This window comes from Heterocephalus glaber, unplaced genomic scaffold, assembly GCF_053883595.1.
Source record: "Heterocephalus glaber isolate CG9 unplaced genomic scaffold, H.glaber_assembly_v1.0 deba00001610, whole genome shotgun sequence".
NCBI classification, from domain to species: domain Eukaryota; kingdom Metazoa; phylum Chordata; class Mammalia; order Rodentia; family Bathyergidae; genus Heterocephalus; species Heterocephalus glaber.
The window spans coordinates 15,533,080-16,641,657 of record NW_028258381.1 but is presented as its reverse complement, the minus strand read 5'-3'; the positions used below and the strand labels follow the sequence as shown (position 1 = coordinate 16,641,657).

Sequence of the window (1,108,578 nt, the reverse complement as noted above, 5' to 3'; positions counted from 1 at the left end):
CTTTTCCCTGATGCCTCTTGGTAATAAGCATCCCTCCCTTGAAATCACATCACCTTGCTGGTCACAAAGTAACATGTCACATCCACCCCAAGGACATCCCACCACTGACCCACCTTCCATGCCATTCCTAAATATTTCTAGATTTTTTCCTCTTCCCCTCTGGTCCATGTGCTCAAGTTCCCATTCAGCCCTTCTGTAGAGTTGCTAACCCAATCTGAGATTGTTCATTGCACCTGGAACTACAAAACTCACTCTAGACTCAAGGATGGCAGCTGTCCGAGGTAACAGCCTCAGCTTTGGGAAATACACACCCAAGTCAAATTAGAGCAGTATTCCCAGCCCCCTTCCTCAGTGGCAGGAAGAACAATACTGCGGAGAGGGCTGGCGGGTCCCTTGGGAAAATGCTGTCACATAGCAAAAGTGCCAAGAGCAGACAGCACCAAGGGCCCGTGTCTCACAACAGGACTCAGCTCACATCTGAGAGTCTCCCAGGCAGAAATCAGGGGTCATAGGTCACATAGGTCACACGGACCCCCCCATGGCTTCCCAAGTACATCCAGTTCCTCTTAAGGTCACCACTGTGCTCAGGCCCGGCCTTGGAGGCTCACAGGGACTCGGCCTGGCTGAGACTTTAGAGTTCAGGCCACTGAACCCATCAACCCTGGACGAAGCCCAGAGGGCATCTCAGGTGCCTCCTGGTCTCTCCACAGCTTGAGAGGGAGGAAAGGTTCCAGGGGTCAGGTGCAGGTGGACAGGCTCCTGGATGATTCACTGCTCTTCGTGCCTCCTGCGGACATCTCCTCATCCAGGAAGTCCTCCCTCAGGCCCAAGGCAAGGCCCCTCTTCCACGTGCCCTCCAACCACCCTAAACTTCCCAGGCAGACTCAGCACCACATTGCAAACCCCAGGTGCCCTCTCCACCCCCCTACACTGTGTGCTTTGGGGCTTAGGGTTGTGTCTCACTGCATCGGCCAGTGGCTTGGGAGTCCCCAACCCCAAACTGGAGCTTAAAGGTGTGGCCTGAGTCTATTTGCACCAAATTAACACTTTTGTCTCCCCTAATTGCTGCATCTGAGAGAAATTGAAAACACAGCTCCCCAAGGCCAGACCAACAGAAGACGGCTTTGTAATGTCACATTCAAAGTCAGGAAAGAGACAGACACTCTTCCAGCATAATAAAGCCCAAAGATTATGCTAGCAGGAAACCATGAATCTTATATATGGATCATTGCGATCTGTGGGCAGGATATTAACACTTGCAGCGTGAGGCATCTGATTTGTTGTTTAATATCGTTTGAGATGATCTTAGAGAAGTGGAAAGGAAAACCCAGCTTCCACTCAGAGCACAGGACTCCCTTGCTCCCCTTCTCTGATCTGGGCTCTGGGTCTCTCCCACACTCTGAGACTCTAATCCTGAGGAGGGGCTGAGACCCCCAACCAAGGGAAATCCCTGACCTGGGAGACAAGAGACCAAGAAGGAGTAGAAGGAGGATGAGAAATGGGGTCCAAGAGGGAGATCCGGCCAGGCAGGGGACAACCACAGGGGTAGGCTCCTAAAGACCCAGCAGAGAGCCCCCTGGGCATGATGCAAAGATCTGAGATCATCAGGAGAGGGCATGGCGCCCACTCCTCAGCCCATTGCCCACCCGGTTCTGTGAAATTGAGAAGTAGAGAACAGGATGATCTTTCCTTGAGGAACACACACATGTCCACGGGCACTTGCCTGGCCAAGTAGGGGGTGGGACTGGCCCCTTGTCCCCAGGTCAGTACAGGTTCCCAAACACTGCTCGGGCCATCAATGAGGTAAGCAGACCACACAGGAAGAGCCTCGGCCACAAGGAGCGCACAGTCTGGTGTGTGGGACCCAAAAGGTCACCAGTATTTATGGTACAGGGTAGAAATTGCTGTCTAGGAAGTGCAGGATGATCTGTGAACATGGGATTTGTGCCCCGGGGGACCTCGGAAGACTTCCCGGAGGAGGCGGGGTTGGTACTGAGCTCTGAAGATCAAGGAGTGGTCAATCAGAAGTGGCCCTGGACCACCCCCTCCAACACCCCGAGAACAGCGGCAGGTCTTCTGTCATCTGTGACCAGGAGACCACTGCTGGCCACACACATCTCAGATGTGTCACAGCCTGTCACCCCTGTGGGCCCCCAGCGCTCTCCAGCGCTCTCACTTACCCATGCTCCTGGCAGGTTCCAAGCCCTTTCTTGGTGAGGCCAAAGGGACCCCAGTGCTGCTGATGGGACAGAGAGATAGGTCCGTAGCATCCACAGTGCCAGGTCCCCACACCAGAGCTGTCCCGTCCTCGGAGCCCACTGAAGCTGTGCCCGAATCCAGCCAGGGCGCGTGCTCACACTGCACACGGGGACAGGTGCTGAGAGCTCCCTGGAGCCCAGCCAGGCCTTGCAGGCAGCCAGGCAGGTGGAGGAGGAGTGAGGGGCCCTCGGAGACCTCAGAGAATCGGGTTAACTCCCATGGAGCCAGGCAGTGCGGACCCAGGGCAGCTCCAGGCTGGGGTCCCAGCTGAGTGGGGTCCTTGGAACTAGCTGGATCACTACTTCAAGTGCAGCTGGCTATCTGGCCTCTCTCCCCAAGACAGTCAGGGCCTCCGCTAGGCACTCTGCTGGCTTTCTCACCCTCACACACAAGGGGCGATTGAAGCATATGGTGAATGCTTAAATTGAAAAGAACTTATTATATAAAAGACACATGGCCAAAAACGTCGAGATGTGTTCAAAGTGAGGGGAGGACTCTGAGGGGCTTCATGGCAATGTCTCTTTTACTGTAATAAATATTCTTATTTTAGCACTAGCTGTATTTTTTAATCACACACATCTATCTATATCTATCCATCTTTGTTTGTTTGTTTTGCAGTCCTGGGGATTGCACCCAGGGTATGTGCCCTTTTTATTTTTATTTTGAGACAGGGTCTTGAGAAGTCACTGAATCACCCAGATTGGGCTCAAACTTGCAATCTTCCTGCCTCAGTCTCCAGGTGCGTGGTTTCTTTCACTTAGTATGGTGTTCCTGAGGTTTGCTCACATTGCTGCACATCTCAGAGCTTCATTCCTTTTTGTGGCCGAATAGCAGTTTGTTGTATGGATGTTTTGCAACTTGCTCATTGAGTCGGCTCTGGGTGGAAATTTCAGTCGCGTCTGCCTTCTGTCCTTTGCGAATGATACTGTTATTACTGTTCATGCACTTATTTTCATTCTTGAGGGAAAATGGAATTGCTGAGTCATATGGTAATTCATTTTTATTTTAATTTAAACATTTTTATTAGTCCATGTTTGCAACACATAATGATTACGTTCATTGTGGGGAGTTGGTACAGGTACATAACACATCTTAACTGTTTTTACTCCCCCCTGACTCCATCTCTTAGATCTCCTTCCTATTGGCAGAAGTTCTATCTTCCTATTCCCTGTTCCCTATTATCTTTTTTTTAAAAAAACTATTTATACTTTGGGTTTCTCATATAAGAGAAACCACGCAATATTTAAGCTTGTGTGTCTGATTTATTTCACTTAACATTATGGTTTCAAGGTGCATCTATTTTCCTTATCTTTGTTTATGGCAGAATAGTACTCCGTTGTGTGTGAATACCACATTTTCTTTATCCATTCATCTGTTGATGGACATATAGGCTCCTTCCAAGATTTAGCTGTTATGAGTTGTTCTTATTATGTTTAATTTTTTTTGGCACCACCAAACAGTGGTTGAACCGTTTTACAATCCACCAGCAATGTACAAAGGCTCCATTTTCTCCACATTTTGCCAAGATTACTTATCATTTTTTATAGTCATCATAACAGTATTAAAGTGCTATTTCACTGGGGCCGTGATTGCATTTCTTTCTGGGCATTTTGTTTTGTTTTTGCAGTGCTGGGGATCCAACCCAGGGCTTCAAGCACAATTTTCATTTCTTTAATGGCTCATTATACTAAGCATATTCTCATATACTTGTTGACAATGTGTTTATCTTCTTGGATAAATGCCTATTCAAAACCTTTGCCCATTCTTTAAATTGAATTGTCTTTTTGCTCTGGACTTGTAACAAACAGTCCTTTGTATACTCTGGATACAAGACTTATGAGAGACATGATTTGCAAATATTTTGTCCCATTTTGGAGGTTGTCTCACTGTCTTGATAATGCTCTTTGATGTACAAAAGTTTTAAATTTTGACAAAGTCCAATTTATCTGTTCTTTCTTTTGTTATTTGTGTTATGTCTAAGAATCTATTGATCATGAAACATTAAACGTAAATATTTACACCTATTTTCTTCTAAGAGTTCCATGATTTTTAGTTCTTATGCTCATGTCTTTGATCTGTTTTGAGTTCATATTTTATATGGTGTGAGGTAAAGGTCCACTTTCATCCTTTTTTATGTGAATATCCAGTTGCCCCAGCACCATTTATTGAAGAGATTATTTTTTCTGCTTTCCATGGTTTTGACACCTTTCCAAAAATCAATTGGCCATAGATAAATAGATTTATTTCTGGACCCTCAATTCTATTCCATGGATAAAGCTGTCTATCCTATTCCAGTACTATGCCCTTTTGATTACTATATCTTTGTGGTAAATTACAAAATCTCTTTCCTTAGTCTTATCTGAACCAAGACAAGAGGAGAGAACTTTACCATGTATTTTTTTTTTCTATCTCCTTATGAGATCCCCGTTTCCTCTCAACTAACTGTTCCTTAAAACTGGCTTACCATTGTGAGTCTGAAGTCAGGATAGAAGGAACGGGGGAGTAGAGAGCCTGGAAGGGCAGGGTAAGAATTTCCTGCTTCCGCTCTCCAGATAAAGAAGGGGGAGCAAAGCAGTAGAAAGAACCTGGGCAGGTGTGGGCTGCAAGCCCAACTCTGAAGCTCACTAACTTTGGTGCCTTGGAAAATGCATCCTTTCTGATCCTCATTTTGTCATGTGGAAAATGGGCTGTTGTGAGAACTACATGTGTACAATAATGTGCATAAAGCTCAAATGTACACCAGTAATGTACATCTTGACCACAGTAGCTGTTCACTAAAGAACACAAAATGGAGCTGGCAAATGATCATGGAAATGTAGACCACCTGACCACTCCGTGATCAGATGCACCTACTCTAGAAGGGTGTGCACTGGGAATAGATCTCTTGCTTTTAATCAGTCACAAGCTCACAGGGAGCTGGGCCAGGCAGCGGAAAAGACAATTAGCCTTTTATATGTCCTTACTTTCTTTGCTATAAAGTGAATTCCTTGGTTATAAAAAGAGTGTTATATGTGTTAAGTGGGCTACCATAATGGTCAATTCAGCTTTCAGTAAGTCCACAAAAATAGTGCTTTTGGCAGAAGCATGGTGAACAGAGAAGGCAAATCCATATCCAGAATCAGGGTCTATTTCAGTGATAACCAATCCCTGCTCCCTCCTGGGTGGAAAGAAGCGAATGTAATTAATCATCCTACACTTGTACTGAAGGAACAGGCGAGGCAGAGCTTATAGAGTTTTCTAACTGCTTCCCAGAAGTACATTACTGGGTTGAGACAGATGGGTTTAATTGGCGTCTTCCTTGAAGAGGCAGCACATGAGAGCCTGTGGGGTGACTGGCCTGAGCCCAGCGCTGCAGAGCAGCCACCCGGCCTCCAAGGCCCTCAGCTCTGAGCCTTGTTGGGGAAACACATTGCCCTGTCGATGAGCACAGGTGGATCCCAGGGACACCAGCCTTAAACAAGTACAGTTCAGGTGGTCCCAAACTCTAGGCCCATTTGCTTCCAAACTAAAGTTTGTCCTGGTGCATGAGACAGCTAGAGCCTTAACCACAGGCCAGCCTCCAGCTGCGGGAGTGGCCAAGGAAGCTTAATCCTGAGCTGTATGAGGTGTGATCAAAATATACAGTGAATGTTTAAAATTTTTTCAAATTATGACAGTAAAAGGCACAATGCCCCCCTCCAATTAGAACATATTTAACCCATCATTCTTGCCACTTTCTGAAGCAGTTCTGGAAGTCCTCCTTCTTGAGTGTCTTTACAAGGTGTGATCAAAAATGCAGTGAATGCTGCTGCCAAGTGCCATCCAGCAGAAAGGCAGCTCATAAAAACAACACAGCATGTTCTTCCCATCTGATTCACCAGATTTGGCATCATTTGACTTCTAGTTCTTCCTCAAAAATCAAGATGACCGTGAAAGGGAACCATTTTTTAATCAATTCAGGACATCAAGGCAGCCACGACAGCACAACTACAGATACTCATGAAAGAGGACTTCCAGAACTGCTTCAGAAAGTGAAAACAATGGGATAAGTGTGGTCAGCTGAAGGGGAATATTTTGAAGGAGATTCATGGTAATGTGTCTTTTACTGTAATAATTTTTAAAATTTAAACAGTCATTATACCTTTTGATCATACCTTGTACTTTGAGGAGAAACTTACACATCTAGTGGGAAATTCTCCCATCACAGCTTGGGTGGTCAAAGGAGCCAAGCATTAACAAGAAAGCCAGTTGGCCACCACTGTCACCAAGCATCATATGAGGTCTTATGTAGTCCTGATAAATAAAATGCTGCTCCTTACTTTCAACCTCACCACCTTGAAGGCAGGGGACATGGACGTCAAGACAACACAAAGGCACTGGGCAATATATCCTTCCTTTGTTTTCTTTTTTTTTTCCTTTCAAAAATTAATTTATTATTAAATTCTCTTATTGCTACATTGTAGGTATACAACACAATTACATTTCTCATTGGGAATTGTACCTTTACATAATGCATCTTGGTTCTTATTTTTTCCCCATTCCTAGCCCTCCCTTCATCCCCTCCACCCTTCCCTATTTACAAAGACTTTATTTCCAGTTTTTCCATTTCTCATCATTTTTCCTTTCCCTTCTTTCCTTTCCCCTGCCCCTCCCACTACCGCTACCCCTTTGGACCTTTTCTTCCTATTTTGCATTATCGATTATTCATTCTAATCATTGGTATATTTTAGGTATACAATATAATGACATTCATCATTGGAAATTTGCACCTTTACATAGTCTCTCTTGGTTCTTATTTTTTACCCTTGCCCAGCCCTCCCTTCAACCCCTCCAGTCCTCCCTATTTACAAAGATTTTATTTCGATTTTTCCATTTTCTCATACTAATCCCATTCCCTTCTATCCTTTCCCCTAGCCCTCCCACTTCCTTCCCCTTTGCCCCTTTTCTTCCTATTTCACGGTACCTATTACACATTTTAGTCCTTATTTACACTTTCAGTTTCTCACACCAGAGAAACTATTCAGTATTTATACATGTGTGTCCTATTTATTTCACTTAAGAGTATCACCTCAATGTGCATCCACTTAGCCATAAATGTCTCTAATTTCTCATTTTTTATGGCTGAGTAGTACTCCATTTTATTAAAAAAATCACATTTTCTTGATCCAGTCTCCAGCTGATGGGCATTTGGGCTGTTTCCAAGTTTTAGCTATCACAAACTGTGCTGCTATGAACATGGGCGCACATATATCACTGTGGTATGATTCTTTTAATTCTTTGGGGAAGATACCCAGCAGTGGAATAGCAGGGTCAAATGGGACTTCCAGTCCTAGTTCTTTGAGGTATCTCCATACTGATTTCCACAGTGGTTGCACCAGTCTACACTCCCACCAGCAGTGGAGCAGGGTTTCTCTTTCCCCACATCCCTGCCAGCATTTGTTATTGGTTGATTTCATGATAGCAGCCATTCTTTCTGGAGTGAAGTGGAATCTCAGTGTTGTTTTCATTTGTATCTCTCGAATGACCAGTGATGTTGAACATTTTTTCATGTATTTATTTGCTATTTCTACTTCTTTGTCTGAGAAATGTCTGTTCATTTCAGATGCCCATTTTCGGATTGGGTCTTTAAATTTGGGAGGTCTGATCTTTTTAAGTTCTTTATAGATTTGAGATAGTAGACCTTTGTCTGAGGAAGAGCAGGTGAAGATTTTTTCCCACATTGTGGGTTGTCTCTTCACACTGCTGGTGGTTTCTCTTGCTGTGCAGAAGCCTTTTAATAAGAAGAGAACCCACCTGTTGATTGCTTGTGCTAGTTCACGGGCAACTGAGGTTTTGTTCATAAAATCTTTTCCTACACCGATGTCTTCAAGGGTTCTACCTAACCTCTGTTCCAACTGGTTCAGAGTTTCTATTTTAATATTTAGATCTTTAATCCATTTTGATTTTAGTTTAGTGCATGGTGAGAGATATAAGTCTAGTTTTAATCTTTGGCAAGGTGAAGCCCAATTTTTCCAGCACCATTTATTAGAGAGGCTATCTTTCCTCCAGTGAGGGTTTTTGGCTCCTCTACCGAAGATGAGATGGTTGAGTGTGTCTGGCATTGTTTCTGCATCTTCTAATCTGTTCCACTGGTCCTCAGGTCTGATTCTTTGCCAGTACCATGCTGTTTTTATCACAGTAGCTTTGTAGTATAGTTGCAGGTTGGGGATTGTGATACCCCCTGCCATGTCTTTGTTACCTAGAATTGCTTTTGCTATTCTAGGTCTCTTCTTGTTCCAAATGAATTTTTGGATTGTTTTCTCAAGGTCCATGAAGTATGCTGCTGGGATCTCAATTGGAATTGCATTAAATCTATATAGCAGTTTTGGAAGTATGGCCATTTTCACTATATTAATCCTTCTCACCCAGGAGCAGGGGATGTCTGTCCATTTTCTGATATCATCTTCAATCTCTCTTTTCAGAGTGCTATAGTTTTCAGAGCAAAGGTCTTTGATTTCTTTCGTTAGGATGATTTCTAGGTATTTCAGTTTTTTGGATGCTATTGTGAAAGGAATTATTTGCCCTATTTCTCTCTCAGTGAGTCTGTCATTTGTGGAGAGGAAAGCTATTGATTTTTGTGTGTTGACCTTGTAACCAGCTACTTGACTGAATTTGGTTATTAAGTCTAGAAGACGTTTGGTGGAGTTCTTGGGGTCTTCTATATAGAGTATCATGTCATCTGCAAATAATGACAATTTGACTTCTTCATTTCCTATCTTTATTCCTTTTATTTCTTTCTCTTGTCTAATTGCCATGGCTAATGTTTCCAGAACTATATTGAACAAGAGTGGTGATAGTGGACATCCTTGTCTTGTTCCTGATTTTAGTGTGAAGGATTTCAGTTTTTGACCATTTAGTATGATAAATTGGCTGTTGATTTTTCATAGATAGCTTCTATCAGTTTGAGGTAGAGACCATCTATTCCAATTTTTTGTAGGGTTTTTATCATAAATGCATGTTGGGTTTTGTCAAATGCTTTTTCTGCATCTGTGGAGGTAATCATATGGATTTTGTCCTTGGCTCTATTGATATAGTGTATTACATTGATTGATTTGCGTATGTTGAACCATCCCTGCATCCCTGGAATGAATCCCACTTGATCAGGGTGTATGATCTTCTTGATGATCTTCTGCATTCTGTTTGCCAGTGTCTTATGAAGGATTTTTGCATCTATGTTCATTAGTGAGATTGGCCTATAGTTCTCCTTTTTGGTTGGGTCTTTCTCTGCTTTGGGGATCAAGGTGATGCTTGCTTCCAGGAATGAATTTGGGAGTATTGCTTCCCTTTCAATTTCATTGAAGAGTTTAAAGAGTAGTGGCAGCAGTTCCTCTCTAAATGTCTTGTAGAATTCAGCAGTGAAGCCATCAGGGCCTGGGCTTTTCTTAGTTGATAAGTTTTTAATTACATTTTCAATTTCATTGGTTGATATTGGGTTGTTCAGAATTTTTAGGTCTTCTTCATTCAACTTTGGTATTCATATGTATCTAGGAATCTGTCCATTTCTTCTGTGTTGTCCATCTTATTGGCGTATAGGTTCTGGAAGTAGGTATTGATGATCCTCTGGATTTCTGCTGGGTCTGTTGTCATTTCACCCTTTTCATTCCTAATTGCATGGATTTGGGCCTTTTTTTTCCTTTTTCTGACAAGGTTGGCTAAGGGTTTGTCAATTTTGTTGATTCTTTCAAAGAACCAACTCTTGGCTTCATTGATTTTTTTTGTATCATTCTCTTAGTCTCCATTGCATTGATTTCTCCTCTGATCTTTATAATTTCCTCCCTTGTATGAGCTCTGGGGGTTGTCCTGCTTTTCTTTTTCAAGGAGCTTGAGGTGCAGCATCAGGTTGTTTAATTGGGCTTGTTCTGTTTTCCTAATACGTGTATTCACTGTTATGAATTTCCCTCGGAAGACTGCTTTCATTGTGTCCCATAGATTCCGATATGATGTATTGTCATTGTCATTGTCATTTAATTGAAGGAACTGTCTGATTTCTTCTTTAATTTCCTCTGTGACCCATTGGTTATTCAGAAGTGTGTTGTTCAATTTCCACATGTTTATGAAATTTTTTGTTTCTTCTGCTATGGATCTCCAATTTCATTGCACTATGGTCTGATAATATACAGGGGATAACTTCAATTCGTTTGCACTTACTTAAACATGTTGTATGTGTGAGTATGTGGTCTATTTTGGAGAATGATCCATGTGCAGCTGAGAAGAATGTGTATTCTGATTTTGTGGGGTGGAACAGTCTGTAAACATCTGTTAAGTTCCTTTGTTCAAGAGTTCAATTGAGTTCTAGTATTTCATTACTTATTTTTTGTCTAGTTGATCTATCTATTTGTGACAGTGGGGTGTTGAGGTCCCCCACTACAATTGTATTCGTGCATGTGTGACTTTTCATGTCCGTTAGTATTTGTTTTATATAGTTGGGTGCACTAGTGTTTGGTGCATAGATATTTATGATTGTCATCTCTTCCTCTTGGATTCTTCCCTTTACAAGGATGTAGTGTCCTTCTTCATCTCTCTTAATTAGTGTTGGTTTGAAATCTACTTGATCTGCAAAGAGGATAGCTACTCCTGCTTTTTTTCGGGTTCCTGTCGCATGCAGTATTGTTTTCCACCCTTTAACTTTCAGTCTATGAGTTTCCTTTTGAATTAAGTGTGTTTCTTGTATGCAGCATATTGTTGGATTTTGCTTGTTGACCCATTCTGCCAGTCTATTTCTTTTGATTGGTGAATTGAGACCATTAACATTGATGGTTATAACTGAAACGTATTGACTTGTCATTGCCATGACTTTTTCTTTTTGTTGGGTTCTCCCCCTTTACATTGAATTTCTTGTCATGCCAGATGGGTTCATTCTGCTTTGCTTCCTGGGGTTGTGATCCTCAATGTTTGTTCCTAGGATATTGTGTAAAATTTTTTGGAGTGCTGGTTTGCTATTCACAAAGTTCCTAAGGTGCTCTTTGTCATGAAAGTATCTTATTTCTCCATCCATTTTGAAAGATAGTTTTGCAGGGTACATCAATCTGGGTTGGAGGCTGTTTTCTTTTAGGGCTTGGAATACATCACTCCAAGCTCTTCTTACCTTGATGGTTTGTGTTGAGCAGTCTGCTGTGATTCTGATGGGCTTCCCATTGTATGTGATTTGTTTCTTTTCTCTAACTGCTTGTAGAACTTTGTTCTTCTGTTGTGTTTCTGGAATCTTAACAATTATATGCCTATGTGTAGATTTTTTTGATCAAGGCTATTTGGAGTCCTATATAACTCACTTATGTGTATGTCAAGCTCTTTTCCCCTGTTTGGGAAGTTTTCTGCCATTATTTCTGTGAAGAGACTTTTTATGTCATCTCCACTCTCTCCTATTTCTTTATTGAGCCCAATCAGTCTTATGTTATTCTTCTTTGCATCATCTAGCAGCTGCTGGATTGATTTCTCATATTCCCTTATAATTTTGAAGCAATTTTTCTTTTCCTAGTCATTAATTGTAATCTTATCTTCTATATCTAAAATTCTGTCCTCACATTGGCTCATTCTGCTGTGTAGACTTTCAGTGGAGTTCTTCATCTCCTGGAAATCTATTTGCATCTGTTTTATGGATTCCATTTGTTTCCTATGCTGGGATTCCATCATGTTCCTCAGCTCCTCTCTAGATTTATTAATTATGTCTTGCACTAGGGGCACAATTTCTCCTGTTATCTGAGAAATTATTTCTGATTTCATGTTTTCCAGATCCCCTTTTGTTGCCAGTTCAGTGGGTCCAGGTGGTTGAATATCAGAGTGTTCCATCTCATTTCCCTTTGGGGTTGCTGTAGGTGATCTGGAAGTCTGGTTTTGAGACTTATTTATGTGTTTTCTCATTTCAACTGGGGTGGGGCGCTGTTGGCGCCTGCACAGATTACCTCCTCTGAGCTGGGAGAGGTGGGACAGGGGCTAGGAGCAGTGGTAGGGTTGGTGGCCCAAAAGCCCTTTCCTGTGGGCTGGGAGCAGTGAGAGGGATGGTGACCTGGAAGCCCCTTCCTCTGGTCCAGGAGCAGTGGGATGGCATCTCAGAAGCCCCTACCTCTGGGCCGGGAGCAGTGGGAGGGATGGTGGCCTGGAAGCCCCTTCCTCTGGGCCAGGAGTGGCGGGACAGAAGGTGGCCCAAAAGCCCTTTCCTCTGAGCTGGGAGCAGCAGGAGGGATGGTGGCCAGGAAGCCCCTTCCTCTGGACCAGGAGCAGTGGGATGGTGGCTCAGAAGCCCCTACCTCTGGGCTGGGAGCAGTAGGACTCAGTACTGTTGTCTGGTGGTTCAGTGTCCTCTGCATCTTTGTAGTGTAGAACCAGGTGGCTGTACAGAGGAGCAGGGTGGGGTCCAGTGGATTGTTGCCAGGGTGCGGGCTGATTCGGCATGTTCCGTGCGACTCGGGACCTCGGTAGGGTGTGCACAGACCTGCCTGTCTCAATACATCCTTGTTGAACAAGGGAATGAATGGATGACAAAAGAGAAAACAGAGCTAGGTCTCAGTGGCCACAGGCACAGTATCTGCCATGTTTGAGGTTAGGCCCTGTGACCCACGTGTTTGTGCACTGAAGTCTTCTGGTTCTCACTCACCCTGACCCATTGGCTGGAGCTTTAGTCTAGTTTCTAGCTTTCCACTAAAATATGGGTCCCCGCACACCAAATAGTCTTGCCAGCTCTCCCCACAAAGGACTGAGCCTACATCCCTAGCACTGGGCATCTACTGGGTCAAGTTCTTTCCCTAACAGATTTACATCAGCAAATGTCGAGGACAGAGTGCTGCTGCTACTGATCTGACTTATTATTGCCTGCTGCAGAGCCCTCCTTCAGTTCCATCTGCTAGGCCAGAGCCCATGCTGGCCCCAACCAGAGCCCATATGTCTATGCTTAACCAAGTCACCTCCCGAGTCCTTAGAGCTGCCCAGCCCATGCTTGCAACTTCTCGCTACCAACCAACATTGCTAAGGTCCTGGGAGCCCATGTGAATCATCATTCTCCACTACTAATCCTCAAGGTAATAGTTCCAGCTATCTCAGGTGCCCCTTGTCCCTCCCCCAGCAAGGGTCCCCAAGGCTAAGACAGAGAAAGTCACAGACTCTCCAGCTCCACCACTTGCTCTTTTATGGGAAATTTAGGCTGAAACATCAGCATCCAAACATGACTGTCAAAGAGTTAAATTCCAATACAGAATGAACACATGCTGAAGACGTATTTAGCTTTTTAAAGAGAGATTCAGAGAGTTAGGTCAAGCAACTCCAAAAGTCATAAGTAAAACTCATTCAAAAAGCATTTGGGGAACTGGGTATTTACAGGCTTTTGAAAAAATAAGTTAGAATAAAATTGCTAGGTTAGACACAAAACTAGTTAATGCCCTTATAAATCAATAAGACTATAACATTGGATTTATCTTTTCTACTGGAAGGAAATCAATTGTATCTCCACCAGAAAAAAAAATCAAGTTAATACATAACTCTACAATGCCTGAGCTTTTAATCAATGATGAGTAGTGAGTCAAACACAGGTACATTCCTCGATAATTAAATAATCCCCCAGGGACTTGTTAGACAATGGCCTGGTGTGACATTCAGAGATGTTGCTGCCCTTTCTTTGCCTTATTTCCAGGAGTTCGAATTTTTATTAACTCCATGAATGGCTTGTGAAGACGGGCTGTCAGGGAAATGTGTCTCAGGTATAGACCTGCAGTGCTTACAGTCCTGCAGGGGCCACCACTGTTCCCCACAGGGATCGAACCCAATTCCTGGCGGGGCAGACAAAAAGATGTAGTTGAGCCCTTCTCTGGCCCACTTCTTGCCACTTTGACACAGGGACCCACTCCTCTGGCCTGTAAGGCCCTGCACATACTGGCCACTTCCATCCTTCACTTTGACCAAGACACGTTATTCCCTGACTCTGATCCCTAACTGTATTTGCAATTCCTTCCACTACAGTATCCATAGTAGCAATGATGGCATACAGATGCTGTGTTCTTCATATGCACCTTTGTCCTGAATTACTTATTGTTCTTACCCAATTTAAACCTTTCAGAAAAGGTTGAACAAAAATAACTTTATCCTGTCTTACACATAAAAAAGTGAGGTTCAGAGAAATGAAGTTGTTTTCCAAGGATCACAGACCTGGGAAGATGTTGTGGCTGGACTCAGATCTTCCAGACCCAAAATCTACTTGTTATGGGTGGGAAAAAGAAAATCAACATTTCCAAATAATCTAATTAAAATAATAAATAATAGGGCACTTATTATAGTTTTAATCTGCATGTCCCTAATGGCTAATGTATTGATCACTTTTTCACAAGTTTATTTGCCATGTATATGAGTTCTTGGTGAAATGTGCATTCATATATTCTACACATTGTTGTTTATTTTCTTATTACTGAGTTTTGAAAGTTCTTTAAATATTCTAGAAATAAGACTTTTACAACACATACTTTGCAAATATTTCTTCCTACAAATATCTTTTCCATGTCTTGTCTTTTCATTCCCTTAACAGTATTTTAAAGACAGATAAATGTTTTATTTTGGTGAATTCTTACTTTGTCTATTTAGGCTTGCTTTTCTTCAACTCTGTAGCAGGTTACTTTCCACTCGGCTCTACGTAGGTTTTGTGGAATCCCTTGAGGAAATGAGTCTCATGGCATCTCCCCTGTTACATAGAATGCCCAAGATTTTCTGAAAATGAGACAAGCCTGGCTCCCATTTGGAGGTGTTAAGGATGTCATAAAAGAGCATTTAGTACCTAAATGGTAGATAGGCCTGGAAACTCTGGGGTAATTGTGGTTGGCAATGTCTACCCAGCTGGCAAGATAGCAGGGTGCATTAGTTCCTCCCTGGGACCTCTCCAGTCCTCTGGGATGGTGCAGTTCTACGGGACCTGCCACATGGTATCTCAGCCCGAGCCTGCTTGTAGCCCAGGGCCTTGCACAACCAACCCCCTCAGCCCTCAAATGCTATCAGCTTGCAGCAGTCAGGGCTGCTTTCCCAATTCCTCTTCAACTCTTCCGTTCATTCATTCATTCCACACAAAGGCACTGAACACCCACCAGGTGCCAAGGGCAGACTGTGCTAGAGGTAAAGAAACTTGGGAAATCAGACAGGGCAGTGCCCTACTGGAGATTCTGTTCCAAAGTTAGGTAGAGAAACCAAAGATATGCGTGGATAAATGTGACACTACAGTCGGGAACAAGTGCCACAAGGAAAAAGCAGGGCATGTCCTGAGAATGTGCAAAATAAAGGCTGTACTGAGCTGAGACCTGAAGGGTACTGGGAGGACCAAAGAACAAGTTGAGGGTGAGGGACAGGTGAGGCAGATGAAGCCACCTACTGTTCGGTGAGTTAAGAAAGACACAAGTGATTTTGCTGGAAACCACCACCTCCTCCTCTTTTTATTGCCTTGCCAAAGTCACCTTTGTGGGCACTGGTTCACCCCAGGACAACTTGCCCTGAGTCTCTGAAATCTCCTCTAGCTAATCCTGCTAACTGCAGTTGGGCTGGCGTCACACTGTGCTTACTTCCCTACCTCACCCATTGTTTCCTCACCTCCACTGAGACAAGGACCATGTGGTATCCATCTAGATATCCTTGGGCCTGGCACACTGCCGGAATCCGAACAGGCATGGGATAGATGAGTGAATAGAAAAGCTAGGGAAATACAACTTGGGGACATCATCAACCAGGAAATGCCACAGGCAGTGCAGCCATACTGGGTAGATTTACACTTCAGAGCATAACAAGCTCAGACGGTCCCTTGACATCTCAGGATGAAAGATGCTTATCCTTCAAAGACCAATGCTCCTCTAGCTCTTTAGTTTGCAGGGATGGATTGTGACTATATCACAAATAACTGAATACCAAAATATAAACATTTGTAATAATCTATATCGGTCAGTTCTCTACTTGCTGAGGCTGGATAATGTATAAAGAAAAGAGGTTTATTCAGCTCATGGTTTTTGAGGCTGGCAATCCAAGACTGGGTGTCTCCTGTCAGTTTGGCTTTGATGAGGGGCCCTTAGCATATGGAACCATGGCGGGAGCTCGTGCAAGAGGAAGAGATCATGGCAAGACTGGAAGTCAGAAATGTAGGAGAGGCCAGTCTTGCACTCCTGGAACCACCCACTCTCGAGGGAGCTGACTCATCCTATGAGACCTATGAGACCTGCATTAATCCCTTCTGAGGGCCCAATGACCAAATGACCTTGCAGTGGTCCCACTTCTCAGGGTTCTACATTACACACTGGGGACCAAGCTTCCAGCACAGGAAACCTTGGAGGACTCACCCAAACCATATCCAAATTAGCAAAATCTATTTAAAAGAATGCTCTATAGGGGGCATACTGTGGTTTTAATTTGTACATCCCTTTTCTCAAGTTTATATGCCATGCGTATGAACTCTTGGCAAAGTGTATGTTTATATATTTTATCCATTTTAATGGGTTACTTTCTTTAGTTGAGTTTGGAAATTTTCTTATATATTCTGTATAAAGACTTTTGTAACATATACTTTACAAATATTTCTTCCTACAAATATGTTTTTGTGTTTTGTTTGTCAGTTTGTTTGTTTTCTTGGGGTATTTTTTAGTGCTAGGGATCAAACTCAGGATCTCACACAGGACTCTACCATCAAACTACATCCCTAGCCCACACAAATATATCTCTATGCTTGAACTTTTCATTCTTTTAACAGCATCTCATAGACAGATAAATATTTTACCTGGATGTACTCTAATTTATCAATTTGTACTTTTATAGGTCATGATTTTGTAGTTAAGAAACTTTTGCTCTAGTAATTTATAATGTCTAAATCATGAGAATGGCATATATGCCCATCAACAGATGAACAGATAAATAAATAGAGGCAGAAAAGGAAACAGTCTCTGTAGAGCAAGTTTGGGCCAAGTAAAAGTAGGAAAAGAAGTACACCCTACAGCGTGAGGGTGGGCTCCCATACAAGAGTGAGCAACAATGGCCAAAGATTAGTATTTATGAGGATAAACCTGAGTGATTTGTAGGTAAATGGATCCAACTTGATAGCATAATATTAAGTGAAATAAATCAGACACACATGCTTAAATACTGTCACATGGTTTCTCTTCTCTCTTGAGAAACTCAAAATACAAATAAAGAGTAAAATAAAAGACAGATAATAAGAAGTAGGGAGATCTTTTTCAATTTTGAAAGGGGAACATGAGATGAAGGGGGGAGGGAAGGAGAGAAGGGAAAGGGGATGAAAAAGAATTTTAAAAAATAGAGATAGAGCTTTGGCTAATGGGAAGGGAACCAAGAGACAGAAGAAGCAGGAGAGATGGGATGGGAGAGTAGGAGATGAAAAAAGAATTCAGATGCGTGATGTCCATGTTCCAACTCCCCACAATGAACATGATCATCACATGCTGCAAACATGGACTAATAAAGATGAAAATTTTAAAAAGAAATATTTGCTCTAACATAAGATCATGAAGGTTTTTTCCTAGGAGCATCATAGTTTTAGGTTTTACATTTAGGTCTTTGATTCTATTTCATGTAATGTTGCATGTGACATAAACAATGGAATTAAGTTTCTTTCCTGCATGTAGATATTCAACCATTATTATTTACTGAATAGATTAGACTGGTATTTCTCCATTAAATTACCATATTGCCTTTATTGAAAATTAGTTGCCCATGTAAGTGCAAATATGTTTCTGGATTTCCCATTTCGGTGCAATAATATTTTTGTCTACTTGCATACAAACAACAATTATCTTAATACCATAGCTTTATAGTAAGTCTTAAAGCAGGTAGTTTTCTAACTTATCTTGCTTTCCAATATAGACGCATTTCATTCTCTCTTTATTGTCTTATTGCACTGGCTAGGATCACCGATAAAATACTGAATAGAATGTTGGCAGAGGACATCATTATCATGCTCCAAATCTTAAGAGAAAATATAGATGCTTTTTATTGGCTCAAGGACATTATCTTCTATTCCTAGTGTTCTGAGAGTATTTTCAGGAATGGACGATGGACTTTGTGAAATCTTTTACTATGTCTACTAAGATTGAATTATACTGGTTGGTTTTCAAATGTTAAAACCAACCTCACAGTCCCAGGATAAACTCAGTAAGTTTATAAAATATATATATTTTTGCAAGGAATTTTTGCTTCTAGCTACATGAAGGATATTGGCTGTCACTTTTCATTTTTTTCTTACACAACCTTTGTCTTGTTTGGGTACTAGGATAGAAAGTTGGAGTTTATTTCCTGCCTTTCAATTTTCTCAAAGAATTTGTGTGGCATTGACACTATTTCTTCACTAACTGTGAGTGGAATTTACCAGTGAAGCTATTGGAACTAGAATTTTCTTTGTGTAAATGTTTTATACTACAAATTCAATTTGTTCACTAGATATGGGACTTTTCTAGCTTATCTGTTTCTTAAGTGAACTTTGATTGTTTATGTCTTTCAAGGAATTTTCCTCTTTCATTTACATTGTCAAATTCATTAATCAAACCAGTTATGCATAATATTTTCCATTATTCATGTACGTACATAGAATCGCTAATAATATCACTTCTTTCATTCCTAATCTGTGTCCTTTCTCTTTTTCTCCTGGTTAGCCTGGCTAGATATCTATCAATTGTATTATTAAAGAAGAAACTTTTAATTAATTCATATTCTGTATTGTTTTTCTGTTTTCTGTTTCACAAATTTTTTACTCTGATATTGTTATTTCCTTTTCTCCAACCTCATATGGGTTTATTTTGCTATTTTCTAGTGCCTGAAAGTAGAAGCTTAGGTTCTTGATTTAATTTTTTTCTCTTCTAATACAAGTGTTAGTGCTAAATATTGTTTTGGGTGGCATCCTATAAACTTGACCTGTTGTATTTTGATTCAGTATAAATACAATCTTTCTGCTTTTTTTCCCCTTAAATTCTTTATTGGTACATTTTAGGTATACAGTACATTTACATTTATCATTGGGTGCTTGTACCTGTACATGATGTATCTTGGTTCTTATTTTTTTCCCCATTCCCTGTCCTCCCTTCCCTATTTACAAAGACTTTGTTTCCATTTTTTCCTTTTCTCATAATTTTTCCTTTCCCTTCTTTCCTTTCCCCTTCTCCTCCAATTTCCCCTCCCACTTTGGACCTTTTCTTTATATTTCAAATTATCAATTATTTATTTTAATCATTTTAATCCTTATTTACACTTTCAGTTTCTCACACCAGAGAAACTATTCTGTATTTACATGTGTGTCCTATTTATTTCACTTAAGAGTATGGTCTCAGTATGCATCCATTTAGTTATAAATATCTCTAGTTTCTCATTGTTTATGGCTGAGTAATACTCCATTTTATATTAAAAAAAAAAACCCACATCTTCTTTATCCAGGTTTCAGTTGATGGCCACCTGGGCTGTTTCCAAGCTTTCGCTATTACAAACTGTGCTGCTATAAACATGGTTGCACATATATCACTGTGGTATGATTCTTTTAATTCTTTTGGGAAGATACTCAGCAGGGGAATAGCTGGGTCAAATGGGACCTCTAGTCCTAGTTCTTTCAGGACTGATTTCCACAGTGGTTGCACCAGTCTGCACTCCCACCAACAATGGAGAAGGGTTCCTTTCTCCCCACAACCCCACCCGCATTAGTTATTGGTTGATTTCTTGATAGCAGCCATTCTTTGTGGGGTGAGGTGCAATCTCAGCATTGTTTTCATCTGCATCTCTCAAATGACCAGTGATGTTGAACATTTTTTTCATATGTTTATTTGCTGCTTTTATTTCTTTGTCTGAGAAATGTCTGTTCATTTCAGATGCCCATTTTTGAATTGGGTCTTTAAATTTGGGGAGGTCTGTTTTTTTCAGTTCTTTATATATTCTAGATAGTAGTCCTTTGTCTGAGGTACAGCTGCTAAAAAATTTTTCCCACATTGTAAGTTGTCTCTTAGCTCTGTTTCTGGTTTCTCTTGCAGTGCAAAAGCTTTTTAATAAGATGAGATCCCAGTTGTTGATCCTTGTGCTAGTTCCTGTGCTACTGAGGTTTTGTTCATAAAGTCTTTTCCCACGCGAATGTCTTCAAGAGTTCTACCTAACTTATCTTCCAGCAAGTTTAGTGTTTCTGTTTTAATATTTAGATCTTTTTTTTTTTTTTGGTACCAGGGATCAAATTCAGGACCTTGCGCTTGCGAGGCAGGCGCCAGAACCACTGAGCTAAATTCCCAGCCCCTTTAATATTTAGATCTTTAATCCACTTCAACCTCAGTTTAGTGCATGGTGATAGATATGGGTCTAGTTTTAATCTTTGGCAGGTTGAAATCCAGTTTTTCCATCACCATTTATTAAATAGGTTATCTTTCCTCCAGTGAGGGTGGTTGTCTCCTTTGTCAAAGATGAGGTGGCTGAGTATGTCTGGAGTTGTTTCTGCATCTTCTAATCTATTCCACTGATCCTCAGGTCTGTTTCTTTGCCGGTACCATGATGTTTTTATCACAGTAGCTTTGTAGTATAGTTTCAAGTTAGGGATTGTGATACAGCCTGCCATGTCTCTGTTGCCTAGACTTGCTTTTGCTATTCTAGGTCTCTTCTGGTTCCAAATGAATTTTTGGATTGTTTTCTCTAGGTCTGTGAAATATATTGTTGGAATTTCAATCAGCATTCCATTAAATCTATATAGCAGTATGGCCATCTTCACTATATTGGTTCTGCCTACCCAGGAACAAGGGATGTCTTTCCATTTTCTTATATCCTCTTCGATCTCTTTTTTCAGAGTGCTGTAGTCTTCAGTATAGAGTTCTTTTTCTTCATTTGTTAGATTGATTCCTAGATATTTCATTTTTTGGATGCTATTATAAAAGGAATTGTTTCCCTAATTTCTCTCTCAGTGAGTCTGTTATTTGTGTACAAGAAGGCTATTGTTTTCTCAGTGTTGACCTTGTATCCAGCTACTCTACTGAATCTGTTAATTAAGTCTAGAAGTCTTTTGGCAGAGATTTTTGGGTCTTGTATGTAAAGTATCATATCATCAGCAAATAATGACAGTTTAACTTCTTCCTTTCCTATCTTTATTCCTTTTATTTCTTTCTCTTTTCTAATTGCTGTGGCTAATGTTTCCAGAACTATATTGAACAGGAGTGGTGATAGTGGGCATCCTTGTCTTGTTCCTGATTTTAGCGTGAAAGTTTTCAGTTTTTGACCATTTAGTATGATGTTGGCTATTGGTTTTTCTTAGATATCCTTAATCAGGTTGAGATAAAGACCTTCTATTCCAATTTTCTGCAGCATTTTTATCAAGAATGGGTGTTGGGTTTTGTCAAATGCTTTTTCTGCATCTATTGAGATGATCATATGGTTTTTGTCTTTGACTCTGTTAATATAGTGTATTACATTTATTCATTTATGTATGTTGAACCATCCTTGCATCTCTGGGATAAATCTGACTTGTTCGGGGTGTATGATCTTCTTGATGACACTCTGTATTCTGTTTGCCAGTATCTTGTTGAGGATTTTTGCTTCTGTGTTCATTAGGGAGATTGGCCTGTAGTTCTCTTTTTGTGTTGGGTCTTTCCCTGGTTTTGGAATCAAAGTAACACTTGCTTCCAGGAATGAATTTGGAAGTATTGCTTCCCTTTCAATTTCCTTGATGAGTTTTAAGAGTAATGGTGATAGTTCTTCTTTAAATGTCTTGTAGAATTCAGCAGTGAAGCCATCAGGCCCTGGGCTTTTCTTTGTTAGTAAATTTTCTATTATATTTTCAATTTCACTCATTGTAATTGGGGTGTTTAGAATTTCTATATCATCTTCATTTAACTTTGGCAATTCATATGTATCTAGGAATATGTCCATTTTTTCTGTGTTTTCCATTTTATTAGAGTACAGGTTCTTGAAGTAGGTATTGATGATCCTCTGGATTTCTGCTGGATCTGTTGTGACTTCCCCTTTTTCATTCTTAATTACATGGATCTGAGCCTTTTCTTTCCTTTTTTTGATAAGGTTGGCTAAAGTTTATCAGTTTTATTTATTCTTTCAAAAAACCAACTCTTTGATTCATTGATTTTTTTGTACCATTCTCTCAGTCTCCATTGCATTGATTTCTGCTTTGATCTTTATAATTTCCTCTCTTGTACAAGCTTTGAGTTTGTCATGCTCTTCTTTTTCTAGGAGCTTGGGGTTCAGCATTAGGTTGTTTATTTGAGCTCTCTGTTTTCTTAACATGGGCATTCACTGCTATGAATTTCCCTCATAGAATTGCTTTCATTGTGTCCCATAGATTCCTGTATGTTGTACTGGCATTATCATTTACCTTTAGAAACTTTCTAATTTCTTCCTTAATTTTCTCTGTAACACATTGGTTGTTCAGCAGAGTGTTATTCAATTTCCACATGTTTGTGGGGGTTTTTTGGCTTCTTATGCTATTGATCTCCAATTTTATTGCACTATGTTACTTCCTGATAATGTACAGGGGGTAACTTCAATTCTTTTACATTTACTTAAACATGTCCTATGAGCTACCATGTGGTCTATTTTGGAGAATGACCCATGTGCAGGCACAAAGAATGTATATTCTGATTTTGTGGGGTGGAACACTCTCTAAACATCTATTAAATCCATTTGTTCAATAACTTGGTTCAGTTCTAGAATTTCATTGTTGATTTTTTGCCTAGGTGATCTGTTTATTTGTGATAGTCAGGTATTGAAGTCCCCCACTACAGTTGTATTAGTGCTTATTTAGTTTTTCATGTCCATTAATATTTGTTTTGTATAGTTGGGGCATTCGTATTTGGTGCATATATATTTAGGGTGCATATATATTTATTGCATATATATTTTTATATATATTGCATATATATTTATTTGGTGCATAAATATTTGGTACATATATATTTGTCTGCAAATAAGATTGCTACCCCTGGTTTTTTCCAGGTTCCTGTAGCATGGAGAACTGTTTTCCATCCTTTTACTTTCAGTCTATGAATTTCTTTTTGAGTTAGGTGTGTTTCTTGAATATGGCATATTGTTGGATTTTGCTTCTTAATCCATTCTGCCAGTCTATTTCTTTTGATTGGTGAATTGAGGTCATTAACATGGATGGTTATAATTGATACATATTGACTCGTCCTTGTCATGATGTTTTACTGTTGTTGGCTCTTTTATTTTTTATTTTTTCCCCTTTCCCTTCAGTTTCTTCCCTTGGCTAGTGGCTTTGCTTTATTGGGCCTCATGGAGTTGTGACCTTCATTGTCTTTTTCTAGGATATTGCTTAGAATTGTTTGGAGTGCTGGTTTGGTGCTCATGAAATTTCTCATGTGTTCTTTTTCATGGAAGTATCTAATTTCCCCATCAATTCTGAAAGATAATTTTGCAGGATACAACAGTCTAGGTTGGAAGTTATTTTCTTTTAGGGCTTGAAATACTTCATTCCAGGCTCTCTTTGACTTCAGGGTTTGTGTTGAGAAGTCTGCTGTGATTCTGATGGGCTTTCCTTTGCATGTGATTATTTTCTTTTCTCTAACTGCTTGTAGGATTTTGTTCTTCTGTTAGGTTTCTGGGATCTTGACTATTATATGTCTAGGTGTAGATTTTTTTTGATCGTGGCTAGTTGAAGTTCTATATGCCTCATTTATCAGTATGTCCAATTCTCTACATCTGTCTAGGAAGTTTTCTACTATTACTTCTGTGAACAGTTTTTTTATGTCATTTGTACTTTCTCCTGCTTTTTCATGGACTCCTATCACTCTTATGTTATTCTTCTTTGCATCATCTAGCAGCTGCTGGATTGCTTTCTCATGGTCCCTTATTATTTTTAAGAAATCTCTGTTTTATTATTTTTAAGAAATCTCTGTTTTCATGGTCACTAACTGCAATCCTATCTTCTATATCTGATAGTCTATCTTCACATTCACTCAATCTACCATGAATACTTTCAATGGAGTTTTTAATCTCCCAGATATCTGTTTGAATCTGTTTCATGGATTCCACTTCTTTCTTATGTTGGGTGATCATGGTTTCCATTTCTTTCTTATGCTGGGCATTCATGGCTTCCAGCATGTTTCTGAGCTCATCTATTTTTTTTAATCTGTTTCATTTCTAGAATCTCTAATAATGTCTTTCACTCTGCTCACCATCTCTGTAGTTATCTGGGAAATTATTTCTGTTTTGAATTTTTCTAGAGCCTCATTCATCTGTTTTGTAACTTCCTGTGCTATCAGTTCAGGGTGTCCAGGTGGTTGATTATCAGACTTTGCCACCTCATTTCCCCCAGAATTTGCCTTTGGTGGGGTGGAAGTCTGGATTTGTGCCTTGCTTAAATGTAGTCTCATTTTTGTTTTTGGTACTTTCCTTAGTTTAATTCCTGGGTTGATATTTCAAAATTGCTTATTGTAAGAATCTTTGTTGCTTGTATATAGAACACTTATGGAATGATTGCTTCTCAGAAGTGTCTTCTGGATATGTCTGGTCTTTAGGTTTTGAGTTTCTAATGACTCTGAGGCTATCTCATTTTCATTATACCAGGAAGGACAACTGATTAGATCAACTACAGCATCTTAGCCCAAGTGGTACAATCAGCAACACCATAGCATCAAGCACAGCTTAGAAAATGACAATTTGTGGTAGTTATTAATCTATCACTTTTAACTGTGTGAATTAAATCAAAATCGAGGACAAGCCCAACATATGTTTATAGTGAATAAACTCTTCACTACAGCAACTTTACCCTTCAGGATGGGGAGTTAGAAGGAGTTGGGAGGGAGGGATTGATAGGTAGGATAGGGAAAGGTTAGCAGTGAGGCCAGAGGACACAGGAAGGTCACGCAAACTCTAGGGAACTGTTGAAGACAAGAGGAAAAGACAGAATGAAAGAACAAAGATGAGAACAGAACAATCTCACAGCAATAGGGAGGCTAGAAACTGTATTTACTTTCCTTTAAAACTAATGACAATTGAGAGAAGGAAAAAGAGAAGAAAAGAAAAATAAAGAAGAAATCCGAATTAGGGCCAGAACAGGAACAAAAAGGGAGATGAAGAACAATGTGGGACAGTAAGAGAATGAGAGAGAGAGAGAGAGAGAGAGAGAGAGAGAGAGAGAGAGAGAGAGAGAGAGAGAGAGAGAGAGAGAGGAAAAGAATAAGAAAGAAAAATTTGAAAACAGTAGAAACATATAAAAATTAAAAGAAAAAAATAATTTTGAAAACAACAAATAAAAAATAAAAATGAAGGGCCTCCTTCAGGGTATGTCTCTGCTGTCACAATAGACAAGGTGGGCAGCAGTGTGCATATGTAAGTCAATGAGTCTCAGCAAGCCAGTCACAGACCCATGAGATTCAGGCACATTTCTGGCTGCAAGTCCCAAGTTGAGCTCCCTGTCCTCCTGCAGGGTTGAACTCTGCAAGGCTCTACTGCAGGTTCCAGCTGCCCTTCCCCTGAAGATAGTCCAGGTTCTGATGGGAGGTGATGATCCCTCCAACTTACCAAGTGCGGTGGTCTGGTGTGCCTTTATTGCACAGATTCTCTTCACTTTTCCAATGGGCTTCAATTTTCATCAAGGAGGCTGAGAGAACAGGCCCTTTTTTCTGTTGTTCACTTCTGCTCTATCTTCTGGAGCTCAGGACAATGGCCTTTATGACCCCCAGTGCCTCTGTGGTGTGGAACCAGGTACTGGCGGGGGGGGGGGTGCCACAGGCACCCACAGCTAAGCTGGTTGCTAGGGGGCAGGTGCAGGCACAGGCGTGGGCAGGAGGGAGCCCTGCTCCACGCTGCCGAGGTCCTCACCGTCCACTCACTGGTCCTCTTTCTGCTTTTGATTTATTTATACATGGGTTATTTAAAACTATGTTATTTAGTTTCCAGTTACTTGGAGATTTTTGGGGGGGAGATCTTTCTATTATTGATTTAGAATTTAATTTGATCCCTAATTTAATTCCACTGTGGTCATATAACATATTTCTATGGCTTGAATTCTTTGAAATTGAGACTTAGAGGTTATATAAATGTCATCTGGATCAACTTGATAGATAGCATTACTCAGATTTTTCTATATCTTTGTTAATTTTCTGTCAATGTGTTTTCTCAAATATTGATATAGGGCTATTGAAATATTCCATTTTGGTTGTATATTTGTCCATTTCTCCTTGCAGTAATATAGCTTTTGTTTCAGGCATTTTGAAACTTTGTTATTGGCAGCATAAATATTTGGAATCATTATTTCCTCTGATGAAGCTACATCTCTGTTATTGTGAAATCACCTTTTTTAGTCTCTGCAAATATTATTTGCTCTAAAATCTACTTAGTTTGATAAATTAATATAGCCACTCTAGGTTCATTTTTATTAGTGTGAACATCATTTACTTTAAAGCTATTTGTATTTTTATATTTAATATAATTGAGACTTTTTAAAAATTCAAACTGAAATTGTCTGCCTTTTTACTGAAGTTGTTTAAACAATTTACATTTACTGTGATTACCAATATGATTAGGTTGAAGACTATTAGTGCTTGTTTTCTGCTTGGTCCATCTGTTCTTTAGTCATTTTTTTCTACCTTCTTTTGAATTAATTAAATATTTCCTGGCTCCATTTTATGCCCTTTGTGGGCTTTGTTATGGTAACTTAGTATTTAATTTAGACTTATAGTATATATAGTTAATTTAAGACAGCATAACTTCAAATGGTATAATGCCATTTGACATATAGGAACATCATATAATATTCTTTGATTGGAGAAATAGTACCTTTGTATTGTTGTTATCATAGACTTTACTTTTTCATATGTTATAAACTCAATACTACAATATTTCTACTTTGCTTAAATAGTCAATATGTTGTAAAGATATTTAAATAATAAGAAAAAAATATATATATATATATACATGTAGTTACCATTTCCCAAGTTCATTCTTTTGTGCAAATCCATATTTTCATCCAGCATCATTTTCTGTCTCCCTGAGGAATTCCTTAAACATTTCAGATATCATGGGTCTACGGGTGATTAATTCTTTTCAATTTTCTAGGATTATTTCCTTCACTCCCATTTTTGGAAGATATTTTTGCTAGATACAGATTTCTAGTATGAAAGATTTGCTTGTTTGTTTACTGTCTTAGCAATTCAGAGAAGCTGTTTTGGTGTCCACCCACTTTTCTGCGAACAAGAAATCCACTGTCATCTTGATCTGGTCTTTTATATAGAACTCATCTTTTTTCACTTTGAATGGTTTTAAGATTTTCCTTTTTCTAAGGGTTGAAGTAGTTTGAGTATGACATGCCTGGTAGTATTTTCTTCCCTCATCCTTCTTGTACTTTGAGTTTATTGAGCTTCTTGGATCTGTGAGTTTATGGTTTCCATCAAATTTAGAAAAATTTAACAAATTCATTTGTTTTTAATTTAGAAATTTTTACTCATTATTTCTTCAAATATTTTTATCCAATCCCTCCTCTCCTTCATGGACTCTAATTACACATTTATTAGCTTGCTTGAAGTTTCCCCAACAATTCACTGATGCTCTGTTCTTTGTCATCTTTTACCTCTGCAACTCATTCTGGATAATTTTCTTCAAGTTCACTAATATTCTGTCCTGCAGTGTTTAATTTGACATTAATCTCATCCAGTGTGTTCTTCAATCTCAGATACAATGGACCCTTGACTTACAAAATCAATTCATTCCTGAGGGCTGGTTGTGACTCAAGTTGGTCAACTGAATGCTCAGGCTCTTCTATACAGCCTTCAAAGTCTCTCTCCTGTATAATTTTAGGCCACACTTTCTTCTAGTGATCCCAGTGTCCTTAGAGAGATATGTTTGATTTCTCAATTAAACTCACACAGGAAAGGATGCTGTCATGTTCCTTCCAGAACTCTTTAGGGGTTAAATCTATGTCTGAGACCATTTGGAAGCACAAGTGGCCAGCAATCAGTTCATGATTCAAGACTTTATTCATACATTAAAACTAAAATTGCAGTCATAACCCAAGTTGTTCATATGTCAGGCTGGTTGTAATTTGAGGGTCTACTGTATTGTTATTTTTAGAAGCTCAAATGAAGTTTTCTTATTACATCTCCCATGTTTCATTTTAAATTTCTTAACATATGAAATATAGTTCCAATGCTATATTCATGCCCTATCTGCTAATTCTAAGATCCTTATCAATTTTGAATTTTTAAAATTATTTTTATCTTCTCATTAAAAGTCATATTGTCCCTATTCTTTGCTTTTCCAGTAATTTTTATTGAATATCAGACTAAGTGATATTTGACATCAGAATTTGTGGATTTTACCTTGTTGGGTTTGGGCTATTTTTACATTCTTATAAATAGTTTGAAGTTTTTTCTGGGACACAGCTATTTCGAAATTTTGTTCATTTGGATCCTGATTTTATCCAAATGTTCTATCCATGTGGATATTGATTGTAAGACTTTTTTAGGTGGAACTAGTAGTTCTCATTCTCCCTTTGGGAAAGATCCATCAATCATGAAATTTCTGATTCTGGCTGTTGGAAGTAGGCATTTGTCTTAGTTACTTTTCTCATTGCTGAGACAACTTACCCAACACTCAAAATTAAAGGAGGAAAGATTTATTTTGGCTTACAGTTTTTAGTGGTTTCAGTCCATAGCAGCTAGCTCCAGGGTGGCATCACAGAGGAGAAACTGTTCGTGGCAGGCAGAAGGCAGCAAAGCAACAAGCGATGACCACAGCTCTTTCTATCCTTTATATATTAGGAGGCTACTTAGGGTGAGTAGCACTCACACCCTTAATCCTTGTGCTCTTCACCCTAGCCTTGCACCATGAATCAATTCCAGCATACACACTCTAGATCCAGCCACCTCTGAGAAGCATCACCTATGACTGCATGAGGCTTTGGGGGGACATCTAGACACAGCCATAACAGCATTATTCCCAGCCTCGTGTAAGTGTCAGATGCCATTGCCCCTGATCCTTTCAGATGTTTCTGTTCCCAGCCTTGAGTAATTTTCTTACATCCATGCACTAATCAATATTTAACTGCATATTTAAGGGTTGCCCTTGTGCAGATTGCAGGATTCCTCTGCACAGCTTCCTCCTCTCCAGTGTTCCATCCTTTGAATTCTACCCATCATCATCTCCCCAAAATCGTCGGCTCTCTCAAGGACTCTTGTTAGCTCTGCTTGGGTTTCTCAACCCTGCACCATGGCTTGGAAACTCTAACAAGAGAGTAATCTGAGGGCTGGAGATTTAGCTCAGTGGTTCCGCTGCCTGCCTTGCAAGCACAAGAACCTGAGTTTGATCCCTGATACCAAAAAAAAAAAGAGTAATCTGGGCAATTATAGCAATCAGTTAATTTGGTTTTCACCATAAAATTTGTTTGTTTGTTTGTTTGTTTAGGTTTTCAAAACAGACTGTTAAGTCTGATCCCTGTTATTCTACCTTGACCAGAAGTGAAAGTATTTTTTCTTGAGCGGGAGAGAAATGGGTGGCCCCATATCCAGCCTGCATAAAAGCCAAATAACTCACAGCCTCTCTTATTTATGCTGCTATCTATTTGTTTGTTTGTTCAGCAGTCCTGGGGATTATCTCCAGGGCCTCAAGTATGCTAGGCAAGTGTACTACCACTGAGCACATCCTTGGCCCTTCTTAATTTTTTATTTTGAGACAAGGTCTCACTAACTTGCTCAGGCTGGACTTGAGCTTGCAATCTTCTTGCTTTGGCCTCCCAAGTAGCTGGGATTAAAGTCATGTGCCACTGTGCCCAGCCTATGCCACTATTTTTGATATACCATCAATTGTTGTGATCACAAATCATCGCAGAGCTTATTTTGAAAATGTTCATTATTTTGATTAAAACACATTTTAAAATCTGTGCACTTCAGTTAAAAGTAAGAAGCCTAATGAAGGAAGTTAGGTGGTGCTGTCTATAAACATTGTACATAAGCTAAATTGATCTATGGTTATTTTGCTTAATCAAAATGCTATTACTGGGCTGGGGATTTAGCTCAGTGGTTTCGTCGCCTGCTGCACAAGCGCAAGGACCCGAGTTCGATCCCCGGTACCAAAAAAAAAAAAAGTGCTATTACTGCACCAAATATAAATGTAGTGAAAAATGTAAGTGAAATACTCAAAAAAACCACTAAAGTAATAATATATGTAAACCTGTAAATCATCCATCATTATACACTTTTACAATATAATAAGATGTATTTATCTCTCCACTAGTATGCAGGTCTAAAACTGTTTTTAAAATAAAATTTAATGTTTTAAAAATTTCTATTAACACGATTCATTTTTCATTCAATTCCTTTATCCATTCATTCAACAAGTATTTACTGATAGTCTACTGTGTAATGTGTTAACACACTACAAAAACACCCAATTTATTTAGTTAACACATTATAAAACATCAAATTTATTTTTGTTGGCTACTTTAATTATAACATCATAAAATCCATCTGGGGAAACATTTATATTGCTTCCATAAGAAATTTTTTTAAGGTTCAAAATCCAGGGATATTGATGGAAGTGTTCTGCACACACACACACATTATACACTACCTGTATATCAAACTTTATAATCGTCATAGATGTAGATGTGTCTCTACTTGCTCTTTGATAGGGATGAATACAGATCTATGGGGACAGACAAGTTTGGGGGAATGATATTGTATTAGGGTTCTCTAGAGGAACTAGGTCAACAGAAAATATATGTATAATTATGCAGGGGGGGGGTATTATGTAGGCTTAAAACAGGAGAAATTACAATGGCCCTCTGTGGGAGCAGAGGCAGGAGAGTCCACAATGGCCTCTGCATTGCAGAGCCAGCAGATCCAGTAGTTGCTCAGCCCAAGAAGACAAAAGCCATAGAACAAGAGGAATCAAGGATGCAGCAGCAGCCAAGGACAAAGGCCTGGAAACTCCCTGGAGAGTTGCTGTTTCCAGTCTGTATTGTATGGCGGAAGAAATCAGAGAGTGGTGTCCAAAGGAAATGGTGAAGACTGGAGCTCTATAGAAAATGGGCACACTACTTTCTTCTTCTTTCCCTTTTTCACTCCATCCAGGGTACAAGTTCATTGGTTGGTGCCACCCACATCCAGGGTGGGTCTTCCTTCCTCAGTTTGCACCTACATGTCAATCATCCACAGACACACCCAGAAGTGTGGTTACAGAGCTGCTAGGTGTTCCTTACTCCATTCAAGTTGACTCATACAATTAACAATCACAGGTAGGAAAAAAAAAAACAAGTAGGCGCTGGAAGAGGACCAAAATAGGAAGTTATAAAAGTTCAATGTGTGTGAAAAAGGCTGGAGGAAAAGATTCTGTGGGTGTTGAGGCCAGGAAAGAAAACCTCCAGCAGAGAGATGAAGCAGAGAACTTCTTGGAGAGCACAGTTAGCCTGGGTTCAAGAACGAGGGCCCTGGAGATTGTGGGAGGCCAGAAAGCCTAAAGCTCACTCCCCCTCTCTCCAGGATTCCAGCTGATAAGAACATACGCATGTGAGATCAAATAGATGCCAGAAAATCACACTTATTAGTGGCCAGATAATAACTGGTGACCTCAAAGAACAGAGCTTAACTCCATTAGAACATGTGCTTTGGGCCTCATACCTGGTGGATCCTGTTACCCTGCCAGCTTCATAAAGGATCCTAGGCTGCCTCACATACAGTTATCCCTCATAAATGGATCCTTCCTTAACCTAGCTATGCTTACTCATGTGTTATGGCTGTGTCTAGATGCCTCCCCACCAAGACTCATGCAGTTATACAGGGGCTTTTCAGAGATGGCTTGATCAAGAGTGCGTGGCGCTGACTAAATCAGTCCACTGATTGGTTTGGCATAGTTCTGGTTATGATTAAGGGTATGAGTGCTATGCCTGTCTAGGGCAGGTAGCCTGCAGAAAATAGAAAAGACAGAAAGAGGGCTAATGTGTTCTTGCCTACCTGCTTGCTGTGGACTGTTTCTCCTCTGCAATGCCCCTCTGCCATGCCACCCTGCCTTGGAGCCAGAGGACTATGGACTGAAACCTCTATAAGCTGTGAGCCAAATAAACCTTTCCCCCTTTAACTTTGGGTGTTGGGTATTATGTCTCAGCAATGAGAAAAGTAACTAAGACACTCATGGGAGCTGGAAGCTTAAGATGCTCTTACTTACATGAGGCAGTCAAGACAGATGTGGTGGAATTTTTTTCTTCATCTAACTCCACCCACAGTGATGTGGTTCCAGGACCACTGGGCTCATCTAGGATATCAGCCACCCCTCTTATCAAGTGAAGATTCAAGTAAGGGGTGGGTATGAGTATGAAGATTTTAACTCCCTCCTCCTCCTCCAGGACACAGATCAGAAGGCTTTTCCTCTTTGGAAACACACAGAAAAAGGAAAAACCATTCCCCTGTTACCAAAAAAATTCATCATGGCTTTTCTAAATACAATTCAAGAACACACTTTCTGAGTACCTGTGGTCCTAGCTTCCCTGACACAATCTTATCTGTAAATTTTGCTAACAGAAATAAGAAAGCAGATTTGGAGCTTTTTATACTTTTACTCATATCTTCTTCATACGATTTCACTCAGAGCTTAAGCCTGATGTCCTATGAAGTGTGAAGGATTAAGCCTAGCACAGCCTAATCTCTCAAAAGAGTTACTCACTCTATCAAAGTAACTGAATCCCCGGGAGCCTGTTGGAACTGTAGAACTAAATGGTGCTTCTTGGCTGCTGACCTCAAGGGATCCTCTTGGAAGAGCTTTATTTGGTGTTCCTACACACTGGAAGGGGCAAAAAGAAGTGGGGTAAGGGACAAGAAGGTGTCATATTGTGTGTTTCAGAGCCAAATCTGATGAGGATAGGAGGTGAAAACATAAAGGGGTGCTGTCCTGTTCAGGGATGGGTCCCACTGTATCCCCAATCTGTAGCTCTATGTCTGGGCAGGGGATGATTGTATCTACTGGCTCCATGGTAGAGTCTGGCACACCCAGAGCCTTTCTTAGCCTCCTCAATTCCAGGCCTGCAGGAACATATACCCCAAGATCTCTGTTATACATCTGGGGCACCAGGGAGCCCACAAATTGCTAGGTGCTCACGTGAGGATAGGCCTCCTCCTGGCCCCTGGCCAAGCCTTTCTGGACAGCCCAGTGAATGCCATGCTAATAAAGTTTAGTCTCTTTCAGGTCTTTGCATTTTTAGGCAAAGTAATTACATGTAAAGGTTTAAGAGATTAGGACTGAAGAGAGATTGAAGTAGAGAGTTGTTATGGTTTAAATCTAAATTGCCCCCTAAAAGTCTCATGTGTGTGAAAGGTGACTGGACCAAGGGGCACTGTTCTCATCTGTGGGTTAGCCCATTAATGTGTTCAGTAGCTGGATGTGCTGTTAGGAGGTGGGGCTTAGTTGGAGGTGGTTTACTGGGGGTGTGACCTGGAAAGGTGTACTTTGTCCTTTCTCTCTGTGCTTCTTGGCTGCCACGATTTAAGCAACTTTCCTCTGCCAGGCCTTTCCATCATGCTGTTTCTGCCTCAGAGCTAGCAGACCATGGACTGAATCTTCTAAACCAAGAGCCAAGTAAATCTCTCCTACATCAGGATATGTCAGGCATTTTGTTCCAGCAATGAAAGTGACTAATATAAGACTGTACCTTTCCCAAACCAGATAAAGATCTTTTATGTTGATGGAGTGGAACAGAGTCCTCCAGAAATGGCTGTGGCTACAGTGTGAATCCTGCGGAGATATAACACCAAGGACTCCTGAGGGCTTGGGCTTCTGGCAAGTAGAAAACCCCTAGGAAATGAAATCATTTATACAGTGTGACCTCTCAATTAGGCAAAGATAAAATAGCAAAGCAAAACAAAAATCTGAGTCAAACTTTATGCCAAAAAGATTGGCATAAAGTACCACAGCATATTAAGAAAGAAATTTCTACAGTGCTGCAACCTGAGTTTCCATTTTCCCACTCATGAGCTGGGCTGCTCTGAGGATGTTGACCAACTTCTCAGAACTTCAGTATCTTTCTCTACAGCAGTTAATAACAGCACCTTCCACAGAACATTGCTGGGAAAACTATTACATAATGTAGGTAATGCCTGGGGCTTAAGATAATGCTCAAAACTTGTCTCTGGGCCACCTGAGAAGAGTTCTGTACTTCCTGGTTCGCTACCTGCTGTGTAGGTCATGCCTACTTCTAGGTGCCCCAGCACCGTGTGTAGTCAGCTGCTCTGGGGAGGCAGGGGGTGGGCAGGGAGAAAGAGAGGAAAGCCACCACCCCCACTACATTGTTTTCATGTCCCTAAGTGACAAAAGACCCTGAAAGAACACCAAGAGTCACTTTTTTGTGCAAATAAGGAAGACAGACATGGTCCCAGGAGATCTGTCATCCGAGATGCTATATGTCACGTTCTCCTGCTGTAAATGTCACATAAGTGCAGAACGTCCCCCTTCACCTTGGTAGGGGGCTCAAGTTCTCCAAGTCAGCTTCAGAGAGCTGTGTCATGCCTCCAGCCTCATCTTCCTGACCAGGCACAAGGCAGGCTGGAGACAGGGAAGATGACCCCAGCTTTTCCAAAAACAGCTACTGCAGCAACAGAGACAGCAGACAGGAACTCGACATCTTCCCTGTGGGTCTCCAGGGGCTGGACTACATTTGTTCACGGGTATGTGAGCGAACAGCCTGTGGAGTTTAGAACTGAGAATACCCTCCAGTTCTAAGCTGTAGTTCCTCAGAAAGGCTCACTTTGTTGACATAATCAATATCAGAGAGTTGGTTCATGGAGTGATCTTGGTCAATTCCACTAACAGAACCAGGACAGGAGGCCCAGACAAACTGCATTCTGTCCAGTAATACTGGAATTATTGGTCCCACCTTTGGGGAGGTGCTTCCTATAGGGGCTGTCTATGCACACTGGAAGAAGGCAGATCTTGGAGACAAGCTGAGAAAGAACTGGAAACAAATCTTGGCCTCTTGTGAGGTCTTGGGGATGCTGTTCCATGCCCCCAGTTACTGCCAGCATGCCAACCTCTAGGCCAATACCATGGCTGCAGTAGTGGGATAAGTGACTCTCTCAGACCTGGCCATTACCTATGAATGGGGACAACGTGGCAACCATTAGAAACTTTTCAGATGCTGAGCTGGATCCCTACATGGTCCTCAGAAAGTCACCTCCCCATCCCAAACGACTGACATATTTTAAAGACTAAATGATGAGGATAACACGATAAATGTAAACATTTGGCTGACTACGATTTTTTTTTTATAGCTTTGAGATGTAATTCATTCATGTGAAGTATACTATTCAGCCTTGAAATGTATACTCATAGAATTTTGTAACTACTGGCAAAACCTAATGTTAAGACATTTTATTGGCCCACAAAGAAACTCCATACCCATCAGCTGTCACCCCCAAGTCTCCACATCTCCCCCAGCCCCGGGCAATCACTAATCCACTTGATGTGTCTATAAAGTTGCCTATTCTTGATACTTCACGGGACGGGGATTTAGTTCAGTGGTTTTGCCGCCTGCTGCGCAAGCGCCAAGGACCCGAGTTCAATCCCCAGTAACAAAAAAAATAAAATAAAGGAGGAATCATATAATAAGCCATCCTTTGTGACTGGCCTCTTTCACTGAACATAACATTTCAAGGTTCACACGTGTGATAGATTAATTCTTTTCATAATTCTTATAGAAGCTTTCCTAGTTCCTGGCATGCCTCTGAGACATCCGCAAACATTTTGGTTTCTATTGGAAATCAAACAGAAAATAAACTATACTTATCTGAACTTTAAGCAGCCTATGTAGGTGGCATTGCATTATTACTAAGATGAATCAGATTAATTTATGTATCTACATCGACAATCACTAAATATTTAGCTTCGAAAATGTGTAGCTGCATTTTGTAGTTTTCTGCTCACGTATAAGTCACCTACAGGGTTTATTGAAAGAAGCTAGTAAACTCCTAAATAACAGAGCCACATGACTTGGAAAAATCCCATATTTTCAACGAATGGATTTCAGTGGGTCTTGGGTGCACTACACTGCCCCCTGCTAAACAGTCACCCAGGAGGACTAACCTCAGAAGAATGGAGACACAACGAGCCAAAGCACCTGCTTTTGACAAATGCACCTTGACTTGTGGGTTAAGCAAGAGCATTTAAAGGGAACCGGTACTGTATCAGGCACTGTGCTGTACATGGGACAGATGGAGAGTGCTGCCGACCTCCAGGAATCCTCTGATTAGAGAGGAGATCTTCCAGTGGTGTGCCAGGATTCCTTCTTAACCAGCTCCCCAAGTTCAGGAATTCCCTGCCCCCAGACACTGCCAGACACCTGTCCTGGGTATACATCAAAGGTGGTCCAAAGGGAGGTGATAAAATGCAAAAACATTAAAGCTAGAAAGAACTGAAGTAAGACTCCAGAGCCTCAATCCCCAAAGCTATGTGTCATAAACCAACCTAACATGGCCTAAACATAATTTGCTATGGCTCATCGTTCCCATGGGTCAAGAATCCAGGACTGGCCTCAGTTGGGTGGTTCCAACTCAGGGTCTCTTATGGAGCTGCAGGTGGACCTGGAAATATCTGAAAGTTTAACCAGGGCTGGAGGACCTGCTACCCAGATGGCCCACGAATATGGCCAGAAAGGTGATGCTGGAAGGTTGCTCCTCTCCACGTGGCCCTCCCCTAGGGCTGTCTGAGAGTTCTTGTGACATGATGGCTGGCCTTTCCCAGAGTGACTAACACACAAGACCCAGCCAGAAGTTAAGGTGTCATTCGTGTCCTGGTCTTAGAAGTCACATACCATTAACTGCACCATATTCTATGGGTCACAAAGCAAACCTCAATTCAATATGGCACTGATCCAGACAAAGCACGAATACCATGAGGCAAGAACCATTAAAGGCCATCAGAGGGCTGGCTGTTCATCAAACTACTGTTCAGTTTTTCTTCCATCTTCTTCTGTGAAGGTCAAAACAGACTCCAGCTGTTGTTTGAACCTGCTCTTTCAACCTCTGCCAGGTGTTTGTCCAACTTCGGCTGGGACATCTGCAGGCAGGAATCCAAGGTCCACAAACTCCAGCTGGTCTGTCCTTGAATGGCTCTGACTCTCCAAGAGCTCCTACGAAAGCTGAATCTCCCCATCCTTCACTGGGGTTCTTCACATATTTAAAAAGAGGAACAGTGTTCCTTTGATAAATATTGATTGGGACCTATTCTGACCTGTACTCAAGGAGCTAACTGCTGGGGACAACACAGTGAACACAGGGCTTTGTCCACACAGGCTCATTCTGGCTTCACCTTCTTCACTCAGTTCCACAGGTGAGAAGCCTCTTGCCCATCTTCTCACCACCTCAGCTCGACGAAACTTCTTCTCCTTGACCCAAGGTTCCTCTGGTAGCAAAAACAGAAAACAAAACTCAAGAAACTAGAGGAATCTGAGTAATCTGCTTGGAATCTGAGACAAATTTTTTATACCCAAAATATAATTTAAGAGACCTGAAGTTTATATATAGAAAGCAATGGAGCTAGGCATGGTAGCACATGCCTGTAATTGCAGCACTCAGGAGGCTGAGGCAGGAGGATGGCTATGAGTTTGAGGCCAGCCTTGGCTACATAGTAAGCTGAAGGCCAGCCTGAACTACATAGTGGGACCCTGTTTCAAAAAAACAAACAAAACAAAAAACTGCAATAGAGTTTTAAAACACCTAGCATCCTTCCTAACCTCTTCTTTTAATTAAAATTCTATAGTTTTAAATTTTTCTTTTTCTTTTTTTTTTCTCTTTTTGTGCTTGCCCAGCAGGCTGGGCACCACTGAACTACATCCTTGGCCCTGTTTTTTTAATTTTCATACTGCAAATAATTCAATTTGTTTCTTTGATTCCCCTTCTTATATCCTTATCTTTTATTTTGTCTTAGTTTGTCACTTGTTAGATCCTCCAGCATACTGTGAAATAGAAGTGATGACAACAGATATCATTATTTTATTTCTGTACATGTTTTCTCCAGCTCTGATAACGGCAGGATAGGTTGTATCAGACAATACTCACCAGCTGGCAAAAATTATAAACTATGGACAGAATATTAAATGACTGGGTTATGTCCCTCCAGAGTAGCCAAAGCAGGCAGAAGTTGGGGGACCCAACTCTTGTGCTTCCCAGGCCCCCTGAGATGGGGAGAGGACCGGAAACACCGTGGAGGAAGCACCTCCTCCCCTCCACAATGCAAGGCGTCCGCCAGGGACGGTGGCTGGCGAGGGACAACAGCAGCTGCTCCTCTGCTGTGTGGCAAGGCCTTCCCCTGGAGCGCTGCCCCTGGAGTCTGATTTATAGCACCCTGGGGACAGGGGATGGGCGGCATTGGCGACACTCACCAAGCCCTTCCTCTTGTGCGCTCCAGGAGAGCTGGGCCTCACCCAGACAACACAAGGAAGGGCTGGAAGGCGCGGTCTAGGCCTGGAAGGCGCGGTCTAGGCCTCGCTACGACTACCACTACCGAGGTGAGAGTCAGAGGCGCGCGCCTGTGATCCCATCCCTCTGGGAGGCTGAGGCAGGAGGAATACAAATTTGATCCTAGCCTGGGCAACGTAGCGATTTGGCAAGACTCTATCTCAAAATTTTAACCATTTAAAAAGGTCTGGGGATGCGGCTCAGTGTGAAGGCCCTGGGTACAATTCCCAGTATGGTTAAGGAGGAGAGGTAGAGGAGGAGAGAGGGGAAAAGCAGGAAGGGAAAAGGAAAGGAAAAAAATAACAAAGAAGAGAGAGGGCAGGGGAGGGAGGGAGGGGAGTTTGGATTTTCCAGAGAACTGGAATTGAGAGGTGAAGGAAACACGGTAAAGGAGACAGGGGAATCAAAGCCTTCACACAAGTACCCCTCAAACTTGGCTGATCTTAAAAAATTCCTGTGCAAAAGGACAGACGCTAAAGAGCCCAGGGGAGGAGAATGGCAGGGAGGCAGGGCTAGCTGAGCAGACTTTAGCAGCTGCTCAGTGTTGGAAAGCCAGACTTTAGAGCTCAAATCTCATCAAAGTAAAGGCGTTTGTAAACACTTCGAGCTTCTCATGAAACCCCAAAAGGGCCATGCCCTAAGGTTAAGAAGAACACTCTAGGAATAAGGGCTACACCCGAGGGCTGAGGGCAAAACCCAAATAGCCCGACAGCAACACAGCCTGAAGCCAACCTCACAGGATCCCCGAGTCCTGCGACACCCGCTTGGACAAAACTAACACTCTTCGGAGGATGACGACCCAGACCCAGACCCAGACCTGGTGCAGCATCTGCGCATGGTCGCGTACAACGGTGTAAAACAGCAACAGAACAACCACAACCCTAGCCGCATGAAGAAACGAGAAACGAGTAGAAAACCAGTCATCGCTAGGTAGAGGGGAAAAAGCAGTAAAGAAGCTCACAGACAACCCAAATGTTTGGATTAGGAGAGGAAAGTATTTTAAATAACTGATATATGTGTTAGTTTTACAGAAAAAAATGGTTATAATGGATGCAGAGAGAATCTCAGAAAGAATATGGAAACTCAATACATCTAGAAATCACAGAACTGAAAAATACAAGGGGTAATTGAAAATATAGTGTATATTAACATTTTTTACATTTTATTACAGTAAAAGACATTGCCAAGAATCCCCCTCAAAACTCTCCCCCTTGCTTCAGACACACTTATTGCATCATTCTTGCCACTTTCTGAAGCAGTTCTGGAATTCCTTTCTTGAGTATCTTTATCAGGTGTGATTTTTTAAAACATATGGTGAATGCTGCTGCTGAGCACCATACAGTGGCAAGTCAGACTTATAAAACACGGCACTGTGTCCTCATCCATTTTACTCACCAAATCTGGCACCTTGGGACTTCTGACTTCTCCAAAGTCAAAATGACCATGAAAGGGAAACATTTGACCTTATCGATTCGGAACATCCTGGCAGCTAGGACAACACAACTACAGACACTCATGAATGAGGACTTGCAGAACTGCTTCCCAAAGTGGCAAGAATGGCAGGACAAGTGTGTTCAAAACAAGGGAGAGGATTTTAAGGAGGATACATGGCAATGTATCTTACTGTAATAAATTTTTCTATTTAAACACACTCCATATTTTTCTATCACACATCATACAATATATGAATTTCTTTTTTTTTTTTGGCACTGGGAATCGAACTTGGTACCTTTTGCTTGCAAGGCAGGCTGTGGGACAACTGAGCTAAATCCCCAGCCCAATTTATGAAATTTTTAAAGAGCTATTACATGAAGTTAACGGAAGACTAAATATGTGGGAAAAAAGAAGAAAGACTATTGAGAAACAGATAAATTATCCAAATACATCAGAGGATAAAGTACTTTTGAAAAGGTAAAAACCTCAATATCAAATAAATCCATAATTTCAAACATCTTACTATGTAACAGACTCTTGGAGAGGAAAGAATAGGGAAATTTTAAAGTATTTAAAGAAATATTGGCCACAATTTCTCCAAATATGGTTAAAAATTCCAAAGCCTAGCAAACCTCTCAAAAATCATTATAGAAACAAGCAGAATCTGCATGTAGCTACATCATAGATAAAAATCAAATATAAAACTGAAAGTCTTAAAAGCCCTCAGGCAAAAATGACACATGGTATACAGGGGGCCAATAAAAATAACAGCCAATGTGTTACCCAACAACTGGAGTCCAAGAGACAGTGAGATGACTCCTTGAAAGTGTGGGAAGGAAAAACCTGTCAAGCTCAAAGTCAATGTCCAGCAAGACTGTTCTTCAAAAATGAAAGTGAAGCACCATATTTCCAGATAAATTAAAATTAAGATAATTGTTGCCAGCAGACCTGCATTATAAGAAGCGTGATGTGGGTGTGGTGGCACACACCTGTCATCGCAGACCTTCTGGGAGGCTGAGGCTGGGGGAATCACAAGTTTAAACCCCACCTGGGCAATTTAGAGAGACTCCCTGTCAAAGTAAATATTTTAAAAATAGGGCTGGGGATGTCACTCAGTGTGAAGGCTTTTTGATTGAACAGTCTACCACTAATCAGTAAGTTTCTCACTATAACATTCAGTGGCCCCACGGACTTCTGCCCTTCCCCATCTCATTTTCCCAAGCCCCCTCTGCTGCCTCTATTACATCTCCAAGTCCGACGATCACTTGTCCTTTTTTATTTAACTTAATGTGTAAAATCCGATGATCACTTGTCCTTTTTTAATTTAATGTGTAACTCTCTTATTTCTTAAAGTTACAAAATCCCTAAAGCAAACACAAAAACATGTTAGCATGCATTAGATTTAGCTGGTGAGACACTGCCTTATTCTCTGTATTTATCTACATTCAAAACTTTTTCTTAAAAGTTTCTGTCCAGTTGCATTTCAGATTCACTGTGTATGAATCAGTTTGTCTTAAGTTGATTTTTTCCAAAATAAGAATAATTTATGTGACTGATTTATGAGGCTATATGAAAACATTCAAAAGAACAATGTTTAAATTATTTTTATCATAATGAGGAATTAAATAATGATAACATTTTGCATTTACAATGAGAAACACTTCATTCATTAATAAATGTTTCCAGGGATATTGTTTTCAACCTGCTGAAGGCAAACCTGTTTTTCCTCTCTGCCTACACACCCCAAAAAGAACTTTAGTAATACAAAAATTGAGATAATGGTGGCGAGACACAAGAATTAGAGGCAGAAAGAAGTCTCAGAGAGGGGGTAAAGATCAAGAAATAAAGAGTTTCCACAGTGGGCGGCTTCAAAGTAGCCATCATTTGGGTGTGAGGAATTACAGAGCGGAGAGAGAACATTCTAGGAAGTGTGGCTGTGAGTTATGAACTGGACCCATTATCATATTCTTTAAGTGATCTCAGTAAACATTTGAATTACTAAATATTTCTTCCCACATTGTAGGTTGTCTCTTAGCTCTGTTGGTAGTTTCTCTTGCAGTGCAGAAGCTTTTTAATACAATGAGATCCCAGTTGTTGATTCTTTGTGCTAGCTCCCGTGCTACTGAAGATTTGTTCATAAAGTCTTTTCCCATGCCAATGTCATCAAGAGTTCTACCTGACTTATCTTCCAGCAAGTTTAGTGTTTCTGACTTAATATTTAGATCTTTAATCCACTTCTATCTTAGTTTAGTGCGCAGTGATAGGTATGGGTCTAGTTTTAATTTCTGACAGGTTGAAATCCAATTTTTCCAACACCATTTATTAAATAGGCTATCTTTCCTCCAATGAGGGTGGTTGGCTCCTTTGTCAAAGATGAGGTGACTGAGTATGTCTGGAGTTGTTTCTGCATCTTCTAATCTATTCTACTATCAAGAATATATAAAGAACTGAAAAAAATCAGACCTCCCAAATTCAAAGACCCAATTCAAAAATGGGCATCCGAAATGAACAGACATTTCTCAGACAAAGAAGTAAAAACAGCAAGTAAATATATGAAAAAATGTTCAACATCACTGGTCATTCAAGAGATGCAGATGAAAACAACACTGAGATTCCACCTCACCCCACAAAGAATGGCTCCTATCAAGAAATCAACCAATAACAAATGCTGGCAGGGGTGTGGGGAGAAAGGAACCCTTCTCCATTGTTGGTGGGAGTGCAGACTGGTGCAACCACTGTGGAAATCAGTATGGAGATACCTCAAAGAACTAGGACTATAGGTCCCATTTGACCCAGCTATTCCCCTACTGGGAATCTTCCCCAAAGAATTAAAAGAATCATACCAGCAATATATGTGCACCTATGTTTATAGCGGCACAATTTGTAATAGCTAAAGCTTGGAAACAGCCCAAATGCCCATCGACTGGAAACTGGATAAAGAAGATGTGGTTTTTTATAAAATGGAGTACTACTCAGCCATAAAGAATGAGAAACTAGAGACATTTGTAGCTAAATGGATGCATATTGAGGCCATATTCTTAAGTGAAATAAATAGGACACACGTGTAAATACTGAATAGTTTCTCTAGTGTGAGAAATTGAAAGTGTAAATAAGGATGAAAATGATTAAAATGAATAATTGATAAGTTGAAATAAGAAAAGGTCTAAGGGTTTGGGGATGGTGGAAGGGAAAGGGGAAAGGGAAGAAGGGAAAGAAAAAAATTATGAGAAAAAAATGGAATCAAACTATACATAGGGAAGGATGGAGGGGGTGAAGGGTGCACAGGTAATGGGAGAAAAACTAAACACTAAGATGCATCATGTTCTGGTACAAACACCCAATGATAAATGTAAATGTATTTTATACCTAAAATGTACCAATAAATATATATATTTTAAAAATAAAAAAAATAAACATTTGAATTACTTCCTAATTACTATTGTTTCTTGCCAGGACTTAGGGCCTCAAGATTTCCTTGAGTTACATGTCCCTAAATTGTCCTTTTGTAGGGTTAGAGAAAGCCTTATAACTTCAGGAGGGGGTCAGAATAGTACATTCTCCGTGCTGAATTGCGTAGGGGGTTATTTCATTTAAATACAAGGGTAGTAGAAGTGATTGGCTTTAGAATCCCCAGAACATTTTTTGATTGAGTCTGAAAATACAGAGTATAATTCTTAAACATTGGAGTACTCTGATCTCTCTTTTAATCTTGCTCATGGCTGACTGGTTTACTATGAAAACAATTTCTCTCCTCTACCTCATTTTCCTTACCTTAAGGTTCATAATTATCTCATTATCTATCTGGCTTGCTTTCTATACCTATTAGTGATTTCATATAACTACATCATGCGGCTAGGAGTTGTTCTAAGGCCAACGGGGGTCAGGAACTGGGAGGTCGGCCCATTCAGCGTGGTCCTGCCCACTGAACCCTGCTTTCACTACCATCCCGACCCTCAACTGTGTCCAATGTCCCCGAAACCAGAGTCTCTTTCCATCAGGCTCCCTGAAGAGGGGGGCTTTTAAGGGAGGGCTCAGGAGGGCCATGGGGATCCACCTTCTTCTTTTGTTTTATTTTTGTTTTTTAGGGTTTTTTATTTTTAAGTTTTTGTTTTTATTTTTTTGAGACAGGGTCTTGCTATATAATTCAGACTGGCCTTGAACTCACTATGTAGCCCAGGCTGGCCTCAAACTCCTGGAGATTCTCCAGCCTCAGCCTCCTGAGTGCTGGGATTATAGGTGTACACGACCACACCTGGCTCCAACTGCTTTTTATAGACCTTAGAACAATATACTAGCTCAGCTTGCACTAATGTTTTTGTTGTTTTTTGTTTTGGGGGGTACTGAGGATTGAACCCAAGGCCCTTACGCTAAGCTACATCCACAGTTCTTTTTTATTTTTTATTTTGAGACAAGGTCTTGCTAAGTCACTAAATAGCCCAGGCTGGACTTGAATTTGTGATTCTCCTGCCTCAGCCTCTCAGAATGCTAGGATAATAGGTGTGTGCCACCACACTAAGGGATTTTCCCACTGTACCTTCTGGGATTCATACATGCAACTCAGCTTGACTGTCACCTTTCCTCACTGAAAATGTTCGTTTCTGTCTTCTCCAACTGCCTAATCATCCAATGCCCACTCATTCTTAGCCCCAGCCCCCAGATTCCATTTCTGCCCTAACTCTTACTAACAACTGGAGAATGGCTTCCCAAAGCCTTCTCCGGTTTGTTTCCCACTCCCTGGGTCATTCTCCCCTCTGCAGTCCCTGGGATCAAACCCAGAGGGTCCCGGGCCAGAGCGCAGGAAGTGCTGGACGTGTGATGACTGCCTAGACTGTCACATCTTTGTGTATCAGTGGCTGTAGACTTATGTTTTGGTCACATTTCTTATTACTACGCCTATTTCCAAGAACTCCGGAAACAAATCCTGTCACCCAAAGAGGAAATGAAGATAAGAGAAAACAGAGAAAAATAAATGGGAAAAGGGAGGGCCCTGGTGCAGGGGACCACGAGACAAACTCACTGTTGCCCTGCTGTGTTCCGACTTTCCTGCCCCGTCCCGACGTGGGTGCCCCACAGCCGGTGAGTTCCGTGAGTACCATAGAGGCTCAGTCAGGCAAAGAACCCCACGACACGAAGGTTACGATTGTGAAGGTGAAGATCGCTGTGCCCGGCGTGGTAGGTAATAAATCCTCCCCTTCCACCCTTCTCACCCTCCCGTGACGATTCTGCTGTCCTGAGGAAATGTCACTCCATGAGCCCAGCTGGCTGATGGGTGGGGAAATTTACAAGACAAACCCGGGTGAGTCCCCGAAGTGAACTGAAACATGGTCTCCGCACAGATGGGTGGCACCCAGCTCCCGTCTCAAGGTTGGCACGTGATTTCTGAGGACAGCTCTGCGCTTGGCAATTCTGGCAACGTCTCCTGCCTGAACATGAACTTCTTGCTCTTTCCTTGCCTTTTCCCAAACACACCTAGAGTACAGGGAGCTGATTTTTTTTTTTTTTTTTGATACTGGGGATTGAACCCACTGAGCTACCTCCCCACTCCTTTTTTTTTTAGAAGATGCCCAAGCTGGATTTGAACTTGTGATCCTCCTGCCTCATCCTCCCAGAATGTTGGGATTACAACCTTTGCGTGTCCATGCCTGGTTACGAGCTGATCTTAGATCTCTGAGGTCATGGAAGGAGAATGAGGGGTGAGGCCCTTAACCCCAGACCTCAATATGGAAATTCAAGTAAAATTCTACAAAACATGCCTCACAGAAGAAAGGAGTGGCTGGAAGCTGAGGCAGGGAGGGGCACCCTCGGACCTGTGGTCCCTGGGGCACTGAAGTCAGCCTTCCTATCAGCAAGTGCCTGTCTCTGCTGCTGGCCAAGTGAGGGCCCTAAAGGGCCGGAGGAGGGGGCACCACACATGAAGCATGCTGGGCTGACCACCCCATGACTCCTACAGGTCTTCCCCAGGCCAGATGTGCCAAGGCTAACCTAGAGAACTGTCCCACTCCCCGGCACTTGTCCAATGTCTTCCAGGCTACAACAGTCACCAAAGCCACTGAAATGCACCCTCACCCTCTTCCCAGGACCACATGCAGATCCTCGGTGCATGGAGATGGAGCCTGTCTGTCCTGGCTCCATGCATCCACCGGGGGATGAGAAAGGCTGCATTCAACCATTACTAAGGACAGGGTCACTACATTTTTTTTTTTTTACTTGAAAAATAAGCCTACCTTGAGGGGAGAGTGAAAAGAAATGGAAGACATGCTTCATATTGTCTTTGAAGGACAGCAGGTAGCTACATAGACAGTGTATCTGTGTAAAGATTTCCAAAATCCCAGCATGAACTCATGCAGCTTCCCCAGGGATAGAGCAGAAGGCTGAACCTCGAAGTCAGCATGAAGAGGTTCACCTCAGACACCCCCACCTACTGAGTGGTGTTGGGTAAGTGACCAAAAACAACTGAGGATATGGGAGAAGAGAATATCATTGCAATAACAACCAATCGACCTTTACCCCAATCACAGAAAGTCCATCTCCTCAAACACACATGGAACAGTCACAAGAAACCATCATGCACATTGGATCACAAGGAAAAGATCAGCAAATAAGAATAAAACCACTACAGGCCATCGTGGCTTTCCTCAAGATAGCCCACCCTGCTTTCTCCAGGGTGTTCTTTTATCTTGCTTTTTGCTCTTTGACTTGGCCCAAGCTCACTATGCAAAGCCAGCCTCTCCTCCACTCTTCTCTTACTTTCTCAAATAAACTTGGCCACTGCTTTTATTTAAACAAACAAATAGGTAAATAAATAAAACCACTAAAAAATAACAACCATGAGAAGCAACTAACCCTATTGTACATTAAAATGTGGGGTGTGATAAAAAATGGTGACTGTTTTACATTTTTTAATTTATTATTTATTATACAGTACAAGACACACTGCCATTAATTCCACTCAAAATACTCCTCCTCATTTCAAGCACACTTATTCCAACATTCTTGCCTCTTTCTGAAGCAGCTCTGGAAGTTTTCTTTGTCTTCAGTTGCGCTGTCCTGGCTGCCTCGATGTCCTGAATCAATCCAAACCATTTACCTTTCATGGTCAGTTTGACTTTGGGAAAGAACCACAAGTTACACAGAGCCAGATTGACAGAAATTCTCATAAACACTTTGAATCAGTTCAGGACATCGAAGCAGCCACAACAGAGCAACTAAAGACATTCACGAAAGAGGACTCCAGAACTACTGCAGAAAGTGGCAAGAACGGTGGGATAAGTGCGTTTGAAGTAGGAGGGGTAATTTTGAGGGGGATTAATGTGTCTTTTACTGTATTACATTTTTTAAATTTTTATTTAAACACTCACCATACTTGTCACTCACCATATTTGATAATTAAAATAATGTAGCATTGGTACATGAAGAGAAAAATAGGTCAATGGAAGAGAATAACATATCCAGAAACAGACACAAGTACATAAATGTTAGACTATGATAAAGATGACATCTTACATCACTAGGGCAAAAATGGACTTTTTAAATAAATTGTGCCAAAAAAGATAAAATTAGATTCACAGCATGCACAAAAATAAATTCCAAACAGATTAAGGATTTGGTTTTAACCTGTCTAGCTCCATAAAAGAAAAGTTTGTTGGTTGTTTTTATTGAGATTGGATTAAATTTATAAACGTACATTTGTGTTTGGGTATTTTTGTACATATATCTATGTTAGGAAAGTAGTCATAATTTTTTATTTTTTTGAGTGTTTTCATCAGGAAAAGTTATTAAATATTGCTGAAGTTTTTTTCAGCCCTCAGGAAGATAATTATATATTTTCTCCTTGTATTTCTTAATATGGAATGTCACAGTATGGATTTTCAAATAATGCACTAAGTTTGTATCCCTGGTGCTTGCTTCGGTGGCACATATACTAAATTTTTATCTCTGGAATAAATCCTGTTTGATCATGGTGTTATTATTTTCTTAATGTGGTACTGAATTCTTTCTGCTACTATTTTGTAGAGAATTGAAATAAATATTCATAAATGCTTTGGGCATGTAAATTTCTTGTTTATTGTGGTGGATTGACTAATGGTCAATTTGTAACGCCCAGCTGAGCTGAATCAGCGTGGTCTGGGCATAGAAGACCCACCTGAGGATTTTACCAACAGCCATAAAAAGAGAACTGGAGGGGAAGATCTTGGCCAGTGGATTTTCTAGGAGAAGCTTGCTGCAGATGGTTTTGCTGATGCAAACTTGCCTGTTCTCGGAGGAGGAGCTCAGGGCCTCACTGTCACTGGGAAGGGCTGCTGTTCTCCTCAGGGGAGCTCTGATCTTCACCGTGAGCCTCACTTCCTGGCTCCAGTGTGGATCCCTCAGTCTGGTGGCACAAATCCTTCATCCCACCGGCACAGGTTTTCTGGCTTCTACCACTGGCCTTTGGGCCTTCCTGGTGCCGATCCTCAATATGGACAAGCATGAGACATTGAGGTGGGCTCTAGGCTACTGGCTGGACTCTAAGCCTTCAGCTGGACTTGTGTGGAACATTGCTGGACCCAGGCCCTCAGCTGGATTCTTTGGGCCTCTAGTGTGCAGTTAATCTCTTGCACTCCTTTGCATTTGACTTTTTGAGTAATTATAAAATAATCCTATAAATTATGTGTCCTCTATTTAATGTATTCCCTTGCCAAGACCCTGACTGCAGCATTTGTACTGTCTTTGTCAAATTTTGTTATTAATATCACACTTGCTTCATAAAAATAATTAGGAAAAGTTTTTTAAATAATGGCAAGTATCCTCCCTAATTTTCTCTTTCCTTTTCTAGAGTTGCCTAACAGAGGGATACTGAACTCCCTGGATTGGCTTTTTATGTCTGAAATGTATCTCGTCTTCTTTATTCTCTCGTTCCTCACTTTTGTTGGCAGACTGTGCTAGCTTGGGCTCTTATTCTGTGTATTATCTTCTCTAATCTCTCTGATAATATCAATCAGACCTATGTAAGTTCTCCTTTTACCAAGTGATGTGTTTCTTCTGGGTTCTCTTTTTCTACCCATTCATCTTGATTGTTGCCTTTTAGGGTGTTGACTCCTCAGATACATGGTGACCCTGGCTAGTCACTCGGATTTATGGACAGAGGACTGCTGGAAAGGGGAGGCTGGTGTGACTTGGGTCAGCTTTTCCCTGTGACACTGGAAATACAGACCAGAGTAGGCTGTGAACTTCACTTTAAGTGCACAGGGTGTAGCAGGCAAGCTGGCCAGACCCTCTGAGGGCACACGAAAAGTGGATTAACCAGGACGGTGACTCCAGACTGGTTTGGTTACACAGATTTGTCAGTAATAACTTTAAAATATCCAAACAGCCCCAACTTATGTATTTTTATTCATTTGTAAATATATTATATGTACAACTGTACTAGATTATGTATGCCATTAACAGACAAAAATAGAAATTGTAAAAGGATTTCCCAGGATTTAACAAATAGGATTAAATAATTTTTTAAATGTATATGTAAATTTTAAAAATGTATATGTAAATAATTTTTAAATGTATATGTACGATAAAATATTTTTCTTTGCCCCTTACAATAATCACAGGAAAGGAATTCAATATGTTCAGTAGGATTTTATTGTTATTATTCTTTCTTGGTAATAATTATTGGCCCTATCATTTTGTGTTGCTGGGTGTTCCTTGTATTATTAGTATTCAATCTGTGGATTCTTTAAAGAACATTTAAAGCTATGTTCCCATTTTGTGAAGGTTGTACTAAAATCAAACTAGATAATATAATTCACATACTATGGTTTAAATCTGAATATCCTCCAAAAGTCTCATGTGTGTGGAAGCTGATTGGATCATGGGGGTGCTATACTCATCAGTGGATCCATCCATGGATGAGTTTATGGCTGAATGTCCTGACAGGAGGTGGCCCCTGGTTGGAGGTGGTCACTGGGGGTGTGTCCTGGAAGGGTGTGTTCTTGTCCCTAGCTCCTCCTTTCTGTCTCTGCTTTCTGGTTGCTATGACTTGACCAGTTGTCCTCTGCCAGGCCCTTCCACTGTGCTGTTTCTACATTGGAGTCAATTGATCATGAACTAAACCCACTGAAACTGTGAGCCAAAATAAACCTGTCCCCCTTTAAGTTTCAGGAGTTGGGAGTTTTGTCCTAGTGATAGGAAAGTGGCTAACACACCACATATTCATTCAAACAACCAATGCACAAACTGCAGTGTGTCAAAATCTTCTGAAAGTAACAAGTGAGTCACTAAGGACTTCTGTGATGCCTTTGTCTTCTTCATTCAGGAGTCCTTGTGTGGCACACGTGGCACACGATTGTTACATGGAGTGAGCTACCAAGAGTGCCAGCATCTAGTTGTATAGTTGTTATCAATAGACTAATTTTTGTTTTTATTTTTGAAAAAGATATAAAGAAAAGTCCTAATATTTCCTTCTCATGGGCTCTGTGAGTTGTCATGAACTTTACTTGGGATGCACATTTTCCTCTTTGGAATTCAAGGTCCCAGGGTGCCAACACCTCCCTGAGGAAGCCAAACATGTCACTCAGTTTCATTTCCGCTCTTTCTTTTCATTTATTTGGCAGGGCAATTTTATTTATTTATTTTTATTGGTACATGTTTGCAGTACATAATGTTTACATTCCTTGTGTGGAGTTGGGACATGTATGTAACACCCCTCAATTCCTTTTTTTTTGGTGCCGAGGACTGAACTCAGGTCCTTGCACTTGCGGGGCAGGTGGCGAAACCACTGAGCTAAATCTCCTGCCCGTAAATTCCTTTTTTCATCCCCTTTCCTTCTCCTCTCTGCATCCACCCTCCATCTCTTGATTCTCTCCCCACTTGAGAAAAATCTATCTCCCTACTTTCTATTTTCTTTTATTTTGCTCTTTGTTTATACGTTGGGTTTCTCATATAAGAAAAACCATATGATATTTAAGCTTGTGTGTCTGATTTATTTCACTTAACATAACAATCTCAAGGTGCATCCATTTCCTACAAATGATTCAAGTTTATCCTTCTTTATGACAGAGTAGTGCTCCATTGTGTGTAAATACCACATTTTCTTTATGCAATCATCTGTTGATGGATATATAGGCCACTTCCAAGATTTAGCTATTTTGAATTGTGCTGCTATAAACATGGGTATGCACAGAACACTCCAATACGATGTCTTTAAGTCTTCCCCTACAGACACACAAGCACACACAGCAAGATCCAGCTACAAACACGCTTTAGGGGCAAAGGGAACAAGAGGAACCCAGACATGGTTGTACTCTCCAGCTCTTCACAGTCCCCAGTGCTCTCTATCATCTTCCTCCTGTTCATAGGCCTGAGTTTTCTTCCCCAGTGTGCACGCACCATTGTTTCCTTGTGCTCTGCTCATCTATCTATTGTTCATTCATTCAGCAAGTGCAAAACAAGCACCTGTTGCCTACTGGTTTTCCAGTCATGGGATCCAACTTCTCCCCAGGCCAACAGGGCCTCTGCAGAAGGTGATGATGGTGGAGAGGATGAGAAAATAAAAAGTTATTACGATTCTAGGTCTCTTCTTGTTCCAAATGAATTTTTGGATTGTTTTCTCAAGGTCCGTGAAGTATGCTACTGGGATTTCAACTGGGATTGCACTGAATCTATATAGCAGTTTTGGAAGTATGGCCATTTTCACTATGTTGATCCTTCCTACCCAGGAGCAGGGGGTGTCTTTCCATTTTCTGATATCATCTTCAACCTCTCTTTTCAGAGTACTATCATTTTCAGAGAAGAGGTCTTTGATTTCTTTTGTTAGGTTGATTCCTGGTATTTCAATTTTTTCGATGCTATTGTGAAAGGAATTGTTTGCCCTGTTTCTCTCTCAGTGAGTCTGTTGTTCATGTAGAGGAAAGCTATGGAGTTTTGTGTGTGGACCTTGTATCCAGCTACTTTACAGAATCTGGTTATTAAGTCTACAAGACGTTTGGAGGAGTTCTTGGGGTCTTCTATATAGAGTATCATGTCATCTGCAAATAATGACAATTTGACTTCTTTGTTTCCTGTCTTTATTCCTTTTATTTCTTTCTCTTGTCTAATTGCTGTGGCTAATGTTTCCAAGACTATATTGAACAGGAATGGTGACAGTGGACATCCTTGCCTTATTCCTGATTTTAGTGTGAATGATTTCAGTTTTTGACCATTTAGTATGATATTGGCCATTGGTTTTTCATAGATGGCTTTTATCAAATTGAGGTAGAGACCATCTATTCCAATTTTTTGCAGGGTTTTTATCATAAATGCATGTTGGGGGGCCGGGATTTAGCTCAGTGGTTCTGCCGCCTGCCCTGCAAGCACAAGGTCCTAAGTTCAATCCCTGTTACCAAAAAAAAAAAAAGCATGTTGGATTTTGTCAAATGGTTTTTCTGCATCTATTGAGATGATCATATGGTGTTTGTCCTTGGCTCTATTGATACAGTGTATTGCATTGATTAATTTGTGTATGTTGAACCATCCCTGCATCCCTGGGATGAATCGCACTTGGTCAGGGTGTATGATCTTCTTGATGATCTTCTGCATTCTATTTGCCAGTATCTTATTAAAGATTGTTGCATCTCTGTTCATTAGTGAGACTAGCCTATAGTTCTCTTTTTCGGTTGGGTCTTTCTCTGCTTTGGGGAATCAAGGTGATGCTTGCTTTCAGGAATGAATTTGGGAGTATTGCTTCCCTTTCAATTTCATTGAAGAGTTTAAAGAGTAGTGGCAGTAGTTCCTGGGTAAATGTCCTGTAGAATCCAGCAGTGAAGCCATCAGGACCTAGCCTTTTCTTAGTTGGTAAGTTTTTAATTACATTTTCAATTTCATTGATTGATATTGGATCGTTTAGAAGTTTTAGGTCATCTTCATTCAACTTTGGTAATTCACACGTATCTAGAAATCTGTCCATTTCTTCTGTATTTTCCATCTTATTGGTGTATAGGTTCTTAAAGTAGGTATTGATGATCCTCTGGATTTCTGCTGGAACAAGAAGAGACCCAGAAAACCAAAAGCAATACTAGGCAATAAAGACAAGGTAGGGGGTGTCACAATCCCCAACTTGAAACTATACTACAAAGATACTGTGATAAAAACAGCATGGTACTGGCAAAGAAATAGACCTGAGGACCAGTAGAACTGATTTAGAAGATGCAGAAACAACTCCAGACACACTCAGACACCTCATCTTTGACAAAGGAGCCAAACGCCCTCACTGGAGGAAAGATAGCCTCTTTAATAAATGGTGCTGGAAAAATTTGGTTTCAACTTGCCAAAGATTAAAACTAGACCTATATCTCTCACCATGCAGTAAACTATAATCGAAGTGGATTAAAGATCTAAATATTAAAACAGAACTAAACTGGCTGGAACAGAGGTTAGGTAGAACTCTTGAAGACATCAGTGTAGGAAAAGATTTCATGAACAAAACCTCAGTTGCCTGTGAACTAGCACAAACAATCAACAAGTGGGGTCTCTTCTTTCTAAAAAGCTTCTGCACAGCAAGAGAAACCACCAACAGTGAAGAGACAGTGCACAATGTGGGAAAACATTTTCACCTGCTGTTCTTCAGTCAAAGGTCTACTATTTGGAATCCAGAAAGAACTTTAAAAAAATCAGACCTCCCAAATTTAAAGACCCAGTCCAAAAATGGGCATCTGAAATGAACAGACATTTCTCAGACAAAGAAGTAGAAATAGCAAATAAACATATAAAAAAATGTTCAACGTCACTGGTCATTCAAGAGATGCAAATGAAAACAACGCTGAGATTTCCCCTCACCCCAGAAAGAATGGCTGCTATCAAGAAATCAACCAATAACAAATGCTGGCGGGGCTGTGGGGAAAGAGGAACCCTGCTCCACTGCTGTTTGGAGTATAGACTGGTGCAACCACTGTGGAAATCAGTATGGAGACACCTCAAAGAACTAGGATTGGAAGTCCCATTTGACCCAGCTATTCCCCTGCTGGGTATCTTCCCCAAAGAATTAAAAGCATCATACCACAGTAATATATGTGCACCCATAGCAGCACAGTTTGTAATAGCTAAAACTTGGAAACAACCCAATTGCCCATCAACTGGAGAGTGGATAAAGAAAATGTGGTGTTTTTTTTTTAATAAAATGGAGTACTACTCAGCCATAAAGAACAAGAAACTAGAGAGATTTATAGCTAAATGGATGCACATTGAGGCGATACTCTTAAGTGATAAATAGGACACATGTAAATACTGAATAGTTTCTCTAGTGTGAGAAACTGAAAGTGTGAATAAGGACTAAAAGGTATAATAGATAATGTGAAACAGGAAGAAAAGGGGCAAAGGGGAAGGGGAAGTGGGAGGGGGAGGGGAAAGGAAAGAAGGGAATGGAATTAATATGAGAAAAGGAAAAAATGGAAACAAAGTCTTTGTAAATAGGGAGGGATGGAGGGGTTGAAGAGAGGACAGGAGAATGGGGAAAAATAAGAACCAAGATGGATTATGTAAAGGTGAAAATTTCCAATGATGAATCTCATTATATTGTATACCTTAAATGTACCAATATAATTAATTTTTTTTAATTTTTAAAAATAAAAATAAAAAGTTATGAGAGGAGAGAGCATGTAGGTGAGAAGGGCCTCTTCTAGACCAATGGGGAGGAAAAGGCCTTTCCAAGAGGTGGTGCTTCTTGGACAGAAAGCTAAACTCGATGAGGCCGAGATTCATGGATGCCAGGGAGGCGCTCCCAGGAGAGGAGCAACAGGCGCAGGCGCCCTGCTGTGGGGTGCGCCTGGTGGTGGAGGCGTGCGAGGGGCAGCCGCAGGAAGCACCACCAGAGACTGCCGCGCAACCGGACACGGTGCTGAGGGGTTTGGATTTTACGGTGACAGAGATGGGAAGCCACCACAAGGTCCTGATCAGAGACGTGGCATGGTTCGGTGAGCTTTCTGGAAAGTCTGCTATGTGGAAAAGAGCTCGCGGGAGCAAAATGGAAGCAGGGAGCGAGGAGCACGTGCTGGCCACTCTAGGACACGTGTTCTCCCAAGCCCTGTGTGTCTACAGCTGCAGAAGCTTGGTGAGCAGTGAGGGGTACACAGGGCTGGCTGGCCTGCCCTACAAACACCCAGCACCAAAAACACCTGCATCAAAACGCCCAATCCAGTGCTAGCAGCTTCTAAGAAAGCTGAGAAGGTGACAGCGACACTCCTTCAAGTCACGGGTGGCAAAGGGCCAAGAACAGGGAGGGGATGAACTGAGTCAGGGGTCTCAGCAACGACTGCAACCAGAAGCCAAACATGCACTAACTCAGCTGGTCTTTTCACAGAAACTGACAATTTGATCTTAAATTCACACAAAAATGTGTACTCACCCAGAATACACTCACATCTCCTGATTTCAAAACTCACAACAATGTTGGAGCATCAAGTTTTTCCAGGTAGTGACACTGGCATGAAGATACGCAGATCAATGGGATAGGTTTGAGACCCTTCCCCAAAACAAATCTAAAGACCTAAACTGTAAATATTTACAGTCACTTGAGTTTAGACAAAGATGTTAAGAAACTGTAATGAGGAAAGAATAATCTTTCCCACAAGTAGTGCCAGGAAATTTATGTCATGTGAAAAAAAGATAATTTTGGATCCTTAGCTAACACTGTGCCCAAAACCTAACTCAAATGGATCAAAGATCCAAATGTAAGAGCTGAAAGCCAAAACACTCAGAAGAAAACATAGGAGAAAATCTTCATAATCCTGGTGCATGCAATGCGTTCTTATATACAACATCACAAGCACAAGTATCCAAAGGAAAAACAGATAATTTGGCCTTCATCAAAACTAAAACCTTTGGTGCTATAAATATTATTATCCATGAGGAGAAAAGAGACACGTGGAATGGGAAAAAAATTCTGTGAATCCTGTATCTGGGAAGAGACTTGTATCTGGAATAAGGCACTCTTACCAGTCAAAAATACAAGGACAAACTAATTTAAAATGAGCACAGGATCTGAGCAGATATTTCTCCAAAGAGACGTAAGAGGCCAAGAAGGCATCTGAAATGAACAGTCATTTCTCAGACAAAGAAGTAAAAGCAGCAAATAAGCATATGAAAAAATGTTCAACATCGCTGGTCATTCGAGAGATGCAGATGAAAACAACACTGCGATTCCACCTCACCCCACAAAGAATGGCTGCTATCAAGAAATCAACCAATAACAAATGCTGGCAGGGGTGTGGGGAGAAAGGAACCCTTCTCCATTGTTAGTGGGAGTGCAGACTGGTGCAACCACTGTGGAAATCAGTATGGAGATACCTCAAAGAACTAGGACTAGAGGTCCCATTTGACCCAGCTATCCCTCTGCTAGGGATCTTCCCAAAAGAATTAAAAGAATCATAGCACAGTGATATATATGCACCCATGTTTATAGTGGCACAGTTTGTAATAGCAAAAGCTTGGAGACAGCCCAAGTGCCCATCAACTGGAAACTGGATAAAGAAGATGTGGGTTTTTTATAAAATGGAGTACTACTCAGCCATAAAGAATGAGAAACTAGACATTTATAGCTAAGTGGATGTATATTGAGGACATACTCTTAAGTGAAATAAATAGGACACATATGTGTAAGTACCAAATAGTTTCTCTGGTGTTAGAAACTGAAAGTGTAAATAAGGATGAAAATGATTAAAATGAATAATTGATAATTTGAAATAGGAAGAAAAGGTCCAAAGGGGTAGGGGAAGTGGGAAGGGAAGGGGAAAGGAAAAATTATGAGAAAAGGAAAAAATGGAAATAAAGTGTTTGTAAATAGGGAAGGGTGGAGGGGGTGAAGGCAGGACAGGGAATGGGGAAAAAGTAAGAACCAAGATGCATCATGTACAGGTACAAGCACCCAATGAGAAATGTAAATGTATTATATACCTAAAATGTACCAATAAAAAAATTTAAGCAGAAAAAAAAAAAGAGGCCAAGAAGGGACCCAAGAAGATGCTCGGTATCATTAGTCATCAGGGAATAGCAAACTGAAACTGCAGGGAGAAATGACCACACCCAGCAGAATGTCTATAATAAAAAAGATACACCATGGCAAGGCTTGGCTTGGATGGGATGTGGAGAAACTGGAGCCCTCATGAAGTGCAGATGGGAGTGTAAAGTGGTGCAGTCACTTTGTCAAAGAGTTTAGCAGTTCCTCAAAATGCTAAACACAGAGTCGCTGCGGGACTCCGCAATTACACACCTGAGTATATAACAAGACAGATGAAACATGCATCTACACAGACTCGTATTGGAATGTTCATGGCAGCATTGTATTCTTGATAACCAAAACATAAAGAACAAATCCCTCAAGTATATCAACTGGTGAGTGGACAAACGAAATACAACATGTTCATCTGAAGGAATCCCATTCAAAAATAACAGAATGAAGCAACAATACATGCTACAATGTAGATGAGCCTCAGAAACTTCAAGCTCAGTGCAAAAGGCCAACACATAAAGGACCTGTGTGGTATCATTCTATAGCAAACTACTCCCCTAGGAGTGAGGGTGGAAATAGAAACTAAATGGACATGAAGTTTCTCCTGGAAGAATGGTTGCTTAATTCTGTAATGGTATTAAAATTTGTCAAACTGTAATCCCAGTACTTTCAGAGGCTGAGGCAGGAGGATCAAAGTTCAAGCCTAAGCTGGATAATTCAGCAATTTTGATCCTGTCTCAAAATAAAAATAAAATGGGCTGAGGATGTAGCTAAGTGTGAAGGTCCTGGCTTCAATTTCCATTGCCACAAAAAGTACTCTCAAAATAGATAAATATAGTCTCAAGCTGTTTTGTTTTTTGGGGGTTGGGGGGCGGGGTTGAGTCAGGGTCTCACTGTGTATCCAGTCTGGCTTTGAACTCACTGTGTAGCCCAGGCTGGCCTCAAACTCATGGCAATCCTCCTGCCTCAGCTTCCTGAGGGCTAGGATTACAGGTGTGTGCCACCATGGCGCTGTATAACTGCAAAGGAACTGAAGCACCATTGATGGTCCTCGTCCCTTTCTGGAGTGCTGTAAAGAACACTGGATCACCTAACCTCGGTGGTTCACAAAGCTGTGTCAAAACCATGCACATCAGTGAGTCTGAGTTAAAAAGTGATGGGGAAGCATGACCTGCGGGTGGAGAGGACTCAGCCATCCCTTATCCCCGTGGTTCTCCAGGTGTGGTCCCAGGCGCGCAGTGTCCCCTGGGAATGGATTAAAAATGCAAACCCCTGGGCCCCTCTGAATCAGACCTGACCAGGAAGCTCTGGGGTGGGGCCCCCAATCTGCATTTCAATAAACCCTTCCGAGGGATTCTGCTCTCTGCTCCTGTTTGACCATCGAAGCCTTATCCAATTATTTCTCATATTTTCTTTTCATATATGGGTAAGGTGGCATTAAAGTCTATTTCTAAAAACTCTAAATATATTTGTGTAGGCATAAAAATAAGAATTCTAAGCCCTAATAAGCATGGTGTCATCATTTAATGAACACTACTGGTAGATACACATGTTGTATCACTCTTTAGTAGATTCTATAGTAGAGAGATGGGCTGCGACCTTCAGTGGGTTTGTGAGAGGCCGGGCAGGGCAGGGCTGAGGGAGCCACGCATGGGGCAGCTCGCACACACGGTGGCCAGCAGCGAGTCCTCGGGTATGGGCCCACCAGCCTGTACCTCACCAGGGCCCAGTGAGCATAGGGGTCCCCCAGCCTAGACCACCCTAGATTGCCCTGGATCCATCTGACCCCTGGACCAGGTGTAGAACTCCTGGCAGTTCCTTAACAACCCCATCTGCCAAGCTTTCTCTACCCGAGGCCCCTCCGGATGTCCACGTCTCCTTTACCTCTGCACTCTCATCGCCAAGTGGTTGCTGCGGGTTCTCTGTCCCCATCAAAGCTCATAGGGACCTTTATTCTGCACTGTGCTGTAGCTTAAGAGCAAGGACCAAATGGGATCTTTAAGAGGTGTGTAGGTCATGAGAGCTCAGGATTAATCCACTGGTGGATCAATGGATTAAGAGGTGACTGGGTCATCCTGCGATTGAGTCTGATGTCAAAGTTGGTTCTGTCTCTTGGATGCGTCCCTCTTTCTGTGTTATTCTCTGCAACACTTTAGGACCCTGCAGAGCATCCCCACCAGCAGGAAGTCTCCCACAAGATGCACCCTCTTGGCTTTGCAGCTTCCAGAACTGGGAACGGAACAAACCTTTATTCTTTATAAATCACCCAGTCTGTAGTGTTTAGTTACAGCAGCAGAAAACCAACTAAGACCAGAATCCAGGGGCAAGAAAGGTAAATGTGTGTTCAGTCTGACATCTGGAACAAGGGTGCCTTTGCTGTTCAGAGAATAAATGGTTTTTGATGCTATACAAACTTTTTAAAAAACACAAAAACCTGATATTAAAATCTGGGGTAAAAAAGATAAGCAGAATGAAAAAAATTCTACCCAAATCTCCCTGACAAATGTAGAATAACAAATACTGGCAAATCAAATCTGACAACATAATAACAGAGTCGTGGCTGTCTAGAGTTTATCCCAGGAATGCAAGAGAGTTGAATATTAAGACATCTAATGTTATGAAATGCAGCAAAACCATGTCTAATAAGAGAATTCAAATCACAATTTCAAAAGAAGCTTCAAAGACCTGTGCTATTTACTAATGATTCTTGATAATACATAGAGGCCAGAGCTAAAAGGATTCTTCCCTAGCATGATGAAGATTTTATATCTTACTCAATAGGCAACAGTAAAATTAGAGTAAGGAACACTTTGGGTTGGAACATTTCCACAAAATCAGGAATAATACAAAGATGACAGTAAACATGATTACTATTTTTATAGAGCTGTAGAAATTCTGGCTGATTGAAAAAGACTTGAAGCAGACTCAAAATGTAAAACAGAGTAAATAAAATAATAAACAGCAGCACCTGTCATCAACTACTTAAAAAATCCAAATGTGCCAAAACAAACTGAAATTAACAAGAAAATTCAGTAAAGGGGGGATGAAATTTTAAAATTTGTATTTTTTCCATTTAGATGAAAATAGTAAAAAAAATCTACTCAAAATGACAACAGGAAAATATCAGATACTGAACAGTTTCGAGGTAGAGCAGATTTTTTATGTTGAATTGTTTTTCAAGATTTATTTCTACTAAAAAATATTTTGGTGACTCTTTGAAAACAATCCAACAGTTTCGTTAAATTTTTAAACTTGTATTAGTCCCTGTTTGCAGCACAAATGATCACATCCATTGTGGGAGTCGCGTGTGCATGTTACACGTCCTGATTCTTTTTATCTGCCCTTCTCTTCCCCTCTTTTCCCCTCACTCCATCGCTTGGCTCCCTCCCCATTTGCAAAATGTTTTGTTTTTGTTTTTTATTTTGAGACAGGGCCTTGCTAAGTCACTAAGTTGCCCAGGCTGGGCTCAAACCTGTGATCCTCCTGCCTCAGCCTCCCAGACTGCTTCACCGACACAGGTATTGCCTGCCATATATTAGGAATCCTTTTGCTTATAGAACTAACTTCTTTTTCCTCCTAGAGGTAACAAATTCCTTGATTTCTGCAGTGCATTTTCTCATAGCCTCTGTTTCTCAGAGGGGTGTAGGGTGTACTGAGAAGCTAAGAAGGAAGTACAGAGCTCTCCCATCCACCCTCCTGCGCCGCACACCTTAGTGCAGTTTCTCCTCTCGATGACATCTTTATTCAGTTTTTATTTCTTCTTACTCCATGTGGGCAGTACATGATGATTACATTCCTCATGGGCAGTCGGCTCCTGGGCATCACACATCTTAATTCTTTTTTGCACCCTCTTTCCTTTGACTTCCTCCTCCCTCCCTCCATCTCTCGGGTCCCTTTCCATTTGTAAAATATCTGTCTCCCCATTCCTATTATCTATCTTTTGTTTTGCTCCTTACTTGTATTTTGAGTTTCTCATTTAAGAGAAATCATGTGATATTTATGCTGTGTGTCTGATTTATTTCACTTAACGCTATGGTCTCAGGGTGCATCCATTTTCCTACAAATGACTCAAGTTTATCCTTCTTTATGGCAGAGCAGTACTCCATTGTGCATAAAATAGCACATTTTCCTTATCCATTCATCTGTTGAGGGACATATAGGCCACTTCCAAGATTTAGCTATTATGAATTGTGCTGCATAAACACAAGTGTGTATGAATCACTGCGATATGATCTCTTTGACTCTTTCAGGAAGATACCTAGAAGGGGAAGTGCTGGGCTGAATGGAACTCTATTTTTAGTTTTTAGAGGAATCTCCATACTTATTCCTAGTAAACTAGTTTACACCAAGAATACAGAAGGGTTCCTTTTTCCCTGCAGCCTCACCAGCATTGACTACTTGAGTTCTTGATGATGGCCATTCTTTCCAGTCTCAGGTGGAATCTCAATATTGTTTTAATTTGTGTTTCTTCCATGGCCAGAACTGCTGACCATTTTTCCATGTATGTATTAGCCATTTGTACTTCCTCTTCTGATAAATGTCTGTTCTTTTTGGTTGTCCATTTTTTTACTGGGTTTTTTAGCTTTGGAGGGTCTAATTTTTCTTTTTAGTTCTTTATAAATTCTTGGTATTAGTGTTCTGTCAGAGGAGTAGCTGGCAAATTTTTTTCCCCTTTCTGTGGTTTGTAGTTGTTTCCTTTGCTGTGCAGAAGCTTTTTAATTTGCTAAGACCCCACTTGTTGATTCTTGGTGTTATTTTTTGTGCAACTGGGATTCTGTTCAGAAAGCCCTCACCTATACCTACATCTTCCAAAGTTTTAGCTATTTTACCTTCCAGCAGATTGAGTGCTTCTTTTTTAATATTTAGATCTTTGATCTATTCTGACTTTAGGTTAGTACACGTGAGAGGTGTGGGTCTAGGCTCAGTCTTCTGCCTGCAAACAGCCAGTTTTCCCAGCACCATTGGCTAAGAGGATATCTTTCCTCCAGTGTTGCTTTTGGTCCCTTTGTCAAAAATCAGATAGTTGATCTGCCTGGGGTTGCCTGTGCATCCTCTGTTCTGTGCCACTGATCCTCATGTCTGTTTTTGTGCCACTGCCATGCTGTTTTTATCACTGTAGCTTTGTAGTATAATTTGAAGTCCAGTATTGTGGCATCTCCTGCTTTGCTCTTGTTGCCAGGATTGCCTTTGCTATTTGGGACTCTTCTGGGTCCATGTGAATTCTAGGTTTGTTTTCTCTAATTCTGTGAGGAATGGTGTTGGTATCTTGATGGAGATTGCATTAAATCTGTGTATCAGTTTGGAAGTGTGGTGGTTTTGACTATATTGGTTCTGTCCACTCAAGAACAGAGGAGATCTTTCCATTTTCTGGTGTCCTCTTTGATCTTCTTTTTCCCAGTACTGCGATTTTTGTTGTAAAGTTCTTCTGCTTCACTTAGATTAACTTCCAGGTAATCTTTCTTGAATGGCATTGTTTACCTTCTTTTCTCGTGAACTCACTGTTGGTGAACAGGAATGCTACTGACTTTGGTGCACCGATTTTGTATCCTGCTCCACTACTGAATGTGGCTATTAATTCTAGGAGTCTTTTGGTGGAATAACCCCTCTTAATGACATCTTGCATTACTGTGAGGTATCTGTTTCATTGATAAGCCAGTATTAATACATTATTATTAACTAAAGTCCATGGTTTATACAGTATTAGGGTTCACTCTTGTACATTCTATGCATTTGGACAATTAAATAGCAACACGTATCATCCATGATAGTATCAGAGGGATCCTTTCACTGCCCTAAAACACCCCCTCCTCATCCCTCCCTCTCCCTCTCCCTGAATCCTTGGAAGCCACTGGTCTTTTTACTATCTCTCTGCTCTTTTATGTCTACCTAACACTAACTCAAAACTAAATGCTCCTCTAATTGCCTAAAACTCCTCTTAGGTTGCATTGTAACTGATATTTATCAATTTCATATTCTTTCTGTCTGCCTTTCTTGGTTTTTTGAGACAAGGTCTCACTGTGTAGCCCAGGCTGGCCTTGAACTCACCATGATACTCTTGCCTCGGCCTCTCAGAGTGCTGGGATTGCAGGCATGCACCCCATGCCTGGAAATTTTAAATTCTTGAAAAATTATCTTCTATCTGCTTCATTTGGGAGAGCTGCCCTCCATGGCATGCAGCCATGAGTACAGGATCTCCCTGCACCATCCCTCTGGGGGTCTCTTCACCCTCATTCTTGGGTCCTAGTGTTACCAGGCTGGGTTTTGAACTGAGCATGACACTCAAGAGTAGCCTCTTTCATTTGAAAGCAAAAAGACAGATCCGTACTCCAGGGTGAGGTGGAGCCGTGAGAAGAGCTGACGGCTTGGTACTGAGGGCTTTAAGCTTTGGGGTTTCGGGTGGGACTAAGGGCTGATCTGAGGTTTGGCTCCTGCCAATGAGCAGACCAACTGGCCCCTTCCATTGGGAGGGGGAGTTTCTGACCTTTTATTGCCTTTGTGGGAACTCATGGTATCCAAAGCCCGTGGGTGGGGTGAGGGTCAAACCTGCATAGTCAATGACATGTAATTAGGCTGGGGTTGGCCAAGGATTGCAGAAGACCACTGGGTGCATGGCTGGAGACTTGCTGTGTACAAGCTGAGTCACCTGGCTACCTTTTCCCATCGTATTTAGACCCGGATATCCTGGTCCCAGGCTAACATGTAACACAGAAGGTGGACCTTGTGCCAGGAAGTGGGCTCCAAGGCGGGCCTTTCCTTCTTTCTCCAGCTTTTTCCTTAGCTATGCCCTGTCTCACCAAGTCTTTCTATTTTCTCCCTCATTTTCCTGGAGCACATTCTTTGGTAGAACAGTGAAAGAGGGTGCATGAAAATCCTGCATGTCTGAAAATATCATTCTCCCTTCACTTTAATTGATTGCTTATGAAAAAGCAAAGTTACTGTCTTATAGTGTGTGATGGAAGTGCTCACTGGGGAAAAAGATTTGTCAGACTCAAAACATATAGCTACAGGAGAAATAAAGTGATACAGAGTTGCACGCAGTATTATGTATCTTAAAAGTCCCAGTATGTCTAAAATAAATCTTGCACCAGAATTCTGTGTTGGGAGTTATAACTGAATTGTGTTCTTCCAAAACTCTTACATTGAGGCCTTCTACCCCAAGGTGACTGAATTTGTAGAGTGGGCATTTAAGGAGGTAATGAAGGTTAAATGAGGTCACGTACAGGACATAGTGATATGGACTCCATATGCTACAGAGGAGAAACCAAGCCCACAGGCACCTCAGTCTTGGACTTCCTGCCTTCAGAACTGTGAGAATATAAACTTTATTTAAGCGTCCTGGTCGACCATATCATATTATGGCAGCTGACTACTACAGGAGTCACTTTTACTTTTCAAAGATATTGTTCCACTGGGCATGAGGGCACACACCTGTGATCCCAGCACTCTTGGAGGCTGAGGCAGGAAGATCACAAGTTTGAGATCAGCCCAGGCAACTTAGCAACTTAGTGAGACTGTCCTATAATATAAAAGGGGGAGAGCTGGAGATGTTGCTCAGTACAAAGGTCTTATGTTCAATACCCAGTACTTGGGGGGGCAGGGTCCACTGTCTTCCAATAACCAGGTTCTAACAAGGTTCACATGGAGAAACACCATAGCAATCTTTTTGTCTGAAAACCTCTAGGACTTTTATTTTCTTTCTTTCTTTCTTTTTCTTTTTTTTTTTTTTTTTTTTTTTTTTCGTGAGACAGGGTCTTACTAAGTCACTAAGCTGCCTGGGTTGGGCTCAAACTTGCCTTCCTCCTGCCTCAGCCTCCCAGAAGGCTAGGACTACAGGCTTGTGACACCATACCCAGTTTAGGAACTTATTTTTACCTTCAATGTACTGAAATTTCACAGTGAAAGGGCAACCCTCCCTGGATACACATCTAAAATCCACTCCCACGCCCCTTCATTTTCCTCCCTCGGCCCCTCCCCTGGTTAATTTCACCAGGCTCTTTAGTTCCCCTTGCACAGTGCTGAATTCCCGCAGCGGTCCCAACAACCCCAACACCCCCCCACACACACACTCCCATGCACTGGTCCGGGCTCAGTGAGCATGCGCGGAGAGAGGACCGGCGGAGGCCCTTCCTGGAGGTCCTCAGTCAGGCGAAACTTCCTGAAATTGTTTCCTTATATGCACCCTTGTTCTTTCCTGTGCTTCATCTCTAGAACTTTATTTGGATGTTGGCTGCTTCTATGCAGTTCTTCAATTTTCTTATCTTTTCTCTTATTTTCCATCTTGCTCTCCCTTATGGGAGATTTCTTCCATTTTATCTTTCGAATATGCTGTGGAGCTTATCATTTCTTCTATTGTCCTTTTAATTTTCCAGGAGTTCCTTTCTGTTCTAGGGGTGCTCTTTTTATTTTCATTTAATACCATTCTGTTCTGTTCTTTTTTATGAATGTTCTCTTGTTTCCCTGAGATTATTAATGATTGTTCTTTTAACACAAAATTTCTATTTTCCTGAATCATCTCTTCCCTCCTATGCACTTTCTATTTGCCTTTATAATTTTTCACCTTAGAACTTTTTTCCCCGGTAAGGGGGAGTGAACCCAGGGCCTTCACACTGAGCTACGTCCCCAGCACCCGCCCCCCTTTTTCCCTTTGAGACAAGGTCTCACTAGGTCGCTAAACCACCAGAGCTGGGCTTGAACTTGTGATCCTCCTCCCTCAGCTTCCCACTGCACTGGGATTGCAAGCATGCACCACCACTCCCGACTTTATGCCAGAGCATTTTCTTACCTGATATTCCTTGGCTTTCTACTGTTAAATAAAATTATAAGAGACCATTGTTTGGGGGCTAAGCTCCTTCTGTACCAGGCCTCAACACACCAAACTAAAAATAAAAGTGGAGTTGCTCATACAATATTTCTATATCTCCAAAACAAAACTAAGTTATCTGATCTTGCAAGAAATCTGGAGAGGGAGAGGGAGGGGGAAGGAGGGGCGGGGGAGGGCCCAAATTTCCCAAACAGGCCAGTTTCAAATGGCATGATTATGAAGTTCCCTCTGTTTTAATTTCTACAGAAAAAAAAGTAGCCTTAAATACTTTAACAACGGATGGTGACCAATCAGTTCTTTTCCTATTGTTCTGACTCACAGGAAAGTATGAAATAACTAGACTGTTCTTTGGTCTTCATTTCTGCTCTTTCATCCTTTTCTGTCTATAAAATGAATCTCTGCTCCCCAGCTAATTGGAATACTCATTCTTTTTGATGAAATGTTGCCCTGTTCTATAGTCACAAAATAAAGCTAATCTGCACCTTTAAATATGTCGTCGTTGCGGGGTGGGACACTACTCATGTTGAGAAGATGAGGGCTGAGCAGCCAGGTGGAACCCATGAAGTCAGACACCCTGACCTCACATGGAAGATGGCCTGACTGGGCCACTTCAGTGGAGACTTCCGGGTGTCAAGATTTTTAAGTCATTTCTAGGGCTGCTCCGGTCCACTGGCAGGAAGTCGGGTGCAATGCCTGGCCTTAGTAAAGGATGAGGACTGGGGGTGGATTTCTGCTTTCAGAATGTACTGTATATGTCTGGTTTATTTCAGTACAGTTCGTCTGTTTACAGTTGGACTAGCATCCCCTACCCATCCCAAATCACACCCACCATTATGGCTTAGATGAAAAATATCCCTCAGAGAGCCCATGTGTTCAAATGTGGGGCTTTGGGAAGGTAATGAGATATTGGGACACTGACCTCATCAATGGATGAATCCATTCAATAGTTCATAGCTGAAAGGGCTGTTGGGAGGGGGTCCCGGCTGGAGGAAGTAGGTCACTGGGGGTGTGATCTTGAAGGGTATATACTTGTTCCCGGTCCCTTCTCTCTCTGGCTCTTTTTCTCTCACTCTCTCTGCTTTCTGGCTGCCATGAAGTGAGTAGCCTTCCTCCGCCACACCCTTCCACTGTGATGTTTCTGTCTTGGAGCCAGCTGGCCATGGACTGAAACACATGAAACTGTGAGCCAGAAAGAAACCTCTCCTCCTTTAAGTTGTGTATGTCAGAAATTTTTGTCCTGGCAATGAAATGCTGACTAACATACATCTTTCAGATAATAAATCTCTGGTATCTTGTTGAGCTGAAGGAAAGAAATTGTAGGATATGCCTGGAGGGAGGGGGGAGCTAAGAATCCAATTTGTTTTTTCAATCCTTTCAATTTTTATTTTGACAGTTTCAGACTTACAGTGAAGTTGCTAAAGTGGTGCAGAGTTCTTGCCTACACTTCACTCAGCTCCCTCCGTGGTAACATCTTATGTAATCATAGCAGAAATGATCAAAACCAGGATATTGACACCAATATGATACTGTCAACTAAACTTCACACGTGATTCAGATTTTACCAATCTGGTGTGCACCGGGTTTTTTATGTATAGTTCTACGAATTCTGTAATCAGTAGATTTGTATAACCACAACCACAATCCGGATCCACCAGAATATGGCTATATGTGGAAATAGAGCTTTTTAAATGGAAACAAAGCTAAAATGAGGTCATCAAGGTATGTTGCAAAATAGCCAGTGTCTTTGTAAGGAGAAAGGATTGGGACACAGTCACACACAGGGACAGGCATGTGAAGACACAGGGAGAGAACAGCATTTAAAGCCAAGGGGAGCGGCCTCAGAAGAAGCCAACCCTGCCCACTCCTTGATTTCAGACTTCCAGCCTTCAGGGATGTGACAAAATTAATTTCCGTGGTTTGAACCACCCAGTGTGTGCTACTTTTGTTATGGCAGCCTTAGCAAACCAATTCAGCTGGGGCTCAGTTTGGGGAAGGTTTTACCTACAAAGTCTGCGTCCCTAATAGTCGTAGGCCCATTCAGAGGATCTATTCTCGAGTAAATCTTGGTAGTTTGTGGGTTTTTCAAAGAATTGGTCAATGTCACCTACATTAGCAAATTGATGGATGCCAAGACTTTTGTGGCAGATCCTCATTGTTCTTCTCATCACTGTGGGGTGTACAGTTATATCCCCTCTTCACTGCTAATAGTCACCGTTTGTGTCTCTTTTAATCTTGGTCAGCCTCGTTAGAAGTTGGTGATTTTATTGGTTGCTTCAAAAAACAAGTTTTTATTTCATTGATTTCATTCTATTTTTTTTGTTATTTCATTGATTTTGGCTCTCCTCTTCATTATTTCCTTTCTTCTGCTTGCTTTGGGTTTATTTTGACCTTATTTTCTTAGTTCCTTGATGTGGATTTTTTTTATATTTTTATTGCATACTGACAAATTATCTTTATATATCTTTATAGGTACAAAGGATGCTAAGATAGATGGTCACCATGTGGAATAGCTGGACTGAGCTAGTAAACAAGTCCATTGCCTCCAATGTTTTTGATGCATTCCTCTTATCTAACTGAAGACACTGAACCCTTTGACCATCAGCTTCCCATCTCCCCACTGCCCAGCCTCTGGTAACCACCACCCTGCTCTCTACTTCAGTCTCAATTATTTTAAATTCCACATATAAATGAGAACATGCATTATCTGTCTTTCTGTGCAGGGTTTGTTTCACTTAGCACAATGTCCTCTGGGTTCAACCATGTCACAAATGACAAATTTTCCATTCTTTTAAGGCCAAATAATATTCCTTTGTGTACGTTTACCATATTTTTTATTCATTCATTGTCTGATGGACACTTAGATTGATTCCTAATTTGGCTATTGTGAATAATCCTGCAATAAACATGAGGCTGCAAAGACATCTCTTGGCATACTGATATATATGTCAGGGCAGTGGACATCAGGCGATAAAAACCACAAGATCCCTGAAATGGGAAACAATGACATGGGTCCTGTGCCTGCCCCACTTTACTGCCTAGGAGGACTTTCCAGCCTGTGGTCCTTGGTGGCAAAGCCCACACAGAGTCAATGCCCCTCAAGTTGAAATACAAGCAAGGAGGCCGGGAAAGCTGTTAAACTGAATTGTGTCAACTTGATTGGCTTGGGAGCCAATGAGAGGATTGGTAATACACACTTCTGGGATGTGACCTTGGGCACTACATCTGGTCCCTTTCCCCTTCCTCTATAGCACTGTGCCCCTTCTCTGCTTCCCGGCCACCATAAACTAAGCAGTTAGGTCTCCCATGCCCTTCCACCATGATGTTTCTGCCGGGGAGCCAGGCAATGATGGACTGAATACCCTGAAACCGTGAACCAAATTAAACCTCTCCTCCTTAATTTGTGAGTATTGGGCATTGGGTTTCAACAATGGGAAAACTGATTAATACAGAAACCAAAATGTGTAGAGTTTTCAGGGCAGAGTACTGGAGAGAGAGTGCTGCAGAGAGAGAGACAGAAAGAGAGACAGAGATCTGCAGAGAAAGCCCAGTTTTTAGCTAAGGGAGCACTGTGTGCATATGAGGAGCTATCTGGCATTAGGAAAGACCCCTGTGAAAAAATTACTGAGTAAAATTCTTGGCCTTCAATCAGCACCAGTGATACAGTTCCCACCAGCTGAGGAAAATGGAACAAAGACTATATGGGATGAATACAAAACAAAGAGTAAAATGGTAAAGTCAACCATCTCATTAATCACATTAAATGTAAATAGTGTAAACACTTGTTGAATTAAAAGGCATGTGTCTTAGTCACTACAGGCTACAATAACAGAAAATCACTGTGGGAAGAGAATGAGTAACAGAGGTTTCAGATGCATGAAGCAAAAATTGAAAGACTGCAAGGAGAAATTGGCAAATCTGCAATTATGATCAGATATCTCAATATCTCCTCTCTCAATAACTGCTAGGATAAGTAAGCAGAAGTCAGTTAGGATACAGCAGACTCAAACAATATTAATTTGACCTGATTGACATTTATAGAACAGCTCTCCCAACAATAGCACACTGCATATTATTTTCAGGTGCATAGAGAACATTTATCAACATGGATCATATTATAGGATATGAAGCACATCACAATAAATTCAGAAGGATTCAAGTCATACAAAGAAGGGAAGAAACCAGGATGGAATAAAGGTGATATCATTTCATATTCAACAGATATTATAAGGAAAATAAGGAAATGTTGACAACTTTGTGTGTATAAACTGAATCGCTTAGATGAAATGAGCAAATTCCTTGAAAATCACAAAGTTCACTCAAGAAGAAACACACAATCTGAAAAGCTTATAGCAAAGAAATTTAATTGGTACTTTAAACCTCACATAGTGAAACTTCTAGGCTTAGATGACTTAACGTGATGAAGAAATATAATCAATTCTATTATGCAATCCCTATCAAAACAATTATACAAGAGGGAATACTTGTCAACTCGTTCTATGACTTTGGCATTATTCTAATACCAAAACTAGACAAATTAACTAACAGAAAATAAAACTGTAGCTCAATTTAAAAAAACTATAGCTCAATATCCTTTGTAAACATAGATCCAAAAAAATTAAACAAAATTTTAAGAAACTGATTCCAACTTAGGATTTAACGTGACATAACAACTGAAGTTTAACCCAGGAATGTAGGCCTAATTTTGCTGTTGAAAACCAACATAATTTCACATATTAACAGTCTAAAAAAGAAAAACTACAGTCATCCTAATAGGTGCACAAGAACATGTGAACAATTCCAATCTCCATCCCTAATCTAAAAACTCACAGAGAATTAGGAATAGAAGGAAATTTTCTCAACCTAATGAAGAGCATCTACAAAATATCTGTTGCTAACATTACACTTAATTGTGAGTAAATAGTTTCCTTGAAAAATCAGAAAAACTTTAATCACTTCTACTCCTGCCACTTCTATTTGACATTGCATCAGAAGTTCTAACTAGTGGAATACTTGTGTAATAAAATAAAGGAAAAGAAACAAAACTTAGTATCCAGATGAGAAAAAGGAAATTAAAGATGTCTTTGTTCAGATATATAATTGATGGAATCTACAAAGGAGCTGCTGAAACTAATAAATGAGTGTGGGTAGGCCACAGGATAGATGATAAATATACAAAAATGCATTTCTATATACTGCAATTAACAACTGAAAACTGAAATAAAATATAATACCATGAACATAGTATCAAAAATATGAACTAAGATATATATATATATATATATATATATATATATACACACACACACACATATATACACACACAAAATACGTGAAACATTTGTCCAGCTGAAAACTATAAAGCCTTGTTGAGGGAAATTAAAGAATACACAATAAATGGAAAAATATATTTCATTTATAGGTCAAGTGTCAATACTCTTACTCCCCTAACTTAATGTATAGATTCTCCCCTAAGTTAATGTATAGATTCAATGCAATATCCATCAAAGTTCCAATAACATTTTTGCAGAAATGGAAAAGCCACTTCTCAAATTCTCATGGAATTGCAAGAGGTCCACGGCAGTCAAAGCAACGTTTAAAGAGAACAGAATGGAGGACTCATTTGTCCTGATTTCAAAAATTATTACAAATATAAATACACAGTAATCAAAACATGAAATTGGACTAAAAACAGACAGAGCAACTTATAGAACAGGAAATAGGGCTGAGGATATAGCTCAGTGGCGCCATGCCTGCCTGGCAAGCACAAGGTCCTGAGTTCAATCCCCTGTACCAAAAACAAACAAACAAAAAAGTAGAACAGGAAGAAGATCCACATATATATGGATATAATTTTGTTTAAAGATCTAACTTTTGGGGAGCAGTTTTAGGTTCACAGCAAATCTGATCACAAGGTACAGAAACTTCTCATTTGTCCTCCTCGGGTGATAGTCTCCTCCCTTGTCAACAGCCCCTCCAGAGCAGTAGTTTTTACAATAGATGAAGCTACACTGATACGTCACAATCACCCTAAGTCCAGAGTTTACATTAGGGTTTTTGTTGGTGTTATAAATCCTGAGTTTTGACAATTGTACACTGACCGATAGCCACCATGACTGTATTTTCAATGTCCTGAAGCTCCTCTATGTTCTACCCATTTATCCTCCTCCAGCCCCTTACAACCACTGTTCTCTATATTGTCCCCATAGTTTTGTCCTTTCTGGGTGTCACATTGTTGTTATCATACAGCAGGCAGCCTTTAAAGATTGGCTTCTTTCACCTGGTAATATGCATTGAAGATTCTTCTATGTCTTTTCACAGCTTGTTTTTTTAGTGTGGAATAAAATTCCACTGGCTGGATGTAACATGATTTCCCCATTTGCCTACTGAAGGACAGACACGTTAGTTATTTCTAAGTTTTGTCGATTATAAATAAAGCTTCTATAAGCATAACTGTATGTGTACGTTTTTGTGTGAACACAAGTTTTCAACTGCTTTGGGCAAGTACCATGTGACTGCTGGATCATACAGTAAGAGTATGTTTAGTTGTGTAGTAAACTGACAGACTCTCTACCAGAGTGGTCGTACCACTTTGAATTCCCATCAGCAATGAATGAAAGTTCCTGTTGTCCACAGCCTGCCCAGCACAGCCCCTCAGTGTCCTAGCTTCTGGCTATTCTAGTGGATGTGCCGTGGCCTCTCATTGTAGTTTAATTTGCATTTGCATATCCCCATGACTTATGATGTGGAGCATCTTTTCATATGCTTATTTTCCATCTGCATATCTCATTTGGGGAAGTGTCTGTTAAGATCGTTGGGTCCTGATTTTGGTTCTTATTAATTTTTTATTATTTCAGCTTTGTGCAGTGGCAGTTATCTTGCCAATGAGGTTTATCCGAGCCATGATTATTGATATTTTTTATTATTTAAAGAGTTCTTTGTCTATTTTGGATAACAGTCCTTACTAGATGATACATTTGTGAATATGTCCTCCGAGTCTGTGGCTTGTCTTCTCATTTCTTGAAACAACTGATTGTTATAAAGGTAATTCAGGGATAAAAAGAATGAATGTATTTTGAACCCAAATCTCTCATGAGATAATATTAAGATGTGGGGCCTTTGGGAGGCAACGAGGTCAGGCGCAGAGTCCTCAGGAATATGATTAGAGCCCTTACGGATGAGGCCCCAGACGGCTACAAGCCCGTGAGAAGGTGTCCATCTATGAGGAACAGGTCCTCTTCAGACACTGAATCTCCCAGCACCTTGATCTCAGAATTTCCAGCCTCAGGAATTATGAGAAATAAACATTTGTTGTTTTTAAGCCACCCAATTTGTGATATTTTTGTGATAGCAGCCCGAATGCACTGATAATTGGTTAACATTACATTTGCATTGGAAAGATTCCATGGGAAGGGTTCAAGCACACACTCACATACACACACACATACACATGCACACACACATACACATGCACGCACAGAGACATCAAAAGGCCTTGACTTCAAATGTTCAATTTGTCCAACACTTCACTTCCAAATCACCTCAGAAAACTGGGACACTGTCACCCCCATCACCCTGTCTTCCATTAGAAATCGAGAAAGCCATTTAGGCAAAGATGCCCCTGCCACTCACTCCACCAGACCCAGGAGCCCGGAAGCCAGGGACAGGACTCACTATCCCTGCCCCAGGCAGAGCTCTGTTACAGGAAACCAAGCATCCTGCTGCCCAGCCCAGGCCCTGTTCTATGTGGAAAAGAGACAGGAATGCCCACTTAGACTCAGAAAATGGGACCACACTGCCCATCTCCAGGCGGGAAAAGCATTCTGAACATCTTCCAAGATGCTGTGAGCCGTGAGTAACATGTCTGTGAGATGTCGCCCCTCAGAACAGACAGGAGGAGATGGATGGAAAATGATCATAAATAGGAATAGAATTCTCTTGGGTTTCCTTTAGAAAGAACTCAATACTTTTCAATTAACTTGTGGAATCCATCTACTTGTGATGAGAGAGAAAGGTGCTCTGTCCGGGGCAGCATTGTGGCAGAAGGAGAGGATCGGGACTGAGTTCTCCATCCCTGTTTTCACACTTTGTTCTGTCCCAATGACGAGTCGGGCTGTTAGGAATCAAATTAAAGAAGCATCACATGATGCCAGGCATTTTACTCCACCTCATTTCCATTTGTACCTAAAGGAAATGATCATTTTAACAGCCCACGAGAGTGACTGTCAGAGGCGCTTCCCAGAATGAGAGAGAGAATGAGTGGTTGCTGGGGCTGAGGCAGTGGGGACTGTGGGTCCCGTCACTAATTCAGGGGACCCCACACAGTCCACAGGTGGGGGGCCGGATGGGCTGCTCCACCAGAGCTCTGTGTTTGACTTCCTGGGGGACCTTTAGGGGCCTCAAAGCTCACAGTCCCAGGACCTTTCCCAGCATCCCCTGGGGCCCAACATGAGGTCCCACCCACCTGTGTGCCTCCCAGAGGAACAGGGTGTCCTGGTGTAACACAGGCACTTGGCATTGCCCCCATCAGCCCGGTTTGGTGTGAGTCAGCTGTGAGCCTGGAGAGGTAGGAGGATGTTTACCTGCAAAGACCAGGGTGGGGTCTTCCATGGGAGGAAAGAGAGCAGGATCGGGACCCAGACAGAGGTGTAGACTGTCCACACTGGTCTAGATTCAACAACCTCATGGTCCATGAGATTCCTCAGAATGTCTGGGGCTATTGGTTTAAAGATGTGGGTGATCTAGTGACACCCAAGGAAGATCCCCATCAAGTCACGCCCCCAAGGCACCCTCCCAGAGGTCACCAGGAGCCACCAGTGGAACTGCCATCATGTGTGCAGTGTGGTGCAGTTGGACTGGGGGGAGCTCTTGTGGATCCCCACATATACGCAATCCCCCACGGGGACACCTGCTCTGGGTCTCTTTCCTCCCCTCCTCCTCAAGCACCAGCACAGTAATGGCGAACATCCTACATTTCCTCACCCGGAAGCAGATTGCCTAGGTCTAGGCTCCTGCTCACGTTAGAACACTTTCCTTCATCTTTACCACCAACAGCAAAGTTCCAAAGGATAAGATGAGGTTTCTGAGGACAGGGGAAGAAGTAGAAATTGGTTCCCCCACTCCTCTGGGGATGGTCCAGCTCTGTCCTGAAACCGGTGTTGCTATAGGGATGGGAGAAGTGGATGCTAAAACTGGGAGACAGCGACATGTTGCAATGGGAAAATGGGTTTTGGAAGTTGGATGAGTCTTCTGCAAAATAGCAGCCTGACAGGTACCTCAGGACTCAACAGGCTGGTAAAGAAAGTCTCCTCAGGGTCTTCACACAGATAGATCCTGTCTTCTCTGCACCATCCTAAGACATCGGATCAGCCAGCATTTGCCAGGTTATGCTACAGTGAGAAACATCCCCACTATCTCAGGAGCTTAGCACCAGAGTTTCGTTCCTTGCTCATGTCACATGTTGGCTTGGTGGTAGCTGTGGTTCAAGTGTCTTCATCTTCCTAGGGATGCAGCTGAAGGAGCAATCTCAGGCTAGACCATTGTCTCAGCAAAGGATAAAACAAGAGCTGGAAGAAACATTCACTGGTGTGATTGTTTCTTTGTTATACAGTACGGGGGATGAACCTAGGATCTTCGCATTGAGCTACATCTTCAGCCTTTTTTATTTTTTATTTTGAGACAGAGTCTCACTGGGTCACTAAGTTGCTCAGGCTGGGCTCAAATTTAGGATCTTCCTGCCTCAGTCTCCCAGAGTGCTGGGATGACAGGTGTCTGTCAAGACATCTGGCTCACTGGGGAGCTTTTTGCTTTGGTTTTTTTGTTTGTTTGTAGTGCTAGAGGTCAAACCCAGGGCCTCACCTGTGCTAGGCAAGCACTACAGCACTGAGCTACACCCCTAGCCTGCTAACTGGTTCTTGAAACTTTCTGGGATCTAAGGTTTGTCATGTATGCATCAGCCAGAGTGAATCAAACAGCCAAGCTTGAAATCCATGCCACAGGAAGGGAGTGGACACCTCCCCTAGGAGACCCGGGGACAGCCCTGAACAGATCTGTCCAGAGAGAGACGGTGGATATTTGGGACTGAGGATAAATCCAGGCAGCCACAGTCATCCAAAGGGGGCCTTGATCTGTTGGTGTCACACATTGGGAAAATATCAAAGACACTAAAATATTGTGAGTCCACTGGAAGGACAACTGTGATATAGATAGGATGACTCATTCGGGAATGTTCTCATTGCAGATTGGTATATCTTCAAATAATAAATCAGCCCTGCTCAAACTCAGAAAACCATTTAGGGCCTTTCAAAACCCAGAGATGCCAAGGCATTTTTGAACAGGGCCATTAGGAATAGAGATGGCAAGTTACCTCTGACTTATTAAAAAAGAAAACGGTTTTATAAATGAGTCCATTACAAAGCACTCATGAGCTATGAGGGCGCTGAGAACCGGCTGCATAGGAGGGAAGGGGAGACAATGAGGCAGTTGGGAATACGTTATTCTGTGAGCATGCCAAAGGAAACTAACCCTGTGCTCATTCTTCAGCAGTCATACAGGCTTTGCATAGGGGCTGCTAGAGTTGCCCACTGAGAAAACAAAAGTGATGAGGACACCATTTCTCCCTCCCGGGCTCATATCTGGGCTGGAGAGGGAAATGCTAGAATTTGGATCTTAAATGTTGCCCAAAGGCTTGGTCCCTGGCTTGGTGGTGCTGAGAGGTAGAAAGACCTTTAAGGGGTGAAGCATGGGGAGAGGACTTTTGGTGATTGGGGGTATGGCCTTAAAGGGACAATGACACTTCAGCCCCTTGCTTTTTCTCTCTTTGCTCCCTGTTCCCCTTGAGTTGAGTGGTGTTTTTTTGTTTTTGTTTTGCCACCTTGTGCTGCCACCATGATGTGCTCCTTATCACAGGTTCAAGGACAAGGCCAACAAGTATGGACTGAACCTTCTAAAACTGTGAGCAAAATAAATCTTTTTTGCTTTATAAATCAATCTTCTCTGGGATCTATTACAGGGACCGGAAGCTGACCAACACAGGAGGCAAACATTAAACCCATAAACGCAACACCATGTGCAAAATGCAGAAGTGACTGCGGGGGGCAGGGGGCATCCCCTCCAATGAGATGAGAGGGCTTCTCAGGGTTGTGATATCTTGGCTGTGTATTGTAGGTGCTAGAATATAAAATACAACCATGGGTGGTTGGGGTCCTGTGTTAGGGGGTGAGGCAAGCAGAGGAACAGCAGTGGGAAATGAGTTTACACAGGTGGATGCATCCAGACTGTTAAGGGATTTACATGCTTGCTAATGGTTGGCAATGGACAGCCAGGTCAAAGAGGGTTTAAGAACCATGTTCAGAAGCTCAATCTGCCTGCAGGGAGGTGTGAGAGGCTCAATAGGGCCTCCCCCAGGATATGCAGGTCCTTATCTTAGAACCCTGTGAATACTACCTGTATTAGTGACCTTTACACTTGATCTTAGCCAAAAGGCCAAGAACCAATGTATTAGTGACCTTTACATTGCAGGGACAAAATACCTGACATTCACAACTTGCAGGAGGAAAGGCTTTTTTTGGTTCATGGTTTTAGAGGTATCATTCCATGGGTGGTTGACTCCAAGGCAGAATCATCATGGTGGAAGGGTCTGGCAGAGGACAGCTGCTCAATTCACAGCAGCCAGGAAACAGAGAGAAAGGGAAAGAGTCAGACAGGAAGGAGCTGGGAACAAGATACACCCTTCCAATGCAGCAGCCAGTGACCTACTTCCTCCTATCAGGCTCTACCCCTCCACAGCCCATTCTGCTGTAAACTCATCAATGAATGAATCCACTGATGATGTCAGCACGCTTCTGGCCCAATCACCTCTCTGGGTCCCATCTGTGAACACTGTTTTATTGAGGATCAAGCTCCCAGTGCACGAGTCAGTGGGGGACACCACATATGTAGACCACAACACCACCTTACAGAGCAACAGGGGTTTTGCAGATGAGAATAAAAGAGGATGTTGAGATGAGGAGCTTGTTCTGGGTTATCTGGGTGAGTCTAAAGGAATGACAGTGTTTTATACAAGGGAGGCAGAGGGAGACTGAACTAAAGAAGAGGAAGAAGGCAGTGAGGCAATGGAAACAAAATTTAAGCCATTACGCTACTGAAGATGGAGGAGGAAGAGCCCTTGAGTCCAGAAATGCAGATCTAGAAACTGGGAAAGGTCAAGGAAAGATTCTCCCCTCCAGCCCCCAGAAGGAACTTGCCCCTGCAGGTGCCTTAATTTGGGCAGGTGAAATGGTTTTGGACTTCCAACCTTCAGCTCTGTAAGTGAATGAATTCATGTTGTTTAAGCAACAAAGTTTGCAGCCATGGGGTCCAATAAACAAGCCGTGACTCCAACAGCCACAGCTCGGACCAGAGGGCTGGGAAAAGGGCTCCGGAGCTGCCGGAAAAAATACTGGAACTTGAATTTTTTAATCCATGTTGTATTGCATTGTTCTAAATGTGTCTTTGGGTGGCAGTTTTCTGGCATACTCCTAAAAGAGTCTTGCATGTGTGCCCCGAGAATGCTGTAAGAATTCTTTTTCCCAGATAAGAGTGTGGGATCAATCACAGAGGCAGAGAGGGCAACAGGGAGACTGCCATGGCCAGACAGAGGTGACAGGGGCTTGACTGGAGGTGGCAGCAGTGGCCTCGAGGGACATGAAGGTTGCAAGATCAGATTTGTAGAGTGTGATGAGTCAGTGACATCTAAGGCAGTTGATAAGCAGGTCTGTGGTCAGGGGAGATCTCGGGTTAGGGCGTCCAGCTGAGCCATCAGGAGCTCCGAGGGTAAGAGTGGAAAGCTAAGGTCACACCACAGATGGAGGAAGAGAAAGCAAGACAGCTAGAAAAGAATGCCCATGCATCCCTGTGATCTCAGCACTCTGGGAGGCTGAGGCAGGAGGATCACAAGTTTGAGCCCGGCCCAGGCAACTTAGTAACTCTGCGAGTCTCTGTCTCAAAGAAAGAAAGAATGAATGAATGAATAAATGAATGAATGAATGAATGAATGAATGGAGTGAATGAATGGAGTGAATGATGGGCTGAGGACGTAGCTCAGTGTGAAGGCCCTGGGCTCAATCCTCAGTACCACAAAAAAGAAAAGAGAAGGAAGTGGGGAAGGGAAGGAGAGAAAGCACAGTGCCCATAATGTGGCGGGGAGACCATGCCAGGACAGCAGAGGGGAAGGTCAGAAGGACAAGGTCCACAGGGTGCAGTGCCACAGAGGGTCTGTGCAGGACCTGAGGGTGTGGGTGGGGTCTCTGGCAGGCTCATTTAGGGCCACAGTGGGGACGGAAACCAGGCTGATGGACCCAGCAGGGAAGTAACTAGAAGAGCGAAAGCAGCTTTTCAACTTGGCCTGACTTTCTGTTGACCAAAATGGGGGGGAAAAAATGAAATTCTCTTATTTAAGACAAAAAAAAGTGTGGTCAATATTTGGAGAACATTTCAGTGGAGGATGGGCCCGTGGGCTGGGGTGAGTCTGAGCGCTTTCCCAGAGGTGGGCGGGGGGCTGGCGGCACCCGGGGAGGAGGGGACCCGTCCCTGTCCCTGCCCCACTGGTGTCCGAGAGCCGCTGGCGGGCCCCCACCAGGCGGAGGAAGTGGTTCCTCCACGAGACAAAACCTGCACGCACTGTAAACATTCCCTTTACTTTTAGCCATATTTGAGTGATGCACTGACTGTTTTCTTGGCATTTTCTTATTTTCCAGTAAAATTAAACAAACACACTAGCTTCAGTAAACAGGGCAAAATAAAATGAGTGAGCAGGGACGACGAGTTATTTTAATGGAAGAAGTTTGAGTCCTTCCTTTCCTACTAGGTCCCGGTCCCCAGGGGACTTTTACCAGCAGGGCCCTTCCAGCCCCCACGGGGCTCTGTGCTGTGATGAATGACATCAGCGTCCCCTCCTCTGCGACAGTGGGCTGACTCTCCCTCCGAGGGGGCGCTGCGGAGAGGGGGACAGGATGCTGTGGCCAAAGAAAAGGCCGATTTGAGATTCTGAGTCATGAATTGTCATAATTAGGAGGCAGACATAGTGTGTTGCTGTTGCTGCTTCCTGTTCTCTGTAAAAGCTTTGGGAATTAAAATAATAGGCTTTTAAAACAAGAGCTGTGTGGGGCTCTACTTAACGGCCTGCACGGGGTGCATTAGCCGCAGACAGTCCCAGACTCACTGGTGGCCAGTCTGAAATGTCCCTTCCTTCTGGCAAGGGCAGAGGAGGAACCGGGAGAAGGGAGATGCGTTCAGTGGAAGAGGCTGGGAAAGGGGTCCCAGGAATCTGCCCGCAGGGTTAGAGTCAGGAGGACACGTTAGAGAAGCAAGACTCTGCAAGTGCAAAGTAAATCCTTCAAGCAGAGCGCCAAGCGGTCACTCTTCCCCACTCACTGGTGCCGAGCAGGAGGGTCTTGCTGGGACAGAGCTTCAGAAGAGGGTGGGCTTGGGCAGGAGGGAGGCTGGCTGGGAACCAGAAACAGGCGATCCGATCCCTGCAGGGCTGGCAGTGTTCAGCTCTTCACGAGCTTTTCCTCAGGGAAAGAGGGCAGGCTGGGGCCAGATCTTCCTGCCTCTCGGGCCTCATGCAAATGATACAGCAAAGAACTCAAGACTTATTGCAGGCTCTTGAGTGGGCTCACATTGCCTAGCACCATGGTGACCATGTTGTGAGGACATTAAAATGGAGAGACAGCAAGACTTTGGCTCCAGTTGACATCGCTGAGCCACAAAAGCAAATGCAAAGCCCACACCTCCAGACTCCTGAACCTGCGAGGTGATTAAATGTCCCCTGTGCTCCACTTACCACAGGTATGGGATTGGTCCCCATGGCCCGACGCACACTGGAAGACCTTTGTTGGCCTCCTCTGTGTCAACCCATCTCTGACTGCTGAGTGACATTCTCCACATCCCCAGGCTGCCAGTTTGATTTGTGCCTCGGCACTGGAAGCACATGCTGATGTGTGTTGTGATTTCCAGGGTGTCACCACCCCTAGGAAGTCCCCACAGATGTCTGAGGTTCCAGTATTGACAGTGAATTCCTTGGTGCTAATAGATGTCCTCACTCTGTACCCTTTTAAACTTCAAGTCCCCGTGTAAGAGCCACACAATGAGTGCTCCTTTCTCTGGGACATTTGGCAGAAGAGAAGTCCTCAGAGAGCTGAAGCAGAAGGACAGAGCAGGGTCTACACACTTTTTCTGTAAATGCCCAAATGATTTTGGCCCAAGAACAGCCACGGGCAACAGGCAAGGGAACAGATAGGGCAGTGTTGCAAAAACTCTTTATTTATGGGCATTAATCCCTCTTCAAACATTTCCCATCATTTTGAACACACTTCTCCCATCATTTTTGCCATTTTCCAAAGCAGTCCTGGAAGTCCTCTTTCTTGAGAGACTTTATGAGGAAGGATTAAAAATTCAGTGACTGCTGCCTCAAAGGGCCATCCAGCGGAAAGATAGGGCTCATAAAAACATGACAATGTGTCCTCCTCCAACTTATTTGCCAGATCTGGCACTGTGTGACCACTGGCTACTCCCCAAAGTCAAAATAACCATGAAAGGTAAACATTTTGAATTGATTCAGGACATCAAGGCAACCAGGACAGCACAACTAAAAATACTCATGAAAGAGGACTTCCAGAACTGCTGCAGAAAGTGGCAAGAACAATGGGATAACTGTGTTGGAAGTGAGGGGTAAGATTTCAGGAGTATTCATGGCAATGTGTCTTTTACTGTAATAATTTTCTAAATTTAAACATTCGCTGTAGTTTGTGCATGTAATTATGAGAGGGGATTTATTAGGGAGGCTTACAGGATTGAAGTCCACAGTGGCTGTCTGTATGCTGGAACCAGGGGATCTAGTAGCTGCTCAGTTCATTCCAAGAAACTGCAATCCAAGGCTGAAGGCCTGGAAGCTCCCTGCAGAATCTCTGGTGTGAGTCTGTGCCAAAGGTTGCAGAAGCTGGAGTCCTGATGTCCACAGACAAAGGCAGGAGCAAAAGATGCACTGGCTCAAGCAGACTGAGTTTGCAAGTGCAGACTGACTTCCTCCTCCTTTCATGTTTCCCGACCAGCCCTGGCTACAAGCCCATTGGATGGTGCGGCCCACAATCGGGGCAGGTCTTCCTCTTGGTTTGCTGGCCCTCATGCCAGTCATCTCTGGAAGCACCACCCATAGCCACAACAGAATTGTGCTTTATTGATCCACACATCCCTCAATCCAACCAAGTTGACAATCAAAACTAACCATCCTCAGGGTCTCCTGGAGGCTCCCCTCTCAGTGCCCTGTCCCTGCCCTGTCCCTGCCACTTGCACTGGGTCAGTTGCTGTAGCTGCCCTCTGGACAGGGCACTGGGCCCAGGAGTGAGCAGGACCTGGGTCGGGCCCATCCTGGCCTTTGTCCAATCAGGCTAAAAAAAAGTAGCATCTTTCCCACTCTGTGCACCGGGTGTAAGGGTGACAGGTCAGGGTGGCCTGAGAGGTGGAGCCCGCGTCTGTCAGGCCCTGTCCCTGTATCCAGGCAGCCCTGGACCCGGCTGTGCCCTACATGCCCCAGTGGTGGGAAAGACAAATCTTTTTCATGTGGAGTCACTGCAGTGGGGTTTTATCACCTGCAATAAAGTCTTGCCTAATGCAACAGCATATTTCAATACAGCCCACTATCTGCTGCCCACAGCCGCCTCTCCCGAAAGTCCTGTCCGCAGAAACACCCTCCCTGCATCTTACCAAGCCAGCTGAAGGAATATCAGGGCCCCCCGGGCTGCCTCCCTCAATGTCATGAGGCCCCACTGCCCAACACTGTTGCAGTAGGGACTCAGTTTCCCACATCTGCCTTTGGAGGACACGAGCAAACTGCAAACTACAGCTGGGCCATTGGCCCTGAGCTTATGGTTTCAGTGGTTGTGCAAATGCCACTGGGTCCTCCTCTCTCTGCTGTCCTCCAGGGAGAAAGAGGCTTCCTGCTGGTCTGCATGCATCCTTCATCCCTACTGGAGCAGGGAGGAGGTGTGGGAGGCATCCCGGGCCTCTGACTTAGTGACACAGGGGACCTGCCGCTCCCTCCCCTCCATCATTGCCCTACACACCCCTTGCCTTGAAGGGAGGGATTGGGGGGAGGCTGGAAAAAGTATTTTAACTTCTCAAGAATCCAAGCTCTTTCATTCAGCCTCTCCTTAGCCAATAATCAAAGTATAAATGTCTAGCAGTTCTCAGTAAAGCCATTCATTAGCTACTCAAAAAGCTTCTGGAACAAGGGGAAGACATTATCAGGGTTTAGGGTCTTTACAGGAATTTGTAAAATCCAGAGGCAGTGCCAAGAAGTGCGGAATGTTTGCGTGGTGAGGTTTCTTCTTTTTGCCCCAAAGTGGGCTCTTCCCTGGCACTCAGGTACAGCTGGGCATTAAGGACTGTGGCTACCGTCAGGATTTCTTTAACATCTGGGCCACAATTCCTGAAATTAGGAAGGAGAGATCTAAACACACTTGGGTCCTTCAAACAAGGGAGCTTAATTCTCCAGAAAATGCCACGAATTTATGACGCTGAACCCACACTTTCAAAATAAAAACAATTTTGAAAAAGTGAGATGAAATGAAGCAGAAAGAAGACTATTTGAGACGAGGAAAGAGAAAAGGGGATGGGAAAAAATGAAAAGGAAGGGAGGAATGATCAAAGTAGATACACAAGTATGAATACACCAAAATGAAACTCGTTTGTACAACTAATATGCACTAATTAAGAAAAAAAAGCCTAGTCACGAAAGCAACAGGCTTTATTATGTGAAATGAAAAGGAATCAGTAAAGGATAAAAAATACTAAGCAGGCGAGTTGGCAAGAAGATCAGTTACTGCTAACTTGCATCTAATCAATCCTGCCCCAGGAGGAGCGCCTCAATTTGTATTTAAACAAAAAGTCAGGAAAACAGCTGAGCACACCGAAAGAACAACAAGGATTAAATAATCTTTCCGCTGTCAAAATAGGCTGTTTTGAATGTATTTTAACTCCAGCTATGGGCTGAATTCCAACAAGCCTAGCATCTTCTTTAAGGAAAAGCAGGCTTACGGCCGGCTGTAAGTAGAGAATGCATTTCTTAATACCTTTTATTGCATTGTTTTGATTAAAAATATACACATCCATTTATAATTAAAATAACACTACAATTTTGGATCCCATCTTTTAAACTTAGCATTCTATCAGAAACATCTTCTGTCATTAAAAATCCCTCAGAATCTCACTGGCTGGAAGTTTCAGTCAGTAAAACTGTTGATCATGTCATCAGGGACGCCATCCCAAGGACATTCTCTGTCACCTCCTGGAGCACGGGTCTCACCGGCATCTGTCAGCCCCGCTGGGTTTCAGAGACCCTGCAGCCTGCATCTCTGCCATCTCACTTCCCTCCAGGGGAGGACTCACTTCCTGTGCTGTAGCTCAGCAGCGCAGGCCTCTCCTCTCCTCCTGGCACTCTCCTCAGGGGACCTCAGCCCTCCTCACAGCTCCAATGGCAACTTCTCAGATTTCTATTTCCTCCCCAGTCCTCTCCTGTCTGTGTGAGTGCCACCCATCAGACCTCCTCCTTGGGCGTCTGATGCCACTCCACACTCATGTGTCCACATAGGAACCCAGGCTCCCTGGTCCTGGTCCTCTTCCTGTAGCACCTGCCTTGCAGAATGACTCCATGGCCCACCCTGTCCCCAGGGCCAGAAGCCAGGAAGCCATCCTTGACCTCTTATCTCCCCACCCTGTCTGATGATCTGTGCCCCAATCCAGTAAACATTGCCTCCTAGCTCTCTCTAATCCATTCTCGCCTCTCTAACCCAACCAGCAAGGCCAGCGCCACTGCAACACTGTGCAAAGGTCACCACCCGGGGCCATTACTTCTTGCCTGTCCTGGGAAAAATACCAACTCATCGCTTCTGCTTTTGGCCTCTCCAAGCCATCTGCCAACCTGCTGCTAGAGTGATCTTATTAAAATGCAAATCAAATCATGTTGTTCCTTTGCATAATTGCTCTTCGGGCCTGGCCTGGCCTCAGTCTCCCTGAGTCATCACCCGTTGTGTCACGCGGGCTTCCCTGGGTGGCCTGGCCCTTTCCCACAGCTTCTGCACCATCAGCTCCGGCTATGGTGACTCTGGCTGCCCTCATGGCCTTCTTCCCCGCCCCCACCTCCAGAGTTGCACACATCTGAGAGGCCGCCGACAGCACTGGCTAGGAAATTCCTCCTCACCTCCGCCAGGCCTCTCCTTTGGGGCACTTATGGGCCGTGTTTGGTGTTTATCACTTACGTCTGTGAATCTTCATCTCTGATGAATGTCTGTCACCATCAAAACGGTAGGAATTATGTTCTTTTTTATCTATTTCCCAATGAACCCCCAGAAATAATTGGAACAGACTCGGTGTTCAATAACATTTGTTCAATGGTTGAGTTTTATAGAGAATGAGGCTTAGTACAGTATAATAATCTTGCCATTCTTTTAACAAATAGCAAATGCCTTCTGTATTCTATGTTTAGTTTCTGAGTTTTTACTATTATAAAAATGCTATAATAAAGTATCTGTAAACATAAAACTATTTCATCTCTTTAAATCACATAACCCAAGGCTAAAGATGAAGGGTCTTGGTTGCCAAACTGCTTTTGAAATGCCTTTTTCTGCTATGATATAATGATTTAAAAAACTAATATTTGATGGGAAAATATTGTATCAATTTGTATTTCCTTGGTTATATTGGTCAATCTTTTGTCATTGTGACCAAACACCTGACACACAACTTAACAGAGCAAGGGTTTAACGCATAGCTTCAGAGAGTTCAGTCCATGGCTGGCTCCAAGGCAGAAGCAGCATGGTGGAAGAGCATGGTGGAGCAAAGCTGCTCAGCTCAGGGCAGCCAGGAAGAGCGAGAAAGCCAGAGACAGAGGAAGGGGCTGGGGACAGGATGTACCCTTCAAAGGCAGTCCCCAACCTGCTTCCCAATTAGGCCCCACCTCCAGTAACCCCACTGAACAGTGGACTCATCAGTGGATTAACCCACTTGATGAAGTTCGAGCCCTCATGATCCATTCAGTTCGAGTCCTCATGATCCATTCAGTTCTGAGTCCCATGACCCAGCAACCAGGCCTTCCCCACAATGAGGCTATGGGGGGACATTTGGCTCCCAGCCATAGCACAGGAGAAAGTGAATAGTCCTACAAGTTTGTGGCCATCCACACATCCTCATTGGGGACACTTCAGGTCCTGTGTCCTCTGCTCATTTCACCAGTCTTCACTGAACTATATGATCTTGTCAAGTACCAATCTGTCCCAAGTGCAAGAATTTGTCTATCACATCTTGTGCAAATTATTTTTCCCCATTTTTGCCTCTTTAGTTTAGGTGATGTTTGATAATTAGATGTTACCATGTTTGGCAAAGGTTTTTCTAGATTTTCCTGGATGAGTTCTTTCATCATTTTTAGGTCTGCAGGTGCTTCTGAGAATGTGGTCCTGGGCTGGGAGCATTAGAGTCACCCAGGAGCCTGCTGAGGGCACAAACCCTGCATCACACCAGCCCTAGGCGGGGACCAGCAGCGTGCATTTCCATAAGCTCCAAAGGAGAGCTGTGGGGCTGAAGGTCAAGGAGGTCTCCCTGCCTTCACTTTCCTCTGAGCTTTTTGTTTCATCTGACCCTGCAGGTATCTAGTGTAAAGACCGAAGTGCTTTGTGTTCTCCCAAACCCCCACTGGTTTATGAGGCTTCCTTTAAGTTTTATAAACATCCAGGTTTGCCTCTGAACTTTTCACTTTTAAAAAAAAGCTTTCTAGAGCTAGGTGTGGTGGCACATTTCTGTAATACCAGCACTCTGGGAGGCTGAGGCAGGAGGACTACAAATTTGTGGGCAATTTAGAGACTCCTAAAACTGTCTCAAACATTACAAAAGGGTTGGGGAGTATAGCTATGTGCAAAGGCTCTGGGTTCAATCCTCAGTACCACATAAAGAGAAGTTTTATTGAGATATATTTCACATACCATAAAATTTGCCCATTTAAATTAAATAATTCAGTGGGTTTAGTGTATTCATTGTTGTATAAACGTCATATTTGTGTACTCATATCTGATTTATTTTTCTTGGTGACTAGCTAAAGATTGGCTGGTTTTGTGGAATTTGTTTGTTGTTGTTTTGTTTTGGTACTAGGGACTGAACTCAAGGCCTGCACACTGAGCTACATATCCAGCTGATTCCCACCTTTCTTAAATTTTTAGACAGTGTCTCCCTAAGTTGCGCAGGCTGTGCTTGAATTTGTGATCCTCCTGCCTCAGCCTCCCAGAGTGCTGTGATTACAGGTGTGTACCAGCATCACTGGCTTGTTGAAGTTTTTAAAGAATCAACTTTTGAATGCAGTGATTTTTTAAATTTTTCTTTCCCTATTTCATTTATTTCCATTCTAATGTTTATTACTTGCTTCTTTCTGTTTGCTTTGGGCTTACTCTGCTGTTCCTTGTCTAGCTTCTTAAGGTGGAAGTTTAGGCTATTGATTTGGGATACACATTCTTTTCATTTATTTTTATTAGTACCTATTTGCAGTACATAATGTTTACATTCCTTGTGTGGAGTTGGTGCATGTACATAACACAGCTCAATTCCTTTTTTCATCATATAAGTTTTTTTCAGTGTAAGTACTGGCAACTATAAATGTCCCTCTAAGTGCTGCAGTAGCAACATTTCAGAAGTTTTGGTATGCTGTGCTTTTGATTTCCTTCTTCTAAAGTATTTTCTAATTTGTCTTGTGATTTCTTTGACCCTTCGGCTATTAGGATCTTAGCTAGCTCTTACATTATTTGTGAATGTCTCGACTTTTCTCCTATTGCTGATTTCTAATTCCCTTCTGCTAGTAGCATAATATACTTTGGATGATTTCAACCCTTTCAGATCTACTGAGACTTTTCTGGCCTAGCATGTGGCTGTCTTGCAGGACGCTCCATGTGCACTTGGTAGTAAGTGTCGTGGCTGCAGTTCTCTGGGGGGTGGTGTGGTTGGCGTATAGTGCTACTCAAATCTATTTCCTGGTTATCTCTCACTAGTTGTCCTATTATTGGAAATGGGGCATATAAGTTTCAGACTACTAATTCCTTAATTGTCTTCATCCCATAAACTAGCAGGGTTGGTTTTTTTTAATTGAACTAAAGGTTTTTGCTTTTATGTGTTTTGGGGCTCTGCTGCCAGGTGCACATTCATTTATAATCATTATATCATTCTAGTATATTGGCCCTCTTACCATAATAAAATGTATTTTTAGCAAAATTTCTTAAAGTCTACTTCTTTGTGTATTAGTATATCCACCTCGGTTCTCTTTTGGAGACTGCTTTCATGGTACAGCTTTATCCATTCTTTTACTTTACTTGCTTATAAAGGTCTCTTGTAGACAGCATATAGTTGGATTATTATGTTAATCCATTTATTACTTTAGTCCATTCTGCTATTTCTGTCTTTTGAGACATAATAGTTATCTAAAAAAATAATATTTATCAGGTAGGATTTACGTCTATTTGTTTTTAAAATTTCTTATGACTACATAGTTCTATTCTTCCATTGCTGCCTTTTGTGTTAAATATTTACTGGTGTATCTGTTTCATTCCCTTGTTTCTTTTACTGCATTTTAAAATTATTCTCTTAGTGGTTGATCTGAGAGTTACAATTAGTATCTCAGAACAATCTATTTTGGATTTATATCGGCTGAATGTCAATAGTTGCTGTGATATAGTTAGTGTATTTTACTTCATGTATTCATTTTCTGCCCATTCCTTTACACTATTATGATTATACAAAAAACATACACTATAAGTCCATCAATGCAGTTTTTAATAAAAAAACTTTATTAAGCCAAAATCAATGCAGTTTTATATGTATTGGTATAGGCAATTGTCTTTTAAAAAAGAAAATATTACAAATGAAAGTATTTATAGTCTTTCATAATCCAGACATAGTTATGCCTACCAAAGCTCTTTATTTCTTTGTATGGGTTCAAGTTAATGTCTAGTGTCCTTTCCCTAAAGCCCAAGGGATGTCAGTATATCTTCCAGGGCAGTTCTGCTAGTGCTGAAATTCTCTCACTTCTTGTTAATCTGCCATTGTTGTACTATCTCCTTTATTTTTAACAGTTGAACTTGACTGTCTATTTCACCCCACTCTCTTCTGGTCCCCAAGTTTTCTGATGAGAAATCAACTGCTAATTTTATGACGAATTTGTGGTTTCCTTTTATGGGGTGATTTGCATTTCAGTGAAGCCTTGACTTTCAGGATTCTCACATTGGTTGTAGTTATTTTGCCCATACCCTCATCATTTTAGGGGAAGAAAAAATTTCACCAAGATCCTTATTCTATCACCTTGGAAACTGATCTCAAACCATTTTAATCACTTAGTTAACAACTTTGATATCTTATGAAACAACTTTTCTTTCACAGATTTTTTTCCTAAAATTTCTGAACTAGTCCCACCTATTTGGCTAATTCTTCAATTCAATGTTAGAATAATTTGCTTAAACACCAAAAGATAAATTTCATTGAAAACAAGAATGACTGTTTTGTAAACAGGTCACCTTCTTAGCACACCCATGGTTTCCATTAGAATAATTTGCTTAAACACCAAAAGATAAATTTCATTGAAAACAAGAATGACTGTTTTGTAAACAGGTCACCTTCTTAGCACACCCATGGTTTCCATTTTATCTTTATATTCTTAGCAAACTTACTCATTTTTCCCGTGTATAGTCCAGTGTATTTTCCCTAAAGCATTTTACATTTTCTGCTGTGACTATGAGCCAGGATTAATATGCCTGCTACTTATTTATTTCTTTAATAGGAAGCAGCAGATCAATATGTTCTAGAGTGAAAGAAGTCATTTATGTACCTAAAGCTAACAGGCTCAGAGCCTCGCTCCTTCTATCCTGAGGGGTTTTCTGTTTTTCTTATCATCTGAAGCAACAAAGTATCTTCCTTCAAATTGAATCTCAAGCAAGGCCTCAATTCATAATAAACCGAGGCTGTGCTGGCTGAAGAGGGTGAGAGCTGGCCCCAGCTACACACGCCGGGCCTTCCGGCTCACTCCCATGGCAGCCCCTGCAGATGTTTCCAACAGCTGGCTGCCTACATGGGAGCCCATCTGTGGGTTCCTCAGCGTGAACTCTGGCTTTTTAACACTTCATTCTACTTAAAGGTTTTTTTTTTCCAGTATTGGAAATTGAATCTAGAACTTCAAATTGATCTATTATCTCCAATCCTCCTTTATTTTGAGACAGGGTCTCACTAAGTCACTAAGTTGCCCAGCTAGATATTTATGATCTTCCTGCTTCAGCCTCCCAGACTGCTGGGATTACAGGCTTGTGCCACTAGACCTGGCTGAAGGTGTTTTTCACCTCTCTTCAGAAACCAGTAACCAGTTTGATTCTACCTCGCTGCCCTTGATCACCTGACTCTGTTATGAGTCAGGACAGAGGACTACATAGAGCTTGAAGATGTGCTGGGTTTAAAACAGGATTTCTGTGATACTTCATCACTAAGCCAAAACTGACATTAAACAAACAAACAAACAAACAAACAAACATGTATTTAGTCTCTGTCCCTGTATCCTGGCCCAAAATTGTAGGGCCCTTGTAATTCCCAGAGTGCTCAGTAATCTTTTCTTCTCACATTCTTTTTCCTCAGTTCTGATGGACACTCCTATACTACAGGATCAGAGGGATTCTGGGATGGTGAACATATCCATGTCAACAGAGGGATGCACCCAAGAGCTGCAGGGACAGAAGCTCCTGCACTTGGGGCCCCTCCAGATCTTGCCCTATGTATCTGTTCATCTGGCTGTTGTTTTGCGTCCTTTAAAATATTCTTTGTAAATCAGCAAAGGAAGTGTTCTATTGTCCTGGGTCCTATGAGCCCTGCAGCAAATTGTAAACCCAAGAAGGGAGTAGTAGGACTCCACTTCCCCACATCTGGTGTCAGAAATAAAATAATGAGAGTGGTGTAAACACAGAAAGAAAAGGGTGGTTTTTCCTGTATTCATCATCCCATGTCACAGTAGAAAGAAGTATGTTGACTCTTCCACTTCAAAATAAATATGGCGCCCAGGGTTCAACTAAGTGGGTAGGCAGATTACATCATCTGTGGATTTTAGTTCAACACAGAAAGAAGCACTGACAAAGCAGCTGGTATGTGAGAGGGCGGGTCTGACGAGGCTCAGAACTACGTGACCGGAGGGATCTTTAAGCATGTAAAAAAGAATATTCATACATGAGGTCTTGTTGAAAGACCTTTATTAATTTAATTTTTTGGATGGAAGAATTTTAAAATAACTTTGACAACTTGAATAAAAATATTAAGTATGATGTTTTTAACTAGAAACAATCTGAACCTTAAAGAACAGGTTGTGGGGAGCAGCGAGGCTCACAGGAGTGGAAGAAGATGGTAGCCAGCCGTGTGGTAAAGCTGGACGGAGGCCTTCGAAACTGCACAGACTCCTCACTCCAGAGCACGCTGCTGAGGCTGAGTACTCAGTGTCCTCACGAGGTGATCTCTCTGTGATGGGGCTTCTGATCTGACCCTGCCCATAGAATCTGTACAGGAACAGGGGGATCCAGTACAGTGTGAGATCCAAAACAATTTGATACATGGTTGGTAAAAAGCAAAAATTGAATGCAATTGGTGCAGTATTTAAGAATATTTGAAATTGTGACAACTCAAAATATTTCCAAGATGTACTGTGTAAAGGCATCGGGAAAGGATGGTGTGCTGATCTTGGAGCAGATGCATTAGCTCAGCATGGCACAACTCAATGCTAAGTGGCTGCTCCACAAAAAACCAAGAGCCCAGAAGGAGGCAGAGGCATAGCTGTTTATTCCTAACACAATATTCATGAATAGTAAGTCTTACTAAAATATGACTCAAAAGCATTAAGTTCCAATAACAACTGTCTTCTTACCCCACAAAATGACGTTCCTCTCAGAAATAATCAGTTGGATCCCTGGTACCAAAAAAAAAAATCAGGAAGGGGCCTGAGTTCTGGTAAGAAATATTGGGGCCAAATCCAGACTCGACATGTGGGTGCTGTCCCCCAGCCCAGCCACATGACTTGTGTCCTGACTGCATGACACCTCAGTGGCAGGATTTGTTCCAAGAAGTCACAGGAGTCCAAGGACCTTCTGGATCCGCCATCCTTGTCCTTTAGCATGACAAGCTCAACATCTAGCGATGTTTTTTGATCCACTCTTCCTCTGGTGTCTAGTGTCCTTGGGATCAAAGCCTCTTTCGCTGGCACCAAACAATGCCCAATGAGGAGTTCGGGCCATGTAATCCTCAGCACAGAAAGTTCTGGCTCCTCCGCTATCTTCATATTCCTGGATGAGCTCCTGGAACCGGTTATAATCAATCCACGTCCACCATTCTCCACCAATCTTGAACTGGAAAGAAAAAAGTTGTCAGGCCAGAAGGAAAAATATCCATTAAAAAAAACAGTATTTTTAAAAAAATCACAAATGAGCCTGTTTTTCTCGCTCATTTTAAAAACTTTTACACATCCCAAGTATGGTTTCCTCCTAAAAGCACATGAGCTGGAGTGGAGGGAGGGCTTCTTGTCCCTGGGGCTGCGGCCTCACCGCCCTGGAGACCCAGCTGCCGAAGGAGGAGTGCTTCCTGGAAGCGGAGGGCAGTGGCTCCTGAGCAGGGTCCCTGCAGAGGGCGCGACTCTGTGGTGCAACCGTGTGGTGAGGCTCAGGTCAACTCCACATCCTGAGTTGCCACTGCTTACCTGGTTCAGGTTTACATGGCTGTGTTGGCAGCACCTCGTGGAAGCCATTTTACTACTGAACTCTGCACGAGTTATTAGTAAAGCTTTAATCAATGACCTCTAATTCCAAAACACTAACTAAATGACTAAAACTAGCCTTTCCAGCCTAACATCCATACAAGATCTCATTAGTAGAAACCCTTGTTAAGAATTTCAATTCAATAAAGGGAAATAATCCAATTTGTACTCTCTTAAGGAAATTGTTTCTCCAAAGTCACTGTACAATAATGACCTGGAATGAAGAAAACCGAACAGGCTCTGCAAGAAAGGTGCACTGAACTGTGAGGGCTTTAATTCAGAGCATCCGTTTGGCATTCACCAGAGTAAATGTATAACTAATAGGTCGAAACCTGACTTACAAAAGGATAAGTAAGTATTTCTTGTACCACTATCTTAAATAGAAAAAAAGAAATCGGGTTAACTCTATGAACCAAGTCAAGCAATAGTTCCCTGTTCCAGCCAAAAAGAATATTGAAAACATATAGGTTTCTGGATTCAGAACATTAAAATATGCTGAATTTAAATAGCACCTGATTTTTTATCCTGCAGCTAAGATCCAAATAAATGTGAGAGTTTAATTGGCCTACCTATGACTGTTGAGTGAGACCTTTCTTCTAGTGAGCCCATTCCTTGGAGCGGTGCCCGAGGGCTGTGAAAGCTCTCTGCTGAGGTATGAAGTCCACACCGTCATCTTCCTGCCCGCGCTGACCGCACGAGTGTCCCCACCACTGTAAGAGCAGTCGCTGTCACTCCCAGGTGCTGAGCCTCACAACTGCACAGCGGAAGGTAACCCCTTTCCCAGGCCCTGACACCACCAAACACCCAGACCCACACACTCTTCCTGAGCAGCCTTTGTGCCACCAGCGGCTGATGTTGCTGAACACAGGCTCTTACTCTGGGACTCAGGAAGTCTTCAGATGATTGCTCTGATTCCAGTCTGGACTTCTCCCACCCCAAGAGAGAGAGAAAGTATGCTCAGAAATACAGAAACACTGCAGAGAAACAGTCTGCATACCAGACCTGTATCCAGAGGCTCATGAGCTATCGCTCCCTCCCTCCTTTTATTTGTGCAGTGCTGGGGACTGAGCCCAGGGCCTTTGCACAGAGCTACATCCCAACCTTTTAAAATTTTGAGATAGGATCTTGCAAAGGTGCTAAGTTGCCCGGGCTTGGGTCAAACGCATGATCCTCCCGCATCAGCCTCCCAGAGCGCTGAGATTACAGGTGTGCTCCCCCATGCCCAGCTTGCTGTGTCCTTGCCAACTCTAGGCACTATTCCCTCTGTGATTCAGATCAGCTTGTGCGTCGTCCTGTGCTCTGGGAGGTTTTCTGGAGCTCTAAGACATGACAGAGCCTCTGCATGGAACCTCCCAGCACTGCCCCGCTCCAGGTGACCTCGTGCACCCCAGGCCACCAGGCCCTTCCTCCTCACCTCTGAACAGAGCTAGAGGACCCTGTGATGTGAAGACCCCACTGGTCCCTGACATTGTGGGAGACAGGACAGAAGGCCGCTGCCTGGCTCCATAGTCTCATGGGGACTGCTGCCCAGGGCACACCTGACAGAGGGTGACTTCCTGACTAGACAGGGAGAGGCATGGCACTGACACGCATGTCAGTGCAAAGAGGCCACGCCAAGCCTTTTATAGTTCCTCCTATCAGCATTTACGGAGTGCCAACGACAGGCCCCACCCAAGGTTCAAAACAGTGACCTGACAACAGAGCATGTGCTGCGAGGCTGTGCACAGCCCACCCCAGGTTAGGGCTTGGGTTAGGACCACACGAAGAAATCGTTGCCCAGATACATCAGTTTAAAGCTTAAATCTGACCATGGCGATGTCTACGAAAACAACCTGGAAGACCAGGTCGCTGTACCACAAAACAGGCCTGCTCGTCAGCTCGGGCTGCCACAGCAAAGCACCAGCGTCCGGCTACTTCAGCAACAGGAACATATTCCTCACCATTCTAAGTGCTGTGAGTCCAACAAAGGGTTCCCACAGCAGACCCTTCCTGACCTGCAGGTGACCGTCTCCTCTCCTGCCTCTGCTAGTTTGGGTACCTAGGAAGAGGGTAAGTGAGTATGCTGGCCGGGATCTGTCTGTCCCTCTTTTTTTGGTACTGGAGACTAAAACCAGGCCTTCATTCTGACCTACATTCTTAGCCTGTTTCTTTTTTATTTTGAGACAGGCTTTTGCTAAGTCACTAAACTGCCCAGGCTGAGCTCCAACTTGCAATCCTCCTGTCTCAGCCTCCCACAGAGCTGGACTTACAGGAAGGTCTCTTGTTATGTGAACAGTACTCCTAGGAGATCAGGGACTCATCTTTACAAGTTTATGTAACTAGAAATCCCTTCTCTTAGTTCAGCCACACCACAGGTCGGAACCCCACTATCTGAACTGGGGATGGGGCTGCAGTAGGTCTATAGCACTAAGTTACCCTGAGATTACGCTGAGCCCAGATTGAATCTATGCATGGCCCCTCCCAGGACAACCTGAGAATAAAGCAGCTCTGAAAAAGCCAAGCCGTTTCATGCAAAAGGCAGAAGCTAAAGGGCAAAACTGAGTATGACTGACACACACCGGCGAGAGGCAGCTACACATAGAGCAACGAAACCCAAATCCTAATTGGAGGTTAACTGTCCTGAGACCCAAGGTCAGCCCGCTGCAGGAACCCTTCAAATCCAACAGTCTGGGAAGAGCTAAGTCCATGCCGAATTACAAATAACTCAAAAGGTCACAGATGATCTCAAAGCTCAGCGAGGCGCAGCGCTGAGCAGTGCAGATCTGCAGCCTCAGTGGGCAGATGCGCCTGTGCAGCCCCACTGCAGCCCCTGTGCAGCCCCACTGCAGCCCCACTGCCTGGGCCTGACGGCAGCTCACTGCCATCTCACCCCTCACACAGAGAAGACTGTTGCACAGTGGAATGAGCACAAAGGCTCCTTATTATCACACATGCTATATACAAAGATTCCACTAAAACTGCTGGATTCAACAAACACATGCATTTTGCTTTCTCTTGAAACTCCCCCTAAAATGATGGCAAGGGTGTTTTACAAAAGATATATAAACCCAAGGCTGGGTGTGCTGGTGCATATTTGTAATCCCTGGGGGGCAGAGGCAGGAGGATCACAAATTTAAGCTCAGCCTAGGCAACTTATTGATACCTTGTCTCAAAATTTGAAAAAAAAGGGGAAGGAGCACCCAGATGTAGCTAAGGCCAAAGGCCTGGGGTTCCACCCCGAATAAAACACACACACACACACACATACACACACCTATAAACTCAGATACCCAAGCCCACCAGGCAGCTGAGGAAGACTTCTGACATGAAAGAGCGAGAAAGAGACAAGAGCAACAAAACAAACTGAGCCTGCGCAGGAAAACATGATAAAAAACCCAACTAAAGTAATGACTGATGATCTCAGAGAATGAAAATACTGTATTCATTAAAAAATGCTGTAACTAAAAAAATTAAAAGATCTTTGATTTTTAAAATATAAATGAAGGATTCATGAAGAGTTCCTAGAATATAGAGTAAAAAACAAAAGATAAAAATGGGAGAGAAAAGATCAAAAATGATTATACACAATACCATCCAAGAGACCAAATTTAGAAACTTTCTTTCTGTGAGTTCTAGAAGGAAAGGAGAAAAAGCTGAGAGGGAGGAAAATTTATTGAAATAATTCTGGAAAATTTTTAGGAAGTGAAGTTCATGAGTGTCCAGGTTAGAGGGGTCCAGCAGCGGAGACAGAGAGGAGGTTGCTCAAGCAAAGCATGGTCCTGGAGACCGGGCAGGGGTAAGCGTCAAAGGCCACCTGGGTTCTCAGCAAGTGTGCTGCAGGCTGACAGTGGCCACAGCCTCACTCAAGGACAGCTTCCAAGGGGATGCTACACAAGGAGAAACCACGCGCGAGGTGGAGGAGAGTGAAAACACCCTTGGACACTTATGGTCTCAGTGAATTGTATCTCTCCGAGCCCTTTTCTTAGAAATCTACTGGTGGGTGTGCTTCATATGCAGAGGGAGAAATAAAAAAGAATCATGAGGTGCCTGAAACCAGGGGTCTCCACATGGAGGAGCTGAAGGAGCCCCGGGACAACAGCCTCACATTGTCTGTCTGTGTGTGTGTGTGTGTGTGTGTGTGTGTGTGTGTGTGTGTGTGTGAGAGAGAGAGAGAGAGAGAGAGAGAGAGAGAGAGAGAGAGAGAGAGAGAGAGAGAGAGAGAGGAAGAGAGTACTGTCCAAGGTGGACAGGTCAGAAAGTGCTTCCTGAGAGATTTTCAAAGGATACTACCTGCATGTATGAATGGGCCAAAATAAAACCCACTGCAATCCCAGGAACCAGAAAGAAAAAAAGATGAAGGTGATAGAAAACCCAACACATCTGAAAGTTTGGGAAGAGTCACAGCCGAGGGCAGAGGGACAGTGTGACGAGGCCTGGCCAGCTGGGAAGCTCACCTCAGCCCAGGGGTCCCGAGAGTCCAGCCAGGGCTGAGTCACCCAGCGGTGTGGACTGACACCTGTCTCACCTACTGCCTAGTGAGGGTCCTTTCAAAGCCTGTGTCAGTACTGTCTGGTTCCCCAACTGGTGCACGATCAGATCTGGGCCAAGGCCTCCAGATCAAAAAAGGTACTTTTATCAGACCGGAAAGTCCAAGGGCTTAGAGCACCTCCTGGAAGCTGAGGCAAAGGTCAGTTCTTTCTTTGGATAAAATTACTCATTTGCTACATAATCAGATTTCAAAGTCCTTATATTATGGGCAAAATGGAATAATACAAAAATAAAACAGGAACGTTAATTGAAAAAGAACCATACTTCATTTTGTACCCTTTTGGGTGTGTGTGTGTACACTGGCATTGAAACCAGGGCCGTCACACTGAGCTTTATCCCTAGCCTTTAAAATTTTTTTATTTTGAGACCATCTTGCTAAATCAACGAGGCTAGGACTGAACTTGTGATCCTCCTGGCTCAGCCTCCCAGAGTGCTGAGATTACAGGCTTGCACTACCACACTCAGCCTCATATTTATCTGCACTATTGAGAACAGCTTTCAAGTGTTATTAGTCAATTACTATTTTGCAGACGAGTCCTCAAATACAGACATTCCCACGAATCAAACTCTGGGGAAGTACTGGCTAAAGGAAGGAAGAGGCCTCCTCATAACCCAGAAGCGCACGTGAATGGGGTAGGAGAGGAGAAAGTTCAGAGGAGGAAGTTCAGGGGGAGCTTGAGGGACAAGTGATTCTGGGAAAAATGAAAAAAGGGCCACAGTGGTGTCTTAGTCACCTTCCCATCGCTGGACAAAATATCTGACACCTACAACTTGAGGAGGAAGAGGGGTTTATTTTGGCTCACAGTTTTAGTCCATGATCCACCAGCTCCAAGGCAGAATGGCATTGTGCAAGGGCCGGGTGAGGGAAGCTGTTCACACCATGGCAGCTGGGAGGCAGAGGGGGCAGGGAGGCACTGAGGTCGAGAATGTCCCCTCCCAGGTCAGGCCCCGGTGACTGGCTCCTCCTGAGCAGGCTGCCCCTCTGGGCACGAGACCCACCGGGGACATTTCGGATCTAAACCATAACCAGCAGTACCTTCTGGATCTCCCATATTTATCACTCTGTTCTCGCCTGCAGCTGCTCAACTGTGCTGCTTGTTCTTGGGGTCGAGGAGGCAGGGACCACACAGCCAGCCCTGCACCCCTGTAAAGGTGGACGCTGGGCAGAGGGCTGCGCTCTGCCGAGTCGAGGGTGATAAGTAGGATTCACGTGGCAACAGCTGCCTCTGGAGCCATTTTGAGAGACAAAACTACAATGAAACGATTAAATTCTAGATACATCCAAGTACAATTTAACAAAATTTATCTAGCAACTAGTTTTCTGGAGTTAAAACTTAATCTCCAATTCCATCAGAGTAGAGCTAAATCCTCCGTGCAATGTCACCAAAATGCCAGCTTTTTTCTGTCATTTCTCTAAAAGTAACTGTAGGTGCAATCAGGTCTCAGGTAAAGAGAGTTACCCATGTACCACACCTGGTGGGTTTCCTTCAGAGAACACTGCACACAACCTCAATGAAGATGCTCAATTCTCTTCTTGCTCCCAGAGCTAAGGGCTCAGGAGGTGACAGCTCTTCCTTCCCTCCACCATGATGACAAAGCTGTATACCCAAGAGGATGGCCTCTGTGATCAGTGCTTCCTGACCCACAAGGCCTCAAATGGGGCCCAACTCTGTCAGAACCAATAATACTGGCATCCAAGAGAGTGGTGTTGGTGAGCCGGGGAAAGCTCCCTGTCCCGATGCTGTGTGACTCCTCTGTAGTATTTGAGAGGCAGGCCAATGTCATTCAAAGCAGGCTTTGTATGCTGAAACACTTGGGAATGAATTCTAGATGTTCTCTATTTGTCCTTGGAAAAGACATATTCTTTTAGCCTCAGTTTCCTCCTTTGGAATATGAAGAAAAACAGCATTTCTGACTCTAAGATTTTCTTAAGGATTAAATGAATTAATGCTTGTCTAATGGTTGTCACAGTGACCTCCGTCAGAGCTCTGCACTGTTGACTTTATCAGCAGATGCCAAAACTGAGGATGACACCAACATGTCATTGGTAATGAAAGATGCTAGAAGATAATAAGATCATGCTGGACAACAACAAAATATTATCTTCAACATACTAAGAGGAAATACTTCAATTTAGACCTTCCTACTTTGAATAGCTGTCACTCAGAGTGAAAGTCAAATAAAGATTTCTTTGGAAGGAAAAAAGACACTAATTTTACCATTCACTTCAGTCAGAAGGAAACTGTATCCAGCAAGAACAACTGGGGTGCTGGAGACAAAGGGAAGCAAGAAAGCGGCATTCATGGGGATACAATGAGAGTAAGTGCGACCTCAGGGAAGGTACAAGATGGTGGACAGCGGCCTAATCAACTACAAAAATCAACTAAGTATAAACTTTAAAAACAGAGGAGATGGGCCAGGGATTTAGTTCAGTGGTGCAGCCAGCTGCCTTGCAAGCACAAGGTCCTAAATTCAATCCCAGGTACCAAAAAAAAAAAAAAGAGGAGAGGGCCCTGGGAAAACAATGGAGTAGTCTGTACAGTACACTCTTCTTCACCCAGGCAGAGTTACACTGGCAAAATTTGTCTGATCTTTCAAGGGAAGGCTGGACAGTAAACTGCAGTTGACTTCCATCAGTCTCAGCTCCCAGCTCTGAAGGCTGAGCAAGGGTTCCCTGGAGCTGCCTCTGTGAGGCTTGTGGGAGCCACAAGGGGCAGAACCCTCTTCCAAACCCTGGAGATCTGCACTCTGCTGACCTCCGCTTCTGACTAGAGAAGTGCTAGAGGTGGGGTTTCTTTCACCCCTGGTCGCGGTTGCAAGCCACTTCCCCTCTAGATGAAGTGACCGTCAGCTGACTTCAAGGGATGGCACCTTCCCCCATCTTACCCACCCCCACTTTGGGAGATAAACACTAAAGACTCAGCCCTCAAAAGTAACCACACAAGACATGGGAAATTAGAAAGTCACTCTGCATGCTTAGGAAACACCTCACAAGACCTTAAATTTGCACCTTGGACTATTTCTCAGCAAACAGACAGCCCTCAGTAAAGAAACAAAGCCAAAACATCCCAGCAAACCCTGGGAAAGGGACAGAATCTGACTTCCAGAGTCATCACATTACTAAATGCAAATGTTCTGATTCTAACAGGAAAAAACTCCCAAGGCATTACAAAGAAACAGCAAAGTATGGCCTATTCAGAGGAAAAAATATCAGTCAATAATAGCAAATGGCCTTGAAAAAGACGTGAGGACAGGTCTACTAGGCAAAAACATTAAAACAACTGTCTTAAAGATGCTCTAACGGGCCATGGATTTAGCTCAGTGGTTTCGCCGCCTGCCTCACAAGCGCAAGGACCCGAGTTCGATCCCCAGTACCAAAAAAAAAAAAAAAAAAAGATGCTCTAACAATGAAAATTAAATATAGGAAAAGTCAAGAAAAGGACATGTGCACAAGACAGAAATATTAATAGGACAGAAAACCAAAGAAGCCAAAAAGAAATTATGGAAATAAAAAGGACGATAACTGAAATTAACATTTTATTAGATCCAAAGGAAGATGTGAGTTGGCAGAAGAAATAAATAGTGAACTCAAAGACAGGACAATGGAAATTATTTAGTTGAAGGAACAGAAAGAAAAACAAATTTTACAAAAATGAACAGAGGCTAAGGGACCTGTGGGACATCAGTCAACACACATACACTGGTAGAGTCTCAGCAGGAGGAGAAAGGGGCAGAGAGAATATCTGAAGAAATAATGGCTGAACTTTTCCCAAATGTGAAAGTCATCGACACAGATGCCCCTAGTGTTATGATGGTGCTGCATCCTGATAAACCTCTCATGTGTCAAAACATCATTTAGTCAAAAGTGCATTTCCACATCATAGCTCAGCCCCACCCACCTGAAATGTGCCCAGCACACATTTCTTAACCTAGAGTTGGTCAAAATCATCTAGTACAAAGCCCATTTTATAATAAAAGGTTGAATGTGCCACATAATTTACTGACTATTGTACTGAAAGTGCAAATTAGGAACCAAGGCTTCTGAGAGAAATGGCTGATTCTAGGGCTGAGGCAGGAAATATATGAGAGGGGCCTGGAGAATCTCATAGTACCACAAAGTCAGGAAGTGCTAGAAAAGACAAATGCAAACAAACAAGCAAAAGCTCGCATTGATGGTACAGGGTGATATAGGAGGAGCCAACCATACAAAGGACAACCAACCAAAGAGACAAAGCTGGGACAATCTGAGCAATGGAAGATATACAGCAGCACTGGATTATAACCCAAAGTGTACTTCACAAATAGAGAAGAGGCAAACCCCTTGGGCAGGAGAATTCCAGACAACTTCTGTAGATGCTCTGCCATCAGGACATGGGCTGCACACAGTGACTTCCTCCTCTGGGTCCAGCATGAAGGGTGGGTGGGAGTGATTTCCCAGTGCCTCTGTGAGCCAGTGAAAGTAGCATCAGTGCTCACCCCACAGAGAGAGTGTCCAGGTCCCTTCGTGATTGGGGAAGAAAGGGCACCTGGCCTTTGCCATCTTTCTCCTAAAAATACACAGCCAAGTCTTAGGGGAAAGAAAATTAACCTTTATGTACTGCCAACATGGACTAATAAAAAAATGAGACAAATTTCAATAATAGGTGGTAGGACTTAGATCTACACTGGCCCCCCAATCTCTGGTCTGGAAGGCGACTGGGCTATGGGGTGCTATACTCATCAGTGGATGAATGTGCCGGACCTACTGGAGCTGGGTCACCGGGCTGCGCCCTGGAAGGGCAAGTGTGTCTTCAGCTCTTCCTCTCCCACTGCTTCCTGGCTACCACGGGGTGAGAAACTATCTACCTGGGCCTTTCCACCACGCTGTTTCTCCTTGGAGGCAGCCAACCATGGACTGAAACTGTGTGCCACATAAACCTCTCTTCCTTTGCATTGTAGGCACTGGGTATTTTGTCTTGGCAATGAGGAAAGTAACCAAGACAGTGCGAATCCTACAATTAATTCATGAGGACTCCTCAAAACTGTCAAGGTCATCAAAAATACAGAAAGTCCGAAAAACTGCCACAGCCAAGAAACAACTGAAGAAACAACTAAATATAATGTGTTGTCTTGATTGGAATCTAAGGAAATCTATATAAACTATGTATGGACTTTAATTAAAATTAACATAATGATTTAGCTCAGTGGTTCCGCTGCCTGCCTCACAAGCACAAGGTCCAGAGTTCGATCCCCAGTACAAAAACAAAAATAAAATTCATATACCAGTATCAGTTCAATGATTGTAGCACATCTATCATTAACAATGCCAGATATTAATAACAGGGCAAATCCAGGTTATAAAGGAACTCTATTCTGTCTAGTATTCCTAATTTCTTCATAAGGCAAGGCAATTCTCAAACATAAAGCCTGTCTTGAAAAATCAATAATTAAATTTTCAAACAATGCTCTACAAACTCAGCAAGCTGTACATTTCAGCTATTCCCAGGCTCCACAGGCTGTGACCACCATGTTAGGCCATCACTGGTACATGGAAGGGATCTCAATGTTGCACAACTAAAATCATCAAAGTTGCCGGGCTCATCATGGTCTAATTCATTTCCAGGCTGCCAAAGCCAAAGTTACACCTGAGCTGCTAGCTGAGCATCCAGAAGCAGCAAGCTGACTGCACCTCTTTGTCCCTGCTGCCTCCCCACAGCACAGGTCACTTCCGCCTGCCTCACCAGCTCAGCCCTGCTGCCATGGCCCTCTGAGCAAGAACCTGCTCTGGCTCTCGGCTGTTCAGCCAGAAGCGCTCACTGGGCTTCCTACTGCCTTCCTCTTTCCTTTCCACTAAGGAGTGTTCCGCTTACCAAGAGCAGAAACTCCTTCATCTAGAGGCTAAGTATCACATCTCAAGGACAGAACTCTTCTAGAGCACTATTAAAATAATAATTTTCCAAAATATTCCACTATAGTAATTAAGGAATGATTTGCATGTGGCATGGCACAGGTAATGGCAAGATCCCTGCACTGTAAATGACCAGGGCGTATTCTGGGGGTGAAAAGGATTATAACGGAATCTCCAGAGGATATTTCATGTTGCAAATGTTATGTAGGGTCTGTAAAGATCATCTAAACGTAAGTATATAACCACTGCTTATAATCTCCTACAATTTCCTTTTTTTTAGGATTCATTTTGGGAAGATGGATGTGGTGCCGTGTGCCAGTTACTTTTCTCTCGCTGCTGAGACAAAATACCCGACATCCAAAGTTTGAGAGGAAGAGGTTTATTTGGCTTACAGTTTGCAGAAGTTTCAGTCCATAATCAGCTGACTCCAAGGCAGGGATGACAGACAGGCATGGCAGAGCAGAAACAACATGGCGCACACAAGGCAGCAAAGGTAACAAGGGGGAGGTCAACAGAATCTTACTGCCTTTTTTAACTTATTCAGACTACCAGGATTCTGCAGGGCCAAACTAATCGCTCAGGTGTAGTGGTTTAGTAATCACTCGCCCTTAACCCCAGCAGCCTCATCCATATGAGGCTTTGAGGGACATCTAAACACAAACCATAACACACCGCATGCCCGTAATCCCTGTGTGGGCAACTCAGTGAGTTAATGAGAACTCGTTTCAAATTAATAATTTTAGATAGATAGGTCATCTTAGGTTTTACACCACACAGTATCTTGAATCGAAGGTATTTAAAATTTTTGAAATGGATAAAGAAAGAAATGCAAAAATTTGGGAATTTTCAATATTCTAGTTTATGGCATGTTCTTATTTCTGCACATCAACTTTATGAGAATCAGGAAAGTATGATATGACAGATAAGAGAGATGTATGAATAGGTGGAAGTTTCCTGCTACAGAAAAAGAGAAGAATGATAAAAGGATTTAATGATTAGCAGGTCACTAATGACATAAAATAGCAAACTTGGGGCAGTAAATATTTATTGATATATGAATGAGTGAATGAGTAAGAAGCAAGAAGGTGAGTGGGTACCAAAACTAGCAAGGAAGATGGAACATGTCTGATTTCAGAAGACAACGAGAAAGGAAAGTAGACAAAGGTGAAGAGGCTATTAATGCACCGAACACTGAATACTCTGCGAAGTACCAGGACGACAGTCTTTGTGTTCCAGGTAAATGACCACCCAAAACCATGAAAAGAAATTGGCCTCATCCCCCCCTGGCCAGCAAGTATTGAGTGCACCTGGCCGTCACGAGGTCTGACGCCTGCCCACTCCTGCCCCCGGCTGTGGTGGGGTGCAGACTACAAGGAAGCCTGGACCTTCATTCTGACCTGGTGGGAACAAGGTGCTTCTCCCATGTATGCCTGGGCAACGTCAGAGGAAGCTTAGCAGAGAGCAAGGACTGCAGATGCTGCGATAAGCCCCCACTATCATAGTGCATGTCAGTGATCAGCTGTTGGAAGCAGCGAAGAGGTGACTCCGCCTAAACCCCTGCCTTCTCTTGAAAGTCACAGGCACTCCTGAACCTGGACTTCTATCTACACCTGGAAGAAATCAGACAACAACCTCCCATCCTGTCCCCATTGGTATGATATACAGTATCCTGGTATGATATACAGTAAGATATACAGTAATAGATACAGACCCACAGCAGAGCAACCAAATGACCAAGATATAGCCAAAAGTCACTGGTCATACAAAGAAACCAGAAAAATCCCACCTTGAATGGAAAAGACAATCAAATGTCAAGACGATGTATGTGTTGGAATTATCATTATCTGACAAAAGTTTTAAAGCAGCCATCATAAACATGCTTCTAACAGCAATTACAAACACACCTAATATATGTAATAAGTAGAAAGCTAAATAAAAGAATAACCAAATGGAAATATTTTAAAATACAGTAGCTAAAATAATAAAACTCAATGGATTCCAGAGCAGAAGACAGAATCAATGAACCTGTAACAAAAGGTCTAATATTTATGTCCTCAGAATCCCAACAAGAGATGAGAAAGAAGGTGGGGCTGGAAAAGTTTTTCAAGAGACAATGGTTGAAATTTCTCCAAATATGTAAAGGACATAAACCTATGGATTCAGGAAAATGAGCATACCTACGAAAGAATTAAAACAAAGAAATCCAAGTTAAAGAAATCCAGGCCAGGACAAAAAGTCAAACTTCTGAAAACTGAAAAAAAATTTAATTTTAAAAGCAATGAAAGAGGAAACAACACTTTAACTATAGAAGAAAAACAAACTGTAGAGGGTTTTTCATCAGATACCAGGGAAGCCAGAAGTTTTGAAAGAAGAAAAATATCAATTCAGAAATTTGTTTTAATCTAGCAAAAATAACCCTGAAGAAGAAGAAACCAAAAATGCCAGCTGACGGAAAACTAAGAAGACTGGTTGCCATCAAAATGACTAAAAGAGCTGTTAAAAGAAATTCTTCAAACAGATGGGGAAGATTCCAAAGGAAATTTGGGCCATCAGGAGAAAGAACAATAAAAAGAGAAAAAATGAATAAATACAATAAACAAATTTTTCTTCTCAAGTTCTTATAAATTACACTTGGTGGTTGAAGAAAACTATGCTATCCCATATGGATTTCAATATCCATGTAGGAAATATTTAAGACATTAGAAGTGAGGGAAAGTAAAGAGACAGAGAGATAAAGGTTTTATATTTCACTCAGGGCCAGAGATTTAGCTCAGTGGTTCTGCCGCCTGCCTCGCAACCGCAAGGACCTGAGTTCGATCCCTGATACCAAAAAAAAAAAAGGTTTTATATTTCACTCAAATAGTAAGATGTTGATACCGGTAGACTGATATGTGTGTGTAATGTAAAATTCAGAAGAACCACAACAAATTCTATACAAAGAGATAGATACTCCACAACACTACAGATAACATGGACTTCAAAATAGATTGTCAGAACAAATTTAAAAAGCATAACTCAATCATGTGTTGTCTCTAAGAAACTCACTTCAAATCTAGTAATATTGATACACTGAAAGCAAAATGATGGGAAACGATGGAACATGTAGACATTAATCAAAAGAAAGCAGAAATGGCCATATCACTGCCAGCTAAAGTATGCTCCAAGGCAAAGAAAATTACTAGGGACAAAGAGGAGTATTACATAATGGAAAAAAGATCAAATCTACCAGAAGATGCTGAACTCTTAAATGTGTATGAACCAACACAGTTGCTTAATATGTGAAATAAAAACTAGTAGAACTACAAGAAGACATAAAAAAAAACCAGGGTTACAGCTGGGAGACGTCGACCTTCCTCTTTCAACAATTGACAAGATTATACAGATAATCACCAAGGGTACCAAAAAAACTCAACACTAAACAAACAGAAAGAATTAGACATTTACTGGACACTCCCCCAGATATAGCCAAACACACTTTCTTTGTCAGCACACAAAAGGCATTTACCAAGATGGATACTAAGTCCAGAAAACAAACCTTAACAAGTCTAAAAATATTGTAATCAGTTTGTTCTTTGACCATAACAGAAACAAACCAGAAATCAATAGCAGAAAGACAACAGAAAATCTCCAAACACCAGGCAACAAAAAGAAAAAACTACTAAATAATCCCTGGGCCAAAAAGGAAATCTGAAAAGAAAAACAACTGACAAAACAAGAATGAAAATAAAATGCATCCAAAAACTTGGACGTAGCTAGAGCAGGGTTGAGGGAACATTTGTAGCATTATATGGTATCTTAAAAGACAGGAAAAGTCAGCAATTTTAGTTCTCATCTTAAGAAACTATAAAAAAGGCAAAGAAGCCTAACATACACAGAAAGAAGGGAGTAACAAAAGAAAGAGCAGATATTAATACTGAAATAATAAAGAATGAAATCAATGAAAGAAGAAGTTGATTCTCTGAAGAGAATATAAACCTTGTAGCAAAACTAATAAAGACAAAAGAGAGAAGAAACAAATCACAACCAACTCAGAAATTAGATAATGGGGCTGGAGATTTAGCTCAGTGGCACCGCACCTGCCTCACAAGCACAAGGTCCTGAGTTTGATCCCCGGTACTGGGGGCAAAAAAACCAGAAATGAGATACCGTGCAAACAACAAAGGAAAGTAAGGTAATGCCATGAACAATTTACTGACAAGATTTAACAGTTTGAATGAAATTAACTGATTCCTTGAACACTCAAATGACTGATTACAACTTCTCTTGAATGAAAGAGAATTTGAATAGCCCTGTAACTAGTCCAAAAGTTGAATTAGTAACTTAAAATCTCCTCCAAAAGGCATCTGGCAGCCGCAGTAGCCTCACTAGAGAATTCTACTGTACATTTAAAGAACAAACACCAGCTCTGCACAATCCCTTACAGGACCCACAGAAGGAAACAGTTAGTTTGTGAAGCCAAAACAACACAAAGTAGTACAAAAAGAGAAAACTAGAAATTAATATGCTTTAGGAAGACAGAAGTTAAAGTCCTTCAAAGAAATGTTAGCAAATAGAATTTAGTAATATACAAACGATAGATGGGGTTTGTTCAGGATCCAAGGATGGTTCGATACTTAAAAACAAATGTACTCCATGATATTAATGGTAAAAGAAGAAAAAATGTTCACACAAACTGTCTGCTAGAGCTTTACAAAACAGGGCTTAAAACCATATTTGTATTACCTTCCCACACCATTCCACTCTCATACTGGGGACTGAGCCCAGAGCCTTCATACTGAGCTACATCCACAGCCTTTTTTACTTTTTAAATTTTGAACACGGTCTCAATAAGTTGCTAAGTTCCCTAGGTTGGACTTCAACTTGTGATCCTCCTGCCTCAGCCTCCCAGAGTGCAGGGATCACAGGTGTGCTCCACCAGGCCCAGCTGTATGTATGCATCTCATGCAATGCAGAAGAATCTCTCAAGGGCCTGCAAGGTCTCCATCTCTTAGACTGCATGCAAGAACTGCATGTGCCTTGGAGGAATCCCAGCGTACAAGCACAGCGGACCTAGTCTCACAGTAACCAGTCTTTTGCATCTTTTCCTTCTGACTCTAGGCTCAAGTCCCCCTTCCCTTTAAAATGCCCAAACCACAATGGGGCTCAGCTCTTCTCTTACCATTAGGTATTTTTTTAAAAAGTGTAACTCTACATTCCTACCAGCTGTGTAAGATGTTTTACTGTCCTGTGAAACACCCCAAAGTCTAAGAAAGGGCAGCTCCTAAGAGGATGGAACTAAAATCTCAAACCCATGGAACCCTGGATTCAGAACCAGGACCAGCAGACTCAGGTCAAGAGTGAAGGAAGGTGAGCATGAAATTTCAAAGCAGAACTAAATAGTAAAGAACTTCACCAGGCAAGTGGCACAGCCAAGACCCAAGACAGTGTCGACCCCACTAGCTCCCCAAGCCCTTAAAGCCTCCTCACCAGAGTTGGGAGACAGATCTAGGCCTCCTTCTTGCCTCCCTGTCATGCAGCCTTCAATGGCTGCTTTCTTCTTGTAAAAACCAGCGCCACGGTCCTGGCTTCTGTACATTCAGGCAGCGAGTGCTGCTCAGTATTAATATCACTTAAGGAAAAGCATTTGACTTAAATCTACAATTCATAAGAAAATCCCTCAGAACTCAACTTAGAAAAGAACATGTAAAGAAAAACTATAGCTGACATCAAATGAAGTGGCGAGAGAATAAATCCTTTCCTCCTATGACCAGGAAAAAGGTTAGGATTGGCCATCTCACTCAGGCAATCTATGAAGTACTGAAAGTGGTAGTGAGGGTAAATAAGTGAGAAAAGGAATTAAAAGGCTAGTGACTGGAAAGAGAAAATAAAACTTCTCCTACTTGCAAATGACATCCTGGTCTCAGCAGAATATCCCTGGAAAATTACCAAAAACAAAAACAAGTAAAACAAACAAACAAGGGCAGGAGAAGGGGAAAAAAATAAGTATCAAGATACTCATGTAATGGTACAAGATCCCAATGATGAATGTAACTGTATTTTATACCTAAAATGTACCAATAAACTTAATGGGGGGAAAAAAACCCCAAAAAACAAAAACCCCAAAACTTCTAGAATAAGTGAGGTTAGCAAGTTCGAGGAATACAAGATTAAATATAAAAATCAATTCTATTTCTGCATACTAGCAGTGAACAAATGAAAATAGAGTACCATTTGTAACTGCTCAAAAACGACTTAGATACAAATTTAACAAAACATCTTAGGACTTGTACACTGAAAACTACAAAATGTTGATCTTAAAGAAATCAAAGATCTAAATAAATGGAGAGAGAGTGTTTTTAAGATGCAAATTAAGACACAATGGGACTAAAAATCTATTACCACAGCCAACTATAAAATTAATGACAACATCAAATGTTAAAGCAGAAGCAGAAAAGGTGAATTTTCCCCACACGGCTGGTGAGAATGTAAAGTGGCAGAGCCACAACAAACTACTGACACGCCCAGGAAAGGGGAGGAACATGCTGAGGGAAAAAAAGGTGAATCTGCAAAGGTTATATACTTTATAGTTCTGTTTATACCATTCTACAGATGAAAAATCAGGAGAGGGAGAACAGGTTAGTGGTTGTCAAAAGCTAGAGATAGTTGAGGGTGGAGGTGGACTGGACTACGGAGGAACCGTGTGAGGATGATCTTCATGATCATAGAACAGTTCTATTTCATTTTATTTCAGTTTTGGTGCTGGGGATGGAACCGAGGACCCCATGCACACTAAACACACACTCTACCACCGAGCTACACCTCGAGTCCCAGCTCTGGATCTCGACCATGGTGGTGGCTATGTGAATACAAACATGATAACATGACACAGAAACACAGATACACACACACACACTTAAAATCAGTGAAATCTGTAAGGCCAAGGAGTTGTGCCAGTGTCAGTTTCTTGGATTTGATAACACACTGTAGTCATGTAACACATTACCACTTGGGAAAACGAGGTGAAGGGGGTATGATATCTCTTCTGTACTGTTCTTGCAATTTCCTATGAATGTCTACAACTAGTTTAAAATAAAAGGATTTAGTTTTTAGTTTTATTTTGTGGCAGTCTTGGTATAACACATAGGAAAACAGTCCTTCAGCGATGGTGTGACAGCAGAAACTGAGCAACATCCTCTGGGTTAAGGTGACCTTACCTAGCTTGTGAGTCCAAAGACAGAGCCAATGGACTAAGTATGAGAAGTTGTACCTTCCTAAGACATTGTACCTACTTCCATTTTTTTCACTATACACTAGTATCAGGAGAAGAGTAGGACATGATTAAAAAACTATGAAGGTAATGCCTTATGAAGTATTTCTATAAAAATTTTCTACTCAATAAAATGGTTGCTTTAAAAAAAAAAACCATAAGGTTACATACTTTGATATCAACAATGAAAAGACACACCAGAAAATACATAATTGGAGACAGGTGTGGTGGTGCACACCTATAATCCCAGCACTCTGGGAAGATGAGGCAGGAGGATCGAAAGTTTGAGCACAGTCCAGGTAATTTAGCAACTTAGTGAGACCTCTCTTACATTTAAAATAAAATAATAATAATAATAATGGCTGCGGATGTAGCTCAGTGTGAAGGCCCTGAGTTTAATCCCTAAGTATTGCCCCCCCCCCAAAAAATCACAATTAGAAATAATCAAATGAGATTTTTCTTACACTTTGAATGGGCTTCTGTATTGTTTCCTCACAGTGTTGATTCCCAAACTGTGAGACCAGAATATTCACTGGAGTGCTGCAGGATGTTTTCAATTTGGGTGAGAAAAATAGTGATGCTGAACATTTGTGGGGCACCACGCAAGCTACTAGCTCAAAACAAATCACAGTTTCAATGTGAGGGTGTCCTACATTTATTTTGATCAAGTCATAACTGGAACTGTTAGGTATTTCTCTTGACCTACAGTTCTCATGAAACAAATTACTGAGGGAGCGCCCAGGAGGAGGCTTCCGGGGGCCGCCTTACTAACCCCCCCCCCCAGCACAGAGGAGATAAGCCATGCCGGCACCAGCAGCATGCACACACACACACACACACACACACCTGTCAAAATGAGAAGACATGTAAATAAGTCTCAAAACCAGACTTTCAGATCACCTAAAGCAACCCCAAAAGGAAATGAGATGGAATACTCTGAATACTCTCAACCACCTAGACTCCCTGAACTGACAACAAAAGAGGATCTGGAAAAAATGAAATCAGAAATAATTTCTCAGATAATAGCAGAGATTGTGCCCATAGTGCAAGACATGATTAATAAATCGAGAGAGGACACAGATTAAAAAAATAGAGGAGCTGAGAAACATGATGAAATCCAAACACAGGAAACAAATGGAATCCATAAAACAGATACAAACAGATTTCCAGGAGATGAAAAACTCCACTGAAAGCTTATGCAGCAGAATGACTCAATGTGAGGACAGAATTTCAGATATAGAAGATAAGATTGCAATTAATGACCCAGAAAAGAAAAATTTCTTTACAATTCTAAGGGACCACAAGAAACCAATTCAGCAGCTGCTAGACAATGCAAAGAAGAATAACATAAGACTGACTGGAGTCAATGAAGAAACAGGAGAGAGTGCAGATGACATTAAAAAACTGTTCACATAAGTGATGGCAGAAAACTTCCCAAGGAGGGGAAAAGAACTTGACGTACAGATAAGTGAGGCATATAGGACTCCAACTAGCTTTGATAAAAAAAAAAATCTACACATAGGCATATAATTGTTAAGATTCCAGAAACCTGGGCCAGGGTTTAGCTCAGTGGTTTCGCCGCCTGCTGCACAAGCACAAGGACCCAAATTCAATCCCCAGTACCAAAAAAAAAAAGATTCCAGAATCCCAACAGAAGAACAAAATTCTACAAGCAGTTAGAGAAAAGAAACAAATCACATACAAAGGAAAGCCCATCAGAACCACAGCAGACTTCTCAACACAAACCCTCAAGGCAAGAAGAGCCTGGAGTGATGCATTTCAAGCCCTAAAGAAAAACAGCCTCCAACCCAGACTGATGTACCCTGCAAAATTATCTTTCAAAATTGATGGAGAAATAAGATACTTTCATGGCAAACAGCACCTTAGAAACTTCATGAATACCAAACCAGCACTGCAAAAAATTTTAGACAATATCCTAGGAAAAGACAATGAGGATCACAACCCCAGGAAGCCCAGCAGAATGAATCCATCAGGCATGACAAGAAATTAAATGCAAAGGGGGAGAATCCAACAAAAAGAAAAAGTCATGACAACGATAAGTCAATACGTATCAGTTATAACCATCAATGTTAATGGTCTCAATTCACCAATCAAAAGAAATAGACTGGCAGAATGGGTCAACAAGCAAGATCCAACAATATGCTGCATACAAGAAACACACTTAATTCAAAAAGAAACTCAAAGACTGAAAGTTAAAGGGTAGAAAATAATACTCCATGTGACAGAAACCCAAAAAAAAGCAGGAGTAGCTATCCTCTTTGCAGATCAAGTGGATTTCAAACCAAACTCTGAAACACTTCTGGTCCCAAGAATTTCAGATAAGAGATAGTCAACTTCTATGTACAAATCTGTTGTGAACATGTGTTTTCATTCCTCTTAAGTAAAAACTTAAGAACAGAACTGTTGGTTCTTAACAATAATACAAGAGGGCTGGGGATTTAGCTCAGTGGTTCCGGCGCCTGCCTCGCAAGTGCAAGGACCCGAGTTCAATCCTTGGTACCAAAATATAAATAAATAAATTCAGGGCCAGGGATTTAGCTCAGTGGTTTTGCCGCCTACTGCGCAAGTGCAAGGACCCGAGTTCAATCCCTGGCACCAAAAAATAATAATAATAATAATAATAATAATAAACAGTAATACAAGAAATTTCTATATTGTTTTCCAAAATGGTTTTATCATTTTACATTCACATTAGCAATATTAGAATGTTCTAACTGGTTCAAACCTAAGCTGACATTTGTTCTTTTAAAACTTTTAACTTCATCTCCCAAATAAGTGTATAATATGATCTTGTTATTGTACTGATTAGTATTTTTCTGATTCTAGTGTTGCACACCGTTCCTTGTGCTGTACTATTTATCATCTTCTTGTGTCTACTTTTTAATTGGGTTGTCTATTAATGAGCTGTAAGAGTTCTATATATATTCTGGTCATATGTTATATGTATTATAAATATGGTCTGTTTAAGGACTACTTTTCATTTTCTTAACAATGTCATTTAAAGTTCTAAGTTTTGATGGAATCTCATTTATCAATTTTTTTCTTTTATACATCATGTTTTTTATATCCTAGGAAATTCTTGCCTACCCTAAATTCATGAAGATTTTCCCTTATAATTTCTTCTTAAAGTTTTATAGTTTTAATCTTTCATATTTAGGTTCATAGATCCTTTCAAGTTATTTTTATGTATCAAAATAAAGGGTTGAGGTTAATTTTTTACAGATGGATAACAGGTGTTCTAGGACCATTTGCTGAAAATACTATCTTTTTCTCTGCTCTTAAGTTTATGTTCTATAAAATGTTAATGTTAAATAATCTTTCAAAACTCAGTGGACCATATATGTGTGGTTCTATTTCTAGATTCTCTGTTTTATTCCAATGATCTATATGTCTTTCCTTATGCCAACACTGCCTTGATTACTGTAGCTTTACAGGAAGTCTTAAAATTAGGTAATAAATGTCTTCCAAAAATGCTTTTTCTTTTCTTTTTACTTTTCTAGGTCTTTTGTACTCCTATATAACTTTTAAATTTCAATATCCAATTCTTCATTTATAGCAAGTATACATGGGCCTGAATTTTTATCTATACCTTGTGTTTTCTAATCCTGCTAAATTCAAATACAAGTTCAAGGGGCTCCTAGAGATTTATTAGTATTTTCTCTGTAGATGATCATTTCATCTACATATAAAGATTTTACTTCTACCTAGCCAATCCTATGCTATTTGTTTCTTTTTATTGACAGACTATTTTGGTTTGGGCCTGTGTTTCAAAGTTTAATGGACAGATGAAGAGTAGGCATATCTGCCCTTGTTCCCCACCTTAGGGAGAAAGCATTGCATCTTCTCCATCCATATAAGGCATTTTTGCTGGAAGCATAGAGTACATGTCTTATCTGCTGAGAAGGTTCTGTTCTACTTCTAGTCTCCTGATAGCTGCATGGAGTACATGGCTTATCTGCTGAGAAGTTTCTGTTCTACTTCTAGGCTCCTGATACCTTTTACCATGAACAGCTGTAGAATTTAGTCCAATACTTTTTCTCCAACTACTGACAGGATCATATGGCTTTTTCCTTTCCTCTGTTAAAAATGATGACTTTTGGGGGTGGGTCTTCCAATGCTGAATCAACACTGCCTTCCCTACAATAAAACCACTTTCTACATACTGCCAGATCTGACTTTTTTTGGGTTTTTTTGGTACTGGAGATCAAACTCAGGACCTTGCGCTTGTGAGGCAGGCAGCAGAACCACTGAGCTAAATCCCCGGCAAATAGTACTTATTTCTTTTTTTTTTGTACCGGGGATCAAACTTGGGTCCTTGCATTTATGCACCAGGCAGCGAAACCACTGAGCTAAATCCCCACCTAATGTATTCTTTTATTTTTTTTTGGTACCAAGGATTGAACTTGGGACCTTAAGCTTTCAAGGCAGGCGGCAGAACCACTGAGCTAAATCCCAGGCCTGACTTCTAATAGTTTGTTTTGTTAAACAAATTTTTATCTATGTTCATACTTTTTTCTTCTATTATCTTTAACCAGTTTTAGTATTTTAGTTTTTACCCCAATGTTGATTTCCTAAAATGTGGGGAGAAGTGTTCCTTCTTTTTTATGCTTTAAATGTTTGATATAATTTATCAGTTAACATGTATATGAGCCTGTTGCTGTCATATAGATAGGTTTTCAAGCTAGGAATATACTTTCTTTAATAGGTGCTATTCAAATTTTATATTTCCTCCAGAGTCAGTTTCATTACTTTGTCTTCCAAGGTACTTCTTAGAAGTTGTCAAATTTATTTCAAAACAGATTTTTGTGATACGGTTTCTATATCCTTTTAAATTCTGTAAAATCTGTGGTAATGTCCTCTAAATTCTGATACTGTAATTAAAACAATGTATAATTGATATGGTGTAATAAGAAGAAAAGATCTAAAAGAGTAGGGGAAGTGGGAAAGGTAGGGGAAAGGAAAGAAGGGAAAAGAAAAATATGAGAAAAGGAAAAAAATAGAAACAAAGTCTTTGCAAATAGGGAAGGGTGGAGGGGGTGAAGGGAGAGTAGGAGAAGGGGAAAAAAATAAGAACCAAGGTACATCACGTAAAGGTACAAGATCCAAATGATGAATGTAACTGTATTGTATACCTAAAATGTACCAATAAACTTAAGGGAAAAAAGAAAAATGCCATGAATGAGAAAGTTTGGGAACACATGTGTCAGGGTGTGGCTGGTGTTTCATTAATCCATTTCAAAGCACCCTGGAATACACATCTTGGTCATCTCTCTCACTGTATGCATCACAAGCACCATCTCTCTTAACCTGGATTCCATAATCTTCTATCTACATGCTTAAAGGAACAGGATTTCCAGGTAGTGCAGCCAACTTCCTTGCTCTTCACTTATATGACCACAAAGAAACAAATAAAAAGCAAATGTGCAAACAACTGTGATGAGAGACAACACACTACTCCAAGGGAGTCATGCTGGGGCCCTCCCGTGTGTGTGACAGACGGGCTCTTGTTTTAACACTTTGCCAAGAGCACCCGGTGCCTCTCCACTCCCCCACCCTTTGTATACTGGATCCTCATTTCACCCTCAGATCACTGAACTATTACACCACTTTGTAACTGGTTTCTCTGTCTTACATCTTTGCAAATCCATCCCCTATAATGCTGCTAGACAGCCACTTCCCTACTTAAAACCCTGCAGTGCCTCCCAAGCCCAAGAAAAAGCATTTCAGATGCCATTCAATGCTATCTGTGATCTTGCCTCAGCCTAAGCCCCCCTTTCCCTGTCACCTCTCTTGACCTCCAGCTGCCCAAACTCCCATGGTTCTCCAGTGTGCTCTGTGCTTCTCCAAGGATGTCTTCTCGCGTGTTCTCCTCCTAATGCTCCTCCTCCTGGGGCCTCACTCAGATCCAGGTAAACAGCAGCTCCTCCATGAAGCCTCTCCTGGTGGCTCTCATACCACTTCTGGACACTTTTTTCACCTACCTAGTTTTCTGTTAGACCATTTTTGAAGGCAGGGGCCATTTTTAACTCATCTTTTCATTCTTAGTGTCCAGAGCAGCACCAGACACGCATCGATATTCAACAAGCATTAAGCAAAACAGTGACACACTACCTCAGGCTCTCCTCTGTTCTTATTTTTTTAAGATTTATTTTGGTAAATTCATTCTCTTTGCAGCTACTTTAACACTGCAAACCTCAGGTCTTTGTTGCTGTTTCTTTCTTTCTTTTTTTTTTTTTTTTGGTACCAGGGATCGAACTCGGGTCCTTGCGCTTGCTCAGCAAATGCCAAAACCACTGAGCCCATTGCTGTTTCTTGACGCTCCCAGAACACGTTCTTCCTAAATAGTTAGGTCTGTGACAGACCGCACGTCAGGTATACAATCAATGACTAGCCTTCTTACCTCGTGCTTATTTGAGACCAGAGTTTGTGAAATTTTAATCAAATGATTCCCATATTATTAAATATCACTAACCTGGGCAGTTGTGCAGGAAGGCACTTAGGCTATTGGGAGGGGAAGAGTGAGGCTTCCATTGTTCAAGTTAGGCCTGACTTGACTTACATAAAAAGCACTTAGATAAACAGAAAACAGAGCTCATTCTTGACATTACTTTGCTATTAACTTACTGTTTCAGTGGTGCAGCTCGCATACCATAGAATTCAGCTTTCTAAAGTGTACAATCTAGTGGTTTTCAATATAGTCATGAAGTTGTACAACCAACATACTATAATTCCAGAACATTTCCATCAGCCCAAAAAGAAGCCCACACCCACTGACAGTCACTTTCCAGTCTGTTCTTCCTCCAGTCTCTGGCAACCAGCAATCTACTTCCTGTTTCCGTGGATTTGCCTACTCTGAAGGTTTCCTATGAATGCAACCATACAATACCTGCCTTTTTGTGTCTGGCATTTTTCACCTAGAAATTCTATTTTCAAGGTTTACCCATGTCCATTTCTTAAAAGAATTTCTTTAATGGAGAATGTGAACAGAAAACTAGGCAGAGTAGTACAATGACTATTTAGTCTCAGCCATCCACATACCCATGACCTTCTCACCTTATATTAGCTTGAATCAAATCCCAAATACCATTATTTCTTTGTCAGCACTTGAGCAAGGATATAACCATTATGGCAGCTCCATGAACACTGGTACTGTACGAAGGGTTTTTTCTTCTTAGTTGAGTGGCCTACCTCTACCAAGAACCACATTTTTCCTTTGCTAGGCATTTCTTACTTTAAAAAGACACCAGATTAGGGTATTTGTTCTGACAAATAAAAGCACTAAAGAGAAAGGCAGAAATAGTATCATGAACTACAATCCCAAACAAAATTCTCCAGATGCCAAAACTCAAAGCAATCTGAAACTTGATAAATATCTCAATATTTTTTCTGACAGCCAGAACCTCATATGGAGGTTGTTTACTATTTCAGCTTTTCCTTGTCATCCCAAGAAAGGACTAGAGGTTATTACAAGGGTATTTTGTTTTTGTTTTTAGCATGTACCTTTCTAAAAATTCCAAACCAGGAAGCACTTCAAGATGGCTAGATGAGGGCTAAAAACAGAAGCAATTTCCCACAGAGGAGTTCATGAACCTTAGGAAGGAATTCAGGGCTTTTTCTTTTTAGGATTTTGTTCATGTTTGTTCTAGGAAAGGTAGCAGAAAAGCTGATATTCACCGTAATAAAGTGAGGAGAAAGTAAATTAAAAAGCAGAAGAAAGGATAAAGAGAACAGACGCTTGCATATTTGAGTGACTTACCTTTCTATGCGCTATCAGGAGGCAGTTGGAATGTTCGTGTTCACACGCAACTTCATAGTCAGGAATCAGATCCACCAATTCCCAGACAAAGCGGACCACTTCCTCGTGCCAGGGCACGTTGGCCATGGTCAGGCTGCTTGCTGAACTTTCTCCGCAGTAGGTGACACCCTGCGGGAACATCACAATGGTCAGGGATGGTCACAGAGTAAGAATTCAGGGCCCAAAAGTCCTCACGGTCATCTAATCCAATCCAATCCAACCCAGATTTTAAAATGAAAAAGGAGACAGATAATGACTGCTGAGGAGACCATACGAGGTGTTGGTGACAAAGGCAGCACCAGGGGACCCAAGCCAATGAGCTCCTGTGTTTTGCACTGTGACCCCACTGCTATCTAGGCACTATAATATGTTGGTATCAACAGCGTATCTTCCCCTGCAGTCACTTGTGCACTGTAGCAGAATAATTCTGAAGGACCCACAATCCCCTAGTCCAGTGATAGCGAACCTTCTAGAGCTTTCAATGATACAAACAGTCCACTGCCTCATGCGTGCCGTGGGTTCTCCACCACTGCCCTAGCACATAATAGTGAATGAATACATTCTCCAGTATAACTGAGATTGAGACTGGCACACTTCAGACACCCAGAAAAATTCACTGACCAACCAAATAACTGGGAAAATGAGGCAAGCTGCCATTCCCCAGTATAACTGAGATTGAAACCATATTTTTATGCTTTTTCTGTAAGGGGCCAAATAGGGATCCCTTTGAGATTGTCCTTAGGGAGATCACTTTGTGATGCACTTTGAATAGGAATACACATAAACAAAGAATCACACCAAAAGAGAAATATATTTGTGGATACACCTACATACCCCACCAGACACCCACACATACATAATTTATCCCACCAGTATAGGAATTCCTAGAAATAAAACCAGAATAAGATAAGCCGGCTTCTAACTCTTTTGAACTCTGCCTGACAGCCTAGGCATATCTCAAAAGTTTCATAACTAGTTCTCTGATTGGTAAATTACATAATGACACAGGAATGATGTTCTAATAATAAGGGATTTCTTAATTCTGTGAACTCTTCAAATACCCCAAAATCAAACTTTCTTGACAAGTGGCTTGAATGTCATTGAGATAATTAAAAATGAAATAAAAAGGGACATGCAGCACTCACACACACACACACACACACACACACACACACACACACACACACAGACTGGAAGAGGCAGAATGACATCAAATTTTAAAAGCCCACAAATGAGCGCTGCAGTGACCCTGCCCCACAGATGGCGGAGCTGGGACTTGGCCGAAGACTCCGATGAGCTCTGTGAAATGCACTGCTCCAGATGGCTGTTCAAAAGGATGACTGGTACACTAAACCGAGATGGGCTTCACTGAATATAAACTACCCACAGTCAGCTTAATTACAACAAACAAGCAAACCTTCTCTATTTGCCCACTGATTTACAGAATTCATTAAACGGTGTTATAGGTGAATTTTTTAAAAAGCAAATAATAATATAGCTCAAAATACCATTAAAGTATTGCTGAAAAACTGCTAAACTCTCCCAAATGCATAAGAAAATAGAATATGATTTATTGATGGGTCATAAAATACACTTAGCTTCAATTTAAATACCGCTTATATGAATTATACAACCATGTACATAGCTATTTCAAAGGAATTTCTTTTTAATATTTAAAAAGTTCACTGAAGCACGGAGATTTCAGATAAGACTGTGTAGTTGTGACAATGACTCTTGAAAATATTTTAATACTTTTTTATTCAGCAATAATAAATGATGAAACATTAAGGGAGACTTGGTTTGGAAATAGTGTAAGAAAATGAACGCCATGGCTCATTAACGCCTTCACAGAATACTTCTCTTGACAGTCTACGATGCTTCATAATTTATACGGCCCTTCCACCCAGAAGTTCTCCGTTTACTCAGTCAAAACCCTCTGAGGTAAACAGTACTGGGTCAGCTAGCGCTTTGTTGTAACAAAAATGCTCTGGGCAAAAAATGGCCTCAGGGAATTGGGATTCGGGTCACCGGTGAACGGTGAATGACTCTCACTCAATTTTGGCTCCTAACCCTAACCCTTCAAGGTCTGGTGGCCTCCCTGCTTCACCCATTTCTCTTCAGCCTACACTCTAGTCTACTGATGGCTCTGCTCTGATTTTACTCCTGAGCACAGCTGACCCTGAATTATCTAATGCCACTTTGTTTTCCCCTTGTATCGTGGCTGTCTGCCACCTTCCCCTCCATCGCCCCATTTATCACCAGCAGCAAGGTCCTCCCCGACAGCTGTGAACCAAGACAACCTGAGGAAAACAAACGGCTGCAACGTGGAGCTCAAAGAACAGTCACTCACTCTAGAATCTACGAGACAGAAAGGAGTTGGGAGAGCAGGACCGTAGCACATCATCCATGCCCTGGCGCCTGGTGACTTGGTGACTTTTTCATGCATCTCACTGCTCTGCGAGATGGGAGCCATAAAGGCTCTGTTTTACTGGCTGTTTGGGAAGTTTGTTTTGGGATTCATGTCCTGAGGGAGTAGCAGTATTTCCACAGTTTGACTATTTGATATTCTACTTAAACTGACTGGATGTCAAGAGATTCCTACTACTGTTTATGTTCCCTATCGTTTGATGACTAAAGAAATACATCATGAAGTACTTTTTGGCTATATACCCAAAACATGTCACTGCTTTAACCCAAAAATGCTCCAATAACCCCCCGCGCCAAACCTAGCCCCAGTGTCTCGGCATGGCACTTGAACCTTCTTCACCTTCCTCTGTAGCCTTTTAATCAGGGACTCCTAAGCCCTTGCTCATCCCCCACACCCCCAAGTGTCCCAAGCCAGGCTGCCCTAGTCATCCAGGGACCTTATTCCACCTGGCCTCATCGCGACCTATGCAAACCCGGCACCAGGTGACCAGTGTGAGGCTGGGACCACACTCAGAGCTCCCAGGCAGCAGCCTGAGCTCTGGGAGCCAAGATCGAGCCCTACACTTCTGCACAGCAGCAACCTCTGGAGCTCTTCTAGCACACTCTCTCATTAGTATTACTCAGGGTTTGCTACTCTTTTCTGATTATGGACCAACTGCCAAACAGGACTTAGGCACTGCTGCGTCAGTGAACAACAGCCAGGCCCCGTACCCTTGTGTGGAGAAAGAGCCTGAGCTATGCTAGGACAATCATTTTGCAAGGCTCGTGCTGCAAAGACTGAGCACCGAAGACAGGCACAACGCTAAGGAAAGCAGGTGAAATCATTTGACAACAAATAATTACTGAGCACTTACTGTTCTCAAGGTGTGATGTGAGGCAGAGAATACAATGACAGCTTTTCACTTACAAAGGGATTGTGTTATTAAAGTTTTCAATAAAGCAGATGTTTGTAATATGAAACACATCTTTACAAACAAGCAAGCAAATGACAGTTAAGAGTCTCAGGCTAGCAAAGAAAGGCCTACTTAAGCCTAATGAAGCTAAAATACATGTTAATTTACAGGGAATATAATAAAAATGGTTTATAAGACTGGCAAGGAAAGAAAAGAGGAAATCAATATAATAAAGAAATAGCTTCTTTTTACTTAGTTTCAGTAAGTGTCCCTAATGGAAAGTGATCTCCACATTTACTGAACACAGGAATAGGCTACTCCAATTCTCAAAACAAACCTCTTAAACAGATGCTATTATTCTAATTTTTGTATTGTAGTATTGAGAAAATTTAGGCTCAAGGAAATTAAGTAATCCGCCCCAAGCCACATCCCTACATTTCAGGAATGCATTCAAACTGCTCTTCCAATTCCCCATCTGAGACCGCAGGTCGTGCAGCCCACAAGGGACCGCGAGGGACCCCCAGGACCCCCACGTACACATGGTGGGTGAGGAGATGGTGAGGGCAGACTGGCCACAGCACCACCCCTAACTGACAATTTCCCTTCTTGACCCAAGGGTGTTAATACCATGACTTACACAACCAACATACAGAGATTCTTTTCCTTTAAGCTCACAAATAAGATGAAAGAGAAAATGGGAAGAAGATAGAAAAAGGATGACAGAATTTCCTATGGAGCTCCTAATCCTACCACTAAGCTAGGTTAGAGCTAGAAGACAAAAATGACAGAAAGAAGTTGGACAAACATATATGTGAGAAACTTAAAGTATATTTAGTAATCTGTAAACAGTTCAGCACAATATTCTGAACACACACGTACGTTTCTATATAAATAATAAAAAGCAACCTGGGCCAGGGACTTAGCTCAGTGGTGCTGCCACCTGCCTCACAAGCTCAAGGTCCCAAGTTCAATCCCCAGTGCCCCCCCCCAAAAGCAATGCATAAAAAGACTGTAACAGCATCGTGTGCCGTGTAGCTCTGCAGGGAGCCCTAGGTACATCACCAGCCCCGAACAATGTGTATCATTAATTACACATCTTGGTCACTTACGTAACCTTGAGGTACTACTAAATTTGAACTCCAGAGGAAAAAAAAATGGAAACAAGGTCTTTGCAAATAGGGAAGGGTGGAGGGGGTGAAGGGAGGGCAAGGGAAGGGGAAAAAAAATAAGAACCAAAAGACTCATGTAATGGTACAAGATCCCAATGATGAATGTAACTGTATTTTATACCTAAAATGTACCAATAAAGTTAATGGGGAAAAAAAAATTGAACTCCAGATCCCTCTGAGGTTCAAATGGGAGTCTAGGAAGACTTCATTTTTTACCAAAAGCATAGGTAAGGAACAAGCCTTCCAAGTGCTAGTCTGGGTAGGTGGGTAGACTTCTTCCTAATCCAGCCAGTCAATGACAGCAAAAGGGTACAACCTTCCTCTAAGCCGAAGTCCCCATAGGACCTGCAGGGGACCACCAGAACAATCTCCTTTCTTCTGCCCCCAAGGGCTTTCTTTACAGACTTGGTAGATCAGCTGTGTTCTCAAAAGTACATTTCCCCTAACATATCAATTCTGTGTGTTTATTTCTGGAGAGATTTCTGGTTATCTTAGCCTGCCATATTGCTAGTTCTCATCAAATGTGGTTTTCAGATTGTTTAGGACTTATTATTTTTAAAACACTTCCATTTTAAAAAAATTTAAACTTAATAAGAAAACAAAAAGATGAGATTTTAGACATTAAGCAGTTTCATCCTGTTGAGCAGGAAAACATGACTTCTCCACTCAGTGATCTCGACTCTTACCACTAACACCTGCACAACCCCTTACGGAACCAGAAAGTGCTCTATCACTAAGCTGCATCCCAGCCCCACTTCAGTCTTTTAAATTACAGAAGTAATGCGTGCTCACTGTAATAACTGACCAATACAGAATTATGAAAACCAAACTTATTAAGTCTTTCCTTCCCTTTCTCCCAAACAGAACACTATTAGCAACCAGACACCCATCCTTATGTACTTATGAACATACACAGCTGAAAATATAATCACAAACACTCTTCCATAACTTATCTTTTAGTAGTATGCTATATTCCTTTCGCTGTTTTGCTCCAAAAGAAAGACACTTTATTACCTTGCTAGAGAGAGAAATGAGTTAACAAAGCATGTGCTCTAACCCTGGACCGACGAGGCACCTGACACGGCAGGACATTTCCACCTGAAGTCTTCTACAGAAGTCAGGCTGGTCATGGCCACGTTTTCCCCTGATACAACACAGACTGCTATCTATTACACTATACTTCACTATTAAGAACACATTAAATTGGGCCAGGGATTTAGCTCAGTGGTGCCGCTCCCTGTCTCACAAGTGCAAAGTCCTCAGTTCGATCCCCAGTACCCCCCCCAAAAAATAAAACCATTAAATTATGTTCTGATTACACATTTCTCTAAGAATTTTCAATTATTAAATCTCTCAAAATAGCTCAATTTACTTTTGTAGATTATGCCTATTCAAGAAGATATTCATCTCTTAAAAAGCATGTCCGTATCAATTATTTTTTATTTCCAGTCATTTAACAAGAGCTGGCACATGAAGAGGGCTTACAAATATTGCTGGATATGGGAATAAAACAGTAAAATGGGAAACTTGTTGGGAAAAAAACATGTTTTATAACATCTTAGATAGTAATGTTAATGCTAAACTAGAAAAAAAAAGCCCTCCAGAGAATTATCCTGTTTACGAAGTAATCATCTTCCTTCAAAATATATTTACTTTCTGATTATACCTTTTCCACTATAGAAAACAGAGAGAGATGCAGGCAGAGAAAGAAGAAGGAAGAAAAAAGGTGACAAGTCGTCAGCCAAGTTGCTTTATGATTATAGAGATTTTACTGCAACATAATTTGAGGACGCATTCTTTAATAGCTAAATCATAAATTAAAAGACCACTAATCTCTGATGTTGGCAAGGTTTTCTTAAACTGGGACATATATTTTCAGATGTAGTTTGTATCTCTGCACCATTAAACCTTTTGCCAAGAGTAACCATTTGAAATCAAAAGCAATTTCGAAAGAAAAGAGTGCTTTGGCCCCACCAGGGAGAGTCGGTGCCGCGCTCAGAGAGCAGTATTTCATTCGTCCCCGCCTCCCCACCCTCCCGGAGCACAGAAGCCCGAACTGAGGGGTGAAATCCTCTCTTACAACACGGAGGGCATCTGCGAAAACACACACTGGAAAAGGCTGGTTTTGCTTTCGGAGTCGGGGTACATTTTCCCGTTTGCCTCGCTTCTTTACACCCCGCAGCCTTGACTGCCAGCCCACGTGGATGAATTCCAAATCGCTACCCACTCCTGACTCACCCCAAACCCCACGCTTGTACAAACCTATGTCCTCATGGGACCTGTACCTGGACATTTAAAAGCAGCTCAAAGCTAACATGGCCAATGGGGTTCACTTAACAGTTTCTTCCCAAACTTCTCCCCGTTTTCTCTCAGTAAGTCCCACCTCCCACATGACTGCTTAAGCCAAAACACGGATGCTTTTCCTGACCCCTCTCGTCTTCCACGCCTACATCTAATCTATCAATGTATCCTGTCTGCGACACTTTCAAAACTGCCCCTAAACCTGCCCAACTGCTCTCGAACCACATCATCTTGCTGGGATTAAGCAGAAGGTTCCTCCTCCGTCTGAGGCCACTACTGCCCTCTGCTGTCCACTCGTGATGCAGCAGCAGGGAGCGCTTTCAAATCCTATCGCGTGGCTCCCAGGCTTCAACATTGATATTTTATAAGCTTACTGCTAAACTGTATAAAACCCAATGCCCGCATCTTCACTTGAAAGGCCTAGCAAAGTCGGCTCCGCCCGCGTCTCTGCTTCATCGGGTCCACTGCCAACCTCCAGGGCACTGCCAGGACCCGGCGCTCTCTGCCCAAGCCCAGGTGGCCGGGCCTCTCAGGACCTGGTGAACAGGTTTCCCGCAAAAGACAAGATGGGGCACAATGCATATGCATTCACCCTTTTACCCAGCGGCGCACTGACAAATTCCGCCCCCACCCCGTAAAACACTGGCAAAAATAGGAAGGAGACAAGCAGGTGTTTAGTCTAACAATATATTCAGCATAACCAAGGAAACATTCTTAGGGTACGACCTAACTACTTGCTCTGCTCTAACTGCTAATCCACAGGAAAGGGCCAGAGGGGCAACCAACTGACAAAATCTAAGCATCCGCATGGCGAACCAGTCACCATTCTTATTCCATCTTCATCAGTTTTGCTCCTCTCTCCTCACCCTCTTTTTTAATAGATCCATTTTCTTTAACAAAATAATGAGGAAATATGAATGGAAGAGGAACTGAGAAACTAAAGGAAGTTTAGGAAAGAAAGACTATAACCTCCATTTGGATCCTGAGTCAAAAATAGTTTAAATAGTACTAAGTTTACAGAATAAAAACTGTTTCTAGAATAAAAAGAAATCTGTAAAATGTGAAACCTCTGTGTTCCAATAATGAAGTTTGTAGGTGTGAGCCTCGTACGATGAGCAAGAGCCTTTAAGAGTGCGTACGTTTGGAGATAAGGCTGGCACAGCGGGATGCACGGCCCAGTGCTGGGGGCTGCAGCGAGCCGAGCCGGGTGAGACCAGGAGAAACCAGCAGAGCCACAGCAGACCCGAGAGAGACAAAGGCCACAAATCGGCTCAGGGTCAGAGTGCTTTCGAGGTGTGCTCTGTCCCTGCCTTCAATCTCAGAGCAGGGCTCTGGTCACAACTGCATAACTGTCAAAGCTGAGCGACAATCAGACAGACGGAAAGACAGATGGACGGATGGATGGATGGGAGATCAGCACACCACCCATCTACTGCTTAATATGTCTGAATATGTCTGAACAAACTTCACAAAGTTTATTTAAAGGTCAACCAGTTACTCATTACAAGACTTTTCTCAGCTCAGTGTCACTGTGTGAAAGTATTCATTTTGTGTTGTCTATCTCTGACTAAAATACAGGCTCTCTGAGAGCAAAAGCTTAATCTTCTTTACTGTTATTATCCCCAATGCCTAGAACAGCACCAGGCTCTCAATACTGCTGAAGGAATAGGAAAACAAAATGCCTAGGAGCTCCTTTAGAGGTTTTTTTGTTTGGTTTGATGGGAGTAGGGGGAATACTGGAGATTGAACCTAGGGTCTTTGCACTGAGCTACATCCCTGGCTCTTTGTGTTTTATTTTGAGATGGGGTCTCGATAAGTTGACCAGACTGGGCTCAAACATGTGATCCTCCTGCCTCAGCCTCCAAGAGTGCTGGGATTACATGTGCACACCCCCACATCTGGTTTCCCTTATAATTATAATAGCATTCAACTGCATCACGGCCAGCAAAGTGCCAAGACAAGATAAGTCCAAGCCTAGCAGCAGGGCTCACCTTCACTTCGATGAAGTCGGGACATCCCAGGGACACGAGCTCAGCATAGGCCTGGAGTTCATCCACATTCCAGGACTTCACCAGCGTCAATCTGTACACAGTGCGCTGTGGCTGAAACAAAGGAAAGTCAACTTGGCTGTCATTTCAGTGGAAGTCATCTATTCAGAAAATTCTCAAACTTTCCAATACATAGAGAACCCAGGTTAGGTGAAGCCCAGCATGAACTTAGGTAAACTGAAGTTACATCTGAGGGACAGACGAAAAGAAGATATCAGCATGAATAAGATTCTCACATGCCTTACTGAAGGCACAGATATGAAAATATGTCTTTTCTGTCCCTCACAACATCTAACACTACGTTAGGTGCCCATAGGTTTGTGACATGCACACACAATTAGATTTAGTAAGAAATGGCAAATTGATGAAATGGTTTTAGGCTGTGGGAAAATTAATTCAAATAACCTTTAGGCTTTTGGGTAATGATCACTCAAACTGCTAATGACAAGAGTTATTACTGTTGTCTTCTTTTCCTGCTTTCCTGTTATTTAATAATCTTTCGGCATTTTTCATTCACAGAGAAGGCGCATTCTGGACTGTCAGTGTTCCCATTTGTTTACCACGTAACCAAAAGATGTACCTACTTTCCAAAAAGCTTACACCCTTTGACTTTGCAGCTCCCCTCCTGGATCCAAATGAAATGATTATAAAGATACAAAGACTTACTGACAAAGTTCTCACAACAAAATTATTGATAGCTTAATGTGTAAAGTATGGCCCTCCCCTTGAGTGAAGGCAGGAAGTGCGACTTGCTTGTAACCGACAGAAAATGGCAAAGGTGACGGGTGTGGGGGGCCATGACCTGCAAACTCCCAGGTAAGCAGCAAGGCCCAAAATAACGGACAGAAAAGCGAAATGAAGACATGAATAAAAGGACTCGAATCTCTTTATTATTGTTTATATTTCCATTTGTTTGTCTGCAGTCACTACTCAGAATTAAACCCAGGGCCTTCACACTAAGCTACATCCTCAGGCCCTTTTTCTTTTTTATTCTGAGACAGGGTCTCACTAAGTCATTAAGTTCCCCAGGCTGGACTCAAACTTGTGATTTTCCTGCCTCAGCCTCCCAGAGTGTTGGGATTTCAGGTGTGCACCACCATGTCTGGCTTGTATTGTTTGAAATCTTCCACAGTTAATAATAATATTTTTTTAAAAACACTTGAGATCTTTAATAAAGAAAAGAAAACTTAGAGATCTTTAATGAAGAATGTTCAGCAGGTACATTAGATCCTGGAGTTATGACTGGCCTGACATACAAATGACTTGGGTTATGACCAAAATTTTAGTTTTAACTTACAACCAAAGTCTTGAGTTATGACCTGAATGCTGGCCACTTGTGCTTCCAGATGGTCTCAGATACAGATCTAATCCTTAAAGAGGTCTGAAAGGAATATTACCACACCCTTTCCTGTGTGGCGCTAATTGAGAAATCCTGGGCCAATGTCTCTCCAAGGACACTGAGATCCGCCTGTGTACAGGAGAGAGACTTTGAAGGCTCTGCAGAGGAGCCTGAGCCTTCAGTTAATCAATCTGAGTTGCAACCAGCAACTGTGAATGAACTGAGTTCATAAGTCAAGGGTCCACTGTATATCAGAAAATAGTGTTTTCCAAGCATATTTACTCATATATACTTAAAAGCTCCTTTGGAAAGACCTTAGACAATGCAAGGAAAGAAAGATCTTCTGGGCCCCCTTTACATAGCTAGAATTCTTCCAATGTCAAATGAAAAAAAAAAAAAGCAAAAAGAAAAGAAGAAAACTGCAGACCAATCTCACTTATATAAGCAAAAATCTTAGAGAAAGTTGAGCAGATAAAATTTAGTACAATGCTAAAAATTCTAAGATTATAAAGATGATTCAATATAGGGTGTCAGACATGGTAACAATGCATCATGTTACAATTTCAACACGGAAAAACTATCATCTTCCTAGATATCCAAAGGCATTTGAACAGAGTTCAAAAGCCAACCATGATTTTAAAATAAAAAGAACAAGTCAAAACCATCTGGTAAATTCAAATATTAAAAAACACATCTTTAGGGCTGGGAATTTAGCTCAGTGGCACCGCACCTACCTTGCAAGCTCAAGGTCCTGAGTTCAATCCCCAGTACCCAAAACACACCTTTAATGTAAAGAAAAACATTTTCTAGCCAATAGTCCATGAAATTCATAGTGGTTGAAAAAAGGCAGTCCTTTTTAGTCGGACTATAAAAGACCATTCACTGTATTATTTTTTATTTTAACACTTTCTGCAAGTTGTAGTCAAGGTAAAAAGCCCAGGACGAGAATTACTAATAAGTATACAAAAAATGACTAACTGCAAATAATCCAACTGGCTTCTTGAAAACTTAACACCATCAACTAAAAAATTAGATTAGGAGAAAATAGCTAGTTATCAAATGGTTAAAATGAATGTGAACTCTGAGACCACAATTAATCCCAAGCCACACAGTAGGTGTCATTTTCTCTTTTTCTCAGTTGTTACCTGTGTAAAATGAGGGGATTTTACACAAGATTAAAAGTGCTAATCCATGTAGCACTTAGAATCAATGTGGCAGCAGTAAATCATACCAAGTAGTAGCTATTATATGCCAGCCATAATCGATTATAAAATACAAGGCAAAGAATATTCAATTTATAATTATAAAATACATCTATTAAAATCTAGTGATTAACCTATGAAATAACGTGCATTACAGTAAATAAGATAAACTTTTCTGAGAGACCTACACAAAAGCTCGCCTACGCAGAGAGCCATGATGGATTTATAAATAGAACACTATCTCAATAGGGATTGAACAATTCCTTTGCAAAAATAAACTGGCGCCAACACTAACACTAAAAACAATAGCAGGAGTTAGCAATCGGCACTCAGTGTGTGGATGTGACTATCATCCTCACTTCCCAGACAAGAATCTGAGGGCGAGAGCTAAGGAAACTGCCCAAAACTCCGCAGCTGGGATGTAAATCCACACATGGGGAATCCAGAGCAGGGTCTCTCTCACTCTGCGAACCACGGAAAGCTGTAAGAGACACACGAAGCAACGGCACAGCAAGAGTGTGTAGCTCAACGGGTGATCATGAAATAGCCATCACCAGAGGCCCGTCCCCGCAATCGGATCCACCTCTTTATCTAAAGACAGCAGGTCCTGACCTGAAAGTTAAAGGGTTTGCATTTTTTGCCTGTGTTTAAAAATTATATAAATAGAATTATATATTCTGTTGTGTTTGGCTTCTATCAATAGTGTCTTCATAAAATTCATCCATGTTGCTACATATTGGGGTTTGTCACTTTCTTTGTTATTAGTATTCCACTGTGTGACAATATAACAATTTACTCAACCATTCTCCGGTGGCAGACATCTGGATTATCTCCATATTTCAGCTATTGCCAAAAAACTGCTGTTATCTCTTATAATATTAGAGTTTAGTTCTGCCTGTTCAAGGAAATTATATAAAATGCTACTGTGCCATAAATTCAGAGAGTTGTACTGCAGATTAAACCCAGGGCCGGCACTGAGCTACATCCCTAGCCCTTGCTTAATTTTATGTATGAGGCAGGTTCTTGCTAAATCACTAAGTGGCCCAGGCAGGGTTTGAACTTGTGATCCTCCTACCTGGGCCTCCCAGAGTTCCAGGTTACAGCCATGTGTCACCACGCCCATCCTGTGACATACATTCCTCTGTGCTGGCCTCTGTCAATGAACTTGATGCTTGCAAGAGTCACTCGTGCTGTTATTTTTATTGCCACTTAGAGCTCCACTGTGTAAGTGTACTGGTAGTGAAGGACCCCCCTCCCCTTTAGGTCTCTTACATAATGCACCGTGAGCGTGACTGCACTTGTCTCTCAATGCACAAGTGCACGGAGTTTCTAGGCCAGACCTAAGGATGGAATGCTGAATCACAGGATATGCATGCACTCAATTTTAGCAGATATCTCAGACTGATTTCCAAAGTGATTTGCTCACACTTCCACCTGGAGTATACCAGAGTTCTAGTTGCTTCTCATTATTTCGTGTTTCTATCTTTATATTTTAGCCACTCTTGCACTGCTTTGCTCTGTTTCATCTCATTATTTGCGAAGCTGAGTGTGTGTGCGTATGGTTTCTGGCTATTTGCATGTCTACACTGGTGAAGTACAAGCTCCAGCATCTATGATATTTCTCTATTGGGTATCTGTCTTTTCTGCTGATTCTTAACAAATCTGTTGTGTTTTCTAGCTAGAAGAGCTCTGTGATAAGGGTATTAGAAATATTTTCTTCTGCTTTATGGCTTTCTTTTCCCACTATCTTCAACACAATTCCTAATTTTAGCACATTGCAATTTATTGTTCTTTCTTTCATGATTAGTGCTTGTGTCTGTTTAAAGAATCTTTCCATACATATATCAAGAACATAAAGATAATTGTATATTCTTTTCCAAAAATTTTGTCATTTTGTCTTTCACATTTGTGTCTAAAATCCACCAAAGCTGGTTTCTGTGTGTGGTGTTATTTCCACTCAGATATTCCATTGTAATAAATACAATAAAGTCAGTGTCTACGCACGCGAGGGCCTACTTCAGTTTTGTTTTGTTTTCCTATTCTGTCCCATTGATTCAACTGTTTAGCCCTGTCCCAATGTCACACTGTTTGATAATAAAACTTTATGTCCAGTAGAGATGGTGGTTCGCAGAGGCAATTCTGGGCCACAGGGGCATTGTGTTACGATTTTGTAACCTCTCTACATAGGTTATTCAAATGGTAACATCTTCAGAATATTTCTGCTTTTCACAAGTGGGGGGTGCTACTGACATCTAGTGGGTAGAGGCCAGGCTGCTCCCGAACATCTCACCACCCATAGGACAGTCCTTCCACCCCCTTTCCTATACAGATGCAGTTAGCCCACAATCCCAGTGGGCCCCAAGCTAAGACAGTGTGGTAAAGCAAGTCTTACCCTGTCCTTTTTCAAGAGAGTCTTGGCCCTCTGCCTATCCAGCCATTTCAAAATCGGCTTATGAACATCCACAAACATGCATAATTCTTTGTGATTTTCATTGAGGTGGCACTGATTCTATTATCCAGTGTTGCCCAGTAGAATATAAGGTGAACCAAAAATACAAACCATGCATTTAATTTTAAATTTGCTAGGGCTAATGCTGAAAAATTAAAACCTTAACAGGGAAAATTTATTTTAACATATTTTAACTTATTATATCAAAATATTATCACCTCCAAAAGTAATCAATATTTTAAAATAATCAGAAAATCTGACATTCTTTCTTCCATACTAGGTCTGTGAATTGCAGTGCGCATCTTATACATTTATCACAGCTCAATTCAGAGTAACTACACAGCAAGTACTCAAGCAGCCACATAAGATTGTGGATACCACAATGGAATATAGCCAGATAATGCAGAAATAATACTGTTATAATCTGGAATCTCCCAAATAATGTCTTTATGTAGGTCCTTTAAATCTTCTCTCCATGATTTTTGTAGTTTTCTATGTAGAGGTGTCAAATTTCTTTCCATAGATTTACTCCTGGGTGATGTATTTGGGGTACTGTATTATGGTAACTTATTTTTCCTCTTTTAATTAATATTTAACTTATATTTTAATTGTTAGTATACAGAAATACTGCTAGTTTTTAAAATTACTTCAGCACCCCATGACCTTATAAAATGTACTTATTACAATAACTTAATTTACAGATTTATGGGAGGATTATCTAATATATATGCAGGTTGAGCATTTCTAATCCAAAAACCTGAAATCCAAAATCTGAAACTTTTTGAGTGCCCACATAATACTACAAGTGGAACATTCCACACTTGACAGTCATGACACAGGCACAATAAAAATGTTCTATAAAACTGCCTCTGGGCTGCATATGAAGATGCACAGGAAACATAACTAACTTTGTGTTTAAACTTGGGTTCAATCTCCAAGATTTCTCATTATATATATACAAATATTCCAAAATCTGAACACACTTCCAGTTCTAAACATTTCCCATAAGGATACTCAACCTGTATACTGACTGACAGTGGCATTTTCTTTCTGATTATAACTCCATGATTCTTTTTCGTGTCTTTTAGCATTAGCTAGGTAGGACTTCCAATTCAATGTTTAACAGAAGTGGTAACAGTGAGTCCCCTAGTCTGACTCTGGACTCTAAGGTTTTAAATATTTATGAAGTATGAGTTTTTGTAGAAATCTTTATCAGACTAAGGAGATTCCTTCTAGTCTTGGTATACTACAAGGTTTTAACCATAAATAGGTGTTGAATTCTATCAAATTCTTTTTCAATATCTATCCACCTTATTCTACCATCTTTCTCCTCTGTCACAAATTATTTCAATTTTTAAATATCAAACAAAACTTTCACTTTTAGAATAAAGCCAATCTGTCATTGCCTTACATACTGCTCTACTCAGATTGCTGAAATTTTACATTTTTACTTCTATATTTAAAGTAAGAATTACCCTTTTCTAATTCATGCTATAGTTCAGTGTTATGGTCATTTTGGAGTATCAAAATGAGGTGGAGAGTGCGATTCCTTTCTGAAATAGCCATATAAGGTTGGTGTCAGTTCCTTCAAGAATAGCTGGTCAGGGCCAGGGATTTAGCTCAGTGGTTCCGCTGCCTGCCTCACAAGTACAAAGTCCTGAGTTCAATCCCTGGTACCAAAAAAAGCCCTCAAAAAATGGCTGGTCGATTCAACAGTGAGACCATCTAAGCCGATAGTTTTCTTTGGGTAATTTTTTAAATTATGAAATCAATTTCTTTATTATAAAACTTTAGATAATTTACTCGTGTGAATTTTTTTCAGCTTTGTTTTCAAAGACTGTACATTTCATTTAAATTTCCAATCTAACTGGCATAAAGATATTCAAAATATTCTCTTATCTTTTTAATCTCTATAGGATCTATACTGATGTTCCCTTTTCACTGCTAATACTGCTTATCTCTGTCTTCTCTCATGTTATGTACTTGTCTTGCCAAACAGTTATCAGTTTTATGTCTTTACAAAGAGCCAATTTTTGGGCTGGGGATTTAGCTCAGTGGTTTCGCTGCCTGCTGCACAAGTGCAAGGACCCGAGTTCAATCCCTGGTACCAAAAAAAAAAAAAACCCAAAAACAAAGAGTCAATTTTTCGTTTTTATAATCATTTCTATTTTATGGAATTTTTTCTATTTCATTAATTTGTGTTCTTATCTTTGATTTCCTCCCAAGCACTTACTTGTGTTTAAGTTGCTGCTCTTTCTCTAATATGGTTAGTTTGTTGATTGTTAGCCTATGTTCTTTCCTAAAATAGGCACTTTGTCTTTCAAAACATTTATTTCTCCCTTCACTCTTGTAGAATTTTCACTGGGAATAGAATTCTAGATGGGCAGCCATTGGCAGATTTGGGTTCTTTGAAACTCCATGGTTTATTATGGCTCCCATCATTTCTACTGTGAAATTAACAACTGTGTTGTCCTTGGGAAACTATTGTTTTTCCTTCTACCTGCTTTAAAAATTTGCTTAACACAGTCTCTTTTTATTGATTCTGTTTAGTTTTCTTAACTGTATTTGTATTACCCAAAATTTCTACAACAGGTAAAATGTTTGTAATAAGAAAAACAATGCTATGCAAAAATGTAAATATTAATCTGATAAATGTCATATATATAAACATGGAGGAGGGGATCTTAACCAAAATAAGGCTTCAGAGAACGTAACTATAAGAACCGTGGTTATCAAGTAAAAAGACTAGCAGTATACAGTCGATCCTCTCATAATTTTCCACTAAAATATTCCCAGAAAATCCATTAAAAGACAAGGAATCCTCCGTAACTCCAGCACAGAATTCTCCTACAAAGGTTTCTCTACAGCATCCTCGGAGCTGGAGAAAGAGGGCTAGAGAAGACTCTTGCTGAAAAGTGTACTTACATTGAACTGAAAATAATTTTAAAATAGATTTTATATGATTTTTTTCAAATATCTTTTTTTCATTATGAGTTAAACAATTTCTGAAAAATTTCAATTTCTTAAGTCTCAAGTTTTAAGCATGGTCTGTCTTAGGATTATGCTCAGACCATACTGAAACAGTTCATCCCAAAGCAAGCTTCCATCATGTTAAAATTTGGAAATTTTTGACTACGAATTTATTGACCACATAGTTTAAAAACTAGTGATAAAATGCAGGTAGTCCGGTGCTAATTTCCTTTTAAATTATGCTTTTCTTTGATATATTTGGCTTACTAGTTAATGATTATTTTCAACAAAAGTTACAGTGGTTTGTTATTTTACCTTTCTATCGATAGCATATTCAAGTTCACAGATTCCCAAAGACAAAGAGCAGCACTGTGGAGTTAGTGAAAAAAAATGCTATTACAGTTGATTAGATTACATACTTCACATTTTGGGTTTCACTGCATATGCAGGGAGCTTGGGATAGGATCGGAGGCATTAAAGTCTTTAAAATTAGGTAAAGCAACTTCTAGAGTCTAAAGAAGAATAAAATAGTGCTAGACCACGGTAAGATTAAACTAAAATAATACCTGGGTACAGTAGTGGTTTGAAAGGTGACAGCTAGAATTTCCTTTGCAAAAGAATACCTGACAATTTATTTTTTTTTTTTTTGGTACCAGGGATCAAACTCGGGTCCTTGCACTTGCGCAGCAGGCGGTGAAACCACTGAGCTAAATCCCCGGCCCCCTGACATTATTATTTCAATCTTTTTGTTAAAAAATAAAAAGGAACACAATGGAATTGTATTGATTTTAATTAAACTCTTTTCAGTTTGGAGACTTATTTGGTAATTGTACTTTGCATGGGTCCCAGATTGGTTAGCCCAATGCTGATGGGGACAGTGGTAATGCAATAGTATGGAATATAAAAATGGAAATTGTGTTAGCTTTCAGTCATGATTTTTTAAAAAAACCTAAAATAAGGCCGGGGATTTAGCTCAGTGGCTCCACACCTGCCTTGCAACCGCAAGGTCCTGAGTTCAATCCGTGGTACCACACAAAAAAACCCTAAAATAAATCGACTTAAAGAGCAAAAAGGCTTGCTTTGGCTCACAGTTTCAAAAGTTTCAGTCCATGGTCAGTTTGGCCTCTTGCTCTTGGGCCTGTGGGGGGGAAACACAGTATGGTGGGACCACAGGGCAAAGGACGCTGCTCGCTTCATGGTGGCAGGGAAGCAAAGAAGAAGGGGCCGGGCTCCCAGTATCTCCTCCAAGGGCACAGCCCCAGGGACATGACTTCTTCCCATCAGACTCGCCCCCAAAGGCCCCACCACCTCACTGCAAGGCCACAGACTGGACACCGGGTCTTTAACACCTGGGCATCTGGGGGACACACCCAAACTGTAGCAGCTCTGCACAGACTCAATTCAGGCAGCCCAGCCACCTGCTCTTCAAACCACAATGATGTCTGCGAAAAACGCCACCATGCTACCTCATGTGTTTTCACTGGACAGTTTGCAAACGCCAGTCTTGCAGTGGTGGGCAAAAACCCAACCTGGGAGGCAGGCAAGAAAGCCAAAGGAGGCCACACTAGTGTGCAGCTGCCTGTATGGCAAGACAGCGAGATGCTCAGCTCTAAAATTTAGGTCACATCTTTGTGACAGATTTTCAATTTGGGTTTTAATTTTTCCTTAGATGGAAGCAATACATGGAATGAAAATTGAGGTCAAAAGTCCAAAGGTAAACGGAAAATGTTTCTGAAAATGAGCTGGGAAGAAATGGGTGAGCACCAAGTCGAAAGGCATGAGAATGTGGGATGGGGGAAAAGGGAAAACAGAGTCAGGTGAGGAAAGTTTTGAGCAACACGGCACAAAGCAGCTCGTGGGCTCTGAAGTCAGCTGGCTGAGCTTAGGTAGCTGCCTATGTCTGTGAAATTGGGAGAATAACAGCACCAATACACCTCATAGTACTATTATAAAAGTAAATGAACTAAAGAAGTAAAATGGGCCTAGCATGTAGTGAAACACAAATAAATTCCAACTATCATCACCACCACCATGCACAGCACTGAGATGCAGGGACTCAACCACCAGACACTGGTCCCACAGTGTGCCAGCCATAACTCTAGGGCAGTGGTGGTGAACCTATGGCACTCCAGGGGGCTGTTTGCATCACTGAAAGCTCTAAAAGGTTTGCCATTGCTGCTCTAGGGGCTAGGTATATGGTAGAAAACAAAGCACACATGGGATCCACTCCCCTGGATTTACATTCTGTTAGTGAATAAGCAAAACCAGGGCCTGAAATGAAATTCACAGCAACAGTAACACCAAAGCAGAAGAGGAGGCAGACAGAATGCAGCAGAAGTGAACCCACTGTTCCTGTCTCTGCACTGGCTCTTCAATCTATAAGCGCCAAATGGAATATTGACCAGAGCATATGCTGTCAATAAGTTAAATTTGAACTGCTTCACACACACACACACACACACACACACACAATTTTAAAACAATCCCTCACTGCCAACCATTGTTTCTAAAAGCAATGGAACATGTAACACCATTATAAAAATTAGGCAACTTCACAGACTCTAGAAACCATACCTAGTCTTGAAATGGCTTTAATTGCCTAGGTTTTATACTGTTTATGGAAGATAAAACACATTGCTTCAAATAAGAATAAACAAATAAATTCAAATTATAACTCACGATACAGCCAAATGAAGCACTCTTTTTAGTCAAAGAAGATAAGCAGGAAAATCTTATACTCCCAAAACAAATGAACTGAGTAACCAACCAATTTAAACCTTAATTAACAAGTGAAAATGCAGATCAAGGAACAAGAACCATTGGGAGTACAAACAGTGCTGCATACTATGCTGTAAGACTTGATGAAGAAAACCTACCCTACAGGAAAAGAAATTACAGCAGGAGCCGCATTAAGCATGAAAGTCCTTCTGAGCAACAGGGCTAAGATGAGATACACAGACATTAGTTACATTTCTTCTAAAACAACCATACTACTCGTTTCAGTTAAAATATTTTTATAACATTAAAACAAAAATCTCTAAAAAGAGATGGCTAAGAGTGATAGCCAATAAAGAAATGCTTGACAGATCAAAACCCAGAGACTAAGACTGATAATCTACATCTAAAAATTAAGAAAAAGATGACAATGTCATAAAAACAAGTAAAAGAGGGCCAGGGATTTAGCTCAGTGGTTTCACCACCTGCTGTGCAAGCGCAAGGACCCGAGTTCAATCCCTGGCACCAAAAAAAAAAGTAAAAGATATGAACATGAAGTTTATCGACATTAAACAAGAAATGATGTTCAATATCCTTCAAAATAAAGACAAATGTAAATTAAAACTATACTGTGAACCCAGGGATTTAGCTCAGTGGTTCCACCTCCTGCCCTGTAAGCGCAAGGGCCCAAGTTTGATCCTCGGTACCAAAAAAAACTATACTGTGACAATATTTCTAAACTTCCAGAACAAAATGGACTTAAATTTCCAGCCTGACAAGAGGGTAATTTGATTGTATCTGGCAAAATAACATTAACCCTTTGTCCCAATAATGCTTCCCCAAAATTTACTGAAAGGTAGATTAAAATATGAAGTATGATATGTGAACAGAATTATTAATTGCACTACAATTTTTATAAGCAGAAGACTGGAAATAACCCAAATCCTCTCAATAGTCCCGTAAATGAATGAACTACAGCGCATCATTCAACAGAACATTATGCAGCTAAAAAAAAAAAAAGAGTAAGGGTTTTCAGTGGAAAGCCAAAGGATCCTAGAATTCTTCTTTCCATGTTAAAAACAAGCAGAAAATGAACAAAAAAACAAACAACTTTTCTGAAACCCATCAGAGATGTAAGGACACAATAGGTAAGTACAAAATCCACCACCCGTGAGCAGCGACCTCTGGGGAAACCACTGCTAGGGACTGTAAGTGATGAGCTGCTGGAGGTTGGGCACGGACAAATCCAAAGTAGTGGTACACACCTATAATCCCTGCACTCTGGGAGGCTGAGACAGGAGGATCACAAATTCAATGCCAGCCTAGTCAACTTAGCAAGACCCTGTCTCAAAAAAATGAAAAACGGGGCCGGAGATTTAGCTCAATGGTTCTGTTGCCTACCTTAAAAGCGCAAGATCCCGAGTTTGATCCCCAGTACCAAAAACAGAAAAACAAAGAAAAAGAAAAACACTGGGGATGTAGGTCAGTGCAAAGGCCCTGGATCCCATCCCCAGTGCTGCCAAAAAAAAAAAAAAAGAGTATTAAGAAAAAATCTATGCCCAGAAATTTGATAACCTGGATGAAATGATCCAATTCTTTGGAAATGAAATGGGATGACATAATCTACCAAAACTCACGAGAAGAAAGATACAATGTGACTAGCCCCACATCTATTTAAGAAGTTGAATCAATAACGAATAAACCTCCAAATCAGAAGACACCCAGCCCAGATATACGGACTGGTGAATTCTACCAAACATTCAAGGAAGAAACGACACCAACTTTACAATGTCCTTCAGAAGACAGGACAGGGAATACTTCCTAGCTCATTTTATAAGATCAGCATTAACTTAATACCAAAATTAGATAAAAATACCACAGAAAAGTAAAATGGAGAACATCTCTCATGAATATAGTTTGCAAAACCCTGAACAAAATACCAGCCAATAAAATCCAACAGTGTAAAAAGCAAATTATATACCACCACCAAGAAGGATCTATCACTTGAGATCCATCCCAAGTGGTTTATATCTGGGCTCAGTAAACATTTCAAAGTCAAGTGACGTAATTCATCACACCAACAGGATGACGAAAATCACATGATCACATCAAGAGATGTAGGAAAAGCATCTGACAACACTCAGTACAGTACCCATTCATAATAAGAACTCTCAGCAAACTAGAAATAGAGGGCATCTTCCTCAACTTGATAAACAACACCTACAAACAAAAACTAAACCCTACAGCCAATGTCACACTTAATGGTAAAAAACTCAAACTTTTCCTGGTAAGATCAAAAACAAGGCAAGAATGCTGCCTGTCATGACTGCTTTTCAGTGATTTACTGGAAATCCCAGTTAATATTGCAAGAAAAGAAAATAAAAGGAATATGGACTGGAAATAACTAAAATTGTCTGTTCACTGGTAACACAATCACGCAGGTAAAAAATCCACTAATCAGTCTTACCTAGGAGAAAATGTGTGCCACTTGATAGATGTATGTTGTAGTCAGGGTTTGCAAAGGAATAAATTTAATACAGAATACATAATTTATACGATTATTTTATATTCATCCAAAAAGTCAAATGAAGAGGAGTGCAAGAGATTAGCCACACACTAGAGGCCCAAGAATCCACCCAAGGGCCTGGATCCCACAGCAATGTGCCACACAAGTCCAGCTGAAGGCTTAGAGTCCAAGGCAATGTCCTCCATGAGTCCAGCCAGAGGCCTAGAGCCCACAGCAGTGTCTCATGCTTGTCTGTATAGAGGATCCGCACCAGGAAGGCCCAAAGGCCAGTAGTGGAAGCCAGGAAACCTACGCTGCTGGGATGAAGGCTCTGTGCCACCAGGCTGAGGGATCTACAATGGAGCCAGGAAGTGATGCTCCCAGTGAAGATCAGAGCTCCCCTGATGAGAACAGCAGCCGTTCCCAGCAATAGCGAGGCCCAAGCTCAGACAAGTTCTCATCAGGAAAACCAACCACAGCAAGCTTCTCCTAGAAAATCAACAGCCCACAATCTTCCCCTCCAGTTCTCTTTTTATGCCCCTGGCAATAATCCTCAGGTGGATCTTTCTCAGCCAGACCATGCTGATTCAGTTCAGGTGGGCGTTCCAAGCTGACCATTAATTAATCCACCACAATGCATTAGGAATAACAGAGCCACTTATGACTAATTATTACCAAAAACTCAATTTTAAACACACCTCTACATATAACTACCATTTTACAGGAGTTACAAAGAGATATAGAATATGTTAAAAGACACCAAGAGGACTCAACTGATCGGATTCAGAATACAATAAATTTTAATGACAGCTGACTCATTTTCTTTCACAAATAAATGGCATATTAAAAAACAGGGACAGGACTGGGCCCTAACATTAACTGATGTATCAACTAAGTGCAATGTGGGAATCTTGTTTGGATGCTAATCTGAGAAAAGTTACTAAAAAGCATGGTTTTGGAGTGTATCAGAGAAAATGAGACACAGATCTGAACTCTGATGTAATACATTGTTAATTGCAGTAGGAGTGAGGCTGTACTGTGGTTAGCTGTGTTTTGCTCTGAGGTTCTTCAGATGGAAACAGAGACAGGACAACCAAGTGAAGAGGAATGCATGGAAAAACTGTGAGAAAATCATGAATACGGACTGCATGAAACAAGAATGAAAGTGTTCATGGGGCTCAAAATAAATGTAAAATGCACAATAATAATAGTAGCCTTAGTGAAGCTAAGGTTTGTTTTTTGTTTTTGTTTTTGTTTTGTACTAGGAATTGAACTCAGGGCCAGATAGGCACTGTACCGCTAAGCTATATCCCTGGCTCACAATAATAATAGTTTTATAAAAGGTGGGAGACGGTTCACATAGCCAAAGTGTTCCAAGTATTATTATTTATAAAATAATATCGACTAATTAACATTGGGTTTAACAGTGAAGGATGTCCATTTCAATATTTAAAGTAGCCACTAGGGAAAAAAATAAGAACCAAGATACTCATATAATGGTACAAGATCCCAATGATGAATGTAACTGTATTTTATACCTAAAATGTACCAATAAAGTTAATGGGAAAAAAATAAATAAATAAATAAATAAAGTAGCCACTAAAAGAATAACTGAATAAATGAATATTAAAATCCAAGGCAATGGAAAACTGGTAATAAAACAATTTAGTTAAAATGCAAGATGGAAGGAAGATTGAGAAAAGGAAACTTGGAGCCAGGGGAAATAAAGGAAACAAAGAGCCAGGGGGTGATGCAAATAATAAGATGCTACATTTAAATGCAACTATAGCAACTATTACACTTAATGTGAACACACTTACAACTCAAAAAGATTTTCCAAATGTATTAAAAAAAATCTGATTACATGATATTAGTAGAGCTAATTTAAATATGAGAAAACTTAAAACATATAAGACCCAGTTATTGAGAAAAAAAAATCACAAGGGAAATAAGAAAATGTTGAAATGAATGAAAATTAAATCACAACATATCATATGGAACTACAGATAAAGCAGTGCTTAAAGGGAAATCAGTGGCTGTAAATAACTATATTTTTAAAAGATCTCAAATCAATAGCCTACCTACACCTCAAGGAACTTGAAAAAGAAAAAAACCAACAGCCAGGAGTAGGAAATAATAAAGACTAGAGCAGAGGTTAAAAAAAAAAAAAAAGCATAGGAAGACACTAAAGCACAAAGAAACTAAAAGTTCTAGGAAAAGATCAACAAAATTGACAAATCATCAGCTAGTTTAAGAAAAAGAGAAGATGTAAATAACTAAAATCAGAAAGTTTTGACAATACCACCAACCACACAGAAATACAAAGGCCTAAAGAAAATACTTTAGACAGCTATACACTTAGATAACCTAAATTAAATGCTCAAACTCATAGAACTGATTCAAGGAGAAATAAAAAATCTGTATGACCTATACAACAAGTCAAGGGTAATCCAAAAACTCTGGCCAGACACAGTAGTGCATGGGAAGCTGAGGCAGGAGGGTCACAAACCCACCCTGGGCAACTCAAGTGACTTTGGAGGACCCTCTCTCAAACTTTAAAAATGAACAAAAGAAAGAAATAGGCTGGGGATCTAGCTCAGTGCAAAAGTCCTTGGTCTAATTTCTAGTACCGCAAAACAAAACAAAACACCTCCCCATAAGAAAAGCTCAGGAGGCCAGGGATTTAGCTCAGTGGTTTCGCTGCCTGCTGCACAAGCGCAAGGACCCAAGTTCAATCCCCGGTACCAAAAAAAAGAAAAAGAAAAGAAAAGCTCAGGAACAGAGGCTTCATTGCCAAGCACTTCCAGAAGGGTATTCTCACACTCGTTCAAAAAATAGAAGAGGGAACACTTCATAACTTCTCTGAATATCTTCATACCAAAACTAGACAAAGATATAACAAGAAAAAAACACTACAGACCAATACTTTATGATGCAGAAATTCTCAGCAAAATAATGTCAAACCAAGTCTTACAACATTATACATTACTACAAAATGGGATTTATTCCAGGAATGAAAAAGGTACACACAACATGAATCCATTTTGTGAAATTTCTAGAACAGGTATATCAACAGAAACAGAGAACAGAATGGTAGTTATCAGGTACTGTGGGGGGAAGCCGCTGGGTGTGACCACTTAGCGGACATGGGGTTTTATTTCAGAGTGATTAGAAATGTTTCAGAACCAGTTAGGGGTAGTGACCTCACAATATTATGAAACTACAAAATGTCATTGACCTGTTCACATAAAGTTGTTAATTTTATGCTATTTGAATTGAATATTTAAAAACACATTAAAAACCCCTGTTGAAATTCCAGCTTGCTATTTTTCAGAAATTAACAGCTGATCCCAAAATGGGACAGGGACCTAGAGAGCCAAAATAAGTAGAAAAAGCAGAAAATCAGAGAGGAGTCACACTTCCTGATTTCCAAAATGCCCTCAAAGCAGTGCTAATCAAGACTATGTAACAATAGCATAAAAGAGACTGTGAGATCAATGGGACCAATTTGGAAGTCCAGAAATAAAATCCATATATTTCCAGGCAACTGATTTCAACAGAGTGCCAAGACAGTTCAGTGGGGAAAGAATTGTCTTTTCTGCGCATGGTATTGGAACAACTAGATAAGCACATACAACTGAATGAAGTGGGACCTCTACCCTCACACTGCACACAAAAAATGAACTCATAATTAATCAAACACCTACATGTAAGAGCTAAAATGCCAAAATACACAGAAGAACCACACAATACACTAAATAGATACATAATAACCACACTGGGCTTACTTCAGACATTAATGTGGTTTGGTATTTGAAAATCAATGTAATTCACCATATTAGCAAAATAAAGAAATAATATCATATAATGTCAATGGATGCAGAATAGGCATTTGATAAAAGCTCAACACTCATTGTACAAACAAAAGGAATCTTTAATGAAGAGTATTTATGAAAAAGCAACAGCAAACTTCACACTTAACGGTGAGATATTGAAAACTTTTCCTTAATCTTGAGAAAAAGACAAGAAAACCAGCTCTCACAAATTTTATTTGATATTGTATCAGATGTCAAAGCTAGCACTACAAGAAATGGAATGTATTACATGATTTAAAACCCATAAAATATTAATCATTTTAGAAAAGTTTCTATATCAGGTATTTCTATACATCTACAATAATGAGAAAATGAGGCAGACAGGCAGCCACCTGGTTCCACACTACAAAGACACAGAGGACACTGGACCACCAGACCACAGTACTGGGTCCTGCCGCTCCCGGCCCAGAGGTAGGGGCTTCTGAGGTGCCGTCACACTGCTCCTGGTCCATAGGAAGGGGCTTCCAGGCCACCATCCCTCCCACCGCTCCTGGCCCAGGGGTGGGGGCTTCTGAGCCGCCGTCCTACTGCTCCTAGTCCAGAGGAAGGGGCTTCCTGGCCACCATCCCTCCCACTGCCCCCAGCCCAGAGGAAAGGGGTTCTGGGCGGCCTTCTGTCCCGCCACTCCCGGCCCAGAGGAAGGGTCTTCTGGGCCACCATCCCTACCGCCGCTCCCGGCCCCTGTCCCACCTCTCCCAGCTCAGAGGAGGTGATCCTCACAGGCATCAATGGCACCCCACACAGCCCAACCCAGTCGAAATGAGAAAACACGTAAATAAGTCTCAAAACCAGACTTACAGAACACCTACAGCAACCCCAAAGGGAAATGAGATGGAACACTCTGATACTCAACCACCTGGACCCACTGAACTGGCAACAAAAGGGGATCTGGAAAACATGAAATCAGAAATAATTTCTCATATAACAAGAGAAATTGTCCTCCTAGTGCAAGACATGATTAATAAATCTAAAGAGGAGCTCAGGAACATGATGGAATCCCAACATAGGAAACAAATGGAATCCATAAAACAGATGCAAATAGATTTCCAGGACATGAAAAACTCCACTGAAAGTCTACACAGCAGAATGAGCCAATGTGAGGACAGAATTTCAGATATAGAAGATAAGATTCCAATTAATGACCAGGAAAAGAAAAATTGCTTCAAAATTATAAGGGAACATGAGAAATCAATCCAGCAGCTGCTAGATGATGCAAAGAAGAATAACATAAGACTGATTGGAGTCAATGAAGAAACAGAAGAGAGTGCAGATGACATAAAAAAACTCTTCACAGAAGTCATGGCAGAAAACTTCCCAAGGAGGGGAAAAGAACTTGACATTACACATAAGTGAGGCATACAGGACTCCAAATAGCCTTGATCAAAAAAAATCTACACATAGGCATATAATTGTTAAGATTCCAGAAACTCAACAGAAGAACAAAGTTCTACAAGCAGTTAGAGAAAAGAAACAAATCACATACAAAGGAAAGCCCATCAGAATCACAGCAGACTTCTCAACACAAACCATCAAGGGAAGAAGAGCTTGGAGTGGTGTATTCTAAGCCCTAAAAGAAAAGAGCCTCCAACCCAGATTGATGTACCCTGCAAAATTATCTTTCAAAATGGATGGAGAAATAAGATACTTTCATGACAAAGAGCACCTTAGGAACTTTGTGAATAGCAAACCAGCACTCCAAAAAAATTTGCACAATATCCTAGGAACAGACATTGAGGATCACAACCCCAGGAAGCAAAACAGAATGAACCCATCTGGCATGACAAGAAATTAAATGTAAAGGGGGAGAGCCCAACAAAAAGAAATAGTCATGGCAATGACAAGTCAATACATTTCAGTTATAGCCATCAACATCAATGGTCTCAATTCAGCAATCAAAAGAAACACACTGGCAGAATGAATGGGTCAAGAAGCAAAATCCAACAATATGCTGCATACAAGAAACACACTTAATTCAAAAGGAAACTCATAGACTGAAAGTTAAAGGGTGGAAAACAATACTCCATGTGACAGGAACCCGAAAAAAAAGCAGGAGTAGCTATCCTCTTTGCAGATCAAGTAGATTTCAAACCAACACTGATTAAGAGAGATGAAGAAGGACACTACATTCTTGTAAAGGGAACAATCCAAGAGGAACAAATGACAATCATAAATATCTATGCACCAAACACTAGTGTGCCCAACTATATAAAACAAATACTAACGGACATGAAAAGTCATACATGCACGAATACAATTGTAGTGGAGGACCTCAACACCCCACTGTCACAAATAGATAGATCAACTAGACAAAAAGTAAGTAATGAAATACTAGAACTCAATTGAACTCTTGAACAAAGGAACTTAACAGATGTTTACAGACTGTTCTACCCCACAAAATCAGAATACACATTCTTCTCAGCTGCACATGGGTCATTCTCCAAAATAAACCACATACTCACACACAGAACATGTTTAAGTAAGTGCAAACGAACTGACGTTATCCCCTGTATATTATCAGACCATAGTGCGATGAAATTGGAGATCCATAGCAAAAGAAACTGGAAAAATTTCATAAACACGTGGAAATTGAACAACACACTTCTGAATAACCAACAAGTAACAGAGGAAATTAAAGAAGAAATCAGACAGTTCCTTCAATTAAATGACAATGACAATACAACATATCGGAATCTATGGGACACAATGAAAGCAGTCTTATGAGGGAAATTCATAACAGTGAATATGCGTATTAGGAAAACAGAACAAGCCCAATTAAACAACCTGATGCTGCACCTCAAGCTTCTTGAAAAAGAAAAGCAGGACAACCCCCAGAGCTCATACAAGGGAGGAAATTATAAAGATCAGAGGAGCAATCAATGCAATGGAGACTAAGAGAATGATACAAAAAAAAAAAAATCAATGAAGCCGAGAGTTGGTTCTTCGAAAGAATCAACAAAATTGACAAACCTTTAGCCAACCTTGTCAGAAAAAGGAAAGAAAAGGCCCAAATCCATGCAATTAGGAATGAAAAGGGTGAAATTACAACAGACCCAGCAGAAATCCAGAGGATCATCAATACCTACTTCAAGAACCTATACGCCAATAAGATGGACAACACAGAAGAAATGGACAGATTCCTAGATACATATGAATTATTAAAGTTGAACGAAGAAGACCAAAAAATTCTAAACAACCCAATATCAACCAATGAAACTGAAAATGTAATTAAAAACTTATCAACTAAGAAAAGCCCAGGCCCTGATGGCTTCACTGCTGAATTCTACAAGACATTTAGAGAGGAACTGCTGCCACTACTCTTTAAACTCTTCAATGAAATTGAAAGGGAAGCAATACTCCCAAATTCATTCCTGGAAGCAAGCATCACCTTGATCCCCAAAGCAGAGAAAGACCCAACCGAAAAGGAGAACTACAGGCCAATCTCACTAATGAACATAGATGCAAAAATCCTTCATAAGATACTGGCAAACAGAATGCAGAAGATCATCAAGAAGATCATACACCCTGATCAAGTGGGATTCATACCAGGGATGCAGGGATGGTTCAACATACGCAAATCAATCGATGTAATACACTGTATCAATAGAGCCAAGTACAAAAACCATATGATTATCTCCATAGATGCAGAAAAAGCATTTGACAAAATCCAACATGCATTTATGATAAAAACCCTACAAAAAATTGGAATAGATGGTCTCTACCTCAAACTGATAAAAGCCATCTATGAAAGACCAACAGCCAATATCATACTAAATGGTCAAAAACTGAAACCCTTCACACTGAAATCAGGAACAAGACAAGGATGTCCACTATCACCACTCTTGTTCAATATAGTTCTGGAAACATTAGCCACGGCAATTAGGCAAGAGAAAGAAATAAAAGGAATAAAGATAGGAAATGAAGAAGTCAAATTGTCGTTATTTGCAGATGACATGATACTCTATATAGAAGACCCCAAGAACTCCACCAAAAGTCTTCTAGACTTAATAATCAAATTCAGTCAAGTAGCTGGTTACAAGGTCAACACACAAAAATCAATAGCTTTCCTCTCCACAAATGACAGACTCACTGAGAGAGAAATAGGGCAAATAATTCCTTTCACAATAGCATCCAAAAAACTGAAATACCTAGGAATCAACCTAACGAAAGAAATCAGAGACCTCTTCTCTGAAAACTATAGCACTCTGAAAAGAGAGATTGAAGATGATATCAGAAAATGGACAGACATCCCCTGCTCCTGGGTGAGAAGGATTAATATAGTGAAAATGGCCATACTTCCAAAACTGCTATATAGATTTAATGCAATTCCAATTGAGATCCCAGCAGCATACTTCATGGACCTGGAGAAAACAATCCAAAAATTCATTTGGAACAAGAAGAGACGCAGAATAGCAAAAGCAATTCTAGGTAACAAAGACATGGCAGGGGGTATCACAATCCCCAACCTGCAACTATTCTACAAAGCTACTGTGATAAAAACAGCATGGAACTGGCAAAGAAACAGACCTGAGGACCAGTGGAACAGATTAGAAGATGCAGAAACGATGCCAGACACACTCAGCCATCTCATCTTCGATAAAGGAGCCAAAAACCCTCACTGGAGGAAAGATAGCCTCTTTAATAAATGGTGCTGGAAAAATTGGGCTTCAGCTTGCCAAAGATTAAAACTAGACCTATATCTCTCACCATGCACTCAACTAAAATCAAAATGGATTAAAGATCTAAATATTCAAATAGAAACTCTCAACCAGTTGGAACAGAGGTTAGGTAGAACCCTTGAAGACATCGGTGTAGGAAAAGATTTTATGAACAAAACCTCAGTTGCCTGTGAACTAGCACAAACAATCAACAAGTGGGATCTCTTCTTATTAAAAGGCTTCTGCACAGCAAGAGAAACCACCAGCAGTGTGAAGAGACAACCCACAATGTGGGAACAAATCTTCACCTGCTTTTCCTCAGACAAAGGTCTACTATCTCGAATCTATAAAGAACTTTAAAAGATCAGAACTCCCAAATTTAAAGACCCAATCCGAAAATGGGCATCTGAAATGAACAGACTTTTCTCAGACAAAGAAGCAGAAATAGCAAATAAACATGAAAAAATGTTCAACATCACTGGTCATTTGAGAGATGCAAATGAAAACAACACTGAGATTCCACTTCACTCCAGGAAGAATGGCTGCTATCATGAAATCAACCAATAGCAAATGCTGGCGGGGCTGTGGGGAAAGAGAAACCCTGCTCCACTGCTGGTGGGAGTGTAGACTGGTGCAACCACTGTGGAAATCAGTATGGAGATACCTCAAAGAACCAGGACTGGAAGTCCCATTTGACCCCACTATTCCACTGCTGGGGATCTTCCCCAAAGAATTAAAAGAATCATACCACAGTGATATATGTGTGCCCATGTTCATAGCAGCACAGTTTGTGATAGCTAAAACTTGGAAACAGCCCAAATGCCCATCAACTAGAGACTGGATCAAGAAAATGTGTTTTTTTTATAAAATGGAGTACTACTCAGCCATAAAAAATGAGAAATTAGAGACATTTATAGCTAAGTGGATGCACATTGAGGTGATACTCTTAAGTGAAATAAATAGGACACACATGTATAAATACCAAATAGTTTCTCTGGTGTGAGAAACTGAAAGTGTAAATAAGGACTAAAATGTGTAATAGGTACTGTGAAATAGGAAGAAAAGGGGCAAAGGGGAAGGAAGTGGGAAGGCTAGGGGAAAGGATAGAAGGGAATGGGATTAATATGAGAAAATGGAAAAATCAAAATAAAATCTTTGTAAATAGGGAGGACTGGAGGGGTTGAAGGGAGGGCTGGGCAAGGGTGAAAAATAAGAACCAAGAGAGACTATGTAAAGGTGCAAATTTCCAATGATGAATGTCATTATATTGTATACCTAAAATGTACCAATGATTAGAATGAATAATCGATAATACAAAATAGGAAGAAAAGGTCCAAAGGGGTAGGGGTAGTGGGAGGGGCAGGGGAAAGGAAAGAAGGGAAAGGAAAAATGATGAGAAATGGAAAAACTGGAAATAAAGTCTTTGTAAATAGGGAAGGGTGGAGGGGGTAAAGGGAGGGCTAGGAATGGGGAAAAAATAAGAACCAAGATGCATTATGTAAAGGTACAATTCCCAATGAGAAATGTAATTGTGTTGTATACCTAACGTGTACCAATAAAAGAATTTAACAAAAAAATAATAATAATAATTAGAAAATGAAAATACAAAAGTATTTAAAAATATTCACCAAGGTATCCAACATTATTATGTATCTGAGAATAAATCCAACAAAGCACATAAATATCCTGTATAGAGAAAACTATAAATCACTGAGGAATTCTAAACAAATAAAAACTTACAATGTTTATTGATTTGGGTCAATATTGTAATACAAGGATCAGTCAATTACGCACTGCTGGCTAAATCAGGTCCTCTGCCTGTTTGTGTATGGCCTTGAGCTCAGGATGGTTTTTATGGATGAGTAATTACACTGTTTGATGACAGAGAATATTAATTGTGAAGTCCAATTGAGCAAAGTATTACACCACCCCCTGCAGATTTCAATGCACTCTTCTTTATATTAGAGCTTTTTTTTATATTAGACCTTTAAAATAAAAAACTGTACTCAATCATGATTGCGTTTTAAATTTTATAAACACAAATTTATAAAAATGTGTTTTCTCTCTTGTTCTAGCAGTGTTTACATATTATTCTTCATTCTCTTGGCATGCAAAGCCTAAAATCTTTGCTAATCCCTGATATAATCTCTCCCCAAATTGAATACAGATTCAGTATTATCTAAAACATAGATTTTTTTTTTTTAGTACCAGGGATTAAACTTAGCACCTTGCACTTCCAAAGCAGGTGGCGGAACCACTGAGCTGAATCCCCAGCCCTAAATACATAAGTTTTTAATTGTCAAAATGATGATAGATTTTAAAATTGACAAAATGCAACAGCCAAATAAAATCTTTAAGTAAGAACAAAGCTGAAAGATTTAGATTACTGGACACCAAGACTTAATAAAGCTGTAATAATTAGAAGGGTGGTTGTGGTGTAAGTAGGACAGTGGTACAAAGTCTAAAAACAGACCCAAACATGCATGGATACCCGACTTATGACAAAAGGGGCTCAGCAAAACAAGGAAGAAAGTGCTGGGTCAAATGGATACCTGTGCAGGAGGTTCAAAACCCCACCTGAAAGATCCTGTGAAAGGAGAGAAGCCTGAAGAATTAGCTAAGAGAATCTCCTCCCGACTTTCTTAAGCAGGACCAACTGCACCCACAGAACAGGACAACTGATGGCCTGGCCTTCATTAAGATCGCTGCTTCTGTTTTCCAAGAGATGTGAGAGAACACAGGGACAGAGCAGAGTGGAAAGACACCTCCACTCAGATCTAGAGTAGATAACGAACTCCTACAAACCAGTGAGAAAAAGAACACAAAAGAAAAAGTTGCTCTGATGTTCTTGTATGGCCTTGAATAAGAACAGTTTTAGATAGATGTGGTGGCGCACGCCTGAAATCACAGTATTCTGGGAAGCTGAGGTAGGAGGATCCCAAGTTCAGGCCTAGTCTGGGCAACTTAGTGAGACCATGTGTCAAAATAAAGAATAAAGAAAGGGCTGAGGATGTAGTTCAGTGCAAAGGCCCTGGCTTGAACCCCCAGTATAGGAAGAAAAGAACGTTTTCAGGGTGGCTTTCACTGTAGCTCAGTGGTAGAGTGCCTGCTTAGCATGTGCGTGGTCCTGGGTTCGATCCTCAGGACCACCAATAAATAAAAATATATTTTAAAAAGAATAGTTTTCACAGATAAAAGCAATTAAAATGTATTATCCCCTCTCATAGGAGGTTATTCAAGCAACTAATAAATAGAAATGCAAATTAAATTCACACACAATGAATTTACTTCACAACTACCACAAAGACTGGAAAACCAAGTGGGAGCAAGAGTGTGAAATAACAGGAAGACGCACACATGCTCCTGTTAGGAATCCAGACTGCCTTAGCAATGGCTTACCACCCAGGGCTGAATGAACACACCAAGTCCATAGCATCTCCACTCCCAGACAGATCAGCCAACATACATAAGCATGCATGTCCACCAAAAGACGTGGACAGGGATGATATTAGGATTAATCCTGATGGCCAAAAACTACGAGCAATTTGACCATGTGTTAACAGAAGAATGGATAAACTGCAGTGCTTTCTTATATTAAAATATAGAAATGAAAATAGACATCTGCACACGGTATCATGATGGATCTACCAGAGATGCATGAAGGAAAAATATATAAAAACACAGAAGAATGTAAATTGTTATTATTCACTTTCCGTAAGTTCAAAAACAGACAAGGCTACCTTATGGTGTGAGCAGTCAAAGTATTAATTATTTTTAGTGACGCAGAAGGGATGGGGGGCTAATAACCAAGAGGGGACTTTGAAAGTGCTATTAATACTATCTCTTGAGCAGTTGCTGGTTATGTTTGTTTTGTAATAATTCGCCCAGCTTTTTGGGTAAAGTGTGCAATTTTGTGTGTATCTGATATACTCCAATAATAAAGCCTATAGAAAAAGTGCTGGAAGGAGACATTCAATTTTTAAAAAGTCTTTACATGTTATATATAGAAATATCCATAGATAAAGTATTACATCTGTTATTTGACTTAAAATATCCCAATGCCTCCCCCACCTCCTAAAGTGAGGAGATCGATGAAGTAACCATGGAACACTGACAGTTGTCAAAGTGACAGTTCCAAGGAATTTCCTATCTCTCTTCTCTTGAGTATTTTTAAATATTCATAATAAAAGAGATTTTTAAATACACAGTAATGAGTTAGAATTCCATTGCTTCTAATTAGGCAGCTTTCAGTGCTACATATTCTGGGTGAGGTCATTATACCCCAGCTCTTAATTTCAATGATCTGCTTTGACAGTTGCAATTCAAGACAAACTAGTTGAGGCTGTGTCAAGACAAGATAAAATAGTCTCCTAAAATATGGTACTGACTTGCTGGTAATCAAAGAAATGCAAATTGAAGTAGTAATGAGGTGCCATTTTGGCTTATCAAGTCAGCAAAGGTTGTTTAAAATAGCAATATTCCGTCCTGCCTAGAGTACAGCCCGACAGGCACATTCATGCACTGATGGTGGGAGTATGATTTGGTACAAATATTTTGGAAAGTAACATCGCAACATGATCAAGGAATCTGAAAAGTGTTTGAATCTGTTGTCTCAGTACTTCCATTTCTAAAAATTTAGCCTATGGAAATGATAAAAACTGTAGGCAAATGCTGAAGAATAACAGTGTTCATTCCAGCTTTATTTGTAATACTAAGATATTATAAATTTTCAGGATATTCCATTCCAAGAAATGGCTACATGATTTATGAGACAGCCATTTAACTAACACTAACGATGCTCAGTTCAGAACACTGCTAATGAGCTTCAGCTTCCCTGAGGAATATACCCCCAACAACAGCATGGCTGAGTGCATGCAATGGTTAAAATTCTCCTGCTCAAAGGCCAGGAATTCGGTAAAGGGAGTACAACAGATTTCCCCTGGGTTCTGCAGAGCCTAAAAAGATCATGCATATCAACTGGAATGTTGGACAGTGTGGCCAGTGACTGAAGAATCACGAACCTCTACAAGTAACTTACTACAGGAAAGAGAAAAAGAGAGTCTGACATCCTCCTGGCCACCATGCTAGCATGCAGGAAGACGTGTGCCCACGTGAAGGAGGAAGAAGATGCAAACACAAGAAGAGGTGAACACAAGAAAGCTGGGAAGTGCAAAATACAAAGACAAAAGAGAAAAGGCTAAGAGTATTGGCAGAGGAATGAAATAAGAATGGGTGAATGCAAAGGAAGCTAACCATGTAAGGAAGAGAATTCCTACCAGAGGCAGAGAGATAGAAAGAGAATCACATTGATACTTTCAAAAACTCAAATGAGTAAGATGGAACAGTGTTTACCATTTGAAGGTTGGGAGAGATTTGAAGGGGCTGCTCTACAGACATTTTGAATAGGATAGTTCTTCACAAATGATTTGTGTACTAAGAACCACTAATACAGATTTACGACATGGGAATGCAAAGAAAAGGACAAAGAAATGAGAAAACTCAGAGAAAAGATGATTCATAAGGAAGGGAGAGTGTAAACAGATGAAGACAAAATCAAAGTCAAAGTAACTGAAAGAATAAAAAATGGGAAGGTTTCTAGAGGAACAAGGATTATAAAACCATACGGATCTCTCTTCATACATCTCATCTAGGAGAAAACTTATCTGAAAAGCCTAAGACCACCACCACAAAGTGATTAAGAGACACGCTTTCTACAGAATAATAAGAAAAGTCACAGACAATGCCATAAAAATCAATAAGGAGATAACTGTGTTATAGCCTGCAAGGAGATCCCAACCCAGAATGCCATCACTTAAAGCAACATACCAACTTCGATGTCTGAGAATATTGACAGAAAAGCAAACTCTCTGGCAACATCCCCCTCAGCAAAGTCTATCCATCATTCCTGCAGCAGGCACGGATGAACAGAAATAGCTCAACCCAAAGTGGGCAGAAGACAAGGTCGAAGAAAGATTTCAATGTAGCCAAACACATGTTGCAAAACCAGTGAGACAAATCAAATTTGAAAGGAACAGGGCAGCTCCTCATCATATATCCCTAAAGTCAACAAATCCTGCAGCAGATCTCTTTCTCCAGAATATTACTTACACTAATCTAAGAGTTCAAGTCTCAAATTTATAGTAACAACTTCCTAGGGAATTAATTATTCAAATGCAAAAACTCTGTAATCCAAGAATAGTCAGATTATTTTTAACCCACCGATTAACCACCCTGTGCCTAAGTTTGGCTCTGAAAAAGAGACAAAAAAAATAATAAACAGGCTTGTTAGAAGGTGACTCATTCCTTGAAGTGTGACTATGAAGTGTCATCCGTAGAAAGCCTGTTAGTGACAGATGTGCCCAGCTACCCAGCACTCTACCTCACATCTGACCCCCTTAGAAAGTGAATCTGAAATGACAGCAAGATGAGCTGGAAGAAGAAATGTACCAACACTAAAATGCCAAAAATTAAGCCTTTCATCCAAATTTCTTTGTCTAATGTGCATTATGTACTAAAAAATGCAGGTATGTCAGAAGGGTACTACAAACTCATCTCCTGAGTCATCCACACTCCAACACAGATGGAAAAAAAATTCTTGAATAGTGTTGGTGAACTTGTACACTGAAATGCTTCACACCCAGGAGCTGTCAGAGCATACATGAGAGCAAAACTAATACTCAAGATGTGCCCACAAGCGAAAATGCTAGAAGAAGCTGTTCATCTAACAATGAGAAGATAAAATTAAGGTGACAGGTAGAAAAATTAGCCCATATAACACAGTACAAAGCCCAGAAACATCTATGAATATAACTTGATTACAATAGGCAGCCATTATAAACCCTTTAGGGTAATGGTTTATTCGACAAGGATTGTAGTTCACTCAATTATCCACTCAGGGAGAAAAGAATCCCTACCTCACACCATACTTTAAAAAATATACATTGATAAGCACACATAGGTATGTGTATGGTGTGTGTGTGTGTGTATATATATATATATATGTATGCATATCTACACACATATGTACAGATCTTAAACTCTTAATTTAAAAATATGCAAATGAATGAAAATCACAAACATCTCTGAAAAACTATGGTAAAGAAGCAAAATAAGGGGGCCAGGGACTTAGCTCAGTGCCACTGTGCCTGCCTTACAGGTGGAAGGTCCTGAGTTAGATCTCTGGTACAGAAAACAAAACAAAAAAACCCCAAAAGAATCAAAACAAATATTTTTAAAAATAAAAACAGTTAACAAAAATTTCACAAATTATTTTAATATCACAAATAAAGAAAACAATAGCCACTTGTAAAATATGTTCAGAGTAGCAATGCTCATAATAGGCACAAACAAGGTATGATCCCAATGTTCACTGAATGAATTTTTAAAAAATAACTTTGGGACATATTTCCAATGGAATTCTACAGAGCAATGAAAAACATAACTTTTGCAACATATAACATGGATAAATCTGAGAAATAATGCTACTAAAGAAGCCAGAGCAAAAGAAAATACATAAGTGACTCTGGCAGTTACCTCTAAGGCAGGTATGACAGGGAAAAGACATGATAAAGGTTTTTGGTTGTTAGTTACACGGGTGAATCGACTTTAGAAAAAATTACCTGCACATCTAAGATGTGTATACCTTAGTGATACATATTATACTTTAGGAAAAAATTAACATTAGAAAGAATACTTGGGCCGGGGATTTAGCTCAGTGGTACCACGTCTGCCTTGCATGCGCAAGGTCCTGAGTTTGAGCCCCAGTACCACAAAAAAAAAGAATACTTGGGTATAAGTTACTGTATAAAGTGGACTAATGATGGAATATTAATATTTGGAGTTGGTAAGAATGTACAAAAATGCAAAACTGGAGATTATAAAAAGATCAGTGGTTGCCAGAGGCTTGGAGATGGGGAGAGTTGAACAGGAAATGCATGGGAGATTTGCAGGATGGTGAACATTTCATCAATCCCACCACGGGAGACACAGATGCTGCATTAATCAAAACCACAGAACTGAGTAGCACAAAGATTGAGCCTTCATGTATACAAGCTGAGCTCTGTGCTCTTCCTCCTCAAAACACTACAATTCTAATCAAAAGTGCAAATTTGTTCAAAAAAGGTATGCTCAGCTTTTCACAGTAAACAAATGGAAATAACTACCAATCAACAAACAGACAAATCAATGACATGTCCATGGGAAGAGGATACAGCTATTTTATTTTTTATTTTTTTAGGATACAGCTATTTAAAGAATGAGGTAAAACTACTTGCATATGAACACAAGAGGTTAAAAAAAAAAAAAAAATACTGGGACCAGGGATTTGGCTCAGTGGTTCTGGCGCCTGCCTCAAAGGTGCAAGGGCCCAACTTCGATCCCCAGTACCAAAAAAAAGGCAATTCAAAAATACTGCCAAACAAAATAGCAACTGTAGGAGGTATTTAAAGCATGACCAAATCGGTATGTTTTTAGAATTTTAGTTTATACCAAATCATTTTTTTAAAACTTCAAAACAGTAGGCCAGGTGATGGTTTGTGGACTTTATTTCTCTCTCAATCCTGGAGATAACGAGAAGGAAGTTCCAGAAAACCAGGTGGTCTTTAACCTTCCTCAGATCCCTGTCCTCAGTCCCACAATCCCCCAAAAATGGCTACTAAAAATAATCACTGCTTTTACACCAGGAAGAACAGGGAAAGATGCACCTAACTTGTAATGAGTTATAACTACATAAATAAACTTAAAATCGTGGACTTCAGAATAGGTACTAAATATTTTCAAAGCACACAAAATCAAAAGATGGTAATTTTCCATCATGAACCAGGAACAGAGAAGAAAAATGTTCTTTATGGTAATATAAATCTTAAAATAGCTTTGGAAGTCAATGGAGTTAACAGACAAGGGTGAATAAAAAAATAAAATCAAGGCTTGCTTGAAGCACAGGACAACAATGAGATCTTCCCAGATCTCGAAGTGGCTCCTATGTTAGTAAGAAAGGGGACTGACAGCACCCGTGCAGGACTTTAGTACAGTCGTGTATATACACACGTATGTAAGTCGACATCTATCTACACAAATGGATACCAGACAAACTCCAAAGCCAGGAAAAAACCCATCACAAAGACTCTAAATCCGGTAGAAATAAAGCTAATAAACTTCAAGTTATTCTATTTATATGATTTCAACATTTCTAACCTGTCACAGAAAAAACACATTTTTCCCTCCGTGTGGTTGGATGGAAGGAAAGTGTGAACGCTTAAATATAAATGGTAGTTATTTCAATCCAGTATTTCAGATTATGAAAGAAATAACGGCATAATTTTTTGTTCCTATGAAGGCAAAAATGAATTTTTGCTACATACACTGGCTTTGCACGGGCCTGCATCAGAGGAGCAACTTGGCTTTACATGGCCATAAATCAATGGAACCCATACAGTTTCTACTATCTTCATTTCCCAAATGCACTAATAAAGGTTTTCAAATGTCAATTTTAGAAACTGCTTCCTTCTTTCTGGTTGCAATAAGCAAAAGAAATGAGCTTCTGACCATTCTTTTTAATTTCCTTTTCCTCTTAAACTCTTCTTTCATAAATCAAATACAATGATTCTCATAGAAGGGTTCAATTCTAATCTCCAAACTGGTGATAACTAGGCCAAAATGTTTAAAATAAACCTTGAGATGAATGGCCTGGAATTATTCCATTTGGAAGAAATTAAGGAGGATGAAATCTACTAGGTGATAAAATTTTAATGCTACAGTCGTCCCACCTTATCCAAAGACCCCAGTGGATCCTGAGACCTCAGAGTACCAAGCTCCACAAATACTATTCTTTTTTCCTACACCTGCGAGCACAAATTGAATTCTTTTTCTATATGAACTAAGCATGTACCACACACTGTGGGCACAATTTTTGTAGTTTGATTGTACAACAGCAAAACCAACGCAAATTTCTTTGCACTTCTTCACAATTTCACATGTGCTTACCATGAATCTTCGCGAACTCAGCATACTATTCTTTTCTTTCCTTATGATGGGGAGAAGGTTCACCTTCTCACTTAAAGGAAGCATTTTACTGTTTCTCTTTAGTTTATCTGAACTGTAGGCATCAGTACTATTGTGCATTGGGGCCGTTTTTCAAAGGAAAATAAAGGCTCCCTGAATACAAACACTGCAGGCACAGTTAGTAACAGTCAAAGTGGTAACCCGGAGGACTACTAGGTACAGGTGAGGGGTGTGTTCAACACGGACACCCTGCAGAAAGGGATGATTCACGCTGGAGATGAGCTGGTGTAAGACTTCATTACACTACTCAGAAGGTTGTGCAGCTTAAGGCTTTATCAATTGTTTATTTCTGGAATTTTCCATTTCATGTGTGTGGAGAGCAGCTGACCGCAGTAACAGAAACTGCCGAAAGCAAACCTCAAATAAAGAGGGACAACTATACTTGAAATTTCAAAGGACATTTCACTAAAAACAAATTGAAAGCAATGGTTGTTTTTGAAAATATCTGTTCAAACTCCCTGGGCCCCCTTGGACTATATCCCTCCCTGTTCTCTCCTAGATGAAAGTCCATGATCTATGCAAAGCAGGACCAAAAGCAAACAAACAAAATCACTTTCTCAAGTTACTTTAAGTCATTTTAGTTCCAATTCGGGGACTGGAACTAAGGCTAATTTTTTTAAAAAATCTTATTAACAATACTATTGCATGAGTAGGATGAATATATGCATCTGTCATAATAGCACAAGAATCTCAAGGCACTGGTAAAACCATTATACTAGAAGACAAATAAATATACAAACGATGATCAAAATACCTAGTAATTAAATTCCAGACATACTCAGCCAACTCATCTTTGACAAAGGAGCCAACTACCTTCACTGGAGGAAAGATAGCCTATTTAATAAATGGTGTTGGAAAAACTGGATTTCAACCTGCCAAAGATTAAAACTAGTCCCATATCTATCACCATGCACTAAAATAAGATCAAAGTGGATTAAAGACCTAAATATTAAAACAGAAACACTAAACTTGCTGGAAGATAAGTTAGGTAGAACTCTTGAAGACACTGGCATAGGAAAAGACTTTATGAAAAAAACCTTAATAGCACGGGAACTAGCATAAAGAATCAACAACTGGGATCTCATCTTATTAAAAAGCTTCCGCATTGCAAGAGAAACTACCCACAGAGCTAAGAGACAACCTACAATGTGGGAAAAAATTTTTAGCAGCTGTACCTCAGACAAAGGACTACTATCTAGAATATATAAAGAATTGAAACAAACCAGACACCCCCCCCAATTTAAAGACCCAATTCAAAAATGGGCATCTGAAATGAACAGACATTTCTCAGACAAACAAGTAAAAACAGCAAATAAATACATGAAAAAATGTTCAACATCACTGGTCATTCGAAAGATGCAGAGGAAAACAACACTGAGATTTTACCTCACCCCACAAAGAATGGCTGCTATCAATGTAAGACCGCTGTCCTTACCAAACGCTCCGAGGAGCTGACTATAGTGAAGCACACCCAGGGATCCCAGAGGTGCCTCCAGAACGTAAGGCCAAGGGCCTTACCAAATGCTCCTGTGGGACTGTGTGATTCAAAAGTTAATTACTCCCCTAGATTCTGTTGTAAATTTGATGGTTGGAGTGTGTTTGCCTCGGGACAATGGACAATCAGTAATAGGGCGAGGTTACTCAGCCATCTGTTTGCCCTAAATCCAAATGTCCCGGGGCCCAGTATCTATAGGACAATCTGTAAACAGGGTGTCAGGATGTCTGCTGAACATCAGTATGTGACAATGAGCCACTAACCTTTGTTCTTTTTTTTCTGTGAATCCACATGTTAACCACCCCCCCCCTTAACCTCCTATAAAACAACCTCGGACTCTGAGCCAGGTGCCTCTCTGAGCTATTTTGCTTCGGGAGTGCCGTCTGGCCAGACTAATAGAGGTCTGTTTCCCAACATGGCCGGTGTGTTCCTTCCCGAGTGTGCTCCACTCCAGCTCCTTGGAGCATTTGGTAAGGCCTTTGGTCTTACATTCTGGAGGCCCCGCTGGGATCCCCGGGTGTGCTCCACTTCAGCTCCTTGGAGCGTTTGGTAAGGCCCTCGGTCTTACACTCCAAGGAGCTGACTGCAGGGAAGAACACCTGGGAAGGAACACACCCCGGACAAGTTGGAAAGTGAAACAGACCTTAGTCTGGCCAGACAGCACTCCCAAAGCAAAGTAGCTTAGAGAGGCAATCAGCCCAGAGTCTGAGGCTCTGGGGGTTGCAGGGAAGTTAACAGGAAAATTTACAGAAGAGGGAACAAAGGTTAGTGGTCTTACATTTGCATGTTAATTAGCCTGACATGTACTGATAGTCAGCAGATGCTTTGTAGATTGTTCTATAGATAGTGGTGTCCAGAACAAGGAGTTGGATAATTATGGCTGATACGATCTTATCTAGTGTCCTGGAACTAAGAAGCATCTTTATCTATTTACTCACATTCAATCACAGTTGGGGCTAGGGGAGTTTTATGATTACAGAGTTAAGCAGTCCTACATCAAGAAATCAACCAATAACAAATGCTGGCAGGGGTGTGGAGAGAAAGGAACCCTTCTCCATTGTTGGTGGGAGTGCAGACTAGTGCAAGCACTGTGGAAATCAGTACAGAGATACCTCAAAGAACTAGGACTAGAGGTCCCATTTGACCCAGCTATTAGCCTGCTGGGGATCTTCCCAAAAGAATTTAAAGAATCATATCACAGCAATATATGTGCACCCATGTTCATAGCGGCACAGTTTGTAAAAGCTAAAGCTTGGAAACAGTCCAAGTACCCATCAACTGGAAACTGGATAAAGAAGAAGCATTTTTTTATAAAATGGAGTACTACTCAGTCAAAAAGAATGAGAAACTAGAGACATTTATGTTGGGTGCAATGCTACATAATTCTAGGGAAAAATCATTTGAGTAGGCCTAGTTCTGCCTATAGGCCAGCTATGGCATTCCAGACATAACTGCATTTTGGTCTCAGGTCACAACTGAGACCTCAGTGATCCCCGGATGCTGTAATGCTCCAGGACAAGACCACACCTGCAGGAGAGGCCAGGGAGGAACCAAATCTTCATCTGCATAGTTCCTCACTGTTCTTAGATTTCCACTGCCCCCCAGTCTTTTGTTACACCTTGTTTAGCCCAATGTGAAGTACTGAACTCTGCATTTCACTCGTTACATTTGTTTCCCCAAGTACTGAATAAAAGGTGCTGCAAGTTAGGGGGTCTTTGTCTTTGCTGTCCAGAGCAGCACTGATCAGACCCAAAGCTCAGCTTCCTCTCAGTCTCATTTGTCTACCTTTCCTGTAATTCGCCGTGTGCAGCCATGGCTCACAGGAGAGTAGGACTTACTGCAGAGGTTCTGGTAACGTCCCCTTCCCCTGTTACCTACACATTTATAGCTCAATGGATGCATATAGAGGCCAAACCCTAAGTGAAACAAATAGGACACACATGTGTAAGTACCGAATAGTTTCTCTGGTGTGAGAAACTGAAAGTGTAAATAAGGATTAAAATGATTTAAATGAATAATTGATAATTTGAAATAGAAAGAAAAGGTCCAAAGTGGGAGGGGAAGTGGGAGAAGGGGAAAGGAAGGAAGGGAAAGGAAAAATTATGTGAAAAGGAAAAAATGGAAACAAAGTCTTTGTAAATAGGGAAGGGAGGAGGGGGTGAAGGGAGTCAGGGAATGGGGAAAAAATAAGAAGCAAGATACATCATGTACAGGTACAAGTACCCAATGATAAATGTAAATGTACTGTATACCTAAAATGTACCAATAAAACAATTTAAACCAAAAAAAATACATGGTGTTAAAAAATTTTTTTAATTATCACAGTGAAAGACACATTGCCATTAATCCCTCTCCAAATATTTTCTATCATTTTGAACACCTTTTCTGTTATTTCTGCTGTTACCACTTCAGAGTCCAGGTGGGTGGCTTTCGGATTGTTCCCCTGCATTGCCCCCAGGGAGCTGAGTCTGTGGGGGTTGCATCTTGTTTTTTAAGTGTCTTCTCATTTCCTTTTTTTTTTTTTAATTTGATTCCTGAGTTGATGCTTGTAAATTGCTTCTGGGGAGCAGCTTTATTGCCAGTATTCGGAACCCTTAGGAAATGACTACTTTTCTGAAGCGTCTTTTGGTTTTGAGCTGTTGCAGGATCCTACCTCGTCAATTTATTGGAGATGAGAAGTAGTTTCTGCCTACTCGGCAGAGCTGCCAATTCTTTGGCACTGGCCTTACAGGGTTTGTTCTTTTTTGAAGACCCTTAGGGAATCTCAGTTGTGGTATACCAGGAGGAACAACTGATTAGCCCAATTATGTCACCTTGGCTAAAGTGGTACAATCAACAATAACAATAGTGTCAAATATAGCCTAGAAAATGACAAATTATAGCCCTTAATATGGCATTTTTACCCTTAAGGAGGAAGATGTGAAAGGGGTTAGGGAGTAAAAAACAGAAATAGAGGGCGAGGATTTAGCTCAGTGGCACCATGCCTGCCTCGCAAGTGCAAGGTTCTGAGTTCCATCCCCGGTACCAAAAAAAAAAAACAGACCAACAACAACACAAAACTAGAAACTGTGTTTAAACAATTGAGAAAAAACTAAACAAAACAAGAACTAGAAAGGAGAGGGGAAAAAGAAAAAAAAAAAAAAAAAGGGAAAAAAAAGATTTTGAAAAACCCAAAAACATCCAATTCAAGGTGTGTCTCTGCTGTAACTGTTAGGCAATGTGGGCAAACTGAGTCCAGAGCCAAGTTGATTAATTCCTTAGCAAGCCAGTGGCAGCCTCAAGGTGGGCTAGTGGACAATCCCAGCCAGCCTGCCCCTTTAGTTCCTCTTAACTTCAGAGGGCTTCTGGCTATAAGGCTGGAACTGGATTCTTTGAGCCTATAAAAGTCTATGTACCAGCTTGAACTGTGCTCCCTGACACCATGGCCCCCAGAGCCACTCGATAAAGTCTGCCCACAGCTGTTCTGAGTTCCGAGCTCAGTAGGCCACTCTCCAAGATGGCTACCAGCCAATCTCCCTCTCCTGGGTAAGTCTGAAAACCGATAACTCACCAGTCACTGCAATCTGGTTTGTCCACTGCTCTGTTCCACTGATGCATTTCCTTTTGCCACTTTCAGAAGGAGTTTGGGAATTTCTCTTTCTTGAGTGTCTTTACAAGACATGATCAAAAATTCAGGGAATGCTGCTGTCCAGTGCCACCCAATGGGAAGACGCGCTCGTGAAAACATGACAGTGTGTGCTCATCCAATTTATTCAACAGATCTGGCACCGTGTGACTTCTAGTTCTTCCTCAAGGTCAAAATGAACATTCAGGACATCAAGGCAGCCACAAGAGCACAACTGAAGACACAAAAAAGAACTCCAGAACTGCTTCAGAAAGTGGTAAGAATAATGAGACAAAAAACCCTCTTGTTGCCTTTGCTACATTGTGCATACCATGTTGTTTCTCCTCTGTGATGCTTGTTTGCCATCCCAGCCTCAGAGCCTGCCAATTATGGACTGAAAACTCTACAAACTATGCCAGCAACTAGTAATAATAAAAATATTTGAGCACAGAGAAGGCTTCTGGGCCACCATACCACCACTCCCAGCCCGGAGGAGGCTTCCAGGCCGCCATACCAATTCTCCCAGCGCAGAGGAGGCTTCCAGGCCGCCATAAAACCACTCCCAGCACAGAGGAGGTTTCCGGGCCTCCTTACCACCACTCCCAGGGTGGAGGAGGCTTTCAGGCCACCATAGCACTGCTCCCAGCACAGAGGAAGCTACTGGGGCTCAGTACCACCACTGCCAGAGCAGAGGAGGTGAGCCGTGCAGGTGCCAGCACCACACATACACACACACACACATACCCCGTCGAAATGAGAAGACATGTTAACAAGTCTCAAAACCAGACTTCCAGGGGCCAGGAATTTACCTCAGTCCTTCTGTTGCCTGCCTTGAAAGCTCAAGGACCCAAGTTCGATCCCCAGTACCAAAAAAAAAAATAACACACAGACTTCCACATCACCTAAAGCAACCTCTAAGGGAAACGAGATGGAACAATCTGATACTCAACCACCTGGACTCCCTAAATTGGCAACAAAAGAGGATATGGAAAAAAAGGAAATCAGAAATAATTTCCCAGATAACAGCAGAGATTGTGCTCATAGTACAACACATGATTAATAAATCTAGAAAGGGGACAGGAATTTAGCTCAGTGGTTTCGCCACCTGCTGCGCAAGCACAAGGACCCGAGTTCGATCCCCAGTACCAAAAATAAATAAATAAATAAATCTAGAGAGGAGCAAAGGAACATGATGGAATCCCAACATAGGAAATAAATGGAATCCATAAAACACATGCAAACAGATTCTGAGGAGATTAAAAATTGTATTGAAAGTCTACGCAGCAGAATGAGCGAATGTGAGGACAGAATTTCAGATATGGAAGATAAGATTCCAATTAATGACCAGGAAAAGAAAAATTGCTTTAAAATTGTAAGGGACCATGAGAAATCAATTCAGCAGCTGCTAGATGATACAAAGAAGAATAACATAAGACTGACAGGAGTCAATGAAGAAACAGGAGAGAGTGCAGACGACATACAAAAACTGTTCACAGAAGTGATGGCAGAAAACTTCCCAAGCAGGGGAAAAGAACTTGACATACAGATAAGTGAGGCATATAGGACCCCAACTAGCCTTGATCAAAAAATAATCTACATATAGGCATATAATTGTTAAGATTCCAGAAACCCAACAGAACAACAAAGTTCTCCACGCAGTTAGAGATAAGAAACAAATCACATACAAAGGAAAGCCCGTAAGAATCACAGCAGACTTCTCAGTGCAAACGCTCAAGGCAAGAAGAGCCTGGAGTGATGTATTTCAAGCCCTAAAGGAAAACAGCCTCCAACCCAGATTGATGTATCCTGCAAAACTATCTTTCAAAATTGATGGAGAAATAAGATACTCTCATGACAAGGAGCACCTTAGAATTTCATGAATATCAAAGCAGCACTGCAAAAAATTTTAGACAATATCCTAGGAAAAGACAATGAGGATCACAACCCCAGGAAGCACAGCAGAATGAATCCATTGGGTGCAACAAGAAATTAAATGCAAAGGGGAAGAATCCAACAAAAAGAAAAAGTCATGACAATGATAAGTCAACTATATAAAACAAATACTAATGGACATGAAAAGTCACATATGCACTAACACAATAATAGCAGGGAACCTCAATACCCCACTATAACAAATAGATCAACTAGACAAAAAATAAGTAATGAAATACTAGAACTCAATCAAACTCTTGAACAAATGAACTTAACAAATGTTTACAGAGTCTTCCACCCTACAAAACCAGAATACACATTCTTTTCAGCTACACATGGGTCATTCTCCAAAATAGACAACATACTTGCTCATAGAACATGTTTAAATTGGTGCAAAAGAATTGGAGTTATCCCCTGTATATTATCAGACCACAGTGTGATGAAATTGGAGATCCATAGCAAAAGAAACTGGAAAAATTTCATAAACACATGGAAATTGAACAACACACTTCTTAAAAACAAATGGGTCACAGAGGAAATTAAAGAAGAAATCAGACAGTTCCTTCAATTAAATGACAATGACAATACAACATATCAGAATCTATGGGATACAATGAAAGCAGTCTTACGAGGGAAATTCATAACAGTGAATACTTAAATTAGGAAAACAGAGTGAACCCAATTAAACAACCTGATGCTGAACCTCAAGCTTCTAGAAAAAGAAGAGCAGGACAAACCCAAATCTCATACAGGGGAGGAAATTATAAAGAACAGAGCAGAAATCAATGCAATGGAGACTAAGAGAAGAATACAAAAAATCAATGAAGCCAAGAGTTGGTTCTTCGAAAGAATTAACAAAATTGACAAACCCTTAGCCAAATTTATCAGAAAAAGGAAAGAAAAGGCCCAAATCCATGCAATTAGGAATGAAAAGGGTGAAATTACAACAGACCCAGCAGAAATCCAGAGGATCATCAATACCTACTTCAAGAACCTATACGCCAGTAAGATGGAAAACACAGAAGAAATAGACAGATTCCCAGATAAGTATGAATTACCAAAGTTGAACGAAGACCTAAAAATTCTAAACAACCCAATATCAATCAATGAAATTGAAAACATAACTAAAAACTTACCAATTAAGAAAAGCCCAGGTCCTGATGGCTTCACTGCTGAATTCTACAAGACATTTAGAGAGGAACTACTGCCACTACTCTTTAAACTCTTCAATGAAATTGAAAGGGAAGCAATACTCCCGAATTCATTCCTGGAAGCAAGCATTCACATTGATCCCCAAAGCAGAGAAAGACCTAACCGAAAAAGAGAACTATAGGCCAATCTCACTAACGAACATAGATGCAAAAATCCTTAATAAGATACTGGCAAATAGAATGCAGAAGATCATCAAGAAGATCATACACCCTGATCAAGTGGGCTTCATCCCAGGGATGAAGGGATAGTTCAACATATGCATATCAATCAATGTAATACACTGTATTAATAGCCAAAAACAAAAAACCATATAATCATCTCAGTAGATGCAGAAAAAACATTTGAAAAAACGCAACATGCATTTATGATAAAAACCCTACAAAAAATTGGAATAGATGGTCTCTACCTCAAACTGATAAAAGCCATCTATGAAAAACCAACAGCCAATATCATACTAAATGGTCAAAAACTGAAACCCTTCACACTAAAGTCAGGAACAAGACAAGGATGTCCACTATCACCACTCTTGTTCAATATAGTTCTGGAAACATTAGCCATGGCAATTAGGCAAGAGAAAGAAATAAAAGGAATAAAGATAGGAAATGAAGAAGTCAAATTGTCGTTATTTGCAGATGACATGATACTCTATATAGAAGACCCCAAGAACTCCACCAAAAGTCTTCTAGACTTAATAATCAAATTCAGTCAAGTAGCTGGTTACAAGGTCAACACACAAAAATCAATAGCTTTCCTCTCCACAAATGACAGACTCACTGAGAGAGAAATAGGGCAAATAATTCCTTTCACAATAGCATCCAAAAAACTGAAATACCTAGGAATCAACCTAACAAAAGAAATCAAGACCTCTTCTCTGAAAACTATAGCACTCTGAAAAGAGAGATTGAAGATGATATCAGAAAATGGACAGACATCCCTTGCTCCTGGGTAGGAAGGATTAATACAGTGAAAATGGCCATACTTCCAAAACTGCTATATAGATTCGATGCAATCCCAATTGAGATTCCAGCAGCATACTTCATGGACCTTGAGAAAACAATCCAAAAATTCATTTGGAATAAGAAGAGACCCAGAATAGCAAAAGCAATTCTAGGTAACAGAGACATGGCAGGGGGTATCACAATCCCCAACTTGAAACTATACTACAAAGCTACTGTGATAAAAACAGCATGGAACTGGCAAAGAAACAGACCTGAGAACCAGTGGAACAGATTAGAAGATGCAGAAACAATGCCAGACACACTCAGCCACCTCATCTTCAACAAAGGAGCCAAACACCCTCACTGGAGGAAGATAGCCTCTTTAATAAATGGTGCTGGAAAAATTGGGCTTCAACTTGCCAAAGATTAAAATTAGACCTATATCTCTCACCATGTACTAAACTAAAATTGAAATGGATTAAAGATCTAAATATTAAAATAGAAACACTGAACTGGCTGGAACAGAGGTAAGGTAGAACTCTTGAAGACACTGGTATAGGAAAAGATTTTATGAACAAAACCTCAGTTGCCTGTGAACTAGCACAAACAATCAACAAGTGGGATCTCTTCTTATTAAAAAGCTTCTTCACAGCAAGAGAAACCACCAGCAGTGTGAAGAGACAACTCACAATGTGGGAAAAAATTTTCAGCTGCTGTTCCTCAGACAAAGGTCTACTATCTAGAATCTATAAAGAACTTAAAAAAAAAATCAGACCTCCCAAATTTAAAGACCCAATCTGAAAATGGGCATCTGAAATGAACAGACTTTTCTCAGACAAAGAAGCAGAAATAGCAAATAAACATGAAAAAATGTTCAACATCACTGGTCATTCGAGAGATGCAGATGAAAACAACACTGAGATTCCACCTCACTCCAGAAAAAATGGCTGCTATCATGAAATCAACCAATAACAAATGCTGGCAGGGATGTGGGGAAAGGGAGCCTGCTCCACTGCTGGTGGGAGTGTAGACTGGTGCAACCACTGTGGAAATCAGTATGGAGATACCTCAAAGAACTAGAACTGGAAGTCCCATTTGACCCCACTATTCCACTGCTGGGGATCTTCCCCAAAGAATTAAAAGAATCATACCACAGTGATATATGTGTATCCATGTTCACAGCAGCACAATTTGTAATAGCTAAAACTTGGAAGCAGCCCAATTGCCCATCAACTGAAGATTGGATAAAGAAAATGTGGTTTTTTAAAAAATGGAGTGCTACTCAGCCAAAAAAATGAGAAATTAGAGACATTTATAGCTAAATGGATGCACATTAAGGTGATACTCTTAAGTGAAATAAATAGGACACACATGTGTAAATACTGAATAGTTTCTCTAGTGTGAGAAACTGAAAGTGTAAATATGGACTAAAAGGTATAATAGCTAATGTGAAATAGGAAGAAACGGGGCGAAGGGGAAGTAGAAGGGGTAGGGGATAGGAAAGAAGGGAATGGAATTAATATGAAAAAATGAAAAAATGGAAACAAAGTCTTTATAGATAGGGAGGGATGGAGGGGTTGAAGGGAGGGCAAGGGAAGGGAGAAAAATAACCAAGAGAGATTATGTAAAGGTGCAAATTTCCAATGATGAATGTCATTATATTGTATACCTAAAATGTACCAATAAAATAAAATTATTTAAAAAAACAATGAGACAAGTGTGTTTGACTCAAAATGGAGTATTCTGAGGGGGATTCATGGCAATTTGTCTTTTACTACAGTAAATTTTAATTTAAACCCATGCCATATTTTTTTTATCTGCCCTTGTACATTCCAGCTTCTGTGACATTAAGATGTTTCCAATGTGATTAACCCACTCACTATGGGGGGAATCTGTGATATGCACCTAATCTGAATCTGAAATGATATAATTCATCTTTTGTTCAATTCTGGATATTGTTATACAGTATTCCAATTTATATTATTTTACAAATACCTGTAACTGTAATTTTTATTTACTTTCACTTAATGTACACTAAGTGACTATTCCAAATTACCAAGTGCTTGTGCTTTGTCATTTACACTTTTGTTGGCCTTGCCACATTGGGGTCAGTGGCAATAACCTATAAACATTGTACCTGTTGTTTACTTTCTGTCTCTGCCTTATTCTCTGGTCCCCACTCTCGGAAATAATCATTACTAGATATTAAGCACTCAATATATATTTGCTAAGTGAATGAACACAGTGTGTGCAGTTAATCTTAAGGAGGACCCCAAGTTCAAGCCTACCTGGGCAACTTAGTGACTTAGCAAGACTCTGTCTTAAAATAAAAAATAAAAGGGCTGGGGATGGAGCTCAGTATGAAGGCCCTGGGTTCAGTCCCCAGTAGCAATCAATAAGAGAATATAAATAATGCTGCATTGAATATTACAAATTTGAAACATGCAGTTGAAAGTACAATGAGCAGCAAGACTTCAGAAAAAAATGATCACGGGGGCTGAGGATTTAGCTCAGTGGTGCTGCCGCCTGCCTTGAAAGTGCAAGGTCCCGAGTTTGATTTCCAGTACCAAAAAAAAAAAAATGATCACAGGAAACACATATCCAACACATCTCACCATCAAACCACTGGTTAACTAAAAATGATGAACACAGGAATACACACATCTCCCAATTGACAGCAGTGGTCTGTTCATGAAATCTGACATTATGCACGAGAGTGCCAAATGAGGCATATTTCCCTTTTTTTTTTCCCGGTACAAGGGATCAAACTCAGGACTTTGCGCTTGCCGGGCAGGTGCTGTGCCACTGAGCTACATCCCTGGTCTTTTTCTATTATTTTAAATAAGAAAATTTAAAATGTACCACATAACAACTTGAAACCTCTAAAGAATTTCTTAAACTAAAACAAGGTAAAATACCTGTATGTAAAACAACTATTGGGTTTCTAAAATACGTAAAACACTGAAAACAAGGTCAACAGCAACTGCTCAGCACAGAAAAGCAACCTCATTCCACACTACCATCAAGCAACAAATCCCCGAGTGACACCTGGTAAACTTTCCAAATCCACAACTGACACTGATGATCTACCAACTACATCTGCAATGCCACTTAAGATTTTCTGCATATGGCTGGGAGTGGTAGCACAGACCTGTAATTCCAGCACTTTGGAATGCTGAGGCAGGTGGATGACAGTTCAAGCCCAGCCTAGGTATAACTTTGTGATTTAGCAAGACCGTATCTCAAAATAAAAAATAAAATAGATGGGATATGGCTCAGTATGCAGGTCTTGGATTCAATCAATCCCCAGCACCAGAAAAAGTAAATAAGGACTTTCTGCATATGGTTTTTAGAAAATAAATCTAAATGTCACCCTTGTGAATATCAATTTAAAACACTGTGTTAAGTTTGGACATTTAAGACAGGCAGGTGATCTATGTAGGGTGCTGTCTATATCTGGAAGCAATGCCTATCCTTACATTCTTCATATGATCTGATGATTTATGAATCAAGAGTCAAAGGGTAGATAAAACTCTATTAATCTGTGGACACCCAGATCTTTAAAACCAATTCTCATTTTTTGAGTGGTTGTTGGTCACAACTATTCAAGCCACAATCTACTCAGGGTTGACCTCAATACTCAGCTAGCTTCACATAAAAGATACTTTATTGAAGGAAAAGAGCTGAGTCTAGAGAGTCATTGTCCTGAAGTGCATACTATTCTGTGTGTCTGGTCACGTACGACACTAAGATGTAAAAATTTCTGGACTATGTCACCCCCTGCTACATTAACGATCTATATACAAAATTGCAGCAAATCTTTAAAGATATATACAATTATAAAATATATTTTTTCTATAATGTTATATTACTTGTTTTTAATGGAAACTAGAACACGAGAAAGTATCATGCATGACTCAACTGTTACACATTTCTTATACTTTTGTTTTTAAGTCAAGAAAAAATACCTAGATTTTACATTAAAAATTTTTTTCAAGTTCTGTCAAATGACTGAGGGTTTTCAAGATCACAGAATTACGGGTACAGATCTGTAAAAGCTCTGTTGATAGGTTAAACAGCATTCCTTGTGTGGCACCGGTACATGTACATAACACATCTTAATTCCATTTTCCATCCCCTTTCTCTCTCCCGTCCTACTTTCATCCATCTCCTGGTCCCCTTCTCATTTGCAAAAGATCTCCTTCCTATTTTATTTTGTTCTCTATTTATAATTTGAGTTTCTCATAGAAGAGAAACCATCCAATATGTAAGCCCACTTAATTCACTTAACATTATGGTCTCAAGGTGCACCCATTTTCCTACAAATGACCAAAGTTTATCCTTCTTTTTGGCAGTGTAGTACTCCATCATGTGTAAATACCACATTTCCTTTATTCATTTATCTGCTAATGTACATATAGGCCACTTCTAAGATTTGGCTGCTACAAATTGTCCTGCTATAAACATGAGTATGCATGGATCACTGCTGAGAAACCTCCTTCCCAATGGTCTAGCTATATCCCTGTCAATCCACTCTGGCCCCCATACTGTTGCTCTTGGGTTCCAGCAGACAGGAAAAACTGAAGATGCTCCACATGCTTTTTCAAATCCCCAAGCTCTGCCCTTGTCCCCAACAGGAACAGCCTTGGTAATCAGTGGTGGCCCTGGGCAGCAGCGGGAAGCAATGAAGGAGCACTTACCGTACTTACCGTTAAACGCCTCTCATTCTGTGGCAAATGAATTATGCATGGTGTAGTAATTGAGTTTTAAGACTTAGGTCAGCTTCCACTCTTGACTCCAGCATCTTCCCTTTGCTCCTATCTACCCTGTGTGTCCCTGCACCCAACCCTCGGCACTAGCACCAAAACTGGTCCCGAAGACTGCGATTCCTCCAGGGCCCAGCTCACATCCTAGTGTACTCACATCTCCAAGCCTAGCACAGGACATGAAACACAGTATGCATCAAGGAAAAAATGCCCAAAATGATTACAGTAAACAGTCTCCAAAATACTGTGATCCACTTGTAATAAAATTTATCAGAGGCAAACAATTGGTATTTAAATCTGGGCTCACTTCACTTACAACAGCACCAACATTACCGAGCCAGTATGCCAAGCATTGTACGAAGCACTTCACATCCCTTATCTTTTACTGCCAAACACAGTCCAGCCAGGGAGAAACCGCTCTTAACCCTGCTTAGCTGATGAGGAGGTGAAGGCTTGGCAGAGGTTCCACAGTTTGGTTGAGGTCCCGTATCCCACATGGGGCCACAGCGCTGTCCCTCTTGGGAATGGCGAGGCCTCCAGGGGGTTTCACTCCAATACTTTGGCTGGATTCTTGCCAATCACAAAAATAATCTCTAGCTGGGCATGGTGGTGCTGCCTGTAATCCCAGCACTCTGGGAAGCTGAGGCAGGAGGCTCCCAAGTTAGAGCTCAGCCTGGGCAACTTAGTGAAACCCTATCTCAAAAAATTTTTAAAAAGCAATAGGGATGTAGCTCAGTATGAAGGCACCATATTTCTTATTTCAATAGATATCATAAAGATGACCTTCAAAGGTGACATTGCAGCAGTTTATATTCTCTCCAGAGATGCAAGAGAGTACTTGCTTCCTTGCTAATATTTTTACCTAAATTTAAGGGCTATTCATAGGTTTTTCACTAAGGATTTGCATCTTTTGCTTATTTTCATATTGCTCTACTGACTTTTATTTAATGATTGGGAGTACCATTTCAGTATATTTAAGATAGTTCAGTGCTTTTTAAACTTTATTAGCTAATTTCTTTTAAAATCTAATTTAGAAATTTTTAGAGCTATCCCGTATTAGTCTGTTTCCAGTTTGTATTATGATAAATTGCCTGGGGCTGGTTAACTTATAAAGAAAAGAGGCTTATCTTGGCTCATGGTTCTGGAAGGCCAAGGTCAAGGGACCACATCTGGAGAAGCTCTTCATGCTGGCAGAGCCCCAGAGCAACACAAGGCCTTACACAGCAAGAGATGCAGGGGCCTGTGCACATGTGGGTGCCTGCTGTTCCCTGTACGTCTCCTCACAAAGCACCAGTAATGAATCCCAGGGGGCGGGGGCTGCTGACGCCCTGACCCTGATACCTCCCAAAGGCCCACCTCTGGGCCAGGGATTTAGCTCAGTGGTTCTGGCGCCTGCTTCGAAAACGCAAGGTCCCGAGTACCAAAAAAAAAAAAAAAAAAGGCCCACCTCTAAGCACCATGGCCAGGCTTACCTTTCCAGGTGCTAACACCTCACGATGGAGACAAATTCCAATATGAGTTACAGAGGGGACAAACCAACCCGAAGTACACCGTTACATCCATGAGAAAAAGTCAAGGAAAGAGATGAGAGATTTGACAAATACAAGGTCTAAGGGCAAAGAACAAGGAATCGTGTTCCTCTCACACTAGCAGATCACAAAGCAAAATGATGACTCACAAGAAAATTATTCTGAGGAAAATGAAATTTTTTTTAAATGTCTTTATTCATATGATGCTTATTACAGCTTCTGATCTTTCAGAACCTAAATTTTTATATGATGATAGTGGAAAAAAAAGCAAACAAAAAATAAACCCAAACATGTAGTTGTTTGCCTATGCACACATGTATATATTTGCTTCAAATATTACAAACATTTGCTCCATATTAAAACTCAAAAATAAAAAAGATCCACAAATAACCACACAAAGTAAAGCACTAGAGACACTGATCTACTATGAATACTTGTATATAGAACTTTCTTCATATATCAAATTTCTCTTGACTAGAAGGAATTACAGTTTGATAAAAAATTTTTTAAAAAGGTAATTTCCAGTCTTGATAAATACACAAAGCAGGTAAGCTCATGATACTTTAAAGTATACATATCCAAAGAAAATACAAATTATAAATGCAAGTGTTTTCACTGGATAATAAAATTTATTTAAAAGAACACATTTTTAAAATTAAGGTCGTAAAAACTCTGCATGAAATATTCATTGTACATTTTCATCACAACACAACTTTGGAGATTCAGAATTAACAGCCAGCACTGAAGCTTCGCTTCCTGTCCCAGGCCTCACCAGTCTGCAAGGCACTCAGCCATTCAATTCAACTTCATGACACTGGACAGAGCGGGTGCTCTATGGTCACCATTCTACAGGCAAACTGAAGGAAGCGCTGAGATGCTGCCCGTGGTCACAAGATCATGCAAAGGTGATCAAGTATTCCACACAGACAGGTGGCCTGTCCCTGCCTCAGAGGTCAGAGTGAAACCTTGATAGCTAAGGGGTTCCCTGTAAGAGCTGCACTCAGCTGTCACTGCTCCCTGATACCCTCTCCCAGGGTCCTCCACCTGAACTCGGAGCACATGCTCCAGCTGGCCCACTGCATAGCAGCCCTGACCGGAAGATGGCTGCGGTTTCATGGAGCCTGCGTGTGATGGGGCACATGAGGCAGAGCCACCTGAGTGTCCATCGTGCCTACCATTTAAGAGCTCTCAGCTTTGACTTTGGCTGAGGACCACTGTGTGCAAGCATTGGATTCCTATCCTGGTCACAACGCTCCCTCAGTTTCTGCTAATATTCGATGGCTAAGGAACATGCAGAGCACATTTAGGACTTCCTCAAAGTGCTCAGAATGGGGAGATGCAGGGTGACCTGCCCACAGCACCCAGAGACTCTCAGAAATCACTCAATGTCCCTGACTGCCCAGGAGGGCTAAAAGTTCAATACCCAACCTTCCTTATAGGCTTCATAACGATAGCAGGGTGAAATGCCAAACACTGCCTAGGCTCCACATGAAGCAGGGAGCCACAAGTGGTCTAGGGTAGCTTGAACCTGGAGGACAAGAAACGTCATGTCCAGCTGCCTGAAAAAACTTACAAGACAGAAAACAAAGTTTAAAGAGACAAAACAGACGTCAAAACCCCAGACAGAGCAAGGATGTTGGAATTATCAGACTAGGAATTTAAAATAACAGTGATTATCAGGAAAAGGGCTCTAATAGATAAAGTAGATAGCATGTGAGAACAGATGAGCAATGTAAAAGAAGGAAATCCTCTGACTCAAGGGCAGTGCTAGAGATCAAAAACACTACAACTGAGTGAAATGTCTGTGAGACTGGGCCCAGCTGAGGAAACTTTTCTGAGCTCAGGAGATCTCAACAGAAACCTTTAAAAGTGAAAACCAAAGCAAAGTCCACAATAAATGAGAACAGAATATATAAGAACTACTCAGAAAATTTTGCACAAATATGTGTAACAGAAATCACAAGAAGAGAGAAAAGAACAAAAGCAGTGATTTGAAACAAAAATGACTGAAATTTCCCCAAGTTAATATTAAACACCAGACCACAGCCCAGGAGGCTTAGAGAATGCAAAGCAAGGTAAATGCCAGAAAAATGACATTTATACATAAAATCAAAGATAAAGAAAATATTGAGCCCAATATCCTGGTGCGCGCCTGTAATCCCAGCACTCTGGGAGGCTGAGACAGGAGGATTACAAATTCAAGATCAGCCTGGCCAATTTAGCAAGACCCTGAATCAAAATAAAATAAACAAAGGTTTGAGGATGTACTCAGAGTGAAATATTTAAAGTGTTAAAAGAGAAAAAAGTGTAGAATTCTGTACCCTAGGAAATTATCCTTAAAGCTAAAGGAGAAATAATTTTTATATAAATAGGAATCAAGGGAATTTATCAGTTAGTAGATCTGCCTTGAAAAAAATGTGCAAAGACGTTTTTCAGAGAAAAAGAAAATGATACAGGTCTAAAAGTCAGATCTATATAAAGGAGAGCATCAGAGAGAAAATAAGAATAAAATTTTTCTTTTTTCTTTTTCTAATGTGCTAGGTTCCTCCAACCAAAACAAAAACTTTAATATTTCATATTCTTAATTGAACTAACAGATAACAATGTTTTCAAAATAATAACAGTAACAATGTATTTTGTTTTATTACATAGGAGTGAAACCAAGGGCAGTAATGACACAAAGAAAGAGAGAGAAGAATTAGAATTATTTTGTTATTGTAAAGTACTCACATTACACATGAAGTGGTGCATAATTGAAAACAGACTTGGATTAGTTGTAAATATATATTGCCAACTCTGGAAAACCACTACAAAAGTAACAAATGAAGTATAATTGATGTGCTAAGAAAGGAGAAAAATGGAATCATGTAAAATGCTCCACTAAAATCACAAAAGACAGAAGCGTAGAAGATAAAAACAGGGACAAAGAACAAGAGCAACAAAACCAAATAGTAACAAATATTGTAGATATTAACTCTACTATACCAAAACCCACCTGAAATGTATGTAGTGTTGCTGAAGGGAAAACAGACCAATGTAATAGAATAGAGGCCAGAAATAGACCCACATAAATACAGTCAATTGAGCTTTAACAAAAGAGCAAAAATACTATAATGCAGAAAAGACCATCTTTTCAACAAATGGTGCTCAATGTAAATCCACATGCAAAGAAGGAAGCAGGACACAGACTCACACTTTTCACAAAAATTAACTCCAAATGGATCACAAACCTGTTGTAAAAGGCAAAACTAGGCGTTACCGTGGTGACACTAACCTTGGTGAAGCACAAATAGCCGCCTTGGGATGGCAGAGAACTTCTCCACCACAATGGGAAAGGCATGACCCTCCCAAGACAGAACTGGTAAGCTAGACTTCATTAGTACTTAACATTTTTCTACACTGAGAAAGACAATGTCAAGAGATAAAAAGATAAGCCATGGATAGGGAGGAAAAAAATTGGAGACAGATAATATTTATATTGTTTATAAGAGTACTAGAGCAACCAGCATAAAATCATGATTCTGTGTAACAGTATTTGGGCAAATATATTTGCAAAAGATATATCTGATAAAGGACTCTTCTCCAAAATATACAAAGAACTCTTAAATCCCAACTATGAGAAAATGAACAATCCAATTAAAAAATGGGCCAAAAACTTTACCAGACACCCAACCTAAGAAGATATAGATAGCAAATAACATGAAAAACTGATCTGCTCACACATCATAAAGGACATGCAAAATAAAACAGCAATGAGATATCACTATTAGAATCGTCCAAACCAGAATGCTGACAACACCAAATGCTGGCAAGGACACAGAACACCAGAACTTTCCATGGAGGAAGAGTTTGGTGGCCTTTTATACAACTAAATCTAACTCTTACAACCTAGCAATCGAACCCCTTGGCACTACCCAAGTGAATCAAAAACCTAGGTCCACACAACAACCTATAATACCTAGGCATTTACAGAACTTTATGCACAGCTGCCATAACTTGGGAGTCACCAAGATTTCCAATTTAACCAATGGAATATTATTTAGCACTAAAAAGGAATGAGTTAATCAAACCCCGAAAAGTCAAGAAGGAAACTTTAATGCCTATTACTAAATTTGAAAAGACTACATACCAACTGACTCCAACTAATATGTAACACACTGGAAAACGCAGGACCACAACAGTAAAAAGACCAGTGGTGCACAGGTCTCAGAGGAAGGCGGGATAAACAGGCAGAGTGTAATATTACAATGGCAGGTGTATGCTTTATACATCTACCCAAGTGAATCAAAAACCTAGGTCCACACAACAACCTATAATACCTAGGCATTTACAGAACTTTATGCACAGCTGCCATAACTTGGGAGTCACCAAGATTTCCAATTTAACCAATGGAATATTATTTAGCACTAAAAAGGAATGAGTTAATCAAACCCCGAAAAGTCAAGAAGGAAACTTTAATGCCTATTACTAAATTTGAAAAGACTACATACCAACTGACTCCAACTAATATGTAACACACTGGAAAACGCAGGACCACAACAGTAAAAAGACCAGTGGTGCACAGGTCTCAGAGGAAGGCGGGATAAACAGGCAGAGTGTAATATTACAATGGCAGGTGTATGCTTTATACATCTCTCCAAACCCAGAGTGCACAATACCAACGATGACCCCTAATGTGAAATATGAACTGTGAATGCTAATTGTTATGTCTTTTATCTAGATGTCCCCCCCAAAGCCTCATGCAGTAGTCATACGGGAGGCTTTTCAGAGATGGCTGGATCTAGAGGTGTGCTGCTGGGATCAAGGATGTGATGCTGGGACTGATTTTGATTTATGGTGCGATGCTAAGATTAAGGCTGCCCCTCAGTGGGTGTGAGTGCTACCCTCCCTAAGGGTGGGTGGCCTGGATAAGATATAAGGAACAGAAAGAGGGTCACTGCTTGCTGCTTGTTGCTTGATGCCTTCTGCCTGCTGCGATGCCCCTCTGCCACAACACCCTGCATTGAAGCAAGCCAACTATGGACTGAAACCTCTACAATCTGTGAACTAAAAAACCTTTCCTCCTTCAAATTTGGGTGTTGAGTATTTTGTCTCAGCATCGAGAAAAGCAACTAAGACAATAATGTTGGGTGGATATGGGTTTATCCACCATAACAAACACTGCTCTGGTGGATGGTGTTGCCAATGGATAATGTCTGCACCTGTGAGAGAAATCTCTGTACCTTCTGCTCACTTTTGTTGTGGGTCTAAAGAATAAAGTCCATTAAAAAATTAACCCTGACACCCTACCTTACAAAATTAATCACACAAAATTAATTTGAGATGGTTCACAGGCTCAAATATGAAATTAGAAAATTCTGAAAGAAGAAAGCATAAAAAACTATCTTCATGACCTTGAGTGGACAAAGATTTCATAAACAGAACTTAAAATGTACTAAACATACAATTTGTAAAACTGATAAATGAGACTTTGTTAAAGAACTTTTAAACAAAAAATACTATTAAGAATTAAACTGGCAAAGACAGATTGGGAGAAGTTATCTTTAGTACATGTATCTAACAAAGTACTTGCATCCAGAATCCATTTTTAAAATATCTACAAATAAATAAGAAAACAACAATGATCCAAAGAGAGCAGACAAGAGATATGAGCACACAATTTACATAAAAAAGATAACTAAATGGTCAAGAAGCATCTGGAGACACTTGACATAAAAGATACTCACTGGGGAAACACAAAATAAAATCACAGTGAAATATCACTAAGCAACAACCTGGATGGATAAATTTAAAAAATAGAACAACTGGCCCTTTCATATACTATGTGTGAAAGTGTAAATCAGTACAAATTACTTTGGAAAACTAGCTGGTAGTATCTCCAAAATAGGACATATAGGGCCAGGGATTTAGCTCAGTGGTTCTGCCCCCTGTCACGCAAGCACAAGGTCCAGAGTTCAATCCCTGGTACAAAAAAAAAAAAAAGGAAAAAGAAAAAAACAAAATAGGACATATACTTATCCTATACTCAAGCTAGATATAGAGACAGAGATAGAGATAGAGAGATATAGATAGATCTCCAATAGAAATGCATATATATGTGCATCAAAAAATATAAGAATGTCCATGAAATAATTTATTCAAATGCCCATCAATGGTAAAAACACTAAATAATTCATGGTCCATACTATATAACAACAAAAATGAAGCACTATTACTTGTAATATCACAGAAGAATGTCAAAACAAAGCACTGAGCAAAAGAGATCAGACACAAAAGTACACATAATGAAATGGTTCCATTTATACTGTGATTGGGTGTTACAGATACTGGGTGTGATGCCACACACCTGTAATTCCAGCACTCTGGGAGGCTGAGGCAGGAGGATTACAAATTCAAGCCAGCCTGGGCAATATAGTGATATTCTGTCTCAAGATAAAAATTTACAAAGGGGGACCGGGGATTTAGCTCAGTGGCACTGCGCCTGTCTCAAAAGCCCAAGGTCCTGGGTTCGATCCCCGCTACAAAAAAAAATTTGTAAAGGGCTGAAGATGTAGCTTAGTGTGAAAGCCCTGAGTTCACTGCCCAATACCAAACAACGCAGAACAAAGAACAAAGAACTGGTGTCGGCCACGGTCACCACTCCGAGTTAAAGCAGGGGTACGCAGCGCAGTGAAGCGTGGGAGCCATCGCAGTAGCTTGTGAATCTCCTGATACCCAGTAACTTCTGACCGTGGACGGACACGAGCGTGTGGGTCTGTGTTAGTGGCACGGCCTGATCAGGGCACAGCCGCAGCTTTCGCTTCTGATTCCCGTTCAGTGATGAGTCACCTTCTGCCCTTCATTATGCTAGCATCTGTTCTCAGTGTTTTCAGCAGGCATGGTCACATACTTTTCTAAGCTGGTTAAGAGGAAATATCTTTAATTTCTTCCTTAAACAACACTAGTGCTCTTGGCCCAATGTTAGCACTCCTTACATTCCTATCTATGGCTCGTTCACCCTCCTTTCGTTGCTCCCTTCCCATTGGCTCCACAACACAACGGTCTCCATACAAAACACCACACTGCATTCCTTCCAGACACGGTCATTGAAGACCAACTGGTAAGTCAAGCCTCTTTTTCATCCTTCCTTGACCTTTACTCTGTCATCCTTCTGGAAGTTCATGGTTCCCTTGAATTGTACATAATACACCACGTGCCTGCATGGAATGCAACTAACATCTTTGTCAGATTATTCCCAGTCTCTCTATACACCTCTACCTCGAGAACGTCAACATTTTTCTTCCCTAAGCCTTCTTCTTTGGTCTTCTTTAGGCACTTCTTGGGTAATTCTAGCCACATTCTTGCCTTCCACTACAATCTACTGCTAAAGAGATGACTTTCAAATCCATATATTTATGTCCATCTCTACTCAATAAGCAGTTATCTACTAGATACCTGATTCCCCAATATGAGCCTAATGAGCAATGCATTCATATTTCTGTAAAACAAGCTTAGGTAGAAGTCAGGTCTGGAGGAAATTTTGTTACTGGGGAATCTCCTGGGACTGGAGGGAAAGAGCCAGCTTACAGACTCTGGCCTTGGATGGCACTACTAGAAAGGTGAAGCACAGGAGTCCTCTGATTTCAGAAGTGGCTAAAACCAGAATAACACATTAGCCAAACCGAGCAAGTAAAATGGCATTAAACTCAAGCTGGGTGGTGTCAACAGCCCTGAGATATCTCTGCCTATGGAAAAGGGTCCCACAGGTGATACGAAGGTAAAAGGCCAAATTAAAGCCTTAAAAAAGGTCATAATAAGAAATGAAAAGGCCCAAAACCAGATGAATTTACTGCTGAATTTTATCATACCTTTAAAGAACAACACCAAAGCTCCTCCAACTGTTTGTGAAATAAAATGGAAGGAATGCTTCCAAACTCATTCCACAATGCCAGCATCACTCAGATACAAGACCAGAAAAGGACACAGCAAAAAGAGAAAACTACAGACTAGCGGTGGTGAACCTACGGCACGTATGCCTCAGCAGGCTGTTTGTACCATCGAAAGCTCTAAACTGCTACAGACCAATATCCTTGATAAACACCAAAACAAAAGTCCTTAATAAAATACTTTCAATGGATTTACCTCAGTAGTTCCACCACCTGCTTCGCAAGTGCAAGGTCCCAAGTTCGATCCCTGGTACCAAAAAAAATAATAATAAAAATAAAATAAAATAAAAAATACTTTCAAAACAAATTCAGCAATACATTAAAAAGCTTATACACCATGTTCACACTGGTTTCATCCCAGGGATGCAAGGATGGTTCAACATACACAAATCAACACAATATACCATATAAATAGAATCAAGGACAAAAATCATACAATTATCTCACCTGATGCAGTAAAAGGCTTCAACAAAATTCAACATCCCTTTCATGACAAAACCTCTGAAGAAACTAGGTATGAAAAGATCTTAATAAAGATCTAATAAAGATCATAATAAACTCTATGTATGTAAGACCCACAGCCAACATTGTACTGAAGGGAGAAAAATGGAAAGCATCTCCTCTAAAATCAGGAATGAGACAAGGATGTCCAGGCTCACCATTCTTATAAAATACAATACTTGAATTTTAGCCAGAGCAATTAGGCAAGAAAAAAAGTGTTACAAATAAGAAAGGAAGACGTCAAATTACCCGTTTGCACATGATCTGATCCAATACTTGGAAGACTAAAGGCTCCACAAGACTCTTAGAGTTCATTTTTAAAAAGTCAACAAAGTAGCAGAATACAAAATCAACATACAAAACTCAGTAGCTTTTCTACATACTAATAATGAACATGATGAAACACAAACCAAGGAAGCAATCCCACCTGCGATGGCCTCAAAAATAAAATACCTAGCAATCACCTAACCATGAAAGACCTCTGCAATGAAAATTTCAGAACACTGAAGAAAGACTGAAGAAGACAACAGACACTGGAAAGATCTCCATGTTCATGGATCAGCAGGATAGTGGTCACATTGCCAAAAGCAAACTACAGATTCAACGCAATCTCCATTGAAATACCAACAACATTCTTCAAAAAACTAGAAAAATCAATCTGAAAATTCATATGGAAACACAAAAATCAGACTAGCAAAAGTAATTCTGGGCAAAAAGAGCAATAACTGAAGGCCTGACAATACTTAAATTCAAAATAGTCTAAAGAACCTCAGTAACAAAAACAGCATGCAATTGGGATCAAAAGAGACAGGTAGACTAGAGGAATAGAAAAGAAGAAAAAGAAACTGCTACAGCGGCTGGGGATTTAGCTCAGTAGTTTCGCCCCCTGCTGCGCAAGCTCAAGGGCCCGAGTTCAATACCCAGTACCAAAAAAAAAGAAAAAAAAAAGCTACAGGTAGAACCATCTGATTCTTGAGAAAGGGGCCAAAAACACAAGTTGGAGAAAAGACAGCCTCTTTAACAAATGGTGCTGGGAAAACTAGATGTCCACATGGAAAACACTGAAACTAGATCCCCATTTCTCACCCTGTACAAAACTCTGCTCAAAATGGATCAAAGACCTAAATCTAAGACTTGAACCTTTGAAACTGCTAGAAAGAAGCATAGCAGAAACACCTGAAGCCATAGGCACAGACAAAGACTTCCTAAATGGGACTCCCAAGAGCTCAGGAAATAACCAAAAGAATGGACAAATGGGACTGCACCAACTTAAAAAGCTTCTGGTCAGCAAAGGAAACAACAGTGAAGAAACAGCCTATGGAATGGGAGAGAATCTTTGCCAGCCACTCTTCCAGAATATGGGAAGAACTCAAAAAACTTAGCTCAAAACTAATCCAATCAAAAACAGGCAAATAAACTGAATAGACACTTCTCAAAAGACAAAATACAAATGGCCAGTAAGTACTGTACGTGAAAAAATACTCAACATCATTAGCGACCAGGGAAATACAAATCAAAACAATGCTGAGATTCCATCTCATCCAGGTTAAAATGGCTATCATCAAGAAAGAATACAAAAACAAACTGGGTGTTGCGGCACGTGCCTTTAAGTCCAGCACTCTGAGGCTGAGATAGGAGGATTCCAAGTTTGAGCCCAGCCTGTGCAAGTTAGTAACTTAATGAGACCCTGTCTCAAAATGAAAAATAATAAAAGGGCTGGGGATGTAATTCAGTCCAAAGGCCTGAAGTTCAATCCCCAGTACTGCAAAGAAATAAACAACAATAAATGCTGGTGAAGATGCAGGAAAAAAGGAACACTTCTACACTGTGGTGGGAATGTACATCAGTAGAGCCACTATGGAAATCAGTATGGCAGTTTCTCAAAAACTAACAACAGAACACAGAATTACTGTGAGACTCTGCTCTACCATTCCATGGTATATATCTGAAGTAATTAAGGCCAGCATACTATAGAGATACCTACAGCCACATGTTTACTGCAGCACAACTCACAATAGCCAAGATATCGGGCCAGCCTAAATGCCCATCAATGAATGGATAAAGAAAATGTGTTATATATACATAATGGAGTATTATTCAGCCATGAAGAAAATGGATGAAATTGGAGATCATCAAGCTAAGCAAAATAAGTCAGACTCAGAAAGACAAGTAGTGTATGTTTTTCTTAACGTGAAATCTAAAACAAAAAAAAAAGATGATATAAAAGTAGACAGGAAACATTTGAAAAGCATGAAGGGAAGGGGGCCTATGAAAGACGAATAAGAGGAATAGATATGATCAAAATCTATCATATGCATCTATGAAAATGCTACAATGTAATGTCTTGTAAAATTAAAATGTACTAACATATAGCAGATATCCAGACCAGCAAGATGGGCTAAAGCTCAAGAACAGACTTTGGCACTGATGATGGGAAATAAACCAAACAGGTCAATAAGCAGTGGAGCCAGCAAGAACGATGGAAACAGAAGGGCTCAGACTGAAATGAAGGGAAGGAAGAAGGTGTGATGTTCTGCAGACTCATCAGTGGGTATGACAGAGTCCCAAACACATCATTACTTTGTGTACTGTGTTTTTAATGTCTCTCCATTATGAAAGTAACAATGCTACCAATTAAAGTGGTCACGCCATCTCTGGCTGCATTCAATTTTACCAGTGCTGAACCATGACAACCTGTACATGCTGCAACTGCAAAGAGCAGGGGTGCTAAGGCTCCCTCTCAAGTGTTTAGCAAGGGTAATTGTCAGGCCCTGAGATGGAGAGAGGAATACAAGAACATCACATATTCCTGCTGCTCCCTGCTACTGGCCCAAAGCAGAAGATGGGAGACAACACTGTCTTGAAAATGAACATTACAGAGGAATTCAATAGCATGGGGCAATGAGTTCAGCATGATGCTAAACAACAACAACAAAAAACAACACATAAAAATGAATCATGAATGCAAAAGAATATATTCTGTAGTCCCAAAATAAGGATTACACAGGAGTACTTCTAATATCAATAGTTATCATCTCAAGGCTCAAATTATAGGTAATTTCTTTCCTTATTACTTTCTGTTTCTCTTTGCTTTCCAACATGTTCATAACCCACACATAATATTTTTATAATCGGAGATAAGGTCAAATAGTAAATGTTTGTTCTTTTAAGTTGCAAATTGTGGGCCACATGTAAGCACTGGTCTGTTCAAGTATGAGGTAGAGAGCTGCCTGATTAATGTAAAATCAGCCCTTCTTAACAGCTAAACAATAGTACCCAAATAATGCAGTGAGGTCAGAGCACCCTAACATCTGTAGAAAGAGGGCTAATGTTCATTTCTTATCTCCAACAACATATAATGCAGGTGATTATGTTTATCTTTTCCTTTATAAATGTGAGGTTTCAAGAATGTCAGAGCTCCTCCTTGAACATGGGAAAGGATTAAGTACTTCAATTTCCTCCTGGATCTTGACCTGGCATAATTATGAGCCAGCAGAAACACATCTGGTCACACTGCTCAAAAGGTCTGCTGCTAAAGGTAAGCAGTGTTTGTCTTGCACAAGATGGATTACTCGTTTCAAAGACTGATAAGTAGCTGTCACAGATGGAAATAGAAACTAACACACGCTTTGCCCTATTATCTTGACAGAATTGGTTTTTTAGACCCACTACTCAAGTACCAATATATTCTTCTCCTTGTATTGAATAGGAACAGTTTGACAAAGGACAACGATCGGAAATGTAAACACTGTGACTGCCAAGAGTCCAAAAACAAAATATTCTACCTGCTACTCTGGGCAGAACTAGCACAAATAAATAGATGGAAAACTTGGGGATACATCAAATTCTCTTGTTTATACAATTCCAAAAATTCTCCCTTTCAATGCCTTTCTTTGCTCAGGTATACTAAAATGCCCAAGCAAGTAATAGAAGATAACAGTATGGATGTTCTCATTAAGATATCTCACACTAACAACCAGGGATTTAGCTCAGTGGTTTCGCCACCTGCTGTGCAAGCACAAGGACTGGAGTTCGATCCCCGGTAACAAAAAAAAAAAAATATATCTCACACTTCTACTAAAAAACTCAAATGATATCAGATTTACTAATATTTTTATAGCTAATATAGCTACAACATATATATTTACTTTTTGAGTGCTAAAAGCAGTAAAACAATCCGTTCTCCTTTTTTTTGAGACAGGGTCTCACTTTGTAGTTCAGGCTGGCCTCGAATGCCTCAGCCTCCTGAGTGTTGGGATTACAGGGGTACGCCACCACACACCCAGCCAACAATCTTTTCATAATGTCATCTGCTATACCTTATAAAATTATATATATACTATATATATAATTACATTATAATAGTATAGTCCCAAGAAAATAACAGCTGGAATATAAAGAAAACATTTGAAGAGTGGATTCCAACCACAGACCTTTCTTAAATGGCAACATAGACAACACGAGAATAAAAAGCATTAACTCTAATTACTATAAAATGCTTAAAAAGCAACTACCGTAATATGTGGGCACATAGTTTAAATGGCCCAAGGTAACTTTTCCACCTGGAAATACAGGGAGGCAACAGTGAAGTTATGTTTAAGATGCTCTGTATTAGAAAATACTGTAGAACTTGAAGTTACTGTATTGCTACCAAGGAGGCCACCCAGAGTAGTTAGAATTAGGCATCCAAAGGCTAGTGGCTGCAAAGTGAGAACTCCTTTTGTAGAAAATATTGGCCAAAGAAAAAAGTAAGCTATTAAGCTACAGTGGAACCTTGACTTACAAACTCAATCAGTTCCTAAGGGTTGGTTTTGACTCAAGTTGGTTGTAAGTCAAAATAGCTGAGATCTGGATGTTCACCTGGGTACATGCTAGAGATAACAAGAGGCAGATGAATCTTCCATTAACCTAATTAACCCAAGTTGTTCGTAAGGCTGGTCGTAACTTGAGGGTCGACTGTATCCTGCTAATGCTTTTTTTTTTTTGCTAATGCTTTCTTGACATCACCCGTGCTCTGACTCAAAGCCCACCAGAACAACAATCTGAGCTGTGTCTTGGAGTGTCCGCCTACTCCCACTGCTGCTCTCAACTAAACTCTCTGATTCTGATGCTGTTTCTCCTGTCTCCGTGACCAGTGAACATGATACTGCTGATGGCAAAGCCCAAAGACAGGGCCTTTCTAGGAACCCACTTAGCCTTCTGGCTTTGTAAATAATCCAAGACAGCTGAGAAACCAAAGTAGTGTCTTTTTAGATTTTTTAAATAACATCAGTGTTAATAACCAAAAAAGGCCTTAATTTAGCTTCTCAGGTCTAAAAGAGCATAAAAAAATAAAGTCACTTAACAGTCAGAAAGGTGCATACAACATATTATAAAGCTCTGTTGGGTTTCCATTCATTCATTCTTTAAAAAAAACATTAAAGCCACAAAATGTGCTGTGCTGGATGCTGCAGAATTCAGGCATGCACAAGAAATCCAACTGAGAAGAGAATGGCTAGGTTAAAACAAGAGGGAAAAAAGTCTTTATAGATGTAAAACTCAGAACAATAGAAAGGCAGGTAACTGCAGCTAGAAAAGGCTGCACATGGAGGCAACATGAAGCTGAGCTGGAAGGACGCACAAGACTTCTACAGTGTAAGAATGAAAAGCAAAGACATTCTGCTCTCTGAGGAGGGGCTTCCCAAAGACACAGAGACAGGAAGTACAGGTGCACAGCGGAAGGGGGTACACCTGGGGACCACAGTGGAACCAGTCGGCTGACGAACAGAGGCCAGGTCAGGGAGGGTTTGGAATGTCAAGAGTCCGAGCTGGGCAAAGGACAGGAAGGGATGTCTTCTGAGACAATGACTCCAGAATCCGGCTGCACATCAAATGCCGCCTGGAATGCTTTACACGAAACTTCTCAGACAACACCAGGAACAGGAAATGGTCATATTTGGGAATATAGGTCGGTCTCTCTCTCTCTCCATACATGAAAGGCAAATGGTATATGTCAGGCATAGCACTACAAACCTAAGAGAAACTCAATAAATTCTCATTGAATTTGGTAAATGTACTAAGTAAATGTTCATGTTCCTCAAAGGAGGAAGTCTTGAGCTGGCTGTGATGCCACACACCTATAATCTCAGCACTTGTGAGGCTGAGGCAGGAGGATCACATGAGTTTGTGGCCAGCCTGGGCCACATAGTGAGTTCAAGGCCAGCCTCAACTACATAATGAGACCTTGTCTCAAAAAAAGAAAAAATGAAGTCTTAAAAAGCTAAGACTTTTATTTAGTCTTTATTTTTAAAAAAGAAAACAGGAGAAAATGCTTCTCCAATTTTTTTCCTTCTTTTATTTAGTTTTAGGACATCATAATTCTTACCTTTGCTGCTAAGGCCGTTAAACTGTCAAGGAATCTCTGCCAGAAATTCTTGAAGAGTGGGCGGTCAATTTTCTTCAGACTGTCTTTGGTGCTGGCATCCACACTGACATACAGCTGAGTAACTGGCTTCAGATTTCTTGGTTTAAAAAAAAAAAAAAAAGTTATCCCTACCTCAGGCCTTTTGTGACACAGGATTTACATAGATGTGGTGACTAAACATTTCACTGGGTCTTGAGGCTTCTAGAAGACTAAACTAATGATTGAATAAAGTGAGAAAGAAACTCCCTGGTTATTTATTTTAAATGACTGGACACCATCCCTAATAAATTGAAAACAATTACTTGAAATCAGTAACTTTTCCAGCTTTAGGTCTTAATGGAAAATAAACAAAATGAAATCTAACTTTAGGCCTGGCAGTGTCACCCCAGCAGGTAGAGGGGCTCTCAGACCTACCTTTCCCCATAAACTCTGCTACCCAGACTTCCACAGTTGAAACCTCACAAGTGTGCGGATTCCAGAAGTGGAAGTGGGGTGTGTGAGCAAGCACTGACCTTGAGAGAAGTTTTAAGCAAAGCTGGAGTAGAGCTCGGGGAGAACTGGCTGCCGCAGACACATACTGTTCTCTGCCTCTAATCAGTTTCCATGAACACACTCGGTCTAGACTTCTCTGAAATCCATAATCTCCTTCCTATTAGATATCTTGCAAGTTATGCTTTACACCTAGACTGGATGCTTTCCAAAGCCTCTCCCTGTTTTCTTTCAAGTGGGTCTTCTCTTCAGGGAAGTTAGAACTAACTAGAAGAAAGAAATCCCCTCTTATTAATCCTCTTACCAAATTCTCTTACTGTTAATTTTCTACAATTCTTCCACAATATTTCACATTTACCTCTAGACTATTGTTTACATGTTACTTTTGTTTCAAAGTCCATGCACTTGGAAAAACAGAGATAACTCACATGCCACAAAATTCACCATTTTAAAGCAGTCTGTGTGCTTTTTACATCTATCAGTACCAACCTTATGTATCACTGAGTATAAGACCTTAAAGGGCTGGCTTCTTATCCAGCCTCATAGGCAGATACTAAAGGCGATGTTTTAGTGAGTACTGTTGACTGAGGCAAGCAAAACTTTTAAGCTAATGTAGGCCAAACAAATGTTTGCAATGATCTGGCCTAGCGACATACAGAAAATAAGAAGCATCTAGACCCAAAGTTATTAAGAGTGAAGCAGCTCTAGGCAGAGAAGGTGAGCCGGTCCCAGCACCCAGAAAGAAGCTCCCTGCCTCCATCCCAGGCTCCTAGGGCAGAGAAGCTAGGATGGTCCCAGCACCCAGAAGGAAGCTCCCCGCCTCCATCCCAGGCTCCTAATGCAGAGAAACTGAGCCAGTCCCAGCACCTGGAAAGAAGCTCCCTGCCTCCATCCCAGGCTCCTAGGGCAGAGAAGCTCAGCTGGTCCCAGCACCCAGAAGGAAGCTCCCCACTTCCATCCCAGGCTTCTACGGCAGAGAAATTGAGCTGGTCCCAGCACCTGGAAGGAAGCTCCCTGCTTCCATCCCAGGCTCCTAGGGCAGAGAAGTTCAGCTGGCCCCAGCACCTGGAAGGAAGCACCCCCACCGCCATCCCAAGCTCCTAGGGCAGAGAAGCTAAGCCGGTCCCAGAACCCGGAAGGAAGCTCGCCTGCTGCCATCCCAAGCTCCTAGGGCAAAGAAGGTGAGCCACATGTGTGCCAGAAGCACCCCCTGCCCTGTGGAAATGAGAAAACACATAAGCAAGCCTCAAAAACAGAGTTCCAGATCACCTACAGCAACCCCAAAGGGAAATGAGATGGAACAATCTGATACTCAACCACCTGAACTCTCTGAACTGGCAACAAAAGAGGATCTGGGAAAAATGAAATCAGAAATAATTACTCAGATAACAGCAAAGACTTTGCTCATGGTGCAAGACATGATTAATAAATCTAGAGAGGACACAGATGAAAAAATAGAGGATCTGAGGAACATTATGGAATCCCAACATAGGAAACAAATGGAATCCATAAAACAGATACAAACAGATTTCCAAGAGATTAAAAACTCCTTTGAAAGTCTGCACAGCAGAATGAACCAATGTGAGGATAGAATTTCACATACAGAAGATAAGACTGCAATTAGTGAGGAGGAAAAGAAAAATTGCTTTAAAATTGTAAAGGAACACGAGAAATCAATCCAGCAGCTGCTAGACAATGCAAAGAAGAATAACATAAGACTGATTGGAGTCAATGAAGAAACAGGAGAGAGTACAAATGACATAAAAAAACTCTTCACAGAAGTCATGGCAGAAAACTTCCCAAGGAGGGGAAAAGAACTTGACATACAGATAAGTGAGGCATATAGGACTCCAGCTAGCCTTAATCAAAAAAAATCTACACATAGGCATATAATAGTTAGGATTCCAGAAATCCAACAGAAGAACAAAATTCTACAAGCAGTGGGAGAAAAGAAACAAATCACATACAAAGGAAAGCCCATCAGAATCACAGCAGACTTCTCAGTGCAAACCCTCAAGCCAGTAAGAGCTTGGAGTGATGTATTTCAAGCCCTAAAGGAAAGCAGCCTCCAACCCAGATTGATGTACCCTGCAAAGGTATCTTTCAAAATTGATGGAGAAATAAGATACTTTCATGACAAAGAGTACCTCAGGAACTTCATGAATACCAAACCGGTACTCCAAAAAATTTTAGACAATACCCTAGGAAAAGACAATGAGGATCACAACCCCAGGAAGCCCAGCAGAATGAATCCATTGGGCATGACAAATTAAACACAAAGGGGGAGAATCCAACAAAAAGAAAAAGTCATGACAAGGCTTTTAAAACTTTTAACTTCATCTCCCTAATGAGTGTATAATTTAATCTTATTATTGTACTGATTAGTATTTTTCTGATTCTAGAGTTGCACACCATTCCTTGTGCTATACTGGCTATTTATCATCTTCTTATGTTTACTTTTTAATTGGGTTGTCTATTAATGAGCTCTAAGAATTCTTTATATATTCTGGTCATAGGTTCTATGTATTGTAAATATGGTCTGTTTAAGGACTTTTCATTTTAATGATGTCATTTAAAGTTCTAAATTTTGATGGAATCTCATTTATCAGTTTTTTTCTTTTATACATCATGTTTTGTGTATCCTAGGTAGTTCTTGCCTACCCTGAATTCATAAATATTTTCCCTTATAATTTCTTCTTAAAGTTTTATACTTTTAGGCTTTCTTATTTAGGTTCATAGATCCCTTCAAGTTATTTTCATGTATGGAAAAAAAGGGTTGAGGTTAATTTTTTATACAGATACCAGGTGCTCTAGTGCAGTTTGCTGAAAACACTATCTCTTCCTCAGCTCTTGAATTGAGTTTATATTCTATAAAATGCTAATGTTAAATAATCTTTCAAAACTCAGTGGACCATATATGTGTGGTTCTATTTCTAGATTCTCTGTTTTATTCAAATGACCTATATATCTTTCCTTACACCAACACTGCCTTGATTACTGTAGCTTTAGAAGAAGTCTTAAAATTAGGTACTAAACGTCTTCCAACACTGTTTTTTGTTGTTGTTGTTTTTAACTTTCCTAGGTCCTTTGTACTCCTACATAACTTTTAAATTTCAATATCCAATTCTTCATTTATAGCAAGTATACACAGACCTGAATTTTTATATATACCTTGTGTTTTCTAATCCTGCTAAATTCAAATATAAGTTCTAGGGGCTCCTAGAGATTTCTTAGCATTTTCTCTGTAGATGATCATTTCATCTACATATAAAGATTTTGCTTCTGCCGTGCCAATCCTATCCTAGTTCTGTCATTTTATTGCCAGACTATTTTGGTGGGTACTAGGTTTCAAAATTTAATGGACAGATAAAGAGTAAGCATATCTGCCCTTGTTCCCCACCTTAAGGAGAAAGCACTGTATCTTCTCCATTTATATAAGGCATTCTCGCTGGAAGTATGGAGTACATGTCTTTAATCTGTTGAGAAGGTTCTGTTCTACTTCTAGGCTCCTGATAGCTTTTACCATGAACAGCTGTAGAATTTAGTCCAATACTTTTTTCTCCAACTAGTGACAGGATCATATGGCTTTTTCCTTTCCTCTGTCAAAATGATGACTTTGGGGGTTCAGCATCTTCCAATGCCGAACCAACACTGCCATCCCTATAACAAAACCACTTTCTACATCCTGCCAGATCTGTGTTCCAATAGTTTGTTTTGTTAAACAAATTTCTATCTATGTTCATACTTTTTTCTTCTATTATCTTTATCCAGTTTTAGGATTAGCACAATGTTGAGTTTCTAAAATGAGGGGAGAAGTGTTCCTTCTTTTTTCTGCTTTAATTGTTTGATATAATTTATCAGTTAAAATGTTTATGAGCCTGCTGTTGTCATATAGGTAGGTTTTCAAGCTAGGAATATACTTTCTTTAACAGGTGCTATTCAAATTTTATATTTCCTCCAGAGTTAGTTTCATTAATTTGTCTTCCAACTTACTTCTTAGAAGTTGTCAAATTTATTTCAAAAAAGATTTTTGTAATATGCTCTCTATATCCTTTTAAATTCTGTAAAATCTGTGGTAATGTCTCCTAGATCTTAATATTGTAATTTTAAAAATGGATAACTGATATTGTATAACAGGAAGAAAATGTCTAAAAGAGCAGGGGAATTGTGAGGGGTAGGGGAAGGGAAAAAAGGGAAAGGAAAAAATATGAGGAGAGGAAAAAAATGGAAACAAGGTCTTTGCAAATAGGGAGGGGTAGAGGGGGTGAAGGGAGAGCAAGAGAAGGGGAAAAAAATAAGAACCAAGAGACTCCTGTAAAGGTACAAGATCCCAATGATGAACGTAACTGTATTTTATACCTAAAATGTACCAATAAATTTAATGGGAAAAAGGGAAAAAAAAAAAAAAAGAGTGAAGCAGCTCTGACCAAAGGGAGGAAAGAGGTGACTAAAACACAGGCAGATTCCAATTGTTTTAACCCCTCTGCAATACCGATATGCAAAGGGAACCCTTACAAGTGTCACTGCCGTGCAAGGCACTGGTTACCAAAAATGCAAAATAATAACACCTGTACAGGCAGCCTCTGTCTCATCACCCCCTGGGCTGAAGACCTCTTCAATAACAGACAAGCTATGCTATCTTAACTGATACAAATCATGTTTATTTCTGGCTCTCATCATCTGATGGCTCTCATCATCTGACACTTACGGGATGCTGGCATAAAGCTTCCTGATGCAAAATGGGAAGGGCCTGACCTTTTCACTGTGCCTCCATAACTACTTAAGATGAGCATCAGTAAATTCCACAGGCTATACCTGTTTTGCAAATATCTGTTATTTAAAAAAAAAAAAGTAGCTCTGGACCTGACAGCACTAGTAAGGAATTCTAGTCAACACCCAATGTCGAGATGCTGTAATGAAAGAAGTCTACAGCTCTTTTGCCAGGGAACAGAAAAAAGATGGAGAAGAGAAAAGGTCCGAAGATTTATAGAGCTCATTTCTCAGGGACTCTACAGCAGGGAAGGGGTCTTGGGGGACTCTCTGAGTCTCATCTGTTCTTAGTCCTGGCCCCTATGCATCAGGACAGGCAGCGAGGCTCCCAGCACAGTCACTCACCTGTCCCTGCTCTATACAGAGACAGCTTCATTTTAGTTTCCAAAAGGCAAGATAATGTGGTATCATTAAAATCACTATACTATTCTTGTGTCTGAGACTCTCACATCACTGCTAAGAACAATTAAAAAGGACAATATTTGAGACATACCAACTTAAACCCAGTCTTCAGGAAAAATGTCTAACAACTCTTGATATGGTTATTATGATGACCTTTCATCCTAATTTTAAATCTGAATCAAGAATGATCCTACACAGAAATGTACTGATAATTGAGCATAAAAATCCCTCTCTATCTTCTCCTTTCTGTAGAGATTATTAAGTCTCATTCTATCCTCCAAGGAATCTAGCTTAGTAGGTAGAATGAGGCTTAATAATATCTACAGAAAGTAAAAAAAAAAAAAAAAAAAAAAAAGATTTTATGTTTGTAAGAAATCCAAGTAACTAGGAAGTTTGATTCTCCCATTAAGACAAAAAATAACCACAGTGGCCCAAACATCCAATGTTATTAAAACTCAAATCTCTGAGGCGATCCGGGGCTGTCAGAGCAGGCCAAATAATTGAGCCTGAGGAGAGGAAAAGAGCGAAGGAGAAGGAGAAAGTTATTCAGTGCTCGCTAGGACATGCAGCACTGCGCAGTCTACTTCATCCTTCTCTTCAGGTCACTGAATCCTCACAGAAAAAGGAGAGAGCTGCTGCTTAGGCTGAGGTTAAAAGGCGCTAAGGAGCTTGTGCACGATTCCACACAGAACAACTGCCAACACAAGATCCAGTCTTCCAGAGGCTCCGCAACCTGACTCTGCACCACACTGGCAAAATTCACAGCACGGCCCACTATTCCAGTCACCACAGTTGAAGGGAACAAAAGGTATCACACAAAACGAAACCTCTGAGAGAACACAGGTGACTCACAAAATGCAGGCTATGACTGCAGTCCTAAAAGAAGCCAAAAGTGCGAGCTTCGGGAAGAACGCTAAACTCCGTTTCTTTTCACAAGCTGTGTTCTCATCCGACCCACAGGGGACACGGAGGCCCAGCCTGCAACTCACAGGCTCAAGAGGATGAGGCATGGTGGGCCTCCAGCAGGTGCGCAGCACCACGGCTAGCTGGGTAGAATCGGTGGGGAAAAATGAAGAAGGTGAGTTTTGAGGATTAAGAAAGGTCTAACAATAAGGGGAAAGCCACACTGACCTTTGAAGGACACAGTGCTCGTGAGGAAGGGAGTGAGAAGATCATTCCTCAGATGACCAAAGGAGAACTGCAAGCAAAGGCTCAGAGCTGTGAACTGCTCTGGGATAAAGGAATTACCCACCATCCCTGGGGCTCTAACACGGCTAACGGGACTGGGAGCTACGGGACTGGGAGCTGGGGGACTGGGAGCTGCCAGCAGCCAAGTTCCACGCGGCACCAGCACAGTAGGCTTGGCTGACTCAAAATCTAAACAGCCTAGACAGGTGTGGTGGTGCACACCCGTAATCCCAGCACTCGGGAAGCTGAGGCAGGATAATCGCTGTTTGAGGCTAGCCTGGGCCACATAGTGAGTCCAAGGCCAGCCTGAACTACACCATGAGACCCTGTCTCACATGCACAAAAAAAATTTTAAGCAGCCAGTAACATAGCAGGCCAGTGCTGAAGAAAGTAAACTGGCTTCAGGCTGAGGAATGACTTAAAAATAGTGGTACACTGCTCTGTTCTTCTGCACCTGGCTCTTCCCCTCCACTTCTTACCAGTCCGACAAACCCCTACCCACAATTCCAAAATCCAAACACTCCAAAACTCAAAAGGTTTTAAAAATTCTGTTTGAAGCCAACTTAATGGAAGCAAAGTTAGACTTAGTATAGGGCCATTTTGCTCCCTAATTTTTCCATCTGTGTGAATAAGCCTGTTTTGTTGCAGAACTAATTGTGCGTGTGGCATAGGGTGCTGGGGGCGCTACATAAAATAGTGTATGCCCTGTGAATGCCTTTTTAAAACCTAGAAACACTTTGGGGCACAAAGGGTAAGGTACTGTGGACGGGAACCTCTTTAAAATCATTCCCTATCAATATACAAACAGCTTTTCCATTTTTTAAAATTATTTTTATAACTGCAAAGGATAACATGGTATGAATGTACTTCATGATTTCTCTTCAATACATGTTTATTTAATCCTGTGACTCATTATTCTCAGACTTTTCTTTCGTTCTTTGGAAATATTTTCCTTGTGTTCTTTGAACATATTTTGAAATAGTTAATTACAGTCTTTGTCTGCTAAGTCCAACATCTCATCTTCCTCAGGGCCAGTTTCTATTAGCTGTTCCTTTTTCTGTGTATGGGTCACACTCTTTTGTTTCTTTGTATGTCTTGTAATGTTTTCCTTGATAAAAACGGGACATTTTGGGGCTGGGGATGTAGCACAGTGGTGCCGCGCCTGTCTGGCAAGCACAAGGCCCTGAGTTTGATCCCCAGTACCCCCCCAAAAAAAAAACTGGACATTTTTAAACATTTTAAATAACATTTCAAGGCAGTCCCGGCAATGAGATGTCCCCCAAAGCCTCATGTGTTCAGAGGTGGGGCTCCTGGAAGGTGAAGAGTTCATGGGGCCGCTAGAGCTGACTTCCCCTTAGGACTTGCTCACTGGGGAGTGAACTGATGGGTGCAACTCCCTCCCGATTCCTCCCTTCCTCTCTGCTTCCAGGTCACCATGACTGAGCGGCTCTCCTCCCCAGTACCAAATTAATTAATTAATTAATTAATTAATTAATTTTAAAAATTCATTCATCTCTTCATTTACTAATGATCTAATATGTGAAGTCATCCAATTTACAGAAGTTCTCTAACAGATATCGTGAATGGCTTAACAAAAACAAAAGAAAACCAAATGAAAAGCAAGTAAAAATACAGAAATACAAATGGAAGCAGCAAAAGAAAGAGACTGAAGCTCATTCACAGTTTCAATAAAGAAAATGCTCAGAAGTAAATGCACCCTGGAGTAAAATCGGAGGGGGCAGAGGGTCTGGGAAGTGAAATGGTAATCGTCCCATAGTTACATGTCAAGCACAGAGCTGTCTTCTTATAATAAACCTGCTAACAACCAGAAGGCTTTACATTTATAGTGTTCACAAGAATAAAAACAAAAACAACTACAATATTTTAAATGTCAAGTTTAAAATAATATAAAATAGAACTGAGAATACAGTTCAGTAGTCACCTGGCCTGTGTGACACCTCGGGTTCCATCCTCAGCACCACAAAAACATAAAATAAAAAAGTAGATAAGAAAACTACAATAAAATGAAAGTGGAAGTGCGCTGCAAATGAAGCTGAGTCAGTCTACAAATGCCTCGTTAACTCTACTCCCTCGTAAAGAGGACACTTAGAGAACTCAAATGCCCACAGGCAAGAACAAATTGGTCCTCTGGGTCCCTGAGGGCAGGAAACTTCTCATCTGCCTCAGAGACTTCTTTGCCTCACAACACGACAGCTTGCAGAGCTCTCTGGCACCGCAGCACACAGCAATGTGTGTGAGAACAACTACCGGGGGTGCTGTCAGGACAGTGACGCTGGCCACGCCGGCCCCTCTGACGGCGGGGCTGAATGAAGCACAGCCTGCACGGTACCTAGAACAGAGGTTAGAACTTGCACATCTGCAGGGCTCGAGACATAATGTGAGTCAAGTAAACCACTTTTTTTTTTGGTGGTGGTGGTGGTCTTTTTGAGACAGGGTCTTGCTATGTAGTTCAGGCTGGCCTCGAACTCATAGTGATCCTCCTGCCTCAGCCTCCCAAGTGCTAGGATACGGGCATGCAACACCACACCCGGCTAGTAAGTCACTGTTAAGAGGGAAAGAAGTTATTTGTACAGTAAAATTCAGATTACATATGTAATGTGCAAGAAGATTCTTTCCTTACTCAAAGTAACGCACTTTCCTTCATTTTTCATGGGCCATGTGGCACTCTGTGTGTACCTTTCATTATTCCTCTTTTGTTAGAAACAGTAACAGAAGTTTCTCTTATGTAAGAAAATCCACTGTGTAATTTCTCTGACAAGTGGCACATGGCACTCGGCTCCAGGGTTGAGGCGACAGGAAGATGGTGAGATGCACAGCAGACTGAAAAGCACAGGCCCCAGGGGAGAAATAAGTACCACTAGGCTGTGATGATTTCTGCCAGATCATCCTTCTTTCAAAAGCCAAAAGCTCAGATTTTATGCAAAACCTCTTCATTTTAAATGTTGGCTCAAAATGAAAAAAAAAAGGTTTTATACATGATGCAAGGAAAACTAAACCTACTTCTTATCAACTGCCAGCTTGAGCCCGCTGGGCGTGAGGATCAAGTGCATTGCACTACCCTCTGGGGCAACCACACAACTGTCATTTTTCTTCCAATCAATTTCCTGAAAATATGGACCCCCAACAGGTTCAAGGTTATACTCTCAGTAAATACAGTCCACAGTGCTATGTGTATACTGTGGACACAACCTCTCCCTGTCCCTGTCCCCTCACCCTATGGCTCTGAGTTCCTTTCCAGGACTCTGTGCAGGACTGTGACTTGCTTGGCCAACAAGAAATGATCAACTGTGATGTAAGCAGAGGCTGAAGGACGTTTCTGCATTGGGCTTGCTCCCTCTTGCTGCTCTCTGAACCCCTGCCACTATGCAACAAAGTTCAGAGAAGCCTGCCGGGGCATAAGAGGCCACAGGAATAGAGACGCCAGGGGTCCCACAAAGGCCCTGCTAAACCCACCACCCCAGGGGACCCGACAACTGCACGCACACCTGAGCAACACCAACACTGAGACCAGCACAAGCAGCCACAACCAACAGATCCAGCTGATATGCAGAATTATGAGCCAAATAAATGACTGTTAGTTTGGGTCATGAAGCTAGAGGTTAAGCCAAAAATAGTTGATATATTCTAAAATGTGTCAGTAATGTTCCTATCCAGGGATCACTATGAAAACACTTGTGGTTCATCTAAGAGGATGTTTCCTCAAGAGACTGGCTTTTTTCTTGTCCAATCACCAGCATCTTACACATTCTTATCACTTTCATTAACCTGTCTTGATCAACACAAGCATAAAGCGACTACTACAACAGTCTTCTCAGTCACTTCCCAACGAGCGAGCAGCCAGCAGGGATTGGTATAATGCTGGCTCGCTCAGGGCCCCATGCATGAAAAGAGCAGGAAGAGAATAGTCAGCCAAGAGCCTTGCGTTGGACCTGGAGGGAGCCTGATCCCTCTCAGAACAAGGACTCTGAATGCCTGTCTGCGTGCGGGTCATGGCAAGACCAAGTGACAAAGCCAAGAAGCTCTTCAAAAGATGACAAAGTATAGGCAGAAATGTAGAAGAAAAATGTTTCTTAATTTTAAAAAATAAAAAGCACAATAAGCCACCCAACCACCAGACAGCATCATTCAAATGCTTTAAAAACAGGTGCAAGAGGTTCACTTACTGGCTGAACTAAATGAGATGAGCACCATGAACATCAGGGGAATCATCCAAAACTCACAACCTCGTTACAACATCAATCTACAGCCTTTTTGTCTCGGAAAGAAAGATATCAAAGACAACTCGTACTTGGTCCTTAGTAATTAACAGAAATAATGTTATTTTTACTTAGAGAATTCTTTTTCTTTCTATTCTCTTGGGCCACGGGAAGAGCCCTTAGCTCAGGTCAGAATATAAAGTCATGAATATGAAGTATAATCAAAAATATAGTGATATTTAAATTATTACAGTAAAAGACACATTGCCAGACTGGGGATTTAGCTCAGTGGTGCCACACCTGCCTGGCAAGTGCAAGGTCCTGATTCCAGGTACCAAAACAAAAAGACACATTGCCACAAAGCCCCCCAAAGATACTCCCTCTGGCTTTGAACACACATATCCCCATGGTTCTTGCCGCTTTCTGAAGCGGTTCTGGAAGTTTCCTTTTGTGTCTTTACAAAGTATGATCAAAACCATGGTTAAATCTGCTGCTGATTGCCATCCAATAAAAAGATGGACTTGTAAAACCATTACAAAGTGTCTTCATCCACCATATTCACCAGATGTAGCACCAAAATCATGATGTTATATATTGTGATCACCCCTGGTGTTTTTTCCTGACCCCAGGAAGGAACTTTAAAATCATGCAACCTACCTTCTATATCTAATCTCTAAATCATGATTTTAAATAAGGACCTTCAATGACCTTTAAACACCCAAAAATGGGCTGGTGACATAACTCAGAGATAGAATGTTTGCCTACCATGCTCCAGGCCAGCACTACCAAAATAAAAAACTTCCCTTTCTTTCTCTATTATTCCTCACAGAACAAAGCCAGCATCTGAGTCACCTCTGATCATGACCGTCTGGGCAGCACTCCCTGAGTGACCTCGTCCTACCCCGACACCTGCCCCTTCCCTACACAACTCCTGCTGATGTGGGTCTCTCTCACTCTAGCACAGCGTGGTTAGAACTCTCATTGTAACCACTCAGCCCTTCACTGTGCTGGACTCGGAGACTTGCAAGCTTTTGCCAGTCTTACCTATTCTGCTTCAACTGTACCTTTTCTAAGATTCATCACTGTATCTTGCTTCCAACTCATAGCTCTACAAAATAAAAATAATGATCTCCTATCCACATTCCTGCTTCCTGTGTGTCCCATTTTGTATCATGCTAGTGGATTTGTATGCAAGCAAGCTTCCCAAAGAACAGCTCTGAGCCAGGTGTAGTGGTGCACACCTGTAATCCCAGCATAGGGAGGCTGAGGCAGGAGGGCTGCCATAGTTCAAGGCCAGCCCCTGAATTACAGAGCAAGACCCTGTCTCAAAACAAAAGCAAAAAACAAAAAAAAGAGGAAAGGAATAGCATTGGAAGTCTCTTCTACAGTCTATTCCCAAACCTTCCAGCTTGATCTCCAACTGCCACTCTCTTTTGCACTCTGAGGCCCACATCAACCATATTTACATAACTATTGCAAATGCCCTAGCACCATGTCCTTCTCAGGAGGCTCCTTATTTTAAAAATTAATAATAAGTACAATTTTCTAAACTCCCATGTACCAATCCTAACCATGTTTTAACATCCAAATTAAATGATAATTTCTGTGGAAAGTTTTACCCTGCTTCTCCTACAGCGGAGGGGAGGGGCCTGCATTTCCTTTTGAAGTCCCCCAGCGATTTACTGTGACTGTTTTCTTCTTTTACTAATGTTACCCTTCCCACTAGAATGGATGTAGAAGAGCCAAACCGCATGCACCTCTCAAAGCACCACATCTACACGCAGTAAGTAAACAGACACTTTGAGAGAGTATGAAAGCCTATCAGTTCTACTCTGTAGTCAAGCCCAGATCCAGGACTACTCACATGATTTCCACAGGGAACTGTGCGTTGGTAACAAGGAAACTGGAGATTTTACAGTGGTGGAGCAGCTTCAGGAACCTGTTGATCTCTGGGTACATTATTGGCTCTCCCACAAGGGACAAGGCGCAGTGCTTCACCTTCATTCCTTCCTCAAAGCGCTCTAGTTTGACACCTGGCACTCCTGGAGGGCACAGTAAAGAGGAACAGGCTAAACGAGGCGCAGGAAGAGGTATCACTTACATTTTGTTTGCTGAATCTTTGATTTTGAGGGCAAATTCATTTTCTGATGTCAAAGCATACAAAACAAAAGTAGAAACTAGAAATACTCAGAAAAGTCAGCTAGTAACTCATTTTTAGTTTTAGTACTCACTGAACTGCATCAGTCAACTCAATCGGGAAAAGCAGAAACTAGCTTTGTTAGCTAATTATTTGGACAGCAAAATACATCACTAACCATAATTTCTTAGTTCTGCCTCCTTATGTTGCCTAAAGAAATGCGCTCAGTGTATCCACCTAAGGAAAGGCCTCTTCTACACAATTCTTCTCCCTGCATTCCTAACGGACCCTGCATTGGGAAACTCAAGGCTCCTGGCCAAGCTACAGAGAAGATGAAAAGAAGAGACTGGAAGTTCACATCTTTGACTTCACACTGGAACCACTAAGAAACTTCAAAATCCTAGGCCCACCCCCAAAGATTGTTTCATTGGAGTGTGCAAGGAACGGCCTAAAAGATGTTCAGAAAAACTGGGCATGGTGCTTCGCACCTGCAGTCCCAGCCATTGGAGAGGGGAAAGACTGCTGAGTCTAGGAGTTAAGGAGACTTTTTTCTCAAAGCAAAAAGAAAAGGAAAACAAACCAACAACAACAAAAACCCAGTTTGGCAAGTGATTCTAATATATAACCAAAGTTGAAAACTACTGCATAAACCACAGGACCCCAAACTTGCCTGCATGTTAAACTCACTGGAGAATTTTTAAATTTCCAAAATCCAGGCCCCAGCTCAGACTAAGGAAAGCATGCTCTCTGGGGGCAGGCCATGGGCATCAGCAGGTTTTGAGGCTCCCAAGAGGTTCCACAGGCAGACAAGCTTGGGAATCACACACATAGCAGTGTCCCAACCCCAGCTGGACCGGAACTGCTCTCATAATACCAGTGTCCAGGGCATTTCCCAAACCCGTTAGTTACAGTCTCGGGGTGGGACGCAAGCTCAGTGCTGCCTGCGTGCTCTTTCATGATTCCAGAGCACAGCCCGGTGAGGCAAGCAAGGCTCTCTTCCAGATGGAGACAACATTCAGGGACAGATTGTCCTACAAGTCCCCAGGATTGCCACAGGATGTGAAAAGCCAAGAGGCCAATAAAGACATGCTTCCTTTACACCAGGGACTTTCAACTGAACAAACCCTAGGTTCCTTTAGAAAATATATTCTCTCTGAAAGACACAAATTCCTCATGGAGACTGGAGGTGGAGGCGAACCATCCCCATGCCCATAATCCCTCTGAGTCACTTATCAGAAGCTAAATTTTTTTTAAAAGTTACCACAGAGAATTTTTTGGTCTAGCTGAGTCCTTGAAATACAGGAAATATTCATTAAGGTTTTGATTTTATCATCTTTATTCTGGTTTATTAAAATCAGTGATTAGTAATCAATAACCAAAGTTAACCATGATCAGTGAGTGACACAACTAACACGGAGAACTTGAAGATAATAATAAAGTTTAACGCTCACTACTCAGTTGTTCCTTAGTCTGGAAATGACTTTATTTCATATACACACATTAAAACCTACTTAGAAATAAGCAAGTGCAAATAAATGCCTACAAAATCAAGCCAACACCATACACTACAGGCTAAAATCAGAGCCATCTACAAGTGACAGGTGATATCTTCTTATATGACTAACTGCAAATCCTAAGAATGTATTTCACATCAGCATTTTTGGATGAACAATTTTTTTAGGTTATTAAAATCTATGATCTTAACTGAATCAAGGTTTTAAATAAAACTTGATCCTTAAACTCAGTCTGTGTTGCCAAGACAACTCAGTACTAAACATAAAATTCCTCTTGGTAAGAAGTATCAGTAACTTTTAATCCCCTGTGAGCAGCTGAACAGAAGGCACGTTAACCTGACTCCAAAACAAACTTCACACTGAATGTGGAACACATAAGCACCGGCCAGGCCCAGGCCAAGGAAGTCTGAGGCACTGGATTCCAACTCTGGCTCGGCCACAGAGCCAGCTCTGTGTCCTTGGTCAAGTCTTTCCCATTCTCTTTCCTTAACAGTTTTTTCCGGATCATTTTCTTTATTAACACGTTTGTAGTACATAATGTGTATGTTCCTTAATATTCAAAAAGGTGATTTTATACACACACACACACACACACACACACACACACACACAGAGCTATTACAAGAATTTAAATTAAATTAAATAAGCCACATGAAATACTTAGCATGATGATGTCTGGCCCTGTACACAGGCATTCAAAAAAAAAATGGTAGCAGCAAATATTTTAATCTCATGAATTGAAAAAGAAATTCAAATATTGGAATTACTTCAAAGGAAATGGTAATTCCATTCAATCCAATGAATATGGACTGATCATCTGCTACTATGTGCCAAGGACTGTTTTAGGAGATTCTTCTATTGCAAATAAAACAGAAAAAGATGTGCTTCTGGGCAGTTTGCATTCCAGCCAGTGAGATACAGAGAATAAACACTAAACATAATAAATCAAGAAATTCTACAGCAGAGCAATAAAGCAAAAGAGCTTTCTGCAGTGATGAAAATGTTCTTTCTCTGCACTAATACACCCTCTTTTCCTAAAAATCATCAGCCTTGAAACCAGAGATGACAACTGCCAGCGCCAATCAGCCTGTCTCTGCCTTACAGAGTGGCCACTGAGCAAGAGAACAGTGATGGCCAGTTTCCAAGGCTGATTATTAAATGATAATAACTGGTGGCTACATGTGACTAGTGAGACCCTGAAATGTGCCTAGTTTTTTGTTCTATTTTCATGAGTTTAAATTTAAAGGGCCACATGCAGCTAATGGCTACCACACTGGTTATACACTCTGATAATAGGTCAGAAGGCCAAAAGCATCTAGAACAAAAAGGTAGAGCTGGGTAGAAATGATGTGGGAAGGGAGAAGGAAGAGGCAGGCTGCCCTGTCCCCCAGGTGTCAGGATGAGCCTTCCTAAAGGGGGGAGGAAAGGCCAGGAGGAGATGAAGAAGTGGGCCTGGAGAGTCGAGCGGGACACTTTCCCAGGTGGGCGCCTGCCTGGCATGTTCACAGCATCTGAGTGGCGTGGCAGGTTTGGGGAAGGGTGGCGTGGCTGGCTCTGTGCTTTTAAAAATGGATATAACAAGTGCTCTGTGGGAGACAGAGGGGCAAGGACAGAAGCTCACCAGCCTAAATCCTGCTACATAACTCAGGCAAGAGACGGTGGTGACCTGGACCAATGCGGTGACGGTGGACTTCTCCCCAGAGAGGATGCAGAGTAAGCGAGGATGAGTGGTGTCAGTTTTAGGCCTGTGCAAAAGAACTGCCCTCAACTGAGGCAGGGAGAGCCCTGGGCGAACAGGCAATGGGGGAGGAGCAGTGCACGGACCAGGTGAGGTACGGGAGTCTGACAGGCACCTGAATGTGTCTCCAGCGTTCATACTGGGGCTCTGGGAGAAAGGGCGAGGTGGAAATAACCCCACTGGCAACGGACGCTACTTCCATCCAGGGCTACGCTTAGGCTGGAGGAGCACACAGTGAAGGACCAGTACTGAATTCCAGAGCATGCGGGATTCAGGGGAGATGTGGAGATGGTGTTACCAACTTGCAGCCCAGGAAGAGGGAGAAAAACCCAAAAGTGAAGAAATCAAGTGCTATCTTTTCTGAAGAGCTACAACTAAAAATACCATAATTGATATTTGTCCATTTAGATGACTACAAAAAGAAAGATCCAAGAAGAAAAAATCCTAAGGGTAAGTCTTTTAAAATAGTGTATCTGGGATTTGACAATTATCCTAACTCTCTCAAAAAGTTAAGGCACTGAGAAGGGTATGTAAAGCCCATTCCTTCTTCCTGCTCACTGCCAGAGGCTGCAGCTCCTCCTCCAGACAACCCATCCTCTGGGACTCGGCCTCAGGTCAGCGCAAAGAGCTCACAGTCCTTAGCAAAATGCATCCAAAAATAAGACAGCCTGAAATTTCTAACGCAGGAGTCCTAGAGGAAGAACAGGCAGTCCAGCAACTGTAGACACTACCCCAGGAGCAAAGGGGGCCAGGGATTTAGCTCAGTGGCACGGTGCCTGCCTCACAAGCACAAGATCCCGAGTTCAATCCCCAGTACCAAAAAACAAACAAACAAACAAAAAAACACCAAAAGACAGATGGGCCTGGGATTTAGCTCAGTGGTGCCGCCACCTGCCTCACAAGCGCAAGGTCCCATGTTTGATCCCCAGTACCAAAAAAAAAAAAAAAAAGCCAAGTATCTGGCAGGTCCTATATATCCCAGGAGCAAATTCACAGAGCTTCTTCCCATCTCACTGTGTGTGTGTGTGTGCGTGTGTGTCTCTCACACATGCACACACACACACCTGCTCTCTTATTTCCCAAATCTTAACCCTTTCATAACTCAACTCTGTATTTTTATGCAAGTTTTTTTCTTGCAAAGGAAGTTTTCTGGCATTTCTTTTATCTAGAACAGCTTCTTGATCCTGAGTAATCACAACTACTGTCATAAGATCAACTGAGAAGCAGGCTTTACTTCAGTGAAAGGTATCAAACCAAGAACTTGGGAGTTCAGAACTTGTATCCTATCATCACAGCAATAAACCAAATATAGTAACACATTAAAAATAAGACATATTGCTCAGTGTATAGTATTCCTACTGCTAAAATTTAGGTAACCAATAATGAATTTTTCTCTTCTTTCCTCTCCTAACAGTATAGTTCCTGGCCAAAAATGTTCCCAAGAACCCTTCCCAGGTACATATGCTTCATCACGACACTTCACAGTGAGGTTTTTCAGAAAACAATGAGCAGGTGGTGCTCTCTTCCCACCTCCACATTCTTTGTGATGCGTGCTTTAGTGCACCTAGTTTTGTGAAAACCATCTGCTAGAGGCCCTTTATTTTTTCTCTTTAAGTATAAATTTTAAAAACCACCTAGCAACAAATGATGTCTTTTTCATCTCTCCATCTTCAGGACCAAGGACACTGCCGTAGTACGCTCACCCACTTGGTGTCTGCTGCATCGATTCTCTGGGCCTCTTTCTCCCTGCCACCACAGGACTTAGAGGGGGCAGGCAGCATTTTGAAAAGATGCTGAGTTGGTCTGAAATTCTGACCCACTTTTAATCAATATAAAGTTAATTTTGTATGTGTACAAAGGGAACGCTAATAAAGGTCATGAGAAGAAAGATACTTTAATGATGCAGCAAAATAACTGAAAAGACAATGATTGCCTTCAGAACAGAGAATAGCAACTGAAAAGGGAAGCATTTACAAAATCAGAGGATATCTTCGAAATCTGTCCAAGGCTGGCCACTTAGCTAAAGCCGGAAATTCGGGGACAATGAGCAACAATACTCATCACCAGTCCTAGACTCAAAAATAAAATGATAAAATGACTGCACCAGACTGATGGGAGAGAGCAGGTGTTAAAGCACAGTAGAAAGCCAGCCAGAGCAAAGGAAATTATTAGAGAGATAAAACAGTGGACCTTGAGAGACAGGCCAAAGTAGAAATATTCATTATATAATGAACCAAGAAGGAAATGGCTTTAAGCCTTTGAAAATTGCCTGTATTTTCCAATTTATAAAAGAATCCTGTTTCCAAACATTTGTTTAAGCCTAAAATTTGTATTCCTAAAGATGCAATATTTTTTAAATGGAAATTAATGACCATCCAAATCCCCATTTACCAAATTAATCTGTTATATGCCTACAGTATACTACTAATAAATCTATTCTGATATCACCTAATCAAATTCAAGTATGTTTTCCTGTAGGAAAATGTACTCTAAATTCCATCTAAGGAAGCTAGAAACACGTATTTCTGCTTTGGTTTTTGTTTTGTTTTCTGTTTCAGACACGGGGACACAGGCAGTTCTATGGGGGCTCTAACAAGGAAACTCCAACACGGGTGTGGAAGAAGAGAAAGCAGTGGACTCCTCGGGGCATCTGGACCTGGGCCACTCTAATGGCACAAGATAAGCCACTGTTCCAGGCCATCTCCACTGAGGAGTTCAGACACCAAGGGCCAAAGAGATCTATCTAGAGTTCCATGCCTGCATCTTCACAATTTAAACTTGGGTCCTTCCAGGCACTGTACTGCACATCTGTAACTACACCAACTTGAAAGGCTGAGGCAGGAGGATCTCAAGTTTGAGGCCAACCTGGGCTACTTAACAAAATTGTGTCTTAAAAAATAAAAAGGACTGGGAAGGAAGCTCAGTAGTAGTGCACTTGCCTAGTGTGTGCAAGGCCCTGAGTTCAATCCCTAGTACCACAAAAGATTACAGTAGTATCCATGCAGACCCTGCACCCAAATGAAGATGCTGGGATCAGAAAAGATGAGCAAACTGCCTGTAGTCCATGGTCAGCAACCCCAGCCGACCTGTCCAGAACAGAGGTGACCTTACTTACACCTCTGCCCTGAGAATGAATGAAAGAGCACCGATTTCACCTACTGCAAGAGGAACCTGGATTCATACAAAGAAAGCTACAATCATTGGTAAGGATTAGCACAAGGAACTGAGTGATGCTACTTGTTATACTAAGTGATTTTAGTATTCTGGTAAGTACACTGGTTATACCAATTAAGTATTTTATCCTTCAATAATTATGTATCTCACTCTTTCTTAATGAGGGTTTTTCCTTTCAAATACTGTAGTTTCACAGTAAGACTTACTATGACTACTGCAGCAAGACAAATTTTCCAAAAGTAATGTAATTTATTTTAACTCAGAATGAAGTTCAAAGCATTAAAAATGTCCACTGCACCCCCAAGTTGGATACTAAGAGAGCTCATATTCATTGTGAAAATGTAAAATGCATGGGCTGGCTTGTGCCCCTGTGCTGGCCGGTCTACACCCACCACACCTTCAAACACACATGCCCCCTACTGGTTGAAAGAAAAAGTGATTTGTTCATCAGAAGAGAGTCAGTTTGCAAGTATCAATCAGTTCCACTTTGAAAACCTTTTTGTCAAACTTACTGTTGATTAAAACAACAAATGATAAAATTTTGTCTAATAAACCAATTAAGGTTTGAAAAAAAATCATCTGTGGGAAATCCCTGGGTAAAATTGACACCTATAAACACCATTTTTAAGAATAAAATTGGTGTCAGTTGCTAGGCATGGTGGCAATGCCTATAATCCTAGCACTCTGGGAAGCTGAGGCAGGAGGGTTACCCCAGTGTGGGTGACTTAGTAACCTAACAAGATCCTATGTCAAAATTTAAAAAATAAAAAAGGGCCATGTATGTAGGTCAATGCAAAGGTCCTGGATTCAATCTTCAGTACAAAAGAAAAAAAAAGAAAAAAATTGGGTGGCAGCTGCCGGGTTTCTGGGGATCACCCCCTTCCCCTTAAGGACTCTAAACCTACTCAGATCCACTTGCTCACAGACACGCTCTTTGTTCCTGCAGTCCTGTATCCTGGCATCCTTTTGTAAGACCCATGTGTTTTTAAACTCTCCTGTTTGTTCAGCATGGGAACTAGAAGATAAACCATTCGAGATCCCTGCTGATTAAAGTAAGCCCACGCCACAAGCTAGACACTCTTTTCTGCACAGGACAAGCCCCTCCAATGAGCCTGGCACACAGAAAAAACATGCACACACTGAGCTCACTTAACACATTTGATTAATGCACACAAAGTCTACTTTATAACTTATTTATTATTTATTCCCATTTAAAGTCCATTTGCAAAAATGTTCCTGTCAGGAAAAATTACTATCATAACTCCGATTGTCATTTTATATCAAGGACATCTCAGGATGGAGATTTCTCCAGGAAGTCTCAATTTCAAGGAATGCCTACTCCTTGGGGCTGCTTCCTCCTGCCACCAGCTCCCTGGGACACAGACCACTCAAAGGGTCTGCGAGCTGTCCAGGAAACACCTCCTTGGTCATCATCCCATCAGTTCAACTGGCTCTCTAAGCACTAAACCAAAAATAAGCTTATTAGGAGATAAAGACAAAATTCCTGGCATTTCCTGCTCCTGGTATTACTCAGTGAAGGTTAATTTGATGTGTCAATTTGGACAGGCCATGGTCCAGATATTTGGTCAAACATTATTCTAGATGTGTCTGTGAAAGTGTTTTTAGATGAGATTAACATTTCAATTGGTGGACTCTGAGAAAAGCAGATTACCCTCCATGGTATAGATGGACCTGATCCATGGAAAAGAGACTGACCTCCTGGAAACAAAAGAAATTCTGCCTGCAGAGGGCTTCTGGATCTTAATTACCACTCTCCACCTCTCTCAGCCTCCATCCCACCAATCAGTCCCGTGAGACTCTGGAGTCACCAAACATCCACAGCTACATGAGCCAAAATCAGTGAATCCATCTCTTTCTCAGTCTAACTACACACATACACACACCACCCTATTAGTTGTTTCTCCAGAAACCCTAATATTCTACCCTAAAGAATATAAGATTTTGCCTTGAAACTTATTTAAAAGATATAAAGCTTATTTGAAGATCATCAGTAATAACTAAATTAACAATAAGTCTAAGAAAAGCTGGTCAAATTCCAGATATGGGACTTACTAGTCCTTTACCAGCGGTTTCACTTGATTTTCCAAGTCTGGTAAGAGACACCGCTTTAGCCCAATAGTCTGTCTCCATACTGAACCAAAAACAGTGCCTGACATAAAAGTCAAGGTGAAAACTCCAATAATTATTAGCATCATTGCAAATGTACAAAACCAAGTCAGCCCATACATGGGTAGAAAAATATGTATAGGTCAGTTGCCCCCAGAAAATTTGTAAAAAATGAAAGTATAATTACTGTCATTTTGAAATTACTATTAGGTCATTTGCATTAGTCCTCTATTTCTCGATAGAAATAAGACTACTAATAAGAAGTACTATATAGCCTTAAGAATGTTTGACCTGAACAGAACAAACTGCACTGCATAAAAGAATTAATTTCCTGAATGCTAATGATTGGGCCTTATTAAAGACTCCCATATGTGTTGTAAGCACCCTAACAACCTTGTTGGAATTTTTTTTTTCTTTTTTTAGTACCAGGAATCAAATTCAAGTCCTTGCTTGCTAGGCAGGCACTGCACCTCTGAGCAAATTCAAGTCCTTGCTTGCTAGGCAGGCGCTGCACCACTGAGCTATATCCCCAGCCCATGGAATTTTTTTTTATTGTTGCCTATGAAAGGAAAAGAGAATAGAGGAGAGACGTCATTATTGGTAGGGGGAGAAAAGAGCATGCAGATTTAACAGGGACCCTAAAAAATTTCAAAACATCAGTTATAGCTGTCACTTTGTAAAGCCATTACTTTATGAGTTCATCACCTACAGCAGTGGTTTTTAAAGTCTGGTCCCCCATTCAATAACTGCAACACCACCTGGAGACAGGTAAGAAACGAACACTGCTAGGGTCCAGCTAAGACCTGCTGAGTGGATCTCTGGGGATGGAGAGCAGCCATCTGTCTGAACAAGCAGGTGCTCCACTAACTGTGATCCATGAGAACGCTGAGAACCAGTGATCTCCAGTGAAGTCGGATATTTTTAAGTATGAGACAGAAGTGACTCAAGAAGCTGGGTAGCAGAATTTCTGCTACATCATTATGGACTTTGTGGAAGAAATTTATACTAATACTCTCCCTCCTTTTTTATAACATCTTCATTCAAAAATACTTTGCCACTGGGCTGGGGATGTAGCTCACGGTTGGGGTGCTTGCCTAACATGCAAAAGGCCCTGGGTTCTATCATCAGCACCACAAGAAAAAAATAGCTTTCCCAATACTCTGACCTTATTTAAGAATTTTCTAATAACCTAAAACTGCCACTCCACTCACGAGGCCAACCTGTACTCATCAAGACAGAAAAACAGGGCTGGGGATTTACCTCAGTGGTTCCAATGCCTACCTTGAAAGCACAAGGACCGGAGTTCAATCCCCAGTACCAAAAAAAAAAAAAAAAGAATAACAGCAAAGCTTTTTAGGAAGGATGACGGTACATCTCAAGGAAAAACTTACAGACTGACGCACCACATTATGAGTTGCCAAGCTGTGTGCTGAACTTTCAGTTCTTCCATGAAATGAGATGCAAATGCAAAGGTCAAAATATATACAATATATCTATGAAATTTTTGCTTCCCTATAGGGCAATTTCCCAGTGGAGACAAAAGCCCACCAAAGAGGCAATTCCTCTGCCAATTTGATTCAAACTATTAATGACTTTACCAATCCTCTGGAGAGAGAAGATAAATACCTTTAAACTGTTTAATCATGTTCTGATGGTTCTCCATGGCTTCCTTTAAGATCATCTCAGGCTGGTCCATCTTCCAACGCCACTCTGTGCCCACAGGATTGGTGTGGTGCCTAGGGACAAGACAAAAGCTCTAAGGGCCCCTGTAAGAACATCTCAGCTGGTTACCCATAAAACTATAAAATCAAGGGGGCTTCCTTCCAAGAACCCAACTGTTTACAGCAGTAGTTTCCAACTTATTTTGAATCCTGATATCTAGCAGACACTGGTTCAACACCTCTGCCCAACTCCTGGCTGCTAGGTTGACTTCAGTTGACAGGACACTGTTTCCTGCTTGTAAACACACCAACTATGCACAGGCACAAATGCAGGGCAACTTGTCACCATCACATTCGCACCATGTGGGTCAACACTTCATAAAGTGAGTGTGGAAAGCTGGAATGCTTATGTTTGGAAATTACACTGACAGCCTATGAAAGATCACCCCTTGATATAGTCCTGGGCATGCCCGAGAAACTCCACCTGGAACCTTCTCTCTTACTCCTTTATGGAGCGAAAGTTGGGGGCGATCAACTTCAATAAGCTCCTGACAGTGGACATTTAGTTTCATTCTGTTCAATGGGAGAAAACTGCAGCCCCAGCCCAGCCGGGAATTTTCTGCAATCCACAGAACTGGAAAAGTCACATTCTAAATCCATATGCTTAGAAAAGGATGTTTACTTCTGTAACTGTTCTTTTTATACATTTTTGCAGATGATCAAACTCATAAGAACACATTCTGAAGGTCCCGAGTTTGATCCCTGGTATTAAAATATATATATATATATATAAATATTCTGCCACTGTAACTCATCATCAGGCAAATCTTGACTGATTAGTCAGTCACCAGATTGCCTTGACGTGACACTGCAGGCTTACTCGAACATTCCCTGAGGTGTGTTCTAAAAGATGCTACACAAAACAGAGAGATGTGCAAGTTCTGAGAAAAGCTATACTTTGTGTTATCCTTTTGGAGAATTATAAAATTCTCAGATTATTTTTTATCCCTTATGTTTGTAAAAAAAAAAAAAAGCGGAGAGGCCAATACCAATAACCCAACCAGAATGTTTGTCATTTAAGCCACCCACTCAGTCTACGGAATTTTGTTAAAAGAGTCACAGCTGACTAAATCATGCATCAATTAAGACAAGAGATTGTCAGAGTAGCCTGTAACACAAAACCCATCTACATAAGGTTTTACAGTTCAGATCTGGAATGTCCCCAAAGGCTTAGTTCTCCCCCCACCATGCAGCAATGGTCAGAGGGGGCGCTTTAGAGAAGTACTAGGTCATGAGGGCCATGACCCCATCAAAAGATAAACCCACTGATGGGTCCATAATGTGTCTGGCCATTGGGAGGAGAAGGAAATTTAGAAGAGACCTAGTTGAAAGGAATGGGTCCTTAGGAGCATGCCCTTGGGGACTATATCTTGGCCTGGGACACCACCCTCCTGATATCCTATCTGCCATGAGGTGAGTCACTCTGCTCCATCACATGCTTCCCAGAAGCCATGGAGCTAAGTGACCATGGACTGAACCCTCTGAGACCATGAGCCAAAATAAACCTGGCTTCCTTTAAGTTGTTTTTCACAGGTATTTATCACAGCAAGAGAAAGCTAACACATGAGGCCAACATTATTCCAATACAAAAGAGAGACAGACAGACAGACATTCTAAGGAAAGAAAACTAGAGAACATCACCTTCCATGAACAGAAACAGAAATCCATAGATCAATCAATCCAGCCAATTGAACCAAGAAACACATAAAAAGGAAAATGTGCCATAATTAAGTAGTGTTTATCCCAGAAATACAAGGCTGGTTCAGTATTCAAAAATCAATCACTTTATTTCACCATATTAACAAAATTAAAGGAATAAGAATATGCATTTCAAGACAGAGGAGTATCTAACAAAATTTAATACCCATTCATGACCAAACACTCAGCAAAGTAGAACATAAGGGAATTTCTGCCAGCCATGGTGGTTCACACCTGTAATCCCGGCATTCCAGAGGCTGAGGCAAGAGAATCACCATTGAGTTTGAGGCCAGCCTGTGCTACATAGTGAGTTTAAGGCCAGCCCGAACTACAGAGCAAGGCCCTATATCAAAAAATATTTTAAAATAAAGGAATTTCTTTAACCTCATGAAAGAGATCAACTGAAAACCTACAGCTAATATCAAACTCAACAGTGAGAGAACACACCCTTTCTGCCTTTGTCAGATGCATAGGAAGGGTCCTCTCACCACTCCTATTCAGCACGTGAGTCCTCAACCGCAACTAGGCAAGGAAAAAAGGAAGAAACAAAGCCACCTCTCTTCATAGCTGACATGACTGTCTACAGAGAAAATTCAAAAGAATCTACAAAAAATACAGAACTAATAAAAGACTCATACACAAGTTGAACAAATACACAAAGATATGCTCAATGCATGAAAATCAATTGTGTTCATATACCGGCAATGAAAATTGTTACTGGAAACTAAAAGAATGATTTATAATACCAATGAAAAGTATATAAGTACATATGAATCTAAAACAAAAATATACATATGGTGGCCCACACCTGTAAACCCAGCACTGAGGCAGGAGGATCACCATGAGTTGAAGGCCAGCCTCAGGTACATAATGAGTTCAAGGCCAGCCTGAAAAACATAGATAGACCCTGTTCCAAAAATAAATAAATTAATTAAATAAATACATAAATAAAAATACAAATATATGTATGCTGAGAACTGTAAGCAACTAACACAAGACCTAGATAAAAGGAGAGAGACACTATACTCACTGATTGAGGGACTCGATATTGTTAAAATCTACAGGTTATACAATGTGGGGAAAAAATTTTTACCAACTGTTCCTCAGACAAAGGTCTACTATCTAGAATATATAAAGAACTCAAAAAAATCAAACCCCCCAAATATAAAGACCCAATTCAAAAGTGGGCATCTGAAATGAACAGACATTTCTCAGACAAATAAGTAAAAGCAGCAAATAAATACATGAAAAAATGTTCAATACCACTGGTCATTCAAGAGATGCAGATGAAAACACTGAGATTCCACCTCACCCCAGAAAGAATGGCTGCTATCAAGAAATTAACCAGTAACAAATGCTGGCAGGGTTGTGGGAGGAAGGAACCCTACTCCATTGTTGGTAGGAGAGCAGACTGGTGCAACCACTGTGGAAATCAGTATGGAGATACCTCAAAGAACTAGGATTAGAGGTCCCACTTGATCCAGCTATCCCTCTGCTGGGTATCTTCCCAAAAGAATCATACCACAGTGATTTATGTGCACTCATGTTTATAGCGGCACAGTTTGTAATAGCTAAAACTTGGAAACAGCCCAATTGCCCATCAACTGGAGACTGGATAAAGAAAATGTGGTTTTTCTATAAAATGGAGTACTACTCAGCCATAAAGAATGAGAAACTAGAGACATTTATAGCTAAGTGGCTGCACACTGAGGCCACACTCTTAAGTGAAATAAACAGGACACACATGTGTAAATACTGAATAGTTTCTCTGGCGTAAAAAACTAAAAGTGTAAATAAGATTCAAAATGTATAATGGATAATGTGAAATAGGAAGAAAAGCTCTAAAGGAATAGGGGAAGTGGGAAGGGTAGGGGCAAGGAAAGAAGGGAAAAGAAAAAATATAAGAAAAGGGAAAAATGGAAACAAAGTCTTTGTAAATAGGGAAGGGTGGGCAGGGGAATAGGGAAATAATAAGAACCAAGATACTCATGTAAAGGTACAAGATCCCAGTGATGAATGTAACTGTATTGTATACCTAAAATGTACCAATAAACTTAATGAAAAAAAAAATCTACGATCAGTGGAACCCTAATACAGATATTCTTTGTTTAACGACTGTTCAGACTTATAACAGGGGCATGCCATTCAAACTTACAACCTGCCACCCAGGCTTACGAAGTATCTTTTTGAGATCGAGGATTTAGCTCAGTGGTGCCACCACCCGCACAACTTCTAAACCTACAGTGATCTGGATGGTGTGGTTCTGCCCAAAGAAGAGACGCACACAGATCATAAGTAAAGAAGGACCCGGAAACAGGCCCATTTGTATCCTGTCGATCAGTTTCTGACAAAGTACAAAGGCAGTGCAATGGAAAAAAGACAGTTTTTTCAGTAAACTGTGGTGAAACAACTGGACAAAAACCAAAAATAAACTATCTGTATCTTGTACATCAACAATGATGAAGGAATACAACAAATTGATAGGATGCACCTTCTGATACACTATACTGAAAAGGAGTGTAGATCTCACATACACACACACACAAACTATGATCTCAATTTAATCACACAAAACACTCAACAGAAATTGAGAAACCATCTACAAAACACCTGACCAGTATTCTTGAAATGTGTCAAGGCCATGAAAAGACAGGAAAGATCAGGGAGAGTCACAGAGTAGAAAAGACTAAGGACTCAAACCAACTAAAGCAGTGTGGGCTCCTGGACTGGGTCCCAGAAGAGAAGAGAAACAGTTATAAAAAACTCCCAAAATCTGAATAGTGTCCCCAGACTGTCTGTGTTGTACCAATGTTAGTTTCTTGATTCTGACCGCTGTTCTATCGTAATATAAGGTGGAACATAAGGGGAGATGGGTGGAGGGCATACAAGCAATCCCTACTTTTATAATTTCTCATATTAAAACATATTTTCTTTCATTTGTTTGTTTTTTGAGACAGGGTCTCACAATGTAGTTCAAGCTGGCCTTGAACTCACTGTGTACCCCAAAATGGCCTCAAATTCACAGCAATTCTCCTGCCTCAGCCTCCCAAGTCCTGGGATTACAGGCGTAAACCACCTGTCCAGTTAAAATTTTCTTCCTTTAAAATAAAAACATTAAGGCAGGGGATTTAGCTCAGTGGTTTTGCCATCTGCTGCGCAAGTGTAAGGACCTGAGTTCGATCCCTGGTACAAAATAAATAAATAAATAAATAAATAAATGGCGGAATAAATAAATAAATAAATAAAAACATTAAGGGTCTGGGGATTTAGCTCAGTGGTGCCACCGCCTGCCTCCCAAGCACAAGGTCCTGAGTTCAATCCCCCGTACCAAAAAAAATTAAACCCTATGAGAAACAGTAGAAAGAAGTATTTATAGTCACATTCTAAAGCATGAATTGATACTGTCTACATTCAAAATATTTAATCAAAACCACAAACAAGCCCGGTATTGTGGCACAGGCCTATAATACCAGCTACTCTGGAGGCTGAGTCAGGAGAAACTCAAGTTCTAGGCCAAACTGTGTAATACACCAAAATACCGGGTCAAAATTTTTTTTAAAACAATTAAATACTTTTTACATTAGAATGAATTACAAAACCAGTAATAAATGCAATTTAAAATATTTGCCAAAAAGCCCTATTTTGGTCATAATTTTTGGTACTGTTATTCAGTGCTGGATTTACTTTTTCACTATTTTTCCTTCCCTTCCTCCCTCCTCTTCCTTCTTCTCCTTTTCTGTTTCTTGTCTTTGCAGTGCTGGAGACCCAACCCAGGGCTTCATACTGAGGCAAGCAGGCGCTCCATCACTGAGCTACATCCCCAGCACTTCAGCTGAAGATTTCACTCACAGAATTACTACAAATATCACATAAAGTTACCCACAGGCTATGTTTACAAGATATGTACGAAACATAAATGAGTTTTGTGTTCAGACTAGGGTCCCACCACCAAGATATCTCATTGTATACCCGCAAATATTACAGAATCTGAAAACCCACCCCCACCCCATCCCCGGTCCCAAGATTTTGGACAAGGGATACTCAACCTGCACCACGCTACAACAGCTTCCTAAAGTGAGCTGAGAAGTGTTCCCACTTTCTGGGCTCTCCAGAGAGTTCCTCTGCCTGAATATTTGCTAGAACTAACTCATCAAACAATCATGGCTAGGTTTCTTTCAGATATGATTTATAAATACTGAGTCAGTAACTGTAGTGATTACAGGACTACTCAGCCTAACATTCTTGAATCACTTTCAACAATCCATATTTAGTAGAAATTCGTCTATATTTTCCCAAGGTTTTCAATATTCATTAACCATCTTTTCTATCTTTAATCTTCATAACATTTATATTTATATCTGACTATTTTAATTAATATCATTTGTACCTTATCTCCCTTTTCTATACTAAAAACAGAACTTTTAATAAAACTTCTACCATTTTCAATTGTACGTGATTATGTCTCCACACACATACTTAACACCCAATCACCAGTCTGTTAATGCACAAGATATAACTTTGTTTTTCCTTGTTATCCAGCTTCTACCAGAGCAAAACAGCTCAGCAGAAAATCTGGGAGTGGGGGCGATTTAAGTTCATTTCCCTTAAACTACAAATCACACTTAGGCAAAATTGCTTTGGAGACAAATGTGCTTTTTTGAATACCATAGTAATACAATGATCAAAAACAGTACACGTAAAGCACTAATCCAAACTAGACTATGTTCTCAATAAAAAAAAATCAGACAGGGCCGGGGATTTAGCTCAGTGGTTCTGCCACCTGCCTCACAAGCACAAGGTCCCAAGTTCGATCCCTGGTACCAAAAATGAAAAAAAATCAGACAAATGCTGTTTAAAAAAAGAACCCTTACATTCTGCCAAAGATTTTTATCAAAATTAAAACACTGCTTTGCAGCAAAATTATATTACAATTCTACTGAATATGAAGAACTAGGAAATGTTTGTGAAAAGAATAAATGCACCTCAGTAGTTACTTTAAAAAAAGAAAAAAGCATACAAGCACGGTGATATACACTTGTGATCCCAGCATTCCAGGAAGCTGAGACAGGAGGATCCCCAGTACTGGGGGGAAAAAAGTATCCCTCTATACATATTTCTCTCCTGTTTTCTAAGCAATAATTTAATTTCAAAGATTAAAATCTGAATCTAAATAAATCTTCATGCATTTTAATAAAGTACAAATGGAAAAAGCAAAAGGTTACAAAGTATCCTGAGATTTGTGTGTATTGGTACACATATAGAAACCTTAGTATATACAGTCAGTACATACAGACAGACATATAAATGCTTATGTGTAAAATAGCTCTGAAAACCTGTATATCCAAAAGAAGAGACAAGGGACTTAACTTTCATGGTATAACTTTGTACATTTTGAATTTTTTTTACTATAGACTTGGGTGACCTTTCAAAATACATTTTAAAACCTGATGCTACTACTTAAGACAAGTACAACTTATTTCAACAACTTTATTGATGTAACTCACATACCATAAAATTCTCGCAATTAGCCAGGGATTTAGCTCAGTGGTTCCGCCACCTGCCTTGCAAGCGGAAGGACCCGAGTTCAATCCCCGGTACCAAAAAAAAAGAAAAATTCTCCCAATTAAAGCATATAAATCATTGCTTTTAGTACAGTTGTACAGCTGTGCAGCTATCCTCTAACTTGACTTTAAACATTTTACCATCCCCCAAAAAACTCCACTCCCCTCAGCTATTGTTGCTTAATCTCCGTATCTCCTTCCTTCCCCAGCAACTGCTGATCTATTTTCCCTCTATAAATTTGTCTATTCTGGGCACTTCACACAAATGCAATCATCAGTATGAGGTCTTTATTGTGACTGCCTTATCGCACTCAGCTTAATGTTTTCAGTGCTCATCACACTGTAGCGTATTTATCAGTACTTAATTTCTTTTTGTTGCCAAATAATATTTCTTCGTTTGAATCTACCACATTTTGTTTATCCATTCATCAGTTAATGGACATTAATCAGTTAATGGACGTTTGGGCTATTTCTATTTTTAAGAAATTATGAGTATCTTTACATGTGCTTCTTGGCCATCTGTATCTTATTTAGAAAACTATCAACTCAGATCTTTTGCCTATTTTTTAAAAAACTGGTTTATCTGTCCAAGAGAAATATAGCTCTTAATTTGAAATTTCAAAGAATAAAATTTTCATTTAAATGGAAATAAAAGCCACACAACTGGGAATATGTAAATACATATAACACCAAACAAATTCCTCTGAATAATATTTTATCCATCCATGTATACTTCACATATTTTCAGAATGAAATTAGAATTTCATTTTGAAAAACTCACATCCACATATATCAAATTATAGTTTAAGGACATTGTCACACAAACAATCTCCCTCAAGCAATTAAGTCTTATAGCAACCCTGTAAGGATAGTACTGTTGTTTTATTTTACAGTTAGGAAACTGAGGCTCAGGGGCTATTTTTTTGTTGTTGTTAAATTCTTTTATTGGTACATTTTAGGTATACAAAACAATTACATTTCTCATTGAGAATTGTACCTTTACATAATGCATCTTGGTTCTTATTTTTTCCCCATTCCTAGCCCTCCCTTCACCCCCTCCACCCTTCCCTATTTACTAAGACTTTTTTTCCAGTTTCTCCATTTCTCATCATTTTTCCTTTCCCTTCTTTCCTTTCCCCTGCCCCTCCCACTAACCCTACCCCTTTGGACCTTTTCTATTTTGCATTATCAATTATTCATTCTAATCATTGGTACATTTTAGGTATACAATATGACATTCATCATTGGAAATTTGCACCTTTACATAATCTCTCTTGGTTCTTATTTTTCACCCTTGCCCAGCCCTCCCTTCAGCCCCTCCATTCCTCCCTATTTACAAAGATTTTGTTCCTATTTCTCCATTTTCTCATATTAATCCCATTCCCTTCTATCCTTTCCCCTAGCCCTCCCACTTCCTTCCCCTTTGCCCCTTTTCTTCCTATTTCACAGTACCTATTACACATTTTAGTCCTTATTTACACTTTCAGTTTCTCACACCAGAGAAACTATTCGGTATTTATACATGTGTGTCCTATTAATTTCACTTAGGAGTATCGCCTCAATGTGCATCCACTTAGCTATAAATGTCTCTAATTTCTCATTTTTGATGGCTGAGTAGCACTCCATTTTATAAAAAAAACACATTTTCTTTATCCAGTCTCCAGCTGATGGGCATTTGGGCTGTTTCCAAGTATTAGCTATCACAAACTGTGCTGCTATGAACATGGGCACACATATATCACTGTGGTATGATTCTTTTAATTCTTTGGGGAAGATTCCCAGCAGTGGAATAACGGAGTCAAATGGGACTTCCAGTCCTAGTTCTTTGAGCTATCTCCATACTGATTTCCACAGTACTTGCACCAGTCTACACTCCCACCAGCAGCGGAGCAGGGTTTCTCTTTCCCCACAGCCCCGCCAGCATTTGTTATTGGTTAATTTCATGATAGCAGCCATTCTTTCTGGAGTGAGGTGGAATCTCAGCATTGTTTTCATTTGCATCTCTCGAATGACCAGCGATGTTGAACATTTTTTCATGTATTTATTTGCTATTTCTACTTCTTTGTCTGAGAAATGTCTGTTCATTTCAGATGCCCATTTTCAGATTGGGTCTTTAAATTTGAGAGGTCTGATCTTTTAAAGTTCTTTATAGATTTGAGATAGTAGACCTTTGTCTGAGGAAGAGCAGGTGAAGATTTGTTCCCACATTGTGGGTTGTCTCTTCACACTGCCGGTGGTTTCTCTTGCTGTGCAGAAGCCTTTTAATAAGAAGAGATCCCACTTGTTGATCGTTTGTGCTAGTTCATGGGCAACTGAGGTTTTGTTCATAAAATCTTTTCCTACATCGATGTCTTCAAGGGTTCTACCTAACCTCTGTTCCAACTGGTTCAGAGTTTCTATTTTAATATTTAGATCTTTAATCCATTTTGATTTTAGTTGAGTGCATGGTGAGAGATATAGGTCTAGTTTTAATCTTTGGGAAGTTGAAGCCCAATTTTTCCAGCACCATTTATTAAAGAGGCTATCTTTCCTCCAGTAAGGGTGCTTGGCTCCTTTATCGAAGATGAGATGGCTGAGTGTGTCTGGCATTGTTTCTGCATCTTCTAATCTGTTCCACTGGTCCTCAGGTCTGTTTCTTTGCCAGTACCATGCTGTTTTTATCACAGTAGCTTTGTAGTATAGTTGCAGGTTGGGGATTGTGATACCCCTCAGGGGCTATTTTAAGAGTCTACTGGAGGGCCAGGGATTTAGCTCAGTGATTCCATTGCCTGCCTTGCAGGCAGAAGGATCTGAGTTCGATCCCCAGTACCAAAAGAAAAAGAGTCTACTAGAAGAAATATAAAATGAAACATTTATGTAAGTATTTTAATCAATTTTTACTGGGATTTTCTGATTTCTTGTTATATTATTCTTAATTAAAGCAGATGGTGAATTCTAATTTTAAAAGTTAGTATATCAGGACATCTTTACCAGAAGCTGTGGTAAATAAAATATCTTCCTTTACACAAATCTTTCTAAAAATCTCAATAAATTTGTTAAATATATTATTTCCCTTTTTAAAAAATCTGCATAAATTGATGGCTTAAGAAACTGAAGAACTAAATTACTGGCTACAAATAGGTAATAAAGGTAGAAGGAATTATTAGCCATGTCAATAATCTTAAGAAGAGATTAGGAATTACATTTCACTGTAAAATGTGAAGCAATGAGAACAAGGACATGCAGCACTTGATTAATCATCTCTCCCACAACCTAAGTATAATGTGATCCACATAATCATAGAGCTGGCAGGCTTTTGTTTTGCAAGTTCTCATCATACAACATTCAAATTTTTTAAGTATATACTCTGTCCTTAAAAAGTAATGTCCTTTTCCTTGACTTCAATGCTGCCATGTTCCAGAGAGCCCCTCACTGAGTCATACCTGTGGATCACTGTACCCAGGACAGCTCAACCTAAGCATGACAGATACTCTGAGGCAGACAATGATTTGCTGTGCACTGTGGGATGTTCACCAATGTTCCTGGCCCCCACCCACTAGATGCCAGCGGTGCGGTCATCAGATTCAACCACCAAAAGTATATCCAGGCATTGTCAAATGTCTCTGTGGGTGAAAAATAGCATTTTGACCCTCAGCTGAGAATTCACTGGTTTATCAGGATGCTCAACAAAATATTTTTCAGGTTTCCACCATATACGTGGATACCCTACAAAGAAATGAGTATAAAAGAACTTGAGATGATCATATTGTGGATGTGTTCTTTTATAAAAGGCCTCTTTTTTACGTTCTACAGCATTTGTCAACTTAAGTATGTATGGATAACACAATGCGATCACTAGCAATTGTATTAAAATAAGACTAAGGAAAATAAATGGCATGTGATTATACAGTAAGTGTGCACAGAAGTTGATTGTACTATTCTTTCTTTCCATCTATGTTTAAAAAATTCCATAATATCCACCACCTGCCTCGCAAGTGAAAGGACCCAAGTTCAATCCCTGGTACCAAAAAGAAAAAAAAAAATTCCATAATAAAAAGTTTTTTCAAAGTTGGGGTTGAGGGATGTTTATGGTAGGCAGATGAACAACTTGATGCTGGGTGCTCGGTGCTTGGATCAGACGGTTATGGTTAAAGCCAGAGGAGACAGACTAGCAGGTGAATTAGGACTCTGAAAATTGCTCACATACAACCTGGAAACTTAAAAGAGCTTCACACAGATCAGAATGCAGGCTAAGAACAGACCTGAGAAGACCCTAAACTTTCATCTGTGATCTTTCAGCTCAGCAGAGTAGGAAGTGATGGCTAAGGCAGAGCTGTAAATGATCTGTCTAAGCTTTAAGGCACATCCAATACAGGCTGCAGTGACTATCAGAGGTTCTTTCCTTTTTTTCCTTTGGCTCCATGAGCTCAAGAAAATCTCTGTCAAAACACTACCTGACTACTAAGCTTACAGGACAGACTTGAGAGACAATACAAAACAAAGAACAGATCCCTTATAAATAAAGCTTAGAAAACTCACTAAGCAAAGAACTAGTAAAGCTCAGAGCAAGCAACAAAAACAAATCCTAAAGAATGGCAAGAATGATTTCCAGAGTTAACGTGATAATCAAGGTTTTTGGGGGGGTTTTTTTGGGGGGGGTTGGTACCAGAGATCGAACTTGGGTCCTTACACTTGCACAGCAGCGGCATAGTTATTTTGATTTCAATAAAACATTACAAAGCAAGAAAAGAAATGAGCAAAGTATGGCTCATTCAAGGAGAACTTAATAAAAACCTTTCCTGAGGAAGCACAATCAGACCTACTAGAAAAAGATATCCAATCAATAATCTAAAACATATGTAGACAGGTAATGGAAACCATGGGCAAAGAGTTGAAGCAACTGAGGAAAATAAGGTCTCAACAAATACAGAATGTCAATGAAGAGATACAAATGATAAAAGGAAACGAGCTCTGGAGCTAGGAAGATAATATCTGAAATGAAAAGTTCACTAAAGGGTTTCAAAGGTAAACTTGAACAAAAAGAAAGAACTCAATCTGAAATTACCTAGTGTGAGGAAGAAAAACAGTGCAGAAAATATAACAGAGCTTTAGGACATGATCCAGTAACAGAAAGACATGGAATACCATCAAGTGTACCAACACATGCATGTAGAGTACCAGAGGAGGAAAAGTAGAAGAGGCAGAAGAATATTTGAAAAAAATTACTACTGAAAACATCCCAAACTAAATAAAAGACAAAAGCTGAAACAAACTCCAAGTGCAATAAATTCAAAGAGATGCACACGGAAACATGTCGTAATCAAACTGCTGAAAGACAAAGAGAACCCTAAAGGAAGCACAAGGGGAGATGTTCATCATGTACGAGAGGCCCTTAATAAGAAAAGATCAGTTTCTCAGCAGAGGCCAGAAGGCAACAGCATGACATAGTTAAAATGCTAAAGGAAAAAAAAAATTAATCAAGGATTCTAAATCAAGCAAAATTATTCTGCAAGGATGAAGGTAGTATTAAGACCCTGAAAGATAAAAAGTCCCAGGAGCACACTGCTAGCGGTTTTACTCTACAAGAAGTGCTAAAGGGAATCCTTCAAGCACAAGGGAGAGGAACAGAAGACTCAAAGCACACCAAAAATAAAGACAGGGAAAATATAAACATTGTATTTTTATTGCAACTCCTGTTTTTTCTAGATGATTTTTTTTAAAAGGTACAGTATTATAAGACCACCAATTAAAAACCTATGTTAATGGGCATATAATGTTTAGAGTTGCTATTTGTGGCAAAAACATAAAGGGGAAGAGGTGGAACTGTGCATGAGCAAAGCTTGTACTTCTATTGCACTTATGGTGATATCAATTCAAAGTATCACTGATCCTCATTCTACACCGATTCCATATGTTACAGTGCCTACTCAGCAAAATTTATTTGTAACCCTAAAATCAAAATGATATTAAAAATTTATTTGTGGGCTGGGGATTTAGCTCAGTGGTTTTGCCGCCTGCAGCCCAAGCACAAGGACCTGAGTTCGATCCCTGGTACCCAAAAAAAAAAATTTATTTGTAATCCTAAAATCAAAATGATATTGTTTAAAGTAACATTTCAAAAAAAGAATTAGAAGTCACACACCAATATAAAGACAAATTAAGGGATGGCAAAGACTGTAACAGGTTATATCATTTTAATTGTTAAAAGGAGAAATAATGAGCACCTGAAACACAGTCAACAGAATTAGACAAGCAATGATTATGGTGAGTTAGGAAATGGGAAGAAATTCAAGCCTGAGCTATCAGATAGCGAATGGCAACATTATCCAAAACAGCAAGAATGGGTTAAAACACGCTAAGAAATTCCACTGTGAGCAAGTCAGACTTGAAGTATCCATGGATCATCCAAGAGAACAGGTGCGATCGACAACCGCAAATGAAGAAAGGAAACTCGGAAAGGAGACTGGATCCAGAGACGAAATATTCACTCTTACTATCATATATAGAGAGAAAAATGAAAGACAGTATCAGAAAGGATACATCAGATGAAGAATGTAAGAGGGAGTTTTAGGCAGTGGGAATAGGGGGAACCAGGAGAAGGAACAAGAGTAGAAGGTAGGTAGACATGATATATGTATGCATGGAAATAGCACGATGAGTCTCATTAATTTGTACCATTAATATATGTTAATAATTATGATTTTTTTAAATTTTCTTAATGAGTTAACTGAAGAGTTAATGGAGAAATTGAGAAAACTGTCCAGGGAAGAGGAGGAAACCACAAGGAGACTGGTGCATCTGAATCCAGTAGTAGATCTTACCTAGTATTCTTCACTAGAGTTCATCAAAATAATAATGAAGTGACTTCTGGGAGATCTGCTAGTAAGGAAGTCATCAGTGGTCATAGTAACGAGCTGCAGAGAAGATGTGAGTCAGCCTGCAGAGAACGGAAGAGTGTACAGAGGAGCTGGAGAATCAGCACATCAGTGAGCGAAGGAAAGAAATGGGAGGAAAGAGGGAGAGAGAAACACAGCAATTCCTTCACGTAAACATTTCCAACTCAGGTAAAAGATTAGGTTCTATGAGTGACTGGTGTTAACAGCTGGAAAACATAGTCAGACCTTGTATTTCCAGCAAGACAATGTGAAGTCTCCAACATCCACACAAATACCTTAGCAAAAGGAGAAAGAGACACAGAACAAAAGAATAGAATAAAAATAAATATTTACTGATAATTTGTCAGTATTTATCAATAATCATTACAAATAAGACAAATGGACTTTAAAAATCCAGTAATTCCACAAACAGACATTTATCTAAGAAGAATGAAACCACTTATCTACAAAAATTTTATAGACTAGTACTCCCAGCAGCTTTATTCACAATCCAGTCAAAAGCTGGAAACAACTGCAGTGTTCACCTAGAGAGGAATAGAAAACAAACTGTAGCAAAACCATAGGGCAGACCACTATTCGGCAATGAAAAGGAACTAGTGATGTGTGCAACAACGTGGATGACATCAAAACCCTTTCAAAAAAAAAAAAAAAAAAAAAAAAACCCTTTCACTGAGCAAAAGAAACTACACATGATTGCTTTTCTATGCAAGCATAGAAAAAGAACAATGATATAGATTGCCAGAAAGTAAATCAGTTTGGCGCTGGGGCCAGGGTGAAGTGAGAGAAACTGACTAGAAGTGGGTACAAGGAAACTGCTAGGAGTGATGAAAATACTCTGCGCCTTCATTGTGCTGTGGTTACACAGGTGTACACTATTATCACAACTCTGAACTACAGTTTAAATAGGAACATTTCATTATATGTAAATTAAACTGCAATAAAGTTGATTTTTAAAACACTGATCCAAATACTTGTTTATAAGAAACATACCTAAAATACAAAGTTGGGGATATACAAAAGGAAGAAAAATAAAGACCTGGCAAGTATTAATAACTAAAAGAATGCTAGTGTAGCTATATTAATATCAGACAACACAGACTTTGAGCAAAAGGTATTTTTAGGGCCGGGGATGTAGCTCAGTGGCACAGCCTCTGCCTGGCAAGCACAAGGTCCTGAGTTTCATCCCTGGTACCAAAAAAAAAAAAAAAAAAAAAAAAGAGCATTTTTATGGATAAAGAGGAACTCTAAATAATAAAACATGTAATCAGTAACAGACAGTAAGTTTTGTTGTTTTAGTAGCCAACAATTTAAAAAATATACCCTCTTTTCATGTACATATGAAAAAATTTTAAAAACTGACCATATATTAGGCTTATAATACTTCCCAATAAATTTTATAATTATACAACCCATATCCTATAACAATAAAACAATCTGGTTGAAAATAAGTAACAAGAATATGTCCTCGTAAAATCCAAATTATATATAACATTTACAATAAGTGCTTGTGTGACCCATGTGTTACCCAAAGTCACATGCAAATTAATAAATGCATGTCACAACTGGCAATGACCATACTATCGCATCTATGAGATGTGGGCAAAGAGGTTCTTAGAGCAAAATTTATAAAGACTTATAGAAGTCTGAAAATTAAAGACCTTAACAATCCAACTTAAATTAGAAAAAGAATTTTAAAAAATAGTAGTATATGAATGAATTAGAAAACAGAGGTAGATAGATAGATAATGAATAAGAGCCATAGGCTAAAAATCAGTACTACAAAAACACTAAAACTCCTGACAACCTCTTTATGCAACTGCCCAAGAAAAAACACCAATGCAAAAAAACATACTGTTGTAAAAGGAAAAGGGCTTAACCTCAGATACCACAGAACTCTCTGGCAGGCCTGCATGTCCAGCGGTCACCATGCATGTGCCTGGTCATCATGGTCACGCGTTCTTACTTACCGCCAACAGAAAACGCATTTATTTGCACATGCCAAACTTGGGGTAGTTTCCATGCAGCGATGGCTTTCGATGCCGTAGAACGTGTGTTTATAGCAACCTCCTCTCCCTCGAAGCATGGACTATGACAAGCAAAAGACAAATCACAGTCTGAATAAAATCATCAAAGCACCAAGACTTTTAAGAATAAAGCATGAAAAAAAAATTATAAAGCAATTACTTCACAACCATGAATATCCCTACTGATATCTACATGATGCACAAACTTAATATTCTACCATTACAGTGTTTTGACAGTGCTTTGGGTTTTCTAAAACCCAATAAAATAAATCTATGATTCATTAACTCTGAAAGCTCCATATGGAGGCTTTTTGACACTCTAAGTTAAAATCCATCAAAGTGCCTCACGTAATATTAATACAATATGGGGTCAGGGATTTAGCTCAGTGGTTTCACTGCCTGCTGCGCAAGCGCAAGGACCCGAGTTCGATCCCGGTACCAATATATATATATAAATAAAATAATATATAATGCCAAGGAACAGACAAGTCAGGCTCCAAAGAACTGGAGACCATGCTCAGAAGCGAAAGGACCCCTGCTTTGAATAGGGATGGGTGGGTAAGGGAAGGCATCTTGGAGTAGATTCCCCGTCAACTCAATGGACAGACTTCTGGCATATTTGAGACAGTTAAGGGGACAACCAGCACATGTAAGTACACAAGTATAAGACACGAGTTAATCCCAACACTATTTAATAAAAAGAATAAAGCCATGTTCCATGAGTGATAAAAACTGCACAAATCAGTAAGTATAAGAAGAAGGTAATTTGAAGAAATATCCTAAATCAACGCAGCATTGGCACCAAAATAATATCAAGCTTTTAAAAATGTTATCAAAAGGCCGGCCGGGGATTTAGCTCAGTGGTTTCGCTGCCTACTGTGCAAGCTCAAGGACCCAAGTTCGATAGCGGTACAAAAATATATATATATTATCAAAAAGATCTGCTGACTATAAGCCTAATTTCCTAAAATTTTTTAACAACTTTTGACATAAAAACTGGTTTTATTTTTCAGCTGTATTATACTATCATTAAAATTGTGCATATTCAAGATGTACAACATGGTTTGTTACACGTGTCACTGTGAAATGAATATCATCAACAAGTTAATTATCCGCTCACATAGTAATCTTTCTTGTGTTGTGGGAAAACTTAAAGTCAACTTTTTTGTAATAATAATAAAGTAGTACATCACTAGCTTTCATCCAGAAGCTCTGTACAAAATGAGCTTGAGTTCAGCAAAAGTGAACCCTATGCAGAGGACCTGAGAGGGTACTGATGACCTGACTCGAAGATCACTGGAGGAAAACGAAAGGGAACTACAGAGGTATAATCAGTGCCATTTCCCCTTACAGGGGCAAAACAGGAAGTCAGGCAAGATAACTGAGATTCCGAGATCAAGTGACTGAACAGTATGGAATTAATAGCAAGAGCAAAGGAGAATGAAAGAGAAGACACACAGGCAGCCTTTACATATGTAGTTTCACAACCAAGGAGCTAACTGATCAAAATTACTGGGGGGTGGGGGGTGGGGTACAGACTTTCCATCATTTCCTAAGTAACATAATAGAAACAGCTACTGATTTAGCATTTACACTGTATTAGGTATTTTAAGTAATCTAGAGATTATTCAAAGTATGATTGGGAGCATATGTGTAGAACCTATGTAAATATTATACCTTTCTTTTTCCCTTTTTTTAGTATGTTTGCAATATATAATACATTTGTCATGGGGAATTAGTACATATACACATCTCATCTTGATCCTTTTTACTCCCCTTTGTCTGCCCCTCCCTGAGGGACTTGAGCATCCTTGGGTTTTGGTATCCAAGGGGCAGTCCTGGACCAATCCCATGCATACTGAGGGACAACTGTATACAAGATTCATCAGTGTACTTGTATAATACTATCCATGATGAAAGACAATTACACAAAATCCTATCAGCTTATTACCAGTTGTTAATAGGCTTAATTTCTTTTTTGTTCTCATAAAAGAATTTCCCCTGTCCATTTCATTTAGTACTTGTATTTTAAAAAAACAAATGAAGAAAAAAGTATTATTCAGAATGTTATGGCTATACATTCTCTTCCAAGTTTCAAAATATAAAAGGTAGCAACAAAACATTCAAACCTTACAAACAGCCCAAAAACTTAAAAGGTCTACCAAATGACAAATCACATAGTAAAGGCCACCAAATATGTCAATGGAGAAACAAAGTTGGAGAACTGCACATTTGTTAGTTTATAAGAATTCTGTGGACCACTCTTTATCAAGTTGGGGTAATATTCCTTTCTTTTTTTTTGGTACCGGGAATCAAACTCGGGATCTTGTACTTGCAAGGCAGGTGGCGGAACCGCTGAGCTAAATCCCCAGCCCAATATGCCTTTATTTTTAATGCCGAGTTTTTAATGATGAGGTGCTGGACCCTTCAAATCCTTGTTCAGCATCAACTGACCATGTGATCACACGATTTTTTTCTTTAGTTTACCGAGATGATGAATCTGGCTTGCTTGCCTGGAATAAATCCAACTTGGCTATGGTATAGAATTCCTATTGTATCAGGCTGAATTATACTTGCTAGTTAACACCGTGTTGAAGATCTGTACATTTAAGTTGATGAGAGGTGCTGCTTTAGGGTTCTCTTTTTCTGCACTGTCTTTGTCAAGCTTTGGATCATGTTAACATATGCCTTATAAAATGAGTTTGAAAGTGTCACCTCTCTCTAGAAAGATATGGTAAAACTGATACCATGTTAGGGTTTATATCTGGATGTGTCCCCAAAGCCTCATGTGCTCAATGGCAGAACTTTGAAGGGTGACTGAATCATGGGGCCACTATAGTTGCATGTGATGTTAGGAGGTAGAGCCTGGCTGGACAAGGTAGGTCACTGGGGGGTGACCTGGTAGGGTGCATCTGCCTCCCAGGCTCCATTCTTCAGACTCTGCTTCCTGGCTGGCATGATGTGAGCAATTTTACTTCACACCAGGGCCTTCTTTCCATGCTGCTGACCATGCAAGGACTAAAACTTATAAAGCATGAGCCAAAATAGACCTCTCCTCCTTCAATTGTGGGTGTCAGGTATTCTGTCCCAGAGATGAGGAAAAGTGATTAAGATATGTCAATTCTCCATTAAATGTCTGGTAATATTCTCCAGTGAAACCATCTAAGCCTGGAGATTTTGGGGGCAATCTTTTAATTATAAATCCTTTTCTTTGATGATTACAAGTCTACTCAAATTATTTCATTTTGGTTGATGTTTGGTAATTTCTGGTTTTCTAGGAATAGATCTATTTCATCTACGTTGCCCCATTTGTCAACATAAACTTGTTTGTAGCATTCCCTTATCATGTCAATGGCTGCAGGACCTATTGTAAAAGCTTGTTTTGTTCCTGATATTGGGAATTTGTGTCTCCTCATTCCTGTTACTCTTTCTTTACTTACTACAGGTTATGTAAACATTTTTAGGATTCCATCTTAATTTATCTTGTGTTTTTGAGTATTCATGGTGGTTGTTCTGGGTATTATAACATATATATATATATATATATATATATACACACACACACACACATCACAGTCTCTTGCTATGGATATTTTACTACCTTAAGCGTGGAAAGACCACTTCCATTTAGGTTCCTTTAAGTTCCTCCCTCTTAAATATCATTGTCTTATCACATGCTATTATACTTTTTATTTCAATCTTCAAATACGAGTTATACAATTCCCACAAGCATGGTCATCTATTATACCTATGCATATTTCTTCCCTCTCCATTCTTTCTTCCAAATGCTCCAAGAATCTTTCATCCTTTCCTTCAGTTTGAAGCACCTTCTTTAGCCTTTAAAGGCAGGTGAGCAACAACAAATTCTTTTTGTTTTGCTTCACTAATAATACCTTTAATCTTAAAAGATAGTTTTTCCAGATATGGAATTCTGGGTTGATAGTTCTTCTTCTGTCTGCCCTTGAAAAATGAGGCACTACTTCCTTCTTGCTTCAGTGTTTCCCATGAGAAATCTGATAGCATTCCAACTATTATTATCCTAGGGGCACCATAGTGCTTCTCTCTAGCTGCTTTCCACATTTATTTTAGTTCTTCAGTTTTCAGATCATTAAGTATAAGGTGTCTTGGTGTGGATTTCTTTAGTTTTATCCCATTTGAGATTCACTTGAATCTCTGAATCTGTAGGTTGGAGTCTTCCATCAAATTTGGGCTATCTTGTCATTATTTCTCCAAATACAGCCATGCACTACATAAAAACATGTTGGTCAGAGTGGCCACATATAAAATAGTGGTCACATAAGATTGTGGCAGAGCTGAAAAACTATCATTTAAGAATGTCATAGTCATCATAGGATCAGAGCACAACACATTCCTCACATGTGTGGTGATGACGATATAAACAAACCTACTATGCTGCAAATCATACAGAAGTCTAGCACAATTATGTATAGTATATATTTGCGATTGATAAAGAATTCTTTTACTGCTCTTAAATATTTTTTTTTTTGGTACCAGGGATCAAACTTGGGTCCTTGCACTTGTGGGGCAGACGGCAGAACCACTGAGCTAAATCCCCAGCCCTACTGCTTTAAATATTAACCATAATATGGCTTTTTTCATTATTTTAAGTAAGGTATGGAAATATCACTTCCATTTAGATTCAATTTATTACTCAACTTATAACTGACTATACTCCCTTCTACTTATAAAAAAATAAAAGATTGGGCCGGGGACTTAGCTCAGTGGTGCCGCCGCATGCCTTACAAGCACAAGGTCCTGAGTTTGATCCCCAGTACCAAAATTAAAATAAAAAAATAAAAATAAATAAAAGTTTACCATAAAATGGTGTCTGTGTTACATTAGCAGCAGCCTCACACATCCCGTGTTTAGTGCAAGAGGCCACACTGAGGAACTCCCCTACACCATCCAGGTTTGTGTAAGTACACAGTGATGCCTGCACAGTGACAAGACTGCCTAACCGTGCTGTGTCTCAGAACGCATCCCCTCTGGTAGGCAATGCATGGCTACACTCCTTCAGTTCCATGCTCTTTTGTTTTCCTTCTGTGACTCAAAATGCTGGCTGCCTTATCATTATCACAAATCCCTAAGGCCCCACCTAATGTGTTTTCTATTCTACTTTAGTCTGCCACTCAGACTGGGTAAGTTCTACTGATCTGTCTTGGTCACACATCATTCTATTAATCCGCTGGGGTCACTGAGTACATCCTCCCAACTCCACTTGACTGCTGAGACCATCAGCAAGTCCCCCCGCCACCATTTCTATACTTTTCAATTTTGTATTTTATTCTTTGTTCTTTAACTTTTGTCTCCACTGAGATGTTATTTTTCATTTGTTTCAAGACAACTTGTAACTGATTGCTAAAGCATTTTTATGACAGCTGCTTTAAAACCCTTGTCAGCTGATTCCATCCCTTGATTCACCTGGGGCTAGTATCAGCTGATTTTTCTTACTCAAGCTGTGATTTCCTCGGTTCTTGGCATGCCAGGTGATTTTTCTATTGCATTCCCAGACCTTCTGTGTATTATGGTAGGAAGTGCTGGACCCTATTTCTTTCCTTCACTGTAGCAGATCGCCACTTTGCTTCAGTTTAGTATGCAGATCCTGTCCTGCTTTTGTGTTCTGTAGTCCCAGTGCAGCTTAGTTTTCAGAGCCAGTGCAGTGTACTTCACTGGGCCCTGCTAATGCCACCTGAGGGGCAGAAAGGGTTTTCCCAAGGGGGCCCGGGGGTCTCTCAGGAGGGGAGGGCAGTATCATGCCAGCAGGCTTCCCAGTGAGGCACGGGCTGCAGATGTGACAGGGTTCCTCTGGCCCATACCCTGCAACAGCCCAGTAAAAATACACTATGTGTTTAACTTGTTTAAAGGTGTATTACAGTAAAAGACCCACTGCCTCAAGTCCCCCTCCAAGTCCTCCCTGTCACTTCAGACACACTCATCCCATCATCCTTGCCACCTTCTGAAGCAGCTCTGGAAGTCCTCTTTCGTGACATTACTTGCCTTGTCGTGGCTGGCTGGGTATCTAGAATCAATTCCAATTGTTTATTTTTCATGGTCATTTTGACTTCAGGGAAGAGCCAGAAGTTGCATGGTGTCAGATCCAGTGAATAAGGTGGATGAGGACACAGCATCATGTTTCACCAGCCTGCCTTTCCACTGGATGGCACTCGCCAGCAGCATTTGCCATATTTTTTATTACACCTCATAAAGACCCGCAGGAAAGGGGACTTTCAGAATTGCTTCAGCAAGTGGCAAGAACGATGGGATAAGTATGATGGAAGTGAGGGGGAACATTCTGGGAGGGATTCATAGTGATGTGTCTTTTGATGTAATAAATTTTCTTTTTCAAATATTCACCATATGTATGGTTTGGATCTGGAACATCTCCTGAAAGACGCATGTGTTCAGAGGTGGAGCTTGGGGCAGGTGAGTGGCATCTCCCTCCCTGGCTGCTCCCTGCTCTTTTGCCTTCTGGCCACCTTGACTTGAGCAGCTCCCCTGCCAGGCCCGTCTGTCAGCTGAATATAGACTGAAACCTCTAAAAACTGTGAACCAAAATAAACCTCTCCTTCTTCAAGCTGTGGGGGTCACATATTGTGTCTCAGTGACAAAAAAGTGACTAAGACACTGTATTTTTCTATCATACCTCATATAAACTAAGAAAAATATTTTCACCTAATAATGAACCCAGACTTCATAACAGGTTTAACAAATGGTTCATTGAAAAGTATAAGAAAAAACCTTTACTAAGCACTTTTAATTGGCTAATATCTTTTGTAGGACTCTAAGCAAATAATCAAAATCCAAATAAAATTTTATTTGTATAGTAACAAAAACATGTTCTTCATATCATTAATAGTGGGGAAAATGGAAATAAAGCTTATCATCACCAAGTGAATGGTAAATTAAATGATGGTAATTTCAACAAAAATCAGTCAAGGGATTTAGCTCAGTGGTTCTGCCGCCTGCCTTGAAAGCACAAGGTCCTGAGTTCGATCCCCGGTATCAAAAAAAAAAAAAAAAAGAATTATACTTCGCTGGGCATAGCGGTGCATAACTGTAATCCCAGCACTTGGGAGGCTGAGGCAGGAGGATCGCTGTAAGTTTGAGGCCAGCCTGTGCCACATAGTGAGTTGAAGGGAAGCCTGAACTATATAGCAAAGCAATGTCTCCAAAAGAAAAAAAAAAAAAAGAATAATACTTTAAAAACATTTTAACAGGAAAATGATTTTTAGATGGAAACATGCAAAATTTATCTAGGGGGCCGGGGATTTAGCTCAGTGGTTTTGCCACCTGCCTTGCAACACAAGGTCCCAAGTTCAATCCCCGGTACCAAAAAAAAAAAAAAAAAATTGTATCTAGAACTTATTCCAAGTATGCACAAACATGCAAAAGTGAATTTTAAAAAAGACTGAGAGGGAGTACAAAATTTCTATGTGGTGGAAATAATTACTTTATGGTTTATATTATTTTTTCAAAGAACATTGTTAACTTAATAACAAACGGTGATCTAAATCATAATCCTAGAAACAGCAATATCCACAAGCTTGTGAATTGGTCCACCAGCTAGAAGGTCATGAGATTAAGCACCGTGTGATTATCTTTTTCACCGGAACGTGACTGCTCTCCACACTGCCGCCTACATAACTCATCCCCACGCAGCCCACTCGCACTATTCCCAGTGCCGACAGCGCTGCTCACTCCTCCAAGTGCGTACTTCTGGCCCAGCCTTCCAGGAAGAGTTTATAGAGTGCCTGCCCCCAGGTCATTTATCAACACAGGGAAAGTCTGTGATACAGTGCATATCTTAGAGCACTCTGAAAAGCTGACCAATCTCTGGTTTTAATACTACACCTTTCTATTTAAATCTCATTCAAGTCCTAGACATATAAAGATTTAGGAAAATGTGACTAACACTCAAGGGGAAAAAACACTTAATATATCTCATATCTGAGATTCCAATCCAAGTGTTGAAATTACCAGAGAAAAACTTTAAAGCAGCTATTATGACAGGAGGGGAAAGATAAGAGAGGTAAGTCAGTGAACCTGAAGACTAATGAACAAAAAGCACTACTCTGAAGAACAGACAAAAGTTCCTGGGGGGGAAAAGAACAGAGGCTTTGGGGACAAGTGAGAGAATATGGAAAGATCTGACACTTGTCTTCCTGGTCTCAGAAGGAGAGGAGCGATAGAGACAAACTATTTAAAGAAATTACGATCAAACACCTCAAATTTGGTTAAAGCTTTAAACTTGCAGATTCAGGAGGTTCAAGGAAACACAAATAGGATAAACCAAAAAAGTCACTTTTGTAGATCTATGACAAGCAAATTGCTGAAAACCCCCCCTTTCAAGCAAACTGTGGCTTCTGTCAGTGAGGTGACTCTGGGTGTGGTGACTGAAACGGGGGCAGTGTTGCGCGACGGGCCTCCCTGTGGGGTCTGACGCGAATTCTGCGAGGATTGTGTCAGAACTGAATTAAGTCACTGGTACTCACCTGGGTCCAAGAGCTGACACCTGCTATCACGTGTATGCTGTGACTCACAAAAGACTTCTCTCACCTCAACCACTCAGGAAATAGCAAGCTCTTGTGTCAGGAGCCAAAAATAAAGATCAAATCCACATTTCTTCTTACCTAACAATATCAGTGATATATACTATATATCTGTATATATGTATGTGTGTGTGTCCCATAGATAGGATATACTTTTCATGATAAAATTGATAAAACAGATGAAAATTTTCCAGATTGGAGCACTGCAATGGTCAGAATGGGGAAATACACTCCCAATTAAATTAAGTGGCTTCATCAAATTAAGTTTTCTTCCATTGGTATCTTTATGTGCTTTTCTGGCTGAAAAAAACCTCCTGCCCCCCAGAATTCCACCGAGATGACAGGTTTAGAAAATGATTCCAAGCCACACAACACACTTGCTGAAATGCTTGCCAGACATTTCATCTTCCCATCAAAGAGCCCTTGACACAAAACTGAGGAAAAAGAAAAGCCTCATTTCCTGGGCTTTTCTCAGCACTGCGATCTAAAGCTACACCTCCACCAGGTGAGCTGCTTTGGGTCGGGGCTTTCAGCAGCTCAAGTTTCCCCATTATTCCCTATGCCTGACTTCCCTAGCACCCAGATCTGGCACCCACTAGACTGGCACAAGCCACACCCTCTTCCTTACAAGTAACCAGCAGCATCGGGCTCGGGTACCCACTGCTGCATCACAACCACCCTAAAGCCAGTGACCTCACACACCCCGGTTGTGTTCTTTCTACACAATTTGTCGGCCAGCTGAGTGGTCTCCTGCAAATGTGCTGCTGGGCAACTCTGTCATAGCGGGAATGTCACAGAGTATCCTTATGCAAACCCAGGTGCCACAGCTACCACACACCCCGGCTACAAGGCGGATACTGTCACATATGCAGGCTACCGCAGACTGAAATGTCCTTGGGCAGCATATCATTGTACTGAATTTTAAATGAACTAAAATCACATAAAATTTAAAATTCTATTCCTCAGTCAGAGTGGCCACATTTCAAGAGTTCAGTAGCAACAACATCCAGTTAGTGGCCGTTCCAGGTACATGGTAAGATACGGGGTACGTGGTTAGAGTGCTGCACTGTGTAGCACAGATACTGAACATTCCCCTCAAGGAAGAAAGCCCTGGAGGACAGAGCTACAGACAGATGTGAGTGTTGCTTCTGTCGAGATTATCATCAACACCCCACTCGCTTGCTGCTTCCCAGTTGCAGAACTTTGACTCTGGTTTACAGGTTCCCAAAGGAAGGATGTTTCCAACAGACTCAAGGGAAACCTGTACTAACAGACAAATTTTCTGTGGCATCTGTGTACCTCTGGGGTCAGCTCTAGTTACAGACTATCTTTTCAAGGCAGAGGGAATGTCTCCCTCCAATGGAGAAGACAGATTTGTTTCCTGATCAGAATAATAAAAATTATTGTCTCCCTTCCAGCCAAAGGTTGGACAGGTTTACAAGCGGCCCTCCTAGAAGACTGGAGGTTTACTAAAAACTTCAGGTCCCTCAGCTGTAACATAAATCCACTGTGCATCCAACATTTCCTTGAGTCCACATCCACACCACTTCCCTGGTACCTGAAAGAAACAGAAACCAACATGAAGATCAAGCTGCCGGATGTATCTTATCTCTGATGTACTAGTTCTGTGTACTCTGCTGACATCTATAAATCTCTGCCAGGCCACCCCGTTAGCTTTCGATTAGGGCAGAATCACAGGCCTTCCACAGTTCCTGGCAGCTGACACCATCACCTGGCCCCCTGCAGCTCCTGATGCTGCAGAACCAGCCATGAAAACTGAAGACCACACTGGCTGGAGTTACTGATCCTGATCACCAGAACCAAAGTGGCTGCTACACAATGAGAACAAGAAACACACCGGCTGGAACCCAGGGGCTCCCCGGGGCATGTTAGTACCCTCAGGTACAGTAGTAAAGGAGAAGATTAAGGAGGGGCCGATACTGGCTCAAGTTCTTCACTGGCAGACAGCATGATACAAGGGACTGAGGCTAGAGCACAAGGGAGTCACGGCCTGCATTGTAGAAAAAGAAAGTTATACCTAAAACTATGACCAGGTGGCCAAGAGCAATCCAACACCTGTTGTATCTAAGTGTGTTTTCTTCTGTATGTGTGTATGTGTGTGTGTGTGTATGTGAATGTGTGGATGTGTGTGGATGTGTGTATTTCCCCTGTCCTCTCTGCCAACTCTCCATCCAAGCTAGTTAAGGTGAAAGATTCAAAAAGACTTAAAGGAAGGGAACATAAGAAATAGCTGCATAAGGAATATTTGCAACTTGTTAGGTAGAAGCAAATGTCTTGCTTATGTTATTGTTTGAAAACATAAATACAGGTGGAAGGTGGGTAGATGCTGGGCAGCAAAGGGGTGACTGTGCTAGATATTTCCTGTCAGTGGTTTCATGCCTGCCCTTCTAAGCAAGGGAAAGAAACCCAAACACCAAATTTCTCAGACAGCCTGGTCTAAAAGATTCTAATTTAGACTCCACCAATGAGAGGCACCTATGCAAGGTTTGGAAGGCAAAACACGAGAAACTATTACTCCCTGCTGGAAGCAGGTGTAAGACACGGTCCATACAGAAAGCCTCAGGAAGATGAGAAGATAAGAAACATTCACTTGAATGCTGCCAACAGCTCGGCTTACTCAAAGCAGTGTCCTGTGAGTCCAAGACTTTTTATTTCCACAAAGTCAGAAGCAATCAGCCCTGACCTTCACTATCCTGAGCCAGTGGTGGCAAACCTATGGCACAGTGCCACAGCAGGCTGTCTGTGTCATTGAAAGCACTGAAAGATTCACCATCACTGCCCTAGGCCTTTCAATTATTTTGTAAGCATGTACTTAATTCAACTTACGATCTCCATAGTTTTGTCATGAATTAGAGACAGAATGTAGGTCTCAAAAAGACACAGGGTTTCAAAACAGGAGATCCATTTTCTGTGATATTCCATTACTACTCCTCCTGCCACAAGATGGGAAAGTATTCTGATTCCACAATTTACAAATGACACTCGGCACATGTGCAACACAGCCTACTTTTTCATTTTCCCTATGTGATATAATTGGTTGTCTTATTGGCCCTACTTTTGGGGGGGGGGGCTGCCGGGGATCAAACTCGGCACCTTGTGCTTGCAAGGTAGGCGGCAGGACCACTGAGCTAAATCTCGGCCCTGGCACTACTTTAATTAGGGTTATTTCCCTTCATTCTCTTATCATAGATATGTAAGCCTGGGTTTTTATTACTTCTCATATAGAATAACTTGCAATACTTTTTACTTCTCTTAAATTTAAGCTTATCCATTAAAAGTAGATGCAAGCAGCTGCTTCATTATGCCTTCTAATGTAGTAATTTCAGAGCATTTTTGTATAGAAACATATAATATTTAAATAAGTACTTCCTCTTTCATAGTATAGTTATGCAAACAGTGATTTGCTTACAAATTATGTATATGATATTATACTATCTGCAAATTCAATTCAGCAATAGTAAAGGCATGCTACAAAATCCTAGCCATAAACAGAAAGCATTGAATCTGATATGATTAAAAATCACTGGACTGGAAAAAAGACAGATAATGAGAAGTGTTCAAATTAATTAACTTATTAACAGGACATTGGCACCAAGAGTAGATGGAGTGACCGAAGGTACCAGAGGTGTAATCTATTGGAATATTCATGCTGATGAGTATTACGATGAAGGCAGAGGAATAGGAATGTTTTTAAAAAGAAGGATTTCTCAAGTAACCACAAATAATAGAAGTGGGTCCATAGAGAAGCTGGAACCATGATACAACAGAGAAATGTGGAGAATGTTTGATATTCTGAAAACGACATGGGCTAAGAAACAGGTTCTCCATCAGGGAGAGCCATCAGGGTGGCTGAGGTACCAAGTGACAAAGTTACATGTGGATTATGGCAACGTGGGCAGGGCCAATGTAGGAGAAAGCTGAAGACACACATTTCCTGCTAAGGACAACAGGGCACAAGAGAAAGGGCTGGTACAAGGAGGGCAGGAATACACTGGCCAGGGAACACAGAAAGGAAAAGATAGCAGAAGCAGAAGTGTGAACCTTGGACACAAATTTTTCAGAACAGAATTTTTTTTTTTTTTGGTACTGGGGATCGAACTCAGGACCTTGAGCTTGCAAGGCTGGCACTGGCACCACTGAGCTAAATCTCTGGCCATTATAACAGAAATTTTAAAACTCAAGCATGACTGGACAAGAAAACCTGGCTTATTTAGCACTGTCACGAAGAAGGTAGTAATAGCAGTGAGGAGCCCAGCGTGCCACACCCTTGTAATCCCAGCACTCAGGAGACTGAGGAAGGAGGATCACTGTAAGTTTAAGGCCAGCCTCGGCTACACAGTGATTTCAAAGCCATCCTGAACTACAAAGCACAAGCCTGTCTCAAAAATAAAGAAATAAAGAATAATGGTGATGATAATAATGAGAACAGTTCTGTATGGAGAACCTGGCCAGACAGGACAGGCTGGAGAAGGGTCTAGGACAATGGTGGCAAGCCTATAGCATGTGTGCTACAGTAGGTTGTTTGTATCACTGGAAGCTCTAAAAGGTTCGCCACCTTTGAGAGGTCCTCCAGGTTTGCCTGGAGGCCCTGTGGCACCTGAAGCCCGGTTACCAGAGGCCCACAGTAATTCCATTCCTTCAGACACCATCACAAGTAAACAGCAGTGGAAGAGGTAAATCATGCATCTGGTAAGGAACTATCACCCAGAATAAAGAACTCTTAGGAGCCAACAATAAGACAACCCAATATAAAAATAGCCAAGGATTTGAAGAGGCATTTCTCCAAAGGAGATACATAAACGTACAACAGGCAAATGAAAAGATGCTCAACACCATGATCATTAGGGAAATGCAACTTAAACCTTTATGAGATACTACTTCAAACCAAGTATAATAATATAATAAATAAAAAATAGTATATAATAAAAATATAATAATAAATGTTTGCAGAGAAATGGAAAAATTGGAACCCTCATCACACTGCTGGTGGGGATGTAAAATGGTGCACTCACTTTGGAAAACAGTTTGCCAGTTCCTTGAATTAAAAAAAAAAAAACACACACACATACACACACACTCATGCACACACCATGATCCAGCAACTGTATTCTTAGGTATACACCCAACATAAAAACCTACACTTGGAATAACATCCAGGCCAGCATTATTCATAACATCCAAAAAAAAAGTAGAACCAATCCTAATGTCCCTCAGCTGATGAAAGGATAAACAAAGTGTGATAAATCCACACAAACAAAATCAGCAGCCATAAAGAGGAATGAAATGCTGATATACGGTACAACATGGACACACCCAAAAACATTATGTTAAGTGAAAGGAACCAGGCACAAAAGGCCACTCTCTGTACAATATTATTTATATGAAATGTCCCAATTAAGCAAATTTATAGATATATACAACAGGGAAGCGTGATTCCTGAGGACCACAGAGAGAATGAAGCTTGACTGCTAAAGGCTATAGGATTTCTTTTAGAGAAGACAAAAATGTCCTAAAATTATATTCTGGTAATTTCTATACAAAACTATATTCTGGTTGCACAGCTCTGTGAATATACTAAAAACCATCCAAGAGTGTACTTTAAATGAGCGAATTGTATAGTAAGTTGTATTTCAATAAAACAAAAATGCATGAATACATACAGTACAAATGCACAGGCTGACTATAAAAGAATGCAAAGTACTTGAAATAATGAAAACCATGTTGGAAATTTTTTAAAAAGACAAAATGGGATGGGGTGTAACTCAGTGGTACTGCACTTGACCAGCATGTATGAGCCCCTGGGTTCAATCCTCAGACGGCAAAAAAAGAAAAATTACACTACATAATTTCAGACTTACTATAAAGAGCCAGAAAAGTCAAGACAATGTGGTGTTGGCTTAAGGATAGAAAAATATACACTGGTACACAACATGAAAAGTCCAGAAATATACCTACCCACACACAATAGATTGTCCCAAACAACTAAAAGTAATTCAATTGACAGGAGAAAGCTTTCAACTAATGGTACCAAAACAACTGGATATCCATATGACCCTTATCTGATTCAAGATGAACCAAAAACCTAAAAGTTAAAACTACATGAGAAGCTTCAAAAGAAAACAATGAATATCTTTGCAACTTCGTAGCTGGTGGCAAAGATATCACAGAATATAAAAAACAAACGATTAAAGAAAAAAAAAAGATAAGTTGGACAGTATCCAGTAACCAAATTAAAAGTTTCAAAAGATACCCTTAGGGAATGGTTAGGGAGAAGCCTCAGACTAGAAATATTCACAAGGCACATCTGTTATAAGATCCAAATCCACACTGTATTAAGAACCTGTAACCAATAATACAGAGTAAAACAACCTGATTTGGACACAATTAAAACAGGTATTTCCCAAGTATAATGGCCAATATACACCTGGAAAAGGTCCTCTTCAGCAGCACCAGCTACCAGCAAATGTAAAATAAAACCAGTCTGGCCAACACTGCTACTTATAGGTATTCACCCAAGGAAAACTGAAATATATACTGACAAATAGTTTTGCAAAAGAATGTTCATAGCAGTTTTATTCATAACAGCCAAACACTGAAAACAAACCAAATATTTATCAAAAGATAAAAACTGGCATATTCATACAATTGGGATATCACTGAGCGGAAACAGGGAATAAACCTCTGATAGGTGCTACAACGTGGACACATCTCAGGAATTGTATGCCCTGTTCGGCTGCCACTCATGAAAACTACACATTAGCTCGCACACCATTCACGTGAGATCTTGGCGAGGCAAAATGAAGTGACAACAATGGCTGCATAGGGAGAGAGAAGCACGACTAGAAATGGGCACAAAGAAATTCTCAAGAGCTAGGAAAAGAATTTATGTTTTCATTGGGATGTCGGACATGGGTTCTACATCCATCCAAACTTGCTGAACACATTCTTTTTTTCTTTTTGGTACCGGGGATCAAACTCGTCGGGTCCTTGCGCTTGCGCAGCAGGCGGCGAAACCACTGAGCTAAATCCCCGGCCCACTGCTGAACTCACTCTAAGAAGTTCAACCAAAATTCGTACATTTTATTCAATGTAAATCATACCTTTACAGGTAAACTTAGTGACTCCATATAATAGCCATAAAAATGTCATGTAATAAAAATAATACTTTAATAAAACCAAATAAATACCTTTGTCCACCTGCAAAGCTTCACCCCAGAGTGGCTCCCGATCAGCTGATAACCTGGAGGAGCAGGACACAAAATTGAACTCATCAAAGCCTCATATTAAAGAGTGACAGTAAAATCTAGCACAGTAATTTCTTTTTTTTGCTTAAATCATGGCAGTCGACAACCCCATTGTGGAAAACAGTAACGGTTTTACTCACCAGGATGAGAAAACAATTTAAACTTTGCATGTAATATAATGACATAGACTCAGAAGAAACAGTGAATTAATGCAAAGTTATACAAGGAAGTTTTGCTCTCAAGATCTAACATATCTCATAGGCTAAAACTCAGAGCAGCTCTAAAAGATCTGAGCACCCCACAAAACAACCCTGACTGAGAATCCTAGAGCGCTACAAAGTACACATTATCTGGGAGACTTCTGGGGTAAGATGGTGGAATATAAGTATCCTTTGCAGGGATCTGAGAGTAAGAAGAGCTAAGAGTTTAAAAGGAGAAACTATATCCTGAGGAGAAAAGAGTAAGAAAAAAGGAGTGATAAGAAAGCTAAAAAGAATGGAGAGCCTCGCATGGTGATACACACCTATAATTCCAGCACTTGGGAGGCTGAAGTAGGAGGATCACCCCAAGTTCAAGGCCAGCCTGCACTACATAGTAAGACCCTGTCTACAAAAAAAAAGCATAGAGAAACAGAAAGACAATACACATAATAGCCTGAAGCATTCTACATCGCCACAGTGGGGGACCAATTCTGTAGGGCAAGGCCAGCCAAGAGAGGGCAGCAGACCCAGTGCCAACAAAGGATGGGCAGAAGACACTCATGGTTATTGCAGGCTGCGAAGCAAGTGAGGATTCAGGTTAGTCCTGGAGAAGAAACCCACAGCAGCTCCCACCAGATCTTGGAGTGGTCCAAGCAGAAACTGTCTGAAGAGGGGCTTACTGTTGGAGACTGAGTTGCTCCAGGGGTCAGAGGTCCCAGGACAATTCAGGACACTTCAGGGCCTCTGGGGACACCCTGCCATGGTGGCTGGGTGGGAGGCAGCCACAAAAGGTCACGCACCATGATCAAGTTGGTTGCATTCCAGGGATGCAAGGATGGTTCATCATAAACAAATCAATAAGGCAATACAGCTTATAAATAGAATCAGGGAAAAGAATCACAAAATCATCTCCACATATGTAAAAAAAGCCTTTGACAAAATTCAACATCCCTTCATGATAAAAGCCCAAAGAGGGTCGGGGATTTAGCTCAGTGGCGCCTCACCTACCTCGAAAGCACCAGGTTCTGAGTTCAATCCCTGGTAATAATAATAAAAAAAAAAAAAGCCCAAAGAAACAGGTACACAAGGATCGTACCACAACATAATAAAGGCTATACCCAATAAACCCACAACCAACATCATACTGCATAGGGAGAACAATGCAGTACCTCTAAAATCAGCAATGAGAAAAGGGTGTCCACTGTTCAAAATAGTACTAGAAATTTTAATCAGAGCAATTAGGAGAGAGAAAGAAAGAGAAGAAGGGTACAAATAAGAAAGGAAGAACTTAAGTTATCCCTATTTGCAAATGATATGATCCTATACCCGGAGATCAGAGACGCCAGCTTTTACATCTAAAACGACTTCTTTTACATCTAATAAACAAATTCAGCAAAGTAGAAGATACAAATCTATACACAAATATCAGTAGTTTTTCTATACACCAATTATGAACTAGATGAGGAGGAAATCAAGAAAACAATTCCTAGAAATCAACCTAACCGAGGAAGTGAAAGACCTCTACAGTGAAAATTTCAGAACACTGAAGAAAGAGATGAAAAGGAACCCTAGAAGACAGAAAGAGCTCTTGTGTTCACAGGTCAGCGGATAACAGTCATGCTATCAACAGCAATCTAGACTGAATGCAATCCCCACCAAAATATCAACATTCTTCACAGAACAGGAACAAACCCTAAAGTGGATATGGAAAACAAGAGACCCAGAATAGCAAAAGCAATCCTGAACAAAACAGAAATGCTGGAGAGACCACAATACCCAATTTCAAAATGTACTACAGAACCTCAGTAACAAAAACAGCATGGAGGGGCCAGGGATTTAGCTCAGTGGTTCTGTCGCCTGCCTCGCAAGCGCAAGGACCAGAGTTCAATCCCCGGTAACAACAACAACAACAAAAAAAAACAGCATGGAACTGGCATCAAAACAGACAGAACAGAGGAAACAGAAAGAAACCCCTACAGCTACAGCCATCTGAATCTTGACAAAGGGGCCAAAAACATATGTTGGAGAAAAGACAAATGGTGCTGGGAAAACAACATCCACATGGAGAGGAATGAAACTAGGTCCCAATTTCTCACCCTGTACAAAAGTCTGCACAGGAATGGATCAAAGACCTAAATATGAGACCTGAAACTTTGAAACCACTAGAAGGAAACACAGGGAGGACTCTTTAAGATATAGGTACAGGCGAAGACTTCCTGAACAGCATCCCAACAACACAGGAAATAACTGCGAGAATTGACAAGTGGGACTGCATCAACTAAAAAGCTTCTGCTCAGCAAGGAAGACAACAGACCGAAGAGACTGTCTACAGAATAGGAGAAAATCTTTGCTAGCCACTCTTTCAACAGAGAATCGGTAGGAGAATATATAAAGAACTCAAAAAACTTAACACACATACAGAAAAAGCATGATCAATAAATGGACAAATGAATTAGACTCTTCTCAGAAATACAAAAGGCCAAGAAGTACATGAAAAAAAAAGTCCAACATCCAGTAGAGAAATGCAAATCAGAACTACACTGAGATTCTCACTCCAGTCAGAATGGTTATCATCAAGAATACCAAAAAGATGGGCCGGGGATTTAGCTCAGTGGTTCCACCGCCTGCCTCACAAGCGCAAGGTCCCAAGTTCAATCCCCAGCACCAAAAAAAAAAAACCCCACACTAAATGCTGGTAAGGGTGTGGGGAAAACAGACCTTCTCTATACTAACATTAGAAATCTAAATTAGTACCTTCACTATGGAAATCAGCATGGAGGTTCCTAAAAAACTAAAAAGGACTACTATATGACCATCCTATACCTCTTCCTAACATAATTCCAAAGGAAGAAAGGATAGCATACTACAGGGATACCTGGAGACCCATGTTTAATAGCCAACGTATGGAACCAGCCTAGACGCCCGTAAACAGATGAATGCACAGTACTAGTCATAAGGAAGGAAGGATGAAATTATGTCATTCAGGAAAATATACGCAACTGAAGATCATCATGCTAAGGGGAAGACGCCATTCAGAAAGATAAGTATTGCGTGCTTTCCCTAATATGTGGAGTCTAACAAAAGAAAGATGACACAGAAGTAGAAGAGAGACTGTTATTAGAAAAGAGGAAGCGGATAAGGGACTAGAAGAGGGGTTGTGAGGGTAATATGATGCATAGGATCAAAATGTTATATGCATGTAGGAAAATACCACACTGAAACCATTCTTTTGTAAAGTCATTAATTAAGAATATATTTTAGGGGCTGGAGATTTAGCTCAGTGGTTCTAGCGTCTGCCTCGCAAGCGCAAGGTCCTGAGTTTGAGCCCCAGTACCAAAAAAAAAAAAAAAAGAATATATTTTAAAAAAGAATGATGAATAATTTTTTAAATGGACCTTGTGCTGCCCATGAAGCAAAAGTAACAATATACTTCAAGCGAATGCCAGGACACTATCATTGGGGATCTAGGAAAAGAAAATGAAGAATCAGACTGGCAACAGAAGATCAAAACAATGAATTATTGACCCAAAAGGGGGGGAAATCAAATTATAGGAACTGCAACATAATGTGAATTCTCAGTACCACACCACAACCTAACATTTAAAAACTCTGGGCTACATAAGACATGAAAAGGATGGCAAAAGCGGTGCCAAAATAACCTCATTTCATTTTTAAACATTTTGATTTCAGAAAGCATTCAATAAAGTTTCTCATGGGGCTTCAGACAGTAAGCCGCAATTACCATGAGTCTTTTTGCGCTAGACAAAGGAGGCAAGTGGAGAAATACAGTGTGGAGGATGGCGGAAGTGGATTAGTGGCTGGTTAATTGTGTATATTCACAAAGTGATGATCAAAGGAACAATGTCAATTCAGATTACAAATCTCGAGTGGCAACATTTACAGGGCTTTGTCTTTTATCCTCTTCCGCATGTCTGTACACATCTTGCATATAAATAAACAAAGCACTGCTTCTATTTGAAGATGGAACCAAGTCCAGCACAATAATTAATAAGCATGTGGAAGATTGCCAGGGAAAATTCTAGGCTTTCTATTGGATTCCTATACTGTTGATATTGCTAGCATAGAACTCACACTCTATTAGTTAAATCTCTTTCCTGAGATAAGAGTTCTATAAAATTTTGCATTTAGTTGTGGATAAAAGCCACCCTGCACGTCACAGGAAAGGGAGATCTGCAGTTGACCACACTGCTGAGACAAGTGAAGAGTAAATGTACGGTCACTGAGAAGCATAGTGCCGAATTCTGCTTCCAACCAAGACAGAATAACAGGATTTGCTACTCCACCTGAAACACCAAAAAGTGGACAAAAATCCATGAAACAACAGTTTTCAGGACATGAAACATCAGACAGCAAAGGACACTGAGTCCAGAGAGATGGGAAACAAGCAAGATGAGTCCCACTACTGCCAGCTTCCTACCTTCGAACAGGCCAGAAGCCCAAGCAGGGAGGAGAACCTGATGCAAAGCCCAGTGCACTCATTACACTGAGGAAATGAGGCTGAGAATCAGGGAGCCAAAGGTACACAGAGCGTGCAGGTCTGAGTAACAGAGAGAAGATGCTACCCAAGACAGATTCAGAGTCTGCACAGGATTCTTATCAAGTGTTCGCCTGAGGAGTGCTCAGCGAGTATGTGTGAGAAGAACTACCCAAGACTTGGAAAGGAGGACTGGAAAGGGTTAGAGGTGTGCCGGGTGCTCACGGCAGGCTGTGAGTTGTGCCTGTTCCTACCACACTGGAACCTCAGGATACACAAGGCTTGGGGGAGAGAACACAGAGGTATTTTTGCTTCAGTAAAGAGGAATAATCAGCTGTATGAGCTGGCCCTGGTCTCACTTAACAAATCGTAAAAATGAGTCTCAAAGCTCCAACTATTTCCAAGTAACTTATATTCACCCCAGAAAAAAGCTCAAAAATGTTTGCAGGAGTGTTTATACAAAATTATTCAGCAACTTATAAGACAAAATAAGTTTGTCATCCAGTTAAAGATTATCAAGCGGGCCGGGGATTTAGCTCAGTGGTTCTGGCGTCTGCCTTGCAAGTGCAACGTCCCGAGTTTGATCCCCAGTAAAAGAAGAAAAAAAAGATTATCAGGCAAATATGTAAGAAAACATGATCAATAACGTGGATAATAATCTATCAACCAAAAGTGATGCAGAAATGACACAGAAATTAATGTATGAGGATATAAAACAGTTATAACTGGGCCGGGGATTTAGCTCAGTGGCTTAGCCGCTTGCTGCACAAGCGTAAGGACCCAAGTTTGATCCCCGGTACCAAAAAAAAAAAAAAAAAAAAACCAGTTATAACTGTATTCCACAGACTCAAACGCTGAGATACAGATTTTTTTTTTGAAAGAGTCTCGCTATGTAGTTCACATTGGTCTTTTTTTACTTTCTTTTTTTGCCACTGAGCTAAATCCGGCCCCAGACTGGTCTTCAATTCACTATGTAGCCCAGGCTGGCCTCAAACTCACTGTGATCTCCCTGCTTCAGCCTCCCGAGTGCTGAGATTATAGGTGGTGCACACCACCAAGCCCAATAAGATATACATTTTTTGGTATTTTGGTACCCGGAATTGAACTTGGGTCCTTGTGCTTGTGCAGCAGGCGGCGAAACCACTGAGCTAAATCCCCGGCCCAATATACATTTTTTTTTAAAAGCCAAATTGAACTTCTAGGGATGAAAACTGGAATGAAATAGATTAGACACTAGAGAAGTAGAGATTACCAAATGTGAAGATAAACTGTGAATTAAATTCCAGCAGCCTATTATACATGTCATTATAGGTCTTCAGGAGAGGAGACAGAAAAGTACATAAAGAAATACTGGTCAAAATTAGTCTAACCTTGATGAAAACTATAAATCCATGGAACCAAAAAGTTCAACAAAATGCAAGTAAAAGAAACATGAAGAAAATTGCATTGACCAGTTTAGCATCTCTAATTCAAACATGCAAAATCCAAAATGCTCCAAAAAATGCTCTGAAATCCAAATCCAACATGATGTTCAAAATGTTTCAGATTTTGGAGAACTCTGGATTTCCTTTTTCCAGATTAAGGATAGCTAACTGGTAAAAATCTACAAAAATATTGCAAAATTCAAAAAATCTCCAAACTCGGAAATACTTCTGTTCCCTCACATTTCGGATAAGTGGTACTCAACCTTTTCAAGCAAATTGCTCAAAATCAGTAATTAAGAGAAAAATCTTAAAAGTAGCATGACAGTCAAAAGGGGCAATTAACAGACGATGGAATGGCCAATCACCCCTGCAACAAGGTAAGCAAGAGGAGGTCAGAGCGACCTCTTCTAAGAACTCACCAAAAAAACACAAAAACCACTGGCAGCCTTTGATTCTACACTCAGGAAAAAAATAAAATACAAAATGTTACAAAAATGAAAGTAAAATAAAGCCTTTCTCAGATATATAAAGGTGAACTCACTACCAACAAATACACACTCCAAATTCGGTAAAAGGAAGCGAGACAGGGGAGCCACTTGGTGGTACAGCAGGTGCTTAGCTGGTGTGAGGCCCTGGGTTCCATCCCAGTGCTCAAAAAACAAAAATACCAAAAAATGATTTAAGACACTCTGTCTTTGCGGCTGGGGTGTAGACCAGAGGTAAAGCCCATGCACAAAGCCCTGGTCCCCAGTGCCACCAAAAAAAAAAAAAAAAAAAAAAAAAAAGATGTTTGATAGAACACAGACCTACAAGGACATGGGAAGTGGTACCTGCATGAGTAAACATAGAAGATTCACTCTTTTTTTCTTCTGCAAGATTTAAATCAGATCTGTCAGTGGCAGGGATCAAACTCAGGCCCTCATACATGACAGCCACACACTCTACTACTGAGCTTCATCCCCCACCCGAGATTCTATTTATGCAAACCCCTAAAAGACAACTGGCTGTGTAAGCAAAAACAACAAAGTAGTGTAGGGTTTATAACATATGTAAGCTAAAATGTGTAATGAAAACTGCATAAAGTTCAGAAGGGAAAATGGAAGAACTGTATTATAGGTTCTTCCCGTGTATATAAGTGATCTATGACAGGTTGAGAATCCTTTATCCTAAATGCTTGGGAACTGAAGTGTTTTGGAGTCCAGATTTTTTTTTAATTTGGGAATATTTTTATAGGTATAACTTGAGGACAAGAGCCAAGTGTAAACACATTCATAGATGCTTACACATATAGCCTGAATGTAATTTTAGGTAATTTTTTTTAGGACTCCTGCATTTTGACTTTAACCCATCACATGAGGTCAGGTGTGAATTTTCCACTGGTTTGGTCATGTTGGTGCTCACAAAAGTTTGGGATTTGGGATTTCAGATTCTCAGATTTGGACTGCTAAACCCTCAGCATTCAAAGATAAACTGTGATATGATAAAGAGGTGTGATGTAAAACCTCAAGCAACCACTGCCTAACAAAGGCGTTAGAGCTAATAAGATAACAAAGATCTAAAATAGAATCATAAGGGCTGGGGATGTAGCTCAGTGGTTCCACCACCTGCTGCGCAAGCACAAGGACCTGAGTTCAATCCCCAGTACCAAAAATATAAAATAGAATAGAATCATAAGAAAAAAATCCAATTAATCTTTTAAAAAGACAAAAACAAAAGAAAAAATTAAAGAACAGAAGAAATAGGTAGAAAACAAACAGCAAGATGATAGGTTCAAGTCTATATTAAAATCACCTTAACATGGTTCACAGCAATTAAAAGGCAAATTACACAGAAATGTCGGTCTGCATCCTCTCTACCAGGCAGACGGCTCATGGGAGGAGATTCTGTGTCCTGGCTTCTCTGTGATCTGGAAGTGTCGCATAAAAGGTCCCTCAAAAGTACAGGGGGGTTGTCAGCCTCCTGACTTCCAATGCACCACTCTTTCTTCTACTCAACTATAACCTCCTTAATAAAACGTGACCCCAAAACTCCAGATGTGATCCTTCTACATAAAATACTTCTAATTAGCTCAGTCTTGTGTCATATAAACTTCTTCTCTCACTTCATAGTCTTCCCTTAATAAACAGTGGTTGGTAAAGAGCCAGTGATCAGCTGCATTTTCTATCTGCACACTGGAGCCACACTGACAAGGAAAAGGAAGACGTGCAGGGCCAGGCAGCCACTTGCCGTGACCACAGAGGCAGGAGGCTGAGCCTTCAGGAAGCCAGCCTGCCACTGCCACGGCTGGTGTGCTGACTCAAGACTTACCTCTTCTCCTCTTGACAAGCCCCAGTTTATGCTTTTTCTCTTGTGGCATTAAATTAGAATGCTTAGGGAGCCTGGTGGCACAAGCTTAAAATCCTAGCACTCTGGGAGGCTGAGGGAGAAGGATTGCAAGTTTGACCCAGGAAACTTAGCAAGACCTGGTTTCAGAAGACAAGAAAATAAAAAAAAGGCTGGAGATGTAGGTCAGTGCAAAAGCCCTGGGTTCGATCACTAGCACCACAGAAAGCAAAGAGAGAGAAGACAGACAGAAAGGAAGAAAGGAAGGAAGGACGGAGGGAGGGAGGGCAGAATGCAACTAGCCAGCTAGCTTGGGAGCGCAGTGCTAGAGCACCAATCCTCAGGGCTTCTCACCTTGTTTCGTAAGGGCTTCTCGGAGAGCTGGGGTTATCATCGCTCTTCCCTCGCTGCCATCACTTTTCCCTGTGTTCCCAAACAAACTAGTGTTTTCTTCCTGACGATCCTTTTCTCTCTGCATTAAAATAAGAAGCAAGAAACCCAGAACTGTTAATGTGCAATGAAAATAACACCCCAGCAATCGAGTGCACCTAGTATTACTACAAAGGACGCTGGCGAACCATGGCCTAAGGCCCATCCTCCACAAAGCGATCACATTTCTAGGTACACAATGAACATTTTTTTAAAAAACCAACATAATGAAACTCATAGGCCCAAAAAACATAAATCAACAATTCACTCTCTAGGGATCAAACATTTTTAACAATCTGAGCACAGACAGCTGCCTAACTTGGGCAAGTTACTTATTTTCTCTGAATTTTAATTTCTTTACCTGAAAAAAGGAACAAAATGAGAGTGTCTCTGGAGCAGGAATGTGTTGAAAGTTAAATAAAATTTATTCACCTGGCACAATAACACATGTTCCATAAATTCCAGGCACTGCTAGGAATTACTCCGGCAGGCACCAAACACAAGAGCAGTCTTCCCCAGAGCGGCCCACCTCAGACAGCCACCTTCTCAGACAAGCTACCCCCTCACCGCCACCCCCAGTGGCCCTTTTAGAAGTGGCTCAAACCAGTAATCCCAGCACTCCGGGAGGCTGAGGCAGACGAGATTGCAAGTTCAAGCCCAGCTGGGACAGCTCGGTGACTTGACAAGACCTTGTTTCTAAGTAAAATATAAAGATATAAATATAAATATAAAAAGAGCTGGGCATGTACCTCAATGAGAAGGTCCTGGGTTCAATTCATAGTTTAAAAAAAAAATCCCATGGGGAAATTTCTCTCCAGTGAAAGTAAAAGAGATCTTTAAGAAATCTGGATAATATAAAACTGCTTGTTTTAACTTTCGACTTTGGCACAGAATTTATCAGCACACTCAAAAACGGCCCCACCTTGCATGATGCTTGTCTTATAACTGCTCTATTTAGCTTCATTACAAGGTGATCCTCTTTCGCCCCTGCTGTGATCTCTTCCTCTCTTCCAATGTTTATGCTATCCCAACATCTTTAGGAAAGACGGCAGAGTATAGCATCATCACAACACCCACAGACTGTGTTATACAGGAGAGGAGACGCTCACCAAATCCTAAGAACTGCAGAGATGCAAACTATCGCCGCTTGGCAGGTGTCCCGCCACCAAGCCCTGCGGCCCTCAGAGCCTGCCTCCCTCCCTCCCTTGCCCAGTACTGGGGCTTGGATTCAGGGCCTTCACACTAAGCTACACCCAGTCCTTTATTTTTATCTTCATATTGAGACAAGGTCTCACTAAGTCAATAAATGGCCCGGGCTGGACTCAAACTACTTATCTCCTGCCTCAGCCTCCCAGAGTGCTGGGGTGACAGGCGTGCGCCACCACGCCTGGTTTGGTCCACTTCAATGTCCAACCATCCAGAAGGGAAGGGATGTATGAAAGGCAGCTGGGGAGCATGGCCACAGGCTGAGGGCTAATTCTGAGGTTGGGCCATATGCGATGGGACTTATCAGTCACGCTGACTGCCTCTGTGACAATTCCAAGCTCTCCCCACATGAAATGTAAGACAAGACTAAGAGTTTTAAAAATAGCACACGCACAGAATGTAAACCAATGAAATTTGGGATTAATTTCTCTAGCTTCTCTGTTAGTTTGGGGACTTTCTCTAAAATAAAGTCAATACAAAAGTGCTTTAGAGAGTCAAAGGCACCAAATGAGAAATGTAAACTCATATTAAGTTCTATCTGTCCTGAAAGGCAGCATTCCAAATTACCAAACATCATCCAAACACAAAGTGAATGAATAATTCACTTCTGGTAACAGTGCTTTTAACTACACGTGTCCAGATGAAACTGAAAAACTTTGTAAGCAGCAATAATTTGTTCTTATTGATTATAAAAATGATCAAACTAGTGCTATATATTTTATAAAAATAAAAAGCCTTCACCTTTTTGGTTTCTGATTTTAGTTTTCTGGCACTGGGGATTGAATCCAGGGCCTTCCCACTGAGCTACATCCCCAGCTTGTTTATAATTTTGGGGGGAGACAGGGTCTTTCCAAGTCACTAAGTTGCTCAAGCTGGGCTCCAACGTGCCATCCTCTTGCCTCAGCCTCCCAGAGTGCTGTGACTACAGACATGCACCACCATGTCAGTTATTTCATTAAAATGCTTTAAAATAGAAGAAATCCTTTGGCTTTGTTTAAAAAACAAAAGTCTGGGGCCCGAGATTTAGCTCAGTGGTTTCGCTGCCTGGTGCGCAAGCGCAAGGACCCAAGTTCGATCCCCGGTACCAAAAAAAAGTCTATTTCAGCCCTAAAAGCAAAGCTGTGAGCTTGAACACAAAGTCCTGTGGTGGAGTAAAGTGAACCCACCTTGAGCCCAGGGACCAGAGTGCCTGTGACATAACTGAGGAGCAAGTTACTGTCCCTCCTCTCCTAATCATACAAACGGCGGCAGAGCCTGGCCCAAGAGCTTCTGCCGCCACGAAACACTGCCAGTTCATTTGCTTACCACACGGGTCACATAAATCCCAAACTGGACCCAGCCCACGACAGCAGCCCTGACCACCGTGCCCAGAGCCCCACAAACACCCACTTGTGGGTCACGGAGAAAGCTCTGACGCCTGGGAAATGAACACGCTGTGAGGACGGCCACGCCACACCAGCCTGAGCCACCACTGGGGAAATGGGCTGGCAAGAAGTATGACTCAATCCCAGAGCCCCGAATGCAGGCCCCAGCACTGGTGAGTACCGCATCCGTCACTCCTCCTCTCCCTGCAGTCTGGCCTGTCTCCCTCAAGCATCAGGAACTAACTCCCTTTTGAAGGCAAAGTCAGCCCCAAGGAAGCTGGACCCACCATTCAAATTCAAATCTAATCTGCCTGTGCGGCCCTCCTGCACTATGGCGACCGACCGCTTGGGGCCGTGTGTCCATCCACAGCTGGCAAAGGCCAGAAGTAGATGAAGATCCCAGAGGCATGGAGCTGGGCTGGGTTCCCACCAGCGCTGCGCATTCCATTTCACGGGGTGACCGTGCCACACACCGCGTCCTCTCCGTCCCCTCCTCCATGGCCTTGGTTTCTCCTGAGGGGTGACAGCAACGTCAGACTAGGTGCTGTGCCTGTGTCCCTCCGCTACTTCCGCCCTTCCTGGTGGCCTTGACACAGAACTTGGGTCCTCTCCAAGCTGCCAATGGGAAGCCAAGGAGAAGAGCTTGGAAGATGACCATGAATAAGGGGAAAGTGCTCATCAACTGAATCTTCTGTAGCGGGAGGAAAACACTGGTAAAGATTCTTTAAACTATCGTAGAATACTGTGCTATCTAACAATTTAATCTCCACTATCCTCTCAGGAACCACAGTACTATCCCAAGTTTGCCAAGGACAAAAACAAGCCCAAAAAGGTGTTTTGCTACAGACTTTACAGTAAAAAGTCATCTGTAATCCTGGCTGAGGCAGGAGGATCACCAAGTTCAAAGCCAGCTTGGGCAACACAGCAAGATCCAGTCTCAAAATATAAAAATAAATAAAAACATACAAACAAACAAAAGTCTTCTTCATATATAAAGTTTTACTTTAGCCAAGACTCCTGCTACAATTTAATCCCATGTCCTCAAGTTCCTATTTAATAAATCCCCAGCCAACCACTCACTTCTCATAGTTCTATTTCAAAATGACCAATTTTCATCAAGACTCAAAGCTTTGTGCATGTACTAGGTTTTAAGGATGCTTTCTGAACTTGCACAAAAACAGTCTGACCAGGTGTGTCGAGAGCTTCACTCTGCCAGAGCGATTTTATTTTGGACATCTGACTTAAGGAAATAATTTCAGAACCCAGTGGTAAGTGCTCCTGGCTGCACAGTTAAAGGCAAAGCGTCATCTTTTGTTTCTGGGTGCAGTCCACACCCAACGCCTTAAAAATAGTCATGAGTAGCTTCATCTTATCCCACTATAGGACCAACGTACTTTATAATCAGGACTGGACATACTTTCCTAATTAAACAGCTGGTTAACTTGAAATGTTTCTCTGCTGGGTAATTATTAAGCATTTGCCATTTATTTCCAAAATGAACAATACTGATGTTGCTGTCTGCTCAACCAGAACATTCAGTAGGGAGAATTCAGCAACAGCTGCTTAGTGCAGAAAGAAAAAGTAGCAGCAGGCTTTACATTTACAAATCACAAAAACAGGGTAAAAGCTGTCAGGTTCTTTCTGATTCCTTAAATGCTCCTGGTTCCCTTCCAGAAGTCCCCTCTGCCCTGGAGGGCAGAAGAGGCCCATGACTAAAGGAGATGGGGTCCCAGCTTGAAGCCATCACTTAGCAGCTGCCTAAATGGGCACACTGCTCCCCTCCTGAAGGCTCAGTTAAAGCTTAACTGTGAGATGGCAAAACGGAAATGATAGCAACCCAGATATCAAAAGGTCTGGCAGACCGAGTGAGACCATTCCATGTGTGCAGTGACTTCTCCTGAAACTATATAGGCCTGGACCGGATCTATCCCTGTCCCCACACTGCCCAGAGCTTTCTATTCAAACTTCATTGCCTCCCCACGCCTGCAAGGAGGAACTAGACCTGCACCGCAGGCCAGAAGGCCCAGGATCCCGCCCCTGCCTCTTCCCGCGTTGCCTCTCCCAGTACCTGGCCCTCCCCGTGCTCCCTCCCTACCCCCCACATCTACACCTGCCTCCAGCTCCCCAGTGTCCCAAACTTTAATCCTCCACTTCCGAAACAACTCTCTTTCAGACTCTCCTTCAATTCTCCACAGCCCTGGCATTACTGTCTCAGACATTCCCAGGCGGGGGGGGGGGGGGGGGGACACAATACCAAGTGGTGCTCCAGGCACAGATCTACCCACCTGAAGACATTTTCTTATATAACAGCACCCAGTTGTCAAACACATGCTATGTGGACAGGTTCTTGTATTTAATCCTCACAACAGCTTTGTAAGGCAGACACTGCTATCGCCCACATTGCCAATGAGAAAGAAAAAGCGCGGAGGTGTGGGGTGACTTGCCCAGAGACACAAGCTGAGACAGGAGGACCTGTGGAGGTTCGTGTTGTTCAGAGCCCCTACACTGAGTGCTCCAGCCTAGCTATCCGGCCCAAGCTCCTAAGCAGGGGGCAGGCTGCCTCCCTCTATGGTAACAAGCGAGACACTTCGACTCGATATGGCGTGACTACGCAGAAGGCAGTTTGAGAACACCTGTGAACTGGCCCCAAAGAAAATGGAAAAAAAAAAAGACAAAACTGAAGGAGAAAAAGAAAAGCCAAACAGTAAAACCTTCCATCATGAGCCAAGTATGGCATCACACCTGTAATCCTAGCACTCTGGAGGCTGAAGCAGGAGGACTGCAAGTTTGAGCCCAGCTTGTGCAATTTAGCAACTTAGTGAGACCCCATCTCCAAAAGCAAAGAATATAGGTGGGGGGTATAGTTTAGTGTGAGGCCCTGGGTTCAGTCCCTAGCACTGCACCCAAAAAAAAAAAAAAAAAAACACTTCCACCATAAAGTTTAGTATACTATATCAAATATGAAATGAAAATACACATATTTGAAAATTCTGCTGCAATCTAACGATGATGAAAAAGCAAAACTGGTAGCTTATTTTCATGCCCTACTAAAGTTAGAAAAACACCACTTATCTGCCTCTAGATCTGAGGATTTTTATGAGAGATTTTTATTAGGAAGCTGAAATGTTATAAAGTGGCTGCTCAAAGCTCATGAAGTCCAAAATCATTTGATTTCAAAAAAGACTTGGATGGCCAAAATTTTCATTAGTGCTTTCTCTAGTGCCCTCTAATGGCCATGCAATGAAAAAGCAAAGAAAAAAATGTACCGGGGAGTTACCCCAAACTGCTCACTGCAGACACAGTAACACTGTCTAAGCAAGTCAGCTACTTCATGCACCACTCTAACACATGTTCATCAATGAGAATTACAGTGCTTCCATTTACCACTAAGAGCCATAAAATTACACTCGTTCTGACACAGTTTTATCAGTTGTTTTTTTTAAAAAAGTACCCAGGCCTGGTGGCACACACTTTTAATCCCAGCACTCGGGAGGCTAAGGCAGGAGCATCACTGCAAGTTCAAGGCCAGCCTCAACTACATAGTAAGACCGTGTCTCAAAAAAGCAAACCGGAAACCTAAGAAAATATTCGTGCTTTTAAAAAGTAAAAAAGGTCTCAGACAAAAACTAATTATAACATCTGAGAACTGACTAAATGACCAATTCTACTGCCCAGGCAAACTGACTTTCATCCCCATGTCTGTCAGGCTTTTTGAAATCACAAAACATTTTCACACAACAACCCTTCCAAGGCACGCAGAAGCTCAGTCCGGGTTCTGAGACAAGGGGCTGAAGGCTGGGAAAGCTAAGTCATCTTCTTGGAGAACACCCAGTTACAAACTGGCTGCCAGACCTTGGATTCACTTCCCACATCCTCATCTTTCTTTTGATAAGGTTTTTTCTTTTTTCTTTTTTTTTTTTTTAAGAGGAGGTCTCAGGGGGAAGGGAAGAAAGGAAAGGAAAAATTATGAGAAAGAAAAAAAAAATGGAAACGAAATCTATGTAAATAGGGAAGGGTGGTGAGGGTGAAGGGCACATAGGTAATGGGGAAAAAAATAAGAACTAAGATACATCATGTTCAGGTACAAATACCCAGTGATAAATGTAAATGTACTGTATACCTAAAATGTACCAATTAATATATAAATTTAAAAAAAAAAAAATAGGAGGTCTTGCTCTGTTGCCCAGGCTGATCTCAAACTCCTGGGTCAAGCAATCCTCCTGCTTCAGCTTCCCCAGTGCTAGGACTTGTCATTCTTAACAGCTCCTCTTCCTTAAGGCCAGGTTTTACTACTGGTGATTATGCTACATTTGATTGCTTGGTGTATGTGGGAATCATGTAAGCTCTCAATTTATCAACACTGTTCCCTCTGTAAGTAGTAAGTAATTCGGGGCTTAGGGTATTCATCCACTTATTTTTATATGGAACTTTTTTTTTTTTGGTACTGGGGATCGAACTTGGGTCCTTGCGCTTGCGCAGCTGAGCTAAATCCCTGGCCCATCCACTTTTGTCATCTCTAAGTGGTTTACTTCCTGGGATGATAATTTGAGACACTACATGTATTTACATCTACTCTCCTAGACACTTCACCCAAACCCCTGCTTAAATCAGTTATGACCTTAGGGACTACAACACACCTTCTGTGTCTACCACCTGGAGACACTCTTCCCTATGCCTCCGCTGAGAGCTGTACAAGGACCAGTGTTTTCATTTTATTCTTGCCGCTCTACAAAGCAGTTGTGGAAGTCTGCTTTCGTGTCTTTCATTGCACTGTTGCGGCTCATGCCACATTCAGAATCAATTCAAAACATTTCCCTGTCGTGGTCACATTGACTTTGAAGAGCTGGAAGTCGAATGGGGCCAGATCCGGTGAGTACGGTGGATGAGCACACAGCCTGCCTTCCCACTGGGCGGCACTCACCAAATTTTCAACCACACTTGGTAAAAACACTTGCGAGAAAGGACTTCCAGAACTGCTTCAGAAAGTGGGAAGAATGATAGGTAAGTGTGCTCAAAGTGAGGGAGAATATTTTGAGGGAGATTAATGGCAATCTATCTTTTGCTGTACTAAATTTATTTTAATATTCACTGTACATGCTGTTCAAGTCCACTTTGATATCTTTCAGGAATATATTAAAGTTCGCCAATATAGGTTTAGGACATTTCTTTTTGAATTGATCCTTATATAATTAGTATCTTATGTGGCTCTTGTAATATGAGGTCATTTATTCCAGCCAGATGGAAACTGGCTATTATTCATGGAATTTTCTTTTTTTTTTTTTTTTTTTGGTACCGGGGATCGAAACTGGCTCTTATTTAGAAACAAAAAGGCGACTGAGTTTTCACCTTACTATATCCTGCCATTTGCTGAATTCTTCCCTTTGAATTTGTGTTTTTACCATTGATTTTCCCAGATTTTCGAAGTTTTACTTCATTCTTATTCCAAGGCTCATCATGGACTTGATATCATTTTCAGTTTAGGGAGTTTTCATTTTCCAAAACTTATATTTGCATTGAGACTTTAAATTTTTTGGTTTTTTTTTTTGGTACCGGGGATTGAACTTGGGTCCTTGTGCCTGCGCAGCAGGCAGCAAAACCATGAGCTAAATGCCCAGCCTGAAACTTTAAATTTTAATATTACATATTAATTCAATTTCAGGTCATTGGCATCAATCCTACTACACTGTACATTCACAGAACCCACACCAATACCTCCCAGTCTTCCAGGCCATGCCCGGCCCTAACACGGCCCTAACACGGCTCATCTACATAAAGAGGAGGCAAACTGAAACCAGAATCACTTGGAATCTCCATGAAAATTAACCCTACCGTGCATCATCACCCGCAGCCCAGGGTGAAATCTCAGTAGCCATCTACCCTGTCTGTGGCCTAAAGTCTGCTTATTCTCCTAGGAGTCTCTTTGCACAGAGCTGAGAGGGAAGAATTTCATGACGCTCAGGTAAATATGGCAAAAAAAAAAAAGAGGAAAATTAGAAAACTTTCAGGACAGACAGAAGCTAGAGAAATTAAACCTACTGTGAGCTCAGACGGACTCCCCCATAAGAGAATTCTAAATGTCACCCGCTGTGGATTTCCCCAACAGTGGTACCTTTTCCTTCTTCATGTGATTCATAATTTCGCCAAGATCCTCGACATCGACAACAGAATTCAGGCTCAAGTGCTCATCAGGCCCCGACCCCTCCTCACTGGAGCTCTCACAGGGCTCTTCCTCCTGCAGAGAGATGCTTCAGAACAACACTGTTCGAGGGACCGAGGTACATTCTCTCACACCCCCTCCCACAACGAGTTTGTTGCTTTTCAATGTTTAACTTAGAGCCAAACACGGTTATGCATGCTATCTGAGGAACAGAGCCTAAGACTCCAACTTCCACCACACCTATAATCCCAGCGCTCTGGGAGGCTGAAGCAGGAGGACTGCAAGTTCAACCCCAACCTGAGCAACTTAGAGACTGAGTGAGACTCTGACTCAAGACAGCAACATAAAACAAAAAGGCCCTGGGTGGATCCCCAGTACCCCCCCACACCAACCAAAACAAATAATTTTAATAAAAATAATTATCATTTTAATTTTAAAAAAACACCATCTTGGATCTTTGGCATCTTAGGCCTCTGCCATCAGACTACTGTAAGAGGGCATCAGAGTGAGAGTAGCTAACACCTCGCCTGCCTAGGGTGTGTGAAGAAGACATGCACAGGTCAGAAACAGAAGAAACAGTGGGCTGAGGGTGCAGCTCCATGGCATAGCATTTGTCTAGCATGTGTCCGGCCCTGGGTTTGATCCCCAGCAACAGAGGGCTAGAGGGAGGAAGGGAAGGAGGCTGAGGCAGGAGGATGGCCATGAGTTCTAGGCCAGCCTGGGTTGCATAGGAAGTTCAGGCCACCCTGAACTACGTAGTGAGACTCTGTCTCCAAAAGCAAAAAAATGTTAGTGGGTTATTTCTTCTAGTCCCGTGTTTCCCGGCCAAACTGTAGGCTCTCCTGATAACACTCATTTTCTTACAGTTGTGATAAAAGTCGCTATTGCCCGTGAGGCCTGTGCTCCTACCTCACTTCCAATACATTTCAGAATCTGAGACCCAGAAGAGATGTCAAGGGTCACCCAGTGTCCTATCTTATCCTAGACCAGGGATCAGTGAACCTCGTCTGTAAAGGGCCAAACAGTAGACTGGGCGTGATGGCAAGGCCTGTACTCTCAGCTACGTAGAGGGCTGAGGCAGGAGGATCACGTTTAAGACCACCCTGAGCGACTTAACAAAACCCTGTCTCAAAATTTAAGAAAATAAAAAAGAATGGGGATGTAGCTCAGTACTCCGTGTTCAATCTATAGTACTGAAAAAAACACACACAAAAAAAATTTTAGAAAAAAATTTTTAAAGGGATCAAGCAGTAAATAATTCCAACCTGGGAGGATATATAATCTCTGTCTGAAACAGGCAGCATGGTCACTCTTAACATAAAAGCAGCTGTGTCAAGATATAAATGAGTGAACATGGCTATGTTGCCCAAATCGTCATTTAAAACAATAGGCAGCAGGCTGGATTTGCCAAGTGAGTTGGTTTACTGAAAGTCCTGACTTTCCTCTATAACTTCTCCTAGAACCTCAGGGTCCTGGCAGAAACTATCACAACAGGGATTTACTGGCTCTCAGAGGAACCAATCTCATCTTCACATAAATGTGGTCACGGCTGCTGCTAACTTGCCTCCGAGACTTTGGGAAGGCTTAAAAGTTCTCTTCAATGAACATTAAGTACAATTCATGGTAGGCATTAGGGCTAAAAAATTAATGTGACACGGGCCAGGGATTTAGCTCAGTGGTTCCGTCACCTGCCTCGAAAGTGGAAGGACCTGAGTTCGAGCCCCGGTACCAAAAAAATAAAAAATAAATCAAAAATTAATGTGACACGTTCCCTACTCCTCAGAAAGACTCCAGTCCAGCAAAAGTAACACACGGAAACGGAAATTGTACATTGGTAATGCAGTCCCAAAAAGGACTGCAGTAGCTCAGCTCAGAATACACCAGAGACGCCGAGATGACACTGAGCCAAGTGTGAAGAATAAGTCAGCGGGCCTGGCTGGGAAGACAGGTGTCTCCCTTACAGGCAAAGGGGCAGGAGGCACACAGCAATTGTGACCCTTCAGAACTACCTCAGAAACAACAGGGGCAGAAGGTGTGGGCCAGGCCACAGGGTCTCACTGTCCAGGATGTGAGGGTCGGAAGCTGCTAAGTGGTCAAGAGAAAGGCAGCAGAGATCTACTTCCGGGGAAGGTGGAGAAGAGGAGACAAGACTGCAGATGGGGACTGCCGTGAGCAACTTTCTGCGATGCTCTAGGGAGACAAGATTCTGGCCCAAGCCGAAAAAGAATGGCAGAGCAGAAGACTGTGTGTTCCAAGTCACTTGTCATTCAACGAAGATTTCAGCACTAAGGAGGCCAGCGTGGCTAGAGCTTGGTGAGGAAGAGACCGGACAGCAGGGCGAGGGCGGAGAAATGCATGAGTCAGACTGGATGCTAAGAAATGTGGCTTCTACGAAAGCAGCATGGGGAGACCATGTCAGGCTTCTGACTTGTGATTTTACAGCCACTCTGAATGTTGGGATGAGAACAGAGGCAAAGAGGACCACAGGACAGACCAGATGCAAAGCTGCTACAGTAATCGCTTCCAGAAACATAGCTTGGACTTACAGGTGGGCAGTGGAGAGGAGAGGAATGGAGGGATGTAGACTATGTCTACTAGGCATCCTCCTTGGAAGACAGATAACCAATCAGCCTTACTGAGGAATTATGCGCAGGAATAAGAAAAAGGAATAAACAGGGCCAGGGATTGGCTCAATGGTGCCGCCACCTGCCTCAGAAACACAAGGTCCCAAGTTCGATCCCACATACCAAAAACAAAAAAGGAATAATAAAAAAAAAGGAATAAATCAAGCAAAAGGCTTCCTTTTAAGCCTTTTAAGCTTCCTTTTAAGCAAATGAGATGGAGATATTGTCTACTGAGAGGGGAAACACCAGGAACAAACACACTGGGAGAGTGGAAATAAAAAGTGCTGTTTGGGATTCGTGATGTCTTAGATACACAAATACAAATTGTAAAGAGGAAATGGCACAATGAAGATAGAAGTCAGCTGAGCATGGTGGTGCACGCCTGTAATCCCAGCAATACAGGAGGCTGAGCCGAGAAGATCAAAAGTTCAAACCCAGCCTGGGTAACTTAAGGATTTAGCGAGACCTGTCTTAAAATAGGGCTGGGGATGTCACTCAGTGTTCTGTCCCCACACCAGGAAGAAAAAGAGTTAACTGACTTCTGTTACCATTCATGTGGGAAGTTACACACCTTGGACAACTGTCCTATGCAAAACTCAAGTGAACAATATTTTAAAAACTCATTTCAAATGCATCCCTGAGCTGGCAAAAATACATGGAATCCAAAGAGACTGAACATGAACCAAGAAGGGAATCCCAGGCGATGAGAGACAGAGCTGGCAATCAGCTGAACTCTGGGGACACTTTCCTGACAGCTCCTAGGGTCACGGAGAAGAGGGATAAGGACTTGCTACAAGGAGCAGAGGCCAAGGGAAGTTGGGACGCAAAGCTGCCCTCATCAGGCCGCAGCCTTCAGATAAAAAGAAAAAAAGCACAAAACCAAATCTTGCAGGGAGAAGAATCTCATTTCCAGAGTTAATCATTATAACATTCAAGTTTTCCACTCTTCAACCAAGAAAACATGAAATATGTGCCAAAACCAAAAGTACAGGGAGGAAATTATAAAGATCAGAGGAGAAATCAATGCAATGGAGACTAAGAGAACGATACAAAAAATTAATGAAGCCAAGAGTTGGTGCTTCAAAAGAATAAATGAAATTGACAAACCCTTAGCCAACCTTATCAGAAGAAGGAAAGAAAAGGCCCAAATCCATGCTTTTAGCAATGAAAAGGGTGAGATTATAACAGAAATCCAGAGGATCATCAATACCTACTTCGAGAACCTATACGCCAATAAGATGGAAAACACAGAAGAAATGGACAGATACCTAGATAACTATGAATTACCAAAGTTGAACAAAGAAGACCTAAAAATTCTAAACAACTCAATATCTATCAATGAAATTGAAAATGTAATTAAAAACTTACCAACAAAGAAAAGCCCAGGTCCTGATGGCTTCACTGCTGAATTCTACAAGACATTTAGAGAGGAACTGCTGCCACTACTCTTTAAACTCTTCAATGAAATTGAAAGGGAAGCAGTACTCCCAAATTCATTCCTGGAAACAAGCATCACCTTGATCCTCAAAGCAGAGGAAAACTCAACCGAAAAAGAGAACTACAGGCCAATCTCACTAATTAACATAGATGCAAAAATCCTTAATAAGACACTGGCAAATAGAATGCAGAAGATCATCAAGAAGATCATACACCCTGATCAAGTGGGATTCATACCAGGGATGAAGGGATGGTTCAACATATCCACATCAAGCAATGCAATATACTATATTAATAGAGCCAAGGACAAAAACCATATGATCATCTCAATAGATGCAGAAAAAGCATCTGACAAAAATCCAACACACATTTATGATAGAAACCCTACAAAAAATTGGAATAGACGCTCTCTACCTCAATCTGATAAAAACTATCTATGAAAAACCAACAGCCAATATCATACTAAATGGTCAAAAACTGAAATCCTTCACACTAAAATCAGGAACAAGACGAGGATGTCCACTGTCACCACTCCTGTTCAATATAGTTTTGGAAACATTAGCCACAGCAATTAGACAAGAGAAATAAATAAAAGGAATAAAGATAGGGAATGAAGAAGTCAAACTGTCATTATTTGCAGATGACATGATACTTTATATAGAACACCCCAACAATGCCACCAAACATCTTCTGGACTTAATAACCAAATTCAGTAGAGTAGCTGGATACAAGGTCAACACACAAAAATCAATAGCTTTCCTCTACACCAACAAAACTCACTAGAGAAAAATAGGGCAAACAATTCCTTTTACAATAGCATCCAAAAAACTGAAATACCTAGGAATCAACCTAATGAAAGAAATCAAAGACCTCTTCTCTGAAAACTACAGCACTCTGAAAAGAGAGATTGAAGATGATATCAGAAAATGGAAAGACATCCCCTGCTCCTGGGTAGGAAGGATCAACATAGTGAAAATGGCCATACTTCCAAAACAGCTATATAGATTCAATGCAATCCCAATTGAAATTCCAGCAGCATACTTCACAGACTTTGAGAAAACAATCCAAAAATTCATTTGGAAGAATAAGAGACCCAGAATAGCAAAAGCAATTTTAGGTAACAGAGACATGCCAGGGGGTATCACAACCCCCAACCTGAAACTATACTACAAAGCTACTGTGATAAAAACAGCATGGAACTGGCAAAGAAACAGACCTGAAAACCAGTGGAACAGATTAGAAGATGCCAAAAAACTCCAGACACACTCAGCCACCTCATCTTCAACAAAGGAGCCAAACACCCTCACTGGAGGAAGATAGCCACTTTAATAAATGGTGCTGGAAAAACTGGGTTTCAACTTGCCAAAGATTAAAACTAGACCTGTATCTCTTACCATGAACGAAACTAAAATCAAAATGGATTAAAGATCTAAATATTAAAATAGAAATGCTGAACTGGCTGGAACAGAGGTTAGGTAGAACTCTTGAAGACATTGGTATAGGAAAAGATTTTATGAACAAAACCTCAGTTGCCCGTGAACTAGCACAATCAACAAGTGGGATCTCTTCTTATTAAAAAGCTTCTGCATAGCAAGAGAAACCACCAGCAGCGTGAAGAGACAATCCACAATGTGGGAAAACATTTTCACCTCCTGTTCCTCAGACAAAGGTCTACTATCTAGAATCTATAAAGAACTTTAAAAAATTAGACTTCCCAAATTCAAAGACCCAATCCAAAAATGGGCATCTGAAATGAACAGACATTTCTCAAAGAAGTAGAAATAGCAAATAAATATATGAAAAAATGTTCAACATTACTGGTCATTCAAGAGAATCAAATGAAAACAATGCTGAGATTCCACATCACCCCAGAAAGAATGGCTGCTATCATGAAATCAACCAATAACAAATGCTGGCAGGGATGTGGGGAAAGAGGAACCCTGCTCCAAAGAACTAGGACTGGAAGTCCCATTTGACCCAGCTATTCCACTGCTGGGGATCTTCCCCAAAGAATTAAAAGAATCATACCACAGTAATATATGTGCACCCATGTTCACAGTGGCACAATTTGTAATAGCTAAAACTTGGAAGCAGCCCAATTGCCCATCAACTGGAGACTGGATAAAGAAAATGTGGTTTTTTTATAAAATGGAGTACTACTCAGCCATAAAGAATGAGAAATTAGAACCATTTATAGCTAAACGGATGCATATTGAGGCGATACTCTTAAGTGAAATAAATAGAACACACATGTAAATACCAAATAGTTTCTCTAGTGTGAGAAACTGAAAGTGTAAATAAGGACTAAAAGGTATAATGGATAATGTGAACTAGGAAGAAAAGGTGCAAAGGGGAAGGGGAAGTGGGAGGGGTAGGCGAAAGGAAAGAAGGGAATGGAATTAATATGAGAAAATGAAAAAAATGCAAACAAAGTCTTTTTTTTTTTTTTTTGGTACCAGGGATCGAACTTGGGTCCTTGCACTTGCGAGGCAGGTGACGGAACCACTGGGCTAAATCCCCGGCCCGAAACAAAGTCTTTATAGATAGGGAGGGATGGAGAGGTTGAAGGGAGGGCAGGTGAAGGGGGAAAAATAAGAACAGAGAGAGATCATGTAAAGGGGCAAATTTCCAATGATGAATATCATATTGTATACCTAAAATGTACCAATAAAATAAAATTAAAAACAAAAACAAAAAGTACAGGCATTCACAGGAGGCACCATAACTGTCTGCTCCGGTGTGAAGTGCATGTGTTGGAAACTGAGTGCTCAGGACACTGGTGCTGGAGGAGAGGCTTTCGGGAGGTGCATAGGTCCTGAGGGCAGAGGGCAGCAGGAAGCCCTTAATGAATGACCCAGTCTCTCTTACAGTAGCACAAAACAGATAGAGACACCGACCTGAGGGAGCAGAGACCTTGGTTTTTATTAGACAAAGACAAACAATAAAGCAAATTTGAGGGCTGCTGGGGGCAGGGAGGAGAGCAGAGAACAACTCGGTAAGGGGATTTTTTTTTTTTTGATACCGGGGATTGAACTCAGGTCCTTGTGCTTTCGCAGCAGGCTCTGTAAAGGGATTTCTTTTGAGATGAAAAGGTTTGGGAACTCAATAGCAGACTGTGACTGCACAAAACTATGAACATATTAAACACCACTGGACTTTATACTTTCAAATGGTTAATTTTATGCTATCAAATTTACTTCAATAAAAAAAGATTTCTAGACTAGAAAAAAGAGCAGACAAATGGATCCAGTACTAAAAATGTGGAACAAGGATTAGTTTTTTACTTACTTTTTGTTTAAACACAAATGATTCCACTTTATCTATGTATGGGTACAATCTGGCAGACATGGAGCCATTGATGGAACAGGAAAGAGCTGCAGTAAACAGAAGGAACCAAGGCCTGATGCCAGGGCTGAGCAGACAGGACCTGGACAACCGGTCTTGAGACAGGGGACAGGGAAGGTGGGGAAGGCTGGCAGACAGGTGGGCACACAGAGGAAGGGGAGAAAGAAAGTGTGAGCAGACATCTGAGAGTGCGAGAGAGGGCTGAAGCTGGTGGGCAGATCGCAGAGAAAGCACACAGCAGGACTCGACCTGGCTGGAAGACAGAATGAGGGCAAAGCCACTGGAGGTGTTTATGAGAGAGTAAGAAAAAAAATCTAAACAGGGCTTAAAGAGGAAAGTAAAGGAAGCAGTGCCCAGCATCTAGTGAGAAAGAAAATGAGATCAAGTGGGATCAAAGAACTGTGAAGTGGAGGCCCCAGAGTGAGGTCAGAGTAAAGGCCACCAGAACTTAAATTTCAGCAGTCACCATGGAAGGGAGATGCCAAGGTTGGTGGCAAAAATGGCTCCTAGCGGTGTGAAGGCCCGGAAACTGTCAGGCCAGGGAGCTGGATAAAGCATTTATGTGGATGTGTGAGCCACAGAGAGTAACGACGGGAATAAAGCTAGAGAAAGACAGTGAGTCAGAACTGAAAGTTCCTCCTGAATGACAGTGACCAGGTGGCCAAAAGGTCACAGCTGGGAAGCCAGCAGCAGCGACGTGGCCTGAAGACGTGAATTTCAAAGGAACTGGGGCATCTGAAGAACACTGAGAGGAAATGTTCAGGATGTAAGGGAAGAGAAACAGGAATTCAGGACTTGCAGCCTTCACTCAGGGAGATGCACCCTGGGACTCATAGGACAGGCGCTCTGACTGGGACAATTAACTTCTCTCAGCCTCCCTTTCTTACCTGAGCAATGTGTTAAACATCTCGCCAAGTGTAGCAATGCAGCAGTTAAAGAAGCGACAAGGGAGAGCATCCAGGAAAATGCAGCTTAGCTCTCTCCAAGCCTCTAGCACCCGTGTTCCTTCCTGGCCTTCCTCCTGGCAGTCGGAAATCCAGGCTGGGCCTCTCAGGGCAGAGGTAGCCCGCGCTCTGTCCACACCCAGGAGGAAAGTGGTGAGAAGTGAATGTGCAGGCTACACACCTTGGCGCAGGCTACACACCTTGGCGTCTCTGGGATGCGATCCAGGTGGAGGGTGCGACCCTGGCTCCGCCTCCTCCGAGCCTCGAGGCTTGGGTTCGCACTTGCCTTTCTTGCAGCGGCCGCCACAGGATTTGTTCTCTCCTTTCCGCAGCATCTGCAGCCGAGAGATGAACCTGGCCTTCCAGGCCATGAAGTCGGCTTCAATGCTGCCATGCTTGCTTCTGACCACATCGCAGTCACCCTCCCCTCGAGCCAGCACACGATTCGCTCCGAGCATCCAGAGCCACTTATCCACACTTTTGCCAACCTGCGGGAGAGAGGCAGGTGAGCCCAGTCACAATCCCCGAAATCGGGCTGCAGACTGCTCTGCACCAGCCCAAAGGGTCTCTAGGGCCCAGGGCAGCAGAGACAGCCGAGGTCCTGGGAAGGGCTCAGCAGGAAAGCGATCTGAGCTCTCCAGCTCCAGCCACAAGCCAAAGGGCTGCGTTTTCCACGTTCTTTCTGCAGATTTCTATGTTTAGCAAAGGGACAAATAGACTTGTTAAGCAGATAAAGGGTTAATAGCCAAAACAGAATTTGAAATCAACCACTCTAAATCATGGTCAGAACAAAATACTCATTAACAAAATAAAATGGTTCCAAAAATGTAACAAAACCTATGGAACTAAACCCCATTTACTACTAAAGTACAAATGCAATCAGTCTGGCCAGACATACATTTCCATAAACTCAAGAATTTATTTCATTGTGAGGTGGCAATAAAGATGAGGGACAGGGTCCAACAGGAATAGGACTCAGAATGCAAAAGCTTAGCAGGCTTCCTGAGGGGCAGGGCCTTACAGAAAATACTCATAAATCCTAACTTTCTCATTCTTAATCTAATTTCTTTAAAAATATGAGGGGAAATCTAGACTGTGATATGAAAATCACATAAAATCAGGTTAAAGAAAGCTGCCTGTCATCTCTCACACCCCACCCAAGACAGGCAAGCCCGGCAGGCCCCTCTCCAGGGAGCTGGGCACACACCAAACTTCTGACGACCTTTTAGAACCATGAAAAAAACAGGAGGTTCCATTGTTTTACTTTTTAAAGTACAGAGGACAGGATACAAAGGAAAAGGAACCAAGTCATTTCATTTAGAAAAATGATGCATGAAAACAAATCTTAATGTTTTATCACATAAAGGGCAATAAATGTTTTTCTACTATTCTCCTTTAAAAGTAAATGATTTAAAGAAAATGAGTTCACCTGTATTAAGACTTAGCTCAGGGCAGGCATGGTGACACAGGTTTCTATTCCCAGCACTCTGGGAGGCTGACACAGGAGGATTGCAAGTTTGAGCTCAGCCTGAGCTACCTAGCAACTCAGCAAGACCCTGTCTCAAAATAAAAAAATAAAAAACGAAGGGCTAGGGTGAAGCTCAGTGTGAAGGCCCTGGGTTCAATCCCCAGCACCACAAAAAAAGAAGAGAAAACAAAAAGGAGTTTGGGCAGTAAAGTTTATTTTACAAAACAACAGGCAGTTGACAAAGCCCAAAGACTCGGTGACCTTCCATCTAGAAGGTTCTGCCTGGGGGCAGGAGGCTGGACTTGGCACGGAGAGTGTCCCACTAAGACACTGGACAGTAAGGAGCACACTCGTGTTCACTGTATTCAACAGAAATATACTGAAAGCCCACTCTGCCTCAAGCTTGGGTACCTGCAGCAGGTGGCAGCTATAAAGAGTAACACAGGAGCCAGGCACAGGGGTACAAATCCGTTAATTCCAGCACTCTGGGAGGCTGAGGCAGGAAGATGGCAAGTATGAACCCAGTCTGGGCTACCTGGCAACTTATGGAGCATTTATTTTAAAATAAAAAATTTTAAAAGGGACAGGAATGTAACTCAATCCCCAGAACAGTGGGGGGAAAAAAAAGTAAGCCAAGGGGGTGTGGGGAGAAAGGAACCATCCTCCATTGTTGGTGGGAGTGCAGACTGGTGCAACCACTGTGGAAGTCAGTATGGAGATACCTCAAAGAACTAGGACTAAAGGTCCCATTTGACCCAGCTATTCCCCTGCTGGGTATCTTCCCAAAAGAATTAAAAGAATCATACCACAGCGATATATGTGCACCCATGTTTATAGCGGCACAGTTTGTAATAGCTAAAGCTTGGAAACAGCCCAAGTGCCCATCAACTGGAGACTGGATAAAGAAGATGTGGTTTTTTATAAAATGGAGTACTACTCAGCCATAAAGAACAAGAAACTAGAGTCATTTATAGCTAAATGGATGCATACCGAGGCCACAGTCATAAGTGAAATAAATAGGACACACATGTAAATACCGAATAGTTTCTCTGGTGTGAGAAACTGAAAGTGTAAATAAGGATGAAAATGATTAAAATGAATAATTGATACTTTGAAATAGGAAAAGGTCCAAAGGGATAGAGGTGGTGGGAGGAGAGGGGGAAAAGAAAGAAGGGAAAGGAAAAATTATGAGAAAAGAAAAAAAAAAATGGAAACAAAGTCTATGTAAATAGGGAAGGGTGGAGGGGGTGAAGGGCGCACAGGTAATGGGGGAAAAATAAGAACCAAGATACATCATGTTCAGGTACAAACACCCAATGATAAATGTAAACGTATTGTTTACCTAAAATGTACCAATAAAAGAACTTAAGGGGAAAAAAAGAAAAAGTAAGCCAAGAAATTTGTTATTAATTAACAAAGTTTGTAGATTCAAATACACATACATGTTTGTACTTTTTGTTTTTTGATTAAAGTAGAATTTGTCCCTGTCATTTAACACACACTAACCTTGTTGAAGTGGCTTGGATAGGCAGAGTTTCCCAGGCCAAACACCGCGTATCTCATACCCTTCAGGTAGGTTTTGCCAAACCGGAAGTCCCTAGCCGCGTCCTCCAGCCACCTGCAGAACCACTCCGCACTCTCGGTCGGGCACCCGTCGGTGTACGTGGCCACCAGGAAGGCACAGACATTCTGACTGGTGACCTAACCGAGACAGTGACCACTTCACAAGGCTATTCCATGTGCAGATTACCGAGCACACTCAAGACACGACCTACTGTGATGAGGCAAAGGCTTTTAATCTGAGGACACAGCGCACTTTCACTACGTGACTCATTCTCACAGGGAAGGAAACACTGCAAGCCGGCCTTGCATGAGGAAGAAATGCACCCTTCCTCCTGCCCAGGTGTCTCCCGGGGGCCTTCTTCACAGACTCCACTCCACTTTGTAGAATACAAATTCCTATCGTCCCCATTTGGTCATAGAAAAAACAAAGATCCCAAAGAATCGGGGAAAATGCAGAAAGGCTCCTGAAAAATGACTTGGAAAAGTAATGCGATAAAACTTTTAAATATAAGGGGCTGGGGCAAAGCTCAGTGGTAGAGCACATGCTTAGCCCTCAGTTTCGGCACCCAAAGAAAAACAGAAAAAGGTTTAAATGTAAAGAGAATTAACACTCAATGCAAAGTAACAACATCCTCAGTCCTGCTAGTCCGAGTGTATTTCCACAGTTCCAAGTCATGAAGTGGGTTGTACTCTTACTTATAATTAAGTACCCACCTTGGCTAGTTAATTTCCATAAATTACAGTGGTATCTCAGTTCATAGACTCAATACCCTCCACACTTCTGGTGCCAAACCGAAGTGGACAAGAACCAAATCAGATTTCCCCATACAGTCAACATTGAATGTACCCATTGACTTTTATTTGGTTCTTATCCAACTCAGTTTGTGATCAGAATCACGGAAAGAACTGAGTTCGTGAACCGAGGTACCACTGTATTTACAAAGCTGGGGATAGTAGTACACATCTGTAATCCCAGCACTCTGGGAGGCTGAAGCAAGAGGATCTCAGTTTGAGCCCAGCCTGAAAAACTTAGTGAGACCTTGTCTCAAAATTTTAAAAAAAGGACCGGGGATTTAACTCAGTTCTTTCGCCACCTGCTGTGCAAGCGCAAGGACCTGAGTTCGATCCCTGGTACCAAAAAAAATTTTTTTTAAAAGACTGGGGATGTAGCTCAGGGTAAAAACTCTGGGTTCAATCCCCAGTGCTGCAAAAACAACAAAATTATTTATATATATACATATACATACACACATTATTTATAGCACATTTAAGCACACTCATCTGTATACCAATGTTATCTTGGAGGAAGAAAGAAATGGACAGAACTGCAGCTACACACTGCAGGACTGCTAAACAACAGGCAGACTATAATTCATGGACAAATCTGTTTTGTGACTTATTGTTTTGTTTTTTGCTTGCTGGCTTGTTTTTGAGACTGAGTCTATGCTGTTCATGTTGCTCTGGCTGGGATCCTGGGCTCAAGCGAAGCTCCCAACCTTAGCATCTGAGGGTGGGTAAGTACTGAGGGTTTAACCTAGGGCCTTGGCCCTGAGCTGCATCCCCAGGCCTTTCTCTTTATCCTGAGACAGGGTCTCAGCGAGTCACTAAGTTGCCCAGGCTGGGCTCAAACTTTCGATCCTCCTGCCTCAGCCTCTCAGAGTGCTGGGATGACAGGTGTGTGCCACTGTGCCCTGGTCCACTTTAACCTGTTTAGTAGCTAGGACTCGTGCCCCCAAGGATGGATTTTTCTGATTGTTATTAAAGCAAAGATTCACTGGAATGCAGCCACACTCACTTGCTTTTGTCTATAGCTATTTTGTGACTTGATGGTAGCTGAAGAGCCCAGAAAACTAAAGATATTCATTGCCTACCCCTTTTAGAAAAATGTGTGGACCCTCAAGTAACTGTTTCTCCGACATCTACATCAGAATCACATGGAGCATTTGTTAAAAACAAGCCCCAGGGCCAGGGATTTAGCTCAGTGGTTCCAGTACCTGCCTCGAAAGCACAAGGTCCCGAGTTCTATCCCCAGCACCAAAAAAAAATAAGTCCCATAGTCAGGAATGGTGGCACACACTTGTAATCCCAGCACCCTGGAAGGCTGAGGCAGGAGGATCACAAGTTCACACTCAGCCTGGGCAATTTAGTGAGACCCTGACTCAAAATTTAAAAAGGGCTGGGGATGTAGCTCAGTGTAAAGGCCCTGGGGTCACTCTCCAGAACTGGAACAGGAATTAAGCAGGGCTAGGCTGGGACCTGAGAATCTGCATTTCTAACAAGGTGTCAGGAGATGCTGCTACTGCTGGGTTAGGGACCACACTATGAGGAGCACTGCTGAAAGGCAAAACTTGCTCACTGGGCCTAAGTGGATGGGAGGGAGTGAACTTTCCAAGTGAAAAAGTTAAATCCTCACAAAACTAAGCCATAGGCTGAGGTCACACAACTAAGAGACCCCTATCCCTCGAACTCTGTGCTCTGGACTTCTTGGTCTGCCTGTGTACCGTCCTCATGCAGGGCACACATGACCAATAACAACCTCCCTCCCCAGTGAGACTCCGAGACGGGGCCACAGGGGACTTCACCACTCCCCACGCTAATGTACCCCAGGAAAATCTAATGCTCCACGAACGGGCCCAGGCCCCACACCCAGGGTGACAGACATGCCACTCATTCAACACTTCTCATTCCTCCTGCAGTTCAATCCTCTGAGATCCCTTAGCAAGAAATTAAATTTATTCTGAATATTCTATTTATGCTAGAAGTCAGAAGGTTGATTAAATTTCAGCCTTAATTATACAAAACAGTAGGACAATCACCAACCTCTTCTGTCAGACGATCATCTGGATCATACTCTTTCAGATTAATAACTTCCACCGGCAGATCGAGGGAGGTAACTGCTTTGGCAAGAATTGCTGCAAATCCCTAGAAAGATAAAAAAATCAAGTGAAGTCTTCAAAAAACCAAAAAGCCCTCAATTACCTGTGTTGGCAAGAAAATGCAGCATTCCTCATGAAAAACTTGTCTCGTGACAGGTCTTTCCCATCATGAACACCTATGCTCTCACTCGAGCCAGGAGAGGGACTGAGCGTTTACGTCCCCTTGTCCTCCTCACTCTGTGACAGTGTATGCTGGCTTTTGGCATCCAGCTGCTCTGGCCCACACAATAAATATACAGAAGCCCAGATAGGGATGTGAGAGTGAGGGGACAGGAGAAAGCGCTCGGGAAGTTCAGGCTGACGGAAGGCCAGAGGCCTCTGGAGGGGCAGCAGCCACTACGAGGTGGGAGGGAGAGGGGCAGACCAGAGCCAACTGGTTCCAATGTGCGCTGGAAACAAATGCACACAACGTCTCAGGGCCTAGGCAACTTTCCCCAGGCTCCCCAGGCAAAAATTCTGCCAGCTCTTTGTTGGAGAAAGCTAAATGTTTGGAGAAAGCGAAAACTTCTGGAGAGATTTAAGTACCCCAAGAAAACACCTTCCTCTGTTTCATTTGTGTGGAGATCAGATGCGGAGGATGAGGCCTAACTGCCTTCATCTGTGAGCACCGAAAAGAGGGCACCAAGCGTGCCCACTAGCTGCAGGGAGAAGTAAAAGCACCTGAAAAGTAGACTCTCCAGTTGTTCACCCAGAGAACTACTGTGAGGGGAGGGAGACAGATGAACCCTGTGGAACTCTAATTGCTCGTGCCAAATCTGAGTGAATAAAGCCAAGGGGCGCCAGTCACTTGAGGCTCTATGTCGAAGGGAGACATGAGCCCCTGGCCCCCTGGATTTTAACCTGTTTCTGTGACTTTATTTTTCATCCTCGTCAGCCCTTGGTCAGGTTCGAGCTCACAGGCTGGTTCCTACACCCTAGGTGCCTGAACTACTAACTAAAACTATCATCTGCCAAAGCCAGGAATGGCACACACAACTGGAAGTAACTGCAGCCCCTCCCATCTCTGGTCACTCACAGCGGGGCTTGCAGAGGGGGACACACCCGGGGCAGAGAGCAAGCCAGCTCTGCCCACCCTGCTACTCCACACCTCACCCTGTGCCCCTCTTCCAGCTGCCTGCTCCTGAGCCAGGGTGTTTCTAAGAGAACGCTTGATAGTCGACGTAACTCAAGCAGTTCCCTGAATTTTATGACTGGTCCTACTGAGTTCTTGAAGCTGGGAAGGTGTGGGAAACCCCAAGGTTCTGATGGGCCTTTGCGAGTGGCGTGTGAAGTCAGTCTCAGGGACAGAGCCTCAAGCCCATGAAGTCCTCCGGTAACTCCTGCTGCAGGCATTGGGATGGGAGAGCCGTGACAGGCCTCAAAGATAAAGCTAAGGCCTGAGCCAGACTGGAAGTAGTGAGGGAGCGGCCTGTGAGGTGGCCCAGGCAGAGGGGTCAGCTGTTGTCACCCAGAAAGAATAGGATGATGGTTCGGAGAGCAAAGGTGAAGAAGGGGAGAGGTAATTCAAACCCAGATTCATTCAAAAAGCAGAACAAAGGGGATTTGCTGACAGACTGGACATAGGCTGTAAGAAAAAGCAGCCAAAGGTTTTTTGGACTAAGCAAGTGGAAAGATGAGGCTGTCATTTAAAGAAATGGTAAGGATTAAAGTAGAACAGGTTTGGACAAAAACTGGAAACCCTGAGGATGCTGATTTTCAGATGCTTCCTAGACATCCACACAAAGATCTAAGACAGGCAAGTGGAACAAGAGATCAGTGCTAATCTGAAACATAAATCTGCAGGTCAGCATCAAATAAAGAAGCCAGCAAACAAGGGCCTGCAGGACCAACGCAGCCCTCTGTCCTGTGTGCAGTGGACAGGGATCCAGTCAGGCCAGCTCATTTTCCTCATATCTGTGGCTGCTTCCACACATCACAGAGCTGAGGGGTCACAACCAAGAGCACATGGCTCGCAACCTAAATAACAACTGCTATAATGATCATCCAGCTTACAGAACCTTTACAGAAAGTCTGCTAACCCATGACCAGCCTCATAAGTGCAATGTAAAGGTGGATCAGAAGATCCTGCAGGGCACTGGAAAGTGAGCGCAGCTGAGGAAAGACAGCCACAGGACTGCGCCCTGAGACTTGCCAATCTGTAAAGGTCAACTGGATGAGAGGACGCCGGCAAATGATATGAAGACAGACCAAGAAAAGAACCAGGAGGACAATGTACTAAGAGTGAACTGAAGGGAGTATCTGAAGAATAAAGGAGGATCATGTAGCTACCAGGTCAAGGAAGACAAAGACTGAGAATTAGCAACATGGAAGTGCCCAGTGCAGGGATGAGCACACAAGCCTACTGCAGGGGCTCACGATAAACAAGAGAGAAATCAGAGACATCGAGCCCACACAGAACTCTGCAAGTTTCACTATCAACAAGTAGAAAACAGGATGGTGGCTAGAGGAGTCACAGAGCCAACAAGTGGCTTGTGCCGTGACCCTCTCTGCCCAGAGAATCCCAAGAGAATCTACTAGTCTGTTCACACAACAAGAGAAACTCTATACAGCCTATCCCATCATTCTGTCCTACAAACAAAACCAAAGATCACGAAGAACATGGTAAGACCAGGCAGCAGGGGAAAGGCCAACAGCAAGAAAACTGAGAACACAAATAAATCAGAATCAGAAAAAGGAATTCAAACAGATACATTCTTAAATTATGAACAAGATACTACTATAAAAGTTGAAAAACAAAATAATTTCAAAATAAGGTTGGAGAGTCAGGGGTGTGCTGGTGCGTGCCTATCTAGCTACTTGAGAGGCTGCGGCAGGAGGATCACAAGTTTACGGTCAACCTGGGCAACACAGTGAGCACCAGTTTCAAAAAGAAAAAGATCTGGACAGAAAGAAAAGTTAAAAGTTAAAAAAGAAAGAGTTAAAAGAAAGAAAAAGTTAAAAGAACTATGAAAGGAAAGATCTGACACATAGAAGAAAAGGTCTAACATCCAACTAACAAGAGTTCCAGGAAGAAAGAAAAAGGAGAAGAAATCTATCCTAGAAATGTAGCAGGATTAATGCACAGAAATCTTTACAACAAAGACTCCAAGTGCTCACAAGAATGGCTGAGAAAAGGTCCAACCCTGTCACCTCACAACATTTTCAAACATTAAGGACAAAGAAATGATCCCAAAAGCAAAAGAAATCAAGTAGTCATCTACAGAGAAAAATGTGAATTCATCTCATCGGCAACACTACCTGCTAGGAGACAACAGGAAAATACCTTCAAAGTTGTAGGGCGCAAGTTTTCGATAGTCTTCCACACAAAGCTAAAGGGGAATTAATCAGATGTGACCCTGACCCGTTAGAATGTTCACAGGATACAGTGTTAAAAAGGAAGCCAGGTCCAGGGACATAGCACAAGGTCCCGAGTTCAATCCCCGGTACCAAAAAAAGGGACGCCATCTCTCCAACCTGTACCAATTGTGATGCAGACAGTAATATTAAACCACTGAGATCGTGTTATGTAACTAGTAAGAAGAATTCAAAATCTTTTTCATCACTGATAAATCTAGATACACAACATGAGTAGGTTTTAAAGAAATAACCCTAGAAGGAATGAAAACTAGAAAGGGATAACGCAGATTCTCTGCACCTGGAGTTGCTACCACTGTTTTTTGATGTTTAAAAAACACACACAGAGATCTAAATAAAGGCTTATATGAGTAACATAAAGCGGACTTTGGGTTGCTCAGGTACCTTTTCGCCTGTGTTCAGGTTTTCCACCTCTATTGCTTAAGGCTGAACTTAATAAATAACCTTTAACTATAACGTGAGTAGAGTACCTACCTAAACTCTAGACCTGGTGACATAAGAAGTATTGTTCCCCACAACATCCACAAGAGGGCAGCAGAGTCCTCTTTTGTAGTGTACAAAATTAACTTGATTTTTTTTTTTCTAATAATTCATTTTCAGGCTAGCCTGTCTTAGAATCTTTTCCTAGAAAGCACTAAATAGCTGTGATCTTCATAACAAAAAAACAAGTGGCTCTAAATACAATTAAAGAATGGGAGGCGGCTTTCAGCTAGACACCTGCATATTTATCTACTTTGATGTATCTTTACCACTATTAAAAATTAAAACAGTTTGTGAAAGTAACAGCCCATACTGGCCGTGACTCTTCCCCCACAGGCATCAGGAATGGACTTGGAACCCTCTCTGCTCTGCTAAGACAGAAGCTTCAGAACAAAGACCCTCCATGACAGGGACCACCAGACGCCACCAGCCAGCTGCACTTCAGCACGAGACAAGAAAGCCCTACGCAGAGCCAGGAAGGAAAAGTGTACGATGGAAAAAAAGGAGACAGATCAAAGAAAATTAGAAGTACAAGTCAGTTCACTGCTAAAAGACACTTTCTTTTTTTTCCTTTTTCCCCCATTAAATTTATTGGTACATTTTAGGTGTACAATACAGTTACATTCATCATTGGGATCTTGTACCTTTACGTGATGTATCTTGGTTCTTATTTTTTTCCCTATTCCCCTGCCCTCCCTTCACCCCCGCCACCCTCCCTATTTGCAAAGACTTTGTTTTCTTTTTTTTCTTTTCTCATATATTTTCTTTCCCCTTCTTTCCTTTCCCCTACCCTTCCCACTTCCCCTACTCCTTTAGACCTTTTCTTCCTATTACACAATATCAATTATACATTTTTAAAATTACAATATCAAGATCTAGGAGACATCACCATAGATTTTATAGAATTTAAAAGGATATAGAAAGCATATTTCAAAAATCTGTTTTGGCCGGGGATTTAGCTCAGTGGTTTCGCCGCCTGCTGCGCAAGCGCAAGGACCTGAGTTCGATCCCCGGTACCAAAAAAAAAAAAAAAAAAAATCTGTTTTGAAATAAATTTGACAACTTCTAAGAAGTACCTTGGAAGACAAATTAATGAAACTAACTCTGGAGGAAATATAAAATTTGAATAGCACCTATTAAAGAAAGTATATTCCTAGCTTGAAAACCTACCTATATGACAACAGCAGGCTCATAAACATTTTAACTGATAAATTATATCAAACAATTAAAGCAGAAAAAAGGAACACTTCTCCCCTCATTTTAGAAACTCAACATTGTGCTAATCCTAAAACTAAATAAAGATAATAGAAGAAAAACGTATGAACATAGATAGAAATTTGTTTAACAAAACAAACTATTAGAAGTCAGATCTGCCAGTATGTAGAAAGTGGTTTTATTATTGGGATGGCAGCGTTGGTTCAGCATTGGAGGAACCACCCCCAAAAGTCATCACTTTAACAGAGGAAAGGAAAAAGCCATATGACCCCGTCACTAGTTGGAGAAAAAGTAGCAGACTAAATTCCACAGCTGTTCATGATAAAAGCTATCAGGAGACTAGAAATAGAACAAAACCTTCTCAACAGATCAAAGACATGTACTCCATACTTCCAGCAAAAACACCTTATATGAATGGAGAAGACACAATGCTTTTTCCTTAAGGTGGGAAACAAGGGCAGATATGCTTATTCTTCATCTGTCCATTAAACTTTGAAACATAGGCCCAAACCAAAATAGTCTGGCAATAAAATGACACAATTAGGATAGGATTGGCAAGGTAAAAGCAAAATCTTTATATGTACATGAAATGATCATCTACAGAGAAATACTAAGAAATCTCTAGAAGCCCCTAGAACTTATATTTGAATTTAACAGGATTAGAAAACACAAGGTATATATAAAAATCCAGGTCTATGTATACTTGCTATAAATGAAGAATTGGATATTGAAATTTAAAAGTTATGTAGGAGTACAGAGGACCTAGAAAAGTAAAAAAAAAAAAAAAAAGTGTTGGAAGACATTTAGTACCTAATTTTAAGACTTCCTCTAAAGCTACAGTAATCAAGGCAGTGTTGGTGTAAGGAAAGACATATAGATCACTGGAATAAAACAGAGAATCTAGAAATAGAACCACACATATATGGTCCACTGAGTTATGAAAGATTATTTAATATTAACATTTTATAGAATATAAACTCAATTCAAGAGCCGAGAAATAGTGTTTTCAGCAAATGGCACTAGAACACCTGGTATCCGTATATAAAAAATTAACCTCAACCCTTTATTTCCATACATAAAAATAACTTGAAAGGATCTATGAACCTAAATATGAAAGCCTAAAAGTATAAAACTTTAAGAAGAAATTACAAGGGAAAATGTTTATGAATTTGGGTAGGCAAGAACTTCCTAGGATTCAAAAAACATGATGTATAAAAGAAAAAAATTGATAAATGAGATTCCATCAAAATTTAGAACTTTAAATGACATCATTAAAATGAAAAGTAGTCCTTGGGCCGGGGATTTAGCTCAGTGGTTTCGCTGCCTGCTGCGCAAGCTCAAGGACCCGAGTTTGATTCCCGGTACCAAAAAAAAAAAAAAAAAAAAAAAAGAAAAGTAGTCCTTAAACAGACCATATTTACAATGCATATAATCTATGACCAGAATATATATAGAACTCTTACAGCTCATTAACAGACAACCCAATTAAAAAGCAGACACAAGAACAGCCAGTACAGCACAAGGGAAAGGTGTGCAACACTAGAATCAGAAAAATACTAATAATGAACAATAACAAAATTGAATTATATACTCATTAGGCAGATGAAGTTAAAAGTATTTTTTAATTTTTTAATTTTTTTTTTTTTTTTTTTGGCACAGGGGATCTAGCTCGGCTCCTTGCGCTTGCGCAGCAGGCGGCGAAACCACTGAGCTAAATCCCCGGCCTGAAGTTAAAAGTTTTAAAAGCCTTGTCATGACTTTTTCTTTTTGTTGGATTCACCCCCTTTGCGTTTAATTTGTAAAAGACACTTTCTAGGAGTGTTCTTCAAATGTCAAGAAACCAAAGAAAAAGCATCTTAAAAAGTTCTTACTTTTGCTGTACCAGTCTGAGAACCATAGAAAATCTTCACTCCAGACACAAAGATCTCCTTCTTTTGAAGGGAGATATAACCATTAGTCATCAAATCTTGAGTTGCTTCTGGAATAGACTTCTCCTGTGAGTTCTTGGTCTTAAAAATAAACAAGTGCACAAAAATCCATGAGCTCTCAATCTTTTCCCCACTTCAGCAGGGATGAAATGACCACACACACTGATCCACCCACTTATAATTCTCTTAATCTTTCTGGTTGTTCTCAAATATGAACCTCTTGGGATAATTAGGTGCTTTAAAAGCAGGACCTATCTTTTGGATCAACATTCTCTCTGAGGTAAAACTACAAAGTCTTCACTTGGTGTTGGCCAGCTTTCTATCCCTGTCACAAAATAACCAGGACAATCAATGTATTTTAAAAATTTATCTGGGCTCTGTTTTGGAGGTTTCAGTCCATGGCTGGTTGGCCCAGGATATGGAGCCTGTGTGAGCCAGCACAACACAGCAGGGAGCAAAGCTGCTCACTGCATGGTGACCCGGAAGAAAAACCAGCAAGAAGGGGCTGGTGCACCCACATCCCCTTAAGGGCATACCCCCAGTGACCCCGCTTCGGCCCACGAGGCCCACTCCCTAGAAGTTCTACTGCCTCCCAGAGCACAAGGCTGGTGACTGTACCTTTGGTTACTGCCCTTTCTGGGGAAATTTAAGATCCAAACTATAATACTTGTCATCGGAGGGAGATTGATTCCATGACCTCGAAAATACCCAAATTGACAAATGCTCAAGACCCTTATATAGAATAGTGTAATATCTCCATATAACCTATGCACGTCCTCCCATATATGTTGAAATAATCTCTACATTACTTATAATATCTAATACAATGTAACTATCATATCAACAGTTGTCATACTGTATTGTGTTGGGAATAAGGACAAGAAAAAGGTCTGTACATCTTGAGCTAGAGACACTTATTTTCCCAAATATTTCCAACCCACATTCGGCAGATCCTGCAGTACCTGAGGGTACAGAGAACCAAAAATGTACAACTTTCATCTGTAACATCTCCCAGTGGAGTAGCAGTAGAAAATTACTTCTGACTCCTAAGTAGTGGAGAGAACGCCTACCTCTTAAAAGTGAAAACTGCTTGTTTTTCTTATAAAAAGTTAATTTCTCATTACAAAAAAAGCATCCTGTATCCAACTTAGTCCATTATAACTTATTCTCTAAAAACTGAGAAATTTTTAACCATTAAAAAAAAAATCTAGAGATCAAACATAAGTGATTTAAAGTTCCTCTTTTCTGTATTTGTCTGAAAGCATTAGAAAATCTGCACTCTAAATTCTTCATGAACTTTGCTATCTATTCTCTCTTTAAAAAGAAAAAAAAGAAAAACCATACCACTTACCTGCTTCTTGATGACAATTTGGAAACAAATCCAAAGGCTAAGGCCAAAAGCAAAGCCCAAGTAAATGTAAAACCTGTTTATCCATAATGATAATAAAGGTGAGGAGAGGTCCCACACATCCAAGGAAGGATCTAAATTTAAAATGATACATACAGGTCATTTTGTTTAAAGTCACATATTCAAAGGTTTCTATCCTTGTTTTAAGAATTCCAAAAACAGAGGCCGGGGATTTAGCTCATTGGTTCTGCTGCCTGCCTCACAAATACAAGGTCCGGAGTTCAGTCCCCTGTACCAAAAAAAAAAAAAGAATTCCAAAAACAAAACCAGCCTTCATAATCAACAATCCAGCTAAGAAATCTAATTTTAATACTCCAATAAAACCACTTAATGGATAATTATAAGTTGATTTTGTTGTTATGCTTACTCCCTAGGTAAAGCTTAAAACAGTAGTAAAAGTTCTTCCCCTTTTCCTATTGCAAACTATAATACTTGTCATCCGAGGGGGATTGATTCCAGGACCTCGAAAATACCCAAACTGACAAATGCTCAAGACCCTTATATAGAATAGTGTAATATCTCCATATAACCTACGCACGTCCTCCCGTATATGTTGAAATAATCTCTACATTACTTATCTAATACAATGTAACTATTATATCAACAGTTGTCATACTGTATTGTGTTGGGAATAAGGACAAAAAAAACTCTGTGCATCTTGAGCTAGAGGCATTTGTTTTCCCAAATATTTCCAACCCACTTTTGGCAGATCCAAATTGCAGTTTTTAAAACTTTCTACTTCAAAGAAATGGCAAACAAACATATGAAAAAATGTTCAACATCACTGGTCATTCGAGAGATGCAAATGAAAACAACGCTGAGATTCCACCTCACTCCAGAAAGAATGGCTGCTATCATGAAATCAACCAGTAACAAATGCTGGCGGGGCTGTGGGGAAAGAGGAACACTGCTCCACTGCTGGTGGAAGTGTAGACTGGTGCAACCATTGTGGAAATCAGTATGGAGATACCTCAAAGAACTAGGACTGGAAGCCCCATTTGACCCAGCTATTCCCCTACTGGGTATCTTCCCCAAAGAATTAAAAGAATCATACGGGGCCAGGGATTTAGCTCAGTGGTTCCATCACCTGCCTTGCAAGTGCAAGGTCCTGAGTCAAATCCCCAGTACCAAAAAAAAAGAAAGAAAGAACCATACCACAATGATATATGTGCACCCATGCAGCCCAAGTGCCCATCAATTGGAGACTGGATAAAGAAAATGCGGCTTTTTTATAAAATGGAGTACTACCCAGCCATAAAAAATGAGAAATTAGAGACATTTATAGCTAAATGGATGCACATGGAAGAGATACGCTTAAGTGAAATAGGACACACGTGTAAATACTGAATAGTTTCTCTAGTGTGAGAAACTGAAAGTGTAAATAAGGACTAATGGGTATAATAGATAATATGAAATAGGAAGAAATGGGGCAAAGGGGAAGGCGAAGTGGGAGGGGTAGAGGAAAGGAAAGAAGGGAAAGGAATTAATATGAGAAAATGAAAAAATGGAAACAAAGTCTTTATAGATAGGGAGGGATGGGGGGATTGAAGGGAGGGCAGGGGGGAGGGTGAAAAATAAGAACCAAGAGAGATTATGTAAAGGTGCAAATTTCCAATGATGAATGTCATTATACTGTATACCTAAAATGTACCAATAAAATAATTTTTTTAAAAAAAACTTTCTACTTTGAGCTAAGTCGCTAAGTTGCCCAGCCTGGGCTCGAACTTGCGATGCTCCTGCCTCAGCCTCCCAGAGTGTTGGGATTACAGGAGTGCTATCACCTGTGCCCGACGCTACCGCATTTGTAAGTACCTTCGGCTGCTAGTTAAGGGCTCTCTAAAACTGGCCTCGACCCCTACTCTGAAAGAAGGCGCGCCAGGTCCTGGCCGCAAATACTGAAGCTGGAGGCGACTTCAAAAGGCGAAGCCTGAAACCTAGCGACGGCAGGCGCTGCAAGAAGGAACCGAAAGCCCCAAGCACATGGGAGGGGAAGGGTTGTTCTCTCTGCCTTTTATTTGGGGTGAGAAGCTCAGTTTCTCTCCAAGCGCACCCCTGGCCTCAAAAGGCAAACGCAGAGCGCGGCTCCCCTCGCCCCGGCGCGACCGTCCCGAGCTGAACACCGCGCGACCTCTGAGGGGAGGAAGGGCAAGGGCGCCTCCGCTCCCGCCAGCCAGGGTCCCTTACCCATTCTCCTCAAAGGCCGGGTCCCGCAGGCCGGAGGGAAACCCGGGCCTCGAACCTACGAAGGCTGGTGGCCGGCCTGAGGAACGGAAGCCTAGCAGTTACCGCTCAGCATCAGTTGTGTTCTGAGCTTTCAGCGCCGGGGGAAGCCATGCCACTTGCAGGCCCGCCCGGATTGGCCGGCGCGGAAGGAGACGGGCCCAACCGGAAACCCAGAGCTCAAGGAGAGGATGACAAGCTCTTCCAGAGCCACTCTGATTGGCTCATAAAGGAAAGGGGCGGGCCCAGGGGAAGCACGCCCAGAGCTCTAGGCTCAAAAGCCAGAACGGAGTCCTGCTGGGATTGGCTCAGAGAGGAAAGGGGCATGCTCAGAGGGAAGCACCGCCCAGCGGTCTAGAAGTGCCTCCCAGAGCACCTGGCGACCATAGGGAGCGTGCTTCTAGCGGCCCCTATTGGCTCAGATTGGGAAGGGGTGGGCCCGTCAAGAAATGAGTGGCATTGCGGGGGAGAGTGAAGGAACACGAGTGTAAGAGGGCAATAGTAGAGTCCCAGTGTGCAGAGACTGTAGAAAGCTATGATTTAGGGGAGAAAAATTAAAGTATGATACTATGCTACTCCATGTTACTGAGGAATTATGGTGAATCTCGTTGGATATCTCTGTTAAAGGTACACGCTCAAGTATTTAAGGCTAAAAACATAACGTGATTTAAAGTACTCCAAAGAAAAAGGGGGAAACAAACTAAGAATGGCAAAGTGTTTCCAATTGTTGAAGCGGTGTGATGGGGTTCGTTGCGCCTTTTTCTCTACTTTATGTTAAATTTTTCCCTTACAAGGTTAAAGTGGGTGTGGCCCCTGAAGTCTGCGGAACTGTGCAGCAATAGTGCTGTGTTTCCACCCGGCCACTAAACATCCGCAACCAACCTGTCAGAGCTCATTAGCTAAAGTAAACACGTCATGAAAGAGCGCCTCCCATTTTGGGGTGCGGGAAGTTGTAAAAAGCCATAATGCGCAGGCGTAATTGTAAAAAAAAAAAAAAAAAAAAAAAAAAAAAGCCACAGTGCGCAGGCGTAGTTGCTCACTGCCGCGCCCTGTGACGTCTGCTCAGTAAGCCAGCCCCCCCGCACTGTGGCGGAGGTCAGCAGAGTAGAGGCTCCGCGCGCTGTGCGGTCGTTCCAGCAAGGTGCGCGCGGGGCTGCTCTGGCTTGCCGGACCTGAGATCCTTGAGCAGCCGCCATGTCGATCTTCACCCCCACCAACCAGATCCGCCTCACCAATGTGGCCGTGGTACGGATGAAGCGCGCCGGAAAGCGCTTCGAAATCGCCTGCTACAAAAACAAGGTCGTCGGCTGGCGGAGTGGCGTGTGAGTGACCACGTCGCGCGGCCTCCCGGTCGCCGAGTCGAGATGACGGCCAGGCTCAGGGCTTGTCAGAGGAGGGGAAACCTATCCCTGCTGCGGGCGGGAGAGGTCGCTGTCCTTCCCCAGCCTGGTGCCTGAGCCAAGGGCTCTTTTCTTTAGTTGGTTCAGATTGGGCTACTGGGTGAAAGCTACAGCCGTGAAGTCCTACACTCATGGTCCTTTTCCCGAGTGGTGTTACAGATGCGATCCTAGTCTTCCAAATACTGTCTTCGTTGTCGTACATCTGATGTCGGGATCCAGGAGCCCCGGGGTCTGTCGCCGAAGTGCGTAGAGTCTCTGCTGCCGCAGCCTGCCCTGACCCACCCCGGGTTCCTGGGGAGCCAGTGACGTTTGTAATTTTCTCCAGTAAATAGGAACACAAAGGGGCTCCGCGTTTTGAAACTGCTCCCTCCACACTAAGCGTCTTTTCGGAATCTGTTGTCTCTTGTCATTGTCATTGCTCTCTTAAACTTAGATGTCAACGCATATCCGGGAGTCAAGTGTATTCACGTACACCTATGTTTCCTGCCCCCCTCTCCTCAGGGAAAAAGACCTCGATGAAGTTCTCCAGACCCACTCGGTGTTTGTAAATGTTTCTAAAGGTCAGGTTGCAAAAAAAGAAGATCTCATCAGTGTGTTTGGTACAGATGACCAAACTGAAATCTGTAAGCAGGTAAATGCTGCCACCTACAACATTCATTTGTATCAAGTATCCTTTTGGGGGAGTGGGACAGTAACAAAGTGAAGTGCATAATGTCAGCTGGTTTGGTTTGGCTCATTCGTTGTTTTTTTGTTTTTTGTGTTGGTTTGGTTTGGTTTGATTTGGTGGTAGTGGAGATTGAACCCAGGGCCTTCAAGCTGAGCTTACATCCCAAGCACTTCAGTATTTGGAGACAGGGTCTCACTGAATTGCCCAGGCTAGATTGGAACTTGTCTATCCTCCTGCCTCAGCCTCCCAATGTGCTGGGATTCCAGACATGCATCACCACACCCAGCTACAGTATCAGTTCTAATAACAGAGAATGTGTGTTTTTGTAAAACACCTCCAAAACTTAACATTTTCTAACAAATTACCTCATTTTGCATAGTTGCGTATTTTTATTATGTGGTATATGAGTGACAAATGAAATTTTTAATCAAATTTCTTTGCTAAGATTGCTCCTCCCCTTCCTGTATCCAATCCTCAATAAGTGAGTTTGAAGCACAGTATAATACAGTGCTCGAATCACTGTCTGTCAGTGACTAGAGAGGAAGAAAGTTAATTTTCTCCTCATGCTAATTCTTGCGGTTATTTAACAAATAATGTGTGGTAAAGGAATATGTTGCGTGAGTTTATTGGGTTTGTTTTTTCAGATTTTGACTAAAGGAGAGGTTCAGGTGTCAGATAAAGAAAGGCATACACAGCTGGAGCAGATGTTTAGGGACATTGCAACCATCGTGGCAGACAAATGTGTGAACCCAGAGACAAAGAGACCATACACTGTCATCCTCATCGAGAGAGCCATGAAGGACATCCACTACTCAGTCAAACCCAACAAGAGCACAAAGCAGCAGGTGAGCAGCGCGGAACGTCTCCAACGCCAAAAGAACAGATTGCATGGAAGCAAGACCTTTCGAGGGTCATTTTAACTCCTCTTTTTAGATTTTTTTGTTTATACTAATGAATTTACCATAAAAGTTGCCCCTGTTAGAGTGTACAATTCATTCGTATATTCACAAAGTTTTAGAACCCACATTTCAGAACCTTCCCTACTACATAATTTGGGAAATTTCCATCATACTCCCTCCAAAGAAACCCTAACCCACCAATTGTTCCTTCTCCCACCTCTCCCACACAGCCCTTGCAGTGATCCACTGCTTGTCTCTACAGACTTGTCTACTCTGAACACTTCACATAAATGGAATCAGGCGATATGTGGCATTTTCAGGATCCCTCTGTGTTGCAGCATGGATCAGTACTTTTTTTAAAAGTTTTTTGAGACAAGGCCTCACTAGGTAGTTCAGTCTGCCCTTGAACTCACTATGGAGCCCAGGCTAGTGATCATCCTTCCTCAGCCTCCCAAGTGCTGGGATTACAGGCATGTACCACCAAGCCTTGGCTACTTCATTTTTTTTAATGGCTAAATAATACCCCATTGTATGGCAGTACCACATTTTTTATTCATTCACCAGTTGGTGGACATTGGTTTGTTTTCATTTTTCAGTTACTACAAATAATGCTGCCCCCAAATTCATTACAAGAGATTATATGGACGTATTTCTTTTTTTCTTTTTTGGTACCAGGCATTGAACTCAGGACCTTGCACTTGCTGAGCTACATCCTCAGCCCTTTTCATTCTTTTATACATGGATGTTTAGTTACTTTTCTTGCTGCTGAGACAAAATACCCTATACCCACAAGTTAAAGGAGGAAAGGTTTATTTCAGCTCACAGTTTGTAGAGGTTTCAGTCCATAGTCATCTGGCTCCAAGGCAGGGTGGCATGGCAGAAGGGCATCGCAGAGGAGAAACAGTCCATGGCAGGGTAGACAGAAGCAGCAAGCAATAGCAGCAGCCTTCCCTGTGTCCCTTTGTATTCCATCCAGGCTACAAGCCTACTGATTGGTGCCACCCACACCCAGGATAGGGCTTCCACTATCCAAACCAGAACTATACTAAACCAATTTAGTTCTCACACACCCTTAATCTCAGCATCACTCCAGCCACCTCTGAAAAAACCCCACATATGAGTACTTGAGGCTTTGGGGGACATCTTGATACAAGCCATAACACTGGGTCTTATGGTAACTATACTTAACCTTTTAAGGAACTGCTAAACTATGTTCCAAAACAGCTGCACCATTTACCTTCCTACTATCAGTGCCAAAGGCCTATGTCCTGTGCAGTACTTGTTCTGTACTGTCCACCTTCTTTATTGTAACCATCTTGGTGGTATCTTCTGGTTTTGATTTGCATTTCCCTAATACTAGTGATATGAGCATATTTTCATGTGCTCATTGGTCATCTTGGGAGGAAATTATTCAGATTGTCTTTTTTTTTTTTCTTTTTTCTATTTTTTTTTTTTTTTTTTTTAGCAGGGTCTCATGTAGTTCAGGCTGGCCTAAAACTCAACTGTGTAGCCCAGGCTGGCCTCGAACTCATGGCAATCCTCCTGCCTCAGCCTCCTGAGTGCTGGGATTACAGGTGTGGCCAGATTCCTTCCCCATTTCTTAATTGATTATTTATCTTTTCACTGTTGAATTGTAAGAGTTCTTTCTAGATTCTGAGCAGTAGCTCCTTATGTGTTTACAAATATTTTTTCCTATTCTGTTAGGTGGTATCACTTTCTTGATAATGTGTTTTTGAAGCACAGAATTTTTAAATTTAATGATATCCAATTTTCCTGGGTTGTTTTCAGTGAGTACCTATGGTCATCTTGTAGCCATGAAACCATTGCCTAATTCTATTAGATAGATGCTGCTTTGTCTGTGTGGAGATGGAGAGGAGACGGGGTAGAAAAAGGATCAAGATTTGATACATGTAAGAACCCAGTTCCCCATGATGCATGTATTTAGTATGTATCACAAACATACACTAAAGCTTTCAAACAAGTAGCTGCTTTAACACTTTATAAAATAGTGTGGCAGCAGCAGTAAAGAAATTGCGCATGTTCTCAATTTTGTCCTGATAGGCTTTGGAAGTAATAAAGCAGTTAAAGGAGAAAATGAAGATAGAACGCGCCCACATGAGGCTTCGGTTCATCCTTCCCGTGAACGAAGGGAAAAAGCTGAAAGAAAAGCTCAAGCCAATGATCAAGATTATAGAAAATGAAGACTACAGTCAACAGTTGGAAATGGTAGGATGAAAATACTCTGATTTCTTTGCTTCCTGCTACCCAGATTATTTTCGAGTCATAAATGTGTAACAAACATTTAGAAGTTGTGGACAGTAAGTTGTCCCGAGAAATATCTCACCTAGAAGTAGGTTAACTTGACAATTTCTAAGAACTGCATTGTACTTAAGCACACTTAAATTTTTTGTAAACAATAATTTAACCACAAACCAAATAAAAAAATCTTATGTTGGTCATGTTCATTTTAGATGACAGAATGAATGTTACAGTGATCTTCTGTTATGGAGCAATAGAAATAAAGACTAAAAGTTGGTCAAACTTGTTTACCACAGAACATTTTAAAGAATCCATATTAACACATTAATGAGCTGGTTATAAAGCCAGGTGTCAACGGCACATACCTGTAATGCCAGCTGTTTGAGAGGCTGAGTCAGGAGGATCTCCAGTGCAAGATAGCCTGCAACATGGCAAGACCTACCTTTGAAACAAAAGCAAAAAAAAATAGTGAGCTATAGAGGAGTGTTGGGTATCATGAAACAATGTATGTGACACTATTTGAAGTTTTCTTTTCAAAATTTTAGATGTGCCTTCTAAATAGGTCCTCAAAGTCTTTTTCTGTTTCACATGTGGAAGTGATTTCATTGAATGAGAAAATCTAATGCTAACTTTTAGAATGACGAAGACCACAATCTTCCAGTCCCAACCCTTCTTTTTACAAGTGGGGAACCTGGTATTTGGAGGGAAGGGGTACTGTGTTTTCTTTGTGGTGCTGGGAACTGAACCCAGGGTCTCAGGACCACTAGGCAAACGCTGCACCAAAAAACAGCACCCCAAGCGGGCAAAGGCTTGAGGCAGGAGGTTGGTGACTTATCACAGAGCCGGTGTGGACACTGAGGGTGGAGAGCGGCTGGGGCCCAGTCTCTGCCCTCCACTGGCTGCAGTACAAGAGCAGACAGGGAAGCAGCACATCTGCCCGGAGGACACCAGGCCGAGTTCGCTCTGCTACGTTGGGTGGCTCAAGGCCGACACAAGTCCACAGCTGTGTTAAATGTTTCAGGTGTGCCTCATCGACCCGGGCTGCTTCAGAGAAATTGATGAGCTAATAAAAAAAGAAACAAAAGGCAAAGGTTCTCTGGAAGTCCTCAGTCTGAAAGATGTGGAAGAAGGAGATGAGAAATTCGAATGATCTTCGTCAGCTCTGCACCTCAAAACACTAAACCAGATGGCTTCGCTGCTGACGGCACTTATTTCTGGGATTGGCCAAAATGTGCTCAAACTATTCAACCTTTTCCATCTCAGATTTAACGTCTACATAAGTATACTGTGGGAGTGATTCAGTTTTAATTGTAAGTTGGGGGTTTAGACAAAAGTATAAAAAAGCAAGAATACAAAGTGCAGAACAGCATTTTGCTGCTGTCTTCTGCCCTCTGAGCTTTCCACAGTGAAAGTTGAGACACCTCTGGTGAATAAAAAGTTAAATTTTGTACCCTGTGTAAGTAGAACAATTTGGGGGATATGTCTGTGATAAAGGGAATATCTGGTGGAAAAGAGAACATATGACTCATTTGTATTTAATGAAATCTGCATACAGGGTTAACTACTGTATCATGTGCTAATATAAACATTCAGTGATGACTTTCTGATTATCTGAAAATAGATACACTATGTGCAGGACTTAAATAATTCCCATTGAACATGCTGCCAAAACTTAGATTATTCTTGGTAAAATATAGTCATTTATAGCTAATTCTTAAAGTTTATAATATATATTAATATAGCTAAAATTATACATAACCAATAAAAGTTGTTTTTATTAAACTATGGCTTATTTTAGACACTTTCCTAACTCTCTTGCTTCTTTTTTTTTTTTCTTTTGGTACCGGGGATTGAACTTGGGTCCTTGCGCTTGCGAATCAGGCAGTGAAACCACTGGGCGGAATCCCCAGCCCTGCACGTTTCTTCTTTTTTTTCCCCTAACTCTCTTTTCTCTGCCTCTGTGGTTGGGCTGGGGAATTATTAGTGGTAAATAAACCGATATGCAGTCCTGTTCTGATCAGCTTACTGAATAGTATTTGGGATGTAACTAATTTTAATTAGTTTACTATTTAAGACATCTGAGTGGAAGGTGCAAGTTTTTTATTTATCCTTAAAAGATGCATTCTAGAATATAAATTAGGTTCACTGAAAATAAACATCCAGGTGTATTTTGTGCCCAGCAATGTTCGGTTTTTAACTGAAAACCAGAATTCTTGAACAGGTTCTGATTTTATAAACACACCAAATTCCCTGCCAATACAAGGTCTCAGGAACGTTCTTCACTGTCTTCTGTTAGTGCTCAAAGAAATAGTGTTGTTTGGTGACTCGGGAATGAACAATTTCTGTTAACACTGACACTGGACTGCTGTTGATAGTCCTGAGAAACTCCTCATAGCTTCAGTTTCACTGTGTGCAGGGGTTTGTTCTGGTGCTGGGATTGAACCCAGGGCTTCTCACACGCGTTCCCACTGACTTACACCACCAGCCCCTACTTTGCTTGTAAAGCTTGGCTAAACTTGGAATTGCTGCTGAGTGTGGTGTGCACACTCCCTACTCGGGAGGCCAAGGTGGAAGGATCACTTGAGTCCAGGAGTTCAAGACCAGCCTAGGCAGCAGTGAGACACCCCACCTCAAAAAGAAAAAACTTGAACTCCCAGGAGAACTTTTTTTTTTTCTTAGTACACACTTGCTGAATATAGTGATCACATTCATCATGGGGAATTTGTACCTGTACATAATGTATCTTCTTTTTTATTCCCCCTTTTCCCTTCCCTTCAACCCTTCTACCCTCTCAATTCACAAAAGCTCGTTTCCATTTTTTTCCTTCAATTGTTTTTTATGTTTTGTTTTGGTTTTTTGGTACCAGGGATTGAACTCGGGTCCTTGCGCTTGCAATGCAGGCAGCGGAACCAGCGGAACCACTAAGCTAAAGCCCCAGCCCTCAATTGTTTTTTTTAATCCCTATTCCCTGCCCCTACCCCTGCCCTTGTTCCTCTTCCCATTTAAGTTCTTCCTACTTCCCAATATCTATCCCCATTTTGCTCCCTACACTTCTGATTTCTCACTCAAAAGAGTTTGATATTTAAACTTGTGATGTGATTTATTTCACTTAGGATGTATCTTATCTAAAAATATCTCAAGTTTATGCTTCTTTATGCCAGAGTAATACTCCACTGTATATAAATGCCACATTTTCTTTATCCATTGATGGGCACAAGGGCTGTTTCCAAGATTTACCTATTATAAATTATGCTTCTGTAAGCAAGTATGCACATATCATTGTGGTATGATGCTTTTAACTATTTCAGGAAGATGCCTAGAAGGGCAATAGCTGGGTCAAATGGAACCTCTAGTTTGAATTTTTTGAGGAATCTCCATACTGATCTCCATAGTGGTACCAAGTTTACACTCCCACCAACAATGCAGAAGCGTTCCTTTTCTCCACAGCCACCAGCGTTTGTTATTGATTTCTTTTGGTTTTTTTGTTTCTCAATGGTTTTTATTTTTGTTTTGGTTTCTTGTGTATGTCATTGACTGACCTCTTTTTTTTTTTTTTTGGTACTGGGGATCAAACTCGAGTCCTTGGGCCTGTGCAAGGCAGCAAAACTACTAAGCTAAATCCCTGGTCCAACTGACCTCTTCAAGATAGCTATTCTGGAGTGAGATGAAATCTTGGTGTTGTCTTAATTTGCATTTTTTAATAACCAGTGATGTTGAGCATTTTTTTCATGTATTTATTTCCTGTTTGTACTTTTTCATTTTAGAAGTGTCTATTTGTTTCAGATCCCCACTTTTGAATTGGGTCTTTGAATTTGGGGGGGCTCTGATTTTTTTGAGTCCTTTATATATTCTAGGTAGTAGTCCTTTGTCTAAGGAGTACTTGGCAAAAAAAAAATTTTTTTCCCATTTTGTGTGTTGTCTCTTCATTCTGCTGGTAGCTTCCTTTGCTGTGCAAAAACTTTTTGATTTGATGTGACCTCATTTGTTGATTCTTTATAGTATTTCCTTTGTGATCAGGGTTTTGTTCATAAAGTGTTTGCCTACACCTATGTTTTCAAGAGTTTTACCTATTCTATCTTCCATCAGCTTAAGTATTTGTTTTTATTTATATCTTTGATCTATTTCAGTTTTAGTTTAGTGTGTGGTGAGAGATATGGGTCTAGGTTCAATCTTGGGCATGTGGAAAGCCAATTTTCCTAGCACCATTTATTAAAAACTGTCTTTCTTGCAGTGAAGGTGTCTGGCTCCTTTGTCAAAGATGAAGTGGTTGAGTGTACTTGGAGTTGTTTCTGCATCTTCTGTTGTGTTCCACTGATCCTCAGGTCTGGTTGGGGGTTTTTTTCCTTTTTTGGTACCAGGGATCGAACTCAGGTCCTTGCGCTTGCGAGGCAGGTGGCCAAACCGCTGAGCTAAATCCCCGGCCCATGGTCTGGTTGTGTTTTTTTGCCAGTACCATGCTCTTTTATCATGGTAGCTCTGTAGTGTAACTTCAAATCAGGCATTGCAGTACCCCCAACCACCTTGTCAACAGAACAGTTTTACCCTCTTGTGCATCAGAACAGTATTCGGCTGTAGTAAGATAAACTACCTACAAATACCTAAGGGTAAATGATGTGGGTATGAAAACATGAAGAAAAAAAACAAATTATGAAAAATTAAGCAATGGAAGATGTGAAGAAGGTGTAAGACTGATGTAACCTATTAGAGAGTAAGGGAAATGTACTGGATAACAGTAACAGAAAAAAATGAGAAAAAGGATGAATAATAGGGAGTAGAAGATTAAACTAGCAAAGAAAAAAACACCAAGGGAACAAGTTGAAAGAGATACCATGAAAAGGAGAGAATAAAAGCAGGACCTATTCAAACAGCTAAAGTAATAAAAGAAAGGTACCAGGGCCGGGGATTTAGCTCAGTGGTTCCACTGCCTGCCTTGCAACCACAAGGTCCTGAGTTCAAGCCCTGGTACCAAAAAGAAGGATATCTTTAAATTACTTTTCTCTTGCTGAGACAAAATACCTGATACCCAAAGTTAAAGGAGAAGAGGTTTATTGTAGCTCACAGTTTGTAGAGGTTTCAGTCCATAGTCAGCAGTCTCCAAGGCAGAGTGGCATCACAGAGGATCAAAGCAGCAGAGAAGCAGCAAGCAACAGCAGCAGCCCTCCTTCTGTCCCTTCAGTCCCATCCAGACTACACCTTTAGGGCAGGTACCACTCACACCCAGAGTGGGGCACCCTTCATCCTAGCATCACATCATGAATCAATCCCAGCATCACATCCTTGATCCAGCCACCTCCAAAAAGCCCCACCCATGACCAGCAAAGGCTTTGGGGGAATATCTAGACACAAGCCATAACGGAGTAACAGGAAAATGGATGGTAAAACTCCAAACTCCGCCAAAATATTTTTTTAAAATGTACCAATAGAGCAAAGCAAAATAATGGGTTAAGAAAGGAGGATTTAAAAACAAAAAAATTCCTACATACTTCCAAAGGAATGTTTTTTGTTTTGTTTTTGGGTGGTCCAGTCTGGCCTTAAACTCACAGCAATCCTCCTGCCTCAGCCTCCTAAATGCTGGGATTATAGGCATGCGCCATCATGCCCGGCTACCAGAAGGTTTTCTTCCAGGGACTGCAGTCTTTAACCTTACAAGTCCCATTCCTCTTTTCCCCTTTATAGTCTGTGTGCAGGTTCTCAGTTCCAGGGGACCCCTCTCCATAAACTCCTCTTTGTGGCAACTGTCCAAGCTGTGGCATCAGCCAGGAAAGGTGTGGGGCATTGGATGCTGAGGCTCCTGGCATGGGCTCCTGCTGGCTGAGGACCAGCCCTGGGTGCCCAAGGTACATTCTGGTGTCCGTGGGAGCAGCTCCAGACACCAGGCAGAGGCTTGTGTTGCTTTTGGGTCCCCAAGGAGACCCAGGAGTGCCAGGCCTAACGTGAGGAGATTCCAGCAGGCCCAGTGAGGGCATAGAGTGCTGGGTGCTATCTCACAGCCGGCCACTTCTTTTTCCAGGGTCCAGCCCAGCCAGAATCTCCAACACTGCCGTCACTACACATAGCACATCCCACTTTCTCCAGCTGCATACTTCTGCCTGAGCTCTTGGTTTTCCACTGTGTATTTTAACTTATTTACAGTTCATACCACTGCCATCCCATGAACCACCCCACACAGGCCACTCAATGCAGGCCAAACACAGCACATTTCTGGTGCACCACCAACTTTATAGGTAGAAGATTTTTATGGACCAGGGTCTATCTGGATATGGCAAAAATGTACACAATAGTGGATGACTTAGTTACTTTCTCACCTGCAACTTAAAGGAGGAGAGGTTTATTTGGCTCACAGTTTCAGTCCATGGTTGGCAGGCGTCAAGGCAGACAGAAGGGTGGAAGGGCTTGGGTAGAAAAGAGCTGCTCACATCATGGGCAGAGAGAGAAGGGAGGAACCACAGACAAGGAAACACGCCCCCAGGGACCCACCTCCAACCAGGCCCCACCTCCTGACACCCCATTCAGCTAGGAACTCATCACCAGGTAAATCCACTAACGAGTATAACACCCCATGACCCAATTACCTTCCAAACACATGAGACTTTGGGGGACATTTTTTTTTTGGTACTGGGAATCGAACTCAGGTCCTTGCGCTTGCGCAGCAGGCGGCGAAACCACTGAGCTAAATCCCTGGCCTGGGGGGCATTTTAGATCTAAGCCGTTAACAGTAGGTAAGATTGATCACTCCCTTTTCCATTTCCCATGGCACTTTGTGAACTGCATGTCTGTGGTACAGAAAAAGGAGAGGGGGTAAGTATGAAGCTTCTGCCTCAGCTTGATCCTTTCCTGGGTGGAACCTGGGCCTCCTGGAGTCCCAGAGGGACAACACTGGAACAGGGCCATCCTCATGGACCCAACTCCTTCCCTACTGGAGGGGCAGAGTCAGGGTAGAACCTCCTTAGACCCCAGCATCATCTTGACCTGTGGGCCATTTAAGCAAAATAGAGTAAAAGATGTCCGTCACGGGGTGGATGGTGGCCTGTCAGGGTCAGCAAATGACAGCAGCCCTAAGGGCCTGGGATAGGCTGGGAAGTTAAAAGCTGAGGCAATCAGGAAATTGATCTTGGGCAGAATGCTGGAGGCTTGGTTTTCACCAGGCTAATACCACCTCCTAGGGGTTAGATTGGAAATGTAAGGGGTTTCTGGTCATCATGCGAGTGGCCTGCTTCTGGAAAGGACACATTACCATACAAAGATCTGTCACGTATTTGACATGGCTTCAGAACTTATCCAACATTCTCGGAGAGATGAAAACTATTTACAATCATTTGAGCCTGCAACAAACTATTTTTTGCACATTTCAAACATCGTATTTTCCAGGAATGCAGCTAAATTTGCTGTGGCACTTACAGAGTAGAGCTGTCCCACTCACAGTGGCTCTCTCCCAGGCACACTGTTATCATTTGATAGACTTTCTTCTAGGATGATAAAAGTTTTCAAAAGAGGGGTTTGGGACTGATTAGATTAAGCTCAATGTGCCAGAGGAGGCTAAGGGTCTGATGCCCAAGGGTGTGGCAGCTGCCCAGCACTAGTGGCCCCAGGCAGTACTGGAGCAGGACAGCATCCAGGACCGGGGAAGAAGGGAGGGTCGTGTGCCAGGCAGCAGCCACTGCAGGGCCCAGCATGCCGGGCAGGAGCACCCTGGGCATCAGAAGAGGGTTTCTACAAAGCCAAGGCTTGGGAACCAGTCAAGGACTGGCTGCAACGTACAAAATGTGATCAAGAAGTACTCTAGCTAGGCATGGTGGCACACGGCTGTAATCCCAGCACTTGGAAGGCTGAGGCATGAGGATCACTGCAAGTTCGAGGCCAACCTGGGCTACATAGCAACACCCTCTCAAAAAAAAAAAAAAAAAAAAAAAGTACTCTAAATGTTTAATTACAATATAAGACATATTCCCATGAATCCTCCCCAAAATCCTCCCCATCCCTTTGAACTCACTTATCATCAAACTACTCTCTGAAGCAGGTCTGGAAGTCCTCTTCTGTGTCCCTTTACATACATGCGTGATCAAAAATGCACTGAACACTGCTGCCAAGTGCAGAAGGGCAGGCTCATAAAAACATGAGTATGCTCTCATTCACCTTATTCACTGGATCCAGCACTCGGTGGCTTCTGGCTCTTCCCAAAGTCAAGCTCTCTATGAAAGGGAAACATTCTGAATCAATTCAAGACACTGAGGCACCCAGACAGTGCAACTAAAGACCCTCATGAAAGAGGACTTCAGAACTGCTTCAGAAAGTGGCAAGAACGGTGGGATAAATGCATGTGAAGTGAGTGGGATGATTCTGAGGGGCATTCACGGCTGTGTGTCTGCTTACTGTAATAAATTCTTTAAAATGTAAACAATCATCATATGTTTTAACCACACTTCATGTATGTACATAAACAGCCTCCATGGGAGTCTCTCATAAACTCGATGAATGACTGAGATACCATCACATAGGCATGAAGATACCATGACTCCTGTGACAACCAGAGCTGGAGGGAGATAGTCTGTTGTTAGCTCTCATTGCCTAAAAGGCGGCCAGAAGGACCCCCAAGTGGTGCTCCCAAATACCTGCACTGACCACCTTCGTTATACCAAACATGTATGAGCGCCAGGCAGTTCCAAATGGCTGTATTAACCTGTTGAATCCTCGTTCATTCAACTGGTTACTCAGCCTTAGTTTTCCAGAGGCACAGAAAGGTGAAGCCCCTTTAGCTGACCAATGTTAATGGGCCTGGAGGAGTGAATGCCTGGAATGCAATCACTGAATGCACTCTCTAATGCTCCAACCTACCAACGCTGTGCTTCGGGCTGAGGAACTTCTGTCCTTCCTGGACCTGTGACAGACCAGCTGCCTGCCGGGCCTCTCACACACACATGCCCCTAGGCCACTGTAGATGTGGTGTGCAGGATCTTGTCCTGGGGTGGGGGACAAGCCCTGATAGGACTCCCCCTCCTTCCATCCACCAATGAGCCAGGGCCCTAAGCACCAGGACCACACACAATGTCTCCATCTGAAGCCCCTGCATCTCTCCAGGATGCCCTGTGACCTCCCCAACTGAGTAATGGTCATCTTCGCTCAGCACATCTGCCATCGGACTACTTACGTGTGTTCATGGGCAGCCGTCCTCCTTGGAAGGTAAGAACCAAGACGACAAGCATTTCGTCTGTGAACCTCCATATCCCCAGCCCCAGCAACCCTGACCAGCACAGCAGAGAAACCCAGCAAATATTTACTACTGAATGACCAAAGCCATTCAATGAAAAGAGGCTGGATATCAAAACCAAAACCCACCCTGCCCTTTCCCCTGCATGCGGCACAACTGCCATCTATTGTTGCAATTTTCAAACCACTCTCATCTGTCCAAGATCAACCACCAGCATGCTGGAAGAAGTTTGGGGTATTCAGAGGTGGAAAGGTGGGCTCCCCAAATGGGCCATCTTTGAAGCAGCAGCTAAGCTCATAATGCACCTGACGCACCACAATGCATTCATTCCGCGGTTCTGCAAGTCCTAGCCTGTCTGCAGGAAAGCCCAGCTGGAAAAGGAAATGGTTTTAAAGTGAAGCCTCTAACTGGAGAACTTCATCATGTCAGATTTTACACAGGCTGTGTAATGCAGGAGGGAAATGCAAGCTCACTCTCCGCAGCTTAGTCTGCATGGTAACAGAGACAGACTTGCACACGCAAAGACACAAGAGTTCAGTAGGGGGTGTGGCCAGCACAAAGGATTCCAAGGCAAGAGAGGAAGAGGAGCCCCAGCAGGAACAAAGGGCCCATTAAGGTAGCATCTTGCTGTACCTGGGCCTTGGACTGAGCTCATGCCTCTGCCATCTACTCGGGCTGAGGGAAGGGACAGGTGCATCTACCCACTAGAAAAGGGAGGAATTCACATTCGTAAACACAGTCTCCCTTTAGCAGCGGAAGCTGTGGCGGCTGCCCTGTGTCGTGACAAAGGATGGCCGTGCACACAGGCACGACGCAGCAGGGTAGGCGCCTGCAGCTGGCACCTGGAGACCCTCGCACACCACAGGTGCTTTAAAATGCTGTGCCTATTCAGTGCTCCCTGTCCTGCTGTGTGCTTTCTACTTCTGCCTTCTGGCAGGGTGTAGGCCTGGTCCCAAGCATTTGTTGGTCTTACCAACCACAAGAGGTTCTGTGCTTTCGGGGAGAAGACCTATGTCCTGGTGAGGACACACTGCCAAGCCTCACCCTAAGGACAGGCGACACTTCAAAAGGAAGCTACAAAGCCCCTCAATTCTTACTGCATACGCTCTTCCTTACAGAACGCCCATCAAGCCAGGCATGGTGCCACATGCCTATAATCCCAGCACTCCAAGAGGTTGAGGCAGGATTCCAAGTGTAGCCCAACCTGGCCAACTCAGTCACTCAGTGAGACCCTGTCTCAAAATACAAAAAGGCTGGGCATGCAGCACAGGGTGAAGGGTCTGGGTTCAATCCCCACTACTGCAAAACAAACAAAACCAACAGAAACGCAAAAACCCACACATCCACCAGACTAGCGGAACAGAAGACACAGCAAATAAATCTTGATGTTTTATTCTGTAAAGCACATATGCACATATTCCAAACACAGAAATTAATCAGGGAGTGAATGCCATAACAGATCAGCTACTGACCATCATGCAGCAAGTAAGTGGAATGGATCCGCTGGCCCTCGTAACCCCATGGTGCCTGCAGGAGGGTTGAAAAACCAGGATGCTGAATCCCTACACACTGCCGAAGAAAATGCAACCAAAATGGCAGGTTCCTAACGATGCAAGAAAGTTACAAATAGAATCAAAACTGATTCAAGTCATACAGTGAAAGGACAAAAGGAAAAAGGAAAGAGATCAATATGATCTGAAACAACCATTTTAATAGTTAAGTTGCTGACCTTTCATTGGCCCTCCAGTCCAAGGTGCCTTCAGACGAGCCTATGCACGGCAGGGCCACCCCTGAACGGTAAACCGGCCTCTCTGGAGCCACAGCTATGGACGGGCCCTGCACGCACGGCCCAGCAGTAATGGGTGCCCTGCACTTCCTGGGGTGCTGTGGAGGCCTCTTCTAGAGCCATGGCCTCCCCGTTCCCCACCTTCCTTCACACACCTGCTTGGCTCTGTGTTCCCTTAAGATCTTTGAGAATTACCTGCTGCAGTGAATGTTGGGTTTTAACCTGTGCGTCCTGGCCTCAGGACAACTCATACTGTCCCGGCAGTTTTGGCACATTCTCATGCCTAACAGTGTTTCTCCCCTGGCTACAGATTCCAGCCATTCCCTGTAATTAAAACAAGGGCAATTAATATCTGCAATGAGCTGGACTGAATAAACCAGTGAAACTGATTTTTTTTAACTTGTCTTTTACCTGTTATATTACTCTGCTAATTATGACTATCTCTATAACTCCACTTCACTGGGACTTTACTAATTCAGTAGCAGCTTAATCTAAAGTTTGATGGTTCTAAGAATACTGACATTTCTAAATGCCAAGCCAAATGGCTCTTTCTGAATCTTGTCTCATAAGGGTTTCAAAGTCTCTAAAGAGAAAACTAAAATAACAAGTTAACCATACATCATGTAAGCAAATCATATCATACCAAAAAGAACAAGAAACAAAAAACTGGTTAGACAAGTATGATCACTGCACTTGAAATATATTAAGAAGAAAAAATGGAATACTAACATATCAAGTAACTACGGTGATTATTTTAACAATCCTCAATAAAAGCCCACAATTGTTTTCCATTCAAGAATGCCTGGGGTAAAATGTTCCAGACCGACAAATTTCAGACTGTGGGAACTCTTAATTTAGAGCAGACCAACTACAGGGCCACAGTGCTGACTGACAGTCAAGCCTAAGGTCTTATCTGCCCTCCTGCTATAACGCTGTGTGAGAGAACACAGACAACATTAACAACAATGACTTATTAAGGCAAAGAGCTGTCAAGAGAAACAAGTAACAAGAAAGGACTGGAATAGATAAGGTATAAATTTTTTAAAACGAAAGAAGATTAGAGGGCAAAAGGACTGAGAAGCTAGATGACCAAAATGTTCTAAGAAAAATTCTTTCAATTGTCCTTGATAAACAGCAAATCCAAATTCCATTCCTTCAGATTTTACAGGCCTTGTCTTCATTGTGTCACAGATCTAGTAGATGCCATCTTTCTTTTGAAGATATTAGTTGCATAAAAATAAAAGGAAAAGTTTTTTTAAAAAAGAAAAGGGGCCAGGGATTTAGCTCAGTGGTTCCAGCACTTCCCTCGAAAGCGCAAGGTCCTGAGTTCGATCCCCAGTACCAAAGAAAAGAAATTTTATCTCCTTTTCAAAAAAAAGAAAGAAACCCTTTCATGAGTTTTAAACCAAGTCCTCATTCGTTCTTTCCACACTGCCATGTGCATGCTGGAAAGTAGGACCACTAACTGCCTCTTCGACCTAGGGCCGTTTACCTAATGTCTAGGCCCTTGGGAGTGAGGGAGCTGCTTTAACTTTTACAACAGAGGGGAGAGAGAGGGGAAAGAAAAGAACATTCTATGCCAACTCAAACAAGACTGAGCTCCTCCCCGTCAGCATGGAAAATGAAACTTAGATCTTTACCATCTAGGTGAATTTTAAATATTTAACTTTTTACTCAGGAGAAAAGCACAAGTCTGTCCTAACTAGAGTAGTATTAAAATCTATTTTAATTTTTCTTAAAAAAAAAAAAAAAAAAGACTTAGGTATGTTTCCTGGCAAGCAAAATGAAGAAAAGGGTATTATTGTTGTTACTATGATTATTAAGCCACAGACACATAAAATCCACAAAATGGATTGGTGGCTTTGGAAATGCAGTATCATATCAAAGGTGCAGACTGTTTCAAACATTTTGTACATATTGGGCTGAAACAAGAACCAAAGCAAACCTCAACCCTACCAGTGAGGAATCACGCCGTGCCCCTGATGAAAACATGACCTGCTCTGTGACACGAGACCCTCGTGTCCCCTCTTAGTGTTATTCGGTGAGGTCAAAGGGTTCTGGCCGCACCCAGTGCAAAGCACGTGCATCACTGGACCAACTTCTGAGTAGGTTTTTATAAATATGTACAAATCAGTTACAGGCACTTGAAATGTCTTTGGCTGGAATAACCCAACACTGCAAGATCATGTGTTTGGAGTGGCCAGGCCCTGGCTTAGGTCAGCAGGCAATGACAATGGTTCTTTCAGTCTCTCTCCATAGACGGGGAGGTGTGGGATTGATTAGGCGTCAGCCAAAGCCACCTAGAGGAAAGCAAGACAGGCAATCTGGTCACACAGGAAGCCTGGGGATTTCAGCCCCAGGGCCACCCTACCCAAGGCCAGGCCAGACTAAGGGCATGGATCTACCAGGCAGGGGAGTCACCACATCCCTAAGAAAACAATGCAGTCCAGGAAGGAATGAACAGAAATCCAGGTTCTTCTGCAAGAAGCAGGCAATCTGTGCGACTCCGATGCTGGGACAGAATCGACTTTCTAAACTCTGATGGGCACTGTTACATGATTCTCATGCCAAAAGACGTGGAAGCAAGGCACCCCACCCAGGGTAATTCAAACAACTGCCTTAGATAAGTATGTAGACAAGTATGTGGTTGAAAAATCCACCACAATGCAGGCTGACCATTGTTTCCAGTGACAAGTCAGGAACTAATTTCTCTGGGGAAAAGGTAACAACTAACTGAGATTTCTGAACACAGAGAACTCTAGCAAACACAGAACCAAGAACATCCACTGCTCACCTTCTCAGGGCAAAATTCAGGATTGCTCTGACGCAGTTTGCTGGGTCTGCCTTTGATCACAGCATAGCAAAACATTGTTATCACCATCACGAAGAGGAAGTAACTGGTGTGCATGAGGTGCAAATTTATCAATGAACGGTCATCCTAAAGTGAAAAAGAGAAAAACAGAAACATCTGCAACTGAGTTACTGAATGATTTTAATGCTGGGCTTCTGAAGACAGGATTCCCAACCTTCAGAGTCGATCAACTTTCATGCCCAAGCTGGAACAGGAAGTCTCTCCTTTTGTCTCCAAACTGCAGAGCCCGGCTCTCATTAAGTGAAAACATGGTATTTCCCATGATCTGTTAGGGACCCCCACATTGCCAAGCCCACCACTGAAGCATCCTCTCCTACAGTCTTCCACAGACTCACCTTTAACCTCTGCTCTGCCCTGGACACGTCTGCTTTCTCTCCGGGTTGAAGGCTGCCACCTGCACTTGCACCCCTAACTCCCTGCCCATCACCTGCCCCAGAGCAGTCCGTCCTTCTGCATTTCCCCACTTCTCTAAGTCCCTGGCTGAAAATGCGGAAGTCATGCTAGATTCTTTCCTCTTTGACCTCCCACTTGCAGGCCTGCTAGGGGGTCGAGATCCCAGACTTGCTTCCATCCCCACAACATGGGCCCTGGGCTCCCTCTTGTTTACACACGATGGGGCAGACAGTCTCTGAACACACGAGAGCACATGCCCTGCAGCCCCAACACAGGCAGTGCTCGGTGAGGCAGGAACTGGCCGCCCACCATCTCCAACCTGGCTCCATCTCCACTGCCTCTCCTGGGTCCCGGCCCATCTGCTTCCACAGCCTCGTAAAAAGGAGCCACAGAAAGGGAGCAGGGCTAGACTGAAAGAGGAGAAACCCACCCACCACACAGTGACAGGAAGAAGGAAGGGCACTGAGACTCATCAGTGCCACCTGTGGAGAATGGGCTCCCACAGAAGCAGGAAACCGAGTTAGGGTACCAATGCCAGAGAGGGAACAGTGTCCTCCTCCCCTAAGTCACATCCCAGCTGAGCTTCACTCTAAGTCATTCACTTCCTTCTGCTACTTGTTTCTACCTTTCCAAACTCCAAGCAGCACCAGTCACACTAACCAATATTCTGCTATCCAAGGCTGCATACGTCAGTAAGGCTGGACAAGCACTTCCTGTAATCTGTATGTGTTAGACAGAGCAGCTGCTCAAGAAATAACTGCTGCTTAAAGAAAACAGAAAATAAAGAACCAGACTTTTCTTACTGCTTTTAAAAGGGTGGCGTTTCACCACTGCGCCTGGACTCCCAACCCACCCAAATCTACAATGACAGGGACAAGGCTAAGCCGAAGAGGCAAACAGGGCTTGCATGAACACACAGACATGCACACACACAACTGTTCTCACTTACGTCTGGAACAATAACTGTAAGCTTGGGATTCAACGCATGATAGACTTTCCCAATGGCCCCCTTGTAACACCAGAAAGGGTTGTAGTCTTGCGCATACTTTGTGTTGGCATCTCGGGCAGTTGTAAAGATCTTGTACCAGATCGTGGCATTGCTGTACGTGTCAGGGACACAGTGTGGAGGCTGTCTGCAAGGAAAGGAGGGAAGACAAGTGCTCAGCGACCTGGCACGTCCATCTGGTCCCCCCACAGCATGGACACCGAACCTAGCAACACGTGCCAAGGAGAATACCAGGGGCCAGGGATTTAGCTCAGTGGCATCGAGTCTGCCTTACAAGCACAAGGTCCTGAGTTTGATCCCCAGTACCAACAAAAAAAAGAGAATACCATGTTTCTGACAACATTGTGTTTCTCTGGAAAAAATACCATTATACTTTTAGTTCGAGGTTTATTTTTTTTGTTCTTTTTGTTTTTTTGGTACCGGGGATCAAACTCAGGACCTTGCACTTGTGAGGCAGGTGCTGGAAACACTGAGCTAAATCCCCAGCCCTTGTTTTTGTTTTTTAAATGAAACACATAAAAGAAAAAAAGATACAGGCGTCTGACATTTAGGAGTCTGGATGTTGAATTTTTGCCTTCAGAACTCAACCCACAGTCCTCTCACATATAATGTGGCTAAAGAAGGCCCTGTTTCTTTTAGGCCATTTTTCTCAAATTATCTAAATTCTTAGTTACAAATAGAAGCTATACATATGAACTTTTGCATCAGGTATTATAATTCCAAATAAAATTTAACTTATCAGCTCTCATCCTGCAAACCTCTGAATGTCTAAAGCAAACAGATACAAGGATCATTCTTTTAAAGATTCCCCACACAACTTTTCTAAGTAGATTGTATCTTGCATATACTATTTCCTTTATGGAGAAAGGAGAGGCAAACTGATCAGAAAAAAAAAAACTGAAGTGAGTTCAGAAACAGTTTAATTTTTTTTTTTTTTTTTTTTTAATACCAGGGACTGAACTTGGGTCCTTGAGTCTGCGCAGCAGGCAGTGAAATCACTGAGCTAAATCCCCGGCCCCATGGGTTCAGAAACAGTATTGGAAAACAAAGTTCAATTTATACTCAACTTAAAAACTAATTCTGGAAAATGAAGACGAACAAAAACTTTGTTAGATAGTCTTATTATGAGTCAGGGATCAAAGCTCTTACTTCCTTTTTCTGTCTCACATTTCTTCTACTCTTGGAGGAAAGTCAGCCTACATCCGACAGCAACAGGGTAATTTTGCCACCGGGTGGAATACACAGAAGCACTACCTTTAGAATACAAACTAAACTTTAAATGACCCTTTAAGCGGGTCCGATCACAGACCATTCTAGAATGTAGCACAATGTAGGCCATGCTAAGAATTTCCTGCCCAGTCACTCTCCTGGCAAATGGGTGCAAGAAACACTTACACAGTGACAGGGAAGACATCGGGGTTGGCTGTGAGCGTCATGCAGGCTGTGAACACCACCTGCTCACAATGGCCATGAACAGCACAGTCATCCGAGCTCCAAGCAATAGGCAGGGTAAACGTAATGTTTATCTCCTCTTGGGCTTCCCTGCCTGTGAAAGAGAAATCAGGTTTTTAGTAAATAAAGGCCAGAGTTCCTATATCATTCTCTGGAATTCAAGTGAATCTTGGGCCCGGGATTTAGCTCAGTGGTTTTGCCGTCTGCTGCGCAAGCGCAATTCGATCCCTGGTACCAAAAAAAACAGAACCGTGAGATTCAAGTGCATCTTGAACTCCAACCCACTCAGGAATCATGAGGACTATGGAATCAGGAATATGAAGCTGGAAACCTGCCTTTGTGGGATTTCAGGAACATCCTGATCCCAGCTATGAGGCCCACTCAACACTGAGTGGAATAACACAGTGGCCAACAGAGAGGGACCAGCCACCTTTCAGCCAGGGCCTGGAGACACTAGCAAGAGCAGGCGGCACCTGAGTGGAGAAGCTTGGGCTGGGGGAACAGTGTCACGGTTTTAGCACCCGTACAGGCCGCTTATCATTTCCAGTCTGCTTTGAAATGTATCACTTCACTTAGAATTTACCATTACCCAATGGATGCAACCAAAGATGATGGTTCCTCTTTTACATATGTGCAACCTGAGGACCTGAATGTCTAACAGACTTGGGAAAGGTCAGGGGACCAGTGTATGATGAAGCCTCAATTGCAACCAAGGGTTCCAAGGCCAAAGCACTTGCTCCGAGCAAAACTCAGAGGTCACGGCACTGTGACACCATGACATGGCTTTACCTCCAGGAGGCACTTGGAGCCAGAGTGCCAGGCACTCACAAGTTCTTTTAACAGCTTCACAAAGGGAACTCTTCCAAGGCCCAGAACTCCCACATGAAGCCTTTCCTGATGCTTCCAGCTTCCACGGCTTCCCTGTCACCTGAATCACTTAGTCTGCCACGGGTTAGCACTGGCCAAGGGACAATGATCCACATTTTATAAGTGTTTATTTTTCCTATTAAATAAGCACTTAAATAGCATTGCCTTCATGCCAGGAACTCAGTGCTAACTCATGTTGTTTTGGTTTTTTTCTAGAATACCAAAATTCCGAGGGGGAGAGCAGATCTTCAGCTTTTTCTACTTCTACATAGTGGTGAGCTACAGCTGACCATTAAAACAACACGCAGGCATGGTACAGCACCTGCCCCCATGCTTGAGACCCTGGACTTCATCTCCAAATCACAGCGGGGCGAAGGGGACAGAAGTTCAGACAACACGACAACTATGGCAATATGTAATCGTCTGGTTAAGTACTGAAAATTCCAACAGGATAAACCTGAGTAAAAATGATAGGTGTAAACAAAATGTTAGTGTTAGAGTATAGTCTGAAATCCAAGTAGAATGGACTCCCCAAAAATTGAACCTGTGTTGGCTAGAAATCTTAATAATAAGATAAAGAGTCAATAAAACATTTTGCATGTGACAGGCACCGTACACAGGGAAATTCACAGGATCAGGAGATCCCTCTTCACTGCAATGCAGCAATGATTATTTTCAGTGTTCTGATAACTCACAACACTTGAGCTCCCAGCAGCAACAGCAGAAGGTGGCTATGAACTACTCCAGGAGGACAGCACATAGCACTGCCAGTTTCACACACTTATGATCCAGTACCACCCCTTTACATTTGCTTACATCCCTCTCCGCTGTGAATGGTGCTTTGCACCGTCCACTTACGTGTGTTAAGCTCTGATAAATCCTCACTTTTTAAAATATACTTGTGTATACTGTAAGGCAGTAAATGATTTAAAAATAAGCTATCATATGCACGTATTTTATGCATTCACAACATATTTTTTTCTTTTCTTTTCTTTTTTTTTTGGTACTGGGGATCAAACTTGGGACCTTCTGCTTGCAAGGCAGACAGTGGAACCACTGAGCTAAATTCCCAGCCCCTTTTTTCTTAATTTTTAAAATATTTCTAGGCTACAAGTTTATCTGTAAGTTTTTTCAAATTATCACAAAATCCCCCCACTCCACCCCAAAATCCAAGTATAAGTGGATCTGTGTAATTCAAACCTGTGTTCTTCAACTGTTAAAGCCAGTAACAGGCCTAGCAGCTTTCCAGTTTCTTTCTTTTTTTGGTGGGGCTGGGGATGGAAGCTGGAGAATCACACACACCAGGCAAACGCTCCATCCCTGAGCTCCGCCCCAGCCCCAAGTTTCCCAATCCAAGTTTGCAATGAGAGACTACTGCACAACGAGCACTTTACTAAGTGCAGAGATCCAAGTGGTTCCTTCTTGATTTCACACCGTTGGAACTCAACGTAAGACACACACATGCAGAAGCAAACAGCTCGATGGTTGATACTCATCTTAGTCGGTGCCTCAGAATTCTGAAAGGAAAGGGGCCAACACTTGCTCACCTGAAAGTCCAATCTGATGCCCCAAAATGGTCGAGTACAGATGGCTGACATTTCGAGAGAAGCCTCCGAAGGGCTTAAGGGGGTCCAGGGTGAGGGTGATTGCAACTGAGCTGTTCACCGGGCCCGAGTCCTCCAGAGCCTGGGGGGACTGTGTGGACGCTCTGGCATGCCCACTGGTCATTGTGCTCTCTGAAGCTGTGCTGTCGTTTGAGAGATGCTTTAATGTTTCATTTTCTGATACGCACAAGTCCAAGTCATTAAATCGAAGCAGAAAAGTATTCCAATCCTTCAGGAAAGTGAAATAAAGAGAAACAAATGTGAGCAGTCCCAAAGCCTCCCCTGCAGGAAAGCAATCAGGACCCGCAGTGTGGCCTCACGACAGGAAACTGATTCAGGCCGCCCTCTCAGGTCATGCCACAGTGCAGCCCCTCCCTCTCGAACTGGTCAGAGTATGTGACTTTCCTAATCACTTCCATATTCATGATCTAAATACAGTACCAATATGCTTTTTGTTTTGTTTTTTTGGTAGTGGGGATTGAACTCGGGACCTTGCGCTTGCAAGGCAGGTGGTGGCAGGATCTAAATATAAACCCTAAGCTGGCATGAGATATTAAACACACTGTGAGATCCAGAATGGCCTAGAATTAGACAAGGAAAGAGATAAGGGGAGGCGGGAGGGGTCGGAGAGAGGGCAATGGGCAGATGAACAGGACCCAAATGCATTATATGAATGTGTGGAAATACCACAGTGAAACCCAATGTTTTGTAAAATAAATAGGCACTAATAAAAAAAAGTATATTACACTTAGGAAGACTCACCCAGCCTCAGAATGAAACTGAAAAGAAAGCTTCGGCAAAAGTTGTAAAACACAACACATTAAGTCAAGTTCATTTAGCCGTTACAATTTTTTTTTGATACTGGGGATAGAACTCAGAACCTTGCACTTGCAAGGCAGACACCACTGAGCTAAATCCCCGGCCTAGTTACAATTATTTTTTAAGAGAAGGCTACCTTAAAGTAATTCCTCAAAAGGTCAATTCCATACCCTTGCTTCCTGTTCCTACAACACAAAACAGCAGTAAATTCCAATGCTCATTCAGTACTAGTTCCTCCTTGTCATGGACTCTGGACATAACTTTAGAGCAGGAGCACTTTCAAAAAGAAGGGCACAGCATGTTTTTAACTTCATTGTTGTTGTTTTTCAGTACTGGGGAGCAATCCAAGGACGCAAGCCTTACGTGGGGTGGGCAAGTCTCTACCACTGGGCCACACTCCCAGCCCCTTCTCTTAATATCACAACCCGCAGTGACATCACAAGCCAGTTTTTCAAACACATACAGAAAATATATCAAGGGTAAACAGACACCAATAAAGTAAAGGACTTGCCAGGGTCCATTTTCAATTTACCAGAAAACTAGAGGTGAAGTCATACTGTACAAGTGACAACACACCTGGAGGCACATGCCTGTGACACCAGCACTTTGGGAGGCCGAGGCAGGGAGAATCATGAGTTGGATTTCCTCCTTAGCAACTGAGCAAGACCATGTCTCCAAATAAAAAACAGAAATAAAAGGGCCAGGAATGTAGCTCAATGAGTGGCCCCAGCACTGCAGTCCATCAAGCAGTCACTGACAGCAAACCTAACCTAGGCTCCTGTGTCTCCCAAGTAGCCAAATAGAAGACAAAACAAGTTACATTTTTAATTACTCTAACAGTAGTGTTCATTTTAAAATGCCAATTAAGCAATCCGCACACAGTCAAGTGATCTTTGCAGCAGAAGTACAACTGCATGAGACACAGTAAAACTGCAACTGGGCGTACCAATCCCATTTTCCCTCACACCTACAAACTCAGCAGGCCATTCTAGTTCATCCCATCTAACCATTCATGCTGCAGACATGAAGGAACTGAGGGCCAAATCAAATCAGGCTTCTCCAGTTCCACAGCTCAAGACAGAATTAGCAACAATTTTTTTTTTTTTTTGGTACCAGGAATCAAACTCAGGGCCTCACACTTGCCAGGCAGGTGCTGTGCCATTGAGCTACATCCCGGCCCTCAGCAACAATTATAATTCACTGCCTGAAACTTTTCCCATACATGAATGCCTTTTCTACAAATCAGGACATCATTAGGTTAACCACTTGAAAGTAAAACCACAAAATTAAAAATAACCAAAGTTCTTCAGCTTTCCTACAAAGCTTGAGTCCATGTCAAAAGCCAGCCAAAGGCAACACCAGGTATCATTTTGATTACTAAGGGCTAATTATCCAGGCTACATCTTTTAGCCAGTGGTCTTGATCAAACACTCAAGACAGACTCAAGGTCTACGAGAAAGAAATGCCAGGATGCTGCCAAGCTCTGGCTGTGACCAGGATGTTCATTTTCTCCCCTAATATGGGTACAGCTAAGGATTCAGCTCAGGTCAAGAAAGAGGGAGAATTAAGCCAGCTAGCTAGCTTCCTGGTAAGAAACTCTCTGGAAGGGTTTCATCACAGAAATAACTTAAACTTGTTACTTTAACTGTGCTACAGTTCACACATGAAGACTGTCCCTCCTCCCAAGATCAGCTGTGACCTAGAATGTCACAGAGCACAGGAGAAAGCCATGATACCGATGACAGAGAACTCTCCTCTCCATACTAGGCATACACACAGATACCCCTCAATCCCCATCCCTACTCCCACCAACAAACAACCCAAGAAAAAAAAGTGTAAGAGAAGATACTCAAGGAATATAGTAAGATAGGAACTAACTTGTCCTATGGGAAACTTTACCAGTCAAGTCACCGTATCATTAATTCACCATAATTTCTAATATATAAATTTGTAAGTGAGTATATTATCATCCACTTCTCTTAAACAAGAATTATTAAATTTTTTATTGCTTTCTAGTGTGTAAAATATACATTTAATATTTGCATGTGTTAACTATAACTTACCTAGCTTAAAAATTAAAATGCCCCAATAACATTTAAACTGCCCAAAATGTAAAAACCAGAAGACAGATCTATAATATTTTCCTAGCTTAAAAAAGAGAAATACATTTGGAAATAAAACCGTTCTTTAAAAAAATGCCACTGGGGGCTGGGGATTTAGCTCAGTGGTTCCGCCGCCTGCTACACAAGCACAAGGACCCGAGTTCGATCCCTAGTACGAAAAAATAAAAATAAATAAATAAATACATACATACATAAAAATTTTAAAATGCCATCAGTACAGCTAATAAAACTAAATGATGAATTTGAGATAGCAAATGTTCCAAGTTTTTTCCAGGTGGCCGGTGCACACTTGTGGCCTAGAACTCAGGAGGCTGAGGAAGGAGGATCACAAGCTCAAGGCCACCAAAAAAAAGTGTGGTTTTCAAAATCAGCAACAAGTAACTTAGTATGAACATCAAAAAAGTGAGTTCTCTAGCTTTTTGCCATGGATAAGTTTATAAATATACTCTCTAAAATGCATCAGCATTTTCACTGCTGAAAATGGTAACATTATTTAAATCAAATAATAACTATTTCCTAACAAAGTAGGTCACAGGGAGATGAAAACATAAAATCCTGAAAACCAGTCTTTTTTACCAGGAGCAAGAAGTCACAGCAGAAGAAAAAAAAAAAAAACCAAAACAAAATGAAGGTATATGGAAAACCAAAAAGTGTTTCCCCCTCTCCAAAGTCTAGTCAGCCCGAGCAGAAAAGCTGGAACATACCTCTGCCATTTCAGGTGACTTAATCTCCTTGATTTTGAAGAAATAGCCCAGGGTCAGGAAGGCGATGGCCATGGCGCTGACACTGATCATAAAGACCACCAGGGGTGGCCGGCTGCTGATGTACAGCTTCAGGTTCTCCAGGGGGTTGATGCTGAACATTATTCTGATCAGCTCCACCTGCAGGAAATGGAGCAAAAGATTCAGGATGACCTGACAAAAGGGAAGCTAGGATTCTTGCTTTGTTTCCCTGGGTGGTGCTGGGGCTTACGGGGTTACTAACTGTTGAATTGAAGTGTCTGATCAATAAATTCATTTCGGGGCCAGGGATTTAGCGCAGTGGTTCCACTGCCTGCCTTGCAAGCACAAGAACCCAAGTTCGATCCCCAGTACCAAAAAAATAAATAAAATAAAAAATAAAATAAATTCATTTCAAGGGGGTGAAGGTGTAGCACAGTAGTTAGTTCAGCACATGCTTAGTAGGTGCAAGGGCCTGGGTTCAATCACCAGCACGATAGACAGACAGACACACACACACACACAGATACATATAAATAGGTTCAAAAGGCTAGAAGGAAAAGAAACACTAAATGTTAACTGTCATTATCTCAAAATGGTTGGTTGGATCTTGGGCCGGGGATTTAGCTCAGTAGTTCCAGTGCCTGACTCACACGCGCAAGGTCACAAGTTCAACCCCCAGTACCAAAAGAAAAAAAAACGAACAAACAAACAAAAAAATTGGTTGGATCTTAAAAGATACATTCTTTCAATTTGAATCTTCTAAATATTCTATAAGTTCTGCTATTTTCATATCCTTTAGGAAAATGTTTAAACAGATCGCATGTGCAGAAATAAACCAAAGATGTCCCCATCTCCAACAATGAAAAGCTTAAGTGTCACCAACCTCCTGTCTTGGTCCCTACCCATGTTCCTGTGCACCTGTACCTGACGCACCCACTGGGTTTACCCCTCTCCCTGCTTAAAAGCCAGCCTGGAGAGGGTCCCAGGGGCCACAGCTGGATAAGGTTAGCAACAGGGTTTCACCGCCCTCACATCCCATTCCCTGAACTCAGCCAGGCCACACCAGCCTTGTAGTTTTTCAACAGGGACCACAGATCAGGCTGGGGATCTTGCCACTCTTCTACATGACCAACTTGGGCTGCTTTTCCATTTATTTAGGTTCTCATTCACTTCAACAGTTTCTATTTTCAAAGTGTTAAGCTTGCACTCTTGTTTATTCTTAAGAATTTGATTCTTGCAATTTTTGAAAATGACCTACCTGAAGGCTTTCACTTCAGGCTGGGATGCTTTTCCTAAAAATTTTGCCAGGCTTCTCTTTTACAACACAGGCATCCGCTCAGCTCCTAGGAGCAGACCTTCCCAACTACCCACCCAGTCTCTCAGTGCCTCTCCATTTCCTCCACTCTGGCTATGATCAGTCAAGAGAAGTTCTTCCAACCTGTGTGCTGTCTGTGACCCTCATTGTGAGCTCCACAACAGCAGAGGTATTTTTTTGTCTTTCTTGTTCAGTGCTACAGCCCCAGCCCCTAGAAGCTGGCACACATGAGCAGGTGTGGTGTGAGCATACAACCAACATTAACAAAAAGAAATTTTTAAAAACAAGTCTGTCCCAACTTTTAAATTCTAGCACAAAAAGATGCATGAGCAGCCCCTAAGAACTAGCAGCCACCAGCCAGCTGTGTGCGCCTTTGTCTTTTACAAAAGCCCTCTGGGGTGGAAAACAGCATTTCTTCCCTCTCCTAGGAGGCAAGCTCAGTCCTTACACTGGCAAGCAGCACTCCCAGTGTACCATTACTGCACTGTTACAGTGTGATCACTGACACTGTATCTGAGAATTGGGGAAAAATGACACATCGTATTTATCTTGTGCTTTTTCATTCACTCACCATTCTGTTCTTGAGATGTTTCTCCTGGAGTCCATGTTATCTAGTCCAGGGGGAATCTACCGCTAGACATGCAACTGCTCTACAGGTGAGTTACACTGAGGAGTCCCACTAGCAGGGCTCTTCTTCAACCTGACCTGACTCCGTCAGACTGCTCAGCAAGGAGGTTCCCCTACCCACCTCCATAAGGGACCCTGCTCAATTTCCCAGCGCTAGAGCCAACACTCCAACTTCTAATGTATTCTGATATGGGGCAACAAGACAGACATAAAATGGTACCTGTTATTTTAAATTGCATCTCCCTGGAATCCAGTATCTTTTCACTTTCTATCAGTCATTCATGTTTATTCAAAAGTAAACTGCCTGGCCAGGTAATCCTAGCTGTAATCCCCCCTACTCAGGAGGCTGAGGCAGGAGGATCACAAGTTCCAGGCCAGCGTTGGCAACTTAGTGAAAGCCCATTTCAAAATAAAAAAATATAAAAGGCTGAGGAAGCATCTCAGTGGATGAGCACTTGGCTTGCATGCATGAGGCCCTCGGCTCAACCCTCAGCATGTCAAAAAAAGAGAGAGAGAGGGCCAGGGATTTAGCTCAGTGGTTTTGCCGCCTGCTGCACAAGCACAAGGGTCCAAGTTCAATCCCCAGTACCAAAAAAAAAAAAAAGAGAGAGAGAATTCCCTGAGTCCCTTGGTCATTAACTGCTAGGGTGTTATTCTAATTCTTATTAATGTATACAAGTTCTTTTTATTAGATTTTGATTTTTATTAGCTTTTGACCATTTTAGTCCGTGGATTTTCTTTAATATGTTTTATGGCGTGTCTTACCCTAGGAAAAGTTCTTGATATTTTTAACAGCTTTACTGAGATATATTTCACATAACACACAATTCAGCCACACATAATATGCACTTCAATGATTTTTACTATATTCACAGATCTGAACTACAATCACCACACATGAACAGATTTTTTTTTTTTTGGTACTGGAGATCAAACTCAGGACCTTGCACTTGCAAGGCAGGTGCGGTGCCACTGAGCTAAATCCCCAACCCGAACAGATTTTAATTTCTGAACCTTTTCATCACCTCATGAGGAAACAGCAACTGTCCATTTCTCCTGGCTCTAATCCAACCACTACCAGCACTGGTACTTCATTCCTTCCTATTGCCAAAAAATACTCCATTGTACAGAATATGTTATTTATCCATTCAGCAGCTGATAAAACACTGGATTCCTACTTGCTCTCGTGAATAACCACGCCTAGCTTCTACATTTACTCTTTAGAGGAATTAGTAGACTGCTTCCCAAAGTGGCTGTACCACCCTGCTCTCCTATCAGCAGGGTGTGCTTCAATTTCCCCACAACCTTGCCAACAATTGTTAAGATCTGGTTTTTGGTTTGTTCTGAGACAGGATCTATGTATTCCATCCTGGCCTCAAGCTCCTGGCGATCCACCTCCTGCCTCTGCCTCCCAAGCACTAGGATTATAAAGTGTGCACTACGACGCCCAGCCCATGATCTGTTCTTTATTGTAACAATCATAGCAGGCATGAGGTAGCATCTCATTGTATTGACTTGCATTTCCTTGATTACTAGATGGTCCGGATTTTAAAATGTATTTCCTTATATAACTATATATGTGTGAATTATTTGGGAACACCTTCCCTATTATTACAGTTCATAATTTTTTCATTACTTTCTGCAAGTTTTAAAGCTTTACTCTTTACTTACGGTCTCTCATCTACTTGTAGTTGCTTTGGGAAGGCTAGAACCTGGTTTCTGTTGCATTTGTTCTATCCGAGTGGCCAAGGTCCAATGCCCTTTATTGACCTACGCATCTTCTTCCCCTGGACGGGTGACGCCGCCTCTCCCGCAGCAAGCTGCCTCATGCACACTGGTCTCTTTCCAGGCCGTCTCTTCCGATCCATGGCTGTGTCTGCCTCTCCCCCACCTCAGAACCGCACAATTTTAAACCTTGCTATAGACTACAAGAAATCTACCATTTTATTACTATTCAAAACTGTCTTGGCTATTGATCCTCTCTTATGAATTTTAGGTTCCAATTACGAAGTTCCTACAGCTTGCTGAGATCTAAATGGGAAGCAGACACTAATTTAAGAAATTAATGGTAACCTTACAACATTGTGTTTGCTAAACTGTGAATGTGCCACCTCTGTGCACTTACTTGGTCTACTTTTCTTTTTCAATCATTTTTAAAGCTTTCTCTAAAGGGGCTGCAACTAGCTCAGCATCAAAGCGTACGCTTACCATGCCTGAGGTCCTGGGTTCCATCCCCAACACCATAAAAAAGGAGCAAAAGCTTTTTCTAGAAAGGCCTCCATATACCTTATTAGGTAAATTCAAAGACATACTAATTCTTGCAGCTATCAGTGATTTCTATGAGTTAACAAATTATATTTCCAATTGATTTTATACAAACACAAAAGACTTTGACATAGTGATCTTAACTCTATTCACTTTGCTGAAATATTTTAAAATATAGCCTGTTTCTGGCTTCAACTGGATTTTCTGTGTAGACAATCATAATGTTTACAATTAGCTGCATTTCTTCCTTTCCAACCCTTATGTCATTTTTTTTCTACTTCTGACTACAACCTTCAAGGAAATAATGAACAGAAGTGGCAAGAACACAACATCATGGCTCATTCTTGACTTTACAGGAAACGCTCTTAAGCTTCACTGTTAAATATAGTGTATGTCACAGGTTTCTGATGGAAATTCTCAGGAGGTGCAAGACTTACTCCTATCCCAAGTCTGCAAAGAGATTTCCATTATGAATGCTACTTATCTACAGGGCAGAAGAGCTGGGGATTGAACCTAGGGCCTCTGCTTGCTGAGTACCTGCTCTACCACTGGGCTACAGCCCTCGACAGCTATGACATTTTAATGGATGCTTTATCTGCAGCCTCTGAGTGATCAGTTTTTCTCCTTGAATCTGTTAATTTAAACTGTCAGATTATTTTCATGTTGACTCACACTTATACTCTGGATAATTCTCACATGATCACATTTTCTTGTTTTGTGCTGGGGACTGAAGCCAGGGCCTCACACATGCTAAGCACATGCTCCACCATAGGAGTACATCTCTAGCCTCAATCACGATTTATAAAACCGACACTTATGTTTGCCACATTTTATTTTGAATGCTCACATCTACTCATATGAGATAAAATTATAAGCCACCTATGATATTCTCCACAACTGTGTATACTCTTGATATATAAAAATTAATTGAGTTTGTTCACTCCAGCTACTTTGTGCACAATGTGAGTAAGATATGCACTTCCATTACGTAGAAATTCGATAGACCTTGCCCAGAAGACTATCTGGCTCTGCCAAGTCTTTAGTTTTGTACTTTGGTGAGGTTATCTTCACTATGTACTCATGTTTTTAATGGCTATAAATCTATGTTTTCCATTTCCAAAGAGTCAGTTTTGAAAAGATACATTTTTCTTGGAAATTACCCATTTTACATTGTTGTTTTTTTGGAGGGTTTTTTTGGTACTGGGGATTGAACTGAGGACCATGCGCTTGCAAGACAGGCAGTGGAACCACTGAGCTAAATCCCCAGCCCTTTGTTTTTTAATCTTTATGGCTGAGTACTGTAATTTTCTTTAAATATTAATTTACTTAAAAAACATTAATTTACTTGTCATCTTTTTTTTTGATACAATGCTCTTCAGTGTGTGTGTGCACACCCGAGTGTGGTACTGAGGATTAAACCCAGTGCCTTACACTGAGCTTCCTCCTCAGCCCTCATGTGTTACTTTGAGATGAGCTCGCTAGGTTCCCCAGGCTGACCTCAAAACTGTGATCCTTCCTCCTCCACCTCCCGAGCAGCTAGGATTACAGACGAGTCATCATGTCTATAACCCACTGCCTTTTTCTCCCTGACTAGGGATTGAACCCAGGGCCTTTGCACTCAGCTACAATTCCCACCCTTTTTTTAAAATTCTGAAATAGGGTCTCACTGAATTGCTAAACTGCCTAGGCTGGGCTCAAACTTGTGATCCACCTGCCTCAGCCTCCCAGAGTAGTGGATTACAGATATGTTCTACTACACCTAGTTCTGCCTGCTCTTTTTTTTTTTTTTGGTACCGGGGATCAAACTCGGGTCCTTGCGCTTGCGCAGCAGGCGCCGAAACCACTGAGCTAAATCCCCAGCCCTGCCTGCTCTTTTTAATCAACCTCACCAGTCTTACCACTCTTTTTTCTAATTCCAACACATACTTTTTATTTTTCTTTCTTTGGCAAGGGGGGGCGTATACTGAGGATCAAACCAGGGTTTGGCACAAGATTGGCAAGCATTCTAGCACTGTTACTGCCCCAGCTCCACATATTTTTTATCATCTTCCTCTGTCTGCCTTCTTTGGATTCACTCACTTGAGCCTTTCTAACTTCATCAGCTGGAATCTTCACTCGTGCTTTTTCTTTTCTTTTTTTGTACCAGGGATCGAACTCAGGTCCTTGCACTTGCACAGCAGGTGGCAAAACCACTGAGCTAAATCCCCAGCCCCAATTTTATACAATGATATAGCTAAGCAATCTTTCCTTTTTTTTTTTTTTGGTACCAGGGACCAAACTATGGACCTTGCACTTGCAAAGGAGGCAGCGTAACCACTGAGCTAAATCTCCAGCCCTCATGCTTTCTTTTCTTCTCTAAGGCAGGCATTTCAGAATGTGGACTCCCCTACTACTCTCCTTAGCTGCATTCCTTCCCTCTCCATGTTCATCAATGCAGCCCATCAGCGAGCCCTTCAGATCCACCCACTCTGCTCCTCTGCTAGTTGAGATGACAGAGACAAACTGTATCCGCTCTCTGCACCCGAGACCTCTGTCCTCGTGCCCACTGATATCTATGCATCCCTAGGGCATGACACATCCCTAAACGGACCCACCAGGCTCTTCCAGTACTGTCCATCTCAGTCCACAGCCTCAAAAGCATCCTAGCCTTCTGCTTTATTTCCCACTCCCAAGCAATTACTTAGTGCTGAAGACTCCATTTCTTTGAAATTACATCTCTTATTTCTGCCTCTTACTTTCCATTTCCTTCTGCAATTCATAATCTTTTCATGACTACTGCAACAGTCTCAACTGGTTCCCCTCCTACCCGTCAGACAGCCCAACCTCAACACTGCTCTCAAAGTAATTTTTCCAAGGAATCTAGCCATGCTACTGCCTCAGTCTTTCAGAGCTCCAAATGACCAACAAAGGCCAACCTCCTCAGAAAGCCAGTCCACCATGAGCCAGGTCTTGCCTACTTCTCAATGTCCCTTACTCTGTCTGTTTGCAATTCCTAGAACATATTAGACAAAGTTGTAGCCTACTTACTTATTGGTACTGGAGATTGAACCCAGGCCCCCTCCCCCGCTCCCTTTTTTTTTTTTGAAACAGGGCCTTGTTAAATCACTGTGTTGCCAGCCGGGACTTGAATTTGCAATCCTTCTGCCTCAGACTCCCAGGGTCCTGGGATTACAGGCTGTGCTACCATGCCTGGCAGCTTCAAGTTTTTCTTTCCACCAGTCCTCAGACCTCCATGAACCACATCCCACTGTTTCACACCCATCTTCAAGACTCATCTCCAGGGCTACTTCCTCTATGAAACTCTTCAGGCCCCTCCTACAACCCCTACAGGAGCAGGGACCACTTTCACTTTATGCACTCGAGTTCCTATACAACCTCCTAACACATGACTGGACCCCCTCATTACAGCTATCTTCCTGGCCTCACTGTCCGCCTCTGAAGGGTCCTCTTGTCTCTGCATGTCAGTGTGTAGACAGAAAATAGGTGGAGAAGAGGAGAGGGAAGAGGAAAGACCGATGGACGGGTGCCAAGTTATAGTTAGACAGGACCAAGCAGTTCAGGTGAGTTACTGTAAAAAAGGTCGACTACAGGGCCTGGGGATTTAGCTCAGTGGTTCCGCCGCCTGCCTCGCAAGCACAAGGACCCGAGTTCGATCCCTGGTACGAAAAAAAAAACAAAAAAACAGGTTGACTACAAATACCGATGATGTACTGTGCACTTCAAAAACCAAAAGAAATGATTTTGAAAGTTTTTAACATAGAGAAGTGATGTTTAAGGAGATAGATGTTTGGCCTGATTTAAGCATTACACGATGTATACATGCATTGAAACATCACGTTACCCCACTAATACGTATGATTTTTATATACTGGTTAAAATTTTAATTTAAAAGACAGTGATGACAGCTGGGGCTACACCTCAGGGCTAGTGTGCTTGCCTAGCGTGGGCAAGGCCCTGAGTTCCATTCCTAGCATCATCATCATCATGTAAAGGTTTAAAAGTACAAGTTCATTCAGTGAGTGAATCAAATAAGTCCAGGCTTAAAACATGATCACGTCTAAGTGGGGCACAATGGTACATGCCTGGCATCTGCTATGCCAGAGACTGAGGCTCGAGGCTCACTTGAGTCCTGGAGCATGAGACCAGTCTGGGCAACACACTAAGACCCTGTCTCAGGAAAAAAATCACTTCTGGGAGAACTACCAGTCACTAAAATCTTAACACCTCAGAATAAATGCCCAAACTAGCAAATATTGTCATGGCAAGCCAATTCAGTGTAGGAAAACTTCCAGACTAGGGTAACTATAGTCATTAAAAGACCAAAAGCATTTTCAAATAAAACAAATTAAGTCAAAGTATTTCACCAACTAAAAATTACTTTCTACTATTCACAATCATTTTCCAACCAAAAATTCATCAAGGATAAATGAATTTAGTTCCCCTGTAAAGAGTTACAAAAAAGTTTCTGTAGTCTTTGCAATGGTAAATGTTACTTTCAATTAAAGAATAAGCTATGGTCGGCTTGGGGAAAAGAAAAGAAAAAAGGAAAGCACTCATCTGACCTTTTTCCCCAAAATTCATTGCAACTCCAATTAAGCCAAGAGTCCTGCTACTTACCAGGATACAGAATGAAGTGACCAGGGCTGGGAGACAACTCTGAAAAGTCCGGGGATTGAAAGGACACAAACCCCGGCGAAAGGCAATGGCCCCTGCACACAAAATCTTGTGAGTAAAGCCCACAACACAGTAACCAGAGCCCTGAGGCAGCTCAATGATGACGTTCAGCTGCAGACTGGTGGCTGGAGTAGCAAAAGGCAAGGCTGTAGTGACTTCCCTGAAGACAGACCTCGGCAGCCCAGCCCACAAGTTACAATGGAGACGGGAGGGTTCTGTTACAAAGCTCCTGGAGACCAACTTGGCCAAACATATCAATAGAGTTCAGCCCGGCACACTAAAAGCTCTGCCATTCTGCCTGGGAGAGCTTAACCACAGGAAACACCCGCTGCTCAAAACAAAGACTTAAGGACTAAAATACTTACCTTGGGAGTGTTTAAAATAGTAAAAAATGGAAAACTACACATCCAACAAAATAGCAGGGGACTGGGTAAATAAATATGCTACCTAATCAGGAAGAAAACAATCTAGCCATTAAATACAGGATCTGCACTAGCACACAGTTGTCCCTCCTCCCTTGGTATTTCCAGGGGATCAGTTTCGGGACCCCTCCCCCCTTTGAATACTAAAACCTGTGGACACCCAAGTCCCTTCTATAAGATGACATGGTGTTTACAATCTACGCTCATCCTCCCATATACTTTAAATCATCTCCATATAACTTACTATACCTAAAACAATGTAAATGCCATGGAAATAGTTGTTACACTGTATTGTTTAGAAAACAAAGACAAAGAAGAAAGTATGGCTCTGAATTTATACAGAATGGGACCTTTTCAAGTTTTTAAGTCTGAGTTGGTTACATGAGAAACAAAAGAACATGCTCTCAAATGTTAACACTACTAGTTATCCCCAGCAGATAAGATTCCACATATCTTCCTTCTTTTTAAAATGTTTTATCATAAATACAGGTCTAGGGCAAGGGATTTAGCTCAGTGGTTCCGCTGCCTGCCTCGAAAGTGCAAGGACCTGAGTTCGATCCCCAGTACCAAAAACAAACAAACAAAAAAATACACATCTAAAAACATTTTTTCTTTGGCAGTGCTGGGGGTCAAAACCAGGTGCTCACGCTCCACCTGAGCTATACCTCCAGCTCTGTCTCTAATAATTTTCAACAACAAAATTTATAACTATAATTGTCAATTGTTCCTGCTGATTTAGGAATCAAAGTAAGGCCTCCTTAAATTTTACTATATTATGGCAATAAATAGGAAAAAACACAAGTTAAAAGAACGATTTCTTCAATCAACCTAGAAAAAAGAAGACAGAAAGCAGAACGGTCCTCCAGCCTGTCCTGGTGCTAGGAAAGGTCACCCTTCACTGGCAGTGACCGGCACTTAATGGGCTCCTATCTGTGCGAAGCCAGGGGAGAGATGGAAGAGAACACTGAGTGGAGGCTGCCCCAGCTGAGGATCTGCAAAGTGTCCCGCAGACACGAATAGGCTGCCCCAGCAGAGGCCAAGGGTGAGGGGACAGAGCCCAGAGGTACCCAGGACAGCACAGGAGAGCTTCTAAGGGAAAGTGGCAGCCAGAGCCTAGACCTCTCTGCTCTTCACTAGGTTCGCCAGGGGATGAGCTCGGCACCACCTCCACCTGGCCTGGCGAGATCACCAATGGCCTTTGAGACTGAGCTCTGGCCAGGGAGAAATCAAATGGCTAGGAAATAAAGCACAAGGATGGGGAAACTGACCAGAGCTACACACCACTAACTCAGCTGAAAGGGAGCAGGGGGTGTGGGATGCTGGCTCGGTGGCAAGCAAGGAAATACAAAGTCACACAGAGCAGAAAAGAACTCTGAAGAGGGGAAGGTCTCCCATGGGATCAGGGGAAGTAAATTAACATTCATCGCAGAGGCGCACCCAGCCTTTCCAGACCCCTCCCTCTCACCAAGCACATGTACTTTAAAGTACACCACATGATACTTCCCTAAATTCTGAACTAGTTTTATTCCAGTTTTACACTAGAATCTTTGGGCTGAAGGATTCTCTACTCCCAGACAGTATTCCCTAAATAGCTTCATATTTTACCTAACTTATTTGCATTGAAGGTGCACCAAACACTGCCTGTGACCCAGAACAAAGTTCACAGAACAACAAGACCAGCATCCATCCTAAAGTAGACTCTACCTTGGGCTAAACAGGAGGTCTCCACAGCTCTCCTACAGTCACACCTGGGAGACCCGGGCGGACCGGGAGGGGGCGCAGGGAGGGCAGGCCTGCTCCAGGACACACACTGCTCCTCTGCTCCAAACAGCAGGATGTCACCGGAAGAAAGCTTCATTTTGATACAAAGTAAAGAAGGGCTGGAGCCTAGTTAGTGATAGATTACTTGCTTCCCATACATGAAGCCCTGGGTTCCATCCCCAGGCATCCAGTAGTACTTTTCAAATAGCCCGCAATGTTTGAGACATGTGAAAGCTGTTAAGGCAAGGGTGGCAAAGCAAGGTTAATAAAGAGCAGTAATCACTGCAGATACCCAAGACCTGGCAGAGGTGAGAACTCGTGCTGGTTCAAAGCAGCCCTGGTCCACCCAGGCACAGCAGCTAGGAAGAGAAACCATCCTTCTTCCTCCATAACAAGACAGCAAGTACCAACACAGCAGATCTTCAGAGAAATGAGACCCAGGGAAGACAAAGAACACTTTAAGGCCTCCAGTGACCTCTGAGATGCTGCATCTGAAGCCTGAGTCCGGTCCTTAACACTCCTTGGCACACCCTCTCCCAGCTTCCAGGACGCCACTCTCCTGGTTTCCTTACAGTCACTGGGCCACCCTTCCTCCCATGCTCCTGCAGTGGCCAGTGTTCCCCCCAGCTCTGGCTGGGGTCTCTATTCAAGGGGGACACATTCGCTCATGGCTTCATGCCAAGGTTATGAAGGGATGTGATCAAAGATATGGTGAGTTTCAAAATTACACTAAGAGGCATACTGTCATGAATTGCCCTCAATTTACGACCCCCCACCTTCAAACACTTATCCCAACATTCTCACCACTTTCTGAAGCAGCTCTGGAGTCCTCTTTCAAGAGTGTCTTTAGTTAACACAGCCACAGCTGCCTCAATGTCCTGAGTCGATTGAAAGCATTACCCTTCATGGTCCTCTTCCTGCTGAAAGGCACAGCCGTCTGCTAGTGACCTTACCAGTTACCAAGTCCTGTGGTTTCCGCTCTTGGATGACTCCTGGAAGCACTCTCCCTGCATGCCCCGACACAGGCTCCACCCTGAGTACCACTCCAGTGTGCTCAGCTCCAGGATGCGCCCCCCCTTCTGTGCTCCTCCCACAAACAGTGCCCCACACGTGAGGGCCTCAGCAATGACCTCCAGCATTGCTGCCTATTTTTTATAAGAGTGGCACTGTTCTAAGAGTTTCGCACATATACACTGTAATATATAATCCTTACATTTCCATTTTTTAGGTGGGGAAATTAAGACATAAGTAAGCCAACGTATTTGCCCAAGAAAATAAGTGTTAAGTGCACCTAGATTCAAAACAAGGTGGCCTCCAGACCCTGTGCACTAACCACGATGCTCTACAGCTGCCTAACAAAGATGAGTCTGAGTGAAGAGTCAACCCTATCAAATGAGAGAAAAGACTGAAAAGCACCCACAGAATTCTCCAATCAAAACATCAACAGTAAATGAAATCCCTTTCACTAGTGTGAGAGGGGCAGAAACCACCTCACATAGGCTAAAGAGTGAGAAAACAGCACACTTAGTAGCTACCACTTAAAGTATGCCTCACACCAACACACCAGCCACCACACCAGGTGCTTTACATACATCTTTTGTCAGGGGAGGTACAGGAAATCGAACTCAGGACCTTGCACTTGCCAGGCAGGTGCAGTGCTACTGAGCTAAATCCCCAGCCCCATACATTATATTTTTTAACCTTCTACACTGCTAGGTAGATATTACTGTCCTCATTTGTTGTTGTTGTTGTTGTTGCTGTTTGAGAAAGGGTCTCCCTTTTCAGTTCAGGCTGGCTCTGAACTATGTAGCCCAGGCTGACCTCGAAGTCTCACCAGTCCTCCTGCCTCAGCCTCCCGAGTGCTGGGCTTACAGGCATGTCCCACCACGCTCGCCTTATTACTGTCCTCATTGTAAATAAGAGGAAATGGAGTCAAAGAAGTTAAGTGATATGTACAACATCACACTGCAAACAAATGGCAGAGTTGGGTTCTGACCTAATTCATTTGACCCCAACACAACCAAGATTCAAGACAAATGCCAAGTTGAAAAAACAAACCAATTTCACATGCCATGGATACATAACATGTATTTTAGTCATTAACTTCGGTAAAAAGAACAAGTTGAATTTTTTTTGAAGTTTTAAATATTTTAACTTATTTTTCATCAAGGGAATTCCTATCTCAGCATTTTTCCATCAGAGCACAAAGCAAGAACACAATCATTTTTTCTTCCTGCTTCTTAATCTGATACAATTCCTAGGGCAGAACTTATACTAACTCAAATTTTAAATGCTCAAAAGAGAAACTACAACAGGAATCATGAAGTTGAAACTTTGTTGCTGAACATTCAGTTTAGGCAACATTAGCACTGTCATAAAGAGAAAAAAGAACAACACAGCCTGGCATAATTACATGTCTGTAATTTCTACAATTCATCTTTGGCTGTATTCCCACTTACAATTACTCAATGTATTGTTCCACTCTCAAAGTCATGACAAAACCATAGTACCTTCCAATATGCCCCTTCTCTTTTTGAAAAATAAATTCATCATTGTTCCAAGACTAAAAATAATTGTCTTTCTGGTTTTTTAACTATCTGGCCATCTTTTTTTTTTTCCCCTTAAATTCTTTTATTGGTACATTTTAGGTATACAATACATTTACATTTCTCATTGGGAACTTGTACCTTTACATGATGTATCTTGGTTGGCCATCTTAAAACACCAAAATTAAAAGTATGTATTAAAATTTAATAATTTGGGACTTAAACTAATCAGATACATAAGAAAATAAGTCATGAGCAATGCCAAAATTATTAAGTTAATGCTTAAGCTCAACATGAAATCTTACTGCAACATCAAAATTCAGTGTAAATACTGGGAAATGTTTTAAAAACAGTACTTGTAACCAAAGGTGCCAAAATCCAACTGCTAAATGACAATGCTTCATAGACTATGTTGTGGGGTCCCCAGAAGTACACTTATGTGTGTTATTATACACAGAAGTGCTACAAATCTCTAGTCAGATTTATGTGATTTCTACCTGGGGAAGATAATTTAAGGATTTCCAAATTTATAAAATAAAACTTACACAAATATTCCATTTGCTTAAAAACTCTATCTTTCCTCCATTTTTTTTTTGCTACGGGGAATCAAACTCGGGTTCTTGAGCTTTCAAGGCAGGTGGTGGAACCACTGAGCTAAATCCCCAGCCCCCGTTTCTTTTTATTTTAATTGGAATGTCAGAATAAAAGAAATGCTTAAAACCCTTTCACGTGGTATGGAATTATGTGGCATTTCAGTACTGACAGACACAACCTCTAGGTCTGCCATCCCTGGTTTATGTTACAGTGTAACATAAAGTGGTCCTGTAAGGACCATTCCTCTTCAGAGGCTTCTCTGGAAAGGGGGGAGATGGAACACTGGGTGGAAGGAAGAGGAGTCAGAGAGAAGCATTGAACAGTGAAGATGATACACTCCTGGTATGTTTAAAGAAAGGCTAAGACTGAAGTCCGAGAGGTCCTGAGACTAATCGTGTTCCAGAGCAATGTCATGCCATCTTGTTGGAACGACTCCAGATTCTTCAACAATACTGGGTAAAGCCAGGCGTGGTAGCACATGCCTGTAATACCAGCACTCCAGAGGCTGAGGCAGGTGGATCGCCTCAAGTTCAAGCCCAGCCTGGGCCACATAGTGAGTTCAAGGCCAGCCTGAACTACATAGTGAGAACCTGTCTTAAAAAAAAAAAAAAAAACTGGGTAAAAGAAACAGCATCTCTGTGAAACAGACTGGATGTTGTTAAACACACTCAGGAGACAGCTAAAAGGCTTCCATTTATCATTTGCCCATAGCTACTGGGACCACAGCAGAGCCCATCTCCTGCAAACTAAGCACACATACTAACACAACTCCCAGACACCAAATTTAATTTCCCAACTGTTAATACCAGACATGAATGACAAGCAGCATGTTTTCCACTGACCTTAAAATAAGCTAACCATTGCTCTATGTCACTGGCTGCTTAACAGAATAAGACAAACTCATCAAACGAAAAACAATTCTTCAGAACCCAGAAATCCACCAGAAGCCAGAGTGGCTAACAGCTGTTTCTCTGTCACATTTAACATGTGACCATGAGTACACTGACATGAGTACACTGCCAATACCTCAGGCAGCCAGTCTAGGTGCCCTTTCACCAACTGGTCCTGGCTTTTTCATTTCCCAGCTAAATCTGAATGGCCCCAATCTCCCTCATCTTTCTGGGTCCACCTTAGAGGCCCCTTCCTTTATGATTCTAACCATAACAAAATCCTTCTTCCGGCCCAAACCATAACAAAATCCTAACAGCTGGCATATTCCTGTCGTAATTCAGTCCTGCCACATTTTATTGCCTATTACTCTAAGTAAGTTCCTCACAGGCAGAAACTATATTTGGACTTAGCTCTCTCTCTCTCTCGCTCTCCCCCCATCCCGCGTCCTTCGCAGAGCAGCTGCAACTAGGGCCCAAAAAGACAATCGGCACTTGGTGACCTTAGTACCCAGAGGCCAGCCCTGATCCCAGTCCACCTGATCAGGCAAGAGAACCTTTACTACAAAGTCAATACAGGACCTGCTCACTCTTAGATTAAATGCCACTGAGTCGGGAAGTGAATGTTCGGTGCACAACAGGTCTATTTCTTCCCAGTATCCTTAGATGAAATGGGGAAGCTAAAAGGTATTCTTCCCTGTTAAACACTAACACCGCATTCGTACAAACGGCACACAGAAGCTGACCATGAAAGGTACTAACGGAGCAAACCAATTTATCAAGACTCATCATCAGCTTCGGAGTTGTTCTTCCCACTGCCTCCTACAGCTGCTCGCCTTTGAGACAGGTGAGTAGCAATTCAGGGGGCGCCACAACCTTTGCTGAGCAGGCTCCACAGACGCTCACCACTCGTCACCCAAGGAGGCTGTTCATTGAGCTCTAAACTCAGCCATCAGATTTTCTTCAACACAGGCCCCCTCACCAGATGCCTAACGGTGAAGGCGTTCAGATATTTCAAAACAGCCTTCCAGGCCTGGGCCTATTCCTAATGATGCCCATCGAGAGAACCAAAACTACATGGCCCTAGATGATCTTCAAGTCACCCTTTGGTTTATTAAAACATGCGTTAAGATAAAAACCCACCCCCTCTCTACATTCACCAGTCTCGCCGCACAGAAGACCCCCGTCCATTACCGGTTTCTGCACTCAGGTGAGTCTCTCCCTCCCACCTGCTTTCCGAGAGGTGTCTGATTTGCAAAAGGGGTTCGGTATCTCAAGCACTCCCCTAAGTCCAAAGTGGAAAACCACTAAACTGCTCCCCGTGCCGGCCTCCAATGAAGCGCGCCTGAGATTCCTACGTGGAAAGTCCGGCCATCCGTCCTGGCCCCGCGGCTGCGGGTGACAAACCCGGGTGGCGGCGGCCAGGGCGAGGCTGGCGGACCCAGGAGCCCCTCGGGATGGGGTGCAGTCCTGGGGGCGCTGGAGGAACCGGCGGGCCCGACCCTGACCCCGACCCCCGTCTCGGCTCACCCCGCCCGGCGGGCAGCGGCTCCCCGCGCCCGGCCCGGCCGCCCCGCTGCTTCACGGACGCCCGCGGCCCCGCTGGGCTCACTCGCGGCGGCTCGCGGCGGGCCCGGGGCCGCTCGACACCATCCTCCCCGCCGCGCCGAGGGCAGCGTCCGGCTCCACAGGGCCGACGAGACGACCAGAGGCCGGCCCGCCTCCCACCGCCGCGCTGACTCGAGCAGCCGTGGCTTCCGGGTGAAGAAAAAAAACCCAAAAAACAAAAACGCCACGGCCAACGATACAATGACCTCTGACACCTGGCATCCGACGGTGGCGCGGCCAGGACAAGATTTCTCAAACGCGCGGAGCCGAGACTCCGCCCCCTGGCTAGGCCACGTCAGGACGTTTGTGTCTGGAACGCGTGATGGTGGAATGTGGAATTGTGAGGGTGTACACCTGTCTATGCGTGTGCCCGATTGTGCCAGTGCGCATGTGTGCAAGAGTACGTGTGGCGCACTATGTGTCTGCATGTGCCGTGTGTGACGGCCGTGCGAGTGTAGTGTGTACATGCGTACATATGTATGGGGCACGCACATGTTTGTCAGTGCAGTGTGTGCATGCTCTTGTTTCTGTGCTGGTGTATTAATCACGACTAATAAAAGTATAATCTTGCAATGTACAATCATATTGTAAAATAATTGGCATTATCCAGTACACGTTAAAAAAGATACACAGGGCCGGGGATTTAGCTCAGTGGTTCCGCTGCCTGCCTTTCAAGCGCAAGGACTCGAGTTCAATCCCCGGTACCAAAAAAAATTAAAAAATAAAGAATAAAAAACAAAAAAGATACACAGCTCTGGGAGGCTGAAGCAAGAGGGGCCCAAGTTCGAGACAAACCTGGCCAATGTGACTTAGAAAATTCCTGTTCCCCCCCAAAAAATTTAGTTATTTGTTTATTTTACTTCTAGGGTTTTGGATATAGGGTCTCACCATATAGTTCAGGCTAGCCTTGAACTCACAGTGATCCTCCTGCCTCAGCCCCCCTGCTAGAGTTACAGGTGTGCACCACCACACCCAGGTCCATATATCTTTTTTTTTTTTTTTTTTTTTTGGTACCGGGGATCGAACTTGGGACCTTGCATTTGCCAGGCAGGCGGCAGAACCACTGAGCTACATCCCCGGCCCCATATATCTTTTTTTTAAAGGGTTGGGGATGTCATTCAGTGTGAAGGCCCTGGGCTCAATCCTCAGTAGCAGAATGAGAATGTATTATCCTAGAACCAGTGATGGCAAACCTTTTAGACTTTTCAGTGATAAAAAACAGCCCACTGTGGCACGCAGGCAATAGGTTCCCCCATCCCTGCTAGAAAAACACTGGAATATATAAATATGTGCCCAAACAGACTTAGTAATGTGTATATTAGCACCATCTGGGGATGAAAATCAATTTCCATACAGTTAAATGTAAGAAAAACCAGGCCGGGGATTTAGCTCAGTGGTTTGGCCGCCTGCTGCACAAGCGCAAGAACCCGACTTCGATCCCCGGTAGCAAAAAAATAAAAACCCTTTAATATAATCATTTATAATAAAATACAGAAAAGCAGTAAAATTCTTGAATAAAGCTCCCAAGATAATGGAGCCTGATTTTAGGCTATAACATCAAGGGAAATCAAATCTGTTGGGAGGGAACCAAATAATCAATGATAGGGTTTTTTGGGTTGGGGGGTTTTTTTGGCACTATTAGGAATCGAACCCAAGGCCTTTGCTCTGAGCTACATCCCTAGCTACATCCCTAGCCCCACCCCCTTTCATTTTTTCTTTTGAGACAGGGTCTCAATGAGTCACTAAATTGCCCAGGCTGGGCTTGAACTTGAGATCCTCCTGCCTCAACCTCCCAGAGTGCTGGGATCGTAGGAGTGCACCACCACACCCAGCTCTCATTGACTTTTTATTCATTTATTTTTGGAACAGGGGATCAAATTCAGGACCTTGCACTTTTGAGGCAGGTGCAGTGCCACTGAGCTAAATCCCTGGCCTGTCACTGGCTTTTTGGTTTTTTTTGGTACCAGGGATCAAATTCAGGACCTTGTGCTTGCCAGGCAGGCAGCGGGACCACTGAGCTAAATCCCCAGCCCCTGCCATTGGCTTTTTAATTAGGGGAGCCTGCGGTTGTCCTCTGGCAGTGAAACCAGTCAGCAGGAGTGGGATTCAGTATCAGAAACTTAAACCGGACACCCTCGCTGCACAAAAGTCATTATTCTTTCAAAGGGGGCAGGCTCCAGCCCTCTGAGGTTCCCTGCTCTGATACCACACAGCCGGTCCTACACAGCGTCAGCTCCCCATGGCTGCCCCTGCCTGTGACCTGCAGGTAGCAGCAGGCAGTGGGCGACTTGCAGCAGCTGGGCTTAGGCACAGCAGGCATCTGTTTCTCTTTAACTTTATACTAAGTAGATGCACAGAAGCTCCCCCCGACTTAGTTACTTTTGTCTTTGCTAAGACAAAATACCCGACACCCAAAGTTAAAAAGGGAAAGGTTTATTTGGCTCACAGTTTGTAGAGGTTTCAGTCCACAGTAAGCTGGCTCCAAGGGAGGTAGGGAAGAGAGGCATCGCAGAGGAAGAAACAGTCCACAGCAAGCAGGCAGGGGAGGACACATTAGCCCTCTTTCTTTCCCTTATATTTTACAGAGGCTACCTGGCCTAGGGCAGGCAAAACACTTACACCCTTAATCCTAGGCAGAGCTATACCAAGCCGGTCAGTGGACTGATTTAGTCATCACACATCCTCAATCCAGCACCACACACTCTAGATCCAGCCACCTCTGAAAAGCCCCTAGGACTGTGTGATGCTTTGCGGGGACATCTAGACACAGCCATAACACCCTCCCTCCCTCCCTCTCTCCCTCCTTCTCTCCCTCCCTTCCTTCCTTTCCTATAGCGGGGAGCCTTCTCACTGAGCTACATCCCAGGCTTTTTAAAAATTTTTATTTTGAGACAGGGTCTCCCTAAGTTATTAAGTTCCCAGGCTGGGCTCAAACTTTCGATCCTCCAGCCTCACCACCTGAGCCACCATGCCTGGCTATGAAGTGTTTGTGTTTGTTTTCAATGGTTGCTACTGGCTTTAAACAACCCTGACTTAGCCTCTCTCTCTGTCTCTCTCTCTCTCTCTCTCTCTCTCTCTCTCTCTCTCTCTCTCTCTCTGTGCTTGAAGGCTCCGCATGATCTCCAGTGGGGCAGAACCAGGACCCACCTGCAAGCCAACCCTAGCGTCACCCTCCACCATACACCAACGCACGGCCCCTGTCTCTCACCCTAATCCTGCCATCCCTCAGTATCACACACCTGCGATCACACTGGACGACATTTTGTGACCCTGGGCTGTTTTTTCACTCAGCCAATTGGTCTTGAAATTCACCTCTGTCCTCGTCTGAGTCAAGAGTGCTTGGGATATTCAAATGCTACTCTGTTGTGTAGGGTGTCACAGTTTGCTCACCTACTCACCACCACCGGAAGGACACACAGAACATTTCTATTTTGGAGCTGTTCAAAATAGAAGCGCATAGCTGGGCATGGTGGGACCTGCCTGTAATCCCAGCATTCTGGAAGGCTGAAGCAGGAGGGTTGCAAATGCAAACAGTCTGGGCATCTTGGTGATTTATCGAGACTGTCTCAAAATAAAAATTAAAAAAGAATGGCTGGGGATGTAGCTCATTGTGAAGGCTCTGGGTTCCATCCCCAGTTCAGCACATACACTATGGAGGTGCTATTAGCCTTTATGTACAGGTTGCCACAGGAAGTGGGTGGAGAGGTAGCTCATAGTGGCTTTGATTTGCATCTCCCTAATGGCTCCTAACCCTGAGCCTCTTTTCCTGTGTGGAAGGCTAAGTGGATATCTTCCTTGGAGAAATGGCCACTCAAGTCCTTTGTCAATTTTTAATTGCTTTGTAACATGTTGTTGTTGAGTTGTAGGAGTGCTTTATATATTTTGCTTGCTCAACCATTTTTTTTCTTCCCCCTAGTCCAGTACTGAGGATTGAAGCCAGGGCCTTCACACTGAGCTGCAGCCCCATCCCTTTTTACAGTTTGAGACAGGATCTTGCTAAGTTTCTAAACTGCAGATGGGCAAACCAGGACATCCATACAATGGCATAGTAATTAAAACAGCAAGGAGACTTTGATGCTCATGATGGATCCAGGATTTGTGCTGGTGGGAGAGAATCCAGCCTACAAGTCCACAGACAATGCTGAAGACATCCAGGTCATTTCCATTTCGGTGGGGCCGTCATGAGCACAGGTGTTAGGGACATTGTTGCACACAATTCTGTGTAAGTCATCAAACTTCTGGGACAAATATCCAAGAATACAATTCCTGGATTGTGTAGTCATTGCATATTTATTTTTATAAGGAACTGCTGGACTCCTTTGCACTGTACACCCCCACCAGGGTCTATGAGGTCCCCGCTGTCTGGCTCCCTGGTAGGCTATGAGTCTCTCCGTGCACTCAAGTGCATTTCAGCAGAACTCCATCCTAGTGGGGCAGAGGGTGCAGGAAATGAGAACTCAAAAAGAAACAAAACAAAACAAAACCACACTAGACCATATGTCTTGATACTCAGGCCACACAAGTAGTCCAGGCTGCCCACACCCAGAGCTCGCCTCACCCTCCAGGGCCCACACTTTTGGAGTGTGTACTTCTTTGATTTCGCCTAATAACCATGCCTGCCCATCCTGAAATGCTTTTTCCTGACAAGGCATCAAGAAACTGCCTGGGGTGAGCCAAAGTCCTCATCTCTTCTTTCAGGTGACCTCAGACCCCATTCAGTGACATAGAATAAACGTTCTTAGTCTTTGTCCCCAGTTCGCTGCACAAAGCTCCTAAGACCTTTGGACTTTCCTGACTCTTAACAAGCCCCTTTGTATCACACCTGAGGTATTAGTCACTTTCCTGTGGCTGAGACACAATACTCACACCCACAATTTAAAGGACAGTTTTATTTTGGCTCACGGTTTGTGGAGGTTTCAGTCAGCAGTCCAGTGGCTCCAAGGCAGGGCAGCATGGCAGAGGAACAGGGTGGAGCTGGTTATCACATGGCAGCCAGGAAGGGAAGCCCATAGTGACCGCCTCTTCTGACCAGGCCCTCCTGCCAACAGCAAGCCAGCTAGAGTGCCCCATAGTCTTCACCAAGCCCAGATGTGGGCAAATGAGGCTTTGGCGGGACATCTAGACATAACCCTTAACTCCTGAGTTTACACTCACGTGGCGACTTGGCGCAGGGCCCTAGATAGTCCAGGTGAGTCGGATCCTCACACCTTGCCATAGGAGGGTTGGGACCTTCAGCCTGCCCAAGGCAAGGCTCACCAATGTCACCCCTGCCAAAGGCACCATGGGCGTTGTCCCATCAGACTTCACTTACAAACCACTAAATCAAGGATAAAATTAAGAATTTCAAGATGTCAACTGCAGAGGATTCAAATCCAAGCATAGGGAGCTAAGCATAGGCCCAGTACGTTTGTTGTATGGCTGTTTTTGTATGCATCTTTCAAAGCTCTCAGTTCTAGGTTGACTTGTACTTGTTTCTATCATGAATGAATTTTGCCCGGTATTTGCTAACTGGTTAGTAACGAGTACAAGTTGTGTAGCTACTTTTAAGGCTATTTTACCATCTCATAGCACTGTTTCAGTGACATTAATAGTTTCGAGCTGGGGATTTAGCTCAGTGGTTCCAGCGCCTGCCTCACAAGTGCAAGGTCCCAAGTTCGATCCCCGGTACCAAAAAAAAAGTTTTGGTATTAGCTCTCTTGGGTTTTCTACATAGAAAAATCACTTAGAAATAATAGCTACCCCTTGTTTTAGGTCATTTTAACCTGGCAGCCACCCCTGGAATCGGGCACTTTTGTTATCCCAATTTCACAGTGGAGGTGTGTGGAACTTCAGAGATTTGTCCAACCTCAAAGAGCTAATGGTAAGAGAATCAAATCAAAACCCCTGTCCACTCCAGAGCAACAGCCTCCCCATCTGCTCTCATCTCAGCCTCCATTAGATGGACTCTCCTTCCTTTACTTTTGTGTTTGAAGACCGAGTACCTTGAGTAGAACTTGCAGAACAATAACAGTGGTGACAGCAAATACTGTGTCCTTATCGTTTTGAATTTTAACTGATAAAGTCTCTTTCATGTTCCATTTTTAATCACTTTTTTTTTTTGGTACCAGGGATTGAACTTCATGTTCCATTTTTAAGTAAGATAAAGATGACTATAGCTTAAAAAGGCAACCTTGGTAATGTGAGAATATTAGCAATGATGTGTATTCCTCTATCAAAGACCCCCAAATCAATCTATTTGGAAGAGGGATGAATCATGAAACTTTATTGATAAGGCTTCCTTCCCAAAGGTGTATTCCAACATTTACAGTACATAAAATATCACACTTCCTTGTCGAGAAACACAAACTGGCCACTGTGTTGATGCTGATTTAAGAGAAATACAAGCCTCCTACCTGAGGCAAGTCCATATCTGAAGAATATGACCAACATCTACAAAACCTCAATTCAACAACCTACTTTAAAGATCTGTAAGAAACTCAGAGGTTGGCTGTTTTGAGAGGCTGATATGTATTTTCTTCTTCTTTTCTTTTGAGATAGGGTCTCACTCTGTCGTCCAGGGTGGTCTTGAAATTGCACTGTAGCCCACGCTGGCCTTGAACTTCGAAATCCTCTAGCCTCAGCCTCCCAGAGTGCTGGGGTTACAGGTGTGCACCACACCCAGCTGATATGCATATTAAACAAACATAAAAAGCACTGTATTTCCAGAGGAATGAAGACTATGTATACCTGGATTAGCACCTAGAAAGTACATAGAAAACAGGAACAAAGAAGGGGAAAGCTGCTGAAATCATTTGAGCAGAGGTTATTCCAAGAGAAGATTCTCGTTGGTGCCAGACAGTAACTTGCTAGCTTCCATGTGAGCTTGGTGACCGGTTGGCTGTGCTTCCTGTCTTCCACAGTGCTTTATGACAGAAGTGTCGTGCCTGGTATGCTTTACGTGTAAACTTAAATAAAGGATTCCATGCTTTATGACCACCCTCATTTTTGTCCACAATTATTTCAATACACATTGAGCTGTGCTTAGGGAGATGCTGGGAAAGCACTGCTTTTAGATGTGACACTGTTCAAGGAGGGCGCCCTGGGGAATCCCCATATTTCAAAAGGACACTGATGATCTGCGGAGGTCACTAGCCAGGCATGGGTAGGTTCTGAAAAGCTTCACTGGGACTAGGAAAGGCTGTGCACCGCGTGAGGCCTGGTTACCATGATGCTGTGCCCTAACATGACCTCTGTTCACATCCCATTGGCTACAGGAGGACTCCCTAGCTCATGGGAGACAGTGATTAAGCGGGGTGACTTTGTGCCCAGGAGTCATCGGGCAATGTGTGGGAACAGTTTTTCATAACCCTGGGGGCTGCAGCATCTGGTGGGAAAGAGGGTAGCAATACTACTAAGTGAGCTACCATGGCCAGGGCAGCCCCACCACAGAAGCCTCAAGCCATGAATGTGAGTGAGTGCTGAGGCGGAAAGGCACCAGGAGAGGGTCACATGATGTCTCCGGGCCGTCCAGGCACTGGCATGCACCACTCGGAGGCCTCCATGCGTTCCCTGAGTGTCCAGACCAGGACCTGCCCCCCGAAATGCACAGACACAAAGGGCAAACTGAATAAAAAGGTGCTAAAGGCACATCCAGTATACAGTGGATCCTTAAGTTACGACTGGCCTGACATACAAACAACTTGAGTTATGACTGGTATTTTAGTTTTAACTTATGACTACAGTCTGGAGTTATGACCCGAATGCTGGCTGCTAGTTCTTCCAGATGGTCTCAGATATAGATCTAACCCCGAAAGAGTTCTGGAAGGAACATTACCACATCCTTTCCTGTGTGGGGTTAATTGGGAAATCCTGGGCCAGTGTCTCTCTAAGGAAACTGGGATCTGGCTGGAAGAAAGTGTGGCCTGAAATTATCCAGGGGAGAGACTTGTTGTTTTTTTTTTTCTTTCCAGGAGAGAGACTTTGAAGGCAATTGACCAACTAGAGTTACAACCTGCCCTTGGGAATGAACGGAGTTTGTAAGTCAAGAGTCCACTGTACTTCATTTTAAACTAAAAAAAAAAAGTACACACAAAATGCCATGCACAAGAGATGCCATTTTTTTTCTTTTACATATTTACAATTTTACATATTTACTTATCAATATATCTTCTGTCTTTACAGTTACAAAATTATTTCAAAATGTGGAACAGTGGCAACACTGGCAACACTGGATTCCCTTCAACATACACTTTGTGGCATTGATTTGTTTTCTCCTTTAAAAGGCAATTATTTACCCCAAACTAAATAGTGAATACCTCAGAGGAAAATCATGGAGGAAAAAAATATTTAAACAGAATTTTTACATAAGCCTTAAATGAATCTGTTTCAGTAACTCAAATAAATAGTATTTTATTATTTACTAAGCTTCCCCTGACACAATAAAGAAAACAAAACAAACTAAACAACCCCCACTGACTGTACCTTAAAATGTTCTGACGTCTGTAAGCAATTAAGTTATGTTCTAGACCCCAATCAGAGGATGTGGTAAGGGCTACCTACAAGTCAGGCTCAAATAAATACTCTCCCTCAAGTGCCATCATCCTGCATACACTTGTGGTTGCAATGGTGGAGGAAGTTTGTCGTTCTCAACATTTTCAGAGTCTATAGCTGCTAATGGCTGGGTTGCAGGCTTAATTTCAAGTGGGTATTTTTCAACAATGTCTTGCACCTCTTTTGCAATTCCATCTGTCCAATCTATTAGGTCTTTTTCAAGTTTCTTAGCTTCACTCATGATCCTTTCCTGCCGTTCATTCAACTGAGACAGGAGATCTAAGTTCTTATACATCTGCTTAACGCCCAGGCAGGCGTCCGGGGACCAGCTCTCAGGTTCCTGCTTCCTGGGAGAGGTCTGGCCAGACATGTAGCGATCAAAATCCTCCTGGCTTAAATTCAGAGACTGGGCATCCAATTTTTCAATGAAAGCCACAGCACAGCACTGCCAAGAGAAGAGAATATTATTAGTCACGTGTGAAAAGCTACAAATATTCAAACTGTTTTTTAAAGAATTATTTGTGTAGTACTGCAGATTGAACTCAGGGCTTTTGCACTCCCCAACTCTTGTTTTATTTTTTATTTTGAGACAGGGTCTCATTAAGTCACTAAGTTGCCCAGGGCTCATTCAAACTTGTGATCCTCCTGCCTCAGCCCCCAGTGCTGGTGTTACAGGTGTGCGTCACCATGCACAGATTCAAATAGATTTTTAAAAATCTTGTTATGGAGAACTTGAAACAGGAGCAAAAGCAGACAAAGAGCAATGAGTTTCCCTTTATTTATATAGCAATGAGTTTATCTTTATTATGCTTCAGTGGATTTTCTCTTCTCTGCTTAAATAGAATTTATTACAAAAAGAATTGGGTACGTAGGAAGCTTTTTTTTTTTGCTTGAAAATCACCTACTCACAGCCAATCTCACGTTTCCCTGAGCATCTGGGTGTCCCTTCCGAGGGCACCACAAAGCCACCCCTCAGAGCTCCAGCCAGACCCACCACCCCACCAGAGCCAGGGGCATCGATTCTTGAGGGCCCCTGATCCCCAAGAGATATTTTACCATCAAATGGCTAAAGGAGGGCCAGGGATTTAGCTCAGTGGTGCCGCACCTGCCTCGCAAGTGCAAGGTCCTGAGTTCAACGCCTGCTACCAAAAAAAAATGGTCGAAGGAAGAACTTTGAAGTCAGACCACCTGAGTTAACTGTCACCTCTCTCACTTAACAGCAACAGTGTGTGGCCCTGGGAAAGTCAGCCGACCTCTGTAAAATGCTGTTCGGCACTGTAAAATGGGGGCAGTATCAGCCAGATTCTTGTGAGTCGGGAGACAACACAGCCCACACAACATGCTTGGCCCGAACGTCCCCACGAGGCAGGGGACAAATGGCAGCAGCTATGACACAGATGCGCAGGGCACAGGCCTGCTACACAGACACCCGCGAGTCACACGTTACACCGACTGAGTCATTCTGCAGGGAGCATGACACTTCACCCTGAGCACGACTTCCACAGGGAAGTCATGTAAGTGAAACGGATGGCCAGGCAGCACTGAGGTTCCTGAGACTCATCCCAGCAGAGCCCTGCATCTCTTGCAGGTGTCTCCCTCGGACCCCGCCCACTGGCTCACAGCGTGCGTGCACTCACGCATCCCGGCCACCAGGGGAGAGGTGGATCTAACATGACCCCTACACTCCTAACAGCGACAGGGACCTGGACAACTCCCTGGCAGTGGGGAAGTGATTTCAGCTCTGAGTGAATTGTGTCTGAGGCACAATGAACACTGGAGCTCAGTGCGGGCTCCAGACCTGTGGTCCTCACCGCCCGGGTGATTGACAGAACTGTCAGCTGGGACAGGGCAGTGGCAGCGAGGCACGAAGAGGACAGAACAGCACATCGGGGAATTAACCCCTCAGGAGGAGCAGAGGATGCACCATCTGCAGCAGAATGAACAAGTGAATGGTGGAAGCCAAGGCCAGAAAAAGAAATTCCAGAGCAAAGAAGACTCAGGAGCCCTGGGCAGAGTAAGGTCAGCCTTCTAAAGAGGGTCAGGCTCCAAGACCTGACTGATGGCAGGACTTGCCTGTGGCCAGGACGCCAGAGTGACACCCTCAGCAAGACACAGCGCCTCCTTTCCAAAGGCCACACAGCCTCTGGCCAAGTGCCAGGAGGTGGAGAATCTGCGTGACCTGGTCACATGTGCTCTATGACACAGAGCGAGCATCACCAGCCAGCCTGGGAGCAGTCCATGACAGCCCAAACACAAGTCCCTCGGGAAGCCGGTGTGGTGGTGCACCCCTGAGATCCCAGCGCTGGGGAGGCTGAGGCAGGAGGATCATACTGAGTTCAAGGGCAGCTTGAACTAAGATCTTGTCTCAAAAAAAACCCAGAAAAAAATCAATCAGTCAGTCAATCAGTCAACCCCCTCTGTAAGCCCGACTCCAGTCCTACCAGGTTGGTGAAGTAGTAGCCATCCTCTCCGGTCATCAGCCGGCTCGGGTTACAGAAGCGTGTGATGTACTGGATGTTGGACTGCAGGCGGGGCGGGTTGCCCTTCAGCACAATGTAGATGAGCGTGGGCAGGAAGTCGTCTGCGGATGCAGGCTCATTCTTGGTAATCTTGATGGCGTTGAAGATGTGCTTGCTGCACCTGGTGATACAGGCCAGCTTGTCTCGGGGCACGCGCTTCGAGTCCATCTCGATGATGTCTGTGAGGTGGAAGACATGATGTCAACGTGGGAAACGATCAATGAGAGAAGCAACAGGGTGATACTTCTACCTGTTGCAGTGACGGGGAAGTCCCCACTGACCCCCCGTCCAGCAGCTAACTGAGGCTATGAAGAGCCTGGGCCCCAACAGTAAATACAAGTTCTCCCTCACAGGACACTGACCCTCGAGCCAGGCAGTACACAGCATGCTCCACAATCATAAGCTTATGCAATGAAGATGATTACCCATCATAGATGAGGAAGTAGAGGCTGAGAGAGGGTAAGTGACCCCCACAATCACACGGAGAGCAGGAGACAGCAGTGAAAATTTGAAACCACATCTGACCCTAAACCCAGGCTTCTGATCACATGGGGCTGGCCTCTGAGCTGGGTGAAGGGAGAGTTGCCAGAAGTCTTTTATTGTTCTGCTCCATTGAGAAGTCTCAATGTACACACTGCACACAGCATGTTCCCACTCACATTGGGAGCTGAGAAAGCCAAGGACCAAAGATGGGACGGGGTAGAAAGGGCAGTGCCGAGGCCCAGATGGAGCACGGTGGCCACTCTCACTGAGGGTTCATGTACTGCGTACACCTAATACATCAGTGTCCAGGGCAAGCAGGGAAAGGCTGCAAACTAAAGCGATGGCAAGGAGAGGGAAATGGTAATGACACTGCTCTCTCCCTTTGAGCTGTATGCATGTGAGGAAATATCACAATGAACCCATTCATATGTATGATTATACACACAGATAAAAAATACAGAGCAGAGCTGGGGATTTAGCTCAGCGGTTTTGCCAGCTGCTGCGCAAGTGCAAGGACCCAAGTTCAATCCCTGGTACCAAAAAAAAAAAAAAATACAGAGCAATGTGGCTACTACACAAAACATCTTTGTACTGGAGATCAGAATGCAGCACACTTGGGTCTGCAGTGGTCAATCCTCTTGGCATGAAAATCTCCACAGGGCACATATGACACATGTCACTGGCTTACCGGCAGAAGGGACAAAGCAAGGGAACATGTTTATTCCAAAGGACCATTTTAGTTCTCACAGAAGAAAATCTCTCATTGCCCTCACCTACCACTAAGTCCAACCAGGGAACCGTGCAGCCTCTGTACAGAGCCCAGGAGACACGGGTGAGGACGGGCATGAGCTCCTGGTGTCACGTGGCAGGGTGAGCCTGTGGTGTACACGCATGTTCGCTGGCTGGGACATGACAGGACAAGGCAGGTGGCAAACGTGCCACTGGCAGGAATAAGCATTCAGAGCTCAGGCCAGACGCTGGCACGTGCCCCAGGACTCTTCCCTGAGCTCCATGTCAGAGGCAACCACGTGGGGCCCTCATGGGCTGCAGCCTCGGGGGGACACAGGTAGGTGGGGACCAATGGCAGGAGATAGATGCGTTGCCGGGGCAGGCAGCAGCCTTGCTGGACTGACTTGGGCTTTCACTCCCCCTACTACTGTGGCAATGACAGGACTTTTGGTTACTTTAATCTTTTAATTCTGGGTTCTAATTATCTATATTATGCTTCAGTGGATTTTCTCTTTTCTGCTTAAATAGTATTACAAAAAGAATTGGGTAAGTAGGAAGCTCTTTTTTTTTGCCCTTTTTACTACTTTCATTTATCTACTGTAGTTTTCTGCCTTGTCTTACTGATTTTTGGCCCCTAAACTGTGTGTGGAGGTATGTGTGTATGCACACACATGGCTTTGGGCATGCTGGGTGGCACTTTGCCACTAAGCTGCACCCCCATGCCCTACTTTAAATGTGAATCACTTTCTCACTAATCTTTATCCTGCAAGTTTTAGAAGTGAATTCTTTCTCATCTGGGCATGTGTGTGGCCACTACATCCATGGGCCAGGCTGCCTGTAGAAGGGAAGAGAGGGCAGAAGAGGAGACCAAAGGCAGAGAACCCAAGCATTTCTCCCGCAGCCTTCATCCTTTGGAGGGCCCTTGGTCCAGCGTCCTCTGGGCTGAGAGAAGCTGCTTTTCATTCTTCTGCCGCTCACTCAGGGGAAGGGAGGAAAAGGCCAGTAAACAGGAAACTCACTGCTCCAGGCACCGTTCTCTGCGTGACCATTTCCCTCTCTAATCTGCTTATTCTTTCCCAGAGGCTGCAGATAATCACCTTATGCCTTCTGTTTGAGGTTTCCACTTGTCATCAGGAGGACAGCCGGGCAGAGTGTGCGCTGTCTTAGCTGGCCCTAGGCTTCTCTTTAAGGGAGCTCCGAACCCCAACTCTGTCATTTCTCCGGCCCATGGTTCCTCAACAGTGGCCCTATCTACACGCGCAGACATCTTCGGTGGAGGACTGTAGGGTGCTCAGGACCTCCTGGATGCCAGGACTGCCTGCATGGGTGTCACAGTCAGCAGTGTCTCCACCTGGGGAGTGTGTGCGAAGCCTGTGTCAGGCCCGCTTCTCCAGGTGCTCCCAAATGTCACCTGGGGGCAACTGATGCTTGGCTGAGAGGCCTTGCCTGGGTGGACAGCTCCCATGGCTAGGCAGAAGTTGTAGCAGGTGGGCTAAAAGTGAAAGGGAAAATTTCACCATTGACAACAAGCCTTGACACCTGCCTCCTTGTACCCAAACTCCTGGAGCTAAGAGAAGCTGCGGATGGGTTTCTCTGACTCCTTATTATCTTTTTTTTCTTTCTTTTTGGTGGTACTGGGGATTGAACCCAAGGCTTGTTACTCAGCTACATCCCTAGTCCTTTATTTTTTACCTTGAGATAGGGTCTCGCTAAGATACCCAGGCTGGGCTCAAACTTGCGGTCCTCTTGCCTCAGCCTTCCAGAGTGCTGGGATGACAGTGTCTCATTATGCCCTGGCTCAAAAACACATATTTTTATGTATTTTATGGTTTTAGACTTTTTTCCTCTAACCACCGGAGAAAAAAATCTAGGGGCGGATTGGTCACTTCTCTCTGTGACTTCAGGGCACCCCCCACGCCCAGTAGGACTCTGGTTCTTCACGTTTTGACTCCACTTTGCATCTGCTACAGGTGATCTGCTTTAACTGCTGTGGCCACCTGCTCCAGCTTACTCTGTCAGCTTAACTGTCTCAAAATCTTTATTCACTGTGTGCCTCCCACAATGGAGTCATTTTGGAAGCCCCAAATGCTAAGATTGGAACTAAGGGGAAACAGGATTCTTCTCTTCCCATGGATCATTCCTTCAGGGAGACATCAACTGAAATGGAGAAGGCCTCGTTTAGCATATCTACAAACAAGACAGACAGTGCTGGAGACCTGGAACTAAACCTCCCCATGAGGACTGCTGTTATAGACTGGTGTCCTCTCTGACCATTTTTGTACTCTGGCAAACAATTTTAAGTTCGAAAGAGTGACCACTTAACTTGCAATCTTCACAGGAACTGTCTATACTTGGCCTGACAGACATGGGGACTGAGATGGGAGCCTAAGACAAGAAAGGCTTTTAGTTTTTGTTGCTGAATTTCTACTATCAAAAAACTTTCTATTTCACATTATCTGTTATACCTTTTAGTCCTTATTTACACTTTCAGTTTCTCACACTAGAGAAACTATTCAGTATTTACACGTGTCCTATTTATTTCACTTAAGAGTATCACCTCAATGTGCATCCATTTAGCTATAAATGTCTCTAATTTCTCATTTCTGATGGCTGAGTAGTAGTCCATTTTATTAAAAAACCACATTTTCTTGATCCAGTCTCCAGTTGATGGGCATTTGGGCTGTTTCCAAGTTTTAGCTATTACAAACTGTGCTGCTATGAACATGGGTACACATATATCACTGTGGTATGATGCTTTTAATTCTTTGGGGAAGATCCCCAGCAGTGGAACAGTGGGGTCAAATGGGACTTCCAGTCCTGGTTCTTTGAGGTATCTCCATTCTGATTTCCACAGTGGTTGCACCAGTTGACACTCCCACCAGCAGTGGAGCAGGGTTCCTCTTTCCCCACAGCCCCACCAGCATTTGTTATTGGTTGATTTCATGAGAGCAGCCATTCTTTCTGGGGTGAGGTGGAATCTCAGTGCTGTTTTCATTTGCATCTCTCGAATGACCAGTGATGTTGAACATTTTTTCATGTTTATTTGCCATTCTACTTCTTTGTGTGAGAAATGTCTGTTCATTTCACATGCCCATTTTTGGATTGGGTCTTTAAATTTGGGAGGTCTGATTTTTTTTTTAAGTTCTTTATAGATTCGAGATAGTAGACCTTTGAGGAACAGCAGATGAAAATGTTTTCCCACATTGTGGGTTGTCTCTTCACACTGCTGGTGGTTTCTCTTGCTGTGCAGAAGCTTTTTAGTAAGAAGAGATCCCACTTGTTGATTGTTTGTGCTGGTTCACGGGCAACTGAGGTTTTGTTCATAAAATCTTTTCCCACACCAATGTCTTCAAGAGTTCTATCTAACCTCTGTACCAGCTGGTTCAGCATTTCTGTTTTTATATTTAGATCTTTAATCCATTTCGATTTTAGTTTAGTGCATATGGCAAGTTAAAACCCAATTTCTCCAGCACCAGATAATGTGAAATAGGAAGAAAAGGGTCAAAGGGGAAGGGGAAGTGGGAGGGGCAGGGGAAAGAAAAGAAGGGAATGGAGTTAATATGAGAAAATGAAAAAAAGGAAACAAAGTCTTTGTAAATAGGGAGGGATGGAGGGGTTGAAGGGAGGGCAGGGGAAGGGGGAAAAAATAAGAACTAAGAGAGTACGTAAAGATGCATATCTCCAATGATGAATGTCATTATACTGTATACCTAAAATGTACCAATAAAAGGATATACAAAAAAACCCCACAACTTTCTGGGCTGGGGATTTAGCTTAGTGGTTCCACTGCCTGCCTTGCAAGCGCAAGGACCCGAGTTCGATCCCTAGTACCAGAAAAAAACCAAAAACAAAACTTTCTGAACCTCCAAGCCAACTGACTTGAGAACAAAGTTTCACTTCTCAAAATATACTAACAAACTCTTGATGTAATCAAACCCTCTTTTTTCATTACATTTTAAAGTAAACAGCAGTTTGGCACTTGTCATTTCTGGTTTCACAAGATCTGTTCTGAGATTTTTCAGAAAAAGTTTACCAACATAAACTCCTGAGGGATCCTCTAGATATAAACCACTCAGTCTTTAACTTTTTATTAAGTATAGGGAGGGCCACATAAGTATAAGGTCACTATCCAGGCTTTTGGAACCCCTCTTCAATCTCTTACAAAGGTGCTGGGCAAAAGGCAGGGGTGGGGAAGGGTCTTGATCCAAAGGACTCAGTTTGTAGGGCCTGTGGCAGCCTTGCAGAAAAGCTTGGAGCAATACAGATGACAGGAGTTAACTAGGCCAATTAGACTCAGAACTTGCGCAGGAAATTTCAGAGAAACATTTACTCCATAACACAAGCTGAAGTATGAGGGCATCCAAAGAGAAGTGGGGCCTGCCAACATGGAAGATCCACACCAGGAACAGAAGGCCTGGGGCAAAGGCCTTGCTGCCGATCTCCCGAGTGCTGTGAGAGTCCCGCCTCCTTCAGTGTTGATAATACGAGCTCATCTTGACCCCTAAGACCCTCACTTCTCCCAGCAGCTTGGGAAACCTCCGGTCCTGACAACCGGGTGCCTTCCTAATGGCCTGCTGCCAACTGCTGACGCCACCAGGCCCACCTCCTTTCCCAGCCCACTTCCTGTGAGATGTCTAAATGAGCCAGTCTCTCCAATTCTTTTCCCTAGTTTGGGGAAGGGGCTGAGGGTGGACATCCTCACTATTGAGTGTTTTTAAACTCCTGGGTTGAACTGCCGCTGGCTTTTCCTATGAATGAGAATCAGAAATCTCACTAGGAGCCTGGACCTATCCAGAATGGTAGAACCACATCAATTTGGGCCAGTTTACTTCCTCTTTTTTGGGGGGGGGGCGGGGATCAAACTCGGGTCCTTGTATTTGCGAGGCAGGTGGCGGAACCACCGAGCTAAATCCTCGGCCACCACTTTACTTCTTGATCAAACCAGAAAAGTTATGCAAAGCACACCTCTACTTCTGATTGACAACCAATCAGAGGCATCATGTTAGTGTCACTGCAGTTTGGGCATTAACTGGCTTCACTAGTTCCCTTCTTCTGTCTCAAAATATTCTGAATATCTAAATGTGACCCAGTCTTCAGAAATTACTCTAGCTCTATTTGACCTTAGTCTAGTTCACTGCTCAAAAAATGAGACCCTGGGCACCCTATTCTGAGTGCATCTTATTCATAAAACTGATCCCCGTGCAAATCACTCCTACTACACTCCCATGTCTCCTGGGCCATCTGCAGCATGGAAATACTTTAATGACTTGGGCTCACTGAGTAAGCATGAACTAATATTGTTACACACATTCAAGTACCAAAGCTCTCAGTTTCACTGACCTGTGATCGCTTTCACCACCATATCAGAAACTTCTGGAATTTCTTCATTAACAGGGACACAAAGCATCTGAGGTGTGACCCAGTGCAGCGCTCTACAGAGAGAGAAAAACAGTAAAGGAGAGTTCCAGGAATGGACTGCGGCCTTTTATCCTGTCATTTCCTTCAACTGAGGGAAAACGGAGGACATCTGTAGGCAATCCTAGGCACCACCACTTAAGTCCTGCATTTATTAGGACAAAGTAACCAGGACCCTAAAACAAGACCACGCTTCTGCATCTACCACAAGAACAGAAGACGGTTTCACTGGGTGAAAAGAGAAGGTAGGTGTGGTGGCACACACCTGTCCCCCCAGCACTCTGGAAAACTGAGACAGGATTGTAAGTTCAAGTCCTGCCTGGGGAACTTAGCAATTTAGTGAGATCCTGTCTCTAAATAAAAAATAAAAAAGAAGGGCTGGGGATGTAAGTCAGTATGAAGGCCCTATGTTCAATTTCTAGCAGCACAAAAACAAAAAAAGAAAACAAACAAACAAAAAACCCAAAACCCAAACAGGAGATTCTGCTACTAAGACTAGGAAGCAGCATATGAAGAATCCCTGTTCTCACTGTCCACCACATGACCTTCTGAGGACACAGGAACCATGTGAGAGGCCTGCAAGCACATGTCCCTTCGGTTTGAGTCATGGTGCACTTCCTGTTCAAACCCAACTTCACTGCATGACCCTTGCTTTGTGTACTGCTCTCCCCCAGCACCTTATCCGGCACCCATCGTCACTTCTGACCCCTACCCACAGGCTCCACCACCTACTCCTCGCTTTCTGTGGGACAGATCCCAGTACAGACAGACTGATGACCAGGCCCCGGTCCTGGACCTCATCGGCGGTCCTGGGGCCTGTCCTCCATGGGCACCGCCTCACAGCCATGCCTTGGGCCTGTGCCCACATGCAGGTGGCCAGTCCTAAGTGTCCTAGCATCACCAGAATGTAGAGTGCTGGGGCTCACTCTACGATCCCAGAAGGCTAGGCGCTGTGAGAGCTGAGACTGGAGGAATGGCTAAATAACACATTCTTCCCTGTGGTCAGAAGGAGGGAACAGGATGCCCACTGCCCTGATGTGGCACCTACAGCTTGCCACCTGACAGGACAGTGCAAGGAAATAAGAAAACAAGTCCTCCTATTCCTTGGCAATTTTGGAGATTTGAAACAATCTCAAACACCAAACACAGTTCTTCTCTAAAGCTGTGGAGGGTCAGATGGGTAAGTAAAATTATCCAGGCTCCTTCTTTCTGACAGCACAGAGGGCTTGCATGTTAAGCACAGCAGGCAGTTTAGCTCTTACTGTCTCTTAGGGTCTGAAACTCAAGGTCCTTATTGTACTACTTTGTGTTTTCCCATGAGTAGGTAGTAAATATACTACAAAGTAAATCAATGACCTGATCCTCTTTTGAATGGCAAGATCTTTCTTTTCATCATCAGTAGTTTCTGGACAGAATACGTATTTATAGAGACGGGTCATGATGTACTTTTCAATCTGATCCATTATCTTCTCAACTTTTTCTGGAGGCACTGAAATACACAAATGGAAACAAAAGCTCAAGAGAAGGACAGACATTTTAAATTAAGAGCATGTCTTTCGACATAACAGAAAACTAACTTACTAGTACATTTACTAATTTACTAGAAATATAAAGGTGATCAAAAAATATGGAGACTGTTATATTAAAATACTTATTATAGTAAAAGACACATTGCCACTCAAAATACTCTTCCTTGGGCCAGGGATTTAGCTCAGTGGTGCCGCCACCTGCCTCACAAGCACAAGGTCCCAAGTTTGATACCTGGTACCAAAAATTAAAAAAAAAAACATGATAGGATAAGTATGTTCAAAGCGAAGAGTATTTTGAGGGGGATTAAAGACAATGTGTCTTTTATTGTAATCAAGTAAAAAGGTTAAACATTCACCATAGTTTTTGTTCATATCTTGTATATTATACATGCTCAGAAAAGAAAGTATGTTACATGTGAAAATACCCTTTCAAAAATTAACCTTTAAGTGCTCGCTTTGGCAGCCCATATACTATAATAAAAATTCACCTTTAAGACTAACTTTTCCAGAATCTCCACTTCCAATGTAAGCAGTGTTGACAGATTTCACAGGTGCATGTATGCCAAGTGGGGGGACCTCAGGGTGGGCTACTTAGTAAAGCACTTGGAATCCCAAGGCTATGAACATTGGCAAGATGGTCAACATTCATTTCATTTTCACTTTTCTGAGGTTTACCATAAAACCATAGCAATCTCTCTGAGGTATACATATGGCATGATTTCTCGGATAAACGCATATCCTAACATCAGTGAAATCAAATTCGAGAAGAATCTCTTAAACTCCAAAGCTGAAGTAGTCATTCTCCTTTTGCCCCACCCCAACCCTCTTGAGGATCACATCATCATGAACAATGACTCACTACAGTGCTGATTCCAAGAAGGGGCACTTGTTTAGAAAAGCTTCCCAAACGGTTTACTCCATCTCATTTTTACCCACAATGGAGGCATTAAGCATTCCTATCAATAAGCTACCCAGATGCTCTGGTGATGCACAGGGTGGCATTCAAAGGCACTGCCAAGCCTGAGCCCAGCTCCTGGGGTGTCAGTGGAGCGGCTCACAGCGTGGTGTGTGAGATCCGCTGGGCCATCAGAAGAGAAGGGCCAAGTGATGAGCAGTGGCCTGGCAGCTCCGGGAGACCCCACAGTGGCTGGCTGGCGAAGCATTACCTTTCCCGCGAGTCTGCATCTTCTCAGCTACACTCTGGTAAAAGTCCTGAGTACACTCCGACTGTTCTTCAATGCTTAGGTCCTGAAATGAAGCGACAAAGAGGCTGTTTGGTAGCTGAAGAAGGTCATGGACAGAGTGCTATATTTTAAGAAGCTCCAAAGTCCACTCTTTGTATTCTTATACGTAATGCGTATTTTAATAATTTACATAATTGATGTGCATTTCCATTTAGCTAGTCTACTTAGTCATTTTGATGACTTTAAAATATTCCATTATATTAACCAATTTACTTAACCATCCTCCAGCACCGCACATTTGGGCTGCTTTTTCACCTTGATGTACTGTAGGTACACACAACCTTGTGAAGACTGCTTTCTTCTCAGTTATTTCTTCTGTCATTAGCCCCGTGTGTGTGCCTATTTCTCTGTGGCCCTGAGAACACTGGGTTTTACAATTTTCCCTTGGTTTTACTGATTTTATACTTACAATCTATGTATTTATTCCTCACCCTCTTCCAAAAAAATAAAGACTATATAAAAAAGCACTCTTCTCACCTTCTGCCTGCAGTTTAGCCTCTCTTCTTTCTCACTTTCAACCCATCTGTGTACTACAGTGAGGCCTGGCACTGTGCCTGTCACCTCAGCGGCTCTCAGTAGCGTGAGCTGCACTCAGCCCCGACAGCCCACCCTACTCTCCATGAACCCTGCACTTCTCCCACCTCTGTGGCACTAGTGTTCTCTGTCCAGACTGCCTTTACACCTCACCTGGCCTCTGCCAGCTGCCCAAGATGTCCCCACGCTGACGCCTTTAAGGCTCAGTTCACACTTTCCATCCTCCAAGAAGCTGTTCCCCATTTCCTTCATCAAAATAACCTCGTAGGTGTCCAAGCACCTATAGTACCAGGTGCTCACTGGGCCTGCAGCCATCATGCTGCCTAGACTGGTCATCTAGAAATGACACTCAGTTGCATCAGAATGGATTCATCTGGAAAAGCCGAGGCACCACCCTTAGTAAATTTATATATATTGTATTATATTCAGTTTCCTAGTTTTTACCTTTCATTTTACCTGATTTCTAATATTCACTGCGTACATTTTTAAAGCTAATACCATTAAACCTTTGACCTGATTATTAAAAATAATTCAACAGATCACTGTATCTACTCTCCACAGTTGAAATAAATAAGTTACTATCTTCAGAATTTTTTCATGCTTCATCTGTTACTCTGTCTAAAATGTAAGGTGGAGAGTGTGAAACACAGACCTAAAATGATGTGTAATGAGCATACTGGGCCTCTTCAGCAGCAATTAGGAAAAAGCACAGCAGATTCCCCAGTTTTCCTAGTTGTCATAGAGTTTGCCCTGAAAAACGGAGTCTATTTCTGGAATATCTGCTTTATTTCACTCTGTTGTTTTTATTCTTTTACCAAAACCTCATCTGGTTGTAATGAAAGTCGTTACATTTCAAAATTTAGATTTAGAAGCTTCCCCTCTACAAACTCCCCCCACCCTACCACATAAGAAATGAACACCTCTACTGTTGTTCTGTTTTCTCTGGAATTTCCTAAAGTAATATTTCCTCTGAATTTCCTGAAATGTCTATTCCTATCCATTCTATTTTTAAAATTTTAATGTTTTTATTATAACATGCTTGTGGTACATAATGAATACATTCTTAGTGGTCTATCCATTCTAAAAACACTTAGTACATGATTAGTAGAACTGCCAATGATATAAAAATGTTAATAAAATGTTCAGAGGGCCTTGAGTTTAAAAGAGAAGACTGATTGCAAATAATTACAGTATTCTACAATAATAATGAACAAAAAGACAAAGTACCGTGGGCACACAGGAGACCTCTCAACTCTCTTTTCTTTCTTTCCTTTCTTGAGACAGTCTTAACTCTGGGGCTCAAGTGAGCCTCCTGCCTCAGGCCCTTCCCCAGCCTGAGGAGCTGCATCTGGGACTGCAGGTGCAACCACCACAGCTGGCTCTCGCTTTTATTCCAGCCACCTGCATCAAGCATCTCTGTAGGTTCAGAGGTGGCAGCAGTGAGCGCCCTTGCTTCACTTCCACCTGGGAGAGCGCAGTGCCATGATGCCCTAGTGATGCCCATGAGCACACGGTCCCCTTCATGCTCTTCGGTGTGAGCCCCAGAGGGGCACAGTCACCCATGACCCAGCTGCCCTCAGTGTGGAAGCAGGAAGGGTCTGGAGAAGGCTCAGTAGGTCAGTTACCACCATGTAACACCTGAATTCCCAATTTTCCAATGAGAATGCAACGTTTGTTTCCTACCTAGCCTCCACCTATGAACTGTTACAACATGCTTACACTCTAAGCTCTCTGAACTTCATCTCTGTACTAAACTGATAATCAGATAAACCTATCGAAGGGCTAAGCAACTTTAGGAAATATGTGTTCAGAGCTAGTTTTAATATTACACCTGGCCTTTATGAAGAACATGGTTGTAAACTGAGTATCAAATTATCACCCTGTTCTCTTATTTTAATCATTTTGTAAACCTCCTCAAATTCTTTCAATAAACAGAACGAGTTTAAATAAAGACTATCATTACAGGCTTTTTTAATTTAAAAAACTTTTTTTGTGACAAGGTCTCGTTATGTAGTTCATGGTGGCCTTGAACGTACTACATAGCCCAGGCTGGCCTCAAACTTGCAGCAACCCTCCTGCCTCAGCCTTCTCAGGGCTGGGATTATAAGTGTGTACCCCTATACCTGGCTGAGATGGAAGTTTTTTTGGTACCGGGGATCAAACTTGGGTTCTTGCGCTTGCACAGCAGGCGGCGAAACCACTGAGCTATAAATCCCTGACCCTGAGATGGATTTTTTAACATTAAATCAGTAAATCTAATTTTAATTTGAATAGGGAAGACTGAACATTGCAACTGTGATACCTGAATTTTCCTTTATGATGGTTTCATCAAGTTGTTATTCTTTTAGTTTTATGTCCTTTCTACAGTAATTATTCATTTTAATCTACTTAGGTAGTTTACACATCATTACCTTTCATTTGCACCAAACTGTAACACTTAACCAGGAACAAACTATATTCATTCTCACGATTATTACTAGTACTCACTTCTAATTAGAAACACTGTGAGCGCCTTTTAAAGACCTAAGCAGAGTGTGTAACTGGTAATGATGGGTCACCTTTTCACCCTGCTCCGGTGTAATTTAACATCACACTTCAGAAACCTTCATCTAACAGATCTGTTTCTTGTACACTTCCCACTAAAACCTTACCTTGCTATCACACAGTTAGTGCTCAATATTAGCTGAATGAAAGAAGGAATAAATGTGAGCATTTGTTGTTGTTCTCCACCTGTAATACTGTAAAGGTGTTGGAGGCAATTCTCCATAGGCTCTCACACTTGTGCACATCTTGTGAGCAGAGGCCATGACTGCCTTTGTTCTGCACCACCTTCTCAAAGATATTTAAACAGCAAACAGTATTGGAAGAGAGTGGTAATGCCTCCCTCAAAAGAAAATGACTGTTTGCGGTCCAGTATAATAATGTTTTCTTCGGAGCCAACCTCAGGCTGACTTGCTGTCCATTATTAAACGTTCAAACTCTTAAAGTTCAAAGTTCCTCTAATGCAGCTCACTGCATGCACAAGCATTACCTGTGAGAACTGACACGCAGAATTTGTGCAAATGCTGACAGTTTGGTTTCTGCTATTGCTGTAATACACTGGCCTTTGTCTCTGTCCCAGGAAACTCATGTCTTCTGCCAGAATTCATGAGACTATGCAGGCTACCTTGTTAGGCAGCAAAGTAAACCTCAGGCCTCTCAGTTTTTGTCAAAAGAACTAAGTTACAGCTGGCTTGTGTTCATGAGTTCTTTTGGGTTCTACAAAATTCTAAAAGATTTTTCATACTTTCCAAGAAAAATAGTCTAGCAGTGTAAATGAAACATTTCCCTCAAATATTCACTATCACTTGGGGTCAACTTTTTTCATAATGACTAAGTCAAAAGTCATTTTTTTCCCTAAAATTTATTTTCTTTGTAATTTAAAACATGGATATGTGGGTTATCTTTCTTTCAATACAATACTGAGAGATACTCTTCACTTTTCCTGTGTGGCTCCAGTTTTGAAAACTTTCATTTGACTAATTCCCTAATTATTAGAACTTAGTATCTCCATGATCTATTTTCTGTATTCATTAAGTTTCTCTTCCCCTGCTACTGCTACTGTTTAATCTATTTATGTTTTAGCTTCAATGTCTTTTTTTTTTTTAGTGGTGGTGCTTGGAATCAAACCCGAAACCTCACATGGTATGCAAACACTCTGCCACTGAGCTACACCCTTAGCCCATTATGGCTTATATCTAGATATCTCCCCAAAGCCTTATGTGCTCATAGGTGGGGCTTTTCAGAGCTGGTTGGATTTAGAGCGTGTGATACTGGGATTAAGGGTATGCAGTATGAAATTAGCCTACTGACTAGAATTAGCATAGTTCTAGGTAGCACCACCCAAAAGGCTGGCAGCCTGGATGGGATAAAAGGGTAAAGCAGGTTAGCTTCTTGCTGGTTCTGCTTGCTGCCTTCTACCTGCCACACCATGAACTGTTTCTCCTCTGTGATGTCCCTCTGCCATGCCGACCTGCCTTGGAGCTGGCCAATTATGGACTGAAGCCTCTACAAACTGTGAGCCAAATAAGCCTTTCCTTCTTTAACTTGTGGGTGTCAGGTATTTTGTCTCAGCAACGAGAAAAATAACTAAGACAGATTTTGGTACCGAGAGGACAGGGCTGCTGCTGTGATTGTACCTGACCATGTGGTTCAACAGCCTTTAGAACTGGCTTGCAGGGAGAGTTTGGAAAGGTTTGGAGATGCTGGCTGAAAAAGTAGAGCTGGAATGCCTGAGGCTGTGCTTGATGGGAGATTCTGGTCAAAGCACAGAAAATCAGAATGCTGTTGGAAATGCTGCCGGTAAAAACCAAGCTCAGGAGGTTTCACTTAGGAACAACAACTGCATTGGCTGTTGGACTCCAGATCATGTGTGTTATGCTCTAGCTAAAAATTTGTCTGAAATTTTGCTCATGTCCAGATACTTTGCCTGATATTGAGATTAAGGGCAGTGGACCAATTAATCTGGCAAAAGAAATTTCAAAGCAGTCTAATGTTGAGGCTATGGGACTGCTACTGTTGGGAGTTTTTAGCCAGATCTATGTGGAGAATCAAAATAAAGTGCTAAGCAGAATGATTTAAAATGTTTTTAGTTTGGCCAGAAAGAAAAAGTTATGGCCTACAAAGATGGAGCAGAGGAGAACTTGTTGCTGAAAAGGAACAAGACAATAGAAAAGATAGCCTAAGGACATCACAAGAACCAGCAGGACTCCAGCCTATGCAGCCTCATAATTGCTAAGATGAAAGACTTTGCTTTGAGAAGAGAGACCCAGAGGACCATGTTCCAGAATGGTGGTGGCCTAGAGAATCTGTTCCCTGGGGTTGGGTTCATAGTGCTCAGCAATCCAGGCTCTCAATCACTATAGCCAGGAAAGAAGGAAGGCTACTGCTCCAGCTGGCAGCAGACCTTGGCCTCATCCACATAGCGCTAGTTTTATGTGCATGCAGAATGCAAAAGCTGTGCAGTCGGGAAGGCTTCCATGCAGATTTCAGACCTGGCAAGCCAGGCAGTGTGCCCCTGAAGAGGCAGTGTGTGAAGCTGTGAATGTGAAGCCAAAAGTGAAGTGGAGACTCCAGAAGTTTGGAGAAGCCAGGAACGTGGATCACCTGAAGAAAACTGTAAGGAGTGAGCAAAGTTAGCCCAAGACAGAAGCCATGGGAGCTACAACCACCAGCAGTTCTGTAGGGGCAGAGCCACCCAAGCCTTTGGAAGTTCACATCTTGCCACAGACTGTACCAGATGCTGGACACGGACCTACAGGATTTAATGTTTATACTGCTGGGCTCTGGACTTGCTTTGGTTCCATTCCTTTCTATCCCCCTATTTGTACCTTTCAGAATGGAAATGTTTATCTTGTGCCATGGTATGTTGGAAGTGTTTAACTTTCTTTTCATTTGTACAGGGCTTTCAGCTAAAAGTTTGCCTTAAATCTCAGAAGACACTTTGAACTTGTACTTTTCAACAACACTGAATTGTTAGGACTTTGGCAACTCTTAGAGATGGATAAAATGCAGTTTCCATAAAGGGATGTGCATGAGTCTTTTGGGGGCTAGGGGCAGAACATTATGGCTTATATCTAAATGTTCCCCCAAAGCCTCCTGCATTCATAAGTGGGGCTTTTTGGCGCTGGCTAGATCCAGGCTGTGTGATACTGGGATTAAGGGAGTGTGGTACTAAATTTGTCCACTGACTGGTTTAGTATAGTTCTGGGTGTGGTTGAATGGATTTACTGAAGACAGAAGCCCCACCCTGGGTGTGGGTGGCACTACCCAAAAGGCAGGGCTAGGGATTTAGCTCAGTGGTGCCACTGCCTGCCTCGAAATCACAAGGTCCTGAGTTCCACCCCCGGTACTAAAAAAAAAAAAAAGGATGGCAAAAGATGGAAGGCAAGCTCCCTTTCACTGCTTGCTACTCACCGCCTTCTACTTGCCATGCCGTGGACTGTTTCTCCTGTGCGATGGCCCTCTGCCATGCTACCCTGCCTTGGAATCAGCAGACTATGGATTGAAATCTCTACACAATGTGAGCTGAAATAAACCTTTCCCCCTTTAACTTTTGATGTTGGATATTTTGTTTCAGCAATAAGAAAAGTAACCAAGACAGCCCTTCATTTTCTTCATATTGCTTATTTCTGCTGCTTTTAACAATGTTTAAAGGAAAACAAACATATTCCAGCTTTAATCTTATTAAATAAAATTTAAGCACTAACATTTAAAATATACCAGGCAAGGGCTGGGGATTTAGCTCAGTGGCACCTTTAGCTCAGTGGCACCATGCCTGCCTCGAAAGCACAAGGTCCTGAGTTCAATCCCTGGTACCAAAAAAAAAAAAGTATACCATGCATTCAATCCTTCTATTTGGAAAAAGTTCATCTCACCAGGTCATTAGTCAGTAGTTGAATACAGATTTAAACATTTAGATGAATAAAACAGGGCAATTTTAAAATCCAATTACTGGTAAGAACTGTTACAGTCCAGTTGCTTGTTTCACATTTCCAAGAAAAAAGTAAGAAGGCCATCATTTGCAGTAGCTGGGTAGTGACTAAATGAACTCTATCTTTTCTTCATAAAAGTCATCATAAAGTGTTTATAACAAAAAAAATTCTAACTTTCACCTTTCCTCCTGAATGAAGTATGTAGTAGGCTAAGTATTCTAGCAACTTCCATGCTACCATGAATTGCAAGAGACAGTGCAGATGGGAGTTTGCAAGTAGTAGAATGGTACAATTCCCGAAGATGTTTTGTTCGTTTAAAATACTTTGCCATCACTAGAGCTTGAACAGATACAACATTACTCATCATACTCTAGTGGCCCCTACTGTCTTACCTGCCCACTTCTCTAAGGGTGCGGCACTGCCAATCATGTGGCATTAAAAATAGTGTTCAGGGCCAGGGATTTAGCTCAGTGGTTCCGGCTCCTGCCTTGCAAGTGCAAGGTCCTGAGTTTGATCCCTGGTACCAAAAAACCCCCCAAGAAACAAAAAACACAAAAAAAGTAGTGCTCAGCTACTTAATTGGAGTTCACTGATGCAACTTTGCAAAGGGCTTAATTTTGTGTAGCCACTGTTACTTAGGCTATCCAGTAAGGCTTGGGGGGAAGGTCCAAAGGACTGCAGATGAAAAAAGGAGTTTTCCATGATCCACAACAAGCAATTAAAAAAGGCAAATAAGAACACAGAACAAAACAAAGCTCTGTAGGAGACAGCAAGCTTCCTTCCCCGTCCCCCAGGAGCAGCTGCAAGGGGCCTGCAGACTGGAACCGCTGCACAGCCCTCTGCCCCCAGGAGCCTGTGAGGCAAGGCCTCCTGCTGGAGAGTGGAACCTGGCGCGGACAGGGCTCAGCCTGAGGACGCTGTGTCCAACAGCTGAGGTGAGGGCCTGAGAGACTGCACCAAAGCTGAGGCTTTAGCCTCAGGCAATAGGCCTCCACAGCTCCCCTAAGTCTTCCAGTTTCTTTCATGGATGACTGTTGTCTTTATGACATGTTTTTCATTATTTTTATTCATTCATCACTTTCAATATGGTTGTCAACTCAATCTTTTATCTACATTTTTTTTTTATGACTTTAATTTCCCCAGGTCAGGGTTTTTCCTATTGCTCTCAATGCTTTGTTTCTCATCCTTGCTGCTTTTCCCTTTAAACTTTTAATTGACATATAATAACTGTACATGTGTAGAGGGTATAGTGATGTACTAGCTTGTCCATCAACTGAAACATCATTTCCCCATATTGGGAACCTTTCTCTTAGCTCTTTTGAAATCCATAATTAAGTGAGGGCTACAGAACTTACAGGGTGGCCCTCCTATCCAGCTGTACCCCAGGGCCCACTCCCTTTTCTCCTACCTGCCTGGCCCACACTCCACCCCTTCCCAACCTCTGTAAACCATTCTTCCACACTCTGCTTCTATGAGGGTGACTTTTTTAGCTTTTGCATGTAAGTAAGAACACACTGCCTCTATTTATTTATTTATTTATTTATTTATTTATTCATTCATTCATTCATTCATTCATTGATTCATTCATTCTGGTACTGGGGATCACACTTAGGACTTTGTACTTGCAAGGCAGGTGCAGCACCACTGAGCTAAATCCCCAGCCTGCTTCTAATTTTAAAATTGGATCCTATGTTACTTTTTCCTTGATTTTCTCCAAAGCCTATTTTATTAATGTTTCTTCTAACAGTGAGCAAACTACTCCTTATAAATGTATGGTTTAGAACAGTGAGGTCATTCCAAGGTAATTACCTTATCTATTTATTTTGAGAAAGAGGTGACTGAAGATGTAATCACATCTTAAACTATGAGTTCTTGCTATTCTTTCAAATATGAAAAATCATATTATGAGCATTAACACCAAGGAAAATTGTAAATTTAATATATTCAATACCAAATTCTAAAAGAATGACTGGCCAAGAAAAAAAACAATGAAAGAGGCAAAGGCCTTAGGCTTTGCTTGACTGCTTCCTTAATAAGGAAAAAGAGCTCATCTATATGATTACTAATATAAAAACTTAATTTAAAAAACTGAATTCAGAAATTTAGTTTATTATAAGGCTTTCATGCAATAGCTAGTTAATTCAAATGTAAAAAGTGTTTATTATTTATTTATTTGAAGGACAATAACTTTCAGTGCAGCTAGAGCCCAGAAGGGCTTCCTAAGGGACATTCAGTTAAAAAGCATCTATCTGTTCAGTACCAGGTATGTGCCAAGCATTGTGCTAGAGCTAAAGACACCTGAGATATATGTGTGGGATTCAGGAGCTAACCATGAAATGGGAAATGGGTTGGACACTAGCTCTTCAAATAGGAAAAGTCTGAGGCCATACCCAGGTCTCTGATAACAATTAGTGAGGCCCTGACAACAGGCATGGTGGTATCTATACCATGCAGATGAAGTGGCTTCAAAAGTTTTTTAAAAATATAGTTAAGTTAGTTAAGCCTTTAGTACTGATTCAAAAGTCAATGAAATTCTTTTTTTTTTTTTTTTTTTTTGTACCAGAGATCAAACTCAGGACTTCGCATTTGCAAGGCAGGCAGAAGCACCACTGAGCTAAATCCCCAGCCTAAGTCAATGAAATTCTTACAGACCAAGGGACCATTATGTTTCTGAACAAAAGAAAAGCAAATCAAGTTGCACAGGTTTCTAAAATATAGTATTACACAGCATATATGCTATATGCACTATAGTATAAATGCTAAGGTAGTACAGATAGCCTGTAAACTTTGCATGATGGTCAAGAATCAACTACACAACTTACGATAAAAAATGAAAGTTATGTTTTTTTCTTTCCCCTGGTATGGAGATTGAACTCAGGACCTTGTGCTTGCAAGGTAGATGCGGTGCCACTAAGCTAAATCCCCGGCCCAAAAGTTGTATTTTTCTAGAAACATAACCCTGGATCTTAAGATAAATATCTAAGCATATTACTAAGATATGTGATGAATAATGCTTATAAAGTAACAATAATATAAATATTCTTTTCATTAGCTTTTAACTTTTAAATTCAATATATAGGAGAAAACACTGAAGTTTTAATCATATAGAATATAAAGTCAATGTATTCAATTATAATGCTAAACTGTAAAGGCACAGCTATCAGAATATGAAAGGCAGAGGAGGGAAAGAAAAGGTGAAGGGAAGGGTAAGAGCACTCAAATCAAATTACAAGGTCAGGGGATAGTGATAAAACTTGCTGGAACAAGAAATGCGTGTTTAAGTATGTTGTTTAAGGTTACAAAAATTAATAATAGAGGAAATAAAAACATTAAAAAAAAATGTTGTAAGCCAGGCACAGGCCTGGCATCCCAGCACCTAAGGCTGAGGGAAGAGGATCTCAAGGCCAGCCTGGACTACACAGTGAGACCCCCATCTCAAAAGAACAAAAACCAAAACCAAAACAAAAATTGTGTATCACATGAATTCTGAATTCTCCCACATTGAGAAGGCCTATTATTGCTTCTAACACACACTCAAATCAATGCCAGTTTGCTTGCTTTAACTAAGTGTCACTACTTGCTCAGATACCTAAAGGAAAAGAAGGCTGCTACAGCGTCACTATTTTCCTAAAGAGCAAGAAAGCTGTTCTCCTTTACAAACTGAATTTGATATTTAAAAATATCTTGACCGAAGTCCACTGCCCATTAGCCTGGTGACATCTCACCAAAGCTAGAAGAGAACTAAGAGTTAATCATCTTGCTGCTTTCCTCATTCCTTTTCCTTTCTCTGCAAGACTTCTTTACTTCACAAAGAGAAGTTTACAGCTAACTCTTGAGTTTAGTGGCTACACTGAATTAAAACAGAATTGATTCCTATTTACAAAAAGAGCTCTTTTGCAGGGAGCCTTAGGAATTACTGTAACTGAGTCATGGGTTAGAAATTCCAAGTTAAAGACACAGGTGTGGGAGTCACAGTTCTATATCTGACACTGGCCAAAATCCACCTTGTAACCTTGGACAGGTCCCTTCGTCTCTGGCTTTCAATTTCCTCATCTATAAAATAAAAGGACCGAAACCAGATAGTTGCTAAGGATCTTTTCAATATCTAAATTCTGCCTTTCTCTAACCAAACAAGGAGAGAAAAATTTTAAATCCTAATTTAAAAACCAAAACAAGTAACAACAAAAATCCCTGAAAGTACTGCTACTGGCCTAAGAGTTGTTACACACAGTTAAAGGTCTACAATGGCAGTTTATGCAAGTTATGAGGCAACAAGTTAGGAGGGCCTGTTTTTCAAGTAGATAATTCAAATGGTTTCAAAGTCAGAATTTCCACACAAAAATGACCTAAGCACCACTGAACTGCAATGGAAAAGTACTAGCTTAAGAGTCAGGTTTTCACTTGATTCAAAGGCTTTTCTTAGGTAAATAACATCTCAGAGTCTCAATTTTCTCAGGTGTAAACTGACAGGATCATATTACATTATTTCTAAGACCTTTCCTAAAACCAAAACTATAAGTGGTTATTCTCAACCTACCCTTTTGTAATGCATTGTTTCCAAAAACATCTTGGTCTGTTTATAGATTTCTTGGCCTGTCTTGTGGAAGGTCTTGAGAAATTCTATGAACTCCTTAGACACTCTATCCGTTTCAATGCTGGTTTGCCGGTTAATGGAAGGACTAGGAGCTTTTGCTTCCTGAATTTCTGCTGGGAAAATTAAACATAGTAAGTTTCATAACAGAGAAGATCTATGCAAGGAATCACTAAGTATCTAATTTAAGATTATTTAAATTATGTTTTAGTAAAGTTAAACTGCAATTTAAATCACTTTAAGTTTAAATGTTTGGACAGCTTTCCTCAAAGTAAAAATTTATTTCATGAGTAGGAAGTACAAGCAGACAAAACTTCACAATCTAAGATATTCAAATAAAAGTTGCTGCAATAGTATTTTCCTAGAAAAAATACATCATGCTTTGATCTATATATAGATTTAATCATTAATAGTGAAATGCCACACTAGCTTGAACAACTTTCTCAAAGATTGACTGAGTTTAAGTTTTTTTTTTTTTTTGGTACCAGGGATCGAACAGCCTGAGTTTATAAAGCTAGTCAAAAAGTAAAATAACAATCAGTAGAAGCACCAAAATATTAGAGGACACGTAAAATGTTAGACAACTGTTCCAAATCCCATCCTACTTACCCAAAGGGAAAAGGCCAATTTGTCTGTGTGGAGACACAATTATTTACCCACCATTTAGTTTGCAAGACACACTGTTCAAGGTGAAAAAATGTATCCAAAGTAGCACAGAACAGGAGAGAACACACACCAGAGGAGTGAGGGAAGCAAAGAGCATATTCTCCAATCATCTGGGCACACAATTTTTCTCCCTCTTCAAATAAATACACCAAAAGGAAAATGGGGCCTTTACAGAACAAGGTAAGTAGGCTGGGAGTTAGCTCAGCAGCACAGCACCTGTCTGGGAAGAGCGAGGTCCTGAGTTTGATCCCCAGTGCCAAAAAACCAAGCAAACAAAAATCCAAACAAACAGAACAAGGTAAGTAAGTGGGTAGTCACAGTGCTCTCCAATTTAATATTTTTAAGGAATTAAAGGATCTCATATCCACAATTTCTTTTTACAGACAGAAAAGATAATTAAAAAGAAAGTATCTTTGAAAGATACTAAAATCAACCCATTACTTTTTTAGCATAATTATTCATCTCATTTTTTGAACTTGTAACTTAAACTCTTGATTTTACTTGAGATACATTTTAATGATAAGGTTGCAATCAAATTTTAAGGTAATAAAAATGATATTCCTATTACAGTGGTATATTTAAGTGAGACAAATACATATTAATTATCTAAAAGAATATACAACTAGCCATACCATCGCAAACAAGTCCACCTCTCACTTATCATTACATGGCTAAATATTAAATTCATGTGGGATATACTTGGCTTATGTTCAAATTAAAGCAAAAGCATCTCATCCCCTTATGTTATGAATATTACGTAGTTAGCACAACAAAATTATATTTTATAGTTCTCTCTCTGAATCCAGTATTTGGCCTTTGTTTTCTTTTCTTTTCGGTACTGAGGATCAAACTCAGGACCCTGAGCTTGCCAGACAGGTGCAGCACCACTGAGCTAAATCCCCTGCCCTCCGGCCCCTTTTTTGAGATAGGGTCTTGCTGTTGTTCAGGCTGGCCTTGAACTCACTATGTAGTCTACACTGGCCTTGAACTTGCGATTCTCCTTCCTCAGCCTCCCAAGTGCTGGAACTATAGGCATGCACCACCACACCCGGCTTGGGTATCTTCCTTAAAATCTTGGTTGCAATTTGGCTGTCTTTTAAATTATCAAATAGTTCTTTTTTTATATATTAATTTGATTTATTTCAAGTTTATTTGTTTTTTTTAAATTAAATTCTTTTATTGGTACATTGTAGGTATACAACACAATTACATTTCTCATTGGGAATTGTACCTTTACATAATGCATCTTGGTTCTTATTTTTTCCCCATTCCTAGCCCTCCCTTCATGCCCTCCACCCTTCCCTATTTACAAAGACTTTATTTCCATTTTTTCCATTTCTCATCATTTTTTCCTTTCCCTTCTTTCCTTTCCCCTGCCCCTCCCACTAGTTCTTAAATGTAATTCAAAAACTAGAAACATTACGTATGTATGGGAAAAAACATGTCAAAAGTCAGACAACAAAATGGAAAAAATATTTTCAAACAGCATCAAAGACAAAGAATTATTCTCCCTAAGGGCTTCTACAAGTAAAGACAGAAAATATATCCAACACTGCAATATGAAAATGGGTAAAGAATACCAAGAGTACAGAGAAAGGAAACACAGACAGATCTTAACATAGCAAAGATACACAATCTCACTGATAACAAAAATGCAAACTAAAACTACTATACCTGCCATTTTAAACAACTTTGTTTTTTGTAGAGGTGGAGATGGAACCCAGGGCCTCATTCATACATGCTAGATAAGTGCTCTATATTGAGCTACATGCCAGCAAGAAGCTATTTTAAAAATTAACACACAAAAACGTGAGTGTAATCTTGAGAATACAGGAAATAGACATTCTCATACTATGCAGATGCAATGTGACATGCTACAACTTCAAAGGAAGGCAATTTAACAATAATAGTCAAAATTAAAAGTAAATATATCCTGCGGCCCAATATTTTCTATTTCTCAGAAGTCTTCTACTGATACAATTTCACATGTACAAAATGAAATATGTTCATGGCTACTCATTTTAGCACTACCTGTAACAGCAAAAGCTGGGAACAACTGATTATATAGGGACCAAACAAATTATGATTTAATCCATGATATGGAATACTCAGCACCTTCAAAATTTAAAAAGTATGTGTTGGGGCCGGGGATGCAGCTCAGGGGTGGAAAGCTTGCCATGTGCAAGAGCCTGGGTTCAACCCCCAGTTTGACCAAAGCACCCCCAAAAGTATGCTTTTTGTGAGCTGATATGGAAAGAGCTCTTTAATACATTGCTTTTTTAAAAAAAGCATGGTATGTGTGGGTGCTATCCTTTATGTAAAATAGGACTGGGATAAGAATATATGTGATGGCCAGGGATTTAGCTCAGTGGTTCCGCTGCCTGCTTCGCAAGCACAAGGTTCTGAGTTCAATCCCCAGTCCAAAAAAAAAAAAGAATATATGTGATGGTCAAGGAGAACAAATGCACAGAAAGATACCTAAGAAATTAATATCTGAATGTGGGGAAATGCTGGTAGTACTTAGGAATTAGATGGGTAAAGGACAAAGAATTCTGAGTTTAATCCCTAGCACAGCTAACAAAACAAACCACAAAATTTGTTTTTCAAATTGATTACAACTTTTGACTATACATCTTTTATTTTCTAGACATTTAGATGTATGACCTATTTTTTTAAGCATATAAATAAATCAGGTACAATCTAACTCGAGACAAGAATAGCAGCATTTTTTCTGCACCATTTTTTATCAAAATGCAAAACCAAAGACTATGTTGACATTTGTGTGATTAGAGAAAAGTCTTTTTAATATTCAGAGTTTAAAACTTCATTCAATTTTTTTTTTTTTTTTTGGGTACCTGGGACCAAACTGAGGACCTTGTGTTTGAGAGGCAGGCGGCAGAACCACTGAGCTAAATCCCCAGCCCTCATTCTATCTTAAATTCCATCTACGACGGAATACCAGGGATCAGGTTTACCCTATTACTTTAACAATTAGAAAGTCTGACAAAATGGATAAAATAATGGTTTTTGGACTTTGGGCAAAAGGCAGACAGCAGATTAGCCCCTGTGAAAAGGGAAGCAAACATGGCAAGTCCTGTGAGCACCCCATTTCACTGCCTACATCACTGGCTGTGGCAGAGAAAGGCAACTCAAATGGAGCCCAGCCAACATGCTCAGTTAGTGAGAACACATTGAGTTCAGGAAGGGCAATGTGGCTGGAACTTACATGGCAAAATAGTAAAGGTAATGGAGCTGCAGAGAAAAAGCTCCAGACATCTGCAGGGGAGTTCTTGTAGCCTTTAGCTGGAAGCTGCACAAGCATGTGAAAAAAAACTAAGATTAGGGAAATAATTATCCAAGACTAGGTAAAGCCATACATGCACAACAACCCCAAGTCCTCACACAAGGTTGGAAACAGTTCATTTTTTCACCAGTTGGAGGGGAAAGACCTTCTAGTGTAAGACATTGAACTGGAATGGTGGTGTATAGCCATTATCCCAGTACTTAAGAGGCTGAGGCAGGAGGAGTGCAGGTTCAAGGGCAGCCTGAACTACAGAGAGAGAGCCTGTCTTACCAAAAAAAAGGGACACTGAGTAAGTTCTCAGAATATTGTAGCTGGGTCATGTTAGCCCTAGACCAAAGGCAGTCTAGAACTCAGTCCAACAAAGCTTAAAAGGTATCAAATTGGAAGCTGGGATGTAGTTTAGCGGTGGAGTGCTCACCTAGCATACACAAGACCTTGGGTTCCATTCCCAGCATCATAAAAACAAACAAACACACAAAATAAAGACTCTTTCGAAGTTGTGAGACCACACCAGCAGATCAACACTGCAACCAAGTTAAAGGGAGTCCTTGAAGCAAGGAAAATGATACCTTATGTAAACTTGTCAGCAATAACAAATGATGGACAAATATGAAAGGTTTTCTTATTTAAAATTTTTGACAGATAATTAACTGCTTAAAGCTAAAATAATGGAATGTGGGATTTATATCACATACAGAATTAAAATACAGGACAACACAAAGCATGAGAGGAAAACATTAAGGATACTGTTGTAAGGCTGTTATATATAAGTAGCATGTTATTTGAAGGTAGATCAGTTAAAGGTGTATTTTGTAAACATCAGAATAACAAAAATAAAACAAAGAGGTACATCTAAAAAACCAACAGTGGAGATAAAGATGTGTTCATAAAAAATAATCAAAAAGAAGGCAATGCTGGGTGTGGTGGTGCACACCTGCAACCCCAACACTCTGGAAGGGTAAGGAAGGAGAACTGCAAGTTCAAGGCCAGCCCCGGCAATTTAATGACTTAGTGGGATCGTCTCAAAATTTTAAAAAGTTTTTTTTCGTTCAAAGGGCGGTGGATGTAGCTAGGTGCAAAGGCCTTGAATTCCCCATTCCCAAAAAGAACAAAAAAAGATTTCAGTACTTCTCTTAGTAACTGATAAAACAAAAGATTTAAAAAATCAGTAAGAGCAGGATACTTGAACAATGCTATCAACCAGCCTGACTGAAGTTTACAGAATACCCCAAAAAACAAATGCACATTCCATATAACAAAATAATGGTAATAACTTACATACAGGAAATGCATACTATGTACTGAGTACTTTTGCAATATTATTTTGTCCAGTCCTTACAAGCCCACCCAGTATAATACTTTCATGAAGTTCAGAAACTTGAATGATATCATAGTTATTTACGGGGTAAAAGGTAGGATTTGAACCCAGGTTTACATGCATCACTCCAAAATCTGAGCTCACCTATACAACAATTGTCTCCCCCTGGCGAAGAGAAGACGGTCAGGTCTTCAAAGGACACCAATCCCTTGCCAACTTGCCAAAGGTAGAAAACCCTGACTACTTCTTTATTACAGTGGACCCTGGTCTTATGGACTCAACTGGTTCCAAGGGCTGGTTGTAACTTAAGTTGGTTGAAGTCAATAAAGCTGATATCTGGATGTTTATCTGGGTACACACTATAGATAACAAGAGGCAGATCAATCTTCCATTAACCTAATTAACCCAAGTTGTTCATATGTCAGGCTGGTTGTAACTTGAGGGTCCACTGTATTTTGCTTGTGCACACTCCCCTCCCACAAATACTTTTTTTTAAAACCACTTAAGAGTTTACCCTGAGAGTCACTTGGGCAGCACGTTTGTTTATGTATTAATTATCCTGAGTGTTGCTTGGGCAGGTGTCATTTCAACCAGTTGATTTTTGTACTGAATAAATTTGGTAAAATTGTTATTCTCATATTTCCTGTTACATTACCTTATAAAAATTAAAGAAAAAATGTGCAATTTTTGGTCATCCTGTACTTAAATAATTGGAATGGTGACTAAAAAATTCTTGCTTGGCATGGTGGTGTATGCCTGTAATCCCAGCACTCAAGAGGTTGAGGCAGGAGGATTGCTATGAGTTCGACACCAGCCTGGGCTACACAGTGAGTTCAAGGCCAGCCTGCACTACAAAGCGAGACCCCATCTCAAAAAACCAAAGTATAGGGCCGGAGATTTAGCTCAGTGGTTTCGCTGCCTGCTACGCAAACATAAGGACCCGAGTTCGATCCCCGGTACCAAAAAAACCACCAAAAAACAAAGTATAAATAACCATGTTTAAAAAGAAACTTTTTAAAATGTAAATGAAGATTATTATATTAGCTAGCCATAAATTAGTATAAATTACTAAAATTGATAGTTGGTTGTTTCTCCCCAGCTTCCTCAAAATCAGCCCCTGGTAAGAGAACAGATGTTTGGCTAACAAGTAGGAAGTGACAGAGACACAGTTGTGTATCTGGTGCTCAGGAACGGGGTGTCTTAACAGAAAGTAGCTATTAGCGTGTAAGATGAAGGAAGTGAAGAAGGAAGATGGAAAAGAACCACCTTGCCTACATTGCAGTTACAGCTCTGGCTAGGGCCCAAATGGCAACTGCTTGTTCTTCAACTTAAAATCATCACAGCTTTTTAACACAGAAACAAAGTATGTATTTCAAGTATATCCAGTCAGCCATGATTACCAAGCCTTCCATTCCATTCCCCAATCTAAACAATTTTAAAATCTCCTAGCAGAACATTTATCTTAAATTATAATGAAAATAATATGTGCTGTTGTCACTCAAGGATTTCCTATATGTCCTATAGATCCTGTGCTTTGTTAAGTCGTCCTCATTAATCCTTAACAATGTTGTTAGCTAGATGGTTTTATTTTATATGTGAATAAACTGAGATTAGAGAGATTAAATCACTAAGTGCTCAAAGTCACGGGCTAATACGAGATGGGATTTGAATGCAGGCTTGCCTGTTGCCCAAGCCTAAGTTCTTCATAACAATACCATAACATCTTATTACCATAACATCTGTTTATTCCTAGTTAAAACAACCAACGAGCTAGGCAAGGTCGTTTGTGCCTATACTTGGATACTCAGGAGGCTGAGGGAGGAGGACTGCTTGAACCCAGGAATTTAAGGCTAGCAAAGGCGACATATGAAGACTCCATCTCAATCAGTCAATCCATCCATCCATCAATCAATCAATCAAAATCAACCAATGAGTATCAACTGAGTGTCTACTATAAAAGGGTACCTGAAAGGCAGATTATATATTAAATCAATTGATATTCTAAGTAAATCTGTGAAAGCAAAACCTTCAACAATAAGTTTGAGGAATAATTAAGAGTCAAGACAATACCATTTCCAGCCTAATAAAAACATTTTATATCTTAATTTTTTATTTTTTATTTTGATATATATTTTTTTAGCACCAGGGATTGAACTCAGGAGTTTGGCTTACGAGGCAGGCGGTGGAACCACTGAGCTAAATAAATCCCTGGCTTTAATTTTTTAAATGTATCAAAACCTCTAGATGTTTCTCAGATTATCTTAACATAAAAGAAGAGATCACTAGAATTATTACAGTTCTATTGTTATATGATGCAGTTGAGAGGGAGATAGTTTGTAGTTTTGGAAATATATACTTTTTTTTTGGTACTAGGGATCCAACTCGGGTCCTTGTGCTTGCGCAGCAGGCGGCGAAACCACTGAGCTAAATCCCCAGCTGGAAATATATACTTCATCTTTGCCCCAGGTTCTTGGCATGGAGCTCCTAAAATCTTGGGATTTCCTGAGTGATGGGAGCATCTTCTGTTGCTCATAAAGAGCCTCTTACCACCCTGGGGCCCTGACAGCTTCCAGAGGAGGAGTGGTCACCAGAGGAACCAGCCCTGTGATTAGAAGGTGGGCATGTTCAGCCCCACCCCCCAAACTCTGGGGAGGGAAGAGGAGCTGGAGATTTTAAATCACCAATGGCCAATGAATTAATCACCACGCTTATGTAATGAAACATCCATAAAAGGCCTAAACAACAAACTTCAGACAGCTTCCAAGCTGGTGAATACACTGGGGTGCTGGGAGGCAGCATGCCCAGAGAGCACACATTCTCCTCATTTGTCTGTTGCTAGGTCGTGTCCTTCATAACACACACTGGTAAACACATCAGTGAAGTGTTTTCCTGAGTTCCGTTCCTGAGTTTGCTACAGCAAATGATCAAATTTGAGATGAGGGCTTGCCTTATAACTGGTGGGGTAGAAGTACAAGTGCCATGGACCCTGGTGACAATGGGCACCTTCTTTTTTTTTTGGTAGCAGGGATCGAACTCGGGACCTTGTGCTTGCAAGGCAGGCGGCAGAATCACTGAGCTACATCCTTGGCCCTGGCACCTTCTTGTAAGACAGAGAGATTAAACCTGAGGTCTCTGCTAACTCTGGGTAGTGTCAGAGTAGGACTGAATCGCTGAATACCCCGTTGGTGTCAGAGAATAAAAGATTACCACATATTTGGTGTCGGGAAAAAAAACCCATAAGACTTCCCTTAGTTCTAGGCAATGAAGGTCAGAAAGCTATCATGTCTAAATGCAGCTGGCCATCCATAGGCATAGCTCCTGTATCCTCAGACTGAGATGAACTGGACACATGCGGACTCTTGTCATGACTCCTTAACACAATGCAGGCTAACAGCTATTTATACAGTATTTACATTGCATTAGGTACTCTAAGTCATCTACAGATAATTAAGTATGTGGGAAGGTTGTCTAGGTCAAATGCAAATACTCAGCCACTTGATACCAGGCACCTGTGCATCTGCAGACTTTGGTACATGAGGGTGCTGGAACAATACCCTACATCCCAGGGAGGGACTGTGTCTTCCACTTGACGCATTATAAAAGGTGACTTACAAGATAAACCTTCTACGCAAAGATAAACAATGTTCAGAGAAGAAAAGAAAATGCAACCAGAGTCAACTGGAGAAATAATTGTAGAGGCAGGCACAAGTATAAAAGGGGTTCCAAATTTAGCCTTGGGAATCATAAGCTGCCTTAGTTTCATCCAAGTGCCAAAGGGCCTCACGATTAAAGTAGCAGTTCATTAGTGATTCTTTGCATGATGTAATTAACACCAAGCTTCTATTTAATTAACATCTGAAATTCAGGTCTTGGAATGGCATTGAATGCTGGAAGACTAGTTTTGATTTTTAAAATTTTATTTTGAAGAAACCTGAGATTTACAGAAAAGCTGCAAGACTGTCACAGTTTCTGAATACCCTTAACACAGATTCACAGAATTTTAACATCATGCTAAATGTCTTATGTATAGTTTTTTTCAAAACTTTTCACACTAGATTTGTATATACCATGATCTTTATCACTTGACACAATTATTCCCTAATAATAAGGATTACTCTTTTACATAATTATACAGTACAGTTATGAAATTCAGGAAATTTTACATTGATAATACTTTTACTTAATTTAAATCCATGTTCCAATTCTATCAATTGTTCAAAAAAAAGGTTTTTAGTTTTTTTCCCTTTCTGATACAGGATCTAATTCAGAGACACACAGTGCATTTGGTTCATATGTCTTTAGGTCATCTTTAACCTGGAAACGTCCCCCAGCCTTCCTTTGTTTTTCATGATATAAATTTTTTAAGATTACAGGACAATTATTTTATTGAATGTCCTTCAACATGGGTTTGTCTGCTGGTACCTCATGGCTATCATCAGGTTATAGATTTTAGCTTAACTATTTCAGAAGTGATGGTGTGCTCTTCTTGAAGTATTGTATCTGGGGCTGGGGATTTAGCTGAGTGGCACCTCGCCTGCCTCACAAGCACAAGGTCCTGAGTTTGATCCCCGGTACTGGAAAAAAAAAAAAAAGAAGTATTGTATCTGGAGACACATGATGATGTCCAATCTGCCCTCATTTTCTAATTATCATTTCTTCATTTGTAATTAACAAATGAAGGAGGAGTTAACGTGAGATCATGTTCATAACTTGTTCCTCAGGAAACTCCCTAATCTCATTTTAGGTTAGCATCCACTGATGACAGTCACCTGAAGAGATCTCACTGTGATGATGATTGCTGTGTCTTCTGTTTGTTTGATTAGTTCTTGAGATAGGGTCTTGCTATATGCCTCAGGTTGGCATTAAACTCATAATCCTCCTGCTTCAGCTCCCGAGTGTTGGGATTACAGGTGTGTGCCACTATGCCCAGTGAATGTCTTAATCATTTATTGAATTATATTATTAGTTGAACAGACTCATACATTATTAATTTATTAAATCAGTTATATTCTTTATTTTATGTTTTTGGTACTGGGGATTGAACTCAGGACCTTGCGCTTGCAAGGCAGGCGCAGTGTCACTTCAATCAGTTATATTCTATAACTCAAATTGTACTAGATTTGGCAGTAGGAAACCTTTCAAGCTTACTTTGGGTCCTCTGACATCTCCCCAAAATCTTGAGGGAGCTGCTGCTTCCTGCTCCAGCACCAGAATCACTCATTTCTCTAAGAACCTCTAGTTCATTAGTGAAGAATAGCATTTAGAACCTAAGGTAGGAAGATTGGTATTTGAATTCTGAAAAAAGAAAAGCTATTTCTCATAGGAGCAAAGTTTGTAACAGAGGTACACAAGGTGGGCATGGTGGCAGACACCTGTGATCCCAGCATTGTGGGAGAGTGAGGCAGGGGATCACAAGTTCAGGGCCAGCCTGGGCAAGTTCTCAAGACCGTGTCTCATAATAAAAAATAAGAAAGGGCTGGAGATGTAGCTCAATGCTAAGGCCTGGGGTGGGGTGGGGGTTACAGAAGATTCTACCCTGGGTGACACCATTTATATAATATCTAAAAGAAAGGGGCATTTTTGGAATATATAACTGGTCCAGCCCATTATGATTTACTCTATAACCTATACAGGTCATCCCCCCAACTTTGGTGACTAAAACACTACAAGATAACTGAATCTTCAGTCAAGCTGTTCCATTTACCTGCTCTGAAGGGGCATCTAGCTATGACAGGATCTCAAAATATTCATCAAATCCCTTAGAAGGTTATTAATATTTTGTTTGCACCCAAGGTGGTCCAGGTTAAGAGCTCTCTTTTGTGCTACTAATACAAGTAAAATATCAAGAGCAAGAGCATCGTGTATAAAGAAGTAAAATAGGGCTGGGGATTTAGCTCAGCGGTTCTGCCGCCTGCCTCGAAAGTTCAAGGTCTGGAATTTGATCCCCAGTACCAAAAAGAAAAAAGAACCAAAATAAAGAATACAGAGGGGCCAGAGATTTAGCTTAGTGGCATCGCTCCTGCCTTGCAAGCACAAGGTTGTGAGTTTGATCCCAGGTACCAAAACAAAAAATAAAAATAAATTTAAAAAAAGAATACAGAATACAAAAAAAGTTTATTTCTAGTTGTGACCTAATGAGTTAAAACGACATCTAGCAGGGCTGAGGATTTATCTCAGTGGTTCTGCCGCCTGCCTCGAAAGCGCAAGGTCCTGAGTTCAATCCCTGGTACCAAAAAAAAACTACACCTAGCAGGGCTGGGGCTGGGGCTGGGGCCCCGTGGTAGACCACTTACCTACTATTACTATGTGCAAGGACCTAGGTTTGATCCCCAGTAGTGAAAAGAAAAAAACCCCAAAAAACAGCTGCACTTAGTATAGATAGGCTAGCCTTACCCACACACAACGCTCCAACAAGTAACCAGGCTGAAATGGGAAGTTCACCTGCCAGAGTTACCAAAGTAATTGTGAAACAAAAATCCAAGAGCATCATCTTCTTTTCCAACATGAACTATTTTTACCTACTTGAAGCTTTCTATACCTAAAAAAACAACTACAGAGGTAAAAATCTAAAGTACAAATCTAGCAATCAAGACAAGGCCAGTTAACGAAGGAGTATGACAAAGTAAATATGATTTCCTGCTGCCAGATACACAGGCATGGCCAGTATCTCCCCAAACATCTCCCCAGATAGCCGAGCATGTTGGTACACGCCTGCAGTCCCAGCTATTTGGGGGACTGAGGCAGGAGGATCACAAGTTCAAGGCCAACCTGGGTAATTCAGCAACACACTGTCAAAAAATAAAATTTAAGAAGGCCTGGGGATGTAACTCAGGAGTAGAGCACCTGCCTAACATGCACAAGGAAGGTCCTGGGTTTAAACCTTAGTCACACACACACACACACACTCCTCCCTGGACAATAGAATCAAAGCACTCCAACAGACAAGCACTTTCTTTGCTTCAAGGGAGCTTCTCTTTTTTAGACAAAAAGGTATTTTCAGAAGAAAGAAAAAGGTAAAAAGTATTCCAAATACAAGTTTTTACAATGAAAATTAAAGGCTCTGCACTGGATTATGAAGCTTCTTTCCATAATAAAATCCACACTGTACAAAGGCTTTTAGGATATGATTTTTTTAAACCATTAAGGGAGCCAGGAAAAATACAATACTATATTATGTACTTAAGCAACAGAAACCTCATTTAATACATATGTATTTAGTAATTTATATATATGAGCTAGTTTTCTAAGGTATATGCTTATTTGAGGTAAAGAGGTAAAATGGAGAAAACCTGAAACAGGAATTAGGAGACCTAAGTTCTGATCCATCAAGTCATTATATGACCTTGGGTAAATTAGTGAAACTTTATGGATTTGCACAGTGTAATTTGTGTAATGAAACAGTTAAAGCAAATGGCTTATAGTTCTTTTTACTCTTTCACCTGCTATATAAATATATACCATTTCACTACACAGCATAAATTTTTATAAGGCTAATGAGATGTTTCCACAGCAGGAAACAGAATTTAAGCTAAACAGGTGTGGATGGCTTTAATCAATGGCCTTGAGCTTCTTACCAGCAGAGATTATTCCAAGAGAAAGACTCCTGCATTTTAAAATGCTACTTCTTGGAAATTATGTGCCAGGTGCTGGGCTGAGCTCTTACACACACTGGCTTTTAGCCCTCGTCACATGCCTCTGGCAGGTATTACCTGTCCCTCAGTGCAGACAGGGCTCAGAGAGATTACCCCCCCACCAAGGTCACAAAGCTTGCAAACAGCAAAACTGGCACTTAAACCCGGGACTGACGCCAAAGCCTATTCCTTTATCCACTCCACTCCACCAACTCCTAATAAATAAATCCTGAGCCAAAACACTCTTATTTAATCTCTGACAGGTACTGACTATTCCCCTTTTCACTGTGTAGAGAGAATGCAGTAAAACTGGTAGCCAACCAGAAAATAACTCCAAATTAATCACATGAACAAAAAGATTATTTTTTTATTATTTCTCTTTTTATTGTCTATGAGACAGGGTTTTGCTATGTTGCCCAGACTAGCCTTGAACTCTTGGGTCCAAGTGACATTGCTGCTTCAGTCACCCGAGCAGCTGGTACTACAAGCATGTGGCACTGTGACCAGCTAAACGTATGCATTTCTTTTTTGGGCGGGTACCAGGGATTGAACTCAGGTCCTTGAGCTTGTGCAGCAGGCAGTAAAACCACTGAGCTAAATCCCTGGCCCACATATGCATTTCTTAGAGAGAAGTGTGTGTCTGCTTTAACCAACCTTTCCTTTTAATAAAAGTAAGGAAAGTAGCAATAGTCACTGTGTCTGGAAGAGTCTTAAGGGCAACACTATTGTTCATTCAGCAGACCAAGTTACCCTGAGGTGGATGTGGGCCACAAGAAAGAGGGGCTCTGAGAAGACAGCTCCTCTCATGACATCGGTGTGGATTCCCAGACTCTGTCACCGTCTTCAGTGTACTGTGTAACTCCTACACAGCAACTCAAGGTTCAGAGACGGGGCCCTAACACAGAGATTCATTCTCCTCTTGCTTCACACCCGGCCACTGAGATGGCAGAACGACTATGCCATTACTGCCTATCTTCTGTGGCTGTTTAGCATGTTACGAAGCAGGGAGTGAGGTCATCTACATACAATTCCACACGCTAAAAAAAATACCTAGTGAGTTACTTTCACCACCACCACCCCCGCCGGGGCCATAGTGACCCTCTTCTCATCTGTTCTCCCACATTTCGTTAAGACACTGCTGCCTCTCAAGAAGAAAACCTCTCAAGAGGACTTTCAAGGCTAGAAGCAACCACTTCTATAAGCTGCAGACAGTGAGGGTATTTTACAAAGAGGATAAATAAGGATGCAAAAATAAAACCACCAAAGATACAGTCATCTGGACAGGAATGGATTTTTATAAAGTAGATATTTCAATTGTCTTTATTCCCCCTATAGAATAAACAAGCTTCTCTAAAACAATGTCCTCCAATCAAAGACAGCATTACTCACATACTGGCTGGCCCCCAAACTTAATTTTGGTTCTAAATCTGGGCTGGTGTTCCCTAAAAGCTTATAGAAATAGAAAGCTGTGCCCATCGTGTGCACTGTGGATCTACTCTGTATCTCATTCAGCCAAAGAAGAAAAACAGAGCAGTAGAAAATTACCCTTCTTAGATCCGACCCTGGAAGAAGCACTGAAGAATTTCTTCACTGTGGTAACCTTTCGGGTCTTCTCGTTGGTTTTCTTTTCTTCAAACTTAGAAAATGTGAGAGATTGGGCTCCCTGGCTGCTCTGACTGCTGGCAAAGGCCTCTTCCTCCTCCCGCTGAAGCCTGAAATTCAAGAGAGGTTTATAAATGATCTAGATATTACCCAAGTTTTCCTTGTATCTAAAGGCTATCACTTGATTAATTCAGGAGGATCTAAAAATTTTATAACTAGAGGCTACACATGCCAAAGAGATCTGAGGTCTCTGATAGAAGTTGACAGCACAAAGATGATCTACATGCTTCTACAGGCTTCAAATGGGACCTTCCCCCTGGATAATGTGCCTATGTCAGGGTTATGTAAAACAGCTTCGTCCAGTGGTGGTGAACCTATGGCATGTGTGCCGAAGCCAACTATTTGTTAACACTGAACGCTCTAAAATGTTCACCATCACTGTCCCTTTCTCTGATAAGCTTGTTGAAATGGAGAGAGATAAGCAAATAATTACTATTTAATGGGATGGTTCATATAGAACAGAGCAGAAACCAAGTTCTGTGAGAACACAGGACAGAACTTAACCTGGTATGGGAGTGGGAGGTTTTTACAATGGTGACATCTGGGCTTACAGGAGAAACAGGATTCTACGGAGTGAAAGGATATCCAGTCCAAGGAGAAGAAACCCAAAGTGTGAATGTGTGTTGTCTGCCTTACAGCAAGCTCAGTGTGGGCAGAGGACTGACAACTTGAGGGGCTGTGACACTGGGTGGACAGGAAGGTGCCAGAGGGGAAGGAGCCCTGGCTGTGAAGCCCACTATTATTCTGGAGTTCATTATGTGGCAAGAAACCAAGGGAGATTATAGATCCAAGAAGGTATCATTATCAGATCTGTGCTTCAGGAAAATAATCCAAGTTGCTGTGTGAACAACTGAGAGGAAAGAGACTAGTGACAGAAATAACAATTAAGAGTATATGCTAACGTTTAAGTGACAAAATAAGGGCCTAGAAAACAAGTAGAAAGGATGAAATTCCTAAGACTTTTCTGAGCTAGAATAAACGAACTTGCTCAGGGAATTACAGGTTTAAGGGGGCTAAAGGAGACATTACGAATGACTCCAGGGCTTTTTTTTAGCTAACTGGATATGCAGTGAGGCCATTAGATGACACAGAAGGTTAGGAGGAAAATGTTGGGGATGGGAAAGGAGTGAATGGAAGCTACCTGGGTAAGTCTCAAGCACTATCTAGAGAACAATGGCTTCCAAAGATGATAACCCAGGCAGACAGCACCCGCAGCCCCAGAGAAGGTGTGAGCAAAGCAGCCCCTCTAGTCTCACTCTCAGTGTTCACAGAGACTCGGAGGGTGAGGCCTAGCTGTCACTGTCCTCACAGGCTGTCCAGGGGATTCTGATGTCCGCTCAAATGTGAGAAATACTGTGGGATACCAGATGAACGTAATCATTATGTACTGCAAACATGAACTAATGAAAATTCAATTACTGGGCCAGGGATTTGGCTCAGTGGTTCTGCCGCCTGCCTTGCAAGCGCAAGGTCCAGTTTACAAAAAAAAAAAAATTTTTTTTTTTTTTGAGACAGGGTCTCACTATGTAGTTCAGGCTGGCCTGGAACTCACCACAATCCTCCTACCTCAACCTTCCAAGTGGTGAGATTACAAGTGTGTACCACCATGTCCGGCGCCAAAAAAAAAAATAATAAATTTTTTTTTTCTTTTTCTTTTGGTACAGGGGATGGAACTCAGGACCTTGGACTTGCAAGACAGGCGGCAGCACCACTGAGCTAAATTCCCGGCCCTTAAAAAAATTTTTTGAGGAATACTGCCTAGGAAATCTCAAGCATGGTCACAAGTGGAAGCAGTTAAGAAATAGAAATAAACGACACAAGTGGAGGTGTCAGTCTTAGGATGGAACAGGACCACACCTTTCTCTGAGACAGACGCTAACACAGAGATGTGGAAAGGGGATCGAGTTGAGGGGATTCATGCCCAGGGGTCTCTACCTTCCTTGTGAAAGAGGACCAGCTAAGAGTGTTAGGAGCACGGGAAGCCAACAAAACTGTTGATGCTCTATGTCTATATTTTCTCTTTGATTGACCACAGTCACTAGAGCAGGGAGTGAGCTCTATAATTCTGAGGTCAACACAGACGCCAGCATTTCAGTCATGCAACAAACGAGGGCTGACCAGATACAAAAAACTGAGCAGAAGGTGTCAGGCTGGTTTGACCTTCTTCTGATGAGAAGCTTTACAGTTTCTAGGTTGCTCGGCAAAGGAGTAACATCAGCTGTTTCATCTTTTAACTGTATCATAACCCCTTTTCTAGATACTACAAACTACTTTGACTAACAAACCCCATTTTTAAAGGAAAAGTTGGGCCAGGGATTTAGCTCAGTGGTTTTGCTGCCTGCTGCACAAGCACAAGGACCCAAGTTTGATCCCCAGTACCAAATAAAATAAATAAATAGGAAAAGTTAATTTCCATAATGCAAGGAAATCAACAGGTTTCTACTACTCCGTTTTATTGTTGTGCTGTATGGTATTCTGGATGTATTACAAGAATGAGGGCAATAACCTCTCTAGGTTCTTATTTTTCCCTCTTCACCAGGAAGCATGCTATCTCCACCCTTCTACCCAAAGCCCTTATTTAGACCTTTGTCTAAATGAAAGAACTGGCCAGGTGTGGTGGAGCACACCTGTGATCTCAGCATTCCAGAGGCTGAGGCAGGAAGACTACTGCAAGTTCAAGGCCAGCCTAGGCCACTAATGAGTTCAAAGCCAGTCTGAACTACACTCAAGACTTTGTCTCAAAAAACCAAAACCAAACCTAACAAACAAACACTCCTCTCCAAAAGAACGAACTAAGAATGACACAGTCACACCACTGTTACACCACCCCTAGGCAACTTCTTTTACCGCTCTGCCAGCTCCCAATCCTCCTGGATCTGCTTTTGCCTGGCTTTCTGGTACTCCTCCCTCCAGCACTTGGAGCAGAAGCCTTGCCAAGCAGGGTTGCCGTAGTAACCACATCCTTTCTTGCACAGCAGCTCTGACTGATCCACATGAATTCCTCGGCGTTCAGACTTAAGGCTCATCTTCTTCCTGCTAACCAAGGGACAAATAGGAACATGTTGAAAATGAATTCCCTGTCATCCTACTAACTAAAGTCACAGCAAGTATGTGCAAAAGTATGTCCGAGTACATGAGAGTCAAGCTGGAAAGAAGATAGGAAGTCAGGAGGGACAGAGGGAAAGGTTAATAAATGAAGCAAATTCCCAACATATATTAATAAAAATGTTGCTTATTCCCTACTCAAAATATAAAGAACACTATAAGAAAAGACTATTACTGGACTAAAGACCTAAACATATGACCAGAAACTAGAGATATCATAAAAGAAAACATAGAGGGGAAGCTTCCTGACATTAGATTTGGCAGTGATTTCTTGGATATAACACCAAAAGCAACAGACGAATGGAATTTCATCAAACTTTAAAACTTCTACATAGTAAACAACAGAGTGAAAAATGGGAGAAAATACTTGCAAACTAAGTACCTGATAAGGAGTTAATCTCCAGCATATATAGGGAATTCCCTATAACTCTGCAACAATAAAAAAACCCCGACAAATAATCAGATTTTAAAATGGACAAAGAACTTGATTAGACAAGTCTCCAAGGAAAACACAGAAGTGGCCAACAACTGGGCATGGTGGTGCATGCCTGTAATCCTAGCACTCAGGAAGCTGAAGCAGGAGGATTGCCAGAGATCAAGGTCAGCCTGGGCTACATAGTAAGTTCAAGGCTAGCCTGAACTACATAGAGACCCTGTCTCTTAAAAAGAAAGAAACAAACAAACAAATGGCCAACTATGAAAAGACACTATCACTAAGCATCAAGGAACTGCAAATCAAAACCACAATGAGCTATCACTTCACACCTATGTTAGAACAGCCACCTTCAAAAGAACCCTGCAAAAAAACATGTGTTGATGAAAAAAATGTGGAAAAATTAAAACCTTTCTGCACTAGCTGAGGGAATGTACTGTTATAGTCACTATGGAAAACAGTACAGGCCATTCCTCAAAACAAGCAAAAATAGGGCCCAATTCTAGAGATGCATCCTTGTAGTCCCAGCTACTTGTGAGGCTGAGGCAGGAGGAACACTTGAAACCAGGAGTTCAAGGCTAGTCTGGGCCAAATGGTGAGAACCTATCTCTGTTTGAAAAAAACAATTAAGAATAAAATCACTATGTAACTTGCCAATCACACTTCTGGTTATGTATCCAAAATCACTGAAAACAAGATCTCAAGGTGATATTTACACACTCGTGTTCACTGCAGCATTATTCACAAGTCAGAGGTAGAAGCAAGCTAAATGATGCATAAATTATACCGTATGTATGTATATATGTAAATATTATTTACAAAGAAAAAATCTGGTCATATCCTATAAGGTAGATGAACCTTGAGGACACTACGCTAAATGAAATGAATGAGTAGCAAAAGACAGTGGCAAAACTCTTAGTGACAGAAAGCAGAGCAGTAGTAGCAGGGGCAGGAGTGAGAAGGCAAAGAAAAGCAGTTGCTCAACCAGTGGGTGGAGGTCAGTCTTGCCAGAGGAAGACGTTCCAGATCCCACTGCACTGCAGCGCACCTGCTAACACTGAAAACAGCTAGGACGGCACACTCCACATCACATGTTCCTTACAAGAAAAAGTGCGTTTTCATTTTATTTAAAGAACAGATACTTCTTAGCTGCTACCAAAATAAAAGTGTACATTTTTGTCCCAAGGGACAAAGTGAACTCCTCCTAGCACGCTCGCAGGTGTGTCCAACCGGCAGGCCGTGAGCTGCAATGGGGCGCTGGGAAGCGGTAACACAGCCCCACGAGGTCGCAGACGTTTAATGGCTACGTGCTGTGTGGTGATATTTTCATGACCCCCGGGCACGCAGGGCTCAAAAGCAGACTGGGCGGCCAGCACCCAGAGCTACGCGGGGCAGGGCAGGGTGCAGTGCTAAGTCCATCGCCTGCGCAGCCACAGAGTCAGTGGAGCGGACGCCTGCGTGGAGCGGAAGCCTGCGTGGAGCGGACAGCACCGCACCTGTGACTTGGCCAGTGCAACGCAGCCATCACCGATGACAGCATTCCACCCCCGCCATGAGCGTGTGCGTGTGCACACGCGCACACCTGCAAAGACAGCCATTTGTTATTAAGCAAATTGTGTTATTTTGTAAAACAACTTAATAAATTAAAATAGTTTAGCAGCTATAGTATAGGAAGTACAAAAACTGTATCAATCTTTTTTGGCTCAGGATATTATAATTACATATACAACACTGCCAATACTAGAAAAATAAATGGTTGGTTGCTGCAATCATTCAACTCACAGAAAAATTTGATCATGTCTCTTTACTAGACTTTTCTTTTTGGTACTGGGGATTGAACGCAAGGCCTTTGCACTGAGTTACATCCTCAGCCTGTTTGTTTGTTTTTTGGTACCGGGCGTTGAACTCAGGACCTTGTGCTTGCTAGGCAGGCAGCAGCACTGCTCAGCTAAATCCCTGCCCATCCCCAGCCTTTTAAAAAAAGTTTAATTTTGATACAGGGTCTAAGTCACTAAACTACCCAGACTGGGTTCAAACTTGAGATCCCCTGTCTCAGCTTTCCAGGGTGCACTGTTTTTTAGTACACCTTTGTAAGACTGCCCAGAGAAGAATACCGCTCACTTTAAAATCACACCTTGTTCGTGGCATTACTTTTAGCAGCATGTAAAAACAACTTTTTTTTGGTACCGGGGATTGAACTCAGGTCCTTGCAGTTGCGGAGCAGGCGCTAGAACCACTGAGCTAAATCCCCAACCCAACTATTTTGTTTTTGAGACAGGGTCTCATTGCGTAGATCAGGTTGACCTGGAACAATGCGGCCCAGGCTGGCTTCGAACTCGTAGTGAACCTCCTGCCTCAGCCTCCCAAATGCTGGGATTACTGGCAGCACCACTACACCCAGCCTTGTGAACAACTGTTTTCAAGGATAAAGCACAGAATAAAATTAGATAAAAAATTTGACAAGCACCTTGAAAATTCACTGAAAACTGCAACCATTTCTGTCAAACCAGACATTGTTGTGTTAGTTTCACAAAAGCAAGGTCAAATATTTCTCACTAGTTCTATGTTGTCCTATTTTTTAATGTTATATTAAAATATTTTGAAAAGAAAGATTTGTTTCTCACATACATCCACTGTATTCTCTGTTTGATATACACTGTGTGCCCCAGTGAAGCCAGAGGCTGGGCCCCTGTGCTCGAAGTATTCTCAGTACTATACACTGTTTGGCTCAAAAAGACTTTGCTTCAATGCTATGGAAGTGAGCATTTTATCTTGGCTGAAGTAATTTAACATCTACCAGAAAGTGAGCGTAATTAAAGCATCAGTATGGTTTTAACTGTTAAAGGCTTCCAGCAATCTAGGGCAAATTAACAGAGCTGCCCATCTGCCATCTCTCACCAAATGCCCAGTCTGCAGCAGGTACTTAACATGGTTATTCAATTCTCACAAAAGCAAAGTCAATGTTAGGAGAAAACTGAGGTTCAGAGAAACTTTTGGAAGTATATAAACCCTCCTGAAGCCAAGCAACAGGAAGGGATTCGGAACCAGAGATTTCAGAACTCAAACCACACTGTGTGCAACTTGCCTATCCACACTCACACTGCTGCCCTGATTTCAATCTCATCACCTTTTCCCAAACAAACCATGCACGCCCATGTTTCAGCCTGTGTTTTTCCCATACTTTTTTTTTTTTGGTACCAGCGATCAAACTTGGGACCTTGCATTTGTGAGGCAGGTGGCGGAACCACTGAGGTAAATCCCTGGCCCTTCCTATACTTTTCTTCTGCTCTTTTTTGGCCTTTGAGACAAGGCCTCCCTGTGTAGTTCAAGCTGGCCTCGAACTCACAGTGGTCCTTCTCTCTCAGCCTCCCTAGTGCTGGGATTACAGGTGTGTGCCACCACATCCAGTGTTTCTGCTGTTTCCTTTGTCTTCTTCTTGCTTGATGAGAAGCATCAGAAGCATGAGAGGAACTGCTGTGTCCTCCCACAGATCTGGGCATGGAGATGAGGTGTTCACTGTGGACTCTGCACCGCACACAGAGACGGGGCCAGTGTGTAACTCAGCCTTCATTTGGATGGTGAATAAGCTTCCCTTCAAGATTTGGCACCAATCTGAGGGCCTGCAGACAGTTATCAAGTTAGGACATCATCTGAAGAAACCAATAAAAATGTGCCTTGAGTTATTATGAAACCAGAGACTTAGTTATCATTATCCTTATTAGACTATCGGAAGACAATTCAGTTTTGCTGCAAAGCTATTTCCTGATTTTTCCTGCCAGGTTAAATATAACAAGGAAGCCTTCACCACCTCTGGCAAACACTGGATCTTAACAGTGTTGTTAGAAGGATTCATTTTATCAATCTCCGTATTTTTCTTGCTGCTATACTATGTGACAGGTGTTACAGGGGTAAGCAAGAATCACTAAGAACCCCTGAAAGTGGAGGAAGAAGTTCTTTCCTTCTGCGCATACACAGGAAGAGACAAAACTGACTTCAACAGAAAGAAAAATGCTTACAGAAAACCTAGTGGTGTCAGGGACTCACAAAATAGAATGTCAGCTACCTGACCTGGTTGTGTGGGACACACCTCTTAGCTACTTGGAAGGCTGAGGCAGGAAGACAGCTAATTTGGAGTCAGCCTGGGAAACTTGGTGAGCTTCTGTCTTAAAAATTAAATTAAGAAATTAAGTTAAATTAAATTAAAAGGACTGAGGATGTAGCTCCATGGTAGAGCACTTGCCTGAGTAAGCCCCTGGTTCAAACCCCAGTGCTGCCCCCCAAATCATCTACTCATCAAAACTAAACAATTAGTATCCCCATGTCAAAGCTGAAGAAACAAAAGGGATCTAAGGTCACACAAGTTCAAGCTAAAACCTGACATACATCTTCACAAGCTCAAATGCTAGTTTTCTTCTCCTCTCTATCACATTTAAACTTAAATGTGCACAGCACCACAACTGTTTCATTCACACTGACGTCACATGGTCTTCATTCTTCTTTCCATAAGCAAATGGCCAACAAGCAAGAGAAAGGTGGCACTTGACGGTGTGCATTCGAGAAACTCAAATGTGGACACAAAATGAACCCTACATCATGGGGATTCTACCATTTGTTCTGCACGAACATTTACTAAGTGTCAACTTCGTAACAGGACAGGACTAGATGCCACTGGTGACACAGTTGACAGAACACATCCTGGACCTCACAGAGCTCAGAACAGAGCAAACATTCTATCCGAGTGACACCCCCAGCCCCAGACCTATTCAGTAAAATGTAAAACCAGAGAGATGCTGTGATTTGGATCTTGAATGTTCCCCAAATGCCCACACAGGCTTCATCCCCAGCCTGGGCATCAATGGGAGGTGGTGGGGCCATCAGGAAGTGGGGCCTGGTGGGAGGGAGTTAGGTCACTGGGGGGCACTGAATAGGATGTGGGGACCCCAGCCCTTCATCTTCCTGTTCTCTGCTTCTGGCCACCAGGACTCCTTCACCATCCCAGCCATGATGCCCTGCCTTGTCATCAGCCAGCTGACCATGGACTGAAACCTCTGAAACACTGAGTTAAAATAAGCCTCTCCTCCTTCTGAGCCGTTGATCTCAGATATTTTGTCATAGTGACGAGGGCTACCACAACAGAGTTTGTCTTCCGGCATGATAAGTGAGGACAAGAAGTCCTCTTCTCCAAAGTCAACTGGAAAACTGAACAAAAGTTCTGCACTCTGCAGACAGATCGTGTGCGCACTCTACCTGGAAGCCCTTGGCATATTTTCTTCTGTGTACACACGAGCTCTGCAGTGCACAGCAGAGCCCTACTGGCTGGAAGTGACTAAACACAATCTCAATCTGCACAAATGACAATCTCTAGCTGAACACGAAGGTGTGTGACAGACACAGGGGACCTTTAGAAGGGGGTTAGGCCTAAATAAACTCAGGGGAAATGGAACACAGACATCAGCAGCTGCAGAGAAAGGGGACACTTGACACTTACTCCAGCTATAAAGCCTGAAGGGCACACACTGAACACTACCTTAGAGGAAGCTCAAAAGCGAACAAAACTGGGGAAGAAGACTGGAGTCAACCTACTACTAAACCCTAAGTGAGATGACCATTTCTCCCTCTAGTGTTACCAGGCCAAGTAGAAATGAGAGTGGGGCACAGAGGGATCTCTTCGAGTTCTGACTCAAGGCAAGAGAAAGGGAACTTCTGACAAGCAGACAAGAGAGAATGCAGAGACCTCTCCCTCTGCCTGCCCTACGCCCTTTCTCCTGAGCAGAGCCAAGCGATCAGGTGGCACTGCAGCAATGGCTAGAATAAGAGACTGCAGGAGCCCAACTCTGGCTACTCCACATTCTCTATCCTCCCACTGACTAGCCCAAAGGTGCAGAGCATGTGGAAGTACATGGCAGGGTAGAGAAAAGAAAAGCCTCCCACCCCCATCCTGCAAAGGGAACAAAAAGTACAGGAGAAAGTGCAAGACAAAAAACTCAAGAAAATAATTTCTAGCCAGGTGCATTGGTATATGCCTGTAATCCTAGCACTCTGGGAGGTTGAGGCAGGAGAATCACAAGTTCAATTCCTCCCTGGGCAACTTAGTGTCTCAAAAGAAAAGGGGGGGTGGTGCTGGGAATGTAGCTCAATGTGAAGGTCCTGGGTTCAATCCCCAACAGCCACTCCCACCACACACACAAGCAATTTCTGGGCTCACCCCTAGGCTATGCAGCCATAGGTCTAATGTCTTTCAGTACCAAAGATGTCAAAATTAGAAACACAGTACTGGAGAGAGGACAAGTATTAAACAGAAGGAAACAGCACTAAAGGGGCTTTGAATAATGAACTGACATTGGAACAGCAGCCCATAGGACTTGGACCCAAACTTGGCAACAAAAAGAAAATATTTTAGTCTGTTAATGACTACTTAAGACAAATGAAAAAAAATTTTAAAAAAGAAAAATGAAAAGACAAAGTACAGACTGGGAGAAAATACTTGAAAGTCACATACTTGACAAAGAACTTACATAACCAGAACATATTAAAAGACTTTCAAGACTCAGCTGTAAGAAAACAAACCACCAAATAAAAAAAAATTAGCAAAAAGCCAGGGATGCTGGCACACACTTGTAATCCTAGCATTCTACAGGCTGAGGCAGGAGGATCAAAAGTTTGAGCCTATCCTGGGCAACTTAGCAACAGCCTGTCTCAAAATAACAAGGGGTGGGTATGCAGCTCAGTGCAAAGGCCCTGGGTTCAATCTCCAATACTGCAAAAACCAAACCAAACCAAAACAAAACAACCCACAAAAGACCTGAACAGACACTTCACCAAGGAAGATGTACTTGTTCGTATCCCACTTCTCTGTTAAGAGTCTTTGCCACAGATTGTCTCTCAAGGGTGTCGGTATGTCAAACGGCCTTACAAGAAAAGACAGTATCTAGTGCCAGAGAGGAAGGCAAGTCTGTGTACTTCATGGTAAGTAGTAAATATGATGTCCACCTCTGTGTCAAAGGTCTGGCAGGTTTTTCTGCCTCTCTTCATGAGATTCTGGCTCTCTAACCTCGGGTTCTGCAGCTGTGACACTGCCTTGGTAGGACTTGTGGGGCATAAGCAGTTCACGTGAGCCGGAAGCTTGTGCTGCTGATATCCTGGGAATAATCTGGTCCTTTCCTTCTGACTCTGAAGAAGGCCCATGTTTTCTGCCAGCATCTATGAAACTGCTACTTGTAAGTAGGATAAAAACACCAGGGCTTCATTGTTTCAGTGACAACATGGGTGGTGGTTAAGCATATGAAAAGCTGTTCGACGTCATTAGCCATTAGAGAAGTACAAATGAAAACCATCATGGGGGAGCTGCAGACTGATCCTGGTAGCAGAGCACTGGGCTGAGGAACTAAGGGACCGGGGCTCTGCCTCCACCACCACAAAACAACATGGCATGAGAGAGCTCCCACACCTTGGTGACATAGCAAGTGAGGCAGGAATGCAGAACACTGAGCCCTTGCATGCCCTAGTGCAGTGGGAAACAGTACAACATGCACCTATCTTATGACCAAGTAATGCCACAGCTGGATATTGCCCCTAGAGAAATAAAGATTGATATTGAAGGGCCGGGGATTTAGCTCAGTGGTTTCGCTGCCTGCTGCGCAAGCGCAAGGACCTGAGTTCAATCCCCGATACCAAAAAAAAAAAAAGGATTGATATTGACTTAAACTTGTTTACATGTATTTACATTTGCTTTGTTCATGAACTCCAGGAAAATGGAAACCAAAATATCCCCCAATGGATGAAAACATAAACTGTTACATCCATACAATGGAATGCTATTCAAAAGACAGTATGGCCGGGGATTTAGCTCAGTGGTTTCACGACCTGCCTCACAAGCACAAGGTCCTGAGTTCAATCCCCAGCACCAAAAAAACAAACAAACAAAAAAAACAAAAAAAAAAACTAGTCCAAGGCTCCAGAGCCCAGTAAGTTGTAGAGCTGGATCCTAGATCAAGGGCCGGGGATTTAGCTCAGTTGTTCTGCCGCCTGCTTTAAAAGCACAAGGTCCTGAGTTCGACCCCCAGTACCAAAAAAAACCCAATGAACAACTCAGTATGAGTGCATCCAACAGCTTGGATGAATCTCAAAGGCTTTCCACTGAGTGAAGCCAGAATCTTACTTCCTTTGGGCTGCTATAACAAAACACCATAAACTGCATAGCTAGCTCATAAACTGCATAAATTAGTTTCTCACTGGCGGCTTTGGTGTCTGGAAGGACTTGCTTCCGGGTTCACTGAAGGTGTCTTACAATGTGTCCCTGGCTGGGGGCAGGAGGACTAGTAACCTCTCAGCAGTCTCTTTTCTTAGCCCACCATCCTTGCAATAAGGACTCCACTCCTCAAACCTAATCATCTCTCGAAGGCCTCCTCCTTCTGACATCTAGTTTCATCGTCACCTTGGGGGTTAGGATTCTGCCAAGATTTGGGGGAGGTACTTTCAGACCACAGCATCCAGCTGTAAACGCTTATGTACTATTCAGCTCCAATTAGGACCTCAGGGTAGAGGAAGATGTAAGAATAAAGGAACAGTACGAGAAAATTGTTCTATTTGGGCTGGGGATTTAGCTCAGTGGTTTCGCCGCTTGCTGTGCAAGTGGAAGGACCCGAATTCGATCCCCAGTACCAAAAAAAAAAAAAAGCAGAAAATTGTTCTATTTGATGATGGGAACTGTTTTGTATCAAATTGTGGAGGTGTATACATAAATTTATGTTTTAAGATTCATACATTGTAAACTCCCCCCAAATCAATTTTACAGTATGATTTTTAAAAACCTCTCGGCAGGCAATTTCTAGGATGGACTGAAGTGGCATACAGAAGAGGAGACAGAGATACTAGTCAACAGACAGCTACTCCCACAGCCAACACTGTGGGGCTGGAAAGGGGTAGAGGAGGGCAACCCACTTTGCAGGTAGGATCTGTAAGAGTTAACTAGTGAGACCTGGCAGGGACAGGGGCATCTAATTAGGAAGAACTCCAAAGTTTACAAAATACTCTGTACTGCCTCCACCCAGTTAAAGCCCTCCAAGAACAGGATCTAAATCCAGTTCAGCTAAATCCTAACACTCAGGTTGAAAAGCCCTAGAACATTAATCTGAAGATACTTCAAAGGTCATCTAGTTTGTCCCGTTATAACACAGATGAAGATACTGAGCCTGGGGGCTATGACTTGCACATCCAAAAGCATAGAAAGTGATAGGGACGTTATTACTCCCTGTACTTGGTATCCCAAGTCCTGGGTTCCATTAAACTTTTTGGAGTCTGACCGAATTTTCTCACCATGATCACCTATGGTCCCTTTCTTCCCTTTGTTCCCTGTGTTTCCTAGGAATAGGAACAAAGAAATACCTAATGTTGGGCAGGGGATTTAGCTCAGTGGTTCGGCCGCCTGTCTCACAAGCGCAAGGTCTGGAGTTCAATCCCCGGTATCTCACACACACACACACACACACACACACACACACAAAAGAAATATCTAATGTTTCCTGTACCATTTCAGTCGATTTTTAAAATTTTTGTACTATAAATACCACAGCACAGGTCTATGTCACTAAAATGGACACATTTGGGGGAGTCTGCCTAGCACATGTGCAAGCTACACCCTTTTATTGGGAGACTGTTCCTCTAATCCACAAAGACAAGCTGCCAGCAGCTGTCTGGACACTGCAGCCAGGCCCCACTTAGGGCCATAGCTGATTAAACACAGCAGGTCACTGCAGCCAAGCTGTGTTCATCTCTTACATAGTTTTAGAAATGGGACGAAGCCGGGACTGTTCTCCTGACTGCTGGAAGAGTTGTATGGTGTGACCATCTTCCATCGAGTGCTCTGAGTAACAGGTCAGCCAGTCTGAAGAGTGAGAGATGCATACCAAGAGGCAGAGACAAGCAGCAGAATAAAAAGGCTTTGCAGATCCTGAGCAGCTTCAGTCTCCTAGCTCCAATTCCTGGCTATCCAGGTTTAGCTGCATGCCACCCTGAGATTCTGAGACACATCTCTTAATCCCCTGCCGTTTCCTTCCTCTTTTTTTTCAGTACTGGAGACTGAACTCAGGGCCTTCACATGAAACTACATCCCCAGCCCTTTTCTATATTTTTATTTTGAGATAGGGTCTAAGTTACCCAGGCTGGGCTCAAACTTGTGATCCTCCTGCCTCAGCCTTCCAGAGTGCTGGGATTATGGAACAGCTCTGTATCTTGATTGTGGTGGTTACAGAATCTACATGTGTGATAAATTTGTATAAAACTATACACATATATTCCACAAATGCCAGTTTCTTGCTTTTGATATCGTATTATAGTTACTCAAGATGTAATTGTAAGGGGGAAACTAAGTGAAGAGGACACAGGACCTCTCTGTATTATCTTTGCAACTTGCAATGAATCTGTAACTACTACAAACTTAAAAGTTTTTAAATAAATTATTAAATAGACCGATGAACACACCACTCAGTTCACTGCTTCTGAGCACGAAGAACAAAGCGAGCAAGGGCACCAGCGGAAGTCCACAAGGCTAGGAGTGGAGCCAACGGCTCCATTGGGGCCAGGAACAGCAAGTCCACTCAGCACCCCCAGGCCAGACATCCACGCTGGACACATGGCAGAGCACAGTGTCGCTTCTGGGTCATTAAGCTACGATCAAGTGTGGAAACAAACTCCAGCATCAACCACCTGAGACTCGAGTCTTCTTTCTTGGGCAGATCCACCTGTCCCTTATCAGTGGGCAACAGTCCAGAGGAAATCTGGTGCCACCACCGCTTCCCAGGAGGACTGAAAGAGAAGCCCCACTCTTGTGTGGCACTACACCCCAGCGGCCTTGTTGTCAAGAGAAACAAGTCAGTTCATGGATCTGAGTGACTTCCCACTGTCCTTCTCGGGACAGTGCGGCTTCCTGTGCCGGGTTCAAGGCCAGTCCTCAGGCCCCTGCCAGGGCAGCTCACCAGGGTTTCACCGGAAACTTCCAATCAACTCTGCAACACAGTAAGCCATCCCTCTCCCTCGGGTAAGAAATCAAACTCACACCTAAAAGTGTTCTTAAATTTGTTTTTCAGTAATAGAAGTAATAAATGCTCACTATAAAAAACCTGAAACATACAGACAAGTAGAAAATGGAGTTAATGTTAATATATTGGCACATATTCTTGTATTTACTCACTCAACAATACTTACATACTTATTTACTACTTACTATATGACAGGCACCTGAGACACAAAAAATTAAAGTTTCAGTCCTGTGGGGTTTATTGTCTAGTATGAGAGATATAATTACATACCTAGAGGGTCTAAAAGAAGAAACACTATTAATACTGAAGTTAATTTAAACTGCTAAATTTCATGAACTCATGTTTATTAGAAACAAGCTAGAGATATGTACATAAAATCTATGAAACTCTTATTTATATTAGCTGAACAAGTGGTTAGAAAATATATAAACAGTTCTCATTCACAACAGTATCTATATGTAAAAACACTTAGGAAATATTTTAATGAGAAAATTGACTAATCTACATAATTATTGAGACATAAAGAAGACTCGGATTAAAAAAAAAAAAAAAAAGACTTGGATAAATATACCTGACACAGTACGAAAAAGTTAAGTATTTTTAAAAAGGTAAGCATTCCAAAATTTATTAGTTTACTACAATGACAACAAAAATTCTACAAGATTTCTTTTGGAATTCAGCAGTAATTTTTTTAGGTTTATTCAGTAACAACAAAAAGGCTAGAACATTTTTTTCATTTCTTTCTCTTTTTTTTGGTACCGGGGATAGACTCAGGTCCTTGTGCTTGCTAGCCAGGTGGCGGAACCACTGAGCTAAATCCCCGGGCCTTTTTTTTCATTTCTTAAACTAATTTTGTAACAAATGGCCGGGAGGGATGAGACTACCCCAGCAGGCTCATGAAAGCAAAGAGGTACGGACTTTATTCACCATGCAGAGGTGAAGGCCACCAGCCCTGAAAGGCAGAAAGCTCTGCAGGGCACTGGAAGAGAGGCCTGGCACATCTATCACATAAAGGGGTCAGAGCAAATATTTGTGGTCAGGTCCATGCAGTGATGGAGGCAGACATATGGATATTTTCAGGTGACTTGACATTGAAAAGATGCTGTACTTTGTAGCTGTCATCTCTATGTTGGGAACATCCCATCCTGTGTTCTGTGTTCTATCTGCTCTGAGACAGTACGGGTTTTGGGTTTTGTCGGGCCAAGACAGCACCTGCATCGGCTGTTGTGGTTTTTTGTATCTTGTCAAATTGTAGCTTGGAATGAAAGAGCATGTTTATTAACTATGTCACGATCAGGTCAAGCCTGACAAATTTAATTTTCTGAATTTTTATTTTTGTAAACAAATAGTGTGAACCTGGTGACAAACCTACAAAATCATTAAAAGATAGATTACCCCCAAATGAATCCAAATACAGATTAATTTTATACTAAAAGAAGGAAAACTTTTTTTTTTTTGGTACCAGGGATCGAACTCGGGACCTTGTGCCTACGAGGCAGGCGGTGGGAGCACTGAGCTAAATCCTCGGCGTAGGAAAACTTTTTTTTTTTTGGTACCGGGGATCAAAATCGGGTCCCTGCACTTGCGCAGCAGGCGGTGAAACCACTGAGCTAAGTCCCCGGCCCAGGAAAACTTTTAATAAGCAGCTTTAGAATAACTACCATAGTCAGCAATCTGAGAGCCCTAAGATTTATTTCACAGACATCTTAAAGAGTTAAAACTTTTAAAGACAAACACAAAAACAGAAATAACTAAAATTATACATTTATGAAATTTCTAAAGAAGTTAAAAATTATCTAAGCTTACAGGCTGCAGGAAAATCAAGAAGGAAGTAAGATTTGAATATATAAATTGAAACTTTGATCTAGTTTTAGAAAGGCCTCAACTACAACCAAAATAGAAAGGCAAATAAGAGAATGGGGGGAAAAAACTTACATGGAACAATGAAGTATTTTATTAAATTTTAAAGTAATGTTAACAAAAACAATTTGTAAGCTGGGCATGGGAGTGCACACCTGTAATTCCAGTGCTCTGGGAGGCTGACGCAGGAGGATCACAAGTTTGAGCCCAGCCTGGGCAACTTTTAGTGAGACTTTGTCTCAAAATAAAATCTAAAAAAGGGCTGGAGATGTAACTGAGTGTGAAGGCCCTGGATTCAGTTCCCAGTGCCACAAAAAATAAAATAAAATAAAATAAAATAAAATAAAATAAAATATCTTTGACAGCTAAGCAGGAGAAGATATGAAAAGACTAGTCACAAATTCTGAACAGTTTGCTAGAAACAAAAATGGAATGCCAAAGAGTATGTACATTTAAAATTTTGACATAAATCAGGCGTGGTGGCACATCCCCAGCCTGCATTTCTTGCTTTAACATCTATGTCCTAAGAAAGTTAACCATTTTTACCGATTGGCATTAATCTATTTTCTTCAAATAAATTAACTTCATATTCTTTGCTCATTTTCTACATCACTAATCCTTTTTCTTTTGCTTTACAGATCCTCTTCTTCTTTTTTTTTTTTAACAGATCCTCGTATATTACCATTTAGTCCTCCACTCTGTATATTATGAAGACATCAGTTTTAATCAGACTTAATGTTTTAAATCCGTACCCCAGTTTCCTCCACTTTCATAAAATTACAGTGCTTCCAAAATGAATTGAAGGTTACATGCTCGATGTCAATATAACAAAACAAAGTATCCCGGTGGTAGTTGGCCTACACAATTGCAAGTGATAATCAACCCTGTGTCCTGGAATGTGGAGTTCGCTGCTGCTGGAAAGTGCGGAGCTGGCAGAGCAGCGTTCTTAGGGAATGTGCGGCAGACAATGATCTTCTATTGCACCGCATGCACCCTCCTCACAGAGCACAATCACAACTCTAAGCCAGTGTACCTTCCCCAGACTGCCAGCTCAAAGTCACACTCAAAACAATCTGCTGGCTCCAGCCTGCTCTCTCCCATTCAAAAGTCTCTCTTCCAGAGAAGCGGCCAATCCCCTAAATGGTCAACTTATTCCCTAACCAAAAATATTTCTCTTAACGCCACCCAAAGTAACAGCAAATCAATACATAAAGTGGTCTCTACCATTAAAGGTTTGTATTTTTTTTTAGTTAATTTTTTTTTTTTTGGTTATGTCTTAGTTATAGCTTTGCGGCAGCCAATTCACCCTTAACTATTTGCAATAGCTCAGGACAGGGTCCCATGCTCGTACACTCACAGTTAAGAGAAAGACAAAAGGCAGCTGCCTGGGTTGAAAATGAATTTACTCACATTCGTTAGATGGCACAATCAAATAAATATTTTATTATGTTTTAAGCTTCTGAGAAAGGCCTAAAACCTAAGATACATATGTAAAATGGCATTCTACTGAGCTGGACCAGCCAACTGTACTAAAAAAAGGCCTAGCACTAAATTAAAATCTGTATTACTTATGAACATCTGGGCTGCTTATTACTAGACATACAAATCTAAGTTTGATAAAGTATGAGAAACTGAACCTAAAAATGGCAATAAAAATGATACAATCAAAACAAAAAATGTATGACCAATCTACAAGACATTGAAATTTGAGTTACTGGTTAAGAGATAATATTCTGAATATTAATGGATTCATAAGATGACACAACTCACTCCGTAGCCTCTAGGTTTAAACAAAATAAACTTTCCTTAAATGCTAGTCAGAAAGTAATGCAAACTTAAGCCAGTTAAACTGCAGAAACTGTCAAAAGCTGCTAACTCTGTCCCATCTGTCATGAGTTGAATTGTGCCACTCCTCCCCCTACCAACAGGGAAGCTTCAAGTCCTAATCCCAGTACCTGTGAATGGGGTCTTATACCTAAGTAGGGTTTCAGGGGATAGGGTGCCCGAAGCCCAAAGACTGGTGGCCTACTAAGAGGGCTACGAGAGGCACGCAGTATGACACAGGGGAAGGCTGACTGCAGCCAAGGGACCCCAAATGCCAGCCATCCCCTCTTCACATGGAGCAGGGGCCTGTGGACACCTCAGCCTCTAGATCTACGAAAGATTACCATTCTGTCATGTTGAGCCACCCAGTTTATGGTAATTTGTTATAGCAGCCCTAGGAAAATAATATACCATCCAGTAAGAACTGTAAACTCTGTAAGTAATTTTTATAAATGAGTTTTCCACAATTTGACGTGAGCTATGGATTCAGAGCATAGCTTATTCTTTACAAATAGGGCCATCATATACCCATACACACAGTGAGTAACAGTCCTGGTTTATGCTGTTGTCCTGCCATAAAAGCATCCCATTGGACTCTCAAAAGCGGCCTCTGTTGCTAAGCAATGTAGTCACCCCACCCATGAACATGCCTGCACATCCCGTGCCCACCTCCAAATCCCACCCTGTCAGATAACATCAAAACATCTGTCTTCCCTGTTGACAGAACATGGCTCTCTCGGTTCTGACAGTGTTTCAAACACAGCTCCTGTCACGCTCGAGGTCTATTACCATGACTGGCTCGCACATCCACTCTGTGTTGTGGACATTCAGCACAGAGCCAGAGGGAGCGGGTGCTCAAGAGACAGTTCCTGAATTCCCTAAAGGATTCATTCAGAAGACTGCAAATTATCTGCAGAGACAGTTTTCTTTCCCTCTGCCCCTAATCACTTCCCAGAGGCTCAGTGAAGGTAGCCGTGGGCTGGGGTGCACCTCAGTGCTAGGGCCCTTTGGTGAATATACCTGAGGCCCTGGGTTCGATCCCCAGTCCTGCAAAACTTCTCCTGACTTCATTCCTAGTAGAAGACTCCCTTCTCAGTGTGACAGAGAAGCTTGTGCCAGATCAACACTCCTGCTGAGAATTAGGAAAGCCAGACACATTTTAAAAAATCAATATTTAAAGGCATCAGCCACTGAAGCAATAAACATTAAAAGAGTCTAGAATACTCTGGACAAAGAGGAACTGCAGAGCAATTAAATGACATTGTGGACCCACTTTTTCCCAAGTACAATGCTGATTCTAGGACAAAAGGCTGAGAACCTAGAATCTGCTGAGGAAGAGGAACCATGAGAATTTTTGGAAAAAAGTGAAAATCAAGACTTTAGGAGCCTAGGGAAAGAGGCATGGATCAACTGGGCCCAGCACAAGGCTGGTTTTCACCTGAAGGTATTTATCCAAACTCTGCAGCTGTACAGGGAGGGCTTCAAGACAAAACTGAAGACTTCTGAAGATCAAGCACAGAATTGTAACGACAGCATAAAATGCGCCAGGTAGGAACCCCAGAGAATCCAGCAGACTGCGAGCACTTGAACCGGTGCTTGCTAGGAGTAAGGGCAGGTGAGGGGAAACAAGGCCTGATCAAACCGGCCATACCATCTCGCCCCTCAGCTCAGCACTCCGAGAGTAATGGGTGATGGTCCCACTCTATATGCAACGAGCAAAGGAAGGGTGCCCACCTCTGAAAAAGACCGGCATCACAACACCCAGCATTCGGAAAGATGCTCAGGGGTTCAAGGCCACCCCAAAGAAATTATCAAGACCCCATGTCAAAATAAAACAAACAAACAAAAAGAACCAGCATGTAGCTCAGTGGCAGAGCACTTGGAGGAGAGAGGAAGAGTCCAAGAGAGCTAGAGAGCAAGAGAAAAGGAAAACTTGGGTTGGGGGTAAAGAGCTCAATGATCGAGCACTTGCCCAGAATGAGGCCTTGGGCTTGATCCTCAATATCATGAAGGAAAAAAAAAAAAATCACAGACACAACACCATTTATAGTAACATTATATTAAATGCAAGTGAACTAAATATTCTAATTTAATACTGAAAATGCAAGACTAAAAGAAAAACTATATCCAACTTCACAATGCTTTCTAGGACAAAGAAAGTTTGAAAGCTTAAGGATGGAAGATCTACCACAGGAAATATTTACCAAAAGAAAGCTACAGTAACATCAAAGTAGACTTCAAGGCAAAAAGCACACCTTGAGATTAAAGGTAATAATAAAAAGAGAGAGAGAGAAAGAGATTAAAGGTCGAAGGGTTAACCTACCAGGAAGATACAAAAATTCTAATGTGTTCCCAGGCATGGTGACACATGTCTGCAATCCCAGCACTTGGGAGGCTGAGGCAGGAGGATTGCCTGAGAGTTCAAGGCCAGCCTGGGCTACATAGTGAATCTGAGACCAGCCTTAAGTGCACAGCAAGATCCTGTCACAACAAACAAACAAAGAAACAAACCCACAAACGACACCAGAACCCCAACTGAAATGGCTGACAAATTCACAGAAATAAAACTATAATCCAATTTGCTAAGAAGCCAAGCATATTATCTGATGAGATCCTGAGTACAGTGGATTTTTTAAAGGGGTGCTGAGACTTGAACCAGAGGCATTGTGGATGCTAAGTATATGCTTTACCAGAGCTATATCCCCACTCCAGAATGAATTTTAGTCAACTTAAAATCTATTTGCCTACAGTTTTGTTTTTACAGTTTTTATTTGCATTCTCCTCATATTCTTTTTTTTTTTTTTTGGTACCGAGGATCAAACTCGGGTACTTATGCTTGCAAGGCAGGCAGCGGAACCACTGAGCTAAATCCCCGGCCCCTCATAATACTCTATTTAAAGCTTGATCACTAGCCCAACATTTTCAGGAACACATTTAAAAAACAATATCAAAAGCTCTATGGAAATGCAATTAAGGAACACAACATTACATAACTATATTTAGGCAGGGGCAGTCCTGCCCACTGTTTACCAAGGAAAGATGAACAGGAACAGCCTCTATTAGCACAGGGCCCATGCTATATGGAATAAATGGGACCTATAATTACTTGAAAGAACAACTCTTCAGTTTGAGCAAAACAGAGACAGAGTAACTTATTGGACATTTAATCTAAAATGAATGGATCTGATCCCATCTTATAAATGAATTCTACTCTGGGGCTTCTCAAGATCCCACAGCCTGCTTCTAGGTCTGCTGTCTGGTATCCCTCAGCCCATCCGGGCACAGAGGTGAGGCAGCTTTCATTCAAAGGAGTCCCGGTGCCTCTTCCCTGTTCACACACCCCATGATAAAGTACACCTGCGAAAGTATACAGCTCTGTGATCAGACAGCAATGCGAAAGAGATGTACTCGAGGAACTTGTCAGAAAGCACCAACTCCAACTCCACTGCTGATAAATTCATTATAGAAGCTCCACTGTGAAACAAAATATTTAGGGAAGGTAGTCTGAAGAGTGTGCAATCCACCTAATCTAAAACAGATCCTTCTTTTAATCATTCTCAACTTCTAAATGTTTGGGTCACATTATTTTGTTGCACAGAACTGCATTTACTGAATTATGTTTTGATGTTATGTCACCAACCAGTATAATGAGGCAAGGCGGGGTTTCACAAAAACACAACCCAGTCTTTTGAAGTGGATGCTGTTTCCTTACAGATGGAGCTAAGGACTTTCTTACTACAAGGAGTCTTTGGGAATTCAGAAGAGGATGTGGCAACTTTTCTCTTAGGGTCACTGAATCATGTAAATGATTACATTTCTCTCTGAACTATTAAAAAGCAAAGCCACATCTGTGTGCTCTAACAAATACTTAAGGCTTCAGTCCACATACTTTGTGTAGTGACTCATTCTTGCTTCCAACTTAATTTCTCCCAGTCCTGAATTTGTCACCCACTTTATCTCTGTATGTCACCCTTGTACTTATCTTTGTAAGTCATTATGAACAAGATGTGGTATAAGTGATATATTCCACTTGAAAAAAAATTATAGCCCTGTAAGAAGACCTCTGTCTATTAATAAACATTTTATGAATTCAATTTCTAAAGGCATTTTAAAAATGTCCTCCAGGGCCGGGGATTTAGCTCAGTGGTGCTGTCCCTACCTTGAAAGCACACGGTCCTGAGTTCGAACTCTGGTACCAAAAAAAAAACTTTTTAGCAAATATTTTTAAAGTTAGAAAATTCTAACAATTATTTATTATTTAGGAACTACAAAAATAAAATTTTCATTATGTATGTTTGAGAACATACAGAAAACTACAAATATGTCCTTATGCAAATATTCCCCAAAAGTCATTTTTACTTTTAAAATCACTACAAATACAATTATAATTGGGCATTTATTTTGAATAGGAATTGAACAGATTGACTTCAAAAGTGGTTCATAGAATTTTTGTATGATCCTTCTGTTATTCTGCTCGTGGCAATGAGGATGCTAACACTATTCCTTAAGGTAAGACAGCATAAAATTTAGAGACCAAAGGCTCTAGCTACATCCCTGCTTCAGGAATTGTAGCAAACTCCTTCCTGTCATTTGGGAAAATAAAAAGCTTAAGACTCAGCATAGGGGAAGTAGCTCAGTGCTGACATAGTTTAGCAGCACAAAGCAAGACCCTGAGTTTGAACTCCAACACCAAAAGGAAAAAAAAAAATACAGCCTTTTTTTTTTTGGTACCGGGGATCAAACTCGGGACCTTGCGCTTGTGAGGCAGGCGCCAGAACCACTGAGCTAAATCCCCGGCCCAGTCTTTTCTTAAAGCACTTTAGGAGCTTTATATAAACATCAAACAAATACAATACTAGTTAGATAATATTCACTGAGATAAAGAGAAATCAACTGCTTTTTCCCATGTTTAACAATTCAGAGCACTTCCGCCATAGGAAATAACATCCGTGATGCTTCTACAGTGCTGGATGAGAGATGAGCACTTAACAAGACTTTTAAAACATTTGGCCCCGAAATACCGTGAAACTCTAATTTTTAGGGTGATGACTTTATTGTTGGGCTAAGAAGCCACTTGGTAGCATTTCTATTCTGGGTCAGGTGCTAAGTTATACAGGCATCTCCTACATGCCAGGGACAGAGCATTTCTGCTGAGATGCTTACTTCATAACCAATAAACACTTGTGGCAGCCAGTGACAGTGGTGCCCACCTGTAATCCCAGCACTACCGAAGCTGAGCCAGGAGGATCACAAGTTCAAGTTCAACCTGGGCAATTTAGCCACACCCTGTCTCTCTAAGCAATAAACAACTGGCTGGGAGTGTGACTCAGTGCAAAGATACTGGGCTCAATCCTCAGTACTACCAAACAAACAAAAAAGTGGCAAAAATTAAATTCACAGTTAAGACTGAAATTGTACATCTCTTAACTACTGACACAAGTAAATGAAATAGAGCCTTAGTTGTTTATACTGACTGAAAACTTTTTTCGTTGAAAATCAACCCCTGAATCAAAGAAATTATTCTTGAGTGAACAGGTACTCAAACACCTGAGAATGTCCAAACTGGACTGAGAATGAAAAGATACAAAAGTGGAATTTTTGTTCATAGAATTTTACAGATTAGCTGGTCAGACACCTTTACACAAAGAAACAATTAGCAAATGAGTACTCAATTCAATTCAAAGACTTAATGAGCAGAAAAGATTAAAATACAAGCTAGTACATAATTAAGAGCTAATACGGAGCTCCATCCTTATCAGCCACACAGCTGCCTGTGCAAGGTAGCTACATAAAATTTCACTGTAGTCCGATGCGATGGCGCAAGCTTGAAATTCCAGCACTCCTCGGAAGCTGAGGCAAGAGGATCTGGGCAAGTGCAAGGTCAGCCTGCGCTTTATAGTGAGTTCAAGGGCTAGCCAGGACTACATAGTGAGACCCTGTCTCCAAAAAACCCAGTAAAAAAAAATAGTTCCATTTAAAATATACAGTGACCCTGCTTAAAATCCTTCCCTGATTCTGTCACCGAGAGAAAAGCCTAAGCTCCTGCAACTCCGCCCTGCACCGGAATCCCCCCTCCTTACAGTAGTTAGTGGCCTCCTCTCCCTTAGCTGACCTCATCTCCCACAACCTCACCTTCGTCCAAAATCCCCTACCCGCTCTGAGTAAGTCTGAATGTTACTCACTCTTCAAGACACTTTCAGAAAATATTCCCTTATCCCTCCCTCTTCCAGCCTCTATACCCAACAGGAAGTGTCCACACACTCCTTATGACGATTATAAGAACCTTCACTGTCCTCTCTCCTGAACTAGCTAACTTCTATGACTGTCTCCAAGGTCTGTAAAAATCAAATCCCGAACACTTCTGAACCCTCTGCCTTCGTGACAATCAGGAACTCTTCAAAGTCTGGTGGAGCCTGGGTGTAGCTCAGTGGTAGAATGCTTGCCTAGCAAGCACCAAGTTTAGTGCTACTTATTAAATGAATGAGCAACATAATCGAATCTGCTTGAAATTTCAACAAACTTTCTTGGCAGTCTTAATTACGACTTTTTAAAAAAAGCAGTTTTAGGTTTACAGTGTAAAAAAATACAACTATTTTCTGACCTCTAAAAAAATAAATCCCTTAGCCAAAAATGTACTTCCCAGGTGATTTTTCCAGGTGTACACTCACCCTGGCAAAATTTCACAACTCATCTCAAAGGCAAAACGAGCCTAGAGCATCCACTGACACACTTCCTAACCGCAGCGACTGGTCACCGGCTCTGAGACACCGCCAGCTGTCTCTGACCCGCTCTCCTGGGCGTCTGGGTTCTTCCTTCTCTGTCCAACTTCCGTGATGGGCATTCCCTGGGCTCTCCTCTAAGACGCTTCGTAAGCAAAGACTTCTGTGCCCATCCCGGCCTCACACCTCCGCCCTCCATCCCCGGGTGAAAGTCTTCAAATCCCGAGCCACGAGCGCCCTCCCTGCTCCGGGACGTTTCTGTCCCCCTGGCCGGGCTGGGAAGTCTGGGTGCCTCTGCCGCGGCCCGAGCGCCCGTCCAGACGCGATCTGGGGGCGTCCCCGGCGGGCCCTGGCGCACCTCGCACGCCGCCCCACAGGTGTCCGGCGGACTCGGTCCTGGATGGTGAGGGGCGGCCTCCGTCGGAGACCCACGCTGGGTACCGGCACGGCTCGGCGAGCTGGCGACGGCCCAGGGCCCGGCCCGCGTGTGGGACTAGGGCGGCAGCGGCCCCGACGCGACGCGCCCCGTCAGGTGGACGGCGCCGACGGATGACCCAGCAGCCCCCGGCCCGCACGCCGCCGCCCCGCTCCCGGTGAGACCCGCGCCCCCTCGGGCCCTGGCCTCTCCGAACCTCGCCCGCGGCTCCTCCGGCGTCGGGACAGCCACTCTCCCGGGCAGCTCCAGTAGGTCTGGGCTTGGCGCGTCCCCTCCCCGCCCTCTCCTCCGCCTCCTTCTCACGCCCCGCCCCCCCGAGCCGCGAGGGCGCGCACGGGACGCGCTTGCGCCACTTCCGGGGCGCGGGCGGAAGGATGCGGAAACCTATGTGGAGGGAGGCCAGGGATGAGGCGAAGCCTAGGGCTGGCTTGGAGGGCTGATCGGACCACAGCGGAGGCGAGGAAACGAGGGTGACCTCGAGGCGCATTCGCGACCTTGTGAATTCGGGAGCCATGGAGAGGACGGCGTTTGACGGAGTTTTCCTCGCTCTTTCGGGAGCCGACTTGCTGTAGGCTAAGGCGGTGCTACCTCCCTGCCTCCAGCCCTTCTCGGAGCTTGGAATGGGAGGCAGAGGCGGAACGCCTGAGGGAGGAGCTACTGGGCCAGGAGAGGCTTCCAGCCCCTAGAGAGTGAGTCAGAACTGTCACTCTCAACCCTTCGTGGCTCTTAGGACCTGACAGGTGTTGGAGTTAAAGGACCTTAAAGTGATTGCTTGGTGCAACTCTGTTTGTACAGGTGAGCATAATTGAGAGCCTAACGTTAAATCAGCCAGTGTCACACAGTACTAAAGATCGAGTCACAGATGGGATCCAGTTCTGATTCCCATTGGACGAACGCTGTAAGCAGCCCCTAAATACGGCCTCTCTTTTGGGGGCCATCTATGGCATAAGGTGCAGGGACAGTAGGAGGGGGAAAAGAAAGAAAAAAAAGGGAAAAAAATACTATGGTGCTTGTGGGAGGCAGACTTGTATTGGAATCCAGTTTTGCTAACTGAAGCCTCTGTGATCTTAGGCAGGTTGCCTAATTTCTCAGTCTTTGTTCATTATTTATGTGTGTGTGTCTTTTTTTTGGTACCGGGGATGGAACTCGGGACCTTGCGCTTGCGAGGCAGGCGCCGGAACCACTGAGCTAAATCCCCGGCCCTGTTCATTATTTATGAATCGGGATTGACTCGTTCCTTAAATTACTCTTAAGCACCTGTGTGTTAGACTGAGGATTCAACAATGTAAAACAAAACTGCCTGCGCTGATGAGTTTACATGCCACGGGACAGGTGGAAGAGCCAATCATCAATACATTTACATTGGTACTTCAGACGATTATCCTTACTATGAAGGAGGATAGTGCAACCAAAGAGTTTGAGGTTTTAGAAGAGACAGGAAAGGCTTCACTGAGGTTACATGAATAAAGGGTGAAGGAGCCAGGTTTGCTGCAAGTGCCCACTTGAGTTCTAGGGACAGGTACCTAACACCCTATATGACTCCAGCAGTGAACTGGGTGGAAGTAGAAGAGATCAAACGGTAGTGGACTAAACCTGAAGTCAATGTAGGAAGAAACTCGCCAGATGAGTTCCTGCAAAGAGACAGAAACCTCAACTTAGCCCACTTACTAGTAATAAATTTATGTTGTCCTGTGTGTTGTTTTGTTTTTGGTGGTACAGTACTTGGGGATGAACCAGGACCTTCACTCTTAGCTACATCCCCGCCTTTTGTAAATGTTTTAAGACAGAGTCTTGGTAAACTGCATAAACTGAGCTCAAACTTGTAATCCTCCTGCCTCAGCGTCCTAGCGTGCTGGGATTACAGGTATGTGCCACCACGCCTGGCTCCACCTGGTAGGTTCTTGGCTCTCATCGAAGAGGATTTCAGGGCACAGAGAGGCATAGATTTTATTATGCAGAGTACATAGAATGTAAGCCCTTGGAGAGATGTGCTATGGCCTGGGATTGGGGGATATATACGTGTTCTTAGAGGTATCCTTTAAGATAAATAATCTAAAACATTTGCCTAAAAACATTCTTTGAACCTCCTGAATCTGTTTTTTCATTTTAAGGACATGTTACTACCCTTTATCCTATAATAGGTTAATTTATGGGCTTCATGTATCTGTAAGGGATTTAAATATGCTAGGCATAAGAAAAAAAAGTCTAGGAAGCATAAACAACCTAGGGAGTAAAAAGTATGTAGTAAGATATGGAGAACCTTGGATAACTTTGTTTCCTGAAGTCCTGAAGTGGATGTCTTCTTGGAAGTACAATTTTTAAATTATGATTTTCCTCATCTTCCTATCTTCTGTCTTAAAAGAACGTGGACATTAGAAAATCTGACTCATTAAGGCTATTAATGGGATAATCTACCCACATCTTTATTATTCCTTTTTTTTTTTTTTTTTTTGAGAAAGGATCTCACTCTGTAGTTCAAGCTAGTCTTGAACTCACTGTTGTAGCCCCAACTAGCCTCAAACTTATGATCCTCTTGCCTCATCCTCCCCAGTGCTGGCATTACAGGTATGCAGGACCACACCTAGCTCCTTATCCCATAATTTTAATGTTGGTTGTTGGTTTAGAGGAGGAATTTTTTATCATGCTGGGCACTTTTTTGTTTTAGTCAGGAATGGAAACTTGTTCTTAAGTTACCATCTTTACTTATAATTGAGTTAAAATGCTGGCCACCTTGGTACCAAAATGACTATTAATCTAGCTGTTATTGATTCTCCGATTTTGTCAATGGTTATTACAATGTCTGAGTCTCCACATTTTCTTGTCTTCTTGTCTCTCCCTTCTTGCCCTTGTCCGTGGGCTTCTCTTTTCTCCTCATACATTCTGTTTTGGCCTAAAACATCAGTGAGAGGGAAGGAACAAGGGAAACAGAATTTCCTTGGAGAAGATGATATGTCAGGGGTGAATGGAGAATCCGTGGGCCATATCTTTCCCTGTGGGCTATTAGATATCAGGAAAAAGTAGTTTACAAAACTCTGTTTCCCAAGACTAAGTTGATTGGTATACAGCTTTTCCTTTGTAGATTTCAATCAATGGAGGAAAACAATCATGTTGCTGCCACGTTGAAGCTGTCAGCTGTCATCATCCTGCAACAGGGCTATTGAATCAGACCCCAAGAACAATGTCTGGGCACTATCAGTGATTGCAAATGTTAAATAAAACACCCACACCAGGACAAAGCTCTTGCATTAGGCCCCAGTAGACCAGACTAAAAATCAAAATGGAGTCACCCATACTAAAGTTCCATGCCACCAAATAGAAGTTTTATGATCTGAGAAACTGGGAGAGAAATAATGAAGTTTCCTAAACAGGCCAGTTTTCATTTGGTATAACAAAGTTCCTTCTGCTTTAACTTATTTTTAAAAGACTAACCTCAAGTAAACTGATGTTAGCCAATTGGTTGTCTCCCTGTCTGCCTTATGAGGAAGGTAACTTTGAAATCATCAGTCCTTTTTCTTTCTTCAGCACTTTTCTCTGTAAAACTGATGCAAGAGGTTGCTAAGAGCCAGAGAAAGAAAGGGGGACCCACCTTGGAGCCCACTTTCCAGGCTAGATTGATCTTCTGAGTTAAACTTTAACCCAGGATCAGGATAACCTGGTCTTAAAAAGTACCAGGTAACCCAACTCATACTGATCCCAGCCCTAATTACCGTGTCCTTAGTTATGCAGTTTTGAACCGGTTCTTCCATGGCCTTTGGACACCATGACAGTTCCTCCACAGCCATATAAGGTCAAAAACTCCACTCTCCAGACCGGGGGTTTAGCTCAGTGGCACTGCGCCTGCCTTGCAAGTGCAGGGTCCTGAGTTCGATCCCCAGTACCAGGGAAAAACAACCAAAAAAAAAAAAAAAACTATACTCTCCAATGGGAAGGTACAGTCATTGGCATGAGTAAAACCTCGGGTCAACCCCTCAACCCTGCCTCAAACCCCAGTGCTTAAAACCTTCAATACCAAACCTCCTGTGCTATGAGCTCTTCTCTTTGGCCCACTCACCCCAAGGAGTGTACTTTCGCTTTCAGTAAATCTTTTTTTGTATTAAATTCTTTTATTGGTACATTGTAGGTATGCTTTCAGTAAATCTTTGATCTGCTGCTCCTTTTGGATATCTGCTCAATTCTTTGTTCAGGACAACAAGAACCTGGATAAGACCCAACCTGCTCTGCTCGGTTTGTCGGAATGCTCAATCTATTTTATGGAATGTAGTATTACTCTATTCTATAATCACACACAAAGACCCGATGAAAATCTTGTTTGTTTGTTTGTTGAGACAAGGTCTCACTATGCAGTTCAGGATGGCCTTGAACTCACTGTGTAGCCCAGGCTGGCCTCGAATTTACAGCAATCCTTCTGCTTCAGCCTCCCAAATTGGAATTACAGGCATGTGCCACACCATACTTGGCTTAAAAATATTTAAATTAATTGTAATTTTGTCTTTTGTCACACGTGATGCCATTTTGCCAGAAAGAAAAAAAAAAGCAAAATGGATGTTTTGGGTCATAACACACAAATAACATTTGCTGCCATGAATCTCTCCTCAAAAAACATTTGGTGGGGCTGGGGATTTAGCTCAGTGGTGCTGCTGCCTGCCTCGAAAGCCCAAGGTCCTGAGTTCCATCCCTGGTGCCAAAAAAAAAAATTTGGCGACTGATGCTTTCATGAAATTATGCTGTTTGTAGAAGACCATTCCAAAATTAGCTACCATCATCCTGATTAAAATACAATGTTACCCAGGGTACTAGCTACTTGAACTAGCTGGATTTCTACCCCTTTCTAATTTTATCTTTGACGACAAGATATCTAAAGGCCAAAATCAGTTGGATCTGAGATGGCTGCTAGGGTGCCTTCCAGATTACCTTTGACTTCACTGTAATCTAATTTCCATGCTAAGGATACACCTGCCAGCCACCAGGATGATAGATGGACTCCAAAAGGAGCGGTAACACTGAAGTCTCTGCCTCTTCCAGGAAAGGACGTGAATACTCCCCTCTTCTTTTTTTTTTTTTTTGGTAGCAGGTGCCGGAACCACAGCTAAATCCCCGGCCCATCCCCCTCTTCTTGTTTGCCTATCCCCCGTCCTCATTTCTGCCACCCTATAACCTCTCTTCCCTGAGTTGAGAAGTTGATTTATGGGTGAACCTCCCAATTCTGCACTATTGGCCTCGAATAAACTTGTGCTTCTGACATTCAGTTTTGGTTTTGCAACACAGAATGGGAAAAGATCTTGCTTTGGGGGCCAAGGGAACGATAAAGGATTGATAGATCTTAGTCATTCAAAGCACTTCGGCTTTTAATCTGTCAGCTAAGAAGCTATCAGTTTTGAGCAGAGGGCACGATTTCACTGTGGACAGGTGGAACTACACTGTAAGGGAGTAAGAAAAAAGCCAACCTTGACTCCTTGTAGAGGGTTCTGATTTTTACTAAGCTATGGATTATACAAAGAAGAAACAATTCAAACAGACAGAAACATTTAGTTTGTGACATTGGAAGTGAAGTGATTGAGATACTGACGGCCTGGATATAAGGGCCCGAGACCTCGAGAAATAGTAGGATTCAAGGTAACAGATTTGGGGGTCATTACTGTTCATTAAAAGTCAATGAAGTCATGAGAGAGTAAAATCACCTAGAGGTGGGGCTGGGATTTAGCTCAGTGGTTCCGCTGCCTGTCTCAAAAATGCAAGGTCCGGTGTTCGATCCCCAGTACCAAAAAAAAAAAATCACCTAGAGGTGTAACATAAAATATGCATTTATAGATGAATGATAAACACTAAATCACCAGCTTGGCTCCCTCTGAAAGTAAAAACACCTGGAAAGGAGTTCTGAAGAAAGAAAGAGGAAGGAAGGAAAGCAAGAAAGGGATGGATGGATGGGGAGCACTGGAGATTGAACCCAGGGCCTTTGTACAGATCTACACCCTATCCCCTTTTTTAGTTCTATTTTTAATTTTGAGACTGGGTCTTGCTAGTTGCCCAGGTTGGGCTTGAGCTTGCAGACCTCCCACCTCAGCCTCTCAGAGTGCAGGTTGAAGGTATATTTAACCGAGGAAGCAAAGTTCAGTTCTTGAGCTGAATGATGGATGTATGCATACTCATTTGTAAAGGTCATTCACGGTCAGTATAGAATCACCTTTTCAATTCTAATAAAGATAAAGCTGGGCGGTTCTGAAGGAAATGTTCTCACGAGACTGCTTGGTAATTATCACAAAAGACTGCCAGAAGCAAAACTTTGCACAAAATCTGCCACACAGACCACCTGATGGGACAAACTCTTGGACCCTTACATGTTACTCATTAAAAGCACAACCTGTGTTTTGGTTTTTTTGGTACCGGGAGATTGAACTCAGGACCTTGCACTTCAGGCAGGTGCAGTGCCAGTGAGCTAAATCCCTGGCCCCACAATTTGCGTTTTTGTTTTTGTTTTGGGGGGGTTTTTTTGGTACTGGGGATCGAACTTGTGTCCTTGCTCTTGCCCAGCAGGCGGTGAAACCACTGAGCTAAATCCCCGGCCCCACAATTTGTGTTTTGAGGCACTCATGGACTTAAAATCAGTTTTTGCTTTAAAAAAAAAAAAAAAAAAGTTAATTTGGGCCTACAGATGTCAACAGGTAACTGTTAGTCACTTTCCCATCACTGGGACAAAATTAATAGCTAACACCCACAACTTAAGGAAGAGGTTTATTTTGGCTCTTGATTTTCAGAGGATTCAGCCCACAATCGGAAGACAACTACTCGCTTAGGGAAGAGCCAGAAACAAGAATACACCCTTCCAAGTCATTCACACCCCAGTGATTCACCTTTTCTGATCAGGCCCACCTCTGAAATGCATGAGACTTTTGACATTTTAGATCTAAACCATAGCAGTAACTAAAGGTAGAACCTCCTGGTCCCTATACTGAGGACTGAATCCAGGGCCTTCTCACTGACCTCCATTCTCAGTCTTTTTAATTGTTACTTTGAGACAGGGTCTCATTACATTATTCAGAGAGGGCTTGAACTTTCAATCCTCCAGCCTCACAGTGCTGGGATCATAGGCACGCAGCACCACTCCTGGCTTGACCTTCATTTTTGACCCATTATTACATCTTTGGGTCAAATCCATTTGCAGCTCTGCATCTAGGTATGTTAATCATTTAGGCAGAATGCCGTGAGTCCTTCTTGGGACTTTTCTAGCTTTCAAAGAGCGTCTATCTCCCTCCATCTGTCTGTCTCCCTGTCTGTCTGTCTCTCCCTCTCTCTGTCTCCATTCCTCATCCTGACAAGGCCTCATCATGTTACCCAGTCTAACCTCAAACTTATGATCCTGCTGCTCCAACCTCCCAAGTGGCTGGAATTGCAAGCATGCATCACCACACCCACCCGTCTCTTCTCTGATTTTTGCCAAGGATAGTGTAATCCTACATCTGGAAAAGGCATTCCTGCCACAGTGGATAAAGGCAGGCAGCCTCAGAATGGACTCAGGGGATCTAAATTCTAAGAACTTCTAATGATACAGTACCAAGATCATTTCTAAGAGGTTTAATTCACTTTGAGTTAATTGATCAAATAATAGTTAAGGCTGAGCTAAAGATTATCAGATTATAAGGTTCCCAAGTGGGAAGTGGTTTGGGAATCTCAGCATTTACATCATTTGATTTACAAAGTCAGAAACAGCTAGGTGTGGTAGTGTACACCTCTAATCCCAGCACTCTGGGAGGCTGAGGCAGAAGGATCATAAATTTGAGCCCAGGCTATTTAGCAGCTCAGCAAGACCCTATCCTAAAATACAAAGCACAAAGAAGTCAAAACTATACCCAGGGAAAGGAGAGCCAGTCACACATCTGAGAGAAGTCACAGCAAGCCCTGCTGCTGTACCTTTTTCTGGGACAGCCAGGCCAGGCAGGATCACACCACCCCTACCTCTTACCCTAGGAAGTGAAGTTCCTCTGCCCACTCAGTGACAAGCCCCCATACCCACACTCTTCAAATGCACATGACTCCAGAGGTCTCCTCCCGACCCATCTCCATGTACAAAGCCCTGGCCAGGCCATGGGTCTGTATCCTTGGATCTCCTGATGCAGACCAGAGGCCAGTGCAGTCATCAGAGCTGTCCTACCATTACCCGGACAGTCCTGAGTCAAGAATGGGTAAACAGCTCCATGAGATGGTGCATGCCTGTAATCCCAGCGTTCTGGGCAGCTGAAGCAAATTTGAGCCCAGCCTATGTCACTTAGACCCTGTCTCAAAAATAAGATACAGCAAACTCATGAAAATCCTAGACCTTTGACCACATGTCCACATGTAGGTATCACTGTGTTATTTCTTCCATGGCCAGGGTCCATGGCCAGGGTTCAGGGATGGAAATGGGGATGGGTTCACTCACAATTACCACTAACAGACCTGCAGAAAAAGTTTTGCTTCTTGTCCCTGTGACGTTAAGCCTTCTGCTTAGAGGTCTCAGTTCCAAAGGGAGGAATGCTGAGCTGGAAATTAGGACTGCCGCTCCGAGCACCTTGTTCCTTATAATCAACAAGTACAGGAGTTACTGTGTTGGCTGGTGTGACTGATCTATCCAGGAGAAACTGGACTGCTACTGCACAGTGGGATATGAGAAACTCCGTAGGTGTCTCAGTATTGCCATGCATTGTGACTAAAAATAATGAAAAACTATAACCTAATCTGACCAATACTAGTAATGGCCCAGTCTTTCAGGAATAAAGGTAGGGTCACCCTACCAGGCAGAGAACCACTTTCATAAAAAAACTGTATTATCCAGTCGTGGTGGTGCGCGCCTGTAATCCCAGGACTCCGGAGGCTGATGCAGGAGAATTGCCATGACTTAAAGGCCAGCCTGGGCTACACAGTGAGTTCAAGGCCAGCCTGAACCACATAGCATATACAGTATATATATATGACCCTTCAACCCTGCCATTTCTGCCTTGGAGCCAGCCAACTATGGACCGAAACAGTGTACCCCAATAAACCTCCCCTCCTTGAAGGTACAGGTGTTGAGTGTTGTGCTTCAGCAATGAGGAAGTAACTAAGACAGGTAAGGAGGGGAAGCTGATTTCCACTGGGATGTCTCAAGTCTGAAATGACTAAGAGAATTCAAGTAGCAGTGTTTTACAGGTGATTGGGTATATAATTCAAGGCCGAGGAGAAAGGCCTGAACAGGAATATAAATTTGGGGTTAACCAGCACACAGATGTGACAGTAATCAACTGATTGCCGCTCAGCTCCAAGTTCACCTTTCCTTGCTCACTCAGCAAAACATTCAAGGTGAGGGCCAGGGATTTAGCTCAGTGGTTTTGCCACCTGCTGCGTGAGCGTAAGGACCTGAGTTCGATCTCCGGTACCAAAAAAACCCAAAAAAAACATTCAAGGTGAGACCTTTCGATGTTTTATTGTTGTTGCTGGCAGTGAGCATGATACCCAGTTTTGTCAGTAGAGGGCATCAGTGAGACACTGGTGGAGGGAGGGCGTTTTCCTGAGGGGTTCTGGTATGTACAGCTTGTCCAGCACCCAGTTTCTGCGGTGCTTGATGTCAACACCCCAGAGACCAGCAGCTTCCCCTGGCATCTCTTGGGTGTCTGAGGGGACACCCAAGCTGCACCCTGGTGACAACTCTGCCATTCTGTGATCCACGGATGGACCTCTGGAGGATAAGGTCTTCCTTGGGCCTTTTATCCCAACTCTAGGAGTACTGGCTGCTCCTTCTGTTATTCCCATGTTCTTTGTAGTTATCTTAGCCAGTCCCTCATTTCAGCACTTCTAATATAGCTATCAGTTCTCTTATATTAAAGATATAAATTATTCAAATTACTGTGTGGTCCTTTTCCTCTGCATATAAATAATAGAAATACAGGCAAGATTGCCCAGAGATGGTACACACTGGAATGTCTGATAGGTAAGGTCTCATGAAGTCTCTATATGTCATTTCCTATTTTGGATGGGTGAAATGTGAAGGCACATGGGATGGCAGGAGCTCCGAGGTCAACTTCCATTCTTGGGCACCGGATGCGGGGCCCTCAGGGGTCCACTGTGGGAGCTCCAGCTGGCCCTGGCTGGAATGGGTACCTTGCAGTTTCAGCTACAGTCAGAGCCAGAGTTTCTTTGCTAGTCTGCTGGGGTCCTGCATAATAGTGGAGCATCTTCGGAAGCCAAAGTATTTGAAAAACATGGCTCACTGATACTGCAGAGACCAAGCTCCCAGGTTCACCTTGGCTGCTCCAGGCTGCTGGGGACCCGTATGCTTTTCAGGGCTCTCTCAGATGATGCTTCCAGGCCTTCCTTGAAGTTGTTGATGACACTGCAAATGTCACACCAGGGTTGGCCTCAGCCAATAGCAGCATCGTGGAGATGCAGAAGCAAGACAGAGGTGACCTCATTTGTGCCTCTTTGTGACCCTGCTAAGGTGTTGAAGTGTATCTTCAGAGAAGATAAAAACCAAAAGTTTTCAGCTACTGGAATGCTGAGTCCTTAGCTAAGAAATGAGAAAACTCGTTTCCTAAAAGGATAGAATGATTAAAGATATAAAGTATTCATGTTACTGTGTGAAAACAGAGTCATGAGCAAATGAACAATATTACTTATAAACAGTGGAAATCCTGGAGCACACACAGGTATCTAGAAAGCCTTCCATGCCAGAAATGTCACATTCCTGTCCATGGTCATGTCCATACACTGGGTGGGTAGTCTGGGGATTCAGACTAGACCTGTGGATCCAATTCCCAAATTCAGGTTGTCCCAGGGGTGTGGCCACCATAGTCAGAATTGCCACCCCAACAGGGAATGCCGTTGATAAGTCATTCAAAATCAGGTCATGATGGACTCCTGGCTGAAGGTGCAGCTTGCAGGAGTGGTGAGGTACTTCTGCAGAAAGGATTTCTCATTGTTCTGCCTCTCTGGACCAATGTCAGATTCCAAATAGAGCTGCACTTTTAAGAATAAAATCAACCAAGGGCTGGGGGTTTAGCTCAGTGATTCTGGCGCCTGCCTCACAAGTGCAAGGTCCCAAGTTCAATCCCCAGTACCCCCCCCCAAAAAAAAACTTTAAAAAAAAGAGTAAAATCGAGCAATTGGAATATCCCCTGGACATGTCTGCAGATACATTCTGCTTTGAGCCCTGGGAGTGCCAAGTGAACAAGGCTACCCTTACTGTAACTAACAGTGATGTAGTTAGCTTTATCAGGGAAGGCCATGTTTTTGTTAAGAAGTTCTTGGAGCCAGGCAAGGTGGTGCACACCTGTAATCCCAGCATTCTAGGAGGCTGACACAGGAGGATTCCAAGTTCAAGCCCAGCCTGGGCAACATAGTAACTTAGTGAGACCCTGTCTCAAAAGAAAAAACAGAAAGGGCTGTGGATATATCTCCGTGCAAAGGCACGGGGTTCAATCCCCAGTAATAAAAAAAAAAAATGAGGCTTTGTGAACTTGGTTTCTAACTAAAACACAGATATTCTCCCTTCATGGGGTGGAAGGGAAAGCTGGCAAGAGTGCCCAGTGGGCTCCTGCAGGCATCTTCTGCTGCTGCCTCAATGGATCACACAGATCATAGAAGATCCACACCTCAGTGTGAGTCGATACAGATTCTGTAGGACCCTTGGCTGCTGCTGTGGGGAGAGCCTGAAAGCACTCTCCAAATCCCAGCAGGCCAGACAGGAAATCTCCTTGGAAACCCAGGGATATCAGTGCAGAGGATCAACCTGCCTGAGGGGGGCAGCCCTGGGCACTGTGTCATTCCATGGCTGGCTGCCACATGCCAGAGTGTGCAAGACCAGAAGTGGCAGCCTTTAAATGGCAGCCAGGACAATCTTGAGCAAGGGAGAGGTGATGACACAGTGGGGGGCAACAGTGACACCCACTAGCCCTGGGCAGTCAGGGGAGCACGCCTGGTAACCATGATGCGGAAACTCCGTATCAAAGACATCCATAGAGGTTGTTATACATTCTGGGGACTTAAATCTATTCCTGACTCCATCCATTTCTTAGTTTTAGTAATGATTATGTATGGATCCTCTTATTCCAAAGATATGCTGGGGCAAGGTCACCTGCCAAGACCATGTAACTGAAAAACCACTAGGCTCTATTACACGTTAGGCGAATTCTCTAGGAGCTATGGTTTGTAAAAGGTGCGTCAGGTTCATATGGAGGTCAGAGAATGCTGGAAAAGGTGCATCAGAATCTGCTTGCAGACCCTGTGATCTCAAGTACTTCTGGATGGTTCTGTCTTTCCCACAGTTGTTTGGATTCTTTCCTGGTGCACAGAGATCCTGTTTCCATTGGTGGCAGGTGGCTGGAGAAGGTGCCCTATACCTTGGAACTTAAATGTCCCCTGAAGGCTCATGAGCTAAAAAGGCTTTGTTTCGAAGGTGGGAGCAGTGGCCTGACCTGAAATCCCCACTACTTGAGAAGCTGAAGCTGTTTGAGCCCCGGGGGTTTGAAGCCAGCCTGGCAACACTGCAGACCCCACCTCAAAACCAAAGCAAAGCAAAGCAAACCAAAGCACACCACAGAAGCCTTGGTGTCCAGTGTGGCACTGTGGCAGGTGGTGGGAACTAGGAAGTGGGCCTTGTGAGAGGCTTCAGTCAGCAGGAGCCTGCCCTCCAAGGGAATCGCCTTTCTCTTTCACTCCCAGCCACCAGGCAAACCGCTTTGCCCCGCCACACACTGTCCCATGAGGTGCTGCCGGGCACCCAAAGCAATACGTGTGGCCAACAGGTCTGCACAGAAGGCCCTAGAACTCCGAGCACTCTCACCACAAACCTTTCCTCTTCATATGTCGCTTATCTCAGGTATTTGTTACAGTGACAGAAAACTGACTAAGTCAGGGTGGACTCCCAGGACTTCCAGACCAGGTCATTCCTCAGCTGGCCAGGTGAGCTGCCCTGTCCCTAATGGTGCTGCACATCCACATGCACCTGAGCGCATGGGTGGTGTGTCTGTCTGTGTGTGTGTAGGGGGAGCATTTTGGAAGCGAAGTATAATTTTGGCTACTGAATCTACTAGATAACCCAGGTGTTTGTTTTCCTCTATATTTTGATTTAGAAGGAAGTGCTCATGTGAGGAAGAAATGAGGAACCTAAATTCATGGCTAAGAAGATGAGTGTAGAGATGACGGGAGAAGGAAACAGACCCTGCATGATCACACTTGCTCAGCATACGGGCTACCTTCATCAGCACCCTATTCACACAGGTGCTTTTTTTACAAGTTACATTAGAAAGTTTAAATCATATTTTAAAATTAAAGAAATTAAGCCAGGAATAGTGGCAAATGGCTATAATCCCAGCCCTCAGGAGGCTGAGGCAGGAGGATCACCATGAGTTAAAGGCCAGCCTGGACTGCAGTGAGACCCTGTCTCAAAAATAAATAAATAAAATAAAATAAGAGCGATTAAGCTACCATACATGGTAGGGAAAGTTAAAGGGTAAGGATTGAGGGATACAAAGTTAAAGGAAAGAAAAGCTATACAGACATGCTACAGGCTCAACAAATCAAAATTAAAAATAAAGCCAGCTAAGCGGTTATCTCCACAAAGAGGAAGGGACACACAAGTAGCATAAAGACCCAGAGTCCAAGGTCCGTGACCTTCAAGGCAGATACACAGCAACTCAGCTTGCCCTTCCCTTTTCTTCAGTCCCTGGGGCAGAGCCAGGCTGGGTGCCCCCTCCACGTGGTCAGGTGTGGACCTGCACAACTGTTGGGGTCTGACTTGGGGCTCCCGGAACAGCAGGCTGGGCCGGCCCATAGGGAGCCATTGCTCACCCACTCAGGGCCAGTGCCAGCAGTAGCATGTGCCCCTCACTACCAAGGGCTATGAATTGGGACCCCGTCTATCTCCTTAATGCTCAGGGCTACTTAAAGCCTGCTTGTCTAAAAGATTTGGTTTGGTTTGTGATCCTCCTGCCTTGGGGTCCTGAGTAGCTAGGACTACAGACACACACCACTGTGCCCAGCTTAGGGAAATTGTTTTAATTCTCCTTCCTGAAACATCAGGTTAGGCAGAGTAAAGCCCTAAGCCTCAGAGGTGGGACACTGAGCTGCCAAGAAAGGGGGACTCTGCTCCAAACCCTGTGAGGATTTCAGGTAGGGGCTGTGGGCTCAAATCTGGCTCTGGCCGGCTACGTGCTCTGGAGAAACAATGTGGCTATGAGCTTGTTTCCAACTCGGAAGATATCGCAGTGTATTATTAGGAGGTGGCTATGTTATTAAGTCAGGGGAATACTTGCCAAGAACGATGCAGTGCTTTCATTAAGTCAGAATCAGGGCCGGGGGATTTAGCTCAGTGGTTTCACAGCCTGCCGCACAAGCGCAAGGACCCGAGTTTGATCCCCAGTACCAAAAAAAAAAGTCAGAATCACCAGAGATGTAAGGAAAGCAATCGGAGGGCAGAGGGGTTGCCTGCCCTCCAGAACTCACCTGTGAGGCTCATCCAGGAAGTGACTCCCAGGACAGCCTGATGAGGGTACCCGTGAATTAACCGTGACGGTATCAAACTCTGTTTTCATAGGAAGGGCAAACTGTGTCCATTTTCCTCAAGGACGTCCTGGTCTTAACTACCAGGCTCACATGCACTTATGGCACCTGTTTCTCCTTTGACAAAGATGGGATTGGACAGGAGGGCTACTCTCAGACGACCACGTTACTGTTCAGTGGTGGTCTCTTCTCCCCTGGGAGAACTCCCACAGAAAAGGGACAGAGCTGTGTGGCTCGACTGGGGTGGGGACATGCCCACGAGAGACAGGGACAGAGTCCTAACTCCAGAAGGCATGTCACAGCCCCACTGCCCGCCACCTCGAGTCAGTGGCCGCAGGGAGGAGGCTGGTCTCATTCAGTGTCGCATCCCCAAACACACCACATTCACAGCAGAACCCAGGACATACTGCTGGCACAGTGGGAGTGGAGGAGAGAGGCGAACAAGTCCCCAAGAAAGAAAGGCACAGCACTCAGGTTTTAGTTCTTGACTTTAATGCCATTTGAGGATACTGAGGCTCGATGCACAAAAGCAATCGCAACAGGTGTGTGACCACACTCGGGAAGTGTTACTCTGTGTACAAAAACCTGCACCCTCCAGAGAAGACAATGGACCCAGGAACTTGCCACAATAGGGCCGAGTTCTCTGCCCAGCCTTCAGCCCCGCCACCCAGCCATCCACACCTCCCCACATTACGTACGTATGCTTCTTCCAGGGTTCCCAAACAGGCCTTTCCCAGCCCAGTTCCCAACACTCCAAGGCAAGCGCCCCTCTTTTCAGCACCAAGAGACAGGCACTACCTTCATCCAAGAGCCCCCAAAACAGTACCTAAAAAAGCATAATCATCTATATTAGAGTATGGACAGGAAGCACATGGACACGCTGTGTCTGAAATTCTTCCTGCGGTGCAAACACTCCGGAGTGGGTGTTGTTGCTGCTGTTTGTCTTAATCCCTTGGGTCGCAGCTTAGCCCAGGATTGCACACAGATGCATGGCTCTCTCTGCGTATTGCAAATGTCTGCTTCCTAGTCTGCCAGTGGACCACGCAGAACAGCAAGAGCCAGAGGCTCAAGGTTGGACAGTCCCAGAGGATCCCAAGCCCCAGGAAGGACGAGCAGAAAGTTCCAGAGCACAGCGGCTACTTTTCATGGCCAGAAGGCCTGGGCAGCTGTGGTCAGCTAAGGGGGGTGAAGATATTTTTCTTCTATTCAGAAAGCCACTGAAAGAACCCCCACCCCCAGGATGTGACACGCTGCAGTGTGGCTTTCAGTCTTTCACCTTCCCAGCCAGTAACCATCACACCAGGTAGAAAATGTACCCAAAGCCAAACAAAGCTCTAGGGTGGGTACATGGTTTGACTCACTGACAATGGCCTGTCTCAAAGCAAGACGATTCTAGTCTTGTCAAAGGGGGAGCCATTTATTAAGATAATACACAAGAATTCCACGAACATACACTTCCTTTCAGCGAGGGAGAAACCTTCATATGTGGGAGACCTGCTTCCAGCCCCAGGCCTTCTATGCTCAGGCCTGGCTGCTTAGGGTTGGAAAGGGATCAAACTGACTCCCAAAAAGATGACCACTTTATTTGAAAGCCATCACAAACCACCTCACCCAACCACACGTTTTAGCCTGGCCTTGGCTTCTCATCAGAGAGGGGCCAGATAAGGCCACTGAATTCTGTTATTCTACACAGAAGAGCTCGAAGAGGGTAGAGAAGGGTGGAGAGTAAATATAGGGCCAGAATCCCTAGAACAGCATGATACGTTACTTCATATTTCTGTTCCACTAGTCAAGAAGGCTTGTAATAAATATATTTTTTCATTTAAAGAAAAGCTCCTGTTGCTACAAAAAAGTAAAGTATGGGTTAAAAAGGGGAGTTTTATTCTCTCTATAAAAAACACACACATACTTTTGACAGGAGGATTCAGTATGTGGTCTGCTCCAATACCCCAAAAACATCAGGATATAAAGAGCAAAAGGAATAATGCAGCAGAATTAAACACAAAAAGGACAAGCACAGTGGAAACAGTGTCTACAGCCGCAGCACTCAGGAGGCTGGGGAGGGAGGATCGCCTGAGCCGGGGAGCCTGAGACCAGCCTGGACAGCACCAGTGAGACACTGTCTCAAAGCAAAGGAAAAGAGAAAGGGGCAGGAGGGAGAGAGGAGGGGAGGGGAGGGGAGGGGAGTGGGGAGCGAGCTCTTAAGCGGCCGCCCGTGTCCCCTCCCCACCTGCTTCATGGCACAGGACACACAGTGAGGACAACAAAGGGGAACAGAGACAGGCAGCTCCTGCAAGAAGCACAGGGACAGCGTCCTTACCAGGCAACCTTCAGGGTCAAGCCTTCGGGGCCTGGTTTTGAGCAAAGCCGCATTTTTGTGAGCCGGTCTGTCCCTGTCATGCATATACGGACTATAAACAGCAGAGTGCCATGATGTGCCATAGCCACTGTGGGAAGGGAAGGGACAGGCTATCTGCTGGAGACCCATGTGAACTTTCTCCTGAAGAGTCGGCCTCACCGTCAGTCAGAAAATGAACACACAACCCCCCGGCCCCCAAAAGAAAAATACTGGGCATGGCGACACACACCTATAATCCCAGCACTCAGAAGGCCCAGGCAGGAGAATCATGGCGAGTTCAAGGCCAGCCTGGGCTACACAGCGAGTTCAAGGCCATGTTGGACTACATAGTGAGACCCTGTCTCCAACCTCCCCGACTAAAAGAAAAGAAAATGAACACACACGAGGCGTGGGCACTGCTAACCAAAGCAATCTAAACGAGAACTTCTTCTGTGAGAAGAGGGCAGGGGTCTTGTGGGTGAGGAAAATGCCAAGCAACGACAAGGGAGGGCACACACCCAGGAGGGTAAACAACAATCCTTTCCTCTTGGACCTCAGTCCCTACCTGTTCCACCAGAGAGGAACAGCAGCCACCCCACAGAGGCCAGACCCCGCTGCCCTCCACCCCAGGGAGGAATCCAAGTGTCCTGGTCCTGACCTCTCTCCCTCAGGAGGACACACCTGTGCTCAGCTCCCCTGGCCCCTAACGTACCTGCTCCTGTCACACTGAGACCAGCAATGCTGTTCTCACTTTTTTTTCTGAGATAGAGTCTCCCCATGTAGCCAGAACTGGTCTTGAATTTGTGGTCTCATGCAATCCTCCTGCCTCAGTTTCCCTCAGGTGGAACTACCGGATATGCTGCTGCACCTGGCTCAGCAAATCTTTATAGATATAAACACCTCGCTTCAGCACCACCAGGATAGTTGAGCAGGGCTGTGGTAACAGAGGAAACCCTTACTGTAGCGTGGAAACGTTAAGTTCTGATCAGAGATGCGGTGCAGTACTTCCCACATCCTGACCAGCTGTCCAGGCTGTAGACAGAGCAAGAAGGAAATGCAGTGGGAAGGGATGCTTTTGGATGTTCTTCTGAAATGTGGAAGTAAAACACAACAGAAGCTTGCTGCTGTCTTCCTATGACTCCTGGCTCTTTTAATTCCTCAGAACAGAAACTCTCCGAGGAGGAGGACACAGGCAGGACAGAGCAACACAATGCAAAGAAGAGATTTCCTCCAAAGGGTTCACCATAAACTGGACCCTAACAGAGACACAGCAGCCAGGGAGGTGTCCTGAGCCTCTAGAAATGAGGCTACTTTAGAATAACAGAGGGACACGGTGTCCTGCCCTCCTGACTTGGGAATCTTTGGGAGGAACCTTTGCCTTTTCAGCCCTGTGTAGATGACCCTGGTCGAAGCCCCATGACAGAGCTGTAAGCGCTGTGATTTTCTAAGGCCAACCTCGTACACGGCTTTGGAACTATGGTTAGATCTCTAGAAGGTGGGGAAGGACTTGCTCTCGAGAAGACAATGTGGGGGGCCATTCTTGGGGGCCAAGGGATGCATAGAGACGGGACCCACCTTTTTTCTTCAGCAGGGGCTGCAGGGTGGCTATCAGGGCACATCCTCCACAGATGCCACGTTGACAGTGACCCGCTGAGCACAGGGCGATGCCAGAGGGGAGAGGTCTACGCTACCTCAGTAACACGCTTCTACATGGGCAAAACTCCTGGGAGGTCAAGAAGGTGACAAAATCTCTGGACTTCCAGTGACACCTGCACTAGACCCCATCGGCCTTAAGTGGAGACTGCCATGCCTTGAGGAGAGGTGAGAGCAGACTCCGAGTCCCCAAGGGCCACCAGCCCCAAGACTGACCCTGAGGTTCAGCCAGGGGAGCAGATTCACAGCCCCTCCGGGCATCTTATCCCAGAGCCTGGACAGAGGCAGGACACCTTCCCGACGGGACGCTCTGCCTAGAGGGCTACTCACCACCATGTGATCTTGAACTCATAGATAGGGCGCTTGCAGTAGTAGTGGTTGATGAGGTGCTTGTCACACACCCCAATGCACTGGTGGTCCACAGTGAGGCCCTGGGCCGACAGGTCTGTGACCAGGCAATGCAACAGGTCATAAACGTCAGCCACGGCCTCCCAGGGCCCGAAAGACACATCCACCTCGCAGTGGTGCTCGAAGAGCTGCCCGTCACTCTCGCTCCGCTCAAAGCGCAGCGAGTTGAGGAGGGGACACTCGTAGGGCGTGATGGGCATCTCTTCCTTGAAGACACAGACCTTGAGCTTGGCAAAGCGGGCCTTCCGCTGGACTGCGCGCAGCCGGGCAATCTCCACAATCCGCTCCAGGTGGTCTGCAGGGGTGGACGCAGCGGCCATCAGTGCGGATGGGGTGGGAGGGCAGGGGGAGGCCACCTAGGGAGCGGGGGACAGAGGACCAGGGGAGAGACAGACTTCACCGGAAGGGACCCTTGGACCTTTCACCGTTCTCCACAGCAGGTAAGGCCTGTCCTTTTAACCTGCCTTAACCGGAACCTTCCCAGTGTCACTGCGGGGCAAGGCCACCCTCTCCCACCTCAGGGGTGTGCAGGAGCCCAGGACCCCTTGCTCCAGTGGAGACCTGGGCAGGGCACCAACACAGACGTGGCTCCTGGCTCCCCACCCCAGCCGCCCAGGCCCGCGGCCCTCACCTTTGTAATAGGGCATGAGTCCCAGAAATGCCTGGCGCACCTTCTCGCCCTTCAGTGGCTGCATGTTCTCCAGCTGCTCCAGCAGAGGCCCAATGGCGTAGTACTGGGCCTCCTTGTGCACGGCCTGCACCCGCTCCCGGGGTGGTAGGTCCCCTGAGCGCAGGAAGTTCAGCACATCTCTGAGTGGGAGGGAAAGAGCACTCGTGAGGGAAGAGGAGCTCATGGACCTGGGCAGTGCCACACAGGCTCAGGACACAGAACCTGGAACCCCATCCCCCCTGGGTGACTCTGGTAAGTGAACTCGGCCTCTACACCTTGGTTTCCTCATCCACAGACGAGATAAAATAACAGAACTACCCTAGAGGGAACTGAATGAATATATGAAAAGTGCTTAGAAAGTTTCTGGCACGAAGTAAGCCCTCAGTGAGTGTTATTAGCTGCTACTGTCAGTATCATTACTTTAGGTATATTAGATATTATTAGATACACCTAAGTATAATGGAAAGATACAGCATCTAGCTCCTTAATACACACACAATTTTAAAATTAGAAGTTATAATTGAAAAAGTTAAAATTAGCTGGGTGGTGCACACCTATAATCCTAGCATTCTGGGAGGCTGAGGCAGGAAGATCAAAAGTTTAAACCCAGCCTGGCCAACTTAGCAAGTCTCTGTCTAAAAATTTTAAATGAAGCTGGGTGTGGTGGCACACACCTGTAATCCCAGCACGCAGGAGGCTGAAGCAGGATGAATGCCTCATACATAATGACTTCATGGCCAGCCTGAACTACAGAGGGAGATCCTGTCACACAAAAAAAAGACCTTTGGTGAATCTGAGCACCCATTCTTGGGGAGATGTTAGGAGTAGAATTCAGATGCAGGAGAAGAGCATATTTAACAAAGCGGCTGCAGCATTTTACATTCCCACCAATAACGTACAAGAGTTCTAGCTGTTCCACATTCTTGCTCTTAGTATTACTCTGTACCTATGGGGAGAGGACAAAATGCCTAATCCTAATGCCTGAACCAACTGGTTCCAGGACCGAAGAGAATCACATACAATGTTTTGTTTTGTTTCCAGTACTGGGGATCAAACTCAGGACCTTGCCCTTGTGAGGCAGGTGCACTGCCACTGAGCTAAATCTCTGGCCCCATGTACGATGTGTTATTGAAAGATAAAGCTAAGGTTTAAATTAAAAACTTATTACAATAAAAGACACATTGTCAAGAATGATTGGAGAAGTGTTCAAAGCCAAGGGGAGTATTTCGGTATTTCAATGTGTTTTCTACTGTCAGAAATTTTTCAATTTAAACATTCATTGTATGTTTTTATCACACATTGCTGGTCAAATGAGGGTCAAATGGCAATTTCTGTCAAATAGAAACATTATGCTGTGTCCTTATCCTCCTTATTCACAGGATCGGGTACCACGTGACTTCCAGCTCTTCCCCAAAGTCTAAATGACCATGAAAGGTGAAATTTCTGAATCAATTCTGGACATGGAGGCATCCATAGCAGCACAACTAGACACAAAAGAAAACTTCAGACCTGCTTCAGAAAGTGGCAAGAACAATGAGGTAAGTGTGTCTGAAGCAAGGGGGATTCATGGTGATGTGTCTTGTACTGTACTAAATTTTAAAAAGTGTTAATATTCACCATTTTTTTTTGAACTAAGAATCAAAATCAGGACCTTGCACTTGCGTGCAAGGCAGGCAACAACGCCACTGAGCTAAATCCCTGGCTCTATTCACCATATTTTTTGATCACACTGCATATGTTCTTAGAATGAAAGTTCAGTTCTCCCAGTTCTTTTCAGATTGTCTAGTCAGTGCTAAGAGTAATCAGATTCCTAATTGGCAGTGGTGGGGAATAAGTACACCCCAAGATCAAGCTGTTTCCTCTATAATTAGTCTGTAACCCTAATACAACACCGGCTGACAGCGAGTATTAATCTGTATCAGCCGCTGCTCATGCGACAGCCCATGGATCCTCCTAGTGACGTCATGGGATGGGTGCTCTTTGCTTCCATGGGATAAATGGGGACCTGAGAGACTCAGGAACACACTCGCCAAAGCAGCCCCAGCTGCAGAGGCTCAGGTCCAGACACAGATGACTCCAGGCCCAAAGCGAAAAGGTCCAGGCTTCGGCAGAAGTGGGCAGGATGCTAATCACAAGGGGTCCCTGCAGATGGAGACCCACAGAGTGGTGCTGGGCCACACGAGCTTCCATAGAGGGAAATGTAGTGCTCCAAAGGCCCTGGATTCCTGTGTTAGTTTCCCACCATCTGCATCTGCTGCTGCTGAATCACTGCCCACCGGAGTTCAGCAGCCCAGCAGGACTGGTGGCCACCGTGCCTTGATTTCTGCCACGTCCTTGCCCAGCCCCATCACATGCCAGTGTGGCCAGCCGGGCCGGGCACATTAGTACTCATCCAGTCCTGCTCCCTCTCCCCACACCCCCTCTGCCATGAGTCCTCCAGGATCTCAGCAAACCTTCATGGGCTCTGAAAAACAAAACCCCAAGGCAAGGCCCAGCTCGGAGTGCTATGGGAGCTGCCAGCTGCGGCCAGCGCTTTCCTCCCAAGATTGGCCTGTAAACAAAATCTTTTTATAGTTCCAGAAGTGGTGCAACACTGTTTTCTCAGCATCAAGGCAGCTGATAGCCCACTGGGGAAATCCAGATGCTTCAAAGCAAAAGATCTGGCCAGAGGGTAGAAACACCCCACCCCACATGCCTGATCCTGTGGGAATCAGCATGGAGACGAGTGGGTGGAGAGGCCCAGCATCCACGTCACCTGGCTGGAGGTGCAGGCCTGGCTCAGCTCTCAAGAGTCAGCCTGAAGGAGCAAGCGTTCGGCCTCATACTCTGAAACACAAGGCCAGGGCTCACACCAGGGCTCTTTAATCCTCACTGACTGGCCCATGGGGCAGCTGGAAGGGTTTCCGACAACACAAACAAGGAAACTGAGACACACAACCTTTAACCTGTTTATGTATAAGGTTGTCAGGAGCCTCTTACTGGAAAGGGCTATTTTTTTTTTTTTTTGGTACTGGGGATCAAACTCGGGTCCTTGAGTCTGCGAAGCAGGCGGCGAAACCACTGAGCTAAATCCCCGGCCCAAGAGCTCTTTTTTTTGAGGTTATCTTTTTATGTTTAAGTGCCTAAATTACAGTAAGAATAGAAAGTTTTTTATGTTCTTCTTAAAAGACTTTTCTTGTCAAAATTAAGGGACAGAAACCCTATGTCAGCCCTTCCTTCACCTTTCTTTTGTTTCACTGTTTGTTTCTTTTTGTAGTACTGGGGTCCAAACTGCAGTACTGGGGTACTCTATGACTAAACTACACCCCTAGCCTTTTTCACTTTTGTTGTTTTTGAGGCAGGGTCTCACTAAGTTGCTCAGGCAGGACTCAAACTTGGGAGCCTCCTGCCTCAGCCTCCAAGAATGCTGTGATTACTGGTGTGCACCACCACACCAGGCTGCTTTGTTTTCAACGATATAAGTGTGGGAATCACTGTGCATAGGAGGCTCACTGCGCTCTGCACGGCTATGGAAGGTCTTCTTCAGGAAATCTTTTCAGACTCCACCACCTCTAGGGCGATCACACCTGTTCCTCTCTGTGTGTATGGCTGCCTCCCAGGTCTTGACTTGCATGGGACAGAAATTTCATCGCCCCATCTCTGGTTGCCCCCACCTTCTCTGGCAAAGCAATTAAGAGAACATTTACTGAATTTCATCGTTCTGTTCTGTCCTTGCTACCATATGTACTATGGATGACAGGCTACTCACTTGCCAGGACCAGGACACTGAGTGACACTGTGTGCAGGGAGGTGACATACCTGAAGTGCGTGCCGTCCCGGTCGATGAAGTATCGGCCCTCGGCATCAGTGGGGATGTAATGTCGCCCGCTGAACATGGCCGCCAGCATGGTATCCTCATAGCGTCGCAGCGTGGACAGGCGGGTGGTGAAGTGAGCACCTCCGATGTTGAGGGGCACAACCTCGGGAAACTGGAAGGGAACCACGTGGGTGCTCAGGCCAGAGTGGAGAATAAGCACAGGGCTGCTCCAGTCTGGGCAGCCCCACACCCAAAGAGCCATCTGAATGCTTTCCTTGCTCTTTTCTGTTCCCTGTACTCATCAACGGCCACATCCTGCTCATTGTACCCGACAGCTCTTGGGTCAGACCTCCCCACAGCGATCCTGCCATCTAAGTCTTCCTTGTTCTCCTTCCACTCCCCTGACTTATCAACATTAGGTCCTTGTTCACATCTCCTTTGCCCAAAATGCTCTTCCACTCTCCCGGCATCCATCTGGCAAGTGGGACTGCCCAGTGTGGTGCAGGTGGTGAGGAAGGTGTCGATCCAGCCATGTGGCCCTGATTCACACCAAGGCTCCACACTGCTCCTCTGCAACCACTCAGCTCCACTGTCCGCTCCCTGCCTTAACTACACCCCTCCCCCGTGTCCTCACATATGCTGAACTCCTCTCCTTTACAGCACCTTGTGCTGGAGAGCACGTCTGCTGTCAGCCCATCGTCTCAGTCCCCAAGCTTCCCAAGGGCAAGGAAGCCAGGATGGGCCACTTGCTGAATGGCTCCAGACCCCCAATCCTCACCATCTAAACCTCACTCGTTCCTCTCCTATTGATCTGCACAGTGAGAAAGATCAGTGCCCCAATTTGGCTAAGGTTCTGGAGGCAAGTGCTGGGTGAGCACAGGAAAATGACGGTGAAGGTTTGCCCTGGGAAATCTAGTTCCCCCTGTAACATGTGGGCGTTTTTTCTTTTTTCAATGGTTTTCACTCCTTGTGGTTTATAGCAAACTGCAACTGAAAGAAATGAGTCCAGTTCTCTAACTTTCCCACAAACTTCCTCCAGATCCACTGACTTTGTCATCCCGGTGCATTCTTTCAATGTTCCATCTCTGGCTCCAGTGAAAGTCTATGTGTATTTATTCAGACAGCCCTTATCCCAATTTCCTTGTAAAATAAAGCAAGCTAGAAATAGATTAATAAAACTCACCCAGGATCCAGTTCATGGTAAAGAGCTAACAGTCCCAGAATAAATGAATGAAGCAGCCAGGCGTTCCGATTCCCTGTATATATGGGTGGTCACTCTCGCACCCAGAGGCAACCGGGAAGGGATGGATGGCTGCTGCTTTTTCTACATGTTATCTAAATGCATTTCCTGTACACACCAAGGTCTTAAAAACTGTTTCACATTTCAGGAGCTCTTTCAACTTTTCCAGGATATTTCACATCATCCACGTGTTTGCTCCATGTTAGAGAATGAGAAGGTGAAGCAGAGAGGGACAAAAGTAATTGAGAACGGAGTTTTAGAGCTCACAGGAGTGATGTGAGCCACAGTGCAGCTGGAACTGGAGGTCTGGCCTATAGCCTATGGGGTTCGAGCCTTTTCCCTTAAACCACATCTTCTGCCCAATGACAAGGCACAAAACATAGCACCACTGTGTCTCTATTGGCTGTTTGTCCAACTGCAGAATTGGGAAATTCAGCTTATTTTCACAAGCTTCCCATGATGTTGGGAGTTTGCCGTGTCTAATCCGAACTCGACTCTCTGCTGCAGACAGCCTAGTGCAGCCCGGCACCACTGGGGCTCTGTCCCTTCTCTAGGCATCACATTCGCCTCCTGGTCTCCACCAACTGAAGTGTCCACCATCCCTGCCATTTTCTTCTAAGGGTTCATGGACATGACGGAGTCACACCCATTAAGTGAGCCTAGTGAAGCTACTGCGTATCACGGCTGGCTAGTGCAAAGCCATGGGGCTGTCATATCTATTCATCAGCCTGTTCCTGGTCAGTGTGGCCACTGTCAGTTTGGAAAGTACTGAAAGATTTAAAGGATTTCCAGGAAGCTGGAAAGTGGGGTTTGGGCAATCCACGCCTCCTTTTGTTATGAGTATTTTTTTTTTCTTTTGTAGCACTGGAGATTGAACCCAGGGCCCCTTGAGCATGCCCGGCTAGCATCCCACCACAAAATTACACCGCAGCCCAGGCTTCCTTTTAATATATACAGATATGTACCACATACATATTTATATATATTTACTTATATACTTATATAGTCGTCTTGATCTCTCTCTCAGTACTGTATTGGGGATGGAACCCAGGACCTGGTACATGGCAGGCTAGCACCCTACCCCGAAGCTGCACCCCCAGACAAGGCCTCCTTTTGGTCTCTTCTCTCCACCTCGCTTCTCTGGCTGCAGGGTCGGAACACCCAAGGGAGCTGAACCCGCCCTGCGGTCGGTCTGTGAGCACCCGTAGGGAGGCAGGTGCATACTGGGCGCCCAGAGCAGCTCAGGCAGGAGGACCCCGCCCCCGCCCCGCCCCCTCCCCTCAAAGTCAGCGGGCCCCACCCCCAGCCCCCCATCCGGGTACCTGCTGGGGCAGCAGCGGCAGCGCGTCCCCCGCCTGCGTGGCCGTCGGGGTGGCCGGTTCTAGAAAGTCGTCCTCGGCGTCGGAGCTGGACATGGCACCGTCCTGGCAACGGCTGTCTGGCTCCCGCCCCGTGACTACCACCATCCCTCTGACTCTGGGCGGTGGGCGCGGCTTCGGCCGGCCGCGGGCGGGCGGGAGAGAGGGGCCCGGAGCTAGCGCGCAGTCGGAGGGCGGTGACTCCCTCCGTGCGGACCAGCGCGTCTACCCGCGCCGTGCAGGCGGCCTGACCCGGCCGCCTCCTGCTATTAGTCGAGGTCTCGCTGGCTCCGCCCTGATTGGCAGGAAGCTCCGCCAGCCACAGAGGCCGCTCGTTCGGCAGGCGCCGGAGTGGCCAGTGGGAGCGGGGCCTGCTGTCCTCCCCTTCTATGATTGGTCATCTGGTGGGCGGGCGCGCGCTCTCGGGCCTCCCTCGGGCAGGTTGGGCGGGGCTGAGAGGAAGACTCCGAGGTAGACGCCCTGGCAACCTTCGCCGGAGGATGCCCTGGAAGAGGACTCTGGTCCCTGACGCTGCGATAGCGGCTGGCAACCACCAGGGCGCCGGATTCCTGGGTTTCCGGGGCTTCCCCATTGACTCGCGCTCGAATCCGAAAAAGGAAGCCCCAAACCCGATCGCATCCTCCAGCGAAGGTTGCCAGGGCGTCTACTGCAGACCTCGATTAATAATGACTCCCCATGGTGACAGGTCCTTCCCGGGCGCCAGGACCCCCGTCCGCCCAGATGAGGACTGGCTCTTCCCGAAGAAGCTCCCGGGTCAGCAATCCAACATGGCTCTGCTGTGTGACTCCTGTCTGGGGCTAGGTCATCTCAGGAGCCCTGTTGGAGATCAAGGTTTTTAGCTTTATTATTTTTTTTCTACAAGTTTTACATTTTGTTGTATTTCTTTAGTCTTTTTAAAAATTACCTGGTCTGTGGGCATGGTGGCGTATGCCTATAGTCTCAACCCTCTAGGAGGCAGAGGCAGGAGGACCACAAGTTTGAGCTCCGCCAAGGCAACTTAACTTAACGAGACCCTGTCCCCAAAATGAAAAAAGGGCCTAGGGATGTAGCTCAGTACAAAGGCCCTGGCTTCAATCCCCAGTACCACAAAAAAACAACACAATCAAACCAGAGCAAACCAAACCAAAAAAACCCTGAGATAACCAAAAGGCTAGGAGAAACTGGCTTTATGATAATCATCCTATGATGTTGTTTTTAAAAATACTAATCTTAGGGCTGGGGATTTAGCTCAGTGGTTCTGCCGCCTGCCTGGAAAGTACAAGGTCCCGGGTTCAGTCCCCAGTACCAAAAAAACCCCCACCTAATCTTATTTGTTATTAGTGTATGTTTGTAATATATAATAATTGTGTTAATTTCAGAACATGTATATAACATACAGTATCTTGATCACAGGAAAACTCCACCTTTTTGAAATCTAGCTACTCTTTGTTACATTCTTTGACCTGTTATCTATAATTCCTTAGAAGAAATCATTCTAGAACTAATTGTAATAGCCATACACAAGCTGCCTACAATGCCTCTATGTTTGTATTAATAAGTTCTATTCAGGGGTACAAGGCAACCAAATAAAGCATGGCTGTCAACCAAGGGGAAAAAAATATGTGGTCTGCATTTCACAATGCTCTATTTTTATGTTTTTACTACATGTTTGCTGCACATGACGATTACATTCCTCATGGGGAGTTGGTAACACATCTTAATTCTTTTTACTTCCTCCTGCCCTTTCTCCCGCCAAACCATTTTCACACCCAGTTCCTCATATGGTTCTGACAGTAAAAGAAACAGAGGCCTAGTGGGATTCCCAGTCCCACACCTGGAGAACCTGATTTGGTTCTTCTGTATTTTGCTTCTCCAACAAACTCCTGGGTCACTCTCATCCCGAAGGTCCAAGAAGCACACATTGGGTATCACTGCCTTAAGAAGTTCCCTTAAGGTTTTGTCTTAGCCACCATTTCATGCCTCTCGAAAAAATATATAACATGTTCCTCTTTCCACCCTTATGAAAATTAGGATGTTTCAGAAATTCCAACAGGAAGTGGCTAAGAAAATTTTGGTCTTTTTTTTTTTTCTGATACCTGGAAATTGAACTCAGGACCTTGTGCTTGCCAGGTAGGCGGGTGCCACTAAGCTAAACCCTCAGCCCTTAGCTAAACCCTCAGCCCCTTAGATAAGAGAATTTTATCATCTTACATAACAGGAAATCTGAGCAGACCCAGGCTTGGTTCATGAATGATAAAGTTACTTGGACCAGCTTCCTTTGTTTATCCACTCCTCACCCCCAGGAACCCCATATGAACTAAGGGGCTATCGGGGAGACATCTACAGCAACACCCTACAGCAAGGTGAGTAAAGAAAATGGGAAATGGGCCCAGAGGGTGAGAAGGTAGGAGGAGGGGGAAATTCCTGTGCTATCAGTGAGGATTTCTGTCAGGAATGTAGTTTCCATTGATTTTGTTTATCCACTGTGGGTAAATCCAAGGTCAACAGGCTGGAATGAGGGCTAGGAAGGGGTTGGAAGCAGGCTTTCTGGAAAGGCCCTGGGAGGTTGCTGGCAGCAACTGTCCACCACCCAACCCTCGTGGAAGGACCTCTGGGCCAGCTCGCAGGGAGCTACAGGGAAGGGCCGGGGGGCCTGGGAGCAGGGGTGGGCAGTACAGGCCATGAAGCCCTTCTCTGAGAATACAGGCAATTGGAACAAGTGGTCCCATAGGCCTCGTGCCCTGAGATCAAATAACTGCATGTAGTCTGTTTTCTGCCATGTCTTCCCAAAGAAAGAACTTCATTTTCTTTTAGAAAGAACTTTTGAATGTGGGTAGATCTCCAGAGTGCTGATTCAGCTTCTAATTTTCTCTCCTAATTTTAATTGGTTGAATAAATATTTTACCAGTAAAGGAAATTAAAACAGGAAGAAGCTAGGTGTGGTGACATGCCTATAATCCCAGAACTCTGGCAGGCTGAGGCAGGAGGGTTGCGAGTATGGGCCCAGCTGGGGCAATTTAACAAGTCAGTGATACTCCGTAGCCTGCGACCAGTTCAGGCTGGGGAAGTTCATTTGAGATAGGAGCAGCTGGAAGAGGACACTCGGAGTCGTGGGAACATCGTGACCTGCCTTTATCCTCAGCTGCCCGGCAGCTCAGCTCACCTTGTCTGCCCAGGCACTCAGCCGTAGTTCATCCTTTGATATAGCACACCCACTCGCCGCAGTCCTTAGCCCCAAGCTGAGCGCTCTCGAACACAGTCTTAGCTTTTCTCAGCCACTTGGCCCTCGTAGCAGTCCAGATTTATATTGACAGTGCACAATAGCGGGCTCATGGCAGTATCCACCTGGTAGGCAAGTTATTACACCGAGTGTACTGGTGCGCCTGCACAGCGATCCCGCTGGTTTAGGACTTCTCCTCCTCTGGAAATCAAACCCCCATCCCCAGCCTGAACCCTAGTGTAGTCACCCTGGGCTTCATTTTTCTCTACATCCTGTCTCAAAATAAAAAATAAAAAGTAGCTGACTGCGAAGACCCTAGTTTCAATGCCCAGTTTCAAAAAAAAGAAAAACAAGCATCCATTTTTCATCTTATCTTCTTTTAAATTTGACTTAAATATTTTAGACATACAAAGAATTACAGATAATAATAAAATCCAGTAGTCATCACTCACCTCATGAAACACAAAGTGAAGCCCACAATCTGCACAGACCTCTCTAAGGTCAACCCTCCCAGTAGGATGTGTTGTTCCATGCATGTCTTCCATTTAGTTGTGATATGTGATACAGAGAAATGCAAAACTGTAGAGTAGGAAGGGTCCCTACACAGGACACTGACACCCATGTAACCACCACTGGGTGAGGAACAGGCCGGCCCTGCTGCCACGCCCACCAGGGCTCCTCCCTGATGAAGTCACCTCTGTCCTCGTGGGTCTGTCAGTCATTTCTTTGTTTTCCAAGTTTAACCACCCAAGCAACCACCTCCAAGCAATGCAATTTGATCTTAGCTGTTTTAGGATTTGAAGTGAATGGAATCATATTGTCCATGCCACTGTTGATGAATAATTATTTCCCAGGGTCAGGCTATGACAAACAGTGCTGCTATGAACATCTGTCACACGCTGCTCTAGACATTTTATGTCAGAGAATATCACTCTCCACTTAAAGCTCTTGAAGTTACACCTTTCTCTTTGCCCCCCTGTGGAGACCAAACCCAGGGCCTGGCACAGGCTAAGCATGTGCTTTATCACTGAGCTACACCCCACCCCGGGGAACCTCTCTTTCTGAAAGGAAGTGAAGAAAAATATTTGGGCTAGATGTGGTGGCACACACCTATAATCATAGTACCTGGGAGGCTGGAGCAGGAGGATCATCATGACTTGAAGGCCAGCCTCAACTGCATGGTGAGACTCTGTTCCCTGGGTGTGAGTGCTGCTCACCCTAAGGCCAGGCGGGTAGCCTGGATAGAATATAAGGGACAGAAAGAGTGTCACTGTTTGTTGCTTGCTGCTTTGCCGCTAGCTGCTCACTGCCTCCTGCCTGCCCTGCCATGGACTGTTTCTCCTTTGCCATGCCACCCTACCTTGGCGCCAGCTTACTATGGACTGAAACCTTTACAAACTATGAGCCAAAATAAACCTTTCCTCTTTTAAGTCTGGGTGTTGAGTATTTTGTTTCAGCAACAAGAAAAGTAACTAAGACATCTTCTTTCTCCCTTTTTATGTCTTCTGTCCTACTTCACTACCAGGCATCTCTTTCTACCCACTCAGAAACTGTGGGGAGATTTTTTTTCAAAAGGGGAGAGAAATGGAGGGTGGGGGAAGGAGACGAGAGAAAATATTTTTGTTTGTTTGTTTGTTTTTGTTTTTTTGAGACAGGATCTTGGTTTGTAGTTCAGGCTGCCCCTGAACTTACTATGTAGCCGAGGCCTTGAACTTGTGCCAATCCTCCTGCCTCAGCCTCCTGAGTGCTGGGATTACAGGCATGTGCCACCATGCCCAGAGGGAAAAGATATTTTTAAAAAGAATTGAATGGAAAAAATGGAAATAGAGCTTTGGCAAATGAGAAGGGGATCAAGAGTTGGATGGAGCAAGGAGGGAAGAGAGGGATAGTGGACAAGAAAAGAATTAGGACGTCTTAGGTTCATGTACCAACTCCCTACAATAAACGCAATCATTATGTACTGTAAGCATACACTAATAAAAAAGAAAGAAGGAAAGAAACTAAGATGTGAGGGTGGGAGGGGCCTGCGTCTTTCAAAGGCAGATAAAGCATTCAGGAAAAAACTCAACTGGCCAGTTGGCCTCCAGCTCTGCAGTCCTAGCATTGGTTTGGTACTGCCAGCGGAGTGCTCTCTTAGATTGCTGGAGGCCTTAAGGCATTGTGAAACCCCATCCCAAGGTGATATAGGATTAAAATACTCTAAGATTATTAAAACTTTTCAGGATTGGAAAGCCATATGGTTTCTGTCTCAACTATTCAACTCTGTAGGAAACCAATCACAGACAAGACAGAAATAAATAGGTGTGACCAGATTTGGTCATAGTTTTCGAAGCCCTGAACAGAGAAAGCAATAAATCCTAGCCTCACTGTGATAGTTTCAAATCCAACTCCATCTGAATGTCCTAAGAGCTGATGCTCTGCTTCATTCCCCATTCAAGTTGCAATTATTCACTTATGAAGAACATGAATAAGTCTTGAGATTATTAATATCACTAATTTTTTTCACCAAAAGGGTTGGCTAAATAATGAGTCATTAGAAAATAAATGAGAGTTAAGTTAGGTCTACCTAACATGTCACCTTGGGTAAGTGACAGGATTACTCAAAACCACACTTTTTAATCTGAAAAATTAGGGGTTCAATCTCTAAATTGTTTTTCTTCTAAAACCTTCAATTTTTACAAAAGTAATTCATGTCACCAGGGATTTAGCTCAGTGGTGCCACTGCCTGCCTTGCAAGGGCAAGGTCCCGAGTTTGATCCCTGGTACCAAAAATAAAGTAATTCATGTCAATCAGAGCACATTTAGAAAACAGAAATCAGAAAGAAGACCATAAAAATCCCCTCCTGTGTACCACTGCGAGATCCCACCGTTAACATTTTATATATATAGACAACTTTCTGTTGTCTGTTGAATTAGTGATTCTACTTATTTTTCTATCCTTTACTAATGAAAATGGATGCATGCTAAACAACTTTGCGATCTCAAATTCTCACTGTAAAATGAACATTTCCCTGTGTTAAGTATTTTTCTCAGTCATCTTAATTATTAGCTGAGTAGTGGATGTACCATAATTTAACCAATCCTTCTATTATTATGTTTCCAATTTTTTGTTTTAGAAACTATACTGCAGTGGACTTTTTGTGGAGAAAGCTTTCAATACATCCATGATAAATTTCCCTACTTTTCAACTTTAAAACTTTCATAGGTACAGCAGTCATTCTGTGTTTGGCCAATAGAGGGCATCTGAGGTTTTTTTCCTTCTCAGCAAGGCCAGGAGTCCATTTCTACATGACAATAACAAAAAAGTGGTTTCATCATGAAAATTACTCAATTTTGGGTCTTCAATAATATTAAACCCAAAAAGAAGCATAAAAGTCATTAATTTTTCTAACGTATTAAATACAACATACACACCCCCAACACTCAATAAACTTGCTTTGTTAGGACTTAAACCCTTAAGGAATAACAACAACCTCTTTTGCCCAATTCAGATAGCTGAGGGCGTCTTCTTTAGTTTGTGCAAAGACACAAAGTCTCTGCAGATGACTGTACTGAATAGTGACAAAACTATTCAGGGAAACCGACTCAATCCTGAAAATACTGACTTTGCCTGAGAAAAGCTCAGCTAAATCTCAGGATTTGTGCCGCCCTGAAAAACTAGATTTTGAGGCAACACTGAATGGAAGTTTTGCCTTGCCCATTTCTTAAGGATGACCTACCAACCAGGTTTTGGTAAGTAAACTTTACATTTTGTTACATAGTATGTGAAATAGGAGTTTCGTGTATATTTTTCTTGAATTTTTCACCAAGATGTTGAAAGTCCCAAGGGCAATGATCTGCCTACATTTTAGGGCACTCACAGTGTCACCTACCAAATTACTAAGTGGAAGAGGGTTACTTAAAAAGTTGTCACTCAGCACCAATCATGCGTTTCCATTCTCTTATTCAGAGGTTGAATAATGGTTAAGACGAAGGCTCTGGAGTCAGGCTGCCTGTGTTGGTCTCCTGACCACCACGGACTTGTTGGGCAAGTTGGGCAAGGCACTTCACCTCCCTGAACCAGTGCTTTATCATCTCGCCAAATGTAGATAGAAACAGTACTTGCCCAGGTGGGTGGTTGGGAAAATTGCATGAGTTTCAACAGGTCAAGAGGTTAGCATTGGGCCTGGACCACAAACAGCTCTGGGGAACTGTTATTAGAGTATTAACTAAATGATTATTAAGGTTATTTTCAGTCTCAAATGCTAAACTTCATGGCTGATGCTCCCACCAAGCTCCTCCTATAGCCCTGAAGACAGCAGCACAGCAGCCTTTCCCTGGCTTCCCAGAGTCCTCTGGGGCTGTGGCTATGTGGGGGCCAGGAAGCTCTCTGACAACCATAGGCCCTGTTTCTACATGCCTGGCCCCTTTCTTTCTATCTCTCTCTGTCTCTGTCTCTCCTGTATGCAGATTGAACCCAGAACATTTGCAATAAGTGATATATCAGCCCTTTAAGATTTTTTTTTCCAATACTGGGGATTGAACTCAGGACCTTGCACTGGTGAGGCAGGCGTGGTGCCACTGAGCTAAACCTCTGGTCTTCCTTTTTAATATTTTGAGACGGGGTCTTGCTAAGTTGTCCAGGCTGGGTTTAACTTGTAATCCTCCTGCCTCAGTCTTCCAGAATGCTTGGATTACACCTGGCTGCCTGGTAGACATCTCACATTTCACACTAGCCATCATTTATCTGTTCAACAGGAATTCCATTTGATTGCATAAATCCTAACATTTCACAAATGAAAGGGATCTTTACAAAATGCTGATGGTGATCCGTTGGAACAGAAATGCTATTCTTCAAAGCTCAAAATAAATGTGCTCAGACCGAAAAAAAAAAAAAGGCTTTGTGAAGAAAAGGGAATCAGGGCTGGGGACTTAGCTCAGTGGTTTTGCCACCTGCTGCACAAACACAAGGACCGAAGTTCAATCCCTGGTACCAAAAAAAAAAAAAAAAAGAAAAGGGAATCAACTGGGGTGGAGATGCCACAGTGTTCACTTCTCCAGGCAGCTGGGAACAGAGGGTTTCCTCTGGGTCCACCGTTGTGTGCAGTGGTTTTCTGCCCTGTTCTAAGCACCCATCCTCAGCAGTGGACTCCCAAGGGGAGCAGGATGGGGAAACAACTTGTTAGGGTTGTGTCTAGATGTTCCCTCAAAGCCTTATGTGGTCATAGGTGGGGCTTTTTTGGAGACGGCTGGATCCAGAATGTGTGATGCTGGGATCAAGGGTATGATTATTAAATCAGGCCACTGAATTGTTTGGCATAAGGGTGGGTAGCCTGGCTAAGATAGAAGGGACAGAAAGAGGGTCACTGCTTGTCACTTGTAGCTTACTGCTTACTGCCCTGCTACCTTCTGCCTGCCATGAACTGTTTCTCCTTTGTGATTCCTCTCTGCCATGCCACTCTCCCTTATAGCCAGCCAACTATGAACTGAAATTTCTACAAACTGTGAGCCAATTAAACCTTTCCTCCTTTAACTCTGGGCATCTAGAATTTTGTCTCAGCCACAAGAAAAGTAACTAAAACACAGCTCATGCATTTCTTAGGCATAGATGTCAGTACATGGCGGGGTTATACTTAAAGATGCTTTTCCCTCGTGTTCTCATGGGCTCTAGGGGGTATATGTCCTCTTCTCCATGGAAGACTAACACAGGAAGGAAGTAGCTTCCATCTATCTGTCTGTCTATCTGTCTGTCTGTCTATCTACCTATCTACCTGGCATCTATCTAATACGCTGAAGCAGATCTTACTGCTATTTGGAGGTTGGAGCAGATGACTAAGACTTCATGAAGAAACAGCACTTAAGATAGCTGAACCCTTAATGAGGCTGGGATCCCTGGGTCAGGGGAAGGGGTGGATGTATGGAAGAAGCAGTGCAGGCAGAAGAGTGTAGACATCAATGGATGAGGCATTAGAGACCAAGGCTTTCAGCAAGGAGTGACTTACAATGGTGTTGAATGCAAGGCTGATCTGGCAGCAGAATTAATTTTAAATTGAAGGGGCCAAGGCTGGGGGAGTCAGGTGGAAAGGGCATCAGGGTCACGCTTGGGCCTGGATGCCAGGTCACCATAGCAACAGCTGGGGTGTCTTGTGTGAGTCAACCTGCCTGAGCCTCTCTTCCTCATCTGTAAAATGGAATGTATGTCAGGAGGTTCCTGGGCGGGTGAATCGTTTACCAGGGTTTTACTGGGTTCCTAGAAAGTGCCAGATACTTTGCTAGGTGGTGGAGTACAAAAGTGAATCCAGGAACTGTCTACTATAAGATAGACAACGAAAATGTCAACAAAGAGATTACAAATTACCGTGTTATAAGAAGGCAGGCAGAAGCTGGGCCCATTGGGGGTACACACCTATAATCCTTGCATGGGAGGCTGAGGCAGGAGGATTGCAAGGGTAAGTCCAGTTTAGGGAACTCAGCAACTTGATGAGACCCTGTCTCAACACTTAAAAAAAGGGACTGGGAATGTAGCTCAGTGGGAAGGCCCTGGGTTCAATCCCAGTACAGGAAGTCAGAGAAGAAGCCAGGCAGGCAGGAGGGACATCTACTTTGTAGTTGAAGAGGCCAGGGAAAATCTCTCTGAGAAAACTCACAGCTGCCAGAGCATTGAGAAGGTGGCTGTCAGACAAAAAGCAAAGGGCAGACGCCCCAGAGAGGGCTCCCAGGCACAGAAGCCAGGAAGAGCCGGCTGTATTCCCGGAAGGGCAAAGAGGCCTAGAACCAGGGTCCGAGGGGAGGCGGGTGCGAGATCAGGAGTGCAGGGCTTTGAGCGGCCAGGACAGGAGATGGTGAGGCCCTGGGATGGGAGGCGCTGACCTGGAGGTGCTGACCAGAAGTATCAGGCAGGAGCAGGACCCAGAACCTGGCTATCTGCTGTCACAGCTGCCGATGTCCTACAGCAGGGTGGGGCAGAGGAAGCAGAGGGAGGCGGACGGAGCAAAGATCCTGTGTGAAGGGGAAAGAGGGAAGAAAGGGTGAAGTCAATATGACTCAGGTTTCTGGCTGGGGTGAGAGCATAGAAAATATTGCACTTCAGACACGGATGTGGGTGGAGGAGGCCAGGTTTTAGGGCCTGGATTACATGTAAAATCCCTCTCAGTGCCAGGGGGAATGGGGTTCCTATTATCTGTCAGCTGGAGACAGTAACTCCCTGTCCTTAAACACAGTGGGCCAGCATGAAGTAGGGCGGGGGTTTTAAAAATGGGTGGCAACAGTTCTGAAATAAATGACAGAAAACTTCCCTCAGAGCCCTGACGGCTGGAGGTGAGCAGCTACCTCAGAGCCGGCAAGGAAACTTGTTTAACACAGCGTCATGCGGTAATGAAAACACGTAACTACAAGAATGCTTCATGTTGAAAGCTTTTATTTTGAAAAATAAAATACAAAAGTCATTAAGTTGTAAATGTATATACGGTGCTTTCCCCACTTTTCAGAAACAATACAATGAATTAAATAATTAAGGTTTAATACTATCCACATCAATACACTTAAACAGGCACAATGTTCTACAAAACACTGGGACATGTATGGACCACCTACTCTGACACGCAGCCACCCGATCCTGGTTAGAGAACGCCGTTTAAAACCCTGCCCTAAGAACAAAGTGTGGAATCCAGTGAAGGAAAGATGAGGCCGAGAGCAATTTAGAGAAAGCACATGTCCCCTTGGGCGCCGGCCCCAGGGCGCTGTGGTTGTGGGGTCCAGAGCGAGCCCCCAGCCAGCGGGTCCCTCGGGGGCCGAGAGGAGAGTGGGCGCCAGGCGGGCTCAGCTCAAGGACACCGGCAGGTGAGCAGGACACAGACCCGGGCTGGTCACGGTGCACACGGCCACCTCCCTCAGCAGGGAACATCGGTCCCAGAAACCCTCTTGCTGACGAGGCAGCTGTCTCTCCTAGGGCAAACAGACCAAGAGTGTTACGGGTGCAGAGTCCCTGTGCGCTCTCCCTGTGCCACCAGCGCCCCTCCCCAGCTGGTGCCTGGCAGCCAGGCAGCAGGGGTAGAGGACCGACCAGGAGGAGCCCAGCTGCCCAGAAGGAGGGGCTGCACGGGAGGCCTCGGACACCTGCAAGAAACTTCTCTGCGCAAAACACACCACAGCGGCCAAAGTCAGGGCTGCCCTGCCCGTTTCTCAGCGACCCAACCTTCATCTGCAGCGGAAGCCACGGCAGGGGCAAGGGTGCTGGGACTGAGGGTGCAAAGGTGGCCAGGCTGGCCCTGAACCACGGAAAGAGCAAATACTTAGGTTCTTTAGAGAACAGCGATGATTGTGCAACTGTCAAGGCGTACAAAAGACCAGAAGACAGGATCTCTCCTAAGGTGCTTTCCCGGCTTCCCAATCTCCTGAGCCTGCATTGGGTTCCCAGGGGCCCCCATAAGTGAACCAGGTGGAAGGCTGCTGCCGGCCAGCGTGCAGCACGCTCTGTCCCATGAAACCTGGTCACTCAGTGGGTCCCAGTATGTGTGTGGGGGTGGGTGGCGCATTTCCTGTACATTTATGTAGGCAACATCACCCCAGTCTAAGAGCTGCCATTGCCCGTCCCTACCCATGTAGTTTGCACCCCTCATCCAGCATGTGCTCCTTACCAAGAAGGCAGCTGTGGTTCTGAAACCTGTTATCAGCTCAGGGACACCCATGCTCTGACATGACAAAGAAGTCTCCATGGGCTTATGTTTACAATCCATTCAAGTCACAAACATCTCTCGTTCCAATTACTCAACTTCAACTTCCTTGTGTAGTACAACAGGAGGAAGAGCACTTACCAGAAGCCTTGAGAACTGAATGAAATTGTAAACACATTCTATATTATCCATTACATATGTCATGTCATATGTAAATATTATACATATTTATGCGTGGCTTACATGGTTATTATGTAAAATAAAATAAAGCTTTCTGCTGCCACTGCCATCTTCCAGTAATTAGGCAAAATGACAAAAGGAGAGAGGAGAGGCACCCGATGTATGCAGAGAGCATGGATCTGCGCCTTTGTGCACACGTGCGAATCTGCAAGCAGGGCAACTGGGGACGCCAGGCACTGTGCAAAAGGAAGCCCATGCTGGTCCAGGCACGACGGAAGTCCACAGTGTCACCCAGCGCTGGCAGGCAGTGTGAACAAGCTGGCGCCAGGCGGATTCCTGCCAGGAGATGAACGGGGGCCCTGAGCACACTGCGCCTCCAAGCGCTGAGATGGCTTCCTGAAACTCGGGAAAGGAAAAGATCAGAGCAAGCAGGAAGCCAGAGAGAAAGGGGCCTGGGGTTGAGTGAAGCGCAGCCTGCTTAGCCCAGGAAGCCCTGGTGGGAGCTGAGCTGCTGGGGACTGTTCCCTTACAGGTTCCTGGCATAACAGGTATAAAAAATGGATTGCGAAAATGGTTTTTTAATTGACTAGAAGTATAGCCTCCCCTCCTCCAAAGATCACTTAAAGCAGTAAGTAAATACCAAGCAAGCAAAACTATGAGAAAAGAAATCATCAGGATTTTAGAAAAGCTTTCCAAGTTCCAAATGATCTAAGCCATCAGCACATCATTCAGAGCCAAAGAGAATTCTAAGAACATCTGGGGGGTGTGAGCAGCTATGTCAGGAAACCTGAGTTCAAACCCAGCTTTGTCACCCAGGCACTGTGTCCTGGCCATATGTCCATGCATGTAGACAGAATTGGGGCTCAGAAGGCCTGGCTGCTACAAAGCTCAGCCCTTAGCTACAAAGAGACAACACAAGGTACATCATCATATGGTAACATGACCAAGGGTGGGCTTGGAAAAACAACCAATTCGTCAGAAATAGACCAATTAGTGCAAACACTTTTGCACTACATCTAGCGCACAGACAAGCAGCGAGGGGTGGCTGGAACGGCCCTGGCCAAAAGGCGAGAGATGGAGCTCTTTGGCTCTAAGTGTCCCGAACTCTGTGACAAGACCTTGAGACGAATAGCTGCTCCCTCCAGCATCGGGGTTCTCATCAGCAAATAGGCAATGGGGCTTGGCTGTCCCCAGGTCCCCCAGTGCTGACTTACTGTATAATTTTCAATCCTTCATAATAAAAGTGACACCTACTGCTATTTACACGCTCATTTGGGCTCTCTAAAGGTATTATTATGGGTAATCTTACCAACAACCTAAAAGATGAGAGCTTAGTTTATTCACTTTATAGAAGAGGCAGAGACACCGAGGTTAAGTGACAGTCTCGTGACATAGCTGGGATTCCAACCCAGGCAGCCTGGTTCCAGAGCTGGGCTCCACCTGCCCATGCCGCCTCTGAGGAAGGCCCAAGCAGGAAACCTGAAACCCAGCAATGTTCCCAACCTCACCTTGCGTGGGAAAGATGTTCCAGGCTCTGCTACTCCACTTGCTCAGTCTGCTAAAAGAAGCAAAAGACGTTTAAAGCCTATGAGATTGGTCAGCATGAGAAATGACCGCCCCTTCTGGGACATCAGCAGTAGCTTGGAGACTCACAGACTTCCAAATAAACTTGGCCTGCGACTGTTGTAAAATAAATAGAGAATTTCTCTGGGCTGGGTGGTGCCTATGATTCCAGCACTGAGGGAGGCTGAGGCTGGAGGATCACAAGTTTGAGCCTCACCTAGGCAACTTAGTGACTTACCAAGACCCTGCCTCAAAAAATAAGCTGCTAGCTATACCTCAGCCTCCGGATTAACATTTTTTTTGAGACAAGGTCTTGCTATGTAGCTCAGGCTGGTCTTGAACTCACTATGTAGCCCAAGTGGGCCTCGAACTTGCAGCTATCTTCCTGCCTCAGCCTCCCAAATGCCAGGATCACAGGCAGCACCACCATACCCAGCTAATTTTTTTTTTTTTTTGGTACCAGGGATCGAACTCAGGTCCTTGCACTTGCGCAGCAGGTGGTGAAACCACTGAGCTAAATCCCCGGCCCCAGCTAATTTTTTAAAGAATAAAACTGATGAGCTTCAATCTCTCACATTCTTCCTGAGGGACAATGGCTGGGTGTATAGTCTATTCAGCAGTCTTCTAGGGTCCAAAAGAAAAAGGTTAAGTAGCCTGTGCGCTTAGTAAGAACACAGAGGATGGCTGGACATTTCATTGCAAATTAGATAATCGGAGGCCGGGCACAGTCACCAGTGCACACTCCTCACTTGCGAAGTACCGTGTGCTAGTGCCTGACCTCATTAGCAAACAGATTTTACCTCTCAATAAAGTATTTTCCTAGCTTCGGAGGGTACCGAGCTCTCTGAAATTAAGATGCTATTCGGTGACTGTTAGAATTAACAAATACCAGACATCAATCTTTCTACCACCAGCACCAATCATTATCTCTTTTCTTTTTTGAGTTTTTGTTTTATTTCCTTTTATTTATTTATCTTAAATTTTTATTTTTACTTTTTTTTTTTGGTACCAGGGATCGAACTCGGGTCTTTGCGCTTTACAGGCCGCAAAACCACTGAGCTAAACCCCCGGCCCTCATTTTATTTAAAAAGAATACTTCGATGCAAGAGCTAATCTCGTTAGGACAAGAGGAGAGCAGATGCAGTAAACAGCGTACCTGGGCTTTGTCTTTAAGGAAGTCAGGGAGCTGAAATTCTCCTTTATAGACCTGGAAAGAGACAAAGCAGGTGTGAGCCAGGGAAACAGGCCCTGTCATCGAGGGAGGACACAGGTGACGCCTGCTATCGATCGGGTTGCGGCTTCAGTGCTGGTGGGCTGAGGATGACACAGACGCAGCACTGGACAGAGCCCCGGTCCCTGGATCTGTCCCGCCCGGGCCACCCGGTGCTCTGGAGCAGCTGCGAGGAGAGGGCTTGGGCTCCCTAAGGAAGCAAAAGGCCCCAGACCTCCCAGTTTCAGTCACCTTGGCCGAGAGAGCCTGTAGGGCAACCTCAGAATCCACACAGCTCAGGGCCATGCCTCTTGGCTGCGTTCTGAATTCTCCAGGTTTTAGCACTGGATATAATCAAACTTTACCTTCCTCAATTTACCCATTAGTCCCTCAACGATTTTAATATAAGGTGACTCTTTTTTTTTTTTTGGTACTGGGACTGAACTCCGGACCTTGTGTTTGTGAGGCAGGCGGGGCAACACTGAGCTATATCACAGCCCTATAAGGTAACTCTTAAAGTGATACATTCTTTAATCTCAAAAAATCTTGTAACAAAAACTTATTTTCAATATATAAAAATATTTCTAATACAAGCAGTAATTATGAAATAATTTTTTAAAAATAGCATTTATAGTAACATCAAAAATCCACCGATACCTAAGAATAAATATAATAAAATATATGTATAACTTTTACATGACAAACCATAAAACATTATTGAGAGAAATTAAGGACCCAAATGAATAAAAAGGTATACCACTTTTGGGTATAGGAAGATTCAAAATAGTAATGATATCCATTCTCCTTAAATTATTCCCAATCAAAATTCTAGGTTTTTTTGTGAAAAGAGAGGGATAGGGCTGGGGATTTAGCTCAGTGGCTCCACCGCCTGCCTCGCAAGCGCAAGGTCCCGTGTTCCATCCCCGGTACCAAAAAAAAGGAAAGGAAAGAAAAGAGAGGGATAATTTCAAGCTGATTATAAAAACTATACGGAAGGGCCGGGGATTTAGCTCAGTGGTTTCAACGCCTGCTACGCAAGCGCAAGGACCCAAGTTCGATCCCCGGTACCAAAAAAAAAAAAAAAAAACTATATGGAAGGGGGCCAGGGATTTAACTCAGTGGCACCACGCCTGCCTCACAAGCACAAGGTGGGAGTTCGATCCCCGGTACCAAAAAAAAAATTATATGGAAACACATAGGGCCGAGTCAAGGAAATCTTTGAACAAAGTAGAAGACTTATTCTACAAGATATCAAAACATTATAGAGCTACAACCAATCTATCCATCCATATACACACATATACACATACATGGTGAGATAATTATATCGCTGTAATCAGGGTAGTAAGGTTTGGCCCAAGGAAAGACAAATGTATCAATGAAACAGAATAAAGACTCTGGAAACAGACCCTCACATACTGGCACTTGGTTTCTGACACAAGTGGCACTGTAGAGCAAGGAGTGAATAAACAAATGTAGTCCATGCACATCATGATACACAGCAATGAAGACATGAACTGCTGCGATGCCACGAGTAACACAGACGGATCACACACAGAACGATGAGGGTGGAGGGGCCTGGAACTGCAGAATCGCATGCCAGAGGTCTCCATCGAGGGTGTTAAGGCTCAGAGCAGGAGAGCACATCTGCATCAGCATCAAGATGCCACCTCCGCCTCCCTGGGGAGAGAAGGGGCCGGAGAGGGTGAGAGGGCCCCGGGCTTGGCCAGGACTCTGTCACACTACTCTCTTTGCAGCTTACAGCACCACTAGCAAATCCTCAGCTGACTCCTCCTTCTCTGTTTATGGTTCGCTATAAAAATCAGTCAGGAATGACAGACAATGAGCGGCAACATTACATATTAAATCTTCCAGATACTGACGGGGAGGTGAGGCATATATGAAGGGAGGCCCTAAGAATGTGAGGTCATGGCCTAAAAAACCCCAAAAGGGGACAGGGTAGAGACCAGAGAGAGGCTCGCTTAAAAACAAGGGGGTGCTAGGGCTGGGGATTTAGCTCAGTGGTTCTGGCGCCTGCCTTGCAAGCGCAAGGTCCCGAGTTCGATCCCCAGTACCAAAAAAATAAATAAATAAATGATGTGGGCTGGGGATTTAGTTCAGTGGTTCCGCCACCTGCCTCACAAGCAGAAGGTCCTGAGTTCGATCCCCAGTACCCAAAAAAACCAAAAAAGCCCCCAATTACTTATAAAAAAAACCCAAGGGGGTGCTGCCTGGGAATTTGCTTCTTTCAGTACCCTCTAGGGAACAGATGTCTTAAAAGGACTCCAAAACTGACAAAAAGAACACTTTCCACTGACAAAGCAATTTCTATTTAGTGCATGGAACCAATTACTACACTGCATGTAAAAATAGCAAAGTTGGGAACTGAGTTTCCTTTAGTTAAATGAACAGTGTTTGGGGGCTTACTGTTCTCTCAAGCACTGAAAGTCTGAGGATGCTGCTCCCCAGCAACAGGTGGGATACTCAGAATCCAATGTTTCCACAGAGCCTCCACCTCAAGCACTGAAGAAATAAGGAGACAAAAGTAGGCTGCTGGTCTGGAGGGCACGAGGGCATTTAAAGTAGTAAGATGTAATCCCAGCACTCTGGGAGGCTGAGGTGGGAGGATCATACGTTCAAGCCGAGCCTGATCAACTTGGTAAGTCCCTGCCTCAAAAAGTAAAAAAGAAGGGGGGGGGCCCGCTAGGATGTAGCTCAGTCACAAGGCCCTGGGTTCAAACCCCAGTAATGAGAAATCAAAAACAAAACAAAACAAGCAAAGAAAAACCAAGCTAAACTTTATGACTTTTTTTCTTACAAAAAATATTTAATAAAAATGGATCTCTGCAGAACAGGTTACAACCAGAAGTTGTACAGTCAAAATTCCAGCCCCTGGGGCAGATGAGGGGGCTAGTGGAGAACGAGGGCAGTGCCTGGCAGAGCAGGGAGCTCAGGCTCCTGACCCCGGGAGTGGGCTCAAGGCTGACACACCATTTTAGTTCTAAAGAGATGACGTGTCTTTTTAGGAAAATTACATTTTTTATTTGCTTTTGGTTTTTTTGAGACAGGGTCTCACTATGTAGCCCAGGCTGGCCTCAAGCTTATAGCAATCCTCAAGACCTCCCAAGAGCTAGGATTGCAGACATGTGCCACCATACCTGGCTGCATTTTTAAAATGCTGGCCACTAATTGTTTCTCTCCAAAATCACAGTACATGCCAGAACAAAATACTTAATGGGCAGCCAGAGGGCAACCTATTTTACACACTCCAAAGTAAAAAGAAATGGGTTCATATGGTAGCACATACAGCCCAAAATAAAAAGTGGGTTCACTGCTCGCAAATCACCTGTACAAAGGTGAAGACAGCCTATCAGGGAGCAGAAGAGAGAGCCCAACCCTCAGATCAGAGGAAAAGGGAGAGAGATGAAGGATGAGAAGGAGCAGGACCTCCAGGTGCAGCAGCCTGTCTGCAGCTGGAGTGGCCACATGGACCCTGCTGGCACGGCAGGCCACCCACTGGATTTTCAGGCTCCAAGGAGTGGCAGGCTCATCCTAGTAGGCCAGGAGCCTTTGGCTTCTTCACTCTGGGCCTGCGAGGTCTCGCTTGCAAACTTCTGGAGCAGTTCCATTTTCTTCCTTCGCACAAAGGTCTCCTCAATCTCCTGGTACGACGCACCAGCACGTGAGCAGTGAACTTCTGCTGCCCGTCCTCTCCTCCTTTCTCCTGCCTGCCTTCCTCATCAGACTCCTCCTCAGTGACAGCATAGATGTTGATTTCCTCTTCCTCCTCCTCCTCTACCTCTTCCTTTTCTCCCCTTGCCAGCTGGGCATCCCTCTCTGCCTTCCATTTTTCCACCAGCTCAGCTCTGAGTTTCTTCTCGTATTCTTGCTCCAAAGGCACAATGATGCTGTCGTCTTCATCCAGGTAACCACAGTACTCAACACCAGTCGCCTTCATGAGCTCGGCACAAGTCTTTCTGGGAGGAGGAAGAGGTTCTTTTGCAAACAGCTCCCTAACACCAGGCAAATCCTCTGCTGCTCCAAAGTACTTGTAACCTCGGTTAACTGGGAGCTCTTTCCTTTCATGGTCCAGCATTTTAAGGCCAACTTTCCCATAGTCGGGGCCACCCAGCTCCTTTATCCAGACTTCCCAGGTGTCCTTTGTCCCTTAGCAGCTTGTTAATCTCATCGTTCAGGTCCACAATTCGGAATTCACCTAAACCAGCATTCTGAATCTGAGCCACTGTTTTTGAAACCTCTCCAGTGATCTGTTGTCTCCACTTCTCGGCTTTGGGCAGCTCGGTACACTGTGAGGCCAGGATGGGTCTTCTTTCCTTCACCTTTCCTTCTTCCAGCTGAGCTTGGTGAAACCTTGCCAATGCTGTCATAGCCTTCTCCACATTTCGGGCCAGGGTGTCAGTGCGGGCACCACCCTGGGCTCGGAGACCCCAATCCCGGCAGCTTCTCAGCCTCTGACCAGGCCAACCCTCTTGGGAACCGAAGATTTGAATTGTCCTTACGACTCTACTACTCCTATGCACCAGGCCCTCCTTCCAAGCCTCCCAGTGAGCGCCTAACGTCATCGACAGCACCAGACCCCTCAAGTGCACAGCATCTATGATAAAGTTGATCTTATAAATCAGGCACAATACCAGATTAACACCAAGAATAGTAAAACAGAAGAATTACCACAATATATCTGATGAAAGTTAACTCAACCATATGAATTGATTATGGAATTTTCCATTTAATTGTTTCACACCATAGGTAAATGACAGAAAGTTAAACTGCAGAAAAGGGGGGCTACTGTGCTACCTCTCTGAATCCCACTATCTTTTGAGGGAGAAACTGTTCTCTTTCTACAGACGAAGCAACTAAGGCACAGAAAACTTAAGGAATTTGCCCAACGCAGTGAAATAGAAGCCACTGCAAAATTATGATCAAGCTTCCACTTCAAAAGCCCAGTTCATCTGTTTACTCAGCAGAAGGCCAGGAGACCACTGTGGGGTGACAGAAAGCAGAGGGGTTTGCACCCCACCCCCAGCGCCAATCACATCTAGATCACCTAACAGGTCGGCTGTGCAGTGAGGATGGGAGGAAGATGATGCCCAGGTCTCTGGCCTAAGCAGCTACCAACTGGAAATATGAAGTAGCCTCTTATTCCATTGGGAATGGCTCTAAGTATAGCACATTTTTAGAGTCCATTAGGAGTCCAGCTGTAGCTATGTTGAGCTTGAGTTGCCTGTGAGATAACAAATGAAAATGTCAAGCAGGCAGCTGGCATTCACAGCAGAAGTCTAGGCTGGGGTCATGTGTGTGAGTCGTAAGTGGCATTTACAGCCTTGGTACCTGATGAAGTAACTCAGGGGCCCAGGGAGGCAAGAGAGAGCACAGGGCCCAGCATACAGCTGGGATGGCATCTACCAGAGCAACTGGGACTAAGAGTTTTGTTTGTTTTTTACAATACAAGAACTAAGAGCACTTTTTATATTTTATTTTGAGACAGGGTCTCACTAAGTCACTAAATTGCCCAAGCTGGGCTTTGACTTGTGATCCTCCTGCCTCAGCCTCCCAGAGTGCTGGGATGACAGGTGCACACCCCCACGACTGGTGCACATTTGTTGATGGGGACGATTCTGTTGGCAGCAAGATCTGGGGACACAGGAGACACGGGGCAACGATGGGCTTGCCCTCACGAGGGAAGCACAGATGTTGTCTCTGAGAACAGACTTCCTGTTACAACAGTGATGATGCTACTGTGCTCCATGTCCAGCCTGCCCAAAATTACACAATGACCTGTGGTTTAAGTCGCATCTTGTTTTCATTATTATGACAAGGTAATGATCACATATTCAGATTTTCTTCCTCATATGACTTGTTTGTGGTGTTTTGGCTGAGTTAATTTTTAAAAAGCATGAGGGAGTTATTAATAGGCCTTATTTTTAGAGCAGTTTTCTATTTCTATTTAGCACAAAGCAAAGCCACTCATATACTTCCTTGCTTCTTACCCCCTTTTTGAGGAGGATTGCGACAGGGTGTTGCTGTGTAGTTCAAACTGGCCTTGAACTCATTATGTGGCCCAGGCTGGCCCCGAATTCATGGCAATCCTCCTGCCTCAGCCTCCTGAGTGCTGGGATCACAGGTGTGCACCGCCACGGCCAGCTTCTGTTTTGACCTCTTACATTACTGTGGAAGTTTGTCAGAATTAACGGATGGGTATTGACACAATGTCATTAACCTGAAGTCTGGTTTACGCTAAGGTTTGCTTGTCATGGCGCACACTCAGTGGCTCTGGACTGCCGTAAGCACTTGCTCCCACCGTTACAGTACCACACAGAACAGCTCCGGGGCTCTCAACACCCAGGCTTCGCCTGTTTGCCTCTCCCTGCCACCCCACCAGCTTCACTTAGCAATATGAATTGCAAGGTCTTCCATCTTTTCGTGGTTGATAACACACTTCTTATGTATTATAGCTGACCTATCATTATTATTATTGTAGTACTGGGGAATGAGCCCAGGACTTTCACACTTGAGCTACCTCCCCAGTTCTTTTTTTATTTTTTGAGAGAGGGACTCACTAAGTCACCCAGGCTGGGTTAGAACTTGTGATCCTCCTGCCTCAGCCTCCCAGAGTTGCTGGGATTACAGGCCTGTACCACCATGCCGAGTGATTGTCTTTATTTTTAAAAACAACATCCTCTTCTTGTTCCTTCCCCTCATCTCACCTAGAATGTTCATTACCACTCAAGTCCTCTTTCATTATATTTTTGTGATTCTTCTGAGGCCCTCCCCGGCGCCCCTCATAGAGATGTTCTTCAAATGTTTGGCGGGTCTCAGCGAGAAAGTGCTAATTTTACTGGAGCTCATGTCCGAGGGCTGTAACCCCAGGGGTGCTTCCTGAGCTGGGACTTTTACAGCTCTTTCCTGTGGGGCAGCAAGGGCCTAGAACAGGCACCACACTCCCACCTGCAGGAGGCAGATGGAGTAGGCGGCCTGCCGCCCACGTTTGGAGCTGGGTGAGGCACAAGGTGGCAGGGGGCACAGCTAAGGACGGATTCAGTTTCTCTGTCAGGTTTCAGGGGTGACACCAGTGTTTGGGGGCTCTAGTTTGATGAAGTTGGACATAGAGAAGGAGAAAAGTGCTGAAGCTAAAGGACCAAGAGTACTTAGCTGTGAGGGATCGTCTTGCTGGGGTGCACACATAGTATATAGAATCTCTGAGTCCAGAAGAGTCATTTGTGGCTGGAGCTATAAGGGTAGGAAACCACCAATTATGGGATTGCTAAATACAGGAAAACGCTACTCATGGTTTCAGAGGATTCAGTCCATGGCTGGCTCCAAGGCAGGAACATCATGGTGAGAGAGTGTGGTAGAGGAAAGCTGCTTACTTCACGGCAGTGAAGAATATCAGCAAAGGAAAGAGATTCCATGTTGTGTAAGGAAGTAATAAGTAGGAGAGAAGTGATTTTCATAATATTTAGCTTTATTGTTATTATGTGCAAGTGACTGGAGCTAGGGGCAAGGACCAATGGGGTTTTTTTGGTACCAGGCATCAAACTCGGGTCCTTGCACTTTCGAGGCAGGCGACAGAACCACTGAGCTAAATCCCTGGCCCTTACCAAGGGTTTTTATAGCACCCTCCACTCCCCCCAAACTCTAATATCCCATGGTTCTGAAGGAAGCTTCCCAGACCCCACGTATCACAAGCTTTCTGTTTCACCTTTGCCCTCTCTAGCAGATCTTCCATCTAATGAGTTAGATTGATTCTCTCACAGAGCCAAGCCTTATCTGTAGGACTGAAAAGAAATGCTATGAAAATATGAGCTCCACATATTTCGCACTGCTTTTTAGCTTTTACTTGTACCATACAAGAGGCTTTGGCTGGCAACAGATATGGCCAAAGAAATAAGTCAAGTAGAAAAGTAAATTATATTTCCTGCTTTGGGTTTGTAGACTGAAAGACTCCACTATAAGTTCAGCCTGGATTCAACTTAGAATCCAGAGCTAGTGGAGGGAGGGGAGTTTGCCTAAGTTGCCTGTAAAATTTTGAAAACCCAAGAAATGGTCCTAAATATTGGCTCAAAGGAGCAATGTGTCAGTCTCGTTATTTATCCTGAGGTCACTTTCAGCTGCCTTATAAGATTAAATAGGAACTGACCTGAGAGCCCAGCATCACTTCACCTGCCAGCACAGCCTCACGGATAATTTACAGTCAGGATGGAAACGCTGGTCTCAGAGCAGCTTAGCATGGAGGCCATTAACGTCTCCTGCAGACCAGGGAGTCAACCCTCTCAGGTGCCTTTTATGTACACACAATTTTACGTCCACCTTGTTTTCCCCTTTTTGTTTTCCAGGGCTGGGGACTGAACCTAGGACCTCATGCATCCCAGGCAGGAGCGCTACCACTGAGCCACAGTGTCTTGCTCTGTAATTCAGGCTGGCCTTGAACTCACTATGTAGCCCAGGCTGGCCTCAAACTCACAGGGTTTCTCCTGCCTCAGCCTCCCAAGTGCTGGGATTACAGGTGTGCACCACCATGTCCCGTCCCTATTTGGCATTAATCAACCTAAGTTATCTGCTTTCAGTCTCTACCAATTAGATACAGCAAACATGCAGCCAATGAGCAAGGGCTGGCAACCGAGGAGTAACAAATGAAACAATGGAAATTATAAAAGGTGTTCAAGACATCTCAAGTTCTTCACGGAAAGAGACCAACAGTTTTATATCAGAGAACATTCTCTGTTGTTTTCACTTTTATCATTTTTTTATTGTGGTAGGAACACAACACAAAATATAACTTTTAACCATTTTTTTATGTACAATGCTTTTTCATTATATTTTTTACCCCGCCTTGGTCAGCTGATAGCTTGCTTTTAAATTTTGAAACAAAAATCATGTATTTTTAAACCAATATAATTCATACACTTACAGTATTTCTAATTACAGGAAACGTTGGGTACACCTCATAAGGGACACATAAAGCAGCACTACTATGTTTTAGCTTACTTCTGAAATTATGCTTTTTAAACTCAAACATTGTATTTCACCATCATTTAAACTCTGCAGTGAAGATTGGCATATATCTTGACCTTTCAAAGAGTTTTCATAGCATTTGTCCACAACGAGTTTAGGGCACGAGGCAGTTGGCAACCTTCTGCCAATCATCACTGTTACTTCTCGTGTTCACACTTTCAGTCCATACCGCCAGCCCCTAACAGCTTCTCTTTACAACACACACGTGAACTCTTCATTTTCTTTTGAGGAAATTAAATCAGGTTTCATTACTGAAATAATGATCAGTAATTTAGTCAGGAAGGCAAAGAAGTAAGTGATCAGACCTGGAAGACATTCTATACTAAATGATTAAGATTTGGTCTTTAGGGCCGGGGGGTTAGCTCAGTGGTTTCATGGCCTGCTGTGCAAGCGCAAGGACCCGAGTTCGATCCCCGGTACCAAAAAAAAAAAAAAAAAGATTTGGTCATTAAAGGGGACAAATTTACCTGAAATTTTGGCTTTTCCAGAGTGACTCATTCCACATTCCGAACAGCCAAGGTTTTACAAGCTATGAAAAAAACACTCTGAGAAATTAGGCCAGCTCTGTATGTGCCTTGATCTTATGGGGAACAGTGAGCTTGTCTACGTTATTTTCATGCTAACAGTGTTTGTGGCAACATCCTGCAACTCGTGCGTCCTGCAATGTGTGGCAGCGGCCTGTGGCGTCCATGCCTGTGTGGAGCCCTCCACGTGCCCTGAGCAACTTGCGCTGCTTCTGAGGTCGGGCAAGGAAAGTCTGCCGCCACTCGGTCACTCACTCTGGGGGAACTGCAAAGGTCTGTTAGCTCCAGCCAGGGGTCAGCGAGGCCTAGAAGCTCCCCAGCAGCCACACAGCGAGGCCCCAGGAGGGTGCTGTGCCAGCTGAGGCTGGTGACGCAGGACTGCACCTCCGTGACAGACCTGGAGCACAGCGGGGGAGCCAGGCCTGCATTGCTGGTGACTGGGCCGGCCCCACACAGAGAGCAGGATAATGAGCTCATTTTAGCTGATGCAGTTCCTCAGCTGCATCTGAGAAGTCGCTGTCATCTTGGAGAGAACGTTCACATCCCAAGGATTAGGAAGTGGACTCTTTTCAAAGCCACCATCCAATCTGCTGTATGCGAGTGACAGACAACTAACGCACTGTACTTAGAATTTCTGCAGTTTATAAATGGGGACAGCGGGGTGCTCTTACAAACGAAAAACTCGTACATGTTTTTAAATTTTAACACAAATGAGTTATTCATAAGAGATGTGTGTGGGGAAGAAGCATAATATCTGCAACTTTCAGATAAGTAAACGCCAGCAGCCATTTGTGTGTGTGTATGCACAAACACAGTGAACAGATGAGGCAAACATGGTGACATTTAACAACTAATGATTCTGTCTTCCAGATATACAGACGCTTATTTAGTTTTCTTTCATTTTTTTTCCAAGTATGAAAAACTTGGGGAAAATCAGGAAAATAAAAAATTTTAAATTAATTAATTATTTATTTATTTTGGTTTTTTGAGGCAGGGTCTCCCTTTGTAGTTCAGGCTGGCCCTAAACTCATAATGTAGCCCAGCCTGGCCTCAAACTCTCAGGGAATCCTCCTGCCTCAGCCTCCCGAGTACTGGGATTACAGTTGTGTGCCACCACGCCTGGCTCTAAATTTATGCATTTATTTAATTTTTAAAAAAAGTTTTTTTGGAACCAGGGATTGAACTCTTGACCTTGCACTTGCAAGGCAGGCGCGGTGTCACTGAGCTAAATCCCCGGCCTTCTAAATTTATTTTTTAACTTTATTTTTTTGTGGGGTTTTTTGGCACTGGGGATCTAATTCTGGACCTTGCACTTGTGAGGCAAGCACCGGAACCACTGGGCTAAATCCCCGGCCCAAACTATTTTTTTACTGGTACATATTTGTCATACATATGGATCACATTCATCATAGGGAATCTGTACCTGTATATAATACCCTAATTCTTTTTTTCCTATTCTCCTCCTCTCTCTCCAATCCCTTTTCCCCTCCCCATTTGCCAAAACTTTGTTTCCATTTTTTCCTTCTATTCTCTTTTATTCCTTTTTCCTCCCCCGCCCCTTCTCTGCTCTTCTTCCTATTAAAACAGGTTCTTCCTTCTTCCCAATACCTAGCCTCCATTTTGCTCCTTATTTACCCTTTGGGTTTGTCACATAAGAAACAAAAATATTTAAATTTGTGTATCCAATTTATTTCACTTAAGATTGTGGTCTTGAGGTGCATCCATTTTCCTACAAATGACTCAAGTTTAACCATCTTTATGACACAGTAGTACTCCACTGTATATAAATACCACATTTTTATTCATCTGATGATGGGCATATGGAGTGTTTCCAAGATTTAGCTATTATAAATTATGCTCCTGTAAACATGGGTGCGCATATATCATGGTGGTATGATGCTTTTAATTCTTTTTTTTTTTGGTACCAGGGATCGAAATCGGCTCCTTGCGCTTACGCAGCAGGCGGTGAAACCACTGAGCTAAATCCTCGGCCCCTGATGATTTTAATTCTTTTGAGAAGGTACCTAGAAGGGCAACAGCTGAGTCAAATGGAACCTCCAGTTTTAGTTTTTTGAGAAATCTGCACACTGGTTTCCATATTGGTTGCACCAATTTACACTCCCACCAACAATGGAGAAGGGTTCTTTTTTCCCCACAGCCTCAACAGCATTTGTTTTTTTGTTGATTTCTTGATGATGGCCATTCTTTCTGGAGTGAGATGGGGTCTCAGTGTTGTTTTAATTTGCATGTCTCAAATGATCAGTGATGTTGAGTATTTTTTCATATATTCATTTGCTGTATTTCTTCACATGAGAAATGTCTATTCATTTCAGATGCCCATTTTTGGATTGGGTCTTCAAATTTAGGGGGTCTGATTATTTTTAGTTCTTTATATAGTCTAGATGTTGGTCCTTTGAGGAGCAGCTGGTAAAAATTTTTTCCCATTCAGTGGGTTGTCTCTTTACTCTGTTGGTCTCTTAGGGAGACAAAATTTTCACACAACAAAAATATTAATCTTCCAAAGCTCACTGGAGTAATTATTAGAAATGTACCATTTGTGAATGTGAAGCTAAGAATTAAACTCAGAGGTTGGCAACCTACTCTGAAAAGGCTGAAAATAAACACATTAGGCTTTGTGGGCCACGCAGTCTCTGTCCCACCTACTCAACTCCACTATCATAGGGCAAAAGTAGCCGTACGAGATACACAAAGACAGGAATATATTGTGTTCTAATAAAGATTTATTTATTTATTTATTTATTTATTTATTTATTGGTACTGGGGATCAAACTCAGGTCCTTGCACTTGCAATGCAGGCAGCAGAACCACTGAGCTAAATCCCCAGCCCAATAAAAATTTATTTATAAAAACAGGTGGTCTGCCAGATTTGGCCTGCAGGCTGTGATCTGACGTAACTACAACAATTCCCTCAAATAAGACAACTGTAAGCAACCTCTAGGGATATGTACTAATGACCAAACTAGGTACAAAGCCCTGTGTTAGACACTCCAGACCTAAGTATTGATTTTGCTCATACTTTTCTTCAAAGTACATTTCTTATTCCAAAGATTAAAAAATCACTCTCAGAGCCAGAGGTTGTAAATTCAAAGTAAAGACAAATCTAATTTACCAGTTCTCCTTCTTTCTGCAAACTCAAAACTCAAATCGAATTCTTCCCTCCCTCCTTCCTTCATTCTTCCCTCCCTCCCTCCTTCCCTCCCTCCTTCATTCTTTCCTTCCTTCCTCTCTCCCCCTCCCTCCGTCTCCCCTCCCAACTCTATTCAAATGCACAGACAGAACTGGATTAATCATAATTCTTAGCTCCTGACAGACTTTCATTAGTAGTTCATGCTTGGCCTGCTGTTATTTATTTAGTAATAGAATTCATTATTTTTAATAATGTAATGAGCCTTCCCCTTGAGGAATCAGGACTTGATAGTTTCACATGGAGGGGAAACACAACTCCAGCCAGATATGATTACACAGGAAGGAGTCCAGATTTTGAAATTTACTTCCTTAATCCCTTTGGGCTTTTGTGGCTCACCAGAGACTGGTTATCTCTAAAACACAAATATTAAAAGCTGCTGATAACTATTTTGTAAACATGTATATTTATATATTCTCATTTGTCTTAAAACAGTTTGGCCACTTTACAAACCTCAGACTGGGTTCTTAGAAAGTTCAACAGTCCTGCTCTGTCTAGAAACAACAAATAAACTTTATTAATACTTCTATCGAGAACAAAAAAAGAAAAACTGACCTGCTCAGATGCATGATATTCTATCAAAAAAATAATTAAGGGGCTGGGGATTTAGCTCAGTGGTTCTTCCACCTGCCTCCCAAGTGCAAAGTCCTGAGTTCAATCCCCAGTACCAAAAAAACAAAACAAAATTAAGAAAAAGACACATGAATGCCCAACAGGTTTTTTTTTTGGTACTGGGGATCAAACTCGGGTCCTTGCACTTGCACAGCAGGCGGTGAAACCACTGAGCTAAATCCCTGGCCCCTATGTTGAGCATTTTTAAAAAATACTTGTTGGGGGGCTGGGGATTTAGCTCAGTGGTTTCGCCACCTGCTGTGCAAGTGCAAGGACTCGAGTTCGATCGCCGGTACCAAAAAACCAACCAAACAAACAAAAAATGCTCAACATTACTGATCATGAAGAAAATGCAAATCAAATCTGTAGATGGAGGGAGGGGGAGGGAGGTGTGGGGAAGAATAAGATACGTAGGGCATGAGGAGCAACTCCCCACGAGGAATGTGGTCATTATGTGCTACAGAGGTACTGACAAAAAATTTTTAAATTAAAAACAAAACAAAATAAAACAAAACCATCACCTCACTCCAGTGAGAATGGCTATTATCACAAGGACTATAAAGACAAGAGCTGGAGAGCACCAGAGAAAAGGAACCCCTTACACTGTGGGTGGGTATGTAATTAGTCCAGTTGGGATGAAGCTTCCTCAGAAATTTAAAAACAGAACTATAATATGAGCCAGCAATCCCACTACTGGGATCCAAACAAAACAAAAGCAATATGTTGGGCAGATATCTGCTCTCCCAGGTTTAATGCAGCACTGCTGACAACATCCAGTAAACGAAAGCAATGGTTGGGTGGATAGGGAAAATGTTGGAATATTATTCACTTATAAAAAACAATAAAATCTTGTTGTTTGTGACACCACGGATAGAACTGCAGATCCTATGCTAAGTGAAATAAGCCAGGCACAGAAAGACAAGTTCTGAAAGACTACACTTATCCAGAATCTAAAACTGTTGATCGCATACAGAGATTGTTGAGAGTAGAAGACCAGAGGCTGTCACAGGGGGATAGATCGGGAAGGGTTGGCCAGTGGGTCCTAAACTAGCATTCTGGTGGGCTACTGCAGGGAACGGTAACTGCAGAGATGAAAATATACTGTAATATACTGGATAGTTCAAAAAGCTAGAAGAGGAGATTTTGAATGTTTTCGCCCCAGAGAGATGACAAATGTTTGCGGTTCTAGATACAGTTTGATTGAAACGTTTCACAATTATACGTGTATCCCAACATCACACGGTGCCCCATCCATATGTAGAATTTTTACATATCACTTAAAAATAAATTTAACTTCAATTAAAAGTAAATGGTATCGGGCCAGGGATTTAGCTCAGTGGTTTCCCCGCATGCTGCGCAAGCGGAAGGACCCAAGTTCAATCCCCAGGTACCAAAAAAAAAGTAAATGGTATCACTTGACCATAGGACACATATCAGGTAAGAAAAGTAAGCAATTTCCATGAAAAGAAAATAGTAGGCGGCCAAGTTTTCAGAGACAGACGGTGCATACAAGGGAGTCAACAGGAGTTGCATCAATTTCTCTTCGCTGGGCAGCCACTTTTCTCACACTGGGGAACTTCTGCTTCTGCTTTAGAGCGGGACTTCAGTAGCACCTAATCTCTGCCCAAGGGCACGGACACGCCATCTTTCGTGGCAGTCACCACACTGACCTACAGCTAATGATGAGTCTGTCCATCCTGCGCTGGACTTTTCTCCCTGTGCTGCTGGGGATGGAGCCCAGGACCTTGCACATGTGAGGCAAGCACCCCACTTCTAAGCTACACCCCAGCCCTTCACTGGATGCCCTGAGGGAGAGACAGTCCTGATCTTTCAATCCTGAATGGAGGAACAAGAAATATAAAACTGATTTCATCTTCTGGATAAAAGAAGAAATAAATAAATGGGATCCTTTCATACTCCATTCCTTTCTTAAGGCTGAATAATATTTGACTGTGATGTATATTTTGTTTATCCATTCATCTGCTGATGGACATTTGGGTTGGTTCCACCTTTTGACTACTGTGAATAATGCTATGAACACTGTATAAACATCTGAGTTCCTGCTTTCAATTCTCTGTGTATACAGCCAGAAGTGGAATTGCTGGATCCAATGGTGATTCTATGTTCAATTTTTTTTAGGAGCTACCATACTGTTTTCCCTAATTTTTTTTATCATAGTCATTCTAGTAGGTATGACATAGTATCTGATTGTGGCCCCTTTTTCCCTCCCCCTCTTTCTTTCTTTCCTTCTTTGTGTGTGTTTTTCTCTGCCTGGCTGAATGCTTTTGATTTGCCATGAATTATCTCATGCAACAGGAATTTTTAAAAATGATAATTTACACATAAAAAGACAACTTATTCCATGTATGAGTGATGTAAATTCTTGTGTGTGTGTGTGTGTGTGTGTGTGTGTGTAAATTCTCGTTATTGAATTGTGAGAGTTTTTTATATATTCTGTATACTAATCCAGGTACCACTTGTGGTTGTCTTTTTACTTTTTTGTTTTGTCTGTGGTACTGGAGATTGAACCTAGCCATAGGAACTACCTCTAGCTGATATAAGCAGAAAGATCATTTATTTAAAACAGGTTTGAGGTTATTTTTCAAAAACTGTCTAAGAGCTAAGGGAGGAGATGAACAGGGTACAAAAGACTACAGCTAAGAGATAGGGACCCTCATGGTCAAAGAGACTAGACAAGCTTCGCGGCTATGGTCACTGGTCCACGACTAGAAACAGGAAGTCTTCTCATCTCTGCCTCTGCTCCCAGAACACTAACCACAGGGCCATGCACCAAGCAGACATTCCTCGAGAGGCTCTTCTACAGGTTGTGTCTTCCATACTGCACAACTCCACCCCAGGTACCAAGATGTAAACCTTCTGACCTCCTCGTTTTTATTCAGAATGGACAGTGGCTTACATACTAGGATTATCACCTACTTTCTAACATTCCTTTAGAATATAAGCTCCATGAAAGGAAGGAGTTTTGTTTTCCAATGACTTAAAAGACTTCTGGGCTTTTGGGTTTTGTTTTGTTTTTTGGTACCAGGGATCGAACTCGGGTCCTTGTGCTTTCACAGCAGGCGCCAAAACCACTGAGCTAAATCCCTGGCCCTGGGCTTTTGGAATAGAGGCAGGCAGCACCCCAAGCTGTACTGGGGTACTGATCCAAACAGCAGGTCCAGGGCTCTATGAGGAGACAGAGGGACCATGGGAAATCACTGGGTTTTCACTTGAGTGAGCTGGCAACCAAGTGAAACCCAGAATTTTTGATATCTGGAAGAAGTACTGCACACCAGCACTGAATGAACGGCTGCTCAGTGAGAGAGAGGAAAAGAAAACCCCAGCACACTCTTGAGCACTGACTTTGCTACAGATCAGAGGTACAGCCTAAGCAGAAAGAAGGACTAGGTTCAACCAAGTGACCAGGTCCCTCAGGGCTATGTGCAAGTGTGTGTGTGTGTGTGTGTGTGTGTGTGTGTGTGTGTGTGTGTCTGGGGGAAGCTAAGCAGGAAATGGATTTAGATGGAATTGGTGTGGGGAGTCATCTTAAGTAACCTACTGTGCCTCTCTGGGTGAAGGAGAGAACAGAAAGCACCCTTTGTATCTCCAGGATGCCACAGCCATTTCTCTCCAGAGAAGTGGCAGGGTGCCCTCCTTAAGAGTCAGCTTGGACCCAGGAGAATGGTGTCTGTGACACAGGAAAGCTAAAATCACTGCACCGGTGGAAAGATCCTAGATCCTGGCTGGTGACACCAAACCCCAGACTGGGCTGGAGTGAAACCCACCAGTGCAGAGCACATTCAGCTGGGTGGAGGGAAAAGGGCAGGAAGCGCAAAACATCAGGTGGAACATTGCGGCAGGAAAACAGTGCGGCCTGTGAGAGGTTCTGTGGTGGGAGGGCTGGGAGCCTGGGAGCCACCACAGAGACCAGTGGAAGGCCGGGTGCCCCAATTCTCTCCTAGCACAGACTCTGCATGCATCTTCTCCGCTCTGCCAGGAGGTACTCAGAGTAGAGCCTTAGTGCAGACATGGCCACCAGGCCTCTGCGGGCATGGGCTGGCAAGAGCAGGGCCCTGGCCATGTCATCCCTGCATAGGACCACACCAGTGAGCTCTCTGGTGGGCAGCCTGGGTTTTCCTGGTGCCCTTATTCCCAGGGATGGAGGAGATGGAGTTGTCAGGTGTGGTCCAATCCTGCCACTGGGTGACCTCCTGGGTACTCAGCTGTCACCACAGAGGGGTGGAGCTCCAGCTCCAGACTGGTGGTTGCACTTATATGGACAGAGGTGGAGAAGAACTCGGATGTATAGTCCTCCTTTAATCAGGCGCACCCAATAATTGAAGTCTGGAGTAAATAACTGTCTCTGTGTGGCCGTATGTGTGTATGTGAGTTTGGCGCTACTCACTACTTTTGCTTCTGTAGAGTTTTACCTTGCTTTCTCATGTTCTCCTGCACCAAGGGTTGTTTCATGGGTGTTTCTACTTGTTCATGAATGGGATTCAATCCCCCTATATGTTCTCTTAGCTTCAATTTACATTCCTCTCTCTTCTCTTTCTTTCCCTATCCTCTCATACCCTCTTAAATCCCCCCTTTGTTTTTCTTGCATATAAATATTATCATTAAAGCCTTTTTTTTTCTGTTTCTGTTTTCCCCCTAGCCTACCCTAAATTATTACTCTCTTCTCCCCTGGGTTAGCGAAATAGTAGAGAACCTTTTAAACAAGTTTTAAATTATATGTTGATAAATGGTTGGTTATTTAGATGTTGGTATTACTAGTAGTTTTTCTTTCCTCACGAAGGAGTCTTAGGGATTGAAAAGAGTCCTTGTAGGAGGTCAAATGGGTGCTCTGATGCTGAGACACACTCATGGCAAGGACACATCACGAAGAGAAATCCATTTACCAAAAAATCCACAAAATAGTGGTACAGATATCCATGCCACCTGATCTGCAAACTTCAACATAAAACATAAGAATCATGAGAAAACAGAGGAATAAGATGCCCCTAAAAATTTGTAACTACCTCTCCCAAATTATCTCATAGAACACTGAAAAAGATGAAATTCCAAATATTTTTTAAAAACTGATAGTTAAAAAGATCAATGAGATAAAAAGATACAAATAAGCAGCTGCACGAATTAAGGAAGACAATAAAGAGACAAAGATTCTGAAAAACAACCAACAGAAATGCTGGAAATGAAATCTTTAACTAGTCAAAAAACTAAATTGAAAGTCTCAGCAGTAGGCAAGATGAGTCAACATTAAGAATATCAGAATTTGAAGACAAGGTGGATGTATCAGAACATTCAGATAGTAATAACTGCCAACCTAGATTATTATAACCAGCAAGGCTATGCTTTAAGATTGAAGGAGAAATAAAGACTTTCCAAGATAAGGATAAACTAAAGAACAAAGACCACTGAGGCAGCACTGTAGAAAATATTTAAGTGGAATACTAAACACAGCTTCCACATGACCAAGAGAAAGTGAAAAACCTCACTGAGAAAGTATATGAATAAAAATCGGGAATGAGTTAGACACTAGAAAAACAACAAAATGATAAGAATTACTATATACTTTTCAATAATAATACTTAATATAAATGGTCTTAATTTTCCAAGAAAAACACTGGCAGATTGCATCAAAACACATGATCCACTTATAAGTTGCCTGCAAGAAACACACCTCATCTGCAAATACATACACAGACTGACAGTGAAAAGTGGAAAATTACAAAGAAAAAAATGATACTTTTGTGGGACGAAGCCCAAAAGCAAGTAAGAATAACTATACTTATATCTGATAAGTAGACTTACTCAGAAGAGACAAAGACCACTAAGTATTGTCAAAGGGAATAACTCACTAAGAGATTACAACTGTAAATATATATATATGCACTGAACATCAGTACAAAAACTTTTATAGACTATTATGTCTTGTGTTTAGATGTCCCCCCCAAAACCTCATACGATTTCAGGTGGGAGTTTTTCAGAGGTGACTGAATCTAGAGTGTGTGAGGCTGGAATTGATTCATAGTCCAATGCTAGGCCCAAGAGCACTAGGATTAAGGGTGTGAGTGCTACCTGTCCACAGTAGTCTGAATAAGATAAAAGGAGCAAAAAGACACTGTTAAGTTCTCCCTTGTTGGTTTTGCTCTCTTCCACTGCTATGAACTGTTGTCCCTCTGCCACCCTGCCTTGGAGCCAGCCAATTAGGGACTGAAACCTCTACAAACTGTAAGCCAAATAAATCTTTCTCCCTTTAACTTTGGGTGTTGGGTATTTTGTTTCAGCAAGGAAAGAAAAGTAACTAACACATATACTTGATATAAAATGCCAGAGAGAAGGCCAGGTATGGTGGTGCACATCTGTAATCCCAGTACTCAGGAGGCTGAGGCAGGAAGATTCCCATGAGTTCAAAGCCAGCTTGGGCTACACAGTGAGTTCAAGGCCAGCCCAAACTACATAGTGAGACCCTGTCTCAAAAACAAAAACAAAAAACTAAAACTAGAAATTCCACTTGATCCAACTATTCCTCTTCTAAGTATTTTCCCAAAAGAATTAAAGACATTGTATTACAGTGATACATGCATACCCATGATTACAGCAGCACAATTCATACTGTAAGAGCTAAATCTTGAAAGTGGGCTATATGTCCATCAACAGAATGAACAGATAAGGAAAATGTGGTGTTTACACACAATGGAGTACTATTCTGCCATAAAGAAGGATAAACTTGAGTCATAATGCATAATTAGAAATATCTGGCTCTAAACAATAAGATATTTTACAAGTTGCGCAGTGCTATGAGAATTTTTTGAAGAATTCTTTTTTTTTTGGTACTGGGGATCGAACTCAGGTCCTTGTGCTTGTGAGGCAGGCAGCAGAACCACTGAGCTAAATACCCAACCCTAGAATTCTTAATACTATTACTAGGGAAGGAGAGTCTTAGTAATTCTTGCCTGGGTGAAGTTTGAAATCATTTTAACATTGTTCACTACCACTCCTATTCTTTCCAAACTCCATTAGACTATTAGAATTGAGTCAAAATAATAGATTCATATCCAAAAAACTAAGATGTTTATAGCATTATATCTTCCCATCTTAGAATACAATTTGAACTCTTTCTTTACTAAATATATATGTCTTATATATAAAGCTTATTCTTTTTAGGACAGCCCAGCCTGGGCAATTTAGAGACTTAGCAAGACCATATCTCAAAATAAAAAGGGTTGGGGATGCAGCTCAGTACAAAGGCCCTGTGTTCAATCCGTAGTACCCTCCCCCCCAAAAAAGAAAGGAACAAGTTGATCTTTGGAACTTCCAAAATTGTGAGCAAAAATAAATAAACCTGTTCTCTTTATAAGTAAATTATCAAAGGTGTTTAGTTACAGTAATGGAAAGCTAACATAATCTATTAATTTTCAGATGCTCAAGATACAAAATGCAAATGACATGGTCTTTGAAAACTCTTTTGCTTATTTTTAATAAATGTACATTTCTTTTAAAAAATACAAATAATTTGTGTAATGATATGGAAGATCTCCAAGATACGGTCAATATGTATTATTTTTTACCATTTTTTTTTTTTTGAAACAGAGTCTCACTATATAGTTCAGGCTGGCATCAAACTCGCAGTGATCCTCCTGCCTCAGCCTCCCAAGTGCTGGGACTATAGGCAAGTGACGCCACACCTGGCCTAAGTTGAGTCTTAAAGAACAAAATTGTAAGATGAAAAGGAGAGGAAGCCCAGAAAACCAAGGCAGAAGGGAAAACAAGAAGGGACAAAGATACAGAGGTGTAAAACTGCTATGCAAAGGAAAGGCAGACAGGGTGGTATGGCTGGAAGAAGAAAGATGAAGTGGAGCTGGATGTGGTGGTACATGTCTGTAGGATCACTAATTTGAGGCCAGCCTGGAAACTTAGTAAGATTTTTGTCAAGGTGCGGGGGGGGGGGGGGGGGATAAGACTGAAAAGGAAGGTTAGCAGAAGGCAAATAATGTTTTTCTTTTTGTTTTGAGACAGTGTCTCACTATGTAGCTCAGGATGGCCTTGAATTCACTATATAGCTTAGCTGGCCTGGAACTCATAGAGATCCTCCTGCCTCAGCCTCCCAAGTGCTAAAATTATAGGCTTATGCCACCACACCCAGTTTATAAGAATCTTAAGGCCACTCTAAGAGTTTCATCCTGGTTAGAATGTAGGTCTCAAAAGACCACTGCTCTCATCAAAACAAGAGAATACCCGATAAATTAAACTGCATATTTTTCTTTAAAGCCATCAAAAAGTAGTGAATGCAAAGAAGTCTCTGTCATGCCTGACCTAAGTGAGTCCTTCACAAACAAGACAAAGCAAACAGGCCGATGTCAGCAAATGACAGGCTATTTCTCAATAAACAGAAGACCATCTCCCTGGAGCCAGAAAGTCCAGTGACTGTCTACACACCTGTGCTGACTGTCCTTGGACTCAATCATAAACATCTCACCCCAGATTCCTTAGCCCCTTCAGTTCCTATAGAAGCCTAATTCCTTCCCCAGTGAGCTCCTGATATCTCTCTCCTGATGTTAGCCCATTCACTCACAGATAAAGTCCCTTCCAGCTAGCTGCTGCTATTTCTCTCTCCCAATGTCAGCCCATTCACACATGGATGTGATAAACTCAGCTTTTCCCAGCTAGCTGCCAGACTCTATCCCTGATTTTAGTCCCTAGATTTTAGTCTCTGTTCCCTGGAATAAACTTTTCTTTTCCTCACAAAAAGCCTGTCTCCAGCGAGTGGTTTCGCATGTGCCGCTTGTAACAGTCTCAGTGAATCGAACTCCAGAGAAAGATGAGTTCTTTCTAGCTAGGTGAACAAAAGCATCTTTCTGCCTTGTAGCAGCCACCCAGTCTGGGTACAAGGAGCAGAAAAAGTAGGACGGCCATAGATGAAAAGATTGCGCTGAGACAAAAAGACACAAGCCAAAGCTTTAGTGACAGCATGGGCTGCTGGGATGGATTAGAACCTGGAAGAGCCCCAAGAGTAAAACTAAACCTCAGCCTGACCACAGGGAATCCTGCAGAGCACGTGGTGGCGGGAACAGGGCTGGGAAGCAGAAAGATCCCATCTACGTGGCCCTCGGTCCCAGGCCCTGGTGCAGCTGCGTTCCAGAGGTGAAGTAGATTCATGTGAACTTCAATCCAGCTTTCTCCCAGCTGCATTTATCATAAAATCAAAGAAATTAGCCCCTTATCTACAGTACATAGGAATCTAAGTCAAATCTCTGTAATCTCATTTGAATCTAGGGGTGAAGTAAAATTAAAGCCACTGTTCAGCCCCTGCTGACGGTTCACCCTAGCTATGCGAAGGAGGAAGGAACATGTTCTCACTGAGAAAAATAAAACAAAATATATTATTTAGTCCATTTGCTACAGTACCTTTATACAAAAGGCCCAGTATGGGGCTAGGGATTTAGTTCAGTGGTTCTGCCACCTGACTCGAAAGTGCAAGGACCAGAGTTTGATCCCCAGTGCCAAAAAAAAAACAACCCAGGATTATTTTTTTTTAAAAAAAAGGCGCAGTATGAAAACAAAACCTCTGGGCCGGGGATTTAGCTCAGTGGTTCCACCACCTGCCCTGTAAGCACAAGGTCCCGAGTTCGATCCCTGGTACCAAAAAAAAAGAAAAAGAAAATAAAACCTCTAAGGCATTTGAAGAAGCACTTAGTACAACCCATAATTAAGGGAAAATGTCAATACAGACCAATAGATGAAGACTTTAAAATAGTTATGATGACCAAGAATTTAGAAAGATGAGAATGAATGAGGAGATGGAGGATTCTGGTAGAGAAATGGAAATCCAAGAACTGGAGAATAAATGATCCCAAATGAAGACAACACTGGACAGGCTCAACAGTACAGTGGACACAGAAGACAGGATGAATGAATTCACAGACAGGTTCATTAAAAACAAATCAAAGAGGGCCGGGGATGTAGCTCAGTGGTTCTGCCGCCTGCCTCACAAGCTCAAGGTCCCAAGTTTGATCCCCGGTACTAAAAAAAAAAAACTAATCAAAGCTGAGGCCCAGACTGAAGACAGCAGAGGAAAGATTCAGTCAATTTGGAATATTATTGTCAAACTTCTGAACATCAAATATAAAAGGAAAAAAAATTTTACAGCAGAGAATTTTACAGCAGAGAAAACAACTATGAAGTTCATAAGAATATCAGCTGACTTCCCATCAAAAGCAATGGAAGCCAATAAATAGCAAACACTGAAAGTAAAAAACAAACAATACAAAAACAATAAACTTGTCTACTTAGAACTTTCTATCCAGCAAAAATGCTGTGAAATAATGCAGAAATAAAAACATTTTCAGCTAAAAACAAAACAAAACTAAGAGAATTAGTAGCAGCATACCCTTCATTAGTAAGACCCACTAAAGAAAATTCATGAGGCGGAAAAGAAATGATACCAGATAAAAATCTGAATCTTCAAGAAAAGTACAAAGAGACCATTTGTCACTCACAAAGCATAAAACCTCTACTACGTGGCTTTTTACAGAAAAACTCTGTGCCCCTTGTTCTGAGAGGTATAGGTAAAAAGAAATAATAGCCAATAGAAGATAAAACTAAATACTATAAAAATCAGTTAATCCAACCAAAGCAGGAAAAGAGAAATAAAGGAACAAAGACAGATGATCTAAATTAAAAAGTCAGATGTACATTTTAAGCCAACCAGTTGAGTCTTTACACCAAACCTATGGCTTAAATACTCCATTTAAAATGCAGAGTATGTAAAAAGAAGGAACAAACAACACCAGTGTTATCTGTTTAGAAGTGACACATTTCAAACACAAATATATAGGTTAAAATTTAAAGGATGAAAAAAATGCAGATTGCATACATAGTCAAAGAAGGACTCTGTCACTGTCGCAGCTCCATTTGTATCAGACAAGGTAGATCTCCAAAGAGTAACTCAGAGATGAAGAGATGTTTCATAATGGTAAAAGTTAATTCTCCAAGAAGATCTAAATGGGATGCTCTTAATAATATATATTCAAAATACATGAAGCAAAATTGATAGCAATGAAAGAAAAAAGCAACATTCATATAGCTTTTCCCAGAATTTATAAAGCCAAACCAAAAATCAAGTAAGAATTAGGAGATTGAACAACACTATGACACAACTTGACCTAACTGATATTTATGGAACTCCATACTAATAAATATATGATGGGCATAAAGCAATTTTCAATATATTTCAAAGGACTGAGGCCATAGTACATGTGTTCTCTGACCACAGCGAATTAGAAATCAAGAATAACAAGATAACTTAAAAAAATCTCCAGGGCCAGGGATTTAGCTCAGTGGTTCCACCACCTGCCTCGCAAGCACAAGGTCTGAGTTCGATCCCTGGTACCAAAAAAAAAAAAAAAAATCTCCAAATCTTTTGAAAAGTAAATGTCATTCTTAACAAATCTGGACTTTATCTGTACTAAGAGTGGAGCTACTCAAGAATTTTTACCTGTCATCTGCAAGATTAAATAAGCCTAACTTGGATGACTGGATAAATAGGAATGCTAGGACAGGAAGAAGCTGTTTTTGCTGGTTATCAGAACCTGGAAACTGAGTATGCATTACCGGCTACCTTCCGTGCAAGTACAGAAATTTCAACTGCTGCAGCTTCTTACTGCACGTCTCGCGGATTGAACCCACACTTCAAATTTCTTCTTATCTGCTACTTGGGTTTTGTACCCCAAGACCTGCCTTCCTTCTGACTATTTACTCTTTCTCATGTGGTCTACTCAGGTTTTCATATTCATACTTGAGTCTGCTTTTCCACTCACTTTCAGAGTTTAGCAACCAGGCCTTTGAATTGTTTTTGTGGCCTGACTTAGATCTGCTCTCTGGCTCATTCCAAGTGTAGATGAGCAGAGCCTCATTCCCACCCCTACTCCGGATTCCTGCTCAGTGCGGTGAACAATTCTACCCAGCTTCTGCCCATCAGGGAAGAAGTGTGTATGGCAGGCTTGATTTTGGACACTGAATTTGAGTTTCTTTAGGGCATCCAGGTAGAGTCACACAGAAGCAGGTAGAAAGAAGGGACCTGGGATAGAGGACAGAGACTCCCTGGGAAATACAGAGTCATGAGTATCACCAAATATTGGCGGATGAATTGATCAAGAAGATTATAGACCTGGAGTCCTTAGTCTGATGGGCTTTTGAGGTGAGTGTTCGTAGTGGTGTCAACTCAACTGGTTTAAGAAACACCTCGCAAAAGCCACAGCTCAGTTCTGGGTGTGTGGGTGACAGATATGGGCTAGCAAACTGACAGGGGAAGACCCACTCCAGTTATGGGCAGCACTAATCAACTAAATGGACCAAAAGAGGGCAAGAAGAAAGGAGCGTGCCTGTGTTTGAACTCGTTTTCCTGAGTGGGTGTGTCTTTTGCTGCTGTCACCTTTGGACATCTGCCCCCAGAACCTTCAAGCTTCCACCACAACCTCGCAGCAATTTCTTTCCAGGGAGCTTCCAGGCCTTCAACCTGAGCCAGTGCTGCATCCTTGGTCCCTCTTGTTCTGTGGCTTCCAGCTTCTTGGGCTGAGCAGCTCCTGGATCCTTCAGTTCTCCAGCGTGTGCACAGCCACTGTGGACTCTCCTGCCCCTGATCCTGTGAGCTACCTAATGAACCCCTCACATAACTGTACACATATTTTCTACTGATTCTCTCAAGAACCCTAACTAATATAAGGAGCACCTATGAATCCACAGAAATTGTGGGTAGAATTCTGTGCATGTATGTTTCCATATTTCTGAGGTAGGGATCCATAAGTTTCACCAGATTCTCAAATAAGTTCCTAAGTCCAAAGAGGTTAAGAATCTATGAGGCTGGGGATTTAGCTCAGTGGTTCCATCACCTGCCTCGAAAGCACAAGGCCCTGAGTTCCATCCCCGGTACCAAAAAAAAAAAAAAAAAAGAATCTACGGAGTAGGGAGAAGGCTGAGGTGTAACTGGAGAACACCATTTGTTAACATGTGCTATTGTTTTGGGACTAGAGATTATGGTGGGAAAGAGGATGCAGAATATGTTAATGCTTCATTTCCAGTTTACCATGTGAGTCACAGCAGCCTTGAACACATGATTTTATATTCAGAATTGGGCAGTATGTCTCTAAAATGTGCTGAGATATTTTTACTTCTGTACTCCCCATAACTGTATGAAAACAAGCAGTTTTATGACTAGATATTGAGATTGAGAGTCAACATTCCCAGTCAAAATGTATTTTTTTTCCTATTCCCACACCATAAATAAAGGAACAAATTCCTCAGTCACATTTTCTCTGACAGCCAATGATTTCTTTGCAAGTATTCCTTTATGAAACTTCATGTTCATTGATGCTGGATGTATAAGCATCTGAATTACCACAGGCACAGGCATGTAGGAACACACACATGTGTGCACACACACACACACACACACACACACACACATACACACAGAGCTCTGAAGATGCATCAGATTTGGATTGAAACAGACCTAACTGATAAGAAAGTATATGAAACCCAACCTCAAAAAATAAGACATCATCCCATATGCATATGATAAAGGGCTCAAAAATGCAATTATATTTTATATTATCCTTTCTTCCTCAAAGTTATGTCACTTTAGAGATAGTCAGGGGGAAAGAAAAGATTTTCTTCCAGTGTATAGTTTGAAATCCTTTCAAAAGCCACAATGTGTATGTGTTTTCATCACATAGATTCAAACCAGAGCATTCTCACGAACCTACCACTCAAGAAAGCCAAGAATAATCTAGCCAAGCCAACTTGCATATAAGAAAACAGTAATGTCTACTGTCCTGGGAAACCGCAAAACATCACTTACATGTGTATCTTGGTTTGTGACAAACCCTTTCAGGATTCTGAAAAGGAGAAAGCTATGAAATATCAATTACAAAGAGGTTATCAAGGACTATGAAAGTAGAATGCTAGGCTGATATCTGCTTCACTTTTAGCAAAGTATACTTCACAAAACTTCCATACACATAAAACTTTAAAAACTTCATTTTCTTTTTTTGGGGGGGTACCTGGGTTCAAACTCAGGACCTTGCGCTTGCAAGGTAGGCGCGGTACCACTGAGCTAAAGCCCCAGCAAAACTTTAAAAACTTAAGAGGCAGTTCATAAAAGAATACAGACATTCTACTAATAATAAATGGAAATGTTCAATTATGCTAAGCAATGAAACCTATTAAAATTAGAAAAATCTAAAATAAAATCACCTCAGTTATCCTGGTAGTTCTTAAGTATTTTTTATATTATTCACATATATAAAGCAAATTTAGTACAGTATGTGGAAAGATGTTCACTTTACCACAATCTGGCAAAGAAAAAATTGAATGAACAACAAAAAATAAAGATAAAATTAATGACAGAATATCTACTAGAGAAATATATCCTTTGTTCATGTATTCATTAACCACTGTGTTTTAGAAAGGATTTAAACCAAGTGTGGTGGTGTACATCTGTAATCGCAGTACTTGGGAGGCTGAGATGGAGGATCACCCTGCATTCAAGGCCAGCCTAGGCTACATAGTGAGTTCAAGGCCAGTCTGAGCTACATAGCAAGACCGTGTCTCAGAGAACAAAAAAAAAAAAAAGGATTTAAGATGACGCCTATGATTATACATTGCATAACTATGAACATTCTATAATATGATATATTATATAACAACATGCAGAGAAAAAGGGGAATACTTTAAAATACTATAGTATGTATTTGGGTGGTAACATCATAGGTGATTTTTATTCTCTTACTTTTTTAGTTATATGTGCTATATTGTGCACTTATATTTTTATAACATTGTTATAATAAAATGTATATATCTTTATAATGAAATGTATACAATATATATGAAAAGTATAAAAAGAGATTACTAGAAATAAAACTCTTGTCTTCCTGTGATCATTTATAGTAAGACAGCTCTTCCTACATGTATTGCCACGAATGATGAACTGAAAAAGGGAAATGGAAGTAATACCTAAGAGAAAGGAATCCACACGGAAATGAACCTCATCAAATAAATCTGTCCTGGGCAGGGGATTTAGCTCAGTGGTTCCACCACCTGCCTCGCAAGCACAAGGTCCCGAGTTCAATCCCCGGTACCAAAAACAAACAAACAAACAAACAAATCAAATAAATCTGTCCCATTTGTTTGTCAGTTAAAAGTATCAAAAGAAAAACAGATGATAAAGGTTGTGAGGAATGAAGGAAACATATAAATATCAGAATATCAGAGAAAGCCAAGGCATTTTAATCTTGAAATCAAATAGCCTCTCACTAAATTTATGGTAACATGGTTGTCTTGTTTGAATTCTTGTTTCAAAAAAAAAAAATACACAGAGAAACAGGAAGTAGGACTGTGGCTGCCAGGGCTGGGGCAGATGGGCATGGGACTCACAGGTTAATGGGGATGGAGGGTTAACTTGGGTACATGAAAAAAGTTCTGGTGACAGACGCTGGTGACGGGTGCACAACAATGTGAATGTACTTAATGCTGCTCAACTGTACACTTAAAAGTTGACAAAATGGTAAACGTATGTTATGTATTTCTTACCATAATAAAAAAATTAAAGAATGTATAAGGGGGTCTGATTTGAGATAGACCAAACCCACAGGGTATTTCCTTAGCTTAGCTCATTGGGTTTTCAGCACTTCTGAAACAATAGTTGGAAAAGATACGAGCTTAACATATTAAAAGAAAAATGTTAGTTTCATTTTTTTTCCCTAATACCAGGGATGGAACTCAGGACCTTGCACTTTCGAGGCAGGCGCAGCGCCACTGAGTTAAATCCCCGGCCTGACATTAGTTTCATTTTAATACCAACTCCCTCTCGATTAGAGGGCCAGGACAGTGTATGTGTTCGATTAACCTTCTCATGTAGCTAATGTCAGGCTGTGGGGAATCAGGAAAATATGCCTCACCTAAAAAAAGGCTTAAAAGTAAAGTGGCCAGGGCCGGGGATTTAGCTCAGCGGTTTCGCCGCCTGCTGTGCAAGCGCAAGGACCCAAGTTTGATCTCCGGTACCAAAAAAAAAAAAAGTAAAGCGGCCATTAGATTTAAAGGAAAAGGAAACTAGTAAAGTCACTGACAATTCTGCTGCAAATTTGTGAACACTGGGTATACGAATAAATCTCCCCAACTGCGAGTACCATTCCTAGATGTTAGGCAGATACAGAGAGAAATGTCCCCACCTTTTTTGGGAAGGGTCAGCGTCAGCCTGGTTAGGCATTCTACAGATAGAAGTATTCTAACTTAACATAATTTTCTGAGCATAAAAATGCAAGAAAAACAGGGCCATGTCTAATTTTCACAATCACTTAAAAAATCTCACTTACCCTTCTAGTGTTTTCAAGGATTTTGGGGTCGGGCTTCCCGTAGTTCGGGGGGTTGGCATATGGGTCGTATCCGAGTTTGGCGAGCATGGGCGCAATCGCGGCCATGTCCTGGAGCACATCCGGAGGTATCTTCCCGACCCATTTGGACAGAGCGCCCACGTTGACGGGCTTGATGACTTGGTCTGTAGATCGCTCTACTCTGAAAACAACATAAGCAGACACTAGCTTAACATTTCTTAAGTGATGTTAAAAACCCTTTGTACCCCTGCTGGGGATCTTCCCCAAAGAATTAAAAGAATCATACCACAGCGATATATGTGCACCCATGTTTATAGTGGCACAGTTTGTAATAGCTAAAGCTTGGAAACAGCCCAAGTGCCCATCAACTGGAAACTGGATAAAGAAGATGTGGTTTTTTAATAAAATGGAGTACTACTCAGTCATAAAGAACGAGAAACTAGAGTCATTTATAGCTAAACGGATGCACATTGAGGCCATACTCTTCAGTGAAATAAATAGGACACACGTGTAAATACCGAATAGTTTCTCTGGTGTGAAAAACTAAAAGTGTAAATGAGGATCAAAATGTATAATTGATATTGTGAAATAGGAAGAAAAGATCTAAGGAGTAGGGGTAGTAGGAGAGGAAGGGGAAAGGAAAGGAGGGAAAAGAAAAAAATACAAGAAAAGGGAAAAAAGGAAACAAAGTTTTTGTAAATAGGGAAGGGAGGACGGGGTGAAGGGAGGGCTGGGGAAGGGGAAAAAATAACCAAGATACATCATGTAAAGGAGAGATGAATCTAACTGTATTGTACACCTAAAATGTACCAATCAACTTAATGAAAAAAAAAACCATTTGTAAGTTATTTTCAATCATTTTAAAAATTAGAATTGTCTGGATTATAAAGCAGCTGTGAGAGAGGGCACTAACAAGATTTAACACCATTTACCAGGCCTTTTAAAAAATAATTTTAAGTTTGACAGTGATTATTGGCAACCTTGGGTTTCTAGAAGAAAAAGGGCCAGCTGGAAACATCTGGACAAAGTGTGGTAACAGATTAATTATTATATCCTGGAAAAAAGAAAAAAAACCACTTGGAAAAACTGCCTGTCAATTTGCTTGATGCAATGAAGCAAATATGGTAAAATGTTAAGTAGAGAATCTATTTCAATTATTTTCTATGTTTGAAATTTTTCATACTAAAGCACTGGAGGGAAGACAGCCAAGTAAAAATCACTAAAATGCAAAATATTCACTTGTCCTAGTTTTCTGTTGACTACCCAAAGAATCTTATTTTCCACAGAAGAAACAGAAGTGCTATTTATGATGATTTTCTATATTACAAGACTCAATCTTATAAGACAAATATGTTCTACATCTTGACCTAGAAATTTACAATACTTTAAGCCTGTAGTGCTTATACTCACTATGTTTGACTAATAAGTAGTAACTTAGGGTAAATTATAAAAGAAATGGCATCTGGATTTAAATTGGACCTGCATTAGATTTTGGTTAAATGACTATAAATGCAAAGCTGACAGATAGGAAGTCACGTTTACCTCACAAAAGATAAAAGCCCCTTCTCTTTAGGTCTATGACTTCACTGCAGATAATCATATCCAATGAGGACTCTTTCAAAAGGGTTCTGCTCCTCAAACAACAGAAGCAAAAGTAAGTAGGCTCTTCTCTGGGACCCTGCGGGGCACCCACTCCAGCTTCTCCTCCTCCCTCAACACCGCACTCTCTTGCCTCAACTATTTCTCTAGGACTCCGTTTAACCCAGCACTTCCTTTACTCTGTCCTTTTCCCCTGCATGGCTTCACCTGTGATGACCTTGGCTTGACGTTCCTATCTCTCCTGTGTAAAGAACACCCTGGTTTCCCCGGGACAGGTCCAGTTTCTACCAACTGGCCCAGAGTAACAGCACCTCCAATACTCTCCTAAGGCTGTACGATAAATCACACATACACCTACATACCTACACCCTCTGAGGGGAACATGTGCACCTCAAGACTAAGATGGTCCGTCTTGATGGAAGGCACCATGCCTATCCACAAGGCAAAGCCAAGGGTGTAGGATGGGACAAGGAAAAAGCAAGACCCCCTGTGCTGGGGTCCAACTGGGAGGAGGGCAGGACTCCACCCAGGACAGTTCTCCCTCCCCGGGCCTCTCCCCTCCTGCCCTTGAGTGTCCTTTGAGGTGATTGTGATCAGGCTGAGAAGCCGCAGGCTCTACCAAGATAACAGAAGTACTGACAATTGACTCCCAGAAACTGCCCCTGTGCCAGCTGAATACCCTGTGGGAACACAATGTCAGCCAAAGGGCTGCGGCTTGAGACTAATTGAATCTACACATGATAATGGCCTTAGAATGACTGCAAGGCTGACGGACTCTGAAGTGAAAGATCTTAGTCTAACTCGGTTCTTTGGCTTTGATTCGGAGACATTTTCTCTAGCTGTGAATTTACTGGACAGATTCCTGTCTAAATGAAGGCACAGGGCTTGGGATTTAGCTCAGTGGTACTGCACCTGCCTCACAAGCACGAGGTACTGAGTTCGATCCCCAGTACCTAAAAAATAAAATGAAGGTACAGACAGCCCAAGCACCTTGGTTGTGTTGGACTGAGCTGCTTTCATTTGGCTGTAAAATTAATAGAAGAGGACAGAAATGTCCCAGTGGCAACTGACTTGATCCAAATGAGTCATATCAGTTCACAGTTTCAGACTTGACTAGTAGTATTTAGATAAACTTTTAGTAAATTGGAGGGTTTTGTTCTTTACATAAATAGTATTATTCCAACAACAAAAAATTTCTTTGAAGCCTTTCTACACAACATTGAGCTATGGATTCCATAATGTTATAACAGATTAAAGTTATGAATCCTCAAAACATCACAACTAGATTAGTACAATGTTCTCCATCTTTGGAAAACTGCTTAATTAATAGAACGCTGCACTAGGATTGTTTAGATTTGAGTTCATCTGTAAAGCATAAATGTGAAACACTGAATACAACCCTGAAAAGGTGAACTGTGAATCCTCATTTCTAACATTAATTTTACTTTCTATATTGGATTCATTTCTAACATTAATTTAACTTTCTATATAATTTAGCTTTCTATATTCTAACATTAATTTAACTTTCTAATTTAACTTTCTATAGATGATATTGAAAATGGTAGCCTACTTAATTTAAATGTTAAATTTTAAATTATGAGGTTTACATCAAAACCAACATTTCACACATGCACTTTTTAAAAGCATAATGAAGGTTATATTCTAGATAATGTAATGGTTTCTTGGCACCCATAATGGAATTAGTAGATAGTTCAGAGATGAGAATGTTATTGCTATATGGGAATTACATTTAAATTTAAAAACATTTTGTATTAAGCAAAAATACAGACCTACTAAGTTTGGCATATTCATTGAGCTATCTCTAATGTTTCTTCTAAAAAAACAGATGAAATTTGTATTGATGATAAAAATTTCTATGCAGAATCTACCTCCTCAGTCTACCTAGTTCCATTTTATTTGTTGTTGTTTTTGTTTTTTGGTACCAGGGATCGAACTTGGGTCCTTGTGCTTGCACAGTAGGCGGCAAAACCACTGAGCTAAATCCCCAGCCCCTAGATCCATTTTTAAAAATATGCTCTATTATATTACACAGTAAGTCAAAATCAATTATCACTCTGAAAACTTGTTGTACACTAAGTTCTGGCTAGATAAAGCACTCCAGGTTTTACTATGAACTGTTTCTATAAAACTGCCATCGCTTCCAGGTTTTTTTTTTTAAGGAACAGAATATACTTTCACAAATTTCCGTAATGTGTCTTAAGAAAAGTAAGGAGGCACTGCCATATTTATGAAATTGCTGAGGTAGTGTTTGGCATTCTCCATGTGAGCCAATCAATGTAAGGAGTTGTACATATATTGTTAATGTTATAAACAGTTAGTGTAGCCTGAAGCCTGAGTCTATCCAGAATAGATGTAACCAATTTTGACATCATGTTATGGATAACCATTGAAAAATAAACCAAAGAGGGCTGGGGGTTTAGCTCAGTGGTTTCGCCGCCTGCTGCGCAAGTGCAAGGACCTGAGTTCGATCCCCGGTACCAAAAAAAAAGAAAGAAAAAGAAACCAAAGAACCACAGTATATTCTACCTTTAACTTTTCATAAACCATGTTTTGTGGATAACTTCAGTTTTACCATAAGGCTGATATATTTCAATATTTTGAAAACATCAGTATTAATTTTGAGTTGGCTGAGGTAACCTAAGAAACTACCATTATGTTTGGTACTAAGAGATATACCATTTAATAATATTATTGAAATGAAAAAAAAAAAAAAGCAAGATGGCAGGTCGGGGATTTAGCTCAGTGGTTCCGCCGCCTGCCTCACAAGCTCAATGACCTGAGTTCGATATCCCCAGTACCAGAAAAAAAAAAAGCAAGATCGCTCCTATGTTTGCCAATTTACACACTTTGTCCTATGTTTTACGTAGGACAACTTCTTCTCCATTCCTACTGCCTCCACTTAGTTCTTGCTACCATCATTTCTCACTTACATCCCTACAAAAACCTAATTTCCCAGCACATATGTAGCTGGATTCCTTGTCCATTTTCTATCATTCTACTGGACTATACATTAGTACACCTAGTACATTAATATATAAAGATAATAAATGTTCATTAGGTGAATGATTAAAAGCTTTCTCAGGGCTGGGGATTTGGCTCAGTGGTTTCGCCGCCTGCTGCGCAAGAGCAAGGACCCAAGTTCGATCCCTGGTACCAGGAAAAAAAAAAAGTTCCAGAAAAAAAGGCTTGGAGTAAACATTTTCTGGATTTATGTGGGGCACTTCTCACATATCTAATTTAATTATTAAAATGACCTTAAGAGAGATACCATTAGTTCTTAATTCTCAAATAGCTAACATGAAACCTGGAGAAAGGACGTGATTTTCCCAGGGTCACACACTCTGAAAATAAGAGTTCGAATTTGAACCCAGGTCTGTCTGACTTCAAAGCTCCTGCTTGTCCCAGTATCTCTTATTGCCATCCTATTGAGCATACTGATTCTTACATTCTGTGCTTCCCTGAACAAGGTCTCCTTTTACTGTACACTGCCAAGACACGTTGGTTCATCATGATGATAAAAACATACCAATGTACCATACACATCACAGACATAGAGTAGAGCAGCAGCGATGTGTAATCACCTGGGCTCCTGGAGGAAAAAGCGGGATTTGCAGCATCCCCGTATCCATGGTGTAACTATTCCCACTGTGACAGATTTCAAGATACCAATGTGACACTGCTCACTGCAAGCCAGCTCCTCGGCCCCTCAGAGATGGATGAGGGCACAACCTCTTATCCCAAATTCTGAAATCCATAATCTCCAATATAAACATTCTCCTGTAACTCATTTGGAGGCAAAAGCTGATGTGAACCAAAAGCAATCTATTTCCAGGCTTTCTCCCACTGGGCATGAACAAGCGCACCCCGTGATGCAGAGATGTTGATGCGCTTGGTTAGGGAGTGCCTACCCAGTAAGCAGACAGCGCGGGTGTGTTACACACGCCACATTCCTGTACCTAAGACCCAAACAATGCTCACCTCCGAAACACAGCTCAGGTAAGCACTGAGGCCACACACAGTCTCCTGTGTCATGACAGGAAGCTGGTGTTACCTAAGACATGATGAGGAATAACTGAAGGGTCTAACAGCAAGGCTGATATGACCCTATCATCATTACCATCCAACATTGCACAGCCTGACACAGCAAGCGCGGTATCTGCATCAGCAAGCTCCCTCCAGTCCCTGTGTCCATGCGCCTCCGCCTCGGCATCACAGTGACAGGCACTCCACCTCAAGGACCAGGGTCAGTGCCAAAGGCATCAATGGCCGAGGTGAACATAATCCTTCCAGACACTCGCTTTAAGCACAGATCTTCCACAAGTCTCAGCTAACCACGACAGCCAGGCTGTCTGCCAGACCACAGGTCTGAGTAATGATGCACTGCAACGACCACAGGAAACTGAATCCTCTGGATTAAAGCATCAGAGCTGGAATGGACATGCGAAAAGGAATGAGCAGAAGAGTACAGAATCCAAGTGGCTAGATTTATTACAGTGAAACATATGATGAAATGCCATTAAAAATCATACTTCCTGGGCTGGGGATTTAGTTCAGTGGTTTCACCGCCTGCTGCACAAGCGCAAGGACTCGAGTTCGATCCCCAGGACCAGAAAAAAAAAAATCACACTTCCAAAGTATGTACAACAGAAATTCGGTTTTGTAAAATGTATCATGTGTGCAATGCACAGACAAAGAAATACACACACATAATCCAAAATGAACTTCTGACCTTACCTTCCAAATATGCTATACTTGCAATCAAATCTCAGTTGAAACAACTCCATTCTTTTGGCTGTACAAAACAAACAAAAAACTGGAAGGTTTTGTTTGTTTTGTGGTACTGGGGATGAAATCTAGGGCCTTCTGACTGAGCTACATCTCCAAACCTTTTTATTTTTTGAGACAGGGTCTTGCTTAGTCACTAAGTTGGCCAGGTTGGGCCTGAACTTGTGATCTCCTGCCTCAGCCTCCCAGAGTGCCAAGATTACAGGTGTCCACCGCCACATCTGGCTCTCTGGAGTCATTTCGGACTACATTACTTCTCTCACACTCCACAACCAATCTATCAGAAAAATCTTATCAGCTATACCTCAAACTTTATCCAAATCTGACCACTTCTCTTTAACTCCAACCTGATCCAAGGCAGTGTCGGCTCTTGCCAAGATTTCTGCAATATCCTTCTAATAGATTCCCTCTCTTTATATGCTTGTGGCCAGTTTTCAGTGTACTAGCCAGACAGAGCCTTCACAAATGCCAGCCACATCGTGCCACTTTTCTGCTCAAACCCCTGCAGTGACTTCCCACTGGCTCCATGTCAAAGTATGAAAATGAGAGGGAATCTGAGAAATTGCAAGACATTTTTTGAATCTCACCTTAAAACTGACAAAAGAGCCATAAAACAAAACTCCCAAAACTATGAACACATTTAAAGGAGATCACAAACCCCCAAACACAAGTGGGTGGGGACAATCCACAATAGCCGGCTCCTTGCAGGGAATGAATATTTATGAGGGGGAAGAGGAAGCAACAGCATCTGAGCAGAGAACAGACGAACACCAGGACACTCAGAGCTGTTCTCTTAAATTGTCCCCACACACACCTAGATGGGAGCATCAGTTGAAACCAGAAGTTTTCCCCAAACCAAAAGATGACTACAGGGGCCTTTGGTAAATTCTGTAAACTAGAGCCTGTTGGTAACTTGATTCTTAAACTGAGCAAGCCTGTGATATCTTGTCAAACCAGATTACAAGGAAGCTATCAGAGGCGACTAGGGTCATGACAAAAGTACTTAGGAGCCAATCTGCAGAAGCTTCTAGTAGCCGGAGATGGGAGATTCTGAACTCAATACAACTTCCAATTAGGGCTGGGGATGTAGGTCCATGGTTGAGTACTTTCCTAGCATGCAAGAGGCCTTGCGTTTAATCCTCATCACTGAAAAAAAAAACCCAACTGATTGTAATAGAAAACTATCAAATTGGTCTCTGGAAAAGCAATAAAGAACCAATCTATCATCTTGAAAATTGGAAAATAAAGAGAAAGAATCAAGTATTTATCACGCCTTTCCTACATGATCTGTAGCACTGGGTAACCAAACAGTAGATGCAGGGATATGTCTCTTTATACAAGTTTTCCAACTAATACATGGAAAATAAATCAGAATTACTATGAAAAATTTGCAAGATTCAACACGTTGATGAACGTAGGCACTGAGAATCAGTGCTTGCTAAGGTCACAAAAAGAAATATGACCACAGGGCCGGGGATTTAGCTCAGTGGTTTTGCCACCTGCTGCGCAGGCGCAAGAACCGGACTTCAATCCCCGGTACCAAAAAAAAAAAGAAATATGACCACAGATAATGGGTAACATTGCCAAATTAGACCTTGAGTTTGATTATGCCTCTGGATTCGGGTGCCAATTTGGATGAAGTGCAGAATTTAGAAAAACATGCTGGACAACCAGCAGTTCAATTGCATAACTGCAATCAGCAAAATTCAGATTGTGAATAATGTTAGAGGTTTTCTGGCCTGAATTCTTCAAAACTGGAGTTTATGTTAAGTAAGGAATGGAGGGAACATTTGGAAACTTGTAGATCAAAAGAAACCTGTAAGACATGTCAAGTTATTTTTAATGGCTAAGACTATAGTGTCTAGGTATGCGTATTTGGGCAATAACTATAAAGAAACATACGAATTGGTTTCTAAAAGTATGAGGACAGTGGCTAGTTTGGGGAGAAAAGAGGGAATTCAGTATGGAACAAGGTATATGGAAGAGCTTCCAGACTGCCATGCCTCTGTGCCTTAAGATGAGCAATAGGTGTAAGAAAGGGCCAGGAATTTAGCTCAGTGGTTCCACCACCTGCCTCGCAAGCACAAGGTCCTGAGTTCGATCTCTGGTACTCCAAAAAAAAAAAAATAGGTGTAAGAGTCTGCCTTATCCAAGTTCATTAAACTAATTTTTTTGTTTGTTTTTTTGTTTTGTTTTTGGTACCAAGGATTGAACTCAGGTCCTTTCGTTTGTGAGGCAGGCAATGGAACTACTGAGCTAAATCCCCAGGCCTATAGGGCCATTTTAAAAATTAGTTTAATAGCCAGGGGTTTAGCTCAGTGGTTCTGCCACCTGCTTTGCAAGTGCAAGGTCCTGAGTTGGATCCTCGGTACCAAAAAAAAAAAAAAAGGCCCTACAATACTGTACAAGGGAGAATCCTTTCCATATATTTTGCCTCACCCCACTTGCTGTCCTCCAGTTTTCTACTCTGTCCCCTTACCAGAGCAGCTTCGGCTGACAACTCCAGCAATCCAGCAATTCCAGCTCTCGGTAACTTTCTACTCCCTCCTTCATTTCTACTTCTTAATATCTATCATCATAGGACAAAGCAGACATTTAACTTGTTTTTTAAAAATGCTCCTTAATGCTAATGTAAATTAGAAGGGTTTGCTTTGTCTGTTGTACTAACATCTGTAACCCAGCATGGGGAACATTACCTGGCATACAAAAGAGTCCTCAATAAAAACATGTTGAGTGAAAGTAGTCATCATATTTAAGAGGTTTTCTCCTATTCTTTAAGTTTTTTGAATGAATGACAACTGAATTTTAACCAAGAGTTGTCTTTTTAGCACTGATACGATCATGTAATGTTTTCTCCTTTAATTTACTCATATAGTAAACTATGTCAATAGATTTTTCCAAAAGCAACTTACTATGGTTTATAAATATTTGATATACTGCTGAATTCCAGTTATTAGTATTTTATTTATGATTTTAGCATCTGATATACAGGAGACAACTGATCTGAATTTTCTATGATCTCTATTATCATTAAATCATGGTTTCATAAAATGACTGGGGGGGTTCCATCTTTTTCTATGACCTAAAATAGTTTAAGTGACACAGTGCTCATGTGTTCTCTGAAGACTGGGATAATTCAGTTGTGAATCATCAATTCCTTTTTAAATGGTATCTCTTTATCACCTTTTAATCTCATTGATTAATCTATCTTGAAAAATCAGCTATTGCTCCAGACTGTCAAATTTAGTATAAATGTACTTTCACATAGTATTCTTTTATATCTGTGATTACTTCTCTTTCCTCATCCTTTATATGATTTATAGTCATTTCCTTTACAATTATCAATATTGCAAAGGATCTATGTTCTCACAATCATCTCAAAGAGTCAATTTTAGTTTTTTGTTTTGTTTTGTTTTGCTTTTTATTTGTTTGGTTTTTTTCTTTTTTGGTACTGGGGATTGAACTTGGGTCCTTGTGCTTGGGCAGCAGGCGTTGTTTTGCTTTTTAAGACAGGGTCTCACTATGTAGCTCAGGCTGGCCTTGAGCTCAGAGCAATCCTCCTGCCTCAGCCTCCCAAGTGTTAGGATTACAGATGTGCACAATTTTAGTTTTTTATCTTTTTTTATTTTTATTTTTTTACTAATTTTAGCTTTTATCTAAACATTGACTTTAGGACCCAATCACCCAACTCCTTAATGTAAGATATCATTACATTGTCCTAAATTCCCATATAATTTGTATCTATTTCTTTTTTCTTTTTTTGGTACCGGGGATCAAACTTGGGACCTTGTGCTTACAAGGCAGGCACCGGAACCACTGAGCTAAATCCCCAGGCCTGTATCTATTTTTTACTCTGTTCTTTGTCACTAAGACAAACCCATTCCTGATTCATTAGCAAGGGGATTTTATTATTATTATTATTTATTTATTTTTTTTGGTACTGAGGATCGAACTCGGGTCCTTGCACTTGCGTAGCAGGAGGTGAAACCACTGAGCTAAATCCCTGGCCTCAAGGCGATTTTATTATTAAAGCACTGAGGAAGGTCTCATGAAAATGTTCTAGAAACATCAATAAACCTGGGGTCCCAGAAGGTGTGTATAGTTGAAAGCTGAACTCCAGCTAAATAAGAGAAGTGGCCATTGTATCTAAGCACACTACTGCTGCATATATAATATGTGTGTGGACTGCTGCCCCAGTATCTGTTCCATACTAACAGGAATTTTTGTTTTCTTCACTGTTAATTTCAAGCACCTAGAACAGTACCGGGTGCATAAGGGGAGCTCATGAAACACTAACTGAATAAACAAAGAACCCAGATAAGTCTGTTTCTGATTCTTCAGATAAAATCAGCATTTCTAGATTCAGATTAACAGTTAACACAAGATCAAGAAAAATTAAAAGCTTTGTTTACCCTCTCTCTCATCCTGGTCATGTTTCACACTTTATTCTTCAATTTGGGGATAAAAGCAGTTCTGGAGTGATTTTTGTCTGCTTGTTTTATTTTCTCTGTGTAGCAACATCTTGGTGTGTGGTCAACCTTGCATTCTTTGCAAAGAACAAATCTAATTTTTATGGCCTATGAGGGGTTGTAAAAACACTGGCACTTCATTTTTCAAAAGTTCCTTCACTAGCAATTCAGCTTTGGTCATCCAACATGAAATAAAAAATCAGCTTGGTACATATTGTTAGTAATTACTCTAAACTCGTTCTGGACTTCAAGAATAATATATGTGGCCAAATATTTAAATACTGACAAAAAATCCAACAGAATAATTGACGGACTCATCATTGGGTTTAGGTCATTATCTCAAAAGTAAATTATAGGTCAGGTGTGGTGGCGCATGCACTCAGGAGGCTGAGGCAGGAGGATTCTCATGAGTTCAAGGCCAGCCTCAGCTACATAGTGAGTTCAAGGTCAACCTGAACTGCATAGTGAGACCCTGTCTCAAAAACCAAACAAACAACAACAACAAAAAACAAGCAAAAAGTAAATTATTTAACATGTTTATACCTTAATTAAGGCTTTCAGTAGTTACAAATAATGCAAATGTAGTTGTATTTTCTTCCACAATTACTATTTTTATATTATGTGTTCCATATTTGAATAACATTGACAAAGGAATCAAGATTTTCAAACAAGACCTTGTATTCTCTTTCATAATATGGAGTACACATATAACTTCAGGAACAGCAATATTTTTAACTGTATAATTCAAAGTTTTATGTATATACCCATATAACCACGACTCAGACATAGAAAACATTCCTAGACCCCTGAAAGAACTATTATTCTAACTCCCACAAAAGATTAGTTTTACCTATTTTTGAATTTCATATAAATGGAAACTTACAGTACATACTCATTTGCATCAGGTTTTTTATGCTCAGCTTATTTCCAAGATTAAACCATGTTTCGTATATAGGTAATTTGTCCCCTTTTTTGCTGAGTGATATTTTGCTGCATGAATATACCACATTATATTTATATATTCTCCTTGGATCCATTTCTAGCTTTTGGGTTTTACAATAAATAGTGTTTCTATAAGTCAATATTCTTGTGTAAGTCTTTTGATATAATTTTTAAGGCATGTACATTTCTTTCTAAGCTAGAAGATATAATTTCCCCAGTGGTTATATTACTTTACATGCCACCAAGAGCTAAGAGTTTTAGTTTATTAAAATCATCACCAACACATAATAGTAACTATTCTGGTGGGTAGCAGAGGTATCTCATGGGGGATTTAATTTGCATTCCCTGATGACTCCTAATACTATTATACTGACTTTTGTAAAAGTAGAATGCGAATAGTGAAAAGATTTCACCTCACTAATTTATGCAATAGACACTGCATGAGGGAAAGAGACTGTGGAGAGGAGAGAGAAGTACGATTTTGTGCTTCCTGTTCTTAGGCCAGCTGATTACTGGGCAGCTTCCTTTTTCTGTGGACCAGCCTTGATCGGCCCTAAGTCAACCCATGTAGTTAACTTTATCCATGTCCTTTACTTTTTCACAAGGATTTGAGTTAGCATCCAGCGCACCTTCATTTCAGCCAGAAGAACTCCCCTTATCATTTGATATAGGCAGGTCTCACAAATTCTCAGTCTTGGCTTACAGAGAATATCTTATTTCTCCTTCACTTTTGAGAGTTTTCCCAGATATGGAAGTTTTAGTTGAGTTTTTCACTTTTAGTAATGTGAATGTCATCCCATTCCCTTCTGGGCTCCATGTTTTCTGATAAGAAGTCAGCTGTTAATCTTTCTGAGGATCCTATATATGAAAAAGATGCTTTTTTTTCTTGTTACTGTTAAGATTGTCTTTCAGCTGTTTAAATATGATATGTCTAGGTGTTGATCTCTTCCGTTTTACCTTAGCTCGAGTTTACTGAGCTTCTTGGATGTACAGACAGATGTTCTCATCAAAGTTGGAATTACATTACTTCTTCTAATATTGTGCTCCCTACTATCTCTCCTCTTCTGACATCCCGTCATGTGAATACTGGTACACTTGATGGTGTTCCATGGGTCTCTTGGTTTTCCCACAGGCCCTTTTAATTTTTCTACTGCTCAGACTGGATAAAATCAATCAGCCTATCTTCAAATACACTGATTTATTACTTCTTCTTCCTCAAATCTTAAAACTATAAGCTAAATAAGCCTCTTCATAAAGTAACCTATCCCAAGTATTTCATTATGTTAACAAAAAAGCTAATACACAGACCTCACACCTTCCAGAAAGATTTACACAAAATGTATCAGAAATATAAACATAAAAAGCAAAACCTTAAATCTCTTGGGAGATATAACATGGGACAGAAAATCTATATGACCTTGAGGAAGGCTATTTCCTTTTAGATAACATACCAAAGATGTGATCCATGAAAGAAAGATTGATAAATTGATGTGGTGGTTAATCTTGGTTTTGTTAAGATGATTGGCCTGAGAACTCCCTAGATAGTAAAACACAGTTCTAGGTGTGCCTAGCCAGGTCACAGAGGCATGACCTTGGGACTGTATCTGGTCCCTAGTCCCTTCCCCTCTGGTACTGTTCCCTTGCTGTAATTCTTGGCTGCCATGAAGTAAGTAGAGCTTTGCTCTACCATGCCCTTCCACCATGATGTTCCTCCTTGGACACAGCCATGGACTGAATTCTATGAAACCATGAGCCAAATTAAACCTCTCTTCCTTTAAGTTGTGGGTGTTGAATACTATGTCCCAGCAACAAAAATCTGACTAATACACATCTTTGACCATGTAATTGTTCTCGCCAATGACATGTGAATAGCAAAAATTCTAAAAGCCAATGCTTGATTTGTTGCATCCTTTTCTCCCGTCATGCTGATTATGGAAGCATGTGTTGAAACTGAGCATCCACTAGTCTGTCTTGGAGCTAGTGGACCATGGTCTGAAACATATGAAACAACGAAACATTCCTGTAAATATTTCAAAATTTAAAAAATAGTTAAAATATCATTTCTGAGCTGTTTATTATATGCCAGGTACTATTCTAAAGGCTTTACAGTAATTTAAAAGTAATCTTCACAAGAATTCTATGAAATAAATAGTATTATCAACATCTCCAACAGGTACAATTATCATCCTAATAATAATAAAGATAATAGATAACATTTTCAATGCCAGACACTTGGCTAAGGGCATTACATTCTTTCCAATTTAATCTTCATGAAAAGATTAAATCTTCTACAGTTATTATCCCTGGTAGGGTACTGTTATCATCATCCCATTTCTAGGATAAGAAAATGAAAGGAGGGGTGAAGTAAGACTAAGCAAAACCAAGCAACTCACCCAACATCACAATTAATGAAGGACAGCACTGAGACCCAAGTCTGCCACTGCCTGACTCTAAAGCCCGTGTGAAGACTCCATCCTACTGACTTACTATCATCTTCCTGAGCCCTAGACGCCACATGCTGCATGGGGGATAGGAGCACACATTCTGAAGACAGGAAGGATGGGGTCTATACCCATGTTCCAATTGTGGGACTCTCTGAGCCCTTCTGTAAAACTGAGGTAGGTGAAGCACCAGCGGGCAAGTGTGAAAGGGAAAATACAAAAACTGACTGGGAGAAAGCATGAGGAAGACTCAGCACAGCGCGTGGCATACAACAAGCACTCAGCTGGATGATGTCATTGTCACCATCCTCTCCATATTATAGATAAGAAAAGAGACACAGAAGGGGTAGTAGTTTCACGTTACAGACACAATTCGTGTCAATGAAAGATTTTAAACACAGGTCTGATCCACTTAGAGAAGTCAGAACGCTTTTTCCCCTGGCTGATCTAACCAAAGGCACAGGACGCACATTTTGGACAGAGGGGGTCTGGGCCTGAACATAGGAAACAGCTAGGATGGGCCAGAGGAAGAATTGAGCGCAGGGTGCTGCAGCCGCACACCCGAGGGATCGCAGCAGACAGGGCACAGCGTGGGGTCCTGCAGGAGCTGCAATCATTCCAGCACAGCTGGAGCCCAGAGAGCAAGAGGCAACATGTCAGGATCTTCATATGAAGCAGATGAAATGCGGCATGATTTGGGGCAGGGCTTATCAAAGTGAAATCTCCAGACCAGAGATATTGGTGTCACTGCAGAACCCGTTACAGATGCAAAGTTTGGGCTCTACCCACACCTCCTGGATCAGAAACTCCAAATCTATGAAAAGCTCCTCCTGGAGATTCTGATGTTTGAAAACATGATATTGGCAATAATGGAATGGAACGGTGTTGCTGAAAGCGCTAAAACCATCCTTCACTATCCAGGTAATTCAGGAAAGGGAGGATGGTGGGGCCCTGAATTCATGTGACCCAGCTATTCCCCTGCTGGGTATCTTCCCAAAAGAATTAAAAGAATCAGGGCCAGGGATTTAGCTCAGTGGTTCCACCACCTGCCTCGCAAGTGCAAGGTCCGGAGTTTGATCTTCAGTACCAAAATAAATAAATAAATAAATAAATAAATAAATAAATGCATCATACCACACCAATATATGTGCACTCATGTTCATAGCAGCACAGTTTGTAATAGCTAAAACTTGGAAACAGCCCAATTGCCCATCAACTGGAGCCTGGATAAAGAAAATGTGTTTTGGGGTTTTTTTTTGGTACCGGAGATCGAACTCGGGACCTTGCACTTACAAAGCAAGCAGCGGAATCACTGAGCTAAATCCCTGGCCCAAAAATGTATTTTTTTATATAAGATGGAGTGCTATTCAGCCATAAAGAATGAGAAACTAGAGACGTTTATTGCTAAATGAATGCATATTGAGGCGATACTCTTAAGTGAAATAAATAGAACACACGTGTAAATAGCGAATCATTTCCCTGGTGTGAGAAAGTGAGAGTGTAAATAAAGATCAAAATGTATAACAGATGATGTGAAATAGGAAGAAAAGGTCCAAGGGGAAGGGGAAGTGCGAGGGGAAGGGGAAAGGAAAGAAGGAAAAGGAATAAATATAAGAAAAGGAAAAAATGGAAACAAAGTCTCTGTAAACAGGAAGGGGTGGGGGGTGAAGGGAGGGCAGGGGAAGGGGGAAAAATAAGAACCAAGATACTCATATAAAGGTACAAGATCCCAATGATGAATGTGATCATAATGTATGCCTAAAATGCACCAATAAACTTAATGAAAAATAAATAAATAAAAAGGGCTAGTAATGTAGCTCAATGCGCAAGACCCTGGTTTATCCCAGTGCCACACACACACATACACACACACACACATACACACACACACACACACACACCCCCCACACAAGACGGGCCTGTGGTGGTGCCCTTACTGATTCCTTATAAAAGAGGCCTGAGAGAGACCACTCCCCTGCGGGGACACAAAGTACCATCACCTATGAGCCACAGAGCAGCCTCAGCAGACACTGAATCTGCTGTGCCCGACCCTTGACTTCCAGTCTCCAGAACCGAGAGACCAATTTCTGATTCCAAGCTACGCAGTTTACAGCCTTTGCGACAGCAGCCCAGATGGTCTAAGTCATATCCTAAAAGGTCATTAAAGCTGGCTACTGGAACTGCTTTTTTGAAACCACTATAATCCCAAGCTCTTAAAAATTTTATCTTTTTTAATTTTAAAAGACACTATACTCATTTTCTTTTGAAGCTTTACAATTGTGACACTGCAATTTCGCTTCTTTTCTTTGTTAAATCCAGACAAAATTAAATGTGGCCTCAGCCAGAGCGGTGTCACCTCTGCATACTTTACATACCAAGGTCCTTAGGAGACTTCATTTGAGAAAAGGATCGTCCCATGGCTAAGAGAAGTTTGAAATCAAATGGTCTGTAAGATAAAATTCTAGGTCTTCAACATAAACTCTAAGGCCCCAAGCCTGGTCCCCTCTTGGGCCTTATTTCTCGCTCTTCCTGCCTAGAAACCAAGCCTCCTGCAACAGCAAACTGCTGTTGACTACAGCCTGGTGGTTTGGTTTTACAGTGGACCCTGGAGTTATGACTGGCCCGATATACGAACAACTTGGGTTATAACCAGAATTTTAGTTTTAACTCATGAACAAAGTCTTAAGTTATGACCCAAATTCCAGCACTTGTGCTTCCAGATGGTCTCAGATACAGATCTAACCCTTAAAGAGTCTGGAAGGAACATGACAGCATCCTTTCCTGTGTGGGGCTAACTGAGGGATCCTCTCTAAGGACACTGAGATCTGCCTGTATACAGGAAAGAGACTCTGAAGGCTGTGTAGAGGAGCCTGAGCCTGAATCGACCAATTTGAGTTACAACCAGCCCTCATGAAAGAATTGAGTTTGTAAGTCAAGGGTCCACTGTATTTAAAAAAATTATATTAGCCAATGAGAAACAAATACCATATTCTGCCCCAAGTGGAGCTGTGCCAGGTGACTTCCACTAGTGGGGCGGGCAGTGTTCTCCACAGGTCTGGGGTCACAGAGTGTGCCAGCCCTTGGGTCCTCTGGATCCGCTGACATGGGCCAGAGCCAGGCCACTGGAGATCCTTCGCCTCACCTCTTCCCCGGGGAGCCAGCTCAGGGGCCACCCGTCTGACTAAGAGAGAGGACAGGTGTCTGGACAGCCACGCAAGGACACCCAGGAAGCACAATACGCCAAAGGTCACACCCAGACCCTCTTCCCTCCGTCTGCTCAGCTACTCCTCTTTTAGCCCAATAGCCCTCCACTGGGGATGCGGACATTTGGCAATGTCTGGCAACATTCTTGGTTGTCACAGTATGGGCTATGGGAAAGGGGAGCTGCTTTTATCTAGGGAGTAGAAACCAGGGATGCAGCTAAACAACCCCCACAAGAAAGAATCACGTGGCCCCAAATGTCAGTAGTACCAAGGACTGGAAACCTGGCCTCAGGTCTAATCTCTTTACCACATTGGCCTTGGAAGGCTTTACTGAACACCCCAGGCTGGGTTAGACATCTCTGCTTTCAATAGTTCTTATCAGTGCCATCTATAAGAATCTGTCTTCCGTTAGATCCTGTGTTCCTTCAGGGCAGAGACCTTTTATCACCAGGGTCTGGCACATAGTAGGTGCTCAATAAAGTAGTGGAGCTTTCTCTCTGCCATCCTAATTGATACAACCTACTCTGCTTGTAAAAGAAACCCCAAATCTCAGCTAGGCACAGTTAACTGGAATAAAAATTACATTTCCCAGCCTTTCTTACAATTACATAAGGTAATATGACTAAGTCATGCCCAGTAGAAAGCAAGAAATGCTACCCGGAAGCTTATAGGAAACATTCTCAAAGGATATTAAATGTCCCCTCTTGGACACACAGCCCCTCTCCATCTCACTGTTTTGAATGTGGAGGAAGGGACGGGAGCTCCAGCCCAAGCCATGGGGACGATGGGACACAGCCGGACACGGTCAAGGACAGATGGCTCCAGAGCAAGATGATCAGCCCTGGGCCGCCTTCCCTCACACAGCAGCCATGATTTTCTTTGAAATCTTTATTATTTTGGATCTCCTATATTTGCAATAAAAATATCTAATCCAAGTTAATAAGTGATTTAATATACAGTGTCTACTTTTTGTTACCAATTGTCACATCCTCCAGGAAAGCACAGATTTTGCTTTATTTATGTTCTTGCTCTGCTTCCATTCATTCATCACAGACAAAACTTGAAACCCAGTGCTCCCCTGGCTGCTTTCCTTTTACACCTTGTTTTGCCCTGTCACTTTTACCCCTGCTCTATTCCATTCCCCTTCTCCAGCTAAGGGGCTCAGCCATTTTATCTCTTCAGTATCATTTGTAAAGATCCATTTTTTTCAAGCAGATGTGTTATTAGCCCACGTCTGCACTTCACAATGATTAATTGTGGGGAGTTGGTACTTCCCCACCCCTGCCTTCCACCTCTTGGTCTCCTTTTTTTTTTCTGTCCCAGGAACTGAACTCAGGACCTTGTGCTTGCCAGACAGGCTGTATACTGCTGAGCTACATCCCCAGCCCCTCTTCTTCACTTTTTTTTTTTTTCTTTTCTTGAGACAGGGTCTCACTATGTAGTTCAGGCTGGCCTTGAACTCACTGTGTAGCTGAGGCTGGTCTTGAACTCGCTGCGATCCTCCTGCCTCAGCCTCCCAAGCGCTGGGATTACAGGCCTGTGTCACCACACCTGGCCCTCCTTCACTTTTATCACCTAGATCTACAGAGACTGGTCTACTGCCTTCACAAAGGACAAGCAATGAGAAGTCAGCAGACTTGTTCTCTAGTAACTTCAAGGAAAAAAATTTTAATATTTATAAAATTTTTCTAGAATATTTCAATCCAACCTACTAGAGCTCGGATAATCCCAATTAGTGTACCATTAATTATACATGCTTTTAAAGTTTTCATAATTTTTTTTCTTTTTAAGTCTTCATAATTTTTAACAAATACTGTCATTCTCTTGATTTGCTTGTAAAGTTCTTGTTTTCTTTAAATTTTAGAAAACCTTCAAGTGGATGTTTAGTTATCTTTCTCTGTTAATCCTGTAAAATACAAGAACTTAAAAATTTCAAAGTGACAAAGATTCTTAGCGGCTGCAAACTGTAAGCTCCTGAACCTTCTCCTAGGCCCATCTTTCTTTATAAAATCCATTTCTAGCCAGGGATTTAGCTCAGTGGTTCCGGCATCTGACTCACAAGTGCAAGGATCCAAGTTGGATCCCCGGTACCAAAAAAAAAAATCCATTTCTAGCAAAGAACCCTGATAATAGGGCTGGGGATTTAGCTCAGTGGTTCCGCCACCTGCCTCGCAAGCGCAAGGTCCCAAGTTCGATCCCCAGTACCAAAAAAAAAAAAATGCCAAGGAACCCTGATAAGATATTTTAGCAAACTACCCCCTCAATACATGATTGGGTATCTGATCTCTCTTTCACACACGAGAGAGAGAGAGAGAGAGAGAGAGAGAGAGAGAGAGAGAGAGAGACAGAGACAGAGAGAGAGACAGAGAGAGAGAAAGAGACAGAGTGAGAGACAGAGAGAGAGAGGAGACTGCCCCTCCATGTGGAATTGGGCAACTATGAGTTAACTGTGTTATTAGGCAACTGTGGGTTAACTAGGTAACTATGCTCTTTGTAGAATGTACCTGAGCAGCCACGACAGCTTCTGTAATCTGTCACCAAAGGAGCGTAAGGGACTCAGAAAGTCCTGCCAGAGCTCTTTGCTCTCCCCCTCTCCGCTGCTCTGCTTTGTGTAAATCCTGCTTGCTCTATTCCCAAGGAAACTCCAATGGAATTAAGCTTTGTAGATGTAAAAAGAGGCATATAAAGTGCACACTTCTATTTGGGGCTCTCAAGACTAACAGGAGTCACAGGAGTCACTTGCTGAGCTGCCAGCATCATTAAAAGCCACTTTTTGCTCCTATCTTCATGTTAAAAGATTTGTCTGTGCTGGGGTCCTGATTGTTTCCTGCTTTATACACACACACACACACACACACACACACACACACACACACACACACACGATGTCTAATTACCCTGGCTTGTCGTCAGCAAGAATCCTGTTAGGTCCCTTTAGCCTTTTCCTTACCCCGATCTGTTCCCTTAGTAACTTTCCACCCACTCTTCCTTGGGTATAAATTCCCACTGGCCCATGCAGCATTCAGAGTTAAACTCAATCTGTCTCTTACTCCGAGACTCCTTTACAGGGGTCACTGTATCTACCGTGCTGGTCTTGAATGAAGATTGACTTTTGGTGCTTTAACAAGTATCACTGAACAGTTGTTTCCTTTAGCAAAACTAAATTCTATTTTGGAAATTTAAAAAATATGTATTGTAAATTTTTAAAATTATTAATCATCCTACTACTCTCCAAATATCTCCATTTTTAAAAACTTTCCTGTATTATTTTCTCCTATTTTATTTTATTTTATTTTCAGTAGATCCTTTAAGACTGAGTTTAGACTCCAATCAGAGGCACTCTACTCCTGTTTTATCTTGGAACTCTGGCAAGAGTCTGTTTCAGGGCCGGGGATTTAGTTCAGTGGTTCTGCCACCTGCCTTGCAGGTGCAAGGACCTGAGTTTGATCCCCAGTATCAAAAAAGAAAAAAAAGAGTTTGTTTCAGAAAGGGGTACAAATGCCATTTTTCAATTTAATTTTTAAGTTTCAAAACACATTCATACACTTTCAGAAAGGTGAAAAATAAAAGCTATGAGAATACTAAATGCTGGCAACTGGAGCACATTTACTTATGCATAGTACAGCTATGCATGAATGGTACAGCTATACATGAATGATACAGACACTTTGGAAAACTGTAAGACAGTATCTGTTAAAGTTTATAAAGTAGCCATGCAGGGAGCAAGTCTATAATTCCCGCACTCTGGGAGTCAGGAGCAATTTCCAGCCCGGCCTGGGCAATTTAGCAATTTACTGAGACCCTGTCTCAAAATAAAAAAAATACAAGGACTGGGGAAGTAGCTCAATGTGAAAGTTTTTGGTTCGATTTACAATACAGAGAAAAAATAAAAGAAAAAAAGAAAAAAGCTTTTAAAGAGTGTTTGTGTATCAGGTCTGTGCGTATATGCATACCTGGCATATGATCCAGTAACTCTACTCATTAGTGTATACCCAAAAGAAAGGAACGCTTACCGCTACCAAAAGTAATATCCAACTTTATCTAGGATGGCACAAAACTAGAAATAATTCAAATAGCTACTGGAGGAATGGATAAATTGTGGTTTATGTACTGGAACATCAACGAAGGAGCTATGGCTAATTTATGTAACATGGATCAGTGTCAACAACTAAGACTGAAGGAAGGAAGCCAGGCACAGAAGATTACGCAAGCACGACTGCATTTATATGAAGTCCGCGTGTCAGCAAAGCTAATCCATGGTGACAGGGGTCTGGGGTAGTGGCTGTTCTGGGATTGAAGAGGATGTTTGCAAAAGGAGTATGAAGAAGACTCTTCAGTGCTGGACATGGCAATTACAGAGTATATGAAGTTCATCAAGCTGTATGCTGAATATGTTTATTTCCTATGTAAAACTTTAATTTAAAAAATTCATATAGTAGCAAGAATTTTGGAATAAGCACAGGAAGAGTCTAGTCATGGTTCTGTGATGCATAATTTTTTTTTTTTTGGTACGTGGGATGGAACTCGGGTCCTTGCACTTGCAAGGCAGGTGGCAGAACCACTGACCTAAATCCCTGGCCCATGTGACACATAATTTTTGACAAAGCACTTCCTGGTATTAACCTTGAACCACACAAAAGCCAACTAGAAGTACCTAAAAATCAAAAATCAGAAGTCACCATGCTGAATGAGAGACATTCAGCCTCAGGCCTGAGGTCAGTGAAAAAGGCCTTTCACTGCCTGCAAACTGGGTTTGCATCCATCAAGTAAATATAAGGCTGGGGACGTAACTTGGTGGTAGAGTTTGCCTAGCATGGGCGAGTACCTGGCTTCAGTATGTAGTATGCAAAATAAGTAAAGGACAACATATAAATGAACAAATGAATTACATAAATGGAAAAATATACAATGAGCTGGTAGAGAATTAACCACAAAAACCTGATCTAGACAAGATTTAGGATTCATATATATAAAATTTATAGACACATACATGCACACACATGTGCATACACACATGCATATATACATACCTTGATTAGCTGAATGTAGGGTAAAAATAAAAAATCATAACTGCTACTCACTTTGACAGAGACACTCCCCCTGCTTTCCCTATCATCTCTTCGTGGTGCAGTACTGAGTGGTTCCAAGGAACATGGAGGAACTTCAAGAGCGTTCTCATCCACCGCTCAGGATGCAGGACGAGCTGCTCATAGTGAACCAACATGCATTTTTTATAACCAACCTCCATGCACTGGTTATACATGGTCTCTATGGCACGATTCCATTTGGTCAAACAGTCTCTGTAGCTGTTGAGGTCAAATCCAGCTATAGTAACTTTTCGAGAAATCATTGAATGGACTGATGCCCGGCCATCTCGGACCATCAGGAGAAACTTGGCATTGGGGAATAACCTAGCAAGGTATGTTAAGGATTTCAGGGCAAACGGATCTTTGTTACATAGATAAGGGGCTGGCTCCCCATGCTTGACGATGATTTCTAGTAAGAAGGCTTGCATGGCGGAATCCAGCACTTCATCGGTGACCCCAGCCTCATCCAAGCGAATCTTCTCCTTACTGGACCGTGACCACATCTGCTTCAGGGCCAGGATGCGAGGGATGACCCTGGTTTCCTCTCCGCAGCGGATGTCCGGGTGTGCGTCCAGCATGGCCCTCATGAGAGTGGTTCCACTCCGAGGCACACCGCCGATAAATATTAAAGGCATATCTTTGTGGTAGGCAAAGGTCTTGTTGGCTTTGAGGTCCGGGCCAGTCCGCACAGTCGACTTCACGCTCTCTGGCTTAACGGGCGGGCTCCGTTCCTCTATGCGGTGATGGCATTCCATGGCATGCTGGCCCAGGTAAAACACGGTCACAGAGCTAATCACCAGACAGGCCAAGAGTAAGTTCTGCTTCAGTTTTCCGACCATCTTGGTGTGATTATCTTGTTAGTAAACAGATATTGTGCTCAAAATGATTTCCAAAAAAGGTTCAGGCCATGGAGATTCTACTTGAGCAAGATGATCCACATCTAGTAAGAGAAGGAAAAAGGCCCTTTTACCATTATATTATAATTGTTTACAAATTAGTCATCAGTTACCACCATGGCATTGCAGCTAGAAAGAAGCTGAAGCAGTCTTGGATTGATATCTTAGAACACAATATACACAAATATAAAAATAAGTCAGTGTTTATAATCAGAAACAGCTTTTCTTAATGCAACAAATCTGAAGCTTTGCATCTGGAACAGAATGGAAAAAATAAATAAAACTATTCTCAGGGAGTCAAGCAGATCTTTAATGTACCCACAAGTCTGGAGTCCACCCCAAGGCCGATCACTTGCACTCACGTTCACTTCGCTGCCTAACAGTCACTATCTCCACATTCCAATGTAAAGAGAATTCACTGAAGAAATACCAGATACAGCTTCCAAATTTTTCTTTTTTTTTTTGGTACCGGGAATCGAACTCAAGTCCTTGCGCTTGCGCAGCAGGTGGCAAAACCACTGAGCTAAATCCCCGGCCCAAGCTTCCAAATTTCTAATGGAAATCCAATGTATTCACCCTACAACTTAATTCAGGTACCGCACACCAGAGAGCTAGGTTTGACTGAGGACTGTATCTTTGGCACAGACAGGTGTGTAAGCAAGGACAACGAGATGTGACCAATGCCTCAAGACAAATACACGAGGAGGCAATGGAAGCACAAAAACAGGGCCGTGTACACCATGTCCATCTGAGGGATCCTGCAAAGCTGTATACAAACCAAGGGGGAGGGGGCGTGGGGGTTTACACCTGCAATCCCAGCTACTCAGGAAGCTGAGGCAGGAAGATGGAAAGCTTGAGACAAGTCTAGGTAACTTAGTGACCCTGTCCCCAGATGTAAAAAATTTTAAAGGGCTGGGGATGTAGCTCAGTGCTACAGAGCTTACCAGGCATGTGCAAGGCCCTGGGCTCGCTAAGCAATACTGGGGGGAGAAAAAACCAAAAACAAAATAGCAGAAAAGAGTATTGTAAGCTGACACACAGGCATGAGAGAACCTGGCACGAGCAGGTGACAGGAAGTAGCCCTGGAGAGCCTCCAGTAGCCTGTGACGGGGCCTTGGAGGGAGGGTAAGATCTGGGCACACCAGGCTCCCCAAGCTGCAGATGCAGGTGGGCCAAACCACTGGCCACACACTGGGAAGCAGACAGCAACCAAAATACATTTAGATTTTAAAATTTCCCCTTGCCGGGGATTTAGCTCAGTGGTTCCACTGCCTGTCTCGCAAGCACAAGGTCCCGAGTTTGATCCCCAGTACCAAAAAAAAAAAAATTCCCCTGAATCCTCACAAGTGTGGTGGTTAATTTTCTGTGTCAACTTGACTAGGTGGTCAGTTGTTTGGTCAAACATCAGTCTAAATATTGCTGCGAAATAATTTATTTAGATGTGATGAGTATTGAAATCCACAGATTAGGAGTCAAGCAGATTCTCCTACATAATACAGGAGGGCCTCATCCAACAATTAAGAGAAAACCCTGAGGTTTCCTGGAAGAGAAGGAACTCATCTCCAGACTACAACCCAGGAACACTGCCTGAGTTTCCGAGCTGCTGACCTGCAGAATTTGGAGTCAAGACCACAACACCTTCCTGACTGCCCTGTGGATTTCAGACTTGCCAGGTCCACAATCGCATGAGCCAATTCCTTAAAATCAACTCCCGCCCTTCCCTTACCCTCCTGCACCCTGTGATCCTACACAGGATGGAGGTTCTGTGTTTCTGAAGAGTCCTAACACACTAAGTCCACCTGGGGCAATGACCGACTGGACTAGAAAAATACATTCTGAGCAACAGACTTCCAGGTCTGGCCCAGTGAGAATGTAATAGGCCTTGCCTCTCCCTAAAGCCAGTTATAAAGCTGGATGAAACTGACAACCTTTTCAGTGCTCTGGAAATCAAAGGGTTCTAACAGCCTAAGAATCATTCGTGCTTGAAAACTGTAAAAGTTGGAGGGGCTGGGGATTTAGCTCAGTGGTTCCACTGCCTGCCCTGCAAGCACAAAGACCTGAGTTCGATCCCCGGTACCAAAAAAAAAAATTTGTGAAAGTTGGCTAAAAACGATGTCTGTATAGGGACACTCCCACCTTGCCACCTACCTACTCAGCAGGTCCAGAGATCCTGCAGGCATAGGCAGGGCAAGATAAACCATGAGGACCAGTGGGTTGGAGCTGGGGTGGAGGGATTTGCTGCACTGGGGACAGTGCACAACACACACCCGCTGCTTGGACAGTCAGTGAAAGTGATGGACCAGGGGGCAGGCGAGCAAGAAGGAAAATGCTTCTACAGGCTAAGGTTGCATCATGGTTGGGACAAGTTTGTGGTCAACCCTGAGGCTGCACACAGGTACAAAGGAGACACAAAAGGATGCAGTGGAAAGTAAAAACCAGGGCAGATCTGAAAACAGCCTCAACTGTGAATACACTCCCTACCCACACTCTGGCAAGCACCTGAGCACTAAGCTACAGGAACAAGGGGAGGACTCCTAGGAAGCCAGGCTTCAATGTGAAAGTTACACAAGTACATATATACTTTATTTAAAAGTTGTTTATAGGGCCGGGGATTTAGCTCTGTAGTTTCACTGCCTGCCGCACAATCGCAAGGACCTGAGTTCGATCCCCGGTTACAAAAAAAAAAGTTGTTTAAATATAAACTAGTATAAAGCATGCATATGTATGTGGGGGGGAGCATTTGTATTTGGGCATATATGTGACATCTGCATACATCTATATGAAATATCCACACAAGGGTACTTGATAGCAACACAAAGCAGGGGACAGAAGCAAGGATTTAAATGCAAAAAGGCCCAAAGGAGCTCTGTGCTCTAACTGAAATGTTCTAAACCTGGACTGTTGTCACAGTTGCACAACTCTCTAAAATCTAATAAAAATCATTGAGTCATACACTTATAATGGGTGAGTTTTATGATATATAAATCACACCTCAATACAGCTGGTTTTAGAAAGAAAATACATTACTAGAAAAATATTTTAATGGTCCCTATAGGATATGCCAACCAAGATCTGTTTTTTGTTTATTCATGTATTCACTCCTGTTGTTACATATTTGATCTTATTATTGTGCCAGGCATTGCATAAAGTTTCAATCAAGACTCAAGAATCACAAAGAATAAGCTGAGATTAAAAGACTGGTTTAATAAGAAAAAGATTGCCCAAAAAGTGTTAAATGAGATAACTGGTAGCAATACGGCACTGAAAGGTACAAACAGAAAACGGTATCTATAATACAGAAGACACACTGAAGCTGTTATTCCAGTATTCAACTGGAAAGAGAATAGGTGGGAACAAAAAACAATGGCAAGAAAAGACAGTAAATAAAAAAACAGAATTGAGATTCAACCCTGGAACAGTAATATACTGAAGAAACTAAAACCACACTACAAGCACGTGCATGTGCACACACGCACACACACACACAGTGTAAAAATAAACTCTCTTGAATTTCCTGGACTAGAAAAGACAGTCGATAGAGCTGAGGGTCTGTGTTTCAGGCATAACAAGGGAAAACTCCAACTGGACATACCCTGTAATTTAAATATGTAGGAAATAGATTTTCAGGCTTCCAAACAAGAACCAAAGGACCAAATAACAAACTGGCATTAGATGTCCCTAGTATATTAAATGCTTGTTCTCTGGTTTCCGTGTGTGTGTGTGCATGTATTCTTTATATGCCATAATGAACACGTTACTTTTCTAACTGTGAAAAGATAAATCAATATTTTAAAAATAGGAACAATCTGTCTTTTAAAATGCCAGTTAGGCTAGGATTTGAAGAATGAGTAGGAGTTAGGCAGTATGAAGGGAAGAGCATTCCAAACAAAAGTAAATGGATATGCCAAAGTGCCTATCATGAAAAGGCATTTTAAAGCTTTCCAGAAGAAGCAGGAGAGGGAGAGAGGGAGAGAGAGAGAGAGAGAGAGAGAGAGAGAGAGAGAGAGAGAGAGAGACAGAGAGAGAGAGAGAGACAGAGAGAGAGAGAGAGAGAGAGAGAGAGAGAGAGAGAGAGAGAGAAGCAGGTAAGCCAAGGTAGGGGCAAAGCAGTGGAAAATGGATGAGAATTGGTATCGTATGCATCAAGTTCAGGATATGAAATTTTATGACACAAGAAATTTATGTCACAGCTTTGATATAAAATGTCCCCCCAAAGCCACCTGTGTGTGGAAGGTGACTGAATCACAGGGGCACTATACTCACCAATGGATTCATCCACTGATGAGTTCAGGAGCTGAATGTGCTGTTAAGAGGTGGGGCCTAGGGCCGGGGATTTAGCTCAGTGGTTTCGCCACCTGCTGCACAAGCGCAAGGACCCAAGTTTGATCCCCGGTACCAAAAAAAAGAGGTGTGGCCTGGCTGGAGGTGGTCACTGAGGTGTGACCTGGGTGTATTCTTGTCCCTACTTCCTCCCTTTGTTCTCTGCTTCCTGGCTGTAATGGGTTGGGCATCTTTCCTCTGCCATGCCATTTCTTCCATGGAGCCAACCAATCATGGATTGAATCCCCTGAAAATCATGAGCCAAATTCTCTTCCTTTAAATTGTTGGTGTTGGGTATTTTATCTCAGCAATGGAAAAGTGATCAATACAGAAAAGTGGGGGGATGGGGTACCTGACCATGTAGCTCAGAGGTCTTTGGGATTTGTTTGGAGAAGCAGGCTAGAGGACCCCCTTGAATGCTGTAAACAGAGTTTGATGAGTGATCCTAGTCAGAGCTCAAAGACCAGAATGCTGATAGGAATGTAGACGGTGAAGGCCAGACTCAGAAGTTTTCATTTGAAAACAAGGACTCTATTGGCAATTGGACTAGATGCCATGTGTATTAAACTCCAGCAGAAAAACTGTCTTCATTTTGCCCATGTCCTCAGACTGCAGGAGACTGAGATTAAGGGCAATGGACTAACTGATCTAGCAGAGGAAATTTCAGAGCAGCCCAACATTCAAGCTGTGGCCTGGGTACTGTTTGCTGCTTTTAGCCAGATCTACAGAGAGAATCAGGAGCCAAAGGCAGAGCCAAAAGATACAAAAAGTTTCCAGTTTTGTCAAAAAGGAAGCTCCTGCAAAGTTAGGACAAAGGAGAGCATCATTGCTGAAGAGATTAACACTCTGGGGCCATCATGGCAAATTTTTAGAAAAGGTGCATTATGGAGGTGTACAATGACCACATTAATTTTTAGGAGTATTTCTATTAATTATTCATTTTAATTTTATGAGTTTTATCATATTAATGTGTACTTAACAGGAAAATAAAATACTAAAATTTTAATATGTAATGAGTGTGTAGAATAAACATTTTCAACTTCAACTGTTTACCTGCTTCTAAGATCTAAAAACTAACAGCAGAAATAAATTCCTATGTGAACTACAATGAAAATACAAACAAAATCCTACCACAGAAATAATCTTTGCTTCAATTATCACACATAACAACACATGTTCCATACACAAGTCTTGCTTACACTGACAGCCCATGTGCTTAGCTTTCCCTTCCTGTTTGGCAGGCCATACTTGCCACCTCTCTTTGTCTTCTTTTGTCAGGAGCATCGTCTTATATTATACCACGTTCACTTAGCAGGAAAATAAAATATCAATAAAATCAAATATCAAATATATACTGAGTGTTTAGAATAACATTTTCCAAATCAATTGTTTATTTGCTTGCTAAATTTAAAAAATAACAGCAGAAATAAATTCCTACATGAACTATAACGAAAATACAAATAAAACTCTAGCACAAAGACAATCTTTACTTCAATTATCACACATAAGGCAGTTTTCACACTTGAGAATAGCATGCTCTATACACAAGTATCGCTTTCTTTCTTTTTCTTTTTTTTCCAGTACCAGGGATCGAACTCAGGACCTTGCGGTTGCAAGGCAGACATGGTGCCACTGAGCTAAATCCCCAGCCCATAACACAAGTCTTGCTTACATTGACAACACGTGTTTTGTTTTCCTGTCTTCTTTGGTCGGACACACTTGACGTCTTGTTGATCTTCTTGTTTCCTTAGGAGGCTCTTGTGATGTTTCACTTGCCTGTTCACTGGTCTGCTCCAGAACTCTTTTGAGGAGTTCTCTGGGCAGATACATATTGTTTTTCCTCTGTTGTAATTGATCATTTATCAATTCCAGTTCCAATCCAGTAAGAAAATTTCTCTGTGATATTTTGTGCTTGTTATTTTGTCAACTATAAAACTATTTTTGCCTGACATGTTTAGGATCAAGTAAAACACAATCATTGGCCAACACTTTGTTCCAGTGACATCATAGTTGCTGCATAACTCAACACAACATCTATTCCACCTTTCATTTTGTTGTGAAATATGACAACATTTTCTGTTGGGGATTCACTATCATTTTTTATTGTTTGTTTTGAGACAGGGTCTAGTTTTACAAGCATGCAGAACGCAAAAGCTGTGGGGTCACAGGCCTTCCAGGCAGCTGGAGATGCCAGAAACATGGAATATCTGTCAAGGAAGGCCATAGGCAGTGGGCAAAGCCACCCCAAAAGAGAAGCCATGAAGGCTATAACCTGTAGTAACTGAGGAGTGGTGCTTCCCAAGCTATTTGGAGTTCACATCTTTCCTCCAGGCACTGGACATGGACATACAGGACTTAATGTTTGCCCTGCTGCATTCGATCTTGCTTTGGTCCCATTCATTTCTATCCCCCTATTCCTCCCTCTACGAATGGGAATGTTTATCTTGTGCCATTACAGGTTGTCAGTGTTCAACTTTCTTTTTGATTTTTACAGGGGCTCATAGCTAAGAGATTGCCTTAAATCTCACAGGAGACTTTGGACTTGAATTTTTCAGCAATGCTGGAACTGTTAAGACTTTGGCAGCACTCACAGATGAACTAGCTGCATTTTGGCATAAAGAGATCCACATAAGTCTTCGGGGTACAGAAGTGGAATGTTAATAGTTTATATCTAGATGTTTCCCAAAGCCTTGTGTGCTCAAAAGAAGTGCTTTTGAAAGAGGACTGGACATGGGAGTGATACAGCTGTGGCATGGTCAGGAAGGCAGGTTGATGGGGGTATGACCTGGAAGGGTCTGTCTCCCTCCTCACCTCCACCCTTTCCTCTCTGCTTCCTGAACACCATGACATCAACAGCTTTTCCTCCACTATGCCCCTCCATCATGCCTTCCTGCCTTGGAGACCACTAACTATGGATTAAAAATGTGAGCCCAGGGCCGGGGATTTAGCTCAGTGGTTTCACCACCTGCTGTGCAAGCACAAGGACCCGAGTTCAATCCCTGGTACCAAAAAAAAAAAAAATGTGAGCCCAAATAAACCTCTCCTGCTTTAACTTGTAGGTATCCAGTATTTTGTTCTAGCAACAAGGAAAGTGACTAAGACCCAATCCAAAACATACCACTCATTGAGGTTAGGCTGATAGATCATCATCCCCAAACAGTAGTTTGTTATTCATAGTAGAGTAAATAAGAAGGCACTTCTTATCACTAGGAGGTCTCATAAGGACTCGGATAAAGGCAGCTCCATCTCTACTAAGGAATAATTTAGGGGAAAAGAAATCCTCGCCACTGGGTTAACAGTTCTTGAAAGTTCTCCATGGACACAATTTTGGGTGGTTTTAAGCTTTTATTTCTGTTGCATTTTGAATTAAAACATCATCTTCCCTTCCATATTTGATGTGTTGAGGGCGGGCTATGTTCTATGTTCTGTATCCCCTTCAAGATGCTGGAAAATAAGGCAGTGATTAAGTCTTGGAAGACATACCAAAAAGGAAAAGAATGAGAGTTTGGTTTCTCTACAGACAGTCTCATTGTTTTTAACTAAGTTTATTAAGTCTCATTTTCTCACTTTCGATGTTTCTTGAATTAGAGCTCATAGAACTACACAGCACCAATGCTAAAAGGGACCTTTAGGTCATCTTGGTCCTATCTATCTATTTATGCAGTACTGGGGATTGTACCCAGGGCCTTTGCACCAAACTACATCCCAAGCCACTTTTTCATCTTGAAATAGGGTCTCACTCAGTTCCCCAGATTAGCCTTGAATTTACAAATACTCTTGTTTCAGCCTCCCAAGTAGCTGGGATTTGGGGCATCCACTGCCATACTCAGTGATATGCTCCCATATTGTAGATGTACAAACTGAGACCCAAGAAGCACAGTCTTTTCTAAATCTTACCTATTCTTCAAAGATCATTTTTATCTTTTTTTTTTTTTTTTGGTACTGGGGATTGAACTCATGACCTTGCACTTGCAAGGCAGGCACAGCGCCACTGAGCTAAAGCCTCGGCCCCTATTTTATCTTATATATTTTATTTACTCCAAAAGACATTAAGTGACAGAAGCCCACAGACTCTGTCTATTTCCCAACCTCACAGCATACTAAGTACACAGCAGCTCACAATGTACACTAAGGCTCCAAAAGCGTCACTTAGTAACCAAACTGTGAAACGCCTTTCTCTAGATGAGAGATGCTGTAGAAGTTAGAGTTTCTACTCATACTTTGTAAATCAGTTCAATACCCACAGTTGAAAGGAGGAGAGACTTATTTTAGCTCACAGTTCGAGATTTCAGTCCACAGTCACTGGCTCCTGGGTAGGAACATCCTGGTGGAAGGGTGTGGGGAGGCAACGCTGCTCTGCTGGGCACCCAGGAGCCGAGCACGGGGAAGGAGCACAAAGAAGGGGCTGGGACCAGGGACGGGGTATAGTCCCCAGTCCTGGTCCCATGACCCACCCAGAAACGGGCTTTACAAATCTCCTCTTCTCCGTGTCTCCTAATCCTGTCAAGTGGTGGTGCATGGCTGTAATCCCAGCACTCCGGGAAATCAAAGCAAGAGGATCTCACATTTGAGCCCAGCCTGGGCAACTTAGCGACTTAGCTAAGCCCTGTCTCAAAATAGAAAATAAAAGAGGGTGGGGAATGTACTGCCAGAAAAGAAAAGTACCATCATATTCCACTTCTTATCAACTTGACACCCAAACACATCTCCTTAATCCACACTTAATCTCCAAAGAAACACAATAATGAGGCCATAATTCTGCCTAGTATGCTGTAACTAGCTGTGTATAGCCCAAAACACCCTTACTCCTTCTTCAAATTCTCAACAGTTTTAGCATTGCTCAAAATTCCAAGTCCAAACCAGGCATGGTGGCACACGCTTATAATCCCAGTATTCTGGGAGGCTGAAGCAGAAGGATCACAAATTCAAGCCCCGCCCGAGCAATTTAATGACTTAGAAAGATCCCATCTCAAAAAATAAAAAGGGGAGGGCCAGGGATTTAGCTCAGTGGTTCCACCACCTGCCTCCAAAGCGCAAGGACCCGAGTTCGATCCCTGGTACCAAATAAATAAATAAAATAAAAAGGGGCTGGAAATGTAACTCAGGGCAAAGGCCCAGGTTTCAATCTCCAGTAACCCCCCACCCTAAAAAAGGTCCAACAGTCTCCCCTGAAACTTCAGGCAAACAGTGCGATCCCTTGTAAAAATTAAAAAGCAAGTTACTCAATCTCAAGATGCAATGGTACTGGGTAAACATTCCCATCCCAAAAGGAGGAGTGAGGGGACAGAAAAGAACAGAATCAAAGCAGGTCGGAAACCCAGCTGTGTGACCACTAAGTCCTGCAGTCCGTGTGCAGCATCCGAGGCAGCTGGTGGCAGGGTGTGAGCTTCCAAGGGCATGGGGACCACACCCCAAGGCCCCCAGACACAACCAGAAGTGCGCTTTCTACCCTTCTGGATGTTTCTTAACCCAGTCAAGGTGACAATCAAGACTGACACAATTTGGGCCAGGGATTTAGCTCAGCAGCACCGTGCCTGCCTTGCAGGTGCAGGTCCTGTATTCGATCCCGGTACCAAAAAAAAAGACTGACACCATTTGCTAACAATTTTTCTCAAATTTTCAAAAAACTAGTCCTTTGATCTGAGAAGAAGGTAGAGTAAAAGTTGATGTGACCATGAGCCCTTTTTATATTTTTTTCATTTTTTTTGAGACAGGGTCTTACTATGTAGGTACAGGCTGGCTATGAACTCTCCATGTCGCCCAGGTTGGCCTCAAACTCGTGGCAGTCTCCCTGCCTCAGCCTCCCGAGTCCTGGGATTACAGGCATGCGCCACCACTCCTGGTGTGACCACAAGTCTTACATAGTCAACTACTGTGTGCATGCAAGTGTATTCATGTGTGCATACACACACGAATGCACATGCTCACGTGCGTGCACGCACACACACAAAGGCCTCCTTCTATTTCCTTAAATACCACATCAATGTATTTTCAGACAAGCATTATCAATATTTTCTCTACTTGGACATTTATAGAGCTGAGGCTGAGCTACAAATGCTAAAAATGTTTTTTATCTTCAGGAGAATAAAAAGCATGGAAACTCTGTAACAAACATATCTGAACAATCACTATTAATAGATGCTCTTTCCCAGCAGGCCAAATGAAACAGACTCCCAGAAATAAGCTTCAGAGGAGAGGAGAGTGCAGACACTGGACTTCTGTACTTAGATCTTGGAGATTTTCTCCCCTCTAAAATGATGGGGATCAAACTCAACAAAGCCCTCTACCACTGAGCTACACGCCCAGCCCTCAACACCAATCTTACAATGAGCAAGACTGCTCATCAAAAGGAGCATCAGTCACCAAATACTGGTGTGGAGGCAGTGCCCTACCCTCGCTGCACATCCGCAGGCCGGGCACACATGCTCACCAGCAAACTCACCGTATCCGACTGAGGCCCAGGTCCAAAGAGCCTGGGGAAATTTAACAGTCTCCCCAAAACACTCCTCCCTCTGTTCATCACGAGCCCCTCCCTCTGCTCTTGCACGATGCCGACCAATGCGGCACATGGAAACTTCAGTGCCACTCTACCTATTGTCTCAGGCCCAGCCCATAGCTGGCCTCTCCAGAAAAAGCCAAACCAATCACATCCCATGTTTGAACTTGCCAGTAAGTCTAGAGCAGGGGTGGCAAGCCTATGGCACACATGCCATAGCGGGCTGTTTGAAAGCAATAAAAGGTTCACCATCACTGGTCTAGACGTTAATTTTCAACAACAGCTTTGCCATTCAGCAGAAACTTCAAACCTGACCCAAATACGCTGATTCTACTGGAGACTCACTCTTACATCAGCTCATGTCAGAGAACCAACCCCGGGACCCGTTTCCCTAGCTGCACACGGGAAGCTGTCACTAGACCACGGGCAACAGGAAGCAAGAGGCAAGAAGAGTATTTCACACACAGCTGCTATCTCTGAAAATCAGCCAGGCCTTCTCTTCCTACTGGAAGAGTAAATTTTCAGTAAACGTCATGGTCAAGAGAAAAGAGGAAAAGAGGCTGGTCAAAAACAAAGAACGGGGCCTAATGTCTAGGACACAAATGGAGACAAGAGCCAAGTTAAGCGCAAGTATAACATTTTTAAAGTTCAAGTTAAATGGAATGATGGCTGGGATTTGCTTAAATGATATCAGAGGGCGGCTGTGTGAAAGTGAGCTGGCTGAGTTAACCGCTGCAGTGATGCTTACTGAGGAGTCAGTATTTTCATCATGTTTGAAAATTCTCATAATAAAAAATTAAACAAAACAAAATAAAAGTTTAAATTATCAAGTTCTAGCCAGATATGTTAGTGAATAGCTGTAATCCCAGCACTTTGGGAGACTGAAGCAGAAGGACTGCCAAGTTCAAGCCCAGCACGGACAACTTAGTGACTTAGTGAGACCCTGTTTTAAAATAAAGAACCTTAAAAAAGTCCGAGGCTGTAGCTCAGTGAGAAGGTCTTAGGTTCAATCCCCAGTTCTGGGGGAAAAGTTCTAACCTCAGACCTATAAATAAGATAATTGTTGGCTAACATAGTCCTCTTCTAGATTCCTAGATTCATCACATTCATATTTATAGTGTGTTTAAACCACTCGTGACAAGGGACACAAAGCAAATCTGCTCAAATTATATATTCTAATCCATTAACTCAAGTTTATGCCATTTTTCTACCAAGTGCATAATTTTTAGAATTAAAAGTAGAAAAAGAATAGGAGAAAGGAGGATGGCCCTGAGTTAATGTAAGACTCCTAAGACGTCAAGAGTCAGAAGACCTGAATTACACAGTCTAGAATCTGTGTTTTTCTTAATCATCTGGCCCTGGATGAATCACTGAGAAACAGTTCTCTTCCGCATAAAATAGGCATAATGATAAACACCTTTCCACGGCAGTAGACCTGATGAAAGAAAGATGACTAGGGAGAGATTTCAAAAGGAAAAGGAATACCTGAAGTTCTCTTTCACAGTGCTGCTGTGACAGGTGGAGAGACTTTAAAGAACGGGGTCCAGCATCCCTCATACACTGGCTCCTCACTCGCCCCTGGATGGCCTAGCATCCCGCCCTGCAGCACGCCCTCTGCAATGCCACAGCCACCTGCCCGCTCTCTGCGAGGCCACGCCCCACCCACCTCAAGCCAGGCCTCAGAGCTTCCTCCAGGCCCTTTCCCCTTTGGCACGGGTCTCCTTACGGACACTTCCCTGGCCGCTCTTTCCCAGCCTCCCTAACAACTGTTCCCTCTTCAGTAACTGCAAACCAAGTGGTACAAACACCTTGCTCTGTACCCTCCCTCCTGTACGTGGCTGAATCATCCACTCTGTGAGCTCCTTCAAAGTACAAAATGAAATTCAGTTATCACGCGGAGTGCGGTGGATACGGGAACACGGGTCAGACCTAAAGCGAGGAGTTCACAGATGAATATCCAACTAGTGCGACTCCCTGTCTGAGGTGGTCAACGAATGAATTAATGGTCCACTCGAGTGGGGACACCCAGATGAATTGAGTCGGGAGGTCCTGGGCGTGGAAGACCCGGTGAGGACTACTGCTGTCGGAGGCCGTCAAAGGAGAAGGGGAGGGCAGGATTTCAGGCTGATTCCCCTTGGAAGAGCTTCGTTGCTGCTGATTTTCGTTCCGGCTGCTTTCCTCCCGAGAAGCTTCTGCTGGTCCGGGGTGAGCTCCGGTCGGCCAAGCGCCCGCTCCTGCTGCTTCTCAGCGCAGATTTTTCTCCACCCGGCGCTGACTCTCTGGCCTCCAGGCCGGGCACGGATCCTTCAGTCGTCGGGTTCCTCGGCCTCCCGATGCGGGCCTGCAGGCGACACTGCACGGAACCCTGGACCTCAGCTGGACCCTGCGGGTCTCTAACCCACCAACAGATCTCTCGCACGAGTCGACATTTGACTCTGTGGGCAACTACGGTAAGCTACTCTTGTAAATTTCTGTGTCCTGCATTAGATTTGTTCTCTTGCAAACACCGACTAAAACAATGTCCTAAATCTCCTTTAAAAATACCCATCATGTAAAACAAAGCAAATATTAGACAAACATCAAAAATGAAATGAGGAATTACAAATACACAGAAACAAATCTGGAAGCAGTGAAAAACTTTTGCAATTTAAATCATTATCCCAAAAGAATTTTCTTGAATCAACAAAATGATTACAAACTTAATGGGGGGAAGGGGGCCGATCACTTTTCCAAGACTGGAGAAAGCCCTACAGATAATAAGGCAGTAACAAAAATGTTTTAACTGTCATAATACTAAGTAATCAATGGAACAAAACAGAAAGCCTAGGGGAAAATGCCCAGTATGTATACAAATGGCACATTTCAAAAGTGAACATCACAGGGCCAGGGATTTAGCTCAGTGGTTCTGCCACCTGCCTCGAAAGCGCAGGGACCTGAGTTCGATCCCCGGTACCAAAAAAAATAAAAAAATATAAAAAAGCAAACATCACAAGACAGTGACCTAAGATCATTTTACGGGACTTCACCTCGAACTACACTCCTATGCTCAGCCTGCAACGTCCATGGCCATCCTGATAACCTATTTGCAACCAAGACTTCAGCCAAGTCTCACACCTGACCATTCAAGCCCAAGGACGTCCCACTGCCCTGTCAAATTCAACAAACACTAAGAGGCACATGTCATCCCTAACAAACCTCTCCTGCTTTTCCACGTCCTCTACTGGTCAAGGAACCACCTGCTCCTGGATTCCCAAGCTAAAGCCCTGGGAATTGTTTTTGCAGCTTCTCCTTTCTGGCTCCACAGGTCACTCACTGGGATCTGTCACTTCTTCCTCCTTTCTGCTCTTTATCTGCTCTCTCACCTTCCAGGCAGCTTTCATGCTCACCCGCATCCTTTCTGGCAAACAATCCCACAGCCTACCTGGTCTCCCTGTCTGAGGCCTTACTTCCTTCAGTTCATTCACTACCCTGTTACAGGAATGGGCTCTCTTGTTTTTTATCTCTTCCTGGTAGCGGGGATCAAACCCAGAGGCACTTTACCACTGAGCTGCATCCCCAGCCCTTTTTTAAGTTTTGTTTTGGGGAGGTCTGTGTTTTATTTTGTTTTGTTTTGTTTCTGCCGTGCTGGGGATTGAACCCAAGGCCTTTGCACTGAGCTACATCCTCAGCCCTTTTTACTTCTTTTTTTGTACCGGGGATCAAACTCAGGTCCTTGCGCTTGTGCAGCAGTTGGCAAAACCACTGAGCTAAATCCCTGGCCCGACCTTTTTACTTTTTATTTTGAGGCAGAGTCTTGCTAAATTCCCCAGGCTGGGCTGGAACTTGAGATATTCCTGCCTCAGCCTCCCAGAGTGCTAGGATTACAGACGAGCACCATCATCCCCAGCTGGTTTTTGAGACAGTCTCACTACATTCCCAGGCTGGCTATAATGAACGATCTTCCAGCCTCAGTGTCCCGTGGAGCTGGGATTATAAGTGTGTGCCACCACACATAGGCAGGAGTAATCTTTCTGAAATGCAAATATACTTGACAACATTTCCCTACTTAAAACCTTTCAATGACTTTCCACTTCTCTCTTTAAAAAAGAATCACTATTACACACAAGGAAGGCCCTCCAAGATCCAGCCTCCTTCACCACCCCTCTCCCCACACTCACCAGTCGCCCTGGACGTGAAGCCTCCCGCCCCGCCCTGCCCTGCCCCGCCCCAGCCTTGCACTCTGTGCCTCCACACAGCTCTGGGCCTAGGAGGTCCCGCCACGCCCTCTCTTATAGGACTCTGTCCTGGAGGCTTCCTACCACAGAGGTGTCTGGGTGCCACTGTCCTTACCATCATACCCTTCTCACGTCCTGTGGTTCATTTATTTATTAACCAAAACATTTTAGACAGTGAGCTCCTTGAAAGTAGAAACTGTTGAATGAGTTAATAGCTTCTCGACTGCTAATAAGTTAATTACTTCGGTAACTAGAGTCTGTGTGTGTAGCTGGATTCTTGGAAGGGACTGACTGTATCTTACCCTTTTCAGTCTTTCCTGTAGTTTATAACATTGTATGTCATACGCACAGTGAGCACTCCACAAATATGTTCTGAATGAGAGCATTAACACGTCCTCAATAAACCCCTGGTAGCTAACTTTCCTAGGATTAGAATACTGATCTTTTCTTCTGGTTTGAATTAATTATAACATGGTTTCACTATATTTAGAAAAACTAGAAATACAAAGTTCACTTGCTGTTGTTTTTTCTTTGACTCTTGGTCTTCCAATTCACTCTTCATTTAACAGGTTTTTTTTAAGAGTAGAAAAATGTACTGGGGAATAGAAATGGGGAATAAGAACAGCTCCTGAGACAGGAGGGATCCCAAATGGGTTGCCCTTAACAGTTATTTGAGGGGGGGTTTTTTTGGCTTGTTTGTTTTGTTTTTGGTAACGGAGATTGAACCCAGGGTCTTTGCACTGGGCCACACTGCAGGCCCTTTTTTATTTTTTTACTTCACATAGGACCTAGCTAAGTCACCCAACTTGGGTTCAAACTTGGAATCCTCCTGCCTCAGCTTCCCAGAGTACTGGAATTACTATGGCATACCACCATGCCCAGCTGAACTAGTCCATTTCATCTGCCTTTATCAATTCATATTCCCATTGATGGGCCGGGGATTTAGCTCAGTGGTTCTGGTGCCTGCCTTGCAGCCGCAAGGTCCTGAGTTTGATCCCCGGTACCAAACAAGTAAACAAACATATTCCCATTGATATATGAATCAGAATCTTACTTTTCTATGATCATTTATGAAGCCAGGAGACAGAAGTAAGGCAGATAGGGCACGGGTCCTGAATAGTTAATCTGAAGTAAACTCAAAATCAGGGTTTAAGTGAGTTGACAAAGGGCCAGAATAATTAACTTAAGCAAACTGTTCCAGCCAAATGGAATGTAAGAGACAAAACGGGTCCCTAACCACATAGGAAAAGCCCTGGGGGAAGTGAAATACAAACAAAGCAGCCACAACCTAAAACTGTATAAAGGCCCTCGGACTTAAACATCTGTGCTTTTCTGCCTTTCCAAAACCCCCTCCCCAGCAGCAGGAAGGCCTTTCTTTTTATTCTTTCTGACAGACACACATTGGGTCATTCCCCACCACTTGCTACTTGCTGTTCTGTGGGCTTCAATCTTCCTTGCCCAAAAACAAGGAGAGACCTGGATACAATAAGCTAATAATTTTACAGATGAGGAAACTGAGGCTTAGAGAGGATAAATAATTTGTTTAATATAATGACACTTGGCAAACTCTTGGCCAAGTCAGAACCCAGGTCTGACTCTTTACCATGATGCTTCTCGGACATCAGGCTTGGCACAAACAAAAAGCCAGGTGTGCAACAAGTACACAGCAGCATGGTTGGGCGTGGAAGACCCGCCTGAGGATTGTTACCAACAGCCATAAAAAGAAAACTGGAGGGGAAGATCCTGTGCAGTTGATTTTCTAGGAGAAGCTTGCTGCGGTTGGTTTTCCTGATGCAAACTTGTCTGTTCTTAGAGGAGCTTGGACCTCCCTGTAGCTGGGAATGGCTGCTGTTCTTGTCAAGGGAGCTCTGATCTTCACCGTGAGCATCACTTCCTGGCTCCAATGTGGATCCCTCATCATGGTGGTACAAATCCTTCATCCCACCAGCGCAGGTTTTCTGGCTTCCACCACTGGCCTTTGGGCCTTCCTGGTTCAGGCCTCTATACAGACAAGCATGAGACATTGCTGTGGGCTCTAGGCCTCTGGCTGGACTCATGGAGGACACTGCCTTGGGCTCTAGGCCTTCAGCTGGACTTGTACAGGACATTGCTGTGGCATCCAGGCCCTTGGCTGGATTCTTTGGGCTTCTAGTGTGCAGCTAATCTCTTGCACTCCTCTGCATTTGACCTTTTGGGTGGATATTACAAAATAATCCCATAAATTATGTGTCCTGTATTAAATCTATTTCTCTTCCAAAATCCTGACTGCAACACAAATGAAACAAATTTAAGATGGCTGATATTATTTACAAGGTTTGATCAGCATATGGTTGTAAAAATAGGCCTAGCTCTTGAATTAGATTTTTTCCACAATTGTCCTACTATGACCGCCTCAGATCTGATTAGAATGACAGAAGAAAACTGAATCTTCTTTGCACAAATGAGCAGTGAGCATATCTGCACACTTTCTGCAAGTCTCTGAAGACCTCATCTGGAGGAGACTGAGAAGAGAGAGCCAGATCTGGTCTTAACAAAACAGACCTACCCAGGGCTAGAAATGAGCAGAGCATGGAGCTCTGTCTTTGCCTAGGTTTTTCATTGGTGCAGTTTAATGCAGCCCCTTTCTCCCGTGTAAATAGGTCCCCACTGCCGTTGTGGGAAATTATCCAAAGTCAGTCAGAGCTGAAAATCTGTGATCTGTACAGAAAGCTGGGTATCAAATCTTTAATCAGAAACCACTATTATAGGAATTTCTATAGGCAAAACTGAACTTCCTTTTTATCTTCTTGTACCTGAGCATTGTATGATACAGCATATGTATGATCATGTATTGCTACTCAACTTTTCTAGAGTAGAAAACTTCCTTCAGTTTAATAATGAATAAAATACAATCCCTAATAGCAATACCTGAAATGTGGGGTGTTCTTGCTATGAAATCTATGATTCACCATCTGCCTTCAAAGACCTAGCAGAGGAAGAAGACAAGAAACTATCAATTCTTGCCATGTGAAGTAATAAAAAGGTCTGATTCAGGCATGGTGGTGCACACCTGTCATCCCCTCACTTGGGAGGCCAAGGCAATTGCTTCTCAGCCTTTTGGCTAAGATCAAGTGGGAGACTGAGGCAGGAGGACTGCTGCAAGTTTGACCCAGCCTGGACTACAGTGAGACCCCATCTCAAAAAATAAAAAGAATTAAAAGGTCTGAACAAAACCATGTGGGAATTTCAAGGAAGGATCACAACCATGGCCTCAGAAAAGGCAGTAAGGAGAAAATGACATTAGAGTAAATTTGAGAGGCTAAGCAGCAGTAGCATATCAGTGAGAGAAGAGAGTGTTTAGAGCAAAGAAAATGTATAATAAGGAGACTTGGAGTAGAACACAACACATACTGAGGAGACATTAAATAATCAACTTATCCAGAGCATGGGGGAATAACAGCATGCACACATACACACCCAAACAAAGAGGATTATGGACTCTCAGTTGTCAATGGCCTAAACAAATATGCTAAAATCTAAATACATGAACTTCTTCTATTCGAACTCATGGCAATCCTCCTGCCTCAGCCTCCTAAATGCTGGGATTACAGCCGTGTGCCATACCACTCAACTTCTCAAAATACTGGACTTATATAGCAATAATGTTATCATATGATTCAACAATTCCACTAGTGGGTGTATACCCAAGAAAAGGAAAACGCCTCCACAGAAAAATCTGCACTTGAACGTTCACAGAAGCGTTATTCATCATAATGTGGAAACAACCCAGATATCCAAATACCTATCAATTGATGGATACACAAAATGTTATACCCATACGAAGTACATTATTCAGTAACAAAAAGAAAGGAAATTACTTCTGCTGTTCTGGATTTTTTTCCTCTGTCTTCTTTCATAGAAACTGAGCACTGATAGTTCTTTGCGAGTGTGAAGCTTATTCCCGACACACTGCACCACTCTTCTTTCCACCTGGAAACTCCTCCACCTATCTCTCGCTGTGCAGCCAGCTTCTTGGCACTCTGGTCTCATCCGTATGTCACCTCTGGTCAGAGTCTCCGCATGCTGTCTATCCAAACAACCAGCTCATCTCTGCTTGGCGGCTCTGCTTTTTCTCTAAGGTTTTAGCTGCTGTATCTTGTTTGTACTGCTAACTGACCCATGCATGCCTTTCTCCTCTGGATGAGCAGATAACTTTTCCCCTTGCCTACCACTCTCTCATCAGAGTCAATCATAGTACCAGATCAGTATTAACTTAATTATTAGATGTCTTTATGACTCAAGAAAAATAAGAAATGAAATACTATAGTACAGATGAGCACGAAAATGGGGTTCCCAGACAGACCACCTGGACACAGGGTAGGAGCAAAAGCGGCTTTTATTGCCGGCGGCTCAGCAAGGAACTTCTGCCCCTTCAAGAGGCCCAATCTGGGCTTTACTTTCAATTTTATACCTTTTTGCTTAGACGGGGTTTTTTCTAATTAGAGGGGAAGCAGCAGGTGAGGTTACACAAGCAGAGCAGTGGTTAGGGGAGCGGTCTTTGGCAGGAGTGGGATCTGGCGGGACGTTGGAAGATGGTTATGCACTGGTTAAATTGCATTACAGCTGTGGTTAGGGCTACTGTGTATCTTGCACAAGGAGGGAGTCTCAGTTTCCTCTCTTACAGATATATATGCAGAAACCAAACCATTGCTAAGGCAAGAAGCCAGTAACAAAGGTCTTTGGAAATCATTTAATCCCTTGTCCAGAATAAATACTTCTATAAAATAAATTTACAGAGACACAGACTAGACTAGTGGTTGCCTAGGAGGGGAAGAGTGGGAAAACTGGAAGTGATAGCTATGAGTATGAGGTGTAGTTTCCTTGTTGGGCAGTGAAAATGTTCTACAATTAATTGTGGTAGTGGATGCATAACTCAATATATTAAAAGCAAACAAATTTTATACAAGTTGAGTGAATTTATGATTTTGTGAATTATATCCTAATAAAGTTGTTACATTAAGGGGAAAAAAAAGTTGGGACCCACGTGCTATGACCATCTACTAAAATAAACTATCTAAATAAGACACATGGCTCCTAACTTAATATGCAAAATGTCCAAGATACGATCAAGAATCACTCATCATAGCAAAAACAGGAAAGTAACAATGTGAATGAGAGAAAAACAATTAGCAGGTACCAACAAGAAAATAAATTAGATATTGAAACTATCTGATGATTTTTTTTTTTTTTTTGGTACCAGGGATCGAACTTGGGACCTTGGGGTTGCGAGGCAGGAGGTGGCACCACTGAGCTAAATCCCCGGCCCCAAAATCATCATTTTAACAGGCAATTACAAATACTCTTGAAACAAATGACAAAATAAAAAATCTCCCCAAAGAAATAGAAAATAATGGAAAAGAACCAAACGCAGGTTATAAAACTGAACAATACAATAACCAAAATAAAAATCTCACTGGCAGAATGAATGTAACAGAAAAAAGAGTCAGTAAAGTTGAAAGTGGAAGTAGAACACGAGTCACCTAATCTGAACAACAGAAAAAAAAAAAGCACTCAAGCCTTGGGAGACCACAGCAAAAGATCTAATGCTCATTTCCTGATGGTCACAAAACGAGGAGAAAGTTGTGTCTATGATCCCAGCCGTGCTGGAGGCTGATGCAAGAGGATCACAAGTTCAAGCCTAGTCTAAGCAACTGATCAAGACAATGCTCCTCCCAACAGAAGGAGGAGCTGGGGATGTACTCAGTGCTGGGCTCAAATCACAGGAGAGGAGGGGTGTGGAGGGGAAGGGGGACTCAAAAATTATCCTAGGAGGGCCAGGGATTTAGCTCAGCGGTTTCATCGCCTGCTGTGTAAGCATGAGGACCCGAGTTCGATGCCCGATACTAAAAAAAAGAAAAAAATTATCCTAGGAAATAGCTGAAAACTTCCCAGTTTGGTAAAAGACAAACCAACAGTTCAAGAAGGTGAGAGAACTCAGAACAGGATAAATCCAAAGAAGATAATGAGAGAGCACATCATAATTAAATGTCTGAAAACTAAAGAAAAAGACCTTTAAAGCAGCTGGGAAGAAAGGACACATTAGCTATAAGGAAATATGAATTTCAATGACAGGATTTCTCATACAAAATCATGGAAGTTGGGCCAGGCATTTAGCTCAGTGGCACCGTGCCTTCTTTGCAAGCTCAAGGTTCTGAGTTTGATTCCCGGTACCAAAAAAAAAAGTTAAAATCATGGAAGAAGCACATTTTTCAAATGTTGACAATAAACAACTGTCAACCACAGATTCTATAAGGAGAAATTGCTAGTCAGGCATGGCAGCACACACCTGTCATCCCAGCACTCCGGGAGGCTGAGGCTGGAGGATCACAGGTTCAAGCCCACACTGGCCAACTTAGCAACTTAGACCCTATCTGTGTTTTTGTTTTTTGTTTTTGTTTTTAGACAGGGTCTCCCTGTGTAGCCCAGGCTGTCTTTGAACTCATAGCAATCCTGCCTCAGCCTTCCAAGTGCTGGGATTACAGGCATGCACCACCATGTCTGGCTAGTGAGACTCTATCTTGAAAAAATAAAAAATAAAAATAAAGGCTAAAGATGTAGGTCAGTGTGAAAGTTATGGATTCAATGCCCACTACCACAAAAAGAGAGAGGGAAAGAGAGCTGACAAACTTTTAAGAAAACAAACCATGAGAAAATACAAAACATACTGATGGAGATATATGAGTAATGTGGTGGATTAACTAATGGTCAGCTTGTAACGCCCAGCTGAACTGAATCAGCGTGGCCTTGGCGTGGAAGACCCACCTGAGGATTGTTACCAACAGCCATGAAAAAAGAACTGGAGGGGAAGACTGTGGGCTGTTGATTTTCTAGGAGGAGCTTGCTGCTGGTGGTTTTCCTGATGCGAACTTGACTATTCTTAGAGGAGGAGCTCGAGCCTCGATGTCGCTGGGAATGGCTGCTGTTCTTGTCAGAGGAGCCCTGATCTTCACCGTGAGCATCACTTCCTGGCTCCAGTGTGGATCCCTCAGCCTGGTGGCACAAATCCTTCATCCCACCAGCACAGGTTTTCTGGCTTCCACCACAGGCCTTTGGGCCTTCCTGGTGCAGATCCTCAGTACGGACAAGCATGAGACATTGCTGTGAGCTCTAGGCCTCTGGCTGAGCTCATGGAGGATACTGCCTTGGGCTCTAAGCCTTTAGCTGGACTTGTATGGGACATTGCTGTGGGATCCAGGCCTTGGCTGGATTCTTTTGGCCTCTAGTGCGCGGTTAATCTCTTGCACTCCTCTGCATTTGACTTTTTGGGTAAATATCATAAAATAATCCTATAAATTATGTGTCCTGTATTAAATGTATTCCCTTGCCAAAACCCTGACTATAACAAGTAATTACAGATGTTTCCTATAATAGCAATAGTAATTAAGTATTTGGAAATACAGATTTCCCCCCTCTCCATCACCAATGCCAGTGAGATTCATCTAGATACAGGGCTACTCCTTTAATTTTCTTAGTTAAAAAGAAAGTGTTATGCCTCTGTTCAAAATCTTTTATCAATTTGACACTTTTTGTTCTAGTTAAAAACATCAAACTTTATGAGCCTAAAACCATAAAAGAGCTATTTTTTTAAAAGATACAAGATCAACATGACTCGACCATCTGAAATTGTCCATTTTAAACAGCATCTGCTAAAGACGAAGCCTAAAGTAGTAATCATCGCACTTTACCTTAAAACCCAAGTCATTACAGAGCAAATCGCAGTTTTCTCGGTCCACTTTAATTTGTAAGGATTGCGTGTGTCTGTGTTTAAACAAGGACTGTGAGTTTGACTAGTGACTGTTAGCAACCAAGAAGAGAAATAGCGGGACCGCTTCCAAAACCATGAATTCAAGGTCTGTTTTACAATATTTACCCACGGATTCATTCAGCCTACTTTTACCAAGTTTTTAAAATACACAAGTACTGTTCAAGGTAGTGATGAACAGGCAAATGAAGTATGATCCTAGACCTCAAGGAAATCCTAGTCATGAGAGAAATGGGCTCATGAGAAATCATTTCAATCCAACATGTACTATGTGCACAAATATGTGTACAAAGTATCTGGGAAGTTAATCATGCCAACAAAGGTGCTATTTATCCTGATTGTGAAAGGACAAATTAAACACTATCGTTCTTCCCGTGCTACGTCCACTTCTCAGCCCTAGATGCAAATCAGAAACACAGGAAGCATTTTTTAAACGACAAAGTCTGATCCTGCACCAGACCACATGATGAGAATCTCTGTAGATGCTTAATTCCCTTACCCTTATCCATTAAAAGCTACCTGGTTTCCAGGTAGTGCTTGTGTTGAAACCCACTGGACCAAGCCATCCCACCCACTTCTGATTGCTTCTGTTTCCATCCTGGTACAGACCCTCCATATACATCTCCATCCTTAGGCCACTCTTGAGCTATTTCTTGGACATCAAGATGATACCATTGTGGTCTCCATCCTCTCCAAAATCTGTTCCTTTTCCTGTACTTCCCTAATAGATGAACAGAAATATCAGTTACCCAAGCCAGCAATGGGATGTGGCTCAGTGGCAGAGTGCTTGTCTAGCATGCACAACGCCCTGGGTTTGATCCTCAACACCAAAAAGAAAAAAAAAGAAAAAAGAGCCTCAAATTGAGCCCTTGGCCTCACTGGCCTCATCTTTCACTTGGGTTTCTGTAATGGCCTCCACGCGGCTCCAGTCTTGTCTTTCTCTAACCTATTCTCTGCAATGCCACCAGAAGAATCAGCATCTTTCTCAAAATCCATCTGTTCACAACTCATTCGTGTGACCAGTGCAGACAGGGATCAAAACCCATCTAGATTTCAAAGCCCTGCACTTAGAGCTAAGAAAGACAAGATGTCAATAAGTGAATGCAACAATCACAGGTACTCTGACAGCAGGCATCAAGAGGAAGAGAAATTGGGGGCAGATGTGGGAGAAGCTGTACCGAGTGCAATGAAAATTGTAAGCATGTATGGTCTCCAGATAGATAAGAGCATTCCATGCAGCCAGACACAATCTGGGATGGGAACAAGCCAGACTTTGCAAAATCTTCTCAGATTGAAATCCTCCAAAGGTTCCTCACCAGAATAAAACTAGGTCCCTTTCACTGCTTGCTGCACAAGGGCTAGGACCCAAGTTCAATCCTCAGTACCAAAAAAAAACCTAGGTCCTAAGCCACACAGGGTCATTCAGGAGCTGATTTCCAGACTCATCTCTCTTCCTTCCCTTTCTCCAGCCTTCCCAAATCCAGATCTTTCTCAAAGGCAGCAGGTTATGACCCACCTCTGTACATGTTCTCTTTTCCTCCCCAAATGCTGGTATTCTCTCACTTTTCCTTGTCTAGTGTCAGCTCTTCTGAAAATTTTATTAGTTTACTGAGTGCCTATAATGTGCCTGGCACTCTTCTATAATATGATGCAGGCCCTGGAGCTCACCAATTTGTCCTGCCATTTCTCATACTAGGCTTTTTTAAGCAAAGGATCAAAATTTGCTTTGGATACTGGACATACCACTACCACTGTCTTAGTTACTTCCCCGTTATGGGACACAGTACCTGACTGCCACAACTTACGGGGAGAGTGGTATATTTTGGCTGGCAGTTTGTAGAGGGAGGTTTCAGTTCATAGCCTGCTGGCTCCAAGGTAGGGTGGCATGGAAGAGGGGCTTGGGACAGGACGCAGAGAGAGTGGAGGGAAGAGCAGGGGAGGGGGATCTTCCAGGCCGTGCGCACAGTGACTGGCCTCTTCAGACCAGACCCCTCCTCCTAGCAGCAAGTCAGCTATAAGCCCCCATGACCCAATCACCTTCCAAAAGCCCCCTATGTATGTGTGCAAAACGGAATCTCTACAGAGATTCTCATTCACCTGGTCTGGTGCAGGGCCAGACTTTGTTATTTTAAACATGCTATCTAGCTACAAACCAGAAAAATAAGAGAACAAACCATTATCATAGTGTCAAAATGGAGGCAGCAGTAGGGTGCTGTGGGAACACAAAGAAAAGTCACCGAATCTGAATCGAGGCGGAATCTGAAAAAATACTCTGTGCCCCAGGACAGAAACTCTTCCCACCCTGTGCAGGGTGGCGCTCAGAGAGTACCCGGCAGTCATTTCTATCACAATCTTTAGCACAGTCTTAACAATAGTGTTTAAATGCTCTGTTTCCCAAATTGCTTTTGGACTGGTTCATGAGGGACTCAGGAAGGAGGAGCCCTGCTATAGGTCTAGAAGTTCTAGTTCATCACGCTGTGTTTGGAGGCTGATGAGACTTTCTAAAAAAAACAAGTGGTACGATCAGATTTATATTTTAAGAGTGCAAGACCCAGAGGCATTGAGCCCCAAAGGCAACTGCTGGCTCTGGTCAGAAAAAAACACAACCAAGGCCCAGAGCAATCTGCAGAGGAAAGAAAAAGATCTGAGGTAGCAACAATAGGGTCTGTGACAGATGTGTGTCAAGGGAAAAGAAGATGATTTTTCTAGGGTAGATCCAAAAACTAAGATCCAAAACTAGGAAAAATTGTCCTATGTGTGCTTGAGGGGGCAATAGGGAGAGGGAAGAGGAAGAAAAAGATAACCATGCTTAAGGTACCAAGTATCTATGTGTTGTTGTCCAGTAGAGATAATAAAAATTGGGACCTGAAACTTAAATGAAGTAGGAACTAAATATACATCTTTGAGGACTTTAAATACACAGATGCTATTTGAAGTCACGAACGGAAGTATGAGCATGCAAGGAAATTAGAGAACAGAAAAGAACATCAAACATGAAGGGAACACAACATCATGTTTTCTGAGAAGAGGGAAGTATGTAGGGAAGGTGTTTTTGTTTTGGATGGTGGAAACCAGAGCTTACATACATCTGAGAGGAAAAACAGATTATATGGGAGAGATCAGAGATGTCAGCCTAGAAAGGAAGACCCCTCTCTTCCTCTGAAATCAGCTAAGTACAGCCACAGACTAAAGTGACAGATCCGTAAAAGTTCAGGGCTGATGCCACCAACTTCTTCCATGAAGCACGAGGCAAATAAGCAGTGAAGAGTAAGCAAGAGTAGGATGAAAAGTCAAAGGATGGTAAAGACACATAAAGAGCAATGCAGGATTCAGTGCCAAAGAGGAGCCAGGGAGGAAGTCACAAGATCTTCAAGCAGTGTACAGGAAAAGTTGGAATATGAAGCGCAGGACAGCACCCGGAGCAGCTCGGTTACAAGATTTTCTCTAGCCTGGCTGGGGTGCCCAGGAGCTGAAAAAGCTGATTCAGGATTGAGATCATCAGAGCAAACAAGGCAAGAATAGCACGAGGCCCAGAACAGCGCTTTTATAATTAATCTTTAAAGGTCAGATGTACTCTTTTTAAAAAAATGACTTCTTAATCTCTGACAACCAGAAAAGTGTTGGGAAAGGGGGGAATGGAGGATAATTCCTCTTTAACTCCTAGAAAACTTGTCAAAACTTCCAGTCCTGAGCAAAAGTGATTTGGTGCTGATTCTAAGAAAACCAAACCCGATTCCCTCTGGCTCTTAAAGTATGAAAATTCCTCGTAGCTCCCTTGATATCTAGCTTTACATACAATGCTATTTCAGCTGGGAGACAGTGGCTGGGAAAGGCTGGGAAACACTAGATGGGGGTAGGGGGCTGTAATTATACCAAACAAGGCAGGCTAAGCATCCTTCACGGAGGTTAAGATGAAACACTACAGGACACAATGGCAGAATTCAGTTTCTCTTAAAGAAATGCAGTCACTAGTTGATAATTTAATCCCTTTTTTCACCAATTCGTTCTGCCATCTCCCAGCATCACTCTTCAGGTACAGGGTCCAAAATCTCCGTGAATACTGGATTTCTCCCCACAACCATCTGGAGAGGCCTAGAAGAAGAAGAGGCTGATATGCAGGAGTCCCCAACACGTGCCCGGCCTACTGTGTGCCGGCCCAGGGCTACGCACATTCCATGTTATGAGTGCAGCTGATTTAAGGACGAACTGTGACGCTGAAACGACAGCCCTGGCCTTCAGAGAGTGAGAAAGTGTCTGAAGGTTCAAGGGTAAAGGAAGAGGAGTTGGCTCCGGTGGCTGATGGAATCGAGAATAGGCGACTTGGGAAAAGAAGGTGTCAGGAAGCACAGGGTCCAGACCTGGGGACCCCCGGAGGAGACAGGCGACAGGAAAGGATAGGAGACAAGTACACAACCTAGGGATGGGGTACGGGGGGAAAAGAAGGAAGATCCCTGCTGGCGGGGGTCTCATTCCATGGAGAAGCCCCCAAGACGTGTGGGATGCGAGAGGGGAGGGGCGAGGGCAGAGTGCAGGGAGGCGGCCGGGGACAGGGACGCGGGCGACCCAGGACCCCCTGAGGAGCGGAAGTCGGGTGCCCGCGAGTAGGGATCTCATTTCGGGGAGAAGCCCTGCAGGTTGCGGAGCTGGGACGAGGACAGACGGGGACGGGGGCAGAGGGCAGGGAGGCTACCGGAGCCGGGGTCACGGGAGACTGGGAAGCGGTGGGGAGCAGGGGCCGGAGCAGACGGGGACATCGGCGCGCAGGAGCGGCGCGAGGACGCGGGACGCGACTGGCCGGGGATCAGCGGACCGCAGCGAGCGCGGCGTCCCCTTACCTGGGACGAGCGAGGACCCGCCGCGCCCCCTCGCCGGCATCCTGGTCGCAGCCGCTTCTCCCACCGCCCTAGGTGGCGGCCATCGCGCCTTCCCGCGCTCCCTCCCTCACTGCCAGGCACCAGCCGCCGCCACCCCGGCCCGACCCCGCGGAGACGAGACGCCACGACCCGCTCGCGTGGCCGCCTCAGCAGCGACTCCCACGATCCCCGCCTCAGCGCTGGCCGCCAGGCTCCCGGCGGCCACGAAATCTCACCAGGGCCGCGATTGGCTGCCGCGAGCCTGGCCGGGCGATGTGTCGGCCTCTCTGATTGGTGATTTCCGGGCGGCTCCTCCACGAGGGGGCCAGGGTTTGGAGTGGTGCGGGCCGGGCAGGCGCCGAGGGGCGGGACCTGACGTCGCCGCCCGGCAGCGCCCTGCCCCTTGCCGCTGCCCTGCGTCTGCGCATGCCCCCAAGGCTCCCGGGCGTCACCTGCCTGCGCGGTTGCCGGAGCAACGGTGCGCGTTGGCTGAGGGAGGTGAACCTCTAGGAGGTGAACCTCTAGGAGGTGGCGGTCCGCAGCCCTCCTGCCCCACGTGGATGGCCGAGAAGTCCTTAACCCCTGAATCTCTGAAACTAGACGGGAAAAAGAGCTTTCCCAGGATACCCTCACCTTTGCTTGGGCTTTACTTCAAATCCTACCTCTGCCTGCTGCTGACGGGGTTGCTGTCAAAGCGTGGGTTATAGCTCTCAAATACGCACGTCAAATCGCACACAATTCCCTTACACCCCAAAGTGTAAACGAGCGAGAGTGGAGTCCGTCCCTATAGTGATGGGTGGAGAACTGACTACCTGATAGAAAATAAGTGAAAACTATGAAAGAGGAGAAGGGCAAAGGGAAGAGGTAGAGGAGAGGGCTGAAGTTGCACAACTGAAAATTAATCATTTACTTTTGTAAGTCCTAAGGGGACATCCACACGAGGCTCTGCCCAAGTACTTATGTCAACTCTACTCATATGCACTCGAGAAAGCACAGGCTCAGGGTCTGACAGCTGTATCCAAGATTCCTGCCCTATCATCTTGGTACCAGTTTTGTTACCTATAGGAATGAGGTCCAGTAAGTATCTTATACCAGCATCGATTCACGCAAAAACGTCTACATGAATTATTCCCAATAGTTAAAAAGTAAAAATAACCTAGGTGTTCATCAACTGATTAGTGGATAAGTGAATGTGATCTATTCCTACAATGGGATAGCATTCCAACATAAAAAGCAATGAAGAACTGATGATACATACTACAAAACAGGATGAACCTTGAAAACATGCTAAGTAAAAGAAGCTAGTCACCAAAGATTAAATGCCATACGATTCCATTTATATGAAATGTTTAGAATAGGCAAATCCCTAAAGACAGCAAGTAGAGTGCTAGATGGCTTGGGCTGCAGAGATTTGAGAGAAAATGAGAAATGACTGAGGAGTTTGGGGTTTCTTTGGGGGGTGATGAATATGTTCTAAAAGTGATTATGGTGAAGGTTGCACAATTCTGTGACTATATTAAAAGCTATTACTTATACACTTTAGTGAATTGTTTGGTATATGAATTATATCTTGATAAAGCTGTAATTTTTCAAGAAAAGTCAAATGAGGCCAGAGATTTAGCTCAGTGGTTCCAGTGCCTACCTTGCAAGCACAAGGTCCTGAGTTTGATCCCTGGGACCAAAAAGAAAAGAAAAGTCAAATGAGATAACAAACTTCAAAAAGTCCCTAGCTATAATGCCTCCCTAAGATAAAGGGCTTGGTATACAAGAGATGATCAAAGTATACAGTACTGTAAATGTTTAAATTTTGAAAAAGTTACTACAATGAGGGCTGGGGATTTAGCTCAGTGGCTCTGCTGCCTGCCTCGCAAGCACAAGGACCCAAGTTCAATTCCCGGTACCAAAAAAAAAAAAGTTACTACAATGAAAGACTATGCCATGAATCCCCCTCACTTCAAACACACTTATCATTCTTGCCACTTTCTGAAGCAGCTCTGGAAGTCCTCTTTCCTAAATGTCATTCTGAGGTGTAATTTAGTAAATGCTGCTGTCGAGTGCCGTCCAATGGAAAGGCAAGCTCATAAAAACATGACAGACAGTCTGTCCTCATCCACCTTATTCACCATATCTGACACCCTCCAACTTCTGGCTCTTCCCCAAAGTCAGTGACCTTAAAAGAAAAATTTTGAATCAATTCAGGACATCAGGGCAGCCAGGACAGCCCAACTGAAGACACTCACAAAAGAGGATTTCAGAACCGCTTCAGAAAGTGGAAAGACCAATAAGTGTGATAAGTGTGTTCCAAACACTCCCCTCGGGAGTATTTTGAGGGGGATTCCCAGCAATGTCCCTTTCTTTCTTTTCTTTTTTTTTTCAATATACCTTTTAATGTAATACATTCCTTTAAATATAAGCATTCAGGGCCGGGGATTTAGCTCAGTGGTTTCACCACCTGCTGCGCAAGCACAAGGACCCGAGTTCCATCCCCAGTACCAAATAAATAAATAAATAAATAAATAAATAAAAGCATTCACCATATTTTTTCATCACACCTTGTATCTTTGGTTTTCATTTTGTTGTTGCTGCTTCTGTTGTTTTCCCTCATTCAACTGGCAAAATCTTGTAACCAATTTGACCCAAGGAAATTTAAAGAAATATCCACCATGATATTTTTCTTTGGAAAATTTAAATCACATGAACAAGTTCAAGCTGCTTTGAGGCACCAGAAGTGAGCCACTGGAATTACAAAGCTCAGCTGAGGAAAATGGGCAAGATCAGCAGGCACAGGGGAGGGAGGGAGAAGAAGGAGGCAAGGGCACTCTCGAAAGTCACCTTAGACCCAAGGGCAGCCTGAACCAGCCAGCCAGTCTTTTCCAATAAGCAAAGGCAGAGCCCCATGGCACCTGCTACATCTCAGCCGCCTTTGGGGAAAGAGCTCACCATGATTTCAGTATTACTGAAGCCACTGCCAGTCTGCAGCCCTGCCAACTATCTTCACAAAGCAGAGATGCAGATCTCTGACATGAACCCCACGTTGCCCAGAAAATCCTCCTCCTACCTTCAAGACCCAGACCAAGAACTGAGCACCTGGTTTCTCCTCCCAGCACATGTTAAACTATGAGAACAAACTGCACTTGTGGGGCTTCAGTAAGAACAAAGAACGGAAACCCCTTCAGGGAAATCTATCCTGTGCCAAGATGTCTCACTGGCCAAGACAGGCTCAGGTGACCCAGGGGTGACACCACCTATGGCTGGCACTGTTCAGTCTGAGCCAGAACATGGCACAGCCAGATCTGGACAAAGCTCAGGGCCATTTGGGAACAAGCCAAACTTTTCTAGCTTTCCAGATCTGTCCCCAACCCATATACTGTATCTACAAATAAGAAAAAAGTCTCAAAAATATACTTTCTTATTTTAGAGACAGGGCCTCGCTATGTATTCCAGGCTGACCTCAAACTCACCATGTAGACCAGCCTGGATTCAAACTCAGGGTGGTCCTCCTGCCTCAGCTTCCTGAGTGCTACCACCACATATGGCCAAAATATACTCTTAAGTGAAAAGAACAAAGTTCAAAATGATCTATATAATGTACCCATTTGTTTTGTTTGGGCTTTTTTCTGGTTTTCATTTTTTGAGTCAGGGTCTCCCTGTCATTCAGTCTGGCCTTGAACTCACTGTGTAGCCCGGTTGCCCAGGCTGACCTGAAATTCTCAGTGATCCTCCTGCTTCAGCTTCTGAGTGCTGAGATTACAGGTGTACAGCGAGCTTCCATTTGTATCTTTTTTTTTTGGTACCAGGGATCGAACTTGGGGCCTTGCATTGCGACGCAGGCGGCAGAACCACTGAGCTAAATCCCTGGCCCTCCATTTGTATTTTTAAAAATACACAAACAACACAGGTTGTCGTTTTCAGAGCCAATCTCTGGACAGAGGCACAGTGAGCTGGTAACAGCAGTTGTTCCTGAGAGGGACACTAAGGACGTGGGCATGCAGTGGGAAGGGGATCTGTTCCTCACTGCCCTCTTGGCACATTGTGGAGTTTTGTGCCTTACGCTTGGATTATCTAATTAAAATGAATAAATACCAAGTTTTTTAAAGAAAAGAATTCTTTCCCAGAAAACTTACCATCCAAGCCTCACAACTCAAGGCGCATGAAAAACCCAGGTGGCCTCTCTGTCCCCAAGAACAGGGAGGACGCAGGCAGGTGCTTGCTGACCTTGCCTTGGGGTTCACCCCTGGAGGAAGCCTGGCCAGAGTGGGCAGACTCCCACCGCAGCACCAGGTCCCCCTGGAAGGACAGTCACTTTCGACACCAGCAGAGAGCCTGCAGCCTCATGACAGCGGTTTGGGGACTGTAGCATCACTTTGCTTGGGGGAATGACAAAACCTCAGCAGACCTCTCTCCATGGCATTTGCATTCTAGCATCTGGCATGGTGAGAGGATGGGAGGTGGAGAGGGGGTTTGGAAATGGAAAATCTAGCCTGGTGTGGTGGTGCCCGAGATCCCAGCACTCAAGAGGCTGAAGCAGGAGGATCACTGTGAGATTAAGGCCAGTCTGGACTACATGAGTTCAGGACCAGCCTAGACTACATAGCAAGACCCTGTCTCAAACAAACGAAAGAAAGAAATGGAAAATTAAGGAAAACAATTGTGCCAGATTCTATTTTTTTAATAGTGCCAGGGATCAAACCCAGGGCTTCTCGAATGTTAAGCAGGCACTGTACCACCAAGCTATGTCCCCAGCCCAAGGTGTGACTTCTCAATTTCTTATCCTAGCCCAAGGGAGCTTCAAATGAGAAGGTAGAGGCAGAGGGGCTGGAAACAAAATGGAGAGAATGGGTTACATTTGCAGCTACAGAAGCAGAGACGCTTCAGAGAGGGAAGAAACTAGGGGGACAAGCGGGATTCTTGAGGGAAAGAACAGAAATGATGATGACAGAAGTTGGCTGTGTCTGTCCAACTGCCCATCCAGGCCTGACACTGGGTGGGTGGATGGATGGATGGATGGATGGATGGATGGACTGGATGGGGAGGTGGGTGGGTGGACGGATGGATGGATGGACAGATGGATGGGTGGGTGGATGGATGGATGGATGGATGCACAGGTGGATGAATGAATAGATGGATGGGTGTGTGGATGGATGGATGGATGGATGGGTAGGTGGAAGGGTGGATAGATGGATGGATGGATGGGTAGGTGGATGGATGAACAGATGGATGGATGGGTGGATGGATGGATGGATGATGGATAGGTGGAAGGATAGATGGACAGATGGATGAATGGATAAGTGGATGGATGGATAGATGGATGAATGTATAGTTGGGGGAATAGGAGGATAGATGAATGATGAATGAATAAATGAATAGCAGAAGCTACAGTTGTCCATGAAGGGCAGAGGGACACAGGGAAAAGACAAGGAGGGCACTTGGACCAATTGGGGTCCTGCCAGGAAAGGCAAACAGACTCTGGATGAGGGCAGCAGAGCTCAGATTCTTGATGAGAAACAGTTAAACTTTCACTTCACTTAAAGTGACCCAAAAGCCCTGGCAAATCTGGGACAAGATGAGACACTTACCTGCAACGAGCATCCAAAAGCCGTGAGCTGCAGGGGACACCTCACTGTTCTCTCGATACTTGTGGGATAGAGAGATTTGACAGACAAAAAAGAAAATGGTGATACAATTTAAAGAAAAAGGGAAAAAACGAACATGCCTCCTCACTTTCCCCACCCCTGGACCCCAGAGAAGTGGCCAGGTCAGGCCCCTCGGCCACATCATCATTTTCAAATGAAAATCCGGCCCAGGCTGTGAGCAGGCATTTTCCAAATGGCTACAGAATTCCTGTAGCTTCCAAATATACCGCTCCGTGCAACTCCTGTCAGAATGCGAGAGCCACATGCCCAGGCTGGACCCAGACGATTGGACTTCCTGAGCCCCGGGCTCTGTGGACCCCAGAGAGGAAATGCCCGCTGCTCTTGGTAACCTGGCCAGGCAGCTGCTGGTGCAGGCACAGCTGAGGCAAAGCACCCTGTGGTTTTGCTTCTCTTGAAGGTTCTGAGACTTCCAGGAGTGGCTTCCAAACCCAGCAAGGCACATGAATCACCTGGGCAGCTGCTCAGCAGGGTCTGGAGGCACACGCTCTGGGGACAGGGGTGGGCACAGGGACAGGAGGCAGCACAGGCAAGCTCCGTTGAGGCTGGCTGGTGTACACTGCTTCTTGTCCCATGTTCACTTGCCAGTTTGCTTGCTTTTTGAGCACTGGTAAAGCTGTACACAGATGCACCTTTTTCTGTATGTTTCTGTTTGTTTGGTTGTTTGTTTGGTTGATCATTTGAGACAGGGTCTTGCTATGTAGTTCAGGCTGGACTTGAACTCACTATGTGTAGCCCAGGGTGGCCTTGAACTCGAAGCGATCCTCTTGCCTCAGCCTCCTGAGTGCTGGGATCACAGGTGTGCACCACCAGCCCTGGTTTCTGTATGTTTCTTATGCTTCATTTAAAAATTTTAAAATGAGGCCTCCATCCTTCTGCAGCAAACCTAACAGTTTGACTTTTCATTGAGCTTATTCTTAGACATACTATCCTGGCCTTAAGGATGCACCTATCTGGTTGTTGCTGTTGGTGGTGGTGGTGGTGGTGGTGGTGGTGGTAGTGGTGTGTGTGTGTGTGTGTGTGTGTGTGTGGTTTGTTTTGGGCTTTTCTGTTTGTTTTATGGTAATAGGGGTTGAAGCCAGGGCCTCATGCACGATAGGCAAGTATTCTACCACTGAGCTACAACCCCAGGCTTTTCAAATTTTATGTTCTTTTTTTGAGACTGGATCTTGCTAAATTGCCCACACTGATCTCAAACCCAGGATCCTCCTGCCTCAGCCTCCTGAGTAGCTGGTATTTCAGGTGTGCACCACCACACCCTGAGGCACCTGTTTTTTCTGTCAGTAAGATTGGGAGAATGAGAGGGTAGGGAATAACACATCCCATATAAATTGAGGCCCTGGGGGTACACCAGCCCTTTGCCTCCGTGGAGGGAAGCCCACCTCTCCCAGATCAGGGTGAAGAGAATAACTCTGAATCTATGTATATGTATACAATTAACTGCAATATACAAACCCTTTACAAGAGTCCAGCTGTGGGTTTACCAATTGGTAACGTTTGCCAAATTTCTCAATATTAATAAATAGATGGTAAATGATAGATAAATCTCATTGCTATTGTCATTAAGCCATTGGAAAGTAAATTGCAAGGGCTGGGGATGTAACTCAGTGGCACGGCACCTGCTTGGCTAGCTCAAAGTCCTGAGTTTAATCCTGGGTACTGGAAAGTAAATTGTAGACCTTTTGTTTCATAGCCCTTTTCCCCTAAGTCCTTTTGTGGTAGCAGTATCACCTAAAATTAAGGACTTTTTTTTTTTTTTGCAATTCTGGAGCTTGAACCCAAGGCTTTTGTACTGAGCTACATCTCAGCCCTCTTTTCTATTTTTTTATTTTGAGACAGAGTCTTACTAAGTCACTAAGATGCCCAAACTGGGCTCAAACTTGCTATCCTCCTGCCTCAGTCTCCCAGAATGCTGAGATTACAGGTGTGCACTGCCATGCCAGCCTAGAACATTCTTTTATGCAATATCAAAAGAAGAAAACTTAATATCAATTTGATACTATAATATACAGCCTACACACAAATCCACCTGATTGTCCCACGAATATTGTCCTTTATACAGATTTTCCCCTTCCAGTCTATGTATTATTATTATTATTTTTTTTTTTTGGTACCGGGGATCGAACTTAGGTCCTTGTGCTTGTGCAGCAGGTGGCAAAACCACTGAGCTAAATCCCCGGCCCTCTATGTATTATATTTAATTGATCACAACTTCCCTGTCATCCTGGAGACACTAATTTATTTGCCCCAGAAGGGATCCTGCTCCCTTTGCAGGGCATCACGAGTTGGTTTATCTCATTATTGAGACGTAGGAAGCAGAAGGGATCCTGCTCCCTTTGCAGGGCATCACGAGTTGGTTTATCTCATTATTGAGACGTAGGAAGCATCTAGGTGCAATGGCTAGGTTTGTCCTCTTGGGTTCCCAGTTTTTCATCTGCAATGAGTCGGTAACCTGCTGAGTGATCCGTCAAGTCTGGAGCGGGCTTCTGCCCAGCCCTGTGAGCTCGAAGCCACTCAAGGAGCACAGAGCTGGCCGGGACCAGGCTGCGAGGTAGGCATCACGGCACCCGGTTGGCAGGGAAGGAAAGCAGTGGGGGCAGAAATCTGTGTGCCCACCAGCACCTCCTGCTGCCCAGGACCACACCCTGGAGAGAAGCCAGCGGCGGAGTCTGCAGCCTCCTCGGGTGCCCACCTGCTTGGCCCCTCCTGTGCTATCGGCTGCCCAAGAGACAGTCCTGCGCTGGGGTGCAAGGTGGGGTGCGGGGGCGCCCAGGGGCCAGGACGCACACGGCCCTGGGCAGATGGGCCTCGGTGGCTGCCGTCAACGCTGCAGAGTGGCTCCCTGGGCTGCCACGGCAAGTGCCACAAGCAGGTGACTTACATGGGGAATTTCTTCTCACCATTCTGGGGTCAGGATTCTGAAATCAGGGCTTCGGGGCCAGGCTCCCTTTGAAGGCTCTGGGGAAGAATCCTTTGCCTCCTCCTGGTTTCTCTCTCTCTCTCTCTCTCTCTCTCTCTCTCTCTCTCTCTCTCTCTCTCTCTTTCTCTCTCTCTCTCTCCTCTCTCTCTCTCTGTCTCTGTCTCTTGCAGAATAAACCCAGAGTCTTTGCACTGAGCTACACCCTCCACCCAGGGTCTCACGAAGTCACTAAGTTGCCCAGCCTGGGCTTGAACTTTCAATCCTTCTCGGCCTCCCAGAGTGTCATCTCTGCCTAGGAATCCTGTCCTTCACATTCAACATTCAGGCAGCACCCTGGGGACACTCAGATACATCCAGGATACTCTCATCACAAGATTCTGAACTTAACCCCATCTTAAGCCCCCTTTCCTAAATAAGCTCACAGCCACTGGTTCTGGGGTGAGGACATGTATTGGGGAGCTCCACTCCACCCGCTACAGAAAGGCTCTAGTTGCCCCTTTCCATATTGGTCAAATGTTCATTTTCCACAATTTTCTGAACAATTTCTCCATTGATGGTGAGAAGCTGGTGAAGCAGTCCCTGGTGCCTGGTTTGGTTTAATCTCAGGATTTTTGTCCTTACACACCCGTGCACGCATGCACACGCACACACCCTCACACAACATCTACACACACTTACATGCTGTGCACAGGGCCTTATACGGAAGCGTGCACACATCGGTCATCATCAGCATTGCACACACCTGACAGCCTCCCATGCCGGACTGTGGAGGCATCGAAGCCTCAGTGAACTGGGCGCAGCTGCCCCACTCCTTGCACACAACCACCAGGAGACGGAAGCAGAATCGTCCAAGGCTTCTACCTTCCCTGTGGTGCAGAAGGGCTGGACTTAGCAACTTTAGGCCAGAGAAAGCACAGCAAGGCTATGGTCTTTGGTGCAAAAAAAGTCACCAGCAAAGTTGCTTTTGTTTTTGATCTTTCTTTCCTTCCTTCTTTCCCTCTCTCTTTTGGTTTTCAGTACTGGGGATTGAATCCAGAGTTTCCAGACTGCTACATCTCCAGTTTGTTTTTTGCTTTTTGGGTTTTTTTGGTACTGGGGATAGAACATGGGTCCTTGCACTTTCAAGGCAGGCAGCGGAACCACTGAGCTAAGTCCCCGGCCCCTCCAGTTTGTTTTTGAGACAAGGTCTCAATAAATTACTAAAATTGCCAAGTCAGGGGGTCAAGTTTACAGTCCTCCTGCCTCGGCCTCTCAAAGTGCTGGGATTACAGGTGTGTGCCACCATGCCCAGCTGGCGATTCACTCCTCCCCCACCACCGCCACCACCAGGGATCAAACTCAGACACGCATTTTTTTTTTTTGGTACCGAGGATCAAACTTGGGTCCTTGTGCTTTCGAGGCAATCGGCAGAACCACTGAGCTAAATCCCCAGCCCCAGGGATCGAACTCAGAACCTTGCACTTGCAAGGCAGGCACAGAGCCACTGAGCTACATCCCCAGCCCTGGTAATTCACTCCTTGATTAATGGTGTCACAACCATGGCATGCTCTGGGTATGATGTGACACACAATGACACTTTACCTCTGTGAACTTCCTTCCCAAAGCCATCACCCCAGTGTGATCACAAGAGAAACTGCAGATGAAGCCCAGCAGAGGGGCAATCTACAAAACAATAGGACCAGTATCCCTCAAATCCACCAGTCACCCAAAACAAGGACAGTCTGAGAAACCAGAAGAGCCTGAAGGACCCCAGGGGACAGGAAGGTAAATGTGAGCTGCTGTCCTGGATGAGATCTTGGGACAGGAAAAGGACATTAGGTCAAAACTGGGAAATCTGGATCAAGATGGACATGGCTAATAATGAAGGAGCAGTACTGGGTTGTTAGTTGTAACAAATGTACCACAAGAGTACAGGAGGGCCGGGAATTTAGCTCAGTGGTTTCGCTGCCTGCTGCAGAAGCGCAAGGACCTGAGTTTGATCCCCGGTACCAAAAAAAAAAAAAAGAGTACAGGAAACTGGGTACAACGGTGAATGGGAATTCTCTGTAGTGTCTTGGGTTTTGTGAATCTAAAACTGTTCTAAAATCAAAAGGCTTTTGTTTTCTTTTGTTTGCTGTTGTTCTTGTTTTTAAGTGAGGGCTTAGGACTTCTGGAGCTCAAAGGCTCGGAGTAGCAGCTGGGCCCATGATTGTTCTCCTTTCCCACCGGACCTTCCTTCTGAAGGCCTGTGGACCGGAAGTCTGATCGGTACCTGGGGGGCTCCAGCCAGCTCCGGTCATCTTTCCCTGGTCCAGGCACTGTGGACTTTGAACTCACTTAGCCAGCCACCTATAATCATAAATCACTCTCTTATAAAGGAATCTACAGCCCACCTGGTGGTGCAAGACTGTAATTTCACCACTGTTCTCCTTCTCTGCAGAAATTCTTTTCCCCACCCCCCCGTATGGAGATTGAACACAGGTCTCACTGAGCTGCAACGCCGGCCCTTTTTGTTATTTGTATTCTGAGACCAGGCTCACAAAGTTGCCAAATTGCCCAGGGTAGGCTCGAACTTGCAATCCTCCTGCCTCAGCCTCCAGGAGGGCCAGGATCCCAGGTGTGTGCCACTATGCCCAGCTTCTGCAGGAATTCTGCCTTGATTTTGGACATGTCTTGGAGCTGGAATCATTGCCCTATTTTTTATGCAGGATTTATTTAACATAAGCTCTTGTCTTATTGTTATATTTAGATAGCGCTTTCTGGTTAGAAATTTTTTTTTTTTTTGGTACTGAGGATCAAACTTGGAACTTTGCACTTTCGAGGCAGGCACCGGAACCACTGAGCTAAATCCCTGGCCCCTTTCTGGTTAGAATTTAGTCATCACATTGTCATCAAGATTTCCCCACAATCGCCCTAGCACTGTCACAGGCCTTCCTGGCAAGTGTTTCATGTGTCACAATGTCATGGGCACCATATGAGACTTTACAACACAGCCTCTCCCAGTGAGGACCCAATGCACCCGGGAGCCAGCCGTGTCCCAGGAATGGGAGGGGAGGTTCTGAATTTTGAGACCTGAGGGAAGACTTTAGAAGATATTATGGTGCAGGAAAAGCCTTCACCTTTCCTAAACTCCAATTTTGAACAGGCTGCACTTTCACACGTTTCAATCCCTGTGTACTGATGGACGCAATGCACTTTTCCAAGGGCTCATTTGAACTTTTTCCCCAATACTGGGGATTGAATCCAGGGTCTTTTCAACTGAGCTACATCCCCTGCCCTTTACTTTTTATTTTAGACAGAGCCTCACTAAGTGGCCTAGACTGGGCTCAAACTTGCAACCCTCCTGTCTCAGCCTCCTACAGTGTTAAGTGACAGGCATGCACCACCATGCCCAGCTCACATTTGAACCTTTGTCTCTCAGCTGGCTCAGGATGACTCAGGTCAGCTCAGGGGGTCCTGTGCACCCACCACAAGCTTCAGCATCAAGGTCACCACAGCCATCAATGTCACCGCTTGGACAGAAACTACACAGAGGGTGTGTGGTCAGCTGCAACAACCCAAGCTCTCAAAAACCTAACACCGTTGGGACAAAGTTCAAATGACAACACAGGCGAGTCTGTGGCTTCCGTCATTTGTTCCTCCTCTGAAGACTCTTCAATTGGACCCCCTCCCACAATCATAGGCTTTGGATGGCAAAATATCCCCTTGATGTAGGGCAGCAGGAGACCCTGGGAAATCACGTCCTACGCAGGCCTGGATGTCTGGTGGGCTTCTGTGGTCCAGGAGCGGAGCACAGAAATTGGTTGAATTTCCTAAGGTGTTACTGTTCTTGGCCTTTTCAGTGTTGCCCTGATAACTCCAAAAAGATCCTGGCCATTGAACTTCAACAGAATGATAAAAATGTTTTTTGTGGGCCGGGGATTTAGCTCAGTGGTTCCGGTGCCTGCCTTGCAACCGCAAGGTCTCGAGTTCCATCCCTGGTACCAAAAAAAAAAAAAAAAGCCACAGGTTTAAATTTCTTTGGGGCCGGGGATTTAGCTCAGTGGTTCCAGTGCCTGCCTTGAAAGTGAAATGTCCTGAGTTTGATCCCTGGTACCAAAAAAAAAAAATGTTTGTTGTGTTTCAAACTTTCCAAATCAAGGTTCTGTTACTTTGTAATAGAGTATCTGTACAACTCTGTATGTCTAGATGATAGATGAAAAATGATAGATAGATAGATAGATAGATAGATAGACAGGTAGATCATGGGGCTTACAGAGTCCTGTGGTTAATAGTGTCTGGGTTAGTCTATCCAAACATCAAGAACTGAAGATTGGTCCAGGTGTGGTGGTGCATACCTATAATCCCAGCACTCAGGAGGCTGAGGCAGGAGGATTCCTGTGAGTTCCAGGCCAGCCTGGGCTACACAGTAGTTCAAGTCCAGCCTGAACTACATAGCGAGACCCTGTCTCAAACTAAAAAGGAACTGAGGATCCAAAATTTGTGCCCTGATGGGTTAAAACAACTTAGGAACACGCACTCGGTAGGGGCACAGCCACAAGAGGACACATTTTAATCATTAGTGCTGATGCAGGCCAGATTGCTTTCCAAGAAACCCTGCCCTCTCATTCTTTCCAGCTGCTCTCCTCTGAGGACACCGAGGAATGAAGCCAGCCTGGAAGGAAAGCTGCGTGTCTGCTTGGTGGCCAGAGATTCAGCAGGGCTGTGTACAAAGCAGAAAGGGCAGGTCCTGAGTGCCTAAGAATGCATCCACTGTCCCCTGCCTGAGACCCCTCTCTTCCAGGTCTGGAAGAATTGCCCTCCACCGTCCCAGTACGACCCCATTTCTTGTGTGCTTCTGAAACGTGGCCAGGGCTCACTTCTTAGCCAAAACTACATCTCAAGGGAGCTGGGGATTTAAAAGCTGATCTGTTGTGTGGTGGCTAAGTACACAGCACTGCTGGGTCACAGGATCACGATGGGGAGCCTGTCACTGGGAGACTCATTTCAAAATCTATAGATCCAAAATCTCCTTTCAGACTTATCAAATCAGACGAGGCGTCCAGCCTATGAGTCCTGAGAAAGGGACGTGGAGATTCGAATGCAAGTCCCAAATTAAAAGCTGCTGCAAAAGGACCAATAAGGCCAGGGATGGCCTGTTATCCCAGCACTCTTGGAGGCTGTGGTAGGAAGATCACACGTTTAAATCCAGCCTGGACAATGTAAGGATTTAGTGAGCCTCTGTCTCAACATAAAAAAAATTTTTTTTTTCCAACATAAAAATTTTTAAAAGGGCTGAGAATGTAGCTTAGGGCAAAGGCCCTGTGTTTAATCCACTGTCCTGAAAATGAAAGTGGGTTCACCTGAATCATCAAACTACCTTAAGGGCCGAATTGTACAGGATCTGCTAGATCAGTACTTCTCACTGAATGGGCCTGCACACCACATCGGGTTCAAATGCAAATTCGGGTCCAGAGGGTCTGGCTCACGCTTGCTGGTTTACCTTTCTCACAAGCTATCAGAGGATGCTGTATTGTGTTTTCTGGTCTGGACTTCACATCCCAAGGGGGCTGGGCCAGTGGTTCTCAACCTGGGGTGACTGCCACCCTCTCCCCAGGGAGGTTTAGCCATCATGTTAGAGGTATTTGGTTGTCAGCTGGGGGATCACTGACCAACTTGTGGGGAGAGGCCAGGGGTGCTGCAGGTCACCCACCCAGCCCCAAATGTCTGTGATTCTGAGGTTTAGAAATCTTGGGCTAGACCAAAATGTAGAACTTACAAGATTTCTGAAAATTAATTACTTTAGTCTTAATTCATTGCTCCATGAGGGTATAAGAGTTTCAATGTTGGGTTTTATTTTGTTTTTTGTCAAGCTTTTTATTTTTTTTGGTACCAGGGATCGAACTCAGAACCTTGTGCTTTTGAGGCAGGCGGTGGCACCACTGAGCTAAATCCCTGTCACTTGTTTTGTTTTTTGTTTGTTTGAACAGGGTCTCTTTAAATTACTAAATTGCCCAGATGGGCTTGACTTGCAATCTCCCTGCCTCAGCCTCCCAGTGTTGAGATGCAAGGCGAGTGCCACCATGCCCAGGTCCTTCATTCTTCCTGTCAGCTGCTCCGACTAACCCAGATGAATCCCTGAGCCCGCTCTGTTTCCACTGCTCAGAGTCCTAGGCACCTTTCCCTTCTCCTCCACTCTCACCCACTGTCTCCGATGCTGTCAGCTCTCTGGGCTCCAGAGTCTCTCTGTCCATTTTGCATCACTATAATGCAATACTCATGGCCAGGAACCTTTATAAGAAAAAAACTGGTTCTGACTCGTGATCCTGGGCCGAAGGTTGAGGGGGCATCTGGTGACAGCCTTACTGCTAGGAGGGCCCGAGGTGGCGCCGTCACCCGGCAGGGGACAGGCAGTGTGCAGGCAAGATGCGGCCTCTGGGTTCCTTTCTTCCCCTCCCCCTCCCCCTCTCCCTCCCCCTCCTTCTTCTTGTTTGTTGTTTTGTTTTTTGAGACAGGATCTCACTGTGTAGCCCAGGCTAGCCTCACAGCCATCCTCCTGCCTCAGCCTCCCGAGTGCTGGGGTTACCAGTGTGCGCCACCACACCTGGGCTTCAACATAAGATTTTAAAAGAGCTTGGGCTTGGGCTTGGGCTTGGGCTTGGGCCGGGGATTTAGCTCAGTGGTTCTGCCACCTGCCTTGCAAGTGTAAGGACCCAAGTTTGATCCCCCGTACCAAAAAAAAAAAATCTGTAGCTCAAAAGAGCTTTGGCTGTAGCTCAGTGCTACAGTGTTCGCATAGCATCTGGCTCAATCTTCAATACTAAGAAAAAAACACGAAGAGAAGCCATGCCTTTGAAGCACTCTGCACAGTTCTCCGCTCATGAAAAGCACTTAATCTACAATAATTATTCTTTGTTTATAACCTGAAACAAGAATGGGACCAAGGCCTGGAGATGTAGTGATAAACGGGGCTCCTGCCCTCATGGAGCTTAAATTCCAGTGCAAGAAATGGAAAACCAGGCACCTAACTGCACAGCAAGTGAGCTATTCAGTGCATCCTGGTAAGCGCCACAGGGCAGAAGGCCAGGTGCTGAGGGCATCTACAGGCTTGGGGGGCCCTGGCCTGGGATCCGGGGAGCCCGTGAGAGCAAAGGGCCCAGGCCTCTCTGTGTCACACCGCGAGGCTCTGGCCACCCTTTCCCTCACCCCGTCCCGCTCCACCCCGGGAATCTCCCAGCCACACAGCGTCCATCCAGTGGTCTAGGAGGAGCCAGAGCCCCGTCTTTCTTTCCCTCCAAATTTTCTTTTTTCATTTTTATTTTTATTAGTGCGTTTGCAGAACACAATGATCACATTCATTCTGGGGAGCTGGTGCGTGTACTTAACACATTTTAATTCTTTTTATGTCCCTTTCCCTTCCCTCCATCTCTTGGTTAAACTTTTTTTCAAAGGATTAAAAAAAGTACTTATTAGAAGAATTTTAGAACACACAGCACAAGCATTAAAATGGAGAGAAAAATAGCATTCAGAGGCAGCCACTGGTAACACTTTGGTAGTTCTTTCTGGCCTTAATAATACTCCGTTTTTAAGATCCTCCAAAGGATCAGGGTCTGCTTCACAAGCTCAAGGTCCCAAGTTTGATCCCCGGTACCAAAAAAAAAACAAATCCTCCAAAGGAGAGCAACCTTGAGAATCTTACCATAAAGGCACCAGTGTACCCCAACATCACGGCACCTCCCACTCTGACTCTGTCCTTGAGGTTGTCCCTGTGGAGGGGCAGAGGGGGTCCCTAAGATGGGTTGGTCTGGATTCCAGCCAGTCACTAAACCCCAAGGCCACCAAGGCCACCATGCACAGCACTTACTTGTTAATCTTCCCTCAGGGGCTGCGGATGACCGTCAGCACAGACAGCTGGGCAAGGGATGTTCTACCTCGGCACGTCCGCTGCCAGGACACCAGGGAACAAAGCACTTGAGCGTTTAAGGAACTTGGCTTAGCACCAGGCCAGGGTTTTCTTTCAATGTTTTGGGATAGCATCTTAGATCTCTTTATCAGTTCCCGGACTTGTTCAGGCCCTGCTTGGGTTCAGGCCTATTGGGGAACCTTGCAACTGTTGGGATTCAGACCAAGCATGACCCCCCAAGATCTCCTGTGGGTAGAAGGTGACTAGATCACAGGGACACTATACTTACCTGTGGATTCACCATGGATGAGTTCAAAGCTGACTGTGCTGTTAAGAGGTGGGGCCTGGTTGGACGGGGTCACTGGGCCGTGTCCTGGAGGAGCAAATTCTTGTCTCTAGTTCCTCCCTTCTTTCTCTGTTTCCTGGCTGCCATAGGTGAGCATCTTTCCTCCGCCCAGGCCCCTCCACCATGCTGTTTCTGCCTTGGAAACAGTAGACAATGGACTAAGCCCTCTAAAACATGAGCCAAAATAAACCTCTCCTCCTCTAAGTTGGAGGTTTCCAGTATTTTGTCCCAGCGATGAGAAAATGACTGATACAGCCACAGAATGGTCAAGCCACTTGGTGATTGCTGGACAGGACACAGACAGGAAGTGTGGGTACTGGGTGAGCCTGCAGTCACCCTGACTTGGTCTGAACACTAGTGAATGGGAGGCAAGGAGAGGATTGTGAACTTCAAAAACTGCTGCAATGAGAAGCCATCTGGAGAGAGCAGGCTCTTATGTAACCCGCTTGCTAGTGATGGTGACCACAGAGACGTCCAGATGTGGGGCTGAGAGCGCAGTGAAGTGCAGTTCCAGGCACACGTGGCATTGCTTCTGATGGCAGAAGAGCAGGGTGTGCTGATCTGTGTTTCTGCCATCAATGCCCATGGGCTCGCTGCCCTGCTGTGGACAGGCTGGGTCCCTCATAGGTCAGTTTTGCAATATGGTCTGGGCACTGTGCCTGACAGCTCAGCTTCTGGCCTGCTCTGAGAGATTCCCAGTGCTTTTCTGTCCAATCCAGCTGGAAAATGTTCTGTTGTCTATGACTAAGAATCTTGACTGACACCCTTGTAAAACTAAGGGAAGAAAAGTTTTGCATCCAAAATGAATGGCAGGTATGATCTGGGGTCTAGAAAACTCCATGGTATTTAAAGAGTGATTTGCACTCTAGGAGGTTGAGGCAGGAGGATCTCAAGTTCAAGCCCAGCTTGGGCAACTTAGTGAGAGAAAAAAAAAAAAAAGACCAGGACTGTAGCTCAGTGAGAGGCTTGGGTTCAATCCCTAGTACTGCAGAAAAAGAAAAGAAAGGTGTGATTCCAGTGAGGCAACATCAACCCTGGGACATTGCTAGAAATCCATAATCAGAAAATTACGCTAGTCCTGCTAAACCCAAATTTGCTCCCTTTTTTTCAGTGCTAGGAACACGTTCAAATTTTATTTTATTTATTTATTTTATTTTTATTTATTTATTTGTTTATTTATTTTGGTACGGGGGATCAAACTCAGGTCCTTGAGCTTGTGCAGCAGGCAACGAAACCACTGAGCTAAATCCCCGGCCACAAGTTCGAATTTTAGTAGGACCACCTGGGGGTTTGTAAACATGGATTGAGATGCCAACCCTGGCTGTGCTTTAAAACCACTTGGGGACCATTTAAAAAAATATTGATGTCCATTTTCATCCCCTGAGACAACAACTGACTCAGGCAAGAACAAAGGCCATAGCCACAGGGCGAAAGGGACAAGTTACCCACACAGCTCAAAGATTCTCCATGAGCTCATTCTTTACAAAGGCGGAACAATGATCATCTGAACAGACAAACCTGGCAGACACCACATCAGCAAAAGACAAAATCTAATTTCAACATAAGCGCATGCCTATGATCCCAGCACTCTGGGAGGCTGAGGCAGGAGGATTGCAAGTTTGAGTCCAGACTGGGCAACTTGGTGAGACCCTGTCTCAAAATTTTAAAAAGGGTCGGAGGTGTAGTTCAGGCATAGAGCACCCCTGGGTTCAATCACCAGTACCCTCCCCCAAATTAACATCAAAAATGAGGGACAAAGTGATGTTATGAGCTGATGTGACATCATGAGAATCCAATGACATCTGTATAGAATTTCTGCCCCCAAAATGATAAACCTGATTCTAATAACAAGAGGAAAAAATGAGACAAGTCCAAATTGAGAAATCATTTGTAAAACAGCTGCCCTGGACTCTCCAAAAACATCATTTTCGGGTTGAGGGTATAGCTCAGTGGCAGAGCATTTACCAAGCATGCACACTCCCTGGATTCCATTTCCAGCACTGCAAAAAAAAAGTCAGTTTTCTGAAAGTAAAAGACTAGGAGTGCAGGACTGTCATTCCCACTACTCTGGGAGCCTGAGGGAGGAGGACCCCCAAGTTTGAACACACTCTGGGAAACTCAGCAGGATTTTGCCTCAAAACAAACAAACACCACCATAAAATAAAAAGCCCTAAGTCTTAGCTCAGGGCAAAGACTGGTTCAATTCTTAGTACCGCCAAAAAATAAAAATAAAAATAAATAAATAGGGGGCGCTGTTCTTGATTAAAGGCAGCCAAGCTCTTGTCCCTCACACAGCGCATCTTTCATGGGGAGCCAGGTGCAAAACTGTTTGCAGGTGACCCATTTCCGGTTCCCAGGTAGCAAAGCAGCTTCCTTAAAAGTCCACCTTTGACACAAGGGTTGGAGTTTTTAAAAGAAAATGGAGAAAAAAACAAAAAAGGCCACTGAACAGACAGGCCAGTCAGGGAGCAGAGAGAAGGGAGGAGCAGCTGGGGAGATGCACCCTTCCGGGTCCCACCCAAGTGACCACCTCCAGTCAGCCCCCGCCTCCTAACAGCAAGTCAGCCAGGAACGCATCAGTGGACTAATCGGCTGATGAGCACACGCCTCTGTGATCCAACCACCTTCCAGACACAAGAGGCTTTGGGGGACACCCCAGATCTGAACCACAACACTGAAGCTGTCTGTACCCTGGGTCCACTGGTGTTCCCACATAAGGCTCTTCCCTATTCCTGAGGCTGTTCCTGCTGCAGGACCCCAAAGGCTGACTTAGACTGGGCCTGGCTGAGAGATTCACACAGTTCAGACCTCATATCCTGTTCACATGTGACTCTTGTGGGCACTGGCTGGGGCCACTGGGGAAGGAGGACTGGGAAATTAAAGATGATTCCTGCAACCTTTTCCCCTGGTGTGCTCCCAATAAGAAGCAAAGAGGGGCTGGGGATTTAGCTCAATGGTTCCGCCATCTGCTTTGCAAGCGAAAGGTCCTGAGTTCGATTTTCAGGACAAAAAAAAAAAAAGAAGCAAAGAGAAAGAGGAAGAGGCAAGCATCCCACAATCCCCTTCAAGGGCTGCCTCGTGTGATCTATGACCTCCCACTAGGCCCTACCTCTAAGTTTCCACCCTCTTCCAACAGCATCAAGCTGAGGACCCCACATTTAACACATGCCTTTTGGGGAACGTTCTAGATCCAAAGATAGCATCCAGCAAGACTAATCTAATCACAGGAGCCCCTTGGCTTGTGACCGAAGAGAAACTAACAAAGAGTCTCTCTCTGACCAAATCTAGCCAGGCTCCTGTGAGCTCTCTTCTCTACTAGGCCTCAACCTTGGTCAACAGACTTGCACAAACCACTGACATAATTCCTGTCATCTCAAGACCATGTCCCTAGATGACCTGGTCCCCTCCAAGTGCCTCCCTGAGGAAACTCAAGGCTGCCTTGAGTTTTACCATGTGTTGAGGACAGGCCTCTGGCTCCTACTCTGGGAGGATCGAATCCTGCATTTGGTAACAGCTGGTGGATGCAGTCGGCCTAATCATATTTACACAGTGCCACCTTTTGTCGTTTTTCATTCCTTGACTCTACTGAGCATTTGTTTCTCCCCTTCCCTATTTGTACCCACTTGTTTTTTCAGTAATGAGGAATGAATCCCGGGTCTTTACATTGAGCTACATCTGCATGCAGCCTCTTTCCTTTTTTTTGAGACAGAATCTCACTAAATTGTTCAGGCTGGGCATAAACTCAGGATCCTCCTGCCTCAGCCTCCCAGAGTATCAGCCAGTTCTATACAAATCAAAGTTGAGTTCAGTTCACGCTGGGCTCTTTCCATTATGGAAACAGTTAACAGTTACTACTGATTATCCTTTCCACTTTAACTACTTTGTATCTTTCTCTGTCTTTGACAAAAATCAGAACATTCCGGAGTCGGAGGACAATTCCACACACCACTGCTGGCTTGAAGATGGGGGCCCACTTGGTAAGAAATGTGAGAAGCTTCTGGAAGCTGAGAGCCAGCAACAAGATGGAGGCGTCCCTGCTAGGAACTGAATTCTGCCACTGAACTTCCCTGGAAGTGGATTCTTCCAGAGCCTGCAGATAGGAGCCAGCTGCCACCCCAACTTATGCTCTGTGATGTCATGACCAGAGGGAACAGCCAAGCTGCCCGGATTTCCAACTGTGGATCTTGTTTCAAGCGAAGTTCATGGTAACATATTAATCAGCAAGAAGAAACTGACACGTCCTTCATTTGACCCAACAATCTCGATTCTGAGAATTTGTCCTGAAGATACGCTGTCAGCAATGCAAAACACATAGTGCATAGCTTGTTCACTGCAATATTTTTTAAGCTTCTAAAGATTGAAAACTACCTAAATACACAAGCAGAGCAAATTGGTGGACTAAATTATGGTGCATACATTGGAGCTGTAAAAGAATGAAGGAAATTTCTTTTTTTCTTTGAAGCAAAACATTTATTGGTACATTTTAGGTATATATAATGATGACATTCATCATATGGAATCTGTACCTGTACCTGATGTATCTTGCTAAGAATGAAGGAAATTTCTATGAACTGGTATGGAATGAGTTCCAGAAGATATTAAACAAAGAAATTAAATTGCAGAAAAAATATGAGGTGTGATAAAAGATACACTGAATGTTTACATTAAAAATTAGAAATTATTACAGTAAAGGACATACTGCCATTAATCCCCCTCCAATACCTCAAACATCGGGCCAGGGATTTAGCTCAGTGGTTCCGTCCCTTGCCTTGCAAGCGCAAGGACCTGAGTTCGATCCCTGGTACCAAAAAACCCCACAAAACAAACAGTACCTCAAATACACTTGTCCCATTGTTCTTGCCACTTACAGAAGCACTTCTGGAAGTCCTCTCTCATGAGTGTCTTTTTATGGCTGCCTCAATGTCATGATTTGATTCAAAACAATTTCGTCAAATAACATTACAATAAAAAAAAAAAATTACCATGTGTCCTCATCCACCTCATTCACCAGGTCTGGCACCCTGTGACTTCTGGCTCTTCCCCAAAGCCAAAATCACCATGAAGGGAAAATATTTTGAATCGATTTAGGACATTGAGGTAGCCATGGAGGCACAAATAAAGACACTCATGAAAGAGAACTTGCAGAACTGCTTCAGGAAGATGTAAGAATGATGGGATAAGTGTGTTTGAAGTGAAGGGGAATATTTTGAGGGGGATTCATGGCAAAATGTCTTTTTCTGTAATAAATTTTTTAAAATTTAAACATCTGCCGCTGTTTTTGATCACCTATGTTTTGCATGAGAAATAAGAAAAAATAAAACACACACATAACAACTTATCATTACTAAATAAAACACAAGAATAAATCAGAAACAGTGCAGTTGTTTAACCACAAGAGGAGGAAGAGGAATAGGTGGAGGTGACATTTCTTTGAACATGTATCTTTTTTGTATAGTTTTTTTTTTGTACAGTTTTGACTTCTGAAAACATGGCAACATCCCATATATATATGAATGGAAAGTAAACTAAATCTGAACACAAAGTGAAACAATGAAATTCTATATTTATAACTAATTCTATTAGTTCCGTAACCACACTGAAAGGGAATAAAAAGAACAAATCCCTCCAACTGCATACCATTATGGAGGGAAGGGAAAGACTTGCAAATGAACCCTGAACCCTTTCAGCAGGTCTGCTATTGTAATGGTATGGGCCAAGGGACTCAGGGGAAACTATTTTAGATACAGCTGGGTATGGTAGTGCATGCCTATGATTCCAACACTCTGGAAGGCTGAGGCAGAAGCAACTCAGTGAGACCCTGTCTCAAAATATAAAGGTCCTGGGTTCAATCTCAGTTGTACTAGCAAACAAAAAACTGTTTAGATGTACTATAGGGTTAACTGCGTTGGTATAGCCAGCATTCTCACCAAGGAAGAAGAAATATACAGTACAGACATCAAAGGAGATCACCCCTGGAAGGCGCCAGTGGAAAAGAATGGTTTCTAAAATATAGCTGGGTGTGGTGGCAACTTCCTGTAATCCCAGCATGCAGGAGGCTGAGGCAGGAGGATCACCATGAGTTTGAGGCCAGCCTGAACTATATAGTAAGACCCTGTCTAAAAAAAATAAAACCAAATATATATATATTTTATATATATAATTATATATATATATATATATATATATATATATATATATATATATATATCCCTCACTCTGTCAGTTAAAAAAGCCAAGAAACACAGACCCTCCAGCTCCAGGGAGGGTGCATAACGCCCTGAACTTGATCTGGCCCCATGCACCACTAACAGAAACTGGTGAGGAGGTTCAGGGCAGAGCTGCCAAAGGGTAGGGTCCAACACCTTGTTATCCCAGAACATAAGGAAGTGATTTAAAAAAAAAAAAAAAGGGTTATGGACAGGACAGCTTAAAGCAGCTGCCACTGGCAGGTCTGGGAAAAATCTATTAAACAATTACACAGTGCTGAAAACATGGAAACTCACGAGTCGGCACCCTGCATCCATAAACACAGGACTGGGGAGAAGGCTCCTGCTGAGGGGAGACGGGAGGCAGATGGGAAAGGCAGAGCAGCTGATAGAGTCAGCGAATCCTTATATGGGCCAGAACCATCCCTAAATGCCAAATGCGGAGTGATTTGGGAGAGAGCACAGTATTAGCACGTCTGCCCTGCACTGCTTATTAGCTGCAAGGGAGAACTAAAGAGTAACAATTTTCCAGGGGAGTATTTAGGGGTACAGGCCCAGGGCAGCGACAGAGATGAACGCTCCCTGCGAGTCCTGGTTCCGGGCCCCCGCAGCTAATGCATCGCTGGCCTGGTGCTCCCCAGCCCTGGGCCGATCCCCCAGCCCTGGGCCACTGCCTGTGGGAGAGCAGTCTGCAGCACCCGGCGCTGTGGACAGCGTGCTGCTCGCCTCCCCTGGCCCCCACGACCCGCGCTGGGGCCTCTCCTGGCTCCAGGCCCCACTGCGACCCTTCCACATGCTGTGACGTCCCGGGTCCAGAGTCCCCTCCCGCCGTCCTGGCTCCGTGTGCCCTGGCCTGGCCCTGACTCTGGGTCACCTGTGACTCAGGACTGGCTGCGCGCCCAGGCGGGACCCCGCCCTGCCTGGGACCTGGCCCTCCAAGCCAGGGCCCCACAGAGAGAAGGGAGTGTTTAACCCAGAACCTGCCAGATCACCAGGCGCCTCCATCGCGCCCTGTGTGCTGGTGTAGACGGATCTAGTGTACCCCGAAGTCCCCTGTGTGGGGCAGGAGACTGGGTCATGGGGCGCTGTGCTCACCAGTGGATCCGTCCGTGGAAGAGTTCAGGGCTGGGTGCGGTGTAGGAGGCAACCTGGCTGGAGGAGTCCCTGGGGTGTGGACCGGAAGGGCGCTGTCCCGGGCAGAACACACCCAGGCGTCACAGCACACATGTCTGAGGTCTGCCTGCCCTAGGCTCGCTCATGGGGGCGGTGCTCAGGAACCCCAAGGAAGGAGCATCCGGAACAGGCTTGCTCAGGGAACCTTAGAGCACCGAGCTGCGGGCCTCAGCTCCAGCCCTGGGGAGTCCCGGTCCGCATTCGTGTATCTATTGCTTGTTCCTGGGAGTCCTTTTGGGTCTGGCTTATTTCACGTAGCACCTGTGTCACCGACAATTTTTCCATGGATAGAGGGGGTGGTTCAAGGGCAGTGCATTTATTATACGCTTTATGCGTTACTGTTACATTCGATTTTCCTAAGAAGCAGGCACCCTCCACCCCGCGCCCAGGATAACCTGATGCCCAAGGGGAGGCAGAGCTCAGGCTGTGAGCCCGGGGCAGGCGAGTGGCCTGGAGATGCAGATGAAGCCTCGCTGCTGGGCCGGCCCGCACTTCCTGCTGGGCGCTCTGGTTCCTAACAGGACTGGCCCGCAGCCCGGGCTGACTTAGCTTAATGTCTTCAAGGTTCACTCATGTTGAGCATGTGTGCGAACTTCCTTCCGAAGAAGGAATAATACAGTTAAATGTTTATAAAATACTTTGTTCATTCGTTTATCTGCTGGTGGCCATCTGGGTTCTCTTTTTGGATATTGCAAATCTTGCTGCTGTCACTGAATGCAAGTATGCGACTTCCTACTTTGAATTGTCTCAGGTGTACGCCAAGAGGCGGGATTCCTGAGTCCTGTGTAATTCTAGGTACAGTTTTTAAGGTACAAGCGACCATTTTCCACAATGATTATATTATTGTACATCCCTACCAGCAATGCACAAGGGTTCCAATTTCTCCATATCCTAACACTTTGTAAAAACAGTCATGCTAGTGGGTGTGGAAACCATGGTTTTGACTTACATTTCTCCAATAATTAGTGAGGGTTGGCATCTTTATGAGTGTATGGGATATTTATGTCTTCTTTGGAGAAATGTGCATTCAAGCCCTTTGCTCATTTTTGAATTGAGGATTATTTTTCTTGTTGAGTTATGGAAATTTTCTATACTAGTTATCAATCTCTTTCCAGATATATGATTTGCAAATATTCTCTTTCATTCCATGGGTCACCAGGCTTTTTTTTTTTTTTTTTTTTTGAGACAGGGTCTCTCTATATAGGTTCAGGCTGGCCTTGAGCTCACTATAGAGCCCAGACTAGTCTCAAACTCAGTGGTCCTCCTGCCTCAGCCTTCCAATTGCTGGGATTACATGTACCACCCCATCTGGCTTCCATGGGCTGCCACTTCATGCTCATGGTGATGTCCATTGTATTCTTTTGTTGCCTGTGCCTTTACTCTCATATCCAAATTACTGTCAAATCCAGGTCATGAGGCTTTTCTATTTTTTTCTCCCAAGAGTTTTAGTTTCAGCTCCTATGTATAGATCTTTGATTTTTGTTTATGGTGTACAGTAAGGTCCAAATCCATTCTTTTGCATGTAGATATCCATGATTATAGAAGCACCCTTGTATTCCAGGAATAAATCACTCTGAGTCATGGTGCAGAATCATTTTGATGTGCGAGTGTACTATGTGAGGATTTTAGATCAAAATTCATAAGGTTATTTATTCGTCTTCAGCTTTCTCGTTGTGCTCTTGTCTGGATCAAGGTAATATTGGCCTCATAGAATGAGCCAGAAGCATTCCCCCTCTTCAATATTTTGGAAAAGTTTAAGAATTGGTATTAATTCTTTGAATGTGTGGTAAAACTCATCAGTGAAATCATCTGCTCATAGATTTCTCTTTACTTTCTTTTTTGTTGTTGTTTTGGTTTGGCTCTTTGAGCCAGGGTCTCACTATGTGGTTCAGGCCACCCTTGAACTTAGAGAGATCCTCCTGCCTCAGCCTCCCAAGTGCTGGGATTACAAGTGTGTGCCATCATGCCCAGCTTGGATTTTCCCATAGTGCAGGGATTTTTTATCACTGATTCAATCTTTTCAGTAATGGTCCATCCAGATTTTCTCCTCCTCCTCTTCTCTCCTTCCATTTGGCGCTGGGGATTGAGCTCAGGGCCTCATGCACACCAGGCACACATTCTACCACTGCGCCTGCCCCCCACACCCAGGATGTTTTGTGTCTTTAGCATTTATCTGAGTAGGTTGTACATCCCTAGGAATCTGTATATTTCACTTCAGCTGTCCAATTTGTTGGTGTACAATGATTCATAGCCCTGTCTTATAATTCTTTTCATTCCAGTAAAATGAGTAATGCCCCCCACTCTTCTGATTTTAGTCATCTGAATCTGTTTTTTCTTAGTCACTCTAGTTAACAGTTTGTTGATCTTAAATAACTAAAGTTTAGTTTAGGTTTTCTTTATTGTTAAAATGTAGAGAAATCTCTCTTTTTTGGCCAGCTTTGGATTTTATTCTTTTACCAGTTTTTAAAGATGTAAGTTAGGTTGATAACTTGAGATCATTCTTCCCTTTTTTTTTCGTACTGGGGATGGAACTCAGGACCTTGTGCTTGCAAGGCAAGTGGTGGAACAGCTGAGCTAAATGCCTGGGCCCCTTCCCTTTTTATTTGTTTGGATTTTTTTGGTACTGGGGATTGAACTCAGGTCCCTGCACTTGCAGGGCAATTGGCAGAACCACTGAGCTAAATCCCCGGTCCCAAAGATAGTTTTTGGTTTTATTTTTTGGTACTGGGGATCGAACTCAGGTCCTTGCGCTTGCAGGGCAGGCGGCAGAACCACTGAGCTAAATCCCCGGCCCCAAAGATAGTTTTTTGTTTGTTTTTTTTTGGTACTGGGGATCGAACTCTGGTCCTCGCGCTTGCAGGGCAGGCGGCAGAACCACTGAGGTAAATCCCCGGCCCCAAAGATAGTTTTTTGTGGGTTTTTTTTTGGTACTGGGGATCCAACTTGGGACCTTGTGTTTTCTACGCAGGCAGTGGAACCACTGAGCTAAATCCCTGGCCCCTTCCTTTTTTTTTTTTTTGGCTACAGGGGATTGAACTCAGGACCTTCCGCTTTCGAGGCAGGCAATGGAACCACTGAGCTAAATCCCCAGCCCCCCTTCCCTTTTTAATGTAAGCATTCAGAGCTACTAATTTTCCTCCAGCACTGCTTTTGCTACATCCCATAAGTTTTGGAGTGTTGTGTTTTCATTTTCACCCTTGAAGTATTTTCTAACTTCCTTTATGATCTCTTCTTTGCTTTTTTTTTTTTTTTTTGGCAGAACCAGGAATCAGACTCAGGATCATGCGCTTTCCAGGTAGGTGCAGCCCCGCTGAGCTACATCCCCGGCCCTATGATTTCTTCTTTGACTCATCAGTTTTTCAAAAAAATGAATGTTTGTTTCATTTCCACATAATTATGAATTTTCCAGTTGTTGTTGATTAGAAAAGATACTTTGTATAATTTTGGTACTAACATATGGTTTATTCTGGGGAATATTCCATATGCCTTTGACAGAAATGTGTATTCTGCTTTGTTGGGTAGTGTACGTCTGTTAGGTCCAGTTGGTTAATAATATTGGGTTTTTTTGTTGTTTTTTTGATACCAGGGATGGAACTCGGGACCTTGCATTTGCGAGGCAGGCACCAGAACCACTGAGCTAAATCCCCGGCCCAAAATCTTTTGTGGTTTTTTTGTTTTGTTTTTTGTTATTTTGGTACCAGGGATTGAACTCGGGTCCTTACGCTTGCGAGGCAGGCGGTGGGACCAGTGAGCTAAATCCCCAGCCCGATTAATAATATTGTTAAAGTCCTGTATTTATTGATTGTTTAGTTATTCTACCTAGTATTGAGAGAGGGACACTCACTGAAGTCTACCCCATTCCCTTTTAGACTCCATAATTTCTGAGAAATCAGTTGAGCTTACTGAACATCTTTTGTACATAAAAAGTAATCTTTTTCTTGCTTTCAAGAGTCTCCTTGAAGGCCAGGTGTGATGGCGCACACCTGTAGTCCCAGCAATTGGAAGGTTGAGGCAGAGGATCACCACGAGTTCGAGGCCAGCCTGGGCTACATGGTGAGTTCAAGGTCAGTCTGAACTACTACCAAGCAAAATCCTGTCTCAAAAAAAAAATTCTCCTTCAGGAGTGATAAGGCTCTTGGCTGAGCACTTGCTTAGCCTGCACAAGGACCTGAGTTCGATCCCTGGCACTATTAAATAATTTTGTCTTTGGTTTTTCAATAGTTTGATTATACTGTTTGATGGTGCTGGTCTTTCTCTGTTAATCCCACTTGGATTTCATTGACCTTTGATTTATAGTTTCATGGCTTTTCTCAATTCAGGGTAGTTTTTGATCATTTCTTTGAGTAGTTTTCTGTCCTTTTTTCTTCTCCTGCCACTTCCCTAATGCCTATTTGGTCTTCATTTCGTTGTCCCAGAGTTCCTTTGGATCAGTTCACTTTTTTTTTGTACCGGGGATCGAGCTCGGGTCCTTGCACTTGCAAGGCAGGTGGTGGAACCACTAAGCTAAATCCCCAGCCCCCGATCTGTTCACTCTTCATTCTTTCTAAAAATTTGTTTATTGGGCTGCGGATTTAGCTCAGTGGTTCTGCTGCCTGCCTTGAAAGCACGAGGTCCCGAGTTCGATCCCTGGTACCAAAAAAAAAAAAAATCTCACTTTTCATTCTTTCTAAAATGTTTATTGGGCTCGGGATTTAGTTCAGCGGCACCGCCACCTGCCTTGCAAGCTCAAGGTCCTGAGTTCGATCCTCAGTAGCCAAAAAAAAAAAATTTGTTTATTCTTCAGGCAAGGTTATTTCAAATGTATTATTTTCAAGTTTGCAGATTCTCACTTCGAACCTCTTGGAATCTTCTATTGAATCCTTCTACTGAATTTTTCCATTTATTGTATTTTTTAGCTCCAGAATTTGTTTAGATCCTTTTCATAATTTCTTGATTGTTATTCTCATTGTATTTGTACATAACTTTCCCAACTTTCTTTAATTCTTTGTCCATGTTTTCCTTTAGCTCTCTGAGCATTTTTCGGATACTTATTTCAAAACCTTTGTCTAGCTGGGTATAGTGGTGCATGTCTGTAATTCTAGCACTCTGGAAAGCTGAGGCAGGAGGATTGCAAATTTGAGCCCAGATTGGGCAACTTAGAAACTTAGTGAGACCATGTCTCAAAAATTAAGAAAAGGGGGCGGGAGCTGGTGATGTAGCTCAGTATGAAGGCCTTGGGTTCATTCCCCAGTACCACCAAAATAAACAAATGAATAATTAATTAGCCTGTCTATCAAATGTCTTTCGGGAGTTTCTACCATTTCAGGTTCCGCTGAATAGGCTCTATTAGCCTGTTTCTTTGCAAAGCTTTTTTTTGGTGGGGGCATTTGAAAAACCAGCCCTTTCCAGTCTTTGCAGACCGGGTCAGTGCCAAGGATGTCCCTCACTAATGAGCAGGACATTTTCTGAGCTTCAAGAAAGCTAATCTTCCCATGTCTTTACTGAGCATGCAGCTCACTTAGGGCTGTGCAGCATTTTGATCTCCCTCTCCACGTGCCTTTTGTACGTCTTAATTTCCTGAGACTCACCTCAGCTTCTCCTGGGGGCCTACATGGTCTATTGTTTCCAACTGTTACAGTTTAGATCCAGAATGTCCCCCAAAAGCCTCATATGTTCAGAGCAGTGATTGGATCAGGGGGTGGATTAATCCACTGAGTTTATAGCTAAATGTGCTGGGAGGAAGTGGGTGTAATTGGAAGAGGCAGCCACTGGGTGTGACCTGGAAGGGTACATGTCCCTCCCCAGTTCCTTCTGTCACTTCCTGGCCACCATGATGTGAGCAGCTTACCTCCACCAGACCTTTCCACCTTCTTTTCCTGCCTTAGAGCTGGCCGATCATGGATTGAATCGTCTAAAAGTCTGAGCCAAAATAAATGTCTCCTCCTTCAGTTGTAGGTGTTGGGCACTGTCTCAGTGACAGGGAAGTGAGGTAGACACCACCTATGAGATTACAAGTAAGTCACCCAGGTAATATTGATTAAATGGCGATCAAATGGGAAGACAAGTCACATACAAGGAATTTCCCATTAGAATATCAATCACTGCTACCTATCTCTAGGGGAAGTAGTACTTCTTTTCCTTTTTATAATGCTAACCAGTGAATGTGCCTCAATTGTTCTCCATGTTGGTTCCTTGCTGTGTTGGCTCCTGGAGGGCTGGCGCCTTAAGGGAGGTCCTGTCTACCTGCCAACAAGGTATCTAATTAATTTACCTATCTATAATAATGTTAGCCAGCTTTTCATTGTTTTTGATGCCTCTGCAGAGGAACAAGATCTTTGAGGTGCTGGGGATAGAAGCCAGGGCCTTGCACATGGTAGGCAAGTGGTGTAGACTCTAGATTTTTCTTAATGTCATAGAAAGCCTTTCAGTTTTGAGCTGAGGGGCGATATACTTTGAGGAATATCAAGTACAGGCAAGGTACACAATGGATTAGAAAAGCAACAGTCCTGTCCTGTCCCACAGGCATGCGTAACTTGAGTTTTGAATCTGTGACCCAAGCTCAAGCACTGACCCGGCACATACTGTATCCTCACCAAACCTGGCTGGAGGGGATGCCCGTGACTGCCAAGGTTGTGACACATTCAGAGTCTGCAAAGTCATCCCTTGCCCCGTGAGGCAGCTAGGACCAAGCAGGCTCCCCGAGACTCCTACAGCTGCTAGTACAGAGAATCCCACCAGCACCCAGCTTTCCAGGAGCCCAGGTGTCCTGTAGGAAAGCAGGCCACAGAGGACTCTGTGGAGAAGACTACTAGTGGATAAGAAACCCTCTTGCCATGAGTGATGGCACATGCCCGTAATCCCAGCACTCAGGAGGCTGAGGCAGGAGGATCACTGCGAATTCGAGGCCAGCCTGGACTACATAGCAAGACCCTGTCCCAAGAAAGAAAACAACAACAACAAAAGGAATGCTCACTTCCTGACTTCAGAACTTTCTAACAAAGGGCCAGCAACTGCAGCCTCTGCCTGAGCTCTGTAGTTTTGGTAGAACATTCCCACTCATCTGTTTATGTCCTGTCACGCTGCAACAGATGTTTTATGGTCTGCGAAGGCTGAAACGTGGACCATCTGGCCATTTCCACAAAGTCTTGCTGATCCCTCAGCTAAACAAAACCATGAGGGCTGAAGGGCTCCAGAGGCCGCTCCTCTTCAGTGATAACATTCAGTAAGGGCCAAGGTGACAGACACTTCTGCAGGGACAGGGTACCAAGGTAAAAACTGAAAAGGTTACAATGGGTGGTGTCACGATAACTGGACACCCACAGGCAAAAGAATGAAGTTGTACTCTTATACCATAGCTAAAAATTAACCCTCACCTGGGCGTGATGGTGCAGACCTGTAACCCTAGCTGCTAGGAAGGATGAGGCAGGAGGATCACAATTTCAAACCAGCCCGGGCAACTTAGCAAGACTGTCTCAAAATTAAAATAAATAGGGGTGGGGATATAGCTTCCACACTTACTACCAGGGTACAGTAATCAGGACAGTGGTGAAAGAACAAATAAACAGATGCACAGAACAGAACAGGGAGCCCAGAAACAGACTCACACAGACAGTCAAGGGATCTCTGACAAAGAAGGAAAAGCAAGCTGGATGTGGTAGCACACACCTGTGATCCCAGCACTTGGGAGGCTGAGGCAGGAGGATCACTACAAGTTCCAGAACAGCCTGTAATACAGTGAGACCCTGTCTCAACAAAAACAAACCAACAAATAAAATCCAATAAACAAGGAAAAACAACTGAAGGGGGAAGGACTTGTTTCTACAAAGGGAGCTGGGACAACTGGGCATCCATATGCATTAAAAAAAGAAAAAGAATCCAGACACAGGCCTTATACCTTTCCCATAAGCTAGCTCAAACTGGATCACAGACTGTTATGGGTATATCTAGATGTCCACCCAAAGCTTCATGTAGTCATTTGTGGGGCTTTTCAGAGGTGCCTGGATCTAGAGTGTGTGATATGGCAATTAAGACCAATGATTGGTCTGGCACTGCCCTAATCCTGATAGCCTAAATAGAATATAAAAAGGGGCAGAAAGAAGCTGCTAAGGTCACTTGTTGGTTCTCTTGCTTGCTTTGGTGCCTTCTGCCTACTATGAACCATTTCTCCTCTCTGATGCCACCCTGCTTGGAGCCAGCTGACTATGGAAACCACTGCAAACATGAACCAAATAAACCTCTCCTCCTTTAACTCTAGGTGTCGGGTATTTTATCTCATCAACGAGAAAACACACAAACCTAAAACTGCAACACCTAATGACACAAATGTAAAACAACAGAACTCCAAAACATAACACAGGAGAAAATCTTCGTGACCTTGGAGGCAGTGATGAATTTCAGGTATGTCCAAAGCACAAGTCATGCAAGCAAAGATGGCTAAGCTGGATTTTATTAAAATTAAACCCTTCTTGGTGAAAGGTGCTAAGATAATGAAAAGACCAATGGCATACTCAGAGAAAATATTTGCAAGACACACCTAATAAAGGATTAGTATCCAAAAGAGACAGTGCTTTAAAAACTCCAAAATAAGAAACCAATTCCCCAAGAGTGGGTCAGACACCTCATCTGCTGGAGAAGCAGCACACGCAGGATACACACCATCTGCAAATTAAAACAATGAGAAGCTCGAGCCCTGTCTGAATCTCTAGTACACTGCTCCCTAGTCTGGGGCTTCCCTGAAAGCTGGGAAGGCCTGAGGGAGCCGTGAGTTATAGCGTAACTTTTGTGGTGGAACTGAAGGTTTAACCCAGGGCCTTCTTACTGAGCTATATCCCCTTCTTATTTATTTTGAGACAGGGTCTCACTAACTCACCATATTACCCAGGCTGGGCATGAACTTTCAATCCTCCTGCCTCAGCCTCCCAGAGTGCTGGGATTATAGGTATGTACCACTACACTTGGCTTATGATGTGATTTTTAAGGAAAAGAGGCAAAGAAAAGCTTGGGTAAACATCAATTGAATGTCTAATCTTAAGAGTTCAATAGTACCTCATGACAGGTAACCCCAAAATTTTCCAAGTCAAATAAATCAGAGATTTTCCCTAAGCAAACCCCCAAACACAAGACCACTCTTTACGCTGGCTGGTAGAGTAAGAAGACTCTAGATGTGGAGAGAAACAGGAAGGTGGTGATCGAAACATCCAGCTCCTAACACCAGGCACTCTCCAAGCTGGCCCCCACACCTAGGTGGGTCCCCAGCTCCTCCCGAGCTGCCCACGAGAAGGGAGGGAACAGGGCTGGGCTCGGCCCCCAGGTGAGACAGACACACTGCTGTCACCTCCACAGACAGCGTGCGACCAGACAGACTCGTTTTCTTTTTAAAGACTAAAAGTCACATGTGGTCAAGATTCCAAACTGTTTAGAAGGATACGAAATGAAAACTGAGCTCCCAGGTTCCTTGCTCTGATCCCCGTCTTATGTAAAATAGGACTTCTATTTTTGAAACGTTTATTATGAATGTGACACAAATATTACATATAATTTATGTTTCTTGCAAAGGTTAAGTCTTCTAGGGCCTGGTTTAGTAAAATACTGAGGCTAAATTCAGGTCCCAGATGGAGAAACAAAAATTTCAAAAGAATTTGGAATATTCAACTTAAAAAAAAAAAAAATCATACATTTTAGCCTTTAAGTCAGATGTTATTTTACTTCTGAGTCTATGACAATGCAAATTCTTCAAAGAAAAGGCAAGGCTTGGCAACATCTGGAAACAATTTATCACTAACTAGTGTAAGCCTTAAATCCATCAAGGGAAACCATCTAACACATTTCTAATAAGGTAAAAGAGAAATGACGACAGGTACAATAAATCAACAGCTCCGAGCGGATCCCCATACTCAAGAGAGATGTAACCCTAAACCTGTGGCTCTCAACACTGCCCGTAAAGACTTCAGCTACTCTGCAGATGACAGTGACTGTGGTCAGCTGCTGGGAGTGAGCAGGTTTGAGGTAAACCGGGAATTACAACGGGGTAGGAAGTAACCCAGGTAATAGCAGCACTGGAAATAGGTAATCCTAGACAAAATGAGTACCAACTGGAAGATTAGTATTCACAGGCACTTTCTTCCCAAACAGGGAATGGTGAAGGAGGAGATGGGCAACCACACGCCTCTGAGTACTAAACTTTCCAAAGCCCGAATACTAAAAGGTCTTCACGTGGTAGTTATTATTTTAATTTCAAAAACGGATGCAACCTTGTAATGGCAAATTCAAATTCTTATTAGTCAGTCCAGGTTTTCCTGCTCTGTTCATGCAAGAACTGCCTACCGGTGCCCCATAAAGGCGCGAATGATTTCCATCCCACAGTAAGGCTCGCCTGGTCTCTCACCACCCACCAGGCCACTGCCAGCTCAGGACAGGAAACAGGGCGGTCAGAAAGCCCCAGTGTCTGATGTCCTGGGTTTCGGCCAGTCAGAGCCCATGCATAAACAAGCCCTCACGGAGGGCCGGCCAGCCCGGGCTTTACTCATCTGCTTTCCCATCTCCACTGCCAAGGAAATTTCCGCAGGCAAGAGCTCCGTGGCTCACAGCAACTGTTCAGGGCTCTGGGTTTTCATAATTCAGCTCTCACCAACAGCCCTGAGCTCTGCCTGGATCTCTGAGGAAAGCAGATGAAAGCGATCACCACACAGCTCATCAGAGGCCGTGCAAGCTTCGCCATCTGTGGACACACAACACAGGCCTCCCACGAGCAGCAAAGGCTGCAGGAAGTGTCGCTCCCACTGCGGGGCACAGTCGCTGTTCTTCCTCTGGCTCTCTGCCCGATAACCACGCCTGACTTCACCACGTCTCTTCTCCCCAAGCCCCAAACATCTCCATTCACCGAATTTCTGTGATTTTTCCCAACCATGAAAACAGGTGATTGGGATAGACAGGAAACTGAGTAAAGAATCCCCCGAATGTCCAGGAAGTAGCTGCCAGCCCTCTAGTTGGTGAGCAGCCGGCTGGTGGTCCTCTAGGCTCGACCTTCCTCGTTCATCTCCACGTCACCACTGGCATCTGTCTTCTGCTCGGCCTCCGGCTCGGCAGGCAGGACGCTCATGACAGTGTGGAGAAGCTCTTCGATCTGCTCCTCCTCCGTGAACCGCTCTTCTGTCTCCTCCACCATCTGCATGAGGAGAGAAGACGCTGCTGTTACAAGACCTGAGCTTCTGGCCCTGCAGCCCAGCAAGAGGGCAGCACGTGGGTCCCCAGGTCATCTCCACCCCGGCTCCACAACAGGGCAAAGCCAGCATGCTCAGCCGATGCAAACGCTCAAAATGGGCACAAGGAAAAAGGAAACCCTGGCTGTCCTGTCTCCATTCACATCCACACTGAGAAGGGGACACTGTACATACAAAGTCACCTCTAGGGGCAAAGTGACACACTCTACACTTTCAATTTCACATCTGTACCGGAGTGAACTCAGTGATTGGAATCCCAAGCCTAAAGCCACCACTGATCACATTCCCTGCGATGGTTTGGATCTGAATGTGTCCCAAGGCCAAGTGACTGTGGCACTACGGGGAGCTGGTGCAGCCCTTCCAAGGGGGATGCATTAGTCAGTGCTTACCAGAGCTCACAGGGCGGGGCAAGGCTCCCCAAGACCGAACAGGCTCTCGAACCGATCTAAGGCCAGATGCAGACAGGTACAAGGCTGGCCTACAGTGGCGGCCACAGAGTCAAATGCAGAAGCATGTGAAGATTTGTCTGTACACTGGAGACCCAAAGGGTCCAGGCTGAAGGCAATGCCCTGTACGAGTCCACATGAGGAGAGAAAGGGTCTGAGATGGGGGCGGGGGGGGACAACCCTCTGCACCGGGAGGTGGGAGGGGCAGCACAAAAAGCTAAGAGTCTGCCCCAAGCCAGGGGACGACGCGCAAGGGTAAGGCGAAAGACGCAGCTCCTCTGAGAATACCTGAAGCTCCTCCGAGCAAGGTCAGCTGAAACCCTCCCCTCCCCTCTGCTCTTACATGGTTCCAACAACCATCCTGCTTAGAGTGGCTCTTCCGTGACTCCGTTCAGGAGGGCTCCCAGCACGGTGGGACTAGTGCAAGGTGAGCTCAGCGGGCTGTGCCCTTGGCGGGGACCCCGGGACCCTGGCCCAACTTGTGCTACCCAGCAGCCTGCCCTGTGCCATCTGCTTCCACCCTGATGCGCAGCCACAGGTAAGGCAACCATGGACTGAAACTGCTGACACTGAGCCAAAGTAAATCCTTCCTCCTCACAAGGTGAGTATCTTAGGTTCTGGTCCTGCGGCGGGGAACTGACCAGGACACTCCGTGTGGCCTCGTCACCTCCTGAGGATGCAGAACACTGCCCAGCATGGGCCCTGCTAAGTGTTTTCTGACACGGCCCAGAGATCAGCATACAGAAGACACCACAGGCATGAGCCAGTCCTCTCGGACTCCTTTCTACTCTGAACACTCCACAGCAGGTCGCCACATCCAGCCAGTCAAGTTACTTAGTCTGGCTCACAGATCCCACAGCAATCTCAAATCTGCCAACTGCTACCAGATGGAATTTCAGACACAAAATCCTAGGAGATTTAAGTGGAGCAAGAATAGACGGGCATGGTGGCACACGCCTGTAACCCTAGCACCACTTGGGAGGCTGAGGCAAGAGTATCACTGCAAGTTTGATGCTAGCCTTGGCTACACTGTGACTCCAAGGCCAGCCTAAACAACATAGTGAGACCCTGCTTCAAAAAAAAAAAGCAAAGCAGAAGACCAGGCTTACAATCTTGGAAAGTGCCTTAATTGACAGCCTCATTTTATAGACGTTGGCACAGAAATTACAAGACCTGTCTAAGAGCGCACCACCAAATCCTGCGAAGACACTGCTCACTTCATCCAATCCAGCCACAAACCATTTCCACAACCAGAGAAGTCTTCAGTATTCCAGACAGAGACTGTCCTAAGTAAGCCAAGGGGTAATACTTCCCATCATGCTGTCCAACACAATAGCCACTTTTCTACAGGGTCAATGGCTTAGTTAAAAAAAAAATTTTTTTTTGGTACCGGAAATCGAACTCATGACCTTGTGCCTGCAAAGCAGGTGCAATACCACTGAGATAAATCCTGGCTTAGTAAAATGTAACTTCTTTACCGATCAGGAAACAATATTCAGAAAGTATGTGTTAAAAATCAGCGGTGCAAAGTCAGGGTCTACAAAGCAATAATCTCATACAGACTGCCCCCAAAGAATGAAGGAATTATGAGGGAAATATCCAATTTCATTCTTTGATCCAGAAAAAACAGAATGTTGCCAAGTTTATGAATAATGGGTATACACGGCTAATAGACCCTAATTAGCGCAGTGCTCCATAGTTTGTCTATGTACTTGGCGGGGGGCAGCACCGGAGGAGGGGGAACCAGGGCCTTGCAAGGCTCAGCAATCGTTCTACCACCAGCTGCAGCCCCACCCAAGTGCTCCACGGCTTATGAGCCTCTGCCTGGGGTCCCTGCCACTAGGGCTTCTCCAGCCCCACACGCTGAAAGTCAGGACAGTGATGGAGTAAGCAGAGACTCAGTGCTGGGGCTCAGCAAGTAGAGCCAAGGTCTTTGACACTGAATGCCAGCTCCTGCTGGACACCAGATCCTATTACTTCCACCTATCTCACAAGAGACCGCTGGCTTCCGGGGCGGGGCCACCTTCCGGCATCCCAGACACACCGTGATCAGGCATCAGCCACACGTGTTCCCAGCAAAAGGGCAACAGCTTTCCATTTCTGACCAGTTTGGTTAACAGCTTTATCAGCACCCAGTCCTGAGGGCTAAGTATAGTTAGGAACTTGTCCTTCCCTCTAAGATTCCCAGTCACAGGAAGAAAACCTACACTGCCTAAGGCTAAATAAAATATACAGAAAAGAACAAAAAATGTGAAAACTTTCACAGAAACTTTCAGAAGTCAAAAACTTATTGAGCCTCTTGGATCCACAGATGAAAGTCAAGTGCATCATTCTGCACCATTCCTTCCCCACGCAGGAGAAAGCCCACGTTCAGAGCCTGGCTTGATGTCCTCAGACACTGGAGGTTTCGCTGTCCAGAACGTTAAGGCATGTGACATTTTAAAATCCAGAGTCTTGGCAAATGGGTCACGACAAATATTTATCACATACAAAGACTGCACTAACCCCTAGGGCTGTCAAGCTGGATTGCTAAACCCCAAGAGTGGCTGTCCCTCATCGTAACTGCCGAGCTAATGCTACTTTCCTAGGCAGGACTTGGGATACAATGCAGGCCAAGCAGCCCTAATCACAAATCTGATACACTCCTAGCTTTTTTTTTTGGGTACCAGGGATCAAACTCAGACCTTGCACTTGCGAGGCAGGCATGGTGCCACTGAGCTAAATCCTTGACCCCTAGCTCTTTTTATTTTGTCTTGGGATAGGATCTCACTAAATTGCCTAGGCTGGCCTTGAATTTTCAACCCTCCTGCTTCAGCCTCCTGAGTAGCTGAGATCAAGGCGTGCACCACTATGCTTGGCTCTGAAACTTTTTGAGCACTGACATGACACCTCAAGTGGGAAATTCTACCCCTGATCTCATGACAAGTCCAAGTCAAAATGCAGGCACACCAAAACCACTGTATGAAATTATTTCAGTCTATGTGTATAGGGTACATATTAAACAGAAAGGAATTTTGTGTTAAGATTTGGGTCCCATCCTGAAGATAGCTCATTATACATGTACAAATATTCCTTAAAAAAAAAATCTGAGGGCTGGCGATTCAGCTCAGTGGTGCCACCACCTGTCTTGCAAGTACAAGGTCCTCAGTTTGATCCCTGGTACCAAAACAAACACTGAAATCCTAAACACTTTCAGTCCCAAGCATCCTGAATAAGGTATACTCAGCCTGTAGCACCAGCAAGCCCATCCAGCTATTTGACCCACAACAGTTCACTTTACCTCTTTTTTGGGCATTACTGGGGCCTGAACCCAGGACCTTCCCACTGAGCTATCTTCAGCCCTTTTTAATTTTGAGATAGGCTCTTCCTAAGTTGCCCAGGCTGGGCATGAACTTGTGCTCCTCCTGCCTCAGCCTCCCAGAGCACTGACTGAGATTACAGGTAAGGACGGTGACTTCACTTCATCTCTCTGAACATCAACTTTCTCTAGCTGAAATGAAAGCAAAGCCTACCATGAGTACCAAGTAAGAACATGGGATGCTGTTTTGTTTTGTTTTTGAGGCAGGGTCTCAATTTGTAGTTCAGGCTGGCCCTGAACTCACTATGTAGCCCAGGCTGGCCTCAAACTCACAGCAATCCTCCTGCCTCAGCCTCCCGAGAGCTGGGATTACAGGCGTGCACCACCACGCTCCAGCTGGGATGGTGTTGTGTAAGCCACAGTCTTCAGGAGTGCACAGTCACTAAGTTCCTAGGTGGCCTCGACGGCAGTGCTGCTCAAGAGAGCGGCTGCAGGTCACAGGGCTCACTGCCTTGGCTTCAGGCCCGAGAGCTGAGAAATCCTTCCATGAGAACCGACCCAAGGGTGCGGGGGTCACACAGCCCCCTATTCCCTATGGCCCTAAGTCAGCAGCAGCCACAGAAGACCACAGCAAACCATAGCAGAGGCTTAGTGAACCCTCAGCCTCCGAAAGATGCCTGGCTCCTGACTGAAAACTAACAAAGGTGAGCACCAGAACTGCTTTTGTGGACAAGGGGGCACACAGTGGGTTCTAAGGTCCTCTGCACTCTCCCACTGTGGGAACCCCTCATTTCTTATCCCTCTGTGGTGAGAAGACACTGTTCCGAGACCTGGGAAATGATCTGCCACCTTTTGTAGCCAAATCCTCGGGAGGGAGGATCTGGCTATGAAACGGTGCAACTGCTAGGAAGCGAGTTTTTATGAAGGCTGCCTGCTGGGAAAGAAGGTAGCAAGCTAGAGTACCGCCCTTACCTCTCTTCCAGCCAGGTGTGCCCATGAAGCTCAGTGTCACCCTACCTGGACTAGGGACACTGAGCATTGGTGAGTGCTGCTTTTGGGTGGGCTTCGAGGGGCAAACCTGCCCTCAATGTGGTGGCATCATCCAGCTGGCTAAGGTCAAGGCAGGATGCCCACTGGCCCGGCCAGGGCTGGACATGCCCCTCCGGTCCGAGGACCCCAGGACTCCAAGCGCTCTCCCCTCTGAGCTCCACAGCTTACAGGAGCAGTCCCCCAAGTCCTGGGGGCCGGCCCCAGCATCCCCAGACCTGGACTGAGCTGTGCTGCTGGTGTCCTTGGTCCTGCAGACTGCAGACGCCTCTGTAGGGCTCAGCTTCCATCATCGCAGCAGCTGCTCCCTGGTAAACCGAGTCAAGCCCTCTGCCTCTCTGAGAACCCTGACTAATGCACCAGGCCAAAGCTCACAGTGGGAGGAGAAAGGAAAGGCTCTGAGAAGACCCCACACAGCCACTCGCTGACCTCTGGGCTAAACCTGAGAGAATATGCGTCCCCTCTAACACCAGGGTGAGGATGTTAGGACAGTCTGCATCTCTGAGGCCCCTAGAAGCAGCAAATCCTCCGGAGTACTGAGAGCTCCCTGCAGGCTCTGCGGTGAGGTCACACTGTCCTCCCCGTCTCCTTCTCCATCTGTCCCTCAGCCACGGATAACATATGCTGCTGATTAAAGCCGGAGGAGACACGACATGTGATCTTTAACCCGGAGGGTAAGGGATTGGTTTCTTGCTGTTTTGCTTGTTTTTTCCCTCCTGTAAGTTCAATCTCCAACAGTCTAAAGCATGGGAATAATAGGATACAAAAAGGGGGACCTCTATTTAGCCAAAAGGCCAGTTCCCCTGGAAAGGCATCCTTTATGGAAGGAATTTTTCTAATCTAATTTGGGTATATCTGAAGGACAGAAACAATGAAGGTAATGAAGGCTTTAGGCAAAATTTTAATATTACCCTTGAAAAAAATTTTCAATAAGAAACTAAAGATCATAGGTATTTTTGGCCCTTTTCTTCCAGGCTTTTCTAAAGGAAATTTGACAAAGAGCTGAGTATTTCTGAAACCGACTTTGGAAACTTCTTTTCATTCTGTGAATTCCCTTGAGCAGAGATTTTCACTGGCAGTTAGAAAACCTGCTCTCTCCCTGTGCGGTAGAAGGGCCTGCCACAGAAAGCCAACAGAACAGCCACCCCACGTCACTGGACATCACCTCACATTCTCCTTGCCGCACCTGGCTGCACTTCCCACACCTTATGCAGCAACAGCAGCCTGGACTTCCCAGGGCTGAGGCCACACCAGGTGGTCTCAGGCAGAGGAGGGAGGGAGGGCAGTGGCAGTGGCCAGGTGCTGGAGGGACACCTGCAGGGAGGGAGAAAGGCAGGAAGGGGTAGGAAAGGATGACGGAAAGTCATCCTCATGCCACGCAGGAGGGACAGGAGAAGGAGCAAGAGGAGATGGACCTGAGCTGCAACAAAGGGAAGGGTGTCGGGTTCCTGGTGCGTAGCAACAGGAGGTGCAGGAGGAAAGCTGTGGGACAGAAAGCGCATGCACGCCGCTAACCGGAAGAGGAGCGAGAGAGGCTGCCGCAAGTAAGCAGGACAGAACCCACCCGGGCTGCGGGCTCCGTGTCTTGGGAATGGTGGGTTGGCAGCAGCCCCGCGGGGAGCCAGTGGCGAGGGGGCTGGCGCATCTGAGGAGACAAAGCTGCCAAGCTCCATGGAGACATTCAGCTTCCCGAGGCCCAGGCCAGCAGGCTCAGGGCTGCGGCCTCTGTCACTTATGAGTGGGCGCCGGGCACCTCTTCCCCGTCGCAGTTCCGCGGCTCCCTGGAGACAATGCCAGAGCTCAGGCTCCCCCACTCACCAGCTGGATCTCCACAGCAGTCACTGGCCTGTGGTTCAGCAGCTGCAGCTTTTCAGCTCTGCCAGAGACAAATACAAAGCGTTTAAAACTCGAGTCTTCGGGGATCTTGGGTCTCGACCAAGCTGAATTAGAAAAATACTTTGTCAGATAAAAAAAATGGGAGAACCACTGTGATGTGGTCCTCAGCTGCTTCAACTGTAAAACAAGGGAAGGGAAGGGGCATAGGGAGTAAACACCAGAGCCTCCTGCCCAACAGCGCCAACAGACCAGCGCCCATAAAGCAGAGACAGGGGAGGTCCCCAGTTTGTTTATTCACTTGATTTTGGTCTTTCTCTTTTTTTTTCATACTGGGAATGGAACTCAGGACATTGTACTTGTGAGGCAGGCAGAGCGCCAGTGAGCTAAATCCCCGACCCTTGGTTTTGGGTTTTATTCAGACAAGGTCTCCCTGTGTAGTCCAGGCTGGCCTTGAACTCACAGTGATCCTCCTGCCTCGGCCTTCTGAGTGCTGGGATTACCCGTGTGCACCACCGTGCCAAGCTGAGGTGCAGTTGTAAACATATGTGACATAGTTATGTTTATTTAGAAAATAATGTTTTAATGCAATATAAAGAAATTAAGATAAAATCATCTTGGCTGGTTGGTCATCACTTAAAAATGGTTGAGAATTCCTTTTTGAGATTAAAATGAAGGGTTAACTTGCTATGTCAGCAAATAAAATGAGGCCTATCAAGGGGCAGAAGTTATACACAGACCTACAAATACAGTCCTCTGCCCTCTAAGAACTTACGTTACGATCCAGTTGGGGAAGGAAGATAAATAAATGCCTATGTTCACAGTGAGGGATTTAAGTAACCATTAAAGATATCAAATACCATCTGTCGGAAGGAAACATAGAGTTCATTGCTGAGATGACAGGACATCAGACGGAAGGGACTGACTTCGGTACCACCCCTGTGCAGGTAGCAGTGTCTAAATTTCTCTCAACCTGACTCTGGAAAGGCAGAAGGAGCCACAGTCCCCTCAGCCATGTGTCTGAGGAGCAGTACAGGTTACGAGGGTATCCCAGCCTCAGTCTCACCATGTGCCGAAGAGGAATGACAGCAGGACGTACAGCTCACGGGGGGTTAGGGGGGTGGAAATCTGACACCAGCTACCACTTAATGGCTCATTTCCCGTGTGGCAGGCACATTTAACCCCCAGATTTAACTGATGCTGAGATAGTAAACAATCTGTCCAAGGTCACAGAAACAGTCAAAGCTGAACAGTCATCTAAGCTCCTGTGCTTGGCTGGATGCAGTGTCACACAGCTGTAATCCCAGCACTCTGGGAGGCTGAGGCAGGACTGTAAATTCAAGGACAGCCTGGGGGACTTACTGAGACCCTGTCTCCAAACAAAACATAAAAAAGGGCTGTACAGGGATTAGGGAGGGGAGCTTGCACTGTTAACCATTCAGTTCTGGTAGAAACGTGGTAACAGATGGCAAGTATCCCACAAGGGTTCCACCAGAAGTGGCCGTTGTATTTCGCCGCCTGCTGCGCAAGCACAAGGACCCGAGTTTGATCCCCAGTACAAAAAAAAAAAAAAGAAGTGGCCATTGTTACTAAGGCAGTGGCAGTCAACTTCTACTCATAATTCACCAAACATTTACTACAGGCTCAGAGAGACTTCACATAGAGAGATTTCACAGAGACAACGCTGGCCCTGGGCCTGGAAGGATTTTCTAGGCAACAGAGTCAGGGGAGCAGGCAGAGCAGGAACAACACAAGCAAATGCCCAGAGAACAGCAGCTGCCAGAGGTGGGAGCCTCAAGGATGGGAACGGCACCTGGGCGCTGATGAGCAAGAGGCCAGTGTCACTTCGTGCCCTCTGGAGAGCAACCGAGGACAGTAGTGACCCCTTCCGACTGTGGCTGGGCCTGGTAGAGGTTCCGGGAGGACCAAGGAGAGGGAGGGACCCATCAGAACACTTGTGGGGAGTCATGAGGGTGCGAGCTCAGGCAGCAGAGGGACGGCAGGGGAGCTAGCAGTAGAGCAAAAGGGTTCTTTCCCCCGAAGGTAGGGGCCAGCAGGATCAAGTCAGCCCACGTCTGCAGAAGAAGGCCACTGACTTTGAGTCCGCAGAACATTCCTAACAGCTGTGAAGAGGTTGCCTATCAAAAAGTTTGTGGAGCCTGGCCTAGAACTAGAAAAGGCCCAGAGCGAGACTGGTGGGGAGGGAATTCCTGGAAAGCATGGGGTAGGCTTCACAGCCTGGAGACCAGGTGCCCAGGAAGGGAAGGGGCTCAGAATGCATGGCCCAGAGCCATGAGAAAAGGGAGCACGGCAGGGTGAGAGGGAGCACAGGGAAAAGCATGCTCAGGGAGCAGCACCAGGGGAAGGAGGAGCAGAATTTCAGGGCAGAGGGATCATCAGTGTGTTCCTGCTGAGGAGGAAGAAGAGACTGACAATGCAGAGATTCCTGGAGGCTCACATGAGTGCTCCAGGGCGACAGCCGGCCTGCAGGAGGATGCCCCCACTGCTGGGAGCCAATGAGAAGAGGCAGGGGTTTAGGATGACAGAAAGAGCTCAGAAGCTGAGTCCCAAGGGGCTCAGATGCCACTGTGACCACAACAGGGTGAAGAAAAGGCAAAGCGTAAGGGAGACGAGCTCACCCAGATGGCGGCTCATGCAGCAGAAGCGAAGCCACCACGAGAGGACAGAGGACGAGAGGACCACCAGGCCTGGGAGCCGCAGAGGACGAGAAAGGCGAGGGCCGGGGTCAGCCTGCCTGGGGGCTCTGAGCAAGCAGGCGAGATGGGAAATCTGAGCCCCTGCTCAAAATAAAATGATGATGGTTCTGCCTCTGTTCCTTAACTGTTATCCAGCAGTGAGACTGAACAACGGAGACAGCGGGCAGGCAGAGGCACGCGAGTAAACGGTACCGCAGGCCCAGGACCGTCAAACAGCGGAGCCCAGTTCATCATCAGTCATCATTCTGCAGGGCTCCGAGCTACCAGAAATGTCCCCAGAGCCACAAACAGTTCCTAGAGTTGTTAGGCCTTCTAGCAACAGATACATCACAACCCCTGTGAAAAAAACCAGAAAACCAATTCTGGGTCTGAGCAAGCACAGCAGACCCTGCCCTGCGCCACCAAGGGGAGTGGAGGGCAACGGAGGGCAGTGGAGCGCTGCAGCAGGCCGTAGGTACGAGCAGTGAGTGCTCTAGCTCCCACCGGGCTTGGCCGAGGCTCACCACACCTTAGCTCTGGCCCCGAGGGGGCTTCCCAGTCTCACTGCAGCCCCACGACCTCCGCACCAGGCCTTCCTGGAGACTTGCACAGCTCCGCTCCGTCCGGATTCTCTCTGACCCTTCCTCTCCTCCTTCCAGCTTTCTGGCTTTCTCCTCTGTTGCCACCTCTAGCACAGGGCTGCCCTTCACCTCTCACACTTCTCCTGAGGTCCTCATGCAAACCTTGGTCACAGCTCCTAGAGGTTCTGCCCGAGAAATCCATGGCTTCTGTAGCCAAGGGGCCACCAAACGTCACCAGACGTGTGGGACACAAGGGCTCCAACACAGACCAGCAGGGGCTGCCTGTCCCTCACAAAGGGCCAGCTCCAGCTGTACCTCCTACAGCCTCGGTAATAGATGGTAACAGCTGGGAAAGCGGGCTTGCCATAGCCGGAAATGAAAACTAGACCCATATCTCTCACCAGGCCCTCAAGTAAAACTGAAATGGATCAAAGACCTAAATATTAAAACAAAACACCACATCTGCTGGAAGATAGAACACGTAGAACTCTTGAAGACGCAGGCGGAGACAAAGACTTTATGAACAAAACCGTGATTGCACATGAAACATTACAAAGAATCAACAACTGGGATCTCATCTTATTAAAAAGCTTTTGCACAGCAAAAGAAACCACCAACAGAGCTAAGAGACAACCCGGAGTAGGAAAAAATTTTTGCCAGGTGTTCCTCAGACAAAAGACTCATATCCAGAATATATAAAGAACTAAAAAAAAAAAATCAAACTTAAAGACCCAATGAGCATCTGAAATGAATAGACACTTCTCAGATGAAGTAAAAATAGCAAATAAACATATGAAAAAATGTTCAACATCACTCAGCATTTGAGAGATGCAAATTAAAACAATGGTGAGATTCCACCTCACCCCAGAAAGAATGGCTGTTATCAAGAAATCAGCCGAGGGGCCGGGAATTTGGCTCAGTGGTTTCGCCGCCTGCTGTGCAAGCACAAGGACCCAAGTTCCATCCCTGGTACCAAAAAAGAAAAAAAAAAGAAATTGGCCAATAACAAATGCTAGCGGGGCTGTGGAGAAAAAGAAACCCTTCTCTGCTGTTGGTGGGAGTGTACACCGGTGCAACCACTATGGAGATTTCTCAAAAAACTGAAACTAGAGGTTCCATTCAATCCAGCTATTTCTCTTCTTAGTATCTTCCCAAAAGAATTAAAAGCTTCATAGCACAGCGATATATTTACCATGTTTACAACAGCATGGTCTGTAATAGCTAAATCTTAGAAACAGCCCAAATGCCCAACAACCAATGAATGGATAAAGATGTGGGGTTTTTTTACACAGCCACAAAGGATAAGCTTGAGGGGCTGGGGATTTAGCTCAGTGGTTCCCCCACCTGCTTCACAAGCGCAAGGACCCGAATTTGATCCCCAGTACCAAAAAAAAAAAAAAAAGGATAAATTTGAGACATTTCTAGCTAAATGGATGCACCTTGAGACCACACTCTTAAGTGAAATAAATCAGACACACGTTTAAATATCACATTGTTTCTCTGGTGTGAGAAACTGAAAGTGGAAATAAGGACCAAAATGCATAATACATATTGCAAAATAGGAAGAAATGTTCAAATGGGAAGGGAACTAGGAAGGGGGCAGGGGGAAAGGAAGGAAGGGATAAGAATAGAAGGAAAAAATGGAAACAAAGCATTTATAAATAAGGAAGGGGCCGGCATGCTGGTGCGTACCTGTAGTCCCAGAAGTTGGGAGGCTGACGCAGGAGGATTTCTGTGAATTCGGGGCTAGCTAGCCTGGGCTGCATAGTGAGTTCAAGGCCAGGCTGAACTACATAGCAAGACCTTGTCTCACAAAAGGAAAAAAAAAAAAGGAAGAGAAGAGGTGTTGAAGGAAGGAGAGGGGAATAGCGGAAAAAAGAAGAATCTAGATATGTTATGAATAGGTATAAATTCCTTATGATGAATGTGATCATTATGTAATCTAAAGTGTACTTTATTAGTTAATTAAAAATAAGTAAAATTCATTATTGAGAAAAAAAGAGCAAACACCCAGGCAGCATCCCTGCCTCCTCCCTTTTGCCCACTGCCCAAGTTCGGCTACCTCCTATTCTTGATCATACTTCCGTTCAGCACCTGCTCCCTCTTGGTATTGCCACAGGCCACCACGGCCTCTCAGTTATAGGGCAAGGGCTACTATCCTCAGAGGTCTGCCTTTTCTTTATTTCAGTTTTATGAGACAGGGTCTCGCTACGTAGTTCAGATTGGCCTTCAACTCCTGCCTCCACCTCCCGAGTGCTGGAATTACAGGTGTGCGCTACCACATCCATATCTAGTTTCACTCTTACAAATAAAACATCTTTTAAAAGTTGGAACTCTTGTCATCTCATTACCCTGCTTACTGTCCTCCCACTCTCCTCCAGAACCCTCTGAAACCTGATCTTTGTCCATGTCTCTAGCTTTGTATGAGTTGACTTTCCTAAGTGGTTATGGCTCAATTTACACCAACTGCACACACCAGGCTCCTCCTGACCCCATGCCTTACTGAGCACATGGGGCTCCCGCCTCATCTGTGTCCCGCTGGCTGTGCTTTTATCCTGAGACCTCTGTCGTCTTGTAAGAGCAGTGGTGTGCTCCCCTCATGCCGCACCTGTCTCTCCACTTCCCACCACCCAGCACCTGCACTGCATCCACCACTGCATCCCCAATGACTGAGGCAAAGCTGGCATCAGAAATGTGGAATCTGAAGGGCATGTTAAAGAAAAAGCAGAGAGGCCCCAGCTTCCGGGAAAAGCTCACGGCAGAGACGAGTACAGACTCTGAGACACAGGGAGAGATTTGGTGCTGAGGGCAGACCAGAAACTGGATGACCCGTGATCCGCTCCAAGCTTTGCTGGCCCCAGAGATGCACACCCCAAACCCCAGAAGGGAGTGCATGCCAGTCCCTGTGGAACTCACAGTTACTTACAGACCCAGCTAAGCTGGGCTTCGAAGGCTCCCTCTACTGCCGGCAAACATAGCTCTGTATCTTAGGATGAGAGCCAGGCTACAAGCCAGGCTGCAGTTCCTACAGAGCTTATCACCTCAAGCAAAAAGTGAAATAATTAAAGAATCAAATATTTCTTGGAAGTAACACAAGTTAGAAAGAAATTACATGAGCCATAGTGTCAGAGTGACTTTGAGTTAAACCCCACCCTTTACAGATTAGAGCTATGAAGTTAAATGAAGCCTGGCCCCTGCTCTACCCTCATGGACTCTAAAAATGAGAATTTTAAAGCAAATAATGGAGCCCTACACTTTGCACTAATAAAACCGGGCCAGTTATGCACAATTACCTTGGCGCCCCGCTCCTGGGGATATTCAGGCATAAGCGTTAATGTCACTTCAGCAGTTCCTGTTATGAACGCGATTCCTTCCTTAAAGCGCCCTGGCAGCAGGACACGGGCCATCTTGGCTGTGTGCAGGCGGCCACCTGACCAAGAAGAGGACAGGAGCCAAGACCCAGCCACAGGGAGAGAAGCCGCCAGCTCCCCCTACTGGCCGCTGTGCAACACTGCCTGCAGCTGTTGCTCAGGCACTCACAGCACCAAGCGTTCATTCCGAGGCGAACACTAAAAAGTCACAAAGGACTTTATAAATCCTCAGTTCGGGAATTACAGATGGGAAAATGGAGCTGATTTTAACCCTCCAAATATTGCAGTCTACTTTACTCTTATGTAGATTATGGCTGACCATAAACCAGCTTGCAAGGTGATTGCTATTTGCAGGTTTTGTGAATAGTCATAGCCAAGTCCACATTTGTGGTGGAAAACACACAAGGATCGGGAAGCAAAATGCCATTCCAGATGAAGAGATAAGAGGCCTTAGAAAGGGCTGAGGATTTAGCTCAGTGGTTCCGCCACCTGCCTTGAAAGCCCAAGGACCCAAGTTCAATCCCCAGTACCAAAAAAATAATAATAATAACAAAGAAGAGGCCTTAGAAATGGACTGAAGCATGAGACCCTGAGCTCGATTCCCAGTACCAAAAAGAAAAGAAATGGACTCTGAAAAGCAAGCAAAAGTAGGTGGATTGGAGAAGAAAAAAGAATTAAAAACCATCAGTTGAGGACTCGGGATTTAGCTCAGTGGTTTCACCGCCTGCTGCACAAGCACAAGGACCCAAGTTTGATCCCCGGTACCAAAAAAAACCCAAAAAACCATCAACTGGGGTGGAGGATGGGTGTGCTCAGTGCAACACACACACACACACACCCCCATCCTGGCCTCCAGCCCAATCTTATCTTTTTGCCAGGGTACTGGGAAAGGGGCCCCCTGAAATCTGGAAATCCAGGTAAGGCTCACAACTCAGGGCCACGCCCCAGCAGAGGAAGAGCAGCAGGTATAACCAAATCTGTACAGAACCTGAAAGACACAGTATTGTCGATTCTCCCCAAAATGGAACTGTAAGTGTAATGTGATCTCAAGCAAAACCACAGCGGGATTTGTTCTACACAGCATCGAAACAATTCAAAAATGCACATAAAGGGCTGGGGATCTAGCTCAGTGGCATTGCACCTGCCTTGCAAGTGCAAGGTCCTGAGTTCAATCCCAGGTAAAAAGGGGGGGTGTGTGCATAAGAAGGCAAAGGAACTAGAAAAGTCAAAATAATTTGGAAAAAGTCACAAAGCTGAAGAAGTCATACTCCTGTCTCTGTGGTTACTATAAATCCGCTGTGACCCAGACAATGGAGTACAGGCAAAAAGGCAGACGCACGCAGTGTACAGGATACAGAATGAAGACAGACCCTGCAGAGTTCCTCTGAGAGTTCTTTACATAGTCTGCATATAAGTTCTTTCTTCACAAAGGCAGCTCAGTGGAGAAAGGACAGTCTTCAAGAAATGCTACTGAACAGTTTAACACAAACACACACAAAATGAATCTGAACCAGTAACTCAAACCAAACCTCCAAATTAACTCAAAACAGCTTATTTCTAGAAGAAAACATATGAGAAAAAAATTTCTGTGACCTTAGGTTTGGCAGGATTCTTAGATACAACATCAAAAACGGAATGCATAAAAGAAAAGCAAAACTGATTTCATCAAAACTAAAACCTGGAGCTCTGACAGAGACACTGTTAATAGAAGGAACGACAAACCAAAGACTGGAAGAAATACCTGTGAGTCACACAGCAAAGAGAGAACCTACATACAGACTACATAAAGAACTCTGAAAAGTCTAACAATAAAAAAATAAGCAAAACATTTGAAGAGATACTTCATCAAAGATAAATGAACAGCAAACAAGCACATAAACAGGATTAATATTCATTATTAAAGAAAAGCAAATTGAGGGCACAGTGAGATTACTACTTAAAATCAACTGAATAGCTAAAACAGTACTAAAAGTATCAAGGATTCAGAGTAAGTGAAACTCTAACATTGCTGAGGCAAATGCAAAATGGTACTTTGGGAAAGTCTGGTGGTTTCTTTTTTTTTTTTTTTCTGCTTTCCTGATTTGTTCTTTAGTTTTTTGTTTTTGTTTTATTAAATTCTTTTATTGGTACATTGTAGGTATACAACACAATTACATTTCTCATTGAGAATTGTACCTTTACATAACGCATCTTGGTTCTTATTTTTTTCCCATTCCTAGCTCTCCCTTCATGCCCTCCCCCCTTCCCTATTTAAAAAGACTTTATTTCCATTTTTTCCATTTCTCAGCATTTGTCCTTTCCCTTCTTTCCTTTCCCCTGCCCCTCCCACTACCCCTACCCCTTTGGACCTTTTCTTCCTATTTTGCATTATCGATTATTCATTCTAATCACTGGTACATTTTAGGTATACAATATAATGACATTCATCATTGGAAATTTGCACCTTTACATAGTCTCTCTTGGTTCTTATTTTTCACCCTTGCCCAGCCCTCCCTTCAACCCCTCCAGTCCTCCCTATTTACAAAGATTTTGTTCCTATTTTTCCATTTTCTCATATTACTCCCATTCCCTTCTATCCTTTCCCCAAGCCCTCCCACTTCCTTCCCCTTTGCCCCTTTTCTTCCTATTTCACATTACCTATTATACATTTTAGTCCTTATTTACACTTTGTTTCTCACACCAGAGAAACTATTCAGTATTTATACATGTGTGTCCTATTTATTTCACTTAAGAGTATCGCCTCAATGTGCATCCACTTAGCTATAAATGTCTCTAATTTCTCATTTTTTATGGCTGAGTAGCACTCCATTTTATAAAAAAACCCACATTTTCTTTATCCAGTCTCCAGTTGATGGGCATTTGGGCTGTTTCCAAGTTTTAGCTATTACAAACTGTGCTGCTATGAACATGGGTGCACATATATCACTGTGGTATGATTCTTTTAATTCTTTGGGGAAGATCCCCAGCAGTGGAATAACGGAGTCAAATGGGAGTTCCAGTCCTAGTTCTTTGAGGTATCTCCATACTGATTTCCACAGTGCTTGCACCAGTCTACACTCCCACCAGCAGTGGAGCAGGGTTCCTCTTTCCCCACAGCCCGGCCAGCATTTGCTATTGGTTGATTTCATGATAGCAGCCATTCTTTCTGGAGTGAAGTGGAATCTCAGTGTTGTTTTCATTTGCATCTCTCGAATGACCAGTGATGTTGAACATTTTTTCATGTATTTATTCGCTATTTCTACTTCTTTGTCTGAGAAATGTCTGTTCATTTCAGATGCCCATTTTCAGAGTGGGTCTTTAAATTTGGGAGGTCTGATCTTTTTAAGTTCTTTATAGATTGGAGATAGTAGACCTTTGTCTGAGGAAGAGCAGGTGAAGATTTGTTCCCACATTGTGGGTTGTCTCTTCACACTGCTGGTGGTTTCTCTTGCTGTGCAGAAGCCTTTTAATAAGAAGAGATCCCACTTGTTGATTGTTTGTGCTAGTTCATGGGCAACTGAGGTTTTGTTCATAAAATCTTTTCCTACACCGATGTCTTCAAGGGTTCTACCTAACCTCTGTTCCAACTGGTTCAGAGTTTCTATTTTAATATTTAGATCTTTAATCCATTTTGATTTTAGTTTAGTACATGGTGAGAGATATAGGTCTAGTTTTAATCTTTGGCAAGTTGAAGCCCAATTTTTCCAGCACCATTTATTAAAGAGGCTATCTTTCCTCCAGTGAGGCTGTTTGGCTCCTTTATCGAAGATGAGATGGCTGAGTGTGTCTGGCGTTGTTTCTGCATCTTCTAATCTGTTCCACTGGTAATCAGGTCTGTTTCTTTGCCAGTACCATGCTGTTTTTATCACAGTAGTTTTGTAGTATAGTTGCAGGTTGGGGATTGTGATACCCCCGGCCATGTCTCTGTTACCTAGAATTGCTTTTGCTATTCTGGGTCTCTTCTTGTTCCAAATGAATTTTTGTATTGTTTTCTCAAGGTCCATGAAATATGCTGCTGGGATCTCAACTGGAATTGCATTAAATCTATATAGCAGTTTTGGAAGTATGGCCATTTTCATTATATTAATCCTTCCTACCCAGGAGCAGGGGATGTCTGTCCATTTTCTGATATCATCTTCAATCTCTCTTTTCTGGTGGTTTCTTACAGAGTTAAACTTACTGTGTGACCCACGAATTTCTCTCCTAGGTAAGTGCCCATAAGAAATGAAAATTCAATTTACACAAAAATCTGTGTGCTACTCAGCTTTCTGTTGCTTTGACAAAATACCTGAGAGGAAAAATTTCTTTGGCTCACAGCTTCAGAGGTTTCAGTCCATGGTCACTTGGCTGCAACATTCCGGGCCTGTGGGGAGGCGGAATCACAGTAGGGAGTTCGTGATGGAGCTGAGCTGCTCACCTCATGGCAGCAAGAAGCAAAGGCAGAGGGGAGGGACCCAGGTCCCCATGTCCCCTTCAGGGACTCGCCTGTGACCTGAATCCCTGCTACAAGGTCCCATCTCGCCATAGGACCACAGGCCGGCGACCAGGCCTTCAGCACACAAGCCTTTGGGGGACATTAAGATCCAAGGCAGAACCACCTGTATGAGATATCTGTAGCTGCTTTACTCAAAACTGTCAAAATCTAGAAAATTTTCCAATGTATTTCAAGTGGTGAATTAAAAAAAGAAACCTGTACTCTCTACAATGGATGTCACCCAACAATAAAAGAAACAAATCACTGCCACACATGCAGCAGCATGGGTAAATCACAAATGCATCACACTAAGTGAAAGAAGCCAGCCCCAAGAGACTCCACACTAGGGAATCCAATTTCTATGCCTTTCTGCAAAGGAAAAACTGTAGGAAAACAGATCAGCTGTCACACAATAGGCAGAGGGAAAGGACTAATTACAAAAGGCCAGAAACAGGAAATTCATAGGGACAATGACTGTTCTCCAATACAAATAGATGTTTACACGTGAAAGATATAATAAATCATTTGAAAGAAGTATTTCTACAAATCCAGCATTGACCCTAAGATATTTGGGGGTGTTCCTGTGCCTGGTGTCTGGAAGGGAAGGGTCCTATTCTTCTCTGAAAGCAACCTCTTCTCAATGGCCAAACAAGGCATGTTCACAGGGCCCAGCAAGGAGAACTAGGAGTCCGCTCACTCACTGTCTTCATATGAGCACTTACTAGCTTTCTCAGAAAACCACATCAAGCTTTAGTTAAACTCAAAGACTTCACTACTGGATTTACAGATTCTATTTGCCAGATTTTTTTTTTTTGGTACCGGGGATCGAACTTGGGTCCTTGGGCTTGTGCAGCAGACGGCGAAACCACTGAGCTAAATCCCCGGCCCCATCTATTAGCCAGATTTGGGTCAGGTATTTAACTACCTGAGTCTCCATTCATCCGCCTGTGCAATGGAGTTGGCTGTCAGGATTGTGCACCAGGAATACAAAGCAGGCCAACCTAAGCTCTCTTACACATACACACTCTCTGAGTTCCTGGGTGACAGACATTTCCACTGGAACTCAGCCCAGTTTTACAGACCTTCAACTGCAGAGCCACTGGACATCTATTTCAACACCTGTTTTTGCCACTTCTACTCAACAGACTAGCAAATTCTTGTCAGACCAATCAGGTAAAACAAAGAAAAGGTATACAGATTGTAAAGGAAGGCACAAAATTACCTCAGTTCACAGGGGCTAGAATCTTACATTTAGAAAAGTCTAGAGACTCCATATAAAACCAGTTACCACTAATAAATGAATGTAGCAAGGTGACAGGAGACACAAGCAACATACAAATACCAGTTGTGGTTGTAAACTCCTAACTTTGTAGGGTGCCTCCCAACCCAGCTCCGACCTGTACTTAGTCTTTGTTGGGTTTTTTTTTTCTCTTGAGACAGGGTTTCACTTTGTAGTTCAGGCTGGCCTTGACCTCATTATGTAGCCCACTCTGGCCTTGAACTGAAAGCAATCCTCCTGTCTCAGCCTCCTGAGTGCTGAGATGACAGGTGTGCCACCTCGACCTGCATTTTCTGTGCCTAATCGAAAATCACAGCCTTGACCACTCTAAGAGCAGCCAGCTACAGGTTTTGCTCAGCAGGCTTAAACCTAGGCTAGAGGCTTAAAAATTCCCAGACACTGATACAGCTGCTTAGGTTGTTGCCAAAAATACTGAAAGAAAATGGCCCCAGCGCAGAGCCAAAATTCCTCAAATTGCCATATAAATAGTACACACTGCTCCCTGGCTGAGGATGTCAGGACCTCAGGCCTAGGGAGACCATCTCTTTTCCAGCTGCCCACTGTGAGCAGAGTGGCAGCACACCTCGAGTTAGTTCTCCTAATAAGCACTTTGGTCTGATCACCCTGGCGGTTAGCGCTTCTTTCTTTTTTTTTTTTTGGTTTTTGAGACAGCCTCACTAAGGCTGACCATGAGCTCACAGTGTACCACAGGCTGGCATCAAACTTGCAACAATCCTCCTGCCTCAGCCTCTGAGTGCTGGGATTACAGGAGTGTGTGACAGGTGTGTGACACCCGGCGCTAGTGTCCCTGGGGTGACTCCAGGGGCTACTTCAATTTAATTCACAATTGCACCACAAAGAAAACACAAATAAACTTAACCAAAGAAATGAAAGACTCATGCATTAAAAACTGCAAAACACTGTTGAAAGAAATTAAAGATGACACGAATAGCATTCATGGATTAGAAAACTTAACAACGCAAAGATGTCATTCCCATCCAAAGTGACCCATACACTCAATGCAATCCCAATGATGTTTTGTCAGAAATAGAGAAATCTATCCTGAAATTCATATGGAATGTGAAGTGTCCCCAAACAGCTAAATTACTCTGGAAAAGGAACAAAATGGGAGGATCCACACTTGCTTACTAGAAAGTGACAGCAATCAAAGTATGACAGTGTGGTACTCACTGCCATAAAGTCAGACACACAACAATGGGACAGTGCAGAGAGAAACAGCTGAATATGTGGCAATGATTTTTGACATGGATACCATGACCATTCAAGAAGAAAAGGCAAACTCAACAAATAGTGCTGAAAACTAGACAGCCACATGCAAAACAGTGAACTTGGATCTTTATACCCTAACAAGAATGAACTCAAAATGAATTTGGGGCCGGGGATTCAGCTCAGTGGTTTGGCTGCCTGCTGCACAAGGGCAAGGACCCGAGTACCTGGTACCAAAAAAAAAAGAGAATTAGACATAAACGTAAGAGCTAAACTATAAAATTCTTAGAGGAAAACTTTATGACATTGGCCGTGACAATGACTTCTGGGTGTGATACCAAAGGAACAGGAAGCATAAAAAAAAAATAGAGCCAGGCAGAGTGGCACATATCAGGAGGCTGAGGCAGGAGGATTGCCCTGAGTTCAAGGCCTGCCTGAACTACACAGAGAGACCTTGTCTCAACAGACAAACAAACAAATTGGGCTTCATTAAAATAAAAAACTCTGGAATGAAAAGGATACTATCAATAAAGCAAAAAGGCAATCCATAGAATAGCAGAAAACATTTGCAAATTTTTTATCTGTTAAGGGTCTCATATCCAGAATATATAGAAAACTTCTTGGGCTGGGGATTTAGCTCAGTGGTTCCACCACTTGCCTCAAAAGCACAAGGTCCTGAGTTCAATTTCCGGTACAAAAAAACCCCTCAAATTCAACAACAACAAAAACCTCATTCAGGCCAGGGATTTAGCTCAGTGGTTCCGCTCCCTGCCCTGCAAGTGCAAGGACCCGAGTTCAATCCCCGGTACAAAAAAAAAAAAATCTCATTCAAAAATGGGCAAAGTTCCGGTGCCTGCCTCACAAGTGGAAGGACCAGAGTTCGATCCTTGGTACCAAAAAAAAAAATGGGCAAAGGATAATTTAGGCATTTTCCAAAGAACATACAGAGATGGTCAATGAGCACATGCAGTGATGTTCAGCATTATTTTATCATTCTGAATATTCAAAATAAAGCCACATATACAGGCAGGGCTGCAGAAACCCTGAACCATGCACTACTGGGGGAGGTCAAATGGTGCAGTCGCTAGAAGAAACAGTATGGTGGTTCCCCAAAGAAATTTGAAACTCCAGGCCAGCCGTGGTGATGCACACCTGTGATCCCAGTACTCATGTGGCTGAGGCAGGAGGATCAATGCAAGTTGGAGCCTGGGCTTCATAGTGAGTTCCAGGCCAGCCTCACCTACATAGCAAGATCCTCTTCCAAAAAAATAAAATAAAAATTAAAAATAAAGGGCTGGGGATTTAGCTCAGTGGTTTCGCTGCCTGGCTGTGCAAGCACAAGGACCTCAGTTCGATTCCCGGTACCAAAAAAAAAATTAATTAAAAATAAATACATACATAAATGTGGTATATTCACCCTTAAAAAGAAAAAAATGAAGCTGAGCATTTGGGCACTCACCTGTAATCCCATCACTCCGGGAGGCTGAGGCAGGAGGATCACAAGTTTGAGCCCAGCCTGAACTACTTAATGAGACTCTCTCAAAATTCTTAAAAATTTAAGGGCCAGGGATTTAGCTCAGTGGTTCTGCTGCCTGCCCTGCAAGCCCAAGGTCCCGAGCTCAATCCCCGGTACCAAAAAAAATTTTTTCTTTAAATTTAAAAAGGGGTTGGGGATGTGGCTCGGTGAGAAGTTCAATCCCCAGTACTGCAAACAAAACCAAAACAAACAAAACAAGCAATCCACCATGTTCTGTTCCTGGCTTTAGCAAGGTCTGGATGTCTAACTCTCAGTTGTCTTCTCCATGCTATCACAACCCTACCTTGAAAATCCGGTGCGTTCATTACGACCCCAAAGCCCAGTGAAACATGAATGCACAGCTGCTGAGGACAGCTTTTCCATTGTGTGCCGCTCTCTCCCTACCAAGACAGCCTCCACTTACTTGGTCAGTTTGTGGCTTTTCATTGCTGTGAGAAATTCTCTGACAATCTCAGGGCTCTGGTGTCTGCATGGAGTTTTTGATAAGTACTTTAATGTCTAAAAAGAAAGGAAAAGGCAAAGGCAAGCATTAGACCAACCTCAATAAGAAAAGCGGGGGGAGGCAATGGCTATAACATAGTCTTTTACATTTTCTTTTACACATTCTCTATAAAACAAATGCCTTCAGGGAGCCAATCTTCACGTACAGAAATAGGAATTCCTAAGGCAGAAAACCAGTGGCTACAACCGGAAGAATAATTGAAATTCTAGAAAAAAACACTTTCTGATCTTAAAAAAAAAATCAATATGAAATCATCACATCACAGACAAGTTTTTTAAAGAGAAGAAATCCAAAGAATAAACAGCCATGAGCCCACAGGATCACACAGGAAAACCAAGGTCAGACTCGACTCATGGTGTTCTGACACCACCTCTGCGGTCAGCCCTGGACACGTGGAGGTTTCCTCCCAAGCTCAGGAAGTCAGAGTCTGGTCTTGGCTCCCCCCAAAGCTTTTACTGTTTCTTTCCCCTCCATCCTTCAGCTCTCCTAATTAAATTTAGTTCATCTCAGATTTTTTTCTTTTATCAATACAAAATGCCATCCAAGTTTAGATCCTGGAACAGAAAAAGGACAGCAGTGAAAAAATGGGGGAAATTCAGGGGCAACCCACTTTCCAGGCCCCTCTTCTGTCTCTCTTAGACAGAAGCTATCTGTTTCTCAATAAATTTTTCTTACTCCATTGTTCTTAGAATTCATTCTTCGATTTTAGAACACGAACTCACATTTCAGATACCCAGCAGGTTGGGAGTTATACTATTCCCTTGGTTGGATTATTTTTGCTTATTTGGATTGCTTGTTGCCCTATACCATGTTGGAGGCCTCCCCACCAAGATCACTGGATGGGGGCAGTTAGACAGGGCCGACCCACAAGGAGCCAACACGGAGACCATCAAGACACATTCACTGAAGGCCAGCATTACAAAAGAAGAGAAACTACCACACCAGCATAGCAGGAGTAGAAGTGACTGATATTCTAAATAGGCATCAATCACCTGGGTGGGGGACCAGGGTCTTCCAAGAAAGTGACCCACCCCTTACTACAGAAAATCCTCGCTCATTCCTTGTAAACTTGCTAGAGGACTTGCTCCCTCATTTGATTCCCATTTAATCAATATTACCTAAGTTGGGGCTGGGGATTTAGCTCAGTGGTTCCGCCGCCTGCCTTGCAAGCGCAAGGATCTGAGCTCCATCCCCAGTACCAAAAAAAAAAATTTAACTATCCTTGTCATAATCTTATTGGTTGATCATAGTTTTGTCCCACCTTGAACGTCCCTCACCTCGTGGCTTTACCTCATAAAACACCTTTGAGAAGAGCAGGCACTTTCTGGTCCCCTTTCTGTCTCTCTTAAGACAGAAGCTGTCTTTCTCTCAATAAATTTTTCCTACTCTTAAAAAAAAAGGGGGGGGGGGCGGATTTAGCTCAGTGGTTCCGGCACCTGCCTTGTAAACACAAGGACCCAAGTTCAATCCCTGGAACCAAAAAAAAAAAGGCAGGGGGGGATTCAAGTAAAATCTAGTTTAATAGTATACATCAATGTTAATTTCTTGGCTTTGATAATTGTATTGTGATTATATAAGATGTTTACATTACAAAACTAGGGAAAGGGTCCATGGGAACTCTCAGCATTATCTCTGAAACTCTCCTGTAAAATTATTTCAAAACCTTAAAAAAAAAAAAATTAGTTTAAGGAGGGAATCCCAGGGCCGGGGATTTAGCTCAGTGATGCCGCCGCCTGCCTTGCAAGCACAAGATCCTAAGTTTGATCCCCAGTACAAAAAAGAAAAAAGAAGGGAATCCCAGAGCCAGGCATGGTGGCACATGCCTTTGATTTCAGCATTCAGAGGCTGAGGCAGGAGGATCCCTGCAAGTTTGAAACCAGCCTGGGCTACACAGTGAGTTCAACTACATAGCAAGACCCTGTCTCAAAAAACCAAAAATAAATAAGATAAAACATTATAAAATAAAATGGAGTAAGTTCAAACCCGAAAAACAGTAACATTAATCATCCAAGAGTCTCTCAGAAGTACAAAATATTGGTGGGCTTGGTGGTACATGGCTGTAATCCCGGTTACATGGGAGGCTGAGGCAGGAAGATCTCAAAAATGAGGCCAGCCTGGGCAACTCAGTGAGACTTGTATCTCAAAATAAAAATGAAAAAGGCTAGGGATGTAGCTCAGGAGCAGAGTGCTTGCCCTACATGCACAAGATCTGGAATTCAATCCACAGCACGAAAAACAGGGTGCAAAAATCACATTGGTCTCAGACTCCTCCATACAAACAGATAATAACAGACAACATGATACCTATGTTAAACCAAAACTCTGCAGACTCAGGGATCTCTGAATAAAAGGGTTTACTGAGTGGTTACAGATGCTAGCCGAAAAAAGGACCTGGTCCTGGGACAAGTTCCTGGGACTACTAGCCACAGAGCTAGAGATGGCTGCAATCTGTCCACTGCTCAGAGCCAAGAGGACTGACAGACTGACTAACAGGTGGTACTGGGTGGGGATCAACCCAGGGTCTCAAGCATGCTAAGCATGCGCTCTACCATTAACCATACTACCAGCTCTGAGAGCTTTTTAAAAATGTTTTTAGAGGCTGGGGATTTAGCTCAGTGGTGCAGCACCTGCCTCAAGAGCACAAGGTCCTGAGTTCACTCCCCGATACCAGGAAAAGAAGTTTTTAGCAACAAAAACTTTGGGAAAAAAGGTAGACGTTGTTTACAAGGATCCAATGCTGGCTACAGTAAGCAGAGCAGGACTGTAGAAAGCAGGGGAAGTTCCGGGATAAAGGGCCGTCAGTAAGGAGAAAAGACTGTTGCTTCTGGATTCCTAGGAGTGTAATTAAACAGGATGTGCAGGGGTCTAGGGGTCTGGACTAGATTTGAATTAAAGGGTTTTGTTTTAGTTTGGTTTTTTGGAGGGGGATTTGTTTGAAACAAGGTCTTGCTATGTGTGCAGGCTGCACTTGAACTCAGTGATCCTCCTGCCTCAGCCTCCCGAGTGCTGGAATTACAAGGGTGGACTACCACATCTGGCTGACTTAAAGGTTTTAACTTACATTCAAGAATGTGCTTAGGGCTGGGGATTTAGCTCAGTGGTTTCGTCGCCTACTGCTCAAGCACAAGGACCCAAGTTCGATTCCTGGTACCAAAAAAAAAAAAGTTTAAAATGCACCATTAAATGAGCAAAACTGGAAGAGGAGGAATTGCAATGAAAGTGCTAAACTGTTACTTCCTTGATCAAAGTTCAATAAAACCTTTAGAAAGATAAATTAAAGATAATTAAAACCAAATCCTTTACAGAGACCAAAAAACAAAACCAAACAAACCCCAGAATTCAAAGGAAATAGCAAGAAAGCATTAAATTAAAATGACGAATAAAAAAAATCAAATACCACATAACAAATATAATAGCATAAATTTTAAGGACAAAGTATAAAATCAGGACAGAACACAGCAAAACGTCAACATGTATTAAAACTATAAATTGCTTCTGCTTTCTTCTTTATGCAATTGGCACTAAATTTTGGGGGGGGGTTTTGAGACAGGGTCTTGCTATGTAGTTCAGGCTGGCCTTGAACTCAAAGTGATCCTCCTGTCTCGGCTTCCTGAGTACTCAGCATGTGCCACCACACCCGGCCTAATTTTTTAAAAATTAACTGCTTTTAGTGAAATAAAGAACCTGGCCTTGTCCCAAAAGAAGTTCTAGCCTTTGTCTTAAGGCTTCTGGGAGGTGAAGTCTGGCCCTGGAATGTGTGCCTGTCAGTGTGTGGGCCCTCTGGACATACTAGATAGCTTGAAGTGTGAGTCAGGGGAGAGGGTGGCCATCTGCACAGCTTCCGGGTGGCGCTGGTTGCTTGTAAGAACCCTGGACCCCAAGGCGTGGCTGGCTTCCCTGGCTGGAAAGACTTGGTGCCTATGAGACACATGACTGCAGGAAGGGGCCACGTGACAATGGGATTTCTGCACCTGGCATTTCTCCTGGACTCTGCCCCTACTTTCTTCTTCTCTTGGCCCATTTTAACCCATATCCTTCCCATATAATGAATACACTGTGAATGGAACAGCTTACAATGACTCCTATGAGTCCTTCCAGGGAATTACTACACCAGAGCGGGGTTCAGGGTGGGGACCTCCGAACTTGCAAACATTGTTTAGAAGTGAGGAAAGCCGTACACAAGCATCTGTATTCCTCCCGCTTGTGAAAACAGAACAGAGACTGGGTTAGAGCAAAACTACTGAAGTCAGGTACAAGGCGATCTGACTTGGTGGGTGGTCACCAGCAGAATGAGCCCCTCCCAACGGGCAAGGTCGGCAAGGCCTGCAGAAGCCCGGACTCACTTCATACGTGATGGTGTTCAAGTTCTGCTGCCCAGCACTGTGCTTATTCTTCCCACTTTCTCTACGCTGCTCTTTCAGGTCAGTTAATAACTGGAACACCTGGTAAGAAATACACAAAAGACTTGTGAGTGAAAACAAAAAATTTTTTTGAGACAGGGTCTCACTATGTAGTCCAAGTTGGCCTTAAACTCACTACAGTATGTAGCCCAGGCTGGCCTCAAACTCGTACTGATCCTTCTGTCTCAGCCTCCTGAGTGCTGAGATTACAGACGTGCAGCACAACCACACCTGGCTTTTCGGAGCAAATCTGAGGCATACACTTATTTCAAGGTCAATGGATTTGAAGGATTATTAGGAAAGTACAACATCTCCTTTCTTCCCAGAAACTCACCCCCAGTCTTGCTTTAGAGCAAATGAGTCCAGGAAGCAGGTGATTGCGGGGGGGTGGCTTGGGGACTGAACCCAAGGTGTTCAGGAACCACGTAGGCTGTCTTTAGGAAGGAAGATGACCAACCTAACTCATTCTGCATGTGTCACACAAGGGAGACCCAGACCTCCTCTAAGTTGTCATGAGTTCAGACTCTGACGTTTGGGAAATTGACAGTGAGTGTTTGAATGGCTCTTTCTACACCAGCAGAGGGTTCTGCTAGTGCCACAGTAGAGCCACACAAGCAGGAGATAAATGAGAACACTGTGACATTCCCTCTCTCCAACCTCTTTCTCTTTCTTTCTTTTCCCCAGCAGCCCTATCCTCAAGCCCTCAAAGTTATAAATCTGCATATTCTGATTATTCATAATGGTAAACTAAACTCTCACTTTAATAAGAATGTTAATATCTTTGAGGCTGTATGAGGACCAAAGTGATGATATATTCCAAACAACTGATAGGAAAAAGATGGCAATTAGGAAAATGTATGAATAGTATATTAGGAAACTTTTACAGACAGAAATGGTTCTAAAATAGATGCTTCTATTCCACGAAGGGATCCCAAGCGATGATCCAGTCTCTGGGATGTAGGGAAGGGTGTGCACTATGAAGTCTACCCAGTTTCCCTGCATATAATTCATCAAGCTTAGAATACTCCCCGGTCCAGCAGGCGGCACTCTCTGTCCTGCTTTAATGATCTGCACAAAGGGTAAACCATCAGAGAGGAAAAATAGTCCAGTCAAAGCTATTTACCTCGTAGTTACTGAGCAGCACTGAATTTCCATCCTTCCTGCAAAAGAAAAGCAAGCTCTCATCAGTCCAGGCTAACATCCCTTTCTGCACAGTAATTGTCTGTGAAATCACTCCTCTGTCAAGTCCCAGTAGCCTGGTTCAGGCACTGGCACTAAAATGTAAAGCTGAGAAATGTCTCAAGATCAACATGGTTTACCTGGCCATGGACAATTTCAATGCAGGCTTTCCTTTTTTTTTTGGTACAGGGGATTGAACTTGGGACCTTGTCCTTGCGAGGCAGGCGCCGGAACCACTGAGCTAAATCCCCAGCCCAGGCTTTCCTTTTTATGGCCACAGCATATCACACACTCATCACAAGGTAAGGGACTAAAGCACTGTATTGATCCCAAATTTCCATTGGCAGAAGTTAAGGGAAGTCAGATACCTGAGAAGTCAGTTATAGGAGGAACATGGGAGCAAAACTGCAAAGGAGAGAGGGGTCTGATAAGCAGTGCAGGTGCCAGAAAGAAGTGAAGAGACAGTGCTGCTGCCTTTTAACCCTGGTCCTCTCCCAGTACCACCCACCTTCCCGAGCCAGCTCTGGATATCCAAGTCCCTGGCTGAGTCAACAGAAACAGAACAGGCTATGCACCTAACACAGCAGGGGTCAAGAATCCTGTGCCACCCACAGAACTTCCAATGTGTTTGTCTTCTCTATCAACTCAGTAGGCAGAGTTTATGTGTCAAGCAGTGCTCAAAAGCCTGGTCCCTCCCCTGTTACAGATGATCGGGCCAAAATGTCATTTCATGTGTGACTGAACACAGGAGTGTGGTTTGCAGTAAATTATAATGGATATAATCTATAACATCACATCAGAAAGTATTTATTGCTTTTAACCGCCTGGAGACAGTATCATGATAACTAAGAACACAGTTTTGAAATCTGACAGATATGGATTTATATGCTAGCTCTGTCACATACAGTGTGTATTTTCCCAAGTTTATTATTCAACAGTTACATCCCAATCTGCCACTTACAAGGTGTGTGCATTTTAGTGGGTTAATTTCTCCTTGAGCTTACTCCTCTAAAACAAAAAATGGAGATACATTAGGATTTAGAAGTACAGCCTAAAAATTAAAAGCATCATACCACAGTGAGACATGCACACCCCTATTTATAGCAGCACAGTTTACAATAGCTAAATCTTGGAAACAACTCATCAACCGACGAATGGATAAAGAAGAGGTGGTTTTTTTATGCAATGGAGTACTACTTTGCCATAAAGAAGATAAGCTTGAGACAATCCTAGGTAAATGGATACACTTTGAGACCATAATCTTAAGTGAACTAAATCAGACACACATGTTTAAATACCACATTGTTTCTCTGGTTTAAGAAACTGAAAGTGTAAATAAGGACCAAAAATATATAATAGACATTGGGAAATAGGAAGAAAATGTTCAAATGAGAAGGAGAACAAGGGAGGGAGAGGGAGGAGGAAGGGACAAGAAAAAAAGAGAATAGAAAAAAATGGGATAAAGCTTTTATAAATAAGGAGGCAAAGAGGGATTGAAAGGAGGAGAGCGGAATGGGAAAAAAAGCAGCAAGATATATCAGGTGCAGGTACAAATTCCCTATGATGAATGTGATCATTATTTACATCTAAAATGTACCAATAAAAAAATTATAGCAATGCAGGCATGGTGGTGCAGGCCTGTAATCCCAGCACTTGGGAGACTGAGGCAGGAGGATCACTGCCAGTTTGAAGCCAGCTTGGGCTACTTAGGGGGTTCAAGACCAGCCTGAACTATATAGCAAGACCCCTCCTAAAAAAAAAAAAAGAAACAGAAACAACAGCAAAAGTAGCAGGCAGTTTACACGGGGACAGACCTAGGCCTCAGGTTTTCAGAACAGTGACATCAGCACTGTCATCATGTCAGCACATAAAAAACTTAACCCAAATGCTACCAGTAATTCAGCAAGTAGTTACGATTTCACAGTGGGCACAAAGGGAACTATAGTTGAAAAGAACCCAACCCAGGAAGGCCAATGCATAATTAGTGGTACATGAGGTGCTTTGCTTATAATTGAAAATGACAAATTGAATCCTATGCCTGCTTAATCAGGAACTTCCTCCTATCTGCTTGGAATTGAATTACAAGCCCTCCCGCCTTATGCTCTCAAAGGAGCACTGCGCCTGCTGCCTGTGAGTTTGGGGCACTGGGATGGCCCTTCCTGTAGCAGTTCACCCAGAACACTAATGTTCATTCTTCAGGGCAGGTGGGTCCAACCCAGTGGCCACTGTCATATTTACTCCCAAATCACGCCTCACCCTGGCATGCAGCACACCCTGGGCCCTGAGAAAGCTGTCCCATGTGCCCCCCATTCAAGTCAACACTGTTAATGCACGGATCCAAAGAACATCACCTGCCTTTTCCAGAACACAGAGGAGAGCAATCTTCCTCCATGTACATTTTATTCTGTTTTATTTTGTGGTACTGGGGGTTGGACCAAGGAGCGCCTCACACACGCTAGGCAAGCACTCTAACACTGAGCTGCACCCCTAGACCCTCATAGACATTTTAATGAATTTGTGTTTGGGGACCAGGAGAACAATAGCTCTTTAAACAGGTACTGCATTGCTTCTCAGCCTTCTCGCTAAGATCCAGTGTAAACAGGTACTGCACCTTGCAGATTCTGGCCAGCAAAATCTGATTTATTCATTGATTTTCTTCTCCAGAAATAATTTTTCTTATCTAGCTAAATACAGAGTAAATGCCAATATACATTAGGTCCTCCTTTATTTAATAAAGGGTCAATTAGGGCTAGGGTGTATTTTAGTGGTAGAACATGTGCTTAGCATGCACAAGGCCCTGGGTTCAATCCCCAGCACCAAGAAAAACAAGGTAAATGGGTACAGCATCTATTATGATGGCTTAAATGAGCTGTTATGTATTGGCAAATTCTCTCATAGAGTTTTTATTCTCAAGAAGTGACTATAAACACAGCTATGTGACAGGGTTGGGAGAACAGATTATGATGAGACCAGACAGATATCAACTTAATCAAGTTACCCACTTTAACAGCGCAATAACGATAATGTAATGCACTAAGAGGCATCCCTTAACACAATCCTGACTGCAAAAATGTTTCATTGAGGGGCCGGGGATTTACAGTGGTTGTGCCGCCTGCCTCACAAGCGGAAAGACCCAAGTTTGATCCCTGGTACCAAAAAAAAAAAAAGAATTCCATAAAGTTAGAAACCGACATTACTGTAATCTGTAATAGATCATATAAAACACATTTTCCCCAATGTCTTTTAGAGCTACAAAACTCTGTCAATTGGCATATCTGTCAATGATGTACCACAAGCTGTAGCTACAGAGCAGCTGTGTCTGCTCTACAGTAAACATTATGGGGACAAGGGAAGAAGGGTGATTATGCACTCTATGGTGTTTTTTTTGGTACTGGGGATCGAACTCGGGTCTTTGAGCTTGTGCAGCAGGCGGCATATGGACTCTATTTTAGTAACAGTAGTTCCAGACATATGCAGTCACACTTCTGCCTAAACAAAACTTCATATTCTCCTGTAAGACTTGGAATACTCCTAGCCAGGCATGGTGGCTCATGCATACAATCCCATCTACTTGGGAGACTGAGGCAGAAGGACTCTAAGCTGGTGACCAGCCTGGGTGACACAACAAGACCTTGTGCAAAATAAAACAAACAAAAAGCCTTTTGAAAAGGCTGGTGATATAGCTCAGAGGTAGAGAGAGGACAGAAGAGTACTAATTTTTTTTTTTTTGGTACCGGGGATCAAACTCAGGTCCTTGAGCTTGCACAGCAGGCGGCAAACTACTGAGCTAAATCCCCAGCCCAGAATAGTACTAATTTGATGCAGTTTTTTTAAAGAAAATATTCCATTGGGCTGGGCACGGTGGTGCATGCCTGTAATCCCAGCACACGGGAAGCTGAGGCAGGAGAATCACAGCAAATTTGAGGCCAGCCTGGGCTACACAGTGAGTTCAAGGGCAGGCTGAACTACACAGCAAGACCCTGTCCCCCCCAAAAAAAATTCCAAGTGAATTTTAAAGACTGTTCAAATACGCTGTAAGTAGGCAATTACTTAGTTTCCCTGAGTAATGAGTTAGCTGGCTGAATGTAACTTGCTTTTTGAAGTTTAACCTGTAAAATCTGCTTAACTTCCTGAGTCAATTTAATAGACATAAACAACTACCTTGGGAAACCGAATTCTGAATAAACAGTACAAAACGATCTACTCGCAGGCTTTGCTTAAAAGTACGCACGTACTCACAAAAAAACACCATATAAATAGTGTCCATTAATTGCCACACAGCTAACTTGCGAACACAATAAAGAACAGAATTGCTCAATTTCCCCTATGTTCAGCCTACGGTGTCAATTCATGCTCTGAAAAAATAAACTTTGGTACAGAAATCTATGCAGGCTTCAAAGTCAAAGAACAATTTAACCTGCTGTAGACTCTTCAGAGCTACCAAACAAGTATGCTTTCTTAGGCCTGTTACTGAATTGTCATTATGTCTATTTCCCAACTTTTCTAAATCTCAGTATATCTGGCTGGAAAACTTGAGAAATCTTCACATAATCCCAGTACTCTGGGAAGGTGAGGCAGGAGGATCACAAGTTTTTGCCTGTTGAGGCAATGCAGAGACCCTGTCTCAAAATACTCCCCCCCCACCCAAAAAAAAGGTCTGAAGATGTAGCTCATGTCAAAAGCCCCGGGTTCAAGCCCCAGTACTGGGGGGAAAAAATCCTGACAGGACTTCACAAAAAAAAGATACCAGAGTGCAAATAGTGTCCATTCCCCAGTTGAAGACAGAAAGCTTTCCAGGCACACAGTGATTCCCAAGGCACTAGACAGTGAGACACATACCAAGTACCTCATACACAGAGTACTTAATTCTGCTATGGGTATTTTATGTTGGAAACAAGGAAGATACATTTACATTGTTCTTGTCACACTGGGGCTAGAATCCAGGCCCTCACACATTAGGCAAGCACTCTGCATTGAGCAACATTCCCAGCCCTGAACAAAATGTCTTTAAATTCTTGTCATTCAGTCAAATAAAGTACAACAGAATTTCTAGTATATGTTCCCATGTACTATTTACTCAGGTTTATACTCACTAAGCCAAGCAAAGAAAACAGTAAAACTCGGGGAACATTCCCTCGCCTACTGATGTCAGGTCCCAGGAGTCCTGACAGAGCAGCACTCTGCCCTCTCAGGGAGGGCTCTGCTGAAGTCCCTGAGGTCACACCCATGTCAGCGCCAGGCAGGATCAGAAGTCAGGCTCCAGCCCCTGCCATTTCAGGGCCCTTCCACGCCCACCCCGGGGCCTACCTCAGGAGACCCCATCTTCTCATCAATTCCAGCTCCACAGTTGGTTTCAACAAATCAAAGGCTCCTTGGGAGAAGTGGACAGGTTATTATACACTGATTCAATCTACTTCACTTAGGAAAATCAGAAACATCTATACGCCCAGCAAATGGAAGACTAGTTAATTTATATTTACTAAATGAATCCTATAAAGGTATTATTTTTAACAAGTACTTGCTGCATACCTTCTGGTGTGGCAAACACAGTGCTAAGCACAAGATAAGATGCTGGTTGCTGCCTTCATGGAACTAAATGAGACAACTTTATCTAAGGAGAAAGTAAACCAAGATGTTACAAAAGAAGAGGACTTGGGCCGAGGATTTAGCTCAGTGGTTCCACCGCCCACCTCACAAGTGGAAGGACCCGAGTTCGATCACTGGTACCAAAAAAAACAAAAAACAAAAGAAGAGGACTTATTCTAGATTGAAAAGGGACATTCCATCTAAGAAGGCAGCAGGAAAGGAGGAAAAGTATGAGGCACAGGGAACAGTAGTGCAAAGGTCCTGAGGTAGAAAGGCTTAGAAGGACAGAGAGCGATCTATCAGTGGAAAATGTGCACTTTGGAGGAAGGGAGGATGGCAAAGGCTGGGACAAGGCAGTAAAAGATAGAAAGCCAATGAGTTTTACACAAGGGCTAACTTGATCCCATTAATCTTTATGATCATTCTGGTTGCTGCATAGAGAAGAAAATGGAAGAAGGCTAGGAGTGGAAGCCAAAAGACTATTAAAATAGTTTAATCCAGACTAGAGATGGACTACAAAGTCAACAGTGGAGACAGTGGAAAGTAACTGCATTTAAAATGTATCCTAGGGCCGGGGATTTAGCTCAGTGGTTTCGCTGCCTGATGCACAAGTGCAAGGACCCAAGTTCAAGTTCGATCCCCGGTACCAATGAATAAATAAACAAACAAACAAACAAAATGTAACCTAGCCGGGGATGTAGTTCAGTGGTGCTGCACCTGCCTGGCAAGCGCAAGGTCCTGAGTTCAATCCCTGGTACCAAAAATAAATAAATAAATAAATACCCTAATGCTGCATGATACTGGGTGATGGTTAGCGATAAGAAACAGAGCTGGATTTTTGGTCCAAGCAATCTGACATGATAAGAGAGGAGATAGAAATACACTGTGGGGAACCATATGCATATGGGTGAGCAAAATGGGCAAGTGTGGACAGAGACCCAAGACTAGGCTCTAAGACATATAAATTTAAACACCAAGCAAAGGAAGAGGACACTGAGATGTCATCTTTGACATTCGTGGAAATCCAGGAGCGTGTCATAAAGCTGAGAGACATTCTAGAGTTTCTGTAACAACTGTTACTAAGAAATCAGGAAGGCTGAGGTCAGAAAAGTCAAACTTTGGATTTGATGAGACGGAGGGCTTAAAAAATCTTCACAAGAACCATTTTGCAGACTAGTAAGAAGGAAAGGCCAGCAGAATGGTTAAGCAAATGAGGGGATAAGCTGGGCATGGTGGCATACTTGGTTGGAAGGCTGAGGCAAGGGGATCATGGAAAGTTCAAGGCCAGCCTGGACTACATAGCGAGACCCTGTCTCAAAAAATCAAACCAGCAGGGGATTTAGCTCACTGGTGCTGTCGCTTGCCTCACAAGCACAAGGTTTGGAGTTCGATCTCCAGTACCAAAAAAAAAAAAAAAAAAACCACACCAAACCAGGAAGAGAGAGACAGACAGAGACAGAGACAGAGCATGAGGGGATAAACATAACACTTCCAAGATGTTTTGCTCTGATGAGAAACAAAAACAGCAAAAGGCAAAGATGAATGCCACAACAAAGAATTTAAGATAAAGCAGGTTTGTATGCTGACAAACAATGTTCTAGGAAAGGGAAAATGAATAATGATGGCTTAGACCAGAGTAATGTATAACTGGCCCTCCCTATCTGTGGGCTCTTCAATCTCGGATTCTACCAAGTGCTGACAAAAAATATTAGGGGGGAAACGCATTGGCACTGACTTGTCATTATTTCCCAAATAATACAATTTAAGAGCTATTTTCATAGCACTTACACTATGTTAGATAGCCTAAGTAATTTAGAGATGATTTAAGTGCACGGGAGAACCTGCATAAGTAACATACAAATACTACATCATTTTATATAAGGAACTTGAGTATCCTCGGATTTTGGTATCCACAGAAGGTCCCGAAACTTGAATACAGAGGGACGTCTACGTGAATGTTTCTCAAGTTGCAGAATAACTCCCATCAGTGGGTTGCAGAATTAATTTAGTGGGTGCAAAAACTTCCACTTGCACGTGGTACGATGAACAAGCATGTACAAGACCATGCGGCGTTAAAACTTAGACTTTTACTCCCTCTACACATGCATGCCACACCCACAGACCCTGTGCTGTTTGAGGTCCCAATTCTGCTTTAAACGCTTTCTTCTCCCCAGAAACCCGGCCTCGTCTCTCACAGGGCTAACAGCTACTCCACAGTCGCAAGCACGATTCTATCCCAGTCTCCGAATCTCCTCCAGGAACCTAAGGGACGACGGCGCTGGCTTTACAGCTCCTAACTTCCGGCTCAAATACCAAGCCGGGCACCCCTTCCCACCGGCCCCAGGAAACACCAGTAAATGAACTGGGGAGGGAGGAGGCTCACGGCGTGGCTGGGGCGCGGAGATCCGAGGCCCCAGCGAGTTCCTCTCCTGCCGCCCCTCTCCAAGCCGAGACGGACCAGTCGCCGTCCCCACGCGGGCTCGCGGTGGCCTGACAGTCCCCAGCGGTGCCCCTCGGCCCAAAGCCAGGAACGGCCAGAGTTGGCTTACACTTCCATGCCGTCCTGCCTTATCGCGTACAAGGAGACCTCGCTGCGCCACCGCCACGCCCACCTTCCTCGCGGAGATCCCGGGTCGCCGGCTCTGCACGCCGCGGTGCAGGCCGGGAGAGCCGCAGCGCAGGCCGGGAGCGCCCCGCTGCACGCCGGGAGTTTGGCTGACCCCGGACAAGGGCGTGTTCCGGGATTTTGCGCCCTCGCCTACCACGGCTTCAACCTATTAAGCGTTTGAGAACAGGACTTACGTTGTTGTGGTCTAGGTTTTATCAAAGTATTAATAAACTAGGCTTGCGAAGACGCGATCGGATTAGTTGGCTTGTGCGACATTAAGATCCAACCCCTGCATGGAGACGAGGGCAAGGTGGCTTGTGTGCTGCTATTTCCTGAGCTGGGTGCTCCTCTGGCGGCCGAGTTCAGGTGTCTGGAGAGTCAGTGTGCTGTGCACTTACGTGCACTTTTCTGGATGTGTTTTATAATTGAGTTTAAAACGTTGTTAAAATGTTTTTAATCCTACACGCCTTCTCCCCCCTATTCCCATCCTTCCTCGAGAGCTATTTGGCAAATAACAGGCTTTGTCTCTGACCTTGGGGCCTGTCAGGAAATTTGTGCAACAGAAGGAAAGATGCAGGTGTAGTGGTGTTCTGGGAAATAGCCTAAATGACCAGCAAGAGAAATTGATAAATCCCGCCTCAGCCATACAGCATGATGTCTGGAGGCCATGAGAAATGCAGCATACTGTATTTGATATGCTGGGGAAATGTTTAAAGCAGGATTTTTACACTCACAAAACGATGTGGGGTGACCTAAAGGAAAATAATATATAGGAAAAAATAAGGTTATGGGAGATGGAATCCCATGATTTACTTTTAAAATTTATTTTTGCAATATTTGAACCCAGGCCCTTTGCATTGAACTACATCCCCAGACCTTTTGGGGGGGGGGGGGCTATGATCAGGTTCTTGCTAAATTGCTCAGGCTGGGTCCCCAGCACCAGGCCCCCCCCCCGTCACCATGTGTCACCATGTACAGCTGATTTTACATTTTACCAGGGCGCTTGGTATCTGAAAATATAGAGGTTGTGGTCACAGGGGTTAAAGGTAGAAAAACATGCTTTTGAGACAAGGTCTGGCTATGTATTTCAGACTGGCCCCAACTCATGGCAATCCCTCTGCTTCAGCCCCCTGATCGCTGGGATATCAGGTGTGCATTACCACACCTGATTAAAAAATAGAAAATCTTGAGGAAAAATAGAAATAGGGTTAAGAAAGAAAGAAAGAAAGAAAAACAGGGTGGAGAAGAACTCAGTAAAAAGTAGTAACAACTCCAAATGTTTTCACTCCAGGTTTGTGTCACGTCGATCTTTGGAAGAATATATCTGAAAGTTAAAAAAAAATATATATATATATATATATCTGAAAGTGGATTACATCTGACTGACCCCTTGTTGGCTATACGTTGCAGTGGCCAGTAACATTTAAAGGGTTATTTCACTTCCTAGCAGATCAACTTTTGCAAAATTCCTTAAGGGAGTTTATTGGTATCAGAATCATGATTAAATGGAAGAGTTTTACTGTGTGATAATCGGTATCCTTAGCTGGATGTGACGCCACATGCCTGTGATCCCACCACTCTGGAGGCTGAGGCAGGAGGATTGCTGTGAGTTTGAGGCCAGCTTGGGGTATACAGTGAATTCAACTACACAGTGAGACCCTGTCTGAATGAATGAATGAATGGTAACCTTGTTCAATATCTAATCTCACTTGTTCTCCCAAAATTTTCTATGAGTTTGACTACTTGGTTTGTGGAGTTTTAGTCATTAATAGTTTTGGCTCACAGTTTTTTGGGGGTTTTTTGGTACTGGGGATTGAACTCCAGACCTTGCGCTTTCGAGGCAGGCGGTGGAACCACTGAGCTAAATCCCCAGCCCTAGTCATTAATAGTTTTAAAAAATTTAGTTTGTAGATTTCATTTAGTAAGGGAATTGATATGAGCAGTAATATTAAAGTCAAGCTTGGACCAGGGATTTAGCTCAGTGGTGCCACTCCTGCCTTGCAAGTGCAAGGTCCTGAGTTTGATCGCCAGTACCAGGGGAAAAAAAAATAAAGTCAAGCTTGGTGGCACACGCCTGAAATCCTTGCACTCTGGAGGCTGAGGCAGGCGGATCACAAGTTCAAGCTCAGCCTGTGTAACTCAGCAACTTAGATGTGTCTCAGAATAAAATAAGTAAATAAATTTTAAAATTTTTAAAGTAATATTCAAATGTTATCACAGGAAAAGAGAGCCATTAATAATAGCTTATGACTATTAGATCTGAACTACTTTTTTTTTGGTACCGGGGGTCGAACTCAGGACCTTTTGCTTTCGAGGCAGCCACAGTGCCACTGAGCTAAATCCCCAGCTCCTGAACTACTTTTAATGAATGGAATAATTTTATCTATTAGTGTAAGAGTTGATAAATGACTTCAGCTGTATGAATATGTAAGTCGTACTGCAAAATTTTGCAGCCCTTTTTAACCTAATTTGCAAATATTTAGCCAGGTGTGGTCATGCACACCTGTAATCCTAGCACTCAAGAGGCTGAGGCAGGCCGGGAATTTAGCTCCGTGGTCTCACCCCCTGCCTCAAAAGCACAAGGTCCCGAGTTTGATCCCCGGTACCAAAAAAAAAAAAAGGAGGCTGAGGCAGGAGTATCACTGTGAGTTCACAGCCAGCCTGGGCCACACAGTGAGTTCAGAATCAACCTGAACTACATAGCAAGACTCTGTCTCAAAAACCCAAAACAAAAAAGTCCTAAAACTGATTGGTGGGGATGCTACTTACAACCCTACTTACTAAAAACATTGAATTGTATTCTTTAAGTGGTGAGTTTATCTGAATATGAATTTTTTATCACATATGTACATGAATTATCTATCAATAAAGCTGTTAAAAGTCTTTCTGGTGGTTGGGTCTGGGGAGTTGATTTGAGAAGTAAGGGAGATGTTTAGCTCTTAATTTTACACATTCTAAATTTAAATGTTTTTCTTTTCTTTTCTTTTCTTTTCTTTTTGCAAAACCAGAGATCAAAGTCAGGACCTTGTGCTTGCCAGGCAGGTGGCTGGCACCACTGAGCTAAACCTCCAACCCTTAAATGTTTTTCAATGAACATGCTACTTTAAGTTACAAAAAATGTTACCAAGATACATCATGTAAAGGTACAAGTTCCCAATGAGAAATGTAAATGTATTGAATACCTAAAATGTACCAATAAAAGAATTTAAGGAAAAAAATGTTTTTCAAAAGAACTGACTTTATTTATTTATTTGTTTGTTTTTGTGATAGGGTCTTGTTGTGAATCCCAGGCTGGCCTTGAACTCACTATGTAGCCCAGGCTGGTCTCCAACACCACCATGCCCAGCAAAAGAATTGACTTTAAAATCACCAAGTAAATCAAATACCACCCAAGGCCCAGCTGGCTGGATTTGCCTGGAGAATCCTGTGTCCCTCCCTTGAGGGAAGGGAAGCACAAGGTAAAGCTAAAGATGCTCCTGTTATTCAAGCAGCAAACATCTGGTGGTGGCCCCGGATGATCACAGACTGTACAAACGAGGAGGATGAATGCCCTCCACCCAGCTGGGTGACACTTGGTTGCCGGACCAGCTCTGGACATCAATAACTCCGCGCCCCAGCTTCACACAGAGGCAATGACTCAGGAGTGGGGAGGCGTCCACTGGCCAGGCCAAGAGGGACCGAGGTCAGCTCAGATGTGACTGAGACAGGGAGGAGGTGGAGTCCTATTCAGTGTTGCACTCCGATACTTTTCAGACAGGTGAGCTTTTTCATCCTTTCTCCTAGATCGGTGATTGGCTAGGCAAACACCTGTAATCCCAGCTGTCCGGGAGGCTGAGCCAGGAGGATTGTAAATTCCATCCCAGCGTATGCAATCTAGAAAGACCCTGTTTCAAAATAAAAATTGCAGGGCCAGGATTTAGCTCAGTGGTTTTGCCGCCTGCTGGGCAAGTGCAGGGACCCAAGTTTGATCCGCAGTACCAAAAAAATAAACAAATGAAAAAAAACAAAATAAAAATTGCAGAGAAGGATGGGGATATAGCTCTTCTTTAAATGAAGAACACAGCAACCCACACACCTTGGACTCCTTAACAATTCTTTTTAAAAATTTTTGGTACTGCCACGCAAGCACAAGGTCCTGGGTTTGATCCCCAGTACCAAAAAAAAAAAGAAAAACATTTTGGCGCTGGGGATCAAACCCAGGGCCCAGCACTTAGCTGGCTGCACAGCCTCCTTGTCAAAGCCTGCTCCTCACCTGGGGACTGGAAAGGCAGGTGACCGATCTGCGATTTGGGAAGAATCCTATTAGCCAGTTGTTTGTTAACTTGACCCTTAGGTAATGAACGTCAGCTGAACCAGCTCTCGGCACACCACCCCCCAGGCAGATGTCCAAATTCCGCCACTTCCTGTCTGGATGTCTTAGTCCCGCTCCTCATCACGGGACACAATACCCACATCCACAGTTAAGGAGGAGGGGGTCTTTAGGCTCACAGTTGCAATCTGAGGTTGGCTGGCTCTAGATAGAAATGGCAAGGGCGAAGGGATGAGAACAGGAAGCAGAGAGTGAGGGATAAACCCTTCCGGCCCATATCCCAGAGCCTCCTCTTCTGGCCAGAACCAGCCTCCGAAGAGCGGAGAACGGTAGCCCTCCCCCCATGGTTAATCACCTCCCAAAAGCCCCATCTGTGAGCGTGTGAGGGTCTTGGGGGACTACAGACATGCACCGGAACAGTGCCTTTGGGCAAGTTACTTGCCTCTCTCAGACTCAGTTCCCTCATCTGTACAATGGGTATGACTATTAGAGTCGGCCTCAAGGAGATAATTTACCCCTCTTTTTTTTTTTGGTACCGGGGATCAAACTCAGGTCCTTGCACTTGCACAGCAGGCGGCGAACCACTGAGCCAAATCCCTGGCCCCTCAAGGAGATAATCAATATAGAATGTTAACATGCTGTTAGAACTCAAGAAATACTAGTTGTCTTTTTGTTTATTGCTTCATCCATGTAGAGATAATTCCTCCACCAGACTCTAAAGTGTCCTCAGCCTTTTTTCCCCTCCTTAAGCAGGAGTCAGAGCTCGGGGCTTCTTAGAGTGGTGTTCAGAGGATGTGAATGAATTAAGATCCTCTCCTCAGCCAGGTGTAATGGAGTGGACTCATAACCTCAGCACTCTGGGAGGCTGAGGCAGGAGGATTGCAAGTCCCAGCCCAGCCTGAGCAACTTAGCAACTTAACAAAGCCCTGTCTCAAAATATTAAATTTTTTTTTAAAAGGCCAGAGAATGTAGCTGAGTATGAAGGTTCTGGGTTCAATCCTCAGAGTCACCAAAACAAAACAAAATAAAACCCTCTCCTTTTCTTCCTGTCTTCAGCTTCTGGAAGCACAGATATTCTCATCAATTGTAGCAACAACAGGGACCAGATATTGTCCTGCAGCTGGACATTATTATTCACTCACAGCAAACTATTCAAGTTAGGCATCCATAACTCATTTATTCAGTCTTTTTTGTTCAGTCAACAAACGTGTTGTGCTCAGTGCTTTGGTCTTCGGAATAAATTAAAAAATAAAACAAAACAAAACAAAATCCCTGCTTAGGTTCTAATGTGCAGGAACAATCAGCAGTAGGTGACAAGTACAGCACACCAGAGAGTGACTGGAGGAGCAAAAGGGAGAGAAAGCAGAGGGAGCAGGAGCAGCAAACTGCTGCTTTGAACAAAATAGCGAAGGGAAGCTCATTTCTGTGAGAAGGCAAGTTAGTCCGCTTTCTGCCACTATCTTATATAACAGAGATAATTAACTTTTTTTTTTTTTTGGTACCTAGGATCGAACTCAGGTCCTTGCTTTTGCGCAGCAGGCAGTGGAACCACTGAGCTAAATCCCAGCCCCCTTTTTCTGGTTTTTTGAGACAGGGTCTCACTTTGTAGTTCAGGCTCCCCTCAAACTCATGGCAATCCTCCTGCTTCAGCCTCACGAGTGCTGAGATTATATACATGCGCCACCATGCCCGGCTACTGAGTTTTTCTTGAAGTCATTTCTAGATTCACATGCGGTTATCGGAAATGACAGAGATATCCCTTTACACTTTGCTCAGTCTCTCCAGTGGTAACATTTTACCAAACTGTAATATAATAGCACTGAGATACTGACATCCATACAGCCCCCATCTTATTCAGATTTCCCGAATCTGTGTGCATGTGTGAGGGTGTTAAGTTCCATACACCGAATCATGGGAGTAGGTCTGCATGTGCACCACCACAAGGAAGATGATGGGGGTCAGTTCCAACCCCAAGGATTCACCATGCTTCCTTGGTCCTCTCCCTCTAGATTTACTTCTCTGTCGTTTCAAAAAGATGTCTTTGGAATCACACAATATGTATCTTTTGGGCTTGGCCTTTTATCTTCCCATAATTTTCTGGTCATTCATTCAAGTTGTTGCATAGATCAACTGTTTGTTTCTTTTTGTTGCTGAGTTATGTTTCATAGTATCAATATACCATCATGTATTTAAGGGTCATTTTTTTTTTTTTGAGACAGGGTCTTGCTGTGTAGTTTAAGCTGGCCCTGAACTCACTATGTAGCCCAGGTTGGCCTTGAACTCAGTGATCCTCCTGCCTCAGCCTCCCAAGTGCTGGGATGACAGGCATGTGCCACCACATCCAGCTTTAATGGTCATTTTTAAATAAAAATAAATCATTCTGCTGCTTCCAAAGGACACAAGTAATTTATTTTATAGTTGTTAGATGGCTTGTTTTATAGATGTCAGTAAAGTCAAATTGGTTAATTTGTTTAGATGTTCTATATCTTTCCTGATTTATTGTGTATTGGTTCTATCAATTACAGAGGGAAAATCAGAGGAAAAAAATGTTAAAATCTCCAATTATGATTTTGGAGTTACTTATTTGTCCTTTTCTGTTAATCTTTGCTTTATGTATGTTTGAAGCTATATTAGCAGCATAGCCATTTAGGATTTAAGGTTGTTAGCTCTGGATGATAATTAGACTCTTTTATCATTTATAATGACCCCTTATCTCTGGTAATATTTCTTGCCTTGAAGTTTACTTTGCTATGAAGATAGGCACTTTAGAGCTTATAATTAGTGTTTATATGATACGTATTTTTACATCTTCTACTTTTCCAAAAACTTTTTATTGTGGTAAAATACACATAACATATTATTCACTGTCTTAACATTTTTTCAGTACTAGGGACGGAACCCAGGACCTTCACACTGAGCTGCATCCCCAACCCTTTTTTTAACCTTTCATTTTGAGACAGGGTCTCACTAAGTCATAAGATTGCCCCGGCTGGAGCTTGAAGTTGCAATCCTCCTGTCTCAGCCTCCTAGAGTGCTAAATTACAGCCCCATGCCACCACACCTGGCCTAAAATTTTTTTTTTTATTTTTGAGACAGGATCTTGTTATGTGGTTCAGCCTGGCCTGGAACTTGCAGTGTACCCCAGGCCGACCTTGAACATGTGATTCTCATGCCTCAGCCTCCCAGGTTCTGGGATTATAAGTGTGTGCCATCACATCTAGTTTATTTTAGCTTGGTTTGTTTTGTTTTGTTCTGTTAAGAGAGGGTCTTGCTGTGTAGATCAGGCTGCTCTTCGACTCACTATGAAGCCCAGGCTGGCCTCCAAATCACAGCAGTCCTCCTGCCTCAGCCTCCTCAGTGCTGGGATCATAGGTGCGCACCATCACACCCGGCTCATTCGCACCCTTTGCTGGCGTCTGTTTCCCCATCGGTAAACAGAACCGTCGTGAAGATGAACCAGAAGCGAGTTACCAGGGTGTTTCCCACGGTGACGACGGCTCCGTCCTCTGACACCCCCCCCCCCTTCCTCCGCAACCCTTTTGCTGAAGCCTTTGTCCGTCCGCGCTGCCGGACACTCGGGCCTGCGACCTCAGGTGTGTCGACCGCCGAGGACCTGGACCCCTCCGGGACAGGGACGCCAGGCTCAAGCACCCGCTTCGGCTCATTGCTGTTTTCTTCCACGTGTATCTGGCGCCCGGGAAGGGCCTGGCGCGTGTTTGGTGAATGACTGAGTGAGCGTCAAGCCATTTCACCTTCTGGATCTCGCGAGCTCATCTGGCCCGGGCCTGTGGTCACAGTCTTGACCTCTGAACCGGGTCCCGCGCAGCAACTCCCAGCGACACCGGCGCGGTCCAGGCCTGGGCAGGTTCTGCCTGCTTAAGGCCCCGCCCACATCCCGGGTTGGACAGCGGAGGCAACGCCCACCTGGCTGGGCCGGCTTGGATTGGTGCGACCGCCTAGGGAGGCGGGGTCAGGGCTGGGTGAGGGGCAGCTGACGCCTGGTGGGCCAGAAAAGCTCAGCCCGCGGGCTTCGTGGACTCAGGAGGCGGGAACAACCGGGTGAGTGTGTGGCGGCGGGTCCGGCGGGAGCGGGGAACGCCAGAGACTGTCGCGCTCCGGGCACTAAGTGGTCAGTCCTGTCTTGTCTTCCAGACTCGAGAACCGAGGCTCCCCTACGACCAGGAACCGCCCAATATGGCATCAGAAGTCAGTGTGGCCCCCGAGCCTGCGAGCAGGGTTGGGGGGAGGCCCAAGCTGTGACCGCGCGTGGGTGGGTGGCCCCGGGTCCCCAGGTGGCCGTGTGACACCAGCACCCCTCGTGCCGAAAGCTTGGCGGCGCCCACCTGGCGATGTGCAACCGGGGCCAGGATGGGAAGAGCCGGAGGGAGGGCCCAAGGCCCCTGTGCCCGAGCTGTGGCTGCCACAGGTCCCCAGCGCGTGGGGATAATAACAGCCTCCACCTCCTGCTCTAAGGCACTGGGTCACGAGGCCACTGCTCTGAACCCGGGGGCTGTTTGCTGCCGGTCGTGGCACATGGCTGACCTCCCAGGAGACTGGGAGGCTGAGGCAGGAGGATTGCAAGTTGCAGCCCAGCCTGGGCAACTCAGCAACTTAGTGAGACTCTGTTTCAAATTTTTGTCTTTTTTTTTTTTTTTCAGTACCGGGGATCCAACTCAGGTCCTTGCTCTTGCGCAGCAGGTGGCGAAACCACTGAGTTAAATCCCCGGCCCTGTTTCAAATTTTTAAAAAGGCTGGGAGGTAGCTCAGTGCAGAGGTCCTGGCTTCAATCCCCAGTACTGCAAAAAATAAAATAAAATTACATCAAATAAAAATACAAAGAAAGATCAGTTTGACTGAGGCTCAAGAAGGGAACCCGAGGCTGGGAACCAGGTGTCTGGGTCCCAGCCCCTCTGTCCTCCTCAGCGGGGGAGACACTTTCTCCCCCTCAGACCATGTGAAGAAATGAAGAAGCAAGAAGCAGGGTGCGGGTGCGGGTGCGGGTGCGGAGGCCTGGGGGGCGGAGCAGGGGGGCCTGGACTTGGAGCTGCACAGACCCGGTTTCCATACCAGAGTCACCTGAGCTCCCTGAATCCCGCTGAGACAAGCAGGGTCGCCGTGCCTAGCTGGAGGGAGGCGCAGGCCCCATGTCCAGTCTCCCCCCTCACCCCACCCCCCGCCCCCGGACTCAGCCAAGAAAGTGCTGCAGAAATGGGCCCAGAGTGACATCGCTGCTGCCGCTGCCGCCAGTCCTCTCCGCAGGACCAGGAGTCCCCTGGCCAGAGCCGCATCTGCGCTGGGCTTCCCGCCCTCCTCATCCCTGAGGGTGGCACCGGCCTCTGACCTCCCCAGACCACTTTACCAGGCAGCCCAGGGTAGGGCCTGGTCCAGAAGCACAGGGTCCTGCAGTCCAGGCTGCTGACCCGAGCTTGCCCCGGGCCTCCAGTGGGTGGGTGCTAATTGCTTTGGCTCAGCCTGCCTGTCAGGGAATTGTTGTTATTACCAACAAGGAGTAGAGGCCCAGAAGCTGCTATGAGGGCTTCCAGGCCTGGACCTTCTGGACCAGGGCGCCATATGGTGCTTTATTTTCCTGGTAATGGGGACTGAACCCAGGGCCTCAGCCATTTTTAAATTTTCAGACAGGATCTCACCAAGTCACTAAGTTGCTACATCCCCAGCCCTTAAAAAAAATTTTTTTTTTGAGATAACACCTTGCTAAATTGCCTAGCCTGGGTTCAAACTTTCGATCCTTCTGCCTCAGCCTCCCAGTGTGCTGGGATGACAGCCTACGCCACCAGCGCCAGCCCCTGTGGAGCTTGGGTGGAGATCAGGTCCTAGTGGGATGGCTGGGGGTGGGCCACACGAGGCCGAGGGGCAGAGGCTGCCATGGGTCAGAGTCCTTTGGCACCAGGGCTGTCGAGCACAGAGGAGTCAGCTCGTACACAGCCCGGTGGAGGTGCCTGTGGTGTCAGCGGGTGTATGCAATTGTCCCTTGGCACAGTGGGGCTGGATTAAAACTGAGCTTTCAGAGCAGCTTCTCAGCTTGCCTGATGTCCTGCACAGCCACAGCCCCTACCCCTAGGAGTTCCACTTCCATATCTGTCCAGGGAGAATGCACCTGTTCATATCTTTCCTGACAACTTTTTCTCCCTGCAGTCCCAGGGACTGGACCCAGAGCCTTTGCCCTGAGCTATGTCCTCAACACTTTTTATTTTTCATTTTAAGACAGGGTCTTGCTAAGTTGCCGAGTTAGGTTCCAACTTTTGATCCTCCTGCCTCAGCCTCCTGGAGCACTGGAATTACAGGCCTGTGCTTCTTTGGCTGGCCCTGAGTGCTCTTTTTGAAAGGCTCTTTCTTGGTGTGAGGGAAGGTGATTAATTCATTGCCCCTGCTCTCCTGGCCAGAGCGGGAAGCTGTGGGGTGGCCGGTTTGTGGGTGCGGTGGACCCCGTCATGGAGAGATTCAATGCATCCATTGCCTACGACCGGCACCTGTGGGAGGCGGATGTGCAGGGGAGCAAGGCCTACAGCCGGGGCCTGGAGAAGGCGGGACTCCTCACCAGGGCCGAGATGGACCAGATCCTGCGAGGCCTGGACCAGGTACTCACCCTTCCTTCCTTCCTTTCTCTCTCTCTCTCTTTCTCTCCCTTCCTTCCTTTTTTTTCTTCTTCTTCTCTCTCTCTCTCTCTCTCTCTCTCTCTCTCTCTCTCTTTCTTTCTTTCTCTTTTATTATCCTGAGGATCAAACCCAGGAGTGCTCTACCACTGAACGACATTTGGGCCCTTTTTAATTTTTTTATTTTGAGAGTCTTTCTCTAAATTGCCCTGGTGGGCCTTGTACTTGAGCTTCTCCTGCCTCAGCCTCCCTTGGTGCTGAGACATTTGCCACCAATCTGCCACTCTCCTCATCTTTTAAGGACTCCCATAACCTCCTGGGTCACGGGAAAAGATGGGGGGGGGCACCTGAGATGCTCCCATGGGGTAGCAGGGCACGGCAGGACTCACAGTTTCCCCACAAGGACACTCAGCCATCTGGGACAGGAAACCAGGCTGGGGTCCTCTCAGCAGCTGATGTCCCCACCTGACCTGGGCTGTTCCCACTCCAGGTGGCAGAGGAGTGGGCCCAGGGCACCTTCAAGCTGCACCCCAGCGATGAGGACATCCACACAGCCAATGAGCGGCGCCTGAAGGTGGGGTGTCCCCACGTCCCCTCTGCTCGGCTGGCCTCCCTCCCCCTCATTCCGTTCCCGTCGTCCTTGGGACAGTGTGGAACTGGGGGACCCCGCAGAGCTGGGAAGAAGCCGGTGCAGGGCCAGGCCTGGGTCACCCCTTGAGGTGGCAAGCAGCCCTGACCCTGTGCTTCTGCCACCCCAGGAGCTCATTGGAGATGCGGCGGGGAAGCTGCACACAGGACGCAGCCGGAACGACCAGGTGGTGACGGACCTCAGGCTGTGGATGCGGCAGACCTGCACCATGCTCACGGGCCTCCTGTGGGAGCTCATCAGGACTATGGTGGACCGGGCAGAGGCGTAAGAGAGGTCACAGGCAGGCAGCCCCAGGTGGCCAGGTGGCCAGAGCCTGGAGCCCCGGGTCCCCTTCCGCCTGGTGTCCCCAAGCCTGGGCTTCCGCACCTCAGTGTCTTCCAGGCTTTGCTCCTGCAGACCTGGCCCAGGGGCTGCCGAGTCCCTGTGTGGTGTCCGGGACGGGGCTGACCCTGCTCTTTCCTGGGGCCCTGTGACCCCTTATGCTGGGGCACATAAAGGCATAAGGATGGTCACCCTGGGGTAATGAAAGTCTTCTACAATTGACCAAGGTGATAATTGCAAACTGAAGTGTACACTTTAAATGGGTAAATTAAATGTTTTACATATTTAAAAATAATCACCACCCAACAGCTCCTCTGCCGTTGCCCTGCCATTCATTCACAGGTACTAGGGATTGAACTGGGGCCTTCACACTGAGCTACATCCCTGGGCCTCCCCCCAGTTTTTTTCTAAATTTTGAGACAGGGTCTTGCTAAGTTGTCCAGGCTGGGCTCTAACTTGTGATCCTCCTGCCTCAGCCTCCCAAGTGCTGGGACTATAGTGTATGCCACCATGCCCAGCTTTCCTTTAATCTTATATTAGTCACTTTCTTGTTGCTAGGAAGACACCCTAAAAGTTAAAAGAGGGAAAGGTTCATTTGGCTCACAGTTTTAGTGGGTTCAGTCCATGGTCAGCTGGCTCAAAGCAACAACAGCATGGAGGAAGGGCCTGGGCGAAGACAGACTCAACCCATGGCAGCCTGGAAGCAGAGAAGGAAAGAGCAAGAGACAAGAACTAATCCTCCCAGGCTACCCTCGTAGAGACCACCTTCAATAGGGCCCCAGCTCCTAAGAGCACATTCAGCTCTGAACTCAACCATGGATGAATCCACCAATGAGTACAGCACCTGGTGATGCAGTCACCTCCCACACACGGGAGACTGGGGGACACTTTGGATCTAAACCATCACAGACCTATCTCCCCAGGAGACTGCTTGGTCCCTCGTGTGGGCAGGGGCTTTCGGGCCGCCTCGCTCTCCCTGGAGGCCCCAGGTCCTGGTGTTCCAGGCAGGCTCTGCCTGGCCCCAGCCCTCAAGCCCCTACTCCTCTCGTCCCTGCAGGGAACGCGATGTCCTCTTCCCAGGGTACACGCACCTCCAGAGGGCCCAGCCCATCCGCTGGAGCCACTGGATCCTGAGGTGAGCTGGGGCCATGCAGGGCACTGTGTGGGACTGTGTGGAACCAGCTGCCCTGATCCCGCAGCCCTGGCTTCCCACAGCCACGCGGTGGCGCTGACCCGGGACTCGGAGAGACTGCTGGAGGTGCAGAATCGGATCAACGTCCTGCCCCTGGGGAGGTGAGTGAGGCCGCAGGGCCCCAGGGCGGCAGGGAGAGGTACAACATAGTCAGCATGGTCCTTTGGGAGTGGCATGAGAAGCCAGGGACAGAGGGGACAAGCAGCAGGGTGCTAGGAGGCACGATCATAAAATATGGTGAATGCTTAAGTCTTAAAAAGTGTATTACAGTAAAAGACATTGCCATGAATCCCTCCCAGAATCCTCCCCTTGCTTTTTGTCCCATTGCCCTTGCCACTTTCTGAAGCAGCTCTGGAGCCTTTTTCCTGAGTGTCCTTAGTTGGGCTGTTGTGGCAGCCTCGATGTCCTGAATCGATTCAAAGTGTTTCCCTTTCACCGTCATTTTGACTTTGGCAAGAGCCAGTTCCAGTGAACAAGGTGGATGCGGGTACTCATGTACTTACCAGCCTGCCTCTCTGTTGCATGGCACTCGGCAGCAGCATTCACTGCATTTTTATCACATGGGGTAAAGACACTCAAAAAAGAGAACTTTCAGAGCTGCTTCAGAAAGCAGCAAAAGGGCCCAGGGATTTAGCTCAGTGGTTTTGCTGCCTGCTGCACAAGCCCAAGCGCAAGGACCTGAGTTTGATCCCCGGTACCAAAAAAAAAAAAAGCAGCAAAAATGATGGGATGCGTGTTCAATGTGAGGGGGAAGATTCTGACGGCGACTCATGGCAATGTGACTGTTACTATAGTAATGTTTATGTAAACACTCACTGTATATTTCAACGGTACCTCGTGAGCCAGGAGGGGGACTCTGTGGGCCTCCAGCTGCCTCTCAGCTGGGGACAGCCAAGCTGCTAATGTGTCCGAGCAGGGAGAAAGCTCCCTCATGGCCAGCTGCCTACGACCTGCTGTTCCCTGCATGGGTCCAAGTATTCTGGTATCCAAGGTGGCCAGGACAGAGAGAGGCCAAGCCCAAGGCTGAGCCAGGGCCACCAAGTCCTGGTTCTGTGTGTGTGTGTGTGTGTGCGTGCCCGCGCACGGAGCCTTGTCCCCTCTGACACCTGTCCCCTCTGACCCCTATCCCTGCAGTGGGGCCATTGCAGGCAACCCTCTGGGTGTGGACCGGGAGCTGCTCCGAGCAGGTGAGACGCACCGCCTCCTCCCTGTTGTCCCCCACACCTACCCTGTCCCCGACACACAGGGCGAGGGAGCAGGCTCTGCCTTCCTACCTGAGGCTGCTGAGACCCAGGCTGCCTGTGGCGGGGGAGCCCGGCATTGGGGAAGCTCAGGGGTCCGGCCCTATCCCTAACCTGCACTGGGACCCTGTCCCCACCTTGTCCCCACCCCCATCACCCTTCCTGGGAGATGGCGAGGTAGATAGTGGTGGCTGCTTTGGGGTCCACCCTCCTGCCCAGCCCCATGTCCCCTCCCCCAGAACTGAACTTCGGGGCCATCACGCTCAACAGCATGGATGCCACCAGCGAGCGAGACTTTGTGGGTGAGTCGCAGGTGCCACCCTGCTCCTGCCCAACCCCGGCTTCTCTCCAGTCTCTTCTCACCCCTGGAGCTTCTCTGGGCTGGGTGGGGACCAAGAAGTCTAGTGGCCGAGCACTGCTGTCCCCTCCCCTGCCCAGTGGAGCTCCTGTTCTGGGCGTCCCTGTGCGTGACCCACCTCAGCAGGATGGCAGAGGACCTCATCCTCTACGGCACCAAGGAGTTCGGCTTCGTGCAGCTCTCTGATGCCTACAGGTGAGGCCCTGTTCTGTCACCATCTCCGCCCCACCGCCATGGCTCCCCGACTCCCTCAGACTCAGCCCAGCTGCTGTCCCCAGCACTGGAAGCAGCCTGATGCCCCAGAAGAAGAACCCCGACAGCCTGGAGCTAATCCGCAGCAAGGCGGGCCGTGTGTTTGGACGGGTGAGCAGCGGGAAGGGTGGCCAGGCCCGTGGGGTCCTTCTCAGTCCTATGCTGGCTCCTGAGCCGCCTCTTCCTGCAGTGCGCTGGGCTCCTGATGACCCTTAAGGGACTTCCGAGCACCTACAACAAGGACCTGCAGGTGCGGGGCTGGGGTGGCGGGGACCCCCAGGGCAGCCACATCGTGCCCCGTGCACCCCGCCGTCCCTCACCACGGGCGAGAGTGGATGGCGGCCTGTGCCCTGTGGGGGCCGGGGTCACAGGCCTCACCCCTGCGTGCGCCCCCAGGAGGACAAGGAAGCCGTGTTTGAGGTGTGTGACACTATGAGCGCAGTCCTGCAGGTGGCCACAGGTGTCATCTCCACACTGCAGGCAAGACTTTCCCCGTCCCAGGGCTGGGTCCCTGCCAGGTCTGCAGGGGGCACGACGGGGGTCTCCAAAGGAGGCCACTGGGGCTGGGGGACCCAGGTCCTGTCCACTGGCCAGAGCACATCCTTTCTTTTCCTGTCCTTCCTGTTCTTTCATTTCTTCGCTTCTTTATCTTTTCCCTTCCTTCCCCTCTCTTCTCCTCTTCCTCCTCCTTCTATTCTCTCTCTCTCTTGAGGATTGAACCCAGGGCCTTTACCCTGAGCTACATCCCCAACCCTTTTCTTATTTTTTATTTTGAGACAGGGTCTCACTAAATCACTAAGTTGGCTGGGCTGGGCTCAAACATGTGATCTTCCTTCCTCAGCCTCCCAGAGTGCTGGGATTACAGGCATGCACTATCACATCCAGCCAGATTTTTAAAAAATCGTTTCTTGTGGGATATTCCAGTAAACAGTAGTTGGAAATGTGTCACAAAGCCCTGCATGCCCAGACCCAGCTTTAACAATAATCATTCGTTCACTCCTGCTCCAGCTCCCCCCATAACTGGGGCCGATTCCGGCATCTTCATTTCATCCCTGAACAGTTCGGGGTGTCTTCCCAGCACGGGTTCTCAAGGTGTGGTCTCCTGTTCAGCAGCACCAGCCTCCCCTGAGAATCTGATAGAGATCCGTACCAGACCAACTGAGTCAGACTGTACGCCAGAGCCTAGTGTTTCTGTTTTGCTTTTGAGACAGGGTCTCACTATGTCGCTCAGGCTGGCCTTGAACTCACCGTGTAGCCCAGGCAGCCCTCAGAGTCATGGTGATCCTCCTCCCTCAGCCTCCCCCAGCCTCCCCCGTACTGGGCTACCACATTTAGCCCAAAGAGCAGGGGCGAGAGGCGCTGCACCGGGGGCGGAGGCATCCTGGCAGGCGGGGACCAGGGCCTGGCACCCGCAGGCCCCGGGGTGTCTGGACTCACAGTGGCCGCTGGTCCCCAGATTCACCGTGAGAACATGGTGCGGGCGCTCAGCCCTGACATGCTGGCCACGGACCTCGCCTACTACCTGGTCCGCAAAGGGGTGAGTGGGCGGCGGGGGCGTGCGGGGACAGAGGGACGTCCCCGGCGGGGGCGGGGGCGGTCAGAGCGAGGACGCTGGCATCAGCACCGCCCGGCCGCCCCCAGATGCCGTTCCGCCAGGCGCATGAGGCCTCCGGGAAAGCCGTGTGCGCTGCCGAGACCCAGGGCGTGGCCCTGAGCCAGCTGTCGCTGCGGGAGCTACAGACCATCAGGTGCGCTGCCGGCCCCGCCCACCGCGCCCCATTCCATTCCCCGCCCCTCTCCGGCCCGCCCCGCCCACCGCGCCCTGTCCCGGCAGCCCCCTGTTCTCGGGCGACGTGAGCCGTGTGTGGGACTACGGGCACAGCGTGGAGCAGTACAGCGCCTTGGGCGGCACGGCGCTCTGCAGCGTCGACTGGCAGATCGGCCAGGTGCGGGGCCTGCTGCGGGCACAGCAGGCGCGGATCCCCGCGCCCGCCCCCCAGTGAAGCAGACGCCGCCTGTTCCTGCCCAGCCTGGCTCCTGGGGCTTCTTGAGGGTCCGTCCGGCAGCCATGGAGGAAGCGGAGAGGGGACGGGGAGCAGGGGGCGGCCAGCTAGAGTGTGTCGGCCGCCCGGCGTCCTTGGAGCCCTGGTGGCCCCTGTGAGCGAGCTGGGCCCTCCCTGCTGCCCTCTCCCCTCTCCCCTGGCACCTCGGAGCAGGTGGCCCGGGCCGAGCCCTGTGCCAGGACTGCAGGGGTGACGTGAATGCCAAGGTCCCGCCAGCTGCTTACAAAGCTCCAGATGGACCCCGGCATGGTGGTCAGGCCTGTGATCTCAGCACTGTAGGAGGCTGAGGCAGGAGGATCCCAAGTTCAAGCCCAGCCTGGGCAGCTTAGTAACTTAGCAAGACTTTGTCTCAAAATAAAAAATAAAAAGGGCTGGGGATGGAGCTCAATGGCAGAGTGCGTGTGAGTTGGATCGCGCACATGAGCATGCACACACACATGCACAGTGAGGGTGCTACCTTCTCCCCCCGGGAGCCATGTGCTGATCAGTCCCGGGTGCTAATCGTGAGGTGAGGCCCACAGAGATGTGGGGTTCAGAGCCGCAGCCAAGGGGGGCTGGTAACACGCAGCTGGGCTGGGCAGGTAGCAAGTGTGCGAGAGACGGGACAGAAGACCTCATCTACACAACACCACAATCCTGTAGGAAACGTCGGGGATTCAGGGGGCGTGATGGGGCACGAGTAAGCCCAGCACTTTGGCAGGCTGAGGTAGGAGGATCACAAGTTCAAGCCCAGCCTGGGTAATCTAGTGACTGCAAGACCTTGTCTCAAAAGATTCTAAAACGATCCGGGGATGTAGCTCAGTGCAAAGGCCTGGGTTCAGTCCTCAGTATCACACATAAAAAAATCTGTTCTTCACATTTTATTGATAACAAAGAAAAATAAGCTAAACTGAAAGAAGAATGAGTAAGGCTGGAGGTGATTCTGGGAGCAAGAAGCTTTTTGTAAGCTAAGGAACCAAAATCCCAGCAGAGGGGAAATGATTCCAAATTCCGGAAAGAACCAAAGCTGTAGGTCACAGCCACAATCTTCCAAGGTGGTTCCTGTCCACATCCTCTCAGGAGAATGAGTCAAAAATGAACATCTCAGGTCAGCCAAGTTGGGCAAGGTGGTGCATGCTTACAATCACAGCACTCAGGAGGCTGAGGCAGGAGGATCTCCAGGAGTTAGAGGCCACCCTGGGCTACAGAGTGAGTTCAAGGCCAGCCTGGACAACTCGAGGCTGTCTCACAAACACCAAAAGAAAAGCAGATCAGAGCTAACTCTAACAATTCCCTGGGGGTTCGGCCGTGAGCTCCTCACGGGTCTCTAGAACTGTGCTATGCAGAGTTGAAGACAGTGCCATAGCTGGTTCCACCCCAACCATCTGGTCCAGAAGCAGCAGCGTTTGAACAGAGCCCCCAGTGCCTCCTCTGTGCCTCCATCTAGAACAGTACCTGACATCCAGAAGAGAGGTCAGGAGAGGCTTCCGCCTACCAAACAACAGATGATGTTAAAGTAGTAACCCTAATCCATAGGAACGGAGGAGAACTAGAACAGAGTGAATTCGAAGATTCCTTGGAGCTAGTGTGGTGGTGCACACCTGTCATCCCAACGCTCGGGAGGCTGAGGCAGGAGCATCCCTGCGATTTCAAGGCCAGCCTGAATTACAGTGAGACCCTTCAGGCTAAGTGAAGAGAAGAAGTCGGTGATGAACAGGTTAGGAAATGGAGGCTGCGCTTCACTCCTCAGGTGGGAAACGCATCGGTCCGCATTCTCAAGCTGATGAGCCAAATTAGAGAGCAGGTGCAGCGAGGAGGAGCAGCCACTAGAGGGAGCCACCGGGCTACGCTTCTGCAATTAACCAGGCGCTGATTCCGGGACACTAGGGCCTGGTTGGGGACCTTAGGTGCGTATTCGCTAAAACCCGACATCCATGCGCGTGTTGTGAAGCTCAACTCTAGGCAGATGAACGAGGGGGCTACAGAGTTGCGCAACACCAAAAAGCGAAATATTCAAGTGCATATCTTTATTTTCAACCTTTTTTTTTGGTGAGACATTTGAGAGATATATTTTTCATATGTATGAGGGCTGATATAAAACTATGGTGTGGGTTCGAATAAATATTTATTATAGTAAAGGTATATCACTATGAATCTTCCTCAAAATCCTCCCTCTCACTTCGAGCACACTTATTATCCCATCATTCTTGTCACTTTCTTTCCTGATCATTTTTTGGATACAGGGTCTCACTCTGTCTATCAGACTAGCCTCAAACTCGCAGTGATCCTCCTGCCTCAGCCTCCCAATGGTCTTTTTCCTTTTTTAAATTCTTTTTTTTTTTTTTTTGGTATCGGAGATCGAACTCGGATCCTTGAGCTTCCGAAGCAGGCAGCGGAACCACTGAGTTAAATCCCTGGCCCCTTTTTCCTTTTTTAAACAAGAAGTGTAAACAAGATACTTGATTTAAAGGAGAAATTAGGATTCTTTTATTTTTTTATAAGAGTAATTTATTCTTGTCGGGCGTGGTGGCACATGCCTGTAATCCCAGCACTCGGGAGGCTGAGGAAGGAGGATTGTCGAGAGTTCGAGGCCAGCCTGGGCTACATTGTGAGTTCAGGGCCAGCCTGAACTACAAAGCAAGACCGTCTCTTTAAAAAAAAAAAAAAAAGTAATTTGGGCTGGGGATTTAGCTCAGTGGTTCTGTTGTCTGCCTTGCAAGCGCAAGGTCCCAAGTTCGATCCCCAGTCCCCCCCCCCCAAAAAAAGTAATTTACTCTTAAAGACAGATTGCCCTACATGTAAGAGTCATATACAAAAAAATTATAAAACTGTCCTTGGTTTTACAATGATAAATGGAAAACCTTCCGCCATCTAACAAGGTAGGCAAGGATTTTGTTAAAACAGAGCGAAATATCTTACTGGAGCAGAAGGGTCCGGGCCGAGCGAGGGCAGCTCTGGGGAGGGGGGTGACTGTCATGGAACTAGGGTACCCGCCTGGTCTCCCTGGGGTGTCCGTGACACCCTCACCTCCGGTCACGGAGGAGCAGCCACGCGGTGCAGGAGCGGAGGGAGGTGAGCGACCCGGGGTCGGGGCCGGGTGGCGGGATCGGAGCTCGGGGAGCTGCAGCCGCCTCCGGAGTTGCCCGCCTGCCACTCGCACGATCGGCCTTCCATCCCTGTCGTCCGCTCTCTCCTGACCCTTCCTGGCCTTTTCTCGGCGTGGCGAGCGCCCCGCGTCTTCAGCCGCCACCTCTCCTCTCAGTGGCCTTGTGGCACTTTTCAGTGGTTGCTCTGGATTGTCTGTTACACAACCCATCCCCTTCTGTCACCTTCCTGCTAGTTTGCTTGCTTGCTTGCTTGCTTTCTCCTTCCTTCTTTCCTTTTTATTCTTTTATTTCTGTGAAGCAGGGTCTCACTGAGTCACTTAATTGCTCAGGCTGAACTCAAACTTGCGGTCCTGGTCCTCCCGTTGGCCTCCCAAGGAGGTGGGATTACAGGTGTGCACCACCTGTTGCCTGGCAACCTGGTTTTTCAGAGACAGGAAGTACATTACGTACAGCTCTTGCCAGAAAACGGCTACACTCAGACTGGCAAAGCCTCCCTTCTGCTGTCATCTACCCAGACGGAGGCTGAGGCAGGAGGATTGCAAGTTGGAGCCCAGTTTGCATAACTTAGGAAGATCTTATCTCAAAAGTTAAAAAAAATCTGCTGCCTGGCCTTGCAAGCACAAGGTCCCGAGTTTGATCCCCAGTACCTAAATAAATATATATAAGATTAAAAAAGGCCTGGAGATGTAGCTCAAAGCAAAGGACCTGGGTTCAATTCCCAATGTCACAAAAGGATAAGTAAATCAATAAATCTAGAAATTTACTCTCAAAAATTTCAGGAAGTGGGAAATCCAAAATCAGCCTGTTAACAGGGTTGGTTCCACCTGGAGACAAGGACTATAGAGGAAAATATGAGATAATGGAAATACTATTCATTTGATGAGAGTACTAGCATATTCAGTAATAACCAGAAGAGCGTGATTAACCATATTCTTATTTTTTTTGGTACCAAGGATTGAACTCAGGACCTTGCACTTGCAAGGCAGGTGGCAGAACCACTGAGCTAAATCCCCAGCCCTGACTAACCATATTCTTTAAATATCACTAGCCTAGTCAGATTGCTTATTGTGCTATATGTAAATTTAGAGGTACTCTAAGTTTTATTCTGCATCATTAATGGTTCCTGTTTCTACTAAAAGGGTGATTAGGGAGGGTATATGTTGGCCTGTTACTGACATAAAAGTTCTTTATATAAATTTATGTTACAAACATCCATTTAAATACCCAAAGCATTTCAAAGATACTTTGTTTTGTCATGGCATAGCAAAATAAATCCAGGCAGTCATAGAGAAGCATTTTTTTAAACCAAAATTTTGTAACTTTTATAACTTGGAAGTAAGTTAGCTTGAATAATAAAAATGTCTTTTTTTTTGTATGTCTTTTTTTTTTAAGAGGTACGAAATAACAGTACTTTTTCTAAGTTCAACATATTGGTAGTTTGTCAGTTATTACTTTTGTTTTTTTTGATACCAGGGATCAAACATGGGTCCTTGCGCTTGTGCAGCAGGCGGCAAAACCACTGAGCTAAATCCCCGGCCCTTGTCAGTTATTACTTTTTTGTGTAATAAATATTTTGTTTCTTTCTTCTTTTTTTTTGGTACTGGGGATCAAACTCAAGACTTTGCGCTTTCGAGGCAGGCACAGTGCCACTGAGTTAAATCCCCAGCACATAAATATTTTGTATTTGAAAAAAAAAATAGGGTTGGTTCCTTCTGGACACTGAGGGAAAAATCTGTCCTGTCTGTCTCCTGGTTTCTGCTGAGGGCTTCCAATCCTGGGTATTCTGTGGCTCATGCCTAAATCACACAGAATCTCTGTCTTTGTGTGCCGTCATCCCCGTACCTGTCCCAGTAGGCCCTGTGTCTTTACAGTGACACCAGTCACTGGATGCGGGGAGCATCCAATCCTGTGTGACTTCATCTCATCTGGAAGGACCCCACCTTCCAACAAGGTAACTCTTGTAGATAAAACTGTGTCCCCTGAGAAGAAAGGGGCAACCTGACCTACATAGTGAGAGCCTGCCTCAAAAAAACAAAAACGCACAGAAAAGAAAGTGGGAATATTACAACTGACTTACACAGTGCAAGAGGATCGTAAAAGGAAACGAGGAACAACTGCACACCAGTGAGTTAAGCATCCTAGGCAACATGGACGGACACATTCTTTGAAACACACAAATTACCTAAATTGATACAAGAAGAAACAGAAAACCTCAAGAGACTTCACAGCAAGCAGAGAGATGGGATCAGTACTCAAATCCCCAGGAACAAAAGGTCTAGGCCAGACGGTTTTGCAGGTGAATTCCAAGGAAGATCACTTCCTAGCAGATCCAAAAACCCTGGGACATTTGGGGGAACTTGAGAAGAGAGGGATTGGCCCAAGTCATTTAAAGGAATATTAACGCCATTCCTTCCTAAATCCCACCATGATACTGAAGAGGAGAGAGTCCTTCAGAACTCATTCTATGGGGCTAGCATTGCCTGATTCCAAGGTGAGATAAAGACCTCACCAGCCCCCAAGTCTTGGATCAGGGTCTCCTGGGGTTCAGAGCCCTGAAACCATGAGTCACCCATGTGCACTTTGAGAAGTGCTTTAGATTTCTCACTGGAAGCCCTGTAACTACCCTAAAAATGGAGTGTATTAGGTAGGGGACAGACCTATGGGCAATAATGGGAGAGTCCACCTAAAACTATGCTTCATGGTGTTCTGGGGAAAGCTTTCAACTTCCCGTTGTGCTATTCAACATGGCTATGTCATCTGTTGTGTTTCTGAAGGCACTGGAGGTATTGACGCATGTCCAGAACCAGTGGAGCCTGCCATTCAAAATTAAGGTATTGTCTTTGGAGAAAATCCTAGCCGTGCCCTTCCACCATGGTGTTCTGCCATATCCCAGGCCCCAGAGCAACTGAGCCAGAACCATGGACTGAATCCTCAGAAACCATGAGCCAAATGAGTCTTTCCACCCTTAAACTTGGTCTTCTCTGGTATTGTGAAAGGAAACACAGTATGTCTGTGCGGCCTTCCATGAGGGCATTACCCTTTCCCAGATGCTGGAGGCTGGGACCTCCTAATCCACCGGACTCCAATATTATGAAGACTGCAAACTCTGGGAATGGGTCCCTGGAAAAATGACGAGAGGACAACTTCTGGTTTCCTGTTTCTACTCCCTTTCATTCTTTGACTGTGTGTTCTACCTGGCTATCGTCCTGCAGGGCAGGAGTCCAGATGTGCCCAATGTTGTCCCCATGCTGAGCCTTCACTGAGCCTTCCCAGGCCACATGCTTCTGAGTGACACTGTATAAGGAGGGAATGGTGGACTCTGTCATGTCCCCATTGTCACACTTCTGTCATGATAAAATGGGTCCTTTAATCTGAGGTGATACAATCCCAGACCATCTTTCTGTAAATCAGAAAGGTGAATCAGAAAGATGCATTATGGGGAGAGTCACAAACCCGCATTCAGAATAGGGCTCAGAATAATGGTGTAGGGGCCGGGGATTTAGCTCAGTGGCACCTCGCCTGCCTCGAAAGCACAAGGTCCTGAGTTCAATCGCTGGTACCAAAAAACAAAAACAATGGTGCTATGGCTGTGTCTAGATGTCCCTCCAAAGCCCCCTGGGGTCATAGGTGGGGCCTTTTCAGAGGTGGCTGGATCTAGAGTGTGCAACTCTTAAACTGATTCATGGTGCAATGCTAGGCTCAAGGGCGCTAGGATTAAGGGTATGAGTGCTGCCCGCCCTAAGTAGCCTGGATGAGATAAAAGGGGGAGAAAGATGCTGCTAGGTCCCTTGCTGCTTTTGCTGTCTCCTGTGTGCTGTGAACTGTTTCTCCTCTTAGACACCCCTCTGCTATGCGCCACCCTGCCTCGGAGCCAGCCAACTTGGACTGAAGCCTCTACAAACTGTGAGCCAAATAAACCTTTCCCCCTTTAACTTTAGGTGTCGAGTATTTTGCCTCAGCAAGGAGAGAAAAGTAACTAAGACAAATGGTGAAATTAGGTTATTGCCAGGCATGATGATGCACACCTGTAATCCCATGTCTTAGGTACATTTCTCATTGCTGAGTCACAGCATCCAAAGCCTAAAGTTAAAGGGGGAAAGGTTTATTTTGGTTCCCAGTCTGTGGCGGTTTCAGTCCAAATCAGCCGGCTCCATGGCAGGGTGGCCTGGCAAACAGACATCGCAGAGCAGGCACCAGAAGCAGCAGCAGCAAGCAGCGGTAGCAGTCCTGCTTCTGTCTCCTATATTCAGTCCAGGCTACTTGCCCTTAGGGCAGCCAGTACTCACACCTAGGGTGGGACACCCTTAACCCTAGCATGTACCATGGATCCCAGTATCACACACCCTAGGTCCAGCAGCCTTCAAAAAGCCCCACCTATAACCACATGAGGTTCTGGGGGGACACCTAGGTATAAGCCATAACATCCCACAATGCAGGAGGATCGCTATGAGTTTGAGGCCAGCCTGGGCTACATATCGAGACGAGACCCTATCTTTTTTTTTGGTACTGGGGATAGATCTTGGGACCTTGTGCTTGCAAGGCAGGCTTCGGAACCACTGAGCTAAATCCCTGGCCCTACGAGACCCTATCTTAAAAAAAAAATAGAATTTGAGTTACTGGTTCTTCTTGGGTAGAAAAGCAGTGTCCTCAGATGTGATATACTCTGACTGCAGAATCCAAAAGGATCTATTATGTATTGTGCCTTTTTCCTGCAGGTAGCAAGAGTGTGGTACAATAGCTACTTAATGAGCACCCGCAGGACTTGTCACTTCCTGCTGGGTGTAGTCTAGCTACCCACATGTGGCCAATCAGCCTGGGGTCATTCACACAGGTTGGCAGTGGGATGCTGTGGAATGTCACGCTCCTTGTGGACTAATACCAGAAGAGATAGTGAATGTGAGCCATTGTCTTTCCCTGTAATTATGATCTGCTTTTGATCTTGTTTGTTGGCAGGGATTGAAAAGAAGACAATTGCTGGGTTGCTGGGCGTGGTGGTAATGCCTGTAATCTCAGCACCCAAGAGGCTGAAGCAAGAGGATTTTGTTTGAAAACAGGCTGGGTTCACAGCAAGACTATCTCATTTTTTTTTTTTTTGGTACGGGGTGGGGATTGAACTCGGATCCTTCAGCTTGCAAGGCAGGTGGCAGAACCACTGAACTAAATCCCAAGCCCCAAGACGATCTCAAAAAAAAAAAAAAAAAAAAAGGAGAGAGAGAAGGAAAAAGGTAAAAGAAGAAGGAAGAAGAGGAGGAAAGAAAAAGAAAGAACTATGAAAGGAAGGAAGGAAAGAAGGAAGGAAGGAAGGAAGGAAGAAAAGAAAGAAAGAAAAAGAAAGAAAGACAAACAAACCACATTTGCCCTATCAGTAGCCAAATGTATTAGTCAGTTTTCCCACTGTTGGAACACAGTACCCAATACTCACAATTTAAAAGATGAGTGGTTTAATTTGGCTCATGGTTTCAGGAGATTCAGTCCACGGCCAGTTGAGTCCAAGGCAGAACCATCACGGCAGAGCAAAGGCACTCAGTTCATGGTGGCCAGGAAAGAGAGGAGGGCAGGACCAGAGAGGAAGGGGCTGGGGACCAGACACAGGCCCAGGTCCCCCCTGTGACCCCCAGACACCCAGCAGTGTGCTCCACAATCTCCCAGGTGGCTCTCAAGCAAGTCAAGTGGGCTCAATTAAGCTTGTAGGTCACGAAGGTCACAAACACTTGGGATCAGTAACTGCACTGGACTCTTCCATAAAGACATGGCTTCTGTGCTTCTGCCACTGGGCGGGGGGGCAGTTCCTGGTAGTTGTGTTTTGCTCCCCATGACCTACTCAGTGTTTGTGGGGCCCACAGGGCAGAGCTGGGTCTTATGGGGATGCCACCCTAGCACACTGTCTCTGATGGCTGCTCCACTCTGCCACACCCTGGGGTGCAGCACTTCTTCTCTGCTACAGTCCTGGCCTGCAGGGTGGGAGAGAGGGGAAGCTGACCGGGCTTCCCCAAACCTCCAGCAAGACAGTTCTGGCACCCCCTCCCCATTCACAGCCGGCTGCCAATGTGCTCAAGGTGTGAGGAATCTTCCAGGAGTGTAACAAGATTGATTCCAGGTGCAAATGTCAGCCCAGGACTCTGGAAGGCTAAGGCAGGAAGATCCCAAAATCAAGCCCAGGGTGGACAACTTAGTGAGACCTTGTCTCAAAATAAAAACTTAAAGGGCCGGGGATTTAGCTCAGTGGTTCCGCTGCTTGCTTCACAAACGCAAGGACCCCAGTTTGATCCCCGGTACCAAAATAAATAAATAAATAAATAAAATAAAAACTTCAAAAAGGCCTGGGGACGCAGGTCATTGTGAAGGCCCTGACTTCAATCCCCAGTATCCCACACATGGAAAAAAAATTGGCTCTGTGTATCTTCTCCTGACTCACCAGAGTGGCCTTGGCCCGTAAGGATAAATCTGCCCCTCCTTGGCTTTCCAGGCCCCGTTCTGGCCTGACTCACTCAAGGCCACTGTGTCATGTAATCCTGTCTTCCTGTCAGCACTGTCACTCAGGCTCAACGGCTGCTGGAAGTGAGTAGTTTCCTCAGGGCCGGGCTGCCCTGCCTCCTCCTATCTCTCCCTGCTGGGCTGAGCCAACCCCTGCCTGGTCCTGAGGGAGGCTGGAGGAGGGTATCCAGAGGTGAGCGCCACACCTCTGTCAAGTGGAGGCTATTTCAAGGGGGTGAGAATGCTTTCCTTGCTCAAGGAGTCCAGGAAACTTTGAAAGTTCAAATTTTTCAGGCACAAGCAGGGTTTGGTGGCACACCCCTATAATCTCAGTCCTTGAGAGGCTGAGGCAGGAGGATTGCTGCAAGTTTGAGGCTATCCTGAACTACATAGTGAGACCCTGTCTCAAAAAGCACCAAATAAACAAATAAGTCAGAAAAAAATTCAGGCTAACACTCACATGTCCACATCCTGGGTCCCAGCATGCCCTAGTTTGGATCCGTGTTCCCCAAAAGTCCCTGCGTTAAAGGATGGGATTCCAGCCCACGGTGCTCCTGGGAGGTAGCAGCACCTTTAAGAGGGGGGCCTAGTGGGAGGTCTCAGGGGTGTCCTCTCAAAGAGGACAGTGGCACCCAGGCCTCTCCCTGTTCCCCTTTGTTCCCTGACTGGAAGGTGAGTGGATCAATCATGGCCTGGGAGCTCTGAAACTAGGAGCCTGATCAACCTTTCCTCTTTATAACTCTACTGCCTTGGGTATTTGTCATAGTAACAAGAAGCTGACTAATGCACAGGGTCTCACTCCTCCAGGAGCTGGGACGTTTTACAGTTTAACCCTGACGCTGCCAGAGAAGTGGCTCCACTTAGACATGGTAGGTGGCCATCTGGCTGTCACACAGTGCCCTGCTCTGCTGGTTGGCAAGGACAGCCTGCCATTCTCTTTCTCCCAGGTGTCCTGGCAGCCAGCATGAGCAGCTTACCCTACACCGACTAGAACTCCTTATACTTCTGTTTGGTTGGGACTTGCATTTTCCTTCTGCCTGTGCTCCAAGTCCATTTGCAACAGGTAAGGGTTTGCATGATCACAGCACCAAGCACGGGGGAATAAGCATCCTCTGCTTAGGACACAATGCTGGGTCACTGCTGCTGAGTGAACCAAAAAGTTGTGCAGTCCCTGAATCCCATCCCGGATGTTGGCTTTCTACAGCCACATCCAGTTGGAAGCAGAGGCAAAGAAAATGATCTATTAGATGCAGCTATGTGTGTGGGAAGTGACCCTGGAAATCAGAAAGAGCAAGGAGGGGTGGCTGGGGATGAGCACTTGTCTGGCAGGGCTGAGAGCCCCTAGCACTGCAATTTCTGGCTGTAGAAGAAAATTATGCAACCACGACTGCCCCCTAGGTGCTGGGTCATGTGGAGGGCAGAGATTAGGCCTGGATGTGGAGCCAAACTGACTTGGTTTCTGTTTGAGAGTCACCTGAGCTCTCTGAATCATTTCCTCTTTAGAATCCCTCCTATGGGCCAAGCAATAGGAAGTGCTCAATAAATGGGGGCTAGCTGGGCATAGTGGCCCATGCCTGTAATCCCAGCATTGGGGAGACTGAGGCAGGAGGATCACTGTGAGTTTGAGGCCAGCTTGGGCTACATAGTGAGTTCAGAGTAGCCTGAACTACATAGTGAGACCCTGTCTCAAAAGAACAAAACAAAACAAATATATATATATTAGAAATGGTGGCCAATAGCATCAATACTGCATTTTCCCTTGATCTTGGACTTCTCAAGCCTCCAGAACCGTGAGCAATCAACTTCTGCTGTTTATAATTACCCAGGCTATGATATTTTTGTTACAGTATCTTGAAAGACTAAGCCAAAGGTTCAAAGTCCTCAGTAGATTGTATGTGTAGGGGGCAGGAGAGTGGCCTGGACCAAGAGAAGTGACGGTAACAATGTTTGAGCTGGGATGGAAGCATTAGAAGAATGGGAAGAATCTTCTAGTCAGAGACAAAGAGGAAGGGCTTCCAGGATGAGGGAAAAGCTTGAGCTCCACACCCAGCCCTTCACTGGGAGCAGTGATCGGTGCTAACAAGAGGGATTGTAAGAGAGGGATTGGGAGCAGCCTGGGCCTTGGGTAGTCTGGGGGAAGGGTTCATGGCACAGAAGCTTGGCAGAGGTTAGTGATGTTTAGGAAACTTCCAGTTTGGCCCAGGAAAAGGTGCCTTGCACATCTGGGGTGGGGGCATCTCAGCTGCTCAGAGGCTCTGCCCGGCACAGGTCTGAGATGCAGCTGACATGGCCTCCGGGTCCACAGGAAGCAGTGCCACTCCACTTCAGTTTGTTTTGCTTGATAAACACCAGCCAGGCCAGTGAGGTGTTGGGAGCATGTTGTATTCAGGAGCTGAGAGTTGGGGTTGGTGGGGTGGCAGATCCTGAGGAAATGTGCGAAGGAATTTGGAGTCACCCAAAAGGAGATGGGCGGCTCATTCCATCCCTTCACATCCTGGACTCAAAACAGTGGCACATCTCATGGCTGATGCTTGGACCCCACTCTGCCTCCATTCACTCCTCGCTCACCAACTGTGTTCCTGCACTGGTGTTCCTGCACGATGAGCAGATATAATCCATGCTCTTGTGTACAGGGAGCAAAGAATTGCAGAGCACACACCCAGGGGCAGGTGGAAAGCAGCTAGTTATCGAAGATCATGGGAAGTTGTGCTCAGGGCAGGACTGCACTGATGAAAGATGTGGCATAAAAGTGGTGTCGGGGTGACAGGAAAGTAAAAGCACTGCACTCTGCTCAGCACACAGCAGCAGCCTCTCATAAGTCAGACTTTCTGAATTTAAAGAGTATGCAAATCCACCCTGGTGCCTCTCCTAAATCTCTAGGTGTGATAGGAATGATTGACAGGGTGCTGTGTCTCTCAACACAAATGCTTGTCCCAGAATTCACTCTGATCTTAATTACATGCATGACACATAGCACATATTTATGAGCCCTTAATGAGGTAGGGTAAAGGGAATAAAGGTCAGGCTAGGACAGTATTGGCGAACCTATTGCATGCCTGCCACACTGGGCTGTTTGTATCATTGAAAGCTCTAAAAGGTTTGCCATCACTGGGCTAAGAGAACCAACATGCATGCTCTCTCACCTAGAGCAGAGATCGCCTGAGTTATTGTTACTGTATTTTTTTTTATCTCTTGGGCAATGGAAGTGTGATGGCCCTGGGTGCTATTTAAAATTAAGTGGATAGGAAAAAAAAATTAAGTGGATAGGGCTGGGGATTTAGCTCAGTGGTTCCAGCACCTGCCTGGCAATCGAAAGGTCCTGAGTTCGATCCCCATACCAAAAAAAAAAAAATTAAGTGGATGGAAAGGAGTGACTTCCTTAGCTCCCTGTTCTTAACTAGACTAATGGTGCTTCCAAAATTCCATTTCCAGCTTGATTACATATTTGTATAGGGCTCACCATCTGGGAGAAGAAGTAGCTCGGTGGATGGGCTTTACTGACCAGCAGGTGGTTCTCAGGTCATAAATTCGGAGGCTTAAGGTCTTTCCTCCTTTCTCTTTCTCTGCCTCTGGGTCTCTTCTCCTTCCTTCTTTCCCTTTCTGTCTTCCTGCCTCTTCTTCTTTTTCCCTCTCTCACTGGTGATTGAACCCATAGCCTTCATACTGAGCTGCATTCCTTTATAAGTTTTTAAATTTTGAGGTCCCACTAAGCTGCTAAACTGCGCAGCCTGGGCTCAAACTCACAATCCTCCTGCCTCAGCTTCCCAGAGTGCTAGGATTACAAGCGTGTGGCACCACACCTTGCTTCTTACTTCTATATAATAAGCATTTGGGAAAAGCATTATATTCTTTCACCTCCTGTATTTAACTTTACTATCCTGGGATCTCTCTCTCTTTCCAATATCAAAGTCCACTATCGGAAAGCTGCTTTAGCGGGCGTGCAGTCGGAACAAAGCAAACACTTGTGCAACTCTGCCAACGTCTGTATCCAGGCCAGGTAATGGGGACCCTAAGCCCCACCTCCAGCCCATCCCCTTCAGCCCTTGTCTTCGGGTGGGGCCAGACCCAAGGCCTGGACTAAGCCGCCCACTGCCCTGCTAGGCTGAGTTTGCAATGTCTGGGGCGGGCAGAGAGTTCAGGGGTCTCACCTTGAGCACCCCGGCCTCTGCCTCGTCCGGGCTGGGGAGAATCAGTCAGTCCCCGAGTGGGGAAGGCAGTGACACCTTGGCAGCCGTGGGAGGACCGCCCGAGTCCCCGCTCCCTTGGACTGGGGACGATGACTCGGCCTCGGCTTCCGAGCGTCTGACTGCGGGAGTCCTCGAGTTCTGGCGCTCGCCCTCAATCAAAATGGCGTGGGCGGCCTCCGGGCGCGGACACGTGGTCCGCCCCGCCCCCACGCGGCCCCGCCTCCCCGCGGCCCCGCCTCCGCGAGCCGGCTCTTACCTGGCTGCCAGCTGCCGCGGCGCGGGAACCATGCCCCGGACGGCCGGGTGCTGGGCCGCGCTCGGCCCGCTGCTCTGGGGGTGCGCGCTGGCGCTGCAGGGCGGGATGCTGTACCCCCGCGAGAGCCCGTCGCGGGAGCGCAAGGAGCTCGACGGCCTCTGGAGCTTCCGCGCCGACTTCTCGGCCGCCCGGCACCAAGGCTTCGACGAGCAGTGGTACCGGCGACCGCTGCGCGAGGTGCGCGAACCCGGAACCCTCATCGGGCACCCGTGGCTGCCGGCCGGGCGGAGGTTACGATAGTGGGCTTGGAGGCGCGGGACCGGGAGGGAGCCAGGCCCGCCGCGAGGTCGCGCCGCGTGGTACCCGCCTGCCCGGCTGGCCCGGGCTCGCGTGCATCTCGGGTTTCAGCGCGGCCGCCCAGCGATCAGCAGAGGAGGAAGTGGAGAGGGGCTGCGCGGCTGCAGGACCGGGCGCCGTTGGCTCAGCCAGGACCACACTTCCTCTCTGCGGCCGCGGGCCTTCTGCCTCTTAGTCAGGCCCCGGCCTTTCCTCCCTCGGGCTGGGCCGTGGCCCTGGGTCACGGAGATCTTGGCCCTGGTCCGATGTGCCCTGCGGAAGCACTTCTGTGCCACCTGCCACAGGCCGGCCGGGCGCTGGAGCCTGATCAAGTTATGCGGCAGGTGCTCAGCCAGTACCTAGCGTCCCTCTCCTGTCAGGCTTGCGCTGGGCGCTGGCGTTACAGCTGTGGTCAGTGGTCCCAGGTTGCTGGGTGACCCAGGCCTGAGCCCAGCTCTCCTTCCCCTAGTCGGGCGCCACCCTGGACATGCCAGTCCCTTCCAGCTTCAACGACGTGGGCCAAGACGGGCAGCTGCGAAGCTTCGTGGGCTGGGTGTGGTATGAGCGGGAAGTGGTCCTGCCCCACCGATGGACCGAAGATCTGCGCACAAGAGTGGTCCTGAGGATTGGCAGCGCCCACTACTACGCCATCGTGGTCAGTGCAGGAGCGGCAGGCCAGCCAGGGGCTGTCACCTGACTGCCTGCCTTCTGGGGTGGCCCTGGGGTTCCCACGCTGGGCTGGGGAGACTGCTGGGCTCATCCTGCACTGGGGCCCTCCTCCCCATATTTCCTGTGTCCGCAGTGGGTGAATGGGGTCCATGTGGCAGAGCACGAGGGCGGCCACCTCCCCTTTGAGGCTGACATCAGCAAGCTGGTCCAGACGGGGCCCCTGTCCTCCTGCCGTGTGACCATCGCCATCAACAACACTCTCACCCCGCACACCTTGCCGCCGGGGACCATCCTCTACAAGACCGACACCACCAAGTGAGCAGCACCTCCCCACCGGACAGGGCCGGGGTGGCTGTCGCAGAACCCAGGTCCCGGGGCTGGGGAGGTCAGGGAGACCAAGGGCCGCTGGCCATTGCCCTCTCACGCTAGGTATCCCAAGGGTTACTTTATCCAGGACATAAACTTTGACTTCTTCAACTACGCGGGACTGCACCGGCCCGTGCTCCTCTACACCACACCTACCGCTTATATCGATGACATCACAGTCACCACTGACGTGGACCAGGACACTGGTGAGGCCTGCTGGCAGGAAGTGTCCTCAGCCAGACCCAGAGTGGCTCTGATCCCTGTTTGGAAAGGTTCCCCCAGAAAGGAAAAATGCCCTCTCGGCATGTCCTGGCCCTTGCAGGCTTCCATCCACCCTGAGCTAACCCCAGGCAGTTGGAGCTGGTGGCGCCTCTCTGTGAGGAAGTGGGGCCCAGGGAGAAGTGGGGTCTTTCCTGCAACACCACAGCTCTTGCTTCGTCTCCTCTCACTGCACATTGAGCTCAAGAAACAGCCCAGCCTGGGCAGCTTCGCAACTTGGCAAGACCCTGTCTCAAATTTTAAAAAGGCCTGGGGATGCAGCTCAGTGCGAAGGCCCTGTGTTCCATCCCCAGTGTTAGAAAGTAACAAAGAAACAAACAAGCATTTGTCTGCTGGGGTCTTGGGGCCTAAGAGGACTCCTTGGAGTGGTAGCTGCAGGGTGGCCCAGGCCCCATCCCTCCCTCAGCCCTGATCCCGTTTCCCGTAGGGCTGGTGAATTACCAGATCATCACCCAGGGCAGTGAACATTACAAGCTGCAAGTGCAACTTCTGGATGTGGAAGGCCACATCGTGGCTCAGGGGACAGGAGGCCAGGGGCAGCTGCAGGTGCCCACTGCCCGCCTCTGGTGGCCATACCTAATGCACGAGGACCCTGCCTACCTGTATTCGTTGGAGGTAATGGGCTCAGGCCTGGGGCTGAGGGAGGCCTTTGCCCCCATCTGGTGGCCCAGGGCATGGAGACAGGCAGGGTCCCTGGAGTTTTCTCAGTTTCCCGCCCTCCATGGGGGACAGTGCTAGGAACTGTGATTTCTGTGTCTCTGCTCGCAGCCCCAAAGGTGGGCCGCTGTGGTGTCACAAGGTCCTTCTCAGCTGGCTGTGGTGTCCGGTCCTGTAGGGTACCTCACTGGAGAGGCTGAGTCGGGAGGAGCCTAGAAGTTTGAGGCCAGGCTGGGCAACATAGCAAGACCTAATCTGAAAAAGCTAAAAAAAGGGGCTCCTTCCTGCTGGCGGGTCACCTGGGGGGCTCAGGCCGGTTACTGGGGCTCTGGGTCTCACAGGTGAGGATGACTGCACAGACAGCAATGGGGCCCACAGCCGACTTCTACACGCTCCCCGTTGGGATTCGCACTGTGGCTGTCACAGAGAGTCAGTTCCTTATCAACGGGAAGTCATTCTATTTCCACGGTGTCAACAAGCACGAGGATTCGGATGTGAGCTGGGGCTCCCGTGCCCCTGTGTGGGATGTTGCTGGTCCTTGTCATTTCCTTCTACCTTCCCCTTGTGCCTGAAGCCATCGAACGCAGCTTGGCACATTGGAGCCAAATGCTGCAAATAGTAAGCCTGGTGTGGCGGCACATGGCTGTAATCCCAGCACTCTGGGAGGCTGAGGCAAGAGGATCAGAAGGTTAAGCTCAGCCTGGGCAACTTAGTGACTTAGGGAGACCTTTCTCAAAATAAAAAATTAAGAAAGGGCTCAGCGCAAAGGCCCTGGGTTCAATCCCATTCTGTAAAGGTGCAGCTTCCGCAGGGGTGGGCGGGGCTCCTTACTCTGCTCCACGTGCCCTAGATCCGAGGCAAGGGCTTCGACTGGGCGCTGCTGATGAAGGACTTCAACCTGCTCCGCTGGGTTGGGGCCAACTCCTTCCGCACCAGCCACTACCCTTATGCGGAGGAGGTGATGCAGCTCTGCGACCGCTACGGGATCGTGGTCATCGACGAGTGTCCCGGGGTGGGCATCGTGCTGGTGTGAGTGGCTGCTGCCCACCCTGTGTGGCCTGCCTGGCCCTGGGGACAGTGACAGCGGGCAGTGACAGGCCCTCCCCTCCTCCCCACCCGCCTGCAGTGAGAGCTACAGCAACCAGTCCCTGCAGCACCACCTGCAGGTGATGGAGGAGATGGTGCGGCGCGACAAGAACCACCCGGCCGTTGTGATGTGGTCCGTGGCCAACGAGCCCACTTCCAGCCTGCACCCCGCAGGGTACTACTTCAAGTGAGTGCCCCGTGCTGGGCAGCGGTCACACCGCCAGTGTCAGCCAGGAGCTGGCGGAGGTGGCCCTTGCTGGGGTGGCGTGTGCTGGGAGTCAGGCAGTGTCCCCTGGCCCCAGGCCCGAGGTGCGTCCATACCGGCTGTGCAGGGGAACAAATACCCACCCATTCGGGTGGGGACGTCACCTCAGCGAGGCCCTCCCTGTCCTGTTCACACGTGAATGAATCCAGAGCTTACCTGCAGATAAGTCTAACTTTGTATTTAAAAACAACAGGGACAGTAGGGCAGAGTGGCACAGGCCTGCCACCCCAGCACACTGGGAGGCTGAGGCAGAAGGACCACAAGCTGGAGCCCAGCCTGGGCAATTTATTTTTTATTTTTATTTTTTGGGGGGTACCGGGGACTGAACTCAGGATCCTGCACTTGCTAAATCCCCGGCCCCAGTCTGGGCAATTTAGAGACCCTGTGTCAAAATAAAAAGGGCAGGGGATGCAGCTCAGTGGGAAGGGCCTGGGTTCAATCCCGTGCTGCCCCCTTCACCCCCAAAACCCCAGTGAATGGGGGCCCTGTGCTGTGAGGCCTTGGGTAGGTCTCCAGGTCATGTGCTGACCCCAGGCTGGCTCCTCTGTCAGAGCCTCCCCTCTTCCCCTCCGGCTGCCTTCTCTGCAGGCTGACTCTGCTTTAAACTCTGTCCCCTTATATCCCACAGGGCCTGCTGCGGCCCCCGTAATCTGCTGCTAGTTTCCCCAGGCTGTGCCATTTCTGCTCCCGCTGCTCCCTGCAGCTGTGGACTGAACTCCCTGTCCCCTCCCAAGCACCAGAAGGGCGCAGCCTGCCTGGCAACACAGTGCTTTGTGAATATCCCATCTTGCCCCACAACCCCCTCCGTCCCAGCCTTGTAGAGCTTTTTCAGCCAGTTAGGACTTAAGTTTTTCTCTCATTTGAGACAGGGTCTTACTAAGTTGTTAAATCATCCAAACTGGGCTGCAACTCGGGATCCTCCTGCCTCAGCCTCCAGAGTGCTAGGATTAAAGCTACTCAGCAGACAGGAGAGCAGGTTTTGGGGGAGGCTGTAAGGGAGGGGACACCAGACAGCTGAGTCCCGCACGCTGACGGAGCTGTCTTCTGCCCTCTGTGGACAGAACGGTGATCACCCACACCAAGGCCTTGGACCCCTCCCGGCCGGTGACATTTGTGACCAATGCCAACTATCAAACAGACCTGGGGGTGAGCTGGGGTCCCGGCACTTCTGTCCCCTCCCTGGCCTGTCCTTCAGCCTTGCCAATGCGATCTGGGAGGATGTGCCCAGCTGCATTGTGTCCACGGTGCTCTTTGGGTGGGGACAGCTCCCGGCAGGTGGCTTCCCGATCCAGGGAGCTGGCGCACTGACTGTTGTCAGTTCGCACTCACTACGTGCACTCAATTTAATCAGGTCCCAGAACACCAGAGAGTTAAGGGCATGCAGAGTTTATCTGCCCAGTGCTTCTGAAGCACACTTATCACCAGAATCACAGTCAGCTCCCCAGTGATTCCAGCGACCAAGCAGCTGAGGGGGCAGAGATGCAGCTGGCTGGCACAGCGGCCCCTCGGCATCTCCGGGCTCCCTGCCTGGCCTGCGGCCCCTGGAACTCTAAGGGGCTGAACTGAAGCCGAAACACAGCAGAAAGAAACTTCTTTTCATCTGGGAACTGAAGGGAAGTAATGAAGAAGCAGTTCGACAGGAAGAGAAACAGGAAGCCTCAGGCAGAATGGATGAGAAACCAGCACAAAAGCAAATTGAGAAAGATTTAGATCCAGTATCATCTCTACTTCATTTACAAAAAAACGAAAGCAAATTGAGAGCCAGGCGTGGTGTTGCAGGCCTGTGATCCCAGCACTCTGGGAGACCGAGGCAGGAGGATGGCAAGTATGAAGAATTGTGAAGCCAGCATTTTAGTTCTGACAGGTGGAGAAAGCCTTGCGGAACACGCCAGTGAAGAAGTACAGGGGTTGGGCGGGAACCACGCTGTGGCACAAGGTGGCCTGGGACGTGCGGAACCTGGTGTCTGCGGGCCTGCTGGGCTCGCCTGGCCTTGTGAGCCATGATTCTCCCCAGCTATCTTCTGCCTGCATCTTTCAGCCACCAGTCCAGAAAGGGGCTGTGGTCACCGGAAGAGCGGTCCCAGCGCAGGCTCTGGAGACGAGCCTTCCGTGTGTATGTGTCGGGGGGCCGGGGATCAAACCCATGGCTTTTGGACCCAGCTACATCCCCAGCCCTTGGACCCAAGTCATTTTCCGCACCCCCTTCTTACCTCTGCTGCCACAGCCCCGCCAGGACGCGGGTGCCCTAGCGCCCCCCTGGCCTGGCCGTTACAGGCTTGTCGCTCTCGCCCAGGTCCCGTACGTGGACGTGATCTGCGTGAACAGCTACTACTCTTGGTACCATGACTACGGGCACCTGGAGGTGATCGAGCTGCAGCTGCGGACGCAGTTCGAGAACTGGCACCGCGCCTACCGGAAGCCGATCATCCAGAGCGAGTACGGGGCGGAGACCATCGCGGGGCTGCACGAGGCGAGTGGTGGGCGGGCGCGTTTCTGCTTCCGCTCACTCCCGGGCTCCGTCCCTCAGGGATCTGGGTCTCCTGGGCTCCTCCTGCTGCCGCCGGGTCCGGGTCCGGGTCCGGGTCCGGGTCCTGGTCTGGGTCCCGGTCCGGGTCCGGCTGCCTACTTGGTCTTTAGGGGCCTTGTTTCCAGACGCCTCCCACCGGCTGTCCAGGAGGGCTATGGCTTTATTTTGTTTTTGTAGTACTGTATATTGAACCCAGGGCCTTCAAACCGAGATAGACGCCCAGTCCTTTTTCAAAGTTTTAAATTATTTTGAGACAGGGCCGGGGATTTAGCTCAGTGGCACTGCGCCTGCCTCGCAAGTGCAAGGTACTGAGTTCGATCCCCGGTACCGAAAAGAAGAATTATTTTGAGACAGGGTCTTGCTAAGTTGCTCAGGCTAGGCTCAAACTTGGCATACTCCTGCTTCAGCCTCCCAGAGTGCTAGGATCACGGGTGACCTGGCTTCGTGTGGATTCTTGACGCATAGCCGGTTCCTCATCCCACCCAGCCCCTTCCCACTCCGCTGAGATTCCTGTCAGGCGTACATTTCTTCCCACGCTCCCCCTTCGTGGGAGCAGCCACCCCAGTGGACTCTACAGACGTTCCTCGTTTTACGACCTACCTGTTCATGACTGGACTTACAGCCCGCTGCTCTGACTTATAACCTTTTTTGTACGGTTCTGAACAATCACATCACATGGGTGCACATATTTTCTCAAGAGTTCTATATACATTTCTGAACCACAGTAAACACCTGAACATTTAATTCTGTTTTCCTTGGCTCTGTGATTGTTTTGTGTTTAATTTTTGTCTTACACTCCTGGCTAGTGAGCTCCTTTACCGCATACCTACTTTCTATGTCTTTCTCTCCTCCAAGGACAGCAGTGGCTCCATGAACGCCAGTTTCACCATCAAGGATATATGGCATATCCAATGATTTTTATAGGCAAGCAGGTTCATAGTTCTGTGCTATCTTATTAGTAGCATTTTAGTTTCCTTGTTCCTTTGCAGTGACCTGCAGAAGCCAAAACTGCACATTCAGAACCCAGCTTCCAGCAGCATCAATTGTATGATCAGTGTAACCATGAAGAACTCCCGGAAGCTGCTGAGGTGCCGGGAAGGATTTGAGGAAGGTTAGGAGGAGATGCCTTATTGATTTGCTAAAGAGCACATCTGGATGGCATCTGTTTTGCAATCATGATTTTTGATGAGCACTTTCTATATCATTGCTATATCATAAGAGATCCTGGGTTTTCTGAATAATTTTCATCCCTACCTTCTCTGACATGTGAGGCGATCAATGTCACCTAAACCTAGCTGATGTGATGGTTTGTTGGTGGCTGCTTATTCATTTTAAAGGTTGTCGGAGAGCATGTGTTCTTAAGAAAAACAAGTCATTTTCACTGAACTGTTTTGATAATATGATATCTAACAGATATCTCTCATTTAACAGTCTGTTTTAATGACTATTTGGACTTATGATCTTTTTTTTTGTACAGTTCTGTACATTATTTATAGAGCCTCAGTGTCTCTTTTTGTACAATACACCTTGTTTATAACAGGGCTGTAATTTTTGCCGATTGTACTGCATAGTACAGTACTACAGCTTTATGTTCTGTTATTCATTACAGTACCGCATGGAAGTGTTAGGCGGATAGAAGCAAAGTCATCAAGCTGGAGCTTCCTTTGCCCTTTGTTTTGCTCTGAGTATTGTACATACCACCTACAATTTCTCATTTAGAGACCAGGTCATTTAATGACCTAGTTGCAGCAATGGGACTCAGTTGTTAAATGAGGACTGTGTACCACATCGTAGAGTTCACCTTGCTTAGCCAGAATGCCACTTCTCTTGACTGGTAAAGGAGGGCACACATCCATGGATGTGCATTTTTGTTCTCCCCCTGGAAAAAGTAATCGACTGAATTTTTAAGAGACTGTCTCAAAGCATCTAGTGATGAAAATGTTCCCTGTCTGCACTGTCCTGTGATAGTGACTAGGCTGGCCACGTGTGGCTACTGAGGACTTGAAGTGTGACTGTATTAACCTACTCTTAGTCCTAAATTCCAAGTCTCATGTGACTTGTAGCTGTTGTGTTAAGACAGGCAGGTCCATCTCCGTTAAGAGCGAGAAAATCTCCATCTGGCCCTGCTTCAGTTTCAGCTCAAAACTGGATCAAAAGTGCCTTCGTTGTGCAGTCGAATTTCCAGTGCGCCCTGAGGCCCTTGTAGTCCTTCTCACTGGGAAGGAGTTGAAGCCAGCAAGGTTTTGTCCTCCTGCCCTGACTGAAAGGCCGCGCTGCTGGCTGTCCCCACGCCTCTTGCCCTCACTGTTCCTGCTCCTTACACTCCTGCTAGCTATGCTTCCTGCTGCTCGGTAAAGCCCTTGAGGGCAGATGCGAGGTCACTTGTCAAATGAGTTAAACCTGCGTCACACCACTTCTCAAATTATGCAACAGCAGCTACCTGAAACCTGAGGCAAAGATGTATTTTCACTCAGTGTAGTTTTGCTTTAAGACTGGACAGAGATAGAGAATAAGATAAAGATGTATCAAACTAGGTTTATAAGTAAGTTACTAATTAAGGTTTTTTTAAAAACACTTTTTTTCTTTTACTCTGGGTTACATCCTACTCTGGCTTTCTCTCTGTGCTACCACAGCAAGCCCCGCAGTCCCCCCAGCCCACGGTGAGGACAGATAGCTAGGTCATCAGCAAGTGGATCATTATTTTTATCTAACATTTACGGTTCTGCCAGTTTTGACTGCGGTTCTGTTGGCCTTGAACCCCAGGACCCGCCTCTGATGTTCAGTGAGGAGTACCAGAAGAGCCTGCTGGCGCGGTACCATTCAGTTCTGGATGAAAAACGCAAAGAGTATGTGGTTGGAGAGCTCATCTGGAATTTTGCCGATTTCATGACTAACCAGAGTAAGTGGCAGTGTAGCTGAGGGGTTGTACCATTTCTGAGCTTTTCAGGTTGGCTTTCAGTTCTGGGCATCTGGTTCTAAGAACACTGGAAACCAAAGTTTAGAAAATGGGCTAAGCAATGTAGGCTGCGTAGTTTCCCAGGACAAGTTGTGATTGATAACAGCAAAGCAATCATGCTTCCCAAAAAATTTTATGGTGAAACAGCCAGTGGGAGCTGGGCGTGGTGGCTGGTGCATACCCGTGATCCCAGCACTGGGGAGGCTGAGGCAGGAAGATGGAGTCCGGGCCAGCCTGGGAGACACAGCAAGCTTAAGGGTGGCCTGGACAAGCTGGTGGGAACCTGTCTCAGTGAATGAGCCTCCTGTCCTGAGGCATGAAGGGCTGGCTTGCCTGGGTCTTTCATAAGAGTGAGGAGGACGGTAGGACCTCTGACTGGACTGGAGACACCCGTTATCGAGTAGGGCACAGTGCCCGAGAAACATAGGACAGTGCAGTGTGCTGTTACTGACTCTGAAAAGCAGGCTCACTAAAAACAGGTGAGTCCCAAGCACCATGAATGTGGGAGTGTTTAAGTCTTCTCAAGTGGGGACAGTTGAGAGCCACTCTAGTTAAGATCCAGCAGTGCTTCCCGCTTTCTCCACCTCTAGATTTCTAGCATTTTCTTCCTTCCTGGTATTGGAGATTAAGCCCAGGGCCTTTGCACTGAGGTATATCCCTGGCCCAAGTTTTGAGACAGTCTCCCCAAATTGCCCAGTCTAGGCTTGAATTTGCGGTCCTCCTGCCTCAGCCTCTCAGAGGGCTGGAATTTCAGGCATGCACCACTACATCTGGCTTAAGGTTTCTAGTTTCTTGACTTAGCATGGACATAGGTCCCTGGTAACTTCAGATGGCAGTTTCGGGGAGGGGAGGATATGGCATGGGAATTCCAACATATTATTTACATAAGAAGGGCCTTTGAAAGGTTAAAGTGTTAACCACAAATTTGAATGGAAAGGGGATAAATGAACAACAAAAAAACCTGGACCGGTGGCCGGGGATTTAGCTCAGTGGTTCTGCTGCCTGCCTCAAAAGCGCAAGGACCCAAGTTTGCAAGGACCCAAGTTTGATCCCCGGTACCAAAAACAAACCAAAACAAGACTGGATGGGAAGGAAGAAGTAAAGAGAAAAAAAGAATGAATGGCCCACACCTTGCAGCTGGGCACTCATTTCTTAAGCCTTATTTGCAACTAAAAGATAAATTTTTAAATTTTACCACCAGCAGCCTGGAAATACCACCAGTAAGTGATATTTAAATACTTTAACACATAAGATACCAGTCACACCAGGAAGTGGTATTTAAATACTTTAACACGTAAGAGATCAGTCACTTCAAACCAGGTGTGGTGGTGCATGCCCATGGTCGGTGAGGCTGAGGCAGGAGGATCACAAGTTTGAATTCCATCTGGGCAACTTAGCAAATCTTGTCTCAAAAATTAAAGGGGGGGATGGGAATATGGTTCACTGTCAAAGCCCTGGGTTCAATCTCCAGGGCCCTAAGCTCTGAGAGGACACTTGTGGGTAGTGCCCAGGTTGGCTCATCAGTCATCTGAAGGGATGACCTCACCTTCTGCCGTGTTTTTCAGTGCCACAGAGAGTCCTGGGGAACAAAAAGGGGATCTTCACTCGCCAGCGGCAGCCCAAGAGTGCGGCGTTCCTGCTGCGGGAGCGGTACTGGCGGCTGGCCAACGAGACCCGGGCGGGCGCGGGGGGCGAGGTGGAGGTCTGCAGAGCAGCCCACTGACTGCGGCGGTGCCTCCCTGGGCGCCTCCATGCGGCCTGGGCCCCGCGGGAGTGTGCTGGAAGCGGTTGCAGGTGACAATAAAGCTTTCCAGTGTGAGAGTACAGATGTGGCGCTGAGTGACTGCCCGCCCTGGAGCCGGCGTCTGCGGGGCTGTCACACGGGGAGTCTGTCCCGTCCCTGCTGCAGCCACACGGCCGGCTCCGAGGCTCACAGAGATGGAGAGCAGCGGAGGGGCAGGAGCAGTGAGGCGCTGCATTGGGAGCTTGGAGAGGGGTGGCGAGGCGGAGGCGGCTTCGGACCTGCCCGAAGGCTCCCGTCCCCTCCAGTCCGGGGCGCCGCTGAGCCAGTGCGTCAGTCCCGGCCTTGGGAAGCGCCGCGGGCTCGCTGTCTGCTCGCTGTGGTCACGGAACCGACCTCCAGCCTCAACACATCCCACCTTAGATCTTCCTTTCCAGGCCCCATGAAAGGAAAGAAGAAAGATAATTCTGCCTAATCTTGAGGCCATTTTTTTTAGAAATGAGTACAGTCAGTTCAAATAGGAATCTTTGGGGCGCCATATGTTGGGTTATCATGGAAGCTCTTAAATTCTTCACAGTAATCAAGCACTGTGTTCAGTTTCATGTCAAAGAATAGGCCGGGTGTGGTGGTACACTCATGTAATGCCATCACACAGGAGGCTGAGGCAGGAGGATCACTGAGTTCAAGGCCAGCCTGGACTATATAGTGAGACCCTGTCTCAAAAAAACCAAAAATAAAAATTAATGTCAAAGATATATAAAGCTCTTTAGTTGCCAAATGTTGAAAATATTAAAGGTAACAGAAACACAGATGTTTTACAAATTAGGAATAAAGTCTATATCACAGGCCCTAAGGTTCCAGCATAGACTACATTTGTTCTATTCCCTGAAGTAGGGACTGATCTATAGAAGACTGTAAGAAAGGAGTACTCCAGATAAAGAAAAGCCATGGGAAAACATCTGCTCAGAACATTCTGTGTAAGCAGGAACACCTGCCATTCATCCTTCCTCCACCACACTTTACAAACCCAGGGGAACTCAAAGAACTAGTCCCTGAGAAATCTGGGTCTTCTATAAGTTACACAGGATGGAAAAGGAAAAGAATCACCCTGCAGGGATGAGGTTACAACATCGACTTCAAGCATACTTTAAAGGCTCTTAGGGAATCTAACAAGACTTCATTTCAGCTTCTTTTTAAAAACTAACTACTGTACTATAAGAATGATGGCAGCACAACTTCCACAGGTAACTTCTACATTTATTTTATACCAAAAAAGTTATGTGCAACAAATAAACATTCTTACATATTTACATTTGTTTTTGTTTACCAGTTAGCAAAATGGTATCCTAAATCTCTAATAAAGAATATTTCTACCTACATTAAAGGGGAAATCTGCCCAGTGAACTCCATTTTACATGAACGTTTATTCAGGAGCTTAAAGCACTAATAATAAATATTTTTGATGGCACATACTATACAGATTGTACACCTAATATTTAGGCCATGCTCAATACAGTTTGATAACAAAACATTTCACCTTTTCTGGGCGAAATTGTCCAAAAAATGTTTAAGACCAAGTAGCTGGGACTCCTACCCTCGCCCTTTTGTTCTCACGGATTAGGGTTCCTAAGTGCTGCCCAAAATTAAGTAGAAACGTTTCACCAGTACTCATGTGCTGGAGGACAAAGGCTGTGTATTGGATGTATCTCTCCAAACAGGTACCAGAAAAGACAGTGGGGTCTTTGCCTGGGTTTGTCCAACACTGATTTTTCTTTGCTTTTCTTTTTTTTTTTTGGTACCAGGGATCGAACTCAGGTCCTTGCACTTGCAAGGCAGGCGGCGGAACCACTGAGCTAAATCCCCAGCCCTTCACTAATTTTTCATATGAGCTCACCTGTCAGTTCACTGGTGTCAGGCAGTGCAGCCCATCTAGTTACAAAGCAATTGCTCAAGATGTCTTTGCACTTTTAAAAGGATAGTCTTTTGAGAATAAATATAAATGAAAACAAGCAAAAGCCAACAAAGAGTTCTAGTAGGTCCAAAGATCCTTTGTACCAAACGAAAACTCTTTGTCTCTTTGTATGAAAATAGTCAATGCTTTTAGCATTCTTTAAAAATAATGAATACATAGATCAAGTCAGAGTGATTCCTGGCACACAGCTAGTTAAACCTGAGTTATTTCAGAAGTTTACCCTCATTGACACCAATTAGCTGTGATGAAAAACCAAATGAAATCCTCCAAACCACCTAGACTCCATAGAATTTACCATCTAACTATAACTTCTTATTCAAATATTTATGATAAGAGGCTTGATTTGTTGTGAACCACTTCAGAAACATGAAGCATGGAATTACTGCTAAAGCCAATTTCCCCCCAACCTGTTCTCCAACATTGGTGGCTAGCAATGCTGCAGTGTTTAAACATTGGGTCTGACACAGTCCTACAATCTTCAAGTTTTATAACATAGGTGTTTTCCCCTCTTCGGGGTGAAATTGAAGGTGCAGGAGGAACCTAAATTCCTCCAGGGCAAAGAGCAAATAGCACACGACGGAGTTTTCTGGGGCTTACTGAGATACTGGTGTTTTGGGAAATGCTGTTGTTTCAGGCAGCACCTGTTCATCTCTCAGTGAGAAAAAGGGTATGAATTCTACTGGGTCACAGGAATGTGGCAACAATTGTTATATAACTGAAACAGTGGTTCCCCCAAGGCTTAGGAAAGCAAAGGAAAAATTTGAAGGGTCTGGCTGAACATTTGTACATATTTTCTCATGTAAGAGTTGTAGATATTTGCAAGAATGCAACATCAAGACAAGCTTTAACTATACTCTGCTGATTAATACAAAATACAATGAAAGAACATTTGAAATTGGGACATGAGGAACTTGTTTAGCACAACTGTGATATATATAAAATCACAGACGTCTCCACTGTTAAGCCGTTTCCACTCTAGTTAGAAAAGAGAACCAGTCAACTGCTTTGGTAGAACCGGGTGCTCGGCTGCAAGAGGACCTTACTGTACAGTCCTCAAACACGGGGACTTGTCTCTCCATAAGCACCAGACATTCAGTGCTTTCTGGAGTCCTTTAACTACTTAAGAACACAGGAACAGTACATACAGAGTAAGACAGGCATTGAAATATTCACATTCACGGGAAAACATAAGCCTCGATGAAATCTGAATTAAGCTATCTTTTAATAAACTGGTTAAAATCCATTAAAAATTCATGACAATTCAGATTTTATACCTGCCTGGGGCCACAGGACTTACAATGTGTCAATTATATGACAGTTGGTTGTAAACTACTGAACAACTGCTGACTCTACAGGTTTTAGTTTACAGAGCAGAGAGCCTGTCTCCTCCCTTCAAAAAGAAGGCAAATAAAGCACTCAAAAGTTACCAGTCTAATCGACTATTAATGATTAATTAGAAGCAAAATCACCGCTACCACTTCTCAATCTATGGAATAAAATGATCATACAGAACCTTTCTGGAGAGTGCAGGTTTTGTTTCATGGTAAGGAAGGAAGGACACTTCTGCCCAAGTTCAACACATAAAATATTTGGTTTGAGATTTAAGACAGAAGGCACTTTTAACATTCTGATAGATGTTAACCATAGAAACATACTGTCACAATTTCATTTGGGTTTATTCAAATCACTTTAAAAAATTCTTACTGCCAGAAACAGCAGTGACAACATGTCTGCATTTCACCTTCAGATATTTCTACTGGTAGGACTTCTCCTAATTGAACAGACGGAGCAGTGTGTCAGCCCTGAAGTTTACAGATCCAACATTTGATTCTAAAACAATTACTAACAATCCTTAGTGCAGAAAGAAACAATGAGGGAAAACACTATGGAGGTACCGGAGAGCAATCCTACTCAGGTGACTGGGTTTATACTGGTTATTATCATAATACTGTTTGGCTGAGTGGCACCAATATCAAGGAAAAATATCTGCATTGAAAATTCAACTATTGTAAGACCCTTTACCTAAAAATGCCATATTGATATTTCCAGTTTTTTCCCCCAAAAAAGAATATACCAGTTTTCCCAACTTCAGTGTCCTGACGTTCTTGGACTCATTCTGTAAGGCTGCAATTGATCCAGTTTCATGACTAGACACAAACTTGACTTGGACATTCAAATATAGTTTCTTCCTTTCAGAACAAGGAGATGAGAGGGAACCCACCCCCCTGTTATTTTTTGCTGCCAATGCCGAACCCATGGCTGCCAGTACTTCTCACAAGATGCTCTGTATGGGCTATTTTCACTACTTCATCAGTCGGCGTCGAGCTGACGAGTCCTCACTGCTACACTTCACCTAAACTGTACAGTAAGTTCTGCAGAGATGGATCCAATATTTCTACCTGTATGTACAAATATCACATAAATGGATTCTAGTTGAATCTACGTTTCAATCCATCAGCTAAGAACATATTACATATTGTAAACATGGCAATATTTAATATTTATCTATTCTAAAATATTTTCATGTCATGATCACATTTGTTATACCTGAAATTGAATTTATACACATTAAGAATTACTAGCAATGGTTGCTCACTGAGGAAAGGGGGCTAGGGCTACATTTTATTATCTCAGAAACATCTTCAAAGTAAAGTTAAAGCTTGTCTTTGATTGGCTTGGCATATCCTTTTTTAGTGTCCATATTTAAAATGAAGATTGACACAGAAAATAGTGAGGGCCCCTTCTAATTTACAATATTTTAAAAAATCAGTTTAAGATTCTTAGGGAAAGTGTCTGTTGTGAAAAATTAAAACCAAAACTGTTGCAAAATAAACTTAATGGAGAAAGGGATTTCAGACTGTCAGGAAGAGTTCATCAGGTGGTCAGTCCTGCTTGGGCTGCAGCTGCCGTTTCCAGGCCTCGTTCAAGTAAACTAGTCGTTTGTAGTTGATGATGAGAAGAATGAAGTTCAGCACGTAAGTGGCGACGCAGATGATGCAAAACTCCTTCAGCACAAAGTACAGAATGTAGGCCAGGTACAAAGACCCCACGACAGACACGATGGAGGATGTCATGAGGATTAAAGCTGCAACTGCACTTGCTGTCATGCCTGCAAGAGAAAGAGACGCTTGGCTCATTCGGGCCTCAACACTGGAGAGGACTTCTGAGCTAAAAGCTAACATTCTGAGCTTTGCTGCAGTGTGTGAATACTGATCTTACTGCAAAACTCGGAAATGTGAGAACAGAAACTACATACCTATTCTGCTAAGGTTATGCAGGTGGCTTTGCAAATAGGACACTGCTTTTACAGCTGGAATGCTTTTATCAGTATCTCACATGACATGCCCTTACTTCATAAGCTAGCCCTAGCTAAGGGCAGGCACAGAAGGGTGCAATCTCATGAGCACATTAAGCAACGAAGCTGAGCTGTGCATCAACAGCCCCAGCCCTCCTAACAAATAAAGAAATGTGAGGACAACCGTCTTTCTTCCCAGTGTACACATTTGGTGCGGCCCTCCCCCTGATCTCACCACAAGCTCCCCATCTGTGGGAGGTAAAACTTGCTTTTCATCTTTAGATCAAATTTATCAAAAATCCATACTGGGAAATGACTATACCAACATGCTGCTAAGAAGGGAGGAAATCTTGTTAAGCATCTTGGAACGGGCTAACCTGGTGGACAAGGGAAACTACTCTTAGCCAGTTGGCCATATATGGGTCAAAACAACCTGATTAAGAAAAAAAGGCAGTAATGTGCACTAAGCCAGGGCTCTCAAGACAAAAAACAAACTCAATTCTTGACTTTTCTCTCCACCTGTATTGTTTTGTAATCTCTTAAAGCCAATAATATAAGAAATATATGTATTTATTTTCAAGGATAGAGGAAAAGGCAGAGTATATTAAATCACCCTGCTATTCAAGAGCTAACAGTAACAGGAAAAGCTAAGAGTAAGTGATGCAGATTAAAAGATGTCAGAGAGGGCCGGGGATTTGGCTCAGTGGTGCCGCTGCCTGCCTTGCAAGCAAGCACAAGGTCCCAAGTTCATTCCCTGGTACCAAAAAAAAAAAAAAAAGATGTCAGTGAAGAAGCATAAATCCTGGCGCCTGCTGGCCAAAAAGGTAAAGAAGAGATGCCTATGGGCTGCAGAACAGCCACAGGGACTGAGCTTGCCGGTGGGGCCAGTGAGAAAGAAATAACTGCACTTTAGTAAGGCTCAGGACTAAGATGCTGTTGAATTACTTGTGCCAGCATGGTGAATCTGGCCAGCCACCTCGTTTTGTCAATAAAGCTTTATTGAAACTCAGCCATTCTTATTTGTTTATACAGCGTATGTGGCTGCTTTCACTAGAAAGGCAGAGTTGAAAGGTTACAGTGGCCAGCAAAGCCTAAAATTATTTTTTGTCTGACCCTGTAGAGCAAAAGTTTGCTGACTTTGCCTATGTTAAACATGTATAACTCCAAAAATTAATGCTGTCACCTTAATTTATCTAAGAGAGTTTTAAAATGACATGATGTATTTTTTTAAAAATCGGGCTGGGAATTTAACTCAGCAGCATAGTGCCTGCCTAGCAAGTATGAGCTCCTGAGTTTGATCCCCAGTACCAAAAAAAAGAAAAATTTAAAATGACATGATATGTTAGTGGCTTGTACTATGACTTTCACGTGCAATTTTTTGGGCTAGGGGCTCAGTGGCAGAACATGTGCCTGGCATGCACAAGGTCCTGGGTTCCTTCCCCAGTACTGAAAAAAATTTTAAAAATATTTACTTTCTCCCTTTCTTTCTTTAATTCTAAAACTAGGATACACTCAAGCCTACCTCCTCAGACTGTTGTGATATTTAAATGAGCTGGGATAAAGCATGATTAAATGAACTAGAATAAAGTACTGAAAGGCACTATAAACATTATTTTAAATATTATTGTAACAAAACTAGGTACTTGTGGTTTGGGGAAAAATTCCCAATAGCATATAAAATGTGCAGTAACTCTAAATAAATGATGATACAATCATACAAGGGAGTATTTTCCAGCTGTAAAAAACAATGAAGACATTTAATGTACTGACATAGAAAGACCACCAAGACAAAGGGGAAGAAGGCAAACTGTATAGCAGTGTATGCACCATCTACCTTAAATTTAAAAACGGAGGAAAATTAAGATACGTTTATATTTTCCTGTATATGCACTAGAAAACTTTAGAACAACAACATGAAGCTACCAGCTGGGGCGAGGAGGAAATGTGGGCAAAGTGAGTCAGTGTGCGACAGACCTTTTACTGTACAGCATCTTATTCTGGAACTATGTGACTATTATTTATGGAGGAATTAAATATGAAATGATCAGTATCCATGAAGAAAACATGAGTTTCTGCAATTTGGGAATAATCTTGTCAACAACGAAGAACATATTTTACTCCCAAAACCGAAAATTTTAGTTTATATAAGAAGTATTGGAAAATATACCCTTAGCACTGATTACATCTTTAAAACCCTAAAAGTTAAAAGAAAAAAAACCAAAGCAAAACAGCAGCAGCTGAATCTCACACAGGGAGGGAAGACGGTGTGCTGTGAACACTGTCACTGAGCCCAATGTGTACAATGGTAAAGACACATTGCAAAAGCACAGGAGGAGTGCAAAAGACTTCAGAAAATGTGAATAGAAACACTACTTATCATTTAAAGTAATGAAATAATGAGTAATGAAAGTAACATTAATATTACAAATAGAAATTTGACAGTTTCACCTCTAACTCCCAAAATTAATATTGTCCAAGACTTTTCTTAGGCTCTTTCCTATTTAGAGAAAATAAACTATTCCCTTGCATTTGGGTTTATACTTTACAGTTTTTATTAGAAACCCAACAACATAAGTATATGGAATTAAAAGTCCAATTCGCCCCTCCAACCCAGACCCTTTTCCATATACATGCACACACATATATATTTACCCTGTATCTATTAACCTACAGTTTTCCTCACTGAACAATGTCTTCATCTGTCTAGTGTACACACAAAGACCTACTTTTCCTTTAATGGTTACAAATATTTTCTATTATAGATGTGGCCTAATTTATTCAACCATTACTTATTTCTAGGCTACTTCCAATTTTTGCTATTTTAAATAGTACTGCTATGAATATCCCCATGTATACATCTTTATGTTTCTGTAGGATAAATAATATACAGATACAGAACTGGGCAAACTTGGTAGGACTATTCAGGAAAATTCACATTCACAATTTGTCTAAAAAATCAACTTCAGGTAGAAGAATTACTTATATCTTGATGAATTAAGTCACAGAAGAACTGACAAACAATGCAATAAAATATTAACAGTTGAAATGCAAAGGCAAAAACAGATGGATTTACCTATAAAAATATAAAAGCTTACATAATAAAAATTCACACAAAATGTAAGTATAAAGAATGGGAAAAACATTTGCAACAAATGAGAATGGATCAGGATCCCAATGACTATAATGTCAATAAAAGGAAATTAAAATGTAGTAAAATTAAAATAATAGCTATTAGTATGTAACTATCAGAAATTTTATAGAACACATTTTAAAAATGAAGAGTGGATAAAGTTTCAGGATAACCAGACAACTAGGGGCAAAGGAATTTGGTAATGTCTATAGCCAGGTGTGATGGTGCATCCCTATAATCTCAGCACTCTAGGAGGCTGAGGCAGGAGGATCACAAGTTAGAACTCAGCCTGGGCAACTCAGTGAGATTCTGTCTCAAAATAAAAAATAAAGAGTTGAGGATGTAGCTCAGTGTCAAGGTCTTGGGTTCAATCCCTGGTACCACCAAAGCAAAACAAAATAAAACATGTACACACACACACGCACACGCGCGCGCGCACACACACACACACGCACACACACTTCTATGCTTTTTGACTCATTAACCTCCTGCCTGGAAATTTATTTTGTGAAAATAATTCCAAGAGGAAGAGTAGGGTTGGCTTTAAGCAAAACTGATTACTGCAGCATTATCTAGAATATGAAATATGAATTATAGATGCCAACAATAACAAAATACGAGGACAATACCATGTTAAAAATAAGAGCAACACAGGGCTAAGAATGTAGCTCAGTTAGGTCCTAGTTTTGATCACCAGCATCATTTACAAAAAAGCATAAGACAATGGAAATAGTGGATATGTAAAGGTGGTGGAATTATGAATATGGTTTACTATTAATGTTTTCTTAATACATGATATTTTAAAATAGCTACAGAGTCTACAGTAAGGAAAAAACCAAACATTTGCAAACGTATTTCGAGTAGCAGTTTCCTTGATTGGACTGGCTTTCCTGGACATCATGAGATGATGCTATCCATGATTAAACACCAACTGATACCAAGTTGAACATTATCATCATAAAAATTTTAGTGCATTGTTTTCACAACACAAAAATATGCTACAAACTAATGGTTCTATCATTAACATGTTTGTATTTAATATACACTTCAGAGCAAAGTCACAAAGTACTCAATGGAATATAACAAATGTACTTTTGTATTGCTTTATAAATACTTACCAAGTAATAATTGTAGTATATAAAATATAAGTCCAAAGACACTGTTTGGCTGGTTTAATACACCATCCTTTCCAAAAATGGAACCCAAAAGACCAAATCCTCGACCCCATCTGTAAAATAAGGAAAACCAGTAACCCTATATTTTAACGATTCCCTATTTTAAAAAATGTAAAATTATTTGAGAATGTTATCCAATTCTAAAGTCAACTAAATTGCCAAATTTCTTAAAAATCTTTTGTTCTAACACGCTGTTAACCCACAAAGAAGCCAGTCATTAGATTTCTATCTTACAGCTGATTAAAAAATAACAATCTAAAATAAACATATCTAAAAGAGCTAACATACCCATTTGAGCCTCTAAGTGGCCTGTTTCTATATGTTTTCATTTCCCGAAGGCAACAGAAAGCGGTGCTGTTTAGACGGCACAGCGTTTGCAGGCAGGCTCTCAAGCCAAGCTCCTTTGTGGCACCACTGACCTATTCTTCCAGATTAGTGTGTGTGTGTGTGTGTGTGTGTGCGCGCGCGCGTGCATTACAGAGTGTCAAGGGCATTACTGGCCTCTACCTACTACATGTTAATAGCACTCCTCTCTGCCACAGCTGTGAGTACCAAAAATGCCTTCAGCTGTGGCCAAAAGTTCCTGGGGGTTGAAAGCTATTGGTGTGACCTGTGCAGTGACTTCATTCCAAGTACGCAGACTGAGAAGTTGTTTCCTGGCAAATTCACCAGCCTATGCATGAAGAAACATATCCTGGGAACAGGATAAATGGGACAGTATCAGAAACTATAGCTCTTTCCAAGAAACATATCTCAAGTAAAAATGTGATACATCGTATGCCACATTAGTTCTCATAAATGTTTAACATGAAATTTTTCATTTGATTTAACATTTTGAGAATCCTATTTTCTTGCTTTAAAAAAGGATTATTAAATTCTGATTTAATGAAACTTGATATAAATATCAAACTAACATTTACTTTCCATAAAAACCTTTGAAGATTATTTTAACTCTGAATGGGAGTGCTTTTTAAATACCAAAAAGAAAACAAATAGTTATGATGTTAAGTTAGTAGAGATGCACTCTAATAAAACCTCAACTCTGTTTCTGAAGACACATTGCCTGAAAAAGAGGATAAAGGACCTGTATTAGTCACACAGGTTTAATACTATTCATAGCCAAGAAAAAGATTCAAGAGATGTTGAGAGGTATGAATACAATTTTACAACCAAGTGGAGCTGTGAAGGTTTTTATTGCATAGAGTGATATAGTTAAGAACACAAGGTGGTCTCCACTGTACTCGTTTATCTTCTCACTCATCCAGTGCGCACTGACTGCATACCAGGTGCACACACTGCACAGCACTGGGAATCCACACGTGAACACGCTGGACAGAGGAGGTGCTTTCTTGTGGAGGTTACATTCTAGTTAGGCAAGGAATAAACAAGTGACCAAATGACCTTTAGGAACAAACAAGCCTACACAGTTACACAGGAAACTTGAGGGGAAGACCTAACAGCAGACCTCCACTTCTGAACATTTCCAAGTACAGTCACTTCGTCTTGGTTCATTGGGTCTATGGTGGGACCTAAGACTCTGCACTTCCCCCCAAAATATAAAACAGAAAATGTTCCTGGTGATGCTGGTGACTCTGCTCCGCGTGCTGTGCTGAGCCCCACTGCTCTAGACAGACGGGGAGGAAGCTGGTCTAGCTAGAGGCCAGGGAAGGCCCTGCTCAGAAACCATGTTTCAAATCCAACCCTCACTGAGTGATGAGAAGTCAGTCTCAGGAGGACAGCACACACAAAGGCCTTGATGTGGGAGTGAGCCAGTGTGCAAAAGAAAGCCACTGCGATGGCCCACACTGGTCAGAGGAGTCAACAGGAGAATCAGACAAGTCCACCCATCTAAACTGCGTGGGCCAGGTTGCAGGCCATGATGAAATGTGCATTTCACTTGAACTGCAGTGGGTGGCATTCATGAGATAAGCATATTTACGATCCCTCCTAGTGAGAGGGTAAAGACCAGCCTGCAGGGGGCGAGAGCACAGCCTGGGAGAAACTACACACACTTTTCAGCCTCACTCAGCTGAAGTAGGAATTCAAATTTAAGTCACTGCCTTTGGCAACGGAAATGAGTGGGCATACTGCCAAAATTACATTGGACTACATGAATGTTTTCCTTGAAACAATGCAGTAACCCACAAAATGAATACATTATTTTATTAAAGAAATACATGGTGAGGTTTCAAAATAACACCAAGAGCCTTTACAGAGAGCTTCAAATGCATACAAAGTGCAGAGAACAGAGTAATGAACCTCCATGAACTCATCACCCTTATTCAGAGAGTGTGCCTTTCTGTTTCAGCTCCACCACTGCCTATTTACCACTCAAAGGTTCTTTTTAGCTCTTTTCTTTGAGGAAAAATTTACATAATTTGAGCTGGCCATGGTGGTACACACCTGAAATCCCACCACTCAGGATGCTGAGGCAGGAGGGTCACTAATGCAAGTTTGAGGCCAGCCTGGGCTACATAGTGAGACCCTATCTCAAAAAAAAAAAAAAAAATTACAGGGCCAGGGATTTAGCTCAGTGGTTCCATGACCTACCTCGAAAGGGCAAGGTCCCAAGTTTGATCGCTGGTACCAAAAAAATAAATAAATAAAATTTTTAAAAAGTAAAATAAAAAAACTTTAAAAATTTACATAATTCAAGGCACAAATCCTATGACTTAGGGAAATGGATACACCTGGGTATTCCAAACCCCATCTCCATTGATTGTTTCCATCTTCCCAGTTAAACTCTGCTCATTCCCTTCTTATTCAGCTACGATGCTCGGCACAGGTGTAAGAGACACAGGGACAGCCAGGCATGCAGGGATCGAGCCTCCAAACCAAGGCTAGGTCACCAGTCTCCTGGGTCCAGCGCGTTGCTCTTCCTTACGTCTACATCTGCTATAACATTTTCAGCCAGAGTGACTGCTTGTATCCTTGATAAATGTAACCAATACAGTTAACAACACTGCATGTAATACAACTGTAAGCTAGCTGACTCACAAAGAAGCACAGACAGTAGTATTATCTCCTGGAAAAGGTGATTACCATCCCACTCTAATTTTTTTGTGTTTTTTTTATTTTTTTGGTACTGGGGATCAAACTTGGGACCATGCATTTTCGAGGAAGGTGGCGGAACCACTGAGCTAAATCCCCGGCCCCCATTCTGTTTTCATGAGATGTATTTTTGTGACTGGCTTATTTCACTTAGTATAATGTCAAGGTTCATCTATGTTGTAATGCAGACACTGTAAAATAACAACTTGGTGAAGAAAAGGAGAGAAAGAAGTAGATTGCGGGTAATCAGGAAAGAACTGATAGGAAAATTACAATCTAAGAGAAGTTCGAGAGGTCATCCACAATGCAGAGAAAAGAACGAAACAATCTGTGGACTCTCTCCCAAGCACAAATATTATATGGTGCCAGTTTTAAATGCAAATATTGATCCATTTAACTCATAAGCAAACTAATATAGAATAAGGAAACCACCCTGGCTCTTCACTGGACAATGCCTTATACTGACCAGGACACAAAAATAAGCCAGAGTTAAGTAAAGTATACAGTGGAGTACTACCCTGCCATAAAGAAGAATAAACTTGAGTCATTTGTAGGAATGCACCCTGAGACCACAATGTTAAGTGAAATAAATCAGATACACAAGCTTAAATATCACTTCTCATATATGAGAAACCCAAATTATAAATAAAGAGCAAAATAAAAGATAATAGAAAATAGTGAGATAAATCTTTTGAATATGGGAAGGGAACCAAAAGAATGGAGGGAGTGGGGAAAGAGGGGAAGGGAAGGGGATAAAAAACAAAGGAATTTAAAAAAACAAAGGAATTGGGCCAGGGATTTAGCTCAGTGGTGCTGCTGCCTGCCTCGCAAGAGCAAGGTCCGGAGTTCAGTCCCTGGTAGCAAAAAAGAGAAAACCAAAGGAATTAAGATGTGTTATGTACATGTACCAACTTCCCATGAGGAATGTTATCATTATGTGCTACAAACATGTATTAAAAACAAATCCACAAGTTGGGCATGGTAGCACACACCTGTAATCCAAGCACTCAAGAGACGGATGTAGGAGGACTGCCACAAGTTCAAGGCCAGCCTGGGCTACATAGTGAGTTCAACGCTACCCTGAATTACAGAGCAAAACCCTGTCTCAAAACAACAACAAAACCCAAACAAACAAACAAATCCACAATTATACTTAATGACTTCCATAACTTTCTCAGGAATTGATAGAATATGGTGATAGAAAAATCAGAAAGAATACAGACAGCCTGAAGAGAACCATTAATTAACACAATCTGCCATTAATAGAACACTCCACCCAACAACAGAAGCACACATATTCCTTTAAAATACACATGGAACAGGGCCAGGGATTTAGCTCAGTGGTTCCACCGCCTGCCTCGAAAGGGCAAGGTCCCCAGTTCGATCCTCAGTACCAAAAAACCCCAAACCAAAACAAAACAAAAAAACACATGGAGGGCCGGGGATTTAGCTCAGTGGTTTCGCCACCTGCTGTGCAAGCTCAAGGACCCCATTTCGATCCCCAGTACCAAAAAAACCAAAACAAACAAACAAAAAAACACATGGAACACTCTTCAAGAGAGACCATATGGTAAACAATACATAAACAAAATTTAACAAAAACTTTGTGTAGGGTGCTGGGGATTGAATTCAGGGTCTTGCACATGCTAAGCATATGTTCTCTCTCCGAGCTATACCCTCAGCAAATTTAAAATAATTAAAACTATACAAAGTACATCTAACCATAATGGAAATCAAATAGAAATCAGTAACAGAAAGATACCTAGGAAATGTCTAATTATTTTGAAATTAAACATCTTGAAAAACATCTATGCTTTAAGGAGATATGTTTACCCTGATTTTTTTAAAATTATTTTTATTTTTTATTATTTTTTTTGGTATCGGGGATTGAACTCAGGACATTGCGCTTGCGAGGCAGGTGAGGCAGGCAAGGCATGCGCAGTGCCACTGAGCTAAATCCCCGGCCCTGTTTACCCTGATTTAAACATTATACAATGTATACATGTACTGAAACATCACATAGTACCTATAAGTAGGTACAATTTTTATGTTTTTATGTATCAGTTTTAAAAACTTAAATATTTAAAAATCCATTGATCACTAGCTGGGCATGGTGGTACACACCTGTAATACCAGCACTTTGGGAGGCTGAAATAGGAGGATCACAAGAGTGAGTCCAACTGGGGCATCTTAGCAAGATACTGTCTCAAAGGGGGGAGTTGTTTGCTCAGTGTGAAGGCCCTGGGTTTAATCCCCACCACATATGTACATGTACACACACACATACACACAGATCAAAGAAGTTAGAAAACAGTTTGAACCAAATGAAAGAATGTATCACAACTGATGGTATGCAGCTAAAATGAGGTTCAGAGGAAATTTATACTATTAAAAAGCTTATATTATAGAAAAAAATCATTACTCTAAGCTTCCAGTTCAGAAAACTAGAAAAATATATTAAACCTAAAGGAAACAAAACACTAGTACAAGAGCAAAAATCAATAAAATTTTAAACAGAAAAAAAATCCAGAAAATCAAGTACTAGTTCTTTAAACAACCAACAAAAATCAATAAACCTCTAGCCAACCTTTATTCATAACCCTTTGAAAAACAGAAAAAAAGACAGTACATAGGTATCAATATCAGAAGTGAAAGGAAGGGTATCACTACAGTTACACACTAACACACTGAGAGGATGAGGGAGTATTACACTTCATGCTCACAAGTTTGGCAAATTACATGCCAATGGCCAATATGTTATTTTTTCCCCATTACCTGTGCACCCTTCACCCCTCCACCCTTCCCTACATAGATTTCATTTCCATTTTTTTCCCTTTTCTCATAATTTTTCCTTTCCCTTCTTTCCTTTCCCCTTCCCCTCCCACCACCCCTACCCCTTTGGACCTTTTCTTCCTATTTCAAATTATCAATTATTCATTTTAATCATTTTAATCCTTAGTTACACTTTCAGTTTCTCACACCAGAGAAACTATTCACTATTTACACATGTGTGTCCTATTTATTTCACTTAAGAGTATGGCCTCAATGTGCATCCATTTAGCTATCAATGTCTCTAGTTTCTCGTTCTTTATGGCTGAGTAGTACTCCATTTTATTTTTAAAAAACCACATCTTCTTTATCCAGTCTCCAGTTGATGGGCACTTGGGCTGTTTCCAAGCTTTAGCTATTACAAACTGTTAATGGCCAATATGTTTAAATGCACTCAAAAAGAAATGTAGAAACTGAGCAGCCCTATTAATAGTTCAAAATCTTCAAAGAAAACAAATTCCAGGTCCAGATGGTTCACTTTCACAGACTAAGTCTATCAAACACATAAATAATACCAATTTTGTGCAATTCCTTCCACAAAACAGAAGAGGAGGGAACACTTCTCAACTCATTTTGTAATATCAGCATTACCCTAACATCAAAATCAGACAAAGGCAGTGCAAGAAAAAAACCCCAAAACAAATAGACCACTACAGACAGTATCAATCATGAAAACAAATAAAAATCCTCAACAAAACATTATAAATCAAATTCAACAATATACAGTAAGGAGAATGTATCATGTCCAAATAGATCATTTCTGGGAATGCAAGGCTGGTTCAACAGTCCAGAGTTTGATCCCCAGTACAAAAAAAAAAATCTATCAGTGTAATTTATTATGCACCTGTGCATGATTTAAAAGAAAAACTGGGAAGAAGAGAGGGATTTTCTTTGATATGATACGGTCATCTAAAAGATACTACGGTTACCCTCACAGTCAAAATACCTGAGGAAAATCACCTGATTGAGGAAAGATGTACTCCAGCTCGGGATTTTAGAAGTTTCAGTCCATAGTCACCTGAGGCAGAAAGAACATGATATTGCAGATAGATAAGTCAGGTAGAAGTTGACAGGAGTTAGACAGACACTGGGCCCCAGGCAGACTCAGAAGAGAGATGAGGCAGACCAGGCCTGCGGTCAAGGGCTGAGTTGATAGAAACCAGGCCCCAAGATGGGGACACGATGGCTAGGCCTGTGAGCCTACCCAGAGATAAACATCAGTCCAAGGCTGTACTGTACCTAGCACATGGTCCAGTGCACCTGAACAACGTAACAAACACTTAAAGAAGGATGACCAGAACACTCTGCCCCTCCCTCCAACCCCTTCCAAAAGCGCCTTTGTTCTTCTCCATGCTATGACCCCTTGCTACACACCCTGTGTTTCTTTTAGACCAATATTAGCTAAGCGACTGTACCTGGAATCCTACAGGTTGATTATACTTTGACCCAAGGTAACCTGTAATGTGATTTTGCTGGAGACAAAGAGCATCAGCGGGCAGCAGTCCACTTTCAGGACCCCTCCTGCCTCTCAGGAGCTTTCTATTAATAAAACATTTCCTACCCTTTTTTTTTGGTGCCAGAGATCAAACTCGGTACCTTGCCCTTGCGAGGCAGGTGGTGGAACCACTGAGCTAAATCCCCCAGTCCCAACGTTTCCTACTCTTAAAAAAAAAAAAAAGACAAAACCAAACAAAAAAACTCTACTAGATGAAGCTAACACTGTATGTCTATATGTAGAGGGAATTTATATCCAAGTGGAGATGGCAAATAAGCACTGAATGGATGAATGTGCTGTGTAAGCTAGAGATAAAAATTTGAGAGTTGTCAGTATACAGTTGTATTTAAAGTCATGAGACTGAGTAACATCATCAGTAAACTTTGACAAATGAATCAATCTATTAATCTATTAACTATTAACTATGTGACTAATAAACACATGACTATTAGCCAGCAGAGCTGTCGGGGATAAACAAGCTGTTCTTATTCTTTAAGTGAGACTCTACAAGAGATTTCTTTTATAACTGATTGGAAAAACTTTTCCTTCTCTAAAGAGTTACAGGCAATGTTTCCTTTATAAGCAAGGCTACCGTGAAGTATATGTTTGGTTCCATTTATATCATCTTCCAGAACAAGCCAAACTGTAGTGGAAAAAGAAAAATCACAACAATGGTTACATCTGGGAGGTTGGGAACTGGCTGGCAAGAGGCATGGCAACACTTGAGAAAGTGTCACTGTAGCTATCCTATCCCTCAATTCAACCCACTAGATGTTGCTACTAACCTAGCTCCTCTCTCCCCAACTGTCGCAGCCAAAAATGTCTCCACAAATTGTCAACTGTGACCTGAGAGGCAAAATCACTTGTAATTGAGAACCACTGTCTTATATCTTAAAAGTTTTGCTTTACACAGTGTATTTGTCAAAATTCAGAGGAAGAGTCTTCAAATCTATCTCTTTCACTGTATCTGCAATTAGCTTAAAAGAAAATAAACTCTAGTTCATGATATGCTAAAATTACTCAGAAGACATTTTAGTGATTGTTGGTGTTACGGTTCAGATCATGAACATTCCACAAAGGCCCACGTAGGCACTGAAGTTTGGGGCCCCAGTCCACGGTGCTCTGAGGGGAAGAGAACCTTGAGTATCGGATGGAAGTGAGGCCTGGGGCAGCCCTTAGGCAGATACTGGGACTTCGCCTCTCCGGTCTCTCTCAGCATCCTGACTACCAACCATGCGACAAGCAGTGCCCTGTGTCACACGCTCCCCCCATGAAGCACTGCCCTGCCACAGGCCCACAGGCATGTGACCATGGAGTAAAACTTCGGAAACTGTGGGCCAAAATAAAACTGTTTTCAGGTTGATTATCACAGATATTTTGTTACAGTAACTTGAAGCTGATTGACAGTTGGACATGGAGCAGATTTTTGTGCATGCAGCGTAAAATGTTAATGGTAGGATCTAAGTGGTTGACATTCTCTATAAAATTGTTTAAACTTCTGTATACTTGAAATTTTTCATAATAAAATGTTGGGGAAAATTTATCATGAGGGAGGAAAGAGCATTTGAGACAGCTGCAGCTGAGCAAAAGCAGAGTAACACAAGTTTGGCAAACCGCAGGTTATTTCAGACAGCTGCAGTATGGTGTGTTACATAAGGAGAGGCAGACAGAAGACAAATTACAGAGATTCAGAGGATGGTTCTGTTCATCCTGTGTAGGCAAAGGCTTTTTTGGGGGGCTGGGGAGCTGGGTATTAAATCCAGGGGCTATGGATGCTAAATACTCTACCACTCAGCTACATTCTCAACCCTTTTGAATGTTATTTTGAGACAGGGTGTTGCTAAGGTGCCCAGGCTGGCCTTACACTTGCAATCCTCCTGCCTCAGCCTCCTGAGTAGCTGGGATGACAGGTGTATGCTACAATGCCCAGGTGGCAGTAACTACTTCTGATCAGTAACTCTTTCACAGCCATGTGAAATGCAGAATGAAGGGGATGAAATATAATGAGATAATGAAGGCCTGGGCCTTCCCAAAGGGAAGGGGATGGAGAGGAGAAACATAAAGTCCAATTAATTAGACTTCACTGGGGGCCGGGGATTTAGCTCAGTGGCACAGCACCTAACTGATGAGTGCAAGATCCTGAGTTCGATCCCTGGTACCAAAAAAAAGACTTCATTGGGCTGAGCATGGTGGGATACGCCTGTACTCCCAGCACTTGGGAGGCTGTGCCAGGAGGACTGCTGTGAGTTCGAGGCCAGCTTGAACTACATAGCGAGACCCTGTCTCAAAAAATAAAATAAAATTAAGATTTCACTGCCAGTTAGATTTGGAACAGAGGGATAAGGAGAAAAAGGGTGTGAGAAAGCAGAAAGGACACTTGTCTAGTTAAGGCAACTGCTGCTGAGGAAAAAGTCTCACTTTGTAAAGTGGAAGAATAATGCCTAATTACAGTATGTGATATTATAATATCATTTAACATCCTTGAGACCTGTGACTGTTGGTGCAGGAGAAAAGTATAAGAAATAATAGATAAAACAACTGTAGCCCTGAATCTGAATTGGGAGTATAAGAACTTACCATGTATTTTTATCTTTAAAAAATAAATTTCTGCCAGGCATGGTACTACACATTTGTAATCCCAGCTCTCTGGGAGGCTGAGGATCACAAGCTCAAGCTCAGCCTGGCCAATGCAATGACTTAGCAGAGAAGGTCCTGGGTTTGATTACCAGTACAACAAAGAAAAAAGAAGAAATTTCTTACATCTCAAACACAGACCAGTCAGTAGCAGTAAGAGCCAGATTATGGTCTTCTAATTCCATTTTCCCCTAAAAGAAACTAGGGTTCCTCAGAGAGTCGACTGGTCTTAGGTAGGGGCAGGAAGTGCCCAAGACGACCCAAAACACCTGGTCGTGCCAGACAACAAGGAAGCTGCGCAAGGAAGGCTGCTGAAGCCAAATCAAAAGGACATAAAATCAAGCAGGGCTGTTTCAATGTCAATAAGACTAATGATCAGGGCCGGGGATTTAGCTCAGTGGTTCCACCGCTCCCCCTCAAGCATAAGGTCCTGAGTTCGATCCCGGTAACAAAAAGAAAAAAAAAATTAATGATCATAATGCACTGCAGAATTTATTTTTTTTCTTTTTGGTACCAGGGATCAAACTCGGGACCTTGCGTTTGCGAGGCAGGCAGCGGAACCACTGAGCCAAATCCCCGGTCCTTAATGTTGAAATTCTATTAATTCATAACGATGCAATCTAATTAGTCATACTGCCAATACTAGGGAGCCAACTCATTGGGGTTTTTTTGAAACTGGGAAATAAAGAAAAAAAAAAAATCATGTACTTTTTTGTTTTTGTTTTTTTGAGATAGGGTCTCACTATGTAGCCCAGGCTGGCCTCGAACTTACGGCAATCCTTCTGCCTCAACTTCCTGGCTGAAAAATCATGTATTTATCCTGCCTTTTCTATAAAGACTGTAACACTGGGTAACCAAATAGTTGATGAAGGAAGGTTTCTCTTCATACAACTACTCTAGATGACAGACAAAGCGTGATAGAATTTAACCATTTTGGAATACTAAATAAATGAATGGTTTAAACATTGAACATTAAATGGTAACTACATGACCAAAAAAAAAACAACAACAAAAAAAACGTGTAGCTGTGTCCCTATCCCCAAAATCAAATCTCATCACAGGAAACTACCAGACAAAAAAATAAGGTTTCTTTAATAAGCTGCAAAGTGTGAACAGATGGAAGGAGAATTTACGCATTAAAGACATTATTGGGCCGGGGATTTAGATCAGTGAGTGCCGCCTGCCTCACAAGACCAAGGTCTCAAGTTCAATCCCTGGTAAAAGACATTATCAACCAACTGCCCTATATGTTATCTCAATCCTTGTATAGACAAGTCAAAATTTTTCTTAAAAAATTAACGGGGCAGGTGTAGTGATGGATGCCTGTAATTCCAGCACTTGGGAGGCTGAGGCAGGATGATGGCCATGACACTGAAGCTAGCCTGGGTTACATAGTGAGTTCAAGGTCAGTCAGCCTGGACTACAAGGCAAGATCCTGTATCAAAAAACCGAAATAAATAAATAAACAAATAAACATTCATGAAACTGGAAATTTAGATATTAAGATAGATTGGATATTAAGATAGATTGTTTTCTCTAGATGTGATAATGGTATTGTGATTAAGTTTAAAAAAAAAGAACACCTGTTTTTTGGAGATGTATACTGAGATACAAAATGATATATATTATTATTATCATAATTTTCTTTTCTAAATTTTTTTTTTTTTGCAGAACTGGGGATCAAACTCAGGACCTTGCGCTTGCCAAGCAGGCACTGGCGCCACTGAGCTAAAGCTCCTGCCTTTCTAAATTTTTTTTTTCCAGTACCAGGGATCAAACCTGGGACCTTGCACTTGTGAGGCAGGTGGTGGCACCACTGAGGTAAATCCTGGGCCCTTCTTCTAAATTTTTAAATTTTTTATTCTATGAGTACATGTCTGCAGTACATGCATTTTACAATCATTTTGGGGAGTCAGCACAGGTACACAATACAGTTTAAAAAAAAAAATCCCCATGGCTGGGGATTTAGCTCAGTGGTTTTGCAAGGACCCAAGTTCGATCCCCGGTATCAAAAAAAAAAAAAAAAAATCCCCTTCACTCCGTCTCCCTCCCTCCTCCTCTAGTTCTTTCCCCTTCTTCATTCTTGTTATTATTAATCTTAGTTCATGTTTATGGCATGTAATATCCATGTTCACTGAGGTTATGAGGACCTCGTACCTGGCATCTCTTTGCTTTACCTATTTCCCATCCCCTCTCCTCACCCCTCACACTGGTTCCCTGGACCCCTTCCCATCTGCAAGAGATCCCAACCCCTTGTCCTGTTCTATCCTTCCTTTTTCTCTGAGTTTGTACTTTGCCTTACTCAGATGAGAGATACCATAAGGTATTTAAATTTGTGTGCCTGGTTTATTTCACCCAACATTGTATTTTCTACATGCATCCATTTTCCTGCAAATGTCTTAAATTTGTCTTTCTTTATAGCCAAGCAGGGGGCCAGGGATGTAGCTCAGAGCCTGCCTGGCAAGTGCAAGGCCCTGGGTTTGATTCCCAGTACCAAAAAAATAAAAAATAAAAAAATATAGCCAAGCAGTATTCCATTATATATAGATTTTCTTTTCTTTCACATTTTCTTTTTTTTCCTTCTTTCTTTTTTTTTTTGTTTTTTTGTTTTTTTGGTACCAGGGATCAAACTCAGGACCTTGTGCTTTCGAGGCAGGCGGCAGCACCACTGAGCTAAATCCCCGGCCCCACATTTTCTTTATCCAATCATCAGTTGACAGGTATGCTGGCTGTTTCCAGAACAAAATGATACTATGTGTGAGACTCTCTTCAAACTAATCCAAGAAAGATAAAAAGGACAAGGCTACAAATGAACAAAACAGGTCACAAGTTGGTAACTGTTCATTCTACGTGATGAGTACATGAGATCAATAAAACTATCTGGTCAACTTCTGCATGTTCCACTTTGTGTAAATGTTTGAAGTTCTCCAGGAAAAAGTATTTTTTTTTTTTTTTAAGAAAAAGATTTTTTAAAACATCTCTCATGAAAAAGAAAATCAAAAAGTCTAACCTATGCCCAGAAAAGAAACAGAATGTGAATTTACCTACACTGTACGGGAACTCTCAAGCAAAGACTTTATTATTAACATAAAAACTGTTCTAGATTGGTAAAACTATCTTCTCCTAGCAGATTCAAGTGCAAAACTAATTTATTCTATGAAGATACTCCTTCCATAAAGGAACAAAAAAAAGACTCTCAGGGAGGAGTAAAAATCACTGCTGAAAATAAGCTCACATCAAGAATTACAAAGCAAAGAAGGAGAATAAGTAGAAGTGAGCAAGAGAATCCTAAGAATGGAAATAACAGAGCAGCCTAAAAGTGGTAACGAAATAAAAGTTCGCTATGGTTTAGACGTGGTTTTTCCTCACCAAAACTCGCCAGGCAGCACGGAGAGGCTGCTCTCAGAGGTGCTGAAGTCATAAGGAGAGAGGGAGAGCTGCGTGGGGAGCAGTTTAGCCAGGGCACCAGGGGAGCCCCCAGTTCCTCCTCTAGACCTGCTCACCCTCTTCTCTCCCACCATATGGTGAACCCTCATCAGATGCAGCCCCCAGCCTTGGATTCCCAACCTCCCGAGCTGTGAGCCCAAACAAATTTTTATTCCTTACAAAGCACCCAATCTCCAAGATTGTTATAGCAACAGAGATGTTCAAACGTGATTTAAGAAATGAAAAGGCGTAACTCTCAGGAGGGAAAATGTAAGTATGTGTGAGGGTGGAAATCTTGTCAACAGTCATGGGGAGTGAAAAGAACGCTGCCATCGTCGTTGGGACACCGTGGTGAGGGGGCTGCAGGAGAAACTGCCACACAAAATCGGTGCTTGGAGAGCAGCTCCACTGAGGGAGGACTGTAAGAGCAACACGAGGTCAGGGTGGAGGCGAGTTTACGGAAGGGCTGAGAAAGAATTGTCGGGAAGAAGCAGAGAAACATTTGAGGAGAGCTGGCCAGATTTACTTCTTATATTCGCTTAAACAAATGGTCATCAAACCCAAGCCAGCTGCTCATAATTGTTTCTAATGGCACCTAAAATACAAGGGCTGACTGGAGTCCAAGGTGAATGAAGGGCCCATCCTACGATCCACCACTTGGGTTCTTCAAGCTCTGTGTTTCAGCAGCCATGGAAACTCCACTGTCCTCAGTATTGGAGGAAGCCCTCAAGTTTACTTTGGCACAAAAAGCCACATCAAGTAAAGAGCCACAGGGAAACTTTTCCTAGTAATTTCATCAACAGTATTTCAACCAGACTTCAGAATGTCTATCCCATTAATTGGTTGATATTCTCAGTTTTTCCTCGTCTGAAAACAAGGACTTTACGCATATGTAGATTTGGGTGGACCGCACCAATCTAACAACAGCAGCATGGCCTCTGTAGTCACAAGCGGCAGGCACAGACCCCTCTCGAAGGTCTGTGCAGAAGGGTTTGGGGGTTTGGGGGGAGGCGTTGTTTATTGTACTGAGGATTAAGCCTGGAGCCTTCACACTGAGCTACATATTCAGTCCTTCTTTTATTTTTTGAGACAGAGTCTCACTAAGTTTCTAAGTTACCCAGGTTGGGCTTGAATTTGCAATCCTCCTGCCTCAGCCTCCCAGAGGGCTGGGATTACAGGCATGTAACAATATACCTATGTGCAACAGTTCTAGAAAGGAACTAGTAATTTTCCAAAGACTCACCTAAGCAACCTCTCTAAGATTCACTGCCTGCCTTAGTCTATTTTCATTACTGTAATATAATTCTTGAAGCTGGTACTTACGAAAAGGTTTATTTAGCTCAGTTTGGAGACTAAAATCCAAGACTGATTCAGGTTCTGGTGAGGTCCTAATGGCAGACAAGAGACAGAAATCACAAGGCCAGAGAGGAAGCCAGAGGGTGATACATGGTCAGACTTGCTCATCTGACAGCTCGCTCTCGTGAGCAGTACCTCAGTCTCACTATCCTGATCCCTCCCAAGGACAGGACACCACTGGCTGACAGACCTCGCTCTAGGCCCCACCTCCTAACAGTCCACCATGCATCCCAAGATCCCACACTGGAAGCCTCCAACACAGGAACCCTTGGGAGAATAAACTCGAACCATATCTGAACCAAATTTTGCACTACCAAAATAGAGGATATGCTCTATGTTCCATCCAAATTTAAGTTTTCCCAGTTAGCAGCAGCCAAGATGGACTCTTACAGACACATTTAGGAACTCTGTAAACAGTGATCCCATATAACACTCTTAGGTTTTGCCACAGTCACCAGCTATCTGAGATACCCAATCTGGCCAACATCTCCAGACTGGCTTATCAGGAGAAGTATCTACCACAGGGCTACTCAAATCTGGTCTGTGGGCTGGTACTGATCCTTCAACTGCTTGTAACTGGTCTGTGATGAGATATGTAAAGAAATGGAAAATAGGGCCGGGGATTTAGCTCAGTGGTTTTGCTGCCTGCTGCACAAGTGCAAGGACCCGAGTTCGATCCCTGGTACCAAAACAAAACAAAACAATGAAATGGAAAATAAAAATTCTCCTATGTTGTTATACTTACTATACTACTTTTGTTGTCATACTACTTTGTTGTTATACTACTTTTATATAATAATCTATTAATAAAAATGCAGCTTATATTTTTGTTTTTTAAATTCACTTTTATAGTAATATACTTTTATTACATCTTACTAAAGTACTGGTCCATAGTGATGGGGAGGTTCCTCGAAGCACTGATGGAGCAGGTGCTTAGACAGAGGGTCTTATGTGCCCAGTTTCAAAGGGTGCAAAAGGTAGCAAACCTATTCATGCTGCCAGTAAGCAGAAGCTTCCAGTAGCCTCCAGCTGGCTTGCCACATGGGGCTTCATGGGTGCAGACTCCACATGCAAAACCTTCATGAGGTTATTGCCAGCGATCCACTGCATCAATCAAAGCCAGTTCAGAAACTGGAGAATATCTGAGCACTGAAATGTACTGGCTGTAAGCACTGGAATAAGCCGCAAATTTTACCATGCAATATACCATTCTTGCCAGCCTCCTAGAAAAGAAACAACATAGCTCTCCCATCATTAATGTTACATTTGTAAATTCACACCTCATAAATATTTCATAATTTTAAATGTTTTTAATTTCCTGTGAAAACAGATGTCTACAGATTGCTTCAAGAAAGTACTATTGTGGGCTGGGGATTTAGCTCAGTGGCACTGTGCCTTCCTCAAAAGCACAAAGTCCTGAGTTCAATCCCCAGTATCAAAAAAAAAAAAAAGTACTAAAGTGCAATAATAACTAGAGTTGTAGCATATCTTATTGTTTTTAGTAAAGCAAGAGTTTTTACCTGGCTATTATCTTATGGAATTATACGTCAATACTGTTAGTGTGCCTTGTATGATACAGGTACCAAATAAATCCTTAAAAAAAATGCAATGGAGGGCTGGGGATTTAGCTCAATGGTCCCAGCACCTGCCTTGAAAGCGCAAGGTCCCAAGTTCGATCCCCGGTAAGGGGCGGGGGGGGGTGGTGTGTGCAATGGAACTATCGCCTTATTTATTTATTTATTTGACAGGATCTTGATATGTAGTTCAGGCCGGCCTTGAACTCACTCTGTAGTGCAGGGCTGGGCTGGAACTTGTGTCGATCCTCCTACCTCAGCTCAAGTGTTGGGATTACAGGCTTGGGCCACAATCCCAGCTGGAACTATCTTCTATAGCAGTGGTGCCAAACCTACGGCATGCATGTTGTTTTTCTTTTTTTGTTTTGGTACGGGGGTACTGAACTTGGGTCCTTGCGCTTTTGCAATAGGCGGCGAAACCACTGAGCTAAAGTCCAGGCCTGCTAAGGTTTTAGTTTAGAAGAAAAACAACACTGGGGCCAGGGACTTATCTCAGTGGTTTCCCCGCCTGCTGCGTAAGCGCAAGGACCCAAGTTCAATCCCCGGTACCAAAAAAACGCCCCCTAAAACCTTAATATTCAGGTTTAATTGCAGTGTTGGCACTTTGTGACAAATAAGTGGATTTTGGCTTGCAGTCTGGGCATCATCTCTAAAAGATTCGCCATCACAGTACCTAGTCTTAAATATTATGCACCTAAAACTTACAACTTCCTTGGGGATGATACAATCATCTAGTGTACTGCCTTCAAACTACAGACCACATAGCAATGCTGCCCTGTGAATATCTGTTATGAATTCAGGATGAGATCAGTTCAGGGATTGAAAACAAGCCTGTGGGAAACATTCAAGCTTGCCACTGCCATGCCATCCAAGCACATGGTCAGTGGATTTGTCTTGATACACAGAGTACTGAGGGACCCAGGTCTTGTCAAACTCACGTGGTGAATGCATATAGCTTTCAGGCACAGTAGAATAAAGTATTATCTTTTTTTTTTTGTACCGGAGATCGAACTCGGGACCTTGTGCTTGCAAGGCAGGTGGCGGAATCACTGAGCTATATCCCCGGCTCCCGTAGTAGAATAGTTACATGTGATGTCTTACAGTTTTTTGGTCAACTACCTAAAAGTATATAGACATCTGAGACAGTAACACAGATTCATTCATTTTTATTAACAAGTTAATCTTCCAACATTTTATGCTTAAGCCTGGTTTTTAATTTATAATTTAACACTAAACTAAAGAAGTCAAACACACATGGGCAAACAAGCTTCAGTACATTTCTCAACATGTTTCTAGTGGAAAGGATGCACTGCCTGAATGCAGCACACCAGAGAACCAACTAAGTGAGGATGGGGGAAGTGATCTGTGAGAGATGAAGACCAAAGAGGGAGCCCTCACGTCCTGAGGTCGGGGGAAGCTGGGACTGATGGAGAGTGTTAACTGCAGAAACACATCAGTACTGGTTAAGGGAGCGTGAAAATCACAAAAGTTGAAGGGATATATACAGATTAAAATGTACAGAAATAAGCTCAAAACACAAATTCTTTGAAAGAGTACTAACTTAAAAAGCTAAAGGGCTGGGGATTTAGCTCAGTGGTTCCGCTGCCTGCCTTGCAAGCACAAGGACTGGAGTTTGATCCCCAGCACCAAAAAAAAAAAGGTAGATGATCAGCATTTCATTCACAAATACTTGTTTTAAAGGCTTCCTATTGGAACACTTCGGATTTCTAAAATGAAAACGCTAACTTTGATTATCAAACTGTGTTCTTGAAAATACTGGGTAAGTGTGCACTTTCCAATGACAGCACAGCTTGCCATACTTAGAAACTGAGGATAGAAGAGACCCATTTACCAAACAAAGTTTACTAAGTGGTTTTTCACTGTCCCCAAGAGCACAGGTGTCGCTCTTGTTCAGTTTTATAGCTAAGAGAAGCAGCTCTGAACCAGGTAAAACTGTGAAGGACATTAGCAACAAAAGCACTCTGGAGTTCTGCGGAAAAGAATGTTCTCATGGCACAGCTGCAAATCAAGAAAACAGTAAGGGGTGACTCTCCAGCTTATGGAGCTTGTACTGAAGAGAAAAATTACACACTGCTGTTTACACTGACAAGATTTTGATATAAAAAAAGTCATTTGAACTTAATAAGAGTGTTTAGTGTCAAAATAAAAATCATGAAAAGTCCTAAAACATTAGCAATTATTCTTATTATGTGCTAGTAAAAAGGATATTTTATATAAGTGTAATATATTAATGAATTAAAGTTAAAAAGTAGCTGCTGAGTGGAAATTTGAATTACAGGGGAAATTTGAGTAACTAAAGGTTTTGGCCGGGCGTGGTGGCACACTCCTGTGATTCCTGCACCCTGGGGGACTGAGGCAGGAGGACTGACTGAAAGTTTGAGCTCACTGAGCTACTGAGCAATTTACCAAGACCGTCTTTCAAAATAAAAAAAATTTTTTAAAAGTTGGAGATGTAGCTCAGTGAGAAGGCCTTGGCTTCAATCCCCAGTACCACACACACACAAGTTTTTAACTTTTAAAAGATGTGAACTGGGCAAACAATTTGCTTAATATCTTCAGTACTTTTTAAAATCTCAATAGTTCCTTACAAGGAAAACAATGCAACATGCTTTTCAATGGCAGACAAAATTGAAAGGTGAAAACAAAAGAAGCTTCAAGTTAAGAGTTTCTACAAGTTAACACAATATATCTTTAAAATGTAATAGACAGCCTGCTGTGCAGGCGCAAGGACCTGAGTTCGATCCTCGGTACCAAAAAAAAAAAAAAGTAATAGAAAAATTTTAAATTTAACTTTCCAACTAAATGATAGCCACATAAAGGAAATTGAATAGACTCAAATCCATTCCTTTCATCTAAAATTAATCACAGAATAAACTGCTCGAATTGGCTACTGCTGAAAAAGATACATTTGAGACTATGGCATCATTTGGTTTATTTTGTAAAACATGAAAACCTGAGTTAGATGAAATGGTTTTTAAGACTTTCTTCCTTCCCCATCAATATAACTCAGTAATAATGGTTTTTCCACTTATAAATGTTATTAAATCAGTGTAAAGTGTGGCTATCTATTGCTATGGTTTGGGCCTGGATGTCCCCCCAAAGCTTCATTCTGTCAGAAGTAGTTGAATCTGAAACGTGTGCTGCTGGGTTACGGGTGTGTGATTACTAAACCACTACACGTGAGTGAGTGGCCTGGCACCACCCTAACTCCCATAGTTTGGAAGAGATAAAAGGGGCAGAAAGATATGGTGAAGTGCTTGTTGCCTTTGCTAGTGTCCTCTTCGATGCCTGTTTGGCATCCCTGCCTTGGAGCCAGCCGACTATGGACTGAAACCTCTACAAACTGTGAGCCAAATAAACCCCTTCACCTTCAATTTTGACTGTCAGGTATTTTGCCTCAGCAATGAGAGAAATGTAGCTAACACAACTGTCAACTGAGACGAGTGCTGCATTCAGTCCAACCTAGATAAATTAAGAGGCTAGCTCATTTGTCACATTAAAGACTATTATTTTGGTACTGGGGATCAAACTTAAGGACCTTGCCCTTGTCAGGCAGGTGTGGCGCCACTGAGTTACATCCCAGGCCCAAGACTTTAAATACTGATGGAATAGTATTTGTCCAAAGTACATGTTGGGTGTTTAATACAAAGAATTGTTCTTTCCTAACTTTTTTTTTTGGTACCTGGGATCAAACTCAGGTCCTTGCGCTCGTGGGGCAGGCAGAGGAACCACTGAGCTAAATCCCCTGCCCCTCTTTCCTAACTTTTTATTCAAGTACAATCACAATAATTATGACTATTATGGTCATATAAATATGACCATTATCACAATAATATGACCATACATGCACAATTTATAATTCTTCATACTGTTGTATTGATATTATTAAAATGTAACTTGTCGGGGCGGGGATTTAGCTCAAGGCCCTGAGTTCAATCCCCAGTACCCCCCAAAATAAAAAAATGTAACTTGTCAGTTGATTAAACTACATGAACTTATATACTGCATGTCTTTTTCGGGGGAGGGGGTAGCGGGGATCGAATTCAGGACCTTGCGCTTGCAAAGCAGGTGTGGTGCCACTGAGCTGAATCCCTGGCCCGTCTATTTATTTTTAATATTTTGCTTTCATTTTTTTGGTACCAGGGATCGAACTCAGGTCCTTGTGCTTGCGAGACAGGTGGTGGATATTTTTAATATTTTACAAATATATCAGTCTACAATGGATTAGCAATTTTTAAAACCCTGCCTTTTCCATAGTTTGAGAAAACTGGGGTGGCCTTAAGTACCTACATTTATCTTTAGTTTGTATCAACAGATGAAATACAGCTAAATCCTGAGTTAAATCCTTATTAAGATTCTAATATTTGAAGTAAATTTCAACTTTTAATATGTAGAAATTTGAGGAATAAAATATCAAATGTTAGTATTTTCACACAGAGTAGTTGTAGCCTCTAATTACCAGAATTAACAGATCTAACGTTGCTTGCTTGTTTTCACAGTAAGTAATAAAACTTGGGACTAGAGCACATCTTCATATTTAATCAGGTGTTCTGTCAACTGAAACTTTTCTCAGGGGTGGGGCATGACCAGTGAAGGAAGATTCTCTTTTTTAAAAAATTCATCTTAGGTTAATAGGCTGAACAAAAATTTTGTCTTCCGGAATAACATAATGTTCTGATTGTAATCTGAGGACTCCCTGAAATTCAAGTAAATTCAAACTTGAAAAATAATTAAACACCTGGCTGAGAAATCTTTGGATTAGTCCAGTTAATAGTAATGAAAATATTAGAACTTTTTCTCCATGACTAAACCAAAACAGTATTTACAGTGGCATATATTGCCAGTAATCAAAACTGAATACCAGGATATCTACTGAAGGTTGTTCTGGAAAAGGAAGGCAAGTCTATGTGGCTCTCTCAAGCTAGTGACCAGAAAGAGGATGCCGGAAGCCACCAGAAATACTGCTGCCATGATCAGTTTTCAGGTATGAGGAAAGAAACTGAAAACTTCCACTTTTACTTACTTAATGATTAATTTTACATTACATGTGAAAAATAATGAGGCCTCAGGCAGTCATATACCCAAACTGAGGCCAATTATAAGGCATTTTCTTAGTTTCATTTTCCTTCAAATCACCTATTTTGGACAAATACATTCGTTTCATTTTTCTCTCCTCCACCCCATACTTGGTATCAATACAAATTCAAGGTTTCCAACCCGCACTTAAGCATTCCTCTGAAATTTTTTCTTTTTACTCCTAGGTTAAAATCTCCTATAACCCCAAATTATACTTCAAATTTCCATTCCGTGTAAAACCTCTGGTGGTCCCTCTCAGTTGCAAGTGCAGGCTGTGAGCTGTGTGCCCCACCCCCTCACCACTCACGGCCACCATTGTCACCAGTGCTTCCTTGCTCTTGCTCTGCTCCTGCCATCTGTGTCTGGCGCTTGACTGGACTCGAGAAGAGGGACTCTCATTTATCTGAGTCTCCAGGGACAAATTCTGAAGGGCAACTAAGGAAAGGATTCGAGTTCTTTCACACTCTGATTTGTGGTCCTCTCAAAAGTGGACAGTTTGTAAGCTATGCTTGATTACTTCCTTTTTTTCCCCCTGATTCAGTTCTCCACCCTCTAGGGCCTCGAGATATCAGGAAGCCAATACTGTCTACAGAATACTCCCACACAAGAATCTCTGCAAATAAAAACCTTTAAGCCTAGCTTTATATGTACTACTGCAGATCTTGTGATGCCACATTTTTGTTTTGCGTTGTTTTGTTTTCTGGTACTGAGGATCGAACTAAGGACCTTGCACTTGTGAGACAGGCCTGGTGCCAGTGAGCTAACTCTCCAGCCCATTGTTTTGGTTTTTTGAGACAGGGTCTCAATTTGTAATTCAGGCTGGCCTCGAACTCTCGGTGGTCCTCCTGCCTCAGCCTTCCAAGTGCGGGGATTACAGGTGTGTGCCACCACGCCTGGCTGTGATGCCATGGTTTAATTGTGCGTCAAAGTGACTGAAATAAGGGAATAAGACTGCTAATGAAACAAATGGACACTCCCTCTTATTTCTTGTTCAAGTGGGTTTTTTTCTTTTTTTTGTGGTACCAGGGATCAAACTAGGGTCCTTGCACTTGCGCAGCAGGCGGCAAAACCACTGAGCTAAATCCCTGGCCCTGTTCAAGTGTTGTTTAAAACAAACTAATTACTGAATTTTAAATATGCCAGAGCTGAAGAGGGTTATAAAAGTCTAAGCCTCATACGTAACTGGAACAGGGGGGCTGCAGGTATAATTTAGTGATTTAGTGGTAGCGCACTTGCCTAGCATGTACAAAGCTGAGTTTAATGCCCAGGATCACCAAAATAAATACATGGGGCCGGGGATTTAGCTCAGTGGTTTCGCCACCTGCTGGCGCAAGCACAAGGACCCAAGTTCGATCCCTAGTACCAAAAATAAATAAATAAATAAAATACATGAATGAATTTAAAAAACTAGAATCAACTGTGGAAAAGTAGTAAAATGGACAATACTTCATGTTTTAAATTATAGATTTCCACATATGTAAATCATCTTGAACTTAGTAATCTAAGATGAGGAAAGATTTTAGAGATGAAAAGATTTTCAAGCTGGGCATGGCGCCATGTGCCTATGGTCCCAGCTTCTCAGGAGGCTGAGGTAGGAAAATCACTTGAGCCCATGAGTTCAAGACCAGCCTGGGTAACATAGTGAAACTGCATCTCAAAACCAAAAAATGATGAAAAACATAATGTGCCAAACTTAAAACAGCAATAGAAGCAGAAATAACAGATGAAACAATACCAAACAAAAATTAGTGACATTAAAAAATGAGCTCTCCCATAACTCTAATCAATAGAATGAAATAGATTAGTAAGAGGAAAGGACAAAAATGTAAGGAAGCTCAGATCAACCTTGCCAATAAGAGGAGTTTCAGAAAGAAAAAGACATGACCTGTGTTCTTTCGACAAATTTTTTGGCATCTAGTATACATCTAGCCATGCTCTGAGGGTGCAACAGTGAACAAGGCAGACATGGAACATGGTCTCCAAAAGTGCACGTTCTACAAAACATGGAGCTCAAGTAACAACAGAAAAAAATGAATGAAGAAAACCATGCTGATGAAGAAGGGAAGGAGGGAGGACTGGAGACAAACATATGTATATATTTTGTGCTTTAGCCACATGTAGTAGACAAAGATTCTCAGAAATTTCTAACTTCAAAGATTAAGAAAGTATCCAGTAAGTAGCAGAGGGGAAAAACCAGTTATCTACAATTTTTTTAAAAATCTGACTGGCAATTTTAAAAAGCTGACATATATAGACACTCTTATGTACGCACAGTGGAAACATACATTATTAAATGTACTTTACTACAATAAAGTTGCCAAGTCCAAGACAGGTGTGGTGGTGCATGCCTGTAATCCCAGCACTTGGGAGGCTGAGGAAGGAGGATCACTGTGAGTTCGAGGCTGGCCTGGGCTCCATAGTGAGTTCAAGGCCAGCCTGGACTACAGAGTGAGACCCTGTCTCAAAAACAAACAAACTGGGCCGGGGATTTAGTTCAGTGGTTCTGCCACCTGCCTTGCAAGCGCAAGGTCCCTAGTTCAATCCCTGGTACCAAAAACCCCCCCAAAACAAAAAACTGCCGAGTCCACTTCTAGCAATATAGCCTAAAAACACTCAATGATGTAAATATACACATAAATATACATCAGAGCTTTATTTAAAATGGAAAATTACAAAAAAACTTATATGGCAAGCCATTAGGATGAATCAAATTACAATTTGGCTATTCAATGGAAACTATAGACACTAAAAGCCATTTACGAGTTTATCTGTTTTATTGTTTTTTACAAGATTAGAAAGTAAACCCAGGGCCTTTGCACTGAGCTACATCCTTGGCCTTTTATTTACTTTGAGACAAGGTCTCACTGAGTTCAAACTTGCAATCCTCCTGCCTCAGCCTCCCAGAGTGTTGGAATTATGCTACCAAGCCCAGCACAAGTATTTCATTACATGTCCAAATGTTCATGATTCAAAGATAAGGGAAACAAAGAGCATGATCCTAATTTTGTTTCTTGAAACAGCACATACTTATGTGTATGCACATCTATCTGTATACCTATATACAAGTACATACATATATATATACACATATGCATAGACAAAAATCAAGTAGAAGGATATACATTAAAATGTTAATGACAGTAAGAAGAGAGATTATTTTTATGTTCTGTACAATTTTTTTTTTAACCTGACGGTAAAAGAAAGTTTAAACACAGGCACTACATAGTCCCAGCTACTTGGGAGGCTGATGTGGATCGCTTCAGCCCACAAGTTTGAAACCAGCCTGGGCAATATAGCAAGATACCATCTCCAAAAGAAAAAAATTTGATTGAATAGCATTTACATTCACTTATAGGGCTGTGCTAAAATGTACCATCTTGCTGTCTGGTGTTTGTCCTGCCTGTGCTTTCTTCCTTTCCCCTCATTCCATGTATTCTTTTGGATTAACTGAATGCTCTGTAAGATCCAATTTACCTCCACTATTTGCTATACCTGTTTTTGTGGTGGTCTAGACTTCACATTTCTTTAACTTTTCAGTCTTCTATAGTACACCAATAGACAGCTAAAGATAGACAAAGAGGACAATGATTTCTGTATCTTCCCTCCCATCTTCCATGTTATTGAGCAGCCATCACCATTAATCCCAAATACATGTTCATTACCCCAAAAAGAAATCCTGTACCTGTCAGCAAGCACTCTCAAGGCAAGCATCCCTTAAAGGATTAAAAAATAAGAAAAATGTGTTACTCCTGAAGTTGACATGTCTAGAACTTTTCAATCCTTTGTGAAGATCCAAATTTCCATTTTAAATCATTCTCCTTCTAAGTTACTTCTTTAACATTCCTTTTTGTGCAAGTCTGCTGGTAATAAGTATTCTCAGCATTTGTTTAAAATCTTTATTTCCCCCTCACTTCTAAAAGGTATTTTTCCCCAGGCCTGGTGGTGCATGCCTGTAATCCCAGCACTTGGGAGCCTGAGGCAGTGAGCCCAGCCTGGGCTACATAGTGAGTTCAAGGCCAGCCTGAACTACATAGTGAGACTGTCTCAAAAAAAGGGGGTATTTTGCTGTGTGAAAAATGGGTTTTTAAAAAACTACACCTTGACAATGTCTATTTCTTTTGATTTGCTAAATTTTTGGTGTCTATCCTTCTTACCTTTGTTATGGTGAACGTGCATCAGACTATGTACTCTGTACATATGTTTGACTATGATGCCACTGTTGTTGCAGCCAGAATCGAGGAAAAAATTCTGCAACCAGAATTGTGGAAAGAATTAAGTTTGTAAACAGAGGTACCACTGTACTGTGACTTGTGGCTTCTTTTATGTTTATTCCTGAAATCTGCTGAGCTTCTTGAATCTGTGTTTGTAGTTTTCATTGAACTTTGAAAATTTCTTGTCGTTACTTTAAGTTTTTTGTAGGGCCAGGGATTTACCTCAGTGGTTCTGCTGCCTGTCTCACAAGCACAAGGTCCCAAGTTCAATCCCCAGTACCAAAAAAAAAGTTTTCTATCCTCTTCTCCCACTCTTTTCTGGGACTTCAAATATATATTAGATTGTTCTTGTCCCTAACTATTGCCTCTGTTGTAATCACTGATCCTCTATTATTTTGGCTATTTTTCTTTCTGTCATATTTTGGAATTTCCATCACTGTCTTCAAGTTTACCAATTTGCATGTAGTGCCTCATCCACTGTTAACCCATCAGTCTACTTTTCATCGCACTTCCAGTTCTACAAGATATTTCTTAATTTTTTTTTTTCTTTTTTTGGTACCGGGGATCAAACTTGGGTCCTTGCGCTTGCAAGGCAGGTGGCAAAAACCACTGAGCCAAATCCCCAGCCCCAATATTTCTTATATTACATCTTCCATTTCTCTCCTTGTTAAAATAAGCATTTCTTCTACTTCTTGAACAAAAAGAACATGTTTTAATGGCTTTAATTCTATCATCTATCATTTCTGACTCATTTTCCTCTTGCTTTCAAGTCACATTTTCCTAGTTCTTTGTATGCCTGGCAGTTTTGTATTGAATGACAAATTGAGTTTTACATCTTGGGTGCTGGGTTTTGCCGTATTCCTTTAAGTAGTGTTAGACTCTGTTCTGACACAATGTAAAGTACCTTGTAACCATAGGGCTCCTCCAAGACTTCAAGACTTGATTTTGCACTGTTAGGTTGAGTGCAGCAGCCTTTAATTTAGGGCTACTTTAGCTGTGTTACAGGGCAATACCACTTTGCTGCCCTGTACATAGTGTGTGTGTATTTTTTTTCCTTTTCTGGCTAGAGGGACACTATTTCCAGCTGCATGAGTTCCAGGAATCATTTAGTCCTCTGCTTTCCATCGGGTTCCTCCTCCAGCCTCCAGTGGTTTTGTCTTGTGCATGTGCAGATCGGGGCTCAACCAGGCTCGAGGAGACCCCTCTGCACACCTCTGGAGCTCTCTCTGTGCACCTATCTCCCTCCTCTCAGGTAATCCACTCCCAAATTAGAGATGTCTCTACCTCTACTCCCCAAAAAACCCCTCCCTCTGGATCCTCAGCTCAGCGAGACCACCAGCTTGTTTCAGTTCCCCATACCTATTCTGTGGCCTGCAGACTACCCCATCATAAACTGGGGCAGCCAGAGCTCAGCATGTGTCCTTTGTTCTGGTGATCACAGTCCGATGTGCCTGTAACCCCGTATCTGTAAATTGCTATTTCAGACACTGTCTAGTTTTCTTCTTTCTCAAGGCAGCAAGGTAGATCTAGCACTTGTTGCTGCATCACTGCTGGACAGAGTAAGTATTATAAGTCAATTAGTAGTTCTTCAATTTCACATCTACAGGATTTGCCCTAGTCTTTATCCAACTGTCTGTATAACATCTAAAATGTTTTTACTCATTTTCTGTTGGAATTTGCTCCACTCATTTTTTTTGGTACCTGAGATTGAACTTGGGACCTTGCACTTGTGAGGCAGGCAGCGGAACCACTGAGCTAAATCCCGGGCCCTGCTCCACTTTTTTTTTTTTTTTTTTTTGGCACTGGGGATCGAACTCGGGTCCTTGTGCTTGCGAGGCAGGCAGCAGAACCACTGAACCAAATCCCCAGCCCTCTACTCTTGATTTGACACTAAATTCTCATAATTCTCCTACACCTCTGATAATAATTAATATTATATGAGACTCGCCTTGGAATTCTTCATTCATGAATAGAATATAGGTGCAGGGAACACAACCTACAAAATGTAATCTGCTACATTTTTAAATGTGCGGCCGTCGCGCAGCGTGAAGCTCCTCGGCTGCATCCCGGTTCCTGCCCACGCCACGGTGAGGTCCCAGGAGCGGCTTGGAGCCCCGCCTCCATTGGGCGCTCTGCTTAGCAGCTCGCGCGCCTACAAGGCCCAGTTCCACGCCCACCCCCACCTCCACCTTCCGGCTCTTCTGCTACCTGGTCCCACACTACAGAGGCACAGGGGATTATACTTCACATAGTTAAATGTGATAGATTAATAACTACCACAAATTGTCATTTTCCAAGCTGCGCTTGATGCTATGGTATTGCTGATTGTATCATTTGGCCTAACATGTTGTGATTGATATAATCAGTTTTCCTTCCCGGTATACGGAAAATAAAATAGCCTCAGAGTCATTAGAGCCTCAAAACCTAAACACAAGCCATATCTGGAAGACACCTCTGAAAAGCAATCATACCACAAGGGTTTTAAACACAAGCAACAAAGATACCTGCATTAAGCAGTTCTGAAATATCAACTCAGGAATTAAACCAAGGACAGTACCAAAAACAAAAATGAGAAAACATTTAAGCAAGGCACAAACGCAGGCGTCCATGCCACAAAAAGGAAATTCTGGGGGAAATGAGGTGGAAAAGTCTGATAATCAACCACCTGGACACCCTGAACTGATAGCACAGGAAGTAACAAAGCAGATGCATGAGGCTCTAGAAAAATTCAAAGCAGAAATAATCTCCCAGATGAATACAGAGACAGTGAGTAGAGCGAAAGACATGATTAGAGGCTCTAGAGCAGAAACAGATAAGAAAATAGATGAGCTCAGAAACATGCTGGAAGCCAGGAATGCCCAGCATAAGAAATGGAAACCATGATCGCCCAACAAAAGAAAGAAATGGAATCCATGAAACAGATTCAAACAGATATTCAGGAGATTAAAAACTCCACTGAAAGCATGCAGAGCAGACTAAGAGAATCTGAAGACAGAATATCAGATATAGAAGACAGGATTGCGGTTAAGGACCATGAAAACAGAGAATTCTTAAAGACAGTAAGGGACCAAGAGAAATCAATCCAACAGCTGCTAGATGATGCAAAGAAGAATAACATAAGACTGAGAGGAGTCCACGAAAAAACAGGAGAAAGTACAATTGACATAAAAAAACTGTTCACAGAAGTAATAGTAGAAAACTTCCCAGACAGAGGTGGAGAATTGGACACACAGATAAGTGAGGCATATAGAACTCCACCCAGCCACGACCAAAAAAAATCTACACCTAGACATATAATAGTCAAGATCCCAGAATCCCAACAGAAGAACAAACTTCTACAGGCAGTTAGAGAAAAGAAACAAATCACCTACAAAGGAAAGCCCATCAGAATCACGGCAGATTTCTCAACACAAACCCTCAAATCAAGGACAGCCTGGAGTAAGTATTTCAAGCCTTAAAAGAAAATAACTTCTAACCTAGACTGTTGTATCCAGCAAAATTATCTTTCAAAATTGATGGGGAAATTAGATACTTTCACGACAAAGAACACCTGAGAAATTTCATGAACACCAAACCAGCATTCCAAACAATTTTATGCAATATCCTAGAAAAAAACAATAAAGGTCACAACTCCATGAGGGCCAACAGAGAGAAGACACCATGCAAGATACAGCACTAAAGGGAAAGGGGGAAAAATAAGAAATAAAAGAGCCAACAACAATAAAACATCATGGCAAGAATGAGTCAATATCTCTCAATTATAACTATTTATGTTAATGGCCTCAATTCACCAATCAAAAGAAATAAACTGACAGAATGGATTAAGAAGCAAAACCCAGAAATATGCTGTATACAAGAAACACACCTAACTCAAAAGGAAATTCATAGACTGAAAGTAAAAGGATGGAAAACAGTTCTCCACGCAACAGGAACCCAGAAAAAAGCAGGGCTAACAATCTTATTAGCAGACAAAGTAGATTTCAAACCAAAACTAATTAAGAGAGACAAAGATGGTCACTACATCCTTTGAAGGGAACAACCCAAGAGGAAGAGATGACAATCCTAAATAGTTATACACCAAATACGAATGCCCCCAACAATACAAAACAAATATTAATGGATATGAAAAACCAAATAAACAATAACGTAATTGTAGTGGGGGACCTCAACACCCCTCTATCACAAATAGACCAATCATCTAGGAAAAAAATTAACAATGAAATTCTAGAACTGAACCAAGCTATTGAACAAATGGACTTAACAGATGTTTACAGAGTGTTCCACCCCACAAAATCAGAATACACATTCTTTTCAGCTGCACTCGGGTCATTCTCCAAAATAGATAACATGCTAGCTCATAGGGCAAATCTAAGTAAATGTAAAATAACTGAAGTTATCCCCCGTATATTATCAGAACATAGTGCAATAAAATTGGAGATCAATAACATAAGAAACTGCAAAACACATGGAAATTGAATAACACCCTCCTGAACAACCAATGGGTCACAGAGGAAATTAAAGAAGAAATTAGACAGTTTCTACAAGTAAATGATAATGCCAGTACAACATACAGGAATCTGTGGGACACAATGAAAGCAGTTCTACACAGGAAATTCATAGCAGTGAATGCCCATATTAGGACAAGAGAGAGAACTCAGTTAAATAACCTAATGCAGAACCTCAAGCTCCTAGAAAAAGAAGAGCATAACAAACCCAAAGCTCGTTACAAGAGAGGAAATTATAAAGATCCGAGCAGAAATCAATGCAATGGAGACTAAGAGAACGATACAAAAAAATCAATGAATCGAACAGCTGGTTTTTTGAAAGAATAAATAAAATCAATAAACCTTTAGCCAACTTTATCAAAAAAAGGAAAGGCTCAAATCCATGCAATTAAGAATGAAAAAGGTGAAGCCACAACAGATCCAGCAGAAATTCAGAGGATCATCAATACCTACTTTGAGAACTTGTAACTCTTAATAAAATGGAAAACATAGAAGAAATGGCCAGATTCCTAGATACATATGAACTGCCAAAGTTAAATGAAGAAGATATAGAAATTCTAAACACCCCAATAACAATGAGTGAAATTGAAAATGTAATAAAAAATTTACCAACAAAGAAAAGCCCAGGTCCTGATGGGTTCACTGCTGAATTCTACAAGACATTTAAAGAAGAACTACTGCCATTAGTCTTTAAACTCATCAAGGAAATTGAAAGGGAAGCAAGGCTTCCAAATTCTTTCCTGGAAGCAAGTGCTACTTTGATTCCAAAACCAGGGAAAGACTCAACCCAAAAATAGAACTACAGGCCAATCTCCCTGATGAACATAGATGCAAAAATCCTCAACAAGATACTGGCAAACAAAATACAGAGGGTCATCAAGAAGATCATACACCCTGACCAAGTTGGATTTATCCCAGGGATGCAAGGATGGTTCAACATCCATAAATCAATAAATGTAAAACACTATATTAACAGGGTCAAGGACAAAAACCATATGATCATCTCAATAGATGCAGAAAAGGCATTTGACAAAATCCAGCACCCATTCATGATAAAAACGCTACAGAAAATTGGAATAGAAGGTCTTTATCTCAACCTGATTAAGGCTATCTATGAAAAACCAACAGCCAACATCAAACTAAATTGTCAAAAACTGAAAACTTTCATGCTAAAATCAGGAACAAGACAAGGATGCCCACTATCACCATTCATGTTCAATATTGTTCTGGAAACATTAGCCATAGCAATTAGACAAGAGAAAGAAATAAAAGGAATTAAGATAGGAAAAGAAGAAGTGAAACCGTCATTATTTGCTGATGACATCATACTTTACATAGAAGACCCAAAAAACTCGGTCAAAAGCCTTCTAGACCTGGGCCGGGGATTTAGCTCAGTGGTTTCAATGCCTGCTGTGCAAGCAGAAGGACCCGAGTTCGATCCCCAGTACCAAAAAAAAAAAAAAAAAAAAAAAGCCTTCTAGACCTGATTGACAGATTCAGTAGAGTAGCTGGATATAAGGTCAACACTCAAAAAAACAATAGCCTTCATAGACGCAAGTAGCAGACCCATTGAGAGAGAAATGCGGGAAATAATTATTTTTACAATAGCATCTTAAAAAATGAAATAGCTAGGAATCAACCTAACAAAGGAAGCAAAAGACCTCTACGTTGAAAACTACAGCACTCTGAAGAAGGAGATCGAAGAGGATATAAGAAAATGGAAAGATATCCCTTGTTCCTGGGTAGGAAGAATCAATATAGTGAAAATGGCCATACTTCCAAAACTACTATATAGATTTAATGCAATACCAATTGAAATTCCATCAATATACTTCACAGAACTAGAGAAAACAATCCAAAAATTCATTTGGAAGCAGAAGAAACCTAGAATAGCAAAAGCAATTCTAGGCAACAAAGACATGGCTGGGGGTATCACAATCCCCATCTTGAAACTATACTACAAAGCTACTGTGATAAAAACAGCATGGTACTAGCAAAGAAACAGACCCGAAGATCAGTGGAATAGATTAGAAGATGCAGAAACAACTCCAGACATACTCAGCCATCTCATCTTTGACAAAGGAGCCAACCACCCTCATTGGAGAAAAGATAGCCTGGTCAGTAAATGGTGTTGGAAAAACTGGATTTCAACCTGCCAAAGATTAAAACTAGACCCATACCTATCACCGTGCACTAAACTAAGATCGATGTGGATTAAAGAGCTAAATATCAAGATAGAAACAGTAAACTTGCTGGAAGATAAGTTAGGTAGAACTCTCAATGACATTGGCATAGGAAAAGACTTTATGAACAAATCTTCAGTAGCATGGGAGCTAACACAAAGAATCAACAACTGGGATCTCAGCTTATTAAAAAGCTTCTGCATTTCAAGAGAAACTACCAACAGAGCTAAGAGATAACCTACAATATGGGAAGAAATTTTTAGCAGCTGTGCCTCAGACAAAGGTCTACTATCGAGAATATATAAAGAATTGAAAAAAATCAGACCCCCAAATTCAAAGACCCAATTCAAAAATGGGCACCTGAAATGAACAGACACTTCTCAGACAAAGAAGTAGACATATCAAATAAGCATATGAAAAAATGTTCAACATCACTGGTCATTCGAGAGATGCAGATGAAAACAACACTGAGATTCTACCTCACCCCACAAAGAATGGCTGCTATCAAGAAATCAACCAATAACAAATGCTGGCAGGGGTGTGGAGAGAAAGGAACCCTTCTCCATTGTTGGTGGGAGTGCAGACTGGTGCAACCACTGTGGAAATCCTTATGGAGATACCTCAAAGAACTAGGACTACAGGTCCCATTTGACCCAGCTGTTCCCCTGTTGGGTATCTTCCCCAAAGAATTAAAAGAATCGTACCACAGGAATATATGTGCACCTATGTTTATAGTGGAAAAGTTTGCAATAGCTAAAGTTTGGAAACAGCCCAAGTGCCCATCAACTGGAAACTGGATAAAGAAGATGTGGGTTTTTTATAAAATGGAGTACTACTCAGCCATAAAGAACGAGAAACTAGAGTCATTTACAGCTAAATGGATGCATATTGAGGCCATACTCTTAAGTGAAATAAATAGGACACGCATGTGTAAATACTGAATAGTATCTCTAGTGTGAGAAACTGAAAGTGTAAATAAAGATGAAAATGATTAAATGAATAACTGATAATTTGAAATAGGAAAAGGTCCAAAGGGGTAGGGGTAGCGGGAGGGGAAGGGGAAAGGGAAGAAGGGAAAGGAAATATTATGAGAAAGAAAAAAAAAAAATGGAAACAAAGACTATGTAAATAGGGAAGGGCAGTGGGATGAAGGGCGCATAGTTAATGGAGGAAAAAATAAGAACTAAGATACATCGTGTTCAGGTACAAACACCCAATGATAAATGTAAATGTATACCTAAAATGTACCAATTAATATATAAATTTAATAAAAAAAAATGTGACTTGTATTTTTACTCATAACCAAAGTTCATTCAATTACAATGTTAAGAACAATTAGGTTGGGGGCTGGGGAATTAGCTCAGTGGTTCCGGTGCCTGCCGTGCAAGCACAAGATCCCGAGTTTGAGTCCTGGTACCAAAAAAAAAAAAAAGAAGAAGAATTATGTTTTGTGGATATTTTCTTTACACTTTTTCTTAATACAGGAGGGAGGGTTAATAATGAGAAGTTATTTTTTTTAAGTCCACATTTCTGGCCCCCAGCTCCAGGTGTTTTTGCAGGCCATTATGTCAAAATGGCATTTTGAAAAACAAGTCACATCCCCTCCATCTAGAGCCTGCCTGTCCCCTCTGCTCTAATTAATGGGGCACAGTCCGTCTCTAAACTTCAGCACTTCTACTTGCTCCACTGTTCCCACAGCCAGTCACAGATCCTGCTGGAAATGATGAGTTTCCATTGACAGGAAACAAGATTACTGCAGAGGGCTCGAGAATAATGATCTCAACGCAGCAGTGAAAAGGTAGTAGAATAAAAACCTACTTTTCTTTCAGATCAGAGATGCAGGAAAAATCTACACAGAGGAAGCAATACCTCTGGCACAGAATGGGGGGGGGGGGTAGGAGCCAGATACTGAACACAGGGCCAAAGGAGGATTAATAAGCCTATGGGGAAAACTACTGAAAAGGTCAAGAGGCTGGGGACTGGAGCTTGCATTTTTAGTTGGCACCTATTGTTGATAAAAGGAGAAATATGTAGTGAAATCAGGCTTCAAATGGCACTTTGACATAGAGGGGTTTCACCACCAAAATTGGCATTATAACCCAGCTTAATATTGGTTAAACTGAATAATCCACACCAGCTGTCAACTTTTTTTTTTTTTGGTACCGGAGATCGAACTCGGGACCTTGCCCTTGCAAGGTAGGCGCCGGAGATGTCAACTTTTTACCATGCAATTAACCAGCTCTTAATGACAGTTATGCTTTTTATGTTAATTTCTTTTAAAAATAGGTAATGTCCAGTGTGGTGGCACATGCTCATAATCCCAGCACTTGGGAGCTTGAGGGTGGAGGATCACAAGTTTGAGGCCAACCTGGGCTACACAGTGATGGTTCAGGGCAGCCTAAACTACATAGCAATACCCAATCAATCAATCAAATAAATTAACAAAATACAGAATTCAAAAGTCACAAAATAATATGGATGAATCCTGAGGACACTGTGCTATGTGAAATAAACCAGTTATGAAAATACAATTACTGTACAAGTCCACCTCTATCAAGTACATAGAGTAGTCCAATCACAGATCAAGTCGAACGGCGACCTCCAGTGGGAGGAATGGGGAGTCGCTTAATGGCATCATCCCCATTAAGAGCTCTGGAGACTGGATGCCATAATAATGTGATTACACTTAACATTACTGAACTGTATACTCAAAAATGTTTACAACAGTTGTGTGCATTTTTCCACAATTATATTTAAGTTAATGTCACAAAATATTGTACAGAGAAAAGCATTTCCCAATTCTGTCCTCTAACCCCTCATCCCCACTTGTCAGAAAGCCAGTGTTAACATTCCTCTATCCTTCCTGATGTACTGTTTATGCATGCTTATATACACATAGAAAGCCACACATGAACAGTAGGATACCACTACCTATATTATTCATGCAGTTTGGTAGTGTATCATAGAGACTTTGGGGGAGGGGTCAAGACAAGGTCTCGCTATGTAGTTCAGGATGGCCTGAACTCACTATGTACGTAACCCAGACCAGCCTCAAACTCAGGGCCGATTCTCCTGCCTCTGCCTCTGCCTCTGCCTCCCAAGTGCTGGGATTATAGGCATGTGCCACTACTTCCAGCTGGAGACTTTTGGGGGGGGGGGGGTACCGGGGATCGAACCCCGGTCCTTGCACTTGTGAGATAGGCGGCAGAACCACTGAGCTAAATCCCCACAGACTTTTGTAAATTAGTTTACATAAAATTCCTGCTACTAATTCACTGTATGACTAATTCACTGATTATTTTCCTAGTTCTCTACTGATGGGTAATTAGACTTTGTCCCAATTTTTATAATTACAAACACAGTATTCAATGTCTTCATACCATTTAACCCCTACATGTATGTTTGTGAGTGCATGCATGTGATATGGCTAGAATGGACTAAAATGGTATGTGCATTCTATGTGTTACTGCATGTACGCACACTATTTTTTTTTTTTTTTGGTACTGGGGATAGATCTCAGGACCTTTCACTTGCAAGGCAGGCACCAGAACCACTGAGCTAAATCCCCGGCCTTCTGTATTGGCAAATTCTACATATGCAGATTAAACCAAACACAGAAAATTTTTTCTTTTTTGGTGCCAGGGATCGAACTCGAGTCCTTGCACTTGCGAGGCAGGCAGCAGAATCACTGAGCTAAATCCCTGGCCCGAAAATATTTTTTTAAAGACTGTACTGAACATATACACACCGTTATTCCCTGAACAACACACTGTGACAACTACTCACACAGCATTTGCACTGTATTAAATATAAGTCATCTAGAGACAATTTATAGTATACAGGAGGATTGTGCAAGTAATATCCAAATACTGTGCCATTTTATGAGGGGCTTGACCATCCAAAGTCACGGGAGCTTGGAACCAGTCCCTGTACAGCATATGTTCAAGAAAAGTACACAAACCCTAACTCTGTAGCTTGATAAATTTTCCCAGTGTAACCACACCAAGTAACCAGCAGTCTACACAAGGAAACAGATGACATGCCCCCAAAGCCCTTCCTTGTACCCTATTCAGTGAGCTCCTCAAATGTGTAACACCGCCCTGACCGCTGACACCACATGTTAATTTTGTCTGTTTTTAAACTTACATTTTTGTGCATGGGTGTTTCAACATTATGTTTGTTAGGCTGACATACATTATGCAAATTTTAATTCTTTCACTCTTCTTGCTTGAGGACATACCAGTGTGTAAATAAATAATTAATCTATACTATTTTTGTGTGTGTGGAAGCGGGGACTGAACTCAGGACTTAGTGCTTGGGAGGCAGGCGTGGCGCCACTGACCTAAATCTCTGGCCCTAACCCATACTATTCTTTTTTTTTTTTTTTATCCATACTATTCTTGAGGTGTATGCATTAATAACTTTAACAGATATTATCAAAGTTCTTCCCATAGGATTTAGAATTCTATCATTAATTCAGGGAATTAGCTATTTCTCTATACTGTACTTTACCTGACAGTAAAGTCAAACTTTTTAACCTGGCCAACATGATATAATAAAAAAGCTTAGCTGGGGATTTTGCTCAGTGGTTCTGATGCCTGCCTCCAAAGTGCAAGGGCCTGAGTTTGATCCCCAGTAACAAAAAAAAAAATTTTCAGGGCTGGCGATTTAGCTCAGTGGTTCCGCCACCTGCTTCGCAAGCACAAGGTCCCAAGTTTGATCCGGGGTACCAAAAAAAAAAAAAAAAAGTGAGATAGCAACCAAGCTCTTTTTTCCCAAATGGCTACTCAGTTGACCCAGTTATTTACTGAAGAATTCACTGTTTTCATCTTTATCAAATCAAGTATTTCTACAAATGAGACTACTTTAGTAGTCTCAACTCTGTTTTGTTCTTTTGGTACTAGGGATCGAACTCAGGATCTTGCAGTTGCAAGCCAGTGGCAGCACCACTGAGCTAAATCCCCAGCCCTCAACTGTTTTAATGATGACCTGTTTACTCTGATGCTCTTGGCTATTTTAACATAAACTTTGAGTGCTTGATAACACTAATCCCCTTTACATGAACACTGACTTTCATAATTTTTATGAAAAATTTCACTTTGTTTCTTTCATGTAAACTTTAGAATCAACTTCTGAAAAGACATTTGGGATTACACAGAATTTATAGACCCAGGGCCACCATAGAGATAGATGCCCTCCCTTTAAATTTCATTTTATTAGTACAGTCTGCAAAACATGAAGTTTACATTCATCTCAGACAGTGGGTACACGTACATAATACAGCTCAATCCGTTTTTATTCCCTTTCTCCTCCCCACCCACTTCCCTGCTTCTAGATCCCTTTTCCCTGTTTTAATTATTATTGCTATTATTTTTAGTTCACGTTTATGACATGTGTTTACATTCACTGTGGGTACTTAGTATATGTACATGATCTTCAATCTTTTTACTTCCCCTTCCATTCCCCCCTCCTCCACCCTCCATTTCTTAGACCCATTCCATTTGCAAAAGCTCCATCTCCGTTTCCTTCTATCAATCCTTCGTTTTGTTTGCCAAATCACTAAGTTGCTTAGGCAGGGCTGGAACTTACAATCCTTCCCCAGCCTCCCAGAGTGCTGGGATCACAGGTGTGCACCACCACATCTGGCTTAAACACTATTTTGATTTCAGATCACAAATGAATTGGGTTAAAAATGAAAGAAAAATAAGTAAAATAAACTGGTTAAATGTTCCTAAAACTTCATGATTACCACATGGGCAGAAGTGATTGGAAGATGTCATCAATTTTAAGGCTTGCCTTAATTTTAGAAATGACAATATGAAAAAGTAAATAACTATAAATATAGTACACACCTGTAATCCCAGCACTCAGGAGGATCACCTCGAGTTTGAGGCCACCCTGGGCTACACAGTGAGTTCAAGGCCAGCCTGAAATTACACAGCGAGACCCTGTCTCATAAAAACAAAATAGCCGGGGATTTAGCTCAGCAGCAGAGCACCTGCCTGGCAAGCACAAGGTCCTGAGTTTGATCCCCGGTACCAAAGAAAAGAGAGAGAGAGAGGAAATGGTATAAAATAAAATTTATTTTTAAAAAAGCAAAGTAGTTATTTTCTTTAAAAATTCTGTTAAGAGGGCCAGGGATTTAGCTCAGTGGTTCCACCGCCTGCCCAGCAAGCACAAGGACCCGAGTTCAATCCCCAGTACAGGGAAAAAAAAATTGTTAAGAAAACATGCAAAATTTCTATATAAAATTGAAACAGTACTGAGAAAAAAATTAAAGTCCAAAATACATAGAGGTAAAATGTCTATGAATTGGAAAATCAATGATGTATCTTTTTTTTTTTGCAGGGTACTAAAATTGTGTTCAAAGTTTATTTCAAGTCACAGAAAATATACAAATTAAAACAACAAAAGGAACTGATTCTGTTCTGAGAGAAGGTGATGGGAGTCCTCCACCTTATAAATTTGAGTCATTCAAGGGTTAGGATGCAAAAGTCACCTTTTTTCAACACTTCAACAATATTATGGAATTAACTTCCAGAACTGTTGAGAGGTATTTTTGAAAACTGGAATCGTTTTTACCTGATGAACAAAAAAAAACAAGGGTGGTAGTGTACAGGAATCTCCAAAATGTATAGAAAGCAGTGATGGTGGATATTTACTACCTTAAACGTGCTTTCAAGGTGCTCCACTGGATTTCTGTATTTGTTCCTTTAAGATTAGGATACTCTGCCTTTGCTCAGGAGGCAAAATGGCAATCAGATCTGCAGTCAGTTGAAAGATCTGCATGATCAAAGCAGCCTTCTCATGGTTCTGTGGTGTGACTTGGTTCTGCCCAGGACTAAAACCACTGGGCTGGCTTCCACCCTGCATGCTTACTCCTTGCATGCCTATTCCCTGCATGACTGGGACCTGCCTAGCTCCTTGGGGGCCAACTGCCCCAGTGTTAATTGGGGTGGGGCCCTGGATTCCACTACGTATAGATCCTCTAGGGGCTGGCACTGGGCCCCTGGTATCCATCCCTCTGGCCTCCATCCCTCGGTCCTCCATGGTGCAAGCTTCCATAGCGAGAGCTTCCATAGCACAGGGATCCGTCCCTCTGGCATCTAAACCTCTTGCATTCATGGCTTTGGCTTCCATCCCTCGTGCATCTATTCCCCAGGGATCTCTTCCACCTCTCCCATCCAAGGGTGGACCCCTTTGATCTAGCATGGGTCCTCTTGGCTCTACCATTAGAGGTCTGGGGTCAGCTAATGGCCCTCCCCTTATCTCATGTGAGGGTGGTCCATGGCCCTCATGGCCAGGAACATGGTACATGGGTGGACCTTGATGAGATGGTCCCAGGTAACCTCTAGGCTCTACCTCTCCAGTTACAGAAAGTAAAGTGCCTCCCTGTGGGTCATTTGGAGCACCTCCTAACAGACCTCGAGGTGTTGGGACATTGGCAGGCAAAGATCTCTGCTGCACAGCAGCTCTGGGGTCTTGCATCGGCACTTGTCCCCGTTCTATGGACACTGGTCCGTGTCCTGTCATTCCAAGCTGAGGCTGCATTCCTCCTCCAGGAGCTAAGGAACCAGGGCCAGGTCCTGTTACAGCAGCTGGCATCTGCCCTGATGCTGGAACCCCACCTTGCACAGAAGCGTGCATCAGAGGAGGTGCGCCATTGATGAACATTCCACCCAAAGACTGGGCCTGAGGGGCTTGAGGATTCTGCTGGTTCACTGACACATTGGCTCCTAAGCCAGGTCCAGCTCCATGGACTGGTTCAGGATTGCCTGTAATCAGTGTTGGGCTATTTGTCTGGTGATGCAGAATTTTCAGGGGAATCTCTAGATCCACAATTCTCATCACTACCTGTGCTTGCAGCAAAGCATAAGCCAGCTGTGGGTTCTGAAGTAACATGTTCTGTGCTTCCTGCAGACTATTCTGGACACCGAGCTTCATTTGTTTCAACACCTCAAACATCTGCTCTGGTAGAAGACTGGCAGCTGCTTTGCTAATGGACTTGGGGGCATCCTCAGGACTGATGGTCTCTCCTTAAGGTGACTCAATGACAGGGGCACCAGTGCCAAGACACTTCAGCTCTTTGTTCTTTTCACTGGCAGCACTGTCAACTCGAAGTGCTCTCCCACTGAATTCATGCCCATTCAGGTGCTGCATGGCACTAAGAGCTGTCTCTTGGTCTTGGTATTCACAGAAGCCATAGCCCTTTGGTTTTCCTGTCTCCCTATCATATACCCATCTGAAACTAACAACAGGTCCAACCTCAGAAAAGATGTCTCTCAACTGCTCTTCACTAGCTTCATGAGGAATGTTACCCACGAACACCGAACATAGAGAATGATCCACTGCAGGGTCTCTCACAGTCAATCCCACCATTGCTCTCTCCAGGGGCTTCCGGTGCCCTTCATGATATATATATTTCAACTATCCCCAAATTTATTCAATACACTTTCAATACTTGTGGAATTTCACAAGCTGATTATAAAGTGTATAAGGAAATGTAACGAGCCAAGCAACAGCCAAGACTTATCATACTTTAGGTATTAACACTTACGAAACTAGAGTAGGGCCAGGCAGAGTGGAACACACATGTAGCTACTTGGGAGGCTGAGACAAAAGGAATACAAATTCAAGTTCAACCTGGGCAACTTAGTAAGATCTTGTCTCAAAATTTTAAAAAATAAAAATAAAAAAAGACTGGGGGGCCGGGGATTTAGCTCAGCTTCGCTGTACCTGCCTCGTAAGCTCAAGGTCCAGAGTTCAATGTGGGTAGTTGGGTACTTAGTGGTAGAGCACATACCTAGCATGCATGAGGTCCTGGGTTCTATCCCTAGTATTGGTGGAGAGGAGGAAGTAGTGATTCTCAAACTTTCTGGTATACTTCTATAAATTTTTTTTTTTTGAGGAATTTGGTTTTCTGAGACAGGGTCTCGCTAAGCAGTTCAGGCTGGCTCTGAACTCACGACATAACCCAGACTGGCCTCAAACTTGCAGTGGTCCTCTTGCTTCAGCCTCCCAAATGCTGGGATTATAGGCCTGCACCACCATGCCCAGCTCATTTCTATAAATCATGGTGCTCTAAAAGCTTTATGTTGATTACATCTATTATATTTAAACATTTACTCACTCATTTAAAATAAGAAATCCATGACATGCTAACACAAATAGTATTTTTTTTGAAAAAAAAAAACTTTTCCGAAAGAAAAAAAATTAAGAAGAATGGCACTGTTTTACATTTTTATAAATCTTGTTAATAATGTCTGGCTTAATAGGAAGCAGCTGGATTCTTATATCTGCTTATGCATTCAATCTGTTGCAATATCACATGCCATTGTCATGCCCCTCTGTAAAACCAAACAATACACTTGTAAGAAAAGAAAGCAAATTACATCCTAATGTTACTATAAAAGTACATACAGTAGTTCTGACCTGGCAGACTCCCTGGAATGGTCTCAGGAACTTTATATGGTCCCTAGACCACACCTTGAGCACTCCTGAAATAAAGTACTACTTAAGAAAATGGAGGCCCAGGGATTTAGCTTAGTGGTTCTGCTGCCTGCCTCACAAGTGCAAGGACCCAAGTTTGATCCCCGATTCCAAAAAAAAGAAAATGGCAAATAGGCACATCCAAGAACAGAGAAAAGAATGGAGTAAGAGAGCCCAGACAAGCCCTTGTACACAGTCTCCTGATTACGACAAAGGTGGCTCTGCAGAGCAGAAGTAGTCTTTCCAATAAATTGTACCACAATAGTAATAAAATAATCAGAGAGAAATATAGGAAAAATAATTGACCTATCTCACACCATATATGTGTATACATCTCCATCCCACAGAGTATTACTCTAAATGTGAAAGGTAAACAGTAACAGAAAATAAGACAATATTCACACCAGGATACAAAAATCTCTAATTTCAAAGCAAAAGTTTGATATATAAACTACATTAAAACTTTGTAATAATAAAAACATACCTTTACCCTATAATCCCACCTACTCAGGAGGATGAGGAAGATGGACTGCAACCAAGTTTGAGGCCAGCCTGGACAACTTACTAAGACTCTGTCTCAAAATAAAATAATAACAATAATAAAAAGGCTGAGGATGTAGCTTAATGGTAGAGCACTTGCCTACCATGCATGAGGCCCTGGGTTCCACCGCCAGTACTGCAAAAAACAAACAAAATCCCCAACCCTTTAAAGGAAGAAAAGGTAATACAAGCCACAGAGTGAAATTATCTGCAATACAGATATGGCGGTGTGTGTGTGCACGCGCAACACCCACACACATGATCACTAACACAAAGACAAAACACCTCAAAGAAAAAGAGGCAAAAGACTAATGGAGTCTTTCAAAGAGAAGATATCCCAATGGTCAAATAGCATAAGAAAGGCTTCTCAATCTCATTAGTAATCAGAGAAAATCAAATTAAATCAAAGAAGAATGTTGAACCGTACAACCATTTTGGGAAACTATTCCATGGTTTCTAATACTCAACTACTCTCTGACCCAGAAATCAACTCCTAGATATATACCCAAGAGAAATGAGTATATATGTAAAAAGACTTGCAAGAGAATGTTCACAGCAGCTTAATTCACAATAGCCATACCCTAGAATGTCAGTAAGAAAATGAATAAGCAAATAGTAATATAATCATACAACATAACTCAACAATTTAAAAAAACGGAGACAACTTTAACGAATTACAAAAACCATTATGCTGGGTAAAAACCAGACACCAAATACTTATCATATGAGCCCAATGATATGAAGTTTCAAAAACAGGCAAAACAGTGTGGTAGGAACAGAAGCTTCTGAGTGGAACAGAGCACAAGGGAACTTGGTGGGGTGATGGAAATGTGCTACATCTCTATCTGGGTAATGGCCACACATTGGTACATATACAGGAAAAATATTCAAGCTGTACATTTAAGATGTCTGCATTTTATTGCTTATTAGGATATTACAAAATATACCTTATTTATATTACATCTATACCAGAATAGTTAATAAAACCTAACAGACTAATCATCCCAAGGCTTGGCAAAGAGGTACATAAACAGGAAGTCTCATACCCCCTTGGTAGGAACCTAAACTAAGGCAATCATCTTGGAGAACAGTACTACGGCATTACCAACTGAAACTGAAGACACACAGAAATGTTCATAGGAGCAATATTCACAATTCTGCAAACTGGGGACTACTTAAATGTCCACCAAAAAGATGAACAAATCAACTGTGATATATTCATTTGCTAGAATATTTTTTAGCAATGACTAAGGAACAAACTATAGCTCCATAAAACATGGATTGAGTCACAAAATAAAACTCAGTGAAAGCAGCCAAGTAAAGAAAACAAACTAAAAGGTTCCATTTATATAAGCCTCAAGAGCAGACAAAACTAAACTACCCAGTTTGGATGCAATGTTGATTAGAAAAGAAAGTGATGATCATAAAAGTTGAGACAGAGTTTACTTCTGAGAAGGAAGAAGAGTACAGTTGACAGGGAGAGGTTAAGAAGGGCTTTCTAGTGTGCTGGCAATGGTTCATTTAATTTCCTGAACGTTGGTTACAAGGATTAAGCTTTGTAAACATTACAATAAGAAGCACAATTCAATGATTTTTCCACATGTTATGGTTTACAATTGTAAAAGGTTAAAAACAAACTGTTGGACCTGGTGACTGATTAGATTTGGTGCCAGGAGGAAGAATCACAGACAAGGCACAGATTTCACAACTGCTTGGGGAGTGACGCCTTTCACTGATAGCAAATATTTTCACAGGGAGCTATGAATTAAATCTTGGACATGCTGAATATCAAGTACTTCTGAAAGAGCCAAGAGATGTTCATAGGCAAGGAGATACACAAACAAGTGCTCAAAGAAGAGGTCAGGAATAGAGATAAAAATGTCTAGATTCACCCTTAAATGAAGCCATGGACATGGATCTGATTGTTAAGGGATTGTTAAGGGATCAGAGAGTGACAGGGGGGCCTAGAGCTGATCCTCCGTATACAACATTTTTTTTTGGTACTGGGGATCGAACTCAGGACCCTGCGCTTGCAAGGCAGGTGGCAGAACCACTGAACTAAATCCCTGTCCCAGTATACAACATTTAATGGCCACAGGCAAATAAGAAAGGAAGGACTAAAGGGGTAGGAGGAAAACAAAGGACACGTCATGAACCATTAAGCGAGGCAAGAGAACATCTCATGAGTAATAAATTGATGTATCATTAGAGAGGACACAGATTATGTGTAATACTCAGCAAGCCAGTTTTTACTCCACCTTTCTGGTTGACTTAAATAAGCCAAGAAAAAAAAAAAGAAAACCAATGCTTCTGAGAATGGCTGAATGCTTTTATATGTTCTCCTGGAGGAGCAGAATGAAGACCCCTCTTGCTCTTCTTTCTCTCTGACTCCCAGGAAGGACCAGGGCAGATTTAAAAGCACTGACTGCATGAGTCTGTGGGACTGGGGAGAACCACTATTAAAGGTCAGCACACAGGTGCAGGCTCACTTTTCTGCCTCATCCATGTGACTGAAATGCTATGAGAGGTTTCACACACCCCCCCACCCAACCCTACCCTTGTTCAAGGGACAGCCAGGGCCAAACCTACTTACTACTTGGGCAGAAAAGGCCCAGGGCTGGTGGCCAGGCCTGGATCAGCAGTCAACCAAGGCAAATGGGCTCTCTCTGGTTACAGTTAAATCAGGCTTTGCTCAGACCCCAGGCGGAGGATCTCCATGTTTGAGAACTGGAGAGATAAAGGGGTCATCTCATGGTGTTTTAGTTTGAAACAATTTAAGCTTTAGTAGCATTCCCTCACGAACCAACTAGGCTCCTTTTTTTTGTTTTGTACCAGGGATCGAACTCAGAACTTTGCGCTTGCAAGGCAGGCACAGTGCCACTGAGCTACATCCCCAGCCCCCAACTAGGCTCCTTCTGCCCTGCAGTTTGGTGCCCAAGCCCTACTTAAGAATAAAATGTAGGGGGGCTGGGGATGTGCTCAGTGGCACCTCATCTGGCTGGCAAGTGCAAGGTCCTAAATTCAATCCCCAGTACCGAAAAGAAAAGAAAAAAAAAGAATAAAATGTAGGGCTGGAAGCATAGCTCAGTGGTGGAATGCTTGCCTAGCATGTACAAAGCCCTATGTTCAAATAAATAAATAAAGTACTTTTGTTTTCCATTTGTCAGCACAAATATTCAATATAAATCTCTCCCTCAAGGACCTCATAAACTCAAAAATAGCAGTTATACGTTAGAGAGAATACTGATATTCCAGGGTCCCTCACCAAAATAACATCCCCAAATTGACCTAATTTCTTAGTTTCTATCGCCATATAAATCACACATCCAAATGTACTCTTCCCCCACACACTTGCTTACCTACTTCTTAGAAAAGTGCAAACTCAACAAGAATTAAATACTAATTGATGTTTTCCTTAAAAACTCGTGATATGAATGAAATGTTAACTAAAATAAAAACAAGCAATCATTTAAAAACTCATTATCATCCCCTAAAATATTTCAACTTTCAACTTGCCAAGGCACTGCTGACAGTAAATTAATACAACCCTGCGGAAGGAAAACTGGTAATACACAATAGGAAAGAATCCCGTTACTGTATTGTCTTCCCTTTTTTTTTTTTTTTGTACCAGGGATAGAACTCGGGTCCTTCTGCTTGCAAGGCAGGTGGCAGAATGACTGAGCTAAATCCCTGGCCCTGTCTTCCTTTTCTTTAATGACAAGAGAAAAGAGAAAACAACAAAAGCTCAGTTCCACAAATCATAATGGAACACTTTAAAAATGAGACTCTCATGTAAGAATTAACTTTGAAACAGAACAAAGGTATTTACAAACTGCTCAATTCAGGAATAGACACCACTGGTTGAGTACTTATGTACTGGACTATGCCCCATTTACACCTGCTGTGGCAGCTGTCATACTAACCTCAGTTAACATACAGGTGAAGCAGAGACGCCAATAACCAGTCCAGTGTCAGAGAAAGGTAAGACAAGGCAGAATTAGGATTTAAAACCTTAATTTCAAAGCTACATGTTCTACTCTTATACTTGTGTTTCATAAAGTAAAATATGCGTACTTTTCAAAAAATAAGTACACATAAATTTATTTAATATGGGTTAAAAAACAATTGGCAATTGGCACATCAATTAATGAGTTAATTCTTACTGCCAAAGGTTTTGGGGTTTTTTAGGGGGCAGGCTAACATCTAAGACCCTTCTGACGAAGGCACACACCACCACATCGGCCTACCTGGTACTCCTTTTTTTTTTTGGTACCGGGAATCAAACTCAGGACCTTGCACTTTCAAAGCAGGTGGCAGGACCACTGAGCTAAATCCCCGGCCCAGCCCTGGTGCTCCTTTAGTAAATTTGAAGAAACCTGTTACAAATGGATAACACAGATGATGCAAACATAATACAAAGTAATGAGGAACAGCTTGTATCACTGAAAGTTTGGAAAACTGCTCTCACCTTCAGAGGCACTTTCCTCTTTAGATGCTGCCATATTATATGAATTTTTTGTGACAATTATGTATTATCTAAAGAAATTTTTCAAAAAAAAAAAACCCTTTCTGGACCTTTTAAAAATAAAACAAGATGGGCCAGGGATTTAGCTCAGTGGCACCGCACCTGCCTTGCAAGTGTAAGGTCCTGAGTTTGATCCCTGACTCTAAAAATAATAAATAAATAAATAAATAAATAAATAAATAAAAGCACTACACCAATTTATACTATCAAATAATTGAAAACATCCTTCATGTCCAACAAAAAGATAAAAGTTCTAATCCTTAATCAATAACGACATTAAGAAAAACAATCCACATACAGAGCCAACTATAACAAGACCCTGAGTGCATATGCATCCTATACCATGGTAAAGTCTCTTCAGCATTTTTTTTTTGGTACTGAAGATCAAACTCAGGACCTTGCGCTTTCGAGGCAGGTGCAGTGCCACTGAGCTAAATCCCCAGCCCAAAGTCTCTTTAGCTTTAACAGAACACAGAAGTGAAAATGGGGGCAGACTTGATGAGATTTCCTCCAACTAATTAATTCTAATAGATATCTAATACATTTGTTTTATGACAAAATGAAACTACAATGAGAAGCTAGGTTAAAATTATATCAATAGGGCCAGGGATTTAGCTCAGTGGCACCACACCTGCCTCCCAAGCACAAGGTCCTGAAGTTCAATCCCCAGTATCAAAAATAAATAAATAAAATTTTAAAATGATATCAATAAGCAATTCAAGAATAAAAAGATATACTATGTTCCTTGATGAAAAGACTGGCTAGAGAAGTTGCTTCTTTCCCAAATTCATCTATAAATTCAGTGCTATTCCAATCAAAATCTCATAGGAACTATTTTTAGAACTCATCTAAAATTCCCCTGAAATAGTAAATGCTGGCTGAGGATTTAGCTCAGTGGTTCCGACACTTGCCTCGAAAGCACAAAGTCCCGAGTTCGATCCCCAGTACCAGAAAAAAAAATTATAGACTCATCTAATACCTAATAAATGATACTGTAGATAATTAAGGGGTTTTGTAAACATTAAATTATAAAGACACATTCATCTGATATCAAAATGGGAAATTCCTTTCCTAAACTTAAAACCAATGAAAAATATTACTACCAAGAAATGTAATAAAAATTTTCATATACTTAAAAAAACTAAAGCCACACATGGTGGTGCACACCTGTAATCCCAGCACTCGGGAGGCCGAGGCAAGAGGATTGCCAGGTGTTCAAGGGTATCCTGAACTACAGAGCAAGACCCTTCTCAAAACGGGAGGGGGGGGGTGTTAGAGCTATAACACATTGTAGAGTGCTTCCTTACACATACAAGGCCCAAGGTGTGATCCCCAGCACTACAAAAATAAATTTTAAAACCCTTAGAAGTATAAAAAAAACCCCAATAAAACTAAAATGTTAAAAACTATTAACCACAAAAACAATAAAATATCCATAACCTTTAAATATATAAAGCATTTGTCTAAATCAGTATGAAAAATTTAAGCTCTAAACAGGCAAGACCCACAAAGAAACAAAAAACTGTGACACTCAAATAAAACCATAAAGATTGTTAATCCTTGCTGATGCCTAGAGAGGAGGAAATGCAAATCAAAAGGATGAGATGACATTTTTCACATACCAAACTGGCAAAAATCTACAAAATGATAATGCCCAGTACTGGAAGGGTACAAGCCTCTTGTCACGCTGACATTACTGGTGGAATTTTTACTGACATGGGAAAATAGCTGCATATGTTAAATCAGCAAAAGAAAAATCAAATCCATACACTATGATCTCAGACATGTGTCGTAAAGCATTAACTAAGCTTTATGAGCACCTTCATGGCAGCCTCCATTCCAGGATGTGTACATGTGCCGGGGCTCTTCGAATTCACAGTGACCTCTGAAGGTAACACTGTTCTCACCCTCTTTTTATGAAGACACAGAGACAACAGAGGGATGAAGGGTGGGACCAAGATTTCAACCCTGGTTGACTCTAGAGTTTGTGATCTTAACTATTCGCACAACGTAGAGAAACACTAAACACAGTGGAGATGAGCTAACTATCCACTTTAATTCCTTATTTGGTCATAGACTTTTCACTATTTTACTTCTCAAATACAATGATTTCTTGTAAAAAAGGAAAAAAATCAACCATCACAAACAGCAACAACAGTGCCCATGAAATTACACTGTTTGCGACGTCAACACAAAAGAAACCCTACAAAACAATCTAATACCTTTAAAATTTTTTCTTAGTAAAAGAACTATTTTTCTATCAGGCACAGTGGCACACACCTGTAATCCCAGCACTTGGGAGGCTGAGACAGGAGGACAGCCATGAGTTCGAGGCCAGCCTGGACTACACAGGGAGATCGTCTCAAACGATCTCAAACAAATAACAAATAAACAAAAAAAGAACTTTTTCTAAATGAAATTTTATGTGGAGCTACAAGATAAGTATTCTGTATGTATCTTTTCTAACCAGTGTATTTTAAAGCTTAGACTTACAACATGTAGAGTAAGACTAAAGCGCTTCTGAACACAAACTTTAAATTATAGATGACTGGGGCAGGGGCTGGGGATTTAGCTCAGAGGTGCCACGCCTGCCTCAAAAGCTCAAGGTCCTGAGTTCGATCCCCAGTATGGGGCGGGGGCGGGGGATGATGACTGGGGCAGTCAAACTTGTTTTATTTTGATTGTACAGCATCAAGAAATACCTGATTCACAAAGATGAACAGCTAGAAATGGTGTTGTGTGCTTTTTAAAAATAGCACATTAAAATAAAAATAAAATAGCACATTAATGTTACCTAAGGATTCAATTATACCTAAGACTAAAAAGTAGAACATTTCCTAGTTAAACCTGTAATATTATTATAGATAGATGAGCTACGTAAAAATACTATAGACAGTCAGGGCTAAGTCTTCAAGAGGGCCAGGACAAAGGTAAAACACACCACGGCTGTACATCGGCTAAAAACCAGGCCTCAAGATAGAGACAAGATGACCAGACCCACATCCTTCTTCAAAGAACTGGGCTTAGTAAAATATAGACACTGACCACCCTGGGGGTGACCAGAGACCTCTAGACCCACCACCTCCTAGGAAAATCCTGTTCTTTCCATCCATGCTTGTTACATGACTTGCTTCCCAATTAGACCACCATTACCTAAGTGACTATACTTATAACCCTATTGGATGTTCATGGCTGTGCCCTTCATTGTACCCACATGGGTTTCACCCTATAAAACTTCTCTGTAAAGTGGGGTCCACTCAGGACCCCTCCTGCCCCTCAGGAGCTTTCCTATCAATATCTTCCTGCTTTTAACCTCCGTCGTTCCTAGGACTCATTCTTCGATTTCTAGAAAACAAAAACTCAGTATATCATACAATTAACAGGTTGGAAGATATATTTCATATTTCCCACAATATTAAGGAATGTGAATACTTGCTAATTACAAATATTTTGATAAAAATTTTTAAAAACACACGTTAATCATCAAGACAGACCCAGAAGGCAGTCACATGTTATTGTAGAAGGCAATGAGGTATTTTTTATTTTGTTTTGTTTTGGTTTTCAATACTGTACTGGTGATTGAACCTATGGCTTTTGCACTGAACTACATCCCTAGCCTTTTTTTATTTTCTAAAAATCTGAGACAAGGTTGTGCTAACTTACTAAGTTCCCCAGGCTGGGCTCAAATTTGTAATCCTCCTGCCTCAGCCTCCAGAGTGCTAGGATTACAGCACACAACAACACATGAGGTTTGAAAGTTCCATAGTACTGACTCTGCTCATATACCTTCACATGAACCAATAAGCATTTGCCTGAATTTTTTAATGCCAATAAAAAGCTAGTCTTATTGCCTGGTGTGGTGGTGCACACCTGTGGTCCCAGAGCTCAGGATTGCAAGACTCTGTCTCAAAAAAACAAAAACAAGCTGGGTGTGGTGGTGCATGCCTATAATCCGAGAGGCTGAGGTAGGGGGACCGCTTCCAAGGCCAATATAGGCTACAAAGTCAGTTCAAGCCCAGCCTGAGCTACATAGCGAGACACTGTCTCAAAAAAACCACAAACTAACTAGTTTGTTGGCATTTAAATGAGAAATTTAAGTTTTCTTCATTTTGCTTATTTTTCCCCAGGAAATCTAAATGCAATGCCTTTTTAGTTTTTGCTTTTTTACTTCCCGAAGAGTTTACTCAGATTTCACCAGTTTTATATGCAGTGTGTGCATGGTTCTATGCAACTTTATCACACAGAATTGCTCCACCCCATAAGGCACCCTTCACGCTGTCTCTTTATAATCACACACTTCTCCCCTCCATTACTAACTCCTGGCAAGCATCATCCTGCTCTCCATCTCTAGAGTCCTATTATTTTGATGTTACACAAATGCAATCAGGTAGCATGCAATCTTTTTTAGACAGGGACTTTTTTTTCACTCAGCATTAACCCCCCTGAGATAACCTGGCAGTACAAATTAGTGGTCTCCAATATGCTAAAATTTAGCATAGTTATGAATTTGAATATATATAAATGTTTATAGTGTTTTAAAGTTTAAGATGTTAAAATATGAATCAAATGCTTACGAAATCCCTGTTTTACTGACAAGGATTCTGAGGAACAAATTTGAAAACTAGAATATTATAGTGACAAGTCTAGTACAACCTGGTACAAGTATTTGACTCAAGGCTCAGTGCTAAAGTTTTACCTGTGTTTGTAAGAACACAATGCAGCCAGAGATTTAGCTCAGTGGTTCCACTGCCTGCCTCGCAAGCACAAGGTCCAGAGTTTGATCCCTGGTACCAAAAAAGAACACAGTGCAGCCGGGCATCATGGTACACACCTATAATCCCAGCACTTGGGAGGCTGAGACGAAAACTGCCCCAAGTTCGAGGCCAGCCTAGGCTACACAGTGAGTTCCTGGCTAGCCTGAACTACATAGTGAGACCCTGTCTCAAAAACAAAACAAAATAAAAACAACACAAGAACACACTATACAAGAATGTTCCATTTTAGATTTTCCTATCCAGGCTCTAGATTACAGTCCTTTACCATCCAGATTTGCCCATGTGGTGTTCCAACAGGACCACTCGCTCTTCTTTGCTAATGGCCAGTTTCCTACCCTTTCATGCCCTTCCTCGTGCTGTTCCTGGGCATTCTCCCTAATCATCCAGGAAATGACCTCTCTTCAGTTCCTAGTTCTGCATGGTGATTACCCAGCACCACAACCCAGAGGCCCAATTCTGGGTCTCTACCTGCACTGGGTCCATAAGACCCAGCAGCTCTCTCACAAGGACTACCCTTTCCCCTTCTCCCCACCTGCAGGCACCTGTGTTCATGACAAGTTCTCATGACAGCCGGCTCACCCCACTGCGTATATGAAAACTAACTAGTGCGACAAATGCCAGGTCTTCACAGGTTTGGGCTTAGAAGGCAAACAATCCTCAAATTTTGTGAATACCATGCCTTCATAGAAATGTTCATGCTTTTCCAAAAAGACTGCTCTAAACAGGTCAAAGCTAGCATACGAATCCTAGGTATTTTTGTCATACACTTTTTTTTTGTACCGGTTATCGAACTCGGGACCTCGCGCTTGCGAGGCAGGCACCAGAACCACTGAGCTAAATCCCCAGCCCTTTGTCATACATTTTCATAAAATAGCATATTTTTTTCAGTTTGGCTGATATGGGTATCATTATATCAACATTAGATCTAAATGGAATTAAAAGTGATGGGAAAGAGCTTGGACTCTTCAGCCAGATTACCTGGTTTAGAATTAGCCCTCTGCCCCTGGACTATCTGGATCATGTTTCATTTATGATCTGTGTGCTCAGTTTTCTCGTTGTAAATGGTGATGTCACCTGTCTCTCAGAACTGTTACAATATATGTAAAGCATTCGAAACACTGTCTAGCACATAGGAAGCATAATTATCTCTCTACTTCCTCTCAGACTAAATTCATACTGCCCATGAAATTTCTGTACCAATAAACAATGGTAAGAACAATTGTATTTCTTCAATTCATGACTTATTCAAAACTATTAGAACAAATTTTCTTTCACATACTAGCAGTTATTAACATTTCATTACATATGAATACAAGCACATAAAAGTACAGTGGTGATGGAAAAGCAAGATACAGGTCAGAATATATACCTTCATATTTTTTTTTTAATGGGGGGGAGGGGATTTAGCTCAGTGGTTCCAGCGCCTGCCTTGAAAGCGCAAGGTTCTGAATTCAATCTCCAGTACCAAAAAAAATGCTGGGGGCCAGGAATGGTGGTGCACACCTGTAATCCCAGCATTCAGGAGGCTGAGGCAGGAGGATTATCCCAAGATTGAGGCCGGCCTGAACTACACAGCAACATCCTGTCTCAAAAAACCTAGTTAATTAAAAACTGGGAATCAGGGCCAGGGATTTAGCTCAGTGGTTTCGCCGCCTGCTGTGCAAGCGCAAGGACCTGAGTTCAATCGCAGATACCAAAAACAAAAAACAAAAAACTGGGAATCATATGGTCACCTTTATCCTTGTATATGCATAAAATGGCTCTGTGAGGTTTCATGGCTGCCAAGGAAAAGAGTAAAGTACCTGCCTGGGGAGGAACATAAAGAAGACTCCTCATTGTGCATCTAGCTTCCACTCTGAAGCAGCAGGCGCATCATCCACACGAGAGTCTGAAACACGGGTGGTGGAACAGCTCAAACAAGTACTCTGGGGACCAAGCCGCTAACCTCAACCTGTCACTGCCTGTGTCACCCGGGCGGATCTCAGCCTGAGTCTGAGCTGGACACGGCCAAGAGCAATGACAATTTCTAGATTCTTTTCCAGTGCTACAAAGTACTGTGTCCCAGTGGGGGATGAAAAGTAAAGAAATGGTTTTTTAAGAGACACAAGTCTTAGGGCAGGGGATTTAGCTCAGTGGTCTTGCCACCTGCCTTGCAAGCGCAAGGGCCCGAGTTCGATGCCCGGTACGGAAAAAAAAAAGAGACACAAGTCTTGGGGGTGGGGACCAGAGATGCAGCTTGGGGGCACTGTGCCCACCTGGCAAGTGCAAGGTCCTGAGTTCAATCCCCCGTAGGGGGGAACTTGATGCCATGCCATGGAATAACCAACAAAGTGCACTAAAACAATTCATATTTAAATATATAAACAACTTAAAACAAGACAAGTATTCTACTTAAGGGCATTTATTATTAGTCATTGCAAAAAAAAATGTAAAATCTCCAATCAATGGTAACAGCTACCTTTAATCCTTACAATTTCTGCAGAGCATGCTTTAGTAACCCTCCTGAACACACAGAAACTGAGCCTCCACGAAGCTAAGTGGCCGGCTTGAGGCCACTCGTCCAGGCAGTGGCAGGGTTAGGAGCCAGAGCCTTCAGTCTGAGGTTCAGTGAACCAACTCAAGGGGCTAGGAAGTGCTTACTTAAATCTTGGCTGGCAGGCAGATGAAGGTTTACAACAGAATTGTCATCAATTTATGGGAAACCAGGGAGACATAAGAAGAAGAAAGTAAACTTCTCAACAAAGCTAAGTGATTCAATTTAATGATCATTTATTCTGAGGTTTTTCTTTCAAACTGAGTTATAATATCCTTTTTAAATGAAGTGATGGTGGCCATAGACAGTGGTGTGAGTTATTGTTGTGGTTTTTTTATTGGCTGTACTGGAGAGAATTTTTAAAACTGGCAAATCTGTTCCAGTCTCCCAATTTGGGGGGAAATAGTTCTTATGAAATCTAAAAGTCTAGAAGTACTCTTACGTAATTATGCCTCCCAAAATACTAGAGGCCTTTACACACACACACATTTCCCTCAAAACTGTCTCATTAATCCCTACCTTATTCTACTTCAATTAGGAAACTTCCAAATAGAGAAGTGAGAATAAAGTTTAAGCAATCCAAAATCGTGAGCTAACATTAGACCCTGGAAGAGGATTTTCCTCAGAATTATCAACTATTCTCATGCTTTACTTTTTTTTTTTTTGGTACTGGGGATCAAACTCGGGTCCTTGTGCTTGTGCAGCAGGCGGCGAAACCAATCATCCTTTACTTTTTTTTTTTTGGAACCGGGAATTGAACTCGGGACCTTGTGCTTTCGAGGCAGGCGCCAGAACCACTGAGCTAAATCCCCGGCCCTCATCCTTTACTTTTAATTCTAACTCCTGGGTTCCAACTTGCTTTTCCTAAAATAGTCACATCTTTCATTACTACTGCTATGTGGCGATCAATAGCCAAACAAAAAAAAAAACTTGAGGTCTCCATTAATCTGCTTTCATTTAAAGGCTTTTTCACCTTGACAAAATAAAGATGTTTAATGATGCTTATTCTACCCACTTTCAAAAGAAAATCAGTCTATAATTTGGACTTGGGCTGCTTTAATTTCCAAATTTCCCTATCTCCATTAAATACACATACACAAATGATTATGACAGTGTTTTATAAACAGGGTGATCAAACTGGATACATTTATTTTATTTATTTATTTTTTTTGGTACCGGGGATCGAACTCAGGTCCTTGTGCTTTCGAGGCAAGCAGCAGAACCACTGAGCTAAATCCCCGGCCCTAGGATATATTTCTTAAAATAGTTTTACTGTATACACGTGGCAAGTAAAGTAATTCTCTTATTAGCATATCTTATTTCTTACCTATCCTTTGGCAAGCATCAGATTTAAAATATTTTATGTACACTGCTGCATAAACACTAGTAGTTCAGGTGGGGCATGGTGGCACATGCCTGTAATCCCACCATTTGGGAGGCTGAGGCAGGAGGGTCACCACCAGTTCCAGGGCTGCCTGGGCTAGACAGGCCCTGGGCTATCTCAAAAAAAAAAAAAAACCACTAGGGCAGGGGATTTAGCTCGGTGGTGCCAGCCTCGAAAGCGCAAGGTCCCAAGTTCAATCCCAAATACCAAAAATCAAAAACAAAACTAGTTTCAGTCACAGACTATTAAATTCTCAATTTAAAACTATGAAGGGCTACAGGTATTTTTAGTCTAAATTATACTTTCAGATACTTTTTTTTTTTTTGTACCAGGGATCGAACTTGGGACCTTGCGCTTTCGAGGCAGGAGGTGGAACCACTGAGCTAAATCCCTGGCCCACTTTCAGGTACTTTTAATACCTTAGTTGTTATTTAATATTATTTGCGGGGTTTGTTTTTGTTTGGTCTTTTTGGTTTCTTTGAGACAGGGTCTCACTATGTAGTTCAGGCTGCCCTTTAACTCACTGTGTAGCCCAGACTGGCTTCAAACTCACAGCAATCCTCCCGCCTCAGCCTCCTGAGTGCTGGGATTGCAGGTGTGCACTACCATGCCCAGCTATTGTGCTTTATTTTAGCTCAGTGGTTCTGCTGCCTGCCTTGAAAGTGTAAGGCCCCAAGTTTGAACCCCAGCACCAAATAAAAGGGGGGGGCATGAAAACATGGCTTCTGAAGTATACATAACTATGAAAATGTTTTGTCTATACTTACTACATGGCTCAAAAACTTCTTTTTTCTGATTTTTTGAGATAGGGTCACATGTAGTTTAGGCTAACCTTGAACTCTCAAGTGATCCTCCTGCCTCAGCCTCTCAAGTGCTGGGATGACAGGAGTAAGCCACCACGGCCAACAAAAACTCGTTTTAAAAGAAAAATGAGGCCAGGCGTGGTGGCACGTGACTATAATCCCAGCACTCAGCAGGCTGAGGCAGGAGGATCACTGTATGAGTCTGACGCCGGCCAGCCTGGGGTACAGTTAAAGGCCTGCCTGAACTTCATAGTGAAACCCTGTCTCAAACAAAATAAAAGTCAACTTCAAAAACTTAAATATACAAAAACGCACCCTTTGTATCTCAAGTATCAAGTGGAGAATTAAATGTTTTATAGACTACATGTTTCCAAAAAAATCTAAAATAGGTAGTAATTCTGCCTGAGTTTCACATTAATCTAATATTAAGTTATTCTTATATCTTGTTTTTTAAATACTTTAAATATCCTGCTGCAGCCTTTTGTGTATTTATTCATTCAGCTAACTTTTGTTGCATCGTATTTTTAAGTTTCAAAGTCCTTTCGAAAGAGAAAAATAACATTAAAATGTCTGCATAAAATACACTCAGTGGTAGTCCAAGGGTATCTACGAGTCCAATAAGACTTAACTTGGTTCAAAATAACCAACAAATGAGTTTATCACACTATGAAATGAATGAGTTTATTCTGCACTATAAGCTGATGTCTACTTTATAAATGCATTTTTTAAAATGTTGGAAGCAGCCATAATGATAACTATTTGCCCACTAAAAAGCTACAAGAATTTAGTTTAAGAGCAAATGAGACAGAGTACCTTGTCCATGAAAAAGTAGCTTGAAGTTTGTAAACAGAAGACAACTTCCACTGCTTGTTCATGTAATCATCAATATGTGGGTCAAAATAAACTAATAAGCTATATATATTTCTGTCTACCTAGCAATATACTCATGAACAGGAGGGGAAGAAATTGCTTAAATGTAATTACTGTTTACAAACGATCAAATTTTAAATCATCCCTTTCACAATTTTAAATCATCACTTTCACTCGAAATACCCGCCCCCCAAAAAACACAACCCCTTTAAAAATGTAAATACTCTTTTCTCCAAAGTAACTTACCTAGGAAAATTTAATGTATTAAAATAAAATGTAGCAGACAAATCAATTACATTTTTTTAAAATTTAAATTACCAGTAAAACAAAACACCTTACCAAAGTACATCTGTAAATCTTTTGTGGGTATCCCATTCTACCAATCAGCATTGAAAAGTCATCCTAACGCTTAACACACCATCATTGCACATAACATATTCATCTTTTACTCAAACTTAAACCAGACCCAAACTCTGGCCATTGTCCCCCTCCTGAGCTCACGGAAATCTACAGAGAGGGAACCCAAGAAATCAGCTACGTTAAGCGCGGTGTCGCCTTCCCGCGTGGGGTCAGATTCGTGCCGCCCGCAAGTGTCCCCGACTCTGAAGTCTACGGGTCCCCGAGTACAAAGAGGCCTGCGCTGCACGGAAACACCTGTGCGGGCGGGCGGCAGGAAGGCGGGGAAGCGGAGCCCCGAGCCCGGCCCGGGCGGGGGCGATCCGGACGCTCTCCAGGCTCCCCGCTCCCCAGCCCGCGCCCCGCCGGGGCCCGGAGCCTGTCACGCCGGCCGGGCCCGCCTCCCGCCCCCCACCCCGGCCGCCCGACCTCGCGGCCTCCCGCTGCCACCTCAGCGCTCCCGGCCTCCCCGCCCCGAGGCCGCCGCCCCCCGCCGCGCCCCCAGCCCCGCGCCGCGCTACCTGGAGACAAGGGCGGCCGAGCACCTCACCCACGGCCCCAGGTCGCAGAGGGCCCGGTGCTCCGGGTCGCGCTCCTTCTCCCGCTCCACGTGGTAGGCGTAGATGGACAGCAGGATCCCGGCGGCGCACACGGCGCACCGCGCCACCCGCTCCCAGCGCGGCACAGACACTCTCAGCAGCACGGGCGCCGCCATCTTCCCGCCGCCGCCGCCACCGCCACCGCCGCTACTGCCGCCCACCGCCTCCACCTCAGCCGCCGCCGCCCGTCGGGGCCCGACCCAGCCGCCGCCGCCGCCACCGCCGCGCCCCATTGGCTTGGTCTCCTCCTCCGACCCCGCCCCACAGGCGCGCGGCCCAACCGCCCCGAAGGGAGTGCTCCTGACGGGGCTGGGAAGGCGCGCGCGGGCGCGGAGAGGGAGGGCGGGGCGCGCAACGGACGGAGGCCGGCGGACGGGCGGGGGCAGGGCCACGGGGAGAGGCGGGGCCACCAATGGGAAGGGGCGGGACTAGGAGGGAGATGGGCGGGGCTAGAGGGGTGATGAGGCGTGCGAAGGGCGGGGCAAGGCTGAGAAGGAAGGGCCTGAGTGGAAGAAGCCAGCTGGGCCAAGTGGCGGAACGCTCGAGGGCGGGGCCGGGGCGGGGAAGGGGGCAGGGAAGGGCGGGGCCGGGGTAAGAGCCAGAGGGGCGGGGCGGGCGGCGCGGAAGGACCTTGGGGTCTGGTGCAACGAATAGATTTTAAAGATACCACAGTGCGTGACTGAGCGAGCCCTTGGCCCCAGGGTGACAATCAATTGCCATCTCTTTTTCTTTTTTGTCATTATCACTTGATATTTCTGATCCAATCCGGATTAACTGTGCCCACAGGTCCAGAACCATGCTTCCATAACATGACCTTCCCCGGCTCCACCTCCGGGCACCTCGTGTTCAACATGTGCAAAACTTTCTTCACAAAAGTGCAAAACTATTTTTAAGTAAAAAAAAAAGTAAAGTGATTCGTGAATACCTCGCTTCTCTGTAAGCTAAATTTAAAGTGGCTTAACATAATTCATATACTACAGAAAAACATAAAGATGAACTAAAAAAATCAAGGCTTAAAAAAAAGACAAGTCAGAATTAAATGAAAGGCCAGGAACAGGAACACAGATAGGCAGGCCATGGGCTTTGCACAGTTATTAAAGTCGAGCCATACCAGTTCTTTTCCTGGTGGCCAAACTAAAGAAAAACACGGAGAAGTGAATCTTGCTTTCTAAAAGGGATAGTGCTGTTCTGGGGCTTTATTTGAATAATAAGCAATATCTTTGTATTAATTATCTATTATTTAGGTAACAAATTGCCCCAAACTTTGCAGCTTAAAACAAGCAATAAACTTATTTTCTAACAGTTTCGGGGGGGTCAGGAATCTAGTTGTAATTCTGGCTGCCAGGGCTCAGGCACTCCCGGTTTTCCCTGCCCTGCAATCACGTGGCAGCCAGGGCTGGAGTCTCAAGGCTGGGAATCATCTTCCGAGCTCACTTAGACAGCAGTTGGCAGGCCCCAGGGCCTCTCTGGCCGTGGGCTAGAGACATCCGTCCCTGCCATTTGTAGCTTTCGGTAAGAAGCCGCTCCTCCCCCGATGAGCAAGGGTTTAAAGAGAGAGAGAGCTGGGGATGTAACTCAGTGGTAGAGTGCTTGCCTAGCAGGTGTGAGGTCCTGGCTCAGAGAAAGGGAGGGTAGGGGATAAAGGGTGGAGGAAGAGGAGGAGAACCCAGAGAGAAGAGGAGGAGGAGGGGGCGAGGTCAAGGGCGAGGGCGAGGGGGAGGCAAGGGGCGAGTAAGAAGAAGAAAAAGAAGAAGAGAAATCACAGTCTTTTTTGGTGTGAGATCTAATCTTGGAAATGGTATTTCATCACTTTTACACACTCTTAAAAACAGGAGGCCGGGATGTAGCTCAGAGGTCCCACGCCTGCCTGGCAAGCAAAAGGTCCTGAGTTCAATTCCCCAAATGAAACAAAAAAGGGAGAGAGAGAGAGAGAGAGAGAGAGAGAGAGAGAGAGGGAGGGAGCGAGGGAGAGAGGGAGAGAGAGAGAGAGAGAGAGAGAGAGAGAGAGAGAGAGAGAGCGCGCGAGGGAGGGAGAGAGAGACCCTAGGTCTAGCCCTAATTCAAAGGTATAAAGTTGAACAGGACTTGAATCCAAGGAGAGGGGATTTAAGGCTGTCTAGCATAGGCCTCAAGAAGATTTCTACTCCAAACGTCAAATAGTTTTCATAAATCTATGTCAACCTTTTGTCTTGGAAACTCCCTCCTGTTGAATTTCTTTATTCAGCTAGTGAGATCTATTGATCATCTGTCTTCTTTCACTCATCATCATATCTACACAGTTTATGCGCGTTACTGTAAATAGCAGGTTTTTTTGGTACCTGGGATCAAACTTGGGACCTTGCACTTTCGAAGCAGGCAGTGGAACTACTGAGCTAAATTCCCGGCCCAATTGTTATTTTTTTATTACTGTGTCATAGTCCATTGTATGAATAACTACAATTTTATTTACCATTCTGCTATTGATAGATATTTGGTCCATTTTTATCTTTTTTTTTTTTTTTTTTGGTACTGGGGATTGAACTTGGGATCTTACCCTTGGGAGGTAGGCAGCAGAACCACTGAGCTAAATCCCGGGCCCGTCTGGTCCATTTTTAGACATGATGAATAAAACTACTATGAACATTCTATAAATGTCTTTTGGTGAACATACATATTCCTACATGAGATAATATAACTAAATACTTCCTCTATCAATTCAGGTGCTCAAAGATACCATAATGGAATTTGATGTGCAAGAAATTTATGGGGGAAATGCCTGGGAAAGATCATGGAAGGAGTGTCATCAGATCCAAGTCCTCCTGCTCACCACTCAAAAGCCAATACTTGGGCCAGGGATTTAGCTCGGTGGTTCTGCCACCTGCCTCGGAGACAAGAGTTGGTGGGAAAGAAATCAGGTTTATTCATGGCCTGGCACCCTGAGAAGATGGGAGGAAGCTACTGCCACCACCACCACTACCCCCCCAAAAAAACACGCCCTCATAAGGAATTAAGATATGCAAAAGAGCTTTAATAGGGAGGGAAAAAGAGATATAGTTGAACACTGTTGGGCAAGGCCCACCAGGCCCTGGGCCAGAAAGTTGGAGTCCACGTTGACCTCCAGTAGTGCCTCCAGTAGTTCCTATGTTTTCTTTAAACAAACATACTACTTTTGAGCAAGTTAAATCTCACAGAAATTCATATGCTTGGGGCTGGGGATTTAGCTCAGTGGTGCCACACCCACCTTGCAAACACAAGGACCTGAGTTCAATCCCTGGTACCCCAAGGGAAAAAACAAATTAGATTTTTCTTTTCTTTTTTTTTTTTTTTTTTTTCAGTGCTGGGGATGAAAACCAGAGATTGAGTGTGCTAAGAAGCATTTGATCACTGAGCTACATCTCCACCCCTTTTGAGTTTGGAATGCTGGCCAAAGGGAGGGGACGTCAAAGGACAACTCCCAAAGGGCTGGCCACTGTTACCAAAGGGCACAAGAGTGAGCAAGGAGAGCGTCCAGGCCACAGTGCAACTGGGAAGGTTCCTCAATCTCGTCCAGGCTGACCAGTACTGGAGCTGTTTGAAAGGCAAGAATGACCTGATCTAGGGCTCTTGCGGTGAGCAGTATTTGGCTGGGCACAAGACCTGGGACAGTGTGATCTCACATGAATACTGGTGGACCAAAGGTGCGGCAGCTGGAGGCTACTGACCAAGTAGCCCCCTTGCAGCAGGCTTGCTTGAAGAGAGATCTCATCTTCTCTACTACCACCACGGCCACCACACTACCAAACAAGTACACACACTGGCGATTTATGAGAATTTCCCTTATGTTATCTTTGCTTTTTGTTTTAGACATTTTGATGGCTCCATACAAGGATCGAATTGTGGGTTTTTTTGGGTTTTGGTTTTTTTTTTTTGGTACCGGGGATTGAATTTGGGTCCTTGCGCTTGCAAGGCAGGCGGCAGAACCACTAAGCTGAATCCCTGGCCCTCATCGTGTTTTTAAAATTGCCCTTCCCCCAAAAACAAACCAAGCAAAGAGAAACAAAAAAATACATAAAATAAAATTGCATACCCCTGATTAATGAATCTGAGCACCTTTTCATACAGTGCTTTTCATACTGTTCTTTTTTGTGATGTGCTGTTCAAGTCCTTTACCTATTTCTTAACATCAGTTGTCTCTTCTTTTCTTATTGCTCTAAGGAGTCCTTTTTTGCACAGGTGGGCATTGGATCCAGGGCCTTGAACATGCTGGGAAGTCCCTACCACTGAGCTATGCTCTGAGTGTGCTCTGAAACAAGTCTTTTGGCAAATACATGTCTTGCTGGTAATCTTCTCCCACACTCTGGCTTGCTTTTCCCCTCTTTAATGTTGTTTTTTGCTAAATAGCAAAACAGAATTCTTTAAATTCCTCATACACATTCCATTTCCTTTCACCTGGGAATTTTCACACAAACTCTGTGACTTATTCACATCTCAGCTCTCTCTTTCCCTAGAAGCCTCACCCACCACCCCCTTCTGCAGTCAGGACTGGTGACACAAATCCTGCTCACCAGGTTTCTCCTCTCTCCTTATCTCATTTTCTCTCTCTTTCACTCTCGCTCTTGTTCTGGCGGTCTCTCATTTTCTAACACTGAAAGTATTGATTTTGTTCTCTCTGACCAGCTTTTCTCTTTGCATTCAGAAGGAAAAGTGGCCTCCAGTAGTTCTTCCATTTCATATCTCCATTTTCCACCACTGGAAAACAGAACATGACTACCTTTTATCTGTTAAATAAAATGTATAATAGGTCATTGTTATGGGCTCAGTTCCTGCACCTGGCCCCAAGAGACCAAATCAAAATGATATCTCTCATGCTAAACTTCTATGGCATGAAACACAAACTAGCTGTTTATCTGACCTAAGAAATCAGCAGAGAGGACCGGGATTTAGCTCAGTGGCATCACACCTCCCTGGCAAGCACAAGGTCCTGAGTTTGATTCCTGGTACCAAAAAAAAAAAAACAAAACCATGAGAAAAAGGGCTGGGGATTTAGCTCAGTGGTGCTGTGCCTGCCTCGAAAGCTCAAGGTCCCAAGCTCAAGGTCTCAAGTTCATCCCCGGTACAAAAAAACAAAACAAAACAAAAAAACCCCAACTGTCCAGGCTTATCTAAATCTTTAGATAAGATGCTGCCTGATTCATGAATCACTAATAAAAATTATGCTATGGTTTGGATCTTAAATGTACCCTCAAAGGCCCATGTGCTAAAGGCTTGGTCATCGGCCCATAGTGTTACTGGGAAGTAGTGGAACAGAGGCAGGAGATTAGGGCAAGGCCAGCTGACTGGGAAAGTGGGAGTGACCTGTCAATCAGAGATCCAGGACACATGTGCTCAAGCCCTGCTCCTGGGACTACTCAGAAGATGCTCTTTTCAGCTCTGGTGCGGCGAGATCAAGCAGGTTTTTGATAGATGGCCTTGATCCGATGTCAGCCTGAGGAATAGGGGACACAACAGGTGAGGACGCTGTGCTCTCTCTCACTGGCCCACTCTCACTCTACAGAACCTATTTCTTTTCCTACTTTTAATAAATGTAAAACCTCCCTACCTTTGGCACATGTCTTGACCAATTTTTTGTTCAGGACAACAACCACCTGGAAAAGAATCACTGCAGAACCTTTAGGAGTTAGGGTCTAGTGGAAGGAAGCTAAGTCATTGGTGGCGTGCCCTTGAGGGGTTGTCTCCCTTTCTCCTTCTTTTTTTTTCCCAGCTACCATGAAGTAAGCATCTTTGCTTCTTAACCACACATTCTTCACCATGATGTTCTTCCTCACAGTGGGTCTAAAAACAATGGAGACAACCAACTGTGAATAGAAAACTCCAAAGCTGTAAACTAAAACAAATCTTTCCTGCCAGGCATGGTAGCATACACCTGTAATCTCAGCACTTGGGAGGCTGAGGCAGGAGGATTGCTGAGAGTTGGAGGCCAGCCTGGGCTCATAGCGAGACCCTGTCTCAAAAAAAAAAAATAACAAAAATACCTTTTCTCCTTTAAGCAGATTGTCTCAGGTATTTGGTCACAGAGACAAAAAGCTAACAGAAGCTAACTGGATCTAAACTAAACTTATTTCAATGCTATCTTTTGATATACCCCTTAATTCCAATGTAAAAAGTACTGCTAAGGAATCTTGGCCAGTGAAGAACATGTAGCTAGAGAGAGGAATGTTGGGATGACAGGAAAAGCTGGTTGTCTTAGTCACTTTCTCATCATGGAGACACAATACTTGACACCCACAACTTCTGGGAGAGGTCGATTTGGGCTCATGATTACAGGCCAAGATTGGCCAGCTCCACGACACAAGCATCACGGCAGAGGGGCACAGGGGAGGAAAGCTCCTCACATCGTGGTGACCAGGAAACAGACGGAGAATGGAAGGCCAGGGAGGGAGATAAACCCTTCCGGGTCACACCCTCAGCAACCTGCCTCCTCCTCCCAGGGCCTACCTCACCCCTATAATCCAGTCATCTTCCAAACACATGAGGCTTTTTGTAGAGCTCAGCAATAGCTATGGCCTGGGGCTGATGGGCACAGTTCTGAGAAGTCCCTTTGTGCCAATCCAAGAATGAAAATGTTAAAATTCGGGCCGGGGATTTAGCTCAGTGGTTTCGCCGCCTGCTACACAAGCTCAAAGACCTGAGTTCAATCCCCGGTACCAAAAAAAAAAAGAAAAAGAAAAAAGAAAATGTTAAAATTCGTGCATAGATGAAAGCCTCATACATTGCTACTGGTAATGTAAAATGGTGCATTCCTTAGAAAATAGTCTGGACAAGGTCCCAAGTTCAATCCCCGGTACCAAAAAAGAGAAAAGAAAATAGTCTGGCAGTTTCTCAATAGGTTAAACATAGATTTTACCAAATGATCCCATAATTCCACTTTTGGGTATATACCAAGAATACTAAAAGCATTTGTCCACCCAAAAACTTACACATCAATGTTCATGACAGCATTATTCTTAATAGCCAAATATGCCCATCAGTTGATAAACCCATAAACAAAAATGTATATGCATACAATGAAGTATTATTTGGCCATAAATAGGGTGAAATACTGATACATGTTTCAATTTGGGTGCATCTTGAAAACCATTATGCTAAGTAAAAGAGGACAGACTCTAATATAAAAGGCTATATACTGTATGATTCCAAATGTGTGAAATATCCAGAAGAGGCAAATCCCTGAAGAAAGAAAAATTAATGGTTGCCAAGGGCTGGGGTGGGGGAGAAGGGAGAGCTGAGACTAACAGATACAGGGTTTCGTTTCATGATGAAGAAAGTGTTCCGGAATTAAAGAGTGATGGTAGATGCATGACTATAGTATAATCACTAAGTTGTACACCTTAAAAGGGTGGACTTTATGGTAGGTGAGTTATATCTCATCAAGCTATTATTTTTTTTTACACATGTACATAGAGCGCCTTACACATTATAATTGGTTGCTTAGTGTCTGTTTCAGTTGACTGTGAAGTACACCAGGGCAGTCACTGGGTGTAACTTATTCTCCACTGTTGCTTCTCCACTGTTGCTGCCATGCCTGGCACTATAATAAATGCTCCAGAATTGTTTGAATGAATGAGACCAACTTAAACACTGCTCCCAGAGAACATCTCCTCCAGCTCCAAAAACTCCCTCATTCCTTTCTCTGAGGGACAGATTCAGGGTGCCAGGGGTCTTTGCTCCAGCTCATCTTCGCAGCCCAACTTCAGTGGTCCACATCCAGTGCCCCTGGGCCTCTGCAGCTACAGCACTCCAATCTCTGGGCAGGTTTTAAGGTCTCTTGTTGACACCTGAAAATGTTCATCTTTTTTTAGACATGCATTTCTTTCTGCCAAATTCATGTATTTTTGCTTTTCTTCTTTTTCTTTGAATATTTTCTCCAGTATCTCTGTTTTGGTGCAAAGATAAAGATCTATCTTGGATTGATTCCCCATGCCATAGCTAGACATCCACAAGGTTTCTATATGCTTCTTGTATTAGCCAACTTTTTCACTGCTGACAAAATACTCAATATTCACAACTTAAAGAGGTGAGGTTGTTTTGGCTCATGATTCCAGAGGAGTCAGTCCATGGTCAGCTGGCTGCAAAGCAAAAACATTATGGTAGAAGGATATGCCAGAGCAAAGACACTCAGCTCCTGGAGGCCAGGAAGCAGAGCAAGGAAACAATGCCAGAGAGGAAGAGGGCCATATATATAGAAACCAACACCACACCTCCAGGATCTACCCAGATACATGCAAAAGTGTGCTTACTACACTGCAGGGCATTTCTTAATCCAATGAGGTTGACATATCATCATTAACAGTCATACTTCTTCAGTGGCTTCAGACTTGCTTAGCTGAGTTAGAATTCAGTGCTCTTCATTTTCTGCCAACATTTTGGAAAAGATTATAGTAACAATAGAGCAGAACGCATAAGGTGTGGCAGTAGTTGGCCAGAAAGTTTCTATACCAGAGTTGGAAAACCCAGGTTTCCCAGGGCTCTCAGGAAAACTCTAAAATGAACATCTTATTGAGAAAGGGTGGACCTGTTATTTTCACATCAAGGGGTGATGGATTCTCTTATCAATATATATATATATATTTTTTTTTTTTGGTACTGGGGATCAAACTCAGGTCCTTGTGCTTGCAAAGCAGGCGGCAAAACCACTGAGCTAAATCCCCGGCCCCTCAATATATTATTTAAAGCTCAGAGAAAACACTCATTTTTAAAAACTGAGTGAGGAGTGGGCCAGTAGATATCCTTCATACAAAAATGAACTGCTGACCCACCAGGCAAAGGGGCTTCCCCTGAGCACACATCTACACACGAGAGGAGATGTTATATTTCAACGCCATAAGATCTGTACACAGTCGGTGTTGTTATTCCTACTTCTCACATTAGAAAAGTAAGTTTCTGAGGCTTAAACAACTTGCCCAATTTCTGTAAGAGGTGCAGAGCTTCAGTTAGCACCCAGACCTGTCTGATTCTCATGTTCCTCCTCCCACCACCCCCGTCCCGTGGCTTCCCCTCTGTTAACCCTCCACTCACTTTGGGGTGGATGTACTGCCCCTTACCAGCATATAATGAATGGGTTGTTTCTCAGTCCCCCATTCTGCTCCATCCAATCAGAGTAACCAAGTACCAAGCCTTTCCTTGTTCCTGCCTCAAGGTAAAAATAGAGGTGGTTTCACTGTGGTCTGCAGGTTAAATCCTGAACCTACTGATTCACCATCTCTCCAGTCCATCCTGAGACCCTGTGTCCTGTTTTCCAGGGTGTCCTTTCCTCCAAAACTTTGTGACACCCAGTGCTTGACCACCTACCTGCCCAGACCTGGCCTCATGGATCAGTAGGAACCTGGAAGCCCTTGAGTCCCCTTTGGGGCCTCACATCGCTTTCATCCTGTTCTAAGTCTCTCTCCTGTATTAACTCGCTTAATCCTGACAACCATTTTTTTTGGTACCAGGGATCAAACTCAGGACCTCGCATTTTCGAGGCAGGCAGCAGAACCACTGAGCTAAATCCCTGGCCCTATGACAACCATTTTTGATGTAGAAATTAGTGTTTTATATGTTTTATGATTCAAGAAACTGAGGCACAGGAAGGCAAAGTAAATCGTTGAAAACCACATAGCTAGTAAGTTGTGGAACTAGGATTCAGAATCCAGCTGTCTGACTCTCAGATTCATACTCATAAACCCTGTGCCATGAGGTAATACATAGAGAAAAGTAGAATTTTACCACCATCTAACCTGACATTCATCATACTTTTGTTTTTGGTGATGCTAGAAATCAAACCCATCATGTATGCTAATCCAATACTCTACCACTGAGCTGCATCCTCCACTCCTGTATTATGCTTATTTATCTTAGTTATGTGTGTCTCTCTCAGGACACTTTAAACCCCACAATGGCAGAGCTCTTTTTCTATTTTGTTAACTACTTTTTCTGCCTCTAGGACAAGCCCTAAACACCAAGGAAGTACCCAGTAAGTACATTTGGAATGAATGAATGGGCACTCAAAAATGTTAGTGTTGCCCGGCATGGCGGTGCATGCCTGTGATCCCAGCACTCGGGAGGCTGAGGCAGGCGGATCACCATGAGTTCGAAGCCAGCCTGAACCACACAGTGAGACCCTGTTTCAAAAAAAAAAAAAGTAAAAAAAAGTTATAGTTTAGATTTAGATTGTCCCCCAAAACTCTCATGCATGTAGAGGCAGGGCTTTTGGAAGATGAGTGGACTATGGGGCTGCCATACTCATCAGTGGATCCATCCCTTAGTAAGTTCAGAGCTGAGTTGCTGTTAGGAATCCTGGCCTGGCTGAAGGTGGTCACGGAAGCGTGGTCTGGAAGGGTGGATTCTTCTTCTGGGTTCCTCCCTTTTCTCTCTTTCCCTGTTGCCATGGGTTGAGCAGCTTTCCTCCGCCCAGGCACTTCCACCGTGCTGCTTCTGCCTTGGAGCCAGCGACCATGGTCTAGAACTTCTGAAACTGAGCCAAAATAAACCTCTCCTCCTCTATGTTGCTGGTGTTAGGTGTTGTGTCTCAGTAATGTGAAAGTGCCTAAGATGGTTAGCTATTAGCTTTTTGGAAATAATAGGCCTATCATCTCCTCCTAAATAAAAGGGAAATCCTTCTCACAGAGGTTCGTTTTTTTCAGCACCCCAGAAAAAAAGACAAAAGCTTTTAAAATAATCTTTTGCCTTCTCCACTATCAACACCTCACTCTTTCTCTCTTCACATTTTTTTTGAGACAGGGTCCATGCAGAGAAACCACTGAGCTAAATCCCTGGCCCCCCAGGCTGGTCTTGAACTCACAGCAATCCTCCTGCCTCAACATCCTGAGTGCTGGGATGACAGGTGTGCACCACCATACCTGGCCACACCTCTCTTAAATCCCTCTGCTTTCCTGAGATATGAGTGTCTATGTGGATGACCATGAAATTCTCCCAAGTCTTCAACTGATGACCTTTCTTCTCCACTAAAGCCTCCCACAGGAATGGCCCTCATCCTTCCTGAATGTCTAGATTTCTGAAATTTTAAACTCCAGTATCCTCTATGTACATATCCTCCTTGGCAAGCTGAATTTTCCAAGATGGCTGCAAGAAGATCTCCCATTCCCATGCTCTTCTTCAATGCAATGTGAGCCCTGGGTCTGCACCCCTTCCTTTTGAATCCAAGAGGGTCTGTGGCTGGTGGAAGCAATGCTGTGTATGTAAAAGGTGACACCATTTCTCTGTGGCCTGCTTTCGACGCTTGCTCTTTGAGTCCAGCCACCATTCTGTGAGAGACCTAGACCACACGAGGAGGCTGCACTTTGGTAAACAGCCCCAGCTCAAGTCTCAGCGATGGCCAGCAACGGTCACCAGACACGCACCGAGGGGCACTTAGAGGTGACCCTAGCCACAGCAGCATAAGAGGCTCCCCAAGAAAACCACCTGCTGAATCCAATCAACTCCCAGAACCCTAACAAGAGATAAGATGGTCATTTTAAGCCTCTGAAGCCATGGGGTTATACTTTATGACCTGAGAGTAATTCAAATACCCTCTTTTCCTTCTCAATCTCTGTTTGCTCACTCAACAAACTCCTAGCTCCCTGGAGACCTACTTGGCCTGAATCTGTTTCCCCATTGAGCCAACAGCAGACAGGTTGGGCGGCTTCCTATCATAACAGTTCTTCCTAGATCATGTTTTCATCTTCTTTTGCTAAACTAAATGTCTACATTCTCCAGTATCCTCTCAATACCCAGTTTCCTGTGTGGCCATGCCAAACCCTCGTGTTGGAGGCTTCCTTCCCAGTGGATTTCTGAGATTCTCCCAGGAGGCTCATCTGCGGCCCATAAAGAGGTGAATTAATTTGCCAAGTTCCACTCGAGGCAGCAGAAAAGCTAAATCCCAGCCACGCCTGCCTTTACCTGCACACTACAGTCTCCCTTTCTTGCACACGTTTTCTTTCCGATATGGAACAAGAATATGTTTGAGTTAATCAACAGCCATGCATGTCTGTTTAAAGTAAAATGTAGCCAGGTGTGGTGGCACTCGCCTGTAATCCCAGCACTCAGGAGGCTGAGGCAGGGGGATTGCCTCAAGTTCCGGGCCAGCCTGAAATTCATAGTGAGACCCTATCTCAAAAGGGCTGGGGATGTAGCCCAGTGGCACAGCGCCTGCCTGGCAAGCACGAGGTCCTGAGTTCCATCCCGGGTACCCCAAAAAATAAAAGTAAAGAAATAAATTAAATCAAATGTGTAATAAACTCCTGCCGAGATGCTGAATTCCTGCTGGGACCAGGTGTTAAAAGCAGTTATCCCCAAATAGAACCCCGATGGGTGTCGACTATTTTGTTTATTTTAAAACTTCCTAGAGAATTCCCAAGATAGCTAGGCAACTCCTCAACAAATCCACAGGTAGCCCAAGAATAAATTCTTCCAAACTCATCAACAAAAGGCTGCACCTTGTTTTACCATTTAGTCGGTGTTCTTTTCAGACTTAATTAGCCTCAATGGCATAGCAAGTATTTTGGAGAAGAGCTTTGTCTTGACATCTTCAAGGATTCATGCACGGCACAGGGAAAAGCACTTCTTCAGTAAGAAATACATTTCACGGAAACATTGAAAGGGTAATTTCTGAGCATCAGAGGAATTTGTCCAGAACCAGTGCAGAGAGGTGGCACTGCACTGATGAAAGGTGAGGGTTGGTATCCTCGCAATCCCCGCCCCACATTGTCTTAGCTGTGTGTGTCTGACAAGACACTCAGCCTCCCTCTGCCTCAGAATTTTCATACCCACTGGGATGGCAGGAGTACTTGCCTCAGGAGGCTTGAGGAGAATTAAATACCTGATGCGTGACACACAAATGCGTTCAATAAATACTAATCACTGTTAGCTTCATCCTTATCTCTATGGATGAGAAAGAAATGCAGCCCTGGATGAGACTAAATTCACCCAGAAGCAATGGCTTAAAATAAACTGCTATTTGAAAATTAAAATTATCATATTGGGGAAATGCTATCCAAAATTTAACTGATCTATATTCCAGTAACTCCATGAAATACATAAATTTGTGTCGTTACTTTGAACATTTAACAACTAATTTAAAATCCAGATTCCTGGGCTTATTGCCTGATTCTAACCAGAAGAGATGCTGAGGAATATGTATTTTTAGCAAAACTGTCTAGATGATCCTTATAATGATATCTGAATTTTTGTGTGTGTGAGACAAGGTTTCAGTAAGATGCCTAGACTGACCTGAAATTTGAAATCCTCCTGCCTCAGCCACCTGAGTAGCTGAGATTATAAGCATGCACCACCTTGACCAGATTCAGATCTTCATCTTAACCAGCTCCTTTCCTCCAATTGAGTCTTTGAGAGGCACTTCTGACTTATACTAGAAAGAAGTCAGACATATTTTTTAAAAGAAAACATCTGGCTTTGCTTTGTAACTTAAACATCCCAGGCCTTATTAAATTCTAGTTACAAACATGGTTACATTAAAATTACAATTGAGTTATAATTCAATAATTAATAATTAGTTCCCCTCTTTAGGTGCCATGATCAGAATGTGTCCCAAAAAAAGGATGTGTTGGAAATTTAGCCCCCAGTGCAGTGTTGGGTCGTGGGGGCCTTTGAGGGAGTGTTTAGGTAGATCAATGCCACTATAAAAGGACTTTCCAGAGAGAGTTGGCCCTTTTGCCTCCTTCTGTCCCTTCTGCCATATGAGGACACAGCGTTCTGCCCCTCAGGAGATGTCACCCTTGGAGGTGTCATCTTGGAAGCAGAAAGCCACACTCACCAGATAGCTGAACCTGCAGGAGCCTTCATTCTGGACTTCCCAACCTCCAGGACGGTGGGAATTTCTGCTCTGTATCAATTTTCTGCTCTTCGTTGAATTTCTGTTCTTTATCAAAATTCTCTACTGAATTTCTACTCTCTATCAATTACCCTGCAGCAGATTTGTTTGTTTTTGTTTTTGTACCAGGGATTGAACTCTGGACCTTGCACTTGTGAGGCAGGTGGTGGCACCGCTGAGCTAAATCCCTGGCAGATGTTTTGTTACAGTAGCACAAAATGGACTCAGACACCAAGTATAGTGGAAATCATATCAAAAATCTTCATGTGTTTAAGTGTTGTCTTATGATTCACCAAACTGATGGTTTGAGTCTCAGCTCCACTACTTAGAAGCCTTGGGGAGGTCATTTGTTACTTATCTACAAATCCTGAAAGCTGGTGACTTAGAACAGCAGCAATCGTGCCGGCTTCGGCAGCATATATACTAAAATTGGAAAGATACAGAGAAGATTAGCATGGCCCCGGCGCACGGATGCACGCGAATTCGTGAAGCGTTCCGTATTTAAAACAAAAAACCCAGCAGCAATCGTGTTATCATCTCTGTGGGTTCTGTGGGTTGGGAGTTTAGGAACAACTTGGTGGCCTCAGCAGCTCCCATGTCTCAGAGATCAGACAGTGGCTGAGACTAGAACAGCAGGGACACACCGTGTGATGGCCAGATTTCTGCTGCTGGGACAAAAGAAAAAAAAAAACCTCACATCTGCAAGTTACAGGAGGAGAGGTTTATTTTGGCTCTTGGTTTCAGAGGTTTCAGTCCATGGTCAGTGGGCTCCAAGGCAGGAACATCATGGCGGAAGGGCATGGTGGAGTAACGCTGCTCACCTCATGGCATCCAGGAACCGAAGAGCCAAAAGGGAAGGGACTAGGGGGTAGATACAGTCCCCAAGGTCACGTCCCATGACCCACACCAATACACCCAGAAGTGTGTTTTACTAATCTCTGAGGTATCTCAAGATTAACCATCACACGTTCACCCCTTGTCAACTTGACATCCAAAAGCCTCTCCTTAAACCACACCTAATCTCCAAGTAAAGACAATAACGAGTCTGTAATTTTATCTAACATGATACAACCATCCCACAAACAACAGAAGACGTAATAATGCCCTCCCCAGAATAGAAGTCAATATAGTGTTAAAAAAAAAAAAAAGAAACCAAAATGTTTTCCCTTTTGGGTGATGCTTATTCCTCTGCTGACATCTCATAACTTAAATACTATAATGTAGTTTTAATAATACTTAAATACTGATATTAAATCAACCAATGTAATGTTACATAACAGGCATAGGAATACAAGGAGAGGAAGCAAAGAGCTGCATGATATAAATGGATATGTGCACAAACATAGTCCCCACAAAATAGGAGAGAAATATTCAGGACAATTAGAATGCTCATTTCTGTAACTGGTCACATGGTCTTTGCTGGCATTTATAACAACCTTCTTCTCTTACCCTTTCTGTGGTCCCTTGGCCCTCAGAAGCTCCTCAGTAAGTCTTGCAGGAAAACCCACACCTTTCTCTTGAAGGGACTGGGGCTCTTGTCATTCTGCCTGGATTGTACTGTTGCAGTTTCCTACTGACCTTAAGAACAAGGCAGGGTAACGCCAGGAGGCACTCTGCAACGTGGACATACTCTTCCTTATTTCCATAGTGGAGTAGTGGGCCAGTTTTCCCTCGGTAGGTTGGATCAAGCATGCCAACACTGTAACTCCTTTCTTAGCCTTTGGACACGGTCGTGAGAACACAAAGTTGGCCAGGGAGAAGTCTTAATTTCCAATTTGATGGAATCATTGTTGTGCCTCCTGGTAGAAGCCTTCCCTCACTCTGGAATTAAGGCTTTCACTTGATCTTAGCCAAAAGGCTGAGAAGCAATTGGAATTAAGGCTTTCAGAGCAGCAAAGCATAAGGTCATGGAAACAGACAGCAAAAATGTTGCTTGGGGTCACCTGGTGTAATGGTGCATGGTACCAGTCACATTTCCACCTTTGGATCTCCGAATCCTGGCTGTGGGAGAGAGTACCTACACTGGAAGTTTATGTAGAGCCCATGCATCCTTCTGCAGAACCTCGCCCCGGCCCTGCAAGGTACTGTCATCTAGCTGGTGCTGTAACTGTGTCCTCAAAAGGCCATTCTGCCATTGTATCAACCCAACTGTTTCTAACAGGTGGAGGACATGGTATGATCAGCTCCTCTGGAGGGGCGGGGGTGAGGAGTAAGCAGACCTGGTGTCAGGAAGGGAAGATGCAGATGGCAGTGTCTGCATGGACTTGCTGCAGTGACAGTGACAGGGTTCTGACGCCAGGGGGCAATGTCTGCCGCTGGTGACGTCAGTGGAGCAGGGCAGTGAGCCTTTCCTCAGGACGGTCTGCATGCCTGTAACCCCAGTATAATGCTAGGCTGAGGCAGGAGGATCTTGAGTTTGAGGCCAGCCTGAGCTACGCAGTGAGTTCAAGCCCAGCTTGGACTACATAGAGAGACCTTGGCTCAAAAAAACAAAAAAGATAAGATCTTATGATGGCAGGTGAAGGTACAACCCAGACACATTTTTAAAAATATATTTATTACCATTAATGTGACTGCAGTTTTACCCAAAGACTGATGTAGCCTAAGAAACAACTTCCATTATACACCAGAGAATCTGTTTTCCAGGCCCTTGCCACAGACTATAGCCTCAAAAATGGGGATCGTGGCAGGCATAGTGGCTCACACCTGTAATTCCAGCACTCACAGAGGCTAAGGCAGGAGGATCGCCATGAGTTTGAGGCCAGCCTGGGCTACATAGTGAGTTCAAGGGCATGGACCACCAGGCCTGGCTAAACTCTTTAAATGTCTTTACCGGTAGCAAATGATATAAGAGGGTAGTATGGAGAGCAACAAAGAAACAAAAAATAGGGAAAATATAAAGAAACAGAGGCAAAGTAATTTAAAGCTGAAAGTATCCCTTTCATACAACTGTAGACAATGTAGGCAGCGGCACGGAATGTCCAAGTCAGGTACCACAGGCGATGCTGGTAGTGTTATCATGGGTGGTGAGGTCCCAGATGGTTTCTAGGACCTTGTGGGGCAATGAACAAAGAATTGTAGGGGCTGGGGATTTAGCTCAGTGGCGCTGAGCCTGTCTCCCATTTGCAAGGTCCTGAGTTCAATGCCCGGTTACTGGAAGAAAAGAAAAAAAAAAGAATTGGATATGACGCGCAATGGTAAGGAAACAGAATTAGGTGACAGTACACTTGGAGATAGGAGGATCATGCTGGCAAAAGGAAATGTTCCAGCACTGAGGATATTGGGTTTAGGGATTTAAAACGTTGTGAAGTCTAGGGCGCCTCCCATTGGGTCTTCCTGAGTGTAAAGACGTGATTGACAGATGTCGAGTCGGGTCAGCCGTGTTTACTGCGCATGCCCTTTCTCATGATGCAGTGTTATAACTGGGTGTATGGGGTGCAGTCCATGTGCGTGAACCTTCAAGGACCTCCAAGTTTAGAAAGTTACTACAGGTCACGCAGGGGGATCTGGCCATTTAACCTGACTTCGCCTCGGGGTCCTCAAAGGAGGAATGGAGGCTCTACTTTTTTAATAGTAAATTCAAATACTCATACTCGCGAATCTGCAAGCAGGGCGACTGGGGACGCCAGGTGCAGTGCAAGAAGGAAGCCCCTTCCGGTCCAGGCACGACCGGAAGTCTACAGTGTCACCCAGCACTGGTAGGCAGTGTGAACAAGCTGGCGCCAGGAGGATTCCTGCCAGTAGATGAACGGGGCCCTGAGCACACTGCGCCTCCAAGCGCCGAGATGGCTTCCTGAAACTCGGGAAAGGAAAAGACCAGAGCAACCAGGAAGCCAGAGAGAAAGGGGCCTGGGGTCGAGTGAAGCGCAGCCTGCTTAGCCCAGGAAGCCCTGGTGGGAGCTGAGCTGCTGAGGCCTATTCCCTTATAAACTCATGATATAATAGGTGTTTAAAAAAAAAAAAAAAAAGGCCTCTGGATTGTGAAAAACAAAGAAACCCTACGTGATGGGACCTCAATAAGAACAAGTTGGGAGTGTTCGGAGCTGGATGCCACCCAGAGAGGAGGAGGCTGGCTGACCACAGGGCCCCGGCTTCTCCAGGGGCATGGAATCCCTAGATTCCCTCGCTGGGGCTCCCTCTACATAGCCAGCCCGACCTGCACAAATGAGTTCAACCCCGTGGCCTGGGGGTGCAGCTAGGTGGCAGAGCATTTGCCTAGTGTATGCAGGGCCCTGGGTTCAACCCCAACACGAAAATAGAATCGAATAAGATAAAACAACCAAAGTTCTAATACTAATAAATTAAATCCCTATGAGGATGAAAAAGTGAATGATGGTTTGGGGGAGCAAAGAATGTGACTGATCTTTACAGCTGAAGGCAAACTAGGATAACTGAGTCTAGCCCCTTTGACGGAAGATTTCAGTGAAATTAAATCTATAAGCAAAATGTTTGGATCAGCTGGGCATGGTAGTACACACCTGTGATCTCAGCACTCAGGAGGCTGAGGCAGGAGGATTGCTGCAAGTTCAAGGCTGCCTGGGCTACATACTGAATTTAAGGCCAGCCTGGACTACATAGTGAGACCCTGTCTCAGAAAAAAAAAGGTTTGGATCATGAAAAGTTCTGGTAGATAAAGCAATGTCAAGAGCCAAGGTGGCATCTGCCTGTAGTTCCAGTTACTCAGGAGGCTGAGGCAGGAGGATCACTTGAGCCTAGGAATTCAGGGCCAGCCTGGGCAACACAGTGAGAAATTGTCTCAAAAAATAAATAAATAAAAAGAAAGAAGAAAAGAAAACAATGTTAAGAGAGTGGGACTTCTTGACAATCTTGGATGATATATCAGTTATTTATTGCTGTCTAATAAATTACCTCAAATCCTTAAGACTTTTTGAGGCTTAAAACAATGGTATTTACTATTTCACAGTTTCTCTCAGTCAGGAATCCAGGGTCTGAGGAACCCACAGCATAGCTGTCTTCTGTTTTAGGCTTTCTCACAAGGCTGCAATGAAGACATTGGCCTCAGCTGTGGCCTCATCTGAAGGTCCAAGTGCAGACAGATCTGGCTCAAAGCTGCCCGTGGTTTCGGCAGGGTGCACCTCTCCTCCTTGGTGTCCTATGGGAGCACTCAGTTTTTGATGGCTGGTGCCGAGAGGCCATCCCATGCAAGCTGGCCCAGGCTACACTGAAGAGGAGAGGATCTCACAGGACACCGAGCACTGGGAGGCAGGGACCACTGGGAGCTGTGGTGGAACCTGATGAACGGAAAAAAGGGAAGGGCTCGGAATCACAGAAAAGGAGTGGGTTTGGGTTTGGGTGAATATCAGGGATTGAGCACAGGGCTTTCACACTGAACTACATCCCCACTCCCTTATTTTTTTACTTTGAACTACGGTCTCACAAAGTCACTAAGCTGCCCAGACTGACTTGAACATTTGATCCTCCTGCCTCGGCCTCCCAGAGTGCTGAGATTATTTATAGGTGTGCAGCCCTGTACCTGGCTAGAAATGAAAAATTTTTGGTTGAACAATCTCCGTAAGTGCAGATATCCACACAGTGCCTGCGCTCCTGCTATGGGCCCTACCAAGTGGCTTTTCATTCAGTGTCTGCGTAATGAAGCTCAGAAAGGGCACCCTGGTCATCGAGCGGCAGGCACCTGGGACCCCTGCAGAGGGGGAAAGGTCAGCACACTCTGCTCCCTTACACTGAGGGCTCTGTGAAAGCTAAGAGTGTGTTGTAAATAAAGATTTGGCCTAACTTTCAAAGCATGCTGGGACATGATGACTTTTTCTTTTTTCTCTTTTGCAATTATTAGTCCACACATTTTGACATAAAAATATCAAAGCTCTTTTCACAGAGCTGAACAAACCAACACATTTTAAAACCAAAAGTCATGGGCATGTCTTGTACAAACCAAACGGGGCACAAAGTCTCCAGCTGAAAATTCCATACCAAGCAAATAAACAGACAGAAAGAGAGAGAGGGCCTGGAGCTTTGCTCCTCTGCTACCTGGGATATTGCTGGTCTGCAGATCTGAATCTGACAAGAAGAGTGCCCTGTGGCCTGGTGACTGCCACTCAGCATTACAGAGTCTGAAGCCTCCACTGAGAATCAGCTTTTGCCAAAGTTGTGGCATCAGCCTTGGCCACTCCCTTTACTCACAAAACCTGGCTCAAACCAGAGTTTACAAAAATCAATGCTAGCCTCAAAAAGGGAAAGACATCATTTGAAAGATATGCAGATAAAGGCAACTGAAGTTATTATACAGCAATGCGGGAAGTCACACATGGTGGTGTGTGCCTGGAATCCCAGCACTTGGGAGCTGAGGCAGGAGGATCACCCCAAGTTTGAGGACATCCTAGCTTCATAGTGAGTTCAAGGCCAGCCTGGATTACATAGCAAGACCATCTTTTAAAAAAAGGCAATGCAGGAAGGAGAGATGGAAGAAAGAGAAGACAGGAAGGGAGGAAAGAGGGGAAGGACCTCATGTGGGGCTATTACAAGATTACAGGGCTATGAGGAAGCTTCGCTGGGGATCAGAGAGCTTTAGGATATGTGCTTGTGGGAAGACAAAGCCCATCATCAGCTCACAGCAGGGCCAGACTGAATGATCTGAGGGAACTTGTGCCCTCAGCTGCTAATCTTAGTATACTTGTGTCTTTTACTTCATTTTATTTATTTATTTGGTACCGGGGATCGAGCTCGGGACCTTGCTCTTATGAGGCAAGTGTGGGAACCACTGAGCTAAATCCCCGGCCCGCTTTATTTTATTTTTGAGACAGGGCCTCACTCTACTACTCAGGTTGGCGCTGAAATCCTGGGATCCAGCGGTCTTCCTGCCTCAGTCTCCCAAGCAGCCGGGACCACAGGAGTGTGCCCCGGCTCCCCGAGGGTCCCTGGACTGGAGAGAGAAAAAAGAGTCGGTGTTGAAGACTAAGTCACTCACCAAGCTGGCAGCGCTTAGCTTGGCTGCCACCGAAGGGGACTCTCACTGGGGCACAGTGAGTCCCAGCCCCACCCTGCTGTGTTCCCGAGGTTCAGTATGAAACAGCTCAGCAGGTCACACAGAAATGTCCCCACCTCAGGGGACAACCAGTTCATCCTTTGCCTTCTCACCGCTTTCAGCACACTGTGTTTCTCAACTTTGTGTTTGTGCAAGCTCTCAACTGCACCAGCTCCACAACGAAGGGGAAGGCTGGGAAAGGTTTGTCCCTGCCCAGGACTCCCTCAGAAGCTGGAGGTGGCAGAGAAGGACACTTATTTCTCACACGTTGTGAAAACATAGAGTAGACTCATCAAGGAGAGGCAAAATTGTGGTTTCTTTGAGGCAGGGTCTTGCTATGTAGTTCAGGCTGGCCCTGAACTCACTATGTAGCCCAGCCTGGCTTTGAACCCGCAATGATCCTCCTGCCTCAGTCTCCCAAGTGCTAGGGTCACAGGTGTGCATCATCACTGTTGACCAATCATAATTAGTCTTGGAGTAAAAGAAATGCATTCAAACCAGACAGCATCGAATCCTCCACATAAGATGGCTCAACTCGGGCCGGGGATTTAGCTCAGTGGTTTCGCCGCCTGCTGCGCAAGTGCAAGGACCCGAGTTTGATCCCGGGTACCAAAAAAAAAAAAAAAAAAAAGATGGCTTAACTGGCCAACTAGCAGGAAACAGGGGAAAGGGACATACACACAAAGCTTATGCGAGTGGAGATTGAAATAATTTGTCTGGTCTTTTTTTTTTTTTTAGCACCTGGGATTGAACCCAGCACCTTTGCACTGAGCTACATCCTCAGCCCTTTTTCTTATTTTTATTTTTTAAATTTTGAGACAGGGTTTTGGTAAATTGCTAAATTGGGGTGGGTTTGAACTTGCAATCCTCCTGTCTCAGCCTCCCGGAGTGCTGGGATTACAGGGCTGCACCACCACACTTGGCTTGTCTGCTTTTCCATGTCCACTAGGCCCAGATTAAACTTAATGTTTAGTTCCAAATTGAAAAGAAGCAAAGAAATGCAAGACAGTACTTTGGGAAGACAAAAAAGAGTCATAGGAGCCGGGCATAGTGGAGCACACTTGTAATCCCTGCACTCAGGAGGCTGAGGCAGGAGGATCGCTGTGAGTTCAAGGCCAGCCTGAACACATTGAGACCCTGTTTCAAAACAAACAAACAATACAAAACAGCTTGGGTTAGACATGGCTCCTGCCTCCCCCTCTGACTTCCCAGAAAGTGTCCCATGCCTGCACGGGGGCCCTGCAGCTCTCCTGCAGCCTGGAAGAGGGAGCCCAGTGCTGGAGAGGAGGAACAGTAGCCCCTGCGCGGCTGGCCCGCCCTGTCCCTTCAGACAGCGCTGGGTGTCACGTGGCACCTGCCCACTGCCACCCCCAGGGCTTCCCACAGCCCCCTGCCCCAGTGCCCCAGAGGGGACTGCAGTGCTGTTCTGCTGCTCGGTGGCTTCCGGTGAGGCAGTTGAGGCCAGGCTAGGTCGGTGGGGCTGGCCTTTTTGTTCTCCAGTTGTCCAGGCTGATTATTTTCCAGCTAGGTCTTACTTTCAGGGAAACACGGTAGCAAAGGAAGAATTCAAGCCATCATTATTCACAGATGACAAGATCCATAGCCCCAGAAAATTCCACCAAAAGACTCTTAGAGGAGGGCTGGGAATTTAGCTCAGTGGTGCCACCGCCTGCCTTGCAAGCACAAGGTCCTTAGTTCGATCCCCGGTACCAGAAAAAAAAAAAGACTTCTGGAGCTAATAAATTCAGCAATGTGGTAGGATATAGAATCAACACACTGCCAGGCATGGTGGCGAATTCCTGTAATCCCAGGACTTGGGAGGCTGACGCAGGAGGATCACCAAAGAGAGAGAGAAAGAAAAAGAAAAACAAGGAAAGTATTCCAGGCTCTATTTTGGCTTATTTCTCATATTCCTACATGCACGGTCGTTCCTCAAGTATTTAGTTATGGGGGGAAGCCCTGAGCTAGTCCAGTCCACTCCCCTCCATCTCTGCAACTTTCCCTGTGAAACTAGGGCACATTAAAGTTGGATGATGACCACACAAACATTCACACAGGGCAGCCAAGGAGGCCTTTGTCCCGGGGACCCGGAATGAAGTCTACCTACCCATGCTAGGAGCAACTTCAGCTAAGTGGAAATGGAAGATTATTCCCCACTTCTACATATAGCAAAATGCATTAGCAATAGCTTTGAAGTCTAAGCACACCCCATGACGCACAAGGGATCATTTCATTATGGCCTAATGAAGCTGAAGTTCGTTAATATCATTAAAGTTAATTAAAAAAGATACTGAACTATTTGCTTTAAATATATATATATATATATATATATATATATATATATATATATATATATATACATATGAAGCAGGAGGATCGCCATGAGTTTGAGGCCAGCCTGGACTACATAGTGAGACTCTGTCTCAAAAAAAAAAAGTACACAACCCAGTGGGGATGGTGACATGGCCTGTGATCCTAGAACTCTGGGAGGCTGAGGCAGGAGAATCACACGTTAAAGTTCAGTCTGGGCAATTTAGTGATGCAGTGACACTTTGTCTTAGAATTAATTTATAAAGAGTTGCGGATGTAGCTCAGTGCAAAGGCCCTGGGTTTAATCCCCAGTGACACACACATGCACACACACACAAGACTCACTCCACTCTGGAACTGGGTGGAGCCAGTGAATGGGGACAGGCAGGTCATTGTGTCCCTATCAAAGAAATGAATCAAGGGGGTGCTGGGGATTTAGCTCAGTGGTTCCAGCACCTGCCTCACAAAAGCAAGGTCCCGAGTTCGATCCCCAGTACCAAAAAAAAGAAATGAATCAAGACCTTGGTTAAGGAGCCAATGGTTTCCCAAGAAGCCTCCTCAGCGTGACCCCAAAGAACTTCCCCAGGCCCAGGGGGCCAGACTAAGTATCCAGGATTGGGCTAACAGCACTGATAGGCCCACTCCACCCTTGTCTTGGAGTGACCCAAGGACACTGAGGTGGTCGCCCCCCCCCATTCTTCTGCTGCCACTCTTGCCCCTCCATGTCCCGTGTCTCAACAAGTGATTTCCCTTGAAACCAAAATCAGCACACACCTGTCATGCCAGCACTTGGGAGGCTGAGGCAGGAGGATTGCCATGTCCTTCACACAGCATTGCCTGGCAGATCCCGGTTGTGCTTGCTTTGAACTCCTGGGTCTTCTCCCTGCTCCCTCTTTTTTTTTTTTTTTGAGACAGGCTCTTGCTATGTAGTCCAAGCTGGCTTCGAACTCACAGCGATCCTCCAATCTCAGCCTCCCAAGTGCAGAGATTGTAGGTGTTTTTTTTTTTTCTTCTTTTTTTGATTTTTTAAAGACAAGGTCGAGCTATGTACCCCAGGCTGGGCTTAAACTCTTGGTGAGCCTCCTGCCTCAGCCTCTCGAGTGCTGAGATTGCAGACCTGTTCCACCATGCCCGGCCAATTCTGGCTCACAGTTTAGTCCGTGGTTGGCTGGCTCTAAGGCAGAAAGGGCACTGCAGAGGGGAAGAGGTGCTCAGCCCATGGCAGGCAGGAGCAGAGGGAGAAGAAAGGAGCTGGGGACAAGAGCACATGCTTCCAGGCCATGCCCCTAACAGCAAGTCAGCCACGGACTCGAGGCAGCGAACCTGGAACCTGCCGATGAGCACAGCGCCCCGTGACCCACACCTCCCACACTCAGGAGGCTTTGGGGGACATTTCAGACCGAAACCATAGCAACAGCTACACGTAGCCTGCCCCTGAGCCCCCACTGAATGACAGTGGGATATATGAGGAGCCGCCCCGAGGGGAGCCCAGCGGAGCCATGTGGACCCTAGGACCTAGCTCCCGGGTCCTAACAGACAACACGAGCGCACCACGCTCTGTTCACAGAAGCTCAAGGCCAGGCCTGTGTTCAGGGGAATCCCACCTTTGGGTCCATGTTTTCAGTACATAATGAACACATTCATCCTGGGTGGTTGGTATGTACACACACACCCTATCTTATCCCTTTCCACTTCCCCTTCCCCTCCTCTCGCTCCCCTCTCCCCTCCCAGATCCCCTGCCAGTCTGCAAAAGGTCTACCTTCCTGTTTCCTATGGTCTGTCTTTCATTTTGCACTTTAAATTATTTATACCTTGGGTTTGTAATATTTAAACTTCTGTGTCTGATTTATTTCACTTAGCCTTATGGGCTCATGATGCATCTATTTTCCTAAAATGACTTGTTAATCCTTCTTTGTGGCAGGGTAGTACTCCATTGTGTGTAACACATTTTCTTTATCCATTCATCCATTCATATAGGCTGCTTCCAAGACTTAGCTATTACAAATTGTCCTGCTATAAACATGGGTGTGCATGGATCACTGTAATATGATGTCTTTAACTCTTCTGGGAAGACACTAGAGGGGGAATAGCAGGTTGAATGGAATTTCTAGTTCTAGGTTTTTGCGGAATCTGCGTGCTGATGTCCATAGCGGTTGTACTAGTTCACACTCCCACCAGCAATGTAGGAGGGGTCATTTTTCCCCTGCAGCCTCGGCAGTATTTGTTATTATTTGATGTTTGATGATGGGTGAGATGGAATCTCAGTGTAGTTTTCATTTGCGTCTCTCTAGTAGCCAAAGATGTTGAATGTGTTTCTGTGCATTTATTGGCCATTTCTCCTTCCCTTTCTGAGAAGTGTCTGCTCTTTGTAGTTGCCCGTTTGTACCTGGGACTTTTACTTTGAGGGCTTTACTTATCCTGAGTTCTTTATGTATTTTAGATGTGAGTCCCCTGTCTGGGAAGTAGCTGGCAAAACGTGTCCCTTTGTGGACGCCGTCTCTGACTGTGCCTGACACTTCCTTTGCTGTGCAGAACAATGAAGGAGGCCAGACAATGAGAACCGAGGCCTAACTGATCTTCTCTGCGAGCACAAAAGAGGGAAACTGCGGGCTGGGCCTCCTTTGGCACCACGCAGGCATCCCAGCACCTTGCCAGTTCCACAGAGGAGTCAACACAGCTGAGATCTGTATGTTTACCTGGGTACACAGCTGCAGATAACCAGAGGCAGAGGAGTCTGCCATTACCTAATTGTTCCTTCCCTGGCCTAAGAGAATGAAAGCTGGTGAGCCAAATGCTCAGGGCTCTTCCTCCACTAGAAGCAAAGAGCCCGGGGCCTCCTTCCAAATTATCTTTGTGTCTTTTGTTTTTCATCCTAGTCCACCCCCTGGTCGGGGATAACCTTGCAGGCTGCTTCCTAAGGAACAATTCCACTCTCAATGAGTGAATGGTCAAAGAATCTGAAGCCACACCTGGATCCTGGTGGAAGAATCACTTACTTGGGCGGCGACAGTGGAAGAAGGAAGGAGCCCAGATCGCAGTCCCAGCGATGCAGGCAAGAAGCTGCCGTGGAGTAGAGAGGCCTGCAAAGCCCCAGGACACCTGTTAGGGGCCAGAAACGGGAAGGAGCAGGACACTGCAGCCCGGGGTGGAGAGCAGGGCGTCCACGCAGCCTTTACTACGCTGGAGAAGGCGGATGGAGGAAGAGACCACAGGAAGTCAAGATAAAAATCAGGTTTCAGAGTCTGGGATTTAGCTCAGTGGTTCTGCCGCCTGCCTCGAAAGCACAAAGTCCCGAGTTCGATCCCCAGTACAAAAAAAAAAATCAGGTTTCATATAGGACATTTACCTTTGAGACGCTTATTAGATATGCCGGTGGAAATGTCTAGGAATAAGTTGAGATTTAAAGTTGAATTCAAGAGATTGGTGAGCTAAAGGTCGCCATCTGGCGGTGGGTGCTGGTGCACGGCAGAACAGGAAAGCTCAGAGGGAGAGGAGCAGCTGCGGAGACGCAGGGTTTACGGCGCCCTCGGGAAGAAAGTGCTTCACAGAATCTGTGCTCTGGGTAAATAAAGAAGGCTGCAGAGACAAGAGAAAGACGCATGGAATGAGGTGAAAGGGAGATCAAAGGGCTCAAGAAGCTGGACATGGTGGCGCATGCCTGTGACCACAGCTACTCCAGAGGCCAAGGCAGAAGGATCACAAGTTTGAGGCTGGCCTGGGCTACATAGCAAAACCCGTCTCAAAAAAAAAAAAAAAAAATGACCATAGAGCATAGTACCTGCAAAAATTACTACAGAGCGACTGGCCTGTCCTGGCCCAGCTACTGGACCAGAAGGCTGAAGGAAATATCCCTCCAGAAGATCCTTAGCCAGCCGGACTTTCCCACAGCCACCAGCAGAACTAGCTGTTGCTGGAGGCACGGCTCAAAGGAAGGGCTGAGGACAAGGAAGGGAATCAGGAAGGCCCTCCTGAGACTTCATCAAGGACAAAACACCAGGCAGAAACTCCCAAACATGCAGCCCTTGGGAGGCCCAGCAGCTCTGAGCTAAACCGGAAGCTATGTGAGAAAGACTCATAGTGGGGGGCTAGGCTGGGCACAATGGGGCATGCCTTGTCATCCCAGACTCTGGGGAGGCTGAGGCAGGCGGATCTCAAGCTCAAAGCCAGTCTAAGCAATTTAGCAAGACTATGTCTCACAATAAAAAATGAAAATAAAAAGGGCTGGGGGTATGGCTCATTGGTAGAGCACACCTGGGTTCAATCCCAAGTACTGGGAAAAATTTACCTCTTGGCAGTAGGAAATTTCCTGATTCATTACTTTCTTTGGTTTTTTTCTTCGTTTTTGCTGACTTACAGGCCTGAGCTGCCACCAAACCGGCCTGTACCCGGTTGTATTTTTCTATGTGGCTTGTATTTTATATAATAACTACCCATTATTTTTACAGAATAATGCTCATTCTAAAACATTTTAATTAATTAGTTATTAAGAATGAGCTAAACCAAGCATGATGCCACACACCTGGAATCCCAGCACTGTGGGAGGCTGAGGCAGGAGAATCTCAAGTTCCCAGCCTGGCCAATTTAGCAAGACACTGCCTCAGTATTAAAAAGTCAAACTGGGTTGGATATGAAAGTCAGCGCAAGGGCCCTGGATTTAACCCCTAGTTCCAAAGAAAGAAAAGAAAAAGAATGAGCTACATGAAGTAACATTTATTTGGCACCTATTATATGCTAGATTTTTCTAGATTTCTGCATGCACTGAATCATCTAATCCAGAATCATCTAATCTATATATGTCATCAAAATAGGAATTATAAACTTCATTCTCCAGAATAGGAAACCAAAACTCCCAAGTAATTGGACCCTAGAGCCACACAACCGCAGGGTCCCTCCTGCTGGTCTGACCTTGTGCCCCCTGTCCCTAAACACACACACACACGCACGCACGCACGCACACACACAATTTCTGCACCACCCCATCTGCCGAGGCCAGGCAGGAGTTCCACAGACAAGCCCTCTCTGCGCTCTGGAAATCGCTGCTGATTTCGCCTGTCCCGGGTCACACTGGGGAAATGCCAGGGCTGCTGTCTACGTGGCCCAGATGACGTGGCCCGTGCTCTAGGCGGGATGACGCTGTGCTCCACCAGGAAGCAGCTGCAGGGCAGAGTCCTGTGAGCTGCAGCTGTGCGCAATTTCACCAGCAGGGACTTTGAACCTCCAGAGTCTGGTTTCAAAAGTTTGGGTGGAGGAGAGAGATCCGCAACGCAGACCTAAGGACTGGGACATCACTCTGTGGCAGGGTTTGGTCGGCAGGAGCAAGGCCATGGGTTTGATCCCCAGCAACTAACTCTCTCTCTCTCTCTCTCTCCCCCCTTCCCCCTCTCTTGGCAAAAGCCTGTGAAAGCTTACCAATTTCTAAGTATTCAGAGATCTCTTTCACAATGACTGTGTAAGGATATACATGAAGTGTAGTCTAAAATAGGATGAATGTTGAAATGTCTTAAAATGTACTAAAGTAAACGACACATGACAATGAATCACCCTCAGAATCCTCCCCCTGGCTTCAGTCACACTTAGCACGAAGTTCTTGCCACTTTCTGAAGCAGCTGGAGGCTTCCTTCCTGAAGGTCCCGAGTTGCAGTGTCCTGGCTGTCATAGTGCTCTAAATGGATTCAAAAATGTTCCCCTTTCAGGGTCATTTTGACTCTGGGGAAGAGACAGAAAGCACACAGTGGCAGATCTGGTGCATAAGGTGGACGAGGACACAGCATCATGTTTTTACGAGCTGCCTTTCTGTTGGGTGGTGCTTGGCAGTAGCATTCACCATATTTTTATCACACGTCATAAAGACACTCAGGAAAGAAGACTCCAGAGCTGCTTCTGAAAGTGGTAAGAAGCTAGGTGTGGTGGCACATTCCTGTAGTCCCAGCACTTGGGAGGCTGAGACAGGAGGATGGAGAGAATTCAAGGCCAGCCTGGGTTACATAGGGAGTTCAAGTCCAACCTGGACTACATTCCAAGAGCCTGTCTCAAAAAAAAAAAGGAAAAAGAAAAGAAAGAAAAAAAGTGGCAAGAACAGTGGGATTTTGGGCCGGGGATTTAGCTCAGTGGTTTCAGCGCCTCTTGCACAAGCCCAAGGACCCGACTTCGATCCCCAGTACCAAAAAAAAACAACAAAAAAACCAGTGGGATTTTGAAGGTAATTCATGGCAATGTGTCTTTTACTGTAATACATTTTCCTTTTTGAAAGATGTGCCACCATGCCCAGCTTGTAATACTTTTTTTGTTTTGGTACCGGGGACGTAACTTGGGACCTTGCACTTGTGAGGCAGCTGGTGGCACCACTGATCTACATCCCTGGCCCTGTAATACTATTTTATTTTTGTACCAGAGATCAAACTTAGGTCCTTGCGCTTGCAAGGCAGGCAGCAGAACCACTGAGCTAAATCCCTGCTCCTGTAATAGATTTTCAAAATTTAAATATTCATCATATTTTTCATTCATCTCTTACATTTACTTCATTTGGGTCCAAACACAGGATTCATTCTAAGTAAGGATCTAATTCTTTACCTATCAATGCCCTCCACTTTCAAGTGAGAAATGGCGAGGCTGTATTCATCTGTCACCGTAATTCAGCAGCCCTCATGTTTGTGTTTGATTTTCAAAATATCAGCCCTGTACACTTAAGAAATGAGAAATTCTTTTCAAGCTATCACGGAAGCTGTCTCATTCTTAGATCATGATACTTTGAACTTTTCTCTCTGTAAGTTTCTGAGTGCACTCAATATCTGTTTCACCATCATCATTATTACTATTTGGGTTTTTTGAGACAAGGTCTCAATATGTAGCCTAGGCTGGCCTCAAACTCACAGTGATCCTCCTGCCTCAGTCTCTCAAGAGCTGAGATCACAGGTGTGATCTCTATCTCTCCTATCAGCAAGGGGCTCACCACTGCACAACGAGAGCTTCTCCCAAACCCACCTTTGTGATCTCTCTCTGGCCTCCCAAGAGCCCTCCTGGTAGCAATTCTGTATCTTTCAGGGTCCAACCAGGAGACATAGACCACGTGGAAGTTATTACAAGTAAAGTTTCATATGAAGAATTATTAATTATAACGGGCTCAGCATAACAAGGGATTGGCTAGTAAGAGAAAGAACTTTCAAGAATATAGGACAAAGGGCCAGGGATTTAGCTCAGTGGTTCTGCCGCTTGCCTTGCGAGTGCAAGGACCAGAGTTCGATCTCTGGTACCAAAAAAAAAAAAGAAGAATATAAGACGAGGAGGGCCTGTGGTGCAGGCCTGAATTCAAGCACTCTGGTAGGCTGAGGCAGGAGGATTGCAAGTTTGAGCCCAGTCTGGGCAATTTAGGAATGTAGCTCAGTGGGAAGGCCCTGGGTTGAATTCCCAGTCACACACGGAAAATAAAGGGAAGACTATGGGCCTGGCAGCTGTATTATTAAAAGGGGCAGCTACAGTTCCAAGGCTGAGACAAGGTGACGAGGAAGGAACCTCTGCCCTGGGTGTGAGGTCCAGGCCCCTGCAGGCGAGGGGCAGAGAAGTCCCTGTGCTGGATCGTGCTGGAGCCCAGGCAGGGCTGGGAATCCGCCCGCGGCCGCGCGGTGAGTCGAAGACGGGGGCTCCCGTGCACCCGCCAACCCGGACAGAAGAGCGGCGCCGCAGGGGAAGTCACAGACCCGCCGGGCCGCAGCTCTCCAGCGCCCTCTTCCGGCCGGCTCCGTCAGGGCCGCTGGGGACGCCGCCAGGACGGCCAGGGTCTCCCCAAACCGCCGCCCTGCGCCGGCCTCACCATCCCGAGGAAGACGGCGCTTTCCCCGCAGCTTTTCATCCCCACGTCCCCGCGTACCTCTCGGTGCCCTTCCTGTCCCAACCCGAGGCACCTCCTCCCATGTCAAGATCCTATTTCCTGTTTCACAAGAGGCTCAAAAACTGATGGGCGTGGTGGTGCGCGACTGTAATCACCAGCACTTGGGAGGCTGAGGCAGGAGGATCTCAGTGAGCTCGAGGCCAGCCTGGACTACAGAGTGAGTTCAGGGCCAGCTTGCACTACATAGTGAGGCCCTGTCCAAAAAAAGAAAAGAGAAGGAGGCAGAGGGGAAGGAGAAGGAGCAGGAGAAAGGGGAGTCTGGTCCAAGAGCCAAGCTCACTCACAGGACCAGGTTGGTCTCCCCACTCACCCTTGAACTAATCAGTGTGGCCGCCAAAATCCACAGTGCATTCAGACAAAACAAGCTAGCTGTCAAAGTCACGGGGACCCAGGGCACATGCACAGAACACAGGATCCAGGATGACTGTAGCTCCAATCAGACAAGTGCTATTTTCTTTGTTTCGTCTTGCTTTGTTTGAGACAGGTCTCACTATGTAGTTCAGGCTGGCCTTGAACTCACCATGGAGCCCAGGCTTACCTTGAGCTCCCAGCAATCCTCCTGCCTCAGCCTCCCAAATGCTGGTATTACAGACCTGCACCGCCACGCCTGGCTTCTTTTTTAAAACACAGGGTCTTAATATGGTGCCACTGCCAGCGAAGCGTGGAGCCTGGGCTCAGATGTGCTGAGGCCCACCCGGGGTTATGGGTGTTCGTGGGGGGCACATCGTTCCACTTGTATTTGTCTATAACAAAATATCAGAGTTGTGTACTGTATTTAAAAACCAGGTTTATTTGACTCAACTTTCTGGCGGTGAGGAAGTCCAAAGAGCACCACAAGGCCGCAGAGAAACGGGAAGGAACCTGGCCGCGTCTGACAGGCGCCAAGGGCACGGGGTGGCCATGCTTGCTCTCTGGAGAAGCAGGCAGGGTCCCCAGAACCACAATGATCTCTCCAGGCTGGGCCCCCAAAACTTCAGACCTGCAAGGAGGCCCCACCTCTTAAAGGGCCCACGCTGGCACCAAGCTTCTGGAGCGGAACCTTTTGGGGGACGCGCTCAAGCCACCCCCAAGCCATAACCCCACCCTCCTCTGTTCCAGCTCCTAGGAAACTGCGGTTCCCCGGCTCCAGGGGACGACGCTGAACTTTTACTTGGCAAGAACCACAAATACAAGAATGACCACAAATCCACAGGACTTTAATTCTTAGGGAGACTTCCACCTAGGTAGAGTTTTGTAAAAGGAGAATTAAAGTTTTCAAAGGTTTAGCTCGGGATTTAGCTCAGTGGTACCCCACCTGCCTCGCAAGCGCAAGGTCCTGAGTTCAATCAGGTACCAAGAAAAAAAAAAAAAAGCAAAGCAAAGCTAAGCAAAGTTTCACCCCCATCTGTCCAGGCTTGCCTAAGGGGTAAGGTCGGGTTTTGGGTGGTGGAGGAAGCATGGTCTTGTATGGCACAGGGTGGGTTCCTGAGGGTGTTCAGGCCCTTTCCTGATCCTTTGCTTACTTTCTTAAAACCCTTTGGATTGGGAAGGGAGTCTTTGGATAATGGACTTGAACTTGAAGTTTCCTAGAAGGGTTGTGTCTCCTTTATAAATTAAACTGGCCATTTTTATAAATCAGGCAGTGGGCAGGAGGTGTTATGTGTGTATTAGTGAACTCACTGATAGGTCTCCCACTACCTCAGCAGCTATTATGTATAGTAGCTGCCCTCTTCCGAGGCAGGTGGCGGAACCACTGAGCTAAATCCCCAGCCAGTAGCTGCCCTCTTCCGATGGTGCCTTGCCCCCTCCCCTGTGTGACATCATGCCAAGATGGTTGCTCCCACCAAAGAACAAACCCTTCTTCCCAGCATGCCCCTGTTCCCACCTAGAGAGTAACCTAATACTCGCTCACCTCCTACCACTTAGTGACGTGACCGGCTCCTCCATTCCCTAGTCACTACCTCACTCAACCCCGCCTTAGCCCCTACAAACCCCACCCCAGTCTCTATAAAAGACTCACCTTGCCCCGACCACATTGCTTTTGTCTCTCCTTTGTTCAGAGACAACCTAGCAGATCTATTCCCCTAATAAAGGCTTGTTGTGGCCTGGTCTGGTCTTGGTCTTCAGCCTTTTACCTGACACTCACTACATGTGTTCAAGGCCAGCCTGAACTACATAGTGAGGCCCTGTCTCAAAAAACAACAAATAAATAAAGCTAAGAAGAAAACATTTATATTTCCAAAGACATTTGAAAAAGCCTTCAAAATGCTCACCTGATTTTTCCTTATTTTCTTTTCTCTTTTTATAGTACTCGGGATTGAGCCCAGTGTTTATGCATGGTAGGCAAGCACTTTAGCCCGGCATACCTGATTTTGTAGGGTTTGGGTATTTGAAACAGGGTCTTATTATGTAGTTCAGGCTGGCCCTGAACTCACTATGTAGCACAGGCTGGCTTTGAACTCATGGTGATCCTTCTGCTTCAGCCTCTGGGGTGCTGGGATTACACCCAGCTCCTTGATTTTTAGGAGAACTCAATAAAATAAAACTGATGGACACTTCAGTGACATCAATACAATATATATATATTAACACATATGCACATATTCTTACATATATAACATATATATAGATGCACACAGAGATGTCTGCTCAGTCTTCGAACCACTGAAGTCAGGAGTTGGGGAAACACCACACACATTCCCACTAAAATCAGGACAAGGTAAAAAGAACATTATCTCCAATTAGAGAAGAGACAACAATTATAGCAGACATCCCTGCCCCGTACTAGCAGGCTATGTGTGGCACCTGCTTCTTGCTTTCCATAATTTGGCTATATTGTTTTATATCAGGAGTCAGACCGAAGCTCTACCTGACTCAGATGGGCATGTCAGATGGCAGATTGGCGGGCATAAGCCCCCCCCAGTGGCTGCCACAGAGACCTAGGCCCTGGTCTGTGAGTGGCAGGGCTCTGCTGAGTTACTACAGCTGAGGTCGGCATGACCCCAATTGAAACCTTCTCCCCAGAATTATGGCTTCTCACTGACCCGATGGGTTGCTTGCTAATTAATTGCATCCCATCCCAATACCTGTTTGTTCTGTCCAAGCAAGGTAAGCAGTGCCTACTCCCTAAGAGCCCTGCCTGGTGCCATCATACCAGGTGTTTGGCAGTGTCTCACTAGATGCCTTCAAAGCACACCCTGCCCCCTATTCCTTCCCACGGGTGTATTCAATAAACTCTGGATGCACTTTGTCTTTGCTGCCATCAGCAGCACTGATCTGGACCCAAGACTCAGCTTCTCCACTCTAAGTCTCATTTCCGGTCTGTTCTTTAATTCACCTTGTGCTGTGGCTGGCTCACAGGCAGAGGTCCTGATAACGTTCCCTTCCCCATTCCCTACAATTACAGGAATATGTTTGATAAAAACTATTTCTATTTGCTGATGATATAAAAGCAAAAGAAATTAACACCCTTGGGCCAGGGATTTAGCTCAGTGATTTCGCTGCCTGCTGCGCAAGCTCAAAGACCCGAGTTCGATCCCTGGTACCAAAAAAAAAAAAAAAAAGAAAGAAATTAACACCCACAAACCATCAGCCTGCACAATGTAAGAGCAAGATCTAGTTCAAGTGTATACAAGGCTTGTAATAACTGAGCTGTAGAGGGTCTTGGTTTTGGGAAACTGACATCTGTAGACATGAAGTGTGCAAAAGCTTGGGATGGGGCTTGCAAGACAGCAAGCAGTACGTGTTCACTCTCCATGTGTCATGGTTATTTCCGTAATGAGACCTAAAAATGCAAAATGTGCTAAGTTCTTGCCACCTGCTAAACCCCAGAACCTGACTATTCAAACTTCTTAAAATTGGTTCATTTCCATAAAATAGACAGCTAGAATATGAGACAAGATCAGTGCAAACAAACCGGACAGAAAGGAGCACAACAGGTCACAGACTCCATGCCACTCTGCTGCTGCTGTTCCGCATGAGGCCTCAGCCTCAGCCCTCCAGTCATGAAACTCTTCCGACACGAGTAAAAACAGCTGCCTGCTGGTGGTGGGTACGAGGGAGGCAAAAGTGTGCACCAAACGAAACGAAGCAAACGAGTATAGTCGTGCACCCCTGTAGGCCCAGCACTTGGGAGGCTGATGCAGGAGGATCACTGTGAGTTCGAGGCCAGCCTGGGACACAGTTCAAGGCCAGCCTGAACCACAACACGGAGACATGGTGGCATATGCCTGTCATCTCAGCACTCTGGGAGGCTGAAGAAGGAGGATCACAAGTTGAAGCCCAGGGGGATAACTTTGTGACTCTGAGAGACCCAGTCTCAAAATCAGAAACTTTAAAAAGGGCTGGGGACGTGGTTTGGTGCGAAGGCCCAGTACCGCAAATAATAAAAATAATAACAACGAGGATGATGCTGAGGCAGAGTTTGTCAAGTACTCTACCCAGGCAGTACGTGTCACAAGGCCCGGGTCCCACAGGCTGAGCCTCGCGCCCGTAACCGCGGGGCTCTGTGACGTCACGAGCCCGCCCCCGAAGACAGGCCAATCGGAGCGCGGAGCGGGCCGAGCCCCGGCGAGCGCGCACGCAGCTGGTCTGCGTGCGGTCGCAATGGAGTCGGGCTCGGGCTTTGTCTTTCGGCTGCAAGGTGTTAAAAAGATTAATTTAATTTATTCATATATTATTGCCATATTGGGGATTGAACCCAGGGTCTTTGCACTGAGCTTCACCTCCAGCCCTTTTTTTCATTTTCTGTGACAGTCTCCCTAAGTTGCTCAGGCTGGGCATGAACTTGCGATCCTCCTGCCTCAGCCTCCCGGAGTTCTGGGAATAGGGGGCATGCATCTCTAACCCCGGTGAAAACATCTTTTAAAAAAACCCACACTTTTGAGAATTACTTACAGTACTCATGCTCAGCCTAAAGAGAATAATTGGTTTTTGTTTCTCATTTTCTACAGGATACCCAAAGGACCTGTTAAAAGTATTTTCGCTGACTCCAGCTGTAACTTCGCTCCTTCATGTTGGTCAACAGAACTCCACATCAACTAAGTTTACTGCTTCAGTCTTTGTGTTTCAGTTGTTAGTTAAGTAACGTCCAGGGTATGCCTTTTTAAAGTTTTTAATTAAAAGAAGACAGCACCAGTGGCATTAGCTCTTTGGTGTCGCCTCCAAAAAAACACCTCAGTTCCACTCCGAGCAACATTTGGATACTTCTTGTGTGTAAAGAAGTGGTCACAAGTTGGGCATGGTGGTGCACAGCTGTCATTCCAACACTTGGGAGGCTGACAAGGAGGATCACTGAGTTCGAGGCCAACCTCAAACTGTATAGCGAGACCCTGCCTCAAAAACAACAGGGCCAGGGATTTAGATCAGTGGTGCCACCACCTGCCTCGCAAGCACAGGGGCCTGAGTTTGATCCCCGGTACCAAAACAAAAAAAAATCACAAAAGCACAAATCCTTTGCTACTCTGGCAGAAGGGGGAAATTTGGGATTGACATCTAAACAGAAAAGAAAGTTCCACTTCTGTTTTTTCTCTCTCATAAACCTCACCTCCAAGACTTCCCCATGGAGCCCCTCATGAAATGCCCTGGCCAACTTTCCCCTTGTTGTGATTCTGTTACCATTAAAGTGTCTCATGCCAAGTATCACTAAAGCACTGCCCCTCAGAGTCTTTGCAATCCACTGCTCTGACTTCCTGTGATGGGCTTAGCCCTCATAAACATGAGGCTCACTTTCCGGCTCCCCCCTTAACTCAGGGTGTCGAGCATTTTGTCTCAGCAACAAGAGAAAAAGTGAAAGGTTGCCGAAGAAGGGGGTCACACGAAGACATTCAAGCAAGCTTTATTGGGGGGGCAGTCTGCAGCCTGCTGGGCTGACTCACAGAATGGAGACCAGCAACTGTATGGGCTGAGCTGGAAGCTTATATAGGGAACTTGCAGGAGGGAGAGCAATAGTCCATTGGTGGGGGGAGGTGGGTAATTGGGGCAGGGGTATGTAACAATAGGTTTCAGCCAGGGGGATGGAGTAACTGCTTTCGGGAGGCCCCTATCTTACTGGAATATCTGACTAAGAAACCAGTAGGGCAGAAAGACCTTAACTAGGCAGAAAGTCACTAACAAAGGGAGGTCATGCCTTAGCTATGTAGAAGTTCCCTGTTCCTTGTGGCCGGAGTGGGGTAAAGGGAAAGGAGAGGAGGGGGCTTGCTCTGTGGGGGCTCTGAAATACCCAACAAGAAGTATCTAGACAAAGCCTACTTAGGCTCGCTGGACCAGGTGGTGCTGATTACAGTATAATTTCAAAGTACTGGGTATCTTTTTTTTTTTTTTTTTGGTACTGGGGATCGAACTTGGGGCCTCCTGCTTGTGAAGCAGGCAGCGGAACCACTGAGCTAAATCCCTGCCCCATTGGGTATCTCTTAAGGAGGCTTGCAGGCCTGGCTGTCACATCTCCATCTTGAGGCCTGGCTTTGTTCAGATGCATCTCCAGCTGTGATCTGTTCTCATCCTCTGCACTGATTCCCTCGAGGGCCTAGACCCTGTCTGACTGGCTATTAATTTCTACCTAACTTAGGTGTCTATAACACTATCCTGCCCTTTCCTGATGTCACCACATCACATAGGCGCTTGTGTCTTCTCTCCTAGAAATTTAAACTCCATGAAGGTTTTTATTTAATTGTTTTAATTGCTGTATCTCCAGAATCTATCAGGCTATTCAGTAAAATTCTGTCAAATTACCAGGGTATGGATTTTATCCTAATTCTGGACACAAATTCCTTTTTATATAAAAGGGTTAAGATGTATGATGCCATATGTGAATGTAAGGCATTCATATTTTCTGAATCTTTTTCTTACTGGACCCACAGACAAGAAAGAAATACTGTACAAGTAGATCCCTAAGTTACCTCTAAAATGAAGTCTTTCCTTGAGGTTTACACAACCACACTGTCTCCAAAAAGTAGCTGCTGGCTGGGCGTGGTGGCACACGTTTGTAATCTCAGCACTCTGGGCGGCTGAGGCAGGAAGATCACAAATTTGAGCCCAGCCTGAACAATGTAGTGACTCGGCAAGATTTTTCTTTTTTTATACTAGAAATTGAGCCCAGGGCCTTCGCACTGAGCTACATCCCCAGCCTTTTATTCCCCCGTCCCTGGCCTTTTAAAGTAATTTAAGGCTGAGAAAGATAAAGCAACTTGCCCAAGGTCCCTGGCAACCAGGCCTGAGATGTGACCCACTCCCAAGGTTGCATTTACCCTATCATGTTAATACAAATATGTGAAGGAAGCAGCAACAGGCCCCTTTTTTCCCTTTGGTTTTCTGAGACGGTCTCGCTGTGTAGTTCTGGCGGCTCACTGTGTGACCCACTCTGATGCAGCGGACCTTCTTCCCTAGGAAGCAAATTGCTAACGGTATTAGGATGGGGGGGGGGGGTTGTAGGGAACCGCAGGAACTTCCGGCTTTCTAAAGCACTGGTGCACCGAGCTCATGACGTCACTGCGTACGGTGAGACGCTGCCCTTGACGTCTTGCTCTTCCAATGACCTTCAGGGCCCCGGAGACGTAGGCACACGGAAGGGCTCTGTCTGCACGCTGATTGGTCGAGCGCCAAGGTCAGTCCCGCCTCCCGCGTTCTGCTCTCCTCCCTTCAGAAGGAGCCATAGTCTTCGCGGAGTTGGGTGTTTCTGGGAGCTGAGCGATAGTGTGCCGACGATGCCTCGTGGAAGCCGAAGCCGCACTTCCCGCGTCCCCTCTCCGGCTAGGTGAGACCGTGCTGGGGCTCGAGGTCGAAGTCAGGCGCCCGGAATCTGCCGGCTCCGCAGGCAGAGGACGGTGGGAGCGAAGCGCCGCGCACCGTGGCTTCTGTTGTGTTCGTCGTGTGCCGGGCGCTCATGCACGGGAAAGCCGTTTTGTTTTTACTTGTTGCAGTTTTGAGACAGGGTTTCACTATGTGGCCCAGGCTGGCCTCGAACTCATGGCGACCTTCCTGGCCCAGCCTCCAGTCCTGGGAGGACAGGCATGCGCCATCACGCCGGTCTGGTTGATAGCGCAGTGACGCGCGCTATTTAATAGCGGAGTAGCGTGTTAAGTCCTAACCTTTTGACGTGGGTAAATGGAAATAGGAGCCACTTTACCGCACTTCAGGGTTTCGGGAGCTTCGTGGCGCCGATGCTGGTGGTGGTTGCGGTACTGGGGACTGAACGCAAGGCCTTCGCCGTGAGCTATATCCCCAGCCCTAGTTAGTTATTTTTGAGACAAAGTCTCGTGAACTGCCCAAACTGGGCTGAAATGTGTGATCCTCCTGCCTAAGCCTCCCAAAGCTGAGATTACAGGTGTTGCTTCCATGCCCGTTTTAAACTTCATTTTCCTATTCTGTAAAAGTCAAGGAGCCGGGCTGGATCATTTCGCCACATGACTCTTCAGTTTGGAGTTTGCGTCGCAGGATTGCTCTGGTGCCTACACTGTCCTGAGCTCCTGTGCCCAGGCGAGTCACCCTGGCTCCCGAGTGGCACCACAATGGGCCCCAGGGTTTTTGTTTTATTTTTGTGGTATTAGGGTTGGACCTACAGACGCGCTACCACTAATTTACTATCCTTATTTCCTGTTTTGAAAGAGCATCTCCTGGGTCAGGGATTTAGCTCAGTGCTTCCACTGCCTGCCTTGCAGGTGCAAGGTTCCGAGTTCGATCCCTGGTACCAAAAAAAAGAAAGAGAGAGAGAGAGAGCGAGAGCATCTCCTTACGTTACTTTATTCAGGCTGGCCTTCAACTGGGCAGTCCTCCTGATTCAGCTTCCTGACTAGTTGGGATTACAGGTGTGTGCCACTATGCCTGGCTGCCTTTTTTTTTTTTTGGCTTTGGTTTTTTGAGACAGTCTTGCTGTTAGTTCGGGCTGCTCTTGAACTAGCTATGTAGCCCAGGCTGGCCTCAGACTCATGGCAATCCTCCTACCTCACCCTCCCGTGCTGGGATTACAGGCGACCACACCAGAAGTGAATGAAGGCAGCAGACAGTTTAGACTCGCCCAATTATATTTTTCAGCCTCTCCAGTACCCTTGAACGTTGTGGTTGCCTAACATTTGACTAGATGAGTTCTCTAGCTTAATATTCTGTATATTTTTATGAAGTATTGGAATAACTGGCATTTAAAGAAACCATGGTTAATGTGAGCTGGACGTGGTGACACAGGCCTGTAATCCCAGCCCTGGGAGGCTGAGGCAGAAGGATCACTGCAAATTCAAGGCCAGCGTGGATTACATAGCAAGACCCTAGCTCCAAAAGCCAAAAAATAAAAATTAAAAAGAGAACAAAGATACTGTGGTTTATGTGGATACATGGAAATGGTTGTCGGAAAAAAAATAAAATATACAGTTGATACTCGGTCACTACCACCTTATCAGAAGAGATAAGATGCCTTGTGTGGTGGTGCACGCCTGTAATCCCAGCACTCCAGAGGCAGAGGCAGGAGTATCGCCAAGAGTTCAAGGCCAGCCTGAACACAAAGCGAGACCTTGTCTCAAAAAAAAAAAAAGATATGATGTAAATAATTAATAGAATTATTTTTGGTAAAATCTTGAAAGTTTGTATTTGTTTAATAATATGAAGCAGCTGAGGTTTATTGAAGTGTACAATTTTGAAAATGAGTGGGGAATGGGAGCATCACGCTTGCTTCACCCTCTTCCTCCGCAGCCGGGCCCCTCAGATGCGAGCTGCGCCCAGGCCCATGCCCAGGCCAGCCCCAGCGGCCCCGACCCCGGTGGTGGCCCCGCCTTCTGCGGTGGGCTCACCTGCTGCTCCACGACAACCGGGTCTGATGGCCCAGATGGCGACCACTGCAGCAGGTGTGGCCGTGGGCTCTGCCGTAGGGCACACGCTGGGCCACGCCATCACAGGCGGCTTCAGCGGGGGAGGCAGCGGCGAGCCCTCCAGGCCTGACATCACCTACCAGGTAAGCCTCCTCGGTGCTGTATTTTCTGAGGAAACTTGGTTGTGTATAAGTTCCTGATGTGTGAGGGTGAGGACTGTCTGAGAATGCAGAGTGCTGTGAACAGCAGCACTTGAGAGACTGAGGCAGGAAGATCGCTGTGAGTGTGAGGCCAGCCAGGGCTACATAGCGAGACCCTGTTTCAACAGACAGAAAATAGGTTATCAAAAGGCACATTAGGCAGTGAAGCCAGCACCTTAGCCACCATCAGCAAGTACTGTGGACTGTTTTTCCCAAGGAGTAGAATTGTAACAGTTCAGCCTGACACACTATAAATTAGCTGCTTTTGAGATGGGGTCTTGGTGTGTAGTCCAGCCTGGCCCCAGACTTTCAGTGATCCTCTTGCTTCAGCCTCCCAAGTGCTGAAACTACAGGCGTGTGCCACTGTACCCATTTTAAATAGCTATTTTCCCTTGATGGTGCTTCTTACTAATCCAGTCTCAATCAAAAATTTCTCTTTTGGTGGTACAGGGGATTGAGCCCAGGGCCTTTACACTGAGCTACATTCCCAGCCCCCTTTTTTCTCATTTTTATTTTGAGACAGGGGTCTCAGAGGTTACTTGGGCTGAGCTAGAACTTGGCCATCCTCCTGCCTCAGCCTCTTGGAGTGCTGAGAGTCAGGCTTGTGCCATAACCCTCTGGTCCCTTTCCGGTGCTCCCCGCCATCTTCCTTTCTGTGAGTTTTCTTTCCTAAGGAGCCCGAGTGTGTCCTGGTGTATTGCTGGTGTACTTGAAACTCATCCATCTATTTTTCCTATAATAGTCTCACTTTTCATCTATGGCGCTTCACTGAATGTTTTTGTTTTGTTGTGTTTTTAGACGGGGTCACTAAATTGTCCAGGCTAGGTTGAATTTGTGATCCTCCTGCCTCAGCCTGCCAAGTAGCTGGGATTGCAGGTGTATGTCACTGTGCCCAGCTGATTTATTTTTTTTTTTATTTTACTTTTGTGGTGCTAGGGCCCAACCCCAGGGCCTTTCACATGCCTTTTGCTGTCCCACTAGGCTGCCTACCTGGCCCGTCTCTTCTTGAGCGGCCCAGATAACTGTTCCCCTTGCTTGGACTTTTTTCTGTTTTGGGCGGGGCGGGGGGGCGGTTCTCACCAGGGATTGAACTCGGGACTTTTCCCTTCCGAGGTAGGCAGTGGTGGTTGTTCTTTGATTTGTATCTGATTCTGGTTCTGTTTCCGGGTTAACCCCAGGCCACCCCCTGCCCGGGTGTAATCCAGTTCCTCAGCAGTGCTGGGTGTTTCCTTGCAGGAGCCTCAGGGAGCCCATCTGCATCAGCAGGCATCCAGTGGGCCCTGCTCCTTTGAGATAAAGCAGTTTCTGGAGTGTGCGCAGAACCAGCCTGACGTGAAGCTCTGCGAAGGGTTCAATGAAGTACTGAGGCAGTGCAGGATCGCGAACGGTGGGTGACTCCGCTTCCTTCCTCTGTCCGCTTACTGAGCCCAGGGAGTTCAGCGTGTACCAAGGTGGCCCCACCCAAGGTGGCTCCCAGATTCTGTCCCTAGTGCACACACTGCTCCTTCCAGCCGTGGGGGTGGGCTGGGTCCCCTCTGTGGCGCTCAGAAGAAAACAGTAACATGGGTACCTGTTGATTTCTGCAGCTGGCGCTCTGCTAATGAACCCCTTCTGTTTGCAGGACTCCTCTAAGCAGGAAGTCACAGGGAAGACTCGAAACCGACCCCGACCAAGTTACTTTAGCCTGGAAGTATAATTAATAAAGTGTAAAACCATTCAGTTCAACCTCATTTCGGCTTAAGAACGGCAGTGAAGAGGGTGTTCTGGTCACACGGATGGGGCAGAATTGGGGACACGTGTGCATGAGTGGCCTCCTAAGCCAGCTGTTGTGATGTTAGTAGTTAGAATAAAGTGATTCTCTTCCAAGGACTGGTGTGGTGCTCACTGTCAGGTCACCCCAGAACATAGTACAGAGAGCTTGGCTCGCTCATCTGCACTTGGGTGTGAAATACGCAGCCAACCCGGGGCTTCCGGCAGGGAGTTTGGCGCCAGCGCTGTCTCTTGTGAAGGTTCCAGCTGTTGTCGGCCTCTGGAGCCCAGTGAACTGAGAGGCACCGGAACCGCTTAAAATCCTGCTTTCGGGGCTGGGGACCAGCTGCAGAGTGGGCCTCAACTCGGGGAGGCCTGGCCTCACTCCTTGGCACTGGGAGAGAAAGTCTCAGCTGTGAGGTGACCAGGGAGGTGAGGGAGCAGACATGTCTGTTGCCGGTGGTTCCTGGGTCACCAGAGGTCACCATCCTCCCAGTTGATCAGGCATCTGGTGATGAAAACTTAATTCAGACAGAAACTCCCCTTGCAGAAGCTTTTCCTCTACTTGGTGGCCTGCTCAGGGGACATGGTTTCCTCTTCTGGAAGATGACACTGTCCCTGCCCCGCCTGCCTTGGGATGAACTGGGCCTTGTGCACTCAGCAAGAGATCAGACACCCCCGGCCTGGGTTTTTTCTCTTCAAGTGAGCCTAGCTGCATCTCTCAGCGCAAAATTTGTTTTTGGGGCTGGGGATTTAGCTCAGTGGTTTCGCCGCCTGCTGCGCAAGTGCAAAGACCCAAGTTCGATCCCCAGTACCAAAAAAAAAAAAAATTTGTGTTTTTAGGACTTAGCTCCTGTCCACATTTTATTGTGCTGTTCTGTTTTGAGACAATCTCACTATGTAGCCCAGGCTAGCCTCAAATTCATGGCAATCCTGCCTCAGCCTCCTAGAGTGCTGGGATTGCAGATGTGGATTCCCATGGCGCCTGACAAGGTCTTCGTCATATAAGCCAATTGTAGGGAGCCCTGATAGCTAGATTCCTGTGACACCTGTACGTTGCGCCGTGTTCCCTATAAAGCCAGCCCTCCCTCCAGGCCCAGAGGCCAGGAGAGCCCCAGAGGGAAGATGTTTCCCCCATCCTGCCTGGTCCTGCTTGGTCCCCGGCCACCTGAGTTTCCCTCGCCCTCCACCAGAGGCCACCACTGGTGAGACTGGGGCCTGGGCCCCCTCCCTACCAAGCCTTGGCAGCGCCCCAGCTTTGCACTTGGGATTTATTTTTGGTGCGTCAGCCTCCGTCATCAAATAGCAAAGCCAAAAGCAGAGCCACAGGATCCTCTTACTGCAACGCCAGTGTCCGCTTGGGACACAGCCTCGGCCTCGCTGTGCCTGCTCCCCCAGGAGCCCCAGGACCTTTGGGATTCTTGTCACGGTCAACAGAGGCCCTGCAAGGACCTAACGGTGAGTGGCCAGGCAGCAGGCAGGTAGTAGGAGAGCCAGGGGTAGAGAAGACAGAACTCCCATGTCTGCTAGGTCCATTTCTCTTCTGAATGCAGACACACCCAGGAAAGGGTCCCCATCGACTCTGTTTTGTTTTGCTTTTTGAGACAGGGTCTCACTATGTAGTTCAGGCTGGCCTCGAACTCACTATGTAGCCCAGACTGACCTCCAACTTACTATTGGTGATCCTCCTGCCTCAGCCTCCGGAGTGCTGGGATTACAGGCATGGGGCATCCACTCAAGACACCTGTCTGGAAGTATTTTTCTCCAGAAACCCAGTGCCTGTGTCTGTTTCCTGACTCTAGGTTTCGGGAGGCTGTTCCCTCCCAGCATAGGGTGGCATCCCCGTGGAGGGCCTGTGCTGCCCAGTTTGGGGACATGAATGCACAATGCCCATCTTGGGTCTCGAAACGGGCTGCTTTCTGCAGAGACTCTGGCTCTGGGGGTCGCTGATGGCAGGCAGGAGCCCCGAGTGCACCAGCGCCTGCCCTGGAACAGGAGCCTGTTGTTACTCTAACCCTTCCCCAGGCAACCAGGCAGCCGGGAGCGGGGCGCCAGGGCTCCGGGAAGAGGCAGCCCAAGACCAGGGCTGCTGCTGGGCCGAGACCCAGCCTCCGGCTGCCGTCCTCAGAGAGACGGAAGTTGTGCCTCTTTTCTCTCTGCCCCCGCCAAGGTCTTGGCAGGGACTCTACATCCCTCAGATCCTGTGTCCGAGGTCCCCGCAGGTGCCCCTGTGTTTCTGACAGCACAGGCCAGCTCTGCCCTTCCTGTCCGTCCTGACTCGGGACCCCCAGGGGCCAAAGAGCACGGGGCATCTGCCGTAGGCCCCTGGGCCAGGCCCAATGTCACCTCACCTAGGGAGCAGCGCCAGCGTCTCTGCCTGGGTCCCGAGGGCAGAGATGGCCGAGACCTCCCAGAGACAACCCTAGTCTTGGGAGGGGACGGGGCACTGGGTGGGGACACTGGAGGGTGGGATCAGCCTCACCCTGCCCTGCATTCCCCCAGACACAGGGTGCTGTGATGGGAAAGAGCCAAGGCTTGGGAGCTGCAGGATGAAGGAGGAAGGAGAGAGGACTTAGAACGGCCCGGTTACTGACGGGAGGAGTGGGGAGAGGTGAAGTGGGTCTGGGAAGGAAGTGTTCTCCAAGTGCGGCAGTTACAGCGGCGGAGCTGCGGAGAGGCATGGGACAGGAACAGTAGTAGAACAGCAGACAGCAGGCAGAAGAAAAGGACCGCATGGCCTGCAGACAGAAAAGGAAACTACACTCTAAATTGTCCTCTGTAACCCAAGCACTCTGGGAGGCTGAGGCAGGAGGATCCCAACTTCAACCCCAGCCTGGGCAATTCAGTAACCTAGCAAGAGCTGTGTCTCCAAATAAAAAAGGACTGAGGATGTAGCTCAATACAAAGGCCCTGGGTTCAATCCCCAATACCAGGGGAGGGAAAAGAACCCTCTGTAGCTTCTCTGTGGTTCTCAAAGCAAAGATGTGCATGCCTCAGAGCTAACCTTGGGGCCCCGACCCTCTGCCCCAGCCTGCGCCTGCGCCTACGCAGGGCCGACCAGCTGCTGCCCCCACGTGGAGCTGTGAGGAACCACAGTGTCCTGTGAGGTCACAGCGCCAAGAAGCCAACCCTGCTCTTCCAAGGCTGCAGGCACGGGGGAGGCAAATGCTCAGGAGGGGAATGGTCATCACTGGGACCGGAGGGGCTGCCAGGACAGACCGGGCAGGGATCTGTACGTCCACAAACCTCTCTTGAATGTTCACTGTAGGCCAGTCACGTGCCAGGAGATAAAAAAGGCAAGAGAGCTGGGTGTGGTGACGCGCACCTGTAACCCCAGCACTCAGGAGGCTGAGGCAGGAGGATCACAGCCAGTTCCAGGGCAGCCTGGGCTACACAGCAAGACTGTCGCAAAGGGGTGGGAGGGCTGACCGCTTCCTTCTGCTCCCCCCCCCCCCCGACCCTTGGAATCTCTGCCCCAGGAGCCCAGCATGACCCGAGACGAGGCCCTGCCAGATTCTCACTCCGCCCGGGGGTTCTATGAGAACTATGACCCCAAGGAGATCCTGGGCAGGTAAGAAGCGCCACCCTCTGCTAACCTGGCCCCGCCCCCCTGGAGAACTGCCCCGTCAGGGTCCTGCCCCCCCTTAACCCAGGACAGGCACAGGGGCCGGAGACCGCTCCCACACCCAACCCCAGCCTTGGGCTAGCGCAGGGCTCGGGGACCTGAGGGGAGGTTGTGGCTGCCCTAGGAGCAGGGAAGGAACCTGAGACCAGAGCTGGGCGCAGTGGAGGACGCCAGAGATGCCAGCAGTTTGGGAGGCTCAGGCAGGAGGATCACAAGTTCAAGTCCCACCTGGACAACTTAGCAAGGTGCTGCCTCAGAATGAAAAATGAAAAGGGGTTGGGCATATAGTTTAGCGGTGGGGGACCCCAGGGTTTGACCCCGAGTGCCACGAAGCAGAGCCAGCGAGGGAGGACCCAGCCCTGACACCTATCTAGGTAAACAAGCCCTCTGGGCCTCTTTCCCCAGAGCTCATGGGAGTGGGAGGAAATGCAAGTGGCTAGGTGCAGGCAGGCCTCTCAGCCGTGGCCCTCACCCAGGGGCCCCATCCCCGCCCCCCAGGGGTGTCAGCAGCGTGGTCAGGCGATGCATCCACAAGCCCACCTGCAAGGAGTATGCCGTGAAGATCATCGACGTCACCGGCGGGGGCGGCTTCAGCCCCAAGGAGGTGCAGGAGCTGCGGGAGGCCACGCTGAAGGAGGTGGACATCCTGCGCAAGGTCTCGGGACACCCCAATGTCAGTGAGTGGCACTCCGCGGAGGCCCCAGGACTCCCTGGGCGCCATCCTGTGTCCCCACCACCACACAGCGGCCTCAGGGCCCTCCCCAGGTCCACTGCCCCAGCCCAGAGACGAGCCCGCCGTTTCCATTTCAGTCCAGCTGAAGGACACTTATGAGACCAACACTTTCTTCTTCCTGGTGTTTGACCTGTAAGTACCGCGCCCAGGCCTCGAGAGAGCCTGTGCTCTGCTCCTGCCCAGTGCAGTCCCGGGACCAGTCCTCCCCCAAGGAGGGTCAGGCCGCCCCTTGGCTCAAGCTGGCAGGATTGGAAACCTGTGTTCAACACTTAGGGGCTGGGTCATTGAAGTATTAGTTTTCTTTTTCCTTTTTTGGTTCTTTGTGACAGGGTCTCACTGTGCAGTTCAGGCTGGCCTTGAACCCACTGTGTAGTCCAGGCTGGGCTCGAACTCACAGCGATTCTCCTGCCTCAGCCTCCCAAATAGTGGGATTACAAGTGTGCGCCACCACACCTGGCCATCACCATTTTTATTAGAAACGCTCCCCAGGGAAGGGAACTCTTCACTCCTACTCACTACATGGACCACTGTTGTAGGACTGTGTTGAGCAATTTCTCCCTATGTAACAGTTAATGTAAGGGCTGGATTTACGTGAGAAAATCACCCAGGTGGCTTTGCTGAGTTTGTACAGCAGGAGCTACAACTTTTTTTGGTGGTGGTACTGGGGATTGAACCCAGGGTTACACCCCCAGCTGCTTTCTTTTTTTTGAATTACAACTGTTTTATTTTATCTTACAAATGATTTTATTACAAACGATTTTTGATATATTTAAGTAATAATGTATTTATACATAAAATCTTATCATCATACATTCTAATTGGCTGTGGGCCACTTTGGCTTAGCATATAATCCCCTTCTCCCTGCTGCTGAAATCTGGGGTACAAGAATCTGCCTATCTTGTTGCTGTCCGAGAGACACATTTTGGTAATCCCAAATTTGTCAGCTTTTTTGGTTTTGTTTTGAGACAGGGTCTCGTTATGTAGTTCAGGCTGGGCTTGAACTCACTGTGTAGCCCAGGCTGTCCTTGAACTTCCAGCCATTTTTTTCTTACTTTGAGACAGGTCTCCCTCAGTTGCCCAGGTTGCCCTCAGATTTGTAATCCCCTGCCTCAGCCTCCTCTCCTTCACCCTCCTGGGATTATAGGCTTGTGCCAGCCCACCTGGCCCTGAGACACAATTTAACCTGTCACATGTGTACAATTAAGCTGTCAGCTCCAAGAAGACAGGAGCCCGCTGCTGTCCCTTGCATGGTGCCCACATTTACTGGTAAACCTTGGTTGCTGCTGATGTCAATAGTGAATCCTCCTTTCAAATGGATTAAAATGATAAAAACAGGTTTTAGAGATAGGCCAGTGGCAGAGCACTTACTAGCATACTCAAGGCCCTGGGTTCCATCCCTAGCACTGAAGAAAAACAAAAAAAGATAGACTGGATTCATAGGAGCGGCATGATGGCGCACACCTCCAACCCCAATACTCAGGAGGCTGAGGCAGGAGGAGTTCCATGAGTTTGAGGCCAGCCTGGATTGCACGGGAGAACTTGTCTCAAAGAAAACTAGATTCACATGTCACCTTTTAAAAAGATAGTAAATATTGTATAAAACAAGGCTCACCCTGTAAATTCTAGGTGTCAAACAGACCCCGTGGCTACCCCACTCAGCAAGCCCAGGAGTTTTCTTGCTTCTCTCCAACGCTGGGCACAAACTTGCTCCTTTGCCCTAGGATCCTGCTGCTGTCCCCACAGGTGGGCGCTGGACACACCTTTGTCCATTTAGCCAAGGGAGGCTGTCCTAGGACCCTTCCCAGCCTGCTGGGTCGAAGCTGTTGCGCCCCACTCAGACACAGCTCGGATGTCCGTAACCTTTGAGGAGGCTGCTGGGGAAGCTATTTTTACTGCTGCCCAGGAGCCCTCTAGGGCGCGTGAGAGCACTCTGCCGCCCAGCTCTGCCTGGCTCCTCCCAGGAGCTAAGCAGACTGAACCCTGAACCACAGCTCTATAATCCTGCTGGAACAAACAGTTTCCCCACATCACTGTAAACTCCTACTGTTTTCCTGGGCAAACTCAAAATATTCAAGTCCTGGGCCGGGGATTTAGTTCAGTGGTTCCAGTGCCTGCCATGCAAGCACAAGGTCCTGAGTTCGATCCTGGTACCAAACAAACAAACAAATATTCAAGGCCTCCTGATCCGTTCTGGGGTCCTAGGGCTCCTACAACCCCAGCTCTGACTTGGGCCCTGACAGGCCCCGGCCCATGATGTCACTTGCACAAATGGGGACCCCACACTCCTTACCCCACTCTCCAGCCTCCCCTGCTTCTCTTCCAGTCTTTCCTGACTTCTCCACTCCCCTCTGCAGCCCCTTGCCCTGACTGGGTCCTGCCGGGGTGCAGCCCTCTTGGCCTGTAGGACATTAGGGCACAGGACACAGCTCCCTGGGAGCAGGGGCAGGGGAGGGTGGCTGGGACCGAGCCAGCATCATACCCTTGGTTCCCACAGGATGAAAAGGGGCGAGCTCTTTGACTATCTTACTGAGAAGGTCACTTTGAGCGAGAAGGAAACCAGGTAGCGTGCGTCTGTCTGCCCGTCCATCCTTTCACCCTTCCCAGATCCTTCCCCAAGTCCCAGAGCCACAGGGCCAGGGTCCCAGGGAGGCACAACGTGCCTGTCATGCTGGGCGTGCACACTGCTGGCTTCGGTGGCCTCCCTGTCACCCGACCCTGAGGAGTGGAAGAGTGACGTGATGTGTGGTGGGACACTCCAATGACGGGATGAAGTGCTGCCTGATTCTAGAACAAAAAACAAAGCCAAATGGGCCTGGGAGGAGCTCAGTGGAAGAGCACTCGCTTAGCATGTTCCAGGCCCTGGGTTCGATCCCTAGGCCCCCACCCCCCTCCCCGTCCTCACCTTCCCCTGAAAGAGTGACGTGTGTGCTCCCGGCCTCAGGAAAATTATGAGGGCCCTGCTGGAGGTGATCAGTGCCCTGCACAAGCTCAACATTGTGCACCGGGACCTGAAGCCTGAGAACATCCTCCTGGATGACAACATGAACATCAAGCTCACCGACTTTGGCTTCTCCTGCCAGCTGCAGCCCGGAGAGAAGCTTCGAGGTCCGGTACCATGGCAAGGCCCAGGCAGGGTCCAAGGCTCCCTCGTTGGTGACCCCAGGAACACACACTGCCTGGGCTCCCCCCTCTGCCCCATCTCAGGGGCTCCAGCTAAGTCCTCTTTCCCAGACTGAGCAGAGCCAGTTGCCACTGTCTGAGTCCAGGCCGGGATGATCACATGAGAGCCCCAGCCCCATTCCGGTCCATCTCGGGCCCCCCTGCTGCGTCCTGACAGTAGCTCTTCTGCAGAGGTCTGTGGGACCCCCAGCTACCTGGCCCCAGAAATCATCCAGTGCTCCATGAACGACGACCACCCGGGCTACGGGAAGGAGGTGGACATGTGAGTGGGTGCGGCGCGGCCCCGGGACCGCCCCTGCTGCTGCTCCCCCTGCCGAACCGGTGTGAGGAGGCCCCCCACCCTGCAGGTGGAGCACGGGGGTGATCATGTACACCCTGCTGGCCGGCTCCCCGCCCTTCTGGCACCGGAAGCAGATGCTCATGCTGAGGATGATCATGAGCGGCAACTACCAGTTCGGCTCCCCAGAGTGGGACGATTACTCCGACACCGTGAAGGACCTGGTGAGGCCGGGCGGCGCGGGCCCACGCCACGTCTCCCAAAGCGCCAGCGGCCGCGGCCCTGCGACCTCAGCGCCCCTCCGCCCCCAGGTCTCCCGCTTCTTGGTGGTGCGCCCCGAGAGCCGCTGCACAGCAGAGGAGGCCCTGGCGCATCCCTTCTTCCAGCAGTACGTGGTGGAGGAGGTGCGGCACTTCAGCACCCGCGGGAAGTTCAAGGTGCGAGGCCCCTCAAGGTGCGAGGCCCCGAGGCACGCGGTCCCCACAAGCTCGCGGTCCCCACGGGCACCCGGTCCCCCACCCCGGGCCTCCAAGCCTCCTGCCTCCAGCTCAGCTGGGACCGCAGGGAAGGCGGAGGTCACCCCGTGGCTCCCGCTGCTCCCCGCAAAGGTGGTAGCGCAGGGCCGGGAAACCCGGCCAAGGGCCGCCCGCACTAAGCCGGCTCGGGGTCCTGTCCCGGCCCGCGCAGGTCATCGCGGTGACCGTGCTGGCCTCCGTCCGGATCTACTACCAGTACCGCCGCGCCAAGCCGGTGACCAGGGAGATCGTCATCCGCGACCCCTACGCCCTGCGGCCCCTGCGCCGCCTCATCGACGCCTATGCCTTCCGCATCTATGGGCACTGGGTGAAGAAGGGGCAGCAGCAGAACCGCGCCGCGCTGTTCGAGAACACGCCCAAGGCTGTGCTGCTGTCGCTGGCTGAGGAGGAGGACTTCTGAGGGGAGGGGAGGCTCGCAGGGACAGAGGGAGGGGACTGGCGTGGGGCCATGGCCCGGAAGGCTCGGCACACACGCACGCACGGGGAGGCGAGGGGTCCCCAGCGCAGTTTGCCCCCTCGGTTCTGTGGCGGGGGCCTCTTCCCTAGGGTCCTGGGCGACGACAGAAGACGGAAATGTCTGCCATGCGCCCGCGGGAGACTTCCGCAACCTGTGGTCCAGCACGGCCAGAGGCTCGGAGCCCCACACCACGAACAGCGGGGGAGCTTCGGGTCCTCTTCCACGAGTACTGTTTACTTGGTGCGTTACTTGGTTCTCCCAGACCCCTGAATTCTGAAACAGGTTCTTGGCCGTGAGGGGGACACCGCAGAAAGGCAAATGAGGGACGCAGCTTCTTTCTACAAGAACTGGCTAGGAAGCTGGTCATGGTGACACTCATCTGTAGTCCCAGCCCTCAGGAGGCTGAGGCAGGAAGATCACCGGGAATTCGAGACCAGCCTGGGCTACACAGTGAGTTCAAGGGCAGCCTGAACTACATGGTGAGACTTTGTCTCAACACCCCACCCCACCCCACCCCCACCCCCGGCAAAAAAAATTCCTTAAGGAAAGAGCTACCTAGAGGGAATTCTGCCACAAGGAAACAATGTCAGATCCCTGAATCAGACTGGGAGGAAGGGAACAGACCTTCCAAGCAGTAGACTGGACTTTGAGTATCTGGCCCCAGGGTCAGCAGCACTTGACCTCTAAGGGAAACCTCCCAGCTCCCAGTCCACCCTGCGGGCCTGTTCTCCACCCAATTCTCCACCCAACACCCGGGACCCCGCCCAGGGTCCCCTCCTGCCCTGGTGGGAGATAGTGAGGGAGGGAGGGCAGGATGCGGGTGTGCTGGGGATGCCCTGGGAATGACAGAGTGCCGAGGGGCTCCACACCCAGTTCACAGCTCACTGAGGGGCCGGCCCTTGCTGGCCGCACAGCGGAAGCCCAGATTGTCCGAGGCTGAATCAGGAGTATTTCCCATCCTGCCAATGGAAGGGGAGAAAGAATGGGCGCGTGCGTACCGAGGGGCTTGGCCTTTCCAGCCCTACCCCCGCCGGGGCTCAGAGGTCTGGGTGCCTACACAGCCTGGCAGTAGGGCAGGTTCTGTGCCACAGCCACTTGGGGAGGAGGCGAGGGCGACCAGGTGAGTGAGCAGTTTCCAATAGCTCAGCCTAGGCATCTGGAGGTCAGAAATGAGCCATCCCGCCTGCTCAAGGGTCTCACAGATGTTCCTCACGGCACTGTGCTCGGGAGGGTCTCACAGCTTTGTAGACAAGAATCAGACTGGGGCAGATGGAAAGTCCTGCCTGGGGCCACTCCTGCTGGGCCCGGAAAACAGTGACAAACCGAGGTTCACAGGTGGGGACTTCCTCCACCCACTGTCCAGAAACAAAGGTGAAGAGAATTCGCTGCTATTCTTCAGGAACCCGGGGTGGGAGAAAAGAGATGGACCTCATCAGGTCCACAGGGGTGAGGCAGAGCTTTGAATTCCCCCAGGAGCTGGGGCTGCCACCCTTCAGGCGCCCCCACTAGCCAGCACCTCCCTGAACCTTCTTCATTATGAAACAGTGATTATGACAAATGTTTTGTGTGCCCCAGTTTGAGGGGGCAGTGATTCCATGACCACTGGTGCTGCCACTGCTGTGGCTACTCCGCTTGCTTCCCGGCCCCTGGCTGTGAGGACAAGAGGGGACATGCTGTCTCCCCGGGTGTGGGACCTGGCGGGAAACGTTCCTCAGCTGTCCCAGTCCCTCTTGCTTTCTGTGGCCACACTGCTCACTCCCTCCCCTGCCTGACTCCCGGTGGAAGTGGGGTGCAGCAGCAACACCCGCCCTGCACCTGAGCCAAGGACCCTTGGAGCAAGGGCCTCACCTGGTGGTGACCCGGGCCTGGTGGTTGGCAGAGCCATCGGCCGTGTCAATCCAGGACGCCCCCCGGAGGACATGCATGTCCTGCTTAGCCGGCTGGTAGGGCGACGAGGTCCACTCCCACACGTTGCCCACAAGGTCAAAGAGCCCTGCGGGGAAATGGCGGTGGGGGTGCTTTTCTCTGCCTCCCACATCAGGCACAGGGATCCAGCCCAGCAAGCAACCTGTGAGAGCGTGCGAGTGCCATAGCGCCCTGAGGGAAGCCTTACCGTAGTCGTTCTGCGGGGGAAAGGCGTTCACCGGGGACACTCCGTGGAAGCCATCCTCAGCTTTGTCACCCTTGGGGAACTTTCCCTGATGGCAGAAATGACAGCTAAAGGACAATCGGCCTGTCCCAGGGCAGGGGTTACCTTCCTCCCACCCAGAGGGAAGCCTAGCTCTCTCACCCTGCTGTATCACCGGGCAGGGCAGGGCAGGGCAGGACCCACGGTGCCCACTGCAGTCCGTTTCCAGCCTGCCTGTGCCCGCCTCACCCACCCTCAGCAACTTCCTCCCTTGTGCTAGAACCCTGAGGCCACAGTGCCGCAGGAGAGAAGAGGGGCAGCTCGATTCTGTGCTCAGCAGAGCCACCCTGCGGCTGTCTCAGGGTCACCCGGGCTGTCTCTTCATGTCTCTCCCTTCTGCAACCACCACTCATAACCCTCTTCTCTGCCTTGACTCGACCTTCCCTCTCACCTGCTCCTCATCAGCAAAATTCTTCAAAATGTAACCTATGTTTGCTGCTATCATTTGTTCAACTTGGTCATTTTTCTTCTAAAACTGAGCTTCAATACATGACTGTAATCCCAGCACTGGGGAGGCTGAAGCAGGAGGATTACATGAGGTCAAGGCCAGCCTGAACTACACAGTGAGACCCTGTTTCCAAAAAAAGTTAAAAGAAAAAAAAAAGGTGGGACCTTTAAAAGGAGATAACTAGGTCACTGCGGCATCACCTTAGGAGCAGACTACTGCTGGTTTCTTGGACTTAGTTCCCATGAGAGTGGGTTGTTATAAAGCAATGTTGCCCTCTGTGGCCCCTTCCACCTTTCCAAGTTGCCCTGGGGGTGGGGGGAGTTGCAACTTGCCAGATGCCAAACAAATGGGGCTGCAGGGTACGGGCCTTTAGCCTGTAGAACTGTGAGCTGAGTAAACCTGTCTTCTTTCTTTCTTTCTTTTTTGGTACTGGGGATCGAACTTGGGTCCTAGTGCTTGCGAGGCAGGTGGTGGAACTACTGAGCTAAATCCCGGCCCCAGAACCTGTCTTCTTTAAAAAATACTCAGCATCTGGTATTATAGCAATGGAGAAGAGATACGTACTCTCGAGCCACTTGCTCTGGCCTGGGGCTCTGTTCTAAGCTTCAGATTCCAATTTTCAACTTCTCATTTTTTAGTGGTACTAGGAATCCAGCCCGGGGCCTTTCGTGAGCTTGTCCTGCTCACTGCCCTGAGCTCTGCGGCCATGCTCCGCCCCAGCCCTCCTGAGCATACACATGACCCAAAGACACCCTAAACCGAGCTCACCCTGAGGGACCTGGTTCTGTCCCCAGGGGCCCCAGTGCAGATCTAGTGTGGACAATGGCAGCACTGGCACCATCCAGCCACACCCAGATTCATGCTTGAATCCAACCTGGCACACTGCTCAGTTACTACACCTTGCTCACCCTCTTACATACTTGCGTGCTGTCTGGCTTTCTCCACCGCCACCATGCATTTTTTGGGACAGGGTCTCACTGTGTAGCCTAGACTGGCCTCAAACGCGCGACCTCCCTGCCTTGGCCTCCTGTGTGCTGGGATCACAGGTGTGCACCACCATGACCGACTGGCTGGCTTCCTCGCTAGATCCCACTTTTCCTTAATACAGAGCCAAGAGGCAGGGTCTCTGCCACAGCTGCAACTCAGAGACTTCCTGTCAGCCCTGCAGCTTGACCTCATCTGTGCTGCATAAATCAACAACGAGCAGCAAGCATTTCCCCCTCAGTCGACCTCCTACCACTCCAGCCATATCCTCGGATGGGGTGGTGAACATAGCTCAGGGGTACGGTGCTTGCCCAGCAACCCCAAAGCCTTGGTTCCAACCCTAGAACCTCAAGAGAAAAGGCAGAACACTTCAGTTGGCACAATACAATTCAATGCTAGGTACTCTGCTCATTTCCTATGCTGGGATGACTTTTTTTGCAGTACTGGGGACTGAATGGAGAGCTTTGCACTGAGCTACATCCCAGCCCTTTTTTGTTTTGTGGTACCGGGGATCAAACTCGGGACCTTGCACTTGCGAGGCAGGTGCCAGAATCACTGAGCTAAATCCCTGGCCCCATCCCAGCCCTTTTTAAAATTATTTTTTTAGGTTCTAAGACAAGGTCTTGCTAACTTGCTAAGCTGCCCAGGCTGGGCTTGACTTTGTGATCCTCCTGCCTCAGCCTCCCAGAGTTGTGAGATTACAGACGTGTGCCATCACAGCTGACTGGAATGCACCTTCTTGCACTTCACTGGGCAACTCCCTGCTTAACCTGCACAAGTGTCCCCTCTTGTGATGTCACCCAGCACCCTGAGAGATGCTGCCTTCTGCCTGAGCAGCAGAGTCCTGCACCACCACCCCCCGACTGACCCCAGGGCCCACCCATGCCTGGGGAAGGAGGGAGGGCAGTCTCACCTGCCACAGGTTGGTGCGGTTGGGCTGGAACCTGTTTCCCCAAGGGTAAACCTGACCTGCCAGGAGACCAGGCACCACAGAGAGAGGCCAGAGTTAGAGAAGGGAAAAAATGAGGGAACCAGGGGGATGTTAGGAGGTGACAAGAAACAGACTGGGGTCATTTACTTTATTCCCCATACCCATCCCCTCACTCTGCACTGCACTGGGGACCCTTGACTTGGATCTCCTGAGTTGTTCTATTATTGACTGACTGATTGATTGATTGACTGCAGTACTGGGGATCGAACATAGGCCCTTCACACTGAGCTACATCCCCAGCCCTTTTTATTTTTTACTTTGAGATAAGGTCTCTGTAAACTGTCCAGCCAGGACTCACACTCACGATGTTCGGCCTCCCAAGTGCTGGGATTACAGGCGTGCACCACTACACCTTGGTAATTACATTTACTGAAATGTAACTTAATACTGTGGAATCTCCAACAATAAAATATTGTACATCTGCTTTTCTTTCCACACCAGTTTCTCATTTTTATGGCACTGTACAGATGTTCTGGAACATCAGTGCTACCACAATTAGTGCCTCACCACGGACAGGCCGGGGTGCGCTGGGGAACAGCCCCTTCCCACCCTGCAGAGCTCCTGGTGCAGCAGGCTGAGGACAGGACAGGGAATGGCCCTGGTGATCGTACCCTTCAGGCCACCCCGGGCAGCGAACTCCCATTCCTCCTCAGTGGGCAGCCTGCGGCCCCGCCATCTGCAGTACGCCTGGGCGTCGTTCCAGCTCACGTGGAGCACAGGCTGCTCCAGCCTGTCCCGGATGCCAGAGCCGGGACCTGTGGGCTGACGGCCGGGATGGATTGAGACAGGAGGCTGTGCCCACCCGGGGCCTGAGCTCAACTCCACTGCTAAATGGAGCCAGGGCAGTGGGAGAGAGCTTGGCTGAGCGAGAACCGACCAGAGCCAGCAAAGGGACCAGAGACTCACGGAGAAGCGGGTGGGCAGCAGGGAAAGCAGTGAGGTAGAGGACTGCTGGGTGTTGGCCTGGGACCCCCAAGGCATTGCTTACAGCTTGGTATCTCCGGAGGGGTGAGGGGTCTGGGGAACTAGTCTCCTGAATAAGACTCAGGAGGGGCCCACGATGGGGTGGAGGAGCCAGCACTTACCTGCCTCCAAAATGCCCTTTCCACTGGAAGCCACCAGAGGACAGGCTGCAGAAAGGAGGGAGGTGGGGGCAGGGTGCTGCAGCCCAGGCAGGCACTTGGGGCTGGGGTCTTCACAGGGCATCTGACCACCCTCGTTAGAGCCCCAGGATGTTCTCTCGGGGGTGCAGTATCTGAACCCTGCGTTCCTCTGGACTTTGATCAATCTCTCTACCCAAGAACAAGCTCAGGGCTCCCTCCCATGAGTACATATTGGCCTGGGCTCCTCCAGAGTGCGTTTGCCTCGCTTCCTCTCCACCTCCAGCTCTCAGGTAGGTCTGCCCCTGCACTGTGGCCTGGGTGACCCCGCATCCCACAGGATTCTGGACTAGCCCCCACTCCCATCCCCTCAGCTCAGGACCTTGTCTTCTCACCTTCATCTGCTGGGCTGCTTTGTTTTTTAGCTCACTGGAGACGAACTCCTCAAAAACAAAGCTCCACCCAAAGAGCTCAGCCTCCGTCCGGTACTTTTTCTCCCTGACAAATTTCCTGGAAAGAGATTTCCCTGGTCTCAGCTGAGGGGTTTGGTACCCCATCCCTCTCCTGGTCTAGGAAACCTCTTAATTCCCTTGTCCCATAAGAAATACACCACACATGGGCCAGAGATATGGCTCAGTGGCACCGCGCCTGCCTCACAAGTGCAAGGTCCTGAGTTCGATCCCCAGTACCAAAAGAAATATACCACACAGTTTTCAAGATGCCAAGGGATTAACCTAAAAGCCCAAGCAGAATTTCTTTGCAATTAGGCTATAACTCACATACAGTAAAATTACCCCCACCCTGTACCAGGGATCGAACTCAGGACCTTGTGCTTGCAAGGCAGGCATGGCACCAATGAGCTAAATCCCTGGCCCAAATTGTATAGTTCTGTGAGTCCTGACCAAATGTACAATCACTACCACAATCAAGCTGCCACCAGGGGTGTAGCTCAGTGGTAGCGTGTTTGCCTAGCCAGGTGCAAGGCCTGGTCCCATTCCACCAGCGTGCGCGCGCGCACACACACACACACACACACACACACACACACACACACACACACACAGGAAGATATAGAACAGCCCCATCAACCACTTCCAGAATTTCTCCAGTGCCCCTGAAACTACGGGTCTGCTTTTTTGCCCTGTGGTTTTGCCTATCCCTGAACGTCTTCAAAACTGAACCCTGTAATACGGAGTCTTTGGGGTCTGGCTTCTCTCAGCTGGGAAAATGCTTCAGAGATGGACCGGGGATTTAGCTCAGTGGCTCTGCCACCTGCCTCGAAAGCACAAGGTCCTGAGTTCAATCCTCAGTACAAAAAAAAAAGCTTCAGAGATGCATCCACACTGTTCCGGCATTGGTGGTCTGTCCCCTTCTGCTGAGGAGTGCAGCATACTGAGTTTCTGCATCCCCAGCGGAAGGTCATCCTTCAACTCCTCTGGTTTTCAGGAACACATAAAGGGACTGAGCAGGAAGCTCAAGGGTGGGGAACAGATCTCTTTTCTGAAGCCTTCCTCACTTATCTAAACTCACAACAATCATGGGGGCACAGGTGTTGTCTCCACATTAACAGATGAAGGGCACTGGGTCAAAAATAGCATACCTAGACTTCAGGATGGATTTCCCTGCAGTTTGGTATAGGTTAGTCCTTTTCTTTTTTCCAGTACCAGAGACTGAACCCAGGGCCTTCACACTGAGCTATATCCTCACCTCTATTTTATTTTTTTTTATTTTTCATTTTTAAATTTTTGGTACCAGGGATCGAACTCAGGTCCTTGCGCTATTTTATTATTTTTGAGACAGGGTCTCACTAAGTCACTAAATTGCCCAGGCTGGGCTCAAACTTGTGATTTCCTGTCTCACCCTCCCAGGTCCACTATATTTCAGCAAGCAGATTGTAGGGCTAAAATGAATTGCTTTCCTTGCATTCACAGTACTCTGTTTGAGTTCTCAGATATAAGACGACATTGTTTACCTGTCAAAGAGGCTTTGAAAATACAGGAAGCGATTGGGAAATTTTGTACCAATATTACTTACCAGTTTCAGAGCATGTGAATGGTTTGTGAGCCTCTTCCCAGAGAAGCAGAGATAAATTACAGGGTAATAAAATTTGTTGAAGGTGACATCATATTTCCACCATATAACAGCTCATAATTTGAAATATAAAAAGAATACCTACTGTTGGTCTATTTCTGGTTGTCATGATATGGTGCCAATGAGAACAGAAGTTATTTATCCTCATTTAATTTTATTATTTTGGATTTTTTTTGTGTGTATTTTTGAGGCAGAGCCTTGTTATATAGTTCAGGCTGGCCTTGAACTCACTGTGTAGTCTAGCCTGGGCTCACACCCAAGGTGATCCTCCTGCCTCAGCCTCTCAAGTGTTAGGATTATAAGCATGCACCACCACGAGCAGTATGATCCTTTTCCCAACCCTGCCCTCCTACCCCAGAACAGGTTTCTGTTGGGTGTTTGACTTCTGCTTCTGTTTTGTGCCAGTGTTGGGGCAAACGTACTGGTGTAAGAGCCAAGGGATTCACCTGTAATCCCAGCACTCTGAGAAGGGAAGCCAAGAGGAGCATGACTTCGAATTTAGCCTGGGAAACTTAGTGACAGCGAGGACCCTGTCTCAAAATTTTAAAAAAAGAGAGCCAGGGATTTAGCTCAGTGGTTCCGCAGCCTGCCTTGCAAGCGCAAGGACCTGAGTTTGATTCCCGGTACCAAAAAAAAAAAATTTAAAAAAAAAGAAAAAGGAAAAGAAAAAGGGCTGGGATGTAGTTCAGTGAGAAGGCTCTGGGTTCAGTTCCCAGTACAATAACTAAATAAATTAATAGTAATAAAATAAAATGAGTCAAGGATTTGAGTTCCAGGCCCAGCTCTTCCACCAAAGGGGTCAAGTCAAACCTCTTTGGCCTTCAGATTCTTCATCTGAAAGACAGAGGTGACACCTCACACTGCACCACTGACAACAAGCGACAGTGAACAAGCTAGTTTCCTTTCAGACATCAGGAATGAAGGTTAGAAAGGGCCTTTACTCCCCCTGAAAAACACCTGATGTACCTGAAGTCTTTATTGGTGACAGGAAATATGTCGATGCCAAAGGGTTTTACTGTTACCTCCCGGACAGGCCCTTCACCATCTCTGGCATCTGGAGCATCTGTCCCCATCAGGAACCGCCCACCTGGCAGCCAGACCATGTCAGCAGCCTGTGCATTTCCTGCAGAAGAGGGCAGGTATCAGTAATGCATGCATAGATATGTGACAAGTGGGATTATTTGGATTAAATGTAATGCTCATCATGGCATAAAATGACAAGGCTGAACAACCGAACATTAGCCAGCTGTGGTGGTGCACACCTCTTCACCAGCACTCAGGCTGAGGCAGGAGGATCGAAAGTTCAAGCCCAGCATGAGCAACTTAGTGACTCAGTGAGGCCGTTTCAAGATAAAAAATTAGAAAAGGGCTGGGATGTGATTTAGTGCAAAGGTCCTGGGTTCTATCCCCAGTATTGCATTGACAACAAGAAAAACATCGGCTTTAAATTCTTATTCTGCCATTTTATTTGCTTGGGGATCTTAGGCAAGTTACTTAGTCTAAGATCCAATTTCTTCATCTATTTTATAGCTGGGAGCTGTATGAATTAAAAAATGTGAAATAAAAAAAATGTGAAAAAAAAAAGTGAAATACTGAGCTCATGGTTGCTCCTTACTCGCCTATTTATTCCCCAATACAACCCTTTGTCCTAGCCAGGTAAAACTTAAACTATAATCTCAAATACATGTAGCATTTTGTTTTTCAGACAGAGTCTTACTATATAGTCACACTTGTCTTGAACCCACTATGTAGCCCAGGCTAGCCTCAAACTTGCAGCAATCTGCCTGCCTCAGCTTCCTAAGTGGTAGGATTTCAGGTATGGGCCACCATACACAGCTTATATCTAGCACATTCTACCCATTTTTCTGCTCATGATGTTTTTCTTCTTTCTCTCAATTTCTTGAATTTATCTTTTTTTTTTTTCAAGACAGGGTCTTATGTTGACCAGGTTGGTCTGAAACTCATGGGCTCAAGTGTTCCTCCCCCCTCAGTCTCTCAAATGCTGAGACTACAAGCCCCAAACACTGAGTCGGGTATAAATTCTTTGTTTGTTTTGTTTTGTTTTTTGGCACCAGGGATTGAACTCAGGTCCTTGCGCTTTTGAAGCAGGCCGTGGAACCACTGAGCTAAATCCCCAGCCCTATAAATTCTTAATTATTCTCACTACTATAACATACGCTGCAGAAAGTAAGGGACTGTATCTATTTTGCCCGTGTAGCCCTGGCACCTGGCACAAATGTACTGATTATAATAATTCAGTGAGGGCCAGGGATTTAGCTCAGTGGTTCCACCGCCTGCCTCACAAGTAAAAGGTCCCAAGTTAGATCCCGGGTACCAAAAAAAAAAAAAAAATCAATGTGCTCCTTTATAAGCTTGCTGTTCGAATGCTTCAGACAAGCAATAAAAACAACCTTCCATTTCTTTATTCTGTAGGAGGAAACCAAGACCCAAAAGAATTGCTGATTTAAGAGCTGCTTTGGGTCTGGGAGGGCAGCTCAGTGGTAAACTGTAGGGAGAAAAGCTGATCCCGGGACACAGGATTCCACCCAGGACCTTCAGTTCAGCGGTGTTCCCTGGCTTCATGGGACTTCTTCAGTGCTTCCAGGAAAGACATCCTAACACATCAGTTTCTCACAGAGGCCAGACCTTCTCATGTTCCTCAGGACTGTGTCTTTAGATCCTTTCTCATTCCAACAGGACACATGCTCATTTCATCCAGTCAGTTTCCTCAACAAATAAATTTGAAGGAAAAAGAAAAAGGACCAAGCACAAAAACTTCAAATTAAAAGGGAATTAAGAAACAACATATAAAAAAGGGCCAGGAATTTAGCTCAGTGGTTTCACCACCTGCTGTGCAAGCGCAAGGACCGGAGATCGATCCCCGGTACCAAAAAAAAGAGAAAGAAAGAAACAACATATAATCGCAATGTATAAACTTTGTTTCGACCTGAACCCAACAAGCAAATTATAATTAAAAATATTTTAGTGGTGGTGCACCACTGTAATCCCAGCACGCTGGGAAACTGAGGCTGAAGGATCTCAAATTCAAGCTTTGCCAGCCTAGGTAATTCAGTGAGATCCTGTTTCAAAGTTTTAAAAAATAAAATAAAAAATAAAATTTAAGAAGACTGGGCATGTAGCTCAGTATAAAGGCCCTGGGTTCAATTCCAGAACTGAGGGGGAAAACTGAAGAGATGGATTTGAGAGACTGGGTATCATACTGCAGTACTGTCAATGCTCCGGTGGAAGGGTTACTGGAATTCCTCCCGTGACCTCGGGTGTCCTGAGCTAATCTCTGCGAATAAAACTGGCGCCAGGCTGAGATTCACTTCCGGTTCCAGGAGTAAGGGACCCCCCCCCCAGAGGGCGAGAGTAGTCACACACTGCCAACTATTCAGGCCAGACAAGTATGAGCAGGGAGAGGTCCGCATTTTTCTCTTTCACAGATTCCAGAGAAGTGAAAAGCAGCAAAGCGCCGATGACGCCCGAACCCGGAGACACAGGGCCTCGCACCGCCTCGCCAAGGCGAGCTCGTTCCTGGCGGAGCGCACACCCTTCCCTGTGCGCCCGGGACAGGTGGCGCCGGCAGGCGGCGGAAGCCAGCACACTGACCTAGTTGGAGCCACGGGGTGGACAGGAGGCACAGCACCGGCAGCGGTGGTGAAAGCGAAAGGGCCATGCTGAGCCGCGGGAAGGCGGGGCGTACGTGGCCTATTGCGCATGCGCCCGTACGCACCACGCCAGCAGACAGCACTTCCGCGCGCGTGCGCACACCCAGAGTTTAGAAACACCCTCTAGCCCCAACCACTGCAGAGGCAGAGCCCTGGGGCCAGCTGGTAATAAAGTAGTGTTGAGGGTCCCTGTTATCCCAGCAGCCCCTTCACTATGCTTGTATATATAATTCTAGACTTATTTCATCTCCTTTTATATTGATTACTTCATTTAGGGCATTATTTCACTACAAGACCACAGAAAGGTTCCAATATTTATTGCACTCACTGTAAGATACGAAGCCCTCAAAATACAAAGCTTATGCACCAAAACTACTCAAGGACCGCAGCCGTTAGCTGCATAAAAACAATTGCATGGAAACTAGAAAACAGTACTTTGAAAAAATGGTGATATTAGAGTTGGGTGTTTTACAAAAGCAAAGTCCATAAGCTTAAAAATAAGTTATGCTAAAAAAAAAATCTCTATTTCACCTAGTAACCCCAGTCCTTAGTCATCAGCCTTTAGCCATCTTTTTACTTCTACCTTTTTGGTTTTGTTTTCTGAAGCAAGGTCTGACTTCGTAACTCAGGCTGGCCTAGAACTCCTGGTGATCCTCCTGCTTCAGACACCTCACCCTGCTTCTACCACTATTCTATTTTTGCTACTTCATCCTCAGTTTTGTTTTGTCTCTACTTAGTTCAGTCTTCCTAGCCACTACACCACGTTAACTTTTCTGAGGGAGCACTTTAGCAAAGCTATTTCAAAAGCATGAAAAATTCAAGTGATTTTACTTAGAAATTTATATTAAGTAGCTAGATGGTTCCATATTTTTAAATCATTCAATTTTCATTTATATTAGCATAACATTTAATATATAAATGTTTAACAGGGAACTACCGGTTAATTTAAAACATCCGCAGGAAATTATTAAACCATTAAAAATTTGTTTCTCAAGGAATATTTAATAAACAAGGTAGGACACGTAACTTTATGATAATGCAGCTAAAACAAAACCACATGTTTTCTGGGTAAAAAGGACCCTCTTGAACTGGGAATTTAGCTCAGTGGTGCCACCGCCTGCCTTGCAAGCACAAGGTCCTGAGTTCAATCCCCAGCACACACAAAATAAGGACCTTCTATGTGTGCAACTAAAAAATACTGTAATTAGAACTCCACAACATCATGATTTGAATAGATGCCGAGGGTTCTCTCCTTTTATTCATGTGGAAAAAAAATTCCTTTGAAAATCATTTGAAGCTTGGACAAAAATCCCACAACTCTACTCCTCAGGATCATTCTGTAGTCTTCGGGATTCAGATGACACCAGGGAGGCTTCTGTTCAGCCTTTCAGAGAGGACATTCCGGCCCGCATGATCTCGTCCACCAGGAGGATGTTTGTGGCAATCACAGTGCTGAAAGGGGGAAAAACACAAGGCTCAGCTGTGAAATCTAACACAACCCAGACTGTATTTCCCACAGAACTGCAACCACCAGTCCAGCGCAGGTCCCATTTGCTCTCGCTACTTTAGTCCATTTACCACTACATTCTTTTGGGGGTGAGGGGGTCAGAACACACAAAACAAAGAATAGGTGCTTCCCTAAAAGCCATTTTAGGTTTCGTTTGCCCACACTTACCAGGAGTGAAGCAGCTGTTTCTTCACACAATAGTTATCCCATACACCTGCTTCTGCTGCTGCCATCGGCTCACCTGAAAGGTAACATCACATACAGTACGCCACAATATTGGAAAAAACAGGGAACCCTTATTCTACGTTTTTGTTTTTGGGAGGAGCTTTTTTTTCTTTGGTACCAGGGATCAAACTTGGGACCTTGCTCTTGCGAGGCAGGCAGTGGAATCACTGAGCTAAATCCCTGGCCCATGGCAGTGAGTTTTTTGAGAGAGCATCTTGTTCTGTAGTGCAGGCTGGCCTTGAACTCACAGCGATCTTTTTGCCTCAGCCTCCCAGGTGCTGGGATTACAGGTGTGCACCATCACACCCAGCTCTATCCATTCCATTTTTATATTTTATTTATCCCAACCTAGAATCCAGAGTTCCCATCTCCAACTGCAAAGAAATCACCAAGATGCCTTGGTCCTCCCCAACATTCCCAGCTTCAGCTTGGCTGTTTATCTAGCTCTCCCCTATAAATGTCGCATTCTCTTACCAGTGTTCAGGTCTACACCCACGAGTTGACCTGACTCTGAATGTTCTGCTTGAATTTTAACTAAGGTTTCCTGAAGGTCAAAGCCAGAGTTCTGAGCAAGGACCTAAAATAAACAAATTTAATTCTTGAAAATACAGGAACCAAGAATTGAGGGGAAAGTCTACAATAAATGAATAGTATTTCTAATTAATTTTTAAAAAGCACAATGAAGACAACCATTACTTTTGTTCCCTCTTCCCTTCAGAGAATAGGCAGACATATGTTACCAACCAACCTCTAACCCGCCACAAACCTAGCAATACACTGCTCACAGACTAGATCCTTCAATGAGTTTAACAGAAAATGATGGTATCTGTAGTTTAACTAAAAACAACAAATCAAGTTTGTACACCAGTATAACCCCTACACTGCATACGTTCTTAAAATAGTTTTCTCCCCATCTGAAACTTCAGGGACATTCAAGTCTCCCAAAGGAACAAAATACTCAAGATGATATGGGGACACTCTAGACTCGGGAAAACCGATCAAATTTGTTTATCCAAACGTTTTCACATTATGAAAAACCTACATTATCAGAAGATTCAATCAGCTGTATTGTTTTTGGTGCAGCTTAGAAAACTGTTAAAGGTGTTCCTACCTTGGGAATAATGAGCAACGCATCAGCAAATGCCTGGACTCCGAGCTGGGCCCGGCCCTTCACACTGGCCTTGTGTTTAATCAGTGCTTGTGCCATCGCCACTTCTACTGCGCCAGCGCCGGGAACCACGCAGCCTGCTCAGGCGGGAGAAGAGAGAAACGCTGAACTAAGGAGAAGAGACTGTAGAACCAACTACAGAGAAAAAAACATGAATTCCATCTGAAAGCCACAACACAAGCAACAAACAAACCGAACAGCCAAATGGCTCAATTTAACTAGCACTTGGCAGCTCTTTGGAGCTGATGGGTATTAGTTCACTTATTTGTAGTCACTTTAATACTGATACACTGTGAAAAAAACAGTGTATCATCACAGTCCTTTTAAAGGGAAGCCTTTTCTTTAGCATGGTGTCTGGCTGTGTAAACTACTGATGAGAACACAGTATTCAGCCATGCTTCTTAGACTAACAAGGAGAGTACAGTGCGGCTCTTACCATCATCGATAGCATTTTTGACAGCCCTCAAGCCATCTCTTATTGCGTCCTTGATCTGAGTGAGAGTGTGCTTATTTGGTCCTTTGACCAACAATGTGACAGAGCGGGGGTTGTTACATTTCTCAATAAAGGTGAACTTCTCTTCTCCCTATGTGTAGGAAAGATTCTATTTTCACAAACAGCACATGGTTGCAGAGTGAACACAGGGGAGGGTGTATGGAGAGAATATGTAGCACATTAATAGGGCACAATGTTTATCATAGTAAAAGAAAATTTTAGTGAAAAATTCACACATGAAAGAAATGGGAGCTGGGTGTGATGGCACGCGCCTGAATCCCAGCACTCGGGAGGCTGAGCCAAGATCAGTGAGTTCAAGGCCAGCCTGAATTGCATAGCAAGAGGGACCCTGTCTCAAAAACCAGAGAAAAGAGGGGCTGGGGATTTAGCTCAGTGGTTCCGGCAACTGCCTTGCAAGTGCAAGGACCCGAGTTCAATCCCTGGTGCCAAACAAAACAAAACAAAACAAAAAAAACCCCAAAGAAAAGAAATGGGATTTTTCCATCAATGGCTTATTATTATCTTTACATGTAAATCATCAAATGTAAATAAGAAAAATCTGACCCTGAGTTTGAATTTTTCTACTGAAGAACTCATGAATAGAATAGTACAGGTTGTTTTCAGACAAAAATACACTTACCAAAGTATACTCATAAACCAGTCCTGCATGTCCCAGACAGTCAGGCTTTAGGTCATCAAGGGAATTCAGAGCCACCCCACCACAAGCAAGAGTCAGCCTGAAATATTAAAGAGTTTTAAGGGACACATGTGGGCAACATTACCAACTACCTTCAGAGAACACTAATAATTTTAAAGAAAATTTTCAGAATTACATAGGAAATTACATTCTATTTTTTGGTACCAGGGATTGAACAACTCAGGACCTTGCACTTGTGAGGCAGGCGCTAAGCCACTGAGCTAAATCCTTGGGCCAGAACTTATATTCTAAAATGTATATCAACCTATGTCTTCCTATTCACCATCAACTAGTAGAAAACCTGTTCTCCATTTAAACCAGCCTTCCCAAGTCAGTAAATATTCTGATACAAAACGTTAATGTGGACTAGAGCTGTTTGGGAAAAAGTATTTCTCTGGAACTCCTTGACTAGGAAAACTGTTCCATATATGTATCATGGCTTAAAAAAGAAATCGAGTCTGCATCAAGGACCACAGAATGATGCAGCTCTTGCCCGGCATGGATCAGGCCCACAGCGCCCAGTATTGGAACTGTTATCTATATTGTACCACAATAAAACAAAAGTGCAAAAATTATATAAGTAGAGAGGGGAAAAGAATTTTAATTCACTTGCAAAATATGTAAGATTGACATTACTCGGTAACCTGTCCATACCTCTCCATATTTCTTCTTTTAGCTCTACGCAGAGCTACTATGCCTTCTTTTGCAAGAGCATCCAAAGAAAAAGGATCAATTCCCTACAACAAAATAAAAAATTAGCTTCAGTATCTTTCACCTCAGAGAAAAATACAGCAGATAATTTCATTTATAAATTTAATTTCCACTCACCTTTTGATTAATAACAACAAACCCTCTATCTGAATCACCACAGACCTCCTTTTTCAGTTCTACTATTTTTTTAACTCTATCTTCAATGAATTTTCTTTCAGCTTTTACTAGTTTTTCTCTCTCTTCCGCACTCTTGTAGAAAAAGCCAGAATTCACTTCTCTATTAAAAAATGTTACAGAAAGGAGGAAATTTTATTTTTTTGAGTAGCAAAGAGAAGGCTGAGAAACTGGCTTAGCCAAGGGTTAATAAGTCTGGATTCTAACGCTGCCCGTGTGCACCCTCAGAGGCTGCCCGTGTTACTCCTAACCCGTACCAAGGCATTACAGTGGGGAAATGAGTCTCACAGAGAAGTGATTTGCTCTGAAAACCTAGGCTTCTCCCTCCATTTCTCTACTCCATCTTGAAGGGCCATAAACTTACGTCTTCTCATATTCCAAGGAGACATTGCATGTGAGGATGTATGCATTTTCCACTCTTTTTTTCATATCAGGATGCCGGGCCCCATGGTCCAAAACAAGCCCTCTGATTAAGCTGTTAAAACAACAGAATTTATAGTTATTGATTTCCAGATGGGACTGGAACATATACTAGCAAAATTTAAACAGTGAACTGATATTGTATTGATAATATTCACAATGATCAGCTTTTGGTTTTGGTAACAGGGATCAAACTCAGGACCTTGCGCTTGCGAGGCAGGCGCGGTGCCACTGAGCTAAGTCACCAGCCTGATCAGCTTTATTTTTTGAATTACTTGAACAAGACTTTTCAGAGAAAGCCAGGAAAGTCAACTGTGAGAAGGAAACAGTCCAGAACAGAAGATGGGCTATTCAAACAAATGTCAACTCCATCTTTCTCAGAAGATTCCGCAGAATCCCAGTATCCTGGGAGGCTGATGTCTGGGGATGCAGCTCAGTGTGAAGGCCCTGGGTTCAATCCCCAGTACTAAAAAAACAAAAAACAAACAAAACAAATCCCTGCAGACAGTCTCAGCTGTAAGCTGTGGCTACTACTTCCTCTGAAGAAAGATTTTTAGTTCTGCATGGTAACTCACATCTGTGGAGAACCAAAGCCTAAGCAACTTAGTAAGACCCTGTCTCAAAAAAAAAAAAAAAAAAAAAAAAAGAATAAAGAGCTGCAGATATAGCTCAATGTGAAGGCCTTGGACTGGATTCAATCCCAAGAGCACAGCAAGAAAAAAACCTTCAAATTACAGTTTGGAAAAAATTTTTTTTCTGAGACAAGGTCTCTCACAATGCAGTCCAGGTTGCCCTTGAACTCATGGCAATCTTCCCACCTCCGCCTTCCATGTGCTAGGGTACAGGTGCGGACCCTCACACCCTGCGTGGAAAAAGTTTTTCTTAATTCCTCAACAGTCTCCCTTTATACTTTGTGCCCAAGTATTTCAGTAAATGCCAAATCATTAATGTCATTCAGAGTCTGACCATAAATACATCATCTCCCTCATTTCAAAAGGAAATATTGGGGGACCGGGGATTTAGCTCAGTGGTTTCGCTGCCTGCTGTGCAAGCCAAGGGTCCGAGTTTGGTCCCTGGTACCAAAAAAAAAAAAAAAAAAAGGAAATACTGGGGCCAGGGATTTAGCTAGGACATTGCAAGAGCAAGGTCCGGAGTTCAATACCCAGTACCACCCAAAAAAAAACCTAAGAGAACTGGCTAAAAATTTATTCAATATAAATATGTATTTATCCAAAGATATCTGCTAGAAACATGTATTATAGAGCCAGGTGTGGTGGCGCAGGCCTGTAATCCCAGTACACTCCAGGCTGAGGCAGGAGGATGGCTATCTCAAAGCAAAAGCCAGAACAAGGGCCGGGGATTTAGCTCAGCGGTTCTGCCACAGGTCCCAAGTTCAACTGCAGGTCCTGAGTTCAATCTCCAGTACCAAAAAGCCAAAACCAAAACCAAAACCAAAACCAAAAACCAAAAACATATTACATATTTCAGGGTTGGAGTGTAGCAGTGGTAGAGTATCTGCTCAGCATGTAAAAACCCTGGGTTCAATCCACAGAATTTTTTTTTAAAAAGGGAAATAAAAGATTCTTGCAGCACTCTTCACCTACCTTGTATCAGTTCCAGATTTATGTTTCATCTCCATGATTTCAACCATGAACAGGTCAATAGGTTCATCTTTTTTTCTAATGGCCAAAATGGAATCTACTACAGCCTACAACAGATTGTATAATACATTTTATTTGCAGCAGCTGAATAAACACATGTTCTGTACAAGTTCAAAGATCGTTTCTTCATTTTAGAATCTCTAAATGGATCTTTTTCTATGAGTAAATAGAATATACTAGAAATTAAAGGCTTAAATCATTTGTATTTTTTGAAAAATCTCAATTTGTATTTTCCCCCCAAATCAACATCCTTCCCCACTATTTAATTATATTTATAGTTTATTATGTAAAGAAGTAGAAGAGAAGCATTGAGGTTCTCGGGACAAAGCAATGGTAATTGTTTAAGGAAACACGAATGCTAATTACCCAGAATTTGACCAGTATGCATGCACTCACACAGATTGCATCAGACGTATTAGATTTGACACATACCTCTGTTAGGACATCTGCGAGTTCAGCATGAACTTTAGTACGTAGGGATGTTCTGGCCACATCTATAAGTGTTTCCCTGTCCATCTCTCTGCTTACTTTGACTTGTTCCAAAAACTGCAGGGCCTTTTCCTTTGCAGCTTCAAAACCTTCAGTAATTATTCTGGGATGAAGACCCTAGAGTCAACATACAATTACAGAATCACTCCTAAAACCTGCCTTTTTAACTTGATGTAAATATAGTTCATGATGGCTTAGATTTTTGAAGGGGTATTCTGGATCATGCACAACTTTTACTACAATTTAAATATGTGCTGCCTTTCTGAATACATTTAAAAGGAAAAAATAGTCCTTTCAACGCAGAGGGAAAGAACAGACATTACTCTAGCACAGAGTCAAAACCAAGGGAACTACAAAGCACACTTGGGTGTTCACTGTGCCACCAAGTAACACCAAAACCCTAGCTGGGTTCCCAAATATTTGCAGTCCACAGGAATATTTTATTTTTTATAGGTAATCTGAAATTCGTATTATTTAGCAATAAAAATAAATGGAGACCAAGACTGCTTTCTCTTTCTTTCCAGGAAATTCTGATAGCAGATTAATAGTGTAGTCTGCTTCAAACTCAGAACTATTCCAGACTAAAAGTTGCAGAATTCTTATTTAAATTAAGCATTTTGCTGGTCTTTTCTCTAGCCCTGACCTCCGGATCTCAATTAATCATATATAAAAAAACAAATTGAAAAAAAATTCAAAAAAATTTTTTTCAGAGCATGCAAGGTTCTCTCTCTTGTCCATAATCACAAAAAAATTTGTCAGGTTGGGATAAAAGGCTGGGGATGTAGTTCAGTGGCACAGTGCCTGCCTGGCAAGCACAAGGCCCTGAGTTCAATTCCCGGTACCAAAAAAACAAATATACCAACAAACCTCTAAGTTAGGATAAAGACACAGTTTCCTAGACTTAAATCTCATCTTTACATTCTACTGTGTAGCCTAGATTATAATTAACACATCAATATACACAAAAAACAGATTTCCTATACTTAATAGCAAAGAAACAAGAGAATTATGTATACCTCAGAAATGTAGAGATCTGCCTGTTTCAGCAGCTCTCCAATGATAAGGACGTTGGAAGTAGTACCATCACCAGTTATATCATCCTGGGCTGTTGCTACTTTTGCTATTAAGGAGGCTGTGGGGTGCTGAATTTGCTAAAAGGAAAAAGAGAATTATTTAAATGGCCAGGCATAGTGGTGCACATCAGCAATTCCGCACTCTGGGATCAAGAGGATGGTGAGTTCAAGGCCAGGCTGGGCTACACAGTAGGCTCAAGGCTGGCCTGGCTACATAGTAAGACCCTAGCTCAAAAATCAAAGAGTGATTTCAGTGATTTAAAATGTATTTTGAAGGGGCTGGGGGTTTAGCTCAGTGGTACCTGAGTTCCACCCCCAGTACCAAAAAAAAAAAAAAAAAAAGCAAAAAACAAAAACAAGTTTTAAAATGTATTTTGAAGCAGATGATGATGGTGCACACCGGTAATCCCAGCACTCAGGAGGCTGAGGCAGGAGGATCGCCACAAGTTTGAGGCCAACCTGGGCTACACAGTGAGTTCAAGGTCAGCCTAAACTACACAGTGAGACCCTGCCTCAAATAAAAGGTATCTTGAAATCTGCGAAGAGCCTCTTTAAATGCTACTATTCCACTCTTACTTTAAGAAAATAATTAACTGTTTTGCACATCAATTTATGATGACAAAAAAAGATCTTGTACAAATTTATTCTCAGATTATTTCCACTTTACTGGTAAGGAAACCTGAGGCTCAGTTAAGGTTTACAAAAGCTGACAAACAAACACATGACAAGTCTAGTGGTTGTGGGAATAAGCCAAGCACTATCTATCTATCTATCTATTTATTGGGTACAGGGGATGGAACTCAGATCCTTGCGCTTGCTCAGCAGGCGGCGAAACCACTGAGCTAAATCCCCAGCCCAAGCCAAGTACTTTCTAAAATGAAAGCCCAGTAGCCTTCAGAACAACTTGGCATTGACCAAATAATTAAAAAGGGAAGGGCTAGGGCCAGGAGTTTAGCTCAGTGGTTCTGCCGCCTGCTTTGCGAGTGCAAGGACCCAAGTTCGATCCCCGGTACCCAAAAAAAAGGGAAGGGCTGGGGATTTAGCTCAGTGGTTTCCCTGCTTGCAGGGCAAGGACCTGAGTTCGATCCCTGGTACTGGAAAAAAAAAAGGGAAGCAGGCATGGTCCCACATGCTTGTAATCTCAGGAAGCTGAGGCAGGAGGATTGTCATGAGTTCAAGGGCAGCCTGAGAACCTGTCTAAAAAGAAAACACAAAAAAACCCCAGAGCAACCCATTTGGGACCCCTCCTGTCTCTCAGGAGCTATCCTTATTCCCCAATAAATTTTCCTACTCTTAAAAACAAAAAAACAGCACCAGGAAGACTGTGGGCTATGCAACATGCTGTCTAAATATATTAGTAAATATTACACCTCCTAGGTTAGCTGGTCTTTAGACATTTACAAACATCTGGATACTGATGTTATCATACACCCCTATCAAAACGCTAAATTTTGTTCTCAACTCTGACCATAGGTAAATCATTCCTTTTTTGGATGCCAACTGCTAGGTTCTGGGAGTTCAGACACAAGTAAAATAGATGCTCATATCTAACAATTTATCCTTGAACCCTAGGACGTTAAGGAGACTTATTTCCCCTGCAACTGAAGGTGGAGCTATGAAATGTAAGAATCGCTGTTTTTCATTTTTTTTGTGTGGTGCTGGAGATGGAACCCAGGACCTTCCCATGCTAGGCAAGCACTACACCACTGAGGTAGAAAGCCAGCCCCAGAATTGCTGTTTTGTAAAAAAGGACCCTCTTCCCTCAAAAAACAAACAAAAAGGGTCAGGGATTTAGCTCAGTGGTTTCGCAGCCTGCTGCGAAAGCCCCAGGACCCGAGTTCGATCGCTGGTACCAAAAAAACCCCAAACAAACAAAAAACCCACCTATAACCTTATCACACTTAATTTCTCGGATTGCAGTTACTTTTATTTTTTTATTTTTATTTTTTGGCACTGGGGATCGAACTCTGGTCTTTGGCTTTCGAGGCAGGCGGCAGAACCACTGAGCTAAATTCCTGGCCCTGCAGGTAATTTTGGTAATTTCGATCCTTTTGCTGAGTTAAAGCTCTTTTCTGCTCTTCACCACTGCTCATCTTTTGGGGGCAGATTGGGCCTGGCCTATTAGAACAGGTGGGGCTTTTGTCCCCAAAATCGGGTAGGGTTAACACTAACCCAGCCCGCAAATGGCAAAAGAGCAGGGCTTCAAAGTAAAGTCTGTCACACTGCAAGGCCCCAAACTGTGTTCTACTGAATCATGACGGACCACGTAACTTTCCTATTTCTTCCACTGTTACTTGTCGACAAATCTGCGAATATAACTTTTTCCTACCTTGAGGATGAACATTAGAAATTTTTCTACAAGTCAAGCAACTGTAGGAAATTTCATCCTTTTGACCTAGCATATCAGCCTCTCACCATTTCATGAAGCAGCACATTGCCATCTTTAGTAAGCTTGATGTCTCCAGCGCCAGAAACGAGCCTGTTCAGTGGGCAGAAATTGAAGAAATCAGAACGCGCCGTTTTCAGTGGAAACCCAAATACTAACCCCATAAAAAGTGGCCTTTCCCCAGATCGTGGGGAGGGAGGAGTGTGGGGCCGCCCACCCCCGCCGTTCCTCGGGGCGCCCCGAGGGCTGGTGAGGTCACCGAGGGCGGGGAGCGCGCAGGCGGGTGGCTTTGTTCTGCGCCGGGCACGCGTCGCCGACGGCGGGAGTGGCGGAGCAGAGGGGCCGTGCGCGGGCCCCGGAAGCAGGAAGGGGCTGCAGCGGCGAGCACTGCGCGCCCGGACCCCCGCCCGTGGCGCCCACATCTCCCGTCGGCCCCGCCTCACATCTTCATGGTGCCTTTAGGCCCCAAGTTGGTCCTCAGTACGTCCTGCAGTCCCCGCGCCGCGCTGATGTTAACCGCCAGCGCCGCCTGTGCGCGGGCCACCTCGGCTTTGGGGTTCAGGGTCTTCACGGCGGCCATCGTTGCAGGGGCCGAGGAAGACGAGAAGACAGGCACGCAGCACGCAGCACCGGCTCAGCGTGGCCAGGAAGTTCTATTCGGATCTTCTGGAAAAGTCTGGCACGCACGGCTCGGCCCCAGCGTGCCCACGCCTACCCCCCATTGGCCAGCGGGCCAGACCCGCGTCCTCATTGGCTCGCGGTAGTGCGGCGCCCGCTGGTCCACCTCCCCGCGCTGTGGTTGGACGCCATTGAGTGTGGGAGGAGCCTGTTTCGCGGCAGTCTGGGCTCGTAGCCGTTCCTGACTCTGGACGCTAGACCCAGGCCGCGGACCTGATGCCTGTGGAGGTTGGCGGTGCGCGCGGGGTCGACTTGCATGTCAGGCCTCTGGGCGTGACCTTGACTGGGGTCCTTGGCCACCGCGCGTAGGATGGGACGCATCTCTCCTCCCCGGGTTGTCCCCATTTCCCTTCCCTGGCTTCCTCTATCTCTTTGATTGGTTTTCTCGACCATAAACTATGTGCTTGAAGGTGTGCTGGGTTGTGTGGGGACACACGCGAATCTCGTAAGGACCCTTCTCCAGTATCATACTGTATTTTTTGAGACTGCGTCTTGCTTTGTGGTTCAGGCTGGCCTTCTGACTCGGAGCTATCCTGTCTCAGGGTCCCTCCCGAGTGCTGGAATTACAGGCGTTCGCCACCATGCCCGGCGCATACGGTGTTTTAAGGCAAGGGAAGATGAAGTGTAATGCAAGGTTGTAAGTGCTGAATGGCATTAGAAAGCGACAGGGTTGGTACGATGGGAATTGAAGAGAAGCAAGAATCAGTCCTTCCATAGGATCTGGGTCACTTCTGAGGCCCCGGATCCCCAGGCAGATTTGAAAACTCAGACTTGATTGAGGATTAGTGTCTTTTGAAAGAACTCATCAGTTAAAATATTTCACCCTGGTGGGCGGTAGCGACAACATTATTGGCTCGGTCTTCTCCCCTCTTCCCCGGAAGTCCAGATGCCAGGGCTGCCACTCAGATGGAAGGGTGTCTAACCTACTCCATTTTGGGCCGGGGATTTAGCTCAGTGGTTCCACCGCCTACCTCGCAAGCAGAGGGACCGGAGTTCGATCCCCGGTACAAAAAAAAAACCTATTCCATCTACTGGACAGCGACGAGATCATGACCCTGCACGACATTGTCACCAACGACTTGGCTCAGCCTGAGGACCCCCAAGATGTAAATCGTGCAATATTAGTGTGTAGTGAAAGTGTAGAAGAACTTCTGAGGCGTAAAAAAGTTCTCCAAGAAGTGATATTTAAGTACTTGGTAATGGAGGGGGTGGTTGCATCTCCAGCTACTGAAAAACAGTATTACTCAGCACTCAAAAGATTACTGGGAAAAGCAGTCAACATGCAAAACTGAAGGAAATACAAGAGCCACTTACAAAGAAAGAGGGCAGCCAGCTCTTTCAACAGCAGGCATAAAAAGATTTTTTTTTTTAAGCTGAAAAAGTTGATTTTTTTTTTTCCCTAGGACAATTTTGTCACTGGTTCTTTGAACTTCTCAATTCTCAGAATCCTTTTATGGGACCAACTCAAGATGAATAGGGCCCGCAGCACTTCTGACATGATGTCAAGGCTAGGTTTTATTACACAACAGAACAAAATGTGATGGACCACCATGGAGCAGGAATTGTAGGCCTTCGTTTCCTTCATCAATTGTAAAGGAAGAGTTTCTTTTTCTCAGTCCTAGCTTTGATTCCCATGGACTGAAATGTGCTTCTTCTCCCCATGGGTTATGATTGGAGTTGCAGGGACTCTCCACGGAGGGAACACTTGTTCGGGCAATTTTGAATTTAGCTGCTGTCCTTTTGTGGAAAATACTTGGAAAATCAAATTCATCAACCTGAGAATCATTGGAGAAAGTTCTCTTGCTCCTGGAACAGTACAGAAACTCACTGTGTTAATGCTTTGTGTTTAAAGTTTTGTTGTTTGTTTTTTTTGGTACTGGGGATTGAACTTGGGTCCTTGCGCTTGCAAGGCAGGTGCTGGAACCACTGAGCTAAATACCTGGCATGTTAATGCTTTTTGTGACAATGAAATAAGATTAAATGTAAGGCAAGCATTGGACAATGAGAGTGGAGACCAGGCTTTATGTAGTGGAAATGAGGCATTCCTGAACAAAAGAGAACTCAGTTTGCCTAACCCTCTGAGGCTTTGACACTCTATGTCAGTGATGGTGACCCTTTTAGAGACGAATGCCCAGTCTGCAAGCCCAAACCCACTTACACAAGGTCCCAACACTTCAATTAAACTTGAATACTGAGGTTTTTTTTTTAGAATAAGTCATATATTAACATCTTTTGTCTTAAAAACAACACTTGTACCATAGGTTTGCCACGGCTACCTATATCGTCCTAAAAAAATCATATACAGGGGCAGGGATTTAGCTCAGTGGTTCCGCCACCTGCCTCGAAAGCGCAAGGACCTGAGTTTGATCCCTAGAACAACAAAAAAAATCGTAGACAGAAAGTTTCACATACATCAGTAATCTCTAAGTTTAGATGTGGAGATAGACATTTTTTAGTTGAAATACTTTGTTACAGATGTACAAATTATGTGCACATGTCCCTATTTCTACCTGAGTTTTAGCAAGTGTTCTGAGAATGTATTGCAGTGTGTCACACTTTAGATGTTGTAGTTCATTGTGCCTCAGGAAAACTTGCAATCCTCCTGCCTCTGTCTCCCAAGTAGCTGCCAACACAGGTACGTGCTGTCATATGTAGCTCATTAAATTCTCACAAGAATCTTTTGAGGTTGATAGGTCCAATATTATTAAACCAGTTTCACGAATGATTAAAAGGCAGAGAGGTAAAATGACCAACTCGGGGTCACACTGTAATGTATTAGGAGAGAGCGAAAAACCTCTAAACCTCCCTTTGCCTCAACCCCCATATCCAAATACTGTACTCCCTGAGTGTTTTTCACTTTTCCTTCTAGGTATTATCTCTATTTTTCTTCATTCCCATTTTCACCACCCCAATGTAGGTCATTATCAGTCTTGATCAGCTCATGCTCTAGTGCCCTCCATATACTCCCCATGTTGCTGCTGAGCAGTCTTGTGATGCCGCTTTGCTCCTAGTCCTTCAGCGTCTCCAAGACTTGAGGCTCAAGTTCTAACGCAGTCACAGGCGGCCAGAGCCTGTTACAGCCCTGCCGCCTCTCCAAGCACGTAACCCTCCTTTCCTCCTAACTTTGCCCTCTGCTCATCCTAAACTTGTCAGTTCTTAGAAGGTTCTTCCTACTTTTTCTCAGCCTGAAACACTCTGAGGACTTGTTTCTTCCATCCCTATCCTGATTTCCATCCCCCATCTCACCCAGGGGGTAGAAAAATAAAGATTCTTTATCCTCAAGCAGGAAGCTTAGGGAGGTAAATTTATAAACAAGTGAATGACAGTTAAGTGTATTTAAAAGATGAGTGAAGTGTTATGACCATAAAGCCTTTAACTTTTGGGGTTTGGGTTTTTGTAGTACTGGGGAATCAAATCCAGGGGTGCTCTACCACTGAGCTATATCCCCACCCCGGCTCCTTTTTTTCCTGGTGGTACTGAGGATTGTACCCAGTGCCTTCCCACTGAGCTACGTCCCCAGCCCCTTTCACTTTTTTTTTTTTTTTTGAGGCAGGGTCTCTCCCTTTGTAGTTCAGGCTGTCCCTGAACTCACTGTGTAGCCTAGGGTGGCCTCGTACTCGAAGAGATCCTCGTGCCTCTGCCTCCCAAGTGCTGGGATTATAGGCATGAGCCACCACACCTGACTCACTTGTTTATTCTGAGACTCAGTTGTGTTATCTTGTTGTGTTGTGTTGTCCAGGCTGACCTCAAACTCACGAGCCTCTTCCTTCGTGTGCACAACACACCTGGCACACTCCTGCTAACTCTCACCTGCGCATCAGCGTAGGCTTGATGGAGGAGGGAAGTTTCGAATGGAATTTCAAAAGATACAATACCCACGTTGTAGGCCAAGAGGTCTCAGAAGAGTCACTCCCTGCGAGAACAGCAGCGGAAGGGTTGGCATGTCTGGAGAAAGATGAATATGGAGGATGGACAGAAGAAGAGACATCTGGAGAAATAGGTTTCCCACCGCCCTGGTTTGCTAGACCCACACCCGCAGGCATCGGGAATCTACAGAACCTGGATGAAGAGAAGCCTAGAGGTGGAACTGGGAGAGAAGACCAAGGGTAGGGAAGTCACAGAAAAACAGACTGTCGAAAGGCACGGCAGCGGTGATCTGCAGGGGCCGAGGTGTAGCTTAGCTTGGGGGCAGAGCGCGCATGTGCTAGGCCCTGGGTCTAAGGACACCCCACTCCACCCCCGCCAGCCCCACAGAGCAGAGCAATAAAGTGACAGAAGCATATCTAGTACAAAAATAGGTACTCAAAAAAAAAAAAAAAGGTACTCTTTTTTTCTTTGAGGTTATTTTTATTTTTATAAAACCTCTTTTTTCCAATTTTTTTTTTTGGTACCGAGGATTGAACCCAGGACCTCTCGAGGAAGGTGGCAGCGCCACTGAGCTAAATCCCCGGCCCCCTTTAGTATATGCAGTAGATAATGACCACAGTCCTCCTGGGGAGTTGGTACAGGGGCATCACACATTGTAATTCTTCTTTCATCTCCTTCTCCTTCCTTTCCTGTGCGTGTATGTGAGTGTGTGTGTGTGTGTGTGTGTGTGTGTGTGTTCCTTCTGGTTTTCATTCCCATCCATTTTTTTTTTTTTTTCTCCTTCCTTTCCTGCCTCCTCCCTCCAACTCTTGGTCTCTTCCTCATTTACAAAAGATCTGTCTTCTAATTTCCTATAATCTATCTCTTATTTTGCTCTTTACTTACACTGTAAGTTTCTCAGGGCCGGGACTTAGCTCAGTGGCACTGCGCCTGCCTCACAAGCACAAGGTCCTGAGTTTGATCCCCGTACCAAAAAAAAGTGTGAGATTTCTCATAGAATCCATGCACTATTTAAGTTTGTATGTCTGATTCATTTCACTTAAGATTATGGTCTGAAAGTGCATCCATTTTCCTACATATGACTCAAGTTTATCCTTATGGCAGAATAGTTCTCCATTGTGTATGAACACCACATTTACTTTCTTTTTTTTTTTTTTCTCGGTACCAGAGATCAAACTCAGGACCTTGCCCTTGCCAGACAGCCGCTGACACCACTGAGCTAAACCGCCGGTGCACCACTTTTTCTTTATCTGTTCATTCTATTGATGGACATACAGCCCGGTTTCAAGATTTAGCTCTTACAGAATACGTCCTGCTAAAATCATGGGTATGCATGTATCACTGTAATAAAATGTCTTTAATTCTTTCAAGATACTTGAGGGAATAGCTGGATGGAGTGGAATTTCTAGTTTTAGTTTTTTGTTTTTGTTTTTGAGACAAGGTCTCACCATGTAATTTAGGCTGGCCTTGAATTCACTGTGGAGCCCAAGCTGGCTTCGAACTCATGGCAATCTTCCTGCCTCACCCTCCTGAGTGCTGAAATTACAGGTATTCAGCACCATGCCCAGCTCTAGCTTTAGTTTTTTGAGGAGTCTCCATACTGATTTCCATAACAGTTATACTAATTGACACTCCCACAAAAGCCCCTTTTTAAAAAAATAGATATTTTTTGGTACCAGGAATCAAATTCAAGACCTTGCACTTGTCAGTCAGGAGCTGTGCCACTGAGCTACATCCCCAGCCCCAAAATAGATATTCTTGACATTGCGGAGCAAATGTCTTAAACAACATGTATACCACTCCCCACACATCTAAACAAAAAAGAAGAGGATATACATTAAAGTATTAACATTGGGTATATAAAAAAGTTCAGGCTGGTCATAGTGATGCCCACCTGTAATGCCAGCACTCAGGAGGCTGAAGCAGGAAGATCACCACAAGTTTGAGCCCAGCCTGGGCTACATAGTGAGTTCAATACCACCCTAGAATATATAGTGAGACCCTGTCTCCAAAAAACAAAAGTTCAGGTTAATCTAATTTTGTAAACCTCTCCAGATTAATATCTGTAAAAGGATATATCTAAACATATATATGAAAATATAAATAGTATGTCAGGTGTCTGATTAAATCCCCCAAATATGTATAAGTCAATAAAGAACCAAAAGAGTGTGCATCACTGAGCTACAGCTAACTGATAGAAGGTATTTAGAAGAATTCCTCCCTTTTCTAATTTTTGGAAGCCACCTGGTTCTGGTTGGTTTTTTATTATTGAATCATTCTCATTAATGTTCAAGTGTTCTATTTATTATTCATTATTAGTAAGGTTGTACCATATTGTTCTAGAAATTTATCATCTCATAGACATTATCAAATCTGTTGGCCTTAGTTATCCATAGTAATCTCTAATGATCTTTTGTATTTCTATGGTGTCAGTTATAATGTTTTCCTTTACATCTCTGATTTTATTTAACTTGAGTCTTTTTCTTTTCTTTTTTTTTTTTTTTTGGTACCAAGGATCGAATTCGGGTCCTTCTGGTTGTGAGGCAGGCGGCGGAACCACTGAGCTAAATCCCTGGCTCTTGAGTCTTTTTCTTACTCTTGTTGTTTGTCTATTCTGTTTATGTTCTCAAAGAACCAGCTGTCCTTCTTTTGTATGTATCTTTAATCTCTCTTTCATTGATTTCTTTCTTTCTTTCTTTCTTTCTTTTTTGGTTTTTTGAGACAGGGTCTTGCTCTGTAGTTCAGGCTGACCCTGAACTTATTATGTAGCCCAGGCTGGCCTCAAGCTCATGGTGATCTTTCTGCCTCAGCTTCCTGAGTCCTGGGATTACAGGCATGGGCCACCACGCCTGGCTCTCTTTCATTGATTTCTGCTCTGATCTTTATTATTTCTTTCCTTCTACTAATTTTGGGCTTCATTTGTTCTCATTTTCCTACTTCCTTGAGATGTAATCCCAGGTTGTTTATCTGAGGTCTTGGACTCTTTGCTGTGAACATTGATTATTATAAACTTGCCTCTCAGTACTGTTTTTGGTGTGTTCCATAGGTTTTGATGTGTTTTTTGCATTTTCATTTGTTTTAAGAATTTTGTATTTGTTTTTTTTAGACTGGGCCTTGCTATGTGGTTCAGGCTGGCCTTGAACTCAATATGTACCCCACATTAGCCTTGACTCTCAGTGAGCCTTCTGCCTCAGCCTCCTGAGTGCTGGGATTACAGGTGCTTACCAATTTTCCATGTCTTTGTTATAGTTTCCAGAATTTTTCTTTTGGTTTACTGCTAGTTTCTTGTGTTGGGGGGGAAAAACTTTATATTTCAGTTTTTTGGGTTTTTTTTGGTACCGGGGATCGAACTCAGGTCCTTGTGCTTGCGAGGCAGGCGGTGGAACCACTGAGCTAAATCCCCAGCCCCTATATTTCAATTTTTAGATATTTTGTGTGTGTGTGTGTGTGTGTGTGTGTGTGTGTGTGTGTGTGGTGCTGGGGATCAAATCCAGGGCCTCGTGCCTGTTAGGCAAGTGCTCTGCCCCAGAGAAGATTCTCCAATCCCATGATTTCAGTTGTAAAATCTTTGTTGAGAGTTTGCTTTTTGGACTGTCATGTGGTTTTTCCTGGAGAATGTCCCCTGTGCTGATGAGAAAACTATGTATTCAGCAGCTGCCGGATGGACTGTTCTGAAGATGTCTGCTGGGTCCATTAGGTCCAGGGTGCAATTTAATACTGCTATTTCTTTGTTGATTTTCTGTCTGCTGATTTGTCCATTGCTGAAGGTGGGGTGTTAAAGTCCCCAACTATTAGTATTGTTTTGTGGATTTGTCTTACCCACTGGGGTACTTGTCAAATGTCCCCAAAATGTTCTCAAATCAATACATTCCTGTATAATCCAATTTTTTTTTTTTTTGGTACTGGGGATCAAACTTGGGACCTTGCACTTGTGAGGCAGGTGCCAGAACCACTGAGCTAAATCCCCGGCCCCCTGTATAATCCAGTCTTAATCCAATCTTATATTCTGTTCCATGCAAATTCTTTTTTTCTTTTTTTCCCCTTAAATTCTTTTATTGGTACATTTTAGGTATACAATACGTTTACATTTATCATTGGGTATTTGTACCTGTATATGATGTATCTTGGTTCTTATTTTTCCCCCATTACCTGTGTGCCCTTCACCCCTCCACCCTTCCCTATTTACATAGACTTCATTTCCATTTTTTTTCTTTTCTCATAATTTTTCCTTTCCCTTCTTTCCTTTCTCCATCTCCTCCCACTTCCCCTACCCCTTTGGACCTTTCCTTCCTATTTCAAATTATCAATTATTCGTTTTAATCATTTTCATCCTTATTTACGCTTTCAGTTTCTCACACCAGAGAAACTATTCGATATTTACACATGTGTGTCCTATTTATTTTACTTAAGAGTATGGCCTCAATATGCATCCATTTAGCTATAAATGACTCCAGTTTCTCATTCTTTATGGCTGAGTAGTACTCCATTTTATTAAAAAACCACATCTCCTTTATCCAGTCTCCAGTTGATGGGGACTTGGGCTGTTTCCAAGCTTTCGCTATTACAAACTCTGCCGCTGCCTTGGCACTGAGCTACATCTCAGGCCTTTTTTTTTATTCTTTATTTTGAGGGGATTTTGCTTGGTTGCTACATTGCCTGTACTGGGAACCAACTTGTGGTCCCCCTGTCTTGGCTCCCTAGAGTGTTGCGATCATAGGTGTGGAGGGAAGAAATTAGTTCCCTTCTAGTCCTAGTTTACTGAAGAGTTTTTGGGGGGTGTTTTTGGTACGGGGGATCGAACTTGGGTCCTTGCGCTTGCGCAGCAGGCGGCGAAACCACTGAGCTAAATCCCTGGCCCCTACTGAAAAGTTTTTTCAGGGAAGAATGTTGAATTTTGTTAAACTTTTTTTTTTTGCATCAATTGATAAATTCCTGTGGTTTTCTTTTATTTAGACTATTGATATAGTTGATCACATTGTTTGGTTTTTTTAGTGTAAAACTGGTCTTGGATGCCTGGAATTAATCCCATTTGGCCACGGTATAGAATTCTTTCCACACATTGGTTCAGTTCCTTCTTTGTCAGTATTGCTGAGGTTTATCAGTTTTACTGATCTTGGGCCGGGGATTTAGCTCAGTGGTTTTGCCACCTGCTGCGCAAGCCCAAGGACCCAGGTTCGATCCCTGGTACCAAAAAAAAAAAAATTTTTACTGATCTTTCCAAAGAATGAGATTTTGAGGTCGTATTATTAAATAAGAGAAAGGGAATAAGGGAGAGGAGGGAGGGAAATGGGAAAGAATATGGCCAAAATATGTTGTATGTGTGTTTGAAAATTTAAAAATACTACCTGCCTCGCAAGCGTAAGGACCCAAGTTCGATCCCCGGTACCAAAAAAAATTTAAAAAGTATTGTGCTTTTTGTTTTATACATTTTCTTTTTTTTTTTTTGCTTTCAGTTTTGTCAATTTATGTGCTAATATTTATTGTTTCCTTTTTTTACTTTTTTATTTTTCTCTCTGTTCTTTGTTTACTGATTCCTTCTTTTGTAGTATTCTATAGTCCTACAAGCCCATTTAGTATATTTTTATTTCAGGTACAGTATTTTTCAGCTTTAGATTTTCCATTTTGCCATTTAAAAAAAAATTCCATACTCACTAGGTATGGGGGTATACACTTGTAATCCCAGCTAAATGGCAGGAGGATCACAAGTTCAAGGCCAGCCTGGGCAATTTAGTGAGACCCTGTCTCAAAAAATGAAAAGGTCTGGAGTTGTAGCTCAGTGGTAGAGTACTTAGCTAGCACTTTACCTTACTTAACTGAGGGGCCTGAGTTTAATCCCTACTATCACACACAAATCCATTTTCCCTTGAGACTTCATCTGAAAATCATTATGACTGTTTTTCTTTAAGTCCTTCAGTGTATTTAATTCACTGCTTTATCATTTTGTGTGGTAATTACAACATGTCTATTACTTTTTGGTCTTTTCCTATTGATTGCCTCCCCCAGTATTTCTGCAAGTCCTTCAGTCTTTGATTGTGTGTTAGACCCTGTAGATGATCCATTTTAGGGACATGGATTCTTCTGTATCCTTTGAAGAATTTTCCCATTTATTCTACCAGGAAGTTAAATTTCTGGCTGCTCGCCTTGTCCTCAGGGTGCACTGGCAATATGCTTTGTTAGGGACTGGACCATTTCAGTTTGTTTTTTTTTTTGGTACTGGGGATCAAACTCGGGACCTTACGCTTGCCAGGCAGGTAGCAGAACCACTGAGCTAAATCCCCGGCCCAGGACCATTTCAGTTTTGCTCTTAGTCTTGGACCAAATCCTTGCCCAAGGACAAAATATTTATTCCTAAACTGTGGTCCTTGCTTTTAGCGAAAAGTTTAAGGATGAGTACCAAATCCTTTTAACTTGACAGGATTCAAATGAAAAACTGCTCTGTGTTGGGCAGTAGCTAAAGTCTCTGTCCAGCTTTGAAGCCCCCCACCTGCAGGCAAGGACTCATATATTACATGTGAAACATACATTTATGAAATAGAAATATATCTATGAAATACATATTATATTCACATATATTTATGAAATATATATGAAGTAATATATGTGTTAGAGATTCATGTATATGAAAAATGTTCATGAAATTTACGTACATATGTAAATATAAATATAAATATATAAAATATAATTTTATATATATATCAGTGCTGGGGATTCGGCCTTAGGACCTTGTGCATGCCAGGCAAGTGATCTACCACTGAGCTACATCCCCAGCCCTATTGATGTGGGGGATTTTTTTGTACCAGGGATTGAACTCAGGACCTTGCACTTGCAAGGCAGGCGCGGTGCCACTGAGCTAAATCCCCAGCCCCCCTATTGATTGGGGGTTTTTTTTGTTACTGGGGATTGAACTGGGGACCTTGTGCTTTCGAGGCAGGTGGTGGCACCACTGAGCTAAATCCTGGGCCCTATATTTTAATGTATTGGTATTTAATGCACTGAAAGAAAAATATAACTTGTATTAGAAAATTGCATTCACACAAATATAAAAAATCTGTATGCCTACTGCCCTGTTTAAAGGAATGTCCATATCATTGAAGAGCTATGTATCTTTTCCCAGTGTCATTTCCTGTTCTGCTCCCAGAGGTAATTACAATCCTAAATATTATGCTGTGAGTTTCACTTACATTAAATGACATGCTCTTTTTAAATTTTCCAGTAACCATTTGGGTGTTGCAGCGACTATGAATGTTTTTAGTATATGTACTGCCGAAGCAAGCACGAGCGACTATGAATGTTCACAGTGTTGCTGAGGATGTTCTTACCTGTCTCCTGACCTTGTAGAGAAGTTTTTCCCAAATGCATTCCTTAGGTGGAACTGGTGGATCACAGAAAATATCCATCTGCGTGTTATAAGTATTATATACCTGCCATCTTTTTTTTCAGTACCAAGGCTCAAACTCAGGACTTTGTACTTGCCAGACAGGCTCGGCGCCACTGAGCCAAATCCCCAGCCTGTAAATAGTATATACTTGAGTGATTGTTCCAATTCATGATATTTTAGAGGACTTACTAGGACTGAATGAATTTTCCTTTTTTGAGACAGGGTCTCTCTATGTAGTGCAGGCTGGCCTTGAACCCACTATGTACCCCAAACTGGCCTCCAATTCATGGTGATCCTCCTGCCTCAGCCTCCCCAGTGCTGGGATCACAGGCATGCGGCATCACACCCAGCTGAATGACTTTTTTTTAAAGTACAGATTCTAACGTAATTAATTATCAGAAAATTCGTTAGCTTGTAAAAATATATAGAAAACCTTTGAGGAGTTGGATCTGGTGGTGCATGCCTGTAATCCCAGCCCTTTGAGAGATCAAGGGAGGAGGACCCTAAGTTTGAGTCTTTTATTTTTTTCAGGAAAGTAGTAATAACTGTAGTATACCCGTGGTATTTTTATTAACCAGTTATGACTAAAACTTTGCAAAAGAAAATGCTTATATTTTTGACCCCAGTGTGATGGCACATGTCTGTAATCCCAGTACTTGGGAGGCTGAGGCAGGAGGATCATCTTGAGTTTGAGGCCAACCTTGGCTACATAGTGAGTTCAAGGCCAGCCTGAACTACATAGAGAGACCCTATCTCAAAAAATAAAGAGGGCTGGGGGGATTGGCTCAATGCTTCCACCACCTGCCTTGCAAGTGCAGGGTCCTGAGTTTGATCCCTGGTACCAAACAACAACAACAACAAACAAAAAGCTAATATTTTTATTATGATTTCATTATTCTGCTTGTATTTGGTTCATGTGCCCTATTTAACATTCCGTTTAGAACAACAATGAAGTATATTTTAATCTGTTTACTCAGTTATGCCTGGTTAGCAAGATCACTCCCTGATTGTTACATGATGTATGGCCCCTCACTAGTGTCTTCTGGCCAATTTAAAAAAAAACAACTGTTATAAACAGTGTCTTCAACACTGCCATCTCCTGTCCAAAAGTAGTACAGGTGGGACAGTGCAGTGCCTATGAGGGGCCTGGGGAGCTGATAGATTTTGTTCAAGGTTTTGTCTGAATTCTGTTTAGGAATGAAACCTATGAAATATGAAAAATAAAAAATGAAATATTAATACTAGCATACATTAACTTCATTTCACCTTTTTTTTTAAGCAATTGCCTGAGAGCCTGTTTTGTTTTGTTTTTGGTACCGGGGATCAAACTTGGATCCTTGTAGCATACATTAACTTGTAGTCATATTTATTATATACTTGAGTTTCTTTTCCACTTGAAATAAATTATCAGTTACCATTTAGATAGGAATATTCGGTGTTTAACAAAAATTTTATATCCTTTACTCATTTCAAAATTACCATACAATATATGCAGGCTCTTAAGAGGCTTATTTTCGACCCCCCCCCCCATTAACTGAATAATATTTTTACCTCCTTTGTAAACCCCAGGCTGGTGCCCTGGCTTGTTGGTAGAGCACCTGCCCAGCATGCCCGAGGCCCTAGGTTCACTCCCGGCACCAAAACCAAACCAAAGCAAAAACATAAAAAGTCTTCCTCTCCATCTTTCCTCAGAACCATCTCCTCTAGATCGCGAAGAAATTAAACTGGGTGTGGGCCAGATCTGCCCCCATTTTTTCAGTAGTGAATCCTGGTTATATAGAACTTCGAAGGTACATTCGGTCAAAGGGCACCGGGACTCTGGCAATGGACAAGCAAAGATTAAGGACGGGCGCGGTAATCCAGTGGCCGGCCCCAGACCTTGCATCCTCTCGATCGGGGTCACCAGTTTGCACAGAGCCTGGGGCCCAGCTTGTCAGCATCTGGGCTTTCAGGCTGTGTTTTAGGGGGCGGGGAAGGAACCACATTGTTTAGCTACAGCCAGCGGAACTCAAAGACAAATGTTTGGGGCAACAGTCAATATTCCTTGTAATCAACATAAAAGTAGCTGGGCAAATGACACCTAGAAGAGAGGAGAGATACAGAGATAGATGAGAAGGGGGAGAGGGAGGAAAAAAGAAAGGTGCAAACTCATTTTGTCATTTGTGCAGTTTTGCCAAGTATCCCCATAAAGCAGTCATGGTGGTGCATGCCTGTAATCTCAGCACTCGGGAGGCTGAGGCAGGAGGATCACGGTGAGTTCAAGGCCAGCGTGAACTACATAGCGAGACCCTGTATCAATAAGAAAAGAGAAAAGAAAAAAGTGTCTCCAGTCTCCCCCACTCCCCCTGCAGATTGAACCCAGAGTCTCAGCACGACACCAAACCCTCTACCGCGGAGGCACGTGCCCAGCCCTGTGAGTAGGTTTTGAAATTCTCCTGGGACCTGCTTCTTACAAGAGCAAGACGCCAAAGGAAGATTTCAGAAAAGGACCCCAAGGGCCTTGCTTGATTTCGAAATCAAGGAGCAGAGGTCCCGGGCTCCTCCCACCCTGGCCCCTGGGGGTGCGGCAGTGGGCATGGCTTCTGGGTGGGCGCTGCCCCGCCCCCTCTGCCGGGAGGAGGTGCCCCCTGCGGTGGGGGGGGGCGAGGAGGGCGGGGCCGGCGGGGGCGGGGCCAGTCCGTCCTCCCGGCCGGCGTTGCCGAGCTTCGGCTGCTGTCTCCGGCGTCTCAAAGCACATGCAGGACTTCTCTGAAAGCGCCCCACGTCTCAGCAGATCTCACCCGAGCGCCGGCCCAGTCGCTGCTCCAGCTCCGAGCCGCCGCGGCCCGTGCAGCCGGGAAGTCGCAGCCGCGCCCACGGTAAGTCACAAGTCACGGCCACTCGCGACCGACCAACCAACCGAGCACGGTCCGCCCTGCCAGCCTCCGCCCGGACCTCTCGGGTGCAACGTCTGTGCCTCTGGCCTGGGGCTGGTAAATCTCTCCCTGGGATTTCAAGGCTTTCTTCTCCTTAGCTTAGTTTTAGAGCGCTTCGCTGGCTTTGTGTGTCCGGCAGGTTGGAAAACAGCGTGAATGAATGATGCAATAACGCGAGGGGCAACATCAGGAGCTGAGTGTCTCACTTTGTCGTCTCTCCCAATAGAAGTAAAATTTTGAACAAACACCTGATACGCTGTTATGAAGACAGCTTCCATCGGGAACTAAATCTTTCCTTCATTAATTTTTGTACTATATTTTCTTTGTATGTGATTTGCATAGTATAGTTACACTCTGAATATTTGGCGACTAGAATTGGTATGAGGATCAGAGAAGAAAATAAATTACATGACTGCTTTGTTTTGTTACAGTTGTTGCGTGGGTTTTTGATATGATGATGAGCCTGTCACTTTCATAAAAATGAAATAAACTAGTTAGAACTTGAGCATTTTTCAAATAATTTGACACATGACTAATTGCTTTTTTTTTCTGTCTGGTACTGAGGATTGAACCCAAGGCCTTTAAACTGAGCTACGTTCTCAGCCCTTTTTGCATTTTTGATTTGGAGCCCGGTCTTACTAAATTACTACATTGCTAAGGGTGGGCTCGAACTCGTGATCCTCACTGCTTTTGTCTGGCAACATAGCAACTTAGTGAGACCCTGTCTCAAAATAAGAAATAAAAAGAGGGCTGGGGACATATCTTGGTGCAAAAGCCCTGGGTTCAATCCCCAGTATTGAAAAAAATGTTTTAAACCAGTGTATTTTGTTTTTTGGTTTTTTTGAGACAGGGTCTCACTGTGTAGTGCAGGGCGACCTTGAACTCACTATGGCCCATGCTGGCCTTGAACTTGCAGCCATGCTCCTGCCTTCTGAGCTAATGTGGTATAATGTATAATTTAATGCACCTAGGTATTTTTTTTGTTTTTTGTTTTTTGTTTTTTGTACTGGGGATTGAACTCGGGACCTTGTGTTTGCAAGGCAGGCGCCAGAACCACTGAGCTAAACTCCCAGCCCCAATGCACCTAGTTTTTGATTTTGGAGCCCAATCTGTCTGTTTTTTTTCTTCTCTGCCTGTTGTTTCATTTCAGACATTTTTTGCCTACCTGAAGGTTGTTGTGTTCACTATGTGTTGCTCTATAACAAATTATCCTCAGATTTAGCAGCTGAGAAAAAAATAACACTTATTTCCCTGCAGTTTCTGTGCATCAGAAGTCTGGAGTCGTGGGGCTAGGTGGTATCTGGAGGGGTTGTTGTTGGTGGAGGGCTGACTCACCTCAGTGCTTGTTGGGCAGATGGCTTCCGGGCCCACTTCTGTGGTTGTTGGCCCAGTCAGCTCCCAGAGGGCTGTAGGACTCAGGACCCCAGTTCCTCACTGACTTTGGCTGAGAGCCTCTTAGTTTTTGGTAGTTTTGATAGGTAGTCCTTTCCATAGGATGCCTCACACCATGGCAGTTGCTGTCTCTCAGAGAAGAGGCCCTAAACTGACTGTAGTCCAGGCTGCCTTGGGAGTTGTAGCAATCCTCCTGCCTCAGCCTCCCAAGTGCTGGGATTACTGACCTTTTTTTTTTAACAGAACTGGGAATTGAATCCAGGCTCTCATGCATGCTATCCAGGTGCCCTGCCACAGAACCACATCCTCAGTCGTTTTAAAAATTTGTTTTTCTTTTGAAACAGGGTCTTGGTAAAGTGTCCAAGCTAGTCTTAAAGTTGGGATCCTCCTGCTTCAGCCTCCCTAAGTATCTGAGATTACAGTCATATGCCACCATACCTAACTTTTTTTTTAAAAAAGTGAAATAATTATAGATTCAAAGAAGGTTACAAAGAAATACACAGGGAGATCCAGGTCTTCTTCCTCTCCCCATGCTCCTTGCTCTGATGGCAACGCACCAGGGAATTCATGATGCACAGCCCACCAGGTGACGTCTCAGTGACCCATGCACTCGCAGTTTAATCTCACAACGGACAGCCTACAGCAGGAGTCACTGCTGCACCCCACAGTGAAGAGGCTCATAAAGGGTCAGTGGGAGCCTTTTTAGAAGTTGCCAGAAAAAAAAAAGAGGGCTGGGGATTTAGCTCAGTGGTTCCAGCGCCTGCCTCGAAAGGGGAAGGACCCGAGTTCAATCCCTGGTACCAAACAAAACAAAAACAAAGACTTCTTACATTTTCACATAACTTAATATATGGCCAATTAAAAAAAAAAGTCAAATACCAATCAGCTGAGTATTCCATACTAGAAGAGAAACAGGGTAGGTCTTTATGACTATATAGTTCTTTTGGATGTAAACAGTATCAAAGGAGAAAATAAACTATATTAAAGATGTACAGTAAATTAGCTGGTTGTGGTGCTGCACAGCTATAATCCCAGGACTCCAGGAGGCTGAGGCAGGAGGGTCCCAAATTCCAGCCCACCCTGGGCAACTTAGGGAGACCCTCTCAAAATAAAAATTTTAAAAGAGCTGGCATGTAGCTCAGTGCAAAGGCCCTGGGCTCAATTCCAGTACCAAAAAGGAGGTTGGGGGGTTAAATTGAAAATAACTTGTTTTGTTGCCTCGCTGTTTCGAGCAGTGGTCTCTGAGGATGGTAACTTCTGGGGAGGCCAAAGCTGCACCTCGTGCTCCCTGAAGGGATTGGGACCCAGGCAGAGGCCGGCCATGCTCAGTGGGTTAGGGAGAAAAGCGCCTGACTTGCACCCTGGGTCCGGGCTTCTTGTGGACCTGGTAGTCACTCACATGTGCAAGGTGTCAGTTCAGCCCTGTGCTCTGAGTTCATGCCCCTGTGCTGCTGTAAGCACCGTTCTGGACCTTGTGAGTTATTCTCATTACTGTGAGGAGCCATTCTGGCTCTCTTCTCTTTGGATCTCTACTTGCTTTTTTCTGGCCTCCTGTTCTTAACCATTTAAAAATTTTTTCCCTCTTTCTGAGATTTGGCATCTTTACCCACTTAACCAACATTTGCAGTTTTTAATTTTTTGTTTTGTTTTGTTTTGTTACTGGGGATCAAACTCAGGACCTTGCACTTGAGAGGCAGGTGCAGTGCCACTGAGCTAAATCCCCGTCCCCTGCAGTTTTTTTTTTTGTTTTTTTTTGGCATTAATTATTGAATTTATCTAATTTTATTGTATTTTAAAAATTGGAAAGAGTGAAACAGTATTTCCAAACACCTGAGAAATAGTACAGCATCTTCACATAAACAATTTGAAAGAAGACCAAGTTTAAGTTAGAATCTCATTTTATATAATGGATAACATAAATTAAGTCATCCTTTAAACCACACGTATCCAGTAAATAGTTGCACTTGTATATAAAGAACATTTGGTTTTCTTGCACTTGGTGAACATTTTATTGTTATTTATAACAAACGGCTGATACTATTAGCAACAGTTTTCATAGCTTCCATTGTTTCAAAAGTTAAACAATGTAATAAATAATAACAAAATAATATATTTCTTTTAAATTTTTTAAATTATGAAATATAGCTCAAAACAATAAGTTGGAACTAATGTATCTTCCAAAGTTTAAAAGGATAAATGGCTCAGAACTAGGCAAGTTAGGAACACTATAGGACAGAGAGCTTCCTTATAAGGAAATCAATCTAGAGATTGTTTCTCATTCCCTGAAGAGTTAAGTTGAAAGGTACCAGGGGTGGCAAATGATGCATATATATTTTTTAAAGTATAAAAACATCTCAGTAAGAAAAAGTTCCTCATTACCTGTTAACAGTGCAAAGTGCCATTTTAAATTCAAAAAGTAAAGATTTACTTGCATGTATACTTGTTTTAGAATAAAATATAAATATGAAACAGTACCCATATGAGGAATAAACATACAATAAAAACATATCTTTTAAAAACTGGGATATAAGAAAAAAACACAAAAAAACCCCTGGGATATACATATCCTAATAGAACGATGTGAACAATGAGTTCTTATTTGAATGTCCAATTAAAATAGGAAACTTTAAAATAATAGGTATTTCTCTGAACAAATTATAATAAGACTCCATCCAGACTACTCTTCCAGTATATTTCTTGCATAAAATGGTCATTCCATATATCCTACAATTTATCTGAAAACTGGTAAGAACATTTGATGAAGCTTTAAAAATGGTTTTCTCTACTAAATTTGAACAAATAAAACTATACAAAGAAGTAATAAAGAGGCAAATAATTTACATGGCTATTGCTTTTGTGGGAATTGGTAGAACATGAACAGTACACTACAGTATCAGAATATTTGAGAAAGATATGATAGCCACAGATTTAACTTTAAATTCTCTTCTGAGGTAAAATTCTCTTGGATTTAATTATAGAAGTTTTCAATCCCTGGTATTTCCTCTCCCAAATCAAAAATTTTTGGTTTGGTTTTGTTTTTCGTTTGTTTTGCTGCTTGAAATATATATTTTTTGCATGAAATATATTTGTAAACTATACATTAAAAATAAAAATACAGAAGGAATGAACTTCCAGTTTGAATAAGTTAATGCTAACATGTTAAATGGCTTTTCAAGAAGTAGACTTAACTATAACATAGTTTTGCAATTCTGGATATAACATTTTTAGAGGAACTGTCAGCAAAACAAAAACTAAGGACAAGAAAATGAATTGGTAAGCTCAATCTACATTTCCGAAAACACCTTGTTTTTCTTTAAGCTTTTCAATGTAGTGGCATAGCTTCAGGGATGGCCCCAGCTTCAAACCCATATACTTAATGATTATGTCATTATTGAGCAGCAGCAGGGCTTTCCCATCAATTTCCTCAGGAGCCAGGTGAGGGGGCCTGATATCTGAGGATCTGTATGGTTCAGAAACTGGATCACATCTTCCACAGACCAGTTTAAAGGGTTTTCAGGGAAGGTTTGTTTCACAGTATCAGTTTTAGATTCAATTGGAGAACTTGTAGCAAAATCAGCTGAGTATTGGAAAGATGTTCTAGGATGCTCACTCTCCGGGCACCTGGAACAGCTGCTCATGTCCAAGTTACATTTCAGGCCAGAATATCTCTGGGTCAGAGTTGCTGAATGTGATATTGTGGAAATTTCTGCAGGTGACATGTTGTTGCTGCCAGGATACCTGGGGCCGGCAGGCATATCAGAATATCTCACACATGTACAGTGAGTACGGCCACAGCACTGGTTAGGAACTGGTGAACCACCATAGAATGGCTCCTCCTGCAGGGGTTCCTGCTTGATTTCCTGTGATTCTTCATAATCCCAAAATGCCGTGTTTTCCTCATAATTATCTTCTGGTCTGCGAACTGGTGAAGTTGGGCTATAACTTTTAGAGTGAGAAAATGAAGTGAGACACTCTATTCTCTCCATTTCCTCGGCTTCAGCTCTTTCCAAATCTGAGAAACTCTGTCTTGGGAGTTGCTTAGGAGAGTCCCAATCGTGTTTCGCTTGTGAACACTGAATTTCTGACACCTTTCTATCAATAGCATCACACTTCTTATCTAGCAGTTGAACGGCATCATATATGACCTGACATTGGCCAATGACGACCTAAAGTTGTCTTAGTTCTTCTTTGTGGGGTATGTTCAGTTGAAATTGTTCCTGGTTATTGGAGGTGTTACACATTGTGCACCAAGAGAAATTCCACTTCCTCTGAGTTGAGCCTAATGATCTGTAAAGTTGCTGGTTATTTGTGAAACTGCTTGGTCACCTAAGAGTGACAAACCTTCTACTCCTCTGGGCAGAAATTCTTTAAATGCTGAGAACTTGATTAGCTCCAGTACAGTGGTCTGGTGGTCAGGTGTCCTCTGCGTCTTTGTAGTGTGGAACCAGGTGGCTGTAACAGAGAAGAGGCCAAAGGAGCGCGGGGCTGGGGTCCAGTGGATTGCTGCCGGGATGCGGGCTGATTCGGTGTATTCAGCGTAACTGGCGACCTCAGGACCGCATCTGCAGACCTGCCTGTCTGCAGCGGGCTGATTCGCTGTTTTCAGCGCGAATGGCGACCTCGGGACCGTGTCCGCAGACCTGCCTGTCTGCAACAGGCTGATTCGGTGTTTTCAGCGCGACTAAGAAAAAGAAAAGCCCAGGTCCTGATGGCTTTACTGCTGAACCTCGTGCAGCTCCTCGGAGGCCCTGGCGGCGGCGGGCGCGGCGGGGCCGCAACTCGGTTTCAGTTGGTCCTGCGTGGCTTGCGCTTCCTGCTCGGGCCGGGCGCGGTGCACCCAGGCGCCTCTCACGCTCCGCGGCGACTCGCGCGGCGGGGTTGTGCGCAGGAGCAGCTGCGCCACACGCGCTCCGGGCGCCCACGTTCACTGCCCGGCGGGCTGAAGGCCCCTGCAGTTTTTAATTTTTTGTTTGAGCTTCTTTCTGTACTGGAGATCAAACCCAGGGGTTCTCTACCACCGAGCTACATTCCCACACCTTTTTATTTTTTGAGACAAGACCTAAGTTGCTCAGGCTAGCCTCCAACTTTCAACCTTCCTGCTCAGCTTCTCAAGTAGCTGGGATTACAGGCATGTGTCATCACACTTTACTTTGTTATTTGCAATTTTATTGAAGATTATAATTCAAAGTTGTCGGCTTTGTTCCTTTCTTGCTGGGGCGCAGAATTCTTTTCTGACTCTTCCTCGAACACTCTTAACTTTGTCTCAATTTATTTTTCAGTGCTGAGGACCAAACCCGGGGCCTCATTCCTGCTAGGCAAGTGCTTCACTACTGAGCTTCACCCCAGCCCTTCCTTCTCCTTTTGAAAACAGCAGGGACTGGAGTCTGCGAGGTACGTGGGGCTGCATCTTTGTGTATCTGCATCTTATTTTCCCAGCGGGCCCTCTTGTCCTTTCCTAATCAGGTGGAGGTGAGTTCCTGTTGGGTCTGACGCTTCCGCAGGATCGAGGTCACAGGAAAGAATCAAAGTCAGAGCAGTGTTTCCTCAGCAAAGGAACAAGAAGATCAGAGCCTCGTCTCCTAGGGATCCAGCACTGGAGAGACGTGAGTCCTTGATGTTTTCTGAGTGTGGTTGTCTATCAGTTAGCAGTTTGCTCTTCACCTGAATTAAAAACTGTAAGCTGCTATGCACATGTACAACCTCAGGTTGCCTGAAGAGTGGTTTCTTTAATCAGAAAACACAGCACAAGTGCACTGCGAGCCCAACCTTGGGCACCGGAGGCTCTGGCTCCAACTCCAAAGCTTCTCAGGGTGTACTGTGCACGTTGGGGCCAGGCATGGCTAGAGCCCTCCCAGCAGAGCAGGTGAGCTTTGTTCGCTCATCAGGTTTAAGCCCTGAAACCGCGCCACCTGTCATCTGTTCTTGTGCAGGCGGAGGTAAGAGGTCAGTCTTAGCCAAAGGTAAAGGAATTAATGTGATCTGGGCGGCTCTTGTAAGATACTAGATAGGAAATGTGGGAGAATTTTTGTATGGGCAATGAGATTTTTCCTCTTATCCAAAATCAGACCTCCTATTGCTTCTCGCCCTATTTGGCTGTGATCAAGTGCAAAATCAGACTTCTGTGGCTGGCTAGGAAGGAAAACCTGTTTTTGTACTTTGGAGCTATGGATAAGAAATGCTTGTCAGCATGGTTTCTTTTCCTTCTTCTCCTCCTCCTCTTCAATCTGTTAATCCCTTAATCTGTTGGATCAGCTGGGAGTCTTGCTCCCAGCCCTGGGGTGGAGGCTGGGCCTGGGCCTGTGTCTGAGTCTGACCCTCTGCCAGCGTTTTCCCACCCCCAGTCCTGTTGTTTCCTCCCCCTAAGCGGGAAGGATCCAGAGTCCATTCCAGCAATGGTTCTTCTTTGTGTGACATTCTAATGTACACAGTTGATTTTGAGCAACTGCGCCTACGTGGCAGATTCCCCTCCTATAGCTGTGAGCATTTCGAATAGGCAGATTGTGAGTCAAAGCTGCTGAAGACAGAACAGAGGGAACCAGAAGTGAGCAAGGAGACAGGATTTTCAAGAGCATTACATGGTCACAGCATTCTGCTTGGGCTCCTGGAGGGACTTCCTGAAATTCAGCGTAAGCTTTGTCCCAAACAGCCCACTTTTCTCCCTCTTCAGGACCACACTGCAACCCAGGAGGTGGGGCCCACCATCCAAACCCTAAGCCAGGCCTCATGTGAGCTGGGGGCATGGATGTCCTTACCTTATTTGAGGAAATGTACATTTTTTGTCATATTCAAGGTTGCGGTGTTCTAGTTGAAGCTATTGCTGCTGTCAGTGGTGGGAAAGAAGCTCAATTACTTGGGTTTTCAAACATGAGCAATAATTACTGTTTTAATTGTTCTTTCTTAATGGTACTGGGGATTGAACCAGGGTCTTTGCACTGAGCTATGTTCCCAGTTTGTTTGTTTGTTTTTTGTATACAGGGTTTCCCTAAATCATTAAGTTCCCCAGGCTGGGCTCAAACTTTTAATCCTCCTGCCTCACCCTCCCAGAGTGCTGGGATTACTGGTGTGTGCTGCCATGCACCCAGCTACCCTGCCTGATTGCCTTAATAGGCCTGGTGCCTCTTGAAGACCCTGCCCCATTCATCCTCTCTCAGGACTTGGCCAGGCTGTGGGGCCCAAGTTGTCATCTTCCTAGTGCAGAGACTCTGGGTGCTTGCCTATCCCTCGAAGACTGCCATCCTTTCTTAGTTCTACTGCGTTGCCTCCTGCACACTCCCAGAATGCTCCTCGGCCTTCCCTGCATCTCCCTCAGCTTCTCCCGAACTGTAGGTGTGTTCCAAGCCTCCTCTGCGCTCACCTTCGGCTCACTGTCCATGCCTGGTGGATCCACTGCTTCTGCTGATGGTCTGGCTGCCTTCCTGGCCTTTGAAACGAGCCTGCAGGCCTGTGTCCTGAAGTTGGCGGATCGGCTGGACCAGAGTCACATGACTGCTGGCTATGCAGCTCCCTGGGTCCCGGGTCTGTGGGAACTGAGGTTTATGAAACCGCTTTCCCTCTCCTGGCCTCCCAAACACTGCAGACTTGGTGAATCCCACTGGTGTGGACCAACTGTTTGTGCAGCTGGCAGGATTTCCATCTGAACTCCTGATAGAACTCTGACATCTCCTGGGCCTTTCTATATTATCTCTGAGCTTTGGAAGCCCATATTCCAGCTCATTAACCATTTCGTAGGTAGCTTGTGACCCTAGGGAAAGGCACTAGAAGTCTAAGGAAGTTATAGCTTACATCATGGGCCAGTTAACATCATGCCCGAAGACAGGCATTCGGTCAGGCCGAGGAGAGCTCTGTGGTTTCGTCCAGTTCCAGAGTACAGATGCGGATCCTGTCTCTGGGTACGGTCCTCATTGCTGGTCAGAGAGTTTAATTGTAGGCTAATGGCACACTACGTTGGGACTGTTTTATTGAGAACAATAATCTATTCAATTTGGGTGGGGAAGGGAGAAAACTGTAGGATAAGGGAGGTCATTAGATTTGCACCTTGAAGAAGAAATCGGAATTTCTCCATGACATGGGGGAGGCAGACGCACTTCAGGAACAAGTCCTTTCCATCTCTTGAGCATGGGCTGTCTTTGTATTTTGTTGGGGGGGCGGCGGGAGGTGGGAAATGAGGTTGGTAAAATAGATTGGATCCCACTCGTGAATATATTGAGTAACAAATTATGTTAATATATATATGGTAACACCGGTCATGGTGGATCATGCATATAATCCCAGCACTTGGGAAGCTGAGGCAGGAGGATCTCCACAAGTTTGAGGCCAGCCTGGGCTACATATTAAGACCCTGTCTCAAAAAACAAAACAAGGGCCAGGGATTTAGCTCAGTGGTTCCGGTGCCTGCCACACAAGCACAAGGTCCCAAATTCCATCCCTGGTACCAAAACAAAAAACAACCCCCCCCCCAAAAAAATATGTATGCTAACAATGGGGAGTGCATTAGTAGAGTATTATCACAAGGTCTGATGTGATTCTTAACCTGATTTGATTCTAGAATAGTCTACAATTACTTAGTAGTCAAACCTGATTGCAGGCAGGTATAGTAGTTAGAATTGACATGCAAATAGCCATATTAAAAAAAAAGAGTTTTGATAACCAGACACATTTCCTTAAACTATAGTCTCTAGTGGGAGATTTGTGAAAAGTTAACATATCTTGATCTCTTCAGATTTACATTAATATAACAATTACATATACACAATTTTCATTGCACTCATTTCCACATTATGGCTTCAAATTTTAAAACTTTGGGTTTCCATTTATATGCAAAATTTAACAACACTTAAAAACAGTCTTAGGTACATCAACATATCAGTACATTAAAATCATAATAGGACAGCGCTATTAAAATCACAATCCTTGCTTCCCATTAACTTTGACAACAGGTGCAGCAACACTAAAAGCTGTCCCAAGGGATCTCCTGGATTCCAGACACACTCTTCCCTTCAGCTAAAAGGTCTCAGGTCACTTCTCCACTGTCCTCTTCCTTCCCAACCACCATATTCTCCTGTTTCATCCTTGTAGTCCACAGCTCTGCTGGAGCCTCTCTGGCCAGACTTCAAATCACCCTGCTGCTTCTCCGCTCTTAATTTCTGAACAGATCCAGCCAAAAGCCCTCAACAGTAACCGTGGTACCTCCCAACAATATACTGCAATGTCTCCAAACAAGCAAAACGCAGACCAGCTTCTTGCCGAAGCTTGGCGTACACTGCCTGGCATCCAGCAGCCAGGGTGGTCCTCAGCAGAGGTTCCCAAACCTCATGCCATCTGGCCACATTTCCACAGTACTCTGGCCAGAGTCTGCCATATAGTTTAGAGGGTACCAGGGCTGCCTCTTTGGTCGGTCTCTCAAAACCTTTCCAAACTGATTCCCAAAGCTTTTAAGCTTAAGCCACATGGCCAGGCAACATCACAGCAATGTGGGTTTGAATCCCATCCTCATCACCAATTTTGTTATAGTCAGGGTTTTGGCAAGGGAATACATTTAATACAGGACGCATAATTTATGGGATTATTTTCTGATATTTACCCAAAAAGTCAGATACAGAGGAATGCAAGAGATTAGCCACACACTAGAAGCCTGAAGAATCCAGCTGAGGAGTTTCTCATACATGTCCAGCTGAAGGCTTAGAGTCTGAGGCAGTGTCCTCCATGAGTCCAGCCAGTGGCCTAGAGCCCACGGCAGTGCCTCATGCTTGTCCATACTGATGATCTGCACCAGGAAGGCCCAAAGGCCAGTGGTGGAAGCCAGAAAACCTGCACCGGTGGGGTGAAGCATTTGTGCCACCAGACTGAGGGATCCACACTGGAGCCAGGAAGTGAGGCTCACGGTGAAGATCAGAGCTCCCCTGACAAGAACAGCAGCCCTTCCCAGTGATAGTGAGGCCTGAGCTCCTCCAAGAACAGCCAAGTTCGCATCAGGAAAACCAACCACAGCAGGCTTCTCCTAGAAAATCAACAAGCCACAATCTTCTCCTCCAGTTCTCTTTTTATGCCCTTGGCAACAGTCATCAGGTGGGTCTTCCACGGCCAGAACCACGCTCAGTTCAGCTGGGTGATCCAAGCTGACCATTAGTTAATCCACCACAGTGGGCAAATGATCCAGATAGACTCTCAAAAGCAGAAACACAGGGCCGGGGATTTAGCTCAGTGGTGCCTGCGCCTGCCTCACAAGCGCAAGGTCCCAAGTTAGATCCCTGGTACAAAAAAAAGCAGAAACACAAATGATGACAAATCTATGAAAAAATGCTCGATATCATTAGCCACCAGGGAAGTGCACATCAAAGCTACAATGAGAGCCCAGCTTTGCCTAGTTAGAATGGCTATTCTAAAGAAAACTTGAAAAAATAAGAAATGCTGGCAAGGATAGGAAGAAAAAGGAACTCTTCCGCACTGTTGGTGAGAATGCAAATTAGCACAGCCATTATGGAAAACAGTATGGAGGTCCACAAAAACAGACTAGGCCTAATCTGTGAGCTGGAGCCTACTTCCGGGCATATAGAGCCCAGTGGATTAAGTCAGCGCAGCGAAGAGGTGCCATGTTTCTTGCAGCACTATTCCCAATACCCACGGTACAGATTCAGCCTAGGTACCATTCAATCCACGGGGAGATAAAGGAAATGCGGCCTAGACACCCCAGGGGATATTAGGCAGAAAGAAGGAGGAGGTCCTGCCACCTGAACAAAATGAGTGGTGCTGGAGGATGTTATGCAGAGGAAATAACCCAGGCTTAGGAGCACAAGTGCCGCATATTCTCTCACACGTGAAAGCTGAAAAATCTGAGCTAAATCTAGAATAGCAATTACTAGGGGATGGGAAAAGTGCTGGGGACGTGGTGGATAAAAGCAGATTGGAGTTGATCAGCGGATGCCATACGCATATATGGAAATAGCACACTCAACCATGTATGTTTAATATGTGCTGATCAAAAATAAAGGATAAAAAAGTGTTTCACCTTTTAGAAATATTTTCTGCAATATTTTTGGAGGAAATGATTTGCTTTGAGATAATAAGGGGGAGTGGAATGGAAGCAGGAATAGTACTGATCCTGGGTGTGGTGGTGCACATCTGTGATCCCAGCGCCCCAGGAGGCCGAGGCAGGAGGATTGCTGTGAGTTTGAGGCCAGCCTCAGCTACATAGTGAGTTCGAGGTCAACCTGGACTAATATCGAGACCCTGTATCAGAAACAGAAAAAGAAAAAACGGACTAGCTGGGGGGAGCCTGCATAGAGGGTCTTGTGTTCATCCTCTCTCGTTCTATATGTATTTGAAGTTTTCCACAGTAAACATTAAAAAATGGTCATTGTGGTTATGTAACTGTGCTAGTCACAATTATTTCACCTTTTTTATTCACTCAACCCTTAGAACTTAATTGAACAGAGTTGCTAAATTGCCTGCTGTAGGCTAGAAGTTGTGATCCTCCTGTCTCAGCCCCCTAGAGTGCTGGGATTACAGGCATGCCCCACTGTGCCCATCTTATTTCAGGCCTTCTGGGCCACATGGTCTCAGCTGTTGGAATGTGAAAGCAGCTATAGACACATACATGAACATGGTTGTGTTCCAGTACAGGTTTATTTATGGATAGTGAAATTTGAATTCTGTGGATTTTTTTTTTTCTGGTCCAGAGAATTGAACTCAGGACCTTACGCTTGCCAGGAAGGCACAGCACCACTGAGCTATATCCCCAGCCCCTGAATTCTATGAATTTTAAAAAACTGTTTAAAATAAAAATCCATCCAGGCATGGTGGCGCATGCTTATAATCCCAGCACTCTGGGAGGGTGAGCCAGGAGGATTGCAAGTTTGAATCCCGCCTGGGCAAATTAGCAAGGCCCTGTCTCAAAATAAAAAATAAACAAGAGCTTGCAGGGCATATAAAGATAAGCGGCTGGTGTGTGTTGGGGGGGGTCGTGGTGGCATTGACCTACAGGCTGTAGCTTGTTGGCCTTTGCCTTAAAAGATTGTGTTCTGTTCAGGTCAACACTGAAGTCTCAGACCATTCTGCCAAATGCCCGGGTTACATGGAAATCAGCCATGGCATAGGTTGACTGGCTTAAGTGTTTTTAGCCACAGTCTATTCTAAATCTGGGTTTTTCCATCAGCTGGGTGGCCTTACACGTGACCTGTTGGTGTCTCCGGTGAGCCGCTGGTTTAGGCAACTTTAGGATCCCTCTCATCCCAAAAATCCAACCCAAATTCTTTTTGCAGCCCTCTCCTCCTGATTTTGTAGTGGCGCGGCTCCCAGAGTTGCTTCCTGTGACCTCCCCTTTCTGTTCTTTTTTAATTTTTGGTTTTCGGAGTCAGGGTCTCCTATGTAGCTTGGGCTGTCCTGGAACTCGAGGCGACCCTCATGTCTCAGCCTCCCCAGTGCTGGGATTACAGGTGAGCGCCACCACCCCGGCCTATGGTTTGTATCTGTGAAGACATTGCTCATTTCCTCCTGTAGGGGTAAGATTCTTCCAAGCATGGTTTCCCACTCGGAGCTGAGGACGCTGTTCTGCGCGGCGGACGCCGTGTGCTTCGATGTGGACAGCACGGTGATCCGGGAGGAGGGCATCGACGAACTGGCCAAGTTCTGCGGTGTGGAGGAGGCGGTGTCGGAGATGTAGGGGCGCCCGGGTCCCGCACGGCCGTGTGGGAGGAGCCCCTGCAGGCAGAGGAGAAGCGTGTAGCTTGGGCAGGACAGGGAAGGCAGCCGGGGCCTCTAGGCCTACGGGTTTTGCATCACGGTTGTGTGGCCTCAGCAGGTCCCTGGGACAAGCTTGGGTCCATAGTCTCTTGGGAGGATCCTGGGTCAGAGTCCCTCCCTCCTTTTTTTGGAGGCAGTTTTGCTATGTCATCCGGGCTGGCCTTGAAGTCACTGTGTAGCCCACACTGGCCTTGAACTCTTGGCATCCTCCTGCCTCAGTTTCCTGAGTGCTGGGATCACAGGCGTGTGCCATGACGCCCAGCGAGTTTCCTCCTTTCTGCTGTACTCTGCAGCAGCAGGGCCTCCCTGTGCTGCCCCCTGTCGCCAGGTTCCAGACTGTTGTGTGCTGAGGCGCTCGTGCCAGAGCGGCCAGCCTTTGGGTTCCTCCTTGGCCTAGGAGAGCTCCTAGCCCCGGAGGGGGTCCCCGTGGCGGATGTGTGGCTTCCTGGTTACTGGAGAGGTTGGATTTGTGGGTGCAGAGTACACAACTCACCTGGACCGCGCTCCCAGGGCCGCACGGCAGCCTGCGTGCGTGTGTCCACACCTTGAAGGGCCCGGGCCCCTGCAGGGCTGCCCAGCTGACTCGGCTCTGGTCTCCTAGGACGCGGCGCGCCATGGGCGGGGCGGTGCCCTTCCGAGCTGCGCTGGCCGAGCGCCTGGCCCTGATCCGGCCGTCCAGGGAGCAGGTGCAGAGACTGCTGGCCGAGCACCCGCCGCACCTGACCCCCGGTGTGAGGTAAGGCGGCCCGGCTGGGCTCCCCGTCCTGGTGTCTGCTGCTCCTGGCCTCGGCCCGCCTTTCTGTGCCGGGGATTGAACTCGGGACCTTGTGCTTGTGAGACAGGCGGCGGCACCACTGAGCTAAATCCCCGGGCCTTGAATTTAATTTTGAAACAGGGTTTCACTAAGTTGCCCAGCCTGATCTCAAACTTGTGACCCTACTGCCTCAGCCTCCCAGAGTACTGGGATGACAGGCACGGACCACCATGCCCTCCTGTTTCTTCATCTCGTGTTTTCTGGGTTCGTGAGGGTCTTAGAAGACAGCTGTGTGATAAGTGGAAAGGCATCAGCCATTCATTTTTCAGCGCATTCAGAAAAACAGAAACGTGAATCAGCCCTGTTAGCATCTTGTCCGATGCTCCTCGGAGGAATGCGCTCAGGAGAGAAAATATATTTTAATTCTTCCATTTTTTTTTTGTATTAATCACAGTTTGGTGTTTCGCATTTCTTGTTGCAGGGAGCTGGTAAGTCGCCTGAAGGAGCGTGGAGTTCAGGTTTTCCTAATCTCTGGTGGCTTTAGGAGTATTGTAGAGCATGTTGCCTCCAAGCTCAATATCCCAGCAGCCAATGTGTTTGCCAATAGGCTGAAATTCTACTTTAACGGTAAGACTGCGTCCCTCTCCTGTCAGACCTGTCCTCGGGGTCCCGGGCGGTGTCCACTGAGGTCCATATTAGAAGCTCTCTGGACACAGGCTTCTGTTGTTTGGAAAATGGTGCTCTGCAACAGACTTAGCTCAGCACCTGTCCTAGCTTTAGTGTCCACATCAGCACCTGTCTGTATATAAATGACCGCATGGAAGCCGAGCACGGTGGTGCACACCTGTCTTCCTAGCACCCGGGAGGCTGAGGTAGGAGGATCACCTTGAGTTCTAAGCCAGCCTGGGCTGCATAGCCAGACCCTGTGTCAGAGAAACAAAAAATCGAAAATAAGTTGAAATCTCCTCTTACGTGAAATGACATCTTAATATAGTAAATGTAGTATATTTTACTATTTTCGGGTGTTCGCCACCTCCACAAGTTTAGAATCACTACACAGCAGCTTGAAGGGAACAGCTAATTCACTCTGAGGTGCTCACGACCCCGTAGAGCCTCCCTTCTGAGAGGGGTTTGTAGAAAGCAAAGCTTACTCTGAGGAGCAGGGTGGGAGCCCCCGAGAGGAGACCCCCTCTCTGAGGACCATTTGTAGCCTACTTGGTGACATTTCAGTGTGTATGTCATTTATGCGCCCAGCATTAACACTGTTCTAACTGCTCTTTCAAGGTGAATATGCGGGTTTTGATGAGACACAGCCAACGGCCGAATCTGGTGGGAAAGGAAAAGTAATCAAATTTTTAAAGGAAAAATTTCATTTTAAGAACATAGTCATGATCGGAGATGGTGCCACAGACATGGAAGCCTGCCCGCCCGCTGTATGTACCGGGGGATTCTTCTCTTTGGTGTAGCCTTGTTCTAGGCAGCTGGTTTAGAACTATGCAGGGTTTACAGCAGGAGTTAAACAAAAATAGCCGAGATCATTATAAAACAAAGTGAAAACACAAAACACCCAAAAGCATCTCGTGATGTCAACTGACTTTTTTGCAAACCCAAGAAAATGTATGGATGAGGAGCTACTACTTTTTCTGGTTTTTTTTTTTGGTACCGGGGATCAAACTCAGGACCTTGCACTTCCAAGGCAGGCACCGGAACCACTGAGCTAAATCCCTGGCCCAGGAGCTACTACTTTTAAGACTTTTATTGCCGGGTGTGGCGGTACACTCTTATAATCCCAGCACTCAGGAGGCTGAGGCAGGAGGATCACTGGGAGTGCAAGGCCACCTGAACTAGTACCGAGATCTTGTCTCAAAAAACAAATAGAAACTTTCATTGACTCCATGTACCTGTGGTCTGGGCACTCAACTTAGCTCAGATGTGTGCTCAGTAAAGTTCTTTATTTTTCCACATAATCCAATCAACAAGTCTTACAGTTATAACCGAGATTTTTTATTTTTTATTTTTGGAGACAAGGTCTTTGCATGTAGTTTAGGCTGGCCTCAAACTTGTGGGGATCTTCCTGCCTCAGCCTCCCAAGTGCTGGGATTACAGGTGTGTGCCACCATGCCAGGCAATAACCAAGATTTTAATGTCATTTGTACAGAGTGCTTCCTCACATATTATCTCATTTAATTCTCATCTTTTTTGCTGATGGGAAAACTGAGACTGGGGGAAGGAGATGAGATGATTTGCCTGAATCAAAGCATTTTATTTTTCTGAAGAAATGTTTTCTGATACTAGCAGAAATTTCTAAGAATTTTAAAACTAATACAGGAAGCAAATGTAAATAGCCAATGGCTGTCAAGTGTGTCCATTTCACATAAGTTTTGTCCCTATTGTGTTGTACTAATTTAGAAAAAACTGACCCAAAGCCAGGCGTGGGGGCACATTGTAATCCCAGCACTTGGGAGGCTGAGGCAGGAGGATTGAAAGTTGAGTCCTGCTTGGGCAACTTAATGTGACCTTGACTCAAAAATCAAAAGGGCTAGGAATGTGTAGGGCCCTGAGTTCAACCCCCAGTACCACCAAAGAAACAAAAAGGATTTTCTCTTCTTCTGCCACAATACAGACACAGCATTCTCTTGCTTGTCTCTTTGTTTGCACATCGTATGAGGGAAAAAAGACAACACTGGAATCTGCCCTGGATTTAGTCCTAAGCGATCTCTGCCTCCCCAGCAGCACCAAAGCGGTCTCCTGCAGCTCGATCCGCTTCTGTGTGTGGACTCGGGGTCACCTCCTGGGACCGCGTCTCCCTCAGCAGCCTTCCTGTGGGTCACAGACCCCTCTGGCAGTGACACACCTGTGTGCACACCGTTTTCTCCCCTCTCCTCACACTCACCACTGAGTGGTAGACAGGGTCATCTGGGATTTATCATTTTGTCTCTCTTTTTTTTTCCATTTGAACCCAGGGACCTTTGCACTGAGCTACTTCCCAGCCCTTTTTTTTTTTAAATTTTGAGACAGGGCCTCACTAAGTTGCCTGGGGTGGGCTCAGAGTTACAGTCCTCCTGCCTCAGCCTCCCCAAGTGCTGGGATGACAGATGTGGTGCAATGATGCCCAACAAGAAACCACCATTTAAAAAAAAGATTATTTTCCAAGCAGGGTGGCACATGCCTGTCATCCCAGCACTTGGGAGGCTGAGGCAGGAGGATCACTGTGAGTTGGAGGCTGGCCTGGACTACATGGCAAGACCCTGTCTAAAAAAAAAAAAAAAAAAAGGATCATTGACTAAAAGAAGGTATCATTTAGTAGACCGAAATGATGGTGTAATGTAGAAATTTTAACCATGAAAGTAGAGACACTAGGGTTGTCCTCTCCTTCCTGCCCTGAACAGCCCAGCCCACCATCCCCAGGCAAGGACCTGCTGGTCACTGAGGTCACTGCCTGCATGGGTGGGTCAGGAGGTGCCGGGTATGGCCCTGACTCTGGGTCCAGCAGGGCTGCTCCTGCCCTGCAGGGTTCTTTGAGGTTAACCTGGCATGGATGTGTTTGCTGCCCAGTTTAGAACAGTCTTTTATCTCGGGACCTCATTTGATCTTTGAAAGCACCCTGGAGATTTTTTGTTTTTCAGATTTTATTTGGTACCGGGGATTGAACTTTGGGGATTGAACTCGGGTCCTTGTGCTTGCGAAGCAGATGGCAAAGCCACTGAGCTAAATCCCCAGCCCTTCCCTGGAGGTTTTGAGAGGGCCGAGCACACGGTCCTTTTCCCAGAGCCTCCGAATCATCAGATGGGGAGACTCAGCTTCTTACCACTCAGGGGAGGACAGGCTGACCTTTTTTTGTATGAAGTTCATTCTTTCAAACAAAAATATTGCCCTCACACCAGGTGTGGTGGCAAACACCTGGCATCCAGCACTCAGGAGGCTGAGGCAAGAGGATTGTGCGAGGTGGAGGCCATCCAGGGCTACATAGTGAGTTCAGGGCCAGCCTCCTTATTGAGGCCCTGTCTCAAACAAAAACAAACAAAATTTGCTCTGACCTGCTGCATTACGTACTAAACAAAATTTACCCACTTTTTTCCTTTTTAGGATGTTTTCATTGGATTTGGAGGAAATGTGATCAGGCAACCAGTAAAGGACAATGCCAAGTGGTACATCACTGATTTTGTGGAGCTTCTGGGAGCACTGGAAGAATAATGTAAGTTTTTATGCACCCTGCAACAAAACTTTCGGTTAACTTTTTTTTTTGCGGTACTGGGGATTGAAATCAGGACCTTGCATTTGTGAGGAAGGCACTGTGCCACTGAGCTACATCCCCGGCCCCAAAACTTGCAATTAACTTTTTTTTTTTTGTACCAGGGATTGAACTCGGGACCTTGTGCTTTCGAGGCAGGCGGTGGAACCACTGAGCTAAATCCCTGGCCCTCAACTTTTAAAAGTTATGCAGAGCATACTGGTAGCTTGCAGTTGCCAAGGACAACATGATACATAAAGTTGGTGCTGATTCTGTGTACACTCACATAAACTATGGTTAGGACTCCTTGATGGTGGGGTTTTAAAACATAGTATTTTATCATGACTATTAATTACCTGGAGAGTTTTATCATCTGAATTCTTATGTGTAACCCTAGCTGTATTTTACCTGAAGCCTTTTAAAGGCATATAATAAACTAAACACTTTGATTCAGACATTTGGGTTCTGCATCCTTAATGCACACTGGTTATCCCTTGGTATAGAAATAAGTTTGTCTATCAGGTTTGTGAGGTTTGAGTCCAGTTAAGCGCCCAGTGTTTCGGGTGAGGGAGCTGAGCTTTCTCTGTGTCTCTGTCCCATTGGCCACCTCGGAAGAACTGTCCACTGTCCCTGAGGTCCCCAGCGCTCTGCTTCCCAGGGACACGGGAGGCTGGGGACAAGGAGATGGCTCTGTTGGAAGGAGACAAGGGGCCTCTGCTCGCCCCGGAGCCCCGTCTGACCTGGTGCAGGTGCGAGAGGCTTGGCGGTGAGGAGCTGGAGAGGCGAATGGAGAGAGTGGCGGGTGGCGGCCTCTCACGGTTCCAGCTAGCACCTGCAACTCTGTCCACTCAGGAGCCAGGACTCCAGGCCTGCGCCACCATGCCTGGCTGGTCAGTTTCATTGTTTATGAGCGCATGTTTGCAGTACCTGAGGGTTACGTTCCCGTGGGGACTGAGCCAAGCACCTAAAGCATCTTAACGCCTTCCTCATTCCCTTCCCTTCCCCTCCCCTCCTCTCCCTTCCCTCCATCTCTGATTCCCCTATTTGAGAAAGTTCAATTTTTAAAAATCTATTTTATTCTTTTTTTTATGGTTTAAACATACTTTCTTTGTATATATAAAATGCTCTGTGTAGTTAACCTCAACATTGTTCACACTGACTTCAAGAGTTCTGTTTTTGCTTCCTTTCAGCCGGAACCGCCATCTTCCAGTAATTTGCCAAAATGACGAACACAAAGGGAAAGAGGAGGGGAACCCGGTATATGTTTTCTAGGCCTTTTAGAAAACATGGGGTTGTTCCTTTGGCCACATACATGGGAATCTACAAAAAGGGTGATATTGTAGACATCAAGGGAATGGGTACTGTTCAAAAAGGAATGCCACCCAAATGTTACCATGGCAAAACTAGAAGAGTCTACAATGTTACCCAGCATGCTGTTGGCATTGTTGTAAACAAGCAGGTTAAGGGCAAGATACTTGCCAAGAGGATTAATGTGCATAATGAGCATATTAAACACTCAAAGAGTCGAGATAGCTTCCTGAAATGGGTCAAGGAAAATGATCAGAAAAAGAAGGAAGCCAAAGAGAAAGGCGCCCAGGTTCAACTGAGCGCCAGCCTGCCCCACCCAGAGAAGCACACTTTGTGAGAACCAATGGGAAGGGAGCCTGAGTTGTTGGAACCCATTCCCTGTGAATTCATGGCAGAAGCTGGGGATGTACCTCTGCCACGCAGCACCTAATTAGGGGCTGAGTGCCCTAAGCACTACTTCAAAATAAAAAAATCATCGTGTGTTGTAAGGATGGTTTTCTTAATTGAACAGGTGTGTGGCGCCTTTACCTCAAAGAAACAAATATTTGGAGCAGATTCTCATTATACCCAGTTAATTGTGTCAGGTCTTTACTCTTCAGTGTTTTTCCTGCTGAAAGATGTGAGGTATTGTGCAGATGCCTACTCAAATGGCCAAATATTTATGAAACATTTATATTGGCTTAAAGATCCTCTAAATCACCTTGGGGACAAGATGTATCAAAATAAATGGAAGTCAGTATATGGCATTTCAGTTCAATAAATTGTTTAAAGCACACTTAAAAAAAGAGAGAGAGTTCTGTTTTTGGGCCAGGGATTTAGCTCAGTGGTTCCGCCACCTGCCCCGTAAGCTCAGGGACCGAGTTTGATTCCTGGTACCGAAAAAAGGGAAGAGTTCCGTTTTCCACGTTCAAGTTCCTTGGTTGCTGCTGTTGGTTTTCTTTCAGGATCAAGGTGGGTACTTTCATATAAAATCTTATTTATTCCTTCTCTGGCGATTCTTTGCTGGATTCTTTCCTTTGCATAATTATACCTGCAATGGAACCAGCATCCTAAAGTCACCACGATAAATCCTCCTACACCAACATCATATGATCTAATTCTGCCTTCCCCTCTCCAGGTTTGCCAGGCTCCAGTGTGGTGGCCATGACCAGGAGTCAGCGGTTCCCACACCCGCAGCGTCCACCCAGCTGCTGGCAAATGTATAGTTAACTAAGAAACAGCAGAGAAAGCCTCTTGTTTTGTTTTGGGTTTTTTTGGTACCGGGATTGAACTCTGGACCTTGTGCTTGTGAAGCAGGCGGCAGAAAGGCCGAGCTAAATCCCCAGCCTAATCTATTTTATTCTTTACAGCTCTGGGAAAGAGTGGGTAGAAGTTCCTTTTTTCATCTCTTAAAATATATGTGGAATGTAGTAAAGGTTTTATAAAAGAAAATAATGGAGCCTTAAAAGTATTGGCCTTGGGCTGGGGATTTAGCTCAGTGGTTTCCGGTGCCTGCTGTGAAAGCGCAAGTAGCCGAGTTCGATCCCCGGTACCAAAAAAAAAAAAAAAAGTACTGGCCTTGCCAAGAGTGGTGGTGACCCACACCATCCAGCCTTGGGGAGGCTGAGGCAGGAGGATCCCTGAGAGTTGGAAGCCAGCCTGGGCTACACAGTGAGTTCAAGGCCAACCTGAACTACATAATGGACTCTATATATAAAAAAAAAAAAACCTACAAAAAAAGTACTGGTCTTAAAAATAGATATTTGAAAATTACATCAAGTAGAACAAATAAGTTTTTCTAATCACAAAGATCAGCTTTTTCCCCTACACAAATTAACAAACTCCCAACAGCATTTATGAATAATACAAATGAGTTGGAAAGACAGGCCTGCAAAGCAGGTTCCTATTTTGAGCGGTATCAAGAAAGGAAATTACAGAAAGAGCTTTGGAAGTATGAGATTCTCCCCTCCCTAGTAGAAAAAGGGGAAAGGAGAGACACAAGATTTGGGAGAGTTTCAAAGTGATGCTGGTGGACAATTGAGCAGGAAAGGCTGGAAGGCTGTTTTGGTGTGGTTTTGGGGTTTGGGGACCAAACCCAGGTGCTCCACCGTGGAGCTGTGTCCCAGCCCCAGTCATGTTTGAATATTGGAAATTATTTTAAAAACTTATCACTTAACCAAATAGCCCAATAATTAGCTAACTAAATCAGGTGTGCCCAATTTTCTTCCAAATCAGTTTCTGAGCTAGGCCTGGTGGCGCCCACCTGTAATCCCAGCACCCTGGGAGGCTGAGTCAGGAAGGTCGAAAGCCCAGCCTGGGCAACTCAGCCATTTGCTGAGACTCAAAATCAAAAGGGCTGGGGAAAAGATTCAGTTTCTGTAGGAGATGCAAAATAAGGTTGGCAACCATTAAATGAGCTCACAAAACAAGGCAGTTGTTTCTCAATTGTGAACGCCTCCTGGCACTGCTCCTTGGCGAGGTTTGCGGTGTGTGAGGAGCGGCGCGGCGCCCGGGCAGGACCAGGCCTGCAAGTCTGCGAGGCGGACTGGGCCCCCGGAGGCTTAGCCAGAGCCCAGGATGGGGGTGTGGAGCTGGGCTCAATGTTGGGGTCGCCGGAGCCGCCGTGCACGGGCAGGGCTGACCCGGAAGCGCGCACTGGTTCTGATCTGCGGAGGGATCACGGTGCCCGTGCAGAACTAGCTTACTCGCTCCCCCGACCCCTAGCTCTTTCCTCCCCCTTCTCTCTTTCTGGATTGAACCCAAGGCCCTCACACTGAGCCACATCCCCAGCCCTTTTTATTTCTTTTGAAACAGGATCTTGCTAAGTCATTGAACTGCCCAGGCTGGCCTCGAATGCGATCTTCCAGCCTCAGCTTCCCAGAGTGGTGGGATTACAGGCGTGTGCAGCCTCTAGAACCTTTCATACAATACACAGCGCCTTTCTCGAACACAGGCTGCCCAGCTCCGAGCAAAATGCCCGAAGCAGCCGTTTGGAGTAACACTAGAAATCTGCCATCCTCGCCTACTTTTTCAGTTTTGGAATTCCTGGGAATGTTTCCGGCCGCTCAGGGTTGCGCCCTGCTTCTCTTGCTCTCTCTCTCTCTCTGGTGACAAAGGGAAGGGGTTTATTCAAAGCCAGAGGTAAAGGCAATGGAGGGGCCTCTGGTTGCCTCAAATCGCCGTCTCCCTCCGTTCAGGCCGCAAGGACTTTGGGAGCGAGAAGCCGGGCAACACCAACACCCACCACAGAGAGCTCATTTCCAGGCTGCTCTGCCCGGGCCTGCGGGGTGCAGTCCCTCCCGGCGGAAATGAGGCCTCCCCAACCTCTGGGTGCATCCGGATTGTCACCTGGGCTGCGGAGGGAAGTGGGTGGCCGTTGTGCCCTCTGCATGAAGAAGTTCAGAGGCAGCCGATCTCTAAGTGAAAAACCTTGTTTGTTATTTATTTTTGAGACAGGGCCCCGTTAGGTAGTTCAGGTTGGCCTTGAACTTGGTGATCCTCCTGGCTCAGCTCCCCCCCCCCCCCCAAGCTGGGATTACCGGCGTGTGCCACCATGCCCATCTTCTTTTTTGAGACAGTCTCACTAAGTTGCTAAATTGCCCAGGCTGGCCTTCAATTTGCAGTCCTCCTGCCTCAGCCTCCCAGAGTGCGGGATTACAAGGGCGTGCGACCGTGTGTGTGTGCGCGTGTGCGCGCGCGAGCTTCTCCTTAATTTGCTGCTCTTTTCCATCTGCTCACGCAGCCTCACCTGAGATCCTGTAATCAGACGATTTGCAAAGGAGGTCCCCATGCCACATCGCATCCCCCCAACACCTACCTCCTCGCGATAACTCCACCTGGGCACATCCGCCGACAAAAGGAAGGCAGAGAAGGCAGCTACACCTCAAAGTGTCGTTCTTGCATCCTCTGTTTGCTAAGGGGACAGTGGTGCCCACCATTTAGTGGCCCATGAGTGATGTCTTAGTCACCCGACAGAAAGCTGCAGTGTCCACTGCTGGGACAACACACCTGACACCCTGAAGTCCACGGTCGCAGGCACAAAGGCAGGGCGGCCTGGCAAAGCAGAAATGCTCGCCTCAGGGCGCACAGGTAGCAGTGAGAAGAGAGGAGCGGGAGGGAGATAAACCCTTCCAGACCACGCCCCCGCGACCCGCTTCCAATCAGGCCCCACCTTCTAGCTGCAAGTCACCTATGGCCTCCCATGATCCATCACCTTCCAAAGGGCCCGCCTACTTGCTTGTGCGACACTTGTGGGACATGCGATCTAAACCGTAACATTGGATGAGGCAATGTGGAGAACGATGGAAGATTCTTAACGTCTTCAAGGGGTCATTTTATTTGTTTTGGTTTTTTTTTTTGCACCGGGGATCTAACTTGGGACCTTGTGCTTGCAAGGCAAGCGCCGGAACCACTGAGCTAAATCCCCGACCCTTGGGGGTCATTTTATATATATTTATATTTCTTTTTTTCAGTGAGGCAGGGCTGAGTTACCCAGGCGGGCCTTAAACTTGTGATCCTCCTGCCTCAGCCTCCTGAATAGCTGGGATTACAGCCACCTACCACATCAGTGAGCCCAGCTAGTGCACACAATTTCTAAGTGAAAAGTCCCTCTGTTCCCAGCATTTTTTTCCCCAGTTCTGAATAGCTAGGTTATTTTTCCTACTACTATATACGAATTCTGCCATTTTTCTCACAGAAAGTACTTTCATATAAATCGTTCTTTTCTTCAAATTCATCTTACAAATGTGTGCCTGGCACTGTGCCTGGGCTGGGGAGGAGGGCAGGGACGAAAAGTCCTTGTTGTCAAGGAGTTGAGTCTCCGAAGGACTCAGCTGGGTCAAGAAGAATTGTTATTTTCAGAAGAGCTCAAGGAGGAGGTTGAGCGGCTGCGCGTGATGGGTTGCTCATTTTGAAGGTCAGGACTCCCAGCAGAGTCGCTAGGGCTTCAGGGCAGATGAGACTTGCTGATGCTCAACACAGCTTCTGTCCACACTTCGGCTCCTCTTGCGGGACCAGCAGTCTCAGCAGAAGTTCATAAAAAGGCCCCAAACATGGAATATGTGAAAACTGAGAGGGGTTTATTGACTTTGGTATTTTCTTGGAGGAAACCATTCACATGTAAGTTTGACATCTGATATGAGATTTCTGCACACTTTATTTTACACATAAAGTCTTCAACTTGTGGGGCAGATGGAATTTTTCAGTTCACCGGGTCACTCACATGATTACAGTCAGGAGACTGGCACACTGTGTTAAAAGGAAATCACACAGAGCGAGGCCAAGCACTGTATGCAGCTTTAGGCCGACTAAAACCTCATCATGCACTGCCCTCCACACCATCTCGGGAGTCCACTGTGCGTCCTGAAACCCTTACTGGGGACCGACGGAGGTTACAAGTGATTCTTTACAAAATAAAACCTCTTTGCCAAGTACTACTTGTTTTATAGAAAAATATGACAAATAAAAATTAGTGCTATTCAAGGTGTTCATTTCAAAAATCACATATGGTACACAGGTTCAGGCCTTCTTTCCCCGTCATGGGGGCGCCACGTGGCCTGTGCGAATTACTAGTTAAATGCGCCTTGTCTTCCATGGCCGGCTCTATTCCGATTGGTGAGAAAGGAGAGTGAATTCAAACATCTCCAGTGCTGGGTACACTCACAACAGTGCCTAGCTTGAGACTCGGGAAAACTGCTTGAGAAACATGATAAAATTCATATTTCTTCTGAGTACAAGAAATTTGTCAAAACCTGTGATTAAAAAATGCATTTGCTTTTTAGAAAGAAATGGTTGGTTTTTTTTCATGGTTGGAATCTTATTCTGAAATGATTCCAATTTTAATCTGGCAGGGAGGGAGGGAAGGCTAAGTCTTCCACAGTTGGTTTGACAAATTTATGGGGGGGTCTCAGGCCGGCAGAGCACTGCTACAGTCTCTGTAATACGGTCTCCTTTCTCATGATTATGTCAGCTTTAGAGAAGAGGCCTCCTGTAAGCTATGTACAGTCATCTATAATTCAGTTTCTTTTTTCACTTGATATACAATTAAATTAATTCATGACAAATACTTGCCACAGACATTTACGTGGGTACAGACTCATTCTCTAGCTTTACTGCAGGGGAGAGGTCTTCAGAGGGATCATGATTCGTGACTCCATTTCCTGAATGAGTGGGACTGAAAACAGGAGAATTACTGTGCTTGTTCCTTTCCAAACACATCATGGTACAGACACATTAACTAGCGGATAAGCTGCTAAGCATCCTCGGAAGACAGGCTGCTTTGAAAACAACAGAGTATCAGCAAACAGAACCAATCTCAGCAAGCTAAGGATAGAGAAGCCGGAGTCCCGTGAGACACTATTAAAACCAAAACATTCTTTCTGGAGATGTGTTTGATTTGTGGCAAATTAGGAAAGTCCATATTGAGAGAAAAGGGTGATTTCTGCAAAGGATCTTTGAACTACAGTATTGATATAAAACCAAATATCCCGTACAAAGATACGGATGGACTAAACTTTCTGCTGAGGAAAATACACCTCTGGGAACTGATAAAAGTATAAGTAAGCTATAAAATCCCATGCAATTATGATTTTTTTGAACTAAAAGACAAGATAATACCTACTCCTGTCATCAGTGACTCATGTTCTTGGTCGTGCACAGCTGCATGTACCTGGCTTGAAGCGTGCCTGGCATTTATGGCCTCTTCAGTACACTGGGCCACATTTAGCCCAGCCGTTTTCTTATACAAATCAAACCAACAGGATTTCCTAATACATGTGCACGCACGTCTGTGTCTACACGCACGCATTGTGCATTTGCAAAGTTAATTTGTCGAATTTAATTTCAAACTTATTCTTTTGCTTTTTGGTGCTGGGGATCAAATCCAGGGCTGAGCCATCTCCTCAGCTCCCACTTTATTCTTTTTCATTGATGTACTAAGTTATGTCTTTGGGCAATGACAATTTTGATGAAAAGCAGAACGCTCAGAAAAAAAATGTGTGTAATATATTTTCAGAGAATACAGAATTCTACAAAAAGGTAATATTGTAAAATTTACAACATCCAAGAACTTGAAAACAGAATCAGGCAACATTCATACTTGAAAGAATGAATATTCTAAAAAATGTATTCAAGTATTAAAGAAAAATCTATCTCCCCTCTTTCCAACCTTGTAACTCACCATCTTAACAACATAATTTTTTTTGGTACCAGGGATCAAACTCAGGACCTTGCGTTTTCGAGGCAGGCATGGTGCCACTGAGCTAAATCCCCGACCCCCTAACATAATTTTTGAAATACATATATTAACTTCAGGGTGAGAATACAGCTACAACAATAATCTGAGAAGCATGAAATGTTTCAAGATCACCTGTGTAATACACCAGCTCCTCCCAGCCGGGTTTGTGCCAGGCTGAGTTCCGCGTGTCCTCCCGGCTCTGCAGATCCTTGTAAGCTGAAGAAGAAACAGAGAGGAAGCCGGACTCAGACCAAGCCCAGCACCACCCCCACCAGCCCCATCCGGCTGGTCCCGTTGCTGCAGCTCTGGCAGTGAGGACTGAGCCCGGAAAACTGAGAGCCTGTTATGCTGTGTGAGGCCTCACAAACGTCAGTCCAGGGAGCCCTGGATATGCTTACACAGCAAGGGAAGTTTTCAGACGAGATCGGGTGTGTTCAGGGTGATGTGGCTGTAGAGAGCAAGGGAGCTTTTCAGTAACATGTTAAAACATAACCAGAAACTGTAGGGCAGCTGCTAACATCACATTCTCTTTTGTTCAACATGGGCTGGGGGCATTGCCATGAAATGGAGATTCCGTTTTATGGTGGTGCAGTGTGAGCTCAGCATGCATGAGGCCCTGGGTTTGTCCCCAGAACCTTAAAAAGTAAAGACAAATAAAGTTTTGCTCAATATTTATAAAGCCCTGTGTCAGTTTAGGAAGAGACTGCGTTTAGTGCAGTGGAGAACAGAGATAAGAAAGGTAAGGCCGGGCCCTGCTGAGGGCTATGGCCAGGAAGGAGACCTTCGGGCTGCTTGAAGGGCGGGATGGGACCAGGTGAGTCCTGAAGGTTGGGAAGGACGGCACTGACCTGGAAGGAGAAATGCTCAGGCGATGGGACAAAGGGTCCAAGGTGTGGCTTCAACTTGGTATCTCAGAGCATAGCTTCACAGACACCTGGCATGGACACTCAGGTTCCGATTCCCACCCTGGGCGAGACCTTCCCCAAGCTGCTGGGTGAGTGCCCACATGGCGGTAGCCAAGACCAGAGGACCCAGGTCTCCTTCCTCAGTCCAGCTTCCATCTGGAACAGACGCCTTCTTCCTATGAGCAGCCCTGGCTTGCTCGCCTTTAACCTTACCCACCCCAGACTGAAATCTTCTTCTGTCATCTATACATAGGATGGATGGACTTTTCATTTAAAAAAGTTTTAGGGGCTGGAGGTCCAGCTCAGTAGCAGAGTATCTGCCTAGCATACATGAGACCCTGGGTTCAGTCCCTAGACAGGAAAAAAAATAACATAAAAAATAAAAAATGTTTTACTACTGTAAAAAAGTCCTTTGGTAGCTGGTCTACTTCATGTAGTAGAATCTCCTCAGGTTCATCCATGTTAGAAAACGTAGTGACTTTGATTCCATTTTATGGCTGACAAATGTCTGTACCTTCCACACCTTGTTTAGGCATTCTTCACGTGACTCTGGGGCCAGGATGCTTTTGAACGATGGCACTTAGCATCCAGACAGGAGGTTGGGGCAAGAGTTCGAAATAATAACAAACTACTCTGCCCTACCTCAAATCCCTGAGGGTTAAATGACATGCAGTATAATCTCAAAAGGTAGATAAGTGTAGAACAGATTTGGTTTCAAATCTACTACATTTGAAAACTCTTGATATTCATGGGGTGAAATAAATCTCAGCTAGAAAACTAAACTCTCAGAGACAACCTTGCCCTCTGGTGTCCTAGGAAGTGGAAGGAGACTGGTGGCCTCTACTGAACAGTGTGGCAGGAAGTCCCATGGTGCAGCTGAGCTGGGCTCAGTGTCCGGGTGGGAAGCAGGGATTTCTGGGAGTTGGGATGGGGTCTCCTCCTCACACTCCGAAGGGTGGGGGACCCAGGAGCACAATGTAAGGTACTTTTTTTTCTTTTTTGCCTTAACTTGCCCTTTCAGACCTAGGTTCCTGGCTATCCCACCATGGTCACCAGCCTGCACTGTTGTTCATGGGTCTCATTAATTTTATAATTTCCTGTGTCTCCACCACAGCCTTCCCCCCTACCTTTACCTGTCTGTTCCCCCAGGTCCTGGGGTCCAGCTCACCTCCCACCTTCCAGATTCCCCAAGGACCTGTAATGTTATACCCCCTACTCTCCTCAGTGTCTCTTACCAATCACACACTGCCTGTGTCACTGTTACTCACGTTTGCTTTATCCTCAGTAGATGTGTCTTTCATCTCTTTGTAGACCCAGCTATGCCAACACAACAGCACAGGCAGGGACACAACACTAAAGCTCTGGGTGAACTGACGAGCTTAACGGCCTTTTACAAACGTGCCCGGAATGCACTGGCCGAATTACACCAAGCTACCACTGAGACCGTTTCTGCTCTAGCAGGAAGAGAAGCATCAACAGCCGTCAATGTGACAACCATACGAAGGGCCTGGTGGCTCACAGGAGGGCGGCATTCACCGGTGGGGAAGGGCTGCCACCCGAATCAGGCCTCCCTCGAAGATACCAAAACTGGTGCCCACACACCTGCATGGGGTAGAAAAGGTGAGGGAGCGGCGTCCGGGGTAGGGCCCACCAGTGAGAGCCCACACGTGGGAGCTGCCGGCCAGGGTAGAGCACAGCCCCGGCTCTGAACACACAGGAAGTCAGCCTGGGAGGGGCTCTGCGGCTCTATCATCTTGCGTCTAACACGACTACTTGTTTCACTTCTTTTTTGTTTTTTTTCCTTAAATTCTTTTATTGGTACATTTTAGGTAAACAATACGTTTACATTTATCATTGGGTGCTTGTACATGTACATGATGTATTTTGGTTATTTTTTCTCCATTCCCTGTGCTCCCTTCCCTAGCTTCCTTTTTTTTTCCTCATAATTTTTCCTTTCCCTCCTTTCCTTTCCCCTTACCCTCCCACCACCCCTACACCTTTGGACCTTTTCTTCCTATTTCAAATTAGCAATTATTCATTTTAATCCTTATTTACAATTTCAGTTTCTCACACCAGAGAAACTATTTGGTATTTACACGTGTGTCCTATTTATTTCACTTAAAAGTATGGCCTCAATGTGCATCCATTTAGCTATAAACGTCTCTAGTTTCTCGTTCTTTATGGCTGAGTAGTACTCCATTTTATAAAAAAACCACATCTTCTTTATCCAGTCTCCAGTTGATGGGCACTTGGGCTGTTTCCAAGCTTTCAATATTACAAACTGTGCCGCTATAAACATATATGCTCATATATCACTGTGGTATGATTCTTTTAATTCTTTTGGGAAGATCTCCTGCTTCACTTCTTATACCTTTTACTGTTGTACTTTTTCATTTTCAGCTCATATACAATGGATCTCTGTACCCCTCACTGTTGATGTCTTCAGTTTGATTGAATGATTTATTGCACTACTGGGTATCAAACTCAGGACCTTGCACTTGCAAGGCAGGTGCTACACCACTGAGCACCCAGGCCTGAGTTTTATTTTTTTGAGACACCGTTTTGCTGTCATTCAGGCTGGCCTCAAACTTGAAGTGATCTTCCTGCCTCAGCCTCCTGAGTGCTGGGATTACAGGTGTGCACTGCCACATTCAGCTTCTACAGTTTTAGATGCCATGACACTTACCATCCATGATGTTGGGATTTGCTAAAGCGTGTTAGGTTATTGACTCAAGATTTGCTCCATGCTTACCACAATTTACTTAGCAATGAACACTTCATACTAGTAACTTGCTGGGTGAGGTGCTGTATGCCTGGGATCTAGCACTCTGGGAGGCTGAAGCAGGAGAATGGCAAGTTTGAGCCCAACCTGGGCAACTCAGACAGATCCCGTCTAGAGAAAAACAACTGAAACATCCATACCCCAAAGATGATGCACCATGTATAGCTGCCCAATCTGAGAGAAGAATCCTCCCACTGCTTCATTATTGTCTTGTCGGAAACGAATTGCACGGGCCCTGGAAGAGAGACAATGCTCACACAGTGGACTGGATGGTCAGGGGGAGAGTTCAGAGCTGTATCTTTTTGTTTTGTTTTGTTTTTTCATCTGGGGATCAAACTCAGGACCTTGCACTTGTGAGGCAGGCATGGTGCCATTGAGCTAAATCCCCAGCCCCCAGCAGGAGACTTCAGAATGAGGACTGCCTGCCTTGCAACAATCATCAAATTGCTACCCAATTCGAAACCGCAATCACAGGTTATGTTAATTCAAGTAAAATGTAATCACAACTGCCCAGCGCTCTGCCAGTCCCTGCTGTGAGCAGTTGCTGATGTTGGATGGGAACCACTCAACACAAAACCAGCTGAGCTGCTGGTTCCTGACATAAAGTCAGGACTGGCAGGGAGGAGCCAGAAGCTAAGAGCTCACTGAAGTGAAAGAGATTCTATAGCCTCTTGGACCAAATCTATGGAAGAGCCATGAAGGCGGAGCTTTGAGGGGACGTGCTGTTCAGGCCTGTTTTTTCCTTAACAGAGCAAAGTACTTGGGGAAAAAAGAGTACTAAAAAGCACTCATTGTAGGCCGGGGATTTAGCTCAGTGGTTCTGACTCCTGCCTCAAAAGCGCAAGGTTCTGAATTCAATCCCTGATACCAAAAAGGGGGAGGCAGCCAAAAAGCACTCATTGTGACTACACACAGAAGTGCCTATGTGTACTCTGTGCAACAAAAAAATTGTGACTAAATTGGTTAAAAATGGGCATTTGTTTTAAACTTTCTAAGATTTCCCTCTGCCAAAAGGTACTGGCTTTTTAATGTAAATACCTTCTTTCAGACCTGCACCAGACTTTTTTTTTTTTTGGTCCTGGGGATCGAACTCGGGACCTTCCACTTGTGAGGTAGGTGGCAGAACCGCTGAGCTAAATCCCTGGCCCCCAGACATTTTATTTTTACATTTAGTGATATAATTTGGATTCCTAAAAATGTATTTTTACAAAGGTAGTTTTCAAGAATCATAGGTAAACATGAGGGAAGGAGCATTAGATGATGTAGGGAAGCCCCCAGGAGAAGCAAGCTGGGGTCTATCAGGGGCTCCGCACCCTGGGGGATCCCAGGGAATCTGTAGCAAAATTGCTGGAGGTTCGTCACATCCAGGTCCTGGCCTTGACAGCACATGGGAAGATGGTCACTGTCACTGTCATGTGAATGAGGGTGGCGGGGTGCCTGTACCCACAGTGGGGACGTCCCCTTGGCCAGCGCCTTCCTTTCTGGAGGGAACGCAGGGACTGCCTGTAGCATCGAAATAGCAGCTGCAGAACCAAGAGAAACTGCTGGGAGGGACAAGGCCAGGGTCCTGGAGGCCAGTCGGTGACTGCTGCTCTTGTCCACCAGAGCTCAACACCACACGCATGACCCGGCCCAAGCTCCTGGTCCCCTTCTGGTAGAGGAGGGATGCTTGCTGTGGTCCCTTGGGTTATCCAGAAATGATACTAAACACTTTAGCCTTTACATTTGGGACTGAGTAATAAGCATCTTCACAAAAATAACAAATCTGAGTAATTATTGAAATTAAGCAAATCAATTTCACATGCATTCTGTGCTCAGAGGAGAACTTTATCATCGAGAGTGAGAAATGTTCCGGATTATTCATTTCATTCTGAATTTTTGTAATTCAGTTGTGGAAGGCGAACAAAACATACTTGCCGTGGCCTGGGAAATATCAGAGACGTGGACTAGAGGAGCTCACCATCCTACAGTTACCTACGTGCCAAAATATACATTGAATGCCAAACTGGTTTTACACAAATGTTAAAAAAATTAACTGAATAACCTCAATTCATTCTAGTGGAGTCCCTGGTGAGTAAATTTGAATTAGTAATATGCAAAAATTGAACCAGTGGGTGATTCCATCCTGTGAACATCTAGACTTTACAGTTAAAGGCCAGAAACAAAAGCACAAAAACCAAAATCCCTTGACAAACTGTGTTTATAAGAGCAGAATATAATCAAATATGCACTTCCTAGTTTTCAAATGAATAGAAACTGTAACTTGTATTACAGACATTCCTCATTTCATGACTATTCGGACTTAAGACCCATTTTGGGGGGGTATAGTTCTGTTCATCTTTTTTTTTTTTTGGTACCGGGTATCGAACTCAGGTCTTTGCACTTGCGTAGCAGGCGGCAAAACCACTGAGCTAAATCCCCGGCCCTGTTCATCTTCTTGATAGAGCTTCAGTTGTCTTTTTATTTGTAAACAATACCTTGTTTATACAGTCTATAATTTTTCCTGATTGTACTATGGAGCACTGTCGTTTTGTGTTCTGTCACACATAACAGTACCGTATGTAAGAGTTATGTAAATAAAAACAAAATCAGGCTGGGGATTTAGCTCAGTGGTTTCGCCGTCTGCTGCTCAAGCACAAGGACCTGAGTCCGATCTCCGGTACCAAAACAACAACAAAAAATCAAGTTGGAATTTCTTTTGGCCATTTCTTTATTCTAAATATTGTACGTACTATCTACAATTCCTCATTTAGTGACCAATTCATTTAATGGCCAAGTCGCAGGAATGTAACTGTCATTAAATGAAGAATGTCTGTATTTAGCTTTCTTTTTTTTTCCAGGGATTGAACTAAGGATCTTGCACTCTCGAGGCAGGCACAGTGCCACTGAGCTAAATCCCCGGCCCTATATTTAGCTTTTGATGATCCAAGAAGAAAAGAGTCATCAGAAATAAAGATCATAGAACCATTTGTTTGAAATGGAGCAAGATCTTAGGAGTTACTAAATGCAGGCCAGAGATTTAGCTCAGTGGCATAGCGCCTGCCTGGCAAGCTCGAGGTCCTGAGTTCAATATCTGGTACCAAAAAAAAAAAAAAGCAGTTACTACATGCAAAGCAAGATACTTCATAACTGACATTCCCTATCTTTTTTTTGGTACCAGGGCTCAAACTCAGGACCTTATGCTTGCAAGGTGGGCAGCAGCACCACTGAGCTAAATCCCTGGCCCAATACTTCATAATTGAAAAAGGAGGAACAGATGTAAGCTGAAAGTCAGTCAAAGTCACAAATTCTCATTTCAAGAAAGAAATAAAGGATGAGAGCAGTCAACCGACTTCCACCCAAAGCTTTGCCCAGCAGCACCCGCCTCCCCTTTGGTGGGAAATGATGTTGAAAATGCTGGCTTAGGAAAGAGAAGCAGGGAGTTTCCAAGGAAAACTGAGTTAATTCAAAAGACATACAGTATAGGGAGATTCTCTCCCAAGAATAAGAAAAGCAGAAGAAAAATTAAGGGGTAAATGTATTTATTTCAGATTTCAAGGAAAAAAATGCTCAAAAGCTTTGTTGAATTAGGTAAGTTTTTGTGTTTACTTCAAATTATTTTAGGAAACTGGGCCGGGGATTTAGCTCAGTGGTTTCGCCGCCTGCTGTGCAAGCGCAAGGATCGGAGTTTGGTCCCTGGTACCAAAAAAACCAAAAAACCAAAAAAACCCAAATTATTTTAGGAAACTATTCTAAAGCATCTCAACATTAAAAATATTTTTGGGGCTGGGGATTTAGCTCAGTGGTTTTGCAAGCGCAAGGTGCCGGGTTTGATCCCTAGTACCAAAAAAAAATTTTTTGACTACCAAAGAATACCATATTATAGGGCCGGGGATTTAGCTCATTGATGCCGCCACCTGCCTTGAAAGTGTAAGGACCCAAGTTCAATCCCCGATACAAAAAAACCCAAACCAAACCATATTATAGAAAGTTTGGAGACAGGAGAAAAGAACACCAACAGTTTAACCACCATAAAACTTTCAAATCCTTTTCTTTTCTAGTCCCAGATATTGACTTCAGCTGACAATGACCAATCTATTCTTTTTTTCTGAGACAAGGTCTCACCATGTAGTTCAGAATGCCCTTGAACTCACTATGTAGTCCAGGCTGGCCTCAAACTTGTAGCAATCCTCCTGCTTCAGCCTTCCAAGTGCTGGGATTAAAGATGTGCGGCACCATACCTGGGTTAGGTGGTTATATCTTTGTTTCTTTTTTTCCTGTTTAGTCAGGATTTTAAAAAACAGTATTATAATGGTGAAAGCTGTATTTTTGTTATTCATGGTAATGTGTGTGTTTCCTGTGTTTTTCCATTAAGTTTAACATGATCATGGTGGGGCCATATTTTGTCTGCCTCACTGCTGGGAGGCTCTGAACCACCGGTTTACATGCATGACTGTCCCACCGGGCAACACGGGACAGTCCCATCAGGCGCCAGTGGTAAAGCTGACAGACTGCACTTACTGTAGCCACAGCCTGATCCTGTGTGAACCTTGGCTGATGCGTCAATTTAAAGACGAGGAAGCAAAGCCCCAGCTGACGCTCAGCCCTAGGCAGGCACAGCTGGGGCTGCAGTCCTGGTCTTAGACGCTGGCACCCTCAGCAAACGCAGAGACATAACGCCACTGCTGTAGTCACCACACTGACGCCAGCCCTGTCCACTCCTCTCACTAAAGCCTCTCAGAACACACTGATGCCAACCCGACCGGAGCCGGAAATGGCGCCGCCCACAACACCCCCACCGTGACAGCTACAGAGAAGCAGGTCCCTCTGCCTCCGGTGCACGCTGTTAAAACGGTCACACTACATCAATGACATTCTCCCCAGAACTAGAAAAAAACAATCCTGACATTAGAGCAACAGAAGACAAAACCCAGAAATAAAACCATGCAGCGACAGCCATCTGATTCTCGATTTTGTGAACCACTGGAATCCTACTCAAAAAGTCACTGGTAGTGCCCAAATCTTGAAGTGTTTTCCCTATGTTTTTCTGTAGTAATTTCAGGGTTTCAGGCCTTAACTTCATAGAGGAACTACTCCCTTTCTCTTCTTCCTGTTTTTCATACTTTATACCTGATTTCTTCAACTCTAATGACTCACTCAACAATTTTTTTTTTGTACTGGGGATCGAACTCGGGCCCTCGCACTTGTGAGGTAGGCACGGTGCCACTGAGCTACATCCCCAGCCCCGTTTCTGGCCTTATACTAAGGTCTTGATCCACTGTGAACTGATTACTATATAAGGTGAAAAAAAAAAAAAGATCTAGCCTGGGGTGCCAAGTGCACACCTATAATCTTAGCACTTGGGAAGCTGAAGCAGGAGGATCGCTATGAGTTCAAGGCCAGCCTGGACTACAAAGTGAGATCTTGCCTCAAAAAACCAAAAAAGAAAAAGAACAAGCTTTGCACAGTAGTAAACCATTAAGAGTAAGACCAGCCTACAGAACAGGAAAAAAAATCTTTGCCAGCTATTTAACGGACAGAAGACTAATACCCAGCATATACAAAGCACTAAACAAACGAACCAACAAAACCCCCAAAAGAACAAGTCATCTTATCAATAAGTGGGCAAATGACTTCATAGTCACTTCTCAATACTAGTACAGATGGCCAAGAATATGAAAAAATGCTCAACATCTTTACCACAGAAATTCAAAACTACATTTAGTTTTCATCTTACCTCAGCCAGAAGAGTTATTTAAAAAAAAACAAAACAAAAAAAACAATCACCACCATCACCACCAAGAAACCCCCAAAATATTGCAAAAAGAATGTAGGAGAAAAAGGAACCCTTTATACCCCGTGGGTGGGAATGTAAATGAGACTAGCTTATGGAAATCAGTATGGAGGTTCCTCAAAAAATTAAAAATAGAACCACCATATGGCCCAGCCATACTACTCCCGAATATACACCAGAAGGAAATGAAGTCAGCGCACAGCACTGACGCCTTGATACTCATGTTCCCGGCAGCACTACTCACAGAGCCGAGTTATGGAACCAACCTAGATGTGCACCTACAGATGCGTGAATAAAAGATACGGCATGTGCACAGTGGAGTGTTACTCAGCCATAAAGAACGCAGAAATCATGTCATCTCCAGGATAACAGATGGGACTGGAGGTCATGAGAAGTGAAATAAGCCAGACTCAGAAAGACAAATGTTCTATGTTCTCCCTACTACGTGGAAGCTAAAAGGATGCCAAGCAGAAGGGAGACTCTCATTAGAGAAGAGGGAGAGGAGAGGGCGGAAAGGGTGCAAGCACAGGTAACACGGAGAGTGAATAGGACCAAAGTACATCACAACATCAAAATACTTTCCCCAAAAGATGTGCAACTAGGCGGGAAGGTGGGGTAGAGTGATGGGAGAAATGATGAAATACTTTATGCATGTAAAAAAAGTAAATTCTCTATTTTCCCTAGTTTGTAGAATAATCCACCTAAATATTAAACTCTTCTCAATTCAATTATTAGAAAGCCTCTATTCTTAATTTCTAAAGTAGTTTTTATTAGGAAGTAGGTTCTCTAAAACTAGAGTTAGATCTTATCAACTGCCTCCTGAACATGCACTAAGATAACTTATATATATTTTTTGCACCAGGGATTGAACTCAGAACTTTGCACTCACGAGGCAGGTGGCGGAACCACTGAGCTAACTCCCCAGCCCAGTAACTTATATTTTTAACCCCTTCATGTTTTATTGTATTTGGCTTGGCTCTTCTCAGAAAGAAATAAGCGCTGCAAGGGCCAGGGATTTACCTCAGTGGTTTTGCCACCTGCTGCACAAGCACCAAGGAGTTCAATCCCCAGTAACCCCTGACCCCCAAAAAAGGAAAGAAATAAGCACTGCAGACCAGCGAAGCTTCCTTGGTATTTGTCCCTACCTCTACCTGTCTCCCTCCTCCTCTAGTTTTGACGTTGGTGTGTACATCTCTCATCTGTTTTTATATTTCTACTTTATATGTGGTATTCATGACTAGTGGCACTCTTCTATCTTTTACATAGCTGGACACAGTGGTACATGCCTGTAATCCCAGCATTCTGAAAGGCTGAGGTAGGAGGATCGCAAGTTCTAGCCCAGCTGAGCAATTAGGTAATTTACCAAGACCTTGCCTCAAAATAAAATATAAAAAAGAGCTTGATGGAGCTCTGTGAGAAGGCCCTGGGTCCAACCCCTGTACTGCACATAAAGAAAAAACTTTACATAAGACATCATATTGTATGTATTCGTTTTTTAGCTTTCTCCTCAACATGGTGTTCTCAAGATTTACCCATGCTATCAGTTACAGATCTGGCTTACTTAAACCCTTTTCTAAGATTTCACTGCAGGAATATGGCGTCATCTGTGTAAGGCATTTAGGTTTACAACTAGAGCAATTTCAATTGATCTACTTCTTATGCAACCACTAGTTTCTGTCACCCATTTATTCCCCAGCATTTACTGACCACCTAGGTGTGCCCGGCCTCAAACACAGCTGTAAACCTGCACACCAATACCTCCACTAGGAGAGAAGGGCAGGCTCTGCCTGCTGAACGAATGTGTGTGAATACCTCTTCCAGCCTTGATTGTGTTACAGGAATCAATTTCTTCACCGAGAAGAATCCCTGGGTTTGTAGTTTAAATTCTTTAAGTGAGGCATGTGTTAGCAGCTCTCTTGGACTGTATTTTACAAACCCTGAAGCTTCCTAAGCATGCAAGTCTGGTTTTCAGTAAATGTATAGACTCCTGCAATGATCACCATCCGATGGTGCTCAAGGACGCCTCGTAACGTGCTGCAAGCATCCTCAACTCCATGCCCACCCAGGAACCCATTGCTCCACGTCTGTGTACAGCTGCTTTTCTGGACATTTCATAAAAACAAATCACGTAACACGGGATCCTTTGCCTTACATTTCTTACACAGCATGCTTCTGCAGTTCATCCGTATCAACAGCATGCAGCAGGTCATTCCTCTATTGCTGAGCTATGCTCCACTGTATGGACATAGCAGCTTGTTCATCTGCCCACGGGCATTCGGGCTGTTTCCATTTTGGACCATTATGAAACACACAGCTATGAATATTTGTGTGGAAGTGTGTGGATGTATGCTTTCATTTCTTTCTTTTTTTTTTGGTACCAGGGATCAAACTCGGGTCCTTGTGCTTTTGGTCCTTGTGCTTTCGAAGCAGGCAGCAAAACCACTGAGCTAAATCCCCGGCCCCAAAGTTTTAAAATTTATTTAAAATTTTTTCTTTACTTTTTATTATGGTAAAAAGCTGTCATTAAATTTACCATCTTAATCAATTTTAAGTGTACTGTTCAATAGCGTCAAGTATATTCATGCTGCTATGTTAAACTGAAACTCTACACCCATGACATGCTCCCCTCCACCCCCACCCTGGCAGCCACCTGTTCACTTGTCTCATGATTCTGACTCCTCCGGCCACATCTCCACGAGTGGACTCATACAGTGGACTCATTCACTTTACATAATGTCCCCAGGGGGCAGCCATTATGTACCATGTGACAGGACTGGTTTTTCCCTAAATGGGACCTCTTTTTTTCATACGTACGCACGGTGTCCTTTGTCCATACCTCATGTTCTTTAGCCACTCGCCTGCTGATGGTCGTATGCCTCGCTTCCAGCTCCTGACTACTGTGAATAATTCTGTGATGAACATGGGCGTGCAAATAACTGTGACTTCCTGCACTGACTTCTTGTGCCATGTACCTGAAGTGGCCCTCCTGGATCATAATGTAATTCCATTTTTAATTCTTCTGAGGAGTCTCCATATTGTTTTTCATAATGGCTGTAACACTTCACATTCCCAAACCCAGTGAAAAGGGTTCCGATTTCTCTGCATCCTTGATAACACTTCTCTTGCAGTCTATATTTATCTTACTTTATTTTTTATTTTTTTAGTACCAAGGATCAAACTGAGGACCTTGCAAGGCAGGCAGAGTGCCACTGAGCTAAATCCCCGGCCCTGTATTTGTCCTTCTTTAGAAAGATAATATCCCACAAATGTAAGGAATAATCTCATACAGTGTTGGTATATTAAGAAAAAGTCTTTATTTTTTAGATATATATAAATATATATTTATGAATGAAACAGTGTGTCGTCTGGGTGCTCCAGATAGTCTGGATTGGAGGAGTGAGATCTACATAAGGCCGCCATGTGTGGATAATGAATGAAGCTTAGGAACAGGTAGAGGCAGGAGAACCCACAGTAACATTCTCTTTAGTTTTGCCCATGTTGGAAAATTTTCATAATAAAAACATTAAGCAAGGCAACAGTCTAGGCTGGGCACGGAGTGCATGCCTTAGTCCCTGCTACCCGGGAGGCAGAAGTGTCACATCTGGGCCCAGGAGCCTGACCCCAACACAGGTGACACAGCTCATGGCCTCATTCACAGACATTTTTAGAATTAACACTGTGCCTTAAAATAATCTATTAAGACTTACAAATTCAACATCGATAATCTACTCACCAGTAATTGCCCCACTCAATCATGGTTCCTGGCTGAAAAGAGATTTAGATTTTGATTTGTTAGTCTGTCTGTGGTAAAATATAGAAACAGAAATAAAAAGATGATTACATGCCGTCTTCCTATCTCCTAATGGGAGTAACACTTTATGGCTTCATATAAGAAGACAACATATAACTAAGGGTAAGAGTTTGTAATCCATTTATGGGTATCAAAGCCACAGTGGGCCAGGTGTGGTCACTCGTGCCTGTAATCCCAAGACTCTGGGAGCCTGAGGCAGGAGGATTGCAAGTTTGAGCCCAGTATGGGCAATTTAGTGACTCAGTGAGACCCTGTCTCAAAGGAAATAAAAGGGCTGAGGATGTAGCTCAATGCAAAGGCCCTAGGTTCAACCCTCCCCACACCCCCCAAACCCCAAACCACATTTAGGTTTATCCTTCAGAGGCACCAAAGGACATCACTTCATCTTTCGTCATTACAGAGGTAACGACCACAGTCTACTGAGCGTGTATTTTAATGATGCTGTTGTTCAACTGTCACAATATTTACGAGTTGCTCTGATTCAACTATAAACTGTGCCTACTCCTAACACTTGAGGTCTTTTGTCCTAAAGAATAAAATGTTACTTAGAAAAAACCCAAAGAATAAATATATGTAAGATCACAAAGACAAAAGAGCTTAGCAAGGAAAAGGAATAAGGAAAAAGGAATCGAGGGAAGAAGTGAACAGGGAGAAAATAAGTCCAATCTGAGTATAATGCTGAGTGCCCAAAGCCTACTGCACTCGAGTTCTGGCCTCGGCGTGAGGCAGTGCCTGTGCTTTGTCACAGAACAGGGGACAGCTCACTCGAACTCAGTACTTACTCGGAGGTGGTAAGACCTGAGTTCATAGATGTTAGGTCCTGACCGGGGGACAGGTTCATTCCAGAAACTGAACTCCAGGAGCAGCTGGTTCTTCCGAGAGAGAAGCATGTTGCTTCTTGCCTTACGGAAATTCGCAAATTCCTGTACGTGAAAAAAATACACTTAGGAAATCTTCCAGTACTTACGTACAAAAATGTACTTTAGCAACAACCCAGTTGGCCTATGATAATCCCAGTTTGTATCTGTTGAAGCAGCATAGTGACATAGCTTCCTTTTCACTCTCTACTGTCCACGTTTGTTTATTGTGGTTTTTTTTTTTGAGACAGAGTCTCACTCTGTAATTCAGGCTGGCCTCAAACTTGCAGTGATCCTCCTGCCTCAGCCTTCTGAGTGCTAGGATTATAGGCACGTGCCACCATGCCCAGCTCCTGTCCAGGTTTAGATGACAAATTCCATGGTTATCCTAAGTATTTAAACGATAAGGTAACCAAAATTATTTTCTCTATTTTTGGATTTCCCTAGCATATAGAGGTAACATGATGACTACGAAATGGCAGATAACTCAAAAGGTATTCATATTGTTCTGGGAACCTACATAAAAGGCTTCCTTTTGTAATGTTGTCTGGCTGTTACAATTCCCTCTTCTAGCTGGGGATGGCCACACACACCTTAGTGCCAGCACTCTGGGAGGGCAAGGGGATGGCAAGTTCAAGCCTGGCTTGGGCAATTTAGCATGACTTTGTCTCAAAAAATAAACAAATAGGGCCGGGGATTTAGCTCAGTGGTTCTGCCAACTGCCTTGCAAGCACATGGTCCCGAGTTTGATCCCGGTACCAAAAAAATAAAAGAAAATAAAATAAACATATAAATAAAAGGAGGTGGTGCTGGGGAGACAGCTCAGTGTGAAAGAGCTGAGTTCAACGGCCAGTACAGCAAGAAATCAAAACTCTACCAACATGTGCCTATCACTAAAAGGCGGGGTAGAACAGCAAAGTTGGTCCAAGACAAAGACCAGGTATGAGCCCAGCAGTTCCTCAAGTGGACAAGTACAGTGTTAGGTAATCCAGGCTCTGTCTATCCTGCCAGTTCAAAGTAAACTTGACTTCTACAGCAAGAACTGCTATTTGAATAGTATTACAATGGTTAATTTATGTTTGAACACAACAAATGATAATATTTCTAGGACAAAAATGAAGATGGGCCAGCGATTTAGCTCAGTGGCGCCGCACCTGCTTCCCAAGTGCAAGGTACTGAGGTCCTGAGTTCGATTCCCAGTGCCAAAAAAAAAAAAAACGAAGAGTTTACTAATAGGAACTGATGCCAAGAAAGTCATCTAACCCTGGACCAATCTCTCCTGCATCAATAGATTACGTTAAGTGCTGCACAGAGTTTTTCAGAATCTTTACCTCATTTCCTTTTAGTTTACTCATGACCTCCATGAGGGCGGGGTAGCCTCCTTCATACCTCCAGAGGTGGACTGAAATGCAGTGAGAGACAGTGTACATTCAGAGATTCGGGATATTCTTATCTTACATACATGATGCTAACAGTACAATGTGCCATGTATTGGCCTACACCATAAAGTTCAAATAACAGATCCAAACCTAGAAAACAATTAAAAAGTAAAGTGAATTATTGAAGAAACTACTTTAACCATAAAACAGCTGAGATATGGACAGCTTTGATTATAAAAACAAGCATTAATTAGAAAATCATTTAAGTGATTATAAAAAGGCTTAAGGAAGAACCATTTATTCCAACGACTTCTGCTTCCTACCAGCTTGATCCTGCTCGCCATACCACGTGTTCCAAGTTCCCACCAAAGTGCAAGGATAATGTTTATCTTCATGAACCTTTGGTAACATCTCTTGACTTAAAAAGAAGAAACAGAAACACTAATTAAACCAAAGGAACTGACCAGTGGACAACATAAAGCAGTAGTACCAGGAATAAGAACAGTTCTGGCAACTCACTTCAGAACACATTTACGATAAAACGATGTGTGGAACTTATCTTGGGGCTGAATTCTGTTGTAATCTAGCACCCCATTTATTAGCAACTCCGGCTCCAACCCTGACTATCTAGAAGAGTTGTAAGCAACTCAGGTAAAGTGATACAAATGATGAGAAAAGAGCCAAAGGTCCCAAGATTGCAGGAGCTGTGGAGCTATGATTTCCATTTCAGGGGGAAAGAAACTTTTTTTTTTTTTGGTACTGGGGATTGAACTCGGGTCCTTGCACCTGCATAGCAGGCGGCAAAACCACTGAGCTAAATCCCCGGCCCAGGAAAGAATCTCTTAAAAACTTTATCAAAGGAAAGATAGTTATGTAGGACTATGATGTTTATAAAAGCTAAATTTTGCTGATTCTGAAGATAAAAAGGAATACACAGGAATAGTAGAAAAGAACATGGGTGAAATAATAAGGGGAAGAAAAGAATGTTGAAGAGAGGCAGCCAACAGAAGGGGCAGCAGCAGGCTGAGGTAACAGGAACAGAGAAGGAGGCCTTAAGGAGGGAGAAGACAGGACCAGGAGTCCCAAGAGTGTCCATGGGACTCGGGGTACGTGGAGGAAATCAGTAAAGACCCACATGAAGGGCGAATTCGGTTCTACAAGGTTCAGCTGGCTGAGGGATTCCCGAGATCCACACAGACTCCCGTGAACACACGGCACGTGATTACTGCTGGCTGTATGGGGGCAGGGGGACAGCCCCGTCACTCAGGGCATCAGTGTAACAGAAGGCATCATTGGAGCTTAGTTCTGAGGGCACCTACTATGGTCTAGATTCTAATGTTCAGGGACAGAGAAGGGACATGACTGCTTTCTATCAGGAGGAAACCTCAGACCTGCACAAGTTTTCAAAAGAAAAATTACGATGAAGATACAGTATCCATTTTACAATGGATTCAAAAAAGTTTCAAAGGTGAGAAATGGAGCCTCTGTTCAAATTATTTGCAGGCAACGCATCAGATCAGGTTGGTGACCACCACCAGACGCTCGGGTTCGGGGACCAGGTACATACAAAGAGTTAAAGGACCCTGGGTCTAACCGAAAACTCATGCTTTTTAATAACCACATCCTTTTCTGAAGGGTGGTGTTTAATTTTAAAATTAAGATCTGATATTAAATGTATCCCCCATGCATAACCCAAGAGTGTTCAGAAATAATGGGGAATGATGAATATCAGGGGTGGGGGATGAAAATGGGTTTCTTTTTGGCCACATGATAAGAGCAGGAAGTAAACAGCTCTGAATTAGAGCAAATGCAGGAGACATCAGTACACATGGCCTAGGTGGGGTCCACAAAGGCACTGGGAGCCTGATAGTGGGGCCTCGGTTTTTCACCAAGGCCAAAGTCATGTGTTGGAGTTGGAGTCAATCCCAGCCAATCCTCCTTGCTGGGGGCCCCAAACCTGCTCCTTCCAGCCCTGGCCTTACCTGAGAAGAGGTTGTAAGGCAGGCAGAACTTGTACCCAGAACTTGATGGGCTGGGCAGAATCTCATTATAGGGGTCCCTAAAAACCAAGAGGAGTTCAGTCTTTATGTTCTGGAAACAGACCTGCTGAAAGTTTCAGAGAAAAGAGGAAACCTGACGAGGGAGGAAACAGAACGCAACAGTCAACCCGATACACTTTTGGGTAATGGGGCCCAGGGTAGGGTGGGGATACAGGGACAAGCTCAAAGAAAGGAAGTCAGAAAGGAGGTGAGGCTGGGAATGGGGCTAGACAGGCTTGGAGAGGGAGACAGAAGGAAACAAGCAGAGAATCCAAATACTGCACAATGAAGAATGTCTGACCCTTAGTGACCAGCTAATCATGGAGAAGTGAGGAAAGGATTAAATAAAACCTACAGACCAGGAAGTTCAAACAGCAAGGTGATTCTGCACTGAGTTTAGAGTGAGATCAGGACATCTAAATACAAATATGAATAGATACTCAGAAATCTAAGATGGGAGAAGAAGTGATAAAAACAAGACAAGAAAAAGAATCCAAAGAACCATTAGCATAGAGAAAACTTTCATTTCCTGAGAAAAGATTAAGAAATAAATATCTACTTTGTTTTAAGTCTCTCTTTTTTTTTTTTTTTTTTGGTACTGGGGATCAAACTCAGGTCCTTGCACTTTCGAGGCAGGTGCCAGAACCACTGAGCTAAATCCCCGGCCCAGTTTTAAGTCATTTTTTTTGGAGGGTTTTTTTTTTGGTGTGTGTGTCGGGGATCGAACTCCGGACCTTCTGCTTTCGAAGCAGGTGGCAGAATCACTGAGCTAAATCCCTGGCCCTGAAGTCATTTTTAAATAAAGTAAAATGTGTCGAGATGAGTAAGAAATTCTAGTCAAATGTTAAATTTGACAAAAACCTCTCTAACAATAAAGCAATAAAACCACAATAGGTTTTAGCTTCTGAAATTTGGCTGATTCTATAGACAGGATCATTTACTTTCTCATGAAAATAGACAGTAAAGATTAAAAAATAATTTTCATTATGTTTGCTCACAACTGATCATTAAAATACTATTTTGCTAACGCAATTAAGAACTGATGATGGGGCTGGGGATGTAACTCAGTGGCGTCGCGCCTTACTTGCAAGCGCAAGGTCCTGAGTTCAATCCCCAGTATCAGAAAAAAAAACAACTGATGAGTTAAATTCTCTCTTTAGTCTTTCTTTTTTTCAGTACCAGGGATCAAACTTGGGACCCTGAGTTTGCCAGGCAGGCGTGGCACCGCTGAGCTACATCCCCTGCTCATTCTCTCTTTAATCTTAAATTTATGAATTTTACCAGAGGGTATCTCATATCATGTGATAATTGGCTCAAGTGACTTGGATTCTGGAGAAGGGAAGACTTAGGAAGAAAAGACAGCTACACTCAAATACATACCAGACTTTTGGGTTTTACTTAGGAGGAAAACTGGGAACAAAGGAGGTCACAGGAATATGAATTCTAATTCCTGATACTCCAAGCTGTTCAGAGATGGAATTTATGTAAGGACAGGCAGATAGGAGGGTCTGCAGAGAAGACTCCAGCACTGGTGAGCAGATGGGCTAGACTGTTTCACAGTTCCTTCCAACCTGGAGAGCTGAGAAACATTCCAAGGTTTGATAGATGGGTGGTGATTCAGCTGTGCGAGAGAGTGCTTAAAATAAGAACGCCACTGGCAGTTCCACACAGAAGCTCAGTTTGAAAGCCTCTCCACATCCAGCTTGGAGGAGAAAAAGTATGTAAGCCCTGCCTAACAAGCGAGACGTGAATACAAATTTTTTTTTTTTTTTTTTGGTACCAGGGATTGAACTTGGGACCTTGCGCTTGCGAGGCAGGCGCCGGAACCACTGAGCTAAATCCCCGGGCCCTGAATACAAATTTTTAAGTCATCGATTCCCCAAGGAAAAGACAGCTTGGCATACACACCAAATTTTGTTGTATTCTTCTAGGCATTCCGGTTTAACATTGTGAACTGAAACAAAAGAAATTCGACAATAAACTCATGAACAAACAAACAAAAGTCAACCAGGAAGGTAGCAAACTTGTTACTCACACTGTAACTTGTACAGACTGCTCGTTTCCTTTTTGGCTAGGAGATTGGAGTGAGCATCTTTTCTTGGATCAACTTTCCTGACAAATAAGGATTTTAACCAGCTGTCTTCTCGAGGTCTGTTGCTGGAAGATGTCAGTTTCCTACAGAAAAGCAAATACACTAATGTGAGTCTACTCAGGAGTGCAGTGTCTTCAGGTCGAGCCACAGTGCGCTGCTCCAGTGAGTGCGGGGCACCACTGAATGTCAGCTTTCTGATGAGGCAACTTGCCCGTTAGTCAGCCGGGCTGAGAAAAGCGCACAGCAACCTGTGGTGCTCCTGAGAGGCCCCACATTTATCTCAGCAATTTGCACCAATTTGGACATTTCTGTGTCCAAGCATAGAAAAAAACCTACATTGACTATACAAACTTCTGAGACAGAAAGTAGGATGCTGGTTGTAGAGGGCTGAAGAAAGCAGAGAACGGGCAGTTACTGGTTAGTGGGTAGTTTAAGAAGATGAAAAACTATGGAGCATGAATGATGGTAAAGGCTGTGCAACAATATGCATACACTTAATGTCACTGAACTGTATACTTAAAAAATGATTAAAAGCATAAAATTTGTGTTACATACTTTTTTTTGAGACAGGGTCTTGCTATGTAGTTCTGACTGGCTTTGAACTCATTATGTAGCCCAGGCTGGCCTCCAACTTGCTGAGATCCTCCTATCTCAGCCTCCCAAATGCTGGGATCATAGGTATCCACCAAAGCACATATTCTCATCATTTAAAAAAATATTTGATTTGGAAACAGTGATAACGGTTGTGCAACACTGTGACTGTAACTAGTTTTTTTTTGGTACCAGGGATCGAACTTGGGACCTTCCGCTTGTGAGGCAGGCGGCGGAACTACTGAGCTAAATCCTCAGCCCTAACCATGGACTTTAAAGTGCATGTTTAATTCTTATACATATGGTTGCTAGTGAGAACACAAACCTGTACAATCTGGAGGGCAGTGTGACATTATTTATATCAAAATTGAAACTGACATTTGGTCCAGTAACTACACTGTGGTTATATCCTGCAGGCAGCTATATTTAGATTAAGTGCACAGAGTTGAATGCACAAAACCATTCTTTATTGTCCTGTTTCCAGTTTTTCCCAATAAAGGCAATCTGGATATCCATTAATACAGATTGGCTAAATAAATTAGGGAATACCCAGAGTGGAAAATATGCAGTCATTGAAAAGAAAAAGACAGCTCTGCACCTACTGATGTGCTGCTATCTCTGAGATAAGTTATGTGGGAAGAGCAGGCACAGGACAGCGTCACATATTCACACACAAAGCAAACTAACTGTAAGTGGTGATTAGATCTGGGGACTGTGATTGGGCTTGGAGGAGTAAAGATTTTTTTCCAGTACCTGTGATTGAACTCAGGACTTTGTACTTGCGAGGCAGGCGCATGCACCACTGAGCTAAATCCCAGCCCCCAAGATTTTTTCTTTTTAATGCATTATGTGAAAAAATTCAATATTATTTTTGCAATTAAAAATTTGCTAAAATATCTAAAGAGTACATGTTTTGAAATCCTTCTATGTGTAAGGTAACTCTATAACCACTGAAAACAATACTTCAGAAATTCAAGCCTGGTCAAGACTTCCTGCTTCTAACTTTACATAACCATGATGAAATAATAAACTGCCTCCTCTGTCTTCATTTTTGTTTAAACTTACACACAGTAAACCACACTTCTTTTGCAAACAGTCCTACAAGTTTTGACAAATGCATAAAATCACATAATTATCACTATAAGATATAGTTTCTTCAATTTGAAAAATCCCTCTTTTTGCAATCAGTCCTCTCCCCAACCATGGTGACCGCTGCTGTTCTGTCTGTCTACAGTGCTGCCCTTCCAGAATGTCCTACCACACAGAATGCAGCCTTCTGAATTCACGCCCCTTCTCTCTGGCCAACCCCTTATAATTCCTGACCATCACCTTTAGCTGGAGTTATCACAGCATACTTTTTAGAGTTCTGATCTTTGACTGACCTACACAAAAAAATCTTTTCTGTTCTTTCCTAGATAGTAATGTGTTGGGATTCCAAATGGCCAAGACACACACTCAGCCAGTGCTTCAAAAACAAAGCTGGAATGCTGACAGGCCAGTGTAAACTCATTCCCGGGATCACTACAGAAACACTGGATGATTTTCAAAAGACTCACTATAATCTGTGCAGCACACTTGCTTAAGGACACCACCATTACCAGACAGACGTAGGCAGAAGAGAGACAGTAATCTCAGAACTCTGGAGGAGGACAAGAAATTTAACTGGGACGAGAAACACTCCTTAGGGAAAATTCCCACTGCTTCGTGAGATAAACCTTAAGATTCCACACTAGAAAATATAAATCCCTGGGCTGGGGATTTAGCTCAGTGGTTCCACTGCCTGCCTCGCAAGTGCAAGAACCAGAGTTCGATCCCTGGTACAAAAAAAAAAAAAAAAAAAATCCCTATTCTTACTCAACTGTGGTATTCTGGAAATAACAGTACTCTAAATTTCACTATTGACATCTTTTGTGTGTGTGTGTGTATGTGTGTGTGTGTGTGTGTGCGCTTAAAATAGTAACTAGCTGCTTTACTGAACAAACATAATTTCTTCCTTGTAAGATGTTCTTTTTTTTTCCAGTACTGGGGAATCAAACTGAGGACTCTGAGCTTGCCAGGCAGGCATGGTGCCACTGAGCTCATCCCTGGCCCCCTTATAAGATGTTCTTTCATTTATTTATTTATTTGGTACCGGGATCCAACTCAGGACCTCGAGCTTGCCAAGCAGGCACTGTGCTGCTGAGCTACATCCCTGGCCCCTTGTTCTTTTAATCAAACAAACAAACAAAATATCATAGAGAGCCAGGTGTGGTGTTACACACTTGTATTCCCAGCTATTCAGGAGGCTGAGACAGGGATCATAGTTTGAGGCCAACTGTGCTTACTTAGGGAGACCCTGTCTCAAGACAAAAAATTGAAAAAGGCGTAGGGATATAATTGAGAACAGAGCATCTGCTTAGCATGTGTAAGGCCCTGGGTTCAACTTCAAGTACCATAAAAACAAACAGATCAAAAACAGTTCATAGGATATTATCTCAAATAGCTAGAAACACAGATAAAAAAGTTTTCTGAGTGATGTGAACTCACAAATATACAAACAAAAATGCCAATATAAAATTAGTAATGTTTCTTATAGTGATCAAGAAACAAAACATTTTGAATCCTTCAAAGATTAAAAAGCAGAAAACTCACACTAAATAAGTGAAATAATAAGTTAGTATCAGTACAATACCAATGCAAATTTTCTTATAAAGTGGACAGGGCAAAAAGACAATCTTGGGGCTGGTGATTTAGCACAGTGGTTCTGGTGCCTGACTTGCAAGCGCAAGGTCCTGAGTTGGTCCCCAGTACCAAAAAACCAAAAAAACACAGTCTTACATGGCATATGTAAAAGAAGGTGAGAATTCTGTCACCCCCAACTGCCTGTCAAACCACAATCTTTTGAGCATCAGGTGTCAAGGCAATTAACGCTGCTCAAAGAGCCAGATGCATCTAGCTGTCCAACCCGAACCATGGAAGGAGGTGGAAGCAGCTATGGCAACAGCTGCCAGTGATAAGACGCGGCAAGGCCTGAGTCCTTCACTGACAGTGAGAGTCACCAAGGTCAGGCAGGAGTCTTCATAACATCGCACATATGCTGGGTGGCACATCAGAGCAGGGAGAGAGCACATCCCACAACACAGTGGACTTTCAACAGAGTGCGCATCATGTGCAGGCTCTGTGAGCATTAAAATAGATCGGGTGCAGAGATGGTTCAGTCTCATGGGGAAAACCCCTCAGTACACACCAGGAAGATCACAGGTACTGCAGAAGCAGAAACACACTGTCCAGGAGACCAAGGGAACAAATGGACCACTGGCGTGCAAGTGGAGACCTTGCCACGCTGTCCTGGAGGGCAAGTAAGGCAGGTGACAAGTCCAGTCAAGGGCACATGTACACGGGGTGATCAAACTATGTGGTGAACGTTTAAATTAAAAATGTATTAACAAGGGCCGGGGATTTAGCTCAGTGGTTCCGGCGCCTGCCTTGCAAGCGCAAAGTCCTGAGTTCGATCCCCAGTACCAAAAAAACAAAACAAAAAAATATCCCTCCTTGTTTGAACACATTCATCCCACTTTTGGAAGCAGTTATGGAAGTTTTTCGTGTCTTTATAAAGTGTGGTGAATGCGGCTGCCATGCGTCATCCAAACAGAAAGGCAGCTCGTAAAAACATGACACTGTGTCCTTGTTCATCTTATTCACCAGAGCTGGCACCATGTGACCTCTAGCTCTTTCCCCAGGGGAAAATGACCATGAAAGGGAAACATTCTGAATCGATTCATGACACGAGGTAGCCACAACAGCACAACGAAAGACACCAGAGCAGCTTACTTCTGGACTACAAAGGGTTCTGCAGGCAGGAGAGCAGGGAGAAGTTGGATGTATGAGCCGTGAGGGGAGGAGAAGTGGGCAGGGTGGCCAGGGTCCTGCACACCATGCATATCGCTGGTCTTCATCCTGAACAAGGTGTGATACTAGCAAGTTTTCAAAAAAGTATAGAAAGCAGCCCAGCAATGGTGTGGCAGACGCCAGCAGCAATACAGGCAGGGAGTGGTTTCTGGGATCCCTACTGTCGCATTGCCCAGCACCAGGTACAAAACGGACATTCAATAAACACTCACTGATGGGTCAACGGAGGGTCCAGGCGAGAGGATGGCAGCAGGGAAGAAGGGGAAGAATACACTCAAAACATATGGTGCTAGGGTTTAGGCAGAGCAAATCCAAGGAAAATACATCAAGATAGGGCTGAGGTAGCAGAGCGGGCTGCATTCCTCTGATTCTCAAATATGTTCTGACTATGCATGGCAAGTGCCAGGCACTGGGCCAGGGTGAGGACACAAAGGCGAATAAACCCAACCCTGCCTTCCAAGAGCTGAGTTTGCTGGTGGGAGCAGAGACAAATGTGATCCCAGCTCCTATGAGACACAAGGTGGTGGCTGTGGTGGAGGCAGTAGAGTCTAAGCCTGCAGGAGAAACCCAACAACTGAGAAGAAGAATTCGGTGAGCTGAAGACTTGAAAGATGATGAGCAGTTTGTCAGGTCCTCCACACCACTGTTGGAGACCCAGTGTTCTTCTGTCATCTTACTTAACCTTCAAGCAGTGCTGGCACAGCTGATCCTCTCCTAGAAATACCCCCGCCGGCAGCTGTCACTTCACAGTGGCTTTGCGGGCTCCCCTCTTCGGTCCACCCTGTCAATGTTGGCCCATCTCAGGGCTCGTTTCTCAGCCTCTTCCCGATCCACATTCTCTCCACAAGTGATCTCATCCACTCCTACTGTTTTAAAAGCCCATGGGCCGGGGATTTAGCTCAGTGGTTTTGCTGCCTGCCGCACAAGCACAAGGACCCGAGTTCAATCCCCGGTACAAAAAAAAAAAAAAAAGATGTAATAAAAGCCCATGTAATGAAACCTGTGTACCTCTCATTACGTATGGGCAACTCTATCTATATGCTGACATCTCCCACATGCTGCCCGCAACCCAGATACCGCCTTTGGGGAGTCACAGCCAACTGCCTATTTTGTTCTTCCAAATAAACATTCTGCAGCCATTTCAAACTTTATAAGGTTCCAAACTGCCTGGGGTCCCTCCCCTTCTTCTCTGCAAATTACTGTTATTAGCAAGCTTCCAGATAGCCCTGTGTACCTTATTTACTGTTACGGTTTGGGTCAAGAATGTCCCCAAAGGCCTCATGCACTCACAGGTGGGACTTCTGGGAGGTGAGTTATGGGAGTGAGGCTGCAGCTGACTCACTGTCAGGAGGCAGTCACTGGAGTGTGACCCGAGATGGTGCATCCCCCTCCCCAGCTCTTCCCTTCTGCTTCCTGGCCACCATGACGAAGACAGCTGTCCTCTGCCCAGGCTCTTCCTCGAGCCACTTCTACCGGGAGCCAGCCAATCATGCAAGGACGGAGACTACTGTCACTGAGCCAAAATAAACCTCTCCTCCTTTAAGTTGTGGTGCCAGGTACTGTGTCTCAGGACAAGGAGTGTGACTAAGACATTACATTCACTGCTGTTTCCCCACAGCCAACAGTGGCTGCCATATGGTGGATGCTGATATATTTATGGGACAAAAGACTCTGTGGCACCAACATCCACTCACGTGGCCATTACCCATGATTCTCTTCCGGGGATTTAGCTCAGTGGTTCACCGCCTGCCTCGCAAGCCCAAGGTCCCAAGTTCGATCCCCAGTACCAAAGCAAAAAAAAAAAAACAAACACAGATCACATCACATCCACCAGAGATTATGCTTTTACATATCTTCCATTGTTCTCAGAATAAAAAGTCCAAGCTCCATGACCATCTGGAAGGTTGGAATTACCTGGCTCATGTTTTTTACCCCTTCTCCTTTAGAAGCCTTCCTTTCCCGCTTGTATTTCAGGCTCTTAAACTTCTCCTGGGTTTATCCATGTGTCTGACTCCCCCCCCACTCAAGGTGTTCTCATATACCCTTCAGGTCTCATCTTAATGTCACCTTCAGAGGTCTTACATGAGCTAAAGGAGGGTTACCATGTACCTGAACTGTAAGTTCACGTGCGTTTTATCTGTCACAACTTCCTGGAGATAATGGCCATGGCTCTTAGAGCCTGATTCCACAGGGCTTCAAGTACATATTACACATTCAATATTGGGTAGCACTGGTGAATTCACTGAGTCTAGTTGAGTCCTAGAGAATACCTATATTAAGGCTGATGGGAGGCCAGGAAGAAATAATCAAAAAGCACAAGGGGACCTGACAGAGGCATCATCGAAGAACAAATGGGTCACACAGAGATAAGGAGCTGCTCAGTATCAACGATATTTGGCTCTAGCAGGAAGTAAGGGTATTGGGTATTCCATCTCCTCATCTCTACATACACATCCTACTTACTTCTACAGTTGGGCATGGTGGCCGCACCTGTTATCCCAGCATTTTAGGCGGCTGAGGCAGGAGCATGGCAGGTTCTCACAAATCACCAGCAGTCCGGGCAATTTAGCAACTTAGGGAGACCCTATCTCACAATAAATAAAAAAGAGGCTGGAGTCTATGTCATGCCCAGGCCCTGGGCTCAATCCTCAGCACTGCCAACGAAATAAAGCAAAAACAAAACCCACGTACGATTAAATACGATACACCATATTATATTAAATTCTCTGGCCCATAGTAAGAGTTTATTACTGGATTCGATCCTCAGATGCCCTCCACAAGAGAATTTAAATTATTTTGCTCTTCACGTGTCAACTACTGTGTATTTTTAGAGGCTCATTAATTCACCACCACCACCAAAATAGGCATGACTTACACTGCCCAAAGGAAAAAAAAGAAAATAGCCCTAAGGGTCAATGAGGATGGGCTCTGGTTACTGAACGTGGGAATGTCAACGTGATGAATCCACACAGCTGAACCTCTACTTCAAAGAGCTGCGGGGAAGTTTAAACGCGAGCCCCAAGTCGGCTGAGCGCCGAGCTCAACGCTTTAAGATCTGCCGTCTGCTTTACTGTCCGAGTGGAGACGGGTCGTGCTCACAGGCCCTGTCTCCCTCGGAGGAGGCGCCCCGGGAACGGCGCGCTACTTTGTGTCCTCTTCACAGAACCCCGACAGGAGCGGGCACGAGTCCGTCGCCAGCGGCCTGGGCGCGTGCCTGTGAGGCGGCGCCGTGACCTTGACGCCGGTGCCGGGGACACCGACCCGCCAGGCTCCCGCCCGCCGCGACCCCGCCGCCCCGAGCGCGGTGGGCGCGCGGCGGAGCCCGGCCCGGTACCCGCGCCCCGCCGCAGCCCCTTCCCGGCCGCCCCGGAAAGGGCGGCGCTGCTCACCGGAGCCCGGGCAGCAGGCTGCAGGGGGCGGCCGTCCGCAGGAGGCCTCGGGCCGCGGCCGCTCCTTGGGCGCGCAGCACTCGCGTCGCCATCTTGCTCCGGAGCCCTGGCCTCCCCGCCCCCTCGCCCTGGCGCAGCGGTGACGCTGCGACCCCTCCCCCGGCCGGGCTGGGGGCGGGGCCGGACAGTCTCGGGAGGCGGGGCCGGGGCCGGGGCCGGGGCGGGGGCCGGGGCGGGGGCCGGGGCGGGGGCCGGGGCGGGGGCCGGGGCGGGGGCCGGGGGCGGGCGGCCTGAGCTCAACCGGCCGGCTGGAACAGCTGGGGCTCAGCCCAGATCCGGCGTGCGGAGGGAACGAGGCACTGCTTCCGCGTGCAGGGCAAATCTACACGAAAGGCGGAGCACCGTGGCCAGGGGAATCTTGGCCCATGGACGGGGAGGGGGCGATGTTTAGCTTGGATTTTGTACTTTGTATTACGTGGATATACAGTAGTCATACCTTGGTACTCACTGCTTTTGAAACTCCTTGAGTCTAGTTCTTGATTCTTTTTTATTTTTTGAGACAGGTTGTTCAGGCCGACCTTGAATTCACTGTGTACCTTAAGCGGGCGTTGAACTCATGACATCCTGCCTCAGCCTCCCGAGTGCTGGGATCACAGGCGTGGTCCACCACGTCCGGCTTTGATGCATTTGTGACACTAAAATTTTGTCCTGGTACTCATGCTTTGTTGGGTATTCGATGCACACGCTAAAACCTGTCAGTATCATTCGCCACCCTTTCCAACACGTGTTTGGTGCTCGTCGCCTCCCAGAACCAGTTAACAAGTGCCTAGGTAATGCTCTACAGTGGCACTTCGGTTCACGAACTCAAACTGTTCCACGGTTTTGGAAAAGATGACCACATTGTGCAGAAACGATGGCCGCGGTTGTCTTTGTCACCCAATGTAGAGTGCAAAACAAAAACAATATTTTCCCAAACGCTTTGGTTTGCGAACAGTTTTCTGTATAGTGGTACAGAGGCACCACTATATTACCGTTTCAAAAACATAACCCTTCAGCTGGGCATGGTGGTGCACACCTGTGATCCTAGCACTCGGCAAGCTGAGGCAGGAGGATTACAAGTTCCAGTCCAATCCAGGCACTTAGCAAAACTGTGACTCAAAAATAAGTACTCGGGGTGTATAGCTTAGTGCGAAGGTCCTGCGTTCCATCATCAGTAATGGGGGGCGCGGAGAAAGTCGCCCTGTAATGCAAGCTTTACTCAAACTCTCTTATCTAGGGACTACATTGTCCTCATTCCAGGCCCTCGGGTACAGGATGTGAAAGGATGATAAGATTGGGCGTGTCAAGTGCTGAAAGGGACAGCACGTGCCTGGGGGTGGTGGAGTGGCAGCCCCTTTGAATGAAGTAGAGGAGATACCGGGGTCGATCCCCGAAAACAGGTGAATTTCTGGCAGAAGAAACAACTTCAACAGTCATGGGTCTGGATGACACTGTGAAAAACGTTATTCGGTAGGAAGGTAAAGGAGCCACGGATGTAACCACGAAAACGTCAAAGAAACCAGGGGGAAGGCGCAGGACCCGGCCGCCAAGGGGAGCGCTTCCGGGAGGCCTGGAGGCCCAGGGAAAACTGCTGCGCACACTGGAAGCCACTGGTCTCCTGTGTTGGAGGGGTGGGGACAGGACAAGGAGTTCTGAGGCTGGTCACTGGGAGTCAAGGGAGCCTCAGGGCGGAAGGGCCTGTCTTGTCACTTTCTCATCGCTGGGTCACTACTCCCAACACCCACAACTTAAGGGAGGACAGGCTTATTTGGTTCAAGTTTCAGCTCCCAGGCAGGACCGCCTGCAGAACTGCTCTCCTTGGCGGCCGGAAGCAGAGACCCTGAAGGGTGGAGGGGGCGGGGCTGGACCCTTCCAGGCCACGCCCCCGACACGCCCAGGCTCCACTTCCCGACATCATATTTAACTATGGCCAACGACAATTACTGATAATTATACATTCCCATGATCCAGTCACCTCTTCAAATCCCCAAGTATGAGCGTACGAGGCTTTAGGGGGGGACATCTAGATATAAACCAACCGTAACAGTTGCAGGAATTATCTGACTCGGGCAGACACCGAAGACGTTAAATGGCAAGAAACCATCAGGAAAGACAGGTGGGGCCAGAGGGTGCAGGTGGGAGGGCAACAAAAATTTCCCGATTGAAGAGAGCCCTTGCCCCTTCGAGCCTGTGGGACGCAGCCAGAGGTCCGGTGACCAAGCTGGAGTTCCCTATTTCAACTCGCACAGCCTTAATACTTTGAGGTTGTGTGGACCCAAAAAGGAAGTAGAAGTTAGGTCTCACTGGGACAGAAAGAACTTGTCCCTGCCCTGCAGAGGAGGAGGCAGGGCCTTTTCAAGTGTCCGTGAGCCCCCGTTCTTTTGCACACATTTCCTCAATGTCTCCACTTTATTTCAAGACAAATACTTTCAAATCTTTTCTACTACAATGTAAACTCAGTAGCTAGACATTTCTTTGTCTTCCAGTACTCTGAATTGAACCCAGGGCCTTATACTGAGTTATATCCCCAGCCCTTTTTATTTTTTTGAGACAATGTCTTGCTAAATTGGCCAGCTTTGAACTTGTCATCCTCCTGCATCAGCCTCCTGAGTATGGCAGCTAGACATTTCTTTGCAGATCTTGCTTCTGTGTTTAATATTAGGCCATTTATTCTGCATTTTCCCCCCTCCACTATCATTTTGCTCTGAAATTTCATTAACTTGGTGCTTTTTATGGGGAGGAGGGAGGGGTTTATTTCACATAAACTCAGTAACTTCCACTGGTCATGGCTGTGAAAATGTAAATCCCAGCACTCAGGAGGCTGAGGCAAGAGGATAACTACAAGTTTGAGGCCAGCCTGAGCTACATAGTGAGTTCAAGGTCAGCATGACCTACATACTGAGACTCGTCTCAGAAAAAAAAAAAAATGAGGGAGGAGGATCAATGTTTGAGGCTACATAGTGAGTTCACTGGGCTACATAGTGAGTTGAAGGCCAGTGAGACCTTAGCAAAACCCTGTCTCAAAAACAAAAGCAAAAACCAAAAAACACACAAAAAAATAACAACTTCCTAAAACATTTTCACCAAAAGATTTACAGGATTTTTTTTCAATGCTAAGCCTCTCATTTGCTAGGCAAGAAGCTACAGACCTAGCCCAGAAAAAAATTCTATTTAAATAAAAATGGTATGCTACAAAAAAAAAAAAATGGTATGCTACAGAGTATATGTAAACTTAAAAAAAAATTTTTTTTTGAGGCAGTCTTGCTATGTAGCCCAGGGTGACCTTGAACTATCCTCCTGCCTCAACCTCCTGGGTGCTGGGATTACAGGCATGTGCCACTGCACCCCACAGAACTTTGAAATATTTCAGAGATGGCTTGGACTCCGTCCCAGGGCGTGTGTACACATGACATTTGCTGAGAGCACCACTTAGGGAACGGGTCCCAGCTAAGGAGTACTACACAGCCCCACCAAGCAGAGACCTAGCGCCTAAGAATCTTCCCTCACTCATGCTGCCTGGCATCAACCTGAGTTCTATTCCAAGCAGAAAAGCAGCAGTCTGAGCCCACCTGGCACCAGTTAGGTCTTAGGACCAATCTTTTCCTGTCCAGCCCATTCCACACAGCTGCTCTTTAACTTTTATTGAAATGCAAATCTAATTGTCACTCTATGAAAACTTGAATCCAAGATCAATTTACAGCATAACTCCTGCGTATTTCTGAGTTCCACCTGTATTTCAGCGATTCTCTACTGCTTTTAGTGCCCTTGGATATGCTTCTTTCTCTCAGCCCAAGGACTTTACCCTCTTTCTTTGGTCTGAAATGCCCTTCCCACATTCCTTACTTACTAGGCCAGACTTCAATTTGGTTACAGCCCTGGTTTATCTCTCCCGGGACCCTAATATCCCGCTACCAACCCATGGTCCTGTTTGTCACGAAAGGCGCCCGTGCATAGCTCCCTATCCTTGGAGCCAGTGACCCATGGCTGCAGTCATCACTGAAACTGTTTACAACATACACATTAGCTGAGGTTCAAACACACGCCATGTCTCTTTAGGAGCCAGAAAACTGCAACATATAGCTAATGTTTCCTCCGGCCAAAATCTAAGTCATCACACTATTAATCAACAGCAACAACTCAGGAGCCTCCAATTCAAAAGTGTGAAAGTCCTATGACTTACTGTGTCTGATTTGAAAAAACTCATGCCTATTTAATCTGGCCTAGGATATAAATGACAAAGAATTTTTAAATCATATTTTTTACATGTTAAAATTCTTGGGCAGGGGATTTAGCTCAGTGGTTCCGGTGTCTGCCTTGCAAGCGCAAGGTCCCAAGTTTGATCCCCGGTACTCCCCAAAACAAAATTCTTAATCCAGCCTAATCTGATAAAGTTGTAGCACAAGCATGTTACTTCCCTTGGGAGTTGGTGAAATGAGACAAAAAAAAAAAAAAACCTATTTTGAATATATACCACCAAAAATATTCACTGACTGTGGACTTGTCTGTTTGTATCAGAGGATTTCTTCTCCCAAAATAAAGATTCTAACATAAATTCAAGATACCTTTGAATGAAAATAAAATAAAGTAAAACAATATACATTCTAAGATAGTGAGCTTATAAACTAATGCAGATTGCTAGGCACATTTAGTATGGTGTGAAAGTATGTTCACTGAAAAGAAACTGAAACATGACACAAACCTCCGTGAAAAATTATAGCAAGCCCTTTACTATTTCATGAATGCCATGAGAGAAAGTGGACAGTTCGTAATGAAATGTAGAAAACGTTCCCTTTGCCTCCTTCTTCTAGCCCTTCACTGTGTTGAAGAGATGTTGAGTTCTTCCAGAGTTTTAGTTAGCTGGGTGGTTTCTGAACTGATTGGACTCTCCAGGTAGGTAGTTCCTGCACAGGGTTTTCCTGTTATTGGATCTATGACTCTGCCCACTTTGAAGACGATCTCAGCCAGTTCATGTTTCACATGCTTTGTTCGAGGAACAGGTAAAGCTTTGAGAAGTACAATATCCCCAACAGTGCACTGCTGAAGGGCATCATGAGCAAAGTAGGTTTTTCGCTTATTAAAATACTGTTGAGAAAAGAAGAGGAACAAATCAGTAGCTCCCATCCGTAACTTGACAGTGCGGTATAGACATGAAAAAGTAATGTACAGAAAACAAGCCAGGACTCGGGAAAGAAAATACTTAAGGAGACCTCTAGTACAAAAACTAGCTGTTTAATTTTTGGAAAACAGCAATGACTTCCCAGAGTGGATCTCACTCCTGCAGTATGCTTGCTCTATCAATTGTCATTTGACCTACACTGAACTCTTCCTGCCCACTGAAGCCTTCTCTCCAGCCTATAAACAAGCTACACTCTCCACTAGCTGTGAGTCCAAGCTGGGTTTCTTCCCAGTGTAAAAGGAGGCTCCAGAGAATTAATAGATTCAATGTATATAAGACATTTAGCTCTATGCTTGGTTCAAAGAATTGCTAATAACCCATAGACAGTAACTAGAATCACTTTATTTTTCATAACCTTGCTGCACCTGGTTTTCCCATTTTACAGATGAGAAATACAGGCTTAAGAGGTTAAATTGTATACACAGCTGACAAACAAGAATGAGTACTCAAAGAAAGGCCTTCTAACACCAAGGACCAGGCCATTACTCTAGTCATTCTTGGCTTACTCTTGTTTTTGATGCTAGATAAACACCATTTTTTTTTTTTTTTTTGGTACTGAGGATTAAACTCAGGCCCCTGCACTTACCAGGCAGGTGAGGCGCCACTGAGTTACATCCCCACTCCTGAACAGCATTTCTAACTATCTGTGAGCCCAACCATGAATACAGAAACCACCCTTGTACATCTTACAAATCAATGACTCTGTTCCTTCTGCCTGAAATCTACCTTTTCCCACATCATCTCCACTGCTCTAACTTTAGTTCAGGTCCTTATTCCTTGCATCCTAGACTTCTGCAATATCCTCCTTACCCATTCCTTTATTACCTCTAGTCCTCATCCCTAGCCCTAGTCTGTCTTTTCTTTAATTAACAGATGAAATCCAAAACACTAAAGACAGTCAGCTCCAGTTGTCCTTGCATTTAGTCAACAAGGGTGCCAAGGTCTGGGCTCCATCTTGCCAAATCCCTTGCTGTTTCTGTCGCATGCCACTCCCTGTCATGAGGCAAGTGAACTTCCATATACTACTCATATTGCTGGAACGACTGTTCTCCATCTGATTCTCTGGATAAAATCTTTTTTTTCTTTTTTCTTTTTTAATTTTTTTGGATAAAATCTTAAGATTCAGCTCAAATGTCTCCTAATCAAAGATGTTCTTCTACGCCTGAAAGTGTCCTGTTCTCTGCTCCCACAGTGCTTTGCATCTAGACTAACTAGACCAGTTATTACTGACTTGAATTTAACTCTGTTCCTCAAACGCAGGAACAGTGTTATGCTCACAAAGCGGGACAGTACCTGGCTCACAGATGTTCAACACATCTTTACTGAAGGGGAAAGAACCTAAGATGTGTTGGTGATTTATCAATGCCACCTGAAAACAGGTATGCTCCTTACCTTTAATAAGTAGGGATCCAGAACAAGTCTGGTCACTCTCACTTTAGCAGTTTTTTGCATTGCTGTACCAATCACCTTCCCCACTATCCATTTGGCATGCACGGATGACCGAGGTACTGACATTCTGTGGCTTTGATCACCTGGGCAAGAAAAAAAAAGTCCAAGTTTAACATTTTGGTGGTTATTACTCGCCAAGTGAATGTCACCAAAACTGCTGAGGTCCAGAAACAGCTGTTATCTTTCTGGAATCACTATTTCTTTCTTTCTCTTTTTTTTTTGGTACCAGGGATTGAACTCGGGTCCTTGCGCTTGCACAGCAGGCAGCGAAACCACTGAGCTAAATCCCTGGCCCTGGAATCACTATTTCAGAGATGTTTATATGTCTCTTTTGCCTTCGCGACCCAACCTCCATCTTATAGCGTCGACAAAGCAGCAGGATCTCTATAAGTCTTAGTCGCCCCTCCACAAAATGGGGCTACTCAAGGGAATGCTCGGAAGACTTGACCTGTAAGGTGCTCAAAAACGCAAATAAACGCTGCCCGCAGTCTGTCCCTAACCCCCAAGGCCTCTCCAAGATTCACAGCCCGTCTACTCGCAGCCTGGAAGGCCCAGGGGCGAGGGGCTGCTTTTAGGATCTGGTACTACTGAGACCATCCCGCTGTGCACGGGAAAGATTGAGGTGATTCGCAGCCTCAGCCCTGGGTAACCTTGAGGTCAGGGGTCCCGACTCGCTCGGACGACTCATTCGCCGCTGCGTCCGAGTGGCTGACAGACCCAGACCTTGGGATCGCGCTCGCCTCAGGATCCTAGTGCGCAGCCGCAAAGCTCACGGAGTGCCGCCGGTTAGTGTGTGCGTCATGCCGCACGCAGACCCCACCCCAGATCGCTCCTCTTATTGGCCGCACGTCATTTTAGTGTTCAGAGGCGCCCTCTGCCCAAACTCCCGTGACAGAGCCCTGGAGCTGGATCGTGAGCAATGAGGGTGCTCGGCTTATGTTTTCCCCACGTGCACTGCGACAGGAGCGCAGAAAGTTCCGGCGTTTTCCGTGTTCTGTTAGTGTCCTCTTCTGGGGGGGGGGGGAGTTGAACAAGGCCTTCCAAATCAAAGGCACTTTCACTCGTGGAACATTGAAGCTTTGGGTGCAGTTAGGTAGGAGGAATAACTTACGGAACTTTTTTTTTTTTTTTTGGTACCGGGGATCGAACTCGGGTCCTTGAGCTTGCGCAGCAGGCGGCGAAACCGCTGAGCTAAATCCCCGGCCCCAGGAGGAATAACTTATAATGTTCTTTTGCACAGTAAGATAGCTGTGGGTGACAACATTAAGTGCGAATGTCAAAATATCTAGCAGAGGAGATTTTGAATGTTCTTAAGACAAATAGTAAATGAGGTGGTCGATATATCATCCTGGTGTGATCATTAGACATAGTATATAGGCATGGGAATGCCCTCTGTGCCTCATAAATATTTACAATTGTAATTAACAATTTAACAATTTTTATTTTTATTTATTTTATTTTATTTTTTGGTACCGGGGATCAAACTCGGAACCTTTCACTTGCGAGGCAGGGGGCAGAACAACTGAGGTAGATCCTCGGCCCTTAACAACAATTTTTAAAAATGAAATTTAACATTAAATAACAATTTAAAAAAATGAAACATTCAAGCTTCCAAATTCTAGAATTGAAATAATCGTTTTTGTCCATTGCAACCCCCCCTACCCCCCAAACTGGGGATTGGACACCCAAGACCTTTACACCGAGCTACATCCCCAAACCCATTTTTAAATATTTTGAGACAGTGTCTTGGTAAAACACTAATTTCCCCAGGCTGGGCTTGAACTTGTGATCCTCAAGCCTCAGTCTCCCGGATTGCTGGGATTACAGGGGTGTGCCTGCCACGCTACCTATCTCTTCTGCTGCTTTTGTAGCTTTTAGTGTCCAGTATGATTTTAGGTGTTATTTCTTAGTATCTGTGAGATGAAAGGAAGTTGGTAATATATTTTGTGTGCCAGTTATGAAGGAGTTAGATGGGCCATGAACAGGCTGCCTGGCAATGCCTTCTCAGCCAGAAGGAGACTAAGAATATATTAGGCTCTTGCTTTGAAATTGCTGAGAGGAATAGAAAACAATGGGCTATTGAAACAGACTATTTGAGGGCCAAAATACAGGTGCGATCAATCTTTGACTATGGAGACATCTTAGCAAGTGGTGAGGGAAGGCTTGGAAAATAAGAATTCATCCAAACATTAATTTGTCTCACATTCATTTACTTTTTTTTTTTTGGTACCGGGGATCAAACTTGGGACCCTGCACTTACTGAGGCAGGCGCTGGAACCACTGAGCTAAATCCCTGGCCCACATTCATTTACTTCTTAACAAACATTTATGGAACACTTACTCTCAGACTCTGTGGTATGTGTTGATAGCAAAAAGATGGATAAAAGGGCAACTTTGCCCTCAAAAGGGTCACGTTTCAATAGGACCATGACCCAGATGAGAAAGAAACAATTATAAACTGGGCAGAAGTGAATAAAAGCCTTGAGAAAGAGGTGTCTAACTGGGTATAGAGGGGACTGGACCAGTAAACACAGCAATCTCTCCTCTACCCCCTGGAGGCTGGGCCAAGAGTACTAGCAAGGAAGTTACTACAAGGAAATACCTCAAGCTGATCTGAAGTGGGGCTGGTTGGGACTCCAAAGAATGAAACTTTAGGAGCTAGGGTGGTTAATATTTATTAAAAGGAACTTCCAGAATGCTGCAGTTTATCTGTGGGGCAGAATACAAAAGAAAAGGGGTGACAATATAGGTATGACACAGTAAGGGTGTCAAGGAATGGAGTTTATATGAGGGTTTAAAGCTCAGGGATGGGGCCACTTTCTTTCAGTGTTTTGAGAAACACCTAATGCCTTTATTGGAAATATTCAAGGCTATGGCTTGGCCTCAAGCTTACAGGGAAGACCCTCTTGCTAGCTGGGTCACAAGGTGGTCAAGGGACTCTGTGATGTTTGGTCAGGACACAGAAAATAGGGGAACTAGGAGGACTTATAGAGGGACATGGGATATAGGGAGATATCTGAGGCAGAAAAGAGGCACATGGAGAGATACTGGGGTGTGAGAAAACATAGTATTGAGCGAGGTAGAGACCACCACGGTGGGACAATGATGGGAAAGAAGGCCAAGATGAAGAAATAAGCCCCAGGTGCAGTAAACGATTACTTTTACAGCATCGTGTGTTTCAACAGACCCACACGGGACCCTGATGAAGCCAAAGAAGTGAATGTCTGCATGCAATGAGAAACTGTCACCAAGAAAAAAATCTCTATTATCCTTGTAGTTTCACTTGCTCTTAGTCAACTTAAGATCACCAATTTTGGAAGTCACACAACTGGGCGACACATTTTGAAATTCTCAGTACCTTGGCTGTAGATGACACCCTGACATGTGAGTTGTGACAACAGTTACCTAGGTCACATCCCAGGGACCCGCAGGCCACTTCTGCTGAGAACATTGGCTCTCCACTTGGGCCTGCAGATGTCTGATTGGTGACTAAGATGAAATAAAAGGCTTGGCACCTCTCTCATGTTATGTCTGTCCCCTTTGCGGTCATAGTTGATCATTTAAAAATGTTTTGTGCGCTAGAGGCGCCCCTAAATGAAGCCCTGCCCCAACCACCAGGGCGAGGGAAACTCTCTACCCCAATCCCTCCAGGCCTCCGTACCGCCGTAGAGCCTCACGGGACACGTAGTACACAGGGTGCCCCAGCCCCTCCTTCCTCCCTGCCCCGCGCGTGCGCCTTCCCAGCGACCTCCTCTGATTTCCGGTTTTCTCGATCCTCCTTGGCGGACAACCGACGCTTCCATCCTAGAGGCGCTGGTTCACCTATCCACCCCACTCGACAAAGCCCCGCGCTTTCCCACCCCGTCATCTGCCTGTGTCTCTCGCCCGCGTGGTGCTCCCGGAGTGGCTATTTTCTCTGGAGGAGCAGCGGTGTCTCGGAGAAAACCGGAAGCCCGTGGCGACCCAGTCTGTTTTTTGGTTAACCCATATTAATTGTACACATTACAATGTCTTCTGCTTTCATCCATTTTCTTGCAGTGGACATGATTTTATTCTTCCTTGCAGCTGAATAAATCCATTGTGTGTATATATTTTCTCTATCCGTACATCTGATGATGAGCACCTGGGCTGATTCATACCTTAGGTATTATGAATAATGCTGCAATAAACATGGGCATGCAGTTATCTCTTAAATGCTAACTTCACTTAATACGAATATATATCCAGAAGTGGTATTAGCTGCGTTAGTTACATGGTAGTTCTGCTTTTAGTTTTTAAAGAAAGCGCCATACCATTTTCCATAGTGGCCCTCCCACCAACAGTATATAAAGGTTCCTTTCCCCCTGAATATTAATTTTTGTTACGGTTTATGAAGTGTCCCCCAAACGTGTTTGTAGGATTGACTCCCAAAGCAGCAATGTTCAGAGATAGGGATTTGGGAAATGATGGTATCGTGAGGGATAATCTATTGGTGAGTTTGTTCATCACTTAATGGGATATTGGGAGATGGTGGGTCTGGTCAAAGCATGTCACTGCGGGGCAGGTCCTTGAATGCTATGTCACAGGCCCCTTCCTCTCTCTTTCTAGGCTTCCTGCTCTAGTATGTGTACTGTTCCACTGGGGTAGTGTACAGAGTTTTGTCTCAGACCACAAAAAGGCAGTTCCAAAAGAGATTGTGAAGGCAGGCCAGTTTTTATAAAGTAGTTTGTGTTTTGATCTTAACAGATGCCAAAGTTTTAAAGACTTTTTCCCTTTAAATTAGAAACTTGTTCCCATGGTGGATACAAGATTGAAGTGTTTTAATATCCTTTGGGTGACATAAGATTAGTGTTATAATTGTGTAAATACAAATGAAGCCACCCATACTGTGTAGTTCTAAACTCATCCTAGAGAGACAACATAAAGTGTCTGAACTTTTTCTTTCACAGATGAGTTCAAATATGGAAGAATTTCTATTCATAAAACTGCCACTGTAATGAAAAGTTCATAGCAATGATACCCTTAATCTAATAGTCCTTTCATACAGCAGTTCGGACAGGAGTGACACACTGTGCGGGAGAGCTGCTCTCTCTGAGGATGAAGTTGACTGGCTGGACATTTCTTTTTATAGTTCTCTTTTTCTGAAGCTCTGCTCCTTTAGCAAGAAGTTCTATCTGCTGTGAACAGGTACCTGTGGATTCCACTTTATGTAATATCCCACTCAGAGCTGTAGGTGGCGCATGCTGCCTACAGGTTAAAGGACACGATTGGAATAGCTACCATAGAGAGGACTGGTGAAGTTTTTCAGCTGCCTATTTATATAAGACCACAGTGACAAGGTTTTTTAGGAAGATTCTCTTTTCCTCTCTGCTGTTCACTGTTACAGAGGAATGTTCCAAATAAACAGCTGTATAGGTGGCCCAACGTGAAAACAAGGAAATTGAATTCAAATGTGGTAGGAAACTGTCTTGTTATTTGCCAGACACAGTCAATAAACGGAAGGAAACACAGGTGATCTGTCTGCATCTGCATGATTCTTATCTTCATGGTCAACTCTTAGAATCGATGTCCAAAGTTTAGGTGCTCTTTTCCCATAAGGACTTCAAACCCTCCGATGGTTCGATAGTATCCATCTAACATGAGCACAGCAAGGGAAGTTAGCTGAGCTGTACAATCCCAACCATCACTGCAATGGACCACCACAGAAGTCTCCCTCGACTCTCCCTGTCAGCAGTTCTAAGAGCCCCTGCAAGAATAAGCTTAATATGCTCTCACCATGTGTAGATTCCAGGTCAGACAGCCAATGAGTTTCCTCAATAGTCGGGCACAATCTTTTTTGAATGACTCTCATAACGTGAATATTGTGGACATCCAGAAAAACTAGCTCTGCATTTTGATGAGCATCTTCACTTTCATAACCTCCACCATTTGACTTATTGGCCTCAGTATTAACACTTGATCAGGCATCAAATATAAGGATTTTATGAGCCCGGGCATTGGAATCCAGGATAGCTTGAAGGTATTTTTCATCTTCTTTGCTTTCCACTCACTCCTACCATGGGCTGGCTATATTGAGTGACTGTGGCTTGACTTCCAGGATGATCCATGATAAAACTGGAATACAGCCCCTTGTCCTGAAGGGCAACACTCTTTTAATTTTTCATTAGGAGTACTTACTGGCATAACCCAGAGGGTAGGGTATATATCACAAAGTTCATATTGTTCATTTATCTGTTATTCTCCAGCTTTAATTTGGAATTCTCTACCTTCTATACTCTAAAACTAGAGGGTCATATAGTTTTCATCCATTTTCAGGGAATATTTGTATTCAAAAGCACAAAGGGTAGAGACAGGAAATAAATATTTCATCAGATTCTCAAATATGGATCTCCGTGTTTGCCCCTCAGTTTTATGAGCAAATTGTAAATTCCTAATACCCTTACACGTGGTTTCGAATCCATCAGAATTTTTACAACTAGAAGCACCACCAATTTTTTATACTTTACTTATCACACCAAGAGAAGCACCTAAAACAAATGTGTGTATGTGTGTGTCCCATTCCATGCTTTTGAAATATAACTTGTCTTTTTTTTTTTTTGGTACCAGGGATTGAACTCGGGAGCTTGTGCTTGCGAGGCAGGCAGAACCACTGAGCTAAATCCCCGGCCCTTAACTTGTAATTCTTGACTGTCAGAGTTCCTCCTACAGCACCAGTGAATGGACATATGTAAGTTACATCTTTGGCCATGTCTTTAATATTTTCTCCTGGAAATAAGGGTGGTTCCTCCATATCTGATAATGTGTTAAGACTCCCCCAGGACCCTCAAATCAGAGAAAAGCCATCTGCAGAAGTTGAGATGGAATCTAATGATGTAACAGAAGCTGACTTTGTATGTACTGAATTCTCTGAAAGAGAAGTGGAGGCAGTTATAATTTTTGAGATGTTTCATCTTCACTTCTTGATGATCTTTAAATGGCAATGGCTCTTAGCACATTAACTAGACAGGGAGTCCACGCTGGGCAACCGGAGACAAGACTTCGATCGCTGGAGCTCTTCTCCATGACACGGTGGGGGCAGCCGAGAGAAAGGCTGAAGCGACCTCCTTGGCAGCCTCGAGGACCGACGCGTGAGGTGGGAGTGCGCCAGTAGGGGGCGCCGTCAGGCCAGCGCCGCCCAGGAAGGAGACCAGAAGCGGCCATGCTCACCCAGACTGCACCGCGTTGGGGCTGCCCTATCTTTCATAACATTGACATTTAGTCCAAGACAGTTGTTTTGCTAAATGCCTCCAAATTTTGTTCACAGAACTAGAAAAAGGAATCCTAAAATTCATACGGGAGCACAAAACAATCCCAAATAGCCAAAGTAATCTTGAAGAAAAAGAACAAAGCTGGAAGTTCAACATATCTGATTTCAAAATAGTCTTCAGAGCCACAGTAACTCAAACAGCACTGGACTGGCACAGAAACAGATGAATAGGTCAGTGGTACACGAAATAGGTCCTAGAAATAAACCCACACATCCATAGCTGATTTTTCCCATAGGTACCAAAGACACACACATGGAGGAAGAACAGCCTCTCCAGTAAGTGCTAGAAAAACTGGATACTCACATGCAAAAGATTACAACTTGGCCTCTATCTCCATTCCTGTACAAAAATCAATTCAAAGCTGGGTGTGGTGGTGCATACCTGTAATCCCAGCAATCTGGAGGTTAAGTCAAGAGGATCACAAGTTTGAGTCCACCCTGGAAAATTTAGTGAGACCCTATCTCAAAACATAAAAAAAGGCTGGGAATGTAGTTCAGTGTGAAGGTCCTGAGCTCAATCCCCAGTAACCAACCCCCAACCATCAATTCAACATGGATCAAAGACCCACATGTAAGACTCATCCAAGATGAAGAAAATGTGGTATATATATATGTGCTGCTGAAGTGAGCACGAAAATGTGGTATATATACACCCTAGAATATAATTCAACCATAAAAGAATTTCTGCCATTTGCAGCAAAATGGATGAAACTGGAGGACATTAAGTGAAATAACCCAGATGCAGAAACACACTGTTGTTCTCTCACATGAATCGACCTCTAGTGATTACTAGACGTTGGGAAGGGTATGTATTGGGGAAGGGGAAAAGTGAGTAAAAGGTTGGATTTGATCAGTGCACACTGTATGTACTTATGGAAATGAACAATATGTACAATTAATACATGTAACCAAAAATAAAATAATCTATGCTTGCCATAGAGAAATTTAAAACTAGTATAACAATTGCTGGGGATTTAGCTCAGCAGTTCTGCCACCTGCCTTAAAACTAGTATAACAAGACAGAAAAGCAGTATTCTCTAAATCAGTTCTTCAAAGTTCATCAACATGATCTTCTGTGTTTGCCAAAGTCATCCAAAAGTTACGCTAAGATTTGTTTGGAGACAATGATGCAAAGAGTGCTAAAAGAATACCAAGAGGCTATGGCCATATCCTATCATATTGTTTTTCAATGATAGTACACAAAACTGTATATAGTGCACAAATGAATATTTTTAATTCCAAAAGTTATATATTTAATCTGAGGGAAAGTAAAGTGTAATTAACATATAAAACTCAGAATTTCAATAAATAATATTTCCAAGGCCACACTAAAAATCATATGCTCCTTTAAAAAATAAGACTGGGTATAGTAAAAACTATTTAAAAAGCCAAAAAAAGACTGAAGTTTAGAAGTATTGCTCTTTTATTTTGTTTATGTAACTGATAATACAACACTGCTTTAATTAATGTTCATATAATTTCAATGCTTCATAACATAAAACTTACATGTGAATAATAATAGTTATTTGCTACAGAATTTCTGTTCATTTATTTTAAAAGTTTTATATCAGATTTGGACCATGGCTCAATATATTTTTGTTTATAAAATAATTTTCACTAGTTATAACCCCTACTAGGAATATAATGCTACTAGTTTAAAGTATACATTTGGTTTCTATGCAATAGAAGTTTATTTATAAACTTTCTCTCCAAAATGAGTAAGTTGATATTGAATAGAAATGTCTGATAAAAATTTTCCACATTTATAAATTCAGTTTACCCCCCCCCCCCCAACAACTTATATGCTGCTAAGTGAAGGCTGGTGGCTTAAAGTTTTCTTACATGTATAGTCACATAATTTCTCACGGGCATGAATTTTCTTATGTTGATTAAGGTGTGCACTCTGGCTAAAGGCTTTCCCACATGCATTACATTTGTAGGGTTTCTCTCCTGTATGTGTTCTTTCATGTTGATTAAGATGCGTCCTCTGGCTGAAGGCTTTCCGACAAAAACTACATTCATAAGGTTTCTCTCCAGTATGAAGTCTATGATGTTCAGTAAGAGATGTGATGCGGCTAAAGGCTTTCCCACATTGATTACATTTATAAGGCTTCTCTCCAGTATGGATCCTCAGATGCTGAGTGAAGGAAGAATGTTGACGGAAGGCTTTCCCACATTCATTGCATATAAAAGGTTTTTCCCCTGTGTGAATTCTCTGATGTTGAATAAGATGTATTCTCTGGCTGAATCTTTTCCCACATTCATCACACTTATAGGGTTTCTCTCCTGTGAGCACTATCTGAGGTTGGATATGAGACAAATTGTGGCTGAAGCCCTTTCCACATTCACCGGGATTCTCTCCAGTATGAATATGATTAGTGAGAACATGTTGACTGAAGATTTTTCCACGTTCATGATATTCATAAGGATTTTCTCTTACATAGTTTCCCTGGTAATAAATCAAGTCTGAATTATGTTTGATGCTATTTGCTGGTGTGTCATAATTAAGGGGTGTTTTAATTGAAGGAACCCTCTGATGTATAAGGTTTGAGTTCTTTTTATAGTTCTCTTCAAATTTGTTACCTTTAATGCTTCTTCCTTGTGTAATCTTTTGGTGGATGAAAGATATTTGTCCCAAATGTCTCTGCTGGTTTTCTTGGTTAAATGCAAACTGATAATCCAAATCCCAGAGTCCTCCTAAGATGGAATACCAGAAACTGTCTCCTGTTAGTCTTTCCATAATGATGTCACAGGTTTGATTTTTATCAGAAATATTCTGGTTTAGAGTTGATTTTTTGATTTTAGGTCCATTATCCCCATCTAAAAGAGATATAGAACATACAAATATTTCACATATTCTCCATGGTTTGAAAAGCCAATTTCTGCATAATAAATTACAAAATAAAACTGACAATAATATGTACATGGCATATGTGGCACTGAAGGTCTGTGGCCATATAACAAGGGGAAAGGCTATAAGGGATGTCAAGAAGCAGTGAGCAAGGGGAAATTTTAAAATGTGTGGTTTAAGGGTAAAGTATGGATAAAGTTTTTTTCTCTCCAGAATGCTACTCACCATTTATTAAAGGTCGACCTTTCAAAATACATTATTTACTAAAATATTCCCTTTCCCTCACCTAATTTAAATAATGCCCTTATACTGGATGCTCATATGTACTTGATCTACTTCTGAATTTCCTTTTCTATTCAGTTGTTCTGATTTGTTTGAACTGATGAAACTTTATTCTGTATTTTAATGTTCTAGAGATAATCCCCTTTAGTTTTTCCTTTTCAGAGTTTCCCTGATTATTGTTGTGGTTTTGTTTTTCCATATGACCTTTAGAATGAGCTTATTCAGATATGCCATTACTTTTAAAATATTACTGTCATTATTTTGTTTTGTTTTGTTTTGAGACCAGGTCTCATTATGTAGTTCAGGCTGGCCTTGAACTTATGGCGATCCTCCTGCCTCAGCCTCCCAAAGAGATTACAGGTATACACTAGCATACCTGCCTTTTCCCTGATTTTTTCTTTGAGACAGGGTCTCACTATGTAGTTCACACTGGCCTTGAACTCACTATGTAGCCCAGGCTGGCCTCCAATTCACAGTGATCCTCCTGCCTCAGCCTCCCAAGTGGATTACAGGCATGTGCCACCACGCTCAGACCTTCTCCTTGATTCTTTTTTTGGTACTGGGGATCAAACTCGGGTCCTTGCACTTGCAGGGCAGGTGGCACAACCACTGAGCTAAATCCCCGGCCCTTCTCCTTGATTTTTAAGGCACATTTTATAGACTGCCTTACATGTATAAGGAACACTGACATCTTGGAATGTCCACTTTATTTTTGGATCTTCCAGACATGTTTTAAGGTTTTTCCTCATGCAGGTGTTGTAGAAGATTATTCCTTTTTGTTTTTTTAGTTGCTGTTAAGTTGGCTCATCTTTTCCACCTTGTTTCTTAACTGGTTTGCCTTTATCTTTACTCCTTTTCAACAATCTACTTACCTGGCTGTACAGATGCTCCAAACCTTGCCTGCTTCACTTAAGATATCTCTTGTTCAGTGTTCCACTCTGTCCAATCAGTGATCTCAGGGCCTTACATTTTAACTGTTTTCTGACCTCATCTCGATCTCTATTTCTTTAACTCTTCTATTGGATTCTGCTTTTCAGTCCTCTTAGGCTTCCTTCTTACTTCCTGTCACTTCCTGGACTATGTCAAATCACTGGAATTAACTAATTTTCTTTTACACAAATTTCCTCCTTTAGTCCCACCTCTACCAGCTTTCCTAATTCCTTACACTCAACAGAAGACCTTACCTCCTAAATTGCCAAGAAACTAGAAGTCACTCTGTGGCACTGCCTCACATCTTCCACCAAAAAATTTATTTACTTAAGCTGTTCCCCTGATTTTCCCTTCAATCACATTCCCAGGTCTTCTGGAACCTTGGATCATCTCTTGTATCTATTTTCTACTTACCCTCTTTACTGACTCCTTGCCTTTAGCACTATTAACAAATTAAAATCATTCTTGCTTAGGACAATCACTTTTTTTTGGTACCAGGGATCAAACTTGGGACCTTCCGCTTGCAAGACAGGCGGCGGAACCACTGAGCTAAATCCCCAGCCCTAGGGCAATCACCTCTTGACACCACCTTCTATTCTAGCTAATGTTCTCTTTATTCTCTCACCTTCTCACTCTAGCTTCCTCTAAAAATACTGAATACAGGGCCGGGGATTTAGCTCAGTGGTTCTGCTGCCTGCCTTGAAAGCACAAGGTCCCGAGTTTGATCCCCGGTACCAATAAATAAATAAATAAAATAAAAATAAAAATACTGTATACACACCAGCCCTTTTTTAAAAAAAATTCTTTGTTCACTCAACCACATACAAACTGTTTTAATCACCATCCACATCACTTTGCTCATTAACACTGTACACAGTAACACCTTGGTTCACAAACACTTCTGTTTTTGAACAGTTTGGTTTGAGAATAGAAGCATTTGACAGACTTTTGCTTCTGTTTGCGAACTCTGCATTGAGTGATGAACATGACCGCGACTATCTTCCCCAAAATGGTGGAAAGAATTAAGTTCATGAACGGAGGTACTACTGTAGTTACCAACCTCCTTGTTGCTAAATCCATTGGATTGGCTAAATCCATTTTCTGGTCTATTCTTAGCTAAAAAGAGACTTCAGAAAAATACATACTAGCAATGTCAATAACAAGGAGGGATGCAGTGCCCCAGAGGACACGCCAGAATTCAGTCATACAAGTGTAGATCATTCTCTCAGTTCTTTGAGCAACAGAAATGTTTTTGCCACGTCCTCATAAAAGGAGCCACTGATAGTATGTCCCAGGAAATGAAGAAATGGAAGTAATTTCCTTAGAATTAACTAGACTCTTAGGCTGCTTGTCTGTGACAAGGGATGTGAAAGAAAAATCCCTTATTCAAGGTGATCTGCAAAGAAGAGCCATGGGTACCTACATGGAGCTGCATAATGAAATCTGAAGTTTTTTAAGTTATAATTTTTTTTTCTGGTTGGAGGTATGTAGGCAGGGACACAACAGGAAACAGTGTAGATCCTACAGACAGTAGTATACACATTATATGATGGATAAGGTTAGCTCTGCCCTCTGCTATAGGTTCTGACCTTGGTAATCATCTGAAAAGGGAGTTCTTCAATTTCTTCCTTTAATGTCCCACTGCCCAGTTTGAGAGCCATGGAGGGTTACTGAGGTATGTATTTAATTAAATGATGTTAATAAACAAAAGTGTAATTTAAATCCTGGAAGGAGAACATGGGTGAAATATTGGGGGCAAGAATGTAGAAATGGAAAAATGACATCAGAGTTACTGAAGAGCACTGCGCTGCACAGCCAGGCACCAAGGCCACAGGTAAACTGAGTTCAGGAGAATCAGGAGGAAGAGAAGGCAGTGAGGGAGGGCCGTGAGGTGCAGAGACAGCTGGAATGGACAGGAACAGCGGATCCACAGCCAGGGTGGAAGCCAAATTCCAGAAGGTAAAGTCACACAATGAAAGGCAACAAACCCTCACGGGCTTTTAGCCACTGGATTTGACGGGACAGACATAGTAATAATCTCCAAGAAAGCAATTTTAGCAGCATAGGGGAGGGGTGGGGTTGTATCACAAAGGTGAGCAAGAGAATTAGAAATGAAGTTATGGGTTCAGATGATAACTTTGAAGAGTTCGACAGTAAAATGAGTGAAAAAAGAAAAAGTAGCGCCCCCCCCCCCCCCAGGCCGAGGGCTGGGCGGGGTGGGAGGAGCCGCGCTCCGCAGCAGGAGGGAGATCCGCCATGATGGAGTTGCGGGAAAGTTGGTCGAGTTCCCGGAGTTTCCCCCTGTGGTTACCCGGGCTCAGCTCCTTTCCTCCCTCCGGCCTCCAGGGTCCACCCCCTCCCTCTTTCTGCTCAGGACCGCCATGGAGGCACCGCCGGCGCCCAGGAGTAAAAAAGCTGAGTGAAGACAGTTTGACTAAGCAGCCTGAAGAAGTTTTTGATGTCTTAGAGAAGCTTGGAAAAGGGTCTTATGGAAGTGTTTTTAAAGCAATACATAAAGAATCTCGCCAAGTTGTTGCGACTAAACAAGTACCTGTTGAATCTGATCTTCAGGAAATCATCAAAGAAATTTCCATAATGCAACAGTGTGACAGCCCATATGTTGTGAAGTACTATGGCAGTTACTTTAAGAACACAGACCTCTGGATTGTTATGGAGTTCTGGGGAGCTGGCTCTGTCTCTGACATAATTAGATTACAAAACAAGACATTAGCAGAAGATGAAATTGCAACCATTCTAAAATCTACATTGAAAGGATTAGAATATTTGCACTTTATGAGAAAAATACAGAGATATAAAAGCTGGAAACATTCTCAATACAGAAGGACATGCAAAATTGGCAGATTTTGGAGTGGCTGGTCAGTTAACAGATACAATGGCAAAACGCAATACTGTGATAGGAACTCCATTTTGGATGGCTCCTGAGGTAATTCAAGAAATAGGCTATAACTGTGTGGCTGACACCTGGTCGCTTGGCATTACTTCTATAGAAATGGCTGAAGGCAAACCTCCTTATGCTGATATACATCCAATGAGGTGGTGGAAGTTACCTCAAGGATATAGAAATGAAGGAGGAAGAGAGATAAAGAGTAAAGAGAAAAGAGAAGAAAAGAGAAGAGAGAGTTCACTTGTAGAAGATCATAGGGTTACTGGAAACATGTATGAAGTAACAGATGTAATATTTTAGAATATTCTGAAGATGACTAAATTAGAATTATGATGCCTGATATTAAAATGCTATCATACATTAAATTTCAATAATATAGGTAACACAATACTGTACTTAAAATACTTAAAAATCTGTGTGCCATACTGAGACACATTACAGAGCCAATTCTTTGAGTAATACATTTCTATGTAAATATATACTATCTTCGTTGTACACAAGAATTCCTTTTGCTGAAGTGCAAAATAAAAATCACATCAATTCTTTATTTGAAAATAACATGAAAAATTGCAAGGTGAACATACAAATTCCTGAACCACAAATCTTATTTATTTTATGATTAGTTATCTGTGATACTTTTATTTAGGGCATTTGTAGGGTGATCCTCAAATGAGATGTATTTACATTTAAAGAAGTGAAGCTTATGAAATTACCTAAGCCTTGCTAGGTTTCAGAGCTGGGGTTTAATCTAGATCTTACATTATTACAATTGTGTTTCCTCCTTTTGTAAAGCTTAGTTTCCAAACAAAAGGTTGATATATCGGTAGAAAAGAACTGTAATATGTGGCCTCTGCAAGGATCTTAAAATATCACTTGAGAAATCATACATACGAAATAATAAAATGTACCTGAAGATAGTATTTCTGTTAAATATACTTATACTGAGTCTATTGAAAACTTAAAAAAAAAAAAAAGAAAAGAAAAGGTAGGTAAAAATAATGGAGGATTTTTGATTTGGAAAAGAAAGATTTAAAGAATACTGACAAGATATATGAACAAAAATTACAGACAAAAATGCAGTGTGGAGAACCATAACATCAAGGTATTTATGGGTGCTCAAACTTGCAAAAGAACTTTTGTACTGGGTAAATTTTGTTCACAATCAATATATGTTTTCTGTTCAATCAGAAAAAAATAGTCTTTTGCATTTGGGAAACCTGCAACTTAGTACTCTCGAAATCCCAGAGGGAGACTGACAGCACATGACATGGAACATTCTAGAAGTGACCCTTTCCCTCAGTGAGAACCAGATGCCCATGTGCCCACTTCTCACCTAGGGGAGCTCCCACAGGGTGGCCTCCTCCTCTGGTCCACAGCTCTTCCTGCTCCAGCTGAGTGATCACTGCTGGCTTATAAACCTGATGCCCTGTTCATGGGAAAATGTACATCTCAGCATTTTATACCAGGAGCAAAATTCTCCCTCAGAGCCCATTTCCACCCTTTTCAGTCCTTGGGGCCTCTGGGTTTGGACAGCAGAGGCTTCAGAGGCAGCAAGAGAAAGCTCCTCACATCAAACTGCACAAAGTTAGGATCTTTCACCTGGGGGAGAGAGCAGGGAACAAGGCTCTGTCTCCATAGTGATGAGCTTTCTCCTGCTGGGGGCTACACCACATCCCCAGAGCACTGAGACTCTCCTGCTGAGGGAAGTAAGGCCTGTGAGTGGCCCCAGTCCCACAGGACTCTCCTCACCCAGGGCAACCAGATTCCTGTAGTTCTCCAGCATCACGTCTCGGTAGAGATTCTTCTGAGCAGGGTACAGCTGTTCCCACTCCTCCTTGGTGAAGTCCACAGCCACATCCTGGAATGTCAGGGATTCCTGAAACCAAGCACATTGGCACTCACACAGCAACTGTTCTGAAAGGGGCCTCAGGAGAAGGAGGGAAAGAGCAGCATTAGGAAAAAGGATGTCTGAGCCACTGTGCTGACAGTCTTCAGGATTCAGAGTAATCCAGAGTTCAGGTCAAATAAATAATTAATAACTGTCTTTCTATCATCTTCTGAGACATAAAATATGTATTAGCTGGGAGAAATGGAAAACCCCTATAATCCTAGCCACAGGGGAAGCTGAGGCAGGAGGATTGTACATTTGAGTCCACTGGCATCTGGCAACTTAGTATGATTTAATCTAAAAATAACCCCCCAAAACTCATGAAATACTCGTTTTAGTTTTTATACAGTTTGTTGCATGGAAACAATTTTTATATAATTTAAAAACAGCATGAGAAATTCATTTCAGAAATAAATGCATTTAGGATGTTTTGAAACTATGAAAGTAGGTATCAAGTAAAGTAGATGGATCCTATGTAAACCATGAATAGATCTGTGTGCACTGGACAGAAAAAGGAGAGGATATTGCAGCCAGGTTTTTTTTTTTTTGGTACTGGGGATCAAACTCGGGTCCTTGTGCTTGCAGGGCAGGCAGCGGAACCACTGAGCTAAATCCCCAGCCCCTGCCGCCAGTTTTTAAAAATACAACAACGGCAAACAAATTGGGAGCAGAAGGCACACGATGTATGTTGGGAGTAGTAAAAGAAACTACCTTGTTCAGGTAAGGATTTCAAATAAAAAAAGATCATCTCTAAATGTCCATAACTGTCACTGCTTCTTAAGAAATGCTTCTGCTGAGACCCTTGGGCCCTCCTGCTAATCTATTTACCTCTTCTTCTTCCTGGGAGAAGAATGGCCCTCAGATAGGCTCCAATTCATGCCGCAATGTCTTCAATCTTCAGGATGAATAGTGTGGTGTTCTCAACAATGCTCTTCCCCATAAGTTGATTCAATATTTAAGTACTCTACTGCGGTTTTATTTAATTTTCATACTTTCATAACTTATATTTCTAAAATGTATATCAATTCAATTTAGAGATAAGTCACTGAGGCTAGAAGAAATTAACTTATCCAGGACATAAAATTAGTAAACTGCAATAGCGTTTCATCTTACATCTTCATCTAACACCTATGCACTGTCATACTACAGACATGTCTTTTCTGCTTCCGAGCACCTTCCCTTTTGTGAATTTTATTTCTCATGTGAGTTCCATTTTCCCTATGCTGCCGCCACTGCTACCTCATCTTCCTCTTTTCCCTCCCTCCCTTCCCCTTCCTCCTCTCCTCTTCTTCACTCTTTGCCCTCTCCTCCTTCCTCCTCTTTCTGCAGTGCTGAGGATAGAACCAGAGACCCCCACACACTAGGCCTGTGCTCTACCACTGAGCTACACCCCAACTCTCCTCATGACCCCTCCCCCCCTGGTATTGGGGATTGCCAGGCGGGTGCAGTGCCACTGAGCTACATCTCTGGCCCTTCCTCATCATTTCTGACTGTAGCACAGGGCTGTTATGTTAGGAAGTATGAGGAAAACCATGAATCATAGCCCATATTCTTTGTTATTTTATCTATCTATCTATCTATCTATCTATCTATCTATCTATCTATCATCTTTCTGTGCTGAGGATTGAATCCAGGGCCTCTCACACACTAAGCACATATTGTAGCACTGAGCTACACTCCAGCCCAACGTTCTTTAATATCCACATCACAATTTTCTCTCCACAGCACAAATCAGAATCTTCCCTACAGTTTCTCCTTCCTCTTACAACTTCTAATGACGACCTTACACATGATAACTGCTGCTTCTTTTTTCTTTCAAATCCTAATGTAAATTCTACCTTTGGGTAGGTTGTATGGCTATGGGATTTTAACAAAAACATTAAAAGTATAAAATAAGCAAAGTCTCCTTCCCAGGCTGCTTCCTTCTCCATCCAGCTTCTACTCCTCCTCAATAGACAATCACTGCTCTTAGCTTTTAGTGTATTTTCTACGATTTTGCTTTACACAATTTTGAAAATGATTTTGATTTCTTCCTTTATTTTTACTGGTAAGGCAATGTATTTTATACAGTTTTTTAACTTAACAATGAACTCTGGAGATTTTTTCATCTCAAACCTTTAAGACACAGAGAGCTTCATTATTTTTAGGTTTTATTTTTGATTGACTCATAAAAACTGCCTGAATAAAGGTGGAGTGGTTCGAGAGGTGGGGAAGATGGAGGGAGGGCGGGAATAGGATTAATTTACAGTTAGAGAGGAGGAATATGGTGTGGTGTTCACCTGTAAGGTGAATACAGTTAAAAATACTGTGTATTTTAAACCCAGAGAGAGCATTTTGCACTACCGGGATGGAACCTAGGACCTTGTGCTGGATGCAAGTGCTGTACCACCGAGCTACACCTGCAGCCCAGAAGAGAAGACTGAATATTCTAACCACAAAGAAATGATAAAAGCTTGTGTGATGGGGGCTGGGGATTTAGCTCAGTGGTTCCACCGCCTGCCCCACAAGCACAAGGACCCAAGTTTGATCTCCGGTACCAAAAAAAAAAACTTGTGTGATGGACATGCTAATTGCTCTGATTTGATCATTACATAATATATACACATATCAAAACCTCACAACAGGGCTGGGGATTTAGCTCAGTGGTTTCATCGTCTGCTGCGCAAGCGCAAGGCCCTGAGTTTGATCCCTGGTACCACAAAAAAAAAAAACACCTCACAACATATGTACTCCATAAATATGTACAAGAATGTGTGTCGATTAAAAAAAAGTTGATCACATAGAAGTTGAGACTGGAATAGTGGTTATCAGGGGCTCAGGAAGTAGGAGGGATATGACGGGGAGGGGCTGCTCAAGTGCGAGGATCACAGTTAGACAGGGATAAATTCCAGAGTTCTACTTCAGAGTAAGGTATTCTTTGATGGTTTAGTTAAGGTGGCATGCATCAACGATTTCCACTAGAAAGTTACTATTTTATGCTGTCATGAATATGTATCTTGTAGGAAGATACATTAAGACTGTAAATATTTTGTTCCTCCACAAACTTGCATCCACTAGTTTTAGCGTCTACCAATAATTCTTTTAAAATGTATTATGCAAATAAATTTATTTATTTATTTTCAATTAGTACATTTCAGTACATAATGACTGGATTCCTCATAGGGAGTTGGTACATGTACATACACATCTTGATTCTCTTTTCATCCCCCCTCCTGCTCCTCTTCTCTTTTGCAAAAAATCTGTCTCCCTGTTTCCTATTATCTTTTTTTTTTTTTCCGGTACCAGGGATTGAACTCAGGACCTTTCTTTTGCTTGTGAGGCAGGCGTGGCTCCATTCAGCTAAAAATCCCAGGCCCCCTATTATCTATTTTTTAATTTTACTCTTTATTCATATTTTTGGTTTCTCACATAAGAGAAACCATGAGATATTTAAGCTTGTGTGTCTGATTTACAAATTTCACTTAAGATTATGGTCTCAGGATAAATCCATTTTCCTACAAATGGCAGAGTAGTACTCCACTGTGTAAACCCCACCCCCCGCCAGTTTCTTCATCTGTTGGACATACAGGCTGCTTCCAAGCTTTAGCTATTATGAAATGTGTGGCTATAAACATGGGTATGGACATATCCCTGAGTATGTCAGCATCTATTAATAATTCTTGACTGAATTAATTAGGATGGTTGCCAAATGCTATTTTTATAATTTCATCATCTTCTATACATTATTAGTTGGTTCTTTTCTATGAAGAAATTTCTGTTCTCATTTATAGTATTTATTCACTTTGTATGTGTGTGCACGTGTCCATGTGCTATAGAGACTGAACCATGGTCTCACACAAGGTATGGAAATGCTCTACACTGAGTTCATCACCAGCCTAATAGATTCTTCTTTCATTCAATAATTTACAATCTTTTATCCCTGTTCATTTTAATGTACAGATTATCATAGGTTCAGCAAGTAGGAGACTCTTCAAACTGACTTGTGTCCTTTTTACATCCGTCATTCTTTGAACACTTCCTTACTTTTTTGGGAGAAAAAGATGTTCTTCTTTCAAGCTTCACCTTATGCTTTTCCAGGCCAAGCCTGGAATCAGCTTTCTCCAGGGATCCCTGGTTCTTTTTAATGATGAATGGTGTTTAGCATCCAAGCTGTGGGCTGCAGGAGTGCTCATTCCTCCTGGAGTGTCTTTAATCCTGGGTGCTCTCAGCAGTTACATCTGGGAAATACAGGTTTGTGTGTGCATACACACACACTGAATCATGTATGTACATTTACAACTCTATTCCCATTCCTATTTGTAGCTTTATGTATTAAAATCCATAAATCCCCACTGGTACCTCTAGTTCTAGTCCTTATTTGCTCAATCATGGAATGTAGAGAAAGTGGTTTCAGTGTTGCTAACACAGTACATCCCTCTACACAAAAGAAGCCTGCAGATTGGAGCTCAGTACGTAGAATTACTTTGTTTTTAGCCTCAGTCCAGAGTCCACTATTTAGGCTCAAAGGATCCTTGAGTTGGGACTCTACAAGTTTTCTTAGAGCAGTATCATTCTCACCCATCTGCCTTCCCATTTATCTTTTTCAGGTGGTTGACACTTGGGCCCTGTAGGTATCCAATCTCCTTAGACTCTGGTTCATCCTCCTGGTGTCTCTTGTGCTCTGGCATGGAGAGTTATGTATATGTATACTTCCATTTCTCCATTTTGTTACACTTAAAATAGCACAATATACTCTTTCACACTGGCTTTTTCATTGAACTGTCTGTCCTGGATTCATTCCACATTGTTTCACAGATATGTCCTCATTTGTTTATAGGTCTCCATAGTAACTCAGCAGTGAAAGAGAGGGCCTGTTTCTCCATAGCTTTCCCAGGATGGCAGTATGTTATTGCACTTGTGGGTAATATCATACTAGTGGTAAATATCAAGCTCTGGGATAAAATATCAAGCATTTTCTAGTTTTAATTTAAATTTACTCTTGTTATGAGTACAGATAAATATTATCCTGTGCTTATGATACATTCACATACTCTTTTCTGTGAATTTTCTTTTTATGTTGTGTAATTTTCCTATTGGATTCTTAATCTCTTGCTGATTCAGAGGACTTTTATATATTGGAAAGATCGTAGCTCCCTATAATTGGAGTGGCAAAATATTTTTCTCAATTTGACTTTTTTTTTTTTACTTTGCTTAAAGTTTTCGTCTGTCATACAGATACTTTTGGTTTTTTAAGGAGTTGAACCCATCAATCTTTTCTTTTCGTTTTTGGTACCGGGGATCGAACTTGGGACACTGTACTTTCAAAGCAGGCACTGGAACCACTGAGCTAAATCCCCGGCCCCAATCTTTTATGGCAGCTGTAATTAGAAAGCCTTTCCTCAGTGAAGACTATAAAGGAATTCTCCTTTCTTCTTGCAAAACTGTTTCATTTCTCCCATTTAAATCTTGATTCATTTGAAGACTATTCTGATGTAAACTATAAGACATAGATCCAACTGTATCTTTGTCCAGATGATGTCCCAAAAATCCCAACATCAGGTGTTGAATAAACCATCTTTTCAACACCAGTTTGTAAAGCCACCTTATCAGATGCAAAATTTTCCATCTGTTCAACAAATGCCTGTTCAGTGTGCCCTGTGTGCCCAGCAGGTGCTTGGAACAGACCAGTGAACAGAGGCGTGTGTGGATGAACTAATGGGCAACCTTTGGTGCCTAGCTGAGCTGAATCAGCATGGTCTGGATGTAGAAGATCCACCTGAGGATTGTTATCAAGGGCATAAAAAGAGAACTGCAGGGGAAGATTGTGTTGTTCATTTTCTAGAACCTTGCTGTGGTTGGTTTTCCTGGTGCGAACTTGGCTGTTCTCAGAGGAGGAGGAGCGCAGGGGTCGCACTGTCACTGGGAATGGCTGCTGTTTTCGTCAGGGGAGCTCTGATGTTCACCGCAAGCCTGACTTCCTGGCTCCAATGTGGATTCCTCAGCCTGGTGTCACAAATCCTTCATCCCACTGGTGTAGGTTTTCTGGCTTCCACTACTGGCCTTTGGGCCTTCCACATGCAGATACTCAATACACACAAGTATGAGACACTGCTGTGGGCTCTAGGCCTCTGGCTGGACTCGTGGAGGACATTGCCTTGGACTCTAAGCCTTTAGCTGGACTTTTATGGGAAACTGCTGTGGGATCCCAGGGCCTTGGTGGGATTCTTTGAGCCTCTTGTGTGTGGTTAATCTCGTGTACTCCTCTGTATCTTTTTGGGTATCATAAAATAATCCTATAAATTATGTGTCCTGTATTTAATGTATTCCCTTGACAAAACCCTGACTACAACAAGGCAAAAGCTCCTTGGCTTTATTAAAGACACTCCCATTCTAGAGGGGAAAGTAGACAATCAACAGTTAAGCAGGATAATACAGTATGTTAGAAGATAAAAGTAGAGAAGGGAAAGGCATAGTTGCAAACTTAGAGTGATCAGGAAGTGTCATTTCAGAGGTGATAGCTGAGAAAACAATCTGAAAAGCTAATAGCACCAAGTCCTGGAGACAGAGTGTGCTCCAAGTATTCAGGAAGAAGGAAGAGAGACCAGGGAGTGGGTAAAGAAGAGAAGGAGGTAACAGGGCCAGATTCTGCAGGACTATGTATAGTGAAATGGAAGCCTTGCACTTTAAGCAGAGGAGTAAGATCTGACTTTCTATTTTCTTTAAATTTCCTGGGTCATATACCTTGAAATCATCTTTTTTCTTCCTTTACCAATACCCCTCTAACTATCCTTTGTTTCTAAAATAAGACAATCAAACCCACTTACTTTCCTTCTACTTTTGGGATATTTTCTATTGTTTAGAATATGCAATGGCTTCCTAACTCATTCCCTCTTCCTTCAATTATTGCCTCTCACATATTCAGTTATATACTATTGGGTGGTTTTAAAGGTAGAACTGCATTACATATTCACCTACTTTCCAGCTTAACTTCTCTCAAAGGCTACACTTAGAGTGAAACCCAAACTCCCCCTCATGACCACAGACCTTGTGTCTTTAGCTCCTGTTCATGTTTCCTGGCTCACCCCAAGTCATTATCTCCTTTTTTCTTTAACTTTTCAAATATACCCACGGTTTTTGCTGATTTGTAGCACGTACTTAAAATGCACTTTCCCATTTACTTTTTACAATTCTTATATACCCTTTGTGTCTCACCTTACATTTCACTTCCCCAGTTTTTCTCCAATCCCTAACATGCAGTCATAGCACCTTATTCTTAATTTGTATAAAACCGTCTCATTTGTATTTATTGGCATGTCTGTCAGTAAGCTCCATGGGGTTAGGACCATGTGTATTTTATCACTGATGTATACCTGATGCCAAGCACAATTTTTGGCACATATTAGCTGTTCAATAAAATAATCAATGCATCAACCTCCTTAATACGATGAACAGTTCTGGAAAATGAAAACACTCATCTGCTAGAGTGCCGAGAAGCAGACATGCCATCTAGTTCTAAGCTGTCTTTCTATTCCTGTCTGTGGTAAGGCCTCAAATTAATTCAGAACAAACTAGATGAATCTATTTCTTGAAATGCAAAGACCTCCAAGCACTAAGATACTAAGTAAGTGCTCAGCCCTAGCTGATAATCTCATCATTGTTCCTCTCTTGCTTGTGTTTTATTTCCTGTCTCCAGCAGTCCCAGTTTTCTAATCTCCACACCCTGCCTGTGCTATCAGTACAAACTCTACCTAGTTCACGAAGTTCTGCTTAATAATCTCCATGGACTTAGATTTCTTCCTTCTCTGAACACCTGTATGTGTTGTCATTTGCATTCATAACAGCACCTAACATTACACATTTTTTTTCACATTTTTAAATATTACTTGTGTCGTGTGGACGTTAAGGAATCCCTTCCACAGCTGACTGGCTAAGGACAATGGTTATATTGGTAACAATAAAAGGTCTTCTCTGAAGCAACTGAGACCGGAATCTGGTATGTAAAGCAAAAAAAATTGGTTAAAGTGGGGAATTCACAAAAGATAAATAAAACTTTCTTTTAATTTAAAACATAAATTTATATTTCTTTTCTCTTTTGAAATGAAGCTAAGCCTTTTCCATGAGAGAGATTTTGATGACTGAATGTACATATTCATAATCCATCTGTTTCTGTTTCACTAAACTAGAAAAAACAAATGATGCTTGGAAAATAACACATGTGTGGAATCCTCTGAGATTTTTATGATTTTTCTTCAATGTTTTATGATTTTGCTCATACCTAATTTGGTAAGAATCTTTTAAAAAGTGAAAAGTATTTATTGAATTTTCCAAAGACTTCGACTAATTTTCATAGAAACAAGATGTAGCACTCATAGCTCATCTAATGACACAATACTTAATCAAATTATAAAATCAGAATAGGCTTAAACAGGTTGGGAGGAGATATAACAGATCTTTATAAAGTTAACCTGAGGTAGCAGATAATTCAGGCCCATTTCATGATCCATCTCATTCATTCAAAGCAGACCAAGTGACCCAGCACCATTCACTATGTTTATAGACAACACAGCAAGGCTAATCTTTGGTGAGCTGTCTAAGCGAACGGTGAGTAAAAGTCTATTGTACTGCTGCAAGCGCAAGGTCCTGAGTTCAATCCCTGGTAACAAGGGGGAAAAAAACCCTCTTATTGTATCTTTTGTTTGCTTCACAACATCTAGAATAGATAGGAATCCATGAACGTGAGTCTAGAGAGGAGAACTAAAAGGTATATCAAGAGAGCAGGAAACATCAGAGAGATTACACTATCTGTCATAAGTGTCTCCTTGGGTGGTGGATAGTAGGAACTCAGGCACTCAACTGAAAAATAAAAGTGCCAAGGGCTGGGAATTTAGCTCAGTGGCACTACGCCTGCCTCACAAGTGCAAGGTCCCGAGTTCAATCCCCGCTATGGAAAAAAAAAAAAAGTAACAACATCCTGAGAACGATGGTAGCAGAACTATGGAGGAGAGCAAAACTGAACTTACCTGAGACCTGACTCTCTGTGATCCATCATCCATTTCTCTCCCCTTCATGTTCCCTTCCCAGGAAAGAACCACATTCTGAGAAGGCGTAACTGGGAAAAAGAAAAAAGAGGGATCCTGCTCATATATGATATTCAGGACAAAAAATCAACAGTAAAAAATCAATAGATTTTCTACATATGAATAATGAACTAGCTGAGAAAGAAAATAGGAAAACAATTCCATTAATAACAGCTTTAAAGAGGGATCAACCTAACTAAGGAGATGAAAGACCTGTGTAATGGGAATTTCAGAACATGGAAGAAAGAAATTAAACAAGACACTGGAAGATGGAAAAACTTCCTATGTTCATGGATTGGCAGAATCCATACTGTCAATATGGTCATTTTACCAGAAGTGGTGGATTTGACAAATCCTCATGAAAATATCAGTGACAGGGCTGGGGATTTACCTCAGTGGCACCATACCTGTCTCGCAAGCACAAGGTCTGAGTTCAATCCCCAGTACCGTAAAAAAAAAAAAAAAAGAAAGAAAAAAAGAAAATATCAGTGACATTCTTCACAATAGAAAAAGAAAAATCTTAAAATTCACATGGAAACACAAAAGACCCAGAGTAGCCAAACCAATCCTAAGGAAAAAGAGCAAGGCTGCAGGCATCACAATACCAGATTTCAAATTATACTATAAAGCCATAGTAACAAAAACAGCATGGTACTGGCACAGAAACAGACATGCAGGCCAATGGAACAGAATACAGGATGCAGGAGTGACCACCCCCACAACCACAGCCATCTAATTCTTGACAACAGAACTAAAAACACAAAATGGAGAAAATCAGCCTTTTTAACAAAAGGTGCTGGGAAAACTGGACATCTGTATGGAGAAGACTGAAAGTAGATCCCTGTCTTTCACTCTGTACAAAAATCAATTCAAAATGGATCAAAGACCTAAACATAAGACCTAGAACTTTGAACAGGCAAATAAATTGAACAGACACTTTTTAAAAACAGAAGTAGACATAGCCAATATATATATTAAAAATGTTCATAATCTTTAGTCACTGGAGAAATGCAAATCAAAACTATACTGAGATTCCATCTCACCCCAGTCAAGATGGTTACTATCAAGAACAGAAAGACAGGGCTGGGGATTTACCTCAGTGGTTTCGCCGCCTGCTGCCCAAGCGCAAGGACCCAAGTTCAATCCCCAGTACCAAGAAAAAAAAAAAGAATAGAAAGACAATAAATGCTGGTGAGGCTAGGGGAAGAGCAACCCTTCTTCAGTGCTCTTGACAGTGTAAATTAGTACAGCCACTATGGGAACCATTATCGAGGTTCCTAAAAAAACTAAAAATAGACCTACCACATGACCCAGCTGTACTACTCCTTGGAATATATCCTAAGGAATTAAAGTCAGCATCCACTGGGAGACCTGCAAACTCATGTTTACTGTAGCACAACTCACAATGGCAAAGTTACGGAAGCAGCTTAGGTGGTTAAAGATGAGTAGAAAAAGAAAATGTGGCATATATACACAATGGAATATTATACAGCAATAAAGAACAAAATGATACCTGCAGGAAAATAGATGTCACTGGATATCATCATGTTAAGCTAAATTAGGCAGACTCAGAGAAACAAGTGCCATTTTTCACTAATATGTAGACTCCAAAAAAGATGACATCAAAGTAGAAGGGTCACTATTATTAGAAAAGAGGGGATATGGGGAAGAGCGTATAATGGAGGGTAATGGGGGGTGGGAAAAAGAGTTATGCATTATGTTATTAAGAGATTGTGATATTGACATGAATTTATTGAAAAGGTTTCTTCTACATTCTAGTAAGTGAAAACAGCAACTTACAAAACAATATATATGGCAATGCCCATTTTTTTGTTTTAAAAAATGCATTAATGTATAGAGAGATCAAGAAATCAGCCATATGAGGGCGGGGATTTAGCTCAGTGGTGCCTTGTCTGCCTCGCAAGCACAAGGTCCTGAGTTTGATCCCCAGTACCAAAAAAAAAAAAAGAAAGAAAGAAATCATCCATATGGCATTCACTTAACTCTCAATCTGTCTCTAGGAATGAGTTGGTGAGCAAGTTCTTCTTTTTTTACGAGCATTTTTTGATCTGTGCTATTATAAAATGTTCCTAAGTGGAAGAAATTAAAAATTTCTTTATGTGAACCACTAGATGTTAGCTTGATTGCAGTAATCATTTCACAAGATATATATATCTCAAAACATAATCCTATGCACTTTAGATATATATGATTTTATTTGTCAATTACACTCTATTAAAAAACATAATCATGGTAAAATAAAAAAGAATCAGTACCTTAGGTCACAACATTACAGGAAGAACATGGGCAAACACAGATGGTTCCTAAAAAGGAACAAAAGTGAAAAAGTAATGTTTAACATTCCCTCCAAACAATGAGGAAAATAGGTATATTTTGGAAAAACCTCCTCCAACCCTATTTTTCTTGTTAACTAATTAGATATTGACTTTTTTTTTTTTTTCAGTACTGGGCATCGAACTCGGGACCTTACACTTGTGAGGCAGGCGCCGGAACCACTGAACTAAATCCCTGGCCCCACATATTGACTTTTAAAATGCTAAATTTTTACAATGAAAAAGTTAGCTGGAATATAACACTCAAAGCAATAAAACGTCATTTCTCCCTATTATTCTTATAAAGTTTAAAAAAGCTATAGATTTCCATGCTGGTGAAGGTGTAAGGAAATGGAATCCTCCTATCCTAACTGTAAACTGCATAAGTTTCCTGGATGTTGATATTGGAATGTACCTTAACAATCTAAATGTACACAATCTCAAAACTTCACATCTTGAATGTATCCTATGGAAATAAGACAAAATATGCAAAGGCACACACCACTATGAGGTTCAAAAAAAACACTGTTCCAAATTAGTAACATTTGGAATGACCTAAAAGTTCACCAATAAAAAGTTTTACAATAAACTAGGCTCTATCCATGTACCAGAAGACCATGCAGGCATTACAAAGCATCAGATAATTGGTGGAGGTTGGTTTACCATATGTTACAAGTAAAAGCAGATGACAGTTCAGTATGTGGAATGCAGAACATATACACATTTAAATGTGCCTCAAGCATACTGGAAAGAAATAAAACAGCATTTTCCCTGGAGAAGATTACTGGATTCCTTCGAAGCTCTCAGGCTTATCTAGAAATGAAGACTGGGGACAAAACAGCCAAATGGAAACAGTAGTCCCTTGGTTCATGAATTTAATTCCTTCCATGATTTTGGTCACAAACTAAATTAGTCAAAAACTGAATCAAATATTCCCGTAAGGTCAACAATGAACCTAACCACTGAATTTGATTGATTTGCAACCAAAATCGTGGAAAGAATTAAGTTTGTGAACCGAGGTACCACTGCACATGGGCCATTTTACTTCTGTACCTTATGTGAGCTATCGTCAGACGACTAACAGTTTTTTGTCACTAGAAATACTTGAAACAAACTACTTAAAAGAGGAAAAAATACACGGTATTAAGACTAGGTTAAAATTTTGGCGCTTTGGCTTTGTGTTGGTGAGGCGGCCAGTTTATAAAGGCCTTGAAGATATAAACTTAAAAGGCTGACAACTCAACTGTGACATCTTTGTGACCCTATCTCACTCAGAGATTCAATGCAGGACCTTCCCTACTCTGTGGTACAAGTTCAATGTCACAGCACACGGGAGGCTCAGTGGTTTGCAGCCCTGGCTATGCACTAGGGAAATTAAAAAGGACGCCAATGCCCAGCCTAAAGGCTTGGGTTGAATTGGTCCACAGTAACCTGGGTACAGCATTTTAATTCTGAAGTCTCCAAGCGATTCTAAGGCGAGGTTATGTAGAGAACATATTCTGACAAGCTGTTATTCTTCTACTTTATCCCCACAGGGGGTGAATTTAGGCTGAAACTTAAGAGCCCAGAGATCTGGCCCTCCTCTCCTGCCAAGGGAACCTCTGAATGAAGACACAAAGGAGATGGTGCTCTCATTTCTCAGAATATTCACCTTACCTTTGGGTACCTGCATTCAGGCCCCAGCAGAACGGCTACACCTCTGCAATTCCTGTGTGGCAGTCACCGACGTTTTGTTCTCCTCCAGCACAGTGGCTCAGTTGGAGGTGCAGCAGTACTGGCAGCCTCAGTGTCGCGGCCGGTCCTTGAGAGCTGGTTTTCCAGTCTGAATGTGGCTCCTGCTCCCAGTCATTTATCTAGAGACTTTTTTCTCTGAGACTCAAATTTGTCTCCTGTCAGGGATCTCGTGAGATACAATTTTCAGTTGAATACCTGTAATGAGATTCACCAGAGTTGGCAGAAGAAATTCCCAAGTCTTGGTCACTCACGACCTAAGGAGTCTGTGAAGAGAAGGACAAACCATTCACTCAGAAAGATAGAGCACAGAAAGGTGTGATAATCTTTAAAATAATCAAAAAGCACTTTTCGAATTTTCAATTTCCACATTACAAAAAGCAGAGCTGTACGGATGTATCAACTATAGGAGATTCCCCTTCCTATTCCCAGAATAGAAAACACAGTGGTCCTTGCCTAGCTGGAAGATTTTTCACAAAGAGTGGCTTTGGTCTCCCTTAGATAGAAGGAAAAACTGGCATTTCAACAACCACAACAGATTTGCTAGTAACCATGAAAAATATATTCTTTTTCTATCCACAAAGGTTGTGCTGAAAAATTGCTCTCAAAAAACTAGTGCTGGAAATAAAGAACCCATTTCTTTTTTTTGGTACCAGGGATCAAACTCGGGTCCTTCTGCTTTTGAGGCAGGCAGCTGTACCACTGAGCTAAATCCCCAGCCCAAAGAAGCCATTTCTGATAAGCATCTTTTTTAAAAGAGAGAAAGCTACAATTCTAGTATAACTGGTCCTATTAGATAAGAAAGGCTTTTCCTGCCCAGGACATGACATTTAAAAGCATTTTAGAACTAGGTTCTTACTTCACCACCCTTAGCTCTGAAAAAGACCCACCCACTGTCAGCAGAGCCAGACAGAAGTTAATGAAAATACCCTTAAGTTTCACAGCCCATCACCTCAAAGTCAAGTGCCTCACAACAATAGTAATACTACATGTAGGAAGTTACGCAAAGCAGGGCTGTCCTTCAAGTGTATGAACTGAAAAGGACTCCACATGACCGAGCAGGGAGGTTTGCCCAAAATGTGCTAATAGCATCTTACTGTCTGCTCAAAAAGGAACCAAATCAAATTGGGGAGATTCTGGCCACAACAAAGTTAAATTTCTTTGCTACAAATCCTCTAAGAGATTTCCCTATGGAAATTGTGAATCCTAGAAAAACCGCAGGGCATAGGGGAGCATATCAAGTAATGTATGTTGTATATTGTATGCAATGTTTTCCAAATATATTTACTTTGAAAATACCTACTCTTTTTTTCTTTTCTTTTCCAGGTTTCAGCTTAAATCAAGAGAGATAAGAGAGATTCTGATATCATAGACCAGGTGAGAGCCCTCATTTAAACCTTTCTTATTCAGGTAGCACTTCTTTTTTTTTTTTGGTACCGGGGATCGAACTTGGGGCCTTGAGCTTACAAGGCAGGTGCCGGAACCACTGACCCAAATCCCTGGCCCTGCACTTCTTATTATTCAACTATCCATCCAGGAATCCATCTTTAAACCTCACCATCCATGAAGGCGGGAACCCAGCCGTTTCCTTGTACACTCCATTTTTTTTTTTTTTTTTTTTTGGTACCGGGGATTGAACTCGGGGCCTTGGGCTTTCGAGGCAGGTGACGGAACCACTGTGCTAAATCCCTGTCCCTATACTCCATTTTTAAAGACCCACGGCTGGCAGGTAGTAGGTACTCAATAAATATTTGCTAAGGAAGTAAATGAAAGGGTTCTGGTGCTTACTTTTCTACTTTAATAAGACTTTTTTGTTTTGAACCAATTTTAGATTTGCAGGAAAGCTGCAAAAGTAGTACACACAGAATTCACCCTGGATTCATCCTGCTTATGCTAAGGATAACATTTTTATGGAAGTTACTCACATTTCACCTGCTTATTCACTTCGTTCTTTCTGCAATCTAGGATCCTGCATTAAGTTAGCTCTCCTTAGTGACCTCTAATCTGTAAGTTTTTCAAGCTTTCTGTTTTTCACAAGGTTGACACTTCTTAGGAGAAGATTTAAAGCATTAGATGGCACAGGACGTGTGTAACAGAGTGGAAATGCTGGGGCACAGGTCACATAGAGGAGCCTGGGCCCGGCCTCGGAATTCGCTCCTCATCCCAGTGTTGTTTTGTCAGTGGAGCAAGATGAAAATATGTCACTGTGATAGTTACGGGTGACAATATATTTTGTGCACCAAAGAGCAAGGTTCTCTAGTAAATTATAACGCAGCGCAGCAGCGCATGAGGAAATGCTTCTGTCCTACTCGGATATCACCAGGGACACAAGGCTCAGAGTCCACTCGGTCTTACTAAGCTGTGTCTGACACTGACTTCAAACACGTAACATCGTGTGTCTGAGCTCCGTGTGCACGACGTGGCTCGGGGTCCCCGCAGCAGAGGCGGAGAAGCTACGATGTCCTGCGTCGGGGCCACAAATGGTTAACAGGTTAAAGCCAGGCGCAGGCGAGCGGGAAGGGTGCGGGGACGAGGACTAGGCACACTCACTCACCGCCTCTGCGTCCGCCGACCCGGGGACCCGGCCGCCGCCTCCCCAATGGCGCCCGCGCTGCGCCCGAGAGCGCATGCGCCGGCGTCTGGCCGTTGGGGGTCGCGCGCCCCGCGCCCGCCTCGCCCAGCCCCCACCCTAGTGCAGAGGCGGAGGCGCCGGGGCATCGCTGGTCTGTCCGCGCGCGACGCTCGTCCCTCGGTGTCCCTTTTTCCAGGACCGACCTCCGCGGTCCCCTCCCCATTTTGTATCGGCAAAACTCAAAATATAATAAGATGGGCTTGTAATCCTAGCACTCTGGGAGGCTGAGGTAGGGAAATCGCAAATTCGACCCCAGTCTGGGCAACTTAGTGAGATCCTGTCTCAAAATTAAAAAAAATAATAAAGGCCTGAGGATGTAGCTCAGTGCAAATCCCCAGTACCATCCATCCATCCGTCCGTCCGTCCGTCCGTCCGTCCATCCATCCATCCATCCATAGAGAGCATTGTTACAGATCTACTGATGAGGAGAAAACGGAACTCTCCATGGGAATAACATTTCACTTAATTAGGGCTCAAAATTAGTGTTCCTGGGTCGGGGATTTAGCTCAGTGGTTACCACACCGGCCTCGCAAGCGCAAGGTCCTGAGTTTTGGTATCTCCCACGTACCAAGAAAAAAAAAATTAGTGTTCCTTATCACCAAAATCAATCGCAAAGAATGGCTCACCTATTGAAGCTTGTTATATTGAGAGTTTACATATTTCATATTTAGGAACTTTCTCCAAATACTGCTATCATCCATCAGCATATGGTTGAATTTAGGCTTATTCATTGCTTGAACAGTGTTTGTAGAATTCTGTTATTTTCATCTCTTTGGTTAACAACTTTTGGCATGTGATTAAATGGCAGATAATCAAACTCCCTGAATTGCCTGGTTAAATGGATTTTCCCCTTTGCCATGGCTTAGAGACCCAAAGATGCTACCAGAACTATAATTTGAGCTTAGAAGATACAGCTGCTGCAAATTTTGCATGGGGACAGGAGTCTCATGTCTTGTTTTATATTTTGACAGCACTGAAAATACATAAAGCAGTTTGACATTACCTGAGATTCAAAAATAGTAGTTACATTTGTCTTAGTCAGTTTACCTTCATTGGGACAAAATACCCAACATCACAACTTCAAGGAGAGGTTTATTTTGGTTTACAGTTTTAGTGGGTTCAGTTCATGGTCAGGGGCTCCAGGGCGGGAAGGGCATGGGGAAGAGCCTGAGTGGAGGACAGCTGTTCACTGTGTGGCACCAGGAAGCAGAGAGAAAAAGGAGGAGCCAGGATAAGAATACAGTACACCCTTCCAGGTCACAACCCAGTAATCCTGCCCTTTCCAACCAGGCCCCACCTTGGAATGTGAGACTTTTAGCCGGGGGCATTTTAGATCTAAACTATAGCACAATTGAAATAACTTTATTGTGGTATATGTTACAAATGCTGTTTTGCTTTGTGACTTTAGGTTGAATTAATTGGGAAACATTATCAATTCTGTAGCAAAAGGTAGTTTCCAAAGCCACTCTGTGTTTCCTACATGGTTGAAAGTGGCTCTAAACATTTTTTTTTTTTTTGTACTGGGGATTGAAGCCTCTAAACATTTTGAAAACAATTTAATATCTTCCCTGGATTAAAAATATATATTTTTAACATGTTTTAAAATTTATTCTTTGACTGATACATGAAAACAAAATAGTACCTATTTGTGGCCTATAATGTCATGTTGTGTTATATGTAACATTACATAATATTTAAATCAGGTTAAACATATCTCTTCAAACATTTGTTATTCTTTTTTTGTGTGTGTACCAGAGATCGAACTTGGGTCCTTCTGCTTTCGAGGAAGGTGGCAGAACCACTGAGCTAAATCCCTGGCCCATTTGTCATTCTTAATGGTGAAAACTTTCAAAATCCTCTCTTCTAGCTTTTTGAAGTATGTAGTACATTATTATTATCTATAATGACTTCAATGTGCAATCGCACACCACAACTTGCTCCTGCTGAACTGTGACATAATATTCACTGAGCAGCCTCTGAAGGGTAATCTTGACTGTCAACTTGAACAGATTAAAAGGCATCTGGAGAGGCCATGGGATCAGGAGGGCACAGTTTCAGCAATGAGCTCATAGTTGAAGGGCTACTAGGAGGTGAGGCCTAATTGGAAAAACCAGGTCATGGCGGTGTGACCTTGGGAACTAGTCCCTGACCCCTTCCTCTTCCTCTGGGCAGCTATCCTCTTCTTCTGCCATGTCCTTCTCCCATGATGTTTCTGCCTTGAAGTCAACCATGGACTGAAACCTCTGAAACCATGAGCCAAAATAAACATTTCCTCCTTTAAATTGTGAATGTCAACTTTCTCACAAAGGAAAGTTAACTAATACACAACCTTCCCCATCCCACCCCAGCCATACTCTCCCTGGCCTCTGGTAACCACCATTCTACATTCAACTTCTATAACATCAACTCTTTTAGATTCCACATATGAGTAGGATCATGCGGTATAAAGTGGCTCTAAACAGACAATTCATGAAAACTAGTTCTTTAGTCACTTTGAGATTTGTCTTATCTCCTAAGTAAACACCTGAACAGTATCCGTGGTATATCTTGCCTCACCAAGAGCTAATAAAACTTGCTTTGGTTGCAGCCTTATTTTTACTTTTTATCTTCATGAACTAATGCTAGTGTATGAAATATTCTAAACACCATTACCCTTTTTTTTTTTTTTGTATTGGGGATCGAACTCGGGTCCTTGCACTTGGATAGCAGGCAGTGAAACCACTGAGCTAAATCACTGGCCACTATTTTATTACTCATTTGGCAAGTATTTATGGAGTACCTACTCAGAATTGCTCCTTTCTTTATTTCTGTCACTCACTTTCTGAGAGCAGTTTTCCAGGACAACTTTTGTGAACAAAAAAGCCCTGTTCTTTTATGGTTATTTGCAAATCGGGACATTTCACTCTGTCATAGTTGTTGAAATGCCTGTCTTTCCCTCTTTCTAAGGAAAAAGACCCCACTCTTTGTGAAAGATCTTTCAGCTCAGCAAGGGCCACTTTCTGTTCTGACAAGAGGAAGGGAAGGGATGAAAAGAATTTGTTGTAGTTGATTCATCTGTTGATTTCTGCTTTCTGTCATGTGGGAATCAGATATTCTAACAGTACTCTGATTACTTTAAACATTGTCACAAATTAATGTGCCTTATCTTTATGAATGGTTTGTCCTTCTCATCGGTCCTTAGGTGACTGAGACTTCTGCCGACTCCGGTGAATCTTATTACAGGTGCTCAACCTGAAATTGTATCTCACAAGATCCCTGCCGAGGGACAGATTTGAGTCTCCTACCAAATTTGCTGCATAGATGACTGATCCTTTAGAGGAGAAAAAAGAGTAATAGCCATGTTTAGGAGTCCCTACATCTCAGCTCTACAAGAACAAGGGTTTGTTTGTTTGTTGAGACAGGGTCTCTGGCTATGTAGTTCAGGCTGGCCTTAAACTCACTATGTAGCCCAAGTTGACACAGAACTTATGACTATCATCCTGCCTCAGCCTCTCAATTGCTGGAATTACAGACATGTCCCACCACACCAAGCTATTTTAAAAGCTTTGATCTGGACTCTGGATTACTCCGAATCCTGAAGACTGTCAGCACAGTGGTTCAGACATCCTAACTTTTTCCTAATGCTGCTCTTTCCCTCCCTCTCCTGAGGCCCCTTTCAGAACAGTTTCTGTGTGAGCTCCAATGTGCTTGGTTTCAGGAATCCCTGACATTCCAGGATGTGGCTGTGGACTTCACCAAGGAGGAGTGGGAACAGCTGTACCCTGCTCAGAAGAACCTCTACCGAGACGTGATGCTGGAGAACTACAGGAATCTGGTTGCCCTGGGTGAGGAGAGTCCTGTGGGACTGGGGGCCACTCACAGGCCTTACTTCCCTCAGCAGGAGAGTCTCAGTGCTCTGGGGATGTGGTGTAGCCCCTAGTAGGAGAAAGCTCATCACTATGGAGACAGAGCCTTGTTCCCTGCTCTCTCCCCCAGGTGAAAGATCCTAACTTTGTGCAGTTTGACATGAGGAGCTTTCTCTTGCTGCCTCTGAAGCCTCTGCTGTCCAAACCCAGAGGCCCCAAGGACTGAAAAGGGTGGAAATGGGCTCTGAGGGAGAATTCTGCTCCTGGTATAAAATGCTGAGATGTACATTTTCCCATGAACAGGGCATCAGGTTTATAAGCCAGCAGTGATCACTCAGCTGGAGCAGGAAGAGCTGTGGACCAGAGGAGAAGGCCACCCTGTGGGAGCTCCCCTAGGTGAGAAGTGGGCACATGGGCATCTGGTTCTCACTGAGGGAAAGGGTCACTTCTAGAATGTTCCATGTCGTGTGCTATCAGTCTCCCTCTGGGATTTCAAGAGTACTAAGTTGCAGGTTTCCCAAATGCAAAAGATTATTTTTTACTGATTGAACAGAAAACATATATTGATTGTGAACGAAATTTACCCAGTACAAAAGTTCTTTTGCAAGTTTGAGCACCCATAAATACCTTGATGTTATGGTCCTCCACACTGCATTTTTGTCTGTAATTTTTGTTCATATATCTTGTCAGTATTCTTTAAATCCTTATGCAGTGTTGGCTTGATTTCCAGCTGGGCATTGTGGGTAGTCTCCATAGAGCTTCTTCAGCTGTAGCTAATGACCTTGGACATAGCGTATTCATTCTGTGGTGGAATCCAGAAACCCACTGTGTCTGTGGGCCGTGAAAAGTGAGGACACTGCAGGCAGCGTCCAGTGGTTGGTGTCTGGCGCTCACTCTGTGGCTACTGCTGCAGCAGGAGTGCTGGACCCTGTCTGGGTCGCGGCTCCCTCAGGCCCTGTTGTCACCAGCTGTTCTGCTCCCAAGGGCTGCAGCTTTTGCCCTACTCATCCATGCTGCAGGCCCAGGGAGCGGCAGGGTGGGAATCGAATGGCCCTTCTGTGGGGACAATGGAGGTTTCACCTTCATCTCTCCCCTGGCAGAGGGGAGTCCCCTCCCCCACGTGGAGTCTCAGAGGGCAGGTGGCAGGGTATTTTGTTTCTATGCTGTTTGGCACATCTTAGAATCTTTTAAGTTTTTAATCTCTCTTGCTGATTTCCAAAGTTCTCTCATGGTCATTCACCTCAAAATGCAGCTATGCATTTGTTTCTTTCTGTTCTTTCCTCGCCTCTCCTCTCTTTTTCTTTTTTCTTTTCCCCTGTCTTTTCCCTCCTGCCCTTCCTTCCTTCCTTCCTTCCTTCCTTCCTTCCTTCTTTGTTTGCAGCACTGGAGATTGAACCCAGGACCTGTGCACTGAGCTACACCCCCAGCCCTTTTAATTTTTTTTAAATTTTGAGACAGGGTCTTGGTAAGACACTAAATTCCCCAAGCTGGCCCAAACTTGCCATCCTCCTGCCTCAGCCTCCCAGAGTGCTGGGATTACAGGCGTCCACCACCACACCTGACTACTTTCATATTCTTTGTGGAGGAGGAGGTAAGTGTTGGATCCTACCATCTTGCATCCAGTTCTTTTTCTTGATGTTATAAACTTCACTTCATTTTCAAGAAACTGTATTAGAGGGCAGAGGATTTAGCTCAGTGGCACTGCGCCTGCCTCGAAAGCACAAGGTCCTGAGTTCGATCCCCGGTACCAAAAAAAGAAAGAAAAGAAACTGTATTAGAAATACCCAAGCCTGAATAACCAGTGTTTGTCCATTGCTCTTGCAATAAAAAATGATCCAAGAAAAAGGAGTTACTATTTTGCATGAGTTAATCTATCAGAGTACCTGTTTTCCTCAAGAACTCTTACACTTGTGTACAATATATAAGAGCGCTGTAGATACTTTTCTTACATCTTTTGCGAGTGTGATGGTGAATAATGCAAAGACCAATGCACTTTGTGCCCTATGCTGATGATGGCTGCCCCTGATCCATCAGTGTAAATCTTAGCACAGTGGAAAAGGCAAATCACACCCTCATATTAGATTGAAGGTGTTGACCTCATGGGTTTCCTGAAAGAATCTTGGGGACACCAGGGGGCCAAGGACTGTACTTTGAGAGCTCAGGATCTAGACTTATGTGAGAAAAAGACACCTCTGTTTATTTATTTATTTTTTTGGTACCAGGGATCGAACTCGGGACTTTGCACTTGCGAGACAAGTGACAGAATCACTGAGCTAAATCCCCGGCCCTGTTACTTATTTATTTATTTATTTACTTATTTATTTATTCATTTATTGGTACTGGGGATTGAACTCGGGACCTTGCGCTTGCGAGACAAGCAGCAGAACCACTTTTATTTATTTATTTATTGGTACTAGGGATCAAACTCTGGTCCTTGTGCTTTTGAGGCAGGCAGCGGAACCACTGAGCTAAATCCCCAGCCCCTATACCTTTGCTTTTTAACAGATTAGGCTTTTTTTAAAAAATTATTTTTATTGGTATATTTTAGGTATACATTTATCATTGGGTGCTTGTACCCAGATTAGGCTTTTGAATGCAAGCTATTTTGTATCTCTAGTTTTCAATCTTTAGCAGGCTTGCCAAAAAAAAAAACCAAAAAACACACACCATCAGTTAAACAGAGAATAGAGATCCTTAAGTTTGTAGTTACTACCAACTATCAGAGAAGATAAACTGAGGAAGCTGAGAAGCAGCCTCTCTTACAGAGTTTAAATGCTCATTGTTGATTACAGTAAAGGACTGGAAATCATTGCAATGCCCAACATTAAATTTCTGCTAGATAAATACAGAAATTTCATATATCCTAGAATAGAGTGAGCCACGCAGTAGAACAGAATACTATCTCAGAGTATCCCAATGACTTCAAGGAAAAATGAGATAAAGTTATGTACTAAAGTGGGATAATTTTCATGACAGATCAGGTGAAGGGACCACGGAACAAAGCCAGTTTGCTTTTCATTTTGGTTTACTTGTACATAATGTTTCCTCTAAAAATGTACCTCAGCTTCTTAGTATCTTTGTGCTGTGCTCAAAAGTAGCGTAGTGTGACCTTCTCAGGCAGTCGTGGTTAGAAATCAGCACAGGGTGCTCTTCCGGCCTCTCCTCCCTAGTACCCAACTGTTGCAAACACTGTGAACAGTAATTTAATCCAGGTCTGTGGGCAGGAGGAAGAAGACAAGCTTTGGAGCCCTCAGCCCTGTGTCTACTGTGTAGCTGGAACTCTGGACACGTATGTTACTTAATCTTTCTGAGTCTGGTTTTTTCATTTGTTATATGGCAATGAAAATATGTATTTGTCAGGTCTACTTTAAGTGCAAATGAGGTAAGTATATAATTACTCAAGAGGGTCCTCATACACTAGAATTCTATTTCAGTTTACTTCCTAAGGGACTTGTTTGGATTTTTTTTTGGTACTGGGGATCAAACTCAGGACCTTGCGCGTGTGAGGCAGGCACCGGAACCACTGAGCTAAATCCCCGGCCCTTGATTTTATGAGCTCTATTTTCCCAATTCTCCTTCAAAGATTGTACTCTAATATTCCTGTCTTGCCTGGATAATTAGCCTAGAAAATTAAGTAATTATGAATGTCTTCATCCTTGTTTTATCTCATTTTAAAGCAAAATTCTCTATTTCCCTTTCTAATGACCAGAGAGTCCTTTCAAAAGAAGAATAGGGGACTTAATGAATCCAAACCTGTGTCATGTCTGTGTGCATACCCAGTTAAACACTGGAAATAAAAATTGTTTTGGTGAGAAAAAAAGGATGATCTTTGTCCTTGTGGTTTCAAAAGGGAGTTTATCTTCCTTAGGATGTTTTTTGTGTGCTTACAGTTGAGTGTATCACTCTATATGTTGGCTATTACATATTATTTTTTATGTAGAAGGCTGTGTAGGAATGCAAGTACAGCTTAAAACAGGCCAAGAGTGGTAATGAATAGCTAAAATTTTGATAAAGTCTATTAAAGTCTTATCTTGATATGTTACATGTTGGGAATGTAATTGTCTAAGTAAATTTGAAAAAAGATTTTGTATCTTTGTTTCAGCTCTTTCAGTCTGGGATGGCAGAAAAACCAGTGGATATGTTCACACAAACACCTAACAATGAAGATACAGTTAAGTATATCTTTCAAATAGAATTTTGCACTTTGTATTGATGCAGTAAACTGACACTGTTCTAAATAGTAAGGGTTTATGTTTGGTAATCAATTAACTTTTATACTTATTAGACTAAACTATAAATGACAGTTTAATCATTCCATGTTTCTTGAGTCTGTTGATTATTTTAGCATAAAGACTGTTCCTATTTAAAAAATTTTTAATAGCCAATTAAAATTCCAGAATCTCCCAGCAGAGATATGGCCAGCTTTGTGTTGCTGTGACATAATACCTGAGATGAACAACTTAAAGGAGGAAAGATTTATTGGCTCACAGTTTCAGAGGTTTCAGTCCCTGGTCACTTGGCTCTGTGTTCCTGGTTTGTGGTTAGGAAGAACATCATAGTGGTGGGAATGAGTGGTGGAGAAAGCTGCTCACCTCATAGCAACCAATAAAGAGAGAGGAAGGAGCCAGAGACAAAATGTACCCTTCACAGGCACAACCACAATTACTTCCTCCAGCTACATCCCACCTCCTAAAGTTCTATCACCTCCCAGTGCACCATTTAGTTGCGACTCCATCAATGGGTTAGTCCAATGGCAAGGCAAGACTTCATAGTCCAATCAACACCCAAAGACCCCAATCCTGAACACTGCTGCTTTGGGAACCAAGCCTTCAACACATGAGATTTTGGGAGACGTTTAGGGTCCACCCATAAAAGTAGCTGAGAAGAATAGTGCTGATTTAAAGGATTTATTTGTAGAATTTATACTGGAGTTAGATGATGTCTCATTGTAGTGTTTATTTGCATTTCCTTGATGGCTAATGATATTGAGCATTTTTTCATATATGTATTTGCTGGCCATTGTATTTCTTATTTTGAGAAGAGTCTTTATACCATTTTCCCACTTTAATTGAATTACTTATTTTATTGGTAGTAAGTTCTTTGAGTTGTTTATGTATTACAGATATTAATCTTTAGTCATGTGGATAATTGCCAAGTATTTTCTCCCATTTTATAGATTGTGCCTTCTCTATGTTGATTGTTTTCTTTGGCGTTCAGAAGATATTTACTGTGATATAATCACATTTGTCAATTTTGTTTTTATTTCCAGTGCTTTATGGTCCTACCCAGAAAACCATTGCCTGTACCAACATCTTAAGTATTTTCCATTCTTTTAAATGTATTTTTATTTTCATATATTGAATGTACATGTTAATGGGGTTCACAGTGACATTTCCCTATGTGCAGACAGCTCACACTGACCGTGTTCATCCATCCTTTGGGTGGTTCCAACCTCATTGAATGGATTAAGCCACTGATGGGTTCATTTCTGTGTGGGTTCATTAGGAGACTGGGTCCATGTGGAGGAAGCATGTCACTGCAGACAGGGCTTTGAAAGTTATGCATCATCCCTGGCCCCTTCCTTTCAATCTGGCTTTTCCTCTGCTCCCTGCTTCCTGTCTGCCTCGACCAGCTTTCCACTACCATGCTCTTCCTTCCATCCTGGTTTTCTGCCTTGGTCCCAGCCAGCCATGGACAGAAAAGAAAGGTTCACATGCAGACACTGAGAACTACTGGGAGGGTAGAGATTTGGATCTGGTTATATTTTGACTTGCAAGTGATCAATTTTTGCACAATTAGGTGGAAAGGATCCAGTGGGGTTTTATGTTTTGTTTTGTTTTTTGTAGTGTGCAGGCAGGGAAACTCTGGTACCAAAAAATTTGATTGAAAGTTGGGAGTGCTGAGTGATTTTAAGAACCTGAACAGCAACATTTGTAAATAATTCTTACTAAATTTATTAACCACATTAGTTTCAAGCTTTAAATTTTACAACTCATGGAAAGGGAAAAAAAAGTCTTGCTTAACTTTTTTTTCATTTATATATTAATTGGTACATTTTAGGTATACAATACATTTACATTTATCATTGGGTGTTTGTACCTGAACATGATGTATCTTAGTTCTTATTTTTCCCCCATTAGTCTTGCTTAACTTTAAACACAGTTTTTTGTTTTGTTGTTGTTGTTGTTGTTGTTTTGTGATACTGGTTTTAAAAGAAGAGTTTTAATGAACTGAGGCTCCCAGAACAATAAAAGCCTTTCCTATTGTAGAATGCTCTAAATGTAAATTTAAATTTAACACTTATCTACACAGATCAAATTTAACCTAAAGACTATATAACCAAACCTAAATAGACGGCAGCACAAAGGAGAGTCAGGATTTATAGAATAAAACAAAAACAGGTCAGTCATTACTTAATTTTTGAAATTCTTCTTCAAATTTACAATGCTTTAAAGGAATATCACTTATATAGTAGTCAGTGGAGGTTAGGAGACCATAACAACACACACTGTCTCTTGGAAAATACAGTAAAAATACAATTTTAACAGTTTCCCTCTCAAATGGTTCTCTGTAGTAAAATACCCCATTCACTATTAACAATAGGCCTCTCATGAGAATGAACATCCTGCGTATTCTATAAAGCTCTTTAAATTTTCACACTGACTTATTCAAGTTCTGAAAAAAAACCTTACATAACTATTCTTTTACTCCTGTTGCTATTTCATAATTTCCAAGAAGTTTCAAGGGTCTTGAGAGAACATTTAAAAAAGAAGTATCTACTACTCTTAGTAGTCAAGAAAACAAAAAATTTAGGCAAAAGAAAGATATAACATTTTGCCCTATATGTATCTGGATCATCCTACCGGTAAAAAACTCATGAAACTTTAAGATACAAGATGCCAGGAGGGTCCCAATGGAAAACTGTCACTAGAGCTACAAGCAGGGTCCGAACATACCTCTACTTTTACCTATGTAACTGACAGATGTGTAAAATACTGGGTTCATAAGGACCTTTTGGGAAAGTGACCTAGGCAGGCTTAGCTAGCATGGATTAAGGATCAATCTTTACTCATTCATTGGGAGATTTGAGACATATTTTATGTTTCATTTCACAAAATCAGAAATATTTATTTTGAAACAAGGTAAGGCATGGTTTACCTGTCGTTAAACTACTACTGAGAAATATTTTCCATCTGCAAATCAAAACATAAAAACATTTAAATTTACCCAATGGCACCAGAAAGGTTAACTGCCCTTCCTTCTTGGATTAGAAAAACTAAAGCTGCAATAAATAGTTTTCCAGGGATTTGAACATGCCTGAGCCTTTAAATAAGTAAAATACTTTCTATAAATTTTGATTACAAAAGTAATACATAGTTATAAAAATTTCAAACGAAACAACATTTTTTAAAAAGTTGAAGAGCTCCTGGAAACCTCTTTAGGACTCTCCCAGTCTCTCAAGAGAAAACACATTTAACAGTTTGGTGCATACATCTTTCCAAATCTTTTGTCCTGTACAGATACAAAATACACACACCTTGATTTGGCTTCTGTTATACACAGTGCTTTGCCACTTGAATTTCGTACTTAATATATCTCTGACACCTTTCTATATCAGTACCTGTTGGCTAGGTGGGATTCTGTCATTAAATACCCTTTTAGAAGTGGCAAAACCACTTTTTAAAGTCATCCCAAGTATGTGTTTATAATTTTAAAAGAAAATGGACCGAATCCTAAAACACAAAGACAAACATCTAAAAATAACCTCTATCGGGCCGGGGATTTAGCTCAGTGGTTTCACTGCCTGCTGTGCAAGCGCAAGGACCTGAGTTCGATCCCCGGTACCAAAAAAAAAAAAAATAATAACCTCTATCTTTCTACCAGTGTGGAACAGTTGGTTCCTTTTTCACACAAAACAAATTATGTGACTGGGAGATTAACTATAATCTCCATGTTTATACAGAATGCTCCATTTTTTAAGGCTATTTGAAAAGAATGAAATGTTAGGATAATTAGTTCACTTACACTTAGAAACTAAGTGTCCTACAAATACATATCATGAGCATTTACAATACGATGCTTCTTAGCCTAGACTTTTAATTGAAAATTGCATAAATGTTACAGCTAATAACCAAAAAAATCCAGAAATTCAAAATTGAGCTTACTAACTGAAACACCACTCTTTGTGTCATTTTTCTACTTGGTAGCAAAGGCTGATGGGATTCAGTGCTGATGACTTCAAGTTCTTTCACATTAAATCAAGGTATCAAGGAGAACATAGCATGCTTACCCTGGAGTCAGATGAAGACATAATTTTGGAGTGGCTTGAAAAATGATGACTGTTTAGCACAAGGGACATTTGTCAACCTCTTTAGCACATTGTTTACAAGTGACCAGATGTCCATGAGGAATAAAAGCTACAGCAACATTTTTGTTGTTGTTTTGTTTGTTTTTTGAGACAAGGTCTTGCTTTGTAGTTCAGGCTGGCCCTGAACTCACCATGTAGCCCAGGCTGGCCTTGAACTCTCGCCAATCCTCCTGCCTCAGGCTCCCAAGTGCTGGGATTACAGGCGTGCACCACTACACCCCATTTACACCGATATTTCTATCCACACACATTTTAGAAAGCTTCTCCTTTGCCAGGCGCCTTAGCTCCTCTGCAGTGAAGTCTGACTTGATTCGCCTCGTGTTCTGTCTTTCTGAGCACTCACTAGATCCCCAGCCAGAGCCTCACATATGATTGCTTCCAGATGTCTGAATTTTTTCCCTCCATAATTTTCTTAAAATTCCTGAAACTGACTCCTCTTCATATAGCTTCTTGTTCCATGGGATCCTGGAAGAATCACCAATTCTTTTAGTCAGTGATGGTGTTTTTTCAGCAATTCTTATCAGAGCCTCCCCAAGTGAATGGGTGAAATGAATACTGTTTATATATTCTGGTTCCATCTCGTCCAACAGATGCTTACACTGGACACCTCTTAGCAGGTTGTTTCCTGGGGTCTTTGCCAGGCTTCCCATTGGTCTTCCTCCTTCCAGTGAAAGCACCTTATTGTATCACCCTCACCTAAAGCAGACGATCCAACTCTTACAAGTGGCTGCTTGTGAACTGAGAGGCTGGATTTCTTGGAGGGATTGTCCAATTTGTGAAATTCCTATCACAACTCACAACACAGTTCCAGCCCCCAAACAAAGAAGAGTTAGGGAAGGGTCACCTGTGTTCTGACCAGGGATAATCACAAGGGTCCCATTTTTTCAGTTTTCCATTGCAAGAGACACATTACACTTGGTCATCAATACCTATGTAGCAGAGTCCAGAACTTGAAAACTCTCTGGGGTTTAAATGGGGACTGTCTGGCCAGTTATGAAACGACTTAAAAAATTTGAGTACATATTTGCAATACATAATGATTGCATTTGTTGTGGGGATTTGGTTTATGTACATAATACATCTTAATTCATTCTTTTTACTTCCCTTTCCCCTCCCTTACTTCCCCTCCCTCCATCTCTAGATCCCTTTTCCATTTGCAAAAGTTCTGTCTCCCTTATTTCTATTACCTGTCCTTTATTTTGCTCTTTAAAGATTTAAAGATTTAAATCATGAGAAACCCAAATTACAAGCAGTTCTGAAATGACTTTAGGTTCCTCAGGTCTCTGTCCAGTTCTTTTTTTTTTTTTTGGTACCGGGGATTGAACTCGGGTCCTTGCGCTTGCGAGACAGGTGGCAGAACCACTGAGCTAAATCCCCGGCCCATCTGTCCAGTTTTGAGTGAGTCTGTCTAAAGCAAAATGATTTCTGCTTCTCAGGTAATTTTTGATTCTGTATTTTCCGTTTTGGACACCAGGATTTGTAGCCTGCTCACACTGTTTTCAAAGTAAAATCCGTTGATGAATGTGCAGTTTGGGATTGTTTCCAGTGGCTTCTATCTAAAGCACCCCACAGCATTTCCTTCACCAGTATAAAGAAACCTGGGAGAGGGCTGGGGATTTAGCTCAGTGGTTCTTGCTGCTTGCCTTGCAACCACAAGGACCCGAGTTCGATCCCCGGTACCAAAAAACAAAACAAAATGGAAGAAACCTGAGAGGCCCACAGTTGATGCTGAAACAGCACTGCTACTTGGGAAATTCGCGATAGGTTTTAATCTATTAAATGCTTCTGCACATTCTTCATCATCTTCCATGCCTACAGGTACACACCTGTAGGTTTTAGATCCTTCAAAACTGTTCGAAGTCATCTTCTCTGGAAAATAGCCCCGGTCCCCACTTGGAGCCAAGAGGCCTGGTCCCACCTGGCTCCTGAGGGGTGGGCCCCTGAGGGGGGTCGGGTGAGCCCTAGTTTGGAAATGCCAGGTATAAAGGAGGTCCTCACCCCTTCCCAGCTCCAAGCTGGAAACCGGAATCTGACCCAGCAGACACACATGCGTAGTGGGTATCTTGCAGTCCCCTTAGGCATCAGCTTGGTGTGTAGCTCCCAGACCAGCTAAGCATAGTCGGCCTTTCTGCTCTGGGTCTTTTTCGGTGCCGGTTTTTGTATCTCTCTCCCTCTGCATCTTCTCTTTTCCCTCTGCTGTGCCCCGACCTCTGCTGTGGGCTCTGAGCTGATGCATTTCTGTCCCTATGACTGGCTAACCCGAATCTCTGGGTCTTTCCAAGTCCCCATCTGTGCAATATGGACCATCATACATTCTCTGTCACCCACTTGGTTAAGTGGCCTGGTTTCAGCTCTCTCAGTTCCAAGTCATGGGGAAGCTGGAAAATTCTGCCTGCCTCAAATCCATCATCTTTGCTCCTTTTTATTATTTTTTCATAGAAAAGAAGGAATGTCGTGTGCACTGCGTTTACCATAGTACAGCACTCTGCGCTTCTCAGTGTAGTTTTACCACTGAGTTCTCTATGTTGCAGTGTTTTCTTCTTACTCATTAGCGTCTCATTCTTTCTGTTTGAAAAACTCCCTTTGGCATTTCTTGAAGGACAATTCTGGTAGAGATGTGTTCTTTCAGCTTTGGTTTGTCTGAGGATGTCTTTGTTTCTCATTACTTTCAAAAGGATACCTTTGCTATTTTCCTTAAGTACTGTGAAAATTTCCATTTTTCTCCTGGCCTGTAAGAAAACTGGAACAGCTTTTCCTACTGTTTGATTTTATTCTCTTGCAGCCTTCAGAATCTTCTGTTTATCCTTTATCTTTCAGAGACTGAGTGTAATGTATCTTGGGGTAGATTTGACTTTCCTGTACTTGGATATTTGTATCATTTGCTGTGTTTTCTGTTATTTCTTTGAATAAATTTCTATTCCACTGGTTTTCTCAAGACCCACTTGAGCTCCAATAACCCAAAGATTTGCTGTTTAGATGCTGTACTAAGTCTACCATAAGTGTCTAATATTCCTCTTCATTTTTTTCTTAACACCTGTGCATTTTTCAATAGCCTGTCTTTGTGCTCATTCTTTCTTTTCTTTGATTCAGTCTTCTAGTGATGCTGATATAGTATCTCCAAATGATATAGGGGAAACTCTCAACTTGCTAGATATCAAATACTCTGAGTTTGTGTTTCCCAAAATCGAAATATTAATTCTAAGGAACAACGGAGGTTAAGAGTAGGAAATACTTATTTTTTAAAACTTTTTTTTCTTTTTTCTGATACTGGGAATTGAACTCAGGCCACTGTGCTTGCTAGCCAGGTGCAGTGCCACTGAGCTAAATCCCTGGACCTCTGGAAACACTTATTGAGAGAGATAGCTCTTGAGAGGCAGGAGGGGACCCAAGTGGGTTGCCATGAACCCCACTTTACAGAGGAGTTTTATAGAGCAAAATCATGAGGTGGGTATAAAATCATGAAGTTGGTACAACATAGGACAAAACTGTGATCAACCCATAAGATTATAAGTATAGCTGCTTAGGTAATATTGATCTAGTAGGTAAGCAGGTCATGTGGCAAGTGTACATGGAAAGAACAGGGACTATTTCTGGAAGAGATGGATCAGGAGGTCCTGGTCACCCACCTGGGTGACTGGTGTCTAGCTAGACTTTATTGGGCCAGCTGATACCAATTACAGTATATTGTTTATCACTTGGGGAGGCATAATAGGCCTGGTCATTCTTTGTCTTGAGCCCTGACCTTCAACAGATGCGCCTCCAGCCACAGGTGTGATGTTTTCTCATCTTCTGCACTCACTCCCTCGAGGGCCTAGCCCTGTCTGACTGCCTAGACTATTTCTACCTAACTCAGATGTCTATAATAATGGCTTTAATGGGATTTTTAATTTCCCTTAGAGTGTTTCAGCTCAAGGATTAGTTTGATTTTTAAAATGGCTCCCATATCTATGTAAATATTGTTGTTAGATGAACTGTTTCCTGTTTTCCTGAAACTCTCTGGGTTTCCTTAGAATAGCCATTTAAATTCTTTGAGAGCTTACCCATAGTGATTAGTATACAACCAGTTTCTGGCACTTGATTTATTTACTTTTTTCTGTTAGATGAAATTATGGTTCCAAGCAAATTCTTTTTTTTTTTTTTTTGCGGTATCGGAGATCAAACTCAGGACCTTGCGCTTACAAGGTAGGTGCGGTGCCACTGAGCTAAATCCCCAGCCACTAGGCAAGTTCTTGATGGTTGTCGGTGTGTGATGCATCTGAGCATTGCAGGGTGAGGTGTCATCTATGACCACAGCACAGACAATATCTTCCAGGCTCCTGTTCCTGACTGAAGGGTTAGATACCCATTTAAGTCTCCTAATCTGGCTTTGCGCCTGTCTTTCCAGAAATTCTAAACAGGCTGCTTCCTTTCTCTGAGCCTGGAGTCACGGCACATCTGGTCCTTTGGCACTAGATGGCGCCCTGAGTTTAGGTTTGTCATGAATATACTGATGGTTCTTCAACCCAGGTCTGTAGTTGGTATGTCGGTCACCTTGGAACAAGGGGTAGTGGTGGTGGCGGCGATGTGTATAAAAAGGCAGTTTGTCCTCATAAGCCAGATCATGGGACAAGGACAGGCCCCAACACTTTACAGTCACCACACTGAGGTCAGGGGCTGGAGGATTCTTCCTGGCTTTAGGCAGAATAGTGTGGGGGCATCAGGCCACCAAAGGGTATGCCGAAGGCCACCAATGTGGGAATGCTGTATCACATTCTGAGCCCATGACCTGCCACGACCTGGACGTCACTGGGGGCTTCCTACTGCTGGGGTGGCCCCCTCGCCCAAGACTGCAACAGCCAGCCTTTGGTAATGGCAGCTGGAAGAAAAGTCCCATCTCCAAACTCCAGAGAAAAACTAAGCAGAGTGAAAAGACTCCCTGTAGGATGTAAGAAAATATTTGCTAGCTATTCATCTGACAGAGTTAATATCTGGAATATATAGAGAGCTCAAAACTTAAGAACGAGAAGCCAAGTGACACAATCAAATAATGGGCAAATGACCCACAGACACTTCTAAAAAGAAGTACAAAGGCCACTAATATATACATATATGTATATAATAGCAACATCTGTATACTGTATTTGAATACAGACTTCTTTTTGCACAGATTTATTTACATCCGAATTTGGTCTGAGATATGATAATAAAATAATAACTAATGCTAGTTTTTGTAACCTAGTATGGTCCATTCAAATGGCTTCATTTCCTGTTCTAATTAAAACCTTTTTATTTTTCTTTAAGGAAAAAGAAAGTATCCGTTGCTTAACTACTCTTGGCCACTTTGGTTTTGAATGTTTGCCCTATCAACTGGTGAGCAAGTCCATGCGGCAAGGATTCTCTTTTAATATTCTCTGTGTGGGTGAGTCCCAAACACTACATTTTTCTTATGCTTATTTCCACTTCTCTTACATAGTCTGATGAATTCAAGATGATTTTTTAAAGTTTGTATTGGTTTCCATATTCTTGGCCATATTACTTAAACTTTAAATTTAAATCCATGTTTTTCAAAATCTGACATAGCTTAGCATATATTTTCTTCCTATGCTATGTTAATGACTAAGAGTCATGACTAGCATATCTATTTTCAGGCCTATCTCAATCTTTGAAGTGTTTGGGATTATTTGAGATTAATATTTTTAAATAACAAATTACAATCATACACATTTTGGAGCACAATGTGGCATGCTGGACTTTGTATGCAACATGCAAAGGGTAAATCAAGGTATCAATGTAGTCATCCCTTCATTTGCCTAATTTTTTTTTTTGGTACTGGGAATCAAACTCGGGTCCTTGCACTTGCTCAGCGGGCGTCGAAACCCCTGAGCTAAATCCCCAGCCTTGCCTGTGTTTTTTATGGCGATACATTTGAAACTTGTTTTTAGTTTTTTAAAATATATAACATTGTTAACTATAGTCACCCTCCTGTACAACAGATCTCAAAATGTATTCTATTTGAAATTTGTATCTTTCTATCAATATCTCTCTATTCCCCCTACCAGCTTCTAACCATTATTCTACTCTTCTTTAAAAATTTAGGGGGCCCTTTAAGCCTCTGCATCAGCTCAGAGTGTTATTTCTGCACCCTGTTATCCACCCATGATGATGTATCTGTGTTTATTACAGGGGAAACTGGAATTGGAAAATCAACACTGATTAATGCATTGTTTAATACTAATTTGAAAGATAACAAATCCTCTCATTTTTATCCAAATGTTGGACTTATAGTTCAGACATATGATCTTCAGGAAAGCAATGTTCAATTGAAGTTGACGGTTGTGAAAACAGTAGGGTATGGTGATCAAATAAACAAGGAAGGCAGGTTAGTATTTTCTTATATTAATCAATTAAAGTTTTTTACTTCAAGAAATTTGCCTTCCTTTTTCCTAAATTGTAATATTCTTCTAAGGTAATTATCTTTCCTTCCAGATTTTAGTTCTTTTCTAGTTAAATAATGTTCTCATGAAATTGACATTTCATATATCCAGTTTTCTGGTTTCTCTTACAAGGTTTTGGATTAACCAATTGTAGCAAATGGTTTCTGTGTTTTGTGCTAGTTTTAGCTTTTCTTTCTCCTCTAGTATTATAGTTCTGTATCAGATTTAAAGTGTGATAGAGGGAAATAGTATCATAGCAATAGTTTTAGATTCTTACTCCTTCAAAAAATGCTTGTATACTAATGATTATATGTGACTCTCCCACTGAAAGTTAGCTTTAGAGTAAAAGTTTTGTTTTGTTTTGTTGGTACCGGGGATCGAACTCGGGTCCTTGTGCTTGCGCAGCCGGAGGTGAAACCACTGAGCTAACCCCCCGGCCCATAAAAGTATTTTTCACATATAGACGTGTTTTCTGCGGCTTTGATGCAGTGTTGCACTTAGGCTGACGCACACGGACTTGTGACAGCACATTGGGCTCATCACCCCCCAGCTCTTCCTTCAACGACATCATGTGACTTGGCTTCACACCGTAGAAGTCAGCAAATCCTACAGATCAGTATTTTTTCTTTCCAAAAAAACAACTTTTTAAGCATTAGCCTGCACACCACCGGTGAAAGATGAGTTTTGGAACAAGTACAGTACTCAGATGATAATAAATATGAAAATGTATTGGGGTGAAACTTATAACGGGAATAAACATATTAGAAAAGGGGCAAAGGCAGATGATTCGCATTAAAGAGCTGTTAATACTTAGAAAATGAATACCACCTTTGTAGTCAGTTTGTTGGAAAGTATTTTTAAATATGGGCTTACACTCAGTGTTAGCGTGTCCGGTGTACTGTACACTTAACTGTATTGTGGAGGAAGAGCCACGACAGGCAGTGCGTCTTAGGTTCTCTTTCTGAGTCTGTTGCAACAAATGACCACAGACTGATGGCTTCAAACAACAGAAACTCACAACAAAACAAACAGCAACAAAAACCCTATAAACTTTTTCTTTCACAGCTCTGGAGTGCAGAAGTCCAAAATCAAGGTATTTTCAGGATCAAACTCCATTTGGAGTTTCTAGGGGAAAATAAATTCCTTTGTTTCTTTCAGCTCCCAGTGTACACTGTCATTCCAGCTCCGTCCCTCCAAACTGTGTTTCCACCCCCCACATGGCTTCTCCTCTGCTCATTATGAGCACTTCTGAGGACAACCATGGCTGGATTTAGAGTATATGCAGATAATCCAGGATGATCTTTCATCACAGTTCTTAGCTTCATTTCATCTACAACCTTCTCCCCCAACCTGCAAAAATATATTTATAGTTTCCAGGGACATGGACATGGAAATACCTTCTTAGAGATCACCATTCCACCTCTTATTCCTCCTTTATGCTAAAGTTGTTTCTTAAATATTTTAAAAATGATTTTCCCATTTGTTTACTTGTTAGACTTCTCAGTTATCCAAGTAATAAAATAATTTCTGTAAAAAATTAAAATATGGAGAAAAAAATAAGAACCAAAATACATCATGTACAGGTACAAGTTCCCAATGATGAATGAAAATGTATTGTACACCTAAAATGTACCAATAAAAGAATTTAAGCGGAAAAAAAGTAAAATAATCCAGGTGCCAGCAAAATCCACTTTAGCAACATTTAGGCATTTTGCACAATTTCTCAACTCTCTCTTTTATTATGTATCCCCAAATATTCTCATTACTTTATAATTATATCTGGTAAGTAACTGACCCCTCTTCATTACTTTTGACACCTTCAGCTTTAGGATTTATGAATGTTTTGACTGTTCACAGCTCTTCATGGTAAACTACTGGTTTAGAATTGTTGTTGTTCTCTTTTTTGGTGCCAGGGATTGAACCAAGAGTCTTGCACATGCCAAGCCTTCTACTCCTGAGCCACACCCCACTGATAACGCCTCCAGCCTGGAATTATCTTTGGATGAACACATATACACAATTTTTATCCATATGGGAAACTGTTCAGCATACATACTGTTTATTAGATGGCTGAAAATCAGATTCAGATTTTATTAATTTGTAATGCTAGATGTTTATTTTTTAGCTACCAACCAATAATTGACTACATAGATGCTCAGTTTGAGGCCTATCTTCAAGAAGAACTAAAAATTAAACGTTCCTTCAAGTATCACGATACGCGTATCCATGTATGCCTCTACTTCATTTCGCCTACGGGACATTCTCTGAAGTCCCTCGACCTGTTAACAATGAAGAACATTGACAGAAAGGTGTGTTTGGTATATCCATTGACCTTTCAATATTTACTGCTCATTTTGTGATAATATACAGTATCTTGAAGCATTCACATGCAAGTACCTTTATTTTATAATATGCCTATATATTATAATAATTTTTCCTGTTAGTCTTTAGAGTATTTGAATTAGTTTCATAGCACTTCAATAACAAAATGTCATAGGTTGGATGATGTAAACAGTGAAAAATCATTTCTCACAGTCCTGGAGGCTCATAGTCCAAGATCAGGGCATTGGCAAGGTCTGTTTCTTCTGAATCCTCTCTTCTTGGTTGGCGGGTGGTGCCCCCGCTTCACCATCACATGGCCTTTCTTCTGGTGCTTGTATGTCCAAGTTTCTTCTTAGAAGGACACAAATCAAATTGGATTAGACCCCTGCCAAGCCTCATTATACTTTAATCACTTCTTTAAAGTCTCTACAGTTACGGTCACAATCTGAGATATTAAGGCCTGGAGCTTCAACATATGGATTTAGTGGTAGGGACAATTCAACATTTAACACGTTTCAATGTTACTTTTTCTATAAATTTATTTAAGATTATACCTTAGTAAAAGGATATGCATGTAAAAAAGACCAAAATTTTAGTTAGAGTTTTTCTCTGTGATTAAATGCTAATTCAGATCATGGGCATTTGCCTATATTTTTGAAATCAAATTTACTCTATAGTACTATAAAATAATCCTGTTTACCTCTGGTGCCACTGATGCTGTGATACATGAAGCTTTTCTGATTCTGTCTGTAAATCTTGTCAGAAAGGATTCGGAATGGGTAACAGGCAAGCAGCTACTGCCTGCTATGTAGAAAGAGGAAAAAAAAGTATAATTCTTTCTAGCGAAAGCGTGGGACCCATGCGTGCTTCCTTTTAAAAATTTATTTATTTTTTATTTTTGTGGTAGTGGGAATTGAACTGGGGTCCTTGCGCTTGCGCAGCAGGCAGCAAAACCACTGAGCTAAATCCCTGGCTGGGGCTTCCTTTTTGATAGGCTACATATTCCCATGTCTTTGTAGAACTAGGAAAATATTTATGAGTAAAAAATTCAAATTTAAATATATAAATACTAACTTCAAACGCGGAAAAAATTCCTTCATTTAATTACAAATGAATATATTTGCTAGCAAAGCGGTTTTCATTCCTATGCCCACATACTCTCAGCCTTTTGAATTCGATAATAAAAATTTTTGTATATTTTTAGGTGGTCATTGAAAGACATAAGCAAATCTGCCTGTAAACGCATTTAGGTAGAACAAGGGTAAGTGGAGATGGAGCATTGATTAGTATGCATTTATGGAGAAGGTGGTGAACAAGAATGATGGTTAAAAGGAAGATTCCATGTCTTCTACAATTTTGATGGTCTCTGATTCTCATTTTATAACTCGGTTTAATAGGAAATAAAATTGATAATAAAATAAACAGCCTACTTTATTGTATTATATTTTGCTAACTTCAGATGGGTTGGAAGTGTAAGAGATTTTTTTAATAAGAGACAAGATGGAGAGCTCTAAACCTGCATTCTGATAAAGGTGAATTTTCCAAGGTCTTGATGGTTTGGGGAAAACAATTTTTAAGGGGCGGATTGACAGCCAGTTACATAAATTTATTTCCAGAGGCTATAAATCATAGACTGTGAATACTATAGGATAAACAACAAATCTTCATAGGTGAAATTTTGTTTTCCTTAATAGGTAAACATTATACCATTGATTGCCAAAGCAGATACAGTTTCTAAAAATGATTTACAGAAGTTCAAGAGTAAGATAATGAGTGAATTGATTAGCAATGGCATCCAGATATATCAGTTCCCAACAGATGATGAAACTATTGGTCAAACAAACTCCTCAATGAATGTAAGCTTCTAACTGTTGAATATTAATTCTGTTTCATGTATAATGGAAGTACAATTTATAAGTCACATTGTTAGTAATATATTGTCACCTGTATCTGAAAAAGTCAATAAACAATGTAATTCCCCTCAAAATCCACTGAGGGGAAATGTTGTATTTTTTTTATTTTGAAAAATGTTTGCCAAGAGTCAACTTTTTGAAACAGTTTTGTTTAGATTTAGTTCATATACCTTACTATTCACCCATTTAAAGTATTCAATTCAATGATTTTTTAGTACATTCACAGATATATGCAACCACCTTGGCAATTTTAGAGTATTTTCATTGCTTCAAAAAGAAATCCCTTAACCTTTAGCTCTTCTCTTGCCGATCTCTTAGACTGCCCTCTCTGGAGTTCTGAGAAACTGTTACCTTCCATTATATCTCTATATGTAGATTCCTCTCTTCTGGACATTTTAAATGAGTTGAATAATATACATAATCTTTTGTGTCTGTCTTCTTTCACTCGGGATGCTGTTTTCAGTGTTTACCCATGTTTCAGCCTGTATCAATACTTCATTCCTTTTTCTGGCCGAATATTAACATGTGAATTTACCATATTTTATTGATCCATTAATCAGCTGAACTATTTGGGCTTATTACACATTTTGGATGTTATGAAAAATGTTGCTATATACATTTGTGTTCAAGTGTTTATGTGAATGTATGCTTTCATTGCTCTTGGGTATATGCCTGGTAATAGAATTTTTTTGGCTTTTATGGTAAACATATTCATTCATTTTAAGAACTGGTAGATTCCATGTGACTGCACCATTTTATAATGCCAACAGAGAAGTTCTGATTTCATTTTTTGCCTGATTGCTGTTATGTGGCTATGCTGGTAGGTGTGAAGTGGATCCCATTTCCTTGATGCTTAGAATTTTTTGTTTGTTTATTTGTTTTGAGACAGGGTCTTGCAACATAGTCCAGGCTAGCCTTGAGCTCACTATGTAGCCGAGGCTGGTCTTGAACTCACACCAATCCTCCTGCAGCCTCTTGAGTTGTGGGATTACAGGTGTGTGCCACCATGCCTGGTTAGAACATCGTTTTGTGCTTATGCATGTGTGTATATTGGAAGAAAGGTCTATTCAGAGCCTTTACTTATTTTTTTAGACTGATTTTTGTCTTTTTATTATAAGTTATAAGAGTTCTTTATGAATTCTTTTTTCATTTCATCCTGCATTCCATTGTACTGTGAATTTTAAAATTACTCCTTTCATGTCTCTGTGTTTTGGTGCCCATTACCCAGCCTATGATACCCGACCTCTATGATATATTAGCTATTATGATTACTGACATAATAAATATGGGCATGCAGATATCTCCTTAGTATGCTGATTTCATATCCTTTGTAATATACTCAGAAATGGGATAGCTGAATTATGAATGTACCACAATGTGTCTCATCAGTTGGATACTTAGGTAGCTTCTATTTCTCAATTTTTTTTTTTTGGTACCAGGGATCGAACTCAGGACCTTGTGCTTGCGAGACAGGCACTATCACCACTGAGTTAAATCCCCAGCCCCTATTTCTCAATTATTGAGAATAGCGCTGCAATGAATATGGGCATGCAGATGTCTCTTCCACATACTAATTTCATTTCCTTAGGATGTATACTCAGAAGTGGGATTTCTGGATCATATGGTAGTTCTATTTTTAATTTTGGGGGATATGCCAAACTGTTTTCCACTGTAGCTGTACTAATCTATTTTCCCATCAACAGTGTGTGGGGTTCTCTTTTCTCTTTATCCTCGCCATCATTTTTTTTCTGGTACCAGGGATTGAACTCAGGACCTTGCGCTTGTGAGGCAGGCTTGGTGCCACTGAGCTAAATCTCAGGCCACTCACTAACATTTTTTATCTTTAGTATTTTTGATTCTTACTAGTGTAAGGTGATATCTCTTTGTATTTTTGATTTACATTTCCCTGATTATTAGTTATATTGAGCACTTTTATGCACCTGTTAGGCACTGGTATGTCATATTTTGAAAAAAAAGCCTATTTATATCTATTGCTGATTTTAATTGGATCATTGATATTATTATTTGCTATTAAATTTTTTTTTACTTTTTGAGACAAGATCTCACTATGTAGTTCAGGCTGGCCTTGAATTCACTATATAGCCCAGTCTGGCCTCAAATTCATGGCAGTCCTCCTGTCTCAGCCTCCTGAGTGCTGGGATTACAGGCATGCACCACCATGCCTATTAAATTTTTAAAAATATTATTTTATTGGTACATTTTAGGTATACAATATAATGACATTCATCATTGGAAATTTGCACCTTTACATAATCTCTCTTGGTTCTTATTTTTCCCCATTCCCCTGCCCTCCCTTCATCCCCTCCACCCATCCCTATTTACAAAGGCTTTGTTTCCATTTTTTCATTTTCTCATATTAATTACATTCCCTTCTTTCCTTTTCCCTACCCCTCCCACTTCCCCTTCCCCTTTGCCCCTTTTCTTCCTATTTCACATTATCTATTATACCTCTTAGTCCTTATTTACACTTTCAGTTTCTCACACTAGAGAAACTATTCGGTATTTACACGTGTGTCCTGTTTATTTCACTTAAGAGTATCGCCTCAGTGTGCATTCATTTAGCTATAAATGTCTCTAATTTCTCATTTTTTATGGCTGAGTAGTACTCTATTTTCTTTAAAAACCACATTTTCTTATCCAGTCTCCACTTGATGGGCAGTTGGGCTGCTTCCAAGTTTTAGCTGTTACAAACTGTGCTGCTATAAACATGGGTGCACATATATCACTGTGTATGATTCTTTTAATTCTTTGGGGAAGACACCCAGCAGGGGAATAGCTGGGTCAAATGGGACTTCCAGTCCTAGTTCTTTGAGGTATCTCCATACTGATTTCCACAGTGGTCGCACCACTCTCCACTCCCACCAGCAGTGGAGCAGGGTTCCTCTTTCCCCACAGCCCCGCCAGCATTTGTTATTGGTTGATTTCATGATAGCAGCCATTCTTTCTGGAGTGAGGTGGAATCTCAGCATTGTTTTCGTTTGCATCTCTCGAATGACCAGTGATGTTGAACATTTTTTCAAATGTTTATTTGCTGCTTCTACTTCTTTGAGAAATGTCTGTTCATTTCAGATGCCCATTTTTGGATTGGGTCTTTAAATTTGGGAGGTCTGATTTTTTAAAATTCTTTATAGATCCTTTGACTGAGGAACAGCAGGTGAAGATTCTTTCCCACATTGTGGGTTGTCTCTTCACACTGCTGGTGGTTTCTCTTGCTGTGCAGAAGCTTTTTTTTTGGGTACCGGGGATCGAACTCGGGTCCTTGTGCTTGCGCAGCAGGGAGAAGCTTTTTAATAAGAAGACATCCCACTTGTTGATAGTTTGTGCTAGTTCACAGGCAACTGAGGTTTTGTTCATAAAATTTTTTCCCATACCAATGTCTTCAAGAGTTCTACCTAACCTCTGTTCCAGCCAATTCAGCATTTTTATTTTAATATCTAGATCTTTAATACATTTTGATTTTACTTTAGTCCACGGTGAGAGATATAGGGCTAGTTTTAATCTTTGGCAAGTTGAAACCCAATTTTTCCAGCACCATTTATTAAAGAGGCTATCTTTCCTCCAGTGAGGGTATTTGGCTCCTTGATCGAAGATGAGATGGCTGAGTGTGTCTGGAGTTGTTTCTGCATCTTCTAATTTGTTCCACTGGTCTTCAGGTCTGTTTTTTTGCCAGTATCATGCTGTTTTTATCACAGTAGCTTTGTAGTATAGCTTCAAGTTGGGGATTGTGATACCCTCTGCCATGTCTTTTTTTTTTTTTTTTTTGGTACCAGGGATCGAACTCGGGTCCTTGTGCTTGCACAGCAGGCGGTGAAGCCACTGAGCTAAATCCCCGGCCCTCCCTCTGCCATGTCTATGTTGCCTAGTATTGCTTTTGCTATTCTGGGTCTCTTCTTGTTCCAAATGAATTTTTAAATTGTTTTCTCAAGGTCTGTGAAGTATGCTGCTGGAATTTCAATTGGGATTGCATTGAATCTATATAGCTGTTTTGGAAGTATGGCCATTTTCACTATGTTGATTCTTCCCACCCAGGAGCAGGGGATGTCTTTCCATTTTCTGATATCGTCTTCAATCTCTCTTTTCAGAGTGCTACACTTTTCAGAGAAGAGGTCTTCGATTTCTTTTGTTAGGTTGATTCCTAGGTATTTCAGTTTTTTGGATGCTATTGTGAAAGGAATTGTTTGCCCTATTTCTCTCTCAGTGAGTCTGTTGTTCATGTAGAGGAAAGCTGTTGATTTTTGTGTGTTATCTTGTATCCAGCTACTCTACTGAATTTGGTTATTAAGTCTAGAAGACTTTTGGTGGTGTTCTTGGGGTCTTCTATATAGAGTATCATGTCATCTGCAAATAATGACAATTTTTCTTCATTTCCTATCTTTATTCCTTTTATTTCTTTTTCTTGTCTAATTGCCATGGCTAATGTTTCCAAAACTATAGTGAACAAGAGTGGTGATAGTGGACATCCTTGTTTTTTCCCAGATTTTAGTGTGAAGGATTTCAGTTTTTGACCATTTAGTATGCTATTGGCTGTTGGTTTTTCATAGATGGCTTTGATCAGATTGAGGTAGAGACATACTATTCCAATTTTTTATAGGGTTTTTGTCATAAATCCATGTTGGATTTTGTCAAATGATCTTTCTGCATCTATGGAGATAATCATATGGTTTTTGTCCTTGGCTCTATTGATACAGTGTATTACATTGATTGATTTGCACATGTTGAACCATCCCTGCATCCCTGGGATGAATCCCACTTGGTCAGGGTGTATGATCTTCTTGATGATCTTCTGCATTCTATTTGCCAGTATCTTATTAAGGATTTTTGCATCTATGTTCACTAGTGATATTGGCCTATAGTTCTCTTTTGCGTTTGGGTCTTTCTCTGCTTTGGGGATCAAGGTGATGCTTGCTTCCAGGAATGAATTTGGGAGTATTGCTTCCCTTTCAATTTCATTGAAGAGTTTAAACAGTAGTGGCAGTAGTTCCTCTCTAAATGTCTTGTAGAATTCAGCAGTGAAGCCATCAGGACCTGGGCTTTTCTTAGTTGGTAAGTTTTTAATTACGTTTTCAATTTCATTGATAGTGGGCCATTTAAAATTTTTAGGTCTTCTTCATTCAACTTTGGTAATTCATACATATCTAGGAATCTGTCCATTTCTTCTGTGTTTTCCATCTTATTAGCGTATAGGTTCTGGAAGTAGGTATTGATGATCCTCTGGATTTCTGCTGGGTCCATTGTAATTTCACCCTTTTCATTCCTAACTGCATGGATTTGGGCCTTTTCTTTCCTTTTTCTTATAAGGTTGGCTAAGGGTTTGTCAATTTTGTTTATTCTTTCAAAGAACCAACTCTTGGCTTCATTGATTTTTTGTATTGTTCTCTTAGTCTCCATCGAATTGATTTCTGCTGTGATCTTTATAATTTCCTCCCTTGTATGAGCTTTGTGTTTGTCCTGCTTTTCTTTTTCTAGAAGCTTGAGGTTCAGCATCAGGTTATTTAATTGGGGTCTTCTGTTTTCATAATATGTATATTTACTGCTATGAATTTCCCTTGTAAGACTGCTTGCATTGTGTCCCATAGATTCCGATATGTTGTATTGTCATTGTCATTTACTTGAAGGAACTGTCTGATTTCTTCTTTAATTTCCTCTGTGACCCATTGGTTATTCAGAAGTGTTTTGTTCAATTTCCATGTGTTTATGAAATTTTTGTGGTTTCTTTTGCTATTCATCTCCAATTTCATCATCATTATTATTATTATTATTATTATTATTATTTGGTACCAGGGATCAAACTCGGGTCCTTGCACTTGCGCAGCAGGTGGCAAAACCACTGAGCCAAATCCCCAGCCCTGATCTCCAATTTCATCACACTATGGTCTGATAATATACAGGGGATAACTTCAGTCCCTTTGCACTTACTTAAACATGTTCTATGAGCGAGTATGTGGTCTATTTTGGAGAACGACCCATATGCAGCTGAAAAGAATGTGTATTCTGATTTTGTGGGGTGAAACACTCTGTAAACATCTATTAAGTTCATTTGTTCAAGAGTTTGATTGAGTTCTAGTATTTCATCACTTATTTTTTGTCTAGTTGATCTATCTATTTGTGACAGTAGGGTATTGAGGTCCCCTGCTACTATTGTATTAGTGCATATATGACTTTTCATGTCTGTTAGTATTTTTATATATAGTTGGGTGCACTAGTGTTTGGTGCATATATATTTATGATTGTCATCTCTTCCTGTTGGACTGTTCCCTTTACAAGGAAGTAGTGTCCTTCTTTGTCTCTCTTAATCAGTGTTGGTTTGAAATCCACTTAATCTGCAAAGAGGATAGCTACTCCTGCTTTTTTTGGGTTCCCGTCGCATGGAGTATTGTTTTCTACCCTTCAACTTTCAATCTACGAGTTTCTTTTTTAATTAAGTTTGTTTCTTGTGTCCAGCATATTGTTGGATTTTGCTTCTTGACCCATTCTGCCAGTCTATTTCTTTTGATTGGTGAATTGAGACCATTAACATTGATGGTTATAACTGATATGTATTGACTTGTCATTGTCATGACTTTTTCTTTTTGTTGGATTCTCCCCCCTTTATATTTAGTTTCTTGTTGTGCCCAATGGATTCATTCTGCTGTGCTTCCTGGGGTTGTGATCCTCATTGTCTGTACCTAGGATATTATCTAAAATTTTTTGGAGTGCTGGTTTGGTATTCATGAAGTTCCTAAGGTGCTCTTTGTCATGAAAGTATCTTATTTCTCCATCCATTTTGACAGATAGTTTTGCAGGGTACATCAATCTGGGTTGTTGGCTGTTTTCCTTTAGGGCTTGGAATATATCACTCCAAGCTCTTCTTGCCTTAAGCATTTGCATTGAGAAGTCTGCTGTGATTCTGATGGGCTTTCCTTTGTATGTGATTTGTTTCTTTTCTCTAACTGCTTGTAGAACTTTGTTCTTCTGTTGGGTTTCTGGAATGTTAATTATATGTCTATGTGTAGATTTTTTTTTGATCAAGGCTATTTGGAGTCCTATATGCCTCACTTATCTGTATGTCAAGTTCTTTTCCCCTGCTTGGGAAGTTTTCTGCCATTACTTCTGTGAACAGTTTTTTGATGTCATCTGCACTCTCTCCTGTTTCTTCATTGGCTCCAATCAGTCTTATGTTATTCTTCTTTGCATCGTCTAGCAGCTGCTGGATTGATTTCTCATGGTCCCTTACAATTCTGAAGCAAATTTTCTTTTCCTGGTCACTAATTGCAATCTTATCTTCTATATCTGAAATTCTGTCCTCACATTGGCTCATTCTGCTATGTAGACTCTCAGTGGAGTTTTTAATCTCCTGGAAATCTGTTTGTATCTGTTTTATGGATTCCATCTGTTTCCTATGTTGGGATTCTCTCATGTTCCTCAGTTCCTCTATTTTTTTTATCTGTGTCCTCTCTAGATTTATTAATCATGTCTTGCACTATGGGCACAATCTCTGTTGTTATCTGAGAAATTATTTCTGATTTCATTTTTTCCAGATCCTCTTTTGTTGCCAGTTCAGAGAGTCCAGGTGGTTGAGTATCAGATTGTTCCATCTCATTTCCCTTTGGGGTTGCTGTAGGTGATCTGGAAGTCTAGTTTTGAGACTTGTTTATGTGTCTTCTCATTTTGACATGGGGGGGTTGCTATTGGCGCTCATGTGGCTCACCGGCTCTGGGCTGGGAGCAGTGGAACAGTGGACCGGAAGCCCCTTCCTCCTGGCTGGGAGCGGTGGAAAGGCAGCCCAGAAGCCCCTTCCTCTGGGCTGGGAGCAGTGGAACAGTGGCCCAGCAGCCCCTACCTCTGGGCCGGGAGTGGTGATGCCTCTTAAATTTTTGACGCTTCTTATATATTCCTGATATGAACCCTTTGTCACTGTAAATATTTTCTCCCATTATGTAAACTTTTCTGCAGACTGCTGATTATTTCTTTACCGTGCTAAAGATTTTAGTTTTATGCCATCTCAGTTGTCATTTTGCTTTGTTTTGTGCTTTTTTTTTTTTTTTTGTACCAGGGATTGATGTTTTGTGCTTTTGCCCCCAAAAATCCTGCCTGTTCCAATGTCCTAAAATATTTCACCTAGGATTTCTTCTAGTTGTTTCATAGCTTCAGTTCTTATATTAGCCTTTGCTCTGTGTTGATTTAATCTTTATAACTAGTAAGATATGGGGATCTAGCATTATTTTTCTGCATGTGGATTTCCAATTTTCTCAACACCACTCATTGAAAAGATTGTCTTTTCTTCAATATGTGTTCTGAGCACAAGTAGGCTGTAGGTGCATGATTTTATTTCTTCATTACTTTGTTCCATTGCCCTCTGTGTCTGTTTTTATGCCATGACCACACTGTTTTGATTACTACAGCTTTGTAGCATGTTTTCAAAAAGTTAGTGCTTGAAGCTATCAAGAAATCAAACAGGGCCAGGGATTTAGCTCAGTGGTTCTGCCACCTGCCTCACAAGCACAAGGTCCTGAGTTCAATCCCCAGTACCAAAACCAAACAAAAAAGAAATCAACCAATAACAAATGTTGGTGGGGTTGTGGGGAGAAAGGAACCTTTCTCCATTGTTGGTAGGAGTGCAGACTGGTGCAACTACTGTGGTAATCAATATGGAGATACCTCAAAAAACTAGGATTAGAGGTCCCATTTGACCCAGCTATTCCTCTACTGGGTATCTTTCCAGAAGAATTGCAAAAAATCATACCACAGCGATATGTGCACACCCATATTTGTAGCGGCACAGTTTGTAATAGCTAAAGCCTGGAAACAGCTCAAGTGCCCATTAACTGGAGACTGGATAAAGAAAACGTGGTTTTTTAATAAAATGGAGTACTACTCAGCTATAAAGAATGAGAAATTAGAGAAACTTATAGCTAAATGGATGCACATTGAGGACATACTCTTAAGTGAAATAAACAGGACACACGTGTAAATACTGAATAGTTTCTCTGGTATGAGAAACTGAAAGTGTAAATAAGGATTATAATGAATAATTGACAATATGAAATAGGAAGAAAAGGTCCAAAGAGGTAGGAGAAGTGGGAGGGGTAGGGAAAAGGGATGAAGGGAAAGGAAAAAATAGGAGAAAAAAAATGGAAACAAAGCCTTTGTAAATAGGGATGGGTGGAGGGGTTGAATGGAGGGCAGGGGAATGAGGAAAGAATAAGAACCAAAATACATCATGTAAAGGTACAAGTTCCCAATGATGAATGTAAATGTATAGTATACCTAAAATGTACCAGTAAAAGAATTTAAGAGGAAAAAAAAAAATTAAAAATTAGTGCCTGCTAATATTATGGGATAATGGGGTTTATTTTAGAAAGCTGATACGTGCATTTAACATATCTTAATCAATGTCAATCCCCTTCCCTCAGTTTTCCCTCCCCCCTCATGCTTGTCCCTTTTTGTATCCCCAGAAGTTTACTTTCTGGTTTACTCCCTTGTCTTAATTATTAATTTATGTATTTTCCCATTTTTCATAGAGAAATCATGCTATATTTAACTTTCTGGTTAATTTCACTGAAGATGATGGTTTCTAGTTCCATTCATTTTCCACCAAATTACCTGATTTTATTCTTCTTTATGGCTGAGTAGAATTCCATTGTGTATATATACCACATTTTCTTTATACATTTATCTGTTTATAGACATTTAGGATGTTTCCACAGTTTAGCTACAGTATATTGCATTGCTGTAAATATGAATATGCATGTATAACTTTAGTATGCAGTCCTTAAGTCTTTTAGGAATTTGCCAAGAGTGGTATAGCTTGGCCAAAAGATATTTCTTTCTTTCTTTCTTTATTCTGGTACCGGGGATCGAACTCAGGTCCTTGTGTTTGCACAGCAGGCAGCGAAGCCAAAAGGTATTTCTATGTGTAGTCTTTTGATGAATCTTCAAACTGATTTTCATAGTGGTTATACTTGTTCACAATGCTACCAATGTATGTGTTTTGAAATCAGGAAGCATAATGCCTCTTGTGTTGTTCTTTAGGCTCAAAATGGCTTTGGCTATTCAGGTTGTTTTGTGGTTCCATATAAAATTTTAAACTTTTTTTTCAAGTTCTGTGAAGAGTGCTACTGGTATTTTAATAGGGATTGCAATTAATCTGCAAATTGCATTGGATGGTACAGAATTTTACCTATTGATTCTTCCAATCCAGGAACACAGAACATTTTTCCAATTTCTTGTGTCCTCTTTAATTTTGTTAGTGTTTTATAATTTTCATTGTAGAAATGTTTCTTGTCTTTTGTAAAATTGATTTTTAGTTTTTTGTAGCTATTGTAAATGGGATTGTTCTACTTGATTTCTAATTCAGATAATTCACTGTTGGGGTATAACAACACTATTGATTTTTGTATGAGTTTATATCTTACAAATTTGCTGAATTTCTTAAGTTTCAATAGATTTTTGTGGAGTCTGTGGGGTTTTCAATAGAGAAAGTTATGTCATCTGCAAATAATTACTATTTGATTACTTCTTTTCTAGTTTGAATGTCCCTTATTCCTTTCTGCAGCATAATTGCCCAGACTTCCAGAACTATGTCGAATAAAAGTGGTGAAAATGATCATCCTTGTCTTATTCTAGATCTTAGAAAACTTTCAGTTTTTCACATTTAATGTAATATTATGTGTTGGGTTATGATAAATGGCCACTATGATGTTGAGGTTTGTTCCTCACATGCCTAATTTATTAATCATTTTTGTCAAGGAGGGAAATTGAATTTTTTGAAATGTCTTTTCTGTATCAATTGAGAGGACTGAATGGGGTTTTTCCTCTTTATTCTGTTGATACATTGTATAATGGTCATTGATTTGTGTATGTTGAACTGTCCTTGCATTCCTGGGATGAATCCCACTTGGTCATGGTGAATACTATTGCTACTGTGCTTTTGAATTGTTTAGTGGTATTTTGTTGAGGATTTCTGGGTCTATCTTCATCAAGGATGTCTTAGTTACTTTCTGCATTGCAGAGACAAAATATTTGACACCTAAAAGTTCAAGATGGAAAGGTTTCTTTTTGGCTCACAATGTGTAGAGGTTTCAGTCCATAGTCTGCTAGCTCCAAGGCAGGGCAGCATGGCAGGGGCATCACAGAGGCAAAACAGGACATGGCAGAGCAGGCAGGAGGCAGCAAGTGGCAAGCAGTGAAGCAAGCTTGCCTTTCTCCTTTATTTATTTATTTATTTATTTATTTATTTATTTATTTATGGTACCAGAGATGGAACGAGGGACCTTGCGCGTGAGAGGCAGGCAGGCGGTGGAGCCACCGAGCTAACCACCCGCCCGCCCCGGCCCATTGCCTTTCTCTTTTATCCCATCCAAACTATAAGCATTTTGGGTGGTGCGACCCACAGGGGATGGGGGGGGCGCTCTGTCCTCAGTAAATCCATTCAGCCACACCCAGAACTATGCTAATTACAATCAGTGGACAAATTTAGTACCACACACCTTTAATACCAGACCCACATGCCCTAGATTCAGCCCACTCTGAAAAGCGTCGTATGAGTACCTGAGGCTTGGGGGTGGGGTACATCTAGATACAAGCCACAACTGGTTTTGGTGTTGAGGTAATGTTGGCCTTGTAGAATGCCTTTGGAAAAAATTCCTTCCTCTTCTATTTTTTCGACAATATATGGAAAAATGAAATTAGTGCTCCTAGAGATGTTTAGAATTTGGTAGTGAAATCACCTTGTCTTGGTTTTATTTTTGATTAGAGGCTTTTTATATCTGATTCAATAGTGTTACTTTTCCTGGTCTCTTTATGTTTTCTACTTTTTCATGATTCAATATTAGTGAGGTATATTGTTTACAAATTTATCCATTAGTTCTTCACAATCTCTAGTGATCTTTTGTGTTTGTGATACCAGTTATAATCTCTCCCTTTTTATATCTGGTTTATTTATTTGATTCTCTCTCCTTTTTCTTAGTCTGTCTAGGTGGTTGTTTATTTTGATTTTTGTTTCAAAGAACCTGGTCTTTCTATTTTTTTTTTTGAACCTGGTCTTTCTTTCACTGACCTTTTGATTTTTAGACTCCATTTACTTATATTCTGATTTCCATTAATTCTGTCATTCTATTAATTTTGGGTTTAGTTTGTTCTTTATCTAGTTCCTTGAAGTACAGTGATAGGTTACCTGAGATGTTTTTACTGTTTGATGTGGCTATTGCCTGCTTTTATTTGCTCTTCTTAGTACTGCTTTTGCCATATCACATAGGGTTGGGGACATTTTGTCTCCATTTTCATTTGTTTCAAGAAATTTTAAAATTCCCTTCTAGATTTATTGTTTGGCCTGTTCGTTGTTCAAAAGTAATTTGTTTACTTTCCAAAGTTTTTCTTGTTACTGATTGTCTTAGTTACCATGTCTTGAAAATTGTGGCCCCCTTTATATTATGTGTTGAAAATTACCTCTTGGAGCTCAAGAAGTAAGCTTGAGCTTGGAGCTTATAGGAAGTCTTTTTATGATGTAATTTTTCAAGATGGCCAACTAATAGTTAAATATTAAGTACTTAACACAATTCTTAATCATTTTAACCTTAGATATTCCATTATGTCAAAATTCCTATTCATATACATCGTATTAGTCACTTTTCCACCACTGGGGCACATTATAACTTCTGATAGACCACGAGTCTACCTTGACTATTCCTGCCTTTGCATATAGTCCAAAACCTTCTTACCTTTGGTTGCTCTCCCTATTTTGCTTATCATCCTCAGAGCTATCCTTTGGGTTGCACTTTATTTTTCAGAATCCCTCCAACCCTTAAATCACAAGTACCCCCTTGTGCTCTAAACAATATTTATACTTCATTGGGCTATATATGCTTTTTATTAATATGTGTGTATCAGTTAATGAATCATTATTATTTCAGTTATTTTAACACATTTGTCTTACAGCTTCTATATCAGCTTTAAATGTGGTTTGCATATTGTCTCCTCAGCAGTGCCTCTGTTCCAGGTTAAAAATAGTTTGAAAAAAATTATATATCCACTAAAAACTTTTTTCCTTCGTATTGCACACAATGAAATGCCTTGCTTTAGGCAATACTGGATAGTTTTCAATTTGCACACAGCATGAGACTAATGCTTGCAAAAGTCATTTACCACATATTTTCTTCTAAGTATTAAAAGCTGATGCAGGGTAGCTATGTTGTGTTGGATAAGTTCATTATGATATTACCACCTCTCCCATTTCCCTAACATATGAGTGATACAGTAACTTGATTGCTATGAGGAAACGAATATTTATGTCGTTCTCATTTTCTAGGGAATGTTACCTTTTGCTGTGGTAGGGAGCACAGATGAGGTGAAAGTGGGAAAAAGGATGGTCAGAGGCCGCCACTACCCTTGGGGAGTTTTGCAAGGTAAATATGAACCAAGCAGATTCTTGGATGATTAAGTCAGATAATCTATATCATCTACTGTCTCAAAGGAGCATTTTAACTTCCGCCAGTATTGGCAACTCTTGTCCAATCTGTAAATTAATAGTTACTAATGAAGAACAAAAGTTCTATTTCTTTTAAGATCATGCTTCCTTTGACTTTGATTCAGCCTCACAGAAATTTGTGGGACACTGCTTTAGGCTAAAATATGCAGAAGCCAAGCAGGACTTCCTTGTTTACCTGATGTGCCATATGCATATTATCTCTGCCCAGGAACCATGACATGCAGAATGCCTTGAACAAAACCACAGCATAAATACTAGTGTTTAAATGTGTTACCTAAACCACCATCTAATTTATAAAGCATTTTAAGTGGTCAGTAAAAAAATGATAAACTATTTTTCAAAACGAAGTACAACTGACCTTTGGCTATATTATACCTTTGACATTTATATTAGTTACTTAACACTATGGCAAGTTAGAATATTGTAATGTGTGGTGATTTATTGTTTTGTTTATGTGCTTGTAGTAAAAATTATTGAGAAATGAAATATTTCTACCTATATTAGTTTCTAAATGTTTTTTTAATTGAAACACCAATAATCAGCAAATGGGATCATATCAAATTAAAAAGCTTCAGCACAGCAAGGGAAACAACCAACAGAGTGAAAAGACAACCTACGGAATGGGAAAAAAATTTTGCCAGCAATTCCTCAGAGGACTGGTACCTAGACTTTATAAAAAACTCAAAAAAATAGATCCCCCAAATAAAAGACCCAATCAAAAAGTGGGCAAGTAAAATAAACAGACACTTCTCAGAAGAAGTACAAGTGGCTGATAAATATATGAAAAAAGGTTCAGCATCTTTGACCACTAGAAAAATGAAAATGAAAACAATACTGAGATTCTATCTTATTCCAGAAAAGAACAGCCATCATCAAGAAATCAAATAATAACAAATTCTGGCAAGGCTGCAGGGAAAAAGGAGCCCTCCTACATTGTGGTAGGAGTGTAAACTTCTATGGAAATCAGTATGGAAATTCCTCAAAAGACTAAAAGTAGAAATTCTGTTTGACCCAACTATTCCCTTTCTAGATAGCTTCCCAAAAGAATTAAAGACATCATATTACAGTGATTCATGCATACATGTGTTAAGAGCAGCACAATTCACAACAGCTAAATCTTAGAAGCGGCCTATATGTCCATCAACAGATAAATGGATAAAAAATGTGGTATTTATATATGATGGAGCACTACTCTGTCATAAAGAGGGATAAACTTGTGTCATTTGTAGGCAAATGGATGCACCTTGAGCCATAATGTTAAGTGAAATAAGTCAGAACACCAGCTGAAATATCACGATTATTCTTACATGAGAAACCTAAAATATAAATAAAGAACAAAATAAAAGATAGATAATAGGATATGAGACAAATCTTTTGCAAAAAGGAAGGGAACCAAGAGATGGAGTGAGGTGGGTGGGAGGAGAGGAGAGGGGAGGGAGATGAGAAAGGAGTTCAGATGTGTTAAGTATATGTACCAACTCCCCATGAGGAATCCAATCATGATGTACTGCAAATATGGACTAATAAAAAACCTGAAAAAATGAACAAATTGACATATTTGAAACATTTTAATTATGAAGCACAGTTAAAAACTTAATGTTTTTGGCACATGCCTGTAATCCCAGCACTCGGGAGGCTGAGGCAGGAGGACTGCCGCGAGGTGAAGGCCAGCCTGAGCTACATAGTGAGTTCAGGGCCAGCCTGAACTACAAAGGGAGACCCTGACTCAAAAAAAACCCTTAATGTTTTATATATTATATTGTATACATTATATAATATTTTTATGTACCTGTATTATATATAAATTTTGGCTAAAATATCATACAAATAAACAGTATATTATGATCAGTATTTTTAGACATGATAAACATAGAAGAGTTATGTGCATTCTTTATTTTATTTATTTTTTGGGGGTACCAGGGATCGAACTTGGGTCTTTGTGCTTGCGCAGCAGGCGGTGAAACCACTGAGCTAAACCCCCAGTCCCATTCTTTAAACATTTATTTAATAATTGATTTTTTTGGTACTGGGGATCAAACTCAGGACCTTGCACTTGCCAGGCAGGCACGGCACCACTGAGCTACATCCCTAGCCAATAGTTGATTTTTATATATTTTCTTTTTGACTAACATGTATTCATTGTACATATAATGAAATTTAGTGTGATAGTTCAAGAAATGGATACAGAGTGCACTGATCAAATCAAGGTAATTCACATTTCACTCTCATCATTTCTTCACGTTTGGAGCCTTTGATCTCTTCTCTGCTAGATTGTTATGAAACATGTAGTTGGTTACAGTGAAGTGTAGTCATCACTAGAACTTACTTCACCCATCTAGCTGTATTTTGGTACCCATTATTCAAGCTCCCTTTCTCCAGCTGCCCTTACTTCCCAGCATTGTGTAATCACTATTCTACCTCCAGGTCAACATTTTTAAAACCCTGATGTATGAGTGATATTGTCCAATAAAATCTTTCTGTGTCTGGCTTATTTCATTTAACATTTTGCTACAAAATGACAAGATTTCATTCTTTATGGATAAATAATATTCTATTGTGGGTATGTGACATTTATATATACTTACAATGTATACATATATATGCATATATATTACATTTTCTGTTTATGTTTAGGATACCTAGGTTTATTCCATATCTTAGCTATTGTGAGCTTCCTTTCTGGTGAAACTCAAAACTTTAGAAAAATCACTCAGTTGTGTCATTTGCTCTTGGTTCTCGATTTAGAGATGGCTAAAACCCAACAGTAGCAAAGCCACAGCTTCAGCATTGGGCTGCCATGAAATTTCCTCCATCAGGTTAATCTGCCACCCTTGATTTCATCTGTCCCTAATCAGAATAACTACCATGAAAGAACACAAGAACTAGGGCCAGGGATTTAGCTCAGTGGTTCCGCCACCTGCCTCAAAAGCGCAAGGACCCGAGTTCAATCCCCAGTACCAAAAACAAAAAAATTTTTTTTAAAAAGAACACAAGAAATAATAAATGCTGGCACTACTGAAATAAGTATGGAGGTTCCTTAAAAACCTAAAAATAGAAATAGTGTGATCTAGTTATAACACTCCTTAGTATATTTTAGAAATAAAATCAGCATACCATACAGTTATCTGTGTACCCATGTTTATTGTGGCACAGTTCACAATAGCCAAGTTATAAAAGGAATCTGGGTTCCTGTTAGTGGATGTATGAATAAAGAAAATGTGCTATATGTACACAATGGATTATTATTTAGCCATGAAATAATGAAATCATGTTATTTAAGAAAAATGGGTAGAACCAGGTGTGATGGCACACACCTGTAATCCCAGCAATTGGGAAACTGAGGCAGGAGGATCACCATGAATGCAAGGCCAGGCTGGGCTACAGAGTGAGTTCAAGGCCAGCCTGAACTGCATAGTGAGACCCTGTCTCATGAATGTTGGGGTTTTTTTGGTACCAGGGATCAAACTTGGGTCCTTAGCTTGCGAGGCAGGCGGTGGAACCACTGAGCTAAATCCCCAGCAAGATCCTGTCTCAAAAAAAAAAGGAATAAAGAAAGAGAAAAATGGATACAATTGGGGATTATCATGTTAAGCAAAATAAGTTAGACTCAGAAATATTTCATGTTTCCCTCATATGTGAACTCTAGGAAGAAAAAAAGAGATGACATGACAGTAGAAGGAAGACTATTAGAGAAGAGGACATGGATTGGTGAATGCAGAGGGAAAAATAAGAAAAGTTAATGTGGGGGAAATATAAGATTAAAATATGTTAGATGACACAATGAAGCCTAATATTCAGTATAATTTATGTGCACTAATAAAAAAGCAATATACCTAAATAGATATTTCTGAAAAAAACACATACACATGGCCAACAGGTAAATGAAAAAAATGCACAACACAATTATCAGGGAAATCCCAAGTGAAACTGCAATGAGCTATTACCTCACCCCAGGAAGAATAAGTATTAGCCAAAAAACTAAAGATAATAAATACTGGTAAGGATTCAGAGAAAAGGGAACACTTGCACACTTTTGGTGGAAATGTAAATTACTACAGCAATCATGGAAAACGGTATGAAGGTTCCTCAGAGAATTGAAAAGAGAACTGCCAAATGAACCAGCAATCACATTACTTGGTACTTTGGATGAAGAGAATCAGACATCTGCACTCCCATGTTCACTGCAGCACTACTGGCAATTTCTAAGCAATGGAACAACTGAAGTGTCCCTCAGCTAACTAATGAATAAAGAAAATGCAATACATATACATCATGAGACATTCTTTGGCCATAAAAATGGAATCCTGACATTTGTAACATCATGGATAGAACTCCAGTTCATTAGGCTAAGTGTAACAATTCTGGGACAGATATGACTGCATGATTTCACTTATATGTAGAAATTAAAAATATTGATCTTATAGAAGAGAAGACTGGTGGTTAGCAGAGGCTGTGTTCATTTGGGATGATTTGAAAAGTTTGATCATTGAGTACTAATTTGCATTTAGTAGAACCAAAAACCCAATGTGTGCTGTTGCAGAGCATGGTGACTATAGACAACAATAATGCACTGTACATTTGAAAAAGCTAGAAAGGATTTTGAAACTTTACACCATGAAGAAATGTTTCAAGATACAAATGTTTAATCTTTAAACATTGTACAGTGTATATATGTATCAGACATTACATGGCACTTCATTAATATGGACAAATTTTATAGTTTTATGTATCATTTCAAAATAAATTACATATACAGTCATGTGAATTTATTCATTGATTTTTGTATATTAATACAGTCTCATAAATGTGGTGTATAAATGGAATTTGATCAAGACCCCTTCAAAATTTAAAGGTCTTTCAGTTAGAAGAATTTACATTAGTGAAATTATATTACATAGCCTGTCAGCTGTGAAATACTTTAAAAGTAACTTGTAAAATACTAATACAATTATTTATGAAAGCCTATATTTAACAGAACTTATTATTTTGTTATTTCTTTTTGTCTTGTTTTGTTTTTTTGGTACTGGGGATCAAACTCGGTCCTTGCGCTTGCAAGGCAGGCAGCAGAACCACTAAGCTAAATCCCTGGGCCCTGTTATTTCTTTCTTTCTTTCTTTCTTTGGTTTTATGTTTTTGAGACAGGGTCTCACTATGTAATTCAGGCTGGCCTTGAACTCATTATGTAGTCCAGTCTGGCCTCAAACTTCCAGCAATCCTTCTGCCTCAGCCTCTAGAGTGCTGGGATTACAGGGATCCACCATGACACCCAGCTATTTTGCTATTTTCTATTTATTCTTATGTAATAAATTTAAAGCAATTTCCTGACCTTAAACATGCCTACATTAATAATACAGAATATGGGCCGGGGATTTAGCTCAGTTTCTGCCTCCTGCCTCACAAGCACAGGGACCCGAGTTCAATCCCTGGTACCAAAAAAAAAACCCAAAACAAACAAAAAAACCCAAAACAGAATAACTGTCACATAATTCAAAGAATTATAGCTGTTACTCAGGTTGATTTCTTGTTTATTATTTTAAATGCATTTCATCCATGCATTTATTTAGAAATGCTTATTGACTGCCAACAATTCAAAGTATTTTGGGTTTATTATTTTTTTTAACTAGTGGAAAATGAAAATCACTGTGACTTCGTGAAGCTCCAGGATATGCTTCTTTGTATGAATATGGAAGACCTGAAGGAACAAACCCACATTCATCTCTATGAATGTTACAGGCACAGAAAACTGCAGAGAATGGGCTTCACTGATGTGGGCCCAGACAACCAGCCTATTAGGTGAGTAAAGAAACTGCTATCACAGCTAAATAGGTCATTTAGAAGGCTCCTAAAACTACAAGGTACAATCATTTGGCAATGAGAAAAAGTGTACTTCTTTCATCTTGGGCCATCCTGAATTATAGGTTTTGTAATCATCTTCAGACCTCGATGGAAAAAGTAGGAGTAAAAGTGAAAGGGCATCTTTATGTGATACATTGAAATGTATATCCAAAAATATTCTTTTACTTGAATTTCTGTGTTTATGCAAAGCAGATGCTCAGGGATGAAATTGTCCAGTATTAGCAAAGACTGAGAAAAATTGTCAAAAGATACTGAGAAGAGTTTGATGGAGGAAAGAGTCGAAAATTTGTAATATACTCTGCTGTAAGTCATGTGAAGAAATTTTGACAGCAGATGCTTTTAGATATATTGAAGAATAGTATTTGTACTGCAAAATTAGGTATATTACCATAGTAGTATAATTCAGTTATATTGATTATGGTTTGTTGAAGACAACCATAATTGAACCACTTAAGTGAATAATTAAATTATGCTTTGCTTTATTTGAACTATTTTGGAAACACTGTCAGACATTGGAGTTTTCCTCAAATTTTATTGTCAAAAGCTGTGAAAAAGTATGATATAATGTAAAGCAGAGGTACGAGAAATCACTGATACAAGTGTTTCAAATTTCTAGTGTTTTTATTTATGTTCTACATTTACTTTATATTAATATTGTGTTGTAATTTGTATATCTCATGATAATGAAATACATGTTCATGTATATCTATTTTGATATGAGGATGGAAATTTTTTTTTTTTTAGTTTTCAAGAGATATATGAAGCCAAAAGACTAGAGTTCTATGATCAATGTCAGAGGGAGGAAGAAGAGTTGAAAAAGAGGTTTATGCAGCAAGTAAAGGATAGAGAAATAGCATTTAAAGATGCTGAAAAAGAGGCAAGTATTGCCAGTTTGATGACAATTTGTATTCTTTTTTAGGTGTCCTACTGGGAGTAATCTCGAGATTAGTTGATGTTTTTAGATGAAATTTGCTGTTCTTTAAAAGGTAGCAATTTACTATGCAAAATCTGAATGTGGCCTTTATAAACTTATACCTTGTAATTTTAGTTTATCCAGAGTTTTTTCTGATTTTCTACTTAAATGTTCTGCATCCCTGACATACTGGAGCAAGGGGCTGCACACTTAAGGCTTTTGTCAGCACATCCCCATGGTTTTGCTGGACTCAGTTCACCAGCAGCTCTCACAAGTTGGGATCTGATGTCTGCAGCTTTCCCAGGTTTGAGCTGCATGCTGGGAACTCTACAGTCCTGCAGTCTTGGGCATCGCCTCATGCCCATGGCTCCACTAGGCATTGTCCTGTTGAGGACTCTTTGTAGTGGCTTCAATTACAAAGCCCCACTAATGCGTACTCTCTGCAGTGGCTATGCTCCTGTGAGAAGTATCTATCTGGGTCTCAGACCATTCATAATATTCTCTGAAATCTACGTGAAGAATTCATAGCCCCACAGCTTTTACAATGTGCATGCCAGCAGAATTAGCACCATGGATGCTACCAAGATTTATGACTTGTACTTTCCAAATCATCAGGTTGAGAAACAGTTGGGCTCACCTGAATAATGATGAGGGTTACAAAGAGGCACTGAACTATATTTCATGGAGCTGAGTCCTGAAGGGGGGAAGAACAGCAAATGCTGAGATCCCTAGAGAACTTCTCTCTCTCACTCTAGAAACTTTGTCTTTGGTGTCCTAGCTTGCCTTGAATATCTCTAATATTCAAGGTATCATCTCTGATACCTTCAGGATCATTCTTCCATTCTCTTGATGAATAGATCCTGTCATCTTTCTACAGATATTAATTTATTTAGTAAATAGCTGTTTGTCCATATCAGCATTCTCTCCCAAAAACATGCTTTGAAAGATTCTTGGCCAAATAAATACAATTATCAGTGAATCTATAGAAGAAACTAACAAAAAGACAGAGAGGAGCTAAGCAAAATGATCCAAAACAGCATAGAAAAGAACTAGTCGACAAAAATGCTCCAAATGGAAATTCAAGAGATTAATGTGAGAAAGTGTCAGAACTAGAAGACAGGGGCGTGTTGGTGACCAATTAAAGAAAGATACCTTAAAAACAACAAGAAAACATGAAAAATGAATCCAACAACTTCTAGATGCTGCAAAGAAGACTAATCTAAGACAAACTGGAATTAGTGAAAAATCAATGGCATAAAAAACGTGTTCTTTGAAATAATAGCAAAATAGTTTACAAATAAGGTAAAAGAATTTAACATACAGATAAGTGAGGCATATAGAACTCCAAATTAGCCATTATCAGAAAAGAACCTTTCCACAACACATCATAATCAAAATCCAGGAAGCTCCACACAAGAACAGAATCTTAAAAGTGGTTAGAGAAAAGCAATGAATCACTTATAAAGGAAAACCCATTAGAATTACAGCAGACTTCTCAACACAAACCTTACATGCCAAGAGAGCTTAGAGTGAAGTGTTTCAAGCCCTAAATGAAAATAATTTCCAACTCAGGCTGACATATCCTCTCAAAATTGATGGAGAATTAAGATTCTTTCATTGTAAAGTGCACCTAAAGAAATTCATGACAACCAAACCAGAGGTCCAAAAAAGTTCTCAAGGGTACCCTAGAACAAGACAAAGAATCTGTCAATGACAAAAGGTCTAATAGAATTAATATGCCAGGTAGGGTGAGCAGGTAAATAGAAGGTAAAGGCAGGGAATTAGCAACAGGAAAATAAGGCAATGACAGGAATAAGTCAATAACTATCAGTAATAACTCTCAATGTGAATGGTCTTAGTTCCCCAATCAAAAGACACAGACTGGCAGAAAGGATCAAGAAACAAAATCCAATGGTATGCTGCATAAAAGAAACACATTTTTTGGGAGACAGGGTCTCATTATGTAGTTTAGGGTGGTCTTGGACTCACTATGCAGCCCAGGCGAGCCTTGAACTGGTGGTAATCCTCCTGCCTCAGCCTCCCAAGTGCTGAGATTATAGGCATGTGCCACCACGAAACAAGAAACATATTTAATCCAAAAAGAAACTCACAGAGGGCCAGGGATTTAGCTCAGTGGTTCCTCCACTTGCCTCGCAAGTGCAAGGACCCGAGTTCCATCCCCAGTACCACCCCCCCCAAAAAAAACATAAAAGAAACTCACAGAATAAAAACCAAAGGATAAAAAACAATATTCCATGCAATAGAAAACCCCCCCAAAAAACCCAAATACATAGCTATCTTATATTCAGACAATGGATTTCAAGCCAAAACTGATCAAAAGAGGCAAAGAAGGTCACAACATATTGGGTAAGAGAACAATCCTACAGGAAGAGATAATCATTAACATATACACGCCAAACAATGGCACACCCAACTTCATAAAATAAGTACTACCAAACATAAAAGATCAGATAAACACAATTACTGGGCCGGGGATTTAGCTCAGTGGTTCTGTTGCTTGCCTTGCAAGCGCAAGGACCCGAGTTCATCCCTGGTACCAAAAAAAAAAAAAAACCAAAACAAACAAAAAAACCCCCCAAAACAAACACAATTACAGTGGGGGACCTCAATACCCCACTGTCATGAATAGACAGATCAACTAGACATAAAATCAACAAAGAAATATCAGAGTTAAACAAAACCTTCAAACAGACTTAATAGATATAGACAGAGAGTTCCACCCAACAACAATAGAATACACATTCTTTTCAGCAGCACATGGAACTTTCTCCAAAATAGACCACACACTAGCCAATAAAGCAAGCTTAAGTAAATGTAAAAGAGTTGGAATTATACGGTGCATATTGTGAGATCATAGCACAATGAAATTAGATACCAATACCAGAAAACTCCACAGAAATTATGCAAATGTATGGAAACTAAACAATACATTCTTAACTAAACAGTGGGTTATGGAAGAAATAAGAGAGTTTCTAGAATTAAATGATAATACCAGTACAACATACCAGAACTTATGGGACAATGACAGCAGTCCTAAGAGGAGAGTTTATAGGTGTGAATGCCCACATCACAAAAACAAAATGAATCCATATAAATAACCCAAATAAATAACAAGACCCTAGATAAACAAAAACAATCCAAATCTAAGACTAGTACAAGGATAGAAATCATAAAGATCAGAGAAGAAATCAATAAAATTAAAACCAAAACATAAAATACAAAGTTCTAAGAATCAAAGAGTTGGTTTTTCCAAAGAATAAACAAAATAGACATATAGCCAATCTAACCAAAAGAAAAAGAGAAAAGGCCCAAACCAATACAATTAGAAATGAAAAAGGTGGGCCAGGAATTTGGCTCAGTGGTTCCGTCACCTGCCTCGCAAGTGCAAGGTCCCGAGTTTGATCCCCAGTACCAAAAGAAAAAAAGAAATGAAAAAGGTAAAATCACAGTGGACACTGCTGAAATAAAAAACATTATTAACAACTACTTCACAAATCCTGTACACCAGTAAACTGGAGAATTCAGAACAAATGGATAGATTTCTAGATACATATGAGTTAGCAAAATTGAACCAAGAAGATTTAAGGACCATGAATAATCCAATAACAGGCAATTAAATTGAAGCAGTATCCCCTGCTGGGTATTTTCCCAAAAGAATTAAAAGAATCATACCACAGAGATATATGTGTACCCATGTTTATTGCGGCACAGTATGTAATAGCTAAAGCTTGGAAACAGCCCAAGAGCCCATTAACTGGAAACTGGATAAAGAAGATGTGGGGTTTTTTTATAAAATGGAGTACTACTCAGCCATAAAGAAGGAGAAACTGGAGTCATTTATAGCTAAATGGATGCATATTGAGGCCACACTCTTAGGTGAAATAAATAGGACACACATGTGTAAATACCGAATAGTTTCTCTATTGTGAGAAACTGAGAGTGTAAATAAGGACTAAAAGGATTAATAACTAATAATTGATACTTCAAAATAGGAAAAGGTCCAAAGGGGTAGGGGTGGTGGGAGGAGATGGGGAAAGGAAAGAATGGAAAGGAAAAATTATGAGAAAAGAAAAAAAAAATGGAAACGATGTACATAAATAGGGAAGGGTGGAGGGGTGAAGGGTGCACAGGTAATGGGGAAAAAATAAGAACCAAGATACATCATGTACAGGTACAAGCACCCAAAGATAAATGTAAATGTATTGTATACCTAAAATGTATCAAAAAAAAGAATTTAAGCAAAAAAAAATTGAAGCAGTAATAAATAACCTACCAAATAAGAAAAGCCCAGGTCCAGAAGGGTTCAATACTTAAATCTACATAAACTTCAGAGAAGTTCTAACACCAATACTCCTCAAGCTTTTTAATGAAATTGGAAGGAGTATTCCCAAAGCCATTCCTGGAAGTTAGCATTACCCTTATTCCAAAATCCAACAAGGATCCAATCAAAAAAGATAACTATAGGGGCCAGGGATGTAGCTCAGTGGTGCCACCACCTGCCTCGCAAGCCCAAGGGCCCAAGTTCAATCCCCAGTACCCCCCCCTCAAAAAGATAACTATAGACCAATCTCTTTAATGAATATAGATGCAAAAATCCTCAACAAAATACTGGCAAACAGAATGCAGTGAATCATCATGACCAAGTAGGCTCCATCCCAAGAATACAAGGATGGTTCAATATATGCTAATTGATAAATGTAGTACATCATATAAACAAAAGTAAGGACAAAAATCACATGATCTCAATAGATGCAGAGAAAAACTTTGACAAAATCCAACATCCTTTCATAAAAACACTGAAAAAAATAGGTACAGAAGGACCTTATCTCAATTTGATAAAGATTTATCACAAAACCTACTGCCAAAATCATATTAAATAGGAAAAACTGAAAGCTTTCCCTCTAAAATCAGGAATAAGACAAGGATGTCCCCTATCTCCACTTCTGTTCAACATAATAGTGGAAACATTAGTAAGAGAAATTAGGCAAGAAAAAAAACTAGGGATATATATGGGAAAGAAAGATGTCAGATTACCATTATTTGCAGATGACATGATTCTCCATGGAGAAGATCCCCCAAAATCCACCAAAATATTCTCAGAATTAATAACCAAATTCAGTAATGTAGCAGGATACAAAATTAACACAAAAAATCAACAGCATTTCTGTACACTAAAAATGAACCTACTGAGAAAGAAACTAGTACATACTATTCAAAATAGCACCAAGAAAAATTAAATACTTAGGAATTAACTTAACCAAGGAAGTGAGAGAGATGTGGGGTAGAGAGCAGAACATGTATCCTTTAGGGCCGGGGATTTAGCTCAGTGGTTCCGGTGCCTGCCTCGCAAGCACAAGGTCCTGAGTTCGATCCCCGGTACCAAAAAAAAAGAATATGTATCCTGTGTGGTTACTCCTACCATGGGAGTTGTGGCCCCTATTGGGTGTCAGGGATTTCTTCTGGCACTGTTGATACTGGCTCTCTTACTTGGATGGGACTCTAGTATTGGCTGCTCCTGTAGTTATGAGGAACCTGAAGCACTTGTGCCTTGATTAGGCACTGGTGCAGGTACTGGTGCTTCAGGGGAGAGGTTGGGGCTGGAATAACTGTTTTCATTATGTGAAACTGAAAACCTTATCAATAGCATGTTTTCAGTCAAGGTATGGGTGTGACTGATACAGTGGACTCACATCAATGTGCTGGCAGGAAAAGTTGTGTATGTACCTGTCCAGGAGCAGCACCTCAGGACCTTCCTCACTGTGCATGCCTAGAGTTGAGTGGAAGTTCTGTTGTAATGCTCATTAGGGATAAAACATGGGTGGACTGTGGCTGGATCTAGGTAAAATTTCTCTCTCCTGAGGTGCTCACAGGAAGGCGAGTGGAGTCAGATCTGCCCCAGCATGCTTCTGTGGGTTAGGACAGCAGTGGAAAATAAGAGTTCCTTTCCTGTCGTGCTAGTGACAGACCCTGTGCATGGCACTGGGAGAGGAGTGCTGGGAACTGCATGGGCAACAGCCCTCAACCCTGGCACCCACGTGAAACCACATGCAACTGGCCACATCCCTGGTCTCAGAGGTCAGGCTCTTTGAAATCACAGTTCTCGTGGATGGCACCCTCTGTTCCCGTTCACACTGCAACACCCACTCCCCACTAGTAGCATTTTCAGCTTGTCTACTTCACAGTCCTTCCACTGAGCCAAAACTGGTTCACGTGGAGCCACCGGCTGAGCCAGTGCAGTGGAATGCCTGCTGGGTCCCAGAGAGGGGAATATACAGGCCTTTCTACCTCTAAAGGCTCTAAATTCAGAAAATAGGTCCCTTCTCAAGGTGGCTCTCACTACAGCCTGATGGGGGACGGATGAAGTGAACTCCTATTCCACAATCAGACTACTATGCATATTTCAGGCCTGTTTTCTATTTAGGGTACAAACCTGCAAGGCCAGTGCAACTTTCCAATCAGGAGGATTGCCAGTACCTGTGCTGACAGGCTTTGCTGAGGCTCTTTCACTTTTAGCCCTGAAGAGGAGAAACTACCTCTTCCCCAGCTGTGGAGCCAGGTTGGCAAGTAATGAGATGTTTTGCTTCTCTTGCTATGCTGCCGTTCCAGGTCTCTGGAGTTTTACAAGGTCTCCATTACCCTCCTTTTCAATTCCAGTGTTCTTCCATGTTCACTTACACCACTGTGCAGCTACATACCTGTTGCTTCTGTTCTTCTTTGTGGGAGAACAGGTAAATGCTGGGCACCCCATTCAGCCATCTTGCTTGCCTCCAATGTATGCATTTTAATGGTCATGGATTTATCAAACTTTGTTCAAAGGGAAGTTGTGGGGAAAATGTTGAATGAGAAAACTGACCTCAGGAAAAAGGGAAATTTTATGAAAATGTGTTTTACTATGTTTGGTTCAATGAGAAGACATTCAATTTTCAAATCAAGAAAATTCATATCTGAGTATTTAATTAGCAATTTTTAGTTTGTTTGAAATCAAGAAAAAAAGGTGTTCTTTCATGTTTTCTGCCTCATTGTATTTTGGGCCATAACTACAGATTTTTTTAATAGCTGCAGGACAAGTTTGAACATCTTAAAAGTATTCAACAAGAGGAGATTATGAAGCTTGAAGAAGAGAAAAGACAACTGGAAGAAGAAATGACAGATTTTTCTAAAACAAAGGCTGTGTGTGAAACACTGCAGACTCAGGCATGCACCAATATAAAGAAGGACAAAGATCGCAAGAAATAGTCTTTTCTTACCCTTCTATCTGTTGTAGAGCTCCATCATTATATATTTCATCTACCTGTCTTTAGAGCATTTAACTTTAGAGTTCTGATTTTTAAAATTTGTTTACTGATTATATCTTTCTCAACTAGAATGTTAAATCCTTAGGAGAGGGCCAGGGATTTAGCTCAGTGATTCTGGCGCCTGTCTCGCAAGCACAAGGTCCCGAGTTCGATCCCTGGTCCAAAAAAAAAAATCCTTCGGAGAAATACCTTGTCTATCTTGTTAAATGGTATAACATAGACTAGCACGGACACGGCACTCAGTAAATATTTTATAAAATAAAAATGTATAACAGTATAAAAAGTTAATAATGCGGTAGAAATTCTTTTACCATAGCTTTCTGCACCTCTGTTGTCACCAGAAGAGCATGCCACAATTAACTTTGTGATTAACCTCCCAAGTTCAAGTGGAGGATTAGACATACCTCAAGAAGGACCACCCTAGGCCCCTACCCAAACCCACACTTACATGAACCATCACAATTAATTCTTGTTTTTAGCTACAGAGTTTCAAGAAATAAAAATGTCCAATAAATACACAAAAATGGTCAGCATCTCTGGCCATTGAGAAACACAAATTAAAACAACATTGAGATTCCATCTTACCCCAGAAAGAATACCCATCATCAAGAACTCAATGACAAATGCCAGCAAGGTGCCAGGGTAAAAAGAACCCTCCTACCTTACTAGTAGGTGGGAATGTAAACTAGTACACAAAAGAATTATGGAAATCAGTATGGAGACTACTCAAAAAACTAAAAATAGAAATTCTATTAGACCTAGATATTTCCTTTCTAGCTACCTTCCTTAAAAAAGTTTAAGACATCATATTTCAATGATACATGCATACCTATGTTTATAGCAGCACAATTCATAATAACTAAATCTTGGAAGTGGCCTGTATGTCCATGAACAGATAAATAGATAAAGAAAATGATATTTGGGCTGGGGATTTAGCTCAGTGGTTTTGCCGCTTGCTGCGCAAGTGCAAGGACCTGAGTTCGATCCCTGGTACCAAAAAAAAAAAAAAAGATATTTATACACAATGGAGTACTATTTTGCCATAAAGGATAAATTTGCATCATTTGTAGGAAAATGGATGCACTTTGAGACCATAATGTTAAGTAAAATTAATCAGACACACAAGCTTAAATATTGCATGGTTTCCCTTATATGAGAGTCCCAAAGTATAAATAATTTACAGAGCAAAATAAAAGATAGATATTACGGAATTGGGTAATAAATCCTTTGCAAAAGTGAAAGGGCATTGGAGATTGAGGGAGGGGAGAAGGGAGGGTAAGGGAAAGTAAAAGTAATTAAAATATGTACATGTGCCAATTCCTCACAATGTAAATCATTACATACAGCAAAGTTGTACTAATAAACATTACAAATAAAGCAACAGAGTTTTACTAAGATATTAAGATGCTCTTGGTTAAAATCACAAAAAGTAGATTTAAAAACAAATGTTTTGGGTTTTTCAAGATAATTTCTTGTGATTTCTCTTGTTAGGCTTTTGTTCTAAAATTAATTACAAAATGTAATTCCATGGTAACTGCATATATTAAGATATATTTTATTTGGTATACTCCATTATTTCTCTCTCAAAGAGAACAGTTCTGTATCATTTTTACCTTTACTGCTCCTTTCATTCTGATTAAAGCATTATACAATTTAATGCAATCACAGAGCCAGTTTGTTTAGATGAATATTGATGAGATGCTATAAATCATGTGGTTGTTTTGACATTTGTATCAAATACACCAAACAGTGCCAAGTATATAATGGATACTCCATAATTAGGAGAAAAATATTCATATTAGAATGACTTCATTGCTTCATGTAAGAGAATGATGAATCCAAGGTGTGAAGAGCTATAAATTCTGTATGTGGAGAGATGACACCTATTCCAAGGCAGCACACATGAAACTCTGAATTAAAAAGGAATAACTTTTAATTTTCTAATCATCTCCATTGTCGTTGACTCTGCAGTTTCTAATTTAGCTACATATGCATCAAAACTATTCTCCTTCATTACCTCTGTTATGGTTCTTAATTTCTCACTTGTTTTCTCTATGTCATCTCACACAGAAATTTTTCAGTTCTTTGAGTAATTTAGAATTTTTCTGCTGCAAGGATAAATTGGTTTGTATGGGTTTCTGTATTCATTGACATATAATAATTGTAATTATGGAGTATAGTATGAAATTTCAATGCATATCTATATTAGTCAAAGCATGCTAAGCAGCAAATCTATCACTTGAAGCAGCATGTCTTGTGGTAAAAACATCCAGAATCTATTTCACTTGTAATATATAATACATTATTATTAGGTGTGGTCTCCCTATTTTTTTATTTATATATTAATTGGTACATTTTAGGTATACAAATCATTTACATTTATCATTGGGTGTTTGTACCTGAACATGATGTATCTTAGTTCTTATTTTTTTCCCCATTACCTGTGTGCCCTTCACCATCTCCACCCTTCCATATTTACATAGACTTCATTTCCATTTTTTTTTCTTTCACATAATTTTTCCTTTCCTTTCTTCCCTTTCCCCTTCCCCTCCCGCCACCCCTCCACCTTTGGACCTTTTCCTATTTCAAATTATCAATTGTTTTAATCATTTTCATCCTTATTTACACTTTCAGTTTCTCACACTAGAGATACTATTCGGTATTTACACATGTGTGTCCTATTTATTTCACTTAAGAGTATGGCCTCAATATGCATCCATTTAGCTATAAATGACTCTAGTTTCTTGATCTTTATGGCTGAGAAGTACTCTTTTTTTTTTTTTTTTTTTTTTTTTTGGTACCGGGGATCCAACTTGGGTCCTTGCGCTTGCACAGCAGGCGGCGAAACCACTGAGCTAAATACCCGGCCCTGAGTAGTACTCCATTTTATTAAAAAACCACATCTTCTTTATCCAGTTTCCAGTTGATGGGCACTTGGGGTGTTTCCAAACCTTAGCTATTACAAACTGTGCCGCTATAAACATAGGTGCACATATATCACTGTGGTATGATTCTTTTAATTTTGGGGGGAAGATATCCAGTAGGGGAATAGCTGGGTCAAATGGGACCTGTAGTCCTGGTTCTTTGAGGTATCTCCATACGGATTTCCACAGTGGTTGCACCAGTCTGCACTCCCACCAACAATGGAGAAGGGTTCCTTTCTCTCCACACCCCTGCCAGCATTTGTTATTGATTTCTTGATAGCAGCCATTCTTTGTGGGGTGAGGTGGAATCTCAGCGTTGTTTTCATCTGCATCTCTCGAATGACCAGTGATGTTGAACATTTTTTCATATATTTATTTGCTGTTTTTACTTCTTTGTCTGAGAAATGTCTGTTCATTTCAGGCGAGATCGGGCAGGTTCAGGGTGGTATGGCTGTAGACTGTGTCTGTTCATTTCAGGTGCCCATTTTTGAACTGGGTCTTTGAATTTGGGGGGGTCTGATTTTTTGTCTCCCTATTATGTAAGAGAACACTACAGCTCGTATTTTCTACCCAGCTATAATTATTCCTTAATTTACTTTCCATTCTACTCTCTGCTTCTATGAGATCAACTTTTATTTTAGACTTCATATGAGAGTACGTACAGGGGTGTTTCATTGTATGTCTAACTTATTTCACTTAACATTAAGTTCTATAACTTCACCCATGTTCCTTCAAGTTACAGAGCTTTTTATGACTAAATACCATTCTTTAGATATATGTGTCCCATTTTCTTTACTCATTCATCTATTGAGGAGTACTCATATTGATTCCATATATTGGCTCTTGTAAATAGCATCACAATAAAGAAGGGAATGCAGACATCTCTATTCAGAATGTGCATTTCATTTATTTAGGGTACACAGACAAGTGGCATATTATTGGGTGGTATGAAGAGTCTATTTTTAGAGTCAGTAAGAAACAGGAGATAGTTAGGAAAAGAAAAAAGTAAATTCATAGAGTGCCATGTGTGCAGCCTTGAAAAAGGGGTCTCTCTCCACATGTCCAATTAATATCATTTCTTTTACCCTCGGTGCTTCATTCTCTTACATGAATCAAAGTGGATGAGGAAGGGGCCAGGGATTTAGCTCAGTGGTTTCTCTGCCTGCTGTGCAAGAACAAGGACCCAAGTTCGATCCCTGGTACCAAAAAAAAAAAAAAAAAGTGGATGAGGAAACCCCACATTTTTCTGCAATGGCTATACCAGTATACCCTCTGCCAGCTGATATCTTTTGTCTGGTAGTAGACACCCTAATTACTGTGAGGTTATATCTCAGCATAATTTTGATGTGGATTTTCCTGATAACTGGTAATCACACTGTGACTCTGGTGTAGAGGGAGCTGTATGGACACTGGTCAATACTATAACAACTGTGTGAATGTTTTTATTTTTATTGTTGTTTTGTCCTTGCTTGTTTGTTTGATATGGGTTAACTAGGGTTTTTTCCTGGTTTTGGGGGGGTTTTTTTTGTACCGGGGATTGAACTCAGGACCTTGCACTTGCAAGGCAGGCAGCAGAACCACTGAGCTAAATCCCTGGCCCACCTGTATTCTTTTTTTTTAACTTTAAAAACAATCTTCTGGGTTTTGCTTCTCTATTGGGATTGTTTTGTTATTTTACTTTATTCTTTATCCCTTTTCATTAGCTCCTCTCAGTTAATCATAAAAAGCTCAACTGAGATCTGCATAACTATGTAGAAGTCCATAACAAAACTAAATCAAGACTGTCAAAAGGGAAAGGTGGCTGTTGTAAAACAAGACTTTGAGAGCCTCCAACCAATTTAATACATCGTTTTTGAGATTATGGTAATCCTTATCACCAACACGGCTACAGATTATATGCTATATTTCAGGTGCCAGGAAATATTTAGAAAACATTACTCAACTAAAGTTATTCCACATAATAATACTTTGAGACAGATTCTACTATTACTTTTTAAACATGAAAAAACAGGAGCCCAGCAACCTTAAGCTTAAGGTGAAGTCACTACATAGTAAGTGGCAGAGCCAGGAGTTACAGTGTTGCCCCTATTACTGCGAATGCACATACCACATCACTGAAAATGCAGTGACTGCTCACTTCTGCAGCACTTGGTACACATACTCACACCTGTGCTGTTACCTCATTTCAAGATACAGTGAGACGAAAGGGGGGAATTTGCATCTAAAGATTGCTTTTCACTGAACAGAATAAAACCGTACCATTGACCACAGCTGTTTGTGCTAATTCAGACTTAACCTATTAACAACTATGCGCCTGATTTGTGCACTTTTATGAAAACAGGATTCCTTTTAACATGGTGATTCTGTTTACTACCAAATTTGGGGGGGGGATTCTTTGTTACTTGTTTGGTAATAAATTGACATACATGAAGAGTAGAAAAAAGTCTGTAGAATACTTTCTCATCAGTATACTTCATAAGATATAAAAAGGCTAAATGGCACTTAATCCTAAATGCTGTTGTTTGGGTAAGATCTGTTGCCAAAATTTTATGTGCTGGGGCCGGGGATTTAGTTCAGTGGTTCCGCCACCTGCCTCCCAACCACAGGGTCCCGCGTTCAATCCCTGGTACCAAAAAAAAAAGTTTATGTGCTGTGTGGAGCCTTGGTCTTCAACATGGTAAAGTTGGTGATCCTTTAAAATATGGGGCCCGGCAGGTAAGAGATGATGGGGTCACTGGAAGTGATCCCACTTAAGGGATTAATACTGATCTTGCAGTTAATTCCTTTCTGTATGGGTTGTTATAAAGCAGGGTTACACTACGTGTGTGGCCCCTTCCATATAGGGTTGCTTTTCACCTTACCTCTTCAACGTATTGTGAAACAATCAATGGGGCTGTTGGCAAGGGCTGAAATGATGGAGCCACCTTAAGACTTTTAGCCTCCAAAACTATGTGCAAATTAACTCTGCAGCCTAAATTATTTTTGGTATAAACTCTGCAGCCTAAATTATTTTGCCACAGCAACAGAAAATCAACTATGTTAATTTAAACCACAGTATTTATTAACAGTATATGAACTACCACCCCTAACTCTAGATCCCAATAAGGAAAATTTCTAACATGAAATACTCTTATGTATAAACCCAGTATTTTTGTTTTTTGGTACTGGGGATCGAACTTGGGACCTTGTGCTTTCGAGGCAGACACCGGAACCACTGAGCTAAATCCCCAGCCCTAAACCCAGTATTGTTGAGGAGGCTGTTCCATGATCTTCAGGCTGTGTAGCTGCATTCCAGGCCTCTTCTCACAGATGCAGGCAGCACCTCCCAACTCCCATTACAATAAAAAAAAAAAGCCTCTAGAAACAGTGAGATGTACCCTGCTTGGCAATATCACCATTCATATTTCATTGGGATATTATGAAATATTCTCTATTTTTGATACTATATTTAACATTTGTATTTTAAAACCTAGCTCTCTATTAGATAAAATTGGCATTTTCCTTCACTGCAAATTCTGATACATTATAAATGCATATTTTATTAAAAGCCTTCACAAATTGAGGATATAAATTTATTTTATTCTCACTCTTCACTGATATCACTGCCTGATAAAGGCATTCCCAAATTTGTTCCATTCTTTATATCTCCACATTTAAAAAAAATTCTTCCAAAAACTGACTTGGGGATGAAAGATGACAACACCAAGTTTTCTACTGTATACATTTTCTGATAAAAGAACTGGACTCCTGGTGGCACAATGCAAACAGATAACACACACAAAAAATGGAACACCAGAACTGGTACTTACTTCTCTCTCTCATTAAAAAAAAAAAAAATGGAGGGTACAGGGATACCCTGGAAAGATCTTTGTTCTCTTCATTTGTTTTAACTCACAGCGACCTTTTCTTATTTATCTCCCAAGGTCATCCTGAGAGTCACCTGCTTGTCAGTGCTCAAGGCGAGAAATTATATAGTGAACTGCATGGTCACTGTCTTTATGTTGCCAGGCCTGGACATAATGCTCATCACTGTCCATATTCTCCAAGCAGAGCTCAGTTAACTATTGATGGCCATAGTAAGTTAAAGGTAGAAATGAAGGCTGCATTCCAAACAGAGTAAAATGGTTTTGGGGAGGAGACATAACTAGTTTCTGCAAAGAATATTTTGCCATTATGCATGAGGAGTGATTTCTGAGAAAGTTATTCTATGTTCAAAGTTATTTCCCATGTGAGTTTTTAATGCCTGCTAAGTTACGACATCTGTCAAAAGGTTTTTCCTCTTCAAATACATTCACAGGGCTTCTCCACAGGTGTGGTTATTGCACGTGCAATGCACTGTAACTTCTGCTCAAAGTTCACTCCACATAGATTACATTCATATGGTTTCTACCCAATGTGATTTTTCTTGTGTACAGTGGGGCCTAATGGAAGAAACCTCTCCTATACTGTTGACGTTCATACGGTTTTTGCCCTTTGTGAGAACTCTGATGGACTGTGAGGCTTGACTTCTGCCCGAAGGTTTTCCCACATTCATTACACTCAAAGGGTTTCTCTCCTGTGTGAGTTCTCTGATGCCTACTGAGGTTTGACTTCTGGGAAAAGGTTATTCCACATTGGTTACATTCATAGGGTCTTTTCCCAGTATGGATTATCTCATGTTTACTGAGATAGGACTTCTGGCCAAAGGTTTTTCCACAATCATTACACTCATAGGGTTTCTCCCCAGTGTGAGTCCTCTGATGCTTCCTGATGTAGGACTTTTGGCAAAAGGTTTTACCACATTCATTACACTCATAGGGCTTCTCCCCAGTGTGAGTTCGCTCATGTATGGTGAGTGCTGGCTTATGGTAGAAACTTCTCCTACATTCTTTACATTCATAGGGTTTCTCCCCTGTGTGAATACACTGATGCGTTCTGAGGTTTGACTTCTGGCCAAATGCTTTTCCACATTCGTTACATTCATAGGGTTTCTCTCCTGTGTGAGTTCTCAGGTGACTGGTAAGGTTTGACTTCTGGTGAAATGTCTTCCCACACTCATGACATTCATACGGCTTCTTCCCAGTGTGAATTACCTCATGGATGGTGAGAGTGGACTTCCGACTGAAGGTTTTTCCACATTTATTGCATGCATATGGCTTTTCTCCGGTATGAATTCTCTCATGGACAATAAGGTCTGATTTGTAGCTGAAGGATTTCTCACACTGGTTACATGCATAGCGTTTTTTCCCTGAATGTTTCTTCTGATGTATTATAAGGTCTAATTTAGTAATGAAGGTTTTCTCACATTCAAGACAATCGCAAGATTTCTCCCCTGTGTGTGTCTGATGTTTAGTGAGATCACAGTTTTTATAAAGAGTTTTCCTCCCTGCCTTTACAATGAGAGCTGACTTCTCACATGCTTTCCCAGATTCATTATGCTCCCAGCAGGCCTGTCCCATACAAACCCTTTTATGTGTAATACATTCTTTCAATAATTTTGCTTCCCTGGTGAAGGCTTTCCATTGTCCACTATATTGAAAATCCTGCTGCCCAGTTGGCATCTTGGGATGCGGACTGAAATGCTCAGGACATCTCAGGGTCTTCCCAGTTATGTGACACTGATTAGGTTTCTCTCCAGCATCCATCTCACCAGGCTCACTGGAGAGATGTGTGTTCTGACAAGCATTAAGTTCCTCAGGTTTTAATACTGAATAGCTTCCATCACTTATAATCAAGTCTGAAATATGACTAGAGCTCAAATCAAAAGTATTTCTTAATTCAACTTGCTCCTCAGTTGTGTTCTTGGTGGTGATTACAACTTGCCACACATGTCTATCTCCACTTTGGTGGGTGGTCTGAATTATGTCATCCATTTTCTGGCCATCTAAAACAAGAAAAATAATGACATGTATCAATGATATCTAAGCATTTTCTATGGAATGCTCATGTTAAAGGAGATTCTCCCTATCTTACTGGGATAAGGTTTTATAAAATTATAATGGTTACAGGTTTACAAGTATATAACTTTTCTTCCTACATAATGTAATAGATTGGACTGACAGGTTTTCTAGTGTTAAATTGCTTTTCTTTGTTTCTTTAACTTTTATTTCATGTGGAAATATTTGGTTAAACTATTTGCCTATTGCCTTCTCATAATTTTCCACTGAATGTTTATCCCATCAGTTGTTTTCTCTGTTTCTCTCTTTTGTTGTTGTTTTGGTTTTTTGAGACAGTCTTGGTAATTCAAGCTGGCTTCGAGCTCATGGCAATTCTCCTGCCTCAGCCTCCCCATGACTTTAGGCACATGCCACATCTGGCTCCCTGTTCTTTTTCTGTAATCTTCCTTATAATAATGGTGGCTGTCTCTTATTGGTACTATTCTCATTATTTGGATTACAAGAACGCAAGAATTTCCAGGATAAGATATTTTCCAAGATATGTGTGAGATCCAAATAACTGGCACCTACACCAGAACATGGCTTAGAAATAGTTTTGCAACTGTATTTCTTTAGTTTTTACTTTTCCCTGGGAGAATAATGATGCACATCTGGGAATTTTTTTCAAAGTATAAAATCTCTTCTCCACTCTAGGCAGACTGCTTTCTCCAAATTCCTAATTTATCCGGACTTCCTTTACTTCTCAGCACCAAAACAAGTATAGCAAGCTTCAGCTTACCAAACTGGAGACACACCTTTGGTGTCCTCCAACATTATAAAGTGTTTATCTGGTTCTTCTGAGGTCAGCAGCCCTGGCATTCTCCTATGAATTCCTGGCTCATGCCCCCGTGGTTAATAATCCAATGTTTCCGAAGAATACTAGTAGTCTTATACAATGGAATGTCAGCTGTCTTGCCATGTGACAGAAAATGCATTCTCTTTATTCTTTTAGAAAGATATCCACAAATGAAAGAGGGAAACAACTGCAAACTCCATCATCAGCATCAAACATTTGGGTAACATGTCCGTTGTTTTGGTACCAAGGATCAAACTCAGGATCTTGCACTTATAAGGCAGGTACAGTGCCACTGAGCTAAATCCCTGGCTGGAAACATGTCCTTGGGACCAAGAATCTTCTGGGACCTGGAGAAGTCCAGAACCAGTCCTTTTCATGGTCCTATGCTGGATCCATCTCAGTTTCATGATTTCTGACATTGGGATTCACAGAGCTAACTCCTTTTAAATTTTCGTATTAACTCTGTGGTAAAACTTCTCTATAACTTGAAACACCAGATTTAACCTACCTATTGCCCAAGTTTTTGTATTACCAAGAGTGATGTCCACTCTCTCACCTAGAATTTATATTTATGTATGTATTGCATGTAAAATTTTGAAAAGAGTAACTAAAACTAAAGGTATGCAAAAATAAACACTGAAAAATGTCATTAAGAACCAAGTGTGGTGGTGTGTGTACTCCAGCTACCCAGAAGTCTGAAACATGAGCATCACAGTTTAAGGGCCACCTGTGCAACATGGCAAGAACCTGTCTCAAAATTAAAAAAAAAAAAAACAATGAACAGGGCTGGGACTATAGCTCAAGCCTCCCTGGGTTCAATTCATAGTATTGTGAAAAAATAAAAACAAAAACAAAACCTCCCTGAAAACAGAGCTCAGTCTTGGGAGAATGTTTTTATAACATGCACAAGGGGTTGGGTTCAATCCTCAGCACTTCAAAAAGGCACAAAACAAAAAATCTGTCTAAGACTGTCTCCTCTAATCATCTTTACTAAACAGTCACATCTCATGTTTCTCTCTTTCACTCTGGTTAAATAGTCTTCTGACTAATTAACATTACTGTCCTGTTTTTGTGGCATCAAAATATAAATTCCGCAAAAAAGAGACATTATTTTGATCATTACTATTATAATCCCAGTGATAAAACCTGCTGCATTAGGATATGCTAAATGATAAGTAAATTTATGAATAACTGACAAATCACTCCAAAGAATGGAGGATAAAAAGCAACTGACAGGGCCAGTGATTTAGCTCAGTGGTTTCACCACCTACTGCGCAAGCACAAGGACCCGAGTTTGATCCCGGTAGCAAAAAAAAAAAAAAAAAAAGCAAGTGACAATACTAAGAAAATAGACTTGATCTTAGACAAAAGGCCGAGAAGTGATGAGAAAAGAGACACCAAATAAAAATGTCTAAGAAAGATGAAGGTAGGGATTAGATTTGGGGTAAATGTAAGAATATATTTAACAAATTAAAAACTGGAAATATACATGCAAACACCCTCCTTGAAAACTATGTAACACACATGTCTGATGGATGCAGACCAGCTATCCTCAGGCCTGGGACCTGGGGAAAAGTGACCAACAGCTGAACACAGCCAACATCTGCTCAGCTCCCCTCTTCTCAGGGTCCTAGTCCAGAATGCAGTGACTAACCTGGGGGGCTCAGATTTGGGGGTGGTTCTCCCATCCATGGCTCTGCTCCTTGCTCCAGCTTAAAGATCACCTCAGGTTTAGTGATGCAATGCCCTGTTAATGGGAAATAATGCATTTAAGAAACTGCTTTGTAAGTTTCTGTGCAGAATGAAAAACAGCCCAGCTTCAAGCTCTGTTCAATAAAGGTGCCAAGGTGAACCCTTCATTAGAGAGGGGGAACAATCACATTCTTCATAAATGAGAAGACTATGCGCAGTAGCACTGAAGCTTACTAGTGCTCACTAAGGAGGAGGAGCTTCCTCCTGAGTGTGATGGGGTTCACTCACCCAGCAATACCAGGCTGCGGTAGGTCTCCAGCATCACGTCCCTGTACAGCGTTCTCTGAGCATCATCCAGGTCCTGCCACTCCTCACAGGTGAAGTCCACAACCACATCCTCAAAGGACACTGACACCTGTAAGAGAACATTTCCCACTCATCAGCTCTGGTCACAACAAGAATGTGAAGTTCTGGGCCAGGGATTTAGCTCAGTGGTTCCACTGCTTGCCTCACAAGCACAAGGACCCAAGTTCAATCCCCAGTACCAAAAAAAAAAAAAAAAAAGAATATGAAGTTCTGACATTAGCAGGAGGTAGGTGTATATAATGAATTTTATAACATATGCAGCTTGCTTTGAATGCCATATTGTTGGACAAAGGAAAGTCACAGAACTACTGTGCATTATAATTATTTCTCAATTACTAAAAATACTATTACAGAGTTTACCTTATAAATCTAAAAACCATCCTGGGGCCAGGGATTTAGCTCAGTGGCACCATGCTGACCTCGCAAGCACAAGGTCCTGAGTTTGATCCCTGGTACTAGGGGGGAAAAAATCTAAAACCATCATTTTTTGCTGGGGATTAAAATATGAATAAAATTTTGCTGCCTCAAGGAGCTTATGATCTGGTATGAAGAAGAAATAAGTATGACTACATGCACACAATCATTTGTTATATAAACTTATTTAGACATAACTTCAATGCAAATGAAGCAATGAAGGAGAAACCATAATTGTTTTGTATTATAAGCTTGCACTTCACTGAAAAACCAAAAATGTTAAGCTCTTCCCTCTGTGAACCAAGGATTCTCATGATGACAGGCAACAGCATCAGTCTGGTCACAAGCACAGAGTCAACACAGCCATGTCAACAGAACCACCGCAGTATTGTGTCTGGGTCAGTGACCCTGGTCTGTGATGAGAAATAAACACAATACTGAAGGAAGTCATGCAGTGTGTGGGTCTGCATTACATTTGAATATATTCCAACAGAAAACACAGTTTAGGAATCTGTTGTTTTTTAATTACATTTAAGTTAAAACCATGCACACGGGCCAGGGACTTAGCTCAGTGGTTTCACTGCCTGCCTCCCAAGTGTAAGGTCCTGAGTTAGATCCCCAGCACCAAAAATAAAAAATAAAATAAATAAAACCATGCACATGGCATCGCACTCTTTCCTTCCTACATGCCAAATGAGTCCCTGAGTTTACTCCAGGTGAGCACTGCCACTACCCAAATGGCAGGATGTAAGTAATAAGGTCCTGGAAGAACAGACAGGTAACTCAGCAGGTCTGCATTTCAACAGTCAGCTCCCAGAAGGGCAACTGGAAAGGCTTATGGGACAATCAGGGGAAAGAAGCAGAGTGAGACCTGCTGACCTCCGACAGGATACAGAGAAGTAAAACTGCACCACAGCAAAGGAACCCTACTACCACAGACATACTGAGAAGGCAAAGCAAGGACAGAACCTGCTACTGACTGGCTGAGCAGAGGACAAAAGGACCTTGTCCTTCCAGCTACCTGAATGACTGCTGCTAGTTACATACTGGGATCATAAAGTGAAGTTTGGAAAACAGAAGACTATGATGGCCAAGTGACACAGACCTTAACACCATATTTGGAGAATCTCAGGTCCCAAATGTTGGATGTCCAACTGCTAATTATATACATGTATATATATGTATGTATTTATTATATATGTGATTCCAGAATTAAGGACAAATGCAAGCTGAAGATAAAAAAATGTGTAAGGTAACAGAATTTTGGCGCTGCCTGAAATCAAGGGCCTTCTTTTTTTTTTTGGTACTGGGGATCGAACTTGGGTCCTTGTGCTTGTGCAGCAGGCGGTGAAACCACTGAGCTAAATCCCCAGCCCCTTTGCTGCCCGAAATCATCAGAATGAATAAAATGACGAAGAGAAACTAAGAGATTGAAGGAGAAAAGTAAAAAGAATCTGAAGAAACTACAACTTATTGGTAGAGGACAAGAACTAGATTATGGAAACCAAGAAGGAATTCCTGAGTTTATCCCACAAATAAAGGAAAGTTCAATACAAGAACTCTAACACAGTCAATCATATTCTTAATTCAATAGGGAAAAATTCTGATTGTCAGCAAGACACTGATATTTTGAAAATACAATTCTACCAGTTGTGCTGGCATACGCCTCTAATCCCAGCACTGGGAAACCTGAGGCAGGAGGATTGCCCCGAGTTTGAGGCCACCCTGGGCTACATAGTGAGTTCAAAGCCAGTCTGAACTACGTAAGACCCTGTCTCAAAAAACAAAACAAAACAAAACACCATTCTAGTATTCACTTCTGCAGGTAAAGATCCTAGAAGTTGTCTCAGTTTGGATATGGAACGTCCCCCAATGGCCCGTATGATAAGCAAATGTGTCCAACCTGCCGCCTGTGGGCCACATGTGGCCCTGGACAGCTGGTAAGGTAGCTTAACATTTTATCTAATATTTACTGGTATTTTTCATGATTTGAATGTGCTGTGCTCAAAAACAGACCACATGGAACAACAGCACACTGTGTAGGGGAGCACACAGTGCACTGCTAACTCCACCTCCTGCACCTGCCACACAGTCAGTGGAATTAAACCTGGGCTGAAACCCCTTGCATATTAGGTGTTATATGCGCTGTGCAAGGCAGCAAATAAAACACAGCAATTACCAATAGTAGTCTTTAACCACCTTCACCCATGTGGGCCTGTGCTGATAGAAATTTACTGTTATTAAGCAGATATGGAAGCTTTCTTATTTAATTACTAAACCTGGGCTTTTTATTCCATGAAATAACTTAATGTTACTTTTTAAACTACCATGGTATATGAAGTACAAAAGGTACCAAATAGTATTTTGCTTATGATATGGTTATAAGTACATATGCAATATCACTAATACTAGAAAAATGAATGGTGGTTATTTATTAGCTTTTTTAATATCCCAGCATGGCTTGAAGATCATCTCAAAAGAAAACAAGACCCCCCCAAAAAAAGAAAAAACATGAAGAAAGAATGTTCAGCGAAAAATAGATGTATTTTCATGTTGAAACAAATAAGATACTATGCTTCACTTGTACGGAAATCATATCAGTTTCAAAGATTTCAATGTGAAAAGACATTATACGCATATACAGACATTCTGCCAAATTTGATGCATATCAAGAACCATTTCACAAAGACAAAATAGAAGAACTGAAAAAGAGTCTGCAACAAAAATTTTTTAAAAGTTACAACTGTAATCCCAGCACTCTGAAAGGCTGAGACAGAAGGATCACAAGTTCAAGCCCAGCCCAGGCAACTTACAAACTTATTGGGAATCAGTCTCAAAATAAGAAATAATTTTTAAAAATCTGGGGATGTAACTCAGTGTAAAGGCCCTAGGTGCAATCCCCAATATAGCACCAAAACAGAGAGAAAAGAAAGGAAAAGGAAAGAATGAAACAAAAAACAAAAAACAGGACTAGGTATTACCTCGCTGGTACTATGAGCAAGACCCTGAGTTCAATCCCCAGTATGGGGAGTGGGGAACCGACATACAGAATAATGACACAAAAAAGGTGCAAATTTTGAAAATTTGTACTTCAATTTACTTCATGTGTATCTTTTATTAACCCTCATGCAAATGTGTCCTACTAATCCCTGAATGCTTTCTCTCACTAGATCCTGAGTCTTCAAGAGTTTATATACCTGAGTTTATACACCACGTGCACTATATATTAGCATTATTCTCAGGGGACTGAACCTCATCACTGGGCAAGCACACTCTTCAAGTTCTGTTAAGAATTGACATTTCCAAAGTGATTGCATTAATTCCCAAGCATAATCAGCTCTCCTAGATTGTATTTGCATTGTATGCAAATATTTGAAATAAAATAAAGGAATGTTTAAAAGATGCAGAAGATCACACCAGATAAGATCAGATTTGATGGAGAAGGAGTCAGGGAAAAAAAAAATCTCATTTTTCAGGGTTGGGCCACTGCCAAGAAGGTGTGATACAGTATGTAAGTGAAGAAAGTTGTGCTTCCCCTTTTGGACTTGCTGAGCTTGAGGTACCTTTTGAATTGATAAAGAGATGATCCAACAGGGAGTTAAGAACTAAGACTTAAAGTTCTGGTCTAAGGGTGAGAAAACAAGTCCAAGCTGCAGAGAAGAACACTGCAAACACCAGAGAGCTAAATCTACCAAGGAAGAATGCAGAGTGCAAAGAATGGGATCTAGGATGTGAAGAACCTGGATGAGCAGAAAAAGCAAAAGAATTCAAGGAAACAAAATATCACAAGAAAGGCCCTGACAGTAACTAATAACTCCCAGGAGCAGACTGTGGACACTAGTTAAAAATACAGCAATCAACTTTGGACTTAACTAAAATGCATGTTTCTAATGAACTTATGAAAACTGAATTAAGACAACACTAAGCGGGTTAAAGTACAAATAAGCGGTGGGACCATCTGCCAGGAACCATCACTCGGACCAGTCTGCTGCATGCGCCGCGTGTGAATATGGGCTGCGACACAGGTACAGACACAGTCACTGAATGACTCGTGGTCAACTCAATCCTTCAGACAGCCGAGCTTTCATCCATGAATTGATCACCACCTTGCAAAAGCTGCCTGGCAACACAGTATTTCAGCAACTCCAGAACAACCTGATTTTGAGTTTTATTTAGGACTAGGTAACTTTTTACAGAGGAGTGCTAGAAGTGTTTATTTCCGAGGTGGTAGTGAAAAACATTCTACTACATCCTCTATGTGACCAGTGAAGATAATGTTTCAGCCCTTTGTGTAAACAATTACATCCCATGACAAGTCACCATGCTCTCTTCTCAGGTTCTATCTCCATCAAAAAACAAACGTGTCCGCTTTTTCTCGTGGCATCAGAAACACCAGAGCTAAACTGTACTCCACACAGAGTTCAATACAGCCCCATATGCCAAAAAGTAGACACCCACGCTCTAAATTCCTGATTTTGTTAAATCTCTATTCTCAAACTGAGAGGAAATATTGCAGATAAAATTTAAACCAGTCTTGTTTTGTTCAGCACAAAAATAAGATCCAAATGCTACAAGGAAACTGCCTAGGTGCTGACAACCACTCTATCCTGATTGGCCTGTAGTTCTGAGAACTTATGTAAAAATTCATGGCTGTGTATATATTATTGTACTTCTTACCCCCCCCCTCAAAAATTTTAAAACACAGATATCTTTTAAGTCTTTATCTATATGCTAACTCTGTCTTATTTATGTCCATTTCCATAAAGCTGAGTTGTTTTTTTTAAAGCTGAGTTTTTACAGATTCTACAATTTCATTTCAATTAATGGAGCTCAGAGAGCTGTTAAAAACACAATGTAAAACAAAGTGAGGAATGAACAACTCACCGGAGATTTATTCATTTTTAGTTGCTCTTTGAAACACACAGAAGACTCTGGAGGCATAGCTGAGAGAAGTTAAATGTAGGAAAGGAAAGTTGTGAGAGAACAGGCAGGCGCAGACTTAGATTACCTCCTCAAAAATACTCCATGTATTAGCTGGAAAAGATAAACAAACAAACAAACTCTGTAGGAGTACAGTTCCTTACACAAGAAAGGGTGACAAAAGCCAGGCTACGTGGCACAGGTCTGTACTCCCACCTATGTGAAAAGTGGAGGCAAGAATATCACAAGTTCAAGGCCAGGCTGGGCTATATAGAGAAACACCCTGGACTACACAGACTTTGTCTCAAAAAGGGGAGGAGCACATTTCATTGAGGACATACCCACAAATTCAGTCACTGGTAGAGATTAGATGTAAAACTGATTACTGGGTTAATATAAATATATATTATCAACTGACTTACTGACAATTAATGTTCTCCAAAGAAATAATAATTTAAACCACAGCAACATTATGACTTCACTGACATTAATGTCATAGGAATCCCCATGGACTAGGTGAACTCTTCTATTAATAATCCTGCAGGGCCCATGAGAGCATTTCCACTACAACACCTCTGGGTTTCACATACCCAGCTTCCTGGAAAATACACATGTGCAGCTCAACATGTTCTGCCCATGCTCGTACAGGAAAGCAATGTATTTAATGTACACTTCTTGTGATGCCCTGTTCCAGCACTGGATCCCCATGAGGCACCTCCATGTACCCACACCCTCTAACAGTCCCCAAGGATGAGAACCTGGGCTTTGCCATTGACTTGATTTGGCCAAAAGGACGTCACTGAATGTGATGCAAACCTAAGCTTGAAAAGAACTGGCTCACTGGTGCTTGTCTTCCTGGACACAGTCAGACTGTGAGAAAGCCTGGGGCTCCCGCTCTCCAGACGCCGGGGGGGGGGGGGGGGGGGCGCTCCCTGCCCTAAGAGGAGCACAAACACCTGAGGGAGTGAAGTCATCTGGAACCAGCCAACCGAGTCAAGGCCCCAGGGGACTGAAGGCTCATCTGTGACCCCAGGTGTCACCAGTATAGGAATCTTCCAGGTGACTCCAGTTCACACATTCACCCAGCGGCAAGTGATCAAATGAAATGGTTTCTTCCCTTAAGCGAACAAATTATTGTTCGTTTATTATACAGCAAAGGCTGTTAGCACAAAGGAGTTAGAATTCAGTGTTTTAACATATCAGAAAGTAAGGGGAAAGTCTCCAGACACAAATACAATTTTTAAAAAAATCTTTCAAAGTGTTGGGAAGAAAAAAAACCCAGTAAACACCCAAAGGATGGACTACAGTATGGCTGAAGCCTAATGATTCAAACAAAGCAGTGTCTGGAGATGAGAAGGGTAAGGCTTTTCCACACTAAAAATAGGCTGTTACATATATGTGAACTTTGAATTGTTTTCACATTTTATTGGTTCGAAGCTCAAGTGTGATGCAGTCTAATTTTCCCCTTTTCAAATAATGTAAAATAGGCTGCTACTATTTTCCTGCAGAATTTATGATTTTTAGGAACCGATTACTGACATTAAGTGAGAAACATGTGTGATTCACCCTTTCAGGTCACATAACGCAGAGAAAATACTGGGGATAACAAGGGATAGGCATGTTTGGGATAAGTATTTTATAGCAAAATTCTAGGGCTGGGTGATGTAACAGCTGGCACAACACCTGCCTATCAGGTGTTACACTCAGGGTTTGACCCACAGCACTACAAAAAACACAGTAACAGCCAAGTGTGGTGATGCACACCTATAATCTCAGCACTTGGGAGGCTGAGGCAAGAGGATTGCTGCGAGTTGGAGACCAGCCTGGGCTATATAGTGAGTTTAAGGCCAGTCTGAACCACATAGTGAAACCCTGTCTCAAAAAACCAAAACAAAACAAACACTGGCCAAATCTGAACACAGTGTTCCTGCTCAACTGACTTCAGTGTCATCCAAATGATCTCAAAACTAAGCAAACACTTCTTTTAAATGGGCAAAATGGGTAACAGCCAAAAGTCAAGATGCACCTGACATCTACATATCTGGTAACCCTAGACAAATCACTTATCTATGTGACACCAATTTTTTTCATCTTTCTTACAAAGCAGAAATACTTTGGCCAATCCTTCCTGAACTAGGAGAGATAACAGGATAAAGTGATCATCGTCAGAGGTCAAATCTGTTTGTTGACGGTCTAAATTTCAGAGAGTTCACACACTGGATAGAAGTGAAGATAGAAAGAATGGGTGTTTAGAGAACACAGAAGATGGTCTTGTCAGGCCCACAGGGTATCCTTCCTTCCACAGCACAACTTCAAGACCTCTCCTATAACAAACATTCCCCAAGTCCTTGCCTATCTTTCTCAGCCCAGTTTACATCTTCCTCCAGAAAGTCAGTTCAAACCGTCCAGTAGCACCCAGTTGCTGTTTCTGGAGAAGGTAGCTGTCACCTATATGTTCTTTCATCTAGCCAACAGGATCAATAATTACTTAATCCAGGTAAAGCTAGGAACTTGTCCTCTTTGGGACACTGTGCCTCTCCTCTGAAGTGATACTGACAAGGGTCAGGCCACAGTGTTCTCTCAGGTGGAATTCCAAACTCTGGAACACCTACATTTTTCTAAAGAAAATGGGCCTATTATCCAGCACCCCAATCTCCCTTGCAGACTGGTGAAATTTTTCTGTAAACTTAAACCAGGATGCTAGTCAGGCTACACAGTGCAGTAAGTGACCAGAAACTTCGCTTGCTGAAGAGATACCAAGATCCCCACACAACTGCTACATAGAAAGACTCGGTCCGCACACAGTTCACCCTCATTTCTCTTGGAATTGGAGGTCATTCCACCAGGACTGTTAATCCTCTCATTTTACAGGTGGGTAAACTGATGTCACCCTGGTAACAAGCTCCCACCGCACGCACACCGCCCAGCTCGCCGGGGTGCGTAGACCGCCCCGCGCCACGTCACCACTCGACCACCTCCTTCGCAGCTTCTAGAGTCTTCGCAGTGTCTTTTGAGACACACACACACACACCTGGAACCACACGCCCGGGCTCGGACACCCTGACAAAAGTTAGGGAAGCACAGCAGAGTCGCCCCTCCCCAGCCCGGGACTCGCGGCCCCGGCCCTCACGTCGCCTCCCAGACCCGCTCAGGTCCTGCCGCCCACATCCACCCGCGTTCGCGCTACTGCCAAGGCCCGGATACCTGTCCCGCTCCCCAGGATCAAGGTTGCTCTTTCGCCCTCTTACCACGCTTCATGGACACAAGGCAACTCCACTGACAGAGTAGCTATAGCGAGGGGAAGGGCCAGGAACTTCCGGGAGAAAATGACGTATGGGCGGGACTACGCGTGCGTAAAAGAAAGCGGGCAAGTTATTTCCTGTTCTCTAGAGACGTCATTGTCGGGGGTTAGATTTCCCACAACCCTCTGCGCGGTCCTGCCAGAACAAAGGATGTGGTGTTCATTTTAGAAGGTGACCAGGATCTGATGGTTTAAGACTGGTCCCTAACCGTTGGGGAACCATTGTTATTTTACTAATTACTTCCTCAAAGGACATATTGAAGCTGAATGATGAGTGTATAGTGTAACATTAACTTCTCACCGTGCAAGCTACATGCACAAACCTTAGATGTTTTAACCACTTGACAGGTCTTGAAGAACAACATTTCTTCCCCAATCAAGTGTTCTTTGGATGACATTCCCAGACCCCTCCTCACTTAGAAATCAATTAGAAAGTTCTCCACTACTTCCCAGCCTATGCTGTCCACTCGGAACTCACCAGCTGCTCTTTTACAGTGTATTAAATTTTTCCATACTTCTTGACAGTTGGTAAATTCACACACACACACACACACACACACACACACACACGCACGCACACACCCCCAAGGTAGTTGCCTTCCATATGCTGCCTCCCCATAGCGCTAAACATAGTATGTAGAATGAGATCGTTCTTTGCAATATTCGGATCTACCTAGGACTTCCCATCTTAGCCAAGCACTCGAATACTAAGCCATATTCCAGCTTTTTAAAAAAACTGATAGATCGGGGCCTGGGATTTAGCTCAATGGCGCCTCGCCTGCCTCGAAACCACAAGGTCCTGAGTTCAATCCTTCGTACTGCAAAAAAAAAAAGCCTATTGTTTCCTAAAATCTACCAATCAATTATTTTTTTTAAAAAAGAATGCCTCCTGAATTTCTAGGAGGGGTCTGAAACAGGTTTAGCCACTGAGACACTTTGTCAGGGGTAATGTGTACAGCAAAATCACAATGTGGGTCCAAGGTGGGTCAAACTACAGTCAACCTATGGGATTACAAGTATAGCCCACTTAGCTAATATTGATCCAATAGGGAAACGATTCACATAGCAAGGGTACATGGAAAGAACAAAGACATTTTGAGGAAGGGATGGGTCCAGAGCTCTGGTCACCTACGTGGATGACTGATGTCTAGCTGGACTTAGTGGACTAGGTAGTGCTAATTACAGTATAATTCCAAGCTCCTTAGGGAGGGACATAGGCCTGGCCACTATATCTTCATCTTGAGGCCTGGCCTTTTTCAGATGCTCCTCCAGCCACAATTTTAGTGTCTTCATTTGCTGACTTAAGACCTTCTCTATCTGTATATTAATTTCTGTCTAACTTAGCTGCCTATAATAGTGTCAGCTGCAAATTTATTGTTCGCTTGGTATATGGGGAAAAAGTTCTACAAATCTAGTGTCAAAAGTGATCTGTAGCCAGGGATTTAGCTCAGTAGTTCTGCTGCCTGCCTTGCAAGCAAAAGGACCTGAGTTCAATCCCCGGTTCCAAAAAAAAAAAAAAAAAAAGTGATCTGCACTATGAGAGTAGGAAAAATTGAATTTGAGTTGAATTCCATAAATGTAGAACCCTCAGATACAGGGGGCAGATTATATAATATTTTAAAGTACCACTGAGAGTTTATACTATAAGATGTCTTATTAAGCAGAAATTTCATTTTAATTTTTATTGTTATATTTTTGCAGTACATAATGATCATATTCCTTGTGGAGATACTATGTTCCAAAAGAACCTCCTATGGATATGATAGCTTACCAACACACACACATGTATTCTTCAAACAACAGACTGTAACTATTTTAGTATCTAGTTTTCCAGGTTGCAATCATAGCCATCCTTGAAAAAACATTCTGAAAAGGAGTAATTCTACCCTATAAGTAGAACAGGGAGTATTTTCAAGGTAAATGAATGTTAGAAAATCAATCTCTAACAATTAAGATGCCTTGCAATTTAAGAAACAGAAAGCCACCACTCCACTACTCTAAAAACAAAGAAATATTCTCTACATGGCCTAATATGACCTCTAACGATTCAGACTGTCAAAGTAAGGCTCTGGTGTGCAATGGGGGTGGGGACTGAGATTTGGCTCTCACCTGTAGAATATGGGGAAGGTGCAGGGATGTGGCTTCCATGTCTACATAGTTATTTTGTTGTTGTTGTTTTTTGTTTGTATTTTGGTGCCGGGGATCGAACTTGGGACCTTATGCTTGCAAGGCAGGCGCCAGAACCACTGAGCTAAATCCCTGGCCCAACTACATAGTTATTTAAGACAATCCTAGCATGCTCCAGTGGAATCCTATCCTACCAATCATGAAGAAGCAAGCAATCCCACAGGCCCTGCTTAGAGAAAGAACTGTGGGCAGCTTCCAATAAATAGTCAGTAACTTATGAATTCAGACCCTCAGTCACATATCCTCCAGGAGACAAACCCTGCTGAAATCTGAATGCGTGTGGACACAGTGTTTCCCAGTCGAGCCTCCAGATGAGAATGCAGGAACGCGCCCCATCCAGCCGGGGCCAGGCACATCCGCGGGACACAAGAGAGGTCCCGGGTTGCAGGGAGCCCAACCCCATCCAGCCCGTGCCCACGTGTGGGTGCCTGCAGGAGCCCCACCCCCACCCCGGGCCTCTTGGCTGTCCCGCCACCTGTTTCCACACTGCAAAGACACAGGGGACACCAGACCACCAGATCAACACACTGGGTAAGTTGGAGGGATCATCACCTCGCATCGGAACCTGGTCTATCTTCAGGGGAAGGGCAGCTGGAACCTTGCAGTACAACCTTGCAGAGTTCAACCTTACAGGAGGACAGGGAGCTCAACTTGGGACTTGCAGCCAGAAATGTGCCTGAATCTCACGGGTCTGCAACTGGCTGGCTGAGACTCATTGACTTATATCTGCATACTGCTGCCCACATTGTCTATTGTGACGGCAGAGACATACCCTGAAGGAGGCCCTTCATTTTCATTTTTATATTTTTTATTTCCAAAATTAGTATTATTGGTTTGGGGGTTTTTTCCTCTTATTTTTAATTTTTTTCCTACTCTTGAAAATTTTTTTTCTTTTTTTTTCTTTCTTTTCTCTTTCCTTTCTCTCATACTCACTCTCTTGCTGTCCCACATTGTTCTTCATCTCCCTTTTTGTTCCTGTTCTGGCCCTAATTCCGATTTCTTCTTTATTTTTCTTTTATTCTCTTTTTCCTTCTCTCGCCTGTGTCCTCTGGCCTCACTGCTAACCTTCCCCTATCCTTCTACCTATCTATCCCTCCCTCCCCAACTCCTTCTAACTCCCCATCCCAAAGGGTAAAGTTGCTATATTGAAGAGTTTATTCACTATAAACATATGTTGGGTTAGTCCTCGATTTTGATTTAATTCACACAGTTAAAGGTGATAGATTAATAACTACCACAAATTGTCATTTTCTAAGATGTACTTGATGCTATGGTGTTGCTGATTGTATCACTTGGGCTAAGGTGTTGTTATTGATCTAGTCAGTGGTCCTTCCTGGTATAACAAAAATGAGATAGCCTCAGAGTCATTAGAGACTCAAAACCTAAAGACCACCTATATCTGGAAGACACCTCTGAGAAGCAATCATTCCATAAGGGTTCTAATTACAAGCAACAAAGATACTTATAATAAGCAATTTTGAAGTATCAACCCAGGAATTAAACCAAGGACAGTATCAAAAGCAAATATGAGAAGACATTTAAGCAAGGCACAAACACAGACTTCCACCCCACCAAGGGTAAACTCTGGAGGAATCAAAGTGGAAAAGTCTGATAATCAACCACTTGGACACCCTGAACTGATAGCTGAGGAAGTAACAAAACAGATGAATGAGTCTTTAGAAAAATTCAAAGCAGAAATAATCTCCCAGATAACTAGAGATGGTGAGCAGAGTGAAAGACATGATTAGAGGGTCTAGAATAGAAACAGATAAAAAAGATAGATGAACTCAGAAACATGCTGGAAGCCATGAATGCCCAGCATAAGAAAGAAATGGAAACCATGATCACCCAACATAAGAAAGAAATGGAATCCATGAGACAGATTCAAACAGATATTCATGAGATTAAAAACTCCATTGAAAGCATGCAGAGCAGATTAAGGGAATCTGAAGACAGAATATCAGATATAGAAGACAGGATCGCGGTTAAGGACCATGAAAATAGAGATTTCTTAAAAATAGTAAGGGACCACAAGAAATCCATCCAGCAGCTGCTAGACGATGCAAAAAAGAATAACATAAGACTGATAGGACTGCACAAAAAAACAGGAGAAAGTACAATTGACATAAGAAAACTGTTCACAGAAGTAATAGTAGAAAACTTCCCAGACAGAGGTAGAGAATTGGACATACAGATAAATGAGGCATACAGAACTCCAACTAGCCACGATCAAAAAAAATCTACACCTAGACATATAATAGTCAAGATCCCAGAAACCCAACAGAAGAACAAAATCCCACAAGCAGTTAAGAGAAAAGAAACAAATCACCTACAAAGGAAAGCCCATCAGAATCACAGCAGACCTCTCAATACAAACCCTCAAGTCAAGGGGAGCCTGGAGTGAAGTATTTCAAGCCCTAAAAGAAAATAACTTCCAACCTAGACTGTTGTATCCTGCAAAACTATCTTTCAAAATCGATGGGGAAATTAGATACTTCCATGACAAAGAACACCTGAGAAATTTCATGAACACCAAGCCAGATGAGAATGCAGCCTGGATGGGATCTTGATTGAAGACTTCAGAGATCCTGAGCACAGGACCTGGCTAAGCCATTCCCAGAATCACGACCACCAGAAACTGAGATAGTAAATGCTTGTTCTCCTGAGCTGGTAAGTTGTGGCCATTTCTTACACAAGAGCAGTAACCTAATGAGAACATAAATACATCAAAACATAGCAACTCTGAGGTTGGGTATTTCAGTTGCCCTTGACATCACCATTCACACTGGCTCTACAGTGTTCTGCCTTTTGACTGTGAGGCCCACATCTGAACATCTGAAGGGCACAATATGTGACCGTGGGTTGCGTCAACAAAGAAATGCCTTCCAAGGAAAGAACCGTCTTTCTCTTCATGAGAACTTTCCCAGATATGCCACAGACTTCTCTCACATACCTGAAGAGAGTTGGGACACATGCTCAGCCCAGAGGGACCACTAAAGAAAATGTCAGTCTTTCCTAATCATAAAAACTCAACCAAGAGGAATCCCTGAACAATACTGGGCGGAAGCAGACAAAAAACAAATCCTGACTTTTGTGAAAATGACTGTTGTAGCATCAAACAAATCTGTGAAAGATTCCTGCCAAGTGTGATTTTGTAAGTTACAATAATCACTCCCCCCCCCATGTCTACAGTTTATATGCTACTTATCAGATGCCAGGAAATATTCAAAGAATTGTACTTACCTAATTACTCCTCACAATGACTTCTGAAGGCAGGTTCTAGTATTACTTCTTTTTTGAACATGAAGCGATGGAAGCCCAGAGATGTTAGGGTGAAAAGTCACACATGTAAGCGGAGAAGAGAGGATGTATCACATGGCCCCTGTTGGAGAGCATGACCACCACTCTGTCACTGAGAATGCAGACTGCTCAGTTACACAGCACTTGGCACACACACCTATGCCAGAACCCATGTAAACATGAGGAGTTAAGAATGAAGGGCAAATTGTGCTTGCAGAGATTGCATTTTACTGAATGGGGTGAAACAGGTACCACTGATCAGAGCTGTTTAAACTAATCTAGACTTAAACTGCTATGTACCTGATTTGTACAGTTCTATGAAAATCTTTCTTTTAGAACCACTGTCTAGCACTATTTAGTGCAGATTTCAGGAAAATATTTATTTAAGAGTTTGGTAATGAACCAGGGATTTAGCTCAGTTCCACTGCCTGCCTTGCAAGCACAAGGACCCGAGTTCAATCCCTGATACAAAAAAAAAAGTTTGGTAATAATTGTAGTACAAATCTACATATGCTAGGAATAGGCACATGAATGTCATAAGGCACTTTATACTTCATCCACTGAACAAGACATAGAGGCTAGTGTAGCATATAACACGGAAATTCCTAACTGCTATGCTTTGGATATGGTTTGTTCCCAAGGGTTCATGTAGAGTTGAGGCTTAGGGTGGTGGTGAAATGAAATGCTAAAAGCCAGGGCCTTGCTGGGCCCACTGGGGCATGCCTGTAACCTCAGTGACTTGGGAGGCTGAAGCAGGAAGATCCCAAGTTCAAGCCCAGTCTGGGAAATAAGTTGCAAATGAGCGAGATCATACCTCAAAATAATATAAAAAAGGGCTGAGAATGTAGCTCAGTGTGAAGGCCCTGGTTTAAATCCCAGTACCACACCCACATGCATACATACCCACAGAGGGGCTGGAGATATGAGCTCCTGGGTACAGTCCCCAGTACCAGAAAAGAAGAACATGGTGGAGTCTAGCAGGAGGAACTGGGTCACTACCGGCAGTGCCACACAAGAGAACAAATGCTTGTGCAGAGTTGTTGCAGGAAGGGTTATTATAAAGCAGGGTCACTCCCCACACGTGGCCTCTTCTGCATATGACAAGCTTCGTTTCCATGTCTCTAATGTGACATGAACCAGCCAAGCAAGACAGCATAGAGGCTGAAGTACTGGAGCCACCCAATCTTTCCGTCAGCCTCCCACACTGCAAGCAAAATAAGCCTCTTTATAAAGTTCCAGGCCTCAAGTGTTTTGTCATAGCAAGAGAATGGATTAATACATTAATCTAAGCCATATTTATTACACCAGTGGTATTTATCATCTCCACTTGGTTATTCTGGGTCTCATGAAGGAGCATTTCTAATATATAACACTCAAAAAAAAAAAAAATACTCTAAGTAACCCTGTGTACTTCAGGGTCTATGCTGTGTTTTGTAGGCTGTGTAGATGTACCAGACCTCTACCCGCTAGATGGCACTAGCAGGAGCTCCCAATCTCCAGCTATGACAACCAAAAATGACTGCACATAGTCAAATGCGGGTAATGGCACCACTCATATTTTATTACTCAAATATTTTATATATATATATATAATTTTTTTTTTTTTGGTATGGGGATCAAACTCGGGACTTTGCGCTTGTGAGGCAGGTGGTGGAACCACTAAGCTAAATCCCCGCCCTCAGATATTTTATATTTGAATACTATCTTTAACATTCTCATTTGTTCCCATTACACTGAGTACAGATCTGATGCATAAACAAGGTAAAATCTTTTTTTTTTTTTTCGGACCAGGGATTGCACTCAGGACCTCACACTTGCCAGGTAGGCGCTGGGTTGCTGAGCTAAATCCCCAGCCCAGCCCAACAAGGTAAAATCTTAAAGCTCTGATTCATTTTGGGGGGGGGGGGGTATCGGGGCTCGAACTCGGGACCTTGTACTTGTGAGGCAGGCATCAGCCCCTCTGACTCATTATAATAATAGATTTACATTCTCAGTATTCCATGAGATATCCCTGCCAGACATACAAAGTCCCAAAGATGTTTCACCCTTTCTCGATTTTTATAAAAGCTGACTTGGAGATGAAAGATGACAATACAGGCTTCTGTATCCCCTCAGAAAGATCTCATATTCATAAAATGAATCAGCAACAGTGGGCCACTGGTGCTATAATGCAAACAGATCATGCATAAAATAGCAAAAGAGTATTTATTTCTCACTCGTGTAACGAACACAAGGTGCTGAGGCAGAGCTGGAAAGATCTGTGTTCTCTTCATCTGTCTTAAATCACAGTGACCATTTCCCACCTGTACTTCAAGGCCATCCTGAGGGTCGGTAGCACTTTAGTCTCATAAAATATGAGAAATCTGAGAGGACTGGAGGGTCACTATCTTTATGTTTCCATGCTTGTATTAATGCTTACCACATATGTCTATATTCTCCAGGCAGAGTTCAGATCACAATAAGGCAAGGCTAGGAAATGCAGGCTGTGTTCCAGAGAAAAGGAAATGGTTTCTAAAGGATACATAGCTATTATCCGCCATGCAAGATTTTTCCACTATGTGAATTTGCTGATATTTGCTGAGGTGTGATTTAAGCAAGTTTCTGCATTCACAGAAGCCTTTCTCCCATGTTGAGTTTTCTCATGCTTGCTGAGGTGTGAAGTCTGGCGAAAAGCTTTTCCACACTGGCTACATCCATAGGGTTTCTCCCCAGTGTGTGTCATCTGATGCTTAGCGAGGTACGACTTATAGGCAAAGGATTTTCCACAGTCATTACATTTATAGGGTTTCTCCATGGTGTGTGTCATCTGATGGTTAGTGAGGTAAGTTTTCTGTCCAAAGGATTTTCCACACTGATCACATCCATAGGGTTTCTCCCCAGTGTGGATCATCTGATGTTTAGTGAGGTAAGTCTTTTGGCCAAAGAATTTTCCACACTGATTACATTTGTAGGGCTTCTCCATAGTGTGGATTGACTCATGTTTAGTGAGGTGTATCTTCTGGCCAAAGGATTTTCCACACTGACTACATTTATAGGGTTTCTCACCCGTATGAGTACGCTGATGCTTTGTGAGGTGTATCTTCTGGCCAAAAGATTTTCCACAGTGAACACATTCATAGGGCTTCTCACCTGTGTGCGTACGCTGATGCTTTATGAGATGAGACTTTCTGTGAAAAAGTTTTCCACATTCATTACATTCATTACATCCTTTAGGTTTCTCTTCTGTGTGAATTCTTCCCCAGTGCCTCCGGAGCTGTGACTTCTTGCGAAAGGCTATTGTACATTTAGTACATTGATAGGGCTTGTCGGCACTGTGAATTTTCTGATGTATAGTGAGGGATGACTTACGGCAGAAAGTTTTCCCACATTCTTTACATTCATACAGTTTCCCCCAAGCATGAATACCTTCATGCCTCATGAGGTCTGACTTAGTGCTAAAGGCTTCTCCACATTCATCACATTTATAGGGCTTTTCCCCAATAGGAAAATTCTGCTGCATAGGAATGCCTGACTTATAGCTGGAGGAATTCTCACATCGATCGGATGAATAGGGTTCTTTCTCTGAATGTTTCTTCTGTTGTATAAGGAAGGTTTTCTCACATTCACAGGATTTCTCCCCTGTGTGTGTCTGATGTGTGGTGAGATCACAATTTTCATGAAGCGTTTTCCTTCCTACTGTAGCAATGAGAGCTGACTTCTCACAGGCTTTCCCAGATTCATTATGCTCCCAGCAGGCCTGTCCCATAGGAACCCTTTTATGTGTAATACATTCTTTCAATAATTTTGCTTCCCTGGTGAAGGCTTTCCATTGTCCACTATATTGAAAATCCTGCTGCCCAGTTGGCATCTTGGGATGCTGACTGAAATGCTCAGGACATCTCAGGGTCTTCCCAGTTAGATGGCACTGATTAGGTTTCTCTCCAGCATCCATCTCACCAGACTCACTGGGGAGATCCACCATTGCTGAAGAGTCTCCATTAGTTGTAACCAAATCTAAACTTTGGCTGGAGCTGAAATCAAAATTTGACTCAAGGACTTTGAGCTCAAATCCCAATTCAACTCTCTCCTCAGCTGATGTGTTGTTAGTGGTAAGAACAACTTGCCACAAATGCCATCCTTGACTCTTGTAGCTGGGCTCAATTACGTTACCCACTTTCTGGACATCTAAAATGAGCAAAAATAACTAGATGTAAACCACATCAAGACATTTCTTATAAAATGCTCATGTACAAGTAAAGGGAGATCCTCCTACCTCATAATAAACATTTTATAAAAATCATAATGCTCATTGGGTATAGGTATATAGTTTTCTTCCTATGGACTTTTATGTAATATATTACTGACACATTTTATAATCTTAAAAAGTTTTTGCTTCTTTTTACTTCATGAACTATTTTGCTAAAGTATTCAGCTACTACTGTTGATACCCTTCACAATACTCTGCTTTGAATGTGGCAAGAACATCTAGACCACCTAGTTATAAGATACCAGACAGGTCCAACTGCCTGTCACCTAAGCAGGCACATGGCAGATGGACAGACTTTTGAATTTACTTGTTCCATTTTCATTCTTCCTTGGGGAATGACTGTAGCCATATGACAGGGTTTTTTATTTTGGGTTTTTTTTCCCTCAGTACTGGGGATCGAACTCTGGATCTTGCATTTGCAAGGCAGATGCAGTGCCACTGAGCTAAATCCCCTGCCCCATATGGCAGTTTAAAAAATATAAATTCTCATTTTCCCACTGTAGGCAAAGGAAGTGTCTTCCAAATTTCTAATTTAACCTACTTTTACTTCTCAGAACCAAAACAAGTACAGGAAGCTTCTGTACAGGTCCATCTTCACGGACCACCACTTTAGAGCCCAACATTTGAAAAGTGTTTTTCTGGAAACTTCTGAGATCAACAGCCCTGACGCTTCCCCTGAGTCCATTACATGGGCCCATGCTTGCTCATTCACGGCCTCTGAAGGATACGGTCTCCTGCTTTCATAGAAATGGAGTCCTCTGTACATTTCTCATTCTCATAGTCAATTCAAACTCCAGTCCCAACCAGAAATCTGAACCCCTTCACACAGAACCTTTAGCTCATTTGCCCTTGGGACTAAGAACCTGATGGCACATTTTGAAATCTAAGGCCACCCTTTTCATGTTCCTATACTGGATCCTCCTGCTCAGTTTCATGATTTCTGATGGCATAGTTCACAAATACAATGATACAATTTCCAATAGTTAAAACCTGCTCTACTGCCTTGCAAGCCCAAGGTCCCGAGTTCAATCCCTGGTACAAAAAAAACCCCAAAAAACAAAACAAACAAACAAAAAACCTTCTCTAGGGCTAGGGCTGTTGCTAAGTTGGTAGAGTGTCACGCCAGTGTTCACCTCCCAGCATCACACCTACATGTGTGAAGCCCCACAATCTCCAAAACCACAAAAACAAAACGAAAAACTCCTTTTAAGGGCCACGTGCAGCTACTCAGGAGACTGAGGCAGGAGGATCACAAATTTAAGGCCACTTTGAGTAACTTAGGGAGACCCTTTATCAAAATACAAAATAAAAAGGGCTACGTAGGTCAGAGTGACACTGGGTTCAATTTCGGGGTGGGGGGGTGTTGTTATGCTTAAGTATAAAGGCATTTATCAGCAAATGTCTGACATCAACAAAAGAAGTCTACGATAATGGAAGATAAGACCCAACTGAGAATACTGAGAAAATAAAGACAAATCTATAAAAGGAGGACAGTGGGGATTAGGTTTGGGGTATATCTAAGAAAATATTCAGTAAAATAAACAGTGGGAAAATTATATGAGAGCCCTGCATGTCTGATGCATGCAGACCAGGCATCCTGAGCCTGGGACTTGGGGAAGACATTAGTGACCAAGACCTGAACACAGCCAGCATCTCCTCAGCTCCTCTCTTCCTGGTCTACCTGCCCAGTACACACTGACTGACCTGAGGGGCTCTGGTTTAGGGGTTCTTCTCCCATCCATGGCTCTGCTCCTTGCTCCAGCTTAAAGATCACCTCAGGTTTAGTGATGCAATGCCCTGTTAATTGGAAATAATGTATTTAAGAAACTGCTCTGTAAGTTTCTATGCAGAATAAAAACAGCTTCAAGCACTGTTCTATAAAGGTGCAAGGACGAACACTTCATTAGAGAGGGGGAACAACCAGAAGTTTACATCTTATACCTAGATGTCCCCCCAAAGCCTTGTGGGCTTATAGGTGGGGCTTTGGGGAGGTGACTAGATCACAGGTGTGTGATACTGGATTAGTCCACCCATGGGTTTACAGCTGGGTGTGATGCTGGGAGGTGAACACTGATGTGACAGGTGGGTTACTGTAGGCCTGGCCTAGAGATAGATATCACTCCTGCCTCCTCTCTTGAAGGAATGCTGCATCCTGCTGCCACGCCTTGAGCTTTCTTCTGTGTGATGCCCCTCTGCTATGCTGGCCTGACTTGGGCTAACTATGGAATCAAGCCTCTACAAACTGTAAGCTAGAAGAAATCTATCCTTCAAGTTATAGGTGTTGGGTATTGCTTCAGCAATGAGAAACTAACTGAGAGATAGACCTAAAGCATTAAACCTTACTCCTGCTCACATATTTACTAAGAAGGAGCCCGTTCCAGTGACGGGGATTTCACTCACCCAGCAACAGTAGGCTGCAGTAGGTCTCCAGCATCACGTCCCTGTACAGCGTCCTCTGAGCATCATCCAGGACCTGCCACTCCTCCCGAGTGAAGCTCACAACCACGTCCTCAAAGGACACCGACACCTGTAAGAGAACATCTCCCACTCGTCAGCCCTCACTCATCACCACAACAGTAATCTCAAAGTTCTGAATTTTGAGGGGGTAGGAGGAGCTCTTGGTAATACACATCTTACTTTTATGGTGGGGGAAAGGTCACAAACTAGCCTACATTATAATTATTTGCTAACTACAAAAAGGAGTATTACAGAACTTATACCTTCCAAGTCTAAAATCCTAGTTGCAAGGATTAAAATGTGAATAAAATTTTGCTTCATCAAGGAGCCTACAATTTGGTATGAAGAAGAAATAAGTATGAATACATGCACACACTAATTTGTTACATAACTAATTTAGACACAATGTCAATGTAAATGAAGCAAGGAGGGAGAAAATATTGTTCAGTATTAGGAGGTTGCACTTCACTGAAAAACCAAAAATGTTAAGCTTTTTTTTTGGTACCAGAGATCGAACTCAGGGACTTGTGCATGTGTGGCAGCCTGTGGCACCACTGAGCTAAATCCCTGGCCCTCCAAAAATGTTAAGCTCTTCCCTCTGTGAACCAGGGATTCTCATGTCGACAGGCAGCAGCATCAGTCTAGTCACAAGCACAGAATCAACACAACCACGTCAACAGAACCACCGCAGTATTGTGTCTGGGTCCATGACCCTGGTCTGTGATGAGAAATAAACACAATACTGAAGGAAGTCATGCAGTGTGTGGGTCTGCATATATCTGAATATATATATATATTTGAATATATTCTGCATGTATTTGAATATATTCCAACAGAAAACACAGTTTAGGCATCTGTTGTTTTTTAATTACATTTAAGTTAAAACCATGCACAAAGGGCCAGGGATTTAGCTCAGTGGTTTCGCCGCCTGCCTCCCAAGTGCAAGGTCCTGAGTTAGATGCCCACCACCAAAAATAAAAAATAAATAAAAATAAATAAAACCATGCACATGGCACCACACTCTTTCCTTCCTACATGCCAAATGAGTCCCTGAGTTTACTCCAGGTGAGCACTGCCACTACCCAAATGGCAGGATGTAAGTAATAAGGTCCTAAAAGAACAGACAGGTAACTCAGCAGATCTGCATTTCAACAGTCAGCTCCCAGAAGGGCAACTGGAAAGGCTTATGGGAGAATCAGGGGAAGGAAGCAGAGTGAGACCTGCTGACCTCCGACAGGATACAGAGAAGTAAAACTGCACCACAGCAAAGGAACCCTACTACCACAGACATACTGAGAAGACAAAGCAAGGACAGAACCTGCTACTGACTGGCTGAGCAGAGGAACAAAAGGACCCTGTCCTTCCAGCTACCTCCATGACCACTGCTAGTTACATACTGGGATCATAAAGTAAAATATCTAAGGATCTCAAACAACTTCACGGGAAAATAATAATAAAAATAATAACCACTTGATTTCAAAATGGGTCAACAGATGTAAATATACATTTTTCTTTAAAGAAGACATACAAACAGTGACCAAAGATACAAAAACATATTTAGAATCACTGCCAGGAAATGCAAATCAAAATCACAGTGAATACACCTCAGTCCTGTAAATGGCTTTTATCAATAGGCAAAAGGATAACAAGTGCTGATAAGGATGTGGAGGAAGATAAGCCCTTACACACTGTGGGTGGGAAGAAAACATTATGACAGCCAGTGTGGAAAACAGGATGGAGGTTCCTCATAAAGTTAAACAGAATTACCAACAATATCACCCAACAATCCCACTACCAGATAAGTGTCCAAAGGAAATGAAACCAGCAGGTAGCAGAGATGCCTGCCTCCTGTCACCGGCCACCCAGATTCGTATGCTCAGGTTCATTTGCTCACCCTTGACCAAATCGAAGGAGGCTGTATATTTTGTTTAAAAGGAAAAAGGATTTATTCAAAGCTCGGTCCAAGGAGATAGAAGGACCCATCTGCCTCAAAACACCTTTTTCTCTTGTACAGGTGGGTGAGGATCTTTCATAGTAAGGAACAGAGGGGAGGGGAGCACAGAGAGAGAATGCGGATTTCCACACTTGCTTTAGCACTTCCAGCCATCTTTAGCTCTTTGTCCTCCTTCTCTGAGAAAGGAAATTGGGCTCCTGAGTCCTAAGGCCAGCATCTGCACATCCTGTCCAGCATTCATCTGGGCTGAGGAGAGGAGGAGGTGTTGGTTATGTGCTCAGCAGAAGTTTGGAGAAATTGAGTATCTCTAAATGGAAATCCAATTTTTAAAGTTCAATTTAAGTTGCTGGTTACACTCCCATGTTTACTGAAGCAGTATTCACAGTACCAAAGAAAAGATATCAACCTACCCACAAACTGATGAAGAAAGTAGTGTACATATAAACAATGGACACCACTCGGCCATTACAAACAATGAAATACTGTCATCTGTCTCAATATAGATAAACTAGAGGATGTTATGTTAAATGTAATAAGCCAGGCACAGAAACAAAGAACACACGATCCACTCCCATATGGAATCCAAAGCATTGATCTCAACAGAGGTGGAGAGCAGAATATGCATTTACCAGAGGCTGGGAAGAGTTAGGGGAGATGCAGGGTCAGGAAGGTTAGAGAATGGGCACCAGGGCCAGGGATTTAGTTCAATGGCACTGTGCCTGCCTGGCAAGCGCAAAGTCCTGAGTTCAATCCCCAGTACCCAAAAGAAAAAAGAAAATGGGCACCAAGTTACATTATATAAGGCCGGGGATTTAGCTCAGGGGTGCTGCCGCCTGCCTCGCAAGCACAAGGACCAGAGTTCGATCCCCAGTATCAAAAAGAAAAAATACATTATATAGTAAGAGGGGCCGGGGATTTAGCTCAGTGGTGCTGCCGCCTGCCTTGCAAGCACAAGCTCCTGAGTTTGATCCCTGGTACAAAAAAAAAGCAAACATTATATAGTAGAGATAACTTCCAGTTTTATTGCATGAAAGGGTGACTATAAATACTATTAATGGACCCGGGGATTTAGCTCAGTGTTGAACGAGCCTGCCTTGCAAGAGCAAGTACCCAAGTTTGATCCCCGGTACCCAAAACAAAACAAAATAAATACTATCAATGTACTGTATATTTTTAAAACACCTAGATTCTTTTGAAATGAAAACTGTGATAGCATTTACATTAGCCTCCCCAAAAATGAAAGCCTTAAATATAAATCTAACAAAATATGTACAAGATCTTTATTAGGAAAACTACAAAACTCTGATGATTGAAATTAAGGAATTAGGGGCCGGGGATTTAGCTCAGTGGCACTGAGCCTGCCTCGAAAGTACAAGGTCCTGAGTTTGATCCCCAGTACGGGAAAAGAAAGAAAAAAAAGAAATTAAGGAATTAAATAAGTGGAGATATAGTGCATGTTTGCAAATCAATGGGAAGACTAAGTTTTGATGTTGAGACAGCCCTGACTCTGCTCCCCTCTGAAACATACCAGACAAGGTATAGAAGCCAACCCATATGGCCGCTGATTCCTGACCCACAAAGTCACAACCCATAATGAGAATTCCAGGAAGTTTTGTGGCACTTTGAAGAGAAGATGATTGCAACATCTTAACAGTCCTTAGATACCATACAAAGTACCTTAGTTTCAAGCACTGAGTGTGTAGATTTAGACTAAAATTTAGGCTTGAAATAAATGGTTTAGAAGTGTGGAGTACCATGCCTGGCTCTGAAACTGTGCATTTAAGATGTCCAGTTACTGAGGTTGTCATTTTTCATTCTTACTGCGATATAAACTACAGGGACAGTGCAAAAAACAATGCTGTGACCACTGGACTCATCCATTTGTCCTTATCTATTGTAAAACGGAATATAGCAGAGGAATCAAATGTACTATTTTAAGAGTTTGAGAATGTAACAGATCTTTTTGAATTATAATTATACAATTCTGTATTAATAAAACTGCAGGTGGAAGCCTGGAATGCTGGGGCATCACTGTAATCCCAGCTATGTGAGAGGGTGATACAGAAGGATCAGAAGTTCAAGGCCAACCTGGGCAACTCAGCAAGAACCTGTCTCAAAATATTTTTCAAAAGGCCTGCAGATAGCTGGGCATGGTGGCACACACTTGTATTCCCAAAACTCTGGGAGGCTGAGGCTGGAGTATCACAAGTTCAAGCCCAGCCCAGGCAACTTGGGACTGACTTAGTGAGACTCAGCCTCAAAATAAGGAACCTTTTTCAGAATGGCTAGGATATAGCTCAGTGTGAGGGCCCTGGGTTCAATCTGCACTATAGGGAAAAAATAAAAGCTATGGAAAGAAATCACTGGCATCAATACAGATAAGAAAAAGCTGTAAATTTTGAAAATATATGTTTCTTGTTTTTATTCTGTGCATATCTCTTTATTGACTTTCATTCAAATGTGTCCCACTAATTCCTGAATGCTTTCTCCCACTAGCTCCTGAGGATGTCACATTCTCTATTTCAGCACTGTTCCCAAGGGATTGAACTTCATCACTGAGCAAACATGCCCTTCAGGTTCTGCTAGAATTGACATTTCCAAAGTTATTTCACTGGTCCACAAACATGATCAGCTCCTTCCCCTAGGCTGGCACTGTAAAACAATAAAATAAAATGAAAAGAATGTTAAGAGGTACAGAGGTAGACAACAGATGAGATTAGACATGAGGGAGAGGAAGGAATCCAGGAAATTTTTCATTTTTCAGGGTTGGGGCACTAGCAAGATTTGATACTGTATTTAAATTGTATTTATTTATTTCTTTGGTGGTACCAGGGATGGAAATCAGGACCTTGCGCTTGTCAAGCAGTTGATACTGTATTTAATGGGAGAGAAGGTTGTGCTTCTCTTTTTGTGTTTGTTGGGGTTGAAATGTCTTTTTGGAAAGATACATAATGATCCAACAGGGAGTTAAATCTCTGGGACTTGAAGTTCTGGTCTAATGCTGAGGGAATAGGTCCAAGCTGGAGAAAAGAGGAGAAATGCAGAGTGCAAAGAATGGGATCCAAGACGTGGAGAACATGGAGGAGCTATGTAAACAAGCAGAAAAATGCAAAAGAAAACAAGGAAGCAAAGAAAACATCACAAGAAAGGCTGTGACAGTAATTAACAAAGAACTCTCAGGAACAGAACATGGAAAACAATTGCAAATTATTAATGAACTCATGAAAACTGAACTGAGACAACATTGAGCCGGTCAAAGTGCAAACGGGCAGTGGGGACCATTGGCCAGGAACCATCACTCGGACCAGTCTGCTGCACGCGCCACGTGTGAACACGGGCTGGGACACAGGTACAAGACAGTCACTGAATGACTCGTGGTCAACTCAATCCTCCAGACAGACAAGCTTTCATCCATGAATTGATCACCACCTTGCAAAAGCTGCCTGGCAACACAGTATTTCAGCAACTCCAGAACAATCTGATTAAAAGTTTTCCTTCTTACGCTGAGGAATGTGAGAAGTATTCAAGACAGTGGTGAAAAACGATCTACTACATCCTTTATGTGACCGCTGAAGATAATGTTTTAGCTCCTGGTGTAAGCAATCACATCCCATGACAAGTCACCATGTTCTCTTCTCAGGTTCCGTCCAAATCATGTGCCAAATGTGTCTGTTGTTTATCATGAAATCAGAAAGGCCAGAGACAAATTTACTCATCAGTGACGTCTCTGAAGTCTTTATCTACATGCCGATTCTGTCTTATTTATGTCCACTTTCCTAAAGCTGAGTTTTACACATTTCTACAAGTCCATTTTAATTCATAGATACCATAAAGCTGGTAAAATACAATGTAAAACAAGCTTAGGAATAAATAAGCCACTCACCAGAGATTTCTTCATTTTTTTGTTGGTCTTGGGAACACACAGAAGACTGTGTCCATACAGAGGACATTTGGAGGAGGACTCAGGATGGATAGCTGAGAGAAGACAAATGTGGGAAAGTCAAGAGAGAACAGGCAGGCTAGGTCCTAGATTGTTCCCCTCAAAACACTCCACATATTAGCAGAAAAAGACCAAAACAAAACCAAAAACAAACCCTCTGTAGAAGTACAGTCTTACACAAGAAAAAGCAAGAAAAGCCGAACATGGTGCCACATGACTGAGCCAGGAAGATTACAAGTTCAATTTCAAGGCCAGGCTGGGCTATTTGTAGTCCAAGGACACTCTGGACTACAGAGTGAAGCCTTGTCTCAAAAAAACAAAATGGGGCCAGGGATTTAGCTCAGTGGTGCTGCCGCCTGCCTCGAAAGCACAAGGTGCTGAGTTTGATCCTTGGTATCAAAAACCCCAAAAACAAACAAAAAAATTTATGGCAGTGGGAATAAGAGGAATAAGGACCCACTGAACACGTACCTACATATTCAGATGTTCAGTCATCAGTAGAGATTAGATATAAAATTGATTACTGGGTTAATGAAAACATACATTAGCAACTGGTTTACCAACAATTAATAGTCCCTTAATAATTAACTTAGTAGGGCTGGGGATTTAGCTCAGTTGTTTCCATGTCTGCTGCGCAAGCGCAAGGACCTGAGTTCAATCCCCGGTACCAAAAAACAAACAAACAAAAAATTAACTTAGTAATTTAAACCAGAGCACCATTATAACTTGATTTGCATCAGTGTCACAGGAATGCCCACGGACTACATGAACTCTTCTATTAATGCCCCACAGGGCCCATGAGAGCATTTCCACTACAACATCTCTGGGTTTGACATACCCAATTTTCTGAAAAATATGCATGTATAGGGCCAGGGATTTAGCTCAGTGGTGCCACCATCTGCCTAGCAAGCACAAGGTCCTGAGTTGGATCCCCGGTAACAACAACAAAAAAAAGCATCTATAGCTCAACATGTTCTGCCCATGTTCATACAGGAAAACAATGTATTTAATGTACACTTCTTGTGATGCCCTGTTCCAGTACTGGTTCCCCATGAGGCACCTCCATGTACCCACACCCTCTAACAGTCCCCAAGGATGAGAACCCGGGCTTTGCCACTGACTTGATTTGGCCAAAAGGACGTCACTGAACGTGATGCAAACCGAAGCTTGAAAAGAACTGGCTCACTGGTGCTTGTCTTCCTGGACACAGTCAGACTGTGAGAAAGCCTGGGGCTCCCGCTCTCCAGACACGGGGTGGGGGGGGCCCCTCCCTGCCCTAAGAGGAGCACAAACACCTGAGGGAGTGAAGTCATCTGGAACCAGCCAACCTGAGTCAAGGCCCCAGGGGACTGAAGGCTCATCTGTGACCCCAGGTGTCACCAGTATAGGAATCTTCCAGGTGATTCCAGTTCAAATCAAATGAGATGGTTTCTTCTTTTAAGCCAATAAATTTTGGTTTATGTGTTACACAGCCAAGGCTGATATATGTAAAGACTTAGAATCCAATATTTTTAACATATTGGGGAAGTGAGGAAAAAAATCCTTCCAAACTTGAAAACAACAATAAACATTAAGGATGGACTGCAGTGTAGCTAAAGCTATATGGTCAAACAAACCAATGTCTGGAGATGAGAACGGTAAGGTTTTTACAACTTATCAAAAATCTGTTTCTTGCATGTGAACACTGAAATTGTTTGTTACATGTTATTGGCTTGAAGCAGTCTAATCTTCCCTTTTCAAATAACGTGAAATTGATAGTGAAAAATTGCTAGCTTCTAAGAACAGATTACTGACACTAAGTGGGAAATACATCTGTTACTAAGTCTTTCAGATCACATAGTGTACAGCAAGTACTGTGGATAGGAAGGGACAAGTATACTTGGGACAGGTACTTTAAAGCAACATTCCAAGCTGGGGATTGTAGCTCAGTGGCTCAACAATTCCCTATCAGGTGGGGCTGGGGATTTAGCTCAGTGGTTTCGCCGCCTGCTGCACAAGCGCAATGACCTGAGTTCGATTCCTCGATACCAAAAAAAAAAAATTGTGCCTATAATTCCCTATCAGGTCTGATACTTGGTGACTGAATGACAGCACAAAAAATACTCAGCTAAACAAAACAAACACTGGCTGAAAACAGTATTCCTTTAAAGCTGACTTCAGTGTTACCCAAATGATCTCAAAAATAAGCAAACTCTTCTTTTCAATGTGCAGAATAAATTACATTAGCCAGAAAGTCAAGAAGCACCTGACATCAATGGAATCTGTGACCCTGGACAGGTCACTTATCTACTCAAAACCAATGTTTTTCATCTTTCTACAAAGCAGAAATACTTTGCCTAATCTTTCCAGAAATAGGATAAAGGGATTATCATAAGACATCAAATTTGTTAATAATTTAGGTTCAAGGAGTGCACACTCTAGAAACAAGGGAAAATGGAAGAAATACGTATGTTCAGAGAGCAATGTGAAAGGTCTGCTGAAGGTCACAGGATGTCCTTCCACACAACACACCTTCAAGACCCTTCCTTTAACTAACACTCCCCTTGCAGAACTTTCTCACTTTGGAAGCTAGATCTTGCCAAGAACTTCTGTAAACTCGAACAAGGATACTAGTTAGGCTACACAGTGCGTAAACAGAAATGTCACTTGCTGAAGAGACACTAAGAAGCTCACAGATACAACTGCCACATCGCTGAACTCCATCCACACATACCTCACAATCATTCTCTGGGAAATTGGGGACCCTCCTTAGGACCGTGTATTACGGCTCTCTTCAGGAACAGAATCTATAGAAAACATGCGTATACTTATGCAAGGGGGCTTACCTGTAGGCTTACAGAATCAGAGGTCGGGGAGTCCACAATGGCCGTCTGAGCGAAGGAGAGCCAGAGGATCCGGTAACTACACAGCCTAACAAGGAATCCATAGAACTAGAGGGATCAAGGATACAGCACCAATCCAAAGATGAAGGCCTGGAAGTTCGCTGGAGAGCGGCGCCTGCCAGTCTGTGCAGGGAAACAAGAAACTGGAGAGGTGGAGAGCCATACCAAAGGTGACCGCAACAAAACACTCACCTGCTCAATTGAACAACTGAGCGCTTCAAAACCCAGCACATGGCCCTCCATCCGGGCCACAAGCCTATTGGCTGGTGCCACCCACATCCGGGGCGGGTAATTGAGCCTCAGTTGGCTGGCCCACACGTCAATCACTAACACACCCAGAAGTGTGCTTACAGCTGTAGCCGGCTAGGTGTCTATACGCCATTCAAGTTCATCGGTTGCGATTAAGGGCCGCAGACTGTTCATCCCCTCGTCTCAAAGAAACAGATGTAAACTGAGGTCACACTGGTAAAAACAAGCTCGCTCGGAGGTGGAGCTGCCCAATTCCCGTGGTCTTCAGGCCCCGGCCCTGACACGTGGACCTCGCCGGGCGACCGTCTCCCTCGCAGCTTCTGAAGCCACGCAAGCCGACACCTGGAGCACTAGCTGGCCCTGACCCAGCAGTCAGGAAAGCACAGTCGAGTCGCCCCTCCCAGCACGGGGCTCGTGTCGCCTCCTGGGCCCGCTCGGGTCCGCCCTCACCCGTGCACCGCAGGTCCCGCCGCCCGCACCCTCTTGCGTTCCCGCCGCCGCCAACGGCCAGATACTCGTCCCACTCTTCAGGATTCAGATGGGTCTTTCGCCCTCCCACCAACCTTCAGAGCCTCAGAACGCAAGCCCTCAGCCAGTACAGCAGCTGTGGGGCGGGGCAAGACCCGGAACTTCCGGTACGAAGATGGCGGTTGTGGGCGGGACTAAACGGACGCAAGAAAAGAGCGAAACGCTGTTTCCGGTTGTGTGTGACGTCTTTGAGAAGTTAGATGGCGCTTCTCACATCTTTGCGTGGACCTGCTAGAACCAAGTCGTGGTCGCTTAGTAGGGCGTCTCTCTCGTGGCGGGGAGTTCAGGATCTGATGGTTTGGGACTGGTCCCTAACCGCACGACATCGACGGGGAATGCTATATGGGTATGTAACCAAAGCTGTAAAGGTCTTCCCTTCTTCACCAAGTGTTCTACACTAAACCACACCTCCAAAGTCATGATTTTTATTATCATTATTAATTTCTTAACTTATTGACAGTGCCTCGTTAAATTGCCCAGGATGACCTAAAACTTCTGATGCTCCTTCCTCAGCCACCTGAGTGACTGGGATTACAGGCGTGAGCCAGCACATTTAAAAGTAGTGTGGTTATAAAACCCACCTCCGTTGTGTACACCTGCATTCTAGGACATGAAAAGTCGTGCTTGCTTTGGCAGCACATATACTAAAATTGGACAGGAAAAGTCATTTAAATTTGTGAACAAGAAATTCATATGCTTTCTTCAAACCCATTTAAGAGAAGTGGTGGCACTCGCCTGTAATCACAGATACTACTCGTGAGGCTGAGCAGGATCACACATAAAAGCCAACCTGGGAAAATTAGTGAGACTTTTATCTGAAAATCAATAATAGGGCTGTGGGTGAAGCTGAGTGCTAAGGTCCTGGGTTCCATTCCCAACCCTCCCCCTCCAGTACAATAACAAAAATTAAAAGATAAAAAGAGCTACAGATGATAGCTCTGCAGTGGTAGAGCCCTTGCCAACATGCATCAGGCCCTGGGTTCAATCCCCAGTAAGACACAAAAAGAAAATATTGGTTGTCACTCATTAATTTGTGCACTTTTGGGTGGCTGTAATAATCAGCTGGAAAACACTGCTGTCATGTAGGTACTGGAATAAAACAGGATCTTAAGGAGGTGCTGTCTTAGTTATTTTCTCATTGTTGGGACAAAATAGCCAGTCACCACACAAGTTAAAGGAGGAGAGGTTTATTTTATCTGACAGTCTGTAGAGGTTCCAGGCCATAGTTGCCTGGCTCCAAGGCAGAGAGGTGTGGCAGAGGAGTTCATGGCAAGGGAGGCAGGAAGCAATAGCCATCAGAGGAGGAGGAAGAATGTACATACATCCTTCCAGGCCACACACATGGTGACCCACCTCTTCCGACCAGGCTTCACCTCCCAACATCACATCCAGCTATAAACCTATCAGTGGACTAATTCATTATCGCACACCCAAGGATGCGGTCACATCCTAAAGGCCCACCTATGAGCATATGAAACTTGGGGCGGGGGAAGGGCATCTAGATATAGGCCTTAATGTGTGCATTCTGTAATCCCTGTGGGTGTCACACACCCCAGTGTCTCAATGTAGTACTCTGTTGTATATGTACATTTTTCTTATCCATTCAGGAGGTAGACATATAGGCCACCTCCAAGATTTAGTTAGCTATTATGAGTTGAACTACTATAAACACGGGTATGCATAGATCACTGTAATATGATGGCTTAGCTCTCCTGGGAAGGTACCTAGAAGGAGACTAGCTGGGTGGAATGAGCTGCACACCAGGCTCTTGGTATGAATTCTGTGCACCCAAGAGGCAGCACAGGATGCTGAGTGCTGTATTCAGGGTTGGCTGCCAGCCTCCTGTGCAGTTCCATAGAAACCCTGAAACTCCATTATGGTATATATCTCCATTTCCCTCCAAAGCCTTGAGTTCATAGGTGGGGCTTTTAGGGGGTGACTGGATTGTGAGATACTGGACTAGTCCACTGATGGGCTTATAGCTGGGTGTGATGCTGGGAGGTGAAGCCCAGTAGGAAGAGGTGGGGTAGGTACTGGGGGCATGGCCTGGAGGGTATATATACATATCCCTCCTGCCTTGATGGCTGTTGCTTTCTGCCTCTAGTGCTCCTCTGCCATGCTGCCCTGCCTTGGAACCACCCAGATAAGGACTGAAGCCTGACCTGCAATAAACCTTTTCTCCTTTAAATAATGGGTGGTGGGTAACATGTCGAGCAAGGAGAAAGTAGCTAAGATATCACCACATCCTGCACTAGGTGACCGAGCAGCCCAGCCAGGGCACATCCATGCAGTTCAATAGCTTCTTAGTAGGGGGGTAACTAGCGTCTGGACAAAGACGTGGGTACAGCTTGCACACATGCTGCTGAGTGCAAGAAGCCAGTCTGGGAGGATGGCGTGGAGGGAAAGTAAAAATTATGATGCACATGTGTATGTCATGCGTTGCTACATGTTATGTACACGCAGCAACCCTCCATAATCATCATGTACTGCAAACATGTACTAATAAAAGCTGAAGTTTAAAGAAAAAAGGGCTGAGAGAGATGGGTCCTGGAAAATTGAGAAACAGATGTAAATCGGTTGCCAGGAGAGAGGTGGGGATAAGAGTGGGATAGGAGTGACTGTGAGGCTGGGGATGTAGCTCAGTGCTAGCATGCCTGCCTGGCAAGCACACCATCCTGAGTTTGATTCCCAGAGAAAAAAAGGGGGGGTGACTGAATGGCATGGTTTCTTAAGGGCTGATGAAATGTTCTAACACTGCCTGTGTAGATGGTTGTACAACCATATGACTAAACAATTAAATGGGTGTTACACAGTATGTGACATACTCAATATTTTAATAAAGCAGATATATACATTTCAGCCAGTCTGAAGAGACTGCACACTGGTCCCATTTCATGAGATTCTAGAAAGGGAGAAACTACAGAGATGATAAACACATCTGTGAAGCAGGTGGTCATAGGGGCCAGGAGTGCACTGAGCAGGCGACTGTGGTTGGTGTTGGAAGCATACACAAATGGACCAGGTCCAGACTGTTTTATTTTTATTCTATTTAAATGGGATCTTGTTCTGACAGAAACAAGGAACTGGGAGAGAAGACTGCTTAAGGTCCTCACTGACCACAAGCCAGTAGCTACACTGCACACACCTAGCAGCGCCCCTGGGGACCCCTGAAGCACCTCAAGAAACCCAACTGTAGTTTCCTCCCCACAGAGTACAGAGAAAGGGGCCAGACAGCATGAAAGCCTTGGTTCCATACCAGCACAGAGGCCATTCCTCTTCCTGTGAGGCAATGCAGCCCTTCTGCTTCAGTCCTTCCCATGTTTCTGTCCCCTGCCAGCTACAGCTTCGCGAAGAACAGGTTATCATCTTAGATGTACTTGTACACAACCTTTGAAGGCACAGTTTGGAGGTGGAGTCGCACGGGACACTTGTAAAAGTGTGACAGCAGAGTCTCACTATAGCCCACGAGGAAGTAGATCTTGTGTGCAGGCAGCTGCCTCAGGAGCAGGGCACAGATCTCCACCTGGTTGGCCCGGCGCTTCAGGACCACCTGGTCGGCCAGGCAGCCTGGGAAAGTGCCCATCATGAATTTCCGAAGGAATACATCCTCCACCGTTCGCTCTGCTGCGTGGTCCTCCCCATCCAGGTTACCTGAAGAGAAGGCACTGGAGAAGTCCACCTTGTTCCCGGGAACTGCCAAGGCTCCAGAGCTCACAGCCAAGAGCACTGGGACCTCAGTTCCACCCCTTGCCCCAGCCTCTTCCTTTTCTTTTACTCATAGAACAAGAAATAAAACATTTTAAAGTTCAAAGCACATTTTTTCATGCCAGGCTGGTGGCAAAGGTCTGTAATCCCAGCTCCTAGGCAGGCAGAAGCAAAAGGCTCACAAGTTGGAGGCCAGCTTTGGCAACTTAGCAAGACCCTGTCAAAACCTCAAATAGGCTGGGGATGTAGCTCAGTGCTAGAGTGCCTGATTTAAAAAAAAATTTTTTTTAAGATACATTATTTTATTAATTTCCAATCCAACCCTGTGAACCGAGTACTATCACTGTCCTCCTTTCTCAAAAGGGAAGACCAAGCCCTGAACCAGGACACAAAACAGGTGACAGTTCCACATCCAGCCCCTTTCACAGTCTTTCTTGGCTGGTTCTAGGAGCACAGGTCATACCATGAGCTAAACAGATGAGGCTCCCAGCTACTTATTTATTCACTCATTTTTGTGGTGTCAAGGAATTGAATCAAAGAACACAGGGATCTAGCTCAGGTCCACAGGCCCTCCTATTTCAAGACACTATAATGTATATCATTAATTCATTATTACCAAACCCTCAGGGAGCGGTACTGTAACTCAGGCATGAACAGAGCTGCAAGCTCACCTAATATTTATTTCCTCCATGAGGCACATACCAGCTTTCTGGTGCTCAGGAATGGGCAACAGTGCTTTAGGGCCATTTTAAGTAGCAAAATCAACAAAAAAACTTAAAAATCTGGCTCCAAACTGTGAAAAGGGCACAGTAGGGGAGCTTGTTGCTCTGCCCATGACCCTGTAGGACTTTGAAAGTGTCACAGTATGGGGCGGAGATTTAGCTCAGTGGTGCCACCGGCTGGGTCACAACCCCAAGGTCCTGAGTTTGATCCCCGGTACCAAAAACACCCAAAAAACTTTAGTCAGTAGAAGAGCCAGAGCCCAGACTGGGCAACTTAGGGACTTCACCATACTTATCTCAAAATAAATTTTTTTTAAAGGGCTGGAAATGTAGCTCAGGGAGAAGGCTTTGTGTTCAATCCCGGTGCCCCAGTACCGCCAAAAAGAACAGAGGAAAGAAATGCAGGGGCTGGGGATGTAGCTCGGGGGTAAATCCCTTGCCTAGCATCCATGAGGTCCAGTACCACCAAAGAGGTTTGGTTGCACATACTTGTAGAGAAAACTGCGCTTCAGTGGAAAACTGCGTTATTCAGGGCACACCTGGGTGCCACGGAGGCCTCAATTACTTCTGAGCTATTTTACATCTCTATATTACAGAAAACTTAAGCAGTGCAAAATCTTGTCTTCAGACATGTAAATAACTTCTGTTCCGTGGAGCCTCCATTGTCCCTGGGTCCCCAAAGTCACTTTTGCATTCATCTGCAAATTCAGTACAACGTCCTATCTTTGGTTTGTTACTACTTCTCTGAACTGATTTCTGATCCCGCCCTTAATGCCACCTTCATGCCACCCCGGCTCCGCGGCCGAGACCCTCACCTGTGTGCAGCGACAGCCAGCCCTTCCGGTGGGCGATGTAGTGCGGGGCAAACGCCTCCTCATAGGTCACCGGCTTGTCCCCTTTGCTCACGCGCACTCGGGCCGCCCGGTTCTGGGAGCGAAGGCGCCGTCACCGCGCGGTCGCGGTCCCGGCTCCGCCCGGCCCCGCCCTTCCCGGGGCAGCGCTCACCTTGGCGCAGACCGCAGAGGTGTGCAAGGCACGCCAGAGTCCGGGCAGCTCCCGGCTCGAGAACAGCACCTGCAGGGGAATGGGCGTGAGACAGGCGCCTGAAGCCCACCCGACCCTCCTGCCCGCCTTGCCCCCACTCACGCGCGGCCCCAACACCCAGCTGCTCATAGACGCCATCTTGCGCGTAACCAAACCCAGCTCCCGGGGGCGGGGGTGCGAGCCGGCGCGGGCGAGGCGGAGCTTCTTGAGGGGCGGGGCTTCAGAAGGACCACGAGTGTGGGGGCGGGACCTCAGCAGGAGGGGCGGGACCCGGGAAAGGGACAAAGATTTGGGTGGTGGGATCTCGGTGGTGGAAGGGGCGGCGGGGCCTCGGGAGTCCTTGATGTGAGAGGGGAGACAGCGGGTGGGGCGGGGGTCTGGGGGGGGGGCTTTGCCCGGCTGAGCTCTGTCCTGCCCCGCGCGGGTCCCTGAGGCTTTCAGACAGGCCTTGGTGCGGGCATCCGTTATCCATTAGCCATAATGCTCGGATTGGGCCGGGGATTTAGCTCAGTGGTTTCGTCACCTGCTGCGCAAGCGCAAGGACCCGAGTTCGATCCCCGGTACCAAAAAAACTTTTTAAAAAAGAAAAAAGAAATAATGCTCGGATAAGCCTCATTGGCTACCGTACTCGGCATTCGATATCAAACCCGGAAGTCTGGTGAGGGGAAACGTGAGCTTTCGTCCTCTGGGAGCGAGAGCCCGAGAGCAAAGCGTCCGGCTGCGGGCCGCGGGCGGAAAGGGCGCCGCTCCTCTAATGTCACCCTGCCCGGCTGGGCCTGCGGCCTCCCTGGGAAGGAGCGCTGTTTTCCCAGACCCTGGAAATTAGGCTGCCGAGCTCCGCCTCCTAATGCTCAAGCAGCACGAGGGCGGGAGCGCGCTTCTCACCGGCTCCCGCGCCGCTCCTCAAACGAAGACGAAAACTGTTCTGGTTGAAACTTTACCCAGTTCTTCCCAGTTATAGAGTTACAGAGACGGGGTGGTGGCCCCTTGAAAGGAAAAACTTCAAGTACCAATGAAATTCATGAGGCTGTGGCAGGGCCAGAGGCACTCAAACTAGAGTGGTGCCAAGTGTAATTGGTATCCAGTAATTCCGAATGTCAGAGGGGAAAATAACATCCCTGGATACATGCATGCAGGCTCTTGGTGCCCGCCTCATTTTGTTTGTTTTTCCTTTACTGGGGATTTAACCCAGGGCACATGGAGGCTAGACAAGGGTCTAGCACTGAGCTACATCCCCAGCCCATTTTTATTTTGAGACAGGGTCTTACCAAATTGCTAAATTGCCAAGAGTGTGTTCAAACTTGCCATCCTGAGTATTTTTTTCAGTTGAGCCTATAAAATGGGCTTATTAATAACTGTGGGACTTCAGGGTGGGCATTGTGATGCATGCCTATATCCCAGCACTTGGGAGGCTGAGACAGGAGGATCACCAGCAGGCCTTCCTGGGCTACATAGTGATTTCAAGGCCAGCCTGGACTACATAGTGAGACCCTTTTTTCAATAATTATTATTATTATTATTATTGTATGACTTCACAGAGCTGTTAGGATCAAGAGGCTACAATATTTAATAAATGATACCTGCTCTTGGTTGCATTATGTTGAATCAGGTGAAGTTGCCAGTATTTGCTAATGGAACCTGCAGGGTTCATGCCAATGGCGTTTGAACCCTATTTTGGTTTCTTGGGGCATGGGGGTGGGGATTTGATGATCACCAAGAGAGGGAAATGTAAGCAAAAATGATTGAAGCATTGCCCACGGTCACATGGGCAGAGGTAGAGAGCCTGCAAGACTGTAAGTGTCTTGGTTTCAGCCTGGCCCATTTCCACAGCCGTTATTCCTCTGGGCACTTGAATCTGTGTCGTCAAAAAATTCTTACTAAAAGGACAGGCTCTTTCATCCTTACCTCACTAGTATTGTTTTACTTTTAATTTTTCAAACTGCACCTCCAACTGTTCTGAACGTTAGATAACAGACACATGGGTGTAGTGTTCCCTGGAATCCACAATTCCTTGTAAATGTGCGGTAGGAACTTTGCATTTTTCCTAAAAGGTCCTTTTAAACTGACAAGATTTGTTTTTGTTTCTGTTTTGGTTTTTGAGGTTTGGTCTTGCTGTACAGCCCAGGCCAGCTTCTGCCCCTTGGCACATCTCACCCTCTCAGGGATGGAATCTTTGATTCTCCCCTTTCTTGTCCTCCCTACCACCTGGAAACAAAGCAAAATGAAAGCACCAACTCCCCAGGGAGGGGCAGTAGCCAGTGGGGGAAAGGATGAGGACAGAAGGGAGGAGAGCAATCTCAGTGAGGAGGAAAAGCCCACAAATCCCTGGTGTAGGAGAAAGGATAGGAAAAAACGGAAGTACAGTTTAACAGGGCAGGTTTATTTCAGAACAAGCCTGAGAGGGACTGCTCTGCCACTAGAGAGGAGACCAGCAATGATCCTACAGGCTTTGGGGTCTCTTGTAGGGTCCTGGGTAGGGTGAGTTCATGAAGGAGGGCTGTGGTCCCTGCCAAGAATAAGGCTTAACAGAGGTTGCCCAAGGATGAGGCTTGGGAAAGCAGTGGCTGCTTTTTGTTGTTTGTTGTATTTTGGGGTTTTTTTTACCACGTAGTCCAGGGTTACCATGTAGCTTGGCTGGCCTACTCACTAGGTAGCTCAGGCTGGCTTTGAACTCACAGTGATCCTCCTGCCTCAGCCTCCTGAGGGCTGGGATTACAAGTATTCGCCACCATGCCCCTGGCTGGGGCTACTACCAATACCTGGCTGATGATGTTGAGTCCCTGGGTGCAGCTGCGCTGGGAAGAAGTGGTGTAGAGGGGTCTCAGATCAGACAGCAGTTGGATTCCTTTACCTGGGATAAGGAGCAAGGTGCTAGAGAGGAGAGGGGTTTAGGGCAGAGGTTGTCCTGTCCTCTGTCCAGGGGACTTCAACACAGCTGAGGGGACAGGTGTGTGTAGGGTCAGCTCTGATAGGGAGAAGAGAGGAACAAGGAAATTGGTGAAGCCTGTGGAATTCCCCTACGAGTGCATTTCTTCCTCTTTCCTTCTGTTAGTGCGGCCTAGTGAGGAGTTGGTGGGAGGACAGAGGGTGAGGTGATGTACCAAGGGTTTCCTGCTCTTCTCCCCCTCACCCTCAACCTGGAGCTCGCCAGAGCTGGAACAGAAGTGATTGAGAGCTCAGTGGCCCCTGGGCTGGAAAGAGCCCAGAGCCGAGGGCATCTTGGGGCTGCCTCTGTTGGCATTGGATAAACCCCACCAGCACCTTGGCTGCAGAGCCTGTGGGCATGGTAAGGGCCTTCGCTGTGCACTTTCATGTGGCTGAAATATAAACCAAGCTCAGCATCTTGCCACGCACACCTGGTACCTGCTCCTGGTGTCCTACCTTTGTAGCAAAAGCCACCTCACACTTCTGCCATCTGAAGGGCCAGACTACTGAGTGCACTTGTCCGATGTGACTGCTGAGCTGATCTGGCTGGGGATGTGTTGGAGTTAGGGGTGAGGGAGTGCACCCCAAATCTACCTGGCTTCCTCCAACAGAACCATTGTACCTGCTCCTAAAGCGCCACGGTCCTACTTGGGCAAGAAATCCCTCCCCCAAACCAGCTGTCACCTCTTCAACCCACAGTTCCAGAGCCCTCTCAGCCAGGCTGGCTCCTGGGGCTCGAGGACACCATGGTGGGCATCTTCAGAGCATTTGATCCCTTGGTTGCCTGTGTGGATAGCTTCATGTAGGGCCCCTTGCTTTCTGTCTTCTCCAGTCTCCCTTCATTGTATCCCCATCTCCTTTATTACCTGGGCCAGACTGCTGCTCAGCTTTGCATGCAGGCATGTGAATCACTTAAGGAGCCCCAGATAACACAAGACTTATTAGCCTAAATTTACCTAGCCTATCTCATCCTCCTCCGAGACTGAAGACACCAAGATAAGAGCAATGGAGGTATTTTCAAGATTTGTAGGGACATTTAACTGTCAATTTTTATAACATGCTACCCTAGATCCCCTAGAGCAGTGCCTAGAAGTGTCTAGGCATTGCCCAAAACCTGCATTTGACACAGTCGAAGACACCATAGGCACAGAGGACAAACTCCTGGGCCTGGAACCTGTTACTCATTAAAAGCACCCATGATCTGTGTTTACTTCTGAGGCAGTCAGGGATTTAAAAGTGGTTTTTGCTTCAAAAGGGGGGGTGAGGGGAGGAATGGGATAAAGTAAAATAAAATTTATTAATTATTTTTAAAATAAAAGGGGGGTTGCTGGGGATTTAGCTCAGTGGTTCTGCCGCCTGCCTTGCAAGTGCAAGGACCCGAGTTTGATCCCTGGTACCAAAATAAAATAAATAAATAAATAAATAAATAAATAAATAAAAGGGGGGACTCAAATTGGGCCTACAGATTCCCAATAGGTGACTAAAAGCAGAACAAAGCTTGACCTTCACTTTGTAAAAGTCTGGGTCGTATCCCTTCTGAGGTCTGAATAAGGCAGGTCAGTCCTTTAGGGAGTGTCTAAAAAGTTGGCAAAACAAAGTTATTAGCCCTAAATTTATCTAGCCTAGCTCATTCCTCTTCAAGACTGAGGACGTCAAGAGATTTATAGGGGCATACCCAGGCATGGTGGCACACGCTTGTAATGCCAGCACTGAGGCTGAGGCAGAAGGGTAACAATTTTTTTTTTTTTTGGTACTGGGCATCAAACTTGGGTCCTTGCACTTGCAAGGCAGGCATCGGAACCACTGAGCTAAATCCCTGGCCCGGGAGAGTAACAAATTTAAGGCCACTCTGGACTACATAGTGAGACCCTGTCTCAAAAAACCTAAATAAATACGGTTTTAAGACAGGAACCAAGAAAGGAACACAGAAAGGCCCTTGAGCCTCTCATGTGCTATGAATAAGGGACTCTGGCCTCAGAGGCTAAAGTGAAGAAGAAGTGCCCCCCACAGCAAGCCAGGCAGGAAGGAGGAGGTGCTGAGGACACCTTAGGAAGCCTTGGATTCCAGAGTGCAGCTGCAGCAGCTCTGGTGGGGCTAGGAAAAGTAGTGCTACTCTAGATCCCCCACAGAAGTGCCTAGAAGTGTGCAGGCATTGCCCAAAACCTGCAGTTGATAACAGTCCTGACTCATCAGTGCTCATGTAGCTGTGCTCATGTAATTTTGGTGGCCTCAGAAGAACACAGATTAGGTTTATGGGCAGATAACTTTATTACTGACTCTGAAAAAGGGAAAAGCATTTTTCTTTCCTGGGCTAATTCACCATGCATGAGCAGCTGGGGTGGCTATGGGTCAGGTTTATATTGGTACAGGTTACCTAACACCAGCCCTGCCTGGCACTGTATATCAGCAAAGCTAAGACATCAGTTAGAAGAGGCTGTTTTATATACCATTAAGGAAGAAAAATGCTTAATTTTGAGGTATATTGCTTATGAGATGAATGGCAATTTGGCATTGGAGATATGGTGTTGGGCACCTCGTCTTGTGCACACAGCACCCTGTGCACCTCAGTGGGCACTGCATGAGCACCTTCCGTACCTGGGCAGGTGTGAGTGAGGTAACTAAGGCTCAGAGAGCTGAGAAACCTGGCTTAAGAGCCGTGTAACTAGGCAGAGGCAAGGCTGAGATTCAGACCAGGATGGGTGTCCCATGTGCTACAATAAGCAAAGCCCATCTCAAGGGACAGGTCAGACACTGCTTGGTCTCTAATCCCAATCTCAGGCCTGCTTCCTCCAGAATGAGTCTTGACTGTCTCATGCTTTCATCAGTCACAGGGTCTCCCTGTGAGCAGCCTGCCACTCTGTGCTTGCTAAAAGTGGCTCTCATATGGCTACATTTGGCTCCAAGGCAGGACCAACTTGCAACCCCTGGGCAAGCTCCGGGCCTCTCAATGCTAAAGAAATGTTCAGGTGAGATGCAGAAGAGGCCTGTGGCTGTGGTGAACATCCTGAGATGGGCAAGGCACACTGATCAGTGTTTTGAGCTCCAGAGATGTCAGGCAAATCCCAGGGGTTACAGAGTCTGAAGAACAGCCCTGACTTGAGGGTATGAAGGGATGTCCCTTTCAAGCTTAGGGCAAAGGAAGCATGCAAGTGACTTCTCAGAAAATCACCCAGCTCTGGGTTACCTCTCTCTTACTTCATCTGAGTGTGGCAATGATCTCTCATTCAACCAAGCAGCTCCAGAATTCCTTAACCTCAATCCCACCCAAGGCTGGCCCCAGCAACTTCTCTTGATTATATATAACTATGGTCTTTACAATGGTGCGTTTTCAAGTTTAAATATTTTGAGCAAATGTCTGGAGGTCCTGGGGATGTAAGAATAACTTTCCTGGGCCGGGGATTTAGCTCAGTGGTTCCAGCGCCTGCCTTGCAAGTGCAAGGTCCTGAGTTCGATCCCCAGTACCAAAAAAAAAGGAAAGAAAGAATAACTTTCCTGATTACTAAGCAGTTACTAAAATCTCTTTTAAATCCCACATCCCTTTGAAACCTAATGAAAGCTATGAATTCTTTCCTTCCCCAAAAATGCACATTTGTAAGACTCAAGAATTCAGACTGAAACTTACCCTTAGACAAGGGATAGACCCAATGTAGAGAAGACTTGATTTGTAAGGAGCCACTAGGTCTGGCTTCCCTGTCTCAGAATTTGAGAATAGCTTGAATCAATTTTTTAAGGGAATTAATATTCAGCAATTCTAAGAGGAGTTTCCAGTGCCTGAACTTGGGACCCAGGAATGTACTGAGTGAAATTCTTACACTACTGGAGAAGCCCTTGGGCTCCTGAGACGCTTCTGTGGTTCTTGGGGGCAGGGGAGAAAAAACAGGAAATGTTTGGTATTCCCAACTGAACCAACATCTTATCAGTTGTTATTTTAATGATCTACAGAAAGAAAGTTTTGAGAGCCTGAGGATTAGAGAGCTGTTTGTTTCAGAAGCAAAAGTGTGCCATTAAACTGGATTATCAATTTGAGTCCCACCCACAGGATTAGTAAGGGGTGAGTCTGGATGGGTCACTGGGGCATGATTTTAGAGGGAGTATCACTCGTTGGCACCTCGCCTCCTTTAAATTGCAGGTGTTGGGTATTTGGTCCCAGCAACAGGAAAACAAGATTGGTACTAGAGAAGTGGGGTTGTTGCCTTTGAGTATACTTGAATACCTGGTTCAAAGCATTTGGAACTGGTTTGTGTGGAGTTCAAACCTTTGGAAAGGTTTGAAGATGCAGGCTTGAGAAGCCCTACATTGCTCTAAACTGAACTTGATGGCCAATTCTCAGGGTAGCTCAGAAGTCCAGAATGTTGATAGGAATATGAACAGTAAAGGCCAGGTACATGTTTCAGGTAGCTACAGGGATTCTGTTGGAAAATAGACTAGAGGCCATGCATGTTACACTAGAAAAAAGACTGTCTACAACATTTTGCCTATGTCCTGAGATTTTGCTAAAGGCTGAGTTTAAGGACCTGAACTAACTGATCTAGTGGAGGAAATTTCAATGTTCAGGCTGTGCCATGGATACTGTTGGTTGCTTTTAGCCAGATTGATAGGAAGAATCAAGAGCAAAAAGCAGAGCCAAAATACTTGAAAAACAACTTTTGGTCTTAAAAAGAACCACTTGTAAAGTTGGGGCCAAAGGAGGTACTGTTTCTGAAGAGATTAGTGCCATTAAAAAGACACACAGGTACTGTGAACTGGGACAAGAAGGATGATACTTTGAGGGGATCTCAGGAATCAGCAAGACCCCACCCATGCAGGCTCAAAGGTGTAAAAGTGAGCCAGGTGTGGTAGTGTATGCCTGTTATCCCAGCACTCTGGGAGGCTGATGCAGGGAAATGGCAAATTAAAGCCCGGTTTTGGCAACTTAGTGACTTAGCGAGACCCTATCTCAAAATTATAATAAATGAAAAAGGATTGGGGATATATTTTAGTTCAAAGGTCCTGCCTTCAATACACAGTACTGCAGTCAATCAGTAAAAGTGTAAACCTTTCATTTGAGTAGAAGCTCTGCTCAAACAGGGCCTGCTAAGGCTGGGCATGGTGATACATGTCTGTAATCCCAGCACTCAGGAGGCAGAGGCCAGAGGATCACCGCAAGTTCGAGGCTAGCCTGGGCTACATAGTGAGTTCAGGGCCAGCCTGAACTATAAAGCGAGACACTGTCTGGGCGGGGGGGGGGGGGGGGGGTTGGGGTTGGGGGGGTTGGGGGTTGGGAGAGGCGAAGCTAAGGAATTGGTTCCCTGGGATTCATTACATCTTGTTCAGCCATCCAGGAATTCAGAGCCCACTGCAGCCATGTTCCAAGAAGGCTCAGCTACTGCTCACACTGGCTACAAACCTTGGCATCACCCACATGATGCTGGTTGTTCAGGCATGTGGAATGCAAGAGTTGTGGGGTCATGGAAGCTTTTCAAAGGAAAGCCAGGGTGGGAGTGTCACACAAGGAGCCCCTGAAGGGCAGTTCATGAAGCTATGGGAATGAATCCAAAGTCCAGCAGAGACCTCAGGAAGTTGGAGATGTCAAAAACATGGAAAATCTGCTGAGGAAAGCTGCAGACCATGAATGGAGCCAGAGATCATGGAGAGATCATGTGGGCTGCAGCCCATAAGGGGATGGGGATGGGGTTGCCAAACCTGCTAGAACTCATATCTTACTGTGTGCCCTGGATGCAGGATGTGGAGTTATAGGACTTAGTGTTTGGCCTGCTGGGTTTTGGTCTTCACCTGGTGAGGTTTTTTGTACTGAGGATTGAACCCAAGACCTTCATGCAACTATATCTCAAGCCTTTTTAAATTGTGAGACAGGGTCTCACTAAGTCGATAAATTACCCAGGCTGGGTTTGAACACTTGATCCCCCTACCTCATTCCCCTCCCCAAAAGATGGGATTATAAGCATGCACCACCATCCCCAGCTGGTCCTATTCTTTTCTATCCCCCCCATTCCTCCCTTTGTAGAGGAAATGGACTAATACAGAAAGGTTTTCCTAAATTTATTAGCAGAAGATCAGGGTTGCAAAATTCCAAGATTGCTTTCCACTTGCTACATATGAGTAGAACCTGCTCCCAGATCACAGGAGTATAATTTGGGAAGGCAAGGGGGCAGCAGGTAGAGCACCCTGGGATCCCAGGAAGCCAGACAAACTAAAGAGGATTGGGGAACTTTCTATTCAAGGGTTCCAAACCAGAGAGGGGCAAGTGCTGTGGAGCTGAGAGCACCTCTGGTGAGTCTGGTACAAGAAAAAACAAGGATACACTCTGTCCACCATTTGGGGAAGTCAAAAAACACAGAAAGAGGGGCCAGGGATTTAGCTCAGTGGTTTCACCGCCTGCTGGGCATGTGCAAGGACCAGAGTTCGATCCCCGGTACCAAAAAAACAAAAAACAAAACAAAAAAACAGAGAAAGTTACCCGAAGGGCTAAGCAGCAAGGCTCAGAGGATCAAGCAGAAATTCCTAGGGCTGGTTATGCAGATGGGGTGGGGCTCTGAGACTCTGTGAAGTGAGAGTGACCCTTGGGGATGGCTGGCATAGGCAGGGCTTCCACTGGAAGGTCCTCAGGCAGGAGCCCAAGGTCCTGGCTAAGATCTAGCTCCAGGGGTGTCTTGTGGGCTGGAGAGGACACTGATGAGGATATGAGAGGGGCCTTGCCAGGCCTTGCCTTGGTAGCTAGAGGAAGCCTAGAGGCTAGGCCTGATGATGCACACCTGTAATCCCAGCACTCAGGAGGCTGAGGCAGGAGAATTGCCATGAGTTTGAGGCCAGCTCAGGCTACATAGTAAGTTCAAGGTCCGTCTGAACTACATAGTGAGACCTTCTCAATTCCCACCCCCAAGGCACGTGGCCAAATGGGTGTGTGGGCTGCTGGCTCCCTCCACTCATGTTCTGCCATGCAGGGTAGAAGTCTGGGGCTTCCTTCTGTAACCTACAATGGGGCAATAATGAGGTAACTAATATAAAGGGATTTGGTTTTACTTGCCACTAACAGCCTCTCTGCTTAAAGAGAGAAAGTGTCACTTTTCTTTTTTGTGGTAAGGGCTTTTGCATTGAGCACGTGCCACCACGTCGGGCTACATGTTGCATTTTTACGTGTCTCCATACCCGTCCTCAGGCAGACGCTGTCCTCTCTGAGCACAGGACAATGAAGGCACAGAGGCAGAACCTGACACTACTATCATGCAAGACTTCATTCATTCAACAAACATTTATTAAGCGCTTATAGTGTGTCGGGCCCTGGGGGAAAGGGCTGAATGATGTTCAGTCCCTGCCCTCAAGGACTCACAGTCTAGGGGTAGACAGTAAACACACGAGTGACAATGCGCCATGAAGTGCTGAGGCAGAGGTATGACAAAGTGCTAGGGCACAACAGGGTGACTGATGAACGCTTCCTGGGGAAGGATCAGGGAGGGCTTCACAGACCAGTCCATAAACGCAGTGCTCTGGAAGTGCCTTGCACACTGCGAGTTGTTGGATCACGTGGCCCATCCTCTAATGTTGCTCCACAAGGGGCTGCCTCTCCTTCCTCAGAATACCCCAACCTGTACTGGGTGTTCCTGCCATTGGGGCCCCGGCAGTGAGTAAAGACACTACTCCCATTCCTGGGGCCAATGAAAGAGCAGCTGTCCTGAGGGCTGGCCCTCAGGAGCCCGGATGGGGCTCAGAGACAGATCAACTTACTGCTGTTTCACCCCACCCAGGACCTCTGATATCCCTGCTGGCACTGCTGAGCTGGTATGGAGGTTAATTTTTTCTAACACTGTTAGGAGCCCCCTCACCCTTTCATTGGCCTTCCTTCTCATGAGCAGCAGGCACCAGCCACCTTGCAAGTGCCTGGGCACAGCCCCGCTGGACCCTACCAGAATGGCCATGACAGCAGGCCCTGCACCTGACTGCTCACAACCGCCGCACAAGCTCAATGAGCTGCTGTATGTTTTTGTTTTGGTTGGACAGGCCATTCCTGATGTTTTCTAGCAGGCATCTCTTCAATTCAAAAATGGCCTCGCTGTACCCCAGGCTCACAGCAGCCATGGGTGGGGCTCCATGCCACAGGCCTGGAACATGCCACACATGCTGCCTCTCAGGGTCACAGAAGGCCAGGCCTGCCAGCGTCCGGAAGCTGCCACTCTGCTTTTCCACCTGGGCAGCTCTGCCTAGGTCACCAGGCGGATCCAGGAGCTGCCTCCTCTCTCTTGGCTTAGGGCTGGGGGCAGGCACATCATGAAGGCTCTGGTACACAAACTGACAGTTGGGCATGTGCCCTCTTTTTTCCAACCTCAGAAATGCATGTAGAATAGCTGGTGGAATGTCCCTTGTTTCAGCTAAACTGACCACAGTGACGTTGCTCAGCCCCATAAGCAGAGTGGCTAAGGAAGCCTCCAGCTCAAACCTGTCCCCAGCTGAGACCAAGGCCCCACTGATCAGCGCCCCAGAGTCAATGGCCAGGATGTGGTCACAGCCCAGGTCCTGGCTAAAGCCTTCAGCCACTGTGATAAGCTGCATGAAGGCCCCCCGGGGCCTGCAGCTCCTCCCTGTGGCAAATCGCAGGCCAAACATGGTGTTGAGAAGTGTGGATTTTCCTGTTCCTGGCACCCCCAGGGTGGACAGGACCACCAGCCGAGACCTCCTGTCCAGGCGTATGTGCAGCTCCTTGAGCAGCCCTGTGACCCAGTGTATGGGGATGCTCAGGGTGCCCCCGTCAACTAGCTCCAGGGGCAGCCCCGCCAGCAGCAGCTCCGTGGCCAGGCCTGGGAAGTGGGCAAAGCGCCTCTGGCCAGCCGGCAGCCTCCCGGCCTCCACTAGGCAGCTCTCGGACTCATAGAACTGCCCCATCTCCCGCAGGAAGTGCTCAATGCCCAGGGGCTCTGGCCAGAGTGGCTCACTGAAGTCCGAGGCCCCTCCAAGCTTCGGTCTCAGGGCAAGGAGAGTCTCTGGGGGCTGCCTCAGCCTCGGGTGGCCCACCCGAGCCAGCCCCCACTCCATCCACCTCAGGAAGTACTGCCTCTCACCCTCGGAAGGGCTGCTGATGCCCACGATGAAATCCTGCAACCCCATGGAGGGCTCCTGGCCACTCTGCTGCGCCCGGAGCTCCAGCAGCCGCCGCCTCAGCTCTACACGGTGCTTCTCAGGTGGCTCTGGGGCCCACTGGAGCTGGCAGAACTCCCTCTCCACCTGGGCCACCTTCCTCCCCAGGTCGCCCTGCAGCCTCAGCTCGTCCCTCCGGTAGGCATCCACATCCTTGATCTTCCTGGTGATTCTCTCCATCCGGTCTTTCGCCTTCTGGCACTCCTCGAAGTCCTCATCAACTCTGAGGCCCAGTTTTCGGGCTGCGTGCGCCATGTCCTCCACAGACACCCTCCTGCAGGGGGCCCGCACCACGCTGGCCACGATGGCGCGCAGCCTCCTCACAAAGCCCTCACTGTCGGTGCTGCTCACCTTCACCAGGACGTGAGAGTGGTCTATCTTCAGCACAGGGGTCAGCCTGTTCAGGAACCTCAGGTTTGTGTTCCGCTTCCCCCGGTAGGGACTCAGGATGAAGTAGTACTTTGTAGTTGACTCCTTCATGGAGTACAGGAGTTTGTATTCCTTCTTACTGATGTTGTCAGTCAGGATAAATACAGCTGAGGAGATTTCCGTCAGGAGCTTAAACTGCAGCCAGTGAGAGCCAATGTCGCCCCTCAGGTTCAGAAAGGCCACCGGCTCTGGGAAAATGTCCAGATCATCCCGGCCACTGGGGAAAAACCAGGAAATCTCTACCAAGCCATCTGCAATTTCCCGGGGGTTGGTGCCCAAGCTGAGGTCCCGGTGCCAGAAGCAGTCCCACTGCCGGCGGCCTAGACTGAGGATGGCGTTGAGCAGCTGGGACTTAGAGTTGCTGCTCACGTCCATGCGCACAAAGGCAAAGGTGGGCACCCTGGACAGGACCACACTGTCCTCTCGGAAGCTGCCCAGGCCCCTTGGGGTCTGGGACCACCACGTCCACACAACACCCCGCAGGGCCCACAGCAAGAAGGTGTGGTAGTGGTTTTCTGAGTCAGGCAACACAAGTGGAAGTGCAAACTGGCAGAGGGACATCTTCAGGACGATCTCTTGCTGCAGAAAGCTGTCTGAGGACAGCAGGAGGGCACAGAGGAGGTCCAGGGGGTTCACTGGCATGTCGGGCGTGGGCAGCTCAGAGAAGGAGTAAATGTCATCAGCAGCAATGTCCTCAGCTGGGTCCCAGTAGATCATCTCCTCCTCCATCTGGCTCTCCTTCTCCGCCGGCCGGGCATCTGCAGGCATGTCCAGCACCATAGTGGTGTTCCTGGCTTCGGCATTGAGGGCCTGCAGCTTCCTGAGGAAATGCCAGGGCAGGTCCTTGGGAACCTGAGGGGCCCAGTTCTTCATGCTGTCAAAACTGATCTGCAGGGAGTCCTGCAGGCTGAGCTTCTGTGCCTGGTAGGCCTCCAGTCCCAACAGGGACAGCATTTCCTGCAGCCTGCTTCTCTCCACTGTGGAAAGAAACAAGAGATGTGAGTGCTTGGCATGTGTTCTCCAGACAGGGCCATGGCAGAGCCCAGCAGGAGGGGTCAGAGGACACCCCTCAGAATGGGACCCCTGGGCTGATCTGAGGTCAGGGCAAGGAGTGCAGCCCTCCATTAAGATAACTACCAGCAAACACAGGTGTGTGTGTGTGACATTTCAAAGTTAGAAGGAAAAACAAAAAACCAGGAAACTGAAGAGCCACACTTAAGAATTGGGAGTTCATGTAAAAGCACTGATTTCCTATTTCCCTAGAAATCTGCACGCTCTAACACTGAGATCGAAACCCACTGGTTAGAGTGCGCAGCACAGGCCACCAGGTGCTGTGCAGGCCCCGGCTCCTGCCCACATCGGCCAGTGCTGAGTCACTCTGCCCCGCAGGCACTCCCTCAATGTCACCAGGAAGTTTCCACAGGGGCACACTCACAGCTCACACTGGTTTTCTAGTTAATGTTCTTTTGCCTTTGTGAAGAAGCTGGAGAATATTTCAAAGGAAAAAAGCAAGATGCCACTAAGCAATAGAGTCAACAATTGTAGTTCAGCAACATTTTGCAGATTTGACACCAATAATTCCATTTTTGACTGTAGCAGAATATGTGGTGTGGACTAAGTATCCACTTATTGTTCAAGTATCCCAAGATCACTGTATACAATATAGATCTTACTTGTCAGATGTTCAGAGCAGCATCACCACTACCCCAGGTCTTGACCTGACATTTCACCAGTGCTCACGCTGCATATAATTAGCTCACTTTAAATGTTAATGCACAAAAAGGAAAGTACAAGTCCAGCTGAGCTTCAGGCTTTCCTCCTGTTCCTCCAGGAGAGGAAGCAATGTATGTCATGCCACCTATTCAAATAAACCTCGAGAGGAGGCCCCGGTTGATCCAGCCCTGCTCTCATTTCCCAGGGAAGTCAACCGACAGATTCAGATCACTCCCATGACCCAGGGGACCCACAGCACCAGACACTGGGCTCAGAGAGTCCTAAGCATTGTGATAGAGGATGGCACACAGAACACTTGCTGCATACATACAACAGCTACACAGGAGGAAGAGCTGTAGGATGAGTTCCTTGGAGTTTCCAGTTCTGTCTGAATGAAATGAGGGATACTGTTTGTCTTGTTCAGAGAACACTTGTTTTTATTGTTAGGTAACATGGCAATAAAAGGCAAGAGGGAAAAGCCAGAGCAAGAAACCCCCTTCATGTATGCACCGTGCCCACAGGTGGCCCTCCGTGGGCTGCCTGGCAGCTCAGGGTCCAGATTTCTGATCTGCAAGTGACGACATCAATCAGATGAAGGTTTTCAATCCTAGCTGTGCACTAGAACTACTTCAGGAACTTGGTAAAAGGTTCCTGGGCTCACCCTCCAGAGACACTAAGTCATCATGACAGTAGGTGTGCTGGGGGCAGGGGGCTGCTGCTTATTCCTGGGGCTTGGTTTCTAGGGCATCCTAGATCTGAGCATCCTGCCTCCTCAGGACTTGATGCAATAGTTGTAGGACTCACCGGCCTACATGATGTCCCCCGCTCCCGCAACAGGAAGCTCCAACAGAAAGAGGAAACATACCTGTTGGGAAGTCATTGTCCTGAGCCTCATTCGTACCATCTACAAGAAAAGCAAAGGAAAATGAGGTGTCAAACAATTTGCCTTTGGCTGATACAAAGTAAGTTAAACTAAACTCAGAACACTCCTTCTTTCTTACCAAAATAGCAACTTCTCTCAATTGTGAAAATTATAAAATCCCAGTAATTCTTCATTTTTCCAATTCCTTCCCCAACCCTTCCTTCCTTCTCTCCTTCCCCAACCCAATCTGGGATCAGCCCCATAGTTCCTACCTCCATAATGGAACCCACAGTCATCTCCTTCCATTTCTCTCCATTCCAAATCTAGAAGGAAAGAACACAGGGGTTTAGTTCCATCAGCAAGTTACAGCCTTTCTATCAGAGTGCAAGTGAGGATACAGTGGCTGAAACTTACTGTTACTACTACAAGCCAAGCATTCCTTTTTCTCTTCTTTCTTTTTTTAGTGGTACCAGGGATTGAGCCTGAGGAGCACTGAGCTACATCCCCATCCAGCCCTTTTTTTTTTTTTTTTGGCTTTGAGATAGGGTCTTGTGAAGTTGTCCAGGTGGGCCTTGTACTTGGAATCCTCCTGTTTCAGCCTCCTGAATACAGCAGCTGAGATAACAAACATGAGCCACCATACCTGGTAAGCTAAGCATTCCTTATCTAAAATGCTCAAAGACCAGAAGCATTCTGCATTTTTGGTGATTCTGGAATATAAACCAAATCTAAAGATAAAATTTATAAATTTTTCATATATACCAAATACATAGGATCTTAAGGTAATTTTATATGGTATTAACCTACCTACATTTTGACTACGATATGTCACACGAGGTCAGGTATGAAATTTTCTACTTGGACATTATGTCAGTATTCAAGAAGTTTTGGATTTTGGAGCATTTCAGATTTTGAATTTTCAGAATAGGGATCCTCAACCTGTATAACTGATTTCAGATTTCCCCATGTAAATTTCATTATTTTCCAACACAATATATGTCACAAAGCAGTAATAGCTACATACAACATAGAGATTTTCTCTAGGATTCACCTGTAGAATTTGTAAAATTTTATGAAAATAAGCCGGGTGTGGTGGTGTACACCTGTCAACCCAGCACTCCGGAGGCTGAGGCAGGAGGATTGCTGTGAGTTCGAGGCCAGCCCAGGCTGGGTATCTGTCCAGAGTCTAACAGCATGACATACCTACAAACACTCACATTTAACTGCAGAATGTATTTAATTAGTGCTCCTCAGATACCTATATTGGGAAAAAAGGACCTTAAGGGCCAGAGATTTAGTTCAGTGGTTTCACCACCTGCCTCTAAAGTGCAAGAACCTGAGTTCGATCCCTGGTACCAAAAAAAAAAAGGACCTTAAAACCCTGCCTGCAAATGCACGCCACAGGGGAAGGCAGCATGGTATGGTGGAGAGCTCTTCTTGTGTATTTTACTGTTGACTTCTGATCTAAGTGAAGGTCTTACCCATTCCAAAACTGATTTTATTTTATTGTTGGTGCTGTGCACTGAACTGAGGGACTGGTATGAATTAAGCACACGCTCTACCACTGACTACACTCCCAACTTACTTTTTCTTGTGCTGGGGATGAGTTCCAGGGCTTTCTTCATGAAAGGCAAGTGTCTACCACTGAGCCAAACCTCCAACCCAAAGATAGGACACAGGATGACTCACATGGTTCAAACCACAATATCTAGGAGTCAAAGGTTATTTTACTCAAAGTGAAGGAAAGACACCAGAAAAATTCTTCCAAGGAATCCAAAATGTCACGAGGAGAGAAATGGCTAGGGAAGAGAATGGAAAACACTGGAGATACAGAGATGGGGCGGGAGGGCTCCGGAAACAGGAGTAACCTTCTGACGCACAGAACACAGAGCCTTCCTTGGTTAGGGATGGGAAACAGTTGATCTGATTCTGGACAGACAACAAATACAAGAAGTCAAGGATCCACGAAGTAGCCAAAGGGGTGGAGATGGCAAAGATGCCAAAGGCAGACAGGCAGACTGTGGAAGAGGCAAGAAGGGAGGCAGAGGTCAGCAAGGCTTGGCTCCATGGGCCAAGGTCACCATTAGACTTTCTGCTGGGCAGGACCTGGCCCAGAGAGGAGATAAGCCTGAACTCTGACCCTGCTGGAGCACCATGCTCAACAAGGAACAAGGGGAGAGTGTGGGGCAGGCCCTTCTACAGAAAATGCACCCAGAGAGAACTGTTACAAGCTCATGTGGAAGAACTCAGAGGAAGGCAATTAAAACCATTTTCATTCAAGCTGAGTGACCTCCCCCATTATTAGAGTGCACACACCCTTTAGTTTTCCATCAAATTTTGAAATACTTGTTATTGGGCAGTAAATGGTTTTTTGGTTTTGTTTATTTGTTTAAGACAGGGTCTAGCCATGTGGTTCAGGCTGGTCTTAAACTCACTATGTAACCCAGGCTGGCCTCGAACTCAAGGCAATCCTCCTGCCTCAGCCTCCCGAGTGCTGGGATTACAGGCATGCACCACCATCTCCTGCATAAATGAATATTTAAGACACCGCTTCACACTTTGGAGCTTTTGGTGTTAAGAATAAAAAATAGGGCTGGGAATTTAGCTCAGTGGTTTTGTCGCCTGCTGCGCAAGCACAATGACCCAAGTTCAATCCCTGGTACCAAAAAAAAAAAAAAGAATAAAAAGTGAAGCTGGGCATGGTGGCATATGCCTGTAATCTCAGTTATTCAGGAGGCTAAGACAGAAGAATCACAAGTTCAAGGCCAGGCCAGATAATTTAATGAGACCCTGTAATAAAACAAAATAAAGGGCCGGGGATTTAGCTCAGTGGTTCTGCTGCCTGCCTCGAAAGCGCAAGGTCCCGAGTTTGATCCCTGGTACAAAAAAAAAAAAAAAAAAAGATGTCCACAGGCACGCAAAGTGAACTCCTACCTTACACCATACACAAAAAATTAATTCCAAGTGGATGGATGATCTAAATATAAGAGCTAAAGCCATAAAATTCTTAAAAGATAAAATGAAGACTAAATCTTTGAAACTTGGATTTACCAATGGGTTCTCAGATATGAAATCAAAAGCACAGGTAACAAAAGAAAAATATAAGGCACTGGGGATTTAGCTCAGTGGTGCTGCTGGCTGCCTTGCAAGCACAAGGTCCTGAGTTCGATCCCCAGTACCAAAAAAAAAGAGAAATAATAAAAAACTCTTGGGCATCAAAGGCATCACTGGGCATGGTGGCACATGCCAGTAATCCCAGCACTCTGGGAGGAAGGAACATCACAAGTTTAGGGCCAGCCTGGGCAACTTAACATCTTCTTGAGATCTGTTTCAAAATTTAAAAAGTATGAAGGCTCTGATTTCAATTCCCAGTATTGAAAAAAAAAAAGGAAAAAGAGGACCAGGGTGTAGCTCCGTGGTAGAGCGCTCGCCTTGCATGCTCAAGGTCCTGAGTTTGAGCCTCAGCATTGGAAAGAGAGGAAAAAAGGGGGGAGGGGGACGACAACAACACACACCATGGAAGGAAATGATTCAAATTATGTAATTATGGTTTTAAGGGTCCAGTATCCAAAATATATAAAGAACTCTTCTAACTTTGTAACAAAAAAGACAACACAACCATTAAGAAGTGGGCAAAAGGCCGTGGATTTAGCTTAGTGGTCTCACCGCCTGCTGCGCAAGCTCAAGGACCCAAGTTCGATCCCCGGTACCAAAAAAGAAGTGGGCAAAAGACTTGAACAGATGATCTGGAGATGGAATAGCCTTGTAAAAGGAAAGATAAAAGCTTTAAACTTTTTTTTTTAACTTTTATTTTTGAGGTCCATGATCCCCAGCCTAGGCAGGTGCTGGAACCCAGAATCCCAATGAAACTGGAGAAACTCATCTGCTTCGAAGTCCACCCAATCCAACTTACCTGAAATCGCCACGGCTGCTCTTCTCTCTGATGCTTTTATTTCTGGGGCTGCTTCTCCCAAATCTGAATGCCTGGAAGAATTTCAGAGGAAAACAATAATTAAAATAATAAACTACCACTTTCACCTATCAAATCAGTCCATATGAAAATCTGTTGGGGAGCTTTTAAAAACTACAAACTCTGGGTTAAACCCCAGATCTATGAAATCAGACCCTCTGGGAGCCAGTCTTGGGCATCTCTGCTTTTAAATGTGCCCCCTGACTAACTGCTGCCCAGTGGAGAAAGACCAGCATGGAAATGCCAGCCCTTGGAATTGCTGCTGGCCAGAGCATACACACAGCCATTCAGAAAGACATCAATAAAAACATACATACCCTTTGGCCAGTAATTCCACTTCTATCCTAAGGAAATAATTAAGAATTAGTTATAAGGATGTTGATGTCAGCTTTATATATAATAGCAAACAGTTAGGCATCTTTTAAAATAAAAATGTAGTAACAAAGAATTATGGTCTCAATCTGCAGCCATTACAAAATATTCTGTGGTCACTGTGAAATATTTTACAGCTGTTACAAAACATTCTATGGATTTCCTTTTGTGGACAAAAAGTTGTAGATGAAATGTTATGGAAAGATGTTATGATAATGCTGATTAGCACAGGAGTCAGGCTACAAAGTACAAACAACATTACTGCAATTTAATAAAATTGTGTATATTTATTTCTAGGTATAGAGAAATCTAGAAGGATGTTCATCATTGAATTTATAGTGTCAGCAGGGAAGGGTGGTCTTGTCCTTTTGGGTTTTTTTTTTCCTGTCCTGCTAGGGACCAAACCCACAGTCCCAGCACATGATAAGCAAATGTTCTACCACTGAGCTACACCCCCAGTCCCTGCACTCTTTCAAGCAGATCTGAGAACTATAGCTCACTTAGGAATACACTCTTGGGCCAGGGATTTACCTCAATGGCACCGTGCCTGCCTCAAAAGCACAAGGTCCTGAGTTCGATCGTCAGTACCAGAGAAAAAACAACAACACTCTTTTAGGTACTTTTTACAGTACCACAGAAATTAATAAATGCGTTGCTTTTGTCAGGAGCCAGAGTTCTCACTGTGTAAGAAAACACAAAATAAATATGGAACAGAAGCTCCCAAACTTGCAGAGGCACAGTGGACTGTGGCACTGGTGCCAAATGGGACTTACACGTGCATGCTCATGAATGTGTGTACATGCTCACATATGTGTGTGCATGCATGTTTTTGTGTATATATGAGTGTGAACACACATTCATTTCCTAATTCTATCCCCTGCAAGGGCCACAAGCAAAGACAATCCAATAGCAATGTGCACACCTTGTACCTTCAGTATCATTCCATGCTAAAAGAAATAAGGACTCCTTGGAGATCCTGGCTTTTGCCAGGGCTGGAACAGGAAGAGAACAACAGGAACTTGAGCATCTTAGTTCAGAAAGTAAGGAAGCACTCTGAAATGCCTTGGGACACTCCGCAGGATGCAGGCACAGACTCAAGGGGTTCCCCTGGCCAAATCTGGGACAATGGAGCACAAGCAAAACTAAATACAGTGATTAATTTAAAAGCACTAAAAATTATGAAATAATGAGTCCATACCAAAATGAATGAATGAATGAATGGAGGAGGCTCTTGCTCACAATCAAATGCTAAATATGGGGGTGGTACAGAGGAATCAGTCCCATTACACAATCGTCCTAATCAAGACTGGTTCAAGCAAGAACAAACATCAACAAATGCTAACTCTTGTAGGGGAACACTGGTGAGGAAAAAACTACTTTCCCAGTCTTAAGATGTCTCTTTCTAGGGCTGGGGTGTAGCTCAGTGCGAGAAAACTTGCCTAGCTTGCACAAGGCCCTGGATTCCATCCCCAGTACTGCAAATCAAACAAAATGTGCCAAAAATCTTTTAGACTGCACAGCAGGTGACAGGAAGAAAAGAAACAGTGCTTAGGCAGTGAAGAGCTCGATGGCACAGTGGGTAATCAAAACAAACCTGTGATGAGGACTGGCAGCCATTGTGTGCCCTCTCCGTGGCACCCTGAGAAGGGCACAGCACCTCTGCCACCTTCTAGAAAGCCCAAGAAGGCAAAGCAATGGTCAATCAGGAGGACAAGCCCCAAATGAGGGGTGCTCTGCCAGAGGAGAAAACTGTGTCATCCCAAAGTGTACACTTCATTTAAAAAGACAGACTAATGCTGGGCACAGTGGCACACATCTGTAATCCCAGCACTCTGGGTGGCTGAGGCGGGTGGGGGGGTGGAGTTTGAGCACAGCTTGGGCAATTTAGCAACACTTGTTTCAAAAAAAAGGGGGAGTGGGCTAGGGATGTAGCTCAGTGCAAAAGCCTTGGGTTCATTCTCTAGGAATGCAAGGGAGAAGGAGGGGAGGGTGGGCAGGAGGGGGAGGGGAGGGGAAAGGGGAAGATGGGAGGGAGGGGAAGGGTGAGGGAGAGGAGGGAGAGAGAGAGGTGGGAGAGGGAGAGGAAGAGACAGGGAGAGATAGACAAAAATGTAGACAGGCAGACACATACACACATGCACAGAGGAAATGTTCCAGCCTGAAGAGTGTTAAAGAGACATGAAAGTAGAACACTATACCTGACTCTAGGCTGGATCTTGAGCTGGAAGAGGAAATGTTCGGATCAGATAACAAAAATAAAATATGAGCTGGGAGTGGTAGTGCAGCCTGTAATCCCAGCACTCAGGAGGCTGAGGTAGGAGGATCACTGAGAGTTTAAAGCCAGCCTAAACTACATAGTGAGTTCAAGGTCAGCTTGGACTACACAGCAAGACCCTGTCTCAAAAAAAACAAAACAAAAATATAGATGCAGTCAATTTTATGATAATGTCTATAAGAAAGTAACTGTATTCTTAGAAAATTTAAACACTGAAATATTTAAGGAAAAGTATGGTGATGAATGCAACTTATCTCTGCTATGGACTGAATATTTACATTATCCTGATATTTGTATGCTGAAAGCCTATCCCCAAAGTGGTATCTAGAGGTGGGGCTTTGGTGGAGATTAGGTCATAAATGGGATGGTACCCTTACAAATGCACACATATATGAGAGTGGAGGAGTATGTGAGAGAATGATACAAGACAATGGTGAGGCACAAATGTTAAGAATTGGAAAATCCAGGTGGGGATTAGCTCGGGGGTAGAGTGCTTGCTCAGTGTGAGCAAGGCCATGAGTTCCACCCCCAGCAATGCAAAAGGAAGGAAGAAAGGAAGGAAGGAGGGAAGGAGAAAAAAGGAGAACCTTGAAGAGGCTTTTTTCTTCCTTGGTACTGGGGATGGATGGAACCCCCAGCCTTTGCACTGAGCTATACCCCTGGCCCTTTTTTATTTTTTGAGACAGGGTCTCACTAAGCCACTAAGTTGCCTAGGCTGGGGTCAAGCTTGCAATCCTACTGCTTCAGCCTCTCAGAGTATGGGATTACTACCAGAATGTGTGCTTTGTGACCTGCTGGAAGGGCCCTTTTTATTTTTGTAACTTTAAGTGGAAATGATTGCCAAATAAAAAGGCTAAAATGTTAGTGGTGGTTACTATATCTGGATAACAAGACACCAGTTTATTTGCATTTCTTAATAGACGCATCTGTTTAAACAACTAATGGAGCTACTAAAGTGAGACTGAGTCAGAGTCAGGACAGGTGAGACAAGGGGTGGCTCAAAACTTGCTAATCTGGCGCCTGTCAAACAATATTCTCCTGAGTTTATTCTAAACCACAGCCTGCGGCACACAGGGCAGGCACAGGGCCGAGAGACTCCATTCTGCTTCTCAGCAAGCTCTGCCTTCATCTAGTGCACGCTCCCTGTGAGGACCCAATGCATCCCTTCGGGGTCCTCCCCTGCCTAGAGGTTCCTGCCCCCATGAGGATGGGTCCAGAAGCTAGAGCATTCACTGTGTCCCTGCTGTCTTAGTACTACACACAGGCACCGAGCAAACCTCTGACTTCCTCTAACCCTGATATGCTGCTAAAAACAGGAGTTTTTCATTGCCTTCTCATCAGTTTCCTGCAAAGAACATGTTACACACTGCTTTTTTAATTAGGGGGGGAAAAAAGGTTACCTTAAAAAGAGAAAATGGCAGGATGAGTTAAAAATAGGAAGCTGCAGGCCAGGCCCAAAGGCCCAAGGACATTGCCAGAGAATGCCAGGCAGAGAGAGGCTGGAGAACAGATTTTCACAGCCTGGAGGCTGGTCCGGACGCACCTCCCAGGCAGTGCCCTAGGCAGTTTTTTTGGTACTGGGGATTGAACTCAGGACCTTGCACTTGGGAGGCAGGCAGCGGAACCACTGAGCTAAATCCCTGGCCCAGGAGTTTCACTTCATCCCTTTCTACCTCGGTGCAAGAATGCGGACAGCAACCTCAAGTTTGTGCTCATTCACATCAGTGTAGACGCCTGCAAATTCTGTGTTTTATTCCTGCACCAAACTGTTTGCCATCACAACTTACTGAGAGGCACACACCATGGCTTGAGGGTCCAGCGCTGCTCCTCAAAATGCTGGGTTGTAATGAGGCTGAGCCAAGCTTGTTTTATTGGTTTTTTTTTTTTGGGTCAGAATCCAGGCTGACCTCAAACTTATGATCTTCCCGCCTTATACTCTCAAGAGCCAGGATTACAGGGATGCATTACCATACTGGACAAGCTTATGCTTATTACAATTTCACTACATGCACTATACTCTCTAATACTTGGATTGAACTGTTCCCCAAAATGCTTCTGTTGAACCTTTCACCCCCATGTGATTTCATTTAGAGATGGGGCTGAGACTGTACATACGGGCTTGACATCCTGTAAGAGAGGGCTGCTTCTGCCCTGCAGCTGGACAGAGAAAAGGCCCCCACCAGAATCCAAAGCTGCAAGACCTTCCCTGAGACCGTGGACCTCCAGAGCTGTGAGAAAGTAAATTTCTGTGCTTCAAGCCTTCAGTCTGTGGTATTTTTCAGGTTAGCTGGGGCAGAATGACACAGAACCACCCTGCAGCATAAAAAGAAGGCCAAGAGAGGGATCTGCCCACCTCAGCACACACGGCAAGGACAGGGACTAAGTTGCCCAGGCTGGGCTCCAACTTGTAGTCCTCCTGCTTAAGCCTCCCAGAGTGCTGGGATTACAGGCATGTGCCACCACATCCACCTGGAGGTAATTTTTCTAGTTCATTGCCTTAACTACTCAGCCACGACTACTGCTTAGAGGTAATTTTTTATGAGTAGATTTTCTCTTGCCAGTATTCAAAACATACATTAAAATATCTCCAAAATATAAAGTCACTCGCCCCCCAAAAAAGTATATCAACAAATATAAAGTCACTCTAGAAGTGAAACTAGGAATCTGTAAAGTTTCCTAACAAGGTCTATCATTTATAAAAGTAACCTAACCTGTCTCAGAGAAGTACTGTCAGTAAATTGCTTAAAAACAACAAAACAGGGCTGGGGCTTTAGCTCAGTGGTTCTGCTGCCTGCCTCGGAAGCACAAGGACCCGAGTTCAATCCCCGCTACCAAAAAAAAAAAAAGCAACAACAACAAAACAGATGAAATAGTCGAAGTCCCTATGTCCCCAGGATGCCCTCCCGGGTACCTTCTGACACAGCCGTCCCCCCAGGGCAGATGCCCTGACCTTCACCGTCAGGGTCCTCAGCTTGCTTGCTCCAAACTGCTGCATAATGGCCAGCCTGAGCAGGGCCAGAACTCACAGCTTCGCGTCTGGCCCAAGGTGGTTCTCTCTACCTCTGTGAGGCCTGCAAGGACCACCTGTCATTCTGCCTCTCTGTAGAGGATGCATCGGCCAGGACTAACTTTCCTTGTCTTGTTCCCCTTTCTTTCCTTTCTTCTTTTTTTCCAATTGCCCAACAGAACTACCTAAGGAGCTTTTGTACTAATACCTGGAGGTCCTGATTCAGCAGGCCTGGGTGTTCAACACATAAGAAATGAGCCACTGCCTGGCTCCTTACAGTCCTAATAGTTCTAACTGACATCATTTCTATGTTTATGAGCCCACTAGTTAAAAAGCAAATCTTGGGGAAGATCCAAGTGATTCCCTGAGCAATGCACCCATTTCTCTAGGGGAAGGGAGAGGAAAGTACTGTGCCTAACAATTCCTCCAAGGCCACAGGAAGTGAAGGAAGGTGTGGGCCTCAAAGGGACAGAGGCATGGGGAGAAAGCAGGTGTCCATCCCACTAAGGCTCCACTGTCGGCTAGGATGAGAAACCCGGATCTCAATTCTAGTACAGTTCTAGAAGTTACCTAGGTGCAGAAGAGAAAGAGGTAAACTTAGAGCAAAAATAGGTTCAGCTCCTTTTAAAGGAATTTAAATTAGCAATGAAGATAAAGCTCTGAAATGATGGTAAGTCGATTGTTTTTAATTCGTTAAGTATATGCATGTTGTAAAATGCAAATCCCTGCTACTGCTAATGGGTGCTCCCACACACCATCATTTGGTGTGAAAGTAGATTCAAAGTCAGGCCTCTGGTTTTCCAGACCCTTGTTTTATTCCTGTCACAGGAGGTATGCCAGAATAAAACTGTGAGGGAAAAAAGGAAACTTGAAGAAAAATTTCCAGATGAACAGAATATTAGAAACAAAAATCTGGGCGTAGCGGTGCAAACCTGTAATTCCAGCACTTGGGAGGCTGAGGAAAAAGGATCGCCATGAGTTCTAGACCAGCCTGGGCCACACAGTGAATTCAAGGCCAGCCTGAACTACTGTATGTAGCAAGACCCTGTTACAAAAAAAATAAATAAATAAAAATTTAAAATTTAAAAAAAAAACAAGAAGAGGGGCCGAGGATCTAACTCAGTGGTTTTGTCGCCTGCCGTCCAAACGCAAGGACCCAAGTTTGATCTCCAGTACCAAAAAAAAAAAAAAAGAAGAAAATGGATGATTATGGTAATAACAAGTAATTATTGAGGCATTAACACATGCTAGACTCCATAGTAAACATTAAATCTCATGATATCCTGTAAGTTTGGAAATGTTAGTCTCTTTATTTACAGGTAAGGAAATCATGGCTGGGAAAGGTGAATCATTTGCCCAGCTCCTGACTATCACAGCTGGATAACCTCTGATCTCAGAGTCTATGTTCTCTTTATTATGTTTATAATTAGGTACAGCTTTAATTTTATTTAATTGTATAAAGCAGCTACAGTATTTTACAAACCAAAGTATTGCTTGTAGTACATTATTTTGTGTTTTGTCCTATATGAAATAAAATACACTTGAAGCTAAAAAAAAAAAGGCCTCTAAAGCCAGTCAGGCCTTTGTTTTACCGGAGACCCAGGTGGGACTGGAGAGTCCCTGGCCAGGCTCCACTGAGGCCCAGATCAAAGGGGGCCGAGCCTGAGAGCAGGCCCAGGCCTTGTTTTTATCACTCACCAATGCCCAGCACCAAAGCCCGGCTTGTTCCCTGGGTGGAGCAAGACAAGACCGCGCAGGGGTAAGCAGGTGCGGCCAGCTGCGTAGCACCACACTGCGGTCTCAGGTGCCCCTGCTCCCCATAGTGTAATCAATAATTATGAACTGTTTTGGATAATCAAGAACAACTCTGCTTTTGAGGTTAGATGTGACCGCTTCCCAGTCCTGTTCCCCTTCCATCCTACATCTCAGCAAGGTGGCAAGGAAACCTGAGGTTCCTCCTCTGGTGCTGGCCGGAGAACCTCACCACCGGGACTCCAAGCAGGACAAGGGTCCCACTGCACTTCTCCCAAGCCAAGATCCGCCTTGTCTGTTGCTCCCCCAGCCTGGGCCACCGGGTCCAGACCACATTGCAGTGGGAAAGCTCAGCCAGTCCCTCCCTGCAAGAGGCTGGTATTGGGACAGAACTCCCTACACTGGGAAGACACAGGACTAAAACTAAAGACCCAAGCACTTTAAATGCCCAGTGCGTGTTCATGGGAATGCTTTGAGTTGCCAATGTAGAAGAGGCCTTGAGATTTCCCAGGTGTGACCAGGGCATGGTGGTGCTGGCTCGCCTGTGACCCCAGTACTTGGAAGGCTGAGGCAGGAGGATGGCAGCAAGTTCAAGGCCAGCTGGAAGGAACTACACAGCTACATAGTGAGACCCAGTCTCCAAAAAAAAGATTTCCCAGGTGCGGTGATGTGCCTGAGGGAGGGGGTAGGAGCAGGCCAGAGGTCTCCAGTTGAGGTTGTTAAGGATAAGCACCAAGGACAGGCCCTAAGGAGATGGCAAGGCCAGGAGACAGCAGGGGGTAAGGGCAGGAGGGAAGGAGAGCAACAAAGGGAGAGAGACATGCGAGGTCAGGGGTGGGTGAAAGAGAGAGGAGAGAAGACAGGGAAGGGGAAGAGAAGACTCCAGCACAGGTGCCCCCTCCTCAGGCACAGGCTCCAGCCCCACAGAGGAACCTCCAGGTTTGTCTGGGGCCAGTGCTATCCAGCTTCTTCTCACCCTGACCATCGCACAATCTTGGCGTCAACCCCAGGTCCCTCACCCACTTGCAGCCTGCGGCTCCTCCCCTGAACCTGGCATCCCTCCTTCCCCAGCCTGAGCTCTTTCCTTCCAGGGGACAGGCCTCACTCCATGTGTGGGATGATTTCAGTGTGACAGTGACCATATTTTCTGCAACGAAAAGCTGAGGAGTACTATGAGTTCACTTATGCAGATCAAATGTTACTTAGGAAATGTGGGTGGTTAGAACTTGATGTTACCAATCAGATCAAACAGAGTGAGTCTGAATATTTCTGAGGGAACACAAGGGGACAGGGATGAGGTTTCTATAAACTGGGTGAATGAAGATGCCATTAGCTTCCTACTTCTTGGGGCTGATAACAATGTGTGTAGGAGGTACAGAGAACCCTTAAAGTCTAGTGATGAAGCCAGGAATGCCAGCACAAACCTGTAACCCCAGCACTGGGGAGGCTGAGGCAGGAGGACTGAAAGTTCAAGGCCAGTGTGGGCTACTTAGCAAGTTCAAGGCCAGCCAGGATTACATAGTCAGACCTTCTTTCAGAAAACCAAAACAAACAAAAAACCCCACCAGCACTAACACAACAAAAAAACACTGCTAAAACTTTTGGTAGTGGGAGGGAAGATGGTATAACCATTTATGAAGATAATTTAGTAGTATCAACCTAAACAGCGAGGATTTGGACCACAAAGCCCAATTCTTTGGATCTCCTCCAGATGCCCAAGAGACAGAGGTGGGCAGTGCTGTCTTGGGCAAAGTCATAAATATATTTACCCACGCCACAGAATATTCTATAACCATCAAAATTAAGTAGATTTGTTCCTTTTTTTTTTGGTACTGGGGATGGAACTCGGGTCCTTCCACTTGCTTGTGAGGCAGGCGGCAGAACCACTGAGCTAAATCCCCGGCCCATAAGTAGATTTGTTTCTTATTCTGACACGGAAAGAATTTCTAGGTACACAGTTGGTCTTTTAAGGCAAGATGCAGAACAGTATGATAGCACTTATGTAAAACAGAGCAAAAACCAAATATAATATGTAAGTACAAAGGAAGAGTATTTGTCAGATGGGCAGCGGGAAAGGACTCTAGTAGTTTCCATACGCCTGTCTCTAAGAGTAACAGATTATCTAAAACAGTTTTCCTTATCCATGCATGGCTTTGCTTTCCATAACTTCAGTTACTGGTGGTCAGGTGCAGCCTAGAAATATTAAATGAAAAATTCCAGAAATAAGTCATTGCTAAATTTTCAATTTCGTGCATCTTCTGAGTAGCATGATGAAATCCTGTGCTGTCCACCCAGGATATAAACCATTCCTTTTTCCAGAGAATCCATGATGCAGCCTGTCAGTCACGTGCAGTGTCTGCTTGTGTTCCAGTAACCCTTACTGAACAAAGGCTCCAAATCACAAGCTTTTATTACAGTACACTGTTACAAATGTTCCACTTCAGTAGCAATTATTGTTATTACTCTTACTGGGCCTAATGTGTAAATTAAACATTATCACGGGTGTGTATGTGTAGGAAAAACACAACACAGGGGTTTGGCCTCAGGCAAGGTTTCAGTCACGCACTGGGCATCTTGAAATTAATCCTCTGAAGATACACAGGACCTGCTGGACACCAGAATGTAAAGAACGGTGGTCTACAGGGCCGAGGATTTAGCTCAGTGCCTGCCTCACAAGCGCCAAGGTCCTGAGTGCGATCCCCGGTACCGCAAAAACAAAAACAACAACAACAAAAAGAATGGTGGTCTATAGAAACCTGAATTACATTTGAGTTTTACTTTGTTTATACCTTCTGTGTTATTCAAATTATCTTACAATATAATCTGAAAAAATATACCTTACTAAGGTAACTCAGGCTTGTTTAAAAATTCTGAGGAATTATTAAAAACTTGAGGAGCTATATCTAGTGTACAGTTGGAAAGGAAAACCCAAGAATTCAGGATGGATGGCTGTAATTTTACAGGTAAGGATGTCTTTGAGAATCTGATGAAAGCTATATTAAAAATAATTTTAAAAATAAAGACTTTGCTTCCAGGAAGATACACACCACACCAACACTACATACACTTTCAGGGAACACAGGACCCCAAAGAGCCCGGAAGCCCACCTGTGAATCATGAACCACCAGCTAACAGCATTGGAATGAATGCAACCATGCAGAAAGTATGTGCCAGGGTGAGAGGAATGGACTACGGAACCCAGGGAAACCCCAACCTCCGCAAGAGCAGGAGAAAAACCATTGCCAGGCAAGGAAGGAAGATGTGGGCAGTTCTGAGAAGGCCAGGCCAGGGCAAAAACAAGAGCCAGCGAAGGAGGGACGAGGCCTGCTCAGGAGAGGGCAGATGGCACCAGTGGGTAAGCTCCTTGTCCCAGGCCTCGGTGCCAACACACTGCTGTCTCAGGGATTCTCCTAGAGCTTGGGGCAACAGAGTTGACTGGAAATGCCCTTTAGCAAGAGGCAGGCTCTAAGCGGTGATCTGGCCTCATCTCCTCCCGGCCCTGGTCTCCCCTTAGCTCCAAATACACTGGGCTGTGGTCATTTCTCAAACACATCTTTTCCTTCAGCACAATGCCTGGCACATCTGTAAGATCTTCAAAAAGTGTCAAGATGCCTTCTTTCCTTGCTCTCTCATGGAGACTCAGTAAAGAACATCGGGTTTGGAGACCCCTCTACGAAAGCAACTCCTTCAGAATCGCTGCTCTGCTCCCATCCCAATGCTTACATCAGGATTTGCTCCTCACAATACCCACCTAGTGTACGTTTAAGGACTGCAATCAGCTGACTCAAACAGGCTAGGGGTCTCCAGAAGCACTGTCGCCCAGCCAGACTTGCACCTACCACTGAAGCCTGCAGGGGGTCCTGTGGGAGGGAGTCCTGACTAGAGATGTGCATGCTCCCTAAATTTGTGCACACCATAATAAGCAAAGTTTTCTCCATAAAATGAATACTAAAGGTCTTATGACCCCAGCTTTGCAATACGAACCCCTCAGAAAATTACAAATTACCACACAAGTAGATCAAATCACCAATATGAAATGCCACTTATCACAGGGACACTATTCAGGCCTTACTCACAGAATTACCACCCCAACATTAAGTCCTCCTCTAATTCCTGTCTATAAGGAGGTTGTTTAGGCACAAAATACACCAGGAATTGTGCGTGTGTGTTTTCCTTTTGGTGGTTCTGGGGACTGAACTCAGGGCCTTTGCACTGACCTACAACACCAGCCCATTTTTAAAATTTTGAGACAGGGTCTCAGTCCCTAAATTGCCCAGGCCGGGCTCTAATTTGTGATCTTCCTGCCTCAGCCTCCCACAGTGCCACCACACCAAGTTCAGGATGAGTTTTAAATGCCTATGGCAGCCCTACACAGCTCAGCCACTCCATGCTGCCTTACACTCTTCTGACCAACAGGACAGGAATGCAAAGGGACCTTGAAACCGAGTCAATCGACCTGGCTTTCCTAAGGATGGGCCCCTGCTTGTTCTATTTATGAGCTCAAAGGGCCGGGTACTCTCAGCTGGCCACTTAAGTCAGTAGGCACCCACCGCCCATGACCTGCCTGGAGTCTGCAGGCAAGTTCAAGTTCAGCTCCCTTCAAAGTGCTTCACAGCATGGCTCAGGCCTTGCTTGCGAGAGGCACATCCCTGTTGCCCTCCAGCGAGGCCCTGCACCTGCGGATGCCTCTGTTCCCTCTAAAGACCCAGTTTGAACTGCTCCCACGGCCTCTGGGTCTAAGGCCCTGGGAATGATGGGGACCATCAGAGAGGAGTGTTACCAACTAAAGCAATGACCTTGGGACTAATTCTCCGCCTCTGCAAAATGAAGGGGTTGGAGTAACTCTGTTATTCTCCGGTTTCGTGGTTAGTAAGACCAAGTCAAAAGGTAATAATGAATCCCTGACGTTTTATTTTAGCCAATTGAGAAAAAAATTACAAACTATGTTTGTGACCATCATTTGCTAAAAGAATGAACAGTGTAAACCAAAAAAGTAGAAAGAAGGTACTATGGGAATAAACGCAGCTACCCTATGGAACGTTCCTGGGCACCGGCCGGGCAGATGAGATCCGGGACCGATTTCCAGACCCGGGCAGGGTCGCGCTGTCCCTGTGCCCTGCCGCTTTGGGGCATCTGGGGGGGGGGGTCCTACCGACGGCGGAACAGAGCATCAACTTCCACCGAGACAAGTTACGACGCCAGACGCACAGTCGCCAGGGCCGGTGAGCCTCTCCCAGGCCTGCGCGAGGACCGCGTCCCGACTTCCCGCGACCCTGGCCCGAGTGCCCCCCGAGGATCGGCGGACTCCCGGACCCGGCCTCGCCCTACAGCTCCACTCGGCCGCCCCGTCTCCGGCCGTCCCCGCCCTGCGCCGGTGCTGCGACCCCAGCCCGGCCCGCGTCCGCCCAAGGTCGGTGGAGAGGCCGCGGGCGCGGGCGGGACTAGCAGGGCCCGGGCGCCCGGGGGTCGGGGCGCGTCCGGGGGCGCGGGCAGGAACCATTCGGCCCGCCCCGCCCGGCCAGCGCCCCCAGCGCGAAGACGCCTCTGCCCGAGCGCGGACTCACCCGGGCGACGCCATGAGCGCGGCGGCCTCGGCGCTCCCGCCTCCTCCGCTGCTCGCGCGACCGCGGGGAGGGGCCTCGACCGCCCCCGCCCGCGCGCTCCGGGCCCGGCTCCAAGAGGCGGTGACGGTTGGGATGGCCGGGCAGCGACCCTCTCCGGGGCCGGGGAAGTCCGAAGCTCTGCGGTTTGAGTTTATTTCCGGAAGAAAAGCCTCTCCTCTACCTCTGAAGATCAGGCGTTGTTACTAGTGACCAGCACAGTAACTTCCCACTTCTAACTTGAGCTCTCTGGTACCCCATGTGAGATGTGGGAAATCACATTATGGAGCGCTAAGGAATATTCTTTATATTGAATTATTAAGCAATTTTAATGAGTCTGGAACTCCTGCAGTACAGTTGCATAACATCACCACAAGCTGTGATAAATTTTTGGGCTTCAGTTACTGTGTCTGTAAAATGACTTTCCACAAACAATCTCTTATAAGTGAAAAATGCTTAATAAAAAGCTCTGGACAGTGTAACCATTTGTTGATCGCATTTTTGCATTATCATTAACTACTGTTAAGGGCTTTTGGGTTTTGGGGTTTTTTTTTGAGACAGGATCTTGCTATGTAGCTCAGGCTGGCCTTGAACTCACAGCGATCCTCCTGCTGTGATTACAGGCATGGGCCACCTCTACGGGGCTAAGAACCATTTTTATGCAGTGATTTCAAACCTTAGTCCTGGAGCCAGAACACCTGGGGTGAAATCTAGGGTCTACCATTTTGACAGTTCTAGGAGCTCAAGCAAGACATTGGAAAAAGGGCTCATACTATAGAGACAACATGCATGCTCATGTTTATAGCAGCACAACTCACAAAGCCAAAGAATGGAAGCAGACTAGATGTCCAACCACAGATGCATAAAGAACATGTGTTACATTTACATAGTAGAATATTATTCAGCCATAAATAAGGGTAAATTCTCATTTGTAGGAAAATGGATGGAACCTGGAACTGTAATGTCAAGTGAAATAAGTCAGAAAGCAGAAGGTTAATTATGGAATGGCTTCTCTTATATAAGAAGCCCAAAATTTAAAGAGTAAGAACAGAAGAGATGGTAAGAAACAGTGAGATAGACTTGTTAGAGCTGGGGAAACAGGAAAAGGGGGAAGAGGGGAAGAAAGAGGAGAGGAAGAGAAGAAGAGTATTGAAAAATGATAAAAATATGATATGTTACCTATTTCCCAAAACACGTGTAATTCTTATGTACTACAAAAACTAAAAAAAAACCAAAAACGAGGCAAGTAAGTCCCTTCCTCTCCATGAGGATTAAATGAGTTAGTATTTGGAAAAGATGAATATCTTTTTTTTTTTTTTTTGGTACTGGGGATCAAACTCGGGACCTTGCACTTTCGAGACAGGCACCAGAACCACTGAGCTAAATCCCCGACCTGGAAAAGATGAATATCCTTCCTTCCTGGGAGAATCCAAGCAATGTTTCTCAGCCTCCTTGCAGGCTTCACATGGAGGATGCTCACAGCTGCTGCCTGAGTGCACAGGTCAATTACAGCTCTGTCAGTGGGAGCAGTAAGTAAAGCAGGGGACTTGGGCCGGGGATTTAGCTCAGTGGTTCCACCGCCTGCCCTGCAAAGGCGAGGACCTGAGTTTGATCCCTGGTACCAAAAAAAAATTATGTGGGACAAATATAACAGAAGGCTGCTTTGGGGCTGGAGATTTAGCTCAGTGGTTCCGGTGCCTGCCTCACAAGTGCAAGGTCCCAAGTTCGATCCCCCGGTACCAAAAAAACAAAACAAAACAAAACCAGGGGACTTGTCAGACCGCCAGCACAAGTTCAGGAGGACTAGGGTGAGGACGAGTTTGGGGCGTAGGCAATGCTAAATGGCTTGATTCAAGGCAGTAATATCTGCCACTGGAAGAGGTCTGATAATTTTTAAAAAATAAACTTTGTTTTAAAAATATTAATAATATTTAATAATATTAAATATTGATTAAGTTCACAGAAATTAAATTTCCTTCCTTAATATGAATGTTAGCATTCCACTGTGTGGTACATCATCATGTGTCTTACCAATCCCCTAACATAAATATCGCTGACAGTATTTCATGACTGTAAGGACTGTGGGCAGTACACATCCTAATAGCCAGAAATGTGGAATTACTTCCTTAAGCCACATTTTTTTCTTTCTTTTGTTTGTTTGGTTTTGCTTTTTGTGATAGGGTCTTGCTGTGTAGTTCATGCTGGCCTTGAACTTGTGGTGATCCTCCTGCTTCAGCTTCCTGAGTGCTAGGGTTACAGGTGTGCACCACCACACCTCACATGTCAAGCCATGTTTCTAAGAATTGAATTTCTAGGTCAATACTATATCAGTATTTTAAGGCTTTTCAGATAATCTGTACACATATATCAAACATACATGTATACCCAGACACATTTATACATAACATACATGTATACAGACACAAATAACATACATATTTTGACCTCCCAGCACAATCATCAACCCTGAATGATAGTGGCAATTTTCCAAATGTTCTGTATAAATTTTACTATTTAAAAAAAATCAATGCCAATTTCAATTCTCCATAGAAACATGAAGAAACAACCAAGCAACACTCAAACAAAACAAAACAAGCTATCTAAAAAGGCAGGAAGAGCTGGGCATGGTGGTGCACACCTGTACTCCCAGCACTTGGGAGGCTGAGGTAGGAGGATTGTCCCAAGTTCAAGGCCAGCCTGAGCCACACAGTGAGAAGCTGTCTCAAAATTGACACAAAACGAAAAACCAAAAAAAACGGCAGGAAAGTTTTCTAGCACTCTAGCAATAGAGTGGTGCCAGACGTAGTCGCGGGGAGGGAGCAACCTATTTTGCTTTTCCCCTCATTTGCCTCCTTGAATTGCAAGGAGCAGAGTGGACCTTGTTTGCACACTACCTGCCATACAGAGTGGTAAAAGGAGCCCTTTAGGTGGAAATAAAAGGATCCTCACAGCCATATGATGTAAAGTTCTCCAGTAACAGTAAGTACACAGGCAATCAACATGTTTTGTTCTGAGACAGGGTCTTGATATGTCCTTCAGACTGACCTTGAACTCACTATGGAGCCCAGCCTGGCCTCGAACTCCATAGCAATCTCCTGCCTCTGCCTCCCAGATGCTGGGATTACAGGCATGTGCCACCATACCTGGCTACATGGGCAAATGTAAAATCCGGTATTGTAATTTTGGTTTGTAACTCCCCTTTTTATTATCAACAGGACTTAGAAGACAAAAGCATAAAAATTATTATAAATTTTATATCTATTGAGTATACAATATATAGCAATATAATTTGTGACATCATTAATATGCAAGTGACAGAACTGTATGACTAGAGGTTTGGGTTTTTTTTTGGTACCGGGGATCAAACTCGGCACCTTGGGTTTGTATAGCAGGTGTCAAAACCACTGAGCTAAATCCCCGGCTCTGAGTAGAGTTTTTGTATATAATTAAAACTGGCATCAATTCAAGTTAGATTGTTGTAACTTTTGGATGGTATATATGCTCCCCATGGTAACCACAAAGTAACTATATCTGGGGAACACACAGAAAAGTATACATAAGAAGGGAATCACTATAAAAAATCAACTAAACTCAAAAGAAGGCAATAATGGAAAAAATGAGGCACACACACACAAAAGCTGTAAAAAATACAAAAATAGCCAGGTACAGAGTGGCACATGCCTCTAATCCTAGCTACTCAGGAAACTGAGACAGAAGGATCACAAGTTCAAGGACAGTTTAAGTAATTTAAAAGAGCTGAGGATGTAGCTCAATGGTGCCCCTAGAGTCGATCCTCAGCACTACCAAAAAAACCAAAAACCAAATACCTAAAACTAAAAAATTAACAGCAAAATGGTAGTAGTAAGTTCCTTCTTAGTAATTATTTTGTTATTTATTTTTTAGACAGGTTCTTGCCATGTTGCCCAGCTTGGCCTCAAACTCCTGGACTCAAGTGATCCATCTCAGCCTCCCAAGTATCTGGGACTAGTGGCATGCACCACCTTGAACCTAGTGTGGTAATTACTTTAAATGTACATGAATGACTAGTCAGGCATGGTGGTGAATGCCTGTAATTGCAGCACTCAGGAGGTGGAGGCAGGAGGATTACTGCGAGTTCAAGGCCAGCCCAGCCTACAAAGTGAGTTCAAGGACAGCCTGAATGACACAGTGAGAGCCTGTCTCCGAAATAAATAAATACATATGAATTAAACTATCTAAACAAAAGGCAGAGACTGACAAAATGTATTTTTAAAAAGTGCAATTTAAGGGCCAGGGATTTAGCTCAGTGGTTTCACCTCCTGCTGTGCAAGCCTAAGGACCTGAGTTCCATCCCTGGTACCAAAAAAAAAAAAAAAAAGTGCAATTCAAATATATGCTGTCTACAAGAGATCCTTTGATCTAAAGACATAAACAGACTGAAACAGGAGTACATAAAAAGACATTCTATGCAAATAGTAACTAAAGAAGACCTGAGTTGGCTATTCTAATATTCAGACAAAATAGATTGTATTTGTTTATTAGTTTGCTTGTTTGTTTTTTGAGACAAGGTCTCCCTTTGTAGTTCAGGTTGGCCTTGAACTCACAGTAATCCTCCTGCCTCAGCCTCCCCCATGCTGGGATTATAGGTGTGCACCACCACCCCCAGCTAGATTTAATTTTAAAATTGTGAAAAAGGTCAATTCACCAGCAAACTATAACTGTTATAAATTCATATGCACCAAATAAAAAACTCCCAAAATATATGAAAGGCAAACATTGACAGAACTGAAAAACAGATACTTCTGCAGTCATAGTTGGAAACTTTAATACCTCATTTTTTTTTTTTAGTTTCTTTTTTTTTTTGTATATCCTTTTATTGGTACATTTTAGGTGTACAGCATAATGACATTCATCATTGGAGATATGCACCTTTACATACTCTCTTGGTTCTTATTTTTCCTCCTTCGCCTACTCTCCCTTCAACCCCTCCATGCCTCCCTATTTACAAAGACTTTGTTTCCATTTTTTCATTTTCTCATATTAATTCATTTTCAATAATAGACAGGAAAACCAGACCAAAGATCAAAATAAATTGAACCTAACAGAAATACACATAATACTCTAGTGAATAACAGAGTACATATTATTTCCTAGTACATACGGTCAATAATTTTTAAATAAGTTATCTTCTCATCACAATGGGATGAAACTATACATCAAAAACAGAAAGGGGCTGGGGATTTAGCTCAGAGGTTCCGCTGCCTGCCTTGCAAGCACAAGGTCCTGAGTTCGATCTCTGGTACCAAAAAAAAAAAAAAAAAAACCAACCAGAAAGAAAACTCACCAGGTTTAGTGGTTTACATCCTTTACAAATATTAATTCCTGTAATCCCAGCTACTTGAGGCAGGAGGATCACAAGTTAGAGACCAGCATGGGCAAATTAGTGAGGCTCTGTCTCAAAAGAAAAGGATGGGGGATGCAGCTCAGTGGTAGAGTGCTGGCCTAGCATGTACAAGGCCCTGGGTTCAGTTCCTAGGGCTGAAAAACAACAAACTAAAAGGAAACCTGGATAACTCATAAATATGTGGAAGCTAAAACAACCAATGAATGGAAGTGCATAAAAAGGAAGTTTTAAAAATACCTTGAAAAAAATACAGTATACCAAAATTTGATTCTTTTTTTTTGGTAACGGGGATCGAACTTGGGTCCTTGTGCTTGTGAGACAAGCGGTGGAACCACTGAGCTAAATCCCCAGCCCTAAAATTTCTGGAATGTAACAAAGTCAGTATAAAGAGGAAAATTTATACTTGTAATGCCTACACTAAAAAAGAGAAAGCTGTCAAATCAGTGCCCTAACTCTATGCCTTAAGAAAAAAGAAAATGAAAAAAAAAAAAAAAAGAAGAGTAAACTAAACCCAAAGCTAGCAAAAGTAAGGAAATAATAAAGATTAGATAAAAATAAAGAATAAAAACACAATGGAGAGCCAGGAATTTAGCTCAGTGGCTCCATGCCTGCCTTGCAAGTGCAAGGCCATGAGTTCTATCCCTGGTATGGGTGGGGGTGCACAATGGAGAGCCAGGCATAGTGTTGTTTCATGCCTATAATCCCAGCTACTTGGAGGCTGAGGGAAGAGGATCACAAGTTAGAGGCCAGCCTGGGCAACTCAATGAGACCCTTTCTCATAATAAAATTTTAAAAGGGCTAAGGCTGTAGCTCAATAGAACAGCTCTTTTCTAGCATTTCTGAGACCCTGGGTTCACAGTCTAGTAACACACACACACACACACACACACACACACACACACACAAATGATAACAAGTATGGGCTAGGATGTGGAGAAAAGAAAACCCTTGCATACTATTAGTAGGAATATAAATTAGTACAGTCATTATTGGAAACAATATGGAATATATTGGAAAGAAAATATTCAAAAAGAACTACTATATGCTCCAGCAATTCCACTCCCAGGTATACATGAAAGGAAACAGGGATGAGGGTATATATAGCTCAGTGGTAGAGCATGAGGCCCTGGGTTTGATCCCTAGCACTGAAAACAAAACAAAGAACCAAAAAAGCCAAAGATTAACACAGGAATTGATTTCAGAATGTTTGAAGAGTTATCTACAATCTCATATGTATTGCAGCATTATTCACAATAATTGTCTCTCAGTGGATAAATGGATAAAGAATATGCAGTGTACATGCACAGTGGAATACTATTCACCCTTTAAAGGGGGGGAGTTCCCTGTCATTTGTACAATATGAATGACCCTGGAGGACATTATATGAAGTGAAATAACCCAAGCACAAAAAGACAAATAAATACCACATGATTTCTCTCATGTAAACTGTAAAAAAGTTGAACTCAAAGGTAAAAAGGAGATGGCAGTTACTGGGACTGAGTTTGGGGAGAAGCTGGAGAGATGTTGATCAAAGGATACAGACTTGCAGTTAGATAGGATGAGTAAATTCAGATCTACTGCACGACAAGTAACAGTAGTTAATAACAACCTCTGTATTTTAAAAATTGCTAAAGGTAAAGTTTAAGTATTCTCATAACAAAAATAAATGTGATGATATATATGTTAATTACTTGAGCTAGTCCACACTACATATATAGTTCCTGGTGTATAAGATACATATGTATAATTTTTGTCAATTTTTTAAAGATTTCACTTAAACCAGGCATGATGGTACATTCCTATAATCCCAGCAACTCTGGAAGCTGGGGCAGAGGATAGAAAGTTTGAGGCTAGCCTGGACAACTTAGTGGGACCCTACCTCAAAATTTAAAAAATAAAATTAAAAGGTCTCAGGGGCCAGGGATTTAGCTCAGTGGTTTCGCCACCTGCTGCGCAAGCACAAGCACTTGAGTTCGATCCCCAGTACCAAAAAAAAAAAAAGGTCTCAGTTCAATCTCTAGTACCACCACCACCACCACCAAAATTTAATTTAGAAACATTACATAACATTTTAAATATATATGGAATTTGAAAAAAATTATGAGAACACTATTTTTTTTTTGAGGACACTATTAATAGCTGTGCACCCATAAACTGGAGACCCTAAATGAATGACCATTTCTAGGAAGTAAAAAACCTGAATCACAAAGAAATAAAAATCTTGATAGGTCTGTAACAAGAACACACCTACACTTCTTATGTTGAAACCCGTACTCCTAATATGTCTGTATTGGGAGACAGGGCCTTTAGGGAGGTAAAGGGGTTAAATAAGATCCTAAGAACCGGGCTCTAGTCTGGTTAGACTGGTGTCCTATGTTAGAAGAGAAAGAGACACTAGAGAGAAAGAGAGAAGGGTCCTTTCCACTCCCTCCCCCATGCTTGCACAAGAAGAGGTCCCATGAGGACACAGGGAGAAGGAACTGTCTACAAGCCAGGGACAGAGGCCTCACCAGAAATGAAACCTGACAGCACCTTGATCTTGGAGCTGCAGCCTCCAGAATAGTGAGAAGATAAAGTTCTGTTGTTTATGCCACCCAGCACGTTGTATGCTATGACAATGCCAACAGACTAACAATGGATGAGCCTAAGTGAGACTGCTGGCACAAAAGGGCAGAAACAGCCCAAATGTTTATTGATGGACAAATAAATAAACAAAATGTGTTGGGCCGGGGATTTAGCTCAGTGGTTTTGCTGCCTGCTGTTCAAGCGCAAGGACTCGAGTTCAATCCCCAGTACCAAAAAACCAAACCAAACCAAAACAAAATGTGGTATATACATACAACGGAATGTTGTTCAGACACAGCTCAAAAGAACTGACACAAGACTGGGGATGTAGCTCAGTGGCACAGTGCCTGCCTGGCAAGCTTGAGGCCTTGAGTTGAGTTGAGTTCAATTCCCGGTTAAAAAAAAAAAAAAGGAGCTGAGGATGCAGCTCAGTGGTAGTCTCCTAGCATGAAGGTGAATCCCCACCATCACAACCAAAGACATATAAACAACCACTATCTTTAAATTTTATCTCAGTAAGTACAAAATAAAGAATGGGCTGTTGTCAGGGTAATGTAAATTAACTTATTACAAATAAGATCTTAATTTGCCTTTTTCTAGTTTAAGTTCTTCTCACTTAAAAGTTGGTTACCCTTTTTTTTGAGACAGGGTCTCACTATGTAGTTCAGACTGGCCCTGAACTATGTAGCCCAGGCTAGCCTCAAACTCACACTCTTGGCAATCCTCCTGCCTCAGCCTCCCAAGTACTGGAATAACAGATGTGTGCCACCACGCCTGGCTACCTTTGCTCAAATCTGCCTTTGAACTTGCTAATGAATTTTTCATTTGTTATTGTACTTTTCAGCTCCAGAATTATTTTTTATTTATTTTGAGGTTTTCTCTACAGATACTGTCATTCTGTTCATACATTTCTTAATTTTCTCTAGATTTTTTTTTTTTTGGTACTGGGGATCAAACTCGGGACCTTGTGCTTGACAGCCAGGTGGTGGAACCACTGAGCTAAATCCCTGGCCCTAGATTGTTTTTTGAGACAGGGTCTTTCTATGTAGCCCAGGCTGGCCTCAAACTCATGATGACTCTCCTGCCTCAGCCTCCCGAATGCTGAGGTTATAGGGTATACCACCACGCCCGGCCTCAATTCTTTTTCTGAGACAGTTTCTTAATTTTTCTCCCATTGAATAGGCTGTTTTCCTGTTTCTTTGAATGCCTTGTGGATTTTTTATTGAAAAAAGAAAAAAATTTTTTCTGAGAAAGGATCTTGCAGATAGCTCAGTTGGTTAGAAATTATTTTAAGGCAGTTGGACAGGGCTGGGCCCTCAGCATAAAAAAACAACTGAGGCACATTCACTGGTTAGTGTTACAAAAAGAGAAACCTATTACACTTACTCACTTCCCCTACAGAAGAATAGCAGTGATTGATATTCTAAATAGACATCAATCTCCCTAGGCCACTTCCTTTCCAGAAATTCCTTGTACATGACATTTTTTCCCCGTTTGATCCCTATTTAATCAATATTACCTAGGTGACTGTACTTGCAATATTATTGGTTGATCATGGTTTTGTCCCACCTCATGCCCACCTTGTAATTTTCCATTGGGTCTTCTAATTTTGCCCCAATTTGTACCCTCTTCACCTCTTGGGGTGGGTGGGCCACTCACTTTCTGGTCCCCTTCTGTCTGTCTTAGCCAGAAGCTATCTTTCTCTCAATAAATGTTTCCTACTCTTAACCTCTGTCGTTCCTAGAATTCATTCTTTGATTTTAGAGAACATGAACTTGAATTTGGGATATCTAGCAGGTTAGGAGTTATATTTCCCTTATTTGGATTATTTTTGCTTATTTGAATTCCATTTTTGGATGACTTGGTGCCCTGTATCAGTTTAGCCTGGCCTTAGTGCAGGACAGGCTTCTTATTTCCCAGGCTCGCTCTTGCACGCTGAGTGCAAGTCGCTCCTGGTGTGCAGTACAACTGTCTGTCTCAGGGCTGGGAGTAGGGAAAGAGCTGATGCTATGTGAAGAGCTAAAATTCACAATTAACTGTGATTTTCCATCTAAGCCTTCTCCTGAGAACTCCAAGTCTTCATCTGACAGATTCTGCCAGTACTGTTGTCTAGATGTGAGGACAGAATGTTAGGGTTTCCTATTCCCCAACTTTCCCAGAAACCTGTAATTCTTTTTTCATATTCCTGAAATCCACTTGCTACTGTCGTACTAAGGATATCTGCAGCTATATTCATGAGACAGTATCACAGCTTTCTTTGGGGAAAGGTGGCCTTTTGTGGTTTGGTATCAGGATAATATGGCCTCACAAACTCGAAATAGGACAGAAATCCTCATGGGAGGAAGGAGGGAAGGAGGTTCTCAGGCCTTAATCAATGACCTTGCTACCCACTAAATGTGGAGACGTATCTTTTTCCATATCATCCCTTGCTAACAATGAATAGAAAGTGCCCTCCCCTCATCCCCTAATCTTTCTTTTTGGTACTGAGAATTGAACTCTGGACGTTGTGCTTTCGAGGCAGGCGGCAGAACCACTGAGCTAAATCCCCAGCATCATCCGCTAATCTTTATGTAAGGACCAAGGGGCACTGTAAAGGGTGGGGAATGATGTCTCCCAGGACAAGAATAGCTGCAGATCCACACTTTATATTAAGAGGAAATCCCCTAAAACACGAGGAAAACTCTCAAAAGAATGCCATACCCACGACCCAGTGGAAAATTACCAGCCCCTAGCTCACCCTAGTGCTGCTATAAAGGCTAGTTCCTTTCACTTGTTAACAGGCCAGTCTGATTTTCTCCATCAGATTTGAACCTCCTTCACTTCCTCTTCCTTTCAAGCTTAGGTCCCTTCCCCACTTTCTCTTCCTTCTCAATTACAGCTTTTTGCTAGCTTGGCATGGTAGCATACGCCTGTATTCCCAGCACTCAGGAAGGCTGAGGCAGTTCGAGGCCAGCCTGGACAACTTAGTGGCTTAGTGAGACCTTGTCTCAAAATAACAACAACAACAACAAAAAAAGGTCTAGAGATGTAGCTCAGTGTGAAGGCCCTGGGTTCAATCCATAGTATAGGGTGAGTGGATGGTGGGAGCTTTTTGCCTACCTATAAATTTGTGCTGCTGCCTCAGTTTTAATTTCTACTATCACTGAATTAAGTTCCCGTACACATCCTCTTTCAAATGAGTTGGGAGGGCTGGGGGTTTACTTTAGTGGTGCCGTACCTGCCTCACAAGCTCAAGGTCCTGAGTTTGATCCCCAGTACCAGGAAAAGAAAAATGAGTATCAAAGTGAACTGGGAACCTTTTTCCTATCATCTGGAAGATTTGTGCAGAATCTCCCCTGCTCCCGGTATTGGGGATTAAACTCAGGACCTTGGACTTGCAAGGCAGGCGTGGCACCACTAAGCTAAATTCCCAGCCCCCAGAAATTTTTTTTTTTTTTGGTACAGGGGAATGAACTTGTGACCTTGCACTTGCAGGGCAGGTGGCGAAACCTCTGAGCTAAATCCCTGGCGCCCCCAGAATTATTTTTTAACTGAGTATGGTAGCACACATCTGTGATCCCAGTACTTGGGAGGCTGAGGCAAGGGTCACTGCTATCCTTGTTCAAGGAGTTCAAGGCTATCCTTGGCTACATAGTGAGTTCAAGGACTACATTGCAAGACCCCGTCTCAAAAACAAAAAAAACTCAATTTTTCTTTAAATGTAAGGTAGAATTCTCCACTGGAAACATCTGGATATTATTTTAGCTTTTAGAGTTACAGGAATTTGGCTGGTTGTGGTGCCGCATGCCTTTAACCCCAGCATTCTGGGAGGCTGAGGCAGAAGGATCACAAGTTTGAACCAAGCCTGAGCAACTCACCAATTTAGTAAGACTCTGCCTCAAAATAAAAAGCCTGGGAATGTAGCTCTGTGTGAAGGCCCTGGGTTCAATGCCTAGCGCCAGGAAAAAAAAAAAAAAGTTACAGGGTTCTACCAATGATCTATTTTTTTTTGTACTGGGAATCGAACTCGGGACCTTACGCTTGCAAGGCAGGCGGTGGAACCACTGAGCTAAATCCCCGGCCCAGTCTATCCATTTCTGATTCACATATCTTTCAGTTCTGTTATTTGACACATACGCATTTAGAATTTCTAGGCCTTCTTGGTAGACAATCCTTTTACCAAAATGTAATGGCCCTCTCTATTCCTGGTAATTTTTTTTTCCAGTACAGTACTAGAGATTGAACTCAAAGAGTTCTCAGCCCTTTTTTGAGACAAGAACTATGTAGTCCAGAGGGCCCTGAACCTGCTAAAATCCCCAGGCTCTTGATCTTGTGATCATCCTAGTTCAGCCTCCCAAGTGCTGAGAGTACAGTTGTGTGCCACAACACCAGCTTCTGTCTCCTTTTTGACTTTCCAGTGATTCGCTTGTGCTTTTTATTTTATTTCTATCTTATAGACTTATGTGTATGTGGTTATGCTTTTGAATGTTTCTACATGTATAGTCTTAGTGGCTGCTCTAGGTGTCACATTATACATAGCTTATCACGTCCACTGGAACTGACATTACAACAGTTTGAGTGAAGTGTAAACACTTTACTATCCTTGAAGTCCTTTAGCCTCTGTCATGCATGACATAATTATCTTATTTCTCCCACATATTGACAGCCACATTAGACAATAATTTTTGCTTCAGTTGTCAAATTTAGTAAACTAAAGAAGAAAATTCCATTGTGTTTATCCATATTTTTATTCTTTCTTCCTTCCTAATGTTCTAAGATTCCTTCCTTTATTATTTCCTTTGCATTTCAAGAACTTATTTCATCAGTTTTTTAGGGTGAATTTGTTGATGAAAAATCTCATCAGTTTTCCCTCACCTAAGAATATCCTGCTTTCTAATTTATTTTCTGAGTTTTGCTGTTGAGATAGGGTCTCACTATGTAGTTCAGGCTAGCCTCAAACTCACAGCAACCCTCCTGCCTCTGCCTCCTGAGTGCTGGGACTAGAGACACGCAAAACCATGCCCAGCTCTACTTTATTTTCTGAAGAATACTTTTACTGGACAGAAAATTAACTTTTATTGCGTTCAGCTTTTAAAAAATGTTATTCCAGGGCCAGGGATCTAGCTCAGTGGTTTCGCCGCCTGCTGTGCAAGCGCAAGGACCCGAGTTCTATCCCCGGTACCAAAAAAAAAATGTTATTCCACTTTATCTTGGCCTGTAACTTGAGCTGACTTTGCCTTATAAGTCTTAGTTGTTATTTTCACGATTTTTTCTAACTTTTTCAGAATTTTGACTATTTATTATTTTTTGGGGGGGGGCTACCAGGGATCGAACTCAGGACCTTACACTTGCCAGGCAGGTGCAGCCCCACTGAGCTACATCCCTGGCCCCTCAGAGTTTTGACTATGATGCACCTTGACATGGACTTCTTTAGGTTTACCCTACATGTGGTTGGCTCAGCTTCTTTAGGTTTATGTCTACGTTTATGTCTTTTGCCATCCAGTTCTGCACCTGCTTCTTTTTCCTGTACTGGGGATTGACCCAGAGCCTCCACACTGAGTTGTATTTGTTTTGTCTGAGACAGTCTCACTCAATTGCCAAGTTGCCAGGCTGTGCTTGAACTTGGAGTCCTTCTACCTCAGCCTCTGCATTCTGGGATTACAGGCATGAGCCACCATGCCTGGCTTCCATCCAGCCCTTCTTTACATCTTGATTTCTTTGCTGAGATTTTTTAATTTCTCATTTCTTTCAAAGTATGTCCGCAATTGTTCTCTGAAGTATTTTTATGATGCTTCCTTTTAAATCTTTGTCAAATAATTCTAACCTCTGTGTTTTGTTTGTTTGTGTTTTTGAGACAGGGTCTTGCTATGTAGTTCAGGCTGTTCTTGAACTCACCATGTAGCCCAGGCTGGCCTTGAACTTGTAGCCATTCTCCTGCCTCAGCCTCCCATGTGCTGGGATTACAGGCGTGTGCTACTGAGCCAGCCTCTGTGTCATTTCTGATGTGAGGTCTATTGGTTATCCATCTTACTCAAGTTGAGAGATCCTTAGAATGAATGATTTTCAATTATATCATGGATATTTTTGTGTATTAGGTTAGGAGATTCTGGATCTTATTCACATCTTCCATTTTGTAGGCCTTCTCTCGTATACCAGAGGAATAAATGCCTCAGCCCATAACTGCCAAATGAGAGTAAAGTCCAACACCCAGTCAGGGAGAAGGATGAACACCTTGTAACTGCCTCCCAGGTGGCTTGCATGGAGCATGAGAGAGGGCGGGCATCAATCTCACTGGGTGGGAATGGCAATCTCAGCTGCATTGGCCTTTTCTGACACCACCTCATCTCTACACAACATAGCTGCTGTGGAAGTCCTCTCCACTAAACCTTTTCTTTTTCTTTTTTGGTACCAGAGATCAAACTCAGGACCTTGTGCTTTTGAGGCAGGCAGCAGAACCACTGAACTAAATCCCCAGCCCCTCCACTAAACCTTTTTTGATAAGGATGGGGCCCATCTTGTTCCATGGTGTTGGCCAGAGTAATATTTCTGAGTTTATCATACTACTAGGTTGTTCCTTTTCAGGTCCTTTGGCTAGAAAGAGCAAGCTATCTCAGGGCTCCTCCCCTACCACCCTTACTCTCAACTGTGTTCCCACATTGCTGCCTCTTTAGCACCCAGAGAAAATGAGATGAAAACTTGGGTACTCATTGCCAAGTCATTCTGTTTCCAAGTCCCTCTGCCAATCCAACTTCTTTCCACATTTCACTTTTTAATATTTTGATGAAGCCCAATTTATTGCTTTTTCTTTTAGAATTGGTGTTTTTTATGTTGTATTTAAGATATCAAATCCAAGGTCACTAAGACTTTCTCTTTTGCTTTTTTCCCTAAAAGTTTTATTGTTTTGATCTAATTTGATAATAGGTCTATGATCCTTGTATTGTTAGCTTTTCCACTGCTAGGACAAAATACCGGACAAACACAATTTTGGCTCACAGTTTCCAAGGTTTCAGTCCATGGCTGGCTTGCTCCCACAAAGAAACATCATGACAAAAGGGCCTGACAGAGGGAAGCTGCTCATTCCAGGACAGCCAGGGAGAAAGGGGCCAGGGAGCAGATACAGTCCTCAAGGTCGTACTCTCACCTGACCCACCCAAACATTCCACAAGCGTGCTTTCCCAGTCTCCTAGAAATCCCTCAGGCCAATCAAGTTGACATGATTAACCATCACAATTTCTTTTCTTTTTATTTTGTGGTGCTGGGAATGAGAATCAGAGCCTCGTGTATGTTAGGCAAGCATTGAGCTACAGCCCCAGCCATGTAAGTTCTAACTGTTTGTTGCTAGTACACAGAAGAAATACAATTAATGCTGTACAACAATCTTACATCTGTAACTCTGTAACCTACTAGGCTTTTTGCAGTTTCAGATTTCTATACAGACGATCATGGCATGCACAAATAAAAAACAACTGTCTTTCCAATCTGTCTTTTATTCCTTTTCCTTTCCTTATAGCAATGGCCACAACATCCAATTCAGTGCTGAATGTTGAATAGTAGTGAGAGTAAACTGGCCTTATTCCTGATCTTACATGGAGACAACATTTAGACCTTCACCATTATTATGAAGTGAATGTTTACAATTTGTATGCTGAAGCCCTAACCCCCTCAGTGTGATTGTATCTGGAGATAGGATTTCTTTTTTTTTCCTTTTTTTTTGGTACCAGGGATCCAACTCAGGTCCTTGGGCTTGCAAGGCAGGCAGCTGAAACACTGAGCTAATTCCCTGGCCCTGGAGACAGGATTTCTAAGGAGGTAATTGAGGTTAAGTAAGGTCACAGAGTAGGGCTGTGACCCAATAAGATTAATGTCTACATACTATAAGGCGCAAGATAAAACACCCTATGTAACATTATACTCCACTTAACAATTTGCCTTTCACAAAGGTATATCAGCAGCTATGTACAGAGTCATCCATCCCTCAGGGTCCATGGGACCTGCTATTCCTGGATGCTCAAGTCCCTTCTATAAGGTAGCACATTTGCATATAACCTATGCACAACCACTGGTGCACACTTCGAATCCTCTCTAAATCAAAATACCTAATACGATGTAAATGGCATGTAAACAGTTATTACACTGCATTATTTGGAAATAATGGCAAGAAATATCTACATATTTTCAACAGAGATAGTTTTTTTCTCTGATATTTTCACATTGTGATCGGTTGAAATGATGGATGTGGAACCCATGAATATGGAGAGCTGATGATACTAGGATTAAGCAGAGAAATAAATATATTGTGAATAATGAAAGCTAGAGTTTTTACCCTTGAACAAAGAGTTACATTATAGGGCCGGGGATTTAGCTCAGTGGTTTCGCCGCCTGCTGTGCAAGTGCAAGGACCCAAGTTCGATCCCCGGTACCAAAAAAACAAAAAGAGTTACATTATAAATAAGGAAAGAAGTGAAAAATTAGACCTGTAATGTTGGGTTACAATCAGAAAATTTAAAAACTCATGACTATATAACTGAGATTGCAAAGTCTAAGCTGAGAAGGTAAGTACAAAGTGGAATGCTAAAATTGATTCTGGAAAAAAAATATAATTGATTCTGGATCAGAAAGAGAAATTCGCTGGACAATTAGCAAAACTTTCCGAGCACTTTTTCCATGAGAAGACAGCCATTAAGTGACATGGAGAGGGATGGCCAATGAACTAACAGGAATTTCTGTTATTACTTTCTTCTGAACCAGGGTCTCACTCCGTTGCCCAGGCTGGGGATTCTTCTGCCTCAGCTCCGGAGTAGCTGGGATTACAAGCATGTGCCGCTTCACCTGATAATTTGTGCTGTGACAACCAAGGGAAGGTGCTTTATTGTCCAGTGCTTGACTTTGGAAGGTTCTTTGGGAGGGAGGGCACCAAGATGGAGAGCAGGCAGCCAAGAGTAAAGGAATGTAAACGGGAGAACTGAAAGAAATCCTTTACAATCAGCTAGGCTGGAGGTTACAGAGGAGGAGAAAAAGCTGGAGGATACTAGATCCTGAAGGGCTCGGATGACCCTGAATGTATTCTTATAGGCCATAGGGCTCTCTTGAATAGTTTTGGGGAAAAGATGAGGCTTGGTACGATTTACATTTTAAAGTACAGTTCACGAAGTTGTGTGGAGGACAGACTGGGGACAGGAAAGAATGGAAGCCAGAGACTTTATGTCCTGACACACATAGAGGTGACCTGTGTCCTACTTGTCAGCAACAATCCCAGATTACACCTTTGACCCTGGAGTAATTGCAGCAGCACCCCCTCTTATGCTCCTAGGTGTCTAACATCAACAGAACTTTCACAATTCTTCCCATTACTATGTGAGTTACACTGATACTGTATATTGTATTCTATTTCATTTTATAAAATGTTAGTTGCAACCCGTTAAACTGATGTTGTGACACACTGGTTCATAACTACGATTTGAAAACTGACCTAGATACCGCCCAGGTTCTGGGGAAAAGGGAAGGAGACGGAGAATTAATGGGTGGTATGCGGTTTCAGGCCGCCGTTGTGCAGACGTAGCTCTGCTGGCCCCTGCACATAGCCGTGTCCGCTTACTACGTACATCTGCCCAGAAGAGCTGCGACCCTCTGACAGTAATGCACATATAAAAGCGTAGGTATACTCACAGGGCTGGGAACCACTACCCTCAGGAGTTACGTGACAGCCTGGGGAGGAGCCCGCACGGGGACTGGGTGCATAGCGGGTGACGGCCCGCGGGTTCCCGGAGCGTCACTGTGCTCGGCCTTGGCTGACCTCAGGCCAGAGCAGCGGAGCCGGCGCGACAGCCCCACCGTGCCCCGCGGTGCGCAAGCGCAGACGTTGGTACCCGGCGTGCCCCGCGCGGCGGCCGAACCGGCAACGGGCCGCCGCGGGCACCCCCGCCGGGCCTCGAGGTTTCGAGAAACCGGGAGAATGGCACTGAAGCGGATCCAGAAGGTAAGGGGCCGTCCCACCCTATGACTCCTCGGAGGTCTCGAGCGTCGAGGCGCGGACGTGCACCGGTAGGATGAAATGACCTGCGGCAGAGGCGCGACGGGACACACCGACACCTGCCGAAGAAGCAGGTGGAATCGCCGCGGGCGCAGCCTTGTAAGGGACCGGCGCGTGCGCGGGGCGGGCCCTATTGACATGGGCGGAGTCACGCGGCTGGGTCACGTGCGCTCCCGCGGGGGACTTGGAGGAGGCTGAGCTCTGCCGCCCGGGAAAGGGACTGGGGCTTTTCCGTGAGGCTCGTGGGAGGGAGTGGGGGGCGTTGGAGTAACAGGTTTTTGTCCTTTGGGTAACAGGAAGGCCTGCTAGGAATTTTCCGTTCGTTAAAGTAAAATTTGGAAAGTGCACAGTTGAAAAAAGTATTTCCAGTTCTGCTCCCTCATCATTTAATCTTTTATTTACTTCCAGGCTTTTTCGTGTGCTTTATTTATTTTTTTCTCTTGTACTTTGAAAGAGTAATGATGTACTTTTTCTCATGTTTTCACATAGCGTTAAATAAAGCACTTTCCACATTGTGAAATAGTATTTATAATCGTAATTTTTAATATCCCGCAAGTCCATGCCCAGTAGCTTAGGTGCTCATTACTTGGAGTGGGTTAAAAACATGGACTAGGATGTCAGATAAACCTAGGTTATAGGCTTAGAGAATACAGGATCACTTACTGTGGGACCTCAAGGAGGTGCTGAATCATTCCTAGTCTTCCTGTGCTACCTTGTTAGAGTCATCTTGAGAATTAAATGAGATGATACATGCTCAGAACATGGCTGACAAGCATATGACAAGTGGTCAAATATGAGTTAACTCTCATTTTTCCAAAATTTTCACTAAACAGTGATGTGATGAGCAGTGCAGTGAACTTTATTTTATTTTATTTTTTTTGGTACCAGGGATCAAACTCGGGTCCTTGCGCTTGGGAGGCAGGTGGCAGAACCCCTGAGCTAAATCCTAGGCCCTGCAGTGAGCTTTCTTTGCAGAGGTTTTGTGTTTTGAGAAGGAATCTTGCTGTGTTACCCAGGCTGGCCTCCAACTCCTGGACTCAAAGGGATCCTCCTGCCTCAGCCCCCCAAGTAGTTGGGACTACAAGCACTTGCCGAATTTAGCCATCTCCTTAATTCAGATTATTAGGTTGATTGCCAGAAGTGGATTACAGGCTAAGAATATGACCTTTTTTTCCCTTTAAGTTTGAGGGATTGAACCCAGGGACTCAGGCCTGCTGGGCAGGTGCTCTGTCACTGAGCTACATTTCCAGCGTTATAATTCAGTGTTGTTGTTGTTGTTGTTGTTTTACTTTTTGGTACTGGGGATCGAACTTGGGACCTTGCGCTTTCGAGGCAGGCTGCAGAACAACTGAGCTAAATACCCACTCTCTATGAGCTAGTATGTGGTCTCTTTTGGAGAAAGTCCCATGTGCAGCTGAGAAGATTTTTTAATTTTTTAATTTTTTTTGGTACTAGGGATCAAACTCGGGACCTTGTGCTTGTGAGGCAGGTGGCAGAACCACTGAGCTAAATCCCTGGCCCTAAGAATATGTATTCTGATGTTGTGGGGTGGAACACTCTGTAGACATCTACTAAGTCCATTTGTTCAAAAGTTTGGTTCAATTCTAATATTTCATTGTTGATTTTTTGTCTGGTTGATCTGTCTATATGTGACAGTGGGTATTGAGCTCCCCCATTACAACTGGATTAGTGCATATATAATTTTTCATGTCCATTAATATTTGTTTTGTATAGTTGGGTGCACTGCTATTTGGTGCATATATATTTAGGATTGTTTTCTCTTCCTCTTGGATTGTTCCCTTTACCAGGATGTGTTGACCTTCTTCTCTTTTTTTTTTTTTTTGGTACCTGGGATCGAACTTGGGACCTTGCACTTTTGAGGCAGGTGGAGGAACCACTGACCTAAATCCCTGGTCCCTTCTTCATCTCTCTTAATCAGTCTTGGCTTGAAATACACTTTGTCTGCAGACAAAATAGCTACCTCTGCTTTTTTCTGGTTTCCTCTCACATGGAATATTGTTTTCCATTCCTTGACTTTTAGTCTGTGAATTTGTTTTTCAATTAATTCTTTTCTTTTTTTTTTTTTTTTGTAACGGGGATCAAACTCTGGACCTTGGGCTTTCAAGGCAAGCAGCAGAACCACTGAACTAAATCCCCAGCCCTTAATTGTGTTTCTTGTATGCAGCATATTATTGGATCTTGCTTCTTGATCCATTCTGCCAGTCTGTTTCTTTTGATTGAATTGAGAACATTAACATTGATGGCTATAACTGGTATGTACTGTCTTATCTCTGTCCTGTTATTTTCCTGCTGTTGGCTTCCTTCTTTCCTTTTCTGTTTCATTTCTTGCCTTGCCTGGTGGATTCATTCTGTTGGGGTTCATGGAGTTGTAATCCTTATTGTCTCTTTCTAGAATATCCTTCAGAACACTTTGGAGTGCTGGTTTAGTGGTCATGAATTTCTTCAAGTATTCTTTGTCATGGAGGTATCATATTTCTCCATCAATTTTAAAGGATAGTTTTGCAGGGTACATCAGTCTGGATTGGAGGTTGTTTTCCTTTAGGGCTTGAAATACTTCACTCCAAGCTCTCCATGACTTGAGAGTTTGTGTTGAGAAGTCTGCTGTGATTCTGATGGGCTTTCTTTTAAAGGTGATTCATTTCTTTTCTCTAACAGCTTTTAATATTCTGTTCTTGTGTTGAATTTCTGGACTCTTGACTAATATATGCCTTGGGGAAGACTTTCTTTGCTCATGGCTAATTGGAGTCCTATATGCCTCACTTTTCTGTATGCCAAATTCTTTTTCCCTGTTTGGGAAATTTTCTGCCATTGCTTCTGAGGACAGGTTTTTTTAAATGTCATTTATGCTCTCTCCAGCTTTTTCATTGACTCCAATCAATCTTATGTTATTCTTCTTTGCATCATCTAGCAGCTGCTGGATTGATTTCTCATAGTCCCTTGCTATTTTTAAGAAATCTCTCTTTTCCTGATCGCTAACTGCAAACCTGTCTTCTGTATCTGATATTCTGCCCTCACATTGGCTCATTCTACTGTGTATATTTTCAGTAGAGTTGTTTTTTTGTTGTTTTTTTTTTGGTACCGGGGATTGAACTTGGGTCCTTGCACTTGCGAAGCAGGTGGCGGAACCACTGAGCTAAATCCCCTGGATATCTGTTTGAATCTGTTTCATGGATTCCATTTCTTTTCTTTGCTGGGCATTCATGGCTTCCATCACATTCCTGAGCTCCTCTATTTTTTTCATCTGTATCTTTCATTCTAGCCACCATCTCTGTAGTTATCTGGGAAATTATTTCTGCTTTGATTTTTTTTTTCTAGAGTCTCATTCATCTGCTTTGTTACTTCTGCTGTTACTACTTCAGAGAGTCCAGGTGGGTAGCTTTTGGATTGTTCCACTGCATTGCCCCGGAGGTTTGCCTTTGGTGAGCTGAGTCTGTGGGGGTTGCATCTTGTTTAAGTGTCTTCTCTCTCTCTCTCTCTCTCTCTCTCTCTCTCTCTCTCTTTTTTTTTTAGGTTTGATTCCTGAGTTGATGCTTATAAATTGCTTGTGGCGAGTAGCTTTATTGCCAGTATTCAGAATCCTTAGGAAATGACTACTTCTCAGAAGCATCTTCCAGGTGTAGCTAGCTTTTGGGTTTTGAGCTGTTGCAGGATTCGACCTCTTCAGTTTATTGGAGTGAGAAGTTTCTGCCTACTTGGCTCACCTGCCAGTTTTTTGGCACTGGCCTGTAGGTTTTTTTTTTTTAAGACCCTTAGGCAATGTCAGTCTTGGTATATCAAAGGAACAACTGATTAGCACAATTATGTCACCTTGGCTAAAGTAGTACAATCAACAATAACAAGAGCATCAAATACAGCTTAGAAAATGACAATTTGTAGCCCTTGATATGGCTTTTTTACCCTTAGGGAAGAAGATGTAAAGGGGTTAGGAGGTAAAAAACAGAAATAGAGGAAGAGGAAGAGATCAGAAGCAAGACTGGAGGACAAACTTTAGGAAACTGGTGAAGAAGACAGGTGGGAAAGAGAAAAGTAAAAAATAAAAACAAGAACAGAACAGAAGAACAACAAAAAACTAGAAACTGTATTCAGATAATCAAGAAAAAACTAAACAAGAACTAGAAAGAAGGAAGAACAGAAAGAAAAAAGAAAAAAAGAAAAAAAAGATAAAGAACCCAAAAACATTCAATTCAAGATGTGTCTCTGCTGTCGCTGTTAGGAAATGTGGGCAAACAGAGTCTAGAACCAGCAAAGTAACTGCAGCTTCATGGTGGGGTAGTGGATAATCCCAGCCAGCATGCCCCTTTAGTTCCTCTAAAGTTCAGGCTATGAACTTTCTGGCTATGAGGCTGGACCCGGATTCTTTTTTTTTTGTTTGGGGATTGAACTTGGGTCCTTGTGCTTGCAAGGCAGGCAGCAGAACCACTGAGCTAAATCCCCGGCCCTGGAACCGGATTCTTTGAACCTACAACAGTCTGTGTCTCCTGCTAGCTTGAACTCTACTCCCTAATCTCCTGCTGACTACTCAGCACCTGCGTGAAGGCACTGGAAGCTAGATGGAGTCTGCCCGAAGTGCATGGAGGCACTGGAAGCTAGATGGAGTCTGCCCGAAGCTGTTTTGAGTTCCAAGCTCAGTTGGCCCCTCTTCAAGATGGCTACCAGCCAATCACTCTCTCCTGGGTAAGGTCTGAATCTGGATGACTCACCTGCATTGCAGTTGGATTTGTCCACTGCTCCATTTCACTGGTGCGTGTCTCGGTGGAGGCCTCGTGTCATCAGTAGTCACTGTCCATCTGCAGTTTTGGCCCATCATTCTTTCATGGAGAGTCTGGGCTTTGGGAGAGAGCACTGCTTGGTACCTCCCTCCTCTTCATTAAAGTCTCTCTCTCTTCTCTCCCAGTAGACTTCAGTTCTCACCTCAGATTCTTCCTGGGTTCCAGGGACCCACTTCCCTCCTCCTTCTCTTCCTCATGCTGCTGTATTTCAGTGTAAGGACACCAAATCTCAGAGAAGCTCTTTCTCTGCTGCTCACCACTCTGCCATCTTCCCGGAAGTTGCCCATTTCCTCTTGATACTCAAAATAGAGCTGGCTAAAAGCCAGAAACAGTACCTATGCCACAATCTGAATTTTGGGCTCCCTTGAAATTTCCTCTGCTAGCTAAATTAATCCACTGCCCTTAATTAGAATTTCCCTCAAAGTCTCAGGACATGGGCAAAATGTAGACAAATTTTCTGCCAGAGAGTAACACACATGGCCTGGAGTCCAGCTGCCAGGAGTCCTTGTTCCCACCCAAAACCTCCTGATCCTGGTCTTCATGGTCTGCTTTTTGTCAGCATTCTGGTCTTCTGACCTCTGACTAGAATCTCCCATCAAGCTCAGTTTACAGCATTGTAGGTCTTCTCCAGCCATCATCTCCAAACCTTTCCAAACTCCTCCCAAGAACCAGTTTCAAAGACTTCAGAGCCAAAGTAGTTGGATAGGCACAGCAGCAGAGCCACTTCCAGCACCAAAACCTGTCTCAGGGCCGAGGATTTAGCTCAGTGGTTCCGCCACCTGCCTCATAATTGGAAGGACCCAAGTTCGATCCCTGGTACCATAAAAAAACCAAAACCTGTCTCAGTCACTTTTTTCATTGCTAAGACTCAATACCCAACACCCACAATTTAAAGGAGTAGTAGTTTATTTTGGTTCTCATTTTTAGTCCATGATTGTCTGGCTATAAGGCAGGATAGTACGGCAGAAGACAAAGCAGAGAAGCTGCTCAAATCGTGATGGTGGTGGGGAAGCAGAGTGTGATACATCCGTCCAGGTCATGCCCTCAGTGACTCACTTCTGACCAGGCCACACCTTCCAACAGCAAGTCAGCTAGATTACGAGGTTATCTAGATAACCCCGTAATCTGATCACCTTCCAGAAGCCCTGCCTTTGAGTGCATGAGCCTTTGGGGGGACATCTAGATCTAAATCATAACATGAATTGTCCCCATCTATGTGCATTGGGTCATGACAGTTCAATGGAGGTAAGTGCACTGTTGCTACTAACATATGCACTGAGTTTATAATTGCTTTAAAAATATCTTTAACTGGGTCAGGGGTGCACATCTGCAGTCCCAGCTACTCAGGAGGCTGAGGCAGGGCAATCAGAAGGGAATATAAGAAGACCCTGTCTTGGGCCAGGGATTTAGCTCAGTGGTTCCACTGGCTGCCTTACAAGCTCCCGAGTTTGATCCCTGGTACCAAAAAAAAAAAGACCCTGTCTCAGTATAAAACACAGTAGTGCATGCCTGTAATCCCAGCACTCTGGGAGGCTGAGGCAGAAGGGTAGAATTCAAGCTCAGCTGGGCAACTTAGTGACTTTCTGAGACCCTGAATCAAAATAAAAAAGGGGCTGGGAATGTAGCTCAGTGCAGAGGGCCTGATGTCAATCTTTAGTACCACACACGCACACACACACAAAAGGGAAGGGAGGGAAAGAAGAAATGGAATGAATGGAACGAGTACAGTAAGAGAATAAGCTTTATGACTGGAGCAAATATTTGTTGTTGGAGGCAAGACAATTTCCTTTTCTCGTGCCACACAGCCAAATGCTTCACAGACCCCAGAGAGAAGGTACCTCGGCCTGCAGTTGCTCTGGCTGGGCCCTTCCTCCTTGCGGGGATACTTGCTGAGAATGTGTACCCTGGGGCTTTGCGGGATGTCAGCACTTGGAAAGAAACTCCAGAAAGAGCAGTGGAGGACTCCAGGAATGGTTGCATCCCCATTCCCCAAAGGCAGAAAGTGATTCTGTATGCACTTCCGTGACTCACTGTCCAGCTCTGAATGTGAAAAAGTTTTAAGAACACCTGAACATCAGTTCATTTGTTTTCCATATTTTTCCTCTTTTCTTTTTTGGCATGTATGAGTGATTCTTGATTTTAGAAAAATCAAACATGTCCAAATGAGTCTGAAAGAGTTCTTTCAATGAGGATAAATTTAAAATAAAATTTAAATTTAAAGAAAGTATGGATATTAGTGTAATTGCCAACATGTTTTCTTTCTTAGTTGTACATAAAATTGTGTCTCTCAGTGGATGATGTCTTGGAGTTGATAAAACATAGTAAAAGAATTGAGTGTGAGGATGGCCAAGTGGTCTAAGGCGCCAGACTCAAGAATTGAGTGTGTACCATCATTTGCTTAACTTTTTCTTCAGTAATCCTTAATCTTTTAACCTTCTTTCCTTTTTTTGGGACTCTACTTTTATCATCACTTGTTATTTGTAGCAATAATTACTACACACCCTTTACCTGCATCATCATTTACAATTCATGAAATATATATTTAGGTATTAAGTTTCCGTGGCTTATAAGTCAGAAGGTAGAAAGAGTACACAGGGAAAAGCCTACCACACTGTTGTCCCCAGCTATCCAGCTTCCCTCCCTGGGAGCAACCAGTATTACATATATATATTTTTTTCTCCTCCCCTTTTTATAATGCTCCTGGTAGCATCCTCTGTACACTGTTTTCTGTGATCTTTACTGGGTGCTCTTGTGTGCATTACATACATTTAAATGCCAGGCAGTTGTAATGACAGCTTTACAGGTAGTTACACTGAGACATGAAGGGGGTGAAAGTGTCTTTCCCATTCCTGGCGCTGGCACTCTGACCTGAGTCTTCCAGGACTATTAGGTAAGTATGGAATGTGAGCTAACTACTTTTTTCCAAAACATGCAGTTCTTCCTTAAAATGCGTGTTAGCATTCTGTTATAGTTTATATCTAGCTGTCCTGCCAAAGCCTCATATACTCATAGGTGGGGCTTTTGGGAGCTGATTGGATCGTGAGGGTGCTATACCCATTGGTGGATTAGTCTGCTGATGAGTTTATAGGAGGTGGGGGCTGGCCAGAAGAGAGGGCAACTGGGGGGCGTGTCCCAGAAGGGTTATCTCCCTCCCCACTCCTCTTTGTCCGCTGCTCCCTTGGTGTTGTAAGGTAAGCAGCTTTCCTTTGCCAGACCCTTCCACTATGCTACTTCTGCTTAGAACCGGCCAATCATGAAAGGACAAACTTCTAAAACATGAGCCAAAATAAACCTCTCATCCTTTAAGCTGTGGTGCCAGGTATTGTATCCCAGCATTGAGAAAGCAACTAAGACGCATTCTAAACCCCTGGGTACTGGTTAGAGCCTACCAATAGGGACCTGCTTCTGGCCTTCCAGGAGTCAGTAAGTTCTAGTAACTTTATCAGACGCCTAAGAGAAGGACCTGGATTCTGGGTAGATCGAATGCAAAAGCATGGAGATGTAGGGAAATCTTCCAAGCCGGAGGGCACTGGTCTGTACTGCTGCCCTTCTGTGGTCCCCATGCTTCATTTGTTCTCTGCGGGATTTGCCTTGAGTCCTGTCTAGGAGGTCCCTCACTCATGCAGCATCACGTGGGTGTTAGCACATCCCTGCAGAATGGCGGTGGAGGTGCTGAGAGCACAGCTAGTGTAAGTAGAAGAGTTCTGGAGCTCTTGCACTTTGAGTGTGTCCTCTGGTCCCCTTGCACAGCCTCCGTTGTTCCCCAAGTTCTCTTCTGTGACACCTAGTAATGCTGCTTACTGAGTCTTACCAAGTACAGTCCACTTTACATGTGAGAAAGTGGTCAGATACCTTAGACACTAGCTGAGAACAGACCAGTGTACTGGTAGAGAGATGTTTAGGAATCAACTCTCAGGCAGCTGGGTGTAGTGGTACATTCCAGTAATCTCAGCTGCACAGGAAACTGAAGAAGGAAGATCACAAATTCAAGGCCAGCCTGGTCAACATAGCAAGACTGTGTTAAAGTGAAAAATATTTAAAAGGTGTGGGAATGTAGCTCAGCATGAGAAGAAAGGCCTAGCACACACAAGGCCCTGGGCTCAGTTCTCAGTACAAGAGAAGAGAAGAGATCAACTCTCAGAGAAAATGGCCTGATTTGTAGTTTGCCAGGCTCTATGGCATTAACACTCTCATCATGCTGATTAGAGGGAAATGAGCTGGGCATTGTGGTGCACACCTATAATTCTAGCACTCAGTAGGCTGAGGCAGGAGGATTACTTTGAGTTTGAAGCTAGCCTGGGTTATGTGGTGAGTTTAAGGCCAGCCTGAAATACATAACAAGATCCTGTTTCAAAACAAAACAATAAATTTAGAGGAAAGTGGGATAAGTAGCCAGAGACTGGAGGTTGCTAGTGTATTTAGCATGCTACACATGTGCCCGTATGTGGTGGGCACCAGAGGGTCTTTGTGGATGAGAGTGTTAGGCTTGGATCAGGTGAGGAGGGATGTTGTCAGCCAGCTGTGAGCTTTGTGCACCTACTGGACCCTGGCTTTGCCGTTTCCTGTGGGTTCCCTAACACAGGGTACTCCATTATTTGTGCCCCTTCCTTGCTTTTGAAACCTCTGTGGAAACCCCAGGAAGTTTATCAGGATCTGGAACCAGGGGAGAATATGCAGTATCAGGGAACATTCTCATACATTCAAAGTGATGCCTGAGAATCACTGCCCCAAATCTTAGGCCTTCAGCCTCCTGCCAAGCCAAGGGTACTTTTAGGGATTGTGAGCAGGATTAGTGTCCCAAAAAAGGGAATCTAGTTGTATAATTCCTGATCCCCACCTGTGCACTGGTAGCAGTGTTGGACTTGGGCTTGCATGCCTGTTGTCTCCAGTCAGAGCCCTGGACGTGCCAAACCTCCGGGATGGGGAGGGCTCCAGAAAGGTGAAGGAGACAGTAGAGAAGAGAGATGGAAGTACCAGAGACTAGGCTTTAACTGAGTACTTCCTCTGGGCCAAGTGCTTCCACGAATTCATTCCTTAGCCCAGAGCCAGCGCCTGCCCCCCCCCACACTCCTGCAGGCTCTCTTGGGGCTCGTTCCTCCTAAGTCCATGGGAGAATGTTGTCTTCTCCCTGAGCCGGTTGGCGACCAGGCTTGGTGGTGAGCATATCTACCTGTGATCTTGCTCTGTAACAGTGGATAGGTGACCTCACCTCTTTACCTTTCAATATCCTATTTTATAAAAGGGAAGGGATAATATCTACTTCACTGGGATCTTCACAGCCACAGTAGACTGGGCCCTGGCCTTGTTTCTGCCACCTCCAGAGACCTCCCACAAGAACTCACTTGGCAAGAGGCTGAGGTACATATTGGCTCCCCAGCAGCACCCCAGGCTGACCCACTGTCTCATGTTCTAGGAGCTGACTGACCTGCAGCGGGATCCTCCCGCCCAGTGCTCCGCAGGACCTGTGGGTGATGATTGTAAGTATTTGGAGGGCTTCTGATTGCAGGAGCCTTGCAGTTAAAGCCCCCAAATTTATCCACCAAGTAGTTTCTAAGAAAACCAGTCGAAGGGCCGGGGATTTAGTCCAGTGGTTCTGCCGCCTGCCCTGCAAGCCCAAGGTCCCGGGTTTGATCCTCAGTACCAAAAAAAAAGTAAAATGCGAACATAGGCAGGGAAAAAATATTCCTAACATATATCAGAAAACCATTCCATTCACTTGCTCATGCACTGCCCCTCCATGGGGCTGTGAGTTCCCCTCTGCTGCTCAGGTTACACTCAATGGAACCTGTGCTACCAGAAATCACCCCCAAGCTGTGATTGGGCCCCGCTGGGCCCCACTCTTGGCACTTCAGGACAGTGCATCTGCCCAGTCAGGCTTGGGCGTCGCTGTGGAAGCCATTGCGCAGCTGGTTGTGGAGGGCTGCACCTGGGAACTGAGTGGGGGGCAGCGGCTGAAGTTTTTGCCTGGGAAGGGCCATACTGGCTCTTTCTCCCCTCATCTCTGCTTCCCCGGGGAGATGAGGAAGCAGCTACAGCCAGCTGGGGGAGGGCTAGACAGGGAGGTGGCCTGGCCAGTCCTCTGTCTGCTTCATAGCCAGCAGGCTGGAGCCTGAGCACACAGCCCTGGTTTCCAAGCCTTACCCTGCTCACCTGTCTCCCTGCGCTCGTGGGCTTCCTGGGCTTCAGCACAGCTTCTGTACTGTGAGGCTGCAGCTGTTGGAAAACCGCGTATGGGAGGGGTTGGCCTGTGGATGCCAAAGAGTTGAGAACAGATGCGAACAGAATTCAGATCCGTGTTTACAGTACAGTTACCCACTAGCCAGGGCCCAGCAGCAGATAAGTGGCTAAAAGTGTTGCCCAACAGGCACTACAGCATGGATGAACCTTGAAAGCATGCTAAATTTAGTGAATAAGTGGGGAAATTACAAATGTTATATAGTTCTGCTCAACAGATACCTAGATGAGGAGAATTCATAGAGACAGAAAGTAGATGAGGGGTTACCAGAGGCTCAGGAAGTAGATGTGGGAAGTGATTGTCTCATAGGTCCAGAACTTCTGTCTGGGAGATGGAAAAGCTTTAGAAATGACCTGGGTTCCATCCCAGTGCACACACATGTGCATGCGCACACACACATGATGAAAGAAAGACAAGACAGAAATAGTGATGCTGGTTACACAACATTGTACTTGCCCATAAGGTGACTGTACGGCACACTTCAAAGTTGTGTGAATGGCACGTCTTATGCTAGTGAAGGAGAGAGGAGTGGTTGCCCATGTGTGCAGCATGTCCTGGGAGGAGCCAAGGTGGGCAGATGGAGCTACTGGGAGTGGAGGCTCTGAAGGCTTTTGGTGGGCAGATGGAGCTAGTGAGAGTGGAGGCTCTGGAGGCTCTTTGTGGGAGTTCCAATCACATTTTTGGAGTAGCACAGAAATGACTCAGTTGTATGTGCAGAGTGGGGATGGAATAACTAACTCCACAGCCTCCTGGTACCTCTCCTCGCTTGCCCTCTGTTGTGGCAGAAGGCCATGGAGTCAGTCGTCCGGTGTTCTCCCAACTGCCCTCCAGCCCTCCTCAGCACCCAGCAGCTCTCCGCGTTAGCATGAATGAGACCAGAGGATCCCAACCTGCTCACCAGGAAGGGTCTACTTTTGTTACCTACCCACTTGCCATAGGCTCCTATTCCAAAATACTATCAAAAACATTCCTGGTTTTTGATTTTTGTTGTTTTTGAGATAGGGTCCTTCTATGTAGTTCAGGCTGGCTTTGAGCTATGTAGCCTAGGCTGGCTTCAAATGTGTGACCTTACTGCCTCAGCCTCCTAAGTGCTGGGATTACAGATGTTCACTAACACACCTGGTTCAACACTTCCATTGGAGCCCCAGTAAAGCCACCAAGTGTTGAAGCTCAGGTGAGGATCCCTGCTGGGCAGTGTCTCTGTTGTCTCACCTGGATGCTGAGGGAGGAAGCAGGTCCTGGGCTCATGGAGAGAGGAATCCAAGCTCTGACCTAGACCCCTCCTGATGGCAGTGCATGCAGTTGTCCTGTCACAAACTGTAACCCCGAGCACAGCAGCCTCCAGAGAGCTCTGGAGTCCTGGCAGGTCTGGTCTTGGAATCCCTAGATGTACAGCCGTGTCAGAAGGGCAGTCTGTGGACACTGCTCTAAACTGCATGGCATCTGGGCACATTCTTGGGGTCTCTCATGTGCCCGTGTCTCTTTTGTCTTGCAGTATTCCACTGGCAGGCCACCATCATGGGTCCGGTAGGTAATCTTACTGAGTGCGCGGCGTGTCTGACTTCTTGTACCTCACGCTCAGCATAAGCCCTGATCTATCTGTTCCTGTGTCTCACCTTCCAGAATGACAGCCCTTACCAAGGAGGCGTCTTCTTCCTGACCATCCACTTTCCTACCGATTACCCATTCAAGCCCCCAGAGGTGAGGCTTTCCTGGCTCCCCTGATGTTCAGACAGAGGGGCCTTGTCAGGTCTCAGGTAAAGAGACCTATGTGGGCCTTTCCCAAAGGCCTGTCTTCCAGACTCTGGGGTAACAGCCTCCTAGGACTTTTTTTTTTTTTGGTGCCAGGGATCGAATTCAGGACCTTGCGCTTGCAAGGCAGGTGCCCAAACCGCTGAGCTAAATCCCCAGCTCCTCTCCTAGGACTTTTGTGTTTTCAATTTTGTTTTGTTTTTTTTGTTTTGTACCGGGGATCAAACTCAGGTCCTTGCGCTTGCGAGGCAGGCACCAAAACTACTGAGCTAAATCCCCGGCCCTGTTTTCAGTTTTTTATTGTTGTTGTTCTATTTTTTGTTTATTTGTTTGTTTTGGGTAAATTGGAGATTGAACTCAGGGCTCACACGTACTAGACAACCACTCTACCACTGGGCTTTTCTACTAGCCTTTTCCCTGGCCCTGTCTTTCTTTTCTTTTCTTTTCTTTTCTTTCTTTCTTTCTTTCTTTCCTTCCTTCCTTCCTTCCTCCCTCCCTCCTTCCCTCCCTTCCTTCCTTCCTTTCTTTCTTTCCTTTCTTTTCTTTCTTTTCTTTCTTTCTTGTACTGGGAATCAAACTCAGGATCTTACATTTGCCAGGCAGGTGCAGTGCTACTGAGCTACATCCCAGCCCTCTACTTTTTTTTATCTTTATTTACTTTCTTTTGGTACAGGGGATCGAACTCTGGTCCTTGTGCTTGCAAGGCAAGCTGTGGAACCCCTGAGCTAAATCCCCGGCCCTCTACTTTTTATTTTGAAACAGAGTCTCCTACACTGACCTCAAACTTGAAATCCTCCTGCCTCAGCCTCCCAAGTAGCTGGGATTACAGGTAGTGACACCACGCCCAGCCTCCCAGGACTTTAAACTCTGGATTTTCAGAGTTGATCCCTGTTGTGAGCAAGGAAACAGGCTCCTTCCTAAAGTCACCATTTGAAGGATACTTTTGTTCCAAGAAAACCTGTTGTAAATGAACAGACTGCCATAGGCAGAAGGCAGAAAGAGGCTAGAGAAAGAGGCAGACACATCCAGGATTATAGAGTGTAATCTTCCTGGGGACTCTGACAGAAGCATGGTCAAGGGTGGCAGGAAGACTGCTGAGTTCCCAAAAGTTGAGTCAGAGGGCGGGGCTCAGAAGTGGTCAGGAAGTGGTTTTTCTCCAAGCCCGAATGTGCCTGGCTCATCTCAGGCTAATGTTAAAGATCCCAGGCACATTCCTTGTGCTGATGGTGTCCAGGCCCAGCTGTAAAGCCCCACACACGACTATAATGGTTGGTCCAGGTGGATCTGGGGTATCTCCCAACACTCCTGTGCGGAAAGCTTAGTCCTCAGCCAGTAGTGCTATGCGGAGGTGGTGGAAATTTTGGTGGCTCTCTGGGGGTGAGACTGAGGGGTGTATCTTGTCCCTGGCTCCCTCTTCTTGGGTTCTCTTGCTCTCTCTCTCTCTGCTTCCTAGCTGCCGCAAAATAGCAGCTTCCTCTGCCACACCCTCCCACCATTATGTTTCTCCCTTCCCACAGACCTAAAAAGCAGTAGAGCCAGCTGACAATAGACTGAATGAAACCTTTCAAACTGTGAGCCAAATCTTCCCTGAAGGGTGTGGTGGTGCACACTCATCATCCCAACACTTTGGCTGAGACAGCAGGGTCACAAGTTCAAACCCACCCCTGGCAACTCAGCAATTTAGCCAGGACCTTGCCTTAAAATAAAAAGGGCTAAGGATGTAGCTCAGTGTAAAGATCCTAGTTTGAATCCCCAGTACTACAAATCAATCAATTAATCTTTCTTTTAAGTTGTTTCTGTCGGGTATTTTGTTGCTGAGGGACACAGTGGTTCTTTGTTTAGTATTTGCTTTAGTATGCTGGGAAACTGGGGAAAGCAGACCAGGGTTACGCAGGGGCAGTCAATGTAGTTCCGACCCCAGGTGGCTGCAAGTGAGTTCATCTGGATGCTTGGAGTGCTCCTCATCGTTGGGATGAGCCAGTCAGGGCTGCAGGCTCTGGTTTTCTTCTCTGCAGTCCCTGACTCACTGTCTAGGATGGGCTTCTGGGCTGAGGTGGTTTTGCTTCTGCCCTGAGGACACTTGACCACATCCTAGGATACTTTGGGTTGTCAAACTAGTGAGTGGAGGTGCTGCAGATCCTAGTGAGGGAAGGCCATGCTGCTCAGCACCAGAGGATGCTGAGGTAGTCACCTGGCTCAGGACCCTGACAGATCAGCTCCCTTCTTAAGTTAAAAGGATAGCAGATAGGCCAGGGATTTAGCTGAGTGGTGCCACCACCTGCCTCGCAAGCACAAGGTCCCGAGTTTGATCCCCAGTACCAAAAAAAAAGGGTAGTAGATATAGTTTGGGCTGGGGATGTGGCTCAGTACTAGGCCCTTGCCTCTCATGCAAAAGTCTCTGGGTTCAATTCCCAGCACTGCAAAGCAAAGGTGGGGGAGTAGTTGGCTTCCTTTGTCCTTCGCATACACGTGGCTCCTTCAGGGGACCCTGAACACAGGGCCACTAACGGGAGGAAGAGGCCTGGGGTGCTGCCTGGCAGCCCTGCCTCACACACCAGGAGAGGGGCTGAAACTTTCCTTCAGCAGCTTATCTCGCTCCTGGATGCTGCACTTCCAGGGCTGCCCTCACTTGCCTGGGCTGTGCATGCAAGGCGGGGCCTGCCCTCTTGGGGTACACAGTCCTGTGGAGGACCAGCACGCTTAGTGTGCAAGGGGGTTGGGGCTGAGGAGCGGCACAGGCAGACCAGTTCCGGGAGGCCCAGATCACCTGGTGAGGGGCGCTGCACGGGGTCCACAGGGACGGGAGCCCAGCATCCCATGGGTAGGGGCGCCAGAGGGTGGGTCTGAGGAGCAGGGTCAGTGTGGGCCCCTGCAGGGGCTGGCAGGGTCCCCCACCCAGCTGTGTGACGAGCAGCTGGGGAAAGGCCCCAGCTGAGCCCACACAGAGGCAGGAAGAGGAGGCGGACTCTGAGGACTGGCTCCTGTCAGCTGTGGTCACACACGGTGCGTGCACAGTTCCTACCACTTCAACAGCTTTTTTTTCCTGATTACAAAACTGGTTAAAAGTTCATTATTTTTAAATTAGAGAACTAGTGTGCAGATGGAAGCCAATCTGCTGCATACCCAGAGAAACCACAGCTAACAACCAGTATGCTTGCCTCCAGATTTTTTTCTGTATACAGCAATCTATATTTTTATTTTCATTTAAAAAGTAAGAATATCAGTTTGGACCCAAAGACAGTGGCTTGTGCTGGTAATGCCAGCACTCAGGAAGCTAAGGAAGCATTGCAAGTTCAAGTCCCTCTTGGGCAACTTAGGGAGACCCCGTCTCAAAATTAAAAATAAAAGAACTGGGAAACAAACAACAAAAATAAACTTCTCTTTTATGAATAAGAAAACTGACACGTAGAGAGGATATGGTGTTTTCATAAGGCATGGTTCATGGACCACAGAGGGACTCAGACCCGGATATTTCAGCCTTTAAAAACAAAACAAAACACCTTCTTATTTTGAAGTAATTTTAGACTTAGAAAAAATTTGCAAGCCCTGGGGTTATAGCTCCATGACAGAATATCTGCTTAGTATGTGAGAGGCCCTGAGTTCAACCCCCAGCACCACCCCCAGAAAAAAAGCTGCAAAATAGCACAAAGAGTAGTCATACACTTCTTACCCAGTTCTCCCCAGTGTCCCCGTCTTACGTTACTATACTGCCATGGTCAAAACCAAGAAGTGGGCTGGGGATTTACCTCAGTGGTTTCACTGCCTGCTGCGCAAGTGCAAGGACCTGAGTTCGATCCCTGGTACCAAAAACAAACAAACAAACAAACAAAAAAACCCAAGAAGTAGATGTTGGTCCTGATTCTGTGAATTACACTGAAACCTCGGTCAGACTTCAGCGGTTCTGCCAGTACCCTTTCGTGCTCCAGGATCCAGTGCTCGGTTACTGTCCAGCCCTCTGCAGGACTGCAATCTGTAATGTGTTTCCTTTCCCACAGTCCTTCATGCATCGATGCTTTTGAGGAGTGTTACCAACTGTGCTGTCAGCTGGCCCTCATTATGGGTCTGTGTCGTGTTTTCTCAGAATTAGACCACGGTTACGCATTTTGAGCACAGTCATACCGTAGTCTGTGTCCAGTTTGAGTGCCACAGTCAGGTGTGACATCACTGTGCCTCATCACCGCCAGGCCTCCGTGACTTGATGGGTGACCTTAGCCGCTGTTTCACACTTTGTCTGAGCCAGTGTGAAGAGGCCCCTTCTGGACTCACTGGTCGCAGCACTGTGCAGGTGTTGCCACAGAGGCTGCCTGGTCCTGAGTTTTTAAATAGAAGTCAAATGTGTTCATTGTTCTGGAGACTTTTTCCAGCTTTTGGCAAGGGAGCAGGGTGTGCTGGGCAGAGCAGTGACAGATGCTAATGTCACTCCACTGAATTGGGATACAACTGGTGTTGGTGAGGGGCCTGGTTGGAAGGCTTCTCTATTCCACCCTCCACTCCCCTTTCCCTGGGAAGAGATGGCACAGTGTCTTTAAGGCAGCAGTTTCCCAGCTTATTCCTCCATCAGCCTGTGAGCGGCTGAGGCACTTCCTTAAATAGGCAGATACTGATGTTGTCTTGTATGGCTGTCTGTTGGGCATTTTTAGGTTCCCTAATTGCCCAAGGACAAATTGAAAACAATAACTATTACTTAAGACTGAGAAGTAAGCTCTGTGAGTTAGGATTACTTTAACCAGGAAAAATATGAGCTAAAAGGTGAGTGATACTTTTTTTTGTTGTCTTTTTGGTACTGGGGATCAAACTCAGGACCTTGTGCTTGCAAGGCAGGCAGCAGAACCATTGAGCTAAATCCCCAGCCTGGTGAGTGGTACTTTTACAAGAGAAGAAAGTGTTTTGTGTCTTTTTAAATCTCCTTCTGCAGAGGAATAAGTTAAACTTTTGATTTGAGGAGGAATCTGGCAAGACTGCATGATAGGTCTGTTTTCTATATCCCCAACCTTTTTTATGTTTTGTTTTGAGACATATTCTCACTAAGTTGTCCACGCTGGCCTCAAACTTGTGGTGATCATCCTGCCTTAGAGAGCTGAGGCAGAATGATTCCTACAAGTTTGAGGCCAGCCTGGGCTTCACAGTGAGTTCAAGGCCAGTCTGAACTACATAGTGAAACCCTGTATCAAAAACAAATAAACAAAAAAACCCAACTTGTGATCCTCCTGCCTCAGCCTCCCAAGTAGCTGGGATTACAGGCATGTACCAGTGCTACTTACCAGGAAGACTGGGTGATCTTTATAGGAAACATTGAGGCAGATACTTACTGTCTGAGACCATTTGAGATTTGACTCTTCCTGGGAAAAATCATATTGTAAAAGACATGCAAGCTCATATATGCACAGCCCTCTTAACCTCATATTATAAAGTGAGTTCTGCTTTTAAAACTACCTTAGGGACTGGGGTATAGCTTCCAGTATGACACTGACTTAATATGGGTGAATCCCTGGGTTCAATGGCCAGCACTCAAAAAAAATCTATTATGAATTATATTAAGCATGCAAAAAACAATAAAGAATGATATAAAAGGCCCACACGCCCTCCGGCCAGGTGAAGAAATGGTGATGAACACTCAGAGTGGGGAAGGAGGCAGGGCTCCTCCTGCTGCACGCCCAGCTCAGCGTTGAGGCACTGCTGGCCAGTGGTGTGTGGGTGGGGCTGAGCCTGATTCACTTCTCTCGGGACAGGGAAACCTACAGGTCGTCAGGTGCCTGACTCCAGTCCCATACCAGCGCTGGGAGTCCCATCATGTCCCTGGTTTTGTTTGTTTGTTTTCTTTGGGGTTCTTGTTTTGCTTTTTGGGGAGAGGCTTGTTTGGGTTTTTTTTTGTGGTACGGCCTTTGCACTGAGCTACACCACCACCACCCCTTTCTCCCCCCCCGGTACTGGGAATCAAACTGAGGACCTTGTGCTTGCCAGGCAGGCACAGTGCCACTGAGCTACATCCCCAGCCCCCTTCTTTTGTTTTTTATTTTATTTTATTTTATTTTTTTGGTACTGGGAATCAAACTCGGGACCTTGCGCTTGGGAGGCAGGCGGCAGAACCACTGAACTAAATCCCTGGCCTGTTTTTTATTTTGAGACAGGGCCTTGCGAATTGCCAGGTTGCCCTGGTTAGGCTCAAATTTGTGATCCTCTCGCCTCAGCCTCCCAAGTAGCTAGAATTACACACGTGCTCCATTGCAACTGGCTCATTTTTGTTTTTCAAATAGTCTGTTGCTCAGGCTGGTCTTGAACTCCTAGGCTCAAGTGAGCCTCCCGCCTCAGCGTCTCAAATAGCTAGGACTGCAGGAGTCTGCCACTGCATCTGGCTTATCACATCCCTGTTTAAAGCAAGAACTCTGGGCTCCAGGAAGGTCATCTCAAGAAGTGAATTGTAGCTGTGGTTAAAAAGAGGCAAATGGTGGGAGAGTGCACTGAACATAGAACCTTTGTCACCAATTCTGGCTGCTGCTTATTTCTCTTTCAGGTGTTGTCAGCACCTGTACATGCGTCTGCGTGTGCTCCCTTGTTTCTCCATCGAAAGGAACACACTTTACCATGATGCTGTGTCTTGCTTTCCTGTCATCAATACATCTTGGAAATTGCTCCCTAATTGCACATGATGATTCACCATGTTCTTTTTGAACAGTTGTGTATATGAAACTCTAATTTCACCAGTGATCTCTTGGGAGACATCGGGTTGTCTCATAGCTTTTGCTACAGAGGGTATCCTTGTGTATTTGAAACATACAGGGGCAATTGAAGGATGAATTCTGAGAAGGGGGTGTCTTACAAAGGGTGAAGTAAGAGGGCTAGGGTGTGGCTCGGTGATAGCTTACCTCTCTATCATGCATGAGATGATGTGCTCAGTACCTAGCACCACACACACAGAGGTGAGAGCAGGGGTCTGTGGCCTGGGCTTATCTTCTGGTGATGTGGCTTACATGAGCCCAACATCTGTGCCTTTGAGTGTAGCCACCACGGATGATGGCTGAAATAGGAAGTTTTGTCCAAGCAAGCCAGGCAAAAATTAGTAGTTAAGCAAAGGATGAGGAATGAATTTCATCTGGCTGTTTCCTGTAATGACTCCATTTCCTCATCGTATCTGTAATTAGAATCATTATTTTCTGCACGAACCTTCTGGGCTTCTGAGTTCTTTCCCCCATCCTCCTTGCTGTGCCTCAGAGCACACTGTTCCGGGGGAGATGATATCAATCCCTCCCATGTTCAGAGTGAGGACCTAACAGGAAATGGATCAAAAGACTTGTGGGGTTGCCTTTCTGGTGTCCCATCGGGTTGAGGGAACATTGGCTCTCACCGGGACTTTGAGGGTTGGAGCGTGGGGCACCTGGTACAGCCCAACAGTGGCTGCTTCCCCTTCACTTGGTTGGTTTTTCAGACGTTTCTGTGGCTTGTCTGACTCAGATCTCTTGTCTCTGCAGGTTGCTTTCACAACCAAAATCTATCACCCCAACATCAACAGCAATGGCAGCATCTGCCTGGACATCCTGCGGTCACAGTGGTCTCCAGCACTGACAGTGTCCAAAGGTAGAGACCCTGGCACGTGCTCCACTTGCTGTCTCCCATGTTCTTACTCCCTCGCTGACTAAGTGGACATGGAGACTCAGGGAGAGCAGGCAGCTTCCTCAGGTCACACACCCCATCCAGCCCTGTGCCCACCGATGTCCCCACACTGTGAGAGAGGACATCAGTGGAGCCCAGTGCCCTGCACCCTCGTGGTCCTCAGCAGCCAGTTGCTGTGGGATGCTCTGGACCGCCACATGGGTGCAAAGAGCTCTACTTACACTCTATCTTGGTATCAGAAAGGGAGCCAGGTGTGGTGGTGCATGGCTGTAATCCCAGCACTCTGGGACGCTGAGACAGGAGGATCCAGAATTTGATCCCGGACAGGGCAGTTTAACAACTTACTGAAACCCTGTCTCAAAATAAAAAATAAATAAAAACAGGACTGGAGATGTGGCTCAGTACAAAGGCCTTGGGTTTAATCCCCAGTAAAATACATAAGGCAAAAAATTATGGTTTTTAGCAAAGGACAGAAATGTATTTTCATTTGGCATAAAATGTATAACCAAAAGAGCTGAGAGTTTGGGCTGTAGGGAAGATAGACATAGGGAGGCCATTTAGGGTAGGGAACTGTATCTCTGACCCCTCCACCCCATACCTTTGTGAAGAAGAGCCCTAAGCCAGTGACTTCAGAAGGGAGGGGAATCCATGCTGTGCTGGTGCTCTTTATAGGACAGGTCATTCCTGAGGGACAGGATACCACCACCATCAGATGACAGCAGAACTACACTGGCAGAGCCCTTGGAAATCCTGTAGTATGCTTCCCCCAGCCTGTACCTGGGCACACTGATGCCCAGAGAGGGAAGGGCACACAGATCCAAAGGGGAAATCAGGACTAGAACCTAGGCAGACTCAGCAGGATGCAGCCCCAGGTCTGGACACATGAAGGAGGTATTAGATAGGCAAGCAGATGACCTGCAGAGAAATGGTTGTGGTTTGCAGGCAGCAGCCACTGCTCAGTGGTTCCGGGCCTCAGTGAAAGCTGGGTATGTAATAGACAACAGCTAACTAGATGGTGGTCATGAACCTCAAGACTTTTTTTTTTGCACTAAGTGGTAGAGCTTTCCTGCCTAGAGAGAGAAATATTATACTACCTTCTCTGTGCTTTCCTTTCCCATTCATCTGGCAAGGACCAACACAGACTGTGAGTCAGCTCTGAAAGGAGACACCCAGGGCCTACCTCCTGGGCCTCACAGCTGATGTAGGAGGAATGTCTCTGGTTGAGATTGAAGAGACCAGGCTGAAGCAGAATGTAGAAATGCAGATTTTTTTTTTTTTTTTGAGGCAGGGTCTTGCTATTTAGTTCAGGCTGGCCTTGCTTACTATGTAGGGCCAGGGATGTAGCTCAGTGGTTCTGAGCTGCCTGCCTAAAAAGAACAAGGTCCTGAGTTTGATCCCCTGGTACCAAAAAAACCCCAAAACAAACAACTCACTATGTAGCCCATGCTGGCCTTAAACTCATGGCAATCCTCCTGCTTCAGCCTCCCAAGTGCTGGGATTATTGGTGTGTGCCATCACACCTAGCCAGAAATGCAGATATTAACAAAAAGGAAAAAAAGAAAAGAAATGCAGATATTCCTTCTGAACTAAGATGGGCTTAGCATGAGTTGTATACACTCAAGTCCTGAGAATAGAAAGCACCATAGCCTGTCAGGTGAAGATGGTAGAATAGTGAAAAAATTTAACCCAAAAAATAGAGTGGAGCATGAGGCAGTGCAGATGGCAGAGCCCTGGGCAGCCAGGAGAGGCCACCGAAGCACCTGGGGCAGCTGCAGGGACGGCTTTGGAAGGATAGAGGGGTGCAGCAGCAGATATGGAGAACTCGGGACAGAGCTACTGCCCTTGCACTGTGAGGAAGTTCCAGTCACATCTGGATGCAGCCCAGCGTCCTGCCGAGATTGCTCTTCTGAGTGGAACCTTGTGTGCAGCAGCCTCATCATGCTGCCTTAGGCCCAGAAGTGTAGCAGGGACAGCATCACACTCTGCCAACTTCCAGGGGCTGCCTGCAGTGGGGCCAGTGGACCCAGGGCCAGTGCCACCTTAGGTGCAGGGCCAGGAATGGGAGTGGAAAGTGGAGTGGCAGGGAGGGCCCTCCGTGGGGTGGAAGGAAAAGTGGCTGGGGGGTGGGGGGTGAGGGGAGTCCTCCACCTTCCAGGGACAGCCTCAGCCCAGAACAGCGAGGCATCGTCTCTTAAGCAAAGGGGACCTGCCCCTTCCGTTTGTAGCTTTAACAGTAGGGAAACTCCTCGAGACTTCAGTGAACTCACTGGAGCCAGTTTGGAGTCATGGTGGGTCCAGAGCAAAGCAGAAATAGTCCTCGAAGCTCCTTCTGCTCCTCACCGAGCCCTGGAGGGTGATCCCTTTCATCCAGGGCCCCTGATGTTATGCCGCGTGTATGTCCCAGGGATGTCCCATGAGAGCAGGAGGGCCTGTTGCCTTTGCATCATAGCCTCAGTTCAGAATCTCATTTTTACCCTCATCCTGAGTGTTTCCAGTGTGTGACCTTGGAAGTTACTTGGATTCTCTGAACTCCTGTCTCTTACCAGCAAAAAGGGCTATTGGGACCAGAGATGTGTGGTGTAGGGCCCAGACTGGGGCTGGGGCTCACAGAGGCTGGAACTGCAGGGGCCTTGGCGAGAAGGGAGAGTTAGTGTTGGGACCACACTGGGGCAGTGTGCTGGGATCCCACTGTGAGGCCCACAATGCAAACTGCTCTCTAGCTGGTGTGTGGGCAAGGCAAATTCATGACGGGAGCAGAATCATCAGACTGGTCCACAGAAAGCGTGAGTGTGGGAAAGTTCACCATACCCAAGGATGGCCTGCAGCCTCATGGCCACAGTTGACTGACTCTTTCTTTTCTCCCCAGTTCTCTTGTCCATCTGCTCTCTGCTCTGTGACCCCAATCCTGATGACCCTCTGGTGCCAGAAATAGCCCACACGTACAAGGCCGACAGAGAGAAGTACGCCTACTCTTTGGGTTGCTTTGTGCCATGACTGCCCAGGTTCCCATGGACATCTTCCTGCCCACGCCACGCCCTTGTGCAGTGTGTGTCCCAGCCCGGCCTCCTGGCTCTCGCTATGTGCCTTGACTCGGAGGAGGGAGAGGGGATAAAAGCAGTTCACCCTCCTGGGTGGCTCATCAGATACCACTACTGAACCCTAAAATACTGTTGCAAGCCCCGCCCTCAGGACAGCAAAGTCAGTGGCCAAGAATGAACTCAGAAGAATCTGACAAGTAAATTCTGGATTAAACTCTCAGGTTTATGGCGTAAAATGAGGGGTTGTCTGTTTGCACAGACCTAGAGGGAGGCCAAAACCAGTCGAGGAGGGGCACACTGCTCGGTCAGTTTGCTGGTGTGCTTGGAAGTGAGCGGAGCTGCTGCCTCACCTGTAGACCCACACTGCCAGCTCTGGGTTTGAACACTGATCTCCAGACCCAGAAGCGTAGAACCCTGACTCCAGCCAGCACATCCACGTGCACTGAAGCATCCGGTGTAGGTGAGCAGGTGTAGTGGGCACCAGCACGTGCCAGTTTCTGAGTGTTGACAGCACAGGGGAAAGGGCTGGGTGTGGCAGAGCTGGACAGCAGGAGCTGCAGCCCTGTGAGTGGTGCTGGGTTCCAGAGGGAGGTGCCAGGGAAGGAATGACTGGAGTATGTCCTTACTAAAGAGATGAGAGTGGAATGTGGTTTTTCCAACTTAAGTTTTTCTTGAGACCTTTAAAGATCCTATTTCTGTCATTGAAGTTTTCTGGTAGCAGTTAAAATGAATTTTATTTGATTAGATTTTAAATTGTATTGTTTTTAACATTTGTTACAAGTTATTTTATCACAAAGTGATTTTTTTTCAGTGCCTTCTCTATAAATTCCTCTCATTTACAGTCCCATGGTCCCAGCCATCCTCAGTAGTGAGGGTAAAATGCATGTGCCACAGCCCTCAGTGGGCAGCTGGCCTGCGCCTTGTGTGCCCTCCCCAGTTTGTCTGTGGTAAACAGGAGGCCAGGCCACGGGCAGGTGGACCAGCTCAGAGGTGGCTCGGGACAGCCTGGAACATTCCAAGCTGAGCCTTGGGGTGCTCTTCCTTCCTTCCCTGCACCCGTCCTGAAGTTTCAGGAGAGAGTGTGGAGGTTTGTCGCATTATTGCATCTTCCACAGCACAGGGGATCAGCAGGACTCACTGAGCAAGGGGCTTGCAGCTGTGACCAAAGAGTTCCTGCTCTGAGGAGAGTCTTTCCTGGATGTCTGCTGAGCAGCGGATTTGTCCACATCAGCCATGCTGCTCCACTGTGCAGGGACGTGGCCATTGCCAGTGAGGATGTCACTCCCTCTGCTTTTTTCTTCCAGGTACAACAGACTAGCACAAGAATGGACGCAGAAATATGCTATGTAAGTGTCTTGGAGGTTTTGCGGGACAAGCTTGCCTGCCAGGCCCACGCCTCCCTGTGAAGCTGAGCCGTCAGCTGCACCACTCACTGAGCTTCATCGTTCGTCACACATGCCTTGGCCACTCCCTCTGTCTGGCTGCAGCATGTCGGTGCCACTCTCAGCCACTGTGGCTTTGACAGTGTCACCTCTTTGATGCCAAATCGGCAGCCATTGTTACGATCCACAGCCTTCCTGGTTACACTAAAACCAGTCTGTCTGACCCCTGTCATCTGCTCTCTCTGGAGGACAGGGTCCCACACACCTCTCAACAGTGCCACCGCACGCTGTGGCACCAGGTGGAGCCCAGCCTGGCCCCCCACCATGTGCCCTTTGGCTTTAGAACTCAGAGCCATCCTGGGTACCCAGGGCAGAGTGGGCTTCCTTCACATCCTGTCAGCCACAGAACCATGTCCTGAGGAGTCTACCTCACCTGGAGGCTCCCGGGAATTGGGACAGTGTTGCTGGAAAACAGAGGCCTCCTCCTGTGGCTTCTGCTGTCTTCCACTGCCTTCCTCTGCAGGTCCACGCAGTGCATTTCTCTCCTCACACCAAGAAGCAGCAAATGGGAGATGTCAGGATATAAAGCATATAACACTCCATGAGAGGTGACTGTATTTTTTAGAAGCAAGAGCAAAATTATGAAACCTGGAATGATTTGGATGATTCTCTTGTATGTGATGAGGATTCCCCACCCCTATTCCTCCTGCCAGGAATCTACACAAAGTCCAAGTGTAAGCCATTCGCAGATGAGAACACAAATACTGGGAGAGACTTTCAAATGTAAATAAAAATGCAATTTTGGGCCGGGGATGTAGTTCAGTGGTTCTGGCACCTGCCTTGCAAGGTCCCGAGTTCAATCCCCAGTACCAAAAAAATAAAAAATAAAAATGCAGTTTCCTCAACTCAGTGATAATTGACATTTAAGTATCCGTTTTTCTGTCAAGTAGACTGGAATATAGGGAGACTTAACAGGTTCTTGAGGGCCTTATTAGAGTAGCCTGTTGGGTGCCTGGCTTCCCTGCTTGGCTTTCTGCTAGAATATATTTCCAGGTTTGCCTGTAGAGCTCAGAGCCTTGAGATTAGTTTAACTCAGAAAAGGCAGGAGATTTCTAATGAAGCCTCCAAAGAGGGAAGAAAGTTGAGGGACTTTAAATCTCTAAAGCCAAGTTCAACCTAGTCTTTGCTGAGTCGGTTATAAAGCTGTTCTGCTCCCAGGGATTGATTCTTTGGTGAAACAGAGAAGAAGAAAACTAGGCAACCAAAAGGTCAGGCATGGCCTTTACAAGTGAAGAAAAAAAATCTACAGATCTAGCACTGGGGGTCAGTCAAGGTGACCCCGGAAGGTTGACTCCAGAAACTCCCAGGTTACAGCTGTGACCTTATTGCCAGAATACCATTCTGAAGCTGTGCACAACATCACTGCCATGGGCAAAGGGCAAGGCAGAGTGAGCCCAATCTGCGCTTGTTCATGGAGGTTCCCATGGACAGTCCTCATAAGGCCTTCTGGGGTCCTGTGGCCTTTGTCATTTCCTCCTCACTGTGTGGAGGATGGCTTTGAAATCCCCCCCAAACCCTTAATACAGAGGGAGAGGTGTCCTCCAGGGGCTGTCAGCCAGGCTCTGCAGAGCAGCTGCCATGTGGTCTGTGAGATCACACACCTCAGCTCAGCACACACAGCACTTTGCAGATGTGACTCATGGGGTGGGAGAGGAGTCCTGCTGCTCATTACAGACTGGTCAGAGGGGAAAATCCAGGCCTAGATTGCTGCTGGTGCTGTATCTGTCTCTATGCTGCTCTTTCAAGCATATGGATTGTAACTTAAAAAAAAAACAAAACACCATGGATTTTCTGAAGTCAGTCAAAATTCCCCCAAGCCTGTCCTTTCTGCCAGAAATATGTAGTGAAAAAGTAAAACCAGGCCTTGGGAATCTCTAGTACAAATTTTCAATCCCTCATTGCAAGCCTAAAGTAGACTTTGTACCTCCCAGACCCCTCAGACTGTCTTGTCCCCCAGCAAATCCTATTTTCTCCACTGGGAAAGTCACCCCCTTTTCATGCTTTCCAGGACTTGAGTCACCCGAAAGAACAAGCTCCTTAGGTAGAATCTTTCTAGGATGAACCTTGGTGTAGGTGGCTCCCTGGTAACCCACATCTGTAGACCCCATGCTTCCAAGGCATGGCCCAGATCAGCAACTGGACAGCAGTTCTAAAAAGCCAACTGGACCATGCATGGTGGCACACACTAATCCCAGCACTCAGGAGGAGGCTGAGGCAGGAGGATACCCATGAGTTCAAGGCCAGCCTGAATTACTGAGACCCTGTCTCCATACATACATGGTGGGGATTTAGCTCAGTGGTTCTGCTGCCTGCCTGGCAAGTGCAAGGACCCGAGTTCAATCCCTGGTACCAAAAAAACCCAAAAAACAAAACACTCACACACCCCCACACACAATTCAGCTGGGAATAATGTGATGTTTTTCCTCTGTGAATCAGAATGATCAGAAAGGTGGGTGATTTTAAACAATTGATCTATGTTGGATCAACTATTAACGTTCTCAGAAGCTTCTGAGTTTATTCAGTGGAGCTGAGGTTTGGATCCTTTGTCAGGCTCCAGGAAGGGCCAGGAGGTCCAGGAACATGACAAAGGTCAAAATCCATGGCAAAGGATTAAAATGCCGGAACAAAGTGTCCACCAGGCCTGGTAGCTCATAGCAGAGCAGTCTATCAGCACCATAGAATTCCACACTGCCTCACTGCAGTTGCTCAAGAATGGCTAGATTTCTGTCTGCAATTCAAGAGAAAGCCTCCCTGGGTGTAAGAGGTGCTTTAGGCCTCATCTGCAGAATTCCTGTCCAGGGTCTGTCCATGGTACTGAAAGGGGCAGAGAAGGAGTCTTGAGTTTAGCTCAAAGTCACTTATCTCTCCTCCCTTCTCATGGCTGGCTCTTTGACTGGCACATACTTCCTCCCTTGCAGTGCTGGATAAGGGCTGGACCAGTTCTGCATCTAGCTATGAATGCTGGTGCTCTGGAAAGTGAAGGATGTGGCTGCCAGCAACCCTAGACAGCAGCCTAATTAATGCCCTGCAGAAAGGAGGAATAGTCCCTCCTAAGCAGCATTCCCTTTGAGAGGAGGAAGGACTTGCTGTTCACTCCTTGAGGTCAGTTTTCTGGTTTCATTGTCTCTACAACCCGGTTTTTCTCTGTTCACAGATTTTATTTAAAACAACAACAACAAAGCTACCAAGAATCTGCAAGGCCAGCCAGTGCCTTCCTCAGTTTTCCTTAAAAATATGTCTGCTTCCTGGTTTACCCAAAGCCCCAACCTCCAGACAGGTGTGCTTGATGGCCCCCAGCTGCCTGCAACAGCTGAAGGTGTCCTCAAGGGAAGCACCTCAGCCAGGCAGCATGTTGGTGGGCAACAGCAGAGCTGCCTCATGGGGCCTGCCTCTCACTCTGCTGCCCCCAGCCCAGTCTATTCCCATCTCCAGGGACTGGTTCTGCAGGGAAGATTGTCCCTGCCAACTGGCCATCATAATTGCTAATTATGTTAAGTGGCATCAAACTATTGATGGAGCCCTTGCAGTGTGCTAGGCTGAATCAGGTCCTCACATACTGGAGCAGGAGGAAGCCATGTGCACCCCTGCTTGCCACCACCAGACACCCTTCAGCCTCCTCTCCATGTAGCCTGAGTTTTCCTGCCTTTCCCTCAGCATGGATGAGTCTAGTCACCACACTGATATAATTTCAGAACAGGACCTGCTCCTTTGACCTGAACAACCTGATTTCCAGTAAGGGTAACATAGGAGCATGGAGACATGGATTCTCAGACCTTAATCTATGATGTTATCCACTAAAGGTGGAGACATCTCTTTCTCCCTGTTTGTCCTTATTAATAATGTATGGAATGCATCCTCCCCTTATCCCCTTTTCTTATCATTAAAATAAATATAGCTGCTAATACATATTTCACATTATAAAGAAATACTGTAAAATATGAAGGAAAAGAGAAAAAAAAATCATACTCATGACCCAATGGAAAGTTACCAGCTTTTAGCCTGGCTCGGGGAAGCCATAAAAGCTAGACCCATTCTTTTGTTAACCGGCCGGTCTGATCTCCCTCAGACCTGCATCCTCTTCAGTTATTCTCCTCCAAAAGAGGAAGCCCTTTCCCCATTCTCTCATCCTCTCAAAGCTTTTGTCTATAAATTTGTTGTCTTAATTTCCATTATCATTGAAACAAGTTCCTGCGGATGTCCTATACCAAGGGTAGGCTCTCCTCTGGTTGACTGAAATGTTGCAACGTGCCCCCAGACCTCCTGGAGGTCCTGGGATCCCAGGATGCGCACTGGAGGACAAGGAGATGGAGTTGTTTCTCAATGGCCAGGAAGTGTTGAGCTGCCTTCTGTCTTGGCCCTTTTCTCTTCAGGTAGGGGGGAAAATGAAAGTGCTGCCCCATTTGTGGATGGAAAGAACTGGCGCTCCCAGATTGGGGCAACATGGGCCCCTTCCTTCCTGGTAGGCAGCCATCCCCATCTGGAGGTGACGCAGGGCGTGGGTTGCCTTCTATCCACTACCTGGCCTCAATCAAACTGTTCAGGGGGAAAAAAAAGCAAGGAACCACAAGAGCGCTTTGTTAAGTTTGTATCGGTTCGACCGTCACTTAGCATTCATTTATTTATTCGTGTATCCATTAATGTATGCACGGTTTATTCATAGATCAGACTTCTGATGAGGGTCCACAACACCGGCTCGGAAGATCCGGTCCGGAGGAAGACTGGTGAATCTGAGATGTCTCAAAGTGCTTTAACTGTGACTGGGCCGGGGATTTAGCTCAGTGGTCTCGCCGCCTCCTGCGCAAGCGCAAGGACCCGAGTTCGATCTCCGGTACCAAAACAAACAAACAAACAAAAAAGCTGTGACAATTAGAACGGAGCGTGTGAGTACCCCGACCCGGCCGACCAGCCGAACCTGGACTAAAGACCCACTGACCGCCCCGCCTCTACATCGGCTTCCGGTTTCGGGGGCGGGGCTTCCGATCGTCAGAGGCGAGGCTTCCGGCTATGGGGCGGGGCTTCCGGCCGTCACGGGAGGCCGGCCCGAAAGCTACCGCAGCTGTGGCTCAGGGACCGCGGGGCGGACCATGGCGGCGAACCTGAGCCGGAACGGGCCGGCGCTGCAGGAGGCCTACGGGCGGGTGGTCGACGAGAAATCGCCGACGGACTGGTGGGCCGCGGGCAGAGGGGGAGGAGGTGCGGGTGGCGCGGGGGGTCCCCTCCTGCCCGCCCCGCGCCAGCGAGGTGCTGAGCCACCCTGGTCGCCGCGCGCCAGGGGCTCGGGGTAAATGCTTGGCCCGTTGGTGCCTGTCGGCCTTACCAGGTCTTTTCAGCCCGGGACTTCCCAAGAAAAGTGGACCTCCGCAGCCCCCCGTCCCCCGAAGGCGGAGATAGTCCCCTGCCTTCCAGGCGGGGCTGCATTCGGGGATGGGCCTTCTCTGCGTCCCGACCCCCGGCTGGGGACAGGAGCTTGCCCTGGAGGTTGACAAAGAGGCCAGGGGGCTGGGTGCCAGGTCCTCTGTGAATGTGAGTGTGAGGACCTCGGTTTCTCTTTCCTGTGTCTGAGTCATGGGAAGATGAAAGTAGTATGCTGGCCACCTGTTCATGAAAAGGTTTCATCTTCCCTTCTCCAGCCCAGGACATCTTCTAGGCTGTGGGGCAGGGTGTAGGTCTTGTCGTGCAGCTACTGGAGCTTGCAGTAGCAGGAGCCTGGATCTGGTTTCTGGGGTAACCCTGGGCAGCCCCCTGGCAAATCAGCTCTCTGCAGCACGCTTGGGTGTGTATATGGTAATTCTCTTTCACTTTCCCACTGGTTAAATTGTTTTCATTGAACAGTTTTAGCACTCCAGTTCTGAGAAATGTGCTGAGTAGGATGGATTACTGGAACCAACCCTGGAGAATAGAAAAGGGATCTTGGAGGTAGAGCCATGGAGGGACCACCCTGTGGCCAGCACCGTCCTTGTGGGGCCTCTTCCTGTTGCCCAGCAAGGCTCTGCTGCTGTGATCAGCCACCTCCCTTTGTCTGGGTGCTTTCTCGTCTCCTCTGCACCTCCCTGGCACTTCAGGCTTCTCAGGAACCGTCTCTGGTTTGGGGATGATGCCCCACAGCCAGCTGACAGTGCAGGCCTCCCATGTTCCTAGCCTTTCCTTGGGCTTCTTAGCAGAGCTTCCTGCTGCCACCCGGGCTGGCTGCTGAGCTCTGCTACCATACTCATTGCCTGACAGCCATGCGGTCCTCTCCCCACCCTCAGGCTCCTGCAACTCTGCGGGATTCCTGCTCAGCCCTTGGCCTCCAGCCTCGTTGTCACAGCCATTGAAGTAGTTCCTCAGCAGAGGGTTTGGCAGGTCCCCACTCACTGAGAAGTATCTGGACCATCTCACTTCTCTGCCCGTAACTCTGCAGTGGCTTCCTGTTGCACATTACATAAAGCCCAGGGTGCTCACACTACTGCTGCCTTGCCCTGCGTGACCTTGTTCCCTCTGCCCCTCCTGCTTGCCACACTGTGGCCACACCTGTTTGCCACCATCTTTCTCTTCCTCAAACACGCTAGTTCCTCCTCGGAGTCCTTACCCTTGTAGTTCCCTCTGCTTGGGGCACACTTCCACATCATGCAGGTGGCTCCCTGGCCTTCACACCTCTGCTCTGAGGTTGCCTTCCTGCATTCCTGGGAATCCAGGCTGCAGTCACCTTTCCCTGATCTTGTTTCAGTTCCTTCAGAGGTTTACTGGACACATGCCAGAAATTCTCCTGGGTTTTCTTGTCACCTTTAATCTACTAGAAGGAATTTAGTGGGCTCTATCTCTGACTCCTGGCTCTAGTATGAGTTGTTACGTGTCATGCATGCTCAGATAAAGGATGGACCGAGCATATAGAAAAAGCAGTAGAGAGCATCAGAGGAGGAAGATGTGGCCTATCTCTACCTACTGACCAGGTCTCATTTCTTTGGTCTTTCTCAGGCGTACACGTTGCCCAGTGGCATGGGTCCAGAAGCAGGTGCGATGCCACTGAGCTAAATTCCTGTCCCATTTTTTCGTTTTTTGAGACAGGCCCTGGGTTCCATCCCTAGTACTGCAAAAAGAGAGAGGGGCCCAGGGCCAGGGATTTAGCTCAGTGGTTCCGCCGCCTCCTTCACAAGCGCAAGGTCCTGAGTTCGATCCCCGGTACCAAAAAAAAGGGAGGGGGGGAAGGCTGACAGGCAGCCCATGTGTCTTTCTCCTGCTCTTCCTCCTCCTCCTCCGTAGGGGTGCTTTGGGATCAGGTGCATGGAGGCATCTTTTGTCTTTCAAACTCCTACACCTGGTAGCCAGATGAGCATCTCACTTGGGGAATGTGTAGAAAGTCATTGCAAAACTCCACAGCTGACGTTTTTCTCTAAGTGGCTGTGTGCCTCACATCTCCTGGCTTTGTCCCTCACAGCTCGCCTGCTCCAGGGTAGTCAGCTGCAGAGCATCCACCCAGAACCTGCCCCAGAACCTGCCCTGCAAGTTCCAGCAAGGCAGAGCAGGGCGTGTGTCTGGTGCCTCACTGCAGTGATGGCTGACAGAGCCACCTGGCCCTGACCCAGCTTGTGTTTTGTTTCAGGGCTCTCTTTACCTATGAGGGCAACAGCAATGACATCCGTGTGGCCAGCACTGGGGGTGAGTATGGCCCAAGTGGGCTCAGCCCCAGGAGGCAGGAGGGTAAGCAGCAGGAAGGGGAGAGCGTTTTGAGAGTCACCAGTCCCTCTCATCTGGAATTTAGCCATAGCAGCAGGACAGAGGGGACTCAGGAATGCAAGTGTTCCCTGCATGTGGCTCAACTAGGGACGCCTCCCTGTAGGAGGGTGGGCAGCTCTGTGCCTGACACCCACAGCCCCACCCTACGTCAGCACCACTGAGGGTTCCTTGGCCCCCTGTGGGGATGTAGACTGGCACCAGGCAGGCTTCGCCAGAGCCCTGGGTAACACAGGCCGGTTCTGGCAAGCTCTAACTTTCAGGTGTTTGTGAGAGAAACACACATTCTCCTTCAGGTCTCCTGGCCTGGCACAGGGCAGTGCTGCTGTCTCCCAGGTTCATGGAGAGGGCCAAGGGGAAGCAGCCAACCCTCTCTGGCTCACGGACAGCCTGGGTCTTGGGCTGTAACTGGAGGATGCCAGTCTCAGAGCTGGCACAAGTGGGGAAGGCCCACAGTCGTGTCCTGCCCTGGCTGTGTTGCAAGTGCATGCAGGGCCCCAGACCTCCCTGGAGAGAGGCTGTATCCCTGCAGGTGGCCAGAGGGACCCTAATGGGGGTTCTTGGGAGGGGGGTCTCTGCCACTGGGCAGAAGCTGGCAGATAGGCTGAGCCTGAGATGGTGGGATGTGACCTGCACACCCCAGCTGGTTCCCCTGGTTCCTTCCAGGCTGAAGCTCACACCTGGCCCACCCCACTCCTGGTACCGAGCAGGACCTGGTCTCACTGTTCCATGAGTGCCTAGAACGTTCTCTGCTTGGCCAGACAAGTGTGATTTTACTGTTGCTGTTGATAGGAAGCCCCTTCCTCTGCAAGCTCTTCTGCCGGCCTCTGCCTCTTTCTAGAGGGATTGCATTGAATGGTCCTCTCACCTGACATGGTGGCTGCCTGGGAACCACAGGGCTCAGCAGTCTGGGTCTCCTGCTCTTGTCCTGGTGGCACCACACTGGACTCTGCTTTGGGTGCAGCACGTGCACAGCACCAGGGCCTGTGCAGCCCACAGCTCCGCTCCTGCCCGGCTCCTTGAAGTGGGGAGGCCCAGGGGCCACAGCCCATGGCAAGGGAGAGTGGTGTCAGCTGAAGGACACTTCAAAAGGTCCAGGCCTTGGGATGGCCCTGATGCCTGGAGGACATGCATGTCCTCGGCTCTTCAGGGGTCCAGGTGCCAGCACAGCTGATGTGAAGAGCCATTTGCAAGTCTGTAGCCGGTCTAGTGGAAATGACATTTCTCTTCTGTTTGCAGATATTTGAGGGTTTAGAGGAGTGGTTTTAAACGAGTGTGACTGAAACTTGTCAGCAAAGCAAATTCCTGGGTCCCACCAGCTGGGAGCCAGGAGTCTGATTTCATTTTTTGCTGCACTGAGGATGGCATGTGGGGTGTTGAGCATCACGGGCAAGTGCTCTGCCACTGCTACTGCCCAGCCCCAGGGTGGTTCTGAAGTAGGTGGGGTGAGAAACCCTGGTGGAAAGGTGGCTGGCACCTGGCAGCCAGGGGGCACAGCCTTGCTGACCCTCGCTGTGACTCTGCAGAGGGTGGCCTGGAGGAGCTGGTGGAGGAGCTCAACAGCGGGAAGGTGATGTACGCTTTCTGCAGGGTGAAGGACCCCAACTCTGGCCTGCCCAAGTTTGTCCTCATCAACTGGGTACGTGGACCTGTCCTGTCTTATCTCATGTGACCTGGGAAAGTCCCTGTCTGCTCCTGGTTTGACTTGACTTCAGGAACTTGGCGGGACTTAGTAGATAATAGAAACCTCTGAGCTGGAAAATGAGCAGAATAGACAGTGAATTCTTTGTTGCCTGAAGAATAACTGGTGTTAGAGCTGGGCATGGTTATTCATGCCTGGAATCCCAGCTCTTGAGAGGCTGAGGGAGGATGCTCACCTGGGCTGGGCTATGCATGTAGAGTTCAAAGCCAACCTAAAGTACATAGTGAGACCTTGTCACAAACAACAACAAAAGAATAACTGCTGTTACTACACAGAATTCACCCTCCAAGCCAGAATTATTCCTTCAAAAAGGAGTAAAAAAGGTCATGGGAAATTACTGCCCCATTCCCTTGGGTTAGGGTACAGAGGGCCTGGCAGACTGCAGAGTCAGGGGAACCCACAGAGCACAAGCCCCTGGGGGCTGGGAAGGCTGAAGAAACACTCCACAGTGTACACGAGCAGCCACGTGGCCCCAGAGAGTCCCTGCTCTGCTTGGAAGTGGGAGGGCCATCTCATCTGTGATGGGGTCCGGAGAGTGGCTTCTGCTTTGGGAGTGTTTCTCATGGCTTCTGCTTTGGGAGGGTTTCTCTTGGGGGAGACGGGCTGCTGGGTCGTTGGGAACTTGTGGGAGGGGAAGTGGCTTTGGGAGGAGGCCTGGCTCATGCTGGGTGTGCTTATGTTGCAGACGGGAGAGGGCGTGAATGACGTGCGGAAGGGAGCATGCGCCAATCACGTCAGCACCATGGCCAGCTTCCTCAAGGTGAGGACCTGGAGGGATCAGATACCCTAGGTTCCATGGCACGAATGAGCTGGGATGAGGAGTGAGCCCACAGCACTGGCTTCCCTCTGGTCCTCGGGTTGGCAGGGGCACAGGAGGCAGGGAAGTGTCCAGAGCAGGACTCCTCAGCAGAGCAGGGTGAAGGGCCGCGCTGGAGCTGACCCAGTGGGCAAGGCTGGGACTGGTTCTGTTTTGTCTGTGATCCATCTAAACAGTCCAGTGACATTGTCAGGTCTTGGAGAAAGACCGAGGTTACTGCATCTCTTTGGTGGGTTCCTGTCCAGTCTGTCTCTGCAAGTATTCATGGCAAGTGTCCCACAGTGGCACTAGGATTCAATTTCAAAAGCATTTTTGTCAGAAGTCATTCGTAGTTCACTGCTCAGGTGGCTTTCTGTCTTCCCTCAGTTACTGCAGGGAGACGCTGATCCTGCGGTCTGCTGCTGTCTTCAGATAGCCTCAGTTTTTCCATCTAGTAGCTGGAAGAGAGGCTTCTGTACTTCTTGTCAGTGTTTTTTTTGTTTTTGGTTTTGGTTTTGGTTTTTTGCTTCTTTTCCAGTGCTGAACAGAACCCAAGGCCCCCTGTGTACTAGCCACATGCTCTACTGCTGAGCCCCAGCAAGGCCTCCAGGCTTCCATAGGAGCAGTGAATGAGGTCATGGTGTGCTTCTCAGGAAGAAATGAGTGACTTGCTTTTGTAGAAAATGCCTATTTCCAGGAGGCCCCTTAAATGATGTGCACCGACAGAAGGGAGGCTTTTTGTGCAGCTGCCTGGTGGCTGCTGAACAACAGCAAAACCTGCACAGCATCTGCAGCCCAGGGCAGGGTGTGATTCCCAGAAGCTATACAGGCACCCCAGGTCTCCAACCTCAGCCTGAGTGCAGGGGCCCGTGCTGTGTGGACAGAAGGAACCAAGCCTGTCTTCCCCGGGCTCACAAAGCTGTCTTCTGAGTGCTGCTCCCTCTTCAGGGGGCCCATGTGACCATCAACGCGCGGGCTGAGGAGGATGTGGAGCCCGAGTGCATCATGGAGAAGGTGGCCAAGGCCTCCGGGGCCAACTACAACTTCCACAGGGAGAGTGGCCGCTTCCAGGACACAGGCCCCCAGGCCCCAGTGGTGAGTGCTGCCACCCATCACTGGCCCTCTTACCTGGCTTCCACAGATGGGGATCCAAGCCCCAGTGGGCACCAACCCCACCTGGTGGTTGTACCAGGTGTTCTGGAGCCCTGTCAAGACCCAGCCATGTGTGGGCAGGGTGGCTGTGACCCTGGAACGCACAGCCAGGACCTGGGTGGCCCCTGGCATTAGCTACATGGCATAACTTCAGGGGTTGTCAGAGCAGAGCACAAATCCAGAGGCCCTCTGAATGTGGGGAGACACCTGCCAGCTTGCAGCTCTGGCACTGGGTAGAGCCGACAGCCAGCCAGAAACCACGGTGTGAGACATGCAGTCAGGGCCTGTGGTGATTCCTGTGGGTGTGGCCCTGCCAGTGAGCTGTCGGAGGAGTGGCCTGGTAGAAGCCTGGCTCAGAGCCACCTGCAGACAGGGCCTATCCTGCCCTGGCCCCCATGCATGCCGTCTGGCTGCCACTGGAGGGGCCTCCAGTATCAGGATTCGGCTCCCTGCCGGGCAGTTTCCTAGCCTCTCCTGGACTTTGCAGTGCCGTCTCCTTGAGGGTGGTGGGCAGGCGGCACTGTGCCTTCCGGGCCTGGGGCTGGCCCTCCCCGCTGGCTGGGGCCCTTGCATGTGCTCTGTGTCAACAGGGCTCTGTGTACCAGAAGACTAATGCCATGTCTGAGATCAAGAGGGTTGGCAAGGATAGCTTCTGGGCCAAAGCTGAGGTGAGTGCTGGGGCTGGGGCCCTGACAGCATTCTGCTCAGCCGGGCCGTGTGCAGCTGGCTCAGCTGAGTCACAGGGCAGGTGACCACTAGGCTGTGGTGTCCCCCTCATCCCATACCTGTGAGGCCAGGGGCCAGCACATGCTGAGTGGGCTGCTGTCCCTGCAGAAGGAGGAGGAGAACCGGCGGCTGGAGGAGAAGCGCCGGGCTGAGGAGGAGCAGCGGCGGCTGGAACAGGAGTGCAGGGAGCGGGAGCTGCAGGAGGCCACCCGCCGGGAACAGCGCTACCAAGAGCAGCACAGTGGAGCAGGGCCCCAGAGGTGAGCCCCACTGTGCCTGGCTGCTGGGGTGGGAGGCTGCCCTGGGGGCTGCCCTGAGCATCCCAGTGCTCGCTTAGTCCCTCAAGGTAGGGGGACCAAGCGCTTCAGCTGCCTGCACCCTGGTCCTTCCCAGCAGGACGTGTGAGCAGCCCCAGGAAGTGGCTTCGAGGAACAGAGAGGACCGGGTGAGTCTGTGCATGGGCCTTTGGGCCTGGATCTTGGGAGTCGGGACCCATTCTCATCGTGTCTCAGGTCAGCACTCGGCCCAGACCCATGCAGCAGACTGGGGTGCACATGGGACATCAGAGGTGCCAGTGGCGGGAGAGCTGGGGTGCCTCATCCAGCGTGGCCCAGTTGGCCCCTTGGCTCCCTCCTCACCCCAGCCTTCGAGGTTTGCCTTCTGGGGGGTGCCGGGGAGGTGAGAAGCTCACTGCGGTGTCGCTGTGGTCCCCAGGAGTCCTCCGGGCTGCAGGCCAGACACCCACGGGAGATTTTCAAGCAGAAGGAGAGGGCCATGTCCACCACCTCTGTCTCCAGCATGCAGCCAGGTGGGACCCCGCCCTGGGCTCAGACACGAGGAGGGGCGAGGGGAAACCTGGAGTCCTGGACAGGGCCCTCAAGGCTGGTGACACGAGTGAGAGGGTGACGAGGGACAAGTGAGCAAGGAGGCCAGCCTGGGCCCTTGAGCTCACTGGTGGCGCTGCTGCTCACCACCCTGGTCCCTGTGGGCCAGTGTGCATGGTGAATGCTTGTGGAAGCGGGCGGGTTTCCAAAGTGGATGTGGTTCTGTTCTGTTCTGTTTTGTTTTGGTACTGGGGATGAACTCAGGACCTTGCACTTGTGAGGCAGGTGCAGTGCCACTGAGCTAAATCCCCAGCTCTCAAAGTGGATTCGGTTTTGCAGGCAAGCTGAGGAGCCCCTTCCTGCAGAAGCAGCTCACCCAGCCAGAGATGTCACTCAGCAGAGAGCCAGCTCCCGCTGCTGAAAGGCCCCGGGCAGGCAAGGCGCTTGTCACCCATGGGGCCTGGGAGGGACACGGTGGAGGGAAGTAGCGGGAGGGCAGGGTCAGACGTGCTGTGTCCTCCATGCAGATGTCTGTGAGGAGCCAGTGCCCAGCACCCGTCCGTGTCTGGTGCAGGCAGAAGAGGAAGCCGTGTATGAGGAGCCCCCAGCTCAGGAGACCCTCTACGAGGAGCCGCCGCTGGTGGGTTCCCTTGGCAGGGGCAGCAAGGGGCCCCACATAGGCCTGGGTTTTCCATGGCACACTTCGGGGTTGGCAGCACTTAGGCGTTCTCGTTGGACATCGGAACAGCCCGTGCCGAGTCATGTGGACTAGTGCCTGGGTGGCTGCTGCAGTGCATGGATGGAGGGATTTGCGCACCCTCTTTTGGCTTGGGGAAGTGGCTGTGCTGTGGGTGTGGGAGCAGCGCACCCCCCGGTCCTACAGAGCCTCCTGTCCCCCGGCCTGACCTGGGTGAGGCCTGAGCCTGTGGTGACGTCTCCTCTCACTCTGACAGGTGGAACAGCAAGGTGCTGGCTCTGAGCATGTTGACCACTACATGCAGGGCCAGGCGCTCACCGGGCAGGGGCTGTGTGCCCGGGCACTGTATGACTACCAGGCAGGTGAGTGCCCTACCACAAGCCGCAAGAGCTCCTGGGGGTGTCAGGGCATCAGCACTGGGGGTCAGGAGGAGGAGACGAGGGGTGGAAGCCTGTCTGCGGGGGTGGTGAGCCTGGCCCTGGCAGACACTTGCCGTCCTTCCCTCTCCCGTCCAGACGGGAGAGCCTGGCCTGGGCACTGGCTCGATGTTCTCTCAGGGGCAGGCCTTGGGGACAGGAAGGAGACCCTGTAGGAGGCTGTGCTGGGGTGGTCAGCATTGGGACGTTTCCAAGAGGACAGGCCCTGGTGTAGCACCTGGGGTTGCCCTCCTTGCAGCCGACGACACAGAGATCTCCTTTGACCCTGAGAACCTCATCACGGGAATTGAGGTGATCGATGAAGGCTGGTGGCGTGGCTTCGGCCCTGACGGCCACTTCGGCATGTTCCCCGCCAACTACGTGGAGCTCATTGAGTGAGGGGAGCTGGTCCCTGTCCCCGTCCACTGAGGCTTCCTGGTTCCGGGGAAAGGAGGCCCCAGAGCTAACATTTGACATCTTCAGGATGGGACCTGAGGAGGACGAGGCCTCAGGACGCCCTCTGCCTGGGTGGCTCAGCCTCTGTCACCTGGAAGCAGCAATAACTCTGTGATCCCCAGACAAGCTTCCTGCAGCCTCCCAGGCCCCCACCAGCCTGGCTCTAGGCTCTGGGGAGACCGAGCCAGCCCCATCCGTGGCCATTCCCGGGTCACCCCTGCCCAGGGACAGTGACTGCCACTGAGCTGAGGGACTCTTGAGCAGGGGCATCTGGAGGCCGCCTTCATATTTGCCTTTTTTCTTTCCCTCTGGCCTCTGAGGGGTGGTGGTTACAGCTGTTAGAATGACCCTTGGGAACAGTGAACTTAGTGGACTGCCTTTAGCAGGATGTGTGACCAAAGTCTGAGTGGACTGTGACTTCGGCGAGCAGGGAGGTAGCCTTGCTGAGCACACTCTGCCTCACTCCATTTCTCTGTACCTGTGTCTGGGCCATGGGAAGTGGAGTGGAAAGACCAGGCTTCTCTGGGTGTGTGAAAAATCAGAAAGACACAGCGTGTCCTTCCGTGTGGCTCACTCCACGTCTGCTGGCCCGTGTGCGCCTCTCAGCTGCTGTTGGATTCAGGGAAAGGAACACGATGGCCCATGCCTTCAGCCTCCCGTTTTCTGCCCCAGCCCATCCAAGTGTCTGACAAACAAATCTAAGAATTGCAGTGTGGTCCCCAGGCCCCGGGTCAGCCCTGCCCTGCTGTCACCTGGACAGCCAGGTGGGAACAAACCCACCTGGGGGCTACATCCATCGTGTCCCTGGGGGTGTGTTCCAGGGTGTGTGCAAGCAGGTACCTTCACCTCTGTGGCTGGTGAGCCACGAGAAGAGGCATGGACCTTAGGGTGTGACTGAAGTCACAGTCTCCTCACCTTGTGCAGCCCAGCGGGTGGTGCAGGTGGATCCCCGGCAGTCCCAAACCCAGCCTTCCCCATCCTGCCACCCCTCAGGCTTCTCCCGAGGACCGAAGGCCCTGTGAGTCGAGGCTGTTGCAGGCTCACCTGTCCCCACAGGGTGGGGCATTCTCTGAAGGAAGCAGCGTCTGGCTGTGGGTTAGGGCTGGTCACGCTACTGCCATAGTGATGTGGGTGTGGGGTAGCTGGAGTCCCTAGTTCATGGCGAAGGCTGGGCAGGCCATGACCCTGGCATGCCTGGCCATGAGGGACTTGAGACATGTGCAGAGATGTTTTATTGCCTGCACCACCCTCATTTGGCCTTGCCCTGGGCAGCCACAGCCTCCATGGCCTTCCGCACTGTCTCCTTGTCTCCCAGGAACCGCATGGGCTTGGTGGGCTTCAGCGCCTGGTCCAGCTCGTACACGATGGGGATCCCCGTGGGCAGGTTCAGCTCCATGATGGCCTGGTCTGACATCCCTGTACCCAGGGAGCACCCTTAGCCATGCAGCGGATGCCATGGCTTTGGGGGCCAAAGGGATGTGCCCTCGTGGTGCCTACCCAGTCCTGAGAGCAGGGCCGCAGAAACAAACAGCCCGGGCCAGGACCAGACCTCACCATCAGCAGTAGCTGTGACCTGTGCTGGTGCTGCCTGGGTCTCAGCCCCATGTGAAGTGGCCAGGCTGAGAGGGATATGAGCCATTCCGTTTCAAGTTCAGAGCAGGAGAGTGGTGGAAACTTGACCTGCCTGCCCCGGCAGCCCCCGCTCGGAATAGCAGCTCAACCTTTGCTACTGGCACCACCCCACCCTCCCTGAGCCGGAGGCCTTGGGAATGCTCCCTGGAGAGGAGCAGCAGGGACACCCCACTCGCTCTGAAGTCACACCTGCCATTGGGCCTCTTCCCCCAGAAGAGAAGGTGAGGTGTCGCTTGCACCCCGGGGTCCCCAGCCAGGTGGCCAGTGTTTCCCTGCCAGTCCCCTAGGCCAGGTCTGGGGCACCTCACTTCCCTCCTCGTAGTCCTAGCAGGCTGAAGGTCACTCGGGCTCATCTAGACAGCCCTGTATGAGTCCCAGTGAAGAACACTCAGGGTTCCTCGTGCCTCTTGGCCCTGAGCCCATTTATCAGCCCTCCTTACTCTTTGGTGGGAGCCCCACTTTAAACCTGGAGTCTTCTGCTGCTCCATACCTCTGGCCTGTGAGGGCAGGGCCCTGCTCAGGATGAACCCCACACTCAGAGGCGGACAGTCCAGGGAGGAGCCCCACAAGCTCCAGGACTTGGAGCCAGGGCCCAGGCCTGGCCCTTCTGGTGTCCTTGGGCTGGACACCACCTTCCACCCCCTCCACTCAGCTCCCCAGCAGCCAGGCCCCATCTCCTGCAGCGCACCCCATGGAAACCAACAAGTTACAGATTTGGTGGGGGTTTTTTGGTAACCGAGGATCAAACTCAGGTCATTGAGCTTACGCAGCAGGCGGCAAAACCACTGAGCTAAATCCCTGGCCCACAGATCTGTTTCTTAAATGGTCTTGACCCACTCAGTCCTGGGCCTTGCTCAACATCTGCTAAGCTGCCTTCCTATGCTGTGGGGGCTGTGTAGAGGAGAGGCTGGGCAGCAGCACCCCACTGGTCCCCGAGGGTGGACTCACCTTCCAGGTGCTTGACTATGCCCCGCAGGCTGTTGCCGTGGGCCGCGATGAGCACCCTCTTTCCGGTCTTGATCTGGGGGGTGATCTCCTCATTCCAGAAGGGCAGGGCCCGGGCAATGGTGTCCTTGAGGCTCTCACAGGTGGGCAGCTCCCCCGGCTTCAGCCCCGCATAACGTCGGTCCTGGGGGTGCAGGAACACTGCCACTCCCTGGCTGGACACCAGGCCCCCTGTTCCCCCTGGGCTCCTGACCCTGTGGCTCCCCAGGGCCCTCCCAGCGGCCCACCTTGCTGATGGCGGAGTAGTAGGGGTGCTTCTCGGCCATGGGGGGTGGCGGGATGTCGAAGGAACGCCTCCAGATCTTCACCTGCTCCTCGCCATGCTCGGCGGCCGTCTCGGCCTTGTTGAGGCCCGTGAGGCCACCGTAGTGCCGCTCATTGAGGCGCCAGGTGCGCACCACAGGCAGCCACATCTGGTCTGTGCCGTCCAGGATGGTCCAGAGGGTGTGGATGGCCCGCTTCAGCACCGATGTGTAGCAGATGTCAAACTCCAACTCAGCCTCCTTGATGGCAAGGGCCCCCCTCTTGGCCTCCTCAGCCCCCTTCTCACTCAGCTCAGCGTCAAACCACCCACAGAAACGGTTCTCCTGGTTCCAGGAGCTCTCGCCGTGGCGGACCATGACCACGCGGTGGGTGGCCATGCTGGCAGGGGGACTGAGGCTCCAGACGGGGACAGCCGCCTCCCTCACACCCCAGTTTTATATCTGCCCGGCCCCAGCCCTCACCCCCAGCAACTGCCAGTCAGCATTCTGGGAGGGCCAGGCAGGGGCAGGTGGCCAGTAGGAGCCGAGCTGTGGGGGTGGGGTGCAGGCCAAGGAGCCGGGCTTAAAAATAGCCACACAACTACCAGCCGGGTCTGGGCTCAGGTGACAGGGCCATAAACGGCTGGCACCCAGGGCCCTGGCTGGGGGTGGGGGGCTGAGCAGGGCCAGCGTGAAGGGCAGAAGTCAGGCCTGGGGGAGGAAGGGCTGGCAGCATGTGGGCTCCTTGAGGTCCAGGGCTCCCTGTGGACCCATCAGCCCTCCACTGCTAGTGCAGAGGCACGAAAAGAAGCCCAATCCCTCTCCCGGTCACTCTGGTACTAAGGGTTGAACCCAGGGCCTTGCACATGCCGGGCAAACTCTCTGCCACTGAGCTACATCCTTAGTCCTTTTTCAGATTTTTATTTTGAGACAGGGTCTTGCTAAGTTGCCCAGGCTGGGCTCAAACTTGTAGTCCTCCTGCTTCAGCCTCCCAGAGTGCTAGGATTACAGGCATACTTTTCCTGGTCACTCTTAACACAGTGGGACAAACCTGCCTCTCAGGAAGGAAACCAGTCCAGTGTCAAGGGGAGCCAGGGGGTATATGAGTGTCCCATCCTTCCATGTGGGTCTGTGAGTGTGCATATGTAAGTCTGCAGCATACATCTGTGCACATGTCCTGTGTGAATCCAGAAATGTTTGTTGCCAAGTGTCCCCGCTCCACGGCATTGCCCTCCCCAACCTGGTGGGGCGCTGGTGGGCCTTCCTCAGGCCTCCTGGCCCTGCCCTGGCAGCCCCCTTCTGGTGCAGCTCTGCACGGCGACCCTGGAGGGAGCCTGTGACCAGCTGGCTGGAGGCCCAGGCCTCCTGCATTCAGGTCCCAAAACCCTGGTCATGAGTGGGGAGCAACAGCCAAATCCCCGTCCAGCCTCTGGCAACAGGAGAGCAGGGAGACTTGACTTGGCTGTGAGGCGCTCCTGCCCACAGCTGGCCAGGCATCCTAAGCAGAATTGGAAGAACATCCTGTGAGCTAGGGCATCCATCCCTCCCAGCAGCACTCCACCTGTCCCAACGCAAGCCATGTCTGCCCAGGGACACAAGCCACCTTCTATCCCTTGAGCACACCAGGAATTACTAGTCCAACTGTGACTGGGGCCCAGCAGGAGGGTGATGCCAGAAGGAGGGAGCTGGCAGGATGCTGGGGACAACTTTTCTGGGAGGAGTACAAGGAAGGGACAACCTTAGAAAGCACATTTGGGTGGAAATGGCAGGACACAAAGGTCTCACTTGGTGACAGTGAGCCCTGGGGGTGACCTCTCGGCTGCGGAGCCAGCAAGGACCAGAGCCATGGATGGGGCACACGGTACAGGTGGCTCTGTGTCCCCACGGGGTGGGCACCACCCAACTCAAAGTGATCATGTTTTAGCCACGTGCAGGTGTGCAGGCAGCAGGCGCTGGGCTTCCTGGAGGCCACGGTTCAGGTGAGAACAAGGCACAGGCCCGGCAGGGTGGCACTGCCAGGCCTGGGACCTACTGGCCTTGCTGCACCTGTGGGTTGTTGGGAAGGCAGGGGAGGCAAGACCTGGCCTCTGAGCCAGCGCTGCAGCCTGACAAGCATTTGCTCATGGAGGGTTTGAGCAGCAGAGGGACCAGCAAGGGAAGCGAGTGCTGGGACCCACAGACATCCCCCCAGGCATGACATCGAGCCGGGACTCATCCCCACCAGCAGCGGTCAGGTTCCCTCTCCTGGTGCTGCTCTTCCTGGATGTGGAGGCACCCTGAGACTTGAGCTGTACCGACTGTGGGCAGAAAACAGGAGACCTAAAATTCCCTAAGAGCAGCCAGAGAAAAGCGATGTGCTTCCTGTCAGGGAACAACTCCAACAACTGTGGGGCCAGAAGGAAGTGGAACCACAGTTGTAAAGTGTTGAAATAAAAACTGCACCAAACAATCTGTATCTTGAGAAAACTGGGGGCTAAAGTGGATTTTCCCACATGAAGGCCTAAGCTGAGCCCCGAGGAGCACCCAGCCTGCCACCTTGGGGGCCCATAGCGCCCCGCAAAGAAAGAGTTTGTTCTTTAATGAAAAAATACACAACCGTCTCAATGTACGTAGAAGATACATTTTGATGAAATCCAACACTTATAAACTAGGGATAGAAGGGAACCTTACCCTAATAAAGGGCACCCAGGGAAATGACACTAACATCACACACATTGAGGACAGCTGGAGAGGTGGACAGGCCTGCCCTCCCACTTCTGCTCAGCATTGTATGAGGGTCAGGTCAGAGCAGTTACACAAGAAAAAAAGGTAGCATGCAGGTCAGAGGAAGAAATAAAACTACTGTGTCTGGGGGCCCGGAATTTAGCTCAGTAGTTCTGCTGCCTGCCTTGCAACTGCAGGGACCAGAGTTTGATCCTCAGTACCAAAAAAACCAAACAAAACTACTGTGTCTGGTTTTATAAAAGAATAAATTTAACGAAAGACTTGTAAAACCTATACTCTGAAACTATAAGACATCATTAAAAGAAACTAAAGAGCCAGGCATGGTACAGGAGGCTGAGGCAGGAGGATCACCATGAGTTTGAGGCCATCCAGGGCTACACAGTGAGTTTAAGGCCAGCTTGGACTATACAGTGAGACTATCTCAAAAGAGGAGAAGGAGAAGGAAGAAGAAAGAAGGAGAAGCAGCAGCAGCAGCTAAGGAGATCTAAAGAAATCCAAAGACAACCTATGTTTATGGATCAGAACACAATATTGCTAATTAAAACTGGCATTGCTGGGCATGGTGGCACACTCTTGTAATCCTGGCACTCTGGGAGGCCGAGGCAGAAGGATCTCCAAGTTTGAGCCCAGCCTGAGCAATTTAGTGAGACCTTCCTTGTTTCAAAATATAAAAGGGCTGAAGATGTAGTTGAGTTCAAAGGCTCCAAGTTCAATCCCCAGTATTTTATACAAAATTTTTTTTTTAATTTACAAATTTGAGCTCAAGCTGAGCAACTTAGTAAGATCTGTCTTTAAATAAGTCTGTGGCTGGGGATTTAGCTCAGTGGTGCCGCTGCCTGCCTGGCAAGCAGAAGGTCTGGAGTTCGATCCCCAGTACCCAAAAATAAAATACAGTAATTGTCAATACTCTCCAAATTGATCTACAGATTCAATACAATCTCTATCAAAGTCCTAGGTGGCTTTTAGTGTAAATTGATAAGCTCAACCTAGAACAACCAAAGAGTTTTTTAAAATACCAAGTTAGAGGACTCATGTTTCCCAAGTTCTAAAGCTCACCATAGAACTAAAGTAATCAAAACATCAGGGACTGGGGCCAGGGATTTAGCTCAGTGGTTCCAGCGCCTGCCTCAAAAGCTCAAGGTCCTGAGTTCGATCCCTGGTACCAAAAAAAAAAAAATAGTAACAAAACATCAGGGACTGCGATACAGACATATGGATCAGTGGGACAGGACTGAGTGTCTAGGAAAAAAATACACTAAAGTTAGATGAATTTTTTTTTTTGTACTGGGGATCGAACTTAGGACCTTGAGGTTGCAAGGAAGGCTGCAAAGTTAGACGATTTTTGACAAGGTTGCCAAAACAATTTTTTTTTTTTTTTTTTGAGACAGGGTCTCACTATGTAGTTCAGGCTGACCTCAAACTCACGGTGATCCTCCTGCCTTGGCCTCCTGAGTTCTGGGATTACAGGTGTGTGCCAGCATAGAAAGAATTCTTTTTTTTTTTTTTTAAACTGGGGATCGAACTCCGGTCCTTGCACTTTCCATGCAGGCAACAGAACCGCTGAGCTAAATCTCCAGCCCTAGAAAGAATTCTTATAACTCAACAAAGAGACAAAAAACCTTATTGAAAATTGGGTAAAGGATCTGAATAGACAATTATCTTAAGAAGAAGAACCCAAGTGCACTAGTAATTTAAGAACATTTAGGGGCTGGGGATTTAGCTCAGTGGTACCGCTGCCTGCCTTGCAAGCCCAAGGACTGGAGTTCAATCCCAGGCACCAAAAAAAAAAAAAAAAAAAAAAAAATTAAGAACATGCAAATCTAAATCACAGTAAGATAGCATTTTACATCCAGTAAGTAGGGTGGCCATAATTAAAAAACCAGGCTAGGAGGGGCCCGGGATTTAGCTCAGTAGTTCCTCTGCCTGCCTGGCAAGCACAAGGTCCTGAGTTTGATCCCTGGTACCAAAAAGAAAAACAGGCTGAGGCTGAGTGATAGACAGAACTGTGCTATGGTGCTTGCTTAGCATTTGTGAGGCCCTGGGTTTGATTCCCTGCAGTTTTAAAAAAAGGTATTGGAGCTGGAGATTTAGCTCAGTGGCACCATGCCTGCCTTACAAGCGTAAGATTCTGAGTTCGATCCTCAGTACAAAAAAAAGGTATTGATTACTAAAATCGATTGTGGTGATGATTGTGTAAGTTTTAAATGGTTGAACTACGTAGTCTGAAGTATATATAAATAGAGCAGTTTTTAGAACACAGGCAAAGGGAGTTAGGGATATAGCCCAGTGATAGAGTATTTGCCTACCATGCAAAATCCACAGCATTGGAAAATAAAACTCCAAGAAGCCAAAACAGCAAAAGGTAGGCTGGGAGTGTACTACACAGCACAATGGTAGACCCAGGTCTAGCACAGGTAGAGCATGCATGACGCCTGTGTTCAATCCATACCATGAAACAAATAAGAGTAAAAGGTAAAAACACATGTAAGTTAGAAGGAAAAGGATAGCACTGGAAGGGCTATATTTCTACCAAGTAGATTTCTGAGCAAGAAAAATTGCTCTGAAATTGGAATAAAGGGACATCATATGATGATGATACTAGGATTCTGGTTCTTTTTTTTTTTTTTTTTGGTACTGGGGATTGAACTCGGGACCTTGCGCTTGTGAGCCAGGCAGTGGAACCACTGAGCTAAATCCCCAGCCCCAGTGATGATACTAGGAATGTCTAAAAATTCTACAACTGAGTTTCAAAATACATGAAGCAAGCCAGGCATGGTGGCTGTGATTCCAGCCTGTGATCCCAGCGCTCTGGGAGGCTGATGCTAGAGGAACACAAGTTCAAACCCAGCCTACACAACTTAGCGAGCCCCTGTCTCAAAAAGTAAAAAGGGTTGGGGATGTAACTCAGCGCAGAGGCTCTGGTTCAATCCCCAGTACCACAAAACAAAAACAGACAGGGACAAAAAAACCACATTCGCCTAACAACAATATACTTTCCTCTAAAGTAGATATGCAACATACACCAAGATTGAGAATATCCTGGTTCTAAAGAAGGCCTTGTCAAAGTGAAAAGAATTAAAATCATGTAGAGTATGTTCTCTGGCCATAAGGAATTAAACTATAAATCAGTAGCAAAAAGTTTAATGGCAAATTTCCAACACTGGAAACTGACCAACACTCTTCTAAATAATCCATGGGTCAAAGAGGAAGTCTCAAGGGGAGTTGGAAAATATTTTGAGCTGAACAGAAATGAAAATACAACATATCAAGGCCGTGGAATGCAGCTAAATTAGTGCTCAGAGGGAAATTTAGGTCATCATATGGTTATATTAGAAAAGAAGACATCAACAATCTAAGCTTCTACTGCAAGTAGAAGGATACAATAAAGAGCAGAAATCAATGAAATAACAATAGGAATAAAACCAATGAAAAATGAAGGTAGTTCTATGAAAAGATCATTATAAATGTTAAGGCTCTGGGGAAAGGTGGAGGGGGAGGGAGAGAGAGAGAGGAGAAGGGAAGGAGACTGAGAGAAGAGAGGATTACTGACATCAGGAAGGAAAGAAAGGCCATCATTATAGGTGACATTATAAGGGTGATGAGAAGATATTATGGACAACTCTATATAAATCCAGAAATTTTGATAAAAATGGATCTATTTCTTGGAAATCACAAAGTACCAAAACTCACCCAAGAGAAATAGATAATATGAATCATCTGGTATCTATTAAAGAAACTGAATTCATAGTTTAAAACATTTTGAAAAAGAACTCTCTAGGCCCTGGTGACTTTAGTGGTGATTCTTCTAAACCCTTAAAGAATAATACTTCTACACAATCTCTTCCAGAAAATCAAACCTGAATAGCAAGAACCTAGTATCAAAATCAGACAAAGACAGTGTAAGAAAACTACAGACGAACATTTTCCAGACATAAAAATCCACAAACATTAGCAAATCAACCCCAGCAACAGGTAAGAACAGCACACCAAGACCAAGTGTGATTTATTTCAGGAATCATAATTAAGTCTATATTCCAAAACCAACCAATGTTACTAGGCTAAAGAAGAAAATTCACATGATCCTACTGCTTGATGCAGAAAGAGCATCTAACAAAATCCAACACTCATTATAAAACATTGAGAGCTGGGTGTGGTGGTGGATTCCTGTAACCTCAGTTAGCTGGGTAGCTGAGGCAGGAGGATCTCAAGTCTTACAGGGATCGGGAAAGGAGACATTACCAGAACCCCTGCAGTGGGTTCTGGTCTCCTGTGAGCCCCAACAGCACGAGGCTAATTAGAGAGTAAAAACAGGAAATGGGACTTAGAGAAAAGGCTGGGTCTTGGGCCTGATCAGTGTGGTTCTAGACAGCAAAGACAAAGGCACTTTGAGCCTGCCATTATTTATTGGGTTCATAAGGAGAATCAGATGACTCAGAGGGCATCGATACTCCTAAATTGATGAGGATCTTACAATTGGAGGAAGCCTTACATGACTCGGAGGGTGGCAGTAATCCTATGACAATGAGGATCTTATGCTGATGACGATCTTAGGTTGAGGAGGAGCTTACATTGCTTAGGACAGTGAGATGAGCAAAATGTTTCTTACAACAGTAGATGGGATTAGATAAGCTGATAAAGAATGTCCCTCCCCAAGTGAAACCTTTCTCTTTTTGTGCACCAGGATGCCTTCAACTGATGTAATCTTGCCCTTGAGCATCACAGCATCACCGGACCATTGAGGCCTCAGCTCTGACTAGAGGTAAAATGGAGTTATGTTTGGGCTTGCTGTAGCTGGCCCGCAGGCAAGAAGACTAGGCCTCATACAGCCCTAATCATAATTTAATTGTGAAATGATTTTTTTCCCCAAAATTATGTAGAATGGCTCCTGACAAAGTCTGAACCCAGCGTGGGCAAATTGAGGATTTAGAGACCTCGTCTCAAAATGAAAAATAAAAGAGGATAAGGCTAGAGTTAGTGCTAAGGTCCTTAGTTTTATCCCCAGTACTAGGGGAAAAAGGAAGGCAGAAAACTTGGACATTTTGCCAAAAAGGAAGCACAGCAAGTAAGCTGGTGAGAAGATGCTCAACACCATTAAGCCACAATCAGCCATATGCATTGTTAGTGCACGTAGACATGAGCACTGTTTAAGGTGCTATGCTTTATGTGCAAAAAAGCTGGCCCTCAGGTTCAGTAGTAGAGCCCTTGCCTAGCATATACAAGGCCTTGGCTTGGGTCCTCAGCACTGCACCCCTCAACACCAAAACAAAAATAGATAAAGAAAAAGGCTGGAGCTTAGCACAGACTGCCGGGTGACAGAGAGTGCTGAACAGCTCGGCAAGATTTCTGCTCAGCGGTTGCCACGTTTCTGCAAAAGAATGGGTAGAACACAGAGTGTTCATCCAGGCACAGCAAGTGTACAAGACACAATCAGATGGTCTCACAGGATGTTGGTGCTGGCAGAGAGCTAGGAGATGCACTCGTGCACCCAGGAGCGGCGTAAGCTGCTAGAGGGAGGGAGGCACAGGCCGCCACCTCGGCACTTGGGCCGGACCTGGGCCCTGACAGCCACTGCTGGTGGCTGGAGTCTGAGTTTCATGTTCTCCATTTTCCACTGGGAAGATTTGACTCTTTATGCCAAAGTGGGTGAAAATAAAGTACTGCTCCATTGAAAAAGGAAAACAAACCATCCCAAGTGGGCTGGGGATGTAGCTCAGGGATAGAGTATGCACTTACCATGGATGCGGCCCTGGGTTCAGTCCCAGCCCCACCAAAAAGAAAAACCCGTGAGCTACTGCTTCAGGGCTACTAGAAAAGCTAAAATCAACACTGAAAGTATGGAGTCCTGAGGATACAGCCACTGCTGCCGGAAACGTCCAGCTTATTTTTTTGGTACCAGGGATCGAACTTGGGTCCTTGCGCTTGTGCAGCAGGGGGCGAAACCACTGAGCTAAATCCCCAGCCCAACATCCAGCTTGCATGGGTGGCACATTCTAGACCACAGTGTGGCTCTTCTTATAAATCCCATCTTGCTATTTGCCCGAGAAGTGAAAGCATATGTCCACACAGAAACCACCACAGCTCTGCTCATTATCACACCTTGGAAACCAGCCAAATTGTGGAATGGCCACAGCATGGAATACTGCAGAGCAAGGAGGAGGATACAGTCAGCAGCCTGCGAGACCCTCACAGGCATTATGCTGACAGAGAGGGTGGGACAAGCTGGTTCCACTTCTGTGACTCTGCGGGGTGGGGAGCACTGCCACATCACAACAGCACAGGGAACACATGAGAGACAGACTTCTTGTGTCCTGACGGTGGCAGGTGACAAGTCTCTAAACTCATAAAACTATACTCTGAAATAATCTGTTTTTACTGCACGTTAACTTTCAGAATACTTTTTAATGCGGTGGGTGAGTGGTCTGGGAAGCCCTACCTGGCAAGGTGACCGCAGGACCCGGAGAAGGTGGACAATGTGGCAAAGGTGACCCCCGAGCCCACAGTGCTTGGGGATGTGCGAAGCACAGCACAGAACACTGGCTCCGTAGAGAGCAGGAGAGGGGCTGCCATAGGGCTGGCGCCCATGAGGAACCATAAGGTGGGCGGTGCTGGGCCAGGAGTGAGAGAAGGCACTTGGATGGGCTGGCCAGGGGGGCAGGACACAAGCTCCCCGCACCCTGAGGGCTCTGGGCAGGGAACTGCCACAGGGCTGAGTGGGGAGAGCCAGGAGGTGGCCTGTTTTTAAGAACACTGAATATCTGACAGGCCTGAGGCAGAAGCGGGATGCCTTGGAGCTGAAGTTCTCTCGGCCTGGGCCCCTCCAGACGCCCGCACCGCACAGTGGACCCTCACAGCTGCCAGCTCTGGGCTGCAGCAGGGGCAGAGCCCGGAGGCTCCCGGCCCTCTGAGCAGGGGCCTCAGGAGACACAGCCACTGGCCTCGGTGGATGGCGCAGCCCCCACTGCAGCACCACGACATTCGTGGCTCAGCTCCATGGCCAGGGCAGGAACCAGGGTGTGAGGAGGCTGAGGGCCAGCCCAGGGTCCCACAGCTGTGCCCCAAAGGTGAGACCAGGGTGGCAGCACATCCACATGAAGATATTCAACGGTCACGGGTTGGGGCATTAAGGACAGGCTCGGGCAGCACGGGGTCAGGCGTTCCTCTGCTCCGGGGGCAGGTACGCCAGGCCCAGGTGTCTGAAGATGTCCTCCTCGGAAGCCACGTGGAAACACGACTTCTGCAAAAGGTGAGGGGCATCAGAGACCAGCCCACGCTCCGAGGCACAGCCACCCAAGACAGGCTGGGTGCCTTTCTGGGCCAGATCTGGGACTTGAGCCCAGAACTGGGTCCTGGGTGGCGTGGGGGCTCTTTCCTCACCACCCTAATCCCGAACCTACCTGCTCTGGGTCAAACAGCCCGTGGCTGTTCAGACACAGCCCCTTCTCCTTCCGACTGAAGCGGCGCAGGTCCCTCTCAAAAAGCTGTGGGGAAGAGCATGCCTCAGTGGGGCCGGCTGGGATGTAGCGACCCCTGGGGAGTAGGTGCCTCAGTGGGGCCGCCAGAGCCCACCTTTGAGCCAGTCCAGCCGAGCAGGGCGAAAGGGAACTGGCTCCAGGGGGCGACCACCAGGTCCACCCTCACGGCTCTCCAGGGCCGGGGCTCCGAGTCTGCCCCCTTGGCAGGCTGGGAGGGTTGCAGCAGGCGGAGGATGCAGAGACTCCGCTCGAAGGCATCCATGGTGTGGCTCTGCCGGGCCAGGTGGTCGGGGTCCCCCAAGTGGCTGCGCTGGTGCTGGTGGTACAGGACGAGGCCCTGGGGGCAGAGCAGGGGTCCAGGCTCGGCTGAGGGGTGGGCAGGGCTCACTGGGCAGGGCCCAGGGCTCTCACCTGGCTCTGGAGCTGGCACACCACGCTGGGCAACAGCCCCACCTCCCGGCCCTCCTCGGGGTGGGTGATGAGGAAGTCCACGTCATGGCCCTGCAGCTTCCCCCTACAGGGACAGGGTGGCACTGGGGGCAGCACGGGCAGGGTAGACTGCCTGCGGGCCAGGTCCCTTCCAAGGGATGGGAGTCCGATTAGTGTCCACACACAGGTCCCTTTGCTGGGGCCAGGCCTGGAGTCCAGCCAGGAGGATACTGGGCCCTTACCTCCGGAAGCCGCCGGTCAGCATGACAGTGGCCCCGGGCAGGGCCTGTCCCACAGTGGCCTCCACCAGCCGCTGCAGAGCCTCGGCGTCTGGCCGCCCCACAGGGGTGCACAGGTCTCGGTGGTGCTGCAGCCCTGTAGGCAGCAGCCACATGACCTCATGAGGCCTGTCGCCACCCCACCAGGCCTCGTCCGGAGCGCAGGTGCTCAGCGGCCCAGCTCCTCCCGAGTACATATCAGTGCTTCGCTTTGGTTTTTGGTACTGGGGATTGAGCCCAGACCCTGGACCTTCACACTAAGCTGGATCCCAGCCTCTTTTATTTAAAATTTTGAGACAGGGTCTTGCTAAGTCTCTAAGTTACCCACGATGGGCTAGAACTTGTGATCCTCCTGCCTCAGCCTCACAGAGCGCTGGGATTACTGGTGTGTGTCACTGCACCCAGCTCACATACTAGTTTTTATCTTGATGTAACTGCAGACTTGCATTTGGTTGAAGGAAATGAGAGGCCCCCTGTGCAGGTTACCCCACTTCCCACAAAGGTAACAGTGTGCAAAACTACAGTAGAGTCAAGTATAAGGATGCTGAGTTGACAGTTTCTCCATTCACATGGTGGGACCAGAGGTAATCAAGACATGGGAAGAAGCTAGGCACAGTGGTGCATGCCTGTAATCCCAGCACCCTGGGAGGCTGAGGCAGGAGCGTTGCAGCCCTGCTTCCAGCCTCCCCACCTCACAGAAAAGGTGACCAAGATTCCAAGCGGTCAGTCTCGGGCTCATGGTCACCTACGTGGTAAACGAGGACAGGACTTGAACCCAGGCCCAAGGAACCTGGAAGCTGGTGTTCTTTCCCGTCACAGAGCATGCTGGATGGGCCTGGGGCTCACAGGAGCCGGCAACATGGGCCCCTGCCACCGCCATGCCGCGACCACAACTACCGCCAGCCACCAAAGCCCCTTCGCACAGGCTGCTCCCCGCCCCTCTGCTCAGGCAGAGTGTGCTGAGGGCTCTGGGAAGCAGGTTGACCTCTTGGGGCTCACCTGCCCGCTGCTGCCGGGTCAGTCTCTGGGGCTGCTCCCGCAGCTCATCCAGGGTGCGCAGCCCTTCTTGGTACCACCGGTTGGCGGTCTTCACCCCAACCCCGAAGACCTGAGTGAAGAGCTGTGTGGACGAAGGCCAGGTGGCGGGTGAGTGTGAAGCTCCCTGAGCACATGTGCCTGTGGGCCCAGGCTACAGGGCAAGGACAAAACTCTGAGGTCGGCCTGCCCAGCCCGCCTAAACTGCTGAGCTGGGAGCTCTGCCACCCAGCAGCTCAGCCAGGTGAGCGGCTCCTCCTCTCTGGAAACCCCCTTTCTCGTTCCCAAGCAGCTGGAACTTGCTTCATGGTTCTCATCACATAGTAAACGAGGGTGGTTTCAGCAGGAGCGCTGAGGGGAGGCCGGGCCCCCCTGAGGCTCCCCAGAGGTGGCATGGGAGCCAGTAAGTGGTCCAGGGGACCCGAGCCAGCCACTCAGACTCCCCCAGCGGCCACGTCTCCTGCAGCAGGGACACTGGCGCGCATCACAGGAGGAAAGAGTGGCTACAGATCTGCCCCTTCTGGGCTTTGTGGGGCCATCCTCTCCCTGGTTCTTGAATCTATAACATGAGGCAGGCCACTGTCACTTTGGCCAATGAAACCTGACTAAAAATCCTGAGATTAGCTAGGCCTGGTGGCAGACCTGTAATCTTAGTCAGTCATTCTGGAGGAGAAGGCAGGAGGATAGCAAGTTCAAGGCCAGCCTGGACAAATCAGTGGAGTCCTTTCTCAAAACAGAAAAATAAAAAGGGCCGGGTATTTAGCTCCATGGCACAGCACTTGCTTAGTGTGCATAAGGCCCTGGGTTCAATCTCAATTACGGGGGAAAAAATGAAAAAACAAACCAGACGGTGCCAAGTGTTCTAGAAAATTCCCTGTGCTCAAGTAGGCTTCTGCCTGCCTGTCTCCACTTGGAGGTCCTGTGTGTGTCAGGTGTCAGCTCAGCTGCCACTCCAGACCTCCTCTGACCGCAGCGCTCGGTCAGCATCCCCTGCCTCCACCCTCTGTGTACTGTGGACTGTGCTGTGGCCCTGCCAGGGTCCCACCCGCCTGCGCACCTTCATGGTCCGGTACCTCTCAGAGCTTCGAACCCTCTTCACCTCCTCACACACTCCTCGCTCCAGCAGCTCCTGGGGAGAAGACAAAAACAAAACTCTAAGCCCCTGGGACTGGAGAGAAAGAGAATGAACAGTTGGGGGTGGCACAGGGGCCCAGGGACAGGATGGTCCCCTCCCCACCCAGCAGGGAGGCCCTGTGGGGTTGGGGTCCAGAGGGACTCAGCATGAACAGCAGCTGAGGCTGAAAGTAACATGGGTCATCCTGCAGGTGGATGTTCAGGCCCAGGAGATATAAACATTTGCTTTCAAACCGTGCATGACTTCACTTGAAAGCGTCTTTCACCACTATGTGTTCTTGAAGTGAAAGTGCACAGAAGGACTGCTCCATGTGTCAGGTTCTCAAAACCTTACACTCAGGGTGCTCTCTTCCACTATCCTGGGCTGGGTGCCTGGCACCCATGACAACGACACCAAGGCCAGCGGCTCCCTGCATGAGGACGGCCTGCAGTGCTTTGGGGCAGTTCTGTCCCTCCCTGCTGGACTCTGAAAACAGAAGCCCCACTCTCACACCAGGCCTCAGGGCCTCCTACCTCCCACTCACCAGTTCAGCATGGCAGACACTGACCTGAACGATCCTAGAGGAATGTTCTCCGAAGTTTGGCAGCCCCTGAAGCTGGCTCAGCACCGTGACGGGCCAGGGCAGGGCCCTGAGGACTGAGGCTGCTCTGCAGAAGGAGAGGAGGCGACCCTCGCTGCCTTCAAAGCCTGCTGCCTCTGCCAGAGTCTCCAGGGCCTCCTGCAGAGAGGAGCCCTTGGTGAACCCCCAGCTACCATACCACCCCTGCTGAGCTCCTAGGGCAGGACCTGCTCACGAAGCTCACCGAGAGGCTGCTGTTGTGGTGCATGAGGGGTGTGGAACGCTGGCAGGCATAGGCTGGCATTGCTGCTGGGTTTGGGGGCCCCTTCCTGAGCTCAGCCTCCTGGGGAAGAGTGACGTATGGGTCATGAGGCTGGAGGGCTCCCAGGAGCCAGGCAGGACCCTGGCCTCTTCTGAGCATTCACCTTGGACCCTCGGGGGCCCCCCAGGACAGAGGCAGCCAACTTTGAGAGGCCAGGCATGGGTAGAGGGAGGCACCGGCCTGCAGAACAGACTGCAGATGGTGTTCTTCAGGCCAGAGTAACAGCAGCAACATCTGCCAAACCTTGTGGAGAACACATGCTGCATGTGTTCCACCTCCCCAAATCCTCACAGCCAAGTGGGCTGGGCCACTGAGGTCCCGGATGTGAAAAAACTGGCCTCTGCCTCATGTTCACATGCAGAGAGAACTTGAGTGCAGGCAGCCCAGCTCCTGAGAATCATGAAGGTCATCCACTTACTCAGTGAGGAAGAAAGGTCTGAAGATGCTAAAAGTAAGTGAACCCCAAGTGGTGAGGATAGATGCTGAAACATCCAGCCCCAGCACCTGTCATGGTACCTCTACTGGCTTCTCAGGGCTTCCTGGTGCTCTAGTCAGAGCACTCACTGTTCACATCCTCTGGAGAACACAGAGGCACTCCTCCCATACCACCAGGCTGCACCAGCTCACCTCCAGGCGGTGCCGGCCCTCCACAGGCACTGGCTGCCCAGCTGCCATGCTCTCTGTGAACCAGCTGATGTCCAGCAGAGCTGGGCGGGGGCATCCTGGGGGAGGAGCAGCCTCGTTTTCCTGCCAGCAGGCAGCCTCCCCCGCTGAGGTCCCCTCCATCACCACGTGTGTCACTTCAGAGCTGGTGAAGGGAGAGGAAGAGGGTGAGGCCCATGGGGGGCCCCACCCTGTTCCTCTCCATACCTGCCAGCCTTTGTCCTTGCCTTGCCCTGCAAGGTGACTCCCCTTCATTCTTCAAGTGTCACCTCCTCTAGAAAGCCTGGGCCCTCCTGCTGGGGATGAACACCTCTAGCACTCTCAGAACTGTGATTCTGCCAGGAATGGTGGGGGCACACCACATCTAATCCTAACCCTAACCCGAGGAAGGAGGACTGCAAGTTTGAGCCCAGCCTGGACAATGTAGACTCTGTCTCAAAAAAGGGCTGAGAATGTAGCTCAGTGCAAAGGCCTTGGGTTAATTCCCAGTACTGGGAAAACAAAACTGGTTTTCTGCCCCAGGTATGCTCTTGAGGACAGCCTCACTGTTAATATGTCTGTCCCTCTCTCCACCTCAGAGACAGGGGCTTCCCAGAGGCCGAGACCAGCCAGTCTTCATCTCAGCAGTGGATTTAAGGGCAGCTGCCGAGGCTGCCTACTTTTGTCTGAACCCCAGCTCTGCAAAACTTGGTGCATGCCCTTGGGCAAGTCGGGTTTCCTCTCCTTTATAAAGCAAAAGATAGCATACATTGTAGGGCTGTTGTAAAACAGTGCCCTGATGCACTCTAAGATATTTTCTTCCCCACCCCCCCAACTTCTCTCAGGTGAGTCTGATGTAGTACTGCCCCTTAGGAATGTTTAATTAATTTAAAAAGCAGGTAAATAAGAGCTGCATGGAGCACTGGCCCCAAGTCCATCTGCTCTCCCATCTCAAGGCTATTCTCACTGGGCATCCGCCAGGTGCGGCTCTTTGAAATCCTGGGCTTGAGTTTCAGTGATACTGCAGACACCCCTGGCCCTAATGAACGGCACCCTTCACGGAAGAAGAAACTGCGGCTGGAGAGGGACCGCGACGCGAAGAGCCAGGTCTAACTTTCATCCCAAGGCCGCAGGGAGGACCGAAGCGGCGGCCGCAGAACACCGGCCTCGGGGACCGCGCACCTGTAGGTATCCAGGACGCGGAAACCTTTGGACATCGCCAGGCGTGTGAGGAAGGCCCGGCGGCTGCGGCCCATGCGCGGCTCAGCCAGGTAGATCGCGACGCCGGGGAAAAGCGCAGAAGACGACGTGGAGGAGGCGGCAGGGCCGCCCGGAGACCTGGCCCGCACTCGCCGCCGCTTTGGAAGCATCTGAGCATGTACGCCAGCGGTTCCTCGGTTCCGCGGAAGGAAGGCGGACGGAAGCCCAAAGGAAGGAGGACGGACGGAAGCCTGCTGGACAGGGAAGTGGGCCACGCCCCTATGCAAATAAGGCAAAGGACACGCCTTCTATTTAAATCACCCTCTTGGAGAGGCGCGGCCGGGCGCGGGAGGGGCCGGCGAGGGGAGGTGGGCGTGGCTGCATCGTCCTTTGGGGCGAGGCCTCTGTCTGGGCGTGGCTTCCTCGGGGAGGAGTGTACCTCTCTGTACCAGCTGCTCGCAGGGCCCAGCCCGCGCCTCCCTCCTGGGGACGCCGCCCCGCGCGGGATCCGCGGGATTCGCTGGTTTTGGAGGGTCCGCGAGCGCTCCTGGGGCCGCCGCATCGAAGGGGCGCGGAAGGTTTTTTTGGCGAGTGATGTTGGGACAACTGGCCGGCCCTTTGGAAAAATAGAAATTGGCGCCCTCCCTTACTGCTTAGCACCAAATAAATTCCAGATGGATCAAACATTCAAATCTGAAAAAGAAACCAAAACCATACTGGAAAAAGAACTAATATCACAATAAATTTGGAAATACTAAAGAAAAAGAATGATAAAAGTGAACCACATACAAATTTAAAATGTGTTTAAAAATTTGGGTCAAAAGACAAACTGGTTCGCTTTTTAATGTGACATTTTGAAATTAAGATTAATTAGCATAAAGTTTTAAAAAATATAATTTAAAAAGGGGAAGTAATAAAATTTTCTATAGATAAGAGACTATGATCTAATAAAGTTGGCAAAGAAACACAAGTGGGCAATTCTCAGAAGTCCTAGTGGAGCTGGTGTGGTGGTACACACCTGTAATCCCTAAGTATGGGAGGCTGAGGCAGGAAGATCACAAGTTCTAGCCCAGTTTGGGCAACTTAATGAGACCCAGTCTCAGAACATTAAAAAAGGGCTGAGGGTGTAGCTCAGGGTGAAGAAAGAGGAGGAAGAAGGAAAAGGGAAATACCAGCTGATCTGTGCATGACCAGGCCTCACACTGTCCCCGAGAGGAGTGCGTGTTTAAGGGAAAATGTCTTCACCTGCCGGGTTAGCGACCTGGTCCCAAGTGTGGAAGGCGTGAAGGAATTGCCAGTTTGAAGGAGGGATTCACTCCCCGGAACCCAATTTAGCAACCATGTTCAACAAAATGAAAACAAGCTCATGCACATGGATCCAGCAGTTCCTTTTCCATGATTGGGATCGCGTGGGTGGAATCTTCGGGTGAGGTGGAACTCCGGCCTTTTGGCAGAGATGTTTCCTGGCTGGCTGCCCAGGGTGTGCCGAGTCAGGAATGGGAGGGCAGCCCTGCCCAACCTCCAGCCCTGGAGAGGTGCGATCAGGGTGAGCTTGGCTTTTTGCAGGCCTCTCCTGGTTCCGTTCTCAGGTCCCCAAGTCCATTCTCCTCTGGGCCTGTGCCGCTGGCCTGCCCACTTTCTTCTCCTCTGGCCTTTTCTGTTGTCTTTCATGGCCAATCTGGGCTCCAGCTCTGTCCCAGGGCACAGGGCTGAGGGAAAGAGGCAGGAGGCTCAGCCCTGTCATCCTCCTGGCCTCCTGGACACCACTGCCTCTCCAGACCTTTAGAGCGGCCAGGGTCGGGACCCTCGAAGCCCAGCCAGGAGGCTGGGGTGCAGGTCTCTTTCCCCAACCCCTCCTGCCACCCGAGGGCCCAGCTCTCACCCTCCTCAGATGCAGCCCTGCTGAATGTCCCTTGAGCAGTTCCCTCACTTCCTGTCTCCTAAAACTGGTTCCTCTCCTCTTGATGTTCCCATCTCAGCCTGGCTCCCCTTGGAGGCTCTCTCTTCCTTTGCACACAGAGGCCGTCACACCCAGAACCCAGTGCAGCTATGCAAAAGTGTTGGTCTAGCAGTTTCGTACAAGCACTGCTGGAGGAAACTGGCTTAGAGATGCCCCAGTCCTCCAAGCACTGCTGCACATTCTGCTGGGACCTCGAAGGGCTGAGGGTGACATGGACAGGGCGGGGCTCTGCCCTGTACCTGAGAGGTGGCCTACGATGGAGCGGGGCACATGGGACTGGGTTTTCTCCTGCTTCTGCGGTGATCTCTCATCTCCCAGACTGAGCACAGTGTCCAGGGAGTGGCGTGTGTATGTGTGTGTGTGTGTACGCGTGAGGGCCCCAGGCTGTCTCTGGAGAGTGAGCATAGAGCTGGACCTGCGACTCCCCTGGGGGCGGCAGGGGCCCCACAGTGGGCTGTTTCCCGGGGACCTGGCTTTCAAAGCAGGGGCAGGTTGGAGCTGCATGTGCCCAGCAGCACCTGAAAGAGCTGCCTGTGCAGAGGCCCCAGGCTGCAGCAAAGATCCCTGGAATGGAGCTGGCAGCTTATGGCAGGCACCTGTGGAAACTGACCAGGTCTCTGTGCTCGCTGGGCCTGATCTCCCCATCTGGTCTGGGGGAGCCCCGTGTGGGAAGGGGGTTGCAGGTGGATCTGGGGGGCCATCTCCTCCTGGGGCACAGCACAGCAGGGTGTGGCTGAGCCTCCCTGACAGGGACAGTTAACTGGCTGGGTGTGGCCCGGGCATCCGTATTTTAGTGTAATTAATTTTTTTGGTGGTACTGGGGATTGAACCCAAGTCGTTCACTCTGAGCTATATCCCTGCCCCCCTTTTATTTTTTATTTTGCACCAGGGTCTTGCTAAGTCATTAAGTTGCCCAGGCTCAGCTGGAACGTATGATGTTCCTGGCTCAGCCTCTCAGAACGCTGGGATTGTAGGTGTGCAGCACCATGCCCGGCTGGCATCTGCATTCAAACAGCTCCATGTGGATGTGTCCTCACTGAGACCCACTGCTCTGGGCCAGGGCCCTGCTATCATATGTTAAAGGCTTGGTCCTCTGCTTAGCAGTGTTGAAAGTGGTGGTGGGGCTGTTGGAAGGTCTTAGGTCCCTGCCACACCACTGGCCAAAAAGCAATCAGGCCAACTGAACATGGACTAAAACCTCCACCCTGTGAGCAAAACTCACCTTTTCTCTGTTCTGTGTAAGTTGGTTATCTTGGGGGTTTTGTTATGGTACCGAAAGCTAACACGAGGCCCTTCAGGGAGAAGGAAACACTGACAAGTTTATGTATGTTAAAGCAAGGGCTGGAGCCAGGCATGATGGCATACACCTATGATCCCAGCACTCTGGGAGGCTGAGGCAGGAGTATCACAAGTTCCAGCCCAACCTGGGCAACTTAGTGACTTAGTGGACCTTGTCTCAAAACATCAAAAAAGGTGGGGGAAGGCCGGGGACTTAGCTCAGTGGTTCCGCGGCCTGCCCCACAGGCTCAAGGACCCAAGTTTGATCCTCGGTACCAAAAAAGCGGGGGGGTGCTGAGGATGAGCTCAATGCCAAGGCCCTGGGTAAAAAAAAAGAAAGAAAAAAGTAAAAGGAAACCACTTAAATACCGAATAACCAAGACTGGTGGAATAAATGTTGCAGTGTCCACACCGCAGACACATGCAGCCATTAAGAATGACTCCATGTGGTTTTACTCATGATTGGGATTTTGGTTTAGGGACTGGAATGTCCCCAAGTCTCCTGTGTTAAAGTCTTGGTCCCCAAAGCTGAATGTGCAAAGGTGAGGCTTTGGGGTCATGAGGGATCTAACTTAGATGCAGCCATTAATGGGTCTGTAACGTGATGGGCAGTTGAGAGGTGATGAGAAGTTAGAGGATGTGACCAGGTTGAAGGTAGTGGCTCTTGGGGACATATCCTTGAGGGACCATATCTCCTCCCCAACCCCTTCTTTCTCTCTCCAGTTCCTGGCCAACATGAGGTGAGCAGCTTCTTCCGCCACATCCTTCCACCATGATGTTTCCACCTCACCACAGACCTGAGAGTAATGGAGCTGGCTGACCATGGACTGAAACCTTTGAAACCATGAGCCAAAATGAATTTCTCCTTGAAGTTGTTTATCTCAGGTATTTTGTCACAGTGATAAAAATCTGACTACCACAATCACTACAAATTACAAACACTCTTGATGTTCTTCCATGAGAGACCATCCCACCACACTAGGGCATCGACAGTTTGAGACAAAGGGACAGGTGGCATGATAGCATGAATGAGGCTCCAGTGCCTTCTGCTAAGTGGAAAGAGCTACACACCATTGCTAAGACCATTTGGGGAAGGACAGAAAATGGACCACTGATTGCCGGAATCTGGGGCAGAAGTCAGTGCGAAGGACTGTGCAGGAAACTGGGAGAGTGGATTGTTCCTTGCCTGTGGAGATCAGAGGAGGAGTGAGGCCTAATTGGCCTCCTCTGGGAGCACAAAGGAGAAAGGCTGCACTCAGGGGTGACGGCTCATTGCAGGTTCTAGGGAAAACTTAAGACAGCTGAGGTGAAGTTGTTTACCAGAGCATGTACTAATGATGCTGGAAAGCAGATGAATCTTGTGTTACTTTGATTGTTTGCGCCCCTGCTTGGGGGACTAAAGGTAAGATGAGCCAGACATGGAGGGTCCTCTGCCTGCTAGAGGTGAGCGCCCCCTGGCTGCCTGCACGTTGAGCTGACTCAGTGTCTGTCATTCATCCTCCTTTGCCTCTGGGTCAGGAAGAGCAAAGTAGTGGGTCTAGGTCCCCCACAAGTGGCACCTGGCTGGGGAAAGCTCGGAGGAGTGAGCTGGTTCCCCACGGGTGGCCCCTGGGGCAGGAGGGACCCGAGACCTGCCAACGTGGGTCGGCTACACTTGCCTGTGGTAGGGGTTCTAGGATTGTTTGCCAAACTTGCAATTAGGGCACAGCTACCCTCACTGCCATGAGATGTGCAGTGGACACAGCTTGATGCTGTACCCAGTGAGAACCCAGCCGGGTGTATCCTGTGAGGCTGAGTTCATACGAACGTGTTTCTGTATGTGTGATGTACATGGAAAATCCCACGGCAGGGTGGCCAAGAGAATGCAGAGGTCAGGGGACTGTTGTGAGGGCGGGACTTACACTGTTTTCATGTTGCCTGTCGGTCCTACAGTTTCTACAAAGGGCGCAGAAGGAGGGAACACAAGTTTCCACTTCGGGTGTGGATGGAATCTCCAGCCTGAGCCCGTGGCTCCCTTTGGGGCTGTCCAGATGCCCCTCTGGCCACATCCCCCAAAGGCCCAGGGAGGCTTTGTGAGCAAGGGGAGTGGCCCCAGCAGGCAGCTGAGCATACGCAGGCTAGGCAGCCCAGGCAGGCCAGGCAGGGCAGGCATGGCAGGTATGGGTGGGTGGGTGGGTGGGTAGCGTCTGTCTCCTTCCCTCTCTGGATCCCCAAGGCTCAGGGGGCTTCAGGACGTCGAGGCCTCAGCCTTGGTTTTAGTGGGTTGCCCTAATAAATTACTTGACTTGGGATCCAGGCAAAGTTCCAGCCTCCTGTGCCCCTGCCCTGAGCCTGCTGTCCCCTCCCTCCTTCTCAGCCTTGGCCCCTCCTGCCGATCGAAGAGTCATTTTGGATTATTTTGCACAGATGTATGAACTTGTATTTTTCTGAGATGAATCTCATCTGGCTTTCTTCTTTTCCAGCCTCCTGCTTGCAGAGATCGCCAGATCAACACCTTCCCCAGGGCCCTTGGAACCTGTGCTCATCCTGCCCAGGGCCCATGGGCCAAGACTCACCGGGCTCTGGTGCCACCTGACAGTCTCACCCCTCCTCCCGACAGGCTTCCTGCCAGAGGCATTTGGTGAGCAAGCAGTGGTGGCCTGGGCCATCCCTGAGCTGTACTACACACCACTGCGGCCAGGGTGACCAGTGTGCTATGTCTCAGGGCTGCTGAACAAGGGATCACAGACAGGGCTGCTTGGAACAGCAGGAAATTTTTCTCTCCCAGTATCAGAGGCCAGAAGTGAAAAAGCTAGGTGTCAGCAGGGCTGCCCTCCAGGATCCCCAGGGGAGCCCAGCTGGTAGCAGTTCTGGTCCAGTCTTCCATGACCCTCTTCCTTCGGGTCTGCTCAGGCTTTGTGTCTTCCCCTTTTCTTTTCCTTTTGTGGTTTTAGGGATCAAACCCAGGAGTGAGTTACCACTGAGCTACATCCCCAGATCTTTTTTGTTTTGTTTCATTTTTGAGATAGGATCTTACTAGGTTCCCCAAGTTTGGCTGGCCTCAAACTTGTGATCCTCCTGCCTCAGCCTCCCAGAGGGCTAGGATTACAAGTGTGCCCTGTCACACCACGTTAGGCCACTTTAACTTAGGATGATCTTATCTCAAGAATTTTAATTACATCTTCAAAGACTTGTTCCAAATATGGTCACATGAATTTAGGGGGTCACTTTCAACCTGCTACCGTGGGTCCACTCTACCTGGCCTTCTTTGACCCATGTAGACTCGTCAGAGCCTGGCACTTGGGTTTCTGACCGTAGATGTGCCAATGTCAGCACGGCAACTTGCCCAGGGCCTGGCTGCTTCTGTAACAAATACAAATGCTTTAGTTTTGAGAAATTGTGGTGGCCTTTTAAGGAAGATATGTATCTTCGCTTCTGGGTGGGCTCCATGTAAGAACAAGGTGAAAGACTGGAAAACTGGGTTAGGATCCGAGTGGGAAGACAGGGCCGAGGGGGCAGAGGAGCCCTGTGTATTTGCTACCCGGAGAGTTGGCCAGAGAATTGTGCTGAGGGGTGTGTCCTTCAGATGAAGGCTCCATGGGTTTGTCCAGCCAGACCAGGCCCAGCTGTCAGTTCAGGAAGGGGTGGCTGACCAGGGATTATTCCGTTCCTCTTATTGTTTCATTCTCAAGTAAACAGGCCCAGTGCTGTTTATTTGGTTGTTTCTCCATTTACTACTGTTGTCTTTGAACTAAAACTCAGCTATCAGGCAGGGTTTGGTGGCACACATCGGTAATCCCAGTAGTCTAGGAGGCTGAGGCAGCAGGATCCTGCCCCCTCATTTGTAAAACAAAAAGAATGAGGGTCCTGCAAAGGACTGCTGTGCAAATTCAGTGTGGAGGGACAGGCCACGTCAAACCCCTTCCCACCTGGAGACCTGCTGCTTGCTCTTGGCGCTGTGGTCAGGTGTGGCTGGCTGGGCACAGCCCCCAAGACTCGGTGACCTTGAGGATCAGATGCTGCAGCCCAAACCTACCTCCCGGTCCTGGGGGGGAGGGAAGTAGGTACCCCGAAAGATGGTAGTGGAATGGGATGCTCAAGATGGATATGAGACCCATCAAGGAAAAATTAAGTTGTATTTCTGGCGTTGTGAATTTTGGGCTGAATTCATACCCGTGACAAATACAATAATTTCATTTAAGTTTAAAATATTTAGCACAGAATAGGATCAGCAAAATCCAGACCCTGGGAAATTCTAAGAGACAATCAACCTAGGTTCCACAGATACATTTCAGCTGGGCATGCTGGAGCATACCTATAATCGCAGCACTCAGGAGGCTGAGGCAAGAGGAACACTGTGAATACGAGGCCAGCCTGGGTAACTTAGACCCTGTCAAAAAACCACCACCATCACTACCAAGCTCAAGAACAAAAGAAAGAGGAGTAGAAGGGAAACCTATAGGTTAAAATATATTTAAAAGATAGACCAATCCTACCCCATTGGCTTTATTTGGATCCTGATTCAAACAAATAAACTATTAAAAAATAAAATGTATGGAACAATTAGGAACTGTGTGCACTACCTGAGTGGATATTGGATATTACAGAATCATGGTTGAGGTTTTCTTTTTTCTTTTTTTTTTTTGGTACTGGGGATTGAACTTGGGTCGTTGCTCTTGTGCAGCAGGAGGAGAAACCACTGAGCTAAATCCCTGGCCTGGTTGAGGTTTTCAAGAGAGATAACAGGTGATGAGAGAGAGAGAGAGAGAGAGAGAGAGAGAGAGAGAGAGAGAGAGAATATATTTGTGTATTTGTGGTACTGGGGATTGAACCTAGGGGTTTCGCACTGAGCTACTATTTCACCTTTTCAAATTTTTTATTTTGAGATATGGTCTTGCTAAGTTGCTACATCGCCCAGGCTGGACTCAAACTTGCCAGAGAGGATTTTTGTTTGTTTTGTTTAGAAATGCACAATAGCACTGGGTAGAGCAATACTAGTGCACAAGGGGCAGTTGGTTCAATCCCCAGTGAGGCAAAAACAACAAAAAACCCCAAAACCTTTCAGAAGTGTGCAACGAACCATCCTCGGTGACCTCATTTAATATCGGGGTGGAGGAGAGGGTGGGACGCAGGTAGGTTCGAGTATGCTCGCTCCACTTTTGCAGCTGGCTGGAGTTTCCAGTGACAGACTGTCCCCAAGCACATGCGCACGTGCTGGGAGAGCCCAGCCCTTGCCCAGTGCTTTCTGCACTCTCCACGTGTCAACTCTTGAATGCCCTGGAGCTCCTGCCAAGATCGTGACTTCCATGTCCCCAGCTTGCTGGGAGGAGCTGGAAATGCAGTAGGGCAAGGGACCCAGCCAAGCGCACACTGCTGGTGGCCAGCCGCACTGGGTGTGAACCTAAGCCTGGCTCCCTCAGCTTCCTTCAGGTCTGCACACTTGATTTTGTGACAAACTGACAGGTGTTCTTGCTGGGAGGTTGGACAGCTGGAATTTAATAAAGCTTATCGAAAGAGTTTCGCTATCTGGCCTTTTGTATTTTCTAATTTTTGCACAGTGAGCACAGAGCACTTGTGTAATACAGGTCACTTAAAAGTGAAGTGTATTCAATGGAGCTGCAGCCAGCAGTGACCAGCTGAGCCCATGTACCCGCTGGCTTGAGGGGCAGCTGAGCACGACAGTAGCTGAGACGGGTGGAGACATTGCTTGGGCCCTGTAGCTCAGGGAGAGGGAGGGCAGTGGCCTCTCTGGGGCTCCTTGTCACCACCCTGCTCCCTGTCAGGGAAGCTCTGTGCCCATGGGCTACCAGGGCCCCAGGCTGTGGGTGTGCAGCATGGAGGTCCCACATGACAAGCCCGTTCTGGGCCACCCCAGCTCACATCCCTTCTCCCATCACGCCTCATCCCACTCCCCGTTTCCAGCAGGAAGTCCATGGCAGTCCCCAGGGCTGTGGTTGGCTGACTTCTCCTTACACAGGAGGTCCAGGGTGAGGCAGTGGCAGAGCAAGGCCCATTGACTGGGTGGCCAGGTGGAGGACCACTGCCTGGGCTGAGTAGGTAGAGACCTTGAGTGTGACAACCTCTTCCACAAGCCTGACTGTTGGAGGTCAGAGAGACTGGGCAGCTACAGTTCTAGCACTGAAAATGCTGGCCCTGGGCCGGGCCTATGAGTGTTTGCTGACTGGGCCAGAGATCTTCCAGGAAAACGTATGCCCTGGCTCTCACTGCCCGCCGGGAGTACCCCATCATGTTAGCAGGCCACACCACACAAGGGCTCTTTTAGGTCCCCAAGGGTGATTTTCAGCTTCTCAGGTTGGCAGAGGACCAAGTCTGACTTCCTCAGCCTTCGCCAGGTGTTGGTCAGTGAGATAGTGAGTGTGTAGCTCAGCGACAAGCGGGGCCTGGGCTGTAGGGTGAGGGTGGCCACGGTGGGCTGCAGGAATCCGGTTCAGGCTCACTCTAGGGCCTCCCTAGGGAGGAGGACGACTAGGGATGGAGCCTCTTTGTTGCCTCCCAGTCAAGAGTTCTTCAGCTTAGTTGATGTATAAATCATGAATCAAAGTCCAGCTCTGCTGGTGGCCATCAGCCCTTAGCAATACCAGTCTGGGCCCTGATGCAGTCAGTCCGCACCAGTTAATGCTGGGAGATGCCCACTTTGCCTATCTTCCTGGGCTGAGGCCTCTGGAATTCTTCAAGGCTAATAGCCTATAGCATTTATAGCTCTTTTTAAAAAGCAACTGCGGTATCCAAACCACTTAGGACAAGAATCTTGAGTAGATTTACAGGACCTGCCAAGCCCACACCACTTAAGAAATAAGGGAGAGTTCAACAGACCACAGTGAGCCCTCTTAGACCAACCTGAGAAGTAAAGGGTGGTGTTGCTTATACAGCAGCCCCAGGCCTGTGATTGGCCCAAATTCAAACCTGCCAGTTGTTCTGAATTTGGTCTAAACCCAAGCCTTCTGATCTGAGTCTACTGATTGGGCCAAATTCAATTCAAGCTTGGTTCCAATTCAAGCTTGCTTTCTCCAGGGCAGACACCACCCTGAGCGGGTGCAGGAGTTCAGGATAGTCACAGCTGTCATGGCGGCAGTCGGGGGACACTGGTAGATGTGATGTTTGACAGATGGCTGCCACATCTCTTCGAAGAGTGGTGGCTGAAACCAGGGAGTCTCCAGGAAGGCTGGCTGTGGTAATCACAACTTACTGGGGCTTGGGGAGGTCAGGGATGTTTCTCCCTGACCTGGGTTCCTCCCTGATTCCTGCCACATTAGGAGTGGTTTCCTGGTGCTGTGTTATTGGGACCACAAGGTCAATCAATGGGACTTCCTCCTTGGGGGACATGGGGAGAGCCCAACCCCTCTGCCACAACCTGCAGCAAATGAGGGTTCGAGGAGAGACCAGGATCAAGCAGATGTGCAAACTGTGTTGAGCAAGCAGGAGAGAGACCACTCCCAGGCCTGTGGGAGGCAGCAGCCTGGGGAGCTGCAGCCTAGACTCTTGGGTCCTTATGGAAACTGTGGCTGAACCTTGCCAGAAGTTAGAAGGGGCCTAGGCTGGAGATAGAGACTTAGAGGCCAGCAGGTGGCCCTCTGTGTAGCAAGGGCACAAGGAGGACCAGAGGGGTGATGGCATCCCTGGGACCCCCACCCCAGGAGTGAGCTGGGGCAGCCCTAACCCTAACCTTGTCAAAGGGCAAGGGAGTGGCAGGCCAAGGCCCATGGGCTGGGTGGCTAGGTGCAGGACCAGCTGCCTGGGCTCAGAAGGTAGAGACCTTGAGTGTGACAACTTCTTCCACAAGCCTGGCTGTTGGAGGTCAGAGGGACTGGGCAGCTATAGTTCTAGCACTGAAAACGCCCCGCATGGAGCTGCTTCTCCTCTTGCTGTCCTTGGCTGGCTTCTTGCTGCGTCTGCAGTCAATAGGCAGCCTCACCTGCACCCTGCTTGCAAAGCCTGAAGTGCTCATGCCACGGTGGATTGCTTATTCTTACACGTTCCTGGGGTTTCAGCTTTTACATCTTCCTCTACCTTTCCTTCATACCTTCCTAAGATTTTAGTAATCTTACCAGACACAAAAGCAAAAAGAGTGCCGTGTACAGCAAAGGCTATTAATTATTCTGCTGTTTGTGTTATCTCCTTTAGTGACAGAACAGCTGATATCCAAACAAGGCTGTACTTCCCAGCTTCTTTTGTGGCTGAGCGTGTTCACGACAGAGTTGTGGCCAAGGCCAATGGGACACACATGGAGTTTTGTATGAGGTAAAGTGTTTTCGTTTTTTTTCTGGTACCAGGGATCAACCTCAGGACCTTGCGCTTGCCAGGCAGGTGCGGTGCCCTGAGCTAAATCCCCAGCCCGCTTTTGTTTTTTGAGACAAGGTCTGGATGTGTAATTCAGGCTGGCCTCTAGCTCACATGATCTTCCTGCCTCAGGCTTCCAAGGCTGGATTACAGGTATGCACCACCACACTAGGCTTAATTATCTTTAAAACATAAACATAAAAACATAAAGAAAACAGCTGGCCAAGGTGGTGCACACTTGTAATCCTGGGACTCTGGGAGGCTGAGGCAGGAGGATCCCAAGTTTAAGCCCAGCCTAGGAAACTTAGAGACTTAGTGAGACCCTATCTCACAATAAAAAATAAAGAGTTGAAGATGTAGTACCCTCTTATCTCCAAAATAAAACCCTTTATTTCCCTTTATCAGAGACTATTTTTCAGGCACAAGTGTCTAGATTTGTCTCCATGAATCCTTGCACCATGTTTACAAGGTTTGATAGTGTCATTATTAAGAGAGAAACTGAGGCTCAGAGAGAAAGCACACTGAGTATAGACAGGGTATTCAAGGCATGGTACTCTGAGGCCGCAGCTGATTGCTAAAACCACTGGACACTAAGATGTTCACTCTCTGACCTAAGGATTGCAGATTCTTTTCCAATGTTTTGGTTGTGTTTAAATTTCATTTCCAGTGTATTTTGTTATGCAGAAGGCGAAAATTTCTATGCAACCAAGAACATAAACATGGACTCATATTTTCTTTCAATATGTTCATAGTTTTCTTTTCTAACATGGAGATCTTTAGTTTGGCTGGAGTTGATTTGGATGAAGATGTAGGGTGCGGTCAAACATGAGTTTTGTCCTGGAGCCCATGATGAGCGATGCCTCCTCCTCTCTGAACGCTGGCTGATTGTTACACAGAGTTGTCACATGCCCTCTTCCCAGATCTTCGGGCTGCAGAATTACTCATCAGCGCTGGAAGCCTGCCCCCGCCATGCTGTGGTGACCCTCATCCCAGCGAGGCTCCCTCAGCTGGGCAGCCGTCTGCCCTGCGGTGAGGGGAAGGAATTCAGCGTGAACTCTGCTCACTCAGCAGCCAGCCTCAAGGAGCTTGGGCTGTGGAAAATCACATGTGTTTTTCGAGTTGTTGGAAACCAAGGAAATTGCTCCTCCAGTTGTGAAGTTGGCCAGAACACTGCCTGGAAGACCCCAGGTACCCACAGCTTGAGGAACCGCCCCTCCACATGGGCTTGAGTAGGTGAGCCACTGGTGACATCAGAGCGTCTGGGCTATAGAGAAGGGGATGTTGCTGTCTGGTCACCTCTTTGGCTCCAGAGCCCCTGAGAACAGGGACCCCAGGGCCCTGGTAAGTCTGTGTCTGCTGACCAAGGCTTCCTGGGCTGTCTGTCCAGCTCCAAGATACCCCCAAATGCATGCCCTGGTGCTGGACAGCGGAGTGGGGAGTGAGTTCATACAAGACTGGCTGCTGGGCCATCTGCACACAAGGGTTCACTCTGCAGCAGCCTGACCTTGTGTGTCTCAGCTGCTGCCACAAAGGCCCGAGAGGGCTCAGGATCTGGGGTGGGTTGGAAGGGACCACTCCTGGCCCCAGGCCCTGGCAGCCTCCTGACCCCATATTCTGCGGCCCCCTGGGTGGGGCCTGCTGGCACCAGAGTGTGTCTCTGGCCAGGCTGGGCCTCAGTGGGAGGGAGGCTGGCCCATCTTCCTGATGTGCTGTGGCTGCCCCATTGCTTAATGGCCAGAGCAGCGGAGCCCATGTGGAAGTAGGTTCCATTCAGACCCATGGTCTTAGCTTGGACCTTCTCTGTCACTTACATGCTGTGGCCCAAGCAAG

General features: G+C 44.0%; 27 protein-coding genes, 4 long non-coding RNA genes, 3 other non-coding genes and 7 pseudogenes across 145 annotated transcripts in view; 15 read left to right on the top strand and 26 right to left on the bottom strand.

The window, feature by feature from the left end:
• Positions 1–91,705: 91,705 nt before the first annotated feature.
• On the bottom strand, positions 91,706–287,241 carry LOC101713541 (S-adenosyl-L-methionine-dependent tRNA 4-demethylwyosine synthase TYW1). 5 transcript variants are annotated; one of them, XM_087195741.1, is made up of 17 exons: positions 287,033–287,241; positions 284,792–284,922; positions 283,384–283,521; positions 276,348–276,449; positions 273,471–273,665; positions 270,697–270,984; positions 262,099–262,221; positions 253,345–253,462; positions 244,493–244,545; positions 228,658–228,776; positions 212,462–212,571; positions 202,010–202,187; positions 189,041–189,176; positions 126,948–127,058; positions 118,128–118,295; positions 93,260–93,400; positions 92,099–92,286 (listed from the first exon to the last, which is right to left on the bottom strand). In XM_087195741.1, exons 1-16 carry the CDS (start codon positions 287,034–287,036, stop codon positions 93,287–93,289), a joined length of 2,088 nt encoding a protein of 695 aa, XP_087051867.1. In that variant the 5' UTR covers positions 287,037–287,241; the 3' UTR covers positions 92,099–92,286; positions 93,260–93,286. The 5 variants fall into 5 exon arrangements, with proteins under 5 accessions (XP_087051865.1, XP_087051868.1, XP_087051870.1 ...); XM_087195739.1 differs by lacking the exon at positions 93,260–93,400 and having other exon boundaries at positions 91,706–92,286; positions 287,033–287,239; XM_087195742.1 differs by lacking the exons at positions 93,260–93,400; positions 273,471–273,665 and having other exon boundaries at positions 91,706–92,286; positions 287,033–287,239.
• Positions 287,242–288,109: 868 nt separating this feature from the next.
• Positions 288,110–294,097, top strand: Sbds (SBDS ribosome maturation factor). The gene is made up of 5 exons (XM_004840000.4): positions 288,110–288,390; positions 288,970–289,099; positions 289,780–289,980; positions 292,096–292,260; positions 293,315–294,097. Exons 1-5 carry the CDS (start codon positions 288,263–288,265, stop codon positions 293,441–293,443), a joined length of 753 nt encoding a protein of 250 aa, XP_004840057.1. The 5' UTR covers positions 288,110–288,262; the 3' UTR covers positions 293,444–294,097.
• Tmem248 (transmembrane protein 248) lies at positions 291,451–332,019 on the bottom strand. Of its 4 annotated transcripts, none has more exons than XM_087195756.1 (7): positions 315,125–315,301; positions 311,422–311,707; positions 308,951–309,101; positions 307,499–307,682; positions 306,079–306,222; positions 300,427–300,482; positions 291,451–292,735 (listed from the first exon to the last, which is right to left on the bottom strand). In XM_087195756.1, exons 1-6 carry the CDS (start codon positions 315,281–315,283, stop codon positions 300,474–300,476), a joined length of 933 nt encoding a protein of 310 aa, XP_087051882.1. In that variant the 5' UTR covers positions 315,284–315,301; the 3' UTR covers positions 291,451–292,735; positions 300,427–300,473. The 4 variants fall into 4 exon arrangements, with proteins under 4 accessions (XP_087051882.1, XP_087051881.1, XP_004840056.2 ...); XM_004839999.4 differs by lacking the exons at positions 291,451–292,735; positions 300,427–300,482 and adding exons at positions 302,875–305,584; positions 331,764–332,019; XM_021254338.2 differs by lacking the exons at positions 291,451–292,735; positions 300,427–300,482 and adding exons at positions 302,875–305,584; positions 323,967–323,985.
• Positions 332,020–338,088: 6,069 nt separating this feature from the next.
• On the bottom strand, positions 338,089–404,191 carry Rabgef1 (RAB guanine nucleotide exchange factor 1). 9 transcript variants are annotated; one of them, XM_087195745.1, is made up of 10 exons: positions 404,078–404,162; positions 383,503–383,588; positions 381,316–381,504; positions 378,352–378,518; positions 363,834–364,003; positions 352,212–352,293; positions 350,873–351,005; positions 349,442–349,533; positions 342,812–343,068; positions 338,089–340,815 (listed from the first exon to the last, which is right to left on the bottom strand). In XM_087195745.1, the coding sequence occupies exons 2-10, from the start codon at positions 383,544–383,546 to the stop codon at positions 340,417–340,419; spliced, it is 1,533 nt and encodes a 510-aa protein (XP_087051871.1). In that variant the 5' UTR covers positions 383,547–383,588; positions 404,078–404,162; the 3' UTR covers positions 338,089–340,416. The 9 variants fall into 9 exon arrangements, with proteins under 9 accessions (XP_087051871.1, XP_004840052.1, XP_087051872.1 ...); XM_004839995.4 differs by having other exon boundaries at positions 363,834–364,000; XM_087195746.1 differs by having other exon boundaries at positions 381,316–381,501.
• A 19-nt stretch (positions 404,192–404,210) lies between these two features.
• LOC147822629 (uncharacterized) lies at positions 404,211–408,034 on the top strand. 2 transcript variants are annotated; one of them, XR_015445266.1, is made up of 2 exons: positions 404,211–404,676; positions 406,961–408,034. It is a non-coding gene; the product is annotated as an uncharacterized LOC147822629 (long non-coding RNA). The 2 variants fall into 2 exon arrangements; XR_015445265.1 differs by having other exon boundaries at positions 406,947–408,034.
• A 10,822-nt stretch (positions 408,035–418,856) lies between these two features.
• Positions 418,857–440,026, bottom strand: Kctd7 (potassium channel tetramerization domain containing 7). 4 transcript variants are annotated; one of them, XM_004839992.3, is made up of 6 exons: positions 439,919–440,026; positions 429,814–430,686; positions 427,254–427,423; positions 423,417–423,595; positions 422,708–423,080; positions 418,857–419,212 (listed from the first exon to the last, which is right to left on the bottom strand). In XM_004839992.3, exons 2-6 carry the CDS (start codon positions 429,955–429,957, stop codon positions 419,161–419,163), a joined length of 918 nt encoding a protein of 305 aa, XP_004840049.2. In that variant the 5' UTR covers positions 429,958–430,686; positions 439,919–440,026; the 3' UTR covers positions 418,857–419,160. The 4 variants fall into 4 exon arrangements, with proteins under 4 accessions (XP_004840049.2, XP_087051884.1, XP_087051885.1 ...); XM_087195758.1 differs by lacking the exon at positions 439,919–440,026 and adding an exon at positions 433,522–436,479; XM_087195759.1 differs by lacking the exon at positions 439,919–440,026 and adding an exon at positions 433,522–435,556 and having other exon boundaries at positions 418,857–423,080.
• Positions 440,027–440,448: 422 nt separating this feature from the next.
• On the bottom strand, positions 440,449–549,791 carry Tpst1 (tyrosylprotein sulfotransferase 1). Of its 8 annotated transcripts, none has more exons than XM_021254327.2 (6): positions 549,645–549,791; positions 496,980–497,925; positions 474,421–474,619; positions 444,620–444,670; positions 443,409–443,458; positions 440,449–440,992 (listed from the first exon to the last, which is right to left on the bottom strand). In XM_021254327.2, the coding sequence occupies exons 2-5, from the start codon at positions 497,822–497,824 to the stop codon at positions 443,438–443,440; spliced, it is 1,116 nt and encodes a 371-aa protein (XP_021109986.1). In that variant the 5' UTR covers positions 497,825–497,925; positions 549,645–549,791; the 3' UTR covers positions 440,449–440,992; positions 443,409–443,437. The 8 variants fall into 8 exon arrangements, with proteins under 8 accessions (XP_021109986.1, XP_021109987.1, XP_087051879.1 ...); XM_021254328.2 differs by lacking the exon at positions 549,645–549,791 and adding an exon at positions 525,802–525,899; XM_087195753.1 differs by lacking the exon at positions 549,645–549,791 and adding an exon at positions 525,548–525,778 and having other exon boundaries at positions 440,449–442,296; positions 443,409–443,455.
• On the bottom strand, positions 444,677–457,510 carry LOC147822628 (pre-mRNA-splicing factor ISY1 homolog pseudogene; annotated as a pseudogene).
• An 8,338-nt stretch (positions 549,792–558,129) lies between the features above and the next one.
• Crcp (CGRP receptor component) lies at positions 558,130–597,063 on the bottom strand. Of its 6 annotated transcripts, none has more exons than XM_021254324.2 (7): positions 596,739–597,026; positions 588,714–588,750; positions 587,534–587,632; positions 586,252–586,334; positions 583,092–583,186; positions 567,530–567,587; positions 558,130–560,865 (listed from the first exon to the last, which is right to left on the bottom strand). In XM_021254324.2, exons 5-7 carry the CDS (start codon positions 583,112–583,114, stop codon positions 560,713–560,715), a joined length of 234 nt encoding a protein of 77 aa, XP_021109983.1. In that variant the 5' UTR covers positions 583,115–583,186; positions 586,252–586,334; positions 587,534–587,632; positions 588,714–588,750; positions 596,739–597,026; the 3' UTR covers positions 558,130–560,712. The 6 variants fall into 6 exon arrangements, with proteins under 6 accessions (XP_021109983.1, XP_087051890.1, XP_087051889.1 ...); XM_087195764.1 differs by having other exon boundaries at positions 596,905–597,026; XM_087195763.1 differs by lacking the exon at positions 586,252–586,334 and having other exon boundaries at positions 596,968–597,063.
• Positions 597,064–605,183: 8,120 nt separating this feature from the next.
• Asl (argininosuccinate lyase) lies at positions 605,184–614,347 on the top strand. The gene is made up of 16 exons (XM_004839982.4): positions 605,184–605,331; positions 605,425–605,478; positions 607,674–607,868; positions 608,374–608,457; positions 608,642–608,796; positions 609,911–609,988; positions 610,069–610,146; positions 611,180–611,232; positions 611,526–611,588; positions 611,725–611,839; positions 611,923–612,007; positions 612,087–612,146; positions 612,293–612,376; positions 613,353–613,433; positions 613,538–613,644; positions 613,731–614,347. The coding sequence occupies exons 2-16, from the start codon at positions 605,467–605,469 to the stop codon at positions 613,897–613,899; spliced, it is 1,419 nt and encodes a 472-aa protein (XP_004840039.1). The 5' UTR covers positions 605,184–605,331; positions 605,425–605,466; the 3' UTR covers positions 613,900–614,347.
• A 2,241-nt stretch (positions 614,348–616,588) lies between these two features.
• On the bottom strand, positions 616,589–627,891 carry LOC147822627 (uncharacterized). Its single transcript, XR_015445267.1, has 2 exons — positions 627,668–627,891; positions 616,589–625,942 (listed from the first exon to the last, which is right to left on the bottom strand). It is a non-coding gene; the product is annotated as an uncharacterized LOC147822627 (long non-coding RNA).
• A 38-nt stretch (positions 627,892–627,929) lies between these two features.
• Gusb (glucuronidase beta) lies at positions 627,930–638,927 on the top strand. The gene is made up of 12 exons (XM_004839981.3): positions 627,930–628,199; positions 628,768–628,953; positions 629,101–629,282; positions 629,397–629,539; positions 630,040–630,227; positions 630,611–630,763; positions 631,120–631,298; positions 631,396–631,542; positions 632,682–632,766; positions 633,914–634,090; positions 636,911–637,046; positions 638,669–638,927. The coding sequence occupies exons 1-12, from the start codon at positions 627,993–627,995 to the stop codon at positions 638,824–638,826; spliced, it is 1,941 nt and encodes a 646-aa protein (XP_004840038.1). The 5' UTR covers positions 627,930–627,992; the 3' UTR covers positions 638,827–638,927.
• A 1,153-nt stretch (positions 638,928–640,080) lies between these two features.
• Vkorc1l1 (vitamin K epoxide reductase complex subunit 1L1) lies at positions 640,081–707,025 on the bottom strand. 2 transcript variants are annotated; one of them, XM_004839980.4, is made up of 3 exons: positions 706,614–707,022; positions 648,360–648,469; positions 640,081–643,925 (listed from the first exon to the last, which is right to left on the bottom strand). In XM_004839980.4, the coding sequence occupies exons 1-3, from the start codon at positions 706,922–706,924 to the stop codon at positions 643,699–643,701; spliced, it is 648 nt and encodes a 215-aa protein (XP_004840037.2). In that variant the 5' UTR covers positions 706,925–707,022; the 3' UTR covers positions 640,081–643,698. The 2 variants fall into 2 exon arrangements, with proteins under 2 accessions (XP_004840037.2, XP_012925918.2); XM_013070464.3 differs by lacking the exon at positions 648,360–648,469 and having other exon boundaries at positions 706,614–707,025.
• Positions 648,476–706,493, bottom strand: LOC147822626 (cleavage stimulation factor subunit 2 pseudogene; annotated as a pseudogene). The gene has a single exon (XR_015445264.1). The product of XR_015445264.1 is annotated as a cleavage stimulation factor subunit 2 pseudogene (transcript).
• Positions 707,026–709,269: 2,244 nt separating the features above from the next.
• Positions 709,270–720,652, bottom strand: LOC101708372 (uncharacterized). 3 transcript variants are annotated; one of them, XR_015445447.1, is made up of 7 exons: positions 720,460–720,652; positions 719,916–720,054; positions 715,751–715,839; positions 714,947–715,061; positions 714,121–714,775; positions 712,249–712,481; positions 709,270–712,134 (listed from the first exon to the last, which is right to left on the bottom strand). It is a non-coding gene; the product is annotated as an uncharacterized LOC101708372 (long non-coding RNA). The 3 variants fall into 3 exon arrangements; XR_015445448.1 differs by having other exon boundaries at positions 709,271–712,134; positions 715,751–715,835; XR_002393230.2 differs by lacking the exon at positions 715,751–715,839 and having other exon boundaries at positions 709,271–712,134; positions 720,460–720,651.
• Positions 720,653–720,915: 263 nt separating this feature from the next.
• LOC147822625 (U6 spliceosomal RNA) lies at positions 720,916–721,021 on the top strand. Its single transcript, XR_015445519.1, has one exon. It is a non-coding gene; the product is annotated as a U6 spliceosomal RNA (small nuclear RNA).
• A 22,489-nt stretch (positions 721,022–743,510) lies between these two features.
• Sumf2 (sulfatase modifying factor 2) lies at positions 743,511–769,788 on the bottom strand. 17 transcript variants are annotated; one of them, XM_087196174.1, is made up of 10 exons: positions 769,653–769,787; positions 767,007–767,163; positions 764,345–764,459; positions 763,935–763,979; positions 763,461–763,611; positions 762,772–762,827; positions 760,352–760,436; positions 760,087–760,231; positions 756,691–759,197; positions 754,509–756,572 (listed from the first exon to the last, which is right to left on the bottom strand). In XM_087196174.1, the coding sequence occupies exons 1-9, from the start codon at positions 769,717–769,719 to the stop codon at positions 759,113–759,115; spliced, it is 906 nt and encodes a 301-aa protein (XP_087052300.1). In that variant the 5' UTR covers positions 769,720–769,787; the 3' UTR covers positions 754,509–756,572; positions 756,691–759,112. The 17 variants fall into 17 exon arrangements, with proteins under 17 accessions (XP_087052292.1, XP_087052300.1, XP_087052295.1 ...); XM_087196169.1 differs by lacking the exons at positions 760,087–760,231; positions 762,772–762,827 and having other exon boundaries at positions 754,546–755,932; positions 756,449–756,572; positions 763,357–763,611; positions 769,653–769,788; XM_087196170.1 differs by lacking the exons at positions 760,087–760,231; positions 762,772–762,827 and having other exon boundaries at positions 754,546–755,932; positions 756,449–756,572; positions 756,847–759,197; positions 763,357–763,611; positions 769,653–769,788.
• On the top strand, positions 745,257–749,550 carry Chchd2 (coiled-coil-helix-coiled-coil-helix domain containing 2). Its single transcript, XM_004839977.4, has 4 exons — positions 745,257–745,440; positions 747,366–747,624; positions 748,918–749,068; positions 749,303–749,550. The coding sequence occupies exons 1-4, from the start codon at positions 745,391–745,393 to the stop codon at positions 749,311–749,313; spliced, it is 471 nt and encodes a 156-aa protein (XP_004840034.1). The 5' UTR covers positions 745,257–745,390; the 3' UTR covers positions 749,314–749,550.
• Positions 750,793–763,284, top strand: Phkg1 (phosphorylase kinase catalytic subunit gamma 1). Of its 8 annotated transcripts, none has more exons than XM_004839979.4 (10): positions 750,799–750,888; positions 752,910–753,001; positions 753,554–753,732; positions 753,866–753,920; positions 756,283–756,348; positions 756,730–756,893; positions 757,140–757,230; positions 757,316–757,469; positions 757,557–757,682; positions 757,933–763,284. In XM_004839979.4, the coding sequence occupies exons 2-10, from the start codon at positions 752,919–752,921 to the stop codon at positions 758,179–758,181; spliced, it is 1,167 nt and encodes a 388-aa protein (XP_004840036.2). In that variant the 5' UTR covers positions 750,799–750,888; positions 752,910–752,918; the 3' UTR covers positions 758,182–763,284. The 8 variants fall into 8 exon arrangements, with proteins under 8 accessions (XP_087052287.1, XP_004840036.2, XP_087052289.1 ...); XM_087196163.1 differs by having other exon boundaries at positions 757,557–757,699; positions 757,933–758,094; XM_087196160.1 differs by having other exon boundaries at positions 757,557–763,284.
• A 224-nt stretch (positions 769,789–770,012) lies between the features above and the next one.
• Positions 770,013–781,396, bottom strand: Cct6a (chaperonin containing TCP1 subunit 6A). The gene is made up of 14 exons (XM_004839969.3): positions 781,159–781,396; positions 780,745–780,808; positions 778,273–778,407; positions 777,200–777,373; positions 776,711–776,814; positions 775,051–775,161; positions 774,630–774,789; positions 774,456–774,538; positions 773,745–773,841; positions 773,048–773,195; positions 772,555–772,688; positions 771,918–772,020; positions 771,387–771,459; positions 770,013–771,163 (listed from the first exon to the last, which is right to left on the bottom strand). Exons 1-14 carry the CDS (start codon positions 781,293–781,295, stop codon positions 771,091–771,093), a joined length of 1,596 nt encoding a protein of 531 aa, XP_004840026.1. The 5' UTR covers positions 781,296–781,396; the 3' UTR covers positions 770,013–771,090.
• LOC147822624 (small nucleolar RNA SNORA15) lies at positions 772,875–773,009 on the bottom strand. The gene has a single exon (XR_015445533.1). It is a non-coding gene; the product is annotated as a small nucleolar RNA SNORA15 (small nucleolar RNA).
• On the bottom strand, positions 777,504–777,638 carry LOC147822623 (small nucleolar RNA SNORA22). Its single transcript, XR_015445531.1, has one exon. It is a non-coding gene; the product is annotated as a small nucleolar RNA SNORA22 (small nucleolar RNA).
• Positions 781,397–781,791: 395 nt separating the features above from the next.
• LOC101702822 (uncharacterized protein C3orf38 pseudogene) lies at positions 781,792–783,443 on the top strand (annotated as a pseudogene).
• Positions 783,444–783,486: 43 nt separating this feature from the next.
• Positions 783,487–809,609, top strand: LOC147822621 (uncharacterized). The gene is made up of 7 exons (XM_087196181.1): positions 783,487–785,499; positions 794,807–794,890; positions 794,990–795,051; positions 795,412–795,496; positions 802,225–802,336; positions 802,447–802,548; positions 809,441–809,609. The coding sequence occupies exons 1-5, from the start codon at positions 785,225–785,227 to the stop codon at positions 802,277–802,279; spliced, it is 561 nt and encodes a 186-aa protein (XP_087052307.1). The 5' UTR covers positions 783,487–785,224; the 3' UTR covers positions 802,280–802,336; positions 802,447–802,548; positions 809,441–809,609.
• On the bottom strand, positions 798,794–802,077 carry LOC147822622 (sex comb on midleg-like protein 1; annotated as a pseudogene).
• Nipsnap2 (nipsnap homolog 2) lies at positions 808,318–850,803 on the bottom strand. Of its 3 annotated transcripts, none has more exons than XM_087196179.1 (10): positions 850,696–850,803; positions 842,771–842,910; positions 842,644–842,689; positions 839,020–839,114; positions 838,649–838,719; positions 837,243–837,383; positions 836,383–836,414; positions 827,017–827,111; positions 823,322–823,405; positions 808,318–817,006 (listed from the first exon to the last, which is right to left on the bottom strand). In XM_087196179.1, exons 1-10 carry the CDS (start codon positions 850,785–850,787, stop codon positions 816,954–816,956), a joined length of 849 nt encoding a protein of 282 aa, XP_087052305.1. In that variant the 5' UTR covers positions 850,788–850,803; the 3' UTR covers positions 808,318–816,953. The 3 variants fall into 3 exon arrangements, with proteins under 3 accessions (XP_087052305.1, XP_087052306.1, XP_004840018.1); XM_087196180.1 differs by lacking the exons at positions 808,318–817,006; positions 838,649–838,719 and adding exons at positions 820,265–822,127; positions 840,679–840,755; XM_004839961.3 differs by lacking the exon at positions 808,318–817,006 and adding an exon at positions 820,265–822,127.
• Psph (phosphoserine phosphatase) lies at positions 809,447–815,123 on the top strand. The gene is made up of 6 exons (XM_021254312.2): positions 809,447–809,599; positions 810,285–810,419; positions 810,919–811,064; positions 811,722–811,870; positions 814,524–814,632; positions 814,794–815,123. Exons 1-5 carry the CDS (start codon positions 809,460–809,462, stop codon positions 814,629–814,631), a joined length of 678 nt encoding a protein of 225 aa, XP_021109971.1. The 5' UTR covers positions 809,447–809,459; the 3' UTR covers position 814,632; positions 814,794–815,123.
• A 4,631-nt stretch (positions 850,804–855,434) lies between the features above and the next one.
• On the bottom strand, positions 855,435–889,267 carry Mrps17 (mitochondrial ribosomal protein S17). Of its 18 annotated transcripts, none has more exons than XM_087196152.1 (9): positions 889,175–889,267; positions 886,546–886,886; positions 884,833–884,880; positions 884,070–884,195; positions 882,964–882,983; positions 882,500–882,588; positions 873,362–873,488; positions 872,946–873,038; positions 866,045–867,464 (listed from the first exon to the last, which is right to left on the bottom strand). In XM_087196152.1, exons 6-9 carry the CDS (start codon positions 882,545–882,547, stop codon positions 866,443–866,445), a joined length of 1,290 nt encoding a protein of 429 aa, XP_087052278.1. In that variant the 5' UTR covers positions 882,548–882,588; positions 882,964–882,983; positions 884,070–884,195; positions 884,833–884,880; positions 886,546–886,886; positions 889,175–889,267; the 3' UTR covers positions 866,045–866,442. The 18 variants fall into 18 exon arrangements, with proteins under 18 accessions (XP_004840010.2, XP_004840013.1, XP_004840012.1 ...); XM_087196154.1 differs by lacking the exon at positions 884,070–884,195 and adding an exon at positions 874,329–881,469; XM_087196156.1 differs by lacking the exon at positions 884,070–884,195 and adding an exon at positions 874,329–877,717.
• Positions 861,709–864,282, bottom strand: LOC106008966 (phosphatidylinositol-3,5-bisphosphate 3-phosphatase MTMR2-like; annotated as a pseudogene).
• Positions 870,965–872,200, top strand: LOC147822620 (serine/threonine-protein kinase 3 pseudogene; annotated as a pseudogene).
• Septin14 (septin 14) lies at positions 888,973–940,701 on the top strand. Its single transcript, XM_021254296.2, has 13 exons — positions 888,973–889,111; positions 892,950–893,076; positions 893,401–893,493; positions 896,322–896,386; positions 897,200–897,268; positions 906,746–906,863; positions 907,628–907,823; positions 910,004–910,187; positions 911,895–912,056; positions 925,420–925,516; positions 931,224–931,392; positions 932,200–932,332; positions 939,446–940,701. The coding sequence occupies exons 2-13, from the start codon at positions 893,043–893,045 to the stop codon at positions 939,623–939,625; spliced, it is 1,500 nt and encodes a 499-aa protein (XP_021109955.2). The 5' UTR covers positions 888,973–889,111; positions 892,950–893,042; the 3' UTR covers positions 939,626–940,701.
• Positions 898,578–906,752, bottom strand: LOC110348208 (E3 ubiquitin-protein ligase XIAP pseudogene; annotated as a pseudogene).
• On the bottom strand, positions 910,183–960,816 carry LOC101701073 (zinc finger protein 717-like). 5 transcript variants are annotated; one of them, XM_021254308.2, is made up of 5 exons: positions 959,960–960,816; positions 956,676–956,825; positions 951,300–951,426; positions 950,974–951,066; positions 910,183–910,551 (listed from the first exon to the last, which is right to left on the bottom strand). In XM_021254308.2, the coding sequence occupies exons 2-5, from the start codon at positions 956,730–956,732 to the stop codon at positions 910,424–910,426; spliced, it is 405 nt and encodes a 134-aa protein (XP_021109967.1). In that variant the 5' UTR covers positions 956,733–956,825; positions 959,960–960,816; the 3' UTR covers positions 910,183–910,423. The 5 variants fall into 5 exon arrangements, with proteins under 5 accessions (XP_021109967.1, XP_087052272.1, XP_087052273.1 ...); XM_087196146.1 differs by lacking the exon at positions 910,183–910,551 and adding an exon at positions 943,494–948,471 and having other exon boundaries at positions 959,960–960,062; XM_087196147.1 differs by lacking the exon at positions 910,183–910,551 and adding an exon at positions 943,494–948,471 and having other exon boundaries at positions 959,916–960,051.
• Positions 960,817–967,033: 6,217 nt separating this feature from the next.
• On the bottom strand, positions 967,034–984,588 carry LOC101701676 (uncharacterized). Of its 11 annotated transcripts, none has more exons than XM_087196137.1 (7): positions 981,330–984,588; positions 980,922–981,101; positions 978,040–978,131; positions 974,292–974,402; positions 972,146–972,272; positions 971,450–971,542; positions 967,034–969,663 (listed from the first exon to the last, which is right to left on the bottom strand). In XM_087196137.1, the coding sequence occupies exons 4-7, from the start codon at positions 974,307–974,309 to the stop codon at positions 968,054–968,056; spliced, it is 1,848 nt and encodes a 615-aa protein (XP_087052263.1). In that variant the 5' UTR covers positions 974,310–974,402; positions 978,040–978,131; positions 980,922–981,101; positions 981,330–984,588; the 3' UTR covers positions 967,034–968,053. The 11 variants fall into 11 exon arrangements, with proteins under 11 accessions (XP_087052263.1, XP_087052264.1, XP_087052267.1 ...); XM_087196138.1 differs by having other exon boundaries at positions 981,791–984,588; XM_087196141.1 differs by lacking the exon at positions 974,292–974,402 and adding an exon at positions 977,659–977,825 and having other exon boundaries at positions 981,330–981,881.
• Positions 984,589–984,773: 185 nt separating this feature from the next.
• On the bottom strand, positions 984,774–987,457 carry Mrps24 (mitochondrial ribosomal protein S24). Its single transcript, XM_004839940.3, has 4 exons — positions 987,329–987,457; positions 987,188–987,256; positions 986,998–987,109; positions 984,774–985,406 (listed from the first exon to the last, which is right to left on the bottom strand). The coding sequence occupies exons 1-4, from the start codon at positions 987,362–987,364 to the stop codon at positions 985,123–985,125; spliced, it is 501 nt and encodes a 166-aa protein (XP_004839997.1). The 5' UTR covers positions 987,365–987,457; the 3' UTR covers positions 984,774–985,122.
• Positions 987,458–997,385: 9,928 nt separating this feature from the next.
• Positions 997,386–1,037,291, bottom strand: Urgcp (upregulator of cell proliferation). Of its 8 annotated transcripts, XM_087196131.1 has the most exons (7): positions 1,019,222–1,019,285; positions 1,007,546–1,007,615; positions 1,006,569–1,006,595; positions 1,006,195–1,006,265; positions 1,002,554–1,002,604; positions 1,002,285–1,002,323; positions 997,386–1,000,683 (listed from the first exon to the last, which is right to left on the bottom strand). In XM_087196131.1, the coding sequence occupies exons 5-7, from the start codon at positions 1,002,585–1,002,587 to the stop codon at positions 998,090–998,092; spliced, it is 2,667 nt and encodes an 888-aa protein (XP_087052257.1). In that variant the 5' UTR covers positions 1,002,588–1,002,604; positions 1,006,195–1,006,265; positions 1,006,569–1,006,595; positions 1,007,546–1,007,615; positions 1,019,222–1,019,285; the 3' UTR covers positions 997,386–998,089. The 8 variants fall into 8 exon arrangements, with proteins under 8 accessions (XP_087052257.1, XP_087052259.1, XP_004840001.1 ...); XM_087196133.1 differs by lacking the exons at positions 1,007,546–1,007,615; positions 1,019,222–1,019,285 and adding an exon at positions 1,037,178–1,037,291; XM_004839944.4 differs by lacking the exons at positions 1,007,546–1,007,615; positions 1,019,222–1,019,285 and adding an exon at positions 1,036,851–1,037,012.
• Positions 1,037,045–1,062,924, top strand: Ube2d4 (ubiquitin conjugating enzyme E2 D4). Of its 7 annotated transcripts, none has more exons than XM_021254304.2 (8): positions 1,037,052–1,037,160; positions 1,041,721–1,041,909; positions 1,047,418–1,047,481; positions 1,049,735–1,049,766; positions 1,049,863–1,049,940; positions 1,057,458–1,057,563; positions 1,060,466–1,060,559; positions 1,061,942–1,062,924. In XM_021254304.2, the coding sequence occupies exons 2-8, from the start codon at positions 1,041,826–1,041,828 to the stop codon at positions 1,061,985–1,061,987; spliced, it is 504 nt and encodes a 167-aa protein (XP_021109963.1). In that variant the 5' UTR covers positions 1,037,052–1,037,160; positions 1,041,721–1,041,825; the 3' UTR covers positions 1,061,988–1,062,924. The 7 variants fall into 7 exon arrangements, 6 of the variants coding, with proteins under 6 accessions (XP_021109966.1, XP_004839996.1, XP_021109963.1 ...); XM_021254303.2 differs by having other exon boundaries at positions 1,037,132–1,037,313; XR_015445445.1 differs by lacking the exon at positions 1,041,721–1,041,909 and having other exon boundaries at positions 1,037,051–1,037,160; positions 1,060,466–1,061,097.
• Positions 1,062,925–1,067,079: 4,155 nt separating this feature from the next.
• On the top strand, positions 1,067,080–1,077,114 carry Dbnl (drebrin like). Of its 5 annotated transcripts, none has more exons than XM_004839936.3 (13): positions 1,067,081–1,067,246; positions 1,069,659–1,069,714; positions 1,071,316–1,071,428; positions 1,072,177–1,072,251; positions 1,073,236–1,073,382; positions 1,074,030–1,074,107; positions 1,074,274–1,074,425; positions 1,074,562–1,074,610; positions 1,074,880–1,074,973; positions 1,075,329–1,075,424; positions 1,075,517–1,075,629; positions 1,075,943–1,076,048; positions 1,076,362–1,077,114. In XM_004839936.3, the coding sequence occupies exons 1-13, from the start codon at positions 1,067,164–1,067,166 to the stop codon at positions 1,076,499–1,076,501; spliced, it is 1,302 nt and encodes a 433-aa protein (XP_004839993.1). In that variant the 5' UTR covers positions 1,067,081–1,067,163; the 3' UTR covers positions 1,076,502–1,077,114. The 5 variants fall into 5 exon arrangements, with proteins under 5 accessions (XP_021109948.1, XP_004839993.1, XP_004839992.1 ...); XM_004839935.3 differs by having other exon boundaries at positions 1,074,559–1,074,610; XM_021254292.2 differs by lacking the exon at positions 1,067,081–1,067,246 and adding an exon at positions 1,070,456–1,071,225 and having other exon boundaries at positions 1,069,682–1,069,714; positions 1,074,559–1,074,610.
• A 658-nt stretch (positions 1,077,115–1,077,772) lies between these two features.
• Positions 1,077,773–1,079,891, bottom strand: Pgam2 (phosphoglycerate mutase 2). Its single transcript, XM_004839930.3, has 3 exons — positions 1,079,423–1,079,891; positions 1,079,139–1,079,319; positions 1,077,773–1,077,974 (listed from the first exon to the last, which is right to left on the bottom strand). Exons 1-3 carry the CDS (start codon positions 1,079,834–1,079,836, stop codon positions 1,077,808–1,077,810), a joined length of 762 nt encoding a protein of 253 aa, XP_004839987.1. The 5' UTR covers positions 1,079,837–1,079,891; the 3' UTR covers positions 1,077,773–1,077,807.
• Positions 1,079,892–1,088,540: 8,649 nt separating this feature from the next.
• Positions 1,088,541–1,095,520, bottom strand: Polm (DNA polymerase mu). Of its 3 annotated transcripts, XM_004839928.3 has the most exons (11): positions 1,095,216–1,095,518; positions 1,094,019–1,094,199; positions 1,093,314–1,093,412; positions 1,093,058–1,093,228; positions 1,092,433–1,092,504; positions 1,091,340–1,091,460; positions 1,090,305–1,090,437; positions 1,090,045–1,090,147; positions 1,089,728–1,089,970; positions 1,089,556–1,089,639; positions 1,088,541–1,089,395 (listed from the first exon to the last, which is right to left on the bottom strand). In XM_004839928.3, the coding sequence occupies exons 1-11, from the start codon at positions 1,095,401–1,095,403 to the stop codon at positions 1,089,309–1,089,311; spliced, it is 1,482 nt and encodes a 493-aa protein (XP_004839985.1). In that variant the 5' UTR covers positions 1,095,404–1,095,518; the 3' UTR covers positions 1,088,541–1,089,308. The 3 variants fall into 3 exon arrangements, with proteins under 3 accessions (XP_004839985.1, XP_012925897.1, XP_087052276.1); XM_013070443.3 differs by lacking the exon at positions 1,090,045–1,090,147 and having other exon boundaries at positions 1,090,305–1,090,429; positions 1,095,216–1,095,520; XM_087196150.1 differs by lacking the exon at positions 1,093,314–1,093,412 and having other exon boundaries at positions 1,095,216–1,095,519.
• A 9,974-nt stretch (positions 1,095,521–1,105,494) lies between these two features.
• Positions 1,105,495–1,108,578, top strand: part of LOC110348205 (uncharacterized) — a 5,139-nt gene continuing 2,055 nt past the window's right edge. Inside the window, exons 1-3 of one of the 2 annotated variants that reach the window (XR_002393225.2) lie at positions 1,105,495–1,105,642; positions 1,106,593–1,106,709; positions 1,107,669–1,107,936. This is a non-coding gene — a long non-coding RNA (uncharacterized LOC110348205). Of the gene's footprint in view, positions 1,105,643–1,106,592; positions 1,106,710–1,107,668; positions 1,107,982–1,108,578 lie in introns of both variants that reach the window. The other variant, XR_015445444.1, reaches the window with a different exon arrangement.

Excerpts from the sequence above, each read along its gene's own strand:
- LOC101713541 (XM_087195739.1), bottom strand. Across the intron at positions 276,450-283,383 it reads CTCAGACTGGTACAGCAAAA|GGATTTGCAGCAATTCTTGC; the intron begins GTAAGAACTTTT and ends TTATCTTTCTAG. Across the intron at positions 273,666-276,347 it reads ATGATCGTCTGACAGAAGAG|GTCACCAGTCAGAATGTCTG; the intron begins GTTGGTGATTGT and ends TGTCTCGGTTAG.
- Sbds (XM_004840000.4), top strand. The coding sequence starts at position 288,263 with ATGTCGATCTTCACCCCCACCAACCAGATCCGCCTCACCAATGTGGCC. Across the intron at positions 288,391-288,969 it reads GTCGGCTGGCGGAGTGGCGT|GGAAAAAGACCTCGATGAAG; the intron begins GTGAGTGACCAC and ends CCCTCTCCTCAG. Across the intron at positions 289,981-292,095 it reads ACAAGAGCACAAAGCAGCAG|GCTTTGGAAGTAATAAAGCA; the intron begins GTGAGCAGCGCG and ends TTGTCCTGATAG.
- Tmem248 (XM_004839999.4), bottom strand. The coding sequence starts at position 315,283 with ATGTTCAGCATCAACCCCCTGGAGAACCTGAAGCTGTACATCAGCAGC. Across the intron at positions 311,708-315,124 it reads AGTCACCTGAAATGGCAGAG|GATTGGAATACTTTTCTGCT; the intron begins GTATGTTCCAGC and ends ACTTTCCTGAAG. Across the intron at positions 305,585-306,078 it reads CTGAATTTTGCCCTGAGAAG|GTGGCTTTGGCTGACGCCTA; the intron begins GTGAGCAGTGGA and ends GCTTTCCTCTAG.
- Rabgef1 (XM_087195745.1), bottom strand. The coding sequence starts at position 383,546 with ATGCTGTCATCGGTGATGGCTGCGTTGCACTGGCCAAGTCACAG. Across the intron at positions 364,004-378,351 it reads CAGGGTCGGATCTAAGAAGG|CAGAAATTCAGGAAGCAAAA; the intron begins GTAATTTTCTAC and ends TAATTTTCCCAG. Across the intron at positions 343,069-349,441 it reads GGTGGTGAAAGCGATCACAG|ACATCATCGAGATGGACTCG; the intron begins GTCAGTGAAACT and ends TCCACCTCACAG.
- Kctd7 (XM_004839992.3), bottom strand. The coding sequence starts at position 429,957 with ATGGTGGTAGTCACGGGGCGGGAGCCAGACAGCCGTTGCCAGGACGGT. Across the intron at positions 427,424-429,813 it reads TGCCGCTGCTGCCCCAGCAG|TTTCCCGAGGTTGTGCCCCT; the intron begins GTACCCGGATGG and ends GTTCCCTTCCAG. Across the intron at positions 419,213-422,707 it reads GAGTTCAAGATCACATGGTG|GTACTGTTTTGGGGGCTCTT; the intron begins GTGAGTAGCCCT and ends ATGCTTTTTTAG.
- Tpst1 (XM_021254327.2), bottom strand. The coding sequence starts at position 497,824 with ATGGTCGGAAAACTGAAGCAGAACTTACTCTTGGCCTGTCTGGTGATT. Across the intron at positions 474,620-496,979 it reads GGGGGAGTGTCTCTGTCAAA|AGTAGAGCGATCTACAGACC; the intron begins GTGAGTAGCAGT and ends TGTTGTTTTCAG. Across the intron at positions 443,459-444,619 it reads TCCTTAAAGACAAAGCCCAG|CAGACTGAGCAAGTGGAGTA; the intron begins GTACGCTGTTTA and ends TGCTTCTTTTAG.
- Crcp (XM_004839986.4), bottom strand. Across the intron at positions 583,187-587,533 it reads TGAACACCATCACGTATGAA|ACATTAAAGTACTTATCAAA; the intron begins GTGAGTCCGGGC and ends CTTTCTTTTTAG. Across the intron at positions 567,588-583,091 it reads AAAAGCCACAAACTGACCAA|AGCTGAAAAGCTGCAGCTGC; the intron begins GTAAGTGGAGGC and ends TGTCTCTGGCAG.
- Asl (XM_004839982.4), top strand. Across the intron at positions 608,797-609,910 it reads ATGGTGGACCGGGCAGAGGC|GGAACGCGATGTCCTCTTCC; the intron begins GTAAGAGAGGTC and ends TCGTCCCTGCAG. Across the intron at positions 612,008-612,086 it reads CGGGCCGTGTGTTTGGACGG|TGCGCTGGGCTCCTGATGAC; the intron begins GTGAGCAGCGGG and ends CTCTTCCTGCAG.
- Gusb (XM_004839981.3), top strand. The coding sequence starts at position 627,993 with ATGCCCCGGACGGCCGGGTGCTGGGCCGCGCTCGGCCCGCTGCTCTGG. Across the intron at positions 628,954-629,100 it reads CCCACTACTACGCCATCGTG|TGGGTGAATGGGGTCCATGT; the intron begins GTCAGTGCAGGA and ends CTGTGTCCGCAG. Across the intron at positions 630,228-630,610 it reads CCTACCTGTATTCGTTGGAG|GTGAGGATGACTGCACAGAC; the intron begins GTAATGGGCTCA and ends TGGGTCTCACAG.
- Vkorc1l1 (XM_004839980.4), bottom strand. The coding sequence starts at position 706,924 with ATGGGGCGCGGCGGTGGCGGCGGCGGCGGCTGGGTCGGGCCCCGACGG. Across the intron at positions 648,470-706,613 it reads TCGGCCGCCCTTGTCTCCAG|ATGGGGTCGAGGATTTGGTC; the intron begins GTAGCGCGGCGC and ends CTTATTTTACAG. Across the intron at positions 643,926-648,359 it reads TATACTACAATTATTACTTG|GCATGACAGCAAGTGCAGTT; the intron begins GTAAGTATTTAT and ends TTTCTCTTGCAG.
- Chchd2 (XM_004839977.4), top strand. The coding sequence starts at position 745,391 with ATGCCTCGTGGAAGCCGAAGCCGCACTTCCCGCGTCCCCTCTCCGGCT. Across the intron at positions 745,441-747,365 it reads CGCGTCCCCTCTCCGGCTAG|CCGGGCCCCTCAGATGCGAG; the intron begins GTGAGACCGTGC and ends CTTCCTCCGCAG. Across the intron at positions 747,625-748,917 it reads GGCCTGACATCACCTACCAG|GAGCCTCAGGGAGCCCATCT; the intron begins GTAAGCCTCCTC and ends GTTTCCTTGCAG.
- Phkg1 (XM_087196158.1), top strand. The coding sequence starts at position 752,919 with ATGACCCGAGACGAGGCCCTGCCAGATTCTCACTCCGCCCGGGGGTTC. Across the intron at positions 753,733-753,865 it reads CTCGGGACACCCCAATGTCA|TCCAGCTGAAGGACACTTAT; the intron begins GTGAGTGGCACT and ends TTTCCATTTCAG. Across the intron at positions 757,231-757,315 it reads TACGGGAAGGAGGTGGACAT|GTGGAGCACGGGGGTGATCA; the intron begins GTGAGTGGGTGC and ends CCCACCCTGCAG.
- Sumf2 (XM_087196164.1), bottom strand. The coding sequence starts at position 769,719 with ATGGCCCTTTCGCTTTCACCACCGCTGCCGGTGCTGTGCCTCCTGTCC. Across the intron at positions 763,612-763,934 it reads AAAGGGCATTTTGGAGGCAG|CCCACAGGTCCCGGCTCTGG; the intron begins GTAAGTGCTGGC and ends CCCGGCCGTCAG. Across the intron at positions 760,437-763,356 it reads CGCACCCCGGCCTGTCCGTG|GGAAAGTTCCCCAAGGGTGA; the intron begins GTGAGGCACTAA and ends TTCTGCCATCAG.
- Cct6a (XM_004839969.3), bottom strand. The coding sequence starts at position 781,295 with ATGGCCGCCGTGAAGACCCTGAACCCCAAAGCCGAGGTGGCCCGCGCA. Across the intron at positions 774,790-775,050 it reads TCCTTGGAATATGAGAAGAC|AGAAGTGAATTCTGGCTTTT; the intron begins GTAAGTTTATGG and ends ATTTTTTAATAG. Across the intron at positions 774,539-774,629 it reads TTGTTGTTATTAATCAAAAG|GGAATTGATCCTTTTTCTTT; the intron begins GTGAGTGGAAAT and ends ATTTTGTTGTAG.
- LOC147822621 (XM_087196181.1), top strand. The coding sequence starts at position 785,225 with ATGGAGGAGGGAAGTTTCGAATGGAATTTCAAAAGATACAATACCCAC. Across the intron at positions 785,500-794,806 it reads ACTGGGAGAGAAGACCAAGG|TTTTGCCAAGTATCCCCATA; the intron begins GTAGGGAAGTCA and ends TCATTTGTGCAG. Across the intron at positions 795,052-795,411 it reads GGAGGCACGTGCCCAGCCCT|ATCTCACCCGAGCGCCGGCC; the intron begins GTGAGTAGGTTT and ends ACGTCTCAGCAG.
- Psph (XM_021254312.2), top strand. The coding sequence starts at position 809,460 with ATGGTTTCCCACTCGGAGCTGAGGACGCTGTTCTGCGCGGCGGACGCC. Across the intron at positions 809,600-810,284 it reads GAGGAGGCGGTGTCGGAGAT|GACGCGGCGCGCCATGGGCG; the intron begins GTAGGGGCGCCC and ends CTGGTCTCCTAG. Across the intron at positions 811,065-811,721 it reads GCTGAAATTCTACTTTAACG|GTGAATATGCGGGTTTTGAT; the intron begins GTAAGACTGCGT and ends TGCTCTTTCAAG.
- Nipsnap2 (XM_087196180.1), bottom strand. The coding sequence starts at position 850,787 with ATGGCGACGCGAGTGCTGCGCGCCCAAGGAGCGGCCGCGGCCCGAGGC. Across the intron at positions 840,756-842,643 it reads GAAGAATACAACAAAATTTG|GGACCCCTATAATGAGATTC; the intron begins GTGTGTATGCCA and ends CTTGGTTTTTAG. Across the intron at positions 839,115-840,678 it reads GCCTTACAACCTCTTCTCAG|TCAAGAGATGTTACCAAAGG; the intron begins GTAAGGCCAGGG and ends CTTCTTTTTAAG.
- Mrps17 (XM_004839947.4), bottom strand. Across the intron at positions 873,039-873,361 it reads CAGGAATCTGGTTGCCCTGG|GGCATCAGGTTTATAAGCCA; the intron begins GTGAGGAGAGTC and ends TCCCATGAACAG. Across the intron at positions 867,465-872,945 it reads CCCTGTGGGAGCTCCCCTAG|ATGGGGATAATGGACCTAAA; the intron begins GTGAGAAGTGGG and ends TATCTCTTTTAG.
- Septin14 (XM_021254296.2), top strand. The coding sequence starts at position 893,043 with ATGCTGGAGAACTACAGGAATCTGGTTGCCCTGG. Across the intron at positions 907,824-910,003 it reads CAAATAAACAAGGAAGGCAG|CTACCAACCAATAATTGACT; the intron begins GTTAGTATTTTC and ends TTTATTTTTTAG. Across the intron at positions 932,333-939,445 it reads TTAAAGATGCTGAAAAAGAG|CTGCAGGACAAGTTTGAACA; the intron begins GCAAGTATTGCC and ends TTTTTTTAATAG.
- LOC101701073 (XM_087196146.1), bottom strand. The coding sequence starts at position 956,732 with ATGCCTCCAGAGTCTTCTGTGTGTTTCAAAGAGCAACTAAAAATGAAT. Across the intron at positions 951,427-956,675 it reads TAAAAATGAATAAATCTCCG|GTGTCAGTGTCCTTTGAGGA; the intron begins GTGAGTTGTTCA and ends GTTCTCTTACAG. Across the intron at positions 951,067-951,299 it reads CCGCAGCCTGGTATTGCTGG|GGCATTGCATCACTAAACCT; the intron begins GTGAGTGAACCC and ends TCCCATTAACAG.
- LOC101701676 (XM_087196135.1), bottom strand. The coding sequence starts at position 978,301 with ATGTTCGGCTTTTCTTGCTTTTTCTTGT. Across the intron at positions 972,273-978,039 it reads AAAAAATGAAGAAATCTCTG|GTGTCGGTGTCCTTTGAGGA; the intron begins GTGAGTGGCTTA and ends GTTCTCTTACAG. Across the intron at positions 971,543-972,145 it reads CTGCAGCCTACTGTTGCTGG|GGCATTGCATCACTAAACCT; the intron begins GTGAGTGAAATC and ends TCCAATTAACAG.
- Mrps24 (XM_004839940.3), bottom strand. The coding sequence starts at position 987,364 with ATGGCGTCTATGAGCAGCTGGGTGTTGGGGCCGCGC. Across the intron at positions 987,257-987,328 it reads GCTGGGTGTTGGGGCCGCGC|GTGCTGTTCTCGAGCCGGGA; the intron begins GTGAGTGGGGGC and ends ATTCCCCTGCAG. Across the intron at positions 985,407-986,997 it reads CTGGCTGTCGCTGCACACAG|GTAACCTGGATGGGGAGGAC; the intron begins GTGAGGGTCTCG and ends CCTTCTCTTCAG.
- Urgcp (XM_004839941.4), bottom strand. Across the intron at positions 1,006,266-1,006,568 it reads GTGGAATTACTGGCCAAAGG|GCATTCAGATTTGGGAGAAG; the intron begins GTATGTATGTTT and ends AAATTCTTCCAG. Across the intron at positions 1,002,324-1,002,553 it reads CTGTGGGTTCCATTATGGAG|ATGGTACGAATGAGGCTCAG; the intron begins GTAGGAACTATG and ends CTTTTCTTGTAG.
- Ube2d4 (XM_021254304.2), top strand. The coding sequence starts at position 1,041,826 with ATGGAGTCTGCCCGAAGCTGTTTTGAGTTCCAAGCTCAGTTGGCCCCT. Across the intron at positions 1,049,767-1,049,862 it reads AGGCCACCATCATGGGTCCG|AATGACAGCCCTTACCAAGG; the intron begins GTAGGTAATCTT and ends CTCACCTTCCAG. Across the intron at positions 1,060,560-1,061,941 it reads TACAAGGCCGACAGAGAGAA|GTACAACAGACTAGCACAAG; the intron begins GTACGCCTACTC and ends TTTTTCTTCCAG.
- Dbnl (XM_004839935.3), top strand. The coding sequence starts at position 1,067,164 with ATGGCGGCGAACCTGAGCCGGAACGGGCCGGCGCTGCAGGAGGCCTAC. Across the intron at positions 1,071,429-1,072,176 it reads AGTTTGTCCTCATCAACTGG|ACGGGAGAGGGCGTGAATGA; the intron begins GTACGTGGACCT and ends CTTATGTTGCAG. Across the intron at positions 1,076,049-1,076,361 it reads ACTGTATGACTACCAGGCAG|CCGACGACACAGAGATCTCC; the intron begins GTGAGTGCCCTA and ends CCCTCCTTGCAG.
- Pgam2 (XM_004839930.3), bottom strand. The coding sequence starts at position 1,079,836 with ATGGCCACCCACCGCGTGGTCATGGTCCGCCACGGCGAGAGCTCCTGG. Across the intron at positions 1,079,320-1,079,422 it reads ACTACTCCGCCATCAGCAAG|GACCGACGTTATGCGGGGCT; the intron begins GTGGGCCGCTGG and ends CTGCACCCCCAG. Across the intron at positions 1,077,975-1,079,138 it reads CATAGTCAAGCACCTGGAAG|GGATGTCAGACCAGGCCATC; the intron begins GTGAGTCCACCC and ends CCCTGGGTACAG.
- Polm (XM_004839928.3), bottom strand. The coding sequence starts at position 1,095,403 with ATGCTTCCAAAGCGGCGGCGAGTGCGGGCCAGGTCTCCGGGCGGCCCT. Across the intron at positions 1,092,505-1,093,057 it reads ATTCCTCTAGGATCGTTCAG|GAGCTGCTGGAGCGAGGAGT; the intron begins GTCAGTGTCTGC and ends TCTTCTCCCCAG. Across the intron at positions 1,090,438-1,091,339 it reads GACCCGGCAGCAGCGGGCAG|GGCTGCAGCACCACCGAGAC; the intron begins GTGAGCCCCAAG and ends TGCTGCCTACAG.